Raw genomic sequence first — 1,153,433 nt, 5'->3', positions numbered from 1 at the left:
ATGTATATTCACCTAACGAAGAAGATCAAAAGTTTATGCAAGATATTTTTTTGAAGATAGCAGATACGCAAGGGAACATATTAATAGGAGGGGATTTCAACCTGAATTTGGATTCAAATATTGTCAAAACTGGGATAAAAATTAACAGAAAGAACAAAGTAACCAAATTTATAATTAAAATGATGGAAGAAATGCAACTTTTGGATATATGGGGGAAACAACACCCAAAGGAAAAGGAATATTCATATTATTCGGCTAGACATAAAACATACTCAAGAATAGACCTATTTTTGTTATCAGCTCGTATGCAAGATAGAGTAAGAAAAACAGAATATAAAGCTAGAATACTATCGGACCATTCACCCTTAATATTGACAATAAAGTTAGAGGACATCCCTCCAAGAATGTATAGATGGAGATTAAACCCCATGTTACTTAAAAGGCAGGATTTTAGAGAATTTATTGAAAGACAAATTAAAATGTATTTTGAAATAAATACGAAATCAGTGAAAGATAAGTTTATACTATGGGATGCAATGAAAGCATTCATTAGAGGGCAAATAATAAGTTATGTAACCAAGATGAAAAAGGACTATAATCAGGAAACAGAGCAGTTGGAAAGGGAAATAGTAAATATAGAAAAAGAATTAGTAATGAAGGAAGATACAACTAAAAGAAGAGAATTGGCAGATAAAAAAATAAAATATGAAACATTACAAATATAAAAGGTGGAGAAGAATATAATGAAGACAAAACAGAAATATTATGAACTAGGTGAAAAAACGCACAAAATTCTAGCATGGCAGCTTAAAACAGAACAAGCTAAGAAAATGGTATTGGCATCAAGGAAAAAAGACAAACAAATTACATATAATCCAAAAGAGATCAAGGAAAACTTTAGAGAATTCTATGAACAATTATACCGAACTGAAAGCGAATGGAAAGAAGGGAAAATAGATGAATTTCTAACTAAAATTGAACTACCAAAACTACAAATAGAGGAACAAAATAAATTAACAGAGCCATTTGGAATAGTAGAAATACAAGAGATAATAAAAAAAATTACCAAATAATAAGATACCAGGAAAGGATGGATTCCCAATAGAATTCTATAAAACATTTCTTCTTTGGCTTGGCTTCACGGATGAAGATTTATGGAGGGGGTAAAAGTCCACGTCAGCTGCAGGCTCGTTTGTGGCTGACAAGTCCGATGTGGGACAGGCAGACACGGTTGCAGCGGCTGCAGGGGAAAATTGGTTGGTTGGTGTTGGGTGTTGGGTTTTTCCTCCTTTGCCTTTTGTCAGTGAGGTGGGCTCTGCGGTCTTCTTCAAAGGAGGTTGCTGCCCGCCAAACTGTGAGGCGCCAAGATGCACGGTTTGAGGCGATATCAGCCCACTGGCGGTGGTCAATGTGGCAGGCACCAAGAGATTTCTTTAGGCAGTCCTTGTACCTTTTCTTTGGTGCACCTCTGTCACGGTGGCCAGTGGAGAGCTCGCCATATAACACGATCTTGGGAAGGCGATGGTCCTCCATTCTGGAGACGTGACCCACCCAGCGCAGCTGGATCTTCAGCAGCGTGGACTCGATGCTGTCGACCTCTGCCATCTCGAGTACTTCGACGTTAGGGATGAAAGCGCTCCAATGGATGTTGAGGATGGAGCGGAGACAACGCTGGTGGAAGCGTTCTAGGAGCCGTAGGTGATGCTGGTAGAGGACCCATGATTCGGAGCCGAACAGGAGTGTGGGTATGACAACGGCTCTGTATACGCTTATCTTTGTGAGGTTTTTCAGTTGGTTGTTTTTCCAGACTCTTTTGTGTAGTCTTCCAAAGGCGCTATTTGCCTTTGCGAATCTGTTGTCTATCTCATTGTCGATCCTTGCATCTGATGAAATGGTGCAGCCGAGATAGGTAAACTGGTTGACCGTTTTGAGTTTTGTGTGCCTGATGGAGATGTGGGGGGGGTGGGGGGTGGTAGTCATGGTGGGGAGCTGGCTGATGGAGGACCTCAGTTTTCTTCAGGCTGACTTCCAGGCCAAACATTTTGGCAGTTTCCGCAAAACAGGACGTCAAGCGCTGAAGAGCTGGCTCTGAATGGGCAACTAAAGCGGCATCGTCTGCAAAGAGTAGTTCACGGACAAGTTTCTCTTGTGTCTAGCTCTAAGGCTAGAGCTGGATGAGGTCCTCACCCAGGATGAGACATATAAGGCAATCGAACAACTGAAAAGTGGCAAAGCAGCAGATATGGATGGAATCCCCCCCAGAGGTCTGGAAGGCTGGCGGCAAAACTCTGCATGCCAAACTGCATGAGTTTTTCAAGCTTTGTTGGGACCAAGGAAAACTGCCTCAGGACCTTCGTGATGCCACCATCATCACCCTGTACAAAAACAAAGGCGAGAAATCAGACTGCTCAAACTACAGGGAAATCACGCTGCTCTCCATTGCAGGCAAAATCTTCGCTAGGATTCTACTAAATAGAATAATACCTAGTGTCACCGAGAATATTCTCCCAGAATCACAGTGCGGCTTTCGCGCAAACAGAAGAACTACTGACATGGTCTTTGCCCTCAGACAGCTCCAAGAAAAGTGCAGAGAACAAAACAAAGGACTCTACATCACCTTTGTTGACCTCACCAAAGCCTTTGACACCGTGAGCAGGAAAGGGCTTTGGCAAATACTAGAGCGCATCGGATGTCCCCCAAAGTTCCTCAACATGATTATCCAACTGCACGAAAACCAACAAGGTCGGGTCAGATACAGCAATGAGCTCTCTGAACCCTTCTTCATTAACAATGGCGTGAAGCAAGGCTGTGTTCTGGCACCAACCCTCTTTTCAATCTTCTTCAGCATGATGCTGAACCAAGCCATGAAAGACCTCAACAATGAAGACGCTGTTTACATCCGGTACCGCACGGATGGCAGTCTCTTCATCTGAGGCGCCTGCAAGCTCACACCAAGACACAATAATAAAACATTTAAAGATTTATTAATTCCGCCCCTCCTGGAAGTAATCAACCAGATTGATAAAACACAAAGCTTACCAGATTCATGTAAAACAGCAATAATTACAGTAATACTAAAGCAAGGAAAAGATCCACTCACACCAGCGTCATATAGACCAATATCTTTACTTAATTCAGATTATAAGATAATAGCTAAACTATTAGCAAACAGATTAGCAGAGTATGTACCGAAAATGGTAAATCTAGACCAAACTGGATTTATCAAAAAAAGACGCACAACAGACAATATTTGTAAATTTATTAACTTAATTCATGCAGTAGAAAGGAGTAAAGCACCAACAGTAGCAGTTGCTTTAGACGCAGAGAAGGCCTTTGACAGAGTAGAATGGAATTATTTGTTCAAAGTATTGCAAAAATTCAGTTTACCGGAGAAGTATATTAATTGGATTAAAGCATTATATAAGGGACCATTGGCGAAAGTGACAGTAAATGGATAAGTATCAAAGCAATTTAACTTAAGTAGGTCAACACGGCAGGGATGCCCACTATCACCTTTATTGTTCGCGTTAGCTATAGAACCACTAGCAGAATTGATAAGAACAGAAAATAATATAAAAGGGATAAAAATAAAAGACAAGGAATATAAAATCAGTTTATTTGCGGATGATGTTATAGTATACTTAACAGAACTAGAACTATCAATAAAAGAATTATATAAGAAATTGAAGGAATATGGAGAAGTGTCGGGTTACAAGATCAACGTAAATAAAAGTGAAGCAATGCCTATGAATAATGCGGATTTCTCAAAATTTAAGAAGGAATTACCATTTAGATGGCAAATGCAAGCAATAAGATACCTAGGTGTACAAATAAATAAAAATCTCGGCCAACTATATAAACTCAATTATTATCCACTAATGAAAAAATTACAGGACGATTTAGAGCATTGGAAAGATTTACCACTAACACTAATAGGAAGGATAAACTGTATTAAAATGAACATTTTTCCAAGGATATTATACCTATTTCAGGCATTGCCAATACACCTGACAAGAAATTCTTCAAGGAGTTAAAGAAAATAATAAGGAAATTTTTATGGAAAGGGGGGAAACCGAGGATAGCACTAGATAAATTAACAGAATGGTATAAACAAGGAGGCTTACAACTGCCAAACTTTAAAAATTATTATAGAGCCGCACAATTAAGATACCTATCAGATTTTTATCAAACAAGGGAAAAGCCAGATTGGACCAGATTAGAATTAGATAAAATAGGGGAAAAGATACCTGAACACATATTATATAAATGGGATGAAAAATTGGTACAACATAGAAGTTCTCCAGTATTACATCATCTACTCAATATTTGGAAGAAGATTAATGTAGAAAGAAATAAAACAAATTATCAATTACCAAAACTAATATTGACGCAAAACAAGTTACTCCCTTTTACAATAGATAACCTTTCCTTTAGAGAATGGGAGAAAAAAGGGATTAAATGAATAGAAAATTGTTTTTCAGGAAATAGATTATTATCCTTTGAACAAATGAAAGATAAATACAATATAACTCAAGATACAGCGCTGGCATATTACCAATTGAGATCCTACTTGAAGGACAAATTAGGAAGCAGTCTGAGTTTACCAAAGGGAAGTAACTTTGAATATGTGATTACAGATACAATAATAATCAAAAGATTTATAACAAATATGTATATTAAAGTGCAAGAAAAGGAGAATGAGGAAACAAATGGTAAAACTAAACAAAAATGGGAACAAGATTTAAATATAAAGATAAAAAAGGAAACATGGGAGAAGTTATGTTCTGGAACGATGAGAAATACAATAAATACGAGGTTACGTATGATACAATATAACTGGATACACAGGCTATACATTACACCTCAAAAGTTAAATAAATGGGACCCAACAGTATCTGATAGATGTTTTCGATGTAAAAAAGAAATGGGAACAACAATTCATGCAATCTGGACATGTGAGAAAGTAGAAAAATTTTGGGAAGATCTAAATCAGATATTAAATAAAATTACAGAAAAGAATATATCAAAGAATCCAGAGATCTTCCTCCTAAGTAACATAAAAAACAAAGAATTTGGAATTGATTTGGAGGATGCACAAAAAAGATTTGTTAAGATAGCTCTAGCCGTAGCAAAAAAATGTATTATGTCAACCTGGAAATTGGAAGATAATTTGAAAATACAACAATGGTATATAGAAATGAATAAATGTATTCCATTAGAAAAAATAACATATAGTTTAAGAAATAATATTGAAATATTTGAACAAATATGGGAGCCTTACATGAAACACAATAGCGAAAACCTACCGGGGACATTCACTACCTAAATTAATGGAAGGAGAAGGAAATGAAAAGAATTGACTCAGTGGAATTTCTTGTGTATTTTTATTGAATGACAACATTGTTTGACTGGTTTAATGTATCCTAGATTTTGTACTTTAAATGGACGGGAGGGGGGAGGTAGGGAGCATGGGATGGGAGGAAGGAGGGGGGGGAGAAAATGGCACTGTATATGTTTGAAAAGGAAAAAGTGTGTATCATGGTTAATGTGGTTTATGGTGTGAAAAATAAAAAATAAAATATAAAAAATAAAAAAAAAAGGAAAGGAAAGCCAGAGGTTTACAATGCAGTGATCATTGAGGGATCAGTAGAGGAGAGGATGAGCAAATTTAAGTTCTTGGGTGTCACTATCTTGGAGGTTCTTTTTTGGATTCAACACACCAAAGGCATCGTGAAGAAAGCAAATCAGCATCTCTACTTCCTTAGGAATTTGCGGAGGTTTAATATGACATCAGAAATCCTGAAAAATTTTTACAGATGTGTGGTGGAAAGTGTGCTGACTGGCTGCATCATGGTCTGGTATGGAAACACCAATACCCATGAGTGGAAAGCCCTCCGAAAGGTAGCAAATAGCCCAGAACATCACAGGTAAAACCTATTGAGCACATCTACTGGGAGCGGAGCCATCGGAGGGCAGCAGCAATCATCAAAGACCCACATCACCCAGCACACTCTGTTGTCGGTGCTGCCATCAAGAGAGAGATATAGGCGCCAGAAGACTCACAGCAGCTGGTTCAGGAACAGCTGCTACTCCTCCACCATCAGACTCCTCAATGACAAACTCAATCAGAGACTCATTTAAGGACTCTTTCTTGTGCACTTTATTGGTTTTTTTTTCTGCTCTCTATATTGCACAGTCATTTTGTTGACAGTTATTTGTTTACATGTGTGGTGATACAACCATTACACTGGCCACACTCCTACCAGCCTACTGCAGGGGGCAACCACTGTACTGCAGGTAGGCAACCTGGGAGGCTGGCCTCACCTGCCTGCTGTATAAAGTCACGAGGCGGCCCCTTTGGGAGCAGTTGTTCATGCAGCCAGGGGTATACTGAGACCTGGTGTGTACAAGTTTAAGCTAATTAAATCCTGTTGTACAGTCTGTGGACTTTGCGTCAGAATTATTGATGCAGAAGCGCTCACAATTAAATTAGCTTCAACATCTGGATGCCCCAGCATACTTCGAGATCTGGAAGCATGAGATCGAGGCGATCATCCACACACAGGCTGAAGTCATCAATGCAAATCAGAAGAAACTCATGGTTCTACGCACCAAGCTGGGCCCACGTGCTTTCCGGGCTATCCGAGACTGCATGGATTTCAAACCTGCAATGGGCATCCTGGAAGGCATGCACCAGTCCCCAGCTCTGTGCCCCAGTTATCCCGGGACTAGACTTCCAGTGTCACCTCCACAGCCTCACCCTTGTCTTCGGTGGCCCATTCCCCCCTCTCACTATCCATAATTGGCCCTGAGTCCAGCAACTGCCCCCAGTCCACCTGCACGCTCTCCACACTATGGGTACTTCCTCCATCCATCTTCAACTATCTGATACCAGACTGCAAGTCTATAGCAGCCAAGAGCAGGCACTACTGTGCAGCCGACACAGCCTTTATCAAGGCCGAGGTGAGATGGCTTCTGGTGAAAGGAGTTATAGAGCCAAGCACCAGCCCCTGGAGAGCACAGGGCCTTGTCATAAAAGGGAGCAGGTAATCGAGTATGGTCATCGACTATAGTTTGACCATTAACCAGTACACCCAGATTGCCACCTACCCACTGCCCCCCATCTCCGACATTGTCAACAAGATAGCCCAGTACAGGGTTTTCTCCACGATTGACCTGATGCCCGGGATAAATCTTATACCGCCTTTGAGGCAGACAGATGCCTCTACCAGTTTCGCTGGGTCCAGTTTGGGGTCACAAAAGGAGTCTCCGTATTTCAGCAGGAGATGGACTGCATGGTAGACTGGCACAGCCTAAGAGTGAATTTCCCGTACCAGTTCATTGTCACCATCTTCAGCCACGACCACCAGCCACCAGGACCATGATGCCAACCTGGAGATATTTCTCCGGATGGCCGAGGAGCTGAACCTCACTTACAACAAAGAGATTGTGTGTTCAGCACCACCCACCTCACCATCCTAGGTACATCGTGGAACATGGTGTCATTGGTTCTGACCCCAAATGCATGCGCCCCCTAATGGAGCTGCCCCTCCCCCATGTGTTCAAGGCCCTCTGCTGGTGCCTATGGCTCTTCTCTTACTACTCCCAGTGAGTGTCCAGCTTCTCAGACAAGGTCTGCCCACTGGCCCAAGCCACCACATTTCCCCTTCGCACTGAGGCGCAAGTGGCCTTCGCCCACATCGGACAGGACATCGCCAATGCCACAATGCATGCTGTGGACGAGGACACCCCATTCCAGGAGTTGTAAAATGCCTCTGACTTTGCCCTTGCTGCCACCCTCAACCAAGGTGGCAAACCCATGGCCTTTTGCTCCAGGACCCTTCATGGTTCAGAGCTCGGACACTCCGCCATCAAAAAGGAGGCCAAGGCTATCATGGAAGCGGTCTGCCACAGGCGCAACTACCTGGCTGGCAGGAGGTTCACCTTCCTCATAGACCACCATGTGGTGGCATTCACGTTCAGCACCACCCACAGAGGCAAGATCAGAAATGACAAGATATTGCATTGGAGAGTCGAGCTAGCCACATTCAGCTATGACATCCAGAATAGACCAGGGAAGCTCAATGACTCACCTGATGCCCTGTCCTGGGCCTGCACCAGTGCACAGTCTGAACAGCTTCAGGTGCAGCACAACACCCTTTGCCACCCGAGTGTCACGTGCCTGTACCATTTCATTAAGTCCTGGAATCTCCCCTTCACTATCTAAGAAGTCCGGACCATGACTGAGTCCTGCAGGGTCTGTACGGTGTGAAAATCGCACTTCTACTGCCCACCACAGGCCCATGTAATGAAGGCCACTTGGCCCTTCAAGCGACTCAACATTGAATTCAAGGGCCCGCTGCCTTCCACGAATAAAAACGTCTATTTCCTCTCGGTCACAGACAAATACTCCTTTTTCCCTTTGCCATCCCTTGCCCTGACTCCTCCATTGCCTCCGTTATCAGGGCGCTGGTGCAGATCTTCACCATGTTTGGATACCCGGTATTCATCCACAGGTACCGGAGGTCCAGCTTCATGAATGAGGAGCTATGTCAGTACCTGATGGTACGAGGCATCACGTCTAGCCGCACAACTAGCTACAACCCCAGGGGCAATGGGCCAATGGAACGTGAAAACAGGGTAATCTGGAAGGCAGTCTCCTGGCCCTGAGGTCGAAAGGCTGGTTCATCAACTATTGGCAAGTGGCACACCATGCCATATGGTCACTCTTGTGCATAGCTACCAATCAGTCTTCTCATGAATACCTCTTCTCCTTTCCTAGGAAATCGACAACTGGCATCTCCCTGCCAGTGTGGCTGACATCTTCAGGACCAGTACTCCTCCATAAATGTGTGAAGTCCCACAAATCGACCCACTGGTCGAGCAGGTACACCTCCTCCACATGAACCCAAATTACGCCTATGTCGGGTACCCCAATGGACGTGAGGACACTGTCTCGACCATGGACCTGCCACCAGCAGAGGCCCGTCCCTCCACTCCGGGGCACCCCTGGTCCATTCAGGATGTCCCGGGAGCTGACAGCCTCTCTCTGCTTCTCCAGAGGGCCCCACTCCCCACAGACCCACCCCACACCTACACCTCCACTCTGCTAGACACCATCCCACCCCAGCCACCCCAGACCCAGCTGACCCTCAAGTAGCCCTGCCCTTACTGACCATTGATGCACAGACAACCACTGGACTGCCTAAACTTGTAGATACTACTTACTACCAAGAACACCATTCCCCCAACCAAGGATTCATTTTAAGAAGGGGTTGAATGTGGTGATACTACGACTACATTGGCTACACTCCTACCAGCCTACTGCAAGGAGCAACCACTGTACCTTCAGGTAAGCAACCTGGAAAGCTGGCCCCAATCACAGGCCCATATAAAGACTTGAGCTGGCCCCTTAGGGCAACAGTCAGACACATGAAGCCAGGAGTATACTGAGACCTGGTGTGTACACGTTTAAGCTAATTAAAGCCTGTTGTACAGTCTGTGGACTTTGGATCAGAATCATTCATGCAGCAATGCTCACAACATGTTTATGCTGTGTACGGTTTATTTTTTACACTACCAATTAGTGGTAATTCTACCACGTCCACAGGAAATGGAATTTCAGGGGTGTATGTGATGTCATGTATGTAGTCTGACAATAAATCTGAATTTGATGTTCTTACCAATCCTCACTGATTGTGATCTGTAGGTGAGGAAATCAAGGATAATTTTGTGAAAATCTGCATTCTGCAGTTATCATAAAAAGTTGGATAAGTCATGGAGAAGGGATAGTATATGTAGGTCGAGACTTGGAATCACAGCTGTGAGCATTCAGGAGTGCTGGTTGAAGAAAATGATGGATGACTTGTGAGGGGTTGAGGGCAGAGTAGGGGGATCACAGGAATTGAACATCAGGAGATGTTCATATACATTAAACACTAGGGGATTGAAGAATGGACAAGCCATCAGTTCATCAAGTTCGCAAGTCAGGGGAGTGGGAATCATATTTAAAGGCAGATTTATCTATAAATCAGCAGATGCCTTCAACTCCATAGTAGGAGACTAAGTGAACTCAGCCCCCTTTCATCAATGCCAAAGCATCTTTCAACTCTCCAATTATGGCCTGTTTTAGTGCCACAACATGTATCGATCCCAAATGGCAAATGCAGTTCGGGGTGCGGAATCAAAGTTATGGTTCCACAAAGGATGTAATAAGTTTTGCAAACAGATATAAGGAAAATAATTAGTGGTGTTTGGTATGTTTGTTCCTTGAAGAACAACCTTGCATGGGTTTAATGCTTAAATAACTTTATTTTTAGAGCTGCTGGAGCCAACAACTCCCTCGGCATCTGTTGAGGTCTACTCTTTTTGTTCCCATGCCAACCGTGCACATTGCCTACTGGGAAATGGTTTAGAGACATGACTACCCATGTTAAAATTAATAAGTGTACTTTTGTATTATGGATGTGCTCTATGTGTCTTTATATTTAGCTGAGCTATGTAATCTGTTGAATCATTATTGTCTGGTGCTCTGTGGTCCAGCAACTCCATGGTCCAGCAAGTTTTGAATTTGCCACCATTAGTAAAAACTCCTTACAGATATCGTGGGACTTGAACCCAGGTCCTGATCACTGATGCTGTAACGGTTGAACCTGCTGCAATCGTGACCAGGGTTCGAGTCCTGTACGGTCTGTAAGGAGTTTATGCTAACATCCCAATCACTGGCACAGTAAAGGTGATCCTAACCGTGCCACCTCACAGTATTATTTCCTGTTTTAAGCTTTGTTCTACCTTTGATATGTTTATAGAGGGGGTTCCCATAGAGGTCAATTTCTGTTTTCCAGCTTTTTCTGTAGTTCGGCAATGGCCAGGTCCAAACATCGCCAGCTTAAAGAGGTTCAACCTATAGTTCTTTATTATACATGCATAATAACACAACTTTACCCTTTTCTTTCTTTTTATAATATTTTTATTGGTTTTTACACAAAGCATTTATGGAATGCACAATAAAAGTAACCGATTACATAGCTCAGCCAAATGTAAAGGCACATAGAGCACACCCGTAATACAAAAGCACACCAAATAAGTTTATCATGGATAGTCATGTCTCTAAACCCCCACCCCCATACCAATGCCATATGGCTAAAAAAAGAAAAAAAAAGTACTTGGTTCCTGAAGTAAAACGGCAAAGTATTGAAATTCAGGATTTATATTATGTCTAGAAGTTGTGAAAATAATTCAGGAATGGCCCCCACAACATTTGAAACCTTATATTTGAGTTATTAATTGAGTAACAAATCTTTTCTAAATTTAAACAGGACATAATGTCCCTTAGCCACTGAGCATGGGTCGCAGGGCTGCATCGCACGTCTGGCCAAGAGAGAGGCAAAAGACAGAATACAACATTTCATTGGAGTTAAAAGAACACCATCCTCTTCAGATGTACCAAAAGGATTAGGCTCTAGGTTTAAATAAGGATAAAAGATAAAGTTTGAAACACATCCCTCCAGTATTTTTCAAGGCGAGGACAAGTCCAGAATATTTGAATTAGAGAAGCCTCTACTCTCTTGCATTTATCACAATAAGAATTTACATCTGAATACATATAACATCATTTTACTTTAGACATATGAGGCTTATGTACAACTTTAAATTATTACAAACAATGTACATAAGGATGTAATATTAACCAGCTTAAAAATTAAATCCAAAACCTCATCCGACAGTGAAAGGTTCCAAGGCATTTTTAATTTTAACTAGAGGAGCATGTCTCAAACCTATCAACTTATAGATAATGGATATTCAAACTTAGCAAGAAAGTTGTAAACTAAAAAAATACATTAATGAGATTGACATCAGGTGCCCCAGGGAAATCAAGTATCTGAGATTGAAGAAAATGCTTGCTTTGCAAATATTTTAAAAAATGAGTATTTGGTAAATTGAAGTTTTACAAAAGCTGTTCAAATGATGCAAAACTGTTGTCAATAAAAAGACCTTTGAAACAATAAATACCAAATCTGTGCCATTCATGAAAAGCAAAATCATGTAAACAATATTGATAAAGATGATTGGATAAAATAGGATTTGAGAGAGAAAAACCATGAAGACCAAATGTTTTCTGAACTGCACCCACATTCTGAGGAATATGTCTCAGAATCAGAATCAAAATTTATTGTCATGAACAAGTCATGAAATTCGACGTTTTGTGGCAGCATCATATTGTAAACATTCATATTATATCCATCTTACAACATTACTACATAAAAAAAAGTAGTGTTTGAAAAGTAGGGCAGTATATTTGGTTCATTGATTATTCAGGTATCTGATGCCTTGTGCCTTTGAGTGCTCATCTTTAGGCTCCTGTACCATTTTCCCAATGGTAGTAGAGTGAAGAGGGCATGTCCTGGGTGGTGGGGTCCTTGAGGATAGAGGCTGCTTTCTTAAGACACCATCTCTTGTAGATATCCTCAATGGAGTGAAGTCTTGTGCCTGTGAAGTCACAGTCAAGTTAACAACCTCTGGAGATTTTTTTTCTTGTCGTGAGCGTTGGCACCTCCATACCAGACAGTGATGCAACCAACCAGAATGTTCTCCACGATACACCTGTAGAAGTTTTTGAAAGCCTTTGGTGACATAATGAATCTCCTCAAATGCCTCACAAAGTATAGCTGTTTATAAATAAATAAGTGACATTTATTACTCATCCAAAATTGCCCTCGAGAAAGTGATATTAAAGGAGCCTTCCCTTCTCTTTTCCAGTTCTCCTCCCTCCCTTCACCTTGCCTTCCCTCCTCTGCTTGAATGCTGCTGTTCCCTCCCTCCCTGCTCCACTTATCACCTTCTGCCTTTGCAACCACACCTCCCCTTTACTCTTTTGCTCAGACAGCCACTGACATTTTTCCATACTTTGACGAAGGACTCAAGCCCAAAATGTTGGTTATGTATTTTTACCTTTGCTAAATAATTGCCCATTCAGAGCCAGCTCTTCAGCGCTTGACGTCCTGTTTTGCAGAAACTGCCAAAATGTTTTGCCTGGAAGTCAGCCTGAAGAAAACTGAGTTCCTCCATCAGCCAGCTCCCCACCATGACTACCAGCCCCCCCACATCTCCATCGGGCACACAAAACTCAAAACTGTCAACCAGTTTACCTATCTCGGCTGCACTATTTCATCAGATGCAAGGATCAACAACGAGATAGACAACAGACTCGCCAAGGCAAATAGCGCCTTTGGAAGACTACACAAAAGAGTCTGGAAAAACAACCAACTGAAAAACCTCACAAAGATTAGCGTATACAGAGCCGTTGTCATACCCACACTCCTGTTCGGCTCCGAATCATGGGTCCTTTACCGGCATCACCTACAGCTCCTAGAACACTTCCAGCAGCGTTGTCTCCGCTCCATCCTCAACATTCATTGGAGCGACTTCATCTCCAACATCGAAGTACTCGAGATGGCAGAGGCTGACAGCATTGAATCCACACTGCTGAAGATCAAACTGCGCTGGGTAGATCACATCTCCAGAATGGAGGACCATCGCCTTCCCAAGATCGTGTTATATGGCGAGCTCTCCACTGGCCACCGAGACAGAGGTGCACCAAAGAAGAGGTACAAGGACTGCTTATAGAAAGCTCTTGGTGCCTGCCACATTGACCATCACCAGTGGGGTGATATCGCCTCAAACTGTGCATCTTGGTGCCTCACAGTTCGGCGGACAGCAACCTCCTTTGAAGAAGACCACAGAGTCCACCTCACTGTCAAAAGACAAGGAGGAAAAACCCAACACCCAACTCCAACCAACCAATTTTCCCTTGCAACCGCTGCAACCATGTCTGCCTGTCCCGCATCAGACTTGTCAGCCACAAACGAGCCTGCAGCTGACGTGGACATTACCCCTCCATAAATCTTCATCCGCGAAGCCAAGCCAATGAAAAGAAATAATTGACACTGATTGACCTGGTGAATTTCTCCAGCATTGTGATTTTACTTTTCTTCCATGCATGAATGGTGTCAAGTTCTGTTTCTCATGGTAGGGGAATCTAGGACAAGAGGGCACAACTTCAGGATTGAAGGGCGCTCATTTTAAAAAGAGATGTGGTGGAATTTGTTTATCCAGGGAGAGGTGACTCTAGAGGCTAGATCTCTGGGTGTATTTAAGGCAGAGATTGCTAGGTTTCTGAATAGCCAAGGTGTTAAGGGTTAGTGGGAGAAAGCAGAGGAGTGGGGCTGAGTGGGAGAATTGATCAGCTCAGGATGGAATGGTGTAGCGAATCCAACAGTCCCAATAGCCACTTTTCCTCCTATATCTTATGTAGATGTGGACTGCTTTATTTTCTGATGAGTGGTTCATAGAATTGAACATAAATAACCATCAACAAACATGCTGTTATCTGAGCTTACGATGGAAAGAGCATTATAGATGAAACAGCTGAAGATGGATGGGTGCAACACTCAGTGCCCTGAGAAATTTCTGCAGCAATGTCCTAGGACTGGGATGATCAACCTTGAAAAGCCTCAGCAATCTTCCATTGTGTGAATTACGATTCAAGCCAGAGGGGAGTACTCCTCTCGGAGTGCATCAGCATTAGATTTAGCAGGGCTCCTTCATGATGCTATTGCTCAAATGCTGCCTTGATATGAAGGACAGCTATTCCATCCTCTCCTCTGGAGTTCAACTCGTTGGAGTATGTTTTACCACACGATCTCATCATATTCTGTCACCACCTCAATTGTATAATATTATTTGTAATACTTATTTTCCATCAGGATAGCCAAACAACTCAATGTGCCTCTTACAAAAATAATTTTATTGACCTTTTTAGGAGGATGTCTGTTCCATTATTTCCAGTTCCTGAATGAAACTTTTCCATGACAGACCAACTTTCCATTACATCTTTTACTTGGCATGGCCCAAATATTGCTGACAAAAATAATTTTCACGTCTAAAACAATCATCAGTATATTGCTGTGTTCAGATAATTTATTATTGATACTAACACAGACTCCTAGTAATCAATGCCCCATGTCTGAATCGAGTAGAGACGTAGACATCAGCAAGTTATCTTCAACGTCCTTCAATAAGTGCACTATAGCAACTTAAAAGGAAATGCTTGTAGCGGTGCAGAACTGCAGAATTTGAAGAAGGCAACTCGCTACCCAAAGTAGGGGCAATGTTCATACCAGCAATGCCCAAATTCCCCAACCAAATGAAAAAAAAGTCAGGAGAAATCAATCAACAGTTAACTGATAACCATTTGGTTAGTATTGATGGTTGATCCTTCCAGGAACTGAACAGATTTTTAGTTATGCCAGCTTAAGAGGTGACATGAGCTGAAACATCGCAGCGTTAAAGGTGGGCTCAATTTTAAAATTTAAGAAGAATTTGGGCAGGAGAGGTATAGAGGGCTGTGGTCTGGGTGCAGGTCAGTCGAAGTGGGCAAAATAATGGTTCAGTATAGACTAGAAGGGCTGAAGGGGCCTTTTTCTGTGCTGGAGTGTTCTATGGTTCATCAACAACTCATACCTCTGTCTGATGTTCACTGAGTTAACATCACAGATAAAAAGCCACCTGGCTTAATTGGTATGGCAAATGTTTGAGGGCACCATAATTATCATTTTAAAGTTCTAAGGAGACTCAAATCAATTAACACATCACCGGCAATCACAATTTCATACTGGGACACATTTTGGTGTCATTGTAAATAACGATAATTGTGGGATGGTTTCCCTTGAGTTCTACTTATATTTCTCAGCCATTTTGTGAATGCCTTTCCTTCTGTAGGGTCAGATGTCTGGACAGATTGCTTGCACCATTGGGGTCTCACTGCTTGCTTCAATCTCAGCAGTATGAAACTTATTAATGTTGAAACATCATGAACTTGCTCTTGAACATATGGTCATGCCATTTGTTGTGATTTTAAGCTCAATAAAAATGTTATTATCATTTTAAAAATAACACAGTAATACAATATATCAAATATACTTGAATAGTACCAAATGAGCTATGTACAATCTCTCTTGTGTTATTCTGCACTGCCTTTGCAATGTTTTAACTTAATAAATTCACTAGTGTTCCCCTGATAAATAGTATGGTAAATTTTCACCGAATTGAAAGAAATGTTTACAGTCACACTCTTGCTCTGTTCTTTACTGAGTGAAAATCCTTGAACTGAACGAAACCCCATTCTGTTAAGGAATGCAACAATTCCTGGCACAATTTTAATTTTAAAAAGGGCTGTTTTGTTTTACCTCTTAAAGGACACTTTTCAATAAATTTCTGTCAACATTTTGCTTAGATGCAGTACTTTGAAAAATTAATTCAAAACTTCTTTAATCAAAGGCATAGTCCAGATCCTCTGATTTGTGGAAACAAGTGTTTAAGTAGAAGCTGTCCCAGAAGTGGCTGGGCTTGTCAGAGCTCTAAAAAATGAGACGGTGGGGACCCTTGTTCAGATGTTGTCAGTTAATAAGGGATATCACATTCTAACTATAACTGTTGCATCTGTAAAAACAAAATAGCGAGCTGTTCCACTCTGAGCAACAAGGGAATTGATTCTAGTGCACCTCAGCCAACCAAGTACTCAATTGCCAATTCAAACTGACAGGATGTGCCAAAAGAGAAACTAACTGAACTAAACTCAGCCTGTTTGACCATGATGTTTCCTGTCACTAACTTTTATTTGGCACAAGGACAAAAATAATACATTGCATCCAATCAAGAGTTTTAATTGTTTTTCTAAAACAGTAACCATTCTTTCACTCAATGGGGATAATACTGCTGCACTGCAAACGTGTGAGGGATTGCTATTCAAGGAAGGTTCATTTGAGGTCCAACAGTTATCTCAGAGCATTAAAGTATCAGCAATGCAAGGATCTAACATTGAAATTGCCATGTTTTCTATCTCTATATTGTTGAAGTTCTGCAATTTTTAAGCTGAGTTTTAGTAAGGCCCCCCCCCCCCAGAATTGGCATCATGGGGTGGGGGGGGGGCATTCGCGCCCTATACCCCAACTCATCTCCTTCCATCCCTCTCTCTCACTTGGAGTTGTGGCTGGTTTCGTGGAATTCTTTCAGAGTTTGTAAGCTTAAGGACAAATCAGTGTGTTTTGGTGGTAAATTTAATTTTGGAAGAAGATAAGTAGGGTGCAGGGGAGGGGGAATGACTTTTAATCGGTTGCAGTTAAACATAGAAGATAGGAGCAGGAGTAGGTCATTCGACCCTTCGAGCCTGCTCCGCCATTCAACGAGATCATGGCTGATCTTAAAGTTCAGTACCCCGTCCCCGCCTTCTCTCCATAACCTTTAATACCCTTATACTGAAGAAATAGATCTAATTCCCTCTTAAATATATTTAATGAACCTGCCTCTACTGCCCTCTGTGGCAATGAATTCCACAGATTCACCACCCTCTGGGTAAAGAAATTCCTCCTCATCTCGGTCCTATTATCCTCAAACCATGGCCCCGGGTTCTGGATTTTCCCATCATTGGAAACATCCCATCTGCATCCACTCTGTTCAGTCCTGCCAGAATTTTATAGGTCTCTATGAGATCCCCTCTCAATCTTCTAAACTCCAGGGAGTACAATCCCAATTTGCGCAATCTTTCCTCATAAGTCATTCCTGCCATGCCTGGTGAATCGCCTCTGCACTCCCTCCATTGCAAGAACATCCTTCCTTAGATAAGGTGACCAAAACTGCACACAATACTCCAGGTGGGGTCTCACCAAGGCCCTGTACAGCTGCAGTAAGGTATCCTTGTTCCTATACTCAAACCCTCTTGATATGAAGGCCAACATACCATTTGCCTTTTTAACCGCCTGCTGTACCTGCATGCTCGCCTTCAGAGACTGGTGTACAAGTACCCCTAGGTCTCTCTGCACTTCCCCATCTCTTAATCTATTGCCATTTAAATAGTAATCTGCCCTCCGGTTTGTATTACCAAAGTGGATAACCTCACATTTATCCACATTGTAGTGCATTTGCCATGTATCTGCCCAGTCCCTCAATTTATCCAAATCATACTGGAGCTTCCTGACCCCCTCTTCCGTGCACACAACCCCTCCTAGCTTAGTGTCATCTGCAAATTTGGAGATATTACATCCAATCCCCTCATCCAGATCATTAATGTAAACTGTGAACAGCTGGGGTCCCAGTACAGATCCCTGTGGCACCCCACTGGTCACCACCTGCCACTCAGAAAATGAGCCACTTATCCCAACTCTTTGTCTTCTACCTGCCAGCCAGTTCTCAATCCACATCAATACTTTGCCCCCAATCCCATGAGCCTTGATTATGTAAGCCAGTCATTTATGCGGGACCTTATCGAAGGCTGCGGGACCTCATCGAAGGCTTATCGAAGTTCCAACACATGTGTGTGTTTTAAATGGAATATTCAGCTATTTGAATTGAAACTTTTGCCCGCTCTCATTATCAGATGATTTTGTGTAGATGTGGGTCACATCAGTTTCAGTCTTTAAAGCTGTTCAATGCTTTACCTCTCTTTTGGGTTACTTTTGTGATTTCACTGTTCATTTTGGAGAGAATGGGTAAATAAATTCTAAATGCACAATCCCCACTCACCACCCCTTACCATCACTCTCTCATTGACTCCATTATTCTCCAAGCCACGAAGCCCCTCCAGCATTCTTCAGGCAGCTGGGGTGCCTGTGTTCCCCCCTTCCCTGCTCACCCATTGGCCGCTCACCTTGATCCATGATGAACCAAGAACCAAGAACCTCTGACCCCGGACAGCACACCCCCTCCCCCCCCCCCCCCACCAGCTGCCATTGGAAGTACAGAGTATCCTCAACACAAAGCACAGTGTGGGAAAGACCCTATGGCCCACCATATTCAGGCTGTCTGAAGACCACACTCTGCACTGTATGGCCTTCCATCTCATTTCAAGAGCTTATCTAACTCAGTGGTTCTCAACATTTTTCCACTCACATTCTTCTTCTTTCTTTGGCTTGGCTTCGCGGATGAAGATTTATGGAGGGGTAATGTCCACGTCAACTGCAGGCTCGTTTGTGGCTGATAAGTCCGATGCGGGACAGGCAGACACGGTTGCAGCGGTTGCAAGGGAAAATTGGTTGGTTGGGGTTGGGTGTTGGGTTTTTCCTCCTTTGTCTTTTGTCAGTGAGGTGGGCTCTGCGGTCTTCTTCAAAGGAAGTTGCTGCCTGCCGAACTGTGAGGCGCCAAGATGCACGGTTTGAGGCAATATCAGCCCACTGGCAGTGGTCAATGTGGCAGGCACCAAGAGATTTATTTAGACAGTCCTTGTACCTCTTCTTTGGTGCACCTCTGTCTCAGTGGCCAGTGGAGAGCTCGCCATATAACACGATCTTGGGAAGGCGATGGTCCTCCATTCTGGAGACGTGACCTACCCAGCGCAGTTGTATCTTCAGCAGCGTGGATTCGATGCTAACCACAGAGCACCTGTGACATCCTATGCTATAGAGAAGATGCTCTATGGTTAGTAAGGGATTATTTAAGGTGGTATGTGAGTGAAAAAATGAAGGTTGAGAACCACTGATCTGAATAAATCTGACACGGAGAAAGATCCTGCTTCCACCAGCTCATCCAGAAGCCAACAGTAGAGCACCGTCCAACCTAGTTCTCTTATCCAAACTGCTTACACTGTCAATGGCTTGGGTGGCAATAGACCAGTGTGGAGAGGGATGCATGAGGAGGGGAAGGGTTGGGACGGTAGTGGGGTGTCCTTTAGCTGGAAGTAGCTTGTAAATGCATGTATGATGAGCTGAGCTCTGCAGCAGGAGGCAGACGCTTCAGACCTCGGGCTCAGTCTTGCGTGAACTTTTTGCAAGCACACAGCATGAGCATTGATTGAGTTACAAGAGGAGAAGTACAACTACACTAATATGTACAATGTTTTACCTAGTACTAGTACATAACAATATTCATAATAAAATATCTTGAAGACAAATTATATGAATCAATTATTACAAACCTTTTATTCTATATGATAGAATCATTAAACCCAGCACATAAAGCAGGAATGATAGAACCATTAAACCATAGAATGAACACTACAGCACAGAAAGCCCATGGTAGAACCATAGATAGAATGATTAGGGCAGCAAAAGCATGGGGACACCAACAATGGTCAATGGACATTGAACAACAACAAGCCACACACAATTTGACTTGAAATAGCCCCGCCTTTCAACTATTCAGTGACTATTGCAATTTGCATACTCTGGGTACCACACAATTCCCAGAAACTGTCTGTCATTCATTATTTAAACAACATGAATAAAAAAACTAAAGTAATCGCTTACTCCGCTGCCGTGGTGAAAGTCCAACAGAGAGTCCCTGAATGTTCCGTGAGTGATGATGAACAGGCACCAAAGACCTCAGGCTCAGACTTGCACATGCTTTTTTCAAACACGCGGCGTGAGCATTCATTGACAGGTAGCAGTGGGACTGGCGGAGCCCAAGACCCAGTTTCTAAATGGGTGAATGTGGCTTCTGTGACCGTGAAGTGCATGCCTTGATTAAGCAAATAGAGGAAGAGTACGACTCTGCTCATATGTATCACTATGTTGTATTTAGTACTACAGAACATAATGTGCATAATGAAATATCATGAAGACAAGTTACATGAATCAATTATAACAGACCTTTTATTCTATATTATTGTCCTTCACAACTCAGTCACATCATGCTGTTTATTTGCTGCCCAGATTATTTAGATTGTGTTGAGGTGTTCATTTGGTTTATGGAAAAGCTAGTGACTTGTTGTGGGGGTGGGGGGGGGGGCATCGGACATATGCTGGAATATAACAAGGAAGAGTTTAGGAGCCCAGGCCCCTGGAGTCCCGACGAGCACGACGCATGACCCGGACCAACAGCTGCACCGAACTACCTATGTAGCCTATCCCAGAAGTGGCACTGGTAGTTCGATGTCTCAGCTGCTGGCCCGGGTCGTGTCATGCTCATCGGGACTCCCCCCCAATCCTCCACTGTCCCAACCACCAAACAATTAGGTGATTAACATCTCTCCAACCAAATTGAACATTAAAATTCTAATCATTTGGTGGTGGGAGGAACTGAGTAAGGTGGATGATTGGGGACTGTGTGCCGTACTGTCAGTCGGGTTGAATTTTTAAATCAGTTCACCCAAAGCACCCAGAGCCTGAGTTGAGGCACCCAGTTAGTTAAGTAATTAGTGGCACTTTTGTTGTGGGCGCAGTGCTGCTGGGCTGGGTCACTGGGTGATACTGAAAGGCCACCTCTCTGACCTCAGTGAGGTGGCCTTTAGTTAATCACAGCGGTACCCACCAGAGTGCCACTAATTACTTAAATGTCTGCCTCCGGCGCTCTCTAGGGCGAGGCGAGCTGCTTTTCAACCCACCCACCCACCTCCCCCAATCACCCCCTCCCCACCAAATTATTAGATTTTTAATATCCAATTTGATCGGAGTCTGACCAATTGGATGTTAAAAATCTAATAGTATGGTGGGAAGGTGGAGGATCATCCATTCGCAATCTTCACACACATGGGACACGGCCACAATTCCACAAAAAACGCAAATCTTCAACATAATACTGCCAGCCTACTGCCGCTGCCGGTTCCCAGAACCGTGCATCACCCCGACAATGGCTCAGCGCTGACTCTGGCCATGCCCACAACACCACTGGCTTCTCCACACAGTCACAAATGCAGACGCAGTAAGTAGAGACCAGGCGTCTACCCTTAACAGAGTAGGTGCTGAAGCCTAGGGACTTAGACCCCCTTACCCTCTGGGCCCCTAGGCTTCAGCCTAGGCTAATCCACCACTGTGTGTAAAGTCTGTTGCGGATTGCAGGAAATCAATGGCGAATCATTGCACTTGTGATCTTCTCACTGTAAAATGAACTTCAAATGAACTATTCAATTAAATTTAATTCTTTCCTCCTCTGCAGAATATTATCTCATTTTTCAATTAAATTACTGAAAGTATGAGGAATCTGCGCATAAGCTGTCAGGTCAGCTGGATCCCTGGCCAATCAGATCATAAACTTCATTTTGGAGAGTCTCAAATTAGTTCCCAGGAGACCAGAGTACAGAATTGCAATTAATTAGTACTATATTAGCAACATTACTCAAAAGAGTTTGAGGATAGCGGGTATTGGGAATGGAAAATATCACACAAATGCAATCAAGAATAATTGTCCAAGTCCAAGTTTTCTGTATAAGTTACCTTTCAGCTGGCTATACAGTACTGTAACTTATCTGGAGGTCTTTAAACATAATTTTGGGAAATAAAATGGCAAATATCTCATTTCTCCAACAGCAGTCCAAAGGATGCTGAAAAGATCGTGACTTCTAAGTACTTAGCAAAGAATCCTTGGCAGTTCAGAAATTCGGGCAGTTTCGAAGCTATACAAATATATGAGATTTTGAAAATGATTAATGCGAAATAAAACAAATTTCTAAAGAAATCACTGAGCATTAATTTAACAAATCATATTTGCCAGTTCTGACCCAGCAGCCTGGCACTTCCAGTGAACTTCTGGATTTACGGGAAGTCGACCAGCAAGCAGCCACTTACATGTTAGCGGGTGTCAGAATGATTTTTTTTACATTTAATATCATTGTTAATGATAAAGAAGCACAAATATTTAAAAAAAAAACAATAAAGCCTTTCATTAATTCAATGCCTTCACAGTCTTGATCATTTCAAAGCATTTTTCAAGCAATAAAGAAGTGCAGGGAATACAGTAATCAATCACACCCAACATTCTCCTGCAAACAGGAACAAAGGAATAACCACTTTTTTTCAATCATGTGGGTTTAGGAAAACATATTGGCCAAGGCAAGAGGGTTTAATACTCTCGATTGCCTTTGAAATTGTGCCTTGTAATCTTTCACGTTCCCAGATTTGGCAGATGAGGTTTAGTTTCATCCTCTCAGCCAATGAGCAGTAAGCAAACAATAGAGCATTCCAACACCCATTAACATGCAAGTGGCCACATAAATCCAGAAGTTCACAAGAAGTGCCTGGCTGCTAGGTCAGAACGAGCAAATACAGTTTGTGAAATGAAGGTTAGAAACAGTTTAATGCTTGGAAATTTCTTTGGCAATTTATTTTATTTTGCATTAATCATTTTCAAAATCTTATATGTTTATATTGATTTGATATTGCCTGATTTTCCAAACTGCCAAAGATTCTGCCAAGAAGTCAAGAACTTTTATTTGTTTATTAAGACATAGAGCATGGTACCCATGCCACCCAAATACCCCAATTAACCTACAACCACTATATGGGTTTGGAGGGTGGGAGGAAACAAAAGCACCCTGAGGAGACCCACGTTGACACGGGGAGAACATACAAACACCTTACAGGCAGCACTCGATTCAAACCTGGGTCACTGGCACTGTAATAGCATTGCGCTAACTGTTTCAAAATAAAGGGAAGGAAGGTCACTTAAAACTGACAATGTAGAAACTTGCAGAGGATAACGGATCTCAGGAATTCTTTATTCCAGGTTGCCTATGCCTGGTCCTACCTTCTTGTGTTCCTTTTCTTTGTCACATCCAAGTTCCACGAAAGATTGCATTGTAAAAACTCTTTTCTACATCCCCTTTTGTAGCAACTCTTCCTGTTCTTGGAAATAACTCAGTCAGTCAGTTCTTTGCAGAATTTCCTGAGCTTTTGTTTATTTTCATTTTTACATAACATTTTTGCACTATTACAGAGTATAGGACTCTGATTTTGCTTCATAGTCTCCAAGTCCAAAATACAGGACCTTGTTTCAATAACTCTTCAATATTAGACTCCTACAAAACCTAACAGAGCTACCTCTACACACAGTGTCATCATCACATTGATGAGGTCCAAGGTCTTGGGAACATGCATCTTAGTGTCGGGAATAGCAATGCGCTGGGAATGGAGCAGCTCATTGTGATGTGCTGAGGTCCAAACAAACAAACTCAAACTACAAAGGCTGTACTACAAGCTTTAATTAGCTTAAAACATGCACAAAAGGTTCTGTATCCCTTCTGGCTCCATGTGCTCTACTGCCTACACAAAGGCTGGCGTGAGCCTTCATATTGGGCCAGTGATTGGCAGGGACCAGGTGAAGCCTGCCTCCCAGGTTACCTCCCTGCAAGTTGTGGTGGTACACCACTGGCCTACTGCAGGGGGCAACCTCTGTACCTGCAGGAGTGTAAGGGGGACAGGACAACACCTGGCCAGCTGTCAATCAGTCGACCTGAATGGATCTAGCCCCACCCGGTCGGGTGTCCATCACCCTCCGGGATATAAGCCTGTGCCAGCCTCCAAAGTCTCACACAGAGTTACTGCAGCAACAGCCAGCCTGGCTCTGTGGAAGTCTTTGTTGATTAAAGCCTGTTGTACAGTCTTTACCTTGTGTGTGTCTGGTTCTGTGTAACAACACACCACACAGTGTATGTAGGTTGCCCCCTGCAGTAGGCAGGCAGGAATGCAGACAGGCTCAGGCAGTCACCACTCCCATATGAGGAAATCTGGGTGTCTATGCCAGTCACAGTCTGGTGTTCCAGTTACCAGTATAATGGTTCTAATAGAGGCATCCTTAACATCTCTATACATTATGTTCATTCACATTTAGACGTATGTATTCTTTCTCCTAGAGCAACCATAGAACCCTTGCCCACTCCATTAATGGATTCAAAGCAAGGAAAGTGAAATGGAGAATTTGACCCTCAAAAAGAGACTCAATAACTAAACCATATCAAGAAGGTTACCAACTGAATAACAACAGTCACCACATACAGTTTTGGCAGCTAGAAGGTATTTCAAAAGTTAAGCTGTTGTAAATCTCAGAGTGAAACAAGAAATCTTCAGACGTTGTAATTGTATCTTAATACACAAAGGAGTGGGAAAAATTCAGCAGGTCCCACAGATATCTTGACAAGGGCTCAGGTCCAAAATGTTGGTTATATATCTTGGTCTCCTATGGATGCTGTGGGCCTGCTAAGTTTCTCCAGCACTTCTATGATTTAACTGTTGTAAAACTCAATGTTTTATTGCTTTCGATGTTCAACAGAGGGCACCATAGGATGGAAAATAATCTCACAACAATTTTCAATGTATATGCAATACTGTTGACAAAATAGGAGTAAAGGAAAGGTTTTACTGAGAGTACATACCCTCCTGGTGAATTTGTGATGCAGACTTAGTTCCTTGAAGTTGGGTCGGTTTTGCAGTGCAACGAACTGAGTTTTAAAGTTCAAATCGTATCTCTGATCAAAGTAGGCGCAGGTATGATCAATGCTTTCCTTGCAGGATGTTTAGAGAATGACATTGCCTGTTGGGGGATTTGGCAGCTGAAACTGGATCATGGTTTTCTGCTTCAGGCACATCGTTCCATTCAGTGCCATTTAAAGGGCTCCTTTGTCACTTGGCACTTACTCCTGCAGAATTCTGCAGTGAACTTTGTGGGCTGCATAGCCCCTCAGGAAGGTATTATAATCTGATGAGTGTATTCCGGACCAGTGCGCTTCTATTTCTCCACAGTACCTCTTTGTTTGTGTATGGCATTCTGGTTGGAAAGGAGTGGAGCTGCAGAATACCTGTCGAGGCAAGATAAGCATGGCAGAAACTTCAAGGGAGAAGGGCTAGCATTTGTCAGCTATATTTCCAAAGGTGTTTAGAGATACCATTTTCACTGATGTATTTTCACCTTTCAATTCCAATTCTTTATATTAATAGATGGGGTAACATGAATTAAATATATCTAGAATTAAAAATACTTGCATCCTTTGGAAAAATAGATCTGTTATTAAGCCAGCGTGTGACTCCAGACACACAGCCATTCGGTTGGCTTAGCTAAAGAAAGTTCAAAATCCAATTCGAAAGGCGATAAATGGGGACCTTGCCTTCGACACCAAAATGCCGAAAATTAATTTTAAAAATCTAACATTAATGGAGGCAAAAACTCATTCTGAGAAAAGAAAGTGATGTCTCCTTCATTGCTCTGCTAATTCCACCAGGTGTCAGAGGAATGTTCTGCCCTTGTTGCACTTTTAATATTCAACATTGGGCAGGTGACATTGCTTGCAACTCTGCAATGATAACGACTGTGGTAAACCACTGTGGTGCCATGATTGGCTGGTGCCAGCTGGACTCGCCTCCTGACACTGATTCTCCCTATAATCTTTTGCATGTTCCCTTTTCTCTTTGGTTTGATCAGTCAATGGGGTTGATGGTAGTTCCTGCCATTAGTTTCACAATATCAGCTTTTTGTGATTATTGATTGTACATCAAAGACCAAACAAAGAGTATGATAAGGCACATAGATAGAACTTCATTTCTACTAGCGGAGATGTCTTGGTAAACGTCCTATAGATAAGGACATGTCTTCTGAACCCAAAGCCTGTAAAAAAGAGAACTATTCCCTCCAGACTGGTGAGACTTCAATTTGATGGGCCACCTAATCCAAAATAAAAATGTAATACCTGAGTACCTACATAGTCATGACGATCATTGTTTAATTGTTGAGATAGTGAATGGAAGGTGTAAGAAAGCATTTAGAGGGATCACAACAGCAATGGGAGACATATCCGCGAGAGTTGCAATGTCTGTTGTGTGAGTGGTGTGGATGTATCGGTTTCAGGACTGTACATATGAGCTATGGTTTTTACTGTGCTAGAGCTCTAAAATGGACATTGATTCTTGCATTATGTCCAGCTTGGTTCAAGTTAATCAGGGCTGAATTTCTGCTTCTAGGTCTACTATTTCATCATTACCACTCCAGGGGTCACTGTGACACCATTATGAAGAGGTTATACACTGTGCTCAACCTCATCCACATTGATACAAATGGGTGTGTCTCTAAACTGTGGCTTCCTCTCCAGACGCTCCCACTCTCTCAGCAGCGATGTGGCTTAATGGAGAAGTTTGCTTTGAAAGTTGGAGCCCTGTCACCATTTAACACAAGAATTGGTCAGCAGGTTCTCAATACTGAGCCACTTATCATTACAAACTTTGTATTCACAGGAAGAAGAAGTCATTGCACACTCAAAACCCGTATGGGCAGCATTGGGTTGATGATGATTGAATACACCTGTGCATAAGCAGGCAAGACCAAACTACAAAGTATGTTTGGGAGCAATCCAAGTTCCAGATGTTTTAAAGATTATTGAATTTTTGGGTTCCCTTCTGTTAAATACTTCTGTTGTATTCCAATGCAACTGATGTTGCTCACTGGGAATGTAGATTCCTAAAGCCAATGAGATTTCCTGAACAGAAGCAAATGCAAGGGATGGAGTTCCTTAAAATCCCCCAGCACTTCTGAACTGGGAGAAACCATCTCCTTGCAATCTATAATTTGGAACAAAACTCAGGAAAGGGAGTATCTGTTATTTCTGAGGTGTTTTGGATGGGGATGACATAGAGAATTGCCATGGTTTTTCATGATTTCATCAACCTAGACAATCTGTAGCTTGCTGCCAAGTGGCAAATAATTCAATCGAAAGGAGAGATGGTCACGATTTTCTTCCATGGGTGACCTGGGAATCATGTGTGCTAAATGTTCCACTGTTGAGATACATGTTTTCAAAGAAATGAACCTCAACCAAGCCTGGTGGAAATAAATGATAAATCATACAGAATAACCACACTAATATCACGTCAGCTACAAAGGATATTTGATGCTCCAGAGATCATTCAATTTCACTTCTCATACAAGATATTTTATATCAACCCCTTGGAGACAGGGAGTTTCATTAGCTTTTTAAGTTTTTTAAACAAACAAAGCCAAGCTTTCAATATCAGACAAGTATTAAATTGACAGCAATGGATGGCTTCCCATTATATACAGTATCTGGCCTGATTTTCCTTTCTTTGACTGTTATCATTGCACATATGGTGAAGTTGAAATTCAACCCCTTTGACTATTTTAAGAGCAGCTATGTGTACTGACAATAACCACACAAGTAGTGCGAGTATAAGACAGCTTTAATAAACTAATATGTACACTAAGAGGTCTTGTCTCTCTGCAAGATGAACCTGGACGACTTGACTGTAGCTCTGGACTGCTTTATATACAAGGTCACTGGGATGATCCCTGGTGACCTAGTGGTGTAATTACATATCACCACATTCACCCCCCTTAAAAAATTATTTCACCCGCCACCTCCCCCCCTCCCCGCCACTGTCCTCCTTTCCTTGTTTGTAACTTCATAAGTCCAAAATTTTTCGTGGTTTCCATTGCCTTCTGGACTTCCTTGGTGGTGGTATAGTGGTGGAGAGTGCAGTCTTCCTTTCGGCCTTTCTTGGTGGAGGTGTGAGAATGGGAAGTACTAGATGGCCATGTGGCCATGTGGACTGGGGATCCTCTTGTATGGGATTAGGTCCTGCCATCAAGTCTAGGGTGGTGATATTTTGTGGGGCAGGCGTACTCAGGGTCCTGATTTCGGGGATGGGTGGATTAGTCCTCTGGGGTAACAGGAACATAGGAAGTAGGAACAGGAGTAGGCCAAAAATGGCCCATCGAGCCTGCTCCGCCATTCAATAAGATCATGGCGGATCTAATTTATGACCTAACTCCACCTGCCTGCCTTCTCCCCAAATTCCCTAATTCCTCTATCATGTAAATTTTATCTAACTGAATTTTAAATACGTTTAATGAAGTAGCCTCAACCACTTCCCTTGATAAAGAATTTCAAACATTCACTACTCTCTGGGAAAAACTATTTTTCCATATCTCTGTCCTAAATCTACTCCCCCGAATCTTGAGACTGTCCTCTCGTTTTAGTTTCCACGTCCAGCTCAAAAAACCTTCCTACATCTATCCTATCCATACCCTTCATAATCCTATATGTTTCTATAAGATCTCCTCTCATTCTTCTGAACTTGAGCGAATACAATCCTAGACAATTTAATCTTTCATCATGTCAACCCCTTCATCCCAGAGATCAACCTAGTAAACCTCTCCTGGACCATCTCCAAAGCCAGTATATCCTTCCTCAAATATGGAGACCAGAACTGGACACAGTACTCCAGGTACGGTCTCACCAGTACCTTATACAGTTGCAACATTACCTCCCTACTCCTGAATTCAATTCCTCTAGCGATGAAGGCCAACATTCCATTTGCCTTTTTAATAACCTGCTGCACCTGCAACCTAACTTTTTGTGATTCATGCACAAGCACTCCCAAGTCCCTCTGCACAACAGCATGCTGTAGTTTTTCACCATTTAAATAATATTTAGCTCTTTTATTGACTCGATGGACGACTGTTCTAGTGACTGCTGTTATGCTTCTTGTTGATCCGTAGACATCTGTGTTTCCTTCGCGTTGCTCACACATTTGGCCGGCGTGAGATCCCTGGTGGCCATCGAGTCTTCTCTTCCATCTGGGAATGTGACGAAGGCGTACTGAAGGTTCGCGTGCCTCAACTCCACTTGATCCACCAGCGGGTCCGCTTTGTGGGGTCTGCGGTGCTTTCGGAGGAGAACAGGTCCTGGTGTCATAATACATTTAGGCAGCACTGTGCCCGTCATGGCTTTCCTAGTGAAAGAAAAGATACGGTCATGTGGGGTCATGTTAGTGGCAGTGCACAACAAAGAACATATTGTGTGTAGGGCTTCTGGCAACACATCTTGCCGACTAGTAACAGGCAGGTCTTTTGCTTTTAAGGTCAAGAGGACCGTTTTCCAGATAGTGGCATTTTCCCTTTCGACTTGTCCATCCCCCCTGGGATTGTAACTTGTAGTGCGGCTGGTAGCAATCCCTCTCTCATGCAGGTACTGCTGTACTTTTGCGCTCATTTATGCAGCACCCCTGTCTGTGTGTATGTAGTTCGGGTACCTAAATATGCTGACGATGGGTTGGAGGCATTTTATAACAGTGGCTGCTGATACATCAGAACACGGGATTATGAAGGGGAAATGGGAATATTCATCTATTATGTTTAGGAAATAGACATTTCTATTATTGGATGGGAGCGGGCCTTTAAAATCAAGGCTGAGGTGCTCAAAAGATTTGGTAGCTTTTATCAGGGTGGCTTTGTCTGGCCGGTAAAATTGCAGTTTGCATTCTGCACAGATGGGGCAGCTCTTGTTCACTGACCTCACTCCCTCTACTGAAAATGGGAGGTTTTGGGTTTTAATGAAGTGAAACAGTCTAGCGACCCCCCAGGTGGCCCAGCTCATTGTGCAAGCTCTGCAACTGGGATGTGTGGTTAAGGGTAGCACAAGTGCCTCTGGACAGTGTGTCCGGGGGCTTGTTGAGTATTCCGGGGCGATATAGAATGTCGTAGTTAAATATAGACAATTCTATCCGCCAGCGCAGGATTTTGTTGTTCTTAATTCTCCCCCTGTTCTGGGTATCAAAAATAAAAGCCACAGACTGTTGGTCCGTGATGAGGTGAAGTTTTTGCACGCCAGATAATGTCTCCAGTGCCTTACTGCTTCCACAATGGCTAGGGCCTCCTTCTCTACTGCTGAGTGTCTTACCTCTGACCCCTGTAGGCTTCAAGAGAAAAAGGCCACCGATCGTCCATCTTGGTTTAGGTTGGCTGCCAGAGCCACATCGGATACATCTGTTTCTACTTGAAAGCGATAGCTTTAGCGATATGGTCCCTAATGTCCCTGAATGCTCTGGTGGCTACTGGACACAGTGGGAAAACTGAGGCTTTTATAAGTGGGCGGGCCCTGTCGGCATAGTTGGGGACCCATTGGGCGTAGTAAGCAAACAGTCCCAAACATCTTTTTAGTGCTTTCAGCATGTGTGGCACTGGGAGGTCTCGGAGAGGGCACATACGGGCTGGGTCTAGTCTGATTTCCGCATTCTGCATAATGTAGCCCAGGATTGGCAACTTCCTGGTGCTAAAGATGCATTTGTCCCTGTTATATGTTAGGTTCCTTTCCTCGGCTGCCTGGAAGAAGCGTTTTAAATTCGTGTCATGATCCTCCTGAGTGTGACCACAGTTGTCTAAGTAGGGGAACACCGCTTTCAGTTGGAACTCATCTACTATTCAGTCCATTTCTTTCTGAAACAGGGACACTCCATTGGTGACACCGAAGGGAAGTTGCAGAAATTGATACAGCCTGCTGTCTGCCTCAAATGCCGTGTAAATGCGATCGCTGTTTCTAATGAGCAGTTGGTGGTATGCTGCCTTCAGACCTATGATGGAGAACACCTTATACTGTGCAATGTTGTTGACAATGTCTGCTATGTGTGGCAGGGGGATAGGCATCTTGTTGTGTAAATTTGTTGATTGTCTGACTGTAATCCACTACCATGCGCAATTTTTCTCATGACTTTACTACAACCACCTGGGCTCGCCAGGGGCTGGTGCTCTGCTCTTTGATGCCCTCCTGTAGTAACCTGTGGACCTCTGTCCTAATGAAGGCTCTGTCACTTGGGATGTACCTCTTGCTCTTTGTGGTTATTGGTCTGCATTCTGGGAACATAGGAACATAGGAACATAGGAAGTAGGAACAGGGGTAGGCCAAAAATGGCCCATCGAGCCTGCTCCGTCATTCAATAAGATCATGGCTGATCTAATTTATGACCTAACTCCACCTACCTGCCTTCTCCCCATATCCCCTAATTCCTCTATCATGTAAAAACTTATCTAACTGAATTTTAAATATGTTTAATGAAGCAGCCTCAACCACTTCCCTGGATAGAGAATTCCAAACATTCACTACTCTCTGGGAAAAACTATTTTTCCATATCTCTGTCCTAAATCTACTCCCCCGAATCTTGAGACTGTGTCCTCTCGTTTTAGTTTCCACGTCCAGCTCAAAAAACCTTCCTACATCTATCCTATCCATACCCTTCATATGTTTCTATAAGATCTCCTCTCATTCTTCTGAACTTGAGCGAATACAATCCTAGACGATATAATCTTTCATCATGTCAACCCCTTCATCCCAGGGATCAACCTAGTAAACCTCCTCTGGACCATTTCCAAAGCCAGTATATCCTTCCTCAAATATGGAGATCAGAACTGGACACAGTACTCCAGGTGCGGTCTCACCAGTACCTTATGCAGTTGCAACATTACCTCCCTACTCCTGAATTCAATTCCTCTAGCGGTGAAGGCCAACATTCCATTTGCCTTCTTAATAACCTGCTGCACCTGCAACCTAACTTTTTGCGATTCATGCACAAGCACTCCCAAGTCCCTCTGCACAACAGCATGCTGTAGTTTTTCACCCTTTAAATAATATTCAGCTCTTTTATTTTTCTTGCAAAAGTGGATAACCTCACACTTACTAACATTGTACTCCATCTGCCAGACCTTTGCCCACTCATCCAGCTTAACTATATCCCTCTGCAGACTCTCCACATCCTCATTATAATTTGCTCTTCCACTCAATTTGGTGTCATCCACAAACTTGGCTACACCACATTTTGTCCCCTCCTCCAAGTCATCAATGTAAATGATGAACAGTTGTGGGCCTAACACCGACCCCTGTGGCACCCCATTTACCACTCTCTGCCAACCTGAAAAACTCCCACTTATCCTGACTCTCTGCCTCCTGTCAGACAACCAATTTTCAATCCAGGCCAATATACTTCCCCGGACTCCACTTTCCTGTAACTTACTGATAAGTCTCTTGTGCGGCACCTTATCAAACGCTTTCTGGAAATCCAAATATACAACATCAACCTGTTCCACTCTATTCACCGCACCCATTACATCCTCAAAGAATCCTAACAAGTTTGTCAAACAAGATTTTCCCTTTCTAAAACCATGCTGCGTCTGCCTAATTGAACCCTTATGTTCCAAAAGTTTCACTATTTCATCTTTAATGACGGCTTCAAGCATTTTTCCAACTACAGACATCAAGTTAATTGGCCGATAATTTCCAGTCTTCTGCCTACATCCCTTCTTAAAAAGTGGCGTGACATTTGCTGTCTTCCAGTCTGCCGGGACTTGCCCAGAATCCAAGGAATTTTGGTGTATGACCACCAATGCATCAACTATAACTTCTGCCATTTCCTTCAGAACCCTTGGATACATATCATCAGGACCAGGTGACTTGTCTGGCTTTAGTCCCATTAGTTTCTCCATCACTACTTCCTTTGTAACAACTATTTTATCAAGGCCCTCCCCAACATTCGCATCCTTAACTCTGCACTTGGGCATACTGGACATGTCTTCCACTGTGAAGAGTGACACAAAATATTTGTTCAATGCCTCGGCCATTTCCTCATTTTTTGCTACCAGTTTTCCTTTCTCATCCTCCAAGGGTCCTATATTAACTCTGGCCACCCTCTTCCGTTTTATATATTTATAAATTTTTTTGCTTTCTATTTTTATATTTTGTGCCAATTTACTTTCATAATCCTTTTTCCCATTTCTTATTACCCGCTTTTTAACCCCCTTGTTGTCTCTTAAAGTTATCCCAATCTTCCAGTTTCCCACTGCTCTTTGCACTAACTGCTCCAGCCCGACTGTTTCTGTGACGTCATCACGTAAAACTCCACTATCCCCATTACAAGTCACTGCATCAGTAATCCTAGACCAGGACTGCCCCCATCCCCTCAGAAAAGCAATGGAACTGATTAAAGTGCATGGACATCATACCAATTGCTTATTTGACTCGGGGTCAACTGACAGTTTTATCCGCCCAGACCTGGCCCGCCATTGCGGAGTAGCTATTCTCCCCACTGCCCAGAGGATTTCATTGGCGACCAGATCGGATTCCACCGGGGTAAAGGGGTATTGTGTGGTGACCTTGAAAGTCCAGGGCATCACGTTCACAGACTTCAAACTATTAGTCCTTCCCCAAATGTGTGCCCCTGTATTGCTGGGAGGACTGGATTTTCAGTGCCAGTTCCAAACCATTTCCATGCACTTTGGGGGGCCTCATGCTCCATTCTCTGTCTGTAACCACTCCACCCCGGAAGCCTCCTGCCAGCGGCAGCCCGAGCCACCCGCCCCCTGACCCCGGTGCCTCACCTGTAGCCTCTCTACCCTCCAGTTGCTCCGCCAGCGCTCTTCGCAAACCGCACCCCTGAATGAAAGCCTGTGGCCACCAAAAACTGGCAATATAGTTATGAAGACAGGAAATCACCTCGCAAGTGAGGTGCGCAGACTGCTGGACGAGGGCATTATCGAACCGAGCTCGAGTACCTGGAGGGCCCAGGTGTGGGTTGTTAAAAATGGGGTGGTTGACTACAGCCAGACAATCAACCGCTTCACGCTTCTTGATGCGTACCCACTCCCACGGATCACGGATGTGGTGAATCAGATCGCCCAAACCATGTGTTCTCCACCATTGACTTACGCTCAGCCTATCACCAGCTCCCGATCCGCCGAGAAGACCGACCTTTCACGGCCTTCAAAGCGAATGGGTGGCTGTATCAATTCCTCAGGGTACCCTTTGGGGTCACAAATGGCATTGCGGTCTTCCAGCAGAAAATGGACTGGATGGTGGACCAGAACGGGCTGACTGCTACTTTCCCGTATCTTGACAATGTCACCATCTGCGGCCATGACACACAGGATCATGATGCCAACCTTGAGAAATTTTTTCATACTGCAATTCGGCTGAACTTGACCTACAATTTCGACAAGTGTGTCTTCCAGACCGCTCGGCTCGCAATTCTAGGTTTCATGGTGGAGAATGGGGTGGTAATGCCAGACCCTGACCGCATGTGTCCCTTCATGGACTTGCCCCCCCCCTCACACCCAGAAGGCACTCAGACGCTGCCTGAGCTTCTTCTCCTACTATGCCTAATGGGTTCCACACTATGCCGACAAGGCACAGCCACTCATCAAGACCACCTCCTTCCCCCGGTCAAATGAAGTCAGAGCCTTTGACCACATCAAATCGGACATTGCCGCTGCAACGCTGCACGCCATCGATGAGTCCATCCCATTCCAAGTCGAGAGTGATGCATCCGACTTTGCACTGGCAGCCACTTTGAACCAGGTCGACCGGCAGGTAGCCTTCTTCTGCAGAACCCTCCAGGATCCTGAGAGCCGACACTCCTCTGTCGAGAAGGAGGCCCAGGCCATAGTCGAAGCAGTATGTCGTTGGAGACATTACCTCACTGCTGACCAACAAACGCACGGTCTCCTACATGTTTATCAATACCCACGAGGTAAGATCAAGAATGACAAAATCCCCAGGTGGAGAATCAAACTCTCCACCTTTAATTATGACATACTGTATCGGCCTGGTAAATTCAGCGACCCACCAGATGCGCTCCCCATGGGGACTTGCGCCAACATACAACTGGACCGGCTGCAGAGACTCCACGAGGAGCTCTGTCATCCAGGGGTCACCAAGTTCGCACACTTTGTCAAACCTCGCATCCTGCCCTACATGGTCGAGTAGATTCACTCCATGACCCGAGCCTGCCCGGTGTGCGCTGAGTGCAAGCCCCACTTCTTCTGTCCGGAGAACACCCACGTCATCAAAGCCACCGCCCCTTTGAGGGTCTCAGCATGGACTTCAAGGGGCCCCTACTGTCGACCAACCGTAATACCTACGTCCTTATGGTTATCAATGAGTACTCCCGCTTCCCGTTCTCTGTGCCCTGCTCGGACATGACCACCTCCTCAGTCATAGAGGCCCTGCACAGCATCTTCGCCATCTTCGGTTACCTCAGTTACATCCACAGTGACAGGGGATCCTCGTTTATGAGCGTGGAGCTGTGGCAGTACCTTCTGGAGCGTGGTATTGCTTCAAGCAGGACCTCCAGCTATAACCCACGCAGTAAAGAGCAGGTCTGGAAAGCGGTTACCGGTCCAAAGGTCTCCCCACCTCTCGCTGGCAGGAAGTGCTCACTAGTGCCCTACTCTCCATCTGCTCCCTCCTATGCACCGCGACCAATGCCACCCCCCATGAAAGGATGTTCTCTTTCCCATGGAAATCCGAATCGGGAACAACCATACCGATGTGGCTCACGGTTCCCGGGCTGGTCCTCCTGAGACACCACGTCCGGTACTCAAAGAATGACCCCTTAGTTGACCGAGTGACTCTGCTACATGCGAACCCGCATTATGCCTACATTGATTACCCGGATGGGCAGGAGGACACAGTCTCGGTAAGGGACCTAGCCGAAGCCGGATCAGGCCCAGCAGTGCTTCCAACCCAACCTCCCCCAAATCCTTCTCCCCCAGGTCATGTGCTCAAACAGAGGGACCAGCCCCACCCCACCAGCTCAGGCCAAACTGTCGACAACGCTATTGGGAGAATTGAGCAAAGCAGTGGCCAAACCTGACAAGCCTGCCGACGACACAACTCCACTGACCCCAATCCCAGCACCACGAAAGTCACGCCAGATGGTCTGACCCCCTGACCAGTACAGCCACTAACCTCCACCGGGCCCTTTCTTTCTTTTTCTTTTTTTTTTTACAGCCCTCCATCCACCCTGGGGTCAGTTCTCAAAGAAGGGGTGAATGTGATAGTACAGATTCTATCCCCAATGTGTACATGTATAGATTGTAGTGTAGGATGATTGTGATTGGCTGAGAGCATAGCCCCGCCTACTGGCAGGTCTTAAAGGGTTGCTCCTAGCCAGACCAGGTCATTCTGGACTGGTCGACCTACATGTGATACGCTCCAGTCTTCTAGTTAATAAAAGCCTTGGTTTGGATCAACAAGCATTTGGTTCTTTTAACGTGCTCTACAGGGTTATATGTTTAGGACAGACAGGCTGCAGTGTTGTTTTTTCATAAGGTGTAGTGGGGGGGTAAGGCCCGTTTTGCACTATTGTAATGCTTTCTAACTGGCACTGAAAATCTAACCCCATGAGGGGCACAGAGGTGAGGGAGTACTAGTAATTTGAACCCTTCGTTTTAACCCTGTTTTACCTCAGCCGTAAGACTGCTAACTTGCAGGCGCCTCAGATTGAAGAGACTGCCATCTGTGTGGTACTGGATATAAACAACGTCTTCTTTGTTGAGGTCTTTCATGGCTTGTTCCAGCATCATGCTGAAGAAGATTGAAAAGAGGGTTGGTGCGAGAACGCAGCCTTGCTTCACGCAGAGCCAGCTCTTTAGCGCTTGACGTCCTGTTTTGTGGAAACTGCCCCAGGTCTGAAGAAAACTGAGGTCCTCCATCATCCAGCTCCCCACCATGACTACCAGCCCCCCCACATCTCCATCGGGCACACAAAACTCAAAACGGTCAACCAGTTTACCTATCTCGGCTGCACCATTTAATCAGATGCAAGGATCGACAACGAGATAGACAACAGACTCGCCAAGGCAAATAGCGCCTTTGGAAGACTACACAAAAGAGTCTGGAAAAACAACCAACTGAAAAACCTCACAAAGATTAACGTATACAGAACCGTTGTCATACCCACACTCCTGTTTGGCTCCGAATCATGGGTCCTTTACCGGCATCACCTACGGCTCCTAGAACGCTTCCACCAGCGTTGTCTCCGCTCCATCCTCAACATTCATTGGAGCGACTTCATCTCCAACATCGAAGTACTCGAGATGGCAGAGGCCGACAGCATCGAATCCACACTGCTGAAGATCAAACTGCGCTGGGTGGGTCACATCTCCAGAATGGAGGACCATCGCCTTCCCAAGATCGTGTTATATGGCGAGCTCTCCACTGGCCACCGAGACAGAGGTGCACCAAAGAAGAGGTACAAGGACTGCCTAAAGAAATCTCTTGGTGCCTGCCACATTGACCACCGCCAGTGGGGTGATATCGCCTCAAACCGTGCATCTTGGCGCCTCACAGTTCAGCGGGCAGCAACCTCCTTTGAAGAAGACCACAGAGCCCACCTCACTGACAAAAGACAAAGGAGGAAAAACCCCACACCCAACCCCAACCAACCAATTTTCTCTTGCAACTGCTGCAACCATGTCTGCCTGTCCCGCATCGGACTTGTCAGCCACAAACGAGCCTGCAGCTGACGTGGACTTTACCCCTCCATAAATCTTCATCTGCGTAGCCAAGCCAAAGAAAGAAAGAAGACTGCTAATAGGATCTGGTGCTTACTCGGGCGTGAGGGGAGGGAAAGGCAGTTGACTAACCCCTGGTCAATAAAACTTTCAGTGCTTCCACTATCTATTAAGCAATTTATCCTCACATCATTAATTTTGATGCACTCAGTGGCATCAGATATATTGTGTGGACTTGCCTGATTCATGCGTTGGGAAGCATGTATGGCATGTCTTTCATGTCCTTCCATCCAATAGTACTCGGCATCATATTAATCTCCTGAATACTGTTATCTGCTCTGTAACATTTGTCCAAGATGGCCGGCTGCACATGGCATTCTTCTTCTTCTGTTTGTCTGTGGAGAAAGAAGAGCTTTCCCGCCTCTCATGAGCATGAGAATGGGCCTTGGCTGTGGCCTTGGGGCTTCTGCAGACTTTTGCATAATGCCCACATTTTCCACAGTTGGAAAATACATTTTCTCTGGCAGGGCAGAGGGCTCTGGGGTGCTTTCTTTGTCCACAGATAAAGCACTTGGGACCCTCAAGGTGTGCTGCTGCTGTGAATTTCTGTGAGGCAACATACTTTTCTTTTCATGGAGCTAGAAAGTCCAGCAGTGTGATGTTTGTCCCAGCCCCAGGGTCCTGTGAGAACTCTTCCAATTCTTTCCTGGTGCTTTCTAAAGCTTCTGCAATAGTCTCTGCCTCATCTAGCCCCACCATTCCTTTCTCAGTGGACCGTATGCCCGCAACAATTCTGTCCCAAATAAGGTCCTCCGCAAACTCCTGAGCTGATACTGCTTTAAAGTTGAAGCCTCTTGCCAGGTCTTTCATAGAGAGTATAAAGTGTCTGGCAGACTCCCCTACTTGTTGTGACCTGGTCATGAGTCTGTACCGGGAGTGGAGTTCACTATGCCCCTTACTGTAATGCCTCTGTAAAGTGCTCGTTGTCTCTTGGCAGGACCTGGCATCCTGTATAAGGGAGTAAGGGTGGTCTCGCAGCTGTGCTAACAGCAGCATTAATAGCTCTTTATCTGATGCCTCAGCACCTTCGATGTAATTCAGAAAGCATCTCTGCCAGCGGCCAAAGTGCATGTCGGCTCCGGGATTTCTGAGGTCGAGCTCCAGCCTGTCTGGTCGCAGCACATGGCTAAGCTGCAGACTCTGGTCCCTTAGGTAATGTGGGGGCACACCAGGGGTCGTTCCCAGTCTCCACGTGGTATCTGGATCTAGGTGTAGCAAGGGTAGACCCTGAGGTACTGGGAGCTGCTGGTAGAGCCTCTGTGGGGCTTGTGTCTGCTGGAGGAGTAACCTGGGTGCTTGGGGCTGTTGACTGAGTCTTTGGCTTTGGGATGTTTGCAGTGGGCTTGAGGGGGGGATACCAGCAGTAGCATCAGGTCTCTGTGGTACTGGGGAAACTGCTGCTGGGGGAGTGACAGTAGTGGTGTCTACTTTCCCTGGCTCTGGAGTGGTCGGGAATTCTGCACATACGAGGTGATTGGGAGCACGACTTGTGGAGATCCTTCCACCTGCACTTGTAGTGGCCCCTTTCTGATCGGACTGAGGTTTAGGGTTGACGGCGCCGATACCAGCGAACCCATGGGCAGACAGGACTCTTGGCGTTTCTTACCTGCCCTATCATACTTCTGTGGTCTTCCCCACATTCCACCATGATTCCAGTACAGCGGTCCCTCACCATCTCTGTCCTCAGATGCATATGCGTGCTGGTCATCCCCGGATTCCATTCTGCAGGAAGAGTCTCCAGGTGGTCGGGAGTGCACGTTGCAGCAGAAGCAGCTTCCATCCTAGTAGCTATGATATTAGTTGATTAAATTGTACTAACAATAACCACACCAGCAGTGTGAGTATAAGGCAGCTTTAATAAACTAATATGTACACTAAGAGGTCTTGTCTCTCTGCAAGACGAACCTGGAAGACTAGACTGTAGCCCTGGACAGCTTTATATACAAGGTCACCACACTATGCTTTCTTCAAAATCATATAATTCTTCTGTTCTGAGAGTCTGTAGCCCACTCCTCCCCAATTCCTAAAAATCTGAAGGTTAATGTTAGATTCTGAGCTTGCAACCTGAGCTGGCACCGTCATATTTAGAGCCACCACACCAGTGGGCCAGCAGGCTTGTTATAGCTTCAACTCTGGTACACATATCAAAGGCTGATTCAAAACTACCTGCCAACTCCTTGTATTCTTTTGCCAGATCGAACTTTGCAAGTCGGTGTTTCTTTGCTACAGTGATTTTGTGAGATATAAAGGAAGACTAAACTCTGACTGAAAGTCTATTAATCATATTCATAAAAATGTACATTCTTTTTCATCTGGGCTTATTGTAGAATATAATGGGTATTTCCCCCCACCCCCACCCCCACCCTGATCTTTAAATGTTCCCCAGGGTGCAATGACTTACATTTCTTGTGTATTTTCTGAGGTCTTTGCAACTACCAGCTGCCTCAGGGTGCATAGGATTGATGCACAGGATCTATGAAGCAGTTACATATCCATCAGATTTATTTCTACACAATTTTTGCTTTTACTTTGGGAGGAAGAGAGGTTTCATGGCTTCAAATGTTTGAAATAGGGTTAGATCTTGAATGATGCATTTGTCTAGAAACTGGGCCAATTTGCTCTGATTTTTGAGGTGTAAATTATGTTGAGGCATTTAGAAAATAGAACATTACAGCACAGTACAGGCCCTTCAGCCCATAATATTGTGCAAACCTATATACAGTATACAGAGGAAACAACTAAAGCCTTCCTACATCATAAGCCTGTTTTGCTTTCATCCATGTGCTTGTCTAAGTGTCTCGAAAATGCCCCTATTGTTCCAGACACCACCACCACCACCATTAACAATGTATTCCATGTACCCACAACTCTAAGTGTAAACAAATTACCCCTGATGTCTCCCCTAAATCTTCCTCCAGTCATTTTGTTCAAATGTCTTCTGGTGCTTGCTACTTCTGCCCTGGGGAAAAAAGGTGCTAGCTATTTATCTTATCTATGCCTCTCATAATCTTGTAGACCGCTATTAAGTAACGTCTCAACTTTCTTTGCTTCAAAGAGAAAAGCCCTAATTTTTTCCTCAAGACATATTTTCGAATCCAGCAACATCCTGGTATATCTCCTCTGCATCGTCTCCATAGATTCCGCATCCTTCCTGTAATGTGGTGGCCAGAACTGAACAGAATATTCCAGTTGTGGTGTCACCAGATTTATGGAGCTGCAACATCATGACTCCAGAACTCAATCTCTCAACTAATGAAGCCCAGCATCCCATAGGCCTTCAACTCTCCTATCAACTTGCGCAGCAACCATGAGAGATCAATGGATTTAACCATATAACCATCTTCAGGGCAGGCCAGTTTGGCCCTACTAGTCTGTGCTGAACATCTTCTCCCACCTAGTCTCACTGACCTGCATTTGGCCCATAACTCTCCACACCTCTCCCGTCCATATACCTATCCAACCTTTCCTTGAATATTAACATCAATCTCACTTCTACTGCCACTGCCAGAAGTTCATTCCATACCCCCACCGCCCTCTGTGAGAAGAAATTCCCCCTCATGTTTCCCTTAAACTTTTACACTTTTACTCTCAATCCATGGCCTCTTGTTTGAATCTCCCCCACTCTTAGAGGAGAAAGCCTATCCATATTGACTCTATCCATCCCCATTATAATTTTGAATACCTCTATTAAATCAGCCCTCAACCTTCTATGCTCCAGGGAATAAAGTCCCAGCCTGCTCAACCTTTCCCTGTAACTCACACCCTGAAACCCCAGCAACATTCTCGTAAACCTCCTCTGCACTATACTGTTTATATCCTTCCTGTAATTCAGCAACTAAAACTTCACACAATACTCCAAATTTAGCCTCACCAATGCCTTATACAATTTTAACATAACATCCCAACTCCTGTGTTCTATATTCTGATTTATGAAAGTCAACATACTAAATGCCTTCTTCACCACCCTATCCACATGTAATTCAACTTCAGAGAATTATGTACCATGACTCCTAAATCCCTTTATTCCACTGCACTCCTCAGTTGTCTACTATTTAATGTGTATGTCCTATTTTGATTAGTCCTACCAAAATGTAGCACCTCACATTTATCAGTATTAAACTCCATTTGCCAACTTTTAGCCCACTCTTCTAAATGTCCTATATCACCCTATAATCTTTGATAACCTTCCTCACTGTTCACAACACTGACAACCTTTGTATCATCTGCAAATTTACTAATCCAATTTTCCACCCTATCATCTAGATCATTAATATATATGTGACCAACAGCAGTGGACCCAGTACCAATTCCTGAGGCATTCCACTCGTCACCGGCCTCCAATTCGACAAACAGTTTTCCATCACTACTCTCTGGCATTTCCCATCCAACCAAGGTCCTTTGGTTCTTCCACTCTGTTAGGTATCCTGTCATTAACTGTACTCTGCCTTCAAGTTGGACCTTCTAAAGTGCATCACCTCACACTTATCTGGATTGAACTCCACCTGCCACCCTTCCACCCAACTCTGCATCCTGTCTATATCCTGTTGTTACCTATGACAACTTTCAGCACTATCCATAACTTCTCCAACCTTAGTATAATCTGCAAACATACTGAACGATCCCTCTACATCTTCATCTAGGTCATTTATAAAAATTCACAAAGAGCAGAACTCCACTAGTCATTGAACTCCACTAGTCATTGAACTCCAGGCATAATTACTCCTCATCCACTACTACTCTGTTTTCTACAGGTAATCTGATTCTGAATCTACACAGACAAGATTGCATGGATCCCATGCCTCAGGGCTTTCTGAACAAGTCTCTCATCGGGGACCTTGTCAAATGCTTTACTTAAATTCACATACACTACATCTACCACCATACCTTCATCAATTTCTTTTGTTACCTCCTCAAAAAACTCAATTAGGCTCTTGAAGCATGACCTTCCCCTTACAAAACCATGCTGACTATCCCTGAGGAAACTGTATTTCTCCCAATGTTCATAAATCCCTGACCTTAAATACTCTCCAATTGTTTGCGGATTACTGATGTAAAACTCATTGGTCTATAATTCCAAGGATTCTCCCTATTACCTTTTTCAAAAAGAGGATCTTTTATGCTATTCTCCAATACTCTGGAACCACCCCCCCCCCCCCATGTGGTCCAGGATGATGCAAAAATCGTAGACTAGCAAGAGCCCCAGAAATCTCTTCCATACTCTTCCATATCTTGTCTGGTTTCAGGTGTGGTGGTACACCAGCGGCCTACTACAGCGGGCAACCTCTGTACCTGCAGGAGTGTAAGGGGACAGGACAACACCTGGCCGGCTGTCAATCAGTTGGCCTGAATGGAACAAGCCCCACCCGGTCGGGTGTCAATCACCCTCCGGGACATAAGCCTGCGCCGGCCTCCTGAGGCCTCACTCAGAGTTGCTGCAGCCACAGCCAGCCTGGCTCTGTGGAAGTCTTTGTGGATTAAAGCTTGTTGTACAGTCTTTATCTTTGTGTGTGTCTGATTCTGGCTAACAGTGCACCACACCAGGGATTTAGCAATCCTATTGTTGTTAAGTGGATCCAGCACTTCCTCTTTCTTAATCTCAACATGGTCCAACACACAAGCTTGTTCTATTCTGATCTCACCTTGATTAAGATTCTTTTCTTTGGTGAATACTGAAGCAAACTATTCATTTAGGTCCTCCCCACCCTCCTCTGCCTCCAAACACGCTGCCTTCTTAATCCTTAAGCAGCCCTGTCTTCATGGTCATCATCTTCTGTTCATGTATGCACCCATTCACAAAGTAAATGCCACCTGTAAGTGAATTGGATCATTTTTCTAAACACTGTTGAATTTGACTTCTGTATTTCACCCATGCCATATCATTAATTAGATAAAAACTTTTATGACCTAAACAGCCAGCATAATTAATTCACAATAAAATGAGGAGCATACCACACTGGAAGTGGAAATTAATGCATGATTCATAATGCCTTACTTATTTTCAGTGAATGCTCCCATGAAATTTTATTATATTAGTACACAACAGGGCTGACAGGCTCTGTGTAACTTAAGGATTCTGCGAACTGGTAACTGCCACTGACCAAATGAAATGATTAGGCCCTCTCCTTAGTTAGTGGGAGGCCCTTCAACTCTTACTCTCCTTTTAGCCCCATTTTCCCCTTCCCATCCAGATTTCTTCTACCTTTTTATGTTCTCCCTCATTTACATGGCAGTATGAGTAACTACCGCCTGTGAAATGCATTGGCTCGGAATTTATGAACTTTTGAGTAGCAAATCAGGACAATGATTTCCTAACTCTATAGTCACTGTATTTTTACTAGGTTATATTAAGAAATTGAGTTTGGAATTAAAATTAGATAAGTTTCAAATTATTTTTTTGAGATTGGCCTTAGCTGTGGCTTGAAAATGTTTGGCAATTACTTGGAAAAACGAGACCGATTTGAGAATTCAACAATGGCATTTGGAAATGAGATCATGTATTCCATTGGAAAAGATAACATATCATTTACATAATAATTATTCCTTCTTTGTTAAACCTTGGAGCCCGTATATGAAATAAATGAGGTTGAATTGATGGTGTTGGTCCAAACCATGTGTCTTGGGTAAACTTGTACCTCTCACTTTGTTCGTTTTAGATTGGTCACAGTGTTTGAGCTACCAAAAGAAAATAGACACACACACCCAGAGCAGTTCAGATTATACAAATGTTTATTACAAATTCAAAACCTGATTTCACACTATAATATGCATGCCCTTCCCAACTATGCTTATCAACGCTTGGACTGGTCCCAACTGCCGAAGCGAGGCAACGACTGCACACTTGTAGTAGGTTGTCAGGGCGCCGGTAGCAGCTTCTGGACTCTAGAAGTTCTTCTTCTTGCTGAGAGATGTTGCCACCTCTTGGAGAGTCTCAAACTTCAGCAGTGGAACCATGGCTTATATTACCCAAAAACTGCTTACCCAAGCACCTATTCCCAGCACAGCAAGGAAGATAAGCAAGCAAGCTAGCATGCTAGGTTTCTATTGAATAACATAATTTTCAGCTTATCACTTTGAATACAATGGCTTATTTTGCATCAAGACTAGGCCTCTGACAGTCTGTGACCAAAACAAGCAGGAAGGTTAAATGTTATTGGTACACAGATGTCCTTCCTTCAGATAACTGCATCTCTGGCCCCTCAGTGGAATATAGCTTATGTCTGCTGATTCTAAAAAACAAGCAGGTTCTCAGCCTTGTAGAAGCAAAGGCTGCAAAAGTAAAAAACAACAAACAGGTTCTCAGCCTTCCAGAAGCAAAAGCTTGATTTAAATCTTCCATTACACCATGGCAATGATTGAAGGTTGTTATGTTATTTGATCTCTTCTATTCTATTCTCTTCTTTCTTTTGGGGTAGTTTAGAGGGGGTTGGGAGGGGTGGGTGGGTTAGGGTTTGGGTGGGGGCATTATATGGTGTAAAATACTATGTATTTACTCATATTTTTATTGTATGATTTATTATGATCGATAAATAATATTTTCAAAAAAAGTTCTACAGTGTCCCATTTCTATGATGTTTTTTAAAATTTACAATTACAGCACATTAGCAGGTCATTCTGGCTAATGAGTCATGCCGCCCAAATACATTAATAAACCTACAAAACACCGTACATTTTTTGGAGGTGAGAGGCACCAGAGCACCTGGAGGAAGCCCATGCAGATCGGGGGAGAACGTACAAACTCCTTACAGACAGCTCTAGATTCAAACCTGGGTCACTGGCACTGGAATAACATTATGCTAAACATTATGCTAACCAATCCTTACATGATTTCTTTTGCGTATTCCAATGTAGCAATAGGGCTTTACACTATGCAGACCTTGCACACCAATTGCCCTTAGTCACTATATCATGCTTCCCATTCTGGGCACCATATTTTATGGAAGACTTCACTGCTTTGTGGAGGGAACAGAAGAGATTTACCAGAACAATATCAGAAATGAAAGATATATATTGAGAAACTTGGAAAATAAAAATTATTTTTCTTCAGCTCGGTCAAGAGGACAATCAGTGGTGCTCACAGTTTGTTTTTGCCTTAAATATCCTTCTTACTCTAGCTGGGGATGGGGGAGCAGAGCAGAGTCAATCACCTATGTTTGGCACTCGTTTTGGATTTCATGTGCTCACACAGGCAACCTTACTACATGTTTTCCCATTTTAGCAAATCCAAGTTTTCTTAACTTTCTAGGCCATTTGGAGGAGTCACGTGATGGAGTAGTGGCCGGTCGGGGAACTCCAGCCCTCTCCGGAAAAGTTTTTAAAAAACACAGAAAACACAAAGGCACAAACACAAAAATTAAAATAAAGTGAAAGTAAAGGTGGGAAGAAAATGGCGGTGAAGAAAGAAAAGACAAAAGCAATGGGAAGAAGAGAAGAAGAAAAGACGTTGGAAGAAGAAGGTGAAGGCCTTACCTGTCCGAGGAGGCCCGCTGTGGAGAGAGATGCCCGCTCCCTCAGGTCAGTCGAAGTCCTGAGCTCGGGACTACAAGTGCGCAACCGCACATGTGCGACTCCTCGCACATGCGCGATGCGCAAGACAAAAAAAACACTGACGGGAGGGGACCAGCTGAGGAGTCGATCTCCACAGCTGAGAATGGCAGCCACAGCACAGCAGCAAGAAGAGAACACAGAAAACAACGAGAACAAGAAAGAAGAGATTAAAAAGAAATCAAGGAAACAACAGATGACCAACCCAGAGGAAGAAGAAGAAGAAGAACACAGAGAAATGGAAGAAGAAGGGAAAGACAAGACAATGGATATATTTTTTTTAAAAGAATATATGGAATCAGTAAAAGAATGGCAATCACAAGAATTTAGTGAAATAAAAAGAAGAATTAAAAGTACAGAAGAAAAAATGAATAGATTAGAGATGGTCATGTCAGATATAGGAAAAAGAGTGGACAAGGTGGAAGAACGAGAAACAGCCGTAGAAATGGAAGTAGAGAACTTAAAAGAGAAATTAGAAGAATCTAATAAAAAAGTTAAAGAGTCACAAGAGCTGTTAGCTCAGAAGATAGATATAATGGAAAATTATAATAGAAGAAATAATATAAAGATAGTGGGCCTTAAGGAAGATGAAGAAGGCAAGAATATGAGAGAATTTATAAAAGATTGGATCCCCAGGGTCCTAGGAAGACCAGAATTACAGGAAGAAATGGAAACAGAAAGGGCACATAGAACATTAGCCCCTAAACCACAGCCACAACAAAAACCAAGATCCATTTTAGTAAAATTCCTAAGATATACAACGAGAGAAAATATATTGGAGAAGGCAATGAAAAAAATAAGAGAAGACAAAAAAACCACTGGAATACAAAGGTCAAAAACATTTTTTTTTTATCCAGACATAAGTTTTGAACTCCTGAAGAAGAAAAAGGAGTTTAATACAACAAAAGCAATCCTATGGAAAAAAGGATATAAATTTATGCTAAAGTACCCAGCGGTACTTAAAATAGTTATTCCAGGGCAGCAAAACAGACTATTCTCAGATCCGGAGGAAGCACGAAAATTTGCAGAACAACTACAAGACAGACAGAGAGATGAAGACATGTAACGAGAGCAAAAATGACCACGAACTATATGTATATGTGAAGTATATGTTATATATATATATATATATATATATATATATATAATATATATGGAGAGGCAGGCCCCTCCAGCCCGGGTAAGAAACCTGCATAGGAGAAGCCCACTCCGATATAAAACCTACAACCCAAGGACCTCGCTGCCGCGTCCCAGCTCGCTCGGCCACGGCACACGAACATGGGTGTAAAGGGTAGGGCCAGTACTGCGCGCACTGCACTCCACCTAAAAGCTCCTTTGCGCAGGCCCGAGGACAGGTCCACATCCTCCCCCTCCACGTCCTTCCCCTCCACGTCCTCCCCCTCAAAAGATGCTCACAAACTCAAGCTAGCATGCTGGAACATCAGAACCATGCTAGACAAGGCTGACAGCCACCGACCTGAACGTCGGTCTGCCCTCATTGCACATGAACTCCTCAGACTTGACATCGACATAGCCGCTCTCAGTGAAGTCCGCCTGGCAGATGTAGGCAGCCTCCAAGAACGCGGCGCGGGCTACACACTCTACTGGTCTGGCAAGCCTTCGGATGAACGACGCCTATCTGGTGTAGGCTTCATGGTCAAGAGCTTCATTGCCTCCAAACTCGAAAACCTTCCGACAGGCCTCTCGGACCGAATCATGTCCATGCGACTCCCCCTTCAAAACAAGCGTCGCATCACCCTCATCAGTGTCTATGCTCCAACCCTCCAGGCGGAACCAGCAGAAAAGGACAAGTTCTACACCGACCTGCGCAACCTCATCCAACACACCCCTACAGCCGACAAGCTTGTCATCCTGGGCGACTTCAACGCTCGTGTCGGCAAAGACTCAGAAACCTGGCCAGGAATCCTGGGCAAGCATGGCGTCGGCAAGTGCAACGACAATGGGCGCCTCCTGTTGGAGCTCTGCGCAGAACAGCCGCTTGTCATTACAAACACCCTTTTTCAGCAGAGGGACAGCCTTAAGACCACCTGGATGCATCCCCGATCCAAACACTGGCACCTCCTGGACTACATCCTAGTGCGAGAAAGTGACAAACGAGATGTGCTCCACACCAGGGTCATGCCTAGCGCGGAATGCCACACTGATCACCGGCTGGTTCGCTGCAAGCTCAACCTTCACTTCAAGCCAAAGCCCAGGAACAGTAAAGCCCCCAGAAAGAGGTTCAATGTTGGAAACCTGCAGTCAGACGAAGCGAGAGGAAACTTCCAGGCAAACCTCAAAGCAAAGCTCGACGATGCAACCCGCCTCACGGACCCGTCCCCTGAAACCCTCTGGGATCAGTTGAAGACTACCATACTGCAATCCACTGAAGAAGTACTGGGCTTCTCCTCCAGGAAAAACAAGGACTGGTTTGACGAAAATAGCCAGGAAATCCAGGAGCTGCTGGCAAAGAAGCGAGCTGCCCACCAGGCTCACCTTACAAAGACGTCCTGTCCAGAGAAGAAACAAGGCTTCCGTCGCGCATGCAGCCATCTTCAGCGCAAACTCCGGGAGATCCAAAATGAGTGGTGGACTAGCCTCGCCAAACGAACCCAGCTCAGCGCGGACATTGGCGACTTCAGAGGTTTCTACGAGGCTCTAAAGGCTGTGTACGGCCCCTCACCCCAAGTCCAAAGCCCGCTGCGCAGCTCAGACGGCAAAGTCCTCCTCAGCGACAAGATCTCCATCCTCAACCGATGGTCAGAACACTTCCAATCTCTTTTCAGTGCCAACCGATCAGTCCAAGATTCCGCCCTGCTCCAGCTCCCTCAACAGCCCCTAAGGCTAGAGCTGGATGAGGTCCTCACCCTGGATGAGACATATAAGGCAATCGAACAACTGAAAAGTGGCAAAGCAGCAGGTATGGATGGAATCCCCCCAGAGGTCTGGAAGGCTGGCGGCAAAACTCTGCATGCCAAACTGCATGAGTTTTTCAAGCTTTGTTGGGACCAAGGAAAACTGCCTCAGGATCTTCGTGATGCCGCCATCATCACCCTGTACAAAAACAAAGGCGAGAAATCAGACTGCTCAAACTACAGGGGCATCACGCTGCTCTCCATTGCAGGCAAAATCTTCGCTAGGATTCTACTAAATAGAATAATACCTAGTGTCGCCGAGAATATACTCCCAGAATCACAGTGCGGCTTTCGCGCAAACAGAGGAACTACTGACATGGTCTTTGCCCTCAGACAGCTCCAAGAAAAGTGCAGAGAACAAAACAAAGGACTCTACATCACCTTTGTTGACCTCACCAAAGCCTTCGACACCGTGAGCAGGAAAGGGCTTTGGCAAATACTAGAGCGCATCGGATGTCCCCCAAAGTTCCTCAACATGATTATCCAACTGCACGAAAACCAACAAGGTCGGGTCAGATACAGCAATGAGCTCTCTGAACCCTTCTCCATTAACAATGGCGTGAAGCAAGGCTGTGTTCTCGCACCAACCCTCTTTTCAATCTTCTTCAGCATGATGCTGAACCAAGCCATGAAAGACCCCAACAATGAAGACGCTGTTTACATCCGGTACCGCACGGATGGCAGTCTCTTCAATCTGAGGCGCCTGCAAGCTCACACCAAGACACAAGAGAAACTTGTCCGTGAACTACACTTTGCAGACGATGCCGCTTTAGTTGCCCATTCAGAGCCAGCTCTTCAGCGCTTGACGTCCTGCTTTGCGGAAACTGCCAAAATGTTTGGCCTGGAAGTCAGCCTGAAGAAAACTGAGGTCCTCCATCAGCCAGCTCCCCACCCTGACTACCAGCCCCCCGACATCTCCATCGGGCACACAAAACTCAAAACGGTCAACCAGTTTACCTATCTCGGCTGCACCATTTGATCAGATGCAAGGATCGACAATGAGATAGACAACAGACTCGCCAAGGCAAATAGCGCCTTTGGAAGACTACACAAAAGAATCTGGAAAAACACCCAACTGAAAACCTCACAAAGATAAGCATATACAGAGCCGTTGTCATACCCACACTCCTGTTCGGCTCCGAATCATGGGTCCTCTACCGGCATCACCTATGGCTCCTAGAACGCTTCCACCAGCGTTGTCTCCGCTCCATCCTCAACATCCATTGGAGCGCTTTCATCCCTAATGTCGAAGTACTCGAGATGGCAGAGGTCAACAGCATCGAGAAGATCCAGCTGCGCTGGGTGGGTCACGTCTCCAGAATGGAGGACCATCGCCTTCCCAAGATCGTCTTATATGGCGAGCTCTCCACTGGCCACCGTGACAGAGGTGCACCAAAGAAAAGGTACAAGGACTGCCTAAAGAAATCTCTTGGTGCCTGCCACATTGACCACCGCCAGTGGGCTGATATCGCCTCAAACCGTGCATCTTGGCGCCTCACAATTTGGCGGGCAGCAACCTCCTTTGAAGAAGACCGCAGAGCCCACCTCACTGACAAAAGGCAAAGGAGGAAAAACCCAACACCCAACCCCAACCAACCAATTTTCCCCTGCAGCCGCTGCAACCGTGTCTGCCTGTCCCGCATTGGACTGGTCAGCCACAAACGAGCCTGCAGCTGACGTGGACTTTTACCCCCTCGATAAATCTTCGTCCGTGAAGCCAAGCCAAAGAAAAAAATTATATATATATATATATATATATATATATATGTGTGTGTGTGTTTGTATATTTGTGTGTACATGAGTGTATGCATATTTAAAGGAAAATATATAGAGTATCGATAAAAATTAATAAGGGAAAGAAAGGGAAGAGAGGAAGTAAGGAGGGAATTAAGAGAGTGACCTTTGTTGTATATGAAAATTGGAATCTTTTCTGGGGGGGGCTGGGTGGGGAGGAGTTATGGTCACTGCAAAATCAGTTGACACTTGCGAGTGAATTCGCAAATCCAAATGGAGAGGGGAGATGTAGTTGCCTGACAAGGGATAAAGGGCAACTCAGGAAGGGGAGGGGATAGTGGGTTTAAAGAAATTTTAGATAGGAGAATATGGGAAATGTTTGATGTTTTAGAAATGTTGTCTTATAAAGTGTTCAAAACAAGAAAGCTGAAATGGATAAGAAGGAAAGGTGATGATGAGGAAACGGAAAGGAAAGATAAACAAAGTATGAAATGGCTATGTTGAACTATATGACGTTAAATATTAACAGAATACATAACCAAATCAAAAGGAAGAAACTGCTAAATTTACTGAAAAAAGAAAAAAATTGATATAGCATTTGTGCAAGAAACACACTTAACTGAAATGGAGCACAAGAAATTAAAGAGAGATTGGATAGGACATGTAACAGCAGCGTCATATAACTCAAAAGCTAGAGGAGTAGCTATATTAATCAGTAAAAATGTACCAATTAAAATAGAAGAGGAAATAATAGATCCAGCAGGGAGATATGTAATGATAAAATGTCAGATATATTCGGAGTTTTGGAATTTATTCAATGTATATTCACCTAACGAAGAAGATCAAAAATTTATGCAAGATATTTTTTTGAAGATAGCAGACATGCAAGGGAACATACTAATAGGAGGGGATTTCAACCTTAATTTGGATTCAAACATGGATAAAACTGGGAAAAAAAATTTACAGAAAGAACAAAGTAACCAAATTTATAATTAAATCGATGCAAGAAATGCAACTTTTGGATATATGGAGGAAACAACACCCAAAGGAAAAGGAATATTCATATTATTTGGGTAGACATAAAAAATACTCAAGAATAGACCTATTCCTGTTATCAGCTCGCATGCAAGACAGAGTAAGAAAAGCAGAATATAAAGCTAGAATATTATCGGACCACTCACCCCTGATATTGACAATAGAGTTAGAGGACATCCCTCCAAGAATGTATAGATGGAGATTAAACTCCATGCTACTTAAAAGGCAGGATTTTAGAGAATTCATTGAAAGACAAATTAAAATGTATTTTGAAATAAATACGGAATCAGTGAAAGATAAGTTTATACTATGGGATGCAATGAAAGCGTTCATCAGAGGGCAAATAATAAGTTATGTAACCAAGATGAAGAAGGACTATAATCAGGAAACAGAGCAGTTGGAAAGGGAAATAGCAAATATAGAAAAAGAATTAGCAATGAAGGAAGACAACTAAAAGAAGAGAATTGGCAGATAAAAAAATAACATATGAAACACTACAAACATATAAGGTGGAGAAGAACATAATGAAGACAAAACAGAAATATTATGAACTAGGAGAAAAAACGCACAAAATTCTAGCATGGCAGCTTAAGACAGAACAAACTAAGAGAATGGTATTGGCATCAAGGAAAAAAGACAAACAAATCACATATAATCCAACGAAGATTAATGAAAACTTAAGAGAATTCTACGAACAATTATAGCAAACTGAAAACGAAGGGAAAGAAGACAAAGTAGATGAATTTTTAACTAAAATTGAACTACCAAAATTACAAATAGAGGAACAAAATAAATTAACAAAACCATTTGAAATAGTAGAAATACAAGAGATAATAAAAAAACTACCGAATAATAAAACACCAGGAGAGGATGGATTCCCAATAGAATTCTATAAAACATTTAAAGATTTATTAATTACTCCCCTCCTGGAAGTAATCAACCAGATTGATAAAACACAAAGTTACCAGATTCATGCAAAACAGCAATAATTACAGTAATACCAAAGACAGGGAAAGATCCACTCGCACCAGCATCATATAGACCAATATCTTTACTTAACACAGATTATAAGATAATAGCTAAACTATTAGCAAACAGATTAGCCGACTATGTACCAAAAATAGTAAATCTAGCCCAAACTGGATTTATTCAAAAAAGACGAACAACAGACAATATTCGTAAATTTATTAACTTAATTCATGCAGTAGAAGGAAATAAAGCTCCAACAGTAGCGGTGGCTTTAGACACAGAGAAGGCCTTTGACAGAGTAGAATGGAATTATTTATTCAAAGTACTACAAAAATTCAGTTTACCAGAGAAATATATTAATTGGATTAAAGCATTATATAAGGGGCCATTGGCGAAAGTGACAGTAAATGGATATATATCAAAACAATTTAAATTAAGCAGATCAACAAGGCAGGGATGCCCACTATCACCCTTATTGTTTGCGTTAGCCCTAGAACCACTAGCAGAACTGATAAGAACAGAAAATAAAATAAAATGGATAAAAATAAAAGACAAGGAATATAAAATCAGTTTATTTGCAGATGATGTTATAGTATACTTAACAGAACCAGAAATATCAATAAAAGAATTACATAAGAAATTGAAGGAATATGGAGAAATGTCGGGATACAAGATTAATGCAAATAAAAGTGAAGCAATGCCAATGAATAATGTGGATTTCACAAAATTTAAGAAAGAATCACCATTCAGATGGCAAATGCAAGCAATACGATACCTAGGTATACAAATAAATAAAAACCTCGGCCATCTATATAAACTCAATTATTATCCACTAATGAAAAAAATTACAGGATGACTTAGAGCATTGGAAAGACTTACCACTAACACTAATAGGAAGAAGATGTGGGGGGGCTGGTAGTAATGGTGGGGAGCTGGCTGACGGAGGACCTCCGTTTTCTTCAGGCTGACTTCCAGGCCAAACATTTTGGCAGTTTCCGCAAAACAGGACGTCAAGCGCTGAAGAGCTGGCTCTGAATGGGCAACTAAAGCGGCATCATCTGCAAAGAGTAGTTCACTGACAAGTTTCTCTTGTGTCTTGGTGTGAGCTTGCAGGTGCCTCAGATTGAAAAGACTGCCATCCGTGCGGTACCGGATGTAAACAGCGTCTTCATTGTTGAGGTCTTTCATGGCTTGGTTCAGCATCATGCTGAAGAAGATTGAAAAGAGGGTTGGTGCGAGAACACAGCCTTGCTTCACGCCATTGTTAATGGAGAAGGGTTCAGAGAGCTCATTGCTGTATCTGACCCGACCTTGTTGGTTTTCGTGCAGTTGGATAATCATGTTGAGGAACATTGACCAGTGGGCTGATATCGCCTCAAACCGTGCATCTTGGCGCCTCACAGTTCGGCGGGCAGCAACCTCCTTTGAAGAAGACCGCAGAGCCCACCTCACTGACAAAAGACAAAGGAGGAAAAACCCAACACCCAACCCCAACCAACCAATTTTCCCCTGCAACCGCTGCAACCGTGTCTGCCTGTCCCGCATCGGACTTGTCAGCCACAATCGAGCCTGCAGCTGACGTGGACTTTTACCCCCTCCATAAATCTTTGTCCGCGAAGCCAAGCCAAAGAATAGGAAGGATAAACTGTATTAAAATGAACATTTTCCCAAGGATATTATACCTATTTCAGGCATTGCCAATACACTTGACAGAGAAATGCTTCAAGGAGTTAAAGAAAATAATAAGGAAATTTTTATGGAAAGGGGGGAAACCGAGGATAGCACTAGATAAATTAACAGAATGGTATAAACAAGGAGGCTTACAACTGCCAAACTTTAAAAATTATTATAGAGCCGCACAATTAAGATACCTATCAGATTTTTATCAAACAAGGGAAAAGCCAGATTGGACTAGATTAGAACTAGATAAAATAGGGGAGAAGATACCCGAACATATATTATATAAATGGGATGAAAAATTGGTACAACGTAGGAATTCTCCAGTATTACATCATCTGCTCAATATTTGGAAGAAGATTCATGTAGAAAGGAATAAAACAAATTACCAACTACCAAAATTAATACTGACGCAAAATCAGCTAATCCCTTTTACAATAGATAACCTTTCCTTTAGAGAATGGGAGAAAAAAGGATCAAAAGAATAGAAAATTACTTTTCAGGAAATAAATTATTATCCTTTGAACAAATGAAGGATAAATATAATATAACTCATGATACAGTGTTGGCATACTACCAACTGAAATCCTACTTGAAGGACAAATTGGGAAGCAGTCTGAGGTTACCAGAGGGAAGTAATTTTGAATATGTGATTACAGACACAATGATAATCAAAAAATTTATAACAAACATGTATATTAAACTACAAGAAAAGGAGAATGAGGAAACAAATAGTAAAACTAAACAAAAATGGGAACAAGATCTAAACATAAAGATAAAGAATGAAACATGGGAGAAGTTATGCTCAGGAACTATGAGAAATACAATAAATACGAGGTTACGTATGATACAATATAACTGGATACACAGGCTATATATTACACCTCAAAAGTTAAATAAATGGGACCCAACAGTATCTGACAGATGTTTTCGCTGCAAAAAGGAAATGGGAACAACAATTCATGCAATCTGGACATGTGAGAAAGTGAAAAAATTTTGGGAAGATCTAAACCAGATATTAAATAAAATCACAAAAAGTAATATACCAAAAAACCTAGAGATCTTCCTCCTAAGTAACATAAAAAACAAAGAATTTGGACTTGATTTGGATGGTGCACAAAAAAGATTTGTTAGGATAGCCCTAGCTGTAGCAAAAAAATGTATTATGAAATTAGAAGATAACTTGAGAATACAACAATGGTATATAGAAATGAATAAATGTATTCCATTAGAAAAAATAGCATATAATTTAAGAAATAATATTACAATATTTGAACAAATATGGGAGCCATACATGAAACACAATAGAGAAAACCTACTGGGAACATCTACCACCAAAAATGACAGAAGGAGAAGGGAATGAAAAGAATTGACTCAGTGGAAATTCTTGTTTGTTTTTATTGAGTGACAACATTGTTTGACGGGTTTAATGTATCTTAGATTCTGAACTTTAAATGAATGGGAGGGGAGGTAGGGAGGGTGGGATGGGAGTGGGGGGGGGGAGAAAATGACACTGTATATATTTGTAAAGGAAAATGTATGTATCTTGATCAATGTGGTTTATAGTGTGAAAAATAAAAAATTTAAAGAAAAACTTTCCAGGCCATTTTAATTTTGTCATTAGAATTTGATTGCAATCTTAATAATTTATTATAAATGTTGTCTATTAAATCCTTAGGAGAATGGTTCAAATGAAAAAAATATAAACTAAATCCAGTTGGTTAGGCAGTAAAGTATTCAGAAAACTACTAATTTGAAAATATCTTTTAAAGATGTGACTTAGGTAACTTATATTTATTAGATAATTGTTCAAAAGATATTAAACATTAAATCTGAAAAAGAAACGATTTGTTTAACTTTCCACAAAGAGAAAGTTTGATCATTATAGATGGTTGAAAAAAATAATTAAGAGGAATGGTGCTAGATAAAATAAAAATTTTCAATTCAAATACCAAATCCATAATGTGTATTTAAGTATTGAGTTGAAGGTATGCCTACTAATCTTAGAAATTGTAAAAGGAAGAGCTTCTCCCAATAAAGGGGCTACTGAATACCTCTGCACAGAATTCAATTACAAATCTACCCAATAAGGGCTTTCAGATTTATCAGAATAGTACATCCAGAAAATAATAAAACAAATGTTAACTGCCCAATAATAGAATCTAAGATTAGGTAAAGCCATACCACCATCTTTCTTTAATTTCTGCAAATAGAATATCGTCAAAAAAGAAATTTGGAATAAAAACTGAGACTGCTTAAAATAAATACAAAAATTTTGGAAAGATTATCATTTTAATGCAACTTATTAAAGATAAGCCCAATGGAGTCCATTTAGAAAGAGATTGTTTCACATAATCTAATAAAGGAAGTAAGTTGAATTTATATAGATCTTTAAATGTTTTGGTAATTTTAACCCCAAGATTGGTAAAATGGTCCTTAAGCACTCTAAAGGTGTATGATTATAAACAGGTACATACATGTTTATTGGGAATAATTCACTCTAATAAAGGTTCAATTTATGTCCAGAAAAGTTACCAAATTGAGAAAGCAAAGACAACATTGGAGGAATAGATGTCTCAGGATCTGAAATATATACTAAATGATCATCTGCAAATAAAGGTACTTTATTCCACCTCCTCTATTAATTCCACGAATGTCATTGGAATCCTGAAGTGCTCTTGCTAAAGGATCCAAAGCTAAATTGAATAATTAAGTGGGAAGAGGACAACCCTGTCTAGTTCCTCAAAATAACATAAAAAGTAAAGATTTTTGATTATTTGTAATTATAGCAGTGGCTGGAGTTTGATAAATCAAATTAATCCAAGAGATAAAACTAGGGGCATAATTAAATCTTTTCAAAACATCAAACAGATATTTCCATTCCACTCTATCAAAAGTTGTTCTGCATCTAACGACGCTGCATATTTTGGAGTTTTGAGCGATGGGGAATAAATTATATTCATTAATATACACATATTAAAGTGTGAATATCAATTCTTTATAAATCTGTTTGGTCTATAGAGATAATCTGAGGAAGAATATTTTCCAATCTATTAGCTAAAATCTTAGAAAGAATTTAGAATCAACATTCAGTAATGATATTGTCCATAGGAAGCACAATCAGAAAGGACCTTATCCTTTTGAGGAATTAAGGTTTTATGGTTCATAAAATGTCCATGGCAAGGTTCTAAAAAGATTAGAATCAATAAATACCTTACAAAATCAGGAGGTAAGTATATTAGCAAAACACTTTAAAAACTTAAAGGTATAACCATCTGGTCCTGGAGCTTTACCAGAATGAAATTGCAGGGAAGGAATTGCTTTAAAAGTTTCCATCTCTGAAATTGAAGCTTCCAATAAAAGTTAATCATTAGAACAAAATTAAAAGGGCCTGGGAAGAGGAACTTCAGTTACATCTTCCAGTTGAATTATGGGAGAAGATCTTTGGATTGGTTAATACCTCTTCAATATTCATTCATTCGTCATTCTTTGATTTGGTTTTAAGTGGAAAGATAAATTGGCCTGTATTTTTTCTAACATTAGTCCTATTTGTGATAGATGAAAATCAGAAGTGGCTTCTCCAACTCATATGCTTTGGTCATGCCCTATTTTGGAGATGCATTGGATAAATATTTTTTGTCAGCTATACTGGATATCATTTTACAACCTAACCCATTTTCTGCTCTTTTTGTAATTATACTTCCAGAAGTGGGTTGAGTTTCCACTTCCACATATCGGGTTGCTGACTCAGTGGCTCTCTCAAATTATGTCACGTTTAAGTTTAGAGAAAGTTAGGAGACCTATATTTGATACTTCTGTTAAATTTGAAGAGACTTTGCGGCCTTTTATAAATTACTTCCTCATGATTTAGTTAATTAGTATAACTATTTTCCCTTCCGGATTATATTTTATTTCTTTCCTCTTTGTTGGTGAAGGCCAGAGGATTAAATTTTATTAATAAATTTTCAGGATAGAGGGGGTATGGCCATGCACAGGACCTCGTCAGATATGGGTTAGAAGAGCTCTCTGTGAAGAGTGATTAAAAAGATGATTCAAAACTATCAAACCAAATATTTACCGTGCAAAAAGTAAATAGATGACGGGTAAGAATAATAGACTCAATAAACTAAAGCTGAAGAAGCTCAATAGTCACCAAGGTCATTGACAGGAAGTCCACAAGGGAGCGGTAAAGAAGGTGCCACCATGATGTCGCAGCAGACTTGAGCAGACGGGTGGGGGGGGGTGGGTCAGCACCCAATCTGCAAAAGATACGGGAAACAATGGAGACATTGAATGGGTGATTTTCTAGAGTGGAAAACAAGCTGAGAGAGGTGGCAGACAAAATATCAGTGATGGCAGCAGCAATTTAAAACCTGATGACTCGGGTAGGCTATGTCGAAAATGACCTGATAACGGCTCATGAAAAATTGAAAGCCCTGGAAGAAAATGTAAAGACATGGAAACAGGGCAAATAACTGCTGTTGGATAAAGTTGATCATATGGAAAATTTCAGCAGAAGGAACAATGTCCAAATCATCAGGCTAAAAGAAGGGACTGAAGGGAATGGCCCAGTGAGTTTCTTTAAAGAATGGATCCCAAGATTGTTGGGAACAGAAAGATTCAAAGAAAACTTGCTTGTGGAGAGAGCCCATCAGATTCTCAACCCCAGAAGACCAGATGATCAAAGACCATGACTGGTATTGGTAAGATTTTTTAGCTACTGGGATCAGGAGCCAACATTAAGAATAGCAGTCGATTATGCCAGGGAATAAAATGGCCCAGTTGAGTTGGATGGTGGAAAAAAACTGTTTTTTCAAGACTTTAATGCAAACTTGGTTAAACAAAGAAAGGAATTTGATGGTGTCAAGCGACAATTGCTAACATGGAACATAAAGTAGTCGATGCTATACCCTGTGATGTTGAGGATCGATGTGTCGGATGGACCCTAAAAATTCTGTAAATCTCGAAAGGAGGTAGAGAAATATTTACAAGGACTATAAAGGAGACCTCAGAATGGATTTCAGGAACAAGAACAAGGAAAAGATAAAGTAAAATAATGATTTTAAAAATCAGGATAAAAGTAAAGAGAGTTATATTTTGAATCATCTTTCCATATAACCATATAACCATATAACCACTTACAGCACAGAACAGGCCAGTTCGGCCCTACTAGTCCATGCCATAACAAATTCCCACCCTCCTAGTCCCACTGACCAGCACCCGGTCCATACCCCTCCAGTCCTCTCCTCTCCATGTAACTATCCAGTCTCTCCTTAAATGTAACCAATGATCCCGCCTCAAGCTCATTCCACATCCCTACCACCATTTGCATAAAGAAATTTCCCCTCGTGTTCCCATTATAATTTTCCCCCTTCAATCTTAAACCATGCCCTCTAGTTTGAATCTCCCCCACTTGTAATTGAAAAAAGCCTATCCACATTTACTCTGTCTGTCCCTTTTAAAATCTTAAACACCTCTATCAAGTCCCCCCTCAATCTTCTACGCTCCAGAGAAAAAAGCCCTAGTCTGCACAACCTTTCCCTGTAACTCAAACCTTGAAATCCTGTCAACATTCTGTGAACCTTCTCTGTACTCTCTCTATTTTGTTTATATCTTTCCTATAATTTGGTGACCAAAACTGTACACAGTACTTCAAATTTGGCCTCACCAATGCCTTGTACAATTTCATCATAACCTCCCTACTCTTGAATTCAATACTCCGATTTATGAAGGCCAACATTCCAAATGCCTTCTTCACCACACCATCTACCTGAGTATCAGCCCTGAGGGTACTATTTACCATAACTCCTAAATCCCTTTGTTGCTCTGCAGATCTCAATAGTCTACCATTTAATGCATATGACCTATTTAGATTTGCCTTTCCAAAATGTAACACCTCACACTTATCTGTATTAAATTCCATCAGCCATTTCTCAGCCGCACTTCCAGCCTTCCTAAATCACCTTTTAATCTACGGTAATCTTCCTCACTGTCCACAACACCACCAATCTTTGTATCATCTGCAAACTTGCTTATCCAATTCTCCACCCCTACTTCCAGATCATTAATATATATAACAAACAATAGTGGACCCAGGACTGATCCCTGAGGAACTCCACTATTCATCGGCCTCCAATTGGACAAACAATTTTCTACCACAACTCTCTGACACCTCCCATCCAACCATTGCTGAATCCATTTCACTACCTCCTTATTTATACCTAATGCCTCCACCTTTTTTCCTAACTTCCTGTAGGGAACTTTGTCAAAAGCTTTACTAAAGTCTAAATAGACAACATCCATAGCTTTCCCTTCATCAACCTTTTTTGTAACCCCCTCGAAAAACTCAATCAGGTTTGTCAAGCATGATCGACCCCTGACAAAACCATGCTGATTAGTCCCTATCAATCCCTGTACCTCCAAATATTTGTAAATACCATCCCTCAGGACAATTTCCAACAACTTACCCACCACAGACGTCAGACTCACAGGCCTATAATTCCCAGGTTTAAATTTGGACCCTTTCTTAAACAGCGGAACCACATGCGCCACCCTCCAATCCTTTGGCACTACCCCCGTGACCAGTGACATCCTAAATATCTCTGTTAATGGCCCCACTATCTGTCCACAAGCCTCCCTGAGTGTCCTTGGGAATATTTTGTCCGGTCCTGGAGATTTATCCACCTTTATCTTTTTTAACACAGCCATCACTACCTCCTCGGTTATCCTTATATGCTTCATGACCTCCCCACTATTTTTCTTTACTTCAACTGGTTCAATATTTTTTTCCCTAGTCCCCCTATTGGCACTAAAGAATATAGCACCATCCCCCTCTATCATGCGGGATGTGGCTCGTTGCCACAAAGGAGCCCATGAACAGCAGCTGATGGACTCTAGCACCCTTCAGCTCCCAGGTGTTATATCAGAAGAGTCTTTAATTTACTAATCCATTGACTCATTCCAAATAATCCTTCTCATTTACTCGGCCTATTAAAAGGAAAAGTTTCCACAAAATCTAATGCCTGTTTGTAATCCATAAAAAAATTATTTTTGCCATCTGGTAATACAATCTTCATCATCACTGGATAACGAAATGTAAACTTGTATTCCTTTTCCCAAAGACTTCTCTTGACTTCATTAAACTGTCTCCTCTTAGCCAACAGCTGTGTAGTAATATTAAGATAAAAGAAAACCTTTGATCCATGATATTCCAGTGGACTTCTCTTTATTCTTACTTTTTCTGCTGCTAAAGCTAAAATCTTTTCCTTGTCTTGATATTTTGAAAACTTAATTACTGTAGAACGAGGATTCTCATTTGATTGTGGTTGTGGTCTGAGGGCTGTTTGTGTTTTTTCAATTTCAAATAGACCTTCAGATTGATTTATTCCCCAGAACCTTAGGTGTCCATCCTTGGAGAAACTGAACCAAGTCCATCCTCTAAACCACCAATCTTAATGTTGTTTCTCCAACTAAAATTTTCCATCTTATCAATTTTTTATGAATTTACCTTCCTCTCAAGAATTTCTTCCTTAACTTCAGATTCCAAATTTTTCAGCCTCTGCTTCACATTTTTAACCTTTCGATAAACCTTAATAACTTCCTGATTTTTCTCCCCCTTTTGTTCCTGTATTTGCATCATATTTGTTGATAACTGGTTGTATTTTTCATTCATATCCTTAAGCTCAGATCTTAAATATTTTATTTCCTTCCACATTATTCTGATATAATTCCATATTTCTTCTACTGCCTCCTGCAATTCACCATCAGTGTTCTCTTTATCCTTTTGTGTAGCCTTGGGTTTATATTTAACTTGTTTAACATCTTCATACACTGAAGCAACTTCTTCAAATCTTCTCTGTCCTTGTTTTATAACACTTGCTAATTCAATCATCTAATGAAATCAATCATCTCACTTGAATGCGATTCTCTGACCTCACTTAAAGAATCTGTTTTCCTTGGCACAACACCATCTTCCCCAGCAGGCAGGCTGGTCACACTTGCTGTTGCTCCCAGCAAGTCAACTTTCAGACAGGCCTCAGTCACCACTCCAGATCCGGGATTTCTCTGCGTCAAAGGCCTCTCTTCATATCCAGGAACAACACCAACATCTGCTCCAGCAACAGGAATTCTTTTCTTCACAGGCATTTTAAAAGGTAAATGTAAAAGGTAAAAGGTATAAGGTAATTCTTATATTCTTCCTTCATATTTTAATCTCTGTTTACTTCAATTAAATAATCATTTTCTTCTATTTTCCCTGGAATTTTAGGATCCCACGTCTTATTTCCTCCACATAACATGACTTCCCCCCTCAAGTAATATTGAAATATATAAGGAAAGCTCAAGAAAGAGGATGAATACTTAATAAAATAGTAGCAGAGTGGATACCCTGATTTAAGGGGGTCAATGGTGCCAGAGAAAGATTTTTTGCAAAATGGTGCCAAAGTGAAGGAGAAAAGCTTTTCTCTCTTTTTTCGTAGGCTTCTGGGATTTCACCATCAGTGCAGGGGAATCACATGCTTTTAAAGGAAAAAACAATCACTGTATGTATGAATAAATGGAAGGGTCATAGGATACAGCTGGATATATGTAAATATGAATATGAGTAAAATATTAAAATTTATTAGTTATAATATTAATGGTATAAACAGAACCATAAAGTTGAAAAGAGTCTTAGCACACTTTAAAAAATTAAAGGCAGACATAGTTTTCATACAGGTGTTATAAAACCAGAAGGATGTTAGTCTGATTAGTGTCTAGATAGTATAATATCAACAATCAATGCGAGATATGGATTGGTTCAATATAATTCCTTACACCAACTATATCTCACACCACAAAAGCTGCATAAATCAAAATCTGAAATATCTGAAATAGGAACATTTTTGCATTCTACCTGGTCATGTGCAAAGGTAAGACTACTCTGACATGATATTGCTGAATCACTAACAGGAGTAACAGCAGTGACCTTCCCATGCAACCCAGAGCTGTACCTTCTGGGTAACTTTATGGACATGAGCTACAAACTAAATTTCCAATTTGCTTTGTTAAAGTAGCTCTGGCTATGGCTAAGAAATGTACAGCAATCACTTGGAAATCTGACTCTCCCCTTCTTATTGCTCAATGGGCCATGGAGATACATAGTTGTATACCCATGGAGAAAATTACATACATCTTAAAGAATAAATATGATGCATTCATTAAGATATGGCAACCATACTTGGATCATATAGGGGTCCAATTATAAACTTAACCTTTCAATGTGTGTAATGAAGCAATATCCATGGAAAAGAATTTTGAAAAATGAAGTTATATTTTTGTATTTGTGGTGAGGGGGAGGGGAAATTTTTTTGTAAATATTTAATATATTTGATATGAATAAAAGTTTAAAGATTTTATGAATATATTTATGGAAAATTAAAAATAAAATATTTTTTTAATTAATTCTCAGGATAGGCTGCTCAGTCTTTTTCTTATTTTTAGATTTGGTGGGGTTTTATATAATAAAAAAATCTTTTCTGAAGATTTCAATTTGAGAAAATAATCGTATTTGTTAATTGTGTTATGCAATATGTTACATCATATGATGTCATATAATGATATTTTCCACTTTTTGATTAGGTACTCCTATTCTCCTCATGTATTATTTACTTATAATTTGATTAATAAAAAGATTAAAAAAGAAAATTTTCCTAACTTAAGAAAGTTTCTTACCCTCTAGATCCTGTGACATCCACTCCTCCTTTTTAATCCATTGGATATGCTGGAAGACTTCGTATTCCTCAATGCCACATTCACTTCCAGCTAAGAAGCTACAGCCAAGATTTGTCAGGTAAATCGGTCATGATTACAAACAGCTGCAAAACTGAGAAAGATACCACCGGAAATCTTCAATATCAAAAATAGAAGCTGGAATTGGCCATTCAGCCCAAAAACATGCTCAGTCATTCAATATGATTATAGATAGCCAGTGGAGTTCAGTGACTGTTCATGCTCCATGATGCCCTGTGATACAGACATTGACAAAATAATAACACTGACTTGTTTTTCCATAAACTCGTGATTTATTTTTATTAGGGGTATTAAAGATACAAGACCTAAATTAAAACTATAATTTTATGAAATGGAATTTGTTAAATTGGTTTTAGCAGTAGTGAGGAAATGTATTGCAGTTACTTGGAAACCAATGCATCTTTGGGTATGTTAAGGTGGCATGCAGAGAATCAAAGTTGTAATTCATTGGAAAAAATTACATATAATTTGAGAACTAAGTATTCTATTGTAGTGACTGCGGCAGCAACACTATGAAATGAGGAGATGTTCACACAGTACAAGGGTGAAGCAAAAAAATGACTTTATTATTAGAATTTGCCGCGTTGCCCCATGAGGAAACTCACTTCTGGTGATGTATGCGCTGGCTTCCAGAAGTGGCATCAGCACATCGCTATGTCACTCCTCACCCGGCAGTGCACCGTATGGAAGTGGGGGGGTTCCGTTAGCTTGCATGTGGCATCAACCACAGGTTTCTTTTTGGTAGCAAAGGGGGGCCCGCACCATCTTGAGATGGCCAACTCTTAAGGCAATTTGGCCAGTCCACCTGTGTGGTCATTCAGCCCGCTACATCACGTTCATACAAATTTAGTACCCGTACATCCAAATAATGAGATTAAATTTGTAATGCTATCCTTCCTATGCATCTAGACCTGCGAGATTCTCCTCTGAGTGGTTATCAAGAATTTGGAGATATGTGGCGGACTATGCTTCTCTATGCAATCCAAAAGTTCTTTCCATTACTTTCATTTTTTTCTTCTTTTTATACATAGATTAAACTTTTTGAGGGGGGAGGTTGGATGGGGTGGAGTTTGTGGGATGGGATGAAAACTAACATGTATGTAATTTTATTTTGGTTCTTTGAACTCTGTATTATGATATAAATATTATTACTATGGAAAATTTTTAAATAAAATATTCAAAACAAAACAAAGGCAGCACTGTCTTTGCCTGGTGGATCAACATCAGAGCTGGATGTCAACTCTCTGACATGCTCTCCTGGATACCTGTGGATATTGTCATTATTTCCCAAATCTTATATCTGCTAAAGGTCTTCCTTCTAGCACACATCCAATAGCCCCTTGTTTCTTCTTTCCTAAAATCCCCAACCAGGAGTGGACTGGAAACACTGTCTAAACACAACTCATTTCCTCTTCTTTCAGCTTCATCACACAGCCATTGATAACACTTTTCCAGAACCTTCTGCCATTCTAACAGTCACCAATGTCCTGCCCCTAATTATCCCATTTAAAACATGAACCTCCCTTCCATTTACTGGCATGGGTTGGCTTGAGATACAAAGTGAGGCTGGATAGGCTAAGACTTCTTTTCCTGGAGCATATAAAGCTGAGGAGGCAACTGTAAAATCATGAGGGGTGTGGATAAAATGAATGCTCATTGTCTTTTTTTCTCAGAGGAGGGGAGTCCAAAACTGCTGGGCATTAATTTAAAATGAGAGAGGAAAGATTTAAAAGAGACACAAGGAGCACCATTTTCCTGCAGAAAGTTGTGGGTATATGGAATGAGATCACTAAGGAGGCAGTAGGAGCAGGGATATTCAAAATTCATTGAGACAAATATTTGGATAGAGGGATATGGGCCAAAAGCAGATAAATAGGACCAGCTCAGATGGGCAACACAGTTGGCAAGGGTGAGTTGGGCAGAAGGATTTGTTTCCATGTTGTGTAGCTCAAGATAGGTTTTACAAGAATCTTGTAGTTTTGCCATCAGCATTAAAGGTGGTGGATCAGAAATTCCACTGAGGCATATTTTTTATGCAGTACACAATCTAATTGGAAGTCAAAATGTGGATATCTGGTTCGAGTGTGACATGGAGTAGACGTCTCCTTCACAGCTCCATACTTTCAGCATACTTTCTTCCCCTGTTTACTTTTCAAAAGGTTTCGAAGTGGTCTCGAATTTCATATTCTCTGTTTGAAATGGCTACAAGAAGTGGAAAAATCAGAAAAACATGGAAAGAAACAAGAAACTCTGGCTGATCCACAGCCAAACCCAATTATTGAGGGCTTTTCCAAAGCACTTGAAGAAATCAAAACATTTATTGCTGCAGAGTTTAACCATCTAGAAGATAAGCTTTTGGCACTGGAGAATTGACTTACACAGGTCTGTCTTTCTACTGAAGAACAGGGTGAGCAATTAACCTTAGTAGAATCTACTTTAAAGGATTTGAAAGATTGGATCAAACACCTGGAAGATAACAACGAGAGGCTAACGACAAGAGTTGTTGATCTTTAAAGTCGAAGTAGAAGACAAAATCTGCAAATTGTAGGTTTGGCTGAAAATAGTGAAACTGGTACACTTACCAAATTTTTCTCTGAGTTGTTGGCAATGGTGTTTGGGAATGATAAGCTCCTAACACCACCAGAGCTTGACAGAGCAAATCGCTCACTATTGCCCAAGCCTAGATTTGGGCAATAATCACATTTGGTGGTTATACGCCTGCATCATTATCAAATGAAGGAATTGCTTATTTGTGAAGCCCATCAGAAATGTACACTGCAATAACAAGACAAACAATTTTGAATTGTTGAAGATTATCCTCCCAAAGTTATGAAGCAGTGTGCTGTCTACAGGGAAGTTATATCAGAGCTGTACTACCCTCGGTGTAACCCATCACTGCTGTTTCCAGCAAGACTTCAGACCTCTCTTCCAAATGTGAGTAAGAAATGGTTTTCTACAGTGGAGAAAGCCCAGGAGCATATTTGTAGCCTTCCTGTTCCAGTTACTGAATGACTAGTTGGATAACTGTTTTGAATCAATGACTGAATTTTAACATGTTAAAGGTTCATTCATTTGTTTTTAAGGCTTTTACAGGAAAGCATTGTTATTGGGAATTGTTTGAATTTTGAGTGGCTGAAGGAAAAGAATTTGGCACATTTTGACTGTATTTAAGATAAAGATTGCTTTATTAAAATGGAATAAATAATTTTATTTTATATATTTTGTAATACATTTAAAAGAATATTTTGAGAATTTTTAAATCCTTTTTCTGACATATGTTCTAATTGTGACTCAACATAGCTTATTGTTATGAGCAGCTTTGGGGAATTGTTATTATTTTGGTTTCAAACAAGAACACCTTAGCTGGAAGATAACGGGGATTCTAGATTTAATTAGCACGCTGTCAGCCAATTCAACAGCCTTCCAAGGTGGGACTGGAAAAAAACAGGGGGGGGTTTATGGGTGTTTTGCGTTGCCATGGTGCTTTTGTGTTATGGTTGTCTTGGTTCCAGCTTTGGAACTCATACTCCCCAGTTTAATAAGACCATGTGCTGGCTGGAGGTCATTGTGCATGATGCACGAACTCAGCGTTGCACATGCACATTGGGATCTCTGAAATTAGCTTCATTGTCAGTGTTTACTTTCTATAAATAAAAGATCATTACTGATCCTATTAAGTTCCTGAGTTGGAATATAAAAGGCCTAAATCATTCAGTAAAAGGAAAATGGGCTCACATTTAAAACAACTTAAAGCTGCGATTATATTTTACAGGAGACACATATGTTTGGCAATGATGTTTTGTGCCAGATGTGGTGGTGGAAAGGGCAGCAATATCATTCTTCCTTTCAAGCTAAATCTAGCGGTGCATTGATTCTCATTAATCAGAATATTCATTTTAGTATATATAATGTTCTTTTGAATTCTAACATTTGTTTTGTTATTGTTTCAATGGAATTACACAATAAATTAGTGGTTTTCACAAATGTTTATGCTCCTAATGTTGATGTCCCAGGGTTTTTTGAATTTTTTTTAACTTCCTTGCCAGATTTAAGTTTATATTCACTTTTTCTAGGTAGTGATTTCAGCTGTTGGTTGGACATCAGCCATGATCGTATTGAATGGCGGAGCAGGCTCAATGGGCCATTTTTGGCCTACTCCTGTTCCTACTTCCTATGTTCCTATGTTCTTTTCCTAGATCACTCATCTTCTACATTAAACAAATCTGCCTCATTAATACACTCTTTTTTTAATCAGACTTTGGCATTTCAGATATCTGGTGGAGGTTTTTTATGCTACTAATAGAGAATACTTTCTTTATCCCTCATGTATTGATTTTTTAAAATTGATAAGTCATTTAATTCCACTAACTCATTCTTGTGAATACCCTAGTATTGTAATATCTGATTACGCCCCTGCAATAATGTCACAAATTCTTCCTAATTTTCCTCAAGTTAAAAGACACTGGCATTTTAATTCAATGTTATTATCAGATCAATTTATGGAAGAACAAATATTTTTTTTATTACTAATCTTTCCTCCGAGACCTCTAGTCTAGTTATATGGGCTACTATGAAGGCATTTCTTAGGGGGCAAAATATTTCATATATGGTTAATAAAAAAAGGAAGGAAGACTAATAAGGAAAGATTTGAGTTAATTAACCAAATAAAACAATTGGATCAACAGTATGTTTGAATATGGAAAAGATTTGTTATTCAATTAATAATTCAGATATAAGATTTCAGATGTTATGGGGTCATTCATGACTCACTTTCTTACTTTATAATTTCATCTTATGGTAATTAAATTGTCTGACTCATATCTGTCCATGTTGTTTTTTTCTTTTAATATTAATCACATATTCCATCTGGCAACGATATTAGGCGGGGGTTGAGTTTTTCTCCTTTTTTCTTCTTTTCTTCTTCTTATTATATTTTTCTCTTATACTCTTGTTTTTTATATATATACACTACTTGGAATATGAATTATGGATATGATTCTCAACCTATGTATGTTTTTGTTACATTGAATGTTTAATTAATTCTATATAATTATCCTATCATTTTATTGAATGATATTATCTGTATATGTTCTATATTAAAATATTTTAAAAAGAGAAAAGAAATCAAAATGTGGTTATTCGATGCAATATAAACTTCCTGTGATGGTGTAAGAAGGGAATTTATACCTATTTCTGATTTGTGTCATGTATTTTACATGGGAGCCTCTGAGCTTACAATAGTGGGACCCATTGGTGAGTCCCACAACTGCAACATACAAATTCATATACCTGCTTCAGGATCCACAACTGGGCCTTAAGGAGAGAAACAAAGAAAGTAGGACATAGAACAAAACAGGCCCTTCAGCCCACTGAACACAATGCCAAATTAAACTAAATCTCTTCTGCCTCTACATGATCCATATCTTCCATTCCCTGTATATTAATATATCTATCTCACAAATCTCTACTATCTCATGGTTACCCACCTTAACAAACATAAGTAAAGGACCCAATCTCAAAACTTCATGACAGCAAGTCCAGGAATGTGACAAGTACAGCAGCATTCTTTGTCAACATTTAGGTAACTAATATTCATTGCCTACACCAATAAACTTTGCTTAATTCCTAGAAAGCATTTCAGTGCCATCAGTAAGCCTGGTGTTTTAGTACCTGCCAATAGACAGTGACAGCAAAGTGAGGATAGGTCTGTATTTCCATTTTTTATGAAATTCATTCTCTCACAGTTCCAGTCTATCATTTTCAATTTCCTTTCTCTGGTACAGGTGCTCTCTGTGAAGGGTCCATTGTACATGCAAGAACCCAATTGAATAATTGACTTGCAGTGGATCCCAGTTGTGAATGACCCTGTCCTTCACCAACAAGCCTGGATCATGATCAGATTCTGGAACTCTGAGTTAGCTGGTCTTTGGATAGAATCAAGAAACATAGGTGAGTTTCTCTGCTCAAATGTTCTGGTCTGGTTCTCTAGTTTAGCCTTTTTCTCTCCAGGATGATTGTATGGGAAAATCCAAACTCACCAATTGTGGATTTGGTGAGTTATTGGCCTTTCATTGGTGATGTTTTCTGAAAATAAACATATTGAGTGGCAGGTGAGCCCAGAATTGGGCTTGGCTGCTGCGCAAAGCTAGGAGGCTTTTTTACATCTATTTTGGAGGTTAACCAATGAAGAACATCCGTCTGGGCATGCTCCCAGGGCAGCAGTTATCTATCACATCTCAGCGAGGGTCCACATCATCAGGGAAGAAATCTGAGCAGGAGGCGAAAACAGACCCATAGGAGATGCATGGTCTGAGTGTTCCAGGTGAGACCTGAACTGACACAGAAAACACAGACTTAGCCTGAAGGTAAAGTTATGAAGGTTTTCTCAAATCTGTACCATACCTGAATGATGGGAGAGGAGGGGATCTGAAGAACTGTCACTTATATGTCAGCCCACAAATTCTGAGCTGCAATCTGGAAGGCACTTTGCATCTGGAAGGCAGCTGCAATCTATTTCCTGCCTGGAGCAATAAGCCTTCACTTTCTTTAACACAAGACAAATTGAATTGCAGGGCACTGACTCACCAATAACCAGTCAGCTAGGATCTGTCATTTCACCCAATTGACCCCATGTTCCTTGCTTTAAATGAGAAGTTAATCCATTTCTGACCCTTGGCATTTTGTTCATCGTTATGTTAAGCAACATGCCAAGTACAGCCAGCATTTAGAAACAGGAGTTATACTTTTTCATGTGCTTGTGGCAGCAAATACTGTACATATCTTCTCTTTGGCTTGGCTTCGCGGACGAAGATTTATGGAGGGGGTAAAAAGTCCACGTCAGCTGCAGGCTCGTTTGTGGCTGACCAGTCCGATGCGGGACAGGCAGACACGATTGCAGCGGTTGCAAGGGAAAATTGGTTGGTTGGGGTTGGGTGTTGGGTTTTTCCTCCTTTGCCTTTTGTCAGTGAGGTGGGCTCTGCGGTCTTCTTCAAAGGAGGCTGCTGCCCGCCAAACTGTGAGGCGCCAAGATGCACGGTTTGAGGCGTTATCAGCCCACTGGCGGTGGTCAATGTGGCAGGCACCAAGAGATTTCTTTAGGCAGTCCTTGTACCTTTTCTTTGGTGCACCTCTGTCACGGTGGCCAGTGGAGAGCTCGCCATATAATACGATCTTGGGAAGGCGATGGTCCTCCATTCTGGAGACGTGACCCATCCAGCGCAGCTGGATCTTCAGCAGCGTGGACTCGATGCTGTCGACCTCTGCCATCTCGAGTACCTCGACGTTAGGGGTGTGAGCGCTCCAATGGATGTTGTGGATGGAGCGGAGACAACGCTGGTGGAAGCGTTCTAGGAGCCGTAGGTGGTGCCGGTAGAGGACCCATGATTCGGAGCCGAACAGGAGTGTGGGTATGACAACGGCTCTGTATACGCTTATCTTTGTGAGGTTTTTCAGTTGGTTGTTTTTCCAGACTCTTTTGTGTAGTCTTCCAAAGGCGCTATTTGCCTTGGCGAGTCTGTTGTCTATCTCATTGTCGATCCTTGCATCTGATGAAATGGTGCAGCCGAGATAGGTAAACTGGTTGACCGTTTTGAGTTTTGTGTGCCCGATGGAGATGTGGGGGGGCTGGTAGTCATGGTGGGGAGCTGGCTGATGGAGGACCTCAGTTTTCTTCAGGCTGACTTCCAGGCCAAACATTTTGGCAGTTTCCGCAAAGCAGGACGTCAAGCGCTGAAGAGCTGGCTCTGAATGGGCAACTAAAGCGGCATCATCTGCAAAGAGTAGTTCACGGACAAGTTTCTCTTGTGTCTTGGTGTGAGCTTGCAGGCGCCTCAGATTGAAGAGACTGCCATCCGTGCGCTACCGGATGTAAACAGCGTCTTCATTGTTGGGGTCTTTCATGGCTTGGTTCAGCATCATGCTGAAGAAGATTGAAAAGAGGGTTGGTGCGAGAACACAGCCTTGCTTCACGCCATTGTTAATGGAGAAGGGTTCAGAGAGCTCATTGCTGTATCTGACCCGACCTTGTTGGTTTTCGTGCAGTTGGATAATCATGTTGAGGAACTTTGGGGGACATCCGATGCGCTCTAGTATTTGCCAAAGCCCTTTCCTGCTCACGGTGTCGAAGGCTTTGGTGAGGTCAACAAAGGTGATGTAGAGTCCTTTGTTTTGTTCTCTGCACTTTTCTTGGAGCTGTCTGAGGGCAAAGACCATGTCAGTGGTTCCTCTGTTTGCGCGAAAGCCGCACTGTGATTCTGGGAGAATATTCTCAGCGACACTAGGTATTATTCTATTTAGTAGAATCCTAGCGAAGATTTTGCCTGCAATGGAGAGCAACGTGATTCCCATGTAGTTTGAGCAGTCTGATTTCTCGCCTTTGTTTTTGTACAGGGTGATGATGGTGGCATCACGAAGATCCTGAGGCAGTTTACCTTGGTCCCAACAAAGCTTGAAAAACTCATGCAGTTTGGCATGCAGAGTTTTGCCGCCAGCCTTCCAGACTTCTGGGGGGATTCCATCCATACCTGCTGCTTTGCCACTTTTCAGTTGTTCGATTGCCTTATATGTCTCATCCAGGGTGGGAACCTCATCCAGCTCTAGCCTTAGGGGCTGTTGAGGGAGCTGGAGCAGGGCGGAATCTTGGACTGAGCGGTTGGTACTGAAAAGAGATTGGAAATTAGAAGTAAAACACAAAAGTCTGCAGACACTGTGGTTGAAGTAAAAACACATTGACCTTCTGAGTTTCTCAGGCATTGTTTTTTTACATATAAAAAAGCACAATTCTTTAAAATACACAAGACTTTTTAATTAACATTAAGGAATGGAATAAACTACTGAATAAAGTTCTATTTTCAAAGAAACACTGTTTACAATAAAAGTCTGGTCAACTTTTCTTCCATTTTCAGCACTCAATATCACCGAGATTTGAAAATATGCTTAAACATAACTTGCATTATAATTATTTCATCATTGTGGAGAAGGAACTGGTTATTTTTTTCTTAAGACCATTCCCTACCACAATGCCATGGCCACCATTCATTACTGTCCTCATGACATCAAGGGTTCTTGGAAGCTGGAATTTCAAATGATGTTACAACAGCATTATATTTTGTTATTTCTATGTCAACAGGTCAAAATCTTATTGAAATCCCATGATTTATTATTGTCAAACTATCATCTCTATCCATGAAAGCCTTCCTCGTTTTCCCAACTAAAGCAGTGTGCATACAATTTTTCTTTAGTACATGAGTGAAATAGATCATCTTCACATTAATAATTCTCCCAACTAATATTTCTTTACACCCAACCCTTGAAGGTTTAAAACAATGGAACATTTATCTGGCCTTAAAGATCTAGCATTTCAGTCTCATTTAAATCATATTGCCTTGCAATGTTAGTTTCAAGCAGGAAACAGCTCTCACCTAATGATATGGAAATTTGAGCATTTGGACAACTCTTTTTGATCTAACCATCCAGATAACATTTAAATCTGTTCAATCTAAGTTTGACTTTACTTCCACCTATTGCTAAAATAATTCAAATAACCAAAGTTCTAAATAGCTTGCTAATTTTGTCCACTTAATTAAATTTGTCTACTTAATATTTAGTTTAAGAGTAGTTTCTTGCTTGTTCATACTATTTTCCATGGGTGGGAATGCCATATTAGAGATCAAGGCATGACAATATTATTTTGTAGTGCAAGCTTTTTATGTACTAGACAATATAGTCTGAATGCAAATCACCAAACCTCATCAGATGGACCACTCATGTTCACAGAACTTCTGGAAATCCCATTGTGGTCTTTGTGTAAACGATATGCTCACATGCAGAACTGACTGGATAGGCCAAATGAAGTCAGTTGACTTGCAGCACATGAAGATATTGTGCTTCCAATACATTTTGTCTATGGGTAATTGGGGCTGGCCAATAAATGAAGATCTGGCTAGTGATGCCCAAATCAAATCAATTTATTACAAAAAAGGCAGGGGGGGTGGTGGGTGGTGTGGGATGGTGGTGAAGTACTTAAACAGTAACTGGACAGCAATAAGAAAGTATATCATTTCTGTAGTTACCTTTCATAGGACCACTGGTCTGATTCAGCTGTCTTGATACGTAATGGCAGACTGTAATATATTCCAAGAAGAGCAGTCCAGCCATTCAGAACTTTTTGTACACTATAATGACTCTGTGGAATTCCCTGCCCAACGAAGCAGTAGAGGCTGCCTCACTCAATGTCTTCGAGGCACAGATAGATTTTTGAAGAATAGGGGAATTGAGGGTTATGAGGAAAAGGCAGGAAGTTGGAATTGAATCCATGGCCAGATTAGTCACAATCTTATTAAGTGGCAAAGGAGGCTTGATGGCCACATGGCCTACACCTACTCCGATTTCTTATGTTCTTATGAATGGATTTGTTTTTTCAATGGAAGGAAGCCTAGCTGGCCCTGAAAGCAGAATGGCAAGGAAGGGAGCATGACACAGCGATTACTGGAGAACCGGAAAACCTCTCTGCACCCAACTACAATGAAGTGTAAAAACAAAAACAGAGAATACTAGAAGTACTCAGCAGGTCAGACAGCATCTCTATGGAGATAAACAAAGCTAACATTTTAGGTTGATTCCTTTTTATCAGGTTCTTCTAGTTTTTTAGCTTTTTGATTATTAATGAAGTTTTTAATATTTACTGTATTTCAACTCCTCCCCTTTTTAACTTTATTACATTTCCTCCAAACCAATACCCATCTGCAAAAATCAAAGTTAATTCACAGGTCTTGCCTGACTTGCCTGAATGATGCCTCATTAAAGTCATTCTACTGCTGGGGGACATGGACAGATTTGACGCCAGGAGATGGCACGTGAAAATGCTGCAAAAACAACTGGAAACAAACAAAAGCTTTGATTCCCAGATGTTGTGTGTAGGTGTGGTTGAAGGAACACTTTAAGCTGGAGAACAATAAACAATTGAACTCAAGTTGATTTGTTTGTGGACTTCTAGCAGATGTCGTTTAGCAGATCATCATTGACCCCTGTCACATCTGTGAGAAACAGAAGTACCTTCACAGAATTTGATCTAGAGACAAAAATTGAGAACAAAGAACATTTATGATACAACAATGCAAAGTTGGGTGCTTCCCCTTACCCTGGGAATACACACATACACTGGGGCTCACCCAACTTTTATACAGTTGATTTCAGTATAGGAATACCCTCCCCCTTACATTCTTCTGCCTCCTGGATAGTGTCACATTTGTGGCCTGAAATGTGAAGTTAATAAAACATTGAACACAAGTTTTATCAGGTAAACTTCTCCGAGTCTTTATTCTCCAGTTTCCTTTGTTCTCCTGCTTGTGCTCTTATCTCTCTCTCATACTACGTGACTTCCGGTACATCTCATACATATTCATTATCATGACATCCCTCCTTTAATCAGAAATAAACTTTACCTTCACTTACCAATATCCCTCGGAAACATACAAACATTGTAACTAATGGTAATACTATAACCCAACTACATAAAATTTACTTCCTACAGCACTCATACATGCACTTTATGATATAAGATTAAATACTGTCCCAAAGTTCTTATTAAAACTATGGCACAAAGTCTTCGTATCGTTTGGGCGCTTTCCGGTTTCGTTTCGGCCTGCCTGCGATATTGTCGTCGCTTCTCGGTTGTTCACTCTCAGCGTCGGAAATACTGCTCGCCATGGCTTCGGGTGTTTCTGGTGCTCTAGTCACTTCATCAGGAGTGCTGGTAACTCCCTCTGGAACATCATCAGGTCTCTCAGTTTCAGCATCTCGTATTGGCCTTTCAACCTCTTCGCTCGATGTATCTCTGGACTGGTACCTTTTTACACCTGAGACATTTCTCTTATACAGGACTCCATCGGAGACTTGACTGTCACCATACTGTCACTTCTGGATACGACAGTATAGGGTTGATGGTAATAAGGTGTGTCTAGCTTACCACCAGTTTCATGCCTCACTAGAACATTATCTGCTGGCATGATGTCTGAGTACTTGGCTCCACGTTTTGAATTTGTGTACAGCTTTGCTGCATCTTTCTTTTCAGCATTGTGGTCCCTCATCTCCTGGTCTTCTCGGATTTCCTTTATTTCTGGCATTTTTGTGCGGATTTTTCTCCCAAAAAATGCTTCTGCAGGACTTTTTCCAGTGGTTGCATGAGGCGTTGCTCGATAGACAGCCAAATAAGATAGCAATGCTTCTCGCCAATTTTGTCCTTCTGCGTGTGCAATCCTCAATCGTTTTTCAATGGACTGATTTTGTCTCTCTACTTTTCAGTTGGCTTGCGGCCATTTCGGAGTTACTTTATGATGGTGGATACCTGTGGTCCTCATGTATTCCGCAAATGTCTCTGAAATGAATTGTGGACCATTGTCAGAGTATAATGTAACAGGTAATCCATATCTTGCGAATAACTCTGCTAATACTTGTATTGTTTTTTCAGTGGTTGTGGACTTCAACACCACGTACACATAGTATCTGCTGTAGTAATCTATCACTACCATAATTGATTCACCCGTCGGTAAAGGTCCAAGAAAATCAACAGCTACGTCGATCCATGGTCCTGTCGGGAGTAGCGTACTCCGGATCAGTTCTGGCGGATTACTCCTACTTGTGATTTGACATCCGTGACAAGTTTTAACAAATTTCTCTGCGTCTTTATCACAACCTGGCCACCATACCTTGGTCCTGAGGTTCTGCTTGGTACCAACAATACCTAGGTGTCCTTCATGCGCTAAGGATACGATCTTCGGTCTCAATCTTTGCGGTATCACCGATCTGCAACCTCTTAATACACACTGTCCGATGCAACAAAGTTCGTCTCTAATGGGAATGTAAGCCTTGTGAGTACACTTGTCCCAATGTCCACTCTGTATGCATTCTCTTACTTCCATGAGTTCTGGATCACGTTCGGATTCTCTCTCGACTTCCTTCATAGTCACAGCTTTCGGTGTCGACTGAATAGCTACGAAGCGTACAAAGCTCTCTGTTTCTGTTCCCAATTCTGACTTGGATTGTGGACCACCAACCTTCACCAATCTGGACAGTGGATCAGCAATGTTTGCTTTCCCTGCAATGTGGATTACTTTATATTTGTAGGGTTGTAGTCTGAGTACCCATCTCTCTATTCTGGCATATGGTTTGGATCTAGGTGCATAGATCACCTCTAATGGCTTATGATCTGTGATGAGTTCAAATTCAATGCCGTATAAATATGTATGGAACCTCTCACAGGCCCATACAAGTCCGAGTGCTTCTTTCTCTGTCTGAGAATATCTTCTTTCCACATCTGATAACGATCTGCTGGCATAGGCAATGATTCTTGGTCCTCCATCATGCATCTGGACCAACACGGCTCCTAAACCAACCGGGCTGGCATCCGCTATGACTTTGGTTGATGCCGCCGGATCGTAATATCCAAGAGTTTTTGCATCTGTCAGGCTTTGCTTCAGTGCTGTGAACGTTTTCTTCTGCTCAGATCCAAAATGAAATGGTACACCTTTCCTGGTTAGTTTCCTTAGTGGTTCTGCCACTGTAGCAAAATTAGGAATGAACTTTGCACAAAAATTGACCAATCCCAGGAAACTCCTCACCTCTGTTGCGTTCTGAGGTGCACGTGCCTCTTCAATAGCTTTCACCTTGGCCTCTGCAGGGTTTAGTCCTTTCCGTGTAAGTCTGTGTCCCATGAAGTCCATTTCTGACACACCGAACTGGCACTTGTTTCCATTCACGGTAAGGCCTGCCTCCTGTAGTCTAGATAGTACACGCCTCAACCGTTTGTCATGCTCTTCCTTCATTGGTGCATGGACTATGATGTCGTCAGAAATGTTGGCAACTCCAGGAATCCCTGAATCACTCGATGGATTTCATACTGGTAGATCTCCGAAGCTGCATTAATTCCAAATGATAGTCTCTTGTAACGATACAATCCACAGTGAGTCACAAATGTTGTCACATCTCAGGAACCTGGATCCAGCTCTAATTGATGATAGCCCCATTTCAGATCAATTTTTGAAAATACCTTGCTGGTAGTTAGTTCTTGAAGTATTTCCTCCACTGTTGGTATAGGGTGTCGTTCTCTAATTATAGCTTCATTGGCCATTCTCATGTCAGCACATAGTCTTATGTCACCCTTTGGTTTGGGCACAATCACTACGGGACTGACCCATTGTGTCGAATGTTCCACCGGTTCAATAATGTCTTGTTCAATCAATTCTTTAATTTTGGCTTCAACTTTCCCACGAAGTCCAAACGGAGTTCGGCGCATTGGTTGTGCCTTGGGTTTGACCGTTTCATCTACCGCTAGCTTCAATTGTCGACCTTTCAGCTTTCCTACTCCTTGGAAGACTGCGGGGTATTCTTGCTTCATATCCTCGTATGACTGAATTGAATTGACACAAGCTCCAATATAAAGTATTGCCAGGTCTTGCGCTGTGCTTCTACTCAGCAAAGGTTCTCCCCTCTCTTCTATGACCATAAACTCTGCTTCGGTGTACTTATCTCCAGCTTCAACAGTTGCAGTAAAACATCCAATAGTCTGCAATGGCTTGGTTGCTGTGTATGGATACAGTTTCTTGAAACACTTCTTTGAGGTACAGATGATCTTTTTCCTTTTCAACTTCTCCCATAAATGTCGATCAATCACATTACTGTCACTGCCTGAGTCTACAATGACCTGCACTGTCACTCCACCAATGATCACTGGGACCTTCTCATGATGTACTTCATTCAACGTAAATTGGTAACAACTCTGTTCCTCCTGGGCATCATCATCGTCACCGTCTATCTGGCGAATGGTATCTTTCTTTCCAGGATACTTTCCTTTCCCCCAGGCTTTGCCTTTGGAAGTTGTACTCTTCCTCTTCTGGTCTGCATTGGACTTGCTTTTGTACTTCTTTGCAAAGTGGTCCTTACCTCCACACTTACTGCAAACTTTGCCTTTGGCCGGGCAATATGGGTCTTTTCCAAAGTGACCTCGATTTCCACATCGATAACACTCCACGTCCTGTGTCGACGTATATCTTGGCTGGTTATGGCGATGTGAGAGCCTCTTAATTTGCTGGCTTGAGTTGTCTTTCAGGGTCATGGTATGAAATTGCCCTTCAACAGCCTCTAATGCAGCAGCAATGGTTAAAGCATCGGTGAGTTCCAACTCACTCCCTCTTTCCAGTAGACGTCTTCTGAGTTTATCTGATCTGCAGTGCTGTACGACTTGATCCAATAATGGGTTGTCCAAATCAGCTGGCATGTAATTGCATCCAACAGCTAGCTGGCGTAGTCTCGTCACGTACTGAGCAATTGTCTGGCCATCTTCTTGTCTCGTTCTCCGAAACAAATGGCGTTGAAATGTAGCATTCGGTGTTACTACATAGTGTGCATTTAATGCATCTACCGCTTTCCGGTACTCATCCTTTCTTCCAGTATTCAAAAGTGTCTTAAATGTTTCCCGAACTGCAGGTCCCGCAGCGAAAAGAAGTAACGCCCTTCTCTGCGCTTTTTGTTCAACTGTACCGGTATCTAGAAATAGGCCACGACTGTCGGCATAGGATTCAAATTCTTCCAGCCATGCCTTCCACTTCACACTTACAGTGCTTGCATCATCCGTTGGGTTAAAATGAGCAATTCCACTATGTGTTAGAAAGTCACCGTCGACACCAGCCATGAGGAAATATTCCAGCCCCAAAAGTACTGAGTCACAGAGAAAATTGTTATCACCTTGAAGTTGTCTGTAACCCTCTGTAATCTTGTTTAGTCTTTAATTTTCTTCAAGATTCTTTCATCCTCGTCGCCAATGTCACATTTGTGGCCCAAAATGTGAAGTTAATAAAACATCGAACACAAATTTTATCAGGTAAACTTCTCTGAGTTTTATTCTCCAGTTTCCTTTGTTCTCCTGCTTGTGCTCTTATCTCTCTCTCATACCACGTGACTTCCAGTACATCTCATACATATTCATTATCATGACAGATAGGTTTGGCATTAGGCAATCCTGCCTGCCTACATGCTGTTTCTGTGAACTTGGAGGACCAGGGGGTATCCTGTCGGTGTCCCCTCATGTAATTATCCTCATTGTCCTTATTCACAAACCTGTCTTTGTTCTAATTTACACCTTCCCGACCCTCAGGGCTATGAGTCGTATGTAGAACTTGCTAATACTGTCTAAGGCTTACTAATTACATATGCAAAACCTGCTACTTCTATCTAGAAGACCCTTATCTTATTCAGACTAACTCTACTTCCTACATTCTATTATCTATTGTCTATCCTTATCTCATTCATACTGTGAACTTGCTGATTCTGTCTAAAAGGCTAGAAGATTCTTATCTTACTCAGACTGAGCTTCCCACTTCCAACATTCTAATATCCATGTCTTATCCTGTTCATACTGGCTTTATTCATTTCCCCATATATCTATTTTAGTTTCCTCATCTTCATATTTTTAAATCAGTTCTACTCATCTCTCACACATCTATGGTTGTAATATACTGTACCAGCTTTGTGTCAATGTAACCATAACTCTAACCCTAACCCTAACCCTAACCCTAACCCTTAACCCTAACCCTAACCCTTAACCCTAACCCTAACCCTAACCCTAACCCTAACCCTTAACCCTAACCCTAACCCTAACCCTAACCCAGAACTTGAAGACCTAACACTTAGGTTAAGTGTTTATACTTGCAAAGCAACCACTAACTTTTTGTTGACCTTATCCTGTGCATTGGATGCATTAGTAAAGATATTATAGCAATGAGAATGGGATCTTAGGTGTTTATTCTTCATTATTGTTATGTTATTGATAACTTATGCTTGGCCAGGTTTAGGTGAGCTTATTGCATCAATGCTGGTTTCTTGCAGTATTTTCCTTTAACCGCTTTCTTGGTCTCATTTGCTTAAAGCCTTCAAATGTGCCATAAGAATGCATAGGACAGCATGTTCCAGTTGGAGTATCACACACATCAAGTGGAGGGATTTAAGATCGTTCAGCTCGTATATTAACATCTTCCTTTTGAGAGCCCAAAACAATGAAAGAGGTGGCCACAAATTGTACTCCTGCATATTATACAGACAAATCCCGCAGTTAACTATGTCAGGTTATGCAGCAACTGCAGGACCCCCTTCAGAAATAACTGAATGTAATAAGTATGGAACAAGGAATTATTGAATATATTACTTAACTAAATAACTATTCCTTGCATTACAATTTTGACTGTGTCTTGTGCAATATATTTTGTGTAGACTATTAGGTAACAGATTCAGTGAGAACATTTTGCATTAAAAAAGGATATTTCAACTAGCAAATTAAATTGTCAATGAAAATGGCATCCAGGATTAGTTTCATCCTCCATAATTGAGATGGTTCAGAGAAGATTCACAAGAATGTTTCATGGAATTAAGGAATTAGCATTTGAGGATATTTAACAGCTCTTCGACTGTACTCCTTAGAGTTCAGAAGAATGAGGGTGGATCTCATAGAAACATTTTGAATGTTGAAAGGCCTGGACAGAGTAGATGTAGCAAAGTTGTTTCATGTGCTGGGAAGTCTAGGACAAGAGGAAACCATGTCAGTATTGAAGGGTGTCCATTTAAAACAGAGATGCGGAGGAATTTATTTAGACAGAGAGCGGTGAACCGCTGAAATTTGCTACCACAGGTAGCTGCGGAGGCCAAGTCATTAAGACAGAGATTAATAGGTATCTGAATAGTCAGGATATCAAAGGTTATGAGGAGAAGGCTGGGGAGTGGGTCTGAGTGGGAGAATGGATCAGCTCATAAGGGAATGATGGAGAGAACTCGATGGGCCGAGATATATCTCTTCTTATATCTCATGGTCTTATGGCATAATTGCAGCTGGCAGTCAGAGAAATGCAGCCATCTCCCAGTTAAAAAGGCAAGTTTGAAGCACACTGTGAGACCATGTCAGTCATGAGCTCTGCTTACAATGAATATCAGTATCACTGTGGTCAGCCAGGCATTTTGATTGCTAAAAGGTAGGTCACATTACAACAACCTGCAAATCCAAGGCCAGGCCAGGAAACGAAGGCAAACGAATGAGAGGGATCAAAACCCACTGGAAATCAAATGCAGAATTTGCCAAAGTTGCATGAACAAGTCTCCAAGATGCTTTTACACTTATATCATAGACAGATCAGAGAGTACACGTGGGATATTTAAAAAAAGCAGATGGCAATATCTTGATATTGATTGTAACTTACTGTAAACTGGAGTAAAAGAAATGGGCTCATGTCGAAAGTAGTACTGAGTCTTTCCTTACAAAAGAGCTTGTGGGGAAATAGCCTCAAAATTCAGAGGTATAAACTGCTTCTCTCATAGAGCAGTGAATCTGTGGGATTCCCTCACCAAGGAAGCAGTAGAGGCAGCTTCGTTAAATGCATTCAAGACACAGGTGAAATTTTGAAGAATAGGAGAATTAAGGCTCATGGGGAACAGGTGGGTAAATGCCTGAGTCCATGGCCAGATGATCCATGATCATATTGAATGGTGGAGAAGACTGGAGGGCCTCCTCCTGCTCCTATTTCTTATGTTCCTAAAGAGCCCCATTTTCAATCTACTCTGTTCACAGATTTTACTCACTGGAATAGTACTGAATATACTCTTTTTCCCATAATTTCTGGCTTCAATGGAACAGCCAAGAGATCAAGATAAGGAAGTTCTCAGAGACCAGGTGCTGGGTGAATATTCAAACTTCAGCTTGAATCATTGCTTGGCCACTTACTTGCTGAAGTGTAGGTCAAATCTGCACAGTCTTTCTGGGTGTGCACCAGCATAACTCTTGGTATGGAGGGCTCTCTTGAATCTGATCATACGTTGATGAAGTGCTCAGGCCCAAAACATTGGTTATTTACTGTATCTTTATCTTTGCTACATAAAGAATGCTGGTGTGACTTGCTGAGTTTCTCCAGCATTTTTGTGTAAACTAAAAGGCAATTGAGTAACCCTGTCCCCTCTGCTGCCTTAACCATCAGCAAGTTGCATAAATTCAGTGGGAGATGAGAGATTTGCAGGAGTGGAAGATAACAGGTTGAATTTGGTGACAAATGAAATGCTCTACTAAATCTGGTTAGTGAGATACTTAGTCGGGAAGTTATGTGAAGAGTAGATCCAGTATAGACTTCAGAAGTAAACTACCAAACCCCAGCAAGTCTGACAAAGAGGTAAAACATTCTTTTTGAGTTCAAATCCAGAAGCAAGCAATCCAAAAGTTGATTCAACACTAAATCTTCTAAGGTAAACAGGAAGACACTAAAGACCAGTTTTGAGATTAGATTTATATTTGTTGTTCATTTGAAAGAGAAATCCAATAAAAAGTATGTTTTTGCTCAAGGTCAGCATTTACTGCCATTTCCCTGCTTTCTAGGTCACTTAAGAATCAATCATATGGTAGAGCTAGAGTTGCGCATAGGTCAGACTTGGTGAGGATAACAGAATTCCTCTCAGAGCAATACTCATGAACCAAGTGACCAGTGAGTTTTTGATAGCAAATTATATAAAAATTGGATTCAAGCTCCATGCTAAAACAGTGGGATTTTAATCCATGCCTCTGGTTTGTTGGTCCAATAATGTAACGATTACTGCACCACAGAATATTTTTAAGTGAAATGTATATATTAATAAGCTACTAACATCCTGTCTCTCTTTGGCTTGGCTTCGCGGACGAAGATTTATTGAGGGGTAATGTCCACATCAGCTGCAGGCTCGTTTGTGGCTGACAAGTCCGATGCAGGACAGGCAGACACGGTTGCAGCGGTTGCAAGGGAAAATTGGTTGGTTGGGGTTGGGTGTTGGGTTTTTCCTCCTTTGTCTTTTGTCAGTGAGGTGGGCTCTGCGGTCTTCTTCAAAGGAAGTTGCAGCCCGCCGAACTGTGAGGTGCCAAGATGCACGATTTGAGGCGATATCAGCCCACTGGTGGTGGTCAATGTGGCAGGCACCAAGAGATTTCTTTAGGCAGTCCTTGTACCCCTTCTTTGGTGCACTTCTGTCTCGGTGGCCAGTGGAGAGCTCGCCATATAACACGATCTTGGGAAGGCGATGGTCCTCCATTCTGGAGACATGACCCACCCAGCGCTGTTGGATCTTCAGCAGTGTGGATTCGATGCTGTCGGCCTCTGCCATCTCGAGTACTTCGATGTTGGTGATGAAGTCGCTCCAATGAATGTTGAGGATGGAGCGGAGACAACGCTGGTGGAAGCGTTCTAGGAGCCATAGGTGATGCTGGTAGAGGATCCATGATTTGGAGCCGAACAGGAGTGTGGGTATGACAACGGCTCTGTATACGCTAATCTTTGTGTCTTTGTGAGGTTTTTCAGTTGGTTGTTTCTCCAGACTCTTTTGTGTAGTCTTCCAAAGGCGCTATTTGCCTTGGCAAGTTTGTTGTCTATCTCGTTGTCGATCCTTGCATCTGATGAAATGGTGCAGCCGAGATAGGTAAACTGGTTGACCGTTTTGAGTTTTGTGTACCCGATGGAGATGAAAGGTTGGATTGCGACCAGGTATGCTCCGACCTAGGAGGGGAGGCAGGCCCCTCCAGCCCGGGTAAGAAACCTGCACAGGAGAAGGCCACTCCGATATAAAACCTACGACCCAAGAACCTCGCTGCCACGTCCCAGCTTGCTTGGCCACGGCACACCATGGGTGTAAAGGGTGGGGTCAGTACTGTGCACACTGCACTCCACCTAAAAGCTCCTTTGTGCAGGCCCAAGGACATGTCCATGTCCTCCCCCTCCACGTCCTCCCCCTCAAAAGATGCTCACAAACTCAAGCTAGCATGCTGGAACATCAGAACCATGCTAGACAAGGCTGACAGCCACCGACCTGCCCTCATCGCACGTGAACTCCTCAAACTTGACATCGACATTGCCGCTCTCAGTGAAGTCCACCTTGAAGATGTAGGCAGCCTCCAAGAATGTGGCGCGGGCTACTCACTCTACTGGTCTGGCAAGCCTATGGATGAACGACGCCTATCTGGTGTAGGCTTCATGGTCAAGAACTCCATTGCCTCCAAACTCGAAACCTCCCGACAGGCCACTCGGACCAGATTATGTCCATGTGACTCCCCCTTCAAAACAAGCGTCACATCACACTCATCAGTGTCTATGCTCCAACCCTCCAGGCGGAACCAGCAGAAAAGAACAAGTTCTACACTGATCTGCACAATCTCATTCAACGCACCCCTACAGCCGACAAGGTTGTCATCCTTGGCGACTTCAACGCTCGCGTCGACAAAGAGTCAGAAACCTGGCCAGCAATCCTGGGCAAGCATGGTGTCGGCAAGTGCAACGACAACGGGCGCCTCCTGTTGGAGCTCTGCGCAGAACAGCGGCTTGTCATTACAAACACCCTTTTTCAGCAGAGGGACAGCCTGAAGATTACCTGGATGCATCCCCGATCCAAACACTGGCACCTCCTGGACTACGTCCTGGTGCGAGAAAGAGACAAACGAGATGTGCTCCACACCAGGGTCATGCCCAGTGCGGAATGCCACACTGACCACCAGCTTGTTCGCTGCAAGCTCAACCTTCACTTCAAGCCAAAGTCCAGGAACAGTAAAGTCCCCAGAAAGAGGTTCAATGTTGGAAACTTGCAGTCAGACGAAGTGAGAGGAAACTTCCAGGCAAACCTCATAGCAAAGCTCGAGGATGCAATCCGCCTCACGGACTTGTCCCCTGAAACCCTCTGGGATCAGCTGAAGACTGCCATACTGAACATCCTGTAGAGCGCTTCAAAAGAATCAAAGGCTTGTTGATCCAAAGCAAGGCTTTTATTAACTAGAAGTCTGGAGCACATCACATATAGGTCGACCAGTCCAGAATGACCTGGTCTGGCTAGGAGCAACCCTTTAAGACCTGCCAGTAGGCATGGCTATGCTCTCAGCCAATCACGGTCATCCTACACTACAATCTGTACATATACACATTGGTGATAGAATCTGTACTATCACACATCCCACTGTGGATAGTTTATTTATATTTATTATTATTGTCAAAAGTACTGAGATACAGTGAAAAGCTTCCTTTCATATGTTGTTCAAAGTTTACCAAAGAGTAGCCACTCAAGCACCATATTGTAACAAAGGAAAGAACAAGAATGGAAAAGTGAGAAAGAAAATCTCTTCAGAGCCATTAAGTGGTCAAGGTTCCCTCTGTCTCCTCCGCTGACCTTGTAACCAACAGGCTTTCACTCCATCGCACATCCTTGACTCCAGGTGCTGATTCCCAGAAACCAGAGGCAGATGCAGCCTAGAAGTAAGCCTTAAGCTGAGGCCAAGATGGGGCCATGTTATCCAGCCACCTTTACTCCACCAAGTGTCAGTGCCTGTGCTCCATCCCACCCTGAGGACTGGCAGAAGCTAGACAGAAGTTCCTTTGGCTTGATCCTGGCTGACCTGGTCCATGGCTGCAGATTGCTTCTCCCCCTCAGACCTCTAGGATTTGCTGCTCACGACCCGCCAACTTCAAGTAGAAGAGGTAAGAACCTCTTTAAAGCAAAAAGGGAGACAATTGTAGTGTATCCCTCTGTGACGTGGTAATTTGAGAGTCATGTGATGTGCTTGCTTTGTAAAGCTGTAATTCCCAATCTATAAAAGGAGCTTGAGAACATAACATAGTTGGATGTTGCATTTTTCAAATAAACTACTATCTCTTCTCTGTATGAAAATGAGAAAAAAACCCCCCGCTGCTGGTAGAAATCTAAAATAAAGCTGAAAATAATGGACAGTCAACTTGTCAGGCAGTAGCACTGTGAAGAGAAATAAGGTTAATTTTTCAGGTCACAGATCATTCATCAGGAGTGGAAATGAGAGAAACTAGATTTGTTTTAAGTTGAAAAGAGGGTGGCGAAGTGATTTGCTTTCATAGTTTGGAGGTGGTGTGGAAATCCCGACGGAGCACAATACGTGCAGGTGGGATGGGAATGGTGAAAGCTTAGCAAACAGCTCAACCGTTTACCAATTTTGTCTTTCTTGCACTTGAAGAACATAAGTACCCTGAGCACACTAAAATTCTCATTTCATCTTGATCTTTGCAATTTTGCTTTGTCCATTTCCTAACAGAGGTGAGTTACATATTTTCAAGTCTTTCTTCTTAAAATATTATGATAAGATTAACAACATTGTCAATAAAACGGAAATATTAACCCACTTATTAGCTAAAGTCCAGTATACCAAAAAAGTGCTGGAGAAACTCAGCAGGTCACACATCGGCCAGAGGAAGGAAGTAAAAGACAACCAACATTTTGAGCCTGAGCCCTTCGTCAGAGGTCACTCACTTCTACTCTTATAAATACTGCTTCATTTTGCAAATAAACATGCTCCATGCCAGTAATCCTAAAATGATATATTGTACAGAGTAGGTTCTATTTGTGGATTTGAACCCAGGCAAAAGGAATTTTTCAAGTTAAGGAGAAAATGTAGACAGAGTACTTAACCCGACTGTATCGAACAGGAGTCTGTGCGACTGCAGAGGCTGCAGAAGCACTGTACGCGAATCCAGGGACACTCAATGACCCTGAAGGGATTCTTTTTTTGTTTCTCCCCTATTATTTTTCTCCTCTATTCTCCCCTATTGTTAGGGGCACTGGGCGATGATCATGGTGACTTTTCTTATGGTAGACCAAAGTTAAAGTATATCATGTATATTACATTTTTTATGTATTATTAAGTGACAATAAAAGGATCCTTGAACTTTGAACTTTATAAACCACATCTGTCGCCACAGATTATTTTCTGTAGGGCAGAAACACTGGACTTAAAATTAGCACAAAAGTTTTGCAACTAGTGAATAAAATGCAAGCTGGGAGAAACAAAATTCCAGATGGTTGGTCTCTCAGAGGAGTAAAAACATTAAAATAAATATGCTTTGCCCCAAGAATTAAACTTCGAGCTCTGACTCCTGACAGTGGTGATTTGGGATAAGTGTGTGGGCACATTGCTGGATATAAAATGACATTCTAATAGCACAACTTAGGGAATGGGTTACAAGAATGTTTTTCATTTCTGGCACTTCATATCCCAGTTTTAATTAGCATACTGTTTGCATGAGAAAGGAAGCTTTCACATGGTTGTGTATTTAAACAAGATTCTGAAGTGTAACAATGTTCACTGAAACAGATCCACGTGTAAAAACAGGACCTCTTCCTTTGTAAAATGAGTTGGAAACCTGAGACATTGCGTAACCTCATGGTCTAAATCATAAGAGAATGAATGACAACTTAATCAGAGGCACTAAATATTTGGCAACTAGATTGCTTTTGTAATCCGTTACCTATTTCCTGCCACTTATTAATCCTAACACTTGTAGTTTGGAAACAAGAGGCCCCATTTTCTTTCTTTCAGCCCCCCTGAGTTCATGCATGTACAAATAAAAGCAGTGAGCAAGCCCAAATGGCCACTGTTTGCACCTGTATTTAGAGTTAGCTTCCATGTCTTGGAAAGAAAACAAATGGTCTAGAGATCTATGGAGGTGCACTATCAGCCTAAATGTCAGAAACCACATGTTAGAGCAGACTCATTTCCCAAAATGTGTCATGGGGTTCACTTAAACTTTACCAATAAATTGCTGAGGTCAGCCAGAGATGGCTCGCCAGATTGAATGGGATTAATTTGGGTTGGTATCATCCTAGCCCTCAGGTACATCCTAAGATTCCTTTACAGAAATGAAGGTGATGAAAATAGTGGTCGGGATGACTGGGTCATCAGTAGCCCACATTGCTACTCACTATTGCAGTTGGGTCAATGGAGCATCCCTAGCTTATATTAATTCAGCACAGAACAATTGAAATGGGGATATATTTCTCCAACAGAGGGCATGTGCCTTTAGCTTCTCTTTTTCCACCATGTCTTCCAATGTGTTTTCTGGTTGATCATTGGGTGTTTATTAATAGAGGACAAGAACATACCATGGCTCCAGGATGGTTTTGCAGAATGAACATATTCCAATGGTTCACAGGTGTCAAATTAGGCTCTCTGGAAACAAGATCCAAGAACATTAGATTGCATGTATCTTTTACTGTGAGATTTCTACCTCACTAGTTCATTACACTTTTCCTGCATTAGGGCTAATATTTTTTTGAAAAAGTGATTCACTGTAAGAAGTGTTTACATTTGGATAGATGGTGCTGGGCTTTGGAAGTTAGGACAAAATGCATCCAGGGCATCTTAATGTTGTTGAGGGGAGTCTTCAACAAATAAAAGTTGAGTTTTATCATATATATATGGAGAAAAGATGTCAAATTGAAAGAAAACTCTTGTGAAACTGATAGTCAGTTTTCAAATTATTGGTATTTTTATTTAGAATAATGGGATTTTGGTCATTTAAAATTAAATGACAAAGAGAAATTTTAATAATGCTTAAGAATGTCCCAGAGGGCTTGATTGTACATTACTTAGACTTGGCAATGTTGGCAACACATGGCATAATAGACAAGTGAGTTTAATTTCCCATTTTGTGGCTACATTCTTTCACCCTATCAAAAAAATCCCTTTGTTACACACATTGCTCACCCTTACCTTCTCTGCTACCTGGATTAGCTTGTTTTCCCTTTTTCTCTGTTCTGATCCAGTGTATTCAACATTAAACGTTTATGGTTTTTGGACTGCAGGCATGTAACAGCTCAATTAAGGAATTTTGCTGCTATATGGGCAGTTTAGAAAGGAATGCGCAGGAATTTTCAGTCAATTCCTGCACCGTGATTTATCCTGCAGGCCCCCTACAACATTTTGGAGGAAGCCTGCAGTGTAAATCAAACCGGAAAAATTTGTTGATGGTCATCCACTCTACTGCATGCCCAACCACTGGAACTGGTGCAGTCAGGTATTTGCAGTCTGAAAAGGCGCCCAGTGTGAACGGCCACACGGGCAGTAATGATGTTAATTTTTTCCATGATTTTAACGACATTGCAGTCTAAGAACTATAATTAACTGTTTCTCTTTCCACAGATGCTGCCCATCTTTCCAACATTTCTCATTTTTCTTTCAGATTTCCATCATCTGCTGTCTTTTGCATTCTTTCACAAGAACGTAAAAGTTTTTCTCTTCTAAAAGTAGTTTTATGGATGAGATCCAACTTCCAGTTCATTACACATGCTGCTATTTCTCATGAATAAGCTCTGGGAGTGAAAGCAGGTGAGATATTTGATTTTGAAGGCATTGCAAAAGAGTCTGATGCACTCCACGATTAGATAGGGGTCATGGATATGCACCCACAAGTGCAGGGTTCACTGCTAAAATGCCCCTAAACCCACCCATGGCCCCTTGAATACTCTATTTAACTTTTTACTCTTTCAAAAGCACTCGTATCATCTGTGGTATTCTTGTCCTTAATAACCAAATCATGCAAAAACTCAGCACAGAGAACGTCTTGGTCTACATGGCTCAGTACAGAACTGATCTTTTTATATGCAAAAGACAGCATCATTCCTCAGAACCATGCTTGTGGCCGGCCTATACTGGCGTCAGGAGGCATTACAGGAATTGCAATGCTACAATGGGATTTAGCTGCACATGCAGCTAGTTAAAGATACAAACATTACCAGTATCTTCAGCTTCATAGACATATCAGAACATGGAGTGCACTGCAATGGGATGTAATAGAAACCTGAAAAAGTAGTTCATATTTTGATGAGGATAAATCTAAACAGATATTCAACCTTAATCAAAATATTTTAGATCTTGAAAATGTTTGTTAGTTAGTTATGATATATCAGTCGGGTTATAAATGTAACCCATTGAAAATGCTGCAGGCCACTGACATGACTGACCTAACTAACTAGAACCAGCTTGCAATCTTAACAAGATGGATATTCAAGCAATGAAAAGCAGCTGGGAAATTCTATCGTGTTTTATTGAATTTTCATACTACCAATCAGCCTGGACTATATACAAGACGAATTTGCACTGCGGCATAAAACATTCTGCTGACTGACTCAAAACAAAAGTGGTGTGATCACCAGAATCTGTTTATAATTAACATTTTTCAGCCTTCAGTAGAGGCTTGTGAACATTCCTATCCATTCATTCAATCTGAACAGCTTCAACATTCTCCCCACTCAATTCACATTTGGGATGAAGTGCTCGCATGTTTTACACTTTGACCATTTTCCACCAAACCTGATTAGTAAATACCAGCAAAATGTTCCCATTATGAGTTTATCTCCAGTGGTGAATCCAGAGTGGACTGCATCATAATGTGGGGCTCCGATGACCCAATGGTGACATTACCTCTTGCTACTAATGGGAAACACATGCACATTAGAGAACTGCGGTGGTATAGCAGTTAAATTATTGGACTATTAATCCGGAGACTTGAACTAACAAGCCAAATGTCTGTGTTCAAATCCCACCATGGCAGCTGAGGTATTTAAATTCAGTTAATAATCTGATTTTTGGGTTTGTTTTTCAAATTTGATGACTGCAAAAATCAGCAGACATTTGTTAAAAACATTTATGGTTCATCGATGCCTTTGAGGGATGTGACTCCAGCATATCCTCTGTGTAGTTGATTCTTAGATTCCCTCAGCAATGGCCTATCGAGTCACAGTTCAAGGTCAGTTCAGAAGGCCAATAAACATGGACCTTAGTAAAGATGCCCAGATCGGAAAAAATGAATTAAAAATAATAATAATAAGTGCCTCCCACTGAAAATTTTTTCAAAAATAAAGCAAATGACATTACCTTCATGAATTAGTGGCATCACTATTAGGAAACTCTTAACAAATCATCCATTCTCTTCTTTAGCTCCTCCTGGCATTCTCCGCATCACAGTAGAACCAATTCTTCAGTTGCTTGAGCCTTTTTCAGGAGATGAGAATATGAAGCTTTGCTGAGGTAAGAAAGTGTGATGGAGAATGCTTCTCAGTTGGGTTTTATTTAGTAAGAAGTAAGAGAGAAAAATCATCTTAGCTAGTCAGGTGTAAAGATGTAGAGCCCATCAAGAAATGGCTTAAGAAACAGTAGAGATGGTATTGTGAACATAGCTCAGACCATCACACAAACCCCCCCCCCCCCTCTATTGACTTCAACACTTCCCACTGCTTTGAAAAAGTGGCTAATATATTAAAAGTCTCATCCCACCATGACCCCAGTCTCTTCTCCTTCCTCCTGTTGGTAAGAAGTCACAGCATGAGATCAAGGATGGTGTTCTTCCCGCTGTTATCAGACTCCTAAATGACCTCACACCTGTAAAACCACATTGCCATTGTTCTGTTCTAACTGATCTTTCTCTATAACTCGATGTTATGTTTTGTTTAACTGCTCTCGTACATATGGATTGACTGGCTGGACTGCTCACAAAGCTTTTTCGTATCTTGGTTTACATGACAATAAACTTAAACCAATAATGGTGGTGAGGCAAGGCGGGTTTCAGGGATCTTGGTTCATTCTTGATTTTGAGTGCAGAGACCTAGTTCCTCTCCAAATCCCAAAATCCTGAGTTCTGTAAACTACTCCTTAGTTGCAAAGGAATCGAATAGGAGTTGATGGACATGTGAGAGAGAATATTTTGTAAGCCTACAGAGGAATGGACCTGATAGGATGGGCTTATGCTGTGGTAGAGATGACATGGTGGTGCAAGTCATTCTTCAACTTGGGAGTTCTGCACTGCTTAACTGCTGTGTCCTTCATTTGCCATAAGCTCCGCTCAAGTCTGTCTGACTGTTGCTCAAAATAAATACCTACATCTTAATGTCTGAACACAATCCAATCCTCAATGAAGATCACATACTCAGCTGCTGTAAGAAAACCAGCAGGAACTCATGCTGACTGCTTTGTTTTCCCTCCCAATCAGGCTGCAGTCAGCCAGAGCATTACTGCCCACAGCAAAGTGTCGCCAACTCAGCAAACACTGGCCTGAAGTTGGGTCTTACTTTGTGTCACTTTGGACTATAACTGAGCCACCAGAAAAATGGTAAATGTCCAGATGTGAAAGGACCTCCCAATGTTCTCATAATTATATAGCCTAAAGTTGGTAAAAGAGTGGAAAGAATGACAGACATGTTTTGCAAGTGTCACAGATGCAAGGCAGAAAGATAAAGCAGCAAATAATTTGGATTAGGCATGAGATACCGAAAGCAGCACCCAAAATTACAGTCTGAAGGACTGAAGTGGTTGCGCAGAAATGCATAGGCTCGTTGCACCTTTATTACTCTGTTTCAAATTTACTGTCTGAACTCCTGGGGTAACACAAATAAGCACTGCATCACTCAACATGAGTTATGGCTGCAATTATTTTAAATAGCTCCTTGCGATTTAGAAGGAAAGCACATGCCCTAAACTTGTCAGCCTGCTTTGGAGCATATAGTAAGCATCTGCAGATACACCTGAATCACAAAGAAGAACCTTAAGTTAAAGATCCAATGGTATTAGCTATTGCTCTCTGTCCAATATCCTGAGATCTGTCATAAACTCAGGAAGTTAGTTATGGGGGAAATAATGTTCATGGCGAGATTGGTAACTCCCTTATTGGTTGAAATTAAAGTCATTGTCCCTAAAACTAAATTATGTTTGGAAGGTGACACAATAGATTTATGTAACGTGTTTTAATTGTGTAAAACAATAACAAAGTGGAATATAAATTGTTTTATTTGTCATTTTAACTTCTTTGTTTCAGTTAACAGAAACACGATCACATATGCAAAAAAAAACTTTCTTTATGTGTTCTATATTGAAAATATTGAAATATTGTCAATATATTCATGTTTTAAAGGTTGATTATGGCTGGGGGGAGGAGAAAGAGGGATTGGTCTGGTCTTCGTTGGTATTACTTCTGAGTTTGCCAATCTGATTGTCATTATTACCTGGAGGAGAAATTTGATTCCAAAGCACCTGAGTCAAAAACTGCTGAAAACCATGAGAACCCACAACCCCCAGGAGCTTTGACAACTAGCGTAGCCACATCCCCAGGCTTAATGACACTCAAAACTGTGAGAAGGTCTTGAATGTCTCTGGGAGAGCAAGGAGTCCAATCTCAGAGAGGGACTAGAAACTGCGGCAGCCAGGAGCTCTCAGGAAGGTCCGGCCATTGTTTTTGTGTGAGCAAAGGAGGAAAGGACACATTCTACCACTTGAAGGAGAGATGGGGGTTTGGCTGAAAATCTATGATTCCTGACTTACCAGTATGAAGCTCTCACCCCCTTAAAGTGGGATTTCAGTGGATGATCCGATGAATAACAATGATGGCTGCATTACCACAAACTGCTCTTTAAGTTCCTTGGTGCCCAAAATGGCGTTTGGAGATGGCATGCTGGAGCAGAGGTGTGAAGCAGTGAAGTAAATTCTTGGGGCTCACAAATGTAAACCAATGAACTGTGAGCACTGATGTGGAATCAAATGTCCTTTCTTTCTGAGGTAGATTGGTGAACCTTGGGGCATCTTAACCATAAACAAGGTCCTGCCCTCACTTTTTGTTCCCACTGGATAATGAAGCATTAAGGACAACTCTGGTCCAACTAACTAATTTTACTGCTGTTGAATCTTAATCACTCACAAAAATATTTTAAATCTTGCACATGATGTAAGTCTTCTTTAATCACAAGAGTATGTCACTATATTTATTTCATAGTCTATTTAAATGTGAGTTATTTTCCATATTTTGCAACCTGCTTTTTTTTTTGCTGTTTGCAAAACTTCTTTGTTTTGATTGGCTGCTCTACCCTTCCTTCTGACTACCTGATGATGGATTCAACAGATGCTTTGTAGATTCCTCAAGCACAAGGTTGTGTCAGAAGTGACCACATTTATATCCCAGTGCCTGCTAAAGCTACAATGACTGCATCATTCAGGCCATTACATCAAAAGCGATTAATTTTATGAGGAATTTGAAACACAACAAAATTGAATTTAAAGCAAGAAAAGAGAAGCTGGAGAGATCCCATGATTCAAATAGCATCCATGGAGAGAAAAACAATCAATGTTTTGAATCGGGATTCTTTGTTAAAATAAACCCAAAGCATTGACTGTTCATTTCTCTCCATGGATGCTGTCTGATCTTCTGAGTTCCACCTTTATTTCTTTGTTTGCTGAAGGTTTCAGCATCTACAGTTTTAGTGTTTCCACAATTGCATTCATGTCAGATTGCCCGGAATTCGCAGTCACCATTGACCTCTGAATAAAGTTCTCATTTATCTTATTAGTTTTTCCTGATGATAACCTCAGGACAAAGGCAGCTGGATCCTTATCAACAAGGCTCTCTTCATGGTAGGGCTCTGCACACATAAATCCTGCCATTTGTGGGGGCTGGTCTCATGAATTTTTGCCACATGATTCTGTCATTGAACATGTGGAGGCCATTGGTGGAAAGTAATTGTGCAAAGAAGAACAAACATCCAAAAAGAAGATAGAGACTTTTGCATTTATATATGGACCGGCTGAAATCCCCATCTTACTGGCACTTGTATGGAGAATGTGGTCAGATCCACACGGGACAGATAACATCTCTTCATAAAAATGTCTGTCATGCAAAAATGAAAAAAAAAAGTAACAGTGGGTAACCAGTAGAGGGGGTTACTTCACCATGTCAGAAGAAGCATGACTTCTAACTGATATTGTTTCTCTGGTTGTTGCATGTGGATTTAAAAGAAATTGTTAGATTTGCACCATTATCTGAACTTTCAATTTGAATCTGGTAAGGGTACTGTCAACAAATTTGTGAGAGATGAGTAACACTGATCTAAAAGAAAAGTGAGGATTGTGAGAGATGAGTAAAACTGATATAAAAATATGAAGATGAGGAAACTAGTATAGATATATGTGTAATGAATAAAGCCAGTATGAATAGGATAAGAATAGATATTAGAATGTAGGAAGTAAAGTTAGTCTGAATAAGTTAAGGGTCTTCTAGCCTTTTAGACAGAATCAGCAAGTTCACCAGTATGAATAAGATAAGGATAGATAATAGATAATAGAATATAGGAAGTAAAGTTAGTCTGAATAAGATAAGGGTCTTCTAGCCTTAGACAGAATTAGCAAGTTCTGCATGTAAGAAGTTAGTCAGCCCTGAGAGTCAGGAAGGTGTGAATAAGGACCATGACATGATGGGACACCGACAGGATACCCCCCCTGGTCCTCCAAGTTCACAGAAACAGCACGTAGGCAGACAGGATTGCCTAATGCCAAACTCATCCAGGGGGCAGAAGAATGTAAGGGGGAGGGTATTCCTATACTGAAATCAACTGTATAAAAGTTGGGTGAGCCCCAGTGTGTGTGTGTATTCCCAGGGTAAGGGGAAGCACCCAACTTTGCATTGTTGTATAATAAATGTTCTTTGTTCTCAACTTTTGTCTCGAGCAATTTCTGTGAAGGTACTTCTGTTTCTAACAAATTGAACACAAATAGCTGGAAGATACTTCATGGGTCACTCTGAGAATACTTCTTTCCCTATCAATTGTTTTGTTCTTTTCACAAACCTTTAGTACACGCTACGATTTAATTGTAGGAGAGTTTCTGCTTCATATACCAGGTAACTACAGGAGAGATTTGGTCCTCTAAGACCTGGCGATATTTTTTTCATTCAGGGGACCATGAATCTCCGGAACTCTCTTTCTCAAAGGGTGGTGGAAGCAGAGTTTCTGAATAAATTTTGGACAGTGACAAACAGATTCTTGGTCAGCAAAGGGGTGAAAGATTACTACAAGATAGGAGTGTGGAGTTGAGGTTTTATCATATTATCTGTAATCTAACTGAATGGCAGGCCAGTCTTGAGAAATGAGCCAACTATTCCTGCTCTTAATTTGCTGTTCCCATACCCAGAGGCATTTATCCTCATTTAACATGTACCTAATGTTCCAGCATACACCCACTCATGAATACAAACCGCATGCACCCATGCATGCACATGTACACTATTAATAATAAAAGCAGAAAATACAAGAAAAATTCTGCGTCATGCAGCATCTTTGGAAAGAGAAACTATTTTTAAAAATATTTTATTTACAAATTTTAAACCACAATAATAATTACACTACATTGAATTCAAGAGTTATTTTGAAAAGTTATACATGTGGTATATAACTCAAGCCTGACCTTCCCTCTCCCAACCTCCCCTCCCCCCCACCCTCCCGCCCAAACCCCTTGAAAGAAACAAAAATAGAAAAAGAAGGACTGGAGAATGTCAAGGGAATAGAGCTCCGAATCATGGGTCCTCTACCGGCACCACCTACGGCTCCTAGAACGCTTCCACCAGCGTTGTCTCCGCTCCATCCTCAACATCCATTGGAGCGCTCACACCCCTAACGTCGAGGTACTCGAGATGGCAGAGGTCGACGGCATCGAGTCCACGCTGCTGAAGATCCAGCTGCGCTGGATGGGTCACGTCTCCAGAATGGAGGACCATCGCCTTCCCAAGATCGTATTATATGGCGAGCTCTCCACTGGCCACCGTGACAGAGGTGCACCAAAGAAAAGGTACAAGGACTGCCTAAAGAAATCTCTTGGTGCCTGCCACATTGACCACCGCCAGTGGGCTGATAACGCCTCAAACCGTGCATCTTGGCGCCTCACAGTTTGGCGGGTAGCAGCCTCCTTTGAAGAAGACCGCAGAGCCCACCTCACTGACAAAAGGCAAAGGAGGAAAAACCCAACACCCAACCCCAACCAACCAATTTTCCCTTGCAACCGCTGCAATCGTGTCTGCCTGTCCCGCATCGGACTGGTCAGCCACAAACGAGCCTGCAGCTGACGTGGACTTTTTACCCCCTCAATAAATCTTCGTCCGCGAAGCCAAGCCAAAGAAGAAAAGAAGAATGTTCCAGCATACACCCACTCATGAATACAAACCGCATGCACCCATGCATGCACATGTACACTATTAATAATAAAAGCAGAAAATACAAGAAAAATTCTGCGTCATGCAGCATCTTTGGAAAGAGAAACTATTTTTAAAAATATTTTATTTACAAATTTTAAACCACAATAATAATTACACTACATTGAATTCAAGAGTTATTTTGAAAAGTTATACATGTGGTATATAACTCAAGCCTGACCTTCCCTCTCCCAACCTCCCCTCCCCCCCACCCTCCCGCCCAAACCCCTTGAAAGAAACAAAAATAGAAAAAGAAGGACTGGAGAATGTCAAGGGAATAGAGAATTTATATCATAAGATCTAATATTGGAGGTTACCAAGAAATGAGATCTTCAGAGAGTCTATTAAACATAAAACCCCACATTTTGTAAGAGAAGCAGTTAATGCTTCAGATCAAAGACACTTTGTAAGAGGTTGGCTCCAATCTTCTCCTTGAAACATTAAATGCTGTACGTTTATTTTGCCACAGATGCCATCTGATCTTCTGGATGTTGCCAGTGTTTTCTCACACCTAAGTATAAAAATATAATTACAATTCCTTTTGAGTACCTCAGCCTTTCCTAAAAGACTGGCCTTGAACGATGCTTTTTCTCCAAGGCTTTGATACCCTGAATTGAATTCAGGTTATGTAGTGAAAGCATATCACTGTACCAAGTTTATTGGAAAGCATTAGTAATTTTCAGGTGGTGGACTGGTGGAGTGGATTTTTCTTTAAGATTCCAGCTTTCCTTCAAGTAAATTTGAAAAACAAACTTCAAACATGAGTAAAGGAAAAGGAGAGGAATTTTTAACAATAACATGGAAAGAAGAAACTCTCTTTAAAAGGCAGGCGTGGATGTGTCAATGGCTACTGTCTGCAGAAGACTTTATGAAGAGAAATATAGAGGCTCCACTGCAAAATACAACCATGGCAACCTAGCCAGCGTCGGGAGGGGTACTAAAAGGCATTGTGTCAAATCAGTTATTGTCCCCCCCCCCCACCCCCCCACCTGCGTAGCTAGCACAATATAAGAAGAGAGTTTGTTATGTTGGTGGGAGGGGAAGTGTGATGCTGGTACACGGAAGAGGTTCATGGCAGGTAGGCACCACCACTTTCCATGTCAGATTGTGCCCCATCCCCACTGTGGTTACCCCTAATGTGTCCCCTTCCCCCCCCCCCCCCCCCCCATTAGACTTGTTCTGACCCTACATGGCAAAGGTACATGCTTTGAATCTAAGGGAGTTCTTTACACTTTGCTGTTGCCATCACAGGTTCATCTTGGTCTCATCTGTCCGCAAGACCTTTTTCCAGGGTGCGTGGTTCTAGTTACCAAGATCTGATTGTGAATGAGTGGCGTCTAAATGCTGGGAGAGTACCTTTAGTTCATCCATGCTGCCAACAGAGTTAAGGGATTGGCAGAGATATTAATGCTTGTGGTGCCCACTGGAAGTTTATGATTGTAAGTACACAGGGAGTTGGGGAACACTGTGACTTGGTAGTTGGTTTTCAAATACCCTTTCCTCAGTCCGCTGAAGACAGATGAATTTCATCACCACTGTCTCTTGAGATGAGGAAAGTGAACCACATTTTCCAGAATCTTGCCACAAGTTTTGGTTGCCTGGGAATGTTGACAAAGAATTTATGTCATCAGATTTTTAAAGCAAGGTCCCATTCTTTTATCTGCTTAAGTTCAGCAAGGGCACACATGTGCAGTGTCATGTGTTCACATGTTGCTGACTGAGTTGGGGTAATCATCAGATTTACAGAGTTATGGAACACAGAAACAGACCCTTTGGTCTAACTCATTCATCTCCACTTAGGTTCCTTCCTGAGTTAGTCCCATTTGCCTGCATTGGGTCCATATCCAGCTAAGCTGCTCCTGTCCATAAACCTGTCGAAATCTCTTTTAGATGTTGCAATTATACCTACCTCTACCACTTTCTTTAGCAACTTGTTCTGTCTACTTATCACTCCCAGTGTGAAAAATTGCTTCTCATGACTTCTTTAAATATTTCCCTTCTAACCTTAAACCTAGACCCTCAGGTTTTAGACTCCCCTGCCCTTGGTATCTTTTCCATGCCCCTCATGATTTCTTAAACTTCTACAAAGTATTTCTAGAGCAGAGATAACAAAGGGTTGAATAATTTCCCACTTGTCCCGTAGATGAACCTCCACTCCAGCTGGATTCCTAGTGAAGGACAGCTCAATACTGCAACTCAGAAGACGGAGAAGAGGTTAAAGCAATGATACAGCCTTGCTGGATGTGGTCTGTACTAGCATTGGGTCCCTAGTCGACTCATTTATTAACATCATAGCTTACATGTCATTCTGAAGCAGACTTCAAATGACAATGGACTGAAAATTTTGAAAACCATTCTGCAAAACATAGTTTTATAAATTTGAAAAAGACCTGGTGCTGTTCTCTACAATTTTCTCGAATCTACTGAATGATGAAGATCATGTCTATTATTCCTCTTGATGAATAGAATCTGCATTACAATTTAAGAGGATCCAAGATTGGCTCAGAAGCATGGAGATTCCTCTGCAATTGATGTCTTCAGACTTGTCTCCTTACTTGTAGATAGTGACATCTCTGTTCTTCACAGATGGGGAACACAAGGTGATAACCTTCTGCCTGAACTAGTTGTCCATCTCATTTTAGCATTTTAGGAGGAATTTTGTCTTCTCTTACAGCCTTGTCAATCTCTTTCCGTGCTGAGATAGTGTTGGAGTTGTGAAAGATGGTGTGTTGTGAGCCAGAGTCACATGCCCTTGAATCAAAGGCTGTGTTAATTGAGCAGATGTTTATATTGGTCCTTACATCAGGCAGTGACTATCTCTCTCTCTCTCTCTCTCTCTCTCTCTCTCTCTCTCTCTCTCTCTCTCTCTCTCTCTCTCTCTCCTTGTTAAGCTTTCATCCATTCTTGGCTCTGAGTGAGCTGGCTCCTGTGAGTCTTTACCAATCAATGGCAGCACCAAAACTAGATGCTGGATTTCATGTGTTCTTTCCAATGAACTACTGCTCCCAAGGTCTTGGGATTTCAGATTCCTGTGGAACATTATTTTTTTTCAACTGGGAGAATGTCTTTGTTTCGCAACAACAGCTACTGTTCCTCCTGGTCATTCTTATCAAATGATCCTTGATGCTTGTGAGGGAGAAGTTTGAAGCATTTGTTAACTATGGTGTGTTCAGGGCAGAACAAGTAATATTTCTGCTGGTTGGGGGGGTCATCAAGCTATCTACAGTATATTAATGATATAAGTGATGGTGTAGTAAACATGATTAGTAATTTTGTGGATGCCACCAAAATTGGTGGTGTGGTGGACAGTGAGGAAACATATCTACGTTTACAACAGGATCTAAGCGAAGATGGGAAGTTGGGCCAAGGAGTAACCAATGGAACAAAGTCTGACATGTGTGAAATTTTGTACCTGAGTAAGTCAAACCAGTACAGGATTTGTATAAAAATGGTAGAGCCCTGGAGCCGGTAGAAGAGAGAGAGAGACCTCAGAGACATTTGGTATGCTTGCCTTCATTGGGCAGGTTATTGAGTACGATAAGTGGGACATGAAGTTACAAGTCATTGGTGAGACTTACTGTGTGCAGTTATAGTCTCCCAGCTATGGAAAGGATGCCATTAAGATAGAAAGAGTGCAGAAAAGATTCACCAGGATGGTGCCGGGATGTGAGGAATAGAGTTATAGAGAGAGGCTGGATAGATTGGGTCTTTATTCCCTGGAACATAGGAGGTTGAGGGGGTGACGTTAAGGAAGGACATAAAATCATGAACAACATGGACAAAGATAAAGATCACAGTCTTTCCCCAGGGTAGGTTTAAAGTAAGAGGGGAGACGTTTAAGAGGGAACAGAGGGACATTTCCTCACAAAGAAGGTAGTCTGTATCTGGAACTAGACTGATGAGGAAGCCATAGAAGTCAGCACAGTTACAACTTTCAAATTACTTTTGAACAGTATGGATGGGTTGGGCTAACAGGCCTGTTCTGTGTAGTATGGCTCTATGAATATGAATCTATTATGTCCCTTGACATTCATTTTTTTTGTGCAACATTTCTGTGCTTTTTCATTTAGTGGCCAGGTTATTTATTTTTCTTTTAATGTTCTCAGATCTGATGATTATTCCAGCATTTTACATTTTCAACACAGTCTCTGTACTGTGTATTTTTACATTTCACACAATGTTGCCCAAGGTCTGGGGCATGGGAATGGAGTGCAGGGATCCAATTTCCCACCCAAAGAGGTCTGTTCTGAAGCTCTCCAGAGATACCGAAAGGTTTTCTTTTGATTATATCCCCAAATTTCATAAATCACTTTGTTTTCCTTTCAGAAAGGTAAACAACTAAGTAATTTAAGTAAATTGCAAATGAAATATATGGAAACAGCTCAACTTGTATCTTTTACTATCCATCTGTTCAGGGGGTTAACTTTTAGAGTGCATTCTGAGAATGTATAAAACTTGAGTATATCTTGTACTAATATTTCCTGGGCTAAATTTATCTGCTAACTTAGTCAAAAAATTCACTAAAAATGGATGCTCTCTTTATTCAGAACTCTCTTCAAAACATAAAAAAAATTAATAACCTTTCCATTAGTTTTATAATTTACACCAAATTTTTATCAATGTTAATTGTTTTTAAGTTCAAAGCAAAAATTGCAGATAAGAGCAGCATTTAATATTCTCCTTAGAATCAACTGCATTAGTAACTATAGTTCAAGAAGGTTTAGCTAATATATAACATACCCCATTTTTGAGTTCAAAGTGAGGAATGACCTTTGACACAAAAAAATCACTTCAAGTATTTTTAACAGTGGTCTTTTGAGAAGAATGGGCGTATTCATATGTAAACTTTAGTGAAATTGGCAAGGTTTACAATCTCCTTGCTGTTTTAGAACCATAGAACACGACAGCACAGAAATGGGGCCCCTTCAGGCCTTCTGGTCTGTGCCAAACCATTTTTGCCTAGTCCCACTAACCTGCAACCTGTCCGTAGCCCTCCATACCTTGCCCATCCATGTACCTGTCCAAATTCTTCCTACATGTTAAAATTGAGCTTGCCTTTAACACAGAGTTAAAATTTAACATGGTTAATATGGAGCTTGGTCTCATTTCTGAATGGTGAGAATAGCACCATAGCTACTTTCAGTTCAGCTGATGATTTTGTTGGTTATCTGACATGCTCTATCAATAACTCCAAAGACTGAGTGGGAAACGATAGGCTTTAATAAACTTTAGATTGTAGCTGGCCTGACTCCATGTGCTCGAATGAATGGATGGGGGGAGGGAGGTTGACCTTTATGACCAGATCACAAGGGGAGGAGGAGCTACTGGGGAGCAAGTCATTAGTGGGCAGGTCAGCCACTCATACAAAGCACTCTATACATATTACCACATTCACCTCCTCTTTAATAATAAAAACCCTGCCAGGTTAAAGTCCTAAAGGTTCAGCTGGTCGGGTGGTCTCCTCTGCCTCTGCACAGCTCCAGCAGTGGTGTACTGGTCGATTCTGTTGCTGGTTGTGCCTTCAGGCTTGGGGGTAGGGCTGTCTCTGTAGGAGGTGGGGTTCAGTTGTCTGTGGGGGCAGTCGTGGTGGTTGGAGCAGCTGGAAGGGGGCTGGGGAGGGTGATATGGATGCCCGGAATATTTCACTAACCTTCCCGAGTCCCTGAGGGGGGCGACGTGGGTGTAGATGGTGGCAGTTGTGGGGAGGTGGATGTGTGTCTCCAGCATACGCCAGATCCCAGACAGGGACTGTGTCCTCATGACCGTCAAAGTACAGCACATAGGCATATTGAGGGTTGGCGTGCAGGAGTTGCACCTCTTCAACCACTGGGTCAGTCTTATGGCCCCTCACCTGTTTCTGCAGCAGGATGGGTCCCGGAGATGAGAGCCAGGGCGGCAGAGTGAATCCGGTCGCTGACCTCCTGGGGAAGGAAAGCTGTATTCATGTGGAGTCATGTTGGTAGCAGGGCATAGGAGGGATCGGATGGCATGGATTGCTTCTGGCAGGACTTCCTGCCAGTGGGACACTGCCAGGCCTTTTGACTTAAGGGCCAAGGGGATTGCCTTCCAAACGGTGGTGTTTTCTCGCTCTACCTGGCCATTTCCTCTAGGGTTGTAGCTTGTGGTCCTATTGTGGCTATGCCTCTAGCCAACATGTACTGCCGCAGCTCGTCGCTCATGAACGAGGAACCCGATCACTATGGATATAGTCCACGTACCCGAAAAGGATGAATATGCTGCAGAGTACCCTGATGACAGTGGCTGAGGTCATGTTGGGACAGGGGATGGCAAATGGGAATCTGGAGAATCTGGAGAACTCATCTATGACGTTGAGGAAATAGACATTCCTATTGGACGAAGGCTTGAAATCGACGCTCAGTCATTCAAAAGGGCGTGTAGACTTGATGTCGGGCCAGAGGAACTGCAGTTTACATTCCATGCAGACCTGGCAGTGTCTGGTCAGAAACCTCAGTGGAGTATGGGAGGTTCCAAGCTTTTATGAGGTGAAACAATCTCATGGCTCCGGGGTGGCAGAGGTCATCGTAGAGGGACTGGAGGTGGGCCAAGATACGTGCTGGTGCACATTCCCTTGTATAGGTCATCTGCAGGGGTCGTTGAGCTTGCCTGGCTGGTAAAGGTATCATAGCTGTAAGTGGAGAGCTCGATTCTCCACCTCATGATTTTATCACTCTTGATTTTACCCCGCAGTTGAATATAAAGGCCATGGCTGTCAGCAAGGATAAATCTTTTCCCGACTAGGTGATGACACCAGTGGCATACTGCCTCACTGATCACCTGTGCCTCCTTCTCGATTGAGGAGTGCTGTGTCTCGGGGCCATGGAGGGTGCAGGAAGAAATGCCACTGGCAAATGAAAGTTATCATAACATTCACCCCCCCCCCTCACCATTAAGACAGGGGCCCCCATGTTGACTACACGGTCATACCAGGCGCGGAAGAGGAAGAAGGCACGTCGTCCAGCAAGGCGGAAGAGAAGTTGGGGCAGATGGCGACTCCTAGGTCACGCACGTGGATGAGCCATTCATGACCGAAAGCAGCGTCAGGGTCGACAGCCCAACCCCACGGGTGCATACAGCGCTACTTGCTCAGGCGGGTTTTGACTTACAGATGCACTGGTACTATCCTTTCTTCCTGCATCCCGAATAGGTGGCTTCCTTTCCCTTCCTTTGTCGGGGGTGCTTTAGCTGGCCGCAGTAGTGGCACTTCGGGTGTCCGATCAAGGCGACGGTGGCGGTGGGGTCTTGGCCTCCTTGCACGAAGGCAGTCGGTGACACTCTGTCCTAAAATGGTGGTGCCTGCGGCCCACACATGGAGGACACGATCTTACCAGCAGCGATCGCCTGAGCATTGCACTGGGCAGAATCGAGTCCTAGTGAGCTGGAAGGCCCTCTTCAGAGGCAGCTTGTCCTCCTCAATCAGTCAGATCTCACCCCAGACCAACTCCTCCACACAATGGGCTGCAGGTATAGGGGCCAAAATAGTGCTCCAGCAGTCTCACCCCAGGTCGTATAGGGCCCGAAGGAACTCATCCATAGACTCACCGTGCTGCTGTTTCCTCAAGGTCATAAGTACACCTCATTCACCCAGGGTCAGTAGAGGTTGCAGAGTTCAGCCATGGCCTCTGGGTAGGTTGTACAATTCCTGATCGCCTAGTATGCTTGGTGGCCCATTCTTGTTTGCAGGACTTTGAGTCATTTCTCATCCGTTGTGACTTTGAGAAAGTTTGTGAAGCAGGTGATCCACTGCTCGTACCGTTTAGGAGCTGCAGGCGCCTGTGGATTGATTTCTAGCCTGTCAGGTCTCAGTAGCTTGTCCATCCCGTGTGGAAAATTAAAGTGTATTAAATTGATACACACTATCAATAACTCCAAAGTCTGAGTGGGAGACGATAGGCTTTAGTACACTTTAGAATGTCACTGGCCCAACTCCATGTCTTTGAATAAATGGATAGGGGAGGGAGGTCAACTTTTATGACCAGATCACAAGGGGAGGAGTTACTGGAGAGCAAGTCATCAGTGGGCAGGCCAGCCACTCATACACAGCACTATATACATATCACCGCATTATCTTTGACTCAAAAACCAGAATGAATCACATGCACCTATTTCTGACAAAAAGGGTCAGGCTTTTCTTCTTAGAATCATCAAACATTACAGCAGAGAAGCAGGCTCCTTTGGCCCTTCTAGCTATGCTGGACTATTGTTCTCTCTTGTCCCACTGAACTGCACCCCAACCATAGCCCTCCATACCTCTCCCATCCATGTATGTGTCGAGATTCTTCTTAAATATTAAAATTGAGCCTGCATTCACCACCTCAGCTGGCAGCTCGTTCCACACTCCAACCATACTCTGTGAGAAGAAGTTCCCCCTCATGTTCCCCCTAAACTTTTCCCCTTTCACTCTTAACCTATGTCCTCTGGTTTTTACCTCACCTATCCACAGTAAAAAAAGCTCATCTTTGACCTTACTCTGTCTATCCGCCTCATAATTTTAAATACCTCTAACAAATCTCTCCTCATTCTTCTATGTACCTGGGAATAAAGTCCTAACCTGTTTAAGCTTTTCCTATAACTCAGTTCTTGAAGTCCAGGCAACATCATAATAAATCTCTGCACTCTTTCCATCTTATTGATATCTTCCCTGCAGTTAGGTGACCAAAACTGCACACAATACTCCAAATTTGGCCTCACCAATGTCATACAACTTTACCATAACATCCGAGCTGCTATACTCAATACTTTGATTTATGTAGGCCAATATGCCAAAAGCTCTCTTTGCAACCCCATCCACCTGTGATGTCACTTTCAGGGAATTACGTACAGGTGGATTGTCATCTTGTCATGGTGAAGAAGCTTGTGTGGTTCTGAGATCCTGAGAATGATGGCATCTGGCACTATGCTCCTGGTAGGGCCACCCGTGGCAGTAAAGTCGAGGGTGAGGTCCCAGACAAAGAATGATCCAACCTAGACCTCAACAGTGGAACAGGTGGATGAACTTACTTCGAACTCAATGGCTGTGAAGGCGGACGAAGGCTGCAACAAATCCACTAGCTCCCATCGTCGTGGTTTCCATGTAATTGGAACTAGTTGGTAATTTGTGATATATTGTGTGCTTTTTGAAGTGCAATATTAAGTACACATTAAACAAATACATGCACAGGCATCTTCACTTGGTGGGGCACTTTCCAAGAATGGACTCATAAGCCACTTGAAACCCCATTGGAGAGAAGATCATCATCCTGAACCTTGAGAGATACCCACGATGATGACAATGGGTATCTGTACTCCCAGGTCCCTCTGTTCTACCACACTCTCCAATTCCGAACCATTCGCTCTGGACGTCCTTTCTTGGGTTGTCCTTCCAAAATGCAACACCTCACGCTTATCTGCATTACATTCCATCTGCCATTTTTCAGCCCATTTTTCCAGCTGGTTCAAATCTCTCTGCAAGCTTTGAAAACCTTCTTCGCTCTCCACAATCCCTCCAATCTTAGCGTCATCTGCAAACTTGCTGATCCAATTTACCACATTATCATCCAGATCATTGATATAGATGACAAACAACAATGGTCCTAGCACCTATCTCTGAAGCACACCACAAGTCACAGACCTCCAGTCTGAGAAGCAATCATCCACCACTACTCTCTGGATTCTCCCATCCAAAAATTGTAAAAGTTTCCATTATTGTCAAGTAATACTACATTTAGAATGTAACATACATTAAATTATTTAACTTCGTCTAACGTAAGGAAAACAGAGAGTCCCCCCTTTGTCAAGTACCCCCCTCAGAGAAATGAGGACGTAGAGAGGAACAAAATCACGACCCCTGGTTTACAAGACCATTGCTCTAACCACTGAGTTATCAGAGCCTCTAGTTTGAATCCAGTTCACTGCTTCACCATGAACACCTAACGTCTGAACCTTCCTGACTAACCTCCCACATGGGACCTTGTAAAAGGCCTTACTAAAGTCCTTTTAGACAACATCCACAGCCTTTCCTTCATCAACTTTCCTGGTTGTACAGTTAATTACATTAAAAATGCCATACCATTGACAAAAATATGTGTTAGGTGCTGAGCAACATGGTGAGTCTCATTAGTTGAGACATTCAGAAACAAGACTCTTTCTATGTGCAGCTGCATCAGAACACTAAGTTTTCAATGGCTGTCTCCACCTTCCTAGCCTGCTTCCTGCTATTATGGCCAGCTCCTATACCGTGGCCATTACTTGCATAGAAGCACCAAGTTGGCCGTAAAATTCTGCCCTGGAGAGTTGTGACCAAGTATAAGTGTTAGAGGGCAGGAACATTTGATCTAGCCTGGAGATGACAATATAGGAAGATGGTTGGGTGGAGGTATTGCATCCCAGTAGTTTCTAACTGTGACAGATATGTTTCCTGTCAGCTGCCAGATCCATGGCTTCACAATTCTCCCCCCAAATCTTTGTCACCTTGCATCAGTTTAACTTCTAGAATGTTTCTTCTATGTTAGCTCTTTCACCTAACTGGATATTTGTCTGACTGTCATATTTTGAGGCTCAGCAACATTTTTTTTGTTTAAGAATATCCCTGCATGTTGAAGTCAAAGAATGAAACATCAAGGACAACAGCATCCTATGGACCATTGAGCCGTTGTTTACACTGATCCTGCTCTAATCACATTTTGTTCTCCTTACATTCCCATCAACCCCTTTACATTCTACCACTCACCTGCACATGATAGGCAACCTACAGAAACCAATTAACCTCGAACCCCACACATCTTTGGGATATGGGTGGAAAGTGGAGTACCTAGAGTCCACATGGTCACAGAGAATACATACAAACTCCATGTACACTGCACCAGGGATCAGCATTAAACATAGGTCACTGGAGCTGTGACACATCAGCTCTCCCATCTGTACCACTATGCCATCCAAAATGGAATTTGTTTTGCTATACAAAACCAGCAAAATCCAGGAAATGTGATTCAGTGTCATAATTTAAGTGGTGATCCTATTTCTTTCCTTGTACCATCTAAAATCCTTAATTATACTAAAATATAGTAACTCTCCTCTATGTATCTATTATTTCACTAGATATCAATAGGTTTCAGAGAGATGTAGTGTGTGAAGTAGCTTTGTCAGCAACTAGCCTGTTTGTACAAAACCTGCCCCCCCCCCCCCCATAATATTATGTAGCCTTTGAGGAATGAGTCAGAAAAAATCTGCTACTTGGAATGTTCCCTCCATCCTTCTCAAACCACACTTATTTTTACAGAAGAAAACAAATAACCAAAATGGATTGCAAACAAATCAGAATTTCATGTGAAACTTTTCTGACCTGGAGCTGCTTTTTTCCAGACTGCACTAATTAATCGAAGGAGTGTCAGTTTTGCTTCCATAGCCTCTTCACCTCAATTAGCACCACAGTACCTTGACCATGCCATAGAATATCTAATCACAATAAAATATAAGGTATTGTCTAACACTGGACAGATTAGTCTACCTGCTCTGATTGTATTCCTAGGTACTGCAATGATCAACTGAGCATTATCAATATTCCAGAGCAGATAAAAATGCTTTTGGGCAGAATGACAATAATAAATAAAGATCTTATTCAGTACATGATGTATCACAACTTACAGAAACTTTATAATCATTACAATAAAAATCTTGAATTTGATTTCTGAAAGTAATTATTGCAATGGCAACAATAAAATGAACTATATTTTAAAACTAAGATGCAAAAGGAGTCTATGTAACATAATATGTTTAAAACTAAGATAATTAATGGAAGAAATGTTTCTTTGATACTGCTAGAGGTATATGAGATCATCAGTTGTAATATAACCAAGTGGTCCAAAGCATTGGGTTCAGCTTCAGTCATTTTGATGGCCTGAGATCAAATCTCACTGGTGTTGAGGCATTTCTTTTAAAGGACCCATTCCATCCTGGTCACACTCTTTTCCCTATACCCTCCCCTGTGTAGGAAGGAGATACACAAGTTTGAAAATGTGGATCTCCAGATTCAAGGACAGTTTCTTTCCTGCTGTTATCAGACTCATAAATAGACCTCTTGTTGCTGGCCCTGTACTAACTGTACCTTTCTCTATACCCTACACTTCACCTTTTAACACTACATCCTTCACTCTGACTTACTGCAGCAACATACCCTGCGTTTTTGTTTCATTATTCCACTATTTGCTGTGGGTTAACATGACTGGATAGCAAACAAAACAAAGCTTTTTACTGTACCTCAGTAAACATGATAAAAGACAAATCAATTCAATGCTTGGTGCCATTAATTTCAAAGGAAGTGAATAGTGGGGCAAGTATAACCAATGGTCAATAAGTCTTCAGGATTTTTATTTCTACTACTTACTTATATCCACCAGTGTTAAAATGAAAAACATGTTGAATGAGTTCTGCTGAATTCAATTAACAATAGTTGCTGTTATTTTTTTTTTGCTCTAATTTGGCGGGGCATCACTTTCAAATGATCATGTTGAGGATGCACGTTTTTGTTTTTATGAAGTGGAAATGTATAATAAAATATATACTGAGTGAGTTGCTATAATTTTAATGACTTGTGGGACAAGCAGATGATAGTCATTGCACAAACATTAAACATTTAATGTAGGAGTAAATTACCTTCTATTTGGTGCACAATAAACAATTTTATTTTGGTGGTGTGGAGTTTTCAATTTTGCTTCTCATGAGGAAAATATGCATTACTAAAGATATATGTCACCAGGAAGCACGCCCCAAAAGTTAAATAAATGGGACCCAACAGTATCAGATAGATGTTTTCACTGTGAGAAGGAAATGGGAACAACAGTACATGCAATTTGGGCATGTGAGAGAGTGGAAAAGTTTTGGGAAGATCTAAATCAGGTATTAAATAAAATCACAAAAAGCAACATACCAAAAAATCCAGAGATCTTTCTTCTAAGTAATATAAGAGGTAAAGAACTAGGCCTCGATTTGGATGAAGCACAAAAAAGATTTATTATGATAGCCTTAGCAGTAGCAAAAAAATGTATAACGTCAACCTGGAAATCAGAAGAGAGCCTGAGAGTACAGCAATGGTACATAGAAATGAATAAATGTATTCCATTGGAAAAAAATAACATATAATTAAAGAAATAATGTCTCAGCACTTGAACAAATTTGGGAACCATTCCTGGAACACAACAGAGAGGGCCTACCTCCACCACCTAAAATGGCAGAAGGAGAAGAAGACGAAATGAACTGCCCCAGTGTGTAAAAGTAGATGACACAATTTTCTTGTTTATTTTCATTGTGTGATGACATTGTTTAATGGGTTTAATGTATTGTATATGTTGAACGTTTAGTGGGTGGGGAGGGGGTGGGGAGGGGGGTGGGAAGGAGGTAGGGAAGGGAGGGGGGAAAAAGGGGAGAAAATGACACTGTATATTCAAGAGCAAAATGTTTGTGTGTATTTTGTTTAATATGGTTCATAGTGTGTAAAATAAAAGAATTTAAAAAAAAGGATCATTGTTATATTGAATGCTAAGAATGCACAAAATATAGGACAATTCAGGGAGCAAAAAACCATGAAATCTAAAAAGAGCCCATTAAAAACTGCAGAATTACATCCTGTATAGATATATATATATGCCAGAAACACTCAGCAGTTCAGGCAACCCTTGAAGAAATAGAAAAAAAGTCCGCATTTCTGGTTACTGGTCCTGATCAAAATTGGTGGAGGTGGGTGGGATGGAAGTGAGCAAGGAATGTCACAGAGGGGTGGAAACCATGGTTGTTCAGGGAACATACATTGTCTACTTTCAGTGAGGTCTAGTTAATTAATGAATGAGGACAATTAGAGAGAGGAAAGAATCACAGGAACATGCTGGAACTGGGGGAAGGCAGAACACAGGGGCTTTGGTGGAAATCTGAAACAAGAGAATGCTGGAGATAACTAGCAGATATAGGAACATTCATGGAGACTGAATAAACTGTTAAACGTTTTAATCCTCCAAGTGGATGACTTTACACCAGAACTGGGAGTTCTGATGCAAACAGGAAAGACCGCTAAACTGCAATGTTCCTCAATGCAAAATGAGATGATGTTCCTCAAATAAAATTTGGGCATCATTAGGAACATAGAACATAGGAAGTAGGAACAGGAGTAGGCCAAAAATGGCCCATCGAGCCTGCTCCGCCATTCAATACGATCATGCCTGATCTAATTTATGACCTAACTCCACCTACCTGCCTTCTTCCCATATCCTCTAATTCCTCTATTATGTAAAAATTTATCTAACCAAATTTTAAATATGTTTAATGAAGCAGCCTCAACCACTTCCCTGGTTAGAGAATTCCAAACATTCACTTCTCTCTGGGAAAAACTATTTTTCTTCATCTCTGTCCTAAATCTACTCCCCCGAATCTTGAGACTGTGTCCTCTCATTTTAGTTTCCCCGCCAGCTCAAAAAACCTTCCTACATCTATCCTATCCATACCCTTCATAATCCTATGTATTTCTATAAGATCTCCTCTCATTCTTCTGAACTTGAGCGAATACAATCCTAAACTATTTAATCTTTCATCATAAGACAACCCCTTCATCCCAGGGATCAACCTAGTAAACCTCCTCTGGACCATCTCCAAAGCCAGTATATCCTTCCTCAAATATGGAGACCAGAACTGGACACAGTACTCCAGGTGCAGTCTCACCAGTACCTTATACAGTTGCAACATTACCTCCCTACTCCTGAATTCAATTCCTCTAGCGATGAAGCCCAACATTCCATTTGCCTTCTTAATAACCTGCTGCACCTGCAACCTAACTTTTTGCGATTCATGCACAAGCACTCCCAAATCCCTCTGCACAACAGCATGCTGTAGTTTTTCACCATTAAAATAATATTCAGCTCTTTTATTTTTCTTGCCAAAGTGGATAACCTCACACTTACTAACATTGTGGTGCCGGTACCACCTACGGCTCCTAGAACGCTTCCACCAGCATTGTCTCCGCTCCATCCTCAACATCCATTGGAGCGCTCACACCCCTAACGTCGAGGTACTCGAGATGGCAGAGGTCGACAGCATCGAGTCCACGCTGCTGAAGATCCAGCTGCGCTGGATGGGTCACGTCTCCAGAATGGAGGACCATCGCCTTCCCAAGATCGTATTATATGGCGAGCTCTCCACTGGCCACCGTGACAGAGGTGCACCAAAGAAAAGGTACAAGGACTGCCTAAAGAAATCTCTTGGTGCCTGCCACATTGACCACCGCCAGTGGGCTGATAACGCCTCAAACCGTGCATCTTGGCACCTCACAGTTTGGCGGGCAGCAGCCTCCTTTGAAGAAGACCGCAGAGCCCACCTCACTGACAAAAGGCAAAGGAGGAAAAACCCAACACCCAACCCCAACCAACCAATTTTCCCTTGCAACCGCTGCAATCGTGTCTGCCTGTCCCGCATCGGACTGGTCAGCCACAAACGAGCCTGCAGCTGACGTGGACTTTTTTACCCCCTCCATAAATCTTCGTCCGCGAAGCCAAGCCAAAGAAGACTAACATTGTACTCCATCTGCCAGACCTTTGCCCACTCATCCAGCTTAACTATATCCCTCTGCAGACTCTCCACATCCTCATTACAATTTGCTCTTCCACTCAATTTGGTGTCATCTGCAAACTTGGCTACACCACATTTTGTCCCCTCCTCCAAATCATCAATGTAAATGATGAACAGTTGTGGGCCTAACACTGACCCCTGCGGCACCCCACTTACCACTCTCTGCCAACCTGAAAACCTCCCATTTATCCCGACTCTCTGCCTCCTGTCATTGGAACAGTGATGAAGATTGATGAAGGAGAGGTCAGAGTTGGAGCACAGTGGAGAAGTAAAGTGACAGGTGACTGATAGTTCAGCATTGCCACACATATTGAATGGAGGTGTTCTTCAAGGCAATCTTCCAATCAACATTTAATTCTCCAATGAAGAGAATACAACACACTAGATCAGAAGGTTTAGATGAAGATCAGAGGAGGCACCTGATAGAACTGAAAGTAAAGAATTTGTAAGGTTAGAGAGAAACCAAGGGAGGAGGACTAACTAGATTTCTCTTTGTTTCAGCTAGTTCAGAGTTAAACAAACCATTGCCTCCTGTTGACAGCTGATTGCCTCAAATATCAAATTAAGAATAATTCAGTAGATTTATTTCCCTTGCTGCTTGGATTTCTCTTTCTTTTTTTTCATAACTTTATTTATTCGTTCAACAAAGTTATTACATACAATAAGAAAAATACATATTATGAATGCTAAAAAAAATTTCTTATATAAAAAAAAGAAAAAAGAACCCCTCTCCTCCTCTCAGCCAACTCTCTTTAGGAGAGCCAAAGAAAGAGAAAAGAAAACTAAAATATATTTACTAAAATCTAATCAAGGTAAATCTAAATGTAAATATTCTAAATATAAAGACCATTTATTAAAAAAAGAATAATTATCATGTAAAACATACGTAATTTTTTCCATTACTAAACAAGTTTTCATCTTATTATGCCATCTATTAATAGCAATCACATTAGCATTTTTCCATGTACTTGCCATATATTTTTTTTTGCAACAGATAAAGCTAAATACACAAAAGCAATCTGAAATTTATCTAATCCTAAATCTTTCAAAGGATTCAACTCACCCAACAAAAATACTGTTGGATCCAAAGGTATTTTTATCTTATACAAACATTCCAAAAACAAGTGAATTGCTTTCCAAAAAGATTGTATATGTACACATAACCAAACAGCATGAAAAAAAGTTCCAACCAAATTACCACACCTAAAACAAGAATCTGATTCACTAAAACCATATTTTTAAAAACTTTTCAGGTGTTAAATACAATTGATGTAAAAAAATTGTAATTAACCATTGGATAACAAACATTTATCAATCTAGTAACACTATCATGACAAATATCTAAACAATCATCCTCAGAAAAAGTAAAGTTTTCTGAAAGAGAAAGTTTTCTCTTTCTGAGGAGGCTGAGAACACAAGGACTGGTAGAAGCTTCTTGGTATGCCACCTTCACTTAACCAAGACAGCAGATGGCTTAAACCTTTTACTCCAGCCATCTTAAAGCACTACAAAGAGGAGGGATGCCTGATCTAATAATTCAATTCTCCTTTTTCTGATTAAAGTGAGGCACTGACTCCAAACACAAAATTCAAACACTACCCTTGTTTGTGCAGCTTTTCTGGCTTACCAAATACTATGCATTATTTTTACATGTAGTTGTGCATTTTTCATTTCATTGTGTTGACAAGTTTCATTATTTATCAAGTTAATCGTCAACATGAACAGGATTACATACAGTCATCTTCTAGGCCTTCTTTTCTTCTTGTTTCCTTCTGCCGGCGTCTGATGTCAAGTGTGACCCCCCCCTCCCCCCATAAAATTTTTCCTGCAAATTTGAAAATAATTAATAAATACTGAAGTAAAAGTCAATCATTAGGAGAACAAATTGAAGTTTTTTTTCTTCAAGGAAACACAATAGTTTTAATGTCAATTTAGGTCATAGAAAATTCCTGAATGCCAATCGACTTAACTTGCAGCACAGGGGGTGATTAAACTAAATAACTTTCAGGGAATGCATGGAATCAAATTTTCAAATACTCCATTCACAACTCAAAATCTGACTCAATGTTTAAATCTTCAAAGATTACGCCAGTTCTTGGGAATGCAGCATCACTTCAATGACTTCAAGGTTTGGAGAAGTTAAGGGCTGGCCTTAGAGGCATATTAAATCATACAGGGCATTGATACTGTAAATATTCATCTTCCCTTTCCCGGGGTAGGGGAGGCTAAAATTACAGCACATTTTGAGAGTAAGAAAAGAAAGTTTTAAAAATGACCTAAGGAGCGACTTTTTACCCCATACGGAATGTATGTGGAATGAGCTGCCAGAGAAAGCGGTAGAAGTAGGGACAATTGTAATGTTTAAAAAACATTTGGAGATGATGATAATGAGTTTATTGTCATGAACATTGCACAATGTACATCTGCACCAAAATTCTTACTTGCTACAGCAGAACAAGTACTTCATGAGAAATGTAAATTGGTATACAATAAATTAAATTATAAAGAGATAATAAATACAAAAGATAGATTGATAATAAATCTTCACAATTACCATAGAAAAGTGACTTTGCAATAGTGCAGACAGTCCTTTTCTGGGGTCTGAGCAGTCCATGTAACTAAGGAAAGTTCAAGAGTCTGATGGCTGTTGGAAAGACATCTGATGTGCTGGTCTTCATTCCCTTTAGTAACAGCGAGAAGAATTTGTAACCAGGGTGGTGGTGGTCTTTTTTGATGTCAGCTGCCTTCTCGAAGCAGCACCTCATATCATATAACCATATAACAATTACAGTACGGAAACAGGCCATATCGGCCCTTCTAGTCCTCACCGATTTAAGTGAACGCCACTAGTTCCATCTACCTGCTCCCTGTCCATAACCCTCCAACCCCCTCACATCCATGCACTCATCTAACCTCCTCTTAAATGACAAAAATTGACCCTGCTGCAACCATCTCTTCTGGAAGGTCATTCCACTCAGCCACCACTCTCTGAGTGAAGAAGCTTTCTCTTATGTTACTTCTAAAGTTTTGCCCCCTAACCCTTAACTTATACCCCTCGTTCCAATCTCTCAAGGGGAAGAGCCTATTCAAGTCTACTCCCCTCATAATTTTATATACCTCTATCAAATCCCCCCTCAACCTTCTACGCTCCAATGAATAAAGACCGAGTCTACTCAACCTTTCTCTGTGTTCTAGATACTGCAATCCAGGCAACATTTTAGTAAATCTTCTTTGCCAATGTCAATGGATGAGAGACAGAGCCTGTGAAGGACCTGGCTATGTTTGTTTCCTTCTGCAGCTTTCTATATTCCTGGGCACTCATATTACCAAACCAGGTTGTGATGCTAGCAGTCAGTATCCTTTCCAAAGTGCAGTTGCTGAAGTTTGTTAGAGTATTGAACCACTAAATACTCTTTTTGTAATTTTATAATCCATATAATTTGGGAACTTTTACATTAAAAGGTTATTGTTGCTATTTAAGGTATCAAGCAAAAAAGGATACATTACCTGCCAAATCTAATTGGCTAGGACATTGGGTGACATTGTAAGAATGTCAAGCTCACACCAAAGTGAAAGGCAGAGTGACAGGGAAAAGTCATGAACTTTGTGCCAAGTTTTTATTTTCCATTCTCAGGGCCTTTTTCATAACTTACTTAGAACTAAAACAAAAATGTGTGATTAATTTGAGACCATTTTTATAAAAGAAACATACAGCAAAAGGCAGTATCCTTTCTGAGAACTGCAGTTAAAACACAATAATGGCAATAACATTTTCAGGCTAATTAACCAGGCATTTCAAAAGTGTTATTGATGGTAAACTGAACTGCATTTTTTTCCCCACTTCATTTTGATATATACTGGCCAATCTTCAATTGCATGACACACATGACCCAGTATCTTATACAAATTAAGCAGGAATGCAGGGCAAAGGTCAAATAGGTGAGAAAGGAGTAAGATAGGGAGAATGCCTTAAAATGAGGAAAGGAAAGGAATAAGAGACAAGGAGAAAATAGCAAGGTGAGAAGGCATAGTAGATTTTTTTTTTAAGTGAAGAGAAAGGGTAAAGAAGGAGGAGAAGGCCATAAAAGGAAGAGAGGAGGTTGAAGTACAGGATGGGTGGAGTGTTTAAATAGAGAATGGACTGGAAATTGGAAAGGGGAAAACAAGAAGAGAGAAAAGGAAAGGAGAAGGGCAAAGATGAGAATGAAGAAGTGTGCAACATCTCTAAAGGGAAAATGGATTCAGAAGGGGGTATGGGTAGGTGTGGTGAGAAATGAATGAGAAGGTAAGACTGGGAACTGGTGATGCAAAGAAAGGGGCATCTACACCAATAGTCAAACTAAGCTAGCTACTAATCTCAGAGAAACACCGGATGGGAAATCAACTCATTCACTAAATATGAAGGCAGGACAAGCCAAGGCTTGTCAAAGCAGAGTCAGAATATAAATGAAATAACTACTCTTTGAGCAAATAATTTGGCAAGCTAAGTACTTCACAGCATTCTGAGGTACCACATAGACTTCACATAAATTATTTAATTAAAGGGGAATGAAAGCATAGAGAGAAAGATATGGAAAAGAGCAGAGAGAAAAAGAAAGGAAAATGATTATGAGAGTTTATTGTCATACAACCAACTGAAAAACCTCACAAAGATTAGCGTATTCAGAACCGATGTCATACCCACACTCCTGTTTGGCTCCAAATCTTGGGTCCTCTACCGGCATCACCTACGGCTCCTAGAACACTTCCACCAGCGCTGTCTCCGCTCCATCCTCAACATTCATTGGAGCGACTTCATCTCCAACATCAAAGTACTGGAGATGGCAGAGGCCGACAGCATCGAATCCACGCCGATGAAGATCAAACTGCGCTGGGTAGGTCACGTCTCCAGAATGGAGGACCATCGCCTTCCCAAGATCGTGTTATATGGTGAGCTCTCCACTGGCCACTGAGACAGAGGTGCACCAAAGAAGAGGTACAAGGACTGCCTAAAGAAATCTCTTGGTGCCTGCCACATTGACCACTGCCAGTGGGCTGATATCGCCTCAAACTGTGCATCTTGGCGCCTCACAGTTTGGCGGGCAGCAACCTCCTTTGAAGAAGACCACAGAGCCCACCTCACTGACAAAAGGCAAAGGAGGAAAAACCCAACACCCAACCCCAACCAACCAATTTTCCCTTGCAACCGCTGCAACCGTGTCTGCCTGTCCTACATTGGACTTGTCAGCCACAAATGAGCCTGCAGCTGACGTGGACATTACCCCTCCATAAATCTTCGTCTGCGAAGCCAAGCCAAAGAAGAAGGATATGAATAATGTGCAGATAGACCAAAATTCTTACTAAATGTAAAAATACAAACTAAAGTAGTGCAATAAGTCAGAAAAATAAATATAAAAGGACAGAGATTCACAGTTGTGGTTAGTGCAAGAAAAAAAGCCATTTCAAGAGTGTAGACAGATGTCTTTGGTGGTCTGTTAGTGTTGGGGAAGTACAAGGAGGATCAAGAGCTTGCTAGCTGTTGGGAGAAAGTACTATTATTGAACTTAGATGCGTTGGGCTTCAGGCTTCTGTATCTTTTGCCTGAAGATAGCAGCGAGAGGAGGTTGTGACTGGGATGATGGAGATCCTTCATGATGTTGGCAGCCTTCTTGAAGCAGCGGCTCATATAAATGTCTTTGATGGACAGGAGGTTGGTGGCCATGATGGACTTGGCTAAGTTTGTCACTTTCTGCATTTGTGGGCCCTTGAGCTTTCAAACCAGGCTGTAATGCAACCAGTCAGTATATTTTCCACAGTCGAGAGTAATCAGCAATATCCTGAATCTCTTCAGATTTCTTAGAGGTATCCATGCATCTTATTCACGGAGGTACTAATCTTCTCTGTCAATGAAGGCAGGTGCACAGTCCCACAACCTCTCCTTCCAAAGTTCCCAAGATTTTTGGTGGTGCTTATGTTGAAAGCAAGGTTGTTGCTCTGCCACCAAAAACAACCACATTCTTTTTTTTCAAATTTTACTTTATTGGCGCATGCATTAAAATTGCATACATAGCCAAAAATTCTATATATTTCAAAATCAATACATGCTTTTTTATCATTTTCTTTCTCCCCTCCCCCCACTTGCTCCCTCCCACACAGATAAACTGCCAAAGTGAGAAAAGAAGAAGGAAGATAAAAGAAAGAACAGAGAAAGAAAGAAATAAAAGAAGACTAATTTTAAAATAATACTTGATGTTACTTAATGGACAAATTATGACCTAGTTATTCTAGCACTTACAACTACCCTTATATCTTTTAAATATAAAGTATATAGTAAAATAAAACACTACTGTGTAATACATAACACAATCAAAATCTAAGTATATATATTTTTATTTATATATACCCTGTATATAAAAAATTAAAAAATTCATGCAATATCTAATGAAATAAAATGAGATACATTAAGGTGGGGTCAGGGAGTGACAAAGTTCACACCAAATTTCTACCAATTTACATAATGTAAATACTTATAAAGTTATAACATTAACCTTTTGCATCGATGAGAACCAAATTTAAAAAATATCATCATATTTGTTCTTTAAATTATATGTAAACTTTTCCAAAGGTATACAAATTTGCATTTCACCATGCCATCTATGTAATAACAAATCCATATCAAATTTCCATGAAACAGGTATACATTTTATGGCAACCACCAACATGACCTTTAAAAATTATTTTTGAAACCAAATCCAGTTTTAAATCTGGACCAATCTCCCAAAAGAAACAAAATAGGGTTTCTTCTTTTTTGAGGAAGGAGAAAAAGTGATTTGGGTAAATATAGAAATGAATAAGATAAGGTGAAAAAGAATCTGAAGAATTACTAATGAAATGAGGTTTTATTAACTGGAGAAAAAGGTACAACAATATTAAGATATTTGGTTAAAATGTGGCATAAGATAGATATGTTGGTGGGAGTTAAGGGGTATGGATTAGTGAGGACACCAATGGTACAAGATAAATTGATCCCATTTACATTGAATAACAGAAATTTTATTAACTGGTCAAAAAAGGAATAAAATTTATTGAAGACTGTTATCAATTCAAATTATTTAATGACGTTTGACCAATTGAAAGCTAAATATGAAATACAAAATAATACAATATTTGGATTTTATCAATTCAAGGCTTATCTATAAGAAAGGTTAACTACATCTTATACAGTTATAAGATGATGAAATAGAAGCAATTCCAAATTCAAAAAAGTTCATATCAGTTATGCATTTATTACTTTTGAGGGGAGTAAAGAAGAAAGATTTTCATAAGTCTAAACTGAGGTGGGAAAAGGACCTGAGTATAGATATAAATGATAAAAATTGGACACAGATAAGTTATGATAGTATGAAAACGACAATAAATCTTAGATATAGTATGGTGCAATACAATTTCATACATCAGTTATATATTACACCACAAAGCTTAATAGATTAAAGCCAGATATTTCGGTTGTGTTTTTGATGTAAACAGGACACAGGCACCTTTTTACACTTACATGGACATACCCCAAATTGAATTATTTTGGAGTAATTTAATAGATTTTCCTCAACAGGTTAAACTCCCGAGAAACAGCCACATTCTTGATATCCATCCCACATCCCAACTCCTCGTTATCCATTATTCAGCCTATAAACAGTGAAATCATCAGCGAATTTATAGATTGCATTGGGAATAAAGAGAAATGGTTTGATGGGGAAGAACATGGTAAAGGACAGGACAGCATTGGGCTCTGAGAAATTTCATTGCAATTGGAAATTTGCACCAATTCAGTTCAGAGAGAATGTGGTAACACAGTTTGAAAATGATACAAAAATGATCAGTGGTGGGACTTTTCCCATTTTGCTTCCTTCCTAGATGTGTGGCACAGTCTAAAATTGTACTGATGAATCAGAAACAGCTACCAGGACATTTACAGAGATTATGTTTTGCATTGATATTAGGCTTTTTATTTAAATAATTGATTAAATTATGTTGTTATCTTTGAATCTTTTCTATAAGCACAAACAAATTCAAATCTTTTAAGTTTTCAAACAAACAAATAAAATGCCTTTCAATGTTGCTCAGCTTTAAATGCCAACCACCAAGTAACTGTCTGCATGTATATGAAATCTATCAAAACAGTGTCTCCAAATGTGGTGAATGGATCATTCTTCTGGAGGATTTGATTCATTAATCATATATCAAGCAGCAATATTTACCAGATGAGAAAATCCTCCCTGTAGGAAGCAGAAAAGGATCACAAAATAATTTATTCAAGTAAGAGTAGAGGGTGAATCAAACAAAAGGAAACCTGGAAAATGTTAAAGAATAATTGAATGAAAGATAAGCCAGATTTGCATTCAGTTCAAGAAAATATATTTGGGAATAGAATTTTTGTAATGCTTCCTCCCACCTGCTCAATAGAAGAATATCTCAGCCAATGAGTAAGAGATAAATAAAAACAGTCTAATGGAGATAGTTATTGCTGTTCTCAGAATTCCTTGCCTGTGCAGAAAAATAATTCAAGGTTTCTTCTCTTGATCACTGCAAAATTACATACTTATGGTCAACAATACTGGGTGTGATTCCCTTACAGGTGAACATCCAACTTACTATTTAACTATATCCACTTTCAGGTGGAATCGCTGGGAGAATGTGGCTCCGGAGCCGGTTGTGGGTGTCTGCGAAGGGACGTTCAGGTGGCAGCGCTGAAGGCAGTGTTCTGCCACCTGAAAGGTTTGGAGTGGGGAGAGGTGTCGTGGAGCAAACGCCGGCTCCTGAGTCCGGGCAGGGGAAGCCACCTGACAGTTTCCCTCCCCGCTGCCTGACAGCCCCCCTCCTCACTGCCGACAGCCCCCCTCCTCACTGCCTGACAGCCCCTGGTGCAGGACTACGGAGCTGGAGCGGCTGGGGAAAAACTATGGGGCTGGAGCGGCCAGCATGGGACTATGGGGCTGGAGTGGCTGGTGTGGGATGTCAGGGCTGGGGTGGCCAGCATGGGACATCAGGGCTGGGGAGGCCAGCGCAGGACGTCAGGGCCTGAAGTCCCACATTAGCCGTCCCAGCCCTAACACCCCACGCTGGGGGGCTGTCAGGCAGTGGGGAGGGGTGCTGTCAGGTGCAGGGAGGGGGGCTGTCAGGTGTGGGGAGGGGGGCTGTTGGCAGCGGGGAGGGGGTCTGTCGGCAGCGGGGAGGGGGGCTGTCAGGTGCGGGGAGTTGGGTCGCCGGCTGACTGTCATCAGGCCGTCCCCTGCTAGGCACCTGAAAGCTGCTAGTCGCTTTGCCTTGCTGCTTTCAGGTGCCCAGGGGAGTGCTCAGAAGTAGAGAATATACCTACCTCCCTGAGGTGGGTTGAGTAAGCGATCCTCAGGGGTGGGTTTTCCGCTTTCAGATGGCCTCCCGACAGCTCCATTCGGGTATTTTAGACGCCCTAACATTTGGGTATTCTGGCCACCTGAAAGCAGCTAGTGTTACTTACAGTACTTGCTAAGCATACAAATGAGAGTAGTCACATCACAGCTACATGGATCTCTAAATAAGAGAAAAGAGAAAAAAATATAGAGAGTGGATCTGCAGAAAACAAGGAATCACACATCTATCTCTTACTAACCTGATCTGCATTAAAGCTGGTTTACACAGCAGGACTCTTCAGCAACTTCACTGGACAATTCATACATAACCTGAAGATATGTTTATTTTAAAAAATCAGCAAGTGAAAAAACACATGATAAAGTTGGGATACACAAAGTGTTGGAAAAACTCAGCAGGTCATGCAGCGTTCTTTATCGCAAAGATATATAACCAACATTTTGAGCACTTCCTAAATGTTAGTTGTATATCTTTGTTATAAATAATGGTTGCATGACCTGCTGAGTTTCTTGAGGACTTTTGTGTCTGCAGACTTTTTCTTGTTTAACTCTATAAATTTGGAATATCATTGTCCTGGGGTGAAATGAACCAAAGGAGCATTACTAAGTGCATCATAATCAACTGCGCAATCAACATTAGACAGGTGCAAAAATAACTACTTTTTTTCAAAATGAAAGTTTCTAACCAATACTGTTGTATCACAAAATTAGCATCAGGCATGTTCCAAATGGTACATCATACCAGCTCGCTTTCACTTATGAATTTGAAATAAAATCTCATAAAAGTAATAATTTCTGTGTCTTCCAGATGAACAGTAAAAGCTTCCTAATATTCTGAAAGATGCCAAGAAGCAGTAATTGGTTTTATTGCTTCTAATGGAATAAGTATCATATTCTTTAGTTACTACTGTAAATAATTCATACTTCAAATTATATGAATCCATTCCTCATTGTTTCCTTAATAAAGTTACTTCCCTAGCACAAAGTGTCAAGAAAGGTAATTAATTAGACTTGAGTCATGCGTATTAGGGGACACTGGTAAATCAAATAGACAGGATAAGAATATCCTACTGAAGAATTTCTGATGAATCATCAACTTGTTACTTTCTCCTTAGACCTGCTAGGTATTTCCAGCATTTTCTGTGCTTTTAATTCCAGATATCCAAATTCTTTGTTTTGCTTTTTGGGACATAATCTGTTTCCTTCAAAATTATAATTGTGTCTTTTATATCTTTTAAAAATTTTTTTATTGAGTTTAACATAACCACCCATATACAAAATATTAAAAAGCAAGGCAAAATAATAACATACACATTAATATTAATTCTGATGATCTCTTGTCATAATGCATATAAATCAATTAATTACTATTAAAACAAATCACAATATATCTTAAGATCTTAAAAAAAAAGGGATATTATACAGGATAATTATAATTAAACCAACAAATCTACTTACCCAAATCCTCTAAAACTGGCAATTATAATAATATTCAATAAATGGGCCCCATACCTTGCCAAACTGAAACTTTATATCTTTAATACTATATCTAATTTTCAAATAGCGCCTTTGGAAGACTACACAAAAGAGTCTGAAAAAACAATCACCTGAAGAAACACACAAAGATCAGCGTGTACAGAGCCGTTGTCATACCCACGCTCCTGTTCGGCTCTGAATCATCGGTCCTCTACCGGCATCACCTATGGCTCCTAGCACGCTTCCATCAGCACTGTCTCCGCTCCATCCTCAACATTCATTGGAATGACTTCATCACCAACATCGAAGTACTCGAGCTGGCAGAGTCCGCAAGCGTCGAATCCACGCTGCTGAAGACCCAACTGCGCTGGGTGGGTCATGTCTCCAGAATGGAGGACCATCACCTTCCCAAGATCGTGTTCTATGGCGAGCTCTCCACTGGCCACCGAGACAGAGGTGCACCAAAGAAGAGGTACAAGGACTGCCTAAAGAAATCTCTTGGTGCCTGCCACATTGACCACCGCCAGTGGGCTGATATCACCTCAAACCGTGCATCTTGACGCCTCAGTTTGGCGGGCAGCAACCTCCTTTGAAGAAGACAAAGTGAGCCCACCTCACTGACAAAAGACAAAGGAGGAAAAACCCAACACCTAACTCCAACCAACCAATTTTCCCTTGCAACTGCTACAACCGTGTCTGCCTGACCTGCATCGGACTTGTCAGTCACCAACCAGCAGACATGGACATACCCTTCCATAAATCTTCGTCCACGAAGCCAAGCCAAAGAAGAAGAATTTTCTCTAAGCTTAGATATGTCTTTACACCATGCAGCTACAGTGGGAATTCATCTTTCCATTTCATTAAAACTGCTTGTCTGGCTATCAAGGTGCTAAAACTTTCTCTTGAGATGCTGATAAAAATATATCTGGTTCATGTGAAAAACCAAACAGTGCAGTTACAGGGCAAGAATCTAATTTAGTCTTAAAAATCATTGACAAAGAATTAAAACTATTTTACCAATAATTTAATAATTTAGGACATTCCCAAAGTATATGAATCAGTGAGGCTTCAAAAATTTTACATTTTTCACAAAATATATCGACATCCATTTGAGTTTAGACATATGCATCATGTTAAATTATAATAAACAGTGGCTTGCACAAAATGAAGATTCTTTAATCAAAATAAGAGTGAAATACCAATCCTCATCTAAAAATGGTTGAGCAGCCTGGGGCTTTTTTCTCTGGAGCGTAGAAGATTGAGGGGGGATTTGATGGAGATGTTCAAGATTTTAAAAGGGACAGAGGCTTTTTCAATTAAGAGTGGGGGTTATTCAAACCAGAGGCCATGGTTTGAGATTGCAGGGGGAAAATTATAAGGGGAACATGAGGGGAAATTTCTTCATGCAAAGGGCGGTTGGGATGTGGAATAAGCTTCCGGCAGAGGTGGTTGAAGCAAGGACGTTATTTACATTTAAGGAAAGACTGGATAATTACATGGAGGGGAGAGGATTGGAAGGGTATGGACCAGGTGCTGGTTAGTGGGACTAGGAGGGTGGGGATTTGTTCAGGCATGGACTAGTAGGGCCAAACTGGCCTGTTCTGTGCTGTATATGGTTATATGGTTATATAAGATCACATTCTCAATCATTTTTAACCTTAGCCATTGAGGCTAATCTTAAATCCAATAGATCAATATAAATATCAATCCACTATGAATAAATTGTAAATCAAAGAGTAAATCCTGAATAATTGAGTCTGCAATTCGAGGAAAAGTGTCCAATTTAGACTGAATAAAATTCCTAACTTGCAAATATCTAAAAAAATGTCTATTAGATCGTTTGAATTTAACTGACAATTGTTCAAAAGAAGCAAAGTTATTTTGAATAAATAAATCTTTAAAATGTTTAATACCAAATCTGCACCATTCCTTATAGCCTTCGTCTAATACTGAAGGTGGAAAAAATCGTAGCCAGAAAAAAATTATTATAACCAAAAATTTCCTAAATTGAGCCCATATTCTCGATCTAATTCTCATTATCAGATTATGTGTCAATTTAGAAAAGGAAAAAAAGGTAAAGCAAAACCAACATAGATGATTTCTTAGAAAGGTTCAGTTCCATTTCTGCCCAAGAAGGGTGACTTGCTAATTTATCAAATTTTAATAGTAAAAATAAACTGCGTATATTAATTGCCCAATAATAAAATATAAAATTTGGAAGTGACATTTCCTCACTCCTAATAGTTTTATGAAGATGAGCTTTACTTATACTTGATTGTTTTCTTTGCCATATATATGAAGAAATAACCAAATCTAATAAATTAAAAAAAGGATTTAAGAATAAAAATCGGTAAGGCTTGTGTCTTTTTCAGCAAATTGAAACTGTACAACTAGCTGCCTGCTTCCCTCTAAGGTAAATCAGTTACCTCCACAGGCTCCTCCTCTGGAACTCACAGTTCTTCTGTTATGATGTAAAAAGAAGAGTCTAAAAATGAATAAATATTATTCTTCACATTTTCAATGAAAGGCTACTCAAATAAGAAGAGTGCATTCATAAACCGATGGAAGCAAATACAACCCACAGTTTAATGCCAGAAATTTGGAATATTAGAGGGATATTAGAGGGAATGTCAGAGAGAAGGGAAGCGTTGGGCCAAAACTTAGAGACAGGGAAGCTGCTCGTCAGATTTGGGGAGGGGCTGGGGCAAGAGGTGGGGAATGAAAATAATTTGCTTCATCTGGTCATTTTGTTCATATATTGAGAATTCCACAGAATCTGACTAACTCATTCTCTCCTTTTACTGTCAGTATTTCAAACATTATCTTCCTAGAATGTTTAAAGCATTCTCCATTCTAATTTCCGTGAAGGTAATATCCAGGCATCTTTGATACTAAGCAGGCAATCCAGTCTATGAGGCTACAGATCCAAAGGTGAAGGTAAATATTACTCTCCATCATTTCAAATAACATAAGAAAGAACTGATGGAGTAAATTACTTCCAAATTTTCAGTAGGTAAACCTGTTTGCTTTCAGAGATTATATCATACCTGTGAGAAGCGTTATTTTGTTTGCTTTGCATGTTGAAATGCATATTAAAAGTCTCTAAAACTCCAAAATGGATAGTAAATTGCTTGAGTGAAACCTGATTGTGATTAATGCTGGAGAAACTCTGCCAATCTTTTCAGCATCCATATGAGAAAGGTCTGGATGCTTCCCGCAGCCAGCATTGTCTAAATTCTTAAGACTTTCTGAGATTTCCTGCTACTGCCTTATTCCTTGAAGAAGGGCTCTGCCCGAAACTTCGGCAATATATCTTTGTCTCCTATGCACGCTGAAAGACCAACTGAATTCCTCCAGCATTTCGGTGTGTTTTTATTGTAAATTGAATAAATCCCTTACATCACACTCTGTAAAATGCACTGCACATATTTTGTCTGATTATTGCCATCGGTGATAATTAAAAATTGCAGCAACATACCATATACATTTTACTTCTCCCCACAAATGACCAAATTGAAATAATTATTATGTTTATTTCTTACAGATTGATTGCTAAGAAAATTAGAATTTTCATGACCAACGAAAGACGGCCATCTTATGTTAAAATAACTGGAGAAACAGAGTAAAGAGCACAATGGGATATTTCTGCCATTTAGGCTCAGTTTCCAGAGCTTTAGGGTTTCAACAATCTTGAATGTGGTCTTTCATATATGTAACAGATTTGTGTTAATCTTTAGTTTAATGTTAAACTATATTTCATATATACATCGGAACCCCGTTATAATGCGATGCTACAGGTCCAAAAAATCAGATCGTGAGAAAAGCGGGCTCATGTTAAATCAGAGTTTCACTACTGTGTACAATATATACACATCGATCATGGAAGCAACCCCACCCACCCCCCCACCCCAATTCATGGCAGTACACCCCCTCCCCCGTTCGAGGCAGCACTCACCTCCTGAGGTAGCAGCAAACAAGCACAAACAAAAGACTGCAACAGGGTTTATTCCAGTAAAAGTTTGAACCCCAGTTCAAGCCTTGGTGGCTCCCCATGTGACTGCGTCAGGAGGGGCCGGCTCAGGTTTATATTTATGTCGGCTGACTGATAGCTGGCCTGGTGGACCTTAAGTGGTCTTCCTGCAGGTACAGAGATTGCCCCCTGCAGTAGGCTGGTGGTCGAATCACCACATTCACCCCTTTCTTAAAATTGTCCTGGGATGCAGAGGATGGGGGTGTGTAAACGGTGGCAGTGGTATTTACAGTTTCAGGCGATCCAGCGGCCAGCGGAGTCTCTGGGACTGTTGCGGGGTTGGCTCCTGGTCAAAGGTTGGCAAGGGTGTGGTTGCTCGCGAAGGTTGGCTGGGACCAGCATAACCATGGTAGGCATTGGTGTGGGCAGCGTGCTGTCTATCTGTACGTCTGTCTGCGGGGGTTGGGGGGGGTGTGGTCCGCTAGGAATTATGCTCTCTGGAGGGGCGGAGGGAGGAGGTCGATCCCGGATCCTGGGTGGTTCAAGGGTACCCAAGGTGAGGAGTTTGGGCCACATAGTCATGATGCTGGGGAGGTGAGGCCCCTGCTGGTGCCAGATCCCTGATCAAGACGGTGTCCTCATGGCCACTGAGGTACCTGACATAGGTGAGGTTTTGGTTGGTGTGAAGGAGGAGAATCTACTCGACCAGCGGGTCGAGTATGTGGGCCTGCATGTGTTTGCAGAGGAGCACCAGTCCCGGAGATGTAAGCCAACCTGGGAGGAGACCTCAGTCACCGATTTCCTGGGGAATGAGAAAAAGCATTTATGAGAGGTCTGATTAGTAGCTGTGCACAAGAGTGACCTAATGGCATGGAGTGCCTCAGGGAGGGCCTCTTGCCAGTAGTCAACAAACCAGCCTTTGGACCTCAGGGCCAGGAGGACTGCCTTCCAGATCACCCCATTTTTGCGCTTCACCTGCCCATTGCCCTCAGGTTGTAACTAGTCATGCAACTAGTCACAATACCTCGCACTATCAGGTACTGGTGCAGCTCATCACTCATGCAGGTGGACCCCCGATCACTGTGGATGAATGCCTGGTATCCAAACATGGTGAAGATCTGCGTCAGAGCCGTGATAACGGTGGCTGTGGAGGTATCAGGGCAAGGGATGGTGAAGGGAAAACGGGATTATTTGTCTACTACCTCGAGGAAGTAGACATGCTTGTTTGTGGAAGGCAGGGGGCCCTTGAAGTTGATGCTAAGCCATTCGAAGGGTCGAGTGGCCTTGATGACTTGGACCTGTGGCAGGTGAAAAAAGTTTGGTTTGCACTCTGCACAGACTCTGCATGTCTCAGTCATGGTCCGGACTTCTTGGATAGTGAAGGGGAAGTTCCAGGACTTGTTGAAATGGTACTGGTGCATGATGCCCGGGTGACAAAGAGTGTCCTGCAGCGCCTCCAGTTGGTCGGACTGCACAGTGGAGCAGGTCCGGGATATGGTGTTGGGGGAGTCGTTGAATTTCCCCGGTCTGTCCTGGATGTTGTAGCTGAACGTGGCCAGCTCGAGACTCTCCAACGCAAGATCTTATCTTATCATTCTTGATCTTGCCCTTTATGGATGGTGCTGAACATGAAAACCACTGTGTGTTGGTCAGTGAGGTAGTGGCACCATTGGTGGACTGCTTCCACGATTGCCTGGGCCTCCTTTTCAATGGCGGAGTGCTCAAGCTCAGAACCGTGGAGGGTCCTGGAGAAGAAGGCCACAGGTCCCCCCCCTTGGCTGAGGGTGGCCGCAAGGGCAACATCAGAGGCATCGCACTCCACCTAGAATAGGGTGTCCTCGTCCATGGAATGCATTGTGGCATCAGCGATGTCCTGCCTGATGTGAGTGAAAGCTGATTGTGCCTGGGGTGGGAGAGGAAAGGTGGTGGATGGACCTTGTCTGGAAAATGGGGGACCCACTGGGAGTAATAGGATAAAAGCACAAGGCACCTGCAGAAGGTCTTTAGTATGTGGAGAAGGGGCAGCTCTATTAGTGGATGCATGCATTCTGGGTCGGAACCAATGAGACCATGTTCCACGATGTACCCTAGGATGGAGAGGCAGGTGGTGCTGAACACGCACTTCTCTTTGTTGTGAGTTTCAGATCCTCATCCATCTGGAGAAATCTCTTCAGGTTGTCATCGTGGTCCTGCTGATCGTGGCCACATATGGTGACATTGTCCAAGAATGAGAAGGTCACTCTTAGGTTGTGTCGGTCTACCATGCTGCAAATCAGGGACCCCATTAGTGACCCCAAATGGGACCCAGCGGAACTGGTAGAGGTACCTATCTGCCTCAAAGGTGGTATATGGTTTATCCCGGGTGTGGATAGGGAGCAGGTGGTAGACCAATTTTAGGTCAATTTTCAAGAAGACTTATAGTGGGCTATCTCATTGATCATGTCAGCTACTCATGGTAGTCCAGTTAGGTGTACCAGTTTATGGTCTGGCCATAATCGATTACCATCCTCGGTTTGCTACCCACTTTTACCACTAGAACTTAGGCTTTCCAGGGACTGGTGCAGGGCTCTATGAATCATTACGCCAGAAACCACCTCACTTCTGCCTCAATGAAGGCCTGGTTAGTCGCACAATAGCACCAGCTCTTGGCAGCTATGGGCTTGCAATCTGACGTAAGTTAGTTAAAGAAGGCGGGTGGGGTTACCCGTAGCGTGGAGAGGCCACATGTAGATTGGGGGCAGTCACTGGGCTGTGTGCTATGGAGTGTGAGCGGGGGGGAGGGACCTGCCAAAGGTGAGGGTAAGGCTTTGGAGGTGGCACTGGAAGTCCAGCCCTAAGATGACTGGGGCACAGAGCTGGGGCACAACCAGGAGCCTGAACCCTTGTTATGCTCCACCCCCACCCACTGTCAATTCCAGTGAACAGTGCCCAAGGGTCATGGTGGAGTGGTCCTGAGCTGTGAAAGCGATGGAAAAGTTCGTGGGATAGATTTTGAGCTTTAGTGTCTGGGTCACGTTCGGGTTCACAAAGTTCTCAGTATTACTGCTATCGAATAGGCATTTTGTTAACTTCCCATTGACAGCAATGTCCATCATTGAGTGCCCAGATCCATGGGGAATGTCCCTTTTTAAGATGGTGGACGCTAGGATTATATCAGGGTCCAAGTCTCTGCTCCCTGATGGATGAACCGAGTAGTGGCCAGCGGCTTCCTTCCAGGACGTGGGGTGCGTCGGGTGGGTGATCGGGTATGTGCCCATGTTGACCGCATCGTCCCATCGATGTGCAGTTGCGGCCTGGCTGTCCCAAGATGGTGGTGCCCAGTGGACGCACGTGGCATCGGTGTGATCAGGCGACTCTACCAGCAGCAAAGTAGGAGCTGACGTCATCTGAGTGGGCGGAAGTGACGTCTTCGGTGCAGGCGGAAGTCATCCAGAGGAAGATGGTGACACCTGGGGTGAGCACACTGCAGCGGTGTGGGTCAGTGGCTGGGATGGAAATTACATCACAGTGAGGGTGGAAGTGGTGGGGCAAGTAATGGCATTGCCCAGTCTTTGCACATGGCGGCGTTCAGGAGGGCTTCCAGCTGGTCACGGAGGGCCACAGCGCTCTCAACAGGCCTAGAAAGGAACACCTAAGTGAAGTGACCTTCCTTCCCGCATTGGGAGCAATGTGAGTTCCTCGCTGGGCAGCCTTTGAGGGATCACCTGTCTGACCCACACCGGGATCTGCAGTACTTACAGAGGTGAGCTTCGCTGGTGGCTGCGATCGTATCCTCCATGTAGGGCCCTTCAGCAATGGCAGTCGTATGCATCTGCCAGGCAGGAGGTTGGGGGAGTTGGCCATCGAAGACCTCTGCATGATGAGCTGCAGCCTCCTGGGAGCGGACTACCTCCATTGTCCTGGTAAATGAGGCAATGTTTTCCTCCAGCAGCTTCTGTTGGACACTCCTCAAGCGCAGCCCTCGCATGCAGGCATCCCGGATCAGTCGCTCCACTTCCCTTTCGGTCACCCTGGTCTCAGCTAGGCGCAGGCAGGCTAGCTCACGCAGGGCCCCCAGATAGGCATCTGCCCTCTGCTGGACCCTGATGCTGAGCAGGTACTGGGCGTAGACCACGTTTGTTGGGGACTTGTACATACTCTCCAGGACGGCCATCGTAGGTTTGTAGTCCATGCAGTCTTTGATGGCCTGGAAAGTGAATGGGCCCAGCTTGGTGCGGAGGACCATGAGCTGTTTCTAGTTGGTGTTGATCACCTCAGCCTGCGTTTGGATGATCGCCTCAATCGCGTGCTTCCAGATCTCGAAACATACCTGGGCATCCAGGTGTTGGGAGTCAATATCCATACTCCCAATTGTCAGAAACTTCTCCATGGTCTCTCTTTAAAATTTTTACTGGAATAAATTGTGGTGTGCTGAGGCAAGCATTAAACTCAAAAGACTGTACAGGCAAGAGTCTGAACACCAGTTCATACCTTGGTAGTGTGACTGGCTCAGGAGGGGCTGGCTCAGGTTTATATTCAGGTCAGCTGATTGACAGCCGACCATGTCAGCACCTTAGGTGGTCTTCCTGCAGGTACAGAGATTGCCCCCTGCAGTAGGTTGGTGGTCATATCACTACACCTCCCTCTATTCGCGGCAGCTCTCACCCCCCAACCCTGTTCACAGCAGCATTCACCTCCCCCACCCCCCATTCGCAGCAGCACTCACCACCTACCCTGTTCTCAGCAACATACACTACACCGCCCCTCCCCCCCATCAATGCAATGAATTCCCCTCTAAAATATACATTACTGTATTGACCTTAATCGTTTAGATGTGCCACTTCTAAAGATCCGCTGCACCACAGGGTGGCCATCCCTGGTACTGCATCTTTTAAAATGGGCTCACTTAAGGTCCTATCTCAAACAATAGAACATGGACATTAAGGGGTCCAATAACTCATCACATAATATCTGAATTGGCATTAAATCTGGATTCTACTCTGTGCCTGTGTGTGTGTGTGTGTGTGTGTGTGTGTGTGTGTGTGTGTGTAGATATAGATATCTTAGTAAAGTTAGTTATGGATAGACAAGGGTCACACACAGATCACATCACGCTCAAAATAAGTGACTTTAAAGTAAGTAATACTATTTTGCACTTGATTAAAAAAGAAATCAGCATGAAAAATCACAGTTCCATAACTCTAACAAGATAGGGGGAAACTTGTAAAAACACTTGTATGAAGAATCTCTCTCTGAAAGACAACTCATCAAAAGACTCATGAGTTTACATGATATTTAAAAGTGCTTCATAATTACTTCTGAACTGTGATTTAGAAACTTCAAGCAACACAAGATGTTTGATGCTGAAGTTTAAAATTAACTTTTCAGACTCAAGTTTAAACTGTAATAGTTTGGATTTTGACACACACATTCTGGTGAATTTTCCATTGCTGTTCTTTTGTTAATTCAGAACGTATAATTCCTTAGTTGGATAGTAATGAAAAGTAGCCTGGCAGCATAGTTCAAACTGGCCCATCAGTGGATGTCATATCAACCCAGTCAAATTAATGGCTTTGAACACAGAAATTGCAGAAGCTGGAATCTGAAACAAACAAAACAATCTGCTGGATGAACTCAGAGGGGTGTGCAGCATCAGTGGGTGTAAAAGGGAATAGCCAACATTTTGGGTCAAAACATTTAATCAAGATTGATCATGGAGAGGGAATTTAAAGAGGAAAGGAGAGAGGGGTGAGACAGTTTTACAGATTTGGCTCGCTCCAAGTTTCTGCATGCTGGGACAGCCAGTGCACTGAAATTCAATGAGTGGCTAAACACAAAAAACTTTTAACTTTAATGCAATATCATTTGTACATTTTTAAGCTGCATTTATTTATTTAACAGATCTAATAAAGTGTAGGTTGCAAGATACATAATGTTAGAGATGAAATATGAAGAGAACTGTATAACAAAAGACTGCTTTTTGGAATCAGATATTCAAAGAATTTTATCTTTACATGCCTTATGTCTGATTATTCTGCAAGATGAGATCCATTTAAATTTATTCTCTGCTGGCTGTAAAGTCCAAGATAATAATGACACAATACATGGACTAAAATTAACCTGTATTGTTATGAAACATAGAACACACTGTACTACTTATTAAGTAATTAAGTGGTCAATTTATTTTTGGATGTTATTTTCAAAAATTGTAAATGGTGAACTTCATGGTCACTTTAAATGCTTTCTAAGGGATGTCATCTTACAGTGCAATAAAATACTTAACCCTTCAAATATTATGCAATAACTGGTCCACCCAGCCAAATAATTATATTTTTGTAAGATTACTTAAGCACTTAAAATTTGTGTAGGCATTAAGTTCAACAGAATTGCAAAACTGAACTCAAATGTTGGTAAATAATGAATACAGCAGGATTCTAGTAAAATTCCACCTGGTTCACTGATGAAGGTAATTGACATACCCACATATTTTTTCACTATGAACAATCTAGTCCATGCCGTGTCGGCCAATCAAACAATCTGTGTAGACTGAGTGAAGAATGACTGCATCTTACCTACACTGTTCAAACTCAAACTTTTTTAAAAATTGGAATTTTAGGATAAGTTCTGGTGGAGAAACTATGGACAGAACAAAAGAAAATACACAAAACCTGATCTTTAAATGCTATGCTTATTTGGGTACAAAACTGACACCTACACACCACACAGCTTCAGCTTTCTCAGTCCACACTGAAAGCATCGATTGGGTATCATCTTCCTCCTGAACAACCATTCAACTTGTGGAAATATGGTTGAAGATTATTAAATTCACACTAAACTCACACCATTCTGTGAAAAGGGATGGAATGCAAAGAATGTAGATGAGAGCTTGAAAACAGACAATACTAGCTAGGAGGCCTCTTCTTATCAGGAGCCCCAAGGATGCAAGGATCTGGTTCAGGCTGGTACAGTGACCTAAGGTAGTCTATAGCTAGTACTGCACTTGCTTAATAGAGACATGAATATTAACTTAGACGGGAGGGAATTAACTAATTAACATAACATGCAATGTATGAAGAGGGAGGAACTGAGTGATACCTGTATTGATGGAAGGGAAAAGGAGAATGTTGTAATGTATTGAGATTCTGATTGGAAGAAGGTAAATGAAGGTGGGGTGATGTTGAGCGGAGGACTGTAAAAAAGAGTGACGATTCTGAACCTTCAGTGTGTCTCCAGACCAGGGACACCCGACTCTGCAGACTCGAAATAAAGCTGAACCTGTTCTCCAAGACTTTGTCCCCAAAGTAGTAGCTTGGCTTCGCGGACAAAGATTTATGGAGGGGTAATGTCCACGTCAGCTGCAGGCTCGTTTGTGGCTGACAAGTCTGATGCGGGACAGGCAGACACGGTTGCAGCGGTTGCAAGGGAAAATTGGTTGGTTGTGGTTGGGTGTTGGGTTTTTCCTCCTTTGTCTTTTGTCAGTGAGGTGGGCTCTGCAGTCTTCTTCAAAGGAGGTTGCTGCCCGCCGAACTGTGAGGCGCCAAGATGCACGGTTTGAGGCGATATCAGCCCACTGGCGGTGATCAATGTGGCAGGCACCAAGAGATTTCTTTAGGCAGTCCTTGTACCTCTTCTTTTGTACACCAGTGGTGGCCAGTGGAGAGCTCGCCATATAACACGATCTTGGGAAGGTGATGGTCCTCCATTCTGGAGACTTGACCTACCCAGCGCAGTTTGATCTTCAGCAGCGTGGATTCGATACTGTCGGCCTCTGCCATCTCGAGTACTTTGATGTTGGAGATGAATTCTCTCCAATGAATGTTGAGGATGGAGCGGAGACAACGCTGGTGGAAGCGTTCTAGGAGCCGTAGGTGATGCCGGTAGAGGACCCATGATTTGGAGCCGAACTGGAGTGTGGGTATGACAACGGCTCTGTATACGCTAATCTTTATGAGGTTTTTCAGTTGGTTGTTTTTCCAGACTCTTTTGTGTAGTCTTCCAAAGGCGCTATTTGCCTTGGTGAGTTTGTTGTCTATCTCGTTGTCGATCCTTGCATCCGATAAAATGGTACAGCCAAGATACTAATAGCAAACTAATAGCATGAACAGTGATTTTTTTTTAAATTTTAGGTAACCCCACCCCCATCTTATTCCATCGTTTCCATCTCTTCTTTACCTAGTCATGTACTTGCTTTTCTCTCTCTCTAACTTTTCTTTCCATCCCCATGGTTTCTCTACCTCTCATACCTTCTGTCCTATATCACCCCTCCCCCATCATTCTTCCTCTATATTCATAATGTTACCTATTTCTTAATCTTGATAAAGGATATCAACTCAAAACATTGACTGACTACTTCTACCCATGGATGATGTCTGACTAACTAATTCATGATAGTGGCAGGGCAAGATGCGGTAGCACATGCTTGAGAGTTAATGATGATTTGGCTGGAGATGTAAGCAAGAGATGAATGAAACCTGGCAGAATGAGAGGATAAGCAACAAGGCTAAAATGTGAGAGGGAAATGACTGACTTTCCATGTCTCTCCTGGTGTGGGGAACTGACATGGCAGGGAGCAGGGAAGGTCTTCAATACGTCATGTAGGTGCAGCCATGAATATTGCTAAAGTTCTGGTCTCAGTTATTTTATAAAGGAGGTTGACTTTAAAGGTTTGCCAAATGCAGAAAAGCAGACAACCTCTGTATGGATTTATTACAGAGTATTTAGCCAAGATTTGGTAAGGAAGCTCCATCCTGAAATTCCACAATCCCTGCAAAACAGTTACTGAAGATGTACAAGAAAGTTTCCATTATTGTTATGGAATCACATCTTTGTCTTGGAAGTATAAATCCTGGTTTCCAGACAATAATTTTAAGAGCACATTTTTAAAGGCAAGTAAGGGTTTAGCCATTTCCAAACAAAGCCTTCACTCCTCTGATACCAGTGGCAGATTGTGGTGATATGTAATTACACCACTAGGTCACCAGGGGTCATCCCAGTGACCTTGTATATAAAGCATCCAGAGCTACAGTCTAGCCTTCCAGGTTTGTCTTGCAGAGAGACAAGAACTCTTAGTGTACATATTAGTTTATTAAAGCTGTCTTATACTCGCACTGCTGTTGTGGTTATTGTCAGTACACAGATCTTTCAGTCATCTCTCAAATTCAAGTTCTCCTATCTTCAAACTCCCTTTGCCTTCATGCATTATTAAAACTCGAAACTCAGCCTGGGCTTTAACCCCTTCACCTACTTCTCCTTCCACATCTATTTTTATCATTTCTCCTCTGCAAATTTTGTTTGCACAATCCTTTGAAGTTTAATTTCAAAATGTTTGAATAGGAAATAGAATTTACAGTTACTGAAGAAATAGTCCCTTTGGTATCAGAATGGTGAGTATCTGTAGTATTTCTCTAGTGGAAACATTTAACTTCCTCAGCAAAATATTTCCATTTCTTCTGTTCTTTGATCTAAGCACAACTGGGTGTTAGTACTTCTGAACAAATGTCAGATTCTGTTCAAGTGTTTACCTGAATTTTACTTTGGGTTGAAAAGAAAATGAGAGAAAAAATTTCCTCTTCTATTATTTGATTTCTCTCTGATATAGCTGCAAAATTACTCTCTGAATATAGTCCTGAAGCTGGGGTCCTTTGGTAGAGACCAGCAACAGAAGCAAGCACATGCTTTGAACAGGGTGCAGCTTTCCCCATGACTGCATGGTGTCATTGACTGCACTCCTGTTGCACTGCATTTAGGAGATAGACCACAGTCAGAAAGTGTTCTAAGCCCTGTGTTCAGCCCCTGTGTGACTACACACACTGTGTCCAAAACCCAGTGACCTCACAAAATCTATGTTTTTATTCTGCTGCAAGCCATGTGCTCTCTGCATTTAATTCACCATGATGGAGAGGTGCTGTGCTAACTCCTGATTGCACAGCACACTCCTCATACACTATGTCGGTATCCCAATATAACAAATGGCAAGACTGACCAGATCATCTGGCAAAATGCCTTATTGTCAGGTCCAAATGGTAAGTTCCAGGACTTGCTCTATCTGGTGGTGAGTGGAGCCCTCCTGGTCAGATCCTCACTCTACCAATGGGATAGCATCCCCAGTGCACATTGACTCAAGGCAACTGCAACGGGGAGGAAATAGGTGCCCACCTCTTCACAGAGTGTGTAAGGATATAACTTTCTGTATTGCACATCTCTTTCAAATACCATTAAATGTCAACCAGCAATTCTTGTGCATTCCTTCATTTCCCTCTTTAAAGTAGCACAGTTAGTACTATGCTATTACAGCTCCAGTGACCTGGGTTTGAATTCTGCAATGTCTGTAAGGATTTTGTTCCTCCCAATGACTGAGTGGGTTTCCTCCCATCCTTCAAAATGTATGGGGGTGGGGAGGGGGTGTTATGTCTCTGTATTATTTGGGAGGTTTCTTAAATAACTTAGAGATGCAAAATTCAAATAACAGAAGATACTTTACTTGCTGATGCCTTCCACCATCTCAGGAAACTGTTCACACACACACACACACACACACACACACACACACACACACACACACACACACACACACACACACACACACACACACACACACACACACACACACACACACACACACACACAGTGGTGCAATACAGTTACTACAGTGAGAAGGGTGTATTTTTACACGGTTACAAAATAGTTCACATTATCTTAACTTACAGCTTCCCTCTTTCTCAAGATAAAGAAAAATTTAGGATTCTTTATACTTTCTTTCAAGTGCAACTTAAGTAACTAAACTTGTTCACTAATTTATTCACATAACAATTTTTAAATAGTTCTTATCGATATCACCCTGGCGGCAGTTATGTTCCTTCGCCATCCTGTGGATTTGGCTGCGACCGTTGGGCTCTGTGTTGCTGGTTCACGTGTAGGTGATGTAGCTTGTTGAGCTTCACCTGACAACTGCTGTGTTGATGTTTTGGTATTAGTGGTTTTGGTCTCTTCATTTGATACCTCACTTGATATTGGTGTTGCAGGCTTTGCTGGTATTAAAGCTTTCTGCTTCATCACATCTTATGTTGGCCGGATGTGAATTCTGTTCCTCCTCAGCTGATTGCCAGAGTCTGACTCGACAATGTATGATCTTGGTATCTCAGCTTCTCTGATGACCTTTGCTGGGCTCCATGTTTTCAATATTGGCTCTTGAATATGCACATGCTGCCCTCTGAACAGTCCTGACAATGTTTCTGCATGTTTGTTATAATGCTGGCATCCTTCTTGCGAGTCAGCCAATCTTCTTCTGGTTTCCTCTTGGTCTTCTGGAGGGTGTATTTTGCTTGGCAGAGTTGTTTTATATCTCTTGCCATTTAGAAGTTCTGCTGGGGACTTCATGTCAGCCCTTAAAGGTGTTGCTCATAATGATAGAAGAGTTATGTATGGGTCTTCTTTTGTTCTGCAACACTTAATTAGTGTGTGTTTCACAGTTTGAACTTGTCATTCAATGAACCCATGACCTTTGAGGTAGTATAGGGACAATGTAGTGATAACAAACCCATACTATGCAGTCAACTTTCTGAATTCTTGTGACATTAACAGTGTTCCATTACTGGCTCCTTGTTCAACAAGGAGCACTCTCATTTCTGAGGTGATAGTTGACGCTCGTGACAAGGTGTCAGCAAGCACCGTCTCTTTGTATGTATTTTAAGTCAAAGTCATAGCATTGTAGTCACAGACATAACCTCTTCAGTCTTGCTGGTGCCTTGTTTAGGTCCTTTCTCTGGATGTGTTCCAGTGGGCGATGATCATTTTCTACTATAAACTTTCTTCCATGCATAAACTTGTGAAAATTTTCCCATCCGTATACATCCACCAACGGCTCTCTCTCTCAATATTGGCATATCTGGTCTCCGCTGTTGTTAGTGCTTTTGAGGCAAAAGCTATTGGTTTAAGGCCTCTGTTAGATGCATCTACTTGAAGAGTGAGGGTTTTTTCTCTATCATAGTATCTTAAATTCCACTTCTCTGCATATTATTTCTTTGAGCTGGTCAAAACCTCTCTGATGTGATGGTGACCACTGAAATTCCACATCTTCCTTCAGAAACTCTCTGATGTTTGCTGTGTAGTCTGGTATATATGGTCTGAAGCAATTCAGGTACTGGACCAACTCAAGGAAACTTCTGAGTTGCCCTTTGGGAGCTCCATCTCAGCAATGGCTTTAACCTTCTCTGGGCTTGGCTTTACCCCATCAAGAGTGCACACCATTCTGAAGAATTGGAATTCCTTCTCTTTTATAAAGCATTTGTCTGCATTGTTTAATTTGAGCTCCTCTTGTTCTCTCCATGGCCTCATGTAGATGAAGATCATTAGCTTTAACTCTCTGCCATAAACCTGGACGTCGTCTGCGATCCCAACAACACCTTTACTCCCTCTGTAGGTCTCATCGATCTGCTGTTGGAACACGTCCTGGCTCTCCTTTAGGTCAAAAGGTAGTCGCAGGAACTTGTAACAACCAAATGGAGTATTAAACATTGTTAGTAGTGTTGATTCCTCATCTAGTTTCACATTCCAGTATCCATTCTTAGCATCTAGCTTGCTAAAGATTTTAGATCCTGTTAGTTCTGCTGTGATGTCTTCTGGTGTCAGTGTTGGGTATTGGCCCCTTTTCATTGCTTGATTTAAGTCTTTAGGGTCCAGATATATTTTCAAGTGGCCATTTGGTTTTTCTTTGACCCTATGGAATTTACCCAGTCAGTCAGCTCAGTCCCTTTGGCTCTGATCTGCATCCTTTCCACGTCCTTTAGTTCAGCTCCAGCTTCTTCTTGAGCTCTAGTGGAGCAGGGAAGACTGGGTTGCATTTTGGATCTATGGTGATGTGATGTTCTAAGTCTCCAAAGCATCCAACTGAATCATCAAAGCATTCCAGGTACATACTCATGAGCTCAGCCTTGTTTGTGACTGGAGGTCGATTCTCCAATGGAATATCTCTGTTGATCTTTTTGGATATCTCCTTCATCTGGATCTCATAATTGACAGAGATCAATTGCAACTCCCGGCAGCTATCCAGACCTAGAATTGTTGGTCCGTCTGCGTTTACCACATAGAACGTACAGAGGATGTTCTTTCCCTTCTGGTAGCCATTAATCTTAGCTCTCCCTAGCTGCTTGATCATGGGTCTACCATAGGCCATTAATGTGACATTTGCTGTTCCCAATGCATGCCTTTTGGATTCCCTTTTATTATGTTCTCTGGGAACATCTGGCAGTAGAGTCTGAGTGGAAGGACGTTGCTTTGTGATCCAGTATCCAGCTTTGCCTTTAGGTTAAATATCATAGGCTTGTTCTGAATTGTTCTCTGTATTTGGATCCTTGTGTGATACTCACTTCCTTCTTTCATCTCACCCAACATCTCATGAAGGTGTATGGATTCCATGTCCAGCATCTGAGTGTCAGAGTCCTCACTGTTTACTTTTATGTGGTGGATCTTTTTTTTTAAAAAAAACTTGTGGATCTTCTTCTTGTCTTTTTTCTTCACTGGTATTACTGTTCCCTTCATACCAGACTTGCACATCTTCGCTTTATCACAGACTCTCCATTCAGAACCATATGTGGGGAAATTGTTTTGGTCATCAAAGGGGTGTTGTCTGCCACACATCCTACAGGTCTTGGGGTTTTTCACTTTTCTGATTGTATTCATTATAGCATCACCCCTTCATTCCCTTTGCTGTGGGTGGGTCTGCCTAGATAGGGATTTCATTTGCATCCTTGTGACTTCAAAGGCTCTGGCTGTGTCTATTGCTTCAGCCAGCTTTAATCTATTCTTCCCTATAAGAGACTTTAAAACTTTGGGACGGGCACTCCCCCATATTAGTTGATCAACTAATCTTTCCTTTATATTCTTAAATTTGCATTTTGCAGCAATATTTTTTAGTCTAGTGAGGAAGTTATCAAGTGTCATCAGTCTCTTAAATTAAACCTTGAAATTCATAGCGTTTAATTCTATGATTAGACCTGGGTTCAAAATGAGAAGCAAACTTTGCAAATATCTGCTCTGGATCATTTTTCTCCACCTCTGTAAGCTCCCGGCTATTAAATGTCAAGGCCTCACTCCCCTGTCCAGAGAAGTAAATAACTGACCTTCTCCTCTGCTGTTACATTTTAAAATTAGCTCTTGAAAGCTAAATTGCACTTCTGCTGAAACTTTTTAAATGATTCAAAAATGTCTTCAGCCTCCCAGTCCATCACTGGGTGAACTGCTGTTGCTCCAGCCTCTTTTTTCAGTAATGTTTTTTCTCTTCTTTCCCTTCATATTTCAGTGACTTACAACATCCTAGACTCCAACCATAAAAGATTTATTTTACTCCGATCGAAGCTGATCCCCAAGCCTTCCAGGCACTCAAAGACTGCACTGGGTACTTGGAAGCAATGAACACCCTTGAGACCATGTATAAACCTCCCAAAAATGTGGTCTTTGCAAGGTACCTCCTGAGTATGGCTTTATTCTTGTTCTTTTATACCACTACCACCATGTTATGTCTCTGTGTTACTTGGGAGGTGGTGTTACTTGAGAGATGCAAGATTCAAAGAACAAAAGAGAATTTACTTACTGATGCCTTCCACTATCTCAGGAGACTGTTCACACGCTCATATATATATACACAAGCCCACAGTGGTGCACTATAGTTACTACAATGAGAAGGGTGTGGTGGTACACCACTAGCCTACTGCAGGGGGTGTCCTCTGTACCTACAGAAGAACACGGGGGCAAAAAAACACCTGCCAGCTGTCAATCAGCCGATCTGAATGGAGCAAGCCCCACCCAGTCAGCTGTCAATCACCCTCCGGGATATAAGCCAGATCCGGCCCTTCAAAGACAGTCTCAGAGTTTGCAACAGCATTCCTCACAGCCAGCTCCGTGTAAGTTTATGTTGAATAAAACCTGTAGAACAGACTTTATATTTTGTGTGCTTGCTTCTGTTCGATAGCACACCACAATTTATTCAACATAAAATTTAAAGCTGCTATGGAAAAGCTCCTGAGCGCCGGGAGCCTCAAAATCGACCAACACAACCTGGAAGTGCAAATGCGCTTCAAGATCTGGAGGCACACCGTCGAAACAATCATCGAGGCACACACGGACAACATCCTAGACTCCGACCAAAAAAGATTTATTTTACTCCGATCAAAGCTGATCCCCAAGCCTTCCAGGCACTCAAAGACTGCACTGGATACTTGGAAGCGATGAACACCCTTGAGACCATGTATAAAGCTCCCAAGAATGTGGTCTTTGCAACGTACCTCCTGAGTATCCGTGCCCAACTACCCGGGGAGATGGCCAAGTCCTACCTGGGAGCCCTGCATGATTTGACCCGACCTTGTCTGGCTGAATCCCGGGATAAATGAAACGGGGATCAAGAGACTGATCAGAGATGCCTACATCCGACGGCTACACATGAGAGAGGTCAGGCAGAAGCTGCTAAAGGACAATACCCCCCCTGGCCAAAACAGTGGAGGTAGTCTGAACCCTGGAGACAGCAGCCCTGCACACTGAAGCCTTCAACTCCAGGCTTCCCCAGGCCTCCGTGTGGTCAGCACAGATGGCTGCTGTGGCCCTAGACCAGACTGTGGATGAAAACATTGCTGCTGTGGGCACCAACTGCCCTTGTAAGTACTGTGGGTCCTGGTGTGGGTCTGATCGGCGATCATACCAAAACTGCCCAGCCAAAAACCAGTACTGTTTGAGATGTGCCATGAAAGGCCACCGCCAAAGTATGCCTCTCAAAGCCTGCCAGTAGCTCAGTGGCCCTCTACTACCTGCCCCCCTCCCTCAAGATCCCCTCCACATGCGATTGCTGGGCAACGCCATTGCCCCCGCAACTACTTCCAGTCTCCTCAACCCCAACGGCCCAACTTCCGGCCTCACCAGCAACAATTGTTGTGTGTACGCCATGCGCCTGGACCAGCCCTCGCCCTCGCCAGCACAGCCTCACGAAGACTACAATGATGTTACTTCCGATGGCTGACGGCGTGACATCACTTCCCCTGGCACAATTAGCACAGCCGGGGAAGAAGGCCAGCCATGCCTCACACTCCCACGCAGCGCCACCATCTTGGGCCAGTCAAGCGCAGGCACCACCACCACTCGGGCCCTCCCAGGCCTACAACGAAGATGGTACCGACGACGATGATGGCGTGGTCAATACAGGCACTGACCAAGCCACCCTACTGATGCACCCCACACCTCCAGATGCCGCTAACCACCGCATACCACACCTTATTTCTATGGAGAGCACCACCAGTCAACACTCACCTTTCCAGACACCTGCAGAGGATGCTGACGGCCACGGCTCGCCTCCACCATCAAGGAATGATGACTCAGACCCCGTGATGATCTTAGCAGCCACAACCCTGACCAAGGACATCCCCCATCACATTGGGCACTCCATGATGGACGTCAAAATCAACAGGCAGGTAACAAAGTGTCTAATCGACAGAGGCAGCACTGAGAGTTTCATTCACCCAAGCGTGGCCCACTCCTTAAAGCTCAAAATCCACTCCACCACCTTCTCTATCGCCTTTGCCGCCAAGGACCAGACTATTAATACCCTCGGGCGCTGCTCAGCAGTTCTGAATGTTGGGGGGTGGGGGGGGGGGTGGGGGGAGAGACATACACCAGGTTCAGGCTCCTGGTCATGCCCAAACTCTGCACCCCAGTCCTCCTGAGCTTACACTTCCAATGCCACCTGCAGAGTGTCACCCTCACCTTCGGGGAGGGGCCCTACCCCCACTCACACTCCACAGCACGGCTTCCAACCAGCACCGGCCAACCTGTGGCCTCTCCAAGCTGCGCATTGCTCCTCCTGCTCTCTCTCACACCTCACGCCAGACTGCAAGCTGATAGCCGCCAGAGGTGGGAGCTATTGAGCCGCAGACAGAGATTTCATCAGGGCAGAGGTGTGACAGCTTCTGGCAGAAGGTGTCATAGAGCCCAGTAACAACCCATGGAGATCCCAAGACCTGGTGGTCAAAGGGGGCAGCAAGCCAAGGATGGTCATGGATTACAGCCAGACTATCAACCAGTTCACCCAGCTGGATGCCTACCCCTTACCAAGGATAGCCGACATGGTCAACGCGATAGCCCGCTACCAGGTCTTCTTCATGATTGACCTGAATCACCAACTCTCCATCCACCCACGGGACAAGCCTTATACCGCCTTCGAGGTGGACATCTGTCCCAGTTCTGCCAGGTTCCATTTGGGGTCATGAATGGGGTCTCCGTTTTCCAGCAGGAGATGGATCATATGCGAGAATGGGGTAATCTGGAAGACAGTCCTCCTGGCCCTTAAGTCAAAGGGGTGGTCCATAGCATACTGGCAGGGATGCCCTCCCCGAAGTACTCCATGCCATTAGGTCACTCCTGTGCACTGCTACCAATGAGACCCCTCACAAATGCCTGTTTTCGTTCCCCAGGAAATCGGCAATGGGAACGTCTCTCCCTGCATGGCTCACATCCCCGGGCCGAGTGCTCTTGTGTAGACACCTGTGGGCACACAAGGCCGAACTCTTGGTTGAGTAGGTGTTCCACCTACATGCAAACCACAACTACGCCTACGTTAGGTTCAGTAGTGGCAGGGAGGGCACCATCTCAACCAGGGACCTGGCACCAGCAGGAACACCCACCACAGTACAGCACCCTCCAGCCCGGGACCACACCGGCCTGACATACTCCCCCTGACCCTGGACATCTATGGGACACTCAAGACCTCCTTGGGCACCAAGGACTCACTACAACCGTGGGGGACGAACCTACACCCCCCCTCTCATCCAATGTATCACACACACCTCCACCCCGGCCACCCCTCCGTGCTGCACCACACCAGCCGCTCCAATCCCCATCCCCCAGCCCCCGTATACCCTCACTGACCAGTGAGCCAACCCTGCGATGGCCGCAGAGACTCTGACTGTCTAAACCTGTAAATAATGAGTATATGTTTTGGGGCTCTGGGTAGATCATAGACTGCAACCTCCTCTCCCACCCCCCCGGGACAATTTTAAAGAAGGGGGTGAATGTGGTGGTACACTACCAGCCTACTGCAGGGGACAACCTCTGTACCTGCAGAAGAGCATGGGGGACAAGGGAACACCTGGCCGGCTGTCAATCAACCAATCTGAATGGACCAAGCCCCACCCGGTCGGCTGTCAATCAGCCTCTGGGATATAAGCCAGATCCGGCCCTTCGAAGACAGTCTCAGAGCTTGGAACAGCATTCCTCACAGCCAGCTCTGTGGAAGTTTTTGTTGAATAAAGCCTGTAGAACAGACCTTATGTTTTGTGTGTTTGCTTCTGTTCGATAGCGTACCACAAAGGGTGTATTCTTACGCAGTTACAAAGTAGTTCACATTATCCTGACTATATAACAGTGGGGTTTAATTAATTGGGTGTATTTGTGAACTGGAAGAGCCTGTTACCTAAATGTATTTTTTTTTATTTAAAGCATTTGTCATTGGAAAATATCACAAAGGTCCTAAATTGGAGTGCATTTTTAAGGAAGCAACATTCCCAGTAAAATGGGTAGAATCAAAGGAGATAAAGAGGGACGAAACTGAATGAAAAGCATTCAAAGGCAATGGAAACACCAACAAAAGGAAAGGTTGGGGATCCCACATTTAGCAGTTTGGGCAAAATTGTTTCCAATCTTACCTAGAATAGGAAAAGTATTTCAAGTAGAGAAGGGCAAGTAGTTAATGGAGAAAAATATTTTATGGGCTAGGAAGAATGACTATGTAAATTGATAAAAGGAATTACAGAATAAATATTTATTTTGTTATTATAAATATAAATTCAAGTTCTCTTGGCTGAAGGCATCAAAATAACATCAGCTGTGGTAAGATTTTCACGTTGGATTAAGAAGTTAAAGTGCAAGTCCTAATTCTGAGAATTTTGGCTGATTCTCCTGAAGTACTAATTGAGGGGCTGTACTGCTGCAGTGTAATAACACACAAAAGTGCTGATGGAACACAACGGGTCATGCATTTATGGAAAGCAAGTAGTTGAGCCCTTCATCTTTTCCAAAGATCAGACAAACATAAATAAGAATGCTTCTCTTTCCCTGCCCCCACCAACCCAGCCCACCTTTTGTTGCTAAAATTAAACTGTTCCATGTTTTGCATTAACTACTGAACATACACTACAAATATAGATGGTAAAAGCACACACCATTATCAAAATGTCCGCGAAGATCATTGGGGTGTCACTTTCCTCCATTGACAACAGTCTCCAAGAGAGATACTTTAATAGGGCTCAAAGAATTATTGAGGACACTTTTCATCCAGCACACAACATTTTTTAAATATTTTTTTTTTATTTTTCAAAGACATATAAATCCAAATAAACTACATTTTTCCAACAATAGTGCATATCATACAGGGTCTATTTTATCCCCTACCCCTCTCCCCTTCCTCCCTTACCCTAATGTAGAGCTCGTCGAAAGAATCAAAGACTTGTTGATCCAAACCAAGGCTTTTATTAGCAAAAGACAGGAGCTCTTTACAGGTGGCCGACCAGTCCAGAATGATCCAACCTGGTTAGAGACACAACCCTTTAAGGCCCAGACAGTAGGCTTGGCTAAGCTCTCAGCCAATCGCTGTAAGCACAGTCCAGATACTGTAACTATATACACTATATACATTGGTGATAGATCTGTACTATCACATCTAATACAACAAAGAAAAGATTATATAAATTAAACAAGTACAAAGGATAAAATATCATTAAAGCCAAAAACATTTAAGATAACTTGAGAAGAACCCAAAGAAATCGAAAATAAAAGGATAAGGAACAAAATAGAAGAGCACGTCGCCTGCGCCACGGCCCACTTCACTGATCTCTAGCATCCACTCCTGGCACGGTTGTTGTATTCACTTATCTAAAAGGGATATAATTACATCTGCACACCAATGTGCTGCAAGTAGGGTTGCCACATCCTAACGAATGTGCTATGGCGGTGTGCCATAAACGAGATGAAATAAACGAGATGAGTCCAGCGATGTCTTAGTAGAAACTCCTTTATCCTCAAAACCAAAAATTCTTGATTCAAACACCTGCGCCCTTTCCCATTAACCCCCACGTCCAGTGGGATGGAAATGACGTGGAATTCCCATGCGAGGCTTGCCCTGCATCTAAAGCCCCTCTAGATGCTGTCAGTTGCTTTCCTGTCCATGACTGCTGGGGCCGGTTCGCACACTGTGTAGGTGAGTCACACTATGTAGTTGCGATGCAGCACCACCACCCCCTCCCAGAACCGGCATCAGTGATGGCAGTGGTCATTGGATTGTCCTTTTAACAAGGTGTAGCCAACTGCTAAAAAGAAACACCACACAAAGTGTAGAAGGTTAAGCTCACTCTTTTGTTAGGGCTGGAAAAGCTGCTTTTATACTGTTCAAGTTCTAGCCATTTTTGCTGATTGACTGAGTCAGCCATATGAATAACTATAGCGGGCAGGAATGGCCATGCATATGAATGCCCTTCTTCCCCAGCATGTTTCTGCTCAGTTAGCTGGGCAGCTTGACCAACGCCATTTTGGGGATGTTGGTCTGATGCTGCCCTAGCTTCTACTCCCACCGGTTCATTGACCAGGGAGTTGCTTTAGTGATCTCTGTCCGTGTCCGCTGCCATGCAATGTGCCGGACTGACCTCTGCAATTGTAGGCTGCCACATGACCCACCCCGCCTCCGCCCCCCCAGAACACCGGCATTACAGTTTATAGTGTCCATAGGTATAGTCCCCAAAGTCTTTTGTGGTCTGCTTCTGTGTCGAGGTGTTGGTGTTGTTACAAGATCAAACCAGCAACCACAAAGAAGGCATGTCACACAGGGGTAAAGATGAACAATTGCTTTATTAACAAAAAAATTACCTTCAAACTTTAATTCAAAATCCCCCCTTTTATAACAATGCCCACTGGTTACTATGCAAATTTCTATAACAGTGTGAAACTAATAAATTCCCCAGCCTAAATATAACATATGTAATTAAAGTCTAAGTTATATTTCCAACCAGCCCACAGAAAAACTTAGACACTGTAGAGCTCGTCGAAAGAACCAAAGACTTGTTGATCCAAACCAAGGCTTTTATTAGCAAAAGACAGGAGCTCTTCACAGGTGGCCGACCAGTCCGTAATGATCCGACCTGGCTAGGGACACAACCCTTTAAGGCCCAGAAAATAGGCGTGGCTTAGCTCTCAGCCAATCACTGTAAGCACAGTCTAGATACAGTAACTATATACACTATGTACATTGGTGATAGATCTGTACTATCACAGACACAAAACAAACACAAAACACACAAGTTTCACAAAACTTCGATCTCAACTGAAGCAAAGATCATAAACAAAATTCATTTTGTTTGGTAAACTGAAGCTAAAAGATCTTTGAGAGAGAGAGAGAGAGAGAGAGAGAGAGAGATTCGAAATTGTCTTCTTGTGTTGCTTGCAGAGAGAGGAACCACTGGCTTGGAACGGCTGCTTTCAGAATGTTCATCCTTTTTGAAATCCCAACATTCTAAACTGTCCTCTAGACCATAACTCATGCTCTGGGCCTTCTTCCACTCCACACCACTCCAGTGGTGGTTTATTGTCCAAGTCCAGAATTTTTTTCACTTTCTGCACATGCTCAGTCCGTCTCCCACTCTCTCAGCAGTCCACCTTCACCTTGGCCTTTAAAGGCAAACTGTCAAACCACACAGAACTCTGTGACAGTGTCTCCACGGGTTCTGCTGGGTCTCTGTGGGCAAGCTTGAACCTATCTCTAGTGAAGATCTTTGGTTTATCACCGATGTCCAGCTCGAAAGTGGCTCTGTTGTTCCGGATGACTTGAAAGGGACCTTTGTATGGCTACTGCAGTGGTAAACGGTGGGGTCTTTTGTGTACAAACATGTACTCACAGTCCTTGAGTTCTTTGGGGATGTTGGACTTGGCTTGTCTGTGTCTGGAGGGTGGGATCAGAGCCAAGTTACCGACCTTTTCACACATCCAGTCCAGGAAGGTGGTTGTCTCCTCCTGATGTCCTCTGGCCTGTGGAACGAAATCCTCAGGAACTGTGAGTGGGGGTCCGTAGATTAATTCAGTGAAGGTCTTCTTTCAGGGCTGTCCATGGTAACTCGTCCACCTAGTTGGGGCCCTTGAGTCTGGTTATGAGGGCAGTCTTGAGGTACCTGTGGTACCTGTGGAAACACTCCACCATGCTGTTGGCTTGTGGATGGTATGCCATCGTATGGTGTAGCTGAACACCCCACAGTTTGGCAATGTTGGTGAACTGGAGGTGAACGTGCGCTTCGGTCAGAAGTGATGTGTTGTGGCAGTCTGAATCTTGCAATCCAGGACAAGAGGGGTGCTTTGGCACAAGACCTGGTGGATGTGTCGGCCAGGGGATCGCTTGTGACCACCGGGTGAAGCGATCAACCACTGTGAACAGGTAGCGGAAACCCTGAGAGACTGGCAAATGTCCCACTATGTCCACGTGAATGTGGTCAAACCTGCATTCTGTGGCTCAAAAGGCTGTGGAGGGACCTTGGTGTGTCGCTGCACTTTGGCTGTTTGGCACTGCGCACACGCCTTGGCCCACCTCTGGACTTGCTTCTGCAAGCCATGCCACACGTACTTGCTGGCTACCAGCCAGACCGTAGACCTGATGGATGGGTGTGCCAGCTCGTGGATGGAGTCAAAAACTCATTGCCTCCATGCCATTGGGATAATAGCTTGAAACTGGCCGGTGGCCAAGTCGCACAGGAGGGTTGTAGTACATGTGCCGACTGGAACATCCTGAAGCCGAAGGCCTGTGAGAGCGGTCCTGTACTGCGAGATCTCATCATCCTGCTGCTGTGTCTCTCCCAGTGTTGTGAAATCCAGACTGTTGACCAGGGAGTGGATGCTGTGTCTTGACAAGGCGTCCGCGACCATGTTGTCTTTGCCCAAGATTTGCTGGACGTCGGTGGTGTACTCTGAGATATAAGACAAGTGTTTCTGTTGGCAGGCTGACCAGGGATTGGAGATTTTAGCCAGGGCGAAAGTCAATGGTTTGTGGTCTGTGAAAGCATGGTTTGTGGTCTGTGAAAGCCATGAAAGCCCTTCCCTCAAGAAAGTACCAGAAGTGGCAGTGGCTAAGTGCAGTGCCAGCAGCTCTCTATCAAAAGCACTATACTTTAGTTCAGGAGGCCACAAATGTTTGCTGAAAAAAGCTAGTGGATACCAACTTCCTTCTATCTGCTGTTCCAGGACGCCACCAATCGCTGTTCCTGAAGCATCAACTGTGAGGGCCGTGGGTGCATCTGGTCTGGGGTGGGTCAGGAGTGCAGCTGTGGCCAGGGCTTCTTTGGTTTCCACAAACGCACGTGCTGATTCGTCGTCCCAGGTCAGGTCCTTCTCCTTGCTGGACATCAGGATGAACAGAGGGCGCGTCACTCGGGCAGCTGCTGGGATAAACCTGCAATAAAAGTTTATCATCCCCATGAACTCCTGCAGACCTTTGGTTGTACTGGGCTTCGGGAAGCTTCAAATGGCCTCTTCCTTGTCGGGCGGTGGTGTGGCCCCATCCTTTGTAATCCTGTGGCCCAGGAAGTTGATGGTATTCTGGCCAAACTGGCATTTGGCCAGGTTGATGGTGAGGCCGAATTCCTGCAGACGACTACAGAGATTTTGGAGGTGCTGAAAGTGTTTCTGTCAGGTTCTACTTGCCACGAGGATATCGTCGAGGTAGACAAAAGTGCTGTCCAGATCCCGGCCCACTGTGTCCATCAGTCGCTGAAATGTCTGTGCCACATATTTGAGCCTGAATGTCATCCTCAGGAACTCAAACAACCCAAATGGAGTGATGATGGCCGTCTTGGGGATGTCATCAGGATGCACTGCAATCTGGTGATAACCTCATATGAGGTCCACTTTTGAGAATATTGTTGCCACATGCAGGTTTTCCGCAAAATCCTGGATGTGTGACACGGGGTAACGGTCTGGTGTGGTGGCTTCATTGAGCTGTCTGACCATCGAACAACATCCAACTCCTCAAGCTTGCAGAACTTCTCTTTGGCCATTCGGAGCTTATCCGGGGAAGTCGTCTTGCCCTTCCGTGGAGAGGTGGGCCCTTGGCCAGGATGTGGTCTGACGCCGCGTCAAGGCATCTCCGCTGTGAACTAAGGAGAAAGGATTGCCGAGAATCCCGCTAGCAACTTGGAGAAGTCATTCTCTGAGCTGTGGATGGAGTCCAGGTGCAATGCCGGAAACCTAGCACCCCTCAGTGCGATAGTCTGGTAGGTCTTGGTGTGGACCAGTTGCTTACCCTTAAGGTCCACTAAGGAGGCTGTGGGCTCACAGGAAATCCACTCCAAGGAGTGGTTGTTCCACTGCATCCAGCATGAACTCCCACAAGAAGTGACTGCCCCCAAACTGCAGCTCGGCCCTACGAGTTCCATAGGTCCGTACACTACTGTTGTTGGCAGCCCTCAAAGTGGGTACCGCTAGCCTGCGTATAGTGTCCAACCCTGTCAGGGGTATCACGCTGACCTCTCCTCCTATATCCACCAGGAAGTGTCTGCTGGTCAGGTGGTCCCAGATGTACAGGAGGCTCTCTTGGTGGCCAGCTGGGGCAACTTGCAGGGGCAACTGGCATCAGTGGGCCTCGGTGCCCCATCTCCGGTGGTAGAACCACCATCTGACACTGGACTCACTCCTGCCTTTCGTCTGCTGTTCCTTGCTTGGGACTGCTCTGGTCTGATTACGGGACATCTTTACGAGCCCCACGGTAGCCGAGCACTTCCGTTTCTGTTTCCACAGAATGTCTGCCCATGCTGCAAATTTCTGGGGGGGAGGGGTCAATGAAATCTGCATCCACCAGGAGCAGTTGGATGTCTTCAGGCATCTGTTCCACACACACACACACACACACACACACACACACACACACACACACACACACACACACACACACACACACACACACACACACACACACACACACACACACACACACAGAGTGTGGCAGGTTAAGCTCACTCCTTTAATAGGGTTGGAAAGGCTGCTTTCATACTGTTCAAGTTCCCGCCATTTTTGCTGATTGACAGTCAGCCATATGAATAACAATAGCGGGCGGGAACATCCATGCATATGGATGTCCTTCTTCCCCAGACTGTTTCTGCTGAGTTAGCTGGACAGTTTGACCAATGCCATTTTAGGGCTGTTGGTCTAATGCTGTCCCAGCGTCTACCCCCACCGGTTCATTGTCCTGGGAGTCGCTTTAGCGATCTCTGTCCGCATCTGCTGCCACACGATGTGCCAGCCCGATCTCTGCAATTGCGGGCTGCCACAAAGGTCTGCCTCATTTGTGAGGGGTTGGAATCATAACTGGCTGTTCAATTTCAAGGTGTGCCGACATGAATTGAACTCCTTTGTCTGAAGTAATGTGGGCAGGGAGACCGAATAGTGCAACCTAGGTTGCAGATAAGCGTTCTGGTGCATGTCTCTGCTGTCATGTCTGCTAGAGAACCACATCTGGCCACTTGTTAAATCAGTCCACCATCATACCTGGTACCTTGATCCTCTAGACACTGTTAGTGAGCTAATAATGTCTACATGCACATGCTCAAACCTTAAACCTCAAACAACACATGTGTTGGCTGAAAAGGCTGTAGCTGTGCCTTTGCCTGTGCAAACAGAGGAACCACTGACATGGTCTTTGCCCTCAGACAGCTCCAAGAAAAGTGCAGAGAACAAAACAAAGGACTCTACATCACCTTTGTTGACCTCACCAAAGCCTTTGACACCGTGAGCAGGAAAGGGCTTTGGCAAATACTAGAGCGCATCGGATGTCCCCCAAAGTTCCTCAACATGATTATCCAACTGCACGAAAACCAACAAGGTCGGGTCAGATACAGAAATGAGCTCTCTGAACCCTTCTCCATTAACAATGGCGTGAAGCAAGGCTGTGTTCTCGCACCAACCCTCTTTTCAATCTTCTTCAGCATGATGCTGAACCAAGCCATGAAAGACCCCAACAATGAAGACGCTGTTTACATCCGGTACCGCACGGATGGCAGTCTCTTCAATCTGAGGCGCCTGCAAGCTCACACCAAGACACAAGAGAAACTTGTCCGTGAACTACTCTTTGCAGATGATGCCGCTTTAGTTGCCCATTCAGAGCCAGCTCTTCAGCGCTTGACGTCCTGCTTTGCGGAAACTGCCAAAATGTTTGGCCTGGAAGTCAGCCTGAAGAAAACTGAGGTCCTCCATCAGCCAGCTCCCCACCATGACTACCAGCCCCCCCACATCTCCATCGGGCACACAAAACTCAAAACGGTCAACCAGTTTACCTATCTCGGCTGCACCATTTCATCAGATGCAAGGATCGACAATGAGATAGACAACAGAGTCGCCAAGGCAAATAGCGCCTTTGGAAGACTACACAAAAGAGTCTGGAAAAACAACCAACTGAAAAACCTCACAAAGATAAGCGTATACAGAGCCGTTGTCATACCCACACTCCTGTTCGGCTCCGAATCATGGGTCCTCTACCGGCACCACCTACGGCTCCTAGAACGCTTCCACCAGCGTTGTCTCCGCTCCATCCTCAACATCCATTGGAGCGCTTACACCCCTAACGTCGAAGTACTCGAGATGGCAGAGGTCGACAGCATCGACTCCACGCTGCTGAAGATCCAGCTGCGCTGGATGGGTCACGTCTCCAGAATGGAGGACCATCGCCTTCCCAAGATCGTGTTATATGGCGAGCTCTCCACTGGCCACCATGACAGAGGTGCACCAAAGGAAAGGTACAAGGACTGCCTAAAGAAATCTCTTGGTGCCTGCCACATTGACCACCGCCAGTGGGCTGATAACGCCTCAAACCGTGCATCTTGGCGCCTCACAGTTTGGTGGGCAGCAACCTCCTTTGAAGAAGACCGCAGAGCCCACCTCACTGACAAAAGGCAAAGGAGGAAAAACCCAACACCCAACCCCAACCAACCAATTTTCCCTTGCAACGGCTGCAATCGTGTCTGCCTGTCCCGCATCGGACTTGTCAGCCACAAACGAGCCTGCAGCTGACGTGGACTTTTTACCCCCTCCATAAATCTTCGTCCGCGAAGCCAAGCCAAAGAAAGACATGCATTTGTATCTTGGAGGTTTGGCAGTGTTAGCATGTTCTGGCCCAGTACCTCACCTGTTTCCAGAGTCTGTGCCACACAAAGCAACTGTAATCCAGCTACTCGGAGGCTGAGGCATTCGGACCGCTTGGGATCAGGAGTTCTGGGCCGCTGCAGCCTGTGTTGAGCGGGTATCCTCACTAAGTTATGGTGTCTCCACAGAAATCGGGCATCACTGGGTTGTGTAAAGAGGGGTGAATCGGCCCAGGTCGAAAATGGAGCAGGTCAAAGTCAAATTATTTTGATAGTTGCCCAGATTGAAGGGTGGGCTAACCCATGCAAGGCGGTGAAAACCTGGTGTCTCCAGGCAACAATAATGATGGGACGGGGTTGTCCCGTTGAAATGCCCCTTTAATGCCCCTTGGTCTGATGGGCACGTCCTTTAAATGGAATCCAGTGACCTACAAGTAGGTATCTCCTTGTCCTGTCATTGTGCCTTTGCTAAAGTGGTAAAGCCCACTCCTGGCGACAAGGCGTACACTGACTGGGTTGCAGTCTGTGAAAGTGCATCAGCAACCACGTTGCTTTTCCCTGAGATGTGCTTGATTGTAGTGGAGAATTCAAATACGTATGACAGATGGCGTTACTGGCCAGCAGACCTCGGGTCCGGCACTTTAGCAAATGTGAAGGTTAGGAGTTTGTGATCCGTAAAGATTGCAAACTCTCTACCCTGAAGAAAATTCTGAAAATGCCATATTGCTAAGTATAGCACCAGAAACTCCTTGTCAAACACATTGTATTTCATCTCCGGGGTCACAGGTGGCGGGTGAAAAGGGCTAGTGCAGTGGTTGTCAACCTTTTTCTTTCCACTCACATACTATTAAGTATTCCCTATGCCATTGGTGCTCTGTGATTAGTAAGGGATTCCCTAAGGTGGTATGTGGTGGAAATAAAAAGCTTGAAAACCACTCTTTTAATCGTACCTAACTGACTTGTTATGTGCAAAGTTTCATAACTCCAAAGGAAATGGGCCAATGACAATTTTTCTCAAGCAAAATATTTCAGTAACAATTGGGTCAAATTTATGCACTTTATGCAATCCCTTAGTAATCACAGAGCACGATGGAATAGGGATTATTTAAAGAGGTATGTGAGTGGAAAAAAAGGTTGAGAACCACTGGGCTAGAGGCTTCTATTGGCCATCAACCAACTGCTCCAGAACTCTGCCTACTGCCACTTTAGAGGCATCCACCATGATGTCATAGGGACTCCTACACCTGGGTGAACAAGGAGCGTAGTTTTGGCCAGGGGATTTTTGGTTTCAATGAAATCTTTCATCGTCTTATCTGACCACTCGACCTCATTGGATTTTGTGGACATCAGGGAAAAAAAAAGAGGTTGCATGATCCGGGATACAAATGGAATAAACTGGTAACAGAAATGGACCATGCTGACAAATTCCTGTTCCTTTAACTGTGTCAAGTCTAGTGAATTGTAAGATGGCTTCCACTTTAGATGGTAGTGGTATGGCACCGTGGCTGTTGATACGATGTCAACATAAATGGTTGTGAGTCCAAAAACACTTTGATGGCAGCAGAGAATTCAGGTGGGAATGGCTAGCTGCCAGGATATCATCAAAATAGATAAACTACACCATGTCCATGAACTGCTGGAAGGTTTGTGCCGTGTTTTTAAGACCAAAAGCCATTCAAAGAAATTCAAAGAGGCCGAATGGGGAGATGATGGCCATCTTTGGAATGTTTGCTGGGTTAACTGGGACCTGATGATATCCTCTGATCAGATCAATTTTCAAGAATATACATAATCCTTGTAGTTAAATCTTGTATGTGCGGGACTGGACATCTATCGGAGGTGGTTCAACCTCCCGTAGTCCCTGCATGGTCTCCATCCTCCCTTGGAATTAGGAACCATATGGAGTGGAGAAGCCCACAGGCTGTCTGACCGCTGCATAAGCCCCATTTCTTCCATCTTTTGAAACTCATCCTTTTCAAGTCAGAGCTTGTCCAGTGGTAGTCTACGGACCCAGGCGTGTAGGGGATGTAATACGTCACACCAAGTTTGGGTTTTGCCGTTAAAAACTGCAGTGTGATGATGGGATGAAATTCTGATAATACTCTAGCAAATTCATTACTAGAATAGATTACAGAGTCTAGCTTGATCCAAGGGAGAAAGTCTGAAAAGTTTTGGCATTGACCAGCTGTCATCCCTTAAGGTCTACTAACAAACACGGGCACAGAGGAAATTCATCCCCAGCAATGGTTGCAACACCTAGGCCACAGTAAATGTCCATTTGAAACGGACAGCACAGAATTGTAACGGGATAGTTTGCGAACCATAGGTCCGGATGGTGGTGTTGTTGGCTGCCTTGAAGTCCGGTCCAGCCTTTTTAGTCCCAGTATTATGGCCTGAGGAAGCAAGGGCACTGACCTCTGCACTCATGTCTACTAGGTACCTGCATCCAGAGTGTCTGTCCCAGTCATACAGGAGGCTATCCCAGTGGCCAGCCACCATAGCTATTAGTGACAGCTGGCCTGTTCATTTCCTGGAAACGAGCACGGTGGCTGGCATCTGCGGGTCCCAGATCCCCACCTTTGGTGGTAGACCAACAGGAATTGTCACTGTCACTGGTCATTGGCACTGCTGGTCTTGTTGCTGGGGTGTGTTGAAATTGTGTCCTTGGATGAGAAGCAGTACTCATTTCAGCACTTTTGCTTTCTCACCAAAGAACATCTGCATATGTGGCTACCCTTCATGGATCTGCGAAGTCCTCATCTGATAGGATGAGCCGAATATCTTCAGGCATCTGCTCTAGAAAGATTTGTTCAAAAAGCAGATGTGGTCTATGGCCGTCTGCCAGCGCTAGCATATCACTCATCATCGCCAACGGTGCCCGTCACCCAGACCATCCATACGGAGTAAATGTGTAGCCCATTCGCGGCATGATAGGCCAAATATCTCTAACAACGGGCTTTGAGTGCTTCATACCTGTTGTCTTATGGAGACTGCTGTAGAAAATCGACTATTTGGCCCGCTGTTTCTTGGTCGAGCACAGCCACCATGTAGTAATCCTTGGTTTCAATTCCTGACCCGGAATTGGGCCCCTGTCTGCTGAAACCAAACCAGGGACTGAGTTGAGTTGTCAAGAATACTGGAGTTGTGAGTGAGGAAATAGGCTTGGTAGGTCTCAAAGGCAAGGATTCTGGACACAGTTTTGATGGGCAAGTATTTTATTTACAAAAGGCAAGTGTTGGAAATGGTAACTGATGCAGCACACACACACACACACACACACACACACACACACACACAGAGAGTTTACAGCAGCCATGGGAAAGAAAAAGTGGACAATTAATAATGAACATGGAGAAAATGGCATGGGAACAAAATACACACACACATACAATGAACTGGTGCATACAATGATCAAGGAAAAATCACTCCGATGCCCCACCACCCCTTGACTCAGCTCTATGCTACAAGGGACAATAATTAAATGCTCCCAACCCTTTTAACAGTGCACATCTTACCCACAGTTTCTCCAGCACCCTTCCCTATTTCTAAGCCTGGAGTTCACTCCAGGGTGGTCCCAAGCTGGCAAAGAGTGAGAACAAAGAGCACATGATACCTTTATAGTGCTGGAGGGACAAGCCCACAGCATTTACAGGAGTACCAATGGCTTGGTGCCAGGAGGGTTAATCCAATTACAACAGCCAATGGGTCAAGGCCAAATACAGGCAGGCTGGAGAGTCCAATCTAGGTAATTTACATGAGCCCAACAGCAAGATGGGCACTAATGGGTGGGGTGGAACCAAACTTTGATTGGCAGCTGGTGTGTTTCCCAACTAGGTTGGGGGCAGTGCTGTCACGTGACAGCCACAACCCTTCCCAATACAACTGGTAGTTTCAGGGGAACTGTGTTAGCGTTGCTCTATATCTTTTGGGGTTCAAACACAATATGGCAATGTGCCACGACGAGCAATGGAGGTTGGCTATGTTAAGTGAGAAGTGTGAAAGAAATGAGCTGAGTCATGTCACAGAACAAACTCCTTTACTCAGAACCCATGATTCCCTTTAACCCCCACATCTAAAACCCTGCTAGGTGCCATCAGTTGCTATCCTGTCCGTGACTGCTAGGGCTGGTTTACTTGCTGTATTGGTGAGCTACACTATTTATGTGCGATGCTACAGTGCCATATTTCTTCCTCAAATTTTATGTAATTTTCCCCAGGGGAATACAATTCCACATTTCTGTAATCCATCGTGTAATATTTAGTTGGGAGTCGGACTTCCATATGAAGGCTATACACTTGCTGGCTCCTGACAAGGCGACCTTCACAAACTAAATTTGGTATCTGAACATTTTAAAACTCAAGTCCATAATATTTCCCAGAAAGTACAATTCCAGATCCTGTTCAAATCCACCTTTGAAATTTTTTTCAGAATGTCCCCCAGACCCTCCCAGAAGGATCTCGCCTTTGAACACAGCCAGATTGAATGGATAAAAGTTCCAATTTCCACACTACACCTAAAGCACATTTCCAAGATTTCTGTTTTAGATTTATGTAGTTTTTGTGAGCGTGCACACAGCATCTTTGACCCATTATCATAAAGAACGTAAAGAAGCAGCAAAAAATCAGGACTGCCAAGATAGGAAATAGCTTCCTGCAGGTTGTGAGATTGACGATTGATGAACAGTATCCTGTAAATCATTGCAAAATACATATTTATTTTAAAGCATATAATTTATTTATTTAATTTAAAAAATAATATATACACACACATACACACACACACATATATATATGTGCAGCTTAAACTGCTTAAAGATCAATTTATAGATTTATGGATTTATTCATTATATACATTATAGGCAAAAATGGCCAAATTTAAATATTTATTTTAAGCAACACCAACAACAATTTGGGCAGAATTTTGACAGAAATACAGTCATAAAACATTGGTTTTCAATATAGATTAAATACAATATTTTGATTCCTGTCAAATTTGAAATAATATTAATTGTCAGCAATGTCACATCCAAGATTAAAGATATTGCTCTAAACATTGAGCTTTCTGGTTAACAAGAGTTATATTTAATAATTAGTGAAGAATTCCTACAAAATGAGTCCCAAAAACAAATAGAATTTTTCAGCTGAAAGAAAACTCTCTTTTATAATAATAGCCAAATTAACTTCTATTTCAAACAATGATTTTTACCACAAAATGCTGCTTTTTAGCTTGTTCCATAATTATAAGATAAACTTCTCATAGTGGAGTTGTTCAAGTGAACCGGTACGGAGTTGAAGGGCCGACATGGCCTGTTTCCGTGCTGTAAATGGTTATATGGTTAAATGTATAATAGTGATCATGTCTCATATTTATCAGGACTAACAATAAATAAGCATATATATTTGAAAAGTTGTCCTCATTGTTGCATTTCACACTTTGGGGCACAACATGGTGTTATGTTACTTATTGACATCTGCAGACACAGGTTGCTCTATAGATCGATAAATAAGCATGCATAGTAATCAATCTGTAGTGTTCCAAACACCTCCAAAGAGACAATTTTTGAAGGCCAAACTCTTGGCATGAGTCTTTGCTCATTTTAACAAATAGCCCCAACTGTAAAATAAATCTTTGAGACCAATCCCTATTCAAATATAGTTAGAATAATCTTTAGTCGAAAACTTGAAGTGTCAGCAAATAGAAGTAGCGACAAGCAAAACTGATTCTAATAAAGCTACATGTATAAACTTTCTCTTCCCCTCGCATCTTCCATTCTCATTACAAAGGCCAGCCCATCGATAATACCTAAATCCCTTGTTGAGACGGATGTTCTTTGTCTCTGTGTATTTGTGTTGATATTAAAAATGGAATAAACTGCATTATACAGGCCAACTACTTTTAACAAAGATAGAAAAATATTTTTCGTAAGCCACTGTTAAATGAGAGGGACTTATGCTTCAGATTTTATAGCGATGTCTTGGTGCCATGAAGTCTGGGGTTGTCAGGCTTGCTCAAAATGATTTCCCTGCATAATTGTCCTAAAGGATAAATCTATGAAACCACACTAAATAGGCAAGTTGGTATCTTGCATGTAAGGCACAATTAAAAGCACTCATTTAGATGCCAGATTTTTGTACATTGGTGATGGTGGGGGAGAAATGGAGTAAAAATAAACTTACTTCTTAAGTAAATAACCTACATGAACATAAGTGCAAACTGAGTTTAATAGAATTTCAAACTGATAATGTTTGAGATACCCAATATATATGCTCTATTTCAAAGTTAACTTTTAAATCATCTTTGAATTCTTTAATTGCAAATGTTTGATAATGAACCACTATTGATTTTACTTCATTATCCTAGAGAGGAAAGGACAATTTGACAATGAGTGAACTTATCAATATTTCTGAAAAGGTATCAAACATTGTGTTTCACTTCTTCTCTCCCTGTCTTTTTCACCCCAATCAAACCCAAAACACACAGACATACGCAGAATTTAGAAGATAACATTATCAATGGTCTTTGTGGTTTGCCACTTTGTACTTAGCCACTTAAAAAAATACAGAGCACTAAATAATCTCCATAACAGTTATAAATATATGGTTTAACCATAAAACAATTACAGCAGGGAATCAGGCCAATTTGGCCCTTCGAGTCCGCACTGATCCAAGTACCCTCCTCTAATCCCACTTACCTGCACTCTGCCCATATCTTTCCGTCCCCCTCCCATCCATATACTTATTCAACTCTTTCTTAAATGACAAAATTGACCCTGCCTCCACCACCTTCCCCAGAAGTCCATTCCACACAGTAACCACTCTCTGAGTAAAGAAGTTCCCCCTCATGTTACTCCTAAACCTTTGCCCGTCAACTCTCAACCCATGACCTCTTGTATCCATCTCTCCTACTCTCAATGGGAAAACCCTTTCCAAATCAACTTTATCTATCCCTTTCATTATCTTAAACACCTCTATCAAATCCCCTCTCAGCCTTCTACGTTCCAAGGAATAAAGACCTAATTTGCTCAATCTTTCCTTTTATTCCAGATGCTGAAACCCAGGCAACATTTTTGTAAATCTTCTCTGCACTCTCTCTATCTTGTTAATATCCTTCCTATAAATCGGTGACCAGAACTGCACACAGTACTCTAAATTTGGCTTCACCAATGCCTTGTACAGTTTCATCATTACTTCCCAATTCCTATATTCTATGCACTGATTTATATAGGCAAGCATACTAAAGGCCTTCTTCAACACCATGTGCTCCTTACCTTCAGGGAACAATGCACAGTTATTCCTAGATCTTTCTGCTCCACTGCATTCTTCAATGCCCTCCCATTTACCACATATGTCTTCCTTTGAATAATCTTTCCAAAATGAAGCACCTCACACTTATCAGCATTAAACGCCATCTGTCATCTTTCTGCCCACTCCTCTAAGCAGTTTAAATCCCTCTGCAATCTTTGAAAACCCTCTTCATCATCCACAATTTCCCCCTATTTTAGTATCAGCTGCATATTTACTAATCCAATTTACCGCCCCATCCTCCAGATCATTAATATATATGACAAACAGCAACAGTCCCAATACCGAACCCTGAGGTACAGCGCTTGTCACCGGCCTCCATCCTGACAAACAATTATCTACTACTACTCTTTGACACCTTCCTTCCAGCCAATGTTGAATCCATTTGACTATCTCCAAATTAATATCCAAAAACTTAGCTTTCCTAATTAACTTCCCATGTGGAACCTTATCGACGGCCTTACTGAAGGCCATATAAACAACATCCACTGCTCTACCCTCATTAACATTCCTAGTCACCTCTTCAAAAAATTCAACAAGATTGGTCAAACACGACCTTCCACGCACAAATCTGTGTTGAGTGTCCCTGATCAGACCTGTCCCTCCATATACTTATATATACTATCTCTAAGAATGCTTTCCATCAATTTACCTACCACAGACATCAAATTTACAGGCCAATAATTGCTAGGCTTGCTCCTCGAACCCTTTTTAAACAAAGGAACCACATGCGCAACACGCCAATCTTCCGGCACTTTACCAAAATGTTTGGCCTGGAAGTCAGCCTGAAGAAAACTGAGGTCCTCCATCAGCCAGCTCCCCACCATGACTACCAGCCCCCCCACATCTCCATCGGGCACACAAAACTCAAAACGGTCAACCAGTTTACCTATCTCGGCTGCACCATTTCATCAGATGCAAGGATCGACAACGAGATAGACAACAGACTCGCCAAGGCAAATAGCGCCTTTGGAAGACTACACAAAAGAGTCTGGAAAAACAACCAACTGAAAAACCTCACAAAGATAAGCGTATACAGAGCCGTTGTCATACCCATACTCCTGTTCGGCTCCGAATCATGGGTCCTCTACCGGCATCACCTACGGCTCCTAGAATGCTTCCACCAGCGTTGTCTCCGCTCCATCCTCAACATTCATTGGAGCGCTTTCATCCCTAACGTCGAAGTACTTGAGATGGCAGAGGTCGACAGCATCGACTCCACGCTGCTGAAGATCCAGCTGCGCTGGGTGGGTCACGTCTCCAGAATGGAGGACAATCGCCTTCCCAAGATCATGTTATATGGCGAGCTCTCCACTGGCCACCGTGACAGAGGTGCACCAAAGAAAAGGTACAAGGACTGCCTAAAGAAATCTCTTGGTGCCTGCCACATTGACCACCGCCAGTGGGCTGATATCGCCTCAAACCGTGCATCTTGGCGCCTCACAGTTTGGCGGGCAGCAACCTCCTTTGAAGAAGACCACAGAGCCCACCTCACTGACAAAAGGCAAAGGAGGAAAAACCCAACACCCAACCCCAACCAACCAATTTTCCCCTGCAGCCGCTGCAACCGTGTCTGCCTGTCCCGCATCGGACTTGTCAGCCACAAACGAGCCTGCAGCTGACGTGGACTTTTACCCCCTCCATAAATCTTCGTCCGCGAAGCCAAGCCAAAGATACCTGTCTCTAATGACATTTGAAAAATCACTGCCAGAGCCTCCGCTATTTCCTCACTAACTTCTCTCAAGGTTCTGGGGAAAATCCTGTCAGGACCTGGAGACTTATCCACCTTTATATGTTTCAAAAGCTCCAGTACTACCTCTTTCTTAATCACGTTAGTCTCCATATATATCCCCTTTGCTTCCTTCACTTTGCAGAGTTCAATATCCTTCTCCTCAGTAAATACTGAGGAAAAGAAAGTGTTCAAGATCTCCCCCATCTCTTTTGGCTCCACACACATTTGTCCTTTCTGATTCTCTATTGGACCAATTTTATCTCTCATTTTCCTTTTGCTATTTACATATTTGCAGAAACCCTTTGGATTTATTTTCACCCTGCTTGCTATAGCCACCTCATACCTTATTTTAGGTTTTATAATTTCTTCCTTAAGGTTCTTTTTACATTCAATATAGTACCCAAACATCTTTTTATCCCTGTTTCTTATATTTATTGTAGAACTCCCTCTTTTTTCAAACCAAGTTTCCAATATCCCTTGAGAATCATGGCTCTCTCAAACTTTTGACCTGACCTTTCAACCTAACAGGTTTATAAAGATTTTGTACTCTTAAAACCTCTCCTTTAAAAGACCCTCCACTTCTCTATTACATCCTTCCCAGAAAACAAATTGTCCCAATCCACCCTTTGTAAATCCTTTTGCATCTCCTCAAACCTAGCTTTTCCCCACTCAAAAACCTCAACTCTGGGCCCAGACCTATCCTTTTCCATAATTACCTTGAAGCTAATGGCACGATGATCACTGGACCCAAAGTGCTCCCCCACACATACCTCTGTCACCTGACCCATCTCATTCCCCAACAGTAAATCCAACACAGCTTCCTCTCTAGTTGGTACCTCCACGTAATCCTGCACACATTTTACAAACTCCAATCCATCTAGCCCTTTCACGGAATGGGTTTCCCAATCAATATTCAGAAAATTAAAATCCCTCACAATCACTACCCTGTGCTTATTACAAATATCTGCTATCTCCCTACTAATTGGTTCCTCTAATTCACATTCCCCATTCGGTGGTCTATAATAAGCCCCTATAATTGTAACTTCCACTTTCCCATTCCTTAATTCCACCCAAATAGCCTCGCTGGACAAGCCTTCTATCCTATTGCACCTAAACACTGCTGTAATATTTTCCCTAACAGGTAGTGCAATCCCACCTCCTCTTGCTTCCCCCCCCCCCCCCCCCCGGTTCTATCATATCTAAAGCAACTAAATCCAGGAATATTTAGCTGGCTGTCACATCCCTCCTGTAACCATGTTTCACTAATTGCTACCACATCATACTTCCAAGTGTTAATCCATCCTTCAGCTCATGCACCTTCCTTACAATGCTCCTAGCATTAAAATATATGCATTTTAGAGATTTCCCACTTTTTACTTCCTGTAGGTCCCAACAGCTCTCTTATGATCTTTTGCAATCAACCTCTGCCCATCTTCGTATAGGGCATCCCCTTTTTCTATCACCTGCCTTTCCCCCCTCAAACACTGTCCCAAAGCTTTCTCAGATTGCACTCTAACCTTCTCCTTGCTGTTCTCCTTCATTTGGTTCCCCCCCCCAGCCATTCTAGTTTAAAGTCTCAGGAGTAACCTTAGCAAACGTCCCCACCAGAATCCTGGTCCCCCTGGGGTTCAAATGCAACCCATCCTTTTTGTACAGGTCACACCTACCCCAAAAATGGCCCCAGTGATCCACAAACTTGAATCCCTGCCCTGCTTAATGGAAAATTAATTAGTATTTTTGTAAAATGTTTGCTTAGATTACAAACTAATCAGGAATGAAAGTTACACATGAAGCTTTTCATCATATGAAATTATTCTGTTTTTATCTCGTTCACTTTAAAGTACAGTTTAATACAAAGATTGGTGATTTGTTTTGCAGCATATTCATTTTCTCAATGTCTATCATACCAATATCTAACAAAAATAATTTATAGTTTCACTCAATATTATACAAAATTAGTTTAGCTTTCACAGTTTTCCAAGGGCAATGAAAACTATTCTGATCATGACTCTGGTGAACTATAATTCTCTCTCTTTGGCTTGGCTTCATGGACGAAGATTTATGGAGGGGTAAATGTCTCCATCAGCTGCAGGCTCGTTTGTGGCTGACAAGTCCGATGTGGGACAGGCAGACACGGTTGCAGCAGTTGCAGGGGAAAATTGGTTGGTTGGGGTTGGGTGTTGGGTTTTTCCTCCTTTGTCTCTTGTCAGTGAGGTGGGCTCTGCGGTCATCTTCAAAGGAGGTTGCTGCCCACCAAACTGTGAGGCGCCAAGATACACGGTTTGAGGCGATATCAGCTCACTGGCGGTGGTCAATGTGGCAGGCACCAAGAGATTTCTTTAGGCAGTCCTTGTACCTCTTCTTTGGTGCACCTCTGACACGATAGCCAGTGGAGAGCTCGCCATATAACACGATCTTGGGAAGGCGATGGTCCTCCATTCTGGAGACGTGACCTACCCAGCGCAGTTGGATCTTCAACAGCGTGGATTCGATGTTGTCGGCCTCTGCCATCTCGAGTACTTCAATGTTAGGGATGAAGTCGCTCCAATGAATGTTGAGGATGGAGCGGAGACAACGCTGGTGGAAGCGTTCTATGAGCCGTAGGTGATGCCGGTAGAGGACCCATGATTCGGAGTCAAACAGGAGTGTGGGTATGACAACGGCTCTGTATACACTTATCTTTGTGAGGTTTTTCAGTTGGTTGTTTTTCCAGACTCTTTTGTGTAGTCTTCCAAAGGCGCTATTTGCCTTGGCGAGTCTGTTGTCTATCTCGTTGTCGATCCTTGCATCCGATGAAATGGTGCAGCCGAGATAGGTAAACTGGTTGGCCGTTTTGAGTTTTGTGTGCCCGATGGAGATGACAGGTTGGATTGCGACCTAGGAGGGGAGGCAGGCCCCTCCAGCCCGGGTAAGAAACCTTGTGTTTTTGATTCTTTCTTAGTTAATTTGTGCCCTTCCTCTTTAACAGAACTATTGTTTGCAGTGTTACCATAGTGACTATGATGTAATATGTCATAATATCCACCAAGACTAATGGCCTGCTCATTATTTCACAAGATGTGAAGGAAGCATGAGCACGAGAAATTTTTGTATCACTATATATCTTTATATTTTATAGCAGTCTTTAGCTATTGCTTTGTTATGACAACTTTTAAGTAATTAGAATCTAAAGGACTATCTTTATACAGTAAATGCTTTGTTATTCACCGTTATGAAAGTCTTGTGGTGAATCTATGCAAAATGTTTATCTGTTCTATCAACAAATTAAAACTACGTAAAGTAACAGCCACAGAGTTTGATTTATTGGATTAAAGAGATCAAAATTTGGAATATCGCAGCTCACGGTTTGGAAGATGAAATTTTGAAATTAGGATATATTAGAATAAGGAAAGTGTCATTTACAATATGTCCCTTCTTGCTGAGGATTTGAAAGCTTGCACTTATACTAATTCAGTCTCTTTAAGATTAAATTCCTTGGTTGTGAAATTATGCTCAGTCATGTCTATCATTTGGAGACCATACCTAATAACTGAATATAGTAGAATCAGGGATCGCGGATATTGGATATACGAATTTTCTGGTCGACTAAGACTCAATCTACCAATGCCTGACTAATGCATCTGCATTAATAATACACTGTTTAAAAGACAAAAGACGGTGCAAATTGTAAAGTGATGTGGAAAACTAAATCAGTATTGTAGCCTGTAATGATGTAAAGTTCACTTTAATCATGTAATTCCCATAACCTACAAAATTAAAATTCATATCCCAGTCACTGGTGCTGTAACAGTGTTGAACTAACCATTATACTAAATGTGCCACCATTATAATTAACCTCTGCCAATTTTAAACTTACATTTTTTTTACCTTCCGTATATGCCAGCACATAGGATGATCCCAAAACTTAAAAATCAGGGATCAACTTATATGCAGGGATCTAAAATCCAAAACACTGCTGCTATCTTCCCCCTCCATATCCAATCCCCATTCCACAAGCTCCAACTCCAGTGTCCCGTTAGGCCACAGGCACACTCTACCACCTTCCTCACACTGACAATCTGACTCACTTCTACATAAGTGTCCTGGTCAGGCCCTCGGTGCACCTTCTTCACACTGACAACTTGACTCACCTCCACACAAGTGCCCTGGTCAGGCCCTTGGTGCACCTTCCTCATGCTGACAACCTGGATTGCCTTCATGAAAGTGGTGACAGCAAAAAAAATCTATGTTCATTGAAGAGCATTGTAACTTCAGTGGGGAAAACCTACACATGTCCGACAAAGCCTCAGCACTCCAACATGGTTCATCCGCCCAGTCTTATCAACTCAATTTATTTATTTATTTGTTTCTTTTTTTTTACCTGTTTGAGTTTCTAGTTGATTGAATTCTGGATATGGGGATTCTACTGTATTTATTATCCATCTTTTGTATTTGTTTGATCACAACAAGCAAGAATTTTGTGGTGTGTATGTACATTGTACAATGATAAAACTATAATTTTCAACCTAAAATGTACTCAGATGAGACTGGCTCGAGATTGCAAATGAGACAGATCACGCAGCACTAATTTGGCCATAATGCTACCATTTTGGAACACCGTCCATCAGTGTACGCCCTCTTTTAATCTTTCACTTCTCTGAAAAAGTATGAAGGACTGCCCGTTAGTGCCTATTATTCAAAGGGTTCATCGACCACATACAGGATGGCCCTTGGTTGATTTCTTCATCAATACCTCTGAGTGGAAACCTTACAAAAGGTAGTGGGTACAGCCTTAAATAATCAATTTAATTATATACATTTTATTTTTCTCCTTTTATTCCAACTTTAAATGTTGTAAGTCTGGTGGGTGTGTATTCAGCTATCTGGATTCCAATCTCTGGAATTCCATCTCTAAACTCTTCTACCTTTCTACTGCATGCTTTCTATTCGACCTTACAAATGTACATTATCTTTGTGGTACACTTTATTTTCATACTGTTTCCACTGCTTGTTTCTGTCTTGTTTTTCTTACATACTTACCACAATAAATATTAATTTACCGTCTGGATACTGATAAAAATAAGAGCTTACATTGAAGCCACCTCAAAAGGTGGGAAAGACATTAAAGAACCAGAGTGCCTGCACATGAAGTCTGGGAACAGTCACCTTTCCCAGATAAGCAATCAGAAACATGTATTTGCCAGAGAAGGCACCATTCCCACCAGCACCCAGAGTTATTGTCATATAATGTCAAAGGATATCTGAGGATAGTTATATTATACTGGTTAAAGAGTTTGGGCAGTGAAATGTGAATCGTTCTTTCCAACCACATTCCTACCAGTTTTCAGCACCAAAAGGGTCTAATTTATGTCAGTAAAATTCATTCAATATATCCACATTTTTCTTTCATAAGTTACTTGCTAGTATGACTGCAAGTCCAACTTTTAGAACCATTGTGTGATGCTGGAGGTTTTCACTGAAATACAGAAGAACAACATGCATGGGACCTTTAACATGAATTTTAAGAACTAGACACAATTTCAGCCACTGTTTTGTCACATACAAGTTTTGCACAATAGCCTAGAAATGTACCATGGAAAGACTAAACATAATCAGAAAGGCATTAAATTAGTGAAGACTAAACACTATATTCCTAGAATTATATTTTTATCCTTCTCCATCAGTAATAGATACCTGAAACATGATCATGGTTCCATGTTTAATAGGTTTGAAGAAGAGTACTATAATACATTGAAAACCACAATAACAGATATTCTCATATGAATTATTGTAATTCAAGTACACAAAAGGATACTCTGCAGTGAAAGAATCCATTCCATCTGGAACTTTTAGGATATAATCATGCATCAACTTTTCCACTATTTCATTGAGTATTGAATGAAGCTAAAGAAAACAGTTCAAATTAAAATAGCCAGCATTCATTTGACTAAACTGTCAGTCATGGGGCGACTGGATAGTAGCTCATGATTATGTTAGTTTATTTTCTATATTAGGACTTCATTCCAGACTGTAATGCAAAAAAAAAGTTCTCTGGGCATCACACTTTTGTACAAATGGATGAAAATTACCCAATTAATAATCAGTATGTGTTCCATATTGCAGGAAATTCTATTCAATGAAAAGACAAATGGAATTGAGGAAAAGGGAGCAGACTCACATGACTTCAAAGGTGCTCTTAGATACCCTGGAGTATGGTCAGTTTTAAAAAGCATATTAAACACCCAATCTGCTTATAAAATCCCACTACTTAAAGCGAGTTAATGACCAGGTAAAAATACAAGGCTGGAGAAACTCAGTAGGTCAAGCAGTGTCCTTTTGCGCAAGGATAAAGATAAATAACCAACATTTAAAGCTTGAGTCTTTCATTGAGGTATGGAAGAATGTTGGTAGGCGTCTGAACAAATGAGTAGGGGGAAGGTGTGGTTGCAAAGGCAAGAGGTGATAGGTGTAAAAGGAAGGGAGAAGAATGATCAAAAGGAGGAGGAAAGGCTCTGTGAATAGAGAGGTGGGGAGTAGAACTGGAAAGGAGAAGGGATTTGGGAGGGGGAAGGTGCAAGACATTCTCCCCTCCCCACTCTCGTTTGACATTCTTCCATACTGTGATGAAGGGCTCAAGCCAAAAACATCAGTTATGTATTTTTACCTTTGATACACAAAGGTCACTGCTTGACCTGCTGAGCTTCTCCAGCATTTTGTGTTTTTACTTCAACCATGTCTTCACAGATTTTTGTGTTTTATTTCTGAATATTTCAAAACTTTGAAATCACTTCGAGAGATGCCTACCCTGAACAAGTTCTCCTTTGATCTCCAAAGGGAGTTCTGTGGGATTCTCTCTCACTGCTTCCCATCTGTAATCCCTGTTGCTCTCAAGCTCTACGACCATGTACACACCCAGACTCAATTCCAGAGCCATGTTGCCTTCCTGGCTACTTGCCTCTACTGCCACTCCCCCTTCCCTTCACCTTTGAAGTTCTCCTCCCCCTCCCCCTCTATTCACCTAGCCTTCCCTCCTCCCCTTGATCACAGCTGTCCCCTCCCTCCTTTTTCCACTTAACACCTCCTGCCTTTCGACCACACCTCCACCCCCCCCCCACTCTTTTGTTCGGGCGCCTGCCGACATTTTTCCATATCATGGTGAAGGGCTCAAGCCCGAAACGTCGGTTATGCATTATTACCTTTGCTATACAAAGGTCACTGCTTGACCTGCTGATTTTCTCCAGCATTTTGTGATTTTTACTTCAACCATGGAGTCTGTAGATTTTTGCATTTTACTTAATGACCAGTTAATCTGTTTTCTTGGTTTTGATTGGGGTACAAGTATTGACTAAGAATTTGTTCAAAAGTTGATTGACATCATTCTCATTGCAAAAGATAGATGAATATAGATGACAAGGATAGTTATCTACCGTCTTTCCTTTAATTTAATCAAGTTTATTATTATAGATTTTTAAAATATCTGTGCAGCTGCAGTAAGAATGAATTTTGGTGAATGTGTACATTGTACATATATATGACCATTAAAGAGAGAGACAAAACGTAATATACTGCATTAGCTGAACACTAATATTTTAAATTGTGAAGCATTTCTTCAAAGCATGGTCATGCTGAATTGCATGCTGCAATTTCTAGAATGGGACACAAGCTCATGATCTGTTGATGCCAAATAGAGCATGACCACTGAAATCATTAATCAATTAAAATGCAATGACGATACCAGATATACTCTGAGCCTTTATTTCTGTATGATGGTACCCCACCGGCCTACTGCAGGGGGAAACCTCTGTACCTGCAGAAGAGCATAGGGACAAGACAACACCTGGCCAGCTGTCAATCAGCCAGACTGAATGGACCAAGCCCCACCCGGTCGGGTATCAATCACCCTCCTGGATATAAGCCTGAGCCGGCCCTTCGAAGTCACTCTCGGAGCTCACAGCAGCACAATCTCACAGCTGGGTCTGTGGAGTTTTACGTCAAATAAAGCCTGTTGTACAGTCTTTCGGTTTTGTGTGTTTGCTTCAGATCGACAGGGCACCACATTCTGCACTCTGACCGATAATCCAGATGAGGGATATGAAAGTGATCATTCTCTCATGAATCCGAGAAGACCAAGACAGTAAAATTATTTTCATTCATTCCTATTGCATTACATTTTTTTTTACATGATGTAAATCAGCTCTTATTCATTCCATTTTCCAGTTATAAAACCCAAATTAATTTGTGAAATATTTCGCAGCCCTTTTTCTGCATTCAAAGTTAAAAGGGGCAACTAAAAACAAAGTACAAAATATAGCTAGTGGTATTTTGTATGAGCAGGCTATACAGTGTAACAGGTACTTCAAACTTATCTGTCTGGTGATTTGAATTGTTTATTATGGTGCGATGTGGTCCACTTTTGTTGGCACTGGTCATTATATCAATAACAGGCGACTGTTCATTTTTTCTGCCATTTGTTACATTATTTTGGAAAATTGTTTCCAATTCCATAAATATTAAAAATGCAAAGATCATATGCATGTTGCAAATTATCGTAATTATTCTAACAGTATTCAAATTGAAGGTAATAGACAGAAAATTGGCTGAAATATTACCATTTTTTAATAAAAGAAAAAAATGCCTTTTTTAAAAAACACACTGCAGTTTATAATTCTGTTTCCAAGTCTTTAAATATGAGAAGATGTAATATTTTGCTTGGATTTGATTTAGCTTGCGCTCAGTCATTGATTCTATATTGATTCTTCTGAACGTTGACATTTTTTAATCCACATCTTACAACCAAGGGCAAGTGCTAATAATTTGTAGCAAATTTAGGGAATTTTCAGAACTGATTGAAGACATGGAGAAAGCACACTTCTTTCAGAGGGTGCTGAATCTCTGAAATTCGATACCCTAGAGGTTGTAGAATCTAGATTGTGTGGACATTTGAAGAAGAGAAACTTTTGAAAGGTTGGGGAAATTGTAGGGAACCAGAACAGAAGATGAGGCCAGGGCATATCAGGCACCATCATATTGAATGGTGGAACAGGGGGATTCCTATTCTGGTTTCTGATTTAGGATTAACATATGGTGCAAAGTGAAACAAACTTATCGGCAGGAAGTACAGTATAGGTAAATTTTTTCAATATTTTACTTTTCAGCAAAAACCTGGCTTATTGCCCACTAAAATCTTAATGTTTGCCTTTGTCACCTTTGGACTGAATGCTCCAATACATTTCCAGTTGTTCTCCCAGCCACAGGACTTCAGCTGGCTAAAGCCCATAGCTTATCCCAAATCAGAAATGGCATCCATTCACTCAAAACTGAAATTTAAAATTTGCATGTGCATAGCCCCTCATGACTATATCCCTTCTTGTCTTTACACTCCACTTTACCTGATAATCCAATTCTCATGCAGTGTATGAAGTATCTAAACGAGTCCTTGAAATACCAAGGCATAGAACATGAAGGACCTGATCTAGGTTCATGGAATTTGCGTAGATAGGTACAATTAGTGCATTGGGTATGGTGGTCTGAAGGGCTGTTTCTGTACAGTGTGAAACACAATAGGCTACAGATGCTGTGATTGTAGTAAAAACACCAAAATGCGGGAGGAACTCAGCTGGTCTGTTCAGCATCTAGAGGAGACAAAGATATATTGCTGATATTTTAGGCCTGAGCCTTTCAAGGGAAAAAAAAATCAGAAAAGGCAGAGCAGGATATATTAGAAAGTCTCAGAATTCAAACAATGGGGGAGGAATCCAGACCAACAAAAGGTGTTAATTGAATGTGAGGGACTATCATGTCTGTGTGAAAGGAGACAGGGAATGGAGAGATGATGGGGGAAGCAGGAGGTGGGGGATGTTTTTTAATGATAAGTCAATATTAATGCCATCTGGTTGGAGGGGACCCAGATGAAAGATGAAGTGTGGTTCCTCCAATTTGCAGGTGGTCTCAGTCTGGCATTGCATGAGTGCGGTGCTGCCACTATGTATATTGTATGTATGTGTTTATGGGCTGGCCCACCCCTGAACCTGTGACTCCTCCTTTCTGGATATTCCGAACCAAACCCCTCCCCCAGTACCTGCCTTAGAACCGGGCCAGCAACATGCAAGATGTACTGACATCTAAAGGTGATTGAAGCCTATTAATCACAGATCCTTGACTAATATGGTTGATTGGTAGCACAATTTAAATCACCATTAAATTTTGGGCCATGGACAAGGTAATACGGCTGGATAAACTTGACACTGACCCCAAGGATCCAGAGGCCTCTATCAGATTCAACCAGTGGGTTGATTGCCTCAATGCATTTATGCAGCACAATGATGTGTGAAGTGAAGAAGACAAACGGGATCTGCCCTTTGCTCAGATCAACCACCGGGTCTTTCAAACAGTAAGAGATTGTTCTACTTACACTGCTGCAATGGATTTCCTGCAGTAATAGCCCCAACGAACGTCATCTATGCTCAATTTTTCCTGGGCAGTCATAAACTAGCACCTGGTGAGTACATTGATGAATACATGCAGGCGCTGTGGGAGCTGGGGTGAGCCTGCAACTGCAGAAAAGTTTCGGCAACTGCCAACCTCGAAGGCCTGATATGTGACGTGTGGTGGCTAGATTCAGGTCTGATTAGATCAGACAGACTGCTTGAAAAGGGTGACCAGAGGCTGCAGGAGGTCGTGGAATTAGTGAAATCACTCAAGACAGCGCAACAGAATGCCAAAGCGTTCTCCTTGGGAAACACTGCTACCACATGGGAAACACGGGTGCCACCATCTTGGGATGAATGGTCTCATGTCACCGCCACCAAGCACCCAAAGTGCTACTTCTGCGGACATGGGAAACATACCTAGAAGAGCTGCCCAGCCCAAAACGCGACTTGCTCTGCCTGCAGGAAAAAGGGACACTACATGAAGGTACGTAGATCCCAACCTTCCGCCAGCAGCACTCACCATCTTGCACCACTCCACTTCCGGCTCCACTTTCAGCATCACTTCCAGTCACAGGAAACAGCTCAATGGGGCCCTTCGGACAGCAAGCCGGGGCGGCACCACATGGGGGCCGTCATCTTGGTGGGTTCCCCGGAACCAATACAACAGCAAGTCAGACAGCGATCAGACACTGGCCTCCACCATCCTCAATCAAGACAATCCACATCATCTGGCCAAGCCATGATGACCATCAAGGTAAATGGTCTCACCACAAACTGCTTATTCAACATAGGAAACACTGAGAGCTTCATCCACCCAGGCAGTGTAGAATGCTAATCCCTCGTGGTAACTCCAGCATCAATGCAATGTCTCCTTGACCTCCAAATTTTACTCGGCCGAGACCCGTGGCTGCTGCAGCTTAACACTGACTGTGCAGGGCACGGAGTATAAGAACTTTAAACTCTGAATCATACCCCACCTCTGCACACCATTCATACTGGAACTAGGCTTCCAGTGCCAGCTACAGTGTCCAGATGCAGTTCAAATGGCCCACACCCATCCCTCACAGTCTGCAACATCAAACTCTTAAGCCACCCGCCCCCTCCAAACATGACCTGTGGCCTCTCTACCCTCCAGGTCACCCCTTCTCCTGTTTGAGAACCTTACCCCAGACTGGAAGCCTGCTGCCACCAAGAGCAGGTGATACAGCTCGAGAACAGAGCCTTCATCAGAGCAGAAGTGAAATAGCTTCCCACTACCACTCTCTGGCCTCTCCCTTTCAGCCAATGTTCAATCCATTTGACTATCTCAAAATTTATACCTAAAGACTGCACCTTCCTAACTAACCTTCCATATGGTACCTTATCGAAGGCCTTACTGAAGTCCATATAGACAACATCCACCGCACTACCCTCATTCACATTCCTAGTCACCTCTTCAAAAAATTCAATCAGATTGGTCAAACAGGACCTTCCGCCCACAAATCCGTGTTGAGTGCTCCTGATCAGACCCTGTCTATCCAGATATTTATAAGTACTATCTCTAAGAACTTTCTCCATTAATTTACCTACCACAGACGTCAAACATACAGGCCGATAATTGCCAGGCTTCCTCCTTGAACCCTTTTTAAATAACGGAACCACATGCGCAATACGCCAATCCTCTGGCACTATCCCCATCTCTAATGACATTTGGAAAATTACCGTCAGAGCCTCTGCTATTTCCTCCTTTACTTCTCTCAATGTCCTGGGGAAGATCCCGTCTGGTCCCGGAGACTTATCCACCTTTATATTCCTGAAAAGCCCTAACACTACATCTTTTGTAATCAATATATTTTCCATATTTACCCAATTTGCTTTTTTTAAATCTCACATATCCCAATATCCTTCTCCTTGGTGAATACCGAAGAAAAGAAACTGTTCAATATCTCCCCCATTTCTCCAGGCTCCACACACAGTTTTCCGCTCTGATTCTCTAAGGGACCAATTTTGTCTCTCGCTTTCCTTTTACCATTAACATATTTGTAGAACCCTTTTGGATTAATTTTCACCCTGCTTGCTATAGTCTCCTCGTACCTTCTTTTAGCTTTCCTAATTCCTCTCTTAAGGTTCCTCTTACATTCAATGTATTTTTCAAACATCTCCTTAATTCCATGCTTCTTATACCTAATGTACGCCTCCCTTTTTCTTTGAACCAAATTTCCAATATTCCTTGAAAACCATGGCTCTCTCAAACCTTTTGCCCCTCCTTTTAACCTAACAGGAACATAAAGGTTTTGCACTCTCAAAATCTGATCTTTAAAAGACTTCCATCTCTTTACTACATCCTGCCAAAAAAACAAATTGTCCCAATGCACACCCTGTAAGTCCTTTCGCATCTCCTCAAATCTAGCTTTTCCCCAATCAAAAACCTCAACCCTTGGCCCTGACTTATCTCTTTCCATAATGACATTGAAGCTGATGGCATTATGATCACTGGACCCGAAGTGCTCGCCAACACTAACCTCCGTCACTTGACCCATCCCATTTGCCAACAGTAGATCTAATACTGCTCCTTCTCTGGTCGGCTCCTCTACATACTGTTGTAAAAAACTATCTTGCACACATTTCACAAACTCTAACCCATCCAGCCCTTTCACAGAATGTGTTTCCCAATCTATATGTGGAAAATTAAAATCTCCCATAATTACAACCCTGTGCTTATCACAAATATCCACTATCTCCCTACAGATTTGCTCCTCTAGGTCTCGGTTCCCTCCGGGTGGTCTATAATACACCCCTACAAGTGTAACCTCTCCTTTCCCACTCCTCAGTTCCACCCAAATAGCCTCCGTGGACGAGCCCTCTAATCTATCTTGCCTAAGCACCGCTGTAATATTCTCCCTGACAAGCAATGCAACACCACCTCCTCTTGCCCCTCCGACTCTATCACACCTAAAGCAACGAAACCCAGGGATATTCAGTTGCCAATCACATCCCTCCTGCAACCATGTCTCACTAATCGCTACCACATCATACTTCCAAGTATCAATCCACACCTTCAGCTCATCCACCTTTTTTACAATACTCCTGGCATTAAAATATATGAATTTCAGAGATTTCCCAATTCTAAATCCCTGTTTTCCCTCATCTTTAATAACAACATTATTTCCTTTTCCTGCCAATTGCCCTTCATCTTCTTCCAGAGCATTTCCTTTCTCTATCACCTGTCCATCCATATTCAAATACTTACTACAAACTTTCTTTGTTTGCATTCTAACCTTCTCCTTACTGCTCTGTACTATTTTGCTCCCTCCCCCCAACCATTCTAGTTTAAAGGATCTTGAATAGCCCTAGCAAATACCCCTGCCAGGATGCTGGTCCCCCTGAGATTTAAGTGTAACCCGTCCTTACTGTACAGGTCACATCTTCCCCAAAAAAGGACCCAGTGATCCAGAAATTTGAAACCCTGCCCCTTACTCCACCCCTTCAGCCATGTGTTAATCCTCCACCTCATTCTATTTCTATTCTCACTGTCACGTGGCACAGGGAGTAATCCAGAGATTACCCCCTTTGCGGTCCTTCTTTTTAACTCCCTACCTAACTGCCTGTACTCACTTTTTAGGACCTCTTCTCTATTCCTCCCTATGTCATTGGTACCTACATGTACCACGACCTCTGGCTCCTGTCCCTCCCACTTTAGGATATCCGGGACACGAGCAGCAACATCCCGGACCCTGGCACCAGGGAGGCAAACCACCATCCGGTTCTCCTTGCTGCGTCCACAGAATCCCCTATCTGTCCTCTTAACTATGGAGTCCCCTACCACTATTGCCCTCCTCTTCCTTTCCCTACCTTTCTGAGCTACAGGGGCTGACCCCGTGCCAGAGGCACAGCCACTGCTGCTCCCCCCAACTTTGATGTCCTCCTCAACAGTACTCAAAGAGGCGTACTTATTGCTGAGGGTTACAGTCATAGGGCTCCTCTCTGGCATCTTACGTTTTTCTGTCCCTCTCCTAACTGTTACCCACCTTTCCTCCTCCCGTGGCCCTGGCGTGACCACCTGGCTGTAACTCCTGTCTATGACTTCCTCTGTTTCCCTAACCAGCCTGAGGTCATCGAGTTGCAGCTCTAGTTCCCTAACACGGTCCCTAAGAATCTGCAGCTCGACACACCTAGTGCAGATATGGACATCCGGGAGTCTAGAAGACTCCAGGACCTCCCACATCTGGCACTCCCAACAACACACAGCCCTAACACTCATCCTTTACTCCAATGAAGTAGTAATAAAGACTATCTTACCTTAATGTGCAGTGACTCGTCCTCAACCTGTGCTCCCACTCACTTGCTTGGGCCGCTCACTCGCTGCCGCTCCCAAAAACTCCCTTTACTTTAATACACTACCCAATGTGACCACTAGCACTGTCCAATCCTAACCAGTTTCCTTTATTTACTCCCACCTGCACTCCCTATTCAATTACTGTCTCTGTACTGAACAGCAATCCCCACCTAAATTATTAACTCTTAATTAAGACTAAATGACCACTCTACTCACGTCCGTTCAGCACAGCACGCTCCCGCCTCTTTGCTCCTTACCAACTGGACCTCAACTGAGGTAAGGTTTTCTTTGTTTTTAAAACTCCCTCCCTCCTGACGTCAGCACACGCCTGCGCACTAGCCCCCTCCCCCTTTTAAATTTTAACTTAAAATTAAATTAACTACTTTAACTTTAAATTTACACCAACAAACCCTTCCCCTTACAATTTAAATAAATAAATACACACCTGACTTTTTAAATAAATAGATAAATTAGGACCACTCTACTCACGTCCGTTCAGCACAGCACACTCCCGCCTCTTCGCTCCTTTACAGAGAGGTATAATCAAGGTGGTTTGCAGTTACCAAATGTTAGAAATTATTATAGAGTCGCCCAATTAAGCTATTTATCAGATTTTTATCAGACAAGGGAAAAACCAGACTGGACTAAGATGGAACTATATAAAATAGGCGAGACGGTACCAGAACATATACTTTATAAGTGGGATGAAAAACTGGTGCAATATAAAAACTCACCAGTATTGCATAATTTACTTAATACATGGAAGAAGATCCATTTAGAAAGAAAAAAAAATGAATTACCAATTACCAAAATTATTATTGACGCAAAATCCGATAATCCCTTTTACAATAGAGAATGGGAGAGAAAAGGAATCAAAAGAATAGAAAATTGTTTTTTGGAATATAATTTATTGAAGTTTGAACAGTTGAAGTACAAATATGAAATAACTCATGGTACAATGTTTGCATATCATCAATTGAAAGCTTGTTTAAAGGATGAATTGGGAAACAACTTGAGATTACCTGAAGGAAGCAGCTTTGAATATGTGATTACAGACACAATGATAATTAAAAGATTTATATCGAACATGTACATTAAGCTGCAAAATAAGGAGAATGATGAAATAAACTATAAACCTAAGCTGAAGTGGGAAAAGGATTTAAACATAAAGATGAAAAATGAAGTATGGGAAAAGTTATGTTCTGGAACTATGAAGAATACAATAAACACAAGATTACATATGATACAGTATAATTGGTTACACAGGGTATATATCACTCCTCAAAAAATAAAAAAAATGGGACTCATCATTATCAGATAGATATTTTCGCTGTGGGAAGGAAATGGGAACAACATTACATGTAACTTGAACATGTGCGAAGGTGAATACATTTTGGGAAGAACTAAATCAGATACTAAATAAAATTACAAAAAATAGCATACCAAAAAAACCAGAGATATTTGTTTTAAATAGCATAAGAAGTAAAGAATTAGGCCTTAAATTGGATAAAGCACAAAAAAAATTCATTATAATAGTCTTAGCAGTAGCAAAAAAATGTATAATGTCAACTTGGAAAAAGGAAGAGAACATGAGTATACAGCAATGGTATATGGAAATGAATAAATGTATTCCATTGGAAAAGATAACATATAATGTAAAAAAATAAAGTCACAATGTTTGAACAAATTTGGGAACGATACATGGAACTCATCAGAGAGAGCATGCCTCGGACCTCCATCCCCTAAAATGAAAATGATAAGAAGACAAAACGACTAGATTCAGTGTGTAATAAATAGACAACACATTTTTCTTGTTTATTTTCCTTTGTGTGAAGATATTGTTTTTTGGTTTTATTGTATTGTATATGTTGAACACCAATGGGTTTTGGGGGAGTTGGGTAGAGGGGAGGGAGGGAAAGGGGGAAAAAAAGGGAGAAAAGGTCACTGTGTAAATTTAATGAGAAATGTTTGTACATATTTTGGTTGACGTGATTCACAGTGTGAAAAATTTTAAAAAAATTTAAAAAAGGTGCTTGGGTCTCTTTTCTTATTACACCCAATGGGTCCCCAATTACACAGACAAAGTCTGCACCCTGGTGAAATCGGCCACTTTCCTCTTGTCAGTAGAAACCCCACCAGCGTTCACACGCATCAAGGGCGACATTGCCAAGGTGGCAAAGCATGCTGTGGATTAATCCATCCCCTTCCAGTTAGAGAGTGATGCTTCCGACTTTTCCCTGGCTGCTGTATTCAACCAGGCTGGCAGGCCTGTGGTATTGTTCTCGCTAACCCTCCAGAGCCCCAAATTTCAGCACTCAGCTGTTGAAAAGGAGGCCCAAGCCATAGTGGAAGATGTTCACCACTGGAGGCACTACCTGGCTGGAAAAATGTTCACCCTGCTGACTGACCAACATGCAGTCGCCTTTATATTCAGTAACAAACAGTGGGGAAAAATTAAGAATGACAAGATCCTGAGGTGGAGAATTGAGCTACAAGATCTTGTACTGGCCTGGGAAGTTCAATGAGCCTCCTGATACCCTGTCCTGGGGACATGCACCGACGCACAGTTGGACTACTTCCAAGCCTTTCACATCAACCTCTGCCACCCCGGTGTCACCAGGCTCTACTACTTTGTCAGAGCCTGTAACCTCCTTATTCTGTCGATGGGAGTTGATAGAGAACTGCCCAGTCTGGGCCAAATGTAAACTCCAGTTCTCCCAGCCGGACAAAACCCACCTTGTCAAGGCAACCTGCCCCTTTGAGTGGTTGAGTATGGACTTTAAGAGATCCCTCCTGTCCATAAACAGTCAATTCCTCAACATTATAGACGAGTACTCCCATTTCCCCTTTACCATCCCCTACTCAGACATGACCATGGCCACCATCATAAAGGCACTGCTTGGCATCATCGCTCTGTTTGGATACCCCTGCTACATTCACAGTGACTGTAGATCCTCATATTTATGAGCAAGGAGCTGCGCCAGTACTTATGGCCATGGGCATAGCCATGAGCAGGACCACGGGCTATAAGTCCCAGGGGAAAAGGGACAGGTAGAAAGGGAGAACACCACCATCTGGAGGGCAGTCATCCTAGCCCTAAAATCAAAGGGCCTGCCCACCTCCCAGTGAACAGGCACTTCCAGAGGTGCTTCTCACTACCAGGTCCCTCGTCTGCACTGCTATGATTGCCACACCACATGAAAGGCTCTTTACCTTCCTCAGGAAGTAGACATCGGGAAAAACATTGCCATCCTGGCTGATGAACCCTGAACCTGTCCTGCTTCAGAGGCCCACCAGGCACCACAAGACTGACCACCTGGTTGAGAAAGTCCACCTCCCCCACGCCGACTCACAGTATGCCTACAAGGAGTACCAGGACACCATCTCCATCTGGGACCAATCAACTAGTCCCGCCTTTGGCATCCGACCCTGCATCCCAAACACAAACTGGAACAATCCCTCTATAGCAACCATCCAGCAGCCACAGGAGACACCACCTGTAATGATAGTGATCACGTTTTCTTGGCCATTAGTAATTATAGTTACTGTTTGATTAGACTTGGCTGCCAGCAGTGGGCTGACACAGTGTGAGTATCTGTAATGGAGACTTGCACCCTCATGGCTGCCTCATGGTACTGTTTACATCAACTTTAGAGTAAAGGACCTTTTCTTTCATCCATGTGTTGTCTAAGAACTCACACATATGAATACAAGATGAAACACCACCTGTCACACAAGACACTGCGCGGGAATCAGCAGCTGTGCCACAGCAAACCCTGTGATGGTCATAGCAATGGACAAGACCGCCAGACAGGCTAAATCTGTTATGAACATTGTACCACATCACCCCCACCAGATTTTGTTTCAAAGAGGTAAATGTGGTGCTACCACTGTGAATGTGCTTATCGGCTGGCCTGTCCCTAAACCTGTGACTCCTCCCTCCTGGATATCCCCATAAAGGCCGTTACACCTAAACTACTCCCTCAGTACCTGCCTTGGAACTGAGCCAGAAAAATGTAAGATGTGCTGACATTTACAGGTGATTAAAGTCTATTAATCACAGATCCCTGTCTAATATGGTTGATTGATAGCACAATGAGACCATGGACACACATGTCAGCAAGGGAATGAGGCCTGGAATTGAAAAAGGTGGCCACTGGGAGATCCATGCGATATGGCAGACAGAGCTAAGGTGATCAAAGAAGCAACCTCCCAATCTGTGTCCAGACTCTCTGACGAAGAGAAAACAACAACAGGAGCACCAGATCCAGTCAATGACCCCTGCAGATTCTCAAATGAAGTGTTGCTTCACTTGAAAGGACTGTTTGGGGCCCTGAATAGTAGTGTGGGAGCAAGTGGTGCTCCTAGTCACAGGGGGAGGTGCCAAGTGGGTGATTGATGGTGAGTAGGAGTTTGCTAGGGAGTAACAGAGGAAATAGTCCCTGCAGAAGGAGGAGAGGGGAATTCAATGTGCAAGGATATGGCCACCTGTTCACCATATGTGTAGGACTTTTAAAATACATTTCATAGGAACGTATAAACTATTTGAATAACATGAGAAACAATCAATCATACTCTTTTAAAGTAACTATTACTACTCCATAAAGAAAACTTCATCATTAATTTTCCAAGATGAATTATATGATAAATATTCTCAATTCATCATTGAATATCACAGCTAATCAAAAATCCCAAAGCCTGGGGGTAGACTGAAATACGAAATGGCTATAAATAACAAGTATCATGGTTCTTCATCAGTCAAGCTTTGCATCTTTTTTTCATTCATAAATTTATGGTGTCATATATTATCCAGTTATATGGCACCTTCAGGTGTGTAAGCATTCTTAGCTTTCATTATATACAAATGGGAAGTATGTTAGGATAAAATAGTATTTGGATTTTAATGTCAGCAAAGGATTCGTTAATACTACATTTTATGGGAACGGGATTATTGTGCATTATCAATTTTCTGTTCACACTCTTTCTCTCTACATTTAACATAGAACATAGAACAGTACAGTACACATTAAGCCCTTCGGCCCTATATTCCTTCCTAAAAAAAAGTACTAAACTCTCCCTACCTCATAACCCTCTATTTTACTTTCAACCATGTGTCCCTCTAAGACTCTTCAATGCTCCTCAATGTTTCAACAACCACCACCATTCCCGGAAAGGCATTCCAGGCACCCACAACTCTGTGTATATAAAAAAAACTTACCCCTGATATCTCCACTAAACTTCTCTCACTTAACTTTGTCGACCTCTATCAAGTCTCCTCTCATCCTTCTACACTCTGAAGAGAAAGGTTCAGCTCTGCTAACCTTGCTTCTTAAAATTTGTTTCCCAATCCAGGCAACATCCTGGTAAATCTCCTCTGCACCCTCTCCATAGCTTCCACATCCTTGCTATAATGAGGAGACCAGAATGGAACACAATACTCAAAGTGTGGTCTTACCAGAGATTTGTAGAGTTGAAACATGACCTCTCTACTCGTGAACTCAATCCCCCTAATATTAGCCCCCAGCATTCCATAGGCCTTCTTAACATTGCTATCAACCTGCACAGCGACCTTGAGGGATGTATGAATTTGCACCCCAAGGTCTCTCTATTCATCCACACTCTTAAGTAACTGACCATTAACCCCATACTCAGCCTTTTGATTTGTCCTTCCCAAATGCATCACCTCACACTTATCCGGATTGAAATCCATCTGTCACTTTTCTGCCCAACTTTGCATCCTGTCGGTATCCTCTTGTAACCTTCAACAACCTTCAGCTCCATTCACATCTCTTCCAATCTTCTTGTCATCCGCAAACTTACTGACCCATCCTTCCGCTTCTTCATCCAGGTCATTTATAAAAATCACAAAGAGCAGAACAGATCCTTGCGGCACTCCACTAGTCACCGACCTCCAGGCGGAATACTTTCCTTCCACTACTACACTCTGTGTTCTTCCTGCAAACCAATTTCTTTTAACCACGCAACCAAGGTTCCATTGATTCTGTGCCTCACAAGCCTCTTGTGGGGAACCTTGTCAAATGCCTTGCTAAAATCCATATACAACTCCGATTATCCAAAATTGGATTCTCCGAAATCCTAATTTGTCCAAAATTTTTTCAGAGCTGAACTGACCAGGGGCCTCGAGCTCTCAACGTCACCAGCAGCAGACCTTGGGCTCCCAGGCAGGAGCGAGACCTCAGTGGGAAGGTGTCAGTGATCGCCGGTGGCCAGCATTTTTTTTTGGTGAGAATCAAACATTATTTTAATGCATACAAACCCTTCCTTTGTTTTTTGTGGTTGCTTAAACATGTGATTTGTTGTTGCTTCTGGGCTGCTTTTAAAAAAATGACCGGTTCTCTGAAAAACAGTTCATCCAAAATTGGCCTAGTCCTGACCATTTGGATAATCAGAGTTGTTCTGATGATCACATCTACCACCCTACCCTAATCAATTTCTTTTGATACCTCCTCAAAAAGAATCATGAGGCATGATTTTCCCTTCACAAAGCCATGTTGACTGACTGTTCTTGGGTAGAATGTTCTTGCCTCTTGTCCTTTACTGCTCCCACTTTCACTCTCTTCATCCTTCTGTTCTTCACATACACATAGAATGTGTTGGAGTTCTCGTTAATTCTACATGCTAAGGCCTTCTCATGCCTCTTTTGAGCTCTCCTGTCCTTTCTTAAGTTCCTTCTCATGAGCCCTTGCAGTTTCCCGCTTCCTATATCTAATGTATGCTTCTTTCTTCCTCTTGACGTTGTTTGACCTGTCTCATCAGCCATGGTTCCCTTTTCCCACCATCTTTTTCTTGTCCCAATGGGACAAACCTATCTTGAACCCTGCACAAGTGGTCCCTAAACATCCTCCACATTACTTCTGCAGCATTTAAGCAGAATTTTTCAGAGCTGCAAGTAGCAAAGTACAAAATTTCCCATGAAATGAATGCTGTAAAATATGAGCATCATTGATTACTGATTTCATGCTAAAGTTCCCAGTATATTATGGTGTTGGAATGATTCATGCAGGCTCCTGTTTGGAGTAAAGACTAAATAAATTAATAGTAAGTGGAAATGGAAGGAAAAATAACAGTTGGGAAGTATCTTGAAGACTTTCTTCTTTCACCAGAAGTGCAGGGGTAATATAAGTTGTGATGAAGATTTGACAAAGTTGTAAAAACAGGTCCATAAAAAAATTCCAGCCTAAATCCTTGCAGCAGTTATTGCAACAGATTGATGATCCATAAATCCCATAAATATACATGTTCTGCAAAAAGCTCCCTGAATCAATCACAGGTATAAATCTGTTGGGACCACTATTTACCTCTGGATCCATTAAGACTTTTCTGGCAGTCATCTGTATATCCTTCATTAATAAAGTATCTATTACAAATTTTACAGGGACAGTCAACATAAGCTACAGTAAAAGAACCAGTTTCAGACATGGATTATTTTCTGTGATCCAACTGCTGTTTGATTCAACCTACTTTGGTTTAAAATCTCTGCATACTTTTGATTGATTGAATCTAAGGCACCAAGGTTCCATTGTAATCTCCCCTCTCAAGGTCCTTCCAAACAAATGATTCTCAGCTGGTTTTCTTCCTGTGCATTCTTCAGCAATAGATCTCTGATTCCTTTCCCCAGAACCATGTAATAATAAAGCTGTGATGAGAAAAAGACAATAAAATCTTGCTTGCTTAAAATACAAGATTAAAATCATAGATGAAAAAGCAAACATTTATTTTTGCCAAAGCTTTGTTAGCAAAACTGTTCATGCAAAATCTAAAAAGTATGTGGAAACTCCAGAAGATATACTGCCTTTTTCAGCTCACCTTAATGTATTTCACCAGTCCTTTCATTCATGACACTCTTGCCAATTCAATGCAGGGTCTCTAATGAACAAGGCAACAGAAATGTCTGATTGGAATTTTTATGACAGAGGTTTCTTGTACCTAAGTTCATATACAAGAAGTGGCTTTGTCCAAATGGAGAAGTAAAGAAAAAGAATTGAATGATAACTTAATAGATTTTAAATGTTTATATTACAAAAGGGACTTTAACTCTTATTGATAAAGGTAGAAAACAATTCTGTCATTGTGTCAGTGTTACGAGCCCAGAGGACCCCAAAACCCAGCAGCAACAGATATTCACCAAGACAAATAGTTACTTAAACAAGAGTTGTATTTGATTATCTTTAAACATAAAAATAGAATCAAACTTTAACTTATCACTATCGACTTACTTAACCTAACTTAACCCCCTTCTAATTCTAAGCGCACGTGTGTGTAATGTGTATATAAATTCAGAAAAGTTCTTTGGTTCACAGTCCAATCTCACTTCTCATTCCTCCAGTTCACTGGTTGCAGGAAATTCTTGTACTGCACACAGAATTTAACATGTATAAAGTTCACCAGGCTTTGGTGCTTGAAAGGTAAATGGTTACCGCTCAGAAAGGTTCTTGTTGGTTTAGAGAGAGATATGTTGTTCCAAGACATCCACAACTGATGTACTTCCATCAGCCACTTAAGGGTCTTTCTGACAAAACTTTCCCCTTCAGGGTTCTCCAGATGAAACCTCATTTTTTCAGGTCATTACAGAGTTCCTTTTTGTTTTGCTTATTCCCAGTGAAACATTAGACAGCCAGTCCTCTCCTCTTGCATGAACCACAAGGGCTTTAACCAGGCTGTCTTCCAAAATGGGGCTTTCCACAAGCTTGCCAACTTGTCCTGTTCCTGTCCCAGCTGCGTCTGCTGGCTGTAACACTGTAGAAAGATCTGTCTCTCTTTCTCTCTCTCTCTCTCTCTCTCTCTCTCTCTTTTTCTCTCTCTTTCTCTCTTACTCTCTCTGCTTGCAAAACCACATGACTCTCTTAGAACATCAAGTTCTCCTTCAGATTATCTGTGGCTCTGACCAGATCTTTCATCTGTTGCCTTTTGTAAACAACAATTCATCAGTGAAGTCTCTTGGGCACTCTTCAAACTCTTGCAAAGGCTGTGGGGCCGATATGTCTAGTATTAGCAGAGCTTCAGTTATTCAAATAAGATCCGTTTTGAAGTGTTTGTATGTGACCTACTCTTCCAAACCTTTCCCAATTTATCTCCATAAAACCTATCTATATACTCTGTCACAGTCAGTTACAAAAGTGAATCACAATGGGAAGTGCTCAAAGCAAACTTTCCATTTGAAACAAAATGGCTTAAATCTTGGCAGTTTTTTTTGCAGATGGATTGAAAGTTCATTCACCAGAAATATTAATTCAATTCCCCCCTTCACAAATGCTTTTCAGTCTGCTCGGTCTTTCCAGCATTTCATTATCAATTGCATTATATTTTGCATGTGATACTCTCCAGTGTTCTGCTTGTGAACTAACTAACAGTTATTTACCAATATACCATTATAACACATCCAAAAGTTGAACTAGAATTCCTTCTCAAATATAGCTACGGGTAGGATATGATGAACCAGAAGGGAAGAAATGTGATGAAGTAGAAGGGAGGACTAATTGCAAAAATGAGAGTGGCAATAAGACAAGTGGATGTTCCTCTTAACTGGGTACAGGGTTAAACTGTTAACTTATCCTTCCAGTTAATTTGGAAAACTTTAAGAGTTTGTGTAGGTAGGATCTTTTGATTACCATGAGAAACTGATTGTATCCAGTTTGGAAATGAGAAGCATAAAGCAGAGAAGGTTTCATTGCTTCCCAGTAATCCATGAGATTTGTGCTATATCTATGATGTGCGGTCTTGATTTTTAGCGAGCCAACCCTTGGCAAAAGCAGACAGCCATTATAAAATTCACGATAGCCTTAATTTTCCAACACAGCCTTTAGTCAATCAAGGAAAATGGTATATGAAAATTAAGAAACTCAGAAACCTACAAAACAAACACAGTGACCGTTCCTGTCCTAAATATTGGAATGGTGCCACTTTGTATCCAGAGAACAGTGGCCAGCCAAGAAAAATAAATCAGAAAATGCCAGGTTGCATGATCACAATGTAGCAGAAAATTGCCTGAAATTAAACAGGACCTTCTTTATGTCCACACAGATAACTCGCTCTAGCACTGTAGCCCTCGTTGGTGTGGTCAGCAGGGGAAGAAGAGAAATGGCTGAAAGGTGCATATTCTCAGAGACAATGGCAGAAATCAAGCTCAATGTCATCTTCACTCAGAACAAGAGAAAACAAAAATAGGTATGATCAAACCATATTTTTTTTAAAAAAAACAGTATTTGGATCATTTTAGCTTCTTAAAAGCATTTATAAATTGTGAAGCTACTTAGACAATAGTTAGTAATATCACATTTGTTTATATAGGAATGTCTAACTTTATATGAAGCACAACAAAGACTTAACCAGGGAATTATGGGCCCAAATGGATATAGAAGGAGTAAGAGAATTCCAAAGAAGACAGATCTGTAATGATCTTCTGGCACACCCCAGGACCACAGGCAAAACCCTCCTTATCAAGAACATCTACAGGGAACATTGAGAGCAGCAGCAATCTTCAAGGATCCACACCACCTCGCATATGTTCTGTTCTTGCTGCCACCATCAGAAAATAGGTATAGGTGCTTCAAAAATTAGACCACCAGGTTCAGGGACAGCTGCTACCCCTCCATCATCAGACTCCTCAATGACAAACTCAATCAGGGACTCGTTTAAGGACTCTTACTTTTGCACTTTTTAAAAATTCTCTCTATATTGCACTGTTTGTTTACATTTCAGTATCTGTTTACAGTTTTTTTTACAGTTAATGACACAGTTGACTTACCAGTTAGAGCAACATTTTTACAGCATCACCAAACAGGACTGGGGTTCGAATCCTGCGCTGTCTGTAAAAATTTGTATGTTTTCCCCGTGTCTGAATGGTTTTCCTCACCACTCAAAACATCTAGGTTAATTAGGTGTAAATTGGGTGGCGTGGACTAGTGGACCTAAATGGCCTGTTACTGTACTGTCTAAATTTTTAAGAAATTATTTGTTTACATGTGTACGCTGTGTACAGTCTTTATGCACTTCCAATAAGTGGTAATTCTGCTTTGCCCACAGGAAAAAAATCTCAGGTTTACATGTGATGTCAAATATGTACTCTGACAATAAATCTGAATCTTGCCAGGACACACAGGAATTTAACATTTTGCACTAAAACTCCGAAAAGCAAATCAGAGATTTTCTGTATCAGTAAATTTTCCTGATACAATTGTTGTCCCTCAGGATTAAAATTTTTTAGACAAGGATTGACAGTGAGTGCAAAATATCCAATATAAGCGCACAAGCCTAGTGCAGCTATTCTCATTGGGATACCCCACCCCTGAGGGCCACAACACTTAAGTAAAAGCCTTGTATTCTTTTCACCTCACATAATGTTTTTTATGTGGTTGGTAGGAGAGAAGTACAGAAGAAACCAAAACTTCACAGAGAAGGGAGAACCTTAAACCTTGACCAGAGTCCTAGTTGACAGGGGGTGGGGGTGGGGAGGCATAGCTGAAAGAATGCTGAGAATGGTTGGTCTAGTAGGTTTGTTGGTCTAGTGGGTTAATGTATTTTAAATTTCAACTCCATCCATGTTGAGACTGATGGCATTCCAGAGAAGAAAGAGAATGAGATTAAGCAGGCTTTCTTCAAGAAGAAGTGGTGCATCTTTGGAAAGCAACCATGGGGGAACAGTCGCTGAGTATATCCAAATTGGAATCAATAGCCTTTTAGAAATTAAAGAAATCAAGTGGTTAGTGCAGGAGAGTAGCATTGAATCAAGTATCCTATTGAATGGCAGAGCAGATAGAAGAGGCGGAATGAGCTACTCCCGATGTCTTCATATTGTGTGGAATGCTGCTTGGCAAAGCAATAGATGGTGAGGATGTCATTTGGAATTTTCAGGATGACAGATAGAATGGTAAAATTGGGCAATGCACTCAATGAGGAGAATTAATGTGGAAAGACAGAATATCACTGTTACAAACTAATAAAAACTTCTTAGTACTTATAAAGGAACAGCAATGGAAAATTCACCAGACAATGGTAAATTCAAAATAATAGATTTTATTGAACTATTAATAGCATAACATTTCTTACTTATCTCTAAACTTAACTCTATCTTAAACCCTGTCTCTGTGTGTCTTTGAGTATCTCTGTATGTGTGAGTCTGAGTGCGTGTGAGAGCGTGAATGTGTAAGAGAGAGTCTGACTGTGTGTGTGAGTCAAAGAGAGTCAGAGAAAGAGAGAGAGAGAGAGAGAGAGAGAGAGAGCCGTTTAAAAACACCCGTTTTTAAACTTTAATCTAAGTATATAAATGTTTTATTTTTGCTTCTAAGTACATTAGTTGTCTATAATGGTGGCTAATATTTAAAAAACTAAGACTCAATTACAGAAAAAGCTACTTTTTAAAAGTGCTAAAGAACTGAGGCCTACCTGTCCAGTTGGAACCATGGAGTTGCCGTTGGGAACATCCAAGCCACAGAGAACTCCAGCTAGGCTAAGTTTTACGCTGGCACCAGTCTTGTCTCCGCAAGATGCGCTGGCTTATTGATGAAATCGACCAACGTCGACCTGCGCATTCGTGATGTCGTCACGTGGGCGACCCAATTGAACAAAGAGCCCTTGGGCCCGTGCTGCCGACGGGGGAGTCAGGGATGCGCAGAAAGGTGCTGGAGTCCGCCCCTGCGCAGCCCCTGGCACTGCCGGGCATGCGCGGTGCTTCCAGGATCCACGATTTATTGGAGCATGTGTGGTGTGTGGGGGGGGGGGGGGGCGGGGGCCCGAGCGGCAGCACCCCGATGTGGTTGGGGTGCTGTCATCTGGTGTCCAGACCCGTAGCCGCATGGGAAAAGCCCTAACAATGCTGGAACAAGAAGAAGACTTACCTTTCATGGCCAATTCACAGGAACAATTGGAGGAGGAGCTTGTAGAAGGTGGGTCTCAAGATGTGGCACTGGAATCTGGACTGAACTCTATTTTTACTTTGCTGGAAGGGATTGCTTACCATATAGATATTATGTCTCATCAAATGACTAAAATGCAATCTACAATGTTTAATGTCTCTGAAGATATATCTACACTTAAGAGAGATGTTAATAAATGCCTTACTTCAGTAGATGTAGTACAAGAAAATTTTAAAAAGCTTGAGACAGCTTTCTCTGAATATAAAGAGCAGGTTGTACGTAATAAAGATAAAATAGAGAAAGTGGAAGATTCATTTGTGGATTGGGGAATTCAGAAGAGAGATTTATTGAAAAAAATTGATTCATTGGAAAATCAAAGTTGGAGAACTATGTAAAAATTGTGGGTCTTCCAGAAGATATTGAAGGTGCAGATCCAATAAAAAAATTTAAAGAACTGGATCCTTGAGATGTTAGGTAAAGAGTTCTTTCTGGGTGGTTTGGTACTGGAAAGGGCACATAGAGCATTGAGGAGCAAACTGTTACCGGGTCAACCATCAAGAGGAGCAGTGTTAATTTGGTGCCTGAGTTATCAGGATAGAGAAATGATATTACGGTTGACGATACAGAAGGCGAGACAAAGTCAATCTCCAATGATGAGTCAGAATAATAGTTTATGCTGATTTGAGTCAAGAAATTATTAGACGTCGACGTGAGTTTAATTCGGCCAAGGATGTGCTGTGGCGGAAAGGATATAAATTTGCTTTTTGATACCCTGCCGTGTTGAAGGTTTTTTTATGGTAATTATCAGTCTCAATTTGTTGAGAATGGTCATGATGCATTGGTTTTCACTAATTCGTTACTGGATTTACGTGGTCAGGGAAGAATTTCACTGTCGTCACCTAAAAGAAGGGCCAATGGACATGGAAATGGACAGAATGGAAAGAATGGGAAAGATGGGAAGAAGGAGGCTTTAACACACAGTCCTAGTGATGTTGAAAATTCGTATCAATCTTTGGGACTGGAGTCCCAGGGCTGAATATATTAATGATGTTGAATTTCATTATTATATATATTGATTTTCTGATTGGGGGGAGGTGGTTGGCATTGTTATCTTTGAGAGTCATCTGCCACTGGTGGGGTGTTCCACACCCAGTTTTTTTTTTTTAGGGAATTACTACCTTTGGGTGGGTTTTTTTCTTTTTTTTGGGGGGAGCGGAATTAATTGTATTCCTTTTCATATTAACTTTTTTATAACATTAGGGGAGGGAGAGTAGATTTTGTTTATTAACAGGAGAGCATTTTTTATACTATGTGTTTATATTAATAGTTTATTAAAATGTCTAGTTTGAAATTTGCAACTTTTAATGTTCAGGGATTAAATAATACAATGAAGCAAAAGTGAGCTTTAGCATAGAAAATGAAAATTGATATTGCTTTTTTACAAGAAACACATTTGACTGAAAAAGAAAATTTGAAATTGAAAAGAGATTGTGTTGGTCATGTTTTTTTTTCTTCATTTAACTCTAAGACAAAAGGTGTAGTGATTTTAGTTCATAAGAATTTATCTTTTGAGATACAGACTGTAGAGGAGAATGCTCGGAAGGTTTTAAAAATGGATTGTAAAATTTTTAATGAACTTTGGACTTTACTTAATATCTATGGACCTAATGTAGATGATGACTGTTTTATTTCAGATGCTTTTTTGTTATTAAGTCAAGCTAATGAAAATATTCTATTTGGGTGAGATTTTAATTGCATTTTGGATCCATTAATGGATAAATCCCCAAAATGTATTAGAAAATTAAAGGTGGCGATACAAATTGGGGTTTTAATGAAAGACTTAAATTTGGTAGATATTTGGAGACGGGTTAATCCTATAGAGAAAGATTTTTCTTTTTATTCCTCTAGGCAAGATTCCTTTTCTAGAATAGATTTTTTTTAAATATCGGCACATTTACAGGGAAAGATATTGCAGGCAGATTATAAAAATACAGTAATTACTGATCATTCTTTATTATTTTTTTCTTATGAAAGTTCGGAGGTGTTACGTCCATCTTATAGATGGAGGCTTAATACAATGTTGTTGAAAAAACCTGAGTTTGTTGCTTTTGTTAAGAAACAGATTGATTTTTTTCTTAACAGAAAATGTTAACACTGTTCAAAGTAGATTTGTAGTATGGGATGCGTTAAAGGCTTATTTAAGAGGACAAATAATTCGGCTACTAAAGTTAAGAAAGGGTATATGGCTGAAAGTATTAAATTAGAAAAGCAGATTGATGAATTGGAGAAGGAATTTCAGAAGGGAGTAACAGAAGATCAGAAGATAGCTTTGACTAGATTGAAATTGCAATATAATACTTTACAGACTTATCAATTTGAATGTTTACTTAATCGAACCAAACAACGATATTATGAGTGGGGTGAGAAGGTGCATAAAGTACTTGCGTGGTAGTTAAAGAAGGATGAGACCTCGAGGGTTATTAATGCTGTTAAAAAGGATTCAATAGTTACCTATAAACCTCAGGAAATCAATGAACAGTTTTATTCATTTTATAAAAAAATATATACTTCTGAGGGGAAACAGGATAATGGATCTATTGATTTTTTTAAATCTACATTAAAGTTACCAGCATTAGATGAAGAGGATATTATAGATTTGGAAGCTCCATTCACAGATTTAGAAATTAAGACCATTATGATGGAAATGCCTAATGGTAAGTCACCAGGGGATGACGGGTTTTCGGTAGAATTTAATAAAGTTTTTTATGAAGATTTATCTTCAGTGTTTTGGGAGGTATTACAACAAATGACTGAACATTATGAGTTACCAGAATCTTGTTATAGTGCTTTAATTGCTGTAATTCCAAAGAAAGATAGAGATCCATTAAAAGTGTCTTTGTGTAGACCTATTTCTTTATTGAATGTGGATTATAAAATAATAGCTAAATTGTTAGCAAATCAGCTTGCTAAATATTTACCTAAATTGATACATGTAGATCAAACAGGTTTTATTAAAAATATATATGCTTCAGATAATATTCTTCGACTAATTAGTTTGACCAATGCATACCGACGGCAGCTCAACCATTCAATGGTGGTTGCACTTGATGCGGAAAAAGCTTTTGATAGGGTCGAATGGAATTTTTTATTTAAGGTCTTGGAAAAGTTTAAATTTGGCCCTCTTTTTATTGGCTGGGTTAAAGCTTTAAATACAAACCTGGGACTGGAACAGGACAAGCTGGCAAGCTTGTGGAAAAACCCCATTTGGAAGACAGGTTGTGAGTACTTAATTCAGCCTGGTCAAAGCCCTTGTGGTTCATTCAAGAGGAGAGGACTGGCTGCCTAATGTTTCACTTGAAATAAGTGAAACAAAAAGGAACTCTGTGGTGACCTGAAAGAAAGAGGTTATTGTCTGGAAAACCCTGATGGGGCAAGTTTCATTGGCAAGACACAGATGTGGCTGATTGAAAGGGATCAGTTTGTTGACACGAACCTTCCAGGGTGGTATCCATTTACCTTTCATGCACCAAAGGCTGTTGAACTTCATACATGTTAAATTCTGTGCACAGTTTAAAATTTTTGCCTGCAACCAGTGAACTTCGAGGAATAAGAAATGAGACTGGACTGTGAATCAAGTCACTTTTCGGAACTTAAACACACATTACATACAAATGTGCTTCGAATTAGAAGGGGGTTAAGTTAATAGTGATAAGTTAAAGTGTGATTCTGTTTTCATGTTTAAAGATAATTAAAAGCAACTTTTGTTTAAGTAACCATTTGTCTTGGTGAATATCTATTGCTCCTTGGTTTTGGGGTCCTCTGGGCTTGTAACAATACATGTAAATAAATAAAGGAGCAGCATATGGTGAATGTAAACAAACTGACTGCAACGCAGAAAGAATTTTTTTTAAATCAAAAAAGTGCAAAAGTAAGAAACATTAAATTGAGTTTTGTCTGATGGTGGAAGGGTAGCAGCTGTTCCTGAATCAGGTGGTGCGAGCTGATACATGTTTCCTCTGTTACTACTTATTCATTGGTGTTAGCCATCAGAAGTAGCTATCGCTATGGCTGACCTGCTCCAAAATATTATATTCATATCTTAAAAGATCATTTGTTGAATTGTTACTTCTGCTAGAACTATTGCCTAATGTAAACTAATGTTTGAGTATTTTTTTTCAGCCTCAAGAAAGAAAACTGACATTTCCAAAAGGTATCACGAAATTTCTCAAATTAAAAAAATCATTAAAAAATATGATTGCAACAATGAATATATTTCCATCAAGTTTAAAGTAACTTAGCAACCAAAAGGAGGGAATAGGGTTAAAGTGTCTAAAAGTACAATAATTACACTGCACCATAAAGATTTTGCTTGCTGAACATTTTTGGGTGTAATATATAGATTTTTGTCTGCTGATCATGAAAATCACCCAAACATTTTCCTATCACATACTGTTATTTTCAGATTCAATCCATTTTTGTGATTTCCTGTCATATTTTACATCTACAAGTATATTGCCCACAAAGTAAGCTGTTTTGGTCCGTTCCAGCATGCCTGGGCATGCATTCAACGCAGTTGCTATGTAAATGTTGTCTTAGGCCTGGGCATACTTAGTCAGGATAGATGTAGACAAGCTATAAAAGCAGCTCATATTCAGAGCCCTCCAAAATGTTTGGGACAAAAACAGTCTTTTTCCTTTATTTGACCATGCTCCAATTTTAAATTTGTATTAAAAAAAATTACATGTGATTAAAGTGCACACTCCAGATTTTATTCAAGGTTATTTGTATACATTTTAGTATGACCATGTAGAAATTACAGCACTTTTTATGCATTGTTCCCCAATTTCAGGGCACCATAAAGCTTGGAATTACCCAGGCCATGCCCTCTTCACTCTGCTACCATTAGGAAAATGGTATAGGAGGCTGAAGACGAGCATTCAGCGAGACAAGGATAGCTTCTTCCCCTCAGCGATCAAATTCCTAAATGAATAATGAACAGACACTTTATTTTTCTTGTACTATTTTTATTTATTTTGGAAGGTGGTTTATATAAATGTTTGCTCTGTGATGCTGCCACAAAAGTAAAAAAATAATGACATGTTCATGACAATAAATTTTGATTCTGAATTGCTTCATTGGTGCAGGTGAGCTTGTTTCTAAAATTTTGATCACCTTTGGAGTCTGAAGTTGGCATTTTACAACATGGGGACCAGAGTTGTTCCAATGGAAGTCAAAGAAGCCATTCAGAGGCTGAAAACCAAGAATAAAACTGTAAGGGACATCGCCCAAATCTTAAAATTGCCAAAATCAACTGATTGGAACATCATTAAGAAGAAAGAGCGTACCGGTGAGCTCAGTAATCACAAAGGGACTGGTAAGCCAAGGAAGATCTCCACTGCTGATGACAGAATTCTCTTCGTAATGAAGAAAAATGTGCAAACGCCTGTCCAAAAGATCAGAAAACACACTTCAGGAGGCAGGTGTGGAGATCTCGGTGATTACTGTCCGCAGAACACTTCATGAACAGAAATACAGAGGCTACACTCCAAGATGTGAAACTACTAATTAGTCACAGAAATGACTACTTTATAGTCGCTTGGAGGATATCAGAATGTTGTATGACACATTCAAACAAATTTGTACTAAAGTTGAGTTTTCCAAAGTTTATTAAACAATATTAAGCATTGTTAATGTTATTATCTATTGCTATACATTGTTACAATCCATTAAAACATTGTTAGACAATCAATAAAAATTGTGAGAAATTATCCAATCCCTCCATTTTGCAGAACAAAAGAACAGAACTAAAACATGTTATCTCCCTAACATGTTGAGAAACCAGCTGTAACCTTGTCTCAAAGATGTTGCTAGGAGACAGAATAAAAATGTTAAACAGCAGCCAGAATCAATCTGCTCATGAGCTTGAAAAACATTTTAACCCCGACAAGGATGGTCAGATTACAGTTTTCCAAGAATTATTTTAAAAAGCCTGCAGAATTCTGGAAAAAGGTCTTGTGCACAGATGAGATCAAGATTAAGACCCCTAAACAAGCAGGAGCTGAAGATGGCTGCAGTAGAGACCTGGCAGTGCATCACCAAAGATACTCAGCACCTGGCGATGTCTATGAATCACAGACTTCAAACAGTTATTGCATCGAAGGGATATGTGACAAAATACTAAACATGACTACTACATACTGTTGATATGTCCCAAATATTATGCTGCCCAGAAAAGAGGTGATTATGTATAAAAAGTGCTACAATTTCTACAAGTACACAAATACAATTTAATAGAATCTGGAGTGTGCACTTTAATCGTGTAAATTGTTTGATTACAAATTTAAAACTGTGGAGCACAGGGACAAATAAAGGAAAAAGACCGTCTTCGTCCCAAACATTATGAAGGGCACTGTATATTGAACGCATGTTGATACACATTCTTTAGGCAATAACATTGTAAGTGTACTTAACAATAGCATTTATTGTCTTCAGGAAGATTAAATATAGCAGAAATGTCTCGTCAGTGTTGCAACATCTGTGATACATTGTTACATTCATGGCGAGAATACACTTAAGTTCAAAGTTGTGGGATGACTGCACTTATTAAGAAAGCCTACGAGCTCTACTTTGTAAAATGGGTGACCAGTCCAAACCCTGAGCTCCTCACATTTGTTGTGCAACATGTGCAGTCAACTAATGCAGTGTCACCACCATTATGCAATTAAACATGCTAAATTCAATAAATTTTAATTTAGTGCTTCTTCAGTTTCCAACATGATACAACAAACCTGAAATTTTCTGTGTTCTGCTTAAATTTGTATATTATAATGCTTATTTTTTTCCCCATGAAGCAACAATTGAAAAGATTTGTCATTCAGTGTTAATCTTATCTATTCTTTGGCTTGGCTTCGTGAACGAAGATTTATGGAGGGGTATGTCCACGTCTGCTGCAGGCTCGTTGGTGACTGACAAGTCCGATGCGGGACAGGCAAGTACGGTTGCAGCGGTTGCAAGGGAAAATTGGTTGGTTGGGGTTGGGTGTTGGGATTTTCCTCCTTTGTCTTTTGTCAGTGAGGTGGGCTCTGCGGTCTTCTTCAAAGGAGGTTTCTGCCCACTGAACTGTGAGGCACCAAGATGCACGGTTGGATGCGATATCAGCCCACTAGCGGTGGTCAATGTGGCAGGCACCAAGAGATTTCTTTAAGCAGTCCTTGTACCTCTTCTTTGGTGCACATCTGTCTCGGTGGCCAGTGGAGAGCTCGCCATAGAACACGATCTTGAGAAGGCGATGGTCCTCCATTCTGGAGATGTGACCCACCCAGCGTAGTTGGGTCTTCAGCAGCATGGATTCGATGCTGTCGGACTCTGCCACCTCGAGTACTTGGATGTTGGTGATGAAGTCATTCCAATGAATGTTGAGGATGGAGCGGAGACAGCGCTGATGGAAGCATTCTAGGAGCCGTAGGTGATGCCAGTAGAGGACCCATGATTCGGAGCTGAACAGGAGTGTGGGTATGACAATGGCTCTGTACATGCTGATCTTTGTGTGTTTCTTCAGGTGATTGTTTTTCCAGACTCTTTTGTGTAGTCTTCCAAAGGCACTATTTGCCTTGGCGAGTCTGTTGTCTATCTCTTTGCCGATCCTTGCATCAGATGAAATGGTGCAGCCGAGATAGGTAAACTGGTTGACTGTTTTGAGTTCAGTGTGCCCGATGGAGATGTGGGGGGGCTGGTGGTCATGGTGGGGAGCTGGCTGATGGAGGATCTCAGTTTTCTTCAGGCTGACTTCCAGGCCAAACATTTTGGCAGTTTCCGCAAAACAGGATGTTATGCGCTGGAGAGCTGGCTCTGAATGGGCAACTAAAGCAGCATCGTCTGCAAAGAGTAGTTCATGGGCAAGTTGCTCTTGTGTCTTGTCTTGGTATTAGACATACAGCAGGGTAACAGGCCATTTCAGCCCATGAGTCCGTCCCACCCAATTTACACCCCATTAACCCACACCCCGATACATTTTGAATGATGCAAGAAATCTGGATCTCTTGAAGAAAACCCACGCAGACACAGGGAGAATGTACAAACTTCTTACAGACAGCGCAGGATTCAAACCCCAGTCCGGTCCTGATTGCCAGTGCCATGAAGTCATTGCCCTAATCACTATGGCAACTGTGCCGCTTCCAATTGTTATTGAAATTTGCATTTAAAAATCTTATGAACACTTTCCATTTTAACCTGAGAACTAAAGAATACTGTATTGATATGTATTTACTGTTCTGTGCTGTCCTGAGTATAAGTGGCTGACCCGCCCACTGATGACTCAATTCCCTGTAACCCCTCCCCCGTGACCTGGTCATAAAGGTCGACCTCCCGACCCCTTTCCATTCATTCGAGCACATAGAGCTGGGCCAGCCAAAATCTAATGTGTATTAAAGCCTATCGTTCCACACTCACTCTTTGGAGTCATTGATAGTGAGTATCAATTTAATGCATGTTAATTTTCCACATGGGATTGACAAGCTGCTGAGACCTGACTGTCTCGAAATCGATCCACAGATGCCCAGAGCTGCTGAATGGTACGAGCGGTGGATCGGCTGCTTCACAAACTTCCCTGAAGTCGCAATGGGCCTGGTGGACTCCAATGAGAAGAAACTCAAGGTCCTGCAAACTAGAGTGGGCAACTAAGTATACCTGGCGATCTGGAGTTGCACGACCTACCCGGAGGCAATAGCTGAGCCCTGCAACCTCTACAATCCCAGGTAAACAAAGTTAACTCATGGTACTGGCTGGCCTTGAGGAGACTGCAACCCAATGAGTCCAGGGATGAGTTCCTCCAAGCACTGTATGACCTGGTGAGAGACTGCTGGGTCACTGCTACAGCCCCTGTACCCATAGCCCAGACAGTGGAGGAGCTGGTCTAAGGTGACTGCGTGGCTGGAGTGAGGTCTGACTAGCGTGTATTAAAGCCGATCATTCCTCACTCAGTCTTTCAAGTCATTAATAGTATGTATCACATACTTAAAATGCATGCACTTTATCTACGTGGATGCTCAAGTTGAACTGGTTAGGCCTGTGTGAAAAGGTGCACAGTGAAATATGATAATTTGGGATCTCCGGAAACAGTTCCACCCAAAAACAATCAATGAAAGCCTTTAAACCCTATCCATCCCCTTTCTAAATCATATTTTAATTATGCACATCATCTATATAATCCATTTATTGGTGTCTAAGTCACTGCATCAACTGTACATCAGTTGTTATCAGAGTTATGGTCCTACAGCAAAGAAATAGCCCTGGCTTACCATGTCCATTTCAATCATCGAGTACTAATCTAAACTAATCCCATTAACTAGCAATCTCCTCATCTTCTCCTTAACGGGGCGTGTTTTCCCAGTTTTTGATGACCTGCACTGGTCCACGGTTCCCTGGAGTCTGCAACCCCTCACAGTCACTGCCAAGTGCAGACATTGCCATCTTTTACAACACCGTCATCTCCTTTACAGACCATTTAAGGCCTGTACGCAACTGTGCAGTTGAATCCTTCAGAGTGTCTCCACTCTCCTGGGTCTGAGACAGCAGCAGAGCCGTCGCACAGCAGCTCCAGCACCTCTGTGATTTTTCCCACCCCTCCTCTTAGGGGTGGACATTCCATGCAATGTCGCCGGTTTGGAGATTGCTGAAGCCAATTATGTAAGAGCGGGAATATTTGATTAAAAATATTTCCAGCACATTCTCCCAAGATCCAATCGCGTACATTTCTGAATCTGGCCCAGGGATTGTGGTGCATTTTCTCTCTTAATCAATAGCATTTGTGCATAGGTTGTGAAATTTAGTAGATTAGATTCCTACTGCAGTAAAATCCCAGGTATCCAGCCCCCAGGGGGCTTGCAGATGCGGGATAAGTTGCTTGAAAATTCTCTTACAATGCCCAAATAATGCACTTGCATTAAGAATAAACAGTTGAAAATATAGGACAGTGTAAAATGTAAAGCAATTTGACAAACATTAATATTGTAGTTATTATGTAACAATAACTTTAATTAGGCAATTCCTGCAACTTACAAAATTTAAATTTAAACCCTTATCACTAGTCCTATAAGAGAAATGCACCAACTTTGCCACCATCATGATTAACACCCTATTCCCTTAAATTTACAGAAAGCTTTACTAATATAATTAATACTAATAAATACTTATTATTAACCAGGGATAGGGGGACACTTTGGGAGAGTTTCCCCAGCAGCATTGGCCAACTCCATTGTGGTGATATGTAATTACACCACTAGGTCACCATGGGTCATCCCGGTGACCTTGTATATAAAGCAGTCCAGAGCTACAGTCTAGCTTTCCAGGTTTGTCTTGCAGAGACGAGACCTCTTAGTGTACATATTGGTTTATTAAAGCTGTCTTATACTCGCACTGCTGGTGTGGTTATTGTCAGTACATCCATTTTATTCAAACATAACTTTATTGAAACTTAATTCAAAAAGCTGCTGCGGGCAGGGCATGCCTGGGACACTGCTGGCTGAATGTTTGCCAAGGGGTTGGGTTGCTTTGGAGAAAATTTACTTTCAATTTTTTTTAATAAAAGTAAATACAAATGTAAATTTAATGTGTATTCATTTATTTCCTGTTTTTGGCCTATTGCTTGGGTTTGCCTGTTGTTTGAATTCTGGATACTGGAGATTTAATTTATTTATTTGATGAAACTTATTGCCAGCAATCCCTTCGGCTAATAAAGGAGCAGGAGGGATTCAATGATGAAAGCTCAAAATTCAGATTTATTGTCAAAGTACATACATAACATCACATACAACCCTGAGATTCTTTTTCCTGCGCAGCCAGAATTTCTACTGCTCAGTTGTGCAAAAACTGTACAATACATATGCAAAAAAGAGAAATGTAAACAAACAGACCAGAAAGCAGCATTGATGGAGAGACATTGTCAATGTTTTGAGATTTTGAGGGAAGGGAATATCAAGCATAAAAGGGGGGATGGAAAGGCTGGAATTTGGTCAAGGTGTTAGGAATTAGACTAATGAAGGTGGGGAAAGTTGGAAAAGAAAAATGTGAGAAGATAAAGGACAATTAACAAAATGGAAAATCTGACATTCATGCTGCTGGCAGAGATCACATCTCTGTAGTTTTCTCCAGTCTTGTGCATTGCACCATCATACCAGCCAAAATTTGTAAGTCTTTGGTGGCTTCTTGAAGTACAGCTGCTGGTGAGCCTTCTTCGTGACTGCATCAACATGGAGGCCCCAAGACAGGTTTTCAGAGATGGTGATGCCCAGGAATTTGCAGCTCTTAACCCTTTCCATTACAGACCCCTTGAGGTGCTCATTTCCCCTTCATGTAGTCCACAATCAGCTTCTTAGTTTTGCTAACATTGAATGCAAGGTGGTTGTAGTGACGCCACTCAACAACTTGTTGTGCAATCACAAGAGCAGAACAGAATTCCACCACAACCTCATCTTTTAGGTCAATGGAGATGTCCCTCCACCATTATTGTCAAGTCAGGGGTCAACATTGGTTTGATGATGACTGACCACCCACTCTCAAGCTAAGGCTGCAGGGAGTAGACAAATACAGTTCTGCTTTTGTATGCAGAGATGCATGCAAAAGATAGAGCCATATGAAAATAAAATGCCAGGGTGCTTTATGTACAATGTTAAACAATATACTGTTTCTATTCTTAATAGTCAAGTTTTGGGGACCAATTTTTCAGGTCAAATTGGGGGATACTAATTTTGACTGCAGCAAGTAAATGATTCCACTCTCATTACATTGTATATGCAAAGGCAACAGCCCATTTTAATGACTTAGCAGAGCCAAATTTGAAAAGGTCAAAATTGATCCAACACCCCTCCTCATTGATGGAACCCAGCCTTCAACATTTTATTTTACCATTTACTTTATCTGTACAATTTCATTCTCCTATTTAAATATTTTTACATTGGTGCTTCAAAGTTTTATAATCTGGCCAAAGTCCCATTTTAATCTTAACTACACTGGCTAGTAACAAACTCTTCCAGGTCCTTTTGTCTTTTGCAGCAACAAAATGGGAAAATGCAGACAGTCAAAATGCACGGTCTATAAAGTCAAAGGGAGCTAAAGAAGACATGTAAGGGAGGAAAATAGGAACAATTACTGGAGATATTCTTTCATGGAAAAGATCAGTTAGTATTTTATATATGAAAGCAAAAAAAAAACTGAAATCAAAATAGATTCTGACATTCCTAGAAGTGATCAAGATGCTGGGCAACATTTCAGAAGTGTTTTATTTCAATTTGTCAACTTCTTTTGGATTTGAGAAAGCATAAACTTCCATTGGAGGCATTTAGAGAAGGTTCGCCAGGTTGAATCAGGAAATGAAAGGGTAGTCATGAAGATTGAGCAGGTTCATCCCATAATTCTTTCTTCTTTGGCTTGGCTTCGCGGACGAAGATTTATGGAGGGGGTAAAAGTCCACGTCAGCTGCAGGCTCGTTTGTGGCTGACAAGTCCGATGCGAGACAGGCAGACACGGTTGCAGCAGCTGCAGGGGAAAATTGGTTGGTTGGGGTTGGGTGTTGGGTTTTTCCTCCTTTGCTGGAATGCAAAATAGACGATCTGATAGAAACAGTGAAGAGACTGGACATGGAAGATTTGCTGTTACCCATTAGTGTTAAATGCAGGAGATACTGAAACATAAAAAGTGATTAACTATTTAAAAGTGAAATGAAAATTTTTTCATGAACTTTTGAATTTTCTATACCAAAAGGTGAAATTTTTGGACTAAGGGGAAAATCAGAATAGTGGATCTTCCATGGTCTTGTAGATCAAGGGAAGCAGGCCAGAAGGGCCTCTGGGCTAGTCCTGATTCTATTACTTAAGGAATGATAAAGTCAGCGTTGGTTGTCTTTCTGTCCACTACTTTGGCAAGTTTTTCTAAATAAAACATTAATTTTTATTAGTTCATGCTTAAAGCATTGTGGCAATATATAAAACTTGACTCATGGTGAACCAGATGCATAATTCACACCTAATCTCTTGATATGAAACCCCCCCCCCCCATAAAAGAACAAATATATGACATTGAGAGGAACACCACCTCTCAAGTCACACTGTGCCTTAACATGGCCAATTTTTCCCCATTATCTTTAGGAAAAGTTCTAGAACTCCTATAAAAGCATTGCGATCACACCAGCTGCTGTAATTCCAGACAATAGCCTACAACACTCTGCTCAGGTTATGATTAACTATTAAATACAAGTCCACCTCATCCTTTGAAAAAAGTTGGCAAAACCAATGTTATGACAACATTGCTTTTTTTTTTAAAAGCAATATCACTTTTCAATTCTGGATACATATTTAGTTATGACATTCTACAGAGGGATCTGAATAAAATAAAACTATACTTTTATGGTTAGATTTTATTGAACAAAATACAGATTATAAACAAGTTCTGTACACATCCACTGTCATGATCCCATTTACTGAAGACATTACATTTAAATCAAAGTGCACTGTGGGTACACATACATTGGTACATTAATATGTAACATTTTCCCATTCATTCTTCCAAGCTACATATTAAGCTTTTGGAAGTTTTACACATTATCTTTTTTGTTGATGCACATTTACTCATTTTGATGCTGCTTTGACCAAATATAATGATGGAAAAAAAAATATCGGAAGACACCAAGATTAGGAGAAACTGATTGCTTGCCAAGATTACAATATTGTTGCTCATGTACAAGTTCACAGAGTAAAAATGTTCAAGACATAATTTAACTCTTGCCACATTTGAAGGCCAAATTAAAATATTTAGGTATATTTTTCAGAATGATTCAATGGTTAACATATACCCATAAAACTTCATCTGATATGACTGTTAAAATAAGTGTGTTATTTCAAGCTGAAATTAGATATTTTATTATTGTCATATGCTGTTTGAAGAAAAAAAATTCCCAAACAATCACTATTCGAGGTTTGGCACCTTTTAAATCTCTACCTTTACAATTAATCTTTTACAGTAGTTTATATAATCCCTTCAGTAATCTTGTGTGCATTGAATTCCTCCAGTATTGTAAAGGGTTTGCAGCTTTTCAAATTATATCCATGATATTTGCAAGGTTGCTGGTTTCTGTGCATCCCTACTGCTTACCGTGTCAATAAAAGCCACAGATACTGAACCTACATTGATTTTGAACAAGATGTCTCACATTACTACATTTGACTAGTTTCTTCACCAGAAATTATGACAATGTAGGAAAAAATGTTCAATGAAGCAGAAACTCAGTTCAGTGAAAATATTGATTTTTGCAGCATTTGTATCATGTGTGCAAATTAGGTCAACTGAAGTATCTGAAATGTGCAATGATGTTCTGGGATAGACATTAAAGTATAATAGACTGTTTAAATTATTCAAATCTAATGGATATAATCATTGGTCAAAAATGATCACATTTACACTTAGTTATGACAACATTGTCATCAATATTATATATTGGACCAAAATGTGTACATACCAAGGTACCTTGTCAGTACATGATCAATTTGATGGCAACCTTTATCCTTCAAGTTAATGTACATCATCACTAGAAAGGAGTTGTTTAAAAGATGCAATGCATGTTGATTAAAAGGCAATATATAATCATGGCACCATATATAGAAAGTAGATTATTGCTAATTTGGGTGCTGTAACAGTTACTGTATGGACAGTACTAAATGGTTCCAAATAGGACTTTCCTGATTTCATCTCAAAATTGCACTAGCCCACTTTTACATTGACACTCATTCTGTGTAAAGTTGTGAGACCTAAACAGCTAAATACACAAATACTTTTGGGGGAAAACAAAATCTCAAAAGAAATGTATATTGCCAAGACCAAACAACTGTACTGTGGCACAAACATCTGAATAGAATTATGTTCATAAATCCCATTAACCTTAAAGAATATATACTAGCAGGGAAGTATTACAAGACAGACAAAATAAATTAGTTGAGTGTAAACAAGTCTGCAGATGCTGACAAACTGGAGCAAGACAAAGTGCAGAGAAGTTCAGACAGCATCCAACCAATAGAACTGATGAAGGGTTTTCTGTCCAAAATGTCTATTGCTTTCCACGGATGCTGCATGACCCACTGGGTTCCTTCAGCACTTTGTGTGTTGCGTCAATTTGTTAAGTATGTTAGTTATTTATTATATTTCAAAATAAACAATTTCATGGATATTAATTTTTGCTGAAGGGAAGCTAAATAATGAAGCAGCAGCTCAAATTGTGTTTGTTTCAGGACAAATGTGTGGACAGAGTACAAATATTAAGATCAATTAATTAATAGCTGTAGAGTATACTAGACATTTCTAAATGGCATTATTTGATCATAAACAATCACAAGTTCCCCTGTAGAGATTAGAAATGCTTGTTAAAAAATGTAAACACGTCAAGATTTCGGAAGGTAGTGGTCTGTGCACTTTTCCTCCTTTTCCCCTACTCTTTTGGTGATCTGTGGATAGGCACAAGTTAGCTATGTGTAAAAGGAGGGGAACAAGGTATGTGTCTGTGTGTTTGTTTCATCAAAATACCAATTCCAAAATTAACTAGTGCATCTCTCCAGATTGCCCCATACAAATACACAAAGCACCAATAGGGTATAAAATTAAAGTTTTAAAAGGCAAGTTAGATGATCCATAGGTCTGTGGCCAGAAATAAATTTTCATTCATGACTGAAGTAAACAATTTTCACAAATCCTTCAACTTGTAATATAGTGCCCAATTTTGTCACTTAATTAACTTCCTAACCTATCTGGAATGACTGCTCAAATATATCAGAAATATTTTAGATAAAGTAAAAAAAAACTCATAATTGTTTTGATATTTACAAGGATAAAATGTGATATGCTGGTATTGTCATATACTGTCAAAATTTTGTTTTTCTTTTCTCTCCATCAGCACCCAACAAAATCCACATATTTATTCACATGATGCATCCTGCTGACCCTGAGCAAGACTTTTGGCAAATGACATTATCAATTTATAACATTTGTTTCAAAGCAATTATCTGGCAGGAAAATTTAACATTGTTTAGGATTAAGTTATCCATAGCGCTCACAGTACCCAACCAACTTACAGTACAATGTTCCAAGGTTAGACTGTCCACTGAAGGCATGGTTTAAAATAAAGTAGTTAATTGAGATAACAGAAACAATTATTCAGTCATCCAATTGAGTTAAATATACCTTCTTTATGAATTATGTACCATACATGCTAATGTTGCTTAGACATTTTTACCAAGATCTCATATTAATTCAACTTTCAATTCCAACCAGAAACAACGAGACCATGAATAATCATACAACTGTACACTCAAAATCAATAATGGTGCTTTGTGTGAATTAAGATCAGAAAGGATGGGCAGTATGACAAAATATATTGTGATATTCTTTCCAGACAAAAACCGAAGATGCTGGAATCTTGAGCAAACAAAGAAGCTAGATGGACTCAGTAGGCATCTACAGAGAGAAATCAACATTCAATTTTCTGGGTTGGAAGCTCTCTCAAGGCCCAAAAGTTTAACTAGCCATCTCTCTCCATGAATGCTGCCTGCCAAGCCCCTCCCTATTTGTTTAATGTCATTTAATATCTACATACAAATGCTTATTGCAAACTGGGAAGAAAAAAAAAAATCAGGGAACAAGCTATTAAATACTAATGAAGATTCACATTGGAAGATTTATCAGTTAAACTATAAAATTAATTAAATTAGTACAAGGGTTCATGTCAGTAAGATCACTTGCCTTTTAGATAGTGTGATCTAAAATAAGTTAGCTAATAATGCAATTACTATATGAACATTTAAAATTTCTATACCATTTAGGCCACAGAATATACAGACAAACTTCTTGCAACCCAATTTGCTCTCCTTTGTGAAAAGCAAAATAACTGCAATGATGGAAATATGAAATAGGAACAGAAATGCACCACAATTGTTTCAAATGACCTTTTGACAGAAGTAGTTAAAAGTTAGAAAATAATATGTTTGGGATGCAGGGAAAGAGGGTGAAGAGAACAAAGTAGACTTCTGGGAAGGAAGAGTGGACGATACAAATGCTGCAAGGGCTTAACTGAGTGAGGATAGTGAAAGGCTTGTATGTCGTAGCTGATGTCTGAAAGAAGCACACAAAAGATTAATGAAGATAGGGGCAAGGAACAACACTGCAATTACTCAGAATCTAAAATTGATACCCAGGTCAGGCAGACTGACATTTCTCTTCTGCTAAAAACCATCAGAAATGTTGATGGAAGAAAGATGAATCAAGGAGGGAATATTCCCTTCATTATATTGAAAGGCAAGAACCTTTGACTGGTGGTTCATTAAATGCAGTGGAAGCTGCAGAGGATGTGCTTTTGAATATAGACATTGGTATAAATGTGAGAATAAGGGGAATTCTATTCTCACCATATCAACAGGTACAGGAAGTGAATACTGCTGCTGAGTCCCATCAACTGTAGTGAATGAGAAACCAGTTAAAGAAAATGATTACAGAGCATTGATGTGATAAGTGACATCATTAGAACAGATACCACACAGCCAGTTAAACCAGGAGAATAGAATAGCATCCTTGCAGACATGTCAGTAGGTGACTTAATCGCAATAACTGCAAGCGTTTGTCAACATGTAAAAAATATTAGTTGTGGACCCTATGAAAAAGATGGCAGGATGCAATTCCATTGCAACGATGATGAAAAATTCAAGTACTGCACTGGATGCATCAGTGTTCTCGAAATAGGTCTCAAAGAAAGGCTGAAGTAAGCACTGCTCCATTGGTCCTTCCTACTCAAGTACAGAACTTGCAAATCAAGGCAACATCTGCCACAACTAATTTGATGACTCCTCTTCTCATGCTGCGTTTTGTCAATCTCCATTCCATTCTCGCTGCTTTACCTGCTCCAACACATTTATTCCAAAAACATCATGTTTCCAAAATGTATTGGGGATTCAATCCACCATGGTTAATAAGGAACCCCATTTACTCCAAATTTAGCTCTCTACCTATTGCCCACTATTAGATGAATATGCCTCCTCCCCTTCAGCATTCTGAAAGGCTCATTCCTTCTGTGTCACCTCTGTTCACTCTTCCATGTCCACCAACACCCATTCCTTTCTCAAGATACCATCCAGGTAACTTCAGGAGATGCATAATCTGCCATTCTACCTCTTTCCTTTCCAGAATCCAGTCTTTCAAGATGAAAGAGCAATTAATTTCCAATTCATTTTAAAATTTAATGACATTTGATGCTCATTATGTGATCTCCTATACATTCAATAAACTAATACGGATTGCATGATTGCTTTGCAGAAAATCCACAAAAGGTAACCATCAGCAACCAGTTGCCTGCCATTTTACTTTTCTATCCTATTTCCATTCTTTTAACTTCAAAGCTTGAGGAACAGCACTTCTGAAGTGTCATGTTATAGCCGTGGGACCTGATGAATTCAATCATTTCCAATAGCTAGATTTTGCTGTTTGTCGCAGAATTTACAGTTCAGAGGATATTAACCAGCGACGTTAACTTTCTTTTTTTCTCATTTTTAAAATACTGCAACTCCAGTGTTCTGTATCTCAGTTCCAACATCATTTTCTTTTCTCCATCTTTTGTTCTTATTTATCTTTTTTTTTTTTTACTTCCACCTTACAGATCAACTGGGATTAACAACCCTTCACTACCCTTGTTCATCTGGCACTACTGATCTTCTCAGCAATTTAGAACTCTATATTCACCCCCATCATGAACACTATTATTTTCTCCATCACCTCCACATTTTCTGCCCCCATATTTCTCCTCTGAAAGGCTGTTGATGAGAAACGTTAATTCTGTTTCCATCTGTAGACGCTGCCTGACCCGAGTATCTCCAGCACGTCTGATTTGCTTCTTTTCACTATGCAACTCCTTCAAATCTGATTCCATGTGCTGGGGGATAAGGCCATTAGAAAATATTTTCAAAACGTATGGGTTGTCAACGGTCGAATTTTAGCAGTTATTTCCCAAGATACTAAAGTCGACTGTAAACATTTGGGATGCAAGGCTTTGAAGCCCACCTGACTTGCTCTTTGCTCAATGGAACCTTCACAGTAATAGCACTAATTAGTGCTATTTTGTGTATTTTTTTTATTCCATATTCAAATGTTATGCTTAACATGAAAATTCTTTGTAATATAGAGAACAGTATTTTATGTTAGCAAAAATAGCAGCCTTTCTGTACATACAGAATTCTACAAATAAAAGAATATTTTTTTAAAAAAAGCACGAGATGAAGGGAAATACTCTATTCACAAGAGTGGGCGATCCATCTGTTATTCAACTGCCACAGCAATGAGCGACAGTTAAAATGCTGCCAGTTTGATACTGACCAATCAATTCTGTATATGGTAGAGCTACTACAGAATAAATTGTGTTTCAATGGATTGCTCTTATGACCTGAAAACTAACCTTTTCCATTTTAGAATTTAAAACACTTGGTCATTTAAAAAGGTGTCTATTACAGAGGAATTCATACCAAGCCAGAAACTTTAGTTTCCATTTGTGCAGAAATTGGTATAATTAAAGGAATCTTAGTAAAGAGGTCCAAGTTTCTATGACTGGATATTTAAAAATTGAAGACATTTTCTGGTTTTAGAAAATACTCAAATTATAAAATGGCAACACAACTCAATGTTTTAAGAATTCAATGGGAAGACCATGCTACTATGGATTTGGAGGTTTAATGGGTTGTGAGAGAATTTACTGAAATCAACCAAATTTAAATTACAGCATGATACACCAAAGTAATAGCAGGGCTTCAATTAGGAAGACAAATTGCAAAAATGTTAACACTTTCCAATGGCATCCTACTCTTTGACAGCAAGACTTCAGTAATGGGTCTGTCCTTCCAAAAGTGTGTTTTTTAAAAAAAAAAATTGAACTGCTGCAACCACATGGATATTGCTGGCTATTCATTTCCTCCTTCGGTCAAGATTACAAAAAACTTAATTTTCAGGTGTACAAATGCTAAATGCTCATAAACATTAATCAATTACTACAGGACAATTGCCAAGCAATATTCAACTGCAAATAACCTCGAAAATGAAAGACTTCACTACAAATAAATGTGGTTTGATTGCATACCGCCGAACAAAGCTTTTCTAAATTAATTTAAAAATCTCAAGTGACCACCTTGAACCACTAGTAAAGTACTTTTAAAGGGAAAATAAAACAACCTGACAATCTCTATCACTGAAACATCTAACAAAGCAATTCTCATCGGAGGTCCACCAGTTGCCTTTTGAGTTTATTAAGGTCTTATATTTAGATTAAATAGGTCAAATCAAGAGAAAATTAGAAAGACAAACAAGACAAAGAGATTACAGATGAGGTAGGATAGGTGGCCTGAAAAAATGTCCCTGCATTTTATAATGGAAAATGTGGACTTTAGACTCAATTTGGGTCAGTTGGGAAGATGATAGAATGTTGAATCAAAATAAATTGCAAGTTTAAAAAAGATAATATTCCTAAAGGTATGAACATCTAATCCATACCTAGGAATTATGGTTAAATCCAACTAGTTTTGGGAAAACAGCAAGCAGACTAGGGCGATTTAGACAATCTTAATAAGGGTTTTACAATAACTATCAACTCCAGAGCTGAAAGAAACATGGTCTTGGTAACTCAAAACCCTGCATTGCATTCAGATAAGCATTTTGTATAATGGAGATTGCTTCAAGAAATCCTTTAGGTAGATTTTAAGGGTTTAGATGATCTGATCTCCTTGTACTATTAGCATACCAATTCAGCTACAGGACCAATATGCATGGAGGATCAACAGCAGTAATTTTTAAAAAAAAATCTCCATGTCTTTTACCTGCTAGCAAATTAAGATGGCCTAACAGACCATATTATTAGGCTTAAAACAGATTTTTATAAAAATAGTGCAACATTCCTAGGTAATATAAACAAGTGCTCTGGATGCTGGTCATCAGCAATAAAGCCACTGTACAAAACTATTTTCAAAAGTGGAAAGTCACAAGTACTCAAGAGTCAGACTGCAGCAAATTGATCGCAATATTCATTTCAAATTTCACTAAAACCAAACGTCAGAATTTTTGTAAAGGCAAGTAACTGCACAGTTTAGATAAATAACCACAAAATGTTTGTGTACAGACTGTATTATAGGCTATTATTCCAATAATGTAAATAACCAAATGGGTGATTTTGGGAATGGTCAGAGACAGGAAGATACAACATTTAAGATTTTTTTTAAAAATGTGATAGACGTTGTATTTCATTGATGTAGGGTACACAGTGGAAAAAAGAAGCTCAATTTAGAAACAAGTATATCTTGTTCAAAAGGTTTTTTTCAAATGAAAGTGGGATGAACCTTAAAATGCAGACAGGAAGTATTAATCAATGTTTCAAATTGAAAGAAGCCCTTTGACAAATGGAATTTATAAATTTAGTCCAAACTGAAAGCAAATAGAACAAGAAGTTATATATTTTTCAAACTAATGCATTCGATCAAGCACTTGACTAGTTTGAATTTTGCTTCCAAGTTATTTTTGACAGTTTTTTGTTTAAGCTCTATTTTCATCCATTCCAGATGCCTTTTCAGTTTGTCAAAGATGAACTTTTCACTTTACTATACCTCAGGCTCTAATGTCAAACCAAACCATTACCAATAAATTTATTGTATTCTTAGAAATTAGACAATTAAGATCACTAAATAACATCCCAAAAAGACATAAAACACATTTGATTGCTGGAAACAATCAATGTGGATCTGCTATCTTGGATAATAGTTGCATGATATGTAAATTGAGAAGCCTTTCAAAATAAAGCCCAAATCATTTGACTATCAAAAATTATACCGTAACATTTAAAAGCGACTTTGATAAGATTCAAATTTTGCTTGTAAACTATTTCATTGCACATCAGAATAGAGTTCATGGTTTGTTCCCATTCTCTTGACCTTTCAGCAGATAGGACCTTTTTCACATGCAAAAGACAAACAGTTCAACCATTTAAAAAAAAACTAAATCATCGAACTAGCAGTTTCATTTTCTCTTCCATACACTTACTATACATTAGAATAGTATGAAAGGGCTTTTAAAACAAATAATTAAAAAAAAATCACATTATGGAGGCTAAACGCAACAATATTTGCAATTACACTGTGAGAAATAATAGAAAAATCAACCAAAGTACAATTAATTTCTTTCTACAGTCCAGTGAATCAACAATCATTTTGCATTAGGCAAACTTGCATTTCATCAGGGTGTTGAGATGATTTATCTTCTCTTTTCCCCATTATCTGCTAAAATCCAGGACTAATGTTAGTTAAATAAACATGTTTGGATTCTATGAAAGTACATCTCAAGTGGAAAAGAAGGAAACTTTGCCATATTTATTGGTTTACTTTTTTTTAAAAAAGATAGTCTTGCATGCATACTTGCAATATCTTTGTTAGTATTTTGACTGGATGTTCTTTTGTCGAAACTATTCTGACTTTCAAGATCATACATTTGCCTATAAATGCCTGGAGTATGATTGCAAATCCTATTCCACCATCCTGAACAAAAGGCCCTAAAAGCACAACACTTGCCCCAATAATTGGATGGCAATGTCCTGATCTTGCTTGGACTACTTAAATATTCATCCTTCAGATTATTTAGGCCAGTGTTTTACATGCTACTCTCTTGATTGATAAAATAAAATATATCCAGACTCCGAGTTTTTTGAAATGTCTGAAGTCAAACCATAGAATTCTTCAATAGCTTGCGCATCAATTTTCTGTAAAAGAAATACAAATCTTTATCAATTTTAAAATTATCAACACACACACAAATTCCAGTTGTCATTTTTAATTGATTTTTTTTTTAAAAACTCAAATCTAATTACAAATCTTCGACTTGATTGGCAAATCAGTCTTGTATTATTTTGAAAATGTGGATAAACTTTGATCATATCTGTCAAATATTTTGTTTTCAACCAAACAGTTGTACTCTGAGTAGGTCCTTGTACATTATTGATTCTATAAAATTAATTCATTACAGCACAAATTATACTCTTGGTTCAAAACTTATCAACTCTCAGAACAGTGTTGTCTTAGACATTTGATCTTCAGTCTAATATCAACATTCCCAAGTGTTCCAATGTTACTCAGGCAAATAATTCTTCCATAATACATTTTCCATATTATCCCCGTCCTGGATCACTAGTTCCTTGTCTCCAAAACAAATTTCAACATTTTTCTATTCATTTCAGTGGCAGAAAGAAGTACTTGTGTAATCCATTCAAATGCCACCAATATGCACCCACTGTCATTGACAGATATGACTGATGTCGATTATGCTCTGCTTCTTTCATCTTAATATCCCAAGATTGTCTCCTCTTGAAACTAGCACTTTCCTCAGCCCAAGGCATGCTGCAGTTACGGAAGTTCAGGACAGTTTATTAACAAATTACACTATGAAAGAACTTACAGCATTTTTATTGTTTTAAATCTTCAAAAAAAAAGTTCAACTTCCTCTGTTCCTTCAAGGAGACTACTTAAGGTATTCTATCTCATTTTCAATGACCTTGAGCTTGGTCAAAAACCACAAGTTGCCATCAATCACATTGATGTCTCCAACCACTTCAGAAGCTGAATCAACACCAAGGTAGATTTGCAGCTAGCGGTCTCATTCCAATGTACTTCCAACAGACAATGTGGATACTAATTCAGAGTTTATTAAAATTATTATAATAGAATAACTGCAAAAAATCTGTAATTGGGTTAGGTAAGGAAATTGAAAATTCCTCAATTAAAAAGCAAATTTCAGGAGGGAAAACGCTGAGGCATTTGCATTATTATATTCATTATAGCATTTGTGATTGAGAAAAGGGTGCTCTAAAAAAATGATAATTTATCCAAAAAAAATGACCAAGAAAAATTTTGATCTTAAATGTCACAAAATAACACATTCAGCATTTAGTAGGTTGCTAATCCTACAAGCAAAGCATACTACTTGACCAGGTACTGTGTAATTTGATGCAACATGTCTAAAAACAGAAGAGTACAAGAATTTTTTTAAAATTTAAATCAAAGATGACAAATGTGCTTAGTTGGGGAAATAAATTTAGCTTTCGATGGTCTTAACAAATTGTACATTGAATTTCATTCAGTTAAGTGTAAAGTTAAAACATTTGGGGGATATGGAAAGAGCAAAGACTGGAAAGCATACGAAGACAAAAGAAACAGTCAACATTTCAGGTTTTTTTTTAATGTTTATGTACTCTAGAATGTATTTGGGCAGATGCAACAGTATAATGGAAAATACAATAAACTGGAGGATTTTAAATGGTGTGGCCCTTGAAGTGTATTGCCACAGATTGTTACAAGTTGTAAGGAAAGTCAATAATAGTTAAAAATCCATATATTGTACTTTCCTGAATTTACCACAGCTTAGAATACAATTAAGAGAAATTAAGGGATATGGGGAAATGGCAGTTAGGTTGAGATGAGCCTATCATCAGCTCAGCCATGATCTCATTGAATGAAAGAACTACAAGAGTAGAATACAAGAATACAAGAGTACAAAGATTATTCTAGACAAATACATAAAAATAGTAAAGATTGATGTCTGAGTACAATTTTAGTCTGGTCACAATTTTACAGAAAGTCTATGTTACTGGGATGGTGAAATTATACTCGTTAGAAAAATTGTTCAGGGTACCTCAAAATACTTAATTGACATGAGATCTAAAGGGGGAAATAAGAAGCAGATCAGTAAAACAAGGTTAGTCCCACTTTTCAAACTCAAAACAACTGGATAACTTCAGCCTTGAGCCAATGAAACTTGCAACAGTGATTTCTTTTACATCTTGTCTAGGGTTATGTATGTAATAGCCTATTTGGTTATTACTGACACACTGTTAAGTCTGCACAATGTTGCAGATTGTATAAATCCTGGATCAAATTTAGTTCCATGCCTATCTTTTTTCCATTTCTATCCATTGTCAAACAGATGACAGCTAATACTGAAACTTTGTCAGCAAAGCTCATCTTTGAATACTGGCAACATCACTGAGATAGTCAACAGTGCTTGTGGAATTGTGCATGAGCTTGATATTAAAATCTTCAATGGAGGGAAAAAGAAAAAAATATTTATATGGCACCTTTACTATATTGTGGATGTCCCAAAGTGCATCAAAACCAATCAAGTTTGTTTTAAAATGCAGTGTTGAATTTAGTCAGCAAATATTGCAGCCAATTTGTGTACTTCAAGGTTACAAAAGACTAACTAATCGATTTTGGTGATGTTGGTTGAGGGTTATCTTCAGCCTGAACTCTTGGGGAATACCCCTGCTCTTCTTCAAAGAGAGCCAAGGGATCTTTTACATCTCACCTGTGTAATGGCACCTCCGACAATACAGCCAAGCTGACACTTGAAAGCTCTAAAGAAGAAGATAGTTAATAGATGGGTAGCAGCAAACACAGAGGTCCCACTCCCCCAGGATAAATCCTAGGTCCCATCATATTAAAAATAAATATGAAATTTTGACTAAAGATCTTGTAAATAAAATAATGCTTCTGGGTATTTAATTAGGCAAGAAGAAAGATGAACTGAGGAGACAGATGTAATCAACTAAAATTTAGATTGCTCACAATTTCTACCCTCTCATCAACAACCTCTTCTTTAGAGTCAACTGCTATTTTGCAAATCCTGCTCATCCATAACTATCCTTGCTGAGCTATACAAGCTTGCAGTTCCTTAATACATCCCGGTCACCTGAGTTGATATCCTGGACATGATTCTCTGATCATGAGGCATCTACAGTTTGGAAACCACCACACTATTACCTTTACTGCAGTATCCCGATCCAGAAATCTCTCATTTCTTCCACTGCAAGTTTCTTATTTCTTAAACCCATTCGTTTTACACTGGAAATCAAATCTACAACCACTAGATTATACACAAATTTATTCCCCAAGGCTGACTTCTCACCTCCTTTAAGACAGTTTGTAAACCCAAATCCTTCGTGATTCCCCTCTAAATAGCTCATCTTTTTTATATGCATTTCTCAGATTGTGGTTTTGAGATGCCTTGGGACATATTTTCAAATTAAGTTGATAAAAGTTATTATTGTTACTCCAGCCCATTTGCACAATTAACTGTCCCCAGAAAAGCATACAAATCTGACAAAACTCATCACAAGACCAAAAAAAGCAAAAACAGTCAACAATTATGGCTGTGAAAGAAAACAAAATGGCATTTATGTCAGCTTGTCTTTCTGCCAGAATCCTCCAGTAATAATTTTGAAAACGACAGTCATGGAACTGGGCGATATCAGATTGTTCACTTTGATTGTCTGGAGTTGTGAAGAGGGAGTAATTAAGTGTACATCATCACCCAAGTAGAATGTGGCCAGAGAGACTGCAGACTCAAACAAGCACTCACAATCCCACCTCTCACATGTAACATTTTTTCGCATATTAATTTAAAAGACAGGGTGTGTGTTGAAAAATAGATCCATTATGTGTGTAAAGTCCATGTCACCCAATTTTTTTTTTTTTTTTTTATACTCTGTACATCGGTCATGCAATCGGTCATCCTGCCCTTTTGGAAACATCGTTTCATCGAAATATTCATATTTTCCAGACTGACCTCAACAATATCATCATCAAACAAAAGCCAGAAGCCATGACTTTTAACAATAGTTATGTAGTGTCCACGGTTAGGACCACTGAAAAGGAAAGGAGAACAAAATTAGCAGATCTCACAAGCAAAAGAAGCGTTGTCCAATCATTCTAAAAGTCAACTTTATTACTTTATCTTGTATTCCTTTCTGAAAGAATGCTTAGTTACTAGGATTTAAACTAATGCAAGTAACCAACGAATACAGAAATTTCTTTTTGTAAATCCAATTTATATACTCTGCATTTTGTTTTATTGCTCATTCTCTATCCTTAGCATCCCATTTCTGTGGGCAATTTTTCAAAGGATTTCTTCTTTCTGCATTGACTTGGCTTTCAAAGATTTTTCTTATTTTAAATCCATTTTTATGTTGCCTGTGCAAATCTTTTTCGGGTTACATTTAATCTCTCATGCTTCAGTCAAGTAGAAAAATAAATTATGTATTGCAGCAAGCAAATCCTCCTCTATACAGTTACAGAACCATATAATGGATGAAAGAAATTTTCAATGATGTAATTCTCTAGCAATGGCCAGGAAGGAAAATAGCTCTGGTCAATGCAGAAATCTCAAAAGTAACTGATAATACAAACCAGCGAGAGGCTCAGAAATCAAACCTTATTTTTAAAAAAGCCCCTAAAAATGCAAGACAGACAAGGCAGTAAGGCAGAGAAGAGACGGGACACCTCTTACTGACCAGCTGAGGAGACCAATTTGCAAGCATCAACATTCCTATTTGGATGCATTTCAATACATCATATGCAAATATAATTCTATTAATCAACAATTGAGTCAGTTATTCAATTTCTCAGTCTCCATTGACAAAACATATTTTACCTTTGGTCTTTATATCATTTTTAACTTTAATTATGACTAACCACTAACCAAACCAATTATTCAAAATAAAATGTAAAATCCAAAAATTAACCTTAAAAATAATTGTGGCCAGAATGCTTTAAACTTCAACAGAATGAAAAATCAGACAGGATGAATTAAGGACAGCTGATCCAACAGTAATAATTTTGCTCTCTGTTCATATTACCTGTGGACTGGGGCCAAGTTAATGAGGGCACTGATTTCACAAAAGCATCAAATTGTTAGAATAAATATTCATCCCATTTTTCAGAGTTAATTTCATTAACTATTTGATTTGAAAATGTAAATCATAATATTCTAGAGTTTGCTTAATTACTCACATAGCCCAGAAGCAATGTTTTATATCTTTAACAAAATAAGAGGCTATACCTTTGAGTATTAACAAACTGATTTTCTGGGCTAGCACACAAATTTTTCTATTTCTTGATTTCCTAAATCTCTTTTGTGGATTCATTTAAATTAAATGTTAATCTAGTATGGTGGAAAGTGTGCTGACCGGCTGTATCATGGTCTGGAATGGAGATACCAATATCCCTGAGCATAAAGCCCTCCAAAAGGTAGTGGACACACACCAGGACATCACAGGCAAAACCCTCCCCACTATCAAGAACATCTACAGGGAATGCTGCCACCAGAGAGCAGCAGCAATCATCAAAGACCCTCACCACCTAGCATACGCTCTGTTCTCACCGCTGCCATCAGGAAAGAGGTATAAGTGCCACAAGACTTGCACCACCAGGTTCAGGAACAGCTGCTACCCCTCCACCATCAGATTCCGCAATGATAAACTCAATCAGGGCCTCATTTAACAACTCTTACTTAGGCACTTTATTGATTTGCTTTATTCTCTGCATTACACAGTTCATTATCTGTTTACAGTTCTATTTGTTTACATGTATACTGTGTACAGTTTTTGTTATTCTGGTAATTCTGCTGTACCCGCAGGAAAAAGATCTCAGGGTTGTAATGTGATGTCATGTATGTCTGACAATAAATCGGAAATTTTTACTAATGAAATCCATTCCCAGGTTTACGATAGCATAGTTAATTTACTATAGATATTAATGAAAAATCTTCCCTTAAACAAACCTGCCACAGTGAACCACAACGGCAACAAGATCATACATCCGGTCCAAATTGATAGCATCTCCTGATGTATTAAACAACCTCAGTTCCAGTGGAAACACCACTCGATAAGAGAGCTTTGTGTATCGATGCAATTGTTCCATATATTTGAACCTCTTCAAGTGCAATGCAAGGATCATGGGCAGCTTCTTCACACACATTCTGTCAAAGACAAAACATATGGTAGGCTAAATCAATGCCAACCCAGAACTCTTTATATAAACACAAACAAGTGAAACTGGAAAGATTAATCTCACTATAAAAGTAGTCCAGATGTGAATGAATAGAACAAGAGCAAGCACATTCTGAAATGAAAGCATAATGGCTTCATTCCAATAATGCTTCTACATTTATTCAATCCTCTGCCAAGACCAGTTTGCAAAGTAATACAGCATGTAGCACAAAATATTTCACTTGAAAAGAGCAGCATGTGAGTAAAGATACAAAGTACAGCCACAAATCATGGAATTCATTACATCAAGTGGAAAGAGGGCAGCAGAGCTGGGAATCCCATCACCACCAAGTAACTGTACCATTCTCCTCCCCACCCTACATTATCCGAAGTTACAAGTGCATACACGCGTTCAACTTTTCCACCTCACAGTGACTGCAAAGTATTTCACGTACAGAGGATGGAATGTGGTGGATCAGATAAAGTTACATATTTCCCTAACAACATATCCGATTCCTAAATTGGAATAAATAAAAGCTTGGATTATAATTGGGCAGCCATTGGTCTCATATATCATTATAGACTTTTGTGTCAACTCTTTGGAATTAAAAATTTCTCCTTCACATCTTTTATAGAAGACGTTGGAATGTGATAACCAGTTTGGTTTCAAGTTGAACCTTCCAAACTTAGGAACTTTAGCTTTTGACAGAAGACATTTCATTAGTTGTGGGCCCTAGCTATTATCAGCAAATTCAGTGATCTCCTCTATCAAAAAACACCTGGATTACTAGGCTTACAGTTATTGACTCCAATTATTGACTTCTCATTAAAGAAGCTGACATAACCTCTCCAGGAGTTTGAATCATACTTACAGCCTTGATATGAACTGCAAAAACAGAACCTAATCGTGGTGTCAGATAAATTGGAAGAGCAATCTGGAAGACTAATAAACCCGTGTAAGGGGAAATCACCTGGATGTATTCTTTTAGAGCGTACTCCCTTAGCCTTTGCCCTTTTTAAGATCATTCAAAAGAGTAACATTCATATTCTACAGCAATCTTAGTATAACATCTCTTCCATCACAGATGCCACTATGATGTCTGAACAACAGTTATTTATGAAGGGAATTGATCCTGTACAGCATGCAGTGTCCTGCTGCTGGCTGGAATAGTTATCAAATGTATGCTATATTGAAACATTAGGGAGAATTGGATGTCAAAGAAGACCACTAACATCAAGTCACTTTAACAAGGGTCTCAACCTTGCAAAGGCAAAAGTTCAATACTCGTGCACATTGCATTTAAAAGTATAAACATACATTAATATATGTTAAGCAATTTTTAGCTGAGCATTTTTAATGTTATTCGACATCAGGTGGAAGAGGGTGGGAAAGATACAAAAACTTGTCTATAATTTGCAGATGCTATAAATGTTATACACCTTTTATATTGTGCTTACCTTTTCTGAGCTTCCTGTTTACTACAACAGGTCTCACAATAATATTTGTGTTCACTGCACAGTGTTTCCGTGTTGCTGAAGTCTCTACAAGTAAAAGTTGTAAAATGCTAGAGTCAAATTCTGTGCTCTGAAAAATGAATTGTACAGGCTTTAAAATGATACACTGAATTACATCTGACACAGATTTAAGCAATCACTTAAAATGTTATTGGAATTTGAAAAAGATATGAAATAGAAGTGCGTGCTGTGGTAAAGATCAAATTTATTGTCGTGTTCTGAAATGTAGTGAAAATGTTACTTTGATGTGGTATATTACTAGTCAACCCATACACAAATAAAGCAAATGAAACATGAGATCAGTTAGAACAAGGGGAACAATTTTACTAAATTGAAGATCAATCAGGAGTATGAGAGCAGCAGGAAAACTCATTGAATCTGATTGTGTACGACCTTACACTCTCATCTTCTAGAGATGAGGAGGGCGAAGAGTATGGTCAATAGAGGAGTGAATTCTTCAATACAGTATATTGGCTGCATTTCCAAGAGTAGGTAGGGTCAGTGGAGCAGAGGGAACATTGTGTGATGGTCTGAGCTGCATTTGAAACTCTCTGCAGTTTCTTGCAGTCTTGACAGAGCATTGCATGTGCACCCTGACAGGATACTTTTGAAGGTATATCTGTAAAATTTGTTGAGATATATAGGGGACATGCCAAATTTTTCTTAGGCTAAGAAAAAAAAAGGCACTGCACTTTCTTGGCCATTACATTGGTATGTTAGAGATATTTATGCCTCAGTACAATTAATGCAGACTGGGGAGTGAGCTCCATCCCTCTTCCAGAAGTCTACACTAGCTCGTTTGTCTTGCTAATGTCGTGGGGAAGGTTATTGTCAGGCACAAGGCCATAAAACTCCTCATCTCCCTTCTATATTTCATCTTGTCATTGTTCAAGATCTTGCCTGCATGGGTGGTGCCATCTTTGACATTGTAGTTGGATCTGGAGTATTATTTAGCTCGTCATGTGCGTACAGTGAGTATAGTGGGAGTTGAGTGAGCAGTTTGTGGAGCACTGGCTTTGAGAATGATAATGAATGGGTGCTGACTGTCTTCAAACCTCAGTGGCTGTGATCTGCAGGACAGGAAATAAAGGATCCAGTTTTGAGGGAGAGGTGCTATCCCAATTTGTGGATGTTTCTCTTTGGCACTATGACAATGAGTGCAGAGTTTCAGTCAATGAACAGTTGTGTGATGCAGGTATCCTTGATGTCCAGATGTTTCAGGGGCGATTAGAGGTCCAGAGAGATTGTGCCTGCTGTGTAGGTGAAACGAAGGGGTCCTGACTGGTCGGGTAGCTGGAGCTAATGAGAGCCTTGACCCGACTCTCAAAGAACATCACAACAGTAAACATCACACTGTGGTAATCATTAAAGCTCATTATTAAACTTTTCTTGTGCACCAAGATGATAGAACTTAAAGCAAACAGAAACCTCTGCCTGCAGCAAGGAGAGGTTAAAGATGTCTGAATACTCCTGGCAGTTGGTCTGCACATGTTCTCATGACATATCCAGGGGCACCATCCAGGCTAGTCACTTTCCACAAGTTCTATTTCAGGAAGGTGCATCTGAAATCTGCAGCAGAGACTATGGGCACAGGTTAGCTTGAAATTGTGCATGTGGCTGACATCCTGTTTGAAATGAGCGTGGAATGTATTGAGCTCAATGAAGCTACTTGCCAATCTGTCTTGCTTCATTTTGTACCCATTGATAGCATGCATACCCTTCCCACTGTCACAGTGTTCTGTCATTGCAACAATCAAAATGAGGTTGCTGTATTGGGAGAGGGATAAGACTATTTCAGACATTCATAGGTCCTTGCCTTAATCACAAATTGAAAACCATGTACAAAAATAAATACATTTAATGATAAAGGGAAACCGATTTAATGAGTATGAAATTAGTTCATAAAAGGACTCCAAATTTTAGGAAAATTAGTGTTAGCATACAATGCTGAACACCTGATCTCCAAGGGGCAAGAAATAAAACTATTCCAACCCACTTCCATCTTCTCTAGGAGCAGGACAAGTCAAAGACAAAGAGCGAGCAGGACCAGAATTCCTTTATAAATTTTTCCTCTCCGGACATGCCGAACTTTTACTTTGGACTGTATGTAATCAGTGAAATCAGGCAGACTTCATACATTTTCCTAGAGAGCAGAACTCAGGAACATAGTGCCCTCCAAAATGTTTGGGACAAAGACTTTTTTGTGATTTCCACCTCTGCTCCACAATTTTAAATTTATAATCAAACAAGTCACATGTGATTTAAGTGCACATTCCAGATTTTAGTTTGACCATGTAGAACTTCATCAATTCTTATACATTGTCCCCTCAATTCATAGCACCATAATATTTGGGACATAGTAATGGTACGTATATTAAAGTAGTAAAAACACCAAAATACTAGAGGAACTCGGTTGGTCCATTCCGCATCTATAGGAGACAAAGATATGTCGCTGACATTTCAGGCAGAAGCCCTTCTCAATCTGTTTATTGAGTTTTCTAGAACAAGCATACATTGTATGGAGAACACAAGTACATTTCCAAAAATAAAACAATAGCAATAGACCCCTTCCCCATACAATGTCAGAATGACAAAGAAAAAAAAACACCAAAGAACTCGAACCTCCTACTGAAAAAGCCTGGCATGCTTTGACACTAAATTAAAGGTAGTGTAGTTCCTCTGAATCTAACAGAACATTACTAACTGAAGGAAAAACCATGTACAAAAATAAATACATTTAATGATAAAGGGAAACCGATTTAATGAGTATGAAATTAGTTCATAAAAGGACTCCATATTTTAGGAAAATTAGTGTTAGCATACAATGCTGAACACCTGATCTTTTCTAAATTAAGGCACAACATGTCATGATGTAACCACTGAGTACTAGTGGATGGAACAGGATCCTTCCATCTAAACTGGATAGCTCTACGTACAAGAGTTGTAAATAGCATGACTTGACGAACAGGTGAAGAAACTCGCTCGGTAATATCATTTAACGTTCCCAAAAAAGTCATTAAAAGATTAGGTTCAATATTATTGACAAGACAAAAAAAAATCTCCCTCCAATAAGTTTAAAGAGCTTGACAAGACCAGAACATATCTTGACAAGACCAGAACATATGCTTCCCTGTCTTTATATTTGTCACATTGGGGATTTAGATTAGGAAATGTACAGTATAATTTGTCTTTAGTCATTTAAGTCTGCTGTACAACCTTGAACTGAATAAGAGAATGTCGAGCACATAGTGAAGTAGTGTTAACTAATTTAAGAATCAAATCCAAATTTTTGTCTGAGATAGAAAACTGTAGACCATGTTCTTTTAATCTTATCGAGGGAAAATTGACATGATTTTGAAAGCACATCACTTATAAAGGTTACTAAACCCTTCTGGGGAGGGGTTTTCATTATTTCCCGCTCCATCATATCTTCTTTCGCACAAAAATGATAAGATTCTACCTAGTCCCTTATCACATCCATTAACACCTTTTTTGGTCTGGATTCCTCCCCCATTGCTTGAATTCTGAAACTTTCTGATCTTTTTCCTTGAAGGGCTCAGACTCAAAATGTCAACAATATTATCTTGGTCTCCTCTAGATGCTAAATTCCTTCAGCATTTTGGTGTTTTTACTACAATCGTAACGTCTACAGCCTATCATGTTTCTCTCTGTATATTAGTCATGTTTAGTACTTTGTTGTATGACTTCTTCAAATCTGTGATTCATAGATATCACCAGGTGTTGAGCATCTTCTCTGATAACGCTCTACCTGGCCTCTATTGCAGCCATCTTCAACTCCTGCTTGTTTCAGGGACTTGTCTCCATACGTTTTCTCTTCAGCATATGGAAGACATGCTCAATTGGATTGAGATTGGGTGAGTGACTTGGCCATTCAAAAAACTTTCCAGTTTTTACCTTTGAAAAACATCTATGTTGCTCTAGCAGCATGTTTGGGATCATTGTCTTGCTGTACAATGAAGCCCCATCCAATGAGTTTGGAGGCAGTTGCTCGACTTTGAGCAGATAAGAGGTTTGTACACACCTCAGGATTAATTTTGCTACTGACATCAGCAGTTTACTTCAATGAAGATAAATTCACCAGTACTTGTGACACCCATACATGCCCAGGCCATAACACCCCCACCACCATGTTTCACAGACGAGGTGATATGCTTTGGATCTTTATGCCTCCATACTTTGTTCTTGTCATCATGCTGATACAGGTTAATTTTGGCCTCATCAATGCACAAGACCTTTTTCCAGAATTCTGCAGGCTCTTTTAAATACTTCTTGGCAAATTGTAATCTGGCCATCCTGTTTTTGTAGCTAACTAGTGGTTTGAATCTTTCAGTAGAGCCTCTGTATTTCTATTCATGAAGTCGTCTGTGGACATTAGGCATTGAGACATGCACACCTGGTTCCTGAAGAGTATTTCTGACCTGTAGGACAGCTGTTTGGGGAGTTTTCTTCATTTTATTCTGTCATCAGCAATGGAGGCCTTCCTTGGCCGACAATTCCCTTTTGTGATTACTGAGCATACCAGTACATTCTTCTTAATGATGCTCCAAATAGTTGATTTTGGTAATTCTAAAGTTTGGGCAATGTCTCTAACTGTTTCATTCATAGGATCACGAGATCTAGGAGGAGAAGTAGGCCCATTGGCCATGTCTGCTCCTCCATTCTAATCATATGATCCATCCTCTGACTCAGCCCTACTCTCCAGCTTTCTCCCTGTAACTCTTGATGCCTTGACTAATCAAATACCTGTTAATCTGTCTTCAATACACCCAATGACCTCAATTTCACAGCCACCTGTGGCAACAAGTTCCAGACTCATAGCCCAACTGAAGAATTTTTTTCCCCCACATCTGTTTTAACTTAACACCCTTTTATCCTGAAGTTATGCCCTCTTATCCTCCAATCTCCTACCATATGATATATCCTGACCACAACAAATCTGTCTTTCAGCATTCAAAATGCCTTTACGAGACCCCGCCTCATCCTTCTAAAACAATCCAAGAGCAGACAATCATTCCTCATATGCTAACCTTTTCATTCCTTGTACCATTCCAGTAAATCTTCTCTGATCCCTCTCCAACGCCCACACATATTTTCTCAAATAAGGTGCCCAAAACTGCACAAGTAAGAACTCACCAGTGCTTTATATAGTCTCAACATTATATCCCTGCTCTGGTATGTTACTCCTCTAGAAATGAATGGCAACATTACATTTGCTTTCTTCAACTCAACCTGAAGATTAATCTTTAGGGTATTCTGCACAAGAGCTCCCAAGTCCCTTTGCCCTCTGAATTTTCTCCCATCTAAATATTACCATCATTTTCCAACATTGTATTTCATCTGCCACCTCTTTGTCCATTCTCCTAATATATCCAAGTCTTTCTGAAGCATTTTTGGTATCCTAAGCACCACCTAGTTTGGTTTAATCTGAAATTTTAGCCACAATCATGAATGAACATTGCAAAAAGCAGCAGCCACAACAACACCAATACCCACTGAATGCTACTGGTAACTGGGAGGCAACCAGAAGAGGATCCCTTTATTCCTATTGTTTCCTGCTGATTTGCCAGTTCTGCACCCATGCTAGTATCCACCCTCCAATTCCATGGGCTCTCATTTTGTTCAGCAGCCTTGTGTGGAACCTTGTCTAAGGTCTTTTGAAAGTCCAAATACACAATATCCACTGCATCTCTGTCTCCTTTTTGTGGCCTTTTCAAAATATTGTCCATCATGATTTTCCTTGAAGAAAACCATGCTGACTTGGGCCTATCTTTTCATGCAAACCCAGGTATTCTGTAATCTCATAATTGATAATGGATTTCTACAGCTTTGTAACCATAGTCGTTACAAGAAATGACATTAGTGATCCTCCAGTTCAATGGAATTATGCCAGGATAAACCAATTCCTGGAAAATCATTTCCATTGCCTCCACAATCTCTTCATTAGTAGTTCTCAACCTTTTTATTTCCACCCACATACCACCTTAAGTAATCCCTTATTAATCATAGAGCATCTATGGTATAGGAAATACTTAAAGCAGTATGTGAGTGGAAAGACAAAGGTCAAGAACCACTGCTTGACAGTTACCACCTTCAGAACCCAAGGATGCATTCCATCTCGTCTAGGAGACTTGTATACCCTTATATCATTTAGTTTCCCAAGTATTCTTCTGTTTGAGCCTCAAAACTGCTCCTCAGACTTTCATTGGCACAGCTCTAGTGGTCCTTGGTCCAGTCTACAAGGGTGATCACAAGCTTAGCTCTCTGCACTAATGAAGCAATTAAACAAATCCAATTAATCACAAACACCTGTTAAACCAAATGTCCAAAGATTATGCTGTGCTGAAATAAGGGGAATATGGGCAATTTCAAACCAAAATGTATACAAATAACCTTTTATAAAATCTGGAATGTGCACTTTAATTGTTTGATTATAAATTTAAAACTCTAGGGCACAGGGATAAATAAAGGAAAAAAATCTTGGTACCAAACATTATGGAGGAAACTGTAGATATCATTTTAACAGCAATGCATTATTGAGATCCTGTGGAGGAAATAATCTAACAACCATAATTTTAGTTTTCCAGGTTCAACATCAGGTTGTCTTTAAATCAAAGTGTTACTACTGATGTTGATATCACTGCAACCATTTGCAAACCTTTTGTTAGGTTCAGGTTTTTTTTTTAAATCACCTTTCCCAAGTCACCACAGATATCTCCCTTTGTTTATAACCCTCCACCACTTATCTCACCCCACACAACCAATATCAACCACCATCTCCTCTCCCATCCTTTCTTTCCAACCCGATTTCTGATTAAACATACATTATTTTCATACTATCAGCTGGACAGATCAGTTCCATAATCAAAGAGGCAATGGAAACTTTAGCAGTCGAGATAAATGTCTTCACAGACAATAAAAATACATCTGCTTTCCTCAGTCATGTTTTAGCTTGTGATGTTGAGGCTTGTTTGTGAAACAAACTTAAACATAAAGCAACTGAAAATATATCAGAAACCAATCTTAATGGGATATCCACTTTAGATTTTCCTTTCTGCAGCTCATGGTGTCCAAAACTCTGATGTGCAGGTACTTCAACTACTTAGGAAAGCCAATATAATCTTTTTATGGCTTGTAGAATAGAATATATAGAGTTACAACAGGGTTTTAGTGAGACCACATATGGAGTACTGCATGCAGTAATGATCTATTTAAAGGACAACAATAACACATTAGTCAGAGTCTCACTAAACTAATATCCAGAATAGAGAAGCTGTTTATGGGGGGGAAAAAAGTTGCACAGGCTAGATTTAGATAATCTGAAGTTCAGCAAGAATAATAGAGGATTTGGTTGAATCACAGACAATCCTGAGACATTGTGTCAAGGTGGATTTGGAGAGGATGAATGTTCAAAATACATTTGGATAGCTACGGATAGGAAGGGTTGAGAAAGAGATAGATCAAACACAGGTAAGTGGGACTAGCCAAGAATGCCAACTTGGTCTGCATAGATAAGTTGGGCAGAAGGATCTACTCTGTGCTGCATGACTATGACTGAGGAGAGTTCTTGAGAGAATATTGTTTAAATATATAGCACTGTACATTTTTGAAGGAGGAGGCAAACATTTCCCCCCCACCCCCCCCACACCAAATAGCACTTTGAAACTATTCTTCAAATATCAGTGGGAATCTCTAAACATTTTAAGTACAAATAGAGACAGACAGGTGAACAAAAGATTGCCAAAGTAGATAGGAGTTAAAGTTGAATCAAACCAGCCATTCTAATTATTAAATGACAGAGTAGATGTGATGAACAGAGGTTTGTTCCTGACTTGTACATTCACATGTAGAATAGGAAAAATCAAAAGCTCTAAATTTTTTAAGATTCTCCCAAGTAGCTCTTTGAAAAGCTGGAGAAATATTCTTTCAAATTAAAATACCTACTATATAAACTTTGATCAAAATGATGGCTTTATAAAGATAACTTTAAAAGTATAATTTTTCAAAGGTTGATTTGATCATCACTCACCTGAGGCAATGTGTAATTGATGTGTTCTGCTCTACGTCAACTGAAAGATCCAGAAAATCTTCATCTTTGCTGCTAACCTGCAGAATGTCCGTTATGCATTAAAATGGAATCGAAAGTATCTCCTACATTACAAAACTATTTACAATTCAAAGGTTTTTTCAGTGTAAAAGTGCTGAGGGATGCTCTGAAGTTGTAGAAAAAATGTTACACTTGTTTCTCTCCTCTTTTCCCTTCTCCCCCCCCCCCATCTTTAACACCAAGTAGGCATGGGAAGCATTGAATACAAAAAAAATTACAAATGTCATGTTAACCTTTTTCTGGAGGTTTGTATTCACTTCAGGGTGCCAGGTTTTAGGACGATATTAAGCCTCTGGAAAGGGCCACAGAAAATACATAGCATGTGGGTTTAGTTACATGAATAGTCTGAAGAACTTGGAATTAATCCTTAGAGGATGGTCAAAGAGAGATGCTTGATTTTCAAAATTTATGAAAGGTTTTGGAAAACAAAAATCAGACAGCATTTCCTCTTACAAACTAGCCTGCATCCAGAAGTAATAAATTCAAAAATGATTACCAACAATCTAAAGGGACACAATTAAAAAAATCTAAAATGCAAAATCTTTAAGTGGTGAAATCAGACTATAAAAATGAAGTAATTAGGTTTCCAGACAACCAATTTTAAAGCTTGTAGGAAAAAATTGGGATGAGAATAAGCACATAGCATCTATTCCAGCTCTTCAGAGATGAAAGCTTAAAATAGTCTATTTTATTGCTGTAAGATTCCACTAGGACATTTTTATATATATATATTTTTTAAATATATATATATATTAAAAAAAAAAAAAATAAATAAATAAATAAATAGACACACAAAGCTGCCATATTGCCCACTTGTGATCTATATGAAAGGGGAAATTGGAAAGATGGATTCAGTGTTCATGCTGAAAGTGGATCGTTGAGTCATGTAGCGAGCCAGCTTCCCAGGGTAAAAAAAAAAGGCGAGATTTGAAGCACCGCCCTCTGCTGTGATGTAGAATATACGTGCCGGGAAGTGAAATCATACTGAATACAATAATGGAGGCTAAACAGCAGGAACGAATGGTAGCTGACTACCTTTCTTGCAGGATTAGAACCCAAGTAAATCCTCTGTGCATCGTAATAGATTTTTTTTTTTAAAGCATGACATGTCCCGCTTGTGAAGAAGGTGTGCACGCGATTAGGAAAGGTTCCTGCAACATTTGTTCCCAGGCCCTCAACAGGTTAACTGTAGAGTTCGCAGATAGTTAGTTTTAAAATTCACACACTTCAGTCACAGGCTGAGGACATCGTTGTGACATCAGCCATCTCTCTTTTGAGCCAGTTTCAGCACTCATCAATTTACACAGGAGGCAGTGCGACTTCACTCCACCTTTGACACTAGGTCCCTTGGCAGAGGAAACATGGAACAAAATGGACTCGCCAACCCATCTTTCCTGCATTCATGCAGGCAAGTATATAAAAGCCAGAGAAAAGTTGACTTGAGGGTTCCATGTAAAAGGGGCTAGGCATAAGAGTTGGTAATTTAATCAATGAGCCTTGGCTATGCTACTTCAAATCAACTTCTTTCAGAATCCGAATTTATTGTCATGAGCAAGTCATGAAATTCAATGTTTTGTGACACCATCATATAGTGCAAACATTCATTATAACCATCTTTCAACATTACTATGAACAGTGCACAAAATGTAAGGCAGTGTCTTTGGTTCAATGATCATTCCGGAATCTGATGCCAGTGGGGAAGAAGTTTTCCTTGTGCCGCTGACTGCTTGTCTTTAGGCTTCTGAACCTTTTACCCGACGGTTGCAAAGTGGAGGGCATGGCCTGGGTGGTGGGGATCTTTGAGGACTGAGGCTGCTCCTTTATTTTTTTTTAATAGACACCACCTCATGTAGATGTCCTCGATGGAGTGAAGTCTGGTACCTGTGATGTTGCATGCTGAGTTAACAACCTTCTGGAATTTATTCTTGTCCTGAGAGTTGCCACCTCCATATCAGGCAGTGATGCAACCAGCCAGAATGCTTTCCACAGTACACTTGCAGAAGTTTACAAGAGTCTTCAGTCACATACTGAATCTCCTCAGTCATCTCAAAGTATAACTGCTAGTGAGCCTTCTTTGTGATTTCATTAAGATGGAGCCTCCAGGACAGATCCTCGGTAATGCTAACATCCATGAATTTGAAGCTCTAACCCTCTCCACTACTGAGCCCTTGACGAGGAATGGGTCATGCTCCCCCTTCCTCCCAAAGTCCACAATCATCTTTGTTTTGCTGACATTGAGTGCAAGGTTGTTGTCATTACACCATTCAATGAGCTGATCTACCTCCCTCCTGTACACTTCCTCATTGCCATTTGTGATTCTGCCAACAACTGTGGTGTCATCAGCAAACTTGTAGAAAAGCATTGGGATTGTGCCTGGCCACACAGTAATGGGTGTATAATGAGTAGAGAAGTGGGCTAAGCATCCATCATTGGGGTTGATAATCAGGGAGACGACATTGTTTCCAATTCATACTGACTGTGGTCTTCCGATGAGAAAGTCAAGGATCCAGTTACAGAGCAGGGTACAGAGGCCCAGTTTGTAGCTTCTTGACCAGCACTGAAGGAATTATGGTGTTGAAGGCTGAGTTATAGTCGATGAAGAACAGCCATATCTATTGAATAGCTGATTTAGAGGTGATCCAGAGCTGAGTGGAGAGCCATCTGCAGTGAAGCAATTATGATGATAGGCAAATTGCAGTGGGTCCAGATCTTTCCTAATTCTGGCCAGGACCAGCCTCAAATCATTTCAGGTTAGTGCTATGGGTGGTAGTCCTTGAAGTAGCCAACACCACTCTTCTTGGGAACTGGGGTGATTGATGCCCTTTTGAAGCAGGTGGGTACTTCTGACTGCAGCAATGAGAGGTTGAAAATGTCCATGAAGACTCAGGTTAATTGGTTGGCACCTCCTCAGACCTCCATGCCTACAAATTGCTGTAGCTTTGAAAAATCTGTTGCTTTTAAATAAAAGGGTGTTTCCTTTGATTTTCAATTTTGGGTTTTTCAATTTCTGGAACAATGGAACTAAGCAGCACAGTATCATCAGCAGAATATCTGCATCAGCAGGTAAAGAGCCAACATGCCACAAGTGGAAAATTCACATGAAATAATATTTAGTACTTGCCAAAAAAAATTCTCTCTGCTTACAAAAGACCATTTCCCCAACACTGGACCCCGCTCCTGCCCGGGAGCCCAGAGGTGACTTTTGATGCGGGCGACACAGCATCCAATGTTGAGAATGAAGTCACCCTCTCCTGCTGCAGCCAAATGGTGAAGACTTGGACCCAGCTCTGTTTGGCATCTTCCCATCCAGAAGCAAAGTTTTTCTTTTTATAAACTGCTATTGTAATCAAACTGGCATCAACTGAGCATCAGACCCCCACGCAGGCAGGTCAGGTGTTGACTTTTTTCCCTCATTTGTGACATCAACACAAAAAAAATTCGACTTTTGGATCTTCAGTTTTCAGACAATGGATACTTGACTGTATTTACCAACAAGCCAACTAATAACATTCTATTGTTGATTCAGGTTTATAAAACTTTGATGAAATTAGACTTATTATGGTCTTCTCTCCTCAGAAAACCAAAGTAAGCAAAGCAACAAATTTTGTGACTTATTCATAACAAATTCTGACATCAGGAGAGACATAGATAGGGTGGACAGCCAACACCTTTTTATTTGGGTGACAGTAGCAGATATTAAAGGACAAGGTGAGGGGATGAAAGTTTAGGGAGAGACCAGGGTAAGTTTTTTTATAAAATACATGCAGAGTAGTGGGGGCCTGGATTGCATTGCCAGGGGAGGTGGTGGAGGCTGATACAATAGGGACATTTAAAAAGACTCTCAGACAGGCACAAAGATGCAAGAAAAATGGAGTTTATCAGTGTGAGGTAGAGAAGGATCAGATTGTTGGCACAAGATTAAGGGCTGAAGATTATATGCTGTAATATTCTATTTCTATTAAAACCATAAACAATTATGTTTTTAAAAACTGAAAGAAACCAAGTCATTAGGAAAGAAAAGATGTCTAACATATTCTATATTTAAAATTTCACTACAATTTTTGAAAAAATTTAAAAAAAATGAATTATGATAATGACAAATACAAGGATACCAAGAGATTTTTTTTTAAATATATGAACAGTAAAAGAGACATAGGATGATTGAAAATGATATTGGAGAAATTAAAATGGGTAACAAAGGGCATTTTTAAGCAACAGCACCTGGGTAGCCCTCCTGGGGCCCAGGTGCAATTAGTGGGGCCCAGGTGCAATTAGTGGGGCCCAGGTGCAATTAGTGGGGCCCAGGTGCAATTAGTGGGGCCCAGGTGCAATTAGTGGGGCCCAGGTGCAATTAGTGGGGCCCAGGTGCAATTAGTGGGGCCCAGGTGCAATTAGTGGGGCCCAGGTGCAATTAGTGGGGCCCAGGTGCAATTAGTGGGGCCCAGGTGCAATTAGTGGGGCCCAGGTGCAATTAGTGGGGCCCAGGTGCAATTAGTGGGGCCCAGGTGCAATTAGTGGGGCCCAGGTGCAATTAGTGGGGCCCAGGTGCAATTAGTGGGGCCCAGGTGCAATTAGTGGGGCCCAGGTGCAATTAGTGGGGCCCAGGTGCAATTAGTGGGGCCCAGGTGCAATTAGTGGGGCCCAGGTGCAATTAGTGGGGCCCAGGTGCAATTAGTGGGGCCCAGGTGCAATTAGTGGGGCCCAGGTGCAATTAGTGGGGCCCAGGTGCAATTAGTGGGGCCCAGGTGCAATTAGTGGGGCCCAGGTGCAATTAGTGGGGCCCAGGTGCAATTAGTGGGGCCCAGGTGCAATTAGTGGGGCCCAGGTGCAATTAGTGGGGCCCAGGTGCAATTAGTGGGGCCCAGGTGCAATTAGTGGGGCCCAGGTGCAATTAGTGGGGCCCAGGTGCAATTAGTGGGGCCCAGGTGCAATTAGTGGGGCCCAGGTGCAATTAGTGGGGCCCAGGTGCAATTAGTGGGGCCCAGGTGCAATTAGTGGGGCCCAGGTGCAATTAGTGGGGCCCAGGTGCAATTAGTGGGGCCCAGGTGCAATTAGTGGGGCCCAGGTGCAATTAGTGGGGCCCAGGTGCAATTAGTGGGGCCCAGGTGCAATTAGTGGGGCCCAGGTGCAATTAGTGGGGCCCAGGTGCAATTAGTGGGGCCCAGGTGCAATTAGTGGGGCCCAGGTGCAATTAGTGGGGCCCAGGTGCAATTAGTGGGGCCCAGGTGCAATTAGTGGGGCCCAGGTGCAATTAGTGGGGCCCAGGTGCAATTAGTGGGGCCCAGGTGCAATTAGTGGGGCCCAGGTGCAATTAGTGGGGCCCAGGTGCAATTAGTGGGGCCCAGGTGCAATTAGTGGGGCCCAGGTGCAATTAGTGGGGCCCAGGTGCAATTAGTGGGGCCCAGGTGCAATTAGTGGGGCCCAGGTGCAATTAGTGGGGCCCAGGTGCAATTAGTGGGGCCCAGGTGCAATTAGTGGGGCCCAGGTGCAATTAGTGGGGCCCAGGTGCAATTAGTGGGGCCCAGGTGCAATTAGTGGGGCCCAGGTGCAATTAGTGGGGCCCAGGTGCAATTAGTGGGGCCCAGGTGCAATTAGTGGGGCCCAGGTGCAATTAGTGGGGCCCAGGTGCAATTAGTGGGGCCCAGGTGCAATTAGTGGGGCCCAGGTGCAATTAGTGGGGCCCAGGTGCTGGAAGCACCTTTTAAGCTGCAGGGGGAAAATTGACCCATTAAATCACCAACTGGGCAATTTAAGGGGGATCCCATTCCCCCCCCCCTCCCCCATGATGCCTCGTTGAATGACACACCACACACTTACTGGAAATGACTAATCAAACCCCAAATGGTGAACAGGAACAATCTTCAGATGCTGGTTACGCAACTCTGCTGTTCTGCAGTACAGCAGACCACAGCTGTCAGGCAAATGCTGCAGTCAATGGAGGATTAGCAGGATGCAAGCACTGCTCATTTCAGTAGATGCAGCCCGGTGATGCACGCAAGCACTGACATCACCAGAACAAACAGGTCAGCCATTTTCATTTTCAGACCACCAGTGGATGAGACCTAGGTAAGTTTAATTGAGTTCCCCGACTACCTCTGAGGTAGATCAGGGACACAGTTAACCCCATTTTACACAGCAGCTTGAAAGGGCCTAAAGAGATGGCAGAGGAACTATATGAGTATTTTGCATCTGTCTTTACTGTGGAAAACATTAGCAATATACCTGATAATCAGAGGTCTCAAGGAATAGAATTAAGTACAGTCAAGATTACTAAAGAGAAAGTGCTTGGTAAGCTAAATGGACCAAAGATAGACAAGTTTCCTGGACCAAATGAGGTGCGCCCACAGGTTTTGAAGGAGGTGGCCTTAGAGATTATGAAGACATTGGAAATGATTTTCCAAAAATTAATAAAATCTGGCATGGTTTCAGAGGACTGGAAGGTTACATATGTAGTTCTGCTGTTTAAGAAAGGAGGGAGGCAGAACAAAGAAAATTACAGGTCTATTAGTCCGACATTGGTAGTTGGAAAGTTAGTGGATTCAATCTTCATGGGTGAGGTTATGAAATACCTCAAGGTGCATGACATGATAAGTCCAAGCCAGCATGGTTTCATGAAGGGAAGTTCCTGCCTGACCAACCTATTGGAATTTTTTTTGAGGTAATCTCACGTAGAATGGACAAGGGAGAGGCTGTAGATGTTGTTTATTTGGATTTTCAAAAGGCCTTCAATAAGCTTCCGCATAAGAGGCTGCTTAACAATATGAGAGCCCATGGAACTACAGGAAGGATATTAGATTGCTTTCTGTGCATCAGCCAATGCTTCACCCAAAGGGCAGGAATAAAGGGATCTTGTTCTGGTTGGTTGCCAGTCACTAGTGGTGTCCTGCACGGGGCGGTGTTGGGGCCATTTTTTACAATGTAAATCGATGATGGATTGAGTCGTTTTGTGACTAAGTTTGCAGATGACACCAAGATGGGTGGAGGAGTAGGAAGTGTTGAACAAATAAGAAGGTTGCAAAGAAATGGTAGCTGAGATGCAATGTTGAAAAATGAACAGTTGTGCATGTTGGAAGAAGAAATAAACAAGCAGGTTATTATTTAGATGGGGAGAAAATTCCCCATCTAAATAATGTGAAGAAGTGCAAAGGACTTGGGATCCTCATGTAGGATGCCCTAAAGGTTAACCACCAGGTTGCAATGGCAGTAAAGAAAATGAATGCTATGTTGGCATTCATTTCAAGAGGAATAGTGTATTAGAGTAAAGAGGTGTTGATGAGGCTCTGTAGGGCACTGATGAGTCCTCATTTGGAGTGAGTTTTGGGCCCCTCATCTTAGAAGGGATTTAATGATGTTGGAGAGAGTTCAGAAAAGATTTAAGAGGATGATTCCTGGAATGCAAAGGCCAACATAAGAGGAGCATTTATCAGTTCTTGGACAATATTCATTAGACTATAGAAGAGAAGGGATCTCCGAAACATTTTGAATGCTGAAAGGATTGGACAGAGTAGATGTGAATAAGATGTTTCCCTTGGTGGGCAAGACCAAGACAAAAGGGCAAATTCTTTGAATTAGAGGGTAACCATTAAAACAGACGAGGAGAAATATCTTTAGCCAGGGGGTTGTGGATTTGTGAAATTCATTGCCACATACAGCTATGGAGGCTCAATTATTGGTGGAGTTTAAGGAGATAGATAGGTATCTAATTAGTCAGAGTATCAAGGGATATGGGGAAAAGGCCAGAAATTGGAACTAGATGTGAGAATGGTTTAGCTCAAGGTGGAGTGGCAGAGCCAAATGACCTACTTCTGATCCTTTCTCTTGTGATACTAATGACGACAAAATTGTAGATCAAATTGCAATTTTTTTCACAATACAGGTAGTCTCTGTCTAATCTGGCACTCTGTGGTTCAGCAACTCCCATGGTCTGGCACATTTTGAATCTGCCACCAGGGGAGTACCAATGCACAAAACATCTGTTTACACTGCAGCTGAGTGTTTTGGTGATACAGTCCTATAATTTCTTTATTCAGCTGTATTTCAGACCTTCAGGATGTCATCCAAGAGACTGGGGTGCAGAAGATGGTGCTAATAAGCATTCCTTAGGGGTCATTTTCTGTGGTCCAGTAATAGCCAGGTCCCAACATCACCAGATTAAAAAGGTACAACCTGTATTACTCAAATTTGAAGCAGTACATCCATCACTTACTTATAGGGAATTAGGAATGGTTAATAAAACTGACAGCTTTTGAAACTCATTTTTTGAAAATAAAAGTGTGATTAAAGTTTTTGAATGAAATTACTTGACTATGTCACTTTCATATTGTGCGTAGCAATACAGCCTAGTTGGATGTCACCTCACCTGCCAGTCAAAGGTTAGATCAGCCCAAAGGTGAGGCTATGCATGATTAGTCCTTGCAGGTCACGTGGACAGGTCTTGCATTGAAAAAGCTGAGCACGTGCAGTCTCTGTTGCTCTCTTTGTTTGCTGCTGCTGCAAGGAGACAATCACTGAACTCCAGGCTGTAGGCCACAGGCAGCTCCGAATGCAATGGGCCTGTCCTGGATACAGAGCTGTGAGCAATGCTGGAGACCAGGTTCATTTAATATACTTGTTAGTTGTAATTAATTTGCTGTTTGTTAATGGGCTGTGCCTGCTAGAGATAGAGAGAGTTGATGGTACTGTGTGTTTAATCCTCACGTTCCCAATTGGGAGTTGAAAATGTTTAGTAGTGATTTAGGAGTAATTTATTCACATCTGATCTGTAGTTAATGGTGTATTATTCCAAGTTGGTCTCTGAGTGCATGCCCTTTTGTGAATTCCCCTGTACCTAATTAAAGACTACTGTTCGTTGATAACACATGTCTAGCCTTGATTCTCTTTGAACCTATTGAGCCTATTTTTGAACAAAATTTAGCACTGTGAGCAGAATTCAAGGAGTTTTGACTGAACCCATGTGTGGGCAACAATTTTGCTCAATACTAACTAAATTATGCATGAGCAGATTCCCTGTTGTTTGAGTGTGTCCCATGATGCGCCCTTACTGACAAGTGGTCAGGTGGAGCAGCGACTCTCCTGGCCAAGAAAGGGCCACCCAGTGTGGGCGGGTGGGGAGGTTTGTAGCCCACAGACAGACAGATTTTTGATGGTGGGGGCGGTGTCTGTCCAGCTCCACAAGTTTTGATATCCCAATGTTGGGAAGGTAATGATCGGCAACAAAATCACCCCACACCAGTAATAGTGCACATCCAGCTTCTAATGAGGTGGGTAGGCTGGGGCTGGGTCTTTTCTAAGGCACAATCTGGCCAATACAAAGTTCTGACTTTCCAAGTGAATCCCCAAACGTCTTGGGAATGTTTATGCAGATGGTACAGAGCACTGCTCTGAACAATTGGTGGGAGCACGAGTAGGAACAGTATCCAGGCACAAGAGGGTCTGCAGCCCATAGCCCTGGCAGCTAAATGGTACATCTTGGATGTGCAGCTGTCAGGCCGACCCCTGGTTATCCATGGATCAGTACAGCGCCTGCTCTCTAGGATGCTTACTACCATTTGCCTATTGAATCTGAAGGAATTCCTGGACAATAGCTACTGCGGTAAAGATACTGGCCAATGAGGTGGTTGCAGCACAAGGAGAAGTCAGGATGGCCTTGGACTACCTTCATGCAAATGGAGGTGGATTGTTGTCAGTAAGAAGTGGGACTTCCGCTGGCAACCAGATGCTGTGAGCTTCGTATATTTTTTCAAATATTTCCCAATCTTTACAATCTTTCTTAATTAACCAAACTTTCTGCAGCTTATCTTCACAATGGATACAGATACTAGAAAATCTCTCATGCCAAAGAAAGGAGTTAAAATTCCTAAGATACCAAAAATTCCTCAACTCAAAACAATGGTAGGGAAGGAAGAAACAGAGCTGACGCTGGAAGAATTAGAGCATGAACAAGACACTCTTGACGTTGAATATGGCCTTTAAAATGATTTTGAAACAGTCTGTGGATATAAACAATACTTTTAAAAAACTGGGTCAAAATGATAGGGAAGTTAGACTGGTTCTGGATCAATACCTCATTTTGAACAATATTTGACTACTTTGGAGCTAGATTGGTCTAAATGAACAGCTGAATAAACTTTAAAAAAAAACATGAGACACTGACTGCTGATAACAAATTCAAACAATGTGTAATTAATCTGTTGTCAGAGTCATTGGAATAATATCTGCATTTTAAGTCTGAAGGAAGGGATTGAGAAGGACAAATCACCATTAAAAATTTTCATAAGCTTACTTACAGACATTTTTGAAGAAGAGGCTGTTGGAAAAGATTACTTGAAAGAGTACACCGTTCCCTCTCAACCTTTAGGAGCCCCCAGATCTGTTATTACTTGATTTCACCATTTTCAGAAGAAATCATTTTTAGACGAGTACGCTCAAAGATTTAACTTAGCAAGGAACACGCATTTGTTTCCTAGAAGATTACTGCCCAGAAGTTGTTACAGTCCACAAAGTTTACAACGAAAAAATGTCGGAACAATACAGGATAAGTTTTAAACTTACCCTTCTTTATTTGGTGAGACTCAGAATTTGGTGTGGAACTCAAAAGATTTTCTCAAGTTCACTAGAAACATGGGATTTTCTTAAAACTGAAACCCCCCCCCCCCCCGAGAACATTGATCTCTGCCTTATGGTGAATGAATTGAATGCCAGATTGTGGAAACAGCCCTCTTCCTCTTTTTGTGTTTACTAGTTAAATGAAAACATTGTTTAACATAATAGAAGTTATTGAGAAATGGTGTTGTTTCAAGCATAAATGACTTTAATTTGAACGTTACTGACCTCGAGTCGGGAATATAAGTATCGGTCCAGGTTTCTGTAATTGTTAAACTTATGTCTTTTCTGCGCATGCTTTTCATATTTTCTATTGCTCAGAGGAGTTTTACTCACTACACTGGTTTATAACTATAGTAAAGGGGACTGTTGGAATTGGAAAAGATGACTAATGAACATCAGTAGGTTTGTTTGAATTTGCTTTTTCACTTTACCAATTATGCCTATAAATTTTACCTTTTAAACTAAAGTTAAACAAGATATTTCATGGTATAAATGGTGATTGTGCACATTGGAAGACTGGAATGGTTTTTTTTTTATAAAGATCTCACTTGTGTGCTATCAGCATTTTGGCTAACTTTCTTGGTATGAACTATACATCATTCGATTAATTAAGAGCAGAAAAATCAACAGTCGAGTCAAAGAGGGTTTCATTAGATTTTTTTGAGTTGGTCACTTTTTTTCTTATGACCTTCGTGTAAGAGACGGCTGGGGTGGGGGGGGGGGGGGTTTCCATTTGGGTTTGTATGGAACAAGGTCACATTCAATAATCTACTTTCCTCTGTTGTGCAGTGTGGTGGAGGTTCTGGACTGCAGCCTCGGGGTAAAGAGGAAGCATGCCCCAGTGCTTTCATCTAGTTTGATACATCTTAAAATACACTGTTAAAGATGGCACCTATTAAAATTATTTCATGGAACGTGAGGGGCATAGTGGACCTATGCTAAAAAGCATAGAAGGATTTTAGTGCACAATAAACATTTAAAGGAGATATGATGTATTTCCAAAAAACACATTCAAAAGATAAAGACAGACAAATGTTTAAATGGAAGGGTCAATGTTATAACTCAACCTCTGAAGCCAAAATTAGCGACACTATAGCCACCTACTATGAAGAAACACACACACTCGCAGTGTTGGAAGTTTTGCCTTTATTGAGGTTGGAAATGCTCCTTTTAGAAAAGTTTATACAGTCAGCCATATGAATAACAAAAACTGGATTTCCACCTGTGGAAACATTCTTGCATATGAATACCCTTCTTCCCCAGCCTGGTGTTGCTGTTAGCTGGGCAGCCTGGCCAGTGCCATTTTAGGGCTGCCCAGCTAACAACTACACTGGTTTGCTATGCTAGGGGTCACATTGGTGAGTTATGCTGCTGTTTATTACCATGCGTTGTGCCGCCCTGATCTCAGAGGTTGTGGGGCATCACATGACGTCCCCCTAGAACTGGTGCTACAGTTAATGGTGTCCATGGATGCAGTCCCCAATATCTTTCGCAGTCTGCCTGTGTTGAGGGGCTGGCATCTCCACAGGTTATGTCAGGTCCATGTGTGCCGGCTTGAGCTTGCCTGCCGTGAAAGCCTCTGGTTTGCCACTGATGTCCAGTTAGAAGGTGGCTCCATTGTTCCAGATGACTTGGAAGGGGCCTTCATAGGGCTTCTGTAGCAGTGGACGGAGTGGCCCTTTGAGCAAGAACATGTACTTAGAGCCTTTGAGAACTTTGGATATGTTTAACTTGGCTTGCCTGTATCTGGAGGGTGGGGTTGGAGCCAGATTACCAACCTTTTCACGCAGCCTGTCCAGGAAGGTGGTTGTATCCTCCTGTTGACCTCTGGCTGGTGGGACGAAATCCCCGGGGACCACGAGTAGATCTATGTAGACAAGCTCAGCGGAGGATGTGTGGAGGTCTTCTTTTGGTGCTGTACAAATACCCAGCAGTGCCCACAGAAGTTTTTCCACCCAGTGGCGGCCTTGAGGTGCCTGTGGAAGCGCTCAACCAGCCCGTTAGACTGCGGGTGGTACGCTGTCAAGTGGTGTAGCTGAGCACCACACACTTTGGCAAAGTTGGTCCACAGGCTGGAGGTAAATTGTGCACCTCTGTTGAAGGTTATGTGGCATGGTAGCCCGAACCTTGCTACCCAGGATGAGAAGAGTGCCTTGGCACAGAACCTGGTGCATGTGTCAACCAAGGGTAAAGCAGTCAACCACCGGCAACAGGTAGCAGAAACCCTGTGAGACTGGTAATGGTCCCACTATGTCCACGCGAATGTGGTTAAACCTTCATTCCGTTGGCTCGAAAGGGTGTGGGAGGACCTTGGTGTACTGCTGTACCTTGGCTGCTTGGTACTGCATGCATGTCTTGGCCCACCTGCTGACTTGTTTCCGCAATCCATGCCACGTGTACTTGCTGGCCATCAACCGGACAGTAGTCCTGATCAATAGGTGTGCCAGACTGTGGATGGAGTCAAAACCTTGTCGCCTCCATGCCGTTGGTATAATAGATCGAATCTGCCCGGTGGCCACGTCACATAAGAGGGTTGTACTACCTGTGCAGACTGGGACATCCTAAAGCTGCAGCCCTGTACTGAGGTAACTCGTCGTCCAGCTGCTGTGCCTCCGCTAGTGTCATGAAGTCCAGTCTGTTGGCCAGAGAGCGGATGCTCCGTCTCAACAAGGCATCCGCGACCACATTATCTTTTCCTGAGATGTGCCTCACATTGGTGGTGTACTCCGAGACGCAAGACAAGTACCTCTCCTGGCAGGTCGACCAGGGATCGGAGATCTTGGCTAGGGAAAACGTCAGTGGCTTGTGATCTGTGAAAGCCCTTCACTCAAGGGAGTACCGGAAGTGGTGGATGACTAAGTACAGTGACAGTATTGATCGAGTGAAGCGCAGGTTTACAAGGTTAGTTTCCGGGACAGCAGGATTGTAGTTGATCTGGCTCTGTTTTCTTTTTATGATTATGTATGATAATTGGGCTGTTAGATGAGATCGGAGTGATCGGCGTGATTTAGCTATATCGGTAGGTTTTTTTTTAAGTTTTTAATTCAGATTTGTTTTTTCTTCCTTTTTGGGTTTTTTTTCTCTCTTTTTTAAATATTTTTATTAATTATATCATTTTTTTTAGAGATAGTTCATACTCTAAACTGATCTAAAATTTTTTTTTATGATATATTTTTATTCTGCAATATTATTGTTTAATATCTGTATTAATTCGTTATTTACCATGTATTTTTCATATCTCTTTGAACTGTATGTGTTTATAAATTATAATAATAATAAAAAGATTGGAAAAGAAAAGAAAGCAGGATTGTCATATGTGGATAGGTTAGAAAGACGGACTATATGCGATGGAGTTTAGAAGGATGGAGGGGAGACATGATTGAGGTATTTAGGATTATCAAAGGGCTTGACAGGGTGAAATCAGAGCACATTTTCCCAATGATGGGTGAAACTCGGACTAGAGGGCATAGAGAATACAGGGAAGGCCATTTAAGACAGAAATTAGAAGAATTTTTTTTACCCAGAGAGTTGTGGGTTGTGGAATACATTGCCACAGAGGGTAGTGGGGGCAGATTCATTGGATAGATTTAAGAGAGAGTTGGATAAGGCTCTTGTGGGCAGGGAAGTTAAGGGTTATGGGGATAAGGCTGAGATTGGTTATTGAAAAGGAAAGATCAGCCATGATCTGATAAATGGCTGTGCTGGCTTGAAGGGCCAATTGGCCTACTCCAGCACCTATTCTCTATTGTCAAAAGCACTGTACTTTAGTTTCAGGGCCACAGATGATTGCTGAAGAAAGCTAGCAGACATCAACTTCCTTCTATCTGCTGCTCCAGAACTCCACCAATCGCTGTTCCTGAGGCATCGACCGTGAGTGCTGTGGATGCATCTGGTCTGGGGAGGGCCAGGAGCGCAGGGTTACCTAGGGTGCAGGGTTACCTAGAACTTTGCCTTGCCAGTCATCAGGGTGAAGAGTGGGCACATGGTTCGAGCCGCTGCAGGGATGAACCTGTGATAAAAGTTGGCCATCCCCACAAACTCCTATAGTCCTTCAGTCGTACTGGGTCTCGGAAAGTTGCAGATAGCCTCCACCTTGCTGGGTAGTGGTATGGCCTCATCTTTGGTAATCCTGTCGCCCAGGAAGTCAATTTTACTTGGTCCGAACTGGCATTTGGCCAGGTTGATAGTAAGGCTGAACTCACGTGGGCGATTGTAGAGGTTTCAGAGGTGCTCCTGTCGGGTTCTGCTCACAACCAGGATGTCATCTAAGTAGACGAAGATGCCATCCAGGTCTCGGCTCACCATGACCATCAGTCGCTGGAAGGTCTGTGCCACATTCTTGAGCCCAAATGGCATCCTCAGGAACTCTAACAGCCTGAATGGAGTGATGATGGCCAACTTGGGGACGTCGTCAGGGTGCACCGCGATTTGGTGGTACCCTCACACCAGGTCCACCTTATATGCAGGTTTTTTTGCAGTCCTGAATATGCGACATGGGATAACGATGCGGAGTGGTGGCCTCATTGATCCACCAGTAGTCGCCACACAATCTCCAGCCCCCAGATACTTTAGGCACCATGTGCAGGGGAGAAGCCCATGGATTGCCTGACTGCTGAACGATGCCTAAACTCCTCAAGCTTGCGGACCTCCTCCTTGGCCAGTTGGAGCTTCTCCGGGGGAAGTCATCTCACCCTTGCATGAAGAGGTGGACCCTTGGTAAGGATGATGTCTGATGCTGTGTTGGGGCATCTCCACTATGAACTGAAGGGAAAGGATTGCCGGGAACTCGGCAGCACCTTGGAGAACTCATCGTCTGAGTGATGGATGGAGCCTAGGTGCAGTGCCGGGAGCCCGGCACTTCCAAACTGCAGCTCGGCCCTACAAGTGTCATAGATCTGTATTCTGCTGTTGTTGGCAGCCCTAAACGCAGGGCCTGCTTGCCTGCATCTAGTGTCCAAGCCTGTAGAGGCCATCACACTGACCTCTGCTCCTGCATCCACCAAGAATCATCTTCTGGAAAGGCGATCTCTTACATACAGGAGGCTCCCTCGATGGCCAGCTGCTGTGCCATCAACGACATCTGGCCTTGTTTCCCTGGAACTCACAGGGCGACTGGCATTGGCAGGCCTCAGTGCCCCATCTTTGGTGGTAGAAACACCATCTCTCCTTGGACTCTTCCCTGCCTCTTGTCTCCCGCTCCTTTCCCCGGCCTGCCTTGGTCTGGTTGAGATTTTGTGACGAGCCCCATGGTAGCCAAGCACTTCTGTTTTTGCTTCCACAGAATATCTGCCCATGCTGCAACTTTCCAGGGGTCACTGAAATCTGCTTCAGCCAGGAGAAGTTGGATGTCCTCGAGCAGCTGCTCCAAGTACGCCTGCTCGAACATGATGCAGGGTTCGTGGTCTCCCAGGAGGGTCAGCATCTCATTCATGAGCACTGATGGGGATCTGTCCCCTAGCCCATCCAGGTGGAGTAGCCATGCCCCTGTCAATTGCCACAAGAGTCCGAAGGTCCCAGTCAATAGCTCTTTAAAGGCAGTGTAAGTGCCTTCTGATGGTGGCTTGTGGATGAAGTTGGCCACTCTGTCTACAGTCTCTGGATTCAAGGTGCTGACCATGTGGTAGTACCATGTGGACTCAGATGTGATTCCTTGAATCTGGAATTGAGCTTCAGCCTGATCGAAACACTTGCCAGGTCAAACTGTCCAGAAGGTCAGGAGCTTGAGACCAATTGCGCTGATCACTGCTTCGCTATGCATCGCTGGGTTTAGATTCTGTCTAAACCACGGGTCACCAATTGTAACCGGCTGCTATGAAGAAACACATACTCGCAGTGCGGAAGGTTAAGCTCTGACTTTATGGAGGCTGGAAGTGCTCATTTTATATAGTTAGTTTCCTCCATTTGTTGATTGGTTGGCATCAGCTGCATGAATAACAAAAACGGGATTCCTGCCTGTGGGAACATTCTTCAATATGATTACTCTTCTTTCCCAGCCTGGTGCTGCTCTATGAGCTGGGCAGCCTGGCCAGCACCATTTTAAGGATGCTGGTATTGTATTGCCCCAGCTTTCAACCGCGCCGGTTCGCTATGCTAGGGATTGCGTTAGTGAGTTGAACCGTCCAGTGCCAGTCGCGTGGGGCTTGCGCTGCCCGGGGGCCGTGCGCAGCCTGCCATGCCCGTCGCGCCGACAGGAAATCACAGGCGCTCGCCAATCCGCCGCACCGCTCGACAGGTGGAAGAAGTGACTGGTTGTGCGGGGAGCCTTCCAACTGGCTTGCCGGCTGAGGACATCAACAGACTTCTCGTGTTACAATTTCTCGTGTTACAATGGGGAAGGATGTGCAATGAAGGGGGAGGACGGTGGGGGTGACATTACCAAAAAACAGCATCGGCTCTCGCTGCAGGGCGGGCCACCTCTAATACATTTTTGAAATGATCTTGCGGGCCAAATATAATTATATCGCGGGCCAGAGTTTGACATGTGTGTTTTACAGAACTTCTCCAAATTCTCACTTATTTTAGGTGGAGATTTTAATTGTTGTTTGAAAACAATTTTAGACCGTTCTTCAAAAAGAAAAGACTAATCTCTAGTAATTGGCTTTAACAGTACACTCCTTATCTAATACGGGTGTGTCTGAAGTATAGAGATTTTTGAATCCTACCTCCAAGAATTACTCTTTTCTCATCCATTCATAAAGCCTATACCAGGATTGATTTTTTTTAAATAAAAAGACTACCAGCTAATTACCTTGGTTAAAGTTTGTGAGTATCAAATTATAGTAATCTCAGATCACACTCCAGTCTCCAAGTTTGGAATTCCCAAATACTCCGAGTATTAAAAACAATGGCAGCTTAATGCCCTATTAAAATAAAGTTTCAATTTTTCTTTGATGTCAACTCAATCCCAGATGCTTCAAATTTAATGATCTGGGATACAATGAAAGCCTACCTATGTGGCCAAATTATTTCTTATACAGCCAATTTTAAAAAAGGGAAGAAAGATTAATCCAATTAAACCTTGCCCAAAATATAGACTTGGAACTATTCAGAGAAATAAATGAACTAAAATCTAAATTTGACCTTCTTTCTACACACCCAATTGAACAAAGGATTTTAAGAACAAAGGCCAATACATGGAGAGAAGTCCAGTAAACTGTTGGCTAACCAAATGAAAACCATGTCAGGTAATATGCAAATTAAGTTACATCTTCCTGATCTTACTACTACCGATCAATCCAAAATAAATAATATATTTAAAGATTTCTATAGTAATTTATATTGCCCTGAATTTAATAACGAGCCCAATTTAATGAATGAATTTTTAAACCATTTAAATATACCAATATTTTCTCAGGTAAATAGAATGTCTAGAAGCTCAAATTTCACAAGAAGTATTGCATAAAGCAGTATTTTCATTTCAATCAAGTAAAGCTCTGGGGCCGGATGGTTATCCAGTTGAGTTTTTACAAAACTTTTTCTAACAATTACTCCCACATTTAAGCAACTCTATCCAAGAAGGAAAATTACCTCCTTTTAATGAAGTAGCTATATTGGAGATCTTAAAGGGCCAGAGTCAGAGGATTGTGCATCTTAGAGATGAATTTTTCTAAAATTTTGGTGTATTGATTGGAGAATGCCTGACCAAGTATAATAAACTTGGATCAAACAAGTTTCATTAAAAATAGACATTCTTATTATAATATCCATAGATTACTGAATATCATGTATACACCTTCTACTCATAACAATGAATGTATTTTAACCATTAGATGCTGAAAAAGCATTCAACAGAGTAGAATGGGAATATTTATTTGCCACCCTAGTAAAATTTAATTTTGGCCCAGGTTTTATACATTAGATAAAACTTTTATATACATTTCCAATGGCCTCAATTCATAACAATTCCCAGAAATTCAAGCTTTTTAAACTGCATTGAGGCATGAGACAAGGCTGTCCTCTGAGCCTATTCTTTTTGACTTCATACTGGAACCCCTTACTATTGCTCTGTGGGCAAATCCTGATTTTACTGGTTTGTTTAGAGGAACTACTAAACGTAGGTTATCTCTTTATGTGAATAACCTTTTATTGTTCATTTCCAATCCTGAGTTATTCATACTGAACCATACTGTCATTATTTTGTTTTTAGCAGACATCTTCATGTCTGAATTTCTACCATTGAAGGGTGCACTGGAACTTTATTCTAAATATCCATTTGAAATAGTGAATGAACAATTTAAATGCTTAGGCATTATTATAACTAAGAATTTTTAAAACCTTTTTAAAGAAAACTTTGCACTTTTTGTCAACCAAACCAAATCAATTTTTACTGGATGGTCACCACTCTCATTGACTATGATTGGTCATATTAAATTGGTTAAAATGAATATTCTACCAAATTTTTTTATACCTTTTTCCAACCACTTCCGATATTCTATATTTATTCCCGTCCTTTTTGACAATTTTGAATCAATTATTATGTCATATAGATGGCAAAACAGGAAACCTAGATTGAATAAAGAGCATCTTCAGAACACTAGAAATAATGAGGGATTAGCCCTACCTAATTTCTGTTTTACTGCTAGAATATAAACACAAGAAATATGAAAAGACAAATGAATATCCTAATTGGATTGAGATTGAGTTCAAATCCCTCAGAAATAACTCCCTATGGACAGTATTGGGGTCATCTTTACCTATCCTATTTAAATATTGACAAAGAACTTAATAATAATACATAGATTGAAGACCTGGAATCCAAATCAGAATTTTTTTCCCCCCAGACTTATGGGATTTATAGTTACAAGTCCTATAATATCTATTTATTTATTTCAACCATCTATTTTAGATGCTGATTTTCAAGAATGCAGCTGTTTTTGGTATTAATAGTTTTAAAGATCTTTTTATACAACAAAATTTATATCTCTTCAATAGATAAGGACAATATTTAACCTATCAAACAGGCATTTTTTCCCAGATACTATCAAATTTGACATTTTGTTTGCTCTCAGCTTTTAACATTTCCTACTCTTCCTGACACAAATTTTATTGATAAACTCAAAGGCATGATATCTGCTTTATATTATAAACTATTGAATATGAAAGCAATTTCTTTAAGTGGAATTAAAAATGATTGGGGGAATGATCTGAATATCTCTTTCTCAAAGGAAGAATGGATTTCAATTTTGGGCCTGATTTCTAATTCATCATTGTTCGATAGGCATAGTCTTATTCAATTCAAAATGCTACATCGTGTTCATTTCCCACAAAGTCAAACTCACTCAAATTTATTCTGATATTAGTTCACTTTGTGACAAATTGTAAAATATTCAATGCCTCTTTGTTACATGTTTTAGACTTACCCAAATTTGCAAAAATATTGGATAGACATTTTTGGAAATTTTTCACCATCTTTAGGATCACTTTAGATCCATGTCCGATAATAGCACTATAGTTTTTCTAAAGATGTTAATATTTTATCTTCTAATCAAAGACCGATTATAGCATTCTCTACTTTATTAATAAGAACAATTCTGTTGAAATGGAAAGAAGAGTTCCCATCTACACATAATCAATGGCTATTAGATATTATGTCCTTTTAAAATCATGGAGAAAATTGGGCATAATGTCACGAAAATTAAGATTTCTTTTGATAAGACTTGAGGTCCATTTATAGCTCACTTCCATCATTTGACTAATTAGGTGCGATGATTAATGTCACTGGGCGTGCTTGTTTAGATCCCCTGAAGCTGCTTGTTCAGATTTAACACTACACACGATGAGTTTTAACCTTGATTATTGTGGGTTTGATTTTTTTTCCTTACTTATCTGTTATAATATTGTATGCATCATCATTTATTGGATTTAGAATTAAGTAGCATTGCTACTGTACCATATGTTATTATTTGTAAATCTGCAAAGGTTTCATTACAATAGATTTACTGCTTTTTTTTTGTTTGTTTTTTTTTATATACAAAACTCAAAAATAATTTTAAAAGAAGTGAGATGAACTGTGGTCCAGTTGGGAATACCACTCACTTGCTACATGAGAGTCACTAACAATGAGCCAGGGACCAGTCCCTTGGACAATTCCCCAAGGGGAAGCTGGTGGGGGGAGGGGGGGTTGGCAGGTCATCAGTGGGTATGGGCTGTGTGTAATGTAGATACATCCACAGGGTACTAGCCTTTAAATGGATTAGCATGGTGTGGTGTCTTTCAAGAGGTGGAATGTAGAGAGTTTTGTGGCCTCTCCTTCTGGAACCTGGTGGGAATGTGGATCGTGAGGATAACACAGCCTCTGTCTAGAATCTGATGGGAATGTGGATTGCAGAGACTCACGTGACCACTGACTGGAGTCTAGTCAGAAGTTACCTCACCTGCCAGTCAAGGGTTAGACCTGCCCCCAGGTGAGGCTGACGCACGACTACTCCTCAAGTCACGTGGATGGATCTTGCATTGAAAAACTGAACATGTGCAGTCTCTCTCTCTCTTGGTTTGCTTCTGCTGCATGGAGACCATCACTGAACTCCAGACTGCAGGACACGGGCAGCTCCGGAGGGCCTAATGCAATGGGCCTGTTCTAGATCCTGAGCTGTGGGCAATACTGGAGACCAGGTTCATTTGATAGTTGGAATTAATTTAGTTTCTTAGTGTGCTGAGCCTACTAGAGATAGAGAGAGTACTGTGTGTTTAACCCTCTCGTTTCCTGTCAGGAGTTGAGAATGTTTAGCAGCAGTTTATTTGCACCCAATGTGTATTCCGGGTTGGCCTGTGTTTGTGTGCTCTTTTGTGAATTCCCCTGTGCATAAAGCACATTGTTTGCTGATAGCATGTGTCCAGGCCTTGTCCCTCTTTGAACCCAATGAACCTATTCTTGAACATAACATCTTATCCACATTAAAAATTTGTTTGGAAATCAGAAAGAAGACAGTTCTCCTGTAATCAAAACCTTTTTTTAAGCCCTTACTTACTGTTTCACAGTTCAGACATCTCGTCTCATTAGTGAGCGTTCCTTGAAAAATTTCATGTACCCAGGAGGGTTCAGGTTTGTTGTTCTCTTCAATTTCATTTGCATTTCCATTCTTCAGTTTCCCATTCTGTTTCTCTTGCTTCTTCTCTTCCTGCAAGATGTCAGCGATGGTATTCAGCAGGTAGTTCAGAAACTCGTGTGCATCTTGTTGCATGTAGTTATCAAACAAGTCTACAGTTAAAAGAATAAAATAATAATTTCTCAATTGCAGAACCTTTAGCAGATCAGCTGGCTGCAGGATTGGCTCTTCAGCATGTGGTTCTGTGCTAAATTTGCCTGATCAACAGCTCTGAAACAAAGTTAGAGATTTTTTTTGTTTGAGATGGGAAATATTTTAAGTCAATATGAAAAATATTGATGCAACTGCAACAGAACTGAGTGTTTTTCTACCCCCCCCCCCCCAAGTGTGTCAACACCCAGTTTCTGCCATTATGAAAGTACCTTCCTATAAACAAACTGAAGGTATAGAGACAAACTTAACACTGCTTTGTGTGGTTATATCATCTTATAATACTGGGCTTCTTATCCATGCAGGAGCTCAACGACAAATCACTTCCAAACCAAGTTTATTATTCAGTTGTACCAATTTTTTGGAATTTGAGCTTGCAAAAGAGAATGCACAAATCATTTCTCACTCCAGGGATATTTTCCAGTACTTTCATATCACATCCCTCCTCTGCTGTTTAATTAAAGAAGTACCACACTTGCAGTCCTCCAGTCACTTCACCTATAGTCAGCAATAAATAAATAGATCTCTGTCAAAGCTTCAATGTCCTCCCTTGGTTTCCTTCGCATCCTGGGATTAATTTCCTCAGAGTCTGGGGAATTTTCAACCTTAAATAAAATCTGCTAAGCCCTCTCATACCTCCACCCTTTTGAAAGAGGAAAATGTGCTAGAATTTCACTGACCCCTTCCCTAAATTCCCAAATTGCAATGTAATTCTCCTTAATAAATACAAATGAAAAGTATTCATTTAAAACTTCCCCATATCTGCTCCTCCACACACACATTGTTGCTTTTGTCCACACTATTCCCCTGGTTGTACTCCTGACCTCAATATACTTCAAAATGGTTTGGGTTTTTCCCCCTTCATTTGTTTGACAGTGACATGTCTCTCATTTGCCCTGGTTTCCTTTTTTCTTTCAAATAAGGAATCATTTTCTGTTCTCTAGACCTGCCATATTTTAGTAAACCCAAACTTAAATATTCCTTGATGATATTCAGGGTTACTTGGATTTGCCATGATTACCTTTCAACTTACTGGAATGTGTTAGCCTTGAACACTAAATTACTCCCATTTTTTAAAAAAAATGTAGATTAACCAGTACATAGTTTTCCCCAGGTCTTGTCTCATAACATTAAAATCAACTTTAATTTTGGGACCACCCTGGTCTTCTTTCAGAACTACATTGAAACTTAAGAGTTTATGATCATGCTTCAAAATGCTTTCCCACCAACACCTCAACCACTTCTCAGGGTACATACAGCAATGCTCCTTCATTAATACACTCTAAACCTTTCATAAAGTTAGAGCATTCTCCTTTTGAAGATCACAAAGCTAGAATCTACTCAAAATATTCTTCTGTAATTTTCTGCAACAATAGTTTTGTTAAGCCAAAGTTCCTTTTTTTTGTTGTTTCTTGTTGAAAGCAGCGAGAAACTTGGTCTTTGCTACATATTATACAATGCTAGAGTCATAAAACTAATTATCAATCAAGTAATGACCTCCAAAATTATCATTTTTTTATTAAAAACCCAAACGAGGACACTGATTTTTAAAAAAATATCTAAATTATTTATTTATTCGACCTACGTGTCAAAAATTAAGATTATAGCGTAAGTACATAATAAAATATCAACAAATATGTGCTGAAAATGTATTTATAAAAATACTAAAATCTAAAAACTACAAAAAACCCTATTAACCCCTCCTCCCCCAAACTAATCTAGTCCCAAAATTAAAATACATGATATTTCATTATAAAACAATTACAAGTAATTAATTTGGATTGCATCAGTTGACATTCAAAGAGCTCAAAAACAAAAGTTGTTATATTTTTATATAACACTGATCAAGAAATTAATAAAATCATAATTTTAATTTGATTATTTTAGCATATTGACCCAACTGTATGCTTTGTGATGAAGAATAAAGATGCACATCTCAATACCAACTCGGTCATTATCTAAAAAGATCACTTAAACAAAAAGTTTCCCAACAAGTATTTAACGTGGCCTGCAACTTCCATTAGACCTGGGAGTACGATAAAACACTCTGTACAAACTAATCTGCCAAGATGAAATCTAAAAGACCTATGAACTGATGATTACAACAAAAGGAACAGATACTAAATGGTACCATTCTGATGGGTAGATGGAACCTGTTTTGTTCAATCAAGGAATAAAAATGAAAATTAATGGACAAAAGAGGAGGAAGCAGTAGAGTGGTTAAAACTTGAACTTAGTAATGGCAGTATTTTTATGGAAGGTTCAAAAATCACACTAAGAAAGAGGGTAGCAAGTTGATTTTCAGATCTACAAGGAAACCACAAGACATTGGGAATAACTAACCTGTTCTACAAGGAGGCAACATGCAGTGGTTCCACAATTCTACAAAGGATTGATTGTTTTATGCAATTCTTACAAATCTGTTGCAATTCAGGAAGAATGTAATTTTCTTAATTTCATTACTTACCATTCTCTTTTCGTAACCTGGAAATAAATTTCTTGGGAGGAATCACACCGACCTTTTTCTTCTGGGTAGCAATGCTATGGAAGAGGTCAGCTAGACATGTCAGGAGGTTTTCCTTCTTTTTAAGTTGTGCCTTGTATGCAAGTACATTCTCTCGAAACGGCCGGCAGAAGTACAACGCTTGCAGCACAGAGTTACAATAGCAAGTGTTCCCAAACTGTCACAACAAGAGACATGGCATTTAGATCATACACTTGAACAATTTCCCGACAATAAGCCCCTAATCTTATATTTCGCTCAACTGTGGAAATAAAGTGACCAAGAATCAGATTTTTCACTGTCAATGTTATATTTCACTCTATAGTACAAACCTTTAAAGCAAATAAACTGTTCAATTGACTGAATGTTAGTTTGAGAAATGAATTGTATGGTACAAAATTAATTATGGCCATTAGTAAGATTTCTTTTCATAAAGGATTCAGAAACCAGTTCCACGTAACAACAGTCATTTTAAACAATGCACCATTTTAATTTGAACATTTGACTTCCAAATTCTTTTTTTTTTTTTAAACTCGCTAAAATGATTTGAATCATACGAATTAATTACATTTTCTGGGATATGTTCTTATGCCAATTTTGATCATTTTATGCTTTAACATCAAGTTTGTTTTGAAAATTATCTTGGAACCTGTGGTCATATGCAGGCAAGACTGAATCAGGAATCAATATTACATAGCTGTTCTGGTGCAACAGATCCATCCTTTTACCTTTATGTTACATATATTTACCTCTATTAACCGATGATAATGTTTTACCATTTTAATGAACTGGGGAATACATCTACAGCCAAAGAATATGGGCATTGTGAAATGCAGAGCTGGAAAATATGCCTCAGGTCAGTCAGGAAACATCTTCTAATTCTAGAGAAAAAGGTAGTTGGGGTGGGGGGGGGGGGTGGTAATAACAAGCTGAGCCTTCTTGACCCTTATACAGAATTCCACACTTCAGGTAGATCTTCTTTGTACCTTCCTCCATCTGTGATATTGGCTCAGCTTCTCTTTTCCCAACCCCCTCCCCCATTTTTCCTCTACTCTGTTTCCAAGTCTCAGAGATGAAGCCCAGCCAGCTATTTCCACTACTTTCTAGCTTTTTAAAACTGAAAAAAAATTAGATTTTTTTTTTAATGTTCAGACCTTTAAGTCAATCTGTGACAGAAATATTGACACACTGTAAGCAAAATAAAAACCCAGTCAAACCAGCTCAATGGGATTGGGAAATTCCAAACAAGTAATATCCAGTAAAATCACCCAAGCAAATATTTGCAGTAAAGTTTAATATCTCACCCACATATTGCTGAGTAAAACTGCAAGTATTGTTTTATTTCTTTTTCTTTCAACAGCTACATTGAATTGATGGTTCACTACCTCAATCATCCATATATTGAAAAAGGATTATTTTGCATTTAGTCCTGTCTAAACCTTTAATACAGATAACTTGATCAATTAAATAGTGAAGTTCTAGCCATCCTACTCCTTTTGTAGGGGAAAAAACTTAAATCATCTCAATCCCTTGTATTACACAAGAAGTAGGAACAGAGTACACTGTTGAGACTGCTTCACCATTCAACAAGATAGAGGTTGATCTGACTATGGACTCAGTTCCATTTACCTGCCTTTTTCCCATAATCTTTAATTCCTGTACAATGCAAGTTTCCAATTGCATCTTCAATATAATTAACAAGGTAGGTTCTGCTTCCTTTGACAAGAGGATTCCACAGATTCATTGTGCTCGGGGAAAACCAGTACCTCTTCATCTCCAAAATTTGTTCATTTGAATCCAGACTCTCTGCCTTCAATTGTTTAACAGTACTTGATCTATATTAATACATAATGTCCAACTCCATGCATCTTTATCTTATGGAGTTAAACAGGAAAGTCTGCTGTTGCTAGAATTGTAGTGCAATGTTTAAAGGTGCTAGAGAAACTCACAGGTCATGCAGCATTTATAGGAAGCAAAGGGTTACGAAGGATTTGGGCTTGAGTCCTTCATCAAGGTACACAAAAGCAGAAAGATGCCAGAATGAAAGGTGTGAGGGTGGGGTGGGGAAGAAGAGGAGAAGACTGAAAGGAAGAAGGGGCAGGGGTGCACGGGCCAACAATCATGAAATCACAAGTGGAGATGGGAGAGCAGAAGAAAAATTAAGTGATACAGGAAGGGAGTAAGGGGATGTGGAACTGGAGGAAAGGACAGTGGGGGAAGAGCTGACTATAGTCAGGGAAAGAGATGTGGGGGAAGGAGGCCAAAAGAAACTGGAGAGGTCAATGTTAATGCCATCTGGTTGGAGAGTATCCAAACAGAATATTAGGCATTGTTCCTCCAATTAGCAGGGATTGCAGGAGGCTATGGTCAAACAAAGAATTTTTTATTTTTTTTTTAAATTATTTGTTTGTATCATTACAGGAAAAAAAATGAATAAATCATCAAATATCCATACCCAATGATACAAACAAAAACACATTTTTCTCCCCATCCTCCCTCCCCTCCAAAAGTAAAAGGAAAGAAACACCTACCATTTAATATATAATATTAGCATAGACAATCATTAATTGTAATTAAAAATTACTAATTAAGAGAAGATAAGATAGAAGAGGTGGTAGAAAATTATCCATAAAATGTTTCCAAATACTATAAAAAAATTTCAACTCAACTTAAATTATACATAATTTTTTCCAAAGGTATTCAATTTTGCATCTTATTATACCATCTAGTTAATAACATTTCTCTACCATCTTTCCATGACATCTTTGTAGTTTCTATTGCAATACTTAAAAAAATTTCTTGGTTTGTCCAATTTCAATTTTATATCCTTTTCATAAATATCTCTAATTAAAAATATTCTTGGATCTTTTGCTATCTTTATCTTCATAATTTGCCTTAATAATAAATTCAGTTCATTCCAAAACCTTTCCACTTTTTCACAAGACCACACTGAATGCAAAAAAATCTTTTGCACATTGAAACACTTTATTTGAATAATTAGGATTGTCCATTTAACTTATGAGGAATATAATACAAATAATGAAGAAAATTATATTGAACCATTTAATACATTTACTGTATTCATAACACTTACATAACAATTTTGACTAAATCTCCTCCTGTATATTTAAATCTTTCTCCCATCAGATTGTGGATGACAGACAAATTGATGTGGGAATGAGATGTGGAATTAAAATGGATGGCAACTAGGACATCCCCATTATTGTAGTGGACAGAGCAAAGATGCTCAACAAAACAATTCCCAGTCTCTCCAATGTTGAAGTGACCACATCGGGAGCATCGAATGCAATAAACGACCCCAGAAGATTCATGAGTGAAGTGTTGCTTCATTTGGACTGTTGGCTTGGAATCTCAAATGGTGGTGAGGAAGGAGGTACGTGTGCAACTATCATTTCTTGCGATCATGGGATAGGTACTGAGGGGCCGATTAGTGGGAAGAGATGAGTTTATGAGGAAGCCTCAGAGGGAGCAGACCCTGTGGAAAGTGGAGAGGGGAAAATATGTATGGTGGTGGGATCATATTGTAGGTGGAAAATAATATGTTGGATGCAGAACCAGTAGACGAAGACAAGGGGACATCCTACTGATGTCTTTTATGTGGCACCTGATTGAACATCTTCCTGAAATCCAAGTATTCAACATCCACCTGTTCCCCTCTCCACTGCACTCTTTATTTCCTCAAAGAACACCAGTAAGTGTCAAAGTTGCATTCTTTTGAACACAACCCTAATTTTTCCAGGAAGGCAAAGTAACAAGTTGAGAAAAGAATTTTTTGATTTAAAAAAAATTATTTTTTGAAATAATCACTCTGCATTAGTTTCTTCAAAAAGTGCCATACACTTACATTGACCAAACCAAAGTAGTGTTCATTGATTGGGAACTGCTCTGGGCCGATGTCTTTCTCCAGAGCAGAGGCATTGGTGCCCTGCAAGAAAAGTACAAATATTGGTGATGATAAAGTGATATATATTGCAAACAATGGTTATAACTGGGTAAGCTGCCGCAAATTCAAACAGCAGAACACTATTACAACAGTGTGAAACTTGGAAAGACAAATGCAGTTCATCTTCAGCCAGGAAAATTTCAATATTCGCAATTTTGGTAAAGGGGTACAAATGCAAGCAGGATTTTCTTATCTAAAACTGCATTTATATCTTCAAACAACAAGCGGTTGGAAATAATTGATCAGATAGTGCACCCAAGGAATGATTCACATAAACAATCATTTCAGAAGAATCTCCATGAGACAAACACAAGATGTTGATGGATGGAGTAAATAATGCAGCATTCAATTTATGGAGACTGGGGAGAGTGGGTGTGGCAAGAGAAAAGAGGAAGGAGGTATGCCATATACAATACGATGACATTTTGAAACAAGTTCTAGAATGTAGGTCAATAGGGCTTAAAGTTTTTCCATCAATGTTAGAGCACAAGGGAGAAAATTCCACTGTAGACCATGGTTGGTTGAGCAGAAAAGCAAGGCTGGGGAGGGTTTAGAAGAGAAAACAGAAAAACCTGTTAAGTTTTCAAGCAAAGAATGCTAATTCTTAAAGTAGCACATTAAGAAACAGGGAACTATTTGAAGTCAATAAGTATCAAAGTAATATGAGAATGGATCAGAATAATGAATCACTTAAAAGGTGGGGGATTCATGATAAATTGGTGCTTTGAAGAGAATATGGAGGGAAGAAACAAAATCTATTCAGGTAGTAAAGCTGTTAATGACTATTTTGGCAACAATATAGGCAGGGCAGAAGAGGGCAATGTTTCAGTGGGAGGTACGAATTGCCTAAATTTAGTATCAAGACTCAGAGGGATGCATATGTAACAAGCACCTGGAAAATGTGTCAGTTAAATGAGCAATGGTTAGGTCTTTCTGGCAATGCCACCAGATGAGAATTTCTCTCTCCAATTGCAATAATACCCAACAAGTCCATAATCTGATAAAGACCAAATAAATTTCCATTTCTGTAGCATTCTTTCCTAAATTCAGGATGTCCCAATTAACTTTCTGGGGATCAGGATTAAATCAATCCATTAAGATTCAGGGAGAACAGCAATAATGAATCAAAAATTAGAGGTTTTTTTTAAATGCACAAATCCAAGCAATAATGACAAGAAACCAAATTAGCCAGGCATTTGGGATTAATCCAAGGTTTATTTTAAGTATCCAAGGCAACAGGTAGAACAAGATTTGCAGAGGATTAGATGAAAAGAATGCAACCTTGACGTCAAGACAGGTTTCAATTACGAGTACATTAAATAGTGTATTCTAAAGGGAAGTGATACAAAATTAAATGGGTTACGAAAGTTTCCTTCTAATTTAAGCAATACATTGGAGAGGATATTTTATTAATGTACAAAGACAAGATACATCTCTGAAACAGCAGTAACTAATGCACTGTTAGCTTTCAAGCTTAATTCTTATTATAAATGCAAGGCTCTAATTTAAGAACACTACATATACATCTGTAGGCCAAGGTTTTCAAAGCTATACTCAGCCAGAAAATCTATGATACCAAAGTAATTGATGCTCAGTTGTAATGGAACACAGTTTATGCATTAATGTTCAGTTCTTTCCAGAATTTATTTTTATTTTCAGGGGAGAGTTTGATTTGGCATGTGCAAACCTGTTTTGTACTGTTGATTAGATTTAGTGGTCTTTGCATACATACAAATTTCTCCTTGTTTTGGAATATGAAGCCTTGGGCACATTAGAGGTGATCTTAGAGGACACAAATTACTGAATATGTAGGACTGAAGTAGTGGGTTTGAGTGACGTGTGAAATGACTGAAGATGTTCAGTGTCTCAAATTTATTTTAATTTTGAGTAAGAACCTTCATGAAGTTTGCAAAATCTAAAAAGGTATAAGAGACAAGAAACAAATAAGATAGATCCCAGTTTTTCAGATTTACCCAAATGAATATTTTCTTTCTTCCTACATTATAGGGAACAGGTAGGGTTAGTTTACTCAATGACAAATTGATGGACATACAGTACAAGCAGCTCCGAATTACATTGCAATCAATTTTTTAAAAAAACCAAAAACTGGGCAAATAATAAAAGCTGATCCTAAATTAGGATAATATAGACAGAATTATACTCAAACTATATCAAACATTTTCAGCAGATCCTCGAATTTCATAGTATTCAAATTTTGTACAGCTATAGTTTATGGAAACAGAAAATAAGAGCAGGATTTCATATAAATCTGAAATATGCAGCTATTTGGTGGTTGTTCAACTCTTCAAGGAAACCAAACTTACACAAACACAAAATATAAATAATATGGCAAAATCATTTAGACAGTTCTCAAAAAAAAAAATCAAGGCTCATGAAGATGACTGGAATACATAAAAATCACAACAGTATAAATCAAACTAATGAGCTTTTATTTTGACATACATCATGTATAATTACTCCATTTCTCTAGTTGGGAATTATTGATGTGTTCATGCAGCCCAATCGCACATTCTCCTGTCCATGTTGAATCTCTTATTTCACAAAATCAACCTCAATATTGTAATCTAAATAGAGTACTTTTAAACAAACTTGAGAATACACTTCCACTGGAAACCTGTTAAACAAAGCCTAATCGTGCATTTCCAATACAAGGATTATTTTGACACTAAACAATCTTCTCAATTCCCTCCCCGACCTCAATTAGATGAGACATTTCATTTGGAAAAATTGCAAGGCATCTAGCTACAAATGCAATCCCTTCTTTGGGCCAATAAATGTGGATAACTCCTCACTATTGGTTCAATTAATAGCTCAAAACTAAGAAATTGAAGTTTCTCAAGGGCACGTTTTCAGAAACAAACATTACTGCACAAGTCAAAGAAAATACTCAAATGTTCTGCACCTGGAAACACCACAAAAAAGGAGCCAAATAAACATGAACTTGGTATTTAATGTTATAACTGCACTGGGAGCTAATCAACCATTTTCAATGTCAGGAGCAGTATTTACATGGGAACATAGGAAGGAGGGACAGGAGTAGGCCAAAAATGGCCCATCGAGCCTGCTCCGCCATTCAATATGATCATGGCTGATCTAATTTATGACCTAAGTCCACCTACCTGCCTTCTCCCCATATCCCCCAATTCCTCTCTGTAAAATAAACCTGGCACAGAATGTGAAAACTTCCTGCACAACCTCACTGCTAACTATAATTTCTATTTAATATAGAGTCAGAGTAGAGAAACATCCCCTTTCACCAATTACATTCATGTCAAACTTTTGCCCATCTCCACCAATCACATTTGCCCATGTTGGGACTGTATTCTTCTAAGTACAATTGTATCCGATCCTACCACCTTGTCTTCTTGCGCATCCCAGATATCAACCACTAAAAAAAATCATGTCATCCCCTTAAAAGCTCCTACCTCTTTCTTGCTAGGTCCTCTTTTGGATACCCAAATCATGGGGGGAAAAAAAATTATATCCTATGCATATTCTCAAACTTGCATACTTCTATCAAGTCACCACCCAGACTACTTCACTCCAGCCTAGCCAATAATGTCTCTAATCCAGGCAATGCCTTGCAAATCTCACCATCAGACATTAGTCTTTTACTATGGTGTCCAGAGAGGATCTCAATGCATGTGCAATTTAACCGTTCATTATTGTTGCAACATTACATCCAATGCTTGTGTCCTAGCTGATGAAAGCAATCAAGCCAGCCATTTGGTCTCAACACCTCCAGTGCTGCTGCTTACTTGAAATTATGAACTTGAACCCCATAGTCTCAGTTTATCAAAATAAGCACATATTAAATATGTTATATATGAAATAAGCATGGAATGCCTTGGGCTTTCTTCAACACCCCATTACCACTTTCATGGAACCATGGACTTGACCACCAGGTCTCTATTTTTAAAAATTCCTTAGTACTATTTCACTATTCAAAATGCATCATCTTGAACTTTTCCAGAAACAACTTCCATCTGTAAACACTGCTCCCAACTTTCCATCTGCTCAGTTTAGAATTTTTTAAGTATCTGCTAACCTTGCTATATTTCCTACATTCACATCCAAGTTATAGGTCTTGGCATTGATCCTTGTGTTATTGCACTAATCACAGACATCAAATCAGAAAACTATCCTTCCACCACTACCCTATGCCAAGCTAATTTTTGATCCATTAAGTTCAATGTGCTTTAATATTCTGGACTGGCTAACCAAGCAGAACCATGTCAAATGCCATAGTGAAGTCCAGAGAAAATATACTCATCTGCCTTCAGTCTCCTTCTCAAAAAACACCTAAATTTGTGAGACAGGATGCCATCCTCAAAGCTATGCTGACTATCCCCAGTATATTCACACCTTTGCAAAAGAACACAAATCCTGTTTTAGAAATTTCTCCAATAATTTCCTTACCACTGACAAGGCTCACTGATCCACAATTAACTGGTTTATCCCTAGTATTCTTAAATCAAGGAACATTAGCTACCCTCCATTTTCTAGTACATAACTCATGGCTAACAAAAATGCAAGAATCTCCATTGGGGCCTTTGCATTCTCCTCTCTGTTTCCCTCATTTCAATCAGAGAAAGGTCTAATTGAGGCTTGAGGAGTTATCCATCCATTTGTGTTCTAAAGAAATTAACACCCCACCTTAAAACCAATATGATCCAGACAGTCAACATGCCCCCAACTATCTTCCATGTCCTCTTCCTTGGCTAATATAGAGAAGTTTTCATTCCAGACCTTGCCCACTTCCCCTGGCAGCAAACAGATTATCCTTTATTACCTGAAAGGGTCCACTCTTTCCTCAGCTATCCTTTCCTCCTAACATACTAAGAATGACAGAATTCTCCTTAATCTTACCAACAAAGAATATTTCACGACCTTGTTCTTCCCTCCAACTTTCTATCATAAATACTCTCCTACAGGCTCTATATTCCTTAAAGGGCTTGTTTGATTGTACAGACAGTGCCCCCCCTCCCCTTATGGATGTTTTACTTATGGAAATTCTCCCTTACAGAATTTTCAAATCACTACACAAGAATTTGAGATATGGAATAAAATTTGCTCTCAGAAAATATGTGTAACAATATAAATAGTTATTTTTTTTAAACTTTGTTTTGTTCATATTTTATTTTGGTTTTCAAACTATCAAATATCCATCTTTTACATAAATATAGCAAAATAGTCTATATGCCATTTGCATACAAAAAAAACTTAAAAATACAAATTTTCATAAATATTTGTAACTAAAATCAAGCAGGATAAACTGATACATGGTCTTTTCCGTCTACCACCGGAGCTTACAGTCCATTTTACTAAAAATAAAAATAGTATAAAATCGAGGGATGATGATAAATTTACAACAGCAATGAGCACCAATATAATTCAAATACGATTGCCAGGACTTGAGGAATGCATCATGTTTGTTTTGGAAATTATAAGTGATCTTTTCCGTAGGGATACAACTGTCCATTTCTGATATCCATCGTGTCAAAGAGATCAGTGTATTTGACTCCATGAGACTGCCGCACATTTATTGGCCATTGGCAGTGCAATCTTAGTAAACGATATTTGATACTCTAAGATTATTACTAATATCTATAAAATTCCCCAATAAATTTAATTCTGGGTTACCAAGAAAATTAACTCCATTAATCTTTGTTAAGACTTCAGACACTTCTTGCCAGAGAGAAATGACCTTGGTACATGACCACACTGAATGAAGAAATGTTCCTTCCTCTATTTCACATCGAAAACATCTATCAGATATTTCTGGTATTGATTTGTGCAAATCTTTGGAGTCAAATATAATTGATGCAAAAAATTGTATTGCACCAAACCATACCTCGGATTGATAAATCGAAATTACCCCATCTTTACACCATTCAGCCCAGGATTGTTGCAATAGGTTCACTAGCAGATCTGCTTTCCATCTTTCTCTCACCCCATGTATTCCAGACTCTTCCCATCCATTTTTAGGGCATAATATATTAGAGTAATAAATTTAGATATTCTACTCATCCATAATTTACACTCCAATTGACTCACTCCCAGAGGAGTCATATCATTTCTTAGAAAAGCACTTAGTTGTAAAAATAACAAAGAAAAGTGCCATTTGGAACACCATAAATTTGTTTCATTTGTTCAAATGATATTAAAACCCCATTTTTGTAGCAGTCAGCAATGTAGCAAATCTCTTTCTATGACTATATATTTAAAATTCTATTTCCCATTGCCATACGCAGCATTGTGGAGATCTTAAATATATTCCAATTTTCCTTCCTATATGGTCATTAATATCCTGCCAGACCTTTATCAAATGAAGGTTAAAGGTCTTTCTCTTAATTTCCAATTCCATCTGCAGATGAAATTTTTTGGTACTGTTTCATCCATCTCATGCACCCATTTTGGTAAATCAGTTTCAAAGAAAAATGCCAAAAATATCAATTGTGAAGCCAGATAATTTTTTTTTTTTTTTTTTTTTTTTAAATCTGGGAGCCTCAATCTCTCCCTCTAATTTATAATCCTGTCAATTTTTCTAATGCTATTCTATGTACTTTATTCCATAAAAAGTCTTACCAACCCATTTACTTATTTTTTTTTTTAAACTTGTTTGGTAAATATATTGGTATTGACTGGAACAAATATTGAATCTTTAGCATAATTTTCAATTTAATACAATTAACTTTCCCTATTAACATTAGGAGTAGGTCCTTCCATTTCTTTGTCTTTTTCTATTTTTGCCAGCAAAGGGGAGTAATTCAACTTGTAAAAATTATTCAAGTTGTTATCAAGTATAATTCCCAAGTATTTAATCCCTTCACTTTTCCATTTAAGCATACTATTCGCTTTAAAACATTTGTAATCATGATTTGTTAATGGTAAAGTTTCACTTTTATCCATATTTATCTTGTATCCTGATACTCTTCTGTATTTTGTTAAAATTTCCTGCAATTTTTCCATTGACCTTTGTGGTTCAGGAATTATATCATCAGCAAACAAACTAATTTTGTGTTGGACTCACCTGACCTCGAAGCCGTCAATTTCAGGATAGCCCCTAATAATTTCTGCTAGAGGTTCTATTCCCTTAACAAATAATGCTGGAGAAAGGAGGCAGCTTGCCTTTTTGATCAACTAAACTGGAACATTCCTGATGTTTCACTAATGGTTATTATTTTTGCTTGTGGTTTTTGACACATTTCCCTAATCCAGTTAATAAATCCTCATCCTATACCTAACTTTTCCAATGTTTTAAACAAAAAAGGCCATTCTAGTCTATCGAATGCCTTTTTTATGTCTAGTGATATCTCCAACATCGAAGTACTCGAGATGGCAGAGGCCGACAGCATCGAATCCACGCTGCTGAAGATCCAACTGCGCTGGGTAGGTCACGTCTCCAGAATGGAGGACCATCGCCTTCCCAAGATCGTGTTATATGGCGAGCTCACCACTGGCCACCGAGACAGAGGTGCATCAAAGAAGAGGTACAAGGACTGCCTAAAGAAATCTCTTGGTGCCTGCCACATTGACCACCGCCAGTGGGCTGATATCGCCTCAAACCGTGCATCTTGGTGCCTCACAGTTAGGCGGGCAGCAACCTCTTTTGAAGAAGACCGCAGAGCCCACCTCACTGACAAAAGACAAAGGAGGAAAAACTCAACACCCAACCCCAACCAACCAATTTTCCCTTGCAACTGCGTCTGCCTGTCCCACGTCGGACTTGTCAGCCACAAACGAGCCTGCAGCTGACGTGGACATTACCCCTCCATAAATCTTTGTCCACGAAGCCAAGCCAAAGAAAGAGAAGATAGCACTATATTGAAGTCCTTCATTGATTGAGCTAAATGTATTATGTTAAATATTCCCGCCAGATGATGACACTTGTCTACCCTTAACGCCAGTGCTTTCGCTATTATTTTGTAGTCTGCATTTAAGAGATATTAGTCGGTAAGAAGTTTTCAGAGAGTCTCCATTTTTTTTGGCAGTTATTATTGCCATTGAGAAAGAATCTTTTGCTCACTCTATTACATCCATGAATAAAGGCATTAACAAATCTTCAAATTCTTTATAAAACTCAGCCTTGACCAGAGCTTTGTTAACCTGAAGAGTTCCTAATGCTCTTTTCAATTTCCTTCCAAGTAAAATGTAAATCTAATTCCTGTCTGTCCTCATTATTCAACTTCAGGAATCCCACACCATCCAGGAATTTCTCCATTTCAGCCTCCTGGTGAGTCTAATCTGTATGAATTTTTTATAATATTTTTTAAATATTTCATTTATCTCTATGATTATATGTAACTGTATTGTTTTCCTTCGATATAGCATTTATATCTCTTGCTGATTCTTCAGCCTTCACTTTCCACGCCAATATTTTGTGCCCTTTCTCCTAATTCATAGCATTTCTGTTTTATGTTTAGTATCGTCTTCTCTATATGTTTGCAAAGTATTATACTGAATATTCTTATTTTCCATTATTTTATATTTATCCTGTTTACCCCATTCTGATATTCTTTTTCTAATTCCTCTATTTCCTTCTCCAACTTATTTCTACATTAATTTTTTTTAATGATTTGTCCTTAAGTATGCTTTTAATGTATCCCATATTTAAAAAATATTTAAAAAATTATTATCTGTCTATCCCGAATTTATTTCACAAAAAATTCAATCTACCATCTTATAAATAGTCTAAAATTCTCCCTTTTTAGCAACATCGTATTCAATCGCCACCTATATTTGCTTTCCTGATTCTTTGATATTTGTATTACTAAAGTTAGTAGCGAATGATCCAAATGTAACCTGGGTAAGTATTCTGTTTTTACTACTGTACTTCAAACTCGACAATAATAAAAACAAGTTTATTCTAGTATATGAATCTTTTTTAAATGAAACGAGTAATCTCTTTCCCTAAGATTGAACTGCCGCCACACATCAATCAAATTTAAGTCTTTCATATATGAAAGAGTTAACTTAGACACCTTAGCTCATTATTTTTTTGGCTATTTATCAAGAATTGGATCCAAACAAAAATTAAAGTCACCACCAATCAATATATTTTGCCTTCCCTCTGCCGCTTTTAGAAGCACATCCTTCATAAAGGCTTTAATAGATGTGTTTCTCGGAGAAATACCTCATTGGCTTTTATCTTTTTTAAAGAAGTATTATTTTCCTTTTGACCATTCCGTTCAAGCCATTAATATTAGAACTTATAAACTTCAATGTCTTATCCATAAGCAGCATGTTATAAATTCTGTGCAAATAATATGTAAACAGTTTCATGATCTGTACCCTTGCCCTAAAAATTATGGAACCTCCACTCTGACGGTGACGTAGACAAGCAGGCCCCTAGACCACGAGGAAAAGCCTGCGAAAGCCTCAGGGGTGAAGAAGAAAAAGAATCACACCTTAAAATGTCATCTTAAAAACTAAACTCACCTGCTGATGCCCCTAAAACCAGAGTTGAACTGTACTTTTACCTTCAGTACCTTCTTTCCACTCTGAGTTCCCCGAGAAGTGTAGATAGGATTTAAAAAAAAACTTTAATAAAAGACAAACTTCACAAAAAACTTTATTATGTCCGTTGAATATCCTATTTACACCAGTCTTTTCACAGTCAACCTTTCTCTTGTCTATCTTCCTTTTCTTGCTCCTCTTTATAGTTATTGAATAAACTCTTCCACCTCCTCTTTCAATTTGAAGCATCTTCTGTTACCTTCAGATTTACACTCAACATTGCGTACTTAAAGTTCTTTTCACTGAGCTGCCTCCTGACAACGTTGAACTCTCTTCTTTTCTGAACTATCTTGTTGCTGAAATCCTGAAAAGACATGATTTCTACAATGTCCCACTTTATTGGGGAATAAGAATTCCGTGTATTTTCATAAGCAATTCTCAGGATCATCTCTCTATCCTTGAAGCTCAGCAATCTCACCAAAACAGGTCAAGTGCAGGCTTCACCCATTCTCCTCAGTCCAAGCGTTCTGTGAGCACTTTCAATATGGACTTGTTCGCTGAGTTCTTCAGTGCAAAGGACTTGAGGAATCCAAGACTCGAAGAATTTCACAGCATCTCTGCACTCTCTCTCTCTCTCTCCATCTCTCTCGGCTTGCTTTTTCAATTCTTCAACTTGTTTGTCATGTTTGCAGAGATCTCTCTCAGTGCTATCCATTTTTTCCAGTTAAATCATTAATGACTTGACCCATCTCTTTCACTGAAATGGTGAGCTCTTTAATTAGAAATCTCCATATTTGTGAAATGTTGTCCCAGACTTCCAAATTCTTGCAACGGAGTTTCCAGATCTTGCATTAGTTGGGAAGGAGAGGCATCTCCACCCACACTGTCCATTGAAGCAGCTGGTGAAGCCGGACCTTTTTCCATCATTGATTTTTGGTTTCCCCCCACCCAGTGCGATCTTCCAGTCATCCCTTGACAGTTTTCTTCAGAAAATGTATCCACACTTTTTCCAGTCAAAAAAATTCTATCAAAACCACTTTTTGGTCATCTTTTGGAAATTTTCTGAGATCAGGGAAGCACGTCTGCTCAGCCACCCAGCATGGCCACGACCCACCCCTCCCTCCCACCTCCAAATTTTTGTTTCTTGACATGTAGTTTCATGTTATGGAAAATTACAACACAACTTATTTTCAATAAACAGAATCTCTATGCATAATGAGGGGCTGTGTATGGTAGTTACTTTTCACTGCATTGTTACCAACTTCAGGTTGTTCCACAGAACTTTTCAAAGCAAATGTCTTTCACACAATCAATTACATCATAGAATAAAGTCCTCTGATAAAACAAACAGAATTTTACCAAAGTACAAACAAGCGTAATGGAAAGGATTTTAATAGTTAATGGCTTTTTTTTTTTTTTAAATGATCAGTATTCTTTCATCGCCAGAAAAATACATTTATCAACTACTTTTAGTATAACTTCATTCAGAAAAGAACAATGTCTCTGGAAATTATCAGAATTTTGAAAATTTGTAAACCATTTTGACAAGGGTGAAACTACTGACACCCAGCACAGTAATTAAAGTGTAATTGTTTATATTTTAATTCTGTGCCATTGATAATGGAGAATATAAAATAATTTCCGAATATAAACTGGCCCTTTGCATCTCAATTTATCTTGCTAGTTTGGTCAAATGAATTATCAAACTTGGAGAGAGATGTTCAGCAAATTTTACTGTAAATTAATTTTCTTCCTCAGTATTTAACAAGTTAGTTTCTATAACACATGCAGTGCAGCAGGCAGAGAACCGACATGCGAGCTATAGCTTTGAAAATCTGTTTTTCTCAGATAGAACTTGGAAAAATATTTTAATAAGCAGTAACAATGTCCAAAGTAGAAAATAGGAAAGGAGCAACCAAAACAAACAAAGCAAAATCAATCATCAGTTTCAGCCAATAATTACAACACATGGTACAGATTTAACATACAAGATAATCAGATTTTAAGTGACATTAGTAGCAAGCCCAACGCACTTCTAATGTGCCACAGAAGGCACTATTAAGAAATATTCTGGGAGAAACCAGAGAGAAAATTCAAGTAAAGTGGATTTGACCATTAAAAAAAAATAAATGATGCAGCTCATTGTGAATGACTTAATTTTTTTTAAAAAAGGAGCAGAAACTGAATCTGTAAAAAAAATCCAAGATGATTCACAAGAGCAGGATACAAAAACCCATGACAAACACAAGTATATGCAAAATTCTTTAGCAAATTAGTGACATTTCATTAAAATATTTGCTCAATCCATAAATAATCAATAATGGCACAAAGAGGTCACTGAAGCCCTGAGCTCAAAGAAGTAAAAATGCTATTGATAAAATGTAAGCCTATTTTGAACAGCAAACAGGCCTATAATGAATGGCAAGACAGCATATCCCCTTTTGGATTCATTTATGCAGAACCAAAATGAAATCCAAGTATATAATTCCTTAAGAAACAGACTCCCTCTAGTCATTTATGGTCTTGTGTGCCACACTGATGGGAGATAACCAGTAGAGGATATTGAAAGAGCTTCATTCGTGCTGTGAACTAATTCTTAAGCTACCACATCTTTTAAAATTTTGCTAATACAGTGAAGCTTGTGGAAATACATTCTTGCTTCATGACAATCTCTAACAATTGTTTTTAATTCATGGGTAACAGAATTCAAAGAGAAATTGTTGCAACAATTAGTAGGGATTCACAAAAGCAGCAAATGTGATAGAGATGTTCAAATTTATTTGACTCCATGTTACTTTGTTTCTTACTCTCCTGGATCTATGAATCTTCTTTAAAAAAAATTGTTTCCAGAATAACAGCAGTTAAATTACTATTCATGGCAATGTCCCATCAGTCACTGACAGCAAAAAATACAATTCTTCCTGATTTAATCATAAATGAGTTAAGAGGAAGAAATTACCAGTAGTCTTTTGATAACTGGTGCTAAATGCCAAGTATCAACTGCCTGTATTCACTCAAGTTGAGAGAATAGAATGTCATTATATGGGTACAACAAACAGTAAAGCTCTGCACTCATTAGGCAGTGGGCACAACAGACAATTTCTTTCCTCATTATAGGCCACAACCTTAGCGAATCTCGTACACCATCAGTTGAAGAAGATGGCTCACCACCATATTTTCTAGGGGAACTAGCAGATGTGGCACCCACAAGCCGTGAAACGGTTTTTTAAAAAATTCCACAGGACACTGAAGATACCTTTAGCTTCCCAGCCGATTTTCCCACAGCATTAACACAACATGCTTTCTATAATTAAATGTGCAGAGAGGAATGCCATGGTCTGGAATGCTCCACCTCACCTCCTGACAGCTGACGTGGAGAAGAGCATAGCCCAGTTCGCCATAGAGAGGGGCCTGCAAAAGAGAAAATGAGAATCTCAAATTCTGTCCCCCTCCCTCTCCCAATAATAAAAATGATGACAAATAAGAACACAGCTACTTGCAGGTAAAAGGTATTAAAATAACTCATGCATTTGCTCAGAATTTGTTACGACCTTTACAATTGGTTAGTGTGCTATCACACAATTCCAATTACACTGTGACAACTTAAAAACCGTCAAAAGATAAATGAAGGATCACTCATTTCAAATTTTATGAAAAAGGATAAATAAAATCCCAAAAATAATTTATCAACCATTATTTGAAAAAGATAGCTTAAAAATCACCAGTGTGACTTTTCACCATTGTGACTTTTCACCATTGTTTAAAGACCTCAAACCAAACAGCATCTCCCATTACTGATCATTGGTCAAAAAAAATATTTTAAACGAGATAGAATAATCAAAAAAAAACGTGATTTGAATAAAGCATTCTCGGACAAGGATTGGGACACCACTCTTAATTTGATCAATAAGCTAAATTATCTTGTTTTTAATCCTGATATGGATCCATTATGTGATAAGTGTAAAATTTGTGAAGTTTCGATGATTCACATATTTTGGGAGAGTCTGAACTTGGAACATTTTTGGAAAGATATTTTCCAAACTTTATCAATTTCAGACTAAATTAGAACCATGCCCTTTGATTGCTTTTTTTGGTTTTTCTCTAGAAGAGGATAGATCTCTGTCCTCAACCAAGAAGGGAATCCTAGCTTTTGCTTCATTGATAGACAAGCAATTTTGATGAAGTGAAAAGATAATGTTTCACCCACTCACATTCAATGGTTACATGATAATCATGCCTTATCCAATTCCAAGTTTAGAAAAAAGATATAATATTAAAGATGAAAAGTCTGTGTTTGATCAAATGTGGGGCCCATTCATGGATTATTATCATAATCTGAGGATGTAAGTGGTGTGGATGCTCCAGGGACACCTGACTGGTGTCTGGGGGGGGGCGGTTATTCAATTCATACAATATATACAGTTAACTTGATTTAGAGGGAGGGGGTAGATTAGTAGGGAGAACTTTTTTCTTTTCATTTTTAATAAGTAAAGGGGGTCTTAACTATAGATTATGGATCATGTCACAGAGCATGATCAAACTGAAGTTTAAAATATCTTATGTAAAGGAATTTGTGGATTATTTGCATAATCTTTGTATTCGATATTGATTTTGGACATAATACAAGTTATGATTTAATTATTATAATTATAGAATTTGATGTCCTGAATGAAATAAGTTATTGCAATTATGGTTATGTTTCTAATTTTCAATTGATATGCACATGATATAATTTGATGTTATCATTAGTTTCTTAAGGGTTTTGTGAATCTCAAAAATATTTCAAAAATAATCAAAAATTGAAGATTACATGCATAAGCATTCAACAGAACATTCTTATTTCCACAATCTTTTATTAATTTTTCCAATATTTATGCTCCTCCTACCTAAAAAACAAAAAGACGTTTATTTCACATCTGCAACTGTTAATGATAATTGTCATCAATTCTTTAAAAAAAAAATTTACTACTAAGCATTCCTCTCAAAGTGAAAATCCTTTCATTCCTTCATGTTAAATTTGAATCATTTAACTATTCAATTTACCATCCCACATCCACAGAAGTCACAACTACAAGAATCAATTTGGACATCTGAAAATCCCAGCCCTAATAAATGCTAGTCATCAAATGTCTAATCAAGCTTGAAAAAATACAATTAAATATTCCATTTTGACTGCAAAGGGAAAAGGTTAGACAAATTAGGGACATTAACCTTAGTTATTTTATTCTTGAATAAGACAGCATTCTTCAGGATAAATTCTTGTTGACATCAAATATCTCCAAGCAAGAATTATAGCTAAATATGATGCCAAACCGTGTCAATATTTATTCTTCCTCCTTCACCAGGCTTTCATTTGACTGTGCCTACCTTTTTTCCTGATTCTGCCATTCAATACATATTTGTTTGACACAAAATTAAAGAAATTCATGGAAGAGTATTTTGTATATTATAGTTATTTTAAAACTCTCTCAATTGCAGCAGTACTTCTCATTTATCATATAGGCATAAGGAAGCACTGTGAGATGGTTATTTATCCTTTAGTCCATTCAACCATTTTACCATCATGGCTGATCAATGGTCAAATCCATATGTTTTAAACACATTCAATTAACAAAAAACTCAAATCTAAAATGGAGTCATGTTTTCAGTCTTTACTCCTGAAGTCTGAAGAATTCTTTTTAAATATAAAAAAACCCTAAGCAACAGAAAATGCTGATACTCAAGCTTATCGGTTATCCTTAATGTATGGTTTTTTTTTAAATTAAAAATCAATTTAGAAAATATTTTGCCCTATATTACTTCCAAAGTTGATAATCAACATCAAAATCCATTTGCCACAATTTTGATTCAATTCACTTGATCTAATAACTCATTGTGATCCATTTCCAACCAAACTGGTGATAATGCTATCTGTGTCATTGGCATAGTTGGATACAAGACTTTCCACACCATCATCCATGATATAGCAAGGTAAATAGTAACACTTCCAGAGATCTTTGCAGGGCATATCCTATTTGCATTTCAAGATCTTCCAAATGTCTGTATTTGCCTTCCTCCAATGCTCAACTATTTCTAAACAGATCAATAATTTTCCTTGAATTCTATGAGCTTTAATTTTAAATAGCAGTTCCTTAAAGGACACATCATCAAAACCCATTTGCAAATCCTAAGATATTCACCAGGACATTTTATTGTAACCACTTACAAATATCAAGTTTGGTGTGTCACAAAATCAAAATCAAACTGGCTCACTATATGCAATGTTTAAGTATTCAGTCTCTGTTCTTAATTATAAACTCTGGTAACTCTCCCAAATAGTTTGGTGCAGCCATTCTCAGAGGTTTTGGGGGGGGGGGGGGGCAGAATGTAGCCTGCTCAGGGGCCACAGTACATTAAGGGCAGCCATAATAAGGAGAGCACCACGGTGCAAAAGAGGCATGTTAACCTAAAGTATTAAACTTTTTTGGGAAAGGACTTTGCTGCTAAGCTTTGCTGTATAGTGCCAAGCGTGTTTTTTTTAAATGTTGGAGGCATTTCAAGACAGCCAAAAATGACCGAAATAAATGCAGAAAATTAATTATTTCAGGGGCGTTCCTTGCTTCAACAGGATTGTGTTTGACTGACATGAAACGAGCTTTGGATACAAATTTCCATCAACATAGTTTCACATGGTTTCATTACATCTCTACAAAACTCTTCCCTGGCCATGTGTGTGATTTATTTGAATACATTTTCAAATGAAAGCACGAGGCCAAGCAAGTTGAAACAACATGTAGTGACCGTACATGAAGAAAGATAAACCCTTGAATTATTTCAAAACCCTTCGAAATAATTTCAAGGCCAGTGCTCAACCAGATAATAACTGAATCGTCACTGAAATTAGAAAAGGGTCTTCTTGCATCATACAAGACAAGATTACTAAAAGTGGAAATGCTCAAAGTCATTGAGTCACTTATTTTGCCTTCAGTGTCCATAACAATATCTGACATCATGAAATTTAATGTCAAGGAAACTATTCAGACAATTCCTTTGAGTAATTCCATGGTTTCTAGAAGAGTTGATAAGATGGCAAGGGACATTAAAAAACAATTAGTCATTTCATTGCAATCCAAGAAATTATCTTTACAATTAGACAAACCCTCTGTAAGAGAAAACTTCTCATAATGGAAACGAGCCATTTGTCAGAAGGATTTTAAATGGATACCAAAACTAATTATTTTCAATAATCGAGATCAGTATTCCATTCAAGAACATTGTTGCTTGTGCAACTGATGATGCAGTTTCAATGGTTAGAATGATAGAGGGTTCATCACATGCTTGAAAAATGTTACATCTTCAGTCTTTAGTGTTCACTGCATCATTTATAGGAGCACTTAGCAGCTAGGAGATGTTTAAATGTTTTGCTTTCAATTGTCAAAGATTGAAAACTTTATAAAATCACATATCCTTCAAGACCATCTATTCTGACAGGTGTGTGAAGAAAATTAAACATTTTCAGACACTGCTGCTGCATTCCAAGGTAAGGTGGCTGTCTAAAATAAATTGTCTTCATTACTTCGTTACACTTTGGGACACAATGGTTTCATTTCTCTCTCCAGAAAAACTCATTGATGACACACATTATCTAGCAGATATTAGCAAGATCTTATGGGCTAACCAGAATAACCTCGTTGACAGTAAGGAAACCATCGTTTCTATCCTTTAAAAATCTCAAGTCTATTGGAGCAATATCAGACATCTGGAATTTTTACAATTTCCAAACATACATACTGAACATTGAGGCACTGAAAGACAACATTATTGTTTGTGTGCAATACCCAAAGCAAATACACATAGATCCACAGAAAAGATTTAATGACCTGTTAAAATATCCATATTGGATATTAGATTAATTTAAGGAACAACCCACTGACATTGATGCAGAAATTGAAGAGAATTTGATTGATCTTCAGTGATACAAATGAATGCCATAAATTAAATCAATTTCAAAAAGATTTTTGGGTTAAGAATGATCTCCCAAATAGATTGCTGAAGCTATGGGAAAAGCTGAAATATTTTTCATTACCTTTCCCTGAACATACTTATTTGAATGTGGATTCCTTGACAAAATATAGGAACAGACTTGATAAGACAACAAGAGGCAACCTTCAACAATCACGATCCAATTTGGAGTCTGACATCATTAAACTTTAAACTTCACAAGCACATCAAACTCAAGGATAGAACTAAAAGTTTCATTTTATAAAAATTTTATATTAAGCTTTCACATTCTTGAGTTTAGCCTTAAGGCTTCCAAATGACTTACCGTGTACCAACCATTGCGCACCAAGAATTTAAAAATAGATATATTCTTTAATATGTTCATGTTTTCCTCTTTCCTGCATGTTCAAAAAGATTTCAAGTTTGTTTGTTCTCGAATTACAAGCCACAGTTTTCACGCTCAGAGTAAAAGCATCATTTTCTTTTCACCTCATGCAACACGATTTTTTTTTAATATAGTCAGTGAAAGTATGGAAGAAACCAAATAAACTTGACTGCTTCACATAGAAGGGGCCCCCATAAACTTTGAACAGAGACCAATGGAGGCAAGAACCAAAAAAAGTTTGAGAATGGCTAGTGCAGTGACATGCACTATTTTCTAATATTCACAAATTTTTATTTAAACAGAGCATGGTAACAAGCCTTTCCTGCTGGATTTTACTGTGTAATTGAATCATTTGTTTTCTCATCTTTAGACCACAATCAATGAGAACTGGCAGGAACATCTCCACAAGCTCCATCAGTACCAGAGCTGCGTTCTTAGCCCCTTGCTCTACTTGCTTTCCAGCTATGACCGTGTGCCTCAGTATGACACCATCTACATATCACTGATGATACATGGTGGTGGGTTGTATAAAAAGGGGCAATGAGTCAGCATTCAGGAGGGAGATAGAAAACTTAGCTGAAGGTGCCCATGAACAATTTTGCACTGAATGTCACCAAAACTAAGGAGCAGATTGTTGACTTCAGGAAACCCATAGGAATACAATCCAGTGATCAATGAGGGATCTGAGGTGGAGGATGAGCAAATAAAAGTTCTTGGGAGTCACTATTTTGAAGGATCTATCCTGAACCTAACACACTAATGGCTTTGTGAAAAAACCACATCAGCACCTCAACTTCCTCAGGAGTTTGTGGAGGTTTGGAATGACACCAAAAACCCTGGCAAATTTCTACAGATGTGAGGTGGAAAGTGTGCTGACTGGGAACATCAATACCTCTGAGCGCAAAGCCCTCCAAACGGTAATGGACACAGCCCAGGAATCACAGACAAAACCCTCCCCACCATCAAGAACATCTACAGAGTACGCTGTCATTGGAGAGCAGCAGCAATCATCAAGGATCCACACCACATGCTCTGTTCTCGCTACCATCAGGAAAGAAGAATAGGCACCAATAGACTTGCATCATCAGGCTCAGAAACAGCTGCTATCCCTCCACCATCAGACTCCTCAACAATAAACTCAATCAAGGACTAATTTAAGGACTCTTACTTCAGCAAGTTTGTTTTTCCCCCTTTATTGCACAGCTCTTTACATTTCTTTATTTGTTTCCATGTGTACAGACTATTTTTGCACTACCAATAAGTGGTGATTATCCCTCACCCGCAGGAAGAATTCCAGCATTGTATGTGATGTATGTACCCTGAAAATAAATCAAAATCTGAGCCCATGACACCCAACATTACATGCAATTAACTTACAAACCCCATATGTTTAAGGGTGTGAGGAAACCAGAGCACCTGGAAGGAAACCCATGCAAACACTGAGAATGTTCAAATTCCTTAAAGACAGCACTGGATTCAAACCCAGGTCACTGGTGCTGTAACAGCATTGCACTAACCGCTACAATAAACGTGCCGCCCCGCTCTCAAACTTTAGTGGATCAAGGCTAGGGTATCTCGAGTGTTCTCACCTACATCCTTCAAAATATTTGGACCATTCTGCTGATGTCAGTACTGTTATTTTCTTCATCATTATTTTGCATATGTTTATACAGGCACATTCTTGCCCCAGTTTCAATATATGGCCAACTGAACCGAATGTACTCACTGAAAGACAGCCAGACACACTTCTGTCCACAATACAGCAAGTTCCTCATTCTCAGTAACCATTCAACTCTATTAAAGTTATTTATAGAATCAGCTTTCACCATTTTTTGTCAAATCATTATGCATTAGAGTGAGAATAAATGTACTCATCTCTCACTAGTTTATGTTTCTGGCGCATCAGAAGCAGTTATTATTTATTACTGCAACACCCTGGTCTAAATTTCAGGCTCCCTCCTCAACAATACTATGAAAATACTCCTGCCTTCTCATTACAGATGAAAAATTAAAGCTGGACTTTGTAGTGTGCGTCGAAAGAACCAAAGACTTGTTAATCCAAACCAAAGCTTTTATTAACTAAAAGACTGGAACATATCACAAGTAGGTCAACCAGTCCAGAATGACCTGGTCTGGCTAGGAGCAATCCTTTAAGACCTGCCAGTAGGTGTGGCTACACTCTCAGCCAATCACAGTCATCCTACACTACCATCTGTACATATACACATTGGTGATAGAATCTGTACTATCACAGACTTCCATGTAATATTCACTTCCTGAAAACAGACTAAAAAATTTAACCACAACAAGGAGTCAAATATTTAAAAATAACCAAAATTATTACCAACTTTAAAAAAAAAGACAGCATTTCTAACCAGTCTTCAATAAATGAGCAGCTATTTTCTGAAATACAATTTCACCACGAATTTTGTTAGTCTTCTCAGTTGATTCATATTATCGCAAATGCAACAAAATTCACTTTATTTTGGAACTGATCACAAATTTGGAAGTTTATACTGTATTAGCAGTATTATTAGTAAGATAGTGGAAAGTAAAAATAGCCACTGTTTTATTATTTACTACTTTTAGGAAATACAGGTACCACTGCTTTTCAAAAGTTCACTTTATACCACTTTGCTTTTACGAAAGATCTACATTAGAACCAGGTTTCACTAACTGAAAGAAATCAGAATAGGATTTTCACTTTAACAAAAAAGGGTACCCCGAGCAGTTAGAGTGGCACTGTCAAGCTTCTACCCCAAGAACTATCTTTCTTTGGCTTGGCTTCGCGGACGAAGATTTATGGAGGGGGTAAAAAGTCCACGTCAGCTGCAGGCTCGTTTGTGGCTGACAAGTCCGATGCGGGACAGGCAGACACGATTGCAGCGGTTGCAGGGGAAAATTGGTTGGTTGGGTGTTGGGTTTTTCCTCCTTTGCCTTTTGTCAGTGAGGTGGGCTCTGCAGTCTTCTTCAAAGGAGGTTGCTGCCCGCCAAACTGTGAGGCGCCAAGATGCACGGTTTGAGGCGTTATCAGCCCACTGGCGGTGGTCAATGTGGCAGGCACCAAGAGATTTCTTTAGGCAGTCCTTGTACCTTTTCTTTGGTGCACCTCTGTCACGGTGGCCAGTGGAGAGCTCGCCATATAACACGATCTTGGGAAGGCGATGGTCCTCCATTCTGGAGACGTGACCCATCCAGCTCAGCTGGATCTTCAGCAGCGTGGACTCGATGCTGTCGACCTCTGCCATCTCGAGTACTTCGACGTTAGGGATGTAAGCGCTCCAATGGATGTTGAGGATGGAGCGGAGACAACGCTGGTGGAAGCGTTCTAGGAGCCGTAGGTGGAGCCGGTAGAGGACCCATGATTCGGAGCCGAACAGGAGTGTGGGTATGACAACGGCTCTGTATACGCTTATCTTTGAGGTTTTTCAGTTGGTTGTTTTTCCAGACTCTTTTGTGTAGTCTTCCAAAGGCGCTATTTGCCTTGGCGAGTCTGTTGTCTATCTCATTGTCGATCCTTGCATCTGATGAAATGGTGCTCAAAACGGTCAACCAGTTTACCTATCCCAAGAACTATACTCAGCATCAAACCAACATAGCTTGAACAGTAGATAACCCTTTTCTTCTCCCTCTCCTCTACACCCCAGTGTCCTTTACCCCCACCACCCCAACCTCCGATGACTCAGCCTAACATACCATCACCACCTCTCAGCCTTCCAGTGTGCTCGCTGTCTTCCCAATTCTAGTAAATGAAATTACACTGTACATATATTATTTCTACTTTATATAGGCTGTGTATTTAACATATAATTTAAGGTTTCCTTTTTTTTTTAAAAAACTTTATTTATTCGTTCAACAAGGTTATTACATACAGTAAAAGTACATATTTATGAACGATTTAAAAAAAAATTATATATAAAAAAAGAAAAAAAGAATCCCCCTCCCCTCTCTTTAGGAGAGCCAAAGAGAAAAAAACTGAAATATATTTACTAAAATCTGATCAAGGTAAATCTAAATGTAAATATTTTGAATACAAGGACCACTTATTAAGAAAAAAAATAATTATCATGTAAAACATATGTGATTTTTTCCATTACCAAACAAGTTTTCATCTCATTGTGCCATTTATTAATATCAATCACATTAGCATTTTTCCATGTACTTGCTATACATTTTTTTTGCTACAGATAAAGCTAAATATACAAAAGCAATCTGAAATTTGTCTAATCCCAAATCTTTCAAAGGCTTCAACTCACCCAACAAAAATATTGTCGGGTCTAGAAGTATTTTGATCTTATACAAATGTTCCAAAAACAATTGAATTGCTTTCCAAAAAGATTGTATATGTACACATAACCAAATAGCATGAAAAAAAAGTTCCAACCGAATTACCACATCTAAAACAAGAGTCTGATTCACTAAAACCATATTTTTAAAAATTTTTTCAGGTGTTAAACACATTATTTAAGGTTTCATGCATTATTTGGTAGGTTATTTTTTTGTGTCTGAAACAAAAAAAATTTCCATATAAATTAATGGGAATTGCTTCTTCACTTTCAACCATTACGAAAGGTTCCATCGGAACACTCTACTTTTGAATACTGGGGGATACATGTATACAGGAATAAAAATGCAAAATTTTAAAAAGGTAAAACTTTATAAAAAGGAAACTTTCAGCAAAAAGTAATAAAAAAAATACTGACAAGATGTACTCTCCAGATACATTCCTAATGCTATTATAAATACAATGTGGAAAATTTCCACCATCCACATAATTCTGGCTCATTAATTTGTCTTTGCAGAAACACCCAATGCTGGAGAATCACAGCAGGTCAAACAGTATCCTTTACTGGTATCGCAAAGGTTAAAATACATAACCGACGTTTTGGCTGGAGCTCTTCATCAAGGAATGGAAAAATGTCAGCAGGCATCTGAGCAAAAGAGTAAGGGGAGGAGGTGTGGTCACAAAGGCAGGAGGTATCAAACACATGATCAATGATGCTGAAGTGATCACATTAATTTTAAGATTTGAATGCTGTCAGAGGAAGAATAAATGATGGACATCAATCCCAATGTTAAGATTCCCACAGGATCTAATGTTATTTTTACTGGGAGATGTTAGAGGAATTAAATTTAAATTAAAACTGAATATGTATCAAGTAAAATTGCTATGGCAATAGCTAGAAAACACACTGCTATAACTTGGAAGGCAGATATTGATTTGGGAATGGATAGATGGCATGCAGAAGTTCAGTTGTATTCCACTTGAGAAAATTACTTACATTTTAAGAGATAAATATATATTTTGTGAAACATTATATATACAGCCCAAATCAGTATTAAAATTTAAATCTCAAACATTCCCTTTCTCCTATCGGTCTCTATGAACATACATACAAAAATAGATGCATCAGAAAGTGAAGTGCTCCTGTTGTGATTTTCTTGTCCCTTTTACTTTTTCTTTTTAAAAAAAGTTTATAGGAGGTTGGGGTGGGGATTTAGGTTTCTCTTTTTTTCCCTCCAATATATATGTATCCAAATGTATTTGGATTAAGTTTGAAATACTGTGATATGTTTGTTGAACTACTCTTTGCAGACGATGCTGCTTTAGTTGCCCATTCAGAGCCAGCTCTCCAGCGCATGACGTCCTATTTTGCGGAAACTGCCAAAATGTTTGGCCTGGAAGTCAGCCTGAAGAAAACTGAGGTCCTCCATCAGCCAGCTCCCCACCATGACTACGAGCCCCCCCCCCCCGCCACATCTCCATCGGGCACACAGAACTCAAAACGGTCAACCAGTTTACCCAACTCAGCTGCACCATTTTATCTGATGCAAAGATCGACAAAGAGATAGACAACAGACTCGCCAAGGCAAATAGTGCCTTTGGAAGACTACACAAAAGAGTCTGGAAAAACAATCACCTGAAGAAACACACAAAGATCAGCATGTACAGAGCCGTTGTCATACCCACGCTCCTGTTGGCTCTGAATCATGGGTCCTCTACCGGCATCACCTATGGCTCCTAGAACGCTTCCATCAGCGCTGTTTCTGCTCCATCCTCAACATTCATTGGAATGACTTCATCACCAACATCGAAGTACTCGAGCTGGCAGAATCCGCAAGCATCAAATCCACGCTGCTGAAGACCCAACTGCGCTGGGTGGGTCACATCTCCAGAATGGAGGACCATCGCCTTCCCAAGATCGTGTTATATGGCAAGCTCTCCACTGGCCACCTTGCACCAAAGAGGTACAAGGACAGCTTAAAGAAATCTCGGCGCCTGCCACATTGACCACCGCCAGTGGGCTGATATCGCCTCCAACTGTGCATCTTTGCGCCTCAGTTTGGCGGGCTGCAACCTCCTTTGAAGAAGACCGCAGAGCCCACCTCACTGACAAAAGACAGGAAAAACCCAACACCCAACCCCAACCAACCAATTTTCCCTTGCAACCGCTGCAACCGTGCCTGCCTGTCCCGCATCAGATTTGTCAGTCACCAACGAGCGTGCAGCAGATGTGGACATACCCCTCCATAAATCTTCGTCCACGAAGCCAAAGAAGACAAAGAAGTTTTATATTAAATAAAATTATAAAAACTGTTACTGAAATCTTGAAATATGCTCTTGTAAACTATATACTTTGGAATAGCATAGAATCAGAGTCATACAGCACTGAAACAGGCCTTTGGATGCGACTTGTCTATGCAAACAACACTAGTTTTATTTGGCTGCAATCGGCCAATATCCCTCCAAATTTTTTCAGCCATATACCTATTTAAAATGTATTTTGAATCTTACAACTTCACTTCTACCATTCCCTCTGGGAGTTCATTCCATATGTGTTCAGGATTGCTTTTTACACCAGTACGTTGAAGTGCCTACTAGAGGGGAGGCAGTGTTAGATCTATTGTTAGGGAATGCATTAGGGCAGGTGACAGAAGTGTGCGTTGGTGAGAACTTTGGATCCAGTGATCATGGGTCCATTAGCTTCAACTTAAATATGGAAAGGAATAAGTCAGGTCCGAGGATGAAGGTCTTCAAATGGGGGAAGGCTAGATTTGAAGAAATGAGAAGGGATTTGCAGAAAATTATGTGGGCTGATCTTTTCTTCTGGAAAGGATGTAGAGGAGATTTGGAGGATATTTAAAGAAGGGATATTGAGATTACGTGCCAGTCAGATAGAAAGGCTAAGGGAACTGTGATTTTCTGGAAAAATAAGGAAGTTGGTTAGGAATAAGAGGGGGGCATTTACTAAATTTAAGAAGCAAAAAAATGGATAAGATGTATGATTATTACATAGATTGCAGAAAAAACCTGAAGGAAATTAGAAAGGCAAAATGTCAATAGCTGATAAGGTAAAAGAGAATCCTAAGGGTTTTTACAGATATGTGAATACTAAAAGGAGGGTTAAGGATAGAATGGGACCGCTGGAAAATGAGAGCGGTGAACTGTGCGAGGAACCGTATCAGATGGGATAGATATTACACAGTTTTTTCACAAAAGAAAAAGACATTGGACTATGAGAAAAGTGAGGCAAATGGTTTAGTTATAGAAAAGATAGGGTTTTGGAGCTTCTAGGGCCAGTAAAAGTGGATAAGTCTCCTGGTCCTGATGGGATTTTCCCCAGGATGTTAAGGGAGGTCAGGGAGCAAATAGCGGAGGCACTGTCGGTGATTTTTCAACGATCACTGGAGGAGGGTGTGGTGCCACAGGATTGGAGGGTTGCTAATGTAGTTCCGTTGTTTAAAAAAAGGCATGAGGTGTCGGCCAAGTAATTATAGGCCTGTAAGCTTGACTTCGGTGGTAGGGAAAGTTATGAAGGGTATTTTTAGAAATGGCGTGTATAAATATCTAGATAAGCAGGGATTGATCAGGAGCACCCAGCATGGGTTTGTGAAGGGGATGCTTGATGAACCTTGAGTTTTTTGAAGAAGCGACAAGAAAGGTGGATGAAAGTAGGGCAGTTGATGTAATCTATCTGGATTTTACCAAAGCTTTTGATAAGGTTCCACATGAAAGGTTAGTAAGGTTCAGTCGCTAGGGAATAAAAGAGAAATAGTTAGGTGGGTTCAGAGGTGGCTGGAGGAGAGACAGCAGAGGGTCATGGTGGACAACTGTGTCAGGAATGGAAGCCCGTGATGAGCGGAGTACCTCAAGGATCGGTGCTAGGTCCCCTGTTGTTCATAATTTATATTAATAATTTGGATCATAAGGTGGTTAACTGGGTAAGTAAATACACAGACTATATGAAAATAGGGGAGTGGTGGATAGTGAGGAAGGTTTCCAGGGATTACAGAGGGATTTGGTTTGTCTGGAGAGTTGGGCTGAAAGATGGCAGATGGAATTTAATGTAGAGAAGTGTGAGGTGCTTCATTTCAGTAAAAATAATCAATAGGACATATGCAGTAAAAGGGAGGACATTGGGGAATGCACAAGAACAAAGATCTTGGAGTTATGGTGCAACATTCCTTGAAGGTGGATTCCCATGTTGACAGGATGGTTAAGAGGGCATTTGGTATGCTAGCCTTCATAAATCATAGCATGTATAGGAGCTGGGAAGTGATGCTGCAACAGTTTAAAGTGTTGGTGAGGCCAGGTTTGGAGTATTGTGATCAGTTCTGGTCTCCAAATTATAGGAAGGATATAGATAAGGTGGAGAGGGTGCAGAGAAGATTTATAAGAATGTTGCCTGGCTTAAAATACCTAGATTACAGAGAAAGAATGAAGAGGTTAGGACATTATTCATTGGAACAGAGACGGTTGAGAGGGGATTTGATAAAGGTGTTTAAAATTATGAAGGGAATAGATAAGACTAGCTGCAAGTAGACTCTTCCCCCGAAGAGCAGGGGAGGTTGAAACAAGAGGACAGGTTGAGGGCAAGGGTGCAAAATTTTAGGAGAAACATTAGAGGATGCTTCTTCAGAGAGTGGTGCCTGAATGGAATAATCTTCCAGAGGAAATAGTTGAGGCAGAGTCAATCCTTTCATTTAAGGGGAGGCTGGATATATACATGGATAAGAGAGAATGAGAGGGTTATGGGCGGAGAATAGGCGGGGGGAGCTAGCGGAGTTGTTTGAGTGAACCGGCGTGGACTTGAAGGACCGAGATGGCCTGTTTCCATGCCATAAACTGTTATATGGTTATATACCTACCACCTTCTGTATGAAGGTGCCCCTTGGGTTCCTTTTAAATATTTTCCATTTTGCCTCTAGTTTTAGATTCTCCTACTCTGGCAAAGAAAGGGCATGACTATTTACCATATCCATGCCTCTCATGATTTTATAAACCCTCTGAAATCCTCAAGTCAAACTCTTACTCCTCAAGGAGAAAAGTCCCAGCATCTCTTAATACAATCCTACCAGTCCCAAAAAGATGTTCATGAATCTTTTCTGCAACTATTCTAGCTTAACGTCATCAAAACAAGCGCCAAAATGACTACCCCTCTACATCGTTAACACCAAAGGGCCAGCGTTGTTCAGAAGAAACTAGCTAGCACACATTCAGTTAGATTGGGTAGAAATCAGATCAATAAGAATTTAAGCCAGGAAGAAAAGCTCCAACCAAAACTGGAACAAGTTCCCAAGAAGTATCAAACTGTTTTTGAAAAAATCCAGAGAGTTCAGGCAAAATTGCAGCTGAAGTCAGGTGTGGAACTGAAGGTCCAAGTCCAGAATGTTTACACTTGCAATAAATGGAAAGATTGAATCAGAACTCGGCAGAATGGAAAACGAGGGAATACTGGAAAAAATTCAATAAAGTGGTTGGGCAGCTCCCATTGTACCTGTACGAAAAGCCAATGGGGAAATCTGAATTTGTGGTGATTGCAAAGAAACCATCAACCAGGCTCTACAGATACCTAAACACCATACGCCTAAAGCAGAAGAAGTATTCCAAGCCTCGAATGGGGAAAGAAATTTACAAAGCTGGATTTAATCACAAGCTTACCAACAAATAGAATTGGATAAAGAATTAAAGAAGTATATGGCAATCAATATACACAATATACAATATTCACCAGTACCTGAATGCCCTACAAAATATCAGCAACCCCAGCAATATTTCAAGCAACCATGGATAATTACAAAGAATCAATATAGGTTGTTACCTCGATGACATCATCATTGCAAGCCAGGATGAAGCCGAGTACCTATCCAACCTCGAAACAGTCCTAACTTGACAGCAACAAGCAAACATCCACCTAAGACAGGACAAGTGTGTGTTTATGGTACCTTCTGTCACATATCTAGATTTTACAATTAACAGTGAAGGAGTCCGATGGACACCACAGGTTCCGAAGCTGTCCAACAAACCAAGCCAAACTACAGTCATTCCTGGGTTTAGTTAACCATTATTGGAAGCACATTCCCAATATGTCAATCATCTGCAATCTGCTAAACCAATTATTGAGAAAATAACAGAAATGGTACTGGAATGAAGAGACTAGCAATGCCATGTACTGCTTTAAAGAACTATAGCAACAACATCCTCGTCCACCATGACCCAAGTAAAGAAGTAACCCTTGTAGTGGATGTTCGCCAGTGGGATTAGGAGCAGTGTTAGCACAGGTAACAGAAAAGTAGGAACAACCTCCTAGTCCTTCATGACGTGTGAATGTAATTATGTTCAGCTGGAAAAAGAACGGCTTCCCATAATATTTAGTGCCAAACAATTCAACCAGAATTTGTAGGATAGGAAATTTACCTTAGTGACAGACAACAAACCAATGAGTTTGATTCTAGGCCCTACGAAAGGAATATCAGTGCTGTGAAAAATGGCTGAAGATGATTAAACTAGTACCACACTGTGAAGGGTGATGGAATGCAAAATATGTAGATTAGAGCTTGAAAATAGACAGCACTAACTAGTGGGCCCCTTTCTTATCAGAAACCTCAAGGATGAAGGAATCTGGTTCAGACTGGCACAGTGACCTAGAGTACCCCATAGTCACCATTATGCTTGCTTAATGAAGGCATGAATATTAACTTAGACGCCCCCAAGGATGGGACTGCCTAATTAACAAAACATGCGATGTATGATGAGGGAGGGACTGTATGGTATCTGCAGGGATGAAAGGGAAAAGGGAACGGTTATAAGGTATTGAAATTCCAATTGAAAGAGACTAAATGAAAGTGTGGTGATGTTGAGCACAGGACTGTACAAAAGAGTGATGATTCTGGACCTCCGGTGTGTCTTGGGACTAAGAGATACCCAGCTCTGCAGACCCAAAAATAAAGCTGAACCTGTTCTCCAAGACTTTGTTTCCAGAGTAGTGATTGTGAACACTTTATATTTCAGTACTAACTGCCACAAGAATTCAAGGGTGGGCTATGCTGCCTGCCACAAGTGACTACAATTTGAAACATAAACCAGCAATCCAAAAAACCATGCAAATGCACTGTCTTGCTACCCAAAGCAGAGCAGAGAGACAATAATTAAATGGACAGCGGAGGGGACGGCAATTAATCAAGACCAGATCCATGCTTTACCAATTACAGCTAGGACAATCAACAAAGAGGTACAGAAAAAAAGCTAAATTATCAAGGGTCCTTTACTTCACGTCAAATGCGTGGCCAGAGATGACCTCAGAAGAACTGAAACCTTATTATACAAGGCGACATGAAATATCTATCAAGGAAAGTTGTCTATTGTGAGGAAGCAGAACAATTATCCCTATAAAATGCCATATAACTATATTATTGAAACTCCACAGCAACCACTCAGGAATGGTCCGGATGAAAGCATCTGCCCGTATTCATCTCTGGTGGCCATCAATAAACATGGATATTGAGCAGATGGTAATGGGATACGGCACTTGTCAGGATATGCAACCTAAAGCCTTTCAAGCTGAGGCTAACCCATGGAAATTGCCATCACACCATGGCATAGGGTTCACATTGATTTTACTGGTCCTTTTATGGGAGAAAACTTCCTTATTGTTGTTGAAGCACACTCTAAATGGCCCATGATTAAAAACAACAATGGGCCAGATGATCAAAAGACTACGCAGTATGTTTGCATTGTATGGATTGCCTATTGAGATAGTCTCTGATAATGGTCCACAGTTTGTATCAGATGCCTTTTAAGGAATTCCCATGCAATAACCATATACGACACATCTTGCCAGCACCCTACCACCCAAGTTCAAACAGAGAAATAGAAAGTTTTGTTCAGACTTTTAAAAGGCCCATGAAAATGAAGAAATACTTAAACACATTAAGGAGCTTCAAAATTGAAGATTTTCTCTTAAGCTATAAAAACACACCCCACTCTATTACCAAAGAGAACACCAGCTGAATTAATGTTTGGACAAAACTTAAGAACAAAACTTTCTCCAGTACACCCAACATTGACCTTCAACTGGAACAATCCACATCTCCCATTAAACCTACCAGATCTCTAGAAGTGCAAGAACCAGTACTAGTACAGGACGATGGCAATAATAGAGGCATAGATGAGAGGAGTGATCCTGAAAGAAAAATTTGAGTCCTTGTTCTTACTCCATACTGGTGGGAACTAAAATATGGAAACAGCACATCAACCAATTGAGAGTGGTAGATGATCCTACGGCTACACCCACCACTCACGACTTCGATGAAATTTCAGAACTTACCATCAACATGCCAGAAATACCTTTCGAAAGTAAGGCTCCCTCAATGTTCACTGCTCCACTAAGCAGCCCTTGGGCTCCACAAAGCACTCCTACACGGAATCCTACCCTCCAATGCAGTCCTAAGCAAATCACCAGTGGGTTTCACCAGAGACAAAGTTCACAGTCCATCCCACCCAATGAGGTACTAACTGAGAAGGCGATGAGCCCTGAGAAGTCATAAGGTATTCCAACAGATTCCACCCCTCTTAGATGATCCAAGAGAGAACCATCCTCCATAACGACTGAAGGACTGAAAGACTATACAGTAGCCAGCTGATCTACTTGCTTTATGCTATACTATAATCCTCACCAGTAGTCTAGGGGCATCACAGTTATTGTGGTCTAGTTTAAGTGATACCCATGTTATGTTCACAAAGTATTTATTTTATTTCTTTGGGGGGGGTGGGGGGGTGGGTTTGAAGAGAAAAGTGTTATGTACAAGCCTGCATGTGTATGACTTGGTCACCCATATATATTGCATACTGGGAAAAACCATTTATACTTGTATTAAAGCAGCTCTGGTGTCTCTGAATATCAATGTATTACTAAATCACTAATACACAACACATTGTTTGGCTAATACCTCAAAAAGCCTGTAAACTCTATCAGCTGTAAAGTCTCCGCAACCTGGAGATGCCCTGAAGTCTGCTTTCATTGACACTCCAGAAGAAACTCTTGGCCTCTCTAATAAGAACCAGGTCTAGCTTGATTCAAATGACCAGGGGTTCAAGCAGCTATTTGGCCTCAAACACAAGATGTTCCTCAATTGGAAGTTCCAGGTTTAAAAAAAAATAAAGTTCCAGGATCTTCAGAACTGATGGAAAAGGTGGAGGGGGCTCAGCAATTCATCTACAATCACAACACACACAGGCTTTTACAGCACTGTTAAGCCATCTGCAGCCAACCACCAAGGTCTCACTGAGAGCAAGAAATTGATCAGACTAAAGGACAATCAACATCAAATGGAAGGAAAGATCATAACTGAAACTGTCCTCCCATCATAGAACAACCAATTCAAGTCAATCTTGGGCAACAAGTTGAGAAGCCCAAATTGCAACTCAAAAATAGCAAGGCCTCATTCGCAGCCAATTGCACACTGAAATTGTGAAACCACAGTTCACTTGGCTTTATCTGGCAAGAGAACATTCCAGGGCCCTCACATGCAGCAATCACAACCATCAAAGGAAACAAATCTGATTATAGAAACTACCAAAAACCTGCTCCTGCTGATCACCACAGGAGAATTCATCAACTCAACTGGCTCATCCCTGTGGATAAAGAGCTAACTCCTTAACCATAGTACAAAATCTGTCCATCAAATTCACATCTCTAAAGTTACAAGGATAAGTACCAACTTATCTATGGTCTCACCAATTCAGAGGGACTATGGAACACTCAAATTCAACTGCCCACAGAAATACTTCATCAACATACACTTGCTTCATAGCAACATGTTCAAGGAAGACAAGACAGCATCATCTCCCCAAGAATGTTCTCAGTCTTTCTTGCTGCAAATGTTGAGCTTCACTTCAAACTTCCTGCTGGAGTGAACCTAATCTTCAAAATTTAAAAAAGGAAGTTTTCAAGCTACGGCAACAAAATATCATTTGTGCATTGTGCACACCTTGAAGCCAAACAAAATGTCATCAACATTTTTTCCCAAAACCTACAAGAAATTAACCTAGCACTTCACATCTGCAAGACACACACTGCTCTTCAACAATCATGGTTTACAGAGAGACCTTGGAAAGCATGGACTAGTTCCCAGTCAGCCATGATGGGCAGGCCACAATGAAGCCGGTGCTCAAATTCCATGTTCTGTCATGGGAAGAGATTTCTAAGCAGATGATTGAAAACTCTCAAGAATGTGCTCTAAGCTTCCTTGCACAACCTTCCCACCGACTTCTAGAAATCACTGACCCAGAGTTAAAAATGCAAAAGCAATCAAAAAGCTATCGAGAAGTGACAACAACAGTCTCCCTGCTGAAGAGGCAGAAGGAGTAGACCACCTCATAAACCGTCTGGCTACCCATCACCATCTGCCCAATCTATTGCAGAGGCTGCACTTTTCATATTGGCCTCGACACCATCTCAAAACCAACAAAAGCAACATGGAAGCAAGTCATCCTCAATCCTGAACACAAGTAGAACACATCTAATTTACAAACTACTTCTGACAACTTGAGCACAAGCCCTAAGGCTTTACAGTTTTAAATAGAAAAAAATGGAAATAAATATGAATTCCATTATTTTTGAATTTACGTGTTGTAATTAAACTTCCAATCTTGTTTATGAAATTTTATGTTGATTAATTCATTTAAAAATCAAGCATTTTAAAAATTGTTATTACATCTTTGAACTTTACATGCAAACACCTACAAAATACAACATTTTAAAATTAACCTTTTGTTAATCTGTTTAACATTTATTTTCTCTGCAAGATCCATGCATAATAACTCAAGTTACTAAGGTGGAACTTGAACCTGCAGCCATCTGATGAAGGCAAGAATGCTCCCATCTGGCAATTCCAATACATTAAATGATACTTTTTATTCATTAATATTTGCACCTGTAGGGAACAATATTAAAATTTGCAGATGGAATTAAATTTGGAAGTGTGATAAATAGAGATATCTATTGCTGAATAATAAATATAGGTAGTGGAATAGATGGGTACACGGCAGATGAACTTTGAATGTAGCCAAGGTAATAGGCAAATAGATTTGGGAGGAAGAATGAAGGAGTCAATACAAGTTGTAAAACTGAACTCCAACAGAACTGGGGACAAGTGAACATAAAAACTTAATTATTGTGGAAAATATAATAATACTCAATTCATAATGATTGATACCAGCAATTACAAGGAAAAGCTTTTTCTTTCCCCCACAAAAACACAGTGAATGAAATAGCAGTGAATACAAACTATGTAGCAGCCTTGAAAACTAGGGTATTGGTTGTGTGGTGAAAGGCATTTGCATAGATGTATGGACTGGCCAGTCCGAACCTCCCTGACCTTCCCTAACTCCTCCCCGGATTTCCCAATAAAGGCTGGCATGCCTGCACTTGCCCCCTCTTGCTCCTGTACCTGGAATCTGGCCAAGTAGTGTATCAGTAATGCAGGTTTTTGGTAATTAAAGGCATTTAATCACTCCATCATGTCGATGTGATTGTTGTGTCCTTCGCAGGTTGATTGCATGGTACAGTACAACCTTCAAAAGAGCCATAACAGCTTCCATAAGCAGAGAGGACTTATTCTCCCACTAATTTAAGATCTGATGACAATTTACCATGTATTATTGGGTTCCTGTCAACATTTTGAGAGACCAAAGACTGCAGTGCTATGGATAATTGTTAGAACTTCCCAGATTAGTAGTCAAACATCAGTGAAAATTAAATTCATCCACAATGCCACATTTAATTGTTGACAAGACTATGATCAATGGTTTTTAACTATTTTTACATCATTTTTCCTCATTAACCATGATTTGAAGCTGACAAGGAAGGAAACACATGGGAAGAGGCAGTGGTTATTTCAGGGTGTTGTCAAGGCACCAAAGTCATCTTCAGTAAAGGCAAATGCAACACATCAGACCTCCTAAACAGGAAGATTTTCAGTTCCTACTCAACCACACTCCATGGCATAACCGCTGAGATCTATGCTATCAAAATAAACTGCAAGAGAAAGAGAATGAGGAAATAAGCTGTAAACCCAAACAAAAGTGGGAACAAGACCTAAAATAAAGATAAAGAATGAAACATGGGAAAAGCTATCCTCCGGAACTATGAGAAATATAATAAACACGAGGTTACGCATGATACAATATAATTGGTTACACAGGTTATCCACCACGCCCTAAAAGTTAAATAAATGGGACCAAACAGTATCAAATAGATGTTTTCGCTGTAAGAAGGAAACAGGAACAACAGTACATGCAATTTGGGCATGTGAGAAAGTGGAAAAGTTTTGGGAAGATCTAAATCAGGTATTAAATAAAATCACAAAAAAATAACATACCAAAAAATCCAGAGATCTTTCTTCTAAGTAATATAAGAAGTAAAGAACTTGTCCTCGATTTGTATGAAGCACAAAAAAGATTTATTATGATAGCCTTAGCTGTAGCAGAAAAATCTACAATGTCAACCTGGAAATCAGAAGACAGCCTGAGAATACAGCAATGGTACATAGAAATGAATAAATGTATTCCTTTGGAAAAAACATATAATTTAAATAAACATAACATTATTCGAACAAATTTGGGAACTGTACATGGAACACAACAGATAGGTCCTCCACCACCTAAAATGACAGAATGAGAAGACAAAATGAACTGACCCAGTATGTAAAAGTAAATGACATAATTTTCTTGTTTATTTTCATTCTGTGATGACATTGTTTAATGGGTTTAATGTATTGTATATGTTGAACGTTTAGTGGGTGGGGAGGGGGGTGGGAAAAAGGGGAGAAAATGACACTGTGTATATTCAAGAGGGAAATGTTTGTGTGTATTTTGGTTAATATGGTTCATAATGTGAAAATTTTTTTAAAAATTTAAAAAATAAATAAACTTCCAGCCAAGTACACCACTGCATAATACATAGCTGCAGCAAAATGCCACATCACATGTTCAATTATTAGGAATCCTTACAAATCATAACACAATTGCATTTCCTTAAACAAAATGTGCACACAAATATTAGTTCTTTTTTTCTTTGTCATTCTCCACAAATTAGATTCTGTTTATCCAGCCATCAAAATTCCTTGCTTAAAACTTCTACACCTGGGCTTAATTTTCATGCATGCAAATTTGTCAGTCAAAATACTTAAAGTACACACACAGCTTCATTAAAGTCTCCAGGAATTAAAGTCAATGCTTTTATTCAATTTGTAAATCTAAATCATTTTTGAGATAATCGTGTTTCCATTGAATCAGCAATGGAGAGCAAATACAATATATGCACCGATATATCCAATAGAGAATTAAGAAAAAACACTACCCAAAATGACTACAAAGGAAGTAGACTCTCCTATCATTATTAATAATTTCACGAACAGCCTGGCTGGAATTAAGAACCAGGCAAATGAACTCATATTGGATGGAAATTGGCTCATTTAAAGCAAAAAAAAATTACAAAGCCAGTTGGGAAAATTGGTCATTTCTTTACTATACATCCTGTGAAATTATTTATACAATTCCTAAAGTGTGAATGGAAGATACAATTGTGTATATTTGGATTTGTATTCAATGCATCTTTTTCCATTTCAAAATAGGGAACATTCAGAGCTCTCAGTGGCTAAAGATTAAGTGATATTTTATTAACCATTGATCTATACAAACTGTAGTTAGCTTGATGTAGAACAAAATTCCTCTGCTAAATTGTTTTGTTATACTTGTTGTCTGTAAGTGACCTACCATACTTTTGATATGAAAATAAACATTTTATTGAATGGTGTCTTTGGCTATTAATTGCCAAATAAGAGAGCAAGTTATCAATAGTATTAATTACTGTTTCTGTTTACAGGTTTAACTGTAACAATTGCAAGGTTTAAAACTATGGTCACAGCAGCTGCAATTATTTATCTGTATCAATTTTATGATAATCCATTTATAATCAGTGACTTAATTTATTCTATTTCTCCATCCTACTCTCACTTTACATCCAATAGCTTCACAACAAGAAAAAAATTCTGACATGTTGAATTACATTTTAAAAATATGACCTTGGACAAAGGCTGTTAAAATAAAATTTCTAATCAAATATATTTAATCTAAACCCACAGGATGCTTGGATTTGGATTAAATGGCCTGGTGCCTCATGCTGATTCTATTTGTGATATGCAAATAGAGTGTGACTACCAAATTCTCAGAGCCAATTCGGAATTCATATATACCACTAGCATTCATCATTCATTCCCAATTTGATTTTGCTTTCAATTAGATTCAAATTTGAAAGATTTCCTTCAATAACCATTTCAGGAGAAGATCAAAACCTCCTCCTTTTTTAAGACATTTGTAACCAAGTCACTGTACATGCACTATCTAAATCAGCCACAGAAAAGAATTACATGGAATGTGGACTGAAGTTAGTTCCTCCACGAGGATGGTGCAATTCTCCCGAATAAAGAAACAGAATTACAGTTCAATACAATAGCAACCAAAAAGTTGTGAAAACACATGTAATACAAAACCCAGAATCAAGCCACATCGTCTGAGCCCAATGATTCTGCTCTAAAGGCCTCTTCCAACACAAGCAAATGCTTAATTCCTCTCTGAAAATAGTAGAGCTCCATACTTCTGAAAAATATTTTTCAATGGGGCTAATTTTCCACCATCACCTTTTTTTTTTTAAAAAAAGGTGAAAAGTTTTGCCCCATCCCACAAATCTATGGTCAACAGCAAGTAATCCATACTATTTTTGTTCCAATTATTACAAAACCATAGTTCCTATAACAATAAAAGTCATTATATGGATTTTTTAAAAAATATATAAAGATCAAAAGATGCTAATTTTGTTTATTTAAAAACACAATTTGCTGCTTTAACACACACACACACACACCCACCCACCCACCCCCACACCCACTTTTTGTTCTGATGTTCAGAGTTATTCAAACCCTTTGGCAACTGGAAGTAGAGAGAGTCAAAAAAACATTTTTGCAATCCCTGTCATACAAAGCAGATGCTTTAAGAAGAAATGCAAAAGCTTAGCCTTTTTGTGGCATTACTAGTGGCCCTGCCAGAATTTAACAAAAATTAAACACTCAGCTACCTTTAGCCATTGGAATACTGAAATTTCACTGTTCTGAGTTGAGGAAAACCAAACATTTCTTTCAAATTTAGCATTCTTTTAACAGATCTGAGCAAGCTCAGTCTCTGATGTGAATCAAAAGCCTACCTTCACAATCTGAATTGTGGATAAAAATCAGAAGCAGCTCTGTCAAGTGCACGAGAAATCCAGCAATGCTGATTTATAAAGACATCCTAACTGAAATTCTCACAATCATAACATGAATTTTGGACAATGGGTTACAAATCATGACGATTTATGGCCATGTAAAAATATAAAGCAGCTATAACCAAGAGGGAATAAATGTCACAAGGCATAATAGCTACAAGATCGAGACGAACAATGAAGGGAAGATCTGAACAGAAATTTGTGACAAATTGGAAGAATTGTGAGTAGAGTCCCACAGTCATTTTTGCTTAAATATCATTTAATTTAAAACTTAAGATATGCAAAATTAAAAATAATTAAGCTCTTATTCTTGCAGCTATCAACAAACTACAAAGATCAAGCAGCCATATTCAATTAAGTAAAATACTATTCTAATGATCTTAAGATACTTCATTTTGCTCATTGTGAGAGGCGCTGGACAAAGAGGCAAATCTCTGTCTGCCTTATGGCAGACAAAACTTAAAGAATTTCATCTGTTACATTCTAAATACAATATTACGTGACAATAATGGAATCTTTATTTTTATCTTTCATTATATTTCATTCACATTTGAATAGAAGTTTCTTCTTGTAGGCAAAACATTTGACTAGCATTGTTCAGTGCCCTGGTCTAAGATAGGGTGAGGTATATATTAAACAGTGTGCCTTTAGATTTATTCTTTTTAATTTATATTTTTTATTCTGAGCTTTCTGCTAATTTACAAAACATGTCTCAGTTTATAGTCATCTTTTATCATACAGGAATGAAATACTAATGGGGTGCAAATGGATTAAGCATTTAGACCATCATTTCTATCTTTTGTTTTACAATACTGGTTACAGATTAATCTTGCAATTGCCAAGCTTGAAAACTCAAACTCAGCACCTCAACAGGACTAAGCTTTTATAGGAAAGAAATCATGATTTTGATGCAGTTCAGTTAATTCATATAAAAATTGTAATAATTAATTGCTTATTTATTAAAAGCTAATTAGTACTCTGTTTATCACTTTTTCCAATGGAGAAATGAAGATTTAACATCTGTGACTGCCCAATTCAACTTTTCAATTAGGTTTTCTTCTGACTGGAACACTCTATACCCCAGGATACATACTTAAAGCAACCTAATATGCATCACAGCTGGAAGACTCAGTTCTATGCATCTTGTGATTTGGAACAAAAAGAAAATAGCAATCTAACAAAATATGAAATAAATATGCTAGCCTATGAGAAATAAATGTTTTGCAGAAGAGATCAGTTCGATGAACATATTGTACGTCCATATAATTCCTGCCCAAAATTCAGAAGTCAGCCATAAAAGTAGAGGTCAATGTTCCCAGTGAACCAATTATCACTCTAAATTGGGAAAACTCGATATTCTGACAACATCCCACCTCACCCAAAGTTCATCCAAGTGAGATAAACCAACGCGGTTGTTTTGAAGTAAAAGAGGCTCATCCAGCCCCTTGATCAGATCATTGAGTTCCACCCATCTCCCTGGTCCACAGTGGCCCGGTGCCCAAGAGAGGGCCTCCTCGGTCGAGAAATAACTCATCCGCGTAGAAAGAGCCTCGAGTTCCCCAGTAGGAGCCAACTATTTCCCCATGGATTTCTGTCACTTCTACTGTGAAGCGTCCCAGGGATGGTAAGAGTTTGTGGTCCCTCGAACCAATCCGTTCAATGATGGCTTCACTTCATCGAGTTAACGGGACACATTTTAATGGCATCAAGGTCCTCAACTGGTCGTCTCTTCGACAATGCACCTGCACAATTGGTTTAAATCCCCACAGTTCTTTTTGCAAGTATATTTTCAACGCAAACGGAAAGGTTAATAGTCACACAAAAGTATTTGCAAGTCCCCCCCCCCCACCAACCCAAACACCAATGCAACTTCACGGCTTCAGACCGGAGAGTGTTTTCCAGGTGGAAGGATGTTCATTTTCATTCAGTGGCAATGTGATTGATGGCAAGGGCTCGAACGTGTTCATACATCGCGATAAGGGGGCGAACAATTCACGTCCTTGTCAATTTTAAATCACCAATCTTGCAAACTGAATGGTGAGAACTTTAAAAGCAGCCACGGTACCGTTAAACCCGGTCTCCAACCCCGACGAGGTGGATCGGATCGGAGTCGTCGACACCAGTCGGTGCAGCCCTGGGCGACCACGGCCGGGTACTCACCATATTACAAATTGAAGCGATGTTTCTGACAGTCATTAGTTTGCAGCCTGTGGTCCCTCCGCCATCTTTATGAAAATATTAGAAAGCCGTGGGGAAAAGGTGGACAGGATGTTTTGACAGGAGTCGGCGATGAGAACGGAACCGAGCGACGGTGCCGGCAAGACGAAGGTAAACAAAGCGCTGAAGCGTCGTTGAGCCCTCGCTCATTGATGGGGCTCGCCAGGCCCATCCACTGGCCAATACCACCCCGCTATATTAGCAAGAGCTTTACCCTACGGGGGACTGCCCCAGCTCGCTTGACCTGCTATTCCCCTTAAATACATCATGGCGATTCGAGGTGGAAACAACGAACTGAAACTCGAACAACTGCTCACCCCGTTCCGGATCACTCGTGATAGCTAAACGGGGGCGGGGGAGGGGCGGGGGAGGGAATGTCCGATGGATCCCAGGTCTGTCCAATCAGATCACGGATTAAGCTGCCAATCATGTTAAAACTCCAATTACTTGACCAATCGATGCAGCTCCGAGTTTTCGCTTTGGTTCGTCATGTGGGTCTTGATCTCCGTGTGTTGTTCGTTTGGAAGAGGGAATATTCATAAATCTCAAGGTCAGCAAAATGCTAAATATATTTTCATATATTAATTCGACCACTTCAGCTGTTGCAATGGTCGACGATAAAGTTGCATCTTGTCAATGAATATAATGACATGATGTGGCAGATCATAAAACATTTTATGGAAGAATTGGATTCAAGCAGCTGAAACTAAAATTCTGATCGCTTTTGCAAGCTATTCCGTGCAATTTACACGAATAATGACGTTAATTTCCAACTTCAACTTGTATTTAAGCTCTTGGCTACAGTATGGTCAACAGATAAGAGAACAATTTCTTTGCTGTCTGTTGAGAGAATGCTGTAGTACCTAACATAAAAAGAACAAGGATATTCTGTCCATCTTCTTTCCTTTCCTCTACTTCCCAGCAAAGAAGGGCTTTAATGCCAATCCTCTTCACTGGGCAGTAATTTGGTGTTGAGATGGGAATTATGCGCTCTGGAGGCCAATCATCTCTCCATTCTCCCAAATGTACCGTGGTAGAGCGGGGTTCACGATGTAATGTATCAAAGACCTTCACGCCTAATTTATGACCGTGATCGTGGGGTAGAAGGAAAAATTCTGGGCGGATTATTCCTAGGAAACAAGTTCCACTCCACTGTGAGGGAAGACGAGTATAAGCTTTATTACCACATACCCAGAATAATCCATTTGGGGATACTCCATACCCCCTTTCCCAAACTCTTTTAAGAACAGGATTTGATTGGTATGGTCCTGTGATGGTGGAAGTGGTACAATTCCAAAACTGAATACTGCTATTAGACAGGGGTAGGCAATTAGTTTTAAAAACAGTGGATAAGAACCAAGTCTGAGGTTTAGGAAACCAAGTGAAAACACCAGGCGAAATGCGAATCCATACAGCCTTGCAGGGACTTTCTCCTACTGGGTATTTGCCGGCTCGTGAGAGACAATAAAAACCAGAGGGGACATTAGAGAGAGACCAGGTTTCTCTTGATCTCGTTCGGTTAGTTGTCCAAATGCGGGAAATCGTGGTCAATGAATTGAGAGGTTCTCCCCACCAAGGCCATTGTTCTGACATCCGTGGACCCCCGCAGACCCAACAATTAGTTACATTAAAAGTTCCTGCAATTTTAGTTGCCAGATCTACAAAAAGGTTATCTCCCTCAATTACATTACCGAAACTTACATGGTTATTTGGATGGACTCGAACTAAGTCCGGCTGTCTTAAAGGGACAGGCAATTTCGAGTGTGGAGTGTAACTTCTCATTGGAACAGTACGTTGGTGTATGCAAAACCAGAGTCCATCAGGGCATGGTGGGCTTGAGTCACCTTTCCAACCGTTAAGAGGGAAAGGAGTGGTATTAGGAATCTGTATATAATGACCCATATTATTTCCTTCTTTTTCCACACAAGGGGTATATGGATGTTGGGTGGTATTTTCTGCCCAACATTTCTCAGGAACTGAGGTATGGGAAATGAAATTACCTTCCTTTCTTCCCCAAATGTGGTCCTGAAACAGGACCACTGTATCTCTGCATTTCTTACATTTCACACTTGATAAAGACATAGGCAAACTAAGAAAAATCAAAGAACATAACAATAACATTGTGAATTAAGTCTTTTTGCGAAATCGTAAGGTAAGAGGTTTTTCTCCAGGAATACAAGTCCAATCTGAGTTCGTATCAGGGTCCTGTGGCGCCTCTACAGGTCCCTTAAATCTGGATGCGTGTGTCCACCCCTTCTCTCTTGTTCGTGCTGCAGCTTCTGTAGTTAAGAGAACTTGGTATGGACCTTCCCACTGGGGCTGGAGTTTTTCAGTCTTCCAGGTCTTGATAAGAATCCAGTCTCCTGGTTCCACTTTGTGTAAAGAAAAGTCTAGAGGCGGTGTTTGTGCCAATAGTCCTCTCTTTCGTAAATCTGTAAGAGAGCGTGACAGTGCCTGTAAATAGTTCCTAACAAATATATCCCCTTCCCCCAAGGTGGGACACCCCTCAACTGTACTCCAGAAGGGAAGCCCAAACATCATTTCATAAGGGGACAGCCCTACATCTTTTCGTGGGGCAGTACGAATTCTCAATAAGGCTAGGGGCAGACACTTTATCCAAGGCATTTTAGTTTCCACCATTAACTTTGTCAATTGGATTTTTAGTGTTCCATTCATACGCTCGACCTTCCCTGAGCTTTGTGGATGCCAAGGGGTATGTAATTTCCAAGAGACCTGTAATGCATCACAAATCAATTGCTGGATTTTTGAAGAAAAATGTGGACCCCTGTCTGAGTCTATAGAATCCATTATACCATATCTGGGGATTATCTGCTCTAGGAGGAGGCGAGCTACTGTAGAGGCTGTAGTATTTATTGTTGGGAAGGCTTCTACCCATCGGGTAAAGTGATCTATTATCACCAACAGATATTTCCATCTTTGAACTTGAGGTAACTCTGTGAAGTCGATCTGGATACGTTGAAAAGGGCGTATGGCTAATGGTTGACCTCCCATGGTCCCTGTCCTCATTATCTTCTTATTAATTTTTGTGCATAGATAACAATTTTGCACCTCTTGTTGGGCCAAGGTGTAGATTCCCTTACACACATATTCTCGAAGCACTGTGTCACATAAGGCTTGGGTGCCCCAGTGGCTCTGTTGATGCAGGTGTTTTAAAATATTGCGAGTTATTTCTTTATTTAGAACAATTCTTCCATCTGGTGTTTTCCATGTTCCATCAGGTAACTGGTTTGCGCCCAGCTGATCCATGTTCTTTTCTTCTTTAGCAGTGAAAATGGGAGCTGTCTTTATGCCTTGCCTTATTGGGATTAAAGTCAGCAAACGGACTTCTTGTTGCATGGCTGCTCTTTTGGCTTCTTCATCAGCCAGTCTGTTTCCAATTGCTGTCGGGTTATCTCCCCTTTGATGGCTTGGTATGTAGACCACTGCTATTTCTTGGGGTAATGTTAAGGCTTCTAGAGTCAGAGTAATCATCTGTTCGTGTGCCAATTCCTTTCCTCTTGATGTAATTAGACCACGCTCCTTCCAGATCTTACCAAAGGTATGCACTACTCCGTATGCGTATTTGGAATCTGTGTAAATCGTTCCAATTTTCTTTGCCAGTATTTTGAGGGCTCTCTGCAAGGCATATAGTTCACAGGATTGTGCTGACCAGCTTCCGGGTAGTCTCGTGGATTCTACTACTTTCCAAGTATTTCCTTCTATTATAGCATACCCATTTCTTCTCATTCCGTCAACACATCTGGCGGAGCCATCAATGTAGAATTCATATCCTTCTCCCAGCGGAGTATCGCAAAGGTCTTCTCGGGTCTTGGTCTGAAGATCTGTCAACTCGACACAGTCATGCTCCACCTCTTTCTCTGTTTCACTGCCGTATAAAAATTGAGCTGGGTTGCAGCTATTAATTTTTGCAAACTGTAAATCTTCTCCAACCATTAAAATGGTTTCATACTTTAATATGCGAGAATCAGTCAGCCATCGATGGGCAGTTTGTGTTAATAAAACACTCACAGAATGGGAGGTGTACACAGTCATCTTTCCTCCAAAAGTAAGTTTACGTGCTTCCTCTACCAACAGAGCAGCAGCCGCTACTCCCTGGATACACGTCGGCCATCCGCGAGACACTGGGTCCATCATTTTGGAAAGGAAAGCTACTGGGTGTCGCTGACCGCCTTTTTCTTGTGTTAAAACTCCCACAGCTGTTCCTTGGTTATGAGTGACAAATAGCTGGAAGGGCTGTTTTAAAGAGGGCAGAGTGAGCACTGGGGCTCGTGTTAGGCGATGTTTCAAGTCCTCGAACCATCCCTCCTCCTCCTGGGTCCATTTCAATGGATAGTCATTTTCATTTGTCAGTTTATCATACATAAACTTCACCAAAACTGAGTAGTCCTCTATCCATAACCTACAGTATCCTAAGAGTCCCAGGAATTGTCTTATTTCCTTCTTATTACGGGGTAAAGGCATTCTAGTGATTCCCGCAATTCGTTCAGGGGTAATCCGTTTCTGTCCTTTACTTATCTGGTGTCCCAGATATATCACAGTTTTCTCAACAAACTGTAACTTGTTTCTGGACACTCGTAGACCCTTTTTCCCCAGATAATTCAAGAGTCTAATGGTCTCTCTCCTCATTTCTTGTTCCTTGGGTCCTGATAATAGTAAATCATCCACATACTGCATTAGTTGGGAATCATCAGATTGTGGATAGTCCATCAGGATTTGTTCTAGCATTTGTCCAAACAGGTTTGGAGATTCAGTGAACCCTTGGGGCAATACAGTCCACCGAAACTGTCTCCGTCTACCTGTCCATGGATTTTCCCATTCAAACGCAAACATATCTCTACTTTCCTCTTCTAACGGACAAGTCCAGAAGGCATCCTTCAAGTCGATAACACTAAACCACTCATGGTCTGGGGGAATCCGACTCATAATAGTATAGGGATTAGGCACCACTGGGTGGCGGGTCTGAACAATAGCATTCAAACTTCTTAGATCCTGAACTAGGCGATAGGATCCATCTGACTTTTTTACTGGGAGTATAGGGGTGTTATAAGGTGACATGCATTCTTCTAATAGTCCGTCTCGTATAAAAGTCTCAATTACCGGCTGTAGCCCTTTTCTCCCTTCCAAAGAAATAGGATACTGACGTTTCCTTACCGGCTGATGACCTGGTATTAATGTGACATGTAAAGGTGGGATGTCCAGACCTCCTCGATTTCCCTCCTTATACCAGACTCTCTCGTCAATCTGCCGTTCATCCTCTTCCTTTAAAGCGCAGAGGTGGACTCGCACTTCTCCGTCCACAGGGAGAGCACCCAAACCTAGGAGAGCCTGTAAGTCCCTTCCTAGGAGGTTAAATCCAGCCGAAGGTAATAACAAGAGGTCTTGTACCCCTTCTCTTTCTTCCAGTTTCACTGTTACTTGGGGAATTATTGATACCATTCTGGGAGCTCCTTCTATCCCAGAAATTGTCAAATTACTTTTTATAGGCTCAGTTCCCATTGGCACAGTTATTACACTACTTCGTTCCGCTCCTGTGTCCACCATAAACACCACCTCTTCTCCCTTGGGACCAATTTTTAGTTTTACCAGGGGTTCCCTCTTATATTTGGTCCCTAACATTTGGAACCCCTGACACCCCTAATCTTCTTCCATAAGTTCGAGGGCACGCAATTCCCTCTTGTATCGGGGGCATTCCCTCTTAAAGTGTCCTTCCTCATTGCAGTAATAGCACTTAACGAATCTCCGGGGTCTTCCCTCTCTTGGATATTTTGGATTGTTTAGAGGAAGGTTTTGTTTTCTTTCCCCTCTGGATTCAGCATTCATCTGTCGGATAGTCTGTACCATAACCTTTGTCGCCTTCTTTTGATCTTCTTCTCTCTGCACATATACTTTTTGTGCCTTTTTTAACAGTTCACTTAGGGGTTTTTCACTCCAGTCCTCCTCCTTTTCTAGTTTCTTTCTAATGTCTTGCCATGATTTGGAAACAAATTCAATTCGAATAAGCTGTTCACCCATTGGTGTACTAGGGTCCACACCAGCATACTGTTGGACATTCTCACCCTCTCCAAAAAATCAGTAGGGGACTCGTCTTTCCCCTGGTGGTTCCCAAATGCCTTGGTAAAATTGTGACCCTTTGGCACAGCCTCCCGTATCCCTTTAATTGTCCACTCTCTATATTGTCTCATACTTGCCAATCCCTCGGGTGTTCGTTTGTCCCACCTGGGTTCATTTAGGGGATATTTTTGTTCATGGGGTCTAGGGTCCCCAGGTTGTTCATATTCCCACATGAGGAGGGCAGCCCGTCGAATCATCTGCCTCTCCTGGGGTGAAAATAATGTTCCCATTATTGCCTGCATCTCTTCCCACGTATATGTGTTTGGTCCCAAGAATTGGTCAAGCTGTTCAGCCAGTCCTATAGGATCTTCCAATAACTTTTTCATTTCTTTCTTAAATCCCCGCACCTCTGTACTAGTTAGGGGAACATTCACATATCCCGTTCCCCCTCCCGGTCCTCCCATAGGAACTTCTCTCAGGGGATTTAGGTTTATTGAAAACTTTGATGGTCCTGGACCAGTCTGGGATCTTGTCCAGGGTCGGTTTACCGGTGGAAGTTTAGGGTCCGACTCCCTTAATTCATCCTTTTTATCCCGGCCCCCTTCGGGGCAATCAGATTCATCACCTTTCCCCTCCGGTAATAAGCTTTCCTCGGGCGCAGTAGGCACCGGGGGAATATAAGGAGGGGGAAGGTTGTCCAGAGGTTCCCATTTCTTTTCTCCTGCCACTCTCAATTTAAAACATTCTGTTAAGGATCCTGGCCAGGGAACCCAACAAAATGCATATGCTGACTCTTCTTGATTCACCTTTGGTCTCGAATTTACATATATGTTTAATGCTTGTCTAACCCAATCCTCATCAGATCCAAATTTCGGCCACCAGACCGAGGAACCTTTAATAGGTTGTTTTGACCAAAGGAGACAATATTGGACCATCTTTTTCTTGTTTTTGTCCCGATATCTATTACTATCCCAATTTTCAAACATTCTCCCCAAAGGGCTGTCAAGGGGTACTCCCAGGAATTGTCCTGAATTTTCAGACGAGCCCTTAGATTTTGATCCTCCCATTTTCCCACCTAGATCTGTTTATCGTTGCTGAGGACCCTCTCGCTCTGGACCCTACTCCCTTCCTCTCAGACGCCTCGTCGGAGGTGCTGTCCCTCCTTCGGTTACCGCTGAGGTTTTCCTGGGGTTGACCCCTCTCTTCTCGGCACTTCGTCGGAGGTGCTGTCCCTCCTTCGGTTACCGCCGAGGTTTCCCTGGGGTCTATCCTAGAGTCCCGCGACAGGGTCCTCACACAACGACAAAAGATCTATACTTAATCTATTCCGTTAGGTTTTTATCCAAACAGGTGTATCCCATTACACCTGTTACCCAATCCCCACACCACAATCGTAAGTCGTCACTTACCGGTGTCTTCCCGGGGATTGAACTGTCACCCTTCTCCTCTCCGTCTTGTCGTGTCACCCTGTCCGGATACCACTCGCTCAAGCCGCCCGAAGCGACGAGCAAGGGACTAGGAGCCGCTGAACTCAGCGGGGTGCACCGCCTCCGATGTCCCTCTTCTCGCCTCCCCTCACGGCCGGAGTGTAGATCCCGGACGAGTCCCCATTTGTCAGAAATAAAACTTCTCACACATGAGTCTCTTTAAAACTGATGACACGACAAGCTTTATTTACAAGTCTGCAGAGTTGGACTCAACTGGTTTCTCACCAGTTAAGCCCCGATACATACAGTGCATTGATTTTTATACCTTTATTATTTGCCCTTCCCCTTCTTATTAATACTGTTTTAATTGGTTAGTATTACAAAAACATTCTAAGTATAACTGCATTATTAATTATCACGTTCGTTACGTACGCTGTGAACTTTACATTCACTGAATTCTGTTTCTCACACTTCTTATCAATCCTTTGTCTCCTGCATGTCTCTCACTATGACCATGAAAAGATAGGTTTAAAAAAACATATTCAGCAGCTCCTTCTGTCCTTGACTGCTAGTAAACTCTCTGTCCGTTCTGGCTTCCCTGTTTATGATTAATCATCACATTTTAACTTAAGTCTTTTTAACCTAAATTCTCTATATCACAGTCAGAATTGTGCACAGCTGTGGAGAGAGAGCTTCTAGTTCATAAATAATTAAAAAAGAACCTGATCAGTATTAGTGTACCCTGCCCTGGCCAGACCTCGCACTGACACTGTGTCCTCCCTCCCATCCTGATACCGCACAAATGCGTATTGTGGGTTCGCGTGTATCAGATGCACTCTTTCCACCGGGGATCTGTCTTGTGGGGTCTAATATGTCTGCGAAGAAGTACCAGCCCCGGTGTCGTCAGCCTGGCATTGTGGTTCCAGATGCCGACCTCCTGGGAAAAGAAAAGTCTCTCGTGGGGTGGGGGGTGGCATTTGTAGCCGTGCCCAGCAGGGACCTGGTAGCATGCAGCACATCCGGTAGTACCTCTCGCCTCTGGGAGACAGGCATCCCTTATGACGTGAGGGCCAACAGGACTGCCCTCCAGATGGTACCATTCTCCCTCTCCATTTGCCCATTTCCATGGGGGTTGTGGCAAGTAGTTCTGCTCATGGCTATTCCCTCTGCCTGTAGGTACTGTTGCAGCTCCTGACTCATGAAGGAGAAACCCCTGTCACTATATATGCACTTGGGATATCCAAACATAGTGAATATGGTCCACAGTGTTTTGATGACCATGGCTGCAGTCATGTCGGACAAGGAATAACAAACAGGAACTGGTAGTACTCATCCACTACATTCAGGAAGTACAGATTCCTGTTATTGAATGGGAGGGGACCCTTGAAGTCCATACTAAGATGTTTGAAGGGATGGGCTGCCTTAATCAGTTGGGCTCTATCTTGTCTGTAAAAATGCGGCTTGCATTCGGCTCAGACCAAGCAGTTATGGCACAGTTCCTGAATCTCCTCACCTGAGTAGGGTAAATTTCTAGCCCTCTCAAAGAGATACAGCCTTGTGACCCCAGGGTGGCAGAGCATGTCATGCAGGAACTTCAGATGATCTGCTTGTGCACTGGCACATCTTCCCCAGGACAGAGCATCAGGTGGCTCATTAAGTTTCCAGGGCCGGTATAGGATCTCATAATTGTACATAGAGAGTTTGATTCTCCACCACATGATCTCATCATTTTTTATTTTACCCCGCTGTTTGTTGTTAAACATAAATATGACAGCCCTCTGGTCCGTCAGCAGGATAAATGGTTTACCAGCCAAATAATGCCTCCAGTGGCACACAGCTTCCATTATAGCCTTGGCTTCTTTCTCAATTGCTGAGTGCCTGAGTTCCGGGACCTGGAGTGTTCTAGAGTAAAATGCCACTGGCCTGCCTGCCCGATTCAGCGTGGTTGCTAGGGAAACATCAGAGGTATCACATTCCACTTGGAATGGGATGAATTCATCAGTGGCCTGCATCACTGCCTTAGCAATCTCATCCTGGATGCTCTTGAAGGCTTTATGAGCCTCCACTGATGGGGGTAAGTCTGTTGTCTTCACTAATAGCCGGGCCTTGTCTGCGTAATGTGAAAAGAACCCGACGCACCTTTTCAGGGCTTTCAGGTTTTGGGGCAATGGGAGCTCCCTAAGGGTGCGCATTCTCTCAGGGTCTGGGGACACGATCCCTCCCTCCACCATGCACCCTAGTATTGCCAGCCATGAAGTGCGCCACATGCGCTTCTTGATTCGTATCGTGTTCCTCCACGTCATGGCTGCATATGGTGACGTTATCCAAATAAGGGAATGTTGCCTTTAGCTTGTGATCATCCACCATGCGGTCCATCTCCCTTTGTAACACTGATACCCCATTCGTCAGACTGAATGGCACCCTGCGGAACTGATACAGTCGGCCGTTGGCTTCAAAAGCCGTGTAGGGCCTGTCCTATGGGTGGGTTGGGATCTGATGGTATGGCGACTTAAGGTCTATGGTGGAGAAGACCATATATTGGGCTATCTCAATCACCATGTCGGCAATTCGGCGTAGAGGGTAGGCATCCAGTAACGTAAATCTATTCACAGTCTGTCTGTAGCCTATTACCATTTGGTTTTTCTCCTCCTCCCCTCCACCCCCCCTCCCCCCCCCCACTTTTACCACCAACACCTGAACTGGCTGTTACTGGGCTCAATGATGCCTTTGGCCAACAGCCTCTGGACTTCAGTTTTAATGAAATGCCTGTCCTTCAGGCTAATCTTCCTGCTTTTGGCAGCTATAGGTCTACAATTCTCTGCTAAGTGCTCAAATAGTGGAGGCAGTGGAACTCGAAGAATGGACAGCCCACACATACTGCCCAGCTTACTCTCATTCAGTGAGCCAAATTCCTCGTTCTGCACCGTGATCGGGGGGCGCAGACTGTTAAACTGCATCATTACACTTCTCAGCAAACACTGGAAGTCTAACCCCCGGATATCCAGCACGCAGGATTTGGGCATTACCATGATTTTAAAATCCCTGTACTCCCTGCTTTGCACCCTTAAGTCTACTCGACAGAACCCACACATCTCTACGGACTGGGATATTCGGCATTTTTATGGAGACACCTTCAGTGCACAACACTTTACAAGTCCGGGTGGATAAAACTTTTGGTGTTCCCTGTGACACAACCGTTTACCTCAATGTCCATCATCCATCGAGTCAGCTGGTGAGGCCTGTTCTGATTCAGTGTCACAGAGGCCAGAGTTAGGTCCGATTCAGAGTTACCATTGTACCGTTCCTGTCTGTAATATGTTGGAATCCGTGCCTCAGAAGATGGCTGCCCCCAGTACTCGCACATGGCTGGGACAAGAAGTGAAATTAGCGGTCGCTGATCTGAAGCCAGAAGTGACATTAGTGATTGTCATGTTGATGACCACTCCCCCAAAGATGGCGACCCATCCCTCGGATCACATGTGGCACTGCTGGTAGTGGGCTTCCCCCGGCACACCTTCACAGTGCCTTTTTTATTTGCAATTTGAGCACACTGCATTTCTGGCTGGCAGGACTTCTGGGGGCTGCCTAGCCAGCCCGCAGAACCTGCATTTTCTGGCCACGGCCGCTGCTGCCGTTGATGCCATATCCCAAATTGGCAGCACCCTCATTCCCCATGTGAACACTGGACTGCTGGTAGTGTAAGCCTCCCAGCTTTGCATCGCAGTCTCCATCACCTCCCCCAAGTCTAGTACATCTTGCAATGTGCAGTTACCTTTGTCAGGAGTCTTTGACGGACCTGGGTCGCTAGCATGTTTGTCAGCAGTCCATCCCGCATCAGATCGTCCGCATACTTGGAAGCGCTCACCGCTGTACACCTGCAGGTTCTAACCAGCTCTCTTTTCGCCCGCACGAATTGTGAGAAGGGCTTCCCAGGGGCTTGACTGATTGTTGAGTCATTAATTTGTACCTAACGAACAGTGGTTTTGTTGAGGTCCCGTACTGCTTCTGCAGTAGGGCCATCGCTTCGTCGTATGTTTGCAGTCTCTAATTATTCAAAATGCCTGATCGTCCATGGATGCAAACAGGAGATCATACTCATCTTCAGCATCCTTTAGGTTGTGGCGGTCCATGAACATCTGCATCCCATGCAGCCACCTCTTGAAGGTAATGTCTGCATTGGGTTCCCTGAGTTCAATCGTGAGTGTAGTCAGCTGGCAAACTTCTCCCATTACCCACTGCAGAGTTGATTCAGACCCCAGGGGTGTGTCCACTACTACACCACTTGGCTGGGTCGACTCCACCGTCTCTGGGCTGGATGACCACTGCTGCCTTGTCCAGTCTGCTGAGCTTCCATGGCTTTTGTTTTGGTAATTAAATTTTGGAGCACACAATAATCATTTCAACATGATGGAGTGATTAAATGGCTTTAATTACCAAAAACCTGAGCATTACTGACTGATACACTACTTTGGCCAGGTTCCAGATACAGGAGCAAGAGGGGGCAAGTCTGGTACGCCACCCTTTATTGGGAAATCCGGGCAGGAGTTAGAGAAGGTCAGGGAGGTTCGGACTGGCCAGTCCATACATCTATGCAAATACCTTTCAACACACAGGGTAATTTATTGCAATTAAATTTTAAATTGCAATTTGTGATTTAATTAATTATAATGTAATAGTTCATGATGAGTTTTGACATAGTGATTTGTTGTTTTGCTTGTTATGTTCTACAGCAAGCCAATCCACATCCATATAAGTAAAGCATGGTAATTAATTGGAAGATTGTAAACTGCATATCAAATAATTTGGCCAGAATTGGATAAGTTGTAAACAGAGGATAGTAAAAGGCAGACTCTGTGATATTAGGTAAAATAAAATGCTGTGTGTCCTAAGTAGTTAACATCCTTTAAACAGGTAATGATCCTGTTTGAAAACTCTTTATAAGGATGTGAGCAACATTTTTAGAAGCCATAATTTGAAATGAGACAGAACTGCAATAGAATACAATTATTACTTATGTAAAATAGAATGGTAGTTGTTTTGTTGTCTTCTACAATAGATTCACATCAGCTATTGCATGCTAGACAGTATATTATCTTTCCCGAAAAGGTTTCAAAATATTACCTTCCTTCTTAATGTCCATTATCATCCTTCAGCATAAAAATGTAACTATTCTGAGACAATTATTTCTTCATAACATTCCACATGTATCCAGGACCACAGCACATTTCATCCAACTTGCTTATAATTATATAACATTCTTAAAGAATAGTATCTCTTTCTGTCAATCTGAAAATCCAAATACAGCACAAAATACAAAATAGTGGAAGACCATTTATTCATCCTCTGAATGAGAGACATTTCATGAGATTTGATAATGCATCTCTTATTCTATTTGCATGCCTTTTTCACTTAAGGGGAAAATGTTTATGGATATAACCAACTTCATCTTATAAAATGATCAAGTTTTGTAGCTATATTTAGGCATGTTTCTGTCTGAGGTAAATATCAAATAAGATGTTTGTGAGGTGTACTATGTACTGTACATATAAGCAGACAGTTTACCACCTTTTCTACTCTTTATTTTATCAACTTAAAATTAAAATTCACTCAATGTTGTTAACATTTCACAAGAATGAGAAAATCCATACATTCATCTGATAGAATCCTACTTGGACACACCACATCTTTACCAATTAATTTTGTCACAGCAAGTAATTAAAGGTGCTAAATCTATTATCACATCTTGAATTCTATTCCATATTTTATTCCACTTAAATGGAAACACTTATTGTGTATAGGAGGATTTATCGAGTGACTTGACACAAGGAGGTTAAATTAGTGGGCCCATTTGCACTTAGCTGGGACAGATACAAACGGCAGAACATGTGTTCTCAGTTGCTATTTAAGACTATTTGGGAATTCTGTGACTAGTGGCTCTGCAGGAATCTGTTCTAGGACCCCTGCTCTTTGTGATTTTTATAAATGTACTTGCCAAAGATGTAGAGGGATGGGTCAGTAAGTTTGTAGATGATATGAAAGATAGAGGAGTTGTGCATAGTGTTGAGGGTTACCATCAGTTATAATAGGATATAGATAGGATACAGAGTTAGGCGGAAAAGTGGCAGATGGAGTTCAATCTAGATAAGTGCATCACCTCACACTTTGGAAAGTCAAACTTGAAGGCAGAGTACAGGATTAATGGTAGGATACTTAAGGATACTTAACTTTGTGAAATATTACAAGCTTCTGTTTTAGTAAAATGGGATTATCACTGTAAGAGATAGTAAGGACAGGAGGGATTGAATGGTCACAGTTAACATTTAACATTTCACACAAGCACCAAGCACAAGTCACACCCCAGCAATAATTCGATACATTGGAAGAACTGAAGGAAGATTTGTCACAGTCTGTTCCAGAATTTGATACATTTGCGAAGACACTGTGATTTTGCAAAGAACCATTCTGGTGGCTGCAGGAAAAAGCAGCTCTTTGAAGCAGCTCTTGTGGCCCGCCATTTTTGTGGAATTCAGAGCAAAGAATGCTCTGTGAATGGCTGGGCCTTTTTGGTGGCTTGACCTGTGCCAGAAGGATCTTTTTGGGAAGCAACGTGCTTCATTTTAAGTGTGACTAGCAGTGAAATTACTTGGAGAGACTGGTGCCAGGTCTTGGAGGCTTCGTGGCCCAGCTCATCTAGCACACCTACGCATTGTTGGGGATAGATTGTGTTAAGAGTAGTTTAAAAATTAAGACTCTAGTTTAAGAGTTAGAAATAAAATTGGTGTTCTAAAATTAAACACTGTCTGGTTCATTGCCCTATTGCTGCTCCTTACGCGCAGTTCATAACAGAAAGATGAGAAACTGTGGGGTCCAAATCCATAGAGCTCTCAGGATTGCTGTGCAGATTGATAGGATAGTTAAGAAGGCCTTTGGTATGCTAAGCTTCATTAGTTGGGGTATCAAGTTTAGGAGTTGTGCAGTGATGTTGCAACTCTATAAATCTCTGGTGAGGCCACACTTAAAATACTGTTTTCTGATCTGGTCACCTCATTACAGAAAGGGCGTGGAAGCTATTAGGCCTTTTCAGGTGACCTGAACACCCCATTGTAAAGTTGCATAATATCCCCCCTTGCGGCTAAAGACATACTCACCTGAATGCGGCAGAAGCGCCTCCGAGGCGCTGATGCCAACCCTCTTTCGGGTGCAATAATCGGTGAAGCATGGCGCTCTGCCGACGCAATTGAATGTGCAGCCCCGTCCCGCTGCCTGACAACTCCCCTGCCTGACTGGGCAGGGGCAGCCGGTGGGGGCCGTGACAGCCCGGCTGGCTGCTCCTACACCGGGGCCACTCTCTGCGGCTCAAAACGCAGCATAGCAATGGCGACCTTCCCTACCCATAATTCCCACACAGCTGGAACTGTTGTGGGAAACACAAAGTGGGTCCACCTGCGTGGGGGATTAGGGTAGGGAAAATGGCCATTGCCATGGTGCATATTTATGGTGGGTGGCACTGCAGCACCAGTCGCCCCGCCTCCATCAGATCCAGAGGCACTACGAGGTACCTTTGGATATGAAGAGGCCCTTTCAGGTGGACCAGGTAACGCTACAGCAGCCTTTTCGGCTGCCACCTGAAAAGTGAGTTCGCAGTTTTAAATCCACTCCTGTCGTCGGCCTCAAGGCGGATGGTCCACCTGAAATGGCCTTTAGAGAGGGTACAGAGATTTAATGGGATGTTGCCTGGATTGGAAAATATGATTTATGAGGTAAGGTTAGCAGAGCTGTGGCTTTTCTCTTTGGAGTAAAGAAGGATGAGAGGTTTATTATAAGGTAGTCAGTCAGCACCTTTTTCCTAGGGCAGGGTAGCAAACACCAGAGGACATTTGTACAAACTAGTGGGAGAAAGGATTAGGGGAAACATCAGGGGTAGGTTTTTTCACACAAGTAGAACATGAAAGTCTGCAGACACTGGTTGAAGTAAAAACACATTGCTGGAAAGACTCAGCAGGTCAATGTCCTTTACATGGCAAAGGTAACAATACATAACCGACATTTCAAGCTTGAGCCCTTCATCAAGGTATGGAAAAATGTTGGCCAGAGTCCAAATAAGAAGGTAATAGATAGGAGGCAATCGATAGAGCAAGGGGAGGAGGGGTGGCTAGAATAGAGAGGGAAGAGGGTGGAGAGCTGAGGGAAAGAAGACAGGACTGCACCAGTGACAGGGACCTCCCTGTGGCCAACCATTTCAGTTCTGTGTCCCATTCCCATACTCACATGTCTGCCCATAGCCTCATGTCTTATCCCACCAAGACCACCCATAAATTGGAGGAACTACATTTGATTTTCAATCTGGGCACTCTCCAGCTGGATGGCATTAACCGACTTCTCCAGTTTCTGCTAATCTGTTCTCCTTTCCCCCTCCCTTCCCCCTGTCTTCTTTCCCTCAGCTCTCCACCCCCTTTTCTCTCTATTCATCTCGTCATCCCTCCTCCCTTTGTTTGCTCTGTGCCCTCCCTCCCTTCTCAACTTCACCAGCTCACACATGGCCAAAGTTTCTAAAGGAAGCTGATCTGCAAACTCCACGATCAAAGAACAATTTGTGAACCTACAGGCTTCTCACATTCTCTTCTGATCATCTTAGGTACGAGTTCTAATATCTGAAAAACTCTTTAGACTAAGAGTACACGACTTAGGATAGCATCGCACATGCTTCTGGTGATTAACATGGATAGAGAGATTTGTGTTTGATTCTGATTGTTGGCATCTCCCATTGGAAGAGTGTAAATATATTTGTGCTGAGACAATAAATCAGTATTGGCTTCAGTAATCCTTTAATAATTTTCATTACAGTGTTCAGTTGAATAACAGCCCATGCTGGTATGTAATGTGCACTTGAGTGAGAAAACAACAGTCATCTACCTGTCTCCAGGGTGTGCCACAGCTGGTTTTGGTCATTTGTGGTTTAAATCGATCCTGGATTTAATCTGAGCTCAATCTTTAGCTGATGGCAACAGTATGGGAGCATCAAAAATACAGACAATTTGGAAAGTTCTCATCCCTAAAAAGAGTATTTATTAACTTCTCTGCATAGTGAGAGCTCAAATTATTAAAAGACCATCAACATCTGAAGATTTAGGTTAATCTTAGATAACTTCTGATAGTACCCAAGTACTTTTATTTCTATGTTCTATACTTGGTTCATCATTTTGTTTTAAAAGCACAAATGCTGGAGGAACTCAGCCAGTCTCACAATGTCCATAGGTGGTAAAGATATATATCCAATCTTTTGCTTATCCCTTTAAGGGATAAGCAAAAAACAGGAAAGCTTCTGGATAAAGTCCAGGTCAAAAGCCAAAAGGTGTAATAGTACAACTCTGATTATCCGAAATCAGATTCTCCAAAATCCTCATTTATCGGAATTTTTTTTAATGAACCCAAACTGACTGGGGATGCCAGGCTTCTGGCAGTGGAAGTAGTGGACCTTGAACTACTGGCAGCGATAGCAGTGGACTTCAGGCTCCAGGCAACAGCGCGGACCTCAAGCTCCCAGGCCAGAGCAGGATCCTCAGGCTCCCATCACAAGCAGGGCCTCAGTGTGGAAGTGTCAGTGATCGGTGGTGGCCAGCATTTTTTGGGCGAGAATTAAACATTACTTTAATGCTTAAAACGCCTTACTTTGTTGTTTGTTGTTGTTTAAACATTTTACAAGTGATTTGCTGTTGCTACTGGGCTGTTTTTAAAAAATGACCAGTTAACTGAAAACAAAAAACATTTATCTGAAATAGGCCCCGTCCCGACCATTTTGGATAGTTGGAGTTGTACTGTAATTGGATATAATTCTGACTCTGTGAAAGGAGACAGAGCTGGGGAAAGGTGACAGGAGGAAAAAGAAGTTGGGGGGGGGGGTGGAGGGATTTAACAGAAACCAGAGAAGTTGATATTAATGCCATCCGGTTGGTGGCCAGTCGGAAGATGAGGTGTTGTTCCTCCATTTTGTGGGTGGCCTCAATCTGGCAGAACATGAGCCCATGGACAGACGTGTCAGCAAGGGAAAGGGATGGAGAATTGAAATGAGTGGCCACTGGGAGAGCCAAGCTATTGTGGCAGACAGAGGGTAAGTGCTCAATAAAGCGATCTCTCAGTTTGCGCCCAGTCTCTCCGATGCAGAGGAGACCACAACAGGAGCACCGGATGCAGTCTATGACCCCTGCAGATTCACAAGTGAAATGTTTCTTCACTTGGAAGAACTGTTTGGGGCTCTGAATGGTGCTGAGGGAGGAGGTGTGGGTACAAGTGGAGAATCTCCTGTCTTCACAGGGGTAGATACCAAGGGGACGATTGGTGGGGAGGGAGGAGTGGGCAAAGGAGTCACGGAGGGACCGGTCCCTGCGGAAGGTGGAGAGGGGAATATGTGTGTGGTGGTGGGATCACATAGTAGGTGGAGGAAATAGCGAGGACGATATGTTGGATGTGGAAGCTGGTGGGGTAGTAGGTGAGAACAAGGAGAATCCTGTCTATGTTACGCATGGGAGAAGAGGGGGCCAGGACAAATGTGCGGGTAATGGAAGATGTGCAGGTGAAGACCGAGTTGATGATGGTAGAGGGAAAGCCATGTTGTTTGAAGAAGGAGGACTGTGATAGTACATATCTATCACCAATGTACATAGTGTATATAGTAGTGTATATAGTTACTGTATCTAGACTGTGCTTATAGCGATTGGCTGAGAGCTAAGCCACACCCATTATCTGGGCCTTAAAGGGCTGTGTCCCTAGCCAGGTCGGATCATTCCGGACTGGTCGGCCACCTGTGAAGAGCTCCGGTCTTTTGCTAATAAAAGCCTTGGTTTGGATCAACAAGTCTTTGGTTCTTTCGACGAGCTCTACAATTTTATTAGCAAAAGAAAAATTTTTTTTGAAAGGGATGGAGCGTCTAATTAGGCCAGAAAAACTTGATATCGACCCACGGTCAGCTACAGCCTTCAAAGCCTTTAACTTCTGGCTGCTGAACTTTGAAAACTTCCTAAGGCTCATTGAGGTGGAGGAGGATAACCTGCGTCTAACAGCATTGCTGTCTATGGTGTCCTTGAGAGTCTACGAGAACATCCAGGATGAGACCACTTACACCGCAGCCATAAAGGTACTGAAAGAAATGTATAACCAACCGGTGAACAGAGTTCATGCCCGGCTCGTGCTTGCGTCGAGGAAGCAACAGCCCGGTGAGTCCAGTAGGGCATATTTACAAGTATTGAAGGCATTGGGCAAGGACTGTAACTGTGTGGACAAAACTGCTGCCGAGATCACAAATGATCTCGTCCGGGATGCCTATGTGGCTGGGCTCAGATCAAATGAAGTGAGGCTGCGCTTGCTCGAACAAGGGGTAGAAAAACTAGAGGACGTGGCCCGGATTGCAGTCACAATGGAGGATGCAGCCTTAAAGTCCACCGAGCTCTCTAGGGACTGGACTCCTCGCTCTGATGTGAGTAGAGTGCCCTTCTACCCTACCCCTGACGGCCTGTCGGCTGCTGCTACCCTGCCCCGTGAGAACCCGAAATGTTATTTCTGCGGGAGGGACAAGCACAGCAGGTCCCAGTGCCCAGCAAGAAAAGCCAAGTGCCAGAAGTGCCTTAAAAACGGCCACTTTGCTGCAGTCTCCTTCATGTTCAGCAACACCCAGCGTGGTAAGATAAAAAACGACAAAATCGCCAGATGGAGAATTGAACTCTCCACCTTTAACTACGACATCCTGTACCGGCCTGGTAAGCTCAACGACCCGCCTGACGCGCTCTCCAGGGGGACGTGCGCCAGCATACAGATGGACAGACTACAGAAACTCCATGAGGCGCTCTGTCATCCAGGGGTCACTAGGTTTGCTCACTTTGTCAAGGCGCGCAACTTACCCTACACAGTCGAGGAGATCCGCTCCATGACCCGAGCCTGTGCGGTGTGCGCTGAATGCAAGCCCCACTTCTTCCGTCCGGATAACTCCCACGTTATCAAAGCCACCCGCCCCTTCGAGCGTCTTAGCGTAGACTTTAAGGGCCCCCTACCGTCGACCAACCGTAATACCTACATCCTTACAGCCATCGACGAGTACTCCCGCTTCCCATTCGCTGTGGCCTGCCCAGACACCACTGCCACCTCAGTGATACAGGCCCTTCACACTATTTTCACCATCTTCGGGTACCCCAATTCCATCCACAGTGATAGGGGTTCCTCATTCATGAGTGCAGAGCTGCGACAGTACCTTCTGGAGTGTGGTATTGCTTCAAGCAGGACCACGAGCTATAACCCACGCGGTAATGGCCAGATCGAGAGGGAGAATGCCACTATATGGAGAGCGGTTACACTGGCTCTCCGGTCTAAAGGTCTCCCCACCTCTCACTGGCAGGAGGTTCTCAGTAGTGCCTTACACTCCATCCGCTCCCTCCTATGTACTGCAACAAATGCCACCCCCCACGAAAGGATGTTCCTTTTCCCGAGGAAATCCGAATCAGGAACCACTGTACCGGCATGGCTCACCGTCCCTGGCCCCGTCCTTTTGCGACGCCACGTCCGGCACTCAAAGAACGACCCCTTGGTCGACCGGGTGACTCTACTCCACGCGAACCCACATTACGCCTACGTTGGGTTCCCAGACGGGCGGGAGGACACTGTTTCGGTGCGGGACCTAGCTCAGGACGCGGGAGAACCAGCAAACCCCCCAACCCAACCTTCCCCAACTCTTTATTCTCCAGGCCCCGTGCCGCAGCAGAAGGACCAACCGCACCCGGGCCACCCTGCCGACAACACGACTGGGGAATTGAGCGACGGAGCTGTGATAGTACAGATCTATCACCAATGTACATAGTGTATATAGTTACTGTATCTAGACTGTGCTTACAGCGATTGGCTGAGAGCTAAGCCACACCCATTGTTTGGGCCTTAAAGGGTTGTGTCCCTAGCCAGGTCGGATCATTCCGGACTGGTCGGCCACCTGTGAAGAGCTCCGGTCTTTTGCTAATAAAAGCCTTGGTTTGGATCAACAAGTCTTTGGTTCTTTCGACGAGCTCTACAGGAGCAGTCGCACCCGACAAGCCCGCTGGCGACACCACTCCAGCGACCCCGATCCCGGCACCACAGCGGTCACACCGGATGGTCAGACCCCCTGACCGCTACAGTCCTTGACCTACCCCTTCCTTTCATTCTCTCCCTCGTTTTGTTTTTCCCAGGGTCAGTTCTCCAAGAAGGGGTGAATGTGATAGTACATATCTATCACCAATGTACATAGTGTATATAGTAGTGTATATAGTTACTGTATCTAGACTGTGCTTATAGCGATTGGCTGAGAGCTAAGCCACACCCATTACCTGGGCCTTAAAGGGCTGTGTCCCTAGCCAGGTCGGATCATTCCGGACTGGTCGGCCACCTGTGAAGAGCTCCGGTCTTTTGCTAATAAAAGCCTTGGTTTGGATCAACAAGTCTTTGGTTCTTTCGACGAGCTCTACAAGGACTAGCATGGAAGACTTTGTCCTAGGAGCAGATGCCATGGTTAATTTGTATTTTGACTTTACCTTCCAGACTGTTTTGGATTTTTGTTGTACTTTAATTGGCAAAGACCAGATAAATAGACCAGATTCTCAGTTTAGGTTTCTGTTTTTTGTCTATTTTGGTAGGTTAGGTGGGGTTTTAGTAACAATTTTTTTTCTCTTGAATATTTCAAATTGAGGAGAAAGGGATAATATTGTTCAATATGTTATAATGTTATTCTTTGTATTTATGTATTGCAATGTATTGATGTTTCTGTTTTTTTTACTATTCGATTCTGTATTCTATTCTCCTCATGTACTGTTTACTTATAATATGTTTAATAAAAAGATTAAAAAGGAACAGATGCTGCTGAGATGGAGGAGTTGAGAGAAAGTTTTAGCTGTGATTTCAAACTGCAAGTCCAACATACTGTCAAGAGACCACTCCACCAGTCTATGCAAGGCACACAACTGACATTCATACAGTCACATAATATATCTTCAAAACCAGAGCATCAATATACGTAATTACCACTAACATACAATAAGAATCTCAGTAAATAGTCCGTCCTTTTCTTGCGCTGCAGACAAATCCACAAAAGCTACTGTAGATTTGATCAGACAATGATATCCAGTTGCAGTTGCCTGACGTGGGAGTTCTGTCCAGATTTAAACTCTCATTATGTGTTAAGAATACAACCTTCAAAAGATGATATAAAACTTTGGTGCAATATTCTTTTCAAGAACTTAGTTAAGATGACAATTATTTGAGCTAATACTGTTAGTTGTCATTTTCCTATGGCATCCAGGCTCCAAAGATTTTTGACAGGTATTATAAAAATTAATTTTGGTACAGAATCAGCCAATTAATAGTTTGTTGACCTGGGAGCAGGAATGGTGTGAAGATGCCAAATGAAACTATAGATTTGGTAACCAATCAAAAAGCAGTCAGAAAGAATGTGATATTTTTCCCCCCAAAAGCAATCTATGATCTATTCCAGGGAAAAGACTATGACTATTCATGTTACCAGTGCCCTCATGATTCTATTATACCTCCATGATGTCACTCCTCAGTCACCTATGTTAGAGGGAGAAGAGTCCTTGCTTATCCAGTCTCCCCTTACTCTTCTAGTCTCATTAACACCCTTGTGAATCTTCTTTGCACCCTTTACAATTGTGGTCTTCGATTCCACAATGAAGGACAAATATTAAGTAACAATAAAAGTAGAATACATATCAAAATTGGGCATTGGCTTGTGTGCAGAATGGGGGGAAAGTACAAAGAGACTTTTACTGATAGTTTGAAGGAACAGGGATGTTAAATTAAATGCCACCAAGTTAACTATGCAGAATAAATTTTGACAAACTCATGATTACTCTCTTTGACTAATCTAAGTCGCTCCAAAATAATGCTTATTCTGTCCCTCAGAATTATTTGCTCAGCACCAAAGTTAACTTAATAGGCCTCTTAGATAATACTCGTTTATCCTTTCCTCCCCTTTTACACAATGGACCACTATCCTGTGTTCCTCTGGCAGCATTCATGCAGTCAGAGTTGGTTGAAGTTTTATATTGCAGCGATTACAATTGGGAGCTCTATAATTTTCTTCCTTCCTTCAAGAGCCTTAGACACATTTAATTCAGGCCAAATGATTATCCACGACAAAGATGTTAAACCCCTTAATATATTTTCCTTATTATGTTAATACCATCACAATTTTACATTGGAACTTTCTTATCTACAGCTTCAACACCAGCATCAATCTTCTCATATGTGGGCAAATCTATTGCTATCCTTCATTAGCTTACAAAAGACGTTAAGAAGTTTACTATGATCTAATGCCTCAACAAATAGCTTCCCTGTTGCAACCAATAGCCATACTACAGCTCTCGAAGGCAATCAGCAACACAAGGACAGCTTCTTCCCCTTTGTCATCAGATCCCTGAATGAATAATGAACCACAGACACTGCCATACCTCGGCTTTTTCTTATTTATTTTGTACGGTGGATTATATAAATTTTTCACTGTGAGGCTGCTGCAAAACAACGAATTTCGTGACATGCTCATGACAATAAATTCTGATTCTGATAAAGTTCTTCTGAAGCTCGCCTTTTTTTTCCCCTCCATATCCTCCCTTTGCTTTTCTAACTTCCATTTTTTCACTCCGACACTTTCTCTACACTTCCAGTTATACAAGTTCTTACATTTTACCCTGTGACGACCAGGGAGCTCTCATCCTGCCCTTTTTCTTTTTTCTTAAATGTTTTATTTTTCACACTATAAACCACATTGCTCAAGATACATACATTTTCCATCTTGAACATATACAGTGTCGTTTTTCTTGATGGGAAAATGTTTATTGTGAATTTCTTAAATTTTATTGAAAGCTGCTTATTGTCCTCACACTGAACCTGAAATAGATGCTTCCTATCAACTCTTGTTGAATAATTTCCCAATATTGAATTGTATCCAATATCGGACACTTACTCTTACTTCATATCATTTTTCATAACAACGGTAAATGTAAAACCATTATGAACACTACCGCAAAAATTCACTTCCATAGATATTTATTTCTTTGGCCCAGCTTCATTCACTAATGCTAAATTCAAGATTTCACCACTTTTTGTTCATCTTACTACATATACATGAAAAAATATGTTCTCCTGCATGCAGTGTAGAAATTCTGTTTCCTCTGTACCTTTTGTTCCTTACAGAAATGCTTCTGCAGAATGTCTCCAAAGTCTGAAGGAAAAGGAGAAGGTGTATCCTATCAGATGTTTCCCCAAACAGATTCCCCCTTTCCTTCAAATCCTTCATTCACTGCTGGAGTCTCAATCCCAATGCACATTACCCTTGAGGGGGTTGAATGTAGATGAGATTGGCATGCATCTATTCTATAAAGAGCTATAGTGGTCTTTGTTTAGGTTGAGCCAGGCAGTGTGTGAGACTGGAATCAGTACTTTATGGACTGTTCCTGTGTGGTGGTACACCAACGGCCTACTGCAGGGGGCAACCTCTGTACCTGCAGGAGTGTAAGGGGACAGGACAACACCTGGCTGGCTGTCAATCACCCTCCAGGATATAAGCCTGCGCCGGCCTCCCGAGGCCTCACTCAGAGTTGCTGCAGCCACAGCCAGCCTGGCTCTGTGGAAGTCTTTGTGGATTAAAGCCTGTTGTACAGTCTTTACCTTGTGTGTGTCTGATTCTGTCTAACAGCGCACCACATCCTGTGAATGCATACTATGGCAAAGAAAATTTAGTGCTGGAAGATCATTAATGTTAATAGATGCTATTTGATCTTTCTGAAAATTCCAGTAAAAGGAACTGTTCTCAATTCAATGCTGATGAATGATACATTCAAATGAGCACAATTACTTGCTGAGTTATGCACTGAAAGACCACAGTGCAGGGTCCTCCCGCCTCTGGAACTGGGACTAAATACACAAGAACACCTTGAACTGATATAATGATTAGAAAAGAAAGATTAATGCCATGTTGTTGACATGTGAGTGAAGGTTCGAGTGGGTCCCACAGGTTAAGAACCAGACCGAGATTGAGGTACAAAGCACAAGTTTATTCTCAGGGGATGCAGAATCAAAATGCTAAATTAACCTAAACACACAGTACCCAAGGGGATGGATATACACTGCAGGTAAGGAGCGAAAACTCACAGAACTTAGAAAATGACACAAATACTCATACAATAAACAATCAGATCACGGTAATACTATGTGCCCCCACCCCTTGACCTGCATGGATATGGCTCTATCTGGCCTTGGGACTTACCCCAATCCAATACAAAAGGTGTATTCACAGGCCACGAGAAGTCAAAAGAGCAAAGGAAAGCGTGGTCCTTTATAATGCCAGGAGGTTAATCCAATAACAACAGCCAATGGTCCAAGGACAAGTACAGGCAGGCTGGAGAGTGCAGTCCAGGTAATTTACATGGATCCCAATGGCAAGGTGTGCACTAATAGGTGGGGTGGAACCAAACCTTGATTGGCAGCTGGTGTGTCGTCCAACTAGGTAGGGGGGCAGTGCTGTCACACGACAGACACAAACCTTCCCAATACATGATATAACATTGTAATTAAATATAAAAAAAGCTCACAAAAGTGACTAAGAACAGATGAATATTTTGTATTATGTGATTGTTCATTTTACAAATGAAGTATATTTTGGGGAAAAAAACACCTAATTCCATGATTAAACATGAAAGCCTGCAGACACTGTGATTGAAGTAAAAACACAATGCTAGAGAAACTCAGCAGATCAAACATTTTGGCCTTGAGCCCTTCATTAAGGTATGAGGAAAATGTAGGCATTCACTCTATGCCCCCACCCCCCCCCCACCCTTAGCTTCACTATACAAAGAACTGTTTGACTTGCTGAGTTTCTACAGCATCGTGTTTTTACTTTTTTTAAATTTTAAACCAAACCCCATCTTGTATTATCTTGCAGTACCTTGAGCCATAGTAGATACCTGGAGTAGATAGTATTTGGGCAGCAGGGTTCTCCAAAAGCATTTCAGGGAACACTGTGCTGTTCAATGGAACCTTGTTCTGGAGGCAGTGGAATTAATGTAGTGGCGGCATGGAAAAAAGCATGCTCAAGGCATCTATAAGGTAGGGAAACTGGTCCTGGGGCAACAGGTGGGAGTGGTGGGGAGTAAAGAGGGAGCAATAATCCAGAAGCAGCCATTGTGGAAATTGAGTTTTGGAAGCAATGATGGTGGAAGCATGGTCCCACAGAAAACAGTGGAGGAAACAAGACCTTGAAGGTAGTTGTTGGGTGCAGTGACACAAATGGACTGGAGAGACTATTTCTAGTGTTCTCATCTTGTTTGAACAGAGAATGTAATTAGATTGGGCTGAACTCTAATTCAACTGATGAAGCAAAATATCAGCAGAATATAAGATTAGCCTTGGAGAATATCATTATCTGTTCTGACCAGTAGGAGGAATAAGTCAAATGGCATGAGGGTGATCATTATTTAAATAGAAAACTCTGTAAACATCCATCTGTAGAAAAATGGCATTAACTCTGTATCTCGTTTGACAGATAGTGCCTGAACAACTATGTATTTTCAACACTGAGCAGAATAGTCAGGAGCTAGCAGAACTCCTGCCTCACAGCTCCTGATCTCTGGTGCTGTTTGACATTCCCTCCATGTACTCTTGGATTTCCTCCAGGTGCACCGGTTTCCCTCCCACATCCCAAAATATGTGGGTTGGTAGGTTAATTGATCACTGGAAATTGTTGCGAATGTGTAAGTTACAAGTTGAATTTGGTGGTAGAAGGTGGATGAGTTGTTGGGAATATGGGAAGTAATGTTTTGGAGAAATGGGTATTTGATGGTCAAGAGACCAGGAGGCTGAAAGGCCTGCTTCCATGTTCTGATTGCTCAGATGTTGTATACAGATTTTTTTTCCCACCCATTCCTATTTGGTAGGGAGAAAAAAAATGTCCGACAGATATGGCTATAAGAACCACCTGACAATGCGTTCTTTTCTTGTACGTAGTGTGTGGATCATTTCCTTTCCAAATTTTTCTTAATCTCAAATCATGTGTGATGCACCATCAATTACTTAAAAGACTGTTGTTGAGAAACTTAAGAACAAAAGCACATCCATACTGTTCAACTGCCCTGCACTGAGGAGGGGGGCTGTAGAACAGTCACCTTTATACAGGAGCCTGTGGGGAGGGACCACAGGTGCAATCGGTCAATAGATGTGCCTGACCGGACAATTATATGCAACACAATGTGTTTCATTTTAGACTCGAATAAAAGCCACAGCACAATCAATATCAACAAAACAAGGGCAGCATGAGAGCACTTGTGGGCTTTATTCAGGTTATCTACCAGTCTGGTAAAGTTCTACTACAACAGCCACATGAAAAATAAAAACCTGGAAAATGACCACTGGTCACCGTGAGTTTTGGTGGTTTCGGTAACCCCCCCCCCCATCCCCATCCCCATCCCCCCATCCCCATCCCCATCCCCCCATCCCCATCCCCCCATCCCCATCCCCCCATCCCCATCCCCCCATCCCCATCCCCCCATCCCCATCCCCCCATCCCCATCCCCCCATCCCCATCCCCCCATCCCCATCCCCCCATCCCCATCCCCGCCCCCCGCAACGCTCTCCGGATTCCGCAGACGAACAAGGTGCCCGTCCCGGCGCAGCGTTCGGTGATCTGTGATAGGACAGTTCGTGGAGCCGAAGGGCGTGCCTGCTCCCCAGCACAGGCCACTGCGATAGGTCGCTGGCAGGAGAGTCGGCCACTTGATAGGTCGCTGGCAGGCGAGGCGGCCACTGTGATAGGTCGCTGGCAGGAGAGGCGGCCACTGCGATAGGTCGCTGGCAGGCGAGGCGGCCACTTGATAGGTCGCTGGCAGGAGAGGCGACAACATGCCCGCCCCACCTTACGATGCTGGGTAATTAAAGGAGGTGAGCTGGGGCGGGTAGTCCTCTCTTGTCAATGGCGGTGCTGGCCTCACGGGGTAAGTGCGCGGACCCGTATCCGGGTTCCTGCCGCTCTCCTGCTGTTTCTCTCTCCAGGTCAGGGTGAACGGCCGATGACTTTCATTCCTGCTCGCCTGTGCCTGTGCATCTTTGAAGCGAGGTGGGTTTTCGTATCTTGGGAAATGGGGAATGAATGATGGCGGGAGGGTGGAAGAGGGAGGAGTTGGCCAACCGGCTCCACGTGCTTGCGCTGCTGTTGAATGCGATCACGGCCGGGAAGGTCCACTGGAGCCTCCTGAACACGGTGCAATTTCCCCGCTCCGGTCCCACATCTTTGGGAAGGTGATGCATCGTGTGGCTGGAAGCCTAAATGCTGCAAACGTGTCACAACGGGATCTCTCTCTGTCAGACGACGAGTTGAGAATCGGTTCGGGCAGCGGTTCTTGGACGCCCTTCCATCGGTTGAAGGAGGTGGGAACCGGTGTGGGATTGGAGTGTGCGCCTCTCAAAGGGGTGTCGGGCCCGCGCCCTTCCCTCCGGGTACAGGCTTTCTCTCGGGGGTGAAAGAAATGCAAGGCGGTTAAAAAGCAACGTCTGTTGGAGGAAGCTACTCGCCGTGATTCTAGGGGGAATAAGGTGGCGGGGGGGGGGGGGAAACAGGCCGACGCGGCCGTGCCGCCCGAATGGACACGTGATCCTTCACCTTGAGGAAGGGCGCGGGCCCGACACGTCCCACTTGACCTCGTACGGGCGCTGCCAGACCCGAGCAGCTCCTTCTGCACGTCTTGACGACACTTGCAGGCTCTGCGCCCCTCCGAGTTTCACACCTCGCAGACCCGCGCGTCTCTGTCAAGTGGCGCGAAACCCAGGCGGATGCAGCAGGGGAGGGTGGGGAGAGAAGGAGGCCTTGCAGGGGCAGAGCCCGATGCGAAGCCTGGTGGCTGGCCCTGCGGGACCGCCACGCTAAGGTATTAAAGGCGCTTCCAATCGCCAGTCTTCCTGAATGTTAGGCCATTGGAAACTAAATGGCAGCTCGTATCTAGATGGGACGGTAGTGTTTGGGGGGGGGGGGGGAAATAACAGCACGCGTGTAAACTGCTTGGTTGGTGGCTTGGAATTGTTTCCCTGCTGGGCAACTCATCAGGCAAAGGTGACCACGAAAGAGCTCAGGCTCTTAATGTGGAACTTGATTTTTTAAAACCTCACTTATTAGACAAGAAGTGTTGTGAACTTTTTGGCAGGTTGGGAGACACTCGTATGCTCCCAGGGTAATATCAATATGGAAAGAGAAACGTTGCATGTGAGCTCATTTAATTAATGCTAAACTGAGTCAGACTTGTGTGTGGTGCCCAGCTATTTTGTGGCTGTTTGATAGATTGAGATAAATGAGCAATCTAACCATGATCATGGCTGAGCATTTCTCATTTCATTAATAGTAGAATTGGAAATACAATTCAGGGGTTCTTGAAAAGAAATTGAAGGAGGTGCTAGAGAAATTCAGCCCTCAAATACTTGAAATGCAACTGAGAATGGGGGGTGGGGGGGTTAAAACCTGAAAATCTGCAATCCTGTGATTGTAGTAAAAGCACAATTTCAACAAAACTCTGAAGGTCAAACAGCATATGTTGATTCGTAAAGATAGTGATACATCACTGACGTTTCAGGCCTGTGCCCTTAATCAGGGAATGATCACAATGTGGGCAGGCATCTGAATAAAAGGGGACGAGGGGAAGTAGCACAAGCTTGTAGGCACAAGTTCATAGGAGCGATAGCATGGGGGGGGGTTTGAGGGGACCAGGGAGGTGGAGGCCCAGGTTGGAAATTCACTTTGGAGGTGTGAGAATGTGTGTGGGGGAAAGAGTATACACTGAAGAGTATGCTCAGGTCCAAAACATCAGTAATATGTTTTTTACTACCTAAATGTGCTGCGAGACTGATTGAGTTTGTTTTTCTTTCTGTTTGAGGCAACTGAGCTTCACCTCCTCAGCCACTGGTTTGAAGCTCAAACAGCACCAGGAAGCCATCAGTGCCCAAATGGAGCCCTGCTTCCTAGCAGCATCATTGCAAACCTTAATTCCAATTCCCAGAAGTTGGCTGCCTGCAACCTGGTTTGAGGCCTTCAGTCGCTGAACCTTGGGCTGGAGCCTGGCCTACTGTGCTTTTCTACCCATGTTCCAGATTTCTTTTATTGCCATGTAATAATACAAAGATTGTGTACGAAATTTGTCAATGGTGTAACAAGGCAAACAGTCACACCATTAACATTGACCTGTAGCCCTAACAATAAAAGAAGGACACAGTCTTCAGTGAAACCAGGTGTCCTTGGATTTGCCTCCAATGCTCCTACGACCTTAGACTCCTGATCAATATGTTAGCAACCTGAGCTACAGATCCAATCCTCCAATATAATCAGGAAGCTTTCAGCGCCAAAGGCCCTTTGGGAGCCCTTGCTCTCAGCAACCAGGCAGATCCCAGTTCTGATATCTGGTTCTCATGAGCCAGACTGGTGTGGGATCTTTGACTGTAAGTCACCCATAGTCTGTATGGATCCTTCAGCTGCTAGACCCCTTGCTGGTCACTTTCCTATTGGGTCCTCCATGAGGCTTCTCAGAGGGCAGATGTTTCTTTCTGGTCCTCAGCACCTTATGCTGCTTCCCTGAGGTCTAGGCTTCTAAATGTGGGTGCTATCATCTTGGGTGCAGGACCTCTGAGGACATCAAAGTAAAAGTTGCTTGTTCTACAGTTATTTTAAGCCAGCATGGGGTCATTGGGCAGTATGGCAGTGGGGTTTCTCATTGGAAAAACTTTCCTTCCTTTTGTCTAGCAGCACTGCTATCTTTTTTGCTCCATATGCCAGCATTTGCAGACTCCTGTGTCCTCAGATTCTAAAGTCATATTGCACTACAAAGGTGCTGGAGAAACTCAGCAAGTCATGCAGCATCTCTGGGAAGTGTAACCAACATTTTGGGTCTAAGCTCTTGGTCACTGTATGAGCAAAAAGCAGCCTGTTGTTTTGGATGGTATTTGAAATTAAATTCCTGCTACTAGTTGACCAGTGCATTCTTTTATAGATTTTAAATCTCATCTGTTGAATCAAATGTTGTATGAAAGTTCTAGTTTTGTTATATTTGTATTTACTTTATTTAATTGCAGATGAATAAGCAAAGTAGGAGCAATATATACCTGGAAGGATCATGAGCTTTCAAGATGGCATGTGGTAAATATGACCAGCATTATGTTAATTTTTTTGCCTCCCCTTCATTGTCCATTTAAGGCAGACAATGTCTTGGGTGACTAACACAGAGGGGTACATTATTTTCTCTCTTAAACACAAGGCATATGTCCTGTCAATGCTTTGGATCCTGTCGTGAGGAACATTTATTTCTTTTCATTTATATTGTAAATGGAAGAAATGTCTGTATTCAAGATTGGAATGGATTTACAATCAGACTTGTTAAGTCAACCATCTTACAAAGTATTAGGCATTCTTAATTGGAGAAAATGTCTAGATGTGTTTTCATGGTATTCAGTCACTGTATGTCGTGGCCTAAGAACTTTATTCTCAATGGGAAATGTTGCTACAAATTTCTCATGCAGTTAGGTATGTTGAATTTTGTTCTGACACTTGATGCAGAACTTTATTTGAACAAAAAAATTACATTAGGATAAACTTGAAGAGATGGAAAGTGACTTTGAATTGGCCCACACATCCTTTTAACTATCTTGCATATTAGGAAGAGGAGCAGAAAAATATGCTATGTACAGACAACTGATTATCCAAAATAATTTATCTGAATTTTTCGGAGCTGAACTGACCACGGGTTGAAAAAAAAAATTCACCCGACATGAAATTAGAACAATAAATGTTCTAATTTCAGGTAACTCCTTCCCTATTTCCATTTCTTTACCTTCCCTAATTGACTTTTCTCCCCTACTCCCTCTCAAACTGTGTGCCACTATTTCCCAGCCGTAAATGGTCAGAAGAATCTCTTTTCAAGGAGAGGGAGCAGAATGGAGAGGGAAAAGGGTGGAGAGTGGGAGGAAAGAAGACAGGGAATGGGAGGGGGGGGGTGGGGGAATAGGCTGGCAGAAACTGGAGGTCAGTGTAAATGCCATCTGGATGGAGAGTGCCCAGATGGAAAAGCAAGTTGTTCCTCCAATATATGGGTCTTGGTTTTGAGAGTACATGAGGAGATGGACAGACATGTCAGCATGGGAGAGGGGCTCAATTAAAAGGATTGGACTCTGGGAGGTCTCTATCACTGATGCAGACAGAGTGAAGGTGCTCACCAAAATGATCTCCCAGTCTACATTCAGTCTTTTTGATGCGTAGAAGACCACTACAGGAGAACTGACCTGATGTAGTAGATGACTACTGCAGATTCACAAACGAAGTGTTGCTTGGGAGGGCTGTTTGGAGCCCCAAGTGTTGATGATGGAGATGTGGGCGTAAGTGTGATACTTCCTACAGCCATGGAGGAAAGTGCCAAGGGGCAATTGGTGGGAAGGGATGAGTGGATGAGGGAGTCATGGAGGGTGCGGTCCCTATGTTCTGGTGGTGGGATATTGTAGGTGACGGAAATTGCACAACATAGATAATGTGTTGGATATAGAGGCTGGTGGGATCTCCGTGAGGACTAGAGAAATCCTACTGTTGACTCTTGGGGTGGTTGAGCGGGAAATGGAGGAGATGTGGCTTAGGGCCAAGTTGATGGTGGTAGGGGGAAGCCATGTTGCTTGAAGGTGAAGGACATTTTGGATGATATGGACAGGAAGACATTTTGAGAGCAGATGCGACTGAGATGGGGGAAATTGAGAGAGAAATAAATAAAATCCTTGCAGGAACTGGGTGTGAAGAAGTGTAGTTGAGTTAGTTTGTAGGAGTTGGTAGGTTTCAACAGCCTTGATTTTGAACTATGAATGTTGACTTTTAGAAGCATTCTAAATGCTTGACATTTTTGGCAGAAAATGTTGCTTAAAGTTCTTTTACTTAGTTATCAGATCTTCATTGTTTGTGTTCATATTTGATAAGTGACTGCAACTGAAGTAAGGGGGACAGGCAAAATATTGTTTCTTTTTTCTAGATTACTGCCCCATAGATGATGGGTGCGGATGCTGGTGGGGTGCTTGGTGAGGCGAGGGGAAATCTGATTATTGCCTCTTGAGGCAGAGGGCCTGGGCAGATGAGTGGGAAATGGAAGAACTGAGTTATTGATAATCCCTGTTGTTGATTGCAGATCGCTTCTTGGTCCAAACCATAGACATTACCAAGATTTTGGAGGGGGGTGGGGGAGAGAAATATGGATTTTAGAATTAAAGTTTACAGATGTGACACTCATTTCTATCTGCTGTTGTCTAAATTCAAAGCTGCTTTATCAACATTGGAATGCACTGTGCCAAAATGAAATTAAATGGAAAAGAAATTAAGTTCATTACTAGAATAACTGAAATGATTTTAATCTTCTTATTTGGATCATATTATTTTGTCATAAATCCCACCTGAGGGAAAAGCTGATCACTCAAACAAAAAACAAGATCTCATGTCAGTCTTCATTATTCAAAGATTGCTTGCAGTATGTGGATTTGTATTCAGGATTTCTCAATTGTAATTATTTTATTTCTATAATACTTGTGATTTTCCCCATTTGCAGAGGAATGAAATTAAACATGGTGAAATGGGATTTGATATCTGGAAAAAACGTGCCAAGAGGTATGACAAAGCATGGGGGATTGTGCCTGGAATGTCGGAATTTCTTAATTTGTCTCCCCCTTTCATTGCCCATCCAAGACAAATTATGTCTTGGATGACTTACACAGAAGGGTAGAACGATTTCTTCCTAAAACTCCAAGCAAATGCATTATCATTGTTTTGGAACCTGTTGTGAGGCACAGCTGTATTGTTACCAACTATAGTTAACTTGTGTCAAGTGAGTGGTTGTGAATTTTACCTTGATGGATATGTTTAGTGTCGTGAATAAATGCTACCTGCCTTCACAAGATGCTCTTGTTTTTATTAGGTACCCTACATGGTTTGATATCCCACTCTGAAAGCTGTGTGGACTCATTTTTAGTATACAAAAAGTAACCCCTGGAATGGCACTCTGGAAGGAATTGACAGCTGAAGAAAGGAGAAACTGGAAAGAGTCTAAAATTTGTTGTTTTCTTTGACATTAAAACAAAATCCAGATGACTTCTAATTCTAAACCAGAATCTGAGCCCTTTAGATCATTTTTCAGCCTTTTGAGGTAACCATGAAGCAAGACCATGTTTGAATGCTGCTTGTTTTGACTGCAAATTTCAATGTATTTGGAAATTTTTCCGCATGGGTTTCTCCCATGTGTTCTAAAGATGTACAGGGTTAGTTGGTTAATTGGTTGCATGTGTGTATTTGGCATTGTGGCCTTGTAGGGCAGAAGGGCTGTATGAAATGGTAAAATGAGTGACATATAATGCTGTGCCATAAATTAATATTGTGACTTAAATTTTGGTTTTGAAGGACTGCAGTTTTGGTGCTTTGTTTTGGCCTGATAGGAATCATGAGTAGTTTGATTATGAAAATCTGCTCTGCATTTCGTTTCGGTGAGGGGTGAGGGGTGGGGGGGGGGGGTGGGGGGGAATTGCTTGGGGAAATTAAGTGAGTCAAGCAGCATTTGGCAGCAGGTGCATGGTCTATCCATTACCCATTGACAATCCCAGATGCTGGTTGGCTTGTTGAGTTCCTCCAGTTTGTTTTTTGCTTCGGATTATAACATCTGCAGTCTGCTGGTGTTTATTTTCTGGTTTAATATTGAGTTAGCTAGCCTCAGTTGCCAGTTTGGTAAGGCTGTTCTCTTCATTGCACCCTAAAGCATCGACTCCAGTAAACGGGGTTTTAATGGAGGTCATTCTTTAAATGTACAAGAAGGGTCTAACAAAGCTCTCTACTTTCCTCATTGGGTATAACATGCCTGAACCAACACAATTGCCTGGAATCCAGGAGATATTAAAAGCTGTCCTTGGAGTTGGTAGCAAATGGCTTAATTTGACAAGCACTGAGTTTGGAAATGCTATTTTTTTTTTCCTCATTGATTTTATTGCAGTGGCAGACTTCAGAAAATGTTTGGTTATATTGGTTGCAAAGATGCTAGTTATTTCTAGTTTGTGCTATAAAATTTTGTTTTTAATTTTTTAGGGAATTTGGTCAAGCCAGGAGCAGGGAGCTGCACAAGTGAGGACGTCTGCAGAATATCTTGTGATGCAACAAATTATCTTCATAACTTTGAAATTCCATTATTTTTTGCCAGAATGCTTATCAGGCTATAAATGGGGCTATTCAGCCCATCTGGTCTACCCCACTATTTAATCCTGAGTTGATTCATTTTTCCACTTGGCCCCACTGCCTGGCATTCTCCCTGTAACCTTTGCCCTGGCTAATCAAGAACTTGACAAATTTGACTAATATGTGCTACAGGCCTAAATTTTACTTCTGGATCTGCTCCTTTATTCAACAGCACTTGCAATGGATGGCAGATGCAAGAAATTGTAAGCTTGGCTACCTCGTATCCTCAAACATAATGTGATTGCCCTAGAACTGAGGCCTAGGAAAATGTTCCAAGCTTGCCCTCCCACACACACATACACTTCCTGTTGCTCTGACTGTACAATGTGGAAATGAGATTTCCTGCCCCACAACTGCAAACTTGCTGGGTCTCCCAAGTATTTTGCATGGTTGCCTTTGCTCAGTACATTATTCAGAATGCCCTTCCAATCTCCATCTTGTATATCCCTTCCCCTTTCCTCTCTTGGGGGTGGGGGTGGAAAGAACCCACCTTCTAAACCCTTGTTTTAACTTTTACAATGTCTACCGTCCCTTCAAACATCCCATCACCAGCGCTAAATGGTTTATTCTTAAATAATTTTATAACTCAATCCACAGGTCAACAAATTCTGTGTCTGCTGCATTGCTAGGTCCTTTCAAATTGCCTTGTAAAATGTGGTTAACCAGGTAATTACTTGGTTGAAGACCCAGATGCAGGACGATTTGAAAGGGCTGAACTGGGCAAGCCTGGTCAAAATCCACCCGGTTCTCAGACCTACCTTGGAGGTAGTCAGGGGAACCCAGTAAAACTTAACTGGGTGCCAATTTGAAAGGGGAAGTGGTTCACCCAGTTACTCTGGTGACGTAAGCACTTGTGTGGCTGGATCAATGCAGGATGCTGTTGTGGTGCTGCCATGAATGGAGTGCAGGGAGGGCGCTTTGTTCCAGCAGCGTGGGGAGTTATGGGCAAGGAAGGTGGCCATTGCTCATGCATTGAGCAAATCAGAGTGTTATGTCAAGGTAGCACCCTCCCTGATTGTGGTAGCAGCATGTCGCGGGTGGTGGTGTGGGGGGGGGGGGGGGGGGGGAGGAGAAAACTAATGTTAGAGGGGAGTGCAGAGGACCTCCCGGTCAACTGGGGGGGGGGGGGTGCTTTTGGATGCTGGGACCTACCTGTCGACAGACTTTAGCGCCATATGCCCCTCTGATGTAGGAGACAAGGGCACTGCTTTTATTCTGTTGTGTCACTAGCTTGCATCGGATGTTAGTAGGGTCTAATGACGCAGGTGGAGAGATACTAGTAACGTGGGAGAGGGTGCGGTGGGTCTGATGGTGAGCAATGGCTGCGAACATTTGTGGGGAAGCAATGCCTGTGTATTCCCTCTCCCTGGCTGTCGACCCTGAGGAGAACCTTTAAGCCGCTTTCAGGTGGCCAGAATACCTGAATGCGGCTTTTGGGAGGTCACCTGAAAGCGGAGAACCCCACCCAAGGAGTACTTACCCAGCCCTCTTCGGGTAGGTGTACTCTTCGCTTCCGAGCACTCCTAGGCACCTGAAAGCAGTCGACAGGGGCCGGCACTTGCTCAGCAGTGCCTCTACCTGCTGCGGACCTTTCAGGTGCCAGAACAGTGTCTTCAGTGCTGCCACCTGAATGTCGCTTCGCCCACACCCACAGCTGGCTCCAGAGTCACATTCTTCCAGCTATTCCAGCTGAAAGCGGCTTTAAACAGAAGGGGAACAGGAATTCCTTGTGTCTGCATGACACGTCAATCTGGTGTTTTCAAGTTGCCTTGTAAAATGGGGTTAAATGGGCAAATTGCCCAGTTAGCGTCCCACTCACAAAATGGATCCGACCCTGTCAGCAGGCTCCAAAGTCAACTGGGTCCCTCTCCTACCTCCTGAAGTAGTCCGTTAAACTTATCTAGGTTGAGTCCACTGACGACTTGAAAACTAAAATGGCTTACCCAGTTACTCCTGTGACGTCAGCACTTGTGTGTGGGGACGTCACGGAGAAACCAAGGTTGAAATGTCTGCCGTGATTGGGGGAGGGGGGGTCACTTGTAGGGAGAGTGAGGTCGCTGCGGGGGTGGTGGGAGGGAGATGCCTCGATCGTCAGGGGCAGAGGGCATCCTACAGCGGAGGAGGGGGCAGGGAGACTTATCGATGCTTGCCTTGGTGGCAGGATCCTGCTTAAATTGCTGGGTTGGTATTTTAATGGGTCCAATCCCCCAGCAGCTTTGAAGGTTCTGGAAACACCTTTGCCCCACTAATTGCACCTGGGTCCCTGGAAGGCTATCCAGCTTAAAAGCACCTACTATGTCATTGCAGGGGCGGGATCTCCCTTAAATTGATGGGTTCGTGATTTAATAGATTAAACTGCTGTTTGAAAGAAGCAGGAGGCACACACTACCCAGTAATCAGACCCAGGTCCTTGGCAGTCGACTCGGGTGCTGCAGTTTGAAACCACCTGGCTTCTCCATAACCTTTGCCCTGGCTAATCAAGAAGCTGACAAATGTCACTAATGTGCACTACAGGCCTAAATTTTTACTTCTGGATCCACTCCTTTATTCAACAGCATTTACATTTTATTGCATCTGTCATCCATTGCAAGCTTGGCTGCCTCCTGTCCTCAAACATAACATGGCTACCCTAGAACTGGGGCCTAGGAAAGTGGTCCAAACTTGACCCCACACATGTATACACTTCCAGATGCTCTGACTGTACCTTGTGGAAATGAGATGCCCTCCCCACAACTGCAATTTGCTGGGTCTCCCAAGTATTTTGAATGGATGCCTTTGTACATTATTCAGAATGTCCTTCCATCTTGTATACCACTTCTTTCCTCTCTTGGGGGATCTCTGTCTACAATCCCTTCAGACCTCCCCATACCAGTGCTAAATGGTTAATCCTCAAAATAACTCTTTATACTTCAGTCCACATCTCAAATTCTGTGCCTGCTGCAATGCTGAACGCTTCTTGCCTTTGTGCATCTCATGACCAGCAACCACCCGCTAATTTTTTGTCTATCCCCAACAGTGCTCCCCCCTTCTGAACAGCTCCTCCCCTGAGTTTCTAGCTCCAGCCAGACTTTTGTGACTTGGAACATTGACTATCTGTGGATGCTCCTGCTCTGCTGAGTTGGGGCATGTGAATTTTCTGCATTTTTAAAATCTGTGTTTTATCAGTGCCCTCCCGTCCTGCTCTGATTCCCTCTGTTCGTTCTATGCAGTGCTAGGGTGTTGGTCTACTGACTTTGGCTGCCACATTTTCTTTAGCACATACTCATGCACTCCCCGCAGTTGCAAAACATTTATGATGACTTGCAATGCCGTGCTGTGTATTCCAGCGATGCTTTCTTGTGTTTTTAACCCATATTTTGAAAATCACATGTAAATAAATGATTGGGAAAGACTAATTGCTTTTAAGGTTAGCTGAAGAAAATTCTTGACTAATAGATGATCATCAGTGCAAGGAAATGGTTATGGAATAAGCAGGGTGCTGTCTGGGGATTGGGTGTAGGGTACTAGTTATTACTTGCGGATTGGATACAAGTTCGGCAAGAGCACTGCTTAGCATGCTGGGTGCTAGTTATAGGCAAGGACTGTTTGGGGTCTGGTTTGAGCATAGGTCAAGCTGGTACTGCCTCGTGATATGGTATGGGCTTGGAGCCTGGGTGGTTTCTGATTTCCTGTGCTCACTGTAAAAACAATTGAGTTTTTAAAAATTAAAATGACTAATTTTTTAATGGCTTGAAACTGGTAATTTTCCAAATGGAGCTGTTGCCCTCCAAAATCCCCCAACACCCGCAAGGGGTGCTGCGTCTCCTTGATCCCTGCTGCATGCCTCACGCAAGTGCTTAGCTCTTCTCTTTTGCTTCACTTGCATACCTGTGAGTCTTGAGCTGATTTGTTGATTCTTGTTTGTATTTGATTTTTGGCTCCCTATACAAATAATCCCTCCATTATTTTTTTGGAGGGAATTATTGGGGGTTGAGTTCCTGGAACATCCATGTTTTGACTTTGTAAATGTAATCATCACGAAGTATTTAAAAAAACAAAAAGACTTTCTATTTGAATAAATTTTGTGACTTTTTTGTCAACTTTTGATATGATTTGAATTCTGTATGGTTAAATTTCCATTAGCTGAACTGTAATGGATAACCTGAACAAATAACACTGATTTATCTGAACTTCTAATACAAGCCTTTTTTTTTCTGGAAAGGGAACAATCCAGGGAATTGGTGCCTCATTTTTAACATTGTTTTGATGTATTCCTTACTAGTTTTGTTCATGTAAAGTTTTGTTCACTCTTAATTTGCAACAATAAAATTATATTTAAAAGATGAATACACTTTAAAATCGTCATTATTCTAAAAATTGGATATACCTTTTGGAGTTTGAGGAATTTTTTAGAAAGCCCTGCAATTGGCTTGAATCGGCAAATTGATTACTAAAAAGATACTTTCAAAACTAATCCTATAATGCTGGTTGCTTGAAAAAGACTTTCATTGGTGAACATTCAAGGAATCTGAAAAGTATTTTGACTGGGAAATTAAGCTGAATTTTGGTAGGTATTGCTCCATTTCAAGGTTCTGTAAAACTTATGGTGAATTAGCATTGCCCACTTGACCTTACTAATTCATAAAATGAAACCGCTCATTGTCATGCAGAATCCATTTTGCAATTTCAAACAAGTTTGGTCAAGCAGCCTGCAAGCATTGACGAATTTCTGCAAAGGAGAGTGCAGCTGGATTTTTTTGCTACCTGTTGGTTAATCTCAGTAGAAGATCATGAAATTTGTGATTAAGATCAAACTGCTAGTGCTTGCAATAGATAAACTTTTATGATTTTAAAAAACAATGCTGGTAATGTTCAGCCAGTCAGGCTGCGCATGAAGAGAATGGTGACTATTTTGGTTGAATCTCCTTTACAAGAACTGCTTTTGTGACATAGATACATGAAATATTGACCCTACATCAAAAATTTACATGAAAATATGAATGCTGAAAACCTAAATCCTTTCCAGTGTAAAGGATATGTAATCATTTTTGTCAGTGATTGCTTGCTTAAAGTTCAGAATGTGGAAATGTACATTAATACAATTTGAGTTTATTTAAATTAGTTTCCTTACCAAAGTCTGGGGGGAAAAAAGTCTTTGTAGCCAGAAGCTTAAAATTAATAACTTGGATCTCTAGCTTATTTGAGTATTCAATAGATATGTTTAATGAATTTTTGTAGAGGCCAGTTCCTGGATACCATTAAGTTGATCTGATCATTGAGTTAAATAAATAACCCTGAAGTTCCTTATTAAATTTTGGCAAGTATTAGTGAATACTTTATTATAACTCCATTTGTCATCGGTTGCGAAATTGTAAATCTTGAGACTGCTGCTAAGAAACTCATGTTGACAGATTGGAAAAAGTAATTTGTTGGCGCTATGATGCATCTGAAGTCAAAATTATTCATCTGGAAATTGAAGCTTGAGGACTTGAAAACAAGTGCAGTAAAACTGAAAATTTACTAGGTGACCATTCTGCCTTTTGGAGTAGAATGAAGTTGCATCTTTAAAAGTTGTCTGCTACTGAAAATCAGTTTTAGTTTCGTCATTTAGAATATATTGACCCTGAATAGAATTTTTAAAAGCCAAAATATTAGGAAAGTTAAAAATAAATAAATGAATTTTTTGAGTGTTTTTGCAATTTGCATAGAAATTCACAACTCTGGCAACTTTCTGGTGATTTTTTTTTTTTCTTCTTTTACTGTTTGAGTCACCACAAATTCTAGTTCCTGATTGAGTAATGCCTTCATCCAAACTAGGCAGTACTGCAGTTTGACGTTGCAGATTCTTTGCTCAATTTTATTTTAATTAATTTGACTGACATTGTGGATTCTTGGCTCAATTTCATTTTAATTCATTTGAAGATATTTGATTGGATTGTCCATCTCTAAATGCCCTCTAAGGTGAGCTGATACCTTGAAGTGGGTGTATCCACATCCTGTTCAGGAGTTGCTGGATTTTGACCCATTGACTAAGGAATGGCAAGATGTTCCAAAGTCAAGATGGATGGTGTGTTGCTAGGAGGGCAACTTCCAGATGCTAGATTCTCCATGCTTTGCTGTCCTCACTGATGGAAATGGGTTTGAATGGTGCTGTATCAGGAGTATTCCTTAAGTACAGTTACATGGTATAAACTGCTGCTACTGTGCACAGTGGAGTGAGTTGTTATGGATGGGGTGCCTTTCAAGGGGGCTGTTGGGTGTGGTATTGAGCATTTTGAGCCTTGTAGATGCTGGATAGGCTTTGGGAAACTAGGTAAGTTGCTTGCCATTGGCTGCTTTGACTTTTGTCCTCTTGCAGTCACATTGTGCATGTGGCTACTTCAGTTTCTATTCAGTGGTAGTCACCCGATACTGATAATTGGGATTTGGTGATTGGAATGTGACAATGTCAAGGGATGAAAGGTTTTCCTAGTTATAATTGCCCACTGAGTTTGAGGGTGTCCTGCTGGTTTTAAATACTGGATGCCTTGGTTGTACTGCAATAGAAGCTGGAGCATCAGCTGTCAAATGGTGTACTGTAGAAGATTTACTTGGATGTTACCCAGACTTCAGGAACTGAGTTGCAGGGAAAGGTGAAACAGGTTAGGACTTTATTTCCTGGAGCAAAGAAGAATGGGGGAAGATTTGGCTGGTATTTAAAATGGTATAGACAGTAATTATGGGTATGCTTTTTCCCCCACAGGGTAGGTGAGATAAAACCAGAGAACATTGGATTAATGGTGAAGGGGGAAAAGTTTAGGGGAACTTCTTCACACAGTGATGGAGTGTGGAATGAGGTGCTAGCTGAAGTGGTGAATGCAGGCACAATTTTAACATTTTAAGAATTTGGACAGGTGCATGGATGGGAGGGATATGACTCGGTGCAGGTCGGTGGAACTAGTCAGAAAAAGTCATGGAATAGAAGAGCTGTTTCTGTGCAGTATTCGTGAAAAATGAAGTCTTCAAGTCGAAACAACTGAAATGACTCGTGTTGGAATGTTTGTGCTGCAGACTTTGCACTAAGTATTGTGCAAGGTGGTGCTAGATTTTGGAAACTAGTTTCTTTGGTGGGCTACCCAATGCACCAGCTGTTCCAATGTATATACTTAGCAGTTCAAGTTTACTGTCATGTGTACCTAGGTGTACTGGTTTGCAAACAATCCAAGATAGCCCATGTATAGTTCAGATAAAAACAACAAATGCTGAATTACAAACAAATTGGGCATTACAGATCAAACTACATTATTTTGAAGAGTATTAATTTCCCCTACAGCAGAAATTAATATTGATCTTGTCCTGAGATGAGGCAACAAATGCTTCTTTATCACTCCATCAGTGGTGAACTATTGTCAAAGTAGGTGGCTGCTAAACGTCTGGAGACACTGCAAGACAGTTTGAAAATTGATTTTGCAATGTCTAATCTGATTTTCTCTGTGCCAAACACTACCTTCACCATACTGTCAACCAAAGTTGCTATTTTCAGCAAGTTTATTGGGATATGCCATTTACTGGTGCAGTCACTGATCGAAAGCCTTTTGGACTTTGGTTAGATTGAGTTATGTTTTTGTATTAAAGTTCTTGGTACTGAATGATGAAACTTTCTTCTTTGACCTTTGGTGACTGCTGCTGAAGACTTGGCTCACTGGGCATTTCAGATTTAGTCAGTACAGGACATCATGTACAACTGAGATTCTTTTTCCTGCTGGCAAGGCAGAATTACCTCATTGCTAATAAAACTACACAACCTAAATATATAAATAAATACATGTAAACAAACTGCAATGCAGAGAGGATAAAAGATCAATAAAGTGCAAGAGAGTCCCTGATTGACTTTGATGGTAGAGGGGTAGCAGCTGTTCCTGAACCTGATGTGCAAGTCTTGTGGTATCTATACCTCTTCTGATGGTAGCAGTGAGAACAGAGTGGGTGATGGGGATCCTTGATGATTGCTGCTGCTCTCTGATGGCAGCGTTCCCTAGAGATGTTCTCGATGGTGGGGAGGGTTTTGCCTGTGATGTTCTGGCCTGTGTTCACTACCTTTTGGGGAACTTTAGCTCAGGAGTATTGGTGTCCCCATACCAGATAGTGATGCAGCCAGCCCATCAGCACACTTTCCACCATACAGCTCTAGGAACTTGCCAGGTTTTCTGAAGTCATACCAAACCTCTGCAAGCTTCTGGGGATAGCGACTCCCAAAAACTTAAATTTGCTCACCCTCTCCATTTCTGATTTTCTCCATTTCTGATTTTCCCCAATGATTACTGGATTGTATACCACTGGTTTTACTTCCTGAAGTCAACAATTGGCCCCTTGGTTGTTTGTTGGTACACCATTCAGATGGGATGTCTTCACCATCTCTTCCTCCAAGCCCTCCAGTATAGTGACAGAAATTGATGTTGCTAAATCCCTCTCGAGCCTTTCAATTCCATTGTTTGTCATCTGGTGCACTTGTCATTTTTTAAAAATGTGCTTTTTATAAAAAAATGGGTTTCTTCAAGCTAATGTGTAAATAGATAATGATTAATGTTGAATATTCTCTTGTTGGTGCATTTATAATAGTTGAATGCAGTTTAATAGGGTAGTTCTGTGGCAAACAGAGGAACTACTGACATGGTCTTTGCCCTCAGACAGCTCCAAGAAAAGTGCAGAGAACAAAACAAAGGACTCTACATCACCTTTGTTGACCTCACCAAAGCCTTCGACACCGTGAGCAGGAAAGGGCTTTGGCAAATACTAGAGCGCATCGGATGTCCCCCAAAGTTCCTCAACATGATTATCCAACTGCACGAAAATCAACAAGGTCGGGTCAGATACAGCAATGAGCTCTCTGAACCCTTCTCCATTAACAATGGCGTGAAGCAAGGCTGTGTTCTGGCACCAACCCTCTTTTCAATCTTCTTCAGCATGATGCTGAACCAAGCCATGAAAGACCTCAACAATGAAGACGCTGTTTACATCCGGTACCGCACGGATGGCAGTCTCTTCAATCTGAGGCGCCTGCAAGCTCACACCAAGACACAAGAGAAACTTGTCCGTGAACTACTCTTTGCAGATGATGCCGCTTTAGTTGCCCATTCAGAGCCAGCTCTTCAGCGCTTGATGTCCTGCTTTGCGGAAACTGCCAAAATGTTTGGCCTGGAAGTCTGCCTGAAGAAAACTGAGGTCCTCCATCAGCCAGCTCCCCACCATGACTACCAGCCCCCCCACATCTCCATCGGGCACACAAAACTCAAAACGATCAACCAGTTTACCTATCTCGGCTGCACCATTTCATCAGATGCAAGGATCGACAATGAGATAGACAACAGACTCGCCAAGGCAAATAGCGCCTTTGGAAGACTACACAAAAGAGTCTGGAAAAACAACCAACTGAAAAACCTCACAAAGATGAGCGTATACAGTGCCGTTGTCATACCCACACTCCTGTTCGGCTCCGAATCATGGGTCCTCTACCGGCATCACCTACGGCTCCTAGAACGCTTCCACCAGCGTTGTCTCCGCTCCATCCTCAACATCTATTGGAGCGCTTTCATCCCTAACGTTGAAGTACTCGAGATGGCAGAGGTCGACAGCATCGAGTCCACGCTGCTGAAGATCCAGCTGTGCTGGGTGGGTCACGTCTCCAGAATGGAGGACCATCGCCTTCCCAAGATCGTGTTATATGGTGAGCTCTCCACTGGCCACCGTGACAGAGGTGCACCAAAGAAAAGGTACAAGGACTGCCTAAAGAAATCTCTTGGTGCCTGCCACATTGACCACCGCCAGTGGGCTGATATCGCCTCAAACCGTGCATCTTGGCGCCTCACAGTTTGGCGGGCAGCAACCTCCTTTGAAGAAGACTGCAGAGCCCACCTCACTGACAAAAGGCAAAGGAGGAAAAACCCAACCCCAACCAACCAATTTTCCCCTGCAGCCGCTGCAACCGTGTCTGCCTGTCCCGCATCGGACTTGTCAGCCACAAACGAGCCTGCAGCTGACGTGGACTTTTTACCCCCTCCATAAATCTTCGTCCGCGAAGCCAAGCCAAAGAGAAAAGATTGGAAAATTTTATAATACAGTGAGCCATGCAAAAGGACATGACCAATCATCTATTTACACAGCCACTGACTAACGGGAATATTTCCTGGAACATAAGCTATGTTTAAAAAAAAATTCGGAATGGAAATGAACTCTACATTTCAAAATGCAATCAAATGAATTATCACTGTTGCATCAGAACTTTAACAGGATTCTGTTCAACCATCAGTTGTGGATATGCTACCAGAGGGGATATGACAGGATCTACTTGCATATGAAAAGGCAAGAACTAATTAGGGATGGTCAGCTTTGTGCATGGGAAATTATCTCATGAATTTGAGATTTTTTTTGAAAAGGACCAAAAAGATTGAGGGCAGGGTGATAAATGGCTACATGAGCTTTAACAAAACCTTTTGATGGGTATCACATGGTAGGCTGATCTGCAAAGTCAAACTGCATGTGATCTTGGGGGTGAGCTGGCCAATTGGCCAAGGAATGGCAGATAGAATTTGTCTCCTTGGTAGATTAAACCTGGGCAAATCTTGCACAGTAGGGCCATGGGAAGTGTAGAACAAAGGACTTGGGTCACAAATACATATAGTTCAATGAAAGTGGCATCACATGAAGGCATTTGCGTACAGGAGCAGGGATGTTGTCTTACAACAGTAAGCCACATTTGACTCAGTGTGAGCAGTTCCTTTGGTCATTCAACATTCTCACTGCCTGTGGGAAGAAGCTGTACCTTAGCCTCGGGGTGCTGGCTGTAATGATCCTGTATCTCTTTCCTTGGGAGCTGCTTAAAAATCCAGACCACTACAGTCTAAGCTCAAAATGCCCCAAAAGAAAACTCCCAAAACACAACCTCAAGTTTGTCATGTCAAATCTGTCACTCAAAAAGGAACAGTTTGCAGAGTCTGGTTTCCAGCCTTGGGATTCTTAGCTTGGTTGCTTGCTGGTCTCACTGTAGACTTGGGAATTTCCTGAGTTTCCAATGTGGTAACAACCACCTTTGATTTCTTCACACAGGAACTTTCACCCAGTGACTTAGTTACCCTATGAGGTTCATGCCTCCGAAGCCCATTTTAGGGTTAACAAGTGATCTTCTGTCACGACTTCTCTGAACACCCTATCTTGAGTCATCAAGTGATTCCTTTCACAAAAAGTCCTCCTCTTGGAAGAGGACTAGGGAAGCCCAGGTTGGAAGGACATTCATAGGGTATTAGTGGCACAAACTGCTGTCAGGACAACAGTGCTGGCACCTGCAGACAAAGTAGTTCAGACTCCTTTTTTCCACTGAAGCTACTGGGTGAGCACGCTGGAAGACAATTACAGACAGCAGTGCTAACCACTGTGAATGAAACAACTCTGCATTTTTGCTAAATCTGCTGGGTACCCATGGTTACCCATTTGACTTGGAGAAAGAGAGATGACCCAGTGGAGAATTTATTGAAGGTTTTGCCAGGTGAAGGAGGGTGCTAGTCGAGGGGAACTGGTTGGGTCTGTTATTAAGGAAGAAGCCTTAATCTCCCTTATGGAGATGGAGGTGTATATGCATGTCCATAATGAAAATGGGGCAGTCTAGCTCAAGGAAACCTATTTGAGGCCTGCAGTGAACACAGGTTCACTGTGGTGTGTTGTACTGATGACTGGCTCTGCCCCCATCAACCCATATGTAACTCTGGTTTCCCACCTAAACCCTGAGCCCTTCTGAAGACCACTGTTCAAGCCTACTCTCAGTTATGAGCTAATAAAAGTGTATATTTTCCTTCCAGTCAAGAGAGCTTTTATTCACACTACAATTTTATTAGCTTATTCCCTGAATGATGGAAGCACTGCTTAAGCCAGGTTCGCTACTGATAGACCCTATGTCCCCTGAAGTAGCTGAGGAGTTCGCATACTGGCTAGACTGCTTCCAGGCCTACCTGAACATGACCAGAGATGCCTCCCACATTGATAATCTCAGGGGGTGCACACTAGTTTCCAGGGTAGGAACGAAAGGGTACACAGTCATTAGGGACTGCATTACATATGACACTTCCATCGAGCCTTTGAAGGCTCGGTACCTGAAGTCGCAAAATGAGGTTCTAGTGAGGCACTGACTAGTTCTACGTCACCAACGGCCAGGAGAGACCATCAATGATTACCTGCTGGATCCATGGACACTTACCAAGAGGTGCAAGTATAAAATGGCTACAGACAGTGTTCATGAGGAAGAACAGATCCAGGACATTAGTTATGGGAGTCTGCTCCAGGTATATGAGGCAACGACTGCTTGAGTGAGGAAAGAAGGACCTGGCTTGCCACATTGAACTGGCCAAATCATTGGAACAGGCCACATAGAATAACAACCTCGAAGCCAGTAAGCCTGATCACCCAGGTGACGGCAACCGCTTTCCATGCGAGGGAGTGCTTTTTCTGTTGCAAGAGCCAACACCCCCGATCTCATTGCCTGGCTAAAGACTCGGTTTGCTCCAGCTGTGGCAAGAAAAGGCATTGGGTGAAGGGAATCCCAGGGAAGTTCATGGCCTGCACCACTTCTAGATCCAATTCCAGCCCCAAGCAGTCTGCCCTGAATTTGCCTGAACCCACTTGCTGCACTACACGCTGATGGAGGGAGGCAGTGAGGAAACTGCACGAAAAGGCTCGGCGGCCATCTTGTTGCAACTCAAATTCCAACTCTGCGCCCTCCTCAGAGTAGGGAGGGTGGCTATCTTGCTGCACCATGAGGTTGGCGCCATCTTAGCTGTGAGCAACCAAGGATGGTGGGGACCACTCAAGGAAGGAGTACGGAATCTCCCAAATCTTTACATCGCTGGTTCTTGATCAGGTCAAACCTCACCAGCTTAGCAACTCCATAGTGACCGAGGTAAACGGACATTTGACTAAATGCATAATTGACACAGGCTCTACTGTAAGCTTCATAGACTCACGGACTGTACAAGAAACCAAAAGATGTATCCTTTCAATTATTGTATATTTCTTGTGTCTCATTCACACTCTACTTGTATTCAACAACATTGTACATCTGTCATTTGAAAGGCGGGGGGGATTTTGTAAAATACTCCTGAATATATTTAATGAATTGTGTGCCCCGGTGCTGTTGGGTCTGGACATCCTGTGTCACCTTAAAAGTGTGATCTTGGAGTATTCTGGTCTCCTCCCACCAGACCAGTTCGGAACGGAGGGGCTCTGAAATGAGAACCCACATGCAGCTGCTCCACACTGAATATCGACCCCCCCCCCCCCACCTCTTTTCCCAAAACTGTCTTCAGACTGCAAACCTATTGCTACCAAGAACAGGAGGTACAGCACAGCAGATTGAGACTTTATAAAGTCTGAGACACCATGTCTACTAATGAAGGTATCATCGAATCTAGCACTCGCCCATGGAGAGTGCAAATTATGGTAGTAAAAGGGGAAAACCAGTCCAGGCTAGTAATTGACTAAAGCCAAACTATTAATTGGAACATGCTCCTGGATGCTTACCCCCTCCCTCAAATTGCAGACATGGTGAATGATATTGTGCCATCTATTCAACTGTCGACCTGAAAGCTGCTTATCATCAGCTGCCAATCAGTTTCAAGGACTATCCATATATGGTAGTCTCTATCAATTCTGCTGGGTCCCTTTCACTATTACTAACAGGATTTCTATTTTCCAGCGGCAGATGGACAGAATGTTGGATGAGTATGGGTTGAAGGCTACCTTCCCTGTCCTCAATAATGTCACCATCTGTGGCCATACCCTGGAGGACCATGATGCCAACCTTCAGAGGTGAAAGCCCTGAACCTTACTTGTAACTCTGACAAGTGTGTGTTCAGGACTAAATGTCTGGCTGTCCTTGGCTACGCGGTGGAGAATGGCATCATTGGCCCTGACCCTGATAGGATGCATCCTCTGGTAGAGCTCCCCGTTCCAGGACCATGATGGCTTTGAGCAGATGCCTAGGGTTTTTCCTCAAATTACACCCAGGACCATGATGGCTTTGAGCAGATGCCTAGGGTTTTTCCTCAAATTACACCCAGTGGATCCTTCAATACCCTAAGGTTCACCCTCTCTTAAAAGCCACTAATTCCCCCTCTCGGCCGAAGCCCAAGTGGCTTTCAACTACCTCAACCACATTGCTAAAACCACCAAGCAAGCGGTGGCCGAGAATGTACCTTTACTGGCCTGGCCACTACCCTCAACCAGGTGGGCAGTCTGGTTGCATTTTTTTTCTGAGACATTGCAAGGCTACGAGCTCCAAAACCTGTCCATGGAAAAGGATCCTCAAGCCATTGTAGAAGCCGTCAGACACTACCTGGCTGGTAGAAAATGTACGTTTCTCACTCATGTTTAATAATGTCAAGAGAGGCAAAATCAAAAATGATAAGATTGCTAAGTGGAGGATCGAGCTCTCCACCTACAATTATGACATTGCCTATCGGCCAGAAGCCCTTAATGACCCTCCAGATGCCTTATCTAAAGGAAGCTGTGCCTCTGCACACAGCGGCCAACTGTTGTCTCTACATAATGAGTTCTGCCATCCAGCATGGCTCATTTTGTCAAGGGGTGCAATCTGCCCTATTCCATGAAAGACATTGGGGAAATGACCAGGTCTGCACAAGGGCAAGCCACACTTCAACCACCCCGCAAAGGTGACCTGATCAAGTCATCCAGGCCCTTTGAACAGCTCAGTGTCGATTTTAAGGGACCTCTCCCCTCCATGAATGGGAACACTTTCTTCCTCTATTATTGAGTATTCCTGCTTCACATTCACTATCCCATGTCCAGACATGTCCACTTTGTCAGTCATAAAGGCCCTAGACTACATTTTCTCCATGTTCAGGTGTCCCAGCTATATATGTAGTGACCAGGCCTCATCATTTATGAGTGAAGATCTACGTCAGTACCTGCTGGCAAGGGTCATCGCGTCCAGCAGGACTACTAGCTGCAACCCCTGGAGAACAGGCAGTTGAAAAGAAAAATGCCATGATCTGGAAGGCTGTCAAACTGGCCCTCAAGTCCAGAGGCCTTCCAGTCTCTCACTGGCAGGAAGTTCTTCCTATGGCAATCCATTCCATCCATGACCAACGCTGCTCCTCATGAGCTCCTATTCAATTTTGATTTGGCACCCGGAACTACACTCCCAACTTGGCTCACCACTCCTGATCCGATCCATCTCAGGAAGCACATGAGGAGAAGCAAGTCCGACACCCTGGTGGAAAGGGTGAAACTGCTCCACAGCAATTCCACGTATGCTTATGTGGAGTACCTGGATGGTCTCCATTAGGGACCTGTCACCTGCCAGAACAGAGGGTTGCCTTGTGCCCTGCGAGCACAGAGCTCATTCCCACCATCCACAGTCTGGCCCTCAGGGAATCTGGTTCAGCAGGAAAGTGCATTCCCCTCCACTGTAGAGCCGGAGACCCCACCTGCCTCTCCTCCCTCACAAGGGGATCAGGAGACCCAAGGTCCTCCCATCGTTAGGTGCCCCACTAGAATTGCCAGACCTCTGGACCACTTAAATTTGTAAATAACTATATTTTTCAATTTTTTTCCTCTGAATCAATGTTCTGTCTTCATCTACAGACCCTAAATTCTACAGGAAGGGGTGAATGCAGTGAACTAAGATTCACTGGTAGTGTGTTATACTGATGGCTGGCTCTGCCCCATCTACCCATATATAACCCTGGTTTCCCACTTAAACCCTGAGCCTTTCTGAAAATCACTTGTAAGACCCAAGTTATAAGCCAATAAAAGTGTATGTTCTCCTTCCAGTCGTGAGAGCTTTTATTCACGCGACAAGGCCCCAAGCAGTCCTTTGCAATGCAGTCTCCTCTTCAGCAGGGAGATTTGATGCAGTCTGGGAAATCAGGTTGTTGAGAACCTTTTGTTTTTGTTGCAACAGCAAGGATCTAGCAGTGACCAACCTTTTCAATTTCACACATCATTGCCACACTAACTAGTCAGTCCATGGCTTCGTGTACTGACAACTGAGTCCACCGCAAATTGGAGAAACACATTGTATTCAGTCTTACCTTTTGTATTTTTTTTACCCATTTATATTCTGTGATTTTCTTTTTTCCTCTGGTTGCTTGAATTCTGTATAATGAGGATTTTGTTGAACTCAAGATGGAGGTAGATATGTTTTTTCATTGGTAGGTGAGACAAGAACGAGGGAAATAGCCTCAAGATTCAGGAGGGTAGATTTGGGACGGAGATGAGGAGGAACTGCTTCCCCCCCCCCCCCCCCCCCACACGAGAGTGGTGAATCTGGAATTCACTACACATGGAAGGAGTGGAGGCGACATCAGTAAACATATTTAAAACAAGATTGGATACATTTTTGCATAGTAGGGGAATTAAGGGATATGGGGAAAAGGCAGGTAGCTAGAGATGAGCTTATTATTAGGTCAGCCACGGTGTTAGTGAATGACAGAGCAGGTTTGATGAGCCAAATGGCCGACTCCTGGTTCTATTTATTACGTTCTTACCGGTCTCCAGCTAGACAGCATCAATATTGACTTCTCCAATTTCAGATAACACCTTCCCAGGTGTCTTTTTTCTCCACCTCTGTCTCCCTTCTTTCAGAGAACTTGAACCTCTGCCTTCTCCCTCCCATCACTACTTGGCTTCTTTCTCTTCTACCTTCCCACTTGCTACATATTACTTCTTGCTTGTTCACCTGGACCCCTTCCCTTTGCTCTCCTCCTTCCCCTCCCCCACCTTTTTCAGATATCTGCCTGATTTTCCACATTCCTAATGAACGTTAGGCCTGAAAAGCTGACTGCAATTTACTTCCACAGCACTTCTGTGTGCTGCATTGGACCCAGCTGGAGTTTGTATGTTCTGCCTATGACCTGCTTGGATTTTCTCCAGACTTTATGATATTCCTCATACCCTCCAAAACATACGGGGTTTGATGGGTAATTTGATGTACTTGAAGAGTTCTAGATCCATGGGCTTGAAGGGCCTTCCACGGTGCTGTATCATTTTTTAACGTTATTCCTTTATTGATTGGATAGCACAAATTATGGGCTGAAGGACCTGTAACCTTTAATGTGAGGGTTACCTATATAGGTAGTCCCAGACTTACGACTATAATGGGGACGGAAGGATTGGTTGCAACTCTGGTTTGGTCGTAAGTTGGGCTGCCACAGGGAGTGGGGACTTTGAGCTGCTTCTGGGAGCGGGGAACTCTGTATACAGTACTTTTAATACAAAATATAAACTTGTACAGAAGTTTTAATAAAGACTTTAAAAAAAATTTTGGTAGAATGTGCGGGACATAGTAGGGGAATTAAGGGATATGGGGAAAAGGCAGGTAGCTAGAGATGAGCTTAACGCATAGGTCAGAAGTCAAGGATTGCCTATGCACATATTTCGCACTTCTGCAACACACCACATGTTTGTTTTCTTACAACAATGTAACTGTTGGCCCTATTATGATTATTTGCTGTTTTAGTTGAGCCTGTATGGAATTTGAAAAATGTTAGATTATCCAATCATTCAAATCTGATAGTCAAGTATTGAGGTAAGTGCTAAGAGCAATTATTTGCTTTTCATCTGCATTCAAACTTTTGAATTCTTGAATTAATATATGCATACAGAGGATAATCAGTAAAGAATTACATTTTCATCTTTATTCAAAGTATGGAAATGAATATATGAAATTAGATTAAACTTTCTAAACTTAATTTCCTTATGACTTCTTTGTAAATTGCCAGATGACAATTGTTTAGAGATAATTCTAGTCTTTTACTTTAGACATAACAATAAAAAAATATCTTTATGGGATTATTCACTTGAAACAAATTATTTTGTGGGAGAGAATGACGAGTTAAAATTTCCTACATACAACATCTGTCAGCAATAAACCAAAACTGCTTTAGATAATTTTTTGGGGGGAGGGTTATTAAATCTAAATAATAGGTTCGTGTACATTAATTTTGCTTCATTTGTTGGATCAGAGAAGATAAAAAGCCTTGTTCATAGGATACTGTAAAATTCTTTAGTAATGGATTCCTCTTTTGCCAAGGTTGTGACAGGTCTTGAAAATGGACATTGATTGTAACACTTCCAATAGATTCATTTAGTAAAAGCTTTTCTCTGCTAATATAAGCAACTTTATAGTTGCCTTGGTTTTATTATTATTGTTCTCCCCTTCCAGCATGCCTTAAAAATCTATCATTTACTTTAAGGTCATGGGTATGCACATGAAATCTACATGTTAAGGCCAGCTTCATAATCCTTTAAGAATAATAATACTAACATAGTCTTTATTCTGCTGATATTCTTCCAGAAAGAGTTGACACTTGCTGAGATACAGTTCCAAATATGACAACAACCATCTGGTATTTTCCTCAGTTGGCTATTATTGATGAGTGAGCCTTGACAGAGTGTTAGCAGGTTACTTAACCACAGGGGATCTGAGCATTTCCTGCAAAAGGTTGGCAAATTGCCTTCATGGAGAGGAATTCTGAATGATATTTTCTTCCTTAAGCCAAAGAGCACCAAAAAAAAGTAATGCCTCTCCCTAGCCGAGGACATTGAGCACAGGGTTAGTGATTACAGATCCACAAGGAAACAGGAGCCTCAGCATTCAATGTGATCACGGCTGAACTATCCCCCAATATCTTGCTCTTTCAAAAATGTGTGTGCTTCTTGTGTCCTCAAGATTCTCTCACTGATAGACAAATTTCAAACACTATCCTGTCATGCCCACTTAGGATCTAATATGTATGAGAAATGAAGAAGTAGATTATAAGATGAGTGAAAGGCAGGGGAAATTTTGGTCTTTTTATGCATAAATTATAAACGAAACGAGCAGGTAGGTGCAGTGTGGTTAGGAAGGCAACTGAAATATTGCAAGAGGATTGGAGTCGAGGTAAGGGAACGATTGTTACAGTTGAGCAGGGTATTTTAAGACTGGAGTTATGGTTTCCCTTAGTTAAAGTATTGAGGGATCCAAAAGAGATTCACAAGGGCCTAATGCCTGGGATATGAAGGTGGTTTAATCATAAGAGGTTAAATAATTTCGATCTCTATACTTTGGAATGTCGCAGTGTGAGGAATAATATTTCTGAAACATATAAAAATTGAAGAGCCATGACAGGTAACGTTGAGATGTTTCCAATAGTGGGAGAATCTCAAATGAGCAGACATAATTACGTCAAAAGATGGAGATTTGTTATATCTTCACCTCAGCAATTCATCTTTGAGCTCATGATTTCATAGATTCCAAATGTAAAAACAACCCCTTTGGGCCTGATGATCAGTTTGTGACAGATTTGCTTCACTGAAGAGCTTTGTGAAATCAGCCACATTTTTTTTGCTGTCCAAGAATTCTTGTTCAGTTATTAAAAGATCATGTCCTGATACATCATGATGTGTGTCACCTAACAGCTTTTGCACCTGACACTGATAGATTCATACAACTTGCTTTTATTATCTGGAATATTTTCTGATGATGCAATGACATCTCTGTAATATGAAATTTAGAATACAGCACCATAACAGGCCATTTTCGCCCATGAGTCCATACTGCCCAATTAACCTACACCCCTGGTAGCTTTCAAACAGTGGGAGGAATTGGAAACCCCCAGGAAAATCCCACGCAGACACAGGGAGAACATACAAATTCCTTACAGACAGGGCAGGATTTGAACACTGGTCCCAATGACTAGTGCTGTAAAGGCATTACACTAGCCACTACGCTGACTGTGCTGCCTTTCGGTTAATGAATCTCTAACCTGAATGTTTGTGGATCATTGAGAATATTGAGACATTGGTGAATTGAGATCTGGGACAGACCATCCATGATCACACTCCTTACTTTATTTTGCTTTTGTTATATTAATAAAATTATGGAAAGAAACTAGTTTTTTGGAGGGTTAAAAAAATACAGTGGTGGAACAGGATTAATCTATCTTTGGAGCCAGCACTTCAGGATAGATTTGAGTGTTTAGGATGAAGAACAGTAAATACTCTTTTTCTGTTGGATGTTGCATGAAATTGTCAAATAAATTACATCTAAATGGAATTACTTAAAGTCAAAAGCCGGAGATTTGTTAAATCTTCACCTCAGCAATTCATCTTTGAGCTCATGATTTCATAGATTACGAATGTAAAAACAACCCCTATGGGCCTGATGACCAGTTTGTGACAGATTTGCTTCACTGAAGAGCTTTGTGAAATCAGCCACATTTTTTGCTGTCCAGAAATTCTTGCTCAGTTATTAAAAGAACATGTTATGTCCTGATACATCATGATGTGTGTCACTTAACAGCTTTTGTATCTAATACTAATAGATTCATACAACTTGCTTTTATTATCTGGAATACTTTCTGATGATGCAACAACAGCTCTGTAATTTTAAATTTAGACATACACCACAATAACAGGCCATTTCGGCCAATGAGTCCATGCTGCCCAATTAACACCAAATTAACCTACACTCCTGGTAACTTTCAAACAGTGGGAGGAAACCAGAGCCCCTGGGGAAAGCCCAACAGACACAAGAGAATGGACAAACTCCTTACAGACAGGGCAAGATTAGAACCCTGGTTCTAAAGGCATTGAGCTAACCCATGGATATGATAATTGTGGATAATGCCAATTTCCCCAGCTGTAGCCAGTGCAGGAATGTGACCCAATTCCATCCTGATAGAACCATAGAACTACAGCACAGAAACGGGCCCCTTCGGTCCTTCTCGTCTGTGCCAAACCATTTTTTTTTGTCTGGTCCCACTGACCTACACCAGGTCATTAGCCCTCCATGCCTCTCCCATCCATGTACCTCTCCAAATTCTTCTTAAATATTAAAATTTAGGCTGCATTCACCACCTCAGCTGGCAGCTCGTAGTACACTGCCACCACTTTTTATGTGAAGATGTTTCCCCTCACATTCCCCAAAACCTTTCCCCTTTCACTCTTAACCCATGTCTTCTGGTTTGTATCTCACCTACCCTCACTGGAAAAGAAAAGCCGATCGACATTTACTTTGTTTATCCCCTTTATAATTCTAAATAATTCTATCAAGTTTCCCCTCATTTTCCTTTGCTCCAGGGAATAAAGACCAAACCTGTTTAACCTTTCCTTATAACTCAGTTCCTGAAGACTGGGCAACATCCTAGTAAATCTTCTCTTCACTCTTTCTATCTTATTGATATCTTTCCTGTAGTTAGGTGACCAAAACTGCACGCAATACTCAAATTTGGCCTCACCAATGTCTTCTACAACTTTATGATAACAGTCCAGCTCCTATACTCAATACTTTGATTTATAACTGCCAAAAGCTCTCTTTACAAACCTATGCCTCTGTGACACCATTTTTAGGGAATTATGTATCTGTATTCCCAGGTCCTTCTGTTCTCCGGTACTTCTTAGTGCCCTACCATTCACCTGCATCCTTTCTTTGTTTGTCCTTCCAAAATGCAACACCTCACACATGTCTGCATTAAATTCCATCTGTCATTTTTCAGCCCATTATTCAGCTGGTCCAGATCCCCCTGCAAGCTTTGAAAACCTTCTTTGCTCTCCACAACTCCTGCAATCTTAGTGTCATCTGAAAATTTGTTGAACATGTACTGAAGTTGTACCAATTGGAGATGACCTTTCCCAGTCACATATCAATCTGACTTGGAAATATAGCTCTGCACTCACTGTCCATGGACTGCAATCTACAAACTCCATACCAATGAGTACAGTAGAAGACCTTTTCCTTCTGTCATTCAAGAGGGTGAATCCAAAGTGATCCTCAAAGGCATGGGCAAGAAAATAATAATCTTGTGACTCTGACTATACCCCAAGAATAAGTTTAATTTGAACTTGGATACATTTTATATTTTGCAGTGAACCCTTCAAATCATAGGGCTGATTCTTTGATCTCCATTCTTGCTCCCTGCTTTGGTGATAATTTACCACATTATCATCCAGATCATTGATATCGATGACAAACAACAATGGTCCCAGCACCAATCCCTGAGGCACACCTCTAGACATAGGCCTCCAGTCTGAGAAGCAATCATCCACCACTACTCTCTGGCTCCTCCCATCCAGCCATTGTCAAATTCAATTCACTACCTCACCAGGACTGCCTTGCATCCGATCCTTCCAGACTAACCTCCCATGTGGGACCTTGTCTAGAGCCTTACTAACGTCCATGTTGACAACCACATCAACTTTCCTGGTAACCTAGATCATTACATTTTTATGGCAAGGAACATTTAACAAGGTTTCATCTCTCACACTCACAGAAAAACAATGTTTAGTCAAATGGTCACCCAAATACAAAACCTGAATCCAAGAGCTGTGAAGGAAATCCACTCAAACCTAGATGCTGCAAAATAGAAGAGAATTTTATGCAGGTAACAGCTCTCCTTGTTTATGGCCACTTCCAAATCAACCTACATTTTTTCCCCTCATTATCAAAAGTGAACAGTATTTGGGAAAAATGAGTTTAATATGTATTTATAACAGAAATTTGACACTCCGGTTTAGTATATCTTATGGAACTCCTTGTCGCACTGTTTCAAATTAAGCAGCATGGCCACTTAATCCTCAAATGAAGGCTTTCTATTTAAATTTGGTTATAAATGGCACGTGGTTCTGACTGGTGTGTCTTTTGAGGAGATAACTGATTGAGGCACAAGAGAAGATGTAGTAAAGCAAGAGATAGCAATAATTAATAATATTCATCCCAGCAGGAAATAGTTGGGAATAAATAATTAAAGGATACAGAGGTTATCAATCAGTAGTTTGAGATGTATCCAGTCAAGAAGAAGCAAGTTCAAATTATTTATGGCAAGTGAAAGACAAGTATCAGGACCAGCAATTTACTTAAAGCACAAGATGCTGCACTGAGAAACTACTAATGTTAATCTCCAATTAGTCCAAGCCCATCAGCTGCTCACAAAGGCTCAGTCAGAAAGTTATACGCTAAGCTCCTAGTTCAGAGACTTGAGCACAAAAATTAAGGCTGACATCTTAGTCTCGTATTGACAGTGCTGCATGGTCTGAGGCACAGTTTGTTGGGCAGCTTTAAAATGGGGTCAAAGGCTTTCTAATGGTGCATCTGTGAAAGAACTTGTGGCACTATTCAGAAAGAGAATTCCAGAGTTATCCTTAATGGCCTGGCCACAACCTCTCACTCAATAAACATCACTAATTACTAATGGTTATCCAGTCATTATCAGATTCCACTTGTGAGAAATTGTAGTGTTTCACATTGTCAAGGATGGAGATGAAACATCATTTTCAATTGATAAAAAAAGTTGGAGTCTGTTATTAATGGGACTATATTCTTGATCTTAAAATGTAATAATATCAATTTGTGGTATATTCATTCATGAATATGAGAGTTGGTAATTTTACAGATGGACTATTGGCTAAGGGTTACATCATTGTAAAAAACACTAAAATGTTCTTTATTGTTTATGTGTCTGTTCATTTGTCCTTTTTAAGATAATTCCACTGAAAGTTCAAACTTTTATAGCAAACTATTGCAGCAATTTGAAAATAGAGAACTTAAAAATAATTATTTTGTTTGAAAAGCAATGGTTATTAGTGATACGGAAGTATGACTAAGAGGTGTGGTGAGATGGAGAAAGGGACATTTCCTTACTTTGAAAATGGGCAGCACAGGGTCACAACGTCGAGGGACATTGGGCAGGAAAGCTTTCTAATGCTACCCATAATTGGAGATGACCTTTCCCAGTCACATATCAATCTGACTTGGAAATATAGCTCTCCGCTCACTATCCATGGACTGCAATCTACAAACTCCATACCAATTAATAAAGTAGAAGACCTTTTCCTTCTGACGTTCAAGAGGGTGGATCCAAAGTGATCCTCAAAGGCATGGGCAAGAGAATGATAATCCTGTGACTCTGACTATACCCCAAGAATAAGTTTAATTTTAACTTGGATACATTTTATATTTTGCAGTGAACCCTTCAAATCATAGGGCTGATTCTTTGATCTCCATTCTTGCTCCCTGCTTTGGTGAGGAAAAGATCTGCTTTAACAGTGCAAAGATACAAAGTTGATCAGGTAGCCCCTTCTCTATCTGATTTTCCTCTGATCCAGATGAAAACTGCTCCAAGTATCCACTGCCTGTGGAGCTGCATCAGTGAGAGAAAAAAAATTGTGACTTTTCAGGACAGAACCCTTCAAGACAGTTTGTTCTTCCCCCATCCCCATTGCTGCTTGACTTGTTACATTCCTCTATTAGATTGCTTTTTGCTCCTGGATTCCCGCATATGCAGTCTCTTGTAGCAACTTCTTTCCAAACATTGTGGGAGTACCTTCAGTCGAAAAATGGCAGCGCTTCAAGAGGGTGGCTCATCATCTCCTTGAGGACAGTTAGGAGTTGGAAATAAATGCTAGACTTGCTTGAAAAGTAGATAAACTCTACTATTGTCCGGAACCTGCAGGCAGAATCTTTGAGTCATTAAGTTGGCCAAGATTCAAGCTTAGCATAAATTGAATTCTGTTTTCAAAGAAGAACTCTGGCAATATCCAAACATACTCATTTGTTACTACCTCAGCTTTCATTTAAAAATCAATCTACAACTCCGGTATGAGGTCACTTTCTCTCCTTTGTTCATGTCCTGTTGATTACAAAACTCTCTCTCTGTACAGTTGATGAGCATTTTCTTGGCCCTTTCCTTTTGTGCTCAATTTTACTTCTGGCCTCCTTGTTAGGAGACAATAGTAAGAGCAAAGTGCTGCAGATAAGGTAAATCTGAAATAACATCAGAAAATGCTGGCAATACTGAATGGTTAGTGTAGCAATTACAGCGCCAGTGACCGGGGATAGAAACCCGCACTGTCATTAAGGAGTTTGTGCTTTCTCCTCAGGTCTGTGTGGGTGTTCTCCCTCCAGGTGCTCTACTTTCCTCCCACCATTCAAAATATACTGGGGTTGTGGGTCAATTGGGTAGAATTAGGCGGCATGGGCTCGTGGGCTGAAAGAGCCTGCTACCGTGCTGTATGTTTACATTTAAATTTAAAGTCCAATGGCATCTGTGGAGAAACAAGATGTTTGGGATAGATGACCCTTGATCAAAAAACGTTTTGAAACATTAATTATTTCTCCCTGAATGTCACTGGATCTCCTGTTGAGAAGTTTCAGTTTTTAACTGAATCATTACATGCATAAGAAAACAAAGAGGTGCCTTGCTGCTTAGTTTTGGAAAGGTATTTCTTAATTAGATTTTTTTTTAAAAAACAAGGAATAAGATGTGCTATCATGAGTATTTTCTCCTCTTTGTTCAAAGACAATTCATGGAAAGATCTGTGAAGGGCTTCGTGCTGCTTGCTGCACGTTCTTGGTACATTGCAGATGGTGATCAGAGCATTTTGGGCAAGGCAGTTGAAACTAGGAAGGATACTTGCTGTGAAGCATTTTTTCAAGGTGTCATTCATTTCTGTAACCATAATAATCCTGGAGAGTCTCATTTTTGAGACCTCTTTGCTCAGAACCAGTAGTTGAATTTTGTTCCATGATATCAACATTTAGGATAAAGCTGAAGATTTGTTAAATTTGCGGGCAATGTTTATAAAGTCATGAGGGGCATAAAATAAGGTAAATAAACATAGTATTTTCCACCCCCCCCCCCACCCCCCCAGAGTAGTGGAATATAAAATTAGAAGGTTTACATTTAAGATGAGATGAAAGATTTGAATAGGATACAAGTGGCACCTTTTTTGCACACTGGATGGTGGGTAGATGGAATGAGTTGGCTGAGGCAGTTTTAGAGGCAAGGATGATGTAATGCTTTGAAGACATTTACACAGGGACATGGATAAGGAAGGTTTACAAAGATATGGGCTGAAGGCAGCAAATGGGAGTACCTTGGTGGGCATTGACTGGTTGAGCTGAAATGCCTGTTTCTGTGCTGTAGAAGTCTATGACTATGATCTAATCTCTACATTACTTTAACTTGGGTTAGCACAAAAATAATTGTACTGGATCATGTGCTGCTTCAGTATGGTTAGATAATGTCTGACTTCACTCCAGAGGGTGTTTATACTGCCTGAAAATCCTTTTTCTCTTCTGGCTATCCATCTTGTACGATGATGATGGTTCCTTTCAGACAGTTTGTGGGGTTTGATATGTGCGTCCTGGAGTGGCTGTACAGACCGATCCTTGACAGGCACTACTTGCCACATACTTGGCAGGTAAGGCCTGGAGGGGCTTCCTGTGCCTTTCTTCTGTTGCCCCTTTGAAGTTTTTCTCAGCAGCGTTCACACCTTTTCTGATGACGTCCCTCCACCGCGAGCATTCTTGAGCCAGATTCTTCCAACTTCATGTCAACTTTCTTGAGCCTCTTGTGCAGAACATCTTTGTACTGTAGTCGCTGACCTCCTTGTTTTTGGGTACCACTGGACAGTTGATCATACAAAATGTCCTTGGGCAGTCTTCCGTCAGGTATTCTGACAAGATCTCCTGCCCAGGGCAGATGGACTGACATCATCAAAGTTGAAACTGCTGGTATTCAGGCTCAAGAAAGGACCTCGATATTGGAGACCTTGTCTCGCCACATGATCTTCATCGGAGAACATAGGTTACAATGCTGCAGTTGGTCAAGATGAAGTCAATGACTCTGAAATTGGCACCACATCCATATTGCAAGGCTGATATGACAACGGCCCTGTACACCTTGCACTTGGTGGCCAACCTGATGTTCTGTGACCAAACCCAATCAATCAACTGACCAAAGGCAAAGCAGGCCTTTCTGGTTCTTCTCTTAATCTCTACATCTAGAGAAGCTGCTCAGGTGACAAAACCTGTTGGCAGCATTGAGATGAGTGTCATCAATGAGGACAGTTAGTTTGGGGGGGGGGTGTGGCAAGATGGTGTAGAGGGAAGACATGCAGTTCCACCTTTCCCCAGTTAAACTTATAAATACCCAATTTTAAAACCTGTAAAAATGGTTAAAAATAGTTTTTACAGACTTTGGAATAGTGGAGGATTGAAATGGCTACAAACGTGAAGAAATCAAAAACTCAGTTACAAAAGAAATTACCTTATAAAAGTGTTGAAGAATTGAGGCCTGCCTATCAAGTTGAAGCCACGGAGTCGTCGACTGGAGTTCCCAAGCCTCAAAGGACCCCTGCTCGGCTGAGTATTACACCGGCGCCGATCGCGCGTCTGCAAGATGGCGCCAGTTCTGTGATGAGCTCGGCCGGCCCTGACTCGTGCCCCCATGAGCCCAGGCACGCGGGTAGATTGGCCGAGCGGGGACAGACTCGTGATCTCGCAGTAATGCCTGGTGGTCTAGGGGCTTGCAGTGTAGCGTCGGAAGACGCACCTGTGCGGTCGGTGCCTCTTCCGGGCATGCGTGGTGAGTCGCGAGTTCGAGAATTACTAGAGAAGGTGTGGGCTGTGGAGGAGCCTGAAAGACGGCGGGCTGACGAGGTCGGTGCACTGTCGACAGGTATCCAGACCCACAGACGCACTGGAAGAGGAACCATTGTGCCAGAAGAGGAAGAGAGCCCAGCACTATTGGAATCAACACAGGAAGAATGTATGGGGACTGGGAACCAGAGAAGGTAGGCCTCAAGGGGAAATGATGGAACCTGGACTGGATTCTGTGTTTACAATATTGGAAGGGATTGCTCATCAAATGGAAAACATGTCAATGCAGATGTCTACTCAGATAAATCAAGGATTTATGGAAGTGAAAACTAAAATGCATAATATGTGTGAAGAGATGACTTCTATGAAGAAATATATGACTATAGTTAAAAGTGATGTTAGTAGATGTATAAAAACAGTGGACACTGTACAAGATAATTTTTTTTAAATGAAGAAGCTTTTTTTTGAATGTAAGAATCAAGTGGATCTTAATAGAGAAAAAATGGAAAAAGTGGAGGATTCTTTTGTGGATTGGGGATTCAGAAGAAGGAATTACTGAAAAAGATTGATTCATTAGAGAATGAAGTTCGAAGAAATAATTTAAAAATAATGTCTTCCAGAAGATATGGAAGGTTCAGATCTGGTAAAGTTTTTTGAGAAATGGATTCCTGAGGTACTGGGCAATGAACTTTTTCCAGATGGTCTGGAGCTAGACCAAGAACATAGAGCATTGAGGAAAAAACCATTTCCAGGTCAACCACCGCAAGCAGTTTTGATTCGTTGTTTGAAATATCAGGATAGAGAAATTATATTACGAGTTGCGGTGCAGAAGGCGCGGCAAGATCGGACTCCAATGATGGTTCAAAATAATAATGTTCTTCTATGCTGATTTGACTCAAGAAATAATTAGAAGGCGCCGATAATTTAATTCAGCTAAAGAAGTATTGTGGCGAAAGGGTTATAAATTCGCTTTTTATTACCTGGTTGTATTAAAAGTTTTTAATGGGAATTTTCAATCTCAATTTTTTGAAAATGACCATGATGCATTAATTTTTGCTAATTTGTTGCCAGATTTGCGAGGAAGTGGACGGTCGCCATTATTGTCGCCTAAAAGGAGGGTAAATGGAAATGGGAATGGGAAGAGTGGGAAACATGGAAAGAATGAAAAGAAAGTTGAATTGATGCAAAGTCTTCTTGATACTGAAGACCCGGAACAATCATTGGGACTGGAATCATTGGGTTGAATATATTTGATTAAGTACTTTGTGCAAGTCTGACTGGGGCGGGGGGGGGGGGGGTGGGGGGTGGATGACATTGAGACCTTATACTCATCTGCCACAAGTGGATTTTAGCACACCCAGACTTTTAGGGAGTTACTACTTTCTTGTAATTTATTTGGGGTAGTATATTTTTTCTAATTTTTTTTGACTTTGTGGAATTTTTATATAGGGGGAGGATTGAGAATATTAAGGGAATTAGAAAAGGGAGCATTTTGTAGTAGTGTGAAGTTTATTATTAACAAAATGTCTAATTTGAGCTTTGCAACTTTTAATGTTCAGGGATTGAATAATCCCATTAAGCGTAAACAAGTATTGACTTACAAAAAGAAAATGAAAGTTGATATTGCTTTTTTGCAAAAGACACATTTGACTGAAAAAGAACACTTAAAATTGAAGAGAGAGTGGGTTGGTCATGTATTTTCTTCTTCCTTTATCTCTAAAGCAAGAAATTACCGTTTGAATTTGAATCATTTGAAGGAAATGCTGGGAGGGTTCTGATGGTGAATTGTAAAATTTTCGATGAATCATGGACCTTGTTAAATATTTACGCACCTAATGTTGACAAATGAATGGTTCATGTCGGAGGCTTTTTTTACTGTTAAATCAGGCCAATGGAAATATTTTGATTGGGGGAGACTTTAACTGTGTTTTGGATCTTTTATTGGATAGATCTCCAAAAAGTATAAGGAAATCAAAGACAGCAATATAAATAGGAGCTCTGGTGAAAGATTTGAATTTAGTTGATGTTTGGAGGAGAGTAAATACTACAGAGAAAAATTTTTCTTTTCATTCATCTGGACATGATTCATTTTCTAGAATAGATTTCTTTTGGTATCAGCTCATTTGCAAGGTAGAGTACTACAGGCTGAATATAGAAGTCGGGTTATATCAGATCACTCTATGTTGTTTTTATCCTGTGCAAGTCCAGAAGTGGTGCAACTGTCTTAAAGATGGAGGTTTAATACAATGCTACTGAGGAAACCAGAGTTTATTACTTTTATTAAGGAACAGATTGCTTTATTCTTGGTAGAGAATATTCATTCAGTAAGTAGTAATTTTGTATTGTGGGACGCTTTGAAAGCATATTTGCGTGGGAAAATTATTAGTTACACTACGAAAGTTAAAAAACAATATGTGGCGGAAAGTTTAACATTGGAGAAACAAATTACTGAGTTGGAAAAGGAATTTCAGAAAGATGTTACAAAAGATTTAAAAAAGCTGCTTTAACAAAGTTGAAACTATGTTATAATACATTACAAACTTACCAGTATGAGCGTTTAATTTACCAATATAAGCAACGTTATTATGCACTGGTTGAGAGAACTCACAAGGTATTAGCTTGATTATTAAAAATGGAACAGACATCGCAAATTATTAATGCTGTTAAAAAGAGTTCAATAGTTACCTATAAACCTCAGGAAATTAATGATCAATTTTATTCATTTTATCAAAAATTATATACTTCTGAGGGAAAGCAGGACGTTGGTTCAATTGAATCTTATTTATCTAAATTAAAATTACCTGTTTTAGGGAGGAGGAGGTTAAGGAATTGGAAGCTCCATTTACAGATTTTGAGATTAAAGAAACTATATAGGAGATGCCGAATGGAAAGTCGCCAGGGGATGACAAATTTTCAGCTGAATTTTATGAAGTATTTTATGAAGATTTATCTTCTGTATTTGGAAATGTATTGCAACAAGTAATGAGGATCAGTTGTTACCGGAATCTTCTTCGAGTGCTATAATTACTGTGATTTCAAAGAAAGATAGGGATCCACTGAAAGTATCTTCATATAGGTCTATTTCTTTATTAAATGTAGATTATAAAATTATAGCGAAAGTGTTAGCGAATAGACTTGCTAAATATTTACCTCAGTTGATACATATAGATCAAACAGGTTTTATTAAGAATAGAAACGCGTCTGACAATATCTTTAGATTGATAACATTGATCAATGCATCTAGACAGCAACCCACTGAATGGGGAAAAAGCTTTTGATAGGGTTTAATGGAATTTTTTATTTAAGGTGTTAGAGAAGTTTAATTTTGGCCCTTATTTTATTGGTTGGGTTAAGGCTCTATATACAAATCCAATTGCTAGCGTGGTGACAAATGGTCAAACTTCTTTTCTATTTAAATTAACGTGATCAACCCAGCAAGGTTGTCCATTATAACCAGCCTTGTTTGTATTGGCTATTGAACCATTAGCTCAGACAATACTACAGAATGATAAGATTAAAGGGATGAGAATTGTGGATGATGAATATAAGATTAATTTATTTGCAGATGATGTGTTGGTGTATTTGATGGAACCGGAGCAGTCTTTGAAATATTTGCAAGATTGTTTGTTGAAATTTGGTGAGTTATCTGGATATAAGGTAAACTGGGATAAGAGTGAAATATTGCCAGTCATGAAAGGAGATTATTCAGAATATAAAAATATTATAAAATTAAAATGGTCAATAGAATTAAATATCTAGGAGTAATAGTAAATGCAGATTATCAATCTTTATATAAATTAAACTATGTTCCTTTATTAAAAAGGATTAAAATGGATTTGATTAAATGGAAAAATCTTCCATTAACATTAATTGGCCAAGTAAATTGTATTAAAATGAATATTTTTCCTCGAATCCAATATCTGTTTCAGTCAATACCATGTTTACTTTCAAAGATTTTTTTTCAGGATTTGAATAGAGTGGTGTGGAAATTTTTATGGAAGGTAAAATTAGCAGGAGTAGCCTTGCACAAACTTACATGGAAATATGCATTAGGTGGACTTCAGTTAACTCATTTTCAAAATTATTATGAAGCTGCTCAGTTGAAATTTGTTAGTAGATTGATGGATGTGGACCAACTCCTGAGTTGGGCGAAGGTGGAAATGGCTTGTATTTCTGAAGTTGAGGTACACCAATTTATACTCAAGTGGAATATGAATTTATTGTGGGAATGTAATATGCTGGTATTAAAACATTTGGTAAAGATATGGGTTAAAAGAAATATGGTTTTAGGATTGAAGGGTAAATTATCAATTCAAACTCCGTTATATCATAATCAGCTTATTTCTTTTTCAATGTTCAATAATCATTTAAAGAGATGGAATTCTAAGGGTATAAAGATAGTTCAGGACTGTTTTGAAGAAGGCCAGTTTCTTTCTTTTATCAATTGAGGGAGAAATTTGATATATCTGTAAATTCTTTATTTGTGTATTATCAACTCAGAGCTTTGATAAAAGATAATTATGGTAAAGAGATGAATTTACCTAAGTTGATGAAATTTGAAGCTTTGATTTCCTCTATACCAAAGAAAGGCTACATTTCAGATATGTATCAATTGTTACAAGAAAGTATGGATAAACCGGAATGGGAGAAATCTAGGAATAAATGGGAAAGTGATTTAACTTATACTATCCCTCAAGAGAATTGGGAAGTTATGAGCCATGAAAGTGTAACTAAATTGACAAAGGTATGATATGGAATGGTTAATTATAATTTTTTACATCAGTTATATTTGGCTCCATAAAAACTGAAAAAATATGGGTTTAGTAATCCGGACTCTTGTTTTCGATGTGGATCATGTATTGGAACATTTTTTTACATGCCGTTTGGTCCTGTGTTAAACTACAACCATTTTGGGAAGGAATTAGGTTGGTTCTGGAAAAATTGTTCAAAATTAAATTACCATTAGACCCATTGATTTTTTTTTGTTGGGCTATATGCTCTTTGAAGGGATTGGGGTTGGATAAATTTCAAATTACATTTGTATGCTTAGTGTTGTCTGTAGCATGAAAATGTGTAGCTAGTACTTGGAAAGATAATGTGGAGATTAATATAGCATGTTGGCAAAATGAATTGAGAACTTGTATTATTATGGAAAAAATTATATGTAACTTGGATGATTATTCTTTTTTTGTTAAAATGTGGTCTTCTTATTTGGAATATACGAATTTGGAAATACTTTGAAATATTGTATATATTTTGTTCTGTTTTTATATTTGGCTCCTCTTGGCTGAAGAAGTGGGAGAGTGGGGAGGGTTTTTAAAAAAAATATATATATAAATTGATTTTTTTTGGTTATTTGATTGTATGCTGTTCAAAAATCTTTTAAATAAAGTTTTTTTTAAAAAAAAAGGACAGATGGTTCTTTGTAGCTTGAGCCAGAGAGAATGGGAAACCAATGTACCGTCATCAGCAAACTCGCTCATGCGGCACAATGTCCTTGACTATTGATTTGCCCTCAGTCTTGTGAGGTTGAGGAACCTGCCATCACCCTCATTTATAGGAAGACCCCTAACTTCAGGTCTGATGTGGCATCCTGAAGAACAGCAGCAAAGAATAGTCCAAACACAGTAGGAGCCAAAACATGACCCTGTTTTATGCTGTTGCTGATGGGAAATGGGCCTGATAACTCACCACACGTATTGATGCGCCCTTCCATACCTTTGTGGAACTGACAGATGATGTTGGTTAGGTGTGGGAGGTAACCGACTTGGCAAGAGTTTTCACAGGCCAACTCTACCAACAGTGTCAAACACTTTAGTTAAATCAAGAAATGTGACATCAAAACTTCTCTGCTGCTCAATACATTTCTCTTGGAGCTGCCTCAGTGAGAAGATTATATCCACTGTACTATTCAAAAACCTGTTCAAAAACCACACTGGTTTTCTAGAAGGATGTGGTCATTGATATTGGACACCAACATCTAAGGATGATCTTCGCAAGGCATTTTCCAGCAACTGATAGAAGAGATGCTATAATAATTGTTGCAATCCTTCTAGTAACCATTTACCTTTCAAGCACCAAAGCTCATGAAATTCATAAATGTCAAATTCTGTGCACAGGATAAGAATTGCCTGATACCGGTGAACTTGGAGGAGTCAAAAGTGAGATTGGACTGTAAATTAAAGAACTTTTCTGAACTTATACACATTACATACATGTGCACTTAGAATTAGAAGAGGGTTAAACTAGGTTAAGTTAATAGTAATAAGTTAAAGTTTGATCCTGTTTTCAAGCTTAAAGATTATTAAAAGCAACTTTTGTTTAAGTACCCATTTATCTATTGCTGCTGGGTTTTGGGATCCTCTGGGTTCATAACATTAGTTTCCATGGAGGATTTCAGGCCATCAGCACATTTATAGTGTTTCATTTTGGTGGTGTTCAACTATTTGGCTGAGCATACAGTTGGTGAATTGAGATAATTTGGACTGATTTTCTTGCAGTAATAATACAAGCAGTAATACAATCCCAAAGTATTTCTTGATGTGGAAAGCTGACTCTTGTTGTACAATTGAACTCCAAAAGCATGCTCTTAATGAAATAGGAGTAGGATTAGGGCATGCAATCTCAGCTGTCTACCCTGTCATTGAATAGGTCATGGCTAATCTGATTTAGTTTCCGTTTCACTTTCCTGCTGGTTCCCCATAACAATGGACTCCCAGTTAGACTAAAAATTTTATCTCTACCTGAATAAGGTCAGCACGGTTAGCATAGCAGTTAGCGCAACACGATTACAGTTCAAGCGATTGGGACCAGTGTTCAAATCCTGTGCTGTCTATAAGGAGTTTGTAAATTCTCCCCATGTCTGTGTGGGTTTCCTCTGGGTACTCCAGTTTCCTCCCACCATTCAAAATGTACCAAGGGTTGTAGGTCAATTGGCTGTAATTGGGCAACACAGGCTCATGGGACGAAATGATCTGTTACTGTGCTGTATGTCTAATTTGAAAATATATTCATTGATGCAGAATTCAAAAGATTCTTCATTCTCTGAGACAAATTCTTCCTCACCTCAGAATTAAACACTCTTATTTTGACAATGATCTCTTCTCTTCCCCCTGACCCCCACAAAGAAACATCTTAACATCCATTTTCTCAAGCTTGCACATAATCCTGTATGCTTCAATAAAACAATCTCTCATTCTTCTCAGCTTCAATTAATATAGGACCAATACACTCAGCCTTTTGACTGAAACCATCTGGAGCACTATCGATCTATCACATGAGACAGAGAGTTGAGATTAATAGGCTTTAACACCTCTTACAAGTTGTTGGCCCGGTTCCAAGGCATGTACTAAGGGATGAGTTTGGGCATAACAGCCTCTTATAGGTATTTCTAGGAGGGAGGAGTCACAGGTTCAAGGGGCAAGCCAGCTCGCATAGTACATACATACAGTGGTTGCACCACATTCACTTCTTTTTAGAAACAAGGTCCAGCAGAGTGAAGTGATTCAATGTTCATTACAGGTTCAGCCTATCTGGTGCTCTCGTTTGTCACTTCAACCTTCGTAAGGTTTGCTATGGTTCAGCTGCTGGTTCCCAGGCGGTGTCTTGCATGACAGGCTGTTCCACCAGTGGCGGGGGGGGGGGGCTAATAGGACCATGGGGTTGGGGCGCTGTGTTGGGTGCAATTACTGGGGCCAGTTGGCCAGGGTTACTGTGAGGGGATGTTGGTTGGCTAGTCAAGGGGTCCACTGCATACACTAGGTCTCAGATGGAAACATTGTCCTGCTGCCCATCCTGGTACTCCACATAAGCGTATTGGGGAGTTTGAATGGAGAAAGTTGATCTTCTGAGGGTCAGTCTTGTGGCATCTGATATGCCTCTGGGGTTGTCAGCCAGGATGGTAGTGTGGTTCCTGGCACCGACTTCCTGGGGAAGGAAAAGATCCTTTCATGTGGGGTCACATTAGTAGCAATACAGAGGAGGGGCCTGGTGGCATGGAGCTCCTCAGAGAGGACGTCTTGCCTTCGAAAGATGGATAGACCTTTCGACCTGAGGACTAGGAGGACTGCCTTCCAGACGGTGGTTTTCTCCCTTTCTATCTGGCCATTCCCCCAGGGGTTATAACCCATGGTCCTGCTTGTGGCTATGCCCTTGGCCAGCAGGTACTGGCGCAGCTTCTCACTCATAAACAAGGATCCCTGGCCACTATAGATATAGCAGGGGTATCCAAATAGAGTGAATATGCTACACAGTGCCTTTATGACTGTGGCTGTGGTCATATCTGGGCTGGGGATGGCGAAAGGGAAGCGGGAGCATTCGTCAATGATATTAGGAAGTATATGTTCCTGTTGGTGGAAGGGAGTGAGCCCTTGAAGTCCTCACTCAGATGCTCGAAAGGGCAGGATGGCTTTGATGAAGTGGGTTTTGTCTGGCTGATAGAATTGGGGTTTACACTCAGTGCAGACCCAGGCAGCTCCGGGTCAGCTCCCTGATATCCTCAACCAAGTAAGGGAGGTTATGGGCTCCAACGAAGTGGTAGAGCTTGGTGATCCTGGGATGGCTGAGGTTGTTGTGAGGACTTGGAGGTAGTCCAACTGCACCTTGGTGCATGTCCCCCAGAACAGGTCATTGGAAGGCTCGTTGAGCTTCCCAGGCAGATATAAGACCTTATAGTTGTAGATGGAGAGCTCAATTCTCCACCTCAGGATCTTGTCATTCTTAATTTTTCCCTGCTGTTTGTTATTGAACATGAAGGCGACTGCACATTGGTCAGTCAGCAGGGTGAATGGTTTTTTGGCCATGTAGTGCCTCCAGTGGTGCACAGCTTCCACTATGGCCTGGGCCTCCTTCTCGATGGCTGAGTGCAAAAGTTCAGAGTCCTGGAGGGTTCGGGTAAAGAAAGCTACTGGCCTGCCTGCCTGGTTGGGTATGGCAGCCAGGGCAAAGTCAGACGCATCACTCTCCACCTGGAAGGGGATGGATTCATCCACAGCATGCATCGCTGCCTTGGTGATGTGGTCCTTGATGCATGTGAATACTGCTTGGGATTCTGCTGACAGGGGAAAGATGGTACATTTTACCAGGGGTGGGCTTTGGTCTGCACAATTAATTTGGGACCCATTGGGCATAATACGAAAAGAAGCCCAAGCACCTTTTCAGGGTCTTGAAGGTATGGCGCAATAGGAGTTCAAACAGGGGGTGCATGCAGTCAATCTAGGATGGCCAGCCGTGAAGTGCTAAACACACTTCTTTTGGTTGTATGTCAGGTTGAGGCTTTTGGCCATCTGGAGAAATTTGCGCAGGTTAAGCGTCATGATCCTGCTGGTTGTGGCCACAGATGGTCACATTGTCCAGATAGGGACAATGCCTGTAGTCATCCATTATCTAGTCTATCTCCCTCTGGAAGACAGAGACCCCCATTGGTGACCCTGAAGGGGACCTGCAGGAAGTGGGAAGGGAAGGTTGAGAACTATTGTTCTAGACCCAATTGTTAATGAAATATTTTGTTTGAGAAAAATTGTCATTGGCCCACTTCCTTTGGAGTTATGAAACTGTGCAAATAACAAGTCAATTAGGTACGATTAAAACAGTGGTTTTCAAACTTTTTCTTTCCACCACATACCACCTTAAGCAATCTCTTACTAAACACAGAGCACCTATGGCATAGGGAATACTTAAAGTGGTATGTTAGTGGAAAAAAAGGTTGAGAACCACTGACATAACCCTCTATTTTCTTGCATCCATGTACCTATCCCTCTTGTAGCCTTTGCCACCTCATCTGGCAATGCATTCCACAACTTGTAAAAACAAACTTACCCCTGACTTCTCCTCCACTTCACTCACTTTAAACAGATGTCCTCTGGTATTTGGTACTGTTGAGAAAAGGTGCAGGCTGGCTACCCATCTATGCGTCTCATAGTCTTGTAGATCGCTAAAGTACTTCACATCTTTCACTCTAAAGGGAAAAAGCCCTGCCTCTGTTAACCTTGTTAAGACAAGTTCTCCAATTCAGGCAACATCCTGGTACATCTTTTCTGCTCCCTCTCCAAAGCTTCCAAATCCTTCTTGGAATAAGGTAAACCAGAGCTGAACACAATATTCCAAATGTGGTCCAACCAGAATTTTAGAGATCAGCGACATTATCTCACAGCTCTTGAACTCAGTTTCCTGACATTATAAGCCTTCTTAACTACCCTATCAACCTGAGTGGAAACCATGAGAGATCTATAGTTTTGGATCCCAAGTTCTCTCTGTTAAGAATCTTGCCATTGGCCATATATTCCACCTCCACGCTTGACCTTCCAAAATGCATTATAGAACACTACAGCACAGAAACAGGATTCTTCAGACCTTATAGCCTGTGCCGAACATTTTTTTGTTTGCTTAGTCCCACTGACCAGCACCCAGTCCGTAGCCCTCCATTCCTCTCCTATCCATGTATCTGTTCAAATTGTTCTTAAATGTTAAAATTAAGCCCGCATTCACTACTTCAGTTGGCAGTTCGTTCCATACTCTGTGTAAAGAAGTTTCTGTTTCCCCTCATGTTTCCCCTAAACTTTTCCCCTTTCACTCTTAACCCATGTCCTCTGGTTTGTATCTCACCTATCCTTAGTGGAAAAAAGCCTATCTACATTTACTCTGTCTATTCCCCTCATAATTTTAAAAACCTCTATCAAACCTCCCCTCATTCTTCTAACCTGTTTAACCTTTCCCTGTTACTCAGTTCCTGAAATCTGGACAACATCCTAGAATATCTTCTCTTCACTCTTTCTATTTTATTGATATCGTTCCTGTAGTCAGGTGACCAAAACTGCACACAATACTCCAAATTTGGCCTCACCAATGTCTTATACAACTTTAGCATAACATCCCAGCTCCTATATAGAGTGCTTTGATTTATGAAGACCAATATACCAAAAGCTCTCCTTACAACCTTATCCACCTGTGACACCACTTTCAGGGAATTATGTATCTGTATTCCCAGATCCCTCTGTTCTACCCCACTCCTCATTGCCCTACCATTTACCATATATGCCCTTTCTTGGTTTGTCCTTCCAAAATGCAATACCTTGTCGCAGCTCACCACAAGGTAGGCGAACCGGCCCCGCTTGTAAGCCACGCGGCAAGGCAGCCTGCCAAAATGGTGCCGTTGGGGGTTTCCCTTTCTTCCAGCTCGGGGCTCAGAAACCCGCGCTTGGGGACCATGAGACACCCGGATGATGTCAGCGCCCTCCAGCACGGTTCTCAGCCAGGTCCAGGCTGGGAGTATAAGTGCAGCCCAGCAGCCTGCAATAAACTAGTCTGCTCACTGAGCTCAACCCATCTGGTTGTGTGTGTTATTGCAGGAGCAGTGTAGCCGTCGCTACAATTGGTGACCCCAGCTGGTTCAAACGTCTTTGAACCCATCATGAGTGAGCCTGGGATCAGCGCTATAGCCGTGAAACTGCCCGAATTCTGGGTTCAGGAGCCGGAGATCTGGTTCATCCACGCAGAGGCCCAGTTTCACCTCCACCAGATTTCGTCCGACATGACCAAATTCTACTATGTGGTCGCTGCCCTGGACCAGGCCACCGCCAGATGCGTGCTGCAACTTGTTCAGCACCCACCCGCCGAGGACAAGTACGAGACCATCAACCGAGTGCTTACCGGGTCCCTCGGCCTATCCAGACATCAGCGTGCCACTCGATGCCCTGGGGGACAGATCCCCGATGGAACTGATGGGCAAGATGCTCGCGCTCATGGGTGAGGACACCAAGCGCATCTTCCTCGAACATATGCCCGGGGACATCCACCCGTTGCTGGTTCAGGAGAGCTTCATTTACCCAAGGAAGGTTGCCCAGAAGGCCCAAGAGCTATGGCTCTCACGATTCTCAGAAGATTCAGTGGTCCAGCAGGTCACGAGGCATGGGAACGGGCACGACCATGCCAAGCCCGCCCCTTGCGCTGCAGTAGAGCACCCGGCCCCTGCAGGGGCCCCCAAGAGCATAACAAGGCCACAGCATCCACTTCAGGCCTCTGCTTCTACCACCAGCACTGGGGAGCCAAGGCTCGGAAGTGTTATCAGCCCTGCTTGTTCCAGGGATCATCTCAATCTGTAAATATTGTATTTTGTATAGTATTTTGTATTTTGTATAAGATTCCTTGTTACTGCCCCCCCCCCCACCACACCTGGGACAATTTTAAAGGGGGTGAATGTGGTGGTACATCACCGGCCTACTGCAGGGAGCAACCTCTGTACCTGCAGGAGTGTAAGGGGACAGGACAACACCTGGCCGGCTGTCAATCAGTCGGCCTGAATGGATCAGGCTCATCTGGTCTGGTGTCAATCACCCTCTGGGATATAAGCCTGCGCCAGCCTCCCGAGGCCTCACTCAGAGTTGCTGCAGCTACAGCCAGCTTGGCTCTGTGGAAGTCTTTGTGGATTAAAGCCTGCTGTACAGTCTTTACCTTGTGTGTTTCTGATTCTGGATAACAGCACACCATTTAGAATCCGACAAAATCACTCTCGCTGTAATCATCTGAAGCAAAGATGGCAGCAAACACATCCATGCTCTCAATGTTTAAACAGTCGTCATATGGGTCCCAGACTGTATCTGATGAGGCGGTCTCAACTTCATTGTCCGTGTCGCACAATAAATCATCTTCTGTGCACAAGAGGTACCACACTTTTTGAATAATGTCATCGCAGTCTCTAACTTTGATCCATGCATGAAGTTACACAGCACATCAAGTGATGCAGCATGCATTTCTCCGCCCTTTGTAAATAACATTTCTGCACTTGACATCCATGTATTCCCTTCCTCGCCCACATGGTCTTTGAATGGCCTGTTCAAGCAGACATCAAGAGGTTGCAATATAGACGTCAAACCACCCAGGATAACTGCCACCTAAGTATTATTTAGTGCTAATCTACTTTTACTGTTCTCAGTTAAATGGCTATGAAATATCCCAGACCAGCAAACTCCATTCTTTACATAAACCCCCGGCCGCCTGTTCCACACATTGTCTATCCATAGTTTTACACCATTTTAATCCATCCATCTTTTTTTCATGAATATGTACAAAAATACCTGCAGGGAATTTCATTTTTGGTTTAATTTTGCATTTGAGGATTACCATGGGTCTTAACTTCATCCTGCCGGCCATGTACGATAACACCATGGTAAACCTAGTCCTTTCACGGCCTGTACTTCTGGTTTGCACAATTTTAACACCTTTCTATTCCACGGTTCTATTGCCTATCATGTCAAAATTTATGTGGGTTTTGTCCTCGTTTCTGATATTTGCTAATGTTTCTGATGGTTACATAAAATTAATTTACAAATTTATGATCAAGATCTTCTGGTAGTTTCTGTGCAATTTTGGTTTTTTGGTGTAATATCAGATTTTTCCTGTTCATGAAATGGTTGCACCCAGCCTACTGTAGCCTCCAAATCATCACTGAAGTTTGGATGCAACTTGGCCCACTGCAGTGCAAATGTTCTTATTTTATTACTTTGCCTTTTTGGTATTTTTCTTTAAGTCTCTTCTTTCTTCCTCTAATCTCTTACCAACTTCTCATGCACATCAAATTATCTTGCAGCCATACAGTTCGTTTTCTTGGCCATTTCTATTACTTTCAACAAAACTCGCTTCATATTTTCATCGTGAGTTGTATTGTGTTGATGGTCCATTCATAATAGCAATCGCCTCCAGCCAACACTCAGCAGTTCAATCCACATGGGAGTCGATGATTACACTGGTCAACGGCGCATCTCAGGCATCGTGATCTTTGGGGGCCGACTTATACACCAGTCAACGGGTGAACTCAAGCATCCAGAAAATTGAGGTTGACTTATACACTGGATATGCCATAAAAAATGAGGCTGAAAATGGGGGTCTACTTATATGCTAAAATATACGGTATTCTCTTTTTATGTACTTGTGGAGCTCTTATTCTGTTTTGTATTTCAAATATCAATCACTATTCTATGTCTGTAGCTAGGTATAGATTATTGCCAAGCCTGATTCAGCATGTCTGAAGCAATTAAATATGAAAGCATGGAAAAATGTAGGCATTCTGCTCATAATTCACCTACTGTTCACCTGACAAGTGAGGTTCATCTTTAACATTGGGAACTTGGAATGTGATCCTGCAGATGTAAACATTGATTATGATCAGAGGGAGAAAACCATAAATCATAGGAATTTATGGCACTAATGGAAGCCCTGCTTACCGTGTTCCCAAAAAAGGAGCCATGGGTTAATCCTACAACCTTCACTCTGCTGCTGGAATCCTAATTACTTCAAAAAAGTATGGAGAGGGAATTGATTTGGAGGATGCACAAAAAAGATTTGTTAAGATAGCTCTAGCCGTAGCAAAAAAATGTATTATGTCAACCTGGAAATCGGAAGATAATTTGAAAATACAACAATGGTATATAGAAATGAATAAATGTATTCCATTAGAAAAAATAATATATAGTTTAAGAAATAATATTGAAAAATTTGAACAAATATGGGAGCCTTACATGAAACACAATAGCGAAAACCTACTGGGGACATTCACTACCTAAATTAACGAAAGGAGAAGGAAATGAAAAGAATTGACTCAGTGGAATTTTTTGTTTATTTTTATTGAATGACAACATTGCTTGACTGGTTTAATGTATCCTAGATTTTGTACTTTAAATGGACGGAAGGGGGGAGGTAGAGAGGGTGGGATGGGAGTGGGGGGGAGAAAATGGCACTGTATATATTTGAAAAGGAAAAAGTATGTATCATGGTTAATGTGGTTTATGGTGTGAAAAATAAAAAAAAATTTAAAAAAAGTATGGAGAGAAACACAACATCTAGCCCAGCCATTCTAAAAAACATAGTAGCTTACTGGTAGCCCAAGAGACATGCCAAAAGTTGAATTATCTGCTCCCTCCTCAATAATTAAGCTTGGACAAGTCATCCATAGCCTGGGAATCAAATAGCATGCTCTCTTGGTGCTACATTAAGTAGTATCTTTACCCATTATGGTAATGAGAGGTTGCTAATTATTTAATTATTTTTAAAATGTGTATTTCTCCTTGGGTAATTGCAAATGTAACCCGCCAAAACCCACTTGTATTCAAAGTTGCAATGGCAGATCTGGAGGAACTCAAGAGGACACTGAGTAAACCAGTGACAAACTGTTAAGTAATATCAGGAGAAATGTGTTAATCATTTACATCATAAAGTGAAAAATGTCTCAACATTTGAGTACTTGTTAATCATAGCTGATCTGTGGGCAGTAGAAAGAGAGATGGAGAAGGACAATAAAGGAAAGAAAACTGCTGGAACTGAAAGATGCAGAATATAGCAGTTGCAGAAAATCTGAAATAAAAGAGACATTAATGAATAGCCTTTCTATCGAAATAGACTTTCATTTCCGATACTTTATCAATTTTCTTTTTGTTGGGTTGTTGAGTTTTTTTTGATAATCCTTGAATGTTTTTTGAGTTGCTACTGTTCAACTAGGATGTCTGTGCATCTATCAGCATGGAGATTTATAATTTCAACACAAAATAGAAAAGGTGATAAATTGGGTGTTTATATGTCATTAATGATAAAATGTCATCTTGCATTTGATCTTCGATGGCATGCAAGGTTTGATATCATCCAATGTGCCTACAACAGAACCATTTCCCCATTAAACAAAACTGTGCCATTGCTTCATTGCTTTCTTCAAGGATTCTTGTGGCAATTTGGCATCTCAATTTAAAAAAAAATCCCAAAGCAATGCGCCACTCTTCAGGATTAATTGGAATCTATTCAACCTGCAGAAGCTATGTTCTGGTATCTGGTTACTAAAGCCTCAGCAGTCAACCCACTGATGGAAGCTGAGCTCCAAGCCATTATGAACAGTTTCATTGAAGCATATGAGAGGGAATGTCCTGGCATACAACATCTGAATGACAAACTCTCTACCCACCTGCACATATTGCACTCAGATTTTAAAGGTTCATGGTGAGATCCTGGAAAACATTGCAGCAAGAAAGACTGAGAACACTGATTGAACACAAATCTTTGAAGTAGACCCATTGTTTAATCTCATAGCTTGGAACAAATGTAAGGTGCAACCACTTCAGGCTTGTTGTCACATATACAGTGAGAAAGTTAGTTTTGTGAGCACATCAGCTTGTAAACCCATAATTAGTAAAAACACAGTACAGAGATATTGAGGATGTGAGTAAGTTTGTTTTGGGAACACTCCACAAGTTAACCCATACAGAGTACAGAAGTAAAACAGCACAGGGAGACAATGAGGATGAAATTCACCACCATCTTTTTGCTAATAGTTGGTCAATTGATGAAAAGGATATTTGAAGATCAGGACCTCAGACCTGGTCCAAAACTTCTGGGCATCAATGATTCCTATTCTCCCATGTGTTCTGACACCTACACTATCTGCAGCAGGAATCTCATGGCATTGGATAATTGCTATAAGTGCTGGCTGATCAAAATGTTCTGGATTTACTAGAAGGTTAAATGAACCAGTATCAGTGTACTCTTTAAAACCTGGGACAGACAGGCAATTACATCGAACAGCTCACATCACTGGCAAGCCTGACATCAGATTCCCAAAACACACCCCATTTTGTCCTCTGTCATGTGAAGAGGTAACCAGGTAGGCAGAGGGGTAGACTCAGAAATGTGCTCAAAGTCTCACAGAAGAGATGCAACAGCCCCAATATTTTGTGGGAATCTGCCACATCACTTTTCAAACAGGAGAAGAAGCAAGACAGTGTTGATAACTTCAAAGCAGAATGAGCAAACCCTCTTTAAAATAACCCACTCCTTGAACCTATTGCAGAAGAGGGCTGTTCCCACATTAGCTACCTCAGATTCCATAAAGCTGAAGTGGAAGTACGTCATATTTGATCCTGAGAGCCTGCACAAGAAGATGATAGAATGTCCAAATAAACAATTAAAAAAAATATATATTTATAGACATGGTGCATTAACAGGTCATTCTGGTCCATGAGACCACACCACCCAAATACACCCATGTGAACAATTAACCTCCTAACATAGGAGGACATCAACATGAGACACTGAGAGGAGAGGAGTACAATTTGGGAAAGTAATAGGTGAATACAGTTTGGGGGTTGTGGGGCACTGTTAGCCAGAATCAGACACACACAAAGATAAAGGCTGTACAACAGGCTTTAATCCACAAAGACTTCCACAGAGCCAGGCTGGCTGTGGCTGCAGCAACTCTGAGCGAGGCTAACACAGGCTTATATCCCGGAGGGTGATTGACACCCAACTGGGTGGGGCTTGATCCATTCAGGCCAACTGATTGACAGCCAGCCAAGTGTTATCCTGTCCCCTTACACTCCTGCAGGTACAGAGGTTGCCCCCTTCAGTAGGCCAGTGGTGTACCACCACAGGGGTGAAAAAGGTGGGTGGGAGGGAGAGAGAGGGGGGGGGAAATGGAAATAATATAAGAAACTAAGAGAAAGACCCTTAGAACACTACAGAACAGGACAGGCCTTTCACCTGTTGATATTGTGCCAACCCATATATTCCTTAAAAAAATACTAACCTCTCCCTACCCCGTGTGTCTGTCTAAGAGTCTCTTAAATGCCCCCAATGTTTTGTTTTCCACCACCATCCCCGGTAAGGCATTTTGGGCATCAACAACACTCTGTGTAAAAAAAAAAATACCCTTGATGTCTCCTCTAAACTCCTCTCCCTTCACTTTGTCCTCTGGTATTTGCTATTCCTGTCCTTCCATATTCTTCCTATAATGTGGTAACCAGAACTAAACATCATACTCTAAATGTGGTCTCGCAAGAGATTTATAGAGTTGCAACATGACCTTTAAACTCGTAAACTCAATCTCCATTAATGAAGCCCAACATCCCATAGGCCTTCTTAACTACTCTATCAACCTGCGCAGAGACAACTTAGAGCACACATGTCAAACTCTGGCCCGCAGGCCAAATTTGGCCCGCGATATAATTATATTTGGCCCGCAAGATCATATCAAAAATGTATTAGAGGTGGCCCGCTGGCCGCCGCGCCAGTATAGCGCATGCACAGTAACTGCTGTGTCCCAGGGTGAGAGAGAGAGAGAAAAATCCTGGTCCTTGAAAAGTAGAGGTGGGTGGATTTATAAACACGCTGTCGTGTCCCCCTGCCCACCCCCCCCACCACAGCGCGGCCTGGCCGGTGTCAGGGGAAGCCAAGGCCGCTTCCCAGCGCCCAGAACCCCAGTGGCACAGCGTTTCTTGGAGCTGAAGATGGAGTCGGGACGCCGGAGGGAAGATTGGGGCTCCCCGCCGGGCGATGGGGGCGCCAGCCGCCCTGCGCCTTCCCACCGGACCAGTGGTGGGTGCCCGGAGTACACGTGGAGAGCGAGGCTGGTCGGGCAGGTAGGGTGGAACCCCCCGCCAATCTCGGGAGTGGCGTGGGCTGGATCAGGATTAGCCGCGCTCACCTGCTCCTCCACCGCTGACCGGGATCCCAGCGCGGTCCTGAGCGTGGAGACTGCCCTGGAAAGGTCCTGGGACACCGGCACAGAAAGAAAAGGGGGTCCGGGAGAAACTCAGCAGGTTAAGGGGGGTCCTGGAGAAACTCAGCAGGTCAAGGGAAGTCCGGGAGAAACTCAGCAGGTCAAGGGGGGTCCGGGAGAAACTCAGCAGGTCAAGAGGGGTCCGGGAGAAACTCAGCAGGTTAAGGGGGGTCCTGGAGAAACTCAGCAGGTCAAGGGAGGTCCGGGAGAAACTCAGCAGGTCAAAGGGGAATCCGGGAGAAACTCAGCAGGTCAAAGGGGGGTCCGAGAGAAACTCAGCAGGTCAAGGGGGAGGGGGTCCGGGAGAAACTCAGCAGGTCAAGGGGGGTCCGGGAGAAACTCAGCAGGTCAAGGGGGGTCCGGGAGAAACTCAGCAGGTCAAAGGGGGATCCGGGAGAAACTCAGCAGGTCAAGGGAGGTCCGGGAGAAACACAGCAGGTCAAGGGGGGTCCAGGAGAAACTCAGCAGGTCAAGGGGGGTCCGGCAGAAACTCAGCAGCTCACGGGGGGTCCGGCAGAAACTCAGGGGGGGCCTGACCTCGCCAGGACCGTTGCCCACACCCCCTCCCTATCGCAGGCCGACCCGCGACTCACGGTGACGGGGCCGCTGATCCGCCGAGATGCCGCCCTGCAGCGTGAGCCGATGCCCCCGCACTGTCGTTGTCCAACCCGATCGCCCGCAAACCCCGCCCTCCCGCACACAGGCCTGAGTAAGTATTATGAACTTTAATCTCAGGATAAAATGATCTTCCAATAGTTTCATGTCATAGTGATAAATATATTCCTGGTTAGAAATGGTCCTGCACCTGGATACAAGCTCATTAGGCATAAAACTTGAAAAGTGTGTAAATCAAAGGATATCTGTACCAATGGAAAAAGGGCATGGCAAATAACCCTGCTAGAGTTCATGCCCACAATCAGTCACCCATTTGATTGTTTCAGGAATCATGTTATTCTCCCACATTCTCAATAGCCCTCAGATTTTACTATTCGACAGCACACTAGCAACATTTGACAAATCCTCTATAGAGAAATATTATTTATTGAATATTTTATTTCTCATTTGTTAATGCTCTGGAAAGAGTTTATCCAAAACTATTATTAAACATTTATTTTAATAAGAAAAAGTTTAACATTACATATGTTGAAAGAAAAGAAAACATGCAGATGTTGTTGAAAATTTTCAATAAATATTTAGTTCGGCCCTCGACTTAGTCCAAGTTTTTAATTTTGGCCCTCCGTGAATTTGAGTTTGACACCCCTGACTTAGAGCACTGGAAAGACTTACCACTAACACTGATAGGAATAAACTGTATTAAAATGAACATCTTCCCAAGGATACAATACCTATTTCAATCATTATCAATTCACCTAACAGAGAAATTGTACAAGGAGCTAAAGAAAATAATAAGGAAATTCTTATAGAAAGGGGGGAAACTGAGGATAGCACTAGATAAATTAACAGAATGGTACAAACAAGGAGGCTTACAACTACCAAGCTTTAAGAATTATTATAGAGCAGCACAATTAAGATACCTATCAGATTTTTATCAAACAAGGGAAAAACCAGATTGGACCAGATTAGAGCTAGATAAAATAGGGGAGAAGATACCTGAACATATACTATATAAATGGGATGAAAAATTGGTGCAACATAGGAATTCACCAGTATTGCACCATCTGCTCAACATTTGGAAGAAGATTCACATAGAAAGGAATAAAATAAATTATCAACTACCAAAATTAATATTGACACAAAATCAACTAATCCCTTTCACAATAGATAACTTTTCCTTCAGAGAATGGGAGAGAAAAGGGATCAAAAGAATAGAAAATTGTTTTTCAGGAAATAAATTATTATCTTTTGAACAAATGAAGGACAAATATAATATAACTCACGATACAATGTTTGCATACCACCAACTGAAAACCTACTTGAAAGATAAATTGGGAAACAGTCTGAGGTTACCAGAAGGAAGAAATTTTGAATATGTGATTACAGACACAATGATAATTAAAAATTTATAACAAACATGTACATCGAACTGCAAGAAAAGGAGAACGAGGAAACAAACTGTAAACCTAAACAAAAATGGGAACAAGATCTAAACATAAAGATAAAGAATGAAACATGGGTAAAGCTATGCTCCAGAACTATGAGAAATACAATAAACATGAGGTTATGCATGATACAATATAATTGGTTACACAGGCTATACATCACACCCCAAAAGTTAAATAAATGGGACCCAACAGTATCAGACAGATGTTTTTGTTGTAAAAAGGAAACGGGAACAACAATACATGCAATTTGGGCATGTGAGAAAGTGAAAATTTTTTGGGAAGATCTAAACCAGATATTAAATAAAATCACAAAAAGCAAGATACCAAAAAAACCAGAGATCTTCCTTCTAAATAATATAAGATATAAAGAATTTGGACTCGATTTGGATGGACCACAAAAAAGATTTATTATGAAAGCCCTAGCTGTAGCAAAAAAATGTATTATGTCAACCTGGAAATTAGAAGACAACCTGAAAATACAGCAATGGTACATAGAAATAAATAAATGTATTCCATTAGAAAAAATAACATATAATTTAAGAAATAACATCACAATATTCGAACAAATATGGGAACCATACATGAAACACAATAGAGAAATCCTACCACGGACCTCCACCACTTAAAATGACAGAAGGAGAAGATAACGAAATGAACTGACTCAGTATGTAAAAGTAAAAGACAAAAATTTCTTGTTTATTTTTATTAAGTGATGAGATTGTTTAATGGGTTTAATGTATCATATAGATTGAACTTTGAATAAATGGGAAGGGGGGCTGAGGGAGGGAAGGAAGGGAGGGGGGAAAAAGGGGAGAAAATGACACTGTATATATTCAAGAGAAAAATGTCTGTATGCATTTTGGTCAGTATGGTTTATAGTGTGAAAAATAAACAAAATTTAAAAAACCTGCGCAGCAACCATGGAGACAGATTTGAATCCCAAGGACCCTCTGTTCATTCACATTCTTAAGTAATTGACCATTAACCCTGTACTCAGCCTTCTAGTATGTCCTTCCTAAATGCATCACCTCACACTTATCTGGATTGAACTCCATCTGCCACTTTTCTGCCCAATTCTGCATCCTGTCTATATCCTCTGTAACCTTCAATAACTTTCAGCTCCATCCACAACTCCTCCAACTTTTGTGTCATCTGTAAACGTACTGACCCATCCTTCTGCCTCTTCATCCAGGTCACTAATAAAGATCACAAAGAGCAGGGGTCCCAGAACAGATCCTTGCAGAACTCCACTAGTCACTGACCTCCAGGCAGAATACTTTCCTCCTATTACTATTCTCTGCTTTCTGCTTGCAACCCAATCTTTTACCCACACGGCCAAGGTTCCATGGATCCCATACCTCATGACTTTCTGAGCGTCTCTCTTCGGGGACTTTGTCAAATGCCTTGCTAAAATCCATGTAGACCACCTATACCGCCCTAACCTTGTCAATTTCCTTTGTTACCTCCTCAAAAAACCCAATTAAGCACAATATTCCCTTCACAAAGCCATGCTGACTATCCTTGAATAGACTGTACTTCTCCAAATGCTCATAGATCGTATCCTTAAGAATCCTCTCTGATAGTTTGCACACCACTTATGTACGACTCATTGGTCTATAATTCCCAGGATTCTCCCTATTACTTTTTTAAACAAGGGGAACTACATTTGCCATTCTCCAATCCTCTGGCACCTCCCCTGCAGCCAAGAAGGACTCAAAGATCATAGCTACGGCCCCAATTATCTCGTCCCTCACTTCCCACAGAAACCTAGGGTATATCATGTTTGGCCCTGGCGACCTATCAATCTTAATGTTTTTAAAAAGATCCAACACTTCCTCTTTAATCTCTACATTGTCCAGCACACAAGCCTGTTCTATTCCATCCTCACCCTGATCAAGGTCATTTTCTCTTGTGAATACTGAAGCAAAGTATTAATTTAGGATCTCCCCAACCACCTCCACCTCTAGGCACATGTTGCCTCCTTTTTTCTTTAGCAGCCCCACCTTCATTTTCATCATCCTGTTCTTCACATACGCATAGAACGCCTTGGAGTTTTCTTTAATTCTACATGCTAAGGCCTTATCATGCCACCTTCAAGCTCTCCTAAGTCCTTTTTTTAAGTTCCTTCCTGGCTAACATATACTTCTCATGAGTCCTTCCTGTTTCCTGCTTCCTATATCTAATGTATGCTTCCTTCTTCCTCTTGATTAGTTACCTCACATGTTTTGTCAACCGAGGTTCCCTTTTGCTACCATCTTTTTCCTACCCCAGTGGGACAAACCTATCCTAAACTTAGCACAAGTCATCCCTAAACTTCCTCCACATTAGTTCTGTACTTTCACCTTTGACCATCTGTTTCCAATTTACTCTCGCTAGTTCCTGCCTCATTCCACCATAATTATCCCTTCCCCAATTAAACACTTTCCCATTTTGTCTGCTTTTATACTTTTCCATAGCTATGCTAAAGCTCAAGAAGTTATGGCCACTCTCACCAAAATGTTCCCCCACCAAGAGGTCCACCACCTGACCAGATCATAGAAGGAAGAAGCACATTATATCCATGACAAATGAAAAACTCTTGAGATTTTTTTTGCTGCAAGCAGGGTAGGATTTCTAATTATCATTAACTGTAAACTGTACTCAAGAAGAAATAAATGTTTACAAAGAAAGAAATGTAAACAAAAGAAATAAATATAAACAAACTGACTAAAAACAGAAATATTTTCAGAAACTAGATGATAGAATAGAGCAGAAGGAACTGGAGAGCTGGAGGAAGGAAGGTGTGGATAAAGGGCAGGTCAAGAGGATGAGGAGGGGAAGAGAAAGAAAAGAGGGAGAAATGGAGTTAGAGGGATTATGGAAAGCAAGGAGGAGTAGAAAACAAAGGGAGAGGTTACTGATAATTGGAGAAGTCAATGTTGAGGCTATCTGTTGGAGCCAAGAGTGCCATTCTTCTCAGTTTTGTGTGCAGTTTCATCTTGTCATTTAAGTAGTTCATGGACAAATAGGTCAGTAGGGGAATGGGAAGTGGAACTGAATTTGCTGAGATGCTAGCTTTTGTGGAGGATGGAGTGAAGATAAATTACAAAGCAATCCCCTGATCTGTGTGGTCTCCCTGATGTAGAGGAGGATGATATAAATGATCCCCTACAGATTGCCAGGTGATGTATTGCCTCACTTGGAAGGACTGTTTGGGGCCTTGAATAGTAGTGAGGGATGAGGTCTTGGTGCAGTTGATGCAGTTGCAAGGATAAAGGCCAGGGGCGCAATCAATGGAGATGGATGTGGACAAGGGAGTCACAGAGAGTGTGGTCTCTATGGAGAGGGGAGAGGAAGGAAGATGTGTCTGATGGTGGGATCCCATTTTAGGTGATGAAAATTGTAGGGAATAATAAGTTGGAGGTCAGTGGGCTGGTAGGTAAAGAGAAGGCGAAGTCTATCCCCTGTTATGTCAAGGGAGGGAAAATGGGGTGAGGAAAAATGTGCAGGAAATAGGGGTGATGCGGGTGAGGGCAGCATTGATGGCAGTGGTGGTGAATCCACTTTACTGAAGAAATGGGACACTTTTGATGTCCTGTAAAGAAAATCTTCATCAGGGGAACAGATGCAGTGAAAACGAATAAACTGAGAGAAGGATTACAAGATTTTTCTTTGTCAATACTATACCCCCATAAAGATTTATAGACCCACCCTTCAGTCTGAAATGAGTAAGAGCTGACCAATGAAGTCTATTGCACTGAACCTGAGTGAAACCTTCTCTCTTTTATTGAACTATCAATTTACAGATTACAAATATTTGCTGTTTTTAATAAATAAAATAGTATTTGTATCTCATTGTCACAGATTTAATTCACAACTACGGTTAAATATGGACATTTATTAATGCACAGACTGGAATGAGTCAAATTAAAAATGGACTAAACTCAAAGATAGCACACAGAATTTGACTATGTTCTTCAACTACTGATAAGAATAGGGGTTTGTTTGATTATGACAAATAAATCTAGACTTGGCTGATTTGTAGAGTAGTTTATAGCGAGTTTACTGATTCTGAAAGTTTGACATTTCTTTAATGAGGACTGTGCATTTTCATGGACGTACACATAACAGAAATTATTTAATCACTGAGCCATTCTGGACTGAGAATATAACAAGTTCAATCTGTGGTATGTCAGCATTCTACAATGAGCCAGCAGAAGGGGCACCACAGTTAGCCTCATTGCTGTTGGATCAGAGAGGAGGAAAATCAGTTTGGATTTTTATGTTCTATCAGTATTCTGTAATCACCCAACCATGAATGAAAATGAATGTTGAAACAAGATCAGGCTTGTGTGTAGTCTTCCATGATACAATAAACACACAATCAAATCATACACACATTATTAATCCCACTTGTACTAAGCATGGGAAGATGATTTTAAAAAGTAATGAACAAAAGGAGAAATAGAGCAGAACACATTTGAACATTATTGTTTTGGCTGACATTCATTCCTTGTTGGAACACAGACAACCCTGTGAGTATTTGATGCAGACTGGCTTTGACAGTCACCATCTGGTAACAATAATATAAAGGAATGCTTCTTTATCAATTGGTAATTACAAATATTTAAAATGTAAACAAACAAACTTAGATTTGACTACTTCCAATATATTTCCTCTTAATACTGACTGCTCCATTTAAGAATATTTAAGTCATCAGCTGCTTCACAATGAGCAAACTGAATCAGATAATAATTGACAAGCAGACAATTAGGTGATGATGGGGCTTGATTCATAACAGAGCACAAATAGGAGACACATTATTGTATAAGCTTTCCTATGAATATTTGCTCTGTGATGCTGCCACCCTACACTAAATTTTGTTACTTGTTCATGACAATAAACTCTGATTCTGATTCCGATTCAATCTTCAAGAACAATTTTCATTAAAAAAGTACCCTTAATGTAACAAGATATTCTAAAATTCTTTACAGGAGTGTTCACAAACAACAACAAAAAAATTACACCAAACTCTTAATAACTGAGTTATTAAGACAAATTGTTGACTTTATTTAAAGGAATAGGTTTTAAGAATGATCCTGAAGGAACAAAATGAAATGGGAGCTGTGGAGGATTTGGAAGCAAATTCCATAGACTAGGGACTTTGGAATTCAAAGTATGCCAGCAGTGGGGCAATCACTTCCACGAGAGGAGTGCAGATGTCCTGAAGGTTACAGGAGTGAAGAATTGGTGGAGAAAAATAATGGAGAGATTTGAAAGCAATTATTTTTTCTTCATTCTTTTCTGACTAGAATATTGATTTTTAAAAATATTTGAACCATAGCAATAAGTGTCACTTGAAAAGCATTACAGGTGTTTCTGCGCGTATTCCAACATATGGAATTACTAGATAGTAGGAGCCTCGCCTGTCTTTAGTCCCTTTCACACTTGCATCCCACTAAATTGGCCATTCAGTGTCCTGGGATAGGAAGGGGATTTGGCTTTTCACGCTTGACCACTCCTAACTGGGACACTGAACACTTTCAGACTTGAAAGGAGCCATCCCCAGGGGTAGGACTATCCTACCTTCTACTGGTGATGTCATGACACATCAAGTGATAGTGAACCAGCCCTAAATCCTGATCAATGTATTATGATCTTATATTTGAACAAAATTAATCATGCCTAATTATAACATAAATAAGCATTATGTACAGCACAGTATGAGCTGTTCAGCCCTTGATGTAGTTCCAACCTATATAAACCTTTATAAGGGACCGTGGGAAAGTGCTAGCAATAAATAGCAATAGCGGACAATTTTAAACATGGTGGGAAAGTCAGTACCATTTTAGCACACAATTTATACAGCATGGGAAAATTTGTAGCACTGTGGCACACAATTTATATACGTATATAATTGGTAGTTCAATCGTGTACAATTTATTCAGCATGAGAAAGTTGGTAGCACCATCACATACAATTTATAAAGATCATGGGGAAAAACAATGATGGCAGACCTGCCCTTCCAGAATGCCATGCTGTAGAGAAAGGGCTGTGTATACAGAGCATTCATGGAGGTGTTTCTCTGATGCATGGCATTCTGGTACGTCAGCGTCAGGTCCGCCATCGTTTTTCCCAAGGTCTTTATAAATTATGTGCTATAGTGCTACCAACTTTCCCATGCTGTTTAAAAATTGTCCACTATTGCTATTTATTTTCTCTCTCTCTCTCTCTCTCTCTCTCTCTCTCTCTCTCTCTCTCACTGTTTATACCTTCATTCTAATCTTTTGGTTCCTGCACTCATACAAAACCTTGGGTCATTTCGATCCCATAATGCAATTGTTCACTTCACACTTACATGATTGCAGCGCCGGCGTCTGCAGACTCTGAGGATTGTATTAGGGGTTGCAGTGAACTAGGATTCACTGGTGGTGTGTTGTGCTGATGGCTGGCTCTGCCCTCATCAGCTCACATATAACCCTGGTTTCCCACCTAAACCCAGAACTCTTCCAAAGACTTCTATGAGATCCTACCCATAGTTATTAAGCTAAAAAAAAGCATTTGTTCTCCCTCCAGTTGTGAGAGCTTTTATTCGCACTACAATTTTATTAGCTTATTCCCTAAATGATGGAAGCACGACTCAAGCCAGGTACGCTGCTGACAGACCCTCTGTCCCCGATGCAGCTGAGGAGTTCACGTACTAACTAGTCTGCTTCCAGGCCTACCTGAACACGACCAGAGACGTCTTCCACCCTGATGAACTCAGGAGATCCGCACTCATTTCGAGAGTAGGAACAGAAGGGTATGCAGTCATCAGGGACTGCACTACATATGATACTGCCATCAAACTGTTGAAGGCTCGGTACCTGAAGTCGTAAAACGAGGTCCTAGTGAGGCACCATCGAAGAGTACCTGCTGGATCTGTGGACACTTGCCAAGAAGTGTAGGTACCAAGTGGCTACGGGCTGTGTTCATGAAGAAGAACAGATCTGGGACACTCTAGTTGTGGGGGTCCGCTCGAGGTACTTGAGGCATTGACTGCTCAAGTCGGGTAAGAAGGACCTGGCTAGCCATGTAGAACTGGCCAAATTGTTGGAACAGGCCAAGCTCAAGAATGATGACCTTGAAGCCAGCAAGCTCACCCAACCAGGTGACCCCTTCCAAGGACCGGCTGCTCCCATTACACCAGCCCTAATGGCTGCTGCTTCCCATGCTAGGGAGTGCTTTTCCTGCGGCAAGAGCCAGCATCCCAGATCTCGCTGCCTGGATAAAGACTCAGTGTGTTCCAGCTGTGGTAAGAAAGGGCATTGGGCAAGGGTTTGTCATGTGAGGGGAAGCCTGGGGAAGTCCATGACCTGCACTGCTCCCAAATTGGATTCCATTCCCAAGCCGTCTGCCGCAAATTCACCCTAACCCACTTGCTGCACTACATGCCAATGGAGGATGGCAGTGAGGAAATGGCGTGAAAAGTTCAGCGGCCATCTTGCTGCAACCCAAATTCAAACAGTGCCATCATCGTCAGAGGAGAAAGGAGGGTGACCATCTTGCTGCGCAACAAGGTTGACACCATCTTACCCATGCAGGCAACCCAGGATGGTGGGGGAAACAAGTGAAAAGTATGGAGTCTCCGGAGTCCTAGCCTCGATGGTTCTAGATCAGGACAGACCTCATCATCTCAGCAACTCCATAGTGACTGTGAAGGTAAACAGAGATTCCACTACATGCCTAATCGACACAGGCTCTACTGAAAGCTTCATAGACTCACGGACTGTGCAAGAGTACAACCTAAAGATGTATCCTTCCAATTAGCACATATTCCTTGCATCTCATTCGCATTCTACGCATATTCAACAACATTGTATTGAATATCTGTCGTTTGAAGGGGGGAAATTCTATAAGATTCACTTGAATGTACTTGATGAATTGTGTGCTCTGGTGTAGATGGGTCTGAACTTCCTGTATCACCTTAAAAGCATGACCTTGGAGTATTCTGCTCCCCACCCCCCTGTAATGGTTCAGAATGGAGGGTCCCTAAAATCAGAACCCACATGCAGCCTCTCCACACTGAATATCGATTCCCCCACCTCTCTTCCCGAATCTATCCTTGGACTGCAAACCTATTGCTACCAAGAGCAGGGGGTACAGCACAGCAGACTGAGATTTCATACAGTCTGAGACAACGTCTGCTCGATGAAGATATCATCGAACCTAGCACCAACTCGTGGAGAGTGCAAGTAGTAGTGGTAAAAGGGGACAACAAGTCAAGGCTAGTAATTGAATCTAGCCAAACTATTAATCAGTACACACTCCTGGACACATACTCCCTCCCTCGAATTTCTGATATGGTGAATGATATTGCACAGTATCAGGTCTATTCAACCATCGACCTGAAAGCTGCTTATCACCAGCTCCCAATCCATTCCGAGGACCATCCATATATGGCATTTGAGGCTAACGGTCATCTCTATCAATTCCGCAGGGTCCCTTGCTGTATCACTAATGGGGTTTCTATCTTCCAGAGGCAGATGGACAGAATGGTGGACGAGTATGGGTTGAAGGCCATCTTTCCCTACCTCGATAATGTCACTATCTGTGGCCATATCTTGGAAGATCATGACTCCAATCTCCAGAGTTTTCTCTAAGTGGCAAAAAGCCCTAAACCTCACTTATAACTCTAACATGTGCATGTTCAGGACTAAGCATCTGGCTATCCTTGGCTATGTGGTGGAGAATTACATCATCAGCCTCAATCCCGATAGTATGAGCCCCCTGTTAGAGCTCCCTGTTCCCAGGACCACAAAGGCTATGCACAGTGGATCCGTCAATACACTGATAAGGTTCACCTTCTCTTAAAAGACACAAATTTCCACCAAACAGCTTTAAACCACCTCCGGAATCACATTGAGAATGCCGCCATGGATGCGGTGGACAAGAATGTACCTTTACAAGTGGAAAACAACACTTTGGCCGTAGCCCTGACCTCTACCCTCAACCAGGTAGGCATGCGGTTGAATTTTTTTCTCGGACATTACAAGGCCATGAGCTCCGAAACCCATCTGTGGAAAAGGAGGCTCAAGCCATTGTAGAAGCCATGAGGCACTGGAGGAACTACCTGGCTGGTAGGAAATTTACGCTCCTCACTGACCAGCGCTGTTGCATTCATGTTTAATAATGTCAAGAGGGGAAAAATCAAAATTGACAAAATTGCTAGGTGGAGGATCGAGCTCTCCATCTACAATTATGTCATTGCCTATCGGCCTTAATGGCCCTTAATGGCCCTCCAGATGCTTTATCCAGAGGAAGCTGTGCCTCTGCACACACCGGCCAACTGCGGTCTCTGCATAATGAGCTCTGCCAACCAGGGGTTACGCGCATGGCTCATTTTGTCAAGGTGCGCAATCTGCCCTACTCCATGGAAGGCGCCAGGTCTGCGTAGAGTGCAAGCTGCACTTCTACCATCCCACAAAGTTGTCCCTGATCAAATCATTCAGGCCCTTCGAACGGCTCAGTGTCGATTTTAAGGGGCCTCTCCCCTCCATGAATGGAAACACTTTCTTCCTCTCTATCAGTGATGAGTCCTCCCGTTTTCTGTTCGCCATTCCATGTTCAGACATGTCTATTTCATCAGTCATAAAGGCCCTAGATTCCATTTTTGCCCTGTTTGAGTTTCCTAGCTATATTCATAGCAACCAGCGTTCATCCTTTATGAGCAATGAGCTACGTCAGTACCGGCTGGCAAGGGATATAACATCCAGCTGGACTACTAGCTGCAACCCCTGGGGGAACAGCTAGGTTGAAAAGGAGAATGGCATGGTCTGGAAGGCTGTCAAACTGGCCCTGAAGTCAAAAGGCCTTCCAGACTCACACTGGCAGGAATTCCTCCGTATGGTGCTCCATTCCACCCGGTCGCTACTATGTACTGCGACCAACGCTACTCCTCACGAGCTCCTATTCAATTTCAAAAGAAGTTCGGCATCACAAACTTCACTCCTAACCTCCTGATCCGATCCTTCTCAGGAAGCACGTGAGGAGAAGCAAGACCGGCCCCCTGGTGGAAAGGGTGAAACTGCTCTGTGCCAATCCCACATACCCCTACGTGGAGTACCTGGATGGCAGAGAAGACACTGTCTCCATCAGGGACCTGGCACCCGCTGGAACAGAGGGTCTGTTGCCTCAAGTGCCCTGCGAGCCACGGATCTCATCCTCGCCAGCCCCATTCAGGGCCTCAGGGAATCTGGAAAGTGCATCCCCCTTCACTGTTGAGCTAGAGACCTAGCCCATCTCTACTCCCTCACAAGGGGACCAGGAGTCCCAAGGAGTCCAAGGCACCCCAGTACTAAGGCGCTCCACCAGGATCTCCAGACCCCCCGGACCACTTAAATCTGTAAGTTTGTAAATAACTATATTTTTTGCTTTTTTTTACTGAATCCATGTTCTCTGTCTTCATTCACAGACCCTAAATTCTGCACGAAGGGGTGAATGCAGTGAACTAAGATTCACTGCTGGTGTGTTGTACTGATGGCTGGCTCCACCCCCATCTGGTCGCATATAACCCTGGTTTCGCCCCTTAAACCCGGAACCCTTCCGAAGACTACCGTAAGACCCTACCCATAGTTATAAGCTAATAAAAGTGTTTGTTCTCTCTCCATTCGAAAAGCTTTTATTTGCACCACAGGAATGGAGGCCGTCAATCCCTGGTGTGAGATGACATCAACTGATGCCAGCATTGAGCAGATTTTGCTTTCACACTAGACACTTTAAAGGCCGATTGGTGATTAATTCCTGAGACCACTGCAAGTGTGAAAGGGGCTTTTGCTTTATTTCAGTGGAAATGAGAGATACCCTGGTGCCATAGAACATGATGGTCATGGTAAAGATGGGTCCGAGACATGGTGGCAACGTGTTGCGAGCAGTAGAAAAGGGAAACATTCAACTATTAAGATGCTAACAATTTAAACTACCAAAACTAAAGGAAACAGCACAATACCTCAGAATAATCCGAAACAATGTATCAGATCCCCAGCAGGCACGGTCTTGTAGGAACATCGTTGGAAGTGGAAAGCTTTCAAACTGCTCCAAGATACTCAGCAAAATCAATAATATAGGGAGCAAAGCCTGCAACAGTGCCAAAACAAACACAGCTGTGACCAACAGGCTTTTAAACCAGATAAAAGAGCCTCCACCATGCAAGCTTAGTAAACTCGCACTGAGAAGCTTCGGAAACGTGGCATCCAGGAGACCAGGGGTCTACGCCTCCCCCTTCCAGGTATCTTTTTGACCAACATTACAGACTTTGGAAATTAAAATCGAGGACCTGAGGGCAAGATTGCTGTATCAGAGGGATTGCTGGGTACTCTGTCTCACTGCCACTCCCTGTACTCACCCCTTCAGCCCAAGGGTTTATCCTACATCGCTCAGAGCAGATGGTGTCCTTGGTAAAGGAAGAGGTGACGATGTCTGCTTCATGATTACAGTGTAACCTCTGTAATTATTTTCATGAAGTCTTCTGCAGACAGTATTCATTGACTTATCCACACCTGCCTCCTGAAAAGTGTTTCTGACCTGTTGGACATACATTTGGGGAATTTTCTTTAATATGATGAAAATTCTTCACTCAACATCAGTGGAGGTCTTCCTTGGAATACCAGTCCCTTTGCGATTACTGAGCTCATCAATACACTCTTTCTTCTTAAGATATTCCAAACTGTTGAATTTGGTCATCCTAAGGTTTGGCTGATGTCTCTTACTGTCTATTCCTGTTTTTCAGCTGCCTCACAATGGTTTCTTCAATTTAATTGGCACAACTTTCGTGCTCAAATTGAAAAATGGCAATGACAGACTCCAAAGGTAATCAAAAGCTTTGAAGTAAGCCATATGTCCCAAACATTATGGTGCCCTGAAATGAGGGAACAATGTATATATAAGTGCTGTAATTTCTATATGGTCAAACCAAAATGTACACAAATAACCTTGAATAAAATATGGAATGTTCACTTTAATTACATGTAAATTGTTTGATTATAAATTTAAAACTGTGGAGCACAGGAGCAAATAAAGAAAATAATATGATGGAGGGCACTGTAATTGCCCATTGAGGACAGGGTGGAAATAATAGTTGTTTCTTCTATTAAGGGCTGGAATTTGACATCTGAAGAAATTTCATATATCTGGAAGTGGCTGGTCAAATTAAACTGAGAGGCTTCGGAGGTCTTAAGAAAAAAAATGAACCAAAAGAAAAGTATCTGTTTCTGAGCCTGGAACATTGTCCACTTTGCTTGTCATAAAGCATCATATATAGTAGGTTAAATCTTTGGCCAAAACCAAAAACTAAGAGAAGAAAGAGTTCCAGATCTCGTCAAGTCACCTTTATTTATCGTTCATATCATGCTCACATGATAAAGATGAGATAGTGTTTCTTCAGGACCACAGAGCATATTTACATAAGTTAGAACAGAAGTTAAACATATTAAAATATTAAGACATATGCAGTAAAAGTCCATTGTACACTATCCACATATGTTCTGGGAATTCAGGTTTGGGGGGAAAAAAACTGGCGCTGGCTCTGATATTCCTCTATCTCTTTCCCAATGGGAGCAGTTGAAAGATGCTGTGTGCAGGGTGGAAGGGGTCCTCAATGATTTTGTGTGCCCTCTTCTGACAGTGATCCTGGTAGATCACATCGATGGGTGGGGGGTGGAGTGGGGAGAAAGAATCCAATGATCCTCTCAGCCACTCTTATGGTCCTGTGGATTGACCTCTGATTCATTTCTCTGTTGCAACTGTACCGCATTGTGACACAGCCGGCCAGGATGCTCTCGATAGAGATCCTATAAAAGGTTGACATAATGGCGGCTGGTCGCCTTGCCCACTTCAGTCATCTCAGAAAGTGTAGTCACTGTTGTGCCTTCCTGAAAGGTGAGAGATGTTGTGTGTCCATGAGTGTTCAGTGAACTCCGAGGAACTTGGTGCTCTCCACTCTATCTACTACAGAGTTGTTAATGTGTAGTGGAGGGTGGTTGTTCCCGATCCTACTGAAGTTCAAAACCATCTTCTTTGTCTTGTCCACCTTGAGACTCAGGTTGTTCCTCTCGCACCATTTCACATGGTTTTTCACCTCTTCTCTGTTGTGTGACTCCTTGTTGTTAAGGATGAGGCCAACTACTGTAGAGCAAACTTGATGACACTTCTGCAGCTGGATCTGGCGATGCATTCATGTGTCAGTAGCGCGAACAGGAGCAAGCTGAGCACATGGCCCTAGGTGCGTAATGGTCTGATGCCAACATAGAGAAAATATTTGTACAAAGATATTTATTACAATATTGAATGCTTTATCAACAACTGCTAACATTTAAAAGATTACAGCACTATGACTGAAAATGGAAGAAGGCAAAAGAGATCTGATTAATCTCACTTTTCCATAAATTGTACCTGTGGAATTAACATTATCTTTGCATGTTAAGTCCCTGCCTCTTTTTCACTACTCTGGATTTTCCTCATAATTCTTCCAAAATTTAAATTGGACACACCTGAAAGAGGAGCACATCAATCATAGGGACTCAAATGAAATGAACAATACAATACAGGTGACATCTGGGACAACTGAAAACAGAAGATTTCTCAACTGTAGAACCAAAGACATCTGTAGCTTTCGGCTCTAGTCACACAGTCCCAGTGCAATTACAACATTGGAATCTATCTGGAATATTGCCCAGTTAAGTCAGGATATATCCAGTCTGGCTAAATTCAGCCCAATCAGTCTGCACTTTCTTATCAGCAATATGAAGGAACTGTCATCAGTAGTGTTCTCAAGTGGTACTTAATCATTGATGTGCACTTAATGTTTTTGGAAGGACCACTGAAATCCAGACCTCTTCATAACATTGATCCAAGCATGAAGCAAATAACTAAATTCCAAAGATGAGAATGGCTGCCCTTGAAATCAAGCTGTGCTGGTAAAAGTGATGGCAATAGGCATTTTGGGAAAGCATTCCCATGTTTGGAATCATACCTCACACAAGGAGATCTGTTGAGTTTGTTATTCCCAGGATGTCACTGAAGCTGTTTTTTGGGGTAGTATCCGAGGCCTAACTTTCTTTGAACAGCTTTATTCTTTTCTTTATAAAATATTTTTATTGAGTTTAACATATTAATACTGCGCACAAAGTGTACTAATATAGCAAATACATATCACAATACATATCAAATACATATCACAAATTAATATAAATCTAATTCAAGTCTTGGCTAATGGAGGACCTCAGTTTTCTTCAGGCTGACTTCCAGGCCAAACATTTTGGCAGTTTCCGCAAAACAGGATGTCAAGCAAAGTCAGCCTGAAGAAAACTGAGGTCCTCCATCAGCCAGCTCCCCACCATGACTACCAGCCCCCCCACATCTCCATCGGGCACACAAAACTCAAAACGGTCAACCAGTTTACCTATCTCGACTGCACCATTTCATCAGATGCAAGGATCGACAACGAGATAGACAACAGACTCGCCAAGGCAAATAACGCCTTTGGAAGACTACACAAAAGAGTCTAGAAAAACAACCAACTGAAAAACCTCACAAAGATTAGCGTATACAGAGCCGTTGTCATACCCACACTCCTGTTTGGCTCCGAATCATGGGTTCTCTACCGGCATCACCTACGGCTCCTAGAACGCTTCCACCAGCGTTGTCTCCGCTCCATCCTCAACATTCATTAGAGCGACTTCATCCCTAACATCGAAGTACTCGAGATGGCAGAGGCCGACAGCATCGAATCCACGCTGCTGAAGATCCAACTGCGCTGGGTAGATCACGTCTCCAGAATGGCGGACCAACGCCTTCCCAAGATCATGTTATATAGCGAGCTCTCCACTGGCCACCGTGACAGAGGTGCACCAAAGAAGAGGTACAAGGACTGCCTAAAGAAATCTCTTGGTGCCTGCCACATTGACCACCGCCAGTGGGCTGATAGCGCCTCAAACCGTGCATCTTGGCGCCTCACAGTTCGGCGGGCAGCAACCTCCTTTGAAGAAGACCACAGAGCCCACCTCACTGACAAAAGACAAAGGAGGAAAAACCCAACACCCAACTCCAATCCACCAATTTTCCCTTGCAATTTTCCCTGTCCCGCATTGGACTTGTCAGCCACAAACGAGCCTGCAGCTGATGTGGACATTACCCCTCCATAAATCTTCGACCGCGAAGCCAAGCCAAAGAAGAAAAGAAAGAAGAAAAATTCAAGTCCATACATATCTATTGATTAAATATTATTTCTTAAAAATAATTCTGGATAGAAACCAAATAAGTTATAATATAGCAAGCCTTGGTCATAACACAGAGTAATATCTGTCTAATGTGATAACATGATCTAGGACAACTATAATTAAACCCATATATAATCAATTAATCTTAAAAAGAAATGAAAAGAAAAAAGAAAAAGGAAAAACTAAATCTAATTTATTCCCTCCCTCTTATCAAGTTTTCCTTATAGAAAAAAAGATATGATTTGAATAATGACCTTCAGAAACTAGACAGAGAATCACCAGAGTATCCAAATTACTTAAACCTGCCACTCATGCTAGTATTCTTTTGAAATTGAAATGTTCTATCGATAATGTTTTATCTAGTTTTCTCCAAGCTTAAATATGATATTACATCATGTAACTACTGTGTATGAGTAGGTGAAGAATCATCTTTCCATTTCACTAAAATTGCTCGTCTGGCTATCAATGTACTAAAAGCTAAATTTTTCTCTTGCGATGCAGACGAAAGCATATCTGGTTCATGAGAAAAAAACAAACAAGGGAATTAAAGGGCACGGTTCTATTTTAATCTTAAAGATCATTGATAAAGATTGAAAAATCTTCCTAATTGGGACACTCCCAAAACATATGGATCAATGATGCTTCAGAAATTTTGCACTTGTCACATAATGGAGCAACATCTACATAAAAACAAGTTAATTTAAGTTTGGACATATGTATTCTATGTACTACCTTAACTAGTAATAAACAATTCCTTGCACAAAATGAAGAGTCATTAATCAAAATAAGAGCAGAGTACCAGTCTTCATCTGAAAATGTTATGTTGAGATCATGTTCCCAATCATTCATAATTCCAGCCATTGAGGCTGATCTTAAATCCAATAAATTGTTATAAATACATAATATTAATCCACCATGAATAAACTATACATTTTAAAACTGTATCAAGAATATATGAATTTACGATTCAAAGAAAATCATATAATTTTAACCATATAATCACATATAACCAGATAACCATTTACAGCACGGAAATGGGCCATGTCAGCCCTTCGAGTCCACGCCGGTTCACTTGAACAATTCTACTAACTCCCCCCTCCCACTCTCCGCCTATAACCCTCCAACCCCCTCACATCCATGTACACATCCAACCTTCTCTTAAATGATCTTTTGGAAGATCATTCCATTTTACCACCACCATCTGAGTGAAAAAGCATCCTCTAACATTTATCCTAAAGTTTTTCCCCCTAACCCTTAACTTATGGCCTCTTGTTCAAACCTCCCCTGCCCTCAGGGGAAAGAGTCTATTTACGTCTAGTATATCTATTCCCTTCATAATTTTAAATATCTCTATCAAATCCCCTCTCAGCTGTCTACATTCCAATAAATAAAGTTACAGTCTCCTTAATCTTTCTCTGTACTCTAGATGTTGTAAACCAGGCAACATCCTTGTAAATCTTCTCTGCACCATCTCCACCTTATATCCTTTCCATAATTTGGAGACCAGAACTGAACACAATACTCCAAACCTGGCCTCTCCAATGCCTTAAACAGGTGCAGCATCATTTCCCAGCTCCTATACTCTATACTATGATTTATGAAGGCCAGCATAAACACCCTGTCTACATGGGAATCCACCTTCAATGAACTCTGTACCATAACCCCTAGGTCCCTCTGTTTCTCTGCATACTTCAGTGCTCTCCCCTTAATTGCATATGTCCTATTTTGGTTATTTTTTCCCAAATGCAGCACCTCATACTTGTCTACATTAAATTCCATCTGCCATCTTTCAACCCACTCTTCCAAACAAACCAAATCCTTCTGTAATCCAAGAAAACTGTCCTCACTATCCACCACTCCCCCTATTTTCGTATCATCTGCATATTTGCTTACCCAGTTAACCAACCCTTTCTCCAAATCATTAATATTAATGATAAGCAACAAGGGACCCAGCACCGATCCCTGAGGCACCCCATTTGTCACAGGCTTCCAACCGGACAGAGAGTTGTCCACCATGATTCTCTGCTGTCTATCTTCCAGGCATCTCTGAACCCACGTCACTTATGACTGAACAAAATGCCTACCTTGTAAATAGCTAAAAAAATGTCTAATAGAAAGATTAAGTTTAGCTGACAATTGTTCAAAAAAGGCAAAGATATCTTGAATAGAAAGATCTTTATAACTTTTGCTACCTAATTTGTAACAGTCCTTAAAGCCTGCATCTGACACAGACAGCTGAAAAAGATGGTCATCTATAATAGGTCTAACAAGAGAAAAACTGTTAAAACCAAAGAATTTCCTAAATTGAGCTCATATTCTCAACCTAGTGCTCATTATCAGATTATGTGTCAATTTAGAAAAGGAAAGAGTAAAACAGAGCCTAAAATTGGCATCATTCTTTAGAAAACTTCAGTTCCATTTCTTTCCAAAAAGGCAATTCACTAATTTATCAAAATGTAATATGTAATGGATTTCTGTTAACCTTTAATTTAATGTTAAACTATATTTCTCATATATAAAAATGTCTTAGTAAAGTAAATTATAGAGTTAAAATACTGTATCTGTATTATTAGTTGTGAATTGGTACAGTGTCACACACAGATCACAGCACATTTTTAGAGAACCATTGTTTTCAGAAAAGAGTATTTGTGTTTGGAGTCAACATTTCTAGGAAGGACAGAGCTAATGGATTTGAAGTGAGTCTTAATTACTCAATAAGAACTGCTAAGGAAGCAATCTGTTTAAACCACTTAAGCCTCTTGAACAGAGATGAAGTCAGAAATTGTTATCAGTATGGAGTGGTTTTGGAAAAGGAGCAGAATTTTGGTATAAATAAAACTAATAATCATATGGTTTTAACATATAACCATATACAGCACAGAACAGGCCAGTTTGGCCCTACTAGTCCATGCCGAACAAATCCACACCCTCCTAGTCCCACTGACCAGCACCTGGTCCATACCCCTCAAATCCTCTCCCCTCCATGTAATTATCCAGTCTTTCCTTAAATGTAAATAACATCCTTGCTTCAACCACCTCTGCCAGAAGCTTATTCCACATCCAAACCTTTGCGTGAAGAAATTTCCCCTCATGTTCCCCTTATAATTTTCCCCTGCAATCTCAAACCATGGCCTCTGGTTTGAATATCCCCCACTCTTAATTGAAAAAGTCTATCCACGTTGACTCTCTCTGTCCTTTTTCAAATCTTGAACACCTCCATCAAATCCCCCCCTCAATCTTCTACGCTCCAGAGAAAAAATCCCCAGGCTGCTCAACCTTTCTCTGTAACTCAAACCCTGACATCCTGTCAACATTCTCGTGAACCTTCTCGGCACTCTCTCTATTTTGTTTATATCCTTCCTATAATTTGGGACCAAAACTGCACACAGTATTCCAAACTTGGCCTCACCAATGCTTTGTACAATTTCATCATAACTCTTGAATTCAATATTCCAATTTAAAAGGCCAACATTCCAAATGGCTTCTTCACCACTCTATCTACCTGAGTATCAACTTTGAGGGTACTATTTACCATAACTCCTAAATCCCTTTGTTGCTCTGCACTCCTCAATTGTCTATCATTCAATGTATATGACCTATTTAGATTTGCCTTCCCAAAATGCAACACTTCACACTTATCCGTATTAAATTCCATCATCCATTTCTCAGCCCACCCCTCTAGCTTTCCTATATCTCTTTTTAAGCTATGGTAATCTTCCTCACTGTCCACAATACCACCAATCTTTGTATCATCTGCAAACTTACTTATACAATTCACCACCCCTTCTTCCAGATCGTTAATATATATAACAAACAATAGTGGACCCAGGACTGATCCCTGAGGAACTCCACTAGTCACCGGCCACCAATTTGACAAACAATTTTCTACCACTACTCTCTGACACCTCCCATCCAACCATTGCTGAATCCATTTCACTACCTCCTTATTTATACCTAATGCCTCCACCTTTTTTCCTAACCTCCTATGGGGAACTTTGTCAAAAGCTTTACTAAAGTCTAAATAGACAACATCCACAGCCTTCCCTTCATCAATCTTTTTTGTAACCCCCTCGAAAAACTCTATAAGGTTTGTTAAGCATGATCTACCCCTGACAAAACCATGCTGACTACTACCTATCAATCCCTGTTCTTCCAAATATCCATCCCTCAGAACACTTTCCATCAACCTACCTGTGAGTAGGTCACAGATGTCAGACTCACAGGTCTATATTTTCCAGGCTTACATTTGGACCCTTTCTTAAACAGTGGAACAACATGAGCCACCCTCCAATCCTCTGGCACTACCCCCGTGACCAGTGACATCCTAAATATCTCTGTTAATGGCCCCCACTATCTGTACACTAGTCTCCCTGAGTGTCCTTGGGAATACATTGTCCAGATCCGGAGATTTGTCCACCTTTATCTTTTTTAACACTGCCATCACTACCTCCTCGGTTATCCTTATATGATTCATGACCTCCCCACTATTTTTCTTTACTTCAACTAGTACAATATTTTTTTCCCTAGTGAATACCGAGGGAAAGAAATCATTTAAAATTTCCCCCATCTCCTCTGACTTTTCACATAGCCTACCCTCCCTATCTACAAGTGGTCAAATTCTATCCCTCACTAATCTTTTACTTTTAATGTACCTATAGAAACCCTTTAGATTTATTCTTACTCTGCCCTCCAAAGCCTCTTCGTGCCTCTTTTTGGCCTTTCTAATTTCTTTCTCAAGATTTTTTCTACACTCCTTGTAGTCCTCTTTCAATTTCTCATCACCCTGCTGTTTATACCTCTTGTACACCTCCCTCTTTCTCCTAACCAAATTTCTAATATTCCTCGAAAACCAAGGCTCCCTATGACTTCCAGCCTTTCCTTTGATCTTCACTGGGACCTATCTACTCGGTACTCTCAAAATTTCTTCTTTGAATATTCTCCATTTTTTATTTACATCCTTTCCTGAAAAAATCATGTCCCACTCAATACTCCCCAAAGGCATTCTCATTCCTTCAAAATTTGCTTTTCTCCAATCCAGAACCTCAACTTTAGGCCCTTCTTTGCTCTTCCCAAAAACTACCCTAAAACTAATAGAGTTGTGATCACTAGACCCAATTTGTTGTCCAACATTAACCTCAGACACCTGACCTATCTCGTTCCCTAACAGGAGGTCCAGTATTACACCGTCCTGAGTCGGTTCTTCTACGTATTGATTAAGAAAACTATCTTGCATACATTTGACAAACTCTAGCCCATCCAGCCCTCTTACTGTATGGGTATCCCAATCAATGTGAGGGAAGTTAAAATCTCCCATGATCACTACCTTATGTTTATATGCTATCTCCTTACAAATTTGTTCTTCCAATTTTATAGGCCCATTTGGTGGTCTATAATACACTCCTATTAGTACCCTCATGCCTCCTCCACCCCTCAATTCCACCCAAACAGTCTCACTGGACGATCCCTCCAAACCATCCTGCCACCTCACAGCAGTAATGTCCTCCTTAACAAGCAGAGCAACTCCTCCCCCTTTTTTTTTGCCCCCTGTTCTATCACATCTAAAACATTTGTATTCTGGAATATTTAGTTGCCAGTCCTGACCCTCCTGTAACCAGGTCTCACTAATTGCCACAACATCATGATTCCAAGTGCCAATCCATGATCTAACCTCATCTACCTTGTTCACTATGCTTCTTGCATTAAAGTACATGCATTTCAGAGAATGACCCTCACATATATTCCCTATTCTACCTTTTACCGTAACCTCCATCCTTTGTTATCTTTATCATTCTTAACTAGGTGGCTATGCACCCTAGACACTGCTCGCAAACTCTGCTCCCCACCCCCCTCCCAAACTAATTTAAACCCTCCCCCACAGCTCCAGCAAATCTGCTTGCCAGGATATTGGTCCCCTCCAGTTCAAGTGTACAGGTCCAACTTTCCCCGGAAGAGAGCCCAATGATCCAAAAATCTTATCCCCTGCACCAGCTCTTTAGCCATGCATTCATCCTCTACATCCTCCTATTACTACCCTCTCTAACGGGTGGCACCGGCAGCAATCCAGAGATTACTACCTTAGAGGTCCTGTTTTTTAACTTCCTGCCTAATTCTATGTATTCCTGTTTCAGGACCTCATCCCCACTTCTAACTAAGTCATTGGTCCCCACATGGACCACGACTTCTGGCTGCTCACCTTCCCCTTGCAGAATTCTGTGAACTCGATCAGAGACATCCCTGACCCTAGCACCAGGGAGGCAACAGACTAACCTGGATCCCCGATCTTGTCCAACAAACCTTCTATCTGTCCCTCTGACAAGTGAGTCCCGACCACAATTACCCTGTTCTTATCCCTCCTTCCCTTCTGAGCCTCAGGAGCAGCCCCTGTGCCAGAGACCTGACCTCATTCATGATGTAATGTTCATATGATTTGGAGAAATATATTATGGAAATGAGAGACAAAGAATTCTGTTTAGCTTGAAGTTGACAGAAGTCAAAACCCTGTGACATAAAAGGGTTGAAACCTTGTGAAATTGGTGCTGTTGTTGTATGTTACTCCTGGAATAAGGGGAACACAGAATTAGTGACTTTTGAAATAAGAAAGACCATTTTGCTGTCTCTTTGGAAAAGAGGACAGAATTATACTGTGTCTATAGTTGTATGGCCACTTCATTTAACCTTTGTCTAGTTGTGACTTCATCATAGAAGAAGATAACCACATTCATTTAGACCTTGTCTGGGTTTGTGAATTCATTGTGGAAGAAAACAGCCACATTGTGAGTAAATAGACCTGAATATATGATGTTTAAAACAGCTTTATAATTATTTCTGAACTGAGAATTTAATACCTTCAAGCAAGTCCACCCTGTCTACATGGGAATCCACGTTCAGTGAACTCTGTACCATAACCCCTAGGTCCCTCTGTTCCTCTGCATACTTCAATGCCCTCCCCTTAACTGTATATGTCCTATTTTGGTTATTTTTTCCCAAATGCAGCACCTCACACTTGTCTACATTAAATTCCATCTGCCATCTTTCAGCCCACTCTTCCAAACAAACCAAATCCTTCTGTAATCCAAGAAAAGTGTCCTCACTATCCACCACTCCCCCTAATGTTGCTGAAATTTTAAAGACTATCTTTTCAGAGTGGAACTTTAATTATACACACATCACACACACTATACATTTTCGCATAGTGGGATTAAATTTAGAGTTAAGTAGGTTTAGAGATAAGTAAGAAATGTCATATTATTAATAGTTTAATTAAAAAAAACATTATTTTGAATTTACAATTTCTAGTGAATTTTTTAGTTGTTCTTGTGTTAGTGCTAACAAAGTCCCTTTAGTCTCAAAAATAATTGAAAGGGTTGTTGGTTCATAACATATTATAAAAGTAAATTACATACATTAATTGCTTATAATAATGGAAAATTTGGAAGTGATATTCCCCTGTTCCTTTTAGTCTTTTGAAAATGGGCTTTATTTATACATGCTTGTTTCCCTGCCATCTTCTTTTGGCTTGGCTTCGCGGATGAAGATTAATGGAGGGGTAATGTCCATGTCAGCTGCAGGCTCGTTTGTGGCTGACAAGTCCGATGCGGGACAGGCAGACACGGTTGCAGCGGTTGCAAGGGAAAATTGGTTGGTTGGGGTTGGGTGTTGGGTTTTTCCTCCTTTGTCTTTTGTCAGTGAGGTGGGCTCTGCAGTCTTCTTCAAAGGAGGTTGTTGCCCGCTGAACTGTGAGGCGCCAAGATGCATGGTTGTAGGCGATATCAGCCCACTGGCGGTGGTCAATGTGGCAGGCACCAAGAGATTTCTTTAAGCAGTCCTTGTACCTCTTCTTTGGTGCACCTCTGTCTCGGTGGCCAGTGGAGAGCTCGCCATATAACACGATCTTGGGAAGGCAATGGTCCTCCATTTTGGAGACGTGACCTACCCAGCGCAGTTGGATCTTCAGCAGCGTGGATTCGATGCTGTCGGCCTCTGCCATCTCGAGTACTTCGATGTTGGTGATGAAGTCGCTCCAATGAATGTTGAGGATGGAGCGGAGACAACACTGGCGGAAGCGTTCTAGGAGCCGTAGGTGATGCCGGTAGAGGACCCATGGTTCAGAGCTGAGCAGGAGTGTGTGTATGAGAACGGCTCTGTATACGTTAATCTTTGTGAGGTTTTTCAGTTGGTTGTTTTTCCAGACTCTTTTGTGTAGTCTTTCAAAGGCGCTATTTGCCTTGGCGAGTCTGTTGTCTATCTCGTTGTCGATCCTTGTATCCGATGAAATGGTGCAGCCGAGATAGGTAAACTGGTTGACCGTTTTGAGTTTTGTGTGCCAGATGGAGATCTGAGGGTGCTGGTAGTCATGGTGGGGAGCTGGCTGATGGAGGACCTCAGTTTTCTTCAGGCTGACTCCCAGGCCAAACATTTTGGCAGTTTCCAAAAAACAGGGCGTCAAGTGCTGGCTCTGAATGGGCAACTAAAGCGGCATCATCTGCAAAGAGTAGTTTACGGACGAGTTGCTTGTGTCTTGGTGTGAGCTTGCAGGCACCTCAGATTGAAGAGACTGCCATCCGTGCGGTACCGGATGTAAACAGCGTCTTTATTGTTGAGGTCTTTCATGGCTTGTTTCAGCATCATGCTGAAGAAGATTGAAAAGAGGGTTTGTGTGAGAACGCAGCCTTGCTTCACGCCATTGTTAATGGAGAAGGGTTCAGAGAGCTCATTGCTGTATCTAACCCGACCTTGTTGGTTTTTCGTGCAGTTGGATAACCATTTTGAGGAATTTTGGGGGCATCCGAGGCGCTCTAGTATTTGCCAAACCCCTTTCGTACTCACGGTGTCGCCAAATGAACCCAGCTCATGGGTTTTTATGAGGCACTAAAGGCTGTATACGGCCCCTCACCCCAAGTCCAAAGCCCGCTGCGCAGCTCAGATGGCAAAGTCCTCCTCAGCGACAAGATCTCTATCCTCAACCGATGGTCAGAACACATCCAATCTCTTTTCAGTGCCAACCGCTCAGTCCAAGAATCCACCCTGCTCCAGCTCCCTCAACAGCCCTTAAGGCTAGAGCTGGATGAGGTCCTCACCCGGGAAGAGACATATAAGGCAATTGAACAACTGAAAAGTGGCAAAGCAGCAGGTATGGAAGGCTGGCGGCAAAACTCTGCATGTCAAACTGCATGAGTTTTTCAAGCTCTACTGGGACCAAGGAAAGCTGCCTCAGGACCTTCGTGATGCCATCATCATCACCCTGTACAAAAACAAAGGCGAGAAATCAGACTGCTCAAACTGCAGGGGAATCACGCTGCTCATCCATTGCAGGCAAAATCTTCGCTAGGATTCTCCTAAATAGAATAATACCTAGTGTCGCCGAAAATGTTCTCCCAGAATCACAGTGCGGCTTTCGCGCAAACAGAGGAACTACTGACATGGTCTTTGCCCTCAGACAGCTCCAAGAAAAATGCAGAGAACAAAACAAAGGACTCTACATCACCTTTGTTGACCTCACCAAAAGTTTCTGAGGAAATAACCAAATCTAATTATTAAAGAAAGATTGAGAAATGAAAATTGGTAAGGCTTGAAAAAAGTACAGAAATTTAGGTGTAATGTTCATTTTAATTGAATTGATGTGTCCAATCATTGTAAAAGATAATGGGGACCATCCCAATAATACTATTTTAATTTGATTAAGTAATACTAAGAAATTTTCTTTCAATAAATTGTTATAAATTTCATAATTGTAATACCTAGATAATGAGATTGATCTTTCTCTACTTTGAACAGAAAATTAGGATACATTGAAAAAAGATCCCTTTACGGGTAATAGTTATTCTTGTATAAATTTAATTTATAATCTGAAAACTGGCCAAATTCGGCAAGCAAGGTTAATATATTTGGTATAGAAACCTCTGGATTTGAAATAAAGAGTAATTGATCATCTGCATACTTTATATTCAATTCTATTTCTATTTATTACTTTAAATTTTCTATATGGTTAGAGGGTGACAGCTGGAGGTTCCAATTCTATATCAAAAAGCAAAGGACTTAAAGGGCATTCTTATCACACCCCCTATATAGCCTAAACATCTTTCATTGTTGTGAATTAGAACAAATTGAAGCCATGGGACAAGAGTATAATTACTTAATCCATTTAATGAAATCTGGACTGAAATTAAATTTCCCTAAAATAGCAAATAAATATTCCCATCTACCCAGTCAAATACTTTCTCAGTATCTAATGAAAGAACACATTCTGTGGTTGGAGTGGAGGGTAAATATAATATATTCATTGATCAATTTATGTTATAATAAGAAGAATGATTTTTAATAAAACCAGTTTAGACATATTGGTAGAATATTTCTAATCTATGTGCTTAAACTTAAGATAAAATCTTCATATCAACATTAAGTAATGAAATTGGTCTATAAGATGCATATTCTGTTTATTCCTTCCCTTTTTTCAGAATAAAAAATATACTAGCTTCATTAAAATATAAGGGAAACTTACCATCTTTAAATGAATCTTCAGCACAGAACTTAAGTGAGGGACAAGCCATTTGGAGAAGGATTTATAAAATTCTGCAGGGAAACTATCTGGTCCTGGTGATTTGCCAGACTGCAATGAGGAGATAGCAAGAGATATTTCTTCCTGAGAAATAGGTACTTCCAGACTTGTTTGCTTATCCTGAGATAGGGTGGGCATTAATTAGGTCTAAAAGCTCTGATATTGAAATGAAATTATTATTAAAATCCAAACCATAGAGATTTGAATAAAATTCTCTAAAAGTCTCATTAATTTTAAAATGTGAACAGCTTTATGAGTAAACTTATAAGATCAGAGGTGGGGCCATTCACTGATAGTTACATAATATTTAGTTTCATTTGCAGCTGCTCAGTATGTGAAACTAATTGTAGCTGTGTGCACCAAGACCGAGACACATTCAGGCATGAGCTGATAAGTGGCAAGTAACTTTCATGCCACAAAAGTGCTAGACAATTACCATCTAAAACATAAGAGAATCTATCAACCTACCCTTAACTTTCAATGACAATATCATCAATGAGTTTAATCATGTAAATATTGGGGGGTAATGATTTCAGGGGCATGGAAATGGACCCAGTTGTCTGTTGCACATTGCACATCATTCTGGCTTGCAAATAGATTGTTGGTCCTTCATCATCTAAATCCTGAAGCCACACTAAGAATTGCAGTAATTAGGAAGGGTTGCTCACCATCACCTTCCTAAGAGCAAGTGAGGATGGGCCTTATTTGCCATATATATTGGTGTGTGGAGTATCTGGAGTTGAAGCAACTGGCCATTTTAAGCAACTGGAAAAAAAATTGAGGAAAATAAATAAAATTTTAAAAAATAAATAAGAATAAAATAATTGCTAAAAATACATAAGTTAAAAATTGTAAAAATAAACATTCCCTGAAGTTATATATAAACCTTTGGTAAAGATGGGAGCAAATATTTAGCCAGTGAAGTGCTTTGGATGTGCTTTGCTCGTAGCAGCTATTTGAATAAAGTTGTGTGAAACAGCAATGGTGTTGCTCAAAATGAAGAGCTGGTTGATACTGCTTGTTGTTGGGGTGATTCTCTTAATGTGTCTCCTTATCCCTGCTTAGCAAGAGTCTCCCCAGTCAGAAGATTTATCTGTAAACTTGGGGGAGGTGGGGTTAATTATCTAGAACAATGGTTCTCAACCTTTTTCTTTCCACTCACATACTATTTTAAGTAATCCCTATGCCATCTATGGGAGGGAGGGAAGGTTGAAATCCACTGCTCTAGACCCAATATTGCTGAAATATTCTGCTTGAGAAAAATTGTTATTGGCCCATTTCCTTTGGAGTTATGAAACCATGCACAAAATGAGTCAATTAGGCATGATTAAATCAGTGGTTTTCAACCTTTTTCCTTTCCACCCACATACCACCTTAAGTAATCTCTTACTAATCACGGAGTACCTATGGCATAGGGAATACTCAAAGTGGTATGTGAGTGGAAAGAAAAAGGTTGAGAACCACTGATCTAGAATGTTATTGTCCGTCTTTCAGGCGGCTCTGTGGAGGGGATGAATCTACAAATGCAGTTAAATGTAATTAAAGGATGCAAATGAAAATAGCATAAAATGCTTTAACGTTTATATATTCGTGTAAGTGAAGTTTGTTCAGTGTATATAAAGTGTAGTATTTTTGTCTTTTGTCTTATAAACTGTTTATTCTTAATGCAAATATATTAGGCATTTTAAGAGTAAGTCTCAAGCAACCGTAAAATACACTTATCCAGCATCTACCAATCTTCATAGATCAGTCGCTCCAAACCTTTTACTTTCCACTCACATACCACTTTAAGTATTCTCTATGCCATAAGTGTTCTGTGATTAGTAGGTGATTGCTTAAGGTGGTATGTGAGTAGGAAGGGAAGGTTGAGAATCACTGCTCGAGACCCAATTATTACTGAAATATTTTGCTTGAGAAAAATTGTCATTGGCTCATTTCTGTTGGAGTTATGAAACTGTGCACATAATGAGTCAATTTGGAGTGATTAAAACAGTGGTTTTCAAACTTTTTCTTTCCACCCACATACCACCTTAAGCAATCCCTTATTAATCACAGAACACTTATGGCATAGGGAATACTTAAAGTGGTATGTGAGTGGAAAGTAAAAGGTTGGGAACCTCTGCCATAGATGCTAGATATCAGGAGTTTTACTGTATACCAATATATCTATTTTGGTATTATTGGTGTATATATATAAAATTATTATTATTATTATTATATGGTAATGGAATGGGTAGAGATTGGAAGAGTATTGGAGTCTTGGCATCACCTTCATTTTTACTGAAACTTGATGCTTAATGGATAAAAAAAATGTCGGTACTGCTAGAGCTGCTGTAACGGTGGCGCTGCTACTGATGCAGACACACGAAGGGCGGGGAGCAGAGAAACAGCACTCCAACTTCCCAGTCCGACTGCTATCAACTCTGTACAGGCTTTAAAAGAGCCAACAGTAGATTTATTTAAAATCCTGCTACTGCGGTGTCTGGTCCCAAGATGGCAGCACCCATGATTGGCAGCAGCCACGAGGGGTCCCAGATTCTTGGAAAGTGGTGGACTGGTGCAGGCCACCAGAAAATGGGGAGACCAACCCCCATCTGAGAAGGAGAAGCAGAGGAGATGACCCATGGGACGGTGATCACGGCGGCAGACCAGTGAGGGGTTAAGCAGCTGAAGGAATCGTGCAGGTGGTGGGCTGCTGGTGACTCGAGGTGAGGAACCCACAGAGGCTGCAGACTGCTGGAGACTGGCTCGAAACTGGTTGAAAGGGTACCAGGTATTGGAAACGGGATGCGAGAGGATGCCGAGGGCAGTTAAGGGTTCCTAATCGTATCAGAGGTTTGTATATGTAGCTCAGGTTGCCAATGGTTTGGACAGGATTCTGTGTGGCTGTGGAGGGCTGGGGTGAATCCACGGACACTCGATGACTCTGGGGGGGGGGGGGGGGGGAGAACTCTCTTTTGTTTCTCTTTCTCCGACTGTAAAAGGCGCTTCAGGCAATTTTTGCTGATGGCGAATCTGTCTGCCTTACAGCAGGCAAAACCAATTTCATGTAATATGATACTGTTTTTATTACATAACAATAAACTGAATCTTGAATTCTCGGTTAGCACAACACAAATGTGCCAGTGACTGGGTCCGGGGTTAAGGAGTTTGTAAGTTCTCCCCGTATCTGCATGGGCTCCGCTTTCCTCCCACCATTCAAAACATACCAGGACATGGGCCTGTGGACGTGCTGTATGTCTACATTAAAAATTAAAATGACTGTAAATTAAATGCCTATTCCAATGACTGGAAGATGGAATTGTTTATTGAGAAATCTGGATTTTTCCATTTTAGATCTTTAATATATGTGTACAGTACTTAAAAGTTTTTCCAAGGAGAATGTTCTTATTGAAATAATATTCTTAAATCAGGCATTTCTTGATTTTATTTGGAGTTGAAAGAAAATGTTTAATGCAAAATCCCTTGCTGAGATTGGTGACTCAGAACTGAGCAGTGATCAACTCTCATCAGTTCCTTGCAGAATAAATTGATTCAGCCACGGGTCAAACTCTATTTCATTCAGTAAATACTCCAGCCTGACTCATCTGGTTGCTATTCAATACGAATACAACTTTACCCGTCCCACGTCAAGGAGGGTAATCACTAAAACCAAGAACATTTTGTGCTTTTTCAGCAATGATAAAAGAATGGTGTAAAGCTGGACCTGGATTAACTAGCAGGTCACAGTATAGTTTTTGTTTTAACACAACAAATGGAGAATGTTCCCAACGATACAAATTTTCAAATGCATTATTTGACATCCATGCATCACACAATTATGATTAGAATTACAGTGGAGATTTTTAAAAATAAACTTTGTGGGTTCCAGGACATGAATTTTGAGTTCAGAGGCAGAAACTCAGGATCCCAATGTGTTGATTTAACCCTGACTTTATTTTGCAGTATTAGATACTTTGTAAGCAAACCTGAATGAAGAGCACTTAAACAATGCCAAAAGCAAAACAAGTTTTTAACTAACAGAAAACAAAGACAAAAAAAATCAGTTTGTGATTTAATAAACTATTTTAAAAAAATTATTTTATCAAGTTTAAAATTAAACATCAGTGTGAACTCATACCCAGTTGTCTGATAAAACTCAGTTTGGCCTAGATGGTAGAATTCTCAACTTGATAGAAAAGCTATGGGTTTGAGCCACCTTTAGGGCTTGACCTCATAACCTCGCCTGATCCTTGAGATGCTTTGTATTCAGAGCTGACATTGAGAAGCTGGAGCAATTAAGCAGGTCAGACAGCATCCTTGGATAAAAATGATCTGTCGGAGTTTTGCATCAGGACACTTTATGAAGACTAAAGTGGGAAGGGGTCATTTCGAATTAACAAGGGGTGGAAGCGTGGGACAAGAAGCTGATAGGGTATTAGACAAAGGGTGGGGGAGGTGGAGAGACAGGTAGAGGAAGAGACTACTGGGAGAAGGGTGAAGGTTTGAGAGAAAAGTAAAAAGAGGAGTAGGTAAAGACAAGATGAAAAAGACGGCATTGCTGGAGCTGCTGCAATGACAGAGCTGCCACTGGTAATGACCATTGAAGAGTGGGGAGTGGAGACACAGAGCTCGTCCACAGGGTTCTACCGCTCAGTCCAACAGCTGACAGCTCATATAGGCTTTAAATGGTCCGTTAAAGGAGCTGGTGGTAGTTTATTTTAAATTCCTGTGACTGTTGGATGTGGGCAGAACATGGATGGGCCCGGAGAAGCAGAGGACTGGTTCAGGGGACCAGAAAACAGGGAGAACACCGGCTATTTGAGAAAGAGAAGCTGAGGAGACAACTCTGAGAGATGGTGACCACAGTGCAGTACCAGTGAGGGGCTCTGTGGCTGAAGAAAACAGGCTGTTGGTGACTTAAAGAGAGGAACCCATGTAGGCTGCAGGCTGCTGTTGACTACAGTCAAAAGGCTCATGCCAGTCTACGGACTGTGGAGACTGGCTGGAGGGATACCAGGTATAGGAAGTGGGATGTGAGAGGGTGTCGAGGGCACTGAAGATTCCTGATCATGTTGGAGGTTTGGATCTGAAGCATGGCTGCTGATGGTTTGGACGGTGGGAGCATTGAAGGTGAATTCATGGACACTCAGGTATACCTTGACGAAGAGCTCAAGCCGAAACATTTGCTATGTATTTTTATTTTCGCTACATAAAGTACGCTGTTGGGTTTCTCCAGTATTGTGTTTTTACTTCAGTCACAGTGTCTGCAGACTTTTGTGCTTTACTCCTGAAAGTACTTTCTTTTTCTTCTATTTCTCTGACTGTAAGGAGTGCCGGGCAATTTCTGCTGAATTTCCTTAAAGGAGACTAAAGGCAATTTTATGTAATATTACACCTGTTTTATTACATGATAATAGAAAAATCTTGAATTTTGAAAAGAGCTGGGAGTTATCAAAAAAGTCAAAGTTCATGTTGTTGAGTTTAAGGCTGTGCAGGAGAAATATGATGTGGTGTTCCTCAAGCGTATGTTTACTCTTACCCTGGCAATGGATAGGACTGAGAACAGGCATGTACAGTATGTGTGGGATTGGTAAAGGTAAAATGAATGGCAACCATGAACTGGAACCAGTTTCCATTTAACTGAACATAAGTGACCATTTAACACAAGTCGAAGCTCTGTGCATTCATTTGGTGAATCTGTCAACAATTCTCCTTCAATCACAAATATCTGGAAACCACTATGTGGGTAATTTTTCTGTGCTCACTTTGGCAGCATATTTGCCTCCAATAAAAACAGAAAAAGCCAGAGAGACTAAACAGATCAAGTTCCAACTCAGGAGAAAGAAACAGAAGTATTTCAGTTCAAACAACCTCAGTTTACCACGTCCATACTGACTGTTTATTAGAAATAATTTTCCTAATAAAAGGTGCTTACAGATAAAAATCCAGAAACAATTTATTTCCTTGACCTGATTAATTTAGTGATGTTTTACTTTTACAGTTGTTCAAACACCTTACTGTTAAAAATAGGAAGTTTAATAGTTATGTAACTCCACAGCAATTTACACAAATTCTAATGGAACACTTCATATTAGCAAACCTCCAATCATCCTCCTAAGGTCTCCATTGTCTTATACTGAAGGATCTTCTTTCTGTGTTTTTCTGAATTGCCCATTTGGTAATTAATTTGAAATAATTTCTAAATAATGATCTGGAAAAAAAACAAGTTCAACATTGTCCAAAAATTGTCTCCCATGTTTCCAAATGCTCTGGAATCTAGATGGAGGCCTGAGGACCACTACAATAAAAGCTTATTATCTCCCCCCACCTGACTTTCAGTTGGATCCACTTCCCTTTGTATAGAGTATAACTTAATCTGGCTTTTTGCTAATTAACTATTGCATTTGCAATAAAAGTACTTTCAATTATATATAAGGAGTATTCCATTCCAGTTTGTTTGTTGGCAATGTGGAACAGCAGAAATCACACCAGGCATTGGATTACTGCCAATGGCTATTTGTTCTAATGAATGGCAAATGTAAGATAACATCACTGCAGACAGCACAGTCCAAGCAAAGAACTTAAATCTGCCCAGTGGACTAGCATGGAGCAAATAGGAAAATGAGAAAGCTCTGGACTGTTTCTACCAATGTTTGGCTGAAAATTCCTTGTACTGTTTTCAGCAAGTAGGTATAAAGAAAATGGAGCACGTTTTCCTGGAAAATTAGGAGCTCTGTTTTTCAATATTGCTGACAAAGGGAACATTGATCACCTTTTACTTCCTATGGATCCTGTGTCACCTGATGCATTTCTCCAGCACTTCTGTGGACTCCACTTGACCCAAGCATCTGCAGATTTTCTTGTTTACCTCTTCATTATTTCTTGCTGAATTTGCAATAACCATTAAATATTGAAAGCTCTGAGCTTGATTATATCTATATGTGTAAACATTCTCTGTCTATGTTCTTTATCAAAAAAACATTCCTCATTGTAAAGATTAAACTTGTGTCAACCTTCAGCATTGTTTCAAGAGAAAAGAAGCCCTAATACTGTTCATCTTTTCCTGTAACATAAAATCTTTTGATTTTAGATTACATTTTTGTAAGATTTTGGTATCCTTGCTGAAGCCTCCATTCTTTTTCTGTAGAACAGTGAAATTTGATGAAGATGAATCTTTCTGACATCCATTTGTTCCTCCATGTCTTAGAGGACATAGAGAATACAGGTTCACTAAAAGACAAGCCCAGATTTGTATTCCTGACCTATTTTACACAGAGCAGCCAAACATAGAACAATTAATGCATATAATTCAGAAACCTGTATCATAGGTCATTAAGTTAACTATGACGTACTTGACATGAAGTACTTATTTTCTGTGTACTGGTGTGGTTGCATTGAAAAATTAGTTGATATTCTATTTTATGAATTAGTGACATTTTCTGAGCATGTTTAGTAATTGTGAGATCTACTGATCAGAATAATATCTTCATTCCTAAAAAAAGTGCTTCAGGAAATAGCTTGAATTTATATTGCTGTGGTCAGTCTCACTCCATCTTGTTTACATCATCAAGGGTACAGTGCCCTGGGAGGGTGCAGTGGAGGAGGCCTCTGAGCGCAAGAAACTGAGGTACACTGAGATTGCAGCTGATGCACAACAATGTGGATGGAAGGAAAGGGTCTGACTGGTTTAAATAGGCTGCAGAGGATTTGTAGCCATGTCGACATCAAGGCTACTCCAGAGTTAGGAGTGCAAGGAAAGACACACTGATAAGCAGTCAAAGATCTCTCCAGAGCTGCTGAAAAAAGTAGTCAGTGGCTCTGTATGAGGAGAAAGGATACCACCTGGGCACCCAAGTGAGTGAATGGCATCTAGGGGGTGAGCCCAGATCCCGGGATTCACTGCTGAACCCTCTGGAGGTGTTGTGGGTCTATCAGCAAAACACTGAGGAAGGAGGGCACCCACTTGATAACCCATAAGATGCCACCACTCACTTGGCCTAGGCAGCAAGTCTCAGGAGTGCAATATGGGATATTAATATCTAGTCCTACATAATGTAGCATAATATGTGGCAGCCCCTCACAGGCTCCTCAGGGTGCCTCACAAAATGAAGGGCAAACGCGACGATCCAGCAAATTGCACGAGGCCCACAATGCTGCCCTCCAATTTGCCACAACTAAAAGAGCCTGACTGGTCTATCTACGAAAACGGATCGCAAATTCACCAATCAGCGCTGATGGGGCTTTGACCATGCCCCTCAGCTTGAGAATAAAAGCAGGACTGTGAGCCAAATAAAGCTCTGTGTTAACTACACTCAACTGGTGTTCGTGTCATTCTTTCTGGGAACAGCGTGTTCTTTCTGCATTCAGCTATAACCTCTCTTGCATTCTAAGCTCCGCAGAGCCATAGTTTGTAGCAGCGAGCTACAATATCACTCATGATGTTCCAAATAGATTCACAATCGATTATTTTTTTATCACTTTCATGATGTGCTAAGATTGCTAGATAATCTGCAGAGTGATGTAGTTGGTTAGGACATCTATAAAAATATCTATGGAATTTGTAATTCTCATCCAAGAGCACAAATTAAATCTTTTTAAATTTGTGTCAAATAAGTTCGGAACTGTCTCATTCAAAGAGGAATAGTTGAAAAGGATTTTATTTTACATTATTGTCACCATCTACATTTCATTTAGTGTGGGTTGAACTAAATTAACTTTCTAACCACTCAGCATCCTTTACCAGCCTTTACATCATGTCTGTCTCCACATAACTCTCTCTGTGTCAGGCAGTCCTCCCTTGAGGAGAAGGAACGGAAGTGCAGTCTGGAAATTCTGGCAAAGCAACATATACATTTGGGAAGGTTCCAGGACTATTTGAATATTGTTTGCTGTAAGCAATCATTTCACCAGGTTTGAACTGAGGCAAAATAACAATCTAAGAATGATGATTTCAGTGGATGTTTAATGTGACATCTGTTGTTGTCGGGTAAAATATTAATGGTGCCCAAAATATTCACAAATAAGTTGTATTTTTTCTGTCTAGATTTAGAACTTTGTACCAGCCTTAATTATTTGCAGAGTGTCTTTTTTAGGGAAAATGCAATTTTTACATTATCAAATTACAAAAATAATGAAGCCAGTTTTACTTTGTACTAGCTGCTGTGTGTATGTCTTAGTTTTGGTTGCTTTTGTGGCCTGTTTCTGCCTAAAGATAAGTTCAATATTTTCATTGTATTAGAAGTGCAAATTGTGCACTTTGTAACTTCTGAAAGTTGCTACAAAATTGACATGCTTGTATGGAGCACAAAAGAAAAGAAAACCGTTTGTGAAAGGGGGAAGGAAAGAAAGGAAAATGGAGCAAAGAACAGATCAAATTTTTGTTACTAGGAAGACTCAAACATTTTAAAGACAATATTTGAGATTACAATCTACATTGCTAATCTTAAAATGGAACTGCTTTTTGTTATTCTGTCAACATACATCCTATCATATCACAAGACCAGTAAGACCTGCTGAGCACACTTCTCCTACGAAACACAAGTCAAAATAAAAATTAGCCAGCATAAGGACAATGGAGATGGCAGATGCTGGAATCTTGAGCAAAAATAATGCTGCTGTAGAAACTCAGCAGGTCAGGTGGAAATAATGGAGGAAACAGATAGTGGAAATTTTTGGTTCAGCCCTTTCATTTGGACTGAAAGATAAGAGGGTAATCATCTGATCTCACCTGGCACCTGAACTCCTCCATTCTGATGAAAAAGGCACAACAGTGCCTTTATTTCCTATGGAGCATCAAAAAAGCTCATCTCTGTCCCAGGATACTGATTAATTTTTACCGCTGTATCATTGAGAGCATACTTAACTACAGAATCTCAGTGTGGTGTGACAACTGTCCCACATTGGACCATAAAGCACTCCAGCAGGTGGTGAAAACTGCCCAGTGGATTATCGACACCCAATTGCTCACTCTTGAGGACATCTATCGAAAACGGTGCCTGGACAGAGGGAAAAGCATTATCAAGGATGCATCTCACCCTAACTATGGACTTACTCTCCTTCACAAATAAGCTGTATTTTTTCTGTCGAGATTTAGAACTTCATACCAGCAGGCTCAGGAAGCGCTTCTTTCCTGAGGCTGTGACCCTGCTGAACCTTACATCACAGCACTGAGCAGTATAACATCTACATTGTACTGTCAGCACTTTTATACTTGTTTGTTTGCTAGAATGCTTACTTTTATTTACAATTACTTGTAAATAGCACTATTCTTTGTACTTCTGGTTAGATGCTAATTGCATTTCATTGGCTTTGTACTTGGCACAATGACAATAAAATTGAATCTAATCTAATCTGGTATAAAGAGGCAGACAGTGGTGGGTTAAGAGCTGGTAAGCAATGGATGGATCTAAGTGAGGAGTTGATTGGGAGATATCCAGGTTGGGAGGGAAGGGTAGAGATAGCAACAGAGGCTGAGAAGAGACGTGGAGACAGCAAAGGCTTTAGATAATGGAATCTGATTAACAAAAGGAACAAAATGAGGGATAGATTGGGGGACAGATGGGAACATTAGGGGTAGATCAGAAGCAGAGAAAATGGGACAAAGGGGGAGCGAGCTACCTGAACTGTGGAATTCAATGTTCATGCCGTTGGTTGAAAAATACCCAGGCAGAATATGAGGTTCTATACTTCTTGTCTGTACTTGGCTTCACATTAGCAGTGGAGGAGGCCAAGGACAGATAGTTTGGAATGGGAATGAGAAAGGAAATGATTTACATCCACAAGCTACAGGTGACCATTACAGCCAGATGGACAACAGGTGTAGAGGCAACATTGGGAGAACCAATTGCAAGGTTGGAGGAGGTGCATGTGAATCACTTGATCATCTGATTGAGTTGTTTTGGCCCCTGGATGATGGAGCAGGAGGAGGTGCTGGGACAGGTGTTGCACCATCTATGGATGCAGTAGAAAGTGCTTGGGGAGTGGGGGGGGGGGGAGGGAAGGGAATGGATGGGAAGGATGAGTGAACCAGGAAGACACAGAGCGTGGTCCCCAGTAAACTTGGAAAGGGATGGGGAGGGAAGACAGTGGAACCACATTGAAGCTGGTTAGAATGTCAAAGAGCGATATAAAGGTAAAAAAGGTAAAGGTTCCATTATGAAGAAAATGGAGGCAGGTGAAGTGAAAGGAGAGGACCAAAGGAACCCCAGCACTATTCTGTCTGGTGGGAAGGTGGGGAGGGAGCAGAAAACAATGTTCACAAGAGGAAATACAACAGAAACAGCTCAGGAACACAGAGCCTCTTCTACATAGTACAAGTGGCGTCTCAGACCTGTGAGGTAAATAAAGAGTCAGGCAAGGAGGGAAAGAATTGGAGGGGTAACATCAACTTCATCACAAACATGGATTTCAGAGAAAGTAAAATTTGGGTAGGAAGGTTAGCGTAGTGGTTAGTGCAACGCTGTTGCAGCACCAGTGATGGGGTGCAAATCCAGCACTGTTTGTAAGGAGTTTGTACATGTCTGTGTGGGTTCCCACACAGGAACCCCTCCTTTCAAAACATACAGGAGTAGGTCAGTTGGGCTGAAAGAGCCTGTTACCCTGCTATATGAATAAATTTAAAATGTAAAATGAAGGGAGGAAAAAGTAGAATGATGAAGAATTGTAGGAAAGGAATTTTAAGCAAAGGGACCCCCGAAACTGAAGGCATGACCATTAGAGATGGGCTCGAGTGAAGGATGATTCTGGAGACTAGAGGTATGAGTGGGATTCAGTAAAGGGTACAGAGTACACCAGTTGAATGTTAAACTTGATCCATTGAGAAAGCTTCTGAATAGAGCTTAATTTTTTTCCATGAGTCTGAGGTACATTCCAGCCATGAAAATATCAGGCCTCCCTGGGACATTCTGTGCAGATTCCTGCCAAGCCTTAATATTAGTGTGTGCATCAGGCTGCATAAAACTGAAAGCTGGTTTGCTTGCAACTTCCAGGTTATTGGAACATCAATGAGATGAAGCTTATGTTATTCATGCTCAGTCTTTCGCTGATCTTCTGCCAAACTTGCAGCAGGAGTGAATAATGATTCAAGTCCTCGTATTACAAAACACAGGTAAATGATTAAGTTCAGTTCCAGTCAACGTTCTTAGAAAGCATAATGAGAAGCTGGCCAGTATGGTTGCGCAGGTTGGAGGTTTGTGAACATTTTTTCTTGGCAGTTGGGATTTGGTTTGATATAATCCATGTGTTGAATGTAGCATTTTAACTCTATTAGCACAATGCTACTGTGCCAGCTGCAGCAGAGCCCCGAATCTTGCTGTTCTTTTTAACCCAACCCAGTCATCCAAGACTGGAAACTGCCTGAAACGAACAAGAACGCATTGTAAACAAGGGGACTACTAAAGGCCGGATTCCAAAATATAAAAGGATATAAACATTTAACTGGATCTCCAGTTCACTCTTTTCTCAGAGCAAACTCTGCTACACACAGACCTGACTGACACTATGTAAAATCCATGACGATGATTTCATTGCACCCCAAGGTAAAATTTGTCCATTTAGTTAAGAAATTAAATCACATGATGTGTTTCTGCCGCACATTTGAGTTGAGATTAAAATTAATCATAGCCTGGATTTGGGACTTTAAGCAGATCAAAGAGTGTAACGTAACTTTGGATCACAGTCTTCCCTGAGCACAAAGGAAGCCAGGCTTGCACTGTTGATATCAATCATCAAGTCCGTTGCCAATAAAACACAGCATCTTGAATTTGCAGCAAAAAATAGCGTGAGTCACATGGTCGGTGCTGATAGAATACCGCAGGTCTGCTGTCTTCATTCAGTGCAAGTGACATTGATGAATTCTGCTCAAATATAACAATGGATCCTATTTCTGATCATTTTTGGTGGGTTCTTGACTATTTCACTCCTCTCCAATGTGTATCCACCTCTCGCACCATGGTATGTGATCCAATGACAAAAGTGTGAAAGAGGTGCTCCAGTCACTACCCCACAGGAGTATGTGCATGAGAGTATGAGAGGCTATTCTCATACACATAACTACAATTCACAGAGTCACTGAAATTCTTAATTGCTGCAGCCACACATAAGATACACCAAGTGCAATCATATAATTTCAATTACCACAATATGCTATGAGACATAAAAAGAGATAATAAATATAAAAGGATAGTTAAACAAATATTCACAGTTGCAGTTGGTGCAGAAAAAAAATGATATTTCAATAGTACAATCATCTTTTGGTGGTCCAAGAGTAGTTTATGATTAGAGTCATTTGGGCAGATTCAAGACCTTGACAGTTGTTGGAAAAAAAAATGTTCGTAAAAACCTTGAGGCGCCAGACTTTAGGCTTTGCACGTCTGTCTGAAAGTAGCAATGAGGAGACTGTGACCATAGCGATCCTTTATGAAGTTAACATCACATAGATGTCTTCAATGACACTAACCCCAACCTAGTCCATTACTTCCAGCCATACATCCAATTGAGAAACTCCATTTTAAGTACAGTACAGTAGCCAGGGTGCCTCAGATTATGCTGGTTAGCTTAAAGACTGTGTACAAACTTCAAAATGACACACAGCTGATTTGTGGAACTCAACAATGCCCTGCCATTTACATTACTCAAGTGCACACACTTAATATTATTTCCACTTACAAAAATTACTTTGTAGTAGTCCCAGATTGAAAGTGATACAAATCCATCACATGTAGCCATTTTGGTGCTTGTTCTTGTGCAAGATTGATTTTCTATGAACAAAAGTTAGTCACAGAGTCATACAGAAATAGGTCTTTCAGCCCAACTAGTCATACCTGACCAAATTGTCTAACCAAGTTTGTTCCATGTGCCTGTGTTAGGCCCATTTCCCTCTAAAGGTTTCCTATCTATGTGTCTATCTCAGTATCATATAAATATTGCTTTTGTACCTGCCTTGACCACTTCCTCTGGCTGCTCATTCCACTTAGCAACCGCCCTCTGTGTGATACAAGTTCAACACAATCAAAGGGAAAATATGATCCTCTTTGAGTTGCCTGCCAGAGCTGCACAGAAACCAAACATGAGCAGAGCAACTTTGATGCACGAGAACTTGATCAATACATCCAGTTCCTGACTTGAATTGTTAGAATTGAAGGAAAATATTCTGCAGAATGTTAAGGAAGTTCAAAAGTCTTAAAGGCTCAGATCTGAATGTTATGGAAGGATTTCGAGTTTTCCATTTATTGACATGAAATAATAATTTTGTGAAATAAAAACACCTGACATATTTTGCAGTTGGCCAAGCAGGAGATTGGCAGTCCCAGAGAACTAAATAACTGTAATCAGTTATTGATATGATTCTTGCCAAAGCTCTGCAGCAATTACTGAATGATGTCAAGGACTGGGAGAGTTCAATGGAGATAATGGCTGAAAAGGTTGATCAGCACTCAGTGAATGCCATGGCATCCAAAATGACAGGTGACGTATGGACATGCTGTAACACAAGTGGGCATTATATTATATTGGACAAAGGCCAAATCATACGTTTCAAATCTGAGACACTGATTAGAGCCCATGTAATGCAAAGATGTTACCTAAAACTTGTATCAAGGATTATTTTCAGTGCCATTAAATCTAATAAATTCAAAGAACAGGGTCCAGGGTGGAATTCTCCCTGCATCAAGTATATTTCCTTACAAAATTCTTGACATTGTCTTGATCTGTATACTTGGGCTGGACTCCTGCAAATTTGCTCAAGAGGGTTAGTTTAAAATTAAAAGGGATGATACCACCACCTTCAGAGTGTTACCATTGATTAGTGGAACCCCAAAAATATGTGAAACTAGGAGCAGGAGGTAGGTCCCCTGGCCCTGCTATTGAATATGATCATGGTTGATTTACTCTGTTCCACAATTCCTCCTCTGTGCCAGTTTCCCAAAACCCTCAATACTCCAATCTTTCACACCTCCTCTTTGAATACCCCCAATGATCTAGCTTCCACATCTGTCTGGGTAGAAAATTCCAGAAATTCACAAACTGCCATGATACAAAGTAGCTGATATCACTGGATGATTTTAATAAATTTTAGTTTAGAGATACAGCATGGTAATTGCCTCTGCGGGCCCGAGCTGCCCAATTACACTCATGTGACCAATCAACCTACTAACCCTGTACATCTTTAGAATGTGGGAGGAAACCGGAGCTTCTGGAGGAAACTCACATGATCACGGAAGAACGTACAAACTCCTTACAGACATTGGCAGGTTGGAACCTGAGTTGCTGGCACTGTAATAACGTTGTGCTAACCACTACAGTAACAGGTGCTGCCAAACAATGACGTGGTGATAACAGCAAGGGTGCTGGCTGGAAAGACTTGCCAAAACTAATAGTCATTAACCAAGGCGTTTCAGTAATTGTGCTATTTCAAAGAGACTCACTTTGTAACGGTGCCAGCTTATTTTGAAACTTTTTGCACCTGGAGTCCTTCTTGGCAGAGAATTGGATGTTGAGGCCAAACTGAGGAATCTAATTGTGTTTAAGACTGCAGTTGGATGAAAAATGGCCCAGAGGCAGTCCAACTGCATAGTAACAGAAGGAAATATTCTTGTACTGGTTTTGCAACCAAAATTAGATTATGTGCTATTTTTGTCACAGACATGATACAATGAATGTTGCCATATTAGTGGGAAAACCAAATCTTCAAAAAAAGAGATGAAAAGAGGCTTTTTTTAATTGGTTAGTTTTTATAAAACTAAATTTCACATGCATTTGTTTCTATGATTACTTAAAATTTGCTTTTTACTGCACTCAGACTACTAAAAGATTAATGTCTGGCAAATCGTACACTGTTTGTCTGATGCAGTCGATTTTCTTTACAATTTGCAAACAGGAATTAGTCTTTCGTTCAAGTTTCTCCATTTTAACCATTGAGCATCAATCTATTTTCCTGCACTCTGCCCACAACCGTCCAAGGCATGATGTTTCTAAGGTTCTCAAATGTTGTGAAGGAACCCACCTCTACCACTCCTCAAGCAGTGAGTTCCAGCTTTTAACTGCCTCTGGGTGAAAATATTCCTCAGATCTCTCTGAAACTTCCAGTTCCTCAGCTAAAACATATGCCACTGTTTACAGCCACCTCTGCCAAGGGAAAACGTTTCTCACTCTTCACCCTATTCCTGCCCCTCATAATTTTGAAAACCTCAATTAGGTTCATCCTCAGCTTTTTTTTTAATGTGCAGCAAACAAAGCCATCTTATCCAGTCTCTCCTTGAAACTGAATGCTCCATTCCAGAATCTTCACTGCACCTTTACCAATGCCATCACATCCTTCAACAGTGGTGACTAGAAATGCAAACAGTACTCCAGCTGTGGCCTAACCATGTTTGATATCATTGTACTATAACCTCCTTGCTCTTCAAGGTTTGGTCCATCTAATGAAGGCAGATATCTTATATGCCTTCTTTATCTGTCTGTGTTGTTAGATTTATAAACATCTCTCCTTCATTTTAGAGCTTTCACAGATGTCCTGACCAACATTCAACTGATTCTGTGGCCTGCCACTTGTGGGATCTTGCAGTACATCAATCAGTTGTTGTGTTCCCTACAAATGACTACTCTTCACAGAGAATCCTATGGTTGTAAAGCTTTTTTGGATTTCATAAAATATTAGTCTTTCTTTTTATTTTCTATCAATCCCAAGGGCCATATTCCAGCAAGAGGTTCTAGATCACCAGTCAAAAGAATAGCCCCAAGTTTCTGCCAAGCCACTGATGTATTCCCTTGCTCTGGCAAGCATTCAGAGTGTGTCCACAATGTGGTGCATGCTTTCTGTTACCGTGTTCATGAGATGACCTCTCTCTAGATCTCCAGCTCATAAATTTGTGCAAAACACAAGCGGAGAATATGAAAATATTCTAATTTATGAAAAATTGGAATACAGTTAGGCCCAAGAGGCTGGCAATTTTTTGATTTATCTCAATCCCTTTAAAACAATGCTTGACTTCAGTCATTACCTCCACATGTGCTCTGACTGAGCTTTTGGATTGAATATGTGGGATAACATAGATACCCGCCAAAGCACAGGATACTGTGTCAGCGCAAAGTTTTTTTTAAATTTCACTATTAATGAATATAGATGGAAGATACTGTAATTATGGAACGGCTGAAAAAAAACATTTATATTATTTTGCTAAAAAGCAATGAATACCTCTGCCATATTTGAATAACAAAGAACACAGGCTTTATTCCTCCTAAAAATAAATACAAAATCTGTTTCATGTGACAGTTTTATCTTTAGCTGTGCAGCTTTGTGCCTTTGCTCACTCATCTTTGTCTTTTAAGGGGTTTTTGTAGCTGTTTTTTGGATTGATATCAAATATTCTTTGCCGTCTTGCCAGAAACAAAATGGATTGCTGCAAATGCTATTCCTGTGTTTAGAAAAAATCTTCACATTTAGATCCTTAATAAAGTTAATATTAAACTGTGGCTCAAGATATACTTGATTTCAGCCATGAACCAACTAAAACAACACCTTTATGTTAAAATAGCACCCTTAACATGTTAATATGTTTCAAATCAATTTTACTGTTGGTTTTTTTTGTGAGTAAATGATACCATCTCCCAGATGATTTGACCATATCATATTATATAGCAAATTCATGTTTCCTGTTTACATCCATAAGGGGGTGGTGGGTAATTTTCTCCACTTCTTCCTCTTCATACTTCTTATGTTGGCCTTCTAATCCATAAATCTGGATTACATTATAAAAATCCACTAAATGTATAATTTTGTTTTCTCAGTTTCAATGCAGGTGTAAAATGTAAATCAGATTCTTCACCCTACTCATTACATTGGGCGTGTAAACAGTAAAAATGAATGGTGACAACAACAAACACAGCACTATCATAACTTCTGCTCCACTGCCTGCCTAGATATACAGTAATAACTCTGTTCCTCTCCTGTACAACAAGCTTCAATATGTTTGGAGTATTGTTTGTTTATTTTGTTGTAAGTAAAGCATTTTGATGTTGAACATTTTACATTAGAAGCTAATATTGAATGGCTGTGATACTATTAATAAGTCACCTTTATATGGATTATTTAAATTCAGCTACTGGTCAAGTTTTCATGCCTCTTTGGTTCTTTGTACCTTTTAGTTTCCATCTTCTGCTTTCCACTGAGGAGCACAAAGCAATGCTTACAAGTTGAGCTCAGCGAAATCCTGGAACCATGCACGGTCAACTTCACACACTGGCCCCATTTACAGGTCCCAGGTGTTGCACCCCTGTCAGTTTGAGTACAGAGGCCACCAAGGGTGTTGTAGATGTCACATTATTCCACTTCATCCACAGGAAGATCTGCTTTCCATTTTGACTTCAGTGTCAAGTTTCATCTGGCACAACGTGTGGGTGGTTGCAATGGTAATGCTACTGACCTGTGTTATCCTGAAGCAGTTCTTGTGCCATTCTGCAGAGGGACCAGCCACTTGCCTTTTATATAAGGAGCCCTGAGCAGGAGACTATTTTGGTGCCAAGAACATGACATTGCTATGAAATCTGATTCTTTTCAGAGAAACAAAGGCAGCACAGTGGTGCAGCTGGTAGAACAGATACCCCACAGTGACAGAGACCCGGATTCAATCCTAACCTGCTGTTTATGTGGAATTTGTATTCTCACTTTGTGATCGCATGGTTTATCTCTGGGTCTTCTGGAGTCCTTCAACATCTTAAAGTTGTGCAAGTTGGTAGGTTCAATGGTGGCTGTAAGTTTTGTTTAGTGTACAGAGGGGAGAGTTGATGAGAATGTAGAAAATATGGAATTAATATAGCATTTTTTCCCTCTTTGGTCCTGTCTTTTGCTGCTAGTTTCTAACCCCTGTACCAATGTAGAGTCAAACACTGTTATAACTTTTTCTGTCATTTGGGTTGTTTATGAATTTGAACACTTTATATAGAACATAGAAGTACAGTCTTCTCAGGCATAGTCAGCATGGCTTTGTGAAGGGAAGGTTGAGCCTAACGCACGTAACTGAGTTTTTTGAGGAGGTAACAAAAGAAATTGAAGGTAGGACAGTAGATTTGGTCGATATGGATTTTAGTAAGGCATTTGACAAGGTCCCGCTTGAGAGACCTGTTCTGAAAGGCCTGAGGCACAGGATCAGTGGAACTTTAGCTGTGGGGATTAAAAATTGGCTTGCCTCTTGAAAGCAGAGAGTAATAGTGGATGAAAAGTATTCAGCCTGGAGGTCGGTGACTAGTGCAGCTCAGCACTGATCTGTTCTAGGATCCCTGCTCTTTGTGATTTTTATCAATAACCTGCATGAAGAGGTGAAAGGATGGGCCAGTAAATTTGCAGATGATTTGAAGGTAGGAGGAGTTGTGGATAGTGTTGAAGGTTGTCATAGATTAGAACAGGATATATTCAGGATGCAGATTTGGGCAGAAAAGTGGCAGATGGAGTTCAATTAGATGAGCGTGAGGTGGTGCATTTTGGAAGGTCAAACTTGAAGGCAGGGTACAAGATTAATGGTTAAAGTCCATAGTTAACCGTGTAGAGCAGTGGTTTTCATACTTTTTTTTTCACTCACATGCCATGTTATGCAATCCTTATGCCATAGGTGCTCTGTGATTAGTAAGGGATTACGCAAGGTGGTATGTGAATGGGAAGAAAAAGTTTGAAAACCACTGGTGTAGAGGAACAGAGGGACCTTGAAGTCCAAATCCATATGTCTCTCAAGGCTGCCATGCATATTTATAGGATAGTTAAGAAGGCCTTTGGGATGCTGAGCTTCATTAGTCAGGGTATTGAGTTCAGGAGTCATGTGGTGATGTTGCAGCTCTATAAATCCCTGGAGAGACCACACTTAAAAATATTGTGTTCAGTTCTGATCATCTAATTACAGGAATGATGTAGAAACTATGGAGATAGTGCAGAGGAGATTTACCAGGTTGTTGCCTGGATTGGAAAAATGGGTTTTTCTCTTTGGAGCAAAGAAGGATGAGAAGTCTACAAGATTATGAGAGGCATTGATAAGGTAGGCAGCCAGCACCTTTTCCCCAGGGTGGGAGTAACAAACACCAGAGGATATCTGTACCAAGTGAAGAGAGGGGAGACATCAGGGTAATTTTAAAAAATCTTTTATTTTAAATTTTATTAAAAAAATTACTTCTGTATAGATTCCAAATTAATTCCTAGCAATGTTGTGTTATCTTTGGATATAGGGTCACCTTGTGTGCATAGGAGAATGCAAGTTCCCCACAAGAAGTTTCTGATTTTATCTCAGTTAAAATGGCCAGATGTAAATGAGTTGTAAAAGCAATTCCATCCCACTGTACTGCAATCATATGTTCATAGGAGAGTACAGAGAAGATGGAACAGTATTCCACAGGAACACCCCATTTAACCCACATGTCTATGCCAAATAAAATGTTCAAATCAAACTAAATCTCCATTGCTTGCACCTAATAGAAATCCTTCTATCACTTTCATACTCACATGTCTATCTAGATCAGTGGTTCTCAATGTTTTTCTTTCTACTCACATGCTACTTTATGTATTCCCTATGCCATAGGTACTCTGTGATTAATAAGGCATTGCTTAAGATAGTGTGTGGGTGGAAAGGAAAAAGTTTAAAAACCACTGTTTTAATTGTGCCTAATTGACTCGTTATGTGCACGGTTTCATAACTCCAAAGGAAATGGGCCAATGACAACTTTTCTCAAGCAAAAGACTTCAGTAACAATTGGGTCTAGAGCAGTGATTCTCAACTTTCCCTTCCCATGCCCATACCACTTTAAGCAATCCCTTACTAATCACAGAGCATCGATGGCATAGGGATTACTGTGAGTGGAAAGGAAAAAGGTTGAGAATCACTGATCTCCTTTCTTTGGCTTGGCTTCGCAGACGAAGATTTATGGAGGGGGTAAAAGTCCACGTCAGCTGCAGGCTCGTTTGTGGCTGACAAGTCCGATGCGGGACAGGCAGACATGGTTGCAGCGGCTGCAGGGGAAAATTGGTTGGTTGGGGTTGGGTGTTGGGTTTTTCCTCCTTTGCCTTTTGTCAGTGAGGTGGGCTCTGCGGTCTTCTTCAAAGGTTGCTGCATCCTAAATGTTACTAAAGCATCTGCTTCCATCATTATCTCTGGCAGCCTATGCAGGCACCCATTTCTCTTTGCAAAGAATCTGCCCTGCACAACTCCCTTAAACTTCCTCCCCCTCACTTGAAATCCTTGTCCTTTAGTGTGTGACACTTTTATCCTGGGGGAAAGATTCTGAAATATCCACCTTATCAATACCTCTCATGATTTCATAAACCTTCATCAAGCCACCCTTCAGTCTCCAACTCTCCAGTGAAAACAACTTGAATTTGTTTAAAACCATACCAATAACTCATCTAGGCAACATCCTGGTAAACCTTTTCTGTACACTTTCCAAAGCTTCCACAATTTCCCTTCTGTGAGTTGACCATAATTTCACACCAAATGACCTAAGTAAAGAGTTAAATAACTCCAAAATGACTTTGTACTTTTGGGCTCAATGCCCCAAGCAATGAAGGCAATGATACACCCTGTGTATTTGCATGGCCATTTTCAAGGAGCTTTGGACATTCTCCCTGAGATCCCTCTACATATCATTGCTTTTCAATCCTATCATTAACATTCACCTTATATTTGACCTCCTAAAGAGCAACACCTCACATTTATCCAGATTAAACTTAATCTACCATTTCTTTGCCCTTATCTATAAATGATATATATCCTTGTGCATTTTTGATAGCCATCTACACTGACAACAACTCCACCAAACTTATTGTCATCTACAAACTTACTTTTTTTGTCCAGGTAATTTACATGTACTTCCAGCCAGAGAAACACCCTTCCTCCACTACATTCTGTCTTCTATGGGCCAGCTAATTTTGACCAATCATTCATTTAATTCCAAACAATCAATTCACTATCGATTCACTATCGATCCCATGCACCTGTACCTTTTGGATCAGCTTATGATGAGGGACCTAATTAAATGCCTTAATAAAATCCACATTGACAACATCCACTACCTCATCAACCACCTTTGTCACCTCCTTAATCAATTTTTTTTAATATGCCAGCATTACAAAATTGAGGTAATATTTCAGTCATTGAAATTGCAATATTTTACCAAACCATGAATGTGGTACAGGCTTCAGCACAGTGTTGTAGTAATTTTATTGGATAAAATTGGAGAATTTTACAGAACAGAGAGAGTGCTTATTTTGCTTATTGGCTGAAGACTTGGTCTCTTTGTCAATTACATTAAATTGTACTTTCCATTGCCTTGTAGATGGCATTATAAAAAAGGCAATAGTGTTGAAATGGGGGGGGGGGGGCATTACCAGCTTTACGTGGAAATCAAGAAGCTAGAGGGACTCATCAAATCAAACAGAATCCATGGATAGAATTAGTCAGTCAATGTTTTGAGACCCTTTACTAAGACCAACCATTTCTCACCATAGATGCTGCCTAACTCCAGCTTCTCAGTGGTCGCTCAAGATTCCAGCATCTGCAGTTCTTGTGTTTCTCATCAATTATATGTGGGCTGCCCTTTATTGGTGTTCCAGTAGGCACAGAATCTCATTGCTTCATTTTGCTATGGCTTTGTCAATAGTCACTAAAAAGCTGGACTCACTTTGGTTTTGGATTCTAATTTAGTGGCCTAAAGGTGGATATCAAGTACAGGACATAATAATAAGTGAGTAAAGCATGAATGTGGGCAGACATTGTGATTGAAGAAAAAAACACAATGCTGGAGAAACTCAGCAGGTCAAACAGTGTCCTTAATATAGCCAAGATAAAGTACTCCAACACCACTCTCCTGCCCATCTTGTTCGTGTGCCTACTTACATTTTGCTCATACTTTGAAGAAGGATTGAAGCTTGAAACATTGCTATCTTGTGTACGTTGTGTGACCTGTTGAGTTTCTCCAGCTTTGTGTTTTTATTATAATAAGTGAAACAGCTTTGAAAAAGCTATTGACATTACACCCACCACTTTGCCAAATCCTTTTCAATGATTATTTGTAAATTATTTTTCCACTTCCCTTTTAAAGCAAAATGATTCTAGACCCACCATTGATTTCATGCCTCTCTGAAAATTGCTCCTTGTAAAAAAAAATTCTTTCGACTTTTTCCTTCACTTTGTCCTGTGATTTTAAGCACATGCTTCAGGCAACCAAATCATTGACAAGGATAAATAGTTCATTATTATTTACTTCATATGTTAAATATTATTATCCCAATTACAGCATGTTCACCTTGCATGATCACAAGTAATGTTTGTCATCATGGCCATAACCTTTTTGTATTTCTTCCAGATATTACAGTGCCTTTACATCCTTTTCAATGTCCTTTAAACCCAGTGAGAATATTTTAATCAAATATAACTTAATAACAGAATGGATTTAAAACTGTTCTTTTTCCTTCTGTCCCTCTTAATATTAATTACAAAAACTCTTTGCTCTTTAGGGTGGCTTTATGACAACACTTTCAAAGATATCTTGAAAAATATCTGTTGCTCTTCATAGCACATTTAAAACAAAGTTATTTATCTTCTGAGTTTCTCTCCTCTCACTTAAAAATTTACATGGTTGCAGGAAAATGACCTCATGTGTGTTGGTCATCCAAGACTAAGCTTCCATTACACATAAGTGAGCCTTGAAAATGTTGCTGGACTATTCAACCTCAGGAACATTCTGGTTTTATCTCAGTTTATCTGATACAGAGTTCATCCATGTCCAATTCAAATTGACGTTATTGTTGAGTGAAGTGTGGGCAGTTTTTTCCTTGCTGATTCAGGGCATGTCAAACTGTAAAACTTCACTTGCCACACTATCAGATAATACTGCATGAATCTTGTGATTGGTCCTGGAAGATTGTTTTGTCATTTTGATGTATAAATACAAGTATGTTTTAGTTCATCATGACCCACTGCCAATGTTTTCATTTGATTCGAATTAACAAAAATATGAAAATAATGTTTTCATTTCATGAAGAGTTCAACTGATAAGAATTAAAAGTAAAGAAAATTAATTTATTCTGAATGTCTTTATTTAAACCCTCTGTGGATTTGAAAGAAGATTCAAGTGGAGTATAAAATGGCAGACCATATCTCCTTCAAAATTATGAGCAGTTCAGAAAGATCTGCTGGGCTTATACTGTGAATATCAAGGCTAATGACAAAGAACTTTGCAGAAGGAGAAATTTAAAAAAACTATGAGCTTGCTGAGAAGAATCAGACTTAAAATTTATATGAGAACAAAGCATTTTAAATTTGCACAGAAACAACGTTGATGCACAAAATGTGACCACCATCTCCCTGAATCAGATTTAACCATTTAATAAGATATTTCATTCACAAGATAATCTTTTTCCGATGCAATAGCCAGTGGAAAGAAACATTTTAAAGAGTTCGTTGAATCTTAGCTTAGAGCTGACTGTACTGACGTGATTTTTCCAAGAAAATATAAAAATAACCTGCATCCAAAGCTTATCCAGAGAGCTGTGTAAATCTGTTTGTGTACTAAATTAATGCCTATGAAGCAAATGAGCAATTGTTGTCAAAGAGCTAAGATAGAAACAAAAAGGATTTCTTTTTTCCCCCCTGTCCATTTGGTGCCTATATGACACGAGGCTATGTGTCTTTGGATTGTTCTCATTTAGCTTGTGGTAGAGTCTGATGTGTAGAAAACCACTGATGATTTCCTGTTATGTCTGTGGAACAGGCAATCCCGGTGGTCAATTACTATCACAGTGTAGCAAAGACAATAATGACAGACACGCTTGGAGTTGTACTCAAGAATGCTTTAATCAGACCTCAAGCCCAAGCTTACATGTTTTTCCACTTCCACCGCTCTTGGTGGAAATAACATCATCAATACATTCAAAGGACTTTTCCCGTGTATGGGCTTTCTCCCCTTGAAGAAAATGGCCCAGCACCACCTTGAGGGCTTGCCTCCCTGATGACATGCGACCTCCATTTTGGGAGCCGGTTCGCTTGCATAGTGAGTGAGTCGCCACATAAACCCCTGCCCTAGAACCGATGATATACCTCCAGACACCCAAAGTTTGGATCAGTCTCTGTTTGGGTGGTCTGCCCCTGCACCATGGTGCCTGGTCTTCTACTGGGTGAGCCACGTCCAAGTCTTTGTTATTAGCCTTGATATTCACAGTATAAGCTCAGCAGAACTTTCTGAACTGCTCATAATTTTGAAGGAAATATGGTCTGCCATTTTATACTCTACTTAAATCTTCATTCAGATCCATTTAAAGTAAAATTTTCCACAGAGGGTTTAAATAAAGACATTCAGAATAAGTCAGTCTACCGTGAAGATCTCCTCTTTCCCTCCAATGTCCAAGATGTACATGGATCCGTTGTTCTTGACCACCTTGAACAGCCCCTCATGGCCGCTGCAAGGGTGCCTGATGCACCCCCTTCATTCAAAAACAAACACAGTTCTGCAGATCTTTGGGAACACAGGTCCGAGTCCACCTGTGCTGTGATGTCAGCATGGGGGCCAGGGTATTGAGCCTCTTCTTCTCATCCCCGTGGGTCTGGTACAAACTCGCTGGGGATGACTGGGGTGCTCCATCAACCAGCTCAGCTGATGAGGTGTCCAGACCTTCCTTGGGCACCATGCAGATTCCTCGTAGGATCCAGGGAAGTTCATCTACCTAGTTGGCCCCTTCAGGTGAGCTATGAGCGCTGACTTTAAGTGCCTGTGGAAACGCTCTTCTAACCCGTTCGACTGCGGGTGATATGCAGTCGTGTGGCGTAGCTGCATTCCTCACAGCTAACCAGGCCTGAAGCTGAATTGAGTGTCTCTGTCGGAGGTTATGTGGGCTGGTAGTCCACATTGATTGTAGGCTGGTCACTCATTCTTCAGGTTCACAGTGCCAGCTGGACCAGTCAGGGGTCACCTCTGTATTGGCTGGCACTGCTCAAGAGGTTACACTCAAAGAAGAGACACACTCTACTGGAGTGAATTCAACACTGGTTTATTGTGCTGACAGCTCTACTTATAAAGGGCTCAGAAGCCCATCTTTGACATCATCATGTCACCCGACTGGTGGCATTATGATCCGCTTCCTGGGATTGGTTGTTTAGTGCTATCTGGGGAGCGGCCAATTAGTGAGCCCCTCTCATCCCTGGTGTGGCTGCTTCCCTAGCTCCACCCAATTGACTGCTGCTAGCCAGCCCTTCAGAGTGGGGTGCTGCAGCTGTGTACTGCTGAGTTGGGCCGCCAGCTTCTAAGAGCATAGCCCATCTTGGCCGGCTGTGTAGGCTGTGTGCTCCCGGTGTCAGGTTGCTGTTTTGGGCATGGCTCATTTGGCGGTCTGCTACAAGTGAATATCAGTCTCGGATGGTTAGTATAAACAGTTCCTTTTCAGCACATACAAATGCATTGTGCTGCCAATAAATTATTTCTTGAATTATAAAGGTACAGTAATCAATGCCTGCACTAGCAATTGTAATGGAATATATATTTGGGAGATAATTGGTAAAATTAGAGTAGGTTACAACATATATACATTTTAAAACAGATCTTATTTGAAATACTGAAGAATTGATATTCAGTGGACTTTATTCAGTGAAACTATGGAGAATGCTATTCACATTTCACAAGTACGTGATAATTGAAATGATGCCATTAATGCATCAAGGAGGAGATGCTCTGGCTGTTAAAAAGCTCTTTGCAAGGGGTTTGACAGAGTGCACATAAAAGTCACTCCTGGGTTTTTGTTTACCTAAAGGCAACAGCTTGACCAAGAAGACTAACTCCTATTGTTTGCTGGAGAAGGTCAGGGGTTTTGTAAGTGAGATAGTCACATGGGCTTTCTAGCAGTCTCAGTTGGAGAGAGAGAGAGAGAGAGGTGAAATAAGCTCTCTCAGCTAGTGTGTGTGACACTGAAAGCAGCTGAACAGTGCAAGCCAGGAAGCTGGTTGAAACTGAAGAAAAGCTCCAAGTGGCGGATGGCTGGAAGTGCTATCTGTCTGATGTTTCTCTTGGAAAAAGCAAAACAGAAAGGAGCTCTGTGATAGCCTGAAAGAAAGAGGTTATCATCTGGAGAACCTTGATGGAGCAAGTTTCATCAGCAAGACATTGAGGGGACCTCAATCCTGGAACAACAAATCTCTCACTGCAAACCTCCAAAGAACCTTCCTGAGCAGTAAACATTTACCTTTCGAGCACCAAAGCCTGGAGAATTTTATACATGTTAAATTCTGTGCACAGCATAAGAATTGCATACAACCAGTAAACTTGGAAGAATGAGAAGTGAGATTGAACTGTGAACCAAATAACTTTTCTTACATTTACACACACATAACATATACATGCACTTAGAATTAGAAGTGGGTTAAGTTGGGTTTAGTTAAGTTAATAGAGATAAGTTAAAGTTTGATTCTGTTTTCATGTTTAAAGATAATTAAAAACAACTTTTGTTTAAGTAACCATTTGTCATGGTGAATATCTATTGCTGCTGGGTTTTGGGGTCCTTTGGGCTCGTAACACAATATAATACTGGCTGGGTAATCTGTTCTAGAATTATTGAACTTGGATACTGGAAATAATTCCTATGATTGGGGACAAACAGAGAAGTCACTTGAAACAGAACATTAATCCTCTGATTTATTCTTGTTTCTGGTTGATGGTGATCTCCCAGATGTTGATTGTGGAGTATTAGGCAATAGTAATGTTGCTGGTTGACTTGATCCATAATTTTTGCATGTGCTCATATTCTTCTTTCTTTCTTTGGCTTGGCTTTGCAGACAAAGATTTATGGAGGGGTATGTCCACAACTGCTGCAGGCTCGTTGGTGACTGACAAGTCCGATGCGGGACAGGCAGGCACGGTTGCAGCGGTTGCAAGGGAAAATTGGTTGGTTGGGGTTGGGTGTTGGGTTTTTCCTCCTTTGTCTTTTGTCAATGAGGTGGGCTCTGTGGTCTTCTTCAAAGGAGGTTGCTGCCCGCCGAACTGTGAGGTGCCAAGATACACGGTTGGTGGTGATATCAGCCCACTGGCGGTGGTCAATGTGGCAGGCACCAAGAGATTTCTTTTAGCAGTCCTTGTACCTCTACTTTGGTGCACCTCTGTCTCAGTGGCCAGTGGAGAGCTCACGATCTTGGGAAGGCAATGGTCCTCCATTCTGGAGACGTGACCCACCCAGCGCAGTTGGATCTTCAGCAGCGTGGATTCGATGCTTGCGGACTCTGCCAGTTCAAGTACTTTGATGTTGGTGATAAAGTCACTCCAATGAATGTTGAGGATGGAGCGGAGACAGCGCTGATGGAAGCGTTCTAGGAGCCGTAGGTGATTCCGGTAGAGGACCCATGATTCGGAGCTGAACAGGAGCGTGGGTATGACAAAGGCTCTGTAGACACTGATCTTTGTGTGTTTCTTCAGGTGATTGTTTTTCCAGACTTTGTGTAGTCTTCCAAAGGCGCTATTTGCCTTGGCGAGACTGTTGTCTATCTCATTGTCGATCCTTGCATCAGCTGAAATGGTGCAGCCGAGGGAGGTAAACTGTTTGACCGTTTTGAGTTCTGTGTGCCCGATGGAGATGTGTGGGGGCTGGTAGTCATGGTGGGGAGCTGGCTGATGGAGGACCTCAGTTTTCTTCAGGTTGACTTCCAGGCCAAACATTTTGGCAGTTTCCGCAAAACAGGACGTCATGCGCTGGAGAGCTGGCTCTGAATGGGCAACTAAAGCGGCATCGTCTGCAAAGAGTAGTTTACGGACAAGTTGCTCTTGTGTCTTGGTGTGAGCTTGCAGGCACCTCAGATTGAAGAGACTGCCATCCGTGCGGTACCGGTTGTAAACAGTGTCTTCATTGTTGAGGTTTTTCATGGCTTGTTTCAGCATCATTTGCTCATATTATTGCTTGTCTGAATGCAGTCTCATCGTTTGTTATCTAAGGAGTTATGAATGGAACTGTACATTGTTTAATTACTCATTATGACACAAAAGAAGGTCCTTCAGCCTTTTGGGTCATGCTGACTCTTAACAGAGCAATCCTATTGTCCAAGTCTATGATTTTTCTGGTTTTTTTTCTCTCTTACAGACCTATCAGCTCTGCTTTGATTCTTTTGCCACCTATTTACCCATAGGGGTAGTTCACGATAGATGTTTACCTTACTGGCTTGTCTTTGGTGTGTGGGAGGAAACCACCAAAACCAGTAGAAACCTGCTTGGTGTTGGGGAGACTTCACATTGTGCCCAAGGAAGGACCAAATCACATGGGAATTTTTTCTCATTGATCTTGAATGCTTCTGCCTTCTGGAAGGAGTAAAGGTGGGGAACTACTTTGAGAACAGACACAAGCAGAAAGAGCTGCCACTCCAAAATAACAATTAAAAAGGGTATTCTTTACAAAGATTTCCCAAAAAATTATTGAAGCTTAATCACGTCATTGCTATTTTCTTTGCTGCCAATTTTTAAGTCTCTCTTAATTCAAAGCCAGTAAGGATAGCCTAATTACTGCTTAAATAGCAGAATTATTCCATAATTGATATTTTCTCTTGTTAATTACCTTGTAATTGTGTTTTCCAGATATCTGTGCCATTATAATTTGGAGATGTGGCAATATCTATTAATCCAAAAGATTGAGAAAGAGAATGAACAGAAAAATATGACTGACAAAGTGTGACAATGGGAACCCAAAAACTCTTCTATTGCCATGTAAATTGTAAGCTAGAAAGGGAAGAGGGAGGCAAAGAAACTGATTAACTTTAGAGGTGCAGGATACGGCTAAGATACTTAGTTGAGTACTTTTTCAAAGAACAGGCAAGAAAAGAATTTGGTTAAAGAGCTGGATAGGATAAGAATTGATGGGGCAGGATGAAATCAAAATGTCAACTTGTACTTAAAATGGATAAGTTGCTGGACCAGATGGCTTCTATCCCTGGTGCTCAGAGAGGTGCGGTGACAGTATTGAAGGGCTTCCCATTATTTTCCAATATGCCTTGTGTCTGGTGGGGGGGGGGGGGGGAGTGTAGGTTGGGGAAGGAGGGAGTGGTACTAAAGTACTGGTAAGTTTGGTGGGTGGGAAATATTTTCTTGTTTAAGAAAGCACGGAAAAATAATAGAACACAGATCTGTAAAGGACAGATTTTATCTGGGTCACCTAACTGAATTTTCGGAGGTAGCGCCAGAGATGGCTGATGAAGGGACTGTAGTTGATTCTAAATGGGTTTAAAGAAAATTTTGATGGCTTTGTAAAATATTGATTAACATTGTGGATGAGAAAGATCATTGTGATCTGCATAAGGACATAAAACAATGGGATGGGATAAATATTCTACTGACTGGGGGATAGTTGACACTATTAATGGCACCATTCTAAAGTACAAGAAAGGAATGACTTGACTGTTTACCTGCATAGATATTTGAAGGTGATAAGTGGAGCTGAGAGTGCAGTTGGCAGAACAGTTGGAATCCTGGGCTTCTTAAAACTCAAATGTAGAAATACGGTAGTTATTGCTAAACCTTTATAAAGTTCTGGTTAGAACATAAAAAAAATGATTGAGTTCATTGCATTAATGGAAGAATGTGAAGGTCTTGAGAAGGTGCAGAAAACGTATACCTAAATGGTTCTAGGTTTGAAGTACTTGAGCTTTACTGTTAGGCTGGAGAAACTAACTTTGTTTTCCTTGAGCAAAATAGATTGAGTGCAGATTTGATAGAGGAGTGATATGGTTAAGGTAAAGAAAAAAATTCCTATTGTATAAGGGCTGGAATGAGGCAAAACATAAGTAGCTGCCATCTCACTGGCCCCCCATTCTACGGTAGATCATGTGGACTTCAAGAAGACTTTCAGTAAGAAGATACAGATGAGAATAGAAAGTATTTGGTGGCAGGAAGTTAGAATTTCGGTGTATATGTACATTGTATTGGCGTGTACGGCAATGAATTCATCATTATCAAGAGATACAACAAGGGATGCGAGGAAACAGTTTTTGCACAGCCAGTGGTAATGACCTGGACCTCACTCCCCAAAGCATTGGTCAATGATTTTGATGTGAAATCTGACAGGCCCTTCAGGAAAATGAACTTACCAGAAATTAACGGAGGAAATGAGACTGATGGATTCCTGTGCAGAGAGCAGGCGTGTACTCCTTGGACCAAGTAGCTTACTATTCAGTAATTCAAAACATGACATTTTTGGGGTCATTTAACATGCTAAGTGATAACCGAACAATTTTTACTCGTCTGCTTTGGCACCGGAGAGAAGTTAAAAAAAAAATCAGTTCCACATACGCGTTGCTTGGTTTTCCACCTCAGCGCAATGTTGACATTTTAATCTTGACTGAATGGAAAAAACTGTGGTGGCTTCCACGAGTTCACCTAAATAAACGATGAGGGCGAAAACAAAAGATAAACTTCAGATGCGGGTATCTAAAAGAAAGACAAAAAGCGCTGTAAGTCATCAACAAGATAGGCCGCATCAAGTTTAATCGCACCTGGGGAGTATTTCAAATCTTCTGTGCAGTGATAGGGGACACTGGCCAGGTGCCACAGCGAAACGCGGAGGGCTCTGCGCAGGACCGCGACGCTGCCCGGCCACGCACCAGATCAAGGACTCGCAGGTAAGATGACGTCGTGCAGCAAGCATCCAATCGGCGGGCCCACCGATAACCAATCAGAGCCCGTGCGCAGGTTGGCTATAAAACGCGGCAGAGCGAGCCCTCCGGCTTCAGTTGGTGCGTCGCCGGCTGCGGGTGATCGGGAGCGGCCTGTCGACCACGATTCTGCGGCTCCACCATCTTCGCACCCGTGCTCCAGCCGGCCTCCTATCGCGACCGCTTGATATGCGCCTGGTTCAGAACATGTCGACGATCCAGGAGGATGGACCTGCGGAGTATGCTCCCAGCAACCGGGTGATCAAGATCGCGGTCATCGGCGGCAGCGACGTGGGCAAGACGGGTGAGAAAAGTTCGGGGACGTTTTCTTGGAGGCGAGCCCAACCCGGCGGGTTTCCTCCAGGCGCTGCTCGCTGGGTGGGTTGTGGCTGTGTGCCCAGGGAGCTGAGCAGCGAGTCGGCAGCAGGTTGGTTCGCCAAGGCTTTGAAGTGTTTTTGCAGAGAGCCTCCAACGCTGGCCGCGGCCAAGGTCGTGCCCCCACCCCCACGCGGCGTCGGCAAAATTTGGGGAGGATCTCATCGTTACTTTCCTTTGGGGGAGAGCGGTCTGGGGAGAAATGGTTGGCTCCTGTACTTGGAGTAGATTATTCATAACTTCACAATTCCATGTGTTCCTTTCTCAGCGTTGGTTGTGCGCTTTTTAACCAGAAGATTCATTGGCGATTACGAAAGAAATGCAGGTAAGCTCCCATTTTAAGAAGTTTTAAATTGCGGCAAGATGTTTCGGTTTGTCTGTGTGAACATTGACTCTTTAGTCGAACTTTGGACATAATTTGACATTGGTTCATAATATTTCAGGTACATTATATTCCAGACAAGTACAAGTAGATCGAGAACAACTTGCACTTCAAGTTCAGGACACACCAGGTGTTCAGGTGAGGTTTTCTGCTTCCTCTTTCTCGTGCCCCCCCCCCCCCCCCCCCCCCCCCCAAGTCTGCCCCTATACATGGGAGGGACCTTGAAGCAAGGAGAAATAAACCACCTGTAAATGGGATAGTTTGACAATCAAGTAATCTAATCTGTAGCAGGCCATTTCAGATTTCCAATTCATTGTCAGTGCATACATGACTTCATATGCAATCCTGAGATCCTTTTTCCTGTGGCCCAGGCAGAATTATCACTTAATGGTAGATTTAAAAAAAAACTACACTGCATATGTAAACAACTGCAATTCTGAAAGGAGGGGGGAAAAAAACAAAGTGTAACAGTAAGAGGCCTTAAATGAGTCCCTGATTGAGTTTGTGGTTTAGGAGTCTGATGGTGGAAGGGTAGCAGCTGTTCCTGAACCTGCAGGTCTGATTCTCTATATCTCTTTACCAGTGGCAGCAGTGAGATCTGTGCGCGCTCTCGGACAACAGCGTTCCGATAGGGGTTCTTTATGGTGGGTTGCCTGCGACGTCGTGGATTGTGTCCATGACCTTTTGCAGGGCTTTACACTTGGGGTTAGAGGTGTCCCATACCTGACCTTGATGCAGCCAGTTAGCACAAAGATGCTGGAAGATTTCCTTGAAATTTGCAGGTACTTTTCCCTCTTCTGCTCCTTCTCCAGTTGCAGGGGATGGTTAAAGGAAATAAGACGCAGGAGCAGCAGTAGTCCCTGGAGCCTGCTGTGCCATTTTAAGATCAGGGTTGATATTCGTTCACCATTTTCCTCTTAGTTCCCTGATCCTGAATCCTCTAGAGTTAAACAACTTTAATTCTCTAGATTAAAAAAAAATCAAAGATTCTTGAAATAAAACAATGTTGGAAGCATTTAGCAGCTTGGGCAGCATGTGGAAGGGGAACTGTAGTTTGTTTTTAAGTCTTTGACTTGAAACAATAGTGTTTACACTCTCCAGAGGTAATACCTGACTTTGTATGACCAGCACTCTGTATTTTTAATCCTAATTTGCAGCAGCATCTGTTTTTATTTACAAAGATCACGAGGGAAGAAATTCCTCTCATCCTGGTCGTTAATGTAAATCCTTATTCTGACATTGTACTAATTTGATATGTCTGATGGGAAGCATATTTGGCATCTATCTACACTGTTAAGACCCTCAAAAATTTGTTCCGTAGGATTACTCATTCTACATCTATTAGCTTGTTCATTGTGGAGCAATGCAACTTTGTTTATACAACTGGTATAAAATATTGGAGTAAGTGGGGAGAAGTTGAATCAAATTTATTTTCACCTGATTATACAAGTACAACCTGAGGAAAGTGTTCTCTGGTCCTTGGTGGAAACACATACAGACAATACATAATGTGGAGTAGTATTCAAATATTGTTTCGTAATTATGAGAGTCTCGGGTGATTAGTGTGAGCAGTTTCTTTGGTCTTTCAGTATTCTTACTGCCTGCAGCTGTTTTTCAACTTGGTGGTGCTAGCTCTGATACTCTTGTATCTCTTGCCTGTCTGGAGCAGCTGAAAGGTGGGACAGGTCCTTAATGTTGCACAACCTCTTAAGACAACGATCCTGGTAGATCACCTTGATAGGGCAGTGATTTCTTCTACCACTTAATATTTTTCTGCAGCAACCATACCACACTGTGGTGAAGTCAGCCAGGACCCTCTTGACAATGTTCCTCTAGAAGTTTGACGTGATGGTGACCGGTAGCCTTGCTAACTTCAGTCTTTTCAGGAAGCGCAGTTGCTGTTGCATCTTCCTGACAAGTGAGGAGATGTGTGTCCATGATAGGTCACTAGTTAAGTGAACTCCAAGGAACTTGGCGCTTTCCTCTACAGAAGTGTAGTGGAGCTTGTTGTTCCTGATCCTTTTGAAGTCCACGATTGTCTCCTTCATCTTGACTATGTTGAGACTCTGGAACCATACCATGAGATTTTCTACCTCTTCTACGTATGAGAACATTATCAAGAAGTGAAAGGAATAAATGTCAGTTCAATTGTGTTTTTCTGCAGGTTAAAAATAAATAGTGGCTTGGAAAGCAAGTTAGAAAAAGGATGGTTGAATGTCTGGTATTGTTTTTCTTGTCCATGACAGAATGGAAGTGGATTTGGGCATCCATTGTAACCCCTAAAAAGATGGATGTGGCAACTTTTGTTCCTGGTAACTCTAAGCATATTGAGTGGTTTGCAGTAATAAATGTGATACCATGCAAAGAGATTATGGGGCATATTACCAAAACTAGGAGAGAAACTAGAGAAAGTGAAGGTGGGAACTTTGGGGTTTGGAGCCTTGGCTGATGAAAGCTGTGTGAAATGATTGCATTTGAAGAGCAATGCTAACATTGAGAAAAATGTTTTGGTGATTTGAATAAGAATTTTGAAAACAAAGCTTTGCTTAGCAGGGAGTTGTCAGTAGTTGAGCATATGTGAAAATTGAATGGGGCTTGGTGAATTTTAAGATACAGGTAACATGATTTGGTTGACCATTTTATTTGGAGATTTACTAGAATACTGTAATCATTTCTACAGATACTTGTAGCTTGATCGCTGTTAGTAGAAGAGGTGATGCAGAAATAGAATTGAACAATGTTTCAGTTTGAAAATGGGTGGTCTTGATGATGCTTTCCATATCTGGTTAGAAGCTCAAACCAACATCTAATAGAATTGGGCTGTAACTGGTCTGGTTGAGTCTCTGACATTTAACAGGGAGAGTGTTGACAACTACAGATTAGAAATTGTGGGTGTGACACAAGATTTTGGCTTGACCTTCCATAAAGTCAAAAGTTAATCTTGTATTTCAGATGAGCCAACTGTGTTTCTTCAGTGTGCTGACAAAATGGGACAGCATTTCAGATAAAAGGGCCCAAGGCTAGATCTATGAGAAATAAAAATTTAACAGTGGGAATGGGAAAACCATTGAACCTTGATGCAAATAAGCAGATGAGAAAAGAACAAAAATCTCTCTTATCTAGACACATGACTAGCATTTTACCAGAGTACAGATTAATGGACCATGAAACTGTAGTTTTGACAAGTGTTAAAATACTTTGGGAATGTCACTATATCTGCTAAAGCACAGCAAACTGGTTTAGCAACAAGCGATGCCTGTTCAACCAAACTACCTATTTCAAAAATAATCAACAGTTGTTCAGTGCTGCTGCCATCACCACCACACCCCAGAAAGGGAATGGTCAAAATGAATGAATACTTGCTGGACAGAAAATTATCTTCAAATCTGTTCTGTCCTTTCCTTGATTTTAAAATGCCTCATCTTTCCATCCATGCAAACTATTGCTCTACCCTTTAGTTCAGAGGTTCTCAACCTTTTACTTTTCACTCACATACCACTTTAAGTAATCTCTATGCTATTGGTACTCTGTGATTAGTTAAGGGATTGTTTAAGGTGGTATATGAGTGGGAAGGTTGAGAATTACTGCTCTAGACCAATAGTTAGTGAAATATTTTGCTTGAGAAAAATGTCATTGGTCCATTTCCTTTGGAGTTATGAAACTGCACATAACGAGTCAATTAGGTATAATTAAAATAGTTTTCAAACTTTTTCTTTCCACCTACATACCACCTTGAGCAATCCCTTACTAATCACAGCACCAATAGCATCGGGAATACCTAGTGTTATGTGAGTGGAAAGAAAAAGGTTGAGAACCACTGCTAATCAATGTATGGTCAAATGTCCATGACTGTAGACTATTTGAAGGTTAGAAGCAATAGATTGTTCATTGAAGTTCGGACTTCTTTTGTATTTTGGCAGGTGTAGGAAGTAACAATATTCTAAGAATAATAGATTTGTGATGTGGTTCTCAACAGTAAGGGTAGGGTGATAGTTTGCATGAATGGAAAGATGTGGCATGTTATTAAGGAAAGACCTGAACAAATTTGAAGGAGATAATTTTCTGTCCAGTAAGAATCCATTCATTTTGACCATTCCCTTTCTGGGGGGTGGGGTGATGGTGGCGGCAGCAGCACTGAACAACTGTGGTACAACATGATGCCTATACGGTTGATTATTTTTGAAGTAGGTAGTTTGGTTTTGAACAGGCATCAAAAAGCGGTAGGTTTGCTTGTTTCTAAACCAGTTTGCTGTGCTTTAGCAGATGTAGTGACATTCCCAAAGTATTTTAACATTATTGTCAAAACTGAAGTTCTACAGTTTCATGGTCCATTAATCAGTACTCTGGCAAGATGCTGGTCACAGGTCAAATCTGTTCTTTATGTTGCTACAGTTAAATCCAGAGCAGGAAAACAGGACCTAGCATTCTGAACATCTTGTTGTTATTCTAGTAAGGTGATTACTTGAGTACATCTGATTTAGAATTAGTCCTAAAAGCTTGAACTATCTTTGCACCAGTGATTTAAGAGGAGTGTAAAAATTGAGGTGGTTGCACAGTTGCCTCTATTTCAGATTTTTGCCTGCAGTCATTGAGAAATAGATCCTTTTGACCCTATTTGCATTTCAAAGGTCAATTTTTGAAATGTTTGTTTATGGTGGATAGAATAATTTTTGTGGGGAAAATTTAAGAATAATGGGGAAATGCTCACTAAACGAAACACTGCATTTGCAACAGGATGCTGATAAGTTTTCTCAATGGCTGAATACAAAGGGCAGATTTGAGGTTTGTTCCATTGGGGCTAGATTTTCAGTGCCTGATTGGATATCTATTCAGGAAATATTCAATATTTATGTACCCCTGTATTGATAAACTGATATAAGGACTGATTACTGATTAAAGCATCCCAGTATTTTAACTAGCTTCTGTCTTCCCAATACTGCTGCCTCTTGGCTTACCACCTCTCAGGACCTTTGCAGTTCCAATAATTTCACTGAGATCAGTTCCAGTTGACTCCAAGCCTGGAAAACTAAGTTTTAATACTGAGCTTGACTGTGGGAGGCCCTTCATACTTGGAATGCCATTTAGATGACTCAGAATTTTAACTAAAACAAGAATAAATTAATGAACTGGCTTTTGTGACTGCAGATCTCCTGTGACATTTCATGTTTTTAGCTATTTACTATTTTAAACCACACATTGCTGCTTGTTTCAGATTTAAAAAAAAAACCAGGAGTTAACTTGAGCCTGAGTTATTCAATTGATCAAATTAAAGATTGCATTCATTTACTTTGATATTTATAACTTTGTCCAGCACCCTATGTTTGAACTATGAAGTGAAATTGTACTGTCTAGTCGATCTGTTTCCTGCAAAAGACTGCCTTTTTGCTGAAGTCTGACACTTTTTTGTGCTTTTGAGCTATACAGCTGAATCAACGCTGCTCTGCAATAGTAAAGCCATTATGTAAGTCAGACAAAAACAAATGATCTAGAAACATCTAGCAAATATTAGGATAGCTTTTGTATTTGATCTTTTTGTTTACAAAAACTTTTCACTGCTGAATTTAAAGTAAATGAGTAAATTCATTCATCATGGATCTACTTGCAAATATTATCAATACTATGAAACCTTTTCTCATTTGTATTTTGATTCAAATTTAATTTAATCTTGTTCCTCTTTCTAGATAAATGGACAGAGTCTGAACTGCAGTGACTTGCTTAACAGATCCATACAGTGGGCTGATGCAGTTGTGCTGGTCTATTCAATCACAGACTATAAAAGTTATGAAATGATTAGTCACCTCCATCAACATGTCTGTCGTATACATTCAGAGAATAGATTACCTGTCATCCTTGTAGGAAACAAGGCTGACCTCCTCCATGCCAAACAAGTGGAACCTCATCATGGTCTGCAGTTGGCAAACATTCTCGGATGCACCTTCTATGAGGTGTCTGCCAGTGAAAACTATAATGATGTGTACAATGCATTTCATGTGCTTTGTAAAGAAATTAGTAAACAACAAATGAACAACAATGCTGAAAAGAGAAAAACGTCAATTATAACCAGGCCAAAATCTCCAAACATGCTAGATCTCAGGCGGCGTTTCAAGCAAGCTCTTTCTGCAAAAGTACGAACTGCAACATCTGTCTGAGGAGACAGCTGAAGACCTTGATAAGTCGTACTGTATTTGGTCACTGATTTGTAAAATTCTGTGACACGTCAAACAGTATGAAGATGTGGAAAGCCAAGGTTATACCAGAAACTGAATGACACATCTAGAACAGACTACCCACTTGGTCACTCACTTGGACCTTTATCATATTCAAGTAATGAGTTTTGAAAATGGGTATTTCAGTGACCTCTGCTATTTTATTGAATATGGTGGGAGCAGGTCTAAAGCATCTGAAATAAACTTCTCAGATCCCTGTTGGATGTCTTGTAGAGTTTATACAGTTTGTATAGTGATTTTGTAAGAATGAACAATGGTGCATTCTAACAGGAGTCTCTTAACCCTCCTGTTATCCATCAGATTATTTATCTGTTTGGTTCCATGCCAATTACTTTGTTTTATAATACTTCACCTGCTTGACAGCAAGAGGATCCCACACTTCTGGGGAATGATCTCAAGCAGAGTGTGTGGCAGGAAATTGAGGGCAGAGCTCCTTGAACAGCTGTTTGATGGGAAGAATGTGGAATTGCTCCAATGTATGCCTCCACATTGGATGGCTGTGTATATCAAAAGTTGGATGCAGATTTGTTTAAATAAAGCGATTACATAAGCCACATTGTTTTATTTGAACTTCATGTTGTATGAATGTCTTAAATCATAACTACTGGTCTCTCCCTCCCATGGACACTAATGATGAAAATGTGATAAGGGTTGAAGTTTTATTCTATGCTTCCAATCTGATTTAAAACTGCAGGAATCCAACTTGGAGTTGATTAACTAAGGCAAGGCATGTTGTCCAAGAGAGTTTTGACACCTGACCTTGGTACTGTCAGAAAGCTTTTCCAAAAAGACTGCAGTGAGCTCAGAAACCAAGTTCTAAATGGATTGTATTAAACTCTATTCTTCAATCTCTTTACAGCAGGGATTCTTCTCCTAGACTATGAACTTTCCAGAAGGTTGACAAACAGTTGAACCAAATGTGCTAGTATTTGAAAGATTTATTTAAATTGTACAAGATTGGAATGTTTACTTGTCTTTGTCAAGACCAAATATGTTCATTTATTATTTATTTTGCCACCTTTGTAATGTCAGCTGGGTTACAGGCATACTTGTATGGGAGGGGGATCAGAAAACACATAGAAATGCTGGATTTACAGCCTCCATAGGAGGTAAAGATGTATTACTGATGCTTTGGGCCTGAGCCCTTCAATAATACAGTACCTTAAAGGGCTCTGGCCCAAAACCTTGGTAAAATATCTATCTCCTATTGATGTTGCAATATCAGCTGAGCTCCTCCAGCATTTCTGTATGTTTTTACTACAATCTCAGCATCTGCAGACTTTTGGTTCACTCAAGATATATTTGAGTGACCAAATCCCAACAAGTGCAGTTTTCCAATTCTGTGTTACTTTTCAAGATACACCAAAGTTCATTAATCTACCCCCAAATTTGTTGTCTCCTTTGTCCTCTTCCTACAAAAGGTAAATTTAACATTACCTTGTGTAATATTTCAAAATAGTTTGTTGATGGCTCAGCCAAAAATGTCAAATATAATTCTAGTTTCATTTGATTGGAACCAATTGTACACTTAAAAGATATTTATTTGTATTAAAATTGCTTAAAGTTGAAATTTCATTTCCCTTGCAACCATTCAGGAGACAACTTGTAAAAGTTGCAAGTGATTCCAAGACGTTTCTTACCTGTTTCATGATTTTTTTTTTGAAGTGGCAACAAAGAGAATTGAGGGTAGTGTGGTAGACACTGGCTACATGAACTTTTCCAAAGCTATTGACAAGGTACTACAAGGTGGATGTTGGATCACATGAGATTCAGGATAATCAGGTCAAATTAATTGATTTGGTGATTGTAGTTGCAGCATAAACTTTTGGAGGTCTGTTTTTCATACTGGAGGCTCAAGACCAATGGTGAGCTATGGGGATTGGTGGTGGGTCCACTGTTCATCTATAATTAATGAATCATATGAGAATATAGTAAAACAAGTCTGTGGATGCAGTGATTGAATTAAAAGCATAATGCTGGAGAAACTCAGTAGGTCTAACACAGGGGTGTCAAACTCAAATTCATGGAGGGCCAAAATTATAAACTTGGACTAAGTCGAGGGCCGAACTAAATATTTATTAAAAATTTTCAACAACATCTGCATGTTTTCTCTTCTTTCAACATGTGTAATAAACTTTTTCTTATTAAAATAAATGTTTAATAATAGTTTTGGATAAACTCTTTCATTGTTATTGTCATTGGCCCATTTCCTTTAGCGTTCTGAAACCGTGCACATGACGAGTCAATGAGGGATGATTAAAGCAGTGGTCTTCAAACTTTTTCCTTCCACCCACAGACCACCTTAAGCAATCCCTTACTAATCACAGAGCACCAATGGCACAGGGACGCGAGTGGAAAGAAGAAGGTTGAGAACTGTTGTATTGTGGTAACTCCACATCTGATTAGGTTAATTGTTAGGCAAGTGGTCAGAGAAGGACCTCCACCCCAAGAAAGGCTTAAATCACAGGAACAAAATAAGCTTCCGTCTCACACACAGTCCGGATGTGGAATGTGGGGTCGCAGCTCCACATTCACCCGAGTTCAGGTGCTGTCTGTGTGGAGTTTGTACGCTCTCCCCTTGTCTTGGACCAACAGGTCGGTCGCCTGACGAAGGCACCTGAACCCCCCGTTGAAACGCCGGTGTCCGGGACGGTGAAGGAATTGGCTGAGAAGAGCGCGTTGCTCCCACCCCCCCTCCCATGGTTGGAGAGGGATTAAACTGTGATCTCATGGCGCCGGGCTCGTCTCCAACAAAAGGAGAGGGAGGCAGGGTCTGCCGCGCACGGAGCGAGGGGGAAGGCATCGCCAACGAGATGTTCGGTTCGGCGTCGTCACTGAAGCGCAGACCCAGCGAGGATGGTCCCCAACTCCAGCCGTGTCTGTGTGTCTGGGAGCCGGGCGGGCTGAGTGCGGCGCTCCAATCCCCGGGATTCGTGATCCCTCCACACCTCCGGCGTCTTCATTTTCACCTTCAGTGTGCATGTGCTATACTGGCGCGGCGGCCAGTGGGCCAACTCTAATATATATTTAATATGATCTTGCGGGCCAAATATAATTATATCCTGGGCCAAATTTGGTCCGCGGGCCAGAGTTTGACATGTGTGGTCTAACAGCAGACTTTATATGATAAAGATGGAACCAATGTTTTTGGTTTGAGTCCTTCATCAAGGCATCTGTCTACATTTTGCTTATACCTTAATGTATAAAATATGCTGTTTTACCTGATGAGTTTCTGCAGCATTTTTCTTTTACTTGCATTTGAATATAATTGGCATAGCAAGATTGCAGTTGGCAGCAAAAATGATTATATAGTGGACAGTGCAGAAGATTTAAAGTTGCAATAGAATCTAGATAAAAGTGGGCCAAAGAATGCTAATGGAATTTAAATGTTCCATGAATTATTCAAAACCATGAATTTGGGAAGTTAAATCAGAGCAGGACTTGTACAGTAAATGATAGGGTTCTGGAGAATGTTCTAGAACAGAGATCTCCATATACAAGTATATGGTTCTATGAAAATGCAACACCTATGTTGGAAATACTACACTTGCAGAATTATGTGGAGCTCTAATTGTCTAGCTATAAGAAGGATGTCATTAAGTTGGAAATGGTTCACAAGGATGCTACCAAGAATGTGAGGAGACTGGACAAGTTGGGACTTTTTTTCCTGAAGCATAAGAGGCTGAGCAGGGATTTGACAAATCGTGATAAAGTGACATCTGTCTTTTCTGAGGTAGTGGAGCCTAAATGTAGAGGACAAACATTTAAAGGAAACCAGAGGTACCTTTCACATTAGACGATATGTGGAATGATTTATATAAAACACCACACACACACAAACACACACACACACTCTTACTTGTACATGGCTTGGGGAAATTTAGAGAGATAAGAGCCAAATGAGACTAGCTCTGATACACACACAGACTCGTACATGACTTGGGGAGATTTAGAAAGATGAGAGCCAAATGAGACTAGCTCAGATAGGCGATTTAGTTGGCACAGCCTGTTTCAGTTCTGTACAACTTGAACATTGCTTATTTTTTTCTATAACTGAGCTCCTTGAGTGTTCAAAAGAGATGCCACTAATATGCTTTCCTCAGCTCTCCAAATGTCCTTTAATTTCTTTGAGATGTGTTTGTATTATCCCTTTCAGTTTTAAAATTAAATGCTGTAAAGCCCAAGTAAGAAAATATCACCAATGTTTGTCCTACCATGTTAGCATTCAGTGTGGTAGCATACTTAGATTGCAATCCTTTAAAATTATGCTAAATGTTCAATTTAAAATAAAATTGGAACAGGGCCTTCTAACTCAAGCCTGTACTGCCCAAATATACCTGTGTGTCTAATTAACCCTGTAAGTCTTTGGAAGACTGGAAGAATGTACAAACTCCTTACAGAGCTTTCTGGATTTGAATCTGGGTCCTGTAATAATACAGCACTTACTGTGCTGTCTATATATTTTTTAAAAAGTTTCTTGTTAGATATCATTTCACTGAATATTTTTGCATCAAAGGTAATGCTATTAACTTTAAAATCCCAATGTCAACTAATTTCTGCATTAAAGATACACTAGAATGTACAGTAAATTATGCCATTGCAAATGTTTAAAATCAAACTTGCTCAAGCAACAATGTAATTCATAAGAATGCAGATGTTGCTCAAAAACAATGGGGTGTAAGGGAGAAAACAGCAATTTCAAGTTTGGTGACTGCAAAGTTTTCTTTCAACTACTTTGTATCAAAAATGTGAAGTAGTAGTTGGGATTGTTAGTATGCATGTTCCTGGGATTACAAATGTCCTGATTTACAGAAATTCAACTGTCAAATTCTTCTACACATTTTTAAAGCATTTTCAAACTCGAACTGTTTCATGAGTATTCATTATAAATAGTGCTAGGGGTGTTGTTCATTGAAATTTTAGCAAGTGTATAGTGTGTTGTGAGAGGAAACCTTTCTTTCTTTGCTGAAAAATCTGCTTATGAACATTTCTCCGTGAACCCTGGTGTAATCTGGACACTGCCTGCATAATTCACAAGATTACAGGTACAATTTCAAATTATTATCTGAAAGTTTATTTATTTCAAGTTAAATACAGAACAATGCTGACATTTTTGAGCAGTCATTTTCAAACTGCCCCTAAACTTGCATTCAACCTTAAATCCAATGATATTGGTGCTCTGTGATTGTAAGGGATTGCTCAAGGTGGTATGTGAGTGGGAAGGAAGGTGGAGAACCACTGCTTTAGACCCAATTGATACTGAAGTATTTTGCTTGAGAAAAATTGTCATTGGCCCATTTCCTTTGGAAGTATGTAACTGTGCACATAAGGAGTCAATTAGGTACAATTAAAAGTGGTTTTCAAACCTGTTTCTTTCCACTCTCATACCACCATAAACAATTCCTTATTAATCACAGCACCTCTGGCAATAGAAATAGCTTAAGGTGGAAATGTGAGTTGGGGGGTGGGGGAGAGGATTTACTTATTTTCAGCATGGAAAAAAATACTTATGCACAATTCAGTTCTTAAATAAATGGCCCAGGCCATTTGGCCCACTAGCCTGGGCTGCTCAACTTGCACTCAATTAACCTACATCTGGTACATTTTGAATGGTGCGAGGAAACTGGAGCCACTGGGTGGATCAGAAAATATCCTGATAGCCTATGCTATCAGATATAAAATAAAATGGATGAAGGAATAAATCATTATTCAAATAATTGTTATAGATCAAGTAGACAGACACATTAACAGTTGGGCATTTGGCCACATTACCCATATTTCTTATATTCAGTCAGAAGTTTGGGAATTGTCAGTTTCGCAGAATGGTTGAAGCTTGTAGAAATTTGTTAAACTCCAATGTCAGGATGTAGTCTATTATTTGCAAAGATGAGCTGAATCACATCAAGTGGTGTTAATATGCGAGTAGATAGAACAATCACCTAAAAAAAAAAGTAACCCACATCTTAGCTATACTTTTTAATCAATCCATTCTGACAAATCTTGCAAATTTGAATCACAAATATAAAACTACTTTCTTGTGATTTTTTAAACAACTAATCTCATTTGATCCTGCATAAGTGTAGAATAAGTTGATCAGTGATCACAAGATTATTGCCAGCAATTGGCTACAACATTGCTTCTGCTTGTGTATAGGATGAGAACCCATGTGACAGGACAATTATTCTGTCATGGGTCATTCATGAATAATTATTTGGGTCAATTCCCAACTTAGTCAAAAAATTCCACCTGCACAAAACAACTTTGATGTTAAAATTTCCCATTTTCAAAGTAGTTGTCCTTGTATACATTGACACAACAATGTCAACCTATTTGATCCAGAAATGTTATCAGACCCCAGTGGTACTCTGCCAGCAATGAAAATGGATTTTGGGAGAATAAATTTACAAAATGGTATTGCAAAGAATAAGTAACCTGCCTGAAAGCATCCACTGCAACTTGAGTAAGATCTGCACATAGCTGGTACATTAAATCTGAACCTGAAATTAGTTCAGCAATTGAAAGGAGGCAGTGTCAGATTTTTTAAATAATGGTTTGTCTTCAGATCCAAAAAGGTATTTCTGGGTTGATTGCAACCTCTTTTACCAGAGTTGTGAACAATGTGCTCAACCAGATCAGGAATATAATCCCATTCAATAGTTTAAAATTACACAATGAAGGATGAGCTCTGAAAAAATACACACTTGTGTGTAGCTTCAGATAGATCCTGCAGCAATGCCAGTTGACCTCCGCAGCCAACATGCTTTCAGCTACTGTGATCTGTTACTCTGACGTTTTTCCCCCCTGATTTCCTAGAAGTAAATAAAAGACGGCTCCGACTGTTGGAATGTCAGAAATTTGGAAAATGTGAGGTAATCTAATTCACAGCAGGTATATCAACAATTAAAAGAAAATAAAACTTGCTCATATAGTTAATGTTTTAAGGAGAATTTGAAACCAAAGTTCCTGTGAAGGTCACAACTGAAATGCTACCATGAATTTTGCTTTCAATTGGCGATCAAGCTGTGCTACATTTCCAGCATTTTTTTGTTTACTGCAGCATTTGCTTGATTGAAATCCCCTAAAGGCCCCTTTAAGAGGATTGAATAACCCCTTGGGTTCATTGTAAAAGCTACATTATATTTGAGGAGGAAATTAATTTGCTGAATAATGTGCAATCAACTGTACATCTTTGAAAAGGACAATGCATGTGCCCACTGTTAGGACTTTTATCAGTGAAATATGTGAAATTTTTCATGCCAAACAATGCTTTACTCAGCTTTTGATTATATCTCTAAGCTTAGTTGCAATGGCCAACTAAATTTTGTCTCCAAGTTTATTCTGATACAATACCAGGATGTGTTTTGAAGCTGATTCTGCTTGGCCAGTTACTTTGCTATGAATTCTACAGAAACCAGTTTACATGCACAATCTGGGAAACAAATCATGCACTTTGGTATAGATATGATCTACAATGCAACTCCTTTGTGGCCGGGGATGAAGAGAGAACTGAAGAGGGATGTTGTTAGGTATGTAAGTTGATGAGGCCCATAGGAAAAAAAACTTCTAAACAATCACTTTAAAGTTGATTGAGAATGAGATAGGTTTAAACTAATGAAGGAAAATCTCAGATCTGTTGCTAAGTTTTCCTCTCAAAGCATAATTAGTATACAGAGTAGATATCTTAATAGAAAACCATAAAAGTAAATTTTGAAGTTTAAAATTTTAATTCAAACAAATGTAGACATACAACACAGTAACAGGCCATTTTGGCCCATGAGTCCATGCCACCCAATTTATACCCAATTAACCTACACCCCTGGTATGTTTCAAAGAGTGGGAGGAAACCAGAGCCCCTGGGGAAAACCCATGCAGACACTGGAAGAATGTACAAACTCCATAAGGCAGCGTGGGATTAGAGCCCTGGTCCAGATTACTGGCGCTGTCAAGGCATTGTGCTAACTGCTAGGCCAACTGTGCTGCCCTAAGTAGTAACTTGGAATTATTTAAGAAACAACTGTGTGCTCTGGTGGGAGAATGGAGGTAGTCTTCTGACTGAAGGAATCTCGATAGGAAAAATGGTCTCCTAATCTCTAATTATTTTGATCTGGTAACACAACAATTTTATTAAAGCTATTATTCTCTCATTTATCTCTAATTAAAGTGATGACTCGAGGTGGGTGTGGCTGGATAGGCAAAAGCATGTAACTGGTTTAAACCATTGGCATGTTCTTTCCATCAGTTAGCATTGTACTTGGTTCAGATCATCTATACAGGCAGAAATAGCAAACTTTAAACTTGAGGATACACCACGAATATCCAAACCCATTGTTCTTCAACAGAGTTTTAAGAACTGAAACCACAGCAGATTTTTCTCTCTCCCTTGACTTGTTATTTATAATAAACAGTTAAAAATGTAAATTTAATTCAAGTAAAAGATCAATTCTGATTGGTAAGAGATTGGATCATTTATTGGGAAAATAAAATCTATAACATTCCACATAATTTACTGAAATAGAAGAGGTGCAGAGTCAGACAGCACAAACAGGCCCAATGGGTCTACCACATCCATGCTGACCATCAAGTAGCTCACTCTACCTTTTTAATGAAAATGGTTTTTTTCTCAGATTCTCTTTAAACCTTAAACATATGCCCTCTAGTATTAAATATCTCTGCTTTAGTAGTTTTAACTATGAACCGATTCTATGTTTCTCAAGATATTCTTTCTGGTTCTGAACAACCTCCCACACCAAGAAAACAAACTCATTCTGTTGACTAAGACACCATCCCAGGTAACATCCTGGTGAATGTCCTTTTCAATTCATCTTACAAAAAGAAACATATCTACTGTTATACTGTACAGATATATGGTTCATAATGTAGCAGTTTAAATCTCTCTTTTACTGTGTAGTGATTTCCGATCAGGTCACTAGTATGAGTGCTACTGGTACCATGTAACCCAGTACTAAACCGGCTCCACCACCTGGCTTGCCTGGTGAGGAGACTGGATATACACCCTGTAGGATGAAAAACAAGATCTATTAAAGGGCAGACACACCCTCTCTTAGGGTTAACGTCCATCGAGCAAACACGTGCAGCGAATTGCGGAAAGGGCATCCCTTTCTTCGAAGCTTGGTCTGGACATTCACTGCAACGGAAAATCCCCCAGCTGTCTTAGACCTCACCATGCTGCTGGATCCAGCAGGGCATGTTGAGGGGGGGGGGGGTCTGGACCCTGTGCAATCCCCTAAAATCCATTCATGCATACACTGTTCCTTTCTGAGGAGTGGGGTATCCTCACAGTGCCTGTCAAGAATTGGCCTGTACAGCCTCTCCAGGACGCACATACTGACTGAAAGGAACCATCATCAACCTATGGGATGGATAGCCAGAAGAAGAGAGAAATTAACTCTGTAATTGGTGTCGGTAGAGTTTTGGGTAATTGATATCTATATTACTCACTTGATTGGCAAACTTCCTCAACACCAACCAGCCTTGTGCTTAACCATTTTTCTGACTTTCAGTGACCCAGAATATGCTGTTGCCCTTCAACTATCTTTCTTCATTGTAAATATTCTTTAAGGGTATTACTAAGATTACATTGTTATAATGCTCATGCCCTCAATGTGGTAGCCATTTTAATTCTACACAATTACTTATTTTTGTTGTCCATCATATTTTCCAATAAAAATGCTCACAATCAATCTACCTCAACCTTTATGCCATTGATTCCTTCCTTTATAATGAACGTGTAAGCATCAATCTTTGTTACTTTCAGACACATCTTAGCTTTGCCCCGCCCCAACTCACAAATCTCCACTCCTCTTGCAAACCACTTCCATTCTATAATCGTATCCTCTGGATCATCATTCCTCGAAAACTCGTAATTTAAAAAATGTCCTTAGCTTACTCTTTTTTCTTTTGCTCAGCCCTTTCTGCAATATTAAAGTTTAAAAATATTACTTGCTGCTGTGACCATAAGCAGTTTTAAGTCCTGCAATTAACAGATGAAGACATCTAGGAACCAATATTACTGAAGTTACAGAGATACCAGTAACCATTCTTTAATTTTTTGATGGCCATTCTTATAGATTTGTAATTCACTTTAAAGGAGGCTATTCCACTATGGAGAACTTCAGAGTCAATCCCAGCCCTTTGAAGTCATGGCAAAACAAATACAAGAGCTTCACCAAAAAGTAAACAAGAGGAAATCTGTGGGTTTCCTCCCTCCCTGAGCCAAGGCCCATGAAAGTCAACTATAAAGCTGAAAGGCCAGGTAATTTGGCATGAATCCATTTTACAGGTTTTTAAAAAATAAAATAAGCAAAAATGAAATCATTAAAAATAATAGCAATGGCTTTCATGTCATTCAATGTCGATTCAACACATCAGTCAAGTGCAAATATTACTCACCTGGCAGTTGGGTTTATATGCTGAGACAAGGTCTTTTATCATTCTGACTTCTGAGATTGTGATTCCACCCACAAGGAACAAGATTAGCAAGGGATGATCACTAGGATGGGGCCGGCTCACCTATCATGTTAATAATATGATCATGTTAATATTTCTGACATGAATCCAGACTACATTGGAACAACACACCATCTTTTTTCAAAGCAGAAGTCATACTGCTTCAATAAGAATACCTTGAGTACTTCTATTTCATATGAAGGGACTTGGGCCATTTTTTGCAACATTACACACATTTGGTAAAAATAATGTTTTAGAGATTTAGAAAAAAAATATTGGTGTGCTGTGTTTTGTTTACTAAAATTCAATATATCTTACCCAACAATGTGTAGTTAAAACAGGAAAATAAAAGGGAACAATTTTTACTTTCCTTAAAAAACACAGAGAAAAATGGCAGAAATTGGGTAGAAAATGATTACAATACTTCCACAATTATGTTAGATCTTAATAAAATTTAACCATTGGCCCCAAAGCTGTGGATGTAGAAAATAAAGCTAAAATGTTTTTTATTTTATTTGACAGACCTTATGCTGCTCAATTAACCTACAACTCCTGAACATTTTTGAAGGGTGGGAGGAAACTGGAGCTGGGGTGCAGACATGGGGAGAACGTACAGACAGTGCCGGATTCAAACCCTAGTTGCTGGCACTGTAAAAGCATTGTTTTAATTGGGTTAAGGCGAAAGATATAAGGGAAAACTGGAAGCTTATCATAATTTCTGGATTGATAATAAGCCTGAGAATATAATAGCCATTCCCAACAACAAGACAGACTTCTACAGCTGTCTTTATACTCTGGCCCTTAACAAAATGAAAATTTAGAAAACAGCTCTTCAATACCAACATGGAAAATCAGACATGAGCAATTATTGTGTTCAAGTATGTTATTGACAATGTCACAAACAAAATGTACAAACAAATCATAAGATCAAGAAGTAATTTTGATTTAAAAACAATGTTTGAAATTATCATTCAATGCTTAAACAAATTCAATTTTTGAAAAAGAGCGCCACAATAGGGCGCATGGATGAAAGAAAATTAAAGGGTTACAAGGTAGGAAGGGTTTAGTTCTTAATTTTGGTAGGTATTGAAAAAACAACAAATGCAAACACACGGGGTGTGTGTGTGTGTGTGTGTGTGTGTGTGTGTGTAATATATGGTAACCTATGACCATGTCCTCCTGTGGAATGGCCACCCTAGCTTATATAGGTTGCATAACATTGAGGGCTGAAGGGCCTGTACTGTGCTGGAGTGTTCAATGTTCTAATAGCTGAATTTGCAATCCAAATGGAGAAAATGCTATGTTTGGCAAGTTTAAAAAAAAACCACAGCAAAGAAATTCTGGTGTTTTGCCCAGAAATATTTTTCTAAGCCAAAGAGAAATAGTTTTATAATCAGGATATATGGAATGCACAACACAAATTCCAGAAATACTCTGTCACAAATCACTTATCAAGTTCAACTATTCATCAGCAATTTAAGCTGTAACAAGGCCAGTTACTTGACAGTTGAATTCATTAACGCGAGGTCTTGTTCCTGACTTTCACCCTGTCAGATTTAGCTTTGCAAACTGCTCATGCAGGAATTGCTGCTTACAATTTTAAGTAGCTTGGAATCAGAATGTCCAAAAGACAGCAATTACACACAAAAGGTACAAACAATGTCTGAAAAGTTGCAGAAGTAATTTAATTAATGTTGCCTAATATATGTATAAACAATTTAATACTTTTGTTAAAAGTTTTGCAACAACTCTGTCGTTGAGGGTGGAGAGCATCAAGTTCCTTGGAGTTCACTTAATTAATGACCTATCGTGGACACACAACATCTCCTTACTGGTCAGGAAGGCACTTCCCGAGAAGACTGAAGTGGTCAATGCTATCGGCTACCATTATGTCAACCTTCTAGAGGAGCTCTGTCGAGAATGTCCTGGCCGGCTGCATCACAATGTGATAAGTTGCTGCAGAGAAATGAATCGGTGGTCAATCCACAGGACCATAAGAGTGGCAGAGATGACTATGGGAGTCTCCCAGCCCCACATCTATCAGGATCGTTGTCTGAAGAGGGCATGCAAAATTATTGAGGACCCCTTCCGCCCTGCACACAGCATCTTTCTGCTGCTTGCTGAGGAAGAGATACGAGAGTATCAAAGCCACAACCACCAGGCGAAAGAACAATTTCTTCCCATGGGGCAGTGAGAACACTGAACAACCAAAGGAACTACTCACACTAACCATCCAACACTCATTTGTGCAAAGCCACATTTATTTATTTATTTTTAAAGATGAAATACTGTCCTGCATATGTATTATTTGTCTGTATGTGTGTTATGTCTGGTTGTGTGTCTACATGGACTGGAGAATGCTTTTTCATCAGGGTGTACTAGTACAATCTGACAATATACCTGGCTTGAGTTGAAATGTCATTGAATCATATAGCAAGGAAACAGGCCCTTCAATCCAACCTGCCATGACCATCCAAAATGTCCCACCCACAAAAGTCCCACCTGCTTGTGTTTGGTCTCATCCCTCTAAACCTATGCTATCTATGCAACTGTCCATTTTTCCTCTTAAACGTTGCAATAGTACTTACCTTGACCACTTTCTACAGGAGCCTGTTCTGAACACCCACCATACACCATGCTCCAAGTTTTCTCAGTTGATCAGTTACAAATCTGCTCACTGCCAGATTCTTCACAGAACTAAAGCTATCAATGAACAGATTGGTTTGTTTTGTTCATCTTATGGGTTCTCAGTATTAGAAATGGAATAGCAGCGTGTAACTGGTTACAACAAAACTCACTCTCAGATATACGTGAAATGACTCCACTGGGTTTGCTCACTAAGACAGCTGGATACTTGTAATTATTTTTTTTCAGCTGGAGATGGTAAGAACTTTCTATTTTCCCATAAGCAAGGAAACATATACAACAGCATGCCACTTCCCCAGAATTTTTCTGCAAGAACTTCATGTTGAGATCAGTGCACAGTTGTTTATTATCATCTTTATTAGTATTATCTAAATATTCAGAGAACTCATCCTAATTCTAAACATCAGTATGATTAATATAGCCCATCATGGACTAATGAACAGGTTCTGTTTTCTGCAGATGTTCATAAGTCGATTTTGTCTGTAAATCTGAAAATATACAGGTGTCAATCAAAATCTTCAGATTTTGTCATGAATGACATCAAAAGCACGCAAAACTACAAAGAAAGAATAATGACTAAAACTGGAGAGAGAAAGAGAGAGAAAACTAGATATGCTGTTTGTAGGAGCAATCATATTTATGTACGCCGAACATTTGAATTTAATAGTTGTGATAGTACAGATCTATCACCAATGTACATAGTGTATATAGTTACTGTATCTAGACTGTGCTTACAGCGATTGGCTGAGAGCTAAGCCACGCCTATTGTCTGGGCCTTAAAGGGTTGTGTCCCTAGCCAGGTTGGATCATTCCGGACTGGTTGGCCACCTGTGAAGAGCTCCTGTCTTTTGCTAATAAAAGCCTTGGTTTGGATCAACAAGTCTTTGATTCTTTCGACGAGCTCTACAATAGTATTATCGGAGCACATTCGCATGTAGAAGTTTTCATAGGTCAGGTGTTCATAACCTGGAGGTGGCCTGTTTCCAGATAGCTTATTTTACATTCTGTATGCAATTTGATCAATTATATCAATTTAATTAATCAGATGGTTGAAAATAATCAATTGAAGAAAATTTATAGTTTTAACATGTGAACATCAGCACACCTGATAGATGGATTTGGACGAATATTGGTCAAACTCAGGTAGGTGGGACTAGTGTGGGTGGGATAGTTTGGTTGGCATGGGCAAGCTGGGCTGAAGTGTCTGTATCCTTATTGTATGACTCTCATGACTGAGGTTTTAGAAGATCAATTTGCACTAACTGAGTCTTTGTGAAAAGATGGCCCTTAACAATATGAAATTTAGAAAGCACTTTCCCAGAAAATAATTATGAAATGTCATACACTAAACAGAAAATCTGTATATTTGTAATATTAGTATTTTGTAAATTTGGAAAGGTTATTAGCAGTTTAAGAAGAAAATAGTGGGTTGTTAAGTTTTACATTATATGTAATTCTGTTGCTTGGTTCTGATTATTTGGCTGCTATAATTCAGGTATTTGAGATGGTAATATTTTCCTATGTGTGGGTATGACAACGGCTCCGAATTATGGGTCCTCTACTGGCATCACCTATGGCTCCTAGAACGCTTCCACCAGCGTTGTCTCCGCTCCATCCTCAACATTCATTGGAGCGACTTCACCCCTAACATCGAAGTACTTGAGATGGCAGAGGCTGACAGCATTGAATCCACGCTGCTGAAGATCCAACTGCGCTAGGTAGGTCACGTCTCCAGAATGGAGGACCATCGCCTTCCCAAGATCGTGTTATATGGCGAGCTCTCCACTGGCCACCGTGACAGAGGTGCACCAAAGAAGAGGTACAAGGACTGCCTAAAGAAATCTCTTGGTGCCTGCCACATTGACCACAGCCAGTGGGCTGATATCGCCTCAAACCGTGCATCTTGGCGCCTCACAGTTCGGCGGGCAGCAACCTCCTTTGAAGAAGACCGCAGAGCCCACCTCACTGACAAAAGACAAAGGAGGAAAAACCCAACACCCAACCCCAACCCACCAATTTTCCCCTGCAACAGCTGCAACCGTGTCTGCCTGTCCCGCATCGGACTTGTCAGCCACAAACGAGCCTGCAGCTGACGTGGACATTACCCCTCCATAAATCTTCGTCCACGAAGCCAAGCCAAAGATTTTCCTATGTAGTTGGTGATGATAGTGAGTTTGTGCTTTTTTAAGAGGCCATGTTCTTAGTGAACTTCCTTTCCTGATTAGTGTTTCTCTACATCAAGTGTTGACACTTCTTAGCTCATGAGAGGTTTCACAGGAGATGAAGGCCCTTTGGTAGTTTGTCAGCAGATCATTAATCACAATTAAGCCTTTGCTCTCAGAATTTTCAGCCCATTTAATTGTATGGATCATCACAAATGAGCCTGAACCATCTCACTTGATATCCAACTTTTAGAGCAAATAATACTGATTACAATATGGAATGGTGGAAACTTCTCTCATCATTATACAAGGTCGCATTAAGGGTCACCTGAAACCCATGGAAGGAAGCTTTCTATGGTGTTTGCAGAAAACTGTGAAGCAATTTAGTCCTGTATAACCAGGATCCCACATTCAGATCTTCTGATACTGACCAAAAATACAAAAGCCATATCCAGCTGAATTTTTCCAAAAGAATATTTGCAGCTCAAACAAAAAATATACTGTACATGATTCATAGAATGTAATATTTAATGTCCCAGAAATGCCAACAACAAGCTTCATTTACAGCCTGACTGCCTTTGCTTAATGTTAAGCACTTTAACATTGGTGAGATTCCCACCACAAACATGTAAGGGAAACACCTTTGCACAAGTGTTCAAATGGAACACATCATAGCTATGAAAGGACAGTAGAGGCTGACATCTTGCAATAGCTTTCTGACTTTCCAGTCTTTCTGTTATTTATAACTCAGTATCAAGAAGCACTTTTCTCTTTTCCTTTGTGGGCAGAGTGAGGGTATGGGGGAGGTAGAAGGGTGGAAAAGAGGGACATGTAGTTCCAAAATTCCTAAAGCTGTTCAACATCACTGAATGAAGTATCCCCAGTGTGTAACATCTCCAACCAGGACTGCAACAATTCCCCAAGGCTTGTTCACCAGCATCTCACATCCCTGTCATCATGTTAGTTTTGAATTATCATGAGATGGTCCAAAATAGTGGAATCCCCTACTATGGAGTCACATAGCCATGTCCAAGACAACCTTTTTGCCCACTTACACTAATCAAATTTGCCTACTTTAGGTTCATATCTGTTTGTGCCTTGCTATTTAAATACCCCATAATGATCTTCTCTGGCAATGAGTTCCAGATATTAACCACCCTGTATAAAAAAAACATTTCCCTCAAACCCCCTTTGACATTTCTTCCTCCCATCCTATTTTAGTTAACAGTATCATGAGAAAAGGTTTTGACTATCTACCATCTCTATGCCTCTTATAACTACATAGCTCTATTAAAATCACTTCTTAGCCTCCTTCTCCACAGGAAATCAAACCTGACCAATCTCTCTCCATCACTCAAGTTCTCCAACATCCCGGAGGAATTCCTCGGCACTCTCTTCATCAAAATCACACTCTTCCTATTGTGAGGTGACCAGAACCTCACACAATACTCTGAGTACAGCCTAATTAGTGTTCCAACTTTTTTGTTCTAGCTTTTATATTCTCTGTTCCAACCTATGAAGGCAGGCATGACACATGTTTTCTTCACCACTCACTATATAACTATAGAAAACAGTGGTTCAGGAAGATGACACTCCATCACTTTCCCGGGTGGGGGTGGGGGGGGGGGGTGGGGGGGGGGGAGAGACACTTCAAGTTACAAGTAGTACTGTCAACATAAAATATCTTTAGCGTTTTTCTAAAGACAGAGCTGTAACAGGAAGAGTTATTAAACAATAGATTTACTGCAACTTTATAGTTTTGCAAAACCATCAGAGAAAACATTGCCAGTTTTGTCTATAAAAATTGACCTTAAATAATGACCAACTCTTTCAGTTAACCATGACTAACCTTCATGAACATGCTGAATCCAGTTTTGAGCAGTTCAGTTAAACCACCAGACATGTACTCAATATCCACAGTGTCAGGTCGGCTTGGGTGAAATATCTCCTCCAAAATCTGCTTCACCAAAGACTTATACGTTGCCTACAAAAAAAAATTGTTATTCCTTTTTACTATTATTAGAAATTAATACATGAAAGCTTTTTTAATGAAGTGTGCTCCGGATTCCTCCCAACTTCCAAAAACATGTGGGGCTAGTAGATTAATAAGTGGCTCGGGTTTCAATGGCTGAAATCTGCTTCTACTGTGTAATCCATTTAGCACTCAACTTCATTTGCCTCAAGAATTGCTTGAAAGAAACAGTAAATTATGTACTAGAATAAGTTAGCTAACTAGCATCAAAGGAAATACTCAGTGGAAAGTAGACGACCCAGTGAATATTTTAGTTAGCAACTTCCGGTGATGATTTTTGTGAAAGTGCTTGCAAGTTGAATTATTTTGCGAGACTTAATGTCCACGTATCTTTGGTTTTTGATCTGATTGCTTAGGAGGGATAAGGTAAGTTTTTGTTTTGCGAAGATTTTCTCATTGAATATTTTCTAAGGAGTTCATACAAATTATAACAAAGTTTCTCATTTCTGTGTCATCCAGCACTGCAAAGCTCCTCCACATTTATTTGGGTTTAACAATAATAACAATTTTAACAGTTTTAGTTGATTGCATCTGTTGCCTTCCTTTGCTGGCAGGGGCAGCACTAATGATCAGTCAACCACCCCAGCAAACACTGTGTTTGGCAAACTTGATATCTGAGCCTCTGTGTAAACAAATGTTTTTTGCCAATCCAGCCTCTTCCTTTCCCCATCTTCCTTTGTTTTAGAACCTGCAAACAAGAGGGATGCCCAATTCAGGCTTTTTATGCAAAGCTGTGCTCTTTGCAGTGTTCATTAAAAGTATCAATGGTTCCCAGAAGGTCTGTATAAAATGAGCCTGCAGTTCAATATTAAATAAGGCAGCAGTGAAATGCAGCAAACACAATGGCCTCCTTGATTTTACATTTGGCTTTGGATATCATAAAGGTGCTCATTCCAGCTTTCATACAATGCTGTAGCAACTTGCAACAGAACTAATGAAGATACTTCTCCAAATCTTGTAGATGACTCACTTTTTTAGGACAATCAAAACGTACCGGGTTTTGTAGGTTAAATGGGTAGGATGGGCTTGTGGGCCAGAAGGGCCTGTTACCATGCTGTATGTCTAAATTTAAAAAAAAATCTAAAATTACATTTTAAGCATATTTCGTATTGCGGGTTTGGAATTCCTCCTTTTTTTTCTGCTGGCACCACCTTAATTATTAATGAATGAATACTAATTGAAGTTCATTAGTTTTCTCCCAGATTAGTTGAGCATTTAATACCCCTCAGTTTTTTAAATAATCCATAGCAAAACACTTTTTGTATCTCTCAGCCTTCAGTCAGATGGAGGTACAACAATAACATAATTCATCCTTTCTATTTAAAAGTGGCCAAATTATTGTTTTCTTGTAATAGAACATTGAGCAATACAGCAGAGTACAGGCTCTTCAGCCCTCGATGTTCTGCCGACAAAGCTTGGAAATTATTTTTCTGTAATAATTAACTCGGTTTATGATTTTCACGTATGGCAAACGTGCTTTAAAACATTTGTTTGTGTAGTTTATTATAGAAAACAACCTGATTTTTTTTAAAATAGAGAAATATCTTCACCATCCTCTTTTCTCTTTCCACATTTCTCTTTGCTGAAATTTGCTTGGCTCGATTAATGAATTTTTGAGTCTTTATGTAATTCACTTTTATAACTAAATTAATAAAACAAACCGGTTTCAAGAGACCCATCCTTTTCATAATATGAGGTATTGTATGAATTAAATGTGCTATTATTCCTCATCCTGTTAAGCAGAACATTAAACTTAACAGAAACTCTGAATTTACATTAAGCTAAATGAGCAGTGAACAAGGGACAGTGTAGGCTGGTTAGTACATTTTAGAAATTATACTCAATAAAAGGGAAAAAGACGGTGAACAGCTAAATGGAACATTGGCGTGGCATGAAGCTATGTTGCACAGACATAGCTTAATCTTTTCACTGAATATGGAAACCATGTTTTAGTTTATATAGAACTAAAGACCAGAAGGTTTTCATTAATTTGACTCACATACCAGACACAATATTACATTTCAGCATTTCTACTTGAACCCGATCTGGATTGAAATTGCAAATGATTTTGATGGGAAGGCAGCAATGAGTTTTGCATCATATAACAATTGTTGACAGCATAGAGCTTCATGGAACTGCATGGGTTTTACAACAACATAATGTTTCTTTTCCACCATCCATCACAGATTTCACTCTAAACGTTGAAAGGCATTATCTCAGCTGTTTCAGATTCAGTTTGAAGATTAACAAATAGATCCAAATTCAGCCCTGAATCACAATTAAATGAAGGAACTCCTGGACCTTTAGTATTTTATTTCTGCATGAATCTGAGAACTTCAGGAGGACCAGGAATGACCACCCTCCACTACACATCAGCAACTCTGTAGTAGAGAGAGTGGAGAGTACCAAGTTCCTGGGGGAAGTTCACTTAACTAGTGACCTATTGTGGACACTCAACATCTCTTCACTTGTCAGAAAGGCCCAACAGTGACTGCATTTCCTGAGAAGCTGGCAAGGCTACTGGCCACCATTATGTCAACCTTCTATAGGAGCTTTATTGCAAGCATCCTGGCTGGCTGTATCACAGGGTAGTATGGCTACAGCAGAGCAATGGATGAGAGGTCAATCCACAGGACCATAGAGCAGCAGATGACTACAGAGTTCCCCCCCCCACCCCCCCATCAATGTGATCTACTGGGATCGATATATGAAGAGTGTTACGAGCCCAAAGGACCCTAAAATCCAGCAGCAATAGATATTTACCACAACAACGAGTTACTTAAACAAAAGTTGTTTTTAATTATGTTTAAACATGAAAACAGAATCAAACTTTAACTTATCACTATTAACTAACCCAACTTAACCCCTTTCTAATTCTAAGCGCACGTGTATATAATATGTGTGTAAATTTAAGAAAAGTTCTTTGGTTCACAGTTCAATCTCACTTCTCATTCTTCCAAGTTCTTTGGTTGCAGGCAATTCTTATACTGTGCACAGAATTTAACATGCATAAAGTTCACCAGGCTTTGGTGCTCGAAAGGTAAATGTTTACCACTCAGGAAAGTTCTTGTAGATTTGCAGAGAGAGATGTGTTGTTCCAGGATTTCCACAACTGAGGTACCACATTGAGGTCACCTCATTGTCTTGCTGATGAAACTTGCTCCATCAGGGTTCTCCAGATGATAACCTCTTTCTTTCAGGCCATCACATAGTTCCTTTCTGTTCCACTTATTCCAAGAGAAACATTAGACAGATAGGACTTCTAGCCATCTGCCACTCTGGAGCTTGTGTTTCAGTTCCAACAAGCTTCTCCTGGCTGACACTGTTCAGTCTCTCCCTCTCTCAAAACACCCGACCTTCTCCAGCAAACAATAGGAGCTAGTTTTCTGCTCCCACCTCTCAATGACCTTTGAGTGAGCACTTTGCAGAGAGGTCAAAAGCCTTGCTAAAAGGTCCAACACAGACAACCTGACTCTGGTTGTTCTTCCAAGACAATAGCCTATACATTTCATGACATCATTTCAATTAACACCTACCTGTGAAATATGCATATTGCATAGCATTCTCCATAGTTTCTGTAAAGTCACTGAATATGAATTCTTTAGTATTTGAAATAAGATGTTTTAAAGTGTGTCTATGTAACTTTTTACCCATTTATCTCCCAAAAACATTCCCAAATGTTCCATCACAAGAGTGTGTCAAAAATAACTGAGGACTACTTCCATCCTACACACAGCATCTTTCAGCTGCTCCAGTCAGGGAAGAGATACAGGAGTATTAGAGCTAGCACTACCAGGCTGAGGAACAGCTTCTTCCCACAGGCAGTGAGAATGCTGAATGACCAAAGGAACTGCTCACACTTACCATCTGAGACTCTCATTTGCACAAAGCAATATTTATTTATTGATTTTAAAAGATGAAATTCTTGTCCTGCATATGTATTATTTGTCTTTACGTGTGTTATGTCTGAACGTTTAGCACCGAGGACCAGAGAACGCTGTTTTGTCAGGTTGTACTTGTACAATCAGGTATCAATAAACTTAACTTGAACCCCAGATACTACCTGTGGAAGGCCATCTCTGAAACAAAATACCAATTCCAGAGGAAGCTAGAGACAGAGACAGATACACACCAGCTATGGCAGGGAGTGCAGGCCATTACAGTCTCCAAAGTGAGGGCGATCACCACAGGTGGCTGTGATGCTCCATTATCCAATGAGCTGAACAATTTCTATGCCCGCCTTGAGAAGGAGAAGCCAACAGTGTCTACGAGAATCCTTGCAAAGTCTGAGGACCCTGTGACATCTGTCTGAGGTCGAAGTTAGTACATCGTTCATCAAGATGAACCCTTGCAAGGTGTCTGGCCCTGACCACGTACCTGGCAGGGTACTGAAAATCTGTGCCAACCAACTAACCGGAGTGTTCATGGACATTTTCAAGCTTTCATTGCTGCAGTCAGAGGTTCCCACCTGCTTCAAAAGGGCATCAATTATCCCAATGCCAAAAAAGAACAGAGTGAGCTGCCTCAACGACTATCGCCCAGTATCACTAACATCTTCTGTGATGAAATGCTTTGAGAGGTTAGTCATGGGCAGAATTAACACTTATCTAAGCAGAGGTCTGGACCCACTGCGTTTCACCTATTGTCACAATAACTCCACAGAAAACACCACATCACTGGCTCTTCACTCAGCTCTAGATCATCTTGAAAAAGGTAACTCAATCATACAGTTCTTCATAGATTACAGCTCATCCTTCAACACCATTATTCCCTCAGTGCTGGTCAACAACCTCCAAACCCTGGGCCTCTGCACCCACCTCTCCAACTGGATCCTTGATTTCCTAATCGGAAGACCCAGTCAGTTCGAATTGGAAACAATGTCTCATCCTTACTGACTATCAACACAGGCACACCTCATGGATGCATGCTTAGCCCACTGTTCTACTCACTATACACCCATGACTGTGTGGCCAGCACAATTCTAATGCTATCTAAAAATTTGCTGATGACATCATAGTTGTCGGCAGAATCAAAAATGGCAATGAGCAAGGGTACAATAGGGAGATAGATCAACTTGTTGAATGGTGTTAGACCAACAACCTTGCACCCAACATTAGCAAAACCAAGGAGATGATTGTGGACTTCAGGAGGAAGTCAGGAGAACATAATCCAGTCCTCATCAAAGGCTCAGTAGTAGAGAGAGGCAAGAGCTTCAAATTCTTGGGTGTCAACATCTCTGAGGATCTATCCTGGAGCCTCCATGTTAATGCAATCACAAAGAAGTCTTGCCAGCAGCTATACTTTGTGAGATCTTTGATGGATTCTGTATGTCATCAAAGACTCTCAAAAACCTTTATAGTTGTTCCATGGAGAGCATTCTGGCTGATTGCATCACTGTCTGGTTTGGAGGTGCTCAGGACAAGAAAAAACTCCAGAGGGTTGTTAACTTGGCCTGTGACATGTTAGGTCTGCTTTGTTCGAGAATGAGTGAGTCAGACACCAGACTGAGTCGAAATCAAGGTTATTTATTACCGGATTGTAACACTTGCAACTAACAGTGTTAGTTGGAGAAGGCGCATTCTCCCGATATCAGCAAGTGGTGTTTTTTTTATACCTCAGGACACGCACTTAGTAAATTATCATACCATTACATTGTCCAATGAATAAGCTGTTGCTACCCTTCTCTGTTAGTCTGCTGCACATCATCTTGTTATTGCCACACTTATCTTGAGCGTACAAGGTCACACCTGCATCTTGTTACTCCTTAGTACTGGGTGACTCCTTCTCCGGTCCCAACTCATGATGTTTTTACCTTACAGACATCACAGGTACCAGACTTCACTCCACTTCCAAGAGGTGGTGTCTTCAGAGAGCGACTTCTCTCCTCAAGGACCCTCAACCTCCAGGCCATGCCCTCTTCTCTCTGCTACCATCAGGAAAAAAAGCACTCAATGGCACAAGGACCTGCTGCCATCAGATTCTTGAAAAATCATTGAACCAAAGACACTGCCTTAATTTGACTTTTCGTGGACTATTTTTATTTATATTTGTGTAAGGTGGTTTATATGAATGTTTGCACTGTGACGCTGCCGCAAAACAATGAATTTAGTGACTTGCTCATGACAATAAATTCTGATTCTGACTTCAGACTTAAAGGAAAAAAACCACAGCAATTGTTTTGTGAACTTTAAACCACTGAGGACAACATATCAGTTAACTTAAAAAAAACCATAAAAACCACAAATATAATCCTCAACATTCATTCAAAGATTTTGAAGTCTGAAAGAACTTAGACAAGAATTAAAGTGAACCTTTTGTAATTAAGCATCAAAAAGAAACTTGCATTTGAATTTTTGTACATGGGGAAACTTCTATCACTGATTTCCTCTAAATCTGTTTAAAGTAATATTAGACATTTTGACCACTTTAATTAAGAATAAAAAGGTACAAAGACACGAACATTCTTCTGATCTCTGTTGTGGCAAGTCTGCTGTAACTGTCTACAAGAATCAGGCGCCAAGATCTGGAGGTAAATAAAAATGCTCATACAATTTATTCATGTAAAATTTTATTTTGTCCTGTAGCTTAGCCGTGACAAAAGGGAAATAATATTAAGATCATTTTCTGTATCTCAATAGTTGCCCCCCGCCCCCACCTTCCCTCTCCTATTTACCAGAATGTACTATTATGTATTTCAGGCTTAAACTTAGTCAATATTAAACACCTTTGATCATCCTCGACTATGTCTTGTGCTGCAACATTAGGCATAACTGTAACTTTCTTCATAGGGTTTGATGGGTGCTAGAGGTGGGATAGGAATAAAAGAGAGCAGTGGGAGTTGATGCATATTGCAGAGTGCCTGTCAGCTCTTAGTCACGCAAAAACCAAGTACCTCTAACAGCAGTCAATAGCTCTAAGCCAAAAACAGACCATCTGTTTAATATCCAGTCACAGTCAAACACTTCAAAACTGAAATACATTTGGAATTAAAAGCTTTGGGATGAGGCCAAGACCTTTGTTGAAGAATAATCACAAATTTCATTGATGATTACATATCTGCTGCCCTTAATACAAAATTGCAATTTAATTACAATTATCTAAAGTTTTTACTATTTAAGTTAACCTTTAAAAGCTATTTTTCTGAATATAGTTTAAGATAATACATTAAAATACAGAAATGATACTGACATTATCAATCAGAACTTCATGAATTTAACTACAGGTCCCTAACCTTTTATCCGGGATCATCAGGACCGGACACCTGCTGTTGTTTGGAATCTTCTTGATTTTGGAATCTTTGATTTTGGTCCCTTTTAGCAAATGCCTTGCTCCTAGCCCCCACTGTTCATCCCTCCCCTGATCTCAGTTGTCTATCGCCCTGCCCTGTCCCTGGCTGACCGTCTGTTGCCCTCCCCCTCCCAGGGGCAGAGCGGTTCCAGCTGTGTGGGCGATTATAGGGAAGGAAGATGACCATTGCTCCCACATTCAGTAAGCCGTCACCTGCTTCTCTCCCACTGGGAGTCACATTTCCACTGAAGGTAAGAGAGGGTGCCCATGGGGGCAGGAACGGGGACAATAGGGACTGGTGGGGGGGGGGGTCCTCCCTCTGAAAACGGAGAATTCATTATGGGAAATTAATGTTACTTATTTGTAATGTCATCTACTGGAGACAGATATTCTTTGATTTATGAAAGGGATGTGTTCATCCAAGTTAAATATTGTAATTTAGAAAATTTGGGCCAAAAGGACTTTGGGCATTTCTGTACAGTGTTTTTCCATGTGTTCAGTCTGTTTCACTATTCATTATAGCAAAAAGTAGATTCATAAATTTTTAAAAACTATTTCACACTGTGAATCATATCAACCAAAATATGTACAAACGTTTCTCATTAAATTTACACAGTGACCTTTTCTCCCTTTTTATCCCCCTTTCCCTCCCTCCCCTCTACCCACCCCCCCACCCATTAGTATTCAACATATCTTCTTCTCTTTGGCTTGGCTTCGCGGACGAAGATTTATGGAGGGGGTAAATGTCCACGTCAGCTGCAGGCTCGTTTGTGGCTGACAAGTCCGATGCGGGACAGGCAGACACGGTTGCAGCGGTTTCAGGGGAAAATTGGTTGGTTGGGGTTGAGTGTTGGGTTTTTCCTCCTTTGCCTTTTGTCAGTGAGGTGGGCTCTGCGGTCTTCTTCAAAGGAGGTTGCTGCCCGCCAAACTGTGAGGCGCCAAGATGCACGGTTTGAGGCGATATCAGCCCACTGGCGGTGGTCAATGTGGCAGGCACCAAGAGATTTCTTTAGGCAGTCCTTGTACCTTTTCTTTGGTGCACCTCTGTCACGGTGGCCAGTGGAGAGCTCGCCATATAACACGATCTTGGGAAGGCGATGGTCCTCCATTCTGGAGACGTGACCCACCCAGCGCAGCTGGATCTTCAGCAGCGTGGACTCGATGCTGTCGACCTCTGCCATCTCGAGTACTTCGACGTTAGGGATGAAAGCGCTCCAATGGATGTTGAGGATGGAGCGGAGACAACGCTGGTGGAAGCGTTCTAGGAGCCATAGGTGATGCCGGTAGGGGACCCATGATTCGGAGCCGAACAGGAGTGTGGGTATGACAACGGCTCTGTATACGCTTATCTTTGTGAGGTTTTTCAGTTGGTTGTTTCAACATATACAATATGTATTCAACATATACAATACAACAAAACCATAAAACAATATCTTCACTCAAAGGAAAATAAACAAGAAAAATGCATTGTCTATTTATTACACACTGAATCTAGTCGTTTTGTCTTCTTATCATTTTCATTTTAGGGGATGGAGGTCTGAGGCATGCTCCCTCTGATATGTTCCATGTATGGTTCCCAAATTTGTTCAAACATTGTGACTTTGTTTTTTAAATTATATGTTATTTTTTCCAATGGAATACATTTATTCATTTCCATGTACCATTGCTGTATACTCAGGCTCTCTTCAATTTTCCAAGTTGACATTATACATTTTTTTGCTTCCCACAGTGAAAACATCTATCTGATAATGCTGAATCCCATTTTTTTAATTTTTGAAGAGTAATATATACCCTGTGTAACCAATTATACTGTATCATATGTAATCTTGTGTTTATTGTATTCTTCATAGTTCCAGAACATAACTTTTCCCATACTTAATTTTTTATCTTTATGTTTAAATCCTTTTCACACTTCAGCTTAGGTTTATAGTTTATTTCATCATTCTCCTTATCTTGCAGCTTAATGTACATGTTCGATATAAATCTTTTAATTATCATTGTGTCTGTAATCACATATTCAAAGTTGTTTCCTTCAGGTAATCTCAAGTTGTTTCCCAATTTATCCTTTAAATAAGCTTTCAATTGATGATATGCAAACATTGTACCATGAGTTATACCATAACGTGTTCAAACGTTAATAAATTATTTCTCAAAAAACAATTTTCTATTCTTTTGATTCCTTTTCTCTCCCATTCTCTAAAGGAAAGGTATCTATTGTAAAAGGAATTAGCAGATTTTGTGTCAATAATAATTTTGGTATTTGGTAATTCGTTTTTTTTCTTTCTAAGTGGATCTTCTTCCATGTATTAAGTAAATGATGCAATACTGGTGAGTTTTTATATTGCACCAGCTTATCATCCCACTTATAAAGTATATGTTCCAATACCTTCTCCCTTATTTAAATTATTATCTAACCTGATCCCTAGGTATCGGATTGCTTGTGCTTGTTCATAAATTCCTTAAAATTTTCATTAATCTCTGTTGGGTTATATGTAATTTGTTTGTCCTTTTTTCTTGATGCCAATACCGTTCTTTTAGCTTGTTGCCAGGCTAATATTTTATGTTTTTTTTTCCCAGTTCGTAATACTTTTGCTTTTTTTCATTATGTTCTTCTCCACCTTATACGTTTGCAATGTTTCATTTTTTATGTTTTTGTCCGCCAATTCTCTTCTTTTCATTATATCATCCCTTTTGACTAATTCCTTTTCTGTACTTAGTATCTCCCTTTCCAACTGCTCTGTTTCCTGATTGTAATCCTTTTTCATCTTAGCCACATAACTTATTATCTGCCCTATAATGAAGGCTTTCATTGCATCCCATAATATAAATTTATCTTTCACTGATCCTGTGTTTATTTCAAAATATGTTTTAATTTGGCATTCAATAAACTCCCTAAATTCATGCCTTTTAAGTAACATGGAGTTTAACCTCCATCTATATGTTCCTGATGGGATGTCTTCTAATAATAGGGGCGAATGATCTGATAGTAGTCTAGCTTTATACTCAGTTTTCCTAACTCTCTCTTGCATATGGGCTGACAATAAAAACATATCAATCCTTGAGTAAGTTTTGTGCCTACTCAAATAATATGAATATTCCTTCTCTCTTGGGTGCTGCCTCCTCCATATATCCTTAAGTTTCACTTCCTACATTGATTTAACCATAAATTTGGCTACTTTATTCTTATTACTTGTCTTTTGTCCAGTTTTATCCAACATTGGATCCAAATTAAGGTTAAAATCCCATCCTATCAATATATATTTTTTGTGTGTCTGCAATCTTCAAAAAAATATCCTGCATAAACTTTTGATCCTCCTCGTTAGGTACGTATATATTGAGCAAATTCCAAAATTCTAAGTTTATCTGACATTTTATCATTACATTCCTCCCTGGTGGATCTAATATTTCCTCCTCTATTTTAATTGGTACATTTTTGTTAAATAGTACAGCTACACCTCTAGCTTTTGAATTATAAGATGCTGCCGCTATGTGACCTACCCAGTCTCTCTTTAATTTGTTATGTTCCGCTTCAGTTAGATGTGTTTCCTACACAAATGCTATATCTGTCTTTTCCTTCTTCAATAAATTTAGTAGCCTCTTCCTTTTGATTTGGTTATGTATTCCATTAATGTTTATAGTGATATAGTTCAACATGGCCAACTTAAATCTTGCTTATATTTCTTTTCCACCTCTTCGCCACCTCCATCCCCCTTTTCCCCATTTTCATCTCTTAGTTTTCTCTTATTAAACTTAATGTACGACAACACATTTAAAACATAAAGTACCCCCGCAGTTCCCACACCCACTAATACCTTAATCCCAAAAGTTTCCTCCCTCTCTGAGTTGCCCCTTATCCCTTGCTGGACAACCACAACTCCCCTTTTCATTTGATTGTGAACTTGCTCGCAGCGTCAACTCATTTTGCAGTGATGGTTCTTCCCTTCCCCCCCCCCCACCCCCCAGCTCTCCCCAGAAAACACTTTTTTAAAACTCATATAACAAAGCTCTCTCTCTTTTTTTTGCTTTTTCCGGATCCGAGAACAGTCTGTTTTGCTCCCCGGGTATAAATATTTTAAGCACAGCTTAACAACTTCACATCTTAACATGAATTTGTAATCTTTTTTCCATAAAATCGTTTTTGCTGTATTTAACTCCTTCCTCTTCTTTAAGAGTTCTAAACTTATGTCTGGGTAAAAAAATATTTTTTGACCCTTGTATTCCAATGGTTTATTGTCTTCTCTAACTTTATTCCTTGCCTGTTCCAGTATGCTTTCTCTTGTCGTATATCTCAAAAATTTTAAAAGATGGATCTTGGTTTTTGATGTACCTGTGGTTTCAGAGCTAATGGTCTGTGTGCCCTTTCTATTTCCATTTCTTCCTGTATTTCTGTCATTCCTAGGATCTTTGGGATCCATCCTTTTATAAATTCCTTCATGTCTGTGCTTTCTTCACCCTCCTTCAGGCCCACTGTTTTTATGTTGTTTCGTCTACTATAATTTTCCAACAGATCAATTTTCTGAGATAACAACTCTTGTGTCTCTTTAATTTTTTTTGTCACTTTCTTCCAATTTTTCTCTTAAGACATTTACTTCCATTTCTACAGCTGTTTCCCACTCTTCCACATTCTCTACTCTTTTCCCTATTTCTGTCATTACCAGTTCTAGCCTTTACATTTTATCTTCTGTTCTTTTCATTTTCCTTTTAATTGCATTAAATTCTAATGATAACCATTCTTTTAATGACCTCATTTGTTCTTCAAAAAAAACTTTATCTGCATTCTGTCCATCAGCTTTACCTTCTATTTTTCTGTGAAGATCTTGGTCTTCTTCTTCCTCTTCTTCTGTGTCTGTACCTGTGTCTGTGTCTTCTTCTTCTCTTCTTTGTGTCTGTGTCCTCTTCTGCTTTTGACGTGGATCTGCTTGCATATCTTTGTTAGGCCTCTTCTTGTTGGGCCTCTTGTTGCTGGTCCTCCCCTCTTAGGCTACTCCTCTCTTGTGCCTCCTGCCATTGCTCTTCTTGCCGGTTGTCTTTCCATCTCTCTCCCACGTCGCTCCCTTCTCTGTTGCCTTTCTCGTCCTCCAGCTGCGTGTCCTGGAGTAGGGCGTCCCTCAGCTGTTCATGCTGCGGCTGTCTGCTCCTTTGCTGAGCCCCCCTCTCACCGGTGTCCTCTTTTCCCCTTATTTCCGTTGGATGCGCACTTTTGTTTGGCTCCGAGATCCATTTTTGAAGTCCACTAGCAGGTGAGTCACTACTCCGGAGGGCAGGCACTGACCTCAGAGGTTGGGCGCTCTTCGCCACCACAGCGTCCTGTTCCTTCGTGCAGGTAAGGCCTCCTTCTTTCTTTTTTGGCGATTTTTCTACTTCTTTTATTCCAGTTGTTTTTATTTTTTCCTCTTTCTCTTCTCTGTAACTTTATCTTCTATTTCTTATATTTAATAATTTTTGTTGTGCTTTGTCTTTTTCTAATTTTTTTTCCTGTTTTTCTGGAGAGGGCTGGTTTTCCCGACTGGCCACTACTCCATCACATGACTCCTCTGTAGTAGATTCATAAATTGAAGCCAAGAATCAATTGGGTTATTGTAAAAATGCATAAATCGAGAAAAATTGCACTTTTGGGATATACTCATTGTTGTTATTCTGGCCTTAGCTACTTTAATGAGTACACTCATATGAACATGATTTGTCCACTGTATTGAATGGAAATACTAAATCTGTACCAGTGGATCTATCTGCATTGAATGTCAAAGATCACTCTTTAATAGTACTTGAACAAAATAATTTTAGCAAGGGCAGATAATTTAATGTGTTTAGACAAAGTAACTGTACCCTTATATTTAGCAAATTCACAATTGCAATGACAAGGTGAATTAGTTTTGAAAAATCCACCAACAATTTATGCCAGAAACACCACTTCTATTTCTGTTATTAAAGTGAGACCAAACTCTGATAAATAATATTATTTCTTGGCACAGTGAATAATATTTAAAGAATAAAAGTTAATTGTGTATTTTTGTAACTATAAAATAACAAAACTCTCCTTGTTAAACTGTACTTTTCTATCAACAAAATTACTTTCAATATGGCTATTTATAAATTAATTGAAAAGGTGTTTTCTCTTTGCTACAATGGGAAGTAAAGCAGTGAGAAGCGAATTTGTTTCTGCCCAATTTTTTATATTATGGTGTGAAACTGAAGTAAACAGTAATGGAAGGGTAGATGAAGGAAATAATTGATATTTGCTTCATAGAAATGAGGGTTTGCCTGACATATGAATGCTTCAAATGATGAGTACGCCACTGGCAGATGCTGTATCACTTGTGCACAGATCTCATAAACAGCAAGTGGTGAGATAATCCAAGGGTGATGATTGAGGGAAAAATTGACTTGGATAAATCTGCTGCTATCATTCAAACAGTGCAACAGGGTATTTTACATTCACACAAGCAAGATATTAAACATGATTTAATGTTTCATTGCATGTGACCTCTGGCTATGAAACCTTCATCCATACAAAACAAGTTTCATTTATGTTACCCATTCAAACCATTCTTGATATGCTAATACCTCTATCTAATCTCCTCTGCCTTCTCTGCTCTAAAGAAAACAAACACAGTTTCTCGTGTCTGTTTACATCACAGTAATCTCTAATCTGAAGAACCCTTTTACTAAATCTCTTCTGAATCCTTTCTTAAGCCTTTTAGACTGCCTAAAGTGTGGTGCCCAGAACTGAAGGAATTTTAGATGCAGTAATCGAGAAATTGTTTGAATTCATGATGGGGTTGAGGTAGCATTAAACCATAATATGATATCTAGAATAAATATAGAATTATAAAAGGGAAATAATGTTTGATAAATACCGCATTTGATGACATACCCAGTGACATATAGGACACCCCCCTCCCCCCCCATTTTTAGTGTGAGATTTCAGGAAAAAAATTGTTTTTAGTGTATTTACCTCATGCAATTTACTCAGGGTCCCATTGCTCTCTCCCTCCCTTCCTCCAGTCAATCAATCCCTCCCTCCCTCCTGTCAATCACTCTCTCCCACAGTGCTTTGAGGGGCCTCGATGATCAAGTTTTGTTTGATGAGCCTGATTACTGAGGCACAGTGCTTCCCTCAAAGCGCTGTGGGAGACAGCGAGCGACGGGAGGGAGAGAGTGAGCGACAGGACCCAATGATCAGGCTTTGTTCGACAAGTACAGCTCCCCAAACAGATTGAATGAGGCATGGGGGCGGGTGGTAGTGAGCGAGCAGCCTGAGTTGCTCTTCACTAACACCTGCCCCCATGCTGTGCTTGTTGAACAAAGCTTGATCAGCGAGGCCCAGCACTCCCCTCAAAGCATTGTGGGAGACAGCAAGTGATGGGTCGGAGTCAGTGAGTGACGGGAGGGAGGGAGCAAGAGGGAGAGAGAACTGGTGGGCGAGAAGGAGGGAGAGAGCGAGCTTTCTTACTGGGGGAAGTGAGCGGTGGTGACTCCAGAAAGCACGGGTGAGTAGTTTGAGCACTTTACTCCTATTGCCATCTTGTAAAATGGCGGCACCAAAATGTCACCTTCGCATATAGAACCCGCCCAGCACTCCCCTCAAAGCATTGTGGGAGACAGCAAGTGATGGGTGGGAGGGAGCAAGAGGGAGAGAGAACTAGTGGGCGAGAAGGAGGGAGAGAGCGAGCTTTCTTACTGGGGGAAATGAGCGGTGGTGACTCCAGAAAGCACGGGTGAGTAGTTTGAGCACTTTACTCCTATTGCCATCTTGTAAAATGGTGGCACCAAAATTTCACCTTCGCATATAGGACCCAGGTGGTTTTTGATGCAATTTTTGGGGAGAAAAGGGGAGGGTGGGGGGGGGAAAGTGTCCTATATGCCCTCAAATACGGTACATATCAGTGTTTAAGTATTTTTTTCGAAGGACATAACTAGATAAGAATTAGCAAAAGGGAATTTCAGAAAGCATTTTCTAAGAAGGCATGTAAGAGAATACTTCAGAAGATTAGAGCTCAAAGAGTATTAGTACAGAATGAGGATTAGTTAATGAACAGAAATCAATAGAGATAAATAGGTTATGTTCTAGTTGGTATAGGATAATTACAGCTACAGGTACTTTACAAATTATGTTAATGATTTTGATTAAAGAACTGCATATTTTGTAACCAAGCTCACTAGTGACACAAAGCTTGGTGGGTAAAGAATCTGTTCATGGCGATTATACAAATGTAAACTATTTCATTCTGCAATTTTTTTTGCCTTGATGACATGAAAAGTTTCAATAAAAATAAAATTTATATGCTGAATTAAATTCTATAGCCTTACCTGGTAGGTGTTACCACCGGGACTGTATAAAGTCTTGAACTGTTTCATGTGTGCCCGTGCTCTTGTTATGCCTCGAAGTGTCTCAAACACTTGCTCCACAACATCACTGGCTTTGTCAAATGTTAACTCAGATGCCGCAGAACAACCTGAAATAAATTTGTAATATACTTAATTCACTGACATCACTTCCCATGCACCCTGCAACTCTTTTTTCAGTTTGCTGGTAATTGCTCCAAAGTAACCTTCCTTTCAATGTGAAAACAATGTTACCACATACTCACTTCTAGATGAAGAATAGCAAAATGATGGGTGGCTTCTCAGTCCTTGGGGTAAGCACTGTGAAAAGTTCCTGCTCATGAATGAGACTCAAATTTTTTAATGTTTATTGTGATGACTTGAGTTTGGCTCATCTTTTAAAAGGAAAAAACTACAGGAAAATAGATCAGAAAAACTGAGAACATAAGAAAGAGGAGCAAGACTAGGCCAGGAGGCTCATTGAGTCTGATCTGCCATTCAATAAAATTGATCATAGTTGATCTGTACATGGACTCAGCTCCACTTAGCCACTTATTCCCTATAACTCTCAATTCTCTTATTATTCAAATATCCATGTCTTAAATACATTTAATGAGGTGGCCTCCCTTGCTTCGTTGGTCAGAAAATTCCAGATGCATTATTCTCTGGGAGAAGTGGTTCCTCCTCAAATCTACCCTCCCAAATCTTGAGGTTATCTCCCCAGTTCTAAGAAGAAGCAAGAGAGTGCAAACAGCTTGGAGCAGTACTAATAAAGAGCAGTGACTGCTAAATACCTTCCTTCTGTGCTGTAAGCGTTTAAGCTAGTCATAGTGTGAATCCTTTTCAACACTGATGAACTTCGAAGAAGCTGACAGGTTTAAAAAAATACAGAACTTGTCCGACATTTGCAGGATTAAGCTGGGAAACATATTCCTTAGACAATAAGACTGAATTTAATTGACTGAATTTGATCAAACTACATTTGGTAGGATCTCTGTAAAATAAAAATCATTCTGTGACATTGCATTAAAAAAACATTCTGTGAGATTGCATGAAATAATTAATGAATTAGAATTCACTTTGTTGTCCAAGTTTACTGATCAATGACTTGTCAGGTGTTTAGGTCATGGAGCTTAGTTCATATTGTGGAACGTGCATTTATAATAGAGGTATGTAGTTGCTCACCATTCTCCAAAGCAAATGTAAAACTACCTTTATTCAGCTGCTGTTGCTTTATGACACTTAACTACATACTACATGTCAGCTGCTTGTATTACTGATATCTAGATTTGCAAATAGCAAGCCTCTCTGCAGCTATTGTCATATTTGTGTCACTGAAGAATTGAGGATCTGTTATCAGGTAGGCACACCTGGTAAGCTGACTCGTTAATAAGCACCCTTGCTGAGCAACTGATGTTCAACTGAATGATAAATGATACTTAAGAGCACTTTAAAGTTAATTTCCATAGCATGGAATTAGATTAATGAAATCACAATGCATTCTTAAAATACAGTACCGATCAGCCTTGTATCACTCAAGTGTTGCGAACCTCTTTTTGTTATTCTATAGTACACCTGTCAAGAATGCTTCATTTATGAAATTACATTTCCAGTTAAAACTATTGTAAAGGTTGATAAGTGCACTGTATGAATAGAGTCAGCAACTGGCAGAAATGGCAAAGTCGAAAGACTCCAGTTCTTAACCTTGACAGTTTTGCAGCAGAGATTAGAGCAGATAGATTACATTCTGCCGTTTGTTGCATGAATGATAGGTAGTTTACACACATATCGTACATACTCGTGTATTGGTCGATCCTGTGTAAAAGTTGACTCCCTCTATTTTTGGCCCTGATGTCCTGCCCATTCAGCTCCCGAGCCCTGACTGCGAACCCTCACCTCAGTTACCTGCCCCTCCGAGTTCCAGACGTCTGACTGCGGATCCTTGCCTCGGTCGCCCGCCCACTGGCGCTCCCAATGCCATAACCATGGATCATCACCTTGCCGCCTGCTCATCTGCGCTCCTGACACCCCAAATGCGCACTTACCACTTGGTCCTGGCCATCTGATTTCCCAACATCTTGAATGATGCAGGTACTTACCATAGACAAAAGTACTATCCGTGTAAGAGTCGACCCCGCAATTTTGACATGAAAAATTGGTCCCCAAAACTTGACTATTACACGAATGTATATGGAATTAATTTTTCTGGGAGACCCTATTTCCATGATGATATCCTCACCCATGGGTTTGCTGTCTCTGCACTTAATCATAGTGATTCACTTCTGGCTGGCTTCATCATCCCCCATTCCTCCATTCAGCTTATATCAACTTGCAGTCTGCCTTATTCAGACACCACTCTCAAACTTGGTGATCTGTAATCACTTGGTTTTAAAATTCTGATTCCTGTCTCATCCTACTTCCGTGATTTCCTGCAGCATTATAATTATCTGAGAGCTCTGACCTCCAGCGCATCTCCTACTTTCTTCTCCCAAGAAACTGAAGCTCCACCTTCAGCCAGTTAGATTTGAAATGCTGATATCCCTTTTCTAGACCAATTCTAGCTTCTCCCTCAAAATTTTTATTCAAAGCTATTGCTTTGTCTTAGTCTTTTGACATTGTTGTTAACATCTCCTGTTCTGGCTATGTATCAGTGGAGTCTGGTTATGTTACTGTTAATTGCCTTAAAATGTCTCACTAAATTCTCCGTTCTTCGGCGCACACCTGAAATGCTTAATTCCCTCAAAACCTATTTGATGAGCATAAGTAGATTCCTTAACAGCAAAATCCTCAACCTAGACTATCAAGTTGGTTGCAAATTAATTCTGGAGCTCTACTTTAAAAAAAACCCTGAACTGTAAAGATTATGCTCTTTATTAAAAGTTAACAAAGTTCTGGTTGCAGTTTTCTTGGACAATCTTGATGATGTTTTCATACTCTCTATTTCAAGATTCCTTTATTGTCACATAATATTACATTAAAAATGTAACATACATAATATAAAGTATATTATATTAAACTTTTGCCTGCCATAAGGCATTGGTATTAGCAAGCTCCCCTTTTGAGAGAGTCCTTTCAGAGTCACTGAGTGTCTGTGGATTCACCTCTGGCACTCCTGTAGCCTCTGCAGGAGTTCAGAATCCACTTTGTTTTATTGGCAACCTGAGCTCCAGATCCAAACATCTGTCATAATCAGGAACCCTTCAGCGCCCAAGGCCCTTCTTGTTCTCAGTGCCCTCTCGAATCATAGGTTCGATACCTGGTACCCATTCGGACTAGCCTGCAGCCTGTGCAGGTCTCCTGACTGTAAGTCATAGAAAACATAGAAGATAGGAGCAGGAGTAGGTCATTCGACCCTTCGAGCCTGCTCCGCCATTCAACGAAATCATGGCTGATCTTAAAGTTCAGTACCCCGTCCCCACCTTCTCTCCGTAACCTTTAATACCCTTATACTGAAGAAATAGATCTGATTCCCTCTTAAATATATTTAATGAACCTGCCTCTACTGCCCTCTGTGGCAATGAATTCCACAGATTCACCACCCTCTGGGTAAAGAAATTCCTCCTCATCTTGGTCCTAAATGGTTTGCCTATTATCCTCAAACCATGGCCCCGGGTTCTGGATTTTCCCATCATTGGAAACATCCCATCTGCATCCACTCTGTCCAGTCCTGCCAGAATTTTATAGGTCTCTATGAGATCCCCTCTCAATCTTCTAAACTCCAGGGAGTACAATCCCAATTTGCGCAATCTTTCCTCATAAGTCATTCCTGCCATTCCAGGTATCAGCCTGGTGAATCGCCTCTGCACTCCCTCCATTGCAAGAACATCCTTCCTTAGATAAGGTGACCAAAACTGCAGTTTTGTCAGCCGCAGTCTATGCGGGTCCTTCAGCTGCTGAGTCCCTTGCTGGTCTGCTGTCCTTGACAGTGCACCTATAGCCCCTCAGAATGAATAAGGAGCAATTCAGTTGTGGAAAATTAAGTTGTATAAAGTAGTTGACTTTTTTTGCATTGTCTTTCAATTCATTACTTTGAAATATGTTGCAAAGTGGACTATTGGTTAATTGTTCCACAAATATTTACAATCAGACTGAATGCACATTGGGATTAAATATTTAATTGGCAGGCTTGGAAATAAGTGTACCAATTTTCATTTGAATCAAGCAAACTGTTTAAAAAGAGTTAAATAGTTTCCATTCTGGACATGTGCTTTTATAGACACTTTCAATCAAAACCTAAATGAGAAGTATCCAAGTAGAGTGAGTGAGTGAGTGATAGTGTGTGTGTGTGTGTGTGTGTGGGGGGGGGGGGGGGGTGTAGATGTGGGTGTGTACAAAACAAAATATGTATCATGTAGAAGTAAATCTTTTTTTTGAGATGCAAAACAATTTTGGAAATTAGGCACACATAAATGCCAAACTAGAACTTAAGTATTGCAAATAATCAAATTCCAAGAACAAAAGTGAAATTTAGAGAGTACAGAGTTTGTATGTTCCTGTCATGATAAAAGGCAAGGTTTGCAGACATGGGGATATTGGGGATATGGTTCGAAAGAAGAGAGAGGTGTATAACAGGTATAGGCAACATGGAATGAATGAGGTTATTGAGGAGTATAAAAATGCAAGAAAAACCTCGAAAGAAATCAGGAGGCAAAAAGAAGACATGGGGTTGCTTTGGCAGACAATGTGAAGGAAAGTCCTAAGGGTTTCTACAGGTATATTAAGAGCAAAAGGAACCTCAGGTCCCCTTTGCAGTGAATTGGGGTTCACTGGTAGTGTGTTGTGCTGATGACTGGCTCCATCCCCATCTGCTTACATATAACCCTGGTTCTCCCTCCTGTTGTGAGAGCTTTAATTTGTGTTACAATTTTATTAGCTTATCCCCTGAACGATGGAAGCGTTACTCAGCCTGGTACGCTGCTGATAGACCCTCTGTCCCCTGACATGGCTGAGTAGTTCCCATACTGGCTAGACTGCTTCCAGGCTTACCTGAACTCAACCAGAGATGTCTTTCACACCGATGAACTCAGGAGGTCCACACTCATTTCGAGGATAGGAACAAAAGGGTATGCAGTCATCAGGGACTGCACTACATATAACACTGCTATTGAGGTGTTGAAGGCTCTGTACCTGAATTCACAAAACGAGGTCCTAGCGAGGCACCAACTCACTCTACGTTCCCAATGGCCAGTAGAGACCATCGATGACTATCTGCTGGATCTGTGGATGCTTGCCAAGAAGTGCAGGTATGAAGCGGCTACTAGCCACGTTCATGAAGAAGAACAAATCCGGGACACTCTAGTCACGGGGGTCTGCTCAAGGCACATGAGGCAGAGACTGCTCGAGTCGGGTAAGAAGGACCTGGCTAATCATGTTGAGCTAGCCAAATCATTGGAACAGGCCAAGCTCGAGAACAACAACCTCAAAGCCAATGAGCTTGCTCACCCAGGGGACCCCTTCCAAGGATCGGCTGCTCCCACTACCCCAGCCCTAATGGATGCCGTTTCCCATACTAGGGGGTGCTACTGTTCCAGGAAGTGCTTTTTCTGCAGCAAGTGCAATCCCGCTCTCATTGCCTGGCTAAAGACTTGTTGTGTTCCAGCTGTGGCAAGACATTGGGCGAGGGTTTGCCGCGTGAGGGGAAGCCCAGGGATGTCCACAGTCTGCACCGTTCCTGGATGCGATTCCAGCCCCAAGCCATCTGTCTCGAATTCACCCGAACCCACTTGCTGCGCTCCATTCCGATGGAAGGAAGTGAGTAAATAGTGCAAAAAGGCTCGGCAGCCATCTTGCCACGACCCAAATTCAAACTCGGCACCATCACTGTCAGAGGAGAAGGAGAATGGCCATCTCGCCGTGCCCCAAGATCTATGCCATCTTACCCTTGCAGGGCAACCCAGGACGGTGGGACCCACTCAAGTGAGGAGTATGGAGTCTCCGGGATCCTAGCCTCGATGGTGTTAGATCAGAACAGACCTCACCAGCTCAGCAACTCCATAGTGACTGTGAAGGTAACGGAAATTCCACTAAATGCCTAATTGACACAGGCTCTACTGAACACTTCAAAGACTACTTCAAAGACTCACAGACTGTGCAAGAGTATAACCTAAAGATGTATCCTTCCAATTATCATATATTCCTTGCATCTCATTCGCATTCTACGTGTATTCAACAACATTGTATATTGCACTTGTCATTTGAAAGGGGGGATTTTTGTAAAATACGCCTGTATGTACTTGAATTATGTGCTCTGGTGCTGTTGGGTCTGGCCTTCCTGTGTCACCTTAAAAACGTGACCTTGGAGTATTCTGGTCCTTTCCCCTCTGTAACGGTTCGGAACGGAGAGCCTTTAAAATCAGAACCCACATGCAGCTTCTCCAAACCGAATATCGACCTCCACTCCTCTCTTCCCGTATCAGTCCCCAGACTGTAAACCTGCACAGCAGACTGAGATTTCATAAAGTCTGAGACTCGATGTCTGCCTGATGATAGTATCATTGAACCTAGTTAGTGGTAAAAGGGGATAACAAAGTTAGTAATTGATTGTAGCCAAACTATTACACACTCCTGAACGCATAAGCCCTCCCTCAAATTTCGGATATGGTGCATGATATTGCGCAGTATCAGGTCTATTTGACCATTGACCTGAGGATTGTCCATATACAGCATTTGAGGCTAACGGTCGTCTCTATCAATTCTGAATGGTCCCTTTTGGTATTACTAAAAGGGTTTCTAACTTCCAGATGCAGATGGACAGAATGGTGGATGAGTATGGGTTGAAGGTCACCTTCCCCTACCTCGATAATGTCACCATCTGTGGCCATACCTTGGAAGACCATAACGCAAAACTCAATTTTTCTTCATGCTACTTCTGCTACAGAACCTCACTTATAACTCTGACAAGTGTATGTTCAGGACTAAACGTTTGGCTATCCTGGGCTATGTGGTGGAGATTGGCATGATCAGCCCTGACCCTGAGAGGATGATCCCCCTGTTAGAGCTCCCTGTTCCCAGGACCACAAAGGCTTTGAAGAGATCTCTGGGGTTTTTCTCATATTACACTCAGTGGATCCTTCAATATGCTGATAAGGTTCACCCTCTCTTGAAAGCAACTAATTTCCCCCTCTCAGCTGAAGCCCAAATGGCTACCTCTGGAACCACATTGCAAAAGCCACCTTGCATGCGGTGGACGAGAATGTCTCCTTCCAGGTGGAAAGTAACACTTCGGACGTAGCCCTGGCCGCTACCCTCAATCAGACGGGCCTGCCGGTTGCATTCTTCTCTTCGACATTGCAATGCCACGAACTCCAGAACCCCTCTGTGGAAAAGGAGGCTCAAGCCATTGTAGAAATCGTGAGGCAATGGAGACACTACCTGGCTGGTAGGAAATTTATGCTCCTCACTGACCAGCACTCAGTCGCATTCATGTTTAGTCATGTCAAGAGGGGCAAAATCAAAAATGACAAAACTGCTAGGTGGAGGATCGAGCTCTTCACCTACAATTATGACATTGGCTATTGGCCAGGAGCCCTTAATGACCCTCCAAATGCCTTATCCAGGGGAAGCTGGGCCTCTGTACACACCAGTCAAATGTGGACTCTGCATAACGAGCTCTGCCATCCAGGGGTTACCCACATGGCTCATTTTGTCAAGATGCACAATCTGGGGGGGTGTGGCAAGATGGCGTAAGGATCAGACGTGCCTTCCAGTCCTCTCCTGACTCTATCTTATTGTTTTGTCTAGAAATGCCCGTTAAAATTCTTTAAAAGTTTAGATAACTTCAGTGCTGTTAATTTAACTTCTGACGGTACAATTGGTGAAAAAGAGCAAAAAAAAACGACAACAGATCATCAAAAAACTACATTTTCTAAAAGTTCAGGTTTTGGAGCCTACCTACAGAAAAAATATCGAGACTCAGCCTGAAATGGATCCCAGGAGAGAGGTACAGCTTTCGGATGTAGAGATCAATGTTACATCGGTAGAGCCCCCTAAAGAGGGCGCCAAACAGCCTTTAGAACAAAGAGTTACTCAGGTTCGCACATGTGCAGTATGTTATGAATGAACGACTTGTGAATCTTGAATCTAAATTATCTTATATAATGCAGGGATTATCCAAGATTATGACTGAACTTGGTACTAGGTTTAATACTCTGGTGAAAATACATTCTCAACAGATGGCTGAGTTTGGAGCTTTTAAGCTTGAAGTGAGAGATAAATTTAATTTGTGTGAAGAAGATATAGATGAAATACGGGATCAAGTTTTTGATGTGACCAAAAGGGTCGAAGACTTACAAACTCAGAATAAAAATTTGGCGAAAAAGATTGATTATTTGGAAAACCAATCCAGACGGAACAATATAAAGATTATTGGTTTGCCGGAAGGTATGGAGGGACCAGACCCAAGAAAATTTTTTACTGAATGGATTCCACAGGTGCTGGGTCAAGAACATTTCCCGGAAGGTATAATACTGGAACGTGCTCATAGAGCCTTGCGTAGAAGACCTATTTCAGGTCAAAGTCCAAGGCCTGTTTTGGTTTGTTGCTTGAATTATTACGACAGAGAAATAATTTTACGAGTGGCTATTAGAAATGCACAACAGAGAAAATCACCCTTGATGATTCAAAATAATTGAGTTTTCTTCTATGCGGATTTGAGTCAAGAAGTTATGTTCCAACGACGGGAATTCAATCCTGCTAAAGAGTTGTTGTGGAAGAAAGGTTACAAGGCAACCTTTAGATATCCAGCTGTTTTGAAGGTTTTCCAAGATGGTTGCCAACCAAAGTTCTTTGATTCTTCAAAGGAAGCTATAGCATTTGCTCAAGAGCTGCCAATTACTCAGTTTCAACAGAGACATAGTCCGCCGCGATCTCTAAGGAGACAAGAGATGGAAGAAAAGAGCCGTGCTCCAAGAAGGAATGGTTGTAATGGTGACTCGGCAGTTGGAGCTGATTAAAAAAAGTGCTGCTTAAATCATACATTTAATTATCACACCCATAATGAGAAATATATCGTATTTGATGCGGTTTTTCTCAAATACAACATGTGCAAAGCATCTCATCTGAAGAACAGCTGTGGAGGTAAATCTGAGGTAAATTCTATAAATCTAATTTTTGAAAGGGGAACCGATGAAGTTGATTAAATGATCATTTTATTTTCAAACTGAGTTAAGAAGAATTTTCAATATAAAGGATTTAACATCATAAAGTCACAAGGAACTGAGTTTGAAGGAAACTAATGATCCTTCAACCTCTCCTGTCTGAAGCTTTAGCTTTATGGCATCTTGCAGAGCTATCATTCAATCAATTGAATCAAAGGTTTGAACAAGACAGCAGACAAGAAAAATGACAATTCGTCAGTTTCACAGACCAAGCAATTTGTACAACGTATATTATTAACAGCAAAATACTTTGGATTGTGGAGGGTAGAATTAGGAATTTTATATGATTTGTCACAAGACTTCCCATGCATAAGGCACATCAGGAATTTCCTAATGTTAGACGTGCATCATTATCTGGCAATAGACCATGGTTGATAGTATTCTAAATCACAAAATCACTTAAGTGATCAGTGAATATTTGTAGTCAATTATAAATTTATTTTAAGGAACATAATATCAAAATAAGTCATTACCTTTACTAGATATATCTTTCACACAATAAATGGCATATTTTTAATTAGGGGTACTTTGCATTACTTTCTTAACTTGCAATGGATCAGCAAAACATTATCAGTTGAATACTTTATTTTCAATTACAAATGCCAAAGATATGAATAGTGCACATATCTTGAATAGAAGTGTGCATTCATCAGATATGTGAAGTATCCATTGTACGCAAAAATCGTGATTTTCTGAGCCATTAATGATCTCTTTCCCCTCCAGCTGAAAAGTTTTCAGCTGCCATTGTGACCCTCTACCATACAACTCATTTGGGACAATAAACCCCACCACTTTCTATGATAAAATCTATTAACCATTATACCCAATTCCAAGGATTTTCAGTAATTTTCCTCATTTCCCCTTTTAAGTGAGATTTTTCCCCCCCCTTTCCTGACTTCAGGAAGAATTCTCTGCATTCTGGAAAGGCCAGAAAAGTAACATGGAAACAGATGGACTATAATTAACAGAGTTTTTCTGGGATTGTCTAATTACTGTACACCACCTTGTTCCTCTGACAATCTCTAAATAGTAAATTAGAAAATAAGCCAAACTTAATTTCATAAACTGCCACTTTAATAGGCAAAAGGATTGCAAACACAATTTGAACTGCCAGCAACACTCATTGGAGTCAATAGTTTTGGGTGGGAGCTATTGACTGTATGTTATATTCGGACTTGAACAAACTGTACTACAAATTAATGTAAGATTCCAAAATCAAATTAAACTCATAATGGTAAAATTATGTTTACTTTGTTCTGTTCCATCTGATTTTCCTCTATAACTCTGGACTTCTGTGCTGTGCCTTAATTGTATCACGTAGGAGATGTCCAGCTGGACGACTCACAAAACAAATGTTATCCTAGAACAAGGAACGTTACAGCACAGTACAGGCCTTTTGTCGAATGATGTTGTGCTGACCAATAGAAACCTACTCAACAAACTAAACCTTTCTGTTCTTTTTACACGCATAACCCTCTATTTCTTGTATCCTTGTGCCTGTCTTAAGAGTCTTTTAAAAGTTCTAACTATACCAGCTTCCACCACCATCCCTGGCAATGCATTTCAAATGCATTGCAGACTACTCTTTGCTCCTCTAAACTTTCCTCCCCTCAGCTTGTCCTCTGGTCTTTGCTACTCTCAGGAAAATGGTGCTTGCTGTTCACCCTATCTATGCCTTTCATAATCTTGTCAACCTCTATTAAGTCACTTCTCATCCTTTTTCACTCCAAAGAGAAAGAGCCCTAGCTCTGCTAACCTTGCTTCATAAGACACATTCTCCAATCCAGGCATCAGCTAGTAAATCTCCTTTGCACTCTCTCCATAGTTTTCACATCCTTCCTGTAATGAGGTGACCAGAATTTAACACAGCATTTCAAATGTGGTCTAACCAGTTTTATAGACTGGAACATTACCTCATGACTCTTGAACTCAATCCCCTGACAAATGAAGTCCAGCACACCATGAGCCTTTTTAACTTTCGACCTGCGTGCCAATATTGAGAGCTATGAATTTGGACCCCTCTGTTCTTCCACACTGTTAAAAATTACTGCTCATAAATCCTGCATCTTGATACATGCAAAAATAAAACGGAACTCTTTTTTAATTTTAAGTGAAGTCTGCAGCAAACATTAAATCTTAGCTTCTTTTTGCCACTTAACTTCATTGAGCAAAGTTAGAAAGTTTATTGATACTTCCATGCCTTTGTTGTTAGTGTTTTTTAGAAAGATCTGGGAAAATTTTAACATAAATTAACATAATTACTCACCTTGTGGTTGTTTACACTGCATGCCTTAAGTTCCTGTGTGCTTTTACATGGAGCTACATGGCAAAGGAGGAAAAACCCAACACCCAACCCCAACCAACCAATTTTCCCTTGCAACCGCTGCAATCGTGTCTGCCTGTCCCGCATCGGACTGGTCAGCCACAAACGAGCCTGCAGCTGACGTGGACTTTTTACCCCCTCCATAAATCTTCGTCCGCGAAGCCAAGCCAAAGAAGACATGGCCTGGGTCATAGTGCTTCATCAGCTGGACGTTGAATTCATGACGTGAGTTTTGCAGTTTTCCCCCCAAAAGTTGTAGGGGCTCTGCAGGATAAATTGCGGTGCAGGAATTGACTAAAAATTCCTGGACTTTCCTTTTTAGACTGTTGATGTAATGGAAAATTTCGTTGATTATACCATTACATGCCTGCAGTCTAAAAACCACTTTTGTCACAAATGTAACCAGAAAAATCACTTAAATATTGTGAAGGATCATAAGGGTTTCACAAAAGGCCATATCAGCCACTGACCTGAGCAGTAATTAAGAAAGGAACAGCAGGAGGTGGCTTTAATGATAATGAGTTTATTGTCATGTAGTTACAGGGCCCTCCATAATGTTTGGGACAAATCAAGAAAGCAAAGTTGTTTAAAAATAAACCCTTTGATGACAGTTAAAATGATTACAACCCCACCAAGTTCAACAGGTTTCCACAACACAAGTGCAAATTGGATGTGCCCTTGGCCAGCAATGGTGGGCTGAAGGACTGGTCAACAGTTGTGGAGAAGACGTGCAGTGGGCCATCTGAAGATCATAAAGTCAACAGAATCATTATATTTATGGACGATACAACAGTAGTTGGGCACATCAGCAACAATGATGAATTCCATTACAGAGAGGAGGTTGAAAGGCTTGTAAAATGGTGCAAGAACAACAACCCAAATCTCAATGTGGATAAGACAAAAGAGATGAGTGTGGTCTTCAGGAGGATGAACATCAACCATCCTTCTCTACACATCAATGGAGAGAGTGGAGAGCACAACGTTCTTTGGTGTGCATATAAGGAATGACCTTACCCGAACGCACAACACCTCCTCATTAGTCAGGAAGGTGCAGCAGCACCTACACTTTCTAAGGAGGCTGAGGAGGGCAAGTCTACCAGTTGCCATCTTGTTAACCTTTTATAGGAGCACCGTTGTAAGTGTGCTGAATATTTGTGCTGTGCAAGTATTGTGTGGCACACAAACTTCCACTTCGTCAGACCCAGAGAGAAATGACAGACACCAGTTTTCCAAAATCCTAAGAACGAACCCTCTTATTTACAATTAGAGAACTATTTATTGTATTTATAATGCCCTTGGTCCCGAGGGAACTCACGCAAGCCCTCTCACACACGTGTCTGGATTAGTTGCGTCAAGTCCGAATAACTAGTAACACCCACTCCTGGTGATGGTGGGATTGCTGTTTACTCTTATGAGTGGAGTTTGGGATCCACTTGGAAGGGCTTCACTGGTCTCCGAGCTCTCTGAGACCTCATTACAGGTTCCAGTTATGTAGAGGGTATAGGCTCGTTTCCGTGTGATGGGTGTGATTGGAGGTTCAATAGTTTCTGAAGTTCAAATGTGTCCAACAGGGCATCCAGGCTGAATTGTGCAAGTGTTGTTTCAGTGAGGTTGCATTCTGTTGGTCGCGATTGGTTGGCACGTCTGGTTCATCTGTCTGGTCCAACTTGTACATGGTTGAGAACATCTCCAATTTTTCGTAGGATTCTCCCCAGCTGCCATACATCTGACTTACTTCTATTTCCTCACCAACACACGTTGACCATCATGAAACATACTTTCTTTGGATCCATGCCGGCGATTGTACTGTGGTTCCATCTCATAAATTCTCCGTCAGATTCTGATCTTTGTGGAAATATGACGCCAGATGGTGCTTATATTTTCCTACCAAAGAGGTTTTCAGCAGGCAAAGTGCCACCTGGAGTTCATGGGTTTGGAATATTCATGTAATTTAATAAGAAGGTCTGCAGGATCTCCTCCATTGGACCCTCCCCCTTGGCCTTGTTTAGAGCTCATTTGAACGTATCCACAAAATGTTCTGCTTGATTATTGGACTGAGGATGATATGGAGGCGAATTAATATGCATGATGCAGTATTGCTTGCAAAAAAAAAATCTAAGCTGACTGCAGTAAATTGTGTCCCACTCTCTGAAACTAATGTTACAGGAGAACTAAAGCGATTGAATATGAATGATTGGACCTGATGCAGCTGGTCGGGCTATTTTGATGATCTCAGGTTATTTGGAGTATGCGTCCACTAAGAATAGGTAGTACTCCCCAGAATTGATCCTGCACAGTCAATATGAAGATGATTCCATGACCCACTTGGTTGAGGCCAAGAATGTAGATTCGTCTTAACAGGGAACTTTGCAGCTGAAGAACATCGGATACATGACCGTGTCAGTTGTTCAATCTGGTCATCCATCAGAGGCCAATAAACATAGCTTCGTGCAAGTGCTTTCTCTTGATTCATTTCAGGATGTCAACTGTGAAACTGTTTGAGGATTGTAGATTGGAGAGCTTTGGGAATAACAATCCTTTCTGCAAACAAAAGACAGCCGTTAGTGATTGCCAATTAATTCTTGTCTTTTGAAGAATGGCTGGATTTCCATTTGTGGACAAGTTTTTGGCCACCCTGAACAATGATAACCCATTATCTCGTCTTCTCTCGTTGCTTGTCTGACTCTTTCTGCTGTGACCGGAGTGAGTTAATAATATCTTTGAATACCTGGTTGACCTCTGCCTCTACAAAGAGTTCTCCATCAAGAATATCTTCCAGCTTTCCTGCTTGCTAAATAAGTCATGACAATGCATCAGCTTGCCCAATACTTGTAGTCGGCACCTTGGTGCAACTGCATTCCCGCTACAAAGACTAGACACTTAAACTGGTCTTCAGCCAGCGTAAGGAGTTTAAAACACTTGCACTGCCGATTCACCATACCCATGTATGTTGCAAAATCTTTGGTATCTTTCCTAGTCATTTTGAGGCACTGATACCGAATATTGAACAGTGATGTTTGCTCACCGAATATCTCTGCCAACGCGTTAAACTGTTTCCCTGAAGCTGAGCTCATGGGGAAGTTTTGGCAGAATGAAGTTTGTGTAGCGCTTGTATTCTGCAACAACAGCCTAATTTTCCACGCATGATTGAATTTGACAAAGTCGACTTTAAATAAGTCTTCATACTTTTTGAACCAAGTTTCAAATATGCTTGACTCTGGGTCAAATGAGAACTCAGTGATAGAGCTCATTAAAGCATCTGCTGAATTTGAACATAGGAACATAGGAAGTAGGAACAGGAGTAGGCCAAAAATGGCCCATCGAGCCTGCTCCGCCATTCAATAAGATCAATGCTGATCTAATTTATGACCTAACCCCACCTACCTGCCTTCTCCCTATATCCCCTAATTCCTCTATCATGTAAAAATTTATCTCTCCGAATTTTAAATATGTCTAATGAAGTAGCCTCAACCACTTCCCTGGATAGAGAATTCCAGACATTCACTACTCTCTGGGAAAAACTATTTTTCCTCATCTCTGTCCTAAATCTACTCCCCCGAATCTTGAGACTGTGTCCTCTCGTTTTAGTTTCCCCGGCCAGCTCAAAAATCCTTCCTACATCTATCCTATCCATACCCTTCATAATCCTATATGTTTCTATAAGATCTCCTCTCATTCTTCTGAACTCAAGCGAATACAATCCTAGACAATTTAATCTTTCATCATAAGTCAACCCCTTCATCCCAAGGATCAACCTAGTAAACCTCCTCTGGAACACCTGCAAAGCCAGTATATCCTTCCTCAAATATGGAGACCAGAACTGGACACAATACTCCAGGTGCTGTCTCACCAGTACCTTATACAGTTGCAACATTACCTCCCTACTTCTGAATTCAATTCCTCTAGCGATGAAGGCCAACATTCCATTTGCCTTCTTAGTAACCTGCTACAGCTGCAACCTAACTTTTTGTGATTTAACTTCAGGCTCACATTCTACAAGGGATGGAGTCCTGACAGACATTTTCACTGTCAGCTGGTCAATTAGTCGCACTTGTATTTTTTCAGTTTGTTTGCTGTTTATTGAGGGCAGCCTACTGCTGTTCCGTTGTGACTGACATCCCAACCTCCTGGCCAAAATGTTGTAAATGTGCCGAATGTTTGTGCTGTACACATGTGTGGAATACAAGCTTTACCTTGTTAGACCCAGAGAGAAACGACAGACACCAGTGTTTCCCAAATCCAAAGAACGAACCCTTTTATTTACAATTGAAGAACTATTTATAGTATTTACAATGCCTTTAGTCCCGAAGGAACTCTTGTGAGCCCTCTCAGACACATGTGACTGGATTAGTTGATTGATGGCTCAAACCCCATGAATCGGTAACACCCACTCTTGGCGACGGTGGGGTTGCTCTGTTTAAGGCATCCTAGCAAGCACAAATGAAGGTGTCCTTTCTCGCTGAATCATTGTGTGGTATGATAGCTGCAAAGCATCCGCCTATATAGAGGATCATTAAGAGTCAAGAGGATTACTGAATATCCCTTTTGTCTATAGACAATGTTTACTGGGAGCATTGTTTAAATATGACTCAAGGAATTATAGCAGATCTTTTCCAACCAACACAGTATCTTCAACTTAGTACAATCAAAAAGGTGGTACAGGAGCATCAAAATTATGATTATCAGGTTGCTGAATAGCTTCTTCCCACAGGCCGTGAGGCTGATGAACAGTATCCTGCAGCCATGAAAATCATCCCAAATATTCATGTATATTTATATTGATTATTTATGTGATCAATATGTATTCTGTATTGTGTGATTATGTGCATGCACCATGGTCTGGAGAGACTGGGTTGTATATGTATATTCAAAAATTAGCGTCATACCCACACTCCTGTTCGGCTCCGAATCATGGGTCCTCTACCGGCATCACCTATGGCTCCTAGAACGCTTCCACCAGCGTTGTCTCCGCTCCATCCTCAACATTCATTGGAGCGACTTCATCACCAACATCGAAGTACTCGAGATGGCAGAGGCCGACAGCATCGAATCCACGCTGCTGAAGATCCAACTGCGCTGGGTAGGTCACGTCTCCAGAATGGAGGACCATCGCCTTCCCAAGATCGTGTTATATGGCAAGCTCTCCACTGGCCACCGAGACAGAGGTGCACCAAAGAAAAGGTACAAGGACTGCCTAAAGAAATCTCTTGGTGCCTGTCACATTGACCACTGCCAGTGGGCTGATATCGCCTCAAACCGTGCATCTTGGCGCCTCACAGTTCGGCGGGCAGCAACCTCCTTTGAAGAAGACTGCAGAGCCCACCTCACTGACAAAAGACAAAGGAGGAAAAACCCAACACCCAACCCCAACCAACCAATTTTCCCTTGCAACCGCTGCAACCGTGTCTGCCTGTCCCGCATCGGACTTGTCAGCCACAAATGAGCCTTCATCTGACATGGACATTACCCCTCCATAAATCTTCGTCCGCGAAGCCAAGCCAAAGAAATATGTACAATCAGATGATAATAATCTTAATCTTGAACTAAAGAATGGAAGTTGAGACTTATCACTGACATTCATAATTCTCTGCTCTTATTTAATTTCAAATTTATATTAATGGATTCCTGATAATTACTTGAAGAAACAACTTTATTTCCATAATGGTCAATGCAGAACCCTTTGCTATTTGTTAACATTTATGTCGGATCTCCTTTTAACTTTCTCCTAAAGCATTAGACCCAGCCTTTGCGATTCTGGGCTCAAGGCCAACTCCTGGTTTACAAAGGCTGCATTATTCAAAATAAAAATTAGGTTAATTTTTCTATGTTGTATAGTCTATACTATGATTTATGAAATGAGGAATTCAAAATAACCTTGCAATAAGAGATAATATAGCTCCTGCACATTCTAGATATTCATTTAGGACATATGAATGGTGCTGATTCTCATTCACTACAAATGTATCAAAATTAAATCACTATGAGCCTTACCAGGAGAATTGGAACAGAGCTTTGCATTTTTTCTTGGATCAGACATAAACTGGATTTCCCAATGGCCTGGCTGAATCCAACTTCTTGTTCAACTATGCCAATTATAATCAGTTTAAGTGTGGTGTATGTCCTGCAATAAAGGATCCTACTGTATTCACTTAACACCAGATGTTGTAGCGGCTGAAATGGAACAATCAACCATCACTTCAACATCTTAGTATAAAAAAACTAAAGAATTTCAAATGAGAATTTTGTCATCACATGCTATAAAACAAAACGGGGTAGAACCATTATCAGCAAAGTGCCTCTCTGGATGATTTGAATGGCTTCCATGCTCTCTTCAGAGTGGAGGACTGTGATTAGTGGTGTGCCTCAGGGATTGGTGCTGTGACCATTGTTGGATCATAATGTGGTATATTGGATCAGCAAGTTTGCTGATGACACTAAGATTGGGGCATTTTGGACAGTGAGGTAGGCTTTTAAAGCCTGCAGAGGGATCTGGACCAACTTTAAAAATGGGTCAGAAGATAGCAGATGGAATTTAATGCAGACAAGTGTGACGTGTGCATTTTGGAAGGACAAACCAAGGTAAGACAAACACAGTAAATGGCAGGGCACTGAGGAGTATGGAGGAACAAAGAGATCTGGGAATACAGATTCATAATTCCCTGAAAGTGGCATCACAGGTGGACAGGGTTATAAAGAAAGCATTTGGCATCTTGCCTTCATAAATCAAAGTTATTGTGAGGTGTGAGGCCAAATTTGAAGTATTCTGTGCAGTTCTGGTTGCCAAACTGTAGAAAGGATGTCAGTAAGATTGAAAGAGTGCAGAGAAGATTTACTAGGATGTTGCCTGGTCTTCAGGAGTTGAGTTACAGGGAAAGATTAAACAGGTTAGGATTTTATTCTTTGGAGAGATTTGATAAAGGTTTACAAAATTGTGAGGGGTATAGACAGAATAAATGTGTGTAGGCTCTTTCCATTTATATATTAGGAGAGATAAATACAAGAGGACATGTTTTTAGGGTGAAAGGGAAAAGGTTTAGGGGAACCTTCATTCAGAGAGTGGCGGGAGTGTAGAATGAGCTGCCATCTGATGTGGGAAATGCGGGCTCACTCTTAAGTTTTAAGAATAAATTGGATAGATACATGGATGGGAGATGCCTGGAGGGTTATGGAATGGGTTCAGGTTATTGGGACTAGTGGAATGATGTTTTGGCATGGAATAGAAGGGCTAAATGGCCTGTTTTCTGAGCTGTAGTGTTCTATGGTTCTAACTTTTACAGTTGCACCATCAAATGTATCTTACCACAATGCATCACTGTGTGGGATAGGAACTACTCTGCCCAGAATGGTGAATGCAGCTCATACCCTCATACAAACCTCCCTCCATTCCACTCATTCCATATAAAATTCCCTCTAACAAAAAAAATTAAAGCACTCACCCCACTCTGGCCACATTCTCTTCTCCTTCCCCGTTAGGAGGAAGAGTCACTAGAGTGAAATCATGCCACATCAGATTCAAAGATAGTTTCTTTCCTATTACTATCAGAGTCCCCTAAACAGTCCTCATATTTATAACATGTTGTCCTTGGTCTGTTTTAACTGATCTCTTAATATTTAACTGCATTCTGTACCATTTTACTGACTGTACTTATGTTTGACTTGGTGAAAGCATGCAAAATGAACCTTTTTACTGTGACAATAAACTTGAACTTGATTTCTCAAGTTCTTACAGGTGCCTAGTAATGGAGGGCTCAGTTAATAGAGATATCAAAAAGCTTGGAATAGAGGCAAGTTTTGGAATTCAAATCCAGATGGAGAGTGTTTGGATATCAAAGCACAGGCACTGAAGTTTAGGTAAATGGAGAAGGGATGCATGAGGCTGGAGTATGAGGAATAATTACAGATTTGAAAAGAATAAAAGAGCATGGATGAACTGAATCATAGGAGTGGAATTTAATTCTGATGTCATAGGGCATGGGGAAGGCAACTCCAAGCAAGAGATAAATATATCATGCCTACATGTTTTCTTAATTGATTTATGGGTTGCATAAAAGGAACCAATGAGTCAGCATTCGTGAGGGAGATTGAAAACTTGGCTGAATGGTGTACCAACAATAACTTCGCACTCAATGACACCAAAACCATGGAGCTGATTATGGACTTCAGGAGGGGAAATCTAGAGGTCTACAATCCAGTGATCGTTGGGAGACAGGGTGAGCAAATTTAAATTCCTGGGAGTCATTATTTCGGAGGACCTTTCCCATGAATGCCGAAGTGAAGAAAGCACATCAGTGCTTCTACTTTCTTCGGAGTTTGCAGATGTTTGGGTATGACAGTAACAACTTTGGTAAACTTCTATAGATGTGTGGAAAGTGTGTTGACCAGTTGCATCAGGGCCTGGTATGGGGGCACCAATGCCTTTGAGTGGAAATCCCTACAAAAGATATTGGGCACAGCCCAGAACATCACAGGCAAAATTTTCCCCACCATTGAGAAAATCTACATGGAACACTGCCATAGGAGAGCAGCAGCAATCATCAAGGATGACATGTTCTGTTCCCGCTGCTGCCTTCAGGAAAGAGGTACAGGTGCCACAAAACCCACACCACCAAGTTTGGAAACAGTTGCTACCCCTCCACCATCAGACTACTAAACAAACTCACTTAGAGACTAATTTATGGAGTCTTACTTTGCACATTTATTATTGAATATTTATTTTCTGCATTTCAGTTTGTTTGCATTTCCTTCTTGTTTACAGTTCTCTTATTTGTGTACACAACTTTTCTTGGGTACAAATTTTTTTGCACCACTGATGAGCAGAAATTCTGCCTGGCCCTCAGGAAAAAGAACTTCAGGGTTGTAAGGTGATATGTCATGTGTGTACTCTGACCAAAAATCTGAACTTTGACTGTGGCAACTGAATTTCCCTTTGAATCAGGGTTTGGAGGGAGGTGCATGTTCAATGCATTGCCATTGGTCTGGAGTCACAGATAGGTCAAACCATGCAAGGATGGTCCAATCCCTTCACTATAGAATATTAAAGAATCAAATACATTTTTAAAACAAGATCTTTAATAGATATTTTTTACTGTAATTTTCACTGCACATTTACTGGATCAACTGAACTTCAATTTTTTTTACCGATATGTTAGGATTTAATATTCTTTCCTTGAATCATGTACTTAAGAGTGCTTGTCAAGGTATTAAATATAATTCAATTGTATAACACTTTACTTTCAGCATAATGAAATGGAAAATAGATTTCTTTTTATGAGTGGAGTAGATTAACAGCTATGTATGGGTATTTTCCTACTGCAAGGAAGATTCAACCATGTGGGTATTTTTTCCGTTGAGGGACCTCAGGTCCAGTAATGACCATGTGTTGGCAAAGCTTGAAAACACTTCTTGTTGTGGATAACCTTTTCAATGATGTCACAATAGGATGAAGTCAATTCACCACCACGTGACACATGTTCTGCTGCATTGCAGAACTTGGACTTTGTTGCTCTGGGTGCATACAGAATTGGATATTACCAGGATAATTACTCAACCTAGGAACACGTAGGGTCATTCATAAGCCTCAGCCCCTTCATAGAAACAAGCCAAACTCCAAACAGTCCATGATCTCCAAGCATCCCACGGACAAAGCCACATCCAAATCTGCACCTCCATAAACATCTTCACCATTTCCTGGAGACCCCAGCTTCCAGTCATCCATCCTTCCATAGATGACTGAAGACTGATTGTGCATCCTCCTCCCCTTTCCACTACTCCAAACCCTCACATACAATGACTTGGCTTCTTGTTGCACTTATTTTAACTCCACAAATTCAATGACATGCAACCCTTCCTCCAGCTAGGACTCTGCCCCAAATGCTGGGGGTCAAAGGCCACTGTTAATCATCCACCTCCACTCCCAGTCACAGACCCAGTCAGCTGTAACTGATGCTTTTTGTCATGAAGTCAGAGATCTACAGCATAGAAACAGACCCTTCAGGCCATTTTGTCCATGCTGACCAAGCAAGTCCCATTTGTCTGTGTTTGGCCCATATCCCTTTAAATCTTTCCTATCTATGTACCTGTCCAAATGTCTTTTGAACACAATCTATCACTTCCTCTGATAGTTCGTTCAAAAATTCCCAAGCCTATTCTTATAATTCAAGCCCTCCACCTCAGTTCTGGCACATTCTCATCAATCTTTTCTGCTGCTTTCACAGCCAAGTGACATCTATCCTATAGCTGGGTGACCAAAACTGCACTCAAAACTCCAAGTGTTGTCTCATCAATATGCTAATTGCTTCATGAGCTCCCTGCCTTTGTACTCAATGCCCTTTCTGATGAAGGAAAATATTCCTCTTCACCACCCTGTCCACCTGTATTGGAATTATGTACCTGCCAAACCCCAGCTGCATCATGGTTTGGTGTGGGGACACCAATACCCTTGTGCGTAAAGCCCTGCAAAAGGTAGTGGACACAGTCAAGGACATCACATGCAAAACTCTCCCCACCATCGAGAACATCTACATTGAATGCTATTGTTGGAGAACAGCAGCAATCATCAAGAATCCACATCACCCAGCACACAGTCTGTTCTTGCTGCTACCATCAGGAAAGAGGTATATGTGCCATAAGACTCACAATAACAGGCTCAGGAACAGCTGCAACCCCTCCACCATCAGGCTCCTCAACAACAAACTCAATCAAGGTTTCATTTAAGGATTCTTACTTTTGCATTTTAATTACTTTTTTCTCTCTGTATTTCACAGTCAGTTTGTTTACATGGTGTACGTAGAGTACAGATTTTTTGCACTATCAACAAGTGATAATTCTGCATCGCCTGCAGGAAAAATAATCTCAGGGTTGTATCTGATATCATGTTTATACTCTGAAAATAAATCTGAAAGCTGAATTTCTACCCCTGAATATCTTTGTTCTACATCACTCTCCAGGGCCCTCTATAAGGTTTGCCCTGTTTAAACTACCAAGGGAAAAACCTCATATTTGTCCCAGTCAGTAGCCTCTGGATCTGCATCACTCCTGCACATCTTATTGAATCTACTAGATAACTGTTATTGTATCCCTCATTACACCTTGAACAGTGATGTAAATAGAATAATGGCAATAGAGTTTTAGATGAGCTAAATTGCTGGTACAAGATGGAAGACCACCTGGAGATGTTTCAGCATCAGATGGCATTGTTGGAAGTGGGTATAGGGGTGAAGATGGATGACATGACAGTTATGGTCACAGACTGTATCATTCATTACTAGTTAGGGCTATTTTATGGTATGGTTTGGAATTTTCAGGAGGAATAGGTATATTCTTTGGAAGGAAGAATATGTTGAAATAAATGTCTGGAAAAGAAAATTGAAGATTAGATTAATATTTTTGGAGTTGTTAAGGGAAATTAAAATTCAGTGCGGTGAATTTTCTAACTTTTTGTGGCAAAGAATGGATCTCCAAATTGCTGAAAACCAGAATAGAAACCACAGGAAAATGAAGGGTGTAAATCTGAACTGCTCCCATTATATTGCGAGTGAGTCAAACACATGTAAGTCTTTTCATTGCTTCAGGATCTAATGTTATACTGCACACTTAAATTTGAATCACCTTCAGAGAACAAGTCCTGTGGCACATGTCAGAGAGGGGAAAGGGAAAAAGAAGCAACTTGGGAGATGCAATAGGAAAGAAAGAAAAAGCTATTGTAAGTTTCGACAAAAAGATGGGCTCTAAAAATGTTGAGAGCTAACTGAAAGGTGAACAGATAAGAGGCATTTGCAAGCTCTGCCAACATAACCGCAAAAGAGGCAGTGGGAGATTATAAAGAATCTGAGAATCATTTCAATGAACAAAAAGAATAGGTGTCTAGTTCAAGTCCATAGTTTTGATTGACAGCTCAATAAATCAATTGTAAATGGTGAACTGGAGGGCACTGAGGTCAAGTCTTCTGGTTTCTTGGTGGCCATGCTGGGTGGATGAGCAGACGTGCTTCTCCAAGCTCTCTGAGTTAAGTTACTAAAAGACAACCAAAAATTGGTTTTCATAGAATATTTTTTGACTGGAAAATGTGGATACATCTTCTGAAGAAAATTGTTGAAGGATGACTGAAAAGTCGCACAGAAAAAAACCAAAATCAATGATGGAAAAAGCTTTGGCTTCACCAGCCACTCCAATGGACAGTGTGGGTGGAGATGCCTCTTCTTCCCAACAAATGCTAGATTTGGAAACTCTGTTGCAGAATTTGGAGGTCTAGGACAATGTTTCGCAAATGTGGAGATTGCTACTAAAGAGCTCACTACTACAGTGAAAGAGGTGGGTGAAGATATTAGTGATTTAACTGAAAGAATGGATAGCGTTTGGCAAACAGGACAAACAAATTAAAGAATTGAAAATGCAAGCCGAAAATTGGGTGACAGATAAGCAACTTCTTCTAGACAAACTAGATGACATGGAGAACTTCAGTCGGAGGAACAATGTGAGAATGGTCAATCTGAGAAAAGGTGCAGAAGGCAGAGTGCAGTGAACTGGGATTCATTGGTAGGGTGTGGTGGTGATGACTGGCCCGGCCTCCCGACTCCACCACCATCTGCTCACATTTAAACCTGGATTCCCATCTAAACCGAGAACCCTTCCGAAGATTACTATGAAGCTCTACCCTTAGTTATAAGCTAATAAAAGCGATTGTTCTCCCTCCAGTTGTGAGAGCTTTTATTTACGCTACAATTTTATTAGCTTATTCCCTAAACGTGGAAGCGCTATTCAAGCCAGATAAGCTGCTTATAGATCCTCCATCCCCCAAAGTGGCTGAGGAGTTCACTTACTGGCTACACTGCTTCCAGGCCTACCTAAATGTGACCAGAGATGTCTTCCACACCGATGAACTCAGGAGGTCCAGACTCGTTTCGAGGTAGGAACAAAATGGTATGCAGTCATCAGGGACTGCTCTACATATTATGCTGCTATCAAAGCATTGAAGGCTGGGTACCTGAAGTTTCAGAATGTGGCACCGATTCGCTCTATGTCGCCAATGGCCAGGAGAGACCATCGATGACTATCTGCTGGATCTGTGGACGCTTGTCAAGAAGTGCAGGTATGAAGTAGCTATGGTTCGCATTTGTGAGGAAGAACAGATCCAGGACACTCCAGTCGCAGCGACTGCTCGAGTTGGGAAAGAAGGACTTGGCTAGCCATGTCGAGCTGGTCAAATCGCTGGAGCAGGCCAAGCTCGAGAACAACAATCTCGAGCCAACGAGCTCGCTCACCCAGGATCGGCTGCTCCCACTACCCCAGCCCTAACAGCTGCTGCTTCCTGTGCTAGGGAATGCTTTTCTGTGGCAGGAGCCAGCATCCCCAATCTCATTGCCTGGCTAAAGACTCAGTGTGTTCCAGCTGTGGCAAGAAAGGGCATTGGGCAAGGGTTTGTTCTGCAAGGGGAAACCTGGGGAGGTCCACAGCCTGCACCGCTCCCGGATCTGACTCCAGCCCCAAGCCATCTGCCCCAAATTCACCTGAACCCATTTGCTGCGCGACACGCCGACGGAGGGTGGCAGTGATGAAACTGCGCAAAAAGGCTTGGCGGCCATTTTGCTGCGACTCAAATTCAAACTCAGCACCATCATCATCGGAGGTACGAGGGCAGCCATCTTGCCGTGCCACGAGGTTGACGCCATCTTACCCACACAGGGCAACACAGGACAGTGGGGGGCCACTCGAGTGAGGAGCATGGAGTCTCCAGGGACCTAGTCTCAATGGTTTTAGATCATGATGGACCTCACCAGCTCAGCTACTCCACTAAATGCCTAATCGACACAGGCTCTACTGAAAGCTTCATAGACTCACGGACTGTGCAAGAATAAAACATAAAGATGCATCGTTCTAATTACCGCCTATTTCTTGCGTCTCATTTGCATTCTACACATGTTCAACAATATTGTATAGTACATCTGTCTCTTGAAGGGGAAATTCTGTAAATTTTGCTTGTATATACTTGATGAATTGTGCGCTCTGGTGTTGTTGGGTCTGGACTTCCAGTGTCACATTAAAAGCATGACCTTGGAGTATTCAGGACCCCTCCCCGCTGTGACAGTTTGGAATAAAGGACCCCTAAAATCAGAACCCACATCCAGCCTCTCCATACTGAATATCGACCCCTTCCTCTCTTCCCAAATCTGTCCTTGGACTGCAAACCCACTGCTACCAAGAGCAGGAGGTACAGTACAGCAGACTGACAATTCATAAAGTCTGAGACACAATGTCTGCTCGAAGAAGGTAGCGTGTGGTAGTGGTAAAAGATGAAAACAAATCCAGGCTAGTAGTTGACTATAGTCAAATTATTAACCAGTACACACTCCTGGACACATACCCCCTCCCTCAAATTTCAGACATGGTGAATAATATTGCGCAGTATGGGGTCTATTTGACCATCGACCTGAAAGCTGCTTATCAACAGCTGCCAATCCATTCCGAGGACCGTCCATATGTAGCTTTTGAGGATAACGGTCAGCTCTATCAATTCCGGAGGGTCCCTTTCGATATTACCAACGGGATTTCTATCTTCCAAAGGCAGATGGACAGAATGGTGGATGAGTATGGCTACCTTCCTCTACCTCGATAATGTCACCATCTGTGGCCACACCTTTGAAGACCATGATGCCAACATCCAGAGCTTTCTCCACATGGCATAAGTCTTGAACCTCATAACTCTGACAAGTCCGTGTTCAGGACTAAACGTCTGGCAATTTTTGGTTAACTGGTGGAGAATGCCATAATTGGCCCTGATCCTGATAGGATGTGCCCCTTGTTAGAGTTCCCCATCCTCAGGACCACAAAGGGTTTGAGGATATTCCTGGGGTTTTTCTCATATTATGCCTCAATACCCTGATAAGATTCACCCTCTCTTGAAAGCCAATAATTTCCCCCTCCTGGCTGAAGCTCAAACTGTATGAAATGTATGAAAAAAAATTCACATATAAACCTTTTGAAATATATAGCTCAGGAAGCAACAAATAATTGATGAGTTCTGATTTTAATATGAATTGCTAAAACCATGATAAAATTGCTATTAACTGTAGGAATACAGTTTACTTGTTAAGTCGGCAACAAGACAAGTACACGAGCATGGTAACAGCAAAGAAAATCAAATGATTTGAAAAACAATAATGTGTCAGGATTCATCTAGTTAGTATGCCATTATTTTCAAAGCTGACAGGACAATATGTAGGGTGGGAAGGGAAGGATGTTGTCAGATTGAAAGTATTACTGAAATTCAAGTGTTTTTAACTGGAATAAAGAATAAAATATTTCCAGAATTAAGCCTTTTAAAATTTCACAACATATAATAAACCTACAAGAAACTACAAACTTTCAGTGGTCATGCATAAATTCAACTGGTTTTGTGAGGACTTATTGAAAAATAACTTTCATGTAAAAAAATTAAATTGCAAATCTAATTTCCATGGCTCCATATCAAAGTCTTTGGTTTTGATACTTTAAATGCCCTATATTGAGAGGGATGTACAAAGATCAAACTGACTTGGGATTTGGAATTTCTGCCCCTTTGTTTAATTGTAACATTTCACTTTTTTGTAATAATACTTAAAGTTAAGTCAACTTTATTGTTATTTGATTGTACAAGTACAACCTGAAGAAGCAGTGTTCTCCCGTCTTCAGTACAAAACATGCAGACACAAACAGACATACTACACACACAGACAAATAATACACATGCAGGACAAGCCAAGCATTTCAACTATACAAATAAATAAATATTGTTTTGTGCATATGAGAGTCTCGGATGGTTAGTGTGAGCAGTTCGTTTGGTCATTCAGCATTGTCTCTGCCCGTGGGAAGAAGCTGTTCCTCAGCCTGGTGGTGCTGGCTCTGATACTCCTGTATCTCTTCCTTGATGGCAGCACCTGAAAAATGCTGTGTGCAAGGTGGAAGGGGCCCCAATGATTTTGCTCACCCTCTTCAGACAACAATCCCAGTCGATCACGTCCGATCCATTTCTCTGCAGCAACTGTACCACACTGTGATGGAGCTGGCCAGGATGTTCTTGATATAGCTCCTGTAGAAGATGGACATGATGATGGCTGGTAGCCTTTCCTGCTTCAGTCTTCTCAGGAAGTGTAGCCATTGTTACGTCTTCCTGACAAGTGAGGTGATGTTGAGTGTCTACGAGAGGTCACTACTTAAGTGGACTCCAAAGAACTTGGTGCTCTCTACTCCCTCCACTACAGAGTTATTGATGTATAGTAGAGGGTGGTCATTCTTGGTCCACCTGAAGTCCACGATCGTCTCCTTTAACTTGTCCACATTTAGAATCAGGTTGTTACTCTCACACCAATTCACAAGATTTTCTACATCTCTGTAGGGAGATTCATTGTTTTGCTGATGACGTCAACTACTGTTCTGCCATCTGCAAACTTGATGACACTGTTGAAGCTGGATCTGGTGATGCAGTTGTGCGTCAGTAGTGTGAATAGGAGAGGTGCTCAACATAAAAGTGCTCAATGTTCAGCTACTGACCCGGACAGACTATGGTCTTTCGGTTAGGAAGTCCAGGATCCAGTGACAGAGAGGGGAAAGCTTCTCCACCACTGATCTGAAGTCAATGATTTCATACGCCTGGTGTATGAGGTGTCGTTCACTAGGTGGACCAAGACAGAGTAAAGTGACAAGGCTTAATGGCATACTGCACAGAAAACTGTAAGCGTCAAAGTGATCCATTGCACTAGCTGAAATATTCAAAACAGATGATAGGCAGAGCCATAAAGCAGTTATGTGCCTAGATTAAAAATTTATCCCAACGTTAGTGTTTGAGAATTTGAAATTAGTGTAAATTCCAATTTTCAAAACAATGTCAATAAAAAGTAAACATTGTGTAAAACCTAGTCTAGGCTATATGATATTTTTATAATCCCTTCCTGCCCATGAGCCGTTGGCTCCCAAATACACCAATTAACCCGCAACCCCTGTACTTCTTTGGAGGGTGGGAGCAAACTGGAGCACCCGGAAGAAACGCAGTTCATGGGGAGAACGTACAAACTTCTTACAGACAGCATCAGATTCAAACACAGATCACTGGCACTATTATAGAGTTGTGCTAGCAGCTATGCTAACCATGCTATCTGAGTGTCCGACTCTGGCTGGATATCAATGTAGTGAATTTTAACAGCTTCATTATAGTAAAGTGCTCAGTTGTATTTTCACTGACTGAAGTCTGAAATCAGACAGTTAATTCCTCAACATTTTTTAAGGAAGCAATATATTCCCCAACCAAGGAATAAGAAACATATAAAACAAATTAAGACAGGGCATTCAAAAATAGCTTCACTACAATTTGAATTCTACACCCATGAAATTGTAGACCACGTTTTGCTGATAAATGCCGATGGTTCTGAATGGAACTGCCAGAATTTCCCACTTAAAATGGAATGAATTCTGGATTCTTGCACATAGGTGATTAAATACAGAAATGCCAAATAAATTAGTTCAAACTTCTGGAGGGAAACAAGAACATTTGCAGATGCTGGGATCTGGTCAGTACACAAAAGTGCTGGAGAAACTCGGGTCACGCAGCTTCCATGGGAAGCAAAAGGCAGTCCATGTTTTGAGTGTAGGCCCCTCATCAAGAATTAGGCAGATGCCTGAATAAAAATATGGGGAGGGGAGGAGGGGAAGGTGGAGGAGCTCAGGCTGACAGGTACGAGGATAAGAGGTAATAGGTGGATACAGTTGGAGAGATAGAAGCTAAGAAGTGATGGGGTGAGGGCAAAGGGAAAAGAGAGATAATTCTGTGATAGAAGGAAAGGGGATGGGGAGCTGGAGGAAGGGAGAAAGAGAAGTGAGGGAAAGAGGGAAACTGGGGAAAGCAATAACAGAAATTAGAGTCGATATTGATGCTGTTTGGTTGGAATCTGCCAAGACAGAATACAAGGTGTTGTTCCTCCAATTTGTGGGTGGCCTCAACATGAGATCACAGTCAGACATGTCAGTGTGACTTTGGAGTGTGGAATTAAAATGGGTGGCCCCTAGTAGGTCATTGCTATTGCAGTGCACTGAGCAAAGGTACTTAACAAAGTGATCTCCCAGTCTGCAAACAGTCTCCTAGATGTAGAAGAGAACTGGATGCAGTAAACTACCCCTATAGATGCGTAAGTGAAGTGTTACTTTACTTGGAAGGTCTATTTGGGACCCTGAATCGTAGTGGGGGAGGAGGTGTATCACTTCTTGTGTGACAGGGGTAGGTACAAAGGGGGCAATCAATAGGAAGAGATGAATGGTCGAGAGAGTCACTGAGGGAACGGTACCTGTGGAAAGCGGAGTGGGGAAGGAAGGGGAAGATGGTTGGATCCTGTTTCAGGTGGTGGAAAATAATGTTGGATGCAGAAGCTGGTGGGGTGGTACACTAGGACGAGAGGAACCTTGTCCTTGTACAAATTTCTGTTAGCAGCAACAAAGCATTATCTTATCCAATGTGGTGAAAATACTTTAAGAATTCAGCAAAATGTTGAAAATTTTATACACACCACCACTGCCATCTTCTGATGAACCTCAGTATCATACTGTTTGCAAATGAGGTGGTGGAGTATATGCAAGACTGATCTTTGATGCACATTATACTCAGGATGCAAAGTTAAACAAAGTTTCTTAAATGGAACTGAATGAGAGATGAGAACTTTGAAATAAAAAGATTGGGCCTGTGAATGGACAATTCAGAACACACGTTAAGAACATCATGCAGTGCGATTGCTATTGGGAATGGTATTTACAAGATTTTTTAAAAATTCTGGATGGTGGATTAACTTCAGCAGTGTCTAATGATAAAGTGCCAATGTTAGATCAATTTCAGTCACCTGAACTGAACACATTTATTCATTGTTTAAATGAGCCAGCATCAATATAGGTTTCTGATTAGCCTAAACTAATAGGTTATATACCAAGTCATTAGTGAATACCATTAAACATTTTATTATTATTATTACTATCTCAAGAAGTATTTAAAAAATGTATAGGAGAACTTGTACAATATTGGATTTCCATAAGTCAGGCCATTCAGGCACATGGCGCCCTCTAACGACATGATTTAGTAGTGCAATTCCCTTTAAAAGAGCAAGTATGTTTGTGGCTACAGAAAATAATAATGCCCATTAGAAAAGCATCAGTTTTCAGTCTGAAGTAATACTTTTACAGAAAATTAGTCAAACAGTCAATTAGTTTAATTACAGGGAGTTAGCCTGTCCAGTGACAACTACTTTTAAAATAATATTTTTATCCAGTTTGCTCAATTGCTAAAACCAGAATTTCTAATCAGAAAGCCAATTAAAATGTACAATCTTTTGGACAGTTATTATTTTGAACATTGAACAGTACGGGCCTTTCAGCCCCAATGATGTGCTGGCCCACATAAAACTACTCGATGTTCAATCTAACCCTTCCTTCCTTCACAACCCATAACTCAATTTTTCTTACACTCATGTATCTATCCAAGAGTGTTTAAATGTTCCAATTGGATCAGCCTCCATCTCTACCCCAGCATTGCATTCTGGGTACCCATAATTTCTCCTTTCATCTCCCTAAACTTTCCTCAACCCACCTTACAAAGGTGTCTTCTGACATTGGGAAACTGAAGAAACGCTATCTCGTCTTTACCGTGCAAGCACGGTATGAACAATAAATAAAGGTGACTTGACTTGAAGGTGTTTGCTGTCCACTCTATGCCCCTCCACTATTAAGTTGCCTCTCCTCCACTGCCTCTACAAAGAGAAAAGCCCAAACTTGCTCTACCTTACTTCCTAAAACAAGTAAATCTCCTCTGTACATTTTCCAAAGCTTCCACATCTTTCCAATTATGAAGCAACTAGAACTGAACACAATACTCCCAAGTGTGGCCTAACCAGAGGTTTATTGAGCTGCAACATTACCTCATGGTTCTTGAACGCTATCCCCTGACTCATACGCCTTCTTAATCATCCTATCAACTTGCAATAAAAACACAAAAATGCTGGAGGAGCTCAGCAGGTTTCTCAGTGACTGTAGGAGGTAGAGATACATAACCGATATTTTGGCCCTTCTTTGAGGGATGAGCAAAAAGCAGGCAGGCATCTGAATTAAAAGGCTGGGGTAAAAAAGAGAAAAAAGGACAGGGGGAGGAACAAAGGCCAACAGATAAAAGGTGATAATGGGACAGGATAGGAGGACAGGTGAGGTAAAGAGAGAATTGATCAGGGTGGATCTGTGAAGGCAGAGCTGGAGAAAAGGAAACTGAGGGAAAGAGTAAAAAAATGAGAGAGACCAAGAGGAAAGGAAAGGAGAAATAGGGATCAGGAAAGGGGAGAGACAGGGGTGGGGGCTCACATAAACCGGAGAAGTCGATGTTAATGCCATAGGTTGCAGGGTGCCAAGACTGAATATGAGGTGTTACTCGTCCAATTTGTACGTGTTCTCAGTCTGGCAGTGCATGAGATCATCGACAAAAATGTTGGCATGTAAATGGTCTGTGGAATTAAAGTAGATCTCCGCTATTGTGGTGGACAGAGCTAAAGTTCTGAACGAAACATTCTCCCAGTCTGCGTCCAGTCTCTCCGATGTAGAGGAGACTACAACAGGAGCACTGGATTTAGTAAATGACACATGCAGATTCAGAAGTGAAGTATTGCTTCACTTGGAAGAAATGTTTGGGGACCTGGGAGGTGCTGAGGGAGAAGGTATGGCTGCAAGTGTAGCACTTCCTGCAGTCAAGGAGTAGGTGCCAAGGGGGCAATTGGTAATAAGGGAGGAATTGACGAGGGAGTCATGGAGGGAGCAGTCCCTGTGGAAGGTGGAGGGAAGGAGAGGGGAAGATATATCTGTGGTGGGATCACATAGTAGGTAGCAGAAATGGTGGAGGATGCGGAGGCTAGTGGGTGGTAGGTGAGGACAAGGGGAATCCTGTCCTTGTGTATAGGGACAGAGGCCAGGGCAGATATGTGGGTAATGGAGAATATGTGAGTAAGGATTTTGTTGATGGTAGTAGAAGGGAAGCCTCTTTTTGAAGAAGCCGGACATCTCAGAAGATCTCCTATCAACTTTCATGGAGGGAGCTGTGGACTTGTCCCAAGATCCCTCTGTTCCTCTCCACTGCTAAGAATTCTGCCATTAACTTTCTACAGTATCCACAACACCTCTAACCTTAAAATCCTCATTTGCTAAATTATCCTGAACTTCCTTATCCAAGTCATTTATAAAGATCACAGAGAGCTGGGGTCCCAGAACAGATCACTGCAGAACACTGCAGATGGTCAGAATCAAAATCAGAATTTACCGCATGAACAAGTAATGAAATTCGTTGTTTTGCGGCAGCATCGTAGAGCAAACATTCATATTATAACCATCTTATGACATTACTGTAAAAAAATAAAAATAATAGTGCACAAAAAGATCTGTGGGGACATACATTTTGCAGGTGAATTGATGGTCCAGGAGGCTACTCTCTGCTGGCCAGCTCCATTCTGGAATACAATACTCTCTCACCAGAGGATGTGTTAGAGGCATTTATAATTGTAACATTTAATAGATATTTAGGCAGATACTTCGCAGGAAAGGTTTGGAGGGAATATAGGCCAAATGTAGGCAAATGGAAATAACTTGGGTAGACAACTTGGTTGGCATGGACAAGTTGGGCTCAAGGGCCTGTTTTTGTACTGTAAAACTCTGACTCTAACACTAGTAGTCTCCGAGCTTAGGTAGAATACGCTCCACCTACCACCATCCTCCATGTTCTGTGGGCTAGCTAATTCAGAATTCATGCAGCCAAGTTTCTAAGGATTTTATGCCTCATGACTTTCTGGAAAACCTTGTTAAACGCTTTTTAAAATCTATATACACCCCATCCCCCTCTCTAACTTCATCTGTGTGTTTTGTCAACTCCTCAGAAAGTTCATTTAGATTTGTGAGGCATGACCTGCCCCTCACAAAGCCATGCTGACTAACCCTAATAAGATTATGCTTCTCCAAATGGTCATAATTCCTATCCCCAAGAAATTTCTCTGATAGATTGCCTACCACTGATGTAAGATTCCAAGATCGCAGGATTCTTCCTATTAGCTTTCTTGAACAACAGAACTACATTTGCCTCCAGTCTTCTGGTACCAATCCTGTGGCGAGGGACAATGGAAAGATTATTGTCAATGTCCTATCGCTTCCCTCGCTTCCCATAGTATATCTCGTCAGGCCCCAGGGACTTGTGCATTTTATTTTGGAATATTTTATTTAAACATTTTCCATACATGTAGTAATAATAAAGATTTCAAGAGAACCAAAATAAAGTTACATACATGATGGTTTTCACCCCATCCCTCCAACCTCCCCCCTCAAGAAATGTTAATATTGAAGCAGGCCGCTACCTGGCAGGCGAACCAGCACTCAAAATGACAGCCTAATGCAGAAAGCACGCACACACTAATGACCTTCATTGGCCAGGCGGGAACCAAGGCCAATCAAAGGCCAGCTCTCTGGTGACATCACATCCACCCTCAGCGGCAGGAATACCGGGACCAGTGGCGGAAAGCTGGGTCTATAAAAGCAGAGCTGGGGAAATCACTTACATCCGTGTGTGTGTCATTCTTCTCTCGCTCTGCAGTAACCCCTCGGTACATTGGTGACCCTGACTGATCCAAACGGAATTTGGACCCGTAGATGATCGACCCATCAACGGTCCACGTAATTTCGCTAAAACTGCCAATGTTCTGGACATCGCAACCACTGATGTGGTTTGAACAGGCAGAAGCTCAATTTCAACTGTGGCAGATCTCCATGCAGCAAGGGTTGTTGATTTCCTACAGCAGTCTCTGGAACAGGCCAAATATGAGGCCCTAAAAGAGCTATTAACCTGCACTTTTGGGCTCTCAAGGGCCAAGCACGCCACCTGTTTGCTGCACGTGGACAGCCTGGGGGACAGGGCTCCATCCATCTTCATGAGCGATATGCTGGCTTTAGCCAAGGGGCACAAGCCTTGCCTGATCTTAGAGCAGATTTTTCTGGAGTAACTGCCTGAGGATATCTGACTGCTGCTGCCCAAAGAGGACTTCAGCGACCCCCGGAAAGTCGCAGCCCAGGCAGACATGCTCTGGAGAGCAAAGCAGGACAACATCTCATCAGTAGAGCAAGTTGCTAGGCTCCACATGCAGCGACCAACGAGGCTGCATCTGATGATAGAAAGGTAAGTGGACTCTCCTGATGTACAGTACTGTTTCTACCACCAATGATGGGTTATAGAGGCCTGCGATGCCACTCCCCTGTGCATTTCAGGGAAATGTCATGGCCAGCCATTGCTTATACATCTGGGACACACTCTCAGGTCAGTGTTTCCTGGTGGACATGGGCATGGAGGTCAGCATACTTCCCCCCCCTCAGCCTACAACACTGGGAATGGGAAGCTGGGCCCGGCTCTGAGGGCAGTGAACAGCAGCAGCATCTGGACTTTTAGCACTCTCACCATCCCGCTTCATTTTCACATAGACCTTCATGGTGGCGGCGGTGGCACAACCACTCCTGGGTGCAGAATTTCTCAGGACATACTGGCTACTAGTAGACCTGAAAGGGCGGTGGTTGGTATATGCCAACACTTTTTCATTGAATAAGTGTCAGACCCGTGGTCACCTCAGCTGCAGAGGCACCTGTCATACGTGCCAGAATTTCCCCGACATCGAGCACACAGCTGGGAAAACCAACATGGTGGCCGATGCTTTATCGTGACCAATGGGATAAAGCATACAGACCTTGTCCCAGGGATAGACTATACGGCCCTGGCAGAAGTGCAGCAAGTGGACCCAGAGATACCAGCATACAGAACCGTGGTGTTGGGACTCCACCTGGAAGACAACCCGGTAGGTCCAGGAAACACAGTGCTCCTCTGAGATGTATCCACCGGCCACCCCCGCCCCATAGTACATGCGGCCTGGAGGCGAAAAGTCTTTGATGTGGTACATAACTTGGCACATCTGGCCATCAGGACAACTGTTCACATGGTAGCCAGCAGGTTCGTGTGGCACGGCCTCTGGAAGCAGGTCAACCAGTGGGCTAGAACCTGCTAATGGTGCCAGATGTCAAAAGTTCAACAGCACACCAGGGCACCCCCCCCACTCCTCCACCCAACCCCAGACGTTTGAGCCAGCACGAAGTGGGTTCAGCCACCAGCCACATACACATAGACATTGTGGGATGACTGCCAGTGTCCTGCTGGGGGGGGCACGATAGCTTTACAAGGTGGCTGGAAGCAGTCCCACGGACAGAGCCAACAACAAAGGCCTGCGCCAGAATCCTGATAAATACTTGGGTAGGAAGGTTCAGACAGAGACGCACAGTTCACCTCAAGCCTGTGGATAGCACTGGTAAATCTACTGGGGATGCAGCTCCACCGTACCACAACATACCACCGCCAGGCAAATGGGCTGATGGAGCAGTTCCACACAGACACCTAAAAGTGGAACTGATGGCTCGGTTCAAGGGACCCAACTGGATAGATGAGCTTCCGTGGGTCCTGTTGTGGATTTGTACAGCCCCCCAAAGAAAACCTAAATGGCTCAGCAGGAGAGCTGGTGTACAGCACACCTTTGGTCTTTCTTGGGGAATTTGTGCCCGCCACCAAAGACCTGAACAAGCCACCTGCAGCAACCTGCAAGGAAAGACTGGATACCTTGGCCCCAGTACCACCTACACAGGACTTGGAAATACATCTTCCTCCACAGGGGAGCACACCGGACACTGTTATAATGACAATATGAAGGACTGTACAAGGTGATCAGGCACAACCGGGGAAGAAGAGACATTCACGTTGACTGCATCAAACCAGCACACCTGGACGCAAACCAACTGGTCAACACACAGGCACCACGTCACAGGGGCAGGCCGCTCAAGCAAACGTGGACCACAACCAAAGGTGACAGCATCCGCATTACCTGTTCTGGGGTGGAGGGGGGGGATGGTGGGGGTGGGGTGAGGGGTCGTGTAGCTGCCCGCTACCTGGCAAGGAAACCAACACTCAAAATGGTGGACTAACCAGGCGAGCATGGAAAGCCCGCACATACTAATGGCCTTCACTGGCCAGGAGCTTTCATGGCAGGAACCATGGCGGGAATACTGGACCCAGTGCCGGGAAGCTTGGTCTATAAAAGCAGGGCTGGGGAGATAAATAAATCAGTCTCGACTTCACTTACACCCATAAGTGAGTGGTTCTTTTCTCGTTCTGCAGTAGTGCATCACTACACTATACATTCTACAAATCTATAAGTATAAAAAGAAAAAAGAAAAAAATAGAAATAACATCTGGATTGCATAGAGAATTATCATACGGCACCTATCTCCAAATTCTTCATAACCCCTCAGAGTAGAATCTTGCAGGTCTAGATGCATAGGAAGGATATCATTATAAATTGAATCTCATTATTTGGGTATACGGGTACCAAATTTGCAGGAACATATAATGTTTATTTCTCAATTTTCCAAAGAAATATAACTTTGAATCTCTGTATGTCACCTTAACATACCCAAAGAAGTATCAGACTTCCAAGTATCTGCAATATATTTCCCCACTACTCCTAAGGCTAATTTAACAAATTCCAATTGATAAACTGATAAATTTAATTTAGGTCTTGTGTCTTCAATATTCCCTAATAAAATTAAATCAGGACTTTGTGGAAAAACAATTCCTGTAACTTTTTCCAAAAAAGCCCGTAGATCTGTCCAAAAAAAGCCTTACACTGGGACAAGACCAAGTTGAATGTAAGAACGATCCTACATCTGCACCACATCTAAAATATTGATCAGATAAATCTGAATTCAGTCTATTCCATTTCAGTGGTGTGAGAAATAAATTACAAAAAATTACATTGGACTAATCTATATCTAACATTAATAGTATTAGTCATACAATCCTTGCATAAATCTTTCCATATTTGTTGATCAATTGTAATATTCAAATCTGTTTCTCATCTCGGTCTACATCTATGAAGTCCTTGTTTAGGAGTTCCTGCTTGTAAAAATGTATTTATCATTGAAGTACATTTTTTAATAATTCCTCTCCTAATAGAAGAACATGGAAAAGTTTTAGGTTATAAAATAAATTAGAATAAAAGTGAAATTTTGCCCATAATAGAAGGTGATTATTTTTAATACCAAAGGGATACTCAGTTCAAATGGCCAAAAGAGAGTAGTAAATATTTAAGTATATGTACAGACAGAAATTTGAAGAACTTATATAAATTGAATTATTTATCTATTCTTAAAAAAATTGAAGATTTGAAAAAATGGATACATTTACCTATAACTTTAGTTGAAGGGTTAACTATTGTAAGGTAAAACATCATGAGATGGGAATGTGTAGGGAGTTACCCTGTACAAGGCTGTAACAAGAAGGGGAGGTGTCCTTGTACTCCTGTTAGGTAAAACATCATGAGATGGGAATGTACGGGGCAGTAACAAGATGTGAATGCATCCTTGTACTTACAAGATAAGAGAGACATTGATGGATTGAGAGGCAGGAAGCTAGCAGGGAAAGGATAGCAACAGTTTTAGTCATTGGACAAGTAATGATATGATGATGTTCTAAGCACATATCCAAGGGTATAAAAAATCACCATTTTGCTGATAACGGCAGAATGCATTCTCCGACTAACCTGGTTGGTCGCAAGTGTTACAATCCGGTAATAAAGAACAAAGAACCCTGATTTCGACTCAGCCTGGTGTTTGTCTCACTCATTCATGAACAAAGCAGACCTAACACTGTATAAAGATGAATATATTTCCAAGAATACAATATCTTTTCCAAACTTTACCTATTTTAATACCTCAAAATATTTTCAAGAATTAAATAAACAAGTAAGGAAATTTCTTTGGCAAGGCAAAATGTCAAGAGTCTCTACAGAGAAGTTAACATGGAAATATGAACTCGGAGATCTATAGCTTCCTAATTTTAGAAAATATTACTGGGTGGTGGAAATGGGATTTCTTGCATCCTTTATTGAAAATAAAAAAGTTGGCACGGGTTAATAGAGAACTGAATAAAATAGGAGAGAGGAAGCAGAAGAATTTGTATACAAGTGGTAACTGAAATTGATGGTTGCTGATAAGGAGATACCATTATTGAAACATTTGCTTAATATTTGGAATAAAATAAATTACGATACTGGCGTAAGAGGGTCTATTTTGCTTAAAATGCCATTGATTCAAAATCCCCTTATAGCTTTTTCAAGGGATAATCAGTTTTTGAATATTTGATCTTGTAAGGGGATTGTAAATGTTGAAGATTGTTATGAAAGAGATCAATTAATGTTATTTGAGCAATTGAGGAATAAGTATGCTATACTATATAATACTCTTTTTTGTTATTTTCAATTAAGAGCATATTTAAGGGGTAAGCTTGGACCAACTATGTTTTTACCTACTTGTACTGAAATGGGACTTGTGTATCTTGATGCTTTTCAGAAACTCAATGCTCTTTCTTAACCTTGACATGCTCCAGCTTGTGTAGCTTGCTCTACACTGACGTCATACTCATCAAGGACCCGCTCCTTGGTGAACAAGGACATCCCCTAACTCCTTTGCCTCCATGCACATTTCCCCCTTTGACTTTGAGCATTCTTTCCCTTCACTCTGGTCATCTTCATGTTCTTCATGTATGTGTTGAAAGTCTTGGAATTTCCTTTAATCCAACTTGCCAAGAGCTTCTTATGTCCCCCTTCAAGCTATCTTTAGTCCTTTCTAATGTTCCTTTCTGGCTACCTTCAGAGTTCTGTCTGTTGTTTGCCTCTTAACACGTTTATGCTGTGCATTTCTCCATGAATATCTGTTTACATTAATGCTTCCAAGTTCCTGCCTAACACCATTGACATTAGCTCTTCCCCAATTAAACACTACTATTTCAACAGCTTCAATCTTTGCCATTGGCTATGGTAAAAATCAAGGAGCTGCGATCACTAGCTCCAAGGTCATTACCATCAAGAATTCTGTCACCTGACCAGGTAAATGGCCAAGTACTAAATCCTGTATAGCTTCCTCTCTAGTTGGTCTGTCAACATACTGTGTCTAGAATCCTTCTTGGACATTTCTAACAAATTGTTCCTCATCCAAACCCTTTGCATTAAGGAGGTGCAAATCAATATAAGAGTAGTTGTGTTGCCCATGATAAAACCTGCCGACTTATCTGCTCCTCAGTGGCCAAATGGCTATCTGATGGTGTAGTGTGCATTGAAAGAACCAAAGACTTGCTGATCCAAACCAAGGCTTTTATTAACTAAAAGACTGGAGCATATCATAAGTAGGTCGACCAGTCCAGAATGACCTGGTCTGGCTAGGAGCAATCCTTTAAGACTTGCCAGTAGGTGTGGCTACACTCTCAGCCAATCACAGTCATCCTACACTACCATCTGTACATATGTACATATACACATTGGTGAAAGAATCTGTACTATCACAGATGGCCTATTGTAATAGTCCCAGTAGATTGATTGCTCCCTTCATTTTCTTACTTTCATCCATACTGACTCAGTAGATGAGCCCTCCACGGCATCCTCCTTTTCTGCAGCTGTGATACTTGGTTCGGCTGGGGGTCGGAGGAGGAGCTTGGAGAGAGTCGGGCTGTGAGTCGGAGGAGGAGAAGGAGCTTGGTGAAAGTGACGAGGTAAGCTATAAAAGTCGGGGGCTTACCGGGGTTTGGGTCTACTTGGTTCAGCTGGGAGTCAGAGGAGGAGCTCGAAGAGAGTCGGGCTGTGAGTCGGAGGAGGAGGAGCTTGGTGAAAGTGACGAGAAAGTAAGCTATAAAAGTCGGGGGCTTACCGAGGCTTGGGCCTATTTGGTTCGGCTGGGAGTTGGAGGAGGAGCTTGGAGAGAGTCAGGCTGAGAGTTGGAGGAGGAGGAGCTTGGTGAAAATGATGAGAAGGTGAGGTGAGTGGCCCGGCGAGCGAGCGACGCGGCGAAGGAGTGGGACTTCCAGGCTTTGGCTCAACAGGCTTAGGCGAAAGCAGGCAAGGAGAAAGGTAAGCGGCATTATTTTAACTCAGTCATGCCTACGGGCTTAGTGCTTTGTACTGGGTGTACTGGGTGTCAGATGCTCCAGATAGCCACATCTGCGTCAGGTGCATCGAGATGTAATTCCTTAAGGACCGAGTTGGGGATCTGGAGCTGCAGCTTGAGGACCTGCGGCTGGTAAGGGAGAGTGAGGAGTTAATAGATTCAACTTTCAGGGAGATAGTTACCCCGAGGCCAGATGTGTCAGGTAAGTAGGTAACTGTCAGGGGAGGGAAGAAAAATGCCTGGAAAATGGAGAGCACTCCTGTGACTACTCCTCTCAGCAACAGGTATATTGTATTGGATGCTGTTGAGGGAGATGACCTGATAGAAGCTGGCCGCAGAGATCAGGTCGCTGGGATTGAGCCTAGTACGGTGGTACAAAAGGTAAGAAGGAATGCAGTGGTCATTGGGGACTCCATTGTCAGAGGTACAGACAAGAGATTCTGTGAGCCAGATAGGTATACCCGCATGGTGTGCTGCCTCCCTGGTGCAAGGGTACGGGATATCTCAAATTGGGTCCAGAGTATTCTGAAAGGAGAGGGCGTGCAGCCTGATGTCTTGGTACATGTGGGTACCAATGACATAGATAAAAAGAGGGAGGAGGTACTAAAAAAAGGATTACAGCGAGCTAGGACAGAAGCTAAGAAACAGGACCGCCAAGGTGGTGATCTCTGGATTGCTACCTGTGCCAAGTGCAACTGAGGACAAAAATGGAAGGTTAAGACAATTGAATGGGTGGCTGAAGGGCTGGTGTAAAAGACAGGGTTTTGGCTTCTTGGACCATTGGGATCTCTTTTGGGGAAGGCATGACCTTTACAAGAAGGATGGGTTACACCTAAACCTAAAAGGGGTCAATATATTGGCAGCTAGGTTTGGTGCAGCCGTCGGATGCGGTTTAAACTAATTTGGCAGGGGGATGGGAACCTGTATGATAGGGCAAAGGACAGGAAAGATAAAGTAGGAAAAGTTAGGTTAGGCAGCGAAAGTAAAAAAAAACAGAAAGAGCAAGGAGGGTGAGAAAAGCAAATCTGAAGGCTTTATATCTTAATGCAAGAAGCATTCAGAACAAGGTAGATGAATTGGCTGTGGAAATTGAGACAAACAAATACGATTTGATTGGGATTACAGAAACATGCTGCAAGGTGGGCAAGCCTGGGAACTTAACATTCTAGGATATACAATATTTAGGAGGGATTGGCAAAAAAGAAAAGGGGATGGGGTAGCTTTGATCGTGAGAGAAGGGACCAACATGATTGACAGGAAGGATATTAACTTGGAAGATGTGGAATCTATATGGGTATAACTGAGGAACAGCAAGGGGCGAAAAACGTTAGTGGGGGTGATATATAGGCCTCCAAATAGTAATGTAGAGGTGAGGGAAGGCATAAAAAGAGAAATTAGAGAAGCGTGCAATAAAGTAAGAAAATGTCATCATGGGAGACTTTAATTTACATATAGATTGGACTAGCCAAATTAGTAAAAATACTGAGGAGGAGGAATTCCTTGAATGTTTACGGGACGGTTATCTAGACCAATATATCGAGGAACCAACTCGGGAGCAGGTTATTTTAGACTGGGTATTATGTAATAAAAAGGGGCTAATCAGCAATCTTGTTGTGCGAGGCCCTTTGGGTAGGAGCGATCACAATATGATCGATTTCTCACTCGACATGGAGAGTGAAGAAATTAAAACCGAGACTAAGGTCCTGAATTTAAATAAAGGGAATTATGATGGTGTGAGACGGGAGTTGAGTAAGATTGATTGGGTGGGGTTTATGGGGGGTTGACAGTGGACAGACAATGGAAAGCATTCAAAGATCTAATGGAAGAATTACAGAAATCGCATAAAAATAAGCCAAAAAAGGTGACTCATCCGTGGATAACAAGGGAAATTAGAGACAGCATTAGGTCCAAAGAGAGAGCATATCAACTGGCCAAAAAAAGTGTACCAAATCCGAAGACTGGGAACAGTTCAAGATGCAGCAAAGGAGGACAAAGGGATTAATCGAGAGGGCAAATATAAATTACGAAAATAAGCTTGCGGCAAACATAAAAACCAACTGCAAAAGCTTTTATAGATATGTCAAGAGGAAAAGATTGGTGAAATCCAGAGTAGGTCTCTTGCAGTCAGAATCAGGGGAATATATAATGGGGAATAAGGAAATGGCAGACCAATTAAATTCTTAATTTAGTTCTGTTTTCACAAGAGAGGATACAAATAACCTCCCAAGGATGTTGGGAAACATAGAGACTAATGCAAGGGAGGAGCTGAAAGAAATCAGTATCTCTAAGGACATGGTCTTGGGGAAATTGAAGGGATTGAAGACCGATAAATCCCAAGGGCATGATAAACTACATCCTAGGGTACTAAAGAAGTGGACATTCAGATAGCAGATGTTTTAAGAATTATTTTCCAGAACTCGATAGACTCAGGATCAGTACCCATGGATTGGAGGGTAGCTAATGTTACCCCACTATTTAAAAAGGGGGGTAGAGAAAAAGTGGGGAATTATAGGCCGGTGAGCCTTACATCAGAAGTGGGCAAAATGATGGGATCCATTATTAAAGATGTAATAGCAGAGCATATGACTAGCAGAGAAGGGATCGGACAGAGTTAACATGGATTTACAAAAGGTAAATTGTGCTTGACAAATCTATTGGAATTCTTTGAGATGGTGACAGGTAATGAGTGGCAGGCGGTGACCAGTGGGGTGCCCCAGGGATCTGTACTGGGACCCCAGCTGTTCACAATTTACATTAATGATCTAGATGAGGGGATTGGATATATCTCCAAATTTGCAGACGACACTAAGCTAGGAGGGGTTGTGTGCACTGAAGAGGGGGGGTCAGGAAGCTCCAGTGTGATTTGGATAAATTGGGGGACTGGGCAGATACATGGCAAATGCACTACAATGTGGATAAATGTGAGGTTATCCACTTTGGTAATACAAACCGAAGGGCAGATTACTATTTGAATGGCAATAGATTGGGAGATGGGGAAGTACAGAGAGACCTAGGGGTTCTTGTGCACCAGTCACTGAAGGCGAGCATGCAGGTACAGCAGGCGGTTAAAAAGGCAAATGGTATGTTGGCCTTCATATCAAGAGGGTTTGAGTAGAGGAACAAGGATACCTTACTGCAGCTGTACAGGGCCTTGGTGAGACCCCACCTGGAGTATTGTGTGCAGTTTTGGTCACCTTATCTAAGGAAGGATGTTCTTGCAATGGAGGGAGTGCAGAGGCGATTCACCAGGCTGATACCTGGAATGGCAGGAATAACTTATGAGGAAAGATTGCGCAAATTGGGATTGTACTCACTGGAGTTTAGAAGATTGAGAGGGGATCTCATAGAGACCTATAAAATTCTGGCAGGACTGGACAGAATGGATGCGGAAGGGATGTTTCCAATGGTGGGGGAGTCCAGAACCTGGGGCCATGGTTCGAGGATAATAGGCAAACCATTTAGAACCGAGGTGAGAAGGAATTTCTTTACCCAAAGGGTAGTGAATCTGTGGAATTCATTGCCACAGAGAGCAGTAGAGGCAGGTTCATTGAATATATTTAAGAGGGAATTAGATATATTTCTTCAGTATAAGGGAATTAAGGGTTACGGAGAGAAGGCGGGTATGGGGTACTGAACTTTAAGATCAGCCATGATCTCATTGAATGGCGGAGCAGGCTCGAAGGGCCGAATGACCTACTCCTGCTCCTATCTTCTATGTTTCTATATTATCTTGATTAGCAATGTCACACCCTACCCCTGCCTTTTAACCTTCTTCCTTATTCCTTTTAAAACATCTAAAATTCATAACATCAATCAACCAATCATGTCCTTGCATTAGCTAGGTCACTGTAATGGCCACATCATAATTCCATGCACTGATCCATTTCATAAGTTCATCACCCTTATTCTTAAAATTTAAATTTAGACATACAGCACGGTAACAGGTCATTTTGGCCCACGAGTCCATGCCACCCAATTTACACCCAATTAACCTACACCCTTGGTACATTTTGAATTGTGGAAGGAAACTGGAGCTCCCGGGGAAAACCCACATAGTCACAGGGAGAACGTACCAACTCCTTACAGACAGCGTGGGATTTGAACCCTGGTCCTGATCACTGGCTCTGTAATAACGTTGCGCTAACCACCACAACAACCATGCCACTCAAATGCTACTCATATTGCAATAAGTGCATTTTGACCCATCTGCCTGCTTCCAATTATGCCCTCTCCACTGTCTAACTTTCCTCACAGTCTCCTTGCTCATTCCATCATTGCATCTATCTTCCTCCAAACTGTTTCATCATCTACCTGCCCAGCTACTTTACGCCCCCATCTCCAAAAGCTCTAGCCAACCTTCCCGCAGGGAATTTAGTTCCTTTTGAGTTCAGGTGCCGCTCTTTCTTTTTGTACAGGTCCTATATTCCTCAGAAGATATTCTGTTGATCCACAAATGTGATCTCCTGCTCTCACACCAACTTTTCAGCTATACATTCATCTTCCTGTTCTTACCCTCACTGATGCATGGCATAGGTACTAATCTAGAGATTACTGACCTTGAGGTCCTGCTTTTTAGTTTCCTTCCTAACTCCCTAAATTCACTCTTCAGGATCTCATCTTTTTTCCTATTTATGTCATTGGTACCAAAATGTACCATGGCTTCTGGCTGCTTATCCTCCCTTTAAAGAATGCCATGGACACATCTCGAGACGACTCTGACATTGGCATCTGGGAGACAACATATTGAGAGTCTCGATTTTGGTTACAGACTTTCCTATTGGTCCCTCTAACTATTGAATCCCTCTATCACTCTAAATATCTCCCCCTTTCCTTAGAACTAGACTCTGTGCCAGAGATATGCCTGCTGGGACTTATTCCATCACCACCAACAATATCCAAAAAGTACACTTCTTGCTGAGAGTAAAGCCACAGGGGAACGCTGCACTGACTGTCCTTTCCCTCTCCTGATGGTAAAAGACAGAATTCTGTGGTTGAAATATCTCTGCCTTTGCTACATAAAGGACAATGTTTGACCTGCTGAGTCTTTCCACAATTACTTTCTTCTCCTGATAGTCACCCAGCTGCTTCATTCAATATACAATACATATCTGGTTGGTTATTTATTTTAGACATAAACTGATTTCAAGCTCTTACTTGATGCCTACCAGGGATGGTGACTATCTCCAGGACCAAGAGTCCTCTCTCTCTCAGGCTAGGTCTTGTCACCTGAAGCTAATTAATACTTTTAACATTTAAATGATAAAAATCATATATAAAATGCTCTTTTATTTTTCATCTTTATAAAGTAACAGTGTCATAGTTCTGCAGTCTTTTTGGCCCAACAAGCCCACTCCTATTTGCCTGCATTTTTCTAATATTGCACTAAGGCAGCCTTTCCTTTCTATGTACCTGTCCAGCTACTTTTTTAATGTTACAATTGCCCCCATCGCTACCATTTCCTCTGGCAGCTTGTTTCTCATAGCTACCACCTTGTATAAAAAAAGGTGCCCCTCAGGTCCCTTTTAAATCTAGTTCTCGGCGACACTAGGTATTATTCTATTTAGTAGAATCCTAGCGAAGATTTTGCCTGCAATGGAGAGCAACGTGATTCCCCTGTAGTTTGAGCAGTCTGATTTCTCGCCTTTGTTTTTGTACAGGGAGATGATGGTGGCATCACGAAGATCCTGAGGCAGTTTTCCTTGGTCCCAACAAAGCTTGAAAAACTCATGCAGTTTGGCATGCAGAGTTTTGCCGCCAGCCTTCCAGACCTCTGGGGGGGATTCCATCCATACCTGCTGCTTTGCCACTTTTCAGTTGTTCGATTGCCTTATATGTCTCATCCAGGGTGAGAACCTCATCCAGCTCTAGCCTTAGGGGCTGTTGAGGGAGCTGGAGCAGGGCGGAATCTTGGACTGAGCGGTTGGCACTGAAAAGAGATTGGAAGTGTTCTGACCATCGGTTGAGGATGGAGATCTTGTCGCTGAGGAGGACTTTGCCGTCTGAGCTGCGCAGCGGGCTTTGGACTTGGGGTGAGGGGCCGTACACAGCCTTTAGAGCCTCGTAGAAACCCCTGAAGTCGCCAATGTCCGCGCTGAGCTGGGTTCGTTTGGCGAGGCTAGTCCACCACTCATTTTGGATCTCCCGGAGTTTGCGCTGAAGATGGCTGCATGCGCGACGGAAGTTCACTATACAGTTACTATAAATACATGGTTCTAATAATCTATTATAAACTATAAATATAGTGCATCCTTCAAATCACTACAGACCACATTAAAGAAAATCAATTAGTGGCATCATTATTAGATATGCTGCCCTCTTTCCTCTCCAACCATCATATCTTTTTTTTAAAGAAATGAGCTTCTACATTGAACCAGCAACTTGTTGATTTATAAAATGTGCAACAAAAGATCACAAGATTACATTCAATTCACATTATAGTTTATAACACTAGATTTTTCCAGTTAGTTCTTACAATATAGGTACAAAATTCTCTACCAAACACATGCAATAAATTAAGTCTTTCCCTCAACCTGATGTAAATCTCTTCCACTGTAGTGAACAATAACACCAAGAGGAAACTGAATTTTTAATTAATCCAAATTTAGAATGTCACTATTCCACCCCAGTAACCTGGACTGAATGTAGTTCAGATTCATGACAGACAAAGCTTCTCCATGTTTCAGTTTGGCACAATAATTTAACATTAAAATAACAGAAAACAATATACCAAAGAATCCAGAGATCTTTCTCCTAAGTAACATAACAAACAAAGAATTTGGAATTGATTTGGAGGATGCACAAAAAAGATTTGTTAAGATAGCCCTAGCCGTAGCAAAAAAATGTATTATGTCAACCTGGAAATTGGAAGATAATTTGAAAATACAACTATGGTATATAGAAATGAATAAATGTATTCCATTAGAAAAAATAACATATAGTTTAAGAAATAATATTGAAATAATCGAACAAGTATGGGAGCCTTACATTAAATACAATAGCGAAAACCTACCGGGGACAAACATTACCTAAGTTGATGGAAGGAGAAGGAAAGAAAAGAAGACTCAGTAGAATTTCTGGTGTATTTTTGTTGAATGACAACATTGTCTGACTGGCTTAATGCATCCTAGATTGTATACCTAAAATGGATGAGAGGGGGGGGGGTGGGGGGGTGGCTTGGGAGGAGGGGGGGGGGGGAGAAAAAGTCACTGTATATGTGTGAAAAAGAAAAAGTGTATATCATGGCTAATGTGATTTATGGTGTGGAAAAAAAAATTAAAAAAAAAAGAAGAATGCTAAAGTAGTTGTTTCACCAAAGGTCAATAATAGATGGGTAGCTGGTGGGAGAGGTGGAAGTATTGTACTGCAATGATAGACATTGCTTTTCTGATGTTAGAAGTGAAGCAGATGGTATCAGAAGAGCAGTCATATTTTTTTAATCTGTTCTGCTACATTATTGGAAGATACATTTTGCTTCCTGTTCTCTTTACACAAGGATCATTAAGGCTAAGTTCACAAAATTCTTCCTCCCTCCAACTGGATAACTTAAAAAAGGACCTATGGATTAAAAACATAGTAAAATATTTTTGCTTTTCTGCAGTTTGCCTCCATTTATCACTTTCTGTACAATAAATCATTATCACATTCTGAAGGCAAGCAGTACTTGTCCTTATTCATGCCATTCAATACGCTATGCCGTTAGGTTGAGTTCAATATTTATGTGGTAAAATTCCTATATACATTCAACAGCTTCTCTGAGAGTGTGGCTAATATCACCATGAATTTAAACCTCTATTCACGTTCAGCTTTATTCCTTTCCTATCGAACAGCAAGTCCTACTCCCTAATATTAGGAGCTAAAAATTTGTACAAAAAAAAGGAAACTGGGATAAAATAAACTTAACCTATCCTTAACTTATTAACTTCCCATATTTGAATTATGAATGGCAATTTTAGAGCACTGATACCTGCAATCTCAACTTAAAAGACTTTAGGGAGTACAGATGGAGATGTAAATGATGGCACTGCCAGAGTTGCAGTATCAGCAGCTCTGCCACTGGTGCAGACCTGGGAAAGAGGGGAGCAGAGACACAGAACTGCTCCACAGAGTCCAACCACCCAGTCACAATGCTTGATCAAGGAGCCAAAGGTGCTTTTAATTAAAACCCTACAACCTCAGGGCCTGTGCCCATAATGGTGGTGCCTATATTCAGCAGCAGCTGTGAGAAGTTGCAGACTTTGGGGGGAGTAGTGGCAGCACAGGTGACCAGAAATGGGGAAAACACCGACCATTGGAAGGAGAAGCAGAGGAGACCACGGCAGTGTACCAACCAGGGGCTCAGTGGCTGAAGGAACCACACAGGCTGCAGGAGGTCAACAACTTGCAGTCGAGGGACTCACAGAATCGGGATAGGGGAGGGTGCTGAGGGTAAGAAGGGCTTACGAAGGACCTTGAGTTCTGAAGGCTTTCTGATCATGCAAGTGCTTGGAGTTTGAGTTATCGATAGATTTGGAGCTTGAGTTATTAATGGATCAAGCAGGGATCTGTGCGGTTGCAGACTGCGAGAGTGTTGGAGGTGTATCCATGGACACTCGCTGACTCTGAAGGGATTCTCTTTTGCTCATCTTTCTTTCTCACTGCAAGGGGTGCCAGGCAATACTAATGGTAACTCTTTATCTGCCTTATGGCAGAGAGAAGGAATTTTCATTTAATATTACATTTTCTGTATTATTACATGTCATGAATCTTGAGGACCATCAAGATAAAATATAAAAAAAAATCTTAAATAAAACAAAGTAAGGAAAGAGAATTAGAATTGAGTAGCATGAATAATATTTTCCAGAAATGTTTGGTGTGATGACAACATATATAGAGCAGTGACATCTAGTCATCATAAATGAATAAATAATGATTAATATAATTTACAGGGTGCATTTTACTCATTGTAAATAATGTTCTCAGTAAAAGCTTGTACAAAACTCCCACAAAATGCACAATCCAAAGGAACATGATTGGAATTGTCAGCTAGTATGAGAACCTTTTGCTTAAGCCACTCTAACCAAGTGGCCTATAAAAAAAGCCTATTAATCATGGAGCAACAGATCCAAAAACCAGATGTCTACTTATTTACATCACTACAGATTGATAACAATGATTTTGCCATTACACATTTAAGGATAAGTCTCACAAATATATCTTCAGCAAGTATTTTTGTGTCCTTTGTTTTCGGCATGTTCTAGAAGGATGATTAATTGAAAATGGGAAAGCGTAGCATTCACGCTATACAGGTGTGGAGAAGAACAACACGCACACCAAAGCCTTGAAGTTAAGACTGGTTTATGCTGTCATGTTTATATGGGGCCCAGGCATCAGGGCACCATGTCCTCGGAACGCCAGCCTGAGATTGGCCAGTGTTCCCGTCACAGCTCGCTGTTTTCCCACCGTGCGGGAGGTCACCTGCGACGTCGGCCGGTGTCACCCCAGGTCCGAGCGGTCACCACGTTCGTCAGCCATTTTGTGGGCTTGACTGCGTCTCTGTGCATGGGCCGCTACAAAAGGCACAATTTTAAATGCTGTAGGGCTTGTTTTTGTCAACACAGCTATTCTGTTTTCATGTTTGTAAGATTTTTAAATAAAAGCTTACAAACAAAAGCTTACAAAGCCTCCAAGATGTTATGCTCCCAACAATTAAATAATTTGGGTTTTATAGCATTTGCAGTATAATTCTAAAGTCAACCAGAGAATCAAATTTTGAAATATGATTTTAATTTACATAAATGTAGAGGGTGAATGATTTTGAAGCTGTACCATTTAATTTAATAGTCTAAAGCTGTAATCACAATTTATCCTCCATGACAAAAGGCAGAACAGCAACTCAAGCCAGAAATTTCAGAAAGTAACCTTCATTTCAGAAGAATGCACTCTATTTCATCCCCAAAAATGCAAGATAGCCTCTCTGCTCAACAACTGCAAGGATCATGACTTGTGGTATTGTGGATGTAGAATGCATCCTTTAATGACATGGAGCAGCAACGTTCACATAACACAAGTCAACAAAAAATTTGCTTCCTGAACACTTCTGGTGTATTTTATGGATTTTATGCTGCTGTTCATGAAAATCACCGTAAAAATTTCTTATCATGCACTATTTTTAGATGCAACTTATTTTTGTGATTTCCTATCATATTTTTAACATGCTTCAAGCATACCAATCCATGAAATGCAACGTGTCATTGAAAATTCATTTTCTGAATTCACACCTGGATTTCTTCCCTGCTGTTCTTGGTGCAGTCAGTAATGAACATGGTGAAAGTTTTCACCAGGACATTACAACCATGGAAAAGCGGTATCAGGGCAACTGGAATCCAACAATCCTGGCCAACTATTGTTGAACACTGACGTGAGAGGCATCAGGTGCTGAGTACAAATGCAAATCAGCGGCACAGCATTTTTAGATAAGTTGAACTAACTCAATATGTCAGCATTATGATGCGATTGAACATACTACAGTAAATTTTGGCGTATAAGTCTAGCCGTGAAACCCCCCCAAAAAATCTCTCAAAAATGGTGTGTATACTTTTGAGACCTTAAATTCAGCTCAAAATCCAATCCGCGCTGAATGGTGTAAACTATAACCCTTAAAAAAAAACAATTCGGCGATAAGTTGACCTTTGAAACACCAAAACCTAACTGCAACAGATTTTCATTAAAGTCTCTTCTTTATTCCTCCAAACTCTTACCAACTTCTCATGCACATGAAATTATCTTGCATCAGCGCAGTTGTTTGTTTTCTTGGCCATTTCTGTCATTTTCAACTTAAAATTCACTTCATATTTTCATCGCGTGTTGCATGGTGTCAATGGACCCTCTATGATAGCAATCATCTCTAGCCAACGCCCAGAAGATCAATGCGCTTGATTTATGGGGGGGTCGACTTATACACCGGTCAATGGGGAACCTCAGGCAGCCATAAAATGGGGGTTTACTATTGCGCCAGATGTATCATAAAACCCTTATAAATGAGGCTAAAAAGAGGGAGTCAGCTTATATGCTGGTCAACTTATATGCCAAATTATACAGTAAATTCAATTAAAGTTCATTTAACATTTCTCCAACTTCCTATGTGATGCAGCAACTCTGAAATTATCTTTGTGTTCAGCTTGAAGATGTCTATCATAATCCCCAATTATTTTTCAGGTAGCAAACCTTTTGAAAAATATTGTCATCCAGTATAATGTGCATTTTCACCATGCTCTATGGCTCTGACCAAGGAAGTAGCTATTCTTGCAGATTACTGCATGAAAGTAATGACATTTAGATTTTAATACTTGATGTTAAAGTGAATACCTTTAATATTAACTGGGTTAAACAAATCAAAGGATTCAGCGTTTGCAATCTGAAATAAGTCCTTATTTCACTCGTCTAATACTACTTCCATAAGGGTGATTCCATAAGATTCACTTGAATAAGTGGGTTAAAATTTAACTAAGACTTTTCCATGTTGATGATACCTTTATTATTTACAGTGTGATCAACTTTGAGCAATGTTCTTTATATTAGATTCTGAAAATGAAGGTCAGCTGTTGAGATCAGCAGGCTCCTGAGATTTCACTGGTGTACCATCTACTTTGCAAATAAAGAGAACGCAAGGTCTTAAACCTCATGCCAAACGAAACAATAAGTTTGCATATTTCACAAGAGATTGAAGTTCTTTTTTAAAAATAAAGGATACTTCTAAAATCTGTTTCAACTAAATCTTTTACTAAACAACAAGGTATTTCAAAAGGTTTACTTTTCTTGAATGTGAGCCAAAAGTATGGCTTTAATTTCAAGAAAAAACTGACATTTATGCAGCATTCATTATACACTTAAGACTCTTATTCACCACTAAGCCTCCCCCTTAGTCCCCTCTCCGGCCAACCATGCTCACCTGTCAATTGCTTGGCCTATGACCCTTCTCTTTCCATTAATCATAAGGTCAGAAGTTGGGTTGTCCACTGACATTTATGAAATATGCTGCCCCATTCAAAAATCTGCTGATAATGATTCAGTCCGTCAGACAACAGATGAATCTGTACAACATCCTAGGCTTGGGCTGACAAGCAACAGATAATAATCACGCTGCATCTTTCACAGGCCAGGCTTATTTCCAAGAAGAGAATGCCCAGCCATCTCTCCTTTGACCTTCTGTTCATACTTTACATGCAGGGAACTGAGATAGCAGTTATGACTGGACCAAAAGCCTAACTGCATCAGCTATATAAATGGTTAGACTATATAGGCAGATCTGATCAAAGAGTGGGATCACTATTATCAATGGTTTATCTTCCAATTCTTCAAAAATTTGTATTGTATTAACCATGTGTTAGAATATGCATCAGTTTCATGAATACCTTAATCATGAATGAGCAGTTTTTGTTTAATCCAAGTGCCACAGATCATAGTATTAATTAAACACTGTAACCAATATACAGGACTTGCATTCATTGAATATAAACTCTGCAAAGTTTACTTCAGCCACTTACTAATGACACTGTGAAAACATGCCCTGCCATCCCTCCCTTGTGATCTTTTTACCAAAAAGGGTACAAAGTGGTGGGAACACTGTCACTTTGAAGGTATATCCCATCGGGACCAGGATGTACACCATTATCCTTTCATTGAAAAAATCAATGCCACTAGAGCTCTGTCTTATCATTGGAAAATAGACCAGGTTGATGCTAATGAGCAAAATTTTGATGCCATTATGGTGACTCTTCAATATTCTCTCTGTTAGCCTCCTACTAGATTTATAAATACTTCATACCATGCTGGGTCAAAAGTTGCTACCAGCTATGAACCACCCACCATTGCTGCCATTCCTTTAACATTCACCTTACACAAATCTGTCTATGGTGATTCACAGTGAAGGAGCCTTGATTAACACAATGTCATCACATGAATGGGATCCGATCAAACCACACCCACAAAACAGCCATAAAGTACTGACAGTAGTTTAAACCAGCCATTCTCAACCATTTTTTGGCTATGGTCCCCTTTGGACTTTACTCAGAATTTATGGGGCCTCTTTCTTGTGAAGCAGTCTAGTTGGTTTCTTCTGTAATTCTCTCCTTCTGACTCATAAAAAAACAAAAAAATATTTAGGATTTCAACCCATGCCCCCCTTAAATGTGCTATGTGGGGGTGGAGTGGGGGAGGGAGGGGGGAACCATATAGCTCCCATTGAGAATGGCTGGTCTAAACCATGTCAGTTCAGCTTGGGTTGCTTCCAAATCTGACAAGGACTTGAAGACTTGAGATGCAGAAACTTCCAAAACTAATATAAGTAAATAACGAAACTAAAATTTAATAAATTTGAAAATGCACCAATTAAAATAATTTGAGTTAGTAAATTCATAAACAATTAAAAACTTTTATTGTGATTAAACAATTTATTTGAATTTTGAAACAAAATGTTCTAAATAAGAACATTTATTGTGATTATAGGTATTATTCAATTGACTAAAGTTATGAAATCATCTTCTTCTTCTCTTTGGCTTGGCTTTGCGGACGAAGATTTATGGAGGGGGTAAAAGTCCACGTCAGCTGTAGGCTCAATTGTGGTTGACAAGTCCGATGCGGGACAGGCAGACACGGTTGCAGCGGTTGCAGGGGAAAATTGGTTGGTTGGGGTTGGGTGTTGGGTTTTCCTCCTTTGTCTTTTGTCAGTGAGGTGGGCTCTGCGATCTTCTTCAAAGGAGGTTGCTGCCCGCCGAACTGTGAGGCGCCAAGATGCACGGTTTGAGGCGATATCAGCCCACTGGCGGTGGTCAATGTGGCAGGCACCAAGAGATTTCTTTAGGCAGTCTTTGTACCTCTTCTTAAGTGCACCTCTGTCACGGTGGCCAGTGGAGAGCTTGCCATATAACATGATCTTGGGAAGGCGATGGTCCTCCATTCTGGAGACGTGACCCACCCAGCGCAGTTGGATCTTCAGCAGCGTGGACTCGATGCTGTCGGCCTCTGCCATCTCGAGTACTTCGATGTTAGGGATGAAGTCGCTCCAATGAATTATGAGGATGGAGCGGAGACAACGCTGGTGGAAGCGTTCTAGGAGCCGTAGGTGATGCCGGTAGAGGACCCATGATTCGGAGCCGAACAGGAGTGTGGGTATGACAACGGCTCTGTATACGCTAATCTTTGTGAGGTTTTTCAGTTGGTTGTTTTTCCAGACTCTTTTGTGTAGTCTTCCAAAGGCGCTATTTGCCTTGGAGAGTTTGTTGTCTATCTCGTTATCGATCCTTGCATCTGATGAAATGGTGCAGCCGAGATAGGTATAATCATAGGCCAAGGAATAACCTACAAATTGATTTTCTCTGCCAGTCTTGCAGAGAATTCTGTACTGCAACCCTGTCCTAGTTTATCACACTCCTCCATGCTCTCCACTCTCCGATTACTACTCCCTTACCTCCCATTGCTGTTCCCTACCATCTTCCCCAATTCTGACAATGATTTGAAATGTTAATGATGGTATTTTCTGTTCTTCTACAGTATTAGTCATGTCCTCTGACATTCTCCACTGGATTGGGAATTATATTGCCAATATTAAACATAGCAAATTACACCTTGTATATCGAGGACACCTACCTTGAAGTTTCAGTTATATTATAAAAAAGTTGTAAATAAGACACTCATAAATTAAGGGTATCTATAATTCAAAAAATGCAAGTCACTTAAGCATTTGACCAGGTGTACCATGCTGCAGGTTTCGCAGGCACATTCCCTAACATTCAGTGCTGGGAAATTGCGTCGTTTGCTTCTTATCGTAGGATTCTATTAGGAATCAGATGATCTGAAATCATGTGGAAATCCCAAACTTGTCACTGCAAAGAAATGATGAAACTGAATTGTTGCTATTTCCCATTAAGTTCAGGTTAGTTAGTTATTATTATTATTATTTTTGGAATATATTATCACATGCTAAGGATTGCTTCAGTCCACTTTCTAATGATTGCAAGAAATTAACCCATGTTAAAGCCCATGAGCAAAACCAGAGCCAGAAAAAAATTTGATAAATAAACATTTACAGTAATACAGCAAAATACGTCTTATCTGAAAGAAGCAACTGAGCCAAATAGGTAGGAAAACTAGCTTGGTACAAACTGCTCTATCAAACACTGTTTCTTTAGTAAGGTATCATTTATTCCTTGTATAATTATCTCTTGGTGCCTGCCACATTGACCACCGCCAGTGGGCTGATAACGCCTCAAACCGTGCATCTTGGCGCCTCACAGTTTGGCGGGCAGCAACCTCCTTTGAAGAAGACTGCAGAGCCCACCTCACTGACAAAAGGCAAAGGAGGAAAAACCCAACACCCAACCCCAACCAACCAATTTTCCCCTGCAACCGCTGCAATCGTGTCTGCCTGTCCCGCATCGGACTTGTCAGCCACAAACGACCCTACAGCTGACGTGGACTTTTTACCCCCTCCATAAATCTTCGTCCGCGAAGCCAAGCCAAAGAAAAGAAGAATTTATTGATTATCTATCTGGTGCTTCAAGATCAGGTACAAAATGTGTCATCCAATTTTTTGAAATTGTATCTAATGAGGGGAATTTGTGAAGTATCTTTAATAAACAGAATGAAGATCCAATTATATATTTTCATATCAAACATTGAAAATTCCACAATGAAAAACATGTAACTACAGGCTAAAATGCTGACATGATAGCAAATTGTCAGCTCCAATATAATGGCTTTGAGTACAGATACTGAGAGTCCAAAGGAGCTCAAAATTTAGCGGCGAAGAAGGGAAATGGAATGCTTGCCTTCATTGGTCTGGACATTGAGTGTAGGACCATCTTGAAACTATACAAGACTGTGAAGTTCTTGTCACCCAGCAAAAGGAAAGATATCATTAAGGTGGAAAGGGTGCAGATAAGATTCACAAGATTGTTACCAGCATTGGCAGGCTTGAATTATAAGGAGGCTGGATAGGCAGGGATTTTTCTCCCTGGTTCATAGACATGGTAGCAGAATCTAAAACTAAAGAACATAGATTTAAGGTGAGAGGGGAAAGTTTTAAAAGGGATTTGAGGGGCATCTTCTTCACACAGAGAATGGTGGGTATATGGAAGCAGTAGAGATAGAGACAATTGTAATGTTTAAAAGACATTCAGGTAAGTAAATGGATAGGAAAAGGGATAGCGTGGTCATCATGGACAAGTTGGGCTGAAGATCGCGCTTCCTTGCTGTAGACTCTTTTAGCCAAGTATGAAAGAATTCTGAAATATGAACTTAGATGAATTTCAAAGCAGTAAATTAATCTTACAATTTCAAATGTAAAGTTACAAATTTATAGAACAAACTCAAATGTTCAGCATTTTTTAATCAATCACTATATTTAAAATGACAGTTATAATTCCTGCTTCCAAACTAAGCCTTGGTAGGATTGGTTTATGGTGTGCTTGTAACACTGAGCAACATGTGGGTAAAGGGAAAATACTGGATAAAATACAGCATGCCTAAATTTTTCTCAGAAATGTCAGCACTTAATGTTGTAACTGCATTGAGCCCAATGACAGAACATAAACTACCATTGCTTTCCCAGAAGAAGAATATCCATGTGGGAGAAGGGTAACTATGATGCAATTTACATTTTCAGTTTCATTGAATATATTTAAATGCATTTAATTGTTCTGGATTGTTTGCTGGGGTTAAATGCTTTGAAGTTTCATTTCTGCTGAACTTCAATTATTTTAATGTTTATTTTTTTCAGTGGCTTTTGAATGTGAATGTTAATGACATTCAACCTTTTTGATACCTTCAATTTTGCCTGTGAATGTGATTTAGTCAGCCACCAAAGCATTTCTATGAGGCTCATTTATTTTTAAATGACAAAGCCATGTTCAGGGCTTTGCCATCAGATACAGCAGCTTCCTTGTGCAGGTTTGCTCTGAGGATCCACTCCATGGAAGAATGGGTTTAGCGGGAACACAAATAGCAAGCTCTAGCAACTCACTGTTTGCAGAAAGACCTGGTACAGGGGTATTAATAATTTCTGATGAATAGAAGTTCGCATCCTGCTCCACTACGAATCAACATGTCCCAACATTTTGCCGAGTGTCAAAACCAGTTAAAATGAAAGTGAATTTATTTTCTTGTTTACAATATTTCAGATAGCGGGTTAATCATAGGACTTAATCATATCGCCCAGCTTGTATGCAACATTTAAACCTCAAACAGCAGTGGACTATTTGGTTGTCTGGTACTTTACAAAAGCGATTGCTGCATTTCCCTGCACTGTAGCAATGATCACTCTTCAAAAGTGTTTCATTGGCTGCAAAGTATTTATGAACATTCTGAAAACACAAAAAGTGCCTATAAAAATGCAAATTGTTTCTTTCAGAGCTTCCTGCAGACCCAGAAACACATTTCACGCAGCTCTCTTCAGCATCTATTGTATAATCTAATAAAACTCTTCAATATCAACAGGAAATATAACTACAGATGTATTTACTAGATTCCACTTGAATGTTAATGCTTGGCAATGCATTTCTATGCTTTTACTGAAAAGCAACGGGAATTTCAGTAATATTACTGGAAATCGGTGATAAGATTCAATTCTCTGTACTGCTATCCAGCTTTCTAAACACCTCTATATTATTCATGACTTTTCACAGGACTTCTCATCAGAATGTTGTCAGAATCATAGAGTAGGTCTACTTTCATGAGTGATGGAGTACTCATTGCTCCTGTGACAATCTGAGTAAACAAGGAACATCTCAATAAAATCAATCAATGACTGTTTTTGAGATGAAGATTGAAATAAAATAGGGTCACATGAGATATTGCAGATATTGGAGTATGGAGCAAAACACAATCTGCTGGAGGAACCTAGTGAGTTGAGCAGTATCAGTGGGAGGAATAAGAATGATTAATGTTTGAGTTGGTGTCCTTCAATAAGACTGTACTTTCTCCTGCAACCACAGGAAGTGTAACACTAGTTCTTACATCTTCTCTCTGACCACTATCCAGGATCCAAAGAGAACTTTCACACTAGGCAAAGAATCATGAGCACCTCTGCTAATAATATTTACTGCATTCAGTGCTCCTGATGTACTCTCCTCTACATTGAGGAGACCAAACACAGACATGCTTCTCACAGCATCTACGCTCTACTGTAATGGGCATCCTGAGCTCCAGGTTGCATGCCATTTCAACACCCCTTCCCATTCCAACACTGACCTGGGCTTTCTCCATAGCTAGAGTGAGCCCAAACATAAACTAGAGAAACAACATCTCATATTCTATCTGGGCAGTCTACAGTCCAATGATGTGAACATAGAAATTTCCAAATTCAGGTAACACATCTCCTCTCTCTACTGTTTTTCCCTCTTTTACCTCTATTCCCACCCACACCCACGTCCATTCTTATTCCCCTCTCTTAAGAGACTTTTACACAGCCACCTCATTCTGGGATAATTGCGGATTTTCTACTCTACACCTGCTGTCTAAAAAGCACCGACATGGAATGGTGAGGTCATTCCAGTCCTGGTGCTTTTCATTTTTTGTAATATTTTATTTATCACTTTAAATATATTTAACAATCATACCAAATATAAAACATCAAGAGCATCCCTCCCTCTAGGTGTCCTATTAAACAGAGAAAGAATGAAGAAAAAGAAACACAAAAAAGGGCATCCCATTGTCAATGTGAACAGTAAAACATATGGAGACACAATAATACAACAGTGTTAAAATCTTTACAGAGTTTTACTGGCTAGCCAGTAGCGATCGTAACCCTATTTGGCACCAGTGAGATACCTATCTGCTCTAAATAAGGCAGCCAGACTTTTACGAAGGCATTATATCCCTTCCTGAGGTTATATGTGACCTTTCAAGTAGGATGCAGCTATTAATCTCCGAAGACCATTTATCTATGAGTAGATGGAAATCAGACTTCCATGTTACTGCTATGCATTTCCTGGCCACACATAAGGCAATTTCTGTGAATTTAGTTTGACAATTAGTTAGTGATCTACCAACTGTGGGGAAGGTGACTCCCGTGATCTTGGTTAAGGTGTCACAGAGGTCATACCAGAAGGACCAGGTAGAATGTAAAAAGGAACCAACCTCTACACCATACCTAAAACACATCTCAGATCATTCAGGTGTAATTTCAGTGGGGTGAGGTACAGATGGAGAAAATTATAATGGACCAATCTCTACCAGGCATTGATAGTAGCCATCAAACTTCCCTGACATAGATCTGACCAGAGTTGTTCATCAATTATTGTGTCTAAGTTGGACTCACATCTCATCCTAGATTTAAGCAAACCTGGTTTTTGGCTCTCATTCATCAATAAAAAGTACATTCTAGAAATAAACTTATACATTTAGTTCATGGAGTAGTTTCTCCTTTTCAGTGAGTCCTGGTAGCATCATTGTAGGGCCCAAACTGGCCCTAAGGAAGGATCATAACTGAAGGTCTTATTGGACAAATCATATTTCTTCAGCTGTTCAAAAGACATGAAAAGTCCTTTTTCATAACAATCCTCCAGACGTTGTATCCCCTTATGATATCATGTTTCCAAAATGTTATTGTTCAAAGTCAAGGGTATAAGTTCTCGGTGACAATCCTCTTTTCAGTCCAGAGCCTCCACGGGTCTCACCCTATATTTTAACACAAGTGTTTTAAAATGGGGTTATCTGTCCTGCTGGCTATAATTCTGGAATTCCATTTATAAATGAAATCTTAAAGAGAATGCAATCCAATTTGTTCCCAGGAGGGGATATTATCCCTCTCAAAAACTGAAGAAATAAATCTCATTTGGACTACCAAATAATAGTTTTTGAAACTAGGTAGCTGGATGTCTCCTAACCATGTTAACTTTTCCATGGGTATTCTAGGTACCTTACAGTTCCAAATAAATTGCCCAACATGCTTATTAAGGGGTTTAAAAAAGGCAGTCCTGGCTTTTTCCCAGGAGCAGGCGCAGGGTGTAAAAGGGCAATGTTAGTACAGCAAGGCTCGCCAGAGGGGAGACAGGCAGCTTGGCAGACATTCACCACAGTCTCCCCCCCAGCAGAAGAAGGGTTAAAATCAAAAGGACAGCTGCTAGGAAAGACTGAAGCAAGCGATACCATGTTTGGCCTTGAGATACTCTAACAGCCAAAATACTCCGTTATCTAGCAAGCAATCGAAATATAATGAGATGTTTTATGAATATGTCAGCCTATCAGGTTGTTTATGAATTCTGGTGCTTCGTCTCAAATCAGGTGGCTCCTTTGCAACCTTGGGAACTGGTACAGGTCCTGGGTCTGTAGTGTGGGAATATTCCATGCTCACTACCTCACGCCAGCGAGAGGTAGTGGAGCCTCAGCATGGCCATCTGAAAGCTTATTAGGGGTCACAGGGTGGGGGGGGGGGGGGGTGAGTCCAACCTCTCAGGCTCACTCTGAGTAGGGGTGTGAGGAAGGGGCGAACCAGGTGAGGCCAGATCTCTTAGGGGTATAGCGTTAGTACTCCCGTCTGGGAATTTAACATGAGCGTAGTTGGGGTTAGTATGTAGTAGCTGAACTGGCTGGACTAGGGGGTCTGTTTTACGGGCCCGAGCGTGGCTTTTCAACAGCACGGTTCCAGGCTCAGATAAACAGGCTAGCCAGTCCATCACAGTTCCTGATTTCCTAGGAAAGGCAAACATACTTTCATGAGGTGTTTGATTTGTTGCAGGACACAATAAAGACCAAATAGAAAGTAGTGCCTCAGGCAGCACCTCCTGCCACTGGGTAACAGGGTAACCATGTGTTTTTAAAGCAAGATTAACAGTCTTCCAGACTGCAGCATTAGACCTTTCAACCTGCCCATTGCCCTGCAGGTTGTAGCTCGTGGTATGGGTGGTGGCAACCCCCTTTCGTAGTAGGGCTTGCCGCAGTTCAGCACTCATGAATGCTGAGCCTCTATTGGTATGAATGTAATTTGGAAAACCAAAAATGCTGAAAATTCTGTCAAGTAGCTTAATGACAGACATTGACGAGACGTCAGGGCAGGGCATCGCAAAAGGAAACCTGGAATATTCATCAATTACAGTAAGGAAATATACATTTTTGTTGTTGGAAGGTAAAGGCCCATTAAAATCTAAGCTAATCCTCTCAAAAGGTTGGGTTGCCTTGATGAGAGTGGCCTCTGGAGCTTTGATTATTGCGGTTTGCATTCTGCGCAAACGGGACAGCTTTTAGTCAGTTTACTGACTTCTTCCAAAGAGTAAGGAAGGTTGTTAGCCCTTAGGAATCTCAGGATTCCTGCAGTTTCAACTTTGATGATCTCAGCCCATCTGCCCTGGGCAGGAGATGTTGTCAGAATACCTGACGGAAGACTACCCAAGGATATCTTGTATGCCCAACTGTCCAGTGGTACCTGAGAACGAGGAGGCCAGCGACTACTGTACAATGATGTTCTGCACAAGAAAGCTGATATTACCCCATCAACATGGAAGGATCTGGCTCAAAATCATTTGCAGTGGAGGGATCCCATCAGAAAAGGTGTGGACGTTGCTGAGAAAAAGTTCAAAGGGGCAACAGAGGAACGGCACAGGAAGCACCACAAAAGAGCTTAGAAACATAGAAGATAGGAGCAGGAGTAGGTCATTCGACCCTTCGAGCCTGCTCCGCCATTCAACGAGATCATGGCTGATCTTAAAGTTCAGTACCCCGTCCCCGCCCTAACCTTTAATACCCTTATACTGAAGAAATAGATTTAATTCCCTCTTAAATATATTTAATGAACCTGCCTCTACTGCCCTCTGTGGCAATGAATTCCACAGATTCACCACCCTCTGGGTCAAGAAATTCCTCCTCATCTCGGTCCTAAAAGGTTTGCCTATTTTCCTCAAACCATGGCCCCAGGTTCTGGATTTTCCCATCATTGGAAACATTCCATCTGCATCCATTCTGTCCAGTCCTGGCAGAATTTTATATGTCTCTATGAGATCCCCTCTCAATCTTCAAAACTCCAGGGAGTACAATTCCAATTTGCGCAATCTTTCCTCATAAGTCATTCCTGCCATTCCAGGTATCAGCCTGGTGAATCGCCTCTGCACTCCCTCCATTGCAAGAACATCCTTCCTTAGATAAGGTGACCAAAACTGCTCACAATACTCCAGGTGTGGTCTCACCAAGGCCCTGTACAGCTGCAGTAAGGTATCCTTGTTCCTAGACTCAAACCCTCTTGATATGAAGGCCAATATACCATTTGCCTTTTTAACCGCCTGCTGTACCTGCATGCTCGCCTTCAGAGACTGATGTACAAGTACCCCTAGGTCTCTCTGCACTTCCCCATCTCTTAATCTATTGCCATTCAAATAGTAATCTGCCCTCCGGTTTGTATTACCAAAGTGGATAACCTCACATTTATCCACATTGTAGTGCATTTGCCATGTATCTGCCCGTCCCTCAATTTATCCAAATCACACTGGAGCTTCCTGGCCCCCTCTTCCGTGCACACAACCCCTCCTAGCTTAGTGTCATCTGCAAATTTGGAGATATTACATCCAATCCCCTCATCCAGATCATTAATGTAAATTGTGAACAGCTGGGGTCCTAGTACAGATCCCTGTGGTACCCCACTGGTCACCGCCTGCCACTCAGAAAATGAACCATTTATCCCAACTCTCTGTCTTCTACCTGCCAGCCAGTTCTCAATCCACATCAATACTTTTCCCCCAATCCCATGAGCCTTGATTTTGGAAGCCAGTCATTTATGCGGAACCTTATCGAAGGCCTTTTGGAAGTCCAGGTACACCACATCCACTGGCTCTCCCCCATCTATTTTACCTGTCACCATCTCAAAGAATTCCAATAGATTTGTCAAGCATGATTTACCTTTTGTAAATCCATGTTGACTCCGTCCGATCCCTTCTCTGCTAGTCATATGCTCCACTATTACATCCTTAATAATGGATTCCATCATTTTGCCCAATACTGATGTAAGGCTCACCTGCCGATAATTTCCCGCTTTTTCTCTACCCCCCCTTTTTAAATAGTGGGGTAACATTAGCTACCCTCCAATCCATGGGTACTGATCCTGAGTCTATCGAGTTCTGGAAAATAATTCTTAAAGCATCTGCTATCTGAATGGCCACTTCCTTGAGTACCCTAGGATGCAGATTATCAGGCCCTTGGGATTTATCTGCCTTCAATCCCATCAATTTCCCCAAGACCATGTCCTTGTTGCCCCTCCAAGCCTTACCTGCTAAGTATGTGGCAAGTAGTACCTGTAAAGCTACTCCAGAACACACATATCAAACCCCACAAACTGACTGAAAGGAACCATCATCATCGTACGGGATGGACAGCCAGAAGAAGAAGAAGGATGAAGCACTGATGTGTTGTTGGGAGGAAATTAAGAGATGATTTAATTTATGTACATAATTCATGTTCTTGACAGGACAGATGTGGGTTGGTTGTTGGTCTTTCAAAATAGCGCTTGATCATTCATGAATAAGAGAAAATGTATGTATCAAAGTGTACTGAATATGGAACACTACAGAAGGAAGATATGAATGCTTATTTTCTGAATGTATTCAAGGCAGTCACTGACAGACCATCAGATATTAAGGGAGAGGAAATTAGTGTGAGGGAGTGGCATTGTGATAAAAGACCAGCCCGCACACTGATCCCACTGCCCCACTCTCAGCTGTCTCCAGGTGTCTCTATGCTGTGAGCAAGCTGGTCTATGGGTTTGTCCTCAGTTTGAACAGTCTGAAGCCCACCTTCCTGCTCCCCCCGACAGCCCGTCACCACTCCCCAATGGTGGATACTTAAGATGGTATGTGAGTGGAAAGAAAAAGTTCGAAAAGCACTATTTTAATTGTACCTAATTGACTCGTTATGTGAACAGTTTCATAACTCCAAAGGAAATGGGCCAATGAAAATTTTTCTCAAACAAAATATTTCAGTAACAATTGGGTCTAGAGCAATGGTTCTCATACCACCATAAGTAATCCAATTTCTAATCACACACCACCTATGGGATAGGGATTACTTAAGGTGGCATGTGAGTGGAAAGAAAAAGTTTAAAATCCACTGCTATAGATTAATACTTGCAGTAGATTTTACCATGCTCTTTTATAAATTGTGTGTTTTATTCCCACTATGATTTTCCTGAGCACTTTTATAAATTGTGTTTTAATAAAAGTAACATTTGATTTGAACCCAGGGAACCCCAAAACCCAGCAACAATAGATATTTACCAAGACAAATGGTCACTTGAACAAAAATTGCTTTTAATTATCTTTAAACATGAAAATAGAATTACACTTTAACTTAACTCTATTTACCTACTTAACCTAACTTAACCCCCTTCTAATTCTAAGCGCACGTGTATGTAATGTGCATGTAAGTTCAGAAAAGTTTTTTAGTTCACAGTCCAATCTCACTTCTCATTCCTCCAAGTTCACTGGTTGCAGGCAATTCTTATACTGTGCACAGAATTTAACATTTATAAAGTTCACCAGGCTTTGGTGCTCGAAAGGTAAATGGTTACAACTCAGGAAGGTTCTTGTTGAGAGAGATATATTGTTCCAGGACATCCATAACTGTTGTACTTCCATTAATCACTTGAGTGTTTGTTGATGAAACTTGCCCCATTAGGGTTCTCTAGATGATAACCTCTTTCTTTCAGGTCACCACAGAGTACGTTTCTGTTTCTCTTATTCCAAGTGAAACATTAGTCAGCCAGTCCTCTCCTTTTGCATAAACCACAAGGACTTCGACCAGGCTGATTTCCAAAAGCTTGCCAGCTTTCAGTCCCAGCAACTTCTTCTGACTGACACTGTCAAGTGATCTCTGCTTCTCTCTCTCTCTCTCTCTCTCTCTCTCTCTCTCTCTCTCACAAGCACACACTCTGAGACTGAGAGAAAGCCTATTTGACTCTCTCTGCTTGCAAAACTACACGATCCTCTTACAACAGCAAATTCTCCTATCAGACAGCAGTGGCTCCAGCCTGCTCTTTCATCTGTTGCCTTGATAAACAATAATCCATTAGTGATGTCACTTGAGCACTTTTTCAAAGCTCTTGCACAAAGGTGTGCCAGCATAGCTCCAGTATTTCAAATAAGATCTGTTTTAAAGTGTTTGCATGTGACCTACTCTAACAAACTTTTTCCAATTTATCTCCCAAAAACATTTCTATATACTCTGTCACAGATTGCAAACCCTTGTGCCCAGACTCGTCTCTCTAGAACCTGACAACACACCAATGATCAGTGTGGGGACTGATAGCGGTGATGCTTGTGAGCTATGAAGCGACAATGATCACTGTCGGTGTTACTCACCATTATCACTCTAATTTTAACTTTGCATACAAGACCGGGGAAATATTTTTAAACCATTTTTTAGGGAACAAAGTGGGTCTAACATGATGTCAAATATGATATGTTATAAATGATACAAGACACCGACGCTGTTGAGTTACACATCTCACCTATTTTGCTCCCGGGATGGCAGCTTGCTGTGTAAAAGCACAATAACCCGGCATTATGCCAGCTTTGATCAGTTTAGTGTGAACAACCAAAGCCGGCTTAATTCCGGGTATTAGTTACAGTATATTATTATTTCCTTTTAACCAAATTGTGCAACCTCCTCAGTTGTGTGGGCCAGATATTGCTGCCATTTCTCAGAATTAGACGCTGATAGGCAGAGTCGGCATTAGAAGAGATCTAATCGGGCGGGGGAAATTAGGGTAACCTCAGGGTGCACAAGCTTGTGTTCGATAACTCACTCAGCAGGATGGGGGTGGGGGGGGGCAGTGCAGTCCACAATTGTGAATTAAAACTGCAATCTTGCAATCAATGAGGTTTTCCAAAAAAGGGTCTATCAGGGTAGTACAGAATGTAGCTTTTGATGGAATCCATGTTTGTTTATTAATTAACATGTCTCTAGTGATTGTCAGCGCCTGAAATTCACAAGAGAATAGTTTCCTGTGGGATCCAGATGATTTGAGTAGATCCCAGTAAAGATTTCTGGATCTGTTCCCATACATTCAAACACATCCCCCAGACTTTTTCAATTTACCCTTGCCCAAACCTGCTGACTTCTGCTGAGGTAAGTTTTCATTTGGCATTTTTTTGGTCACATTGTCAGCCTTCCTGAATAGGTTTGGGTAAGGAGTGTCAATCACTCAGGCATCTAATGGCTCACAGTCAAGCCTATTCCTGTCCCACTCGGGACGATACATGCTCTCGCAGCCAGAGCCATGTACCATGGAGCCTCTGAGCCAACTTTTTCCATGGCACGCAACCCCCTAGTGAAGCTAGTACTGCGGGTGGGTAGTGGGTGTGCAATAACTCACTGGGGTGGGGGGTGGGGGGGGGCATGGCCCGTGAATGATTTTTAATTTAATTCTGTGAATTTTTTCACCTACTTTTAGTTGTTTATTTAATTTTATCAGTTTTTTATTTAAATTTTGAAAATTTAGACATACAGCACAGTAACAGATCATTTTGGCCCATGAGCCTGTGCCACCCAATTGCACCGAATTAACCAACAAACATCCCCCCCACCCCCATTGGAATGTTTCAAATAGCGGGAGGAAACCAGAGCCCCGGGGAAAACCCATGAAGACACAGGGACAAAGTACAAACTCCTTACACACAGAGTGGGATTTGAACCCCGGTCCCGATCCCCCTCCCTGTCTCTCTCTTTTCCTATCCCTCCTCCTTCCTTCCTTCAGCTCCCCAGCTTCTATCAGAGAGCTATCCTTCTTAGCCCTCTGCCCTTTCCCATATCACTTCTCAGCTTCTTTCTCCTCTTGTAGCGGGAGCCCCATGCGTACCACAGAATTGCGCGCAGCCACAACAGTTTAGCAAGTGCATTACCAGAGCGCATAGCCTCCAACGATATCCCAGTCCTCCAGCTACAAGCCAGGCACCAGCAATTAGGAATAGCACGTGAATAAGAGCCCACACTTTTTATGGCATCCGACACCCGAGGCTGGAAAGTGACGTCACTACCACATCCCAGAAGGCTCAGCATGAAATGCGCAGAGGGAACTATAAAAGCTGTGGTTAAGCACAATAAAGGTACTGATTCCTGACTATACTGTCTCCAGTGTAATTTATTGCCACTTGCGTAAGATAGAGCTGTCAGATAAGCCACTACATATTTTGGTGACCCCGACGGGACTCAGCTACACTCAGTCCCACATGTCTGACATGGACGAGCAACTGACGACTTGGAAGGCGGAGGTCAACGCAGCCTCGCTGGCTGCAGCACCAGTGATGATTAATGCAGTAGCATTTCGCCTGCCTTCATTCTGGTTGGATCAGCCACGTAGCTGGCTGCAGTTGGCCGAAGCACAATTTGTGCTTCGGAACATTACATCTGAGGACACAAGATATTGGCACGTTGTGAGTGCATTAGACACTACGACGCCAGCAAGGGTGAGTTCATTCATCAATAACCTGCAGGTGGACCAGAAGTACACTAAATTCTAGGATTTTTTGCTGAAAACATTTGAGCTTTCTCATCATGAACGAAATATAAGGACTTTGAATACGCAAGAACTGGGGGACCGTAGTCCATCCCAGTTAATGCAAGAGCTGGTATCACTTGTTGCAGGCCATACGGATTGCTTTCTTTTCGAGGCACTGTTTTTAATCGAAATTACCAGTGCATGTGGTGGCAGGAGTGGTGCACATGAGTGCACATCAGTGGTGCACATCAGGCGCATTTGGTAGCAAGAGAAGCCGACCGACTTTATGGCCTTCCACAGACTAACAGAATGCAGATGCAGCCCATCTGTGTGGCTGAGTTGTCTGAACCCACCGAAACGGAGGTTCAGTGACCACGTCCTGATCAAGGAAACAAAAGTTCCGGATACTGTTTTTATTATCGCCGATGGGGTCGCTCTGCCTATAGATGTAAGAGTCCTTGCACTTACCCAGGTCCACCACCACGTCAGGGAAATGGACCTGCCAACCGTCGTTAGTGGCCTCGACGGTTGGCACAGAACAAGGTCTATTTTATTTACATGACGTGATTTCGGGGGTGGATTACTTGATAGATACGGGGGCTGAGTTCAGTATTGTTCCCCGGCACAGTTTGAGTTGGCACAAGGTGCACGTACTCCACCGCTTTCAGCAGTTAATTGTACCACGATTCCTACTTTTAGAATGAGGAAGGTCATGATACATGCGGGTTCAGTGATATTCTACTGGAAGTGCATGGTGGCCTCAGTAGGTTTTCCCTTATTGGGCACGGATTTTTTGAGAGAGCATGGTCTCCTGGTTGATATACATAAATGGCATCTGATAAACACGGCTAACTTCCAAAGTTTGCCCCTTAAAAGAATGCGTTATTCTTTCCAACCGGTAAGAGTTCAGGCAATTCAGCAGAATGCATATGCCTTGATACTTAAAGAGTTCCTGGGATAGTTGACTACTAATTTTCAGGTTAATAAGCCGCGGCATGGTGTATATCATTATATTGATACAACTGGTCCACCTGTTTATGCTAGGGCTCATAGGCTTCCAAAAGACAAGCTTACAATTGCAAGAGCAGAATTCGCAGTAATGAGGGTCCAAAAGTCCATGGGCTTCACCCCTTCACATGGTGCCTAAAAGCTGCAGTGGTTGGCGGTCATGTGGGGACTACAGGCGGTTGAACGATATAACCATCCCCGACCGCTATCCAATCCTTCATATTCAGGATTTCTCAGCGCGGTTGGCTAACGCTACTATATTTTCCCAAGTAGATTTAGTAAAGGGATACTATCAGATTCCAGTTCACGCTGAGGATGTTCCAAAGACGGCTATTATAACCCCCTTTGGTCTCTTTGAATTTATCAGAATGCCATTTGGTCTGAAGAACGCAGGCCAGGCGTTTCAAAGATTGATAGACATTGTCACTAGGGACTTAGAAGGAACCTTCGTATATTTGGATGACATCCTCATAGCAAGCCCCGATGGGGAATTGCATAAACGACACCTCTGTCTCCTGTTCACTAGATTACAGGATTTTGGCTTTTCTGTCAACCCCACAAAATGCCAATTCGGTACAGCTGCAATTGATTTTCTCGGCCACAGGATTTCTCGTACTGGAACTATACCATTGCCAGACAAAGTGATTGCCATACGCAAGTTTTCCTGGCCTCTTACTCGGAAGGATTTGCAATGATTCATAGGAATGGTTACCTTTTACCATCATTTCATTAGAGAAGCAGCAGCCGTGATGCGCCCACTGTTTGACCTATTAAATAGAAAAAGATCAAATATATTGCATTGGGATGAGGGAGCAGACATGGCTTTTGAAAAAGCCAAGTATTCTTTGGCATCCGCGGCAAGTCTTGCCCACCCAGATCACGAAGCGCTCCTCTCGCTAACTACAGACGCATTCGACCATGCAATTGGTGCAATGTTGCAACAACACGTAAAAGGAGAATGGGTGCCACTTGTGTTTTATAGCAGACATCTTCGACCTACAGAGATGAGATATAGCACAATTGATCGAGAATTACTGTCATTGTATTTAGTGGTGCGCCATTTCAGATGTATGCTGGAGGGTTGAGTGTTTACGGCCTTTACTGATCATAAACCCCTTGCGCAGGCCATGAGTATGATTTCTGACCCGTGGTCCACGAGGCAGCAACGCCAATTGTCATTCATCTCTGAGTTCACGACTGACATTCGGTATGTTGTCGGTTTTTCCAATCCGGTGGCAGATGACCTATCGAGACCAACTCTCTCTGCAGTCCAAGGTGGAATTGGCACGGCACAGTTGGCGGAAAACCAGCAGCGGGATGAGGAGGTACAAGCCTACAAAACCGCCGTTACAAGTCTCCAGGTTGAGGCAAATGGTCCCACACTTCTTTGCGACAAGTCCACAGGACACCTTAGACCCATTCTACTGGTTAGCTGGCGCAGGAAGATCGATATACATAATTTTTCTCATCTTTCCATTAGATCTTCCGTTAAACTAGTGTCAAATTGTTTTGTGTGGCATGGTCTAAAGAGAGATGTCATCCTGTGGGCCAAAACTTGCCTTCAATGCCAAAAAGCTAAAATTCACAGTCACACATGTGTACTGCCTGAAAGATTCTCTACGGTGGATGCAAAATTTCAGCACCTCCACATGGATGTAGTTGGACCTTTGCTGGTCTGTCAAGGGATGAGATATTTATTTACTGTTATTGACCATTTCAGTCGTTGGCCGGAAGCAATCCCTATGCAGGCAGCAGACATGGAGACGTGCACAGACCTTTATTTTTAATTGGGTTGCACGATTTGGTGTACCTAGTCACATCACTTCAGATAGAGGTACGCAGTTTACTTCCCACCTGTGGACACAGATTTCAAGCTTCTGTGGAAGTAAATTACACCACACAACAGCCTATCATCCTCAGTCAAACGGACTTGTGGAACGGTTCCATAGGCATTTAAAGTCGGCACTTAAGGCGAGACTGCAGGGGCCAAACTGGATGGATAAATTACCGTGGGTGCTATTGGGAATACGTACAGCACCAAAGGAACGATTGCCAGTTTCGACTGCTGAGATGATCTGTGGAACTTCACTATCCATTCCAGGTCACATACATTTCAGTAGTGACATAAATCAAATAGCTGACTTGGATATTTTATGTCTTGTGAGAGATAGCAATAGGACAAAACAACCCTATTCCACTGTTTTTCACAGGAGCTCCAAACATCACGTGCCATGTAACCTACCGAATGCGGAATTCATGATGATTAGGAAAGGTCTGAAATGCTCAGCATTTCAATGCCCATATGAGGGGCCCTTTAGGGTAATCAGGCAAGAAGGTATAGTATTTACCTTGGACATAGGGGGCCAAGAGTGTATGTTCACAATTCAACGACTGAAACCGGCACACACCGACCTTTCAAGACTGATCTCGTCACCTCTGAAACGTCCCAGAGGATGCCTCAGGCTGGACTACCAGCAGGGACCTGCGTCTGCGTCTGGCAGCCGCGATTCTGGGGGGGGGGTGGTGGTGGTGTAGCAGGACCCCCATGCATACAACAGAATCATGCGCAGCCACAGCAGTTTAGTAAGCGCGTTACCAGAGCGCATACCCTCCAACGATGTCCCAGTCCTCCAGCTACAAGCCAGGCACCAGCAATTAGGAAAAGTGCACGAATAAGAGCCCGTGCTTTTTTTGGCATCTGACACCTGAGGGTGGAAAGTGACGTCACTACTGCATCCCAGAAGGCTCAGCGTGAAACGCGCAGAGGGAACTATAAAAGCTGTGGTTAAGCACGGTAAAGCCACTGATTCCTGACTCTACTGTCTCCAGCATCATTTATTGCCACTTGCGTAAGGTAGTGCCTTCAGATAGGCCACTACACTCTATCAACCTCTTACCTGTTAGGCTGTGTTCCTCCCCCTTCCCCCACCCCCCCCACCTTTTTATTCAGGCTTCTGACTGATTTCTGACATTCTTGAGGAAGGGTTCAAGCCCAAAAAGACCACCACTGTTTTTTCCTATAGAAGCTGTATATCAACTTTTGTACTGAAATTAATTTCATATTTTGCTTACAACATAAATGGAGACAATCTGATCTACATCAGCCGTAAGTGAAATCCTGTTAGACCTATTGCTCCACTTATTTTTCAGTAAAATGTTCTCTCTGAAATCCTTCAACTCCACACTTATTCTCCAAATGACTTATTTACAGTACCCATCTATCATACCAAACTAGTCTTTTGAAGGGAGATAAACCAGAACACCCAGAGGAAACACATTTGGTCAAATGGAGGACATGCAAGTCCATGCCAAAAGCATGGTTAATATAGTGGTTAGCACAATGCCATTACAACGTCAGCTTTTGACTTGGTTTTGATTCTGGCGCTGTAAAGAGTTTGTACATTCTTCCATAACCATGTGGGTTTCCTCGAGGTGCTCCAGTTTCCTCCGACCTTCCAAAAACATACAGAATTTGTAGGTTAATTAATGTATTTGGACAGCATGGGGTTGGGGCCAGAAAGGCCTGTTACCATGCTGTATCTCTAAAAATTAAACAAAAGTTAAGAAAGCACCAGACTTCAATGTTGAACCCAAGTCGCTGGAACTATGAGGCTGCAGTACTTCCGGCTGCACCACTATTATACGAGTCAGCAAATCCACTGATGGAGATTTGCCAGTAGTCAATAACATTCAGATGGATTTCATGAGTGTGTAGTTATACTATCCACCCACACCAACCAATTACATCATTGAGGCCCTGCCCTGACATTCCTTGCCATTCAGTACTGAGAATGTCTGGGCCAGTAAGAATAGCCTTCTTGATCTGCAGCAGGTTGTCTCAGGGTGAACATGGATGGGGAGGGAATATAACAGATTGCAATCAGAAAATCAAGGGAAGTTCTGCAATGATTAAGAACAAGTTCCAGAGGTTTCTGAGCAAAGTGAGTATTTAAAGGGGGTGTTTGGCTTAAAATCTTACTTCCAGAATTTTTACAGTAACCTTGCTTGCAGAGACCAGAAAAGATGATGATAAAATTAAATCAAGGAAACCTTTTTATCTCAGACTGTTCAATTACACATTTGGTAAACATTTTGTCCATATTATGTGTGGATTCAAAAGGACAAAAAAAGGATAAGAAGAGAATTTTTCAAGTGAACTTTGGCTGCTGTTTTAGAACAGGCAGTGTTAATCAAAAAATGAATCAAGGCTTTGTACTTATTCTATTAATGTCAGCCCTCAAAAGAGTAATCTGGTCTGCTCTATTGAGGGTCACAGTCTACCACCAATCTAATCAAAAGTCTTTAAATTACTGGAGTCTGTCAGTGCAGAATTAGGCCCTTTGGCCCCCCAGCATCGATGCTAACATCAAGTGCTTATCTATGTTAATTTGCAGATGATCTGCAGTTCACCTGCTTAAACATATGCATCTTAATATGTAAGATAAACAAATAAGAGTATTTGTCTTGACTACAACAGATTGTACTTTAGTTCCTAGAAGTTCTGGAACTGGCCTTTTCAGTTAAGTTTTTCACGTGAACAAGCACAAGCAGATTTATCCTTTTCAACCTGCGCTATTAAGCAGCTTTGCTGGAGTGGTCACTAGAGAGTTAAGTATTTTCAAACTCAACTTTAAAAAAAAATTGCTGCATTAAGACAATCCTGCAGTCATTCAAAGTGGTCCATAAAAGCATAATCTTGGACAGGTGTTACACATGGAGCTCACTGCTTGTTTTCCATGTATCATTTACGTTACCTCAAAGTTGTTAGGTCATCTTGGCTTTTCCATGGCTGTAAATTTTAGTGACTTTTGTTAGCTTATAACTTAAATAACAGCAAGGAATTCTCCAGTGAACCCTCTTAGGGCTCTAATTTAAATTTCATAATATGACCTGGAGAATTCAATATTGCCTCCGTTTGACTAAAGGGACTAACAAGCTCACCTTACAATTTACTGGCTGACATTAATTGTGGTGAAGGAATTGCCTGGCCTATCAATGAGCTGAATAAAATATATTAACAGTTAATCTACCAATCTTTACCAAAAAAGTATAGGTATTTTTTCATGGTGCTTGTGACAAAGTACAGGCACCTTCATTGATAGATGCTGTATTTCAGGAAAAGAACAAGGTAGGTTGGCCCTAAAGCCCAAATGTAGAACTCAGTAAATGTCAAAATTTTTGAAAATAAAGTTGTTAACTTCAAGGTTAAGGAACTAAATTTCACTTAGATTTTTTTTTAATGTTCAGCACCCAATCAGATATTCAACTATTTTTGCAACCAATTTGAATTACAATTGTACTCTGGATAAATTTTGGCTAAATGCTACAAAGAAAATATTAGATGCAAGCTCACTTGGGAGGTTGATCAGACTGCAGAACTCAGCTCATCTTTATGACAAAGGAAGTGAGGAAATTGGTGTTAGAGGCGATGGGATATCACCACTCTTTAGGATATGAGGTAAATTTGTCTGTAATAACTGAAGACTGGACTTAGCCTGTAACACACCTACTTGTGACCAAATATCTACTGTCAAGAAAAGGAATAGTTAATTGATTTCATTAACAAAACTACATGTTTCTGAGTGAGATGGAGATGAGCAATAAATTTGGCTTTGAATTAAATCAAATCAAGATCAGAAAATACTGCGAACTCTTAGGTCAGTCAGACAAGATCTGTGGAAAGAGAAAAAGAGTTCAAGTTTCAGGTGAAAGCTTTAGTTCTAATGAAGAGTTCCAGTGCATGATGATAGAGGGAGTAGAATTTACAGGATGGTGAATTGCTTGTTAGTCTATCAGGCTGTCTTTTCCTAGATGACCTTCAGTGTTTCCCTGTGCTGGGCTTCCCCTTGACTATTAACTCTACCTTGTTTAGACCAGCATTCACAAGACTCCTTCCATGTTCTCTAACTTTTGCCTACAATTTACTCTATGAACACCAGGGGTCAGTCTTGTGGCTCATTTCACCACTGCAAGTAGCACTTCAAGGTCTCTCTCATGTGTCCTGCAAACCACTCTATGACACTAATTTGACATTATCACAGACATACTGAGCATTGTATATTGAGTGTTAGGTACACTTCAGAATTATAGGCATAGTGATCATTCTTCATTTATAAGTCAAGTAGGCCATTCAAATGCAGAGAAAGTAGGTATGAGGTGTGCGGCACATGACTTATAAACTCAAACCCATCTTTGCTCACAAAGGTATTTGGAGTTGTGATAACTCTGTACTGAAGGAAAGGGGAAGGAACTATCTGACACATAATGTATTGCTTTAGCATTATCAGCGAACAGCAAAAATTGTCTACCTACAGATTTAAATAGCTTGTATTTTTTTTAAGATTTATTGCAGTACCGCAACTGAGCCATGGACAACTACATTTAAAGCCTATCAATCCAAATATCACTTTACCTATTTGTTGACACAGATTACAAGAAATTTAGCATGTTGCTACTTGTTACCAATTCAACTTTTTAGTCAAACAATTGAATACAGTTGCAAGCTCAGAGATACATTTTATTTATTTTTTTTTAATCAAAGAAGTTTGTATTATCAATCTAAGTACTAAGTACTGTCTGGTTCCTACTTTAGCTACTGGTTGAATTCATTGCCAATGAAATGGTAGCTGATGGCAGAAAACTAGCAGTCCATTTATAGACCCTACATCCTGTAAATTTATACAATTCTCTTGCCTTTAGTTTGAATGAAAGATATTTGCACCATTTCTTAAACATTCATCTTATATTAAAAAATGTAGAATCTGCCAAATACCTTGAACTTGCATTCAAAGGAAGAAAGATCACAGCAGGAAACACATAAATGCTATCTTATCACTGAGAAAAACAGGCTGGGAAACTCTCTTCAGCTGCAATTATCTGAACTTGAATTTCCTGTCTTGGGATAATCCATGTGTGAAGCTCGCAATTCAGCATAACTGCAAATACACAGATAGGACTGTAATTGGAATTTAACAAAATAATTATTACATCTGAATGACAAATTACTTCCTTTGATATTCCTGTTCATAGTTCAGCATTTTGGAAAGTGACTGGATCATTGCAGCATCTGTCACACAACACTGTCTTACCTATCCTCAATTCCATGCACATCTTTTAGATGATATTTCATAAACTATTTTTAACAAAAAATTCCATTTATGTATTGGTATTAATTATGTGCATGCTACTCATTTTGGTCACCATGACAAATCACATATTCATTCTGTCCTTGTCCATTTCAATCTCTGTAAATATTACCTGATTCATGTGGCTAACATCAGGGTTACCTCTTCCAGGGTCTGCAGATTTTAGATTAAAACAGAACATACTGTATGAGCTCAGCAGGTCAGGCAGTGTCCGTAGACACAGAAACAGTTGATGTTTCAGGTCTAAAATAGTTTTTATTTTAAATCCTGAAATGTTAACTGTTTATTTTTCCACAGATGTTGGCTGACTTTCGGAAATTTCCAGCATTTTCTGTTCTTATTTCAGATTTCCAGCATTTGCAATTTATTTTTTTCAATCGGAGAGTAGAGAGTTGAACGCAAGGCTGAAAAATGAGGGCTTGGAAAAGTTTTTGAATCCAAGTTTATTACACTGCGTAGTGTGGATATTTGAGGTCCACGTGACCTTTCCAACTAGAACCTGCTTGGAATGTGGATTGCAGAGGGTCATGTGACCTATCCAGCTGGAACATAGTCCAAAGTCACCTCACCTGCCAATCAAGGTTAGATCTGCCCACCTGTGAGGCTGATGCATGATTGAGCCTTGCAGCTGATGTGTGATTGGTCCTTCAGGTACCAATTAATGTTTGGATCTGCCCATAGGTGAGGCTGACACATGATTGATCCTTGCAGGTCATGTGGATGGACTCTGATTTAAAAATGTAGCATATGTAGTCCCTCCCTTCTGCATGGAGACCATCACTGAACTGCAGGCCACAGGTAGCTCTGAGGGCTGATCTGGATCTTGAGCTGTGGGCAATAGTGGAGACCAGTTTCATTTGATATAGTTGTAATTAATTTACTGTTTATTAGTGTGCTGTTATTGCTTGAGACAGAGAGGTATGGTGGGTATTGTGTGTTTAATGCTTGCATTCCCAATCGGGAGGTGAGAATGTTTAGCAGCAATTTATTTGCACCAAATGTGTAGTTATTTGTGTATTATTCTGGGTTAGTCTGTGTAAGTGTGTTCCCTTTTGTGAGGTCCCCTGTGCATAAATAAAGACCACCGTTTGCCCAACCTTGATTCTTTTTGAACCTGCTGAACCTATTCTGAACAGAACTGAGTGATTTTTTTTTGACAACTTTTGTGGTCATTTTATCTGGTGTCAGCCCATAAATTACCAGATTTATTAAATTTAGTTTTACAATGTGCTATGATGCGATTTGAATTCTCAACTTTTGGGATGCTAGCCTGGAACTTTAACCATTAAAGTTAAAAATTAGGTTATAAATGTGTTTCTTCATACTAATACCTCCCAACTCCACTACACAATTTATTATGTTCTATTAGCGTAGAGATAGGCCATAAGCTTTTTAATAATAAATTTTACAGTTTCCGACAGTTTCTTTGTGATAGGCATGGGCATTTGTATGATTTTGCAGATCACTTATTTTTCTGACTGTTTGATTGGAGGGGGTTTGACATTGATTGATAATTGGAAGAAAGGGGAAATGTATTTGGGGGGCAGACAGATGGGAAGCCAAAAAGTGCCACATGGTTATAGTTGCTAATTCCTTCCAACTAACCGCTTGCTCTTGAAAAAAGCACTTTCATAATCTATCTTTTTTGAGAAAGACCGTAATCTTTAAAACTAAAATTTAAATCAAATTCAGTCACTGTGAAACAGTTTTGACATGTTTTGCCTCAAACCTAATTCTGAATATTTGAAAGTTTAAAGAATGATAATGCTCATCGATTTTTAGTTTATTTTGAGGTACTGAGTGAGCAACATTAGCTGAAATAAAAACTGTCAATGTTGGAAATCTGAAATAAAAATAGATAATGTTAGTCAAAACTCAAAACACTCTAACTGTGTGAGCAGCCTGATCTTTGATGGTGACAGATTACCCAGAGGGAGCTATGAAGATGTGAGAGTTTATATTTGTTCTGTGTAAGACAGGGATCAGTTTGCCAGATCACAACACTCCCATCCTTGTTGGCAAGATTAGTTCTTAGTGAGTGGAGTGCTTATTATTTAGAAGGGAGTCGGTAAAAGTGAGTGAGGGTGGGACAAGGTGATCAATGTCTCATCAGTAGTGAGCAACAAATAGATCTACAGAGGTTGAGACCTGAGGGAGGGGTTCAGATTGAATGAAAATTCTGGAGATGGGATTAGTCACACTACGCAGAGACTTTCCTGACACCACAAAACTTGTCTGCACTATTGCTAAGTTACTAATTTTGTAATAAGATGTCTGTAAATATTTATTTATTTTTGGTATTTATTGTTTTTTTATTCAATTATATTATTGTATTTTGTTTAGTTTTTTTTAATGATGAAGTACCTATTCAATTACTGCAAGTAAGAATTTCAGTACATATTGTTACAGAATTCTGTGTTGTGCATTGGCCTATGTGTTGTGCGGTTTTATGCTTAAAAAATGAAAGTTTGCCATAGAGAGCCAAGGTGAAGGTGGACTGCTGAGAGAGTGGGAGACAGACTGAGCATGTGCAGAAAATGATCTAAAAAATTCTGGACTTGGATGATAAACTGTGGAGTGGTAGAAGACCCAGTCATGGTCTGGAGGACAGTTTAGAGTGTTGGGATTTCAAAAAAGGATGAACATTCTGAAGGCAGCCAGAAGGATCCAGACCAAGCTAGTGGTTCCTCTCTCTGCAAGCAACACAAGACAACTTTGAATTTTGTGCTCTCTCTCTTTCAAAGATTTTTTGACTTCAGTTTACCAAACAAACTGAATTTTGTTTGATCTTTGCTTCGGTTGAGATCGAAGTTTTGTGAGTCTTGTGTGTTTTGTGTTTGCTTTGTTTCTCAGTTTTTCTGTGGGCTGGTTGGAAATATAACTTGGACTTTAATTACATATGTTATATTTAGGCTGGGGAATTTATTAGTTTTATACTGTTATAGAAATTTGCATTACAGATTCCATTATATCAGAATAAGTCAATACCTTTTTCGATGAACAATTAATATTTAAAGATTTGGCAATTGAAAGGTATTAGTGTTAGCAGATTGTTTTGAAAAAGGGATATTTCTTTTTTTTTGATAGACTTTTGGGAAAAATTTGAGGTGGCATTAAATTCTTTATTTGCATATTATCAAGTACATGCTTTAGTAGTGGAAAACTTTGGGCGAGAATTGAAGATATCCAAGTTAACTAAATTTGAAAATTTAATTATAAATGGGGTTAAAAAAGGGATTTATTTCAGAAATGTATTTTGTTGCAAGAAAAAATAGCTAAACCAGATTTAGAAAATCAAAGAATAAATGGGAAAAAGATTTATCTCTGGCAGATTTAGATCTATCTCTAACACATGACGAATGGACTAGTATGTGTGAAGATAGTGTGACTAAATTGATTAATGTACGATATAGTTTGGTGAACTATAATTGATTACACCAGTTATATTTAACTCCAGAAAAGTTAAAAAGATATGGGTTTAGTAATTCGGATTTATGTTTTCATTGTGGGATGCAAATTGGTACTTTTTTCATTCTGTCTGGTTGTGTGATAAAGTTAAGTCTTTCTGGACACAAATTAAAGAGTTTTGGAGGATTTATTTGAAATTACTTTAATATTGGATCCAATGTTTTTTTTAAACGGGGAATATTATAACTTTGACAAGAGATTTAAAAATGGATAAATTTCAATGTGAATTTACTTGTTTAGCTTTAGCAGTGGTCAGGAAATGTATTGTGATTACATGGAAGAATGATATGGAAAAGATGACATATGATTTATGTAATAATTCTTTTTTAAGTGAAGATGTGGTTTCCTTATTTGAGATGTATGGGTTTGGAGGTATAATAGTTATTATTTTTTGGTGTTTAAAAAAAAATAAAAAAAATTAAGTGTTTGGCATATTCCGCAGCAATGAATAAGTAACTGATGGATTTTGTTTTAATTTTTTCTCCCTCATTAGAAATTTTTTTTAGAGTGGTAAGGAGAGGGGGGTATATAGGGTTTTTGTTGTTTTCTTTTGTGTTTATAACTATGTATTTTATATATTCATGAATAAAGTTTATATTTTTTAAAAAGCAAAAGAATAAATATGGCCACTGGGCGCCAACTAATAAAATAAGTACACAGTAACTTTTCACATTTCGCCCAAACACACAGGACATCTGGCCATCCTGACTGCATTCTTCTGAGGCATGTGCCCTAGGTGGCTGCCTAGTTTGCTTAATGGTAGTGCCATCCCTGTGGTCAAAGTTCATTGGGAAAGGCAGAGATATAATTTAAAATTTCATTTAAGCCAATTAATTTTTTTTGACAGACTCAACAAACCATAAACAAATCAGCTGGTGATACACACACGTACGTACGTATACACACACACACACGTGTTAATCCCATCCCCTTGCTTCCCTCCCTACCTCCCCCTCCTATACAATTGATGAAGCAATCAATAATCTTTTATTAATACAGAATCAATTAATTGTCTTTCTTCATTAAAAAAAAACCACACACACAATGTCTGTGTCATCTTCTTTGCAAGTAGAAGGAATTAATCAAACTGGGTGCCAATATAATTCAAATAAGGTTTCCATAGTTTAGCAAATGAGTCCTAATTCTTCCTTGTATTGTAATTGATCTTCTCTAGAGGAATGCAAGCTTGCATTTCCATATTCCATCATGAGATGGTTAATTGAGAGTCGGACTTCCATGGAACAGCTCTATGCTTCTTGGCTGCTGCTAAGATGACCTTCACAAAATAAATTTTGGATCAGCCAATGAAATTTGCAGTGCCATAGTGTGAAAACAGGAACAGCATGAAAATGCACTGTGAATGTTAAATAACAGATTTAGGGGAAGCTGGAAGTCTGTAACCTTTACACATACAATTTTGAAGGGTTCCAACCTCCAAACATCCTCAATTGGTTGCAATCTAACAGCCCCTTTAAGTATTATTAACAGGCCACGTGTGGATTGGTTTGCCTGACTGTAGTCAACATTGGCTGCCTCAAGGCAGTGTAAACTTAGACTGAGGGTAGCAGACAAGTTAGAGATCAAACAATGTATGTTGTATGACTGAATTATCAGATGAAGGATATCAGAATTAAAAGAAGGGCAGCATGCGGCTCCAGAACCATTTCAGGTTACCCTTATTCTGCATAGAATTTTAAAGCCTTGGGGTGCACGAGATCAATTATCCTGCCATAATATACGGACATCTGCAGTTGTACACTTAACACCATCTACTCAAAAGTGTTCACCACAGGCTATACATGACAATATCAAAATACTTTCAAAAGGTGCCAATTCAATTGATAAATAGTTACAAATTGCAGTCAATTTTCCAGAGGAAGAGAGCAATGGGTATTATTGTGCATCATAAAGAAAATAATACAGCTTTGTGTCAACAGTGATCGTCTAACAGACAAACCATCAGTTTTATTTTATTGGCATAAAACGCTTGTGCTTAGGATCTTGGCTGACTCAGCTTCACATGGACACTAACATCTTTCTTCAGTTCCCAAACACCAACCAACTGCGTGATCACGTCTGAACTCCATGTACTCATAAAGCTAGGTTTCTCAACCCGGAAACTGCTCTGGATCCAAATGATCCAAAAAGTTAATAAAAAGCAGAAGTTAACACCCATCATACATCTGAGGCAGCAATCAACTCTAAACCAGGAGTTCTGGAGAATATGCAGCAATGCTGCTGTGATTTCACTGCTTATATTTAATGTACAGCTTGAAATAGCAGACCTCTGATGGAAGTTAGAGAGATCCATTTCTGTCATTTGTTGATAGTTTTCCTTCTTCACAAACTTTTAGAACAAATTCTAAATTTCACTGATCCACCAGCAATGAAAAATTGTACTCAATGTAATTGTAAAAACAAAATTTTCTTTGGCCTTCCATTTTATTACTATGGACATTCATTAAATGCTTTGTGTAAAATGACAAGTAATTGCAAAGGCAACAAAGTGATACAGAAAACAGGCCTACATTTCCATTTTTAATTTTAATTTAATAATTCCAATGATTCATTGGTTTCTAGGATATAAAACAATCCCAAGATTGTTGAATGCTTACTTTGTACGTAGTATCTAAACATTAATCTATCCACACAGAGGAACTAGGCTCTTGTTTCATAATACTTACGCAGGAAATGTATTGCATCTAGAACAGCCACAACGTAGAAGAGGTAAGATTTACCTATGATTTTTGGCGGATTTAACGCTCCACTTGAACAATAGTTGTTAATTTTACAAAATGGGTGTATTGTTCCTGGCTGTCGAGTGGTCTATTTAATATCATGTTACACAGACTGAGGTGGATTGTCTGGAGAAACACTTGATAATTTAATGATCTTTGTACATGACAGAAATTTGCTCTCCAAAGAATATAATACATTTCAGATGATGAGGTTATTCCATTATTTTAAATTGTTTCAGTTGTGGCGAGAGCATGGGCCAACTATCGTAAACTGTTAATTGTCTATGAAACATTCTCTTTACGCTAGCTCTAAATTATATATCTTCAAACCCAAATTTATTTTGTAACTTATTTACTCATCAAGAGTGAAATTCTTGTATTTAACTATCTTTTATAATTTTCTTTAACCCTGCAAACTTTTATGCAAGAAAAATAGAGAAAGTGCCTAATTTTTACACTTTTGTCAACACTGCCAAACAACCACAACAAAATGGATTTTCAAAGCACAGCAGGTTCAAAAATGGCAGTAGGACTTCTGAATTGTGGTGGAAACAAAGTGAAGGCAGTAACCATCCATCCCACTGATTCAAGAATTAATATTTTCTCCAGAAAATACTTTAAGATAAAACGTCATTGACCATAGAAACAACAACTCTCTTTCACTTTCCACAGGTGCTGCTAGTCTTGTCCATTTCCAAATACTTCTGTTTATATTCCCAGCATCTACAGTTTAATTTGGGCAGCATACTATGTTTAACTTCATAGTAGGGAGGATCTGGAATTGTATTTTTGAAGGTGTGACTAATTTAGAAGCCCATCTCACATTTTAACAAGTACCTGATGAACACTTGAAGAACACCACCCTTCAAAGCTCATAGAGCTTGAAAGTAAGTGTAAGTAATCCAAGAGTCCCATTTTGGCCAACTTGGACATAATCAACTACAAGACCTCTTTGTGGTCTTCTATAATGCCTATTTTGTTTTTGCAACTATTGAGGTTTTCTGCGACATGACTTTGCCTACTTGCATTTGGTATTCATCTCTTCATTCACAACATCAGTGACAAAGGCTCAGTCTTGAGTGTGTTCATAAGGTGGTGGGCTATCTTCTTGATTCTTTGGAGTCATGGCATTGAAATACAGGCATTACACTGTTGGTTTCCTGATCTTTATCCAACACCAATGAAGTAATGTCTATCCCACCCTGTTCTCTTCGTACCAGTTTCTCCTCCATATTCCCAGTCTCAGTTTTGGCTTGAAATGCCCATCATTCTTTTTTCTCAAACAGATTGTTTAACTTCAGATTCAGTCTCCTGTGTGTCTTCGTGAAATGCTTCTGTCCTTTTTCCATTTCTTTTTGTTCTTGATTATTTCACAATACACTTCACCTATCCTTAAAAAAGTTTCTTTACTATTACCAAATTACTTGGAGATAGTTTCTTTCTTTCTCAGAGATGGCACTGTATAACAGCATTTAGAAGAAAATGGACACTTAAAGATGACAATACAACTGAGGAATACCTACATCCTGATAAGAACCAAACAACATATTTTAAATAAAATTGCAGATTTACCATTTTTCTCCACAGAACACTATATTTAAGTGAGACATTTGTCAATGAATTATGATGGTGTGAAGAAGAGGATCCCATAAGGCTGAGAATCTCATGAACTCAAAGATCTAACCTAATGTACCAATTTGTGCCCAGTTTAAAAGAATCAACAGCAAACGCTGGAAAATGATTGCTAGCAAATGATTGCAAGCACAGGCAAACCTAAAAATGCAAAAATAAAAACTACATTCAAAAGCCAATTCCCTGAAGATTATTCCCATATCACCACGAAGGTCCTGAGGCAGTTTTCCTTAGTCCCAATAAAGCTTGAAAAACTCATGCAGTTTGACATGCAGAGTTTTGCCGCCAGCCTTCCAGACCTCTGGGGGGGATTCCATCCATACTTGCTGCTTTGCCACTTTTCAGTTGTTCAATTGCCTTATATGTCTCATACTGGGTGAGGACCTCATCCAGCTCTAGCCTTAGGGGCTGTTGAGGGAGCTGGAGCAGGGCGGAATCTTGGACTGAGCGGTTGGCACTGAAAAGAGATTGGAAGTGTTCTGACCATCGGTTGAGGATGGAGATCTTGTCGCTGAGGAGGACTTTGCCGTCTGAGCTGCGCAGCGGGCTTTGGACTTGGGGTGAGGGGCCATACACAGCCTTTAGAGCCTCGTAGAAACCCCTGAAGTCACCAATGTCCGCACTGAGTTGGGTTCGCTTGGCGAGGCTAGTCCACCACTCATTTTGGATCTCCCGGAGTTTGCGCTGAAGATGGCTGCATGCGCGACGGAAGGCTTGTTTCTTCTCTGGACAGGACGGCTTTGTAAGGTGAGCCTGGTGGGCAGCTCGCTTCTTTGCCAGCAGCTCCTGGATTTCCTGGCTGTTATTGTCGAACCAGTCCTTGTTTTTCCTGGAGGAGAAGCCCAGTACCTCTTCAGTGGATTGCAGTATGGTAGTCTTCAGCTGATCCCAGAGGGTTTCAGGGGACGAGTCCGTGAGGCGGATTGCATCGTCGAGCTTTGCTTTGAGGTTTGCCTGGAAGTTTCCTCTCGCTTCGTCTGACTGCAGGTTTCCAACAATGAACCTCTTTCTGGGGGCTCTACTGTTCCTGGGGTTTGGCTTGAAGTGAAGGTTGAGCTTGCAGCGAACCAGCCGGTGGTCAGTGTGACATTCCGCACTGGGCATGACCCTGGTGTGGAGCACATCTCGTTTGTCACTTTCTCGCACCAGGACATAGTCCAGGAGGTGCCAGTGTTTGGATCGGGGATGCATCCAGGTGGTCTTAAGGCTGTCCCTCTGCTGAAAAAGGGTGTTTGTAATGACAAGCCGCTGTTCTGCGCAGAGCTCCAACAGGAGGCGCCCATTGTCGTTGCACTTGCCGACACCACGCTTGCCCAGGATTCCTGGCCATGTTTCTGAGTCTTTGCCGACGCGAGCGTTGAAGTCGCCAAGGATGACAACCTTGTCGGCTGTAGGGGTGCGTTGAATGAGGTTGCGCAGGTCAGTGTAGAACTTGTCCTTTTCTGCTGGTTCTGCCTGGAGGGTTGGAGCATAGACACTGATGAGGGTGATGCGACGCTTGTTTTGAAGGGGGAGTCGCATGGACATGAACCAGTCCGAGTGGCCTGTCGGGAGGTTTTCGAGTTTGGAAGCAATGGAGTTCTTGACCATGAAGCCTACACCAGATAGGTGTCATTCATCCAAAGGCTTGCCAGACCAGTAGAGTGTGTAGCCTGCGCCGCGTTCTTGGAGGCTGCCTACATCTGCCAGGCGGACTTCACTGAGAGCGGCTATGTCAATGTCAAGTCTGAGGAGTTCATGTACAAAAACAAAGGCGAGAAATCAGACTGCTCAAACTACAGGGGAATCACGCTGCTCTCCAATGCAGGCAAAATATTCGCTAGGATTCTCCTAAATAGAATAATACCTAGTGTCGCCGAGAATATTCTCCCAGAATCACAGTGCGGCTTTTGCGCAAAGAGAGGAACTACTGACATGGTCTTTGCCCTCAGACAGCTCCAAGAAAAGTGCAGAGAACAAAACAAAGGAATCTACATCACCTTTGTTGACCTCACCAATGCCTTCGACACCGTGAGCAGGAAAGGGCTTTGGCAAATACTAGAGCGCATCGGATGCCCCCCAAAGTTCCTCAACTTGATTATCCAACTGCACGAAAACCAACAAGGCCGGGTCAGATACAGCAATGAGCTCTCTGAACCCTTCTCCATTAACAATGGCGTGAAGCAAGGCTGTGTTCTCGCACCAACCCTCTTTTCAATCTTCTTCAGCATGATGCTTAACCAAGCCATGAAAGACCTCAACAATGAAGACGCTGTTTACATCCGGTACCGCACGGATGGCAGTCTCTTCAATCTGAGGTACCTGCAAGCTCACACCAAGACACAAGAGAAACTTGTCCGTGAACTACTCTTTGCAGACGATGCCGCTTTAGTTGCCCATTCAGAGCCAGCTCTTCAGCGCTTGACGTCCTGTTTTGCGGAAACTGCCAAAATATTTGGCCTGGAAGTCAGCCTGAAGAAAACGGAGGTCCTCCATCAGCCAGCTCCCCACCATGACTACCAGCCCCCCCCCCCACATCTCCATCGGGCACACAAAACTCAAAACGGTCAACCAGTTTACCTATCTCGGCTGCACCATTTCATCAGATGCAAGGATCGACAACGAGATAGACAACAAACTCTCCAAGGCAAATAGCGCCTTTGGAAGACTACACAAAAGAGTCTGGAAAAACAACCAACTGAAAAACCTCACAAAGATAAGCGTATACAGAGCCGTTGTCATACCCACACGCCTGTTCGGCTCCGAATCATGGGTCCTCTACCGGCATCACCTACGGCTCCTAGAACGCTTCCACCAGCGTTGTCTCCGCTCCATCCTCAAAATTCATTGGAGCGACTTCATCCCTAACATCGAAGGCCGACAGCATCGAGTCCACGCTGCTGAAGATCCAGCTGCGCTGGGTGGGTCACGTCTCCAGAATGGAGGACCATCGCCTTCCCAAGATCGTGTTATATGGCGAGCTCTCCACTGGCCACCGTGACAGAGGTGCACCAAAGAAGAGGTACAAGGACTGCCTAAAGAAATCTCTTGGTGCCTGCCGCATTGAGCACCGCCAGTGGGCTGATATTGCCTCAAACCGTGCATCTTGGCGCCTCACAGTTCGGCGGGCAGAACCTCCTTTGAAGAAGACCGCAGAGCCCACCTCACTGACAAAAGACAAAGGAGGAAAAACCCAACACCCAACCCCAACCAACCAATTTTCCGCTGCAACCGTGTCTGCCTGTCCCGCATCGGACTTGTCAGCCACAATCGAGCCTGCAGCTGACGTGGACTTTTATCCCCTCCATAAATCTTCGTCCGCGAAGCCAAGTCAAAGAAAGAAGATTCCCATATCACACAAGTAAGCTGAAACAAAACTGTAGAATATACTGACATGAATAATTTGTAATTTTGGAAATAAGAATGATAAGTTTCACATAAAAACTTAATGTAAATGACCTCAAAATTGATTTTCTCCTCAAAATTTGTTTAAGTAATAATAACAAATCTAGAAGAATCTATCAATTAAAATGCTATTTTAGTTAAGGAACAAAACACAAGCATCTCTTGTCAAACTCATCTTAATTGGACACAAAGTAACAGATGTAAAACTTTTATCCAATGGCATAGGGCTTTAATGTGAAGCTGAATCTGTTCAAATCATAATCAGTGTTGTGTTACCATTGCTTAGTTGAGTTCCGGAATTTAAATCATTATGGGTTTTCTGTTTCCTATCGATTAGGAATATTGGCGATCTATAAATATCTAGATTGTGAGCATAATTAATGCTGAGATTTTCCTATCTATATTGAGTATTAGTATAATTTTTATCTATTGTGCCAAAAGGTTTCATTCATATCTGCTGGATTAGTTTCTGTACTGTATCTTGCAACATCCTTTTATTGCCCTTGGAGCACCATCATAAATGAGAAGCTTGCATAACTAAAATCAATTGAATTATTTGAAGGCAGATCACAGACCCATTAAACATGGATTGTTGGATCAGAGACTAAAATATTTGAATTGTTTGTAATCTTATATTTCCTCACAGCACAAGAGGAAAACCTATGTTCCATTAAGTCTATGCCTGGTCTAAGTCTCCTTCCAAGTCTAATTTTCCCATTTATTTTACTATCTCACATTAACTTCCCAGAATACACCCACTCAACTCCTATGCCAACCATTTACGCTAGCAAGACATTTACAGAAACCAATTAACAGTAAAGAACATCTTTGAGATGTGGAAGAAATGTAGTACGTGTGAGGGAGTGGGGTTAGGAAGGAAGATATGAATCTATGGAGTCATGGGGGAATTCCACACGGACAACAACCGAGGATAGAAACGAACCCATATCCCTTGAGATGTGAAGACAGCAGCACTAACTACTTCACCAGTGTACAGTCCTTGAGCACTTCAAGTATTGCTTCTGCAGCATATCAAGAATAATGTACTGAAAAGATTTTTGTTTACTCCTCAGTCCATCTAATAGTAAGAAAGTGAGTTGATGACATCAGACTTCCAACAATATTGCTCTCAATTACCTACTGTTTGCAGAAAAGTACAGGCTAAGATAACTGATTTTTTTGAAACTGTTCACTTTGTAAGATCTGTCCTCTGATCAATGCCTCCCTACAGAATCATAGGCAAATACTAATTGTACTTCAGTTAAGGACTTTTTTTTCCAGATTCAGTACAACAGACACCATGCCCCAATGCTAATCTTCATGTTCTATTCTCAAAAGAACTTAGTACGTGCGACATATTCATGTTTTAGCAAGCTCCGACCACAATAAAGCATTGCTGACCACAACATCATCTCCATGTATATTGGAAATCTGCAGAAACAATAATTAAAGTGCTTAAATGTTTAAAACTGTTACATTATAGAATGAGAATATGCAAAAAAGGTCACCCGCAAGTGATGGATACATTCTTTGTAATTATACTGTGTCATAAATAACTATAACCCTGAAAAGATTACAGATTTATGTAGAATTTATCACTCTATTTACATGATGAGTAATTTCTGCCAGCTACATCTCCCTATTTTTCCTTTATTACAGTTACATCAGATCAACCACAGCGAAACACGGAAGTAACATGAGCTATGATTTAAATGTGCAGATGTCTTATGAGGAAAAACTGCAAGCTAGGGGTTTTCTCTTTGGAGCAGCAGAGGATGAAAGGACACTTAATAGAGGTGTATGAGATTATGAAAAGCATAAATAGTGTGGAAAGCCAGTACCTTTTCCTAGGGTGGCAATGGCCAATATCAGAGGACACCTGTTTAAGGTTAGTGGAGTAAAGTTTAGAAAAGATATGATAGTTTTATTTTAAACATAGAGAGTAGTGGGTACCTGGAAAGCAATGTCATGTGTTATGGTAGGGGCTGATACCAACAGGGACATGAAAAGACTCTTAAACAGGCACATAGATGAAAGAAAAATGGAGGGTTATGGGCTGTAAGGGAGGGAAAGATTAGATTGATGAAGAGTACATTTACAGAGGTCAGCACAACATTGTGGGCCAAAGACCCCTTACTGTGCTGTACTGTTTTATGTTCCATGTTAAAATCTCTGAGCAAACAGCAGTCTTCTGTTCAACCTATAAAAATGTGATCTTTGTAGTTCCACTTCGGATACAAACTTAACATAACTTCCACTCTTTGAGCACCGCTGTGATGTGAACCTAACTCCCACCCTACTAACCCTACCACCTTGATTCTGATTACACCAGGCTTCAATCTCCCAACATCCCTCACTACCAACCAATGTTCCAAAGAGGCCTAACACCCCCAAAAATGAATATTTTCTTGACTCTGTAATGCCCTAAACCTGAGGATCAAAAATTGTGTCAATCCCTTGTGACTGAATGTAGATATGTTTTTGGGAGATAAATTGGGGCAGGTTTTAGGTCACATACAAACACTTTAAAACAGATAATGCTAGACATGTTGGGGCCTCAGAGCCTTTGCAAAAGCTTTGGAGAGTGCCCAAGAGACTTCACTAATGGATTGTTGTTTACAAAAAGGCAACACGTGAAAGAGCTTGTTGGAGCCTCATTCTGTCTGGAGGGGAACTTGCTGTTCTAAGAGGGTCATGTGGTTTTGCAAATAGAGAGAGTCAAACAGGCTTTCTCTCTGTGAGAGAGAGATCAGTTCTACAGTTAGCAGCAGCAACTGGGACTGGATAAGAACAAGCTGGCAAGCTTGTGGAAAACCCCATTTGGAATATGGGTTGTAATTGCTTAGTTCAGCCTGGTCAAAGCCCTTGTGGTTCATGCCTGAGGAGAGGACTCTAATGTTTCACTTGGAATAAGAGAAACAAAAAAGCACTCTGTCATGACCTGAAAGAAAGAGGTTATCATCTGGAGAACCCGGAGGGGGCAAGTTTCTTTGGCAAGATACTGAAGTGGCTGACGGAAGTAAATCAGTCGTGGGTGTCCTGGAACAACAAATCTCTCTCTGAAAACCAACAAGAACCTTCCTGAGCGGTAACCATTTACTTTTCAAGCACCAAAGCCTGGTAAACTTCATAAATGTTAAATTCTGTGCACAGTATAAGAATTGCCTGCAACCAGTGAACTTGGAGGAATGAGAAGTGAGATTGGACTGTGAATCAAAGAACTTTTCTGAATTTATACACACACATTACATACATGTGCGCTTAGAATTAGAAGGAGGTTAAGTTAGGTTAAGTCAAAAGTGCTAAGTTAAAGTGTGATTCTGTTTTCATGTTTAAGGATAATTAAAAGCAACTTTTGTTTAAGTAACCATTTGTCTTAGTGAATATCTATTGCTGCTGGGTTTTGGGGTCATAACACTCTAATCTACCTTCACTCAGCTCATCTCTGAGATTTATACCTAATGTTCCTGACTGAAAAAGCACAAATTCTTTACTCCACAGAGGATGACACGAATGACACATCCCCAGGCATTGCATGGAACCTTTTAGACCTGAGGTCATCAGGTATTTATTTAGCTTCTCAAGCCACATTAGAAACATCCATTGAATAGTGTCTGTGGCCCACAGTGAAGTTTTTAATGATGAATTAATGAGTTGAATCACTAACCTAGAGTACCTCTTAGATTTTTACCAAAATTTCTAAACCACTAAACATAAAATATCAAAATTATTTTACCTTCTATTCCTTCTCATCAAATTAATTTAGTATATTAAGCATCTTCCAGAAAATTTATAAAAATATATTTTGCAGGTCATGAACTAATCCATCAGTAATATTTATTGGACATGTTTCTAGCTTAATCTTTCAATTTTAATCAAAGTGAGACCATGTAGATGAGTAAAAAAACTGAAATCTTAACAGCCAAATTTCTTGAAAGATTAATAAATCCAAATGTCCTGAGTTTTTGGACCAATTAGATTTCAAAGATGTGAAATAATTAAAAAAATGTTTTATGCTCTGTAATTAAACATTAGAGAATACATCTGCATGCTGCGTTGTATAAATTTGGAAGACTAACATTTTCTGCCTCCAATTATGTTTCTACACAGCATCACCACGAAATAGCTTTCAGGTCAAACATCTCAAAACAGTTTATGTTCTGCTGAAAAACAGATGTTTGAAGAAATATAAAAAGAGACTTTTAAAATCTTGGATGAGATAGTAAGGTAGAGGCATCAAGGGCTGGAATATCCATTGAAAAATGGCTTAAACAGTTATAACTAAAATTGGAATGAGAGAATGGGCAAAGTGTAACAATATTCTGCACAAGGTTGGAATAAATGGGTAAGGCAGCATGTGGTAAATTTTAGAAAGTTGAATATAAAATTAAGATTTAAAAAAATCTTAAATATTGCAAACATAACTTAAGTCATTTTACATTTGAGACGCCAATATTTTATATATACAGTATTTATATATACTGAATGATGTATGAAAGTATTTAAAGGATAATGGACAATAAAATATCGAGGAGTGCAATTTGTGAATAGCGTGAGGTTTGGTTGGATCATGCATGTGTGAATATCAGCTCTATTATTTCCTTGTGGTTCCCTACCCTTTGACCTTCTTGATGGATAGTGTGAGTCTATATGGGAGTTATCAATGTTGTTATCTTTTATCAGAATTTATTCCAGATGGTAAAGTTCACACTTAGTCCATTATGATTGGAACATAGTCATTGAAGCTCTATTAATGTTTGTGTGGGAAAAATAATGTACTCACAGCCTCTTGCTCAGATCTGGAAATCATAATGGTATTCATGGAGAGGTTGTAAACTGGATTCGAAATTGACTGAATGGGAGAAGACAGAGAGTGGTAGCGGATGATTGCTTCTCAATTGGGGGCCTGTGATTAGTGAGGTGCCTCAGAGATCGGTGCTGGGACCATTGCTGTTTGTCATCTATATCAATGATCTGGTTGATAATGTGGTAAATTGCATCAGCAAGTTTGCTGATGACACTAAGACTGGAGGCGTTGTGGACAGTGAGAAATGCTTTCAAAGTTTGCAGAGGGATCTGGACCAGCTGGAAAAATGGGCCAGTGAATGGAAGATGTAATTTTTAAAAATTAAAAAAAAAAATTTTTCACACTATGAACCATATTGACCAAAATACACACAAACATTTCCCTCTTGAATATACAGTGTCATTTTCTCCCCTTCTCCCCCCTCCCTTCCCTACCTCCTTCACCCCCCCTCCCCACCCACCCAAAGTTCAACATATATGATACATTAAAGAATGTCATCACACAATGAAAATAAAAAAGAAAATTGCATCATCTATTTTTACATACTGGGTCAGTTCATTTCGTCTTCTTCTCATTTTAGGTGGTGGAGGTCCGCGGTAGGATTTCTCTGTTGTGTTCCAAGTACGTTTCCCAAATTTGTTTGAATACTGTGATGTTATTGTAGAGCTCGTCGAAAGAATCAAAGACTTGTTGATCCAAACCAAGGCTTTTATTAGCAAAAGACAGGAGCTCTTCACAGGTGGCCGACCAGTCCGGAATGATCCGACCTGGCTAGGGACACAACCCTTTAATGCCCAGACAGTAGGCGTGGCTAAGTTCTCAGCCAATCGCTGTAAGCACAGTCTAGATACTGTAACTATATACACTATATACATTGGTGATAGATCTGTACTATCACATTCACCCCTTCTTGGAGAAATGACCCTGGAAAAAAAAACAAAAAAACGAGGGAGAGAATGAAAGGAAGGGGTAGGTTAAGGACTGTAGTGGTCAGGGGGTCTGACCATCCAGCGTGACCGCCGTGGTGCCGGGATTGGGGTCGCTGGAGTGGTGTCGCCAGCAGGCTTGTCGGGTGCGACCGCTCCTTCGCTCAATTCCCCAGTCGTGTTGTCGGCAGGGTGGCCCGGGTCGTTGGGCTGCTGTTGGTCCTTCTGTTGCGGCACGGGGCATGGGGAATAAAGAGTTGGGGAAGGTTGGGTTGGGGGGTTTTCTGGGTCTACTGCGTCCTGGGCTAGGTCCCACTCCGAAACAGTGTCCTCCCGCCCGTCTGGGAACTCAACGTAGGCGTAATGCGGGTTCGCGTGGAGTAGAGTCATTCGGTCGACCAAGGGGGTCGTTCTTTGAGTGCCGGACGTGGCGTCGCAAAAGGATGGGGCCAGGGACGGTGAGCCATGCTGGTACAGTGGTTCCTGATTCGGATTTCCTCGGGAAAAGGAACATCCTTTCGTGGGGGGTGGCATTTGTTGCGGTACATAGGAGGGAGCGCATGGAGTGTAAGGCACTAGTGAGAACCTCCTGCCAGTGAGAGGTGGGGAGACCTTTAGACCGAAGAGCCAGTGTAACTGCTCTCCATATGGTGGCATTCTTCCTCTCGACCTGGCCATTACCGCGTGGGTTATAGCTGGTGTTCCTGCTTCAAGCGATACCACACTCCAGAAGGTACTGTTGCAGCTCTGCGCTCATGAATGAGGACCCCCTATCACTGTGGATGGAATTGGGGTACCCGAAAATGGCGAAAATACTGTGAAGGGCCTGTATCACTGGGCAGGGCACAGCGAACGGGAAGTGGGAGTACTCGTCGATGGCCGTAAGGATGTAGTTATTACGGTTGGTCTATGGTAGGGGCCCCTTAAAGTCTACGCTAAGACGCTTGAAGGGACGGGTGGCTTTGATAACGTGGGAGTTATCCGGACGGAAGAAGTGGGGATTGCATTCAGCGCACACCGAACAGGCTCGGGTCATGGAGCGGATCTCCTCGACTGTGTAGGGTAGGTTGCACGCCTTCACAAAGTGGGCAAACCTAGATGACAGAGCGCCTCATGGAGTTTCTGTAGTCTGTCCATCTGTATGCTGGCGCACGTCCATCTGGAGAGCGCGTCAGGCGGGTCGTTGAGCTTACCAGGCTGGTACAGGATGTCATAGTTAAAGGTGGAGAGTTTGATTCTCCATCTGGTGATTTTGTCGTTTTTTTTATCTTACCACGCTGGGTGTTGATGAACATGAAGGAGACCGTGCGTTGATCAGTCAACAGTGTAAAGTGCCTCCCAGCGAGGTAATGTCTCCAACGACGCACCACTTCAACTATGGCCTGGGCCTCCTTCTCGATCGAGGAGTGTCTACTCTCTGGACCCTGGAGGGTTCTGGAGAAGAGGGCTACAGGCCGACCAGCCTGGTTCAAGGTGGCTGCCAGGGCGAAGTCGGATGCATCACTCTCAACTTGAAACGGGACAGACTCATCGATCGCGTGCAGCGTCGCAGCGGCGATATCGGATTTTATTCGATCGAAAGCCGCTCTGGCTTTGGTCGAGAGGGGAAAGGAGGTGGTGTTAATAAGAGGACGCGCCTTGTCGGCATAGTGTGGAACCCATTGGGCGTAATATGAGAAAAGGCCCAGGCAGCGTTTGAGTGCTTTCTGGGTATGGCGGGGTAAGTCCATTAGGGGACGTATGCGGCCAGGATCTGGCATCACTACCCCGTTCTCCACCACGCAACCTAGAATCGCGAGTCGTGTGGTCCGGAAGACACATTTGTCCAAATTGTAAGGCAGATTCAGCCGACGGACAGTTTGAAGAAATTTGTCTAGGTTGGCGTCGTGGTCCTGTGCGTCTTGGCCGCAGATGGTAATATTGTCCAGATACGGGAAGGTAGCGGTTAGCCCGTTATGGTCCACCACCTGATCCGTTTCCCGCTGGAAGACCGCGACACCATTCGTGACCCTGAATGGTACCCTGAGAAATTGATACAGCCGCCCATTCGCTTCGAAGGCCGTGAATGGTCAGTCCTCACAGCGGATTGGGAGCTGGTGGTAGGCCGAACGTAGGTCAATGGTGGAGAATATGCGGTATTAGGCGATCTGGTTCACCACATCCGTGATGCGTGGCAGGGGGTACTCATCCAGGAGCGTGAAGTGGTTAATGGTCTGGCTATAGTCGACCACCATCCGTAGCTTTTCCCCATTCTTGACAACCACCACCTGGGCTCTCCAGGGACTTGAACTGGGTTCGATGATGCCCTCATCCAGCAATCTACGCACCTCACTCCTAATGAATTGCCTGTTTTCGTAACTATATTGCCGACTTTTGGTGGCCACAGGCTTCCGGCCAGGGGTGAGGTTTGCGAAGAATGCTGGTGGGGCAATCCGGAGAGTGGAAAGGCTGCAGGATTGGCCCCGGGGCACGGGGGCAGGTTGCTCGGGTGCATCGGGGGTGGGGCGGTGGCAGACTGAGAGGGGGGGGGGGGCGTGAGGTCCCCCAAAGTGTAGGGATACCGTTCGGAACTGACACTGAAAGTCTAATCCCAGCAACACTGGGGCGCACAATTGGGGAAGGACGAATAATTTGAAGTGGGCGACTGTTAAGTCCTGTACTTCCAGCGTGGCGATGCAATACCCCTTTATCCCGGTCGAGTGCGACCTTGTCGCTAATGAGATCCTCTGGGTAGTGGGGATAATGTCAAGTCCCCAACTGAGGGCCAGATCTGGCCGGATAAAACTGTCAGTTGACCCAGAGTCAAATAAGCAATTGGTGTAGTGTCCATGCACTTTAATCAGTTCCATTGCTTTAGTGAGGGGATGAGAGCATTGCTGGTTTAGTGTTATAGAAGCAGCCACTAATCCAGTTGACAGGGGAGTTCCGCGTGATGACGTCACGCAACGGGATGACGTCATAGATGTAGTCAGCGCTGGAGGAGCAGGTTGGAAGACCTCCCGGAAGTGCTGTTGTGGGGGCGTCGGCGGATGAAAGGTAAGTAGTGGGGTTTGTAGCGGTGGGTAGGTCGTCGGTCGCGGCGGTCGGGCCCCGGCGGTCGTCAGCGATGGACGCTAGGGTGAGTCCCTGGTTGGCCGTGGCGGGTCCCCAGTCGGCCATGGTGGCTGCATCGGCAGCGGCGTAGGCAGCGGCAGACAGGGAGCGGGCAGCAGCAGCGGTATCGTCAGCCCTGGGGGTGGCTGTGGTGGCGGCAGCAGCAGCGGTTACCACAGTCGGGACCGAGGCTGGGTCGAGTGTTCCGCACGGGGGCGAGAGGCGGGCCAACATCACGGTTGCGAGGGTGGGCTGCCCCTTCCGGGTTCGGCGTCTCCGTGACGTCAGGTGTTGCCGTGCAGGGGAGCCCTCTCTCTCATTGGACGAGAGCTCTGGGGAAGAAGAGTTTGAATGGGATAGTGGCGGTTGGGCTTCACACGAGGCACTGTGTTTGCTGACAGCCATTTAGACCTATAGACTGCAGCAAAGTGGCCGTTTTTAAGGCACTTCTGGCACCTGGCTTTTCTTGCTGGGCACTGGGACCTGCTGTGCTTGTCCCTCCCACAGAAATAACATTTTGGGTTCGCATGGGGCAGTGTAGCAGCAGCCGACAGGCTGTCAGTATCTCGGGGGGTGGTAGGGTAGAAGGGCACTCTACTCACATCAGAATGAGGGGTCCAGTCCCTAGAGAACTCGGTGGACTTTAAGGCTGCATCCTCCATTGTGATTGCAATCCGGGCCACGTCCTCTAGTTTTTCTACCCCTTGTTTGAGCAAGTGCAGCCTCACTTCATTTGATCAGAGCCCGGCCACATAGGCATCCCGGACGAGGTCGCTAGTGATCTCGGCAGCAGTTTTGTCAACACAGTTACAGTCCATGCCCAACGCCTTTAATACTTGTAAATATGCCCTGCTGGACTCGCCGGGCTGTTGCTTCCTCGATGCAAGCACGAGCCGGGCATGAACTCTGTTCACCGGTTGATCATACAGTTCTTTCAGTACCTTTATGGCTGCGGTGTAAGTGGTCTCATCCTGGATTTTCTCGTAGACTCTCAAGGACACCATAGACAGCAATGCTGTTAGACACTGGTTATCCTCCTCCACCCGAATGAATCTCAGGAAGTTTTCAAAGTTCAGCAGCCAGAACTTAAAGGCTTTGAATGCTGTAGTTGACTGTGGGTCGATATCAAGTTTTTCTGGACAAGTCAAACGCTCCATCCTTTAAAAAAAAATCTTTTTATCTTTTTGCTAATAACTTTGTAGAGCTCATCGAAAGAATCAAAGACTTGTTGATCCAAACCAAGGCTTTTATTAGCAAAAGACAGGAGCTCTTCACAGGTGGCCGACCAGTCCGGAATGATCCGACCTGGCTAGGGACACAATCCTTTAAGGCCCAGACAGTAGGCGTGGCTAAGCTCTCAGCCAATCGCTGTAAGCACAGTCTAGATACTGTAACTATATACACTATATACATTGGTGATAGATCTGTACTATCACAGTTATTTCTTAAATTATATGTTATTTTTTCCAATGGAATACATTTATTCATTTCCTCATACCATTTCTGTATTGTCAGGCTATCTTCTGATTTCTAGGTTGACATAATATATTTTTTGCTACAGCTAAGGCTATCATAATAAATCTTTTTTGTGCTCCATCCAAATCAAGTCCAAGTTCTTTACTTCTTATATTACTTAGAAGAAAGATCTCTGGATTTTTTGGTATGTTGCTTTTTGTGATTTTATTTAATACCTGATTTAGATCTTCCCAAAACTTTTCCACTTTCTCACATGCCCAAATTGCATGTACTGTTGTTCCCGTTTCCATCTGTCTGATACTGTTGGGTCCCATTTATTTAACTTTTGGGGCATGGTCTATAGCTTGTGTAACCAATTATATTGTATCATGCGTAACCTCGTGTTTATTGTATTTCTCATAGTTCCGGAGCATAGCTTTTCCCATGTTTCATTCCTTATCTTTATGTTTAGATCTTGTTCCCACTTTTGTTTGGGTTTACAGCTTATTTCCTCATTCTATTTCTCTTGCAGTTTGATGAACATGTTTGTTATAAATCTTTTAATTATCATTGTGTCTGTAATCACATATTCAAAATTGCTTCCTTCTGAAAACCTCAGCCTGCTTCCCAATTTGTCCTTCAAGTAGGTTTTCAGTTGGTGGTATGCAAGCATTGTACTGTGAGTTCAAAAGATAATAATTTATTTCCCGAAAAACAATTTTCTAATCTTTTGATCCCTTTTCTCTCATTCTCTAAAGGAAAGGGGGTTAGTTGATTTTGCGTCAATGTTAATTTTGGTAGTTGATAATTTGTTTTGTCCTTTCTACGTGAATTTTCTTCCAAATGTTGAGCAGATGGTGCAGTGCTGGTGAATTCCTATGTTGCACCAGCTTTTCATCCCACTTATATAGTAAATGTTCTGGTACCTTCTCCCCTATTTTATCTAACTCTAATCTAGTCCAATCTGATAGGTATCTTAATTGTGCTGCTCTGTAATAATTCTTAAAGTTTGGTAGCTGTAAGCCCCCTTGTTTGTACCATTCTGTTAATTTATCTAGCGCTATCCTCAGTTCTCCCCCCCCTTTCCATAAGAATTTCCTTATTATTTTCTTGAGCTCCTTGAAGAATTTCTCTGTTAGGTGAATTATTAATGATTGAAATAGGTATTGTATCCTTGGTAAGATGTTCATTTTAATGCAATTTACCCTTCCTATCAATGTTAGTGCTAAGTCTTTCCAGTGTTCTAAGTCGTCTTGTAATTTCTTCATTAATGGCTGATAATTTAATTTGTATAGATGGCCTAGATTATTATCCAGTTGAATACCTAGGTATCGGATTGCTTGTGTTTGCCATTTAAATAGTGATTCTTTCTTAAACTTTGTGAAATCCACATTATTTATTGGCATTGCTTCACTTTTATTTGCGTTGATCTTGTACCCCGATACTTCTCCATATTCCTTCAATTTCTTATGTAATTCTTTTATTGATAATTCTGGTTCTGTTAAGTATACTGTGATGTCATCTGAAAATATACTGATTTTATATTCCTTCTCTTTTATTTTTATCCCTCTCATTTTATTTTCTGTTCTTATCAGTTCTGCCAAGGGTTCTATAGCTACGCGAACAGTGAGAGAGATAGTGGACATCCCTGCCTAGTTGACCTGCTTAATTTAAATTAGTTTGATATATATCCATTTACTGTCACCTTTGCCAATGGTCCCTTATATAATGTTTTAATCCAATTAATATATTTCTCTGGTAGGTTGAACCTCTGTAGTACTTTGAATAAATAATTCCATTCTACTCTGTCAAAGGCTTTCTCTGCGTCTAAGGCAACTACCACTGTTGGCGTCTTGTTTCCTTGTACTGCATAGATTAAGTTAATGAACTTACAGATATTGTCAATTGTTTGTCTTTTCTTAATAAATCCAGTTTGATCTAGTTTTACCAGTTTTGGTACACAGTCGGCCAATCTGTTTGCTAATAGTTTAGCTATTATCTTATAATCTGTGTTGAGTAGAGATATTGGTCTATACGATGTTGGTGTTAGTGGATCTTTCCCCGTTTTTGGTATTACTGTAATTATTGCTGTTTTGCATGAATCTGGCATGTTTTGCGTTTCTTCAATCTGGTTCATTACTTCCAGGAGAGGAGGAATTAATAAGTCTTTAAATGTTTTATAGAATTCTATTGGGAGTCCATCCTCTCCTGGCGTTCTATTGTTCGGTAGTTTTTTTAATATATCCTGTATTTCCTCTACTTCAAATAATTTTATTAATTTGTTTTGCTCCTCTTGCAATTTTGGTAGTTCAATTTTAGCTAGAAACTACTTTCCATTCATTCTCAGTTCGATATAATTGCTTGTAGAATTCCTTGAAGTTTTCATTGATCTCGGTTGGGTTATATGTAATTTGTTTGTCCTTTTTCCTTGATGCTAATACCGTTCTTTTAGTTTGTCCTGTTTTAAGCTGCCAAGCTATTATTTTGTGCGTTTTTTCTCCTAGCTCATAATACTTCTGTTTTGTTTTAATTATGTTCTTCTCCACTTTGTACGTTTGTAGTGTTTCGTATTTTATTTTTTTGTCCGCCAATTCTCTTCTTTTTGTTGTATCTTCCCTTGTTGCTAAATCTTTTTCTGTACTTGCTATTACCCAAAAGTTGCATTTCCTGCATCGATTTAACCATAAATTTGGTTACTTTGTTCTTTCTGCTAGTCTTTTGTCCAGTTTTGTCCATCTTTGAGTCCAAATTAAGGTTAAAATCTCCTCCTAACAGTATATTCCCCTGCATATCTGCAATCTTCAAAAAGGTATCTTGCATAAATTTTTGACCCTCTTCATTAGGTGCATATATATTGAGCAAATTCCAAAATTCTAAATATATCTGACACTTTATCATTACATACCTCCCTGCTGGATCTATTATTTCCTCCTCCATTTTGATTGGTACATTTTTATTGATTAATATAGCTACTCCTCTGGCTTTTGAATTATATGCCGTTATGTGCCCTACCCAGTCTCTCCTTAATTTCTTGCGTTCCACTTCAGTTAGATGTGTTTCCTGTACGAATGCTGTATCAATTATTTCTTTCTTCAGTAAATTAAACAGCCTCTTCCTTTTGATTTGGTTATGTATTCCGTTAATATTTATAGTCATATAGTTCAACATGGCCATTTCTTACTTTGTTTACCTCTCATTTCCGCTTCCTCATCACCACCTTTCCTCTTTATCCATTTCTGTTTTCTTTTTTTGAACTCACTGTAGACAACACTTCTAAAACATAAAATGTTTCCACTATTCCCACATCTAAAATTCCCTTAACCCCAAATATCCCCCCCCCCTCTGAGTTGCCCCTTGTCCCTTGCCAGGCAACCACAACTCCCCTCTCCATTTGGATTGTGAACCCGCTCGCAAGTGTCAACTGATTTTGCAGTGACTGTTATTCTCTCCCACCCAACCCCCTCCAGAAGACTTTTATCTTCACATATAACAAAGCTCACCCTCTTAATTCCCCCTTACTTCCTTTCTTCCCTTTTCTTCCCCTCCTTAGTTCTTACTTATACATTATTTTTCTTCTTTATATGAAGTTTGTCGTTATTCTTGTTCTTGTTACATCTCTTCATCTCTCTTTCTGTTTTGCAGGCATTCTGCAAATTCTCGTGCTTTCTCCGGATCTGAAAACAGTCTGCTTTGCTGCCCCGGGATAACTATTTTAAGCACCGCTGGATATCTTAACATAAATTTATAGCCTTTCTTCCATTGGATCAATTTTGCTTCGTTAAACTCCTTCATCTTCTTCAGGAGCTCAAAACTTATGTCTGGGAAGAAAATTTTTTTTTGACCTTTGTATTCCAGTTGCTTTTTGTCCTCTCTCATTTTTTTCATTGCCTTCTCCAATATATTTTCTCTTGTCGTATATCTCAGGAATTTTACTAAAATGGATCTTGGTTTTTGTTGTGGCTGTGGTTTTGGGGCTTATGTTCTGTGTGCCCTTTCCATTTCCATTCCTTCCTGTATTTCTGGCATTCCCAGGACCTTGGGGATCCATTCTTTTATAAATTCTTTCATATCTTTGCCTTCTTCATCTTCCTTAAGGCCCACTATCTTTATATTGTTTTTCCTATTATAGTTTTCCATTATATCCATCTTCTGAGCTAACAACTCCTGTGTTTCTTTAACTTTTTTTATCAGTTTCTTCCACTTTTCTTTTTAAGTCATCCACTTCCATTTTTATGGCTGTTTCTCGTTCTTCCACCTTGTCTACTCTTTTCCCTATTTCTGTCATGACCAGCTCTCATCTACTCACTTTTTCTTCTGTACCTTTTATTCTTCTTTTTATTTCACTAAATTCTCGTGTCAACCATTCTTTTAATGCTTCCAAAAATTGAATTTTTTTCTATCTATGTACAGTCCATTCCCTTTATCTTCTATTTCTCTGTGCAGAGCTTGGATGTTCTCCTTCTTCTTCTTCTGTGTCTGCTCTAGGGTTTGTGTCTTCTACTTCTCTTCCTTGTATCTGTGTCTCTTCTGACTTTCTTGTTGGGCTGTTTGTCTCAGTTTGTTGGGTATTTTTTTTATGGTGTCGATGTTGGTCCTCTTCTTCTGGGCTGGTTATCTGTTGTGTCTCTGGTTTCCTTTTTTCATTCTCATCCCTCACGTTCCCATTATTTACTGTATCTTCCCGCTGGGAACCCTGCCGTCGGGTCTTTCTCAGCTGTTCGTGCTGTGGAGTTCCACTCCACAGCTGGTCCCCCCTCCCGTCGGTGTTGTCTTTGTCATGCTCATCGTGCATCTCTGTTTGGCTCCGTGAGCCATCTTTGCAGTCCTGCGTTTGGTGGGTTGCGACCCTGTGGAGTTTCCACTGACCTCAGGGAGTGGGCTCCTCTTTCCACGGCAGATCCCTGCTTCTTCGTACAGGTAAAGCCTTCACCTTTTTCTTCCGGCGTCTTTCCTTCTTCTTTTCTTCCCGTTGTTTTTGGCTTTTCTTTCTTTGGTGCCATTTCCTCCACAACTTTATTTTTTATTTGTTGTGATTTGTGTGTCTGGGGTTTTGCTTTTTCTTCACTTTTTTCCTTCTTTTCTGGAGAGGGCTGGTATTCTCCTACCGGCCACTACTCCATCACGTGACTCCTCCCCGAAGATGTAATTTAATGCAGACAAGTGTGAGGTGTTACATTTTGGATGGACAGTCCAAGGTAGGACATACAGTAAATGGTACGGGATTGGGGTGTGTGGAGGAACAAAGGGATCTGGGAATACAGATACATAATTCCCTGAAAGTGGCGTCACAGGTAGAGAGGATTGTAAAGAAAGCTTTTGACATCTTGGCCTTCATAAATCAAAGTATTGAGTACAGGAATTGGGATGTTATGGTAAGGTTGTATAAGACATTGGTGAGGCCAAATTTGGAGTATTGTGTACAGATCTGGTCACCTAATTAAAGGAAGGATATCAGTAAGATGGAAAGAGTGCAGAGAAGATTTACCAGGATGTTGGCAGTCTTTGGGAGTTGAATTGCAGGGAAAGATTAAACAGGTTAGGACTTTATTCCTTTGGAGTGTAAAAGAATGAGGGGAGGTTTACAAATTATGAAGGGTGTAGACAGAATAAATGTGTGTAGGCTCTTTCCACTTAGATTAGGAGAGATAAATATAAGAGAACATGGGTTTAGGGTTAAAGAGGAAAGGTTTAGGGGGAATATTAGGGGGATCTTGTTCACTCAGAGATGGTAGGAGTGTGGAACAAGCTGCCATCAAATGTGGTAAATACGGGGTCAATTTAAGAATAAATTGTATAGATACATGGATGGGAATGATCTGAAGGGTTATGATCTGGGTGCAGGTCAGTGGGATTAGCGGTTAATATATCGGTACAGACTAGAAGGGCTGAATGGCCTGTTTTCTGTGCTATAGAGTTCTATGGTTGGTAGTCATGGTGGGGAGCTGGCTGATGGAGGACCTGTTTTCTTCAGGCTGACTTCCAGGCCAAACATTTTGGCAGTTTCCGCAAAACAGGACGTCAAGCGCTGAAGAGCTGGCTCTGAATGGGCAACTAAAGCGGCATCGTCTGCAAAGAGTAGTTCACGGACAAGTTTCTCTTGTGTCTTGGTGTGAGCTTGCAGGCGCCTCAGATTGAAGAGACTGCCATCCATGCGGTACCGGATGTAAACAGCGTCTTCATTGTTGAGGTCTTTCATGTACGTCTCCAGAATGGAGGACCATCGCCTTCCCAAGATCATGTTATATGGCGAGCTCTCCACTGGCCACCGTGACAGAGGTGCACCAAAGAAAAGGTATAAGGACTGCCTAAATAAATCTCTTGGTGCCTGCCACATTGACCACCGCCAGTGGGCTGATATCGCCTCAAACCGTGCATCTTGGCGTCTCACAGTTTGGCGGGCAGCAACCTCCTTTGAAGAAGACCGCAGAGCCCACCTCACTGACAAAAGGCAAAGGAGGAAAAACCCAACACCCAACCCCAACCAACCAATTTTCCCTTGCAACCGCTGCAACCGTGTCTGCCTGTCCCGCATCGGACTTGTCAGCCACAAACGTGCCTGCAGCTGACGTGGACATTTACCCCCTCCATAAATCTTCTTCCGCGAAGCCAAGCCAAAGAAAAAGAAAGAAGAGTTCTATGGTTCTTTGGATATGAATAAACAATGAACATTAGCAAGTAAGCAAGTGATTTTTGTGCAAGAAACAATGGAGAAGCAGATGGAAGTTACTTTAGATGACATTAGAGTTTGTCCTTCAAGATTACTTAGTTAGGGCTTATTATTTCAATAGCAGCAAAGACAAGTATATTCTTTTTGTGCTTTTAATCTTTAGCTGTACAAAAAATCTGCCATCCTGTTGTTTTTATTGACAAAAGAACTGATTTAACACGTGTGTACTCTATTGACTTCTTGTCCTCTTATCAAATGTGCACTGATGGACAAGGTAAAATCAACAGCTCCATCCACCTAACAGTTTCTTTCTTCAAACTTCCAAATTATTAATGAAAATACATCCATTCAGTTTATTAATTTACTTTTATCCAGAACATAATTAATTTGTGATGTTCAATCTTTCTTAAAAGATTTCTTAAAACGTCAGTCATGACGTGGTTGCTAGAAAGTGTACAAAGAGCAACTATGGATGATTTCTCATTATGCCATCACCTTACGTGGTTATTGCCTTGTGCCAGTTTAAAGGCAACTATGTAGTACAAGAAGATGTTGCCTTGTATTTCACTAACTTAAAGACACATTGCACAAGTACAACAACCTTCTGTAGCCATAATGATACTGTGGGAGAATTTAGTTTTATACCCCAAAACAGAAAAATAAATTAACCTCAGCTTTGGAAAATAACTTTCAAAAAATCAGCTAGTTTAAATTTTTTCCCAAATTCACAACCAAATATATATTTTCATTAGAAGTTCACTTTTACTGCAATAATTAAAAAGGGCTATTCCAGTTGAGATGGACCAAATAGCCTCATTCTTCACTCCAAACTGCCTAACTGGCATGCTACAACTTCACGACAGACATCTACCTAGAGCTTGTAAACTGGTTTAAGTCAACTTTGTCACAAATTTACATAACAAGTTTGGAAAATATTATGCTAGAATATTATAAAATACAGAATATACATTTTGTTAAATATATATCTCAATTTAAAAAACCCAAACATTCCACAAGCAATACAAATACAACCACAAGCTGGTTGACCAGAGTTTACTGTGATTTATATTTGTAGGCAATTATTTCTTACAGGAATCCAAATTTAAATCCTGCTCCAGAAATAAAAGTTGTGGATTCCCAGTGTACAAGATAAGCAAAAGACTGTCTTGAATATTTTTGGACGGGACAAAAGAGAACACAGCTTTGCCAATGCAATATCATTTGATAATGGGTGAAGGAAAGGAAATCTACAGCCCCCAAAACTAATCAGCCAGCAGTGGCTTGGAAAATTTCATGGTATTTCACACTGTAGACTCGTTGATTGCCACTGCTTGTGTTTGAGTGTTCACTGTTCAAGGTGGAACATGTTATTTAACCCCTTGGCCTAAAATCAACTGAATGAGGATTGTGAATTTTATTAGTCCCTAAATTGGTTTTTCAGTGACAAGGTATTAAATGCAGGGTTTCTCTCCAAGAAGTGGGAGAAAAATGTGGCAACTTTAATCCTGGCTCATATATGTTCTTTTGATTATTTTTATACTACCATTGGCAGGCATTCGTTTTTCTTGATTAGCAAAAAAGAGAAACTAGAATCAAAGCTTACTATACCAGGATTTTTAATCTGTAACCTCTTGATATCATTTTAGATTCTCAGAGTAACATTGACATCATTTATATAGACTCCTGTAGATGGTATCTAGTAAATCATCAGATCCAGGCATTACTGCTAACTGTTGGAAGACAACAGAGGGGACATTTGAATGAAGGAAAGTTGATGAAAAACATACCTCTGAAGAGGAAGTTTATAAGCCAGATCACAGCAGCGAAGAGCTGTTCCATCTGCTCTAAAAACATGTTACTGTACTTCAGAATCTGCAGCAGCTGACAAGAACTGGCTATTATTTATGACACAGGGTTGCTCATTGGACATCTTTCAAGCTGACTAGTGCAGATTTTTCAGCCAGACTTGTTGAAGCAGCATATAACTTTGGGGGATGTATGCCATGAAATCAGCCATAAGCTAGGGCTGTGGTGTTGAGAACTACAGAATTATTATAACAAAACAACAGCCTTTCCTCCCAACTATTGACCTTTTAGTCTTCTTAACCAATTAATGCGTCATTGCCACTGAAATGACCTCAGAGAAAAGCATATTGGTACAATATTGCAATGCCAAGAACAACTCATTTTCACTTAATGTTGCTGTCAAAATCTATTGGAAATTATGTGATTTCAGAATTAGCTTGAGCGAATGAACCAGCTGTCTAAAATGATCCAGTAAGGAGCATGAAGCTAAAATTCTATTGGTTCAACCACAACCATGAACCTCAATTACCTTGATTTTGTGACAACTACACGATGCTATACAGAAATATGTCAAGTACAAATATTTTCACATCACCCCGAGCTTTTGGGTCTTGCCTTTCTGATTCAGACATAACATCACAACTAGGAAATCAGAGATTATAGGCTCTCTTAAAGCTGTTCCACTGTCAACAATGTGGCGGAATGGTAGTTCTGCAGCAGAACACAAGACAAAGGCCATGCAGTCCCTTGAGCCTGATCTGTCATTCAGTAAGGTCATGACTAATTTACTTTTGGGTTTCCTCCACTTTCCTAATTGTTTGCCAGATTTTTTGATTCCCTTACTGTCTAAAAATTTGTCTACATTGGCCTGAGCAAATTCAGTGACGCAGCCTTCACTGCTCTGTGGTAAAGAATTCCAAAGATTTTGCCATAATGGGCGAATCCTTATTCTGAGACTCTGTTCTCAGCTCTAGATTTCCCCTAAGGAAAACATCACTAAGCTTGAGACCCTCAGAACCTAAAATATTTCATTAAGTTAATTTATTCTTCTAAATAACAATGAGTGCAAGAGCTCAACTAGACTTCATCAAATAATCACTTCATCCCAGGAATTAACTTCAGGCTCACCTTCTAAAATGGCTGGAGTCCCAACAGACATTTTCTCTGCCAGCTGGTCAATTAGTCTTGCTTGTATTTCTTCAAAGTTTTTTCTGCTGCTGCTTGAGGACAGTCTGCAGCTGTTCCGTTGTGACATGACATTGTCACCTCGTCGTGCCAAATGTTTGTGCTGTGTACACGTTGTGTGGAATACAAGCTTCCACCTTGATAGACCCAGAGAGAAATGAAAGAAACTAGTGTTTTCCCAAATCCAAAGAACAAACTCTTTTATTTACAATTAGAGAGCTATTAATAGTATTCACAATGCCCTTGGTCCCGAGGGAACTCTCGCGAGCCATCTCATGCACATGTGACTGGATTAGTTGATTGATAACACCCACTTCTGGCACTGGTGGGGTCGCTCAGTTTAGGGCGTCCTTTCGTTCAACGAAGACTTATTGTTGTAGCAGAGTATTATAACTTTGTCTGTACCAGTTAAATCATATAGATTGTACACAATTAAAAGTTTGTTAATGTTTCTTGCTTCACATCAGCTGCCATTATCTCTGTCTCTGTCTGTGTCCTACCTCAATGCTTCAAGAAGCTCATCATGGGGCACATCAAGCTCCTGCTGCCCCTGTCGCTGAACCTCCTGCAGTTCGCATACAGATCTAACAGCTCTATAGATGATGCCACCATCACTACCCTCCATCTAGCCCTCACCCACCTGGAAAATATGTTCGAATGCTGTTTATTCATGGTAGTCAACTTCAAGAGGGCCTGGGGGACCATGCTCCGCTGACTATTTGCAGCTTGACCATAGAGGTCATCAAGAGTATCAAGTTCCTTGGAGAGTTCTTGGAGGAGAATCTCATCTGGTCCCTTACATTGGCTCCATAGCCAAGAAAGCCCAGCAGCACCTCTACCTGTGAAGGCTGAGGAAAGTTCACCTCCCACCCTCCATTCTCACTACATTCTACAGAGGTTGTATTGAGAGCATCCTGTGCAGCCACATCACCGCCTGGTTTGGAAGCTGTGCCTCCTCAGACCTCAAGGCTCTGCAGAGTATTGTAAAGTCAGTGGAAAAGATCATTGGGAGTTCTCTTCCTACCAAGAAGGACATCTACCACACTCAATGCAGGTAAAAGGCTATAATCATTGTGAAGTACTCCACACACCCCTCACGCAAACTGTTCTCCCTTCTACCATCTGGGAGGAGGTACTGCAGCACTCAGGTCGTTACGTCCAGATTGGGCAACAGTTTTTTTCCCCCAAGCCTGAATTCCCAGAACATATGTGGATAGTGTACTGTGGATTTTTACTGTATACATTTTAATATTTCAATGTGTTTTACTTCTACTCTAACATATTTATGTAAATATGCTCTATGTCCTGGAGAAACACTATCTCGCATTTACTAAAGCTGTGCACCTAAATGGCTGCAGATTACTATCCCTTTTAATTCTCTGTTTTCTCCAAGTTAACCAATTCACTCTCATCTTGTGCAAAAGACTTTCATGTGGCACTTAATACAATGTTTTTGGAGGTAAATTTACATTATGAACTAACTCCTCTGCATCTATCCTGCAGGATGCATCTTCAAAGAGCTCTAACAAATCTGAGAAATATGATTTCACCTTCATAAAACTAAACATTGTTCCAACTCAATCTTCAAATCACTGTCTATAAGGAGTTGTACGTTCTCCCCATGTCTGCATGGATTTTCTGTGGGGGCTCTGGTTTTCTCCCACCCTTCAAAAAAAAATGTACCAGGCTGTAGTTTAACAGGGTGTAATTTGCTTGGTACAGACGCAAAGGGGTGAATTGGTCTGTTACAGTGCTGTATGTCTAGTTTAAATTTAATTTGCCAACAACAATTCAGCAGTGGGCCTGGTATCAAATAGAAATGTCAAAATACTGGTGCCAAGATAATAACCTCTCAACATGAATAAGATGAAGGAGTTAAATGTGCCTAAGTGTGAAGTGGTGTACTTTGGAAGGACAAACTTTAAGGTAAAGTACATGTTTACTAGCAGGCTTCTTAACAGTGTGAAGGAACAAAGGGCTCTTTGAGATCTAAGTTCATAGATCCCTCAAAGTTGCCTCACAAGTTGGTAGGGGATTGAGATCGAGAGCTATGGTGTAATAGCTCTGTAAAAATCTGATTAGACCACAGTTGGAGTATTGTGTTCCATTCTGATTGCATCATTACAGGAAGGATGTATAAACTTCCAGAGAAGGTGCAGAGGAAATTACCAGGATGTTGCCTGCATTGGAGAACATGTCTTATGAAGCAAGGTTGACAGAGCGAGGGCTTTTTTCTTTGCAGCGATGAAGGCTGAGAGGTGACTTAATAGAGGTATATTAGATTATGAGGGGCAATACATAGGGTGGACAGCCAACTCCTTTTTCCTGGGACAACAATAGCAAATTCTAGAGAATATCTATTTAAGGACATTTGATGAACAGTGTCCTGTGAACAAGTAAATCATCCCAAAATATTTATTTTAAATTATATCTATGTATATGTATGATTATTGTGTATTGTGTGTGTACAATGGTCTGGAGAAACACTGTTTTGTTTCAGAATCAGAATCTACCTCAATGCTTCAAGAAGCTCATCATGGGGCACATCAAGCTCCTGCTGCCCCTGTCGCTGAACCTCCTGCAGTTCGCATACAGATCTAAGTATGAACAAGTATGAAATTCAGTGTTTTGCGACAGCTTCATAGTGCAAACATTCATATTATAACCATCTTACCACATGACTATAAAAAAATGCACAAAAAGTAAGGCATTGTCTTTGGTTCATTGATTAATCAGGAATTTGATGGCAGTGGAGAAGAACCAGTCCTTGTGCAGTTGAGTCCCAGTGCAAAATGCTTCTCCACCACCCTCTGGGGTATGACTGTATTAAATGCCGAGCTGAATTCAATAAACAGTAGCCTGGTGTTCTCCAGGTGGGTCAGGATGGAGAGGAGGGTCAAGGCTACAACACTGTCAGTGAAATGGTTCTATATGAAGGCAAATTGAAATGGGTCCACAACATTTTAATGAAAATATCAACTTTAAAACTTAGCACTGATCAGAGGCAGGAAAATCATTGTGAACTACAGTAATGGAATATTTGCGACACCTTGGTTGATATTTGAATATTTATATGCAATGATGAATTATTATTTGGATTCCCATTGTGTGAATTGTGTGTTCGTGTTCTTTCATTCTCTTTGGTTTTTCCAGTGCATGTTGGCATTTAGTATCAATAGAATGTGATCTTTGACCAGGTCAAGGGTTCAACAAGAATTTGGACTTTTTGAGTCCAGAAGATCAGTAGCTTTTTAATTAAAAAAAAATGAAGACCCAGTGCTAAAACAAGATGCTTCTCATCTGATGTGGGTACCAAATGCCTCAATAATCACTTATTTATGCAAATGTTATCAGGTTGAATTTCACAATACAAATTTGATTGAGTACTTCTGATCATTATTCACCCATGTAGTGATGATGTGTTTTCTGTTTCCATCATTTGTCATTGTCAGAGCAAACATGATCTCTGCAGCAGCTCCCGTTAAAGAAAACTTCCTGGACCCAGTTTGTGTTGAATGACAGAAACTTAAGGCAAAAAGGCCCCTTTAAAGTTTTTTTCTTTAAAATCTGCTCTCCTTGGGTCTGCAATATGGTGATTCACAGCCAAACCAATGGGTTTTTACACCCACAATGGGCCTGACATCCAGGTATATCTCTGACCCAATCTCTGACCAACCTTTCAAGAATTTGATCATGAGCCACTACCCTAAGTAGTTTAGACACCAGCATCCCAACACCTTCCTCCCACAATGGGCCTGACATCCAGGTATATCTCTGACCCAATCTCTGACCAACCTTTCAAGAATTTGATCATGAGCCACTACCCTAAGTAGTTTAGACACCAGCATCCCAACACCATCCTCCTCCCCATCAATGATTTATTACAAATAAAATCTCCAGCCCAAAAATGGTTCTCCACTCTGATCCTAATCAAGCACTCAACCACTGATCCTCTCAGTTTTCCAACCTATTGTGGATTTGTAGAATTAGTGGAATTTTCCTCTTCCTGCTTTGCAGCATATGAAGGAGAACGTACAATGTGCCAGCAGTAACAGTGACCATCAACACCTTGGGTGCTGAACAGGCCCACCACAATCAAATTTCTATTGTTCAAATAATTTTCTCAGCTATTGAACCAGACTAGATAAGGGGGAGGGGCAGGATTTGCTTATGTATTGTGAGATTTCTCAGTCTTTGTAATCTTGACTTCAATGTAATTTTGGTAGTTTTTAATAAAAAGTTGCTAATAGAATAATATTTAAATTAGTACAATGAAATGAATTATAAGAGCCAAACTAAGGCAAATAAATGTTAAAATATAATTGATAGCAGCAATTTTTTTGCGGAATAAACAAATTTCCAAGGTTACTTAAAAAGTAATTTGCCAATTGGTCAGGAAGTAAATACATTGTTTTTAGTTTGCGGCTTTCACGCTGGGTATTTCTGTAAAGATTATGATTGGGATACTGACTCTGCAACATTAAAGTAATGCCTTGAAATATTTTATCATTTATCTATCCTGGTTAGGTGATCTAAGAGTTTTTACAGAGGTAAAAATTAAGCGTAGAACCACAACCTTCTGATATTTCAGTCATTAAAGAGGGCTCCATTTATTTAAATAACCATATGTGGCACTCCATTTGTGATTTTGAATTAAACACAGAGGCCACTCTGAGTATTAGATGATATTTTGCTTACTTTAATTAAGGCAAAATCCCAAATCCAAATTAGACTTGACATTCAGCATGTAAATTATTCCTGTGTAATTCATTGTACTCTATATTAAGGATTCATGATTTAGACAAGCTTCAATGTTCAATTTAGCAGAATGCTGTTTCCATAAGCAGGAAATTTAAATTATGCCCATACTCTTTGTATTATCTGAGTTAACTTAGCCCAAATATAATTTAATCCCGTTATATTAAAATTGCAATCTTAATCTTGAATTCTTGTTCAGGTACATTATTTATTATAAATCAACCTACGGCATCATTCTGGAACAGCCATTCAGAACGAGGGTCAGACAACGCCCCCCAAGGGGTAAAACCATATTTAAGGAGGACTGTGGACTGAATTCATAAAATATTTTTCATGTTTTTTTGTGTAGTGGGTAGAAGAGAAATACGGAAGAAACTAACTAAACATGACTGCTTCGCGGGGAAAGAGGCCTAAAAACTTTGAGCAGAGTCCTAAGAGGCTATAACCAAAAAAAAGGTTGTGAGTAGTTGTTCTCAAGAAACAAAACTGCATTCTACTCTGTATTAGTTACTATATGTGTTTTATTTTTTGAAGTCTGAATGGCAGGAGGAGGAGGAGGAGGAGGAGGAGAAGACATGATGCTTAAATTAATTGATATGTAACTTTTTTTCCCATTATGTCCATTTCTGTTGACAAAATTATGAGTACTATTTTAATGCCAATGTATTGTCATGGTAGAGACGGAAGGAAGCTGCACTAATGCCATCATGGATTTAATTGCAGAGTTCAAATGGTGCTTGTATGTCAAAATTGGAGACAATTTCCCCCCCCCACCCCCCCATTTCATTTTATCTGAGTCTAAATACATAAAAACAGAAGAAAAAATAGGAGCACGTATCGGTTATCTGGCCAGTTCAAGCCTGCTCTGCCATTCAGTAAGATCATGGCTGATCGGGCTCCACGACCTGCATTTTCCTCACAACCCTCAATTCCCCTCCACATCAAATCCACAATTAAATAAAGTCCTCAATAAAAATACAGCAACCACTTGGGAAATGTCCCCACCAGTAGCAGAGCATCAACAAGTGCTGGTGAAGTGTCCAGAGTAGAGGTCCATTGATTTGGACACACGGGTTTCAATCCCAAAATGGCAAAGGAAATACGGAATTTAAATTTCACGGAATTTAGCAAATCTGCATCAGAAATCAGTAAGAATGATCATGAAAATACTAAATTATTTTAGAAATCAATTTGGATCACTAATTTCTTTCAGGACAGAAAATCTGAATTCTTCACTTGATTTGGTCTGTGCTGACCACTGACCAACAGAGACACTGTTAACTCTCATGTTCCCTTGAAATACCAGGCAAGACATTCAGTTCTGGGACAATTAGGGATGGGCAATGCATGAGAGCCTAGCCAGCAGTAGTCACACACCAAACAAATAGAATAAGTGTTTTTTTTAAAAAAACATCAATAACAAATCACTAAGATACTATTTATTGTCAAAGTTATAAAACATACTATTTACTTGTCAAAGTGCCTTTAGTCTGCCATAAAGCTGACAAAGATTCACCATTAGCATTGTCTGATGCCCCTTACTGACAGAGAAAGAAAAGCAAAAGAAAGTCCCCTCAGTCATTAAGAGTTTGTGGATTCACCTCCAGTGCTCCTGCAGTCTCTGTAGCCCATAAGACTCCGGTTCAAACTAGCAGCAGCCTGAGCCCAGATCCAATCTTCCAATACAACGAGGAAGCCTTCAGCACCCAGGGCCCTTCAGGAGTCATTCTTGGCCTCAGCACCCTCTCACACCTCCAGTTCCGATGTCTGATTCACGAGCCAATCTCCTGCAGCCTGGTGCAAGTCGTTTGCCCTCAAGTCTCCAGCGACCCACAGCCTGTGTGTGTTCTTCATCCTCAATTCACCAACAGCTCACCTCAAGTGTCCTTGAGCTGCAGAGCCCCTCACTAGTTTGCCATCATGGTCACTGACCTTGGGGTAGTCTGCTCTGCTTCTCCTTCTCAACAGGGTGTGTTCTTCCCCTTACTGGTCCCCTGGACCAGTCTGCTGCTCCCCCACAACACTATAAATGTTCACTTTCCAAATGCCGTCAATCTTAAAACCAGGATATTTGAGATGTGAAAAGCTGAAGAAATGAGACCAGGTTTATCAGCAAATCATGAGCTGAAAGGGATTTCCTGACAACTGCAAATTTACACTGGTATTATGCTAAATCATCACTGGCACATGGTCTATTCCTGGAGCATTTTATCCCTATGCCAACCTTAGTGGGGGAGGGGAGGGGGTGGGGGCGAGGATATTTTCTAGTCACCATTTACATCTTTGGAAAAGTTAACCTATTTGTCATCAATATTTAATCATCTATTGTTGCCATTTGTTGAAAATAATAAAGATTTACTCTTTGTAGAAGTTGTTTCTCTATATACAATCGCTTTATGGAATTAATAGGACTTTGATTTACCAAAAAAATTAGATAAGATTAATGAGAGTTTCAACATTTCCAATGTACAATAGTTTGACTGGACTGTTACTTTACTCATAATCAAAACAAAATATAGAGAATATAACAGCCCAATGTTTCTAAAACATTATCTACACATTTGATGTGTTTTAACCTGGGCTTTTAAGTCAACATTTCTACTAATTATTCTATATGATCTTTAGGGAGTGTGGGGAGAAAGCATAATTCTGATAATAGGTGCAATTATTTCATTTTAATATTTCAATTGCATTCCAGCTGCAGTGCAGGAAACAAGTTTGACAGTCAGTGAGGATAGTGTTGGTGCTTGAATGGAACAGGGATAGAGCAAGTATGAGTGGGCAGCTGGAGATTAGAAGGAACACTGGTGGTACATTTAAATATTATGTTTAACATTTAAAAAAATCAAACATATTAAAGATACTTAACAAACTTTTGATGGTGAATTTGTTCACTTGAAAGAGTAGAACATTAAGATTCAAGATGAAGATCTACCGGGACCAATGCCTGAAGAGGGCGCACAAAATCAGTGAACCGGTGTGAACTGTTTCCGCTCCGTAAATGGTTATATGGTTATTACTTGATTAGCATGTAATAGTATAGAATGTAATATTGCATGAGGTTGCCTTCTGCCTGCCACAAGGCAAAGAGTCACCATTAGTGTTGTCCAGTGCCCCATACAGTAAGAGAGAGAGAAGCCAAAGAGAGTCCCTAAGTAGCCGTGGATTCACCTCCAGCACTTGCGCAGTCATCAGCAAACTGAGCTCCAGATCCAAAACCTCAGATACGATCAGGAAGGCTTCAGCACCTGGGGCCCTTCTTGTCCTCAGCATCCTCTAAAATCATGGTTCAGCAAATAAAGAATCCTGATATGCGGCTTTTAATTATGGACAATGGAATAAAAGCATGCCTTGAAAATATCCCAAAAGGTAATGCAATATGTCCGTAAGTGTAGCAGTACACTCATTAAATTGGTTGTAAAAGTACAAAGCAATGATTAACCAAGCATATTCAAATAATATTGATCAAGCAATTTGTCTTTCTAATTTAATTTATAGAAGTAGTTTTTTCTTAATATTCCAAATTCTGATTCACTTTAACACCTATATTCAAAAGCAAAGTCCAACATTTGTTGTGCTAACTTTATGTAAATAAACCATGTTTCATACCATATAATAGTGACTTTATGTACCTGGTTATTCTCAGGTCAAGTACTGAACAGTATCTTAGATATATAAAGGCAATTTTAATTATTTTACAGTTTAATATGTTGCATTATTGAATGCATTCTACTGCACGATTCAGAGAACCTGGCAAACTCTAGCTAGTGATGAATGTGAGCAGTCAATACAGTTATTAAGATTTCTGGAGAAGAGTGTCTGATCCAACTCCCATCTGCTAGATTCTTCCATGATAAACAGCCATCTGGTTGATGTTGCACTGATGGACATACACTGTCCTTGGTTTATCTTCTTTTCCTTTGCTTTTGATCTTAATCATAACATATTTCTGAAGGATTTGAAGATACAGACCTCCAGATTAACCTTTTCATTCCTCTTTATGTATCATTTATTTCTCTCAAAAAGAACTATTTTGAATCTAATCTGAGGGACAACAAGATTTAAACATTGATTTGATTGATTTCAGATTTATTGTCAGAGTACAGCTATGACATCACATACAACCCTGAGATTCTTTTTTCTGCGGGCAAGACAGAATTACCGTTTACTGGTAGTGTAAAACAAACTGTACATGCTGTATACATGTAAATAAATATAGAACTGTAAACAGATAATGAATGTAAACAAACTGTGCAATTCAGAGAGAATTAAAAAAAACAATAAAGTGCACAAATAACAGTTCTTAAATGAGTCCCTGATTGAGTTTGTTGATGAAGAGTCTGATGGTGGAGGGTAGCAGCTGTTCCTGAACCTGGTGGTGTGAGCCTTGTAGCACCAATACCTCTTTTCTGATGGTAGCAGTGAGAACAGAGCGTGTGCTGGGTGGTATGGATCCTTCGTGATTGCTGCTGCTTTCCAATGGCAGCGTACACTGTAGATGTTCTCGATAGTGGGGAGGATTTTGCCTGTGATGTCCTGGGCTGTGTCCACTACCTTTTAGAGGGCTTTATGCTCAGGGGTATTGGTGTCCCCATACCAGACCATAATGTAGCTGGTTAGCATACTTTCTACCACACATCTGTAGAAATTTGCCAGGGTTTCTGGTGTCATACCAAACCTCTGCAAACTCCTGAGGAAGTAGAAGCACTGACATGCTTTCTTTTTTTTTAATTTAAAAAAAAATTTTCAAACTATGAACCATATTGACCAAAATACACATAAACATTTCCCTCTTGAATATACACAGTGTCATTTTCTCCCCTTTTCCCCCCACCCTTCCCTCCCTCCTTCACACCCCCTCCCTAACCACTAAACGTTCTACGTATATGATAGATTAAACCCATAAAACAATGTCATCACACAATGAAAATAAACAAGAAAATTGTGTCATTTACTTTTACACACTGGGTCAATTCATTTTGTCTTCTTCTCATTCTCTGACATGCTTTCTTCATGACGCCATTAATGTGTTTGAAAGATTCTCCAATATAATGACTCCCAAGAACTTAAATTTTCTCACCTTCTCCACCTCTGATCCCCAATGATTACTGGATTGTATATCTCTGGGTTTCCCTTCCTGAAGTCAACAATCAGCTCCTTAGTTATGGTGACATTAAGTGCAAGGTTGTTGTTTGTGCACCATTTGGCCAGTTTTCAGTCTCCCTCCTGTGTGCTGACTCATCATCTTTGCATTTCTAAACATTGCCAGACAGTCCTATTCATATAGAAAATTACAACTTGGAAGTTTTTCAAATAGTTTCATAAAATATTGTACTGACTTTTATCCTGGTGATACCCTCATTTTTTCAGAATAATTTGGTTTAATCAAAATACAATTTTCCTAGCTAAAAACTAGTTACTTTTCCAAGTCTGCCTAATTGATTCACGCCAAAAACTAACAAATTCCTTCTGTGCAAGAGGACCATCTAACACAAGTACCTGTGAATGGCAATGTGAAATTAGCAGAATTTGCATTCCCTATTTCAAATCAAACCAGAAGACAAAGTAGCCCCTTGCACACTGCCAAATAAGTGGTTGATGTTTGCTACAGATATTTTTTGCAAACACACAGAGCTTTTGACTTCATAACCCATGAAGACGAATGATTGTTCCAAGGAATCACTAGCTAACTAAATTTTAAAAGAAAGCATTTTTTCCCCATCGAAGTCTATTCAATTATGAAAAATTTAACAATTTTTCTGTTGAATACACAAAGATTGGTAGGCAAGTAGGGTTGTGAAGAAGATGTAAAAGACTATAAAAGGATAGAGGCAGGTTAAATGACATAAGAATGGAACAGAAGGTAAAAAATGTAAAATTACAATTTTTTTCCCTGCCAAAATGGAGAGACATTAGATATCTAGAAGGATCTGGAAGTTTCATTGTGTAGTTTTCAAAAAGCTGGAATCCAGATATTGCAAGCAACTAGGAAAACTGAATTAATATGCAGTTGTTTGAAGGATTAAACAAAAAAAATGTAGATACAGTTTGCTTCAGTTTTTTCGAGCACTGATGGGACCTATTTGGAGTACTGTCTACTATCCAGACATGTGAGTGAGATTTTAAAAAAAGAGGAAAAGAGTCAAGTGCTTGTGCAAGGCATACAGTGGGGGCTCAAGGGGACACAGTGCCCCTTATGGGGTGCTTGGGGGGCACTGCCCCATTTGGAAAATTTTTGAAGATTTACACACACAAAATTACCAGTTTCAAGTCTTTTTTACTGCATTTCAAGTTAAAACAGACAAAATAATCTGAATATGTCATTGTATACTAATAACATTTTTATTATTTTTATTGACTTTGAAAATGTTTATCTTTACGTGATTTGTTAATTTATGCTTTTCCTTCTCCATGCCTTTTTGTTACCCTCATGCTGTGTTCACTGCTTTATTTCACCTTGTTCCCAGTTACAATGAACACTTCACTGCTTTATTCCACCTTGTTCTTGACTTTCAAAAAAAATGCTGGCCGCCTCCAATCACTGATACCTCCCCAACAAGGCCCTATTCCTGCTGGGAGCCCGAGGTTCCCGTTGCTGCCTGCTGGGAGCCTGAGGTGTCTGCTGCACTTCTGTTCGAAGGTAGCAATGAGAAGACTGATGGGTTTCTCCGAGCTCCTGAACATGCAAATCATTCAACAATGCAGAAAATAGACTTTAAAAATGCAGAAATCAGTGGAAAATACACATTGTCTATCCTGGTCTCAATCTTAGAAAGTTTATTAGATTTGTAGCTGGAATTGGTGGGTTGTCTTATGAGGAAAAGTTGGAAAAATGACAGATGGCTTGACTAAAGTATTCAAGATCCTGAAGGGTCTTGACATAGGAGAGAAATTCTTCCTCTTGAGGGAGAAGCTAAAACTAGAGAGAACAGTTGAATGTGGTTGTCATTTAAGAAAGGTGATAATTTTTTTTTCTCTCCCTCAAATAGCAGAGAAAGGAGAGTTGATGAGTATTTTTAAACCAGAGTTAGATGATAACTAATGATTACAAATAGACTTGAAAGCAGAAATGAGACACCATCAAATCAACCATAATTCTACTAAGTAGGCTTAAGAGGCTGAAAGTTTCATTCTTACTTCTAATTCACATGTTTGTATATTGTTAGTTACAGTTTTACCAGGTGTGTAATAATCAATTTTTGGGGATACAACTCAATACCCACTAAAATTCTTTGCACAATCTGCAGCAAATCTAACATTCCATTTTTTTTAAATAATTGCGCACATCAGCCACAGCTCCATTCGTTACATCTTCATCTCTGAATCAAAAGGTTGTGGTTTCACATTTCACTAGAGAAACCTTGCCTGATACAGAAGTACACAGCTGAGGGAGAGCTGTGTTTAGGCAGAGCCAATTGTATGAAACAATAAATTGAAAATTCTGTTTGCAAAAATAGATAAAATGACACCAATTACTTGAAAAAAGACCCAGTGCACTAGACAACTTTGATTCCTTAATCTAAGGAACTAAAACACAGAATACCACAGTTGTTTGTGGAGGACAGTAGTGCACAAATCGCAATTGCATTTCCTACAGCAGTGATGACTTCAAAAATGCTCAATTGGGCTGTAAAATGGGCAGAAATGAATTGGCATACAACTTTTATTTGTCTGCTCCCCTGCTAAATATTGATTGTACCCACAATCAATTAATGTATAATACAAAATAACTCCATGTTCCTGAATTGCAGAAGGTGAAACCGACTGAATGTTGAGGTAAGGTGGAGTATGACGGGACTAGATTGTTACAAGTGTGGACCAACTTTTATAAATTGGAGAACGGTGTTGTACCATGCGCCCAAGGCTAAAGTTGTGACCAATGGGCAAATTTCTCCAGCCTTCCCATTGTCAAGATAGAGTAGACAAGGGTATCCATTATCTCCAGCTCCATTCATACTAGTTATGAAACCGTTGGCTGCGACCATTTGCTAGGATCCAGACATTAAGGGATTTATTTGCTGATGATGTGCTAATATTTATGATAAAACCAGTAAACTTGCTGGCCAGGCTGCACTCTACTTTGGAAGACTATGGAGAGGTATCTGGGTTTAAGATCAATTGGAATAAGAGTGAAGAATTGCCACTTACTGAGGGGGAATTATAATCAATATCAAGGGAACAGTCATTTGCAGTGGCTGCAAAACAGGATCAAATATCTAGGAGTTATGGTGTACAATATCCTAAATAATTTATATAAGCTAAACTATACCTCGTTGCACAGGAGAATTGAGAGCCTATCGCGCTGGGTTAAAATGAATATGTTGTCGAGTACCTCTTTCAGACTCTGCCCATGGCAATGCCCTGGGGATTATTTCAGAATTTACATTTACATGTTAGAAGGTTTCTGTGGAATGGCAAGGTAGCCGGGTCTCTATGGAAAAATTAACCTAGGACTTCAGTATAGGTGATTTAAAGTTACCAGTCTTTAAAAAATATAATTGGGCAGCCCAGTCGGGATATATTGCCTCACTATTTGAGAGGGGAGGTGTACCAACCTGGGCACAAATTGGTGTGCACACAGTGGTTGAAAAGGTAGCAGGAGACTTTATTTATAAGTGGGACACTAGATTACTAACTGGCAAAAAAGACAGCCCCATAATAAAACATGTAATTTCTATATGGAACAAATTAATCAGTGTGTAGGGTCTACACCTGACTCCGAAAAAAAATTAGTCATACTGACAGTGGACAAAAAGATCCTGGACACCTGGTGCTGAAGGGGGGGGGGGGGCGGTCAGGTGTATCGAGGGGTTATTATGGGAGCTACTAATGCCATTTGAGCAACTCAGAAATAAATATGACTTCTGCTATCTTCAGATAAGATATTTCTTGAGGTACAAATTAGGTCCATCCATGACCCTACTGATAAGCAGTGACATAGAGACCCTGATTCGAAAGGGGAACACATGAAAGTTCATCTCGGCAATGTATTTCTTACTCTAAGCGGAAGGCCCTAAACTGGACCTTCACAAATTGAGGCAAAGGTGGGAGTCAGACTTAAGAATACCGATTGATGAGCACTGCTAATCAGACCTGTGTTGGAGCAGCATGACTGCGATTATTAAAGTGCAGTATAGGCTGGTGGAGTATAACTTTCTCCACCAGCTATATTTGACACCGCAAAAATTGAATAAGGCTTAAACCAGGAATTTCAGGCCAATGCTTCAGATGTGACTTTGCGACAGGAACCTTTGTGCCCACAACCTGAACATGTACCACGGTGAGATCCTATTGAGCGGAACTAGGCTAAACCCTAGAAAAAAACAATCATAGGTCAAGAATTCCCACAGAACCCAGAGCTGTTCCTATGGGGTAACATGACAGACATAAAGCTGTTCAAATTCCAAATCCAATTTGTACTGATCACATTGACAGTGGATAATATTTACCAAAGTAGGTACATATAAATTAGGCATGATTTATTAAGAATAGATATTCGGCAGATAATATTACTAAATTGATTACAATAATCAATGCGTCTAGACAACAACCAACCAGCCAATGGTGCTTGCGTTAGATTCTGAAAAGGCCTTTGATCGTGTTGAGTAGAAATTTTTATTTAAAGTGCTGGAGAGATTTAAATTTGGTCCACTCTTTATTGGTTGGGTTAAGGCATTATATACTAATCCTACTCTTTGCAGACGATGCCGCTTTAGTTGCCCATTCAGAGCCAGCTCTTCAGCGCTTGACGTCTTGTTTTGTGGAAACTGCCAAAATGTTTGGCCTGGAAGTCAGCCTGAAGAAAACTGAGGTCCTCCATCAGCCAGCTCCCCACCATGACTACCAGCCCCCCCACATCTCCATCGGGCACACAAAACTCAAAACAGTCAACCAGTTTACCTATCTCGGCTGCACCATTTCATCAGATGCAAGGATCGACAACGAGATAGACAACAGACTCGCCAAGGCAAATAGTGCCTTTGGAAGACTACACAAAAGAGTCTGGAAAAACAACCAACTGAAAAACCTCACAAAGATAAGCGTATACAGAGCCGTTGTCATACCCACACTCCTGTTCGGCTCCGAATCATGGGTCCTCTACCGGCATCACCTACGGCTCCTAGAACGCTTCCACCAGCGTTGTCTCCGCTCCATCCTCAAAATTAATTGGAGCGACTTCATCCCTAACATTGAAGTACTCGAGATGGCAGAGGCCGACAGCATCGAATACACGCTGTTGGAGATCCAACTGCGCTGGGTAGGTCACGTCTCCAGAATGGAGGACCATCGCCTTCCCAAGATCGTGTTATATGGTGAGCTCTCCACTGGCCATCGTGTCAGAGGTGCACCAAAGAAGAGGTACAAGGACTGCCTAAAGAAATCTCTTGGTGCCTGCCACATTGACCACCGCCAGTGGGCTGATATCGCCTCAAACCGTGCATCTTGGCGCCTCACAGTTCGGCGGGCAGCAACCTCCTTTGAAGAAGACTGCAGAGCCCACCTCACTGACAAAAGACAAAGGAGGAAAAACCCAACACCCAACCCCAACCAACAAATTTTCCCCTGCAACCGCTGCAACCGTGTCTGCCTGTCCCGCATCAGACTTGTCAGTCACAAACGAGCTTCATCCGCGAAGCCAAGCCAAAGGAGAATATCTGTCTCAACCTAAAAATTCTTTAGAACCTATACAAGGTTTATTAAAATTTTATGGATCGATATCGGGTTATAAGGTGAATTTAGATAAGAGTGAGATATTACCAATATCTGATGGGGATTATTCAAATTGTATGCAACTTACTAAATTTAAGTGGTCAGATAAGATTAAGTATATGGGTATAATTGTGGATAAGGAATATCAAAATTTATATGGTTTAAATTATTTGCCATTGTTAAATAATATTAAGTCTGATTTAAATAGATGGAAAAATTTACCATTAACATTGATTGGTTGGGTAAATTGTATTCAAATGAATGTATATCCTCGTATTCAGTATTAAATAAAGCGATACATTCTTTTTTGTGGAAAGGTAAAGTATCTCGAGTATCGATGGAGAAATTGAGATGTAAGTATGATTTGGGAGGCCTTCAACTGCCACATTTTCAAAATTATTACCAGGCAGCACAGTTGAAATTTATTAATAGATTGTTTGATATTGATCAACCACCAATGTGGGCTTATGTGAAAATGGATCAGATACAGGAAGGATCAATATATCATTTTATATATAAATGGAATTCTTTGTTTTTACAAACATATAAGTTACCTGTATTGAATCATTTGTTGAAAGTATGGAGTAAGTGGGATCAATCTATAGGTTCAAAAGATGTATGTTCAATTAAAACGCCATTATATCAGAATCAATTAATTTCTTATTCTATGCATAACCCTTATTTAAAAGATTGGAATTCTAAGGGTTTGGTATTAGTTGAAGATTGTTTTGAAGCAGGTTCATTTCTTTCATTTGGTAGACTTAGAGAGAAGTTTGGTATATCACAGAATATGTTGTTTATTTATTATCAAGTACGTGATTTTTTAAGGAAGTATTATGGTCGAGAAATAATATTGACAAGTCAATCGAAGTTTGAGATGTTACTTCTGGATAGGGAAAGAAAGGGTTTGTTTCAGAAATGTTTTTGTTGTTGCAGGCAAAAATGAAGAAGACAGGTGTATTAAGAATAAGAGATAAATGGGAATAGGAGTTATCCACTTCTATTTCTGAGGAAGAATGGTCAGATTTATGTTTGGAGAGTGTTACAAGGTTAGTTAATGTACGTTATAGTTTAGTTAATTATAAATTTTTACATCAGTTATAGTTAACTCCTGAAAAATTTAAGGGATATGGTTTTAGTGATTCAAATATGTGTTTTCGATGTAGTGATCGGATAGGTACATTTGTTCATTCAGTGTGGGATTGTGTGAAAGTTAAATACTTTTGGGAAAAGATAATTAAATTTTTGCAAGATTTATTTCAAACAGAATTGTATGTGGATCCATGGTTGTGTTTATTAGGTTATATGAATCCATTATCAGCACGTTTAGATAAATTTCGGATTGCATTTATTCGATTGAGTTTAGCAGTGGCTAGGAAATGTATAGCAGTAACTTGGAAAAATGATGTGGAGTTAAATATACAAAGATGGCACAATGAAATTCAATTAAGTTTACGTTTAGAGAAAATTACATATAATTTACAAAATAATTACCCTTTTTTGAAAAAATGTGGACTGTATATGGAAAGTATGAATTTAGATGTTCAGTAATATTTTTCTTATTCTAGTTTTGTATGGGGAATTGATATATTGCAATTCAACACACTATGATTTTGTATTTTATATAAACATTTTTTGTATTTGATTTGAACTCCGGGGCGGGGGGGGAAAGGGAAGTTAGGGGTGGGATGATGGGGTTGGGGGTTATAGGGGGGTTGCTTAATTTTGTTTTCCTGTATTTTATTTTGTATTTTACATTTGTATTTTGTAAAATTTTAAATAAACTTTCCAAAAAAAAGCTGTGTTCCTCTTGAGAAAATTGCTTGAAACTTAAGGAAAAAATATAATGCCTTCCTAAAAATTTGGCAACCATATTTAAATTTCATAGGACCACAGTCATAGTGTGGACCTGCGTGTCTAGCTGTCCTGCCTTCCCCGTCTATCCTTCTACTGAGGGAGGGGCGGGGTGGGTCCATTACATCCCAATCAAGTAAAGTCAAGAAAAATGTGATAGCTTAGGTGCCGGCAGTCGGGCCGTGACAAATCTTTGATACGCTCCCTACATTTGTTGTGGGTGTCTTGAATGTTGTGCGTAACTGTGGTCTGTTGAGTGTGGGGAGGGGGAGGGAAGGGGAAAAAATGGTCCAGACTCAACAGCGAATTCTGTATATAATTGATAACTGTAATTTGTGATTGATTACTGGAAATTGTTGGAGTTTGAATATTCTATTTGTAAATTTTAAAAAGAAAAGAAAGAATTGGTGAGCTCAGTAATCGCAAAGTGACTGTTTGGCCTAGGATGACCTCCACTGCTGATAACAGAATAATTCTCATTCCCAACTGATCAGAAATACCATTTAGGAGGCAGGAGTGGATGTGTCAATGACTGCTGCCTGCAGAAGACTTCATGAACAAAAATACAGAGGATACATGGCGAGATGCAACCATTAGTTAGCCACAGAAAGGAAGGCCAGATTACAGTTTGCCAAGAAGTATTAAAAAGAGCCTGCAGAATTCTGGAAAAAAAGATTAAACTATATCAGAGTGATGACAAGAACAAAGTGGGGAGGCATAAAGAACTGCACAAGATCCAAAGCATACTACCTCATTTGTGAAACATGGTGGTAGGGGTGTTATAACCTGGGGACATATGGCTGCCACAGGTACTGGCACACTTGTCTTCATTGATGATGTAACTATTGAGAGCAGTTGCAAAATTAATTCTGAGGTGTATAGAAACATCTTACCTGCTCAAGTTCGAACAAATGGATCCAAACTCATGGGACAGTGCTTCAAACTACAGCAAGACAATGATCCCATACTTACTGCTAAAGCAACAAAGGAATTTTTCAAAGCTAAAAACTGGAACATTCTTGAATGGCTGTTACCTGATCTAAATCCAAATGAGCAGGCCTTCCATATGCTGAAGAGAAAACTTAAGAGAACAAGCTCCCGAAACAAGGAGGAGCTGAAGATGGCTGCAGTGCAGGCCTGGCAGAGCATCACCAGAGAAGAGACTCAGCACATGGTGATGTCTATGAATCACAGACTTCAAGCAGTCATTGCATGCAAGGAACATGCAACAAAATACTTATCATGATTATTTTAATAAACATGCTACTGCTACGTCCCAAACATTTTGGCACCCTGAAATGAGGGGACTATGCATAAAAAATGCTGTAATATCTGCCTAACCAAACCAAAATGAATAAAATTATTCTTTAATAAAATCTGGAATGTGCACTTTAATCGCATGTGAATTGTTCGATTACAAATTTAAAACTATGGAGCATAGGGGCAAATAAAGGTTTAAAAGAAAGTCTTTGTCCCAAACATTATTGGAGAGCTCTGTAGCTTTCAGCATTTTATCAATCTGTCTGCTTGGTTTCCATCAGGCAGCAAGAATTAAAATTACCCACTTTATTTACCTTTGTTCTTCAATATTCCAATTATTGTCTTGTGCATTCAAGCAGACAATGTATAGTATATTACCTAAAAAATCTACGGAGATTATCTCTTTGCCAGCAAATTGCAGATATGGACCACATCTCATATTCAATAAATCTGTGCCAAGCTAATGAAAGTTAACCTCTCAATTGTTCAACAATTTGCAGAACTTTTAAACACAAAAATATTACAGACAGCTGTACTAACCGCTGCACATTGTTTCAGCAAGTGTAAACAACATAATGCACTCCTGAATCCCTGTTAACTTTAATTACGAATAACTGCTCCAAATCTTGGTTATATAAATTTTACACTGCTTAAGAAACTAGCACTGAAAAAAATTATAGAACCACTTAGCTGAGAATTTTTAAAAAAAATTACAAATTTATATTTAGAAACATTCTAATCTTTCATCAATAAAGCACAATTATCAGTTTAGCAATTAAGAGTTTGAATATATTTTATTAAATGGTGTAAAAATAATTTTGAATGGTCATTAGAATTTTCTATGGTTTAGAATCAGAAATCACACTAACAGCAGCGTATTTCCATAGAGTTGGAGATGAGGAAAGCCATTGTCTAATCTAACTCATCCCTCAGCACCCAAAGCTTTTACCAAAATCTTAAATTCTCCATTAAAATAAAACATTTGCATTCAACCTTTTAAACATTTATTTATTTTGCTTACCTCAAAAATGTCTACCTCAAATATGGAGGAGGTTCAGGGCATATCTTCCCCCCTCCCCTGAATTTAATGATATCCATTGTTATATAATGATCAACTTACCCTTTTGGCATAATTCCATCTACAAATTGGCAGAATCGCAAACGGCAATGAGGAAGCATACAGGAGGGAGATAGATCAGCTCATTGAACAGTGTAATGACAACAACCTTACGCTCAACACCAGCAAAACCAAAAGGATGACTGTAGACCATGAGGACCCAGTCCTCATCGAGGGCTCAGTAGCGGAGAGGGTCAAGGACTTCAAATTCCTAGGCGTCAACATCTCCAAGGATTGGTCCTGGAGCCTCCACGTTGATGCAATCACAAAGAAGGCTCACCAGTGACTATACTTTGTGAGGTGTCTGAGAAGGTTCAGTATGTCACCGAAGACTCTCATAAACTTCTACAGGAATATCGTGGAGAGTATTCTGGCTGGTTCCATTACTACCTGGTATGGAGGCGCTAACTCTCAAGACAAGAATAAACCCCAGAGGGTTGTTAACTCGGCCTGTGACATCACAGATACCATCAAGTACATCTACATAAGGTGATGTCTTTAAAAAAATCAGCCTCTATCCTCAAAGACTCCCCACCATCCAGGCCATGCCCTCTTCAAATGTTCAGGAGCCTAAAGATGAGCACTCAGCTGCACAAGGACAGCTTCTTCCCTGATGCCATCAGATTCCTGAATAATCAATGAGCCAAAGAAAATGCCTTATTTTCGTGCTCTATTATTGTTATTCTTATTTTATTTTTTATACTAATGTAAGATGGTTATAATAAGAATGTTTGCACTATGATGCTGTGGCCAAACACCAAATTTCATAACTTGTTCATGACAATAAATCCTGTTTCTGATTGTAATGCAAGGAATAAAATGCTGGATGAAAACAACCATGTCCAAGAGGAGGGTTATAAAAGGACACCGGATGTCGCAGATATAAACATGCTGATGTAATCAGAACTTGCTGGCAGTTTAAAAACTTAAACATTTGGATTTTACATTTTAAACATTTATTTACCATGTTTATCATGAAGATGAAAACTGACCACAAAACACTTGCTATTTCCTCATGTGAAACCACTCAATGAGTCCAAAGGAAATAGTTTCACTTCCTTTTTATACTGAACAGATAATTATTGTTGTGTTACACTACTCCTCCCAACATGTTTCTACACACAGTTACCAGACATCTCCAATAATGTCAAATGGGCAGAGTAAATGCTCTGTGAAAGTGAAACATGTTTGTTTCACAATATGCATAACAAAAATTATGTATTTTATTCCATTGTGTTTCATCAAATTGTCTTTCTTTTAAAAAAAAGCAATAATGGGGTTCAAAAATAGGTTAAAATGTCGATGGCATTTTTTTCCCCCTGTTCAAAAGTTTTAAACATCTACTGTAATTTTAGTGGAAACTGGTGGAAATTAATGCAATTCTTGTTTTTAATAAATTAAAGAAATGCTATCATTTACCACAATAGAGGTATCATAACACTCAAGGGAAAAACTCATAATACTAACATGGCAATGTAACACTAATGCCGAGAGACAGAAAATATTAAATAGATATTTATCATGGATCATAGAATATCAAAAAAGGCCATGTGGATCATTACACATCTCCAACAGTCACCTAATCCAATATTTAATATTGTTTTTACAGTTAATTAAATATTCTCTGAGTTTTAACAATGGGCAATTCCAATTCTGAACCATAATCTGCAGAAGTCTTCTCCAAATTTCCTTGTAAAATTTTTTCTGTCTGATAATTTTAGGATACTGGCTGCTAACAAATTTACTTTTCCAATTAAACTATTGGCCACCATCTGGATTTCTCACTCCTTATTCCTTGATCGTCTTGGTATCTTGTAGAGGTATTATGGGAGCACAAGTTAAAACAATGATAATTTTGTTTTGCAGGATTCTTTATGACTTGAAATCTTAATATTGCTGAATATTGCCAGCAGTTCCATGAGAAAACATCCTAAGATAGGAAAGCAGGATAATTAGTTTATAACTGAATTGTAGAACATATTGTGAAGGTAATTTTAAATAATTTAATTGGTTTATCAAAGACCAAGATTAGAAATTTTATATATTGTTTCTTCAAGAAAAATTCTTACTTTAGTTCTGTTTTTACAAGAGAGGATACAAATAACCTCCCAAGGATGTTGGGAAACATAGAGAATAATGCAAGGGAGGAACTGAAAGAAATCAGTATCTCTAAGGACATGGTCTTGGGGAAATTGATGGGATTGAAGGCAGATAAATCCCAAGGGCCTGATAATCTACATCCTAGGGTACTCAAGGAAGTGGCCATTCAGATAGCAGATGCATTAAGAATTATTTTCCAGAACTCGATAAACTCAGGATCAGTACCCATGGATTGGAGGGTAGCTAATGTTACCCCACTATTTAAAAAGGGGGGGTAGAGAAAAAGCGGGGAATTATAGGCCTGTGAGCCTTACATCAGTAGTGGGCAAAATGATGGAATCCATTATTAAGGATGTAATAGCGGAGCATATGACTAGCAGAGAAGGGATCGGATGGAGTCAACATGGATTTACAAAAGGTAAATCGTGCTTGACAAATTTATTGGAATTCTTTGAGATGGTGACAGGTAAAATAGATGGGGGAGAGCCAGTGGATGTGATGTACCTGGACTTCCAAAAGGCCTTCGATAAGGTCCCGCATAAATGACTGGCTTCCAAAATCAAGGCTCATGGGATTGGGAGCAAAGTATTGATGTAGATTGAGAACTGGCTGGCAGGTAGAAGACAGAGAGTTGGGATAAATGGCTCGTTTTCTGAGTGGCAGGCGGTGACCAGTGGGGTACCACAGGGATCTGTACTGGGACCCCAGCTGTTCACAATTTACATTAATGATCTGGATGAGGGGATTGGATGTAATATCTCCAAATTTGCAGATGACACTAAGCTAGGAGGGGTTATGTGCACAGAAGAGGGGGTCAGGAAGCTCCAGTGTGATTTGGATAAATTGAGGGACTGGGCAGATACATGGCAAATGCACTACAATGTGGATAAATGTGAGGTTATCCACTTTGGTAATACAAACCGGAGTTGAATGGCGGAGCAGGCTCGAAGGGTCGAATGACCTACTTCTGCTCCTATCTTCTATGTTTCTATGTTGTCATTTGTAGTCAGGCCATTCAGAATGTTTTTTCTTTATATTTTCTTCTTTCCAATTTATCTTTTAAAATTCATAGATATTGATATCAATAGTAAAAAATGACTCAATTCCGGAAATGCATTTGCTACTGAAACAATTTTGCAATGTTTTATAAGGTTTGATAATATTTTCTATAGACTTGCAAGTGTATCATTATCTTCATTTTAAAACTTACTGTATATTTCGGCGTACAAGTCAACCGGTGTATATGTCAACACCCATAGATAGTGCGGATTGATCTACTGGGTGTTGGTTGGAGGTCATTGCTATCATGGAGGGTCCATCAACACAACGCAGCACTCGATGAAAATATGAAGTAAATTTTAAGTTGAAAGTGAAAGAAATAGCAAAGAAATCAAACAAGTGCGCTGCTGCAAGAAAACTTGATGTGCATGAGAAGTTGGTAAGAGATTTGCGGAAGAAAGAAAAGACTAAGAAAAATACCAAAAGGCAATTTTCTTTGAGAAAAGGAATCACTCATTGGCCAGAGTTGGAAAATCATGTTGCAGAATGATTATGTGCTACGTGCTATATAGTCACCCAAAATAAAATAAGAACATTTGCACTGCAGTGGGCCAAGTCACACCCAAACCTCAGTGATGATTTGGAGGCCACAGTAGGCTGGTGCAATTATTTCATGAACAGGAAAAATCTGGTATTACACCAAAAAACAAAAATTGCACAGAAGCTACCAAAAGATCTTGATTATAAAGTTTGAAGTTTTCACGAGTTTATTATACGTAATCGGCAGAAACACCAGTTTGTATTGGAAAGTGTCAGAAACATGGTCTAAACCCCCATGAATTTTGACATGATAGGCAATAGAATAGTGGAATGGAAAGGTGCTAAAATGGTGCAAACCAGAAATACAGGCCACGAAAGGACTAGGTTTACCATGGTGTTATCGTGCATGGCCAACGGGACAAAGTTAAGACCCATGATAATCTTCAAACCCAAAATTAAACCAAAAATGAAATTCCCTGAAGGTATTTTTGTACATTTTCATTAAAAAGAATGGATGGATGAAAATGGTGTAAAACTATGGAGAAACAATGTGTGGAACAGGCGGCCAGGTGATTTACGCAAAGAACGGAGTTTTCTGGTCTGGGATATATTTTGTAGCCACTTAACTGAGAACAGTAAAAGAAGATTAGCACTACATATACTTATATACTACAATGTGGTTTGATGTCTATATTGCAACCTCTCAATGTCTGCATGAACAAGCCATTTAAAGACCATGTGCCCGAGGAATAGAATACATGGATGTCGAGTGCAGAAAAGTAGTTTACAAAAGGCGGAGCAATGCATGCTGCAGTGTTGATGTGCTCTGTAACTTCGTGCTTAAGGCATGGGACAAAGTTAAAGTAGAGACTGTGTAAAAAAAATAATTTAAAAAGTGCAATTGATGGCTCGGAAGATAATTTATTGTGGGACACTGATGATGAAGTTGAAACCACCTCATCAGATACAGACTGGGACTCATATGATAATTGTTTAAACAGTGAGAGTATAGATGTACTTGCCGCCATCTTTGCTTCAGAAGATAATAGCAAGAGTGACTTTGAAGGGTTCTAAATGTGTAGTTTTCAGACAATGATAATGATTTTGAAGGGGGCTAATTATGTTGTTGCTTTCAATAAAAATCTGTCATTTTTTTTTGTTTTTTCAAGGGTTGACATATGCTGGATCAGCGCAGGTTGGATTTTGAGCTGAATTTAAAGTCTCAAAAAGTATATCCGGTGTACAAGTCGACCTAATTTTTTGAGAGTTTTTTTTTTATTTCACGAATTGATTTATACGCCAAAATATATGGTAGTTTTATGCTTTTGTTAATGAGCTGCAGAGGTTCTGCAATTTAGCACAATATTTTTTCACCCTATTTTAATTTTTCAAAGCTTTAGCATCACATGGATCCATACAAATCCCATACTGAGAAACTTTCAAACCGCTAATGTCAGTTTCTTCCTTCAATTAACATGTATGTTTACAACCAATTGTCTCAGCTGATGATAGATATCTATTATGTCGGGCTTCAAAATACAAAATAAAAATTAGAAAAAAATTGAATAATTTCCAGCAAGAAAATTTGAAATAACTTTTTATTTGCTGATATATATTGCTATATTGCTTTATAGGTAAAATAAATTTGTGTATAAAAGATGAAATGGAAGAATATCCAATTTATAATCTTAACTTTGCCTTTTGCAATGAGAATTTCTTACATATCATATATATTACATACATATCATATTGTATAACATCAATGAGATGCTCTCATTGAATAAAAAAACATCAATCATTTAACAACACAGAAGACGCGACCTTCACATGACAAGTGACATCAACGTGGCTTTAAGAAAGAAATGGTTTGCAAAGAGATGGGAAACTTATTCCATTATTAGACTTAGGAGAAATCCAGAATCACATACAAAGTAGTATCTTGTCACGCAGTCCAATCGGAGTTAGAAGCAGAGGGTCAGAAAAGGAGCTGCATGCCCCTCTTCTGTGTGCCAGGAGCAACAGCATCCTCTCACTGTACTGGTAAAGGAAGCAACACTGCATGCCCCAGAAGCAATGCATATTACAAAGGTAGTGCCAGATATGAACAATGCCAAGAAAAGTTGGCACGATAACTATTGCAAGATAATTAAAATTAAAAATACCAAAAGAGCCAGCTCTTCAGCGCTTGACATCCTGTTTTGCGGAAACTGCCAAAATGTTTGGCCTGGAAGTCAGCCTGAAGAAAACTGAGGTCCTCCATCAGTCAGCTCTCCACCATGATTACCAGCCCCCCAACATCTCCATCCAAGTACTCCATCCAAATATATGTAGTGCTAAAACTTAAAACGGTCAACCAGTTTACCTATCTCAGCTGCACCATTTCATCGGATGCAAGGATCGACAACGAGATAGACAACAGACTCGCCAAGGCAAATAGCGCCTTTGGAAGACTACACAAAAGAGTCTGGAAAAACAACCAACTGAAAAACCTCACAAAGATTAGCGTATACAGAGCCGTTGTCATACCCACACTCCTGTTCGGCTCCGAATCATGGGTCCTCTACTGGCATCACCTACGGCTCCTAGAACGCTTCCACCAGCATTGTCTCTGCTCCATCCTCAACATTCATTGGAGCGACTTCATCACCAACATCGAAGTACTCGAGATGGCAGAGGCTGACAGCATCGAATCCACGCTGCTGAAGATCCAACTGCGCTGGGTAGGTCACGTCTCCAGAATGGAGGACCATCGCCTTCCCAAGATCGTGTTATATGGCGAGCTCTCCACTGGCCACCGAGACAGAGGTGCACCAAAGAAGAGGTACAAGGACTGCCTAAAGAAATCTCTTGGTGCCTGCCACATTGACCACCGCCAGTGGGCTGATATCGCCTCAAACCGTACATCTTGGCGCCTCACAGTTCGGCGGGCAGCAACCTCCTTGGAAGAAGAGCGCAGAGCCCACCTCATTGACAAAAGACAAAGGAGGAAAAACCCAACACCAACCAATCAATTTTCCCTTGCAATCGCTGCAACCGTGTCTGCCTGTCCCGCATCAGACTTGTCAGCCACAAATGAGCCTGCAGCTGACGTGGACATTACCCCTCCATAAATCTTCGTCTGCGAAGCCAAGCCAAAGAGACAAAACAGGTTCTCTTGTACTCATATGGCAAAATGCTGAGACTGAAAATGTTAAATTTTTAAAGATTTTAAAAAATATTTTTCAGAATTTTTTAAAAAGAGAAGGATTTTGTGAACTGTCAAATTCAGCAGGGAGGTCCTATTTTTAAATATATCTGTAAGCTAAGAATGTCAGCACATGGCTCTGCATCATTACAATTCTTTCACAAGCTAATCAAGCTATCTTCTTAAATTTTCCAATCACCACCACAGATATCCAGGCCTATCCCCCGATCTAAAGTTGGCCCCCTCCCTCCAACCCAACACTCCTTGCTTCAATCTGGCACAGACCAAGAAAAAGAAGAAAATAATTCACACCATTAAATTCAGCAGGTCATCTTAGTTTCTTGTACTTCTTACAGCTGTTGTGTTCTCTTCCCAAACTCACTCAGTTAGTATACTGGTCTCAATTTCATCTTTGTGTTTTCCAACATCAAAAGTCATACAAATAAATTCTGAGTGTTTAAGATTGTTTTGCTTTACATACTAGGTGCTCATATTGGGATACAGCAACTTGGCCTTTAACATTCCCCCATGAGCCCCTGAGGAGTGGTAATTAGAAGAGGTGGCTTAATTACAAGTTGAAACAAAGAGCTTTAATTTAATATTCAAAAGTTCTCAGCAGAGAAAGGGAAGGCATGGGGTTGCAGAAGGAAATAAATCTCAGATGGGTAGCATAGCAAAGAAAGTTGCAATTGATATTGCATCAAGAAAAGAATACTCCCAGGCCTTCTGCAACATTTCCACCTCCTCTACATCCCCTATCCCTCCAATCCCCAGAGTCTGCAGCCTCTAACTATTAATTTGTTTGAAATTAGGAACAGTTTCATGTTTTTAGCTCACTATTAAGAATTGATTCTATTTTTTTTAAATAAACCAGCAACTGGATTTACAATACCTAAAAAGTAGAAAAAAAGATAAATTTGTGGGTTATAGGAAACAGGAGAATGCTGGGTAGCCCCACAATAACACAGGCTGACACAATGAGCCAAACAACTTCCTTCTTAAATGTATGATCTTGTGATATTCCTCCAACTCACTTCACATGAAACTATGTAGCCCAGCTTCCTACCGAGCAAATAGCATCATCCAGTTCACGGTCTCACACATAATCCAAAATGATACTTCAACGTAGTACAAAGAGAATGCTGCACGTCCATCTCTAAGTTCATTTGGAAATAAACAGATCATTGAATTAATGAGAATGAGAAATCAATTTATATATAAATGGAATTTGAAATTGTTGTGTAAGTATAATTCACCAATTTTGATACATTTGATGGAAATATGGAATAGGATAAATGAAGAAATAGGTACTGATGGTAAGTTTCTAGGAAGACACCTTTTTAGAATAAACTTTTTCCATTTATGGTTAATAATCAACTTTTGAAAATATGGATCAAAAAAGAATTAAAATTGTTCAGGATTGTTATGAGGAAGATTATTTTATTTCTTTTCAAAGAATGAAGGAGAAATATGAAATGCCATCAAATACTCTTTTTTTGTTATTATCAAATTCTTTTCTTTTCTTTGGCTTGACTTCGCGGACGAAGATTTATGGAGGGGGTAAAAAGTCCACATCAGCTGCAGGCTCGTTTGTGGCTGACCAGTCCGATGCGGGACAGGCAGACACGATTGCAGCGGTTGCAAGGGAAAATTGGTTGGTTGGGGTTGGGTGTTGGGTTTTTCCTCCTTTGCCTTTTGTCAGTGAGGTGGGCTCTGCGGTCTTCTTCAAAGGAGGCTGCTGCCCGCCAAACTGTGAGGCGCCAAGATGCACGGTTTGAGGCGTTATCAGCCCACTGGCGGTGGTCAATGTGGCAGGCACCAAGAGATTATCAAATTAGAGCTCTGTTATTGGATCATTTTGGGAATACGTTAAGGTTACCTAGTGTAATGGAGAATTTATACCATGCTTTTGCTTATGCAAGGCTGAGTATCAATAACCTACTTTGAGAATAATGTAAGAATCAGTAGACATAAGCTAAATTCCACCATGGGGCCCAGAGATGCAGTTATCTGACAAAAAGACATCTGGTACCAAGAACGTTTAATCTTCCTGCTTGTTAGCCAGTTGCTGACTTTTGAGATTGATGGGATTGTTGGTCGCAGACTGTCAGGCGAGACCTTGCAGCTAAATAAATCATTGTATTCAAAGTGATAAGCTAGAAAGTTGTGGTATTTGATAGAAGCCTAGGCGAGCTCGGTTATCTTTTTTTTGTGCAGGGAATAAGTGCTTGAGTCAGCAATTTTTGGGTAATATAAGCCATGGTCCCACTGCTGAAGTTTCAGACTCTCTGAGGGGTGGAAACATCTCTCAGCAAGAAGGAGAACTTCTAGAGTCCAACCAACATCCCGGTCGGGGGAGGTGGAGAAGCTGCTACCGGCACCCCGACAACCTACTACAAATGTGCGGTCGCTGCCTTGCTTCGGCAATTGGGACCAGTCCAGGCGTTGATAAGTATAATTTGGAAGGGCTTGCATATTGTAGTTTGAAATCAGTTTTAGATTTAGTAATAAAGATTTGTATAAACTGAAGTGCTCTCGGCGTGTGTCTCTGCTTCCTTTCGGTAGCTCAAACACTGTGACCAATCTAAAACGAACAAAGTGAGAGGTACAAGTTTATTCAGGACACCTAGACAGACTAAATTTGAAATTTTAATTATGGAAGGCAGGAAAAAAAGATTTATATCTGAAATATATACATTACTGTGAGCATATATTACAGCATAAAATGCCTAAACTAGATATACAAAAAATCAGGTTAAAATGGGAAAAAAGAATTAAGAATAGAAATTAGTCAAGAGGACTGGAGACATTTGAGCAAAGATAGTATGACAAAAATTGTGAATGTAAGATGTAGACTGGTTCATTATAATTTGATACATCAATTATATTTAACTCCCGAGAAATTAAAGAAATATAATTTACTTTCCACAGATTTATGATTTAGATGTCAGAAAGAAACAGGAACATTTTTTTTTACATTCTACATGGCTTTGTGATAAAGTAAAATCTTTCTGGACGGAATTTAAGGAACTTTTATAAAATCTTCTTAAAGTTAAACTTCAATATTTTTGTTAAGTAATATTAAAAAGATTTGTTTGGAGTTAAGATTAAATAAATTTCAAATAGCATTTTTGAGATTAGCATTAGCAGTAGCAAGAAAATGTATTGCGATTACTTGGTAAAATGATATAGATTTGAATTTACATAGATGGCAGATAGAATTGAGATCTTGTATACCATTGGAAAAAAACCCATAATTTACAAGATAATTATCTTTTTTATCGGAAAGTTTGGACTCCTTATTAAAATTTTGATTACTTCAACCTTGTTATGGTGGATGCACCTTAGTCCACGTTAACTGTCTATGTTATTGTAGTTTACATCTTTTTTCTCATTTTCTTTTCTTTTTATATTTTTTGTGTAGATAGATTGTAGTTTAGGGGTGGAATCAGGTAAGGGGTATGTAAGGGGGAGGGTTACATTGATTAAAGGGTGGGATAGTGGGATTTTTGTTTCTTTTTGGATTATACACCATGTATATTTACTAATATTACATATTATGTACTAATCATTTTATTAATTGGATGGTATCATGGTTTTAAAATTTTAAATAAAATATTAAAGAAAGGAAATAAACAAAACTTTTTGGCCAGATGATATGCATGGAGTACTGCTAATATCTCAGCCAAATATTCCTCCTTAAACTGTCAAAAAGATTCAGTCATCTCATTTCTTTCACATGACACACAGCGATATGAAATAGTGCTATAAAAATGCAAGTTGTTTATTGCCTGCTGCCACACTGGGAAGAATTTGAATAGCACTTGCACAAAAGCAGAGTGTTGAATCTGGTCATCACCAATATAACAACAGCTTGAAATGTTTAAATTGCGAACTGGCCAGCTGTGCATTGAGCGTTATCTGCTCACATTTTAAATCTTCTAGCATGAAATATTTTTAAAATTCATTTTTCAATTCAACTGAGTGGAAACAGGAAGGAAGAAGTCCTGGCTTTGTCAAGACCAAGTAAACATTTTTTGCAAGAAATCATGTTCAGGGCAAGGATTTCAATTTCTCAAACAAAATTATATAAAAGTTAAGTTAATCCAAATACTGAAAATGTGAGTGCAAAATGCAATGTGTGCTTTGGTTTGATAGCTTCATTTCTAAAATGGCATGTCTAAAACATTGTCCAGCCCTGCAAGTCTTTGCAATACCCGTATTCCTCCAATTCTGACCCCACTTTTAATCCTGGGAACATCATGAAGAAGTCACGCCAATAGCTATATTTTGTTAAGAGTTTGAGGAGATTTGGTATATATTTTAAATTTAGACATACAGCACAGTAACAGGCCATTTTGGCCTACTAGTCCATGTCACACAATTACATCCTATTAACCTACAACCCCCCCCAGTACATTTTGAACATAGGCCACAAAATTTGCAAATTTCTACAGATGCACCATGGAAAGCATTCTGACTGGTTGCATCACTGTCTGGTATGGAAGTGCCATTGCACAGGACAGGAAAAGGCTACAGTGGGTTGTAAACACAGACAGTGCCATCAGGACATTTATCTTCACTCCATTAAGGACACTTTAAGAGATATTAGCAGTACTCCATGCACATCATCTGGCCAAAAAACTTTTGTTTATTTCCTTTCTTTAATATTTTATTTAAAATTTTAAAACCATGATACCATCCAATTAATAAAACGATTAGTACTAATATGTAATATTAGTAAATATACTTGGTGTATAATCCAAAAAGAAACAAAAATCCCACTATCTTTTAATCAATGTAACCGTCCCCCCTTACATACCCCTTACCTGATTCAAGAAACAGATAATATTCTGAAAGACCCTCACCAGCTGGGCCATTCCCTTTTCTTACTGCAACCTCAGGAAGGAGGTACAGGAGCCTGAGGACACATACTCAACGTTTCAAAAACAGCTTCATCCTCTCTACCATCAGATTACTGAACAGACAATGAATCTATGGATACCACCTCACATTTTTCTCTCGTCCGATTTATTTATTTTTAAAAATCTTGTACTTACGAAATTGTAATTTATAGTAATTTTGCATAATACTGCTGCCACAAAACAACAACTTTTATGACAATAAACCTGATTCTGATTATTTTATGACACTGATATGATGTCTTTGTGCATTACAGATGTAAGTTGTTTTTCACAGTGAGTCACGCTGACGTGCTCCTGCAGCTGCAGTATTGTGTGATTGGTTCCCAATCAATATTGCTTCCCATCAGCCCAGATGTTCATGGTGGGGGATTTGGCAAAGGTAATCCACCTGAAATCCAAGAGGTGATATTTTTGCTCTTGTTGGCAATAATCATTAACTGTTACTGGTTTAACTGGAATATTATTAATCATATCAGCCTGACTGAATTTTGACTGGGTTTATTGAGTTTTCTGGGGTTTTACAATGATATGAAATCAGCTTTTTAATAAATCTATAATTACTTAATTATATCAGAATTATCACAAAATAAAAATATAAACACTAAACTAAAATAAATTTTGGTGACTTTTTGCAGTACACCTGCTGGTAGGACTGCAATGTTGGTGGATTGTTTGAAAACTTGGTCAAAAAGGAAGTTGACAGAAGTCCCTTAAGGAAAAGGAGAGTAGGAGCAGTGAAATTTGGAAAAAATGTTCCAAAATTATTTCTCAGAAAGCCAGAGTATGGATGGGCAAACAAAAGAGATCTTTCCATGAAAGGAGAAATCAGAATCTAATGTATCGGAGCATAAAGAATGAGAAGCTGGAGTAGGCTATCTGGTCTCCTCTGCCATTCAATAACATCCTGGCTGATCTTTCATAAGGCTTGGGATTAGATAAGTTTCAGCTTGCTTTTGTAAATTTAGCTTTATCCGTAGCGAAAAAATGTATTGCTAGTACGTGGAAAGATACAAATATGATTGATATTAATAGATGGCATAATGAGATGAAATATGGTTTAATAATGGAAAAAACTACTCGCGTGATAATTATAATTTTTTTATTAATATATGGTTGTTATATTCAGAATATTTACATTTCAATTTACATTGATTAGATCTTAATATGTATATTTAATTTTTCTTTAATTTTTTCTTTCTTTATGGCTCTCCTGAGGAGAGTCGGCTGAAGGGGGGGGTTTCTTTTTTTTATATATATAAAGTAACATTCATGTTTATGGTTAATTGTTGTATATGTCATATATTATTTGTTTTTTGAACGAATAAATAAAGTTAAAAAAAAGAGTAGAGATATGTGGATAACAATCTATTCATTTGGTCAACCAAAATGTCAGAAAGGTGACCACATAATTTAGGTTGAAACTTTGGTGCAGGGTGCTGAATATGCTAATTTTTCAATGATATATTAAACATGCCATTTCAACATTCTCATGGGATTATTAAAAAAAAACTTTTTTTGGCCAATATATTTTGCCGAGCTATCAGAAAAGCTAGGTTACTCCTGGTCTTGAAACTTGAAGATCGTACTGTTCGCAAAATGACTGTTCATTACAATTCAAAACAATTTAACACCAATCAACTGGTTTGTGAAAATTGCCAGAATTTGTGAAAACTATGACAAAGATACAAATTCTTCTTTAATAGGTGCAGGCAGCTTGAGTAGATGAAGACAGATAATGAAAGCCTCATGTTTGCAATCCCAGCAGCAGCACCCCTGATTTTAGTTAGAGCTTGTAATAACCACAATTTGTGAGGTCAAACTGTCTGGAAAAGGACAGCATCATCCCCCACCACTCCTGTATAACTCTCAATAGATCAGAAAATGGGAAAGACATTTAAAAGATTACCTCCTTCAGTCACACAAGTTGCATTATACAAAGAACTGGGGAATGAAATCTAATTTGGCAAGAGAAATACAAACTATAAAAACTGAGCTGGGTGAAGATAGAGACAAGAAAATGTGTATTTTATCATCTGACATTCATGTCCTCAATGTTTATGCTCATACAAACAAAGCATAGATGGAGACCATTTGGCCTGTCCCATCCACGAGTTCTTCAAAAGAGTAGTCAAAGTTAGTCTCCAATTTTGTACAATAATAGAGCCACCTTGCATTGTATTTTATAAATTTTGCAAAGAACTAACTAGTTAACTTCTATGGAGTGGATAAAGTTAATGAACTTTCATGCAAAACATGTACTTTTGCAATTAAGGTACTGGGTTCTCACAAAGGCTGCTGCCAAATGTAATCAGTTCTTGGCTAACAAGTACACTGAGGGGGAGTTCCTTTTAAAAGATGATAACAACAAGAGATAAAGTAATGTTTCCAAAATAATTAAACTAATTCTTTTGGATTCATAAATGAAATTATATTTAAATGTGAATGGCTTGCAAGCAATTTAATTAATTCTGGACTGTATCACACTAATACTTCCGTAAACACTGTCTGAACTAAGATAAACAACAGTCTTAAGTTAAATCAAGAGTACAAACTGTAACAGTGAAATAATATTTCCAGATAACATTAAGGCAATTAAAGAGAAGACAAGAGACTTATGTTCCCAACACAATATTTTGTTTGCTACAGAGTACATACTCGGTTCCAGAGAGTGTATTTGTTGAAATGTTCCACAAGCACCACTGTTTCATTCAGCAGTGAGCAAAATACTCAAGAGCCAATTAAACTCTGAGTCCAAGAAATTCTGTGCATGACAACCACAATTTCTGATCCAATTGGCACATCACGCAATATCTCTAGAGCAGTATAGTTCATAACCCTTTTGTTAATCTTGAATTTCAGGCCAATAATTTGTTTTTGTTTTAAAAAAATCACATTAATCACTTCTGTTGAAAAGAAAATGTTATTTTTTTGGTGTGAAATTCATTAAATGAAAACAAATATTTTGCAAATAAGCTGTACATTTCAAATTATTGGGATATTTGCAGTCAATTTTTTCATAAATCACCAATTTGTCCTTTTCTTTTGTTTAGTGCATGTCTTCATTGAATTCATCAATTCATTGGATTCGAGGGAAGCGTTTGGCTTCTCTGTCTGGACAGGAAAGGGTAAATCAGGGCAGAAACCTCATTATTTTTGAAGACTGTCCCATAACTCTCCCATTAAGTTACACAGGGGAACATTGCTCAGCCAGTGGGCACTAATTGCTTCCTCACAAGTGGTTTGAACAAAAATAACACTGGAGTCTCAACACACATATGATAATTACTGTCCACTATCTAACAATAAATGGCAAAACAAATTGCTTCTGCATACCAACTAACCCAATTTAAATCACACCTCTGACTTTTTTATTCTTGTAGCAGCAGCCATTTGGAATTAGACAGCCACTCCGACTTGCATTCCCATACTCAAAAAGATGATCATCCAACAGGTACAGATACAATTAGTTTTGTGAATTTTTCCTACTGCTTAGGGTGCAGGTGTACTATTACGCAGCATGCTGGTCTATGATGCTTTCAAGTTGCATGCTGTTGCAAAAGTGTCAGTATCAATTCTCCTCTGAGCTTGCATGCAAGATTAAATCAATAGGCAGCTAATAATCACCGACTCCACGGGATGGAAAACTATAGTTATGATGAATAGGTTCATACCATTCTACTCAAACAATTTTCACTGGAGCCAAATATTTAACAAAAGCATTTTGTAATATTATGAAAAGTATTATGAATATGATGTAATGATATTGACAACTATTGACAATGAAGTAGTAGGGAGGTAAGAGAAAATTCTTTGAACACAAAGAGTGGCTGCAACAAAGTCCAATGTATCTTTCAGTTAATCTTGGCTGTATAGGTTTCCAAGATGTTGGGAGACTGGGCCAGCTCTGTAAAAAAAATGGTTTAATCAGCACTCCTTGTGAGCCAGGAGTAGCAGGAAATGCTCTCCGCAGATTATTCAAGGAAGTGTCCACCCTTCCCCACACTCAACTGGTCTCTTGAATGTTACAAGAATAGAGGGTCTTTCAAGATCATGTAGTAATTCTACTTCAGCCTTCAAAATCAAATCGTAAGCAAATTTGAAAGGAGATATTTCTGATTATACAAGCAGAAAGCAGCCAAAATTTTTAAAGATCTGCTTAGATGGCATACCTGAAAGGCGTCTGGCTTAGAGTCAGGTTTGAAAGTAATCCTAGTGTTCAATTGCAAATGGTAGCACAGCAGTTAAATTACTAAAATGTTGTGCAGAAATCAAGCTCTCTGACCCATAGTCAAGACTTTGAATCATACAATGCCAGCTGGGAAAGGTAAATTTGAATAAGTTAATAAATTTGAAATTTATAAATAATCAGAAATATTAACCATGCATTTGGCAGATAAATAAAATAATCTAATTCACTAATGTCCTTCAGAGAAATAAATCAGCATCATTAACAGGTTTGGAGAAGAAAGGCTGAAAGAGTGCTAAACAATGTAGCAAGTCTTGAACAATAGATACCATTCAGCTATGGTTCAGAATTAGAATTTGAATTACATGTGCTTAGCATTGGCAATCACCAACTAGCAAGATTCTAACCACTTGATTTCAACAATAAATTGCCTTTTTTTTCACAACTACCTTGCATGGGAACAGCCACATAACTGATTGGGCTACATCAGCAGAACAGAGGCTGGAGATCCAACTTTTCCAGGTTCACCAGAATAATTTTACCATCGAAATGTCATGGTTTCGAAGTGTGATGGAATACTCTTCATTTGCATTGATCAATGAAACTCCTACAGCACTCAAACTCACCACATTTAATACGAAGTAGCATGCTTGATTGATGTACTTTCTACATCAGTTCAGTGCAATCATTGAATATCTGGTCACAGGGTGCGTGGCTATTAACAAGGTTTTTTTGACATCACTTCCAACTTTAACATCTTGAAGGAGAAAGCAAGGGGCAGCAGATTCATTATCTTACCCTTCAAGTCACATACCATTATCATTAGGAAATATAATACTTCTATTTCTTCATCTTTGTTGGGTCAAAATCTAGAATTCCCTACATACAAGTAACATGGGGAAAATTCTTAATTTCTTTCATAGAGTAGAACATTGTCAAAACTGTCACATATCGTCCATCCTTAATTGAACCTGAACCATGTGCATTGCTAGTGTTTTTCAGTAAAGCCTCAACAGGCAAGAATGATTGTTAAATGAGTATGAGTGAACAAATGATCTTTCACAACAGTCTTAATGTTTCAGAGGTATTATTACTGATATTATTTTTAAAAAATTTCACAATTAGTTAAAGAACCAAATTTAAATTTATAACAGCTCATTTACAAGAGTAACAATTGCAGTTTTTCCAACATCACTCACATTCAATCAATGAATTAAAAAAAAGTCAAATACATTCCCTATAGAACCTCTCCTGCCAGAAAATTTGACTGAAGTGGTTTGACTCAGCCAGTTTGGATTTCATAGCAGAATTTTAATTAGTTTCAAGCAGTAATCTGTTAAATAGGTCAAGGCAATAAACAACACACCAAGTCATTGAAACATTGTTAAAGATTGGATGTATAATCTCGTTGGCTCACTGAGATGAAAATATGCCAGTTTTTTTCTCAGAATTATATTGGAAAGAATATCTAGCAATAAACCCACATGCCCAAAATAATTATACAACTGACAACATCAATTTCTGAGTGAATGCAAGGATTCAAGTGACAAGTCATTTCAAGTAGAGTTATGCATGCAGGCTAAAGTAGAATATGATTGTGAACAATTCACATTGCAGATGAATGCTTTCATAAATTATACTTTCAGATCCAGTTAAATTTAGACCATTTATGGAACACAAAATAATAGAAACCAGATGAGGAAAAGGAAGAACTACCTTTTGTTCAGATTGTAAGTACTCACAAGAACTTTTCACCAAATGATCCTTAAAGATCATTTATTGATATTTAATGCTTTGCTTCATTTCTCCATTGCTCAGAAAGTAAGCAGGGGGTAATGGGTAAATAATATTTGCAATCTAATACCACAAGCTCAGAGATCATACATGAGGCCCTTTAAATGGAACTGTAAAGGTAGAGATTCTCTGCCCTCACGTCGCTGACCCTGCCTTCATAAATGCTCCACGAGCAGCTCCAAGATGCCAACTCTAGTCCTTCTGGAGGTAGTGTCAGCAGTGGAGCGGAGCACTCCATCTTGCTTCATAAATATACTGCCGCTGCAAGTGGCTGGCTAGGGGCGGGCTGATGATGTCGCAATGATATTGTCAGCCCGCAACACAGGACAGAGTTGAGTCTGGTGCCGATTACTGAAGAAACACACAACATTGTTTACTTTCTTTTATGTACATGAATTAAACGGTTAATATTTCAGGAATGGGTGTGGTGAAAGAATCCTACAGAATTCACCTGCATGTTTGTATGGGATTGAAATAGCCACTTCTCTGCTTCCAGGTCCGGAGTCCGGAGGGGCAGTGCTGGCAGAAGCATGATCAGTGGCTGTCTTTGTTACCCATAATCCCACATGCAGCTGGAACTGCTTTGCATTTCCCAGAGCAGTTCCAGCTGTGTGGGGGATTATGGGTAACGAAGACAGTCATTGCTTGCCACATATTTATGCTGTCATGCTGACAGGCAGTGCCATGGCAACAGTCACCCCGCCTACACTGGCTGCTCTATAAAAAATTATGGAGCCAGCCTTGAAGTGGAGGCCCTCCATAAAAGCACCCACAGATAGCTGAAGAAGTTTTCACAAGATGTGAGTGAATAAAGAAAGCACAATATGGGTCTCCAAGCTAGCAGTCATCTTTCAATCAACATCCAAAATATATGCTCTGATCATTTATCTTGCTCTAAGTGAAAGCGTACAATGCACAAATTGTCTGCTAATGTTCCTACATTAAGACAGTGATCTCAGTTCAAAAGAAATTTAGCATATCCAAGATACTTAAAAGACACAAGTACAGTACTTGAATAAAAATGCAAACTATCATGAACAAGGCAAACTAAGAATGTAATCTCTGGTAACTGCAGTTAATTTCACAATTCTATCTTCCTGGACTCCTCTCAATATAATGCCACTGATGCCTGACACACAATCCTCTCAGCAAATGGGCTATTGATCTAAGACAGGTTATCTGAATGGATTATCATTTGTAACTAAAAAAAATTGCTGAAAGAAAATTTAAAGAGCAAGCTTTTTGATTCAACTGCAATTTTGCTCCAGGGCTGTTTGCAGAAGTACCAAAATTTTTAAAAAATTAAACTCCAGTACAATGCTGAGAGGATGTTGGGAAAAGAATATGAGAATTAATATCTACTGGCTGATTAAAGTTCTACCTAAGGAAATAATGTGACACGTTGTTATATTTTATATTGCATATTATTTGCTTCCCATAAACTTGCATGCTCCATGTATTTAACATTCATCATCAAATGTTGTCAAGTGAAATGGAGCTAAGAGGTGAGCAACACTAATTAAACCATCTACAACAAGAATTAACTCATAGGTTTGTATTAAAAATATCAAGATTCGTTGCATCTTGCAGCTAATGCTGAACAATGTTTGAAATACATTGAAAAGGCAGTGCAACCACAAAAAGTCAACACTTGGTTCCCATTTGGTGATAAGTAGACAAAACTGATGGGATCAACTTTTTTCTCAAACAATTGTCTCTTAATGAAAAATTTGCAAGAGGAAATGAAAGAAACCAGCTGTTAGAGGTAAATCAACAGAACCATCATCTTGTTTTCATAATGAATTATGTGAATATATGAAAAGCTAAGAAACCTTTTGTATTTATTTAACAACATAACAGCCACTAAAATGATCTTAACTTAAAACCTACAAATAACTGACTGATCAATTCCATCTGTTTTATCACTTCTTTATCAATTTGGTCAATTTTCAGGTTATAAATTAAATTTGCAAAAAGTAAGATGTTCATTTTGAACTCTTCCTGCTCTTTGGACTCCACTATTCCTTTTAAAAGAGTTAAAAATCAATTTAACTATCTAGGTATTACCATTTCTAAGAAATTTAATAATTTGCTTAAAGAAAACGTTCTTACCTTCATGAATCATGTCAAGAAGTACTTGACACAGTGGTCCCCTCTTTCGATGACATTAATTGCACATGTCAATATTATCAAAATGAATATCCTACCTCAATTTTTATATATTTTTCAAGCTGCACCGGTTTTTGTTCCCAGATGCTTTTTTGATTCATTGGATTCTCTCATCTCTTCTTTTACATGGAAAAATAAGTGCCCCTGTCTTTGAAATATTTTAAAAAAATGGTGGCTTGGCATTACAGAACTATAGGTTTTATTACTGGGCACCCAATATTAGATATTGTGGCGAACCGCGCCACTCCATTATTGGCATCCTTAGTTGTGGGCACCTGCAGAATCAGGAGTTCCAAGAGGCCTTGGAGACACAAAGAACTCTGGGAGGTTCATGACTTCAGAGGTCAGGTGACTGTGATAGTGCGCCAACTGTAATTATTTAAATTCCTGTGAAGATTCCAATAAACAGTTCTGTTGGTTCAGCTCACAGACAACTTCTGTTGTGCTTTATTCACTGCACCGCTCACTACACTGATGACCCCGATGGTCCAAATGACATTTTGGACCTCACTATGGATGCGCAGAAGATCGTTGCACTTAAACTTTCAGTATTCTGGGCCTTGCAGCCACAGATCTGGTTTGAGGAGCCAAGGCCCAGTTTCATTTATGCTAGATTACTGCTGACACAACAAAGTATTACTATGTCATTGTATCACTGGACCAAGACACCACAGGGCGTATTGTTGATTTCTTGTGCCAGTCAACTACAGGTATGAAGCCAAAGTTCCTGCTCATACGTATTTTCGTCCTTTCCTGACGCAACTGGCAGCACGACTTCTCCTTATGGATGCCCTGGGCGACCGCACTCTTTCCGAATAAACAAGATACTAGTGCTCATGGATGGACACAAGCCCTGTCTGCTTTTCGAGCAACTTTTTCTCAATCAAATGCCAGAAGACATCCATTGGCTGCTTGCAGACAAAGACTTTAACGACCCCCACTGCTTAGCAGCCTGTGTTGATGAGTTGTGGCATGCTAAGCAGCATGGTAGACTTTTGGTTGGGTGTATAGTGGTGCCTCGACAAAGGGCACGAACCCTGCCCACTCTGGATAGCAGTGTGGTGTCAGACTCGACTGGACACAGAGCAGACAGAGAGCAGTGGTGCTATTACCATCAGAGATAGGGAGCTGCAGCCCACCGCTGCCGTTTCCCCTGCACGCATCCAGGAAACGCAGAGACCAGCCGTCAGTAGTGGCCACAACGGCCGGCCACAAGAACAACCTCCTTTACCTTTGGGATCAAAACTCAGGCCATCGGTTCTTGGTTGACACTGGAGCAAAGATTCCCTCCTCTGGCCCAGTCACACATTCAGGAAAGAAGGGCCCTCCTCTCACGGCCGCCAACAACAGCAGCACCCTGACGTACAGGTCACAGACAATTCCACTCAATTTCGGTTCATCGCAGTTCAGCTGGTCCTTCACTATTGCTGATATATCACAGCCACTCCTGGGAGCTGATCTTTTGTGAGCACACTCCCTTCTAATAGATCTCAAAGGTCGCCGCCTAGTTAATTCGAAGACTTTCAAGTCCCTCAGCTTGCACCTCACATTTTATCTGAGGCATTCCTTGACTCGGTGATGCTATCGGACAATGAATACACCAGAATCCTAATGGAATTCTCCAGCATTATTACTCCACAGTTCTGGCTACTTCTGGATAAATTGTGATTGGCTAAAGACGAATTTTGACACATAGAGGAAATGGGGATTGTTCACCTTCACCGCTCTGACAGTCCTTGGGCATCACCGCTGCATAGGGTACCTAAGGCTCTGGAGAGTGGAGACTTGTGGGGACTATCAGCATCTGAACGAAATCATGACACCAGATTGGTAGCCGTTTCCCCACATATAGGATTTCTCTGCAATCCTTCATGGCACTAAAATGTTCTCCAAAATTTACCAGGTGTGCTGGTACCATCAGATCTCAGTTCACCAGGATGACATTCTTAAGACTGCCTTGATTATCCCATTGGGGGTATTTGAATTCCTCCGTATGCTTTTCTGTTTAAAAAACATGGCGCAGACATTTCAATGCTTAATGGGCACAGTTACCCAGGGCCTGGATTTCATATTTGTTTATCTGGATGACAGCCTTATCGCCAGCCATGTGTGGCAGCAGGACCAGGCCGATCTTTTGTCAATAGTGTCACTGGCTAGATGACCATGGGTTAGCGATCAACTTGGCTAAATGCCAGTTTGGCCTCACGTCAATCAATTTCCTCGGCCACCTCGGTCAGTATGGAGTGGTTCCACTACCTTCCAAGGTCAAGGCCATTTGCAAGTTTCCACGATCCTCTACCATTAATGGTCTGCAGGAGTTTGTTGGCATGATCAACTTTTACCATCATTTTGTGCCAGCTGCAGCCAGCCATTTTTCAAATCTTGTCCGGACATCCCGAGGAACTCAAATGGAATGACAAGGCCGCAGCTGCATTTGAGACTGCCAAAAAAGTGCTAGCGAGGGCCACTATGTTCATGCACCCAAGGGTTGATGAGCCAACAGCTCTGACGGTAGATACGTTAGGCAGTGTGGTAGGATCTGTTCTATTTAATTTTTATTTAATGGTAAGCACCGTCAAAGGTGGATGCTCCAAAATTTACTGATGCAACCAATTAATGTGCTTATCACTTCTGCCTCAGTTCTTCCTCACAATAGAAAGATTACATGTGTTTAATCCAACTGCTGCACAAGGTAAATGATTTGGGCAACAGCAAACGTGCAGATGAGTTGAATCATATCTACCATATTCACTCACTCAGGCTTACCTCATCTAGAAACAAGGGGTACATTTCACTGGGGCTCCAGTGGCATATTATATAATGTACCCTCCAAATCATTTCTTGCAACTACATGTTGGCTTTAAGCCATCCTGTTGATGTCTGCCTAACAGAAACAATGACAATATCCTCAACTAGCACTTCAATATGTGGGGCAATTCTTAATAGAATTAATATAAATTTTTAATGCTACCCTTAAAATTTGGTCCTTTTTCCTCAGGAGAATATAATTAACATCAAGTATAATTTCAAATAACAAGCAATGACTACTTAATATCTTCCACACTGTTAAAGGCATTGGGATCAATACTCACAGAATGTTGCCAATTAAGTCCAAATATAAATATTGGTTAAACTCTGTTTCTCTTTTTGCAATTTTGATAATAATTATGCAATCAGATTTGTTTTTGTCTGAAGACAATGGAATTCAAACTCACCTGTAATTTCTAGAAGTATTTGAGATAAGTTAGGTTCATCACATAATGACTGCAACAAAGCTTTTTTGACCTGGCATTCTTTGCCATCCATCTTGTATTCTCCGACCACAGAGTAGATGTAAACCAACAGAACAAGAATTTCTTCCAGGTTGTAATCAAAGGAGTCTCTTTTCCCATGGGACTTGATTATGGGCAGAAGTTGATTTAGAACACAGGACAAATCAGAATCCTCCAATGTCTACAAAAGAATTGAAAATTTTTAAATTTTGGTTAAAAACTGATACATTTCCCCCACCCCTCCCAGGTTCATATAAATTTTCATAAAATTAATTAAATTTTAACCAATTCAACATGACAGTAATAGCTATACAATTGTCGGGAATAGTAAATAAAAATGAATGCCTCAGATAAAATGCCATGGAATGACTAAATATTCTCTACAGGGCAAGATTCCTTCATTTAAGTCTAATTATGATGAAAGTTTCTGATCTGAAATGTAAACAATTTTGTTTCTCCCACTAATATTGTTTGACCGAGTTTTTTTTGTTTGTTCTTTATACTATTTTTGGCTTCGAGTGTAGAAACTCTGTTCATTTTATTTCAGTTATTTCTTATTTTTTTCTTAATCAGTTGAATGTATTTCCATATATTTAAGTGATCTCATGATGGGAACTGAGGAATTGTTCTAGTGGTCAGTAGCATCCTGCTGTATGATATCCAGTTGGCCTTTCATTTTTCACATGACAATCTAAGCAATCAATGCTAACATGCTAGACATACAGCATGGTAACAGGCCTTTCCAGCCCAGGAGCCTGTTCCACCCAAATAATCGCAATTAACCTACAACCCTCCATGTGTTTTGAAGATTGGGAGGAAACCCATGCAGACACAGGGAGAATGTATAAACTCCTTACTGACAGCTCTTGATTTGTCACTGGTGCTGTAATAGCATTGCGCTAACTGCTTCGCTAACCATGCCGCCCCGCCAAATGACAAGAAAAGATACAACCAAGGTAATTCATGCTCTTACATTCACTTCACAACTTAAGAGTGAATGGTCATCCTGCCTCATTAACCTTAAACTCATCGTATTGTTTTGAGCACTGAGCTCAAAATCACTTAGATTTAAATCTCAGAAGTAGCAAACATTTTTACTGATCTTCAAATACTTCTCTCCGCTAAAAATGGGTATACCATAGAATACTACAGCAAAGAAACAGTCACCTTTGGCCCTTCGAGTCTTCATCGAACCTTTTTTTTGGTTTGTCCCAATGACCCGCACCCAGTCCATAGCCCCTTCAAACCTCTCCCATTCATGTACCTGTCCAAATTCTTATTAAATGTTAAAATTGAGCCCACATTCACCACCTCAACTGGCAGCTCATTCCACACTCTCACCACTCGCTGTGAAGAAATTCCCCCTCACATTCCTCCTCAACTTTTCCTCTTTCACTCTTATCCCGTGTCCTCTGGTTTGTATCTCACCTACCCTCAGTGGAAAAAAGCCTATCTACATTTACTCTGTCTATCCCCATCATAATCTTAAATACCTCTATCAAACCTCCCCTCATTTTTTTACACTCCAGAGAAGAATGACCTAACCTGTTAAAACTTTCCCTGTAACTCAGTTCCTGAAGTCCAGGCAAAAGCCTAGTATATTTCCTCTGTACTCTTATCTTATTGATATCTTTCCTGCACACAATACTCCAAATTTGGCCTCACCAATGTCTTGTACAACTTTACAATAACATCCCAGCTCCTATACTCAACACTTTGATTTATTAAAGCCAATATGCTAAACCTCTCTTTACAACCCTATCCACCTGTGATGCCTCTTTCAGGGAATTATGTATCCATATTCCCAGATCCCTCTGTTCTACCACACTCCTCAGTGCCCTACCATTCATCGTGTGCATCCTTTCCTGGTTTGTTTGTCCAAAATACAACACCTTACACTTGTCTGCATTAAATTCCATCTGATAATTTTTCAGCCCATATTTCAGCTGGTCCGGATCCGGACCTGCAAGCTTTGAAAACCTTCTTTGCTGTCCATAATGCCTCTAATATTAGTGTCATCTGCAAACTTGATGATCCAATTTACCACATTATCATCCAGGTCATTGATATAGATGCCAAACAACAATGGTCCCAGCACCAGTCCCTGAGGCCCAGTACTATCCACAGGCCTCTAGTTTGAAAAGCAATCATCCATGACTACTCTCTGGCTTTTCCCATCCAGTCATTGTCGAATCCAATTCACTACTTCACCTTGAATACCTAGCCTCTGAACCTTCCTGACCTCTCATGTGGGACCTTGACAAAGCCCTTTCTGAAGTCCATGTACACAACATCCACAGCCTTTCCTATGCCAATTTTCCTAGTAGCCTCCGCAAAAAAACTCTAAGATTGTTTAAACATGACCTTCAATGCACAAAGCCATGTTGACTAGCCCTAATCAGTTACTGGCTATCCAAATAATTGTATATCCGATCTCTTAGAACACCTTGTATATGAACATTCAAAGGTTTTCAAGGGCTATAAAAAAGGAAAGACCATTGCTTTGTCAGAATGAAATAGTTTCTGTCCAATAATTAGAGAAATCTAATCTTGAGAGCTTTGATTCCTAACTTTCACTTGACTATGGTGCAGTCGTCCAATAAGAACAAAACTATGTTATATGGCTGAGTCTTCCTGTCATCCAGTAAGTGTACTACTGATCTGATCATGGCTTTCGCTCCACTTCCATTTTTCAAGTTTTTAGTCATAATGAATCTAATACAGTCTTTTGTGAGCTGCTTGCAAGACAACTCTTAACATTCACATGAAGTACGAGGGAAAGAGCACAGTTATAGTACATTGAGTTACAGTGAGAAAGATCAACAAGTATGGACCAAGGGATGGGGGAAGAGTCTATCTTGGAATCTGAAAGGTCTCTAAACTTGCAAGGAGATTTAATAGAGAATTAATAGTAAAGTAGAAAGTGAATTAGAAAATGGTGGCACTACCGGAGCTACTGGTGCGGACACGCTGTGAGCAGCGAGCAGAGACACAGCACTCCCATCGAGTCCAACCACCCAGTCCAACTGCTGTCAGTTCTATATAGGCTTTAAATGGCCTGTTAAAGGAGCTGGTTTTATTTAAAATCGTGCTAACACTGGGTCTGCGTTCAAGATGGCGGCGCCTATGATCGGCAGTAGTCAGAGGTTTGTATACTCTAGGGCAGCGAAGGACTGGCAGAGGGCATCAAGAAAACAGGGAAACCACCCTTGTCTGAGAACGAAAAGCAGAGGAACTGATGGGGTTCTTCAGTTGAGGATTACATAGGGGAGGGGCTGTTGGTGACTTGAGAAGAGGAACCCATTCTGGCTGTGGGCTGCTTGAGACTGCTGTTAAGAAACTCGCGTCAGGTGGCAGATTGCTGAGATTGGCTTGAGTCTGGTTGAAGAAGTACCAAGTATTGGAACCAGGATGTGGGAAGGTGCCGAGAGCACTGAAGGAATCCTAATCATGTCGGAGGTTTGGATCTGGAGCTTGGGTGGTCAATGGTTTGGACTGGACTCTGTGTGACTGCAGGAGCAAATGCACAGTGACTCTGGGTGGTGGTGGGGGGGGGGGGGGGAAACACTCTCTTTTGCTTCTCTTTCTCTTATTGAAAGAGTTTCTTCATACAATTTCTCTTGATGGCAAATCTGTCTATCTTACATCAGACAAAAGGCAATGTCTATCTTACATCAGACAAAAGGCAATTTTGTGTAATATGACACTTTTTAATTCCATGACAATAAATTGAATCTTGAAGTGAAGTAGGGGGAGCAACGGATTGGCGCAGTGTCAGTAACAGGGAGAACACCCCCTGTTAAGAAAGGGAAACAGAGGAGGTGATCCTAAGAACTGTGAGCTGCTGGCGGTTTGTGGATGAGAAACCAACACAAGCCACGGGGTTCTGGCAACTTGAGATCAAAGAACACACCAGGCTGCTGAATACTGGCTCATGAGATCCAGGATGCAAGAGAGTGGTAAGGGACAGAAGGGCTCCTAAAGGGCCCTGGGTGCTGAAGGCTTCCTCATCATGTCGGAAGTTTGGATTTGGGCTTGAATTGCCAATGGTTTGAACTGAATTGGAATCTTGTGCGGCTTCAGAGACTGTGGGAGCACTGGAGGAAAATCAATGGACACTCACTGACTCTGGGGGAACTCTCTTTTCCTTCTCTTTCTCTAATTGTATGGGGCACCAGGCAATGCTCATGGTGAAACTTTGTTTGCCTTATGACAGGCAAAAAGCAATTTTGTGTAATATTGCATTTCTGTTTTATTACATGACAATAAATAGTATCTGATCTGATAATGAGTTTATTGCCATACCTACAATAACAATGTACATATATTCAAAAAACTTTGTTTAAAAAAATCAACTCCAATAACATATGTTAAATTATCAGAGGGAAAGAGATTATAAATATTCTCAATTACAGTAATGCAAAAAAAAATTGTGGAATTTCAATACTGCAGGCAGGTCTTTTGTAGTGTTAGTTCAATGAACTTGTGGCACAATTCAGTACAAAGGGGTATGATTAGTGGCAATTACAAATGTGTGCTTGCAGGGTGGAGAGGATTAGGAATTAAATATCCAAGGATATTTAGTAGTAACGAAGGACTGGCAGGAAGGTAGGGTAATGCTCTTTGTTAAGGATGAGATCCAGGCAATAGTGAGAGATGATGCAAGGTCTAATGAGCAAAATGTTGAACCCATCTGAGTAGAGATTAGGAATAGTAAAGGGAAAAAATAAAAATCACAGGTGGGAGTTGTCAAAAGGCCACCCAATAACAACATGACAGTGGGACAGGCAATAAACCAAGAAATATCAGAGGCCTGCAAGGAGGGAACAGCAGTTATCGTGGGGGACTTTAACATGCACATAGACTGGGTGAATCAGGTTGGTGGAGGCAATCTTGAGGAGGACTTCATAGAATGCACATGGGAGGACTTTCTTGAACAGCATGTTACTGAACCTACAAGGGACATGCTATCTTGGATCTGGTCCTGTGCAATGAGACAGGTAAAATTAGCAATCTTGTAGTTAGGGATTCTCTTCGAGAGAGAATGAGTTTCTCATACAAATGGAGGGTACAATAGCTCGGTCTAAAACCAGTGAATTTGGCCTATACGAGGGAATCTACAAGGGGATGAGGGAGCAATAGGTCAGGGTAGACTGGGAACACAGGCTATATGGAAGGACGGCTAAGAAACAGAAGAAGAGATTTGGAACAGAAGTGTATTCCAGTTTAAAGCAGGGACAACAAAAGTGGGATAGCCAGGTTTGCATAACTAAGGAAATAAAGGAAAGTATCCAACTAATAGCTCATGCATGTAAAATAGCTAAGACCAGTGGAAAACTAGAAGACTGGGAAAACTTTCAAAAGCAACAAAGAACCACAAAGCGAGCAATAAAGAGAGGGAAGGTAGACTATGAGAAAAGATTAGCACAAAATATTAAAAAACAGACGGTAAAAGTTTTAACGATTATATAAAAAGTGCAAAAGGGTAGCCAAAGTCAAGGTTGGTCCCTTGGAAGATGAGAAGGGGGAATTGATATTGGATCATAAGGAAAAGGCTGAGGCTTTGAATGACTATTTTGTGTTGGTCTTCACAGTGGAGGGCACATTTAATACGCTAAAGACAGATGTTATGGATGTGATGGGAGGCAAGGCCCTGGATGTAATAACTATCACTAAAGAGGTAGGACTGACAAAACTTGAGGGTCTAAATATAGACAAGTCCCCTGGTCTTGATGGAATATATCCCAGGGCACTGAATGAAATAGCAGAAGTTATAGATAGCAATGGATTTGTGGCTGGCCGCACAATCATGGGTGTATAGTGATTAGAGCACTGGGCTAAGGACACATCCTTGAGGTGTGCCTGTGTTGACAGTCAGAAAGGAGGAGACGCTGTTTCAGATTTGTATTGAGTGTGGTCTTCCAATGAGGAAGTCAAGGATCCAGTTGGAGAGGGATGTGCAGAGGCCCAAGGTTTGTAGTTCTGAGGGAATAATGCTGTTGAAGGCTGAGCTGTAGTCTATAAAGAGCAGTCATACGTATGAGCTGCTGCTTTTGAGATGATCAAGAGCTGAGTCGATAGCGAGTGATATTGCATCTGCTGTGAAGCGATTGTGATGATAGGCGAATTGCAGTGGGTCTAGTCTTTTGCTTAGGTATATATTAATTCTGGTCATGACCAACCTCTCAAAGCATTTCTTCACAGTAGATGTTAATGTTATTGGGTGATAGTCATTAAGGCAGCTCACTCTGCTCTTCTAGCCATGGTCTAGCTATGACCACTTAAAATGTAGAAAAAAATACTTTGGATGGTGTTGAGAACCCCACTGGGAGTACATAGAGGATGCAAAAATGGCAGATGAAGCAGAGCAACTTGCAAACTACCTGGCCAACACCCATCTCATATGTTGAAGAGACTGTGAATCCTACAATGGCCTCATTTGGGAAACCGAGGAGAAGGGAAAGAATGTTGGAAATACAATATGAAAGATTGTATCATCATAATCGAAAAAATTTGGAGATTTGAATGGACTCTTTACAGAGCAAAGAATGAGAAGAAATGTAGTGAAATTAGTTGCGAGAATCAGTGGGATTTTAGTGGAAAGCTAATACTTGCACACTCCATGTCAGTTTTTGCTATTTTAAATTTTCTGCAATGAAGTAAAAATGCATTTAATCCCACATTTTGCTGGCTTTATGTTATGTTTCCAGGAAACATAATCCAAAGATTTAAGACCCATTTGTGGATTCAAACACATTAATTTCAGATGATTCTTTGGCCCAACACTTGAGAGAATTGTCATCTTTTAAATGAGACATTAAATTAAGACATATTTACTTGTTTTGGAGAAAGTTAAAGGCCATAGAGCATTACTCAAAAGTAAGGTTCTTCTTAGCTCCTAGCCCGTATGTTTTGTTTATCTGACACCAGATGCTGTCATGCTTTTTATTAAAACAACTCTATAGAACTCATGACAATGTCAAGGCATCCATCTTGAATCTAATTTAGCTGCAACAAACTAGTGTCCGACTCACTCTAGTGGTCAGGAGTATCACTAGCACTCTATCACTACAGATGCTATATTGTTTGTTTTGTATTAAGTGCTTATACTTGAAATGCAATTTATTTAATGTGAAGCACTTTGATATGTTTTGCACAGGTAAAAGGCATTACTTAAATTCAAGAAACTGCAGAATGTTGGAAAATGAAAAAAAAAACAGGAAATGAAAGAAATACTCAGAAAGTCAGGAAACTGTTACATCTCAAACCAGCAACAACAGAAGGCACAATTAAACCTATTTAACCCCTTTATAAGTATCTATAATAAAAATACAGATATGCGTATGTAAAAAAAAACCCAGACCATTACAGTCCGTGCACAATAATTCCCCCCGCCCCCCCCCCAAAAAAAAAACTCAGGTCAAGCAGTCAGGTAAGTTAGTCCAAAAACACAGAATTCAATCTCAAAGCTGAAAGTCCAAATTCAGTTCCTTAACTGAACATCAAAAGGACATTGTATTGAACATTGGAGAGAGAAACGACTAATGTTGCATTGCCATAAGCTTATGAATCCCTTTTCAAGGCTTCCTTTGATGATGTCCCTCGGTTCTCAAATTGTGGCTTTTAACCCTTCATTAAATTATGAGATGTGCCTTTCGCACAGCTCGACTCAGCTGCACCACAAGTCGCACAGAGTTCCCAGTAGAATTCCATCATTTATGATGAGAGTCCACAGTCCAAAAGGTCAGTCCACGGTCCATAACAAAGCATAAATGGGAAGAGAAACAGTTACATTTCAGTCCACGATTTTTCATTAGAACTAGGAAGATACTGGAAACAGGGATGTTTAAGTTGCACGGAAGGGATGAAGAGAATTAGCCAAATAAGCCAAAGAAAAATTAGAATAAATGTGGTGACGCACATCTCTGTAAGCAAACCGGCCCCAGAAGATGGCGCTGTCAGGGCTTACTCACTGTCTCATGGCTTAGGCCACTACTTGCACCCCGTGCCATTTGATGACATCACCGCTGTGTGGGGCAGAATTCCTGTAGGCCTTAAAGGGGCACGCGCGAAATTCAAATAAACAGTTCTACTTGAAACTCCACAGAGTCTAGTGGTGTTTTCTGTGTGTAGCAGTGCTACATAAATATGATTTTCCGATACCCAACAAACTCAACAGAAAAGCAACACAAACCTCATAAATAAAAACAGAAAATTGTGATAATATTTGGCAGGTCTGGCATATTTGTGAAGAAACAGATTTAATGTTAAGAGTCTTTGGGACATGATGATCATTCTATTATTTTCATGGTAGTTATAGAAGAGATAGGATTTGTCCACAAGTCCCAAATTGAGGCAAATCGATAGCACGTGGCATAAACTTGCAAAGGTTGATTGGAAGTATGTCCTGACGGCACCATCTTCTGCAGCTTCCCCACCAACGCAGCGGTACAAACGGGGCTGGTTCGCTTACAGAGATGTGCACCACCACACAACCCCCGCCCCAGAACTGGCTTATGCGTCCCGCTGCTTGGGCATTGGGCCCCTCCATTTGGGTTGTGCCTTTTGCACAGGTTTTAAAAGTGAGATGGGAAGAGTTCAGGCCATTGTGTTCCTGTCAAGAATGGAATGGCTGGCAGGACTAGAGAACTATGGTTTATGAGGGATATTGAGGCACTAATCAGGAAAAAAGGAGGCATATGTTAGGTTCAGGCAGATGGAGTTTCGCTACTACTGATGCGAGGTTTACTGGCCTATAATTTCCTGCATTATTTTTTCCCATCTTGAACAAAAGTACATTAGCCTCTTTCAAATCCTCTGGGACCTCTCCTGTTGTTAGTGAGGGTGCAAAGACCTATTTTTGAAAATCCTCAACAATCTCTTCACTTCCCTTTTTCAATAACCAATGATATATCCCATCAGGCCCAGGAGACTTGTCCACCTTAATGCTCCTCAAAAGACCTAGCACTGACTCTTTCTTGATCTCAAAATACCCTAATCCATGAGGATTGTCCACGTTATGCTCCCTATCACTGATCCACATCCTACTCCTTGGTAACCATTGATGCAAATACTCATTTAGTACATCGGCACTTTTTCTGACTCCAAGCATAAATTTTCTCTATAGTCTTTGAGAAGTCCTATTCTCTCTCTAGTTATCCTCTTGTTTGTAATGCAGGAATAAAATGCATTGGGATTTTCTTAAATCCTGCTTGCAAGGACATCTCATGACCTCTTCTGGATTTCCTAAATCCCTGCTTGAGCTCTTTCCTGCAATCTTTATATTCCTCCAGGGCCCTGTCTGATTGCAGTTTCCTGAACCTTATACATGCCACCTTTCCCTTTTTTTAAAAAAAAACTTGATTTTTCCATAAATACATTCATAGTCTTTAAACTTTTATACATTCCAAATATATATTAAATATTTATAACTAAAAGTAAAAGAAAAATTCCCCCTTTTTTTCTCCCTCCACCAACAAGTATAAGAATATAATTTCATGTACTGTCAGAGCTCTTATTTTTTTCTCATGACATTTTTTCTAGGATATCACATCTTTACAAACATTGAAGGGTCAAATTTACAATTGGGCCCCTATATAATCTAAATATGGTTGCCAGATCATAATGAAAGTGTCATATTTATTTTTTAAGTTACAAGTAATTTTCTCCATGGTTGAGCAATAAGTTGGGAAGAGTTGGACTTCCAAGTGATTGCTATACACTTCGTGGCCATAGCCAGGGTTACCTTAACAAAACAGATTTGAAATTTAGTCAATTTATTGCTCACACCCATAAAGTTGCCCAGAAGGTACAGGTCTGGGTCGTATGTGAAGATTACTCTTATTAACCTTGTTAGTGTTTTAGCGATATCATGCCAGAATGATCTTACCTTCACACATGACTATGTAGAACGTAGGAAGGTTCCAATTTCAATGCCACACATAAAGCACATTTCAGATTTTGATTTACGTAATTTTTGTGGTGTAAGATATAGTTGATGTAGAAAATTATATTGGACCAGTCCATACCTCACATTAATCGTTGATTTCATACTGTCCAAACACCAGTCAGACCAGCATTCCTTTGGTATTGTATCATCTAGATCCGACTCCCACCTCGCCCTTGACCTTTGTAGGCCTGGCTTAACACTTTTACCTTGGAGAGCGGAATATATACTAGTTATGTATTTAGGTGTATTTCCCAGTTGAAGCTTCTCTTCCATTTCACTACTTGAGGGCAGAGCCATTGTGGGACCCCATCTCTCTCGCAAGAAGGACCTCAACTGAAGAAAGCAGTGGAAGGTTCCATTTGACAGATTATATTTCTGTTTTAGTTGTTCAAAAGACATAAGTAGCCTTTTTTCATAGTAATCTTCAATATGTTTAATTCCTTTCTCATGCCAAATATTAAAAATTCTATTGCCCAAGTTCAGGGACTATGTGCCCTGATTATTATTAAATATTTTCCCTTTTATAATTATAATTACTCAAGAGATGTATTCTATTTCTCACTTAGAGTCCTGGGCCTGATGTAACCTTATTAGTTCAAAGGGGCCCAGTCAGCATATACTGCATGGGGAGAGGGGGGGGGGCAGAATAAAGAGTGTTGTGTATCAGCCTGCCCTCTGCTGGACATCATGATGCCCATGTCATGATGTCACCCTTCCATATATATAAAACCCTGTGTGTCAGTAGCTATGTTAGTCTAATAGAAGTAAAGGATGAGAAAGCATCACGTTTCAGAGTCTTAATTGTATGAGTGCATACACAACACAACCACTTTGTTTTTCAATTGTGCAGATATTAAAATCAAATCTATTCTTGTATAGAAGTCGTGAACCTTTGAGTAAAATGAATAATCTCTCATTGTGGGGTGTGGCTGTCTCCATCCATCTATCAGGATTAAATCTTTCATAAAAGATAGAGTGACTTTTGCAGTTTTTACCCTTGTCACTATTCTTGCTGATTTAGCAAGGACGGGATCCAAGCAAAAATTAAAATCTCCTCCAATCAATATATTTTGTCTACCCTCTACTGTTTTTAAGAAGACATTTTGTATGGAGGATTCATCATCAAAATTTGGAGTATAACTATACACGAGAGACCAGGATTCTGCATATATTTGACAATGTGCCATTAAAAACCTTTCTGTTTAGTCAATGAATGTGTCTTAGACCAACACTTGTATATTTTTATTTATTAAAATTGCTCCCCCCCCACCTCGCTTTAGTATTAAAGGAGGAAGATATGACTTGTCCCACCCAGTCCCTTTTTAGCCTATTATGTTCCACTTTTCTGAGGTGCCTTTCCTATAGAAAAACTCATCTGCCTTTAATTTTTTTTGTGCCAAAACTTTTCCTCATTATCGTTCCATTTAATGTGTTAATATTATAACTGATATTAATATAATATTATAACTGATACTAATATTATAACATTCTATTCATATTTACATTTGTATTTATTCAGTTCTATCATTAAACCCTTTTGCTGACTTATACAATAAAAATGAGTTTCCTGTTAACAAACACATACCCCTGCTTGGACGGTGATGTAATCAAGAAACCCCGGAAAAAAACCCCGCAGTATTATCTGAGGAAAAGCCCCTCCCCTTAGCTTTAGTGCTATTTTGAAAAAATTCTCCCTATCCAGCACCATTAACCCCCTTAAATCGGAGTATCCATCCTGCTACTATTTTGCTAAATATTTACTTTCTGTTGAGGTCTCCATATATATTTCAATACCACTTTAAATAACTGATAGAAGTTAGCTCAAAAATATAACTCTCATTTTACTTTTTATCCAATTTTTAACATTTACAGTTCTCTTTTACTTTTTTTCTTGTTCTTCTTTCGGACATCTATTCTTGGGTCCCCTATACTGTTCTTGTAGAAATTGCTCTACTTCCTTTACTGTTTTATAGAATCTTACATCGATCATGAGTGTCGCTGGGTACAGCATTGCATATTTTATATTCTGTGTTCTTAATTGTCTTTTAACATCGTCAAATTCTTTTCTTTGTTTTACCAAACCAGTGCTTAAGTCTTGAAAGAATAGTACCTTTCCTCCTTCCTTCTCGACTGGGCCACTGTTTTCCATGACGCCCTTAATGTTGCCTCCTGATCCTCCTGATCCTGCTAACTTAAAATTCTTACCAGGACCAGTCATGGTCTTTGGTTACCCGCTGTCCTTGGATTGAGGATCCGATGGGCTCTCGCTAAAAGTAGCTTTTCCGTGAATTTTCCTACTCCAAGCACTCGTGGGATCCACTCTTTAAAGAAATTCACTGGATTGTTCGCTTCGGTCCCTTCTCTCAGCCTGACGATTTGGGCATTATTTCTTCTGTCAAAGTTTTCCATGTTGTCAATTTTGTCCAGCAGCAGTTGTTTATCTAATTTCCACTTCTTTGTATTTTCCTCCAGGGTTTTTAATTGTTCTCGAGTCATTATCAGGTCATTTCAACCTTGCCAACCCGAGAAGTCAGGTCTTCAATCACTGTTATTTTTCCTGCCACTTCTCTTAGTACATTTTCCACCTTGGAGAATCACTCACTCAGAACCTCCATGGTTTCTATCATTTTTTGGAAATCCTGTGTCAATCCCCCACCTTGGGTTTGTTCCGACATCATGGCTGCATCTTCTTCACCGCTCCCTTATGAGCTTTCTGTCGACGATCTCGGCGACTTTTGAACTTCTTCAGTTTTATTTTTCTGAGTCTTGTTTTTCTTACTCATCAATCTTTTGTTTTTAGCATGTAAAAGTTTGGATTTGATTAATTTAATATCGGTCTTTTAATCAATCTTCACGGAGAGCTCTTCCATCCTACATCTGCCTGGGGCTTTTGCATGGACACCCCACCCCCACCTTTTCCTTCTTGACTAAGTTCATGATCTCTCTCATCATTCAAGGTTCCCTTACCTTGTCAGCCTTGTCCCTCTGCATTGCAACAGGCTTGTTCTGGACTCTAATTAGTTGGTCCTTGAACAGCTGCCATGGGTCACCTGTGGGCTTGTCCAATACCAGCTGCTCCTAATCAACTCCCCCTAGATCCTGTCTAATCTAGTCATAATTTGTCCTCCCCCAATTTAATATTTTTTTTGTCCTGAATGAAGTCCCCACTCCTGAGTCAGGCTGCACTAAGTTTAAAAAAACTGAAAGACCTTAACTATCCCTCTTCTCAGCCCTCTTTTCAAACCTCCTTGAGCCAAAGCTTCTGTGCTTAACTCAATTCTCATTATATCACTCTACAATGTTATTCCTCAGCTTCCTGCATCTTTATAATTCAAGCCTACCAGTCTCAGTAACATTCTCATTAAAATAAAATATAATGGCAGCACTGCTGCTGGTGTGGGCCCGGGGAGAGCGGGGAGCAGAGACACAGTGCTCTCCCACTGGGTCTTACTGTCAAGATTGACTGCCGATGGCATCATACAGCCTTTAAATGGAGTAAAAACACTAAAGTCGGCAGACACTGGGATTGTTGTAAGAAGGTGTCAAAACACTGGAGGAATTCAACTAGTCTTTCAGCGTCCAACGTCAATAGGAGACAAAGGTAAATTGTATGTTAAAAGGAGACGAGAGTGTTTTATTTAAAATCCTGCGACCCCAGTGTCTAGTCCCAAGATGGCGGCACCTGTGTTTGGCAGCGGCCTCAAGGGGTTGCAGACACCGGGGGAGTAGCAGGTTGGTGCAGGGCACTGATAACAGGAGAACAACCCCCCCACCTCACCTGTTGAAAAGGAGAAGCAAAGGAGACAACCTTAAGGACAGTGACCATGGAGGAGGACCAGTGAGGGGCTCTGCGGATGAAGGACACACGCAGGCATTGGTGACTTGAGGTCAAAGGACTCATACCAGTCTGCGGCCTGCTGGGGAATGGCTCATGAGAACCAGGTATTGCAACCAGAATTCAAGAAGATGCTGAGGGTGAGGAGGGCGCCCGAAGGACCCTGGGTGCTGAAGGCTTCCTCATTGTGTTGGTGGTTTGGATCTGGGCTTGGGTTGGCGATGGTTTGAATGGAACTGGAGTCTTGTGTAGCTGCAGAATCTGCAGGAGTGCTGAAGGCAAATCCACAGATACTTGGTGACACTGGGGGATTCTGCTTCTCTTTTTCTGACTAACGAGCCACGGGTGATGCCAATGGTGAATCTTTGTCTGCCTTATGGCAGACTAAAAGCAATTTTGTGTAATATGACATTTCTGTTTTATTACATGACAATAAATAGTATCTGATCTGAGTAATCTTTTCTGCACCTTTTCCATCTTTATATCATCTTTCCTACAGCTGGATGACCAGGCCTGTGCACAATATTCCATATGTGGTCTCACCATATCTCGATTAGTTGTAACATCACACCCCAACATCTTTACTCCATGTCCTGACCAATTAAGTGTACCAATTGCCTTCTTCACCATCCTGTGTTGCCACTTTCAGAAACTATATAGCTATACTCCTCAAGCTCTGCAATACTTCCAAGGTCTCTTCCACTTAATGTACCAGGTTATCCTACCAAAATGCAATTTCTCGCATTTGTCTGAGTTAAAGTCTCTGAATATTTGACAGATGCTTGATAAGCAATAGAGCGAAACATTATTGTGAGAATGTCAATGTGACATGATAATATCAGCCATGATTTTACAAAATGGTGAAACAGGCTTCAAAGACCAAATAGTCTGTTCCAGATCCTATGTTAATATGAGATTGGATTTTTCATTGGCCAAAATGCATCAGTGATTTCATATCAGTGACTTCAAATAAACAAATACCCCACGGGATACCGAGGAGCAGATAAGCAGACAGATTTTGGAATGGTGTGGGAAATACAGGGTTATGGTTATGGCTGATTTCAACTTCCCTAATATTGATTGCTACCTACTGATTGTAAGAGGGATAGAGGGGGCTGAATTTGTCAGATGTGTTCAAGAGGAATTCCTGATTCAGTATGTGGACGGGGCGACGTTAGGAGAGGCCACACTGGATTTGGTTCTGGGGAATGAACCTGGTCAGGCAATGGACCTCTCAGTGGGGGAGCATTTTTGTGAGAATGACCACAACTCTCTGAGATTCAACATAGCTATGGATAAGGATAAAAACTATAAAACTGGGAAAGTGCTTAACTGGAGAAGGGATAATTATGAAGGGATGAGCGAGGAACTAGCGAGAGTAAATTGGAAACAGATGTTTAAGGGTAAAAGTACAGAAGTAATGTGGAGGAAGTTTAGGGACCACTTGAGCAGGGTTCAAGATAGGTTAGTCCCATTTGAACAAGGGACTAGGTAAGAAAAGGGAACCGTAGTTGATGAAGCAGGTCAGGCAACTAATCAAGAGGAAGAAGGAAGCATACATTAGATATAGGAAGCAGGTAACAGGGAGAGCTCCTGTGAGGTATATGGTAGCCAGGACTTAGGAGAGATTGAAGGGGGCATGAGAAGGCCTTGGCATGTAGAATTAAGGAGAACCCCAAGACTTCTATGTGTATGTGAAGAACAGAAGGATGATGAGAATGAAGAAGAGGCCACTAAAGGATAAAGGAGGAAACACACCTGAACACAGAGGAGGTTGGGGAGGTCCTAAATGAATACTTTGTGTCAATATCCACAAGGGAAAAGAACTTTGATTATGTTGAGGTTGAAATTGAGCAGGGCTGTGTGCAGGACAATGTCGAAATTAAGGAAGTGGAAGTGTTGGATATTCTTAAAAACATCAAGACTGCTAAGTCCCCAGGGCCAGATGTGATATACCCCAGGCTGCTGTGGGAAGTGAAAGAAGAGATAGCTGAGGTAATAGCTATGATCTTGGAATCCTCTTTGGCCACAGGGGAGGTGCCGGAGGGTTTGAGAATGGTAAATGTAGTCCCCTTGTTTATAAAAGATAATAGGGAAAATCCTGGGAATTATAGATCAGTGAGCTTTATGTCAGTGATGTGGCAACTATCGGAGAGGATTCTGAAAAATAGGATATATGAGCATTTGGAGAAGTACAAGGAGAGTCAGCATGGCTCTGTGAAGGGAAGGTTGTGCCTCACAAGACAAATTGAGTTTTTTTAACAAAATAAATTTATGAGGGCAGGGCAGTACATGTGTCTACATGGATTTTAGCAAGGCATTTGACAAGGTCCCCCATGAGAGACTCATCCAGAAAGTCATGAGGCATAGGATCCAGTGGAATCTTGGCTGTATGGATAAGTTGATTAGTTGCAAGAAGAAAGCAGAGAATAGTAGTGGAAGGAAAGTATTCTGCCTGGTGGTCAGTGACTAGTGGAGTGCCACAAGGATCTGTTCTGGGACCTCTGCTCTTTCTGATTTTTATAAATGACCTGGATGAAGAGGCAGAAGGATGGGTCAGTATGTTTGTGGATGACAGGAAGGTTGGAGGAGTTGTGGATGGAGCTGAAGGTTGTTAAAGGATACAAGAGAATACAGACAGGATGCAGAGTTGGGCAGAAAAGTGGCAGATGGATTTTAATCCGGATAAGTGTGAGGTGATGCAATTTGGAAGGACAAACCAGAAGACTGAGTACAGGGTTCGTGGCTAATAGGGGGTTGAATTCTTGAGTAGAGAGGTCAAGTTGCAACTCTATTAACCTTTGGTAAGACCAAAGAGTATTATGTTCAGTTCTGGTCACTTCATTATAGGAAGGACATGGAAGCTATATAGAGGGTACAGAGGAGGTTTACCAGGATGTTGCCTGAATTGGAAAACGAGTCTTATGAGGGAAGGTTAGTAGAGCTGGGACTTTTTCCTTTCCAGTATATGAGAGGCATAGATAGGGTGGATAACTAGTACCTGTTTCCCATGGCAGGATCAGCAAACACCAGTTTAGGGGAGACATCAGGGGTAAGTTCTTTTACACAGAGTTATGGGTGCCTGGAATGCCTTGCTGGGGATGGTGGTGGAGGCTGAAACATTGGGGGCATTTAAGAGACTCTTAGACAGACACATGGATAAAAGAAAAATAGAGGGTTATGGGGTAGGGAGGATTTATTACTTTTTTTTAAAAGAAGGAATATATGGGTCGGCACAACATTGAGGGCCAAAGGGCTGCACTGTGCTGTATTGTTCTATGTTCATCATCCTCTGCAATATTGTGAATTTATTGTATTTAATGTCACCATGGTTCATTTTCAGAGTAGCCCAATTTGTTCAGGAAAATTATTTGCAATTTAATCAGCACAAAGTTCATTGAGATCATTTTTTTTCTAATCATTGTCTCCCATTCAGTATGGAAATCCAAAATCTGGTACAAAAACTCCAGATTATGAAAAAGTAACAAATCCCCCAAATTAATTGTGTAGAAACAAAAGCACTGCCAAAATAACAAGAAACTTGCTTGTGGCTGTGCAAATGTTCATTCTTAAGATAATATAGTGACTATGTATATGGGAAAGCCAGAAAACTTGTATTTAACAAGACCATTTTCCAAAATACACAACACATTCTAAAAAAAAAATATTTGGGTGGGTTCTAACTTCTTACCAAATCCATGGCAACTTTTGTTATGAAACCAGCTCAGTTGGAATCCAAGCTTACAGACCTTTGGAGAGCTATATAGAATTGCCATTTAAAAGGAACCCTGGGGATGGTGGGAATCAAAGATAGACAAAAGCATGTCATTAACAAGTAAACAATAATTGATTTAAATGCTGCAATGCACCATTACTGATTTGCAATTAGTCAGCTCTCATAACCATGTGTGCAGAACTGGTCTCTCGCATAGTAGGTAAAGAAACAAAAATGTAGTTACCCTCAAAATGTACTTCCTGTTGGTTGAAGAGGTCTCAGAATGGTCTTATTTGTTTGACTCATAAACAAAGTAATGAAAGCAGGTCAGTTGCAGGATGTTGAAAGGCATTATAAAACTTTATTTTGCTTAAGTTGGCAAGTCTTCTCCTTTAAGTATTAGTTATGCTCATAAAATGCTTAAGGCTGTTTCTCGCAGCCAAATAAGATCATGTTATCTTTTCCTGGATGCTCTGGTTTTGAGCTAAATCTGAATGAATGAACAAATGAAGGAATGAAGCTTGTCCTTTGTTTAAAATCAATGAAAGTGATTTTGTTTACAACCTTTAAATACATCATAGAAAGATAAAATGAAAAGTGTTAACCATCTTTAGTTAAATAACCTCAGGTAGATATAGTTTTGAATTTAAGTGGTCCATTAAACAACCCTCATTGACTAATTGCAATTAGGATGTTACAGGAAGAGCAATTCTTCTGGGTTCTTTTGTTATTCCTTCACAGGATGTTGACAATTCTGGCAAGTCCACATTTATTGCTTACTAAATCATTGCATTTCCTTTTAACCAGATTTTCTCTTCCAGAGAGTATTGAGAATTTGCTAGTGTGAAATTGTATTCACAAAGGGAGGATGAAGACAGCAGGTTTTTTTTTCAAAAGAGAAGGAAACCAATATTCTCAATAAACAACTTTAGAGTCATAGGAACATAGGAAGTAGGAACAGGAGTAGGCCAAAAATGGCCCATCAAGCCTGCTCCGCCATTCAATACGATCATGCCTGATCTAATTTATGACCTAACTCCACCTACCTGCCTTCTTCCCATATCCCGTAATTCCTCTATCATGTAAAAATTTATCTAACCGAATTTTAAATATGTTTAATGAGGCAGCCTCAACCACTTCCCTGGTTAGAGAATTCCAAACATTCACTACTCTCTGGGAAAAACTATTTTTCCTCATCTCTGTCCTAAATCTACTCCCCCGAATCTTGAGACTGTGTCCTCTCGTTTTAGTTTCCCTGGCCAGCTCAAAAAACCTTCCTACATCTATCCTATCCATACCCTTCATAATCCTATATGTTTCTATAAGATCCCCTCTCATTCTTCTGAACTCGAGCGAATACAATCCTAGACGATTTAATCTTTCATCATAAGTCAACCCCTTCATCTCAGGGATCAACCTAGTAAACCTCCTCTGGACCGTCTCCAAAGTCAGTATATCCTTCCTCCAATATGGAGACCAGAACTGGACACAGTACTCCAGGTGTGGTCTCACCAGTACCTTATACAGTTGCAACATTACCTCCCTAGTCCTCAATTCAATTCTTCTTGCGATGAAGGCCAACATTCCATTTGCCTTCTTAATAACCTGCTGCACCTGCAATCTAACTTTTTGCGATTCATGCACAAGCACTCCCAAATCCCTCTGCACAACAGCATGCTGTAGTTTTTCACCCTTTAAATAATATTCAGCTCTTTTAATTTTCTTGCCAAAGTGGATAACCTCACACTTACTAACATTGTACTCCATCTGCCAGACCTTTGCCCACTCATCCAGCTTAACTATATCCCTCTGCAGACTCTCCACATCCTCATTACAATTTGCTTTTCCACTCAACTTGGTGTCATCCGCAAACTTGGCTACACCACATTTTGTCCCTTCCTCCAAGTCATCAATGTAAATGATGAACAGTTGTGGGCCTAACACTGACCCCTGCAGCACCCCACTTACCACTCTCTGCCAACCTGAAAAACTCCCATTTATCCCGACTCTCTGCCTCCTGTCAGACAACCAATTTTCAATCCAGGCCAATATACTTCCCCAGACTCCACTTTCCTGTAACTTACTGATAAGTCTCTTGTGCGGCACCTTATCAAACACTTTCTGGAAATCCAAATATACAACATCAACCTGTTCTCCTCTATCCACCGCACCCATTATATCCTCAAAGAATCCTAACAAGTTTTTCAAAAAAGATCTTCCCTTTCTAAAACCATGCTGCGTCTGCCTGATTGAACCCTTACGTACCAAAAGTTTCACTATTTCATCTTTAATGACGGCTTCAAGCATTTTTCCATCTACAGACTTCAAGCTAATTGGCCAATAATTTCCAGTCTTCTGCCTATATCCCTTCTTAAAAAGTGACGTGACATTTGCTGTCTTCCAGTCTGCTGGGACCTGCCCAGAATCCAAGGAATTTTGGTATATGACCACCAATGCATCAACTATAACTTCTGCCATTTCCTTCAGAACCCTTGGATGCATTTCATCAGGATCAGGTGATTTGTCTGGCTTTAGTCCCATTAGTTTCTCCATCACTACTTCCTTTGTAACAACTATTTTATCAAGGCCCTCCCCAACATTCGCATCCTTAACTCTGCACTTGGGCATGCTGGACGTGTCTTCCACCGTGAAGACTGACACAAAATATTTGTTTAATGCCTCGGCCATTTCCTCATTTTTTGCTACCAGTTTTCCTTTCTCATCCTCCAAGGGTCCTATGTTAACTTTGGCCACCCTCTTAACTCTGGTCCCCACACTTTTTAGTGCCATTTTTTCTGTTATCATTCTGCAAACTGTCAAGTTGCAATTTCAACAGTTGCCAGATGGAATTAAAATTCTGACAATTGTGATTAAATTAATTAAAAAAAAAATTAGATATATAGCACGGTCACAGGCTATTTCGGACACGAGTCCGTGCTGCCCAACCTACACCCCATTAACCTACTCCCCCGGTATGTTTTGAACGGTGGGAGAAAACTGGAGCTCCTGGAGGAAACCCTTCTTACAGAGAGTGCATGAGTCGATACCAGGTTTGGTCCCAATCGCTGGTGCTGGAAAGGCGTTGCCCTAACCACTACGCCAATTGTGCTGCCCTACAGCTGTTCTTGATCATATTAAAAGGGCATTCAGCTCAACTTGTCCCAGTTCTATTTTTTTGATGGGGAAAGTCTGGACAAAGCAACTTTTCAGTCAAGTAATAGCCAGAAATTATTTAGAATATGCAACTTGGTAACTATTACCTGCATCCAGAAAAGGGTTGAACAGAGAAAATGAGAATCTTAACACAAAAATATCATAGGACCCAAAAGGTGACATCAAAAATATAGTTGAAGGTGAGAGTTTATGATAATCACATGGATATTTATTTTTAATGGTAAGTTGGTTAATTTTATTACCAAATGAATAATTTATGAAAAGAAAATCTAGCTCCAAAAAATAATTAAATTGCAGCTATGCATTGAAGTCATGATAAAAAGTACATTCCACTGTTTAGAACAACCTAAAATACAAGACTTTCATGTGGTTTATACAATCAGAATTTCAGGAAGCTTTCAGGAGGTGGCCCTACTTCTTTCACAAGTATTTCCTTCAGAACAGCTCATTAAGACTATAATATTGTACTTCTGGGAGCATATTGCTGAAATATATATTTCTCCAGTATCTTTCACACCCTCAGGATATACTCAAATGTATTCAAGTCACTGAAGAATTTCCAAAGTGTTGTCACTGATGCAGAAAAGATGGCAAGCTGAATGCACACTACATACTCCCACAAATTCTATGCAACTAGGACCAGATAAAGTATTTCAGCCTAATTTCTTCCTTCACCAACAACGACCAGGAAAACGGTACCTTTTATCAAAGTCCTGGGAGGTCCTCAGTTTAACATAACATCCATTCCCTAATATTGTATTGGCAAGATCGTGTCAATCTAATGCTCAAATTGCAAGAATGGAGCTCAAATGCACAAATTTGACCCAGAGGAAAGAATGCAACAAGTTCCATTTACGTCCATGGTTAGAATTTTTAAATGGTATTTTTCAATATTACTACAGGGTTTTAAAATTTACCATTATTAAGTGTGTTGATTGGATCCTGATTACAAAATTACAACAAATTCTTGAGAGAACACCCTTTAAAATGTAATTGGAAGAGTAGATGAGGTACTCATTTATAAAAAAATAAGTTCATAGACTTGAAAAACATTGTGCATTTTATCTTGAAACTGTTTTCTGGTTATAACAGATTGGTGGTGAGTCTGACAAGGGAGTATATTCCAAGCATCATAAAACTGTGTGTCATATTTCTAGTATTTTGTTTCACAATTTTTATATCATCCTGGAAACTTCTTGTTTATTTGGAGGCAGCTGAAATGAACAAAAATATTCAATTTGAATGTACAATAAATTCCATTCCATTTTGTAGAGTAAATATTTATGAGAAGCCTGTTTCATTCACATATATTATAAATGACAAAGGGCTAGCAATACATAGAATGTTAAATGATGTATTAGCTATAAACTAGATGAAATGGGATCTGATGCTTTTAGCAGCTCTGTGGGTTGTTCACTGGCCAATGACGTTTGGGTAGCAGATGCAATGCAAAAGGAACATAATATATTTAAAAAAATATGGAATAAGTAGCTTTGAGGGAGAAAAAAGCTGGATTTTCCCTATTATGGCTTAGAAATATGATCTTTATTAAAGTGACAATTCATGATTATTTCTACTTGTTGAGATTGTGAAGAAGACCATATTTCAATAAAAATTGAGTAAATCTTTTTGACAAAAGGCAGTAAAAATTTTAAGTTTTTTGTTGCAAACTATTCTTTTCATCCACAAGTTCTACAAAAAGAGAATTAATACAACTAAACATTGAAAAAGGATAAGGGGCACCAACTCTCAGGACAAGAATAAACTCTAAAGGGTTGTTAACTTGGCCTGTGACATCACAGGCACCAGACTTCACTCCATTGAGGACATCTACAAGAGGGAGTGTCTTAAAAAAAGCAGCCTCTATCCTCAAAGACCCCCACCACCCAGGCCATGCCGTCTTCACTGCTACCACTGGGGAAAAGGTACAGGAGCTTAAAGATGAGCACTAATGGCACAAGGACAGCTTCTTCCTCACTGCCATCAGATTCTTGAATAATCAATGAACCAAAGACACTGCGTTACTTTTCGTTCACTTTTTTGTATATAGTAATGTCATAAGATGGTTATAATGTGAATGTTTGCTCTACGATGTTGCTGCAAAATACCAACTTTCATGACTTGTTCATGATGATAAATAGATAGATGAATGTAGTTATGGGTGATTTTTACTTCCCTAATATTGACTGTAAGAGAGATGGATGGGACTGAGTTTGTCAGGTGTGTTCAGGAAGGATTCCTGATACAGTATGTGGAGTGGCTGACGAGTGGAGAAGCCACACTGGATCTAGTTCTGAGTAATGAACCTGGTCAGGTGGCAGACCTCTTGGTGGGGGAGCATTTTGGTGAGAGTGATCAAAACTCCCTTAGCTTCAGCATAGCTATGGAAAAGGACAAAATAGGGAAGTACTTAACTAGTGTAAGGTAAAACATCATGAGATGGGAATGTGTAAGGAGTTACCCTGTACAGGGCTGTAACAAGATGTGAATGCATCCTTGTACTTACAAGATAAGAGAGACATTGATGGATTGAGAGGCAGGAAGCTAGCAGGGAAAGGATAGCAACAGTTTTAGTCATTGGACAAGTAATGATATGATGATGTTCTAAGCATGTATCCAAGGGTATAAAAAATCACCATTTTGCTGATAACGGCAGAATGCATTCTCCGACTAACATGGTTAGTTGCAAGTGTTACAATCCGGTAATAAAGAACAAAGAACCCTGATTTCGACTCAGTCTGGTGTTTGTCTCACTCATTCATGAACAAAGCCGACCTAACACTAGGGAAGGGCTAATTATGAAAGGATGAGGCATAAACTAGCGAGAGCAAACTGAAAACAAATTTTCAAGGGAGAAAGCACAATAGTAATATGGAGGAAGTTTAGGGACCACTTGTTCTGGCTTCAGTATAGGTTTGTCTCACAAGGACAAGAAAAGGATGTCAGGAAAAGGGAAACATGGCTGACAAAATGGGTAAGCCTAGTCAAGAGGAAAAAGGAAGCCTATGTTAAATTGTAGGAAATAGGAAGTCCTCATGAGAAGTATACAGTAGCCAGGCAGGAGCTTAAAAAAGGCCTTAGGAGGGCTCGAAGGGGGCATGAGAAGGCCTTGGCACAGAGGATTAATGAGAACACTAAGACGTTTTATGGATCCGTGAAGAACAGAAGGGTGATGAGAATGAAGGTAGAAATGCTAAAGGATAAGGGAGGCAACATGTTCCTGGAGACAGAGGAGGTTGGGGAGGTCCTAAATGAATACTTTGCATCAGTGAGGTTGAAATAGAACAGGTCTGTGTACTGGACAATGGGGAGATTAAGGAAGTGGATGTGTCTGATCGCCTTAAAAACATCAAGATTGATAAGTCCCCGGGACCAGATGCAATATAGCCCAGGATGCTGTGGGAAATGAGGGAAGAGATAGCTGGGGCAGTAGCTATGATCTTTGAAACATCTTTGTCTGCAGGGGAGGTGCCAGAGGATTGGAGAATGGCAAATGTAATCCCCTTGTTTAAAAAAGGTAACAGGGAGAATCCTGAGAATTATAGACTGGTGAGTCTTACATCAGTGGTGTGTAAACTAATGGAGAGGATTCTTAAGGATAGGATCTATGAACATTTAGAGAACTACAGTCTTCTCAAAGATAGTCAGCATGACTTTGTGAAGAGAAGGTCAAGCCTCACAGGCCTAATTGAGCTTTTTGAGAAGGTAAGAAAAAAAATTGATGAGGGTAGGGCAGTAGATGTGGTCTACATAGATTTTAGCAAGACATTTGACAAGGTTACCCATGAGAGACTCATCCAGAAAGTCATGAGGCATGGGATCAGTGGAACCTTGGCTGTGTGGATAAAAAAAATGGCTTGCAGGAATAAAGTAGAGAGTAGTAGTGGAAGAAAAGAATTCTGCCTCGAGGTCGGTGACTAGTGGAGTGGCGCAAGGATCTGTTCTGCAACCTCTGCTCTTTGTGATCTTTATAAATGACCTTGATGAAGAAGCAGAAGGATGGGTCAGTACGTTTGTGGATAATACAAAGGTTGGAGGAGTTGTGGATGGAGCTGAAGGTTCTTGAAGGGTACAAGAGGATATTGACAGGATGCAGAGTTGGGCAGAAAAGTGGCAGATGGATTTCAATCCGAATAAATGTAAGGTGATGCAATTTGGAAGGATGAACCAAAAAGCTGAGTACAGGGTTAATGGTCGGTTATTTAAGAGTGTGGATGAACAGAAGTACCTTGCGGTTCAAATCCATACATCCCTCAAGGTCACTACACTGATAGGATAGTTAAGAAGGCCTATAGGATGCTGGGCTTCATTACTAGGGGGATTGAGTTCAGGAGTAGAGTGGTCATGTTGCAATTCTACAAATGTTTGGTAAGACCACACTTAAAGTATTATGTTCAGTTCTGATCACCTCATTATAGCAAGGATATGGAAGCTATGGAGGGGGTACAGAGAAGATTTATCAGGATGTTGCCTGGTTTGGAAAGCAAATATTATGAGGAAAGTTTAGTAGAACTTAGATTTTTCTCTTTGGAGCATAGAAGGATGAGATGAGATTTGATAGAGGTCTACAGGATTATGAGAGGCAGAGATAGGGTGGATAGCCAGCACCTGTTTCCCAGAGCAGGAATAGCAAACACCTGAGGACATATGTACAAAGTTAAGGAAGTTTAAGGGAGACATCAGGAATAACTGGGACCATGCAGGTACCCATGGCTACCCCTTTGACTTGGAGAAAGTGGGATGAGTCAAAGGAGAAGTTATTGAGGGCAAGAACAGGTTTTGCCAGCCAGAGGAGGGTGATCTATTGCTCAGGAAAAAATGAAGGGCTATGAAGATGTTCTGATTGGATGTCCTTGGTAAAGATGAGGCTGTCGATTTCAGGGAACTGGAAGTTGTTGAAATGAAGGAGGGCATGTGAAGTATCCTGGATGTAGGTGGAGAGGGTCTGGACCAGGGGATACAGTTCAATTTTAACAAACCAATGTAGATACTATATCCACAAAAATTACATGTCACATAGTCTAGTTAATATGAAATTTGAATTATAACTTGAAGCAGCAGCATCCCAGTCATCTTTGATTTCCACAGAAAATACCTATTATTTTCAATTAAATCTACGTTTTCTGTCCAGACCTTAAAATGTCCACCCAACAACCTAAAACAATCATAAATCACAAAAGTCTCCAAACACCATTATTGAACTGGAGCCAAACAGTGTTCTTTATATAACAAGGATAAAAATAAATAAACAACATAAAGGACTTGAGCCCTTCATCAAGGTATACATTCAACTCTGCACTTAAACTTCATTTATAGTTACTTGTGGAAATTTTAATCCCCATTAATAAATAAACCAGCAGGTAACTTGTCTGAAGTTGACCTATATTTTCAGTTCTTTCCTGCTCGTATCAAACTCTTAACTGGACCTCTCACTCACACAAGGTATGGCCTTGCACATTTTCTCACATACTTTTTGCTATTCCCTGCACTATTTGTCTTGTAGCAATACTATCCTCTGCACAGAATTTAAAATTAATTATTAATTTATTTGTCATTATTGAACTGTCTCAATTGACTTACATGGATACACACAAAACAAAGGTTTTTATTGTATTTGACAACAAAACAATTCAATTATAGCGCTGACCAATTTCTACTGAGAGATAGGACACTCTTCACCCACTAATACAGCAGTATCAATATCACTAGGCATTATCAATGTTTTTTTTACATTCAGGATACTACTTAATCTAAACATTGACCTTAATTTCTGTCTCAATCATTTCTCAATTAATGAAAAACATTGCAGAAATGATTTCATAATTAGCGGCTGTGTTCATATAAATTTCTCAGCACAAGTGGGAATCCTTCATCACATTCAAATTGATTCATTAAAGATTTCAAAAGAAGTGTGATTTTAATCTCCACTCCTGAGAAATCAATAATTGCATCACAAATGGTCAAAATATTTCAAAACATTAAACTATAGTTTTCTTATTCACAACTACATCATAACAATTCTGCAGCTGTGTAGCCTAAATTCCTGAACTATTGGGAAGCCACATTGACATCTGTCTTTCGCGGCCGAGACAAGGTATTTAAGAAGACAGATGTCAAGCCAGGAAAGACAAAAAAAAATAATTTTGGTCATAATTATGTTAAGATGTCAACAGTGTACTAAATATTCAAACTCATCAATTGTGAAGCAAACATCATCTTCCTGTACCTCAGGAATTTATCTTTACATTTTTTACAAATAAATGGAAAATAAATTAAGATAATCATGCATTTGTTATTCGGCTCCGAATCATGGGTCCTCTACCGGCATCACCTACGGCTCCTAGAACGCTTCCACCAGCGTTGTCTCCGCTCCATCCTCAACATCCATTGGAGCGCTTTCATCCCTAACGTCGAAGTACTCGAGATGGCAGAGGTCGACATCATCGAGTCCACGCTGCTGAAGATCCAGCTGCGGTGGATGGGTCACGTCTCCAGAATGGAGGACCATCGCCTTCCCAAGATCGTGTTATATGGCGAGCTCTCCACTGGCCACCGTGACAGAGGTGCACCAAAGAAAAGGTACAAGGACTGCCTAAAGAAATCTCTTGGTGCCTGCCAGATTGACCACCGCCAGTGGGCTGATATCGCCTCAAACCGTGCATCTTGGCGCCTCACAGTTTGGCGGGCAGCAACCTCCTTTGAAGAAGACCGCAGAGCCCACCTCACTGACAAAAGGCAAAGGAGGAAAAACCCAACACCCAACCCCAACCAACCAATTTTCCCCTGCAGCCGCTGCAACCGTGTCTGCCTGTCCCGCATCGGACTTGTCAGCCACAAACGAGCCTGCAGCTGACGTGGACTTTTACCCCCTCCATAAATCTTCGTCCGCGAAGCCAAGCCAAAGAGAAATAGTGAATATCTGAAATGCATGCTCACAACTAATCTAAAGAACATAAAACTCAATACAAATGTTTAATGCACCAATTCCTAGCAATAACCTGAGGAACCATCAAGTCCTCATGCATTTATTTTTAGTAATATTTTGTTTTTCACTTTTTCTGATCATAAAGTGAATTCTCAGCCCAATATGTTTGTCAATGATATGAAATAACACTTTTTTTTTAATGGAAGACCACACAATGTTTGGAAATGGACAATGACTGCCATGTCACAACCAAAGCTTAAATATAATAAAAAAGCCAAACACATCATTTGCCTATTCAGCAATGCTCTTTATGCATTGGTTTGAATCTGTGCTTATGTAGTATCAGAGGAACTACTGCTAGTGAATTCTGACATGTTCTTAAGTCTTACATATCAGGGCTTAAAGAAAAAGGCACTCAAATTTGAAAGGACACAGAATAGGATTTTCAGTACTAGCTATATTGCATTCATGAAGTATTTTTTAAAACTCATTCTTCTCATACTGCTGAGAAGAACAAGGAAGACATCATGTTGAAAACAGCATCAGGGCAGTCATGCAGTGCTGTTCAATGTTTGACATCACCCACATTTATTTACTGTGTATACATTGTTTCTGGAACCCTCTAACCAAAACTATTAAAGGTGGCACAATAACTACTGGTGCATGAAATGTAATAGTTCAGTGAGGCCACTGACCAGCATGCATCTTCAAAGTAGATGTCTCATCTGGCTTTACCAGTATCAGTCAGGCAATTCCAATAAATAGGCTGAAAAGTCAAATATAATAAGCTTGTTCTAAAACAGTCAATTTTAAAATATCTCATGGATTTGTACATAGGTTTGATTGCAAAGAGGCGATCTTAACATGCAATACATAAAAGTGCTGGAGAAATTCAGCTGGTCACGCAGCATCCATAGGAAGTAAAAGGCAGTTAACATTTCAGGTAGATGCCTGTTTAAAAAGATGGAGGAAGGAGCACAGTCTAATAGACAAGAGGTAATAGATGGATGCAGGTGAGAGAGTTGAAGCTGAGAAGTAAAAGTGAGAAGAGGGCAGAGGGCTAAGAAAGGAGGGTTGTTTTAAAATGGGAGAAAGAAGGGAAAGGGGTGGGGAGCTGGAGGAAAGGAGACAGAGAGATTGGGGGAAGAGTTAACAGAAATTGGAGAAGTTAATGTCGTCTGGGTGGAGACTGACGAGATGGAATACGAGGTGTTGATCCTCCATTTTGCAGGGGGCCTCGATTTGTTAGTTCATGAGCCCATTGGCAGACATGTCAGTGTGGCATGATGTGTGGAATTAAAATAGTTGGCCATTGAGAGGTTCTTACTGTTGCAGTGGACAAAGTGAATTGAAGGTACTTAAAAAATTGATCTCCCTGTCTGTGTCAAGTCTCCCCAATGTTGTGGACACCACATCAGGAGCAGTGTATGCAGTAATTAAAATAGGTGGTTTAGATGTTTTGTTTGCACATTTTCTGAAAGAATTAATGGATCAGTTTTGTCTTTGATCTCGTTGTGCTACATTTGTAATGACAGCAAAATGTATTTCAGCTTAGATGTGAACCTTTATGGGCAAATCAATTGCAAAACCTGCTTTGTTGATCGGTTAAGGCATTTATGAAGGAAATTCACAGATTCATAAGTTGCAAATTTTAAAAACAGATAACACCTTGTAAACATTATTCTGTGTAAATCACACCCAACATATCTTCAGAGCAACCTTGTTAGAGGTGCTGACAGAAATAGTCCCTTTGAGAATATACAACTTCTCATCTTTCACAAGGAACATATGATACATTTGAATTAACAAAAAAAAATACATTCATACCCACAGAGACATCTATTTATAAACTCCATATTTACATAGCAAGATGGTTATACAGGACCTGTTCCAGACAAGATATATATGGGATCTTCTCTGCTCTGCCATTCTGCAGAGGGAGGCAAATGCAACTCAGACCAACACATCCCCTCCATCAACTCCACTTACAGTTTCTGTAGCTTTGGAAACGCCCAGCCAACATACTGAAAGAGCCATCCCACTCTGGCCACATTCTCCTCCCTCCCTCCTGTTGGGGAGAAGTCTCAAGAGTGTGAGATCGCACACCAACAGTTCAAAGAAAATTTCTTCCCAACAGCCATCAGTACTTCAGAATAATGATCAAATGCTGCCCTTGCAATGTATTAATTGATCTTTTCACTGTCACATTACACATCAAAATGCAGTCTTGCTCTTCTCCTTTGTACTGCATGTTGGAACTGATTGCTTGTGAAACAAGCTTTCCCACTGCACCAGATATAATGCGATAATAAACTTGAACATAGACCAGCAGTATATAGTACAACAAATTGCAGAATACAAAAAAATACAACATCTGAAATATCCTGTAAGCAAATGCCAAAATAAAAGTTAGCATGAACTATTCAGATCACATCTTAAAGCATAACAGTGCCATAGGTTTTCTCCAGAGAACGCCCCCATTATTACTGCTGCTAGGGTTGTTTTACTCACTTTTTTTCCAGCACAACTATTTCCTGCCAAAGAACAGTAAAATGATCGTTAGTAGCCAATCAGGTTGGTCTTTATATGAACCACACAGAGAGCATGTTACATGCTCTCTGGAAAGTACAAACATGAATTTTATAATAGAGAGCAGATGGGGAATGAGGGTGGTTTAGAGTGAACAAAATACAATCTCGATGCATAACACTATTTATAAAGCTTCTATAAATGCACAAGTGGTTTGCAAACTATTTTTCCCCATTACCTTGTAAGAATTTGATGGCAATGTTTGCAAAGCAAGTTTTTTTTTCTAGGCAATGAACATGTACTAACATATCTGCCCCTTCTAATATGCTGCCAGTGTCAAATTTCTTATTTTTTTTCCTTGATTGGAACAGCTCTGTAAAAATAAAGAACATTAGAGAAAAAAAATCTGACATAAAAATTCAGGCTTTAAGTCTCAAACCTTTCTTGGAAGAAATTACTGGTTCAGATAGGGTTGCAGAGAGAAGCAAATTCCTGTCAAATTATTGTCAGTAATACTGAGATTGTTTTTGGCCATATGCTGTGTAAAATGTCCATCCAAAATGCTTATCAAAGGAAATGCAGTGAAACATGGCCTCTCAAAAGTGAGAAAGCAAAACAGGTGCTTAACCTTTTATCTGGGATCATCAGGACTAGACACATGCCATTGTTCGGAATCTTCCGGATTTTGGAATCATTTTGATTTCCATCCCTTTAAGCCTGCCCGAGTCCCACTGCCATCTCCACCCCCCCACACCCCTCCTGAGTTGTGTTGCCATCTCCAACCCCCCACTCCCCTCTAGAGTTGCGCTGCACTCTTCTTCTTCCCTGAGTCATGCTGCTGTCTCTCCCCCCCTCACCTACTCAAGTTGTGCTGCTGTCTCTCTCTCTCCACCTTGCCCGCTCAAGTTGCGCTGCTGTCTCTCTCCCCCTCGCCCAACCGAGTCATGATACCATCTCTCCCCCCCACCCACCTCCATTATCTACTTGATTTCTTCAAGAAACATACCTTCAGTGTTCAAGTTAAAATATTTTGTGGAACAACTCTCCTAATTGGAAAAACAGGTTGTTATTTTGTTCTTTCATTTAACTTAATTATATACCAATTTAAAATATTAAATCTTTCCCTGGCAAAGTAAATACCTTAAATGAAAATATTTGCAGCAATTTCAATTTTGAGCTTATTGATTTTGTAGACACTATAAAAATAAAATCATATTTGGCAAAAAAAATTAGAAGCTTTTGATATGATTGAACTTTATCAGCCATGGCAAAAACTATGCTGGCAGACAATAAGATTTATTCATAACTAAGGCCAGATTTTCTTAAATTTGAGGAATAGAAAAGATTGACACGTTAAAAAAAAAGGTAACCATGCATTTTGTTCTCCATTTAATATTTCTTTTACCTTATTTCAACTCCAAACATACACACATCTAAAATTTGTATTTGCAAAACAGAAGACACCTGCACATATTAGGTATAAACTATGCAGTTCAGTACAAGGATAGAGGACTGATAAACATTAAATCAGGAGCCATTAAATAAATGATCGATTAAAAACTGAATGAAACGATGTATATATCAGCCCAAAATGTCCTTAGGATAACTGAAACACTGTTATAAACAGCACTTAACCATTAGAGCTGTGGATGGCACAGCCATTTGTGCCGATGCCTCACAGCACTAGGTTCAATCCTGACATTGGCTGTTGTCTGTGTGGAGTTTGCATGTTTTCCCAGTGGCTGCTTGGGTTTCCTCCCATATCCCAAAAATGGCATGTTAATTGGCTGTTGTAAATACAATGTAGGTGAGTGATAGAATTTGGTGGGGAGTTGATAAGAATGTGGTGAGAACGAAACAAATGGGATTAACGTAGGTAACAGACAACAGACTCGCCAAGGCAAATAGCGCCTTTGGAAGACTACACAAAAGAGTCTGGAAAAACAACCAACTGAAAAACCTCACAAAGATAAGCGTATACAGAGCCATTGTCATACCCACACTCCTGTTCGGCTCCGAATCAAGGGTGCTCTACCGGCACCACCTACGGCTCCTAGAACGCTTCCACCAGCGTTGTCTCCGCTCCATCCTCAACATCCATTGGAGCGCTTTCATCCCTAACGTCGAAGTACTCGAGATGGCAGAGGTCGACAGCATCGAGTCCACGCTGCTGAAGATCCAGCTGCGCTGGATGGGTCACGTCTCCAGAATGGAGGACCATCGCCTTCCCAAGATCGTGTTATATGGCGAGCTCTCCACTGGCCACCGTGACAGAGGTGCACCAAAGAAAAGGTACAAGGACTGCCTAAAGAAATCTCTTGGTGCCTGCCACATTGACCACCGCCAGTGGGCTGATAACGCCTCAAACCGTGCATCTTGGCGCCTCACAGTTTGGCGGGCAGCAACCTCCTTTGAAGAAGACCGCAGAGCCCACCTCACTGACAAAAGGCAAAGGAGGAGAAACCCAACACCCAACCCCAACCAACCAATTTTCCCCTGCATCCGCTGCAACCGTGTCTGCCTGTCCCGCATCGGACTTGTCAGCCACAAACGAGCCTGCAGCTGACGTGGACTTTTTACCCCCTCCATAAATCTTCGTCCGCGAAGCCAAGCCAAAGAAAATGGGTAGTCAACTGTTTTCATGAATTTGATCGGCTAAAAGGCCTGTTTCTTTACTGTATTGTTCTTTGACTCCCTTGCAGCGTATGGAGAATGTAAAGGATGTGGAAAAAAGTGATGTCATGGCAAAACTGTATGAATTAGAGATAAATTAATACAACAGAATATACATAAATAAAAAAAATCCATAAATATCAAAGACAGTAAGTGAAAAGAATCAAACAACTTAGCTCCAAACCACCTGGGCATAGAAATATTCAAAGGCATTTATGCTATTAAACATGGACATTGAGCAATTATATTTCAATTGCTAACAAATAACCTGGAAAGAGAAAGGAACTGGAGATGATATGGAATTTATGACTCATTTCTAAATAATAAAGTTCAACAAAACAATGACTATTAGTTCCAATAAGGGAAATGAACCAAAGCAAATAAGAAAAACAAAATTGTATTATTATTTTTGCAATAAATATAATAAATAGTTTAAAATAACATTTAAGAAAAGGAAAAAAATATTGGTCTAAGACTAAAGTAGCTGACTGGAAGGAAGCTAATATTTGAGACCATGGGAATAAAAGTAACTTGCTGTATTTAAAAAAAAATAAGACATCTGCTTAGACTGTGCACTGCTGTGTCAGGAATTTGAAATGATTTTATTTTCCTTCCACTGGTACTCACACAACAAATAATTAACCATGACTCAGTATGGAGAAGCTCCATGCCAGGATTAGGGTTGGGGCAATGATGCAGCCACTCAGTGAACTCGATGGTGTATCCCACAGGGCATGGTAAGTTTAGGCAGTTGCTGGGCATTGGGAACACTTGTTCCATGGACTCACGAACTAGGGTCTTTCTCATCATCTCTTGTGCATGTGATGCAAGTAGAAGTCTACCTCTCTCTCTTGGCAGCACAATTCTCACCAACCTAGATACTTTACTGTAACAGACCCAACAGTGGTCGCTGGCCACTGAGCTTAAAACATCAAGGTTTGAAGACAGTAGCTTACTAGCCAAAGAGCCCCACATCTCAGCATTGTGTAGCTAAATTTATACTTTACATTATAAATGATACAAAACATTTTAATTGGTACCATTTTTAATTTCAGAGTTTTAAAAATAGTAATATTGTAAGATGGTTATAATGTGAATGTTTACACTATAACGCTGCCTTAAAACACTGAATTTCACGGCTTGTTCATGACAATAAAATTCTGATTCTGATTAATTAACTGGAGGAAAATGCTGTAAATCTTAGACTGTACATTAGATTACATTTAACAGAGTCACACTGGTAAACTTTTTTGGGACTTTGAAAAACGATGGTATGACGTTGCAGGAATCACCCATCCCCAGGCATCTTGATTGCTATTTTATAGTTTTAGCCTGTCCATCTAGGAAGGTAAATCAATTAGAAAACCAATTGTGGTTTTTTTCAAATAGCATCCTACATTAAATCTTCTTGTCAAATATAAATTGAAAAGAATGAAATCATCATTTTAAAGTATTATTTGTAAAGAGATAGACAGAAACATGCATGAGGGAGTACAAGCAGGCATGATGTTCTGACTAGTGAAGCAGGCTACAAAAGCTTCCATGGACTACTTTTGCTTCTTTTCCTTATGTTCTCCAAGAGTAGCCAAATCTTGTTTGGTTATACAAGAAAGTCTGCAAATCCTGTTTTTTTTTGTGTGGATTAAGAGCCAAGGCTTAAAATGTTAGTTATTCTTTACTTCATATGGATGCAGTGTGGCCTACTGAATTTCTCCAGCATGTTGTGTATTGTACTTGTTAAGTTGTAATTATGATGCTGTAAATAAACATAATAGGCAAAATGTAATTTCATAAAATGGCACATTTTTTAGGAAACGATTAAATCAAAATTGAATATCTAAAGGGCTAGTATCGCGGAAATAGAAAGGGAGGACGTTGCAGATGAGAGTGTCCACTGTGTCGCTGTGGGTGGAAAGTCAGAAATAGGAAGGGAGCTATCACTGTTCTGGGAGTTGTCTATAGGCTCCCAAATAGTCCTCAGGATACTGAGGAGCAGATAAGCAGGCAGATTTTGGAATGGTGTGGGAAATATAGGGTTGCGGTTTCAACTTCCCTAATATTGACTGGCAACTACTGACTGCAAGAGGGATAGATGTGGCTGAATTTGTCAGGTGTGTTCAAGAAGGATTCCTAACTCAGAATATGGACCAGCTGACTAGAGGAGAGGCCACACTGGATCTGGTTCTGGGGAATGAACCTGGTCAGATGGCGGAACTCTCGGTGGGGGAGCATTTTGGTGAGAGTGACCACAACTCCCTTAGCTTCAGCATAGATACAGAAAAGGATATAAACAGTCAAACTTGGAAAGTGCTTAATTGGGGAAGGGCTAATTATAAAGGGATGAGGCAGGAACTAGTGAGAATAAAATGGAAACAGATGTTTAAGGGTGAAAGCACAGAAGTAATGTGGAGAAAGTTTAGGGACCACTTGAGCAGGGTTCAAGATAGGTTAGTCCCAGTGGGACAAGTAAAAGATGGTAGGAAAAGGGAAACGTGGCTGATGAAACAGGTCAAGCAACATGTCAAGAGGAAGAAGGAAGCATTATTAGATAGAGGAAGCAGGAAACAGGAAGGGCTCATGAGAAGTATATGGCAGCCAGGAAGGAGCTTAACAAAGGACTTAGGAGAGCTTAAAAGGGGCATGAGAAGGCCTTGGCATGTAGAATTAAGGAGAACCCCAAGGCCTTCTAATGCATATGAGAAGAACAGAATGAAGGTGGGGCTGCTAAAGGATAAGGGAGGCAAGTTGCCTGGAGATGGAGGAGGTTGGAGAGGTCTTAAATGAATACTTTGCTACAGTATTCATGAGAAAAGAACTTTGATTGCATTGAGGTCAAAATTGAACAGGCCTGTGTGCTGGACAATGTGGAGATAAAGAAAGTGGAAGTGTTGCATTCTCTTAAAAACAACAAGATTGATGTTCCCCAGGGCCGGATGCGATATACCCCAGGCTGCTGTGGGAAGTGAGAGAAGAAATAGCTGGGGCAGTAGCTATGATCTTGGAATCTTCTTTGGCCGCAGGGGGAGGTGCCTGGAGGGTTGGAGAATGGCAAATGTAGTCCCCTTGTTTAAAAAAGTTAACAGGGAGAATCCTGGGAATTATAGACTGGTGAGTCTTACGTTACTGGTGTGCAAACTATTGCACAAGATTCTTAAGGAAAGGATCTACGAGCATTTAGAGAAGTACAGTCAACTCAAAATTAGACAACATGGCTTGTGAAGGGAAGGTCGTGCCTCACACATCTAATTGAGTTTTTTGAGGAGGTAACAAAAGAAATTGATGAAGGCAGTAGATGTGGTCTACATGGATTTTAGCAAGGCTTTTGAACGGGTCCCCCATGAGAGATTCTTCCAGAAAGTTATGAGTCGTGAGATCAATGGAAAATGAGCTGTGTGGATAAAAAAAATGGACTTTTAGGAAGAAAGTAGAGAGTAGTCGTGGAACTAAAGTATTCTGCCTGGAGATTGGTGATTAGTGGAGCACCACAAGGATCTGTTCTGGGACTCCTGCTCTTTTTGGTTTTTATAAATGACTTGGATGAAGAGGTGGAAGGATGGGTCAGTATGTTTGCAGATGACACAAAGTTTAGAGGCTTTGTGGATGAAGCTGAAGGATGTTGAAAGTTACAAGATGATATAGACAGGATGCAGAGTTGGGCAGAAAAGTGGCAGATGGATTTCAATCCATATAAGTGTGAGGTGATGCATTTTGGAAAGACTAACCAGAAGGCTGAGTTCAGAGTTAATGGTCAGGGTTACTTAAGAGTGTGGATGGAGAGACGGACTGGACCTTAGGATGCAAATCCATTCATCCCTCAAGGTCTCCACACAGGTTGATAGGATAGTTAAGAAGGCCAATGGGATGCTGGGCTTCATTAATAGAGGTCTGAAATCAGGAGTTGAGAAATCATGTTACAACTCTACAAATCTTCGATAAGACCACACTTAGAGGATTGTATTCAGTTCTGGTCACCTCATTATAGGAAGGATGTGAAAGCTATGAAGTGTGCAGAGGAGATTTACTAGGATGTTGCCTGGATTGGGAAACAAGTCTTATGAGGCAAGGTTAGCAGAGCTGGGACATTTCTCTCCGGAACGTCGAAGAATGAGAGGAGTCTTGATAGAGGTTTACAAGATTATGCGAGGCATAGATAGGGTTGACAGCCAGTACCTGTTTCCCAGGGCAGGATCAGCAAACACCAGAGGACATATGTACAAAGTGAAGGGAGGGAAGTTTAGGGGAAACATCAGGGTAAATCGTTTACACAGAGTTGTGGATGCTGGGAATGCCCTTTCGGGGATGGTGGTAGAGGCTGAAACATTGGGGGCATTTAAGAAACTCCGAGACAAACACATGGATGAAAGAAAAATAGAGGGTAGGGAGGGTTTAGTATCCTTTTTTAGGAGGAGATATATGGGTCGGCACAACATTGAAGGCTTATACTGCTATTGATCGATGCTCCATGTAAAGAGTACAAATCAGAATATGATCAAAGGGAAGATTTGTTAAATTATCCTGATGCGTAAAAAGGATATTTTTTTCATATTCCAATCCCAAAAATACAGATTAATTAATATTATAAAAGACTATATTTTCATATTTTCTGTTTTATGAAGGTAACACATTTCAAAATTTGGTGCATATACTTTTTCTCTATCAAGTACCAAACCTGTTTTCATGCACAATTTAACTGAAATACCAAGGAATAAAATACACTGGATCTATTAGATCACATGAACACTTGGCCAGAGGGGCACAGCCTACATAATGACTGCTTTTCTGGTGCTGTCAATCATTGGTAGCTTTCCAATTATGTTGTGTTTTAATAGTCAAGTTAAAAGTGCCCAAATAACCCTCGACTTGTGAATTTCTACTTCTACAGGGATTACTGGCATTTAGCACCAATACGACTTGTAGGAGGTATTCAAAATATTGCACGGTTCATGTCTATAAATCAACATTTTCAGTGAATTCACCAACGCTACTGGAATTTCATCCGCAACAAAAAGTTTATTTAAGATGTTCAAAAAGGTTTCTGGACCTCAGTTTTGAGTGCTCAGTTGCTAGGACAAAAAATAAAGAAACTATAATCATTTCTAAAAAATGAATTCCCTCGAGATTGCTACACATTGTGTTGTCCTGATTGAAACTGCACTTTGGTAAGTACAAATTCAAACTTTTGGCCAACAGAAGGCAAACAAATGGTACAAAAGACACACACAGAATTTTAGAACTAATTTATCCTTCTCTCCCTTATTTCTTTAGTGTTACAAACCCACAGCACCGATTACTCAGCTATAAAATCCCTCAGGGATAGCGGAAATGTGGAGGGCCAGATGATTAATGACTCAGCTATGGAGGCAGTGAGTGCTGCTGTAGAATGTTACCAGATTAAGGTCTGAGATTGGAACATCTGCGATCCTGAGGTTTAGCTGACATTGTGCAAGACATAAACAGATGAAACTAAAAATAAGTTAACTTATAATATGAAGATTGTCTCTGTTTACCAAATGAAGCACCAAAGTGATTAAAATTGGGTAAATTCATTCAGAAAAGGTCAAATTCTTTGTGAATAGTTGAAGCAAATGCCAAAAAAAAAACACAAACTGTTTGGAAAATATTTAGCATCTGGATAAATATATCACCATGAAATTGCATCCGTTTCTAGGTCGTATATAAGACAAAGACATTTTTCACACTAAAAATCCAATAGCAGTTTGCAATATGGTGACTGGTCATTTGAAACAAATAGAAAAAAACTGAAAATTGATCAAGCTAAAAAAAATGGAAAACTGAAAGGATAAATCAAAATAACATCATGTTTATAAGTGAAAGAAACTAAACAGACTTATTCATTATTGCACAACACAGAATACATTTTATTGAGCCTCAAGGTACTAAAATTTCCATTTGAATAACACATATAAGCAGATTATCCATGAAGTCAAATGAAGCTTTTCTACTCCTGTGGTTTTTTCATTTAATTTCATCATTTAGACGAATGTTTTGGAGGTTTGGGAATCATGTTGTTTTAGGGCATTTTGACCCTTGGGAGTCTGTTAGGAATTTTACTCACAGATATGCCAGCCAAAAACCTAAAACACATTTATTCAGACTGGAAAGGGGGAAAAAAGTTAAACAACCTCATGACTCCATTATGAACTTCACATTTCTCCTGAGACTTGACTTCTGACACAAGGAGTGGGCCAAATAAGAACCAGAGTGTGGGCCCCCAACACGAGCCTGGTTTTAATTAGTCCACGCAAAGGAGCTCTTCGACAAAAACTCATCAAGTTGAATAGTTCATACACATAACCTTGCATGGGCCCAAGCAAAGCTAACACTGTATGGCAGTGTCTTTGAAATAAATGTTTCTGTTATACCAGGAGCAGAAAGTCATTTATATAGAGCATTAACCCTTTGACATTCAGTATAACAAAAGGTTATTCATGGATGCTACAGTGACCTAATGTGGCACCAAATAGTTGCTGCTGCTATTGTAAACCTTTTCTATGAGTTAATCAGGACATTCCAGAATGCCAATCACATTGGGAAGCAGGTAATAATTTAAATTACACCAATCCAAAAGAATTGGCTTCAACTTAGCACAGTGCCTTTACTGCGCCAGCAATCAGGACCAGAGTTTGAATCCCTTGCTGTCTGTAAGAAGTTTGTGCATTTTCCCCGTGAATGCGTGGGCTTTCTCTCGGGCATCTGGTTTCCTCCCACCATTCAAAAGGTACTGGTGGGGGGGAGGGGGTTAGATTGATTGGGTGTAAATTGGGCGGCATGGACTCATGGGTCGAAATAACCTATTATCATGCTGTATGTCTATATTTAAAATTTAAAAAAATTAAAATTAAAAAAATAAATTTAATCTTGGTTCAACTTTATTTCAGAAAAATGTTGGCAAACAGTATTTTACTATTGTGAAGTGGTGAGTTGCATAAATTGCTCTGAAACTGGCTTGAAAAAGTTGCAAAAATAACTTTGACCAACTTTCCAAGAGATGGAGACATTATTTTTAAATTAGGTTTCCAACTTCATTAAGATGAGGATTGACACATGAAATGAGGAATTTGGAATGTGAGGATCCAAAACTGCTTCTTACCACTCAATACAAGAAAGAAAGATTAAAACTTCCATAACATCTTTCATTTCCTCAGGTAATTACAAATCCAAAACAAGAAATTCTGAGCTACCATACTCTATATTATTTTGGATTGTAATCCAAAAATCAGTGAATGCGTACCAAGGTTCCATAACCAATAAAAACATTAATAATTAGAAAAGCAAATCAAGCAAAAAAACCATCTGTTGGAGGAACTCAGCAGATTGAGCAGCAGTGAGAGAAAAAGAATTGTCGATATTTCAGGCCAGAACCCTTCTGATAAAAGGCCAATGAAGGATTCTGGCCCGAAGCTCAGCAATTCTTTTACTCCCACTCATTCTCCCAACCCACTGAGATCCTTCAGCAGATTGCCTTTTGCTCTAATTCCAACATCTGCAGTCTCTTATGACTCAACCAATCAACCAGGCTTTCACAACACCAATCTGTGGCCTCCAAATGTATATGGCTCGACCTGCCATACCATCAATTACAGTTGCTTCATCAATGCAAGATTAAGATCCTGGAATTTCTCTTACAAGACTAACATGGAAGCACGAATAACAAAACATAGACCACAGTGTTTCAAGAAACAGCACACCTAAAAATTCCAAAGAATAAATAGGAATGAATTACAAATCCATATCCCAAAGATGAATATTTTCAATGTGATAAATTTTGAAAGGCCTGAGACATTGTACATAATTTGGACAAAACTTCCGAGTGTTATGAGAACTAAGATCTTTCACAGCAAACTCTAGTTAGTTTCAAAGTAGATGTATAATTTTTACATGCAGACCTGCTGGTTACAGAACTTTACTATATCCTTGTTGATAAGAAATCGATAAAAGAAATGCAGAATTTGGCAATTTTTTTCCAAAACCCTCCTGAATTGGACAATGAATCTTTTGGTTGGGAAATGGTACCAGTCACTTCATTAAACAAGATATTGGTTTTAGAGGAAATGTAGATGATGTAGAATGGCACCAGGGCTCAAGGAGGTTGAACTTTGGGAATGGTTTGAACAAATCTGGTATATGTTCTTTGAGGTTAAAAAAAATGTAGGATTACCCAATGCAAATCTTTCAAATGATCTAGTGATTTATCAGTGAGAGAAATAAGTGTTTGGAGAAATCAGAAGGGTGCATGTTTAAAATTTAGAAGCAAATACAGTTCTATCTCCCAAAACAAGACCAGTTCTTGTATTTTAGAACATAGAAAACCTACAGCCCACAAAGCTGTGCCAAATATGTCCCAACCCTAGAAATTACTCGGCTTACCCATAGTCCTCTAGTTTTCTAAGTTCCATGTACAAAAAATGTGTCTGATGATTCTGTGTGTTTCATTTTCCAGTCTGCCCCAATAATGTTCAATCAGCTGTATCTATGTAATTGTTTACTTCAGTTTCTGGTATTTTGCACCACCATAAAACTTTCTTAGAATTATTTCAAATTTCAGATTTATAGTCAGAGAACATACATGACATTACAGAGCACCCTGAGATTCGTTATCTGTGGACGAGGCAGAAAAAAAATGTAGACAGTGTATACATGTAAGCAAATATAGAACTGTAAACAGATAATGAATGTAAACAAACTGACTGTGCAATAAAGAGAGAATAAAATAAAATAAAATAAAAATAAAATGCACAAGTAAGAGTCCTTAAAAGAGTCCTTGCTTGAGTTTGTTGTTGAGGAATCTGATGGTGGAGGAGTAGCAGTTGTTCCTGAACCTGGTGGTGTGAGTCATGTGGCATCTATACTTTTCTGATGGCAGCAGTGAGAACAGAGTGTGTGCTGGGTGGTATGGATCCTTGATTATTGCTGCTGCTCTCTGACAGCAGAGTTCCATGTATTCCCTAGGCCATAGTGCTCTGCGATTAGTAAGGGATTTCTTAAGGTGGTATGCGGGTGGAAAGAAAAAGGTTGAAAACCACTGATTTAATCGTACTAATTGACTTGTGATGTACGCGGTTTCATAACTCCAAAGGAAATTGGCCAATGACAGATTTTTCTCGAGCAAAATATTTCAGGAACAATTGGGTCTTGATTCTCAACCTTCCCTTCCAACTCACATATCACCTAAGCAATCCCTTACTAATCACAGAGCACCCATGGCCCAGCACCTCCTCTCCGTCTGCAACAAAAGCAACATCTCTGTAGCCAACCATTTCAATTCTGAGTCACACTTTCAAAGTCACATGTCTGTCCATGGCCTTTCACACTCCCCCACCCTGACCACCCGCAGATTGGAGGAAGAACACCTCATTTCTCATCTGGGCACTCTCCAATCCCAGGGCATGAACTTTTCTCCACCCTCCTCACTATAACTAGTTATTCCAGTTCCCACTTCTTTTCTCTTCACCTAGCCTAGACTTCTCCCCCACTTTCTGCAGTCCTCCCCCTCGACCTATCATCTCCCACCCTCACTACCCCTCTCACCCCTTCTGTTTGGACATCTCTCATGCTCCTCCACATCTTGATGAAGGGCTCAAGCCTGAAACGTTGGTGATGTTTGACCTGCTGAGTTTCTCTAGCACTGTGTGTTTTTTTTTCACCTATGGCATAGGGATTACTTAAAATGGATAGAATGTGAATGGATAGAAAATGGTTGAGAACCACTGTTGTAGATGTTCTTGATAGTGGAGGTGGTTTTGCCTGTGACATTTTGAGCTGGCATTAGATGAATTCCAGATCATTCAGAAGGCAGAGGGTGTGATTGACAAGAGTTACAGGGACACTTATCACATCTAGGAGGAAGGGGAAGGGTAGATGGGTGACAGTCAGAAGAGGGAAATGGAGCAGGCAGACAGTGCAGGGCATCCCTGTGGACATTCCCCTGAATAACAAGTATACAATTTTGGATACTGTTGAGGGGGATAACCTACCAGGCACAAGCCACGGTGATCAGGTCTCTGGCATGGAGTCTGGTCCTATGGATAAGAAGGGAAGGGAGAAGAGGTAATAGGGGATTCCTTAGTTAGGGGGACAGATAAGAAGTTCTATGGAAAAGATCGAGTATCCCGGGTGGGATGTTGCCTCCATGCTGCCAGGGTCCGAGACATCTCAAATCAAGTTCGCGGCATTTTCAGGAGAATCCTGTTGGAGCTCCTGTTGGAGCTCTGCGCAGAACAGCGGCTTGTCATTACAAACACCCTTTTTCAGCAGAGGGACAGCCTTAAGACTACCTGGATGCATCCCCGATCCAAACACTGGCACCTCCTGGACTACATCCTGGTGCGAGAAAGTGACAAACGACATGTGCTCCACACCAGGGTCATGCCCAGCGCGGAATGCCACACTGACCACCGGCTGGTTCGCTGCAAGCTCAACCTTCACTTCAAGCCAAAGCCCAGGAACAGTAAAGCCCCCAGAAAGAGGTTCAATGTTGGAAACCTGCAGTCAGACGAAGCGAGAGGAAACTTCCAGGCAAACCTCAAAGCAAAGCTCGACGATGCAATCCGTCTCATGGACCCGTCCCCTGAAACCCTCTGGGATCAGTTGAAGACTACCATACTGCAATCCACTGAAGAGGTACTGGGCTTCTCCTCGAGGAAAAACAAGGACTGGTTCGACGAAAACAGCCAGGAAATCCAGGAGCTGCTGGCAAAGAAGCGAGCTGGCCACCAGGCTCACCTTACAAAGCCATCCTGTCCAGAGAAGAAACAAGCCTTCCGTCGCGCATGCAGCCATCTTCAGCGCAAACTCCAGGAGATGCAAAATGAGTGATGGACTAGCCTCGCCAAACGAACCCAGCTCAGCGCGGACATTGGCAACTTCAGGGGTTTCTACGAGGCTCTAAAGGCTGTGTACGGCCCCTCACCCCAAGTCCAAAGCCCGCTGCGCAGCTCAGACGGCAAAGTCCTCCTCAGCGACAAGATCTCCATCCTCAACCGATGGTCAGAACACTTCCAATCTCTTTTCAGTGCCAACCGCTCAGTCCAAGATTCCGCCCTGCTCCAGCTCCCTCAACAGCCCCTAAGGCTAGAGCTGGATGAGGTCCTCACCCAGGATGAGACATTTAAGGCAATCGAACAACTGAAAAGCGGCAAAGCAGCAGGTATGGATGGAATCCCCCCAGAGGTCTGGAAGGCTGGCGGCAAAACTCTGCATGCCAAACTGCATGAGTTTTTCAAGCTTTGTTGGGACCAAGGAAAACTGCCTCAGGACCTTCGTGATGCCACCATCATCACCCTGTACAAAAACAAAGGCGAGAAATCAGACTGCTCAAACTACAGGGGAATCACGCTGCTCTCCATTGCAGGCAAAATCTTCGCTAGGATCCTCCTAAATAGAATAATACCTAGTGCCGCCGAGAATATTCTCCCAGAATCACAGTGCGGCTGTCGCACAAACAGAGGAACTACTGACATGGTCTTTGCCCTCAGACAACTCCAAGAAAAGTGCAGAGAACAAAACAAAGGACTCTACATCACCTTTGTTGACCTCACCAAAGCCTTCGACACCGTGAGCAGGAAAGGGTTTTGGCAAATACTAGAGCGCATCGGATGTCCCCCAAAGTTCCTCAACATGATTATCCAACTGCACGAAAACCAACAAGGTCGGGTCAGATACAGCAATGAGCTCTCTGAACCCTTCTCCATTAACAATGGCGTGAAGCAAGGCTGTGTTCTCGCACCAACCCTCTTTTCAATCTTCTTCACCATGATGCTGAACCAAGACATGAAAGACCTCAACAATGAAGACGCTGTTTACATCCGGTACCGCACGGACGGCAGTCTCTTCAATCTGAGGCGCCTGCAAGCTCACACCAAGACACAAGAGAAACTTGTCCGTGAACTACTCTTTGCAGACGATGCTGCTTTAGTTGCTCATTCAGAGCCAGCTCTTCAGCGCTTGACGTCCTATTTTACAGAAACTGCCAAAATGTTTGGCCTGGAAGTCAGCCTGAAGAAAACTGAGGTCCTCCATCAGCCAGCTCCCCACCATGACTACCAGCCCCCCCACATCTCCATCGGGCACACAAAACTCAAAACGGTCAACCAGTTTACCTATGTCGGCTGCACCATTTCATCAGATGTAAGGATCGACAATGAGATAGACAACAGACTCGCCAAGGCAAATAGCGCCTTTGGAAGACTACACAAAAGAGTCTGGAAAAACAACCAACTGAAAAACCTCACAAAGATAAGCGTATACAGAGCCGTTGTCATACCCACACTCCTGTTCGGCTCCGAATCATGGGTCCTCTACCGGCATCACCTACGGCTCCTAGAACGCTTCCACCAGCGTTGTCTCCGCTCCATCCTCAACATTCATTGGAGCGCTTTCATCCCTAACGTCGAAGTACTCGAGATGGCAGAGGTCGACAGCATCGAGTCCACGCTGCTGAAGATCCAGCTGCGCTGGGTGGGTCACGTCTCCAGAATGGAGGACCATCACCTTCCCAAGATCGTGTTATATGGCGAGCTCTCCACTGGCCACCGTGACAGAGGTGCACCAAAGAAAAGGTACAAGGACTGCCTAAAGAAATCTCTTGGTGACTGCCACATTGACCACCGCCAGTGGGCTGATATCGCCTCAAACCGTGCATCTTGGCGCCTCACAGTTTGGCGGGCAGCAACCTCCTTTGAAGAAGACTGCAGAGCCCACCTCACTGACAAAAGGCAAAGGAGGAAAAACCCAACACCCAACCCCAACCAACCAATTTTCCCCTGCAACCGCTGCAACCGTGTCTGCCTGTCCCGCATCGGACTTGTCAGCCACAAACGAGCCTGCAGCTGACGTGGACATTTACCCCCTCCTTAAATCTTCGTCCGCGAAGCCAAGCCAAAGATGCTGCCAGGGTCCGAGACATCTCAAATCAAGTTCACGGCATTTTCAGGAGAATCCAGATATCGTGGTCCAGGTAGGGACCAATGATGTAGGTAGGAAGGTTGAGGAGGTCCTGCAGCAAGTAGAGTTCATGGAGTTAGGTGCAAGGTTGAAGGACAGCACCTCCAGGGTTGTGATCTCAGGATTGCTAACTGTGCCATGTACTAGTGAGGTTAGAAATAGGAAGATAATGCAGCTTAACATGAAACTGAAGACATGGTGCAAGAGGGAGGGCATCAGTTTCTGGATCATTGAGCTCTCATCCAGGGAAGGTAGGACATGTTCCAATGGGACGGTTTGCATCTAAACTGGAAGGGAACTAATATCCTTGCGGGCAGATTTGTTGGTGCTGCTCCGGTGGTTTTAATCTAGATCTGCGGGGGATAGGAACCAGAGCACCAGGCCAGATAGAGGAGTGGAGGAGGGAAAAGATTAACTTAAAATTGCACGCACCATTAGAAGTCACAGGTTGAATGTGGTTGAAATGTTCTCAGGTGATCTATTTCAATGCAAGGAGTATTGTAGGAAAGGCAGACAAGCTCAGAGCATGGATTGGCACATGGAATTATGACATTGTGGTTCAGTGAAACTTGGTTGCCAGGAGGGGCAGGACTGGCAGCTCAATGTTCCAGGCTTCCATTGCTTTAGACGCAATAGAGTAAGGGGAATGAAAGGGGGAGGAGTGGCATTGCTCGTTAGGGAAAATACCACAGCTGTGCTCAGGCAGGACAGACCAAAGGGGTCATCTACTAAGTCAATATGGGTGGAGCTGAGTAGCGGAAAAGGTATACCCACACTCATGGGGGTTGTATTAGAGCCCACCCAATAGTCAGTGAGAATTGGAGGGGCAAATCTATAGAGAGATAGCAGACAGCTGCAGGAAACATAAAGTTGAGATAGTAGGAGATTTTAATTTTCCATCTTTTGACTGAGACTCCCATACTGTAAAAGGGTTGGATGGCTTCAAGTTTGTCAAATGTGTTCAGGAAAGTTTCTAAGTCCATATATATGTAGAGGTACCAACTAGAGAGAGTGTAATACTGGATCTCATATTAGGGAATGAGATGGAACATGTGACAGACGTATGTGTAGGGGAACATTTTGGGTCCAGTAATCATAATTCCATTAGTTTCAAGTTAATTATGGAGAAGGATAGATCTGGGCCTCGGGTTGAGATTCTAAATTGGAGAAAGGCCAATTTTTAGAAAATGAGAGAGGATCTAGAATGCATGGATTGAGATAGGTTGTTTTCCAGCAAGGACATGGGAGGTAAGTGGAAGACCTTCAAAGGTGAAATTTTGAGAGTACAGAGTTTGTATGTTTCTGTCTGGATCAAAGGCAAGGTTAGAAGGCATAGGGAACCTTGGTTTTTGAGGGATATTGGGGATCTGGTTTGGAAGAAGAAACAGGTTTATAACAGGTATAGGCAGCATGGAGCAAATGAGGTATTTGAGGAGTATAAAAAAGGCAAGGTAAAATCACAAGAAAGAAATTAGGAAAGCTAAAGGAAGACATGAGGTTGTTTTGGCAGACAATGTGAAGGAAAATCCCAAGGGTTTCTACAGGTATATTAAGAGCAACAGGATAATAAGGGAAAACATTGGTCCCATTAAAAATCAGAGTCGGCTTTGTATGGAGACAAAAGAGATGGGAGAGATCTTAATTTTTTTTCATCAGTATTCATTCAAGAAATGGTCACAGAGTCATGGGAAGTAAGGAAACCAATCAAAGAGGAGGAACTACTTGTTGTCTTAAAGCAAATAAGGGTGGATAAATCCCCAGGGCCTGAAAATATATTCCCTCGGTCCTTGAGGAAGGCTAGTATAGGGGTCTATTTCAGGGGTCTGGCAGATATACTTAAAATGTCCTTAGCCACAGGTGTGGTTCCAGAGGATTGGAGGGTAGCTCATGTGGTTCCATTGTTTAAAAAAAGGTTTCAAAAGAAACCCTGGAAATGATAGGCTGGAGAGCCTGATGTCAGTGGTAGGTAAATTATTGGAAGATGTTCTAAGAGATCAAATATACAATTAAAGTAAAGTAAAAGGTTGGCATAACATCATGGGTGGTTGGCACAACATAGTAAGCCAAAGGGTCTGTATTATTCTGCAATGTCCTATGTTCTAAAAGATGACAGCAAAACACTGGGAGAAGTGAAAGGCATATAGCTATAAAACATTCATATATGCACATTCAATTATTTTGTGCTTGCTTTCACTGGAGATTTGGTTTTTTTTTTATATTTTTATTTTTCACACCATAAACCACATTGACCATGATACATACTTTTTCCTTTTCAAATATATACAGTGCCATTTTCTCCCCCCACCACCTCCTCCCATCCCACCCTCCCTACCTCCCCTCCCCCCCGTCCATTTAAAGTACAAAATCTAGGATACATTAAACCAGTCAAACAATGTTGTCATTCAATAAAAATAAACAAGAAATTCCACTGAGTCAATTCTTTTCATTTCCTTCTCCTTTCGTTAATTTAGGTAGTGAATGTCCCCGGTAGGTTTTCTCTATTGTGTTTCATGTAAGGCTCCCATATTTGTTCAAATATTTCAATATTATTTCTTAAACTATATGTTATTTTTTCTAATGGAATACATTTATTCATTGTTGTATTTTCAAATTATCTTCCAATTTCCAGGTTGACATAATACATTTTTTTGCTTTGGCTAGAGCTATCTTAACAAATCTTTTTTGTGCACCATCCAAATCAATTCCAAATTCTTTGTTTTTTATGTTACTTAGGAGGAAGATCTCCGGATTTTTTGGTATATTGTTTTCTGTAATTTTATTTAATATTTGGTTTAGATCTTCCCAAAATTTTTCTACTTTCTCACATGTCCAGATTGCATGAATTGTTGTTCCCATTTCTTTTTTACATCGAAAACATCTATCAGATACTGTTGGGTCCCATTTATTTAACTTTTGAGGTGTAATGTATAGCCTGTGTATCCAGTTATATTGTGTCATACGTAACCTCGTATTTATTGTATTTCTCATCGTTCCAGAACATAACTTCTCCCATGTTTCCTTTTTTATCTTTATATTTAAATCTTGTTCCCATTTTTGTTTAGTTTTACCATTTGTTTCCTCATTCTCCTTTTCTTGCAGTTTAATATACATATTTGTTATAAATCTTTTGATTATCATTGTATCTGTAATCACATATTCAAAGTTACTTCCCTCTGGTAACCTCAGACTGCTTCCTAATTTGTCCTTCAAGTAGGATCTCAATTGGTAATATGCCAGCACTGTATCTTAAGTACAGTGGGCTGATATCGCCTCAAACCGTGCATCTTGGCGCCTCACAGTTTGGCGGGCAGCAACCTCCTTTGAAGAAGACCGCAGAGCCCACCTCACTGACAAAAGGCAAAGGAGGAAAAACCCAACACCCAACCCCAACCAACCAATTTTCCCCTGCAGCCGCTGCAACCGTGTCTGCCTGTCCCGCATAGGACTTGTCAGCCACAAACGAGCCTGCAGCTGACGTGGACTTTTACCCCCTCCATAAATCTTCGTCCGCGAAGCCAAGCCAAAGAAGAATCTTAAGTTATATTGTATTTATCTTTCATTTGTTCAAAGGATAATAATCTATTTCCTGAAAAACAATTTTCTATTCTTTTGATCCTTTTTTCATCCATTCTCTAAAGGAAAGGTTATCTATTATAAAAGGGAGTAACTTATTTTGCGTCAATATTAGTTTTGGTAATTGATAATTTGTTTTATTCCTTTCTACATGAATCTTTTTCCAAATATTGAGTAGATGATGTAATACTGGAGAACTTCTATGTTGTACCAATTTTTCATCCCATTTATATAATATGTGTTCAGGTATCTTTTCCCCTATTTTATCTAATTCTAATCTAGTCCAATCTGGCTTTTCCCTTGTTTGATAAAAATCTGATAGGTATCTTAATTGTGCGGCTCTATAATAATTTTTAAAGTTTGGCATTTGTAAGCCTCCTTGTTTATACCATTCTGTTAATTTATCTAGTGCTATCCTCGGTTTCCCCCCTTTCCATAAACATTTCCTTATTATTTTCTTTAACTCCTTGAAGAATTTCTCTGTCAAGTGTATTGGCAATGCCTGAAATAGGTATAATATCCTTGGGAAAATGTTCATTTTAATACAGTTTATCCTTCTTATTAGTGTTAATGGTAAATCTTTCCAATGCTCTAAATCGTCCTGTAATTTTTTCATTAGTGGATAATAATTGAGTTTATATAGATGGCCGAGATTTTTATTTATTTGTATACCTAGGTATCTTATTGCTTGCATTTGCCATCTGAATGGTGATTCCTTCTTAAATTTTTAGAAATCCGCATTATTCATTGGCATTGCTTCACATTTATTTACGTTAATCTTGTAACCCGACACTTCTCCATATTCCTTCAATTTCGTATATAATTCTTTTATTGATAGTTCTGGTTCTGTTAAGTATACTATAACATCATCCGCAAATAAACTGATTTTATATTCCTTCTCTTTTATTTTTATCCCTTTTATATTATTTTCTGTTCTTATCAATTCTGCTAGTGGTTCTATAGCTAACGCGAACAATAAGGGTGATAGTGGGCATCCCTGCCGTGTTCACCTGCTTAAGTTAAATTGCTTTGATATATATCCATTTACTGTCACTTTCGCCAAAGGCCCCTTATATAATGCTTTAATCCAATTAATATACTTCTCTGGTAAACTGAATTTTTGCAATAGTTTGAATAAATAATTCCATTCTACTCTGTCAAAGGCATTCTCTGCGTCTAAAGCAACTGCTACTGTTGGCGCTTTACTCCCTTCTACTGCATGAATTAAGTTAATAAATTTACAAATATTGTCTGTTGTGCATCTTTTTTTAATAAATCCAGTTTGGTCTAGATTTACCATTTTCGGTACATACTCTGCTAATCTGTTTGCTAATAGTTCAGCTATTATCTTATAATCTGTGTTAAGTAATGATATTGGTCTATATGACGCTGGTGCGAGTGGATCTTTCCCTTGCTTTAGTATTACTGTAATTATTGCTGTTTTACATGAATCTGGTAAGCTTTGTGTTTCATCAATCTGGTTGATTACTTCCAGGAGGGGAGGAATTAATAAATCTTTAAATGTTTTATAGAATTCTATTGGGAATCCATCCTCTCCTGGTGTTTTATTATTTGGTAATTTTTAAATTATCTCTTGTATTTCTACTATTTCAAATGGTTCTGTTAATTTATTTTGTTCCTCTATTTGTAATTTTGGTAGTTCAATTTTAGTTAAAAATTCATCTATTTTCCCTTCTTTCCCTTCGTTTTCAGTTTGGTATAATTGTTCATAGAATTCTCTAAAGTTTTCCTTGATCTCCTTTGGATTATATGTGATTTGTTTGTCTTTTTTCCTTGATGCCAATACCATTTTCTTAGCTTGTTCTGTCTTAAGCTGCCATGCTAGAATTTTGTGCGTTTTTTCCCCTAGTTCATAATATTTCTGTTTTGTCTTCATTATGTTCTTCTCCACCTTATATGTTTGTAGTGTTTCATATTTTATTTTTTTATCTGCCAATTCTCTTCTTTTAGTTGTATCTTCTTTCATTGCTAATCGCACACAAAACTCAAAACGGTCAACCAGTTTACCTATCTCGGCTGCACCATTTCATCAGATGCAAGGATCGACAATGAGATAGACAACAGACTCGCCAAGGCAAATAGCGCCTTTGGAAGACTACACAAAAGAGTCTGGAAAAACAACCAACTGAAAAACCTCACAAAGATAAGCGTATACAGAGCCGTTGTCATACCCACACTCCTGTTCGGCTCCGAATCATGGGTCCTCTACCGGCACCACCTACGGCTCCTAGAACGCTTCCACCAGCGTTGTCTCCGCTCCATCCTCAACATCCATTGGAGCGCTCACACCCCTAACGTCGAGGTACTCGAGATGGCAGAGGTCGACAGCATCGAGTCCACGCTGCTGAAGATCCAGCTGCGCTGGATGGGTCACGTCTCCAGAATGGAAGACCATCGCCTTCCCAAGATCGTATTATATGGCGAGCTCTCCACTGGCCACCGTGACAGAGGTGCACCAAAGAAAAGGTACAAGGACTGCCTAAAGAAATCTCTTGGTGCCTGCCACATTGACCACCGCCAGTGGGCTGATAACGCCTCAAACCGTGCATCTTGGCGCCTCACAGTTTGGCGGGCAGCAGCCTCCTTTGAAGAAGACCGCAGAGCCCACCTCACTGACAAAAGGCAAAGGAGGAAAAACCCAACACCCAACCCCAACCAACCAATTCTCCCTTGCAACCGCTGCAATCGTGTCTGCCTGTCCCGCATCGGACTGGTCAGCCACAAACGAGCCTGCAGCTGACGTGGACTTTTTACCCCCTCCATAAATCTTCGTCCGCGAAGCCAAGCCAAAGAAGAGAGAAAGAATTCTTTTTCTATATTTACTATTTCCCTTTCCAACTGCTCTGTTTCCTGATTATAGTCCTTCTTCATCTTGGTTACATAACTTATTATTTGCCCTCTAATGAACGCTTTCATTGCATCCCATAGTATAAACTTATCTTTCACTGATTCCGTATTTATTTCAAAATACATTTTAATTTGTCTTTCAATTAATTCTCTAAAATCCTGCCTTTTGAGTAGCATGGAGTTTAATCTCCATCTATACATTCTTGGAGGGATGTCCTCTAACTTTATTGTCAATATTAAGGGTGAATGGTCCGATAATATTCTAGCTTTATATTCTGTTTTTCTTACACTATTTTGCATACAAGCTGATAAGAAAAATAGGTCTATTCTTGAGTATGTTTTATGTCTACCCGAGTAATATGAATATTCCTTTTCATTTGGGTGTTGTTTCCTCCATATATCCAAAAGTTGCATTTCTTCCATCGATTTAATTCTAAATTTGGTTACTTTGTTCTTTCTGTTAATTTTTTTCCCAGTTTTGTCCATATTTGAATCCAAATTCAGGTTGAAATCCCCTCCTATTAATATGTTCCCTTGCGTATCTGCTATCTTCAAAAAAATATCTTGCATAAACTTTTGATCTTCTTCGTTAGGTGAATATATATTGAGTAGATTCCAAAACTCCGAATATATCTGACATTTTATCATTACATATCTCCCTGCTGGATCTATTATTTCCTCTTCTATTTTAATTGGCACATTTTTACTAATTAATATAGCTACTCCTCTTGTTTTTGAATTATACGACGCTGCTGTTACGTGTCCTATCCAATCTCTCTTTAATTTCTTGTGCTCCAATTCAGTTAAATGTGTTTCTTGCACAAATGCTATATCAATTTTTTATTTTTTCAGTAAATTTAGCAGTTTCTTCCTTTTAATTTGGTTGTGTTCTGTTAATATTTAAAGTCATATAGTTCAGCGTAGCCATTTCATACTTTGTTTATCTTCCCTTTCCGTTTCTCCATCATCACCTTTCCTTCTTATCCATTTCTGCTTTCTTGTTTTGAACACTTTATAAGACAACATTTCTAAAACATCAAACATTTTCCTTATTCTCCTATTTAAAACTTCTTTAACTCCATTCTCCCCTCCCCCTCCTGAGTTGCCCTTTATCCCTTGTCGGACAACCACATCTTACCTCTCCATTTGGATTTGCGAATTCACTCGCAAACGTCAACTGATTTTGTAGTGACCGTAACTCCTCCCCACCCAGCCCCCCCCCAGAAAAGATTTCAATTTTCATATGTAACAAAGGTCACTCTTTTAATTCCCTCCTTATTCCCTCTATTCCCTTTCCCTCCCTTATTAATTCTTGTCTATGATCTATATATTTTCCTCTAAATACAGATACATTCATGTATACACACTATATATACACACACATATACATATAGTTCGTGGTCATTTTTACTCTCATTACATGTCTTCATCTCTCTGCTTGTTTTGTAGTTGTTCTGCAAATTTCCTTGCTTCCTCTGGATCCGAGAATAGTCTGTTTTGTTGCCCTGGAATAACTATTTTAAGTACCGCTGGGTACTTTAACATAAATTTATATCCTTTTTTCCATAAGATCGTTTTTGCTGTATTGAACTCCTTCCTCTTCTTCAGGAGTTCAAAACTTATGTCTGGATAGAAAATTTTTTTTTGACCTTTATATTCCAGTGGCTTTTTGTCCTCTCTTACTTTCTTTATTGCTTTCTCCAATATATTTTCTCTTGTTGTATATCTTAAGAATTTTACTAAAATGGATCTTGGTTTTTGCTGCGGTTGTGGTTTCGGGGCTAAAGTTCTATGTGCCCTCTCTATTTCCATTTCTTCCTGTAATTCTGGTCTTCCTAGGACCCTGGGGATCCAATCTTTTATAAGTTCTCTCATATTCTTGCCTTCTTCATCTTCCTTAAGGCCCACTATCTTTATATTATTTCTTCTATTATAGTTTTCTATTATATCTATCTTCTGAGCTAACAGCTCCTGTGCCTCTTTAGCTTTTTTATTAGATTCTTCTAATTTCTCTTTTAAGTCTTCTACTTCCATTTCTACAATTATTTCTCGTTCTTCCATATTTTCCACTCTTTTTCCTATCTCTGATATGGCCATTTCCATTTTATTCATTTTTTCTTCTGCATTCTTAATTCTTCTTTTTATCTCATTAAATTCTTGTAATTGCCATTCTTTCACTGATTCCATATATTCTTTAAAAAAAGATACATCCATTGTCTTGCCTTTCTCTTCTTCCACTTCTTTCTGTTCTTCTTCTTCTTCTTCCTCTGGATTGACCATCTGTTGTTTACTTGTTTTCTTTTTACCCTCTTCTTTCTTGTTGTCGTTATTGTCTGTGTTCTGCACCTGCTGCTGTGCTGCAGGTGTCTCTCTCAGCTGTGGAGATCGACTCTGCAGCTGTTCCCCCCTCCCATCAGTGTGGTTTTTTTCATGCGCATCGCGCATGCGCGACTCTTCGCGCATCGCGCATGCGCGACTCCCCGCGCATGCGTGGTTGCGCACTTTTACTCGGCTCTGCGAGCCATTTTTGTAGTCCAGAGCCCAGGACTTCCACTGACCTGCGGGAGCGGGCTTCTCTCTCCGCGGCGGGCCTCTTCGGACAGGTAAGGCCTTCACCTTCTTCTTCCGACATTCTTTCTTCCTCTTTTCTTCCCGTTGTTTTCGACTTTTCTCTCTTCGCTGCCATTTTCTTCTCACCTTTATTTTTACTTTATTATAAATTTTAATCTTGTACCTTTGTGCTTTATGTGTTTTTTTTAACTTTTCGGGAGAGGGCTGGAATTCCCTGACCTGCCACTACTCCATCACGTGACTCACTGGAGATTTGTTGAACAAAAATTGTATAATTGAAAATGATTTTGTGAGTTTTATTTACATTTTTCCCTCTATTTTGCAAAACATATTTTTTTAAAAACATTTTTGGTAATAGAGGACAAAAATACCTTGTAATGTTTCCAAGTATAGTTTCTCTCAATATAATTTAAGCTGGTCCTTCTAATACTCATGTTATTATTGAGATGATATATAGAGGCTTGAACCAGATTAGATCATTCATATCACATTTCTTCATGATCAGACTTGTGTTTCAGTCTGTAACTTTAAAAAAAGCAATGATCACAAAACAGTGGCCACTATCCAGCATCCATCATTTTGATTGCATCTGTTCCCCAATTTCCTTAAACCTTTTTATAAAATAAGTAAAGGTGCTCAGTATCTGATTTTATTCTTGTTCATTCCAGGATTTATTACATAGTTCTTGCATTTTTAAAAATTAAATGCTTAAATTTAGAGATACAGCACAGTAAACTGGTCATTCCAGCAAACACCAATTAAGTGCCAAACTGTAATGATAATGATCCTCCTGACCACTAGAGGGAGTCGGAGACTAGTTCGTGGCAAGATGATGCCTCCACATGGTTGTGAGTTCTTTAGCTAATAAAGTATAGTTGTTTTAAAATAACCTGTTTCTTTATTACAATAAAAGAAACATCACACAAACCCCTTGCACCAACAGCACCAGATTTGAATCTGGGTCACTGGCACTGTAAGAGCAGTGCCACCCAACCATTGATACAATTTAAAAAAAAAATTAAATTTAGACATATAGCACAGTAACAGACCATTTCGGTCCACAAGCCCATGCCGCCCAATTTACAACCCAATAACCTACACCCCAATATATTTTGAACAGTAGGAGGAAATAGGAGACCCTGGAGAAACTCCATGCAGACATGGGGAGAACATACAGACAGCGCAGGATTTTAACCTAAGCCCAGTCCTGATCAGTGGCGCTGTAAAGGCATTGCTCTAACCGCTACACCAACTGTGCAATATGAAACCTCTTTAAAACAAAATTAATAAGTCAATGAAAAAACCTGTTGAACACTCCTAAACTTCCAAAGTAGTTGCTGATAGCTTGTAATTTAGAATTATTTACCTAAATGGCATGTTGAAGTGGTGTACCTTCAGTGAATTTCCCACAACTTTTGCTTCCAATCATTGAAAAGGAAATTGACAATTAAATAGGGGCAAGGGTAGCCTCTGAGAGGCTAGACCTAATTTGATTTAATGTTTTAAAAAACATTAGCTAAGAAAGTAATAACTTTGCATTATCAAATAATTTCAAACTTATTTTATTTCTTTTTCTGTTCTATCTCAGGTATGAAGAAAATCAACAGTCCAGTGAGAAATTATGTAAAGCGAGTGAGTATTTCAGTGGGAGAATATCATGGTAACAGTTTTTAAAATAATTATAGAAAATGATGTAGAACCAAGAGTGAAAATAAGGAACTGCAACAAAGCTAATTTTAGTGAGATAAACTTCTAAGCGTAGGTGGTGGAGGCTGATACAACAGGGACATTTAAAAGATGTAGATAGGCACATGGATGTATGAAAAATGGAGGGTTATAGACTTTGAGGGAAAGGTTAGATTGATGTGGAGTCGGCATAACATCGAGTGTTGAAGAGCTGTACACGAGAAGGAATCCAGTACTGCCATTGACAAAACAAATACTGACCTCGTACATATATAATAAGCAAAAACAGCAAAGTGGAGACAAAATGGCCACACACTTCTGCTTACATGAGGGAAAGATGGGCCGTCAAAATCAAGAGCTCCTTGGATGACTTATGAGGCTACACATAATAAATCCTTCTTACATTTTCTGTATTTTGCGTGGCTCTTGATACTTTTCTATACCTTCCCTTTAAGTAGGGTAAAGCAAATTAGATAGGAATCCCCCAAATCTTTTTTTAAATGTATATAAATAAACCAAAAGCATTGTTAATTTTGAAACACATGGAGAGACTGCAGATGCTGGAATTTGGAGCAAAAAACAAACTGCTGTAGGAAATCTGCAGGTCCAGCACCATCTGTAGGGGCAAAAGGTAGGTCAAAGTTTTGGATCATGACCCTGCATTGGAATGGAGAGTGTAAAAGGAATATAGTCAGTCTAAAGGGGTGAGAAGGAAAGGTGAGATAGATTGCTAAATGATGGATGGCACAGATGAGGGTGAGGAATAAAAGAAGGGCAAAAAGTGTCAGAGGGGAAGCATGAAGGCAAAAATTAATGGATTATGTGGAAACAAATAAAGGGAAAAAAATAGCAGATGGAGCTGAGTGGAGAGGGGAGGGAAAGGGAGGCAGGAAGATGATTGATAGAACCAGATAAGGGGAAAATGATGGAACCAGATGGGAGAAGGAATAGGAAATACAGGCCATGAGAGAAGAAACACCAGCAGATAGGTATATGGACATTGAACCAAGTGGGTGAAGGGAAAACTTGGGAATAGCAGAGGAGGAGGAAGAGTTCAGAATGTGTGGAGAGGGTAGGGTTACCTGAAATTGGAAATTCAATGTTCATACCTTTGGGTTGTAGATGACCCAGATGAAATACAAGATGCTATTTTTCTAGTTTGCATTTGGTCTCATCTTGGCAGTGGAGATGAGAAGGGAAATTTAAATGACATGCAACCATAAACAGAATGGTGTGGCAGTGATGTTTCATGTCGCGGTGGAAAGGGCAGCAATATTATTCTTCCTTTCAAACTAAATCTAGAGGGGTATCGGTCCTTATTAATCAGAGTATTCCTTTTAGTATACATAAAGCTGTTTCAGATTCTAAGAGTTGTTTTGTTATTGTGTCAAGGAAATTAAATGATAAAATGCTGGTTTCTGCAAATGTTTATACTCCCAATGTTGATGATCTGGAGTTGTTTGAATTTTTTTAAACTTCTTTACCAGATTTAAGTTTATATTTGCTTATTCTAGGCATGGATTTCAACTGCTGGTTGGACCCTATCCTAGATCACTCATCTTTTAACCCAGCTACATTAAACAAATCTGCCTAATTAATACATTCCTATCAGATTATGGAATTTCAGATGCCTGACTTTTTTTAAATCCTACTAATAGAGAATATTCTTTCTTGTCCCAAGTTCACCATACCTACACACGTACAGGTTACCTTTTCATTGATAATCATTTCATTCCATAAACTCATTCTTGTGAATACCACAGTAATGTAATATCTGATCACGTCCCTGTTACAATGTCACCGATTCTTCCTAATTTTCCTCAAGATATTCCTAAAGACATTGGCGGTTTAATTCAGTATTATCATAAGGACTTTGTTAAATTTATGGAAGAACAGATAGTTTTCTTTTTTGGCACTAATCTCTCCTTGAGACTTCCATTTAGTTATATGGGATACTTGAAGGCCTTCTTCAGGGGAAAATAATTTCATATATTGTTAATAATAAAAAGGAAGAATAATAAAGAAAGATCTGAGTTAATTAAAAAGTTAGATCAACAATACACTCAAACTAAAAATTCAGAAATATACAAAAAAATGGATTGAACTTGAAACTAAATTTGATCTTCTCTCAACATATCCAGTTGAATGCCAACTTCTGAAATCTAAAAGTCAATTTTAATTCAGTGATAAATCTAGTAAGTTTTTGGACAACCAATTGAGAGCATTTGGTGCTAAGCGACATATTACAAAGGTTCAAAAAGATAATGATTATAACTTCAGATCATTCTGAGAGAAATAATACATTTAAAATATTCTACTCTAAACTATATGCTTCTGAATGTACGAATGACGGTAATTTGATGAAGAATTTTTTTAGACATTGAATATCCCCAAGATTGCTTCAGAGAGTCAAATTAGACTGGATGGATCTATATCACAAGAGGAAATAATGGTTGCTATTTCCTCATTACAATCTGGAAAGGCCCCAGGACACTATGGGTTTTAAAAATTATTTTCTCAATTGCTTACACATCACATGAATGTGGTGTTTGCAGATTCATTTAAACAAGGTAAACTTCCAGATTCATTTAATGATGCCTGTACATTTTTAGTTGCAAAGAAAGATAAAGATATAATCAATTGTTCCTCTGATAAATTGATTTCCTGAGTGAATGTTGATGCTAAAATTTTAACCAATAGGATTGAAAATATTTTACCATCAGTTATTTCTGAAAGTCAGATGGGGTATATTAAAAACAGATATTCCTATTTCAACGTACATTGCTAAATGAATATTATGTATTTTCATTCCAGGAAAACTCCTGAGTGTATTCTATCAATGGATGCAGAAAAAGGTTTTGATCGAAAAATTTAATTTTGGTCCTTATTTTACTACGAGTTAAATTATTGTACTCAAGGCCATCTGCTACAATTCTTACTAATTTACAACAATCTCATCCTGCATTGTGGTACTCGTCAAGGATGCCTGTTAAGTCCTTCATTGGCAATTGCGTTTGATGAGTTTAAGGACATCTTGGGGATATGGAGAAAAGGGATTGATCATAAGGTCTTCTTTTATGCAGATGATCTCTTACTTTTCATTTCAGATCCAGTTGCCTCCCTCACCCAAATGATGTCATTATTTTCACAATTCAGTCAATTTTCAGGATATAAATTGAATTTTCAAAAAAGAAAACTTCTTCCTTTGAATTCTTCTGCAGCAATGTATGATGAGTCTCCCTTTAAGATTGTTAAAAGTCAAAATACCTATCTGGTCTCACAATTACAAAGAATCATAAACATCTTTTTTCTGGAGAATTATCTTGCTATGCTTAATCAAGTGAAGCATTCTTTGACCCAATGGTCACCTTTAGGCACTTTCAGGTGGCCAATTGCCCTGCTTGTAAAGCCGCATATTTTGGCAAAATGTGGATGTGGGAAGGCCACGTGAATGTGCAGGAGGCACCTGCAAGGCGAGCTTGGTAACCCTCCTCGGAGAGGTATAATCTCCGCAGCACAGTGGCCTTCCCAGCCATCTGAATGCAGCTGCCTAAAAGTGGCTGCATTCGGATGACAGTCACCTGGCCAGCACCTGACAGCTCCTCTCCCAAACCCCACACCGTCGGGCGGCCAGCGCACTTCCCCACCCTGATCCCGCTACGCCGCTCTCTCCCCACTCACAAAATCAGTCCCCACACCATTGGGCAGCCAGCGCGCGGCTGTCCCCACACTGTGGGACTGATTTTGGGAATAGGGAGAAGGGGGCTTGAGTGGCCGGCGGGGGGGAGAAGGAGGCTGGAGTGGCCGACAGGGGAGAAGGATGCTGGCCGAAACAATGCCGGTGCTCGACTCGAGAGCGTCCTTCTCCCTGCCGGCCGCGCCAGCTTCCTTCTCCCCCGCTGATCGCTCCAGCCACTTCCCCGCCGGCCGCACCAGCTCCCATACTCACCTGCCAGCTACTCCAGCCTCCTCCTCCCTCACCGGTCGCTTCATCCTCCTTCTCCCACGCTGGCCGCTCCAGCCCCGTGAGTGGGGAGAGAGCGGAGCAGCGGGATTAGTTTGGGGACATCCCTGCTCCGGCCGCTCGACAGTGTGGAGACAGCCCGCACTGGCCACCCGACAGTGTGGGACAGCCTGCACCGGCTGCCTGACAGTGTGGGGACTGATTTCATGAGTAGGGAGAGAGCGGGGCAGCGGGATCAGTGTGGGGATGTCCCCACACTGATAGCCCGCCTGGCTGTCCCAGCTGACAGCCAGCACTCCTGACTTGACAACCCAAGGGACAGGAGCCGCAATGCACTCAGATGCACATCCCCACGCAGCTGTCCTTTGGTGGCCAGCACTGTGCTTTCAACGCTGCCACCTGAACTGCAATTTAAAGAGCCGTTTCTGCTTCTTCAGGCGCATTCTTAACAGAGAATGCACCTGAAAAATCTTTCTGTCTATAACTTTAATTGGCTGTATAAATTCTATTAAAATGAATATTTTACCTAAATTTTTTTATCTTTCTCAATCTGTTCCAATTTTTGTTCCTAAATTATTTTTTTTAACTTATTTGACTTGGCTATATCATCTTATATATGAAGGAGTACATATCCTCACCTTAATAAAGTTCTTCTACGAGAGATGGTGGTATGGCTCTGCCTAACTTTACATTTTATTATTGGGCAGTCAATATACAAAGTCTTACGTTTTGGTCCTTTTTTCATAATCATTCTGACTGCCCATTATGGCTATCAATGGAGCTGAATTCCCCCCCAAAACCTTTCGAATTTAGTGCTTATTGGCTCTTCACCATCTATTTTCAATTAAATTAATAGATAATCCAATTTTTAAATATTCCATGAAAATTTGGGCACAGCTTGGAAAACACTTTGCATTAGGGCTTTCAAGCCCTAACGTATCCAATCAATGTTTTCAACCTTCTTCACATGATGCTAGTTTTCAGACATAATATAGAGGGTATTCAAATTTTTAAGGAACTGTTCATTGATGAATATTTTGCATAATTTGAGCAGCTTTCTGCTAAATTTAACCTGTTCAAATCTCAATTTTTTAGCTATTTGCAAGTTCAACATTTTCTTGAATCACAACTATCTGACTTTCCAAAAGAATCTGAATCAAATTTTCTAGATTAGTTCTTTAGTTTAATGCCTAATTACAAGAAATTGTTATGTTTAAATCAGACTTCATGAGCTAAAATTAAAAATGCTTGGGAACAGGATTTAAATTTGACCATATCGGATGTGGATTGGGACATAAGTCTTAAATTGATTAATAGCTCTTCATTATGCACCCATCATTCTTTATTACAATTTAAGGTGGTACATAAAGCACATAAGTCCAAGGTTAAATTGTCTCGCTTTTACTCTGATACGAGTCCCTGCTGTGACAGGTGTAAGAGTGGAGAGGCATCATTAATTCATTTGTTCTGGACTTGTGCTAGTCTACAAAAATACTGGAGAGTTTTCAGCTCTTTGTCTACAATTTTTAACATAGATTTTGTACCAAACCCTTTGGTGGCCCTCTTCAATATAATGGGAGGGAATTTTTTTTTACTCCGGTTCAGTGTTGTGCTATCTCTTTTGCCTCTCTTTTGGCAAGGCATACGATTTTACTTAAATGGAAGGATGTTGCTCTGCCTACTCATGATCAGTGGTTGCATGACATCATGTCTTGTTTGAATATGGAAAAGATTTGTTGTTCAGATATAAGATTTCAGATGCTATGGGGGTCATTTATGATTCATTTTCTTACTTTATAATTTTATTTCAGCATAATTAAATTGTCTGACTCATATCTTTTCCATGTTCTTCTTCACATTTTTAATTTACCTTCATTTTTGTTATTCCTAATTTTATATAGCACCTGGTAACGCTGTTAGGCAGCAGTTTTGAGTTTTTCTTCTTTTTATATTTTTCTTCTTTCTTTTTTTTGTCTTTTTTGTTATTAGTTTTTATTTTTTCTATTCAGCACTTGGAATATGAATTACGGATACCATTTACAACTTATTTATGTTTTTGATATACTGAGTTTTTGATTAATTTTGTGTAACTATCCATATAATCTTAGTGAATTGTTCTATATGTTTTTTATTAAAATCAATAAAAATATTTTAAAAAGAAAAAGAAAGAACTTTGCAAAATCACATGATTCAAAATTGTAATATTCATCTGACTATAAAATTTAATCCAATTATTTCCATCCAATAAAGTTCTCTTAACTACAAATATTTCAGTTTCAGAAAAACAATAGCTATTAGGCAAACAGTAACTCTCCCACCAGCCATTCCTGGATGTGTTTCAATAAGGTTTTTCAAGAGGGGCAGTGGTAGAAGAATTTAAGAGTGAACTCTAGAGCAGCCATTCTCAACCTGTTTTTGGCTATCATCCCTTTAGGACTACACTTAAAGTTTATGGGGTCCATTCCCTGTGAAACAGTCAAGTTTAGTTGATTTCTTCTATACTTCTCTCCTCTTTCTTTGGCTTGGCTTCGCGGACGAAGATTTATGGAGGGGGTAAAAAGTCCACGTCAGCTGCAGGCTCGTTTGTGGCTGACAAGTCCGATGCGGGACAGGCAGACACGATTGCAGCGGTTGCAAGGGAAAATTGGTTGGTTGGGGTTGGGTGTTGGGTTTTTCCTCCTTTGCCTTTTGTCAGTGAGGTGGGCTCTCCTACTGACTACATAAAAACCTAAAAAATATTTTATGATTGCAGTCCTTGGCCTCCCTTAAATGTGTTATTCCCCCATTGAGAATGGCTGCTCCAGAGCATAGGGTGGATGAAGCTTGATTGCCAAATAAATCATAGAGGGAAAAAAAATAATTAGGATATTAAACTCAGGATGATCATAGAATATGAATATATACACGTATGGAGTTATAGGGATGTATAGGTATCTACAGAGAAAAGCAAAAGACAAGGCCAGAAGTGAATGAACAATTTAAATCCACAGTCATTCATGGAAGAATACATACAAAGCTGCTCTATTGTGGCCACTGCTTGTGTAGAAAATTTTTGAGGAAATAATGTGGATCTAGTTGTCTTCTTTGGCTTGGCTTCGCGGACGAAGATTTATGGAGGGGGTAAAAAGTCCACGTCAGCTGCAGGCTCGTTTGTGGCTGACAAGTCCGATGCGGGACAGGCAGACACGGTTGCAGCGGTTGCAGGGGAAAATTGGTTGGTTGGGGTTGGGTGTTGGGTTTTTCCTCCTTTGCCTTTTGTCAGTGAGGTGGGCTCTGCGGTCTTCTTCAAAGGAGGTTGCTGCCCGCCAAACTGTGAGGCGCCAAGATGCACGGTTTGAGGCGTTATCAGCCCACTGGCGGTGGTCAATGTGGCAGGCACCAAGAGATTTCTTTAGGCAGTCCTTGTACCTTTTCTTTGGTGCACCTCTGTCACGGTGGCCAGTGGAGAGCTCGCCATATAACACGATCTTGGGAAGGCGATGGTCCTCCATTCTGGAGACGTGACCCATCCACCGCAGCTGGATCTTCAGCAGCGTGGACTCGATGCTGTCGACCTCTGCCATCTCGAGTACTTCGACGTTAGGGATGAAAGCGCTCCAATGGATGTTGAGGATGGAGCAGAGACAACGCTGGTGGAAGCGTTCTAGGAGCCGTAGGTGGTGCCGGTAGAGGACCCATGATTCGGAGCCGAACAGGAGTGTGGGTATGACAACGGCTCTGTATACGCTTATCTTTGTGAGGTTTTTCAGTTGGTTGTTTTTCCAGACTCTTTTGTGTAGTCTTCCAAAGGCGCTATTTGCCTTGGCGAGTCTGTTGTCTATCTCATTGTTGATCCTTGCATCTGATGAAATGGTGCAGCCGAAATAGGTAAACTGGTTGACCGTTTTGAGTTTTGTGTGCCCGATGGAGATGTGGGGGGGCTGGTAGTCATGGTGGGGAGCTGGCTGACTTCCAGGCCAAACATTTTGGCAGTTTCCGCAAAGCAGGACGTCAAGCGCTGAAGAGCTTGCTTTGAATGGGCAACTAAAGCGGCATCGTCTGCAAAGAGTAGTTCACGGACAAGTTTCTCTTATGTCTTGGTGTGAGCTTGCAGGCGCCTCAGATTGAAGAGACTGCCATCCGTGCGGTACCGGATGTAAACAGCGTCTTCATTGTTGGGGTCTTTCATGGCTTGGTTCAGCATCATGCTGAAGAAGATTGAAAAGAGGGTTGGTGCCAGAACACAGCCTTGCTTCATGCCATTGTTAATGGAGAAGGGTTCAGAGAGCTCATTGCTGTATCTGACCCGACCTTGTTGGTTTTCGTGCAGTTGGATAATCATGTTGAGGAACTTTGGGGGACATCCGATGCGCTCTAGTATTTGCCAAAGCCCTTTCCTGCTCACGGTGTCGAAGGCTTTGGTGAGGTCAACAAAGGTGATGTAGAGTCCTTTGTTTTGTTCTCTGCACTTTTCTTGGAGCTGTCTGAGGGCAAAGACCATGTCAGTAGTTCCTCTGTTTGCGCGAAAGCCGCACTGTGATTCTGGGAGAATATTCTCGGTGACACTAGGTATTATTCTATTTAGTAGAATCCTAGCGAAGATTTTGCCTGCAATGGAGAGCAACGTGATTCCCCTGTAGTTTGAGCAGTCTGATTTCTCGCCTTTGTTTTTGTACAGGGTGATGATGGTGGCATCACGAAGATCCTGAGGCAGTTTTCCTTGGTCCCAACAAAGCTTGAAAAACTCATGCAGTTTGGCATGCAGAGTTTTGCCGCCAGCCTTCCAGACCTCTGGGGGGGATTCCATCCATACCTGCTGCTTTGCCACTTTTCAGTTGTTCGATTGCCTTATATGTCTCATCCAGGGTGAGAACCTCATCCAGCTCTAGCCTTAGGGGCTGTTGAGGGAGCTGGAGCAGGGCGGAATCTTGGACTGAGCGGTTGGCACTGAAAAGAGATTGGAAGTGTTCTGACCATCGGTTGAGGATGGAGATCTTGTCGCTGAGGAGGACTTTGCCATCTGAGCTGCGCAGCGGGCTTTGGACTTGGGGTGAGGGGCCGTACACAGCCTTTAGAGCCTCGTAGAAACCCCTGAAGTCGCCAATGTCCGCGCTGAACTGGGTTCGTTTGGCGAGGCTAATCCACCACTCATTTTGGATCTCCCGGAGTTTGTGCTGAAGATGGCTGCATGCGCGACGGAAGGCTTGTTTCTTCTCTGGACAGGACGGCTTTGTAAGGTGAGCCTGGTGGGCAGCTCGCTTCTTTGCCAGCAGCTCCTGGATTTCCTGGCTGTTTTCGTCAAACCAGTCCTTGTTTTTCCTGGAGGAGAAGCCCAGTATCTCTTCAGTGGATTGCAGTATGGTAGTCTTCAACTGATCCCAGAGGGTTTCAGGGGACGGGTCCGTGAGGCGGGTTGCATCGTCGAGCTTTGCTTTGAGGTTTGCCTGGAAGTTTCCTCTCGCTTCGTCTGACTGCAGGTTTCCAACATTGAACCTCTTTCTGGGGGCTTTATTATTCCTGGGCTTTGGCTTGAAGTGAAGGTTGAGCTTGCAGCGAACCAGCCGGTGGTCAGTGTGGCATTCCGCGCTAGGCATGACCCTGGTGTGGAGCACATGTCGTTTGTCTCTTTCTCGCACCAGGATGTAGTCCAGGAGGTGCCAGTGTTTGGATCGGGGATGCATCCAGGTGGTCTTAAGGCTGTCCCTCTGCTGAAAAAGGGTGTTTGTAATGACAAGCCGCTGTTCTGCGCAGAGCTCCAACAGGAGGCGCCCATTGTCGTGGCACTTGCCGACGCCATGCTTGCCCAGGATTCCTGGCCAGGTTTCTGAGTCTTTGCCGACACGAGCGTTGAAGTCGCCCAGGATGACAACCTTGTCGGCTGTAGGGGTGCGTTGGATGAAGTTGCGCAGGTCGGTGTAGAACTTGTCCTTTTCTGCTGCTTCCGCCTGGAGGGTTGGAGCATAGACACTGATGAGGGTGATGTGACGCTTGTTTTGAAGGGGGAGTCGCATGGACATGATTCGGTCCGAGAGGCCTGTCAGAAGGTTTTCGAGTTTGGAGGCAACAATGAAGCTCTTGACCATGAAGCCTACACCAGATAGGCGCTGTTCAACCGAAGGCTTGCCAGACCAGTAGAGTGTGTAGTCCGCGCCGCGTTCCTGGAGGCTGCCTACATCTGCCAGGCAGACTTCACTGAGAGCGGCTATGTCGATGTCAAGTCTGAGGAGTTCATGTGCAATGAGGGCAGACCGACGTTCAGGTCGGTGGCTGTCAGCCTTGTCTAGCATGGTTCTGATGTTCCAGCATGCTAGCTTGAGTAATAGGTAACTCTGTCTTACATTTTTGTTGAGATTTAAAATGTTCGATAATAAAATGTAAGAACATTAAGAATTAATGTACAATGTTGACAATTTTGAGAGCTGTTGAAACAGGGTGATGTCAACTATGAAAGGCTTATGGAAATATGTGTGCACAGAACTATTTTTTTATTGTCTATGTGACTCATTTACAATGTCTGAGATCCTGATGCCACTGGGCTCTCAGTCAATCTGAGAAGCAAGATTGGTCTTCCAAATCCAGATCAGGCAAGTTAGTGGAAATGGGGAATGTAGGCAATGAGTGCCAATGCAGGCTCCTCCCAGAAAAATCTAGGCTGAACTATGTGGATGGTTGGATAAGGAAATTCATCAAGATTGGTGTTGGGAAGGGAGAAATGAAGAGGGATGCTAAATGATAACAATGTCCTAAATATACTTTTGGATTCTGCTTTCAAAGTCACAAAATGTTATTTCTTTGGTTCCTCGTCCCATCCCTTTTTACAGTGTGACGAAACAAGCATCCATACAGACAAATGTAACCAGTCATAGGGCAAGGAAGGAAATAGAAGTAAATTGTTCACATTACATTGGGCTCAACCAAACTTGAATAACATTTTGCATTAATTTCTTTAGAAATATCTCCTGCTGGTATTATCTTATATACAGCAAGAGCAGGAATCTTGAATGATTTCATCCATGTCCGTATCGTTAAAGGGGAAAACAAACTGCTGGATGGACTCAGTGGGTCACTCAGTAACTGTGGAGTCAATATAGGTTGACATTTCAGGCTGAAGACCTGGACCTAGAGCATCGAGGGAAGATGGAGAGTACTTACTTTCCCCTGCAACCATAGGAAGTGCACCACTTGCCCTTATACCTTTTCCCTCAAAAACATTCAGGGATCTCAATAGCTCTTCCAGGTGAGGCAAATATTCAAACAAATCTTCTCCAAACCTCATTTGCTGCATTTGTTTCTCTCAATGTGATGTTCTCTACATTGCCGTGACCAGGCATCCAATGGTATCAATGTTCAATTTTTTACATTTCAGGGAACTCACTTCCCTGCTTCATTTCCTCATTTTTTGATACACCTAGATTCTCTCCTTCCCCAATTGTTTTAGCAGTCTCCCACACTGGTTCCATCTACTCATGAAACCTCTCTCATTTGGTTCCGCTCATCAACTTCCCTACTTATCAGATTCCAGGATCTGTAGCTTCTTGCCTCTTAACATTACCTTCTAGGATCTAGCTCTATGTCCTTCCTAGCTCCATCTGGCCCCTTTTTTTAACCTCCCTCTCCATCTATCCCCACCTATTAACTACTAGCCACCATCTCAATACTTCCCCTCCCCTCTGGTCCCATTTGCTAGTCATCCCCCCTCCTGGTTCCTCCTATTGCCTGCCAACCTTGCCACATCTCTCCTTCTCTCTCATCTCTTTTACTGGCCACCTCTCCTCTATGCTCAGTCCTGATGCAGGGTTTCAACTCAAAATATCAACTATCTCTTTGCCAGCACAAATGCTGCTCAATCCACCAAATTTCTTTCGTCATTTGTTTATTTTCCTCCAGATTCCAACATTTGCAGTCTCTTGGGTCTCCACATCTGAAAGTTGGCTGAAACTTTTACAGAATCTATGAAGTATTAATTGCATTTAAAACCATGGTGATAATATAAATATTCATTTAAAGGTAGTAAAATACTTCTACATTTGAGAGATACCTTTCCACTCCAAAAATACAAGATAATTCTAAGCAATGAAAAAAGTGTTCTGTTTGGTACTAAAAGATACACGTTAGCTGCACTTACAATCAGCTGCATTTGTTTCTATTATTGCTCTGTTGTAAGATAAATTTACAACAAATCTGGGTTTCTTGCACAAATGTAAAAGCATCTGATATGCTGGCTACTTTCCAAAAGCAGATCATGAACTTGTTGTAATTCCCAGGAATTAAAGAATCTGTCCGTTGAATTCATGCCAGTTTGCAACTGGCCCTGGAACAGCAAGTCCATTCATTTTAATACAGAAAACCAGCTGTGAGGGACATACTTAACCATTAGGTAATACTGTGTACTTATTTAGTACAATTGAGAATGAATTGGTGTTAACAATACCTGGGCAATTACAGTGAAATGTATAACGATTAAGTCAATAGAAACAGTTTTAAACTATAATGTAATTCTTCTTATAACGCAAATACTGTATAACAGTTATTCATAGTTCCCACACTTTATATACAAGAATACAATTTACCCCCTCCATAAATCTTCGTCCGCGAAGCCAAGCCAAAGAAAAGAATATGGGACTTTTAAGATTTACACTTCACTCAGTACTCAATGCCATTCAAGTTGAAATTGAGCACGATACTCTCAGTAATTGTACACTAGACATGGATTAAGAAAATGGTGAAGATGGCAAATGGCATGCTTACCTTCGTAGGACAAGACATATATTACAAAAGTCTGGATGTTACATTGCAATTTTACAAAAACAAAACTGGTTAGACTGTACTTGGAGTAATGTGTGCAGTTCTGAATGACTTGATACAAGTACAGTATACAAGATGTTGAGAGGCATAGATAGGGGAATGGTCAAAATATTTTTCCAATAATAGGGATATAGAAACAAACGAGCATTGTTTTAAGGTGAGAAGTAGGTATTTGAAAGAGATAAAAAAATACATGCAGAGAGTGGCTGAAATTTGGAATGTTCTGCCAGAGGAGATGGTGGAATCAGACACCGTGTTCAGCAGATTTCCAAATTGGCAAGGCATAAAAGGATACAATCCTAATGCAGGCAAATGAGGTTTGTGTAGATGGGCAAAAAGGTCAGCATGCAGTGAAAGCAAGGGCCCATTTCTGTGCTCTAAAATTTCCCCGTTTGTATTAGCCAACTTAAATATAACTGTTACTCAGCTTTGCTGTAACCAATAAAGTTTGGAAGTAGGTTTTTTTTCAGTCCTATAAAATACATGGTAAATTCCTATTGTATTATGTTAAGAGAAAAACAGATTTGTCATTATTGTACTGTAAAAACAGGAAGGCATGCAAGACCCTTTAAATACAGATTTTATTTAATGTCAGTCCCTGAGAAATAAACTTTGAACCTTCTCTTCTTCACCACGTTAGTCATGCATTATGGTAATTAAACTCACTATTTCGGGAACAATTTTAATGCACATATTTCACTACTGCATTACTATTACAATTGTAATAAAATTTACATACATAGGTATGGCTTTGAAATAATGTCAGATCTTAAAAATACTAATTTGTTAATTTAGCTGCTTCAAATTAGATTATATACCATACTGATGGATTTTTTTAAATTGAAGGAAGAATAAATTACACAAATGTAGGAAGGTGGCACTGAAATAAAAGATCAGCTTTGGTCTTATTGAATGGTAGAGAAGGCACAAAGGGCTGAATGATTTTATCTTACTTCTATTTCTTATGTTAGACCTTCCCTTTGGGTGCAGCAAATAATTACTTTTTTTTAAATAATACACAAGAACACATTTTTTGAGCCTAATCTCCTCCTTATATAAATGTTAGTGGCAATGGTGGTGAGATAGTTAAAGAAATAAAGAAAAACACATGAAAAAGAAAGCAGTGTTCTAATATTACACGCGAAGTTAGTAAAATGCTGCCATTTTTAGGGCTCTTGGGGAGAAAGGACTGAATGAACAATTTATTAATTTAAAATTGGAAGCCAAAAAGAGTACAATGAACTTTTGTTTACATAAAACTATTTTTATCACAGTATATTTTCTTTGATCTCCACACTTCATATATTGGGGGTAGAGGATGGCAGTTACAAAATGGCGGTGCTGCCAGAGCTGCTGTAACAGCAGCGCTGTTGGTAGTGTGGACCTGGGAGAATGGGGAGCACTTTTCTTCACAAGACTTCATGCCCAGTCCTGATGCCGACAGCTCTGTATAAGCTTTAAACAGCTTGCTAGAGCCAATGGCGTTTTCTGTAAAATCCTGCAACCACGGAGGTCTGTGCCTAAGGTGGTAGTGCCTGTGCTGGGGAACGTATCATGATGAGTTGCAGACTCATTTTAGGGTGGCACGGTTAGCAGAATGCTGTTACAGCACCAGTGTTCGGGACCGGGGTTTCGAATCCCCTGTATGTCTAAATATAATTTTTTTTTAATTTTAAAGATTTTACACTACAACTGATATTTGGCTATTACACAGTTTATGCTTCATTTCTGGCTTTTTTAAAATTAATGACAATGTTAAATTTGCCATTTATTAAACACTAATGATATAAATTGGTGTCTTTGTCTTTTATTTGAATCCGATGTTGTCTTTAACTTCTATTAGGTGGGTGACTTACTTTTCCCATAATGTTATTTTTCTAACATACAATGCCCTCCATCTTCTTTGGCTTGGCTTCGCGGACGAAGATTTATGGAGGGGGTAAAAAGTCCACGTCAGCTGCAGGCTCGTTTGTGGCTGACAAGTCCGATGTGGGACAGGCAGACACGGTTGCAGGGGAAAATTGGTTGGTTGGGGTTGGGTGTTGGGTTTTTCCTCCTTTGCCTTTTGTCAGTGAGGTGGGCTCTGCGGTCTTCTTCAAAGGAGGTTGCTGCCCGCCAAACTGTGAGGTGCCAAGATGCACAGTTTGAGGCGTTATCAGCCCACTGGCGGTGGTCAATGTGGCAGGCACCAAGAGATTTCTTTAGGCAGTCCTTGTACCTTTGCCCTCCATAATGTTTGGAATAAAGACACTTTTTTTCCTTTATTTGCCCCTGTGCTCCACAGTTTTACAATTGTAATCAAACAATTCACATGCGATAAAAGTGCACATTTCCAGATTTTATTTAAGGATATTTGTATACATTTTAGTTTGATCATGTAGAAATTACAGCACTTTTTCTACATAGACCTCTCATTTCAGGGGATCATAATATTTGCGACATAGCAATGGTATGTATATTAAAGTAGTCATATTTTGTACCGTTTGAAGTCCGTGATTCATTGATATCACCAGGTGCTGAGTATCTTCTCTGGTGATGCTCTGCCAGGCAGCTACTGCAGCCATCTTCAGCACCTGCTGTTTTGGAGGCTTGTCCCCTCAAGATTTCTCTTCAGTATATGGAAGGTATACTCAATTAACTTTACATCAGGTGATTGACTTGGCCATTCAAGAATTTTCCAGTTTTTATCTTTGAAAAACTCCTTTGTTGCTTTAACAGTATGCTTGATATCACTGTTTGATTGTGGGGTGAAGCACTGTCCAATGAGTTTGGAGACATTTGCTCGAACTTGAGCAGATAAGATATTTCTGTACATCTCAGAATTCATTTGGCTACTGCCATCAGCAGTTACATCATCAATAAAGATAAGTGTGCCAGTACCTGTGGCAGCTTTATGTGCCCAGATTATAACACCCCCACCACCATGTTTCACAGATGAGGTGGTATGCTTTGAACTTTGGGTATTTCCTTTATGTCTCCACAGTTTTCTCTTGCCATCACTCTGATACAGGTTATTTTTGGCTTCATTTGTCCACAAGACCTTTTCCAGAATTCTTGTTGACTATTGGGCAGTCTATAATACAACCCTATGTTGTTGAGCTCTCTGCTCTGTCCTGACTGAGCATAGCTGTGATATTTTCCCTAATTAGCAATGCCACAACATCCCATTTCATTTCCCCTCCCCTCCCCCCCCACCCAACTATCAAGTCTGAAGCAACAGAACATTGAGCTGCCAGTCCTACCCCTCCTGCAACCAAGTTTCACTACTGGCCACAATGTCATAATTTCACGTGCCAATCCACGCTCTAAGCTCATCTGCCTTTCCTACAATACTCCTTGAATTAAAATAGATGCACCTGACAACATTTCCAACACGTACAACCTATTGATTTCTAACATTACATGCAATTTTTACATCATCTTTTCCCTCCACTACTCCTTATCTGCTCTGACACTCTGGTTCCCATCCTACCGCAAATCTAGTTTAAACCCCAGAGCAGTAGTAGCAAACTTTCCTGCAAGGATTTTAGTCCCCATCTAGTTCAGATGCAAACCATCGCATCAAAACAGGTCCCTCCTTCCCTAGAAGAGAATGCAATGATCCAGAATCCTGAAGCCCTCCCTCCTGCACCATCTCTTTAGCCAAGTGTTAAGCTGCATTATCCTCCTATTTCTATCCTCACTAGCACATGGCATAGATAGCAATCCTGAGATCTCTACCCTGGAGGTTCTGTCCTTCAACCTAGCACCTAACTCCCTGAACGCTCCTTTCAGGACCTCAACACCATTCCTACCCACATCATTCGTCCCTATGTCATGGACCATGACATCTGGCTGCTCATCCTCCCTCCTGAGAATGCTGTGAACTCGATCTGAGATATCTCGGACCCTGGCACCAGGGAGGCAACAAACCATCCCAGATACTTGATCTCTTCTATGGAATACCCTATCATGCCAGCTCACCTATTATCCTCCCTTCCCTTCTTACCCATAGGACCAGACTTGATGCCAGAGACCTGATTGTCATGCCTTGTCCCTGGTTGGTTGTCCCTCCCTATATTATCCAAAATGCTATTCTTGTTATTGAGGAGAAAAGCCTCAGGGGTGCCCTACACTGCCTGCCTGTCCCCTTTTCCCTGTCCTCACTGTCACCTATCTATCCTCCTCCTGCCTCTTATGTGTGATAGCTTCACTGTAACTCCTATCTATCACCCCCTCTGCCTCCTGAATGATCCGGAGTCCATCCAACTCCAGCTCAAATTCCTTAACTCGGTTTGTCAGGAGCTGCAGCTGCATGCACTTCTCACAGATAAAGTCAAGTTTATTGTCATCTGATTGTACAAGTACAACCCGACAAAACAGCATTCTCCAGTTCTTAGTGAAAAAAACATGCAGACACACAACCAGACATAACACACATACAGACAAATAATACATATGCATGAAAATTGTTATAATCTATAAAAATAACAAAATAAACATTGTTTTATACAAATGAGAGTCTTGGATGGTTAGTGTGAGCCATTCCTTTGGTTGTTCAGTATTCTCACTGTCTGTGGGAAGAAACTGTTCCTCAGCCTGGTGGTGCTGGCTCTGATACTCCTGTATCTCTTCCCCGATGAGAGCAGTTGAAAGATGCTCTGTGCAGGGTGGAAGGGGTCCTCAATGATTTTGCATGGCCTCTTCAGACAACGATCCCAGTAGATCACATCGATTGGGGGGGGGGGGGGTTGGGGGGAGGGAGACTCCACTGATCCTCTCTGCCACTCTTATGGTCCTATGGATTGACCTCAGATCCATTTCTCTGCAGCAACTGTATTACACTGTGATGCAGGCAGCCAGGATGCTCTCGATAGAGCTCCTATAGAAGGTTAACATTATGGTGGCTGGTAGCCTTGCCTACTTCAGTCATCTCGGGAAGTGTAGTCACTGTTTCGCCTTTCTGACAAGTGAGAAGATGTTTTGTGTTCACAATAGGTCACTAGTTAAGTGAACTGCAAGCAACTTGGTACTCTCTACTACAGAGTTGTTGATGCGTAATGTAGGGAGTTTGTTCCTGGTCATTCTGAAGTTGACAAATATCTCCTTCATCTTCTCCATGTTGCTTTTCTGGGTTGTTTTCCTTGCACCATTTCACGAGATTTTCCACCCCTTCTCTGTGGTGCGACTCATCGTTGTTGCTGATGAGGCCAACTACTGGATGACACTGTTGGAGCTGGAACTGGCAATGCAGTTGTTGGTCAGTAACGTGAACAAGAACACAGCCGACAGGTGCCAATGCTCAGAGTAGCAATACTCAATATTCTGCTACTGACCTGGACTGTGGTCTTTTCATGACGACAGCGTCTCCACCAGCCTCTGGGGAATGATTGTATTAAATGCCAAGTTGAAATCAATGAACAGTAGGAGGCGTCATTCTCCAGGTGGGCCAGGACAGAGTGAAGCCACAAGGCTATAGCATCATCTGTGGAAAGGTTTCTTCAATAGGCAAATTGTAATAGATCCAGCGTCAGGAATACTACTGGCTTCCCTGATGACCCACATTCTGCAAGAGAAACACGCCCCTGCTTTGGCTGCCATTCCTACTGTCAATGACTTGAGGAAAATTTCTTCTTAGTGACATTCCAAACAGTTGATTTTGGTAATCCGAAGGTTTGGGCGTGTCTCTTACTATTTTATTATTGTTGTTCGTTATCATAATGGCTTCTTTGGCTTTGATTGGCACAACTCTGGTCCTCATGTTGAAAAATGACAACGACAGACTCTAAAGATGATCAAAAGCTTAGAAGCAAACCTAGCTCTCTTATACCTGCACAAATGAAGCAATTAAACATACCTGAGTACTCATAAGTACCCGTGAAGACAAATTTCCCAAACATTATGAAATAGAGGAACTCTGTACAAATTGCTGAAATTTCTATATGGTCAAACTGAAATGTATTCAAATAACTTTGGATAAAATCTGGAATAATGCACTTTAATCATTTATGAATTGTTTGATTACAAATGTAAAACTCTAGAGCACAGGAGCAAATAAAGGAAAAAGTGTTTTGTCCCAAACATTCTAGAGCACACTGCATATTTATCACATTTTATTATATTTATTCAAATGCCTGTGAACTGCCATCCTTTTAAGCCAAGTTCCTAATCTACCTTACTCAACTTGTTCCCCTGACCTGTGACACTGTATTTCAAAAACCCAATTATGGGGAATTGTTCCAAATCCATTCCATGAACCCATTATCAAGACTACCAATGACAATTTGATTCTCTTAGTAATTTTAAACGTTACCATTCCCTATGATTGACGCATTACTGTTTTTAAAATAACCCCTCATTATTATCTTGATAAATGCTTTGTTGAATCATGTGTCAATGTCAGGAGCCTACAGAGACTCCCACTAGCCTTTGCTGTGTTTTCTGCATCCAAACCAATTACACTTCTTCATCAATCAAGCCAAAATCTTCCTGTTGTTTTTTTTATATATATAAAAATCAGAAGTGACATATTCCCTGCTTTACCAATTTGCCCATATTTCTGAAATGTCAACTACCCTGGATTAATCAGTGCCCAGCTCTGGACATCAAGAATTCATACAAAGAACATTTAATTTATTTAAGCAACTCTCCTGGTGAATGTCATGAATAGAGGAAAGGATTTCAGATGTTTTGATGATCCTCTGTATTGGTTTCCAATTCGATGCTTTGCAGTGAGAAAGGACACTCTCAAATGTGTTCCTGTAAAATGTTGTTAAGATGGGGGCTGGTAGCTGTGCTCTCTTTAAACTCCTTGAGATATATAAGTGGTACTGCACCTTCCTGACTAATGAGGAGGTGTTGTGGATCCAGGAAAGGCCATCTACTACATGCACACCAAAGAGCATTGTGCGCTTTACTCTCTCCATGATAGAGCCTTTAACGTGTAGTGGAGAGTGGGTGACTTTCATCCTCCTGAGACTCAGGTTTCTGCTCTTACACTATTTTACAAGCCTTCCAACCTCCTTTATGGAAGCCATCCCATCATAGTTGATATGAGTCCAACCACTGTTGTATCAACTGTAAACTTGATGATTCTGCTTGAATTGAATCTGGCAGTGCCGTCACGAGTCATGAGGTGCACAAGTGCTCGATATGATGGGAGTTGAGAGTTTGCTGCCGACCTCAACAAGTCCAGGATCCAGTTGCAGAGATAGGTGCTGAGTCCCAGCAAGGGCCGTTTATTCACCATCTGAGGTATGATCGTGTTGAACACCAAGCTCAAGTCAATACACAACAGCTTGGGAAATGAGGCATCATTCTCAAGGTGGGTTGGGAAGGAGTGGAGGGTCAAGGCTTTAGCATCATCTGTGGACTCATTTGGACAAGAGGCAAACTGGAACAGGTCCAATGTTGCTAGAAGATGCGATTTGACATGTACCATTATCAGTCACTCAAAGTACTGCATGATTGTAGACATCAGTGCCACAGAAAGTAGTCATTCTGTCCAGTTATCTTTGCTCACTTGGGGTCCAGGAGGATGGTGGCTGCCTTGAATCCAGCAATGACAGTGGCTAGTGCAGAGAAATGTTGAAAGATGTCTGTTAGCTGGGCTGGACATGGCTCAGTTATTATTTCAGAAGTTATTATCCTTATGGTGGAGCTTGTTGGTTTATACTCTAGATTCTCACACTCTCACAATTAGTTTCTTCGAGCAATGTTTGGATCTTGCTAGTGATCAGACAATTTCAGATCTGTTCACATTTATTTAGTTAACAGAAAACATTAACTTTTTTGACACTGACCCCAACAATTGATACTCTCATCCTTCTCCCTTCTCCATCCTCAGACCTCTCCAACACTCCCCCTCCCACCAACACCCTCCAGCACACGGACTCCCACTCTGACCCTTGCCTGGTTTTTACCATCCCTCTGTCTTTCCCCACTTGAAGGTGGAGCACTCTTTCCTCAGCAGAGGCCTCACCTTTGTCCCCCTCCGTCCACACCTCAATGAGTTCCGCACAAGCCGTGATGCTGAACTCTTCATCCATCGCCTCCATCTCCAGGCCCACTACTTTGGCTGCAACTCTCCAACACCTCCCCAAGACCCTTTCTCCCCTTCAAGGCCTTTTCCATCTCCTGGACACCTCCTCCTGGCCACCTGTCCACTCTGGACCTTTTTATCTCCAACTGCTGCTGGGACATCAACTGTCTCAACTTCACTACCCCCCCTCACCTCCTCAGAACACTCCGCTTTACACTCTCTCCGCAACAACCCTAACCTCACTATCAAATCCGCAGACATGGGTGATGCTGTTGTCGTCTGGCACACTGACCTTTACCTTATTGAGGCTAGTCGACAGCTCTCAGACACCTCCACCTATCAACCCCCCCCCCCACAGGACCCCACCATCACCTATCAAGCCACCGTCTCCCACACCATCTCTCACATCATCAACTCTAGGTACCTCCCCCCCATGGCCACCAACCTCATTGTCTCCCATCCTCGCATCACCCATTTCTACCTTCTACTCAAGATACACAAACCTAACCATCTGGGCAGACCCATTGTCTCTGCTTGCTCTTGCCCCTACCTTGACTCCATCTTTTCTCCCCTAGTTCAATCCCTCCCCACCTACATCCACAATATCTCACACACACTCCATCTCCTCCAAGATTTCAGATTCCCTGAACTGGACTGTCTCATCTTCACAATGGATGTCCAATCCCTTTATGCCTCCATTCCCCATACAGAAGGCCTCAAAGCACTTCATTTTTTCCTGGACCTCAGACCTCAACTTCCACCACCACCTTTCTCCGCCTGACAGAACTTATCCTCACCCTTAACAATTTTTCATTTAACTCACCCTACTACCTCCAGATTAAAGAAGTAGCCATGGGTACCCAAGTGGGTCCCAGCTATGCCTGCCTGTTTGTGGGTTTTGTGGAGCAAAACATGCTACAAGCCTACACAGGCAAGAACCCCTCCACCAACTCTTCCTCCGGTACATCGATGTCTGCATCTGTGATGAGCTCGTCAATTTCATCAATCTCATGGCCAATTTCCACCCTGACCTCAAACCCATCTGGTCCATCTCTGATCACACGCTCCCTTTTCTGGATCTCTCTGTCTCCATCTCAGGAGACAGACTCTCCACCGACATTTATTACAAACCCTCTAATTCCCACAACTACCTGGACTACTCGTCCTCACATCCTGTCCCCTGCCGCATCTGCTCCCAATATGAGATCTTCCAGCCCAGACCCTCTGAAATGTCTGCCTTCTTCCACAAGCATGGCTTCCCCTCCACCACTATTAACTCGGCCCTCACCCGCATCTCCTCCATTCCCCGCTCATCTGCCCTAGAATCCCCTGCTCCCAGAAACAATAAACACAGAATCCCCCTCGTCATCACCTACCACCCCACCAGCCTCCACATCCAACACATTATCCACTGGAATTTCCAGCACTTACTACAGGACCCCACCACCAGACACATTTTTCCTTCTCCTCCCCTCTCAGGGGACCTCTCCTTCCGTGACTCCATTGTGCACTCTTCCGTCCACACCCATCATCCCTTCTACTGTGGTCGTAGGAGGTATAATACCTGCAACCACTCCTCCTCCCTCACCACGATCTGAGGTCCCAAGCAGACGTTTCAGATGAAACAACACTTCACATTTACCTCCAAAGAACTCATTTACTGGATCAGATGCACCCTCTGTGGCCTTCTCTACATCGGAGAAGACCGGTCACAGATTAGCAGGTCGCTTCGCCCAGCCCCTCCTCTCCATTCACAACAAAAGCGACCTTGCTGTAGCCAACTCATTTAAATTCTGAGTCACACTTTCTGTCCATGGCCTTTCACATTACTCCATCCTGACCACCTGCAGATTGGAGGAGCACCAACTCATTTTTCGTCTGGGCACTCTCCAACCCCAGGGCATGAACATTGAGTTCACTGCATTCCACTTATCAGCTTGCTTTTTCCCTGTTCCCATTCCCCCTCATCTCACTTTAACTAGCTATTCCAGTTCCTACTTCTTTTTTTTCTCCACCTAGCATAGACTCCTTTCTCCCCCTCCACCCTTCTCCTCCTCCTCTCATCTTCCACCCTCACCACCCTTCCCCCTTTTGTTCAGACATCTCTCGTGTTCCCCCACACCTTGAAGCCTGAAATGTTGGTGATGTAGCTTCACCTTTGCTATATAAAGGCCGTGTTTGACCTGCTGAGTTTCTCCAGTATTTGTGTTTTTTCCTCTCATCATTTTAGGTTGCTTGTGCCATGTGACACCCTTAGCTAAAATGTAAGGAGAGAACCTGGACCTAGATTCTATTAACAATGCTACTCTATTACTAACCATTAATAAATGCCCAAGATAAGAATTTTACATGTGTATGTAATGTGTGTATAAGTTCAGAAATGTTCTTTGATAAACAGTCCAATCTCACTTCTCGTTCCTCCAAGTTCACTGGTATCAGACAATTCTTATACTGTGCACAGAATTTAACATTTATGAATTTCACCAGGCTTTGGTGCTTGACAGGTAAATGGTTCCCACTCAGGAAGGTTCTTGTTGATTTTCAGAGATTCCTTCCATTCAGCCACTTCAGTGTTTTGCCGAATAAACTTGCCCCATCAGGGTTTTCCAGATGATAACCTCTTTCTTTCAGGTCACCGCAGAGTTCCTCTTTGTTTCCCTTATTTCAAGTCAAACATTATATAACCACCCATCTCCTCTTGTATAGACCACAAGGGCTTTGAACAGGCTGAACTAAGAACTCACAACCTGTCTTCAAAATTGGGTTTTTCCACAAGCTTTCCAGCTTGTCCTGTTCCAGTCCCAGTTGCTGCTGCTGAACTGTAGAACTGAATTCTCTCTCTCTCACACACACTCAGAGAAAACCACATGACCTTCTTAGAACAGCATTCTGGACTCAAACAGACTGCGGCATTGAACCTAATCTTCTAGTCCATTCATCTGTTGCTTTCCAAAACAATAATCCATTATTCCATAGCATGTCCAATCAACACCTATTTGTGAAGTTCTTCAAAGTTTTTGCAAAGGCACTCAGAGCCTGGACTGTCTGGCTTGGGCAGAGCTCCAGCATTTTAAATGAGATCTGTTTTGGAGTGTTTCTATGTTACCTACTCTAAAAATCCTACCACAATTTATCTCTTTTAAAACATATCTATATATAATATAAAATATAACATAATCTGTCACAGGACTATTTCCGTTGAATTTGGACGGCCCTCACTGATTTGTTGGCTGATGTATTACAACCTCTGCTAGGTGCAGATTTTCTACAAGCTAACAAGCTAAAGGGAAAGTGCTTGGTTAGCTCCAAAACATTCAAATTGCTTGCCTTATATCAGGCCACTCTCCTGCGCCCCATTTGTACTGTTATGTTCTCACCAAACGAGTATGCCAAGAATTTGGCAGAATTTCCAGCCATAGTCACCCCGCAGTTCTCTGCTGTTATGCCCAAGCATGGGATCCAGCTCAGATCCCCGTGAGAGAAGCACCGCTGCACACCAGGGTGTGCAGACTACCTCTGGACAGGCTATAATCGTGAAAGAGGAGTTCCGTAAAATGGAGATAGTGCGTCATTCAGACAGTACACGAGCATCTCCCTTGTACATAATGCCGAAAGCTACTGGAGGGCCATATAGAGATTATCGCTGATTAAATGACGTCATGACAGCTGACCCACACATCCAGGACTTCACCGCAAACCTGGATGATGCCAAGATATTCCCCAAAATTGACCTGGTGAGGGGATATCATCATATTCCGGTCCACCCTGACGACATCCCGAAGACAGCGATTATCACACCATTTGGTCTTTTTGAATTTCTATGTTTGCCTTTCAGGTTGAGAAAAGCTGCACAAACTTTCCACCGACTAATGGATTCTGTAGGTCGCGGCCTCGATTTTGTATTTATTTACCTTTACGATATACTGATCACCAGCTGCTCTCGTCAAGAGCATGGCCATCACTTAGCTCAACTATGCCAATGACTAAGTGACTATCGTCTATCAGTCCAGTTAAATGCCAGTTTGGCCTGTTTTCCATCGATTTTCTCGGTCATCAGATTGAACCACTTCTAATAGATTCCCACTGTAGTAGGATATCCATTTGCATTCTTTCTTTCTCAAATATTAAGTACCTTGGTATATTCAGTTTCCAATCTTAACCATACTGCAACTTAATTCTTAACATTATCAATAATGTCCTAAAACTATGTCAAGTTTGGAACACAACACAAACTTAATAAATTGTCATCACCTTTCTCCTATCCAACTAGTCAATAAAATCATGGCTGATCTTTTATATTGTTGAAACTATACTGCCACTATACAATATCCATTTATATAACAAAATCCATCAATCTCTGCCATGAATGTACTCAGTGACCAGGCCTCAACAGTCCTCTTAGACAGAAATTTCCAAAGATTCCTTGATCTCCAGATTAAACAATGTCTTTTCATCTCAGTCATGAATGGCTAATCCCGTTATTTAAAACCATGAATCTTTGTTTGAGATACACCAAGTGATGGTACATCATCCCTACATTGCTCCTGCCATAATCGGAATGTTTCAATGAGATCAGGAGAATGGACAACTTTATCTTCTAATTTTTTATGCCAGTTGATAAGGGTTGAACTCAAAAATGAGTTGCTAATAAATAAAATGCCTCAATTACTCATATAGGTTTGAAAATACAGGACAATGTTTCAAAAGTGTTGAATGAATATCAGTTTTAAACTTTAGCTCATTCCTTTTTTAAAAAAGGTTTATTCTTTGTAATTTTTTTGAGATATTTATGAAGAATGCATTTAAAAGTAATTCATTAATAGGTTTGTACAACTTCTCAAAATGTGGTTGAAAGTTGTTGAGCTGTTTAGATATATTCTTAGTCCGCCACTGCTAATTACTTGAAGCAATAAATAAATAACTAGATCAGCTATTACTGTACTTTCACTCATATAATGCATGAACACACATATAATATGCACAAAATCATAAATTGTGTAAAATACTTTTGTATAATCCGCACACGCATATACCATGCAGGTGTAGTATTCTTCCAAGAGACAAAATCAATTTGCATTTTAATGGGACATGAGACAAAGCACATAGCAGTATCTGCCACAGTTAATCTATGACAATTAACACCAATCAAATTTTCCCAGAGGTGTCAATCACCAATTATATAGATGATATCCTGCTGCAGCACATTAACAAGCTTTGGAGAAGAATCAGTTAAATAGATCGAAGACAGTCTTTCGAGTTAAACAGGATTTTAATTCCAATGTTGTCTCAAATCGGAGGCACTTGATAAGTTAATCTCCTCCCTCAGGGACTGGTCTGGGCAATTAGCATTGATGAGGCACAGTGCCCTAGCCAGAATGGGCTGGTTATATGAATACCATGGCATTCAGTACAAGGAGATATTCCCAAGATCAAAATTTCCTATACCCGCTATAAATTGTGCACGTTCTTTCATTGCCACTATTACATTCCCATGCTTCCTATAAATGATGTCTTTCCCACGGCTGCTATAAATTGTGCACATTCTTTCAATGCTGCTATTACATTCTCATGCTCACTATAATATTCCCATGCTCGCTATAAATTGCCAGCATGTCTTTCCCACAGCTGCTATAAATTGTGTGTGTTCTTTCAATGCCGCTATTCTATTTCCACGCTCGCTATAACTTCCCATGCTTGCTAAAAATTGCCGGCGTATCTTTCCCAAGGCCATTATAAATTGTGCGTGTTCTTTCAATGCTGCTATTATATTCCCACGCCTGCTATAAATTACCGGTTCAAATTTCTCACTCCTTCTATTAGTTTTGCACATTCTTTCAACATGTAAAAATATTTTCATATAGTGTACATGGGGGGTGGGACTTGGTTTGTAAAATATGCATATAATACACACGTTATATGCATAAAAATGCAGTAATTATATTAGGCAAGCCAGACTGCTTCAAAGCATTAAGTAGAGCTGAAATTAAGTCAAATGTTTGCCAATGGCAAGGTACTGTAGCTCACTTCCTGCAAACTTGAAGTTTCAGCTCATAGAAAGTACATGTAATGAAAACTGACTTCTGCATTGGGAGAAATGCATGAATTTTAAGCACTACGACTGAGGGCATTTTCTGCAAACAGTGTTGAGTATTGCATGACAATTTAAAGGCAGATTAGCGAGCTCAATACAGGTGTGGAAATCGATGACACAGTCTCTTACTACAAAAGTAATAATTTCCTTGGCACTCTTCCTTAGAAACCACAGCAACAACAACAAAATGTCTGCAAAGTTTTGAACTGAAATGTAAGATTTAAAATTTTTAAAATGTAGAAGATAATATAGTATTCATTTCACAATCAAATATGCACCGTTTGCAAAGCTACTGCCTGCTAAACTATGCATTTGCTGTTGGGAAAGGATATCACTACTAAAATTAGTTGAATTGGGATGCAGGGTCCTATTTTTATCAGAGTGATTCAGGGATGTGCTGTAATAGCCCTCTTCACTGAATACATAATTTCAACTTAAGACTATGTTTAACCAGAAGCTGAAGTACATCAGCCATCATGAAGCAATATTTGAACAAGACTTGGCCCAAGCATGGACCTCAAGGCAATGGAGGTTGCCCAGGGTTACATTGAAACAATCTAGTCTGGAGATAACAAACATGTTCAAGACATTCAGCAACAAATATTTGAAGAAATGTAGAAGTTCCAGAGGTGGAAATAGTTAATATTAATGACAAGTATGGATAGATATTCCAAAGGTAATCTTGAGGTCATTATTGCACATAAGTTGTGAACATTCTGGTGCTATTTCAGAAAGATGCTAGGGTTTGAGAATGGATGATTTTGGAATATAGTCTGTTATGGGGCCTGAAGAAAATGGCTCAATTTTGTCAACTGATAATACAAGATATTAAAGAATGAGCCAAAGGGAAAGGATCACACCTCCAAAATAAAACATTGAGTGGAAGTTGTACGAAATAGCTTCCTAGAATTTTCTGGTCTATGTTAAGGATTCAAATGAATAAACAGTGCATTTTAGATCTAGCAGTGTGCAATGAGAAATTAATTAATTGAAGACCTGACGGCCAATAAGACTTTCAGGAAAGCTATTCATAAAATCATGGAACTTTATGGTTAAAAAAAAGGTAACTTAGTTAGGTTTAAAATCATGTTTCCTCTCTTGCCACAGGAGCTCCAATTTTTCTCTTGCATTCCAAACCCAAATAGCGCAGATGGATGTGGGAGTCGATGAGTGCGCGAGAGAGAATAGGTTGTAGGGAAATTAATGGTGGGAGTTGACAGTTATGGACAGAAGGCAGGAGAATGGATTAAAAGGAAAAAAATATATTAACCGTGATTTGATTGGCAGAGCAGACTCGATGGGCTAAATAGCTTAATTCTGCCCCAAGTCTCATGTGCTCGGAGAATGGACACAAACCCAATGAGCCAATGGTGCCTGTTTACAATACAAAGAAATATGAGAAATAATGATGTTATAAAAATTAAGCAAACTTCCAAAATACTGCGTGAATTAGCTACGATAGATAGAAAACTATATTAAAGAGTGCATGACAGTAAACAAGCAATGCCTCAAATTTTAAAGAAAACAATGTACCAGTCTTTCTCCAGTAACCATTCACCCCCTTGGCCTACAAATAAATATATATTTTTAATTTAATAATAAGAACAGTTGAAAACTCTTCCAGCCTATGAAACCTGTGTGGTCCAATTAATCCATCAATATTTTGGAGGGTGGTAAGAACCAAAACATCAGGAGAAAACACATGCAGGTCACCACGAGAATGTACAAGCTCCTTATAGACAGTGCCAGATTTGAGCATGGGCTGCTGGCACTCTTATAAGGTTGAGCTAAATGCTATGCTGATTGTGATGTATTGTCGACTTTAAAAGTATTCAAAGGCCGAGTCCAAGACCCTTTGAGGAAGAATACCAAATATTCATAAGCCTTTGAGAGAAAAAAAAGTCACTCAATTTCCATCTAAATTGGAAGGGCCCTTATTTTTGAGCAGTAACTCCTCGTTTGAGATTCTTCCAAAAGATGAAACACCCTCTCCACATGCAGCCTGACAAGAACCCTCAGGATCTTGTAAGTTCCAAAAAAGTCCCACTTCATTCTTCTAAATTTGAGAAAAATAAAAGCATATCCTATTCAACCTTTCTTCCTATGCAGTCCATTCATTCTAGCCATTCTGGGGACTGCTCACACTAACCACCTGAGACTCTAATATTTGCTAAACAATATTTATTTACTTTTATATATATTTGTCCTATGTTTGCATTGTTTGTCTGTATGTGCATATTGGCTGTATGTTTTGCATCAACAGGTTGTACTTGTGCAATGGAATGTTAATATACTTGAATAATGATCAAATTAATTTTCTCTGATGTATTTGCAACACATTAATATAAAAGCAATCAAATAATGTAAGTAATAATCCAGTTTCAGTCTCACCCATGCCCCGTAACTCAGAAATAAAACTGCATTAATTTTGTATTCAATTGCTTTCTGAACAATAATTTTCAATCCTAAAGACTTGCTGAATTCATAAAATAACATTTTGTGAATTATACACAAGCACACCCAGATCCCTCTACATCTTAGGGTACCAGTAACATCACAATTTTGATTAAATATCCCCTTCTTATTTTTCCTGTCCAAATGGATATTTTATATTTATTCACATTACAGTCCCACACAACAGATCTTTGCTTATGGAATCACCCGTATATCTTTGTAGGTTCCTTTTTTTCTTTTCATGACTCACTTTACTACCTTTGTTTCTTCAGAAAATTTTGAAACCATATGTTTAGTCTCTGCATCCAAACTCATCCATCTTGCTAATTTGGAAAGGATTTACTTCCAACTACTCTCTTCCACATTACCAAGTCAAGGCCTTATCACTAATTAAAAAGGCAAATGGTAGCAATGTAATGCATGGAATATTCTCCACTTGCCTGGATGAATGCAACAGAAACAAATGTCAGCAGCTCAATGCCATCCAGGACCAAGTAGCTCCCTTGACTGGCACATTCCATCAACCACCTTGAACATTAATTCCCTTGACCATCTGCACAGTGACTGCAGTGTGCATCATTGCAGATACTTGGCTAGACTATGACAGCAGCTCCCAATCTCAAACATCTACTATTAAGAAGCACAGAGAGTGTGTGAGAGCATCACCATCTTTTCATTCCCTTCCAAGTCAATCACAATCTTGACTTGTTAATATATTCCTAGTCCTTTACTGGATGTAGATGCCTACTGGAATTTCCTAGATTCTAAAGCAATGGATATTTTTTTTAAATGTGACTTTTAATGACAATTTAATTGCAGTTCAGATGTTGAAATATGTCACTGAAAATAAAAATAGGTAAAAACCAAACCTGTAAAAGGAGCTTTTCAAAAGCAAGAAAGTTATCCCATTTTGAGTAGCAAGTGTGTCCCAAAGTCTGAACTGTTGCCATGGTAAGTTGCAAAAGCCCAGAGTGATTCTCCAAAGCTTTCAAATTGGTCTTGAATAATTGGATATATGAGTTGAGTTGTTCAGGTGTGACTCTACCTGTAAGCAAGAAAAGGATGCATGAAATAATTACAGTATATTTAAAATGAAATAAATCTAGCTGGATCATTATCACTCTATTGATGGTTTGAACAGATGAGCAAAAATAAAATCAACTTTATTGAAAAGTCCAGCATTTGAATCTTATACATCCTAAAGCTATACAACCAGGTCCAATAATCAACAAGGTGCATGTGGCAAGGGATCTAGGCTTCAACAGATCACAATTCAACCTTGCGAGTTGCAACCTAACCTTGACTTGAGGCCATGACACCTCCATTCCGGACAGATTGAACATCTGTACATGGTTTGATGTGAAGAACAGGATGACGCCAAAGAAAGCTCCGTGTTCCCCTGATGTATGGATCCCCTGCATAGCTACAGCTGAAGAGAGGAGAACTCTATCCAAGGTGAACCCACACAAGGCAATGGGACCTGACAACATACCTATTCGGGTATTGAAGGACATGGAGGTCTTTACAGAAATCTTCAACACCTCACTGCAGCTGTCCATCGTTCCAGCAGGATTCAAGACAGCCACCATCATCCTGGGACCCAAGAGGATGACAATAAAAGGCCTCAACAGGCCATGTGGCACTGACCTCCACCATTATAAAATGTTTTGAGCATCTGATGATGGAATGCAACAAAGCACATCTCTCACAGACATTGGACCCATTTCAATTCACTTATAGAAGAAACCATTCCACATACAATGCAATAGATTTGCCTGGTCAACCTGGAGAACGATGCTTAATACGCCAGGCTGCTGTTCGTCATCTTCAGCTCAGTGTTTAATATGATCATTCCCCAGAGGATGTCCTCAGTGAGACTCAACACCCCTGTTTGTATCTGGATTCTGGACTTCCTAACGGAAAGACCACAGTCTGTCTGGGTTGGTACAAAACTGTTGATCACCATCACGCTGAGCAATGGCGCACCTCAGGGCTGTGTGCTCAGCCCACTCTGTTGAGGCTGCTGACCCACGACTTCATTGCCAGATTCGGCTCTAACAGCAACATCATGTTTGCAGATGCCATAACAGTAGTTAACGTTAACAGCAACACCGATGAGTCGCTCTACAGAAAAGTGCTGGAAATTCTTGTGATATAGTGCGTGAGTAATAACTTGAGTCTCATCAAGGACAAAATGAAGGAGGACCAGGAACAACCACCCTCCATTACACATCAACAACTCTGTAGTGGAGAACACCAAGTTCCTCAGGGTTCACTTAACTAGTGACCTATTATAGACACAGCATCTCCTCACAGCAACTGCAATTCATAAGAAGACTGAAGCAGACAAGGCTACTGGCCACCATTATGAAGGGAAGATCCTGCCTGACCAACCTAATGGAATTTTTTGAGGAAATCTTATGTAGGATGGTTAAGGGATAGTGTAGATGTTGTGCATTTGGATTTTCAAAAGGCCTTCGATATAGTGCACCATAAGAGGCTGTTTAATAAGATGAGGGCCCATGGAATTTCAGGAAAGATATTAGATTGGGTTGAGCATTGGATGATTGGCAGAAAGCAAAAGATAGGAATAAAGGGATCCTGTTCTGGTTGGTTGCCAGTTTCAAAGGGTGTTTTGCAGAGGTTGGTGTTGAGGTCGCTTCTTTTTTACAATGTACATTGATAATTTAGCTTGTGGAGTGAATGGTTTTGTGGCCAAGTTTTCAGAGGATGCCAAAATTGGTGGTGGAGTAGAAAGTGTTGAAGAAACTGAAAGGTTGCAGAGAGACTTGGACAGGTTAGGAGAGTGGGCAAAGAAATGACCAATGAGATCGATGCTGTGAAATGTACGACTGTACATTTTGGAAGAGGAAATAAACATACAGATTATTATTTGGATGTGGTGAAAATTCAAGATTCCAAAATGCAAAGGAACTTGGTGGTCCTCGTGCAGGATAATCTGAAGGTTAACCACCAAGTTGACAGTAAAGAAAGCGAATGCGATGATGACATTTGTTTCAAGGGGAATAGTGTATAAGAGTAAAGAGATGTCGATGAGGCTCTAATGGGCACTGGTGAGACCTCATTTCAAGTACTGTGTGCAGTTTTGGGCCCTTTATTTTAGAAAGGTTGTAATGATATTAGAGAGAGTACCGAGAAGATTTACTAGGATGATTCCAGGAATGCAAGGGTTAACATATGAGGAATGCTTAGCAGCTCTTGGACTCTATTCATTGGAGTATAAAAGAATGAGAGGGGATCTCATCAAAACATTTTGAATGCTGAAAGGATTGGACAGAGTAGATGCGAATAAGTTGTTTCCCTTGGTGGGTGAATCCAGGACAAGAGGACACAGTCTTAGAATTAGAAGGTACAGTTACGACCCCAAACCAGCAACAATAAAGGACACACTGCAAAAGAGGGTTAATTCTAACTATTTTATTAATAACTATTAACACTACAAATTCTTATCCAAATTACCCCTACTATATGCCTCTATTAACAATGATACAGAAATTATAACCAAACACACAAATGCTGGAGAAACTCAGCAAGTCAAAGTGTGTATGTGGAAAAAAAACCCAGACATTTTTAATCTGTGCGCATAGGTGAACAACAAAAGAAGGAAGAAATATCCCCAAAACCCCAGGTCAGTCTGGTCAAGTAAGTCAGTACAAAAACACAGTCCACAGAATTCACTCTCCAAGTTCAATGTCCCAATTCAGTTCCTCTACAGAATATGAACGTGGGGGAGAGAGAGAGAGATGACTGATGTTGCTTGGTGGCAAACTTACGAATCCTTTGCAGGTTTCTTCACAGTGGATTTTTCCTGGTTCTTCAAGGTTGGTTTGGTTTAACCACCTCACTTAGGAAGCCTGTGCCTTTAATATAGCTTCGCCACAATTTCCAGCAGACAACCAAGTGACCCTTCTTTGTCACACTCTTGAATCCAGTCAGGCAGAAAACCATTCTCAACACAGAGTGAGATCTCTACGTAACTTTCTAGCTCCTCTACCAAACTCCCTGTCTCTGCCTTCACCCAGCCCGGGCGGGGCACTCTGACTTTCTGTGTTTCTCTCTCTCTCTCTCTCATTCCTTATCGGCCTAGCTTGACCTTGACAAACAACCAGCACTGAGTTTCACAGTTCTTCATTAGAGATCCAATTCTTTAAAGTGACAGTCCACAGTCCAAAAGGTCAATCCATGGTCTATAATAGTACCCATTTAAAACAGAGATGAGGAAGAATTTCTTTAGCCAGAGGGTTGCTGATTTGTGGAATTTGTTCCACATAGAGCTGTGGAGGCAGGATAAGTGGGGGTGTTTAAGAGGGAGATATATAGGTATCCAATTAGTCAAGGTATCAATGAATAAGGAGAAATGGCCAGAACTTGGAACGAGATATGAGAACAGTTGAACTCAGGGTGGAGTTGTGGACCAGACTCGATGGGCTGAATGGCCCACTTCTGTTCCTTTTTCTTGTGTTCTTATGATTATGTCACCCTTTTATACAAGCTCTATCGAGAATGTCCTGGCCAGCAGCATCACAATATGGTATGGTTGCTGCATGGAAATGGATTAGAGGTCAATCCACAGGGCCATAAGAGCAGCAGAGAGGATCACCAGAGTCTCCTCACCCCTCTGCTGACCAACAGCGTGTTTTACTGGGATCGTTGCCTGAAGAGAGCCCATTCCACCCTGCACACGCCTATTTCAGCTGTCCTGTCATGAAAGACATACAGGAGTATTACCACCAGGCTGAGAACAGTTCTTCCCACAGTCAGTGAGAATGCTGAACGATCAAAAGAACTGCTCATATTAACTAGTCAGGACTCTCATATTCATGAAACAATATTTATTTATTTGTTTAATGAAGACTTGTCCTGCATATGTATTGTTTGTCTGTATGTGTGTTATAATCTTGTGTGTCTGCTTGTTTTGCACCGAGGATTGAAGAACACTGTTTTGTCAGGTTGTACTTGTGGAATTGAATAATCTGATTTCACTTGTTTACTCTGCAATTAAAGAAATCTTTTCTTGAAGGTACAAAAACATGTACTAAATGGGATTTAAAGGATTCTATTTGATAGTTGGTTAAAGAGCAGGACTGCCTGCAAATTTTGTTTTGAATAAATTATCTAAATATAAAATGCTACTCATCATTAGAATAGCATTGTTGATGTGCCTTGCTGGACTTTACATGCAAAGCGATGAATCATTCTTGTAGGTATTATTTGTAACATGTAAATACACAATTTATATGAAATTAAAAAGCCTGAATTCAACATTTTCTGTGTAAACATACAATAAATGCTGAAAACTGATGTTAAAAAATGATAAAATTTAATAAATCCTATGTTTATCCTATTCTCCAAATCTCTGGAATAATATGATCGGTTTTTCTCAATTACTGACTTTTATTGGAGTGAAGTCACAAGGCCAAAATAGGAGTCAAACATCTTTTTGGAGAACTACATTAAATCCCCCCCCCTTAATTTATGTAAATACATTTCCAGAACCATTACTACCACCACCATTGTGGCAGAGACCTGATGAGGTTATTTGACCCAGAGATTTTTCTGATCTATATAATATGATCTATCTATGTGATGCCACCACAAACAGTGTTATCAGGTGAGCAGAGCTCTGCTTATTCAACAGCTTTCTCAACACAGCTCCATTTTACTTGCACTGGAGAATTCAAATACTCTGCATGTTGCATTCAGTTTAATAACATTATAAACCTACAATAGACTCTTCCGCACTTATGATTATGTTCCAGTTTGCAGTTTTCTGTACATCCCCTACTCCTGATCAAACTCTATACCAGGGGCAGCACAATTTGAATAGATTTTAAAAAATTGTTATAATGAAGAACACATTTTGGTGGAATACAGATCCTGAATTAATTAACCAGAAGAGGCTGGGAAGTGAGCTATCAGTCAAGTGTCTAAAAATAATTAAAGCATCCAATTATTTCGAAGGCCAGCATTAGGCTGAAGGCAAAAGAAGTATGAGGAAATTCGGCTATTTCACCCACATCCCTTAAAAATTTCAAAGGATGCACCATTGAAAGTATCCTGTCAGGGTGCAACACTATTTGGAACAGGAACCGCTCCACCCGAGACTGCAAGAATCTGCAGAGAGTTGTGAATGTGGCTCAGACCATCATGCAAATACCTCCTCCACTCCATTCATTCCATCTATAGTTTTAATTGCCTTTGAAAAGCAGCCGACATGTTAAAAGACATCCCACCTGGCCACACTTTCTTCACCTTTCTGTCAGGATGATGTTACACAAGTATCATATACTACCAGATTTAACAATGGTTTCTTTCCCGCCGTTATCAAACTCCTGAATGAAGTTCACACCAGTAAAATTATGTTGCCTTTGCTTGAACTAATTGATCTCTTTCTCTGCCCTTTTGTACTTTGTTTTACATGCAGTATTATGTATGGGATATCTTAGAAGATTGCTTGCAAAACAAGCTTGCTCAGTGCACCTTGATACATTTGACAATAAACTTGAAATTAAGGAGCACACAATAAATTTAATGCTGGCCGTAGAGAGGAAAACCAGGAACAAAACCAAAGGTTTGAACGCAGTGATGGATTTGTGCTAATATTAATCTTTAGGTATATAACATTTTATTTATAATATATTTATAATGTATTATATATATATTTTATTTGTAATATATTATATATATATTTAGTAAAGTTTATTTTGTGGGTTTTGAAACAGGGAAAGACAGACACACACAAAGACACCCACAGACCCTTACACACAAAAACCATTTTGAGAGATGAAATGTCTATTGGTTCACTGTTGGTTGAAGATGTGTAAACAGCCATAAAACCTGGAGTGATTCTCCATTGAAAATGCAAATTAATAGGTATTTTCTCAGAAGCATCTGTGTACACACACAGCCATTCTGCTGGCTGGTCTCAGCAGACAATTTGGAGATATATCCACTCATAGTTTTGGAAGAGATGAAATTTCAAAGGCAGCAGTAATGTTGTATCACTTGATTAAAGACATTTTCAGAGAATATATTACGGAAACAGACATTTTTGAAACCAGAAAAAGATGCGTGACCATCCTTTAAGTCATACAAGATTGAAATGCAGTAACAATCCTTTGGAGAAGGAAGTCTGCTTGTGTTCTCCTTATGAAAAGGAGGAACACTGAAAAAGTGGTTTTGAAGAACCTAGACACTTCAGTTGTCTCTTTGAAAAGAAGAAAGATTCATCATGTCCATTTCTACATAGACACTTCATGAAATCCTTGACTGGGTTTGTGAAATCATTGTGGAAGAAAACAAGTTCTGAAATTTCATGCAAGAGATAAAAATCATTTGTATGATGAAACAATTCTTTGAAAACAATTCTACAAGAAATTTGTGAGTTTTGAGAAGTCTGATGCCTTCCACTTACTCCATAATTGTTTTTGAACAGCAGAAAAGAATTTGAGTTTCAATACAAAAAGATTTCTGAGACTGAACTTTAAAATCATCTCTTAAGAATTAAGCTTTAACTGTAATGGTTTACACACACACGTATACATTTGTGCATAGTGGGATTAAGTTAGCATTAAGTAAGAAGTGTTATTCTATTAATAGTTATTAGTAAAAATTATTGTTTTGAAGATAACATTACCTTAGTGAATTTCCATTGCTGCTGTTCTAGTACATAACAAGAGAAACAGAAAAGAGTGATATTCAAAATCACGAACAGAAGAAAAAGACTTTAAAAGGGATAATCAGAGTGATTTCAAGATCAGATTGCATAAATCTGGTTTGTATTCTCTCCAATTTAGAAGATTAACTAAAATTTGAAATGATACAAAAAAATTTGGTGAAATAGGTACACAAGAATGACTTTTTGGATTGGTTAATCCAGAACAAAAGGCATAATATTAAAAACAAGAATTACAATCCTTAGGAGAGAAGTGTAGGTAATTATATAGCTATAGAATATAATGATGTCACATGTATATTAAAAGGATGGAACCATTAGATGTAGAGAATGTCTTGATGTGAGAGTGGAATGATCCTTGTACGTGGAAACAATTTTGCTCTTGCCTCACTAAACAAATTTGCTCTTGCGTCCTGTAACTGTTACTCACCAGAAGATCACAATATTCCAAAGTCCACATTGGGATACATTCAGTGGACTACAAAATTGACCTGAAGCACCAACATATATCACAAGACAAAAAAAGCATTCTTCTGGAAGCTGTGTCTCTGAAGACTCAACAGCTACAATCAAAAATACCAAAAATAAAAGGCAGAAAATAAATCCCAGGGTTGAATCTATTCACTGCAGGAACAACTAATCTGTTTGCACAGGTCAAATGACCAGAAAATGGCACTCCAAGCTGTTGCTTTAAGAAAAGGTGTTGGGGCACATATAAAGCAACATCAAATCGATTCTTAAAGAAAAGCTAAATTTAGGCTGGCAAAGGTGTAAATGTACAATTAATGGAACAAACAGAAAGAGAAAATGCTGACACGCAGTAGACTTGAATAGGCTTTTTACAGTGAAAAGTGAAAACGACAGCTTAAGTGCAAGCACATTCACTAACTGTCTTGTGATTTAACAAGGCATGAAAAATATTCATATCCTAAATTAAGAATATCAGAGAGGTTTCCCATGGCAAATAATATTCTTAACCTGGAAGACCAGTGCTGAAAATGGATGCATGTTGAATGTTGCAAGGAGGGAATACAAGAAAGAAGCAATATTAAAGAAATTAATTCCAAAGTGTCTTGTACATTCAGCATCTTGGTTACTCTTCAGAAAAATTGAAATTCCTTATTTGTGGGGATAATTCAGAAGCTGAAAGAACAAATCAATTCCTTGCACTTTTGCCTTAGACACTGCAGTTTTATTTTGCATTGTGGCACTATGTTTTCATTCTTGCACAATTTGCTCTACTACACAAATGTTGACTTGCCTGGATAGCATGCAAATAAAGATTTTCATTGCATTTCCATACACATAACAACAAATAATTCCAATCAACTCAATTCACAACCATTCAAGGTAACTGTATATTCAGCTCATCCAAGCAAACTCTGTTGGCAACAGAGATTACTACAATGCAGCTTTGGAGAATTTCTGAAGTATGTGCCGAGAGAGGTTTGTTATGGTCTGACAGACTAAAAGGATCCAGTCAATGAGATTTGGCAAAAAATGCCTTCAATTTGATTTGCTGTGTGGAGATATTAGTCCAGAATGAAAGGAAGAAATTGTGTTTTGTATCAGCCACAAATCTAATGACAGTGCTGAGTGAAAAGACAGCTCCCAAGACTCCAGCCCAAATGCAAGGACAGCTTCATTGAATCACAAAGAGGAAGAGTCACAGCCATTATTTCCCAACGATCAGCTCTTTTGAAGAGACTCAAGCAGAAGAAAAGATGCAGTTGTAGTGTGTAAAATAAAACACAAAGCAAATTGCAACTTAGTTACACAGAAAAGTCTGCAGTCACTGGGATTGTAGTGCAATACAGAAAATTGCTAGAGATATTCAGCATGTCACACAGTAGTTGTAGGAAGTAAAGGGTAACCAACATTTTGGGACTTCGTCAAGGAGCTTAGACCTGAATGCAATTTCAGTTTTCAAAACGAAGAGAAAGCTAAACAAGGGCAGTGTTTTACTGGACTGCATTCAGTTTTGGAGTTCCTCATTTTGGGCATGGGAATCAAATGTAACTCAATGCTAGTGTCTTGGCTGTTATATAGTCCAAATAATGTGAACTATTTTGTAACCGCGTAAGAATACACCCTTCTCACTGTAGTAACTGTAGTGCACCACTGTAGGGCGTATGTATATGTGAGTGTGTGAACAGTTTCCTGAGATGGTGGAATGATCAGTAAGTAAAGTCTCTTTAGTTATTTGAATCTTGCATCTTTAAGTTATTTAAGAAGTCTCCCAAGTAATGGAAGAGATACAACATGGTGGCAGCAGTATAAGAGAACAAGAATAAAGCCATACAACTGATTGTAAGTCACTGAAATATGATGTGACGAGTGGAGTGCCGCAGGGATCGGTATTGGGTCCTCAGTTGTTTGTAATTTATGTAAATGATTTGGATGAGGGGATTATTAATAACTTGAGCAAATTTGCAGATGACACGAAACTGGGTGGCGGTGTGGGGTGTGAGGAGGATGTCAGGAAAATGCAGAGGGACTTGGACAGGTTGGGGGAGTGGGCTGCTGAATGGAAGATGATGTTCAATGTGAGCAAATGTGAGGTTATCCATTTTGGGGGAAATAATAGGAAAGCTGAGTATTATTTAAATGGAGACAAGCTAGGGAGTGGGGAGGAGCAAATGGATCTGGGAGTACTTGTTCACCGGTCACTGAAGACTAGCATGCAGGTTCAGAAAGCTGTGAAGAAGGCTAATGGCATGTTGGCTTTCATAAAGAGGGGATTGGAGTATAGGAACAGAGATGCCCTTCTGCAGTTGTACAGGGCCCTGGTGAGTATTGCGTCCAGTTCTGGTCTCCAATTTTGAGGAAGGACATACTAGCTATAGAGGGTGTGCAGCGCAGATTTACAAGGTTAGTTCCAGGGATGGCGGGGTTGACATATGCAGAAAGGCTAGAAAAACTGGACTTGTATCCGATGGAGTTTAGAAGGATGAGGGGGGACATGATTGAGGTATACAAAATCATCAGGGGAATAGACAAGGTGAAGTCGGATTACTTGTTCCCAATGATGGGGGAGACGAGGACTAGAGGGCATAGTTTAAGAATACAGGGTAGGCCCTTTAGGACGGAGATGAGAAAACATTTTTTTACCTTTTTTACCCAGAGAAGTGTGAATCTGTGGAATGCTCTGCCACAGAGGGTGGTAGAGACAGATTCGCTGATTATGTTCAAAAGAGAGTTAGATAAGACTATAGTGGGCAAAGGAGTTAAGGGTTATGGGGATAAGGCTGGAAAGGGGTACTGATGCTAGTGATCAGCCATGATCTGTAAAATGGCGGTGCTGGCTCCAGCTCCTATTGTCTATTGTCTATTGAAGGGGAAGAAGTGAAAAAACTTTACTGAATAAAATGCATGGAGCAACAGCAGTTCACCCAGAGATGGACGGGGAGGCTGAAGACATTGTAGAATCATTTTAAAAGTTTCAGCAGAAGTACAATTTAGCATTCAAAAGCTATTTTAAAAATACAACAACAGAGGAAAAGGTCAGTTATATACTTCTCTGGACAGGGGAGCGAGGCCTTTACATTTAATAGCCAGGAGCTTACAGAGGTGGAGAAAAATGATCCAGAGCAGATATTTGCAAAGATTGTTTCTCACCTTGAACCCAGGTCTAATCATAGAATTAAACACTATGAATTTCAAGGCTTAATGCAAGAGACCAATGAAACTTCCTCATTAGACTAAAAATTGCTGCTACAAAATGCAGATTTAAGGATAGAGAGGAAAGATTAGTTGATCAATTAATATGGGGGAGTGCCCGTCCCGAAGTGCAAATGTCTCTTATAGGGAAGGATAGTTTGAAGCTGGCCGAAGCTATAGACACAGCCAGAGCCTTTGAAGCCACAAGGATGCAAATGAAATCCCTATCTATGCAGACCCTCCCACAGCAAAGGGAAGGAAGGGTTGATGCTACAAAGAAAATAATCAGAAAAGTGCAGACCCCCAGGCCCTGCAGGATGTGCGGCGGACAACACCCCTAATGATAACTGAAAAAAAAACCCGCATATGGTTCTGAATGTAGAGCCTGTAGTAAAGTAATCCACTGGACGAAGATGTGCAAGTCTGGTATGAAGAAAAAAGTAATACCAATGAAGAAAAAAGACAAGAAGATCCACCACATAAAAGGAAACAACAATGAAGACTTTGACACCCAGCTACTGGACATGGAATCCATACACCTTCACGAAATGTCGGGTGAGATGAAAGAGGAAGCGAGTTTCACACAAGGATCCAAATACAGAGGACAATCCAGAACAAGCCTATGATATCTAACCTAAAAGTGAAGCTGGATACTGGATCACAAAGCAACGTCCTTCCACTCAGACTCAACTGCCAGATGTTCCCAGAGAACATAATAAAGGGGTATCCAAAAGATGGGTCATTGGGAACAGCAAATATCACATTAAGGGCAACTAAGCTTCCAAGCAACTAGGAAGAGCTAAGATTAATGGCTATCATAAGGAAAAGAACATCCTCTGTATATGTTCTATGCGGTAGATGCAGATGGACAAGCAATCCTAAGTCTGGATAGCTGTTAGGAGTTGCAGTTGATCTCTGTCAATTATGAGATCCAGACGAAGAAGATATCCAAAGAAGATCAACAAACACACACAACAAAAAGAGGAAATGATTTCCTCTGAAGTACCTGCCAGGCCATGGCACAGAGTGGGAGCAGATTTGTTCACCGAGAATCAAGAGTGATATTTAATAGTACTACTTTAAGTTTCCATTTGTCAAAAGGGTGAAAGACCTGAGAGCATCAACTCTCAGAAATGAGAGCGCTCTTTTGCTGAACAAGGAATACCCGAGCAAATAATATGTGACATTGGAACACAGTTCACGTCACAAGAATTCAGAAAGCTGGCTGCAGAGTATGGGTTTGTTATCTCTAAATCATCCCCATACTACCCCAAAGGTCATGGGTTCATTGAAAGACAAGTGAAAACTGTGAAGCGGACACTAGTTAAGTGTCGCAAAACAAAAGAAGACGCAGATCTAGCTCTTCCGTCATTACGGGCAACACAACACCTTTAGGGGCTGTCATGAAGTCCCCAGTAGAACTTGTAAATGGCAGGAGATTTAAAACAACTCTGCCAAGCAAAATACACCCTCAAGAAGACCAGCAGGAAACCAGAAGAAGACTGCCTGACTCGCAAGAAGGACACCAGCATTATAACAAACATGTACAAACATTGGCAGAACTCTTCAGAGGGCAGCATGTCCACATTCAAGGGCCGATATTGAAAACATGGAGTCCAGCAAAGGTCATCAGAGAAGCTGAGACACCAAGATCATACATTGCCAAGACAGACTCTGGAAATCAGCTGAGGAGGAACAAAATTCACATCCAGCCAACACAAGATGTGATGAAGCAGAAAGCTTTAATACCAGCAAAGCCTGCAACATCAGTATCAAGTGAGGTATCAAATGAAGAGACCAAAACCACTAATACCGAAACATAACACAGCAGTGGTCAGGTGAAGCAGCAACACAAAGCCCAGTGGTCGCAGCCAAATCCATAAGATGGTGAAGAAACACATTGCTGCCAATGTGATATCGATAAGAACTATTTTTAAATAAGTTTTGTGAATAAACTAGTGTACAAGTTCAGTTACTTAAGTTGCATTGGAAAGAAAGTGCTAAAGAACGCTAATTTTTTATTTATCTTGAGAAGAAGGGATGTTATATAGTCAAGATAATGTGAACTATTTTATAACCGCGTAAGAATATACCCTTCTCACTGTAGTAACTGTAGTACACCACTGTGGGGGTGTGTATATTTGGCATATGAATGTGTGAACAGTTTCCTAAGATGGTGGAAGACATCAGTAAGTAAAGTCTTTTTTGTTATTTGAATCTTGCATCTCTTAAGTTATTTAAGAAGCCTCCCAAGTAATGGAAGAGACATCACGTTTGGCATATTGTTGATGGTGGTTGGGTCACGGATGTAAAAAGATGCAGGGATCTCAAGGTTGACTCAGATCTGTCATGATCGGGTTGGATTCAATTTCATTTTACTTGAGCATTTCACTATGTTCCAGGAATTAGAGAGATGAACTACCTACAATGTTACCCATTTTTTTAATGCATGTGGCAATTTGCAGACAAGACAAACACTTTCAAGGCACATTATTTACCAAATGAGAGATTGTAACCTTGTTGGAATACTTGAACGGATATACTTAATGGTAGTGGCTGACGTTTCAATATGAAATACTTCACCGTGATTATATGATGAAGATTTTTGGCCCAACATGTTATTTTCTCACCAATGCTGGTCAACCCACTCAACTCCTCCAGCAGATTGAGTTTAGCTTCAGTTTCCAGCATCTGCAGTTGCCTGTGTGTCTCCAGTTAACAATATATTGGCAGAAACAATTATATATGCCACACAATTCAAATATATCAACCTATTGTATTTAATTGAAGACAAGAGTGGATTAACACTCACTTTGACATCTGTCTAATCCAAAAACCAAGTACAAAATATCAAAAGATCATCCTTCAGAGACAGTTAAATGGAACTGCAAATGTTCACCAGAGATGGCAAGAGATACCTTGCAATTGGGGTATGTTGCAGAATACCATGATATCAGAAGGTATTAAAAACATACTTTTTCCTGAATTTTGCATATTAAAATGGACCACATGTAGATTCAAAAAGATTACTGCATTTATCAAAAGCAGAAGATGTAAAGCAGAAAGAGAAAGCTACTGGGCTTGGTAGGACCACTTAGCTAAACAATAATTGTTCATAAAATACAAAGACATTTTCACTGCCCTGAAGTGATTCATAATTTCCTTGCTACCATCGTATAGTTAGCTTCAGTGTGGGGGGAAAAAAAAATCAAATTTTCTGGAGCTTTGCTTAACATTTTTACTTTAATATTTAAAAATATTTTTTTTTGCTTTTGAAGCATCGACATAATAAAGCTGCTGTGGGAGCTAGACATTATGGCTCCTTGTTGAGCCAATCTCAGGGGCTTTTTCTAAGACCTCAACACCCTTGAGAAGCTGGATATAATTGCTGCTTTCATATTTAGTCATATCAATTATGATATAATGCAAGGGTTATCAAGTAAGAAGAAAAGCAATAAACCCAATAAACTATGTGGTGCATCAAATCAAAATCACTGACATCTCACATACGCTTTTGATTAACTTCTTGCCACATACACAAACAACTTTGTATTTTTTTCCTCTTTCTTAGTGCTTTGGTCTCCTCAAGATGGCGCTGTTTATTCATTATGCCAAAATTGCCAGATCAGATTTTGATGAATTTACTCCTTTTATACATTAAGAAAAAAAGATTTACTGGGTATATCCAGTAGAGAAAATTAGAATTATTTTAAATATGGATTGATTGTCTATAAAAGATGTATTTTCTCTATTATTACAAAAAAACATTAATTAAAAAATCTACTTAATGTTTAAAATAAAATGTTATCAAGTTATTCCTTCCACACAATATTATTTATGTGATTCCCAAAGTGCAAATGCACATGGGCAAAGAAAATATTCAGATAGTCAATTGGTGTGATTTCGTTATTTTCAAACGCCTAAATGTTTGAAGAAAAATTGCAGGAATAAAGGAAAGAACAGAAGAGGAGGACTGATTTAGTGGGTTGAAAGCCTTCCTTCAGTGTGATTTGAGTTCTATAATTTTCTAGTGGGTTCACAGTTGTCTGCGAATAAAAAGGAGGCCCATCTTAGTGTTTCACTAGATCTGCAAAAATATTAAATAGTTTTTTGAATTTAGTTGATTCCAAAATAATAAATAACTAATTTTCAGGAAAATTTGGTTCCATGAAAAAAAAGGAGAATTGGTAAATATGAAAGCCGATGCTACTGTTTAAGAGAAAAAAGAAAAAAATTGTCTCCCGTTAAAAGTTGTACAAGATAAGTGTAATGCATTTAAACAAATCTTGGCAGGTGACAAAACAACTAGAAACAGAGAGCCTATTTTCGGAGACAGAGATGATAAGGTACCACGATATCAAGTCAAGTGAATGGAGAGTAAATTGGTGATGCATCTTACCCAAGCTCATCTTAATAGGGAGATTCTCCTTGCTAGCAGCCTCCACTAGGTGCCTCCGCACTTCCATCACAGCCTCTTTATGTTTCATGTTTAACATGGATTCCCACAGAGCTTTAGCTGAAGAGTCACTGCAGTAAATTAACAGGATTGACATTAATGCACATCTTCACAAAAATAACCCCTTCCATGTTCTGGAATTGCTATTTATGCTTATTTTTTTCCTTTTTTAAACTTTCGTTCTTAGTGACAGTTTGCAGGTAAAATGATCACAGGGCTCCAATAACAACATTAACTCCAGGAGAGGAGCCAATCAATGGCAGGATATTTCTTTTCTTATGGAAAAGCAATTTGCATCTGCTTGGGCAATCTAGATCAAAAGATGTGGCAGATGTAGGGTTTGCAATTTTCCTGCTCTTGCTTAATCTGTTGGTAAAGTTAAAATTAACTAGCCAGCACCTCTCACCTTCCAGAATGTAGCTGAATCCAGTTTGTCCTTTAACATGCCCTTCCATTTTGGGGATTATCTTTATTGGTTGGACATTTTGTTTTCATTTTGCTGGCCTGGAATGTCCTTTTCTTGATTCAGTTTAAGAAAAAAGTCATAACAGATTACCTCCACTACTAAACCTTTCTCTACAGCGCTGATTGAGTTTCTACGGTATTTCATTTGTATATCCACTTTAGCATATAAATCATTAATAAATGAAAGAATAAAGCACACACAACAATAGAAAAACATTATTTTTATCCTCCAATTATGATAACCAATCCGCTTCAACTGTTAAAGTACAAATGCATAAATCATGAATGTTGGAGTATTGAAATTGCAACATATTAATTTACTAATTAAAAATAGAATTTGCTATATCTGAATTTGTAATTATTATGTGGCTAGTAGCAAACATGCATGTGCCAAAAATTCAAAAATTATGTCAACTTTCCATATAAATATAATATTTGTTTTTGCTCATGCTGTATATAATTTAAGGCACTGCTCTCACTCAACACCTACAAGTGCAAATGGAAACGATATGACCTTCACAGGGTACAGCCAGACAAAGAAAATCTGAACCTTGCCGCTGTGTGAGTTTTCAAATTTAAGTAAAAATCTCAATCAGTATGCTTGACTTTTTTTCCAGAACATTTTTGCAATTAATGTTAAAGCCTTAGAAGTGAAAAATAAAAGCTTGGATATATGGGTTAATGCCTGGAGAATCCATTATTGAAGCCTGTGTGTTATCAGCAATAAATCTCCCTTTAACTTGTACCATCAAACTAGATGGTCTGGAAAAGCTATTACATAACTGGCAAGCATGCATCAGTTAACTAATTTTCTCCAATGAAGAATGATACTTTGCTTGGACTTCAGAATATGGCCTTGATCATATCTTGGGAAGCTTATGGTTGCAAAAGAACCACATTCAAGGCAATAGACATATTTAAAACAGTAAAAGTTTATTGAGATGACGAAGAATCACATCCAATCTAAATCTACAGGAAACCAGCTGTGAAAATATCTGTTGCCTTAAGCAGAGGATACGTAACCAATATCAAAGAGTTCTATTAGTCATTCATGAGGAGATCATTTTTGCTTTTAAAAATTAAAAATGCTTTCTTCCAACTAATAACCCAGATTTCACAGTTCATCATTAAGCATTCACAATTATTATGCAAATTGGACAGCAGTTTAGCAAACGTAGCCAGATCATAGGCTCTGACCTCCCATCCATTGCAGACATCTATGTAAGGCATTGCCTCAAGGAGGCAGTCATTATAAAGAACCCCCATTATCCTAGTCACAACCTCTTCTCACTGCATCCTTCAAGAAGGTCCAGGTTAAAGAACAGTTTCTTTCCAACAGCCTTCATACTCTTTAACCTCCCCTTGTTACACTAATCAGGGACCACTCTGACACCACAAAAAGGTCATCACCACCACTGCAAGTCACTCTTTGCCCCACTAAGATTACTGTAAATTATTATTATCTACCTTATTTATTTATTCTCTTCCTTAATTCAATTATGTTCACCATTTATAGTTTTTTTTTAACAAATTCCTGTTTGCAGCAAGAATTTAGGTGCACATGTACACTGTTCCATGTACATGATAAACTCATTGTCAACCTCTAGTGCCCACACAGGTACAGTAAAACATGGAAAACAAGAAGTTACTATCCTATTTTCTCAGATCCAACAGAAACTTTGCACTGACAGTTTCTCAACGAACATAAACTCAATATGCTAGATAAACAAGGGAATGCTTGTTCACATAATTTTTTAATAAGTATTAATTATATTCCAATAGCTTCTCTCTGGCACCGAAAAACTTTTAGATGAATAAGATCTCATTCCTTCAGATTTCCCTATCATTGTTCCTTCTTGACTTTTAATTTTCTCTTTCCATCCCATTTTGCTCCCACTTTACATTTCACTTTTTTGTACAATCCTTGAAGGAAGTTAAAAGAAGATAAAGGGTGAGAGAGCACAAAAAAACCAGAATGTTGCCTGGCCTGGAGAATTTTAGCCAAGAAGAATGAATTTGAATATTACTTCTGATTTCCACATCTAGTCTTTGGCTTTTCAATTCTAGTTAATGTCAGGGAAATTAAAATTCCTAATTATTACTGCCCCTATTTTTTTCATGGCAGAAATGTGCCCAAATATTTGCTTTTCTATTTTCTCAAACTATTTGGAAACTGCTTCTTTTTCATTTATTAGTTCAAACCATGCAAATTGATTTACTGAAACAAGGAAGTCTTCAGATGTGGTAATTGTAGTTAATACACAAAAAATGCTGAACAAACTCAGCAGCTCCAGCAGTGTCTATAGGAGGCAAAGATAAACACCAATATTTTGGACCTGAGCTGGAATGTCAAGGTGTGAGCAAAAAGCAGGCAGGTGCTGGAATAAAAAGGCTGGGGAAGAAGGGGGCCGGGGGAGTAGCACAAGCCAAAAGCAGACATTGTGGTAATCCACTGTATGCATATATTTATCTGTTTAGGCACATCCATTGGCTGACGGAACATGTGGCCCCTCCCACAGGCTCCTGAATAAAGGTGACTGTTCCCTGGGTGCCGCCATCTTGGGACATGCCGCCATACCCTCGCCCTGCGAATGATTCGACCATGGCAGCAGTACTCTGCAAATGTCTTTTACCACCCTCCCCAGTGAAGGATAGTCAAGCAGCATGGATGTGTCTTTGTTCTATAGCAAATAAAAGCCTATCATTTTGCTCAACTTCAGTCTTTTGGAGTCATTGATGGTGCATCATTTAATTGCTATAGTTTTTTATAATGGAGCAGATCCTGAAGTCAGAGAAGCTGGAAATCAACTTTCAATCACCTGAGGCCTCTATCAACTGTTTCAAGGCATTCTTGCAGGCATCTTCAGCCGTCGTGCGGTCAGAAACCAACAAATTACAGGTACTGGACTCCCAAGTCGGCACCCTGATGCACTCGATGATCAGGGACACTGCACATCAGGAGGCCGTGGACATTCTAAAGGGCCAGTACCTGCGAAAGATTAATGAAGTCTATGCCAGGCACCTCCCGCTTACCCAAATAAAGTGACCCGGGGAGTCAAATGGTGCGTACCTCTGGGCTGTGAGAACCCTCGGAAGGGCTTGTGAATGCAAGGCTGTGACGGCTGCGGAGTACATGGAGGACCTGATGAGGGATGCGTATTTTGTAAGGATCCGGTCGAATTACATCCGCCAAAGACTAATGGAGCAAGGGCAGCTCAGCCTGTGGAGAACAGTTGAGCTGGCAGGTACACTGGAGGTAGCCCTTCAGAATATGGAGGCCTACTCAACCAACAATGCGGCTGCCTCGTGGTTGCCCTGGGTGCTGCCATCTTGGGAAATGCCGCCATACCCTCGCCCTGCGAATGATCCAACCATGGCAGCAGTACTCTGCAAATGTCTTTTACCGCCATCATCATCACCAGTGACCCTATTACGGCCACTATACTCCAGGAGCAACTGAAGTGCTACTTCTGTGGTCTGGGCAAGCACCCAAGGAAACGCTCCCCAGCGAGAGACGCAGTCTGCTCTAGCTGCGGAAAGAAGGGACACTATGCTAAGGTGCATTGATCCAAACCCCTTCCCAGCACCATCACGTATGACCGTGTGGCCGCCATTTTAGATGCCACCATAGCTGGGAACTAGGACCACCACGTGCGAGTCATGGGGCTACCATCTTGGGCGCCAACTTCAGGACTTAGCAGTGCCGTGTGAGGGCCAAGGGGGCCACCATATTGAACACTGCCATCTTCTGACTCACCACACAATCTCTCTGCCACAGCGACAAGCAATGCTCTGACACTGGCCTCCATCACACTCGACAAGGACAGCCTGGATCAGCTCACCAGGCCAATGATGGATATTCAGGTAAACAGCTGTATGATAAATTACCTGTTCAATAGTGGGAGCACAGAGAGCCTCATTCGTCCCTACACGGTGCAACGCTACTCCCTTGTGGTAAGGCCATTAAACCAAACAGTCTCCTTGGCCTCAAAGTCACATATGGCAGATGTTCGTGGCTATTACATAGTGACTCTAACTGTGCGGGATACAGACTATAAAGACTTTAAACTTTTGGTGATGTTGCAGCTCTGTGCTGCCATGCCACTGGGACTTGATTTTCAATGTCACCTTAAAAGCATGACAATGGAGTTTGATGGGCCCCATCCACCAGCAGTAACCAGCAGTTCTTAAATCACCCACTGCGCTTCACCCACCCTTTCGATTCCCCCCCACCATCGCTCCCAGTTGCTCATTGTGCCCGATCTGTGGACTCACCATGCTCAAAATCACCCCCTGCCCCCACCATTGTTCACTAATTTCACCCCTGACTGTAAACCCATCGCCACCAAAAGTAGATGGTACAATGACAGGGACAGGTCCTTTATTTGGGCTGAAGTGCAGTGGCTACTTAATGAGGGGAATCATTGAGGCCAGCACCAGCCCTTGGAAAGTAGTAGGGAATGGGGAGAAGAATAGGATGGTCATCGACTATAGACTATTAATAGGTACACACAATAAGATGTGCACCCCCTCCCTCATATATCTGATATGGTGAACCAAATGCACAGTATCAGGCCTTCAATACCATTGACCTGAAATCTGCATATCATCAGCTCCCTATCCACCCAGATGTCTGCCAATAGACAATAGGAGCTGGAGTAGGCCCTTCGGCCTGTCGAGCCAGCACCGCCATTTTACAGATCATGGCTGATCACTAGCATCAGTACCCCTTTCAAGCCTTATCCCCATAACCCTTAACTCCTTTGCCCACTAGAGTCTTATCTAACTCTCTTTTGAACATAATCAGCGAATCTGTCTCTACCACCCTCTGTGGCAGAGCATTCCACAGATTCACCTTCTCTGGGTAAAAAAATGTTTTCTCATCTCCGTCCTAAAGGGCCTACCCTGTATTCTTAAACTATGCCCTCTAGTCCTCATCTCCGCCATCATTGGGAACAAGTAATCCGACTTCACCCTGTCTATCCCCTTGATAATTTTGTATACCTCACTCATGTCCCCCCTCATCCTTCTAAACTCCATCGGATATAAGTCCAGTTTTTCTAGCCTTTCAGCATATGTCAACCCCGCCATCCCTGGAACTAACCTTGTAAATCTGCGCTGCACACCCTCTATAGCTAGTATGTCCTTCCTCAAAATTGGAGACCAGAACTGGACGCAATACTCCAGGTGCGGTCTCACCAGGGCCCTGTACAACTGCAGAAGGGCGTCTCTGTTCCTATACTCCAATCCCCTCTTTATGAAAGCCAACATGCCATTTGCCTTCTTCACAGCTTTCTGAACCTGCATGTTAGCCTTCAGTGACCGGTGAACAAGTACACCCAGATCCATTTGCACCTCCCCACTCCCTAGCTTATCTCCATTTAAATAATACTCAGCTTTCCTATTATTGCCCCCAAAATGGATAACCTCACATTTGCTCACATTGAACGTCATCTTCCATTCAGCAGCCCACTCCCCCAACCTGTCCAAGTCCCTCTGCATTTTCCTGACATCCTCCTCACACCCCATACCGCCACCCAGTTTAGTGTCATCTGCAAATTTGCTCATGTTATTAATAATCCCCTCATCCAAATCATTTACATAAATTACAAACAACTGAGGACCCAATACCGATCCCTGCGGCACTCCACTCGTCACATCCTGCCATCCTGAAAAAGACCCGCTTACTCCAACCAGACCCTGGGTTTGAGGTGGATGGTTGCCTTCAGCACTTCCTGCGGGTCCCCTTTGGCATCACTAACAGAGTCTTGGTCTTCCAGCCGGAGATGGACCACATGGTGGATCAGTATGAGCTGCATGCCACATTCCCGTATCTCAACGTCACCATCTACAACCATGACCTGCAGGACTATGACGCCAACCTTCAGAAATTCCTCCAAACTGCCAAGCTCCTCAATCTCAGGTACAATAAGGCCAAATGTGCATTTCACACAACCCACCTAGCTATCCTTGACTGTGTTGTTGAGAACAAAGTCATTGGTCCAGACCCTGACCTCATGCACCCACACCTGGAACTTCCCCTCCCCCACAACCTTAAGGTCCTGAAAAGGAGCCTGGGCTTTTTCCTTTAATATGCTCAGTGGATCCCTAACTATGAAAAGGCCCGCCCCCTTGTCAAACCCACCTCTTTTCCTCTAACACCAGAGGCCATGCAGCCTTCAACTGCATCAAGGCTGATATTGCCAAGGCCACAATGCATGCTGTGGATGAATCCACCCCATTCCAGGTGGAAAGTGATGCATCAGACTTTGCTCTGGCTGCTACCCTTAACCAGGTGGACAGACCAGTTACTTTCTTTTCCTGTACCCTCCAGGGCCACGAAATTCGACACACATTTGTCGAGAAGGAGTCCCAAGCCATTGTTGAGGCAGTGTGGCACTGGAGTCACTACCTGGTCGGTAAACAATTTATTTACCCTGCTAACTGATCGAGGTGGAGAATTGAACTGTCCACCTACAATTATGATATTTTGTACTGGCCCAGGAAACTCAATGAGCCACCTGATGCCTTATCTCGTAGGAACTGTGCCAGTGCACAGATTGACTGCTTACAAGCCCTTCACAATGATCTCTGCCACCCCAGAGTTACCAGGTTCTTCCACCGTCAAAGCCTGCAACCTGCCATTCTGCTTTGAAGAGATCAGGTCAATGACCAAAAAATACCAGGTCTGCACAAAGTGCAAACCACACTTCTACCGGCCAGACAGAGTGCAGTTGATAATGGCCACCACCCCTCTGAAGGACCCCTGCCATCCATAGACTGCAATGTGTACCTCTTCAATGTTATTGATAAATACTCTCGTTTTCCGTTTACCATCCCCTACTCTGACATGATAGCTGCTACATTCATCAAGCCCTTGTGCAGTCTCTTCACTCTATTCGACTTCCCCAGCTATATTCATAGCAAATGGGGGTCCTCTTTTATGAACAACAAGCTACGCCAGTATCTGCTGGCCAGGGGCATTGCCACGATATAGGCCCACCAGCTACAACCCTCTGGGAAATGGGCAGGTGGAAAGGGAGAATGTCACAATCTCCCACTGATAAGAGGCACTCCACTCCATCAGGTCCCTCCTATGTACTGCCACAAATGCCACATCGGACATTTGCTTCCCCAGGAAATCCATGACAGGCTGATATCCCCAGGGCTGGTCCTACTCCAGAAGCATGTGAGAAGCCATAAGTCTGACCCTTTGATCAAAAGGGTCCACCTCCTCCATGCTAACCCCCAATATGCCAATGTGGCGTACCCTGATGGGCATGAGGACACTGTCTCCGTTAGAGATCTGGTGCCCTTATGGGCTCTGGACACCTCCACTGATCACTCCACACCACCCGTCACCCCTAGCCACCCACGATGCACCAGGACCATGGGACATTACCTCACTCCCAACAGAGGACAAGCCAGACTCGTTGCCACATACCCACCAGCCCAATGCCGACAATTGCACACAGGCATCTCAGACTGCCCAGGATCCTACCACTGCACCATAATTGCATCAGGTATTACAAAGGTCACAGCAAAAATCCACACCACTTGAAAGACTTAATTTGCAACTGCACCATTCCACCCTGCTGGACTCTTTTAAAATAAAACAAGGGGTGAATGTAGTAAACCACTTTACATATCTATTTATCTGTTTGGGCACACTTATTGGCCGACTGTACCTGTGGCACACCCCCCCCCCCCCCCCCAAGGCTCCTGAATAAGGGTGACAGTTGAGCAGCATGGATGTGCCTTTGTTCTTTAGCAAGTAAAAGCCTATCAGTTTGCTCAACTTCATTCTTTCAGAGTCATTGATGGTGCATCAGACCTGGATAGAAGGTCCGGAGCTAGCTCTGTGAATGCAGAGTTGGAGGAAAGGAGACAGAGGAATAGGGAAAGGGGGAGACAAGTGGGCTAATGGAAAGCAGAGGAGTCTATATTAATGCCATCTGGTTAGAGGGTGCCCAGATGGAACAGAAGGTGTTGTTAGAAGTAAAACACGAAAGTCTGCGGATACCGAGGTTGAAGTAAAAATAAAATGTTGGAGAAACTCAACAGGTCAAACAGTGTTCTTTATATAGCAAAGATACATAACCAACATTTCTGGCTTGAGTCCTTCATCAATGTATGGAAAAATATTAGTAGATGTCTGAAAAATAAAAGCTATGGGGGGAGGGGTGGGGGGAGGAGCATGTTCCCAAAGGCAGGAAGTAATAGGTGGAGGAGGGAGGAAGGTGCTGTCACTCCAATTTGCAGGTGGTCTCAGTTTAGCAGTGCAGGAGACCATGGACAGATATGTTGGCTAGAAATTAAAATGGCTGGCCACTGGAGATACCTACTATGGCAGCAGTCAGAGGAAAGGTGCTCAACGAAGCCATCTCACCATCTGTGTCCAGTTTCTCTTATGTACAGAAGGCCACAACAGGAGTACTGGGTGCAGTAGGTGACCCCTGTTGCGTCACTTGCAAGAGCCTGGTGGGATGGTAATCAAGGACAGGAATACTGCCCTTGTTGTGCCTAGGGGCGGATGGGGCCAGGGCAGATGTGCAGAATCAGAGGATATGTGGGTGAGGGCTGAGTTGATGGCAATAGAGGAAAGCATTGAATAAGGAGGACATCTCAGGTGATCTCATATGGAAAACCTCATTCTGGGAGTACATGTGATGGAGAAATTGTGAGAAAGGAACAGAATCATTAAAGGGGACAGGGTGTGAAGAGGTGTAGTCAAGGTCACTGTGGGGGCTTGGTGAATTTGTAGAAAATGTCTGGCAAGAGTGTTTCCTGAGATGGAGACAGAGCAATGGAGAAAGGGGAGAATGTTGCTAAAGATGGGCCAAGTGAATTGGAGGTTGGGGTGGAAGTTGGCAGCAAAGTGGATAAAGTTGACAAGTTCATTATAAGTGCATGAGGCAGCCCCAATGTAGTGGAGAAAAAGTTAAGGAGCTTTGGCCGGGTAGGCTTGCAGCATGGATTGTTCCAAATAGCCAATAAAAAGGCAGGCATAGATGGACCCATGCATGTATAAATGGCTCCTCCTTTGACTTGGAGAAAGTGGGATGAGTCTAAGGAATTAATGAGGATGAGAACAAGTTCTGCCAGGAAGAGGATGATGGTGGTGGAGAGGGACTGGTTGGGTCTGTTGTAAGTCCACGCTGCTGAAGATCCAGCTGGATAGGTCACGTCTCCAGAATGGAGGACCATCGCCTTCCCAAGATCGTGTTATATGGCGAGCTCTCCACTGGCCACCGTGACAGAGGTGCACCAAAGAAAAGGTACAAGGACTGCCTAAAGAAATCTCTTGGTGCCTGCCACATTGACCACCGCCAGTGGGCTGATAACGCCTCAAACCGTGCATCTTGGCGCCTCACAGTTTGGCGGGCAGCAACCTCCTTTGAAGAAGACCGCAGAGCCCACCTCACTGACAAAAGGCAAAGGAGGAAAAACCCAACACCCAACCCCCAACCAACCAATTTTCCCCTGCAACCGCTGCAACCGTGTCTGCCTGTCCCGCATCGGACTTGTCAGCCACAAACGAGCCTGCAGCTGACGTGGACTTTTTACCCCCTCCATAAATCTTCGTCCGCGAAGCCAAGCCAAAGAAAAGATTAATCCTTCCAACAATTCATACCTTATTTAATGTTCTCTATCTCATCTGAAAACCTTCCTTGCAACCAGGAGCATCATGATGCCAGTATGGACTCGTTTAACCATGCTTCAGGAGTGACCAACACATTGCTTGGGTTCGCGAAACTGCTTGGAATCAGTTCAATACCATTAAGTACAGCCAGATTGCTTTTCTTCTATTTACCAGCTTCTATCCGCTCTGTCTTCTAAACTCTTACTAACTTTCCATTTTTCATTATCACTTTCCTTCCTCTGAATCACCCATTCCTCCTGTTAATTTAAATGCTTCACAGCTGCTCTAGAAAACTGCCATGAGGACAACAATCTGGGGCCAGTTGAGGTACAATACATCTAGCCTGTTTAGCCCCCATCTTCTCTAGAACTCTTGCACAACCACAGGAATCTCAAGCTCTCCCTATTGCAACAACTCTCCATCTGCAATAATCTTGTATTTAGATAGTCACTGCCACATTATTTTTCACCCATTCATTGATATCAATATGGACAATGACCTCTGACTCTTCACTCCAGAACATTCTGTGGTCATTCAGTGACCCAATCAGCAGGGAGTCAACAAAACATCCTGGAATCAGACAGAGACTCTTGTCTGTTTGACCAACTGTAAAATCCCAGCAACTACTGGCAGTTTGATCTTTCTTCTCCTTCCCTTTGCAACATTGCCACCCATGGTGCTAAAGTATTGGCTTTGGCTTCACTTCTGATGGAACCCTTCCCCCTCATCAGTATGCTTTACTGAATAGATATTGGCAAATGAAATGCCCTTAGGCTTCTCCTAAAATACCTACTGGCTTCTTTGTTTGTCTGACAGCCTCCCAGTCCCTCTCTGCCTGCTCTCCTGACCCAAGATTCATGCTCTCTTGACCCAAGATTCACGCTCTCTTAAAGAAAAGCCACAAAATATTCAGCCTCACAGAGGGCAGTGACATCAGCTATTGTGCAATTTTTTTCTTCTTTAACAAAACACTGAAATAGAAAAATAGAAAATAAAGAAGAAGAAAATAGATAAGAGAGAAAGAAACAGAAAAGCAAGAAAAGAGGAGGAACTGTCGGGATTTGGGATCCACTTCAGAGGATCTAATTCCTTTTCTTGCCTAAATCTCAAATAGGGAAAAGAACAAGGATGCAGAATTAGTGTCCCTAAATATTCAACCCTGCATTCTGCAAGTATAGCTGCCATACCTGAAAAAGTGTTATACTTCCTTAGATTATAAGTAATTTTCTCCAGGGGAACACAACTATGCATTTCCACACTCCCTCAGGCTATATCCAGAAGGGAATTACTGTAAATATGCGTGTATAATGTGTTTCGAGTATAACGTGACCCCCCCCCCATTTTTGAGGGGAAAAACGGAGAAAATTTTTACCCCTGTATATAATACAATCCCCCCTCCCCTTGCCTAACCGATTTGAGCGGCTCTCTCTTCCCCCTCGCCTGCCCAATTCATTATGCCATCTCTCTTCCCGATTTGCGTTGCCATCTCTCTTCCACCTCGCCTCCCAAATTTGCGCTGCCATAAATATGATAAATATGCGTGTATAATGCGACCCCCTACTTTGAGCTCAAATTTTGGTACAATTTTTTTTGCATTATACACACATAGTTACGGTAGACTTCTAAGTAACCGCAATATATTTCCTGGCCACCATCAATGCAATATTAAGAAATTCTATTCGGTAGTTGGATCGCCTCATTTTTGGTCTTTGCCCACAATATTTCCTAGGAGAAACAATTCTGGACTTTGTCACCATTGTTTCCCAATATATGGTCTAATAAAATTCTTAAATTTTCCCATAAAGGTTCCTGTTTCTTCACTGCATCTAAAACATATATTGGGTATATTAGATATTATGTTATTTCTACAGGGTAAGATATAGCTGATACAATAAGTTAGATTGCACCAATATATATCTTACATTTATTGTGTTGGTCATGCAAACCTGACATAAATTAGACCAGTTTACTAATATTCAGGTCTGATTCCCATCTTTGTTCCCCTTTCAAAACATAATCTCCATTTCACTGCACTCTGGTAACATCATTGCTGGTCCTAATTCATTTCTGAAAAAAAGCTCTTAATTAAAAGTAGCAGAAGATTGTCTTGTTAGGAATATTATATCTATTTTTTAACTGCTCAAATGACATAAGTTGCCCTTGCACTTAACAATCTTCTACTTACCTGATACCTTTCCAGGACCAGGCATGTAGAATCTTATTATCATTGTTAAAGGAATTAATCTATTTTTAGTTAAGGGCATTTTTGGAAATATTTTTCCTTTTGTTCTAATTAAATCATTCAATTTATACCAAATATTCAAAATATGTTTTATTAGAGGTACTTATTTTCTACCAGAAATAGTTAGTATATTTACTGTAAATATTCGTGTATAATGTGAAAGATTTTGTACCGAAATTCGAGCTCAAAGTGCGGGGGTGGGGGGGGGGGGGGAATTCGCATTATACACAAGGTTATTATTTTAACAATTTTTGTCTGCCAGATTTAATGATAAATAAGATTATCAGCAGCTGCCTACATTGACCTCAGCGCGACTCGGGTGGGCGAGGGGGGAAGAGATGGCAGTGCAAATCAGGCGGGTGAGGGGGAAAAAATAGATGTCATTGCGACTCGGGCAGGCAAGGGGGAGAGACGGCAGTGTGACTCGGGTGAGCGAGGGGAAGAGATGGCAGCGCGAACAGGTGTGCGAGGAAGAAGAGAGACACCAGCGCGACTCAGGCAGACGAGGGGGAGAGACAGCAGCACGATTCGGGTGGGTGAGGGAGGTCGTATTATACATTGGGGTAAAATTTTTCTCCCTTTTACCCCTCAAAAATGGGGGGAGGGGACGCATTATACACGAAATGCATTATACACGAATACTTACAAGATCTTCTGCTGCACTCTCTCTTTGAGTTTGTGCAGTTTCATTTTCCATCCTTGAAGGCTTGTCTCTTTCGTCAAAGAGGTAAGTAACAAATTTTATCTGGGCTGCCCAATAGTAATATTTAAAATTTGGGGGTTGCAACCCCCACCACCATATGGTGATTCCAAGTCAATTTTTCCATGGAGATACTGGCTACCTTACCTTTCCAAAGAAACTTCCTAACCAATTTATTCATATTTTGAAAAAAAAACCTGTGGTAATGGTATTGGAAGAGCCTGGAAGAGGAATTGTACATGCAGGAATATATTCATTTTAACACAATTAACCCTTCCAATCAAAGTTATCATAAGAGTTATCCATTTATGTAAATCTTCTTCAATTGTTTCAAGCAGGGGAAGCTCATAATTTGATTGTGAAATTCAAGTTGGGCTGATGCCATTCTGAGATTGTAAATTCAATCAAAATTCTTGCTCTGGTGGGATATGTTTTCAAAAAAAATGCAAGTAGTTTCTTCTAGATGCCAGTGGCTTGCGTGGGGAGAAATTTGTTGAATGTATCCATGAGTTACTTGAAGCAGCATAGCCAACCAAGAAGGAGGCCACACAGGACTTTGTATTGGCAAATGAGCTAAGCCAAGTGATCCTAGTTTTAGTGGGGGGGGGGGAATCAGAAACGTTGGAGGAACTCAGCAGGCCTTGCGGCGTCCATCGGAGGCAAAGATATATTAATGACGTTTCAGGCCTGAGCCTTTCTTCAAGGAATGGAAAAAGTAGGCAGTGTATGAATAAAAGAAATGGTAGGGGGAAGGGCATCTCTGATGATCTGGAACAGATGACCTCACCCTGGGAGCAGATGCGATTGAGACAGAGGAATTACAAAAAGGGAATGGAATTGTTACAGGGGACAGGGTGTGAAGAGGTGTAGTTGAGATAGCTGTTGGAGTTGGTGGGATTGTAGAAGATATCTGTCAAGCATTTATCTCCCGAGAGGGAGAGAGGAAAAAAGAGGGATCAAGAAAAGAGAGTGTTGCTAGACATGGATCAAGTGAATTTAAGGTCAGGGTGGATGTTGGTAGCAAAGTGGATAAAGTTGACAAGCTCATCATGGGTGCATGAGGCAGCACCAAAGTAGTTGCCAATGTTGCTGAGGTAGAGTCGCTGTGAGACTTGCTCAGTTCCTCCATCATTTCTGTGATTTTACAACAATCACAACATCTGCAGACTTTCATGTTTCACTCCACTAGTTTTAGTGGGAACATTTTAGGAACTTAGGAACAGAGGTGACTTCTCTTTAAGATAGTTATGCACAATTTTAAGCTTGGGTTGTGTAGAAAAGTACTAAATTGGGTGAGAGCAATTAAGACATGATTACACAGGAGCTAGAGGGATTAGCCATTATCACGCAATTCCACAACTGACATATGGGGGTTGTTTGCAAAACAACTAATTAGAGTCCAGGACCAGTATGTTATAGGGCAAAGTAAGGATAATGATGGAAAGGGAAAAAGAATCTTGGATGCCCATGGGAAGAAGCCATTTCTCTGCCTGGTGTTTCTGGTTCTGATGTTCCTGTATCTCTTTTCCTACAGGATTAGCTGGAAGATGTTGCACGTGGGGGTCCTCACTGATTTTGCAAGCCCTCTTTAGACAATGATCCTGGTAAATTACATCGATGGTGGGTGGTGGATGGAAATCCCAGTGATTCTGCTGCTCTTATTGTCCTGTGGATTAAGCTCCTATCTAATGCTCTACAGTAACCACACCACACTGTGATGCAGCCACCCTGGATGCTTTCAATAGAGTTCATGTGAAAAGGTAAAGTTTATTAGGAAGTTGACAGGATGATGGCAAGTTGTCTTGCCTACATCAGTTTTCTCAGGAAGTGCAGTCGCTGTGGTGCCTTCCTGACAAGTGAGATGTTATGTGTCCATGATAGGTCACTTCTTAAGTAGACTGCAAAGAACTTGTTGCTCTCTACTCTCTTCACTACCGAGGTATTAATGTGTAGAGGAGGGTTGTCATTCCTGGTCCTTCTTTGTCTTATTGAGACACAGGTGCCTTTTATTTGAGGCTTTTTTACCACTATGCCTTCTGTGTAAATGGCACTGACATGGAATGGGGGGGGGGGGGGGGGTGGTGGTCATTCCAGTCCCGGCTTTTTTCAGACAGCAGAGGTAGTAACAGCACTGGAACACCGTCTGTGTAAAAGGGCAATCCAGCATTCTGGGACTGACACGGGTAAGGATGCATATGTGTTCTGTATTTTTTTTAGCAAATTTATGGACTGTCCTGCTCTTACCCAGTGGCCTGCAATTATATAGCAAAGGTCAAAGGCAAAATAGATCTGGCTGACAGCGAGTAGTTCACTAAGGAATACCTGACCGACAGGCACATAAAATTTAGATAATCTTGGATGTCTATGCATGCTCCCATAAATGAAGAAGTATGATATAAGCTGCAGATGAAATGGCAGGAGCTGGAGACAAAATAAGCTGGTGATGAAATAGTGATGCAACCTCACTGCTTCGTTGGGTGGGTGAAGCACTGATGTGTTGCTGGGAGGAGAATGAGAGAGGATTTAATTCATAAGTATATAATTCATGATTTTGATAGGAAAGATGTGGAGTGGCTCTTGGTCTTCCAAACTAGGGCGTGATCATTAATGAATAAGATAAAAAGTATGTATCAAAGTGTACTGAATCTGGAACACTACAGAACGAGGGTGCGAATGCTCAGTTACTGAATGGATTCAAGACAGACACTGACAGATCTTCAGATATTAAGGGAGAAGAGATTAGTGCGAGGGAGTGACATTGTAATAAAAGAACGGTCCCCACAGTGATCCCACTGCCCCACTCTCAGCTGTCCCCATGTGTCTCTCATCATCTTGTGCTGTGCACAAGCTGGTCAGTGGATTTGTCCTCAGTTGCACAGTCTGAAGCCCACCACCCCACACCTCTTCCCCCTCTGACAGCCCACCACCAGTCCCCAGTGATAGACAGCAGTGGTTAGTAAGGGATTACTTAAGGAGATATGTAAGTGGAAAGAAAAAGTTTGAAAACCTCAGTTTTAAATCATACCTAATTGACTCATTATGTGCACAGTTTCATAACTCCAAAGGAAATGGGCTAATGACAGTTTTTCTCAAGCAAAATATTTCAGTAACAATTGGGTCTAGAGGAATGGTCCTATGGATCTCAACTTTTCACCCCCCCCCCCCACCCACATACCCACTTACAAATCTCAGAGCACCTATGTCATAGGGATTACTTGTGGTATGTGAGTGGGGAAAGAAAAAGTTTGAAATCCACTGCTTTAGATCAATACTCGCAGATTTTCCTACGCTCTTTTATAAATTGTGCGTGTTTTATTAAATTGTGCACATATTTTCCATGTTCTTTTTATAAATTGTGCTCATATTTTCCAATGCTCTTTTATAAATTGTGTGTTACTAAAAGTAATGTATGATTGCAAACCCTTGTGTTCAGACTCGTCTCTCTCAAACCTAGCACTTTCTCAACACAACAATGACCAGTGCAGGGACCGACAGTGGGCCACCGGGAGAGTCTCCCGACAGCCAGCCACCAGTCCCCAATGATAGAGGATATGCTAGTGAGTCACGTAGCAACGATGATCACTGTCACTGTTTCTCATCATTATCACCCTAATTTCAACTTCACATAAAGGACCAAGGGAATATTTTGTCTTTTTTCTGAGGAAAAAAAGGGGGTCTTATATGCTGTTAAATACAGTATGTTATACTTGATACTAGATGCCGATGCCATTGTGTTACACGTTCCGCGTCTTTTGCGCCCGGGATGATGGCTTGCTGTGTAAAAGACACACTGACCCGGCCTTATGCCGGCTTTGTTCAATTCAGTGTAAATGACCAAAGTCGGCTTAATGCTTGGTCTTCGTTATGGCAATATTGTGGGATTTCTTTGTAAAAAGCATAACAAGCATCATTTCACACCTCTCCTCTCAGTAGCATGACTCATCATTGTTGCCTATGAGGCCAATTACTGTCGTGTCATCTGCAAACTTGATGACTCTGTTGGAGTTGGATCTGTTATTACAGCTGTGGGTCAGTAATGTGACCAAGAGCAGGCTGAGCACACAGCACTGAGGTGTGCGTGATGGTGCGCGATGTTTTGCTGCCACCTGAACAGACTGTGGTCTTTGCATTAGGAAGCCCAAAATCCAGTAACAGAGATGGGTGTTGACTCCCAGTGAGGACAGCTTCTTCAGGATCCTCTGGGTATTAAATTTCAGATAAGCTTGATTACTTAAATTCAAATTCCTCAGGTGCCAGAGTGGAATTTGAATTTTTGCCCCTTTTTCAATAATACAGAACTTTACTTGTTTATCCCTTTATTAAAATGAGATTAGATTTAGTTTTTTTTCCTTTCTTTTGGTTAACTTTTTAAATATGGGTTTATATATGGTCACCATAGATCATTTCATTAAATTAGACAGAATTTGCCTTTTGTTTATATTAAGAGATTGTTAATGTAGTTTACTTATTTTTCTATCCATATGTATTATATGACCTGTTATTTGTTTTATTAAAGACTATGTATGTAGGAATTATATGTTAAACTCAATAAAATATTTTTTTAATGACTAAAGTGATTGGAAATGTCATAATTTTTCAGAAAATACACTTTTTAAACAATTGCCTTTTAGTTTTTAGATACTTTCCTTTTGACAATAAACAAATAACAATTAGTTCAGAAATTTTAAAAAAAGTACTTTTTCCCCAAACCTCAAGTACAATTTTGTCCAAGATCTTCAGATCGAGTTCATTAAAAACAAAGGTACAATTTTATTGTTTGTATCAGATCTTGCCACTTTTGATGCAAAATTATCCACATGTAAGTTTCACTTGTGGTCTCTTATTACAGATGCTATATGATCAACTGGAGCATTCCAGGATCCTCTTTTGTTTCAGATTTACAGATCAAGTTCTGGATCTCACAGTTCAATATGTTCTTTGGCTCCTTTGTCTTTCTCCAACTGCCTATACTGAAAGCAATTAAGCTGCTGGACAATCTTTGTCTCTGATCAAACATAGACATTTCTTCTCTACAACTTAGAACACATTCTTTGTTTACTATGGGTAATGCAGAATTGCCACTTATTGGTAGTGTAAAAAAAACTGTACTCGAAGTGCACTTGTAAACAATAAAGAAATGTAAACAAACTGTGAAATACAGAGAGAATTTTTTAAAAATCTAAAAAGTGAAAAAGTAAGTGTCCTTAAATGAGTTCCTGATCAAGTTTGTTGTTGAGGAGTCTGATGATGGAGGGGTAGCAGATGTTCCTGAACCTGGTACCCCTGAGTTTCTGGCACCTACACCTCTATCCTGATGGTAGCAGCGAGAACAGGGCACATGCTGGGTGATGTTGCTCCTTGATGATTGCCAGTGCTCTCCGACGGCAGTGATCCCTGTAGATGTTTTCAATGGAGGGGAGGGCTTTGCCTGTGATGTCCTGGGTTGTGTCCACTATCTTTATCAAGGCTTTACACTACAAAGTATTAGTGTCCCCACACCAGACTATGATGCAACTGATTAGCACATTTTCCACCACATATCTAGAAAATTTCCAGGATTTTTATTGTCCTACCAAAACTGCAAACTTCTGAGGAAGTTACAGGAAAGATCCTCCAAGAAAGTGACTCCCAATAACTTAAATTTGCTCATCTTCTCCACCTCTGATCCCCCAATGATCATTGGATCATACACCTCTGGTTTCCCCTTCATGAAGTCAACAATCAGCTCCTTGGTTTTGGTGACATTGAGTGTGAAGTTGTTGATGGTGCACCATTCAGCCAAGTTTTCAATCTCCCTCGTTTTCTATCAGATGCAATGCATACAATAAGCAGAAAAGAACAGGGTGTTGCAACACTTGAATAGTCACAATGGGCAGTAATTGTGTCAGTTATTTGATGTGGTCACTACTGTTCTAGATTTTTCATATCGCTTTAGGATTATGTTTAAATTGTGATTCAAATGTTTTACTTGTGTGAATGTTTGAAGAGTAGTACTGGACTTGAACACAATGTCAATGTTTTTCTAAAGGCTGAGAAATGTAGAAGAGATCATGCCTAAGATCTGATTCAGCCAAAGCAGCTGGATCACATGAAATCTTTACTTGGATAATCTAAATTATTGCCTCGAAGACAAATGAGGGATACTTTGAGCATTGAAAGGAGAACATAGTTTCTTGAGTATAGAAAACCATTGTGTACTTCTCTGAAGTTGCACATAGAGCTGAAACATGATGGACAGCAGATTGACAAATGCCACAGGGCAAGAAAGAAAAGCAGGTCAGGTGAAAGAAAATGAGTCATACAGGATGGAGTAGATGAATAGAGGACCATGCTTGCCAGTATTCAAATTTGGTAAGTTGAGAAGGTGAGAACAGTGGTATAAAGAGAGATCAGATGGAACCAAAGTGGTGGTGGGGGGAGGGATGTGCTGAAGAATCAAGTAGGGAGATGGGGAGGAGAGATGTATAACAAAAGAGGAAGGGGAGGAGAATGTGGAGGGCTGAATGGCATGGGAAAGGGGACCGAAGAAAAGAGAAAGGACTTAATACCTGAAATTGGAACATTCTATGCTCACACCATTGGGCTGTAGACTGCACAGGAGGAATATGAGGTCTTGTTCCAGTAGTTTGCATTGGGCCTCACTCTTGACAGTGGACAAGACCGTGGAAAAGGGAATGGGAGTTGAAATGACATGAAACTGGGAGTTCAGGATTGCCATGGCAGACATTAGGCTCTAGGAAATGTTCCCTAGGTCTGCATCTGGTCTCGTCAATATAGAGGAAGCTACCGAATGCAGCAGATGAGGTTAGAGGGATATGCAGATGAATTTTTGTGTTCAAGGGCTGTTTGTGACCCTGGATGATGGTAATAGAGAAGGTGTCAGAGCAGGTTCTACATTTCCTACAGTTGCAGGGAAAAAAGTTGTAAGGAGAGAAGAGCAGACAAGGGAATCACAGAGTGATCCCTATGGAAAATGGAGGCGGGTGGGGGGGGCGGGACAGGGGACAGACAGATGCAGTCTGAAGGAATAACATAGGAGAATGTGCTAAATGCAGAGGCAAGGACAAGAGGAACCCTATCCCTGTTCTGTTTGGAGCTTAACTTCAACCGTCAGAAGAAATGCAGAAGATGGCTCTATTAACCACATTGGTTGAGAAAAAAAGGATACTTCAGATTTTATGAAACAGTTTGGTATTTTAAGGTAAAAAACTACAGATATTCAAAATCTGAAACAAAAATAGAAAATGAAATAAACAGTAGAATAGACAGCATCAGAGAGATGTTTCAGTTCCAATATCCTTCACCAGGACAAATCAAATGAATCTCTTTGAATGTTCTCCAAATTTTATTGAAAAAATGTACAGAAGTACAAATTGTGAGGGAAATACTGAACAAAACTGAGATAAGTCACAAGTTTTCAAGATCCTTTTCACTTCAGTAAACACCACAAACCTTCAATCAAGACCACAATGAATATAGTTTGAACATACAACTTCCTTTAAGTAGGGATCCACATCTTTGTGCCTGAATTTTGGTGCAGAAGAGTGTTTTTTTTTTTAAATGTTTTTTCTTCTTCATTTGCATGGCATCCCTTGGTAATATTTTATCCCCATAGATGTAAAATCAGCTTCCATCCATATGACAATGATGCTCAGAAATAAATACAAAGGAAACATTAAGGTCACAACAGACATAATAAATTCAAACTAAAATGAAAGAAAATCTTGAAGATATTTGAAATCTAAGAGAATGTAGCAGCTGCTATGGTAGGTGCTATTAAAGGTAGTCAACTCAAAACTGGTTTATTGCAGACATACACAGATCTTTTATTCCCTGCCAGTTAATGAGCTCGTTAGTGAACAGCTGCTGGTCCTGTAGACCAGCAGGTTAAAGCTTTGAGCCATTAGTGCCCTGCCTCTTCAAGCAGGGGCTTCATCTGATCCACTTGCTGTACTTTAGCACCCAGCACTGCTAGCCCACGAAGTGTCAGGTAAGTCTATGAACTGACGGTGGCGGTTCGTAATACTGCACTATGCTCCCGCTTCAGGAAAAACAAAATAACACTGGAAACACTCATCAGGTCAAGATGCATCGGAGGGAAGAAGTCTTAAACACCGAGATTTTTAAAATAATTCTCTCAAATTTAATTTCTCATCATCCCTCTAGGGTTCCTTACAAGGGATCCTTGAATACTGGTGCTACATAATGTTTGATATGCTACAGAGAAAAATATGGGAAATGCATAATCTTGCACTAAAATGGAAAGAGTACCCTCTCCGTGTCAGTCTAAAACAATGGTTTTCAAATTTTTTTCTGTCCATCCACACACCACTAAGGATTCCCTATGCCATAGGTGCTCTGTGATTACTAAGGGATTACTTAAGGTGGTATGTGAATGGAATGAAAAAGGTTGAAAACCACTGTTTTAATTGTACCTCTGACTCATTATGTGCATGGTTTCATAACTCCAAAGGAAATGAGTCAATGGCAATTTTTCTCAAGCAAAATATTTCATTACCAACTGGGTCTAAAGCAGTGGTTCTCAATCCTTTTCCACCACTCACATACCACCTTAAGTAATCCCTTACTAATTACAGAGCACTGATGGCATAGGGAATACTTAAAGTGTTATTTGAGTGGAAAGAAAGTTTGTAAACCACTAGCCTAAGGCATGAAAATGTATCAAAGAATGTTGAGGATATAGTGTACTTCATCAATGAGTTAAATAACTTTTGACATAGTTGTAATCAGTTGAAATAATTATAACTGCAGTATCACCAGAAATTTCTTGAAATAAATACTTGTTATGAAATCAATGTGATGTTGGGTTAGTTCAATGGTTGGATTACAAATTAATCAATGGGTCAGATTTTGATATTTATAAAGATAACAACAAGTGGATTCCTTTGGTTAATAACAATGCTTTAAGAAAAAGAATCTCAGGGCAATCTGGTGGGAATTTAAGGAAGTTTACCCCTCCCCTCCCCCCCCCCCCCCAGAAAGATTGTTGAAACTGGCCATATTTGAATAATATTCAGATGAGAACTTGAAACATTAAGACATTGAAGGCTATGGGGCAATTTCTGAAAAATAAGATTATTAGGGCTTCATGGGATTAGTACTTCTTGGTTTGCATAGACAGGTGGGTCAGAAAGCCTCTGCTCATGCTGAATAACTCAATGACTCCATTTAAAAATCACTCAGATGACATTTCTATGAGCTATGTCTGGCAGGGTCATATGCCAAGTTCTGGCAGGCAGAATCCATTTTTCAATCATCACTGGCAAAATGGGCCAAAAGGCTTCCTTCAGTATTGTAAATTTTCTATGATGCAACAATTAGAGAATTTAGTTTCCTTGAAGGCAATACTACATGACAACAGCCCCTGCCTGCCCAATGAGCCCGTGCCACCTAAATAAACCCACATGACAATTAAGTGACTAACCCATGCATCTCTGGAAGGTAGGAAGAAACACGAGGACCTAGAGGGAAATGACTAAAATCACAAAGAAACGTACAAACTCCTTAAAGACAGTGGACGATTTGAATGTGAGTTGTGGCTACTGTAACAGCATTGTGCTAACCGTGACACTATCATGCTGCCCAAAGTTGACCTCAATAACCCTATTATTGCATTGAAGAGAAAACTACAAAATAATGGATTCTATCTGGTGAATAATGCAAAATAGAGCAGGTTTTAAAAATTTGTTATTAACGTGACATTTCTGTCTAAGATCAAAATAATTTCTGCAACTTTTCATTATTATAGCAGAATTAATTTCTAGATCTAACCTACACGAAACTTGTATTGGGAACGTGGTTGCTGGAAATTAAAAATGAAAATGCATTTTTATGAATAATGTCCAGGCAGCCAAATACTGTAACATTGGTTGTACAGATGAGGGCCTTGCTCAACCATTTCAAGCATCATTAAGACTATTTATGTCATTTGAGACTGAAGACACCAAGGTCAACCTCAACTGAACTGGCCAAGTCAACATTATTTTGTAAATGTTCAATATATTTTTGTGCATGTATGTTTGTTTATCAGTTTCCATGCAAATCAATATAGAGCACTCTAGAAATGTCCAAGGAGGTTCATTAGGGGTAACATTTGATGCTGGATAGCATGAGCACATAGAATTTAACCTTTAAGGTCATATGAAGTTCAAAAGTTTTTTTTAAATTGAACGTGCACCAGGGACACCTCAATTAGTTACAGTGCTGTGCATCAATGTACATTCAGAATAAAAACAAGTGGCCAAAGCAACACTAGGCCCACCTCAGGGCTCAGGCCTCCAGACAAACAAGGAGCAGGCAGTAGAAAACTGAGGAACAACACCAAGCCCACCTCAGTGCTGATGCTGCCAGGCATTTCATGAACAGACAACAAGAGTCTGTTGAGGAAGAACAAGCAAGACTCCAAGCAATGCGAACAAAAGCCACCAGCCAAAGAGCAGTACCATTTACTACAGCCAACCTGCTAAATGCTGCATTCATTTACTCAGTTGACATTGAGTATTCTTTCATTAATGCAGTTATAATTGGCTCCATGTCAGAGGTATGCCAACACTGTGGAGCAAAGTGGAAACGTGAAATGCCATCAATATGTTGTTCCAATGGAAAACTTAGCCTACCTCTTCTGGCTGAGCCTCCACAGCCATTGAAAATTCTGCTGCTACCCACCACAGCAGAGTCCAAATATTTCCTAAAGATGATCAGAGCCTACAACTCAGAATTTCAGATGAAATCTTTTGGAGCCAACAAAAACTGAGTGTTTTATTTCCTGGGAAATATTCAGCAGGTCAGGCAGCATATTTCAGACTTGAAACATTAACATCCTAAGAAGGAAACTCCACATGCAAGAATGGGAAAAGATCTTCAATTCACATTGAGCATTTATTGATACCAGGGACGCAGCCACTTGTATCCCACATTAAAGGATGAAAGGATCAAATGTATATCAAACATTTTGATTGCAGTACTAGGAGGATATGGAGAAGCTTTATGGGAGATAGTCAGATAGAATGGGTAAGGAGATGGAAATATGAATATAATGTGAAAAAGTTGTGAGCTCCTCCAATATGATAGTAAAAAAAAACTAGAAATAGCCGTTTTTTTTTTAAATGACAAAAAATCACGAGGTTTGATGCTCATAACTTTTTATAAATTAGAGGATGGTGGGTATATGGAACAAGTTGTCAGAGAAGTTAATTGAGGCAGTTACTATTGCAACACTTAAGACAGGACAGGTTTAGAGGGATATGAGCCAAATGCAAGACAGATGAGATTAGCGTAGGTGAGGCTTCTTGGTCGGCTGATGAGCCCGTTTCCAAGTTGCTTGGCTTTATGTGGCATTCTGGTTTTTAATTAGCATTTATATTCACACACTGAGTAAACTATACAAACACAATTTCCTCCCTGAATGGTCATATTTATGCAAGAAAACAACCCTACCTACATTGCCAGTCACACAACTTACACTTCATGTTAGTTCTCAAAAGAGATTTTGTGAGTTAACCAAAAATATTCCTCGTTATCAGTATTCCAATTATTTAAATTAGTCAGCTGAATCATGCAATTAATTGTTTACTTTTTGCCACCATTCCGAAGTCACAAACAAATATGAAAATATTAGTACTTTCATAAGCTTCACATCCAATTCAAAGACCCTTTTGCTACTCTATTTATCTCTTGGTGACACATGATAAAAAGATATAATAGTCAGAAGCTGTACTTATTAAATAGGGAATTGGATTTGGAGTTGAAATTGCATTGAATTTTGCTTGAGCAAGTAATCACAATTAATCATAATATACATCTGACATTATGAAAAAGACATAAAAATACCTCTAATGCAATTTTTCAATACCCACTTGCTTTAAAAGGCCTTACTTTGGTTGGGATAAGCATCCAGGAGCTATCATATTCTGAGTTTCTTCATTATTTTGGACAGCTGTTAGGTCCACCATGTTGATTTTTACATCATTGGTGAGCCCTGGAAACTTGGGCAGTATGCTAAGAACCTTCTCAACTAGATTATCACCATGATGGGCAACGGAACCTGTGGAGAAGCAAGAATTTTATTGAAGCTACATTTTAAAAAAAACTTTCATCATATGACAAAAAGTGAAGAATCACAACTTTCTTCCTTGGCTAAGGATTCCTAAATTGCTCTAGCTGAGTACACAACCAAAATGAGAAAAGTGGCAAGATTCTCAAAAATGGACAAGTAAAAGCTCCAGTCCTCTATCATGCTCTTTATTGTTGAGAAACTGTATATAATGAATTCAGTCAATTTCATTAAAATCAAATTTAAATGTGTCAGTGCCTCAATATGTGACCACTTGCATCAACATTCCTAAATTTGTTTTCTCACCTATATTCAAATCTGGAAATTAAAACTGAACATAGACATAAACAAGGAAATTAGTCAATGTCTGTATGAATTTAAACAAGATCATGCTTCACACATTTACTAGAAAATTTTGTTTGTGACTGGTAAAGTATATGCGCAAAGTGCAGTAAATTTGTCATTCTTGAACTTTCAGAAGGCTGTTGATAAGATCCCACACAAGAGACCAGTGTACAAAGTAAAAACATGGGATTGGGATAATGTTCTGTCATGGACAGAGAGCCAGTTGGCTGATAGAAAATTAATGAGTAGGAATAAACAAGTCTTTATCCAAGAGCAGACAGTAGCTCCTTTTATACTTCAAAGCTGCGGAATTCCGGTAGACATGACCCATCTGAGGAAACCGGCTTGCATGTTCATAAAGAACTGAAAAAAGCCAGCTCCATGAGTCAAATATGCTCAACCACTGAGACTACCCCCCTTGGAGGATTGAAGATGGCCAAGTCTGGACCACCCAATCTGTTTTTGATTTTTTTTAAAAAAACAGAGCTCAGAAAAGGTGGATAAAACCTGACTTTACAGCTGTGTAAAAAGTGGCTAATGATTAATTGAATAGAACAATGTTTGGGACATCACAATATATATTGATTTAGAAGAGGGAATTAAATGCAACATCTCCAAGATTTTTGATAACACAAATGTGGGTGAAAGCAGGATCTGCAAAGAGTATGAAGAGATACTCGAGTGATTTGGATGAGTGAGTGTACAAATGTATATCAGATGCAGCATAATGTGAATAAAGGTGGTAAAAACAGAAGGCGGATTATTATTTAAATGGTGAGAGATTAAGAAAAGGGAACATGCAAACAGCATGCAGGTGCAGTATACAGTTAAGGAGCCAAATGAAATGTTTACTTTCATTGCAGGAGGATTTGAGTATACGAGAGGGGATGTCTGATGGCAATTTTACAGTGCCATAGCTGGAATACATCTTGTATGTAGATTTGATCACCATATCAGAGCACAGGTATTCTCATTATTAAGGGAGTACAGCAAAGATCCATCAAACTAATTCCTGGGTGAGAGGATTGGATAAAAGATTGGGACTTTTGGGCTTTTACTCACTCAAGTTTAGAAGAATGAGATGGGACCTCAGAATTTAAAAAAAAATCCTGACATGTTCCAGATAGGGGGGAAACTAAATGATCAAGAATAAAGAGCAAGTGATTCGGGACCAAGGTAAGGATATATTTATTCTCTAATATTCTCTATCAAAAAGGCAAACAAGGCCAAAATCATGAAGTGCATTTGTTAGTTATAATCCTAATGGTTAAAGAGTTGCCACTATTTACATCTCACAAAAAGTGGTATTGGAAACTGGTTTTCATCCAAGATTACAGTACACCTGACACAAGAACATAAGGAGTAGGAGAAGGAGTAGGCCATCTGGCCTGTCGAGCCTACTCTGCCATTCTCTGAGATCATGGCTGATCTCCATCTACCTGCCTTTTCCCCATTTCCCTTAATTCTCCAACTATTGTTATTTGGCTCCCCATACACATTTTCCATGATTATTCTTAAGCCCATAGAAACAATCTATACAATAATGTGCTCAATGCAGGTACATAACACAGACCAAAACTGGAAAATCTTATCAGCTAAGAATAATTCAAATTGCTGAGAAAACAGGCAGCTGCTCTTTTGCACTTTAAGTTAAGCAATTTTAGTTTTATAATGGTTCCTAAGAATTTGATACATGCAAAAATAGGGCAATTTGACAAATTTTAAAAAAGGCAACTTGATTACAACTTCACAATATAAAACGACAAATCATACACCATGCACAAAAGAACAAGTCAAAATATAACAAGTAATTAATAATGTGGGTGATCATACACGTTTTACCTGCAAGATCAAGTGTTCGATCTATAAAGACAATTGATGCTTTAAATTGAGCATGTTTTCTTCTCTGTTTTGCCTGTGGACAATTAGCAAGTTCTCCTGCAATTATTCTGCTGGTAGGACCAACTGCAAAACATTCCTCTTTGATCTGCATCAGTTCAAGCATGGAGTTCAAGGATGAAACCAATGACCCGATTTGTATTTGAAGTCCCAAAGGCAAAGAATGATAATCGACGTCGTTCAGACTTCCAAATTTCTTTTTCTCGGGTCTGGTGCTGTTGATCCATTTCAGATCTTGAGGCATAAATGAAAAAAAGGACGAATAGGCTGTGGTGGTGAACAGATGAGGTGCAAGGGGAGCAATTAATATAGGCAGATGCATGACCTCTCCCGTATAATTCATGTTACCCATCCACTGGCACAGCAGCTCCGCGAATTGTTCGAAGACCAGTTCCTGCTCCAGTTCAGCAGTCACGTTGTTGGCAAGTAGGTGGACAGAGTGGCTGACGGCGGTGATCACCACGCAATACTGAAAGGAACTTAGGGTGATGATATCCCTAATAACATCAGCTGTGCGTCCCTTGAGCAAGGCACTCACCACGAATACCGCTTTGACTTGCCCCGGGGCCCCGGCTTCGAACGAGCTAAATTCTTTGACGTTGAGGGCCCCGGCCTGGAGTAGTTTACTTACACCACCGACCCAGTGCAAACTCTCGGCACACGCGGCGTCCATGAACACCACCGCCCTTTTAACCTTCTCACACGCCTTCTCCCATACATGGTGGGCTAAGCCCACTAACTTTGACCCCATGCCAACTCCATCATTCATGTTTCCTCACTCCGAAAACCAGGGCAGGCTGTTTTCAAAATAGGGAGGTTGACACACACTCATGTACCGGCGGCAAAAGATGACGCGAAATTGATTTAGGCGCAAATTGATGATGGCAGAGGTTTCACTGCACCGAACGCAATGTCCATGCATTGCGTTTATTCTCAAAATTGTGGGACTATTATGGAGATAAATAAGACACTTACACCAAAATGTAGAGTGCACTGTATTAAAATGCTCATAGTTTATTAATATCAAAAACTAATTCACCTGTTACCATCTTACTTTTTTTTGGCACCTTTCATGTCACCCGGCTCTCCAAAATCTGCATTAATAATGGATACAGATTACATAAGTGATTTGAAATGTTAGTTCCACATCTACTCCATCTATATCCGTATAATCAATGAATCTAGCCACTAAACACTCTGCCTACCATTCAAGTTATTAACTCAGCATTCATGGAGGAGATTGACAGTCCACATTTTGTTTTTTAGTTCGCCACTGATGGTGCATCATTCCAATGTAATGCACCATTCTGTGTTCTTGCACATCCTTTCTCACGATAATATAATTGGCAGGAGAAGCAAACCCATATCAGAGTCTCCTCCTATCCGTGCATTGCCCAGCATTAACGTTCAAATGACATTCAGCAGAATTCTCTGGGTAGGCTACATTAGTTAGATGCGGAATTCCAGAACCCTAAAGAAAATACTCTTACTCCAATTACCAAATGCCGAGAGAGAGAGCATGTTCCAATGTTGTAAAAACCTCCGGGGAATAATTGCCTGGACCACGAGAACCCGTGATTTGGAGACCGTAATACTGAGCCCGTTCTTACATCGTGAAGAGAATTTCAGAATAGATGGCAGAAGGCAGCAACTTTGAAAATGCCCGCTGTATTGGAGCTATCACGGGTCCCACCTCAGCCTCAACCCCGGCACTCGGAACTGAACTGAAGCAAATCTTCCCTGACCCTGAGAAAGGAAGCCGCCGCACTTATAAACAAAGCGAGAGACGAATCCGGCACGAACCCTCCCACGTGGATCAAGAAGCCTGCGCCCATTTCCGGGTCAGAGGTCTCCAAGCCGGTGTTGCGTTTCCGCTGTGAAAGGTCAGTCGAGGAGCGAATCTGCGTGCTCGCGACGGAGGGAAACCCGAAGACGGCGGTGCCGGAGAGCAGCGGCAGCGCGGCGATGTCAGCAGAGGCGGAGAGTGCGGCGAAAGACGGTGGTTCGGGCCACACGGCAGGTGGCGAGGACGAGGAGCATTGGCTGTACGGAGGTAGGAGAAGCCTTGCGCTCGGGGCCTGTCGTTATAACGAGGCGGCGGGACGAATAAAGAATAACCCGGCCTGACCTTCACCATCGCCCGATCCGGGCCTACTTCGCAATCGCATCATTATTGCGTTGATGGCTTCGATTATACGTCTGTCCGTTTGATCATTTTAACCGATAGCTCTTCTGATTGCAGATGAAAATGACCCTAATAAACAGGAGGAGGAAGCGGCCGTTGACAGGTGGGTTGTTTCATTGCAATTCCGAGGCGTGTTTCCAATTTTTTTTTGGGGGGGGGAGGTATTTTTACAGTAATCTGAGAAAAAAAACCCTTTGAGGAACAGCTGTTATCATTTTTTATCAGGAATAATTCAGCTAAAGTTCTTGTGCTGAATGGAATAAACCCACTCCAGGAGTGGAGAATCTTGGCTTTGACAATGGATTGTAGTTAAGAAATTATTCCTTTACTGTTAGAATTTATGGAATCGCGTTTCTGTTTGTTTTCAGTCCTTGTTAATAGCTTCTGGAAATTTGATTCCGTGTTTTGGAGTGTTGCTTCCTTGTATTGTTTTTTGCTCTGTAAACAAACAATAATTTGTGCAAATTTTCTAATTGAATGGAAGAAGCCATTTGTCCCACTCGTCCATGCTGATCAAGTTGTTATTCTGGGCTAATCCATTTGGCCTATATTCTTTTAGCCCTTGCATAGAATTCTCTGGGGTAAGTTAGCCTTTGGGAAAAGATGAGTCCCATCCCATGTGGCTTCAAATGTATCTGTAAAATTGGCCTTAAAATGTTGGGAATTAACAATGACTGCTGAGTGGAATTTCCTCAAGATTGCACTTGGAGGAATTCTGTAAAGACTCCAAGATCCAAATACAACCTGCAGGGAAGAAAATTAGCATTAGAGGTGAATACCATGGGTACTTCAAATCCCATGTGAGATACTGCAACAATAGCAAATGTTGCTTCTAGCATTTTGTCAGCACTATTTTAGTTACTATTCCAAAATCATAGCTGGAGATCTTGTAGAATGCATTGAATGTGATTCTCATCCACATGATCGGTCAATTTATCCTGAAAAACCTTGATTTATGACGTTTTTGCACATTGTAACTAATTGTATAAAATTCAGGTTGCTCATTCAAAAGAATCTAATGGTTGGTGAATTGTACTTAATTCTAAATCTTATTTTAAGCATACCTTTTTCTTTTGTTGCCTTTGTTTTCCAGATTTGGGCCAAGGTACAATATCAGATTTATTGTCAGAGTACATATATGACATCACATACAACACAGATTCTTTTTTTCTGCAGGCGAGGCAGAATTATCACTTATCGGTAGTGCAAAAAAAAGCCCTTCATGTCGTTTACATGTAAACGAATAGAGAACTGAAAACAAATAATGGATGAATACAAACTGTTTAATACAGAGAACAAAATCAATAAAGTGCACAAGTAAGAGTCCTTACATGAGTCCCTGATTGTTTTTGTTGAGGAATCTGATGCTAGAGGGGTCGCAGCTGTTCCAGAACATGGGTGGTGCAATCTTGTGGCACCTATACCTCTTGATGGGAGCAGTAAGAACAGAGTGTATGATGGGTAGTGTGGATCCCTGATAATTGCTGTTACTCTCTGATGGCTGTGTTCCATGTAGATGTTCTTGATAATGGGGAGGGTTTTGCCTGTGATGTCCTGGGCCATGTCCACACAATTTTGCAGGGCTTTACACTTGGGGATATTGGTGTCCCCATACCAGACCCTAATGCAGCTGGTCAGCACATTTTCCAGCACACATCTGTAGAAATTTGCCAGGGTTTCTGGTGTCATACCAATCCTCTGCAAATTCCTGAGGAAGTAGAGGCGCTGACGTGGTTTCTTCATGATGCTATTAGTGGGTTGGGACCAGAAAAGATCCTCTGAGATAGTGATGCCCAAGAACTTGAATTTTCTCACCATCTCCACCTTTGATTTCCCTGAATGATCACTGGATTGCATAGCTCTGGGTTTTCCCTTCCTAAAGTCAACGATCAGCTCCTCATTTTTGGTGACATTGAGTGCAAGTTGTTGGTCACCATTCAGCCAAGTTTTCAGTCTCCCTCTTGAAAACTGACTCATCACTTTTCTTTATACAACCTACTACCATGGTATTGTTGGCAAATTTGTAGAGTGTTAGTCATACCGAGCACCAGCTGCAGGTGTAAAGAGAGTAGAGCTGGGGGCTAAGATTGCAGCCCTGTGGTACTGATGGAGATTGTGGAGGAGATGTTCTTACCAATCCTCACATTCTTGACTGGAGATGAGGAGATCCATGATCCACTTATACAGTCAGGCATTGCGTCCTAGGAGTTTGCTGATCAGTTTTGAGGGATGATGGTGTGAAATGCTGAACTGTAGCCTATAAAGAGCATCCTGATGAATGCCTCTTTACTGCCCAGGTGTTCCAGGGCTTTGTGTAGAGCCAGTGAGATGGCATCCGCTGTAGACCAGTTGCTACGATAAGCGAACTGGAATGTATTCATGTCGCTGCTCAGACAGGACCTGAAATGCATCAACACCAGCCTTTCAAAACACTTCATCACTGTTGATGTAAGTGGTACTGGTCGATAGTCGTTAAGACAGTTCACTACACTCTTCTTGAACGCTGGAGTGATTGACGTCTATTTGAAACAGGTGAGTACTACGCCCTGCTGAGTGATATATTGAAGATATCTGTGAATACGTTGGTCAACACAAATTTTTAATACTCGGCCAGGTACTTTCTGTCCGGGCCGGATGCTTTTCCTCGTATGCTCTCCCCTTGCGTTTCCTCGGAATCGCTCCCCTGAAGGCAGAGTAGACGTCATCCTCAGATATGAACAGGATGGGATTATCAGGGGACCTGGAGGTGCTGAGGAGTGTTTCTTCACTGTTTCTATGGTCAAATTGGGCATAGAAGCTTTGCTGTCTGTTACTTTACCAGATTTGGTTTTGTAGCATGTTATGTCATTTAGGTCCTGTCACGGATCTCGGGTGTCCTTTGCTCTTTCCACTTTCATCTGAAAACTCTACTTCGCCCGGAGATGGCTTTTCATGGATCATATCTTCTCTTGTAATGATCTGGCTCTCAGCAGGTTCCTGATTTCATTGTTCATCCAGGGCTCTGGTTGGGGAAAACCCTGAATGCTTTGCACATTCATCCACTGCTGTTTTGATGTGAATTTTGTATTGTTAGAATCATTCCAAAGTTTGATTCTGCCTTAAGTTTTATAACATTTGAGGAAAAACAGTGTCAAACTATGCTATATCTTTGCATACTCTTCAGTTTTATCATTTTCTCATTTGTTAATTTCCCTTTCTGTAGCTCAAAACAAGATTAATTGATAGCATAGCAATTTGTAGTTTGGCATAGACCATTTTTAAATGTCTATCTGAAAGTGTAATTGTTCACTCTATAGTATAAATTTCATGAACAGTATCTGATAGATGTTTTCGATGTAAAAAAAGAAAGGGGAACAACAATTCATGCAATCTGGACATGTGAGAGAGTAGAAAAATTTTGGGATGATCTCAATCAGATATTAAATAAAATAACAGAAAACAATATACCAAAGAATCCAGAGATCTTTCTCCTAAGTAACATAAAAAATAAAGAATTTGGAATTGACTTGGAGGATGCACAAAAAAGATTTGTTAAGATAGCCCTAGCTGTAGCAAAAAAATGTATTATGTCAACCTGGAAATTGGAAGATAATTTGAAAATACAACAATGGTATATAGAAATGAATAAATGTATTCCATTAGAAAAAATAACATATAGTTTAAGAAATAATATTGAAATATTCGAACAAGTATGGGAGCCTTACATTAAATACAATAGCGAAAACCTACCGGGAACAAACATTACCTAAGTTGATGGAAGGAGAAGAAAAGAAAAGAATGGACTCAGTAGAATTTCTGGTGTATTTTTGTTGAATGACAACATTGTCTAACTGAATTAATGCAACCTAGATTGTATAACTAAAATGGATGAGGGGGGGGGGGATGGGGGGGTGGCTTGGGAGGAGGGAGGGGGGAGGGAGAAAAAGTCACTGTAAATGTGTGGAAAAGAAAAAGTGTATATCATGGCTATTGTGATTTATGGTGTGAAAAATAAAAAATTTAAAAAAAAAAACAAAACAAACCAATTTACTTCTGTTCATGCACTTCCTGACATATTGAATAAACAACAACTTGCATTCCTTTTAATTTTCAAGGCATTAAAATGCAAAATAACACTATCAAGGTTTCATCCAGTCATTTCAGGAAATGCTAGAAAAGAATAACTATGGAAAAAAGGTGAGATTCTCCCAGATCAGCTCCCCACCTCTTTTACCTCTCTGTATCACGTGAAATCTCAAAACCCTGGAACATGAGATGTCAGTCCTGCTCCTCTGTCAACCAAGTCACTGTAATGGCCACAACATCATCATTCCATGGACTAATTTAGGTTTTTTGTCCTATTGTGATTCAACTGGTGGTGGAAACCTATGGATAAAGTGCATGAGTGATAATTGGATAGAACAATTAGAAGGTTGGTCCCTGATTTTGATTAATGAAAGATTTAAACTTTCAGAGATCTTTGAAACCCTTTTGTGTTTTTGTCATTTTTTAAATTAATTTTAAATGAGGCATTCTGAAATACTTTGAGATTTTTCAAAAGTTTTGATCCCTTGACCTGTCTGATTAATATTTTATGTGAGTATGCAAGATGAGGTTTTGGAGATGCTTAATTCAGAAGTATACATCACCTTACTGTTAACGTGCTCATTTGAAGCCTATGTTCTCTTAAAAGAAACAAAATATCTCATTCAAGAGTACATAATTTGACATTCCTTGGGAATTATTTTGACAATTTTTAGTTTCTTCTTTGTACCAAATATTTTGCATTCTGAAATTGTTAATTTGTTATTTTAGTTTTGAAGACTGCTTTTTAATATGAAACATGCTTTTTTTTTAGTGCTGAAGCACCAACTCCAACTGCAGCTGAAGAGGAAACTAGAGGGAATGGTGTGGTGAAAATGGTAAGCTTCAAATTGACTTTTTTATAATGGAGATGATTCGAATGGGTTGAGCAGATTTGAGGAGCATAACTTTCTAGGTGACTCTGACCATTTTTCTTCATTCACTTACTCTCAATGTGACAAATTCCACATCCAGGATTGAAATGAAAGCTATTTTAAAATAATTTTCTAAGTTGAGGGGTTGAATCTTCAGGGCCACAGTGTTAGAAATGATGATGTTCCATGAGGAGTATTAACTGTTTATTTTTCAGTGCTGATTGATCTGCTAAGTAGATGCTCAAAGAAATATATAATATGTAAACAGGCCCTTCTGCCCACTGAATCCATGCCAACTATTATCCACTCAATTACATTAATCCCATTTACCCTATGTTCTATCAACCATTTTCTTTCTCCCCCCCCACCCTTCCTCCGGATTCTACCATTGCACATTACGAACAACTTGCAGTGGCCAATTAGCTTGCAGACCAGCACGACTTTGTATGGTACATTTAATGTTCTTAAAGCACCAGCAAAGCAATTTTAAATCTGCCATTATCTCCGTGAAGGTTTCTGTTCTTCCTGTGGCCCCATGGGTTTCCTCCCGTGTTCTAATGATGTACGGGATTAGTAGGTTAATTGGTCATATGGATACAATTATCCTACCAAGCTAGTTTTGAAGAGTGGGAGGAAGCTGGAACATCATGAGAAAACCCACGCAGGTGGCTGGGAGAACGACGTGCAAGCTCCTTGCAGACTGCTTTGATTTGAAACCAGGTTGCCGGCGCTATAATAGCGTTGTGCTGATTGTCCTGCCCAATGTTGGAGAATTGGGAGTCACTCTGTAAAGAACATGACTTTAGCAAGACCGATTTTTCTCTCGTGAACTATCACCTAAGATGAGCTGTTGCTCTGCTGCGAAGAGGAAGCAAATTTGAAGTTTAGAAAGTGTACTTTTCTCTCCTGGTCCAATTATTTGGCTGGGAAAGAGTGATCTATGCGGGAAGTCCCTTTGTGCAGCTGCTGCCAAATCCCCTTCACCCATTCAGTTTTTACTTCCAGGTGATGACGGCACTTCACAGGGATTGGGAAGTTTACTAGGGCCAGTACACATTGGGTCCTGATCTGGCGGTCACTGACTGAAAGTTTAGGTTTGGACTAATTCTGAAATAAACTTGTTCTCTTGATCTGCAGAATCCGGCAGTTGAAGGGGAGGATGAGAGTGACAGTGACAGCGATGATGACGATGATGATGTTCAGGTCACCATTGGGGACATAAAAACTGGAGCACCACAATATACGTAAGTTGGGTGCTGTATCAATGTCACTGTCCCCTTTATTCAACAAGGTACAAATGCAGTGTGAATTTTCACTGGGCAACTGATCTGACCACGGAGCTGCAAACACAACAACCTATGAGGTTGTCCTCTGCCCCCCAGTCTTTTGCTCTTCATAACTTCATCTTCTGATTGATCATAATGTCTCTTCATAGACTGTAATATCTCATTTCTTGCCCGAATCTCATGAGCTCAAGAAGAGAGCGTTACTGATTTTCTCCTTGAATTGTTGGCAGTGTTTTCGCATTGATCCTTGAGAGAAGATTTCATGATACTGAGCCAACGTGGGTGAAGGTGTGATCTTTTTAGACAAGCATGGTGCATGGTTGGAATATAATATTTAACATAACATAACAATTACAGCACGGAAACAGGCCATTAGGCCCTTCTAGTCCGCACCGAACCAAACACCCCTTTCTAGTCCCACCTTCCTGCACAATGCCCATAACCCTCCATCTTCTTCTCATCCATATACCTGTCCAACCTTTTCTTAAATAATACAATTGACTCCGCCGCCACTATTTCTCCCGGAAGCTCATTCCACACGGCTACCACTCTCTGAGTAAAGAAGTTCCCCCTCATGTTACCTCTAAACCTCTGCCCCTTAATTCTTAACTCATGTCCTCTTGTTTTAATCTTTCCTCCTCTTAACGGAAATAGTCTATCCACATCCACTCTGTCTATCCCTTTCATAATCTTAAATACTTCTATCAAATCCCCTCTCAACCTTCTACGCTCCAAAGAATAAAGACCTAATCTGTCCAATCTCTCCCTATACTCTAGATGCTTAAACCCAGGTAACATTCTGGTAAACCTTCTCTGCACTCTCTCCACTCTGTTTATATCCTTCCTATAATTAGGCGACCAGAACTGCACACAGAACTCCAAATTAGGCCGCACCAACGTCTTATACAATCTCAACATCACCTCCTAACTCCTATATTCCATGCAATGATTGATAAAGGCCAGCATACTAAAAGCCTTCTTCACCACCCTATTCACGTGAGTTTCTACCTTCAGGGAACGATGTACCGTTACTCCTAAATCTTTCTGCTCTTCTGTATTCCTCAATGCTCTCCCATTTACCACGTATGTCCTATTCTGATTCTTCTTACCAAAATGAAGCACCTCACACTATCAGCATTAAATTCCATCTGCCATTTTTCAGCCCACTTTTCTAAGCAGCCCAAATCCCTCTGCAATCCTTGAAAACCTTCTTCATTATCCACTATTCCACCTATCTTAGTATCGTCTGCATATTTACTAATCCAATTCACCACCCCATCATCTAGATCATTAATGTATATAACGAACAACAATGGGCCCAATACAGATCCTTGAGGCACACCACTGGTCACCGGCCTCCAACCTGACAGACAATTATCCACTACCACTCTCTGGCCTCTCCCTTTCAGCCAATGTTCAATCCATTTGACTATCTTAAAATTTATACCTAAAGACTGCACCTTCCTAACTAACCTTCCATGTGGTACCTTATCGAAGGCCTTACTGAAGTCCATATAGACAACATCCACTGCGCTACCCTCATCCACATTCCTAGTCACCTCTTCAAAAAATTAAATCAGATTGGTCAAACACGACCTTCCTCCCACAAATCCATGTTGAGTGCTCCTGATCAGACCCTGTCTATCCAGATGTTTATAAGTACTATCTCTAAGAATTTTCTCCATTAATTTACCTACCACAGACGTCAAACTCACAGGCCGATAGTTGCCAGGCTTCCTCCTTGAACCCTTTTTAAATAACGGAACCACATGCGCAATGCACCAATCCTCCAGCACTATCCCCATATCTAATGACATTTGGAAAATTATCGCCAGAGCCTCTGCTATTTCCTCCTTCACTTCTCTCAATGTCCTGGGGAAGATCCCGTCTGATCCCGGAGACTTATCCACCTTTATATTCTTCAAAAGCCTTAAAACTACACCTTTTGTAATCTCTATATTCCCCATATTTACCCAATTTGCTTTTTTTATCTCACATCTCCCAATATCCTTCTCCTTAGTGAATACCGAAGAAAAGAAACTGTTCAATATCTCCCCCATTTCTCTAGGCTCCACACACAGTTTTCCGCTCTGATTTTCTAAGGGACCAATTTTGTCTCTAGCTTTCCTCTTACCATTAACATATTTGTAGAACTCTTTTGGATTAGTTTTCACCCTGCTTGCCATAGTTTTCTCGTACCTTCTTTTAGCTTTCCTAATTCCTCTCTTAAGATTCCTCTTACATTCAATGTATCTTTCAAACATCTCCTTAACTCCATGCTTCTTATATCTAATGTACGCCTCCCTTTTTCTTCGAACCAAGTTTCCAATATTCCTTGAAAACCACGCCTCTCTCAAACCTTTTGCCCCTTATGCATTTCCTGCATTGATTTAAACATAAATTTGGCTACTTTATTCTTTTTGCTCGTCTTTTGTCCAGTTTTATCCAACATTGGATCCAAATTAAGGTTAAAATCCCCTCCTATCAATATATTTCCTTGTGTCTCTGCAATCTTCAAAAAAATATCCTGCATAAACTTTTGATTCTCCTCATTAGGCACATATATATTGAGGAAATTCCAAAATTCTAAGTATATCTGACACTTTATCATTACATTGTAATGTAGATGTAGATCCCTGCTGGATCTATTATTTCCTCTTCCATTTTGATTGGTACTTTTTTATTAATTAATATAGCTACACCTCTAGCTTTTGAATTATATGATGCTGCCGCTATGTGTCCTACCTAGTCTCTCTTTAATTTGTTATGTTCCACTTCAGTTAGATGCGTTTCCTGCACAAATGCTGTATCTACTTTTTCTTTTTACAGTAAATTTAATAGCCTCTTCCTTTTAATTTGGTTATGTATTCCATTAATGTTTATAGTCATATAGTTCAATGCGGCCATCTCATCTCCTGAAGGGAGAAAAGTCCCAAGCTAAGAAACTGTTTCACATGAGACATCTTAGACCATGATTGACACAACAATATGGTGTCTGTCAAATTAGTTCACAACTATGTATTCTGTTATATGCATAAACATTGCTAGTGAATGAACATTATTTATATTAAAACAATATGACATGTACGAAATGATATATTTCAGCTGTTGGAATGGATGGGCCTGGCCCCATTGCCACACAATGCCTCATTTCCGCTTCCTCACCACCACTACCATCCCGCTTTTCCCCATTTTCATCTCTCAGTTTTCCCTTTTTAAACTCAATGTATGACAACACATTGAAAACATAAAATACTCCAACTCCCACGTCCAATATTACCTTAACCCCAAATACTCCCCCCGCCCCCCTTGCCGGGCAACCACAACTCCCCTTTCCATTTGGATTGCGATCCTGTTCGCAAGCATCAACTGATTTCGCAGTGACAGTTATTCTCTCCCCCGACCCCACCAAAATATTTTTTTTTTAAAATCACATAATAACAAAGTTCTCCCTTTTTTTCTCTTCCTTCCCTTCTCTTTCCCTTCTTTAGTTCTTTACATATACATTGATTTTACATCTTTATATATACTTTATCACCGTTCTTCATTCTTATTACATCTCTTCATCTCTCCTCCTGTCCTGCAAGCGTTCTGCAAATTCTTGTGCTTCCTCCAGATCCGAGAACAGTCTGTTTTGTTCCCCGGGGATAAATATTTTAAGCACAGCTGGATGTCTTAACATAAATTTATAACCTTTTTTCCATAAGATCGATTATGCTGTATTAAACTCCTTCCTCTTCTTTAAGAGTTCAAAACTTATGTCTGGGTAAAAAAATATTTTTTGACCCTTATATTCCAATGGTTCATTATCTTCTCTAATTCTCTTATTTTCTCTTGTCGTATATCTCAAAAATTTTACTAAAATGGATCTTGCTGGTTGATGTATCTGTGGTTTCGGAGCTAGTGTTTTGTGTGCCCTTTCAATTTCCTTTTCTTCCTGTATTTCTGTCATTCCCAGGACCTTCGGGATCCATTCTTTTAAATTCCTTCATATCCACGCCTTCATCTTCCTTCAGGCCCATTATTTTTATGTTGTTTCACCTACTATAATTTTCCAACATATCAATTTTCTGAGCTAACAACTCTTGTGCCTCTAATTATTTTATTACTTTCTTCCAATTTTCCTCAAGTTGTTTATTTCCATTTCTACAACTGTTTCTTGTTCTTCCACATTTTCTACATTTTTCCCCATTTCTGTCATGACTAGTTCTAATCTTTGCATTTTATCTTCTTTTCATTTTTCTTTTAATTGCACTAAATTCTAATGACAGCCATTCTTTTAATGCTCTCATTTGTTCTTCAAAAAAAGCTTTATCTATATTCTGTCCATCTGTTATACCTTCTATTTTTCTGTGAAGATCTTGGTCTTCTTCTTCCTCTTCTTCTGTGTCTGTACCTGTGTTTGTGTCTTCTTCTTCTCTTCTTTGTATCTGTGTCTCTTCTGATTTTTCTGATGAGTTGCTTATCTCACTTTGTCGGGCCTCCTCTCCTTCTGAGCTACTCATCTGTCGAGCCTCTTGCTGCTTCTCCTCTTGCCATTCACCCCGTCGACTTTCTTTCTCACCTAGTGCTTCACTCCCTCTCCTGCCTCTTTCCTCATCTTCCAGCTGAGAGCCCTGGTGTCGGGGGTCCCTCAGCTGGTCGCGCCGTGGTTGCCTGCTCCTCGGCTGAATCCCCCTCCCATCGGTATTTTCCTTTACCTTAGATTGTGTACTGCTCATGTGCGACTCCTCACACATGCACAGTTGCACACTTTTGTTTGGCTCAGAGAGCCATTTTTGCAGTCCACCGGTCGGGGGGGGTGGGGGGGCGCGACTCCGTATGGCCGACACCAACCTCTGAGATCGGGCGCTCTTCACCACCACAGCTCCCTGTTCCTTCGTGCAGGTAAGGCATTCTCCTTTATTTTCCGGTGTCTTTTCTTCTTTTTTTTCCCCTTTGTTTTTACTTTTTCCTTCTTTGGTGCCATTTTCTTTGTCTTCTCTGCAACTTTATCTTTTATTTCTTATATTTTATATTTGTTGAACTTTGTCTTTTCTTGACTCTTTTTCTTCTTTACTGGAGAGGGCTGGTTTTACCCTAGCAGCCACTGCTCCATCATGTGACTCCTCCAAGATTCAGAAATCTTGATGACAAGAGATACTGCAAGTTTAGTCAAAAATAAAAAGTTGAGGAAGCTGAAACCAAAAAGCCCTCAAGGAATACAAAGGAAGCAAGAAAGAATTTCAGTGAGGAATTAAGTGGGGATACAAGGAATCATGAAATTTCTTTGTCAAATAGGATTAATGAGAATCCTGAGCCACGATGCACACGAGGAGCAAAGAGAATGCTAGCTAGGATAGGTCTACCAAGGACAAAGGAAAGAATTTGGGTGGGGACTTAGAAGTGGACAAAGTCCTAAATGAATTCTTTGCATGGGCATTTGTCAAAGAGAAGGGAATAGAAAATAATGAAATAATAGTTATTGTTTTGCAGCACAGAAACAGACCCTTTGGTCCAACTGGTCAAGGCCTACCCTAGCTATTACCATTTGCATATGCTTGGCTAGTATATATCGAAACTTTTCCTGTTCATGTAAATCTAAGTGTCTTTTTAATGGTACAATTGTACATGTCTCTCCATTTCCACAAATCTAGCATCCTGTGTGAAGAAAGGTACCCCTCAGGTTCCTTTTAAATCTTTTCTCTCTCACCATAAACCCATGCACTCTAATTTCTGGTTTCCTTACTTGAAAAAATATTAAGGCTATTTATTTATGCCCCACAAGATTTTTATGCATCACTACAAGGTTCCATTTCAGTCTCCAATGCTCCATGGTAAAAAAATGTCCCAACAAATCCCAGTAAAATTATTGGGAATCTTTTCTGCACACATTCAAGCTTCATGGTATTTTTTTGTCAAGCTGGATGACCAGCACTGCATTCAAAGTGGGCTCAAACCAATATCTTTTACAGTTGCAAGGTGATATCGTGTATACCCACTCCTTTACTATATGCCCTGGGTAACGAAGCCAAACATGCTAAATGTCTTCTTCACTATGCAGTTTGCCTGCGTCACAACTTTCATGGAAAGATGTACCTGTATCCCGTCCACGACACACTTCAGTGCATTACCATTCCCCACTCTTTGGTCCACTTTACTATATCTCGATCTCGTTCCAGTCTTAGGTTACTTCCACTGTCCATCGTACCTCCAATTTTGGAGTCTTGTCAAAATTGGCAGTATAGTGGACAGTGACAATGTAATTATCGTAGTTAATTAGTTTGTCATCTATATTGATGACTTTGAAGGAGGCAAACAGTGGAGCTAGTGCCAATTCATGCAGCACACCATTGGTCACAGGCCTCCAATCAGAGTAACAATTCTCCACTACCTCCCTCTGACTCCTGTCAAGCCAATTGTGTATACAATTTGTCAGCTCAAACTGGAACCCATGATCTGACCTTCCGGACCAGAATGCTATACAAGACTTTGTCAAAGGCTTTGCTAATGTCCATGAAGATAATATGTACCACTTTATCCTAAATCTTCTTGGTCACGTCTCCAAAAATTCATTCACACACAATGCCATGCAAACTATCCCAAATCTGCTCATGCTTTTCCAAATGCATGTAGATCAGTGGTTTTCAAACTGCCCCCCTAAACTCACATTCCATCTTAAGCAATCCCTATGCCATAAGTGCTCTGTGATAAGTAAGGGATTGCTTAAGATGATATGCAAGTGGAAAGAAAAAGTTTGAAAACTACGGTTTTAATCATACCTAATTGACCCGTTTCATGCAGTTTCATAACTCCAAAGGAAATGGGCCAATAACAATTTTTCCCAAGCAAAATATTTTGATAACAATTGGGTGTAGAGTAGTGGTTCTCAACTTTCTGTTCCCACTCACATACCACCTTAAGATATGCCACAAGTGCTCTGGGATTAGTAAGGGATTGTTTAAAGTGGAATGTGAGTTTGGGAGCAGTTTGAAAACTACTGATGTAGATCCTGTCTTATCAAATCTCCTTCAGTAACTAACACAACCTCATCAGCCTGCAGCTCCCTGGCTTATCATGGCAAGAGTATTCAATCTTCCCCTGCTGTAAAGGAATTTTATGAAGTAAAGATCAAGACGGTCACTAACATAATTGGCACCAATTTGTGAAAGGAAGTTCATGCTGACACCTTGACATTGACACCAACATAGTTAGCAAACAGCATGTTTTAATACAGCATCTGTTCAGCAAGGCATTATTTAAAAGCTAGACCATAGCCAGTCAAGGATCCTGACACTGGTTATTGACACATTCTTCTTCATATTAGAAAAAAGTTGAGATTTGAATACATAAAAATATAATAAAGGTCTTCAAGTAATTCTCACTGGTTTATCCATAAAGTAATCCTATTTTTGTAACAGCTTGTTTGTCTCTCTGGCATAAATATATGTACTTGTCGAAGCATAAGCTTAATAGCCTGAATATGCGTGAAATTGTCAGATCTCAGAAGCTAAGCAGGCTCAGATCTTGGAAGTTTCCATTCTGTACCACAATTAAAGATATCGTACAATATGTGTTGACATTTGGACTGCTCGCAAAACAAACTTTCTAACTGCACCTCAGTATACGTCACAAACTTGAACTTATCATTGCAACATTTTTAAATGAAGGCAGAACATTAGCCATCCTCCAATTATCTGGTACCTTGCCTGTGTTGAACAATGATTCAAATAGATCTTCTGGTGATCCTGCATTTTCTTCCCTAGCTTATAACAATGATACACTTGATATGGCCCTGAGAATTATCTACCATTATTTGCTATAAGACCTCCAGCATCTTCTCTTCTGTTATGTGGGACTTTCTTCAAGGTATCATTTATTTTGAAATTCCCTAGCCTCTTTATCCTTCTCCACAGTAAATTGAAATGAGAAATACTCTCTTAGGATCTAACCCATCTCCTATGGATCCACATATAGATGGCATAATTGATCTATAAGGGGCCCTATTCTCTCCCAAGTTACTCTTTTGCCTAGAATCTTAGTATTCTCAAGTTTATCTGGCTAGCCCATTTCATAACCCATCCTTTGCCCTCCCCATTTCCCTCTTAAACAAACTCCTACATCCTCTCTTCTCAAAAGATTTACTTCATTTTACTTGTTTATAACAGACATAGGTAAAAATACAAAGCTGAGAAACTCAACAGGTCAAACAGCGTCCTTTGTAATAGCAAAGATACATAACCAACATTTCAGGCTTGAGCCTTTTATCAAAGTATGGAAAAATGTCAGCAAGCACTCCAATAAAAAGGTAAGGGCAGGGGAGGTGTGGGTGGAGGAGCATGGTCACAAAAGCAGGAAGTAAAAGGTGGAGAAGGGAGGGAAACAGGAGTAGGAGTTATGGCTAGCTAAACTGAAATGGTTGGCCACTGGGATGTCTCTGTCACTGGTGTGGACAGAGTGAAGGAGCTCAGTGAAGGGATCTCCCAGTCTGCCCAGATGTAAAGAGGCTACAAAGGGAGGATCAGATGTAGTAGATTAATCCTGTAGATACACAAGAGAAGTATTGCTTCTCTTGAAAGGCACATTTCGGGCTCTGGACTGTGGGGAGGGAGGAGTGAAGACACAAGTGTGGCACTTTCTGTGGCCACAGGGAAAGGTGCTGGGGGCGTGAATGATAGGGAAGGATGAGGGCAGGAGGAAGTCAATGCAGTAGATCAATCCTGTAGATACACAAGAGAAGTATTGCTTCTCTTAAAAGTCCTGTTTTAGGCTCTGGACTGTGGGGAGGGAGGAGTGTAGACACAAGTGTGGCACTTCCTATGGCCACAGGGAAAGGTGCTGAGAGCATGAATGATAGGGAAGGATGAGGGTAGGAGGAAGTCACAGAGGGAGGTAAAAAGGGGTTGAAGAGAGGAAGATCCTGTTATGTGCTGTAAATTCCAGAGGATAATGTGTTGAATGCAGAGGTTGATGGGGTGGTTGGCAAGGACAAGGGGAATCCTGTACATGTTGTGTATAGGGGGAAAAGGTGGCCAAGGAAGATGAACAGGAAATGAAAGAGATGCTGGTGAGGGCCAAGTTGATAGTGGTGGAGGGGAAGCCACATTTCAGATGATCTGGACTGGAAGATCTCATCTTGGGGACAGATGCGGTGGAGATAGAGAAACTGTGAGAAGGGAATAGAATCCTTGCAGGGGACAGGGTGTGATGAAATGTAATCGAGGTACTTGGTGTAATATATGTCAGTGGAAACTTCATCTCCCGTGAGATCCAGAAAGGGGAGAGTGCTGTTAGAGATGGAACAGGTGAGTTTGAGATCAGGGTGGAAGATGGCAATGAAGTTGATGAGCTCATCGCAGGTATATGGGGAAGCCCTGATGTAGTCATCAATATAATGGAGGAAGAGTTGAGGGGGTCTTCCCTCTGTGAGTTTGCAGCATGGATTGCTTCACAAAGCCAACAGACAGGCAAACTGGGACCCACAATGAGCTCATCAACTTAATTCACTTCAATGCCATGCACAATGAGCCCCCTGTGCCCCTAGATGCAACAAACAGATTCCCTTTGTCCTTACCTACCACCTCACCAGCCTCTTCATCCAACACATTATCCTCCAGATTTCCAGCACTTACAACAGGATCCCACTACCAACACATCTTCCCCTCTCCTCGCCTTTCTGTCTTCCGTAGGGTGCACTCCACTTACATATGCACAGTGGCTAAACAATATTATGTCTTGCTTAAATCTAGAAAAAAATTAGATAGATTATCAATGATTCAAATATTAAATTCCAAAAGGGCTCATTTATGGATTACAATTATAATCTTAAGATTTAGTGTTCTGGAATTTTGGCACTGCGTTGACCCTCTCTCAGGTGTTAATTCATATATGTCAATTTTCAACCTTGCTTAGAGGAAGGAGTTTTGAATTTTTTTTTCCCTTCCTTTTTTCTTTTGTTATATTTTATTTCATTATTAAGAATGTGCTCTGGATTTCTTAATTATGATCATATTTGTAATTTTGTTCTAATTTTTGTTGCACATTGTATAATCGTTAATACTTTAAATGCCAATAAAAATATTTTAAAAAGAAAGAAGTGGCATGGGTGACAGCAACATTTGGTGCTGTGGTATTACTTTTGCAGAACGCCAGGAATTCTTCATTCTTATGGCAGCAGTTCTGTCAGTGTATTTGACAAAAAGTGTTTTGCAGTAATGAAAAACAGTGGCTGTAACTGAGAAGATCACTAAGCGAACTGACCAAGTTCAATTACAAGAGATCAGTCTGCTACGTCCCGTTTGCTGATCAGTATAATGCAGTCAGACGATGCCCGAATGGCTATTTTCAGCATGGGACTGCAGCCATACAAACCACCAGGATTACAGCTCAGAAAAAGTACATGAGCAGCAATGTGGCGAGAAGGACCGCAAAGGGGGTAATCTCTGGATTACTCCCTGTGCCACGTGACAGTGTGAATAGAAATAGAATGAGGTGGAGGATTAACACGTGGCTGAAGGGGTGGAGTAAGGGGCAGGGTTTTAAGTTTCTGGATAACTGGGACCTTTTTTGGGGGAGATGTGACCTGTACAGTAAGGACGGGTTACACTTAAATCCCAGGGGGACCAGAATCCTGGCAGAGGTATTTGCTAGGGCTACTCGGGATCCTTTAAACTAGAATGGTTGGGGGGAGGGAACAAAATAGTACAGAGCAGTAAGGAGAAGGTTAGAATGCAAAAAAGAAAGTTTGTAGTAAGTATTTGAATATGGATGGGCAGGTGATAGAGAAGGGAAATGCTCTGGAAGAAGATGAAGGGCAATTGGCAGGAAAAGTAAATAATGTTATTAAAGATGAGGGAAAACAGGGATTAAGAATTGGGAAATCTCTGAAATTCATATATTTTAATGCCAGGAGTATTGTAAAAAAAGGTGAATGAGCTGAAGGTGTGGATTGATACTTGGAAGTATGATGTGGTAGCGATTAGTGAGACATGGTTGCAGGAGGGATGTGATTGGCAACTGAATATCCCTGGGTTTCGTTGTTTTAGGTGTGATAGAGTCGGAGGGGCAAGAGGAGGTGGGGTTGCATTGCTTGTCAGGGAAAATATTACAGCGGTGCCTAGGAAGGATAGATTAGAGGGCACATCCACGAGGCTATTTGGGTGGAACTGAGGAGTAGGAAAGGAGAGGTTACACTTGTAGAGGTGTATTATAGACCACCCGGAGGGGACCGAGACCTAGAGGAGCAAATCTGTAGGGAGATAGTAGATATTTGTGATAAGCACAGGGTTGTAATTATGGGAGATTTTAGTTTTCCACATATAGATTGGGAAACACATTCTGTGAAAGGACTGGATAGGTTAGAGTTTGTGAAATGTGTGCAAGATAGTTTTTTACAACAATATGTAGAGGAGCCGACCAGAGAAGGAGCAGTGTTAGATCTACTGTTGGCAAATGGGATGGGTCAAGTGACGGAGGTTAGTGTTGGTGAGCACTTCGGGTCCAGTGATCATAATGCCATCAGCTTCAATGTCATTATGGAAAGAGAGAAATCAGGGCCAAGGATTGAGGTTTTTGATTGGGGAAAAGCTAGATTTGAGGAGATGCGAAAGGACTTGCAGGGTGTGCATTGGAACAATTTGTTTTATGGGCAGGATGTAGTAGAGAGATGGAAGTCTTTTAAAGATCAGATTTTGAGAGTGCAAAAGCTTTATGTTCCTGTTAGGTTAAAAGGAGGGGCAAAAGGTTTGAGAGAGGCGTGATTTTCAAGGAATATTGGAAACTTGGTTCGAAGAAAAAGGGAGGCGTAGATTAGATATAAGAAGCATGGAGTTAAGGAGATGTTTGAAAGATACATTGAATGTAAGAGGAATCTTAAGAGAGGAATTAGGAAAGCTAAAAGAAGGTACAAGAAAACTATGGCAAGCAGGGTGAAAACTAATCCAAAAGAGTTCTACAAATATGTTAATGGTAAGAGGAAAGCTAGGTCCCTTAGAAAATCAGAGCAGAAAACTGTGTGTGGAGCCTAGAGAAATGGGGGAGATATTGAACAGTTTCTTTTCTTCGGTATTCACTAAGGAGAAGGATATTGGGAGATGTGAGATAAAAAAAGCAAATTGGGTAAATATGGGGAATATAGAGATTACAAAAGGTGTAGTTTTAAGGCTTTTGAAGAATATAAAGGTGGATAAGTGTCCGGGACCAGACGGGAACTTCCCCAGGACATTGAGAGAAGTGAAGGAGGAAATAGCAGAGGCTCTGGCGGTAATTTTCCAAATGTCATTAGATATGGGGATAGTGCCGGAGGTACCGCACGGATGGCAGTCTCTTCAATCTGAGGCGCCTGCAAGCTCACACCAAGACACAAGAGAAACTTGTCCGTGAACTACTCTTTGCAGATGATGCCGCTTTAGTTGCCCATTCAGAGCCAGCTCTTCAGCGCTTGACGTCCTGCTTTGCGGAAACTGCCAAAATGTTTGGCCTGGAAGTCAGCCTGAAGAAAACTGAGGTCCTCCATCAGCCAGCTCCCCATCATGACTACCAGCCCCCCCACATCTCCATCGGGCACACAAAACTCAAAACGGTCAACCAGTTTACCTATCTCGGCTGCACCATTTCATCAGATGCAAGGATCGACAATGAGATAGACAACAGACTCGCCAAGGCAAATAGCGCCTTTGGAAGACTACACAAAAGAGTCTGGAAAAACAACCAACTGAAAAACCTCACAAAGATAAGGGTATACAGAGCCGTTGTCATACCCACACTCCTGTTCGGCTCCGAATCATGGGTCCTCTACCGGCACCACCTACGGCTCCTAGAACGCTTCCACCAGCGTTGTCTCCGCTCCATCCTCAACATCCATTGGAGCGCTCACACCCCTAACGTCGAGGTACTCGAGATGGCAGAGGTCGACAGCATCGAGTCCACGCTGCTGAAGATCCAGCTGCGCTGGATGGGTCACGTCTCCAGAATGGAGGACCATCGCCTTCCCAAGATCGTATTATATGGCGAGCTCTCCACTGGCCACCGTGACAGAGGTGCACCAAAGAAAAGGTACAAGGACTGCCTAAAGAAATCTCTTGGTGCCTGCCACATTGACCACCGCCAGTGGGCTGATAACGCCTCAAACCGTGCATCTTGGCGCCTCACAGTTTGGCGGGCAGCAGCCTCCTTTGAAGAAGACCGCAGAGCCCACCTCACTGACAAAAGGCAAAGGAGGAAAAACCCAACACCCAACCCCAACCAACCAATTTTCCCTTGCAACCGCTGCAATCGTGTCTGCCTGTCCCGCATCGGACTGGTCAGCCACAAACGAGCCTGCAGCTGACGTGGACTTTTTACCCCCTCCATAAATCTTCGTCCGCGAAGCCAAGCGAAAGAAAAAGAAGAAAAGAAGTGCCGGAGGATTGGCGCATTGCGCATGTGGTTCCGTTATTTAAAAAGGGTTCAAGGAGGAAGCCTGGCAACTATCGGCCTGTGAGTTTGACGTCTGTGGTAGGTAAATTAATGGAGAAAATTCTTAGAGATAGTACTTATAAACATCTGGATAGACAGGGTCTGATCAGGAGCACTCAACATGGATTTGTGGGAGGAAGGTCGTGTTTGACCAATCTGATTTAATTTTTTGAAGAGGTGACTAGGAATGTGGATGAGGGTAGCGCAGTGGATGTTGTCTATATGGACTTCAGTAAGGCCTTCGATAAGGTACCACATGGAAGGTTAGTTAGGAAGGTGCAGTCTTTAGGTATAAATTTTAAGATAGTCAAATGCATTGAACATTGGCTGAAAGGGAGAGGCCAGAGAGTGGTAGTGGATAATTGTCTGTCAGGTTGGAGACCGGTGACCAGTGGTGTGCCTCAAGGATCTGTATTGGGCCCATTGTTGTTCGTTATATACATTAATGATCTAGATGATGGGGTGGTGAATTGGATTAGTAAATATGCAGACGATACTAAGATAGGTGGAATAGTGGATAATGAAGAAGGTTTTCAAGGATTGCAGAGGGATTTGGGCTGCTTAGAAAAGTGGGCTGAAAAATGGCAGATGGAATTTAATGCTGATAAGTGTGAGGTGCTTCATTTTGGTAAGAAGAATCAGAATAGGACATACGTGGTAAATGGGAGAGCATTGAGGAATACAGAAGAGCAGAAAGATTTAGGAGTAACGGTACATCGTTCCCTGAAGGTAGAAACTCACGTGAATAGGTTGGTGAAGAAGGCTTTTAGTATGCTGGCCTTTATCAATCATTGCATGGAATATAGGAGTTGGGAGGTGATGTTGAGATTGTATAAGACGTTGGTGCGGCCTAATTTGGAGTTCTGTGTGCAGTTCTGGTCGCCTAATTATAGGAAGGATATAAACAGAGTGGAGAGAGTGCAGAGAAGGTTTATCAGAATGTTACCTGGGTTTAAGCATCTAGAGTATAGGGAGAGATTGGACAGATTAGGTCTTTATTCTTTGGAGCGTAGAAGGTTGAGAGGGGATTTGATAGAAGTATTTAAGATTATGAAAGGGATAGCCAGAGTGGATGTGGATAGACTATTTCCGTTAAGAGGAGGAAAGATTAAAACAAGAGGACATGAGTTAAGAATTAAGGGGCAGAGGTTTAGAGGTAACATGAGGGGGAACTTCTTTACTCAGAGAGTGGTAGCCGTGTGGAATGAGCTTCCGGGAGAAATAGTGGCGGCGGAGTCAATTGTATTATTTAAGAAAAGGTTGGACAGGTATATGGATGAGAAGAAGATGGAGGGTTATGGGCATTGTGCAGGGAGGTGGGACTAGAAAGGAGTGTTTGGTTCAGTGCGGACTAGAAGGGCCTAATGGCCTGTTTCCGTGCTGTAATTGTTATGTTATGTTATATGTTATATGGAGGAGGTAGCACCCAAGAGAGAAGGAATATTCATATTATTCGAGTAGGCACAAAACATACTCAAGGATTGATATGTTTTTGTTGTCAGCCCATATTCAAGGGAGAGTTAGGAAAACAGTATAAAGCTAGACTACTATCAAATCATTCACCCCTGTTATTAGCAATAGAACTGGAAGACTTCCCACCAAGAACTAATAGATGGAGGTTAAACTCCATGCTACTTAAAAAGCAGGAATTTAGAGAGTTTATTGAATGCCAAATTAAAACAAATTTTGAAATAAACACAGAATCAGTGAAAGACAAATTATATTATGAGACATAATGAAAGCCTTCATTAGAGGACAGATAATAAGCTATGTAACTAAGATGAAAAAGAATTACAATTGGAAAATTGAGCGGTTGGAAAGGGAGATAGTAAGTACAGAAAAGGAATTAGTGAAATGGGATGATAGAATGAAAAGGAGAGAATTGGCAGACAAAAAAATAAAATACGAAACATTACAAACATACAAGGTGGAGAAGGACAAAATGAAAACAAAGCAAATGTATTACAAACTGGGAGAAAAAACACATAAAATATTAGCCTGGGAACTTAAAACAGAACAAGCTAAAAGAACTGTATTGGCATCAATGAAAAAGGACAAACAAATTACATATAACCCAACAGATTAATTAAAACTTTAAGGAATTTTGAACAATTATACCAAACTGAGAATGAGGGGAAAGAAGATAAAATAGAGGAACTTTTAGCTAAAATTCAACTGCTGAAATTGCAAAAAGAGGAACAAAACAAACTAATAAAACCATTTGAAATAGAGGAAGTACAGGGTATATTAAAAAGGCTGCCGAACACTAAAATACCAGGAGAGGATGGATTTCCAATAGAATTTCATAAAACATTTAAGGAGTTATTAATTCCTCCTCTCTTAGAAGTAATGAACCAGATAGAAGTAACACAAAACTTGCCAGATTCATGTAAGACAGCAATAATTACAGTAATACCAAAGACGGGGAAGGATCCATTAACACCAGCATCATATAGACCAATATCTTGACTAAACTCTTTCTTTTGGCTTGGCTTCGCAGACGAAGATTTATGGAGGGGTAATGTCCATGTCAGCTGCAGGCTCGTTTGTGGCTGACAAGTCCTATGCAGGATGGGCAGACACGGTTGCAAGGGAAAATTTGTTGGTTGGGTGTTGGGTTTTTCCTCCTTTGTCTTTTGACAGTGGGGTGGGCTCTGCGGTCTTCTTCAAAGGAGGTTGCTGCCCGCCGAACTGTGAGGCGCCAAGATGCACGGTTTGAGGCAATATCAGCCCACTGGCGATGGTCAATGTGGGAGGCACCAAGATCTTTCTTTAGGCAGTCCTTGTACCTCTTCTTTGGTGCACCTCTGTCTCGGTGGCCAGTGGAGAGCTCGCCATATAACACAATCTTGGGAAGGCGATGGTCCTCCATTCTGGAGACGTGACCTACCCAGCGCAGTTTGATCTTCAGCAGCATGGATTCGATGCTGTCGGCCTTTGCCATCTCGAGTACTTCGATGTTGGAGATGAAGTCGCTCCAATGAATGTTAAGGATGGAGCGGAGACAACGCTGGTGGAAGCGTTCTAGGAGCCTTAGGTGATGCCGGTAAAGGACCCATGATTCGGAGCCGAACAGGAGTGTGGGTATGACAACGGCTCTGTATACGCTTATCTTTGTGAGGTTTTTCAGTTGGTTGTTTTTCCAGACTCTGTGTAGTCTTCCAAAGGCGCTATTTGCCTTGGCGAGTCTGTTGTCTATCTCGTTGTCGATCCTTGCATCTGATGAAATGGTGCAGCTGAGATAGGTAAACTGGTTGACCGATTTGAGTTTTGTGTGCCCGATGGAGATGTGGGGAGGCTGGTAGTCATGGTGGGGAGCTGGCTGATGGAGGACCTCAGTTTTCTTCAGGCTGACTTCCAGGCCAAACATTTTGGCAGTTTCCGCAAAACAGGACGTCAAGCGCTGAAGAGCTGGCTCTGAATGGGCAACTAAAGCGGCATCGTCTGCAAAGAGTAGTTCACGGACAAGTTGCTCTTGTGTCTTGGTGTGAGCTTGCAGGCGCCTCAGATTGAAGAGCCTGCCATCCGTGTGGTACCGGATATAAACAGCGTCTTCATTGTTGAGGTCTGTCATGGCTTGTTTCAGCATCATGCTGAAGAAGATTGAAAAGAGTGTTGGTGCGAGAATGCAGCCTTGCTTCACTCCATTGTTATTGGAGAAGGGTTCAGAGAGATCATTGCTGTATCTGACCCGACCTTGTTGGTTTTCGTTCAGTTGGATAACCATGTTGAGGAACTTTGGGGGGCATCCAAGGCGCTCTAGTATTTGCCAAAGCCCTTTCCTACTCACGGTGTCGAAGGCTTTGGTGAGGTCAACAAAGGTGATGTAGAGTCCTTTGTTTTGTTCTCTGCAGTTGGAGCTGTCTGAGGGCAAAGACCATGTCAGTAATTCCTCTGTTTGCGCGAAAGCCGCACTGTGATTCTGGGAAAACATTTTCGGCGACACTAGGTATTATCCTATTTAGGAGAATCCTAGCGAAAATTTTGCCTGCAATGGAGAGCAGCGTGATACCCCTGTAGTTTGAGCAGTCTGATTCCTCGCCTTTGTTTTTGTACAGAGATAATAGCAAAATTATTAGCAAATAGATTGGCTGATTGTGTACCAAAAATAGTAAAACAAGATCAAACTGGATTTATTAAGAAAAGACAAACAGTGGATAATGTCTGTAAACCTATTAATCTAATTCATGCAGTTCAAGGAAATAAAAAAACCAACAGTGGTTGTTGCTTTAGACGCAGAAAAAGCCTTTGATGGGGTAGAGTGGAACTACTTGTTCGATCTACCAGAAAAATACATAAATTGGTTTAAAGCATTGTATAATGGACCGTTGGCGAAGGCAGCAGTAAATGGATATATATTGAATCAATTTAAATTAAGTAGGTCAACTAAACAGGGATGTCCATTATCCCCCTCATTGTTCGCGTTAGCAATAGAACCTTTGGCAGAACTGATAAGAATAGAAAAGAAAAGAAAAAGGATATAAATGAAGGAGAAGGAGTATAAAATCAGCTTATTTGCAGATGACGTCATAGTATACCTAACAGAACCAGAGATATCAATAAAAGAATTACATAAGAAATTGAAGGAATATGGAGAAATATCGGGGTAAAAGATCAACGCAAAGTGAAGTGATGCCAATGTATAATGCAGAATATACAGAATTTAAAAAAAGAATCACCATTTAAATGGCAAGCACATCAATCCGCTGCCTAGGGATAACAACTTAATCTTGTACAAACTAAATTATCAGCCACTAATTGCAGGAAGACTTACAACGTTGGAAAGAATTACTGCTAACGTTGATAAGGGTAAACTGCATTAAAATGAATGTGTTCCCAAGGATACAATACTTATTTCAAATGTTACCAATTCCCTTAAAAGAATTTTTTTAAATGAACTAAGAAGAATAATAAGGAAATTCTTGTGGAAAGGGGGGAAACAGAGGGTTGCGTTAGATAAATTAACAGAGAGGTATAACGAAGGTGGTTTGCAGTTACCAAACTTTAGAAATTATTATAGAGTCACACAATTAAGGTATTTATCAGATTTTTGCCAGACAAGGGAAAAACCACACTGGACTAAGATAGAACTAGATAAAATAGGGGAGAAGGTACCAGACAAAACATGTACTGCATAAGTGGGATGAAAAATTGGTGCAATATAAAAGCTCACTAATATTGCATAATTTACTTAATGCCTAGAAGAAGATCCACTGGAAAGGAAAAGAAAACAAATTACCAAATACAAAAATTGTTATTGACACAAAACCTATGAATCCCTTTTACAATAGATAACCTTCCCTTTTGAGAATGGGAGAGAAAATGGATCAAAAGAATAGAAAATTGTTTTTTTGGGAAATAATTTATTATCTTTTGAACAAATGAAGTACAAATATGAAATAACTCACGGTATAATGTTTGCATACCACCATCTGAAAACCTACTTAAAGGACAATTTGGGAAGCAGGCTGAGGTTACCAGAAGGAAGCAGCTTTGAATATATGATTACAGACACAATGATAATTAAAAGATTTATAACAAACATGTATATCAAGCTGCAAGAGAAAGAGAATCATGAAATAAGCTGTAAACCCAAACAAAAGTGGGAACAAGTTCTAAACATAAAGATTATACAACGCCCCAAAAGTTAAATAAATGGGACTCAACAGTATCAGATATCAGTTTTTGCTGTAAGAAGGAAATGGGAACAACAGTACATGCAATTTGGGAATGTAAGAAAGTGAAAATATTTTGGGAAGAACTAAATCAGATATTAAATAAAATCACAAAAAATAGCATACTAAAAATTCCAGAGATCTTACCTCTAAGTAATATAAGAAGTAAGGAATTAGGCCTCAAATTGGATAAAGCACAAAAAAGATTTATTATGATAGCCTTAGCAGTAGCAAAAAAATGTATAATGTCAACTTGGAAAATGGAAGAGAGCCTGAGAATACAGCAATGGTACATGGAAATGAATAAATGTATTCCATTGGAAAAAATAACATATAATTAAAAAATAAAGTCACATTATTTGAACAAATTTGGGAACCATACATGGAACATTACAGAGACGGCTTGTCTCGGACCTCTACCCCCAAAATGATAAGAAGACAAAACGACTTGATCCAGTGTATCAAAGTAGATGACACATTTTTCTTGTTTATTTTTCATTGTGTGATGACATTGTTTAATGGTTTTATTGTATTGTATATGTTGAATATTTAAGAGGCTTTGGAGGGGGGTGGGAAGGGGGGGAGGCAGGGTAGGTGGGAAAAGAGAGAAAATGCCACTGTGTATATTTAATGAGAAATGTTTGTATATATTTTGGTTGATATGGTTCACAGTGTTACAAATAAAAAAAAATTTTAAAAATTTCTGAATCTCGCCATTCTTGTCTTTCACCCACTTGTACTGGGCTTGAACTCCAACCAGCTGACCTTTTTAAAAATATTACCTCAACTCCAATGTGGATATTCCCACAGACATCAGCTCCCAATTACTTTCCCTAGTTCCTGCCTAATACTGTTGTAAGTAGCCTTCTCTAACTTTCCACTGTCACCCAAACACCAGTCTTGTTCTTTTCCATTAATATTTTAAAATGTACAAATTTGTGACCATTGTTTCCAAAGCTGAAGCCCACTGAAACTTTGATCATCTGTGCAGACTCCCACCCCGTACAAGGTCTCATTAGACTCCTTCTTTAGTTGGACGATGTCCATTTGTTTCAAGAAACCTGATACATCTATAGACATTTTTTTAAGGCAGTGTGGCAATTCTTTAACATTCAAGGTGTAGTTACTTGACACTTTTGTGGAATCGTGTCTTTTGTCATCTGTCAAATTCATATTTAACAATGGTGACATCTATCCTGGTCAGCATAATTGTTTAGGATCCTATTGGGAAGGGACTTGTAAAATCTTTGCAATTCTTTAACTCTAAGATTTTCCAGCTCTTGTTACTTGGCAATAAAGTTTGGGAGTGCTGCAAGTTCAGTTTGTTTCTTTAAATGGAAAGAGTGATGTTTATAAGGAAGAATTGCCACTATTTTATGTCATGGGTCATCAAAAATGTGAAATAAAATTCTGTCAAAAACTTATTAATGTTCTTAATATTGTAAGAATTATTTTGTCCTTATTGAAACTATATTTTCTGTCCAAAGGTATGGTGTAACACCTGTAAATCTCAATATAAAATCTTCCGGTAGACTTTATGGATCAGGTAAGGATCCCTTTATGAATCTTCCATGATCTATTTGCTTGCTTCATCCCAAGGCAGAGTCATGAAATGGCTGCCAATTTTTGTTCTGGAATGGGGTTACAAAACATTCAATACCATTCGTTAGAGAGATGCACACCATTATCTTTCTCCATTTCTAACCTGCAGCTATTTTACAAAATTAAATGATAACTCCACATTCTGACTGGAATTTTTTAGTTTGAGTAAGTAAGCTGTTGGGCTTGTATGTTCTGATGAAGAGGTTTCATTCTGTTTTTATGAGCATTATAAAACAATAACCTTTTGTTTCTGTCAAATCTTGTAAAATCATGAATTAGGAACACAAGATTTAGAATAACTGAAACTATGCAATCAACGAGTCTCCCAGTATGTTGTAGAGGGGAAGAATACCTTTATCAAAAGATTTCATTGTAGAAAGTTGACAGAATCCATTGCATGATGGAAACAACACAATAGTCAGGCACAGTAGTGGTGGTAGTAGACCTATCCCTGATCCATAACTAACAAAAAACCTAAAGCTATCTTCTTTAGGTGACATGGTCCATGAAAATGGTTGTGGGTTGAAATTTAAGTAATTTGTCTGTATCAAATTATCTGACTTTTAATGGTTAAAAAAATGCTGGTATATCATTAAATATTGTGTGCAGTCAGTTTTTTTATTTAGTAATTAGCTTTGAAATGAAAATAATTCTTCATATAAAGTAAACAATCTCTAAACGATTTTTTCTTTCTCTAGAAGTCAGACCATCTGGCAAATAATTGATATAGAGTTTGCTTATTCTTTCTTTGTGTGTGAGACCAATACTAGTGTGTTCACTTTTGATAAGTAAAATTAAAATGTTGGGATATTTTTGTTTTAAACATACAGTAAACAGAAGGATTACAACTATTCTAACTTTTGATATTCAAAACTTGAATTTTTAATTGTTTATGTGACCTTTAATGGGTTTTTTTTTTAAGTGTTTTTTAGAATAAATAATTTTAAATTTGTTTTACTATTAATAAGAAATTAGTTCTTCTTCTTTGGAAATGTTAAAATTAGAAATGTTTTTGTGTTTTTCTCTTATGAAATGCTTTGGTTTTATGTTGTGGTCACAAATTATTGGTTGGCTGCTAATTTTGAAATTTTATTTCTTAGGAACAAAGGCTGGAAAGGGTGTTGACCTTGATGCACCTGGTGACATAAATGGAATCCCAACATTAGAAATAGACTTGGATTCTTTTGAAGATAAACCTTGGAGAAAACCAGGTATTGTGTACTTTTTTAGCAAATGACCCACTCATGAGTTGGCTTTTCAAATTTGATAATTAATTTGAAGCTTTATCAATGCTTTTGTGAATTATGTATCTTGGGTTCCTGTATCACATCCTTAAAAGTTTTAATTCTTTGAGAAATACCTGAAACTTCAACATTTGATTGTTTACGTATTTGTGCAGCTCAAAAAATTATTGAATAAGGAGAAAAATGGTCATTATATATTCAAGTTCTATTCTGGCATTGGATTTCAATTGTCATCTATTTAAGGTGCTGATCTTTCGGATTATTTCAATTATGGTTTCAATGAGGAGACCTGGAAAGCTTACTGTGAGAAACAAAAACGACTGAGAATGGGTCTTGAACCTCTTCCTCTTGCCTCAACTACAAACAGAATTACAGTGAGTATTTGTTGACACGTTAGAATTATAATCTGCAATCTGATAGTGTACTTCACAAATTTTTAAAGTACAGATTATTGCTTACTCAAATCATTCTTGCCCAACTGTTCCCTACTACAACTCCTGAACAAGCCTTTTAAGAATGGTCGTGACAGATTGACATCTCATCTCAATATTTTTGTTATTGTTTCATATCTCCTGATGCTGCAACACAAAACTCTATCCCTGAGTCAATATATTAATTGACATCAGATCCACAGCTTTCAAAGGAAAAATTTAATCTTTCCTTGCCAGAGAATGTACTGCCTGATTCCTCACTGGCTTCGTTCTTATTTTCGGCTTGTGACCCTTTATTTTGGACGCCTTCACTTGATTATATTGTTTTTCTTTAAGTATTTTAAAATTCTTAACTACAGGTACTTAAATACTTGATCTATGTAATGAAAATGGTGCATATGTACATGGTATGATATGTATGGCAATAAACTCCTTGTTATAACTATTGAATTGCAAGTATAATTCTGGGTAAATCCTGAATTAAATCACTTTACCAGATGTGTTCTGATAAAGACTACAACTGAAACACCAGTTCTGCACTTAGATCTTCTAATAGTATTAACATCGACCTCTCTGGTTTCTGTTGCCCCCACCCCCTCCCCATCTTTCCCTATGTTCTCGTGCTCTCCCCTTGGTGCTCTCCCCTCTCAGAGCCAAAAACTGCATCTGCCCTCCCCCAATCATTTCTCACCTTTTCTCTCTCCTGTCCTATTATATACAATTCACACCTGTTTGATCTGCACTCCTCTCCCTGCCATTCTTTCCTTTTAACCAGCCTTTTAATATAGGTCCCTTTGCTTTTTGCTGCTATCTTGAGGAAGTGCTTGGGGTGTGTGTGTGTACGAAGCAAGACCCAAGTTCCTCCAGTATTCCTATGATTTTACTATAATCACAGTGTCTGCAGGCCAATATTTACCTCTGGAGCACTTGTTTAATAATGGTCCAAACTTATTTCTTTCTCTACATCTTTTTGTCCCTTACCATCAATGAAATACTCAATTTTTTTCAGGTCTGAACTGGTTGACTTTGCACTTGGCCATTTTGAACTTCATCTGTCAACCTTTACTCAAAGATCTTTTTTCCTCAAATTTTCCTTTCTATACTTGGCTTTTCTTAATTTAGTATCATTCACATAGTTTTGGATATTTAGTTCATTAACCCAAACTATTACTTTTGCCATATCATGTATATTATTCTCTGAAAAACAGCTTGGATCTTGCTTTAACTTTTTCTTTATCCCTGATCTATCTTCTATTTCAAGCCAAGTCAAGTCACCTTTATTTGTCATTCATACCATGCTCACACGGTAAAGACGAGATAGTGTTTCTTCAGGACCATGGAACATATTTACATAAATATAAGTTAGAATACCAACCCGTATTACAAGGTTACTTGAAGTTGCAAGCAAAATTTCATCAAGATTTTCCCACAAGTTCATATTAACAACACTCAAGCCATTTCACTGCAAAATAACTGAAATATGAGCAAAATTAAAAAGGCATGGCATTGCTATCTTTGATCAGTTCATGCTTATCCAAATCCTCAGTTCCTAATTTTTTACTTCACCTGGTAGAATAAAATGGTTAAATCAGAGCTGACTTGTGATGAAAAGATAATTCCAAGGTATGAACTGTAATAACTACATTGTAATTAATATGCAATAGCTGGTTTCAGTCTCCTTCTTGAATGAGAGAAGTTTTTTAAAAATCTAATCATAATTTTTTTTTAAATTACAAGATATAGCATGGTAACAGGGCCTTCCAGCCCACAGGCCTATGCCACCCTTGTGTCCAAATTAACCCTCTAACCACATACATTTTTGGAGGATGGAGAAACCATAGCAACCGGAGGAAACCCACATGATTACAGGGAGAACGCACAATACAGGCAGCACTGAATTTGAATTAAATCTATAATCATTATAATATTTTGGTTAGTGTATTTGATGTATTCTGGAGTGGAACAAAGCTATTCTACTGACTGTCTCCTTTTCTATAATTTTTAACAAGCCATTTCCATATTGCTTTCATGTCTTGATAGTTTCTTTTTCCAAAGTAATTCTAATATTTTTTCCTTTGTAATTTTGTTATTTCTTGCAAGGATTTTCATTTCCTAAGGTTTTTGCAAGTAATTTTTCAGGTTTTGGGTGTAGTAGATTTATTGTAGGTTATGGGAAAGCAACGAAGCAAAAGCTGCAGGGCATGGTAGGAAACAAACATGTTTTGGAAGCATCAAAATTTTGTTTTAATTTCCATGCAGTATAATTTATCAGAAGTGTAAAATGTCTTCAATGCTCAAAACTTTGTTCCTCAAGTTAAATTTTGTGATCTCAACTTCATGCATTTCTTACAGTGAGCGTGAGTGCTTTTTGTTATCTGAAATGAATTTTTATATTAATTAATTCTTGTAGTAGCAGCACATAGAATATTATGAGCAGTGTTTATAATAGTGTTTACTTGGTTAATTTAATCTTTTGTAAAATAGGGGAATCATGGTGGCACTGATACACCTGCTATTACAAGTTGGAAATGTGCTTGAAATGTTGCATTATTATAGGAATTTAACTTTTCAGGTGCAGCAGGGCAGAACTGGAAATCCTGAGAAAGAACCAGAGGTACCACCACCAAAGATGGATTTCCCTTCTCCTCCAAATCGTTTCAGAGCAGGACCTCCACCCAACAGGTTTGAAAATAAACAAAAACTGGTCCGCTGAAAATATTTCCATTTCTTCAAGCAATTGTTATTTTGTAATACCATTTGACTAAAACTGAAACTTTGGCTCTCAAGGCATGTGAGATTTTTTTTCTTAATTTGGATTGTGGCTAAAGAAAATATTTTTAAACTACAAGAATATTGGCCCCGCAGCACATTATCTATTCTTGTAGTCAAAAATATTTTGGGATGGTGGATTTGGAGATTATACAAGAAACTTATTGATGTAGAATCAAAATATACTGCCTTGTGGTGAATAATAGTTTCAACTGCAATTTTTAAAGTCACTTGTTATAGGCGCAAAGATACATTTGTCTATGAAAATATGCAAGTTGTGTCATATTGAATTGTTTTATTGTCATGTATACAATGACGATTCATTTTGCATGCTACCTAGCCAATACAGTTGATAGAGTAGGTAATGCAATAACAACTAAAAGATAAATGAATTCAACATTTGCATAGGGAGTAGTGTTATACGAATCAAATGGTATAGGTACAAAGAAAATTACAAAAATATATTGCTGCAAATATAGAAAAGTAAAATTATAAAAGACAATGCATGGGTATTAGGTTTCTCCAGTGTGACAGCCATTCAAGAGTTAGAATCAGAATGTATTGTCATGAACATGTCATGAAATCCATTGTTCTGTGGCAGCATTACACTGCAAATATTGTTATAAATTACATTTCTAAAAAAAAGTAGTGCAAAAATAAGGGAAAGTGAAGTAGTGTCTGTGATTCATTGTCCATTAAAAAATCTGATGGCAAAGAGAAAGCTGTTCTTTTGCTTCTGGACATTAGTCTTCAGGCTCCTTTCCAAGGGTAGCAGAGTGAAGAGGGTATGTCCTGGGTGGTGAGGGTCCTTGATGATAGAGGCTACTTTCTTAAGATGCCATCTCTTGTAGACATCCATGATGGTGATGTTCACAACAATGTAGTTTATTTTTCCTGTCCTCTGCATTGGACCTTCCATACCAGACAGTGATGCAATGAGTCAGAATGCTCTCTGTGTACTATAGATAATTTGGAAGAGTATTCGATGACATACCAAATCTCCTCAAACACCTCACAAAATATAGCCGCTGTTGAGTCTTCTTTGTGATTGTTTTGACAAAGATGCCCCAGGACAGATATTCAGAGATGTTGACACCCAGGAATTTGAAATTCTTAACCCTTTCTACTGCCATCCACTCTATGAGAACTGGTTTGTGTTCTCCTCATTAACCCCTACTGAAGTCAACAATCAGCTCCTTGGTTTTGCTAACGTTGAGTGCAAGGTTGTTGTTATGACAGCTTTCAACTTGCTCATCTCTCTTCCTTATGTAGATTCTTCATTGCCATCTGTGATTCTGCTGTCAACTGTGCTGTCATCAGCAAAGTTGTAGACTGCATTTGAATTGTACTTAGCCATGTAGTCATGGTTGTAGAGAGAGTTGAGCAGTGGGCTAAGCATGTATCCTTGAGGTGCACCTGTGTTGATTGTCAGTGAGAAGGAGATGTTGTTTCTGATTTGTACTGACTGGTCTGCCAATGAGGATGTCAAGGATCCAGTTGCAGAGGTCCAGGTTTTGAAGCTTGTTGACCAACATTAAGGTATAATGGCATTTAAAGCTGAGCTGTCATCAATGAAGAGTAACCTGATGTACATGCTGCTGTTGTCCAGGTGATCCTGAGCTGAGTGGAGAGCTAAGGGTTAGGAAAGAAATTGACCTTGAGTCTGTATGATTGAGTTGGCAAGCATGTGCATCTTCTGCCTTACAAAAGGTGGAGGAAGAAGAGAAGGAATATCGTAGGCCAAATTCATCTAATCAGCCTTTGTATGTATTACACTACTAAAGATGAGATGTTACTTGAGAACGAGTGATGAACAGAATCTTTATGCAGAGCTTTAGAAAATGCAATATTTATTGGAAGTCTCTCAGTTAGTTTAGTGTAATTCTCAAATGTGCTTATTCCCTTAAAATGTTTTAGTTAGATACAGCCAAAAGGCAAGTATTTATTTCCAATCTAATTTTAAACAATAAATCTGTTTTAGTGGCTGCATATGATGAATTCTAAATTTTAATCAAGGTACATGAGGGAAATGCATTCTTCTGGGTCTTGCCTTCGTTCTTCTTGTTCTTCAGTCTTTGCCTTCATCATCAAATTTGTGAAGCAGTGATTGTTTTTTTTAAAAAAAATCACTTATTGCACTCTCAAATTTGAAGTGCCAATGTGTTATATTTAGGAGCACCCACTTTTGTTTGCTTCATTTCTTCAGGCTATTTAATTTTTATTGTAAATATTTTTGATATAAAACTTATCAGCATCTTTACGTAATTGAAGTTTTTAGTTTGTTTCTTGTTCCTTTTGGAGAGCAGTGAAATTTGAAAGTGGACATGCAGCAGATGGAAATGCTAACCTAAGTTCAAAATGCTCCTGCATACAGTGTCCTTAATGTAGTTAGGCACAGATATATTTTCAAACCTCGTTCAGATACATTTCAACTGCTGCCTTAATTTTAGCAGCTTTATTTACAAATGTGATTGGGAGTGCAATCTTAACCAAAAATGTCATCCATTCGCTGGCCTCCACAGATGTTGCTTGGCCTGCTGAGTTCTTGCAGCAGTTTGTTTCTTTACTCTGGATTCCAAAGTTTACAGTTTCTTTTTTTTTTTAGTTCAGCATTCTACAAATTTCTGATGTGGTTCTCTTCTTTCCCCCCACCCACCACCCCCCCCCCCCCCCCACCCACTGTAATTAAATTGAGATGAAGTTTGGCCTAGAAATGTGAAATGTTGGTTTTCAGCTTCCCAGGTTTCCAGATTGGCAGGTTGGAAGCATATGCCCACCTTTGATTGGATCTCTGCTTTCTACCATATTAGGCAAGGACAAAAGTGTTTCCTTTTATTCTTTGATCCATGCATCTATTAAAACATGTAACCTGTAAAGGACCTGTTTGGAGAGCAAATTCCCTATATGGCAATATCCAAAAATAAGTATTCCTGAAATTCTAGGTGTGTCGCTATGAATTTCAGTGTTACTTGGTCGCTTTTGGGAATGTTTACCTCTATTGCATGATTAATTGACCCATATTTTATTTTCTCCTGTTGTTTTTGTGTTTTGTATATATAATAAAGAACTACCAACAAGGTCGGGTCAGATACAGCAATGAGCTCTCTGAACCCTTCTCCATTAACAATGGCGTGAAGCAAGGCTGTGTTCTCGCACCAACCCTCTTTTCAATCTTCTTCAGCATGATGCTGAACCAAGCCATGAAAGACCCCAACAATGAAGACGCTGTTTACATCCGGTACCGCACGGATGGCAGTCTCTTCAATCTGAGGCGCCTGCAAGCTCACACCAAGACACAAGAGAAACTTGTCCGTGAACTACTCTTTGCAGATGATGCCGCTTTAGTTGCCCATTCAGAGCCAGCTCTTCAGCGCTTGACGTCCTGCTTTGCGGAAACTGCCAAAATGTTTGGCCTGGAAGTCAGCCTGAAGAAAACTGAGGTCCTCCATCAGCCAGCTCCCCACCATGACTACCAGCCCCCCCACATCTCCATCGGGCACACAAAACTCAAAACGGTCAACCAGTTTACCTATCTTGGCTGCACCATTTCATCAGATGCAAGGATCGACAATGAGATAGACAACAGACTCGCCAAGGCAAATAGCGCCTTTGGAAGACTACACAAAAGAGTCTGGAAAAACAACCAACTGAAAAACCTCACAAAGATAAGGGTATACAGAGCCGTTGTCATACCCACACTCCTGTTCGGCTCCGAATCATGGGTCCTCTACCGGCACCACCTACGGCTCCTAGAACGCTTCCACCAGCGTTGTCTCCGCTCCATCCTCAACATCCATTGGAGCGCTCACACCCCTAACGTCGAGGTACTCGAGATGGCAGAGGTCGACAGCATCGAGTCCACTCTGCTGAAGATCCAGCTGCGCTGGATGGGTCACGTCTCCAGAATGGAGGACCATCGCCTTCCCAAGATCGTATTATATGGCGAGCTCTCCACTGGCCACCGTGACAGAGGTGCACCAAAGAAAAGGTACAAGGACTGCCTAAAGAAATCTCTTGGTGCCTGCCACATTGACCACCGCCAGTGGGCTGATAACGCCTCAAACCGTGCATCTTGGCGCCTCACAGTTTGGCGGGCAGCAGCCTCCTTTGAAGAAGACCGCAGAGCCCACCTCACTGACAAAAGGCAAAGGAGGAAAAACCCAACACCCAACCCCAACCAACCAATTTTCCCTTGCAACCGCTGCAATCGTGTCTGCCTGTCCCGCATCGGACTGGTCAGCCACAAACGAGCCTGCAGCTGACGTGGACTTTTTTACCCCCTCCATAAATCTTCGTCCGCGAAGCCAAGCCAAAGAAAGAAAGAAAGAAGAACATTCTTCAGTAGGCAATGCGCACAGGAACAAAAAGTTCACGACAAAAGTCAAGTGCATTGTTGGTTCAAACAGCTCTAAAAATGGTTGTTTCAGTGTTAAAACCATGCAAGGTTGTTCTTCAAGGAACAAACTGAGAAAAGTCGAGTGTTCCCATCATAGATAAGTTGAGTCCTCCCACACTAATCTAGTTTACTGGCAATCTAACCAATAATTGAAACATTTCAAACAACGATTCAACATTTATTTAAAGGCTGGTAGAGTGGGAGAGACCAATGAAAAATGGAAGGCATGTATATTTCTACACGTGATGGGTGAAGATGCCTTGGACATCGATAATAGTTTTCAAATTGATGAGATCACTTTCACATTGGACACTCTGATGACAAAATTTGTGGCGTACTTTTTTCCAAGTAAAAATGTCACGTTTGAGAGATTCAAGTTTTCCCTCCTGTGACCAGAAACAAGGTATGAGCTTCGATCAATACTTAGCCGAGCTTCACAGTCTGTGAAGTCCTATGAATTTGGAGATTTGAAAAACTCACTCATTAGAGACAGAATTGTTTGTGAAATCCTGGATAATGCACTTGGAAAAAGACTGTTGTGTTAAGAAAATTTGGCACTGGAAAAGGCTGTAGGACAGCAGAGACCACATGAGCACAAGCTAAGAAGCTGCACATATAGATAAAATGGAGAACAGAGAAGCAGAGCACAAGGAGCTTCCCAAAGCTACAGCAAAGCAATGAGGTAGGCTCAAACAGTAAATGGAGCAGATGCTGAGGTAGACACATTCCAAAGATGTGTCCTGCCTATGGAAAGTCCTTCAATAAATGTGGGAAGAAGAATCATTTTGCAAAGTGCTGCAAAGCAGGGGCTATCAAGAGAAAGGTGTACACATTGAATGAAGAAATGGTGGAATTCTTCATGAATGCACTACAGACTGTTGTTGCTAGTAAAATGGAATGGATCATTCCAGTGACTGTGAATGAGACAGTAATTCCATTCAAGCTTGACACCAGAGCCCAGGTGAATCTGTTATTTATGGGCTATTATAAGACCTTTACTGTAAAGAGCAAGAATTATCCAGTGAAATTAAAAGTGACCGGCTACATTGGAGAGATTGTCCAAGTAAAAAGGGGCTGTATGGTGATCTTCAGACACAGAGGGTGGTATCGAAAGTCACAACTATTGATTGTAGAAAAAGGGATTATAGCCAATATTAGTTCTTGAATGCATGTGAAGAACTCAACCTGGTGAAAAGAGTTTTCACAGACTGAAGATGAGTACACAACACTCATGGAAGAGTACGCAGATGTCTTTGAGAGGCTTGGATGTTTACCTGGTGCACACAAGATTGACGCAAATGAGACGGTGGCTCCAGTTGTCCATGCATGCAGGAAAGTTCTATTTCCACTTGGAGACAAACTTAAACAAGAACTTATATGGATGGAATGGATAAAAGTCATACAGAAAATTGAAGAACTTAGAGTCAGCTCACTAGTCATTTTGCAAAAGGAAAGTGGAGCATTGCTTATATGTCTGGACCCAAGAGACCTCAATAAAGCCATCAAGAGAGAGCATTTTAAATTACCAACATGGGAGGAAATCATGTCCCGGTTTGCAAGTGCCAAATGGTTTAGCAAACTTGATATGTCATCGGGGTTTTGGCAGATGAAGCTCGATGAGGTAAGTTCGAGACTATACAGTACTCCACAAGGAAGATACTGTTATCTTTGGCTACCATGTGGGATTTTGTCCACACCAGAAGTCTACCATAAAACCATCCACATGATCTTTGTGCAACTAAGGCAAGTGTTTAACATGATGCAGAATGTCAATTTGGGAGTTTGGCCTTCATAAGAGATGTCATATTTGGGATTATTGGGTATGCAGAGATGAACTGTCAGTTGTGAAAGATATGGTCTTCAAAGGGAACAGGTTTGTGATTCCAGTGTTGCTATGCAAGGAAATGCTCCAGAAGATGCATGAAGGACATCTTAGTGAGGAAATATGCAAACATAGTGCTCAAGTGTTGATATACAGGCCGAGAATGAACCAAGGTATAAGCAAGACCACTGCTTCATGTGAAATATGCCTTTTGTATAGACCAAAGCAGCAAGCAGAACTGCTTACACTACACCCTGTACCAGACAGGCCATACTTCAAAATTGGAGTAGATTTGATTGACTGTAATGGGAAGAGTCATATTGTAGTAACAGACTATTTTTCCAATTACCCAGAGGTAGCAACATTGCAGTCTACGTTCAGCAAAGTAGTTATCACTTTCATGAAAAATGTTTGTGAGGCATAGAGTTCCTTGTGAAGTAACATCAGACAGTGGTCTACAGTTTTTTGAGTAGTGAATTTGAGTCCTTTGCCAATACTTGTGGGTTTTGACTTACAACTTCTAGCCCACATTACCCAAAGTCTAATGGCCAAGCATAAATTTGTCAAGGTGGTGAAAAGCCTCATGAAGAAAGTGCATGATGGATGAGAGGATTTCCACAGAAATCTAATGATTCACAGAAGTACGCCACAACAGAATGTCCTTTCTCCTGCCCAAAGGCTGATGAGTCGACGCAAATGGACCAATTTTCCAATGCAGGAAAACCTGTTGACACCTAAAGGAGCACACAAGGTCAAACAGGTTAATGTGGAAGAGAAAGTAAAACCCAAATATTATCATGATAGGACTGTGAAAAGCTGACCTGTCCTGAAGCCTGGAGTTCCAGTACGAATCTGAGATCACAGTTCTAGCACATAGTGCATGCAAGGATATGTGCAAGAGGAAATAGATCCACATTCCCACCAAATCCAGACAGAGGGAAGGACACTTCTGAGAAGGAACCGCGTGGATCTATAACCACAAGTTCCAACTCATGGTTGTGATCCGTCAACTGTCAGTGCACAAAAGAGGCCAGCACATGTAGAAAAGGAACATGTTGTTCAGAGTTCACAGAAAGACACAAGTACTAAGGCAGTAAATGTAAGCAATGCACCATTGGAAACAGACCAAAGACTGTTAAACCACTTTAGAGACTGATTGAAAGTGACTGAGTGGAATGAGGCTGGCCATGCATGGAATGTAGACATAGTTTTGTGTTTTTAATTTCTTTTTTTTACAAAAAAGGGAAAGATGTGTTATGTGTGAATAATAAAGAACTACATTTCCCAGTAGACAATGCACATGGTTGGCGCGGGAACAAAAAGACGACCACAACAGAAGTTAAGTGCATTATTGTTCAAGCAGCTCAAAATAAAAGTTGTTTGTGTTTTAAAAACATGCAAGGTTTTTCTTCCAAGGGCCAAACATAAGTTTTATTTCTATATTCTAAAAGAACGGTATTTATTTTAGTATGTGCAACACAACTAGAGAGTTTGAAGCAATCATGAAATCTCTACCTCATAGCTCTGGAAACTTTGAATTTGATATCTCATGTTCCAGTGCTTTCCAAGTGATTCTGTTGTCTTCCGAGCTTGAGTAAAATTGTGTTTCATATGTCGTGCCTTGTAAATACCATTCATCTTCATCTTTGGATCTTGATCCAATAGTACTTTGATTTTGAGAAATGTGTGCATGTGATAAACTGCTTCAGAGATTCCCCTCTCTGTCCCTATCATTTCTTGCCAACTCAGCCTTTCTTTCCACAAACACTCTTCCTCTAATTTTGACTGTTGGCTCTCAAATTTTAATTATTTTATTCAACATTTTGAAGCTTTGCAGTTTCATTCCTTAATCATTCTGTCTTGCTCTCTGCCCCTCTTTTAAAATTTATTTTAAAATCTGCATCTCTGACAAGATTTAAGATGTCAGTCTTGTGTGTCAAATTTTATCCATTCAAAATCTCGTATAGTGCATATGGATATTTTAAGGGGGAAATGACAAAATGTCATTTAATAAATTTCACTTAATTTCTGCTGAAGTATTGTAACTGAGTATTTATTTTTGAGCAAAGAAATGAGGCTCCAGTGAAAATATAGCATCAAGCAAGGTTTATTAAATACAATATTGTCTTTGTGTAAATCATTCTGTTTCCTGTTTCTCGGTGCAAGCACATTTTCATGCAAGAAGCCACTTTATTAGATTGGTCCCATAAGTCTGAAATCTAATTTTTAATAAATTCTGCATTGTGTTAGTTCCCATTATTGTATATGCATACATTTTGATTACCTAATGTTACTGTTGTAGATATTTGCTGCCACTAGCTTAATCAATAACCTGTTTTTCAGAAGACTGTCTGGGTCCATCGAGGTTATTGGAGGCCAGTTGATAACGATTGCTCGTGTGGAAGGCCGACGTCGTGACAGGGGTGGAGCAGATGAAAATGCCATCCAGGTTCGTTGTGCAATTATGAAAGACACCTTTTGTGTTTAGTGAATTATTTTTAAATTATTACTATAGGACCCTTCATCCTTGGAAATAAATCCTGTTAGATCTAAAATAACCCAACATTCATAGTGTTGAAAAATGTCTTCAACATTGTAAGCTTTTATCCAGGCTAATTTTGCTACTTTGGTTTGCCTCCTATACAAAAAAAATTCTCTTATTATTCGCATTTCTACTTTCCCATCTTGAATTTTTGGTAATACAGTACAAAAATTAAAGTACATACTGTTCCTGTTATTTTCTTTCCCCATGAAGTGCCAGTTAATAAAGAAACCGAAGCCTGTGTAGTTAACCAGAAATCATGGCTTTTATTAGTAGAAACTTAGTAATACAATAATGAATGATCATGGGTGCATACACAGTTATAGCCAAGGGGAGTGTCTTAAGTGTAGAGATAATACACGTCCAATGTCAGGAGAGCAGACTAAGCACAGCGAAAGATTGACAGCATGACACAGATTCATCACACCCCATTTTGTTACTTCCACGCATGCTAATTCAACACTTTGTGTTTATAGGATGTTCTCCTTTCTCATTGTTGCCTTTATTGCTTTCTTTGATATCAGGGCTTTCTTTTTCAATTTACCTGTTTTCACCAATATGATAATCATTGCAGCATATTTATTCCTAATTTTGTCTAAATGCAGCCTCCCCCTTTTATAATAGTACTTGAATTGAAACTATTTTTTCTCTAATTATGGCATTCACTCACCTCTCAATTTTTAAAATTTGCATTTTATCTTTTCTTTCCCAAAGGATTCTATAAGGTTGAATCCATATCATCACTCAGTGTTGGATTTGAAATGGCCTATTCCCTGGTTACATTCTTAATATACAGTTCTGGAAAAATTATTTTGAATGCAGTGCAAGAATGATGTTCAAGTGTAAATTTGCTCTTGTACGTGGCATTAATTGCCGAAGTTCTGATTCCAGTTTTAAACTCTGTACCTTCCGAATGCAAATTGCTATTGTGCTACTTAACTTTTTTTTAGTTTGGAGAGGTACAGCATGGAAATTAGCCTTTGAGTCTACAATTTCTTTTGACCATCCATTTCCACTCATCTTGCATTAATCCTTTTTATTCTTCCTTCTTTGGCTTGGCTTCGCGGACGAAGATTTATGGAGGGGGTAAAAAGTCCACGTCAGCTGCAGGCTCGTTTGTGGCTGACAAGTCCGATGCTGGACAGGCAGACACGGTTGCAGCGGTTGCAGGGGAAAATTGGTTGGTCGGGGTTGGGTGTTGGGTTTTTCCTCCTTTGCCTTTTGTCAGTGAGGTGGGCTCTGCGGTCTTCTTCAAAGGAGGTTGCTGCCCACCGAACTGTGAGGCGCCAAGATGCACGGTTTTTTATTCTTCCACATTCTCATCAATTATCTGCTTATTTAATCCGTCACCTGCACTTTTGAGGCAATTTACAAGGGCAAATTAAACTACCATTCTGCACGTTTCAAGAAACTTGCATAATCACAAGAAAACATTCAAACTTCACGTAAAGAGAAGTGGGAATGGGAACAAAATGGAGGCAGGCAGCAACTAAAATTGGGGGGTCGGGGGTGGAAATCGACGGTCATGCTGACAGATTCACTTCTGATCTTGTGCTGCTGGCACTACTTCACTCCTGAAAAATAACTTAACCTTGCCTAAACTACCTGCACCTTGCCTATGTTCCTTCAAGCCATTTAAATCTAGAAAATGAATGACAATAAAATTAAGTTGGTCTTCCAATCTCTAAATGGGGTTGATCCTGAAAGACAAAAAAATCAATTTGTAAAGATAGCAATTAAATATTTTCTCATTCTGTACTTCTAAAGCACAAGATACATTAACATTTGTGACATGATCCTTAGAACCCTTGTTTCCCATATTTTGGAATAAATATGTGTAAAGATTGCTTTGTTAACAAGTCCACAGTTTAGTAATTTTCTTAAAAATCAAGTGTTTGACTTGGTAATTCCAATTTATGTTATTAAGTCATGTGATTATTTTTTTTCTCACTAAAGGTTCTTGGAGACCATGCAGTACCAGAATTTAATAATAACAACACCACAAAGCGTCCTTCATTTTTGCCTCCAGGGGCACCTCCACCTCATATGACTGGTCCACCTCCTCCATTCCTGCCCCCTCTTCCACCGGTTAATGCAGGCCCTCCAATTCTTCATCCACCAGGTCAGAATTTTGCACATTATTTTGGTTGGGAAAAAATGTGTTGCCATTTTGATTTTTGGCTTTCTATTGGTCTATGCAGTCCGAGCTAGACAATTTTAGATCTTGATTCTGTTAAGGAGAAAATACAATGATGGTTAAGCTTGAATGTCAATTAACTGAAGAAACTTAAAAGATTTGAACTAGGGGTTTGAATGTAAATGCATTTTAAAGTAATATGCTTGAGCCTCCATATGCCACTTATTTGATACACTAAAATTTACTCTAATTTAACCAATACCTCTAAGCCTTAGAAATGTAATCGTGTAACACATAAATCTCTACAAATGCTATCAGAATTCTGATTTGCTAAATGCAAATGGATATGTTTTCTGTATTCGTCCTGCATTAGCCTGAAGAAGGTGATTACCAGGCATGTTTAGTAAGACCATAGAATATAATGTAATTTTTTGTCACTTTTGCAAAATTCTCGTCTCCACTCCAAAACCACAAATAGTGTAGGTCTTGCAAATCAAAGCAGGCCTTGACTTGATGCTTGCTTTGAGATTGCCAGCCCCTTCTAGTTTGGCCTTCCTTAAAGTGATTTTCTTTGGATGAATAAAATGATTAACAAAGATGTATTGCCTACGTTTTGGGCCTGAGCCCTTCTTCAAGAAATAAGAAGAATGAGCCAGAAGCAGGAAATCAGACAATGCTGGCTGGGGAGGAATCTAGACCAATATAAGGTGTTAATTGGATGGGATAAGGGAAGAGGTAAGAATTAATCATGTCTGTTTCAAAGGAGACAGGGAAGGGAGAGACAGAGCAGGGGAAGCAGTGGTGGGGAGGGGTGTTAACAAAAGCCAGATAAGTCTATATTAATGCCATCTGGTTGGAGGGTGCCCAGTCGAAAGATAAGGTGTTGTTCCTCAAATTTGCAGATCGCCTTAGTTTAGCAGTGCATGAGACCAAGGACAGACACATCACCAAGGGAATGAGATGGGGATTTGAAATGGGTGGCCACTGGAAGAACCACACTATTGCGGTGAAGGGAGCTGAGGTGCTCAACAAAACTATTTCCCAATCTGCATCAAATCTCTGATGTAGAGGAGACCACAATGGGAGCACTGGATATAATAGATGACCCCTGCAGATTCACAAGTGAAATGTTTCTTCACTTGGAAGGACTGTTTGGGACTTTGAATGGTGGTGAGGGATAAGCTGTGGATGATAATAGAGCATCTCCTGCAGTCCTGGGTAGGCACCAAGGGGATGGTTGGTGGGGAGAGAGGAGCAAACAAGGGGGTCACAGTGGAAGAGGCGGAGATGGGAATATACGTCTAGTGTTGGGATCACGCAGTAGATGGTGAAATGGCGGCAGAGGATGTGTTGGATGCAGAGGCTGGTGGGGTGGTATGTGAGATCAAGAGGAATCCTATCAAGTACCTTGACGACACCTCTTTGCATCCTGTCCATTCCATTCTCTCAATGTCTCTGTCACATCTGCACCACGATGGGGACTTCCATGCTAGATCATCATTCCTCAAACAATGTGGCTTTCCCTGTACCATCTCTGTGCTAAGCCGTATATCCTCCATTACCTGCACATCTGCCTTGGTTCTCTCTGCCCCCACGCACAAGGACAGGATTCCTCTTGTCCACATTGCAGCCCCCTCCAAGGGGGGCCTAATTCTCAATCCCAAGTCATTCCTTCACTGGGCCTTGCCAGAACCTTGGATCTCAGAATATTTTTGCATCCTTTTTTTAATGTCTTATTTTAAGGGTCTCTTTAAGTGAAAATAAATGATATTAATAGTTGTGTTTTGGAAAACGTGTATCATGCTACATGATTTATGGATTTGTCCCTCATGTTTTCAGGATATTCATCTGATAACCTTGTTTAAATCCAACATTTTCTTGGTGAACCTTAGAATGATAAATTGTTTACAACTCTATCAGTTATGTTAGTATAAGTACTATTTGTTGACCCAAGGCAAGGATGAGATTTTATCCAGTTTTTTTTAATGAATGTGCAATTTTAAATGAAAGCAAGAAAAAAAAAAGGATTGGCGTGTATGAAGCTAAGCTGAAGACCTGACATTCCAGTTGACATCTGTTGTTCAGTTATATGAATTTGGCTTGCGCCTAGCTGTTATTTAATTGTGCTGTTTCCAGTTTTTGAATCTTCAAAGCAGTTCCCAAAATAGAACTAAAATCTTAAAGGTTCAATGAAAAAAGACTGCTGTTACCTGTGAATAGTATGCTTTTGCCAAAATCTTTAAATCATGAAAAATATAAAACATCCTGTGGAAAGCTCTTTGAAATTTCTACTAAACCAAGAACCATTTGTCAATTTTATTTCACTAAGTTTGTAGTTTGTTGTCAATTTTAATCTTTTTATAAAGAGCAGTTTCAAGTACTGTTTTGCACTTTGATGTATAACCTATTTTGTTCCTATCAAGAAAATAATATTATTTTACTACATTGGAACATTTCACCGTTGTATCATATTGATACTCTACAATGACCGTGACTATCCTTGGTTCAAATGTGGCGTGTAGAAGGGCATGCTGAGAACAGACACTTGTCTTGCATTAAAAAAAATATAATGTTAATCTGGTGCATCTATAGTATATGACTAACTTCCAAGCAGAAAAAATAGCTGCTTGTCGATGAAACTATAATCAATAGATCATGTAATCTCTTCATTTTTCCTGCGTCCAATTGCTGGTGGTCAGCTGAATAAATGAGAAGGAGGTACCATGAAAATGTTTGTCCTTTAGGTTGGAACCCAACAGTTGCCTTTTATGGGTCCACTTCAGAATTGAATTCATTTCAATTGAAATCAGGATGCGGTTGAATGCATTTTGTATGTGAAAGCAATCAGCCATGATTATTTCAAATCTCACTACGTCCCTTGTCAACTGTGTGAAAATCTGAGTTTTATTTGTCCTTTGGAAAGCTGGACAAGTGCAATCAATCACTGCCTAATTGGGCTACATTCAATTATCAGTGGAAGGTGTCAATGACACTTTCAATTTGCCATTAGATTTACTGATACGTATTTTGTGTCTGTTGGAACCCTCCGTTTCAGACCTCATTGCAGTTTTAGTCTAAATGTCGACAAAAGAGTTGAGATGAAGAGGAGAATCTGCCATTTGTGTCAAGACACAATTTGATCATTAAGCCAACTGCATTTAATCACTGGAGTGGGAAGATCCAACTTCTGACTGAGGTGATACCTAGCATTAAAGTTGATTATGAATGTCAGATGTTGATCACATGCTCCCCAGACATTCGCACGGTAATGGCAGAGACCTATCTATTTCTAGCTGGTTCATTAGGGAATCGCATCACCAACACAACCAACCCTACATCGATAGACTCAGGATCAGTACCCATGGATCGGAGGGTAGCTAATGTTACCCCACTATTTAAAAAGGGGGGTAGAGAAAAAGCGGGGAATTATCGGCCTGTGAGCCTTACATCAGTAGTGGACAAAATGATGGAATCCATTAATAAGGATGTAATACCGGAGCATATGACTAGCAGAGAAGGGATCGGACGGAGTCAACATGGATTTACAAAAGGTAAATCGTGCTTGACAAATCTATTGGAATTCTTTGAGATGGTGACAGGTAAAATAGATGGGGGAGAGCCAGTGGATGTGGTGTACCTGGACTTCCAAAAGGCCTTCGATAAGGTCCCGCATAAACGACTGGCTTCCAAAATCAAGGCTCATGGGATTGGTGGCAAAGTATTAATGTGGATTGAGAACTGGCTGACAGGTAGAAGACAGAGAGTTGGGATAAATGGCTCGTTTTCTGAGTGGCAGGCGGTGATCAGTGGGGTACCACAGGGATCTGTACTGGGACCCCAGCTGTTCACAATTTACATTAATGATCTGGATGAGGGGATTGGATGTAATATCTCCAAATTTGCAGATGACACTAAGCTAGGAGGGGTTGTGGGCATGGAAGAGGGGGTCAGGAAGCTCCAGTGTGATTTGGATAAATTGAGGGACTGGGCAGATACATGGCAAATGCACTACAATGTGGATAAATGTGAGGTTATCCACTTTGGTAATACAAACCGGAGGGCAGATTACTATTTGAATGGCAATAGATTAAGAGATGGGGAAGTGCAGAGAGACCTAGGGGTAAGACCTAGGGGTACTTGTACATCAGTCTCTGAAGGCGAGCATGCAGGTACAGCAGGTGGTTAAAAGGGCAAATGGTATGTTGGCCTTCATATCAAGAGGGTTTGAGTCCAGGAACAAGGGCCTTGGTGAGACCCCATCTGGAGTATTGTGTGCAGTTTTGGACACCTTATCTAAGGGAGGATGTTCTTGCAATGGAGGGAGTGCAGAGGCGATTCACCAGGCTGATACCTGGAATGGCAGGAATGACTTATGAGGAAAGATTGTGCAAATTGGGATTGTACTCGCTGGAGTTTAGAAGATTGAGAGGGGATCTCATAGGGACATATAAAATTCTGGCAGGACTGGACAGAATGAATGCAGATGGGATGTTTCCAATGATGGGAAAATCCAGAACCCGGGGCCATGGTTTGAGGATAATAGGCAAACCATTTAGGACTGAGATGAGGAGGAATTTCTTTACCCAGAGGGTGGTGAATCTGTGCCACAGAGGGCAGTAGAGACAGGTTCATTAAATATATTTAAGAGGGAATTAGATCTGTTTCTTCAGTATAAGGGTATTAAAGGTAACGGAGAGAAGGCGGGGACGGGGTACTGAACTTTAAGATCAGCCATGATCTCGTTGAATGGCGGAGCAGGCTCGAAGGGTCGATTGACTTACTCTTGCTCCTATCTTCTATGTTTACATCAATTGGATTGGTTAAGGGTATTTTTGGTTGTGACTGTATAGCATTTTAAGAATGAAGTAGGATACCATCCAGATCCAGTGAATTAGTTAGTGACCATTTGCACTAAGACTTGATCTGTGCTTAGTTTTGCTGACAAATGACAATTCTTTGTCCCCCACAACATATGTCCAAGTTCCACTTCAATTTCAATAGCTAAATGCCAATTATACTAAATTATACTAAATGCCCATTATCAATATCCTTGACAATATTTGGATGCTACCAAATAACTCTGAACACAAGACCAACTTATAAGCTGGGAATTTGTGGCATGTGACTTGTTGCTTGACTTCCCAAAAATGTTCTACTTTCTATAATCCACAAGTCATGTGTAATGAAACATACCACTTGCATGAATGAAATCCAATGATGCTCAAAGATTATGATATCCAGGATAAATATGTAATTTTGATTGACATTTGATCCACTTTCTTAAATGGTTATTTTGTCATTACATTACTGGTGCTGCAGTCTTATTGTTACAGAATGTAAAATGTCCTGTAGCAACAAGATGGTGCCTTACAGTGGCAACTCTTTGCGTGCAGCTCTGATGGGAATTACCGTTCAGAACTGTTAAAATTCAACCCTAGAATCAGAACTATAAAATCAAACTCGCCCATAAATAAAGACATCCTAAGATCGCTGGGAATTGGAAGAATCTGCAGTCTCCGACAGAAAGCAGGACCTCTAAACAGCCGACGCTTAGGCAAGTTCAACACCTCGGGAGTTTTAAAGAGTAAACAATCAGGTTATTTAAACTTCGCTGGAGTTGCAAGTAGCAGAACAGTACATTTAAACATCGTGGGAGATTGAAAGGAATGTCACAGGGATCATTTAAACACCAAGAAAATTACCAGCAGAAGACCCACAGGCCATGTAAAGAGGACCTGACCTCGTAGATGCAGAGTGGGGCTAAGGTTAAGCTGAGATGCAGGGCCCTGAGGCTTCTGCTCCCTACCATCCTCCTGGCCAATGTACGATCCTTGGAGAACAAACTTGATGAACTCCAAGCCAGACTTCAACATCAGAGTGACATCAGGGAGTGTTGTGTGATGTGCTTTACAGAAACGTGTTTAAACACATACATTCTGGACATGGAACTACAGCCTGTGGACTACACCCTCCACTGTGCTGACCGGACAATAGGCATCAGGAAAAACCAGGAGAGATGGCGTTGGTGTCATCATCAATTCATTGTGGTGCATAGACGTGACGGTTATGTCCAATCCTGCTCTCCCAACCTGGTGCATCTGGCGATCAGGTGCTGCCCATTCTACCTGCCAAGGGAGTTCACTGCAATCATCCTGATTGCAGTGTACATTCTGCCTTAGGCTAATGTCAAGTTAACATTGGAGGGACTGAGCACTGTGATTAACAGCCATGAGACAGCACATCCTGACCATTGTAGGGAACTACAATCAGGCCAACCTGAAGAAGTCTGACAAACACCATCTGCATGTCACATACGAGACCGAGGAAGCCAACACACTCGACCACTGGTACACCATTATGGAGCGCCTACAAAACCATACCATGATCGCGTTTCAGTGAGTCTGATCACCTGGCTGTAATTCCACTCCTGGTGTACAAGCAGAGATTGAGGACCACAGCACTAGTAGTAAAGATGGCAAAAGAATGGTTGAGGGAGGCAAAGGACCATTTGCAGGACTTCTTTGAATTTGTGGACAGAAACCTATTCAAGATCTCATCCATAGTCTTGAATGAATATGCACAGATGTCACAGACTTCATCGAGACCTGCATGGAGAAGTGTGTGCCCACGTGTACATACCAGGTGTCTTGGATGAATCAGAGGATTCACAACCTGCTGAGGGTGAGATCAATGGCATTTAAGGCCGGGGATCTAGATATCTACAAGAAGCCCAGGTATGATCTGCGGAATGTCATCTCTGAAGCAAAGTGGCAATTTCGGAGGAAGCTAGAGACAGATGCACGCCAGCTATAGCAGGGAGTGCAAGCATTACAGCCTACAAAGTGAGGGTGACACCATAGATGGCTATGACACTTCATCACCCGTTGAGCTGAATACCTTCTATGCTGCTTAGAGAAAGAGAACCAAACAGTGCCTACGAGAATCTTTGACCTCAACATCATTGAAGAGGGTGAACCCTCACAAGACATCCAGCCCAGATGGCTTCATAAGGCTATCAATCATCCAGTGACCAAGAAGGGCAGTGTGAGCTGCTTCAATAACTGTCGCCCAGTAGCACTAACTTCTACTATGATGAAATGATTTGAGAGGCTGGTCGTGGCCAGCATTAATACATATCTAAGCTAAGATCTAGACCCACTGCAATTTGCCTATGTCACAATTGCTCCACTGCAGATGCAATATCAGTGCGTCTCCACTCAGCTCTGGATCACCTCAATCAGCAACTCGTATATATGGCTGCTCTTCATCGACTACAACTCAGCCTTCAACACCATTATTCCCTCAGTGCTGGTCAAGAAGCTGCAAATTCTGGGCCTCTGCACCCCTCTCTGCAACTGGATCCTTGACTTCCTCATCGGATACCACAGTCAGTACAAATTGGAAACAACATCGTTTTCTCACTGATTATCAAAACAGACGCACCTCAAGGATTTGTGCTTAGCTCACTGCTCTACTGATTGTACACCATGACTGTGTGGACAGACATAATTCCAGTGTTATCTACTACAAATTTGCTGATAACGCCACAGTTGTTGGAAGAATCAGAAACGGCAATGTGGAAGCATACAGGAGGGAGATAGATCAGCAACCTTGCGCTCAACATTAGCAAAACAAAGGAGATGATTGTCGACTTTAGGGAGGAAGTCAGGGGAATGTGACCCAGTCCTCATTGAAGGCTCAGTGGCCAAGAAGTTCAAATTACTGGGTGTCAGTATCTCCGAAGATCAGTCCTCAAACCTCCATGTCGATGAATTATGAAGAAGGCTGAGAAGGTTTAGTAGGTCATCAAAGGCTCTCAAACTTCTACAATTGTACCATGGAGAGCATTCTGGCTGGTTGTATCACTATCTAATAGTGAGGTGCCAACTCTCAGGACAAGAATAAACTCCAGAGGATTGCTCACTGGGCTTGCAACATTACAGGCACCAGTCTTCACTCCATCGAGGACGTCCACAAGAGGTGGTGTCCTAAAAAAGCAGCCTCTATCCTCAAAGACCCTCACCACCCAGGCCATGCCCTCTTCCCTCTCTTACCATCGGGGTAAAAAGGTACAGGAGCCATAAAGTCAGCTTCTGCCCCACTGCCATTGGATTCCTGATTAATCAATGGACCAAAGACCCTACCTTACTTTTTTGTGCATTATTCTTTTTATTTATTGTTGTAAGATGGGGTATATGAATATTTGCATTGTGAGGCTGCCTCAAAACACCAACTTTTGTGACTTGTTCATGACAATAAATTTTGATTCTGAGGACTTCCATAGCACTCCCAGGACTGAGTTCTACTACCTAAAAGGACAGAAATGGTAGATTTTTGCGAATTATGATACACAAATCGAACACCATTATTCTCTCAGTGCCTTTCTTCTTTCATTCTCATTGGCTCATACTTGCCCAGTTGCATCTTTGGGAGGTTTTTTTCCATGTGCTGTGACATCTGAAGAGGGCATACCTTGATAACGATGAAAAAGAAACATCTGGAGGTATTCCATGTGGTTTGTGCAAGTTTAATTAATGAAGTTAATTATCAGATTTACAGGATTACTTTCTTCTTTGGCTTGGCTTCGCGGACGAAGATTTATGGAGGGCTAAATATCCACGTCAGCTGCGGGCTCGTTTGTGGCTGACAAGTCCGATGCGGGACAGGCAGCAGCGGTTGCAGGGGAAAATTTGTTGGTTGGGGTTGGGTGTTGGGTTTTTCCACCTTTATCTTTTGTCAGTGAGGTGGGCTCTGCGGTCTTCTTCAAAGGAGGTTGCTGCCTGCTGAACTGAGAGGCGCCAAGATGCACGGTTGGAGGTGCCAAGATGCACGGTTGGAGCCGATATCATCCCACTGGCGGTGTTCAATGTGGCAGGCACCAAGAGATTTCTTTAGGCAGTCCTTGTACCTCCTCTTTGATGCACCTCTGCACGATGGCCAGTGGAGAGCTCGCCATATAACACGATCTTGGGAAGGCGATGGTCCTCCATTCTGGAGACGTGACCTACCCAGCGCAATTGGATCTTCAACAGCGTGGATTTGATGCTGTCAGCCTCTGCCATCTCGAGTACTTCGATGTTAGGGATGAAGTCGCTCCAATGAATGTTGAGGATGGAGCGGAGACAACGCTGGTGGAAGCGTTCTAGGAGCCGTAGGTGATGCTGGTAGAGGACCCATGATTCGGAGCCGAACAGGAGTGTGGGTATGACAACGGCTCTGTATACACTTATCTTTAGATGAATGGTAAATATCATTTGAGCTTCCATTGCAGAGGAGCAAGTGTATTTCCCTTGAATATGCATGCTTCCTTTGAAATACTGGGTCTTGGAAAGAAAAATATTTACAGATTGGTTGACTGGGGAGATCTGAATCTTTTTCCACATAGTTTAGCTGTATAGTGAATATCAATTTTAAGTTACAGCTGTTAAACAAGATTCCACAGTCTTCTTGATGTACACTAGTGAATTGACAATTCAGTTTTGATCTACCGTAAATCGAAGTTGGATCTCTTTAAAGAAAGCAAGTTGGAACTGTTCCAGATAAACCATGACCAGTACAGATGCCTACCCTTTTATCTGAGATTCTGAAAACTGCACACTTTTTTCGTTAGATGACATCTGCTCATCAGAGATGGAGTTTGGCACCAAACATGACTCAACACGACCCTCGCTCAACTCCCATATATCCCATAATGTTTTGTGTGGCTAATTAGTGGTATCATTACTTTATAAATACCCTATCGTCCATGACCCTCGCCCAACTTGTGTTGGAATATCCCATGTCGTTCTGCTACTTTATAAGTGTCTCCGAGTCGCTGTACACTGATACCTGCAGTGCTTTCAGTCAGCCCAACAGCGGTAGCGGCTCAAATCCACCATGTAGCTGAAACTGCTGTTTCAGCACAGGGGAACTGAGAAGGGAGCCATTCCCCTGGCACTGGTACAGCGGTGGGGGGTAAGAGAGATGACAGTGTGACTTGCGCAGGCATGCAGGTTGGGGGAGAGACAGCAGTGCGAATCGGGCGGGTGAGGGGGAGGTTGGAGATAGAGCAGCGTGACTCAGGTGGGCAGCTGAGGCGGGGGGGAACAGACAGCAGGATGACTCGGGCGGGCGTGGAGGGATAGGTGGCAGTGCAACTTGGGCGGGAGAGGAGTGTGGGGAGAGATGGCAGCGTGACTCAGGCAGGCTTAAAGGGATGGAAATCAGAATGATTCTGAACAATGGCAGGTGTCTACTCCCGACGGTCCTGCATAAAAGGTTAGGCACTTTTAAGAAAAAAATTATATTTTTGTGACCATAAATTTGATCCCTTTTAATATTGCAAAACCTTGTTAGATTTTTGTGGTCAATAAATGTAATATTATGTGGCAATAGTTATTTATTATTCTCTTCAATTTCTAAATAGTTCTTGTCCAAAAATGCCAAATAATGAATAAAATCCAAATCGTGAACTATTAATTTATACGGTGGAGAAAAGGTTGAGTAAATGATTTTGTATATAACATTTAACAAGAGCTAATATACCTGCTGTTAAAGTATGGAGCATCTGGCACCCAGTTAAAACCAAATAAATTGTACACGGATGGCCTTCTAATATTGAACACTTGAGACTGATTGCAACTTCATATTTCAAACAGCTTTTATTTTCCATTGGTTCATAAAGGTTAAATTATCAATAATGACTCTGGCTGTTCTGGAAAAGGATGGAAATTACTAATGAAGAACTTTTATTTTGATTGTGTCATGTGTTTTGGAATGAATATTCTTAATTTGAGATGGTAAAAATAATACAACCTGTCATTAACCCAAATATGTTGCAGTTTATAACCAACTGAAATTCAAAAAATTAATTCCGTCAATTATTTTTCCATTGACAACGGCGTGAAGCAAGGCTGCGTCCTCGCACCAGCCCTCTTTATTATCTTCTTCAGTATGATGCTGAAACAAGCCATGAAAGACCTCAACAATGAAGACGCTGTTTACATCCGGTACCGCACGGATGACAGTCTCTTCAATCTGAGGCGCCTGCAAGATCACACCAAGACACAAGAGCAACTTGTCCGTGAACTACTCTTTGCAGACGATGCCGCTTTAGTTGCCCATTCAGAGCCAGCTCTCCAGCGCATGACGTCCTGTTTTGCGGAAACTGCCAAAATGTTTGACCTGGAAGTCAGCCTGAAGAAAACTGAGGTCCTCCATCAGCCAGCTCCCCATCATGACTACCAGCCCCCCCACATCTCCATCAGGCACACAGAACTCAAAACGGTCAACCAGTTTACCTACCTCTGCTGCACCATTTCATCTGATGCAAGGATCAACAAAGCGATAGACAACAGACTCGCCAAGGCAAATAGCGCCTTTGGAAGACTACACAAAAGAGTCTGGAAAAACAACCACCTGAAGAAACACACAAAGATCAGCATGTACAGAGCCGTTGTCATACCCACACTCCTGTTCGGCTCCGAATCATGGGTCCTCTACTGGCATCACCTATGGATCCTAGAACGCTTCCATCAGCGCTGTCTCCGCTCCATCCTCAACATTCATTGGAATGACTTCATCACCAACATCGAAGTACTCGAGCTGGCAGAGTCCGCAAGCATCGAATCCACGCTGCTGAAGACCCAACTGCGCTGGGTGGGTCACGTCTCCAGAATGGAGGACCATCACTTTCCCAAGACCGTGTTCTATGGCGAGCTCTCCACTGGCCACCGAGACAGAGGTGCACCAAAGAAGAGGTACAAGGACTGCCTGAAGAAATCTCTTGGTGCCTGCCACATTGACCACCGCCAGTGGGCTGATATCGCCTCCAACCGTGCATTTTGGCGCCTCACAGTTCAGTGGGCAGCAACCTCCTTTGAAGAAGACCGCAGAACCCACCTCACTGACAAAAGACAAAGGAGGAAAAACCCAACACCCAACCCCAACCATCCAATTTTCCCTTGCAACCGCTGCAACCGTGCCTGTCTGTCCCACATCGGATTTGTCAGTCATCAACGAGCCTGCAGCAGACGTGAACATACCCCTCCATAAATCTTCGTCTGCGAAGCCAAGCCAAAGAAAGAAAAAAAAATCCTTACCAGATAGTTGCTTCTCTCATTTACTGCCTTACAATTAGTTTCCTCTCTTGAAAGTGATAATAATGGGGCTGAAACCTGTGTATTTTGGTCTCCATTTACCATCTTGTTTAAGTAGCCAGTAGTATATCAGCCAAGATGATGTTTGTCATCTGACAGATATTCCAGGAGTTCAAAATTGTTTTCTTCAGGATACTCTAACTTAGTTTAAATATGCCTACTGTAAGGTAAAAACATCATGAGATGGGACCGGAGAAGGAGTCACCCAGTACTATGGAGTAACAGAATGCCGATGTGACCTTGTACACTCAAGATAAGCTTTGCACTAACAAGAATGATGTGCAGCAGACTAACAGAGAAGGATAGCAACAGTTTATTCATTGGACAATGTCATGGTATGATAATTTACTAAGTACGTATCCTGAGGTATAAAAAAAACACCACTTGCAGAGACTCCAATCATCTGGTAGAGGAGGTCTCCGACACCATGTTCTCTCCCTGTACCAATCTATGAATTTACGTAACTTTATCTCCTTGGTGATGCTGGGAATACCCTCATTTAACTTATCAAAAATACTTCGAATAAACCGGTTGTCTCTTAAGATTCTGTCAACTTTTTCATTGATATCTCCTACCTGATCCGGACACAGCTTTTGCAGCCTTTCGTCGTCATCCTTGTTCACCAGGCAGGCGTCCCTGAGTACTCTTTTTGTCGTCTCAAGGTCTCTTATGTCCGCTGTGGTATTCCACCACGGCGAATTGGGGAAATAAATTCTTAAGTTTTCAAGTGTACAAACATTATCATACCTACCGGACATTTATAAGTGAGTCTTTATATACAATTGAGACCAATAAGCCTGAACCTTCGTTTTCTTTCAAAGCCCAACCTTCACGTGGGAGATTTCTCCTCTTAATAACCAGTTTAGGGCAGAAAACTCAGGTCCCCAATTGTTCATAGACCACCTTCTCACTCTATTGGACTTTGCAACGACACAATAAAGACTTTTTAAACTCTAGTAGTTTGTCGGCGAAGCACTTATCAAATGTCATTCAACCACCTTAAGGACTTTTCTTCTCTCTTTAACCACTTACGTGTTACAATCCCGGCAGGTGACGACCTTCAATTATGGTCATCTAATTTGTCCGATCTCCAGTTCTTACTGACAATCATAAAGATTTTGTTTTTTTTTAAAAAAAAAGAAAATTTTGTTAAAACAGGCTTCTCTGGACCTTTTTATCAGCCGGCTGAGATGATTGTCAAGAAAAACAGAAACCGTCGTCCAGTGTCCACTCACCCATCACGTCGGGGTCACCAAATTGTTAGGTCTGCTTTGTTCATGAATGAGTGAGTCAAACACCAGACTGAGTCGAAATCAAGGTTCTTCGTTCTTTATTGCCGGATTGTAACACTTGCAACTAACAGTGTTAGTTGGAGAAGGCGCATTCTGCCGTTATCAGCAAGTGGTGTTTTTTTTATACCTCAGGATACGTACTTAGTAAATTATCATACCATGACATTGTCCAATGAATAAACTGTTGCTATCCTTCTCTGTTAGTCTGCTGCACATCATTCTTGTTAGTGCAAAGCTTATCTTGAGTGTACAAGGTCACATCTGCATTCTGTTACTCCTTAGTACTGGGTGACTCCTTCTCCGGTCCCATCTCATGATGTTTTTACCTTACACTACTGTGTTACCTATGGGGATGCTCTTTGTTATTGGGGTTGTGTTCGACACCATTTTCAGAAATGCAATTGGCAAGTATTATGTAGTATTCTGATTAATAGTAACTGTTGTCTTTTGAATGTAGTGGTATTTAATTTTTGTTTGGTGGAGGAGGGGGATGGGTTTCCATTATTGAACATTTTTACTTGAGCATTACATTTTAGAAATAGATCAAAGTTCCTATATATTAGTCACACCACAGTACCTGATAAGGAAGTGACCCTAAAGGGTCTAAACACCTCCCTCTGCAATTGGATTGTTGGGAAGACCTCAGGCAGTCTGGATCGTAAAAAGCATCTACAAGACCATCACACTGGGGACGGGAGTCCTCCAGGGCTGCGTGCTTAGTCCACTGCTGTTCACTCTGTTGATCCACGACTGTGCAGCTAACCACATCATCAAATTCACTAATGACATGACCACGGTGGGCCTTATTAGTAAGAATGATAAGGCAGCGTACAGAGATGAGGTGCAGTCACTAATGGACTGCTACAGAGCCAACAACCTGTATCTGAATGTTAATAAAACAAAAGAGATGGCTGTCAACTTCAGGAGGGCCCAGGGGGACCTCGCTCCACTAACTATTGACGGCTCTACCATTGAGGTCCTCAAGAGCTTCAAGTTCCTTGGAGTGCACTTGATGGAGAATCTCACCTGGTCCCTTAACACCAGTTCCATAGCCAAGAAAGCCCAGCAGCGCCTCCACTTTCTGCGAAGGCTGAGGAAAGTTCATTTTCCACCATCGATCTTCACTGCATTCTACAGAGGATGTATTGAGAGCATCCTGTGCAACTGCATCACTGCCTGGTTTGGTAGCTGTACCTCCTCGGACCGCAAGACCCTGCAGAAGATACTGAAGTCAGAAAAGATAATTGGAGCCTTTCTTCCTATAACACTCGATGCAGGTGAAAGGCAATAAACATTGTGAAGTACTCCATACACCCCTTAAGTAAACAGTTTACCCTTCTGCCATCTGGTAGACGATACTGCAGCACTTAGGCCATATGTCCAGATTGGGCAATAGTTTTTTTTTCCCCCCAGGCCATCAGGCTCCTGAATTTCCAGAACAAATGTGCATAGAGTTCCTTGATACTAGAGACTCTTACAGTATACGCCTTAATATTTTATGTGTTTAACTTCTATTCTAACCTATATTTATGTAAGTATGCTCCATGGTCCTGGAGAAACGCTATCTTGTCTTTACCATGCGAGCACGGTATGAACGATAAATAACAGTGACTTGACTTGAATGTTGCTTTGATTTAACTTGGATCTTGGAAGAATGCTTTCGATTATCACAGTACAATAACGTTGGTTTTGGCCATCTGTTCCTCTATTAATGTCATTATGTGAACTTTGAGTGGATGTTTAACAAGACTCCAGTTTGAAAGAGCAAAGTGTTAACTTTTTTCCACTGAGCACCCTAGTTTTATATTTGTATATAAGAAAACAAACTGATGTACTATATGGTGTTAGTGACTCCATTCTCTCTCCTTAGGAATGCCTTTAACTGCACCACCTCCAGGTATAGTTGCATATTTCTACCTAAACCATTGTTATACTATGAAATGTATTGAATATATATCCGTACGTATGTATCTCTATGTCTCTTCCCTCTTAATCACTGTGAGTTAGATGATTTACTTCCACTCTATTCTGTGGTTCTAAAGTGGCTGATAAGGCCAGTGTGGATATCTCCAATTTTGTCACATGTGGGATAGGCAGGCGCTTGGCAGGATGTGAGCATGTTTATTTTGTGTATTCATTTGCTCTTTTAGCTATGGCACATATGTTTCTGATGAATTTGAGATTTCCATGCCATCTCCCTTTGAGTAGTCGTGGATGAGTATCTCATGAATAGATGGGAAGGTAACACTTTTCAAGGAGACTTTGAGGATATTGTTTAATTGCTAACTCTGTTATTCTGGTAATTTCTTGGCCTTGATAGGGTAGAATGCTTCAACGCAGGGAACTGGTGTCAGATATCCAAATGGTTTGGCCGCCTTGACGTAGTAAGCGGAGTACAATTAGAGCCTTCATGTTGAGTTAGGAGAGTGGGAGAGGATAGCAATGTTGGTCAATTAAGCCTGCTAGTGAATTTGAAACACTCTATAAAGACCATGGTAATGGTTCCTTTCCAATGATCTGAGGTGTTTTTGTATAAATTGTTCAAATCTTAGACAGACAGGATCACTGCTGCCCAGTAGGCCATGTGCTTTGTTCTGAGTATAATGACTTGAATTGCAAAATATAGGCAATCAAGTACATTCCTGGGTACACTGAGCACTTTGCTGGATTTCTTTATCAATGTTAATCTCTGTTAAGAGCTGGGTACTCTGATGAACAAAGTGATGTTTGTTTCTGGGGTCTCGTCAGTAGTGGGATTGGAGTAGTGGAATTAAGTGACTATTGTACAGGAGGCTGGGTCAATAGGCCAATTTTGATTTTGCAGATGTTATTTGAGAGGCCAGGTAATTTGTATGCTTTGGTAGCCTTGCTTCACTGGTAGGGAAGCTGTTGGGAGGATTCTTGGGGATAGGATTTCTTCGTGCTTGGAAAAGTTGGCATGACTTTGTGCAGGGCAGGCCTTGACTTGTGAACATGAAAATGAATTTTTTGAGAAGGTGTTGAGGGTAATGCAGTGGATGTTGTCTGCATGAACTTTACTCAGATGTTTGATGAGGTCCTTTCTGGTAGTCTGATCCAGATTAAAACACATAGGATACATGGTGAACTGATACAGTCATGATCACATTGAATGGTGGAGCAGGCTTTAGGGTCCTGGTGGCCTACCCTTGCTCCTATTTCTTAAGTTCTTACCATAATTGACAGCATATAAGGCTCCCTTTTTTTTCCTCAAAAAAAATCATTTCAAAAACCTTCCCGGGTTCTATATGCGAAGGTAACATTTTGCAAGAAGATGACCAGAGGAAAGTACTCAACTACTCACCCGTGCTTTCAGAGGTTGCCACTGCTCACTTCCTCCACTAAGAAGGCTTACTTTCTCCCTCTTTTCTGCCCACCAGCTCTCTTGTTCCTGCCACTTGCTCTCTTCCTCCCCTCACTCAGGCTTTGTTCGACAAGCACAGCTCCCCTCAAGCCGCTCCCTCACTGCCACCTGCTCCTGTGCCTCATTCAATCTTTTTGGGGGTCCTATGGCTCGTTGTCTCCCTGGGCCTCAATGATCAGGCTTGTCAAACAAAGATTGATCATTGAGGCCCAGCGCTCCCCTCAAAGCACTGTGGGAGACAACAAGCAGTGGGAGGGAGGGAGGCAGTGAGCGACCGGACCTCCAAGCAAATTGAATGAGGTAAATGCACTGAAACAATCTTTTCCTGAAGTCTCGTTCTAAAAATGGGGTGGGTGGGGGGTCTTGTATCCCAATGGATACTATATGCAGTCAAATACAGTATATTGCATGGACCTAGTACAGCACAGAATCCGGTCATTTGCCCTATGACATCCCACCAGACATGATGCCCAAATTAAAGTAAAACTATTTCTTGCATATTTTTGTATCTTATCTGAAAGCCTCTTAAATGCTTCTATTGGATCTGCTTCCATCACTACCACTGGTAACTTGTTCCAGGCACCTGCCACTTTAAAAAAAAACACACTCGCGCACATCTCTAACCTGCATTTTCTCCCACCCCCTACTTTAAACCCATGCCCTATTGTATGTGATGGCTTTACCCTGAGGAAAAAGATTCAGATTGTTTACCCTATTTATGTTTCTCACAATTTTATAAACTTGCCCCTCACTGCTCCAGAGAAAGCAACCCAAGTTTGTCCAATTCCCTATAATCCATACAGCACCCTGGCATACCTGTACCTGTTAAACTTTTGGTAGATCAGATCAAGATTAGCTTAGCCATAGAAAACTGTTAGAGGGGTGTTTCTTTGACTGGCAGTTTATGACCAGTGCTGTTCTGCAGGGATCAGTGCTGGGATCTCTGATTGGCGAAAATGTCAGTGATTAGTAAGCTTGCAGATGAGACAAAAATTGGCAGATTTGTGGATAGTACGGAAGATTGTTGAAGGGTATGGTAGGATATAGATGAGATATGGAGGAGCAATGACAGATGGAGTTTAATCTGTTAAGTGTAAGATGTTGCTCATTGGGAGCTCAAATGTAAGGGAAAGTACACAGTAAATGATAGGAGTTGTAGGAGCATTATTGTACAGAATTCTGAAAGTGGCAACATGGGTAGATTGGTAATGAGGGAAAGCATGCTGCATGAAAGTTGGAAAGTCATGTTGGAGCTGCCTAAAATTCTAGCTACATCACGCTTGGAGTATTGTGTGCATTTTTGGTCACTGCATTATAGGAGGCATATGGGGGGTTTGGATATGTGCAGAAGTTCACCAGGATGTTGCCTGGATTAGCATATTGCCTATAAGTAGTTGGACAAACATGATTGTTTTCTCTGGAACCTATGTGACCTGTTGGAAGTTTGTGAAATTATGACAGGAATGGATAAGGTAAAAGGTATTTTTTACCACAGTGGAAATATCAAATACAAGAGGACATGAATTTAAAGTGAAAGGAAGAAGTTTAAAGATCTGCAGAGTTGATGGTGCCTGTATTTTACTGCTGAGGTTGGTAGAGGGGAGAGGGATGCAGTGGTTATTGAAAGTAAATGATAGAAATGACATCCAAGAGCCATTTTAACTGCCATGTTAACATGTAGGGACTAGAAGGAGTATGGATTACGTACAGGCAGGTGGGATTAATTTAATGGTCAAAGGACCAGTTCCTGTATTGAACTGTTCCAGGTTCTGGAAAATGGAGATGCATGTAATTGTTTTGGAGCTTGAACACTGAATGTGTCAAAACACCATTATTACCTTTGTAATAATGACTAAGGTTGGACTGAGTTCAGGAGGAGAGAGGTTGCAAATTAAGCAGTCTCCCATTTGCCTTGTACATTTAGCTCCATTCTGCAGCGAAGCTTGATGGAGGTCAGGCGCAGCATTGAAGTGAGAGAGATTGAGGAAGGTTTTCAAGCTATAGTGCAGTTATTCTTGATACTAATCTGCCCTTGGATTGGGTGCAATCTGGATTTGTTACTTAAAATTACAACTTTCATATTCAGATGTGGACATGAAGTAGATTTCTGAAGCAGCTTAATTTGACATAGGTAATCATTGATAAATTTGAAGACTTTAGTGGAGTCAAAAGTGTATTGTTGCTATTCTCAGAATTTCTCTTGTCAGCTTTTTGGTAATGATTTCATCCATTACATCTGGATGGATGGAATACATATTATAGTTTGAAAAGCAACTATTAGGAAGAGGTAGATGAGAAAGAAAGATTATTACAATGAGTTTCCTTGTTGCAGACAGCCACAAAATCTCTAGTTATTAGAATCGGATTTTTCTCCTTTTTTCTGGGAGTGGTTACAATTGGTAAATGCCTGGCATGTCACATTTTACCAGGATGTGAGAGATAAGGCGTTGATTTTTTAAAATGTGAAGTTACTGTATTCCAAATGTTCAAACTTCCGCAGGGATGCCATGTGCTTCCAAGGCCATGTTGTTTTTCAGCTGAAATGTAATTTTCTGAAAGTTGTTCTGAGGTGATGATGAGAATAGACTGGGATAATATGTTATAGGAAGGGACTGAGGACATTTGTGTTGAGGATGAAAACACTATTGAAGTTCTCTAAAGTACTATTTCTCAGGAGGTGCAGTCATATACTCTTGGCTGTCAACAGGATGACCCTTGCGGGTTGCGTCAGAAGTGTACTTGACAGTGCTGAAGAATCCACGCATGTTGCCTTTTCAGCAAGTTGCTCCTTCCATACAGTCATCTCTTGTTTATTTTTCCTTTGTACCTTTCTTCAGGTCATTGTGGGGTTACTTAGTTTCCCTTGCTGTGTGATGAAGTTGCAAATTTGAAAATGATTACGTTGTGTGGATGGTAATTCTCATCGCTGTGTATTTCATCACATCCATTTTGGTATTTTCTGACAATGAAATGAAGATCTATCTTGAATGGACCTGAGGCCAGTCGGGCACTCGGTTACTCTGCAGCTCACCTTTGATTGGAAGTTGTCATGTGTCTCTGCACACCGACTCCTGGGTCTTTTTTTTTGCCTTCCCTGCTCCAAGCACCATCTACTCGCTTCCCTTTTGACAATATGCTCTCTATGCCTTTCTTGTCTTTCTTGTATCAGTCCTCCTCCACCCCACCCCCACCACCACCTTCCACAGTACATGTTCTCTTCTTGCTCTAAGAAAAACATCAGTGGGGAGGGATTGAATGAACTCTGTTGCCTCAGTGGGTTAAAAACCAAATTAAGTTTTAAATTGGCCATCTATATACTGGTTCCTCAGTAAGTTTTGGAAAACCTGATGCTATTATCTGTGGACTCCATTTCTAAATCGTTCTTTCATTGGGAGCTCTCTGAAACTGAACCTGACTCTTTCCAGCCTTGATCATATATTTGACTCAGATGACTTTCACAATTTATACCTGTGCCTTCTCTATGACTACCTACTTCCAGTTCCATTAACTCACACACTTTTGACATTACCTTAGTTCATTTACTGCTGTAACGATCATCCATATTATGAATTTAATAAACACAAATTGCTTATATTTCCTGAGAAGTTGACCATTTCAATAGGTACCTGGTTAGCATACTTCATTCTTTTCTGAAAACTAGAAGTTGGCAAAACTCTGTCAGTGTCTGACTTGTGTCACATTTGTTTCAGACATTTAAGTTCTACGTTTGCTTCCATTAAGCATTATCTTAAGTTTAGAATGCACATCTCTAAAAATCAGTCCTGCTATAGTCTGATCCATGGCTGTGTCTAATACCTTTAGCTCTGACCCAACTAATTTATCTGTATTCCTTTAATTATAGTCATGAGAGAATCCCTAAATTTAATTATTTTTTTTCCTAGCTAAGAAGGCTTAAAGTTTTGGAATTACTTCTTGTGCTTTTTAAAAAAAATGATTGTGAAAGCCCATTTATTTGACTTGTTCAGCTATAAAGATTTCTTATGTGGCATGGCATCATCCTTTTGTTAATGCTTCAATGAGATGCCTGATCTGTTTTTGCCACATTAATGTGGTTGAGTTGTAGTATTTCTAAGGTAAGTTTCAATTTTTGTTAATCTTCACATATTCATTACCTTGCATGTTGGTGCTGAACAAAGTTTACAGCCAAAGTGTTGGTGAACGAGCTTGGTAATCATTTCAATTTTTGTTTTTCAGGTTTTCTGCCTCCACCTGGAGCTCCACCACCTTCACTTGTACCACTAGACAGGTAAATAAAGTTTCTCTAAAGCATCGACCCTGGGCTCTATTCTTTCCACATTAGCCCTTTTCAAACATGTGACCTTTTTGAATTTGTACTGTTAATATAACTATCATATTAGGTTTCTATAAGAAAATATGTTTTAAACCTGCTCTTCTACCGTTAATTGTGAGTCATTCTGTTGTTAACCACTGAAATATCTGATAATAATTGAAAAATCTTTACATGTTTGACATCAAATTAATAAGCATGTCTCCCTGTGAGGAGGAGGAGGATGGTTTATTAATAGACATGTAGAGTGAGCAGGAATGTGGCAGATCCTTTGGAGGAGGCTGGTGTAAGCATGAGATTACAAATGGAATGCATCACTATCCACGTGACTATCAATCCAAAGACATCCATTTTATTGCTTTGATGAAGGGCTCAAGCCAAAAGTTGTGTATCTCTGCCTTTGCTACATAAAGGACTTGTTTGACCTGTGAGTTTCTCCACCATTTTGTTTTTACTTCAACCATGGTGTCCACAGAATTTTGTGTTTTACTTCCATTTTATTGCTATTCATTTCCAGAATTGTTTGTGATACTCAAGATCTGGCCTGTCTGGGCATTAAGTGAAGCAAAACAGCCTCTTCATTCTCTTCAGCCTCCTTGATCATTTTTGTACCATTTTAGTTTTTGCTCTGTGGTCCTGTAAATCTTTACATCATTCTTGTCCCAGAGTGAGAACTTTTGTATTTACCTGTTAAATATCTTGATCCTATGATCAAATGTTCTCATTTTTGCTTCTATCGCCTTACTTGCCATATTTCATATTTCATATCCATTTGAAGATTGGGTAGAATGATTTCCCTCCTAATATTGTGCATTATTCCCCTGATGGGCAATACCACTGACTAAAATATCTACAGCACTTAGAGTAGAAAATTGCAGACTCTCAATCCTTCACCTCATGTGCACAGATATAAACTTTTATTTAATTATACAAGTCTTATGGATGTTGACAGCAAGGTTAATATTTATTGTTCATTCTTATTTGTCTGTGAACAGTGAGGCTTTGATCAATTACCATTGTTGCTGTGAGTCTACGAAGAATAAAAGTGGCCAAATTCCTTTCATAAATACTATAATAAAGCAGATAGTTCCTTACAACCGTCGAGTTGTTTTAGTCTGATATTACTGGTATTTTTTTTGTTCCAAATTTTTATTTAACTGGTTAAATTTCACTGCTACTTATGTGGGAGTTGAGTTTTTTTATTCCAGATGATTAACCTTTGAATTGCTGGTCAAACTTAACCACTATTATTTACTGTTTTGTATGAAGCACAGATGTCTGGTAGTGAATGTAAAATCTGAGGTAGTGTCCGACACTAGGTGAATTGGAGTTTCCATCTCTGACCACTGAGTTTCCATAAAGCAGTGGTTTCAGTGGAAGAACAGTGGTGATTATTTTTCATCTCTCTCTCTCAGCGCCACTTCAATTCTCACATTCCTATTATATCTAGTTAGTTATTTTCCCTCTCCTATTAAAAATCCTGACTTATCACACTGGGTTTACACTTGAGTGTTGCATCATGTGGTTAGCAAATAGCTGTCCACGTAGAGTTCATTCTTAAAAACAGCCCAGGATATAGGACCTAGAATACAGTAAAACCTCGTTAGAACGCGGTAGTTGGGGTCCAAGATTTCAAACCGCATTACAGCCGAGTCGCGTAACAATGCATATATGTCAGAATGTCCGTGGATAATCAAACCTAAATATTACCAGTTTTTGAAGGATCTATAACTAACAATTTCAATGAAAGAAAGCAAGTGCATTCTTTTAATATTGGTATTCTGAATTTTAATCAACTTATTTTACAGAAAAATTGAAAAGTTTGCGGTCCACTGACACCCGCGCTATAAGCGATTTGCGGATTAACGAATCGTGTTCTAATGTGGTTTCAGTGTATTACAGCTTAGGAACAGATCCTTCAGCCCATCTGTGCCAAACACAAAGCCAAATTCAACTAAATATTTTCTGCTTACATATATTCCCTATGTATCTTCTAACAGTCTCTTAAACATTACTATCGTATCTGCTTTCACCACCACACCAGGTACCTTTTTTTTAAAAACTGCCTCACTCCTTTTATGCTTCCCCCTCTCAGCTTAAATCTATCTCCTAGTACCCTGGGAAAATGTCTAATTTAAATTTAGTCATTCAGCACAGTAACATGCCAACAGTAATCAATTGAATATGAAAGTTGTGGATGGATGAGATTACATAAAGTGCTGCTACATGTGGAAGAAATGTTGTGCCCAACTGACACAATTATTGGAGATCATACAGTTTTCCATTTATCACAATGCTTTTTGTCAAGGTTATCTTAAAAAGTTTTAACAGTTGCCAAATTTCTATGGAAAGTGAAATGAAAACTTTTCTCATGAATGTTGGCATGCTTGCTGCAGTCGTGTGCCACCACATAACACATATGTTGGCTACAGCTGCAGTAAAAAGTCTAGTAAATGTGAATCCGATTTAACAGTATATTTTTAGAACAATGGATTAATAGCCCACCTGTTTATAACCTGAATTCCTTAGATGAGTTTACCTACATTAATATGCTACTGGAAGGATGTATGGATGCGTTCAATCAACAGACGGCCTATTGCCAACCTGTTAGGCAGAGAGCAAAGCAACCTGCCAATTCTTCAATACATGGGTTTCCAATTCAACCTGCATCTTGAGTTTTAAATTAAAGCCAGTCATTTAAAGCAGTTCAGGAAAATAGTTTTCCAGTTTTGGGGAACCTTTGCACGTAAAAGACTTGTACATCAAACAATTTTAAAAATAATTTTCGTTACTTCCAAAATATGGAATCACTTTAATTTGAGCCCACTTTTTAATCATTTGTAAGTGTTCAAGGAGTTTTCCCTTTAGTTTTTCTCATACCTTTGATATCTGGAATGGGAAAGTATTGGAAAACATAAGGAGGCCGTAAAGCTTAGTAACATTCAACATTATTGTGGGTGATCTTCGGCTTCCCACACTTAGCAAAATTATTCTGCTACCTTGAATGTGCTCTGAGTATTCACTCATTCCAAAGATTTATAGTCTATTGAAGAACGTTCTCCACATTCCAGTTCTAAAGGCCGTCCCTTTTTTCTGAGACTGTGATCTGTAGTTCCAGGCTCTTCATCCAGGACATTTGTTCTGTCTAATGGATTAGCATTGATGATTTAAACTCCAGTTGACAAATTAATATGGTTATTATGTAGCAGCAGCTACTAACTCTGAAAAACACCACAGGACATTGAGGGGTTTCAGATGAACTGATTTATTCAAACTTTGTGTGTGCCCTTTAAGGGCACTCTATTGGTGACGTCATCACGTTTGCCCGAGGCGCATGCTTTGGCCTAAGCCATGAGGCACTGAGATCTCCCGATGGTGCCATCTTTCTGCAGCTGCCCCGCTGGCGCAGCAATATAAGTGGGGCCGGTTCGCCATGAGAGATGTGCGCCACCACAATAGGCTAGAATTTTGCTGCCTCTGTCATAACTTAGTCATTGAATCATATGAAGCAAGATTGCTATGGTAGTCAGTTTTGTAAAGTTACAGTAATTTTTATGAAGCAAAATTTAAGTGGGTCTCATTTTTGTGTGAGATGTTTGAATTAAAATTATTTATTTGTTGCAGAAATGAACAGTTTCAATCCATCTATGCTTTTTATGTTCTGCAAGAAACCTTTGGCCTTTCATCTCATCAATTTAACTTGCTGTTAGGCCAAACATTTTTATTGTTTTGCTTTAACTTTTTCTTTATGATTGTGACTACTGTAGTCGCACTAGGCGTGGAGTGAGTTAAAGAACCACACAGAGTTGAAATTGAGTTGAACCAACTGACTTTAATAGTTTAAATCCCTCAGAACTCGCTGATGCTAGCAACTCCCGGGACCTTTATGACATCAGCTGCCAGGCTGTGGGCTTGCCCTGCACCTGGAGCTCTAACAGTTAGCCAGTTCGCCTGTTGCATGGGTGAGCTGCCACATGACACCCCTGCCATAGAACCAGCATTAGGAGGTGTGGACTCCATGGTAAACACCTCTTTAGTCCTTTTTGGGTGGCCGACCTTGTCAACGTGGGGGTTAGACAGTCACAGGGTGTGCCAGGTCCAGGTGCGCCAGCTTGAGGTGGTCAATGGTGAAGGACTCCTCCTGGCCGCTCATGTCAAGGACACACATGGTTCAGTTCTGACGCACCACCTTGTATGGGCTCTTGTATGACCGCTGGAGTGAAGTCTGGTGCATGCCACTGCGGACGAAGATGTACCTGAGTCCTAAGTAGCTGTGTCAGTGCCGACCATAGGCTGGACATGAATTTGACCCCACTTTCCCCCCCACACCTTATCTTAGGTGATGTTGGCAGGCTGCGCGACACAAACTTGCAATGACGGCTCTGGTGTAGGATTCCGTGGTCGTGTCAGTGAGCAGTATGGCTTCTGGCCACCTGGTGAACCTGTTGAACAGGTACCTTTCCCCTCGGGAGACTGTCAGTGGATCGACGATGTCCACATGGATATGCTGAAACCTGTGAGTCAGCTAGAAGGGTTGAAGGGGGCCCTTCATGTGCCTTTGGACTTTGGAGATCTGGTAGTGTATGCATATCCTGGCCCAGTGTGTAGGCTGTGCCAATCAAATCTATCGGATGGTTGCCTGAATGGATTGGTGGGCCAAACCATGAAGTGCATCGAAAACATGATACCTCCAAGTGGCTGGAATGATGGGTTGGGGTTGGCCGGTGAACATGTCACAGAGGAGCTTGCTGGCTGTTGGGCCGATGAGGATGAGTTGCAGGCCCAAGAATGCGATGCGGTAGGCCGGCATTTCTTTGTCCAGCTCCTATACCTTGATGAGCACCGCATAGTCAAACCCTTGGACAGGGAATGCACTGAGTGGAGGCGCAAGACAGTGCATCAGCTATGACATTGTTTTTCCGGGAGATGTGTTTAATGGTGGTGGTATACTCTGAGATGTATGACAGGTGGCATTGCTGATGTGCCCACCATGGATCCAACACTTTTGCAAATGCGAAGGTTTGTGGTCTGCGAAGACTGTGAACTCCTGCCACTCCAAGAAATACTAAAAGTGAAGGGTGGCAAGGTAGAGAGCCAGTTGAAGTTGAAGGCACTGTATTTCAGCTCCGAAGGTTGCAAGTGTCCGGTGAAGAATGCAGTTGGTTTCCACTGACCCTCGATTAGTTGTTCTAGAACACCGTCAACAGCTGAGTTGAAAGCATCAAACATGAGGGCTGTGGGCACATCCGCTCGCAGGTGTACCAAGAGGGTGGTGTTTGTAAGGGCACCTTTGGCCTGCTCAAAAGTTATTGCTGACTCTATGTCCCAGGTGATTTCCTTGGCCTTGCTGGACATCAGGTCAAGCAGGGGTCCTGTGATTCAGGCCACTGACAGTAGGAATCAGTGGTAAAAGTTGATCATGCCCACGAACTCCTGTAGGCCCTTGACTATACTGGGCCTGAAAAACTGGCATATGGCCTCCATTTCTGCTGCCGAGGGAACCACTCCATGCTGGTCGATGCGGTGCCCAAGGAAATCAGTGGCCGACAGCCCGAACTGGCACTTCATGGGGTTGATGGCTTGGCCATATTCATTTAGATGGCGACAGAGTTGGCATAGGTGCATCAAATGCTCTTGGTGTGAGCGGCTGGCAATTAAGATATCATCTAAATAGATGAAGGTGAAATCCAAGCCGTGCCTTGCTGAATCCATGAGCCGCTGGAATGTGTGTGCCATGTACTTGAGTCCAAAAGGCATCCATGGCAACTCTAATAGGCCAAACGGGGTGATGAGGACATCGCTGGGTGGATGGGAATCTGGTGATAGCAGTAGACCAGGTTGACTTTAGAGAAGATGCGTGTCCCATACAAATTGGCCGGAAAGTTCTAAATATGGGGCATTGGGTAGCAGTGGGCCATGGTGGCCTTCTGTAGTCACTGCATGGCCTCCATCCTCCAGCTGAATTGGGCACCGTGTCCAGCAGAGAGACCCACGGGCAGTCTGAGCACTGGGCGATACATTTTCCGGAAAAGAAAATGGTGGACAGCAAGGGTGGGCTGCTGAACCCCACTTTTGGTGGTTAAAAACATCAATGGTCTGAACTAGGGTCGCTCCCTGCTGCGGGCGTCACCAGCTTTGTTGGTGGCATGGAGGAAGCCCAGGCCTTAGAGTGTGATGTAGCAACTTGGTTGATGGAGGCCCCAGCATGCTGGTTGGTATGGCAGAGCATTTTTGCGCAGACTGCTACTTTGTATGGGTCACTGAATTTGTCATAGGTGATGAGGAGGAGACTATCTTCTGGCATCTGCTCAGGAAAGACTTATTCGAACAGTAAACATGGCTTATGGCCATCTGCTAGTGCCAGCATCTCGTTCATTAAGGCTGATGGCATGTGGTTGCTTTGGCCATCTATGTGGAGCAACTGCACTGTGCGCTCATGGCAGGAGAGGCCAAAAGTACGGATCAGGAGCACCTTGATTGTTTTTTACGTGTCCACAACTGGTGCTTGGTGTAGGAGGTTGATGATGTGGCGTGGTATTTCTTGGGCAAGTGAACCGACCACATAATAGTATTTTGTGGCATCCCAGATGATTTGCCGAACCTGGAATTGGGCTTCAGCCTGTTCAAACCACACCTGCACCTGGGAGTTCCAAAAGTCAGAAGTTCCAGTGAAGCTACATTCTGTGTGCTTGGGTCAGTCATCGTTGGGTCCAAATGCCTAATGTAGTTGCCCTAGGCACGCATTAAGTGTTAGAGCCACACAGAGGCGAAAGTGAGCTAAACCAACGGACTTTAATAGAACTCTCGTATGCTTTTTAAATCCCTCGGAATCCATTGATGCTAGCAACTCCCGGGACCTTTATGACATCAGCTGCCAGGCTGTGGGCTTGCCCTGCACCTGAAGCTCTCACAGTCAGATCTTCAGCGGACTTGCCCATGACTCTGTGAGCTTGTTCTCCTGTTGCATGGACAAGCCACCACACAATACATGTTCTAAACATCCAGTTTAAGTTTGTTTAGAATTCCCTATGCCTATGTTCTTAACTCAGATGTTGCTAAGAATGGAGATCTTTAACAAGGAGAGATTATTCTCACTGGAGCGCAGGTGGCTGAGGGACAACTTACAACATTCTTAAGGTAGTAATTTTTTTAAATGTTAGTACAGTATAAAACTAGAGGACATGGGTTCATATATTTAAAGGACACCTGAGGAACCTGCTTTTTGCACGGCGATTTATGGAACAAGCTGCCAAAGGAAGTAGTGGAACAATATGACTAACAGAATGTAAAAAAGCATTTGGACTGATGTATCAATAGAAAAGGACTAGAGAGCTACAAGCCACATTCAAGAAAATGGGAGTGAGGCTGAAGGCCCTGTTTCCATGCCATGCAACTTTATGGCTCCAGTTTAAATAACAAGGTTATTTATGCCAAATTTCTCCTCTTTCCATAAGGCCCAGCAAGTTTTTTCACGTATTTATCCACATTGCTCTGGAAAATTGCTAATTAATTTTTTCACTGTACTTCTTAAGCATATTCCTGATCATTATATTATAAATAATTGTTTTTATCTTCCTTTGTTGCTTTACCTAATTTTCTTTTGATTATTGATGCATTATTTCTACCAATGGAACTGATATTTTTCATTTTTGTTCCTTTCCTTTAAATTACATTTTTCTCAAAGACTTGGCAAAATTGGCCATCTTGTTTCTGTGTGCTATTTAATTTATTGGGCTTCAATTTTGCTGCTAATCCTTTACTTTTTTTTTGAGCTAAAAATTAAGACCTATTCATTTGCCCAAGCTGTGGAAGTGGCGCTGGCTGATGAAGCAGTAGTCCTCAATGCCAAGGACATGGCAAGGAACGATGACAAACCAGTTAACCAGTTGTCCAAGGGATTAAAAGATAGGCAGCCTGATTCTTCAAGATGGGTGAAGAAGAGTTGTGATCGCTGTGGTATGTCGAATCATACACTGGATCAGTGTCGATACAAGAATGCAACATTTTATCGATGCAGGAGACCGGGCATCTTCAATCAGAGTATTGTGCTGAACAAGATCAGTCTGGGCAAGACCTCTTCAATCAGTATGTCAAGGCAAGGTGGCACCAGGATGACAAAAAGGAAATGGATCCATCAATCCAGATGATGAGAGCAGTTTTATGGAGAGTTTGTTTAACATTGATCAGAAGTCGTCAGCTGTGGCATTCAGGGTGGTGTTGCAAGTGAATGGACGGGACCTGAAGATGGAACCTGATATGGGGGCAGCCGTGTCTGTCATCAATTTCTGAGATAAAGAGAAATTCAAGCATTGTTCTCTTGAACGAAGGAGAAGTTTACTCCACACCTATACGGGTAATCAATTGGAAGTAGCAGGACAAATTTCAGCCAATGTATGGTTCCAGGCAGAGAAGAAGATACTTCCTCTGGTGGTAGTCCAGGCTGACAGAAATGAACCTCGTTTGTTAGGACACTAGTATACAGATATACTGATATAGTATACGTTAGTATACTGATGTATTCAGGCAAGTGTTTGGTACAGTGAAGGAATTCAAGACAACACTCCATGTTAAGGAGAACGTTGTTCCTGTTTTCCATAAGGCCCGCAATGTACCGTATGTTCTATTTCCTACTGTTGAAAAGGAATTGGACCACATGCAATGTGAAGGGGTGATTGTTCCAGTTGAATTCAGTGAATGGGCAATTCCACTTGTGCGCATTCCTAAAGTGGACGGACGAGTTAGGTTTTGTGGTGATTACAAGGTAACCGTCAACAAGATCATTCATTGTGATTGGTAGCCGATTCCCACTCCAACAGAAGTGTTCATCAAGTTGGTAGGAGGAAATAAGTTCTCGAAGAATGATCTCAAGTGTGCCTATCAGCAGATTCTACTGGATGAGAAATCACAATGGTTAGTGACTATCAACACACATCAGGGGTTGTTTTCATACACCAGGCTTCTGTTTGGGATCTCATCCAGTCCTACAACATGGCAAAGTTTCATCCAGCAAGTATTGGCTGGATTGGGGTGTGTCTGCATAATCATGGATGATGTGCTTGTCACTGGAACACATGCAGAACCTAGACAAGCTGTTTGCATAATTCTCCAAATACCATCTTACTGTCAAGTATGAGAAGTGCTCGTTCATGCAAGATGAAATACTTGGGAAGGAAGTTACACACAAAGGGGATCAACCAAGGTTGAGGTCATGGCTAGGGATGGTGAACTTCCGAGCTCAGTTTCTCCCTCATTTGTCTACAATGCTACACCCACTGAACGCACTACAGGGTGATGCACCGTGTAAGTGGACAGATAAATGTGAGGTGTCGTTCAACGCTGTAAAGAAGGTAATCAGTTGATTGGATATGTAATTAAAATGCTTCAAAATGCAACAAAGCAAGTGAAACTGCATAATTGAATGTTAACTACAGGTATATCCTAGGTATGGATTGTACCCTGCCCATCAGTTCATTGACACGGGGGATGTCAGTGGAATGTTTAATTTTTTTCATCATGGTTTTTGTTCAAATACTTTCAAATACATCACAAGTCCGACACAGTGAATTAGAGATGTATGGGTATCATGGCTGATTTTTCTGTACTATAATGGTCATGCAAGTGATCCTTATCCACCTAAAATATGCTTTCTGATGTAACGTTCTTATTAATTACAATCAGAATTCAATTTATTGCCATATTTCAAAAACAAATACAATTCATAATAGGTTCATCAGAAATAAATGAGCTCTTCTGAATTGGATTTATTGATGAAAGGGCAATGACTAATTGATAATGCAATTGGGTCCAACTAAAATTTTAAGGGTTGCACCTTATTTGTTTAATAAGAAATTGATCTTTTACCTTTTTGTCCAATGTTTTTTGCATCTGTGCTTGTTATGATTTTTTGACAGTAGAAACATGACAAATTGTTTGTTCTTGTCGTTTCTAGTGGACCTCCAACGTACAACAGCCGAACAGCTCCTCCATTTGGTTATCCAACCAATGGTAAGTGCATACTATACTTCAACATTTTAAAATGTGGAAAGGAAAGATGGTTCTGGACATTTTGCACATTACTTTCAGAGATTTTCTAATGAAATTTAAAATGAATGCAACCCGAGCAACTTTTTTAATCCCCCTTTTAATATTTTAATGGTATATGCCATTAACGTTTATTAAGATATGATTTGGGATGAACTTCCTTGACTGTATCACTTTGCACATTGAAAGTGGTTCCATTGTGATATTAAATAGAGATTTCCAAGACTATGATCAATAAACTATCATTACAGTTCAAATTTCAACACCATCATATCCTCACTATTAGTCAGCAAACTTCTAAACCTGGGCCTTTGCCTCTCCCTCTGCAACTGGATCGAGATAGATCAGCTAGTTGAGTGGTGTCACCACAACTTTTTACTTCATGTTAGCAAAACTAAGGAATTGATTGTAGACTTCAAGAAGGAGATACCAGGAGAACACATACCAGTCCTCACTGAGGGGACAGCAGTGAAGAGGTAAGCACTCTTGAAAATTTATACAGGTGTACCGTGAAGAGCATTTTGATTTGTTGCATTACTAATTATGATGGAGCTGCAATGCACAGGACAAGATTGCAGAGAGTTGTAAACATGGACAGCTCCATCATGGACATTAATCTTAATTCTCTTGAGCATATCTACAAAAGGTGGTGTCTCAAGAAAACAGCCTCTATCATCAAGGGCCCTGACCATCCAGGTGATGCCCTTGTTTCACTGCTACCATCAGGAGGAAGATTCAGGTGCCTGAGACATACACCCAATGTTACAAAACCAGCTTCTTCCCCTTTGCCATCAGATTTTTGAATGGAAACTATCTCACTTGTTCTGTTTTGCATTTATTATTTATTTTTAATATTATTTATGGAATCGTAATTTGTAGCAATTTTACACCCATTATGCACAATGTTGCTGCCGCAGAAACGACAAATTTTGTGATACATTCATGACGATAAACCTAATTCTGAAATGGTGATTATAGTAATAAATCAAAGTGGTGTATGACAGTGTGTTTTCGATGCCTCCTGGCTTATTTTATGGGTGCTGCTGGTTTGGAAAGATGGGGCAAATTCCTGAAATCTTATTTTTTTTAAATGATAGATGCTGTAGTTAAACTGCAAGAATGATGAAAACAGTCAATGTTTAATGTTATGTGCTGACTGCCTTTCAAGCTTGCCATGTTGCTCTTCCACAGTATTGCTTCAATACACTTATCCTGACAGGTTTGGAGTTATTTTCACACTCCTGATTTTTTTTTAGCTGATGGCAATGCTTTAGGTAGTGTGATGGATTAAGTTTTTGGAAGAGAGAGATTGTGGGGGTTTTAGTGTAGGAAAAACACTTCACAAAACAGATCTCATTTAAAATGCAAGAGCTCTGCTCAAACCAGACACTCCAGGCCCAGTGTCTTTGTAAAGACAATAAAAACAGGTTTGCTAAAAGTTTTCAGAAGGAGGTGAAAAAAGAGCCCATCTCAGGGAACTGATAAGATCTTTCAGGAATTGATTTTTGAGGCCAGCAATCTGTTTGATGGCAGTTTGCTGTTTTAAGAGAGGTTCTGGTTTTTACAAGCGGGGAGAGAGAGGAAGAGAGAGAGAGAGAGTTTTTTCTGCAGTTCAACAAGCTGGTAGCTTGTTTAAACCTGAAGTTTCTCCAGGAAGACACTGGAGTATTGATGGAAGTAAATCAGTTTGTGTGTGTCCAACAAATAACGAATATCTCTGAAATCCAGCAAACTTTCCTGAGCGTTAACCATTTAACCGTTTCCATCACAGCCTGGTGAAAATTAATAAATGTTAAATTCTGTCCACAGTATAATAATTGTCTGATACCGGTGAACTTGGAGGAGTGGGAAGTGAGATTGGACTGTGACTCAAAAAGAACTTTTCTGAACTTGTACACCTTACATACATGTACGCTTCGAATTAGAAGGGGGTTAAGTTAGATTAAGTTAAGTTAATGGTAAAATTAAAGATCGATCCTTTTTTAATGTTTAAAGAAAATTAAAACTACAGTACTTTTGTTTAAGTAACCATTTGTCTTGGTGAATTTCTATTGCTGCTTGGGTTTGGAGTCCTGGGCCTGTCTTCTTTGGCTTGGCTTCGCGGACGAAGATTTATGGAGGGGGTAAAAAGTCCACGTCAGCTGCAGGCTCGTTTGTGGCTGACAAGTCTGATGTGGGACAGGCAGACACGATTGCAGCGGTTGCAGGGGAAAATTGGTTGGTTGGGGTTGGGTGTTGGTTTTTTCCTCCTTTGCCTTTTGTCAGTGAGGTGGGCTCTGCGGTCTTCTTCAAAGGAGGTTGCTGCCCGCCAAACTGTGAGGCGCCAAGATGCACGGTTTGAGGCGTTATCAGCCCACTGGCGGTGGTCAATGTGGCAGGCACCAAGAGATTTCTTTAGGCAGTCCTTGTACCTTTTCTTTGGTGCACCTCTGTCACGGTGGCCAGTGGAGAGCTCGCCATATAACACGATCTTGGGAAGGCGATGGTCCAACAGTTGTTTAAATAGTGAATAGCTACAACAGTATGTGGCAAGTCCAGTTTCTTGGCCATTGGTGGTCCTTAGGATGTTGATAGTAATTCTAGAGCATGCCAAATGAAGTGCTTTAGAATGAATTGGAAATTGTCATTACCTGGCACATATGAAAAATGCGCTGACTTCTAACAGATCTGCTTAGATGTGAACGTTATCTCATTCTTGGTACATGTATTCACAAATTTTCATTATGTGCAGATTTATATCCCCACCTTGTGATGGAAGAAAAGTTATTAACAAATCAGTTGATGATTAAACTTTGGGACATTGGCCCTATAAGAACTCATCCAGTGATAACCTGTAAAGGAAGTGATTGGCTTCTGAGAGCAGCAAACATCTTTCATTGAGCTGGATAATACTTGAGGTACAGGAGAGTCTTCAACTGACTTCCCATTAACTTTTGTGGGGAACCTTGATGCAATAATGCTGATGTCAAGGGCTGTCAATCTTGCCTCACTTCAGGGAACCATCTCCTTTTATTTGGTGTATGTTCAAACCACTATTGTGCTGAGGTCTGAAGCCAAGTCATGCTCGTGAACTTAAATAGATCATTGTTGACAAATTTGTCAGTGAATTAGAGTTGCTTTCTTCTCTGTGACAGTTTGAGTCACTTTGATTCTTCAGTGTTGATATTTATAGTAATAATTGATTAGATTATTTTTCTGACTTTTGTAAGTGGACAAAGCAAGACATTTTTAACCTCGTCCAGCAGAGTCAAATTGATGGGTAAAATACTAGTCACTAGAATTATGCTTGTTATTATACATGTTTGAATCTCGCATAGCAGCTGGGAATTTTAAATTCAAATAAATAAATGAAACTGAGGAGAAGGTTTTGAAACTCAGCATCCATAGGAAACAAAAAAAATATAATCAATGTTTTGGGCCTGAACCATTTGTCAAGGTATGAGCAAAAAGCAGGCACGCACCTGAATATAAAAAAAAGGTGGAGGAGGAGGGAAGAAGGGGCTAGCTAGTGGAGGAGCAGAGAATGATCACTTGTTTTTTTTTTAAAATTGGTTCACTGCATTCTCATGTGAAATAAATTTCTCATCCTTGCTCAATCTGCTTTCTATGCAAGTCCAGACCCACTGCTACAGTTAACTTGTATCTGCCTTCTGAAATACTTATAATAAAGGGCATTTGGGGTTGGACATGTTACTGACCTTGACATTCTGTAGTTGAAATGGAACAGTTTTTCTAGAGGTTTGGCTCATTCAGGAGCAGAAGTCTTCAGCATTGCAGTCAGGAAATTGTCTAAAACCTGTGAAATAGTCTGTGTTCTCAGACTATTTGATATAACTTGGAATTAATTTTAATTGGTTGAATAGTCTGTTAGGGTTCTTAGAACAGGGATAGATCCCACTGTTCCACCTAGCTGGCAGAAGATAACTGCAAATGGCTGGGCAACTATTACTATGCATCATTCACCTAACACTGATGTAGGATTATGCTCAGTGGCTCAGTAGTCCATTGCTGTTGATTAGATCAAAGCGCTGGATGAAGTGGTTTGATTTGATGTGTTACAGTTTTAACAGGTGGCACCTCATATCTTTTGGTATGCATGGTACTTTTCAGGGATGTTTGCAGAGCGAAGGAGGATTGGGAGGGATTTGAATAGATAAGTGGTTTAATGAAGTCACTGTATTTTGCCTGATCTATGAATTACAAAATGGATGTAGTGAGATGGCATAGTCAAAGGTGGGGGGTGGGGTGACTGAAACTGGATGATGGACATCAAGTACATTGTCCTGTATCTTCCTTGAGGACCAACAGCTTGATGAATTGAGAGGAGATTGAAATAAAAGAATATGAGGTTAGTTGGGCCCAATGATTGAAGAATAAAAGCAGTGAAAATGTCACTCTTAGAACTATTAAAGCACTGGAGAATGATGATTATAAATATGAAGCACAAAGAATATTCTGCTGAATAAAATACTACTAGATTAAGCAGATAGATAAATGTGTGGTTTGTTGATGAGAGCCACATTGTCACACAAGCCAAACAAATTATGGAAAATCTCTTCATATTTAGAGTTCTTGTTAATCAACTGAAAATAGTCCGATAGTCCTCAGGTGGATTATTTGTCAATGTTCTATTCAATGGCTTGTGTTAATGTGAAAGACTTCTATACTACTACTTCTAGCTGTATACAGTGAGCTGCCACTTTTGATGGGTCTGTCTTCATAATGCAGGCTGCACCCAGGGATAGTAATGAATTCTGAAAGATTGTTTAGAGAAGGAGCAGCATATCAAGTAATAGTTTGTTTTAGTCTGCGGGACAGCTCTCTGAGCTCTAGTATAAGTGTGTCTTTAGATGGCTAATGGTGACTGGATGTGGGTTTGTGCTAGATAATCTATACTTTTTTTATTTTTGTGAGTACAGGTACTTTGATTCAAATTCAGAGTCTTTCTAAGCTTTTACAAGAGCAGTTAAGAGTGTTCAGTGGCAAAATGCCTCAAGTCCTGTTTCGACAAAAGCTGGGTATGGGCAACATGTTTGATTCTCTAAAGGAAATTCAAAAACCATTTTTTATGACCATCCCAAGTCAAATTTATTGTCTGATTGCACATGTACAATCCAACTTGTACTCCAGTCCTCAGTGCAAAACATGCAGGGACACAACCAGATGAAACACACATATGCAGGATGAGTATTCGTATGCTGTATGCAAATAAATAAATATTGTTTCATGGATGAGATTCTTGAATGGTTAGTTTGAGCAGTTGTTTTGGTCTCTCAGCATTCTCACTGCTCATGGAAAGAAGCTTTTTTTTCTTCAGTCTTGATTTGTTGGCTCTGATAGTCCTGTATCTCTTTCCTGCCGTGAGTAGTTGAAACATGTGTTGAGAAAGGTCCTCAATGATTTTGTGTGCCCTCTTCAGACAACGATCCTGGTAGATCACATGATTTGGTGGTGGGGTGGGGGGGTGGTGTGGCTGAGACAAGAAATTGTTAAGTAAAAGAGGTTATACAAAAGCTTAAAAGCAGTAATGTGGAGAATAAGCTTGTGAATCAATCAGGCTCAGTAATTTTTGAATTTGTAACAAATTTATTGTATTAAAACTTTTGTAAAAAATTATCTTGAAAAATAAATGTTAATTTTTTTTAAATGCTTTAAAAATGGGAAAATGTTTCACATTAAATATCTAAGCATCTAATCACTGAGTGGTGTGTATTTTTAGGTTAGCTGATAAGAATTATTTCAGATTTCTTTCCATGTAAATTTTTTTTGTGTTTTTTTTGCACTTTCTTTCAGATTACGGTAATCTGTCATATCCTAACATCCCAGTTTCTTCTTCTTGGAGCTCATTAATTGATAACAACAACAAACAACCAGCACAGCAGCAGCATTGGGATTATTATCCACGGAGGGAAAGGGAAAGGGAGCGTGATCGTGAACGAGAACGCACCAGAGAGAGAGAGAGAGATCGAGACAGGGAGCGGGACCATGAACGAGAACGTGACCGCGACCGCAGTCCCAGTTCCAGTGTCTATAATGGGTGAGTTAATTAAGATAATTTGTGCTACTTATTACATTTGACTTTGGGTGGGCAACTATTACTATGCATTTATTCACCTAAAACAAGCTATTAGTTGCTTTCTAACTTCTGTTTTCGATAATTTACTAAATGAATTCTGTGTTCCTTTGTGCCACTTTATTTAAATTTGTGTATCCTGGTGACAAGGAATCCATGGCATCGTCTTTCTCAGTTATCACAATGAAATGCTCAGTTTCAGGTCTGATCAGATGGCTTGGTGGTTGGGCAATTTATTAACAAAGGATGGGTGACAACTGCATGTCTTTGCTATTAAATTAGAATGTTTAAAGGCATAGGGCAGTATTCATGAGGTTTTGATTTTGGTAATGTAATTCCAATTGTCTTGGAATCGGTACTGAAGTATAAAGTACACCCAGGTGGACTTGGGTTGCAATTGACACTGCTTGGTTGCACAGCATCAAAATGCAGAACTTGCTACCCCACTGCCTACATTTTTTATGGGATTTCTGGTGGCATTTTCTTTCTTTGCTTTCTAGAGGAATTTGTAAAATTGATAAAGAGCAGTGTAACTAATCCTAATGTAGCAATGGAATCACAAAGGAAAATTTATGAAAATTATGGATTTCACTTGATGTTTAGCAATAAATGCATACTTTTCTGCTTAATTACCAATAACTAATAAACCTAAGAACATAAGAAATAGAAGCAGGAGTAGCCCACTTAAGAAGATCATTGCTGTTCTTTTGTCTCAGTGGGACTTTCCTGTCTTTGCTCTATATGCCTTGATTTCTTTTGTGTTTGTCTAATGGTGGGAATGTGAGGGTGACCAATTCTTGTTGGAATGGTGGAGATGCATGTTGTTTCTTTGATATTTGCTTTGTCATATTATTGCACCAAATTAATGTCTTGTTTGCCCTGGAGCAAAGTAGGATACTGCATTTCTTTGAGTTGGACAGAACAATAACAAATGGCTTGTCTGCAAGGAGGCCTTGAGCACATCCGTGAATTTCTTCCTTTGTCTGCTTAGTAATCTCTTCCCATTAAGGTTTTTGATTTGGGAGTCTGGTATTTGTCATAAAAATTAAGTCGTCTGTCCATTGTAGTCAACTGCATGTAGCAAAGGCTTCAGTGTTGGAGGGCATTGATGCTATAGTGAATTTGGAATATTTTGCAGAGATGGTAGTGGTGATATTTTTCAGGTTCTTTCATGTGCCTCTATAGGTAGTCTAGGTGTAGAAAATCCATCAGCAAATGTTAGGCACAGCAAGTTCTCACAAGTACAAATATGATAACACCTGTATTAATTTAAGGTATAAATTTTTGTGTGACACCAGAAGTCTCTCGGTCTTTGAAATGGGATGCCATGGTTCTTTTATGTCCACCTAAGATAGAAAACTGGCCCACAGTGTTAAAACTTTTTAGAAGGATATAATCACTAACAAATGCAGTGTTTCCTCATTGTTGCATTGGAACATCTGTCCCAAAACTGAGTATCCAACTTCTAAAATAGAAAAGCCTGGAATTTCTATTTGTGCTTGGAATACAGGAGTAGACCATGTACTCCTTCAAACCTATTCTGAAACTACTAAATAATGGCTGATTGTGTTTTAACTTCATTTACTTCACTTTTGATGATGGAGCCCTTCCTAACAAAGTCTCTCAATTCTTTTGCTCTTTGCATGAAGTAATGTTATGTAATTCAACAAATTTCAAGATTCTTGCCTCTTGTTCTGAACTTAAACAATGATTTGAGTTAAAAATACAGCATATACTGACAATATATAATTCCAAATAATGTAATATTATTGATTCTACTGGTATTTAGCTGAGAATTGTTTCAAATTGTAAAACCTTTTAAAGATATGATCTTATATTGTCAGCCATTATTTATGATGAATAAGTACTACCATCCATTAACAAGGTAGTAGGATATTGGATAATAAAGTCTGTAAGACTTGCAGCACTTTAGCTGCTCAGTTTACTGTATCTTGTTTAAAATGGACGACTCTGCCTGTTTGTAAAACATCTAAGCAGAAAGAAGAGCTGAGGAAAATGTGCAGCCATGCAACTCAAATATTGCGACCATCTGCTTATAAAAACTTTAAAGTACTTTTAGAACTGTAATTATATTGGTATTTATGATAAAGCAACAGATCTATCAAATATTCAGATATTAAATGCAGTTTCATTATAAATTTGTTTACTGTTGCATCTCCTCAAATGATCCATTTAGCTCATTTTAATCCTGCACACTTTGCATTTCGTAGGTTTGTGCATATGAGATTCAATGAGCAAAGTGCTACCATTATATCATTTCCTGTATCAGGGACCTGGAGAATTGGCAGAGAATGTAATTTGATTTAGATGTAATAATTGCATAAATTTCCACATTATTTCATTTGAATAGTTGTATTTTTGTGTTGTGCCAAAGAAGATTGCAGCAGGGTAGAGGGTATTTTGTACTCTTTATGATGAAAATACAAAATTTGCTTGTCTGTGTTTGTGCACGTGCCTGTGTGCTACAAATTATGGTGTGAAAGAATAATGAACTGGAGGATATAGAACATCTGTTTGTCGGCATTTTCCAGGGACCAAGTGGAGGGCTGGTCACAGAGTGGGCCAAAATGAATCTTAATGACTACCAGCCCAAGAAAACTCTCTGTGCTGATGCCAAAATTGTTCTAAATAGGGGAGGAGGGTTCAATAAGACAAAGTTGAATTATTTACCATCTGTGCCAGAGCTGCTGCCGTATGTCTTGGGGAAGAAAAGTAAAAGGTTTTTAATTCATAAAAGCTGGGTTTAGGAGAATAGAAAAGGTAGAAAATAGTTCCATGTGTCAGGTAAAATAAAAATTAATATAGATACTTCAGGATATTATCTCCTTTGACCACAGAGCATGCAGTATGAAGAGCAAAACAGATGCATTTTATTTTAAGGATAAAGGATAAGAATCATAGTATAAATTTGAAACATTGCAGGTCTTTTGGCTAGTGTGACATTGCAGATAGCTGATCACTTTCAATGGGTTACTTTCTACAGTAAAGTGTTTTAGTTGGTTCACATAATAATACATAACAAATGTAATATACATGATTTATGTTTTTGCTATAAAAATGTGTATTTTGCAAGCTTTTTTTATCAGTGACATTTTTGGAGTCCAATCCCATTGTTTCTAAAGGTTACAATTTGAAGACAGTGCTGACGAGATTTTTTTTAAATCTGGTGGAGCTCGGTGTAGTATTTGTGGAGAGCAGCATCAGGAATTGAGAGTGGAGAGAGAAAATAACCAGTATAAAGTGGAGAGGAAGAGATGGGTTAGTGATAATGTGGACCATAGTGGGTGAAGGATGATGGGTAGATGGAGCCAAGTCATCAAGGGAAGTGATTGAGTTGGAGACAGGTTACTGGGTGATAGGTAGAAGCAGACGGAAAAAGGCATATGGGGATAGGATGGGTGAAAGTGAGAACAGCTGATAAGCAGGAACATAGGTTTATTAGTGCTGGAACATGATGAGTAAGGAAATTGAGGATGGGAACAGCAAGTTGCAGGTAACTATGTAAATGGAAAGTGGATTTTTATCCAGATAAGTGTGAGGTTTTGCACAGTGAGAGATCAAATCCAAGGGGAAAGCATATAGTTAATGGCAGAACCCTTAAAATCATTGATGTTCAGAGAGATCTTGAGGTCCAGTTCCATGGTACCTTGAAAGAGGATACTCAGGAAGATAAGTAGATTTAAAAAAAAAGTATATGGCATGCTTTGCCTTCATTGGTCAGGGGATTGAGTATAGAATAAGGAAGCAATGCAAAGCTTGGGTTTGATCACTCTTGGATAATTGTTGAAATTCTGATTGCCCCATTAGAGGAAGGATGTGGAGGCTTTGGAAAGGCTACTATCTAGATTTGATATTGAGCTTTTAGGAGAGTTTGGATCAACTGGGTTTTTTTTTTCTGTGGAGTGTGGGAATTTGAGGGAAAACTTACAGAAGTTTATGAAATTTGTGAGAGGCATAGATAGGGTAGACAGCCAAAACTTTTTCCTTGAGATAAAAAATTGTCGGTAAATATTAGCACAAAATAGGAAGATTCCCACGGTAGCAGTAATGTTAGATGCAGAGAAAGTGTTTGATCGATTGGAATGAGATTTTCTATTTGAGACACTTAATGCTTTTGGGATACCAAATACTTTTATAAACTGGATAAAGGCATTGTATGATCAGGCAAAAGTGATTACGAATAAACAAATCTCACAACCCTTTTTGCTTGAAAGGCCTTCTAGACAAGGTTGTCCATTATCACCCTTTTTGTTTGCGTTAGTGATTGAACCATTGGCAGGTAATTAGAACTAATAATTAAACTAAAGGATTTGAAATAGATAATAAAGAACATAAAATTAGTTTATTTGCTGATGATGTTATAGTATATTTCACAAGGCCAGAAATATCTTTAAATAAGTTGAATGAGAGATTAAAAGAGTATGAGCTATTATCAGGTTGTAAAGTGAATGTGGATTAAAGTAATGCCTATGGTGGATATGGATTACTCTCAATGTAAAAGATTGACAAGATTTAAATGGGAAAATTAAGCAATTAAATACTTAGGAATTAAAATTAGTAAAAATATAAGTAATTTGTAAATTATTTGCCATTGTTAAAAAGATTGGAGGAGGATTTGAAAAGATGGAAAGATTTACCAATAACTTTAATAAGATGCGTGAATTGTATTAAAATGAATATTTTTCCAAGAATACAATATTTGTTTCAAAATCATTGCCCATTTAAGTACCAGAATGTTTCTTTCGAAACTTGAATAAAATAATATATGAATTTCTTTGGAAAGGTAAGATGTCAAGAATTGGTTTAGAAAATTAAAGTGGAAATTTGATGAGGGTGGACTAAGACTACCAAATTTTAAAAATTATTTTAATGCAGCTGTTTTCAACGGGTTGAAAAACCAGCTTTGGATTCAAATAGAAATCAATAAAACTGGTGAAACTATTCCAGAGTTAATTTTGTATAAATGGAATAGTGAGTTGTTTAAAGGAACTAAAGATTTTTCCGTTTTGAAATATATATATTTTTTTAAACTTTATTTAAGATTTTATAACATGAATAACATATAGGATTACATTTAAAAAAAAAATTAAGAATAAAATAATAAAATTACAATACAGTATCAGTAATCTAAATAAACTATACCTTCCCCAATAATTGTTACACATTAATAACCCAACTCAAATTAGTCCAACCCCCCCCTTTCCCCCCAAAATAAAGAGTGAAGAATTAATAAAGTTATAATATGTGAGAAAAAAACCCACTTACAAAAAAAAACAAAAACATAACCGATTAAAATACTAACAAAAAGAAAAGTAATTAATACTAAGATATCAGGCTTAAAAAACATATTTAGATCAAACTTAAATGCATATATTTAACAAATGGAGTTAAGATGAAACATATGTTTAACTCAAACTTAATATAAAAAATTAGTAAAGTTAGTAACTATCTATCAAAAATTCTTAAACAATAATCAGTCTTTAAAAAAATTGTAGCATGAAAAAAAAATGAAAAAAAACTTTCTCTATAGAGATAAACCTTCACCAAATATCAACTAACTTCACATCTATCATCATATTAGTCACATAAACCACCATCTTAAAACAAAATTCAAACCTCATTAAGCATTGTACAATTCAATTTTAGTACTCTTCCACCATTTTTCCCTTTTACTCTTGAATAGTTATCCAATAAAAGCTCCAATACCACATTTAAATATCCCCAATCATTACGTTAAAATTCAGATATCCAAATAATAAAAACACATCTACAACGAAATCTATATCTTCAACAAATGGAGCATAAACCACAAACAAAATTTAAGCCTCATTAAGAATTGTACAATTCAATTTATAACTTTCACCATTATTCCCTTCGTTGAAATATATTGTAAACATATGGAATAGAATTCATATTCATATTAATGACCAAAAATGTTGTTATAACAAAATCAACTTCTTCCTTTTACTTTGAATGATTCTTTATTTGATTATTGGGATAGTAAAGGTTTCCAGAAAATAAAAGATTGTTTTTTAGGATCTTTTTTTTCTTAAATTTAATTAATTAAAAGATAAATACAATATACATAATACAATTTTTGCATATTTGAATTTGTAATTGAAAAAAGTCTGGAAGCATATTTGAGACTCTAAACAAAGTCATTTAGAAGATATAATAACAGATACATTTGTTAAGAAATCTATTACTAATTAAAATGACAAGAGACTCTTAAAAAAAAGATTTATATAAATCAAAAATCTGATGGGAGAAAGATTTATATATACAAATTCAGGAGGAGATTTGGTCAAAATTATGTTCTGAAAGTTATGAATACAGTAAATGTTAGATATCAAATGATTCAATATAATTTTCTTCATCAATTGTATGATACTCCACATAAGTTAAATGGACTTGATCCTAAATATTCAAATAAGTGTTTTCAATGTGCAAAAGAAATAGGGACTTTTTTGAATTCAGTGTGGTCTTGTGAAAAAAATGGAAAGGTTTTGGAATGAACTGAGTTTATTATTAGGGTGAATTATGAAGATAAAGATACCAAAGGATCCAAGAATATTTTTACTTGGAGATATTTATGAAAAGAATATAAAATTGAAATTGGACAAATACCAAGAAAAAATTTTAAGTATTGTAATGGCAACTGCAAAGAAATGTATAGCGATATCATGGAAGATGATAGAGAAGTGTTATTAAGTAGATGGTATAATGAGATGCAAAATTGTATACCTTTGAAAAAGGATACGTATCATTTAAGGAATCGAGTTGAACATTTTTGTAGTATTTGGAAACCATATATGGATTTTATGGATAATTTTAGTCCACCTCTTCTCTCTTATCCACTCCTCTTAATTAGTAATTTTTAATAACAATTAATGATTGTCTATGCTATTATTGTATATTAAATGGTAGGTGTTTCTTTTTCCATTTCTTCCTTTTGGGCGGGAGAAGGTAGGTGAGATACAAACCAGAGAACATGGGTTAAGAGTGGAAAGGGGAAAAGTTTAGGAGGAGCATGAGGGGGGACTTTTTCACACAGTGGTGGGGGTGTGGAACGAGCTGCCAGCTGAATGGTGAATGCAGGCTCAATTTTAACATTTAAGAAGTTGGACAGGCACATGGATAGGAGAGGTATGGAGGGCTATGGACAGGGTGCAGGTCAGTGGGACTGGGTAAAAAATGGTTCGGCACAGTCTAGAAGGCCGAAGTGGCCTGCTTCTGTACTGTAACATTCTATGGTTCTATGGGTGGGACCAACGTTGAATAGTTGGGATCTGGGGAGCATTGCAGAGCAGAGAAATTGAAGTGCAGATACATAGTACCTTAAAAGTGGCAACTCTGGTAGATTGATCAAAAAGCCTTTAAGCTCATTGGTTTTCTTCATTAGGGTATTAAGCACGGAATTTGGGAGGTAATGTTGCAGTTGTGTAAGTCATTGATGAGGCCCCATTTGGAGTATTGTGTTCAATTTTGGGCCCTGTGCTGCAGGATATAGGTTTTCATGCAAGAGAGGGTGCAGGGAAAATTTGAGGATGTTGCCAGGAGTTAGGGCCCTGAGCGATCAGAAGAGATTGAGCAAGCATGTTTTTTTTTACTTGGGATACCAGAAGTATATAAAGTGATGAGGGGAATAGATTGGGTAAATGCAGAATGTTATTTTCCATTAGAGTAATCAGTAATGAGAGAATGTGTATTTAAGGTGAGGAGAGTAGAGATTTGACAGGAAATGGAGTGGGGTGTTTATTTTTAAACACAGGGTGGTGAGTGTCTGGAACAGGCTGCTGGTGGAGATGGTTGAGGAAGGTACTATTGTAATGCTTAAGATAAAATAGGATAGATACTTGGTTGGGATAGGTTTGAAGAACCAAACACAGGCTGCAAAACCAGCATACCATTCCTCTCCTATCAGCAAAACTCCTCTTGTGCAATAATTAATGACTAATATTGGAATAAGCATTTTTCAAAGGAAAGGCATAAAAGATTTTGATAATTGAGGAAATGCCTTTTTTTTGGAGCGAATACTGGAATGATGTTGACTGCTTCTCTTGGCTTTCTTAGAGTTTTGGCAGCTTTATAGATTTGTGAATGTTCAAAGCCACATGTTATTTTAAAGCAGGCTGAATCTTCCAACTCTGTTTCCTCCAGAAGGCAAATGCTGCAGATTGTTGGATGTCTGAGTTGTTTTCCTTTCTGTGAATCAAAGTCACATTACTGTATTATTTCTGGAATTGAAGAATTTTTTAGCCAGAGAGGGCCTTCTGTACTCTAGAAATGTCTTCCACTATCATTGTCTGAAATATAGGTTCAAAAATGCATTTGTCATCCCTGGATTGTATCTTCCTGTTGCAATTTGCAACCAAGATTGCAATGCCACAAGCAAATGTTGAGAAGGCTGTTATTGCCAGGCAGGTTGCAAACATATCATTTCAGTTATTTTGTTTTGCTTGCATCAGTAACATTTAAAAAAAAGACTTGAATTATCAAATTGCTTTTGACTTGCTCAAGAAAACATTTAAAGATGTTTTTGGTATAACTTTTTTGTAAGTAACTAATACAAGGTGAAGTTTTCCTGGCTGCTTTGGACTTTAACAAAATTTGTAATGTTGATATCAGTTAACAAATGAATGTAGACCATGTGACGGTGTTGAATAAATGATTGAGGAACATTTGATAAACATTTACCTATTGGTGTAAAACATATTTGCTTGATATTTTTGATTCCCAATAATTCTGTAATTAATCAAATGAACACCACTCATCTTCTACATACTACTATGTAACCTGGTCTTAACATTTGACTTCAGCAATTTCACCAACAGGTTTCAGCCTTTGGATAGCACATCTCTATTGCATAGTTTTCATTTCTGCTGGTAATTTAATATTTTCTAATTGCTGCTCTTCTGAACTGATTGTTTGTAATACATTAGATGCTATTGCTGCCTTTTCGTTGGCCATTGTCATCTGTTTTCAGCCAACCTTTTCAGCCCTCCACACTAGCACAAACCTTTTTATTTCTTGATCTTCTCTTCCACCTCAGCACCAAGCTTCTTGTAAGACATAAAACATGTTTCACTTCATGAGCTCTATTCCCACCTCTCATGGATTCATAGAGGTAACACTGAAACAGGCTTCAGTGACTTCCAATTTCTTGAACTTGACCACCTCATTTTTACAATAGATGTCCAATCCCTTTTACGCCTCCATCCACCAGATAGAAAGTCTCAAAGTACTTAATTTCTTTCTTGACAAGAGACCTAACCGGGCACCCTTCACCCTCCTCCGCCCGGCAGAACTTGTTCTCATTCTTAATAACTTCTTTGACTCATCCCACTTTTTTTTCAAAACAAAGGAGGAGCCATGGGTATCCACGTGGGTCTTGGTCATGCCTGTCTGTTCATGGACTTCGTAGAGCAATCCATGCTGCAAGCCTACAGAGCCAAGGCCGCTCAGCTCTTCCTCTGCTATATTGATGACAACATTAGTGCTGCCTCATGCACCCATGATGAGCTCATCAATTTCATTCATTTTGCTGCCAACTTCCACACACAAACTTACCTGGTCCATCTCTGGCGACACTCTCCCCCTTCTTGATCGCTCTTTCTCCCATCTTGGGAGACATGCTTTCCACTGACATATTTTACAAACCCACTAACTCCCACAACTACCTCGACTACACATTTTCACATTCAGTCCCTTACAAGTATTTCTTTCTCCCACTTTCTATCTCCACCACATCTGTTCCCAGTAGGAGGTCTTTCAGATCACCTGAAATGTCCTCCTTCCACAAATGTGGCTTCCCCTCCACCACTGTCAACTCAGGCCTTACCTGCATCTCCTCTATTTTCTGCTCATCTGCTCTGGCCCCCTCTATCTCCAGATGTAACAAATGTAACATAACAGCCGCTTGTGCTCACCTACCACCTTTCTTGCCTTTGATATCATACATTATCCTCTGTAATTTCTGCCACCTACTATAGGGCCCCACCATTAGACACATCTTCTCCTTTCTGCCTTCCATTGGGACTATTATCTCTGTTAATCCCATTAATTCCTTCCCACCAGTTGTCCTCTTGGTATCTTCCCCTGTGATCATAAGAGATGCCACACCTGCACCCACACTTCCTCCCTCACTGCCATTCAGGGGCCGAAACAGTCCTTTCAAGTGAAGCAGCATTTCACTTGTGTATCCACTTGAGTTATCTACTGCATCCTGTGGCCTTCTCTACATCACCAAGACAGGACTCAGACTGGGAGATCGCTTCACCGAGCACCTTCAATATGTCCGCATCTACGACGGGATTTCCCAGTGGGCAACCACTTCAATTTTGCACCTCACTCCCATGCTAATGTGGCCTCATACTATCCCACCAAGGTCACCTGTAAATTGGAGGTGCAATACAATTTTCCATCTGGGCCCTCCAACCAAATGGCATTACATCAACTTCTCTGGTTTCTGCTAGCCTACTCTTGTACTCCCTCCCTTTCCCTTGACCTTATTTCCTCCAGCTCTCCACCCTCTTCTCGTCACTCACAGAGCCATACTTCCTCCCCCTGTTTGCTGGTGTGCCCTCCTTCCCTTATCCACCTATTATCTCCTGCTTTGCCAGGAGGACTGTGCTCCTCCCCCTGCCCCCCTCACCAACCATTTTGTTCGGACACCTGCCTACCTTTTGTCACTACCTTGATGAAGGGCTCAATCCCAAAATGTTGATGATTATGTATCTATCTTTGCTATATATAAAGTACACTGTTTAATCTGCTGAGTTTCTCCAACATTGTGTTTTTACTGGAACAAGATTTTGGGCCAGTGTCTGTATCAATAACCCATTTACACTAATCTTGAACACTTGGTAGTTTACAGTAACTTACCAAACTTCACATCTTTTGGGATAGGGGTGTGAGTAAGAGCACCCAGAGGAATCCTACGTAGCCACAAGGAGAATCTGCAAACTCTTGCAGAGAACCTGCCAAGTCAGGATTGAACATGGTCTCTGGTGCTGTAATTCTCTCTCCACTGATCTGCTGAGTATCTCCAACCTTTTCCTCTTTTAAATGAGGAATGAGTTGCTGAAGGCATTCAGCAGGTCAGATAGCATCCATGGGTAGAAATTGTCAATGTTTCAAGTTGAAGCTCTTTATTTTCCTATTTTAATTCTATTACTAATGTTTGTTTAGTGTTTATATTAGCTGAATAGTTGTGATCACCTGGGAAGGTGCAGAAGCAATTTTCTAAAAGTCTGATATTGTTGATCCAGCTGGTAGCTGCAGGTCATTAATGTCTTTTGAGGGGGGGCGTGACAAGATGGCGTAGAGTCTAGACGTGTAATCTTGACCTCTCTGGCCGGACTTTTAAGTACCCATTTTTTAACCCTTTGTTTTCAAGTTTAAACTTCTTAAATTTTAAAGTATTTAAGGAACTATTATGGCCATTAATGGTAAAAAGATTAAACCTCAAGTGCAGAAGTTATATTTTCGAAGTACTGAAGATTTGGGGCCTAAACAACTTGCTACAGCCTCAGGTTTAAATTTCTTTAGTGCCTAAACTACAAAGACTGCCTGTGGGAGCTGAAAAAAAATGTCTACTACTCACCAAGTGAAGGATAGCACTGGAATTACCTGTTCTCTGGAGGAATGTGCGTGTTTTCAAGAAGTGGATCCCGATTCTGGCAGCCTGCCGATTTTAACGGAGGGAGCACGCAGGAAGACGACTGCATTGTCTGGAATGCTTCAGGAAGCATTTCAACCTGAAGATCTCGATTTCATCTGTGATTTTTTTTTAAAAACTGCGAGCTGCGGGGGGAGACCAGCGTCGACCCTCTGAGGAAGTTGGGGTGCCGTCGCTGGGAGTCCAGACCTGCAGTAAGACCATTAAAATGCCTTTTGTTGAGTTGCAGCAAGAGCTGTAGTTACCTGGTTCTGCCACTACGTTAGAGAAAGCAGGGCTGAGCTTTTCTGAATTACAATGTAAGCAGTTAAATGCTGTCATTCAGCCTATAATGAACGAGCTGGCTCAAAGGGTAAGTTCAGAATTGAATACAGTTAAAGCACGTGTAGAAGCATCTTGTGAAGATTTTTTAAAAATTCAGTCTTTTTTGGAATGTCAATGACAAGTGGCTTCTAATACAGAAAAAGTGTTGAAGGTTGAAAAATCCATTATAGAATTGTGAGAAGGAGTTAGAGAGGAAAATAGACTATTTGGAGAATCAAAGTAGAAGGAATAATGTGAAAATTGTTGGTTTGCCAGAAGGTATGGAAGGACGAGATCCTCTTCGTTTTTTTAGAGATTGGATCCCACAAGTATTAGGGCAAGAATTTTTTTCTGAAGGCTTGGTATTGGAAAGAGCTCATAGAACTTTAAGGAGATCACCTTTACCTGGTCAGCCACCGAGACCTGTAATAATTCGATTATTATTTGGATAGAGAAGCAATACTTCGACTGGCGGTGCAAAATGCGAGAAAATGACAAACTCCGTTAATGATTCAGAATAGCAGAATTTTTTTCTATCCTGATTTGAGTCAAGAGGTTATTCAACGTCGACGTCGATTTAATTCAGTTAAAGAAGTTTTGTGGCGTTAAGGTTATAAGTCTACTTTTTGCTATCCGGCAGTGTTGAAGGTGTTTCATGGAGACTATCAATCTCGGTTTTTTGAGGATGATCATGAAGCAATGATTTTTGTTGATATAAGAGGACAAAGACGTAGTCCACTACTGTCTCCTAAAGAAAAATCTGTTTGGGAAATGGTAGAAATTGGAAAAATGGGAATGGAAAGAGTCCAACTTCTTTTGAAATGGGATCTCCAAGTTTGGAACCTCTTGGATGAATAGCAGAATCTTCTTATTCTTATTTTACTTTTTACGATATTATAATATTTTGAGATTTTTTTTTGTTCAGCTGGGGAGGAAGAGATTTGTTCTAGGTTCTATTAGTCATCAGCCACTGGTAGGTGATCCACACCCAAATTTTGTTTAGGGATTACTACCTTTTGGTAGTTTTTTTTGGGGGGGGGGGTTTGTTAATTTTTTTTTCTTATTTTTTTATTTTCATTTTATCTAGATTTTACTTTGTGATTTTTTTTCTCCTAGTGGAGGGCCTATATACGATGATTTGAGTTTTTATATAAAGATATTATTGGTCTTTAGTAATATTAGTAGATATGTTAAAGTTGAGGTTTGCTACTTTTAATGTTCGAGGTTTAAACAGTTTTATTAAGCGTAACGATGAGGGACAGTTCTGGTATTGATAAGAATTCTTTGTTTCTTTATTTTTAAAATTTGATCTTTGGTAAAATGTGTGTTTGGTAGCGATATGATTTTACCTGAAATGATTAAATTTGAGACTTTTCTTATGAAGGTACCAGAGAAGGGTTATATTTCATTCATGTATTAAATATTATAGGAAGGTATGGATAAAAAGGGTTGGGATAATTCCAAATCTGTATAAGATTAAAATACCTTTAGATCTGATGGTATCTTTATTGGGCAGTTTGCAACCTCTGAAAGGTTTAGGATTAGATAAATTTCAACTTGCTTTTGTATATTTAGCATTATTTGTAGAGAAAAAATGTATTGTTAGTATGTGGAAAGATACAAATATGAATGATATTAATAGATGGCATTATGAGATGACATACTGTTTAATAATGGAAAAAATTACATATATTTCACGTGATAACTATAGCTTTTTTATCAGTAAGTGGTTTTTTATATTCAGAATATTTACATTTTGATTTATGTTGATTAGATTTTAGTATGTATGTTTAATTTTTCCTTTATTTTTTTTTCCTTTCTTTATGACTCTCCTTAGGAGAGCTGGCTGAAGAGGGGGAGGGGTTTTTTTCTATAAGATATAACGTTTATGTTTTTGGTTTATTGTTATATGTTATTTACTATCTGTATTTTGAACTAATAAAGAAAGTTTTTAAAAAAAATTAAGGTCTTTTGAACAAATTGTAATGAACAAGAATGTAATTCAACCAAATGCAGATATACAATATATAATGGTGATATACAAGTATGATGGAAATTGAAAAATGCTGTTTAAAAAAAAAAAGCTAATATCCTAAGCACAGTAAGCCTTTAAACTTTTTATTCCCTTCCACAGTGAAGAAAGTCGATACAGACACAGGGAGTACTCCTCTGATAAAGGTTATGATCGAGATTACCATCATCGAGATAAAGTTAGCAGGGAAAAAGAAGAACGGCACAAAGAACGACGACATCGTGACAAAGAGGAAGGGAGACACAAATCTTCCAGAAGGTAACGAAATTTGAGTAGAGTTGCTTTTTCCTAGAACTCTTCTTTTGAAGCATAATATTTTAAAAGTGTGTTTATTTAGAACAGCAATCCTTTAGCCAAAGGATGTTAAATCTGTGGAATTTATTGCCACAAATGACTGTGGAGGGTGTCATTGGGTATATATATTTTTTTCACACTGTGAACCATATCAATCAAAATACATACAAACATTTCCCTCTTAAATATACACAGCGGCATTTTCTCCCCTTTTTTCCCCCCTATCTTCCCACCCCCTCCAAACCCATTAAACGTTCAACATATACAATGCAATAAAACCATTAAACAATGTCATCACACAATGAAAATAAACAAAATTACACACTGGATCAAGTCATTTTGTCTTCTTATCATTTTATCAATTTAGGGGGTGGAGGTCCGAGGCAAGCCCTCTTTGTTATGTTCCATGTACAGTTCCCAAATTTGTTCAAATAATGTGACTTTATTTTTTAATTATATGTTATTTTTTCCAATGGTATACATTTATTCATTTCCATGTACCATTGCTATACTCTCAGGCTCTCTTCTGATTTCCAAGTTGACAGTATACATTTTTTTTGCTACAGCTAAGGCTATCATAATAAATTGAGGCAGAAATTGATAAATTCTTGATTAGTCAGAGCATTGAAGATTGTAGGGAGAAGGCCAATCAGTGGGATTGAGTGGGGGAAGATGGATCAGCTTGTGATTAAATGGTGGGAAAGACTCGATGGGCTGAATAGCCTATTTCTATTCCTACGTCTTGAGAAACTAAAATAATCTAAAATAATAAAGTAGTCTAAAATAATCTCAGCAAAAGTTGGTACAAAATATTCAATGAAAATTAATGATCAACATTTTACAAGGAAATAACAGTATTTTTCCTTGTAGCTACAGTATTTGTGTATTTGGTAAGTTTCACACCCAACCAACTGACTTAAGTGTCATCTAGCATGAATCCAAACTGCATGCTTCCATTAAGGTTGCGGGTCAGTGGCTCAGATTGGCAAGGGATAAATATGTCACAATTCATGGAACACAGACACCAGTATAGGGAAAGATGGAATTATTTTGTTGATGTATCACTTGAATCGGGCTGGGACCGGTCTCCTGAGTGTATCATGTAACTAAGCTGTAGGTAATGTTATGGACAAGGACAGTTTTATTTCTGACCAGGGACAATGACTGACTGTGAAGCGAGAGAAAGGAGCGTGCTGTGTGGAGCGCCGGAGCAGCAAGCTGGGAGAGTGGACATCTGTGTGGAATGTGAGATCCGTGCCCTGAAGCCAGTGGACTCGGTGAGAGCACATCCACTCCCGTCCACCCCTCTCCTCCAGTCAGGAGTGCTGAAGACATGTGCTGCAGCAGTTGAACCGTCCAGCGCGCTGAGGAACGAACTGTCAGTATGTTCACCCGGCAGCTCCAGCTAAAAGACAGGAGGCTGAGCTGTTCTGTTCACCTGCCAGCACTGCTGTTCTAACAGCAGATTTCACACTTTGATTTCCAGAGTGTGTGTCCGACCTGTGCTTCTCCAGCCCCCTTTTGATAAGAAAACTTTGTGTGACAAAAGTCACAAAAGGCAGAGTTTGTATGACAGAAGGTCACCTGGTGCAACCCCAAGGAGGGCTTTGGAGGTGCTGATTTCGTGCTAGTGACAAGGAGGTCACTGTGAGAAACACGCTTCTGAGAAAACTGAAGGTGTTTGTTACCACACAAGAAACTAAGGAAAGTTTCCTGTATTCACCTTCCAAGGTCGAAAGTCTGCTTAGTGATAACAGTCATCTCTCTTCACGTTCAACTCAAAGTCCTGTGCACAACAGAACTAAGACATTAAAACCTGGAGACCAGATTCAGTGGACTGTTATTTTGACTGATTGACTTGGGCTTTTGTTTTGGGAGTTTATTTTGGAGCATTTGGGCTGCAATGATTTTTTTTTCACATACACACTATCTACAGTAATAAATCCATTATTAGTATATAGTTCCCATAAAGGTGTTGAATTTATTGAGATAATTATATTATTGACACTTGTTAATAAATTTTGAGTTAAACTTAACCCATCTGTTTATGCGTCTTTCAATTGGTGCTGCTGAGGCGTAAGAGTGAGCTTTAAATTAATCAGGTGAGGGAGGGTTGAATTTTGCCGTGGGTAATGCTACAGGAATAGGGGACAAGGACTAATTTATTGTTGCTGTTTCTCTTTTCAGTGTAATTGTCTATCAAATTTTGCCTCTGGTTATATTATTGGGGGCTGAGGGATGGGAAATTGGACTCAACAGTGAATGTAGTGTATCTTTATTATTATGGATTGTTAACATTGAATTTGAAAAATTATAAATAAAATATTCAAAAAAAAATTTGCCATGGGGTGGGGGGGTGGAAAGCAAATCAATAGGACAAAGTTCCAAAATGAGTAATGATAACTAAAGTCGATCAGGAATAGACAGTGCATAGAAACGTAAGAGTACATCTCGAAATGCAGTCCAAACTGGAAAATATGGAACAAAATCAAAAATAATGGCTCTTTATCAGAATGGGTATTCTTAATCAGTTGGGTGAATTAATGCAACTGATTCAATCTGGTGGTGGAATCTGTTAATCATAACAGATATAATTGCAAAGTGACTAGGAATTAAATATTCCAAAACACTTGTAGAAGGGGTAATCAGAATGGAAAATGGGGAGAGAACCTGCCTTTAAAGTATTGAATAAAGGCAGTTGAGAGAGGGGGAGGATTAGCTCAAAGTGGGGTCATTTTGAGTGGAGCTGGCAAACACCAGGAGGCAGAAATCATTGGTGAGACTTCTATAGACCTGCAAACAGTCCGGTTACTGTAAAATAGAAACCGAAATTGAAGGTGTATATAGAGTATTTAATTAACTATGGTGGGATTTTAACCTACATAGAGTAAACAAACCAAATTAACAGTAGTGTGCAGATTGAATTAATAAACTGTACAAGAGATGGGGTTTTTTCTCCCTATCAGTATGTAGAACTAATGATGGAATGGGCTATTGTGTTACGAGAAAGAATCTGGTAGCTCTTGGCCTTTAGGGAAAGATAATCCCATTTGGAATTTTACCAAAATGTTGTTAAGCAATTCAGTTCATTCTTTAGTTCAGCCTGTTAAAACTTAATAATTCATTGGGAAGGCATGAATTGGCTATGGTGAATGGAAAACTGCATTCAAGTTGATGATTATAAGCAAGTAGTGACTGTTTGAAAGATTATATTGTTTACAGATAGTATGTATCGCTTTAATCTAGCTATATGGCATTTAAGTTGAAGGTTACCATTAGATCAAAGTAAGAAGCTTAAAATATTGCCCAATAAATAAGTAAATTGGAGGATTTTGAAAAATTCAAAATTCAGTAACCATGGACTTTGACAACAAAAAGGTAAATGGAGTACAAAAGCAAATAAGCAACAAAGTATTAGGACTAAAAAAATTAAAGACGATGAAAGCTTGAAGATTAAGATGAGGAAATGTTATTTGGGAATAAATAAAAGGCAGAGAACTAGAATAAACATGGTCTTTGTGGAAGTCACAGAAAATCTTTCAGAAATAGTGAAGGATGAAAGATCAAGAGTGTATGAGGACCTCAAGGGGAAAAAAAAAGTTGCACTTTTTAAAAAGACTTGAATTTGAGACACTGAAACTCCTGGTGATAAATCGATAGAGCATGACTCCCTGCATCTCAAGAACGAGATGGTAATGGAGAAAGATTGGACGAGCTGGCACTTTTCAAATTCCATGGATTCAAGAACACTCACAATTCAAAGTGTTGTGTAACCTTAAAGATTAAGAAAGGATGTAGAGGGGGAACCAAGAACTGTTGATCAGTTTTCATGAAATTAGAAGGGGAGACCCTGAAATTTATTAATGAGGAAATGTGACAAGATGTTTTGAAAATAATAATGGAAATAGGCAGAGTCAACATGGATTTATGAAAGTGAAATTATGTCTCACAAATCTGTAGAAAATTTTGAGGTTATGAACTAACTCGGGTGAACAAATCACAAAATTCTGTTTTACACCAGCGTCATATTGCAAACATTTATATAAACCACCTTAAAAAAAAAATAAAATAGTGCATGAAAATTCAAAGTAAAGCAGGGTATTTGGTTCATTGTTCATTCAGGAATCTGATGTCAGTGGGGAAGAAGCTGACCTTGTGCTGCTAAGTGCTTGTCTTCTCAGGCTCGTGTACCTTTCTCCCAATGGTAGCTGAGTGGAGAGGGCATGGCCTGGGTGGTGGGTGTCCTTAAAAATAGAGGCTGCTTAAGACACCACCTATTGTAGATATCCTTGGATTGAATTCTGATGCCCATGATGTTGCAGGCTGAGTTAATAACCCTCAAATTCTTTTCTTCTCCTGAGTGTTGGCATCTCCGTACCGGGACAGTGATACAACCAGCCAAAGTGCTCTCCACGGTACATCTGTAGAAAGTTTTTGAATCTTTTCAGACGCCTCACAAAGTATAGTCGCTGGCAAGCCGCCTTCATGATTGGATCAACATGGAGGGTCCAGGAGATGTTGACACCCAGGAATTTGAAGTTCTTGACCCTCTCCACTACAGAAAACAATATGGGACTTGACATTTTTTTTCGGTTGAAAGATTGTGATCAGTTGGGTGCTATAGGTTAGGTGGGCTGAGAGTAGTATGTAGCAAGTTTTCAGGATTGAATGGCAGCACAAATAGCAGAATAGAAAGGTGTGGAGAGGTTAAAGGAAATGTATGTAATATGCTGGAGGCTAAGAGAGTCTGGCCATCATCAGTGAGTGGCATCGGTTGCCTCTGACACCATATAGGCACGGCAGTTACTAGAAACTGAAATAAAAGATGTTTTTGGAATTTTTCAGCTGTTCGGGAAGAATTAACTTGGTATCGACTAGTAATGTAAACTTGCAGTAAATTCACAAGTGGCAGCAGGTCCCACGGCATCCATAAGAGGCAGAGATGTTTTGGACTTGAGCCCTCTGCCAAGTTTCAAACCCAAAACTTTGTATTTTTTTGCCTGCTGTGGGACCTGTTGGGTTTCTCCAGCATTTATTGCAATCACACCATCTGCAGACTTCCTTGCTTGAATGTTACAATTATGACCCAAACCATAAAGGCTAGTTTTCTGAGATTGTTGAATTTGGTAGTTGTCCTGAGACATACAAAGTGCTTAAATGAAAGTTGAGATGCTTTCTTTGAGTTTGTGGAACCACACAAGTGGTCAAAATCTTAATTTCTATATTGACCCTTTTTTTTCTCCCTCAAATGATAGATTGTGAAAATTGTGGGCAGATGACCTGCTCATTCTTTAGTTGTATGCACCAACCATGAAAAATTGTGAAATTTCTGGTTTCATTTTGTGAAGCCTGCAGCTGTGTTTTGTTCATCAGGGACATTTCCTCAACACATGAACAAGGAGCAGGATGCCCAGATCCTTAAATCTGTTTGCCTTTTGTTAGATCTTGGCTGATCTGATTGTAAACACAAATTTCCATTCCTACTTTTTCTCCATAAATCTTTCAGCTCCTTATCATGAACCTATATATTTCTGTTTTCATTGCCCCTTGAAGAATTGCAAAAACCTGCTGCCCTCTGAGAGAAACAAAAAGGTCTAATCTCTGTCCAGTGCAGAGCAGATATCCCAATACAGGGATTGTTTCAGAATATGACTTTCTGGAATCCTGTTCTTTGCTCCACCCTCTGCCACAAGTGTCTTTCCTCTCTCACCTTAAATCTATGTTCTCTAGTTTTAGATTCCCTTGTGGAAAAAGGCAATTAATATTTGCCTTTTACAGCTGTATAAACCTCTGTAAGGTTCCCTCTCAGCCTTTCCTTTGCTCCATTCTATCCTTGTAATTCAAGATTGTTGGTCCCAGTGGTATTCTTGATTTTTTTTTTTCCCCTGCACTCTTTTCTGCATCTTTCATGTGGCTGGGTGACTAAAGTTGCATACAGTAATCCAAATGTCATGAAGTCCCCTGTTGTAGAACTGTGTGGATTTGACTTTGCATCCTAATATTTAAGTTGTGATTTTTAAAATCTAATGTTATGTGAATGATGAAACTTGAGACATTGGCCATGGAGTAGATCACAAGCAGTAATTCCTTGATTCTCATTGCAGCAGCAGACGGCGTCATGACAGTGAAGAGGTTGATGGCCACAAACGACATAAGCACAAGAAATCCAAGAGAAGCAAGGAAGATAAAGAAGCCAGTGAAGAGCGTTCCCAAGAAGCAGAGCCGAGTGAAGCTGCAAGCAGTAATTAGATCTCTGGGTGCTTGGCTCTTGTCTATGTTGTGGCATAAAAAATAGGAAGAAAAGTTTTGAAAATGCTTGAAAATAATGTGGGTTAATGGCAAATCTTATCTGAATTTCTGAAGATGTCAGAACTTCAGTATTTTGAAAGACTATTGACAAGCGTGGTGCTTCTCAGCACCAATAGTGTTGTTTAAAAACTAAATTACTATGTTTGTATTAGTTTATTGAAGTTGAATAAAAATTCTGCACTCTTGTTTAAAAATGTTTTATTTTTGACAGTTGTTTATTTGATGTATAGCATTCCTTAATGTGGTGCATTCCATTTTACTCTGATGGTAATAAATTTGCTATGCCCTGGATGCATGCTGTGGTGAAATTTTGTCCAGCTACACAGTCTCTAAAAGTGTATAAAGTTATGGCCCCCTAATGCCCATAAGCTTGCAGTTACACTAATTGCAGCAGGTGTGAGGGTGTCTGACTTCTCACTTTGCCTGGACTTCATTTCTGGCCCTTCAGTTTTAAACAGCCAGAGCCCTCTATTTAGGATCTGCACTGAAAAATTAGTGGTTTGTTTTGACTTGATTTTAATTAACACATTTTTGTACTTTACTTAAACTTACATTAAATGTTTAAATTGATTTTATTTAATTATATAATTAAATTCTGATTGTACACAATAAGAATCATTGAAAAGGGCTCTGACTAGGTCCATTACAATACCTAACCCAACCCAGTCTGGATGCAGCAACACTTTTTAATGAATAACCAATATGAATAGAGCCAAAATAAGTCGTGGAAGATGTGTGTATTTTCACCCAAACCTCAAAATACTGTAGAAAGCAGAGCATGCATAATGAAACTACACCAGATTGAAATGTTATAGCATATCTCTATATATGGAATATTTTGCCTGATTTTTTTTCCCTCCCCAATACAGTTCACCATAAAAAGAACATATTTAGCAGATGTAAGATTTATTGTAGCTTTGTCATTCCTGCAAGAAGAAGAATTCTCAAAATAAGACATTTTGACAAGCGAAAGTTGTAGAGCAATCATTTACCAACCAATCAGAATAATTTTATTTGTTGCAATCCAAAATGCAACAATGAAAATTTCAGTCCCGTCCAATAAATTTTAATACATCACATTCTGAAGTGCATTGATGTATTTGAGTTCTTCAGAAAATAATTTAAAAATCATGGTGACTTTGCTTTTTTTTAAAAAAGAGCATCAGAACTGCTTTGCCATTGGAGAACTCAGATTTTCAATAATAGTTTCTGTGATGAATCATTAGTTTTCCATATTAATACCATTGTAATCTATTCTAGAGACGACTGCCAGGCCAAGAAGCCACAGTGAGTGTAACTTTTCCTCTTATTTCTTTGAGCATCTTCACCAGGCAAGAGTGGCTTATTCCAGAAGTACTTCTTCCATTGACGGCCAAAATTATATCTCCGCACCTACAAAATAATATGATACTTTATAGAACATTCCAGCACAGTTCAGTCCACCATGTTGTGCTGATTTATATAAACCTACTCAACATAGAATGGAGTTACAGTGCAACTTCAATATAGTGTATTTCATTATATCACTGTTTCAGATTTACTTGTGGTCTTGCATTCTCCAGAACAGGTATATTACAATATAGAGTGCAAAGTCTATAAACTGCTGTGTATGGAGACTTTGTTGTTGCGTTCTCTAATTTTGTCAAATGTTCAAACTCAGAAATGTTTCACAATTTTTCATTGCACTCTTAACTATTAACTGAGAAAAATTGTAAAAGTATGTTTACTTCAGAAAAGAGGCATAAAATGCAAGTAAATTACAGAAATGTATCAATAAGAATACTGTAGTTCTTTTGGTGAACTGTATGATGTAAGGAGGGTTGTAAAATTCAGTAAAAGTTGAAGTTTTATTTAAAGTTATAGTGAGATGCAATGAGCAGCTATTTTAGTTTTATTATTGTTTGGTCAGTTTGAGTGTTTTGCTTCTAATAATGGCACAGGAACTATATTTCCATACTCTAAGATCTTCTTCAAGGCACAATGTAAATGCAGACTTTACTAGGAACATATTAAAGGAATGCCACACAGCTGAGAAGCCATGTTCCCGCTGATTCAAATTAATTTTATTTCTGGGAAAGATCCTCTGGTTTAAAATTGAGCTGTGTGGATTCTGGTAAGCTCTTTTGTCTACAGCATTTCCATATTTTACCATATAAAGTAACATCATGTAAATAAGCATGTTGTTTCCTAAATTTTCCTCAAATGTTGATCAACTAAGGTAAAATAGTAAAGAAATTTTTATTTGCAAAATGCTTTCCTGCTAGAATTTAATTAACCATTGTACTTGATATAAGAAATCAGTGCAAGAGAAGACTGTGTGTAGTTCTTTTAAATTGCTCTCTCATTCCAGCTCATGGTTAATATTCAATCTCAACATTTTCTTTTTAGTCAGATATCTTTATCAATCTTTGAACTCAAAAGGGGGAGATAAGTAATAGAGTATATATATCTTTAGGGGAAAGGTTCAGAGTGGTGGGAGTGTGGGCTCACTCTTACATTTTAAAATAAATTGGATAGATACAGAGATGGAAGAGGTCTGGAAGGTTATGGAATGGGAGCAGGTTGCTGGGACTAGCAGAATAATGGTTGGCACAGACTAGAAAAGCCGAATGGCCCATTTTCTGTGCTGTAGCATTCTATGGTTCTATTGAGCTCGCCACTTTATTAACTTTTTTATTCTGAGACTGACTCCTGCTTCTCAATCCCTCAGCTAGGTCCAGTGTCTCAAACTCTATTTATTATATATATAATTTTGTAAGAGCCCATGAGATCTCTTCTAGATAATACAAGCTTCATACAGCAAACCTACCCATCCTGAAACATTTTTAATGACTTTTGGTTGGCATTCGTTCCATGGTTAGGATATCCTTTTGTAGGTAAGACCAAAATGGATAACCAGATTGTCAGATAATATTATGTCATATACTGCCCCTATCCTCCTTGAATATTTGTTACATTGTTTTCTAGCCATGATGATTTTTGTACCACTGCCAATGTTAGAAATATTTCATTTGGTCTCCAGCCAAATTGAGAAAGATCCATTCATTTCCTTTAATTTGCTTTCTATTTGAAAACTAGTTCTCATCAAATATCTCAGTATATTAATTCCACCTATGTCCTCTAACCTTATTGACCAACTTCTGGTGAAATGCCATCTAAAAATCCAAACACAGATCATCCACTGGTTCCCTATATCTACTCAATTAGCCAAATCTTCATAAAACTGCAGTAGATCATACAAGGTTGATGTTTTTCCTTTCATGAATTTATGCTGACTGCTCAATCCTATTAACTTCAGTGCATTCTGTTATTCCACTCTTCACTATCAACTCTAGGCTTTTCCCTCCTCATTAATATTAGGCTAAAAAGTTGGTTGTTCCTGAATATTCTAGGTTCTAAATGTTGACTGTGATAGAAATTTTTATTTGAAGAATTCGTAAGATTGCCAGCTTATTGCCACGCACGTTACTCACCAAATTGGATTCCTTGGATTCCTAATGATGTAAACCAGTTTCAATATTGCTTTCTGTTCAGTATCTTTGGCTTGGCTTCGCGGACGAAGATTTATGGAGGGGGTAAAAGTCCACGTCAGCTGCAGGCTCGTTTGTGGCTGACAAGTCCGATGCGGGACAGGCAGACACGGTTGCAGCGGCTGCAGGGGAAAATTGGTTGGTTGGGGTTGGGTGTTGGGTTTTTCCTCCTTTGCCTTTTGTCAGTGAGGTGGGCTCTGCGGTCTTCTTCAAAGGAGGTTGCTGCCCGCCAAACTGTGAGGTGTTCAGTATACATTAACATTTAAGATTTTCTTTTTCCTCATTATGCAGAGATTGAATTAAATATCAGTTTAGGTGTACGATCATGGCTAATTGACTAATCCATTTTAAGATAATGCTGCAGAATGCAGGTTCCAACTAAATGTTAAACTGAACCAAAATCTAGGCTAACGCTGATATCTTACTGCATCTATAAGACATTAAAACCAAACGTAGCAGCTTGGGATACTGAATAAAAGATACTGAATAAAAAGGATCGGCAATTTTGTCAAGCAAAAAACTTTTTGGCAGTTTTCATCTTTCAATTAACTTTATTAGCTTTTTTTTTCTGGCCCTTTAAAAGTAAACTGATTCTTGAAGCCTATGTAATAACAAATATTAAATTGTCTGAATTTGAAATGTTATGAAAATGTAAGTTGAAATTAGTTTTATTTTTCTATGGCTAGTAATCTTCCCCATTACTCCCAAGAAAATTGACGACTACAGACTGCATATTTTTCAAACAGTTTTACTCTTCCGGAAGGTCCATATAACAATTACGAAACAGGCCATCTTGGCCCCTCTCGTTCGTACCAATTTAAGTGATCTCCTCTAGTCCCACTTGTCTGCACCCTGCCCATAACCCTCTAATCCCCTCACATCCATGCACCTATTCAACTTTTTCTTAAATGACAAGATTGACCTTGCTGCAACCACCTTTTCTGGAAGGATTCATTAAACTTGCTATATTTTAGACTCAGAGATAGGAATTCCAAACTATATTTCCAACATAACTTATCCTCATATCTGTAGTAATCTGTTTTGATATTATTTCAATTATATTTTATTTTATAAATATTGTATATGAAACTTATTAGAGCAGCTGATTTTCAAATGTAAAACTTTTCATTTATTACTGTCTACTGTGGTACAGTGTCAAGAAGAATTAAATACAATATATTTTTGTATAATATTTTAGAATAACCATTATAGAAATTGGTCTTCCTGCTCAGGTGATCATTGCACCATCTTATAGTGGAATATACAGTTGTTTCTGTATCACAAAATCACTTTGGTTTAAATGATTTATAGTTAATGTTCTGCTGTCTTGTCTTCCATTTGGCAACAAGTTTTTTTAAAAAAATTCAACAAATGGAATCCAAATAACTAGCTATAATTTGATTCTGTTATAAACATTTTAGCAGTAACATTCAGCACTTTTAAGGATTGAATGTACACAAATTTAAGATGGTGGCTGTCACAGAAGTTTGTCAGTGTCCATAGTAATTTTGGGTTCTGTGTTGGTTGAATGTTTTTCTTGAATTGTGCACCAGCTAATTTTGCATATTTTATAAGGGATGGAAATGACAGTGTTAATCCAACTTTTACATTTGTAGTGCTCCGAGTTAGCCAGAAAGAGTGCAGAGTCCACTCTAGAGATTGGTCTATACTTGAAACTGTTAATCCAAAGTTGCATTGGAAGATGCCTTTAAGATTATGGATCCCAACTGAAAGATTCCACAGCAGGGACTGGAAGTTGTTAGGGCCTCAACCAACAAGAATCTGTTTTGTGGAATTTAATGGAAAAAGTTGCATTTTCCTTCTTAACAGAGAACATCCTAAATAAATGAGTTGCTTTTAAAGTATTTTCTTTTTGCTATATGTGGAAATAAAATGTATGCAGAAAGTCAGGCACCATCTATGACGGGAGAAGTGACTTAATATTTCTAGTTGATGACCTTTCATCAGAAATTGTGATAAGTTGGCGAAAAATTAACTTTTTAAAAATTTTGTTTTCATTATGAAGTACATCTCTTCAAATGGGTATTTTTCTTGATTGGCATGTCTGTGTATAATTTGAATAGGAATTAAGTATTTGGTAAATGCATTATTGTGCCATTTTGCTTCGTGCCAACTTCCAAGATGCTTTTGAAGTTGCTTGGTATGACTAAAATAAATGGTCACCAATTTCCACTTATTTCTAATCAGTAATTTTACTATAAAAGTTTATAATTTCAAATGAGTTATGACATCTATAGTGGAAAAATCGTTTAAGTGTACCTGATAATCTCACAGAATTCTGAAACATCCATGCAACTGATGGGATTCATTTAATCTTTTGCAAATGTTATTGTTAATTTTTTTAATGCTTTACTACAATATAGCACGGTCTACATTCTGGGGTTGCTGCCAAAGTGAAATATTGATCAGGAATAGAATTAGTTTTTTGCACTCTATATAACTATAGAAAAACTAACACTTTCGGTCATATATAGTGAAATTGTTTCTCACTTTTCCTTGTGCATTATGCCCAAGTTAATAATTTTTTAAAAAACATTCTCCAGCACCTTGTGGGATTTTCTGTTTCCACAATAGTTGCCATTTGATTTCCCTGTCTTACTGGCATTGGATGTTCAGACCTACATGACTACTTTAGTTGCATCCACTGCATCTATGGACCACCAAATCATTTTCACTGGAAATTAAAATGAAACATTAATTCACTAGGTATATGTTTTGGAGACAACTGTGCCTTATTTGCATTGATCTTGCCTGTCATGTGAACATTGCACTTTTCGCAATGCTTATTAAATACAGATTGTTAGATTTCACATTTACATGAGAGGTCAGATTCAAAGCTAAGTGACAATGTGGGCTTGGTGGATGCAGAGAGACAAAACTTCTGTGACAGCCACCATCTTAAATTTGTACAATCAATCCTTAAAAGTGCTGAATGTTACTGTTAAGTGAATGAGCAATGAACTTGGAAAATTGGTAGCCAAGACAAAGACCCCATATTTTAATAGCAATAGATTAAAAAGGTGAAAGAACTCAGAGAGAACTGCATTGAACTCGCATACAAGTTACCACATGCTCTATATAGTCATTGGAAGGCAAATCGTATGTTTGGCATAACTGCAGGAGGATTGAAGTAAAAAATAAATTTGTCTGACTACTTTATGCTCCTGAGGACTGTAGGAGAGGCCTCTACTCCCGGGTTTAGAAGAATGAGGTATGATCTCATTGACTTGGCCGATGCAGTGATGCCGTTCCTCTTGGCAGGGATATCATGACCAGGGATCAGCGCCTCAGAACAAGGATTTAGTCATTCAAAAAGAAATGAAGACATTTCTTCAGCCAGATTGGAGAGCATGACCCAAGAAAGCTTTAATGGTTCAGTCACTGAGTCTGTTAGGTAGGGAGAGGGACAATGTTTTAAATTGAGGGTTATGGAATTAATGTAGGATTGCAACACTAAGTTAAATTAAAAACCATTATTTTACTGAATGGTGGCACAAACAACATACTGAAAAGCCTCTGTTTTTGTGTAACTGAATAATTATATTAAGTACTTGTAACACTTATCTGGTACCTCAGTCTTCCATCATTGTGAGCTGGCATTCCATTAACAATGGACTTTATGAAAAATGGCTGGCTGTCATGGTTTTCCTCATATCCACCTACAATACTCAATCCCAGACTTCCAGATGTATTTCTCCTCAATTCTATGTCTTTGCACAAGTAAAGATACCTAGAATGGGAGAAGAAGTAAAATCAACACAGTAAAACTGGTATTCGGCACCTACAGGCTTGGTAGATGCCAGAAAAGCAAGTTGCAGTTGCTTGAGACTCACTCTTACATTATTCTTAATGCTGGTGTATTAGACAAACAGTTTAAAAGACAGTGCAAAATGTAAAGTAATTCGGGGGGAAAAAAATTAGTATTGAAGTCCTTAATTATGTAAAGTTCTGTTTAAATCCGGTAATTCCAGTAACATACAAAATTTAAATTTGAACCCCAGTCATGGGCACAGTAAGTGTTGCGCTAAACCATGTGGTCGTATTTACCTACCCTCTCCCCCAAGTTTACAGATAAAGACTTATTAAGTCGGGATAAGGAGACTCTTTAAGTGATCCACTCCAATGGCAAGCAGCATCAACCTGGGCAATGCGATTTTTAAAAATTCAAACAGCTGCTATAAGGAAAGCACGACCAAGGCAATCCACTAGTTGAATATTTGCTCCCATCTTCATCAAACTGTTGTGTTACTTTCAGAGAACATTTACAATTTTAAACTTTTATCTAAATTTTTATTTATTTTTCTTGGGGTTTTTTTTTGCTGGTTGCTTGAATCCACACAGTTCAGCACTTGCACAAAGAAAGTCAAGATTCACAAAGTTTTTGTTTAAATTAGAAAGTTGCCAAAGATAAATGAATCAATATCAGATGTTTAGGATCTGGTCTTAGATATCATAGAACATTGCAGCACTGTCCAATGTGGTGCTGACCTCCACAATAATTTTTCCACACCTCCCACCCAACTTTTTTCTTCTTCATGTGCTTATCTGAGAGTCTTGAATGTCCCTATTGTACTGGCATCCACCACTCTAAATATACCTTTGTCATCTCCCTTAAACTTAACTCTGCTCACCTTAAACCTCTGGTATTTGCTGTTGTTGCCCCAGGAAGGCACCCACCTTATCAAGACATCTCATAATCTATTAAGTCATCTCTCATCCTTTGTCACTCCAAAGAGAAAAGCCATAGCTCTCAAACTTGCATCATATGATGGTTTCCAATCCACATAACATCCTCTCGAAAGTATCTGCATCCTTCCTGTAATTAACACCATACTCCAAAAGTGGTCTGACCAGTTTTAAGGAGCTGGAACATTGCCTCACGGTTCTTGAACTCAATCCCTTCACTAATAAAGGCCAACAGACTATACTCCTCATTAATCATCCTATCGACAAGCACAGCAACATTGAGGACTTTGTAGACATGGACCTCAAGATCTCTGTTATGCCACACTTAAGAATCCTCCCATTAACTACATACTCCCCTGTCAAGTTCAATCTTCCAAAGCTCATCACTGCATGCTATTCTAGATTGAATTGGATCTGTCACTTCTCTGCCCAACTCTGCATCCTATCTGTATCTTGTAACCCACAACAATCTAGTACATTATAACATCTCTGACCTCTATCATTTTCAAACACTTGCTGACCCTCTTCATTCAAGTCTTTAATTTATAATGGTGTTAGTCAAACCATACAGAAAACTGAGGATTGTACATTGCATATTTCAGAATGCACACATTTGCCCTTCCTAAAATGAGGGCTCATTTTACAACATGGGTTGTTGCAATATGACCTCAAACTAAACTGGATATCTTGCATATGCTTTTATTTCTAAAGCAATGGAGAAAGGATAATTAATTCACAAATTGAAAAACCAGCTCCAAATATGAAAGCCCCTCTTACAGAAATGCCTTCCATTCTCACTGGCAGGCTTGCTTGTTATGAAATGTCATGCTTCTTTGGACATTCCAAAATGTTAAAAATTAAAATATAGAAATCAAACAAGTATTTAGATGGGTTCAATTAGGCTGGTGGAGAAGCTGTCCTCACTGCAACTCAACACCCCTTTATCTAATTGGATCCTGGACTTCCTAATGGAAAGACCGAAGTCTGGGTTGGTAGCAGAATATTGAGCATTGTCCCATTGAGCACTGGCACACCTCAGGGCTGGTTGCTCAGCCTGTTCCTGTTCACACTACTGACCCACAAACTATATCATGAGATACAACACCAACAGTATCATCAGGTTTGCAGATGATACAATGGTAATTGGCCTCATCAGCATCAACAATGAGTTGCATAATAGAGAAAAGATGAAACATCTTGTGAAATCGTAACAACCTGAGTCTCAACGTGGACAAGATGAAGGAGAGGATCATGATCTTCAAGAGGATCTGGAATGAGCACTCTCCACTACACATCAACAAATCTGTATTAGAGAGAGTGATTAGCATCAAGTTCCTTATAGTTCACTTAGCTAGTGACTTACAAGACTGGAATGGGCAAGGCTACCAGCCACCATTATGTCAACCTTCTTTAAACAGTGTCCTGGCCAACAGGTTGCATCACAGTGTGGTATGGTTGCTGCAGAGAAATGGATTGGAGGTCAATCCACAGGACCATAAAAGTGGCTGAGAGGATCACTGGAGTTTTCTTCTCCCCCCCCCCCCCCCCCCACCCTAACCCTCAACATCATCTACTGGGATTGTTGTCTGAAGAGGGCATCCAAAATAATTAAAGACCCCTTCCACCCTGCACACAGCATCATTCAGCTACTCCTGTCAGGGAAAAGATACAGGAGGATCAGAGGCAGTGCTGCCAAGCTGAGGAACAGCTTCTTCCCACGGGCAGTGAGAATGTTGAACGACCAGAGGAACTGCTCAGACTAACCATCCCAAACTCTCATTTGTACAAAACAATATTTATTTAGTCATTTTTATAGACATAATACTTGTCCTGCATATGTATAATTTATCTGAACATGTGCTATGTCTGGTTAGTTGTTTTTGCACTGAGGACTGGAAAATGCTGTTTTGTCAGGTTGTACTTGTACAATCAGATGACAATAATCTTGACTTAACAATTAAATATATTTAAATGTTAATTTTAAAAACAAATTAGCTAAACCTCACCCCTCTGTACCAGAGCTGCATCTCTTCACTGAAGCAACAAATAGATTTGCTAAATCTGCACCAAATCTAACTGTGTAGGTTCAGCAGGCAGTTTTTTAGTATAACTACCTGGAAACTACAAATTTGTATTCCACCCCAGCACTTTTCAAAGGGTTCAACGTAGGGATGAAGTGGAAATGACCATAGGGAGGACCTGGTGTAAGTTTGGGGTTTCTATACTTGCCTGAATGACCCTTAGAAATTTAGGAGGCATTAAGGAGAACACACAAAGCTTTCTTCACTCCAACAAAAGTGCTTTTGTTCAAATCTTTTATAAGAAAAAACATGCTCAAGAAATTCTGAAACATGCCAGGTATAACACTGCAGTTTTGTAATGACACTTAAAGACCATTAACTATCTTAACAGCTGCATGTCTTTCCAGCCAACCTTGTTCAGTTGAATAACTGTGCACATTTTTAATATGAGGTTTTCGCAAGCTAATTGCAGCTTCCTGACTGAGGTCCCCAGTAGCTCTCTGCAACTGCAGAGAATTCATTTGATCTTACAAACTTGTTTTTGCTTTCTAAATTATTACAATTTATAACTTTAATTTTAATTTAAAGATACAGCATGGTAACAGATCTTTCCACCCCACAAGCCCATGGTGCCCAAATACATGGGTCCAACTAACCGCATACGTCTTTAAAATGTGGGAGGAAACCGGAGTACCTGGAGAAACCCACAGAGAGACAGAAAGAACTTGTAGACAGCGGATTTCTGGCGCTCTAATAGAGCTGCGCTAACTGCTATTGTGTGTGGAGGAGGTGTGGCCTCCTGCCTATTGCTGGTGGTCATGTGGCCTCTCTGTCTGTAACTAATTCAGAAGTCACATCACCTGTCAGTACTTGGTGTGCTTTTTGATTTACTCAAAAGTTACAAGTTGTAGACAAAGTTAGTTTGCAGGTGGAGTGTCAGTTAAGATTAGGCTCTGGCCACTAGACAGTGCACACCTTGCCACTGGCTGGTTCAAATCACCTAGCATCCTTATTGGCTAGAGTCCTATATTTAGCACCAACACAGAGGGCATTCACTCCCTCTTCCCTGTGGTGATAACCCTGTGCATCACTCCATGCCAGATCGCAACTGTAGTCATCGCTTGGAAGTGTCGCGGGTAAGGTGTGCAATGCACTGAAGCTGAGCCATGATATTGCTATAACTCAAATTGCTATAGATCAATACCGGCAGTAAAGCTGCCGCTCTCAACTGATTAGGGGTCGGAGAGCATGCGTATACCCCTATGGGTTCAGTAGTAACAGATCCACCTCTCATCTGATCAGGGGTCCAAGAGGATGCATATACTCCTGTGGGTACAATGGTACCAGATCCACCTCCTCTCAATCATGGGTCTGGGGAGGGGAAGGTGTGTATAACCTCTGCTTATAGTGTGCAAATGCCTGCATCGTGTGTGTGAATTAATAGTTGTGTACTGTTTACTGTTCTCCCGTTTGTTTCCCGTTACAATTTTGTTCCCATGCTCCCTTATAAATTGTGAAAGTATGTTCCCACGTTCTCTTAATTGTTGTTAATAAAAGATATGTTTAATTGCAAACCCTTGTGTCCAGACTGGTCTCTCTTTGAACCCACCGAACCAGACACTTTCTCAACAAAACTGCGAACTATAACATAAAGCTACAGTGTTCTACATAGACAGTCAGTATGTATGAACTAAAACCAAACTAAATTACATTAACAGAACATGTTCCCTCCTGATGTGCCTTGAAATTGGAAATATTATTCTCACTTAAATTGAGTTTGTTTTTTTAGACACGAGTCCGAGCCGCCCAATTTACACCCCTTTATCCTACACCCATGGTGTGTTTTGAACAGTGGGAGAAAACCCACACAAAAACTGGGGGAAGTACAAACTCCTTACAGACAGCGTAGGATTCGAACCCAGGTCCAGTCCTGATCACTGGTGCTGTAAAAGCTTTGCGCTAACTGCTACGCCAACCATGCCGCCCTTTGCACTCATTCCTAATGAAATATTCCCAATGGGATATTGGACCAAATACTTCCAATTGCAAATCACCCCAATTTGCATAAAAAAGATGCAAGTAATTGGATCAAAACCTCATAACTTAAGATTTTTTTGATAATAAAACATAAAACATGGACTGCATCACAGCAAAAGTATTGAAGCTTGATGTAGATTCGAACCCATTGTTATTACTCCAGATTTAAAAAATCATCCCCTGTAATGTTTGTGACATTGAAGGGTTTAGTCATCAGGCTTCAATACCATTTAAACTTTCAGAAAACTAATTTCTAGAGCTCACAGGTGATTGCTGCTGTCCATGAGTGTTTATGGCTACTGAATATGATTGGCCCTAATTGCCACTGGTTGATCTTCTTCTTTGGCTTGGCTTCGCGGACGAAGATTTATGGAGGGGGTAAATGTCCACGTCAGCTGCAGGCTCGTTTGTGGCTGACAAGTCCGATGCGGGACAGGCAGACACGGTTGCAGCGGTTGCAGGGGAAAATTGGTTGGTTGGGGTTGGGTGTTGGGTTTTTCCTCCTTTGCCTTTTGTCAGTGAGGTGGGCTCTGCAGTCTTCTTCAAAGGAGGTTGCTGCCCGCCAAACTGTGAGGCGCCAAGATGCACGGTTTGAGGCGATATCAGCCCACTGGCAGTGGTCAATGTGGCAGGCACCAAGAGATTTCTTTAGGCAGTCCTTGTACCTGTTCTTTGGTGCACCTCTGTCACGGTGGCCAGTGGAGAGCTCGCCATATAACACGATCTTGGGAAGGCGACGGTCCTCCATTCTGGAGACGTGACCCACCCAGCGCAGCTGGATCTTCAGCAGCGTGGACTCGATGCTGTCGACTTCTGCCATCTCGAGTACTTCGACGTTAGGGATGAAAGCGCTCCAATGAATGTTGAGGATGGAGCGGAGACAACGCTGGTGGAAGCTTTCTAGGAGCCGTAGGTGATGCCGATAGAGGACCCATGATTCGGAGCCGATCAGGAGTGTGGGTATGACAACGGCTCTGTATACGCTTATCTTTGTGAGGTTTTTCAGTTGGTTGTTTTTCCAGACTCTTTTGTGTAGTCTTCCAAAGGCGCTATTTGCCTTGGCGAGTCTGTTGTCTATCTCGTTGTCGATCCTTGCATCTGATGAAATGGTGCAGCCGAGATAGGTAAACTGGTTGACCGTTTTGAGTTTTGTGTGCCCGATGGAGATGTGGGGGGGCTGGTAGTCATGGTGGGGAGCTGGCTGATGGAGGACCTCAGTTTTCTTCAGGCTGACTTCCAGGCTAAACATTTTGGCAGTTTCTGCAAAACAGGACGTCAAGCGCTGAAGAGCTGGCTCTGAATGGGCAACTAAAGCGGCATCATCTGCAAAGAGTAGTTCACGGACAAGTTTCTCTTGTGTCTTGGTGTGAGCTTGCAGGCGCCTCAGATTGAAGAGACTGCCATCCGTGCGGTACCGGATGTAAACAACGTCTTCATTTGTTGAGGTCTTTCATGGCTTGGTTCAGCATCATGCTGAAGAAGATTGAAAAGAGGGTTGGTGCGAGAACACAGCCTTGCTTCATGCCATTGTTAATGGAGAAGGGTTCAGAGAGCTCATTGCTGTATCTGACCCGACCTTGTTGGTTTTCGTGCAGTTGGATAATCATGTTGAGGAACTTTGGGGGGCATCCTATCTCCCTCCTATATGCTACCTTATTGCCGTCTGTGATTCTGCCATTGACAATGGTGTCATCGGCAAATTAGTATAAAGTGTTTGAATTGCACTTAGCCATGTAGTCATGTAGTGAGTAGAGCAGTGGGCAAAACACGCATCCTTGAGGTGTGCATGTGTTAATCGTCAGTGAGGAGAGACATTGATTTTGATAATCCTAAGATTTGGGCAATGTCTCTTACTGTTTTATTGTTTTTCAGCCTCATAATGGCTTCCTTGACATTCATTGGATCAACTCTGGAATTCATGTTGAAAAATGCCAACTACAGTCTCCGAAGATGATGAAAACCTTAGAAGCAAGTCTAGCTCTCTTATACCTGCACCAATGAAGCAAATTTAGCTGAGTAATAATAAACACCTGTGAAGCCAAATGTCCCAAACATTATGGTGCCCTGAAATGAGGGAACTATGTATAAAAAGTGCTTTAATTTCTGCGTCAAACCAAAATGTATAAAAATAAGGACGAACAATAACAAGAAACCAACACCCCATTCCTTCTCCCACCCCCCAAAACCCCTAGAAAGAAAAAAAAAGATACAAATAACTTTGAATAAAATCTGAAATATACACTTTAATTGCATATGAATTGTTTGATTACAAATTTAAAACTGGAGCATAGGGGCAAATAAAGGAGAAAAAAAAGTGTCTTGGTCCCACACATTATGGCAAGCCAATGTAAATACTTGTGTTGTTCCTTTCTTTAAAAAAAAACAGGGACAAAAACAGGGATTTTGTTGGTAGGTAAATATGGAAACGATAAATTGTATTTAGAAAACCATGGGCTTATAAGAGACAGTCAACATGGCTTTGTGTGGAGGAGCTTATGTCTTTAGAACTAGATTGTTTTACAAGGACATGATGAAGATAGAGCAATGGATGTCTTCATGGACTTTAGTAAAGCATTTGACAAGATTCCTCATGGTAGGCTAATCCATAAGATTAAGGTACTTGATAGGATTCAAAACTGGCTTGGCCATAGAAGGCAGACGGTAGTTGTGGAGAGGTTTAATGCTGACTATATGTCTGTCACCAGTAGTATTTTGCAGAGATCAATGCAGGGACCTCTGCTTTATAAATTACTGATAAAAATCTGGGTAGAATCATTAAAATTTGCAGATAACACAAAATTGGCAGTTGTGATTCATCAGGAAGTTTAAAGGACAGAAGGATATAGATTAGTTGGAAATACTGGTGGAGAAATGACAAATATAATTTAATCCAGATAAGTGAGGTGTTGCACTTTGAGAGGTCAAATGTAAGAAAGCCAGAGGCCCAAAGGAACACTGACATACTGAAGGATCATGGAGTGCAAGTCCATAGCTCTCTGAAATAGGGTGGCAAAGGCTGTGTAATATTGCAAAGTTATTCTTAATTTTTAATTAGCTTGCATTTCATATTTAGTTGATTCTGGCTGGCGCCACTCATCAGGTCACTGGACCTCTCTTTCTCTAATCAGCTTCTAGCTGTTGCCTCATGCCTTTCTTTTAAATTCTAACTGCTGCCATTTTCAAAGTGTAACTGTAAAATTAAGTTGAGTAAAGCTGGACAGCAGCTACCAAGTTTTTTCATTCTCACAACAATTTACTCAACTTAACTGTCAAGCATGGAGATGGTGTGGTGGCCAAAGTACTTAGACATCAATCTCGCTCACTGACACCTGCCAAGAAGTGGCGACACTGGCATGCATTAACGACTATGGGGACAAGATACCAAACAAATACAGAAAAACTATTAGGCTGTGTGAGTTGCAATGTTTTCAAATACAGAGAAAGATTTGAAAATTTTTACGCGGCTGTCTCGAAGTTGGACTGTTTATATGTGAAGACACCCATTGAGGTTTTTAACCATATAACAATATAACAATTTACAGTACGGAAACAGGCCATATCGGCCCTTCTAGTCTGCACCAATTTACGTGAAACTCCACTAGTTCCACCTACCCACTCCCTTGTTCATAACCCTCCAATCCCCTCACATCCATGTACTCATCTAACCTCCTCTTAAATTACAGATTTGACTCTGCCACAACAAGCTCTTCTGGTAGATCATTCCACTCAGCCACCACTCTCTGAGTGAGGAAACATCCTCTTATATTACTCCTAAAGTTTTGCCCTGTAACGCTCAACTTATTCCAACTTGTTCCAATCTCCCCTACCCTTGGGGAAAGAGCCTATTCACATCTACTCTATCTATTCCCTTCAGAATTTTAAATACCTCTGTCAAATCCCCTCTCAACCTTCTATCCTCCAATGAATAAAGTCCAAGTCTACGCAATTTTTCTCTGTATTCAAGGTACTACAATCCAGGCAACATTTTTGTAAACCTTCTATGCACCCTCTCTACCTTATTTATATCCTTCCTATAATTTGGAGACCAGAACTGCACACAATACTCCAAACTTGGGCTCACCAATGCCTTAAACAGTCTCAACATCACCTCCCAGCTCCTATATTCTATGCTATGATTTATAAAGGCTGGCATACCAAAAGGAACGCTGAACCATTATTCCAAGATCCCTTTGTTCCTCAGCATTCCTCAATGCCCTCCCCTTCACTGCATACATCCTATTTTGGTTATTCTTCCCAAAATGAAGCACCTCACACTTATCTACATTAAACTCCATCTGCCACCTTCCAGCCCACCTTTCCATACAGTCCAAATCCTTCTGTAGTCTATGAAAACCATCCTCACTATCCACAACTCCCCTTATTTTTGTATCATTTGCATATTTATTCACCCAATTTACCACCCCATCATCCAAATCATTAATATAAATGACGAACAACAAAGGACCCAACTCCGATCCCTGAGGCACACCGCTCATCACTGACCTCCATCCTGACAGACAATTGTCCACCATGACTCTCTGGTGCCTATCTTCCAGCCACCTTTGAACCCATCTGACAATCTCTATATTAATCCTTAAAAACTGAACCTTCTTCACTAACCCTCCATGCGGAATCTTATCAAAAGACTTACTAAAATCCAAATAGACCACAACTGCTTTACCTTCATCAACCTTTCTGGTCACCTCTTCAAAAAATTCAACAAGATTCATCAAACACGACTTTCCCCTCACAAACCCATGTTGGGTGTCCCTGATCAATCCCTGCCTATCCAGATATTTATACATATTATCCGTAAGAATTCCTTCCATTAGTTTCCCCACCATCAATGTCAAGCTTACTGGCCTATAGTTGCTTGGCCTATATCTTGTGCCCTTTTTAAACAGCGGAATCATGTTTGCATCCCGCGGCACCACACCCTCCTCCCGTGACCGTTAAATTACTGGCTACCAGATGGCAGAAGCCAGGAGAATCATTATATGATTTCTTCAGGGAGTTGGAAGTTAAAGAGAAATTAATTATTGAGATCATAGGGCAGAGCAGTGTGGAAACAAGGCAACGTGTGACGTGTTCATCGGTGGCACTGCCTCACCTGCAATATGTCAGCTTCTCTTAGAAAACAAAACAATGGACTTACAGACTGCTTATAACCAAGCTACTGTGTTAGACATAGCTCAAGGCAATAATGATGCATACGCTACCCCGTGGCCCTCACAGCTGCTGTAGTGAACCCTGAACCATCATAGGTACTGCAGGTATGTGAGAAGGATTCTTTAGCAGGGCTGCCTGATAACCTTCCAGTTGCTCTTGAGAAATCTGCTGCGGCTACCACTTATAATACAAAACGGAAATGTTTCTTCGGTGGTTTCTCTTAACAAAATAACTCTCTACTTATAATAAATCTGCCAAGAAGGGACATTATATTCGGGTGTGCAAATCCTAAGGCCTCACCAAGCTCAGTGGCAACAGTAGTCAATTCTCAGGTACTGACTACACTTACGAATATGTCACAAGGATTCGCTCAAGTCGCAACCTTTGTGACTGTGAATGGTAAAAGGTTAAATGCTCTTTTGGATTCAAACAGCACCGATAGTTACATTAGCGAGAAACTCACGCAGGGACTAAAATTAGCCCATCTAGTAAAGTCATTACTATGGCTAACAAAACTTTCATCACTAGTTCCCAAGGATATGTTGACCTAACTCTTAGTCTTAATAGCCAGTCATATGCTGCCATACAACTTGGTGTATTGAAGACCTATGTTCTGACTTAATACTTGGCCAGGGTTTCCAGTGTCAGCGTCTGAGTGTGAAATTTGAATACGGAGGACCCTTGTCTGAGCTAACGGTGAATGGTACTGATCATTACTCTGCACTGAAAGCAGCAAAAATAGAAGAGCCATCCCATTTTCCAAACTTATCACCAAGCTGTAAACAATTGCTGCCAAATTAAGAAGCTTTAGCAAAGATGATCAGGACTTCATTGCAGAGAAAATTCGCCATTTCTCTCAGAAGGCATATCACCTAACCCTAACCCTAACCAGAGGCATATCACCATAGCGAGCCCAAATGGTAGTGGTGAAAGTTTCTATCCACCGACACAAAAAGTGAATGTGTGTGGGTTATTCACAGATAATCAATCAATACACGGAATTGGATGCTTACCCCTTGCCAAGAATTGATGAAATGGTGAAAGAACTTGCAAAATATAGTGTGTTCTCAACCTTTGGCCTGAAAATTGCCTACCACCAAGTGTCAATGAAGGATTCAGATAAGAAGTATTCAGCTTTTGAAGCCAATGGACATTTAAATCAATTTTGTAGGATTCCATTTGGAGTCACAAATAGGATAACCACCTTCCAGCAAGCTATGGACAAGTTAGTTAGAGAAGAAAAACTGGAGGATGATGAAACAGTAGCTCCACGAGAACTAAGGAGATCCAGTTGTGTACCAAAACCTCCCAATTAATATGGATGTGAGTAGTCCCTTGAAGTGTTACTTGATACTGCTGGTGTTTTTTTTTTAAGGAAGGAAGAATGTAATATTACAAAGTTATTCTTATGCCCATACAACTATATAACAATAACAGCACAGAAACAGGCCAATTTGGCCCTTCTAGTCCATGCTGAACACCTTCTCCCACCTTGTCCTATTGACCCACACCCGGCCCATAACCCTCCACACGTGTCTCATCCATATACCTATCCAACTTTTCCCCAAATATTAAAATCGAACCCATATCTACCACTTCGGCTGGAAATTCATTCCACACTCCCACCACCCTGTGAGAGAAGAAATTCTCCCTAAGTTTCCCTTAAACTTTTCCCCCTTCAATCTCAATCCATGTCTTCTTGTTTGAATCTCCCCCACTCTCAATGGAAAAAGCCTGTCCACATTTACTCTATTCCCCCTCATAATTTTAAATACCTCTATCAAATAACCCCTCAATCTTATATGCTCCAGGGCTAACGTCAGCTCTTCTAGTCCGTGCTGAACCTTTTTTTTTGCCTATCCCACTGATGTGCACTGTCCATTGCCTTCCATAACTCTCCCATCTATGTACTCGTCTAAATTCTTCATAAATTAAGTCCACATTCACCACCTCAGCTGGCAGTTCATTCCACACTCCCACCATTTTGGTTAATGAGCTTGCATTTCATAATTAGTTGATCCTGGCTGCCACCGCACCTCAGGTCACCTGACCTCTCTTGCTCCAATCAGCTTCTAGCTGCTGCCTTGCGCCTTTCTTTTAAATTCTAACTGTTTCAAACTGTAACTTTAATTGTGACAATACAATTAAGTTGATAAAGCTTGAAAAGCAGCCACCATGTCTTTTTTCATTCTCACAACAGGAAGTGTACAGCATACTTCCCCTTATCAGCTTGGTATTGAGTGTGACATTTGGTTGCTATGTCACATCTGTATAAAACGTTGCTAGGCTACAGTTGGAATATTGGGTCCAATTCTGTTGCAAAATTACAGGACACATGAGGCTTTGGAGAGGGTCCAGAAGTAGTTCACCAGCAAATTGCCTGGATGTGAGAGTATTAGCTATAAGGTTTAACAAACCTGGACTACATTCTCTGGAGTGTCAGAGGGAGACATGATGGAAGTACAGGTAGGGAAGATAGAATCTATATCGCAGAGTAGAAATGACAAATACCAGAGGACATAGCTTTAAGGCGAGGGGAGGAAACCTTAAGAGAGATGTGTAAAGCATGTGTTTTTTTTTTGAAGAGTGGTATGCACCTGGAACCTAGTGAAGGTGGTGGACAGCAACATATGACAGCAACATTTCAGATGCTTTTAGATATACACATAAACAACCAGGGATGGAGGGATATAGACCATGTTCAAGCAAGTGGGATTAGTTTAAATTGGCATCTGGTTGGCATTAACATCATGGGTCAAAGTGCCTCTTCCTGTGCTATACTCTTCTAGGTTTCTCTTATCTCCTTGCAGTCTCCTATATTCTGAAGAAAACAACCCCATCCTGGATATTCTTTTCTCATGAATAATTTTTTTCCAATCTTGGCAATATCCCCAAATCTTCACTGCAACTTTTCCAGTGCAATCCCATTTTTCTTCACCAGCACCAGGCACAGTGCACAAGCTATATATAACCAGTGTGGTACTCAGTTCTAGTATAACATTCCTGTGTATGGGCTAATAATGGCAGAGAATACAATAAGAAAGATGTACTACAATTTTGATGGCTTTTGACCATTTTATCTTGCTGCCTTTAGAAAACTAAGAACACACGTGCCAGTGTCCCCTCTACATTTCCAATATAAAGCAATTTATTGTATACTCTGTTGCTTTGTTGTGCCACATGCTTCTAAATTCAATTGCATTTGCCTCTTTTCTACCTGAATAATTAGATCATCAATATTCTTCAAGTAATAGCCGTTGCAAACATCAAACACAACCAATTTTTTTTATCACCTGCAAATGTTTTGATCAAGCTCTATGCACCAACTCTACATTACTAACATTCAAAATGGACTGAATACAAACCTAACCCAAATGTCTGACATATTGCATGTGTTGTTTCTCTGTTTAACAGAGGAAGGCTAAACCTGGAAATTACAAGCCAGCCAGTTTGATCAGTGATGAGAAGCTTTTGGAGATCATCTTTAAAAAAAACAGTAAATGGTCAAAAGGTGAACCAATATGATTATTAAAGGCAAATCACTTTTGATCAACTTAATTTAGCTTTTGGATAATATAGAAATTATTAGATTAGAGCACCGCAGTTGAAGTAGTATATATTGGGCATTTGATAGTATATATTAGTTGTAAACAAAATTAAAGCTAATAAAATAAAAGAGGTGTAGCACTATGGATTTAAAACCTGCAGGAATTGTTATGAAAGTTAAAGTCACTGAGCCAACTAACAAGCAAGATGCTTGAGCCTGAGGAAATTAATGGGCACATGGCAAATGAATTTTATCAGACACTTTTCTGTGTTACATTTTGGTACAACAAATAATTAAAGGAAGTACAAGGCTGAAAAAAGGTACATACAAATATTAGACAGCAGGTCATCTCGAGGTTATTAAAGGTTAAGTGGTTCCAATTCTCTACAAATAAACAGTACAAATAGCCAGAAAGTAACCAATCTTATTTGGTTACTTAGATTTGAATAAATAAAAAGAAGTGTTTTCCCATGGCTGTGAAGTTCCACCAGCGTTGTCTCCGCTCCATCCTCAACATCCATTGGAGCGCTTTCATCCCTAACGTCGAAGTACTCGAGATGGCAGAGGTCGACAGCATCGAGTCCACGCTGCTGAAGATCCAGCTGCGCTGGGTGGGTCACGTCTCCAGAATGGAGGACCATCGCCTTCCCAAGATCGTGTTATATGGCGAGCTCTCCACTGGCCACCGTGACAGAGGTGCACCAAAGAAAAGGTACAAGGACTGCCTAAAGAAATCTCTTGGTGCCTGCAGTGGGCTGATATCGCCTCAAACCGTGCATCTTGGCGCCTCACAGTTTGGCGAGCAGCAACCTCCTTTGAAGAAGACCGCAGAGCCCACCTCACTGACAAAAGGCAAAGGAGGAAAAACCCAACACCCAACCCCAACCCACCAATTTTCCCCTGCAGCCGCTGCAACCGTGTCTGCCTGTCCCGCATCGGACTTGTCAGTCACAAACGAGCCTGCAGCTGACGTGGACTTTTACCCCCTCCATAAATCTTCGTCCGCGAAGCCAAGCCAAAGAAAGAAGAAGTTCAATACAAAGAGGGCATCGCTTTAAAGTGATTGAAAAAGGTAGCCGAGTTGACATAAGCAAATATGCACAATACATGTACGTTACAAACCACAATTAAGATGATGGCTACAAATTCAATAATAGTGTGAAAAAGAATTTAAAGAAACTCAGAAAAAGGAAATGTAGGGTTAGGGGGTAAGAAAAGGAGAATGGAATTTACTCCATTGTTCTTCAGAAAGCAGGATGTAAATTCAATAGGTTAAATACTGTACTATAAAATTTTCCACATATTGATTAGGATTCCCAAATTGTAAAAGGGCTGGATGGCTTGGAGTTTGTCAAACGTGTTGAGGAAAGTTTTCTAAATCAATATATGCAGGTACCAACTAAAAAGAATGCAATACTGGATTTCCTTTTAGGGAACAAGACAGGGCAGGTGACAGAAGTATGTGTGAAGGGGAACTTTTTGGGTCCAGTGATCATAATGCCATTAGTTTCAAGTTAATTATGGAGAAGGATAGGTCTGGGCCTTGGGTTCAGATTCTAATTGGAGAAAGGGTAATTTTGAGGAAATGAGAAAGGATCTAAAATATATGAATTGGGGCATTGTTTTTGGGCAAGGATGTGCAAGGAAAATGAAGGACGTTCAAAGGTGAAATTTTGAGAGTACAGAATTTGTAGGTTCCTGTCAGGATTAAAGGCAAGGTTAGCAGGAAGAGGGAACCTTGCTTTTCGAGGAATATTGGGGATGTGTATAGAAGGTATAGGCAACATGGAGTAAATGAGGAGTATAAAAAATGCAAGAAAAACCAAGAAAAAAATTGGGAAGGCTAAAAGAGACCATGAGATTTATTCGGCAGACAATTTGAAGGAAAATCCTAAGGTATATTAAGAACAAAAGGATGGTAAGGGACAAAATTGGTCCCCTTTAAGATCTGAGATGTCGACTTTGTATGAAGCCAAAAGAAATGGAGGAGATTTTATATGTTTTTTTTTAATTAGTATTCATTCATAAAACGGGCACAGAGTTGTGGGAAGTAAGGAAAACAAGCAGTGAGGTTAGGGGACCTGTATATATTAAAAAGGAATTGCTTTCTGTCTTAAAGCAAACAAGGGTGGATAAATCCCTTGAGCTGACAAGATATTCCCTTGGATCTTGAGGGAGGCTAGTGTAGAAATTGCAGGGGCTCTGGGAGAAATATTTAAAATGTCCTTAGCCACAGATGTGGTGCCGGAGGATTGGAGGTAGCTCATGTTGTTCCATTGCTTAAAACGGCTCCAAAACTAATCCTGGAAATGACAGGCCAGTGAGCCTGACATCAGTAGTAGGTAAATTATTGGAAGGTGTTCTAACAGGTCAGATATACAATTATTTGGATAGCCAGAAACTGATATGGTTAGTCAACATGGCTTTGTGCGTTGCAGGTTGTGTTTAACCAATCTTATAGAATTTTTTGAGGAAGTTACCAAGAAAGTTTATGAAGAAAAGGCTGTGGATGTTGTATATATTGTCTTTAGGAAGGCCTTTTAGAAGATCACATATGGGAGGTTAGTCAGGTAGGTTCCGATGCTGGGTATTCATGAAGTCGTGAATTGGATTCAACAATAGGAGAAGCCAGAGAGTAGTGGTGGATGATTGCTTTTCAAACTAGAAGCCTGTGCCTAGTGGTGTACCTCAGGAATCGGTGCTGGGACCATTGTTGTTTGTCATCTATATCAATGATCTGGATGATAATGTGGAAAATTGGATTAGCAAGTTTGCAGGTGACACCAAGATTGGAGGCATTGTGGACAGTGAATGAGTTTTTCAAAACTTGCAGAGGGATCTTGACCAGTTAGAAAAATGGGCTGAATGATGGCAGATGGAATATAATGCAGACAAGTGTGAGGTGTTGTATTTTGTAAGGACAAACCAAGAAAGAACATACATATGGTAGGGCACTGAGGAGTGCAGCAGAACAGAGAGCTCTGAGAATACAGATACATAATTCCACGAAAGTGGTGTCACAGGTGGATAGGGTTGTAAAGAGAGATTTTGGCATATTGGCCTTCATAAATCAAAGTATTTAGAAGAGGAGTTGGGATGTTATGATAAAGTTGAACAAAACATTGGTAAGGACAAATTTGGAGAATTGTGTGCAATTGTGGACACCTAACTACAGGGAAGATATCAATAAGATGGAAAGAGTGCAGAGGAAATTTATTAGGATGTTGCTCTAACTTCAGGAACTGAGTTACAGGGAAAGGTTAAACAGGTTAGGACTTTATTCCCTGGAACATAAAAGAATGAGGGAAGATTTTATTAGCGGTATTTAAAATTATGAGGGGGCTAAAAAGGTAGGCTTTTTCCATTGAGGGTAGATGAGATACAAAACAGAGAACATGGTTTAAGAGTGAAAGGGGAAAAGTACAGGGGGAACATGAGGGGAACGTCTTCACACAGAGAGTGGTGAGATGTGAAATGAGCTGCCAGCAGAGATGGTGAATGTAGGCTCAATTTTAACATTTAAGAAGAATTTAGATAAGTACATGGATGGAAGAGGTATGGAGGTCTATGGATGGTGCACATCAGGGAAACTAGACAAGAATAAAATGGTTCCACGCAGACTAGAAGAGCCAAAGGGGCCCATTTCAGTGCTATCATGTTCTGTGGTTCTAAATATCTTCCAAGTGTACAGAAATATTGTGTGATAAAAAGGATTAAAATAAAAACACAGAAACGCTTGGGAACTCAGCAGGTCTCGCTGCGTCCATGGGAAGTAAAGATATGTTACCAACATTTCTGGCCTGAGCCATTCATCAAGATAAAACAGATTGTTCTGACTGGCAGGCGCAGCCAAGTGTTAAATGACTACTTGTCAGTTTGGTCCAGCAGAATTTTGGTGAGAAATATATTTGTAACTGATGTTGGCTTAGGCACCACTCTTAAAAATTCCTGAAATTGTAATTAACACTAGTTCATTCTCTACAGCTGTCAACAAGATTTCAGCAGTAAACCACAGCACTTACATTCCTGAACTGGCCGTGGAAAGACAAAATCAATCCCAACTGAACTAATATTGAAACTGTAAATGTTCCACGTTCTGTTTAAACATTCTTTACAACTGTTGTTAAGTACAAAATAAACAACAATTGTCTTGCACAACATAAGAAATACCAAGGAATAGAGCCAGGCATTCAAAATATTAGTTACAACACTTATGTACTTGTGATTTATATTATGATGAGAAATTACATGCAAATTTGTAGCTTTCAACTCTAGCCTAATTACTGTACTATAAACCTTTTGGAGTCTGACAGATTTACAGTATTAGGGAACAATCCTTCTTTATCTGCTCTGTCAACAGTTAATGAGATATCAAAGTCCAGCATTTTCTTAGGGTTGATATGGGAGAAATTTGCAGCATCTTGCAAAAATTGAATGGATTAGGCATGGTTGTAACATGGACATTTTTCTTAGAGCAAAGTTGGAACTAGTGGTATTCTGTATTCACAGGAGAATAAGTTGGCAGGCATACTTACAATATGGTGGAGAGGAATCATTTCCTCTAATTGAGTCCAGAACAAGGAAGCATAATTTAAATTGCAGCAAAGCAATTTAGAAATTGTGAAGCAGATGATGGGCAGTTGAAATCTGGAACACTGTTGCTCCAAAGATTGTGTGTGCTTGGTCAATTAACTCTGGAGAAAGTGTTTTTGAAGCAAGGGCATTGATCCAAAAACTTTAAATTTTAAACCTAGGCTACATATAGCACAAGTACAAAAATATTAATTGGTTATCAAATTATGCATTTTACTTAATGATCAGATATACAGATGCTTAAGAATTATTTATTTTTGTTTGAGACCTCTAATTTTAGAGTGTTATCAATATTGTTTTGTGGACAGATGAAAATAACTATACAAGTTGTCAATATAGTGTTTAAAGAGTACAGAGCAGATAACCTCTTACAAAGGCAGAAGAAAAATCCTCAAGTAGCTTGTACCACATCTCTCACAAGAAAATAGTTGAGGTTGTCAAAGACTTATTATCTTACCCTTGAACTACATTGAAGGTATTCTTATTGATCAAATGGCCTATACAACTCCACTGGAAACTTTGTACAATACCTATACTTGGACTCTGATACAGAAAATAACATTGACCTCTTTACCTCCCCCATCAATCTTCAAAGGCATCCACTGCTATCATTGTCTGGAAGAACCACTAATCAGAACTTAACAGGACTCCAATGGGGCAACAAAAACTATACACAGTACTCCAAATTCAGCCTTACCATAATTTATACAGCTGCCTTGTGACTTTCCACCTTTATACTCATTGTACTGATCAATGAAGGCTAGCTGGTTTCTCTTCTCTAGTGCACTATCTACTTTCCATTTTCAGTGAACTATGTATTTGCATTTTAAGACCCCTCTGGACATCAATGCTAAGATCCATAACCAGAAGATAGGACAAAAATTCTACAATTCCCTCCAAACCTAGTCATGAATGCTGGTGAATAATTGAAGAGCGAACATCAGACTGCTTTAAAACAACCCATACTTAATATTACCAAGAACCAGCATGTGAGTGCTGAACACAAGACTGAAACATTCACATCCACATTCTGACAAAATATCAAGATGCTGATCCATCTTGGCTTCTTCCAAGATCCCTATCATTGCAGAAGCCAATAAGGCTATAAAACCAAACTCTATTCCAGCTGTAATACTGAAGACTTAGATGCACCACTCGCCAAGCTGTTCCAGTTCAGTTACAACATCAGCAACCTATCCAGCAAACTGAAAAATTACGTTCACAAAATTCAGGACAAATCCTCCATCAAGCCATTCTCAATCATCAAAATGATGGAAGGTGCATCAACCATGCTTTAAAGTGCCACTTACTAATAATCTGATCAACAGTGCCAAGTTTTATTTTTGCAGGATTACCACTTGATTCCAGACCTCTTTGCAGCCTTGACCAAACGCAGACCAAAAAGCTAAATTCCAGAGGTGAGACGGTCTGTTCTTGACATCAAAATAACATTTGGCCAAATGTGGCATCAAGGAACCATGGTCCAAATGAAGTAAACGCACAAGAACGAGATTCCAAGAGTTGGAGTTGTACCTGTGCTGGGAAGGTTGGTTGTGATCACCAGATCCAATACCAACAGAGTCATCAAGTTTGCAGATGACACAGCTGTAGTTGGCCTGATCAGCAACAATGACAAGTCGCACTACAGAGAAGAGGTGGAAAATATCATGAAATGGTGTGAAAATAACACCCTGAATCTCATCATGGAGAAGACAAAGGAGACGATTGTGGACTTCAGGAAGACCAGCCTTCACTACAGATTAATAGCTTGGTAGTGGAGAGAAGAGACCACCAAGTTCCTTGGAGTTCACTTAAGTAACCTATCCTGATCATACAACATCTCGTCACTTGCCATTAGTATGCTGAGGCAAGCAAGGATACAGCCACTATTCTATCAACTTTCTACAGGAACTCTATCGAGAGCATACTAACCGGCTGCATCATAGTGTGGTACAGCTGCTGTTGTGCAATGGATTGGAGTTCAATTCACAGGTCCATAAAAGCAGCAGAGAGAATGACTGGGGTCTCTCCACCATCAATGTGATTTACAGGGATCATTGTTTAAAGAATGCTTGTAACATCACCAAGGACCCTTATCATTCCATGTGCAATATTTTCTAGCTACTCCTGTTGGAAAAGAGATAACATCAAGCTGAGGAACAGCTTCTTCCCACGGGCAGTGAGACCTGCTGAATGACTGATGAACCTGCTAAAATAACTCTCCGAGACTCCACTATTTATTAATAAGATTTATTTTATGTATACTTATATATGTACTGTACTCATCTGTATGTGTGTTTGCATATGGACTGAAGAACATTGTTTCGTCGAGCTCTACTGTTATAATTAGACGATAAATAAACTTGTTGGAGATCAGTCATCACTGCTCGGGGAGTATTGTGAAAATTCCTCAGGACTGAGTTCCTGACCAAAACACCTTCATCTCCTGCTTCAATAACAATCCCTTGTGTCATAAGTTGATCGGTCTATTCTGCTTCTTGTTCTTACATTTACTATAGATTAGAAATGTATAGCAAGATAAATGCTTAAGATTATAACTGCAATTGACAATCTTAAATGATGACAATATGGTTGTGAGTCTTGTTGACGATCTTCAGCATATTTACTGAATGTCTCCAAGAGTGTTTAGCTTTATTTTGACAGATCTGTGTGGGTAAACCTACTGTGTCCGTGTGGTCTTGTTTCTCCTTGCATTAACAATGCGCTGGCAGGTTGAGAAGCTGTTGTAAATCATTTGTATTGTAGGTCATTTGCATAAGAATCAAAGAGAAGTCGATATGCATAGCAGAAAGAATCTTGTAGGGGTGCAGGGAAAAGAGGCTGATGGGATTGCTCTGCTGAGGACCACCTTAAAGCCAGTTGTGCTGAATGACCACCCATAACTTATTAATTACTGAGCAACTTTAAAATGGCTTAAAGTAAATGATAATAATGCCAATAAATAAACAAATGCAAGACTTACAAGAAATCTGCTACAAGATGCAATCTCATTCAGTAATAAAATTAGAAAAATATTCCTTGATTGACTAATATTCTGAAATATGTTTCCTAACATTTCTCTATTTCATGTTAGATATTAAAGTTAACTGCATAAAAAAGTATACAGGCTGTAGAGTACAGACAATGGGAATGTGACTATGGGAAAGACTATGGGAAAAATAAACAAACAGCAAAATACTGCAGGTGCTGAAAATCTGAAAAAAGCACATCCAGAAATAATTACCAAGTCAGGGAGAATTTGTGAAGGAATAAATGTATTTAACATTTCAGGTCAACAACTAGTAAAATGTCACTGATCTGAGTATTTAATTCTGTTTTCCTCTCTCTGTTGATACTGCCTAATTTGTTGAGTATTTGTAGCAGCCATTCCCAACAAAGTCAATATGCCCCCTCCCTCACCCTGGGGCCATAACACATTTAAGGGGAGCCATGGACAAAAATTATAAAATATTTTTCACGTTTTAAATTTAGTCAGTGGGAGAACAGTACCGAAGAAACCAATGAAACTTGGCTCTTTCACAGGGAAAGGGACCCATAAGCTTTGAGCAGTATCCTAAGGGGGGGCCACAGCCCAAAAGGTTGAGAATGGCTGATTTGCAGATTTTTTTTTGTTTTTAATCACATATGAGGAAACCCAAGGGCAGCCAGTATTCCTAGATATGTAGAAGAAACTGCTTGGTACATAGAGAGTGAAATTTTGAAAGCCATGGGACATTACAAACAACTAATGTTATATCCCACAACATCCAAGGTAAAGAGGAATTCCATAAATGTTATACAAAAGTGAACGGCAGAGCCATTTGGATTTTATTGTACCAGATTACATTAAAAGGACATTGCAAAGGGGAACCAATAGCCATTATGTTCATAGGCCCTCCCCTATAGTCAGTTTCTCAATGGATCTCAGGATTTAATGAATGATTACTCAGAGTTTTGATGATATGGCCATGCAATCAATCCTTTGGGAACCAAGTACATGGCCTTTCATTCACACTCAAAAAATATCTAATACAGTTATCTTTGAGCCTTAAGTTCTTTCAGTGTAAAGTATTATCCTATGTACAGGTCACTGATGTGTCCTTTGTGACCTATACCATTTCACTGGTTAAGAAATGATAATGAAGGTGCATTTCTCCATTGAAATTTGCCAATTTGCTGAGAATTCATATGCCACATTATACAGTTACATTTTCTTCCAGCCCTGCAGTACAAACGTATTTTTGAATTCGAGTAATACTGCACCTTAACAGCTCATAGTTTCAATATATAAATGAACCAAATCTTTACTAACCTCAGATTGTTAATAGTACTATATTAGAGATAAAATCCAAAATACTATTTCAGGAAAGTTGTATGTATTGCAAATCAAACTCTTTCAGATTTTGTTTGGTATTAAAAGGTTGTAATTAACAGAGAATAACTGAATGTGACTGAGAACTCACCGAGGTAATACAAGCCACATATTCCATGATGGTGACCAGTCCTCTTCGAGTAAGTTGCTTTGATTGCAGATGGGATGTATTTGGCCATCAGCATTGTCTTTTTCTGCTACCCTTAGCTCCAAAACTTTGAAAATAACAGATGTGGAGGCTGCACTCTGCTTTATGATAGGCACTGCTTCACTTTGCGTCATACCGGTAAGTTCAATACCATTTACATTCAACAGAATGTCACCTAAGGGCAAAGTAAGTACATAAATCAGAAGTTCATTTTATACTTTGAAATGGACAAGCTTGACTTTGCTTCATTGACTATGCTACCTTCCATATCCCACACTATACCCTGCATGCTGTTCATGTGTATGAGTTGATTTGCCTGGATAGCACACAAAAGCTTTGAATTGTTACCCAGTACATATGACAGTAAACAATATATACACACACACACACACACACACACACACACACATATATATATATATATATAAATATATTTTTAAAAAAATTTCATTCAACATTTGTCTAATGAATGAGACATGGTTAAAATGAAAACTTTACATAGAACTCTTGGAAATTGTCCTGAGCATGACATCAATGTCATTACTTAGCAGCTTTTTCCATGCACTGTATTTTTTCTTTCATTTGATATATGGGACATCAACAAAGGAATCTTTGAAAGAGAGTGGTGCTGCTGGAGCTCTGAATGACCTGCTGAGGGAGCCGATGGTGGTTTTCATTGAAATCCCGCAACCGCAGGTCTGCACCCAAGATAGCGGTGCATTAATCGGCAGCAGCCACGAGGGGCTAAAGACTCTGGGGAAGCAGAAGACTAGAGCAGGACACCAGAGGACAGGAAGATCACGCATCGTCTGAACAGGAGAAGTGGAGACAATCTGCAGGGACAGTGACGCTGGTGGTGGACCAGTGAGGGGCTCTGTGGCTGAGGGACCAGTGCATGCGGCAGAATGCTGGAAACTCATGGCGAGCAACCCATGGAAACTGTGGGCTGCTGGAGACTGCTGTCAGGAAACTCACCCCGGGGCTGTGGGCTGCTGGAGATTGGCTCGAACTGGCTGGAGGAGTACCAGATATCAGAATCAGGATGCGAGGAGGTGCCAAAGGGTTTCTGACTGTGTTGGAGGTTCGGATCTGGAGCTCAGGTTGCCAAAGGTTTGGACTTGGTCTGTGTGGCTGCAAGGACTGCGGAAGCACTGGAGGTGAATCTACGGACATTCAGTGGTGGGGTGGGGGGGGGGGAAACTCTCTTTTGCATCTCTCTCTCTCTCTCTCTCTCTCTCTCTCTCTCTCTCTCTCTCTGACTGTGTCTGTAAGAGGCCCTTAGGCAATTCCTGCCGGTGGCTAATCTGTCTGTCTTGCAGCAGGCAAAAAGAAATTCATATAATATGACACTGTTTTATTACTATGATAATAAATGAATCTTGAATTGGCAGTTCGCCATCTCTTGCTCCAGTGATTCAGTAGGAAGTGGTCAACAGCAGTCTGGATTGATTTCCTGTTTGAATTCTTTAATGATTCTTCCTTCAGTCAACCATAAAAACAACTGAGATTGAGATACAATATTGTGAAATGCAACTCCAAACAACAGGACAACTTCTGCCAATCCAGTAACCATTATTTTAATTTACAGGGTTGTTGAGTGAAACTCATCCGACATGATGAAAAATCACATTTAACAACCTAGATCTCTAAGAGTGAGACATGGAAAGAGTTCAGACTTAGGGCCGAGACCTTTGTTAAATCTCCGGTCCATGTAACAATTTACACATTTTGGATACCTTTAAAATTCTGACTAAATGTTCCTCTGAAAGTAGATTAAAATCTTTGTGTTTAGTTAATAAAAGCCAAAATCTCCCAATCCCAGAACAGGGTTTGAGATTCAAGATTCCTTTATTGTCATGTACTATTATAGAACATGTAATATGACACAAAACTGCACTCTGCCTGCCTTTACACAAAGGGTCACCATTAATGTCGCCTGGTGCCCCTTGAACGACGTTTAGATGACACTAAAGTCAAAGTGGTGGACGTGAATTGATGGAACCCATCTCCATCAATGGAAAATGTTCCTTTTTTTTTGGTTTACCCAAAATTGTATTGTGTTTAAAAGGGTGGTACAGTTAGCGCATTGTTTAGTGCAGCACTATTACAGCACCAGCGACCCAGGTTCGAATCCAGCACAGTCTGTAAGGAACTTTATCGTTCTCTCTGTGCCTGTGTGGTTTTCCTTCGGGTGCTCCGGTTTTCTCCCACCCTTCAAAACATACAGGGGTTGAAGGTTAATTGAGGTATCTGGCAGGCCTGGGATCATGGGGCCATTACCATGATGTCTAAATTTAAAAGTATGAGCATAAATTTAAAGGAAAACAAACAACATCCAGAAACACGTACAATAAATGCTAAAGCAACATAGGACTGAACTTATTCTATTTGCTTTTTAAAATAGTACTGCATATGTCATTTGCAAAAAAATCTTGCCGTTTTTTATTCTTCCATCATTTCCCAAGCATCCATTGGGATGTACATTTGTAACATAGATTGGAAGATCCCAGCCTTTGCTCAGAAGACCTCCTGATATAGTCATTCCCAAGGACTCATGAACTTCTTTGCTCACATTGATTATCTTTTCATGGCATGTGAAAGCATGAAGGAAACTCTAGAAAAGACACAAATAATTTGTTAGGCACAAGAGCAAAATATGTCTAGGGTACTATACAAAATACATCTTCTAACAAATGCAGCTCATAATTAAGGTTAGGTTTTGGCAGGGGACACCTATTTTCATTTACTTATTCTTACAGTGGAGTTTCAGCAACATTCAGTGCTTTGAGATGTCTGTGCAAGTAGTTCAAGTATTAAAATGTACAGGAGGGAAGATGTCACTGATGCTGGTAAATCATAAGGCTTGTAGTAAAGCTGCAGATACTGATTGTAATTAAAAAAACTAAGCATTGTTGGAAGAACGCATCAGGTCTCGCAGTGAAAACTGGAGGTAAATATATATTACTGACCTTTTGGGCTTAAGGCCTTCCTCCATGAAGTTTGTGTCAGGTTTGAGCACTTGCGCTTCAGATATTCTCCTTTTGACACATTGGCAGCAGCTTTGCTTATGCATTGAAGGTGATGAATAATTTCAACATCAGTTTCTGCCTTCCCTGAGTGATGGCTCCTGAGATGATGTAAGTGCTCCTCATTTTATACTCCAGGGAGAAGCTTATTTGTGAGATACAACAATATGGTAGGAGTGATTAAGTAATGGGCTTGCCTAACTTGATTTTGCTAAGATTGGGTTCTGCTGAGGACAGGTTGGCTAAGATCATAGCTTGCATGCCATCTTAAACAGATGTGAATTTTTTTTTATGGGCAGCTGAAGTTGCTGAGAATGCTCCACAGATCCTTTTGATTAATGAAGTGTCACACATAGACACAGGAGCTGCTCACTGCATTTCTTTGAAAGCTATCACACATTGATTATTGTGTCTACCATGCTCAAAGAGCAGAATCCACATAGATTATCAGTAAATTGCTGTAGTCCTTAAATCTGTCCTTCAGTCACACATTTTCTGTTAGAATTCACCTTTAGGAGATTCCATTCCAGGAACACCTTGCATTTGTCATTAAATGTGGTTACTAACGCAGTTATTTACTAGTACACTTTTTCTGGCTTCAACAGGCTGAACTCAGAACTCACAACCTGTCTTCAAAATGGGGTTTTCAACAAGCCTGCCAGCTTGTTGTTGCAACCTCCAAAAGGCACCATGAAACTACCAAACTGAATTCTCTCTCTCTCTATTTGCAAAACCACACGATCCCTCTATGAATGGCAAACTGCAACCAGATTGCAGCACTGGGATCAGTTTTTGCCTGGGCATCTGTTACTTTAAAGATAATAGTCCATTTACTTCACAACATCAATCCAATAAACACCTATTTGTGAAAAATGCTTATGGAGACTTCAAAGTTTCTGTAAAGTCACTGTGGACATGAAGTCTCCCCTTATGCATAGCTCTTTCATTTTAAATGAGATCTCTTTTGTGAAGTATTACTGTTTGTGAAGTGAAACCCTACAATCTAAACCCCTACAATCTATCTCTTTTAAAGACATATTTATATATACAATATAATATACCCCGTAACTGTAAGCTCTTGCATTTTAAATGAGATCTCTTTTGTGAAGTGTTACTGTGTTTGTGAAGTGAAACCCTACAATCTAAACCCTACAATCTAAACCCAAGACTGAAACCCTACAATCTAAACCCGTACAATCTATCTCTTTTAAAGACATATTTATATATACAATATATATATATGTCCTCAGACAGCTCCAAGAAAAGTGCAGAGAACAAAACAAAGGACTCTACATCACCTTTGTTGACCTCACCAAAGCCTTCGACACCGTGAGCAGGAAAGGGCTTTGGCAAATACTAGAGCGCATCGGATGTCCCCCAAAGTTCCTCAACATGATTATCCAACTGCACGAAAACCAACAAGGTCGGGTCAGATACAGCAATGAGCTCTCTGAACCCTTCTCCATTAACAATGGCGTGAAGCAAGGCTGTGTTCTGGCACCAACCCTCTTTTCAATCTTCTTCAGCATGATGCTGAACCAAGCCATGAAAGAACCCAACAATGAAGACGCTGTTTACATCCGGTACCGCACGGATGGCAGTCTCTTCAATCTGAGGCGCCTGCAAGCTCACACCAAGACACAAGAGAAACTTGTCCGTGAACTACTCTTTGCAGACGATGCCGCTTTAGTTGCCCATTCAGAGCCAGCTCTTCAGTGCTTGACGTCCTGCTTTGCGGAAACTGCCAAAATGTTTGGCCTGGAAGTCAGCCTGAAGAAAACTGAGGTCCTCCATCAGCCAGCTCCCCACCATGACTACCAGCCCCCCCACATCTCCATCGGGCACACAAAACTCAAAACGGTCAACCAGTTTACCTATCTCGGCTGCACCATTTCATCAGATGCAAGAATCGACAATGAGATAGACAACAGACTCGCCAAGGCAAATAGCGCCTTTGGAAGACTACACAAAAGAGTCTGGCAAAACAACCAACTGAAAAACCTCACAAAGATAAGCGTATACAGAGCCGTTGACATACCCACACTCCTGTTCGGCTCCGAATCATGGGTCCTCTACCGGCACCACCTACGGCTCCTAGAACGCTTCCACCAGCGTTGTCTCCGCTCCATCCTCAACATCCATTGGAGCGCTTACATCCCTAACGTCGAAGTACTCGAGATGGCAGAGGTCAACAGCATCGAGTCCACGCTGCTGAAGATCCAGCTGTGCTGGATGGGTCACGTCTCCAGAATGGAGGACCATCGCCTTCCCAAGATCGTGTTATATGGCGAGCTCTCCACTGGCCACCGTGACAGAGGTGCACCAAAGAAAAGGTACAAGGACTGCCTAAAGAAATCTCTTGGTGCCTGCCACATTGACCACCGCCAGTGGGCTGATAACGCCTCAAACCGTGCATCTTGGCGCCTCACAGTTTGGCGGGCAGCAACCTCCTTTGAAGAAGACCGCAGAGCCCACCTCACTGACAAAAGGCAAAGGAGGAAAAACCCAACACCCAACCCCAACCAACCAATTTTCCCCTGCAACCGCTGCAATCGTGTCTGCCTGTCCCGCATCGGACTTGTCAGCCACAAACGAGCCTGCAGCTGACGTGGACTTTTTACCCCCTCCATAAATCTTCGTCCGCGAAGCCAAGCCAAAGAAAAAAATATATATACCCCGTAACTGTAAACCTGTTGCTACTAAAAGTCAGCAATTTAGCGCCGGGGGATAGTGCATTTATTAAGTCAGAAGTGAGACGCCTTCTCACTGAGGGGGGTAATAGAACAGAGTATGAGCCCCTGGAGAGCCTAAGTAGTGGTGGTGAAGAGTGCGGAGAAACACTGGATGGTCAATGATAACTCCCAGACCATCAATAGGTTCACCCGGCTGCATGCATACAACCCGTCCCTTTTAGCCAACATGGTCAACCAGATTGCACACTTAAAGGTGTTCTCCACCATAGACCTTAAGTCCGCCTACCACCAGCTCACCATTCGCACGGAAGATCGCCAGTATACTGCCTTCAAGGTGTATGGTCGGCTTTACCACTTCCTGAGGATCCCCTTTGGAGTCACGAATGGAGTTTCAGTCTTTCAGAGGGAAATGGATTGGATGGTGGATGAACACAAGCTGTGGATCACTTTCCCATATCTTGACAATGTCACCATCTACAGCCACGACAAGCAGGCTACATTAGGAACCTCCAGAAATTCCTCCACACTGCAAAACACCTAAATTTGACAATATAACACAGGGAAGTGTGTCTTCAGCACACATTGCCTGGCTATACTAGGCTGCGTTGTAGAGAATGGAGTCATCAGGCCCATCCCTGACTGCATCCACCCCCCTGCTAGAACTCCCACTCCCCCCTCTGACTCAAGGCCTTGAATAGGTGCCTGGACATTTCCTCTTATCAGTGGGTCCCCAGCTACGTGGAGAAGGCCCAACTCCTCATCAAATATGGCAATTCCAAAGCCTGTTGGTTTAAAGCATCTGTTGACTTTAAAATTTTCTAACATTTTAAAATTCTCAATCCAATTCATCCAATCTTGTGAGATGGAATCTGGTGTAGTTCCATTCCATCTAAATTTTCTTCTGCATAATTCTTGCAGAATTTTCTTGGCTATTAATGCCAATATTTCCAAAGGATCGTATATTGATCTTACAATCAAAAGAATACCTCTTCTTGTCAAAGGTCATTCTTCCAAAACAATTTTGAATTTGAAAACTTCACATTGAACACACCATTGCACTCCTAGAATTCTTTCAACAGCTAGAAGGTAACAATCCAAGTTGAGATGTTTTATCTCCTTTGCTCCTTCTGCCTCAGGAGTAACAGCCGATACATCTCGACTGTTGCTAATCCATTTCATAAGAAAGAAACCTCTTTAATACAGATCTCTTTTAACTCATGATAAAGATCTATTGCTGCTTTTTCTGAAACCACTGAAGTAAGACAATCATCAACATAGAAATTATTTCTGAAATGTTTATAGCTTGAGAACTAAATTGGCCTTCATTGCCTTCAGCACATTTCCTGAGAGCAAAATTTGCTCAACTCAGTGATGAAGTTGCTCCAAATAGATGAACTGTCATTCTGTATTTAATAATTTCTTTAGTGTAATCACCATTAGGCCACCATAACAATCATAGAAAATTACGATCTTCCGATGGTACTTTTACTTGATGAAACATCGCTTCAATATCAATTACAATGGCAATGGCTCTTTACAAAATCTCATCAAAACAGCTATTAAAGTACTGGTTAAGTCTGGACCTTGTAAAAGATGAGAATTCAATGAAACTCCTTGAAATGATGCTCCACAATCCAACACGAAGTTTCTCCTTTTGTGGATGAGGTAAATACCATTCTCTTACATTCCAAGATATCTTCTGATACCTTTTCTACACAATCCTTGGTCATCACATCCAACAAGACATTGGTAGATTCCAAATGAAAGGAAGAATTTCTCTTGAATTTTCTCTTCAAATTCAGTATATGCTGTTCGCAATTATTTTATTGTCTGGCATACAAATTTCTCTTTTCTTTAAAGGAAATGCTATACAGTAATGACCATCAACATGTTTAACAGAATTTGGAACTAAATCCAGAAACTGCTTTTCCTCCTTTGACGTTTCTTGAATATCTGTGAGACATTCAGGAAAATCAATTTTAAACTGTTGTTTCCACAGATCATTAAGTTTGGCAACTGAAATTCTGTTGACAATTACATTCAACGACCCCTGATCATTATTTATTTTTCCTCCTAATGGTCCATTAATTGTCATTCCAAGATTATTTCTGGAGGTTCAAGAGCTTTTGGTACATTTAATCCAATTAACATCTCGATTTTAGCATCAATCTTGGGTAAGAAATGTCTTTTAGATGATCCCACTGTTTGATATCATCCTGATAGGGAATATTCTCCTTATTCACATGCATAGTCTTCTGAGTATATACATGTGGAGGATCGCAAAATTCATTGCTATTCAATTCGGCAATCTGTAAACCTGAAACTATATTAGTTTCAATGTTCTTTTCATCATTCATCATCTTCAACAAGATCTGTGATCTTTTACCATGAAGATTAAATTTATTCATAAATTCAACAGTAAAAATGAGACGGTACTTCCTGGATCAAAAAATGCATAGGTTCTCAGTATGAAGTTCCCCTTTTTAGCTTTAACCTGTACAGGAACAATTGAAAGGCTTTGTCACAAGCCCCAATAAGACTGTTTGTCTGAACCGAAGCTGAACCATTCCATATAACTATATAACCGTTTACAGCACGGAAACAGGCCATGTCGGCCCTTCAAGTCCGTACCGGTTCACTTGAACACTCCACTAGCTCCTCCGCAAACTCCTGAGGAAGTAGAGGCTTTCTTCATGATGCCATTGGTGTGTTGGTTCCAGGAAAGATCTTCCGAGATAGTGACTCCCAAGAACCTACATTTGCTCATCCTCTCAGACAATTACATTAGAAAGCATCAACGATTCTCACTCTAACTAGGTTTTTAGTCTTGGATTCAGATTGTTTGACTTCCTTCTCAATTTTACTTCATTAAGTATGCAATAACATGGGATGTTTTAAACTGCATATATCACAAATAAGTCATTTATTACAAGTTTTGTTGATGTATCCTTTACACAAACAACCAAAACATATTCCATTCTTCTTTAAAAAGGTTAATTTCTTGTCATGATTCTCCAATCATGAACATCTTTCTAAATTTGCAATACAAACAGCTTTCCTGAACAGTCAGACTTTCCTTTTTCTTTTTTTTCTCTTGTTCTTTCTTGTGCTTGTATCTGACACCTCACTGACAAAAGACGAAGGAGGAAAAACCCAACACCCAACCCCAACCAACCAATTTTCCCTTGCAACCGCTGCAACCGTGTCTGCCTGTCCCGCATCGGACTTGTCAGCCACAAGCGAACCTGCAGCTGACGTGGACATTACCCCTCCATAAATCTTCGTCCACGAAGCCAAGCCAAAGAAGAAGATCTGACACAGCAATATCAAAGGTATTTCCCTTTGGTTTCTGTTGAGACGATGATTTAGATTTCTTTACAATCTGTAGGAACTATTGAAGTATCCTTAATATTTCCAAATACTGGTACAGTGTTAACATGTGCATGCCATTCCAAGAATTGTACAACGTCCACAAAAGATGCTTAAGCTCTGCAGCCTTGGTTCTCCATAAGTCACTCAGCTGATAAGAATTTATTTACAATTATCAACAAGTTAGCAAGCAAATTCAGTTCTTGCAAATGTACACTGCTTCTTATTGTGTTACAACATTCTCTCAGAGTGCGTACACTTGTAAAGCCTTTGTGTCCGGATTTTATTGCTGACCAAGAGAGAATCTTGTCCATGTGGGCCTTTGTGATTTTATGTTAATCGCTATAACGATTACGCAATAATTCTTTTGCCCTTTTAAAACCTTGGACTGGATTCATATTTTGGCAACTTTTGACTAACTCCTTCCCCTGTTCTCCAGTACTCTGTTCCAGGTAATAAAGTCGATCTTTAGCATTTTAGTATTACTTTCAACACGATGTTCAAAGGATTTCATGAACGTCAGATATTGTAATGGATCTCCATTAAAAACTGGAATTTCCTTCTTGGGTAAACCATATGAAACTTGTGGCTGCACAAATATAGCAGAAATTTCATTGTGTATTGCTATGAGGACTATTATATTGCCTTGTCCACCATGGCTTGCACTGGTTGTCTTATTATGAATGGAGCAAACAGATTTTAAACTGGTGCCATAGGTATAGGACTTGAGTTGTAACTGATGGCATTGATGGGGATCCTGGTATGTAAGTGACGGCATTGGCTGAGATCCTTGACTTGTCGCTGGTTCTTCAGCAACACGAGAAGAGACGTCAATGGTTGAGAATTATCAACTCGCATGGCTGAACTTTTTTGAAATACTCTCCTTTCGGGAAGATTCATATATTGTGTGCTCGGAAGAAATTGAATGTCGCTAGCTCTTTCCACAGGGTTGGTCATTGTTATTTTAGCACTCACAGCATCACCTGTGGCTCCTTGCTCGAGTCGACTCGTTTCTTGTGACTGTGGTACCCATTGATCTGCTAGAAGTTTAGATGCTAGCCCTTTGGGTATTTCACTTTCAGTGATAGATCTTGCTAATGGTTTGACTTTTTTGCCATATTCATAGCATGTTGTTCCTCAAGTTCTGGTCATTTCTTCTCTCTATTCAATAATCTAATTTGTTCTTCACTAGCCATTTGGTACCTTTTAAGTTGCTCTTCTTGCTCCAATTGTTGTTTCTTGATTTTGGCTTCTTGTTTTATTTGCTGATTCCTGATATAAGCTTCTTGTCTCAGTTGCTGAATCTTCATTTCAGCTTCCATATCTTCTAAAGCATATCTTTTCTTCAACCACTGATGTTGTGCACAGGCAGTAGTCTAGTCTGCTTTCACCATAGCATGCAAAGTTGTACTTGCTCTAGATGCCTTTGAAGACTTTGAAGATCATCCTATGCTCTTCAAATTGGAAATACTCTCATCGGGATTCACATCTGAACTTTCAGATACCGCTGATTGAGACTCTATCTTTTGCATTTCGCTCAGTACAGCACCAGTGGGACTTTGCAACATACATTCTGTTGCAGTTCTACTAACCTTTAAGTCAGCTAATGAGGCCTGCAATGCCTTGATGGTGTCCTCTTCTTGCTTGGTAGTTGAAACCACTTCTTTTATGGTGGCTCACTCCAACTTCCTGCCAAGCGTTGTCGGTCCACCTTGCTGGCTCAACTAACAACCAAGTAGTTATTTGAGAGGAGCTGTTTGCTCGAGGTCTTTAGCCTGACGAGACTTCTTCTCCATCTTGGGTTCTTCACACTGCCACCTGGCTTTTCCTGGTTCCTGGGAACTGTAAACAAATTTGTATCCTGTTTGGTCCCTTTAAGAGAATTTCTCTGAATTGTCTTTGAGTGGTTCTGCACACAAGCTTAGTTATGTTTATAATCTTTAAGAACATATTCTTCTGGGATTCTTGCGAGATGCTGTGAACCAAGGCCACAGGTGTCTTCTAAGACTTTAGCTCAATTTTAAACTGTGCAATTAACAGACATATTCTCATAGAGGCTTCTGGAATATTCTATTTTTACAGCTAGAATGTCTCTTTGCTTTTAACAAGTTGAGTTCTTTCAGACAAATTTTATGACCTTTCTTCCAATAAAGGTTCACAATTATAATTTTCTTTGAATCAAAATACACATGACACTTTCCAAAACGTGTCATCTTCAAGGAAATGTGGGGATGATACTCCAAACTACTATCTTATTAATCCAATAAACCACACTTTGTAGATGCTGCTTTATGTAGCTTTAATTCTTTGATTAAAAAAAAATAAACATTTTGGATAACTTTGCATTAAGATTTTCATAACGATGAATAAACAAAGCATTTACTGTATTAAAAAAATAAAACGATATTCATCTTTAAAGAGATATAAGAAGAAATAAGACAAATTCAAAGAAAATTATCTTGAGCTTACATCTCCTTTATAGTTTGTCGAAGAATGAGATACAAGCTCTTAGTCTGTGTGGATATTATGACATATTATATCATAGTCACTATGGTAACACTACAAACAATAGTCTTTCTTAAAGAGACAAGCACAAAATTAACTAAGAATCAGAAACACAATGTTTTAACTTTTATAGAGCCACCTTCCCAATGCGCACCACCCTGGCCAGGGCTAACTGTCAATACACACACCCTCAACCCCTCCAACCCAGCCAAGCAATCCGGCCTGGCCAACTGGGATGGACCAGCCAAAACTGGTGGAAACTACCAAGGACCCCCAGACAGGGACTCACCAGTCGCAACACCAAAGAAGACTGCTGGACAAACTGAACTTATCAGCAGTGGTTAATCACATCCCTTTTAAAAAGATGGGGTGAATATGGTGAAACCACTATTGCATATATTTGCCATATGTAAATTTCATAACCTTTCCTGGTTGACCCTGCTCTCATTGGCCAGCTTGTGACTCCTTCCCTTTTCTTCCCCATAAAGGCTGTCATGCCACAAGCCTGCACCCAGTTTGAGTCTAAGTCAGAGTGAGTAACCCACACAGGGATGCTGTCCGTCTCTTGTAAATAAAAGCCTTCATTCTCAGCAAATTCAGTTTTTGTGTAATTGATCATGCATCAGAGGTGCAAATGGATTGTGAACATTTTCCATCATGAAAATGAGGCAATCCAGTTTGGGGAATCTGAAGTCATTGAAGAGATGGAGGGCATGTGAAGTATCGTGGATATAGGTACAGAGGGATTGGACCAGGAGAGAAAAGATAGAGTCGGGTAAGAATATACTAGTTCAGTGGGACAAGAGCACTCGGAAACAATGGGTTTACCCAGATAATTTGATTTGCATATCTTGGGTAAGGGGTAAAACTGGGCAGTGCAGGGTTGGGAAACAATAAGATTGGAGGCCTTGGGAAGGAGTTGTTTACTAGAGGTGATGAGATTGGAGATGATGTTGGAGACGGTGGCTTGATGTGCTGTTGTGGGGTCCTGTGAATGGGGTAAGTAGGAGGAGGTGTCTGAGAGCTGCGGTCTGACTTCAGCAAGATTTTACATTTCAATGATGATCCTCCTATTAAAAAAACAAAAATGCTGGAGGAAAGTCTTGAACCATCCATAGGAGATAAAGATATATAACCAAAATTTGGGGCCTGAGGCCTTCTGCAAAGGATGAGCAAAAAGCAGGCACGTGCCTGAATAAAATGGCTGGGGAGAAGGGAAGAAAGGGCAGGGGGAGGAGCATAGGACAAAAGGTGATGATTGGACATGCATAGAGGAGAGGAAAAGTGAGAATTGATCAGGGGTGGGAGTGATTCTGTAAATGCAGAGATGAAGGAGACGGAGGGAAAGTAAGAGAGATAAAGAGAGAGAGAGAGAGAGAAGTGGTGGGGGGGAGGGGAGAAAAAGGGACCATGGACAGACAAATGGTGTATTTTATCGATGGCTTATCCAGGCTACAGCATATGTCACAGATGGAGAACTCTACCAGCTTTAGATGGCAAGTGAGTGAAGGCTCCATTTTGCACATCTCCAAGCCAGTAAGCTCAGAATGCCTCAAATTTAGACAGTGCTGGAATTATCTTTAACATTTTTGGATCATCTCACCATTAGTTACTGTGTAAATAAATGTAGGAAATGCTTACATGGAAGTCAAGCAAGTAAGGATGATGACTGTTAAATAATCTCTTTTGTTCCAGGTTTATAAAAGAAAACCTTCTACCTGGAGAACTTTCACTAGTACTTTTAGAATGTGAGCAAGAACAAGAATATTCAGAAGAGCTAGGAGTAGAGCTCAGAATATGAAGGGGGTACTAAACTTATCTCCACAGTCACCATTAAAATGCTATCTTGAGCAACAAAAATTCCATGATTGTATATAACAGGGCTTATCCAGACTGATAATTACATAAAAAGAGGAACCCAAGTTGGAGAAAGCAGAAGAAACAAAACATATGTACAGAAAATTGCATTCCTGTTTAAAAATTCAACCAGTTTTGTAATATCTATGCTACAAAGATTTGCACAGATGCTCATGAAAGATTTAGATTTTTTAAATCTCAGAATTATGTCAGCAAATCTAAAAGAGAAATTAATTGAATTTTGTAATACTGTTGCAAATGCCACTCTTGTACATCAGGATTTGGGTTTCCCCATATTAAATTATGCTAAATTTGCTTCAGTCAATGAAACAGATCAACAAAAATCAATTGCAAGCGATCCTGCATCACAATGGCTTGGGGTGCTGTGTTTCTAGAAAATGGTCCACGTTACATCTCTGCACATATGTCAAGAAATAGAGTTAAAAAATAATTTTGTATCTTTATTTCTCATTAATTCCATGTAAGCAAATTTATTCAGTTCTCAAATCTTTAGCCAGAGGCTCGTGGATTTCTGGAATTCGTTGCCACATCCAGCTGTGGGAGTTTAAGGGTGAAGATTGATAAGCATCTAATTTGTCAAGGGATATGGGGAAATGGACAGAACTTGGAACTAGATGCGAGAACAGTTTAGCTCAGGAGTATTTGTGGAGCAGACTCGACGGGCCAAATGGCCTACTCTTTTCCTTTATCTTGTGATCTTTGGATCATGATTTGTGAATTTGTAAGGGTAAATTTCCATTTTTGGAACAATCATTACACAGTTAACAGCTGTAATTGAATAAATTACAGAAATGAAGACTACCTTATCACAGTTGTGTTAGCTTTTCGATGTGACTATTAAACCAGTCTATCTTATGTACTCTTTCTCCAAAGGGTCTTAAAACCAATACTTTCTCTTTCCACAGATGCTGCCATATCTGTTAAATTTTCCAGCATATTTTTGTTTTTATTTCAGGGTGCCACAAAATTCTGGCATCTGCTCAATTGCGATGCTGTCATCTTGATCAAAATCCGCCCTCTCCACAAAAAAAATGGTTACAACTGTTAACATTTTCTTTCCACTGAATTTCCCAACCCTCAGTATTTCTCATTCTCCAGGCACAAATATTACATCTGTTTTAAGTACCAACTGAAAACTGCATGGTGAATTTTCTACTGCTATGTTGAGATAAATGGTAAAAATTCCAACTTTGTCAGACCAACCAAATTTAACTTTTTAAAATATACATATTTAAAATTTTATTTCAGCTTAAAATTAAACCCACGAATTTGTGTTGGATTGTGGTAAAACAGTTGAGTGACCAGTACCCAATCTCAACAGATAGAAGACATTTCTGTTATTTTAGAAATGATATAATAGTCTCAGCATAAAAAACTGACATTCAAGATTCAAAATTTTATATCTCGGAATTTAAGCATTTTCTGAAAAGAGTAAAAAGTGTGACCTGCCCAAATAATAAAACAAAATGATCTGAATAATACATCAATGTTTCAATCTGATTAGAAAGTCGTAGTTGTTTCTAACATTTGGAGAGCAAAATAAATTGAGCAAATAAAACCAAAATTCTTAGTGGTTACACCAAAATCATCTAGAACTCTCCATCAAGTCACATGAGCAAGACCACAGGAATTGCAGATGGAGAAAATACCAACTTGGTCTTGGTCCCTTAAAAGTTTATCTTTTCATCTTATAAGTTGAAGAACATTGGGAATAGCACAAGATTGAATTCCAAATGCGCAACAGTTCCTCAGTTCAGCACTGAAATGGCAGGCGCGATCATGTATATTAGGCCATGAAGCAACACTAACCCACCATTTATTGATTTGCCAGCAAAGTGGTAGGATTTATAAATTATGCTGATTTACAAATGCTTAATTTTCCATTTGGCATTCCATTAAGTTAATTTCCACAATACTGATAAAATTCAGAAAAGCCAATATTTTACAAAATCTTTCCAGGACTTACCACTTCAATAGAGATATGACTAAGCAGAAACTATTTTATCTGAAGAATCTAAATGAATGGAAATGTGGAAAAAAAACCATTTTATAAACATGTAATTGTAAGCTGAATAAGTGCTGATAAAATCCAGGCCGAAAGCAGACGTTGTTTATCTTCAGATACATCTGAGTCCACTCAGTGACTCTCCATTGACATTTTTACATCACTGTCTAAGCCGTTCTTCCGGCAACTCTAACCTCTCAGTAATTTTCTATGATAGACATCAGCTTAAATTGACCTTTTTGCTCACGATGAGATAAATATTTAGAAATATTTAGTCTAACAATCACTTCTTCGGGGAAGATTTGCCGATAGACATCATTTTGGTGTCCCATATCCTGAACTTTTGTTTACAAGATATGTGTTGTACATGCTTCGTGTTTTTTTTTGGCACAATTACAGATGTGGCTTTCCTCTTAAAAATTCTTTATCTAAAATTAAATGATTCTTTTTATGATTTGCAAGCTACTATTACCTTTTGTATGGAGTTTTCAGAAATTGTAAAATATGTTTGCTGATTTGCTATCCATTAATGTTATGGAAAGACAGCTCTTTTATTCCAGCATATTCCTCTCCAGCACTGGCATACTGCTGCTGCCAAATAACTCCAACAATCTACCTCTTGATCTATCTGTATGAAGTTTGTATATTCTCCATGACTGCATGCGTTTCATCCAAGTGCTCTGGATTTCGCTAAATGATGCATGGGCTGGTAGATTAATTGGCCATGATAGATTACCCTAACTATGTAGTGAATAGTATAATGTGGGGAAAATTAATGGTAATATCAGAAATTTAAAATGAAAATAAAGTCGGGCTGTTTTGTGAGCCAGTCTTGAATTTCTGGGCTGAATGCTCTCATCCTGTCATATGGAAAATTCTACTCTACACTCAGACTAATGCCTTGTGTTCCAATATAAAAAGAAACTGTAATCTTTTGAGACTAAAGGCTTTGTTTACAAATGTATAAAAATTTAAAATATTAATTTCTAACTGACCTATCATAAATTTCAAGTTGGTATTTTTGTGCAAACATCTCAATTTAATCCATCCCAAGGTCTTTCTTTTAATCCACCCCTATTCATACCTTGTTGCCCAGTTTTCTCTCATCAGGATGAACTGGGTTGCTGCTGTTCCGGTAGCTTTCTTGCAAGATATCAGGGGTTTGTTCCCTTGTCTTTCTTGATACAATAAAATGCACTCTATTTTCGCTAATCTGATGATAAACAACACAAGGCAAACAATCAATGAAATATCTACTTTGAATCCATACCAGAATTTTGAAAATAAATAGCCAAGACCACTGCAATAGAAGATTCCTGGATTCATATTAAAACTAAAACATTTCAATATTTCCACATTATATTTAAATATTTTAATGTAATGATGTGATTCTATAACCATTCTTACTATTCATCTAGGTGTTACCAATTTAGGCTGAGAATGTAGTTGTAGTTGGAACAGTTAACATAGCTTGAAGATAACACCAAAATTGATGGTATGAAGATTATTTAAGATTACAAAAGTATTTAGATCACTTGGGAAAATGACAAAGGAATGCCAGATGAAATTTAACTTGGACAAGTGTAAGGTGTTGCATTTTGCAAAGTTAAACCAGGCCAGGACTTGGACAATAACTGCTGAGTCCTAAAGATGGTTGAAGAACAGAGAGACCAAGGAATACAAGTAAATAATTCTCTCAAAGAGGCAGCTGAGGTAGACAGGGTGAGAAGGTTTGGCATGCTTTCCTTCAGTGGTCATGGCATTGAGAACAAGATTTGGGACATCATGTTACAATTATATAAGACATTGGTGAGACCACACTTGGAGCATTGTGTGTGTTTTTAGTCACCAGCTTTTGGAAAGATACCATTATCTGGAAAGATAATGATTTACAAGGATGTTAGTAAAACTGAAGGGCTTGTGATATAACTGGAAAGTCAAAAGGATAGTTCATTTTTTGATGGAGCATTGGAGCCAAGGAATGACTTTAGGAGGTATATATAATCACCAGGGCATATTGACAGTCTTTTTCCGAGGATAACCATAACCATATAACCGTTTTCAGCATGGAAACAGGCCATGTCGGCCCTTCAAGTCCGTACCGGTTCACTTGAACAACTCCACTAGCTCCTCTGCAAACTCCTGAGGAAGTAGAGGCTTTCTTCATGATGCCATTGGTGTGTTGGTTCCAGGAAAGATCCTCCGAGACAGTAGGGGAGTCTAAAGCTAGAAGGCAGAGATTTAAAGGAGGTCTGAGGGGCAACTTTTTCTTATGAAGTACAGTGGGTATATGGAAAAAGATGCCACAGCAAGTATAAATGTTGGCACAAATATTTAAAAATATTAAATATATATTAATATATTAAATATTTAAAATATTTAGACAAGTTGATAGATATTAAATTTTAGAGGGATGTGGGACAATCACAGAAAAATAGGATTACTTGGGTAGGCCACTTGATCTGCATGGATGTAATGGGCCAAAAAGTCTGTTTCCCTAATGTATACCTCTATGACTCTACAGATACATTGGTATTGACATTCTAACTATTATATTGATATAAATGTATCAATTTTAGTTCTGTTAAATAATTTCAGATTTTGTCAATGAAATTATAGTATTAGGAATAACTTCAAAATGCAATGACTACTAAATGTATCTGTAGAGTCATAGAGGTATACATTAGGGAAACAGACTGTTTGGCCCATTACATCCATGCAGATCAAGTGGCCTACCCAAATAATCCTATTTGTCTGTGATTGTCCCACATCCCTCTAAAATTTAATATCTATCAACTTGTCTAAATATTTTAAATATTTAATATATTAATATATATTTAATATTTTTTAAATATTTGTGCCAACATTTATACTTGCTGTGGCATCTTTTTCCATATACCCACTGCACTTCATAAGAAAAAGTTGCCCCTCAGACCTCCATAAAATCTATGCCTTCTAGCTTTAGACTCCCCTACTGTCTCGGAGGATCTTTCCTGGAACCAACGCACCAATGGCATCATGAAGAAAGCCTCTACTTCCTCAGGAGTTTGCGGAGGAGCTAGTGGAGTTGTTCAAGTGAACCGGTACTGACTTGAAAGGCCGACATGGCCTGTTTCTGTGCTGTAAACGGTTATATGGTTATATGGTAAATGCACAGATAACAATCAGTAGTACAAAAACTGGAAATAAGCAGGAAATTAGGAAGACAAAGAGGCTTATGAAATATCACTGGCAGTCAGGATGATAGTAAATCCAAAAGCTTTTTAGAAGTATGTTAAGGAAAAAGAATAACCTGAGAAAGAGTGAAGCTCATTATGTAAAAAAAACAGGAAAACTCTATACACAGAGATAAAAACATAAAATTTACATCTTATATCAATACTTTTCTTTGTGAATACTGATGAAAATGAATTTGGAGAACATAAGAAAGGAAAAAGTAAAATTCTAATGCACGTCTCCATGAATAAAGAAAAGGTACCCAATGCCTTGTTAAGTTTAAAGGTGGTTAAATTCCCAGGACACGATGAAATTTACTCTCGTTTATGGTGAGAGGCAAGGAAAGTGATTTCTGAGGCTATGGCTGAGACCAGTGGTGACAAAATAGGTTGCAAGTGCAGTCTCGTTTTTTAAAGAAAGCATCATGGAAAAGTCTAGTGAATATATTCCTGTGAGCCTCTCGTTAATAGTAGGGAGATTATTGGAAGAAATTCTCAAGGATAGGATTGCTAATTACTTGGAAAGAAAGGAAATAATGGCCAGAGGCTTGTTTCTATGCCGTGTGTCTCTATAAAACATTCCTCGAATCATTTCTGAAATACTGGTATCTATTTTGAACCTTACTCATCAGCACAAATTATGCTTCGGGACACATAGAATACATGTCACGGGGTCCAAATCCATAGCTCCCTGAAAATGATGACACAGGAGGATAGAATATTGAAAATGGGATTTCTTATGCTTACATTCATACGCCAAGGCATCAATTACAAAGGAAGAAACACAAAACCTCAGATACTAAAATCTTGAGCAGTCAAACAATTGCTAGAGGAATTCAGCAGGTCTGAAACGTTGACCGACCATTTCTACCCATGAATGCTGTCTGATTTGCTGAGTTCCTTCAGCAATTCTATTTTGCTTATCAAGCAAAAGAGTTGGGATATCATGATGCAGTTGTATAAAACACCAGTCAGACCAGTCTTCAAGTATTGTGTTCTATTTTAGTCATTGCAATATAGAAAGAATGTGGTAGCCATAGAGAGTGTCGAAGAGATTCACCAGGATATTATAACGAATGGAGGGTACAGTCAAAACAAAAGATTGAATAAACTAGTTTATGTTAGAATGTTGGAGGTTGAGGGGTGACCTTGTAGAGTCACCAATTATAAGGGCCATAGATAGGTTTGATAGTCAGGATGATCTAAAACTAGACACTAAAGTGAGAGGAGAGAAATTAAAAAGAGAATGATTTATTGTCATGAACATATGCCATGAATCTTTTTTTTGTCTTGCGGCAGCAGCACTTTGCACAACAAGGTGCAATATTACTATAAATTACAATTCTGTAATAAAAGATTTTTAAAAAATAAATAACTAGGGCAAAAAAAAAAGAGAAAAAGTGAGATCGTGTCCATAAGTTCATAGCTAGATAAAGACCTAAGGAGCAAGATTTTTCCACACATAGGATAGTAAATATTTTCAAAACTGATATTTTATAAAATTTAAAATGTTTAGGAGCAGAAATAGGCTATTGAGTCCTTTGAGTCTGATCCATTTTCCCACTTACTGCCCAGTCTTCTCCCCATAACCTTTGAACAAATCATTGGACATGAATGGATAACTGCCTAACGCAAGCAAATAGGATTAACATAATCGGAATCATGGATGGCATGGACAAGGAGAGTCACCAGGGCCCAGTTCAGTGCTGCAGATTTCTATGAGTTTATGAACAATTCTAGTTGTTACATTTCATACATATCAATTAGTATCTAATTTGACTTATAAAGTGGAAATTGTAGAAGTCGATGTTAATGCTGTCTGTATAAAGAGTGTCGAGAAGGAATACAAGGTGTTATTCCTCCAATTTGCAGGTGCCGTTGTTTTTACAGTACACAAGGCCATGGGCAGACATATTGGTGTGGCAAAATTAAATAACTCCTTTGAATCTGTTCACTATCAAAACTCTAAAGGACTTCCATTTCACATGATTGACCATTAGTTTATATTAAAAAAAGTTCCCATGAACTGTTAACAGCTAAAAGCAACAGTACCAATGATTTACTTTGTGAATTGTGATTTAAAATCTCATTACTACACTGAACACGATCATTGAAAAGATTTTAAATTAAATCCAATTTGAAGTACAATCCTCCATAAATATTTATCCCACAAATCATAAGTAAACAATTTCAACATTATCAATCATCAGTAGGAGGCATCATACTAGTAGACCTTTATTTTTATGTGACTCACTGGGTATTTTCCACTATTATGACTGTATCCTGTAACATGGGCTTGGAGCACGATTTGCTTTGTTCTGATTTCAAGGGATCTGAGTGAGGAGAAACTTTTGTTTCTGCCAAATAATAACTATGAGGTCATCGGAAATGTCTAATTTATAGTTACTGCAGCTGAAATTCTATTTGGCCTGTCTTAGTTTCCTATTGAAATATATCTTAGATACCTGAAGATACGGATAATTGCTGCATCTCAGAGGGAAGCAAATTAATGCATAGGCCGGGAAAACAAGAGAGTAGGCAAGGAGGCTAACATTCAGGAGATGGGCAATTGAATTGTCTGCCAACCAGTGAATGAATGATCACATCTGCTTTTACTTCAATGGTACCCTTTGTCACTTATTTTGGTTAGAAGAGTGTCACGTTTATAGAGTAGTTTGATTGTTTTCTATTTCATATTGTGAGCTAGGTAATTTAGTAATTTTGTTTTGAACTACTACCACTCCCTCCCCTTTAACCAGCCCCTCTGCTCTTCCTTCCTCCAACCTTTCTACCTGATTCTGAAATTAGACCACCCACTGTTGTCTACTGCAAACTAAATGACCTCAACAGCTACCTCAAAAACACATCAGTTATCATTGCAGAGATAATTGTTCAACTTAGTAGTCATTCCAGAATTATGGCACAGATACAAAGTAATTCAGGATACTTAAGATCTAGAAAGTTCAGACAAAATAGAAAAGATACAATGCAGGTAGAGAGTAATGCCCTTAACTAAGGAGAATAAGAGGAAATGGAAGGTTGTGAGGGATACAAATTTCAGTGAGAATTATAGCAGCATCTCCCTTTTGGAGAGAGCATTAATAAGATACTTCGGAAGATTTAAGACATTTAGGAAATTGGGATAAAGCTAATGTAGTCCATCTTTTCAATATAAACAGGGCAAATCAAATTGATAGTTAGCTAGATGACTTGCCATTTAGAAAAAATTCTTGTAGAATTTGTTTGAAAATCTACTATGAAATGTTCTTGTGCCCTAGAAAGAGCTACGTCATGATTTCATTAATAAAAGAGCTTCTATAGAAAAACAAAGAGATGTTTTATTCTGGAGATTCTCTGTCTGATGTCAAGAGGTCACCATCAGATCCACAATTTTCTTGATTGGGGGTAGATTAGATTTATTTTTTAAGTTTTCTTTGTGTTTTTTTTCTTTTCTTTTTTAAATCAAGTTTTAAAATTTAGTTTAACTTGGCAATTATGGGTTTAACATGGTTATTAAAGATTAATTAATTATTTATTTCTTATGTGGATCCAATACAATTCTATCAATTTGTTTTTTTAAATATAATTGTATATTCATTAGATGAGAGTTTATGTTTTTTTTTCAAAATTTTGTATGCAAGTTTATATGTTAAACTCAATTTAAAAAAATTTGGAAATAAAGAAATACACCTAATTTCCCTACAATTTCCTGCCTTATTTTTGTTCCTTAATTTTTCTGAACAGTCATGTTTTTCACTCTCTTGCACTGAACATCTTTGCCAGAATTTTTTTTTTAAATGATGTGGGCATGTATGCAAGAATTTTAGGGGAGGTAAAAGAATCCTGAGGAAATCCAAGCTTTCCTCGGTATTCTGAAATATAAACCATGAGATCGCAGGCATCTTCCTGCATTGACTGGCTCATCAATTTTTTTTAGCTTTAGAAACCATGAAAAACAAATGACCCCACCAATTCCTGCAGAATCCCTCCTTCAACCACTCTGTGAAATAAAGGTCACCTTGGCCATTATTATTTTACTCCAGCTTGAGAGCTAAATTTTGATCCAAGTTGTCACTAGTCCTTGTGCCCCATTGGTTTTTCAAATCAGACTACCACTTGGGGTACCTTGCTCTAATATTTGTAGATTATATCAAATGCACCACTTTATCAATCCTCATATTGAAGTTAATAAGTCATAAACATCCCTCAATCAATGCAGGTTAGTTTAGTTAAACTATGCCTTTCAATTGATTTTTTTATACCAGCATTTAGACTTCTTTTTAATAATTTGCTCACCACAGAAATAGAACATGACTACACAGAAACAGACTCATTGGCCCATCTAATCTGTGCCAAACTATTACTCTGTCTGGTCCCATTGACCTGCACCCAGACCATAGCCCTCTGACCCATGTACCTCGCCAAATATTTCTTAAATGTTAAAGTGGAGCCCACATTCATCACAACTCTCTGCATGAAGAAATTCTCCCCAATGTTTCTCCTGAACATTTCACTTTGACTGTTAAACCATGTTCTCCAGTTCTTGTCTTGGGAAAAAGCCTGCTTACATTTAATTTATCTATGTCCCTCATAATTTTGTATACTTCTTTCAAATTTCTCCTCATTCCATTCTGCTCCAGGGAATAAAGCCTTAACCCATTTGACCTTTCCCTGTAACTTGTTTCCTCAAATCCTGACACCATCCTTGCAAATCTTCTCTGCACTTTTTCAATCTTATTGGCATCTTTCCTGTAGTTAGGTGACCAAAACTGTACACATTAGGTTTGTAATTACTCAACCTTTCCCTCTTTTATTGTAAAGATCCTTGAAATATCATGAATTTTTTAAAAAGTACAGCTCAGGAAGAGACCCTTCAACCAACACAACTGTCCCAACCATGAGTGCCATCTTACTAAACACACCTGCCTGCTCATTCATGGGTTTGTCTAAAGTACTCTTAAGCATTGCTATCACATTTCTTTCTACCACCTCCCCTCATAGCGCTTTGAGGTACCTACCACTCTGTGAAATAAACAAACTTTTCTTGCACATCTCCCTTAAATTATTCCCCCTGTTGCATTAAACCAATGTTATTTAGTATTTCATGTTTCCACCAGAGGTAAAAAGTCTGCACCTACCCTATCTATGCCCTTCATAATTTTATAAACCTTTATTTAGTTGCCCCTCTGCCTTCCAATGAAGCCAAGCATATTGTAGATCTTATTTACCAACCTATTCACTTGTGTTGTCACTTTTATGGAGCTATGGCCTTGTATCCCAAGATCTCTCTAGACAGCAATATAGTCCTTTAAAAGGTGGTTTGAAATGCTCAGCTACTAATGATGACAACTGCTGGTCCTTTGGCTTGTCTTCGCGGACGAAGATTTATGGAGGGGTAATGTCCACGTCTGCTGCAGGCTCGTTGGTGACTGACAAGTCCGATGCGGGACAGGCAGGCACGGTTGCAGTGGTTGCAAGGGAAAATTGGTTGGTTGGGTTTTTCCTCCTTTGTCTTTTGTCAGTGAGGTGGGTCCTGCGGTCTTCTTCAAAGGAGGTTGCTGCCCGCCCAACTGTGAGGCGCCAAGATGCACGGTTGGAGGCGATATCAGCCCACTGGCGGTGGTCAATCTGGCAGGCACCAAGAGATTTCTTTAGGCAGTCCTTGTACCTCTTTGGTGCACCTCTGTCTCGGTGGCCAGTGGAGAGCTCGCCATAGAACACGATCTTGGGAAGGCGATGGACCTCTATTCTGGAGACGTGACCCACCCAGTGCAGTTGGGTCTTCTGCTATACTACTATACTAAACTTGCCACCCTAATGCAGTAAGAAAATTGGGGGGAGGTACATGTAAATCCGTCTCACCTGGAAAAGTTGTTTAGGCCGCTGGATGGCGGAAAGGGAGAAGGCAGGGAAGAGTGTCTGGGGACAAGGAGAATGCGTGGGAAGGATGAACGATTGAGGGAGTGACAAAGGAAATGGTCCCTGTGGAAAGCACCGAGTGTTGTGACCAATGGTGGGATCACATTGCAGGAGGAGAAATTATTGAAGAATAATGTGCTGCGTGCAGATTCTGGTAGGGTAAAAGGTAAGGATAAAGGGAACTGTGCATCTGTTCTCTCTGAGGAGAGGCCAGGTGAGGTAAGAAGAGCAGGGAATGAAGGAAAGGTGGTTGAGGGCTCCTGCATCCACAATCAAGGGGAATCCACATTTCTTGAAAAGGAACACATTTCAGACATTCTAGAATGGAAAGTCTCAACTCGTGAACAGATCTAGTAGAGTGAGAGAAATTGACAAGGTGTGGTTTCTTTTTATTTTAACTTAGAGATACAGCATGTTAACAGGCCCTTCCAGCCCACAAGCCCACACCACCCAAATATACCCATATGACTATATAATCTCACTGTTTATATGGTCATCATATGGGTCTAAGTCTGTATCTTATGAGACAGTTTCAGCTTCATTGTCAGTATTCCACAATAAATCACCTTCCATGCCATCAATTGCACAAGAAATACCACACCTTTTAAATGATTTTGTCACAGTCTCTACTTTAACTTTGTCCTGTGCCTTGAGCACGAAGCTACACAACACATCAAGCAATGCAGCACGCATTGCCCCGCCTTTTGTAAAAGACTTTTTTACATTCGACATCCATGTATTCAATTTGTCGCGCACATGGTCTTTGAATGGCTTGTTCAAGCAGACATCGAGAGGTTGCAATATAGATGTCAAATCACTCGGGATAACCACCAAGTATTATTTAGTGCTAATCTACATTTACTGTTCTCAGTTTAGTGGTTATGAAACATATCCCAGACCAGAAAACTCCATTCTTTGCTTAAACCCCCTGGCTGCCTGTTCCACACTTTGTCTATTCATAGTTTTACACCATTTTCATCTATCCATCCTTTTTAATGAAAATGTACAAAAATACCTGGAGGGAATTTTATTTTAGGTTTAATTTTGTGCATGATCACACCTGGTCCTTTCACGGCCTGTACTTCTGGTTTGCACAATTTTAACACCTTCACATTCCTCAGTTCTATTGCCAATCATGTCAAAATTTATGGAAGTCTCGTCCATGTTTCCAATATTTGCCAATGCAAACTGGTGTTTCTGCCAATTCCATATACTAAACTGGTGAAAACTTACAACTTTATGATCAAGATCTTTTGGTAGTTTCTATGCAATTTTTGTTTTTTTGTATAATACCAGATTTATCCTGTTCATGAAATTATTGCACCAGCTGACTGTGGCCTTCAAATCATCATTGAGGTCTGGGTGTGACTTGGCCCCCTGCAGTGGAAATGTTATTTTATTTCGGGTACCCATTCTACAACGTGATTTTCCAACTCTGGCCAACGAGTGATTCCTTTTCTCAATGAACATGGCCTTTTTGGTATTTTTCTTAAAGTCTCTTATTTCTTCCTCCAATCTCTTACCAACTTCTCATGCACATCAGTAACACAGTTGTTGGCTGTCTTGGCCATTTCTATCATTTTCAGCTCAAAACTCACTTCATATTTTCATCATGAATTTCCTCCTTGATAGCAATCACCACCAGCCAAAGCCAAGCAGATCAATGCGTGCGATCTATGGGGGGGAGGGGTCAACATATATGCCGGTCAACGGCCCATCTCAAGCATCGCGAGCTTTGGAGGTCGACTTATATGCCGGTGAACAGAGCACCTCAGGTAGCCAGAAAATGGGGGTTATATATATATATATCTTTGGCTTGGCTTCGCGGATGAAGATTTATGGAGGGGATAAAAGTCCACGTCAGCTGCAGGCTCGTTTGTGGCTGACAAGTCCGATGCGGGACAGGCAGACACGGTTGCAAGGGAAAATTGGTTGGTTGGGGTTGGGTGTTGGGTTTTTCCTCCTTTGTCTTTTGTCAGTGAGGTGGGCTCTGCGGTCTTCTTCAAAGGAGGTTGCTGCCCGCCGAACTGTGAGGCACCAAGATGCACAGTTTGAGGCGATATCAGCTCACTGGCGGTGGTCAATGTGGCAGGCACCAAGAGATTTCTTCATAAAACCCTTAAAATGAGACTGAAAATGGGGGGGTCAATTAAGCCAGTCAACTTGTATGCCAAAATATACGGTAATTAACCTACTAATCCTGTATGTCTTAGGAATGTGGAAGGAAATCAGAGCACACAGAAGAAACCCACACAGTTATATAAAGAACATACAAACTCCTCACAGACAGTGGCAGATTTGCTTGGCAAGAAACAGGGTGGGAGGAAGTGTGATTGAGGTAGCTTTGCAACTCAGTGGATTTATATTATGTATCAGTGGATAATTTGTCTCTTGAGATTGATATGGAGAGATTCAAATGGAGAGAGGTTGTCTGAAGGTTTAATGACCAGTTTGGGACTGGTGCAGATTAAATGGAGAGCTGTGAATTTGAGGGAGTAAGGTTGGAGTGGCTGAGGAGGTGTGACATGGTCAAAGCAGCTGCCATCACATCAGCAACCACAAATAAAAAGGTTGAGAGAGAGTAAAAAAAAAACCAGAAGGGGAAGAGGAACATTGAAGACAGGTCAAAGACATCAGTGAACGAATTAGGATTCCTTGCCAAAGTAAGGGGCATGGTGACAGAGAAAGAGCTGTTTTCAATCATGAAGGGCTTGAAACTCAATTTGCGGTATAGATGAATTCATACAAAGACCAGGCCTCCAGGAAGAAAGGGGAAAGAGTGAAAAATATAAGAACATAAGAAATAGGAGCAGGAGTAGGCCATTCAGCCCATCAAGCCTGCTCCACCATTCAATAAGTTCATGGCTGATCTGATCTTTGACTCAACTCCACCTATCTGCCTTTTCCCCATATCCTTTAATTCCTTTTTACATGTGAAAATCTATCTAATTGAACCTTAAATATGTTTAATAAAGTAGCTTCAGAGATTTCCTGGGCAGAGAATTCCATAAATTCACTACTCTTTGGAAAAAACAGTTTTTCCTCATCTCCCTCTTAAATCTACTGCCATGAATCTTGAGGCTGTGTCCCCTAGTTCTGGCCTCACCTACCAGTGAAAACAATTTCCTGCCTCAACCTTATCTATCCCTTTCAAAATTTTATATGTTTCTACAAGGTCTCCTCTCATTCTTCTGAATTTGTGTGAGTATAATCCCAGGTGATTTAGTCTCTCCTTGTGGGTCAAACCCCTCATCTCTGGGATCAACCTGGTGAGCCTCCTCTGAACTGCCTCCAAGGCCAGTATATCCTTCCTCAAGTACAGAGAGCAGAACTGCACACCAGTCCCTTGCATGACCTCCCTGCTCTCGAGTTCAATTCTTCTAGCGATGAAGGCCAACATTTCTTTTGCCTTCTTAATAACCTGTTGTACCTGCGACCTAACTTTTTGTGATTCATGTACAAGTACTTCCAAGTCCTTCTGCACTACAGCATGCTATAGTTTTTCACCATTTAAATAATAATCTGCTCTTCTATTTTTCCTACCAAAGTGGATGACCTCGCATTTACTTATATTGTACTCTATCTGCCAGACCTTTTCCCACTCACCTAACTTAACTATATCCTTCTGCAGCCTCTCCACGTCCTCTGTACAATTTGCTTTTCCGCTCAATTTAGTATCATCCGCAAACTTGGCTCCATTACCCTCTGTCCCCTCTTCCAAATCATCAATGTAGATGATGACCAGCTGCGGACCCAGCACCCACCCCTGAGGCCCCCCACTTATCACTGTCTGCCAGTCAGAAAAACATTCATTTATCCCAACTCTCTGCCTTCTGTCAGTTAACCAATCTTCAATCCATGCCAATACACTTCCCCCGATACCATTCATCTGTATCTTATTGATGAGTCTCTTGTGTGGCACCTTATCAAATGCCTTCTGGAAATTGAAATATACAACATCAACCTGTTCCCCTCTATCTACCAAACCCATTATATCCTCAAAGAACTCCAGCAGGTTTGTAAAACTAGACCTGTCCTTTCTGAATCCATGCTGTGTCTATCTGATGGAACCCCTTCATTCTAAATGTCTTGCTATTTCATTCTTAATGACAGCTTCAAGCATTTTCCCGACTACAGATGTTATGTTAATTGGCCAATAGTTACCTGTCTCCTGTCAACATTCTTTTTTTTAAAGTGGCATGACATTTGCTGTCTTCCAATCTGCCGAGACCTACCCAGAATCCAGAGAATTTTGGTAAATGACTACCAAAGCATTGACTATAACTCCCACCATTTCCTTTAATACCCTGGGATGCATCCCACCAGGACTAGGGGATTTGTCTGCCTTCAGTTCCATTAGTTTGCACATCACTATCTCTTTTGTAACAAGGCCCTCACCTCCCTTCACATCCTAACACCACTCTTTAGCATGCTGAAGTTGAAGATACTGCAGAGCTTAGAGCTGGGGCCAGACATGGTGACAGAAGAGTGTAATGGGAAAGAGAGGTTTCATGGTAACATGATTGGGATTGTGTTCGGGTTGGCAATGGGATACGAGTTGGGGAGGGTGGAAAGTGGCAGGATCAGTGCACAGGGATAGCAGGAAGGGCCCCATATAGCATTGGGGACCTGCACACAGGACCCTGCTGCTCCATGTCCCTCCAATTTTGTTTCCCATCATCCTTCCATTATCTGACTCCTCTCATCACCTTATTAGATTAAATGGCTTGTAGCCCTTTGTCTCTATATCACCTCCCAACCTTGATCACTATCTCAACCTCCTGAACTTGATTTCATCTGCCCCTCAAGCACTTCTCATCTGGATGCATCTATTGTTTGCCAGCTCCTGCCTCACCCTCCATGCTCCCCCTTTATACAGGCTATCTCCCCTTTACATTCTCAGTCCTGATCCAAGAACTCAACCTGAAATGTCAACCATCAATTTGCATCCAAAAATATTGGTTGGCACCAGAACACACGTTAAAGGGGGGGCATTAGCAAGTCATAGAGGGGCTCATTCAGCAGGCGGGAGGTTGTTAATGCCTGTTGACATGAAACACAAGGGCACTCTTTTTATTGCATCAATGTCACCAGACATTACTGATGCTTGACATGCATCAGTGATGTAGCTGGAGGCAGGTGGAGAGTCGCTGGTGTGCATCAACCTAGATGCTACTGATACAGGAGGGAGTTGGGTGGGTGTGACAGCAAGTGATGGCCATGACTGAATGGGGGGCACAGCACATAGTTTGGGAGGGCAATGCCCATGGATGCCCCCTCTTGGCACCAACTCAGCACTTGACCCAATGAGTTCCTCCAGAAATTTGTTTTTTCTTTGCTCTAGGTTTAATTCCAGCTGTAAAGGTGGTAAATGGCAGCCAAGGCCATTAAAAGCGAAAATAAAACACCATCTATCCAGCTCGCATCTCAGCTATCCTGCTCATGAAATGACAGAATTATATCATTAGCTTTCCAGTAATAGCCAGACAGTCATTAACCCTAGAACAGGCCCCTTCAGCCCTTCTAGTCTGTGCTGAACAATTTTATTTGCCTAGTCTCACTGACCTGCAGCCAGTCCATAGCCCACCATTCCTCTCCCATCCATGTACCTGTTCAAATTCTTCTTAAATGTTAATAATGAACCACATTAAGCTGGCAGCTTGTTCCACACTTCCATCACTCTCTTTGTGGAAAAGGTCCACCTCCTCCACAATGTACCCCCTAAATTTTCCCGCTTTCATTCCTTAACCCATGTTCTCTGGTTTATATCTCACCTACCCTCACTGGAAAAAGCCTATCTACACTTACTCTGTCTATCCCCCTCATAATTTTAAAAACCTCCATCAAATCTCCCCTCATTCTTCTACACTCCAGGGAATAAAGTCCTAACCTGTTTAACCTTTTCCTGTAACTCAGTTCCTGAAGGTAACATCCTAGTAAATCTAGGCAACATCCTCATAATCTTCTCTTCACTCTTTCTATCTTATTGATATCTTTCCTATAGTTAGGTAACCAAAACTGCACACAATACTCCATATTTAGCCTCACTAATGTCTTATACAACTTTACCATAACATCCCATCTCCTATACTCAATACTTTGATTTATACCAATATGCCAAAAGCTCTTTTTACAACCCTATCCACCTCTGACGCCACTTTCAGAGACTTATGTATCTGTATTCCCAGGTCCCTCTGTTCTACCGCACTACTCATTGCCCTACTATTTACCATTTATGTCCTTTCTTGGTTTGACCTTTCAAAATGCAACACCTCTCGTTTAACTGCATAAAATTGCATCTGCCGTTTTTCAGCCCATTTTTCCAGCTGGTCCAGATCCCTCTGCAAACTTTGAAAACCTTCTTCGCTGGCCATAACTCCTTCAATCTTAGTGTCAGCTGCAAACTTGCTGATCCAATTTACCACATTATCATCCAGATCATTCATAAAGATAACAAACAAAATGATCCCAGCACCGATCCTTGACGCGCACCACTAGTCACAGGCCTCCAGTCTGAGAAGCAATCGTCCACCACTACTCTCTGGCTTCTTATGTCGAGCCATTGTAAAATCCAGTTCACTGCTTCACCTTGAATACCTATCGTCTGAACTTTCCTGACTAACTTCCCATGTGTGACCTTGTCAAAGGCCTTACTAAAGTCTGTGTAGACAACATGCACACCTTTTGTTTCGTCAACTTTCCTGGTAACCTCCATGATAAACTCTATAAGATGGTGAAACATGACCTAACACGCACAAAGCCATGTTGATTATTCCTAATCAATTTCTGGCTATCCAAATAATTGTATATCCAATCTCTTAGAACACCTTCCAATAATTTATCTACTACTGACATCAGGCTCACCGGCCTATAATTTCCAGGGATACCATTAGGGTCTTTTTTAAACAAAGCTACCCTCCAGTCCTCCGGCACCACAACCGTGGCCAAGGACATTTTAAATATTTCTTCCAGAGCCCCTGCAATTTATACACTAGCCTCCCCCAAGGGAATGTCTTGTTAACCCCTGGGGATTTATCCGCCCTTACTTTCTCTAAGACAGCAAGCGATTCCTCTACTTTAATCGGTATACATCCTAAGACCTCATTGCATTTTTTCCTTACTTCCCACAACTCTGTGCCCATTTAATAAAATCATTTAGCTGATTTAAAAAAACTTTTAAGATCTCTCCCATCTCTTTTGGCTCCACACAAAGCCGACCACACTGATCTTCAAGGGGACCAATTTTGTTCCTTTATATCCTTTTACTTTTAATATACCTATAAAAACACTTAGGATTTTCCTTCATATTGGCTGCCAAATGTCTTCTTTTAGCCTTCCTGATTTCTATCAGGATTTTCGCCTCAAGTACTTAATTTGTTCCATGTTGCCTATACCTGATATACATTTCTCTCTTCTTCTGAACCAGATCCCCAATATGCCTTGAAAACTAAGGTTCCCTATACCTTCTAAACTTACCTTTAATTCTGACAGGAACTTACAAACTCTTTACTCTCAAAATTTCACCTTTGAATGTCCTACACTTACCTCGCACATCCTTGACCCAAAACAACTAACCCCAATCCACATATTCCAAATCCTTTCTCATTTCCTCAAAATTACCCTTTCTCCAATTTAGAATCTAAACCCAGGGCCCAGACCTACCCTTCTCCATAATTAACTTGAAACTAATGTCATCATGATCACTGGACCCAAAATGTTTCCCTACTCATAATTCTGTCACCTATCCTGCCTCATTCCCTAATCAGAGATCCAGTATTGTACACTGTATAGTTGGTTCCTCTATATATTGATTTAGAAAACTTTCCTGAACATATTTGGCACACTCCAAGCCACCTAGCCCTTTTATAGCTTGAGAGTTCGTCAATATGTGGAAAGTTTAAAATCTCCTACTATCACAGCCTTTTTTCCTGCAGCTGTCTGCTATTACTCTACAGATTTGCTCCTCCGATTTGCTCCTCCTATAGATTTTCTCCTCCAATCCAATCACAACAATTATAACTAAGCTGTGAGAAAAGCTAACCTGTATAAAATGTGCAGCAATTTCTGGAGACCCCCGACGAAGATCGTGCCCGTTGATTGCGAGTACTCTGTCGTGTACTTGCAGTTGGCCATCGTGAGCAGCAAAACCACCTTCGAGCAAACTGTGGATAAAAATTCCAGATTCATCAGACCTTCGCCCCAACTTAATGCCCAGGGGTTGGTCAGCAGTCTTGTGGAGAACAACATGGAAGCTGTCGTCTCTGGAGCAGTTACTTTCAATGTTTCTTCTGCATTTGTACAGTTGTTCTCGGAGCACGTTCAGCAACAGGTCCTGACAAGGCTGTTTCAGTACTGCCAGCGCGTAGTTATGAGGCACACTGCTTAAGTCAGTCCCGTTTACCTGGACAAAAAAAAATAATCAGAAATCGTTTAGAAGTTGACCTTTTTTTGTGGGAGTAATGTCAACAAAATTACTGGTATCTGCTATAATTTTTCATTTAATGGACAAAAGCTTTGGAACTTCTGCAAAGGTAGTTTAAAGCAGAAACAATGAATTTGCTATTATCAATTTAGTACATATCTAACAACTTCTGGAAAAGCATCAAAGGAACTTGCACAGCTTTCAGATATTTAAGTTGCCCTGCTGTAAAATAATCAGAAAAAATTACACTTTGTTGTAGAAGGACTAAACAAGTTATTAAATAGCATTCATAACTGTAATTTGTGCTTTGCAACAAGATTATTGAAGATCTTAAAGTAGAAAAGCTTTAAACTTAAAAATTTAAATTAGTGAAGCTTCCATCTTAAATCACATGTTCACATCTTTATTTAGCATACAATCCAATATTTAAGATAGATACTTTTGCAATTTTGCTGTGCTGTCATTAAAATCTTTTTAATATGATTGCTTGCCACAGAGATTTTTGGAGGTCCCTTCCACGCCAACAGTGAGCACTGTTTCTTCAAAACTAACCTCAGATCCAGCAACCATAAAAATCTGTCAGACTAATATATTCAAAAGAAAAGATTTTCCTCTGCATAATTTGTGGTAAGATGCCGCACATGCTGTAATGAGATCACCGCTGCAACAGGACTGTGGGACATTTGCACTAAATGCATGTTTCATGCAAGTTTAGATGTATGCAAAATATATTTACCATGTTATGGATTCTTAGATCAGAGCGAGTTGGTCTTGATGCAGGATATGTTTTATTAGATTACAAATTACAATTCTATTGCTGTAGCAGAACTTTTTATGGCATAAAATAAATAGATTTAATGGTTTAGCAAGGGAAAAGTGTTCAGGCAAGATCAGAATCCCGAATAAATTGTATGCTTTTCCATTTTAAGTGCATTCGCTAAAAGGATATTTAACCAAAAAAATTTTTCTTTACCTACTTTAGCAAGATGGGTAAGTTTTATGCTTTCAACTGACTTTGGTTTCATTATTACAACAAAATTGCTTACAATCAAACCAGTTATAAAATATATGCCTTATTATATTTGGTTAAAATTCAATGAGAAAAATGAAAATAGCAGATGACAAACAGAATCATTATATTGCTATTTAGTAAAGTGCTAATATGATTTCTCTCGGACAACTTGTCCGTGAACTACTCTTTGCAGATGATGCCGCTTTAGTTGCCCATTCAGAGCCAGCTCTTCAGCGCTTTACGTCCTGCTTTGCGGAAACTGCCAAAATGTTTGGCCTGGAAGTCAGCCTGAAGAAAACTGAGGTCCTCCATCAGCCAGCTCCCCACTATGACTACCAGCCCCCCCACATCTCCATCGGGCACACAAAACTCAAAACGGTCAACCAGTTTACCTATCTCGGCTGCACCATTTCATCAGATGCAAGGATCGACAATGAGATAGACAACAGACTCGCCAAGGCAAATAGCACCTTTGGAAGCTACACAAAAGAGTCTGGAAAAACAACCAACTGAAAAACCTCACAAAGATAAGCGTATACAGAGCCGTTGTCATACCCACACTCCTGTTCGGCTCCGAATCATGGGTCCTCTACCGGCACCACCTACGGCTCCTAGAACGCTTCCACCAGCGTTGTCTCCGCTCCATCCTCAACATCCATTGGAGCGCTTACACCCCTAACGTCGAAGTACTCGAGATGGCAGAGGTCGACAGCATCGAGTCCACGCTGCTGAAGATCCAGCTGCGCTGGATGGGTCACGTCTCCAGAATGGAGGACCATCGCCTTCCCAAGATCGTGTTATATGGCGAGCTCTCCACTGGCCACCGTGACAGAGGTGCACCAAAGAAAAGGTACAAGGACTGCCTAAAGAAATCTCTTGGTGCCTGCCACATTGACCACCGCCAGTGGGCTGATAACGCCTCAAACCGTGCATCTTGGCGCCTCACAGTTTGGCGGGCAGCAACCTCCTTTGAAGAAGACCGCAGAGCCCACCTCACTGACAAAAGGCAAAGGAGGAAAAACCCAACACCCAACCCCAACCAACCAATTTTCCCTTGCAACCGGTGCAATCGTATCTGCCTGTCCCGCATCGGACAAACGAGCCTGCAGCTGACGTGGACTTTTTACCCCCTCCATAAATCTTCGTCCGTGAAGCCAAGCCAAAGAAAGAATATTATTTAACAAAACTTCATTCTTTGATTTGATCCTCGGTAAATTGATTGCATCTTAAACTAAAACAACACTTTTAAGTTCTCATTGGTATTTATTCAGCGGAAATATTTTACATTCTTGTAAAGGAAAAGCCTGGTTAGTTTTCATTTTCAAAGCAGGAAAGATAAACAAAATTTTTGATTTGCATCACACAAAGAGATACTTGTAGAGTGGGGGGAGGTGAAGAAACATTCTGGGAACAAATGGTATCAATTAGTTCCAGCAAGCAGCACTGATCATTTCCAAAACATAAAGCACCTGCTAAATTGTCTTCTTTCAACACAAACAAATACAGATAACTAACACTGAGAGAACCTCTGCAATATAATGGGCAGACCAGTGACAAGTGCAATGAGTTGGCATTAATCCTTTGAAATAAAAATCAAAAATAAACATGGCATTTTGGGGATTCTGTTGATTTGCACTAGGAACATAGGAAGTAGGAACAGGAGTAGGCCAAAAATGGCCCATCGAACCTGCTCCACAATTTAATAAAATCATGGCTGATCTAATTTATGACCTAACTCCACCTACCTGCCTTCTCCCCTTATCGTCTAATTCCTCTATCATGTAAAAACTTATCTAACCGAATTTTAAATATGTCTAATGAAGCAGCCTCAACCACTTCCATGGATAGAGAATTCCAAACACTCACTACACTCTGGGAAAAACTATATTTCCTCATCTCTGTCCTAAATCTACTCCCCCGAATCTTGAGACTGTGACCTCTCATTTTAGTTTCCCCGGCCAGCTCAAAAAACCTTCCTACATCTATCCTATCCATACCCTTCATAATCCTATATGTTTCTATAAGATCTCCTCTCATTCTTCTGAACTCGAGCGAATACAATCCTAGACGATTTAATCTTTCATCATAAGTCAACCCCTTTATCCCAGGGATCAACCTAGTAAACCTCCTCTGGACCATCTCCAAAGCCAGTATATCCTTCCTCAAATATGGAGACCAGAGCTGGACACAGTACTCCAGGTGCGGTCTCACCGGTACCTTATACAGTTGCAACATTACCTCCCTACTCCTGAATTCAATTCCTCTAGCGATGAAGGCCAACATTCCATTTGCCTTCTTAATAACCTGCTGTACCTGCAACCTAACTTTTTGCGATTCATGCACAAGCACTCCCAAGTCCCTCTGCACAACAGCATGCTGTAGTTTTTCACCCTTTAAATAATAGACAGCTCTTTTATTTTTCTTGACAAAGTGGATAACCTCACACTTACTAACATTGTACTCCATCTGCCAGACCTTTGCCCACTCATCCAGCTTAACTATAGCCCTCTGCAGACTCTCCACATCCTCATTACAATTTGCTCTTCCACTCAATTTGGTGTCATCCGCAAACTTGGCTACACCACATTTTGTCCCCTCCTCCAAGTCATCAATGTAAGTGATGAACAGTTGTGGGCCTAGCGCCGACCCCTGTGGCACCCCACTTACCACTCTCTGCCAACCTGAAAAACTCCCACTTATCCCAACTCTCTGCCTCCTGTCAGACAACCAATTTTCGATCCACGCCAATAGACTTCCCCGGACTCCACTTTCCTGTAACTTACTGATAAGTCTCTTGTGCGGCACCTTATCAAACGCTTTCTGGAAATCCAAATATACAACATCAACCTGTTCCCCTCTATCCACTGCACCCATTATATCCTCAAAGAATCCTAACAAGTTTGTCAAACAAGATCTTCCCTTTCTAAAACCATCTGCATCTCCCTGATTGAACCCTTACATTCCAAAAGTTTCACTATTTCATCTTTAATGACGGCTTCAAGCATTTTTCCAACTACAGACGTCAAGCTAATTGGCCGATAATTTCCAGTCTTCTGCATACATCCTTTCTTAAAAAGTGGCATGACATTTGCCGGGAACTCCCCAGAATCCAAGGAATTTTGGTATATGACCACCAATGCATCAACTATAACTTCTGCCATTTCCTTCAGAACCCTTGGATGCATATCATCAGGACCAGGTGATTTGTCTGGCTTTAGTCCTATTAGTTTCTCCATCACTACTTCCTTTGTAACAACTATTTTATCAAGGTCCTCCCCAACATTCGCATCCTTAACTCCGCACTTGGGCATGCTGGACATGTCTTCCACCGTGAAGACTGACACAAAATATTTGTTCAATGCCTCGGCCATTTCCTCATTTTTTGCTACCAGTTTTCCTTTCTCATCTCCAAGGGTCCTATGTTAACTCTGGCCACCTTCTTCCGTTTTATATATTCATAAAACTTTTTGCTTTCTGTTTTTATATTTTATGCCAATTTACTTTCATAATCCTTTTTCCTATTTCTTATTACCTGCTTTGTAACCCCTTGTTGTCTCTTAAAGTTATCCCAATCTTCCAGTTTCCCACTGCTCTTTGCAGCTTTGTACACCTGCGCCTTCAATTTTATACTCTACTTTATTTCCTTTGTTAACCACGGTTGATTTTTCCCTCCCTTACTGCCCTTTTTCCTGACCGGAATATATTTTTGTTGAGCATTACAAAATATTTCTTTGAAAATCTTCCACTGTTCCTCAACTGTTTCATCAATTAGCCTGTGCTCCCAGTCCACTCTGCCCAATTCCTCCCTCATCCTATGGTAGTCACCCTGTTTAAGCATAATATATTAGTTTTAGATCTAACTATTTCCCCTTCCATCTGAATGAGAAATTCAATCATACTATGATCGCTATTTCCCAGATGGTCTCTGACTATTACATCATTTACTCTACCTATCTCATTGCACAACACTAGATCCAGGAGACCATTTTCTCTTGTTGGTTCCTTAACATGCTGCTCAAGAAAGCTATCGCAGATGCATTCTATGAAGTCCTCTTCCAGTCTCCCACGACCAACTTGATTTTCCCAATCTCTGTGGAAGTTAAAGTCCCCCATGACTACTGCCGTATCATTATTACATGCCTCACTTATCTCTCTATTTATTTCCTGTGCCACTAAACTATTGTTATTTGGTGGGCGATAGATAACACCCAATAATATTTTTCCCTTTGTTATTCTTTATCTCTACCCAAATGGACTCAACATTATGCTCTTTAGATCTTATATCATCCTTCACTATTGCCAGGAGCTCATCTTTGATTCAGAGTGCAACTCCACCTCCCTTACCATCTTGTCTATCTCTTTGCACCACCTGATACCCTTGAAAGTTTAATTCCCATTTAGGGTCACCTTCTAGCCATGTTTCCGTGATGGCTACCAAATCATAGGCATGGGTACCAATTTGCGCCTCAAGTTCACTAACCTTATTTCTAATACTGTGGGCATTGAGATAAAGTCCCCTTTTGCTCTTTGTCCTTTTAATATCTAGTGACTTCTGTAAGCTTTTCTTTTGATTTTTCTGCCCACTATTTTCCTTTGTAATTTTCTTAACACTATCATTGACCCGAAAACTCACTGCACCATCTGATTTTTTACTTTCTCCTCCCAACATTACATTTCCTATTTTACTTTTCCTGGCCATTTCTTTATCTTCCCTACCCTTTTCCCTCTCACTCAGGTTCCCATACCCCTGCCAAATTAGTTTAAACCTTGCCCCACTGCTGTACCAAACATACTTGCCAAAATGTTGACACCTTTTGGATTTAGATGCAACCCGTCCTTCTTGTAAAGATCATGCCTTCCCCAAAAGAGATCCCAATGATCCAAGAAGCCAAATCCTTGCCCTGTACACCAGCCCCTCAGCCACACATTCATTTTCCTTATCCTTACATTCTTTACATCACTTGCATTTGGAACAGGTTGTAATCCTGAGATCATCACCCTAGCGTTCCTGTCTTTCAGCTTTTGTCCCAGCTCACTGTAATCCCTTTTCATTACCTTCTCCCTTTTCTTGTCAATGTCATTTGTACCCACATGTACCAAGACATCAGGCTGCTCTCCCTCTCCTCTCAGAATATTTTGGACCCGATTTGTGATATCTCATACCCTTGCACCAGGGAGGCAGCATACCATGTGGGTATACTTATCTGGCTCACAGAACCTCCTGTCTGTAACCCTGACAATAGAGTCCCCAATAACTACTGCATTTCTCCTTTTCTTTTTCTTTTGCACCACTCTGCCAGGCTCATTGCCCGTGGCCATCTTCTGTCCAGTCATCTCCCTCAACAGAATCCAACACAACATAACTGTTGCTGAGTGGGATAGTCACTGGTGTGCTCTCCGTTTTTCTCGCTTTTTTCTTTCCTCCCCTGACATGGGTTATGGAGTATTTATCGCCCTGAAAGTTGAGTCGATTAACTCCTCACTCTCCCTTACAGGCCGCAGGTCATCAATCTGCAACTCCATATCCCTAATTTGGTCCCTTAATAACTGCATCTCGGTACACCTGGTGGAGATGTGGCCATTTGGGAGGGTGGAGGTCACCCATTGTTCCCACATCTGACACCCAGTACAGAGCACTAACCCTATTGGCATGACTCTGAATATGAAGGCAAATAACTCAGCCTACCTTTACTCTCCACTCACTCACTGAGCCACTCCTCGCTGGCCACTCCCTCCCCTTTCACTCCTTTTATTGGCCCCTTGACCAATTAACCCCATCACTTTCACTAAAGTTATAACAGTTGATAGGATAAGTGCAGCAGAAATTCCAGATGTTGGTTCCCAGGACATCCAAAGCCCTTCAGTGCCAAATTAACAACTCTGGGGTATAATCATCATTATCAGTTTGGTAAATACACAAAATTTGCACCAAGCAATGGTCCATGGCAACAAATGAGATGAACAATAGCTAATTGCTTCGTGTGGTGTCTGAGGATATTTGGTATGTCACCAAAGTCTCTCGTAAACTTCTGTAGGTGTACCATAAAGAGCATTCTGGATGGTTGCATCACTGGCCGTGCCAACTCTCAGGACAAGAATAAATTCCAGAGGGTTGTTAATTTGGCCTGCAACATCACAGGTGTACTGACAATAACCACACCAGCAGTGCGAGTATAAGACAGCTTTAATAAACTAATATGTACTCTAAGAGGTCTTGTCTCTCTGCAAGATGAACCTGGAAGGCTCGGCTGTAGCTCTGGACTGCTTTATATACAAGGTCACCGGGATGACTCCTGGTGACGTAGTGGTGTAATTACATATCACCACAACAGGCACCAGACTTCACTCCATCAAAGACATCGACATGAGGTGCTGTGTTTAAAAAAAAGCACCCTCTATCCTCAAAGACCCCCCCCCCCCCACCACCCAGGCTATGCCCTCTTCACTCTGCTATCATCGGGAAAAAGGTATAGGAGCCTAAAGACGAGCACTCAGCGGCACAAGGTCAACTTCTTCCCCACTGCCATCAGATTTCTGAATCATCAATAAACCAAAGACACTGCCGTACTTTTCATGCACTACCATTTTTATTTTTGTTATAGAAATGTCGCAAGATGGTTATCATATGAATGTTTGCTCTATGATGCTGCCACAAAGCACTGAATTTCATGAGTTCTTCATGACAATAAATTCTGATTAATCTATTTTGGTATTGCTGAAAATAGGTGGATGGAATAACAAAAGAAAATTGGGTAACTCTGCTATCTGCCTCCAATGCAAGCAGGAATAGTGTAGTGTCCAGAACTATGTGGGTCTGCAAAATGTCAAGATGGAAATCTAGCTATATTATGAAAAAACAGTTCTGAGGTCCTCCACACTTATCATTTCCTAACTCAACAGAACAGAAAATTGAAAAGATCATTGTATGTGTTTACGTACAAGAGATGAGCTGAAATAATGTAAGTACTTGCAAAGTGATGAAAGGAGGCATCGATGGGTCAAGCCAGACATTAGTCAGCAATAACCTGATCACCAATGCTCATTGTAGGTTTTGCCAGAACTACCTGTTCCCAGACCTCTTCACGGTCTTGGCCCATGAGCAGAATTATAAAGGTGAAGTGAGAGTGACCGTCCTTGGTATCAGGGCAACATTAACCAAGTGTGACATCAAGAAATCCTAGTAAAACTGAAGTCAGTAGGCCTCATGAGGAAAATACTTCAGTTATTAGACTAGAAAGATAAAAAGGAAGATAGTGTGATTGTGAGAGGTAAAAACAGCCCAACTCCAGGCATCACTGCTGGGGTTCCTCAGGACAATGTCCCAGGCTCAATCATTTTCAGTTGCATTATCAATGACCTTTCCATCACAAGATCAAAATTGCAAAGGTTTACTATTGATGGTGCAATATTCACTTTCAAAGTTCAAATTTATTGTCAGAGTACATACATGACATCACATACAACCCTGAAATCCTTTTTCCTGTAGGACAGGCAAAATTTCCACTTATTAGTAGTGCAAAAATCTGTACTCAAGAAAAAGATATGCATACAAAAGAGAGAAATTTAAACAAAGAAAGTACAAGCAAACTGTGCAAATTTGGAGTCCTTAAATGAGTCTGATTGAGTGTTGTTAAGGAGTTTGATGGTGGAGGAATAGCAACTGTTCCTGTAGCACTTATACATCTTTCCTGATGATTGCAATGATGAAGAGAACATGTCCTGGGTGGGGTGGATCTTTTTTTAAAATATTTTATTTTTGATCTTCATAGACTCATATAAATTCAAGCACACAATACAATTTCTTCAAACACCAGTATAACATATAGAGTCCGTTTTTATCCACTCCCACCCCCAACCCGAAACAATGAAAAATAAAGTGATATAAATTATACAGATACGAAAAGCCCAAATAATGGGGGGTGTCAACGACCCCTACAGAAACCTATGAACACACCTAGGAGAAATAAAAGAAATCCAAAGTAACCAAAGGTAAGGAATATATTAAAAAAATGTCTTCTGAGCCACAACCAATTTTCTTAATCCCAGTCGTTTCTCTGTTGGGACAAATTGTTTCAGTCACCTTGTTCCAAAGGGGGATAGTCATATCTGCAGACCTGTATACTGCAGATAAGTTTCTCAAATGCTAACAAATATGCCCTATATCCTCCTCAAATTGTACGTTATTTTCTCCAAGGGAATCAAACTTTGCATTTCCATATTCCATCATGTAATGTTTAGTTGGGAGTTGGACTTCCACGTGACCACTATACATTTCCTGGCTACCGCCAAGGCAACCTTCACAAACTGAAGGTCCCTGGACAGTTTAAACTCACCCCCATAATGTTTTGCAGAAGGTGCAATTCTGGATCCTGAGGAAAATATCCCCCAGGTCCCCCCAGAAGGATCTCTCCTTGTGCACAGCCAAGTTAAGTGGATAAAGGTTCCAATCTCCAAATCACATAAAGCACATTTCCGAGATTTCTGGTTTAGATTTATGTAGATATTAAGGTGTGAGGTGGAAGGGTGGATGCTTGATGATCACTGCTGCTCTCCATTGGCAGCGTTCCATGTAGAGTTTCTCGATGCTGGGTGGAGTTTTGCCTGTGATGTACTGAGCTGTATCCACTACCTTGATGGAGCTGATCAGCACACTGTAGAAGTTTGCCAAAATTCTCGATATCAAACCGCTGCAAACTCCTGATAAAATGGAGGTGCTTTCTTCACAATGACATTGTGTGTTGGGTCCAGGAAAGGTCTTCAGAGATAGTGATTCCCAGGAATTTAAATTGGTTTATCCACTCCACTTTCGATACCCTGATGATCACTGGATCGCACACCTCTGATTTTCCCCTCCTAAAGTCCACAATTAGCTCTTTGGTTTTGGTGACATTGAGTGCAAAGTTGTTGTTAGTATGCCATTCAGCCAAGTTTTCAATCTTCCTCCTGTAAGCTGACTAATTGCTCCCTTTTATGCAACCCACAACCATGGTTTCATCATAAATTTGTAGATGGTGTTATTGGCGTACCGAGCACACAGTCGTAGGTCTGAAGTGAGTAGAGCAGGGTGGATACTGATGGAGATTGTGGAGGAGATGTTCTTACCGATCCTCACTAATTGTGGTCTGTAGGTGAGGAAATCCAGGATCCAATTACACAATGAAATGCTGAGGCCCAGGTCTTGATCAATATGCATTTACAGTTCCTCAGCAAATAAAGTAGCCAATGCCTGCATGCATTCAGATACAGGCATATATAATTTACATCACAAAAATTACAAGCAATGATCATCTCCAACAGGTGAGAATCTATCCATCTTCCCTTAACATTGTATCACATTACCATCACCACACTTGTCATTATTAACACCATGGAGATCCATCACTGACCAGGAACTCATTTGTAGCCCGGCTACAGTGTATATACCATTACAAAATGCATTGCAGTTACTTCCCTAGGCTATTACAGCAGCTCCTTCCAAACTGCCATCTTTATCATCAAGGACAAAGCCAGCAGATCCACAAGGATATGTCAGGTTGGCCTCAAGGATGCACATCATCTAGACTTGGAAATATATTGCCTGTGCTTCATCATTATGAGGTAGTAATCATCTTGCTGGGCCTTTGAATTTCTTTGCCTCTTTTCTCTTGCCAGTGTGGCCAACAAAGTTTGATGTGGCACAAAGCAACTGAGTTTGTTTAATGTCGTATGCCTTTGTTCAAATTGAACCTCTGCCAATCTCTTTGCAACCAAATGCTACCTTTATTGCAGGGATTAGTAATGCTGAGGGAAAATAAGATTCCAAACTGCATGTTACAGATACTTAGCAACATTATCAAATATGCTGGGGACTCTTACCGACTGAAAGTGCACTTCAGGAATTTGGGCCTGCACCACATTAGGCATTGTGCATCTAAACCTCTGCTCTCTGTTGTACTTAACAGGACATCAGATTGATCATTTTATGGTTTCATAGCTTAATATCTAAGCTCAAGTTCATGTTCTAGATGTTATCTAAACAAAATTCTAATCCTTGGAATACAAGTATCTCTGAAATTTGTGGTCAGTAGCAATGGAATAGATATTGAGTTAGGAAGAGCCATATTATTGAGTGGAGACCAAAATAGTTGCACTCAAATAGGACGGTATGGTTGGCATCCTAATGGTTAGCACAGTACCTGTACAGTGCCAAAGATTGGGACCAGACTTGGATTCAAATCCCTCACTTTAAGGAGTTTGTCTGTTCTCCCTATGTCTGTGTGTGTTTTCTTTGGGGGCTCCGATTTCTTCCTACCATTCAGAACTTATCGAGGTAGGTTAATTGGGTGTAAATTGGGCGACATGGACTTGTGGACCAAAATGGTCTGTTACTGTGCAGGTGGAAAAAGAAAGGATTTGGATGGCAAAAGCATTGAAAGAGAAATTCTTCCCCTAGTTAGGAGTGGCTTAAAGTAAGCATGATGAGATGCAGTTCCTCAGGAAAGCTTTGGAATTGCTGAAAATGGAACTGACCATGAGTGCTGTTGTCTCACAGCTCCACAGCCCTGGGCACGATCCTGACACTGAGTATTGAGTGCATGGATTGTGCATGGTTTCCCTGTCACTGCGTGGGTTTCTCAGGTGTTCTGGATTCTACCCATAATAAAGACCCCCTGTTTTTAATTAATGTGTATTAATTATTAGTAAGTTGTTTCTAAAATAGATGAATGGGTGGGCCAAGAGGGACGTAATGGCAATGGGAGAGGAAAATGAGGACTATTGTAGATGGGTGCTTGATAGTCCTTGTGGCACTATGGGGACAGCTGAACGATGAAATCTCTCTTGAGAAGTAAACCTCCATTCCATCAGGATCAGTACATCTCACCATCTCAGGAAAGCTGTCAACATTTTAAAGGATCCAATCCACCCAGGCCATGTCAGGCAGCAGATACAAGTGCTTGAAAACACAAACCTCAAGATTCATTAAGTTTCTTTCCTGTTGTAACCAGATTCTTCTTTTTTTCAAACTTTATTTAAAGATAAAAAACATAACGTACAATCCAATAATCAAAAATTGATTTTTACAAAATAAATCCCAAACCTGCCCTCCCACCCCTTCAGCCAACTTCCTTAAGGGGAGCCAAAAATATAAATGATATACATAATTAAAAAATTATAAATGTTGAAAACAATTCAAAGTATATCCAAATACGGAGACCATTTACTAACAAAAAGGGAATAATTATCATGTAAATTATAAGTATTTTTTCCATAACAATACAAGCTTTCAATTCATTATGCCAACATAGTATATTAATCTCTGTATTATCTTTCCAAGTACTTGCAACACATTTACGTGCTACTGATAACACCAAACATACAAAAGCAATTTGAATTTTATCCAAACCTAATCCCCTCAACATAATCAAATTACCCAACAAAAAAATCATTGAATCTAATGGTAATGTAAAATTATACAATTTTTCCAAAACTACTTCAATTCCTTTCCAGAATGGTTGAACTTAAACACAAGTCCAAACACCATGTAGAAAAGTTCCAATACATGAATCACATCTAAAACATAAATCTGAATTACTAGACCCATATTTTTTCAATTTCTCCAAAGTCAAATATAATTGATGTAAAAAATTATAATTAACCATTCCTTATCTTACATTTGTCAATTTGATTACATTATCCTGACACATATCTGCCCAATCATCTTCAGGAAAAATAAACACTAAATCACGCTCCCATTTAAGTTTAGAATTTTCCCAGTCCGGTTTATCCATATTATCTTGTAACATATTATGCATAACCAAAATATAACCCTTCTTTTGTACAGAGTAAATCAAAGACTCAAATCTCGACAAAGTAGGTAAATTCATCTCTCTACCATATTTATCCTTTACTGAACCTCTAAATTGGTAATACACAAACAAAGAATTTACAGATATATAAAATCTTTCTCTCAATTGATTAAAAGAAAGAAATTATCCATCTTCAAAACAATCCTGTATTGTCTTTATACCCTTAAAATCCCAACTCTTTAAATAATTATTAAACATTGAAAAAGGAATAAGCTGATTATTATATAATGGAGTTAAAATTAATAATTTACGTTTTGATCCCAAAACCCTATTTTTTAAAATCCAAATCTTAACAAATGTTTCAATACTGGCATATTATATTTCTGTAACAAATTCAAATTCCAATAAAATATACATTCATTTACCTTAATCTCAGAAATATACGCCATTTCCACCTTAGCCCAGCTTGGAGGATAATCTAAATCCATCAACCTACTAATAAACTTTAACTGGGCTGTTTCATAATAATTTTTAAAATGTGGTAACTGAAGTCCACCTAATGCATATTTCCATGTAAGTTTATACAATGCCACTCAAGCTAATTTACCATTCCATAAAAACTCCCGCATTACCTTATTTAAATCCTGAAAATACCTTTTGAAACTAAACAAGGTATTGACTGAAATAAATATTGAATTTGAGGAAAAATATTCATTTTAATACAATTGACCTTTCCAATCAAAGTTAATGGTAGATATTTCCACTTATTCCGTTTTAATATAGGCATATAATTTAACTGATATAATGACTGATAATTAATGTCTTCAAACACACCTAAATATTTAATTTTATTTGTCCACTTTAATTTTGTAATAATTTAAAATTCCGTTTTAATATAGGCACATAATTTAACTGATATAATGACTGATAATTAATGTCTTCAAACACACCTAAGTATTTAATTTTATTTGTCCACTTTAATTTTGTAATAATTTAAAATTCTGAAAAATCACCTATCCCAACTGGTAAAATTTCACTTTTATCCCAATTAACTTTATATCCTGACAATTCTTCAAATTTTGACAAATGCTCTTGTAACTGTTTCAATGACCATTCTGGTTCTGTCAAATATATAAATGCATCATCTGCAAATAAATTAATCTTATATTCTTCATTCATCCCTCTAAGTTCATCATTTTGCCTAATAGTCTGAGCTAATGGTTCAATGGCCAATGCAAATAAGGCAGGTGACAATGGGCAGCCCTGCCGAGTTGAATGAGTCAACCTAAATGGCAAAGAAATCTGACCATTTGTCACCATCCTAGCAATCGGGTTTGTATAAAAAAACTTTAACCCAACAAATAAAAAAGGGCCAAATTTTAACCTTAAATTAAAAAAATCCCATTCAACCCTATCAAAAGCCTTTTCTGCATCTAGTGTAACCACCATAGATGGTTAGGCTGCTTTTGGTATGCATTGACCAAAGTAATTAATCGAAGAATATTATCACATGCATTTCTATTCTTAATAGAACCTGTTTGTTCTATTAATACTAGAGCGCATCGGATGTCCCCCAAAGTTCATCAACATGATTATCCAACTGCACGAAAACGAACAAGGTCGGGTCAGATACAGCAATGAGCTCTCTGAACCCTTCTCCATTAACAATGGCGTGAAGCAAGGCTGTGTTCTCGCACCAACCCTCTTTTCAATCTTCTTCAGCATGATGCTGAACCAAGCCATGAAAGACCCCAACAATGAAGACGCTGTTTACATCCGGTACCGCACGGATGGCAGTCTCTTCAATCTGAGGCGCCTGCAAGCTCACACCAAGACACAAGAGAAACTTGTCCGTGAACTACTCTTTGCAGATGATGCCGCTTTAGTTGCCCATTCAGAGCCAGCTCTTCAGCGCTTGACGTCCTGCTTTGCGGAAACTGCCAAAATGTTTGGCCTGGAAGTCAGCCTGAAGAAAACTGAGGTCCTCCATCAGCCAGCTCCCCACCATGACTACCAGCCCCCCCACATCTCCATCGGGCACACAAAACTCAAAACGGTCAACCAGTTTACCTATCTCGGCTGCACCATTTCATCAGATGCAAGGATCGACAATGAGATAGACAACAGACTTGCCAAGGCAAATAGCGCCTTTGGAAGACTACACAAAAGAGTCTGGAAAAACAACCAACTGAAAAACCTCACAAAGATAAGCGTATACAGAGCCGTTGTCATACCCACACTCCTGTTCGGCTCCGAATCATGGGTCCTCTACCGGCACCACCTACGGCTCCTAGAACGCTTCCACCAGCGTTGTCTCCGCTCCATCCTCAACATCCATTGGAGCGCTCACACCCCTAACGTCGAGGTACTCGAGATGGCAGAGGTCGACAGCATCGAGTCCACGCTGCTGAAGATCCAGCTGCGCTGGATGGGTCACGTCTCCAGAATGGAGGACCATCGCCTTCCCAAGATCGTATTATATGGCGAGCTCTCCACTGGCCACCGTGACAGAGGTGCACCAAAGAAAAGGTACAAGGACTGCCTAAAGAAATCTCTTGGTGCCTGCCACATTGACCACCGCCAGTGGGCTGATAACGCCTCAAACCGTGCATCTTGGCGCCTCACAGTTTGGCGGGCAGCAGCCTCCTTTGAAGAAGACCGCAGAGCCCACCTCACTGACAAAAGGCAAAGGAGGAAAAACCCAACACCCAACCCCAACCAACCAATTTTCCCTTGCAACCGCTGCAATCGTGTCTGCCTGTCCCGCATCGGACTGGTCAGCCACAAACGAGCCTGCAGCTGACGTGGACTTTTTACCCCCTCCATAAATCTTCGTCCGCGAAGCCAAGCCAAAGAAGAAGAAGAAGGAAGAGAACCTGTTTGATCAGTATATATCAACTTAGGAAAGTATGTAGCAAGTCTATTAGCTAGTACCTTAGCTATAATTTTATAATCTACATTTAATAAAGAAATAGGTCTATATGAAGACACTTTTAATAGATCTCTATCTTTTTTTGGAATAACAGTTATTAAGGCACTTGGGCAAGATTCTAGCAACTTCTGTTCTACAGTAACATGTTTTAACACATCTCCAAATACACTAGATAAATCATCATTAAAAAAAATTATAAAATTCCACAGGAAATCCATCGTCCCCTGGGGACTTTCCATTTGGCATTTCCTGTATAGCTTCCTCAATTTCAAAATCTGTAAATGGAGATTCCAATTCCTGGATATCTTTCTCATCTAATACCGGCAACCCCAATTTAGATAAATAAGTTTCAATAGAAGCATTATCCCACTTCCCCTCAGAAGTATATAATTTTTGATAAAATGAATAAAACTGGTCATTAATTTCCTGAGGCCTATAGAATTCTTTTTGATGGCATTAATAGTCCGAGATGCCTGTTCAACTTTCAATTGCCAAGCAAGTACCTTATGAGCTCTTTCTCCCAACTCATAATTACGTTGTTTAGTTCGATTAATTAAACACTCAAACTGATAAGTTTGTGAAGTATTATAATGTGATTTCAATTTCACTAATGAGGCTTTTTTATCTTCAGTCACATCCTTCTGAAAATATTTCTCTAACTCAGCAATCTGATTTTCCAACATTAAACTTTCTGCCATAAATTGTTTCTTAACTTTCGTAGAATAACTAATAACCTGTCCCCTCAAATAAGCTTTTAATGCATCCCATATTACAAAGTGACTATCCACAGAATTAATATTCTCAGTCGAAAATAAAGAGATATGCTCTTTAACAAAAGTTACTCTGGTTTTTCAATAACATTGCATTAAACCTCCATCTATATGATGAGCATACCACTTCTTAACTTTCACAAGAAAAAAATAATAATGAATGGTCAGATAGAACTCTACTTTTATATTCAGCTTGCAATACTCTACCCTGTAGGTGTGCTGATACCAAAACAAATCAATCCTAGAAAAAGAATCATGTTGTGATGAATAAAAAAAATCATTCTCTGTAGAATTAACCTTTCTCCAAATATCTACCAGATTTAAATCCTTCATCAATGCTTTAATCTGTATTGCTGTCTTTGCTTTCCTTATACTCTTTGGGTTTCTATCCAATAAAGGTTCCAATACACAATTAAAATCTCCCCCAACTAAAATATTTTCAGTAAATTGAGTTAACAATAAAAAAGCTTCTGAAGTAAACCACTCATCATCTACATTAGGTGCATAAAGATTAAGCAAAGTCCAGGATTCAGCAAAGATTTTACAATTCACCCGTAAAACTCTACCTACATTTCCCTCTGAAGATTCCAATTCAAATGATAAATTTTTATGAATCAAAATTGCCACCCCTTTTGCCTTAGAATTAAAAGAAGAAAAAAACAAATGTACAACCCAATCAATTTCAAATGTTTCTTTTTGGTCAAATGTGTTTCTTGTAAAAAGGCAATATCAATTTTCATTTTTTTATATAAGCCAATACCCTCTTTCACTTAATTGGATTATTTAATCCCTGATCATTAAAAGTTGCAAAATTCAAAGTAAACATTTTTGCTAACTACTAATATATTTACACTTTAAAATAACATTCCTCTTTATAATTCTTAAAAAGCACCAAAAAAAAACACAAAACCCACCCCTCAATAAACAAAAAAAATTTAAAAATTAAAAACCAAAAAATAAAAACCACCCAAAAGGTAGTAACACCCTAAAACACTGGGTGTGGAAAACCCTCTAGTGGTACAATGCAGCCAAAGCTTTCAGTGTCATCCACTCCCCTAGCCATTACATATTCATTATGTAATTAAAAAACAATCAAATATAGTAAATATATTCATCCCAATCTGCATAGGTAGGCCTCAGATCGTCTATACTTTTATATGGTAATTTCTTCTGAAGTTGAGTTTTAGATTTCTTCACATTAGTAGCCATGAAGAATCACTGTTATTCAAAGAACTATTTTTAACCACTTTTTAAAGTGGAGTATTTAATAATCCAGCTGGGGAAAGGTGGAACATATGTCTTTCTTCTATGCCATCTTACCATGCCCCCACCAGATTCTTAAATGGACCTCTAAATGGTAAACGATGATGCCTCTGTACTGTTTTAAATGTTCTATCCTCTACATCTACACTTTGTCTTGTAACACTACACCCTACACTTTCTTTTTATTATTGCACAACCTGCTGCAGTAAATATGGATGGACTTGCCTGAATAGCATCCAAAACAAAGCTTTTCACTATCTCCAGGTATACCTAACAATAAGCAATTTAATTCCAGAGGGCTTTAGAAGCAGATAAATGAGATATAGAATTTGACACATAATGGACTTCAAGCAAAAGGGACATGCCAGTAAGATAATTATGAAGTGATGAAAAGAGCAGAGCAAATTTTAAACTACAAATCGGTCATACAACACTACATTTGCTCATTACCATCTACTGTCTTGTGAGCAGTGGAAGCAGGAGAGAGAACGACTAATTTGCCTCATGACTCCCTCAATTGTGCAATGGAAATGTCAATGCCACATCCTAAAGGAAGAGGGTACAATAAGCATTTTGAAATAATTCCAGAATCTGCAATACCTCGAGAATCATGTCTCCTGGTAAAAGTCTGCCATCTTTAGCAATGGCACCATCTCGATAAACATCTTGTATAACAATATTTTCCAAAGAAGTTTCACATCCTCCCACAATGCTGATGCCAAGGCTTAAATGTGGATCAGAGCGATCGATCTTAATAGTTGTAACTTCACCATCTGGAATGAGGTGATGTAACTTGGGAAATACTGGAAAATTAAAACAAATATGATTGAATGTTTGAATTTTTCCCTTTTTTAAGTAGTTTATTGACTTAAAATGCAAATATGATCTCCAAAACATTTGATCATCTTACATTAACTCAGAATTTCCTGAGAAATGAGCAGCTCTGAATAAAATTCTCAGCATTTATTAACAATTGTTTGAATGCACTTCTATGTTTCTATGTCTCACTTTATCAAATGTCTGTTGCCATTTTGCCAACTTCACTCCAACTTTGGACCTCTCTGGAGCCCTGCAGAGGGGCACCCATTTCCCTCAAGTCTCCCAGCAGTCAACAGAGGGAAATTTGCTTGCTTATTCACTGCCAGCTCTAACTTGGCACTTAGTCACTCCAATCATTTCACTGGATTGGAATGGATTTAAGAGAGAGAAACAAGTTTCAGATAATTTGCATCTACTTAATTGGTGTCATTTTTTAAAGTGCAAACATTATTTAGTTTGAATGCATTTAAAAAAACAAGCCTACTAGTAAAATATTATGATCAATTTCTTTTAATATTAACTGAATGTCTGTGAATGTCAGGGATGCCCAGATGTTCAAATTTCTCGAGAGCTTTGGAAGCCACTTTAGCCACTGGGTACAGCTTAACTGTCCACCAAAGAGTTTGTGTAAGATTTATAATTTAAACCACTTGATTAGCACTATTCAGTGAACATCTCAAGATTAATGCGCATTTAGCACTCGCAGGAAATTCTGAGCATTATCTTTTAGTGAAATTGAACTGCAAAATCAGCAGTTTGACATTTCTGATTAATAGGAATATTTTATTCTATTTACTTAATACACAATATTAATAATTAATACATGTGCACTAGATTACAAAGATAAAAAAGCAATAGCATTTCAGTTCAATATAGCTATGATTCGCAATAACAACATATTACAGCTGTTACGAGCCCAGAGAACTCCAAACCCAGCAGCAATAGATATTCAACAAAACAATGGATACTTAAACAAAAGTTCCTTTTAAGTTTCTTTAAACATAATAACAAGATCAATCTTAAACTTATTACTATTAACTTAACTTAACCTAATTTAACCCCCTTCTAATTCTAAGCGCACGTACATGTAATCTGTATATGTTCAGGAAAGTTCTCTGATTCACTGTCCAATCTCACTTTTCACTTCTCCAAGTTCACCGGTTTCAGGCAATTCTTATACTGTGCACAGAATTCAACATTTATAATTTCCACCAGGCTCTGGGCTTTCAAAAGGCTGAACTCAGATCTCACAACCCATCTTCAAAATGGGTTTTTTCAACAAAATTGCCTGCCATCTTGCTATTTTGCAGCCTCAACTGCTGCTGTAGAACTGACTTCTCTTTCTCTCTCCAAAAGAGAAATCACCGGTCTGTTTTTCCTCTCTCTGCTTGTAAAAATCATATGACTTCTTACAGGGCTCCAAACCCAATCTTTGAATGATCTTATCAGTATTTGAGCATGGACTTTGTTCCATTTGCACCTCCTTGTGCTGTTCTTTCCAAAGCGGTTCCATTGTCTCTGAAAAGTCACTGGTGACACAATGTCTCACTTCAGCAAAGCTCTTGCATTTTAAATGAGATGTATTTTGTGAAGTGTTACTCTGTTTGCGAAGTGTAACCTCAACTGAACCCCCACAATCTCTTTTAAAGACACATTTTACCCTTAACTATTCTAACGAATCCTGTAACACAACTAAGACACTTCCACTAAAAAGATCCCCATTAATTTTATTCTCCAAAAAATCTTTTCCCAAATTCTATCAAGATAATTTGCCTGTGATAGCTTGCTCTAGAATGTTCCTAGATGTTTACAGATATTTCTGGTCAAGTCACATGCACGTGTTCATTGGTTAAACCTGCCTGGTTTCCTGGTGCTGTGCAGTAATACCAATTTAACAATTGAGAAATTTTACAAAGCTAAAAATATATATATACTTTTTAAAAAAAATATATATATACACAGTATGTATATATATGTGTGTGCGTGTTTGTATGTGCATATATATATATACATATATATATATCTTCTTTGGCTTGGCTTCGCGGAAGAAGATTTATGGAGGGGTAATGTCCATGTCAGCTGCAGGCTCGTTTGTGGCTGTCCGATGCGGGACAGGCAGACACAGTTGAAGCGGTTGCAAGGGAAAATTGGTTGGTTGGGGTTGGGTGTTGGGTTTTTCCTCCTTTGTCTTTTGTCAGTGAGGTGGGCTTTGCGGTCTTCTTCAAAGGAGGTTGCTGCCCGCCGAACTGTGAGGCGCCAAGATGTACGGTTTGAGGCGATATCAACCCACTGGCAGTGGTCAATGTGGCAGGCATCAAGAGATTTCTTTAGGCAGTCCTTGTACCTCTTCTTTGGTGCACCTCTGACACGATGGCCAGTGGAGAGCTCGCCATATAACACAATCTTGGGAAGGCGATGGTCCTCCATTCTGGAGACGTGACCGATCCAGCGCAGTTGGATCTTCAACAGCGTGGATTCGATGCTGTCGGCCTCTGCCATCTCGAGTACTTCGATGTTAGGGATGAAGTCGCTCCAATGAATGTTGAGGATGGAGCGGAGACAACGCTGGTAGAAGCGTTCTAGGAGCCGTAGGTGATGCCGGTAGAGGACCCATGATTCGGAGCCGAACAGGAGTGTGGGTATGACAACAGCTCTGTATTCGCTTATACTCTTCAGGTGGTTGTTTTTCCAGACTCTTTTGTGTAGTCTTCCAAAGGCGCTATTTGCTTTGGCGAGTCTGTTGTCTATCTCTTTGTCGAACCTTGCATCAGATGAAATGGTGCAGCCAAGGTAGGTAAACTGGTTGACCATTTTGAGTTTTGTGTGCCCGATGGAGATGTGGGGGGGCTGGTAGTCATGGTGGGGAGCTGGCTGATGGAGGACCTCAGTTTTCTTCAGGCTGACTTCCAGGCCAAACATTTTGGCAGTTTCCGCAAAATAGGACGTCAAGCACTAAAGAGCTGGCTCTGAATGGGCAACTAAAGCGGCATCGTCTGCAAAGAGTAGTTCACGGACAAGTTGCTCTTGTGTCTTGGTGTGAGCTTGCAGGCGCCTCAGATTGAAGAGACTGCCATCCGTGCGGTACCGGATGTAAACAGCGTCTTATTGTTGAGGTCTTTCATGGCTTGGTTCAGCATCATGCTGAAGAAGATTAAAAAGAGGGTTGGTGCGAGAACGCAGCCTTGCTTCACCCCATTGTTAATGGAGAAGGGTTCAGAGAGCTCATTGCTGTATCTGACCCGACCTTGTTGGTTTTCGTGCGGTTGGATAACCATGTTCAGGAACTTTGGAGGACATCCGAGGCGCTCTAGTATTTGCCAAAGCCCTTTCCTGCTCACAGTGTTGAAGGCTTTGGTGAGATCAACAAAGGTGATGTAGAGTCCTTTGTTTTGTTCTCTGCACTTTTCTTGGAGTTGTCTGAGGGCAAAGACCATGTCAGTAGTTCCTCTGTTTGCGCGAAAGCTGCACTGTGATTCTGGGAGAACATTCTCGGCAACACTAGGTATTATTCTATTTAGGACAATCCTAGCGAAGATTTTGCCTGCAATGGAGAGCAGTGTGATTCCCATATAGTTTGAGCAGAGTGATTTCTCACCTTTGTTTTTGTACAGGGTGATGATGATGGCATCACGAAGGTCCTGAGGCAGTTTTCCTTGGTCCCAGCAAAGCTTGAAAAACTCATGCAGTTTGGCATGCAGAGTTTTGCCGCCAGCCTTCCAGACCTCTGGGGGGGGGGGGATTCCATACATACCTGCTGCTTTGCCACTTTTCAGTTGTTCAATTGCCTTATATGTCTCTTCCCGGGTGAGGACCTCATCCAGCTCTAGCCTTAGGGGCTGTTGAGGGAGCTGGAGCAGGGTGGAATCTTGGACTGAGCGGTTGGCACTGAAAAGAGATTGGAAGCATTCTGACCATCAGTTGAGGATGGAGATCTTGTCGCTGTGGAGGACTTTGCCGTCTGAGCTGCGCAGCGGGCTTTGGACTTGGGGTGAGGGGACGTACACAGCCTTTAGAGGCTCGTAAAAACCCCTGAAGTCACCAATGTCCGGGCTGAGCTGGGTTCGTTTGGCGAAGCAAGTCCACCACTCATTTTTGATCTCCCGGAGTTTACGCTGAAGTTGGCTGCATGCGCGACGGAAGGCTTGTTTCTTCTCTGGCCAGGACGGCTTTGTAAGGTGAGCCTGGTGGGCAGCTCGCTTTTTTGCCAGCAGCTCCTGGATTTCCTGGCTGTTTTCGTCGAACCAGTCCTTGTTTTTCCTGGAGGAGAAGCCCAGTACCTCTTCAGTGGATTGCAGTATGGTAGTCTTCAGCTGATCCCAGAGGATTTCAGGGGACAAGTCCGTGAGGCGGATTGCATCCTCGAGCTTAGCTTTGAGGTTTGCCTGGAAGTTTCCTCTCGCTTCGTCTGACTGCAGGTTTCCAACACTGAACCTCTTTCTGGGGGCTTTACTGTTCCTGGGCTTTGGCTTGAAGTGAAGGTTGAGCTTGCAGCGAACCAGCCGGTGGTCAGTGTGGCATTTCGTGCTAGGCATGACCCTGGTGTGGAGCACATCTCGTTTGTCTCTTTCTCGCACCAGGACGTAGTCCAGGAGGTGCCAGTGTTTGGATTGGGGATGCATCCAGGTAGTCTTCAGGCTGTCCCTCTGCTGAAAAAGGGTGTTTGTAATGACAAGCCGCTGTTCTGCGCAGAGCTCCAACAGGAGGCGCCCATTGTCGTTGCACTTGCCGACACCATGCTTGCCCATGATTCCCGGCTAGGTTTCTGAGTCTTTGCCGACGCGAGCGTTGAAGTCGCCAAGGATGACAACCTTGTCGGCTGTAGGGGTGCGTTGAATGAGGTTGCGCAGGTCAGTGTAGAACTTGTCCTTTTCTGCTGGTTCCGCCTGGAGGGTTGGAGCATAGACACTGATGAGGGTGATGCGACGCTTGTTTTGAAGGGGGAGTCACATGGACATGATCCGGTCCGAGTGGCCTGTTAGGAGGTTTTCGAGTTTGGAGGCAATGGAGTTCTTGACCATGAAGCCTACACCAGTTAGGCGTCGTTCATCCATAGGCTTGCCAGACCAGTAGAGTGTGTAGCCCGCGCCGCGTTCTTGGAGGCTGCCTACATCTGCAAGGCGGACTTCACTGAGAGCAGCTATGTCGATGTCAAGTCTGAGGAGTTCATGTGCGATGAGGGCAGACCGACGTTCAGGTCTGTCGGCCTTGTCTAGCATGGTTCTGATGTTCCAGCATGCTAGCTTGAGTTTGTGAGCATTTTTTGAGGGGGAGGACGTGGAGGGGGAGGACGTGGACTTGTCCTCGGGCCTGCGCAAAGGAGCTTTTAGGTGGAGTGCAGTGCGCGCAGTACTGGCCCCACCCTTTACACCCATGGTTCGTGTGCCGTGGCCAAGCAAGCAGGGACGTGGCAGCGAGGTCCTTGGGTCGTAGGTTTTATATCGGAGTGGCCTTCTCCTATGCAGGTTTCTTACCCGGGCTGGAGGGGCCTGCCTCCCCTCCTAGGTCAGACCATACTGCCCGGACCGGGGCCGAGGCCGCCGCTGCTTTCCCTGCGCCCGGGACGGGGCCACCGCCTCCTTCTTTCTGCCCGGACCGGGGCCTCCGCCTGCCTCACTTGACCGAGGCCGGGGACGCCGCCTCGCCTTCGTTCTTGCCCGGGACGGGGCCGCCGCCTCCTTCTTTCTGCCCGGACCGGGGCCTCCGCCTGCCTCACTTGACCGAGGCCGGGGACGCCGCCTCGCCTTCGTTCTTGCCCAGGACGGGGCCGCTGCCTCCTTCTTTCTGCCCGGACCGGGGCCTCCGCCTGCCTCACTTGACCGAGGCCGGGGACGCCGCCTCCCCTTCGTTCTTGCCCAGATCGGGGCCTCCGCCTGCCTCACTTAACCGAGGCCAGCGCCGCCGCAGAGTATGTATACATTTATATACATACATATATATATTCACATATATACATGACAAGTATATATGTGCACACACATAAACATGTACACGTACATACATACACATGTACATTAACTGCATATAGATATATATCCTGATGCAAAAAACTAAATGTGAACAAAGGAAAAATTGCAATATAAATTACATTTTAATTAATGCAGTGCAAGACTGGTGGCAATCAGGAGCCCACAGCAGGCATTGCAAGGAAAATTATAATATTATGTAAAAGTATGAATTATAAATTGTTCACAGAGTGTGTTTTAAATGGCCTATAAAGCCTGATTCCAACCTTGCTTTAGGACAGCATTATTCTTGCTGCAGGGTGCAGACTTCACTGTTGCTCTTTCTTCTACACCCAATCTCTTTGGTTCAGTGTTCATTATTTTTAACAAGGAAAATTACATTTGTGTCAAATACCAGAGGACATACTTAATGTGATGGGGAGTGGGGTGGTCGGGGAGGATAGTTTAAAGAGATCTGAAGGTCAACTTTGTTTTAAATACATAGCGTGGTAAATACCTGAACAGAATGTTAGGGATAATGGTGGAAGCAGACACGATGGAAGCATTTAAGAGGCTTTTAGATGGACTGAAGAATGTGCAGGAAATTCAGGGACATATATCATGTGCATACAGAAGAGATTTAGGTTAACTTAACATCAAGTTTTGTACAAACATTAAGACAGATATTGAAAGGGATGGATAGAATGGATGTGAATAAGATGCTTCTACAAGAACACAGACCCAAAATACAAAAAAATCCTTTACAACAGAAATGAGGAAAAAATTCTTCAGCTAAAGGGTGGCTAATTTGTGGAATTCATTGCCACAAACAGCTGTGGAGGCTGTCATTTGTTATATTTAAACGGTTGATAGTTTCTTCATTAGTAAGGGCATCAAACATTATGCGGAGGAGACAGGAGAATGGAGCTAACATCAGGAATGATTTGAAAGGTGGAGCAGACTCAATGCGCTGAATGGCCTATTTCTGCTCCTATAGAGTAACTTATGATCTTATGGACATCATGGGCTGAAGGGCTTGTACCTCTGCTGAATTATTCTATGTTCTATGTTCTATGATAGATGGAATTGGAATTCAAAGCTTCACATGGTTCAAATGATTACAATCTCACCTTGAGACCATACCAGAGCCCGATAAATAGTGAAGGTTTTCTGCACTCCCTCTCAGAAACTATTTTAGAACAATTGCTACAGCAAATCAAACATAAATCTAAGGAACAACATCTTATACTCTCCCTGGACAGCCTTAAACCCAACAGCATGAATATTGACTTTTCTAATTTTAGGTAATCCTATCTCCTTTTAGTTCCACTGTTTTCATCTTACCTTTATCTGCTCTTGTTTTCACTTTTATCTCTTACTACCCCTCCCCATACCATTAGTCTTCCTCTCCCTGTCTTTTCACCTCTTCCTTCTGTTCAGTGCACTATTACCATTTAGCCCCTCCTCAGCCTCTTCCCCCCCTCCATTTTTCCCCATTTTATATACTTCTGTCTCAGTAAAGTAGTGGTTCTCAACCTTTTTCTTTCTACTCAAATATCTCCTTAAGTAATTTAGTAAGGGATTACTTAAGGTGGTATGTGAGTAGAAAGAAAAAGGTTAAGAACTACTGCAGTAAAGGGTCCTGACCTAAAACATTGACTATCTATGCATGCTGCCTGACCTGCTCAGTCCCTCCAACTCCTCCCTTTTAACTCAAGATCCCAGTATCTGAAGTTTTTCATCTCTCTATAACTGTTTGCTCTTTCAGTTTTTTATGGTAGTACTGAAAGCCACTGAAAGTGTTTGTTACCTTCTTCTGGAAGGGTGGCAGTCTGTACACTTTCACTTGAATCACTTTCAACTAGATTTGAGTTACTAGTCTTGCGGAGATAGGTGAAAGCACGGTTCAGTTTTTTAAAGGATCTGCTTCTCACTGGAGTACGATCAAAATGTCGTTCTATGAGAAAATAAATATTAGTAACATTAGTCACATCAGTTTAACTTATAAATTCATTCCTTACTAATGTCGTAACCTGCAAGTGAACCCTGAAAAAAGCACTTTAATTGACCTCAGTGCCATTTTTATGAATCACAAATTTATACAGCATCCTTAAACTGTGGAGATTTTACCTTAATAAACTTTTAAAATTTTGGAAATCATCCCTTTCTATGCATTCAAGACCAGTTTACTTAATAGAGATTGGTATGAAATTTTTTTTTTAAATTGGAGATTTAGCTCACTAGATTGGAGAAAAAATGACGTTAGGGAGTGTTGCAAAAGCGGTAATTTACTCAAGAGGGATGGATTAACATATTAGGAATCACAGAGAGACTTACGTTTTTTAATACTACTTTTGTTAGGAGTGCTGGAATTGTTCTCTGAATGGCTATCTTCAGAACCGGTTTCAAAGGCGGGATTTATCAGACCTGATTCATTTGTTGTCAAGGCCAGAGCTACAGGTGCAGACAGAGGTGGGGAAAGCACAGGTGCTGTTACTTCACTGCTTTCCACAGGAACCTGTGCCACTGAATTTGTCCCACCTATTGGAGAATGTTCCTGTGAATGCTCCTCTCGTTTTCTCAAGAGTCCACACTGGATCGCTCCTTTGCACCTAAAACATTTATAAACATAAAACATTAAAAAATTTGCTATTTGTGAGTTAAGTTCAACCAAATGGATATTTTGATGTGACCAAATCACATTCGAACATCAACCCGTGCTTGATGACTGACAGTAGAACCCAGTGGCCTCACCAACACTAGTACAATTGTAACAAGTTTTCTATTTTTAAGCTTTAAACCCTTTTCAATAGAGTTCAATTCTTAACTACTTACTTTAGCTGCATGCTAACATTTTATGGCTTTTGATGCACTATCAATAACTCAAAAGACTAATTACAGAATTACAGTTCTTTATTTACAATACACAAGAAGGTCATCCTGTGCTGTGACCCAGGCTTTCTGGGGATGGGTTGTGGTGTTGGAACCTTTATACAGGGTCAAGAGGGAGGAGCCACAGGACGGGGAAGAGCCAGATTAATGAGTGTACAGCAGTTCACCACATTAACCCGTTTTTTTTTGTCCAGCGGGGTGATGTGGGGCACAAAGTCTTATAAAGGTCTTGGAGGTTAAGTCTGTCCAGTGGCCTGGTCTTCCGTTGTGACTGGCGGAGAGTCGGTTGCTCTGCGGTAGCTGGGGCCGTTGTTTCCTCCTGGTCCTCCAGCATTGTGTCAATCTGCTGGGGGCGTGGCAACTCGACTGGAGTGACTGGGGCAAGGGCGGGGCTCAGGTGCCATGGTATGTAGTGTGAGTCCATGGGAGGAGAGGGTGCAGATTGGTGGGTAGGCTCCTCAGGTGCCCCCGCACGCATGAGGTCCCAGATGGAAACATTTCCTCGGAGCCATCCGGGTAGGCCACGTATGCATTTGAATGTAGAAGCTGGACCCTTTTGACCAGTGGGTCAGTTTTATGGCCCCTCACGTGCTTCTATACCAGGACCAGCCCTGGGGACATCAACCAAGTTGGAAGGGTGATCGTCGATGGGGTCTTCCTGGAGAAGGAGAAAATTAGTTTGTGATGGGTAGCATTGCTGGCAGTACATAGCAGTGACCTGATTGTGTGGAGTGCCTCGGGAAGGACCTCCTGCCAGTGAGAAACAGGCAGCCCCCTGGACTTGAGGGGAAGGAGGACGACCTTCCACACAATGGTATTTTCCCTCTGTACCTGGCCATTCCCTTGGGAGTTATAACTAGTGGCGATACCTCTGTCCATTAGGTATTGGTGCAGATCATCGCCTATGAATGAGGACCCCCGATCACTGTGGATGTATGACGGGTACCCAAATAGGGTGAACAAATAGTGCAGTGCCCGGATGACTGTAGTGGTAGTCATGTCTGGGCAAGGGATGGCAAATACGAATCTTAAGTTGGCACATGTGTGAATCGTGTATTGGAGTTCGGTTGGTGCATACATGACCAGTAAGGACACAAATTCAATATCATGAGGGCGCTTAATGCTCATGCATGCACCAACCAAACTCAATCAAAGATTCGCGCATGCGCACAGGAATCAAGATGGCCGTGCCCAACCTATGGACCCAGGGATGCCAACTAACAAAGTAAGAACACACATTTTGATTCTTACATACCCTGTTTCCCTGTATAATTTGTCAAATACAGTTGATTAAAAAGTTTGCTTTAAGACTTCAGTACTCCACGTGTGTGGGCAAAATTCCGACATGTCCATTTCGAGATAAGACTGATTTTTTTGAACCCAATTTCACTCGTAGGTCGGGGAGTACCTTTTAATTATCTCTATAACTACTTATCCACTGGAACTGTTTCCCAGCTCTCACCTTACACCCATGTGGCAGATGAATTTAAAAATCCAGTCAAAAGGAACATCATTATTTTTTTCAGATTCATGTCAGGTGGGCAACGTATTCTGGAACATGTACCCATTCTGCCTTCTACCACGGTGCTAATAATCCCAAACAATGAAGGTGGCAGCTAGACAATCATAAGATGTAGGAGCATTATTATGTCATTTAGCCCATCGAGTCAGCTCCACCAAATCTCGGCTAATGTATTTTTCCTCTCCATACTCATGCCTTCTCCCTATAACCTTTGAAACTTTACTTATCAAGAACATGGCAAACTCCACTTTAAACCTACCCAATGACTTCACCCCACAACCTCCTGGGGCAACACGTTCTACAGATTCATTATCCTCTGATGAAATTTCTACTCCAAAGGGACAGCCTTTAATTCTGACGCCGTGGCCTCTGTCCCTATATTCTCCCAATGCTGGAAACATCCTATCCTCATCCACTCTATCCAGTCCTTTCAATATTTGGTATCCAGAACCAAAAGCTCCTCACACGTTGACCCTCTGATTCCCAGGATCATTTTCGTAAACCTCTTCTGGGTCCTCTCCAATACCAGCACATCTTCCTTAGATAAGGATCCCAAAACACTTCACAATACTCTAATGCGGTCTCACCAATGCCTTGTAAAGCCACAGCATTACATCCTTGCCTTAATATTCTAGTCCTCTGAAAACTAATGCCAAAATTGCATTTGTCTTCCTTATTAATGTCGTAACCTGCAAGTGAACCCTTTCAGGAATCCTGCAGTAGGACTTCCAAGTTCCTCTAGCGCCCCACTTTTGGAATTCTCTCCTCATTTATAAAATAGTCTACTTTTTATTCCTTCTACGACAGTACAGGACCATACTCTTCCCTACACTGTATTTCATCTGCCACTTATTTTGTCCATTCTCCCAAACTCTCCCAAGCCCCTCTGCAGACTGCCTATTCCCTCAAAACTACCCACCCTCCACCTATCTTTTAATTATTTGCAAATTTGGCCACAAAGCCATCAATTCCATCATCTGAATTATTCACGTGGAACACGAGAAGTAGGAGACCCAATACTGACACCTGTGGAACATAACTAGTCACCGGCTAGAAAAGGATTCCTTTATTCCCACACTTTGCCCTCTGCCAGTCAGCCAATTTTCTATCCACACTTTTCCCATAATAGCAACCTTACATATTGCACCGTGTCAAAGGTCTTCTGAAAATCCAAATAAACAAAATTCATTGAATCCCTGTCCTGCTTGTCTTTTATTTTGTCTTGTTTCCTTGAAGCCATTGGGATGGATCTATGCTGTGAGGTTATCTCCCTTCAGCAATAGCTGTAAGCTAACCCTGATGTCCAAGGACTAGCTTGGAAATTCATTCTCTCATCTTCGAGAAAATTAATTTACTTATTTCTGTAATTTATTGGCTGATACAACATCTAGTTAGAAAAATGTTTCAAATCATAATTCAAAGCCAAATGGTGGGTCCTGGAAGGTTCAGAATTTAATGCTCAAAGGGAGTACAGACCATCACAAAGAATCATCGGGTGACCAAAAACAAACAAAACTAACGTGCATCCTTAAAGCAGTTTGAAATACGCAATGGATAAGATTATGCTCGATAAACGTCATTACCTACTTTCAGTTTGATTAGTCAATCCTCACATATTTCTACATCAATGTAACTAGAAACAAAAACTAATAAATAATCTCTGGAGGAAACGGTCAATATTTGAAAGAAAGCAGAAACTGCTGGAAGTACTCAGCAGGACAGGCTGCATTTTGTGGGAAGAGAAATAGTCAACGATTGAGGTCAGAAACCCTTCAGAACTCTGGCAAGTTTCAGATTTCCAGCATATCCACTCTTTTTTATATTCATTTAATTTAGAGGTACGGAACCGTAACAGGCCATTCAGTCCAAACTCGCCTGCACTACCCAATTAAATGCACGTGGCCAATCATCCTACCAACTCTGTATGCCTTTGAAACACGTGAAGAAGCAGAGCATCCGGAGGAAGTGCACGTGGTCACAGGAGACACACAAACTCCTTACAAACAGCGCCAGATTTTAACCTGGGTGGTTGTGCTACCCATGACAATACCGTGCTGCCCATATTTCATTTATAATAAACTTTGTTTCTCTCTCCACAGAGCCTGAGCATTTCCAGCATTTTCTATTTTCATTTTAGATTTTCATCATCTGCAGTTTACTTTTTGCCTTTTCTATAAATAACTTGCTCAATTCCAACACAACGGCACAATCATCATAACTGGAGTACTGAAGAGTAACAAACTAATTCAATTTTTACTAACCAATATTATTGGTACCATAGTAACCAGAGAAAACAAATACAATCAATATTTAAATAAGATGGCACAACTAAACATATAAACAACAAGAAAGATTAAAAAAAAAATCACTGTAAACCAATTACTTGTATCTCTATTTCTGCTGCAAGTAAATTCTCATTATTATTGCCTGTGCTTGTAATTGTTTATACTTTGATTTTTTTCTTTCCCTTTTTTTTTGCTCACTTTCAACTGTATTGCAAAATTTTAACATTCTTGTGTTCTACTTCTATTCCTGCACAACTAGAACACAGCTGTGTGTACCATGAGTTAAACAAGTTTATGAAAACCTCTTGGTTACTTCTTTAGTGAATTAGGATCCAAGCAGGAAAGCAAGTTAAAATGACAATAAATGACATACTGTTACTATGCTCCAAGGTCATGGTTTTTTCGTCCTTGTTTTGCTGTGGAGTTCACATCAGAATTTTAACCTTTAGACACATTCAAATATTCAAAACCCAGCTATTGTATACTGTGCCACAGAAATTGTTATGCTTTCTCTACTATTGTGGACAAGTCAGAGTTTCTACTAAATATAGGTATGAATGTTCAAAGAATCCAATGAAAATTTAAATGGTGTATTTTAGCATGAAGATTTTAGATCATATAAAGTAAATGATATAAGTGCAGTATAAAAGATACAGTTTTAAAGGTTGCAATAATAGGGAGGCTTGGAGTAGCCATATATAAATCTTTGAAAGTACCTGAGCAATTTAAGAAAATTGTTAAAACAACAAAGTTATCAACAGCGGCAGAGTGAAAGGAAGGAAGAAATGCTAAGTTTTTGTAAAAATCCTTATCATGACATGACCGTCATCAAGTTTAGGGCAGGCAATGATGGTGTATGTTACAGCCACATACACATAACAAACCACCAGTGTATAACAAACCACCAGTTTCCTTGCAGGCAATATTCAAGTTGAATCCTAAAGAGTTTTTCAGGATTGCTTCTGATGTCTCACAAGTCTGTAAATTTTGCAATGAACCTGCCGAGGACAGGAACAAGCAATTTCCAAAAGAAAACTGCATAATGTGACTTGAAAGAAAAAGTTTGAAGACAATTATTTTAATTGTACCTAATTGACTCTTTATGTGTACGGTTTCATCACTCCAAAAAAAATGGACCAATGACAATTTTTCTCAAGAAAAATATTTGAGTAATTATTGGGTCAAGAGCAGTGGTTCTCACCTTTATTTCCCGCTCACATCCCACCTTAAGCAATCCCTTACTAATCACCGAGCATCTATGGGATAGGGATTATTAAGGTAGGATGTGAGTGGAAAGAAACAATTGAAAACTATGGCTCTAGCGTACAGGCAAATAGTAGAATTCTGGATAATAGAATAGTTGATAGGAATGGAGGGAAAATAAAAAGAGTTAGGGTAGGATTAGTGTACAAATAGGAAAGACATTTGGTACAGACACTGGGCTGAAGGGCCTGTTTCCATATTGCACTTCTCCCTTCCTCTCCATTTAATCCAGTCCTTTCAAAAAATACCTCAATGTGCAATCAGAGACCAGATTTGTAACTACTGTTCGATCCCTCAGAAGGCAAGCCAAGATATGCCTGGGGAAGAAGAGATTAGTGAAAACAGGAGACTCTTTCGAAAGAACCAAGCATAGTGATTTCCAGCAGTGGTTTTCAAACCTTTCCAATCACATACCACTTTCAGTAATCCCTATGCCATAGGTCAGTGGTTCTCAACCTTTTTCTTTCCACTCACATACCACTTTAAGTATTCCCTATGCCATAGGTGCTCTGTGATTAGTAAGGGATTGCTTAAGGTGGTATGTTGGTGGAAAGAAAAAGGTTGAAAACCACTGTTTTAATTGTACCTAATTGACTCATTATGTGCACGGTTTCATAACTCCAAAGGAAATGGGCCAATGACAATTTTTCTCAAGCAGAATATTTCAGTAACAATTGGGTCTAGAACAGTGGTTCTAGTGTACAATCTTTTTTTCCCCACTCACATACCACCTTAAGGAATCCCTATGCCATAGTTTCTCTGTGATAAGTAAGGGTGGTTTGTGGGGTAGAAACTGAAAGTATGCAATGCCCACATAGACAAGAGAATGCCATAACATCCAATTGTGATGATATTGCACAAAATGGTGATATTCCCGGATGTGAAACATTGGTGAGAGTTAGGAGGATCAATGAAGAATTTATTTTTAATGAAATGCAGGGATTTCAGTGTTGACTACCAGAGGGCTGCATGCATGTTCACTCCAGGCAGAGATAATTAGTGGTAGGTCTCCCAGTGGAATTGACCACAGAGGCCACCATGAGGCAGAAAGGAGATGTTATTGGATATGGCACCAAGAGAACTAGAAATATTGATCAAAATGTTTGGCAATGATTAAAAACTCCTTTATGAGCAGTTTGAATTAAGAATATGCCAAATGCATGAATTGGGATCTGGAGTAGTCCGCCTGAAGTGCCAGTTGATGAAGTAGACAAAGACGATGTAGTCAAACAATAATCACGGCTTTTATTAGAAGAAACTCATGGTACAATAATGAAAGACAATAGATGCTTATACAGTTATATCCAAGGGGAGTGTCCTTAACAGTAGAAATAATGCACAGCCAATGTTAGTACAGCAAGGCTTGCCAGAGGGGGAGACAGGCAGCTTGGCAGACATTCACCACACCGCCCAAGCCTTCAAGCATGCTGTGTCACTCATTACAATTATGGTTGACCTGACTGAGAGCCTAACTTCACACTCCTGCCCATACCCACAGTTATTTCACTCCCTTCAAACAAACTACTATTAAAATTAAAAACAGGACTTGACTGTCTGGCTCTTTTAACCTGTTCTGCCATTCATAAAAATCAAGGCTGATCTTTTATCACAATGTCATTTTCCCTATCATACTTATATCCCACAACTTCCTTGATATCCAAAAGTTCTAATATTGCATATTGGGAATCCAAAGTCATCATCCTTAAATACAAATGTGCAAATTCTGCTGTTCGTTAAGGAATAGTTCAAACCCAAGGGAAAAAGTTTCCTCCATTTGTCTTAAATGGATGAACCCGAGTTTCAGATTACCTCTAAAGCAAGAAACATTTACTCCCTACATAGCTCGTCAAAAATACTTGGGATCTTATATGCTTCAATTACTTTCCTAAACTACAGTTCAACTTTCCCTCAGATGACAACTCACCTATTATAGATATTAGCCCAGTAGAACTAATTTGACTGATTCCAACTTATTCTTAAGAGACCAATATTAAACTCACTACTCCAGATGTGGTCTCAACACTACCTACTTTTGCATTCAATTCCAGTTACCATAAACAAAAGCATTTCTGATTATTCGCTGAATGGACTTTCATCCTTTAGTAAATCATACACCAATCTCTCTGCATCTTAAAGATATTCAGTGAGAGCATTTGTGGCATTTTCGCCACTGAGACATTGTTTTAACTTTTCCTCATAATTACATGCTCTGCTCAATTTGTCAGACCTTTGCCCACTAATTGAGACTTTCTAGATTTCTAAAGTAGCCTCCAAAGTTGTTGTCTCCACACTTTCCTAACGATCTTTGTCTCATGAGCAAACTTAAAAATTAGACCACTAATTTATTTATAGAAATTGAGATTCCAAGACCAAGGCCAAACAGAAAATCAAATTTGAATAATTTTTCATTATCACATATGCCAAGATACAGTGATATCTGCATGCGATCCAGGTAAATCAACCCATAAATTCAATAGTAGTATAAAAAAATCAAAAGTGCAGAATATCATGTTACAGAGAAAATACAGATAAAAAAGTGTGAGGGTAATGAGATAGGTTTGGTGAACTCAAGGGGATCATCCTTAACATACATGACTAACACTGGCAAGAAGTTTCCTTGAACCTGCTAGAATGTATTGTTACGAGCCCAGAAGACCCCCAAACCCAGCAGCAATAGATATTCACCAAGACAAATGGTTACTTAAACAAAAGTTGGATTTAATTATCTTTAAACATGAAAAATCACACTTTAACTTATCACTATCGACTTAACTAACCCCCCTTCTAATTCTAAGTGTACGTGTATGTAATGTTTGTCTAAGTTCAGAAAAGTTCTTGAATTCACAGTCCAATCTCATTTCTCATTCCTCCAAGTTCACTGGCTGCAGGCAATTCTTATACTGTGCACAGTATTTAACATTTATAGAGTTCACCAGACTTTGATGAATGGTTACCGCTCAGGAAGGTTCTTGTTGGTTTTCAGAGAGAGGTTCATTGTATGTTGACACCCACAACTGATTCCTTTTGTAATCAGCCTCTTCAATGTCTTGCTGAAGAAACTTGCCTCATCAGGGTTCTCCAGGTGATAACCTCTTTCTTTCAGGTCACCACAGAGTGCCTTTTTGTTTCTCTTATTTCAAGTGAAACATTAGACAGCCAGTCCTCTCCTCTTGCATGAACCACAAGGGCTTTGACCAGGCTGAACAAAGCACTCACACCCCCGTCTTCCAAATGGGGTTTCCACAAGCTTGCCAGCGTGACCTGTTCCAGTCCCAATTGCTGCTGCTGATTGTAAAACTGTAGAACTGATCTGTCTGTCTCTCTCTCTCTCTGAGAGAAAGCCTGTTTTACTCTCTCTGCTTGCAAAACCACATGAGCCTCCTAGCAACAGCAAGTTCCACTCCAGACAATCCATTAGTGAAGTCTCTTGCGCACTCTCCAAAGCTTCTGTAAAGGTTCTGGGGCCAATATGTCTAGCATTAGCAGAGCTCCAGTATTTTAGATAAACCTGTTTTAATGTTTTTGTATGTGATCTACACTAAAAACCCTGCCCCTATTTATCTCCCAAAAACATATCTATATTCTGTCACAGTATTTTCAAACATTTCTATTTTCTTCCCAATGGGAAAAGGAGAGTATGAATGGGATGGGATGGATATTTTATTATCTTAGTTACTTGCTGAGGCAGTTGGTATGTGTGATGGCCTGGGCTGCCGTAATAACTGCAATTTTTTTGTGGTCATTAAAAATGCTAAATACTTTAAATTAGATAAAAGTGTGTTTCTTAAAGAGCTGCCTTTGACTTGAAGATATTGCTCATTCATTACCACTACTGGGCCATGGCATGTTAGGTGGGCCTTAGACTGAAATAAGTTAAGAACCACTGAATACCAAGCTGTGATGCACCAAGGTAGGATACTTTTAGTGGTGCATCAATAAAAATTGGTGAAAGCCTTTGGGAACATTCTAAATGGCCTCAGCCTTCTGAGGAGGTAGAAGTGTTACTGTGCTTTCTTGGCCATAGCATCAAGGCAGTTGGACCAGGATAATTTATTCCATGATATTTATGCCTTGGAACTTAAAGCTCTCCTTGCACTTTATCTCATTAGCCAACAAATATTCTATCCACACCAAAATGTTGCTTTCTCCACCATGAGTTGGTGGGGCCCATGATTCTTTTCTGGGAATATTAACAGCCTTCAGCAGCAAAATGTTAAAAAATGGAATGGTTTACAAGATACATATCAGTGAAGTGCAAAGACCATGGGTATTTTATCACCAAAATCCATCAAGAAGATGGGAAACATAATGTACAGTACTGTAGCAAGACTATTTCAATCAAGTTGGATGGTCCTGGTGTGGAGAGGAAATGATGCAATTCATTACTGACATCAATATCTTTGGTGGGTGGATGAAAAAAGATGAAATTCAAGACTTCAAACCACAAACCTCATGATCTAGTGGGTAGTAATGAATCCTCCATTTCTATGGATCCTTAAAACTTGGTGAGCAAGCATCTCAAGGCAATGTAAAAATACCACAAATGCTAACACTGCAGACTCCTCTAAATTCCATGGAAGGACAAGCAAATCAATATCATGGCCCACTCCCAAACCAATACCTCCACTCTTGTAGCCCTAATCACACTCAGTTGACTACACTGACAGGGGAATTCATCCACATTCCCAACAAAATATTCCTAAAACAAATATTCTATTACAAGCTCTATCATCTCCGTGCAGAAAGAGAGAAAGATTTAAAGGTATGCTCAACACATTCTATTCACGGTTAAGTATAGTTTAAAATAACTCTGAGATACTTGTCAAATGTAAGCCTGATTGGATTTATCAATAGTGAGGTACATATTATGGTTCTGAATTGGAAGGACTTAGAAGGGTATGGACCAAATGCAGGCCCAGAATGCCAACTTGGTCAGCATGGATGAGTTGGTTCAAAGGTCCTGTTCTATGCCTTATGACTCAACAACAGCTTATAATGTAGGGCTATAATTGAGAGGATAGAAAATAAATTAATTTATTTTTAACTAAATTTATGTTTGTGCTTTGTAAATAGTTCATTGTTTTATACTATCTTTACATAATTAAAATAATAGAAAGGTAAATTGTTAATATTAAAATAGCTGTTGTTACTTTTTGGTGAGAAACGCTACATTGTAAAGGTCAAGTGTGCATTTGTCTTTAAGAACTGTGTACACCATGAGGTATAAATTATTGTATTAGCCACAGCTTTTTTTAATTGGAGTCTTCTATCATCAATGAAAGGATATTTGGATAGAAGCTCCATCTTGTTTATATGGCTTACTAACAGCAATACAGAGAAGAACCTGCAGATGCTACAATATTCAATGGTCACTTTAGAGGAAGTGTGCGGCAACAAACACTGCTGCAGGACCATAAGTGCACAGTGAAAACAAAGACAACAGTTACCACAGAGCAAAGTCAAGGTCATAATGATCAACTGATTTCATGGCCTTTAGGATCAGCAGATAACAATTCAAGTTGAAGTACTGAAACAAAATATTGTAACTGTACCAACCCTTTCCTTGTCCAATTCAAATAGCTTGTAAAAAAAAATGTGCAAGAAGCACATAAAACACGGAAACCACTCACTGAAAATATCATGGCTTATCTAGAAAAATAATAAATGGGAGAAATAGAAAACATGTTTAAAAAAAGGAATAAAAAGAATTGGAGGAATAGAAAACAAGAGAAAAAGCATCAGTATGCCCACAACACAGAGGAAGTAATGGGCCTCACTGTGGTCTGGCTCCAATCCAGTTCTTTTGCTGTTCGCTTGCCTTATTGTCTTACTTTCCAAACAATGTTGTATATTGCATTTTGCTATTCTAGTTGATTCAAGTTTGTAAACATACAGTCCAAATTGGTTGCTAAAACAGTTGTTGTTAACATCAGTGCCCACATATTATTTATAGGACTGCACCTGAATAAACTGGTCAGTGTTTGCCTAATTCCATCACTGATGCAATGCTTTTTTTGGCCTTGAAATGCAGCCATAAATACTTAAATAATACAAGATGAAATTTAACGTTACATAAAAGTTTTTTAACCTCTCATTTTTAGATCTTGTAAAATTAGTTACGAAAATCAAAATTATACAACACAGAAAAAGGCCCTTCAGCCCAACTTGTCCCAGTCAACTGAGTTACCTACACAAACTAATCCCACTTTCTGCATTTGGCTAATATCCCTCTAAGCTATCCTAACCAGGAACCTCCCCAAAATGATTTTTAAACCATGACCTATTGCAAGTGTTCCCACTTCCCGTATATACCCAGCACCCTCTGTGTGAAAATGTTGCCCCTCAGGTCTCCTTTAAATGTTTCCCCTCTCACCTTAAACCAATGTCCTCTATTTTAGACTTTTCTACCCTTGAAAAAAGTCTGACTCTTCACTTCATCCCTCTTATGATTTTACACAAGGTCACTCATGAGGTCTCCTCTAGTGAAAATGCCCCGAACCAGTCTCTTCTTGCAACTCAAGCCCTTCAGTCACAGTAACATCCTTGTGAATTTTTTCTGCACTCTTTCCATCTTAATTACATCCTTCCTATATCTATTATGTTATAGAAAAAAGCATGGTTCAGTAACAATCATTAGCTATTATTTGATTCTAGGGAGGTGGATTGACGGAGCAGACAAATCTTCACATGGGTCCACTGCAGTATTTTACCATTACGCCAAAATGCAGAGGGCTTAAACACAGTTGTTAAATGTGTTAAAGGTCTTGCTCCATAATGCAGTAGCATTATTAAAAACAGGTCTTCTCACCCATAACTGCAAAACCCCCTCCCCCACTCCTTCAGGCCAAGTAAACATTTCTCCTTAATAACTTCAAAAACAATGGAATGTACAGTCTGGTACCACTTGATCTGCTTAAAGTTTTGGCTGTAAGAGATTTGCTGCATGTCAGCATTCTAAACACCTAATCTATTTATTCAGCCTAAAAGAAGAAATAATGTTCATGGCATTTCATTTTCACTGATCCTCTGAGCCCAGCTGGTCGTCTGACCTCATAATCATTTCCACATTTTGAGGTGGGCTCCCAGTGGCTGCTGGAGCACTGCCCCAGAATGGAGGTGATGGAGTTATTCAGCACAGAGTCTCCGAGGTCTGTCACAGGCACATTGCTGCTGTCAGATTGCCCAGGGGAGATTTTTTGTGCAAAGTATTCCACTCAGCCACCAGGAGTAACCCTCCCTCCCATCCCTAATGCCTAACAATTTGGTACAATTGGGAGCTAACAGCTGTTCTGTACATCTACCATTAGCATTTTAAATTTCATCACAGTTCTCGAGCAATTCTCTAATCATCTCCAACTTCAATTCACCAGGAAACAGGGGGTGGGTGGGGGAGAGAAAGGATGGTGGTACAATTATAAAATTGTGATTAGATATTGCATTAGCGTAATTCCATTCCTGATTTCTGAGCATTAAAGTTTATTGAAAGGAATACCCTCCCTCTTAAATGTCAAGTACTCGTCATTACATTTGTAAACAATAACTTTCTGATCATATGCTGTTTGACCATGTGGTTATGAGAGGTGCAGGCAAGAGCAAAATGCCTCTGGATTCAGAGCATATTTCATTGGCGAATTGAAAAAAGATACAATTTCTTATCATGCAATTCTTTTGTGACACATGGTTTGGTCTTTACTTGCTTACTTTGACCTCATCATAAAAATGATAAAGGATTTTTGGGAAATGTTTAGAAGATTACAAGCACAAAATACTTTAGATAGGAAAAAATGGATATTTGCAAAGGGCACAGCTTACAGGCCATCAGATGGAGATGATTAAAAAAACAAAGCGAATAGACTGCGGTGACCCTGACAATAATTTTATTTAAGTAGCCACAAGAGGATCGTGAATTATATTGATGAAGAACCAGGTTAGATGTTAGAACATTGTCTTTTCCAAAGGATATATATCAGATTACAAACAAGAACTGAACCATCTCCTAATTATTCTAGAATTAGTGACCAAAATGAACACATCTGAAGAGCGCTTTTCCAGGATTGTTTTTTAAAGTTTGTTTACTTGGCCTTCTGGGAGATGTAATTGCTGATGGTTGGGGCTCTGCTGGACATGTGTTTGTAAATCATGAAGCTTGATAGAATCATGACCATAGCCTTAATTAACAAAAATTCCATATGATATACTGTGTAGGAATAAACCCTTCTCACTGTAGTAACTGTAGTGCTCCACTGTGGGGTGCATGTAAAGGTATAACGTGTGAACAGTTTTCTGAGATGGTGGAAAGCATCAGTAAGTAAAGTCTCTTTCGCTATTTGAATCTTGCATCTCGACGTTATTTAAGAAGCCTCCCAAGTAACACAGAGACATAACAGTATTTTTAAATATCAGACTTGGGCCACCTATACTGCAGTGAGATGCTTTGGCTTCATTAACAAATGTGTTGGAATATGACCAAGATACATATCCACAGAATTAGGGATCATGTCAAGGATGTTAGTCTTCTATAAAGGCTGTTCAATGGAATTTCTGGTCTTATTTGATTATATATATGTAAAAAAGTTGTTTCCTTTTCTAGGTGTTAATTTAACAGTCAATCAATAAAAATGAACAAGTATTATATATGCAAGAGGTCTAGGAATTGATCTAGAATGTCTACAAGCTGATGAAAATGCAACTTGTTTGCCAGAGGATCAAAACCTGGTGTCTGTAGCTGTGAACTGTATGGAGGCTGGGTTATTTATATTCAAGTGTGTCACTGGGTGCACCATTTGCATTTGGTAGCATTTATTTGGGTAAGAGACTATCAGGTTTTTGGTTCCACAGCCAAAAATAGAATGTGGAAGTGAATCTGTGGAGATTCACAAAAAACTTCAGAAACATATTTGTACCTTGCATGTTGGCAGAACAAAAGGTTGAATGACTGAAACATAATTTTTGTTCATGCCAACTAACTTGATTCACATTTTGAACTTTTTGAAATTCATTTTTATTTTCCTGAGCAAAGCTAAACATCTGGTATCTGAATACCAATGCCAACCAATACTTAGTGCACATTTAATTAGAATGGCTGAAGCTTTTGTTGAATCATATTATAGGATCTACACCTTCTCAAATTCCCACGTCTGCTTAATATGAAGAACACTAATACTTTGGCCGAAAAAAACATTGTGACTCAACTTTTCAGGGTCCACAAAAATATAAATATTTAATGACATAAATACTAATAAATCATTGTTTACATTAAAATAACTTTGAACAAAATGCTTTTTAAAACCAATCAAGCTTTTCTCACAATTTACAAAATTCAGAAAATGTAATTCGAGATTTGGGTCACTTTTCAAATGCAAGGCAGATTTCAAATTATATTTTTTTAATGACTAAATCTTGAAACACTACAGGTTCCACTGAGTGTTCAGAACCTGTTGCATTACAGCCAAAAATCATGCTTTGATAGCCAGGCATTCCTTGAAACAAGTTTTAAAAATCATCTGTGCTCATGTATTAATCAAACAGAAATAATAATTCAGCATATCACTTTCAAAATTCATATCCTCAAAGGATGATTGAATTTTAACATTACCAACAAATAATTAATCAAATTGGTAAGCATAACCTTGTACACAAATATTTCTTATGCTCAGTGTCAATTTAAAGAATATACTCTTGCTACACACAGTCAATTTGGTTAAACAGCTAATTCCTTAACACGGTCCAGTGATCATTGGGGGATCAGAGGTGGAGAGTTTGCGGAGTTCTGGTATAAGATTGGAAACCATGGCAAATTTCAACAGATTTGTGGTGGAAAGTGTGTTGACTGGCTGTATCACAGTCTGGAATGGAAACATTAATACCCCCGAGTGGAAAGCCCTGCAAAAGAGAGTGCACACAGCCCAAGACATCACGGGCAAATCCCTCCCCATCATCGAGGACGTCTGCAGTGAGTGAGCAGCACCAATCATCAAGGATCCACACCACTCAGCTCACTGTTCTCACTGCTACTTCCTGGAAAAAGGTATAGATGCCACAAGACTCGTGCCACCAGAGTCAGGAACAGTTGCTACCCCTTCACCATCAGACTCAACAACAAACTCAATCAGAGACTCATTTAAGGACCTTTACTTTTGCACTTCATTGATTTTTTTTTCTCTCTGTACTGCAGTTTGTTTACATTTCTTTATTTGTTTACATGTATACATATTTTTGCGCAACAATTAGTGGTAATTCTGACGTGCCTGCAGGAAAAAGAATCTCAGGTTGTATGTAATATGATGTATGTTCTCTGACAATAAATCTGAACTTAGAATGTTAATGACGCCTTGTATAACTTTCAGTGCACCTCTGCAGGGTTTGACAGCTCAGCCTGACTCCCCAATGGAAGTTTAAATTGCCTGCATCCATGGAGCAAGGCCTTGACTTATTTAATAGCTGGGAGCTTCAGAGGTGGAGAAAAATGATCCAGAGCAGATATTTGCAAAGTTTGCTTCTCACCTTGAGCCCAGGTCTAATTATGGAATTAAACGCTATGAATTTCAAGGCTTAATAAAAGACTGATGAAACTGTTGATAACTTCCTCACTAGACTCAAAATTGTTGCTGAAAAATTCAGATTTAAGGATTTATAGGAAAGATTGGTTGATCAACTAATATGCGGGAGTGCCCGTCCTGAAGTGCAAAAGTTACTTATAGGGAAGGATAGCTTGAAGATCCATGGAGTCCGGATCCAAGATGGCAGCCCCCACATTTAACAGTCTAGACTTTGAGGGTGCAGTCCCCTAGAAATCAAGTTAACCAGAACAGGAGAATACCACCCAACACACACCACCCCCCATCCCCCCACTTACCATCTGAAGGAGAAACCTTGAAGTGGACCAGGCTCCAGCACGACCTTCAGCGATTCCTGGAGGCTGGTATCTGGAGAAACCAATGTCGGGACCGGGATTCGCGAGTGTGCTGTCAGCACCAGGCCCCCTTCAGGGCCTCAGGTGCTGACAGCTTGGCAGTTCAGCACCAGAAGCCAAGGAGGAGTGATTTGGATGCCTCAAGTTCAGGTTCACTGCTGAACCAAACAGGAGGCTGTGTAGCTACAAAGGAGACAAGGGCAAAGGAAGTGGTGGGGACTAGACGGTCTCTGAAAGAACCCTCTTTTGCTTATTTTTCTTGATTTGATTTCAACTTGAGATAACTAGCACTTGTTTATGCGCCTTTACAGGGCAAACAAAGAAAAAACAACTTGTGTAGTTTGTGTACATGGCAATAAGTAGAATCTTGATGATCCTAAGGTGTGGCAAAACAAGAGATGCAGAATGGAACGAGATATGCACTTGTATGATATTAAAGTGCATGTAACTTGAAACAATAGGATTTTGGATAGAAATATTATTAGTAGACACATATAATGGCCTGCCTTTCTCTGACAAAAGTATAAAGGAAGAATGGCTATTTTAGTTTTAACCTTGTTTTTTTAAAGGTTCATCAGTATTTATTGGTCAATTAAGATAAAAATAACCTGGCAGATTTTCCTAATTGTGAAGAAACAAGATTCAGAACATGTTGCAGCTGGTAGAATTTCATGGGGAATTTATTATTCTAGGCAATTACGAGCTGGCATCTTTATAACAGAAAGAATCACTCACAAGGTGAGCTATTTTGTATTTATATTATATATTTCTATCAAGAATGTTGCCAATTTTCTAAACGATTCTGCTTGTCTGCCGATATTAGTGCCACACACCACATGACTAAGTAAAACCACATGGTTTCGATAATCGTACAATTTTACTTAAATTCATTATTGCACCCAGTCGAAGCAACCAAATTAATCAACTGCTTAAATACTGACACATTAAATCTATTGGATTTTACATACTAGACATTTCTGACGGGTGGGTTAATTGACTCTGCCCTTTGCCTTTTCTGAATACAAGGGGTCTTTAGTGTCCATAAGGTCAGCGAGACCATCAGGCTGTTTTCCACTTGCAATAGTGACTGCAAACAGAGGGATAATCAGTTTCATCAGCCCTGGGGTCAGTCAGGTGACAATCAACTAACAATCAAAATAATAGGCTTCTCATGACTAGTTGCTTCCTGTCACCTCAGACAACTGGTGCAGCTCTCAAAATGGTTTCAGATTCCTAGTTTCTCAGACATCCTGCAGTCACTACTACAAACCTTTCTTATTGCATAAGCTAAAACAGGCCAGACCAGCATGATTGCATTTCTTTAAAAGCATTTTGTCAATCATTATTATTCTGATTAAAGGCAATCAAATAAAAACAAAATCAAAGTATTCAAAATCATGAGATTGATTTCTCTGCAGCGTATGACCTGATTCTTTTTCTTTGGCTTGGCTTTGCGGACGAAGATTTATGGAGGGGTAATGCCCACGTCAGCTGCAGACTCGTTTGTGGCTGACAAGTCCGACGCGGGACAGGCAGACACGGTTGCAGCGGTTGCAAGGGAAAATTGGTGGGTTGGGTTTTTCCTCCTTTGTCTTTTGTCAGTGAGGTGTTTATAAAATCATGAAAGGAATTGGTAGGGTGGAATCTTTTCCTCAGGGTATAATCCTCACACACTGGAGGAAGTGTGATTAGGGTGAGGAGGAGGAGGAAGATTAAGGGAGATGTGCGGGAGAGACATACAGAGTGGTGAGTTGCTGGATAAGGCTGCCTTGAGTAGTGGTGGAAGCATTTAAAAGGCTTCGAGATTGACACTGACGTGAAAGGAATGGAGGGACACCTATCAACTGCAAGCATCAGAGTTCTCGTTTGATTTGGACAATGTTCAGCACAGACATATAGCTGGAAGGATCTGCTGTACTGTTCTATTTCTCGGAGTACAACTTGTAAAGCTATATATAAACTAATGACATGAAGTGAATGTGCTTCCATTCCAAATGAAAACTTGGAAGAAACTATCCCAAGGACAGACAGCTAACTTGTTTAAATTAAGGATGTGCATGGAAAATGCTGACTGGATTACAGAGCAAGTACACAAATTTGAACTGCAATAATGGGAGAGTGAGAGTAAAATAAAAACTAAGAGAGCAAGATTACCATTCAGATTTCAGACTTATTGTCAGATTACTGCTATGGGCCCAGAGGACCCCAAAACTCAGCAGCAATAGAAATTCACCTAGACAAATGGTTACTTAAACAAAAGTTAATTTTAATTATTTTTAAACATGAAAACAGATCAAACTCTAACTTATTACTATTAATTTAACTTAATCCCTTTCTAATTCTAAGCGCAAGTGTATGTAATGTGTGTGTAAGTTCAGAAAAGTTATTTGATTCACAGTCGAATCTCACTTCTCACTCCTCCAAGTTCACTGGTATCAGCCAATTCTTATACTGTGTACAGAATTTAACATTTATGAATTTCACCAGGCTTTGGTTACTGCTCAGGAAGGTTCTTGTCGGTTTTCAGAGAGAGAGAGAGAGAGAAATAACATAACAATTACAGCACGGAAACAGGCCATTAGGCCCTTCTAGTCCGCACCGAACCAAACACCCCTTTCTAGTCCCACCTCCCTGCACAATGCCCATAACCCTCCATCTTCTTCTCATCCATATACCTGTCCAACCTTTTCTTAAATAATACAATGACTCCGCCGCCACTATTTCTCCCGGAAGATCATTCCACACAGCTACCACTCTCTGAGTAAAGAAGTTCCCCCTCATGTTACCTCTAAACCTCTGCCCCTTAATTCTTAACTCATGTCCTCTTGTTTTAATCTTTCCTCCTCTTAACAGAAATAGTCTATCCACATCCATTCTGTCTATCCCTTTCATAATCTTAAATACTTCTATCAAATCCCCTCTCAACCTTCTACGCTCCAAAGAATAAAGACCCAATCTGTCCAATCTCTCCCCATACTCCAGATGCTTAAACCCAGGCAACATTCTGGTAAACCTTCTCTGCACTCTCTCCACTCTGTTTATATCCTTCCTATAATTAGGCGACCAGAACTGCACACAGAACTCCAAATTAGGCCGCACCAACGTCTTATACAATCTCAACATTACCTCCCAACTCCTATATTCCATGCAATGATTGATAAAGGCCAGCATACTAAAAGCCTTCTTCACCACCCTATTCACGTGAGTTTCTACCTTCAGGGAACAATGTACCGTTACTCCTAAATCTTTCTGCTCTTCTGTATTCCTCAATGCTCTCCCATTTACCACGTATGTCCTATTCTGATTCTTCTTACCAAAATGAAGCACCTCACACTTATCAGCATTAAATTCCATCTGCCATTTTTCAGTCCACTTTTCTAAGTAGCCCAAATCCCTCTGCAATCCTTGAAAACCTTCTTCATTATCCACTATTCCACCTATCTTAGTATCGTCTGCATATTTACTAATCCAATTCACCACCCCATCATCTAGATCATTAATGTATATAACGAACAACAATGGGCCCAATACAGATCCTTGAGGCACACCACTGGTCACCGGCCTCCAACTGACAGACAATTATCCACTACCACCCTTTGGCCTCTCCCTTTCAGCCAATGTTCAATCCATTTGACTATCTTAAAATTTATACCTAAAGACTGCACCTTCCTAACTAACCTTCCATGTGGTACCTTATCGAAGGCCTTACTGAAGTCCATATAGACAACATCCACTGCGCTACCCTCATCCACATTCCTAGTCACCTCTTCAGAAAATTCAATCAGATTGATCAAACATGACCTTCCTCCCACAAATCCATGTTGAGTGCTCCTGATCAGACCCTGTCTATCCAGATGTTTATACGTACTATCTCTAAGAATTTTCTCCATTAATTTACCTACCACAGACGTCAAACTTACAGGCCGATAGTTGCCAGGCTTCCTCCTTGAACCCTTTTTAAATAACGGAACCACATGCGCAATGCGCCAATCCTCCGGCACTATCCCCATATCTAATGACATTTGGAAAATTACCGCCAGAGCCTCTGCTATTTCCTCCCTCACTTCTCTCAATGTCCTGGGGAAGATCCCGTCTGGTCCCGGAGACTTATCCACCTTTATATTCTTCAAAAGCCTTAAAACTACACCTTTTATAATCTCTATATTCCCCGTATTTACCCAATTTGCTCATTGGATACCCACAATTGATTCCTTCAGAACAGCCACTTCAGTGTCTTGCCGAAGAAACTTGCTCCATCAGGGTTTTCCAGATGATAACCTCTTTCTTTCAGGTCACCACAGAGTTTCTTTTTGTTTCCTTTATTTCAAATGAAACATTATGCAGCCAGCCATCTCCTCTTGTATGGACCACAAGGGGTTTGACCAGGCTAAACTAAGAACTCACAACCAGTCTTCCAAATGGGGTTTTTTCTTAAGTTTGCCAGCTCGTCCTGGTCCAGTCTTAACTCCTGCTGCTGAACTGTAGAATTGAATTCTCTCTTCCTCTATCTCTCTCTCTCTCTCTCTCTCACACATACACACACACACAACCACATGACCCTCTTAGAACAGCCAACTGCACTCAGACTACAGCACTAGACCCAATCTTCTGAGTTTGTTCATCAGTTGCTTTCCAAAACAATAATCCATTACTCCACAGCATGTCCAATTAATAACTACTTGTGAAGTCCTTATAGTCATCCCTCAATGTTTTTGCAAAGGCACCCAGACCCTGGTCTGTCTAACTTGAGCAGAGCTCTGGCATTTTAAATGAGATCTGTTTTGAATTATTTGTATGTGACCTACACTAAAAAACCTGCCACAACTTATCTCCTTTTAAAACATAGATATAGCTACAATACAATAAAATATAACATAATCCATCACAGTACATACATACACCCTGAGATTCTTTTCCTGTGGAAAAGAATGACCACTTACTGGTAGTGTAAAAAACTGTATACGGCATATACATGTAAACAGATAACAAATGTAAACAAACTGTGCAATACAGAAAGAATAAAAAAAGAAATCAATAAAGTGCACAAAATCCAGACCCATCTGCAAGCTTTGAAAACCTTCTTCACTGTCCAAGACGCTGCCAATCTTAGTGTCATCAGCAAACTTGCTGATCCAATTCACCATGTCATCATCCAGATCATTGATATAGACAACAAACAACAGTGGTCCCAGCACTGATCCCTGAGGCACACCACTAGTCACAGGCCGTCAAAAGCCTGACTATGTTGTTGAGGATGCTGATGGTGGCAGGGGAGCAGCTGTTCCTGAACCTGGGGGTGCGAGTCTTGTGGCTCCTACATCTCTTTCCTGATGGCAGCAGCAAGAACAGAGCCTATGCTGGGTGGTGTGGATCCTTGATGACTGCTGCTGCTCACCGACGGCAGTGTTCCTTGTAGATGTTCTCGATAGTGGGGAGAGTTTTGTCTGTGGTATCCTGGGCTGTTCCACTACCTTTTGCAGGGCTTTATGCTTGGACAGCACACCTTCCACCACACATCTGTAGATATTTGCCAGAGTTTCTGGTGTCAGACCAAACCTCCATAAAGTCCTGAGGAAGTAGAGGTGCTGACGTGCTTTCTTCATAATGCCATTAGTGTGTTTGGTCCAGGAAAGATCCTCTGAGATGGTGACTCCCAAGAACTTAAATTTGCTCACTGTCTCCACCTCTGATTTCCCAATGTTTACTAGATCGCATACCTCTGGATCTCCTTTCCTGAAGTCCACTATCAGCTCCTTGGTTTTGGTGACATTGTTGTTGGTGTACCATTCAGCCAAGTTTTCAATCCCCTCCTATATGCTGACACATCACCTTTCTTTATACAACCCATTATCGTGGTATTGTCAGCAAATTTGTAGATGGTGTTACTGATGTACTGAGCCACACATCATAGGTGTAAAGTGAGTAGAGCAGGGGGGTAAGAACACAGCCCTGTGGTGCTCTGGTATTGATGGAAATAAAAGGCGCTGGTGACCATGGTGAGTTTCTGCAGGTTACAGAACTCTTGTTAAATACCATTCAATGAGATGATAGTGAACTAAAAAAGAACAAGAAAATAATTGTTTTGTTCAATCACTAAAGGGCAAGTTGGAGTATTGCATATGGATCTGGACACCCAACTACAAGAAAGATTTAATTAAGTTATTGAGAGTGCAGATTTAAAAATATTACAAGAATATTACCAGGACTGATGGGCTTAATTTATAAAGAGCATTCTCCCAGAGCATAGGAGGCTGATGGGGGTAAAATAAAATCACAAGGGCTAAAAAAAAAGGTAAAGAGCCGTAATATTATTTTCCTCCAGAATAAGGGGAATCTTAAAGTGAAGGCATAGATTAAAAGAGAGGAAGAGGAAAATATTAAAAGAGAGGAATAGGTACATTTTCCATACAGAGTGTGCTGGGTATAATGATACATGGATTGGAAAGGTTTGGAGTGATCTGGGCCTAATACCGGCAAATCAGACTAGCTTGGATAAACGTCTTGGTCAGCATGGACAAGTTGGGCCAAAGGGCCCATTTCTGTGTTGTAAAACTATGACTAAGAGTCCAAGTGTCTATATGGACAAAAATTACAACTTTCCTTACAATAATTGTTTGAACACAAGTGAATTTGTAAAATTATTAAACTGGTAAAATTGCTAACATTCCAAAGGTAGATTAGAAGTTAACATCATATGTGAGCATTGATTTACTGACAATTATTTTTCACCTGGAATCAATTTCTATTGCAGTGCACTGCTTTGGAACACTTTGGATTATGCATGTAGGGACTACTTTCCTTTATAGTCACTTGGAGATATCAGAAAAGTTGTTGTTGTCAATGACTCGTTCAAACAAATTTGCACTAAAGTTGTTGAGTTTTCCAAAGTTCATTAAATGATATTAAACATTGTTGACATCATTGTTAACATTATTATCAGTTGCTATACATTGTTACAAGCTGCCAAAACATTGTTAGATGTCAAAAGAAATTGTCAGAATTTTTCTGATACATCCATTTCCGAGAACAAAAGAAGTAAACTAAAAACATGCATTTCTAACGTGGCTGAAAAACTATCTGTAACCTTGGCTCAAGGATATTGCTAGGAGGCAGCATAAAAATATGCTAAACAACAGCCAGAAAGTCACATACAGAACTGCTTGCAAACTTGCAATCCATTTTAATCCTTACAATACCAGCCCATAATTACTACATTTAAAAATAATAATAATCTTGGCTATCAGACACCTCCAGTGGAAGAAACTCTGAGTTGAGTAGAGTTTCAAATCAATTGATTTACTGATTCAAACTCACATGCTCAAAAGGTCCATGCTGGTCTCAGTGGTCTCAGCACTCGTGCGGGGCAGAAGTGACATCAACTTCCTATCCATTGTTTTGCCCTGCACTGAGAGGTCCTGAGTATGTCTCTGACTGCGGATTTGACTGGGGACTGCTGGCATCGACCAATTTTCCTGCCATGTAGGGGTGCCACCACATGAACCCCACCCCCTCCCAGAACCAGCGATAGGAGGTGCTGAAATTGTACTCCATGCACTGTCTGCTTTACGTGGCTGCCCTCACCTCTTGACTGGTGGGACCACAATTGAGTACTCAATGTCAAGGTGTGCTGGCTTGAGGCGATCTATGGTAAATGTCCCCTCCTGGCCACCCACATCCAAAACACAAGTTTTCCAGTTATGATGTACCACTTTGAAGGGTCCTTCATACGCCCGCTGCAGGGGTTGTCTGTGTGCTCCTCAGCAGACGAACATGTATTCGCTCTGCTGCAGGTCTTTGGGTATGAAAGAGGGCTTTGTCCCATGGTGAAGCATTGGCACCAGAGCTAGTGTTCTGAGTCTCTCCCGAAGTCTGGTCAGGACCTCTGCTGGTGTGTCCTCTTGGCCACGGGGTGCGGCACGAATTTGTCAGGTACTGTGAGCAGTGCATTGTAAACTAATTCGATGGATGACGCTGCCAGGTCTTCCTTGGGGGCTGTGCGGATGCCCGGTAGCACCCACAGGAGTTTGTCTACCCATTTGGGTCCTTGTAGGGGTGACATCAGGGCTGACTTAAGGTGGCTGTGGAATTGTTCCATCAGCCCGTTTGACTGAGGGTGGTATGCAGTTGTCTGGTGGAGCTGGATTCCTTGTAGTTGTGCTGCCGTGGACCACAGAGCCGAGGTGAACTGTGGCCCTCTATCTGACGTGATGTGGGCGGAGAGCCTAAACCTCACCACCCAGGTTGTGATCAGCATCCTAGTACATGTCTCTGCCATCATGTCAATGATTGAGAAGGCTTCTGCCATCTCGTGAACCAGTCCACCATTGTAAATAGGTACCTTGCTCCTCTCAAGATGGGTAGTGGACTGACAATGTCCACATGCACATGCTTGAACCTCGTGTGTATTGGCTGGACCTTGGAGGTCTGGCAGTGTGTACAGGTCCTGGCCCAGTGGCCAACCTGCTTGCTAGGCCATGCCCATGCCACATAAAGTGATCTGCAATTAGCTGGGTGGTCACCTGGATGGAAGGGTAAGCTAACCTGTACAAAGTGTCGAAGATCTGGCACTTCCAAATGGGCAATAAAATGGGCCAAGATTTCCGGGTGGAAGTGTCGCACAGGGTATGGTACCTCTGGGCCCAATTCGTGTGTCCTTAAGGCAGAGTCCAGTGACAACGGTTCGGTATGCCGATAGTTCATTGACCCTGTTGAGCCTCTGCTAATGCCACATAATCCACTCTTGGAGCCAAAGCATGCACTGATTGGATGGATGTCTAGGATAGCACATCGGCCACCATATTGCTCTTCCCTAAGATATACTTGTTCATTGTGGTGAATTTGGATATCAACGACAGGTATCACTGCTGGCGGGCTGACCATGGTTTAGATACCTTGGCAAACGTGAAGGTGAGGGGCTTGTGATCTGTGAAGTTCATGAATTCCCTCCCTACCAGGAAATACATAAAATGTCGAATGGCCAGGTATAAGCCCAGAAGCTCTCTGTCGAACACGCTGTACTTGATCTCTGGGGGCTGGAGGTGTCAGCTGAAGGCCAGTGGCATTTGATTAACTGTTCAAATACACTACCGATTGCCGATTCGGAGGTGTCTACAGTGAGGGTCATGGGGAACATCTACCCAAGGTGGACCAGGAGCGTGTTCTTTGCTGGAGCATCTTTGACCTGGTCAAAAGTCGCCACCACTTCTTCTGTCCAAGCTACCTCTTTAGTTTTGCCAGACATCAAACTGAACAGGGGGCACATGATCCAGTCGGCTAAGGGGATGAAACAATGGTAAAAATTAACCATCCGACGAATTCCTTCAGGTTCTTGACTGTGTTGGGTCTGGTGAATTTGCGAATGCCCTCCATTTTTCCTGGTAGGGGAACAGCTCCATGATGGTCGATCTGGTGCCCCCAAGGTCAATGGTGAGTAGGCCAAACTGGCACTTGGCGAGGTTGACCGCCAGGCTGTAGTCACTGAGGCGGTGGCAGACTAGGCGCAGGTGTGCTAGGTGCTCCTGGGAGGAGCAGCTGACTACCAAAATGTTGTCCAGGTAGATGAACAGAAAGTCCAGGGCTGCCCTCATGCATCCATGAGGCATTGGAAGGTCTGGGCGGCATTCTTGAAGCCGAACGCATTCTAAAAAATTCAAAAAGGCTGAACGGGGTTATGATGACTGTCCTTGGGATATCATCTGAGTGGATGATGATACCCTCGCACCAGTTCTATCTTTGAAAATATGCATGCCCCATGCAGCTTGGCCGTGAAGCCCTGGATGTACAGGACTGGGTACCTATCAGAGATGGTTGCTTCATTCAGCCTCCTGTAGTCCCTGCACACACTCCATCCTCCTGCAGATTTGGGGACAACATGGAGTGGAGAGGCCCATGGGCTGTCTGAATACTGCACAATACCCATCTCCTCCATCTTTTTAAATTCCTCTCTTGCTAGTCAGAGCTTATCTAATGGTAACCTGTGAGCTCAGGCATGCAGGGAGTGTCCCTGAGTGGGAATGTGGTGCATCACACCATGTTTGGGGGACTGTCGTGGAAACTGCGGTGTGATTATAGATGGGAACCCTGACAACACCTTAGTGAATTCGTTGTCCACACACGTCTCTGAGTCCAGATGTGGAGCCGGTAATCTGGCCTCGCTGAGGGGAAAGGTTTGAAATGTCTTTTTGTTGACTAGCCGTCATCCCTTTAGGTCCACCAGCAAACAGTGTGCGTGGAAGAAGTCTGCAGCCAACAAGGGTTGTGACACCGCAGCCAGCGTAAACATCCATGTGAATCTGCTGGAACTAAATTGCAAAGGGGTAGTGCATGTCCGTAGGTGCGGATGGTATTGCCATTGGCTGCTGTGAGTTTGGTCCAGCCCTTCTGGTCCTGGTATCTTGGCTTGGGTGGGGGGTGGGTGGATGGGGGAAAGGATGCTGATTTCTGCTCCTGTGTCGACTATGAACCTGTGCACTGAGTGTCTGTCCCAGACATACAGGACACTACCCTGCTAGCTAGCCGCCGTAGCCATCTGTGATGGCTGGCCTTGTCATTTCCCTAGAACTACCATGGTGGTCGGCATCGATGGGCCCCGGATCCTCACCTCTGATGGTAGAAACATCAAGACTCACAGCTGTTGTCGTCTCTTGGTGTGGGCTTTGCTGCTGGAGCGCAGGGGTGGCTGGGACTTTGGTCATGATGCAGCACTAATCTGATGTTTGTTCTGCTGTCTCTTTTTGCACCATCTTCTACGGGTCAGAGAAATCCTCATTTGCTAGTAGGAGGCAGATGTCCTCCAGCATCTGCTCCAAAAAGATCTGTTTAAAGTATAGACATAGCTTATGGCCATCTGCCAGTGCCAGCATGTCACTCATTTGGGCCAATGGTATGCGCTCACCTTGGCCATCCATACGCAGCAACCGTGCAGCCCATTCGTGACATGAGAGGTCAAATGTGCTGACCAACAAGGCTTTGAGTGCTTCATACCAGCTGGATGTTGCAGAAAATCCATTATTTGGCCTGCCATCCCTCGGTCAAGCGCCACTATTGTGTAGTAGTACTTAGTCTCATCAGAAACATTGTTCCTGACCCAGAACTAGGCCTCTTTTTGATAAAACCAGATGAGGTGTTGAGTGGTCCAGAAAGTTGGCAGTTTAAGCGAAACTGCATTTTGAAAAGTCGAGTTGCTTGCTTTGTCCATGTTGCTGGAGTCATTTGTGTCGTGTCCAAATGGCATTGGGCCATCACGGTCACCAATGTGGCTATTGGCCACCATGAGTCGTAGAAAAACACCGGGTCAAGTAGAATTTCAAACCAACTGATTTACTGATTCAAACTTGTGCACTTAAAAGGTCCATGCTGGTCCCAACGCTCTTGCAGGGCAGAAGTGATGACAATTCCTGTCCATTGTTTTGCCCCACACTGAGAGCTCCCAAGTACATCTCTGACTGTGGACTTGACTATGACTGCTGGATTGTGGGTGATACACCACAAATTACCATTACAAAGAAAAAAAATTAAACATAGTACATAGTAGTATATAATTAGTCAAATTTCAAAACAAAAATCAATTATCAAAATTTTCTGCCTCTTGCAAAAGACAGATTTTGGTATTTTGTCTGTTCAGAAAGCCAATTTTACTCTTGATCTGAACTTGAGGTACAAGTCCTCCTTTGTCCTGGATGATTTCAACAATCTTCCCTAGGAATTTTGAGGCGCTGAATTGCCCACGAAGATCATCACATCCCTGGGCATGAACCAGCACCTGGTCTTACACTTGAAATTTCATCTGCAAATCTCTTCCTCTGGAAAAAGCAGATTATCTCCATCTCAGCCCTAATCAATTCTTCAACTGTGAGACCTCTTTTGTTTTCTTGAGTCTTAAGATTTTCTTGTCTCCTTTTGTGGTAGATCTTTTTGATCGATGTTATCCGATTGAAATTGAGCAGAAATATCACTTGTTTGCTTCTGAATTGTAGTGGAAAAGAAAAACAGTCTCAAGTCTGAGCATCCACACTGTTGCCTTTTTCAAACGATTCCAGGATGAGAAGCAATGGATTAAGCAGTCAACTGCATCCATTTGTTCAGACATTATCTTAACAGCATTTGCAGTTTTCATCCTGATTTCAGGGTCCTCTAGTAAAATTTCTTTTAATTTATCAGGATTTTGAGGCCACTCCTTCGGAGGCTATGGAAGAAATTGAGGCCCAAACACCCACATTTCATTCTTCAGAAAAGACTTCACTTTCAAACCTCAGAAAGGCACATCGGCAGGATTGTAAACTGCATTAACATATCTCCACTGTATTGGAAGTGAAACTTTATCAATTTCAGCAATTCTGTTAATCACAAAAGTTCAACCTTGTGGTAGTTTTATTGTTGATGCATTTAAGCACAGAGGAGCTATCAGTCCAAAATATGGAGCATGTTAGTTCAATCTGCAACTGTCTTTTCAACATTGTGTCCATTCTGCTTGCCCAGGTGGCAACTGTCAACTCCATTCAAGGGGTAGTGGCTGGTTTCAATGGAGCCACTCTGGCCTTGCCCATTGCAAATTCACAATGTACCTGATCCTGGTTATCGTGTAGTAATAGGTAACTAACAGATCTGTAACAGTCTTCTTATGCATCAGCAAAATGATGTAATTCATCAGATGTCACAGTTCCAAAATTTATGGGTTTGAAGCATCCGTCAAACTTGGTCTTCCAGCATGTGAAAATCCCGAATCCAACTCGTCCATTCTTGAACAATAGATTCTGGCATCTCGTCATCCAAAAGAATCCTTTTCCTACACAAATCTTGCAGGATCTTCTTAGCAGTCAGGGCAACTGGTGCCAATATTCCTAGAGGATCACATCTCAAAATGACTGTTGATAGAATTACCCTTCTTGAGAGAGGTTCATCCTTCAAAATAATTTTGAACTTAAAACCGTCACATTGAACACATTATTGTACAGCAAACACCGTCTCCACAGAAAGGTTTTCATGGACTAAGTCCAAATTCTTAATTTCCTTGGCCCTCTTGCTTTCAGGTATGGAAGCCAATCCATGATGATTGTTAGTTATCGACAGTAAGTAGAAAGTCTCTTGGAAACAAATTGCTCGCAACTCCTGATGAAGAGTTTTTTTTTCTTCTTCAATATCTGGAGAAAGTAATAGTTATTCATTTTGGTGCTTACAGTTTGAGAGCTAAATTATTCCATATTGTCCTCAGCACACTTCCTAAGGGGAAAATTCACACAACTTGGTGATGACGTCGCTCCAAATAGATGCCCTGTCATTCTGTATTCCACCAGGTTCTGATCGTAGTCTCCATCAGGCCGCCAAAGGAATTGTGACAAGTCACAGTCTTCATTTGATATTTTCACCTTGTGGGACATTGCTTCAATGTCTTCAGTGATGACGACAGGTTCTTTATGGAATCTATTGAAGAGCCCTATCAATGTACTGGTAAAATCAGGACCCTGTAAGAGTTGAGAATTTAGTGAAACTCCCCAAAAGGTCACTCCACAATTTTTCTTGTGTGGATGCAAAACCCCATGATGTGGTAAGTACCATTTTTTGCCATCACTACATTCCAAGATATCATCTGGTACTTTCCCTGCATAACCTTTGAATAAGGAAGATTCTTCCTTGAAGCTTCTCTTTAAATTCACTGTATGTTGTTCGACAATGCTTCTAATTATCAGGCATGATAATGCCATTTTCTTTAAAGGCAATCTAGCTTGGCAGATTTTGTCACCGATTCCAAGAACTGCTGGCCCTCCTATGAAGGTTCATGATCGTTCTCTGATGCACTCAGGAAAATCATTCTTGAACTGCTGCTCCCACAGCTCATCAAGCATAACAATCAATATCTTGTTCATACTTATAGCTGTCTGGTCTTGAACCTCATGTCGTCCTCCTAATGGTTCATTAATCGTCCAACCAAGCAGAATTTTGACTGCATAATGTCCATCTCCCATACTCCTTATCATATCTAGTGGTTTCAAAGCTTTTGGTACATCTGAACCAATCTCAATCTCAGAGAGTTGATTTTATGTAAATATATATTTTTCAAATGCATCCACGTTTCAATGTCCTTTTGATGTGAGACGATTCCTTTATGCACAGGCATCTTTTTTTCAGTGTATACATCAGGGGGTTCACAAAAATCTTTACTATCCAGTCCTAGGCCTAAACTAATATTCGTTTCAATGTGTTAAACTTGACCTATAGTTCTCAATAGAATTTTTGACCTTCTTCCTTTAAAATTAAGCTTATTCATTAGCCCCACGGTGCAAAATGACGCAGTGGTTCCTGGGCCTAAAAATGCACAAGTACGCACTATTGCACTTCCTTTCTTGGCCTTGACTTGCACAGGTACTATTAAAAGTTGGCAATTGTTCTTACCAGCCGCAGTAAGATCATTTGTCTGTACCAAGGCTTCAGCACTGTTTCCATCTGCTTCTTTTCTTGCTGTTTGTTCCTTTTCCATATTCTTCTTTTCCTGGAAGATCTGTAGCATTTTGAGATGCTTTTGACTATGTATGTTGCAGCTGAGTCACTTTTTGCAGTTTTTGCTGATATGTCCTTTACATAGACACAAAAACACACTCCATTTTCCTTCAGAAAAGCAATTTTCTCACTAAGCGAATCTTTTTCAAAGCATGGTTATTGTTCCAGAACAAACATTTCTTCACAGTGGGTAAACTTTCCTTTTCCTTAATTGCTTTATCTGCATCTGCCATGGAGGTGGCAAGTATACTTTTTTCAATTTTGGTTGACATGGCATCTTGAACCCTTTCACCTCATTGCTCACCTTCAGTGTATCCTTTATATCTCCAAATCCTAGGACAGTAACAATCTGCACGTCCCATCCCAAGATATCCATAATATCTTCAGAAGTAGCATTTTGTTTATATTTTATCTGAAGTTCATAAATCCTTGGTCTCCACAAATCCCTCAGCCAGTAAGGCAACTTCTTTGTGATGGTTAACATATTAGAAAATATATTAAGCTCATGCAGATTGTCAATATCTTCCATGGCATTACAACATCTTCTTAAAAAGAGAGCGTATTCTTGTAAAGCCTTTGTGTCATTTGTTGACCAACTGTACTGTTGACCATGAACGTGCCTTCTCCATATAAGCCATTGCAATTCTATGCTTGTGCCAAAAGGCTCTTGTAGTAAAGCCCTTGCCTTCAGGAATCCCTTTTCTGGATCTATACGTAGGCAATACTTACAACTTCCTTTGGCTGTCCTACAGTATCCTATTCCAAATAATGAAGACAATCTCTGGCATTTTTTATTATTGCTTTCAATATTGTGTTCCAAAGTTTTAATGAATGCTTGGACTGAAGTGGGTTTACACCCGGATTTCTGTTACCTGACGGGAGCGTCAAGTATTCTGCATCATAACATAGTATTTGGCTCACATCTCTGTCCACTGGCATCATTATTGGGGTTCGAAATCTGGCACAATACCTTAACCTGCTTTGTTTGGCTCCATACACGTCTCGTGACTGTAGCACTGGCTCTACCTTGGTATTAATTTTTTTCTTTTTCTGTTATCCTACCTCAAAGCAGGACTCCAAAACGTTAGACGTTTTGGATAATTTACTTTGAACATCAGTTACTTCCGAGCCTTCTAGTATCCTCACCCTGGCCCAATAAGCAACATTAAATGTGTAGATGCAGTACTTGAAACACTGGAGCCTCCTCTGGAACAACCTCTTGCTTCTCCCACTTCCAGTATTTTACGCACTATCATCTGGTAGTATATCATCCTCTGCTTCAGATGTTGCCTTCATATTTGACTTTCTCTCTATTCTGGATTGCCCATCCTCCTCACCGCCATTTTGTGGCACACCTTCGAACAATTCCAAGTGGCTGCTCTTAAATTCTATTGATGCTTTTTGTTGTGATCCTTTGGGATTTGTACTCCCAGCAGCTGTAATTTTCTCTCTATATTCCCTTTTCCAGTTTTGCTTGACAAGTAGTTTTGGCTTCACTTAAATCTAATCCCCGACATTGTGATTCTTCTTTAAGTTCCGTGATTGTCATCTCCTCGATAAGTAGCTCCAGCAGCGACTGCTATATCTATATCTATTCAGCCGACCGTGGTACAAAGACATCAAATTTGCACAACAACTCCCAAACCAAAACAGTCCTAAAAGAACAAGTGGAAGTTTCTCCAAACTGTTTTCTAACTTGCAATAAACACACAGAAGAAATCCTTAAGTAAGGCTCAACACTGCTTCAATGGCCTTGATGATGCTGTTGAAGATTGTGCCTCCTTCAATTTGAAATACTCTAAACAGAGCTGAATCGATCGAGTCTAAATTCCAAATCCAATTTCCAAGTTTTCCATTGACTTATTTCTGTTTCTATTGACTTAATAATGATTTCTTTCCTTTATAGTTGCTTGGAGGATCAGAAAAGTTGTTGTCTAAGACTTGTTCAAAAAAATTTGTACTAAAATTGAGTTGAGTTTTCCAAAGTTTATTAAATTATATTAAACATAGTTTACATTATTATCAGTTGCTATATGTTGTTACAAGCCACTAAAATGTTATTAGATGTCAATAGAAATTGTCGGAACTTTTCTGGTCCGTCCACCTCACAGAACAAAAGAACTAAACTTAAAATGTGTTATCTCTAACATGACCGAGAAACTATCTGTAACTTTTGGATCAAAGATGTTGCTAGAAGACAGCATAAAAATGTTAAACAATAGCCAGAAAGCCATGTTCAACACTGCTTGCAAACTTGCAATCCATTTTAAACACTTACAATGAACATGTTGATCTTTATTTAATATTTTTTTGAGCCCACGCATATTACTGTTTGACATGAAATAAACTGAACAATGGTTGAGGCTAATAAAGAATGGAATCAGACTGATTTCAGTCCAGCTAATGGTTTCTCCTACACCTGCAACATTTTTTAACCTATACTCTTGATACCAGTGCCTATTCATGAGGCAAGATTTCCTCTATGCCTTATATGTATTTGCAATAAATGTGTTTACAACCATTGCATCATACTTGGGCCACAAAGGAAACATTCCTGTTATGTTTGATATTAATCACACATCATTAAAATCACACTTTTCAGTAATATATGCAACTTTGATTTTATAACAACATCCTTTGGGTATGCTCATTGCTCAAAAAGAAATTGAGACTCCAAACATGGGCTTGGGTTTTGCACTGCAGGAATTTCAGTGTTCATTCTTTGCCCCTTGTTAAGTGCAAATGTGGCTGATGAATGGAGAGCATTATGGAAAATATTTAATTGAAAATTTGAGAACAGGATCAAAAGATTAGGCCAGGCCTAAAATTAGGGGAGGCTTTAAAGTAGTAAGGAGAAGGGGAAAGTTTGGACAAGTTTAGAAATGCAATGCTGACTACTTAAATTTTGAAAATTAAGAGCCACAATTTATGGCGTTCGCAGGTGTGAAGTTGACAAAGGTTTGAAGAGATAACAGAAAAAACTAGAGCAATGAATAGCAATAACCCATATTCACACGTCTGTCCATAGCCTCATGTACTAGCCCACCAAGACCACATGTAAATTGAAGGAACAACACCTGATTTTCCATCTGGGCATTCTCCAACCAGATGGCGTTAATGTCAATTTTCCAGTTTCTGCTAACCTATTCCCCTTCCCTTCCCTCTCTATTCCCCTAGCTATCCCTCCTCCCCTTGCTTGCTGCTACACCCTCCTTCCCTTCTCCACTTATTACCTGCAACCTTTTGACCACACCTTCCCCCTTACTCTTTTAATCGGACACCTGCCAACATTTTTCCATATCTCAATGAAGGGCTCATGTCCGAAACAACGGTTATATATTTTTGTCCTTGCTATTTAAAGGATGCTGCTTGACCTGCTGAGCTTCTCCGGCATTGTTTTTTTACATTTATAAATATTTGACGACAATAAAGAAGGGAACTATAATCATAAATATACATAAACAACTTTTCGGGCTTGAGCCATTCATCAAGGTATGAAGGGCTCAAGACCGAAACGTTGGTTATGCATTTTTATCTTTGCTACATTAGGTACATTACTTAACCTGCGGAGTTTCTCCAGCATTATGTTTTAAATTCATCCAGTGTCTGCAGACTTTTGTGTTTTACCTTGAAATTATAATGATGTAATTTTACAAAATGCTCATTTTGTAATTGATTGTATTTAAAAAAAAGTAAACAAACTCACATATAATAAAAGCATGGCCGAGATTTATATTTTATCTAATTTGTAATTTCTGTTAAAATTCATCTTGTTCCAAATAAGTGCAGATGGGAAAAATGTTGGATTTCTCATTTACACTCAACCATAATATTTTTCCTGCAAAAAGATCAACACCAGGAATTACCCTCTGAGAATTCTTCAGATCATTTTAGTACAGAGGATGGTGGCCAAAACATGTCTTGAGGAGGGGCCCAACTGCTGTAAAATTATATACTTCACGATCCCCAAGGTAAAAAATGCCTTGCAGACTGCACATTAGCATTCTACTGTGCAACAAGAGGAAGAAAACAGGCAGATTCTGGACCTGGGTCATAGCTGAGATGTGTAGGATTGGGAGAAGAATAAGGCTTGAGTTATATTGGAAGATTGAGGAGTGATGGGTTCAGGTTGTCTGATGTTAACAAGTATGGGCAGGAGTGGAAGGAAGAGGAGAACTGTTTGAAGAGGAACTTTGAGCAGCACAGAGGCATAGGTAGTAGAGTGCTGGCTCACTGCGTGGCAACCCAGGTTCAATTACAAACCCTCTGGGCAAAGTTCATATTATTCTCCCTGTGACCACATGCGATTCCTCTGGGTGCTTTGATTTCCTTCCATATCTCAAAGAATAGTAACACCCTCCCCTCCAAATTAAGAGGAGGAATAATGCTTAATATTCTGTCTGGGCATTCTCCAACCAGATGGCATTAACATCAGCTTCTCCAGTTTCCATTAGGCGCCTTCCCATCTCTCTCTCTTGCCTTCTTACTCTGTCTCCTTTCCTCCATCTCCCCAACTCTTTCCCTCTCCATTCAGAGATCTATCCCCTTCCCTGATCACTACTCAGCTTTTTTGTCTTCTGCCCTCCAACCTATGTCCTCTTGCCTGTTGGCCTGCGCTCCATGCCCTGCCCCTTCTGATCTCCTCACCACCGTTTTATTCAGGTGCCTGCCTACTTCCTGATCATTCTTTGATGAAGGGCTGAATCTTTGGTCATATATCTTTGCTTCTTATGGATGCTGCATAACCAGCTGAGTTTCTCAAGCACTGTTGAGTATTAAACTACAATCACACCATTTGCAAATTTCCTTGCTTAACTCCACTGATTAGTAGGATAATTAGTGTTTGTTAATTGCCTATAGTGCACAAAAGAATGATAGAATCCAGGGAGAGTTAATGGGAACGCAGGGAAAATAGATTGAGTTAGAGCAAGTTTACTGTTAAAATGTGCACTTGGTCAGCATAGAGTCATTGGACTGAAGAATCTGGTTCCATGCTGTACCCCTTCACAACTCCATTAAAACATCTCAGTTCCAGACTTGCATGCCAGCAGAAATAGTTCCTATTTTATTTTAGTTGTGCTAAATATATTGAAAATTTCATTAAAGTTAATCTTAACCTATTGTACAATGCTTAATGAGGTTTGAATTTTGTTTTAAGATGGTGGTTTATGTGACTAATATGATGATAGATGTGAAGTTAGTTGATATTTGGTGAAGGTTTATCTCTATAGAGAAAGTTTTTTTTTCTTTTTTTTCATGCTACAATTTTTTTTAAGAATTGATTATTGTTTAAGAATTTTTGATAATGTTACTAACTTTACTTATTTTTTATATTAAGTTTGAGTTAAATATATGTTTCATCTTAACTCCGTTTGTTAAATATATGCGTTTAAGTTTGATTTAAATATGTTTTTTAAGTCTGATATCTTAGTATTAATTACTTTTCTTTTTGTTAGTATTTTAATCGGCTATGTTTTTGTTTTTTTTTGTAAGTGGGTTTTTTTCTCACATATATTATTAACTTTATTAATTCTTCACTCTTTATTTTGGGGGGAAGGGGGGGTTGGACTAATTTGAGTTGGGTTATTAACGTGTAATAATTATTGGGGAGGGTATAGTTTAGTTAGATTACTGATACTGTATTGTAATTTTATTATTTTATTCTTAATTTTTTTAATGTAATCCTAAATGTTATTCATGTTATAAAATCTTAAATAAAGTTTAAAAAAAAAGTTAATCCTAACCTTTTTAAAAAAAGGAAATTTAGACATTGTTGTCCAGAGATTATCGCACATCTTCCAAAGTTAATGTACTCAAAGTTATGCACTCTGACAGTAAATCTGAAATCCTAACGACACCATGGAGTCCAGAACTGCTCAACCTAGAACATGCACAGCCATACCAGAAATAATAAGCTGTAGCACAAATTCTTGCATCTTGAATTTCAGCCCCTTTGCATTTCCACTGCCTTTGAAATTACTGAGAGATCAATGTTTGGATGGTTTACTTAAGATTATCCTGTGGTTACATAGCCAGGTGTGGTCAACCCATTGGGTGCACCTTTCTATTCATCCCTCCCTGCAGGACTCCATTCCTGTACCATGCTAATTCTGATAATATACATCTTCCTGTATCTATCTACTTCCACCTCGACAGCACTGACTATTGATGCCTAACCTCCATTCATCTGCTGCAGAACTCCTAAGTTTCAAATGTTTCTTCAGTATGGCTTTTCCTGAATCCTGCCTGCTCTTCATTTTTTTTTAAAGTTTTATTTTCAAAGACGTACAAATTCATACAATATAATCTCTTTGATATACAGAGTTTTTGTTAATCCCCTCTACCCTCTCCCCATCCCCCCTTGCCCTAATACAGCTGGGAATAAAGTAATATAAATTATACAGATACAAAAAACACATTACCCCTATAGAAGCCTAGGAAAAATTAACCTAGGTGATTAAGTAACAAAAGGTAAGAAATAAAAAAAACAACTAAAAAAGCACATTGTCTGTGCCACGACCCACTTCATTGATTCCAATTGTTTCCCTGGTAGGACGGATTGGTTCAGTACCCTTATACCGAAGGGGGACAGTCGTATCTGCATACCAATATATTTCAGATGAAGTTGCAACATTAATGAATGTGTCCTATTTCTTCCTCAAATTGTATGTGGATTTTCTCCAGGGGAATGAAACTCGGTATTGCCATATTCCATCGTGTAACATTTAGTTGGGAGTTGGATTTCCATGTGACCGCTATACATTTCTTGGTTACTGCCAAGGTGATCTTCACAAACTGAATTTTGTTATTTGGACAGTTTAAAACTTATATCCATAATGTTTCCCAGAAGGTACAATTCCAGATCCTGTGGAAAATCCAACTTTGTAATTATTTTCAGAATGTCACCCAGGTCTTCCCAGAAGGATCTCACCTTTTAACACAACCAAGTTGAGTGGATAAAGGTTCCAATCTCCACACCACAGCTAAAGCACATTTCCTAGATTTCAGGTTTGGATTTCTGTAATTTTTGTGGAGTAAGGTACAGTTGATGCAGGAATTTGTATTGCACCAACCTATACCAGGCATTATAAAGCTGCCATGCTGTCCAGACACAGATCTGACCAGCACTGCTCATGGATTGTTGTGCCCAAGTCTGATTTCCACCTTTCCCTTGACCTGAGTAAGCCTGGCTTTAGGCTCTCACTTTGGAATATGTGATACATCATAGAAATAACATATGCATAGTCCCCTTTTGAATTAGAATCTCCATGTCACCACACTCGAGCAGGGTCATGGATGGTCCCAATTGGTCCCTTAAAAAAAGATCTTAGTTGCAAATAGCAGAAGAATATTCTATTAGACAAATCATATTTATTCCTCAACTGCTTGAATGACATGAGCTACCCCTCACTTGTAACAATCCTTGATACACCTTCTGGCACCAGGTGTCCAGGATCTTATTGTCCACAGTTATGTGTATAAAGTTGTTCTGGGTCAAGGGCATTTTGGGAGATATTTGCCATCTTCAATCCAATACATTAATTTATTTTTGCCATGTCTAAAGTGCATGCTTTAATATGTGGTTATCCATTTTCTTTCAAATTAATTTAGTGCCCCATTTATATATAAACTCTCCTCCTATCTTTTCATCTACCACATGTACCCCTTCCTTAAAGTCTGAGGCAATAAACCTCGCCTGGGCTACTCAGTAATATTTTTTGAAATCTGGCAATTTTAAACTCCCCAGTTTGTAATTTCAAGTCAACTTTTCCAGGGAGATTCTAGACACTTTACCAATCCAGAGAAACTTTCTGACACATTCATTGAGCATCTTAAAGAAGCCCTGGGTCAACAGAATGGGTAATGACTGAAACAGATATTGTAACCTTGGCATCATTTTCATTTTAACACAGTTGACTCTGCCACCAAAGTTATAGGCAAAGTTCTCCATCTACTGAGGTCCTCCTCAATCTTCCAGAACAAAGAGATAATTGAGTTTGTACAAGTTGTGTAGATCCTTGTCCACTTTTAACCCCAGATATTTAATGCCTTCTTACAGCCATTTGAATTTACTTCCCCGCTGGTATTGTCTATAATCCCCCTTCGTCAAAGGCATGATCTCATTCTTGTCCAGATTTACCTTAAACCCCGAGAACTTCCCATAATCCCTTTATGTCTGGATCCCACCGAATGGCTTCCTCCAGCAGCTTAATGGCCAGTATGAACATTGTTGGGGACAATGGACAGCCCTGCCTACTGGACCTACCCAATGGAAACACTGGAGACATCTGCCCATTTGAAATAACTTTAGTTTGGGGTTTATTATGGTGTCCTAACCCAATTAATAAATGTTTGTCCCAGTCCAAATTTCTCCAGTATCTTTAACAAAAACTCCTATTCCAATCTGTCGAAGGCATTCTCCACATGCAGAGCTATGGTCACTCCAGGATCCAACCCTGACTGTGCCAGATGTACTATGTTGTTTGCTGATTGCCTCTTTTCTACAAATCCAGCTTGATCTGGATTCATTAATTTTGGAAAATATACAAAGTACTTTTGCTACGATTTTTTAGTCTGTATTCAGTAACGAGTTGGGCATATAATAGGAGGGATTCAATGGGTCCCTCTCTTTTTTCAGGATCACCGGGATGATTTCTGTTGAGAAAGAATCAGGGAGGGTATGCATCTCTTCCACCTGATCCACCACCTTCATAAGAAGGGGCATTAAGAGATTATTTTTAAAACTCTATAAAATTCCACCGGGAAACAATCCTGCAATGAGACTAAGGTTTTTGCAATCTCCTCTCTAGAGAAGGGGGCAATCAGCCCCTCTCGATCTTCCTGATGCAAATTTGGTAGTTCTCCCCCCTCCCCGACTCTGATTTATACAGCTCTTTATAGAACTTTGTAAATGTTTTGTTTATTTCCTTTGGTTTATGTGAAATCTTGCCTTCCCCTATTTGAATCACAAGGCTTTATGGACCCTCTCTCCCAGCTCGTAATACTTATGTCTAGATCTTAAGATCAACTTTTCGGTCTTGGATGTTTGCAGTGTATTATATTTAAGCTTTTAATTGATTAAGTTCCTGTATTTTTCTTCTGAACCGGCTCTTCCAATTGGGCTATTGCCTGTTCCAAATGATTGATCTCCTTCATGTGCCCCTTTTTTGATATCTTTGGTTTATCCAATTATCTGTCCCCTTAAATAAGCCTTCACTATGTTGCTCTTCACTATTAATAGCCTTCCCTTTAGCCATCTAAACTCTGGAATTCTCTCCCTAACCCTCACCACCTCAAACACTTTCCCTTTTTTCAAACTTGTCTTTCTGGTCAATTTTCCAAACATCTGCTTCCATGGCTCTGTCAATGTTAATTTCATTTCCCTGCTGTAAAGTGTCTTGAGACATCTTACTTCAAAGACACTACAACATTCTAAGTGATATCTATTGCCACTTCTTCAAGATCTATTGCTATTTCACTTGATTCATAACTCCTTCCCTTTGAGCCAGAAATCAGAGAAATACAACATTCATTTCCTAATCAGTTGACTTTCATTGGCAAAGCAGAAGCTTTCAAAGGAATCATTTGTTGAAATTTTACCCTCTTTGTTTTAACTTACAAATATGGTCAACTTGGACAAGTGACCATGATGCCCAGTGTCCATTAAACTGAACTCCAGCCAAGAATGACAGAGAAAAAAAAGACAAGCGATTGAAAGAAGGAGAAAACAAACACCACTTCCTAATCTTTTAAAATCTGTTCCTAATTTATACTTCAAAAGGAACAATGCAGTCTTTCACATTCATTTGGAATGGTTTAAATTGTAACCCATTTGATGTGAGCTGTTTCCTTCTTTTTCATCATTAATCACACAGCCAACTACCATGATGTTGACAGCATTCCAGTTTTTTTGGCCAAGTCAGACACAATGTAGCTGCAAAGATCACAATTTATGATCTAACAGTTGCGTTCAGCTGCAACTATAATCCAACAGACACATTCAGTCAAGCCACATGCAAGCTAATTTGGAAAATATGCTCAGTGCAATGTGCAGTAGAGGGTGCTCTTCTGCAAGAGTCACTTTGCCCCAAATAAAATTAGAGGTAAAGGTTCCATTATTGGCATGTAATACAATATTTAGAATGTAACGTACATGAAATTTTTTAACTTTTGTCTACCATATGGCAGATAGAAAGTTGCCACTTTATCCAGTGCCCCTCACAGAAACCTACAGCACCTGGTGTTCCTAGATGGTTTCTTATCCAAGTACTGACTTGTTCTGTGCCTGCTTAGTTTCCAAGATCAGACAATCCAAGGCATATTCGGGCTATTCGGTGATGTAACTAGCTTACCTTTGTTGGAGACAGCCATTTATTTGAATGCAGAAAGCAGTCATGTTCAATTTCTCAACTCGCTATCAATAATCCTATAAATACAAAATCTCACACTACCTACATTTTCTGCCTTGTTTATAAGGCTGAGTTAATTAATGAAGCTTATATAGAACCATAGAACACAACAGCACAGAAGCAAGCCCCCTTCAGCCCTTCTAATCTGTGCCAAACCATTTTTTTCTGCCAAATCCCACTGACCTGTGCCCAATTCATTAACGTCCATACCTCTCCCATCCATGTACTTCTTAAATGTTAAAATTGAGCCTGCATTCACCACCGCAGCTGGCAGCTTGTTCCACAATCCCACCCCTCTCTGTGTGAAGAAGTTTGCCTCTCATATTCCCCCCAGTTTTTCCCCTTTCACTTTTAACCCATGCCCTGTGGTTTGTATCTCACCTGCCCTCAGTGGAAAAAGCCAATCTACATATATTCAATATGTGCAGTAATTTTCACATCTGCTTCTATTAGTGAAATAAATGAATGGCAAGTAACATTATAAGCTTACTTGATTTCTATGTACAGTATCTAGTTACTTGGAATTTTTTGTCACAGGACAACTGTAATTATTAATCAATAAAATTTAGCTACACATATCTAAGACATTAAAAACAAAGCCATTCACTATTAATACCAAGTCTTAATTAAACATTTGGAAGCAGAAATGTTTTCATGTTGAATGCAAAATTTCTACATTAACTAATTCATTCTTGAACTTTGGAAATATTCATGTATGATGCACAGTACAATTTAATACAAAAATTGGGTAAATTAATTTTATGGCTCCCTATCAAATCTGAAAATTGGCAGCATCATTTCTGGAGTTCATCAGACTGGAAAACACTCATAGCCACACACTTTGTGGTAATGCAGCAACACCTAAAAAGATCAATTAGTCAAATGATCAAAATTACCAAAAGCCAAACTGTTAGGAAATAGAGAGTGGCACGGTTGGCACAACGGTTCGCAGAACACCTTCATAGCGCCAGCAATTGGGACCAGGATTCGAATCCCGCAAGGGATTGTCTGTAAGGAGTTTGTATGTTCTCCCCGTGTCGGTGTGGTTTTTCCTGGGGGCTCTGGTTTCCTTCCACCATTTGAAGCGTTCAAAGGTGGGGGGGAATGTAGGTTAATTGGGTGTAAATTGGGCGGCATGGACTCATGGGCCAAAATGGCCTGTTACCATTTTCTATGTCTAAATTTAAAATTTAGAGCTTATTCTTATTTTGGCTTAAATGGTAGGCATTTTACTTTCTTGGAGCTGGTGGATTGAGGCAATTGCTGAGGAAGAACACCAAAACCTATACATTCTAAAGAGTCTGGGGAGATATGGCATGTCATGAGATGCTCTTATCAAACTTCCAGAGGTGCACTGTTGGAAGTATATTGACTGGTCCTGGATTGGTAATTCAAGTCCCCAGGAATGTAGAAGGTAGCAAACATAATCAAATCCATCACAGGCTCAGACTTCCCACCCACTGAAGACATCTATGTGAGGCACTGCCTCAAGAAGACAGCCAGCATCATAAAGGATCCTCACCAGCCTGATCACAGCCTCTTCTCACTGCTATCTTTTGGCGAAAGTACACAAGCCTGCAAACCAGCAGTTCAAGGTTCAAGAACAATTACTTTCCAACTGCTCAAATCTTGATACTTCACTTATCACACTAATCATGGACAGGTCAGAGAGCACAAAAGCAATGTCTGCACTATTGCAAGACATTTTTTTTGCATTATATTGAAAATAAATATTGAAAATAATCCTAATGTATGTATTGTCTTTTTCAATTCAATTAAGTTTACTGTTATAGTTTTTTTTAAACAAGCATCTGTACAGTTGCAGTAAGTAAGAATTTTGGTGCATATGTAAACTGTAGAATGTCTAAGACAATAAACACATCATCATTACTCCATTTTTCTGCTGGATTCAGGGACATGTGATATATCATGGCAGCACTTTGCCTCAGGTGATAGGAAGTTGGTGGAAATGGTTAGAATTTATCCCACTGAAGTAGGTCTGTGACCCTGGTCGAAGGAATGTAAATTTTTTGTACACTTGGTTTTGTCAGTTTGTTACTTTAAAATCACTGGTTCTTTGGCAGCATTAAGATCTTCCATTTTCTTTAAGCCCCATAATAATCCTGCAGAAATTCTCAAAAGCAAATGATAAGCATTGTGATATGTGCTACATTTCCTTCAGCTGCTTCGCATTATATTTCTGCTAACAGTGGAAGAATTGACATGTACTCCCTCTTCCACTTTAGCTAGGGAACTGCAGGCGCGTCATCAGACAACTCCCTCCTCAATATCCATCTCATACCTGTCGAAAAATCAGGTAGAGTGAGAGGGGAGTATTCTTCATCTCTGGGTGGTTAGCCTTGGCATATTGCTTGTCTCACCAAGTGACATCTGAGTCACCAATACTTTGTCATTTGGCATGCACATTTGTGGTGTTTAAATCAAGAGTCAATAATAAGAGATAGAAACCCAAGGTTGGTTGCTTTCTCTCTCACTGGATATTGGGGAGTGGAAAAATAAGGAAAGGACATTTGATAAGATTTTAAAAGAAAGAAAGGAGCTAAGGTATCCAGATATTAGATAAAGAAATCTTTCAAAAAGTGGTTGGATGAGCAACTACAGCATCCTTTGGATGCAAAGTGCAACCTCATCAGAGCTTCCTTCCAAAGTATTTTGACCAGATACCACATGAAAGATTGGTCTAGAAAATTAAAACCATTGGGATTCAGAACAAATTACCAAAATGAATCTAAAATTGGCTTGGTAACAGGAGGCAGAGGGTGATTGCTGAAAGATTGCTTTTATGATTGCCACCCTTTGTCTGGTAGTGGACTGTATGGAATGGCCCATATTTATTAACAATTTGGATAGGTATAGAAGAGACAATTTAGGAATTAGAAAGTTTACTGATAATAAAAATCAGTGGTTGTTGCTCAAGGATAGATATAGGCTTTAGGATGATATTATTCAATTGGTTACAGCATTTGTAGATGGAATTTAATCCTGGTGAGTGTGAAAAGATGCACTTTAGAAGGACTTACAGGGTAGGAAATCTACAATGAATGGTAGAACCCTTGAGGGTATTGAGAAATAAAGAGATTTCAGTGTTTGTCCAAGCATCCTTAAAGGTGACAACACAAATAGATGAAGAAGTTTTAAGGAATGTTTGCTGTCATTAGCTGGGGCATGAAATAAAAAAAAAGGATCAAGGACAACTTTATAAAACATTGGTTTGGTCATAGCTGGACAACATACCATTACCACATTATAAAAACAATAGGATTATATTGGAGAGGATGCAAAAGGAAATTCACTGGACATGACATAGGAATGAGCATTTCAGTTTGAGAAGAGACATGGCAGGCTCATTCAAGATTCTTCCACTCCTGGAAACATCCCCTCAGAAATTTTAATTTTCCAATAAGATCACCATTTATTCGAAGCTCCAAAGAATATGTGCCTAATTTACATGCCCATTCGCGATAGAACGATTCTCTCATCCCAGGAACTGGAATCGGAATTTAATGCCATGAACATGTTACAAAATTCACTGTTTTGCAGCAGTGTTACACAATGCAAATATTGCTACAAATTACATTTTAAAATAAAAAAATAAGAACAGAAAGTGAGGGAGTGTCTGTGGTTCATCATCCATTCAGAAATCTGATGGCAGAAGGGAAGAAGCTTTCCTTGTGCCACTGGGTGTTCATCTTCAGGATCCTGTATCACCTTCTCGATGCTTGCAGTATGTAGAGGGCATAGCCTGGGTAGTGTAAGGTAAAAACATCATGAGATGGGACCGGAGAAGGAGTCACCCAGTACTAAGGAGTAACAGAATGCAGATGTGACCTTGTCCACTCAAGATAAGCTTTGCACTAACAAGAATGATGTGCAGCAGACTAACAGAGAAGGATAGCAACAGTTTATTCATTGGACAATGTCATGGTATGATAATTTACTAAGTACGTATCCTGAGGTATAAAAAAAACACCACTTGCTGATAATGCAGAATGCGCCTTCTCCAACTAACACTGTTAGTTGCAAGTGTTACAATCCGGCAATAAAGAACAAAGAACCTTGATTTCGACTCAGTCTGGTGTTTGACTCACTCATTCATGAACAAAGCAGACCTAACAGTAGTGAGGGTCTTTGAGGATAGAGGCTGCTTTCTAGAGACACCACCTCTTGAACATGTCCTCGATGGAGTGAAGACTGATGCCCATGATGGCGCTGACTGTGTTCACAACTCTCGGTAGTTTTTTTTCCCCAGTCTTGTGCATTGGCACCTCCATGCCATTCAGTGATATAGCTAGTCAGAATCCTTTCCACAGTACACCTGTAGAGATTTGCGAGAGTCTTTGGTAACATACAAGTCTCCTAAAACTCCTCTTGAATTATAGCTGCTGGTGAGTCTCCTCTGCAAATGCACCAACATGGAGGCCCCAGAACAGATCTTCAGGGATGTTGACACCCAGAAATTTGAAGCTCTTTACCCTCTCCACAGCTGATCCCTCAAAGAGGACTGGCTTGTGTTCTCCTGATTTTCCCCTCCTGAAGTCGACAATCACTTTCTTAGTTTTGCTAATGTTGAGTGCAAGGTTGTTGTGTGACACCACTCAATGAGCAGATTTGTCTCCCTTCTGTACAGTTCCTCATTGCTGTTATCAGCAAATTTGTAGACCGCATTTGATTTGTGCCTAGCCTCACAGTCATGGATGTATACCTAGTAGAGCAGTGGGCTAAGCCGCATCTTTGAGGTGTGCCTGTGTTGATTGTCAGTGAGGAGGAGATCTTGCTTCCAATTCATACTGATTGGAGACTTCCAATGAGGAGGATAAGGATCCAATTAGAGAAGGTGTTGCAGAGGCCCAGGTTTTGGAGTTTTCTGATCAGTTTTCATGGCGATGAAAACTGAGCAGTAGTTGATAAAGAGTAGCTGAGTGAATCTCTTTTGCATTGTCTTCAATGGCAGTATATCTTGGAAAAAAAATGGACCAAAACTGCAGTTCTCTCAGTGTTGTTTCACCAATACCCTGTACGATTGTTACAGCACTTCCTGATTTCTAAATTCCACTCCTCTCACAATAAAGACCAGCATGGCATTTGCCTTCCTGAGCAGTGGCTACACTTGCCTGCAAATTGTGATGTGGTTCTTGATGGCTTCACAAGTGTTATCCTGATCCAAAATGTCTTCACTCTTTCTTCTTTTCTATAGCTTGGACAGCTTGAACAAACCTAAGTAGGCAAAGTTCCTTCAGAGTTTCAATAACCCCATGAATCATTGGTTGTCATGGTGTGCTTAGTGTCATATATGCAACCTTACTGCCTGGCCATGAAAATACAAATATTCAGGATTCCCATGTGCCTTAACAGTAGTCAACACGATTTCAGGGTATTCCTGTGACCTTCAATTGAAGTATTGGGTGATGTCAATAACAGTCTGGTTAGACCATCCATAATTGGGGAGAGCTCACTTAATAATTCCTTTCAATGTGCAAGTGTGAAAGGCAGAGGTCTCAACCTGTAGTCCCCTACTTAGTTTATTCCTCATCATTTTCAATAGTTTCTTCCTCATTCACCACACATATGCAAGCTAGCATTTCTTCTAAAATAAACACTTGTCCAGGCAAATAAACCCCTCATGCTTAATTTCAGCCAACACATTTGGAAATTCTTTGGCCATCTCCTCATCTGCACAAGTCTCATTTCTCACTTTCACATTGTATATACTCAGCCAAGACTTAACCAATACTTGCTACAAAATTCTCTCCAATTTTTATCCTCCATTTTCAAATCACTTTTAACCTTCTCCTGGAGCATCACAAAGCTAAATAACATAAAGATAACATGTCTGCAAAAGTTTACTCAAATGGGATTTCTTTCAAAAACATTGATTTTGCTTGTCAAATGTTATATTACTGAGGAGTATCTTGGCTTTTGTTAAAATTCTCCCCCCCCCCCCCCCCCCCACTCCATTGTCTCTCCATTACCTGTCTCATTTTGCACAGACATGAAAAATTTCACCATGTCCCTTATCACATCCAATTAGCACTTTTTGTTGGTCTGGATTCCTCCCCCATTGTTTGAATTCTGAGACTTTCTGATACATCCTACTTCTGCTTGTTCTGATTCTTAATGAAGAAGGGCTCAGGCCCGAAATGTCGGCAATATATTTTTGTCAAAAAGATCCTAGATGCTGAATAAGCCAGCTGAGTTAATCCAGCATTTTGGAGTTTTTAACTATAATTACAGCATCTGCAGCCTATCCTGTTTCTCTCACTTTTAATAATTCACTTTTTTCAATATTCATTGCCATTTTTCTTCATATTTCCTTCTTTATTCTCATTTTATTCATTTGTTCATAATTCTGCTTGTTAATTTTGAAACCTCTTAAATATAAATGGATTTCAAACCTCAGTGTTTAAAAAAAAATCCTATACCTATGCTCCAGTGTACCAATTTCAACATGTTATTCATCGGAGAGGCTTACTTGCATTGCCACAATATCCTCTACTCATCGTGCATGATTTTATAGTACATTTCCCTCCAATAGTTTGATCGCAAAAATTTACCATATTGTGGTTTCTACTTCAATGTGCCCCAACTCATTTAAATGATTTACTCTATTAATCATACACAGATTTAGCAAACCACATCTGGTCCAATGGACCTGCTAAGTATGATTTGAACAATATGCTCTATACACTCACAAGAAACTAAATTCCCTTTGCTTCAGTTCTGCCTCCTTTTCCAAAATAACAACTGCCCACCTACATCAAACAAATATTGCACATTTGCACCATAACATCATATTGTTTTATTCCATTTGATACAAGACAGAAATTCTTTCATTACAATTAACAGAATTACAGTATGAAAAGTCAATCCTGTGGCAAAGGACAGTCATTTTTGTTATACCACTTTCAATTCGGAAGCAAAGACATTGCATTTGTCTGATGCTAAAAAAGCAAATCATGTTGATAATCAAGATATTAAAATTCTAATGTTCTGGTCAAAGCAAGCTACAGCAGTGTTCAGGTGGAGCAGGACAATTCAGGGTGCTGTTGCATAATTTACTGCTATCAGATTCCCAAAAAAAATACAAATTACATCATGAAAATCATGATACAATAGAGGTAGCCATTTTCAACATGGACTATACGACCGCCTCCTGGGGGGGGGGGGGGGGTCACAGACTGAAATCGTAATTGTTTTTATGCTTTTTATGTAGTCGGTAGGAGAGAAGTATGGAAGAAACCAACTAAACTTGACTACTTCATAGGGAAGGGCCCCATAAACTTTGAGCAGAGTCCCACAGGTTGAAAATGGCTGTTGTAGGCGAAATGGCATACAGTCTTTAAATCATAAACCAAATGATAGAATTCCTTTAACATGCAATTTATCAGTTTATTTATAGATGGAATCCTAAATTATTGAGTAATTATAATTAACCTGTGTTGAAACATTTAATGGATTTATGGTATAAAAAAATTGAAATTATAGCTACTCAAGGTAAAAATTTCAGATAAAACTCCCTTGTATCAAAATAAGCTTTTTCCTTTTTCACTTAATAATCAATTTTTAAAGATATGGGATCAAAAGGGCATTGAATTGGTGCAAAATTGTTATGAAGCAAGATATTTTATTTCTTTTCAAAGAATAAAGGAGAAATATGATACATGAATACTCTTTTTTTCTTATTATCAAGTCAAAGCCTTATTGTTGGATAATTTTGGTTACCTAGACGATCTAAGTTTGAAAGTTTACTTACTAAAGGTGGCAAGAAATTATTTATATCCAAGATGTATGCTTTATTACAGAATAAAATGCTTAAGATGTATGTTCATAAATCTAAATTAAAATGGGAAATAGATTTAGTTATATCTATTTCTCAAGATGATTGGATGAATTTATGTTAGGATAGTACGACTAAAATTATAAATGTAAGATATCAATTGGTTCATTATAATTTTATTCATCAATTATATTTAATTCTGGAGAAATTAAGGAAATACGTTTATTTTCTCGGATCTATGTTTCAGATGTCATAAGGAAGATGGTTCTTTCTAACATTCTACTTGGTGATGTGAGTCCGTGAAACCCTTTTGGAATAGATTTAAGGAATTTTTAAAAGCTATTTTTAAATTGAAGCTTCCACTAGTCCTTTAGTATTTTTTGTTGGGTTATATTAAAAGATTGAGTTTAGAGTTTGTGATGGAACATTTGGGAATGTTTTTGGGAGATAAATTGGTAAAATTAGAGTAGGTTACATACACAAACTTTAAAACAGATCTTATTTGAAGAATTTATATTCATTGACTTTACAGAAACTATGGAGAATGCTATGGAGATTTCACAAGTGGCTGTTAATTGAAGTGAATGAATGGACTATTGTCTTTAAAAGCTACAGCAAGAGACAGGCCGTCTCCTAATACCTCTACACAGAAAGGTCATTGAGAGGTTATTGTTTACCTAAAATAACAGATTGTCAAAAAGACAAACTCCTATTGTTTGCTGGAGAAGCAGGGGATTTTGCAAGTGAGAGAGTCACATGGGCTTTCTAGCAGTTGGAAGATGAAGAGAGAGAGATTGAACAGTCACAGCTGAAGCAAGCAGGAAAAGCTTGTTGGAACTGAAACAGAAAGCTCCAGAGCGGTGGATTGGTGTAAATGGTATCTGTCTAATGTTTCTCTTAGAATAAGTGGTACAGAAAGGAACTCTGTGGTAGCCTGAAAGAAAGAGGTTGTCATCTGGTGCAAGTCAGTAGGAGATGAACCCTGATGGGGCAAGTTTCATCAGCAAGACATTGAGGTGACTAATGGTGGTACCTCGGTTGTGGAAATCCTGGAACCACACATTCCTCTTTGCAAACCCTACGAGAATCTTCCTGAGTGGTAAACATTTACCTTTCAAGCACCAAAGCCTGGTGAACTTTATACATGTTAAATTCTGGGCACAATATAAGAATTGCCTGCAACCAGTGAACTTGGAAGAATGAGAAGTGAGATTGAACTGTGAACCAAATAACTTTTCTTAAATTTACGCACACATTACACACATGTGCGCTTAGAATTAGAAGGGAGTTAAGTTAATAGTGATAAGTTAAAGTTTGATTCTGTTTTCATGTTTAAAGATAATTATAAACAACGTTTGTTTAAGTAACTACTTGTGGTGAATATCTATTGTTGCTGGGTTTTGGGGTCCTTTGGGCTTGTAACAAGTTAAAATTAAATAAAATTTCAAATTGCTTTTTTGAAACTGGCTTTAGCTGTAGCTAGAAAATGGTTGGCAATTGCTTGGAAAAATGAGACTAACTTGAGTATTCAGAGATGGCATTTGGAAATGAGATCTTGTATTCCATTGGAAAAGATAACATATCATTTACATAATAATTATTCCTTTTTTGTTTAAACTTGGAGCCTGTACATGGATTATATGGGGTTGAATTATTAAATCCCCTTTCCACACATTAGTGGTGTTATTCCAAACTATGGCAACTAATTGATGAATTTTATGTTATGTGATCTCCTCTTTCCTCCTTTTCCTTTCTGGGGGATAGATTAGAGGGGGTGGGGAGGTTTGGGTGGGTTAGGGTAGGGGTGGGGGGTTGTAGGGGCTACTATTTACATAAAGATATCATATATATATATATTTTGTTTTTCTAAACTCTATCTATTGTTGTATATCTAATCATGATCAATAAATAAAATTTTCAAAAAAAAACATGCAATTTTCCCATGTATACTGTATAAAATTTGTTACAGACATTTTAGGCATTATCGTCATAAATATACAACAGTTTGAGAGTTACAGAGCTGGACAGAGATAGAGAGCCAGAGACCAAGAAGATAGATTTGCATATAACAGATAATATGCAAAAACTCTCTCAAATTGGGCCTTTACCATAACCATATAACCATTTACGGAGGCCATGTTGGCCTTGTGAGTCCGCACCGGTTCACTGATTTTGTGTGCCCTCTTCAGGCAATGGTCCCCGAGATCTTCATTCAATAACGATAGGCGAATTCAATGCAGGTGGAATTAGTCGTAGAAATGTTTGTGAAACGTGCAGTTCAATACTTCTGGCATGATATGCTAAAACTTGTACCAATCTTCCACATGCAAGCTTCCATCTAAATTTTCTGAGAGCCTCATTGGAGTATCAACTTGTATGAAAATATGGAAATTAACAAATATTACTATAGAGAAAAATAGGTTTAAACCACAGAACAAATATAGAATTGAAAATATTTCAGATGTTTGCTTTGTTCATTGGTGCTTCAAATAAATGGGCATGAGACCACTAGCTTGAAATCTCTTAAGCTGCTTCAACAAGATTCATGAAACACAATTAGACATCTTATTTCACAAACTACTGACACATGTGGATAGTGGAACAAAAAGACTCAAATCATTGTGCAATTGTATGGCAGAAAGTCCTCTTCAGGTCTTTCTTAAAGGATGAATTAAGATTAGCAAGATTCTCTTTTTTCATAAGTTCATTTTCATAAGTGACCTCATGAATTACAACAAGAGATAGGATTCGATAAATTCCTCACAGAGTACCTCATGACTCAAGTTGCAACTGACCCACATTTTAGTAAAATACAAAGATGATATTATCAATATCACTGTCTACTTTCTTGCATCAAAATGCAGTTTTATTTTAAACTTTTAAATGTGTTTACTTGCTGGAAAATACCACAACTTTCAATGCATAAACTAGCCAAGTTGGAATAATGGCTAACAGAAAATACACTAGAAGAGGGAAAATGAAATAAACTCTGGAAATTAAATTATTTAACTACATTTCAGAGCCCAAATTTACCATTGTTTTAGTTTCACCATCATAGAACTGAAACTTTACAGTGGTAATTTTGGAGCTTTTGATGTTCCTTTGTAATCTGAGAGTACTGTGCAGCTTTCTGTTGCAAAACAGCTAAAAGAAAACTTTTGACCAGATCATGACTGACAGAGAGAAACAATCTGAGCTCAATCAGGGCAGAGATGAACACAAATAAGAGAAATTGGGAAGTATGCACATGGACATCTGTATAGATAGAAAGTTTACAAGTCCCAAAGGTGTTGCCATTACAAATTAAGTTAGTTCCTGAAGCTTGTGTTTCCTACAAAAATATCCAATAACTAACCCAATAAAGTATGACCCTATTATGGAACATTAATACAAAATGGCCAAGCACAGACAATAAACTGTTGTTGGAAATTTTATTATCTTCTTAATAAGACTTCAAAATAAAACCTAACTCATCAGGTCACTTTGACAAAAAAGTAATTCTTTTACATGAGTTTCAATCACACCATAAACCTTTTAGATTCGTGTGGTACTTTTGATGTGAATATTCAATGTTAAATTCTGTTTCAAATTAAAACTGTACTGTGATGGAACAGGACAAACTAAACTTGTGTAAGCAAATAAAGCTCATTAAAACACACCCAGATTTTGGTAACATTCTCTCTGGTGGATTCAAAGAATAATATAGATAGAAACAGTAGGTGTACAATAGTCATCAGTTATATTCCATCTGTGTTAACCAGAAAAGACAGTGACAACCACAACAATTTATCAAAACTTGACAAAGAACTGTTAATAGATAAACACCCAAGTAAAAAAAAGTCCTTGCATTTCAATGTCAAACACTTTCATAAAAATCACTTTAAAAATTTTTATCCAAAGAATTAGGTCACAGTTTAAAATTACCTAGGCAATCTTATTTGGAATTATTACTTACTAAGGATGATTCAAGTAAATTTATTTCAGAGATGTATAAGGTATTACAAAATAAAATGCCCAAATTAAATGTTCATAAATCGAGAATGAAATGGGAAATGGATTCGAATAGAAAGATAGATGAAAGTATTTGGAAAAATTTGTGTAAAGATAGTATGTCTAAGGTCATAAATGTACGATATAGGTTGGTGCAATATAATTTTTACATCAATTGTATTTAACCCCTCAAAAATTGAAAACAAAATTCAACTTAGTTCTTCAGATTTGTGTTTTAGGTGTGGTCAAGAAATAGGCACTTTTTTTCATTTGACTTGGACTTGCCTTAAGGTTAAAAGTTTTTGGTCACAAATTAAATTGTTTTTAGAGTAGGTATTAAATGTGAATTTACCTTTTGACCCATTGTTGTTTTTATTAGGGGATAGTAAGTCAATCGCTTTAGGGTTGAGATTGACTATGTATCAAATTGAATTTTTAACATTTGGAATTTCTAAAAAAATGGAAGTCTGATTTGGTTTTAAGCATGAAAAGATGGCATAATGAAATGAAAGCTTGTGTTCCTTTAGAAAAGATAACATAAAATTTGACAGATAAATACTTTTTTCTTTATTAAAGTCTGGAGCCCATAATTGAAAGCCTTTGGCGTTAAAATTTGATCTCTCGGTCTGCTTTGGTGGGTGCCACTGCTTCCACAGCCAAAGAGTTGGAACATGACTGTATTTGCTGATGATCTCCTTTTTCTTTACTTTGTAGGTGGGTAGGGGAGGAAGGGGGATATGAGTGGGGTTGTTGGGGAGGGTGGGGTTTTGTTTTTTTATCTAATCACGTTATGTTTGTACTAATGTTGGAGAACAAATTGGGTCTAGTGATCATAACTCTGTTAGTTTTAGGGAAGAGCAAGGAGGGGCCTAAAGTTGAGGTTCTAGATTGGAGAAGAGCAAATTTCGAAGGAATAAGAAGGGATTTGGAGAGTACTGAGTGGGACAGGATATTTTCAGGTAAGGATGTAAATGAAAAAAGGAGGATATTCAAAAAAGAAATTTTGAGGGTACAGAGTAGATATGTCCCAGTGAGGATCAAAGGAAAGGCTGGAAGTCATAAGGAGGCTTGGCTTTCGAGGAATATTGGAAATTTGGTTAGGAGAAAAAGGAAGGTGTACAAGAGGTATAAAGAGCAGGGAGCTGAAAATTTGAAGGAGGACTACAAGGAGTGTAGAAGGAATCTTAAGAAGTAAATTAGAAAGGCCAAAAAAAGGCACGAAGAGGCTTTGCCAGACAGAGTAAAAATAAATCCAAAGGGTTTCTATAGGTACATTAAAACTAAAAGGTTAGTGAGGGATAAAATTGGACCCCTTGTAGATAGCGAGGGTAGGCTGAATGAGAAGTCAGAGGAAATGGGGAATGAATGATTTCTTTGCCTCGGTATTCACTAGGGAAAAAAAAATATTGAATCAGTTGAAGTAAAGAAAAATAGTGGGGAGGTCATGAAGCATATAAGGATAACTGAGGAGGAAGTGATGGCTGTGTTAATAAAGATAAAGGTGGATAAATCTCCGGGACCGGACAAAATATTCCCAAGGACACTCAGGGAGGCTTGTGGACAGATAGTGGGGCCATTAACAGAGATATTTAGGATGTCACTAGCCACGGGGGTAGTGCTAAAGGATTGGAGGGTGGCGCATGTGGTTCCGCTGTTTAAGAAGGGGTCCAAATGTAAACCTGGGAATTATAGGCCTGTGAGTCTGACGTCTGTGGTGGGCAAGTTGATGGAAAGTGTTCTGAGGGATGGTATTTACAAATATTTGGAGGTACAGGGATTGATAGGGAGTAATCAGCATGGTTTTGTCAGGGGTAGATCATGCTTGACAAACCTGATTGAGTTTTTCGAGGGGGTTACAAAAAAGGTTGATGAAGGGAAAGCTGTGGATGTTGTCTATTTAGACTTTAGTAAAGCTTTTGACAAAGTTTTCCACAAGAGGTTAGCAAAAGGTGGAAGCATTAGGTATAAATAAGGAGGTAGTGAAATGGATTCAGCAATGGTTGGATGGGAGGTGTCAGAGAGTAGTGGTGGAAAATTGTTTGTCCAATTGGAGGCCGATGAATAGTGGAGTTCCTCAGGGATCGGTCCAGGGTCCACGATTGTTTGTTATATATATTAATGATCTGAAATTAGGGGTGGAGAACTAGATAAGCAAGTTTGTGGATGATACAAAGATTGGTGGTGTTGTGGACAGTGAGGAAGATTACCGTAGATTAAAAGGTGATTTAGGAAGGCTGGAGGTGTGGGCTGAGAAATGGCTGATGGAATTTAATACAGATAAGTGTGAGGTGTTACATTTTGGAAAGGCAAATTTAAATAGGTCATATGCATTAAATGGTAGGCTATTGAGATGTGCAGAACAACAAAGGGATTTAGGAGTTATGGTAAATAGTACCCTCAAGGCTGATACTCAGGTAGATGGTGTGGTGAAGAAGGCATTTGGAATGTTGGCCTTCATAAATCGGAGTATTGAATTCAAGAGTAGGGAGGTTATGATGAAATTGTACAAGGCATTGGTGAGGCCAAATTTGGAGTACTGTGTACAGTTTTTGTCACCAAATTATAGGAAAGATAAACAAAATAGAGAGAGTGCAGAGAAGGTTCACGAGAATGTTGACAAGATTTCAAGGTTTGAGTTACAGGGAAAGGTTGTGCAGACTGGGGCATTTTTCTCTGGAGCGTAGAAGATTGAGAGGGGACTAGATAGAGGTGTTTAAGATTTTAAAAGGGATAGACAGAGTAAATGTGGATAGGCTTTTTCAATTAAGAATGGAGGAGAATCAAACTACAGGGCCTGGCCAAAAAAAGTACCGCAACCGAAGACTGGGAGCAGTTCAAGATGCAGAAAAGGAGGACAAAGGGATTAATCAAGAGAGCAAAAATAAATTACGAAAGTAAGCTTGCGGCAAATATAAAAACTGACTGCAAAAGCTTTTATAAATATGTCAAGAGGAAAAGATTGGTGAAATCCAGAGAAGGTCCTTTGCAGTTGGAATCAGGGGAATATATAATGGGGAATAAGGAAATGGCAGACCAATTAAATTCTTACTTTAGTTCTGTTTTTACAAGAGAGGATAAAAATAACCTCCCAAGGATGTTGGGAAACATAGAGACTAATGCAAGGGAGGAACTGAAAGAAATCAGTATCTCTAAGGACGTGGTCTTGGGGAAATTGATGGGATTGAAGGCAGATAAATCCCAAGGGCCTGATAATCTACATCCTAGGGTACTCAAGGAAGTGGCCATTCAGATAGCAGATGCTTTAAGAATTATTTTCCAGAACTCGATAGACTCAGGATCAGTAGCCATGGATTGGAGGGTAGCTAATGTTACCCCACTATTTAAAAAGGGGGGTAGAGAAAAAGCGGGGAATTATCGGCCGGTGAGCCTTACATCTTTGGCTTGGCTTCGCGGACGAAGATTTATGGAGGGAGTAAATGTCCACGTCAGCTGCAGGCTCGTTTGTGGCTGACAAGTCCGATGCGGGACAGGCAGACACGGTTGCAGGGGAAAATTGGTTGGTTGGGGTTGGGTGTTGGGTTTTTCCTCCTTTGCCTTTTGTCAGCGAGGTGGGCTCTGCGGTCTTCTTCAAAGGAGGTTGCTGCCCGCCGAACTGTGAGGCGCCAAGATGTACGGTTTGAGGCGATATCAGCCCACTGGCGGTGGTCAATGTGGCAGGCACCAAGAGATTTCTTTAGGCAGTCCTTGTACCTCTTCTTTGGTGCACCTCTGTCACAGTGGCCAGTGGAGAGCTCGCCATATAACACGATCTTGGGAAGGCAATGGTCTTCCATTCTTGAGACGTGACCCACCCAGCGCAGCTGGATCTTCAGCAGCGTGGACTCGATGCTGTCGGCCTCTGCCATCTCGAGTACTTCGATGTTAAGGATGAAGTCGCTCCAATGAATGTTGAGGATGGAGCGGAGTCAACGCTGGTGGAAGCGTTCTAGGAGCCGTAGGTGATGCCGATAGAGGACCCATGATTCGGAGCCGAACAGGATGTGGGAATGACAACTGCTCTGTATACGCTTATCTTTGTGAGGTTTTTCAGTTGGTTGTTTTTCCAGACTCTTTTGTGTAGTCTTCCAAAGGCGCTATTTGCCTTGGCGAGTCTGTTGTCTATCTCGTTGTTGATCCTTGCATCTGATGAAATGGTGCAGCCGAGATAGGTAAACTGGTTGACCGTTTTGAGTTTTGTGTGCCCGATGGAGATGTGGGGGGGCTGGTAGTCATGGTGGGGAGCTGGCTGATGGAGGACCTCTGTTTTCTTCAGGCTGACTTCCAGGCCAAACATTTTGGCAGTTTCCGCAAAATAGGACGTCAAGCGCTGAAGAGCTGGCTCTGAATGGGCAACTAAAGCGGCATCGTCTGCAAAGAGTAGTTCACGGACAAGTTGCTCTTGTGTCTTGGTGTGAACTTGCAGGCGCCTCAGATTGAAGAGACTGCAATCCATGCGGTACCGGATGTAAACAGCGTCTTCATTGTTGAGGTCTTTCATGGCTTGTTTCAGCATCATGCTGAAGATTGAAAAGAGGGTTGGTGCGAGAACGCAGCCTTGCTTCACGCCATCGTTAATGGAGAAGGGTTCAGAAAGCTCATTTCTGTATCTGACCCGACCTTGTTGGTTTTCGTGCAGTTGGATAACCATGTTGAGGAACTTTGGGGGGCATCCGATGCACTCTAGTATTTGCCAAAGCCCTTTCCTGCTCACGGTGTCGAAGGCTTTGGTGAGGTCAACAAAGGTGATGTAGAGTCCTTTGTTTTGTTCTCTGCACTTTTCTTGGAGCTATCTGAGGGCAAAGACCATGTCAGTAGTTCCTCTGTTTGCGCAAAAGCCGCACTGTGATTCTGGGAGAATATTCTCGGCGACACTAGATATTATTCTATTTAGGAGAATCCTAGCGAAGATTTTGCCTGCAATGGAGAGCAGCATGATTCCCCTGTAGTTTGAGCAGTCTGATTTCTCGCCTTTGTTTTTGTACAGGGTGATGATGATGGCATCACGAAAGTCCTGAGGCAGTTTTTCTTGGTCCCCACAAAGCTTGAAAAACTCATGCAGTTTGACATGCAGAGTTTTGCTGCCAGCCTTCCAGACCTCTGGGGGGATTCCATCCATACCTGCTGCTTTGCCACTTTTCAGTTGTTCAATTGCCTTATATGTCTCATCCCAGGTGAGGACCTCATCCAGCTCTAGCCTTAGGGGCTGTTGAGGGAGCTGGAGCAGGGCGGATGTAATAGCGGAGCATATGACTAGCAGAGAAGGGATCGGACGGAGTCAAGATGGATTTACAAATCGTAAATCGTGCTTGACAAATCTATTGGAATTCTTTGAGATGGTGACAGGTAAAATAGATGGGGGAGAGCCAGTGGATGTGGTGTACCTGGACTTCCAAAAGGCCTTTATATGGTCCCGCATAAACGACTGGCTTCCAAAATCAAGGCTCATGGGATTGGGGGCAAAGTATTGATGTGGATTGAGAACTGGCTGGCAGGTAGAAGACAGAGAGTTGGGATAAATGGCTCGTTTTTTTTGAGTGGCAGGCGGTGACCAGTGGGGTGCCACAGGGATCTGTACTGGGACCCCAGCTGTTCACAATTTACATTAATGATCTGGATGAGGGGATTGGATGTAATATCTCCAAATTTGCAGATGACACTAAGCTAGGAGGGGTTGTGTGCACGGAAGAGGGGTTCAGGAAGCTCCAGTGTGATTTGGATAAATTGAGGGACTGGGCAGATACATGGCAAATGCACAACAATGTGGATAAATGTGAGGTTATCCACTTTGGTAATACAAGCCGGAGGGCAGATTACTATTTGAATGGCAATAGATTAAGAGATGGGGAAGTGCAGAGAGACCTAGGGGTACTTGTACATCAGTTTCTGAAGGCGAGCATGCTGGTACAGCAGGCGGCTAAAAAGGCAAATGGTATGTTGGCCTTCATGTCAAGAGGGTTTGAGTATAGGAACAAGGATACCTTACTGCAGCTGTACAGGGCCTTGGTGAGACCCCACCTGGAGTATTGTGTGCAGTTTTGGTCACCTTATCTAAGGAAGGATGTTCTTGCAATGGAGGGAGTGCAGAGGCGATTCACCAGGCTGATACCTGGAATGGCAGGAATGACTTATGAGGAAAGATTACGCAAATTGGGATTGTACTCGTTGGAGTTTAGAAGATTGAGAGGGGATCTCATAGAGACATATAAAATTCTGGCAGGACTGGACGGAATGGATGCAGATGGGATGTTTCCAATGATGGGACAATCCAGAACCCGGGGCCATGGTTTGAGGATAATAGGCAAACCATTTAGGACTGAGATGAGGAGGAATTTCTTTATCCAGAGGGTGGTGAATCTGTGGAATTCATTGCCACAGAGGGCAGTAGAGGCAGGTTCATTAAATATATTTAAGAGGGAATTAGATCTATTTCTTCAGTATAAGGGTATTAAAGGTTACGGAGAGAAGGCGGGGCGGGGTACTGAACTTTAAGATCAGCCATGATCTCGTTGAATGGCGGAGCAGGCTCGAAGGGTCGAATGACCTACTCCTGCTCCTATGTTTCTTCTATGTTTCTATTGAAGGGGAAAATTTTAAGGGTAACGAGGGGAAATTTCTTTACTCAAAGGGTGGTAGGGATGTGGAATGAGCTTCCGGCAGACGTGGTTGAGGCGGGATCATTGGTTACATTTAAGGAAAGACTGGATAGTAACATGGAGAGGAGAGGACTGGATGGGTATGGACCAGGTGCTGGTCAATGGGACTAGGAGGGTGGGGATTTGTTACGGCATGGACTAGAAGGGCCGAACTGGCCTCTTCTGTGCTGTAAGTGGTTATATGGTTATATACTGCAATCAATGTTATGCTATGTGATTTAAAATTTTAAATAAAGTATTTTTTAATTACTTTTTATTTATACAATTATCATAGGAACTTAAAATTAACAGTAACAATGTAAAGGACAAATTCTTGAAATGTATCCAAGATGGATTTCAGTATGCTGAGAAACCAAAGGGAAGGGGCTATTATTGATCTGATGCTATGCTGAGAAAAAATGAAATAATTATTTTGATGCAAAGGACTCCCAGGAAAGAGGTCATAATGGAAAATTACATTAATTTCAAATGTGATACAGCTCAATAGGAAGCCAATATTTTTCATTTAAGCAAAATAAATTAATAGAATATAAGAGGCAGATTGACTGTGATAGATTAGAATACTGAATTGGAGAGTATTACACTGGACAAGCAATGGCAGGAAGTTAAAAATTAATACATGATATGCAATCAATATACATTCTTTGAAAAGGTACATAACAAAACAGAGAAAATGGTTCAAGAGTGGACTGCAGGAGAGGCTGACAGACAACATCCACATCGATAAGACAAAAGTACAGAGAGTTAGTACCTTTAAGTTTCTGGGATTTCATATATCAGATCTCTTCTGAAGCCAGCACATAAAGCAACCACGAAGAAGGCACACCAATGCCTCGACTTTCTCAAAAGTCTGAGGTAATTTGACACGTCGTCAAATACTCCAACTCCTACAGCTGCACTGTGGAAAGCATACTGACTGGTTGCCTCAAGAAGGCAGTTAACATCAAAAAGGACCCCCATTATCATGGTCACAATCTCTTCTCTCTGCTACCCTGAAGGACAGCATAGAAGGCTGAAATCCAGTACCTCTAGGTTCAAGAACAGTTTATTTCTGACAGCTCTCAGGGTTTTCAGAATCAGAATTTATTGTCATGAACAAGTCATGAAATTCGTTGTTGCGCAGCAGCATCGTAGTGTAAACATTCATATTATAACCATCTTATGACATTACTATAAAAAAATTATAGTGCACTAAAAGTAAGGCCATGTCTTCGGTTCATTGATTGTTCAGGAATCTGATGGCAGCAGGGATGAAGCAATGAGTGCTTGTCTTTAGGCTCCTGTATCTTTATCCCCCGATGGTAGCAGAATGAAGAGGGTGGTGGGGGTCTTTGAGAATAGAGGCTGCTTTTTTAAGACACCACCTGATGTAGATGTCCTTGATGGAGTGAAGTCTGGTGCCTATGATATCACAGGCCGAGTTAACAACCATCTGGAGTTTATTCTTGCACTGAGAGTCGGCACCTCCATACTAGCCAGAATGCTCTCCACGGTACACCTGTATGAGAGTTCGGTGACATATCTAACCACCTCAGACAACTCACGAAGTACAGCCCCTGGCAGGCCGTCTTTGTGATTGCATTAATGTGGCAGCTCCCAAACATATCCTCAGAGATGTTGACACTCAGGAATTTGAAGTTCTTGGCTCTCTCCACTACTGAGCCCTTGATGATGACAGTGTTGTGTTCCCCTAACTTCCTTCTGAAGTCCACAATCATCTCCTTGGTTTTGCTGACATTGAGTGCAAGGTTGTTGTCGTTACACCAGTCAATGAGCTGATCTACCTCCCTCCTGTACACTTCCTCATTGCCGTTTGTGATTCTGACAACAACTGTGGTGTCATCAGCAAACTTGTACCTTACTACATTAATCACATAAGCTACTTGAATACCACAAAAAGGACTGCACTGTTGTAATGACATTTTTTTTTTTGCACTGAGATAACTGGAAATATTTGTCCATCTTTTGAACTTACCATTTTTTAAAAAATTAATGCCTTATATTATGTTTTTTTTTAAACTTTCTGGTGCAGCAATAATTTTGATGAGTAAGTACATTGTATGATGTGTATGACAATAAACTCTATCATTAAATGGAGGATAGCATTAAATCCAAGGAACAGGCTTATAATACTGCCAGTAAAAGCAGCAAGGCTTATAATTGTGTGCCCTTTAGAATTCAGTGAAAGTGACCAAGGAATCAGTAAAAAGAAAATAGGAGAATTAACTAGTCAGAAACATAAAAACATATCAGGATTATAAGTGAGTAAACATGAAAAGATTGGCAAGATCATATATGCTATGCCTTCCATAATGTTTGGGACAAAGGCTCTTTTTTCCCTCTATTTTCCCCTGTGCTCCACAGTTTTAAATTTGCAAACAATTCACATGTGATTAAAGTGCATATTCCAGATTTTATTAAAGGTTATTTGTGTAGATTTTGGTTTAACCATGTAGAAATTACAGCATTTTTCATGCCTGTACATCATTCCCCCATTTCAGGACACCATAATATTTGGGACATTTGGCTTCACATGCATTTGTGATTACTCAGTTATGTTTAATTGTTTCATTGGTGAAGGTACAAGAGAGCTAGGCTTTGCTTCAAAGCCTTTGATCACCTTTGGTGTCTGTGCCCCTCCTCCTACCATTTTGTTCAGATGCCTGTCAACATTTTTACATACCCTGATGAAGGGCTCAAGCCCAAAACATTAGTTATGCATCTTTGTCTTTGTACACTGTTTGATCTGCTGAGTTTCTCCAGCATTTGTGTTTTTACACCAATATACATACCATTCCTCTGTCCTAAATATTATGGTGCCCTGAAATGTGGGGACGACGTATAAAAAATGCTGCAATTTCTATGTGGTCAAACCAAAATGGACACAAACACCCTTTAATACAATTTGGAATGTGCACTTCAATCACATGAATTGTTTGATTCCAAATTTAAAACTGTGGACCACAAAGATAAATAAAATAAAAATATATCTTCATTCCAAACATTATACAAGGCACTGTAAGTCTTTTACAATTAGAAATGCAAGAAAGAAATTACATGGGAATTAAATGCCACTTTATGTTTTACCTCATGGCAAAAAATTAACTCGAACTGTACCAACTAGACTTAAATCCAAGTTTAAGGACAATTCAAACAATGAACTGTGGACAAATGTAAAGGGGGAATTAAATAAAACACTTGAGGTTTTAACAAAATGAAAAAAAAACATTAGAATTAGGATGAAAAGAATTCACAAAGATATGCAGCAAGTGGATGATAGAGTATTGTAATGTTGGAAATATTGGGAGATAATTGGTAAAATTAGAGTAGGTTACATACATACACACATTTTAAAACTGATCTTATTTGAAATACTGAAGAAGTCATATTCAGTGAACATTACTGAAACTATGGAGAATGCTATGCATATTTCACAAGTAGCTGCTCATTGAAATGATGTCATCAAATGAATCGACCAGAGACAGGTAGTCTGTGTTGAACATTTTTACAAGGCTTTTGACCTTTCTGAAAAGTGCACAGAAAGGTCAATTCTAAGACAACAGATGGGAGCAAAAGATAAACTGGGGAAGGTGGGGGGGTTGCAAGTGAGAGTCACATGGCTTTCTAGCAGTTGGAAAATGAAGAGAGAGAGAGAGAGCTAGACTAAACAGTCACAGCTGAAGCAAGAAGGAAAAGCTTGTTGGAACTGAAGCAGAAAGCTCCAAAGTGGCAGATGGCTGGAAGTTCTATCTGTCTAATGTTTCTCTTGGAATAAGTGGTACAGAAAGGAACTCTGTGATAGCCTGAAAGAAAGAGGTTATTGTTTTATGGGCAGGATGTAGTAGAGAGATGGAAGTCTTTTAAAGATCAGATTTTGAGAGTGCAAAAGCTTTATGTTCCTGTTAGGTTAAAAGGAGGGGCAAAAGGTTTGAGAGAGCCGTGGTTTTCAAGGAATATTGGAAACTTGGTTTGAAGAAAAAGGGAGGCATACATTAGATATAAAAAGCATGGAGTTAAGGAGATGTTTGAAAGATACATTGAATCTAAGAGGAATCTTAAGAGAGGAATTAGGAAAGCTAAAAGAAGGTACGAGGAAACTATGGAAAGCAGGGTGAAAACTAATCCAAAAGAGTTCTACAAATATGTTAATGGTAAAAGGAAAGCTAGAAACAAAATTGGTCCCTTAGAAAATCAGAGCAGAAAACTGTGTGTGGAGCCTAGAGAAATGGGGGAGATATTGAACAGTTTCTTTTCTTCGGTATTCACTAAGGAGAAGGATATTGGGAGATGAGAGATAAAAAAAAGCAAATTGGGTAAATATGGGGAATATAGAGATTACAAAATGTGTAGTCTTAGGACTTTTGAAGAATATAAAGGTGGATAAGTCAGCGGGTCCAGACGGGATCTTCCCCAGGACATTGAGAGAAGTGAAGGAGGAAATAGCAGAGGCTCTGGCGGTAATTTTCCAAATGTCATTAGATATGGGGATAGTGCCGGAGGATTGGCGCATTGCGCATGTGGTTCCGTTATTTAAAAAGGGTTCAAGGAGGAAGCCTGGCAACTATCAGCCTGTAAGTTTGATGTCTGTGGTAGGTAAATTAATGGAGAAAATTCTTAGAGATAGTACTTATAAACATCTGGATAGACAGGGTCTGATCAGGAGCACTCAACATGGATTTGTGGGAGGGAGGTCGTGTTTGACCAATCTGATTGAATTTTCTGAAGAGGTGACTAGGAATGTGGATGAGGGTAGCGCAGTGGATGTTGTCTATATGGACTTCAGTAAGGCCTTCGATAAGGTACCACATGGAAGGTTAGTTAGGAAGGTGCAGTCTTTAGGTATAAATTTTAAGATAGTCAAATGGATTGAACATTGGCTGAAAGGGAGAGGCCAGAGAGTGGTAGTGGATAATTGTCTGTCAGGTTGGAGGCCGGTGACCAGTGGTGTGCCTCAAGGATCTGTATTGGGCCCATTGTTGTTCGTTATATACATTAATGATCTAGATGATGGGGTGGTGAATTGGATTAGTAAATATGCAGACGATACTAAGATAGGTGGAATAGTGGATAATGAAGAAGGTTTTCAAGGATTGCAGAGGGATTTGGGCTGCTTAGAAAAGTGGGCTGATAAATGGCAGATGGAATTTAATGCTGATAAGTGTGAGGTGCTTCATTTTGGTAAGAAGAATCAGAATAGGACATATGTGGTAAATGGGAGAGCATTGATGAATACAGAAGAGCAGAAAGATTTAGGAGTAACGGTACATCATTCCCTGAAGGTAGAAACTCACGTGAATAGGGTGGTGAAGAAGGCTTTTAGTATGCTGGCCTTTATCAATCATTGCATGGAATATAGGAGTTGGGAGGTGATGTTGAGATTGTATAAGACGTTGGTGTGGCCTAATTTGGAGTTCTGTGTGCAGTTCTGGTCGCCTAATTATAGGAAGGATATAAACAGAATGGAGAGAGTGCAGAGAAGGTTTACCAGAACGTTACCTGGGTTTAAGCATCTAGAGTATAGGGAGAGATTGGACAGATTAGGTCTTTATTCAGAGCGTAGAAGGTTGAGAGGGGATTTGATAGAAGTATTTAAGATTATGAAAGGGATAGACAGAGTGGATGTGGATAGACTATTTCCGTTAAGAGGAGGAAAGATTAAAACAAGAGGACATGAGTTAAGAATTAAGGGGCAGAGGTTTAGAGGTAACATGAGGGGGAACATCTTTACTCAGAGAGTGGTAGCCGTGTGGAATGAGCTTCCGGGAGAAATAGTGGCGGCGGAGTCAATTGTATTATTTAAGAAAAGGTTGGACAGGTATATGGATGAGAAGAAGATGGAGGGTTATGGGCATTGTGCAGGGAGGTGGGACTAGAAAGGGGTGTTTGGTTCGGTGCGGACTAGAAGGGCCTAATGGCCTGTTGCCGTGCTGTAATTGTTATGTTATGTTATGATTCTGTTTTTATATTTAAAGCTAATTAAAAACAACTTTTGTTTAAGTAACTACTTGTGGTGAATATCCATTGTTGCTGGGTTTTGGGGTCCTTTGGGCTCCTAACAGTATTGTAGAAGACACTACTGTTGCTTTAACTATGGAGAATATGAAATTACAGCAAAAAGTGGATGTGTTGGAAAATTTTAGTCGGAGAAACAATATTAAGATTGTGAGTCTTAAAAAAGATGTAGAAAAGCAAGATACGATTGGCTCTCTCCTGGAATGGCTTCCTGAAACACTGGGTGAAGAATATTTTGTCCATCCTACAGAGATTGAAAGAGTGCACAGGGTACTCAGACCCAAACCATCTCCAAATCAAAATCAACAATCCATACTAATTAAATTTTGCTGGTATCAAGATAAAGAGAAGATTTTATCTCTGGTAGCATCAAGGGCAAAATTGTCAGGAGGCCCACATGAATATCAAGGTATTCAGCCCAGTTAAGACTTTATGGGATAAAGGATATAGGGTTGTTCTGCATTATATTATGACTTTGAAGATCTTCATACCAGGTGAAGGAAATAAGTTCTTTCTGAGCTATGCGGAAGCAGAGAAGTTTGCTCAAAGTCTTTGAATTGTTCAGAGGGAGTGAAGAAAGTGAAGATTTAGGTTTGCTTTGATTCTGGTAGTCTAATTTTTTTGGTAGTTTGTTACAATGAGGTGTAAATGAGGTGTAACCTTATATTGAACACTTTTCTTTTTACAACTGACTTTTTTGGTGTATTGTATGCTTTATCTTTTAATTAAGTCTAGATTTAAGATATAAAGGATTTTAAGTAAAAGTCCCAGGGCAGCTGGGGGAAAAAGGTGGTTCTTACTTCTATTGTATCATGTGGGTAGTTGTGACTCTAGTCATGGCCCGTAGAGAGGAGTGGGGATGTATTATATTATTACAATACCTATGAGGGGGGAGGGGGGGAGGGGGGGGAAGAGATTTTCTTGATTTATACAGTTATATGTATTGTTATAGTATATTTTGAAAATATTCCTATTTCTTTCTTTTCTCTTATCTTTTTATTTGGGTTGCCAGAGGAGTGGTGTGTAACCACAATGGCTTGAGAGTCATGGGAGGAATATTTATAGGCAAAGGTGGAAGAAAGAGTTAACCAGTAGAATAACTAATACAGTTAAATTCATAAATTATAACTTTAATGGTTTAAACAGACCTATGAAGAGGACAAGAGTATTAACATATCTTAAGACGATATAGCCTTTTTGTAAGAAGCTCGCTTAACTGAAAAAGAACATTTGAAATTAAAGAGAGATTGGGTAGGATATGTAGATGCTTCTTCTTTTATGTCTAAGGCAAGCAGTATGGCTATTTTGGTTAAAAATAAAATTTCAATTAAAATACAAAATGCTGTGACAGATCCTGCTGGAAAATATGTAATGGTACATTTAAATATTTTCAGAATTGTAAATCTGTATGCACAAAATATAGATGATGAGAGATTTATTCAAGATACCTTTTAGAATCTAGCAGAAGCACATAATATTTTGATAGGAGGAGATTTAATTTTTGTTTGGACCCAGTTTTAGATAGAACTACAAGAGGAGTAGTAAGAACAAAAGCAGAAAAAGCAATTTTGGTTTTAATGAGAGATTTAAATTTGATAGATGCATGAGAAAAGTTCATCCAAGAGAGAGGCTACTCTTTTTATTCATATAGACATGATTCTTATTCGAGAATTGACTTATTTTTAACATCTACACAAATACAAGGGAGAATGTTGAATGTTGAGTACAAAACAATATTATTGGATCATTTGCCATTGTTATTGATTACAATAATACCAGACAAGGGAGAAAAAATATTATATGGATGGAGATGGAATTCAACATATTTAAAAGGGCAAGATTTTTGTGGCTTTATTAGAAGATATATTCAGTTATTTTTGTGATACAAATATGAACTTAGTGAATGATAAATTTATAAAATGGAATGCCTTAGAAGCTTATCTGAGGGCAATTTATAAACTTCACTACAAAAATTAAGAAGGACTATATGAAAGAAGTAGATCAGTTAGAACAAGAAATAAAAATATTGAAAAAAGAACTTCAGCAGCAAAGCTCAGAAGATAAGCATAGGTAATTCATTAATAAAAAAACTACAATATATCAGATTTGGTGAACGAACACAAATATTTGCAGGACAACAGAAATCTGAGCAGGCCTCAAGAACAATTAATGCAGTTAAAAATTATTTGAATGCTATTAGTTATAAACCTCAAGAAATAAATGTTTACAGACCAATTTCATTATTGAATGCAGATAATAAAATAATGGCTAAAATTTGGCAAATAGATACTAAATTATTGCTTAAATTAATAAACATGGATCAGACAGGATTTGTTAAAACGATAGTCGGAGGGTAATGTGGCCAGATTAATTAGTATTATACATTCAGCACAAAAGAGGAAAGATTAAGTATAGCAGTAGCATTGGATGTGGAAAAAGGCTTTCGATAGATTGAAATGGAACTTTTTGTTTTCGGTAAATTTGGGTTTGGACAAATTTTTATATGTTGAATCAAGGCATTATATAAAAATCCTAAGGCAAAAGTAGTAACTAATGGACCAATCTCTGATCCATTCTATCTGGTGAGATATAGTAGACAGGGTTGTTCTTTAACCCCAGGTTTGTTTATTTTAGCTTAAGAGCCATTGGCTGAAATAATTAGGAGTGATTTAGAAATTAAGGGTTTCAAGGTTGGTCATGAGGAGTATAAAATTATACTCCTGATGATGTTTTGATCTATTTGACTGAACCAGAGACTTCCTTACATAAATTACATTTAAATTTGGAGGAATATGGTTAGATTTCAATTATAAAGTAAATTGGGAGAAAAGTGAAATGATGCCCCTTACACCAGGAGAAATACTCAACTTAAATGGCCAAAGGGAGTGATTAAATATTTAGGGATTTGGGAAGATAATAAATTAAATAATTTATATTAATTGAATTAATTATTATTGCTTAAAAAGCTGAAGATTTGAAAAATTGGACAACTTTGCCAATAACAATATTAGGTAGGGCAAATTGTATTAAGATGAATATCTTTTGACAGATAAAATATCTCTTTCAAACTTTACCACAAAAGTTCTTTCAAGAATGAAATTTCTTTGGAAAGATAAAATATCAAAAGTATCTCAAGAAAAACTAACAAAGAAATAGGAATTGGGAGGTTTGAAACTTCCTAACTAAGAATTATTATCAAATAGCTCAATTTAGGTTCCTTCTTTATTTGAGGGATCAGGAAAACTGGCGTGGGTCAAAATAGAGATGGATAAAATAGGAGAGAAATTAGCAGAGGAATTTATTTATAAATGGGATTCAAAGTTAATAACATTGAATACCATTTTGAATAAGACAAATAATGAAACAGGAGCAAAAGGAAGTAAATAATCTAAAACACTCCTGATTCAGAACAATCTTATACCTTTTACTAAAGATAACCTATTTTAAAATATTTGGTTTCATAATAATATTAAAAATGTAAAGGATTAATATGAATAAGGTCAATTGATGTTGTTTAAACAGTTAAAAAATAAATATGGAATTAGTCAAAATACATTATTTTGTTGTTATCAACTGTGGGAGTATTTGCAGGAAAAATTTGGTCTAACAATGTATTTACCAGCTTGTAGTGAGTATTAAGAGAGGTTATATTAAGAAATTGATTTCTGCAATGTATATTTTATTACAAGTAGGTACTATTAAAAAGGGAATACATAAATCTAGACAGAAATTGAAGGTTGATTTAAATATTACAATTGATGAGAAAAGATGGGCAGAACTCTGTCAAGACTATGACAAACTTTATAAATGTTTGATATAGTTTAGTTCAATATAATTATTACATCCATTATATTTAACACTGCAAAAATTGCACAAAATGAAATTGGATTTATCAGAAAAATGTGTTAGATGTGGTGAAGAACCTCTTTGCATTCTACTTGGTCATGTTCTAAAGTTAGAACTTTTAGGACAGATTTTAGAAAGTTTTTGAACAGATTACTGGGATTGTTATTCCACAAAATCCAGATTTATTTTTATTAGGGAATTATAGAAAAAATAATACCAGAATTAAAACTAGCATTATATCAAGTTAAATTTATTAAAATAGCTTTAGTGGTGGCAAGGAAATGTATTGCAGTGACTTGGAAATCAGATGCATATTTTGGAATGGAAACATGGCATTGAGAAATTCAAAGTTGTATACTCTTGGAGGAAATTACATATAATTTGAGAAATAAATATTCAACATTTGTACAACTATGGAGCCCGTATATGCAAAGCTTAGGGATAAATATGTAAGAATGTATTTCTCGTCTCTTAAGACCAATAATAATAATCTTCCCTAAAGTCATTTAATATAAATACTGAGATTCCAGTACGTGAGCCAACCCTTTGTACAATCCAAATTGATACTATTATTCTGATTAGTCCCAGTGATCAGTGCCCAGACCATAGCCCTCAATACTATTTCCATCTATGTACCTATCCAAATTTTTCTTACATCTCAAAATGGAACCTGCATTCACCTGTTCCGCTAGCAGCTTATTCCACACCCAACACCCTTCTGCAAATTCCTGAGGAAGAAGAGGTTCTGACATGCTTTCTTCACAATGTCATTAGTGTGTTGGGTCTGGGAAAGATCCTATAAGATAGTGACTCCCATGAACTTAAATTTGCTCACCCTCTATTGGGATTTTTTTTTAAACTGTTGGACGATATTTATAAAAATTCACTTAAATATTTAAATTACCAAAATATAGGAGTAGGCTACACTAGCCTTCAAAGATTTTCTATCATTTAATACAATTATGGATGAATACCTATCTCGATAACATTTTCCCACTCCATCTGCAAAAAACAAAAAGAATAATTTAACTCCTTTAAAATATCAATCTACTTGGTTTCTCGTTCGCAGTGGTTTTGAATTCTTTAGGTTCATTCCTTCTGAGTAAAAACATTTTTCAGTCTGAAATCTTGAATTGAGACTGTGATATCACGTTCTAGATCAGCCATTCAACTTTTTTTGGCTATGGCTCTCTTTGGAGTCTACTCAAAGTTTATGGGTCCCTTCCCTGGGAAGCAGTAAAGTTTAGCTGTTTCCTTCTGTACTTCTCTCCTATTGACTCCATAAAAAAAAACAAAAGTACTTGTATTACACGAGGTGAAAAGAAAACAAGGCATTTATTCTGAGCACATCTGTAGCTTGTGATTCAAAACAAAAAGAACATTTTTATTGAACATGTAGGAAAGAAGAAAACATGAACATATATATTACTAAAAATTTTAAAAAGATTTTTAGAGCATAACGGTTTGTAAACAATGAATTATTAGCATAAACTAGAGGATGTGAACACTTAATAAGGTACATTATAAAATAATTTTTATATTATGAAAATTTTAGTAAGATCCTTGAGTTTGATATTCCTATGTGTTTTTTTTTAATGTCAAGCTCAAAATTAGATGGAGATAGTCAAAGATCATCTCTTGTGACATCAAGCCTGTCCTGGTTTTTGTCAAGGAAACGACCTTGCTAAATCTACATTCAGCAAAGTATGCTAAGGGAAAGGCAATGAAAAATATTTTGGCCTTTTCTCATAGTTTTGGAAATCTATTCGGCAGATCACTCTTAACCCAAGCATCTTTTTTAAATTGACTGAACTGGCGCCGTGCAGTTATATTACTCTTAGATAAAATTCTCTTCCATTTCTGTGTCAACAACAGTGGGTTTTCCTCAAATGGATCTAATATCCAATACGGGATATTGAGGTTTAACAGGAAATCTTTGTGTATTTGCTTCAGGTGTTTCACATATACAGTAATATCATCCCTCAGTGGCCCTGTGTTAGTGTTCAGATTTGAAAAGGGTAAACATTCCGGATGTCTGATTTTGCTCCAATAGACTTTGAGTATTTTAAGAAACAAAGACTTCCTTACTATCAATGAGGTTCTTGTATTTCCCCTCCAAGGTCTTGTTTAATAAATTGAGTTTGTCAAAGATATCTGCCAGATAAAATGTCTCCCTTTGCATCATATTGATTATGAGAAAGAAAGGACACAATCATGCCCCAGTGTGCAACAAAACATTGAAGACAATTTCCTTTGCACAGCATGCAGCAGGCATCTGGAAATGTTTGTCATTTTCTTCACACAGCTGCCAGAATAGACAGTGGAGAAGGTGGTGTGATTTGATAAAAAGTTTACCATCATTATGACAATTGAAAGTGAACCATTTAAATGTTTTCCTAAGGTTTTAACCACTAAGTGCTCCCTACGAATGATACAATGAACAGTAAAAACTGGAGGTATAAATTTTTTTCAGGCATGTGACGAAACTTCTGCATCGTCCAACCCTTGAAGTAATACCCTCAGTTGCACAGGCAACTATGTTCACGAACGGAACACTGTTCTCGTTTATGTAGTTCTTAACTTCAAAAATAGTCAGTTCCCTAAATATCTGTTTTAACGCTTCAGGAAAACATCTCTTCCATCAACTAATTTATGGCATAAGACACGAGAAGATCGTCATTCTCTTGCAGAGTGGATTTATCTAATTGAAAAGAGAATGTCTTGGATTGTAATTAAATGATTAGTTGCTATTCAATGTCCCTTGCTAATTCTTCTTGAAAAACTTAAAGAAATTTCCTGATTAGTTTCTTTGGCATTTGAGTTCTTGATATCAGATATTATGGTCACTGAAGGGAAAATAAGTGACTCAGCAACATTATGAGCATTTCCTCTTTAGCAATCAATTCTCTTATCTGATGTGATGCAGGAAGAGCTTTTTCTAATTTCTGTGTCATTTCAGTAATCATCTATTTGAGTGATGGCCTTCTCTCAAAATTATCTCAAAGGGTTTATCTTTCTTCTTTTTATTAAAGGTCATTTTAGATTACTTGGCCTCATGCTTTTGTATTCAAATCTATCAAATGCATGGGCAGAAAAGGGTTTTGTGAAGATGTAATGAAACCATTCAAGTATTCCACCAAATACTGCTGACACTCTTTTTGCTGAAGAACTCATGGGTAAAATTATTTCTGAAAGTATCAAAAATTATCTGTTAAACAACAAAAGCACTTCATACAAGGGTTAGCTCAAACGTCAGCTTAAATTTATGTAAAATAATGAATAATACACTCCTTGAATAAAATCTCAAAGCAAAACCAGGGCGCTTGCAGACAGGTGAAATACGGAGCAAAATCTTAGAGCCTGAACACTTATTTCCTAGAATTCAAGGTGATAGAACAAAACACTACATGGAAGACAATTCATAGACCAAGCTAAATTTCATATCAGTCAAAAACAATCATGGTGTTTCCTAATATGGTATACATTAAAACAGTGGTTCTCAATCTTTTTCTTTCCACTCACTTTATGTAATCCTTAGGTGCTCTGTGATCAGTAAGGGATTGCTTAAGGTGGTTTGTGAGTGGGAAGAGAAGGTTGAGAATCCCTGCTCTAGACCCAATTGTTCCTGAAATATTTTGCTTGAGAAAAATTGTCATTGGCCCATTTCCTTTGGAGTTATGATACCATACACATAACAAGCCAATTAAGTATGATTAAAATAGTGGTTTTCAAGCTTTTTATTTCCATCCACATATCATCTTAGGCAATTCCTTACTAATCACAGAGCACCTATGGTATAGGGAATACTTAATTTGGTATGCGAATGGAAAGATAAAGGTTGAGAACCACTGGTTGAAACAATACTGAAGAATATCTACCTAAAATGATAATTCAGACCAGGTTTTCTTCATTTATAAAAACAAAATGAAGATTATTTAACAGATTATTTAGCTAAATCTAAGGAAAATCCAAGTATGATTGTAAGAGTTGGCTAGAAAGAGCACAAAATTAATTTATTTGCAAATGATGTACAGCTATACTTATCAGACTCGGCAGCATCTTTTCCAGATCACGCTGGAAAAATATGGGAGAGTTTCAGAATTTAAAATTAATTTTAAAAAATGTGAAATTGTGCCATTAACAAATTTTGACTATGAAAGATGCCTAAAAGGAAGTTGGTTCAAATGGAAAATGTATGGAATTAAATATTTGGGAATAATGGTAGATAATAATCTATAACATTTATACAGACTTAACCATCTCCTCCTGTTTGGAAAAATAGAGGAAACTTACAAAGATGGAGAGATCTGCCTATTTCTTTTTGGAAGGGTTAACTGTGTGAAAGTGAAAGTGATGCTGAGACTGCAATACCTCTTTCAATTGTTGCCAATTTCTTTTCCTGAAAACATTTTTTTAAGATACTTAATGCTCATATAAGAGAATTTCTCTGGAACAACAAAGTACCTAGGATCACTATGGAAAAATTGATGTGGGGATATAATAAGATGGAAGGATTAAAATGACCAGACTTTAAAAAATATTATTTAGCAGCCCTAGCAAGGTTTCTCTCATCCTTTTTCAAAGAAGGGAATTCTCCCTCATGGATCCAAATGGGACTACATACTATGAGAGAGTACAGCAAAAGATTTCATTTATAAATATAATGTCAAATTGATTACGAAACAAAACAAAATAGATAACTCCATTTTAATACATTTGATTAAAATTTGGCAAAGATCGAGAGAGAGGAGGGAGTCAGATCTTGGTGTTACAATACCAGAGGAATGCTGGTCTGACTGGTGTTTGGACAGTATCACATCAATGATTAATGTGAGATATAGAATGTTCAATCTATTTATTTTTACATCATTTATATCTCACACCCCAAAAATTAAAAATCAAAATCAGAAATATGCTTTCGATGTGGCATTGAAATTTGAACCCTTATACATTCTTCATGGTTGTGTGTGAAATTGAGAATATCAGAGATGTGTTTTAGATGTGGAACAAAAATAGAAATGTTAGTACATGTTATGTGGTTATATGTGAAGGTGAGACCCTTCTGGCAGGATATTACTGAAATACTAACAAGGATAACAGGGATGGCCTTCACAGACAATCTGGAACTTTATCTACTAGGCAACTTTATTGAAATAAGTAATTAACTAAATTCCAAATTTAATTTGTTAGAATAGCTTTAGCTGTCGCTAAAAAATGTATTGTGATTACTTGGAAATCTGGCTCCCCTCTACAGATAGCAGGATGGAAGACAGAGATGAACAGTTGTATACATATGGGGAAAAAAAGAATCACATATAAAGAACAAATGACATATTTATAAAAATATATTTGGATCATCTGGGGCCCCAAATACAATTTAAAAATTATAAACAGTTTAAAAAAAAACAATAGGTACTACTATTATAAAAAATTACTGAAAGATTTATATTGTGAGGGGGGTGGGGAAAGGGGTTGTTGTGCTTTGTAAGAAAGGTTTTATATGAAATTGGAAAATTTTGATATTTATTAAAAAAAATATTTTTTTTAAAATGGAGGATATGTGGGTGAAGGTCGAGTTTATGGTGGTATAGAGGAAACCACTTTTTTTGGAGGACACCTTGGATGATCTGGCAGAAAACAACTTGTCCTTGATACAGATGCGATGGAGATGGAGGTATTAAGAGAAAGGAACGGAATCCTTAGAGTTCCAGGTGTGAAGAGGTATAGTTGAGGTAGCTGTGGGAGTTGGTGGGTTTGTAGAAGATGTCTATCGAGAGTTTGTCTCCTGAGACGGAGACAGAGAGATAAAGAAAGGGGGAAGTGTTGCTTGAGATGGACCAAGTGAATTTGAGGTCAGCGTAGAAGTTGGCAGCAAAATGCATCAAGTTGACAAGCTCATCATTGGTTCATGAGGCAGCACCAAAGCAGTCATCAATGTAGCAGAGTAAAGAGTTGAGGAGCCTTGCTTGCATCTGTCGGCATGTAGCATGGATTGCTCCATTTAGCCAACAAAAAGGCCAGCATAACTGGGGCCTGCGCCAGTACCCTTAGTTACCCATTTGACCTGAAGGAAGTGGGATGGATCAAAAGAGAAATTATTGAGGGTGTGGACAAGATCTCCAGGTGGAAGGTGTTTGTGGAGGGGGACTGTTGGGTCTATTGTCAAGAAAGAAACAAAGGACTTTGAGGCCTTCAGTATGGGGGAATGGAGGTGTATAGTGATTGGATATCAATGGTAAAAATTAGGTAGTTGTGTTCAGTTGAAGTGATAAAGGGCATGTGAATTTATCGCAAAATTTGGTGGGAAGGTACTGGACCAAGGAGGACAAAATGGAGTTGAGATAAGCAGATACTAGTTTGGTGCGACATGTATAATAAAAGCAAACATTATACTCATTGCTTTAGGAACCAAGGGCAACAAAGCAAGGATCATGCAGTAGATGGAAGGGAGAGAGAGGAATTCTATGTAGATGTTGAGATTGAATAAAAGAAAGAAAACAGAGGCTGGATATTGAGATTAAAAGTGAATGACATATGATTTCAGTTAAATTGGATACTGGAGCACAAATTAATGTAATATCAGAGACTGATTTTAAGAAGATTAGATCCAGACCAAAGATGTGCGGAACAAAATTGAAGCTGACAAGATATTCAGGTACCGATATACCTGTGCAAGGAGAATGCATGGTCAAAGTAAAACACAAAGACAAAGAGCACATGCTAACATTCATTATGGTACCAAAGGATGTACAGGCCATACTAGGTTTAACAGCCTGTGAGAAACTGAACCTGGTAAAAAGAGTCCTCATTGTAGAAAGTGAAGGAGAAACAGTCTATGATGAACTAATAAGAGTACAATTGACCTATTTCAGGGTCTAGGCTGCCTTTCAGGAAGACACATGATCAGAGTGGATAAACGTGTACCACCAATAATACATCCATGCAGAAATGTTCTATTTGCGCTTTAAAAGCAACTAAAGGCAGAGTTGTGTCAGGATGGAATGTCTGAACGTGATTCAGAAGATAGATGAGCCAACCGACTGGGTGAGTTAACTCATCATTATGGACAAAAAGAATGGAAAGCTTAGAATTTGCTTGGATCCAAGAGATCTAAACAGAGCAATAAAGAGAGAACACTTTAAGCCTCCGACGTGTGAAGAAATCATGTCACAGTTTAAAAATGCAATTTTTTTCAGCAAGTTAGATGCATCATCAGGATTTTGGCAGTTGAAATTGGATGAAGCAAGTTCAAGACTGTGCACATTCAACAGTCCATTTTGCAGATACAGATTCCTAAGGTTACCATTCGGAATTGCCTCAGCTCCTGAAATGTATCACAAAACTATCCATATGGTCTATGAACTCCTGGACGGAGTTGATACGTCAATGGATGACATCATAGTATGGGGAACTACGAGAATGGAGCATGATGAGAGACTAAGGAAAGTGCTGGAAGTAACAAGGAAAGCAAACCTGAAGTTGAATAGAGAGAAGTGACAGAACTAACATTTGTAAGAGATATTATTGGCAGTGAGGGCATCAGACCAGATCCCAGAAAGGTGTCCGCCATTGGGAACATGCTAGGGCCACAGTGCCAAAAGGACATACAAAGGTTTAATGGAATGGTGAACTATATGGGTAAATTCATATCCAACCTCTCAGAAAAGATGGCTCCATTGAGAAGACAAACAGAAAAGAACATTGAATGGGAGTGGGATCATGACCATGAAAAGTCATGGAGGGAACTAAAGAAACTGCTCACAGAGGAATCAGTTCTGAGGTTTTATGACCCAACGAGACCCATCAAGATATCATCAGATGCATCACATAGTGGGCTCGGTGCAGTTCTTCTGCAAAAAATATGATTACTTGAAACCCATTGTGTATGCATCATGTTCAATGACAGACATGGAGATGCAATACCCTCAAATTGAAAAGGAGCTGCTCAGCATCACATACGCCTGTGAAAGATTTAATCAATTTGTGTCAGGACAAGTGATCAGTGTTGAGACTGACCATAAGCCCTTGAATGCATTGTTCCAAAGACCATTAAATGAATGTTCACTTAGAATATAAAAAAATGATGATTAGGCTGCAATGCTATACACTAGCTGTGGCGTACACTCCAGGTAAACTAATGTACACAGCAGACATGTTGTCTAGAGCTGCTGACACAAGAGAGCCCGCAAACACCAAAATGGATGAAGATGTGAATGATCACAAGTGCACTGCTTATTTCAGATGTAAAAATGGAGCTCAAAGTCAGAGACAAACAAAGATGAAACACTGAGAAAATTGAGAAAAAACATCTTGGATGGATGGCCCAATATGAAGCAGGACTGCTCACCTGATGTTGCAGAGTACTGGAACTATCAGTGGTTGAAGATCTCACCTACAAAGGAAGCAAAATCCTTATCCCAAAGAGTCTGAGAAAAGAAATGCTAAAAAGGATCCAAAGAGAACATCATAATATGCAAGAAAAGAGCATGAGAGGTGATATACTGGCCAAGAATCAACATTATGCCAGAAATATCAAGCAAGCAATCCTGCAGAACCACTAAAGCCACACCCAACACCATACAGACCTTTCCAGAAGGTAGGCACTGACCTATTTGTATGTCAAGAGAAAGACTATCTTGCAGTCACAGACTATTACTCCCAGTTTACAGAGGTGTGTAAGCTGAACACCATCACTGCAGATACTGTAATTACAGGTATAATCCCCATATTCTCCAAACATGGTGTGGCAAGCAAAGTTTTTAAAAACAATTGACCCCAGTTTTGCAATTTAAAGTTCCGACAGTTTGCCAAAGAGTGGTACTTTCTACACACCACGTCAAGCCCTTATTTTCCACAGTCGAATGGTCTAGAGGAAAAATCAGTACAGCCAGTGGAAAGACTGATGAACAAGGCAAAAGACAGTGGAACAGACTTCTACCAGAGCATGCTAGTATACTGCACAACACCGCTCGAATGTGATATGTCACCAGCACAACTCCTTATGGGACGTAGGCGAAGATCAAACCTACCCATTCAGGAGAACCACAAATAAAAAGAGGGGAGAATGTGGGGAAGTTCAAAGAGCAAAAGTATTATTTTGACAAAGGAACAAAAACAAACTACCGGAACTCCACACTGGTGACCAAGTACGGCTAAAAAACAAAACAAACTTATGGACTCAGAAGGGAACTGTCCTTAGTGAAGTCCAACCAAGATCATACACCAGTCGGACAGATGAAGGTGCTGTTCTGTGAAGAAATCGTCGAGACCTTCAAATGGGACCAGATGCATTAGATGGAAAGATGGGTACCGTTGAACAACCTGAATGCACGTCTGAGAAGACATCGTCTGAGGAACAACTCAGATTCAAAGATAATCAATCAGGAGATCATCAAGACACGTGAATCCTCCTAAGAGACTCATTGAGCAAATTTAAAGGCTCTTGTTATAGAATGAAGTAGTGCTATCTGATTCGCTCTTCAGGTTTTAGGATATGTAAATGTGAACACACAAAGCAAGTTTTAAAAATGTTAACAATGTTGATAATAATGAAAATACAAGTTCTTGGTGTTAAAGTTAAAATTACAGTTATACAAAGAAAACATATTAATTAAAAGTAAGCTACATTTGCTTTAAGAAAGGCCTTAATGATAGTGATCATGGTTGCAATACAACTAGCAATGCCTTAAGGATTATAGCTCCCATTTGATTATACTTGGCTGCCAGCTGGGGCTGACACAGAGCAGGAGACTGTAGACAAGATCTGTAATGGAGACTTGCAGCCTTATGGCATGCCTCATGGTGCTATTTACAACAACTTTAAAGTAAAGAAACTTTTCCTTCATCCAGGTGTTGTCTAAGAACTCACATATACGAATACAAGATGAAAAGCTGCCCATTCTTTCATGGTCGTGAACCAGGCAGCAAAATTACTGCATTCACACAGAATGTTCACTGAAGTCTCTCTCTGCCTCTGGAAAAATAATTCACTCTGGTGCTCCCAGGAACATGCTTAGCCCTCAAGATGGGCCTGAGACAAGTTGTACATCAGTGGCCAGCTGTCCTGCTTTTGGTCCCAGGCGACTCATCCACTGGTGAATGTAGAGCCAGGCGACCAAAAGGGCGACCCCAAAGCACCCCCTCCTCTCCCCTGAGCCACCACCACCCAACCCCCTCTCCCCACCCCTGAGACCTCCCGAGCCTCCCCCTCTCCCCTCAACCCCCCAAAAAGGTGCAAAGCCAGATGTCAGTGTGTGGGTCCCTGAGAATGTTCTTTCATCCAACTCCAGCTGCCAGCAAAACTCACTCATCACAAAGCAAATTTTGTTCACTCGGAAATGGGATTTACCTCACATACTCGTAGTTCAAAACATACCATAGAGCACAGAGAAATTAAATAAAAGCAGGAAATCTGGACCCAAGGCAGAAGTTGAGAGGAATACACAATAGCTTATGCAGTGAAAGATTTAAGATGCTGTATTCGACAAATTTACTTATGTCTGCAGTTTTGCAACAAAAGTAATTGAAGAATTATTTAAAAGCAACCAAATTTAAATGACAGTTTGCAGCCCTCCAAATGCCTGTCTGAAATATTTATATCCAGCAAAGGATGATTTTATTACTCCTGCTCAGTCATTTGTTCTACCAGTGATTAGATTGACAGCACAACTCCTTGAGATGATGTCTTGCTATTGGCATCAACAACTACATCACCCAATAAGGAAATGCTTTCATACAAAAAAACCAAAAATCAAGTTTCCCACTGATTGAGCGACTGTCTCTTTTGTGGTTAGTTATTTTGTTTTCATTGTGACTCATTTTTCTCCTTTTTGACTTTTATGTCTTTTTTTAAAATTGTGTCATTTTAATGACTAACGTGATTTTCGGTGCATTTCCAGATTTGAAGCTGCCTTCCCTAACCTGAAATGCATTATTATATTTATTTCATTTTGTGTAGCATCAGTGTGGCCTGTTGTTCAACCACTGACACGCCATCCCGCCCACACATGCTAAACGTTGCCCACCCCTGCTCTAAAGCATCCAATTGCTCACCTTAGCTATTCTATATCCACCCGATAGATTGCTTGCCAATTCAGCAACTTGTCTGAATTAGTTAATTTTGTATTAACATTGTCCTACTAAAGCTGCATCTGTTTTTTAAAAATTATCCACTGAACTTTTGATTTTAGTGACATGACTTTTATAACTATATAACCATATAACAATTACAGCACAGAAACAGGCCAATTTGGCCCTTCTAGTCCGCACTGATCCTCCTTTAATCCCACTTACCAGCACTCTGCCCATATCCCTCCATCCCCCTCCCATCCATATACTTATCCAACTCTTTCTTAAATGACAAAATTGACCCTGCCTCCACCACCTTTCCCGGAAGCCCATTCCACACAGTAACCACTCTCTGAGTAAAGAAGTTCCCCCTCATGTTACTCCTAAACCTTTGCCCGTTAACTGTCAACCCATGACTTCTTGTATCCATCTCTCCTACTCTCAATGGGAAAAACCTTTCCACATCAACTATATCTATCCCTCTCATTATCTTAAACACCTCTATCAAATCCCCTCTCAGCCTTCTATGTTCCAAGGAATAAAGACCTAATTTGTTCAATCTTTCCTTGTATTCCAGATGTTAAAACCCAGGCAACATTTTTGTAAATCTTCTCTGCACTCTATCTTGTTAATATCCTTCCTATAAATCGGTGACCGAAACTACACACAGTACTCTAAATTTAGCCTCACCAATGCCTTGTACAGTTTCATCATTACTTCCCAACTCCTATATTCTCTGCACTGATTTATATAGGCAACCATACTAAAGGCCTTCTTCACCACCCTAGCTATATGTGCTCCTACCTTCACGGAACAATGCACCGTTATTCCTAGATCTTTCTGCTCCACTGCATTCTTCAATGTCCTCCCATTTACCACATTTGTCTTGCTTTGATTATTCTTTCCAAAATGAAGTACCTCACACTTATCACCATTAAACGCCATCTGCCCACTCCTCTAAGCAGTTTAAATCCCTCTGCAATCTTTGAAAACCCTCTTTATCATCTATAATTCCCCCTATTTTAATATCATCTGCACATTTACTAATCCAATTTACCGCCCCATCCTCCAGATCATTAATATATATGACAAACAGCAATTGTCCCAATACCGAACCCTGAGGTACATCGCTTGTCATCGGCCTCCATCCTGACAAACAATTATCTACTACTACTCTCTGTCACCTTCCTTCCAGCCACTGTTGAATCCATTTGACCATCTCCAAATTAATACCCAAGGACTTAGCCTTCCTAACTAACCTCCCATGCAGAATCTTATTGAAGGCCTTACTGAAGTCCATAGACAACATCCACTGCTCTACCCTCATCAACATTCCTAGTCACCTCTTCAAAAAATTCAACAAGATTGGTCAAACATGACCTTCCATGCACAAATCCGTGTTGAATGTCCCTGATCAGACCCTGTCTCTCCATATACTTATATATACTTTCTCTAAGAACGCTTTCCATCAATTTACCTACCACAGACATCAAATTTACAGGCCGATAATTGCTAGGCTTGCTCCTCGAACCCTTTTTAAACAAAGGAACCACATGCACAACACGCCAATCCTCTGGCACTATAACTGTCTCTAATGACATTTGAAAAATCACTGCCAGAGCCTCTGCTATTTCCTCACGAACTTCTCTCAAGGTCCTGGGGAAATTCCTGTCAGGACTTGAGAGACTTATCCACCTCTATATGTTTCAAAAGCTCCAGTACTACCTCTTTCTTAATCACTATAGTCTCCATATATACGCCCTTTGCTTCTTTTACCCTGCACAGTTCAATAACACTTCTATTTTGAAATCATCTCCATTTATCTATCTTTCTTTATTTATATCCTGGGAAATTTTGAACAGCTGCTCATATTCGAATTAGAACTTTCAATGAAGTAAATAAAGTGGTGAACTAAAATTCTGTTCCTTAAAATCTTAAGCATTTAGCATTTTTTTGTACTTTCTTCACGGTTTTACTATCAAAGAATAACCAAAGCAGGTGCATGTCTCATAAATACAAATCAAAAGTACACTCTTAGCTGTCTTATTACAGGGTATAAGAAAGCTCTTGCATACATCTAATCTGGTTTGAAATCCTTCAGATTGTTTAATAAGGAATTCCTATTCAATAGAACAGGCTCATCTTTCATATGAAGTAGCATAAAGAAGACATATTCTTTCAATAAATATCCAACTTAACAATACTTACTCAGCCACAGTCAGGGATAGTTTTTGTTCTTTTCTAAGAATGTCAATTGAACCTCAAAGAACTATACAAGTGGGCATTGGCCACAAAGTAATGCCGAAATAAGAATCGCTTTTGCAAAAACTAGATTTCAATTATCAGAATAATTTTCCACATTTGCTACGAGGTGAACCTCAGGAATTTAAATCCATGTAGACATGACAATATTTTTAAAGATCATTATAATTATGTAATTATAGGCAGAGGGCAGTTTTGATATACACTGATCTCAACTATATCAGTATTTCAGACTAGTATTTTTTTTAATCAAAGAAACTATGATCAGAATTCAAACATACTGGAAAACGTTAGCAAATAAAATCAGACTAGGAAAATGGCAACAATGACAGAGCTGCAGTAATGGCAGTGCTGTCGTTGGTGCAGACCCAGGGACAGCAGGGAGTGGAGGCCCAGTGCTCCTCCTCAAGGAAGCCATACAGGCTTCAAACAGCCTTTTAAAAGAGCCAACAGTGTTTTTATTCAGAATCCTGCAAGTGCGGGTTCCGTGCCCAAGGTGGTGGTGCCTGTTCTGGCCACCAGGGTTTGCAGACACCAAGGGAGCAACAGACTAGTGTAGGGCACCAGAAATGTGGAGAACACTCCCTGTTAAAGGGAAACATTAGAGATGACCCTGTTATATAGTCAGGATAATGTGAACTATTTTGTACCCATGTAAAAATACACCCTTCTCACTGTAGTAACTGTAGTGCCCCACTGTGGGATGTATGTATAAGAGTGTGTGTGAACAGTTTTCCTGAGATGGTGGAAGATATCAGTAAGTCTCTTCTGTATTTAAATGTTGCATCGCTAAGTTATTTAAGAAACCTCCCAAGTAATCCAGAGACATAACAGATCCTACAGGATGGTGACCACAGTGAGGGACTTTGTGGCTGAAGGACCCACACAGGCTGCGGGCTCATGGGAATCAGGCATTGGAAATGGGATTTGAGTGGGTGCAGAGAGCAAGAATAGCTCCCAAATGAATTGCATCGGAGGTTTGAACTCTCATTTGCTTCTTTCTCTTACTGTAATGGGCACCGGGAAATACTACTGGTGATTTTATCTGCCGTATGGCAGACTAAAGGAAATTTTGTGTAGTATTATATTTTCTGTTTTATTACATGACAATGAAAGAACCTTGAATCTTAAAATCAATTGTATTGGTCCAATACATTTTTACATAAAATTTAACCTGAATTGTCACTTTGGACCAGTGGTTCTCAACCTTTTTTTTCCACCCACATACCACCTTAAGCAATCCCTTACTAATCAAAGAGTACCTTTGGCATAGGGAATACTTAAAGTATGTGAATGGATAGAAAAAGGTTGAGAACCACTGCTTTAGACATACATGGTAACAGGCCCTTCCAGCCCACAAGCCTGTGCCTGCCCAATTATACACCCCATTTGTTTTTGGAGGGTGGGAGGAAATCCAGTGCAGACACGGGGTTACATTATAAACTCCTTGTGGAAATTTCAATTTCAAAACATCAGAAAGTCAATTATAGAACATTCTACAAATTACATTTTTTTATGGCAGCTATGGATCTGTAGAATCAGCATCAAATTCATTCTCACATCTGGAGTTCAAAAAACTCACCACCTCTTTTCCCCCTCCATAACAATTTGGCTCTGTGTCTCTGTTGGAGGTGGTCCCTTTTAAATCAGTTCCACACTACATTGCTCTTCAATGAAATATTCCATTCTACAGTCCAAAGTTGAACTTATGACACAAATGTGCAAACACAAGAGCTGCAAAAAATTAATGCTGAGCCATAAGACAACTAGACTCCATCACAAATTCCCATAAAAAGGTGATAGAACAATGTCCTTTTCCATTTCAAACATTTTATGAATGCCAGAAGTTTTCCAAAAAGATTTTGAACAGGATACATATTGTGGAGCTATTCTTCACAAGTCCCAGTTTATATGGATGGGTGAGAGAAACAATTTACTTCAAAAGGAAAAGGAAAGAAAATCATAATTTCTGAATGTCTGGCTGATGCATGAAAGTGATAGCATCCAAAGCAGTTCTGCATTGTAAGCAGCGGCTGACCTCTGAAAGCAGAGCGGCAGGAAGTAGATAGAATGGAAAAATGTCTGGTTCTGGTTTAAATGGTGGCACTGCACTTGGTGGAACCAATCCTGATCCCTGGGGTTTTGAGTGAATTTGGATGATTGGGGGGGGGGGGTGGGGGGGGGGGGTTGTCCAATTCATTGAACTGGTATCACTGTTACACTAATTCAAGCTGAATTGTGACAGAAGACTTTCATTCTTAGTACCTGCAATACGCAAGTGCGCTGGAGAAACTCAGGCATTCATTCCTTTGGAAAAAAATTACATAAAGTTTGATAAATACTCATGTTTTCTTTTGAAAATTTGGTGCCCATATACACATATTTTGGGTTTAAATTTGTAATAATATCCTTTCTGTCCCTCTAGACCTGCGAGATTTTTCTCTGCGATATTCTTGCTTGGCTTCGCGGACGAAGATTAATGGAGGGGTAATGTCCACGTCAGCTGCAGGCTCGTTTTTGGCTGACAAGTCCAATGTGGGACAGGCAGACACGGTTGCAGCGGTTGCAAGGGAAAATTGGTTGGTTGGGGTTGGGTGTTGGGTTTTATGTAATGAAGATTTTATTTACGTGTTTGAGACGACATCGCTCTGTGCAATCCTGAAAATTTTTCTTTCCTTTTTTCTATGTTTATATAGCTATATTATATATTTAATATTGACTATGATTTTTTGTGGGAGGGTGAATACCATCATGTATGTAGCATTTAATTTTTTTTTGCAATTTGTATTCCTATATTAATTTATATTACTGCATGTATGGTGAAATTTTTAAATAAAAATTTAAAAAGAGAAACTCAGGACATGCAGCATCTGTGGAAAGCAGATAGAGCATAGCAGTTAGCGCAACACCTTTACAGCACCAACAATTGGGACAGGACATGGGTTCAAATCCAGCATTGTCTACAAGGAGTTTTCTCCAGAGGCTCCGATTTCCTTCCACCTTTCAAAATGTACAGGGGTGTAGATTAATGGGGTGTAAATTGAGCAGTACAAATTGGCCTGTTACAGTGCTGTATTACTACATTTATTTAATTTAAAAATTTAATCAATATCTTTGGCCAACCTCCATTCCTGGTATATGCCAGAATTGAGATGAGAGGCAGAGAACAACGCAGTGGCTTTCTAACTGTGACTACAATGGAATAAGTAAGGTAGACAGTCAGCACCTTTTTCCCAGCACGTGAATAGCAAACACCAAAGGACATCGGTACAAAGTGAAGGGAGGAAAGTTTAGGAGATATTAGGGGCATTTTTTTTTTAAAAAAGAGTTGAGGGTGGCGGGAAAGCATTGCTAATGATGGTGGTGGAGGCTGGAAGTATAGGGGCATTTAAGAGATCTAAAGTCAGACATTTGGATGAAAGAAAAATAAAGGGTTATTAGGTAGGGAGGGTTTAGTGCTATTTTGTTTGATAGGTAAATATGAGACGACATAATATCATGGGCTAAAGGGCCTGCACCGTGCCGTAATGTTCTACTAGCTGGATATTGGTCTTCAACAAATACCACTGAACCTGTCTGAATTGCTGACATAGGGATTATCCTCAGGAACCACTGGATTTTTAAAAATCAATGATAAAGAAAATAATTTTAAGCCAATTGTGTCTATAACAGTCCAAACATATAATGCCCTCCATAATGTTTGGGATAAAGACACTTCCCCCCCACCCCCCCCCCCCCCACCCCCCCCCCCCCCCACCCACCTCTTTATTTGGCCCTTTGCTCCATAGTTTTAAAATTTGTATCAACAATTTACATGCAATTGAAGTGCACATTCCAGATTTTACTCAAGGTTATTTGTAAACATTTTGTTTTGACCATGCAGAAATTACAGCGTTCTTTTTAATACATAGTCCCCTTATTTCAGGGTACCATCACGATTCGGACATTTGGTTCATGGGTTTTTGAGAGTGCTCGGGTATGTTTAATTGCTTCATTGGTGCAGTTATAAGAGAACTAGACTTGAAGAAGAGATCATAAAAAGCAACAAATGGCATGAGGGTGGGTACATCTTGGAAACAAGAAAAGATCTGCTGAAGGAACTCAGGCAGTGAAGCAGTATCAATGGGAGAAAAAAAAAGTTGGCATTTGTGGGTCAGAACTCTACACAAAGAGCACCTCCCACTGATGCTGCTTGACCCACTGAGTTCCTCTCACAGATTGGAGCAAATATAAAATAGATTCCAGCGTCTGCAGTCTCTCAAATGCTTCAGTCTCAGGAAAGGTGGTCTGAAGTCAGTCAATGCAGCACCATCCAGCCCCAAGTGGAAATGAATGGAGCAGATTCTAGAGGCAAAGTCACCTAATGTTCAAAACAAAATTCTTCTTAGTCTTTGTGTCCTTGCCTCGGCCCTTATCCGGAATCCCCTTCATTTTTTCCCAACTCTTTGCAGCTGCTTTTATCCTGTTCCAGTCACAACTATTAATTTTACCTTTACTTTTCTCCATACTTGCCCAAAACCTAAATCTTTCCATCTCACTTAGCTTTAATAAGCCCAATCCTATCCCACCCAGCAATTTTTGTTCTTACACATTTTGCCTTTCTCAATGCGACCACCCAGAGTCCTCCTGTGCGGCAAGCAAATGTTACAGAAATTCAAGTTGCTCTATTTCTAAATGTCAGTAACAACACTTTTTAGAAGTTATCATAATGGATCTATATGTTCCAATAGCTTAACGTGTCCCTAAAGATAAAAAGTCATTTTTCAAGAATATTTTCCAGCTGTGCCACCAATTGCACAGCAGCCTGATGCTTCCTTCAAACACACTCTGCTTTTAATTATGATTTTCAGTATTAACATCTTTCTTTTTAGTATTAAAAGAGATTCTGGAACAAATGAGGAATACACCTTTGAGCAGACATTTTTTTGAAGCAAATAACTAAGCTACATCCATATGCAATAGTTTAAATAAAAAAAGCTAAATGACAATACTGATTAAGCAGAATAAGGTTTGATTACCATTCTAAATTGTAACAGGGGTGCAAAGCTAAATAGCAACTCTTTACTGTCAAAAATACATGTCAATACCAGCATGGAATATTGACAACTTGGTCTGTGTCTCTTTGTCTCAAGTACATGCATTAAAAATATTTCAGTATAAGTAAGATATGAAGCAATTTAGTTACTCACAGCTCCGAATACTGAAAGTGCAGGTTACCAGAAATATCAATGTAGTTAGCTGGACTTAACCAGGGTAACGCCATCAACAACAGAGCCTTCATTGTCAAAGGACCAAGGCTGCAGTCCTTTTCTGTTGTCTACTTTTCCCCTCCTATTAAGGACACATGCATTTAAATCCTCTGAATCGCAAGTCACTTCCTGATTTAGGCTCAAATGTGATTTCTGCTCAAAAGCTGGCACTCCAACTTAAATCTTTTAAAATTAAGCTGTACTGGACATTATTGAAATATAAGAAGATTACTGAATCTGATCATCAGATGGGTAACTGAAAGCAGTGCCCTTTTAGAAAATTTGACTAGATATACATTTTGATCCAACCTAACAAGAGAAATGGAAGCACTGGAGAGGCCTGGTCCCTACAGCACAGTACTTTAAAAAAAAACTGGTCATTACATAACACAAAAGCAAAATTGTACCACATGACATAAATATTTACTATTGATTCTATTCCGGCTTATAGTATCAGAAGATTAAGAATTTGATAATATCTTCCAACAGAAAGGAAAGGGCCATGGGAGGTTAAAATAAAAAATATAGTGCGTGAGTCACTAAAATCAAAATACAACAGATACCAAATGTAGCAACTATTTTCCTTCATAATCGCTTGGAGGATATCAGAATGTTGTTGTTGTCATCATTGTTAACTCATTTAAACAAATCCATAATCAAGATGAGTTGAGTTTTCCAAAGTTTATTAAACATTGTTAGCATTATTATCCGTTGCTACTATGACAGAGTATATTGGTATGTTTTTGATTGATAAATTAGGAAAGGTTTGTTAGAGTAGGTCACATACAAACACTTTAAAACAAATCTTATTTAAAATACTGGAGCTCTTCCCCATGCTAGACATGTCGGGGCCAACAGTCTATGCAAGAGCTTTGGAGAGTGCCCAAGAGACTTCACTCATGGATTGTTGTTTACAAAAAAGCAACAGATGAAAGAACTTGTTGGAGCTGCTTCTGTTTGGAAGGGAGCTTGCAGTTCTAAGAGGGTCATGTGGTTTTGCAACAGAGAGAGTAAAACAGGCTTTCTCGCAGAAAGAGAGAGAGATAACTTCTACAGTGTTACAGCCAGTAACAGCAGCTGGGACTGGAATAGGACAAGCTGGTAAGCTTGTGGAAAGCCTAATTTGGAAGATGGGTTTGTAAGTGCTTTGATCAAGGAAAAGGAAAGATCATGCAAAAGGAAAGATCATGCAAAAGGAAAGATCATGCAAAAGGAAAGGACTGGTTGTCTAATGTTTCACTTGGAATAAGTGAAACAAAAATGAACTTTGGATGACCTGAAAGAAAGAAATTATCATCTGGACAACTCTGAAGGGGGCAAGTTTAATCAGCAAGACACTGGAATGGCTGATTAAAAAGGAATCAATTGTGGATGTCCTGGAACAACAAATTTCTCTCTGAAAACTGACAAGAACAATATTTACCTTTCAAGCACCAAAGCCTGGTAAACTTTATAAATGTTAAATTCTGTGCACAGTATAAGAATTGCCTGCAACCAGTGAATTTGGAGGAATGAGAAGTGAGATTGGACTGTGAACTTTTCTGAACTAACATACACATTACATACACGTGTGCTTAGAATTAAAAGGGGGCTAAGTTAAGTAAGTCAATAGTGATAAGTTAAAGTTTGATTCTATTTTCATGTTTAAAGATAATTAAAACCGACTTTTGTTTAAGTAACCATTTGTCTTGTGAATATCTATTGCTGCTGGGTTTTGGGCATCCTCTGGGCTCGTAACACTATACATTGTTACAAGCCATTAAACATTGTTAGACAATGCCAAAACTTTGTTAGATGGTCAATAAAAATTGTTGGAACATTTTAATTCATTACCATTTCATAGAACTAAGGAACTAAACTATGTAATCTCTCTAAAAAGCTATAAGACCTTAGCTTGAAGATATTGCTAGGAGACACTTAAAGAATATGTAAACAACATCTTGAAAGCCACTAACAGAAATTGCTGCAAACATGAAATACATTTTAACCCTTACAATACCAGCCCCTAATTATTATGTTTAAAAAAATATTACCATCAAATAAAAAAAAACATAATACATAGTATATATCAGTTAAATTTCAAAAGAAAATAAAAGTCAATTATCAAATCTTGTAAAAGACAGATTTTGGTAATTAGTTTATTCAGAGAGCCAGTTTTGGTCTTGATCTGAAATTGACATTCAAGCCCTCTTTTGTCCCCCTGGATGGTAGTAACAATCTTTTCCATCAAATAGGAATTTCCAGGTGCTGAATAGTCCATGATGATCATGACATCCGCCGCCATGAAATTGCACCTGATCTTAAACAATTTCTCTTGCTCCTGTGACAGTAGAAGATATTTTTTCACTCATCTTTTCCAGAACAAATCTGATATAAATTGCATCTGCTTCTACCTGTGGTGAGCATACATGTCTTCCTTCTGAAACTGCCCTGGTGGCAATGAAGGCTTAGTCTTAAGAAGCAAAAGGTGATTTGGGTTAAGTACTTCAAGATTATTTAGATCTGTAGAAGTCTTAGTGGTTGGACGATTGTTGAGGATAGCTTCCACTTCACAAAGAACTATCCAAATACTCTCCTCATCAAGATTTTGTCCACGTAGGATGGAATTGAGAACTTTTAGCACTGATCTAATCAATCTTTCCCATACACCTCCATGGTGCGAGCCAGCAGAGGTCAGGAAGATCCAATTAATTCTTTTGTGGAGTAGTACATCATGATTCTGATCCTGATTCTAATTCCAGCCATAGCGCTTTCTTTAATTTGCATTGAGTCCCAACTAAGTTAGAACCATTGTCAGATCGTAGTTCTTTTACCTGTCCATCCCTGGCAATAAAACACTGAAGGGTATTAATGAAACAATCTGTGTCAAGTGATGATGCCACTTTGGTGTGAATTGTTCTTACGGCTAAACATGTGAAAATAATACTATAGCATTTCACGACGCTCCTTCCACGCTTTACTTCAAAGGGTCCAAAATAATCAGCTCCATAGTGAAGGGAGGTTTATCCAGAAAGACTCTGTCCAAGGGGAAAATCAGCCACCTGCTGTTGTCCAGAAGGAGTATTTGCATCCTGACAAATTTGGACATAATTTTCCTGATTTACCCAGTGGCACCAGGAATCCAATATTTTTGGTAGTGTGGATAAAATATGGTTGCGACTGCTATGGCCAACCTCTTCGTGAATATGCCAAAGAATCAGAGATGTAAAGATCCTTGGCCAGTAGGATAGGACTTTTCATCTCTTCTGGCATTGCTGCTGTGCTAAGACGCCGCCCCGTCCACCACCACTCTTAAAACACCATTCTCCAGAATAGAGTTGATTTTATGAATGTGGCTTGTCCTTTAATATTCATTCCCTTTTTCAGACTTGAAATTTCATCTGCAAGAGTGAAATATTTGTTTTGAACTCTTCCTTTTCCTTTGGCTCCTCCGTCCCTTTTAAATTTGTTAAAAATCAATTCAACTATCTAGGTATTATTATTGCTAAAATGTTTAACAATTTGTTTAAGGAAAATGTCCTTACTTTATTATTATGTTAAGAAATCCCTATCTCAATGATCTCCTCTCTCGATGACTTTTCTTGGAAGCATTAATATTATCAAAATGAATATTTTGCCTAAATCCTTATATATTTTTCAAGCTGTAGTGTTTTTTTGATTCATTACATTCTCTAATCTCTTCTTTTGCTTGGATCAAAGAGTGACCCTGCCTCAAAAAAAATTTCCTTCAAAATATTTAAATAAATGGAGGTTTGGCATTACCTAATTTTAGAATTAAATACTGGGCAGCTAATATTAGATATATTACTATATGGATTCATCATAATGAACACCAAGGTGCTTCAAGATGGATTGACCAAGAGATTAAGTCTACTGAAAGGTACTCTCTCATTTTGATATTGGAACACCTTTGCCTTTTTTTTGGCTTCCAAGTTAACTGATAATTTGGTAGTCAGGCACACTGAAAATTTGGTTTCAATTTAGAAAATATTTTGGTTACCAGAGGTTTTTATTGATTAGCCCTATTCTACGCAATCCATTTTTTCTACCTTCAGCCCAAGATATTGGTTATAACCAATGGCTAAGCTTGGGTATCCAATCTTTTCTAGATTATCTATTAAATTTAAAATGCCTAAACATTTTTTTTTAAAATTTGCACATTAGGAGCTTCTCATTTTCCTTAACGTTGAGGCTTCCACAGGATTTAGATTTCAACTTTATTTGGGAAGTATATAATTTTAAACGTAATCATAAAGAATTGCTTTCTGCCTTTTATAAACTGCTCTCAAGATGTAGGAATAGTTCTCTGGATGGTATAAAGAAATTATGGGAACAAGACTTTTAACATCCATTTGCTGAAAGTACATGGGATTCTATTTTGAAGCGGGTTGTTATTTCATAACAACCCTTTTTACTAAAGGGACTTTGTTAGCATTAACACAGGAACAGCAAAGCTGCAGGAGGGAGACAGTCATCCACAAGAAAGTTATTCCTAATGGTGAGAAATAAATTGTTCTATATTGTCCTCAGCACACTTCCCAAGGGGAAAAATTCACACAATTTGGTGATGAATTCACTCCAAATAGATGCCCTGTCATTCTGTATTCTACCATTTTCTATCATAGCCTCCATCAGGCCACAAAAAGAATCATAACAAGTGAAGGTCTTCATTCAGAACTTTCACCTGATAGAACATCGAATCTATATCTGCAGTGATGATAACAGGTTCTTTACGGAATCTAGTTAAGACTCCTATCAACATACTGATCAAATCAGCACCTTGTAAGAGTTGAGAATTTAGTGATACTTCCATGCGAAACCCCATGTTGCGGTAAGTACCATTTTTTTGCCATACCTCTGCTCCACGATATTATCTGGTACTTTCTCTGCATAACCTTTAAATATCATGTCAGACATGCAGTTGGTGTACTCTGAATGAAAGGAAGAATCTTTCTTGAATCTTCTCTTTAAATTCAGTGTACATTGTTCGACAATGCTTCAATTATCAGGCATGCATATTCCCATTTTCTTTAAAGGCAATTCAATGTAATAATGATCATTAACCAGCTTGGCAGATTTTGTCACTAATTCCAAGAACTGCTGGTCTTCCTTTGAAGGCATGCATATTCCCATTTTCTTTAAAGGTAATTCAATGTAATAATGATCATTAACCAGCTTGGCAGATTTTGTCACTAATTCCAAGAACTGCTGGTCTTCCTTTGAAGGAAGACAGGTTATGAAGCTTAACAATCGAGATCTTGTTGACACTTACAGCCAACTGATTTTGAACCTCTTTTCTTCCTCCTAATGGTCCATTAATCATTTTGACAACACAAGGTCTGTCACCCACACCCTTTATCATATTTAGTGGTTCCAGAGCTTTTGGTACATATGAACCAATCAGCAACTCTGAGTTGATTTCAAATGCGTCCACAGTTCAATGTCATTTTGATGTGGGACGATTCCTTTATGCACAGGCATCGTTTTTTTAAGTGTGTACACCTGGGGGTTCACAAAAATCTTTACTATCCAGTCCAGTGACCTCTAGGCCCAAAACAATATTAGTTTTAACGTGTTTAACTTGACTTAAGGTTCTCAATAGAATTTTTTACCTTCTTCCTTTAAAATTAAGCTTATTCATTAACCACATGGTGCAAAATAACCCAGTGGTTCCTGGGTCTAGAAATGCACAAGTACGCACTATTGCACTTCCTTTCTTGGCCTTGACTTGCACAGGTACTATTAAAAGTTTGCAGTTGTTCTCACCAGCCCCATTAAGATCATCTGTCTGTACCAAGGCTTCAGCACTGTTTCCATCTGCTTCTTGCTGTTTGTACCTTTCCATCTTCTTTTTCTGCAAGATCTATAGTATTTTGGGATGCTTTTGACTGCATATGTCACAGCTGAGTCAGTTTTTGCTGATGTGTCCTTTACACAGACACATGAAAGATCCTGTGGTTCATGCAAGAGGAAGAGAACTGGCTGTCTAATGTCTAACAGACACAAAAACACACTCCATTTTCCTTCAAAAAAGCCATTTTCTCACTGTGTTTTATTTTTCATCTGTGTTTATCATGACAGAACAAACAAGCATTTCTTCACAGCAGGCAAACTTTCCTTTTCCTTAATTTCTTTATCTGCAACTGCTAGGGATGTGGTAAATGTACTTTTTTAAAAATTTTGGTTGAGGGGATGATTTGAACTTCTCTACTTCTTTACTTACTGTTTGATTGCCTTTCATATTTCCATACACTGGATGTGTGACAATGTCTACTTGCCATTCAATAAACTCCGCCAAATCATTAAAAGTAGCCATTTTATCACATCTGTTCTGGAATTCAACTGAACTTCTCCATAGTTCTCTCATTCGGTAGGGTAATTTATTTAAAATGATTAGCATATTAGTAGATATGCCAAGCTCTTGTTGATGGCCGTTCTCCGTCATGACTTTGAAATATCCTCTTAGACAGAGGGCGTAAACTTGTAAACCCTTCGTGTCATCCAGTTTTATTGAGGACCATGTGTACTTCTGTACACAAGCTGTAGCAATTTTATGCTTGTTTCCAAAATGCTTCTTTCATGAAAACAGCCTTTTCGAATCCTTCGTTTAGGACCATATGATGGCAACTCTTTACAAGTTCTTGTGCTTGTCCACTCATGAACTGTTCCAAATAATATAGGCAATCTTCCAAGTTTTGGCTCTTAATTTCAATACCATGTTCAAAGTTTTTCATAAACACTTGGAATTGAAGTGGGTCACCATCAAAAACTGGAATCCTTCTCTTGGGCAGAGAAGAGGGAGATTGTAACTGAATTAACGATGCAGCCATTCCATTTTGCCTTCTCGTGCCTGAGCGTAAGTGACTTTGTTCACCCAGATTTCTGGTACCTGTTGAGAGCAGGAAGTATTCTGCCTCATAAGATGGCATTTGATTCATCTCTATCCAGTCTTTTTTGGGGTTTTATATTTGGTAGCACTGTGCCTTATACTGGCTTGTTCAGGTCCATACACATTTCATAACCGTAACAATGGCTCTACTTTGGTACTAAATATTTTTTGTTTTCTGTTGTCCTTCCTCAAAACGTGACTCCAGAATGTTAGACACTTTACTTCAAACACTCAGCTTTCTAGTACCCTCGACTCAATAACAGCTTTTTTTTTCCCCTTTGTTCCAGTTGCTCCTTTTGCCTCCTTGGCTGCTCCAGTTTTGGCTCCCTCTTCTCTTTGTAGCTGCTCTTTCTCTAGCTCTTCTAAGGCATATTTATCCTTAAGCCATTCTTGTTCTGGTTCAAGAGCGGCCACGTCAGCCTGAACTTTTACATGTGTAGATGCAGTACTTGAAACACTGGAGCTTGCTGTAGAACTCCACTTGCTTCTCCTGCTAGCAGTATTTGTGGCACTATCACCTCATTGTATGTCATCTTCTATTTCAGATGTCATCTTAAAATCTGACTGTCTCCACTCTTGATTGTCTGTCCTCCTCATCACCATCCTGTGGCACATCATCACCCATTTCCATGCAGCTGATCTTGGTGTCCATTGATGTTTTTTCTGCAGTACTTCTGTGGGGTTTGTATTCCCAGCAGCTGTAACCTTCTGCTTTTCTATTGCCTAGTTCAGTCTCGCAAAGAGAACAGCTTTGGCTCCACTTGTATCTAAGTGCTGCCATTGCAATTCTTCTTTAAGTTCAGTGACTTCATCTTCTCGACACGTATCGCACTTGCATGTGAAACTTGCACAGCGATAACTCCAAAATCAAAACAGTCCTCAAAGGACAAGCAGCAGTTTCTCCAAACTGTGTTGAAGGAACCCTTTAGTAAGGCTTACCACTTCTTCAATGGCCTTGATGATGTTGTTGACGATCATGCCTTCTTGAGTTCGAAACAGAGCCCAATCAATCCAGACCAAATTCCAAATCTAATTTCCAACTTTCTATTGTCTTGCATTCCATTTTTTCATTGACTAAAAAATTGTAGTGACTATTTTTCTTTATAATCATGTGGAGGATATCAGAATGTTGTTGTTTTCTATGACCTTGTAACAAATCTGTACTAAAGTTGAGTTTTCCAAAGTTTATAAAACATAATTAATATTATTGTCAGTTGCTATACATTGTTACAAGCTGTTAAATGTTTTAGATGGTGGTAAAACTTAGTTAGACAGTCAATAAAAATAGTTGGAACATTCTAACTCCTTGCTATTTCGGAGAATAAAGGAACTAAACTAACCTATGTAATCTCTCTAACAAGCCCTAAGAGCTTGGCGTGAAGATGTTGTTAGGAGACACTCAAAGAATATGTAAACAACATCTTGAAAACCACAAACAGAATTTGCTTGCAAGCACAAAATTTTAACTCTGACACCAAAGATCTGCAACACAATTAGAAAATCCTGTTCACGTAGCAACTGTGTAGAGAGAAAGAAGTTAATCTTTCAGTCAATCACCTTTCATCAAAACCCCATCGCTGATAACATGTTCAGAGGATCTTCTCCAAAGCCTTCAGTATAAAATCTAGACAGATCCCAGATCAGTAAAGAATGCAGCAATGACAGAAATGAACATTTTACAGATTTGTTAAGCAACCTCTCTATCTGCCTTTCAAGTGAAAAATAATAGGAGAAAAAAATCCTTCAGATACAAGACAATTTCAAACATTACAAAGCAAATTACCTAATCATCCTTGTATTACATGGGTTACCATATATTCAAAGTATTGAGTCATGCAGTCAAAGAGGCATAAAACTCAAAAACAGATCTCTCTGCCCACCGAGTCCATGCTGATCAAACACCCATTTACACCAACCAAACCAGAATCTCAACTGTTATTCTCATCAACTCTCCCTAGATTTCACCACTTACCGACATACCAGGCGCAATTTACAGCAGCTATTTAACCTACAAATTTGCACATCTTTGGCAAGGAAATGCATACAAAGTGCAAGTTTGCAAATTCCATACAGACTGTAGAGGTCAGGATGGAAGCAGCTACATTAGGTGTGCCACTATGCTGTATTGAGTGTTAGGCATTCTTAGGTGTGTCCAGAGGACGTGAAAGAAACTTGGGTGAAACCAAATAATCTCCTCTTTCTCGCTGGTACCCTCACACAAAATGACTACTTTCCATATCCTATTCCTTTTCCTGCCTTTCATCTTTCAAACTATCAAATGTCAACAGGTTATATTAAAGGACACCTTAGCCCATCAAGATCCTATCCTCATCCATAATCCACACTAACTGTGAGAAAGGATAATAAGAATTTATTTTCACTCCTGTTTCCCCACACAGTGCATTCTGCTCTTGGCTATTCTGTCATTAAATGTGAATAGCTCAAATAACAAGAAAACCTTGTGACTTAAAATTAAAATAAACAATGCTAATTGTTTTCTCTTAAAATAAAAAAACAAACATCTTTCATTTTTATTGGTAGAACACTAATTAAAGCCTTCTTGTAAAATTCCTTTGTGAGATACTTTGCACAGTTAAGTGATTATTTAAAAAGATATGACTGCCTTAAAATGATCTCTGAAATAACTTTCTTCAAAGGTGTTAAATAGTGAAGAGGAAATTAAACTCCAGATGTTAATTGCAAAAATTCAAAATATCCCTAAAAAAATCCAAAATCTGCAACATGGTCTCTGTTGCCTGAATTACAAAACAGAATATTGCAACTGTTGCCCGCCTTTTCATAAATTTTAAATAGAGTCATGAATTTTGAGACTACAGTTAATATCATAATTGAACTTAGTAAATTACTTCAGTACATTCACAGAAAGCTGATGTCTTTCTGTTTTAGGATGGCCATTGAAAGAAGTTTCCAAGGAAATACAAGGAGATAACATTTGTAATAAAACACATGTCATTAACTGGGAGACAGCAGGAGAGGCCAATCATCTCCTTGAACCTGCTCCATTAATCAACGAGAAGCTGAAAATGATCTCAATATCTGCAGCTGAGGTGCAAGAACAACTGCCACTAATCAAAGAAAACAGGTTTTGGATTGAAGGTAAAATAAAAAGTCAATTTTACAGCACAGAAATAGACCAGTTGGCTCAACTTGTCCACGCTGACCAAGTTGTCTACCCAAGCTAGTCCCATTTGCATTCGTTCAGCCTATATCCCTCTAAACCTTTTACACCCACGCACAGGCCTAAATGCTTTAAAATGTTATAATGGTGTCCGCCACCATCTATTCCCCTCTGGCAACTCATTCCATATACCTAGCACTTAGTGCATAAAAAGTGTTCTGGTGCCCTTTAAATCTTTTCCCTCTCACTTCAAATCTATGTCCTTTAGTTTTTGATTCCCCTACTTCAGGAAAAAGACTACAAGGATTTACGTTTTCCCTGCATCTCATGATTTTCTAAACTTCTATAAAGTCCCCCTCATTTTTCGATGCGCCAGAGTGAAATGTCCCAGCCTATCTAAGCTCTCCTAGTTCAAACCTATTAGTCAGAGTTATGGAGTACAGAACAGGTCCTTCGGCCATCTCATCATGCTTACTCAGATTACCTTCCTCACTCTCCACTGTATGAGCAACTTTAATATCATCCACAAGCCTCTTAATCATCATCCCAAACCATGAGATCCCAAACAACAATGATCACATCATCATTACCTGTGGCACAACATTGATTGCAGTCCTCCAATATGAATAACAACCCTGAATTATCACCCTCTGACACCAACCACCAAGCCAATTCTGTATTGAATTGGCCAATTCCCCCAGAACCTCCTGAACCAGCCTACCACATGGGGCCTAGTCAAAGACCTTACTTAAGTCCATTTAGAAACCATCTACTTTTCCATCAATATTCTATATTCTTGGTCGCTCTTCAAAATTCATCTTGATATGGAATTCAAATGTTAACATTCAAAAGCTGTATGTATTGATGACAAAAATAAAATCATATTGTAACGTAGATTTGCTTGATCACAATATACAATGAGCTAAAAAGAGTTTAATTCTGCAAGATATAAAAGATTATATTCTTCCAAGGCAAACATTAAAGGTAAGTTAAGGTCTGGATTTTAGCTTCAATACATACATCATGATGGAGTGGTCAAAGTAATACATGAATGGATCTTTAGGAACTTAACAGTTATTTAAACACTATAAAAAAATGTTAGAAGGCAAACTAGAGAAATTATTAACATCGAGTCTGAAGGCCTTGAGACACTTGATAAAGACACCTTTTTGTGTGCTTGCCTTCATTGGTAAGGGCATAGAGTACAGGAGTTCAAACATCATGTTACAGCTTAACAAGACATTGGTAAGACCACACTTGGCGTACTTTGGGCACATTTGGTTGTCAAGGAAAGATATCATTAAGCTGGAAAGGGCACAAAAGAGATTGATGATGACGTTGTCAGTGCTGAAGGGATGGAATTACAAGGAGATACTGAATTAGCTGAGACAGGGACCATTTTCCCTGGAGGTTGAGAGGAGACCTTGCATACAAAATCATGAGGGATATTGATATGGTACAGGGTAGAGAAGTCAACAGCTAGAGGGCATAGGTTTAAGGGGAAATTTCAAAGAGACTCAAGGGACAGTGATTTCCACACACAGAGTACAATGTATATGGAAAAAAACTGCCAGAAGATGTTAAAGCAAGTACAATTACAACTTTTGAAAGAATGTGTAGACAGGTACATGGACAGGGAATAGTTAGAGAGATATAGGCCAGATGGAACAAGTTCAGGTAAACAGCTTGGTTGAGATGGATAGGGTTGGACCCAAAGGGCCTGTTTCCACATTGTACAACTCTGTAACAAGTTTCTAATGTTGCTTTATGATTTTGTGAATGGAAGTCATCACTTTAATCAAACAAAAAGAGTTTCTAGGAGACAAAATCAAGAACACATTTGTTTCATTATGAATGTTTTGATGTTCTTCTCTAAAGCTAAGTGGACTTACCTGCGATGTAGATGCATTTCAAGGTCACAGCGCTGCAAGACTTCACTACAATGTTCCTTAAATGGGCAGAGGACCAATACTTTATCCAGCAATTTATGCACCAACAGGCTCGACTTCTTGCACACCATTAGACACAAGGGCTTACGATCCATGGGACAGAAATCTTGGGCAAGTAGGAAGTTAGTAATGCACAAAGTGCAGTAAGTGTGGCCACATGGTGTATCCATTGGTTCCACTAAGGGCTGGAGGCAAATGTCACATATTAGATCATCATCTATTTCATCCTGATAATTATACGAATGGTTTTCCTGAGGCATGTGCGATTGTCCACAGCAAATACAAAGGGTCAGCTCAGAAAGATCCATTTCCACTCCTTTGGTTTATAGTCCAGCAACATTCAATGAAAGCAAGTTCCAAATGAATATTTATCAATTTTCCAGATGATAAACTTTCAGGCAGCTTCCACAACTGAAAGAAAATAGATAGATATTTAAACAAGGCAAGTTCTCTTTCAATGGTTTGCAATGTAAATATTAGGGAATTTAAGTCTGTCAAAATTAAAAGTACAGTGAAAGTCATATCACTGTACATTTTAGAGATTTCCCATGAGCACCTTGACCATACAAGTAATGTACTCAAAATGAATTCAAAGATTTGATGGAAACAGGGCCATCTCAAAATTTGATTTCACCTTCAATTAGTTTCTCTTTTGCCCATGGCCAATTTAAGCATTCCATGAGAGCTCGAGCACAATATCTGCACCAAAAGAACAATGTAGTTAATATATTATCAATTATCACAGTATATAGGATTCAATTATAATACCATCAACTGTAATGGAGGATAAATATTTGGGAGAATTTGGTAAAATTACACACATTTTAAAACAGATCTTATTTGAAAGACTGAAAAATTCATATTCAGTAACATTATAGGATGGTTGGAGACTTTCATGCACATTTCACAAGTAGGTGCTAATTGAAATGCCGTCATGAAATGAATAGACCATTGTTTGGAATTGGAGACAGGGTGGATGGTTGGATAACTACAAGGCTTCTGACCTTTCTGCAAAGTGCTCACAGAAAGGTCACTCCTGGGTTTTGTTTATCTAAGACAACAGTTTGACCAAGAGAAGGATAACTCCTGTTGTTTGCTGAAGAAGATGGGGGTTTTTGCAAGTGAGAGAGTCACATGGCTCTCCGGTAGTTGGCAGTTGGAGAGAAAGAGAAGACTAGTTCAACAAGCTCTCTCAGCTAGTGTGTGTGACACTGAAAAAGCAGCTGAACAGTGCAAGCCAGGAAGCTGGTTTGAAACAGAAAGCTCCAGAGCAGTGGATGGAAGTGCTATCTGTCTGATGTTTCTCTTAGAATAAGTGGAACAGAAAGAAACTCTGTAGTAGCCTGAAAGAAAGAGGCTACTTTCTGGAAAACCCAGATGAGGAAAGTTTAATCAGCGAGACCTTGAGGTGACTAATGGTGTTACCTCAGTTGTGGACATCCTGGAACAACAAATCTCTCTCTGAAAATCCTACAAGAACCTTCCTGAACGGTAAACATTTACCTTTTGAGCACCAAAGCCTGGTGAACCTTATACATGTTAAATTCTGTGCACAGTCTAAGAATTGCTTGCATCCAGAGAACTTGGAAGAAGGAGAAGTGAGATTGAACTGTGAACCAAAGAACTTTCCTTAAATTTACACAGACATTACATATATGAGCGCTTAGAATTAGAAGGGGGTTAATTTGGGTTAGTTAAGTAAAGAGATAAGTTAAAGTTTGATTCTATTTTCATGTTGAAAGATAATTAAAAACAACTTTTGTTAAAGTAAATACTTGTCTTGGTGAATGTCTATTGCTGCTGGGTTTTGGGGTCCTTTGGGCTCGAAACACTACAGGCCAGTTCATTTCTGCTTCAGAGAATGATGAAAAGAATGACTTTCTTGAGAAAGCCTAGAATAGAGACAAATGATGTGGGGAAGGAAAGAGATGGTGAGGAGGAAGCAAAGGAGCAGGAAGATAGAATTAGAGTGTTGCTGATTTAATTAAAAAACCCTTCTCTTGTTCCAATGATCTCAGCCGAGAGCTAGCCGACAGATTACCAACTTTTTAAATAGTAGCTCAATCCTGGAGTCGAACACTCACAATGTCCAATACCCCGTTTGCATTCAGGCTGCTTATTGCTAACCTAGGCCCCTCCCGGGTATTCTCGTAACAATGAAATGGTAATCTTAGCAGGATAAGGCACCGTATAGAGTGAGGTAATGTGCAGCAGGTACCGATGAGAGCTTGCATTAAGCAGTCAGCCACTCTGAACTGAGGTGTGGGGCTTCAGGGAAGCATCATGATATGAGAGTGTGAGCTGGGTACGAGCAGTGGCTGCTTCACATACTGAAGAATTGCTCAGATTCCACTCACCTTGATGGAAGTGATAATAGCTGTGCCCCCATCTGTTTGTTTGCCTGCACAGCTGTCTCATGCCCAGAAATCAAAGAGATTAAGATGAACAGAAAGTACCATATCAAAGGTTACCAAAATTTAAAAAAATAAAGGCAACATAACAATGTGGATAGAAGATTGTCTGACTCGTAGAAAACAGCATGTATAAACAGGTCTTTTCCTGCCTGACAAGATGTAGTGAGTGGTGTGCCACAGAGATCAGCGATGTGTTTAACTTTTTACAGTTTATATCAGTAGTTCTCAACCTTTTTGCCCCTACTCTCATACCACCTTAGTTAACTCCTTACCAACCACAGCACACCTCTCTCCAACTGCCATATGGCATAATATGGTTGGAGGATAAGGTGGAAACTAAGTTGTGAAGAGAACTCCATGAAGCCTTAAGTGAATGGGAAAGAGCCTGGTAATTAAAGTATAATGTGGGAAATGTGAATTTTTCTATATTAGGAGGATTAAAACAAGCACATACAGTATATACACCATTTTGGATAATGTTGAGGGGGGACAAACTACCAGGCACAAGGCGTGGAGTTCAGGTCTCTGACACGGAGTCTGGTCCTGTGGCTAAGAAGGGAAGGGAAGGGAGGAGAAGAGGCAAGCTGCAGAGTTGGAGGATTCCATAGTTAGGGGGATAGATAAGAGGTTCTGTGGAAGAGATCGAGTATCCTGGATGGTATGTTCCCTCCCTGGTGCCAGGGTCTGAGATATCTCAGATAAAATTCACCTCATTCTCAGGAGGGAGGGTGAGCAGCTAGATATCATGATTCATTTAGGAACCAACGACATGGGAAAGAAAGTTGAGGAGGTCATGCAAGGAGAGTTCAGAGAATTAGGTGCTAGAATGAAGAACAGGACCTCCAGATTGCGATCTCAGGATTGCTACCCATGCCACGGGCTAGTGAGTTAGAAATAGGAGGATAATGCAGGTTAACATGTGGCTACAGACCTGGTGCATGAGGCTAAAGACCTAGTACATGAGGCAGAGCTTCAGGTTTCTGGCTCTCTTCCAGGGAAGGTGGGACCTGTTCTGACTGAATGGTTTGCATCTGAACCGGATGAGGACTAATATCCCTGTGGGAAGGTTTGCTAGTGATGCTCTGCTGGGCTAAAAATAGATTTGGAGAGGGATGGGAACCAGAGTTGCCAGAGCAGATAGAAAAGTGGAGGGAAAAGATGATGTGAAAATTGCATGCACTGTTAGAAGTCAACGGGTTGCACGTGATGAAAATTTACTAAAGTGCATTTGTTTCAATGCAAGGAGTATTGCAGGAAAGGCAGACGAGATTAGAGTGTAGATTGGCACATTGAATAAGACATTATTGCTGTTAGTAAGACTTTGATATAGGAGGGGCAGGGCTGGCAGCTCAATGTTCTGGGCTTCCATTGCTTTGCATGCTATGGAATGGGGGGGTTGAAAAGGGGAGGAGTGGCATTGCTTGTCAGGAAAAATATCACAGCTAAGCTCAGGAATTACAAACCAGAGGGCTTTATGGGTGGAGATGAGGAATGGGAAAGGTATGACCAGACTCATGCAGTTGTATTATAGACCACACAATAGTCAGCTGCAGGAAACAGCTGAGATAGTGGGGGATTTTAATTTTCTACATACTGTCTGTATTGTAAAAGGGCTGGATGGCTTGAAGTTCAAATGTGTTCAGGAAAGTTTTCTAAATCAATATATTGAGGAACCAAATAGAGAGAGTGCAATATTGGATCTTGTTTTAGGGAATGAGACAGGAGAGGTGACAGAAGTAGGTGTAGGGGAACATTTTGGATCCAGTGATCATAATGCCATTAGTTTCAAGCTAATTATGAAATAGGATAGGTCCGGGCCTTGGGTTGAAATTCTAAATTGGAAAAAGGTTAATTTTGAGGAAATGAACCAAGGATCTGGAATGTATGGATTGGAATAATTTCTTTTCAAGCAAGGATGTGCAAGGTAAGTGGAGGACCTTCAAAGATGAAATTTTGAGAGTACAGAGTTTGAATGTTCCTGTCCATATTTAAGGGAAGGATAGCAGGTATAGAGAACCTTGGTTTTCGAGGGGTATTAGGAAATCTGGTTCAGAAGAGAGAGGTGTATAGAAAATATAGGCAACATGGAGAAAATTAGGTACTTGAGGAGTATAAAAATGCAAGAAAAACCTCAAAATATAAATCAGGAAGGCAAAAAAATAGACTGACAATGTGAAGGAAAATCCTTAGAGCTTCTACAAGTATGTCAAGAGCAAAAGGATAGTACAGGACAAAACTGGTCCTCTTGAAGATCAGAGTGGTCAACATTGTACAGAGCCAAAACACTTGGGGGAGATCTTAAATGTGTTTTTTTTTTAAATCAGTATTCACTCAGGAAACCGGCACAAACATGGGAAGTAAGGAAAACTATCAGTGAGGTCATGGAACCGATACAGATTAAAGAGGAGGAAGTGTCTTAAAGAAAACAAGGGTGGATAAATCCCCAAGGCCTGACAAGATATTCCCTCAGACCTTGAGGGAGGCTAGTTTAGAAATTTCAGGGGTTTTGGCAAAAATAATTAAAGTGTCCTTAGACACGGGTATGGTGCCGAAGGACTGAAGGCAGCTCATGTTGTTCTGTTATTTAAAAAAGGCTTCAAATGTAATCCTGGAAATGATAGGCCTGTAAGCCTGATGGCAGTAGTAGGTAAATCATTAGAAGGTGTTCAAAGAGATCGGATAATACAACTATTTAGATAGTGTTAGGTCTGCTTTGTTCATGAATGAGTGAGACAAACACCAGGCTGAGTCGAAATCAGGGTTCTTTGTTCTTTATTACCGGATTGTAACACTTGCGACTAAACATGTTAGTCGGAGAATGCATTCTGCCGTTATCAGCAAAATGGTGATTTTTTATACCCTTGGATATGTGCTTAGAACATCATCATATCATTACTTGTCCAATGACTAAAACTGTTGCTATCCTTTCCCTGCTAGCTTCCTGCCTCTCAATCCATCAATGTCTCTCTTATCTTGTAAGTACAAGGATGCATTCACATCTTGTTACAGCCCTGTACATTCCCATCTCATGATGTTTTACCTAACAGGAGTACAAGGACACCTCCCCTTCTTGTTACTGCCCTGTACAGGGTAATTCCCTACACATTCCCATCTCATGATGTTTTACCTTACAATAGCCAGAAACTGATTTGGGACAGTTAATATGGCATTGTGTGTGGTAGGTCATGTTTAACCAATCTTATTAAGTTTTTTGAGGAGGTTACCAGGAAAGTTGATGAAGGAATGGCTATGGATGTTGTCTATATAGACTTTAGTAAAGCCTTTGACAAGGTCGCACATGGGAGATTAGTCAAGAAGATTCAAACGCTAGGTATTCATGATGAAGGAGTAAATTGAATTCAAAAATGGCAGAATAGAAGAAGCCAGAGAGTAGTGGTGGATGATTACTTCTCAGACTGGTGACCTTTGATTACTGGTGTACCTCTGGGGCCATTGTTGTTTGTTATCTATATCAATGATCAGGATGATAATATGGTAAATTGGATCATCAGGTTTTCCGATGACACTAAGATTGGAGGCATTGTGGACAGCAAAGAAGGTTTTCAAAGCTTGCAGAGGGATCTGGGCCAGCTGGAAAAATGGTAGATGGAATTTAATGCAGTCAAGTGTAAGGTGTTGCAATTTGGAAGTGCAAACCAAGAAAGGACACACACGGTGAATAGTAGGGCATTGTGGAATGTGGTAGAACAGAAGGATCTTGGAATACAGTTATACAATTCCTTGAAAGTGGTGTCACGGGTGAATAGGGATGTAAAAAAAAGCTTTTGCATAATGGCCTTCATAAATTGAAGTATTGAGTATAGGAACTGAGATGTTATGGTAAAGTTTAAATAAGACTGAGGCTAAATTTGAGTACTGTGTGCAGTTTTGGACATCTAACTACAGGGAAGATATCAATAAGATAGAAAGATGTTGCCTGGACTTCAGGAACTGAATTACACAGAAAGGTTAAGGAGGTTAGGACTTTATTCCCTGGAGCATAGAAGATGAAGGGGAGATTTGATAGAGGTATTTAAAATTATGAGGGGGAAAGACAGAGTAAATGCAGATAGGTTTTTTCTACTGAGGGTAGGTGAGATACAAACCAGAGGACATGGGTTAAGAGTGAAAGGGGAAAAGTTTAGGTGGGAACACGAGGGGGAACTTCTTCACACAGAAAGTGGTGGAAGTATGGAATGAGCTGCTATCTGAAGTGGTGAACGTTGGCTCAATCTTAACATTTAAAACCATTTTGGACAAGTACATGGATAGGAGACTATGGACTAGGTACAGACCAGTGGGGCCAGGTCAAAAAAAGGTTCAACACAGACTAGAAGTGCCAAAGGGGTCTTTTACCTGTGCTGTAGTGTCCTATGGTTCTATATCTGAAGAGTGAAAGAATGCAGAGATATCAAGATATTCCAGTAGTATGATTCACAAAGGATGTGGTCCAGATATAACAAATTATGAAAGCTAACCAAGTAAATTTTCTTGCTTACAGAAATGAACACATCAGAAATGTTATATTTTAGACATATGGCTATATTGTATCATATCTGATGTGCTGTATGTCGTATTGGTCTCTTCATTTTAGGAAGTATGCAACTCAGAGAAGTTTCATTGGACCAGTTCCTGGAATGGGCAGGTAGTCATATGACAAAAACTTGATCAGGCTTGGCTTGCATTTGCTGAGTGAAAAGTGAGTTGGTTGAAACACACAAGATCCTCGAATGCTTTGACAAAGTGGATGGGAGAACGTCCTGTGGGAGATTCTCGGAGTAGAAGTCGCTGTTTAAAATTAAGGAGTTGCTCACATAATGTACAATTTATTTCCTTTGCAAAAGATGGAATCATTGGAATTGGTTTTCAGAAAGTATAGTGAAACAGATCTTTTAATATTTTTAAGGTATCAGTAGATACAAGTTACTAGGGGTAGGCGAGAATACAGAGTCAAGACATTCACCTACACCAAAGAGTAGTTTACACGACTGAACATATTTGGATGCAAATTGTTAGCGAACACAGCTAAAATCCAAGTTGTTACAATGAGAACATGCTAATTCCACACAAACAGCCCCAAAGTCAAGATGAAACCCAATGGATTAAAACCATAAGGTAACAGCATCTCTGAACAACAAAGACAATCAGAAATTGAAGACAAAATGGTTTGCATCTGCTACTTTGCTTCAGAGGACAATTCTCCAGACAAGTTAGTCTCAATGTGAATATCTTCTATTGTCTCTTAATTTAATTCAATTAGTTATAATATACATTTGTATATTTAGATAATAAATAATATTTCTAAATATTATTGTAAAATACATTGTTTTTTTCATATTTTGCATCAAATGTGTACGTTTCATCTAGTGCAGGTGGGAAGTTTTCAATGGAAAATGAAGTAAACAACATAGTTTCACCTGCACAGGTTGAGACAGATTCAGGCATTTGCTTTTCAGGGAGCATCCTAGCAACCAATATAAAAGCAAAATCCAGTTTTACATGCAACTATCAGTTAATAAATCAGGATTGAGACAAGATATTAATGGGCGTGATCCAACACAAACCTTTCAGGCAGATCCTTTTGGACTTGGGGTCTAGACAAGCCTAGTGCAGTTACTCCACTGAGAAAAGCATTGAGCTAGATTTAAAGGGCCATTATTAATACAATTGTTGAAATAGAAAGGTTGTTGGTATAATTTTAAATACTTTTTTTCCTTTCTCATTCCCCTATGATTTTTCATTTTGGCAGGTGGCACATGCATAATGATGTTGCCCCACCCATTGTACTGCATGAGTAAACTGCCTGCAAATGACAACGAGTTATTGACATATATTGTAATATTAGTCTAGAATGTGCCAAACTTTTATTCTGTCTAGTCCCAATGACCTGCACCTGGACCATAGCCCTCCACACCACTCTCATCCATGTACCAATTCAAAATTTTCTTGAATGTCAAGTATTTGGACCACATTTCCACTCGAGTGCAGAGTCCAATTTGACCTCCCAGGGTAGAAAGCCCCAAGTAAAATGCTACTTATTGCTCTATTGACCCACATTATTAAAATAAATAAACTGAGAATAAGTAATGCTCTTGTTACTGGGATCTTGGTTAGTGCAGAAAAAAATGCCACATTCCAAAAGATACTTTACTGATCATACCTCAGCAGTGCAATGTCTCATTTGGGACACTCAAGTCACCAAAGAAACAGCACAAATGCAAATTATCAATCAAATTTGCCAATGCATCCAATAATATGTTTGCATAAAACTATATATTTTTAGTTTTTATATACTTGTGAATAGTCATGGTGTTTCTTCTTGAGCCCATAAAATTTGATTTCCTTTTCCAAAGCAAAACTAATGAATTAAAAGTGCATTGGTCAGTGAATCAGGGAACAGGCACAATAGAAACTTCATAAAGTAAGTAGACCAGTGGTTCTCATCCCTTTTCTTTCCATTCACATACTACTTTAAATATTCCCCATGCCATAGGTGCTCTGTGCTCAGTAAGGGATTACATAAGGTGGCATGTGGGTGGAAAGAAAAACTTTGAAAACCACGGTCTTAATTGTACCTAATTGACTCGTTATGTACATGGTTTCATAATGCCAAAGGAAATGGGCCAATTGCAATTTTTCTCAAGCAAAATATTTCAGTAATAATTGGGTCTAGATCAGTGATTCTCAACCTTCTCTTCCCACTCACATACCACCTTAAACAATCCCTTACTAATCACAGAGCACCGATGGCATAGGGATTACTTAAAGTGGTGTGTGAGTGGAAAGAAAGATTGAGAACCACTGAGGTAGATTAAAGGGATTAAAAAATGAAAGTCTGCAGTTACCATGGTTGAAGTAAAAATAAAATGCAGGAGAAACTCAGCAGGTCAAACAGTGTACTTTATATAGCATGTATAAAGATGTATAACCAACATTTTGGGCTTGAGCCTTTCATCAAGACTAAATGGATTAATATTCAAAAGTAAAGAGCAAATTTAAACTGAAACAATTAAGATTCCACTAGAAACAAGCAAAAGGTTATAAAATGTCAGCAACATGTTCGAATATGAATACAAATTTGCAAGATTAAACAGCAAAAAGTTGTAAGTTGATCACTTTAACTTATCTGCACAAGGTGTCAGAAACAAGTTTGTCCAAATGAACTGCTTATTCTTATAAGCAGGATTTCCTACTCCAGTGAAAACACAGCGCTCAATAGAAAGCACACAACACAATCGTGTTGTTCAATGCTTTCAATAAAGAAAATTGCTTAAAATGATATTCCTGAAATATCAGTCAAAATCTCAAATCCTTTCATACATCTGAAATCCTCATGAATTCTGGCCACACCCTAAATATCCAAAATACACTTCACAGATGTTCCTGTGAAATTTAAATGCAGTGGGAAGAAATGTGTTTAAGACCACCTTTTTCACACGGAAAGGCATTATCATGTTATTTGTATACAATGTAATGTTTCCATAAACATAGGTCAAGTAACTCTTCCCCGTTTTCAGCCAAGTCCAATTTCCCAATGAATTTACCCACCCCATGAGCAATTTCAATTACATACTACATACTAATCTCCTTTCAATGTTCAGATTTATTGTCAGAGTACATAACACCACATACAACCCCCAGTTTTTTTCCTGTGGGCCAGGCAGAATTTCTGCTTATTGCTCACTGTACTCAAAATAAATCCATATGCAAATGAGAAATGTAAACAAAGAAGGAAGTGCAAACTGTGCAATACAGAAAATAAATAGAATAATAAATAATGAGCAAACTAAGAGTCCTTCAATGGGTCTCTGATTGAGTTTGTTGTTGAGGAATCTGATGGCCGAGGGGTAGCAGCTGTTCCTGAACCTGGTGGTGTGAGTCTTGTGGCACCGATACTTCTTCCTGATGGCAGCAGTGAGAACAAAGTACGTCCTAGGTGGTGTAGTTCCTTGATGATAACTGCTGCTCTCTGACAGCAGTGTTCCATGTAGATTTTCTTGATGGTGGGGAGAGTTTTGCCTGTGAAGTACTGAGCAATACCCACTACCTTTTGCAGGGCTTTCCATTCAAAGGTTCTGGGGCTGTTATCCCATACAAACTTTGAATTGAATGCCTTCAAGAATGTAAGATATGCTCATTTGTGCAAACCATTTAACCCTGTAACAAAATTTCTATTTGATGAAGATCTCAGCAAACAGGTGAAAGATTTGAATAAGCAGCAGAAGGCAGCAGCTGGTGTAGTCAGGGGTTCGAGAACACAGGCAAGAGAACCTGTTATGTTTCACCCTATCGCAGGTATGTGGGGGAATTTAAGCAGGTTATCCTAGGCGGTTTCCCGCTCCAAGTGGCAACAGCCAGCAGGTCTTTTTTAGGGCAATGTTCTCTGTGGAAACAGTGGCAGTAGAATTTTCCTGCTCAAAGTGCTTCGCAGAGATGGGCCCAGAATGCACCAGCCCGCAGTCTAGGTGGGTCGAGGAAGTGAATGCTACACAATTACAGTTGTGTACATTTGATAATTACAAGGCTTTAAAAGTTGGCAGTCAATTAACACTATTCTATGATAGATGGTGTAATATTACCACTGATGCATCTATTCAGCAGACAGTGAAGGGGTATAAAATCGAATGTGATTCTCAGAAATCCCCCTTTGATAAGGAGGAAGGGTCTACATACATACATACCAGACCAAAAATGCTGAGATCATGGCATTAAAAAAGAAAAACATTATTGAACGTTATAGCCATGAAAGACATGAGTTTGTATCAAACATCTTCACATGACCCAAAAGAAGTGGCGGTACCAGAGTGATACTGGATCTATTGGATCTTAGCAAATATGTTTTGTACAGGCATTTTAAAATGGATAACATATATTCTGTGATGCCTATGTTACATAAGGGCTATTACATAGCCTCAATAGATTTGCAAGACGCATATTATTCGGTTGTGATCTGCCCAAAGCACAGGAAGTTATTGAAATTTTCCTGGAAGGGAGAGCTATGGCAGTACAAGGCTTTGCCAAATGGGCTGAGCTCGGCACCCAGGGCATTTACCAAGTTACTGAAGCAGGTGTTTGCTAGGCTCAGGAAAGAGGGGCACATGGTAATGGGTTACCTTGATAATACTCTTATCATGGGCAGATCGTTTGAAGAAACAAAAAGGGTAATAGCAGCCACCTCGAGATTATTGAGCCACGTGTGGTTTCTTATACATCCCGAGAAATCAGTGTTGGTGCCTACCAAGTGGTTAAAATTCCTCAGCTTCATTATTGATACAGAAGCCATGAAAGTTACCCTGCCACAGGATAAAGCAGCAGAGATTAGGACTACCTGCAGAGGGCTCATGACAGAGTATCATCCCTCCATAAGAAAGGTGACCAGGTTGATGGGGAAACTGGTGGCGGCTTTCCCAGCGGTACAAATATGGCCCACTATATTATAGGTTCCTGGAAAGGGACAAAATATCAGCTCTTAAGGAAGAGGGGATATTTTGACAGGCTAACTAATTAGGCCAGACCCAACCTGGTATGGTGAATCGACATTATCTCGCAGGCTTATGCGAGGATTGAGCTCAGAAAGGTGGATCTGGAGATCAGGTCAGACACCAGCGGCAAAGGTTGGGGAGACACGGATCTAAAGGTTTCTACTAGGGGCAGATGGATGGACATAGAGCTCAGGGAGGCCTGTAGATCAGGCATCAATTATTTGGAAATGCTAGCGGGGTTTCTAGCACTAACGTCTTTCTGTGCGAGGAAAGTTGACACTTCAGCAGTGGCCTACCTCAATAATAATACTTCAAATTAGCCATTGAGACTTGGCACTGGTGCATTCAAAGGAACATTTGGGTTACTGCCGCCTACCTGCCGAGTCGGATCAATATACAGGCGGATCTGATGTCCAAGAAATTCAATGATAGCACTGAATCCACTCTGGGTAAGAAATATTTTAGACTGCTAGCAGATACCTTTGGCATGCCGGAGATAGATCCAGGCTTAATGCCCAGGTTCCGAGGTTCATGTTGTGGCTGGTGGATCCCCAAGTGAGGCCAATTATGCCTTTACCCTAGACAGGTAAAAATATAACTTTTATGCATTCCCTCTGTTCGCCTGGGTGACTAAATACCTGAATAAGATACAAGAAGACGGTGCCTCAGGATTGCTGGTAGTCTCAAATTGGCCTTCTCAATGTTGGTGTCCTGTACTCCTTAGGTATTCACAAAAAGCAGAGGTCTGCTAATCCAACCAGTGTCAAAGATATCTCATCTATTGTCTCACTTAAGTCTGTTAGGTTGCAGGATTGGGGAGCGAGGATCGATATAAACGCTCTGCAGCCTAGAACTCTGGACATCCTGTGGGCATCTTGGAGAAAGTCTACTCAGAAACAGTAAGCTTCCTATGTGGGGAAAAGGAAAAAGTACTGTGCCCAAATCGGACTGAATGAACAGTCAGCCTCTATCGGAGGTGTACTGAGTTTTCTAACCAATATGTTCTATGTGCAGGGGGCCAGCTACAGTGTGTGGTGAATACAGCAAAGAGGGCACTGGCTGCTTTCTTGACTCTCCAGGACTCTGAGCATGAGATGATGAACCACCCACTGATTAAAATATTTATGAAAGGAGTGTTCCACTTGCATCCTCCGGTACCCTGATATAAGAATATTTGGGGCATAAAGATTATTTTTGACTATCTAAGGCTACTGTCACCAACTTCCAGTTTGGATTTACGTAGCCTGTCCTATAAGATGATAATGTTGGTGGCCTTGACATCAGCCCAGACGATACAAATTTCATATCACATTCAAATGGACTATATCCGTTGGGAGGAGGACTGTGTAAGCATTCAAGTTACAGACCTAACAGGCAAAGAAGAATTGGGACAGAATTTTCATTGTATGCATAAGGAGAAGATGAAAGATTATGTGTTGGATTGTTTAAAGATACATAAGTTGTATGTGCAAAACATATCAGACTAAATGAGAAATACCTCTTTATATGCTATAAGAAACCGCATCATTGCAGATATTAGCCAGATGGTTGTGGGAGGTCATGAGAGTGAGTGGAGTGGATATTTCTTAGTTTGGGTCCCATTCAACTAGAGTGGCGGCAACCTCGGTAGCCAATAGAGCCGAGGTCCCTATATGGGATATCCTCCACCAGGCAGGATGCAGTAATGAGAGAACCTTTAATATGTTCCACAACAAACCTTTAAATTCAAAAGGGCTGAGTTTCATGGCTTCCAATCTACATGCGGCAGATTGAATAAGGCCACAGGAAGGGGACACATTGAACTGATTATGATCTGTTGATTATAATTTCTGGATTATGGTCCACTCAAAGGGGATAAGCTACTGAGCTACAAACTCTCATGTTGGCGAACCAATGTACATTGTGAAGAATAATGAAGAGTTAAACAAGCACTTACCTGTGTGAAGTTTGATGATTATTATTTGAGCAATGTGAGTTGGTGAGTCAACATGCCCACCTCTCCCTCCCTTCCTTCCTTCCTTTTTCTTGTTTATGGATAAAGGTATTTTGGTTGCAATAAATATGTTAATTCACAGGTTCATGTTATGGTTGGTTCATTTAAATTAGCTCATTTCAGTTCAGTGGCTTATCCCCTCCAGACTGCAAAGGAAAAAGCATCATATAATTCAAAAGCTAGAGGTGTAGCTATATGAATTAATAAAAATGTACCAATCAAAATAGAGGAGGAAATAATAGATCCAGCAGGGAGGTATGTAATGATAAAGTGTCAGATATATTCAGAATTTTGGAATTTGCTCAATATATATGCAACTAATGAAGAGGATCAAAAGTTAATGCAAGATTTTTTTTGAAGATTGTAGATACGCTAGCGAATATATTGATAGGAGGGGATTTTAACCTTATTTTGGATCCAATGTTGGATAAAACTGGACAAAAGACTAGCAAAAAGAATAAAGTGGCCAAATTTATGGTTAAATAAATGCAGGAAATGAAACTTATGGATATATGGAGGAGGCAGCACCCAAGAGGGAAGGAATACTCATATTATTCGAGTAGGCATAAAACATACTCAAGGATTAATATGTTTTTGTTGTCGGCCCATATTCAAGAGAGAGTTAGGAAAACTGAATATAAAGCTAGATTGCTATCTGATCATTCACCCCTGTTATTAGCAATAGAACAGGAGGACATCCCACCAAGAACATATAGATGGAGATTAAACTCCATGCTACTTAAAAGGCAGGAATTTAGAGAGTTTATTGAATGCCAAATTAAAACATATTTTGAAATAAATAGAAAGCCTCTACTTCCTCAGGAGTTTGCAGAGGAGCTAGTGGAGTTGTTCAAGTGAACCGGTACGGACTTGAAGGGCCGACATGGCCTGTTTTCGTGCTGTAAACGGTTATATGGAAAGGCTACGCATGCGCGGATGGGATCTCACGATGACTCACCAAATCCCATTGCTCGAATAATAATCATCAAACTTCACACAGGTAAGTGCTCCTTTAATGTTCCATTTCCTTTGGAGTTATGTAACTGTGCACATAACGAGTCAATTAAGTAAGATTAAAACAGTGGTTTTCAAACTTTTTCTTTCCACCCACATACCACCTTAAGCAATCCCTTACTAATCACAGAGCACCTATGGCATAGGGAATACTTAAAGTGGTATGTGAATGGAAAGAAAAAGGTTGAGAATCCATTGGTCTGCAGGGAAAGTATGCAAAATATCCTTAACACCATTACACAGGGACTAGAGATTGGTGTGAGAGAAATGTCTGATTCAATGAACAGAGAAACATATAGTTGGGATAAAGAGTTGTCACATTTGAGCACTGCTGAAATGCAATTAGAGTTATAAACAGGGTTTTAAGCTAGACATGGAGGGAAATTCATGTCTAATAAACAAAGAAAAAAATGAGAGACCAGTAGCATCAGGTAGCAAAGAGATGAATGAAAATGAAAACATGGCCAAAGAGGAATAAAATGCAAGGCACAAGCATGAAGCAGAAATTCAAATCCAAACCAAGTACAAATTGCAATACATTAAGAACCAAAGGTTTTTATCTGAAAGCACACAGGATTTGTGTTAAAATAGCCAATTTGATTTAATAGTTATAAAATAGATAATTTTCTGGCTAGATTAATGCAATTAAGATAATGCCCAAAGTTCTATTTTCCATCTAAATCTCTGTTATCTGGATTTCAAGCAACTAGCAAAAAAATTTGCAAAAAATAAATAGGATAAAAAAAATATAAAAGCTTTTAAAATGGTACCCCTAGTGATTAATTTGCCAATCCACGCAATACGCAATCTCAAGTAACCGAAAAATGCACTTATCCTGCATCTACCAATCTCCATTGGTGCAGGATACTGAGGGGTTTTACAGCGCTTGACGTCCTGCTTTGCGGAAACAGCCAAAGTGTTTGGCCTGGAAGTCAGCCTGAAGAAAACTGAGGTCCTCCATCAGCCAGCTCCCCACCATGACTACCAGCCCCCCCACATCTCCATCGGGCACACAAAACTCAAAACGGTCAACCAGTTTACCTATCTCGGCTGCACCATATCATCAGATGCAAGAATCGACAATGAGATAGACAACAGACTCGCCAAGGCAAATAGCGCCTTTGGAAGACTACACAAAAGAGTCTGGAAAAACAACCAACTGAAAAACCTCACAAAGATAAGCGTATACAGAGCCGTTGTCATACCCACACTCCTGTTCGGCTCCGAATCATGGGTCCTCTACCGGCATCACCTACGGCTCCTAGAACGCTTCCACCAGCGTTGTCTCCGCTCCATCCTCAACATCCATTGGAGCGCTTTCATCCCTAACGTCGAAGTACTCGAGATGGCAGAGGTCGACAGCATCGAGTCCACGCTGCTGAAGATCCAGCTGCGCTGGGTGGGTCACGTCTCCAGAATGGAGGACCATCGCCTTCCCAAGATCGTGTTATATGGCGAGCTCTCCACTGGCCACCGTGACAGAGGTGCACCAAAGAAAAGGTACAAGGACTGCCTAAAGAAATCTCTTGGTGCCTGCCACATTGACCACCGCCAGCGGGCTGATATCGCCTCAAACCATGCATCTTGGCGCCTCACAGTTTTGCGGGCAGCAACCTCCTTTGAAGAAGACCGCAGAGCCCACCTCACTGACAAAAGGCAAAGGAGGAAAAACCCAACACCCAACCCCAACCAACCATTTTTCCCCTGCAGCCTCTGCAACCGTGTCTGCCTGTCCCGCATCGGACTTGTCAGCCACAAACGAGCCTGCAGCTGACGTGGACTTTTACCCCCTCCATAAATCTTCGTCCGCGAAGCCAAGCCAAAAAGAGAGAGAAATATTTGGAGGAGCAGTTGAGTAAAAGTTATCTACATTTGCCAATGACAAACAATGGGTAGAGAGCAAGCTCTCACAAGGATATTTGGAATCTAACAGTATAAACTGGTAAATGAGTTGAGCAAGTGAGTGAAAACTTGGCAAGTAGAAAGTTTAATTTAAAGTGCAGGTCAATGTCATAGGAGGAATTAAAAAGCAAAGTATCCAAATAGAGAGAGGACAAATGGAGTTGTATGCAGAGGGATCCAGGTATTCTTGTGCATGAAATATAAGGTGAACATGCAGGTGAAGCTAATAATTGACACAGCAAGTGCTTGTTGGCCTTTATTGCTAGGGAGTTCACCCATTTTATTCCTAATGGGTGGAGTTTAAGAACAGTGAATCAATTGTACTAGATAATACTTGGAGTATTGTGTACCATTATGGTGAGACAGAATTGTAGGAGTTCTGGTTGGGGAATGGTCAGTACAGTGACTGGTTACTCAAATATTAGTTCATCATGTGCTGTCCTAGTATAAAGACAATGACTTGGTTGCTATCTATTTTCTTTTATTTCTCCAGCATCAGCTCCCAATAATGATAACAAGCATTTCAAAGTTCAAATGTGTTGTCAGAGTACATACATGACATCACACAAGACCTTGAGATTATTTTTGTGCAGGCCAGGCAGAATTTCTACTTATCCTCCTGTGTTGAAATTATACAAATTGCATTTTGTATACATTTATTTGAGTCAATTTTAGACTACCAATAATTGGTAATTTGGCCTCGCCCGCAGGAGAAAGAATCTCAGGGCTGTATGTGATGTCATGCATTCTGACAATAAATCTGAATGCCTCCAGCCACTCAGTACAATAGGATTCCTCCAGGGTGTGCCCAGCAGCCAAATCATTGCTTCAGCATCTGATAACTTGCTATTACATCTGTAACAACATTGCTCTTTCTTTATGAAGTTGGAGCACACAAACCACAGAACTCCTATTGGCATGAGCCCTGTAGTCAGTGGACAGCCCTTATTCCATGGTGGGTAAAACACACAAAGCAGAATAAACTATCAAAGAACAAAAGCATCTCCAATTCAGCCAGCATTCTAAGCATTCATTGAAATGATGCACAGGTCTCCAACTGACCAGTACAAGGCAGAGCTAACAGGCACCATAGTCAAAGCAAGAGGTAGTCAATAGAGCCTGCAGCATGTTGAAACTTGCAATCTGAGCAAAATGTTATTTCTCAAAGAAAACAAAGTGAGAACTCTGACTTTGAGAGAGTCCATTGCAATCAGATTCTCACATCAGAGCTCTACTTAGTGTGGATGGAGCTATGGATTGACAATCATCCTGAAAAAGACAAGAGTTTTGTACCCATCGGCCCATGACTCAAGCTACGAAGAACCAACTGTCCTCATTGATGACACTCGTCTCAATGCTGCCAACAGGTTTTGCCACCTGGGCAGCACAATAACAGCCTCAGCTTCTCTAGCTGTGAAGATTGAGTCAAGAACCAGAAAGGCCTGCTTTGCCTTTGGTCAGCTGAAAGATTGGGCATGGTCACAGAACATCAGGTTGACCATCAAGTGCAAGGTATACATGGCCATTATATATGGATGCAAGACATGGTCCCCATATCAGAGTCACTTATGTCAACTTGACTAACCGCAATAGCGTCATTCTCTGGTGAAGATCACCTAGTGGATACCATGGTTTTTTTAAATTGTATATTAAATATTTGGAAGAGCAGTAGAGTGCAAGTAATCTATATTTGCTAATGACATACAAGGTCTCCAATATCGAGGTTCTTTATTGAGCCGGAATGCCAGCAGTTTCAGTCTTGGTGATGTCAGCCCATCTGCCCTGGGAAGAACAAGTGGTCAGAATGCCTAACAGAAGACTGCCCAAGGACATCTTGTATGGCCAACTATCCAGTGGTACCAGAAAACGAGGAGGCCAGCGACTACAGTACAAAGATGTTCTGCACAGGAGCCTCAAGAAAGCTGACATTGCCCCATCAATATGGGAGGATCTGGCTCAAGATCGCTCGCAGTGGAGGGACCCCATCAGAAAACGTGTGGACGCTGATGAGAAAAAGCTCAAAGGCAACAGAGAAAAGGCACAGGAAGCACCACAACAAAGGTTCTACCCCTGTTGCCCCTCCAAGCGTCACCTGCCAAGTACGTGGCGAGCAGGGCCTGTCAAAGATTGGCCTGTACAACCACTCCAGGACACACATATCAAACCCCATAAACTGACTGAAAAGAACCATCATCATCGTACGGGATGGATAGCCAGAAGAAGGAAACCCCTCTCAGCAACCTACAAGGAGTTGAATACAAGTGACCCCAGCATTATAGACAGTTGCTCTCTCAAAAAATGACGAATTTCTGTAACACAAAGCCACATCAGCTGTGCATGCATCAAGAAATATGAACTGATAAAAACTGACATTCTTAAAGCAAATTTTTAATACTCATCTTAGAACTTTTGTGAATTCTTGAAGACAAATTTCCACGATTTGAGGGTCACCTGTATATTTTTATTTTGTTTGCCCTTGGAAATGAATTTTCATGTACTCCAGTGCATTGAATTCCATTTGTCACTTCTCTGTACAACAGATTGATACTTTGCAGAAGTTTCCCTAAAACTGCAGCTAAAGCAATTAATTAACCATGGATTTACAAAGTTCTTTTTTAAACCAATGTGAAAATATCAAAATACCTGGTGAAATAGCTGTTAACTCACATCAGTAAACCAATATATGGACACTCAGGAAATTCCAGGAGTGAAGGAGTTCAGTTGAAATAAACTCTTTTCTTAAAGCTGTTCATCAAAGAGCTGCCTGGGAACAAGAGAGAAAAACAACAGACTGATGTAAATGTCAGACTGACAACAGGAGGTGCTTATGTGTTATGGAATAGGAGGGTGTGGCTAGACAGCAATTGGGAAGGAAATAGATCATGGAATAGGGAGGTTTGAGACTGCAGGTGGGAGTTGCCAATTTAAGTAGCAAAATAAGGTTCCTATTGGTATATCTGGTTGATTTACATTAATTTTGGGGATGGGGTTATGGGAGCATTGTTATATTTTAAAATTTGAATGCCTCCAAAATTTATTTTCTGTTTAGTTTTCCAAGTCAGAAGAAATCTATCCCACAGCTGTTAAATTCATGAAGCTATCCTGATATTGCTGACTTAACAATATAGGATCCAATGATATGCAACCTTTCAGCATGCAGAATAGGCCAAAAGAAGCACAGGGATGAAGGCTCTGAATGTTTTCAGGTTTTCCATTTTTATATAATTTTCTTTAAGCAGAGGTGAATCTTTATACACGTCGTCTGTGTGTTTAATCTTCATGTAGATTTTCACCACTCCTTGGAAAACAAGTTGTAATGGAGCATGATTGGATTTCTTTCACTAATGTGGGCTGGGAGTCATCATAATTAGGGATGATCCCGGAAAGTCTTAGTCATTTTGCTTGGAAGGAAATCGCAAGTACTCCATGTGTCATAGTATTACATTTTCAATCTAGTTCTGGAAACAGAATACGCAAGGCTTGAAACCATTGCAGAAAAAAGGGAGAGAAGTGCGCAACATCGAGATATTGGCATTGCTCTGCTATTTTAACAGTTGTTCATTCAAATATTGGAAATATAATTTTTTTATACTCCACATGATTTTCAATAAAACATCTTGTTGTCTGCTTTGCTGTTTCACATGATTTTTCTTTAAAAGATATAGTTTGGCACACAAGAAGAGCCGAAGGATCTGTTTTCTGTGCTGTCGTCTTCACTTTTTTTAAACCAAAGCAGTCACTTTGAGATAAAGACAACATTGTCAGCCAGTTGTGTCCACTCTGGCTTAGCAGTAGCACAACTACCTCAGATCAAAAGGTCAAGGCTTCAAGTCACATTCCAGTTAAACCAGCACAGAAATAGTATTGCACTTTTGGGAATGCCTTCTCTCAAAGAAGATATTAAAACTGATGTAAAAATTGCCTCGATATTATTCAAAGAGCAAGAAAGTCATCTCTCAATCGACAACATCAAAACATTTATCTGCTTTTTTAAAAAAATAATCAAAAGCAAAAATAACCTACATTCTTTACTTGCCAATCAATTTCTACAACAATTCAAATTAATTCACTGGCTGCGAGTTGCAAGAGATGCTATGAAAATAGAAAAAGGTTCATTTGTCTGAGACACTTTGTTTCTTTATTTCAGTGTTCACCAATTAACTTAAAAGTGATTTTAAATGATCATAATTAAAAATATAGCAATTCCTATGTCATTGGCTTAAGAGCCTATTCCTGTGCTGTTAGTTTCAATGTTTCCATATCTAGGGATTTTACTTTACACTATTTGGATGTGTGGTACAGTCCATAAGCTAGTTTGTAGGCAAGTTATGACAGTGTTGTGCAATTTGACAGATCTCTTCAGTTTGTTTCTGCATTCAGTTTGCCTGTAGCAACATTGACAAGCTTTTTACCATTGAACAATGATCAAAAAAACTATTCTCCGAGTTGGAACAGCTAACTTCAATACGAAAACGTGGAGAGTGATATATTCACATAAAATATCATTCAAATTCCAAACTAAAACCTGTCACTAGTGAGCCCTCTTAGTTTACTGCTTTTGCCATCATCTTAATAAAATTGAGATAAAACAAAACTCAAAACGGTCAACCAGTTTACCTATCTCAGCTGCACCATTTCCTCAGATGCAAGAATCGACAACGAGATAGACAACAGACTCGCCAAGGCAAATAGCGCCTTTGGAAGACTACACAAAAGAGTCTGGAAAAACAACCAACTGAAAAACCTCACAAAGATTAGAGTATACAGAGCCGTTGTCATACCCACACTCCTGTTCCGCTCCGAATCATGGGTCCTCTACTGGCATCACCTACGGCTCCTAGAACGCTTCCACCAGCGTTGTCTCCGCTCCATCCTCAACATTTATTGGAGCGACTTCATCACGAACATCGAAGTACTCGAGATGGCAGAGGCCGACAGCATCGAATCCATGCTGCTGAAGATCCAACTGCGCTGGGTAGGTCACGTCTCCAGAATGGAGGACCATCGCCTTCCCAAGATCGTGCTATATGCAGAGCTCTCCACTGGCCACCGAGACAGAGGTGCACCAAAGAGGTCTCCCTAAAGAAATCTCTTGGTGCCTGCCACATTGACCACTGCCAGTGGACTGATATCACCTCAAATTGTACATCTTGGCGCCTCACAGTTCGGCGGGCAGCAACCTCCTTTGAAGAAGACCGCAGAGCCCACCTCACTGACAAAAGACAAAGGAGGAAAAACCCAACACCTAACCCCAACCAACCAATTTTCCCTTGCAACTGCTGCAACCGTGTCTGCCTGTCCCGCATCGGACTTGTCAGCCACAAACGAGCCTGCAGCTGACGTGGACATTACCCCTCCGTTAATCTTCGTCCGCGAAGCCAAGCCAAAGAATAAAATTATTTTAAAAGCTGAAGATAAAAATACCGGAAATCCAAAAATCAAAACGCAACCTGCGAAAATGCCAGAAAAGTTCAGCATCTGTGGCAATCGGAATAAAGTTTCAGATCAAAAGACCTGTATCATATTTGAGAAAAGGCAAAAAAAATTTGGTCTAGGAAGAAGAAAAGGATGGGGTAGGCAATGTATGGAATGAAGTGAATTTCAGTTTTTGGTGAAAATAACATTGTCATTAAATGGGAAGGTAAATTCTTTTGACTGTGAAATGGTTTGTAAATGTTACAACATGATGTCGGCCTGGTTGAAGTCCCCTACAATGATTGGGAAAGCGTCATGGTGTGTTCTTGGTTCTTGATCCTCCAAAATATTCCGTATGGAATTTAAACTGGAGGTGGGAGAGGGTGTGATTAAGGAGATATTTGAAGAACTGGATCTGGTTGTGAGTATGGTCGGGTGAAGATTATTCCATGCTTTAATTGTGCAGGGGAAGAATGAATTGCTGTACACATCTGTTTTGGAAGATGGCATGACAAATTGGGTTGCGTGCCCATGTCTGCTCCTAGCAGGCTTGGGTTTGGTGTACATAGGAACATAGGAAGTAGGAACAGGAGTAGGCCAAAAATGGCCCATCGAGCCTGCTCTGCCATTCAATGTGTCCTAAATCTACTCCCCCGAATCTTGAGACTGTGTCCTCTCATTTTAGTTTCCCCGGCCACCTCAAAAAACCTTGCTACATCTATCCTATCCATACCCTTCATAATCCTATATGTTTCTATAAGATCTCCTCTCATTCTTCTGAACTCGAGCGAATACAATCCTAGACGATTTAATCTTTCATCATAATTCAACCCCTTCGTCCCAGGGATCAACCTAGTAAACCTCCTCTGGACCGTCTCCAAAGCCAGTATATCCTTCCTCAAATATGGAGACCAGAACTGGACACAGTACTCCAGGTGCAGTCTCACCAGTACCTTATACAGTTGCAACATTACCACCCTACTCCTAAATTCAATTCCTCTAGCGATGAAAGCCAACATTCCATTTGCCCTCTTAATAACCTGCTGCACCTGCAACCTAACTTTTTGCGATTCATGCACAAGCATTCCCAAATCCCTCTGCGCAACAGCATGCTGTAGTTTTTCACCCTTTAAATAATATTCAGCTCTTATTTTTCTTGCCAAAGTAGATAACCTCACACTTACTAACATTGTACTCCATCTGCCAGACCTTTGCCCACTCATCCAGCTCAACTATAGCCCTCTCTAGACTCTCCACATCCTCATTACAATTTGCTCTTCCACTCAATTTGGTGTCATCTGCAAACTTGGCTACACCACATTTTGTCCCCTCCTCCAAGTCATCAATGTAAATGATGAACAGTTGTGGGCCTAACACCGACCCCTGCGGCACCCCACTTACTACTCTCTGCCAACCTGAAAAACTCCCACTTTTCTCGACTCTGCCTCCTGTCAGACAATCAATTTTCAATCCAGGTCAATGTACTTCCCCGGACTCCACTTTCCTGTAACTTACTGATAAGTCTCTTGTGCGGCACCTTATCAAACGCTCTCTGGAAATCCAAATATACGACATCAACCTGTTCCCCTCTATCCACCGCACCCATTATATCCTCAAAGAATCCTAACAAGTTTATCAAACAAGATCTTCCCTTTCTAAAACCATGCTGCGTCTGCCTGATTGAACCTTTACGTTCCAAAAGTTTCATTATTTCATCTTTAATGATGGCTTCAAGCATTTTTCCAACTTCAGACGTCAAGCTAATTGGCCGATAATTTCCAGTCTTCTGCCTACATCCCTTCTTAAAAAGTGGCGTGACATTTGCTGTCTCCCAGTCTGCCGGGACCTGCCCAGAATCCAAGGGATTTTGGTATATGACCACCAATGCATCAACTATAACTTTTGCCATTTCCTTCAGAACCCTTGGATGCATCAGGACCAGGTGATTTGTCTGACTTTAGTCCTATTAGTTTCTCCATCACTACTTCCTTTGTAACAACTATTTTATCAAGGCCTTCCCCAACATTCGCATCCTTAACTCCGCACTTGGGCATGCTGGACGTGTCTTCCACCGTGAAGACTGACACAAAATATTTGTTCAATGCCTCGGCCATTTCCTCATTTTTTGCTACTAGTTTTCCTTTCTCATTCTCCAAGGGTCCTATGTTAACTTTGGCCACCCTCTTCCGTTTCATATATTTATAAAATTTTTTGTTTTCTGTTTTTATATTTTGTACCAATTTACTTTCATAATCCTTTTTCCCATTTCTTATTACCTGGTTTGTAACCCCTTATTGTCTCTTAAAGTTATCCCAATCTTCCAGTTTCCCACTGCTCTTTACAGCTTTGTACACCTGCGCCTTCAAGGATTCCTAGCCTATATTATCCAAAACTAAAAACTGTCCACTATTATTACCTAGTGAACTATGAAACAAATCATAAGTCCTCATTTATCCAATATTTTTTCAGGTTCAAACTGATCAGGGTTGTTGGCCTGCCAGTGTCAGGTGTGGGGGCCTTGGTGAGGAGGTGACAGTGATTGGCAGCGGCAAACAATTTTTTTTGGTAAGAATTAAACATTATTTTAATGCTTAAAAAACCTTCCCTTGTTGTTTGTTCTTGTTTAAACACTGTTGCAAGCAATTTGATATTGCTATTGGGCTGTTTTTTTTTTAAAAATGACCAATTCTCCAAAAAAAATGTTTATCCAAAATAGACCTGGTCCCAACCATTTTGGATAATTGAAGTTATACTATACATAACACAACAATTCTTTATGTCTCTCTGCTGCTGTAATCTGGCTCAGAGTTCATCTAGTTTATTTTCCAAAGATTATATGTTGGCCAGGAGGATGGTAGGGAGCAGAGACTTCAGGACCCAGCATCTTATTTTGATCTGTAGGCTCTCTCTACATGTCTTAGCCAACCATCACATAACCAGCAGTCCAACATACAAGAAAGAAAAAAGGTAGACAGGAATGATAAGAATACGGGGACAAGAAAGAGCAGCAAGTTACTTAAAGTTGGAGTATCCAATATTGAGCAGACTTGACTTTTGTGGAATATGCAGCACCATATCTGATCCAGTTCTGCCTGTGTTCAGCAGCCACCCCCCTCATACCTTCCCAACTCTTTCAAGTACATCAACTGCCATTCCATGCATTCCAGCAGAACTCAAAACTTACACCACCCTTCACAGGATTCATCTGCAACTCTTCCATTCTTGAATCTTTCTGTCTCCATCTCAGGTGATGAACCAGTCACCAGCATCCATTAAAAGCTGCCAAGCATCTTAATTATGATTCCTCCCACCCTGCCTTCTGCAAGGGTTCCTCCATTCCTTTCTCTCAGTCCACATCTCTATTGTATACACTCCAATGATAAGAGTTTTGTCAGTTACCATAGTGACCAATGACCTTGACCACATTGCATCTATTTCAGTGACCTCTGTTCTCACCTTTACCTGTAGGCAGAGAGAGATCAGAGTATCCTTGCCTTCTATGCTGCCTACCTGCACATTCAGTGGATCATCCTTTACAATTTCTGCCAGCTCTGCGATTCCACCCCTTTCAACATTTTTTTTGGGGGGGGGGGGTGAGAGAAATATTCTTTGTAACTCAAGTCTATAAAACTGTCCACTATTATTACCTAGTGAACCATGAAAGCCTGCAGATGCTGTGATTTCAGCAAACACACAGCAATGCTGGAGGAACTCAGTAAGTTTCATAGCGGGTAAAGATATATAACCAAAGTTGGTTATTTATCTCCATCTCCTATGGATGTTGCAAGACCTGCTGAGTTCGTCCAGCATTTCTGTGTTTTTACTACTATTATTACCTGATATTTGCCACTTTCGCATGTAACTGTATTGAGTGCATGACTAGTCTTTTTACCAATTTAACATCCAGTAATCTAAGCAATCTTTCCAGACAAAGAAGCAATTCACTTGCTTGTGTTCCAATGTAGTGGGTTGCTTTCACTGTACACAATGTAACCTCCTTGACATGAGAGAAACAAAATACAATTGGGCAATTGCTTTAGAGAGCACCTTTGATTAGTCTGCAAAGTCCCTTTCACACTTGCAACCCATTAAATTGGCTGTTCTGTATCCTGAAAAAGGAATGGAGGCTTTGGCTTTTTACACTTGACCACTCCTAACTGGGACACTGAGCACTTTCACACTTGCAAGAAACCATCCCAGGGGGTTAGGATTGTTCTACCTTCTACTGGTGACATCATGTCGCATCAAGTGAAGGTGGACATGATCAATGTATTATGATCTTATATTTGAACAAAATTAATCATGCCTTATAACATGATCTTCATGTATGAGCCCTTCAGCCTCTGAGGTTGTGCCAATCTATATAAACCTTTATAAGGGACTGTGGGAAAGTGCGAGGAATAAATAGCAATAGCAGACAATTTTTAAACAGGGTGGGAATGTTGGTAGGACTATAGCGCTTAATTTATATTATGTGGGAAAGTTTGTAGTGCTATAGCACACAATTTATACCGCATGGGAAAGTTGGGAACACTATCGCGTACAATTTAAACAGCGTGGGAAAGTTGGTAGTACTATCGCGTACAATTTATAAGTTCCATGGGGAAAAAGCAATGGCAGACCTGCCCTCCCAGAATTCCATGCAGCAGAAAAAGGGCTGTATGCTCAGCTGCATACATGGAACATTCATAGAGGGGTTTATTTGCCACATGGCATTCTGGGAAGGCAAGTTCACCATTGCTTCCCCCCCCCCCATGATCTTTATAAATTGTGCACTATAGCACTACCAATTTTCTCACTGTTTAAAAATGGTCTGCTATTGCTATTTATGGCTATTTATTTCTTCTCTCTCCCCCACCTCACTGTGACTTTCCCATGGCAACATTTATACCTTCATTTTAATCTTTTCTTCCTGCACAAGCAAAAACTTAGGTCATTTCAATCCCACAATGAGATTACCCATTTCACACTTGCCTGATCACAATGCCGGCATCTGCAGACCCTGGGGATTGTACAAGGGGTCGAGGCTGTCAATCCCCAGCTTGAGATGATGGCACCTGATGCCAGCATCGAGCAGATTTTGCTTTTGCATGCCACTTTAAAGGCTGATTGGCATTTGATTCCTGGGATCACTGGCAAATGAGAAAGGGACTTTACATTACCATAGACATTTCATTTGTTCTACCCATTGCTCACCCCTGCTGCCCGGATCAATGCTTTCTATCTTTCGCAGCTCTGATATAAAGCCTCTGACCAAAAATTTTAAGTTTCTTTTTCTGTAGATGCTGATTTACTGAGTTTTCCATGATCTCTACCATATTGTAGACATTCTGAATCTTTAGCAAATCAAAATATTCCAAATAATTCATATCGTTCAGATTACTTCTTTGCCATTGAACATTTATTTGCATGCCTTTTAATGGCACAAATCAATGCAATATCTTTTAAAAGTCCAAGAATCATGCAGAATATGAAAGAAATTAAGAATGTAGCTCCCAGAGAGAGCTACAGGGCAGATAGAAGGTTTCTCCTTATGGAGCAGGGCATTGTGAACAAGAGCAAGGAAATCACGGTGCAGCTTTCCAAAGATTTGGTTAGGCCACAATGTGCACAATTCTAGAAACCCCATTACAGGAAGGATGTGGAGGCTTTGAAAAGGGTATACCAGAGATTTACAGAATGCTGCATGGATTAGAGGGTTCAAGCTACAATGAGTGTCAGAATTAGGAACAAGCCCTTCAGCCCAACTATCCCATGCCTGCCAACATTCTGGACTAACCCCATTTGTCTGAATTTGGTTCTATCCAGGGATCTGTCAGATTGATTTTTGAACATTTATATTGCACCCCCTCCCACCTTCCACAGTTTGCTCTCGCCATTTATTTTAGGTATGGACCACCCTTGAGTGAAAAAGTTGCCCCTAGATGCTTCTTAAGATCTCCCTTTCTTACCTTAAAATGTGTGCCCTCTTTTTCCAGAGAGGGTGGACAAAATTGGGTTGTTTTCTCTGCAGTAGAGGTTGAGTGGAGACTGGAGAGAAATTTATAAAAGTATAGGCACAAATAAGGTAGACAGCCAGAAACTTTTTATCAGGATAAAAATGTCAAATACTTGAGGACAAGCATTTCAAGTTGGAGCGTGGAAAGAAGAGGGGAAGAGGGAAGGAAGGGAGGTTTTAAAGTAAATATGTGGGACAATAGTTAGAAACAGAGGTAGGTGTCTGAAATGAGCTACCAGAGGAAGTGATGGAAGCAGCAGTAACAGCAGCATTTAAGATGCAAGGAATGGAATGATATGGATGGTGTCGAGGAAAAAGGGATTTCATTTAATTTGGCCTCATCTTTGATACAGACCGAAAAGTCTATTTCTGTATTGTGCTATTCTATATTCAAGCACAGGCCATTAAAAACACGTGAAGAAGAAGATGTGATACAAGAAGAAGAAGAATAATGCTATATTTCAAGAAATAGCTGTTATTGAATATAAATAGATCTAGTGCTGCTATTTGGCAGAGGCCAGCAACATTGCCATTCCAAAGAAATTATAACATTACAGCAGATTGCATTTAATCCAATTATAGCCAGTTTTAAAACTTTTTGGGTTGTGCAAATTATAGACCATTAGTGCCAAAGTTCAAATCAGGGATACAGTAACAGATTTTCAGTAAAGTAACAGAGAGCCAGGGCTTCAAAACAAACTATTCCAAGGATTCAAATAGCAAGAGGAAAACTGACTAGTTGAACACCTCACGTATTGATTTGAACCTTAACTGTGAAATGTTGTGGAATGCAGCCAAAGTAGAAAACCTACAAACTTCCTTGAACCTGTGTAACAAGGATGGCAGCTTAGGCAATGATGAGTCATGGCCACAGGGACTCCACCGGCAGGTGAAGAAGGAACCACTCATCTCATATTATTCAAGTAACTCAGTCACACCTATAAAGAACATATTCTCAAATCAACAGGTGAAACCACTCCGAAATGTAATGAACAGAAAAAGTGAATAATTTAAGGTGGCGCACTATTGAGAAACAGAGAATGAAATCTAATGCAATTTGTGTGAGGCCATGGATTTACAGTAGCAATGAATGTTGAATGCTATTATCATATTGTAGAAGGGAAAAGTACACCCAAAACAAAAAAAATTAAAGTAGGCAAAACAAATAATATGGGATTATGTATATTATGTATGTCCCCGCACCTCCTTCACAGAAAGCAATTGGTGAGGGGGGTGGGGGGGGTGGAAAGAATAATAATCCATTGTTCCCACCACAATTCCATTTCCTTGCCATTCAAAGCTGATCAACAACTTGCATTTGTGTGGAATTTTTTTAAACTTAGTTAAATGTCCCTCATCACATCACAAAAGAATTACAAAACATAATTTTACACCAAGTCAGTCTGCAGTAGTGAAACTGCAATAGGCAAATTATGTTTGTGCACACATCAAGTCCTTGCTCCAAGTGATCATCAATTCAGAAGGTAAAAACATAAAGACAACGAGTCTCGTTTCAAAAACAGCATAATACAATCCTCTATCAAACCACACCTCCCTCGGACAACAAAGGCTCATCATGAGGCTTCTGAAAACAGAACATCCTGTACCTTGGAAGCCACTTCTTTGCCAAAGGCAGATATCAATACTGATCATCATCTCCAATACACCAGAGGTTTTCATTGAAGAAAAGGACTTTTGAAGACCTTCATCCTGGCACAAAGATGTACAAATAAATTAGAGATTCAGCACCAGTGATTCCTGTCATCCTATTTACTTCTAAGACCCCAATTACCCACAGCAGGCATCTCAACACCTTGGCAAACTACTACCGCATCGCAGGAAAATCCTAAATTCACTTCTTCTTTGGCTTGGCTTCGCAGACGAAGATTTATGGAGGGGTAAATGTCCACATCAGCTGCAGGCTCGTTTGTGGCTGACAAGTTAAGCAACAGCAGTGTCCTCACCAGAGCAAAAGCCCCAGACAGAGTGTGACTTTCACATGCCTGAAGCTAGTCATCTAAAACAGTGATGTCATAAGCAGTGATTTCCAGGCAGAGAAAATTCAAGTATGTACTCAAAGCCTTCTCAAAGAAATGCAATATCCCATCGACTTATGAGAGATTCAAGTTCAATGTTATTGTCATCTGATTGTTCAAATACATATGCAACCTGACAAAACAGCACACCTCTGGACCATAGTGCACAGACCACCCAACACATTGTATGTATTTAGCAAACCAAAATAAATATATAAAATAATTTACAGATTTCTAGAATTATTCAACACTTTCACCACCTTCAGGAAGAAGCCATTTCCCAGTCTGGAGGCCCTGGTTTTTGTGCTTCTGAACCATTTCCTTGAAGGTAGAGACTCAAAGATGCTGCGGGCTGGATGGAAAGAGTCCTTGATGATTTTCTGAGCCTTTTTTTAAGCAGTCTTCCCTGTAGATGTCGTTGATAGAGGGAAGAGAGACTTGTGATCTTTCAGCAGTTTTAATCATCTTCTGTACTGACCTCTGATCTGATGCTTTGCAGCTACCATACCACACTAAGATGCAGCCAGCCAGGACACTCTTTATTCTGCTCTTGTAGAATGTTAGGATGGTGTCCAGAAGCCTTAACCCCCTCAACCTCCTTAGGGAGTGTAGGTGGTGCTAAACCTTCCTAACTAATAAGGAGGTGTTGTGGGCCCAGGATAGATCATCCTTTGAATTGATGCCAAGGAATTTTCCAGCCTACAACCACTCAAGAGTACAAAAGGAGCAATCGAATTTCAGAGCTTCGGATCTAGACAGCTGATGGCATCACTATAATTAATATCAGGATTCTCAAAACAAAGTTTGCCAGCTGGAATTTATTAGAGATGGAGAGGGGCCAAGCTAGAATGGATTCAAAACTTGTACAAGAAACAAAAAATCAAGGCTGGATCACATGAAGGGTGACCAGAAAATGGTGCTAGTTATGAGATGGGAGGCTGAAAATTGAATGACCTCAGTGCTTAATAGAGCCGGCAAGATTGGAAAGCATTAGACTAGATAGTCTAAAATCAATAAAGGGATGCATCAAGTTAAGGCAAGTTCAAAGTTAATTATAGGAGTGGTGCAGACATTTATTTAGAATATTAAAACCACTACCAAAAAAAGGTACCATAAGACTAGTTCCATTCTTATTTATGAAATCATGCATGAAGCAGCATTTGTAAAGCATTTGATTTTTGTTTCTGCACCGCTGCTTTTGTAGTCATCAAATGATATCAAAGATCCTCTTCCATTATACATCCATTTGCTTTCGGGAAGGAATAGCACTGGACAAAAGTTAATTCCACGTGTCCAATGATTGCATCCAAGTCCAATCACTGACCACCTTTTTCAATCCTTTTTAGAAAAGTTGGATGGGTAGAGAGAGATGACAAAAAAGTGACAAAATTGGTCTTAGCTTTGAATGCATTAATGGACAAATGGCCTCACTATTCTATTCTAACAATTCTATTGTTTATGATTTGAACTGGAGGGTGCTTTATCTCCAAAAGAATAGCAATATATAAATAAACCACATTGATAGTTTGCCTTTCAATCACAGTTGCAAGTTAACTATTATAAACAAAAGTTTAGTAGAGGCCGTTAAATGGTTGGATCTATTGTTCTTGACTAAAGTATAAGAAAGCCACAACAAATTCAACTCTTTATTGTTAAATCTTCTACTTATAGGTGCTTTTGCTTTATAGAATAAGCATTACATCATTTTAGAGCTAAAAATTTATATTTTATTGAACATTATGTTACAGGTTATATAATATATCTTTAAAAGAGATAGATTGTGGGGGTTTAGTGTGTAGGTCACTTCACAAACAGATATTTACAAAAGACATTTCATTTAAAATGCTAGAGTTTGCTCAAGCCAGATATCCAGGCTCCGAGAGCCTTTGCAAAGACAATGAAATTGTTTTGGAAGAAATTTCAAAAAACAAATGTAAATGGAAGAGTCTGGGCTCAAGTGCTGATAAAGATCTTTCAAGGATTGGGTTAGCCCTGCAAGGTCTGTTTCTTTTAAACAAGCAGAGAGAGAGAGAGAGAGAGAGAGAGAGAGAGAGATAGAGAGAGAGAGAGAGAGAGAGAGAGAGAGAGAGAAGTAATGTATGAGTAGCTTTTAAGGCTTCAACATGACAAGCTGATAGGCTTGTTGAAACCCCCATTTTGAAGACAGTTGTGAGTTCTGTGTTCAGCCTGTTGAAAAACCATTGTAGTCCTTACAAGAGGAAATGGTTGGCTAGAATGTTTCTCTGGAAAGAAGGGAAACAAGAGGAACTCTGTGGTGACCTGAAAGAAGAAATTATCATTAGGAAAACCCATGATGGGGCAAGTGTCTTCAGCAAGACACTGAAGTGGCTGAATGGAGGGAATCAGTTTGTGTGCCAAATGAACAACAAATCTTTCTCTGAAACCAACTAGAACCTTCCTGAGTGGTAACCATTTACCTTTTCACTAGAGCCTGGTGAAAATTCTGTGCACAGTATAAGAATTGTCTGATAACGGTGAACTAGGAGGAGTGATAAGTGAGATTGGACCATGAATCAAATAACTTTCCTGAACATACACACGTTACATACACATGCGCTTAGAATTAGAAGGGGGTTAAGTTAGATTAAGTTGGAGGAGTCACGTGATGGAGTAGTGGCCGGTTGTGTAAAACCAGCCCTCTCCAGAAAAAAAGGAAAAAACAAAAATAAAATATAAGAAATAGAAGATAAAGTTACAGAGAAGAGAAAGAAGATGGCATCCAAGAAGGAGAAAGTAAAAACTGAAAAAAAAAGAAGTCACCGGAGAAGAAAGAAGAAGGCCTTACCTGCATGAAGGAACAGGGAGCTGTGGTGGCGAGGAGCGCCTGATCCCTGAGGTTGGTGCCTGCCCTGCGGAGTCGCGACTTCCCAACCTGTGGACTTCAAAAATGACTCTCGGAGCCAAACAAAGCTGTGCAGTGCACAATCAAAGGAAAAAGAGGACACCAATGGGAGGGGGGCTCAGCAGGGAAGCGGGCAGCAACTGCACGACCAGCTGAGGGATGCCCAAAACCAGGGCGCTCAGTTGGAGGATGAGGAAGGCAGCAGGGGAGGAAGCGAGGAAACAGATGTGGGAAAAGACGGAGGGGTGACCAACAAGTGGATCAATGGCAGGAGGCCCGACAGACAGGCAGCCCAGAAGGGGAGGACCAACAGCAAGAGGAGACCCGACAGAGATATAAGAAAAAACAGAAGAGATAAACACACAAAGAGAAGAAGACACAAACACAGATATAGACACAGAAGAAGAGGAAGAAGAAAACCAAGTTCTTCACAGGTAAAAGGTAAAACTGATGGACAGAATATAGATAAAGCCTTTTTTGAAGAACAAATGAGATCATTAAAAGAATGGTTATCATTAGAATTTAGTGCAATTAAAAGAAAAATGCGAAGTTTAGAACTGGTCATGACAGAAATAGGGAAAAGAGTAGAGAATGTGAAAGAGCGGGAATCGGCTGCAGAAATGGAAGTCAATGACTTAAGAGAAAAATTGGAAGAAAATGACAAAAAAAATTAAAGAGACACAAGAGTTGTTATCTCAGAAAATTGATATGTTGGAAAATTATAGTAGGCGAAACAACATAAAAATTGTGGGCCTGAAGGAGGGTGAAGAAGGCACAGACATGAAGGAATTTATAAAAGGATGGATCCCAAAGGTCCTGGGAATGACAGAAATGCAGGAAGAAATGGAAATAAAAAGGGCACACAGAGCACTAGCTCCGAAACCGCAGACACATCAGAAACCAAGATCCATCTTAGTAAAATTTTTGAGATATACGACAAGAGAAAATATACTGGAGTGGGCAAGGAATAAAGTTAGAGAAGATAATAAGCCATTGGAATACAAGGGTCAAAAAATAATTTTTTACTCACACAAATTTTGAAATCTTAAAGAGGAGGAAGGAGTTTAATACAGCGAAAACGATTTTATGGAAAAAAGGTTACAAATTCATGTTAAGACATCCAGCCATACTCAAAATATTTATACCCGGGGAGCAAAACAGACTGTTCTTGGATCCGGAGGAAGCACAAGAATTCGCAGAATGTTTGCAGGACAGAAGAAGAGATGTAACGATGAAGTACATATAAAGATGTAAAAACAATATATATGTAAAGAACTAAAGAGGGAAAAGAGAAGAGAAGGAAGGAAGTAAAGGGAAAAAAAGAGAGATATTTGTTTTATGTGTAAAAAAAGTGTTTTCTGGGGGGTTGCTGGGGGGGGGGAAGAGGGAATAACTGTCACTGCAAAATCAGTGCAAGATCGCAATCCAAATGGAAAGGGGAGTTGTGGTTGCCTGGCAAGGGATAAGGGGCAACTCAGAGAGTGGGGGGGGGAAGGAACATTTGGGGTTAAGGCATTATTGGGTGTGGGAATTGTTGGGGTATTTTATGTTTTAAATGTGTTGTCATACATTGAGTTTAATAAGGGAAAACTAAGAGATGAAAATCGGGAAAAGGGGGATGGAGGTGGCGAGGAGGTGGAAAAGAGGTGTAAGCAAGGTGGCCACGTTGAACTATATGACTATAAACATTAATAGAACACATAACCAAATTAAAAGGAAGAGGCTACTAAATTTATTGAAGAAAGAAAAAAATCAATATAGCATTTGTGCAGGAAACGCATCTAACTGAAGTGGAACATAACAAATTAAAGAGAGACTGGGTAGGACACGTAGTGGCAGCATCATATAATTAAAAAGCTAGAGGTGTAGTCATATTAGTTAACAAAAATGTACCAATCAAAATAGAGGAGGAAATAATAGATCCAGCAGGGAGGTATGTAATGATAAAGGGTCAGATATACTCAGAATTTTTTTTTTTTTGAAGAATGCAGACAAACAAGGAAATATATTGATAGGAGGGGATTTTAACCTTATTTTGGATCCAATGTTGGATAAAACTGGACAACAGACAAGCAAAGAGAATAAAGTAGCCAAATTTATGGTTAAATCAATGCACGAAATGAAACTTATGGATATATGGAGGTGGAAACACCCAAGAGAGAAGGAATATTCATATTATTCGAGTAGGCATAAAACATACTCAAGGATTGATACGTTTTTATTGTCAGCCCATATGCAAGAGAGAGTTAAGAAAACTGAGTATAAAGCTAGATTACTATCAGATCATTCACCCCTGTTATTAGCAATAGAACTGGAGGACATCCCACCAAGAACATATTTTTCTTTCTTTGGCTTGGCTTCGCGGACGAAGATTTATGGAGGGGGTAAAAGTCCACGTCAGCTGCAGGCTCGTTTGTGGCTGACAAGTCCGATGCGGGACAGGCAGACACGGTTGCAGCGGTTGCAGGGGAAAATTGGTTGGTTGGGGTTGGGTGTTGGGTTTTTCCTCCTTTGCCTTTTGTCAGTGAGGTGGGCTCTGCGGTCTTCTTCAAAGGAGGTTGCTGCCTGCCAAACTGTGAGGCGCCAAGATGCACGGTTTGAGGCGTTATCAGCCTACTGGCAGTGGTCAATGTGGCAGGCACCAAGAGATTTCTTTAGGCAGTCCTTGTACCTTTTCTTTGGTACACCTCTGTCATGGTGGCCAGTGGAGAGCTCGCCATATAACACGATCTTGGGAAGGCGATGGTCCTCCATTCTGGAGACATGAACCATCCAGCGCAGCTGGATCTTCAGCAGCGTGGACTCGATGCTGTCGACCTCTGCCATCTCGAGTACTTCGACGTTAGGGATGAAAGCGCTCCAATGGATGTTGAGGATGGAGCGGAGACAATGCTGGTGGAAGCGTTCTAGGAGCCGTAGGTGGTGCCGGTAGAGGACCCATGATTCGGAGCCGAACAGGAGTGTGGGTATGACAACGGCTCTGTATACACTTATCTTTGTGAGGTTTTTCAGTTGGTTGTTTTTCCAGACTCTTTTGTGTAGTCTTCCAAAGGCGCTATTTGCCTTGGCGAGTCTGTTGTCTATCTCATTGTCGATCCTTGCATCTGATGAAATGGTGCAGCCGAGATAGGTAAACTGGTTGACCGTTTTGAGTTTTGTGTGCCCGATGGAGATGTGTGGGGGCTGGTAGTCATGGTGGGGAGCTGGCTGATGGAGGACCTCAGTTTTCTTCAGGCTGACTTCCAGGCCAAACATTTTGGCAGTTTCCGCAAAGCAGGACGTCAAGCGCTGAAGAGCTGGCTCTGAATGGGCAACTAAAGCGGCATCGTCTGCAAAGAGTAGTTCACGGACAAGTTGCTCTTGTGTCTTGGTGTGAGCTTGCAGGCGCCTCAGATTGAAGAGACTGCCATCCGTGCGGTACCGGATGTAAACAGCGTCTTCATTGTTGGGGACTTTCATGGCTTGGTTCAGCATCATGCTGAAGAAGATTGAAAAGAGGGTTGGTGCGAGAACCAAGAACATATAGATGGAGGTTAAACTCCATGCTACTTAAAAGGCAGGAATTTAGAGAGTTTATTGAATGCCAAATTAAAACATATTTTGAAATAAACACAGAATCAATGAAAGACAAATTTATATTATGGGACGTAATGAAAGCCTTCATTATAGGACAGATAATAAGTTATGTAACTAAGATGAAAAAGGATTACAATCGGGAAATAGAGCAGTGGAAAGGGATATGTCTTTTTTTCTTTGGCTTGGCTTCGCGGACGAAGATTTATGGAGGGGGTAAAAAGTCCACGTCAGCTGCAGACTCGTTTGTGGCTGACAAGTCCGATGCGGGACAGGCAGACACGATTGCAGCGGTTGCAGGGGAAAATTGGTTGGTTGGGGATGGGTGTTGGGTTTTTCCTCCTTTGCCTTTTGTCAGTGAGGTAGGCTCTGCGGTCTTCTTCAAAGGAGGTTGCTGCCCGCCAAACTGTGAGGCGCCAAGATGCACGGTTTGAGGTGATATCAGCCCACTGGCGGTGGTCAATGTGGCAGGCACCAAGAGATTTCTTTAGGCAGTCCTTGTACCTTTTCTTTGGTGCACCTCTGTCACGGTGGCCAGTGGAGAGCTCGCCATATAACACGATCTTGGGAAGGCGATGGTCCTCCATTCTGGAGACGTGACCCATCCAGCGCAGCTGGATCTTCAGCAGCGTGGACTCGATGCTGTCGACCTCTGCCATATACAGAGCCGTTGTCATACCCACACTCCTGTTCGCTCCGAATCATGGGTCCTCTACCGGCACCACCTACGGCTCCTAGAACGCTTCCACCAGCGTTGTCTCTGCTCCATCCTCAACATCCATTGGAGCGCTTACATCCCTAACGTCGAAGTACTCGGGAAAGGGATATAGTAAGTACAGAAAAGGAAATAGTAAAAAGGGACGATATAACGAAAAAGAGAGAATTGGTGGACAAAAAAATAAAATACAAAACATTACAAATGTACAAAGTGGAGAAAATCATGATGAAAACAAAGCAAAAGTATTACGAACTGGAAGAAAAAAAAAGTATTAGCCTGGCAACTTAAAAAAGAACATGCTAAAAGAACTGTATTAGCATCAAGGAAAAAGAACAAACAAATTACATATAACCCAACAGAGATTAATGAAAATTTTAAGGAATTTTATGAACAATTATATCAAACTGAGAACGAGCGGAAAGATGATAAAATAGAAGAGTTTTTAGCTAAAATTAAACTGCTGAAATTGCAAGTAGAGGAATAAAACAAACTAATGAATCCATTTGCAAGAGAGGAAGTACAGGATATGTTAAAAAAGCTGCCAAACAATAAAACACCAGGAAAGGATGGATTTCCAATATAATTTTATAAAACATTTAAAGAGTTATTAATTCCTCCTCTCCTGGAAGTAATGAACCAGATAGAAGAAACACAAAACTTGCCAGATTCATGTTAGACAGCAATAATTACAGTAATACCAAAGATGGGGAAGGATCCATTAACACCAGCATCATATAGACCAATATCTCTACTTTATTCAGATTATAAGATAATAGCAAAATTATTAGCAAACAAATTGGCTGATTGTGTACCAAAAATAGTAAAACTAGATCAAACTGGATTATTAAGAAAAGATGAACAGCGGATAATGTCTGTAAACTTATTAATCTGATTCATGCAGTTTAAGGAAATGGCTGTTGCTTTTGATGCAGAAATAGCCTTTGACAGAGTGGAACTACTTATTTTAAGTATTACAGACGTTCAATCTACCAAAAAATATATAAATTGGATTAAAGCATTGTATAATGGACCGTTGGTGAAGGTAGCAGTAAATGGATATGTATCGAATTAATTTAAATTAAGTCAGTCAACTAGACAGGATGTCCATTATCCCCCCTCATTGTTCGCCTTAGCAATAGAACCTTTGGCAGAATTGATAAGAATAGAAAATAAAAGGGATAAAAATAAAGGAGGAGTATAAAATCAGCTTATTTGCAGATGACATCATAGTATACCTAACAGAACCAGATATATCAATAAAAGAATTACATAAGAAATTGAAGGAATATGGAGAAATATCAGGGTACAAGATCAACGCAAAGAAAAGTGAAGTGATCCCAATGAGTAATGCAGATTATACAGAATTTTAAAAAGAATCACCATTTAAATGGCAAGCACAAGCAATCCGATACCTAGGGATCAGGTTAGATAATAACTTAAGCCACTTGTACAAACTAAATTATCAGCCACTAATAAAGAAATTGCAGGAAGACTTAGAACATTGGAAAGAAGTATCGCTACTGTGATAGGGAGGGTAAACGGCATTAAAATGAACGTGTTCCCAACGATACAATACTTATTTCAAACGTTACCAATTCCCTTAACAGAATTTTTTAAAAATAAACTAAAGAGAATAATAAGGAAATTCTTGTGGAAAGGGAGGAAACCGAGGCTAGCATTGGATAAATTAACGGAGAGGTATAATCAAGGTGGTTTGCAGTTACCAAATTTTAAAAATTATTATAGAGCCGCACAATTAAGGTATTTATCAGATTTTTACCAGACAAGGGAAAAACCAGACTGGACTAAGATAGAACTAGATAAAATAGGGAAGAAGGTATAGCTTTGCACATAAGTGGGATGAAAAGTTGGTGCATTATAAAAACTCACCAATACTGCATCATTTACTTAATACATGGAAGAAGATCCACTTAGAAAGGAAAAAAAATGAATTACCAAATAGCAAAATTATTACTGATGCAAAATCCACTAATCCCTTTTACAGTAGATAACCTTTCCTTTAGAGAATGGAAGAGAAAAGGAATCAAAAGAATAGAAAATTGTTTTTTGGGAAATAATTTATAAACATTTGAACAGTTGAAGTACAAATATGGAATAATTCATGGCACAATGTTTGCATATCATCAACTAAAAGGTTATTTAAAGGATGAATTGGGAAACAGATTGAGATTACCTGAAGGAAGCAGCTTTGAATATATGATTACAGACACAATGATAATTAAAAGATTTATAACAAACATGTACATTAAGCTGCAAGATAATGAAAATGATGAAATAAACTATAAACCGAAACAAAACTGGGAAAAGGATTTAAACAAAGATTTTAAAAAATGAAGCATGGGAAATGCTTTGTTCTAGAACTATGAAGAATACAATAAACACAAGGTTACGTATGATACAGTATAATTGGTTACACAGGTTATATATCACTCCTCAAAAATTAAAAAAATGGGATCCAATATTGTCAGATAGATGTTTTCGCTGAAAGGAGGAAATGGGAACAACAATACATGCAATTTGGGCATGTACGAAAGTAAAAACGTTTTAGGAAGAACTAAATTAGATATTAAATAAAATCACAAAAAATAGCATACCAAAAAAACCAGAGATCATTCTTTTAAGTAACATAAGAAGTAAAGAATTAGGCCTCAAATTGGATAAAGTGCAAAAAAGATTCATTATGATAGCCTTAGCAGTAGCAAAAAAATGTATAATGTCAACTTGGAAAATGGAAGAGAGCATGAGAATACAGCAATGGTACATGGAAATGAATAAATGTATTCCATTGGAAAAAATAACATATAATTTAAAAAATAAAGACACATTGTTTGAACAAATTTGGAACCATATATGGAACATAACAGAGAGAGCTTGCCTCAAACCTCCATTCCCTAAAATGATAAGAAGACAAAACAATTTGATTCAGTGTGTAACAAATAGATGATGCATTTTTCTTGTTTATTTTCCTTTGTGTGAAGATATTGTTTTATGGCTTTATTGTATTGTATATGTTGAATATTTATGGGTTTTGGAGGGGGGGTGGGAAAAGGGGAGGGAGGGAAAGGGAGAAAATGCCACTGTGTATATTTAATGAGAAAAGTTTGTACATATTTTGGTTGATATGGTTCACAGTACGAAAAATAAAAAAAGTTAGGTTAAGTTAATAGTAATAAATTTGATCCTGTTTTTATGTTTAAAGATAATTAAAAGCAACTTTTGTTTAAGTAACCATTTGTCTTGGTGAATTTCTATTGCTGCTGGGATTTGGGGACCTCTGGACTCGTAACAATTAGTTGATCAATATTCCAAAAAGCAATAATTTTCTGCAAAAGTAAACTATTTCAACATACATGACTGGAGAGTCACCTTTCTGAAAATTAACTCTGTTCTTTTAATCAATGGTCATCAGCTTACACAAGATGTACTTTGTCAGATACGCACACAGTTAAGCTTTGCCATTCAAGAACATGGTTAGAAAAAAAACTCACCAAGCATAAAGACTTATGTAGGCAACCATATGTAGGTCCACACGCAATCCACTTTCATCCAACAAGAATATTTAATACTCCCAAACATGATACCAAAACCAAGCTGAGTTTCTTGTCCATGGGCAGTTTGAAAGTGAATGCTGTCATAGCCCAACCTTGTTGACTGCTCTGTACAACTTGCTTCTGAAGACATGCATATCATTTTCTTTTCATGTAAATTAAAACAGCAGGTCCTAGCTTGGGGGGGTTGCCGTGAGAATAAACACAAAGCATCATATTCCCTCCTGCTGGAATTTCCCCAACTACTAGTCAGCCTTAAATGGAGTTAATTACTACACCACTGCAGACAAATTTAGAGTGAACACCAAAAGGAAATTACCATCAGGACGGACAAAATTTCTTTGCACATAATGAGCATAATTTATTAGGATCAAAAGGATCAGATGAATGGCATGTGAATAGCATCAGTATTTCAAATGAACTGAGCTATTATGACATTCCTGGTAAATGTGAACTTTCAAGATTTCTCCCAGCCACAAAAAATGGTATTCCAAAAAAAAGCACAAAGCTCCATATTTACATAACAGTTGTTTGCAGAAATCCATTACTTTTAATGTGCCCCACAACAAAAGATTTCACAGTTAAAGAAAATTCAAGATTAGCCATTATTCTGTGCATACAATTATGTTCAGAATTGCAAATCACTTTTCTGTCCTTTGCACAGCATAAACACGCCAATGTTTCTCCTCTGACATGCAGCTCCACAATAATCTATAGTCAGAGCTAACAATGCATTTCCTTCACTCTATTATCAGCTCCAAGGTCCCTAACCTCCATCTTTTCCTCATCTACAGGATTTACTTACAGATAGCACATTGACGCCAGCAAACCAAATCTCAGATGATGCATTTTTTCTCCCTTAAAAATCTTCTGCATCCCATTTGATATGAACTCCAGCCTTTCCCTGCCACCAACCATAGCCCAATTTCAAGGAAATCATCATCTCCTTCACATAAACTGCCCCATAAAATGTTAACCTTCTCCCTCTATGAAGGCTGCCTAGCCTGCGAGCAAAGTCAGCATTTTCTAATTTCAATACAGATTTCCACCAGCTTCAGCTCTTTTGCTTTTCAAGACAAAGCTCCATATTGCCACTCCAAATTGGCTCTGGCAGTGAAGAGTATTGGTGGTGGGTCTGGAGTCACAAATTTGGCAGACCAGATTAGGATAATTTATTCCTTTCCCTAAAATAAAAGTGAAACCAATATATTTTCATTTAAAAATGACAATCCATTAGTTTCAAGATTTCTAAAAATTTATTTTCAATTCCACATTTCATTAATTACTTGAATTTAAATTTTCCAGATGACATGGGGAAATTCAAACTCATGTCTGAATTAATAGGCCAGAATTCTTGCTGATAGCCTTGCAATGTAACTACTGTGCTGTTCACATCCCTACAGATTGGATATTTTATGTCAAGCAAGATTGCAAAAAAATTATTCCTTGGAAACTTTAAAATTCAACATTCTTGACAACAATTTTAAATTCTGCAATAGTCCTGAGAGCAATTCATCATTTCTACTGGATTATCTAATAAACCCTTTTTCCACTGACATCCCAGCTAATTGGCCATGCAGTATCCTGGGATAGGAAGCCATTTGTGCTGTCTCCCCTGGACTGCCTTTAACCTGGACACTGACTGCTTTTCCACTGAATACATCCCCGAGGATCAGAGTCAACCTTCAAATTGAATGGAATGGATGGAAGTTGTCCCTTTTCCACTGGTTTATTCAGCAAGTCAACAAGGTGATGCTGGGGATATGAGTAGGGGTAGAGGCCATCAGTCCTTGTTGTGATTTAATGTCATTGACACCAGTGTGCTGATTGTTTCTCTTTTTCACTGCACTCTTAACCGCTTAATTCCCCGTTAATTCCTGGAATAAGGTGCCATCATGGTGATATAAACCACTAACTCTCATTGCAGACAAAGCAATCTGAAATTGGTGAATTCAAATATTTTAACGATTTTAATTTTAATAATTGTTTTGACCAAGGACAGGTTTGATACAGAGTGGTACATCTTCTCTACAGCCTGAACAATTAACTTTGTATTAATCTAAGCAGATGTGCAAACTGCAGGGAAATATAGATGTCTGCAACCACATCTTCTGATAACAAAGCTAAGAAATATAGCTAGCCTCTTAGTTATCAAACTACTCTTTCCAAGTTATCTCAAACAACTGTATACATTGAATGTGCATGAATTCATCATGAAAGACTACTGCCTCTATAATGAAAAACATTCTTTCTTTGGCTTGGCTTCGCAGACAAAGATTTATGGAGGGGTAAATGTCCACGTCAGCTGCAGGCTCGTTTGTGGCTGACAAGTCCGATGCGGGACAGGCAGGCATGGTTGCAGCGGTTGCAAGGGAAAATTGGTTGGTTGGGGTTGGGTTTTTCCTCCTTTGTCTTTTGTCAGTGAGGTGGGCTCTGTGGTCTTCTTCAAAGGAGGTTGCTGCCCGCCGAACTGTGAGGCGCCAAGATGCACGGTTGGAGGCGATATCAGCCCACTGGCGGTGGTCAATGTTTGTGCATAAAGCCATAAAACAATATCTTCACACAAAGGAAAATCAAGAGATTTCTTCTTTGGTGCACCTCTGTCTCGGTGGCCTGTGGAGAGCTCGCCATAGAACACGATCTTGGGAAGGTGATGGTCCTCCATTCTGGAGACATCACCCACCCAGCACAGTTGGGTCATCAGCAGCATGGATTCGATGCTTGCGGACTCTGCCAGCTCGAGTACTTCGATGTTGGTGATGAAGTCACTCCAATGAATGTTGAGGATGGAGCGGAGACAGCGCTGATGGAAGCGTTCTAGGAGCCGTAGGTGATGCCGGTAGAGGACCCATGATTCGGAGCCGAACAGGAGCGTGGGTATGACAACGGCTCTGTTCACGCTGATCTTTGTGCGTTTCTTCAAATGGTTGTTTTTCCAGACTCTTTTGTGTAGTCTTCCAAAGGCGCTATTTGCTTTGGCGAGTCTGTTGTCTATCTCTTTGTCGAACCTTGCATCAGATGAAATGGTGCAGCAGAGGTAGGTAAACTGGTTGACCGTCTTGAGTTCAGTGTGCCCGATGGATATGTGGGGGGGCTGGTGGTCATGGTGGGGAGCTGGCTGATGGAGGACCTCAGTTTTCTTCAGGCTGACTTCCAGTCCAAACACTTTGGCAGTTTCCGCAAAACAGGACATCATGCGCTGGAGAGCTGGCTCTGAATGGGCAACTAAAGCGGCATCGTCTGCAAAGAGTAGTTCACGGACAAGTTGCTCTTGTGTCTTGGTGTGAGCTTGCAGGCGCCTCAAATTGAAGAGACTGCCATCCGTGCGGTACCGCATGTAAACACCGTCTTCCTTGTTGAGGTCTGCATTGGCTTGTTTTAGCATCATGCTGAAGAAGATAGTAAAGAGGGTTGGTGCGAGGACGCAGCCTTGCTTCACGCCGTCGTTAATGGAGAAGGGTTCGGAGAGCTCATTTCTGTATCTGACCTGACCTTGTTGGTTTTCATGCAGTTGGATAATCATGTTGAGGAACTTGGGGGGGCATCCGAGGCACTCTAGTATTTTCCAAAGCCCTTTCCTGCTCATGGTGTCAAAGGCTTTGGTGAGCCTTTGATGTAGAGTCCTTTGTTTTGTTCTCTGCACTTTTCTTGGAGCTGTCTGAGGGCAAAGACCATGTCAGAAGTTCCTCTGTTTGCGCAAAAGCCATACTGTGATTCTGGGAGGACGTTTTCGGCGACACTAGGTATTAGTCTATTAAGGAGAATCCTAGCGAAGATTTTGCCTGCAATGGAGAGCAGCGCGATTCCCCTGTAGTTTGAGCAGTCTGATTTCTCGCCTTTGTTTTTGTACAGGGTGATGATGATGGCATCACGAAGGTCCTGAGGCAGCTTTCCTTGGTCCCAGCAGAGCTTGAAAAACTCAAGCAGTTTGGCATGCAGAGTTTTGCCGCCAGCCTTCCAGACCTCTGGGGGGGATTCCATCCATACCTGCTGCTTTGCCATTTTTCAGTTGTTCAATTGCCTTATATGTCTCTTCCCGGGTAAGGACCTCATCCAGCTCTAGCCTTAGGGGCTGTTGAGGGAGCTGGAGCAGGGCGGATTCTTGGACTGAGCGGTTGGCACTGAAATCATTACACTCAAATAAAATTTCTGATCCACCTCTTGTTTCACCCAAAACACTGGTAATCACACAGGGCAGACCAGACAAAAATTGCCACTTTCTTTTAATGATCAGCATCTTTGAAGCAGTAGTATTTTTTTGTATTTATATACCCAATCCTGTAGTTTTATATCTACTATTATTAGTCCCTTTCACACTTGCAAGTGGTTCCAGGAATTAACAACCAATCAGCCTAAAAAGGGTCTAGTGTGTAAAGAAAATCATCTCAATGCCAGAGATGTCATCTCACACTGGGGATAGACTGGCTCGAACCCTAGTGCAATTCCCAGCTTCTGCAGACACCAATGTTTCAATCAGGGAGAGAAACCACTCCAGGAGTGCTCTGTGCATGCAGCTGTGCATACAGCCCTTGCTCTGCCACACGGAATTCTGGGAGGGCAGGTCCGCCTTCACTTTTTCCCCACGATCTTTATAAATTGAGCACCATAGCGCTACCAACTTTCCCACGCAGTTTGAAAATTGTCCATTGTTGCTATTTATTGCTTGCTCTTTCCCACACAGACACTTATAAAGTTTTATATAGGCCAGCACAACAACAACAGGAGCTGAAGGACTCATATTGTGTTGTAATTATGTTATAATTAGGCATGATTAATTTTGTTTAAATATAAGATCATAATACATTGATCAGGATTTAGGGCAGGTCCACCTTTGCTCGATGCGTCATAACGTCACCGGTAGAAGGTAGAACAATTCCATTCCTGGAAATGGCTCCTTGCAAGTGTGAATGCTTGCAGCGTCCAGGTTAAGAGTGGTCAAATGTGAACAGCAAAAACACCATTCCTATCACAGGACAATGAATGGCCAATTTACTGGTGTAAAAGGGGCTATTGAGACAAAAAGAGTCTAGAATTACATGACTGAAATGATCATTCCCCAGCTAAAGGCAAGTCTGAACTTGTGGTCCAGAACTCTGGATGCTACGACACTTTATAAATTCTACATCTAAACGTCAAGCAAGACTGCATCAACATTATTTCACTTTTTTTTTTAAAGTACGCTCATGCTAAAATCTTTATTGAAATTGGTTACAATATAAATTGCACACTGCCCTTGGGAACCCTTCAACATCATTACATCTGTTGGGTTATACAATAGAAAATGTTCTTTTATTAAAAGGCAATGCAGTATTTTTTTCCCCACCAAACGGACTTAAAACTAAATTGGCCTCAACAATGCTAACTCTTTAACAGAAAAATTAATCTGGAATTCTAAATTCAAATAGCATCTTGTTCTGTTGTTCCACACACTGCTTACAGTTCCAGTTCAATTAACGAATCTGAAACTATGAGATATTCAAGTTAAATAACTGATTTTCATTTAGTCCTGAAGATCGAGATTGTTTCTTGAATGATTTTTTTTTAAAAAGCTTTTTCAATATTCTTGGCTAATTATGTACCAGGTTAACATTTGTTTCCCAACATTTGTCTCCCACAATTTCTTGGGTATCTTCCAAAATTACAGGATTCTATGCCTGAGGGAAGAAAAATGACCTAGACCAAATGCAATACTACAAATCTAAAAGCTGCCATTGAATAGAAAATATCAAGGACATTTGCAAAACCATAAAATAATCTCATCAGACCAGATGAAATCAGAATCAAAATTTATTGCCATGAACAAGTCATGAAATTGTGAACATGCAAAGAGCAAATGGCCTAATTTTCTTGTTTGAAGTTCCACTAAATTTAGAATTAGGTTTGAAATCTTTAATATATTGTTCTTTAAATTATTGTCCCTTGCAGAGACACAGCCCAAGAACTTGCACCATCTTATTCTTGGCACAATACAATTCCAACTATTTAAATAAAATGGAATAGGTGCAACATATTATGTAATTTCCATGATTTGGTATTAATTTAGAAAACAGAAAATATGAACACAAGAAAATAATTACAATAAAAAGTTAGTTTTAATTGTCTGTTTTTAGTAACTAGAATATTTCTAAATACAAGGAACATTCTTTGGTTTTGATAACCAAACCCCTGTGAGATAATTATTTTTAGCTGTTTCAGGGGTTGGGCTTGTTGTGCACCTCAGCCACACATGACAGTTATGCACATGTGACCCAAACACAAAGATCACCACTTCATTACAGAAAATGTTAATAGCATTAATGCCCTCTCAGTCCATACCCACCAATATATTTTCCATCAAGTGCTTATCTGATTCCCCTTTGAAAGCTCTGTTTGCCTGTAGGACCATGAAAGCAGGATCAGCACGATCCAATTAATAACCACACTTTGCGTGGAGAATTATTCCCTTCACTGTCCCTGAAACTTAACCCATCTAACTGATCCAAACACCGTAAACTTGGACTTTTTTTGACAAATCTTCTCTTAACGTCTTTGATCCAATGCCCTCCCTCGCAAGTACATGCTCAAGTGCAGCAACCAGAATCACATACAAAACTCCAGTTGTGGTCAAAGCAGTTGAGAGAGTATCTCTGATTTTGTACTTAATGTCTCTTACTTAAGATAGGATCTCGTATGGCTTGCTAACTGCTTTGTAAATTGTTTCAGATATTTAGGCATACATTGTTTCAGATATTTAGGCATACATGCATGCACTAACCCCTCTGTTCCAACATATTAATTTGTCTCATCATTCTTTAGTATTAGCATGGAGGCATTCTGGAAAAAGTTCAGTTGAGAGCATGGGGTAGTGAGTATCAGGATAACATTGAGCTCAATTATTTGTCACAGAATTTCATATTGATCTTCAGTTCCATCCACAATTTCTCCTGATATAAATAGACAGTGTATATCAAAAGGTACAACTATAATATTTGAAATGATCATTTTGTTCCTTTGCCTTTTAACACACTCATCATTATTATCCATTTCAACCGTACAACCTTTATGTTTCTGGAACCTCAGAACTCAGTTGTGCAATTATGATTGTACACCAGCTGGAAAACTTCAACAATATTAGCACCAATTATAGTTGATTCTTTTGATACAAATATAAAACTCCTTGGTTGTGCAAATTGGAGTGTCAAACAAGATAGTCAACAGGATGAATTCACATATTAGAAGAGTATCCTTATTGCATAGAATTAATGATTAATGCATAATCTATTAGTACATAAATGAGCTTTCTACAACAGTAATTCAATGAATATTGGAGATGTAGGCCACATGCCTCATACAACTTTCTACCTTCGAAAATAAATGAATACCTTCAGACATCTCTGTTGAAAACCTGTCAACCGTTTAGTAAGAAGGGTTTATCAGTTTTGCCTCACCTGCAAATTTGGAGCAAAATAGCAACAAGGTTAATGCAACGCTGTTACAGTGCGAATGACCTGGGTTCAAATCTGCTGCTCTGTTCAGAGTTGGTACATTGTTCCTATGTCAATGAAGGTTACCTCTGGGAGCTCTAGCTTCCTCACATATTCCAAGGACGTAAAGGGCTAGTACATTAATTGGTCTCATGGATTATTTGGAGAGCGTAGGCTAGAATGACCAAGCACCTTACTATATCTCAAAATTAAATTAAAATGATGAGACAAATTCACGTGACTTTCAAGCAATAACTAGTATTGAATTCCAGCTCTTCTTAGACTTTTAAAGGTTGGATATTATACCAATTTATTAGTGCAAAATCCTGACTGATATTTTCGGACACAGGAAAACAGTTACGATTTTTTTCTGTCAACAGTCAGAGCTGTGAAAATAGCACTAACAATTTATCCTGATCACTATGGTTAGTAGAATTTGAACATTCTCCCTGTGAGTCTTGGTGGGAAAAGTGATGACCTTGACAAATTCTCCATGAGTACTAGAGGCAGTAATGGAGCCATCAATGTCATAGAAAAAGAGCTGGGGCTGGGGAAGATTGTGCCAGAATGAATGTAGAACAAGGATTGTTCTTTATAGCCAACAAAAATACAGGTCTAGCTACAAACATGATAATATCCATGGCTACTCATTTGATGGTAGCAAGTGCGGGGAACAAAGTTGTTGAAAGGGCAAGTTCTGTCATGTGGATGAGAGTGTTAATGGAAGGAAATTAGCTGGGTCCTTGCTCAAGAGAGAAACAATGTGCCCTACGACCTCCCCGAGGGGAAGTGGAGGTAATATAGACTCATATGAAACATAAAGATGAGCCAGGTAGGATCAGCGAATTGGAAATTATCAAAATGGTAGAGGCCATGAGAATGTACTGGACAACAGGTGATGGAATGCAATCCAGGTATAATGAAATAGGTTCAGTGAGGGCAAGAGCAGGCAGACAAGGTTAAGGATCTAGGTTAATAGACAGAGCAGGCAGTGCAAGGTTAGGGCACGACCAAGGTGGAGAGGAGATCTCCCAATGTGATGAGATCTGTTCAGCTGGTTCCATCTATCCATTATCCCTTCACCATCTGGTTCCACATTTCACCTACTAGCTTCCATCCTACTCTGTTACATACACTGGGAACTTTTCTGTGCCCTCTCAGTCAAAATTTCAACATATAAATGTTGACACAGACTTTGCCTCCACAGATGCTGCTTGACCTCCTTAATTTTTACAACACTTTGTTTTTGTTCTATTAACAGGTTAATTGGTCATTTTAAAATTAGTTCTGAAGGTAAATAGATGAATGGAATGAGAGTTAAGGTAGAGTGGACAGGCAAGCAAGAGAAAGTTAGTTGTAGGCAAATAGATGAAGGAAGAGAGTTGATCCAACTGCTCTGGTACCTGGCATAGACTGAATGGGCTGAATGACTGACTTTTTCCCATTTGTCACTGGATCCATACTTTTATTCCAGCCCTTCTTCCATTCTTTGAGCTTTCTGCCTCTTTATTGCAAATACCCTCATTCACAGCCTCCCTAAATGTGTACCATTTGCATTAACACATCTTGGAGCTGTCTCTTACATCTTAGTAGAAAACACAGCCTTTTGTGCTGTCTCTACTATTCAACTGGATCATAACTGATCTTTTACCTCAGTTCCATTTTCCTGTACCAACTAAAAATCCCTCAACCTTTTTAAGGATCAAAAGTATCTACTGATTTGCACAGAATATATGTAGCAACTTTTCCTTTCCAAGTAAAGAGAGCTTAAGGATAGTCTCTTCAGTACTGAATGATCAGCTCTTATTTTAATTCTGTAATCTCAGGTTCTTGACATCAGCCAGGCAAAACACCATCACAGAATCAACCTAGATAGGTTCCAGAGTATATTCCTAACCTCTAATTTCTCATCATTGATTCCTTGAACAATGTGAAGATGTCCAATCTGGTGAACTTTCATTGAATTCCTATCACAAGTAACTGGTAATCTCTAGCAATCAGTCGCAGTATGGCTTTCTCTTTTAGCCATCACTAATATTCAAAGGACAAGTTTTGCCCACTACTTTCGCATCATAGATTATATTCCCATGGAAAATTTCAGTCATCTTTGATTCAGTAAGAACCAGTGTCAGGATATCTTTAAGCAAACTCTTTTGACAGCCTTCTTGTAATTAACTACACCAGAATTAATAAGATTCAGTGGAGGTTCACTTGGCCTTAAGGTGTTTTGACAGCTGCAACTGAAACTTCAGCCTGATATTTCTTTCAGCAGATGGAGTATATAAATAGATGTAGAACAATTTACATTACTTCGGTAAAAACATCATTAAAGAGCTGTTTTGTAATTATTGTTAACATGTTTTCCAAAACTTGTATTAAAATCCTCACAACTCAAACAATGAATGAACCTCTGAAACTGAATGCATGGTGAAAACATCAACAATATCCTTTGATACTAAAGTTGTGCTATTTGAAGCAGTGGTACAAAAAAAATTAATGATCTTGAAATGCTGTGTCTGCATCCAAGAATTAGCTTCCCTTATCTTATGCTATGTACTCCCACTTGCTAAACTTTTTTTAAAAGTGTTGATTAATGTGCCTCCTGAAAAGTCATGTATTAATCATAACATTTTGAAGTCTATATCTTAGGAACTAATTAAAATAAACTAACCATAGGATGTGACCAAAACTAGAATGGGCATTTAATTATTAAGTTATAAATTTGTGAATAGTTTCTTGAAATTCAGATATGACCAGTTTGGTAAATAAGTGATATATAGAAATACTGATAGCATTTTTTGCTGCTATTTTTTAAAATGGAATTCTTAAAGAGAACTTAATAGGATGTACTGGAGGAGGTGAGGATGGTCAGCAAGAATGCTTATCTTGTCACACCCAAAAGACTTTTTAATCATCTGCTTGATAGAGAATCAAGAGTCTCTAGTTTCCTGGTTAAGTGGAGCATAAATAATAGATCATCCATGAATAAACAGCCTGTAGTAAAACATGAAAATCTGTAGACACTGTGGTTGAAGTAAAAACACAAAGTTGGAGAAACTCAGCAGGTCAAGCAGTGTCCTTTATGTAGCAAAGGTAAAAATACATAACCAACATTTTGGGCTTGATCCCTTTATCAAGGTAGGGAAAAAGGTTGGCGGGTATCCGAACAAAAGAGTGGGGGGGGGGGGGTTGTGGTTGCAAAGACAGGAGGTGATAGGTGGAGAAGGGAGGGAGGGGACAGCAGTGATCAAGGGGAGGAGGGAAGGCTAGGTGAATAGAGGGGGGAGGAGAACTGGAAAGGGGAAGGAAAGAAAGGATGGGAAGAGGAGAGTAGGTTAGCAGAAACCAGAAAAGTCAATGTTAATAGCATCTGGCTGGAGAGTGCCCAGAAGGAAAATCAGGTGTTGTTCCTTCAATGTGCAGGTGGTCTTGCTGGCTTAGTACACAAAGCCATGGACAGATGTGAGTATGGGAATGTGACACTGATCTGAAATGGTTGGCTACTGGGAGGTTTCTATCAGTGATGCGGATGGAGCGAATGTGCTCAGCGAAGCGATCTCCCAATCTGTGCGCAGTCTCTCTGATGTAGAGAAAGCCACAAATGGAGCTGTGGATGCAGTATCTCCATCCTGCAGATACACATTAAGTGTTGGTTCATTTGAAAGCCCTGTTTGGGCTCCGGACCATGGTGAGGGAGGAGGTGTGGGCATTAGTAAGGCACTTTCTGCAGCCACAGGAGAAGGTGTTGGTTTTTTTTTGGGGGGTGTGATTGGTAGGGAGGGATGAGTGCTTCAGGGAGTCACAGAGGGAGTGGTCCCTACGGAAGGCAGAGAGGGGAAGATGTGTGTGGTAGTAGGATCCTGTTGTAAATGATGAAAATTCCAGAGGATAATGTTTGGATGCGGATGCTGGTGGGGTGATAGGTGAGGATAAGGTGAATTCTATGTTTGTTGCATCTGGGGGCAGAGGGGGCCAGAGCAGATGAGTGGGAAATGAAGGAGATACAGGTGAGGGCTGAGATGATGGTGGTGGAGGGGAAGACACGTTTGTGGAAGAAGGCCGAATAAACAGCCTGTGACTGGCACTTCATAGACACCATAAGCATTGATTTCTTATATCACCGTTGCTGCAATGCAAGCCATTTATTAATGCAATGCAGCTTAGCTGTCGCACAACCGCTATGACAGCACCACCAACCCTGGTTCAAATCTGGCCTTGTCTGCAAGGACTTTGTATATTCCCCCTGAGTTTACGTGGGAGTCCTCTGGGTGCTCTGGTTTTTGCCCACCCTCCAAACAACATATAGGGTTGGTAGGTTAATTGGTCGCATGGGAGTATTTGGAGGGACTGGAAGGGCCTGTTACTGTGCTGCATGTCCAATTTTTTTTTAATTAAATTTGAAAATACTACCTGCAGGTGTCCCTCCAAGAAGCACATGATCCGATATATCAGCTTTCCTTCAACCCCACAGTACAAATCCTGAAACTCCTTATTCTACATTGTGGTAATACATTCCCCAAGAGTTCAAGATGGCTCACACCATTCAAAAAGGAAATTGGAGATCAACAATAATATCAGATTTCTGAAAAATTACTAATTTGTTTCAGAGAAGTTGGAAACTCAAACTTGTACCAACTGTACTTTGGTACATGTTAACTACGATGTTATGCCTTATTAACCCACGGAAATGTTTGAGAAGTTTTTTCAAAACAAAATAGTATCTTTAATATTCATTTCCAGAAGAAGGTCCAAAATGGAATGTGTTTGCTTCACTTCTAATGGAATGGAATACAAAGCAGGATGCAATCCCAAATGCAAACTGTACTTTGACTCAATTATGTTCAGAGCATTTATTCGCAAATATTTTTTGTTGTTGCCTATGATGCCCTCAGGACTCTCTCAAAGTTTATTGGTCCACTTCCCCATGAAACAGTCTAGTTAGTTTCCTCTTCACTTCTCTCCTACCAACTACTTAAAATTATAAAAAATATTTTATGATTTCAGTCCATGGCCCCTCCTTAGATTAGTTGTGACTCCCATGTAGCATAGAATGCACACTTGGCATTAGTACAGTGAAACAAAGTCTGCAGGTAACTGTAGTTAATACACAAAAGCACTGGAGAAACTCAACAGATCCCACAAGGTCCAGAGGAGGCAAAGATATATAATGAAAGTTTTGCCCCTGACCCCTCCCCCTCAAGGTATGAGCAAAGCAAGCAGATGCTGAATAAAATGGCAGGGGGAGGTGGGAAGAAGGGGAACGGGCAGGAGGGCAGGAGGACAGGCTAACAGCCAAGAGGCCATTGATGGACATGGATAGGAGGGCAGGAGAGAGAAAGTGAAAATTGATCAGGGAAGGGGAGCAGCTCTGTAAATGAAGAGCTGGAGGGAAAGAGAAAGAGAGACAGAGGATTGGGGAGTAAGAGGGATGGGCTAACAGAAACTGGAGAACTTAATGTTAATGCTATATGGTCAGAGGGTGCCCAGAGGGAATACAAGGTGGTGTTCTTCCAATTTGCAGCTGGTCTTAGTTTGGCAATGCATGAGACCATAGACAAATATGTTGACATGGGAATGGGTTGCTACTGGGAGATCTCCACTATTGCAGCAGATAGAGATCTGCCAGTCCGTATCCAGTCTCTCCAATGGATCAGAGGACACAATGGAGGACAGAGGTTGGTGACCCCTGCAGATTCACGTGAAGCACCACTTCACATGGAAAGGCTATTTAGGGTCCAGGATGGTGGAAAGGGAAAGGTGTGGTCACAGAGGTAGTACCAAGGGGACGAATGGTGAGGAGGGAGGAGTGGATGAGGGAATAACGAAGGAGTGGTCCCAGTGAAAGACAGAGAGGGGAAGTTGTGTCTGGTGGTGAGTTCATGTTGTAGGTGGCAGAAACTCTGGAGGGCGCCACGTCGGATGCGGAGGGCGCCACGTCGGATGCGGAGGGCGCCACGTCGGATGCGGAGGGCGCCACGTCGGATGCGGAGGGCGCCACGTCGGATGCGGAGGGCGCCACGTCGGATGCGGAGGGCGCCACGTCGGATGCGGAGGGTGACAGAAATATGTCTAGCATGACATTTTGGGTCCAGTGATCATAATGCCATTGGTTTCGAGTTAATTATGGAAAAGGGTATGTCTAGGCCTTGAGTTAAGATTCTAAATTGGAGAAACTTTGAGTAGAGTTTGTAGGTTTCTGTCACGAGTAAAGGCAAGGTTAGAAGGTATAGGGCACCTTGGTTTTCAAGGGATATTGGGGATCTGGTTCAATGAAGACAGGTGTGTAACAGGTACTTGAGCAGTTTAAAAAATGCAAGAAAAACCTCAAGAAATAAATTAGGAAGGCTAAAAGAAGACATGAGGTTACTTTGACAGACAATGTGATGGAAAATCCTAAGGAGAGTAATGGACAAAATTGCTCCCCTTAAAGATCAGAATGGTTGGTTTTATATGGAGTCAAAAGAGATGGGGGGGGGGGGTGAGATCTTTTTTTCTTCTTAATCAGTAAATTCATCAGGAAATGGGCGCAGAGTTGTAGGAAGAAAGGAAAACAAGCAGTGAGGTCATAGAACTTATTAAAGAGAAGGAAGTGCTTGTTGTTTTAGAGAAAATAAGGGTGGATAAATCCCAAGGGCATGACAAGATATTCCCTGACCTTGAGGGAGGCTAGTGTAGAAAATGCAGGGTGTGATGCCAGAGGATTAGAGGGTAGCCCACATTTTTCCATTGTTTTAAAAAGGCTCCAAAAGTAACTCTGGAAATTATAGGCCGGTGAGCCTGATGTCAGTAGTAGATAAATTTGTGGAAGGTGTTCTAAGAGATCGGATATACAATTATTTGCACAGCAAGAAACTGATTAGATATAGTCAACATGGATTTACGTGCTGTAGCTTGTATTTAACCAATCTTATAGAGTTTTTCGGAGGTTACCACGAAAGTTCATGAATGAAAGGCTGTGGGTGCTGTTTACTTGGACTTTAGTAAGTCCTTTCACAAGGCTGCACATGGGAGGTCAGTCAGGAAGGTTCAGACACTAGGTATTCATGGAGAAGTAATGAACTGGATTCAAAAATGGCAGAATGGGAGAAGCCAGAGAGTAGTGGTGGATGATTGCTTCTCAGACTGGACACTTGTGACTAGTGGTGCACCTCAGGGATTGGTACTGGGTCCATTGTTGTTTGTCATCTATTGCAATGATCTGGATGATAATGAGGTAAATTGGATCAGCAAATTTGCAGATGACACTAAGATTGGAGGCATTGTGGACAGCGAAGAAGGTTTTTAAAGCTTGCAGAGGGATCTGGACCAGCTTGGAAAATGGTCTGAAAAATAGTAGATGGAATTTAATGCAGACAAGAGTGAGGTGTTGCATCTTGGAAGGACAAACCAAGAAAGGACATATATAGGAAATGGTAGGGCATTGAGAAATGTGGTACAACAGCAAGATCTGGGTATTCAGATACACAATTCCTTGAATGTGATCTCATAGGTGGATTGGATTGTAAAATGAGCTTTTGGCATATTCATAAATCAAAGTATTGAGTACAGTAGTTGGGATGTTATGGTAAAGTTGCACAAGACATTGGTGAGGCCAAATTTAGAGTACTGTGCGCAGCTTTGGTCACCTAACTACAGGAAAGATATCAGTAAGATACAAAAAGTGCAAAGAAAATTTACTAGGATGTTGCTTGGACTTCAGGAACTGAGTTACACGGAAAGGTTAAACCAGTTAGGACTTTATTCCCTGAACCCTGAAAGAATGAGGGAAGATTTGATAGAGATATTTAAAATTATGAGGAGGATATGCAGAATAAATGTAGATAGACTTTTTCCCCTTGAGGGTAGATGAGATACAAACCAAAGGACATGGGTTAAGAGTGAAAGGGGAAAATTTTAGGGGGAATGTGAGGGGGAACTTCTTCACACAGAGAGTTCTGTGAGTGTAGAATGAGCTGTCAGCTGATTTAGTTAATGTGGACTCAATTTTAACATTTAAGAAGAATTTGGACGGGTACATGGATGGAAGCGATACGGAGGCAATGCAAAAAAAAATGGTTCAGCACAAACTAGAAGGGCCAAAATAGCATGTTTTGGTTCTGTAATGTTCTAAGGCTGTATGGAGTAAAAGTAGCAAAGGCTTCTATGTGGGATAAATGTCACCAGATGGCCTAAAGTTTGAGCAAAAAGGAAAGTATAACTACCAGCCAAATAGCCCAACTTTAGTAGGTAAATTATTGGAGAAAATTAAAGGACAGGTTAAGAATATCATTACATCTGTACCCATGTAGATGACAATAAACTAAGAATCCAAATTTATAGTCATAAACAGTATGGCAGCATTACAGGTACAAATTTTGCGATGTTTTGAAAAATGAATTGGGGCAAAAGAAGTGAAAGCGAGGTAGTATCTGTGGCTCATTGTCTATTTAGAAATCTGATGACAGAGGGGAAGAAGCTGTTTTTGCATCGTTGGGTTGGGTTTTTGGCTTCAGGCTCCTGCATCTCCTTCCAGGTGGCAGAAGTGTGATGGGTGGTGAGGGCCCTCAAAGATAAAGGCTGCTTTCTTGGGACATGCATGTAAATACCAAGGCCATGATTTAGCCCACTTAGAGTTAATATAACTGGCAGTGTAATATAGTGAGGGGAAATGTTTCTGGCCACAGAAGTCAACAAATAGAATTAAATTGGCAGAATTGTGAGGTGATACATTCAAGAAAGAAACTAGAATATGCAATAAATGAGAAGCATGGAGGAAAAGCACTGTCTTGAAGTATCCATAGATACCCAAACTACATAAAACATCTAAAAAAGACAGGCAGAAAAGTGACATTTTGGGTGAAGCACAGAATAGGTCATACTCGAGTTGTGCAAATTTTAATTTGACCACAGTAGTGTGTAATGCTCTGATCACTGTGTGAAACTCTATAATCAGTAAAGGCCTTCAGTACAATCAGTCTCAGTGAGCAAGCAGAGCAGCTAAAGAATCAGGAGAGGGCAGGGAAGGGAAAGAAAACGAAATGGAAAGAACATAGGGTGGAACGAGAAGAGAAATTAGAGGGAGGAAATCTGAGGAAGAGATGTTCGGTTCGGGTGTTACAAGGGAATATACTTACAGAAATAGTTGTGGGTAAAATTACATGTGGGACCTCAGTCCATCTGCTCATCCAACTGGTTCCCAGTCCAGCCTGTATTCACATCTTGCTCCCACTCCATAGCTTCAGCAACACACTCAATCGCATTAATCCCCATCTCCAGCGGCATACCCAAAATGATTATTGTTGTTCGACTGATCTGAAGTCTACTGTAACAAGAATCACCACGTCTTGTTTAATAAACACGGCCAGGTGATCACACAGCTAATTAAGTTGCAAACGCAAGGTATTCCTGAATTGAAGCTCCATCTTTCCTCAGGAATTGAAAACCAGGTTTCAAAGAGAATCTGAATGCAGAGATTCAGCAGAAATCCTGTACCTAAAGAACAGGTGGTGGATGGACAGAATGCAGGAGGCTTTAAGACTCACTGACATGGATTTCAGATGCTTCTATGCACTGCAAAAGCATTTATAGTCCAAACATGCAGGGCTTGTCTGAAATAAAAGGGATGAATTCATCAGGGTCAAGATGTGCCTTCAGATAGCAATACTTCAAAGATATCCTCAACCGTAATTCTATTCTCTTCACCACCTTACAAGAGCCTCATTAGGTCAGACCGCTGCATCCCAACTTAAAAGCCACAAGGCCTCAGGAACCAATTGCATCCTTCTTGTCGAAATAAGAAAACAAGGCAATGAAGACCACGTCACATTTTAACAATGCACATTGGGGAAGGAGGGCATTGCATAGGTCCTCAGATGCTGTAATCATGACCAAGTTCAAGAAAGATGTCAAACTGTGGCAATGATAGAGGGTTCTTCCTGCTGTTCACCTTGGAAACGGTTCCTCGGGAAAAAGTTTCCTTCAACTATCTCTTCCGTGACTGTGATGTCCCCCATTTGTGGAGCATCAACTCCATTAATCATCAAGAGCCAACATTATGCAGTTCAAATGCTGGTATCAAACAAGGCTGCATCATTGCTCCACACAAGCTTAGTCTTTCTTGCTACAGTATTGCATCTTGCCCCTTACTTTCTACAGGAGAAGTAATCTTCAAAACTAATGGGAAGCTGCAAAGACATTAACAACAAACCTAGTCATCTGAGTCTAGTTGCATCTAAATCACAGTTGCAGTTTGCAGGTGCATTTGCACATGTTCAAAGAACATACTCCAAGATAGTCAAATCCTTCACTGAGAGGATGAACTTAAAACCCAAAGGACAAAGATCCTCTACCAATCTGTCCCTGCAGCATCACACTGCCCCATCACAACTGTTTACCATAAGACCCTGGATAAGTGGAGTATTTCCTGTACCCGAGGAGCCACTTCCCATACATGAATAATGAAATTTAACATGCCAGTATAGAATTCAACTTGGAGAAAAAGGAAATTTAAAAATCAACACGCTGGAGTTACCACAAAATACATGCAAGTGCTGCCCTTCTGAGACCTGAACCTTCTGCACTTAGAAAAATGCCACCAACAACATTTCCACAAAATCCTCCAAATTCATTAGAATGTTAAGTAAACCAATATCAGTTTCTCTACTAGAACAACAACCCGAGCACCAAATCTGTTGTTTCACTGTCCACTGTCTTGGTAGGACAGAATTCCAAAACAGACCATTTCAAGATCTACATTTAAAATAAATTTCCATGCAGAAAAAGAGACTCAAGGATGTATCATATTCACAAATGTTTGAATCCAAGCATCAGGAGCAATGTTCCTGAATAAACACATTATCTCAGAGATGACTCACTGTCAGCTTTTGCCTGTCCCATTCGTGCAAGAATTCGCAACTCCCACATTGACCTGGTTAACCACCACTTACCCTACAAAAATCACAACAGTAGTCAATCATCCACACAGTAAAAGTGTGACCAGAATCCATTTGTCTGCAGCAGAACTTATTCTCCAATTACTATGGACCAGGACCCATTCTTATTAAGATCAAGCTATCATATGTGCAACAGCCACCTCATATTAAACTAATTCCAGAACTTCAATTACCATCATTCAGAAGTGGACTGTAAGCAAGTCACTATTAAACCCAAGTGATCATACAAGAAACAAATGATCCCTTTTCTAAAATATTAAACAATTAAATGTTTGGTTAATTAACTTTTCTCAATTAAGAGAATTTTAGAAAACCTAATACATACCCACATGCCAAAAGCATACCATTATTACTTTTTCCTTTGCAAGGTTTTATTTAAGTTTGCAATACAAAAAATTAAACAATTATATCTTAAAATACGAATTACAAGAAAAAAGAAAAAAAAACACCCCCGTTAATTCAAAGCTCCTACCAGTACAAAGTTGGGGGAAAAAAGCTAACACGTAGGTATTGAGTGATGACAACCTGGAAATAGACAGCGCAGCATTGAAACTTATTACAACCCTAAAACTTCAATAGTGGTAATGTTCCATAAAAGGGTGCAATGTCTTTAAGAAATTAGTATTTGAATCTTTAATGGACATCTAATTTTTTTCTCAACTTCAACAAGACAATATCATTTAACCATTGTATTTGTGTTGGTGGAGCGTTTCCATTTAATCAAAAGCTGCATGTCTGGTAATCAATTAAGTAAAAGATAAAATTCAATTTTGCCATGAGTCAGTCTTGAAATGATCCGAAAAGAGCAATTAAAGGGCAAGGTTCTAATTTAACCTTAAGAATCACCAATAATGTTTTAAAAATGCCATTATTACAAACAGATTATTCTTTACAGAAAGATTATAAATGAGAACAGTTATTCAATTTAATAACACTAAGACTAGGTAATAGGATGGTCAATTGTAGACCATACAGGAGTTTAGAGCTACACTTTGATTTTAGTACTGATTAGATTATTAGATTATTGGGCCTGTTATGGATCTCTAATTTTGTGAACATCCAGTAATACTGTCAAAACTAATTGAGAGTTATTTCCAGCATTTAAGTTTGCAAGTGAGACAAAAATCTATTCTAGTCATTGGGGGGAGGAGAGGATCTCCAGCCCAGCAAGAATGACTGCAGAAACCCATGGTAAATGATAAAAGAGCATGCAATCCTTTGATAAACTTTAAAGCTGAAATATAATGAAAATTCTAAATGATTATGCCAATAAATTTTGATTTAAAGCTGAGTTACAGTTCAGAGCAAAATAAATTGTGAATCTCATGTGGGTGGCTTTTCATTCATCATTACATTTGTTCAGCAAGTTATTTTCATCCATCATATCCTTAATAGCAATGGTTTTGTAGTGACATTTTGGACTGTCAAATTGACCTGGCCATCTATGAAAATTCAAAAGAAATTTTATATTATAAATATTTGAAGTTCTGCCACATCTTTTTCTGCAGTGTAGAAAACAGTGTTTCTCCTCTGCCAGTCTCAAATGAACCATTCAATTCTAATTTTTATTGCTCTGTTTTCCAGATGCTGCGTCCCCAAAAATGGTCTCTATCTGTGTGTAATCATGTGTCTGTAAGTGTGTGCGTCCCTATTCATCCCACAAAATGCCTTTACTAAGAAATATATATAATTTTAACCAAAGATTAATAATAACAATTCTGTCATAATATGCACAGACTTTAACCAGGCCTATGTCAAGAAAACACTGCCTAACTACCATCAGCATGAAACCTGCTGTACCAGAGGTCCCAGCACACTTGATCACTGCTGCACCAAGATAAGGAAGGCCTTCCATTCTTTCCCGAGACCACACTTTGACAAGTCTGATCACCTGGCAGGACAGCTAGAAGGTGGTCACAGGAGGCTGAAGAACAGTTACAAGACTTCCTCAAGTCAGTGAATTGGACTGTGTTCAAGGGCCCTGCTGAGAATCTGAACAAATGCACTGAGGCTGTCACATACGTTATCAAAACATCTGTGGATAAGAGTGCACCCACCAAATAATTCAGGGTTTTCCCCACCAAATAATTCAGGGTTTTCCCCACCAAATAATTCAGGGTTTTCCCCATCCAGAAGCCAAGGATGAACAATGAAATCAAGAACCTGCTGAGAGCCAGATCACAGGCATTTAAGTCCAGAGATCTAAAGATCTAGATCTAGATCAGTGCAGTAGGAGCAGGTATGGCCTATCTCCTGGGAAAAGTGGAGATTCTGGATGAAAATGAAAACAACAATGGACACCAGAGAGCTGTGGCAGGGCCTGAATGCCATAACCTGTTACAAAACCAAATCCAGTGAAGTAGTAGACTGTAAAGCTTCTCTCACAGAGAAACTCAATGCCTTCTACATCTGATATGATGATAGTAACAGCAAAGAACTACCCCATTCACACCCTGTGATGATTCCACCCTGTCCATATATGAGGAAAGCATCCAACCAGGATAAAGTACCTGGCCGAGTATTAAAAATCTGTGCTGACCAATTTATCAAGGTATTCATTGATTTCTTCAATACATCACTCCATCAGGATATGGTACCCACCTGTTTCAAACAGGCATCAATCATTCTGAATCCCAAGAAGAGTGTAGTAACCTGCCTAAATGACCATCAACCAGTAGCACTTACATCAACAGTGATGAAGTGTTTTGAAAGGCTGGTGATGAAGCAGATCAGCTTCTGACTGAGCGGAAACAAGGATACCTTTCAGTTCGCCTATCCCATCAACAAGTACAACAGATGGATGCCATCTCACTTGGCTCCACACAAAGCCCTGGAACACCTGATCAGCAAAGATTCATCAGGATGCTCTTTATCGACCACAGTTCGGCATTTAACACCATCATCCCCTCAAAATTGATCAGCAAATTCCAAAACCTGGGAGTTAACACCCCACTGCATAATTGAATCATGGATTTCCTCACCTCCAAACCACAATTGGTAAGAGCATCTCCTCCACAATCTTCATCAGTACCAGAGCACCACAGGGCTATGTTCTTAGCCCTCTGCTCTACTCACTTTAGACTGTGCAGCTCGATGTGACAATAACACCCTCTGCAAATTTCTCGACAGTGGGTTGTATAAAGGAAGGGGGTGAGTCAGCACACAGGATGGAGAATGAAAACTTGGCTGAATGGTGTACCAGTAACAACCTTGTATTCAATGTCACCAAAACTAAAGAGATGATTGTTAAGTTCAGGAAAGGAAAGCCAGAGATATTCAATCCAAAGATCTTTGGGGGATCAGAGGGTAAGGGTGAGCAATTTTAAGTTCTTGGGAGTCACTATCTCAGAGGATCTTTCCTGGGCCCAACACATCAATGGCATCGTGAAAAAGCACATCAGCGTCTCTACTTCCTCAGAAATTTGCAAATTTATACAGAGGTGTGGTGTAAAGTGCGCTGACCAGAATCATCACAGTCTTGTATGGGGACAGCAATACCCCTCATAAAGCCCTCCAAAAGGTAGTGGACAAGCCCAGGACATCACAGGCAAAATCCTCATCTACAGGGAAAGCTGCCATCAGAGAGCAGCAGCAATCATCTAAGACCCACACCACCAGCAAATGCTCTGTTCTCGCTGCTGCCATCAGGAAAGAGGTCTAGGTGCCACAAGACTCACACCACCAGGTTCAGGAACAGCTGCTACTCCTCCACCATCAGACTCCACAACGACAAACTCAATTAGAGAATCATTTAAGGACTCTTACGTGTGCACTTTAATCGATTTTTTCTTTGTCCTCTCTGTATTGCAGTTTGTTTACATTCATTATATGCTTACAGTTCTTTCTTTGTTTACAGGTTTATGCTGTGTACAGTATCTTTTACACTACCAATTGGTGGTAATTCTGCCTTGGCCGCAGGAAAAAGAATCTCCGGGTTGTATGTGATGTCATATGTTCAAGATTGTTTTCTGAATCAATTAGTAGAAGAACCGACTCGGGACAGTGTAATACTGGATCCCCTGTTAGGGAACGGGCTAGGTCAGGTATCAGACATTAATGTTGGAGATCCAATTGGGTCTAGTGATCATAATTCTGTTAGTTTTAAGGTAGTTTTAGGGAGGAGCAAGGAGGGGCCTAAAGTTGAGGTTCTGGATTGGAGAAGAGCAAATTTCGAAGGAATAAGAAGGGATTTGGGGAGTATTGAGTGGGACAGGATATTTTCAGGTGAAGGTGTAAATGAGAAATGGAGGATATTCAAAAAAGAAATTTTGAGGGTACAGAGTAGCTATGTCCCAGTGAGGATCAAAGGAAAGGCTGGAAGTCATAGGGAGGCTTGGTTTTCGAGGAATATTGGAAATTTGGTTAGGAGAAAAGGGAGGTGTACAAGAGGTATAAAGAACAGAGAGCTGACAATTTGAAGGAGGACTACAAGGAGTGTAGAAGGAATCTTAAGAAAGAAATTAGAAAGGCCAAAAAAAGGCACGAAGAGGCTTTGGCAGACAGAGTAAAAATAAATCCAAAGGGTTTCTATAGGTACATTAAAAGTAAAAGATTAGTGAGGGATAAAATTGGACCCCTTGTAGATAGCGAGGGTAGGCTGAGTGAGAAGTCAGAGGAAATGGGGGAAATTTTGAATGATTTCTTTGCCTCGGTATTCACTAGGGAAAAAAATATTGAACCAGTTGAGGTAAAGAAAAATAGTGGGGAAGTAATGAAGCATACAAGGATAACCGAGGAGGTACTGATGGCTGTGTTGAAAAAGATAAAGGTGGATAAATCTCCGGGACCAGACAAAATATTCGCAAGGACACTCAGGGAGGCTTGTGGACAGATAGTGGGGCCATTAACAGAGATATTTAGGATGTCACTGGCCACGGGGGTAGTGCCAAAGGATTGGAGGGTGGCGCATGTGGTTCCGCTGTTTAAGAAAGGGTCTAAATGTAAATCTGGGAATTATAGGCCCGTGAGTCTGACGTCTGTGGTGGGCAAGTTGATGGAAAGTGTTCTGAGGGATGGTATTTACAAATATTTGGAGGTACAGGGATTGCTAGGGAGTAATCACCATGGTTTTGTCAGGGGTAGATCATGCTTGACAAACCTGATTGGGGGTTACAAAAAAGGTTGATGAAGGGAAAGCTGTGGATGTTGTCTATTTAGACTTTAGTAAAGCTTTTGACAAAGTTCCCCACAGGAGGTTAGGAAAAAAGGTGGAGACATTAGGTATAAATGAGGAGGTAGTGAAATGGATTCAGCAATGGTTGGATGGGAGATGTCAGAGAGTAGTGGTAGAAAATTGTTTGTCCAATTGGAGGCCGGTGACTAGTGGAGTTCCTCAGGGATCGGTCCTCAGTCCACTATTGTTTGTTATATATATTAACAATCTGGAAGTAGGGGTGGAGAATTGGATAAGCAAGTTTGCGGATGATACAAAGATTGGTGGTGTTGTGGACAGTGAGGAAGATTACCGTAGATTAAAAGGTGATTTAGGAAGGCTGGAGGTGTGGGCTGAGAAATGGCTGATGGAATTTAATACAGATAAGTGTGAGGTGTTACATTTTGGAAAGGCAAATCTAAATAGGTCATATGCATTAAATGGTAGGCTATTGAGATGTGCAGAGCAACAAAGGGATTTAGGAGTGATGGTAAATAGTACCCTCAAGGCTGATACTCAGGTAGATAGTGTGGTGAAGAAGGCATTTGGAATGTTGGCCTTCATAAATCGGAGTATTGAATTCAAGAGTAGGGAGGTTATGATGAAATTGTTCACGAGAATGTTGACAGGATTTCAAGGTTTGAGTTACAGGGAAAGGCTGTGCAGACTGGGGCTTTTTTCTCTGGAGCGTAGAAGATTGAGAGGGGACTTGATAGAGGTGTTTAAGATTTTAAAAGGGACAGACAGAGTAAATGTGGATAGGCTTTTTCAATTAAGAGTGGGGGAGATTCAAACTAGAGGGCATGGTTTAAGATTGAAGGGGGAAAATTATAAGGGGAACATGAGGGGAAATTTCTTTACACAAAGGGTGGTGGGGATGTGGAATGAGCTTCCGACAGACGTGGTCGAGGTGGGATCATTGGTTACATTTAAGGAAAGACTGGATAGTTACATGGATAGGAGAGGACTGGAGGGGTATAGACCGGGTGCTGGTCAGTGGGACTAGGAGGGTAGGGAATTGTTACGGCATGGACTAGTAGGCCCGAACTGGCCTGTTCTGTGCTGTAAGTGGTTATATGGTTAAATGTATGTACTCTGACAAAAAATCTGAAATGAAAAGTGAGGACCAATGGAACTCTGTTTTTGTTCAATTTGGAAGGGTGGGGTGATGGGAAGGGCAGGGGTGGGACAAGAGTAGAACCACATAAACATATATGGGTAATGGGTTGAAGAAAGAGATTTCTAATGTCTTGCTGTGGAAGATCACATCCCAGAATAGATGCAGTGGAAATGGGTCTGTGGGAGAAATGAATAGTGTCTTTACAAGAGACTGCCTGGTGAGGAATAGCTGTGGGACTCCCAGATAGCTGTTGGTGTCAGATCAGTAATTAGTGCTGATAGGTAATTTGCTCAATGGAACAGCGGTTCAGAAAAGGATAGGAAATAGTCCAAGTAAACCTGAGGGCGGGCTAGATGTTTCCTTACAAGAGACTGGGTGGAAAGGAAGACATCCAATTGCTTTTACTGAAATACGGGCACATTGCAGCTCTTGTCTTGAGCAATTGTATTGACATGTCACTCACTAGTAGATGTTGGATGAATTGGACACTTAGAGAACAAGAGTGTCAAATTAAGTCATAAAAATAATTTAGAGGAATGCATTTTGTTCTTTTTTTCCCCAACTAAGAGGTTGGCTGAAGTATCTTATTTACCGGCTTTATCAGTGTTGTACTTGAGTGTTGTACATCCATTGGAGCGCTCACACCCCTAACGTCGAGGTACTCGAGATGGCAGAGGTCGACAGCATCGAGTCCACGCTGCTGAAGATCCAGCTGCGCTGGATGGGTCACGTCTCCAGAATGGAGGACCATCGCCTTCCCAAGATCGTATTATATGGCGAGCTCTCCACTGGCCACCGTGACAGAGGTGCACCAAAGAAAAGGTACAAGGACTGCCTAAAGAAATCTCTTGGTGCCTGCCACATTGACCACCGCCAGTGGGCTGATAACGCCTCAAACCGTGCATCTTGGCGCCTCACAGTTTGGCGGGCAGCAGCCTCCTTTGAAGAAGACCGCAGAGCCTACCTCACTGACAAAAGGCAAAGGAGGAAAAACCCAACACCCAACCCCAACCAACCAATTTTCCCTTGCAACCGCTGCAATCGTGTCTGCCTGTCCCGCATCGGACTGGTCAGCCACAAACGAGCCTGCAGCTGACGTGGACTTTTTACCCCCTCCATAAATCTTCGTCCGCGAAGCCAAGCCAAAGAAAGACTTGAGTCAGGCACTATAAAGTCAGGCACTACAAAATCATTTGAATTGTTCTTTGAAATTAACATTTTAAAACATTTTTGATCTAACAACTCGATTTCAACAATATAAACAATTGAGGAAATGGGATAACATACCATGTCACCTCATAACATAGACCCATTTTAAAAAGAGATGCTTTCTACTTGCTTACTCTTTATTAGTCTGGAAGAGATAAGATACTGTCACTTTCTGACAATGTCAAGTGCTATAGAGTTCCTTGCATGTAAAGCTGATAGAACCTACAAATGTTTTCCAGTACAACCAAAACATATACTTTTTTTTTGGTTAAAGGAAGAATTTACATGTACAGGATAGATCTGCTTGGGTGGTGCCAGAATAACAATCTTGTTCTCACTGTCACCAAGACCAAAGAGCTTATTATTGATTTGAGGAAAGGGAGGCTGACGGACTAATTGCTTGTGTGCATTGATGGGGCAGAGGTGGAGGTAGGTGGAGGGGTGGGGGTGCGGTTAACATGTACAGAGCTGATGAGTAAACATACTGTTTACTTTAGTTAGAGGACTGATCTGCTTCATATCAATTCTGAATGAAGTTAGTATTATTTTGCTCAGTTTAAAACATAATTAAACTTTAATTCAAGAAATGTACCAATGGGGATTATAGAAACAGTATACAGTACAAAATGGTGAAACATGAAAGTAATTGATTAACCAAAAATATGACATCACTGTCTAGAAATTCATTCTCAGCAATCTGCAAAAAAAAACAAAGCATCCACATGTTGCATTGTTTCTGTAGATATTCCCCATTGACTTTAAGTTAAATGAATATTAGATACAGGATGTGGTGCAACAAATAAAGTAGACTCAACAGCATTTGTCAAGATGTATTTCAAGGTACGTTTCTATTACAAAAACTGATATCCAACCAACTTCAAAGTGCAACACCACCCTCACAAATTCATTTAACTGAGATGGATTTGATTTACAAATATTCAAAATTCATTTACTAACATCACCAAAGATGCTGATGTGTATTATATGATGATAATTAGTTATCTTTTAGTGAATGTTACAGAATTATGCTATTATTAATCTTTAGGTTACAATATAAAGATAAAAAAGGCTCCATTATTGACATGTAATATCACATTTAGAATGTAACATACCTGTACATGAAATTCTTTAACTTTGTCTACCATAAGGAAGATAGATAGTCACCACTTTGTCCAACGTCCCTCACAGAAATGAAGTTCTAGCGAGGAATGAACGTGACCCTTGGTTTATAAGGCCAAAGTTCTAAGCACTGAGCTATCAGAGCTTCTATTATTTTTAGTTAAGTTATTTTGTGGGTTTTGAATCAGGGACACCTACACTCAAAGACAGATCACACATTTGAGTTAACAGATAAGACTTTTGGAGACTGCTTGGCTGAAGTTGGCACAGTCATAAAATCAAAGTAGATTATTCCATTGAAATAGTGAAGACAATGAATGTTTGCTCAGAAAGGCACCTTTGTATACAAACAGTCATTTGCTTGTTGGCCTGTGTATCTTTGGCTTGGCTTCGCGGATGAAGATTTATGGAGGGGGTAAATGTCCACATCAGCTGCAGGCTCGTTTGTGGCTGACAAGTCCGATGCGGGACAGGCAAACACGGTTGCAGCGGTTGCAGGGAAAATTGGTTGGTTGGGGATGGCAACCATCTGTTCGTTAACTCATACATTTGAAGAAATAAAACCTCAAACAGAGACAGTGGTGATGTCACTTGATTGGGACACTTCAAGAAAGCATCTTTAATATTCTGAACTAGTCTTCATGAGTCAGAGATGCAGTAACCTTCAGTGAGAAAGGTGCTGTTGTGTACTCCCTTGTCATAAAGGAACATATAATAATTGGCTTCAAAGAAAATGGCTACTTGATCTCTCGCTTTTGGTCAAGAGAGAGCAGTACTATTGTGGCCATTCTAATGGGTCTCTTTGTTTAACCCTTGCCTGGGTTTGTGAAAGCATCACGTAAATCACGTTCCATAAATTGCGCGCAAGGGAGGGGAATTTATGAAAAATCATTCATATGAAGAAACATTTCTCTGAAAGCAACTCTACAGTAATTTGTGAGTTTTGAGAAGCCTGATGACTTGTTGCCTTACCTACTCCATAATTACTTTTGAACAATAGTTTAAAGACTCTGAATTTCAACACAACAGATTTCTAAGACTGAACTTTAAAAGTAACTTTGCAGAATTGTGCCTGAGCTGTAATGATTTGGGATCTGACACACACACAGTAAGTTTAGAGTTAAGTAAGATTTTATATTATTAATAGCTTTTAATAAAAATTATTGTTTTTAAGATACCATTGTTTTGGTGACTTTCTATTGCTGCTGGTCTAGGTCGTAACAGTGGAGGAATTCATTCTTATTTAAATTTTTTTTTTGTTAACCTGGCGACCATTTATTCAATATTTTCATTTGTGGTGAGTTGATCTGGCTCTCTTTTCTTTCTATGATTATGTATGATAATTGGGCTGTAAGATGAGATCGGAGTGATCGGCGTGGTTTAGCTATATCTGTAGGTTTTTTTTTTAAAGTTTTTTTTAATTCAGATTTGTTTTTTCTTCTTTTTTGGGGTTTTTTTTCTCTTTTTTCATATATTGTTATTAATTATATCTTTTTTTTTTAGAGATAGTTCACACCCTAAACTGATCTAAATTTTTTTTATGATATATTTTTATTCTGTAATATTATTGTTTAATATCTCTGTATTAATTCATTACTTACTATGTATTTTTATATCTCTTTGAACTGTATGTGTTTATAAATTATAATAATAATAAAAAGATTGAAAAAGAAAGAAAAAAAATTTTTTTTATTTTTTACACCATGAACCATACTGACCAAAATACACACAAACATTTCCCTCTTGAATATACAGTGTCATTTTCTCCCCTTTTTCCCCCCCTCCCTTCCTTCCCTCCTTCAACCCCCCCCCCACTCACTCAACGTTCAACATATATGATACATTAAACCCATTAAACAATGTCGTCACACAATGAAAATAAACAAAAAATTTGTGTCTTCTACTTTTACATACTGGGTCAATTCATTTAGTCTTCTTCTCCTTCTGTTATTTTAGGGGCTGGAGGTCCACGGTAGGACTTCTCTATTGTGTTCCATGTACGGTTCCCAAATTTGTTCGAATACTGTGATGTTATTTTTAAATTGTATGTTATTTTTTCCAGTGGAATACATTTATTCATTTCTCTGTACCATTGTTGTATTCTCAGGCTATCTTCTAATTTCGAGGTTGACATAATACATTTTTTTGCTACAGCTAAGGCTATCATAATGAATGGGAGAGAAAAGGGATCAAAAGAATAGAAAATTGTTTTTTGGGAAATAAATTATTATCTTTTGAACAAATGAAGGACAAATATGGTATAACTCACGGTACAATGTTTCCATACCACCAACTGAAAACCTACTTGAAGGACAAATTGGGAAGCAGACTGAGGTTACCAGAAGGAAGCAATTTTGAATATGTGATTACAGACACAATGATAATTAAAAGATTTATAACAAACATGTACATCAAACTGCAAGAGAAAGAGAACGCGGAAACAAGCTGTAAACCTAAACAAAAATGGGAGAAAGATTTAAACATAAAGATAAAAAATGAAACATGGGAAAAGCTATGCTCCGGAACTATGAGAAATACAATAAACACGAGGTTACGCATGATACAATATAATTGGTTACACAGGCTATACATCACGCCCCAAAAGTTAAATATATGGGACCCAACAGTATCAAACAGATGTTTTCACTGTAAGAAGGAAATGGGAACAACAGTACATGCAATTTGGGCATGTGAGAAAGTGGAAAAGTTTTGGGAAGATCTAAACCAGGTATTAAATCACAAAAAGCAACATACCAAAAAATCCAGAGATCTTTCTTCTAAGTAATACAAGAAGTAAAGAACTTGGACTCAATTTGGATGGAGTACAAAACAAAAGAGGAATTCATTCTTGCTGCAATGGACCACAATTTATAAACAAACAATGCTTTAATAAAATTGACAAGCTGATGAATATGGGCTGGAGAATGATCAACAATTTTGTCTCTGGTTTATGCTTTGGCTACCATGTATATACAATGACTGATACAAATCAGGAAGACATTGAGAACATCTGAATATGAATTTAGCACCCTAAATCTATTAACATATCAAAAGCCAGTTTCAGGTGGCCTCAATACCCGACTGTAAAGCCACACATTGTACTCCTGTGCAGCTGTCGGATGGCCACCTGAAACTGGAGAACCCGGCCAGGAAGTCTACTTACCTAACCCTTCTCCAGTAGGTGTAATATCCTGCTCAGAGTATCCCCTGCTGCCGCTGAAAGCAGCAGGGGCTGCCGTGGGGTGGACAGATGATGTTGCAGTGATGTCATCAGCCATCAACTCTGTCCTGTAAACTGCAGTGATATCACAAGACAAGAGAGAGCAGAGAATGAAGATTGTTCGTGTAAAGTGGGAGATTCCGCCGGAAAGCATCGGGGTTAGGACTCAACATACATGCACTTTGGCTGTTCAAGTCATCACATCAACAGTTAATAGGTTGGGAAAGCGCCCACAGTGCACCACATCTCCAACTGTTCCCCGACATAATCCTCTATAGTTTTGAGTGGTAGTATTTGGATTGCTGGTGGAAAAATAAATTACAGTACTCCTCATTTCAGATGTAAAACACTAAAGTCTACAGACACCGTGATTGCAGAACTAACAAAATGCTCGAGAAATTCAGCAGGTCAGACAGTATACTTCATACAGCAAAGTACATAACCAACGTGTCAGGCTTTAGCCCTTCAGTTCAGAGTCTGTGATAAACGTAACATCAAGCGTTCGGATTCAACTTGTGCAAATCACAAGGTCATCGTGTTGAACTGTAAAGGGTCCAAGTGCAATGAGATCAGAAAACATTTGTCTTATAAAGCAGGTGCTTCGGACATGTGAACATGCCACAGGGGATGCAAATTCCTACCCGGAAGGGGAAAAAAATCAGATTCTTAGTTCGGCCATTTGTTTATTCTATTTTCTCCACCATCGACCTTTTTTACTCATTCAAGCCATATAATGGTAGGCTTCCTCAATGGGGTTTGGCGTCCAGCTATGGAGCCCCTGCGCCATCCTGTAAAGAGGCAAGATCTTGCCCCATTTTCTGTTCTCGACGGGTCATTTCAAAACACGTGCGCAAAAGTGCTGGAGAAACCCAGCAGGTCATGCAGTATCCATAGAAAGTAAAAGGCAACCAATGTTTCGAGCCTGGAAAGTCAGTTTAAAAAAAACTTTTGCTTAATTTTGTGTACTGCTCTAGACCTCAACATCTGTAGGGTTTCTTGTTTACACTAACTCTAAACTGACCATTCCCAAAAACTTCAAAGCACTTAAGTTTTGAAAGTCAATACACACTTTTCCCCACACTTCCTTTCCCTGACCTTTAACTGAATGAGGTCAAGGCGGGATCCAAAGCATGGACGGGACTGGGCCACAGTCACGAGGAGCCGGCATTCGTTGGTAGACGGCTATCCATCAGCTGGCACGTTCAAGTGACAGAAAGGCATCCTCTCTACGGCCACCTGAATGTGCCAGCTGCACTCCCCCAACCGTGACTACTGGCGCATGATCTTTGTTGGAACACCTGAAAGTGCCTAAAGTTATCCATGCGAGATCCTTGTTTCACCAATCCCATGTTGCTTTGTTACACTGCTTCTGTTCATACTTTCACCAATCTTGACTAAGAGTTCCAGCTTGAAACGTCAACTATTTAGTTTTCACCCAATGGTGCTGCTTGACCTGCTGAGTTACTCCAGCAGATGTCTGCCAGGACTTGTGTATTATCAATACAACTAGCTCACATATTTTATAAAGAAATGACCGATATAGTATCTCTGGCATGCCATAAAAGACAGTCGGGGAGGGTGGGTGTGGAACATCTGCACCAATGGTTGAGAAAATTAGCTGTCAAAGGGAAGGAACTGAAGTCTTGTAATCAAATGTATAAACAGGAGCACATACTTCATCAGCAGAGTGATAAATGCTGGGAGAAAATACAAAAATACAAAAATAACTACTTTTTAAAAAATTGAGTATTGACTTGCAGATGGTGGATGACTCAGACTTCACAGCTGTTGAGCAAGTCACCTCAGGCTCCACAGAAAGCCTCATCCCTCCAGTTAATGTATTTTAGTGGTTGCATCAATGCCTTCTGTAGAGCCCAAATCCTTGATGGATGTTTATGCAATTGACAAATTACCTGTTAGATCCTCCATGATATCCCCATGAACTCTGGGGGTTCTTTTAAGTATATGCAACAAACACAAGGACCAACTACATTAAATTCATGGGAGTTTGTAACACATGAATAAACCCTTCTTCTCCTGAGAACTTTTTAATAATGAACATAAAATATAAAATATCTTTATTATCAGGCCACTTTGCCCCTCAACCCTGCCCATTCCATATAATCTTGATTGTTCTGCCCCATCTCATCCTTTTTGTGCCAGCTTCTTGCAGCCTTCAAATCCCTGATCATTCAAAAAATGTATCTGCCTCCTCTTTCAATACCCCCAATGACCAAACCTCCACAATAAAAACCAAAGATTCATCAGCCTCTGAAAGAATTTCCAACAAACCAGAGGTTCTAACAGCCATACATTGATCTTGTAACTGTGTTGCCTCATTCAAGAGACTATCACTAATGGAAATATCAACATTTACCATGTCATTTTCCCCAAGGATATTATATATTTACCAATATCATACTTAAATTTTCTAAACTCCAAAACATTAGATCTAATTTAGCTGCTCACAATAAGATAATCCTTTCATTGAATCAAACCAGTGAATCTCAACTTCCATCAACTTTAGCACATCATTTCTTCATTAAAGAGAATAAAATTGTGCAAAATGCTCCAGGTTTAGTCTCACCCACCCTACACAATGGTACTACTTCCTTATTTCTAGACACCAACTGTCTTGCCATCGAACCACTCACTCCATCTGCCTGTTTTGTGACATGTATACAAGAATAGCACTGCAATATTTCTCCATGTGGAGGTAGTTCAAGAATAAAATAAATCCTGGGAACAGAAAAAAACTACGCAGAATTGGGCTTGCTGCTCTGGAGAATGGAAAGTACAAAGTTTCTAATGTGTTCTTTGACGTAATAGCTGTTGAAAGATAACGATGTGATATTCCCCTTCATAAACCTGTGCATTTTAAAAGTAGGTACATCACAAACAGGAACAGAACAACAAGCAAATAGATGGCACTATGAAAAAAATACCATTCTCACAACACTACTCCAAGGAATGAAAATAAAAACATGCAGGGACATGTCTATGTGCTTAACTTCCACACTGTTGAACCTTCAAACATAGACTCACTCCCCTTTGCAAGTTATCAAAGACCTTAATTTCCAAATTAAAACATCAACAAACTGCAATAAAATTAATTTCTCTTGTCAAGCTTATCTGATCATTGTTGTACAGTAAAATAAACTTAAGTCCATGAAAATATTTTGTGTCATGAGGAAAAAAAAGTTCACATTTTATTAACAAGGGAGCCTTTCATAAACTTCAAGAGCAGGAAGGGAATACAGCCTGAAACTCTTTCTGCAGTCTTTGGGCGGTACGGGCTCGAAGACCAGAAGGGACTGTTATCATGCTACAAATATAAATGAAAATGAAACAATGCAAAATACCACCTAGAAACCAACTTAAGTTGCTCCATGAAAATCTGATTACTCTTTACACTGGTCATACAATAACCAGCTTGATTTAGTACCTGCATTTTCCATCCTGCTTCAGTTTTGTTTCATTTAATTTAAATATCATCAAAACACCTTAAAATATTGTCATTTGATCTTATGAAATTGGAAATTGAAAAACAACTCAAATAATCAATTGAATGGTAACAGTAGTCAAATCCACAATAAGCAAAAGACAACAAAACCAGATGCAGTACCCTACATGTAAAAATATTTTAATCCAGGATTTAATCTTGTATGTGCTGCACCTGTTTTTTATGCTTTTGATATTACTGTTCCAATGTACCCTGATCTATTATGCATGATAAATTTTGTTATGATTCTAGTTGCCTTTTGGCTAGATTAGTAAAAGCCATACAAGAGGAAAATATCTGCTCTAAAAATCAAAAGATGAATCAATGTCATTTGCAAGAATAAAACTTTCCCAAAGATGCAATGGGGTGGCTATATTTGAAAGTTCTCAACCTTTAATTCTTTGCAGCACGTGGTTTTGTAAGGTACTTCCTATTTAATCCTCAATGCGATTAATATATTCATGAACTAATAAAAGTAAAGAAAATCAACAGACATCAAATCTTCTAATTGTTAAACTGCTTTCAAAATTTGCAGCTTGTTCACCTGTAACTTATCACATTTATTTTTTTTTCAATTTGTCACATTATTAGTTGGTCAAAAATAAACAACCATATAGCAATGGTTATTACAACAATCACATTTTTTTCTCAAGTACTAAAAATGCATGGGTTTCACAATCACTGAATCCATTAATTTTGCATCAAAACACTCATTTTCTTGCATTTGCTTTGTGAACTTTATAAAAAAAACATACAATGATAAACTGAAGCTAACTGTGGGCCATGATTTCAGTTAGCATCATTTTCAACTCAAAATATGAAGGTTGCTAATTCAAATCAAGTGGTTGATTGAATGCAACATTTAAGATGACATTCTCTGGGATGAGAATGTTTTACATCAAACAGATGTAAAATATTTCACTGCACGACATGAAACTATCTACCTTCCAATATTTATTCTTCATTCAGACCTCTACATTTACTGCTAAATCAGGCTATCTAGTATGCATTATGGTTTAGAACATAGAAACAGGCCACCACATCTAAGCCTTCAACCCACCACATCTATGCCGACCATAATGTCAACCTAAACTAATCCCATTTCCCTACACAATCAATATCTCTTTATTCTTGTTATTAGATTGGTCCAAATGGCACTTAAACATTGCTATTCTATCTGCTTCCATCACCTTCACTAGCTGCAAGATCCAGTCACCTACCATTATATTAAAAAAAACCTTGCCTCACAGATCATCTTTAAATCTTTCTTAAACCAGCGTCCTCTAGTATTTGCCCTTTTCATCTTGGGAACAAGACTATCTAACCTATTTATGCCACTCAATTTTACAAGTTTCTAACAGATCTCACCAAGGCTTCCAATATTTCAGAGAAAGTAAGTTAAATATCTAACCGCTCCTTATATCTAACACACTACAATCCAGGAAACATCTTGGGTTGCATCCTTTTTGAAACCTCCATATACTTCCAAAGTGCAATATTGGTTGCACATAGAACAATACAGCCCTCGATGCTGTGCCGACCCTAAAAAATGTACTAAACCCTCCCTACCCCATAACCCTCTATTTTCCTTTCATCCATGTGTCTAAGAGTCTTTTAAATGCCCCCAAATGTTTTAGCCTCCAACTCCATCCCTGGCATGGCATTCCATGCACCCACAACTCTCTGTGTAAAGAAACCAACTCCTGATTTCTCCTCTAAACTTTCCTTCCTTAATTTGTACATGTGTCCTCTGGTGTTTGCTGTTCCTGCCCTGGGAAACAGGTACTGGCTGTCCACCTTATCTATGCCTCTCATAGTCTTGTAGACCGCTATCAAGTCTCCTCTCATCCTTCTAAGCTCCAAAGACAAAAGTCCCAGCTCTGCTAACTTTGCCTCATAAGACTTGTTACCCAATGCAGGCAGCATCCTGGTAAATCTCCTCTGCACCCTCTTTATAGCTTCCACATCAGAACTGAACACAATCCTCTAAGTATGGTCTTACCAAAGATTTGTAGAGTTGTAACATGACCTCTCTGCTTGTGAATTACATCCCCCTATTAATGAATCCCAGCATCCTATAGGCCTTCTTAACTATCCTCTCAATCTGCATGGTGACCTTGAGAGATGTATGGATTTGGACCCCAAGTAACCCTGTACTCAGCCTTCTGAAATTTGATAGCTAATTGCAAGCAAATTGACTTGTTTCCTGCTATACCATAATAACTACATTTTACAGTAAATCAAATGCTTTTTGAATGGTTTGATGGAATTCAAGGTTGACAAAAGGCTTATAGTTAATAACAAAATCTCAAATGAAAAACCTGAAATAAAATTCAGTACAAAAGTGAGGAGAAATCCCACTCGCTACATTAGATAACCACCACCATCCCCCTCCACCCCACCAATATGCACATAAATAATAAAATCTGCCACAAATTTATTCAATACAGCACAAATGTCTCATCAATGTTGCAACAGCTGCGATACATTCTGTTACATTTATGGCGAGTATACCCTTAAAGCTCAAAGACACAACATGAATGAAATTATTAAAAAATGCCTATGAGCTCTACTTCGGTTGTAAAATTGGCGACTAAGGCAAACCCTGAGCTCCTCATATTTGTTGTGCAACATGTGCAGTCAACCTGTGTGCTTGGCTCAGAGGTACCCGGAAGTCAATAACATTTGCAGTCCCAATATGATGAGAACAGAATGATCATATGACAGACAGTTACTTCTGTCTGACCAATGTATTTGGCTTCTCTGCTAAAATAGGAAATCTATTGAATACCCCAATCTGCCTTCAGCCGGGAGACCAGTGGCACACGAAGACAGTTTGCCAATTCCGAAGCCACTAGAGACATGGAGCATTTAAAGATGTTCTTCAGAATTTTATTGGCTACTACGGAGTAGCAAACTACATCCAATTGACTGACAATATGCTTTAAGCATACAAAACCATGGAGTGCAACATGTTATTAAAATTCATTTTCTGTCTTCACACTTGAACTTCTTCCCTGTTGATCTTGGTGCAGTCAGTGATGAACATGGTGAAAGGTTTCACCAGGATGCTGTGACCATGGAAAAACAGTACCAAGGCAACTGAAATCCATCAATGCTGACTCACGGGGTATTTCCAAAACTATTTCAAATTTCAGCAACTGCAGCTATTTTTAATGTTAGTGTTGATTACAGTAAATTTATTAGAGTTAGAAAGAAAGACACTTCAATTTTGTAGACTGATTTTTCACGTCTTGTGTAACATTCCTTCAAGTGTATAACCAACAAGGTTGGGTCAGATACAGCAATGAGCTCTCTGAACCCTTCTCCATTAACAATGGCGTGAAGAAAGGCTGTGTTCTGGCACCAACCCTCTTTTCAATCTTCTTCAGCATGATGCTGAACCAAGCCATGAAAGACCCCAACAATGAAGACGCTGTTTACATCCGGTACCGCACGGATGGCAGTCTCTTCAATCTGAGGCGCCTGCAAGCTCACACCAAGACACAAGAGAAACTTGTCCGTGAACTACTCTTTGCAGACGATGCCGCTTTAGTTGCCCATTCAGAGCCAGCTCTTCAGCGCTTGACGTCCTGCTTTGCGGAAACTGCCAAAATGTTTGGCCTGGAAGTCAGCCTGAAGAAAACTGAGGTCCTCCATCAGCCAGCTCCCCACCATGATTACCAGCCCCCCCACATCTCCATCGGGCACACAAAACTCAAAACGGTCAACCAGTTTACCTATCTCGGCTGCACCATTTCATCAGATGCAAGGATCGACAATGAGATAGACAACAGACTCGCCAAGGCAAATAGCGCCTTTGGAAGACTACACAAAAGAGTCTGGAAAAACAACCAACTGAAAAACCTCACAAAGATAAGCGTATACAGAGCCGTTGTCATACCCACACTCCTGTTTGGCTCCGAATCATGGGTCCTCTACCGGCACCACCTACGGCTCCTAGAACGTTTCCACCAGCGTTGTCTCCGCTCCATCCTCAACATCCATTGGAGCGCTTACATCCCTAACGTCGAAGTACTCGAGATGGCAGAGGTCGACAGCATCGAGTCCACGCTGCTGAAGATCCAGCTGCGCTGGATGGGTCACGTCTCCAGAATGGAGGACCATCGCCTTCCCAAGATCGTGTTATATGGCGAGCTCTCCACTGGCCACCGTGACAGAGGTGCACCAAAGAAAAGGTACAAGGACTGCCTAAAGAAATCTCTTGGTGCCTGCCACATTGACCACCGCCAGTGGGCTGATATCGCCTCAAACCGTGCATCTTGGCGCCTCACAGTTTGGCGGGCAGCAACCTCCTTTGAAGAAGACCGCAGAGCCTACCTCACTGACAAAAGGCAAAGGAGGAAAAACCCAACACCCAACCCCAACCCACCAATTTTCCCCTGCAACCGCTGCAATCGTGTCTGCCTGTCCCGCATCGGACTTGTCAGCCACAAACGAGCCTGCAGCTGACGTGGACTTTTTAACCCCCTCCATAAATCTTCATCCGCGAAGCCAAGCCAAAGAAAGAAGATACCTTCAACAAATTTCAGAAATGAAGCCATATTGCTGGCCACTTAAACTTTAATACAAGTTGACCAGAGCATCATTTATGTGCTAATCCAGAATGCACCATCTTTTGCTTTTCACACTGTGTATATTATAAGTTCGACAATAACATTTATTTTGTTGCCTTTTAAAATGTAGCATTCTGTGCAAGACAAATAAAATGTCAGACTACTGTTGATCTTAAGTGCACGATAATGTTAATATTGTTGTATTTTGTTCTATCCTACAAAACTATCAGCAAAGCTCTGATCACAAGTAAGCCACTTTCAAACTGTGAATAAACCAAACTATATACTCTCACTCCCAAATCACTAAATACAGAAAGAAGAGGACAAATACAGGTAAAAACATGCCTCTTAGGGATCGCAGGTGCCACGCAGATGGAGAGATACGTGGAACACAAATTCAGCAAGTGCAAAGGTTGATCTATGATTATTATTTTTTGACCAGCCCATCACTTGAGCGCAAGGACTGACGACAGGTCTCAGTAAAGGTGCGTTTGCCCTTTGGTCTTTGCGCAACAGTGTTTTCCCCTCAATTTCATCGGCAACTTTGGGATTCTGGTCTCCAACTCCAATACCATGTTGCAATGTCGTATTACCCGTTCCAAAGCACGCCCAGGTAGGTGCCACCAAACGCGTACGGAATACTCAAGTACTGGTTGGGACAAGGAGACAAAGGTGCGCAGATCAAAGGCTCAACCCCACTTTTTATGAATAGGCGCGGAGTGAACGAACGGCACTAATTATTATCTTCAAGTGTAACTCACCCGCTGGGAACAAACAATCTCTTCAACAAACTGCTCCGACTAAATAAACTAACACTGCCGTTGACTAATCGGATCCCCAGCACCTGCAGCCCCGGACGCTAGGACCCGCCTCCCAACCGCGGGAGGCGGACCCACTTCCGGGGCGGAACCGCACACCGTGACGCTCCACTCCCCACGTCGTCATCAGCACTGGATGAAGGTGAGGGTGGGGTGATTCAGGTCATTCGTTGGGCGTTGGCCACACCTTCCCTCCCCAGTCTCTCTCTCGCTCTCTCTGCTGTTGATCATATCGGCTTTCGGTTCGAAAATCCCTTGTTTCTGGGATTCCATTACTAAACATATTCCCTTTCTCTGCTTTATCCTTTCAAGAAAACAGTACTGTCACACTTCCTTCAGTACATTTGTATCATATTTTGTTAATTAACAATCCAACGGTCCTGGACATGTTCACAGTATAGAAACTCAATTTGCCTTGTTGAAAAATAGAAGTGAAGGAACGTGATGGATTATCATTGAATGGGGGAACATTATTTGCTTATTTGGGGAAAGATCAATGTAGCAAGAAGGGATAATAAGAATGAGGATTATGAAGTTTGATATGAAGTAAATTTCCAAGTTCTACAGAATTCTGGCCAAAGATGCATTTTTGTAAGCTTAGCAATTTGATGAGTCCTGTATTTCTAATTGAAATTTCAGTCATTCTTTCAAAAGCTATAAAACTGACTGTATTCTCCCAAAATTTGTCACATCTGTGCCATATTTATACAGCATCTTTCACGACTTCAGGGTGTTCCAGTGTTTTATTGCCAAGAAAATATTTTTGAAGTGCATTATAATCGCAGAGTTGGAAACAGTCATTAATTTACCAGATATGTTCCTCACAATGTAATATTGAAGGCCAAATATTAGGCAAAACATTAGAGATAATTCCACTGCTCCTCTTCAAACAATGGAACAGACCCTACTCAGTATATTTATGCTTTTTTAAGTCTATGTCTCTGGAATGTGACTTAAACCACAGCCTGCTGACTAAGAGGTACAAATCCTCCTCTCTGGGTCATGTCTGACACAGAATAACTTAATTGTTCATACAACAATCATTAGTTAGGTATAATGTCAAAACTGACTGACCATAATTGCTGCTTGGTCATAAACCTTTCTCACATTCTTACAAATAATTACAATCTGGATTCTAGTCATGATATTTATGCTCTATACCAATAGAGACATGGAATATAAGCGTAGGCAAGACACATGAAACTTTTAGAGACCACTTGTCTGCTCTCAAATGGTTCTTTGTATTCAATTCTGGTTAGAGCAATAGAGGAAGGCATGAAGGCATTCGAGAGGGCAAGAAAAAAATGATGAGAATGGTTCCTGTATTAAGGAATGTTAGTGACAAGAGTAGATTAGACAGGCTGACATCACTTATTTGAAGAAGGCGGCTTGGGGAAGATTTAATAGAAGCATATAAATTGTTGAGGCCCTGTGCAGAGTGGCAGTCTGTTCCCTTTGGTGAAGTGATCACAAACTAGATACCATGGGTCTGAAATAAAGAAGAAAATTGAAAATGATTTGAGAAAAATACTTTTTCATGCAATGTTTGATTAGAATCTGGAATGCACAGCCTGCATAAATGGTGGAGGCAGGTTTCACTGTGATCTTTCAGAGGGAATTGGACAAATATATAATGGAGGAAAAAAATGGCAAGGCCATGGAGAAGGAGCCATGGGGAATGAGGTGAGAATGGGAGAAGGATAAATGCCCTAATTCTGTGCTGTAACCATTCTATTATTCTATGATATGATAAATCACTAATGATTTATTAGCAGCTGTGGGACAAACTATAAATGATTACTCTAAACATCACTCTTTCTTCTCCTACACATGTTGCCTGGCCTGCTAAGTTTTTCCAGAATTTTCTAAATTGTCCATTGAAAATTTTTTTCAAATGTCTTTTGTAACAAATAGATAAATGGAAAAGAAAATCCAAAATCACCACCCAATCTCTCTGTGCTTTAAGTTTACAAAAGTGTTGCAGATATTTGGGCTAAAAAAATGTCCAAACTGATTGTGTTTCTTCCAGGATCTAAGATCAAGCTGTGGTGCTCATTGTATCCTCTGGTGTCTTCTCGTACTTATACTTCCTTCATATTAGAACATGCTGGTCCTGGACTCAAATTAGTGGGACGTTAAACAACTGCCACATGTCAATTGTGGGCTTGCCCAAATACAGTTGCTCCCAATAAACTCCCTCTAGCTCTAGTCTATATAATAATTTGCCCTTCCTCATATTAGTACTCTTCTACAAGGCCCAAACATATCCTTGTTCATAACTGTCTGGAAAGTTAAGGAAGAGTGATACTATTCCCAAAATGTTCCCCACTGAAACTCCAATTTTCTAGTTTGGCTCAAGGTCTAGAATAACCCTCTTATTAGACAAGCTATGGAAGTTATGCTTCAACAAACTCTCCTGTTGTTTTTGCAATTTTTCTTAATCAGTCTGCAGATCTGTTCTTCCACCTCCTGGCTGCTATTGGGAGATCTATAGAATTTCCCTATCAGAGCAATTGCATCTTTCTTGTTTTCATATGCTCCCTACATCCCCTTGGTAGTTGAGTCCAACATTAGGTCCTTTCTGAGTGAATATGTGACACTCTCCTTGATTAGCAATGTTACGCCACCCATTTTACCTCGTTCACTGTCCCATCTAAAATAACAAAACGCAGGAACATTGAGCTACCAATCTTGTCTCTCAGCTGCAGAAATCTGATGACACTAATTCTCCCATGTACTTTTGAAGCATTCTAACATGGTAACAATAATAATAAAACATATTGTGTGTTCATTTCTATTGGTTTAATTATGTTTCAGTGAATATTCACTAAAACGAAAATTGTAGCAAGTGTATTCAGAGCAAAAGATATGGTGGATATAGAAAACAGATGTTTCTGACACAGAGAAATCTGCTTCAGAATCAGAATTTATATTCATGAAAATGTCACAAAATCCATTGTTTTGCAGCAGGATCACAGTGCAGTATGAACCACTTTTCAATAAATAATGCAAGAGTATAAGATAAAGTGAGGTAGTGTCTGTGATTCTTTGGATAGTTCTCAGGAAATGGGATGCCGTATAACTCAAGGACTTCTGTATGTCTATGGCTACTTCAATCTCATTAACAGCTCATGAATTACATTAGAAGCATAATTCCTGTTGCAGTGCAAGAAACAGATGGGAGACCAACTTTCATTCATCAAACTTCTGGGTACAACAATGTAAGAATGGCCAGGTGATGATGGCCATGGTTTGAGGATAATAGGAAAACCATTTAGGACCGTGATGAGGAGGAATTTTTTGACCCAGAGGGTGGTGAATCTGTGGAATTCATTGCCACATAGAGCAGTAGAGGCAGGTTCATTGAATATATTTAAGAGGGAATTAGATCTATTTCTTCAGTATAAGGGTATTAAAGGTTACGGAGAGAAGGCGGGGACGGGGTACTGAACTTTAAGATCAGCCATGATCTCGTTGAATGGCGGAGCAGGCTCGAAGGGTCGAATGACCTACTCCTGCTCCTATCTTCTATGTTTCTATGTTTCTATGTTGGTGGTCTGGAGTCACAAACTACAAGACTGTGTAAGGATGGCTGATTTCCTTACCTGAAAGGTATTGATTGGTAAGTTTGATTGTTCTTACAATAATCCAGTGATTTCTTGCAGTTTTGCTACTACTTTCCTTTACTGATACTCATTTCAGATTTATTCATTCAATTGAATGTAAATTTCCTATGGGAGGGTTCAAATCTTGTATCTCTGGATCAATGGCCCAAGCCTGGATGGTAATCCGGTGACTTAACCACTGTGCTGCTGTGTCATTTGGGGTGTGTGTACTTCTAGTCCATGCACTATAACCAATGTCCAGGCCATCAATTCCATTCTGGGCGAGGCTGCAGCCCTCAACTGGTAACTTCAATGAACACAATACATGATATAGAAGATAATTTACAGGAGAAATGTAAATATATATATATGCTATTTCAATATTTGCTGTTTAATAGTTAATGAGTTCATTAAAATTTCAGTAACTGAAAAAAATGGCAGATAATAATTTTTGCAGAAAACGATTTTGGTGGAGACAAGATGATACACCAAAAACTGAAGGTTGTGTCAGTGAGATGGTATCCACTATAGACCTGTTACTACGATAGGTGAACTGGAATGTATCCATGTTACTGCTCATACAAGAGCTGATCTGCTTCATCGCCAGCCTTTCAAAACACTTCATTACTGTTGATGTAAGTGCTACTGGTCAACGGTCATTAAGGCAAGTTACCACACACTTCTTGGGCATCAACATGATGGGCACATGTTTGAAACCCACCCTGCTGGAGTGAGATATTGAAGATATTTGTGAATACACAGATTTTTAGTATTTGGCCAGTTAATCCATCTGGGCCCGGATGCTTTCCTTGGATTCACTCTCCTCAAAGCCACCACACGTGTCATCCTCAGATATGGACAGGATGGGATCATATGGGACGTGGGGGTGCGAAGGGGTGGTTCTTCACTGATACTGTTGTCAAATCAGATGTAGAAGGCATTGAGTTCTTCTGGGAGCGAAGCTTTGCTGTCTGCTACTTGGTTATGGCATTTAGGCCCTGCCACAGCTGTCGGGTGTCCCTTGTTGTTTCCATTTTCATCTGAAAATCTCCACTTCACCCGGGAGATAGCTTTCCACAGGTCATACCTTCTCCTACTGCAATGATCTGGATCTCCAGACTTAAATGCCTGTGATCTGGCTTTCAGCAGGTTCTGGATTTCATTGTTCATCTTTGGCTTCTGGTTGGAGAAAATCCTGAATGATTTGCCATTAGAAGAAAATCCAGGATTCTCTTTGGGCAATTGAACAGGACAATGATATTTTGAGCCAGTTCTTGGATGTTCTTGTCATGCACGTTGTTATTTAGAAATGACTTTCATACCAGTTTCTGTGGATACATGTTAGTCCAGAATTCCTGATTTCCAGTCATCTTATTGCTGATCCAGGGTGAGGCTTATGGTGGTAATTGATGCTGAACATTTTAAGACATCAAAAAAGTGTATTCTTACTTAATAACATTTCATTCTTTGTAATTCACTGACTATTATAGCTAATAAAAAGGCAATGTCTGCAACATTTGATAATATGCTTCAGTTCTTTACTGATTATTGTACTTCATCTGTCTAGTTTATAACTAGTACATAATTAACTCAATAGTGGACTAAACTTTAATTAAGTTTCTTTTTACTCTTGAATAATTACATCTCTGCATTTTGTGTAGTACCCCATTCTTAGTGTATAGCCTGTGATTTTTCTTTTCCAGAAATAAAATATAAAGGGAGTCATACACTTATGTTTTTTGTTAAATGTCAATAATAATACATCATCCCATGCTTTGAGAGTGGCACTTTTGATATCCTTAGGCCTGTTAATCCTGCAAGTTATAACATTCTCTTTGAGTTTTGACAGAGTGACAACTGTCTGATTATGATCTGTCACTGTACCATGAGACCCTGACAAATGGAGATGGTGTCATTTGTAGGGATCCAGAGCCAGGATTTACAGGTCACCCACAGTCAAAGTATTTGTGTGAAACTAAATTCCTCCAACTTGTTGGTAATATTTATCTTTATTTTGATTCGGAATCACCACATTAACGATTTTGGTGCCCATAAAAACTAATTTGAACAGTTCATTACAGTTCCTTTGAATAAATGACAATGCTGGAAACTGTTTAAATACAATGGAACCCCGATTTAACACGACCTGATTTAACGCCAACCTGGATATAATGTAATCAGCCTGTAGACCCCTTTTTTCCTCTTTCCAGAATTGAAATTGTTTTCAGATCAAAATGGAACACCGTTAGAAGACAAAAATCTTTTTCAGTGAAAGATAAGCTTCATGCACTTCACGCAATCAAGAATAAAAGTCAAACCCAAGTTACACATAACCTCAGCCTACCTGAATCAACGCTTTGTGGCAGGAAATCTCAAGAAGATAAGTTACATGTGTCACTTTGGAAAGTTGAGGAAGAGGCAAGACTAAAGGCCAAAAACATGAAGACAGCCAAAGATGTCAGCCTCAATGACTCCCTGTACGAGTAGTTCATTCAAGCGTGCTCAGAAGGCCTTCTAATTGACGGCCCTATTCTCAAAGCTGAAGCTGAGAAGTTTGACCAGCTGATCAATGGAGAAACCTCACAGTTCAAAGCTAACAATGGATGGCTAGACCAGTTTAAACACCGTCATGAGATTTCTCAAATGTTAGTGTCTGCAGAAATTTGCTCAGCCAGCAGTGCCGCCACCAGCAAGTACCTGGGAGAATTAAAAACTCTCTTAAAATAAGGTGGCTACATCGAAGAACAAATGTACAACTGTGACAAAACAGGCCTCTGCTATAAGATGATTCCAGACCGTACATTGTCCAGCAAAGATGACGCCCATCGACGTGAGGAGTTCAAACAATGCAAAGATCACATGACATTGTTGTTTTGTGTTAACAAGACTGGGACACATAATTTAAAACCACTCATGATTGGCAAATTTCACTCACCCTGCTGTTTCCACCATGTCAACATGAAGTCATTACCATTCAAGTACACACAGAGCAGCAATGCTTGGATGATCAGTGTCATCTTTGAGAATTGGTTTTACATAACTTTTGTCCATGTTGTCCACGCTCATTTGCATTACCAAAAGCTAGAACCAAAGCTCTTCTTTTGCTTGACAACTCTCTTGCCCACCCGCCAGCTACCAACCCAGAAAGATCCGAATTTCTTACCTCCTAAAAAAGACTACATCTAAGATCCAGCCCCTAGATTAGGGGATCATCTTCCTGTTTAAGCAGAATTACAGGGTGTGAATTAATTCATTGAATTGTAGATGAATCACAACACTGGAAGACTATCTGAAAAGCATGAACGTTAAAAATGTTTGCCACTTAGGTGGAAAGGACTGGGCAGCAGTCATCTCCTCGTGTGTGGAAAAATGCTGGGAGAAGGGTCTGGGTCCAGCCTTTTCATCATGAAAATCCACCAAGGAAGATGAAGGTGACGATGAGCGAGAATTTTACGGCTTCACAGATGAAGCAGAGGCTGTTTCAGATTAGCAAAGAGGATTTTCACTAGTTGTTCTCTGCCGATGATGAATGCCCGATATATGAGCATCTGACGGACTCCGAGATCGGCCATAACATTACTATAGAGCTGGTTCCTGAACCACAGGAGAATGACAATGAATAAGGACAATGAGGAGCCTCCACCCCCACCCCCGAAAGTGTCTGAAGCCATCGAGTACCTCGAGGCCGGTCTCCATTGGCTGGAGACCCAGGATGTGGACCACAGAAAAATTTTCCAGCTCAGAAGCATTTTAGATTTTGCTCACTGCCAACAATGTGCTGCATGCAGGCAATGATCATTCGATTGATTTTTTAAGAAATAAAATTATGATTGTAAGAAATTAAAAAAAGATGATTGCAAATACAGGTATTGTACATGTGTTCTTTATTTTTCTGAAAATGCTTTTTTTTTAACCCCGATTTAGTGCGACCCCACTTTTCTCGCGATCCGATTTTTTTTTACCATCGCATTTTAACGGGGTTCCACTGTATCAGCCTAACGTGATCCTTAACAAGGAGAATTTGGTTCTCCAGGTGGTTCATTTCTTTCTTTTGTAGGCTGCATGTCCATACATGAGACTGGATCAGCTTGATGTTTATAACACAAGCAAAAATCAGACACAAGCAAATGGTAGTTCAGTCTCATAGTTCTTAATAAAGGTCATGACCATAATTAAACAAGCACATTCTTTGTAAGTGTGATTCTGTAAATCAGGCCAATAATTGCTTACTGCCACATCATGAAGCTGCTTGCTACCAATCTATTGATTAATTTTTACCCTGAAGGTTTTCAAGAAGCAGCAAATACTCATACTGAATAAGAATTGAAATGATGAGACAGTGATTATAATGTGTAGCTTTTTTGTGACTGTATTACTTTCTTTTTCAGATATGACATCAAATTATTCTTCTTAAATTTGAATATCTTCATCACCTTCATTTCATCTGAGTTCACTTCCCATTGGTGACCTATGTAATTTAGCAATGTCAGGAACTATCCCTTTAAATTGAAATTGAAATAGTGGAAATGATTTGGACTTTTCTGTATCCAATGGCAATTGTGCTAGGGACAGATTGGATTTGCTTACCCAGCTAAAAACACACTGGTCCTGCCTGATGGTGTCTTAGATCTTCATAGACTTTGAATACGGCTGAGATTTTTGATGCATGTCAATGAGGACCCAAGTTAAATATAAAGATAAGGCACAATGATATCTTTGAAGACTTGAGGTTTCGGAGGGAGATTGAGCTGATAGTAAGCATGCCAAATAAAAAGGCTGGGATGCAGCATAAAAATGACTAGAAGAAGGGAAGACAGGTAACAGCTTTGAATCTTAAAATCAGTAGAAAGTAGTCAAAAAATCATAAATATTGCAGATGCAGGAAATCTGAAAGAAAAAGCAGAACACACTGGAAACATACATCAGGCCAGACTAAATCTACAGACGGAAATAGAGAGGTAACATTTTATGTTGAAGAACCTTCATCATAATTGGGAAAGTAAGAAAACAAGATGGCATTTAGGATAAAGGGAATATCTCTGTTAGTGTTGTCCAGATATTCCTGAGATTTACGGTACTATCAAGTTCACAGTTCACCAGGAAGTCAGAGAGAAATAAAACAAAAGTAAGCGTTAAACTGTGAAGTGTAGGCCAGAGCTATTGCAGAAACCTGAAACTTAAAAGAGAATGCTATGTGTGCCCAGTCTGTATCTCTGGAGAGAGAAAAAAACAAGTAAATATTACAGATGCATTATTTGATAGCAGAACTGACCACTTCTGAATCAAAACAGAAAAAAGCAAGTTCTCTGAATTTGTTGAATTCAATAGTAAATCCCATATTTGATAAGATGCCCAGGCAGGTGCTGTTACTCAAGCTTACACAAGCCTTGTGGGGCCCAGTTATATAGATCAAGCAGAAGTGGGGTGGAGAATTAAAGTACAAGAAGCCTATGGTTGCCCTTGAGAACTGAACATAGGTATCCTCTCGAAGTATTCACCCAAACTATGTTTGGTTTCTCCAATGCAGAGGAGATCACCTCGTGAGCACTCAATGCAGGACACTACATTGGAAGTCAGGAACTGCTTCACATGGATGGGCTGTTTAGGTTGCTTCTTGATGGGAAACTACAATGTAAAAGCACATGTGTAGCATCTCCTCTTCCATCATGGTTCCATACCCACTCTGGCTATGGAGTTAAATTTAACTTCATTTTTCATTGTCAATTCCACTGGCTATAACAGTTAACAGGGAAGCCTGGCACTCAAGGTGTTGATATTTGTGTTTTACTTAGTGTTGGAATTTGCAGTTATGGTTGGGAGTCACACATCCATTGACTGGGGTTAAGCAGCTATCAGCAGTAACAAGTTTCATTTTTTTAATTGTACTTGGCACAGTATGAAAAGGACTGCGCAGTCCAATTGACAGAGTCCTTTACGCATATCTTCATCACCTCACTGCAGCAGTCCATTGTCCCTGGTGGTTTTCAGGTGGTCACCATCATCCTGGTACCAAAGAGGATGAAAATAACAGGCCTCAATGACTACTGCCCTGTATCATTGACCTCCACTATTATGGAATGCTTTGAATGTCTGGCGATGGAACCATCAAAGCACAGCAATCTTATGTGTATTCTTCAAGTCCTGTTTATACCCAAACCTAGTGTGACATAACATGTTTGCATCCCTGCTCATTAACATGCGTACAAATTTATTTTCTAAAGATGTGGTCAATTTTAGTGTACATGCCACTCTTTGTGATGCTAGTGTAACTCAAATTAAGACTGTGCAAAATACCATGAAAATTCCCCCATTCAGAGATCTCAATCATAATGAAAAGATACTTCCAAATAAAGATAATTCTCTACAAACAGGAAACAAAACTATTGTGCACTGATCTGAACTGTTGAGAAACAGATTCCATGGAAATGAGTTTTATATGCAAGAGGAACTGGAGCACCTGCATAGTTATAAAACAAGCTTGTTCTATGTTGAGCTCTTTCCTTCCTTCATCTGATAATAGCAAGGAGATAGCATTTCCCTTGAAAATAGGCCTCTCTGGACTGATCGGCATATTGAATGCTGTTTTTTTTCCCCTCTATGAAACAGAGAATGAGATTATGGGAATCCTGAATGGAGGCCGATCAGTTTCCTTTTAACTTAATTCACTAGACTTTCTCCTGCATTCTTTCAGAAGAACTACATCTCTATTCAGCACAATTCACTGAATATTTTGTTACAGTAATATCTGTGCTTTAGAACATTGCAAATCACTTTGCATTTTACAAGTACAGCGACCATTGTGTCGATAGCATAAAGCTTGAGGTTTACACAGCTGTTACTAGGTATTCAAGAAGCAGAAAGCACCCTTTGTAGGAGGATGAAATGTTTGAGGTCCTCTGCAATTTGGCACATTATTTAAAAGAAAATCAGAGACTCACACAATAGGCAGCCTTTAAAACCATACCTTGAATGATGCCAACCCAAAAGCACACCTGCTCTCTTCCAAAAAATTATCCATAAATATAGTCTTCAGGAAGTAGTAAATACTCAAAAATACAAGGCAGCTTATCTAAGATTTATCATGCTTGCAAATATTTATAGTGAGCGCTACAAGAAATATCCCATCTGCTAAACGTTATTATAAGGTTCAGCTCATATCTTTCTCTATGCATAAACATCATGAAAATTCACTAAACAGTTTTATTAGTTGGATCAGTAAAAGTCAAAATATTTATAAAACAACTTAGATCTAATGTATACTGGCAAGGAGAATGAAAACTATTTTAAGTAGTTTTGTCATAAAGAGATATTCTACTTCACAATCTTGTTTGAGGTATTTATTAATATTTTAGTCATAAGGACATACAATCTCATCAGGGTTATCTATTTACTGTAGCCACGCATTATAAATATGTTGGCTTTCATGATTTGGTGTGTGTGCATCTTTCTTGAAACTCATTGGATGGAAGTTCTTTTGAACTACTTTAGCCATAAACATTTTCTCTAAGTGATTATATTTTTAATGTCCCTCATTCAGTATCATGGAGGAGATGCTGCTGCTTCTAGAAAGACTCAAGGAGGGGAAATGTGCATTTATATCGACGAGGACTGGCGCACAAAGGTCTTTATTGTAAATGTATTCCGCTCAGTAGAGACAGGGTACCTTATGGTGAAACGCAGACCCTTCTATCTTCCCTGGGAATTTTCAACCCAGCTGATTGTCATGGTGTATGTTCCACCTTCAGCTATCAAGGGTGAACCCATGAAGGAGCTTTAGGATGCCATCTGCAAAGCCCAGACTTCCCATCCTGAAGGTGCCATGATTGTAGATAGTGACTTCAATTATGCCAACCTGAATACAGTCTTACCACAATTTCAATGGCATGTCACATTCGCCACCACAGGAGAGAATACCCATCCTGGATGAGGTGTACACCAATGTCCCTGGTCTGTACAACGTTGCCCTCACCCCCACTTAGGTTACTCGGATCACATATCCATTTTGCTAACACCGGCATACAGACCACTGGCAAGGTGAACTAGGCCTCTTCTCAGGGAGTTCAGGATGGGTCAGGGTTGGGGGGGGGGGGAAGGAGAGCAGCGCGGTAAGACTGCTTTGAGACCATGGACTGGAGCTGTTTCAGGGAGACAGTGATGTACAATGTTCACGTAAACATCAAGGAACACACAGTTCAATGAGTAGCTCAGGGTCAGGGCTAGAACGAATATTAAAGGGGCATTAGGGTAACTGGGGAGGGCACAGTCTGACAGTCGCAAACCTGCTAAGTTGGGAGGGGTTACTGGTGGTGCCATACCTGCTGAACGGATATGAACCTCCTCCATCCCTGTGGCGTTGCAGCCGAAAGCATTGCTTTTATTGCTTGGAGAGTCAATAGTTTGTGTCACACTGGACACTAGTAACACACAACGAGGGGTCTGACAGTTAGTGATGGTCACGAGCGTATGGAGACACAGCACAAATGCCAACCCTGGCTACATCAGTAAGTGCATTGAGGATGTCACAGAGATCAAATGCTTCACAGCCAGGGCTAAGAGAAACCATGGTTGGATGTAAAGGTTTGGGCACTTCTCAGAACTTGTGATGCTGCCTTCAGGACAGGGGACAAGATGGCTCTAAGATCAGCCAGACCTGAACATTCCTGTGCAATCTTGAAAGCAAAGTATGGGTATGCACAGAAGATCCACATACAGCTGTGCAACTCCAGCAACACGAGGCTCATATGGCAAGGGATCAGGACCAGTGGCCTTGCTGGAGAGGTGCAGGAGGAGAGACCACTCCCCCACGAACATTCTTCAGAGAGCCAGTGTACACTCCCCCACGAACATTCTTCAGAGAGCCAGTGTACACTCCCCCACGAACATTCTTCAGAGAGCCAGTGTACACCGCCTTTTTGAGCAGTGTGATTGCGGGATTACTGTGGCGCACTTGTGCTGGTGACCCACCAGCACAACACAGGAGTCCTGTAATGGGCTTGCCCTGGTGGTCCACCAGTGCATTGCAGGGGGTGGGGGGAAGCTGTGGTATGCTTGTGCTGATGGTCCTCTGGTGCATCACAAAGGTCTGGGCAGTGAGCACACAGTTCAGGGGGCACTGATTTGGGGAATGTGCTCAGGGGCAATGGTCTGGCTGCTGGCATCTGGGGAGGAATAGCTCCAAAGATTTATTTCTCCTTGGCTTTCAAATTATAATAAGTTAGTGATAAAATGTGTACGTGCAATAAAAACAATATAATAATGGAAGAGTGAACAGAACATCAAATTATAGGCTATCCGCGAATTTTGTGTTGTTTACAAACCAAAACACCAGCACAAAGTAACATATTTAGTAAAGATTTTAACCTATACTTTGAACTACATTATTTTAGGTAACTAACCTTTTGTGCACACAATAATTTCCTTTGTGCACTGGTTGAGCCTTTTTTATGTGCTCACTTCCCTAACATTAGACTCTGACTACACCCCTGATCAAAATGATAACAGATCACGTCAACCTTGTGAGTTAAAGACGACATCTCCCTTCCAGATAGACTGAACACCTTCTATGAATGATTTGAGGAGAAGAACAGGATGACGCCGATGGAAGCTCCATGTCCCCCTGATGAATGGGTCCCCTTCATAGCCATGGTTGAGGGAGGGGAATCCTAACCAATATAAACCCACACAAGGCAGTGGGTTCAGACAACATACCTAGTTGAGTACTGAAGGACTGTGCAGACCATTGACAAAGTTCTTTATGCACATCTTCATCACCTCACTACAGCAGTCCATTGTTCCTAGAGGTTTTCAAACAGTCATCTTCATCCTGGTACCAAAGAAGGCAAAAATAACAGGCCTCAATGACTACCGCCCTGTTACACTGACCTCCACTATTATGGAATGCTTTGAATGTCTGGTGATGGAACCATCAAAGCACACCTCCCAGAGATGCTGGATCCATTTCAAGTCACCAAGAGAAGAAACTGACGATGCTATATCCTTGTCCCTTCACTCTGACCTGAACCACTTGGAGAACAACGCCTCATATACCAGGCTGCTGCTCATCAACTTCAACTCAGCATTTAATACGATCATTCCCCAGAGGCTAGTCCTTGCTGGAACTCAACATGCCTATCTGGAACTGAAATAAGGACATCCTAACAGAAAGACCCAGTCTGTTCAGGACAGTAGCATACTGAGTACAGGCACACCACAAGGCTGTGTTCTCAGCTCATTCCTGTTCACACTACTGATCCACGACTGCAGTGCTAGATCCAACTCCAACAGTGTCATCAGATCCAGCTCCAACAGTAATTGCCCTCTGCACAACAATGAATCACACTACAGAGAAGAGGTGGAAAATCTCATGAGTCTCAATGAGAACAAGATAAAGGAGGACCAGCAACAACCATCCTCCTCTACACATCAATAACTCTGTAGTGGAGAGAGTAGAGAACACCAAGTTCCTTGGAGTCCACTTAACTAGTGACCTATCGTGGACACACAACATTTGTGTCAGGAAGATGCGACAGTGATTTCACTTCCTGAAAAGACCGAAGCGGGCAAAATATTTACAGCCACTATTATGTCAACCTTCTTCAGGAGCTCTATCAAGTGCATCCTGGCCAGCTGCATCAAACTGTGGTACAGTTGCTGCAGAGAAATGGATCAGAGGTCAATTCACAGGACCATAGGAGTGTCAAAGATGATCACTGGAGTCTCCTCCCCTCATCGATGTGATCTACCAGGATTGTTATCAGAAGAGGGCACCCAAACTCAGAAGAGAACCCCTTCCACTTGCACACAGTGTCTTTCAGCTACTCCCATTGGGAAAGAGATACAGGTGTATTAGAGCCAGTACCACCAGGCTGAGAAACATCTTCTTCCCACAGGCAGTGGAATGCTGAACAACCAAATGAACTGCTTACACTAACCATTGGACACTGTCATTTTGACAAAACAATGTTTACTTATTTATTTTTGTAAATATAATATTTGTCCTGCATATGTATTATTTGTCTGTATGTTTGTTATGTCTGCATGTTTTTACATGAATAACTGGAGAACACTGTTTCATTAGGTTAACTCATAGCTGGAGACATGGTGCAGTAGGGAGGGCTTTAAGTTGCTAGATCACTGGGCTCTGTTCTTGGAAAGGTGGGATTTGTACTGACAGGACAGATTCCATCTGAACTGGAAGGGGATTAATATCCTTGCAGATAGGTTTGTTCGTCTTGTCCCAATGAGTTTAAACTAGATTTGCAGGGGGAGGGGAACCAGTATGTTAGAGCAGTTAGTGAGAAAGTGGAGGATAAAGGTCATGTGAGGATTGCACATATAGACAGAAATCAAAGGTTTATACACGATAGTAATTTTCTCAGATGTTTTTATTTTAATGCAAGGAATATTGTTAAAAAAGGCTGACGAGTTTAGGGCATGGATTGACATGTGCAATTATAACATTATTGCTATTAGTAAGACTTGATTGCAGGAGGGGCAGGACTGGCATCTTAATGTTCCAGGGTTCCGTTGCTTTAGACATGATAGTGGGGGAGGGATGAAAGGGAAAATATCTCAGTTGTGCAAAGTCAGGACAGCCAGGCAGCCATATGGAGTTGAGGAACAGGAAAGGTGAGACCACATTGATAACCATTATAGACCACCCAATAGTCAGAGAGAATTGGAAGAGCAAACTGCAGAGAGATAGCAGACCAATGTAAGAAGTAGAATGCTGTGATGGTTAGAGATTTCAGCTTCTCAAATATTGACTGGGACTCCCATACTGTAAAAGGGCTGGATAGCTTGGAGTTTGTGAAATGTGTTTAGGAAAGTTTTCTAAATCAATATATAGAGGTACCAACGAGAGAGGATGCAGTACTTGATCTCCTATTAGGGAACCAAACAGGTCAGGTGACAGATGTATGTGCAGGTGAACAGTTTGGGTCCAATGACCATAATGTCATTAGCTTCATTAACTATGGAAAAGGATAAGTATGGTCTTTATGTTGGGATTCTAAATTAGAGAAAGGCAAATTTTGTGGAAATTAGAAAGGATCTAGGATGAGTGGTTTGGGATATGTTTTCTGGCAAGGATATGTTCTATAAGTGGAAGGCCTTCAGTGGCTAAATCTTGAGAGTGCAGAGTTTGCATGTTCCTGTCAGGATTAAAGGCAAAGTTAATAGGCATAGGGAACTGTGGTTTTCAAGGGATATTGACGATCTGGTTAAGAAGGTGTATGGCAGGTATAGGCAAAAAGGAGCCAATGAGGTGCTTGAAGAGTACAGAAAATGCAAGAAAATACTCAAGAAAGAAATCAGGAAGGCAAAAACTAGACTTGAGATTGCTCTGGCAGATAATATGAAGGTAAATCCGAAGGGGTTCTGCAAGTATATTGAGTAAAAGGATTGTAAGGGATAACATTGGTCCGCTAGAGAATCAGAGTGGTCAACTATTTGTGGAGCCTCTAGTAATGGGGTAGTATTATGTCTCTGGAGTTGTTTGGGAGGCTTCTTAAATAACTGAGAGATGCAAAATCTCTAACAAAAGAGACTTACCTACTGATGCCTTCCACCATCTCAGGAAACTATTCACACACATTCACATATAAATACTATATTCCCCTTAGTGGTGCACTACAGTTAACTACAGTGAGAAGGGTGTATTCTTTTGCAGTTACAAAATAGTTAACATTATCCTGTCTATATAACATCCCTCCTTCTTAAGGTAAAGAAATATTTAGTGTTCTTTAACACTTTCTTTTTAGTGCAACTTAAGTAATTGAACTGGTACACTAATTTATTTACACAATTTTTACTATTTTTAAACAGTTCTTAGTGATATCACACTGGCAGCAGTATGTTCCTTCGCCATCTTGTGGATTTGGCTGCAACCGTTGGGCTCTGTGTTGCTGGTTCATGTGTAGGTGATGTAGCTTGTTGTGCTTCATCTGACAACTGCTGTGTTGATGTTTCATTATTAGTGGTTGTGGTCTCTTCACTTGATACCTCACTTGATATTGGTGTACAGGCTTTGCTGGTATTAAAGCTTTCTGTTTCATCACATCTTGTGTTAGCCGGATGTGAATTCTGTTCCTCCTCAGCTGATTGCCAGAGTCTGACTCGACAATGTATGATCTTGGTATCTCAGCTTCTCTGATGACCTTTGCTGGGCTCCATGTTTTCAACATCAGCTCTTGAATATGCACATGCTGTCCTCTGAAGAGTTCTGGCAATTTTTGTACATGTTTGTTATATTGCTGGCATCTTTCTTCTTGCGAGTCCGCCACTTTTCTTCTGGTTTCCTCCTGGTCTTCTGGAGGGTGTATTTTGCATGGCTGAGTTATTTTACATCTCCTGCCATTTAGAATTTCTGCCGGAGACTTCATGTCAGCCCTTAAAGGTGTTACTCATAATGATAGAAGAGCTAGGTATGGGTCTTTTGATTTGCAACACATAACTAGTGTGCGTTTCATAGTTTGCACTTGTCTTTCAATGAATCCAGGTCCTTTGGGGTAGTATCGGGATGAAGTAGTGATAACAAACCCATACTCTGCAGCCAGCTTTCTGAATTCTTGTGATGTGAATTGTGTTCCATTGTCACATATTACTTGTTTGGGTATTCCTTGGGCAGCAAAGAGTGCTCTCATTTCTGAGGTGATAGTTGACGCTCTCAGGTCTTTCACCCTGTCAATGAATGGAAACAGACTAGTAACAGGCTACTATTAAATACCATTCTTGATTCTCAGTGAACAAGTCTTCTCCCACTGTGTGCCATGGCCTTGCAGGTACTTCAGAGGAAATCATTTCCTCTTTTTAGTTGTATGTTTCTGAATATTTGTCATATTTTTTTCATCTGGATCTCATAATTGACAAAGATCAACTGCAACTCCCAGCAGCTATCCAGACCTAGAATTGCTGGTCCGTCTTGTAAAGTAAAAACATCATGAGTTGGGACCGGAGAAGGAGTCACCCAGTACTAAGGAGTAACAGGATGCAGGTGTGACCTTGTACGCTCAAGATAAGTGTGGCAATAACAAGATGATGTGCAGCAGACTACAGAGAAGGGTAGCAACAACTTATTCATTGGACAATGTAATGGTATGATAATTTACTAAGTGCGTGTCCTGAGGTATAAAAAAAACACCACTTGCTGATATCGGGAGAATGCGCCTTCTCAAACTAACACTGTTAGTTGCAAGTGTTACAATCCGGTAATAAAGAACCTTGATTTCGACTCAGTCTGGTGTCTGACTCACTCATTCTCAAACAAAGCAGACCAACAGTCTGCATCTACCATGTAGAACATACAGAGGATGTTCTTTCCCTTATGGCAGCCATTAATCTTAGCTCTCCCTTGCTGCTTGATCATGGGTCCACCATAGGCCATTAATATGACATTTGCTGTTTACAATGCACCATCTTTTGGATACCTCTTTATTATGTTCTATGGGAACATCTAACAGTAAAGTCTGAGTGGAAGGACGTTGCTTTGCGATCCAGTATCCAGCTTCACCTTTAGGTTAAATAATGGAGGCTTGTTCTGGATTGTCCTTGTATTTGGATCCTTGTGTGCAACTCGCTTCCTTCTTTCATCTCTCCTGACATCTCATGAAGGTGTATGGATTCTATCTCCAGTATCTGAGTGTCGGAGTCCTCATTGTTGTTTCCTTTTATGTGGTGGATCTTTTTGTCTTTTTTCTTCACTGGTAGTACTGTTTTCTTCATACCAGACTTGCACATCTTTTCCCAGTGATTTGCTTTACCACAGGCTCAACATTCAGAACCATATGCAGGGCATTTGTTTCAGTCATCGAATGGGTGTTGACTGCCACACGTCCTGCAGGTCTTGGGTGTTTGCACTTTTCTGATTGTGTTCTTTATATCATCAACCCTTCTTTCCCTTTGCTGTGGCTGGGTCTGCATAGATAGAGATTTCATTTGCGTCCTCGATGCTTCAAAGGCTTTGGCTGTGTCTATAGCTTTGGCCAGCTTCAAGTTATCCTTCCCTATAAGAGAATTTTGCACTTCGGGATGGGCACTCCCCCATATTAGTTGATCAACTAATCTTTCCTCTATATCCTTAAATCTGCATTTTGCAGCAATAATTTTTAGTCTAGTGAGGAAGTTATTAACAGTTTTGTCAGTCTCTTGCATTAAGACTTGAAATTCATAGTGTTTAATTCTATGATTAGACCTGGGTTCAAGGTGAGAAGCAAACTTTGCAAATACCTGCTCTGGATAATTTTTCTCCACCTCTGTAAACCTCCATCTATTAAATAAATCAAGGCCTCGCTTCCCTGTTCAGGGAAGTATATAACTGACCTTCTGTTGCATTTTTAAAATAACTTATGAAAGCTAAATTGCACTTCTGCTGAAACTTTTTAAACAATTCTACAATGTCTTCAGCCTCCCTGTCCATCACTGGGTGAACTGCTGTTGCTCCACCCATTTTTTTCAGTAACTTTTTTTCTCTTCTTCCCCTTCATATTTCAATGACTTACAATCAAATGTACAGGTTTATTTTTGTTCTCTTATACAGTTGCCATCATGTTATGTTTCTGGAGTTGCTTGGAAAGTTTCTTAATTAAGTTAGAGATGCAAGATTCAAATAACAAAAGAGACTTTTCTTACTGATGTCTTCAACCATCTCAGGAAACTGTTCACACACTCATATATATATAATACACACACACATTGTGTATTGTGTGTGTGTGTGTGTGTGTGTGTGTGTGTGTGTGTGTGTGTGTGTGTGTGTGTGTGTGTGTGTGTGTGTGTGTGTGTGTGTGTGTGTGTGTGCCCTACAGTTTGAAGGGTGTATTAAGGGTGTATTCTTATGGGATTATAAAATAGTTCACATTATCTTAACTATATAACAGGGAGATCTTAAATAGTTTTTGCATCAATATTTACTCAGGAAACTGGCATAGTGTATAAGGAAGGAAGGGAAACAAACAGAAGGGTAGTGGAACAAATGGAGATTAAGGAGGAAGAGGTGCTTGCTGCCTCACAGTCAATAAAAGTAGAGAAATCACCCAGCCGGATATGATACTCCCTCAGAAATTGAGGGACACTAGTGTAGAAATTGCAGGGGCCCTGGCTGATATTTTCAAAATTTCATTAGCCACGGGTGAGGTGCCCGAGGATTGGAGAACAGCTCATGTTGTTCCATTGTTTAAAAAAGGCTCCAAATATAAACCAGGTAATTATAGGCTGGTGAGCTTGATGTCAATAATAGGTAAATTATTAGAAGGAGTTCTGAGAGATAGGATATAGAGGTATTTTGACAGCCATGGGCTGATTAAGGAGAATTAAAGTTTTGTGCATGGTAGGTTGTCTTTTAGGAGGTGGTTACCAAGAAGGTAATTGAAGGAATGGCTGTGAATATTGTCTGCATAGATTTTAATAAAGCTTTTGACAAGGTTCCACATGGAGGTTAGTTTAGAAAGTATCCATGGAGAGGTTGTAAACTTGATTCATAATTGGCTGTGTGTAAGAAAAAAGAGAGTGGTAGTGGACAGTTCTTGGACTGGAAGCCTGTGACTAGTGGTGTGCTTCAGGGATTTGTGTTGGGACCATTGGTGTTTGTTGTATATATCAATGATCTGGATGATAAATGTAGTAAATTGAATCAGCAAGTTTGCTGATGACACAAAGATAGAAGGCATTGTGGACAGTGAAGAAAATTTTCACAGCTCTTAGAGGGATCTGGACCAACTGGGAGAATTGGCCAAAAAATGGCAGATGGAGTTTAATGCAGACAAGTGTGAGGTGATGCATTTTGGAAGGGAAAACCAAGGTAAATGAAAGGGCACTGAGGAGTGTGGAGGACAGAGAGATCTGGGAATACAGGTACATTGAAGGTAGCGTTGCATATGGACAGGGATGTAAAGAAAGGTTTAGGCATCTTAGCCTTTATAAATCAAATTGAGTATAGGAGTTGGGATGTTATGTTGAAGTTGTTTAAGATATTGGTGATGCCAAATTTGGAATATTCTGTGCAGTTCTGGTCACCTAACTACAGAAAGGATATCAAAAAGATTGAAAGAGTGCAGAGAAGATTTACTAGGATGTTGCCAGGTCTTCAGGAGTTGAGTTACAAGGAAATATTAGAGGTTATGACTTTATTTCTTAGAGCGAAGAAGGATGAGGGGAGGTTTGATAGAGGTTTACAAGATTATGAGAGGTATAGACAGAGTGGATGTGAGTACGCTTTTTCCATTTAGATTGGGGGAGATAAATATGAGAGGTCATACTTTTAAGCTAAAAGGGGAAAGATTTAGGGGGAACATTAGAGGGATGTTCTTTACTCAGAGAGTGGATGGAGTATGGAGTGAGCTGTGATCTGATGTGGTGAATGCAGACTCGATCTTGCTTTTTAAGACTAAATTGGATAAATACATCGATGGGAGAGGTCTGGACTGTTATGGAATGGGACCAGGTCTGTGAGACTAATGCACAGACTAGAGGGGATGAATGACCTGTTTCCTGTGCTGTAACGTTCTATGGGTTGCACTTGAACAATCAAATGATGATAAATTTGACTCGACCTGACTTGACAAATAGATCAAGGTAATGTTTTCATTCACCTGAACTAGTTTAGTTTTTCTTTACTGTTTGAGAATTGCTGGAGAAAATCTATCATAAATAAATTGAGGAGATGCTGTAAAATTTGTGTGCAGATTTAGAATGCAAGCTGAGAAGGCTCAGTAAGATTTCTTTGCCTTCGGACCAATTTAGCTAAAATGTGGTGATGGTTCCTATGAGAATTCTCTGATACCTGCTCGAGAATGGTTGACGATAGAATGGGATTTTGATGTGATGCGCCTTAATATATATAGGGTACAGCACCCAAGAGGGATAACAGATTGTAGGAAGAATAGTTGAAAAGGATTGACAACTTTCATTGGTGCAATATAAAAAGTCCAGATAAATCTGTAGGCAAGACCATACATATAATCTGAATCTACAGAGATAGGGGAGGCACATTTAGCATAGTGGTTAGCTTAATGCTGTTACTGTGCCAGCGATCAAGAATGGGGTTTGCATCCCACACTGTCTGTAAGGAGTTTGTATTTGTTCTTCCTGTGTCTGCGTAGGTTTTCCCTGCGGGCTCCTGTTTCCTTCCACCCTTTAAAACATACTAGAGGTCGTAGGTTAATTGCATGTAATTGGGCGGCACAGGATCATGGGACAAATGGGCCTGTTACTGTGCTGTATGTATATATAAATTTAAAAGGCAGTGATGGTTTCAGGAATATAACGACATGTATAATTATTTCAATCAGTTACCAGCTTTCCATGGGCTTTTCTGATTCATTGATGGGAAAATGAAAACTGAGCATTGCTGTATCTTCAAGCTCTACCTAGTCCTAGACTATCATATGAGCAAACATTACAATCAAACTGAAGGATCTGGGGCACTCTTTGGTGCTCTGCAACTGGATCCTGGATGTATTCAATGACAGACCCTAATCATGGATCAGCAACATCCCCTCCTTTACACTGACCATCAATTCAATGGCCACCCCAAAGCTGTGTGTTTAATCTGTTCCCTGTACACTTATGACTGTGTAGCAAAATTTGGCTGCAAAATAACCTACAAAGTTGATGTTGTTGGCCGAGTGACTGGAAATGATAAGTGAGAATACTGGATGGAGATGGAGAATCTGGTGCCAGAGCAATTTTATTTTCAATGTCACCAAAACCAAGGAGTTTGTGGTAAACCACAGTAATGCTGTGACTAGCTGCTGCTGGCTGGACATGCCTCCCAAGATCAATCCTGCCCACAACTCCTTGCCTGCTTCCCTTTATTCTGCCAGGATCAGTCAATGAGGCTGGCTGCTGCTCCAGTCTACAGTCAATAAAAGCCTATTGGTTTCACAACCT

The 1,153,433-nt window shown here is 40.4% G+C and overlaps 5 protein-coding genes, 3 long non-coding RNA genes and 2 other non-coding genes across 29 annotated transcripts; 7 read left to right on the top strand and 3 right to left on the bottom strand.

Annotated features, from left to right (window-relative positions):
• Positions 1-205,941: 205,941 nt before the first annotated feature.
• usp46 (ubiquitin specific peptidase 46) lies at positions 205,942-299,374 on the bottom strand. Of its 4 annotated transcripts, XM_069924672.1 has the most exons (12): positions 298,983-299,374; positions 272,214-272,267; positions 259,278-259,358; positions 255,377-255,590; positions 252,622-252,851; positions 230,972-231,048; positions 222,868-222,951; positions 221,202-221,399; positions 219,210-219,288; positions 217,950-217,998; positions 217,278-217,303; positions 205,942-215,352 (listed from the first exon to the last, which is right to left on the bottom strand). In XM_069924672.1, exons 1-12 carry the CDS (start codon positions 299,016-299,018, stop codon positions 215,251-215,253), a joined length of 1,230 nt encoding a protein of 409 aa, XP_069780773.1. In that variant the 5' UTR covers positions 299,019-299,374; the 3' UTR covers positions 205,942-215,250. The 4 variants fall into 4 exon arrangements, with proteins under 4 accessions (XP_069780773.1, XP_069780774.1, XP_069780775.1 ...); XM_069924673.1 differs by lacking the exon at positions 272,214-272,267; XM_069924675.1 differs by lacking the exon at positions 217,278-217,303 and having other exon boundaries at positions 215,263-215,352.
• Positions 299,375-326,446: 27,072 nt separating this feature from the next.
• On the top strand, positions 326,447-333,843 carry LOC138757417 (uncharacterized). 3 transcript variants are annotated; one of them, XR_011353587.1, is made up of 5 exons: positions 326,447-326,547; positions 329,663-329,726; positions 332,161-332,219; positions 332,527-332,754; positions 333,681-333,843. It is a non-coding gene; the product is annotated as an uncharacterized lncRNA (long non-coding RNA). The 3 variants fall into 3 exon arrangements; XR_011353586.1 differs by having other exon boundaries at positions 326,460-326,669; XR_011353588.1 differs by lacking the exon at positions 326,447-326,547 and adding an exon at positions 327,263-327,477.
• Positions 329,771-329,889, top strand: LOC138759736 (small nucleolar RNA SNORA26). The gene has a single exon (XR_011355065.1). It is a non-coding gene; the product is annotated as a small nucleolar RNA SNORA26 (small nucleolar RNA).
• On the top strand, positions 332,285-332,403 carry LOC138759737 (small nucleolar RNA SNORA26). Its single transcript, XR_011355066.1, has one exon. It is a non-coding gene; the product is annotated as a small nucleolar RNA SNORA26 (small nucleolar RNA).
• A 105,432-nt stretch (positions 333,844-439,275) lies between the features above and the next one.
• rasl11b (RAS-like, family 11, member B) lies at positions 439,276-446,742 on the top strand. Its single transcript, XM_069924668.1, has 4 exons — positions 439,276-439,512; positions 439,852-439,908; positions 440,027-440,103; positions 445,647-446,742. The coding sequence occupies exons 1-4, from the start codon at positions 439,398-439,400 to the stop codon at positions 446,112-446,114; spliced, it is 717 nt and encodes a 238-aa protein (XP_069780769.1). The 5' UTR covers positions 439,276-439,397; the 3' UTR covers positions 446,115-446,742.
• Positions 446,743-451,250: 4,508 nt separating this feature from the next.
• On the bottom strand, positions 451,251-759,051 carry scfd2 (sec1 family domain containing 2). Of its 2 annotated transcripts, XM_069924665.1 has the most exons (9): positions 758,162-759,051; positions 755,797-755,965; positions 730,795-730,922; positions 715,909-716,084; positions 629,209-629,446; positions 479,097-479,242; positions 463,317-463,451; positions 456,603-456,722; positions 451,251-452,131 (listed from the first exon to the last, which is right to left on the bottom strand). In XM_069924665.1, the coding sequence occupies exons 1-9, from the start codon at positions 758,985-758,987 to the stop codon at positions 452,039-452,041; spliced, it is 2,031 nt and encodes a 676-aa protein (XP_069780766.1). In that variant the 5' UTR covers positions 758,988-759,051; the 3' UTR covers positions 451,251-452,038. The 2 variants fall into 2 exon arrangements, 1 of the variants encoding a protein (XP_069780766.1); XR_011353574.1 differs by lacking the exons at positions 451,251-452,131; positions 456,603-456,722; positions 463,317-463,451 and adding an exon at positions 554,864-555,026 and having other exon boundaries at positions 479,168-479,242.
• On the top strand, positions 626,422-745,642 carry LOC138757416 (uncharacterized). 6 transcript variants are annotated; one of them, XR_011353583.1, is made up of 4 exons: positions 626,422-628,504; positions 685,629-685,672; positions 731,783-731,877; positions 733,795-734,362. It is a non-coding gene; the product is annotated as an uncharacterized lncRNA (long non-coding RNA). The 6 variants fall into 6 exon arrangements; XR_011353581.1 differs by lacking the exon at positions 626,422-628,504 and adding an exon at positions 667,357-667,428; XR_011353585.1 differs by lacking the exon at positions 626,422-628,504 and adding an exon at positions 667,444-667,602.
• A 1,028-nt stretch (positions 759,052-760,079) lies between the features above and the next one.
• Positions 760,080-862,411, top strand: fip1l1a (FIP1 like 1a (S. cerevisiae)). The gene is made up of 16 exons (XM_069924666.1): positions 760,080-760,271; positions 760,461-760,506; positions 765,241-765,304; positions 766,478-766,584; positions 787,223-787,281; positions 788,438-788,548; positions 788,825-788,955; positions 791,585-791,694; positions 800,343-800,448; positions 802,498-802,663; positions 817,978-818,004; positions 823,705-823,756; positions 833,748-833,803; positions 839,633-839,876; positions 854,051-854,206; positions 860,347-862,411. The coding sequence occupies exons 1-16, from the start codon at positions 760,184-760,186 to the stop codon at positions 860,489-860,491; spliced, it is 1,668 nt and encodes a 555-aa protein (XP_069780767.1). The 5' UTR covers positions 760,080-760,183; the 3' UTR covers positions 860,492-862,411.
• lnx1 (ligand of numb-protein X 1) lies at positions 861,441-1,143,514 on the bottom strand. 7 transcript variants are annotated; one of them, XM_069924660.1, is made up of 13 exons: positions 1,130,890-1,131,036; positions 1,121,993-1,122,124; positions 1,070,307-1,070,427; positions 1,050,802-1,051,269; positions 950,569-950,843; positions 950,042-950,188; positions 942,071-942,273; positions 923,327-923,686; positions 907,236-907,364; positions 893,112-893,289; positions 890,619-890,850; positions 867,674-867,832; positions 861,441-861,943 (listed from the first exon to the last, which is right to left on the bottom strand). In XM_069924660.1, exons 4-13 carry the CDS (start codon positions 1,051,164-1,051,166, stop codon positions 861,808-861,810), a joined length of 2,184 nt encoding a protein of 727 aa, XP_069780761.1. In that variant the 5' UTR covers positions 1,051,167-1,051,269; positions 1,070,307-1,070,427; positions 1,121,993-1,122,124; positions 1,130,890-1,131,036; the 3' UTR covers positions 861,441-861,807. The 7 variants fall into 7 exon arrangements, with proteins under 7 accessions (XP_069780761.1, XP_069780762.1, XP_069780760.1 ...); XM_069924661.1 differs by lacking the exon at positions 1,121,993-1,122,124 and adding an exon at positions 1,080,684-1,080,786; XM_069924659.1 differs by lacking the exons at positions 1,121,993-1,122,124; positions 1,130,890-1,131,036 and adding an exon at positions 1,142,867-1,143,514.
• Positions 880,302-906,800, top strand: LOC138757413 (uncharacterized). 3 transcript variants are annotated; one of them, XR_011353575.1, is made up of 4 exons: positions 880,302-880,481; positions 881,430-881,526; positions 890,735-890,813; positions 903,964-906,799. It is a non-coding gene; the product is annotated as an uncharacterized lncRNA (long non-coding RNA). The 3 variants fall into 3 exon arrangements; XR_011353577.1 differs by lacking the exons at positions 890,735-890,813; positions 903,964-906,799 and adding an exon at positions 885,547-885,622 and having other exon boundaries at positions 880,303-880,481; XR_011353576.1 differs by lacking the exon at positions 890,735-890,813 and having other exon boundaries at positions 880,304-880,481; positions 903,964-906,800.
• Positions 1,143,515-1,153,433: the final 9,919 nt, after the last annotated feature.

This window comes from Narcine bancroftii, chromosome 3, assembly GCF_036971445.1.
Source record: "Narcine bancroftii isolate sNarBan1 chromosome 3, sNarBan1.hap1, whole genome shotgun sequence".
In the NCBI taxonomy this organism is placed as follows: Eukaryota; Metazoa; Chordata; class Chondrichthyes; order Torpediniformes; family Narcinidae; genus Narcine; species Narcine bancroftii.
Note: the sequence above shows the minus strand (reverse complement) of the source record. Positions and strands in the feature narration are given on the sequence as shown.

Coding starts and splice junctions, on each gene's coding strand:
- fip1l1a (XM_069924666.1), top strand. CDS start 760,184: ATGTCAGCAGAGGCGGAGAGTGCGGCGAAAGACGGTGGTTCGGGCCAC. Junction 800,449..802,497: donor CAGATGAAAATGCCATCCAG/GTTCGTTGTGCA, acceptor TTCTCACTAAAG/GTTCTTGGAGACCATGCAGT. Junction 802,664..817,977: donor TCCAATTCTTCATCCACCAG/GTCAGAATTTTG, acceptor CTCTCTCCTTAG/GAATGCCTTTAACTGCACCA.
- rasl11b (XM_069924668.1), top strand. CDS start 439,398: ATGCGCCTGGTTCAGAACATGTCGACGATCCAGGAGGATGGACCTGCG. Junction 439,909..440,026: donor CGATTACGAAAGAAATGCAG/GTAAGCTCCCAT, acceptor ATAATATTTCAG/GTACATTATATTCCAGACAA. Junction 440,104..445,646: donor AGGACACACCAGGTGTTCAG/GTGAGGTTTTCT, acceptor TCCTCTTTCTAG/ATAAATGGACAGAGTCTGAA.
- usp46 (XM_069924672.1), bottom strand. CDS start 299,018: ATGACTGTCAGAAACATCGCTTCAATTTGTAATATG. Junction 259,359..272,213: donor TCCACGTCAGCTGTCAGGAG/GTGAGGTGGAGC, acceptor CTTTTCTTGCAG/GGCACCAATGCCTCTGCTCT. Junction 221,400..222,867: donor AAACAGGAAGCTCAGAAAAG/GTAAGCACAATA, acceptor TGTCTTTGACAG/AATGTGTGTGAAGAAGCTGC.
- lnx1 (XM_069924659.1), bottom strand. CDS start 1,051,166: ATGGATCTTTCTGAGCTGACCCTTTGTATTTGCTGTGGACAATCGCAC. Junction 890,851..893,111: donor TGATGGAAGAATAAAAAACG/GCAAGATTTTTT, acceptor CTTTGCCCTTAG/GTGACATTCTGTTGAATGTA. Junction 861,944..867,673: donor CACAATGATGGAAGACTGAG/GTACCAGATAAG, acceptor ATTATTTTGTAG/GTGCGGAGATATAATTTTGG.
- scfd2 (XM_069924665.1), bottom strand. CDS start 758,987: ATGAATGATGGAGTTGGCATGGGGTCAAAGTTAGTGGGCTTAGCCCAC. Junction 755,966..758,161: donor TCGAACACTTGATCTTGCAG/GTAAAACGTGTA, acceptor GCTTCTCCACAG/GTTCCGTTGCCCATCATGGT. Junction 730,923..755,796: donor GGATGCTTATCCCAACCAAA/GTAAGGCCTTTT, acceptor AATTTACTGCAG/TGACTCTTCAGCTAAAGCTC.